The following is a 1,149,597-nucleotide window of genomic DNA, read 5'->3' on the forward strand; positions in this document are numbered from 1 at the left end:
ACAAATGAAAGACTATAAAGGGTAAAAACATCACAGAATAAACTCTAAAGAAACATCAACTAGTCATTTTTTTTCCCCCATAGCAGACCAAGTGCTCTTGATGATGATGAAACTCAACTATCAGTTTCTGCTTCGGTGGGAGAACTGAACTGGTCAAGAGAGCTGCTAGCATATGTAGTCATTGGCAAGTGGAGAGCGGGAAAAGGCCTTAATAGGTAGACTTGGCCCGATAGGTCTTTCACTACCTGGGCTATTTGCCGCCTCACACAGATCTCATTCGTGAACCAGAACAAAGCAGTAAAGGCATTAAAATCAATCAGGAGGAAGTGTGCCCCAGCCCACCGAGCCCAGTGACATGGCTCACAGGAGTATCCAGGTGTCATAGCCTTGACATTCCTCTCACCTAGACTGATGTTTGTTACTAATCACTCTGCTTTTTGGAGTCAGGCTTGAGTTAGAAAAACATTATGTGGTGAATGTCTGTCCCTCTTTATTATAGCCAATGTTTATCTTAACTTACTATGTATTAATTTGGCCCTGAGTTCCTAAAATGCTTTTTAGGTACTGCACATTTTATTCATTTTTGTTAGAAGTATTTAAAAAAATCAGGGAGATTTCACTTGTCTTTTTTATGTATCCTTTTTATTGTGGTAAAGTGTACACAACATACAATTTACCAGCTTAAGCATTTAAGTGTACAACTCAGTGGCATTGAGTACATATCTTGTCTTTTTAAATAGTTTGGCACTCTTCTCTAATTACACTCACACTCTTAATACCTAAATAGCCACATCCAAAGCTTTAGCATGATTTTGCCTGCCAAAAAGCTCCTATAACAACAAGACTGATGTTTTTAGAGATGCCGACTCTGACAGACTCTTACATTATTTAGGAATGTCAAATTTTTCACCAGAACATTAAGTTTTTTCTGTCTTCCCTTTAAGCTTGTCTTGAAAGGGGGTTATTGTCACTAATCTTTTTTCTTCCTGAACTACTTTATCATCTCACCAGCTCATAATATATTGGTTTCATCTGGGACCAGAGCTAGTGCTTCTCTGGAAATATCTGGAACAGTAAAGGTCTCTGTTAGCATTCAGCTATGAGGAGACTTTTATTTCAGAGAAGTAATGAAAATTATCCTAAGAAATAAAGAATGGTCAACAGTCATCCATATGCTTGCTATTTTATAGCACTTTTCTTTGAACCTCAGGGCTCTAACACATTCTTCTTAATAGCCTATTTTTGTCTTTCATTTATCATGAAGTTTTCCTCTCATAATATAACACTAAGATAATATGCTTAATCCTATGCTTAGGAAATGGAAGGGATTATCACCCATTAGTCTCTTCCTACATATAAGACCTATGAAAGGAGTTAAACAGGAAAACCACTATTAGAATCAGGAGTGGAATTAAATTATAATGAGATCAATGTCAAATTAATACTCTCTGCATAGAGGTAGAGAAATATTATTTTAATCCTGAAAAACAATTCTCTCAAAATTTATTTCTCCCTAGATTTCTAGGAATTAGTACATTGTGGTTAATAAAACATAAAACTATCGTTTCTTTCTTAAAATATACAACCATAGTAATTAGCTACAGAAATGCACCCACGTAATTTTCAAACCGCTTTTAAAATATGAAATATGTAGCTTTTCCCATGCAATTTAAAGCACTGAAACATAACCGATATTGCAAAATCACTTTTAACCACTAGAGGGCAGAAAATGCTCCGCATTTGTACTTAACCAATTTTTTTTTAAAGATTTTATTTGAGAGAGAATGAGCAAGAGAGAGTGCCCACGAGAGCGAGGTGAGGGGCTGAGGGAGAAGCAGAGGGCTCAGGGATCATGACCTGAGGGAAAAGCACACACTTAACCGACTAAGCCACCCAGGCGCCCCTGTAACTTAACCAATTTTAAATTCTTACACCAAAAACAACAATCACCACCACCACCACAAAAAGCCTTTAAGAGCCTCTTGTTTTATACTGTACAGTATGCTGTACACTTAAGGCTCAGTTAACAACTTAAAAATTTTAAACTAATGTACAATCACCTCAATTCAACAGTTTTTAGGAGGCAAAAGTAAGCATTTTTGCAGCCTCAGTCTAGCTATGAGTTAAGGATGATTAGCATCAGAGAATTAGTACATCCTTAAGGAAAAGCGGAGTACTTTATCTTTTTTTAAGTTTTATTTATTTAAGTAATCTCTTTACCCACATGGGGCTCAAACTCATGACCCTGAGATCAAAAGTCACAAGCACCTCTGACTTAGCCAGCCAGGCATCCAGAAAAGCAGAGTACTTTAAAAACCAAAACAAAACAAAATAGCACCCACTGAGAATCAGCAAGATTCTATGTTAAAATATCTGCAATGAAATTCAAAGGTTGTATTTATTATAAAATTGAAATAGTCACTCAAGTCACAAAGTGATCAAATACTAAAATATTTACATTAGACCCTTTCTCTCTTTTTTAAGATTTTATTTATTTTTAGAGAGAGAGAGAGAGAGAGAAGCCAGGAAAGGAGCAGAGGGAGAGGTACAAGCTGAGCCCAGAGCTCAACGGGGGTGCTTGATCCCACAACCCTGAGATCATGCCCTGAGCTGAAATCAAGAGTCAGATGCTCAACCGACTGAGGCACCGAGGCAACCCAAGACCCTTTAATTCCTGTATGTACCTTCTTTTACCCCAAACCAACTATAGATTTACTTCCGGCCAAGATGTTTTTAGTCTCCTCTTAATATATCTTTTTGATCTAATTAACTTTTGTTTCCCTCCCAATTAAGCCATTTGCATTTCAGTAATTAAAGCATTACTCTGTCTGATTAGAAACCACAACCTCTCCACTTTTTCACTCTCATTAATTAAAATGCATCATGTTAAATTAAGCCATTTGGATTTCAGTCTGGGTGGGTGACATTTTAACAATCGCCCCCTCAACCTTCTCTCTGTCAATCTTGGCCCTGTCCTACATCATAGGACGGCGAGAGTGCAATGGCACTCCTCCTGATAGAGGAATGGGGCAGGCATGGAGCCAGGGACTATACATCACTGAAGTCAGCGATTTCTCTGATGCATGAGCCTTTCACTTGCCAATCAAACCAGTAAGGCTTTTACCTTGTAGGGTTATGCATGACCTTACTCAAGACACTAAATCATTTCTGAAGTCTTGTTTCTTACCCTAAGCAAACCTGTTCTTCCCACTTTTCAGGTCTATGAGCACTGTTCACTCTAATACTAATAAACACAGCAAAGTGGTAGAGAAAAGCTGAGGGGTAGGACACCATGGAGGTGTCACTACTTTCAGACTAATGAAAGCAACATGCTTCTAAAATCAAGGCTAGTCAGAGAAGAGAAAGGCTTCTGTGTTATTACCTATTGGTGGAAGTTACAAACTGGCAAGTTTGCAAGGAACTTCTAACAATTAAATCTGCCCAGTTATTGATCTGACTAACATAAGCTATGGAAATCACAGACATCACTTCTGCACGGCCTGTGAAGTTACACTAATTCCAAGACTTCCAAACTTTATGAGTCTTCTTTTAAGATTAATTTTATGTTCAGAAAGAAATAGGTGTATAAAGTTTAAGAAGTCAAAAGAATTCTACAGGATTTGTATTAGGGTGACTGCATCCCAGTTTTCCAGGGATAGTTCTAATTTAGGCTTATTATCCTATTGTAATTTTAATAGTGCCCCCCTTTCACCCATAAAAATGTTCCAACTGGATGAAAATTACTGTCAAGCCCAACCTCATCCACTCCCAATTTCTATTCCCCAGAAGCAAGTACTTTCAACATGTTTAGGATTTTTTCTATATGGTGTCAAATTTCTAAACAAACAAGCATGACTATACATTGGCATCAGTTAAAAATTACCTTTGAATTCAAAGACAGGGATGAGGTTGCGGGGGTGGGGGGGTGGGAATCACTGACTTAAACAAATTGACAGAGATTCCTGGAGGCACATTGTTTGAAGATTTACTAATCTAAGAATAACTTTTCTTCCTTCACACTGTTGGGACTTTATATCCACCCAAATTCTCAACGAAGTGTAGGGATAGGAAAAGTAATGTCAGGCCATTTGTGCTCCAAAGGTGCCCAGAGGGTTACCAGTCAAGGTTTTGTCAGGCTGGACCACCTTTCTCCCTCTGCCCAGTCCTGCTTCCTTTCCTCCCTTCCACAGGTGTTGGTCTTTAACAAACATCTTGAACCCCAAACTCCCTGTCAGCATCTGCTTCCAGAAAACCTCATCTACAGCAAATAGGCAATATGGTTCAAAACTCAAAAGGTGCAAAAAGAGAATACGGTAAACCACCTCTGTCCCTCCACTGAGTTCAGTTACTAGTTCCCCTTCCCAAGGTCAATCAATATAATATGGCCAGGTTCTTGTGCAAATTTCTAGAAATATTCTAAGCATATATAAGAAATGTTGTGTGTATACATATATGTATTTATATATAATTATTAGAAAATATATCAATTTATTTCATTTACTAACAAATAGTAGGATACCTTACAACTGTTCTATACTTTGATTTTTCTTCCCTTCAGGTATATCTCAGATATATCTGTCTGAAGACAATAAATAAAAAGTATCATCACTTTCATCACTCTTTTTAATGGCTGCATGGTATTGTGTTGCATGTATGTAATATAACTTAGTTGATGGGCATTTAGGTTATATCAAATCTTTTCCTGTTACTTACAATGCTGTACTGCTTGAGCCCTGTGGGTATGCATGTGGGCAGGGAAAATTCCTAGAAAAGGAATTCCTACGTCAAAATGTTATCCAGTCACAATTTTGATAGACGTTGGAAAATTCCATTTATATTGTAAATTGCCTTCCAATATATTCCATTATATTGCCTTCCATTTTTATGGTACCAATTTACATTCCCTTGAAAAATAAATGAGAAGCTATTTCCCCATACACTTCCTTTATGTGTATAACAGAATTAATAAAGTCCAGTATAAAATATAAGTAAAAGTAGAAAATTTAAATGTTGGGATAAAAAATATAGAGGTTCTAATATTTTTTCTATGCCCTACTGGATCACCTTGTGCCATCTTAGTAACGCTTCACCCCACTTTGGAATTCAACAGGTTACTAAACTGCAGAGTTTTCTGAGCTCAGGGATCAGACATTGTCAACTTTGCATACCCTGTGTTGAACACACAGTAGTTGCTCAATTAACATTTATAGAATAAATGAAGTCATGGAAAAAGAATAAATCTGGTAAGCAATAAATATAAGCATATAAAATCTCTCATTTCAATGTGCATATTTTACCACCAAATTGTGTTAAAAGTGGACCCACACAGTTTAAATCCGTGCTGTCCAAGAGTCAACTGTAGTACAGATTGGTAAAATGTATGTGTATGTGTATGACATATGTGTATGACCAAAATGCTCAAAATTCTTTTTACTAATTCCATTTTACACACCCCCCCCCACACACACGTGCCACATTTTATCTATTCATCAATGGACACGTATGTTGTTTCCATGTCTTGGCTATTGTAAATACTGCTGCATGAACATGGGGGTCTAGATATCTCTCTGAGATCATGATTTCATTGCCTTTGAACAGATACTCAAAAGTGGAAATGCTGAATCATATAGTTCTATTTTTAATTTTTTGAGGAACCCCCATACTTTTTTCCATAGCTGCTGCACAGTTTACACTCCCCTCGCAGTGCATGAGGGTTCCCTTTTCTCCATTCTCACCAGCACATGTTATCTCGTCTCTTTGATAATAGCCATTCTAATGGGTGTGAGGTCATTTCTCACTGTGGTTTTGATTTGCACTTCCCTGATGATTAGTGATCTCAACCACTTTTTCATGTACCAGTTGTCCATTTGAATGTCTCCTTTGGAAAGATGTCTATTCAGACCCCTTGCCCATTTTAATCAGATTATTTGGGATTTATTGTTTCTTCTTTTGTTTTTGTTTTTTTGCTATTGAGCTGTATGAGTTCCTTATATATAAGATATTAACACCGTATTGGATATGTAGTTTGCAAATGTTTTCTACCATTCCATTGGATGCCTTTTTGTTCTCTTGATCATTCCTTTTGCTGTGCAGAAAGAAGCTTTTTAGTTTAATGTAGTCCCACTTATTTATTTTTGCTCTTGTTGCTTGTGCTTTTGATGCCATATCCACAAAATTGTTGCTAAGACCAATATCAGGGAGCTTTTTCCATGTTTTAGGAGTTTTATGGTTTCAGGTCTTAAGTCATTAATCCATATCAAGTTCATTTTTGTGAGTAGTATAAGGTCCAGTTTCATTCTTTGTGAATATCTAGCTTTCCCAGCACCATTTATTAAAGAGACTATCTTTCCCCAATTGATTATTCTTTGTCAAATATTAGCTGACATAAATGCGTGGGTTTAATTCTGAGCTTTCAATTCTGTTCTGTTGGTCAATGTGTCTGTTTTTATGCCTATACAATACTGTTCTGATTATATAGTTTTGTAATATAGTTAGAAATTAGGATATGTGATGCTTCTAGCTTTCTTCTTCTCAGAATCACTATGGCTACTAGGGTTCTTTTGTGCTTCCACACAAATTTTAGGATTGCTTTTTTTATTTCTTTAAAAAATGCCACTGGAATTTTGATAGAGATTGCGCTGAATATATAGATGGATTTGGTAGTATGGACATTTTAACAATATTAGTTATTCTAATCCGTGAATATGGCTAGCTTTCCATTTACTTGTGTCTTCTTCAATTTTTCATCATTGTCTCATAATTTTCAGTACAAATCTTTCACTTGGTTGGTTAAATTTATTCCTACATATTTTATTGTTTTTGATGCTATTGTAAATGTGATGGTTTTCTTTCTTTCTTTTTAGACAATTTGTTAGTGTAGAGAAATGCAAATAGTTTCGTATGTTGATTTTGCTTCCTGTAACTTTACTAAAGTCATTTATTAGTTCTAACAACCCTTCAGTAGAATCTTTAACATTTTCTACATATAACATCATGTCATCTACAAACAGAGATAATTTTACTTCTTCCTTTCTGATTTGGATTCCTCTTCTTTTTTGTGCCTGATTGCTCTGGCTAGGACTTCAACACTATGCTGAATAGAAGTAGTGAGAGTAGGAATCTTGTCTTTTTCCTGATCTTAGAGAAGAAGTTTTCAACCTTCCATTACTGAATATGTTAGTTCTGGGCTTGTCTTATATGGCCTTTATTATATTGGGATACACTTCTTCTAGATCTAAGTTGTTGAATTTTTATTATGGATGAATGTTGAATTTTATCAAATGCTTTTTCTGCATTTATTGAGATTATATGATTTTTATCTTTTATTCTATTAATGTGATGTATCACATTTGTTAAGTATCTGTTGAACCATTCTTGCACCCCTAAGATGAATCTCACTTGATGTACTTTTATTGTGTTGTGGAACTTAGTTTTGTAGTATTTTGTTGAGAATTTTTGCAACTATATCTACCAGGGATATTGGCCTGTAGTTTCCCATTCTTGTAGTGTCCTTATTAAGCTTTGGTAGCAGGGTAATGCTGGCATAAAATAAGTTTGAGAGTGTTACCCCTCTTCTATTTTTTTTCAAAGAGTTTGAGAAGGATTGGTGTTAGTTCTTCTGTAAATGCTTTGTAAAATTCACCAATAAAACCATCTGGTCCTGGGCCTTTCTGTGTTATGAGGTTTTCGATTACTGATTCAATCTCCTTACTCATTATTGATCTGTTCAGATATTTCTTTCTGACTCGGTCTTGGTAGGTCGCATGTTTCTAGGAATTTATCCATTTCTTCTAGGTTGTCCACCTTGTTGGTGTACAATTATTCATTGTAGTTTCTTATGATCCTTTGTATTTCTGTGGTATCAATTATTATGCCTCCTTTTTTCATTTATAGTTTTGTTAACTTGGGTCCTCTCTCTTTTTTCTTGGCTAGTCTAGCTAAAGGTTTGTCAATTTTGTTCATCTTTTCAAAGAACCAATTCTTAGTTTTGTTAATCTTTTCTATTGTTTTTATATTCTCTATTTAGTTTGTTTCTGCTCTAATGTTTATTATTTCCATCCTCCTGATTACTTTGGGTTTAGTTTGCTCTCTTTCTAATTGCTTGAGAAATTAGGTGGTTCATTTGAGGTCTTTCTTTTTTCTTGATGCATGCATATATCATTATAAACTCTTAGAACTGCTTTTGCTGCATATCCTACATTTTGGTATGCTGTGTTTTCATTTTCATTTATCTCAAGATATTGTTTTTCTTTTTTTATTTCTTCTTTGACCCATTCATTGCTCAGAAGTGTTCTGTTTAATTTCCACTTATGAATTTTCCAATTTCCCTTCTATTATTTATTTGTAGTTTCATATTATTGTGATCAGAAAAGATACTCAATGATTCAAATCTTCTTAAAGACTTCTTTTGTGACCTAACATATGATCCATTCTAGAAAATGTTCCGTGTGCACTTAAGAAAAATGTGTATTCTGCCGCTGTTGGATGGATGTTGTTCAAATCGCTGTTTCCTTATTAATTCTCTGTCTGGATGATCTATACATTGTTGAGAGTGAGCTATTAAAGTCCCCAGCTATTATTGCATTGTTGTTTATTTCTCCTTTTAGTTCTGTTAGTATTTGCTTTATGTATTTAGGGGCTGATGTTGGTTGCATTAATATTTACAATTATTCTATCTTCTTGATTGACACCTTTATCATTTTTATAATGATCTTCTCTTTTGACCATTTTTAGCTTAAAGTCCATTTTGTCTAAGTAAAGCTATGCCTGCTGTCTTTTGATAATCATTTTCTTGAAATATCTCTTTCCAGCCCTTCACTCTCAGTCCATGTGTGTCCTTAGAGTTAAGTAAGTCTCTTGTGAGCAGTGTATCACTGGATCTTTTTTTATCCATTCATTCTATGTCTTTAGATTGAAGAATGTAATCCATTTATTTTAAAAGCAATTATTGATAGGTAAGGACTTACTATTTCCATTTTGTTCATTTTTTTCTGACAGGCTTTGTAGATTTTTTATTCCTGCTTCTTCCCTTGCTCTCTTCATTACTTGATGACTTTTTGTGGTAGTATACTTTCTGGTTGCCATGAGACTTACACAAAATATCTTATACTTATAATATCCTATTTTAAGCTAATAGCAACTTAACTTCGGTAGCATGCAGAAACTTTATACTTTTATTTCTCCCCCACTATATTTTAGGTTATTGATGATGATCCAATAACACAGTATTGTAGTTATGGCTATTTTTAATATGTTTGTTTTTGAACTTTTAAATAAGAACTGTATGTAAATTATGCACCACCATTACAATATTAGAAAATCTGACTTTGACTATATGTTTACCGTTACCAGTGACTTTTACACATTCACTTGTTTTTATTATGTTAATTAGCATCCTTTTATTTCAGCTTGAAGAACGCCCTTTGGCATTTCTTGTAAGTCATGTCTAGTAGTGATGAACTCCCTCAGCTTTTGTTTCTCAGAGGAAGTCTTTCTTTCTCTTCCCTTTATAAAGCACAGCTTTGCCAGGTATAGTATTTTACGTTGACAGTTTTTTTTCTTTCAATATTTTAAATATATCATACCTCTGTCTCCTAAACCACAAAGTTTCTGTTCAGAAATCTGCTTATAGTCTAATGGGGGCTCCCATGTATGGGACAAGTCATTTTTCCTGCTTTCAAGATTCTTTGTTTCAAATTTTGACAATTTAATTATAATATCTTAGTGTAACCCTTTATGGGTTCAACCTATTTGGGGTTGTTTAGGCTTCATGAATCTGGATGTCCATTTCTCTCCCCAAGTTTGGGAAGTTTTCAGCAATTATTGCTTTAAAGAGACTTTCTGGGGGTGTGTGGGTGGCTCAGTTGGTTGAGCATCCAACTCTTGATTTCAGCTCAGGTCATGATCTCAGGGTCATCAGATCGAGCCCTACATGGGGCTCCACACTCAGCACAGAGTCTGCTTGTCCCTCTCCCTCTGCTCCTCCCCCCACCCACTCTTCTCTCTCTTAAATAAAATCTTTAAAAGAAATAAACTAAAGAGATCTTCTTTCCCTTTCTCTTTCCCTTTTCCTTCTGGGATTTCCATTTTACTGTTTTTCTTGATGGTATCCCATAAGTCCCATAGGCTTTCTTCACTCTTTTTCATTTTTTCTTTTTGCTCCTCTGACTGGATAATTTCAAATGCCCTACCTTTAGTTCACTGATTCTTTCTTCTGCTTAGTCAAGTGTGCTGATGAAGCTCTCTATTAAATTCTTCAGTTCAGTCATTGTATCCTAGTTCCAGGATTTCTTTTTGGGGTTTTTATGGTTTCTATTTCTTTGTTGAACTTCTCATTTTTTTCATGCATTGTTTTCCTAATTTTAACTTTCAGTCTGTGTGTTCTTATAGTTCACTGAATTCCTTCAGAGGAATATTCTGAATTCTTTATCAGACAATTTATAGATCTCCATTTTTTTAGGGTCAGTTATTGAACCTTTATTAGTTTCCTTTGGTCCTGTTTCCCTGATTCTTCATGATCCTTGATTCCTTGCATTAGTAGCTATGCATTTAAATAAACAGTCTCTTCTTCTATGCTTCATAGGTTCACTTCAACAGAGAAAGACCTTTACTGGGTAGCTCAGCTGGACTGGATAGGTCAGCTGGCACAGTCTGTGAGCAGGTGGGCTTGCTACCAGGGTCTCTAGTTGAGGGAGGCTACTGCTTATGCTCTGAGGTTGGCAGGGGAAGGGTGCCACTGGCTGAGCTCCAGCGTAGGCCTCCTAGCTGAGCTACATGTCAGGCAAGGTTGCTGGGTGGGCTCTCTCACAGGGTGGGGCTGTTGGCTGTCTTCACAGTCAGAGGTGGCCACTAGCTGGGCTCTGGAATCATCTCTGGTGAAGCAAGGTCACAGGCTATATTCCATGATAGGTGACGTCACTGGTTGAACTGCACAGCTGGGCAGGGCTATGGGCTGAGATCTGCAATTGCTCCTAGTTAGACTAGATCTCAGACTGTGCTCTTCAACTGATGCTGCTGCTGACTGGACTCTGTGCTCAGGTGGGACTGCAGGCAGAGCTTCATGGTTGGACAGGCCTCAGGCTGGTTCCTATGAACAGGCAAGACCACAGGCCCTGAAGTTGGGCAAGACTACAGGCTATGCTTCATGATTAGGTAGGCTGCTGGCAATGCTCTCTGGTCAGGAGAGGCCTCCAGCTTTATCCTGCACTTTGTTTGGGCTAGATAGTGTACACTGAGGTCTGGCAGGGTCACTGGCTGCGTTCCCTGTTAGGCAAAGCCATGGTCTGGGTTCAGCAATAGGGCTGGGCTGTAGGCCGGGCTCCACAGCTGCACAGTAACGTCGGCTTGACTCCCAAGCCTTCCTAAGGTCTCTGTTCACACTCCCTGGTTATGTGGGGCAGGGCCAGAGCTATACTTAATAGTTGGGCAATACTGCTGACTTGGCTCTCTGTCTGTACATGAACTCTGTGGTTGCCTGGATTTCCTAATCAGGCAGGATTGGAAGCTATATTCAAGAATTGGGAGGGGATGCAAATTTGCTTCCCTGCCTGGGGTGAGGCATAAAACAGGCTCAACAGCCAGTAAAGCCTATTAGCTAGGGACCCAAGTCAAGCAGAACTGCCAACCAAGTTCCCTGTCCAGACAGGGGCACTGGCTAGGATCTCTACTCAGGCACCACTGCAAGCAGGAATGTGACTTGCGAAGTTCTGAGCTTTGGTTGCTGTAAGCCCTACCCTCTTCTCCATCTCTATCTTATCCCCAGTGGTTGAGCCCCACAGAGTCTCCCAGCGATCTCTGTGAGGGAGGACCCAAGTGGGCTTCCTAGGAAGCATCCCACATTGCTCAGAGACTGGACGTCCACCTGGGGCTCTATAATTTTTTCCACTGGTAAAACCACAGGCCCTAAGGGGACTTCAGTGCAGCCAAGCATGGAGGGGCAATAAAATCAGAGTGCAACCACTCCTCCTACTCTCTTAATGAGGTTCTTCTCAATCTCTGTGGACATGGAGGTGCTTCAGCCTCACTCCTGGGTTCTGCGATTTTCACAATGGTGTCTTGTCTATGGATAGTTGCTAGATGATCTTCTTACAGGGGGAATGAAGTTAAGAATGGCCTATGTAACCATATTGATTATGTCACTTTATCAGTTGTGTATAATTTAAACAAATGCTATGGTGCTTTAGATCTCATTCTGTTTCTTCTTTATTCAACAGTTTTTCTTTCCTATGTGTGATACAATATGTATAGTTAGGAAAACAGAAACCAAACCAGGCATTTCAGCAGAGGGAATTTTATATAGAAAAGTGATTACAGAGATGTACTGAAAGAGCAAAACAAGAACAGAAAAAAACAAAACAAATAATAATGACAATAAGCTGGGGAAGCAGAGGAAAAATCAGGGGTTATCAAGTCCTGAAAGCCCATGAATCTTAGACTCTGACCTGTGAGGGATGGTCTCAAACACACAGCAAAATCCAGGAGGACTAGAAGTTGCTGGAAGCACAAAAGCTGAACAAATTTTGGACACTGAACAGTGCTGGGGACACACTGGCGTTCAGGCTTAGGGAGAGTGAAGGGATTCTGGTAAACACTCTGGCCATTCAGTTAAGGCCCTTTTGTAAAGGGGCAAAGAGTCAGGGGCAAAGTTGAAAGACCTACCCTAATAAAGCCTAAAACCAAGCCTCATATATGCTGGTAACTTAACTGCCTGCCAGAACAAAACTCAATACTCTTTGAATATTAATAACATAACCCAAAGGATGATTCCAAAGTTCCTTACTTGAAAAAGTGACAGAGGTAAAATGTGAACCTGAAGGAAATTTAATGGACTGGCCAACATCAGAACCTACCTATGAGTATGAACTAAAATTGTACCATTATACGATGAGCCAAGTGTTTTTTAGGAATCAAAGCTTTCCTAGGCACAAAAACATATCAAAGAGATTTTAAATTGACAGTTTCCCACCACATTATAGTATTAAAAAATAAGCCAAACTATAAAATAAAATAAAAACAAAAAAGGCTATCCCTATTCCCAAGACTCAACAAGACCCACCTGGCTTAATCCAATGGCAAATATTCAACTCAACTCAAGAGATTTACTCGGCACCTACCTAGGTGTTTCCAGAATTATTTAGCCCACTGGCCTTGGTTTCAAGGAGGGAACACCCAAACAGTTATTCTTTTCATAAGCATTTAAGTGCCTGTTAGGTACTAGGTACTAAAGATGTGCACTGGGAACCCAAAATGAATCGAAAAACACTATTCCTGCTTTTCAGGAACTCCTATATTACGGAGAGAGGTGGACATATAAACCAGTAAGTACTGCAAAATAAGTGTTATAATACAGAGGCAAGCACTAAGGGGGAAGACATGAAGGTGCATTTAACCTTCCACAGAGAAGTAAGGAATATCAGGATAGCAGAGAAGAGCATAGCTTTGATGTCCAGACAAACATGAATCATTTCACATATGTCAAATGAGAATAATATCTACTTCAAAGGGCTGCTGTGGGATTTAAAATTATGTACACCTACACACACACACACACACACACACACACACACATATTCTATCACAGCACCTGGCACATAATATGTGTTAAATAAATTGTCATTACTAAGGTGTGCAAATTATCAATTTATTGGTTCTCCATTCTAAATTCACTCTTCTTTGCCCCACGTTTTGTGATAATAGACTTGGATCCTGCAAAACCTTCTCCTTTGTCAGGTGGCAGAATTTTAAGCTTCGTCAATAGAGGGCACTGGAATGACCCTGCAAGGCAATGATAACAGTGTCAGACATTTCTGTTTCAGGTACTGATCCTCTATTATTATTATTCATCACCAGAGCCCAGCAGCCATATAGAAGAGTCCCAGCTGTGCCATTAGACCATTCTCTCTCCACCAGTAGCTGTATCCAGCCCATACCCTCCCAGCAATGGCAGGCCACTTCTAGAGGCCAGTTCTGGCCAACTCACATCCTCCAACAAGACCAGACCACTTCTAGAGCACAGTGCCAACCTACACCTCTGGCAAGTTTTTCTCCATTGGAAGGCTGTGTGTAGCTATGATAGGCACACTGTCTTCCAAGAAGTTTAAATCTCCCTCTTTTAGTAGTGACCCAACTTCTACTAGTTAATAATCCTTTATATTAAATTTGTCCTGCTCAAATAATGGGTATGGCTTCTGCTACTTACTGAACTCTGACTGACAGATATGGTTTACCAAAAAGAATAAAACTTGATATGAAGAAATGGCAGAGGGAAAGGTATGGAGACCAGAAAAAGGCTAAGTCAAGAAACTGCAAGTAGCGGGGCGCCTGGGTGGCACAGCGGTTAAGCGTCTGCCTTCGGCTCAGGGCGTGATCCCAGCGTTATGGGATCGAGCCCCACATCAGGCTCCTCCGCTATGAGCCTGCTTCTTCCTCTCCCACTCCCCCTGCTTGTGTTCCCTCTCTCGCTGGCTGTCTCTATCTCTGTCAAATAAATAAATAAAATCTTTAAAAAAAAAAAAAAGAAACTGCAAGTAGCTCAATATAATCGAAGGGTGGGCTGCCTGTGGGAAAGAGTTGAGAAAGATTAGATTATGAAAATTTTTTTCAGATTAAGAAGTTAGCCTTCATTCTGTGAATAACAGGGACCCATGGTGGATTTCAAGCAAGAAACATATCGGATTTGCATTTTACAAAAATCTCCCAGGTGGCAGTGTAGAGAATGATAGGATGAAGCTAAAACTTGGAGGGAGGCAAAGTAGTAGAAGAACACTGCGACTGATGTTTCTAGAACTCACTAACATTTCCAGTTCCCTCTTTTTCTAGGTACGCAGGAACACGACATATCCCAGGCCACCCCCTGTAATTTCCTGTGGCCACTGAAATGTTTATAAACTGATGCAAATCACTTATCAGTAGAAAAAGTTAAGAGCTGGTGCTTAATCATCTACACTCCCTTCTGCTGGTCCAAATCTTGAGGCCCCATATTGGGATGGCAGAGTTATCAGACAGTGAGTTTTCCATCAACCTAGGCCCCTGAACGACAAGGCCCCCTGTAGTATTGGTTTAGGGAGCATAAGGAAAAATAAGCTACTGAGATTTTAGGCCACTCAGATTTGGGGATTATATGTTACTGTGGCATGAACTAGCCTAGGGTCCACTCCTTTGGCTCTTCAGTACCCACAGACACCTCTCTACACATATTTAAACATCAGTGCAATAATAATATGGCATGCTTCCACCTAAAATGATGAAATTATTTTTCATACAAATGAATATCCTATGACTCACTCCCCAGAAGGTCCTAACAGTCACCATGTCTACTTCTGGATGATGTTAATTTCCTCTCCTAGTTTAGTTACAATGCCATAAAAATATTCTGCATCTTAAATACTACATTGTAAAGTCAACCACCAACAAACACCTGAGTTAACATTAAAATATTAAAACATTCTAATATTTAAAAAGATAAGAAAGAAAACAAATTATATAATACATACAAACATTACTTAACCAGTATTTGGTTATCTATTACTGCATGATAAACCCTCCCAGGACTTGTTTTAAAGAACAACTGTTTTATTACCTTGTGATTCTGTAGATCGACTGAAATCATGGGGGCAGTTCTTCTGCTGGTCTCCCCTGGGGCCTCTCATATGGTTGCAGTCAGGTGGCAGGCGGGACTGGAGTCATCTCTTCAGATAACAGGGACATTATGACAAAAGGGTCTCTCCCCTCTTCATGTAATCTTTCCACAGGGTCTCTCCAGTAAGGTAGTCAGACTTCTTTCACAGTGGTTCAGGGCTCCCGAAAGCAAATGTTCCAAGAAGGAGAAAGTGGAAGCTGCCAGTCCTCTTAAAGAGTAGGTCTAGAATTGGTACAGCACCATTTCTACTGCATTCAAGTGGTTAACACGAGTCACAGACCAGCCCATACAAACGTAGGTGGGAAGTACACACGACCATTAATAGCAGGAGCTGTGGTTCACTGGGGCCATCTTTGGAGCCTAGGCCACCTAGGCTAGGAAGAAAATATACTACATGACTACAGTCCTCGTTTCCATAATTCTTGAGGCTGGAAGTGCAAGAGTGTTTGCCCCTCAATGCTGCACCTACACACTGGAATTATAACTGGTCCCTGGTTCCGTACCCTGAGACTGCAGGCACTGGGACAGTCCCTGACACATTCTAGGCAATAGGGATTATTTACTAAATAAGCACATTTTATAAATATCTGCATCTACGTCATTTCAATGACTACATAGTTCCTTAGCTACTCAAGGCAAAAAACTCAATTTAATATTAAAGTGTCACTAAACTCATTTGTAATCAGTTTAATTTTAAAGCCAGCAGAGTATGTATTTTTTGTCATCCTCGTAAGTAGGATATATACATTGGAATCAATGAGGTTTTAAGTTCTGCGATTTTTTTAAATGTATATTTTAAAGTCACTGAAAGAGACTTCCCAACCCATCTTCTAGGCAAGGAATAAAACTCAAACTTTTTCCATTTAAAAAATATTCATGAGGGCGCCTGGGTGACTCAGCCAGTTAAGCATCTGCCTTGGGCTCAGGTCATGATCCTAGGGTTCTGGGATCCAGCACATGTCGGGCTCCCTGCTCAGCAGGAAGCCTGCTCCTCCCTCTGCCTCTGCCCCTCCCCCCTGCTTGTGCTCTCTCCCTGTCCCTTTACCTCCCTCCCTCTTTCTCTCAAATAAATAAAAATAAAATCTTTATAAAATATTCATGAAATCACTATATCAAAAAGATATTTATACACCCATGTTCACTGCAGCATTATTTAGAATAGCCAAGACACGGAAACAACCTAAGTGTCCATCAACAGATGAATGGATAAAGAAAATGTGGCACATGCACACACACGGGAAAACTATTCAGCCATTAAAAGAAAGAAATCCTGCATTCATAATGACACGTATGGATCTTGAGGGCATTATGCTAAGTAAAATAAGACAAAGATAAATACTGTACAATCTCACTTGTATGTGGAATCAAAAAACAAAAACAAAAAACAAAACAAAACAAAAAACAACCAAATTCATAGAGAAAGAGATCAGATTTGTAGTTGCCAGAGGAAGGGAGGAGTAAGAGGTGAGGGAATCAAGTGAAGGTGGTCAAAAAGTACAAATTTCCAGTTATGAGATAAATAAGTACTGGGATGTAATGCACAAAAGGATGACTAGAGTTAACGCTGTGTGGTATATATGAAGTTGCTAAGAGAGCAAATCCTAAAAGATTTCATCGCAAGGGAAAAAAGTCTTTTTTGTAACTAAACATCACTGGTGACAGATGCTAGCAACTAAAATTACTGTGATAATTATTTCATAATATACACATATATGAAGCCACTATGCTGTACACCTTAAATTTATACAATGTTATATGTCAATTATATCAAAACAGGGGGGGATTTTTTTAAATACTCCTATGTGCCAAGAAGTACCAGAAATCTCAAAACCTTATTTGGTTCATTATCAAATACCACTTAGTTAAAAGTCTCTGTAACAGATTTAAAACAAAGGTTATAGAGTATAACTAATAATTTATATTATTATATACTTCCTGTATATTATTTCCTTGAATGTTAAAGGTCTAACTTAAGAGGTTTGGAATTTTTGTCAACCAGACACAATATTCTATGATACATTTTTTCATTCCCAAATTTCATTTTCCCTGCTGGAAGGATTCTTGGTGATTCAAAGAATATATTAAGGTAAATGAGGTGATGAAGGAGGGATCAACCCGTCAGGAGAAGTAGACAGTAGTAGATCTGGGGCTACTGACTGCACTGGTGGTGGTGATATACCTAAGAAGTCAGTTATTTTGAGGACCCCTCGGTAGGTGGCTACTTTGTGTTGTCGGGGTCACGTATATATCACCTGATGGCTGAGGTGGTGTGAGTAAGTCAAAAACGCCTAGAATAAGGAGCATGGTCAAGCAGACCCAGTCTTGACATCCTCAAGAACCTTTCAGATAGGGAAGTTTTTCCAAAGAGAACACTTGTTTTATAAAGATCTGACAATGAATTTTTTTCTTGCCTATAAATTTTATTTGGAAATAGCGAAGTTAAAAATAAGTAATTATATTTTCCTACCTTCACTCCCATTTGACAGAAAATAAAATTTCAAACCCAGTAGAACCTGTAGCTTATCACCACATATCCTGGTCAGTCAACCCACTGTTGCCCTAACTTCTCTGGTATCACAACTACTCGCATACATACAAACACGTGCCTAGTGATGCAGCTTCAGCAGATATGCCTGGTTAAACCTATTATGCTCAATTATTACCTCCAGGAAAATCAAGCCATGAGGAAATGGGACAAAGGTCAACCACAAGAGAATGGTGGAGTATGGAAATTACTGGAAGGTTGGGCACAGGAAATAGGCAGAGCTGACAGGGAATTTAATGGGAAGGAATTTAAAGGGAAATCCTGAAAACCCCGAGAGCAGCAAAAAGACAAAAAAAAAAAAAAAAAAGTTAGGATGTACTTCCATGAGAAGTTTTTTGTGGGGGGAAAGATGTATAAAGGAGTAAAAGATAAAGGCAAACCACCTAATTCACAACTGTCTGCAGCAGTATTTACTCTTGCAAGCTAAGTGGAGTTGTAGGCGAGGTGCGGGGACTAAGAAGTTGACCAAGAATACCAAACGACTACCTTGTCTACTCCAATGCACCTTTCTTTCCCTCAAACATTCACCTAGAAGGCACAGCATAAAATGAATACTCATTGGTCGGCTGATTAGAGCGTTGTTTTTTAAAAAAAAAAGCAGAGAACAAGGACACTGTCACATCTCCCTTCTCATAGGTGGTGATCACTCTTACCCTACATCCTTCTGTGTTCCCGCAGGCTCAGTTCTAGCCTCTCCCAAAACCTAAGCTTCTCACACCCCATCCTTCTGGGGAGCCCAGTACTCAGTCATCAGAGAAACTCGTGGCTCTGTAAGTGCAGAAACGTGGTTCTCATTTGTTGCTGGGGGAAAAGGGCAAGCGGAGAGGTGCGGATAACCGAGGTCAATGAAGTGGGGCTAGGTCCTCGGGAACTGCAGAGGGCATCCGCGGGCCAACCTACCCTTTCGCCAAGTCCACGCCCACCCAGCGGAGAAGAGCCGAGGTTCTCACAGGGTGTAAGCCTGGGAGCAGCCCGCGCAGAGTCCTGCGAACCCACCCTGGATGTGGCCGCACTCTTCCCCATTCCAGCACAGGGAAGTGGAGGAAGAACATGGGTCGGACGCTCTCGCCTCACCAGGGTGTCCTCTGGCCCTCTATCCTGGCCCTGTGCTCGTCCTCTGCCCGGTCCACACGAAGGAAGGCCTGGGCCAGGAGAAAAGCCTGGAACAGGTAGCCCACGAATAGAACAGTGTGCCCCCACCACAGGACGCCTGGGGACAGAGTGGGGCGAGGTGTGGGGGCGGGGCTGAGGCCCCGGAAGAGTTCCTTTCACCTCTACACTGGGCGTCCAGCCCTCCCTCCACACTTCCAGTCCCGCTTCCAATTCCTACGGGTCGCAGAGCTCCTGGGCTCGCTTCCTGCGAAACCTGTAAGAGCCGCCCACCACCCCGCAAGAATGCATTACCTAGTGCCACGGTCACAGTTGCCGTCACAGGCACCCTCAACCCCACCCCTGGTCTGTCCGAGGTCCCTCTCTCTCTCCCACCCGCACCTGCCTCCAGCCCGCAAGCTCCCCGGGCCCGCAGGTGCGGACGACGGCGGGATTCCACGCCCCGCGGAGGCCCACCAGCTCTGGGGAGGGGAAGGGGAGACGCGGTCCAAGGCTGCTCCCAGACCAATGTCCCAGGTGCGTCCGAACTCCCCGAGTCATTACTTGGCAGGACGCTGATGGCCCGGGAAGCACGAGGTCTCAGCCTGGGCGCCTCCTTGGCTTCCCCCTCTAAGTCTAAGGGAGAGGGTGGAATTCTCACCCCTTTGGGGTCCTGCTCGTGCTGCGCCCCTGCTTCTCCACCTCTCTGCAAAGGACTTCTCTCATTCCGGATCCTTGAAACCTTTAGAAGCACAGCTGCTGATTCTGTTGGTTGATTCTGCCTGCTTTCTGGAATTGTGGGGTGGGGAGGGAGTGAGGGATCAGCTGAGCTTTCTTGAATAGTTATGGTAAAAATTGAGGCAAAAATATAATTTCAGTCGATGTCCATGCAGTAGTGGCCTTTTACGGATATGGACCTACGTGTTCATCCACATAGTGTTTAGATTGTACTTAGAAACATCTTCCATTTTGTGGATTTGTTTCCATTGAAATTCATTTCCTTAGAATTTAAGTTGCTATTTATCACTGATGTGATAATCTGAGGGTCCATAGACAGCCCCTTGGTGAGGAAGGAAGTGATTTCTATGCAGTGTTGAGCTGAACAATTTAGCAATATAAAGTATGTTCCCTGCCTTCCCTGAGGGAGGGTCACTGTGATAGTGAGCAAGTCAAGCTGACTGCTGAACCAAGTGTGCCCTCCTTTTCTCTTCCAGTCTGTGCCATCTTAGTCAAGAAACATGGAGGTAATTCACGGCAGGCCCTATTGTTGCAGAGAGCTTGAAGGAGCTGACATACTGTCCAATACCTTCTACTCTAATGAATTGCACACTCCACTACAAACAACTGTTCGACCAACTGCCTCAGAGGACAGGTAAAACAAAAACTAGAGAATATAAATAATTAAAAAGGGCTTTAATACATTATTTTTATACGTGAGAAAAAATTCAATTGGGGGCTCTTCTGTTTATCACATGATAGAGATGGCATAACATGACAATTAACTGTAAAGTGTCCACATCTGTTAGGAACTCGATCAAAAGTAAGTCGGTGTGTATTTTTACAAGGCAGACATCAATTTCATCCACTACCTTCTGGAACTCCAGAATGATCACTTCTTTCATTTGAAAATTAATCTGTTTTAATCAAACTTTTTATTTTATAAGGAGTAGTGTAGTGGTTCCCTATCATCCCCTAACACCATCTGTTCAAAAACACTCCCAGAATCTGTTGTTCATAGTTGCTATCTAAATTTTTGCTTTACCAAATTTCCTGTAACACATTAATTACAAATTATTATTAAAACTGCACCTAATGTGTATCGAGTAATTACATAAGTGGGCACTGAGCCAGATGCTTTGAATGTAGCAGTTCTTTTAATCCTTACAACAACCCTGTAAGTACTATTATTATCCCCATTTTACATATGAAGTTATGGGTACAAACAAGTAATTTTCCAAGATCTTAGTGCCATCTTTCTGTATTTACTTGAATCATTTTGAGGCCAAAAAAAAAAAAAAAAATTCTCAAAACACTTGGACAGTAAAAAAAAAAAAATAGCCCGTGTGGTTGTTTTGTTTTGTTTATAATTTCACTTGGTCAAATCTCTCATTTAAGAATTCCTTCTTTAAGAAACACAGAAAGCCACCTGGCCTCAGTTTACACTTCCAAAATGGGAGGTCACTACCACACAGGCAATCCATCCCAATTTTGAAAGCTACTGATTGTTAGATAATTTTCTTTCTACTGAGAACATGTTTTCCTCCCCCTAATTTCTACCTGCTGATCCTAGTTCTCTCCAAAGCCATGCAAAGTAAGAATAATCTATCATTTCCACGACAGCAGCCCTTCGAGAGTTCGAAGATCCTTTGCCTCTGTAAGAATTCTCTTCGCCAGACCAGACACTGGTTCCCTACAGACTTTACTCTTTCTTCCGTCGAGGCTTTCACCATCTTGATCAGCCCTCATGGATCTAGTCTAGCTTGTAAACATGCTCTTTATATGAAAAAAGAAGAAAGTTTTTTCCCCCTAATGATAAAACTAACACGTTCCTTATAAATAATTTAGAAATCATGGAAATCCTGAAGAAAACAAATTTTCCCTTTTTCTAACAGAAGGAAAAGCTATGAAATTAAAGCGCCTGGGGAAAAAACCTCTGTACTTCCTTTATCCAGAATAAGCACCGTTAACACCTAGATATGTGTTTTCTCTATTTTTTAAAATTTGAAGGTCATATTTAACCTATTTTTTTATAAACTGGTATTTTCACTTAATGAAAAGGAATATTTTCATATTTGTGGGAAAGAAGACTCAGCTCACTTCTATTGAGTCAGTCCTTGCTGCATGTCCCCTTTTGTTACCTGATTCCCAAAAGTGGTTGTCAGCCCTAAAGTCCTACTCATACTCAGTTCCAAGGGGATCAGATTAAGCAGGGCTTCCCTTGAGTCAAAGGGAACCCTTAGCAGATTGTGCACGATCTGGGAATAGGCAGCTATCCCTGGCTCAAAAACAATGTAAAGGGGTGCCTGGGTGGCTCAGTCGTTAAGCATCTGCCTTCGGCCCAGGGCATGATCCCAGGGTCCTGGGATCGAGCCCCGCATCAGGCTCCCTGCTCCGCTGGAAGCCTGCTTCTTCCTCTCCCACTCCCCCTGCTTGTGTTCCCTCTCTCGCTGGCTGTATCTCTGTCAAATAAATAAGTAAAATCGTTAAAAAAAAAAAAATGTTATATTTGGCCAAAAGGGATCTGAGTAGGAATTTAAGGCTATCCTATCTGAATGAATTCACTATTCCCTCAAAAGCACTTATGTAAGGCTTTTTACTGAAATGTTTATCTCTTCTACCTAAATGGTCCTATGGTTGGTTAGTAATTGGCTCCAAAACCTTTTAACTGGCATAAATTTTAAGGGAAGCATCTTTGATAAAATGCTGTTTTTTATTAACTGATTATAAAATTAAATACAATATATGTTCAGTTACCTATAAACTACAGCAATGTACTACTTGAAGTAAAAGGTAGGTACAACCATGTTCCTGATTCCTAACAAATAAAACTTGCTTTCCCTTATATTCCATGTGAATTTTTTCCTATCATAGTTACCAAATGGGAAAGCCATGATGATCGTGCATTCTCAAAACTCCTCCTTTTAACTCCCTCTTAAAAAGCAGCTGGGAGCTTACAGAAATAGAAGTTCTCTTTTTCTTCTGAACTGCTCTGAAAAGTGGTCATCAGGGTAACACTGGTACCTCTAGTCTGTCAATGCTGAGGCTTACTTCTTCAGAGCAAGGTCAGGGTCTGTGGCTCCCAATTCAAGCCTCAAGGCATCTCAAGAGCAAAACAAGACAAAAAGCGCCTAGTCTTGGGACACCTGGATGGCTCAGTTGGCTAATCAGCTGCCTTCGGCTCAGGTCATGATCCCAGAGTCCTGGGATGGAGTTGTGCATCAGGATCCTTGCTCAGCAGGGAGCCTGCTTCTCCCTCTGCCTGCTCTGCCTGCCGTTCCCCCTGCTTATGCTCCCTCGCTCTCTCTGACAAATAAATAAATAAAATCTTTAGGGGAAAAAAAAGCAAGCTCCTGGCCTTTAGGGATTACCCTTCATAATGATAAGGGTGAACATGAATTCTAGCATATGTTAGCTCTCAAAAGTTTACCTTTCTAAACCTGGATGTACAAGAAGATACCTTTTTAAAATATCATGTGTTCTGAACTCAACCACTGAACAACAATGCAAAATGACTTCCTCACATCAGCATACTTTTTCTTTTCAGAATAGGCAGTCTAGCTCCACTGTTACCCAGCACTGGTGAGTAGACAGGACACATCAGAACCACTTTCTAAAAATAGAGATTCTCAGGCTCTATCTGGAGATATGCTGGCTCAAGAGGTCTGAGGTGGGTCTAGGAAATCTTCATTTTTAGAAGTTTTTCAGCTTACTTTGAGAACCACTGGTCTAGCAGAAAGCACTGAAAACAGTAAGAAAACCAGGATTATGGTTCTGGCTTACCCACTGGCCAAAGGGGAGTTACTCTTCATCCTTCCGTTACTTTCTTCACTGGTGTATTTTGGACTGATTATAGTAGTCACTATTATATATACTCTGACTTGATCTCCTTTAAAAATATCAATAAACACGTGGTATTCTTTCATATTTCTTCCATTGAAAATTCAAGAATGGCTGGTACAGCTATTCAAAATCATGACAGATGTCTATCTCTGTTTTCCATTTGGTTGACATCTCCTTACCTTTAGCAAGTTCTCTAGCTCATTAAGCAAACAAACATCAATTAAGGAAGTACCTTGAGAATTACTTAAGATTTCATCAAAAGTTCCCATCTGGTTTCTGGATTCATTCCATCGCTTTAGGATTCTTGAATTTTTTTTTTATTTTTTTTTACTACAAGTCCTCTGCCAACTAAAAATGAGAATATGTTTGTTCTGAGCTTTCATTTAATCATTCCTTCCAATATTTACTGGTTAAATTCAGCCCCTCAAGTAGAATGTAATGCTAAAGGGGCGCCTGGGTGGCTCAGTTGTTAAGCGTCTGCCTTCAGCTCAGGGTGTGATCCCGGAGTCCTGGGATCGAGCCCCACATCAGGCTCCTCCGCTGAGAGCCTGCTTCTTCTTCTCCCACTCCCCTTGCTTGTGTTCCCTCTCTCGCTGGCTGTCTCCCTCGGTCAAATAAATAAATAAAATCTTAAAAAAAAAAAAAAAGAAGGTAATGCTCAAAACTCCATAGTGACTCCAAAGCAAGATGCTGGTTCATCCGTAGGAAACCTATCTATCTCAAAAACAAGTAAACACTTACTTTTATGTGGCCACAAATTGCAGTACTAACAATTTAGTGTTATTTTCTTTGCTATGGAGACATGTATTATTTAAGCTTTCAAATTATTTAATCCTAAAACCTCAATATTTATTTTAATTAGTTCCTTCTATAAGATGCTGTTATATTCAGGCTAAGGAGGAATATGTGAGACACTAAAATAAAGGAGAAATAGGACTTATTTTTGCTTTTGACTTTTATTTTCAATGGTCTCCTGCAACTTATTGGCTTTACATGGATGCCCACCCAAAGGGCTGGTTAACATTTTCTACTGACTCATCTTCCCAGGACAATGTAATATATATGGAGGTCAGATGTTGAGAAATTGACTCATCTAATAATTTAAACATAACTTTTTAAAACTTAGATACTAAAGCTTAGGTTGCCATTAATCAAATGTGTTTAAATATTTTTCACTTGTCATGCCCTTCATACCACGTCTACTGATTATTGCCATAAAGCTGGCGAAGGCCTCAGAGGTCTGAGAGCTGAATACCGCCATGCCTTCCACAGCACCCTAAATCAGTGGTCACCCAGCTTCTCCTTGACTAGCAAGTGCAGAGGCTGGCAAACTTCTGTAAAGGGCCAGACAGTAAATCCAGTTGACCATTTAACAACACAGGTTTGAACTGCCTGGGTTCACTTATATGCAGATTTTTTTCCATAAATACAGTACGGTAATATAAATGTATTTTCTTTTCCTTATGATTTTCTTAACATTTTCTTTTCTCTAGCTCACTTTTTGTAAGAATACAGTATATAATACACATAACATACAAAATATGTGTGTTCGTATGTGTGTACACTATTACAAAATAGTGTAATCAACTGTTTATGTTATCTGTAGGGCTTCTGGTCATCAGTAGGCTATTAATAGTTAAGTTTTGGGGGAGTCAAAAGTTATATGCTGATTTTCAACTGCATGAGGGGTGGCACCCTTAACTCCTACATTGTTCAAGGGTCCACTGTGTTTTAGGCTTTATGGTCTCTGTCAAGCTACTCAATTCTGCTATTGCAGGGCAAAAAGCAGCCACAGATAATAGACCATACATAATGAATTGTTGTGGCTGCATTCCAATAGAATTAGTTACTAACAGAAACAGGCAAGCCTGTAAGCCATAGTTTGCCAACCCCTATCTAGTGACTTCATGAGATAAAGCATTCCATTTATAAGCATTTATAAGTGTTAGCTCTTCATTCCATTCAGCAGATATTTACAGGGGGAATACATTAAGCCAAGCACTATACTGGTACAAAGAAGTTCCACAGTCTATACCCCTCTCTCTGAGCTCCTCTCCCATGTTTCTAATTGGCTCCCCACTGCACAGATGTTACAGTCCAAAGGGCTTGTAAGGCCCACAGCTATTGTTCTTGTTTTCCTCTCTTGCTTCACCTCTTACCATAGCTCTTCTCTACTGTGCTTTACATTCCTGAATTCTTTTTTTTTTTTTTTTAAGATTTTATTTATTTATTTGACAGAGAGAGACAGGCAGCGAGAGAGGGAACACAAGCAGGGGGAGTGGGAGAGGAAGAAGCAGGCTCCCAGTGGAGGAGCCTGATGTGGGGCTCGATCCCATAACGCCGGGATCACGCCCTGAGCCGAAGGCAGACGCTTAACGACTGAGCCACCCAGGCGCCCCTACATTCCTGAATTCTACATCATCTCTACGATTTGGCCAAAAATTCAACTCCATTTTCTCAGCCCTTAAGATCTAGATAAGTTCCACTCAAATCTTTATTCCATACCTTCTGGAAGTCCAAAGCCTTCCTCAAAACTTTCTATATTACCAGGATAGGGGTGGGAGTGGTCATTAATGACTTTCTGACTTTGGTTTCCTTTGGTTTCACTTCTGCTGCTTCTGTTCAGTAACACTTTTACCCGGATGTGAAACACAGTCATTCCCAGTTTCCTCCAAAGACCTCATGCACACAGAGCATTTGTGAGCCCAGTAAGCTTCCCTGATCAGTTTGGGGTCAAAAGGAAGAATCACATCACACCATATAACAGATAACTTAAAGCCCCTTCTTAGCCATAACTTCTGTATTCTCAAAAATTCTTAAACCCAGCTGTCACTGGGGTTCCCCACTGGCTTTTCACCCAGTGCAGTTCCCAGCCTCCTAATATCTTGCTGGCTTCTCCCTTCTTCATCTCCCTTTAACTTTGCTCTCACAAGAGTAAAAAACCAAATCCTTCCCTGGGCAGGGCAGCTTAATCAGTCTTACGTGGCTCGGTGTCTTACCAACAGCCATACCTGCAGAATCTCAACCTCTAAACCAAGTGGCCTAACAAAATATTTTATCAAACAAAACCGATCCTTTCCAAAGAAGGGTTCTGGAGCCAACACTGTCAGGAATTTTCAATTCCATAACCTTTCTGACCTCTAGGCCTTTTGACATGTTATTCCCCCACCTAAATGTCCTACTCATTCTTTAGAACTCATCTTAGATAGTGACTCCTCCAAGAGTCCTTCCTCCAGAAAGGAATCTTAGTCCTGCAAGGTGCCTGGCGGGTATACTACCTATCCTGGACCACTTCAAACCAAGGTCAGATGGTGGACAGATGCAAATTTGGGCAAAAGACAACAAGAGAGGTGGTTTACTTCTAACTTATCTTGAATATGAGAGAGTAACCTTTTGCAGCTTATTGTGGAGATGGTCTCCTTTAGATTTCTCACTTGGCTGGCTTCTGTACCCCTCACCCAGCAATCTCCTTAAAACAGAAATAAAATTTGCAAGAATTGGCACTGCCTTAAGGGCAAAAGTGACTCCTTTGCTTGTTTACCCCTCTGGGGTCCTATTTTCCTCTTATGGAGCTCTGGTAACTCTTTCCAGTCTTGTTAACAACCAGTTGCTTTTAAAAAGATGTTTTTCTTTTTTTCTTTTCAGCTTTTGTTTTGTTTTTGTTTTTTATTTTTTTGTCTGTCTTCTCCAAGCAAATCAATAAGGTCAGATAGAAATAGAATTCAACTTCTCCAAGAAGAGTTAATCCAAAGTAGTTGATTCCCTTTTTAAGATTTTCATGTCACTGTCTGCTCTCGAGGAAAACTACCTAATCAATAAATATTTGTTAGGCATCATATATTTGCAAGACACTGTTCTATATCCTGGGGGTTCTACGGTGAGTGTGGCAAAGTCCTTGTCCACAGTGACTTGTCTTTTTTGCTGTGCTATGGAAACTGGGACGAATCAATGTTTTTTGTTCTCTACAATAGTATACTGTTCATCTCTTGATGACAGATCACCAGTTTATTATAAAAGGACGTAACTCAAAAACAGCCAGATGGAAGAGATGCACAGGGCAAGGGATGTGGAAAGGCGCATGGTGCTTCCATGTTCTCTGAGTGCACTACTGTCCCCCAATCTCCAAGTGTTCACCAACCCAGAAGCTCCCTTTTTAGCACTTTTGGTTGTTTTCAGTGGGAAGGATACTCCAAATAATCTAAACTGCCATTACTGGAAACTGGAAGTCATTAAATCCTTGCTAATTAGGAAGCAGATTTTTTTGCCACATGTTCTTAAGTGTTTGGCGAGGCTTTCTTCTAAGGAAAAAGCTTCCATTCCTGTGTCACAGGCTACAGTCCAGGAAACAAACCATCTCTTTGGCTTCACTCATTCACTCACATATGCACTCATTCAACAGACTCCACTGAGTACTTCCTACAAAGCTATGTTTATAGGGAGTTAGACTCCCTGCCCTCCACTCTTGTTCAGAAAGAGCAGGAAAAGTCATCTAAATTACCAGTTTTCAAGATCAGACTAAGGCCTACCAGCCAATTTATGAAATTTCCATATCTCCAGCCCACTGAATGGTACAGTTGTAAGGGATGAGACCTGATTCCTATGAAAGGTAACTGTTGAATGGAGCAATGCTTTTAAAACTTTAGCACGTATAACAATCATCTAGGGGGCTTATTAAAACAGATTACTGGGGCCCACCCCCAGAAATTCTGATTCCTAGCCCTGAGGGAGAGCCTTAGAATTTATATTTCTAGTAAGCTTTTAAGAGATGCTGATTTTGGCATCCTTTCCTGATTAAAACCCTTCAGAGTGTAGGAATAGAGGGTACATTTCTCAATCTCATAAAAGCCATCTATGAAAAGCCTACTGCAAATATTATTTTCAATGGGGAAAAGCTGGAAGCCTTTCCCTTAAGATCAGGAACACGACAAGGATGCCCACTCTGGCCACTATTATTCAACATAGTACTAGAAGTCCTTGCAACAGCAATCAGACAACAAAAAGGGATCAAAGGTATCCAAATCGGCAAAGAAGTCAAAATGTCTCTCTTCACAGATGACATGATACTCTATATGGAAAACCCAAAAGAATCCACTCCCAAACTATTAGAAGTTATAGAGCAATTCAGTAACGTGGCGGGATACAAAATCAATGCTCAGAAATCAGTTGCATTTCTATACACGAATAACGAGACTGAAGAAAGAGAAATTAGGGAATCCATCTCATTTACAATAGCACCAAAAACCATACGTTACCTTGGAATTAACTTAACCGGAGATGTAAAGGACCTATATTCTAGAAACTATAAATCACTCTTGAAAGACATTGAGGAAGACATAAAAAGATGGAAAAATATTCCATGCTCATGGATCGGAAGAATTAACATAGTTAAAATGTCCATGCTACCCAGAGCAATCTACACTTTCAATGCTATCCTGATCAAAATACCGAGGACATTTTTCAAAGAACTGGAACGGATAGTCCTTAAATTTGTATGGAAACAGAAAAGGCCCTGAATTTCCAAGGAACTGTTGAAAAGGAAAAACAACGCTGGGGGCATCACAATACCGGATTTCGAGCTGTACTACAAAGCTATGATCACAAAGACAGCATGGTACTGCCACAAAAACAGACACACAGACCAATGGAACAGAATAGAGAACCCAGAAATGGACCCTCGGCTCTTTGGGCAACTAATCTTTGATAAAGCAGGAAAAAACATCCGGTGGAAAAAAGACAGTCTCTTCAATAAATGGTGCTGGGAAAATTGGACAGCTACATGCAAAAGAATGAAACTTGACCACTCTCTCACACCATACACAAAAATAAACTCCAAATGGATGAAAGACCTCAATGTGAGACAGAAATCCATCAAAATCCTAGAGAAGAACATAGGCAGCAACCTCTACGACATCGGCCAAAGCAACCTTTTTCATGACACATCCCCAAAGGCAAGAGAAACAAAAGATAAAATGAACTTATGGGACTTCATCAAGATAAAAAGCTTCTGCACAGCCAAGGAAACAATCAAAAAAACTAAGAGGCAGCCCACGGAATGGGAGAAGATATTTGCAAAGGACACTACAGATAAAGGACTGGTATCCAAGATCTACAAATAACTTCTCAAACTCAATACACGAGAAACAGATAAATCAAAAAATGGGCAGAAGATATGAACAGACACTTTTCCAATGAAGACATACAAATGGCTAACAGACACATGAAAAAATGTTCAAAATCATTAGCCATCAGGGAAATTCAAATCAAAACCACACTGAGATACCACCCTACGCCAGTCAGAATGGCAAAAATAGACAAGGCAAGAAACAACAATTGTTGGAGAGGATGCGGAGAAAGGGGATCCCTCCTACATTGTTGGTGGGAATGCAAGTTAGTACAGCCACTCTGGAAAACAGTGTGGAGGTCCCTTAAAAAGTTAAAAATTGAGCTACCCTATGATCCAGCCATTGCACTACTGGGTGTTTACCCCAAAGATACAGACGTAGTGAAGAGAAGGGCCATATGCACCCCAATGTTCATAGCAGCATTGTCCACAATAGCTAAATTGTGGAAGGAGCCAAGATGCCCTTCAACAGATGAATGGATTAAGAAGCTGTGGTCTATATATACAATGGAATATTACTCAGCTATCAGAAAGAACGAATTCTCAACATTTGCTGCAACATGGACGGCACTGAAGGAGATAATACTAAGTGAAATAAGTCAAGCAGAGAAAGACAATTATCATATGATTTCTCTCATCTATGGAACATAAGAACTAGGATGATTGGTAGGGGAAGAAAGGGATAAAGAAGGGGGGTAATCAGAAGGGGGAATGAAACATGAGAGACTATGGACTATGAGAAACAAACGGAGGGCCTCAGAGGGGATGGGGGGTGGGGGATTGGGACAGACCGGTGATGGGTAGTAAGGAGGGCACGTATTGCATGGTGCACTGGGTGTTATACACAACTAATGAAGCATCGAGCCTTACATCGGAAACCGGGGATGTACTGTATGGTGACTAACATAATATAATAAAAAATCATTAAAAAAAAAAAAAACAACAATCTCCATGTCCATTGACAAATAAAAGGATAAAGAAGATGTGGTATTTACATATATATATATATATATATATATATATAATGGAATATTATATATATATATATATATAATGGAATATTACTCAGCCACCAAAAGGATGAAATCTTGCCATTTGCAAAGACGTGGGTGGAACTGGAGGGTATTATGCTAAGTTAAATAAGTCAGTCAGAGAAAGACAAAGATCATATGATTTCACTCAAATGTGGAATTAAGGAAACAAAACAGAGGGCACTTGGGTGGCTCAGTTGGTTAAGTGACTGCCTTAGGCTCAGGTCTTGATCCTGGAGTCCCACGATTGAGTCCTGTATTGGGCTCCCTGCTCAGCGGGTAGTCTGCTTCTCCCTCTGACCCTCCCTCCTCTCATGCTCTCTCTCAAATAAATAAAATCTTTTAAAAAAATAGGAAACAAATGAACATACAGGAAGGGAAGGAAAAATAAGATGAAAGCAGAGCAGGAGACAAATTAAAGGAGACTCTTTAACTATAGGAAACAAATTGAGGGTTGCTGGAGGGGAGGAGGATGGAGGGATGGGGTAACTGGGTGATGGGCATTAAGGAGGGCACCTGACAGAATGAGCACTGGGTGTTATATGCAACTGATAAATCACTAAATTCTACCTCTAAAACTAATAATACACTATATGTTAATTGAATTTAAATTTTTAAAAAAACCAATCTCTAGCCAAGACCATTCAATGGGGGAAAGACTATTCTTTTCAACAAATGGTGCTAGGACAACTGGATATCCACATGCAAAACAATGAAGTTGTATCCTTATCTCATACCATGTATCAAAATTAACAAATCAACATGGATCAAAGACCTAAATGTGTAAGAGCTAAAACTATAAAAACTATTAAAAGAAAACATACGGGTAAATCATGATCTTGGATTCAGCACTATATTCTTGACACTAAAAGCACAAGAAACAAAAGAGAAAACAGATAAACTGGACTTCATCAAAATTAAAAATTTCATGCTTCAAAGGACACTATCAAGAAAATGAAAAGACAACATAAAGACAAAGTAGGAGAAAATATTTGCAAATCATGTATCGGAGAAGGGACTCCTATCTAGTAGTTTTACAGCTCAATAATAAAAAGAGAGCCCAATTTAAAAATGGCAAAGGATCTGAATAATAGACATTTCTCCAAAGAACATATACAAATGGCCAATAAGCATGTGAAAAGATGCTCAACATCATTAGTCATCAGGAAAATGCAAATCGAAACCACAAAGAGTTACTATTTCACAGGCACTACGAGGGCTATATGAAAAAAGAGAGACAGAAAGTAGATTAGTGGTTGCTTTGGGCTCGGGTGGGGAAGGGCAAGTGGGGAAATGATGGCTAAAGGGTACAAGGTTTCTTTTTGAGGTGATGAAAATGTTCTAAAATTATTGTGATGATGGTTGTACATATTTGCGAATATACTGAAAACCATTTAATTGTACACTTTAAATGGATGAATTATATGGCATATGAATTGTATCTCAATAAAGATGTTTAAAAGAAATTAGCATATGGACTACAACTGTAAAAAATAAAAAATAAAATAATAATAATAATCTATAGGCCCTCGAGAATTTAACCTCGTTCCCTTAGCAATCTGATGATGCCTTTCGTATCTGTGTATTGACTTCCTTGTCTAGAGCTTTAAATACTTTGATGGCAAAAGATAGGCTTTTAGCAGTAAGGTTACCGCTCTAGATAGTTAAGCATTGTCCTGAAGGTACTGACTCTGCTGTGGGTTCAGTGTAGTTACAGTGCTACAGTGCAGTGATTCTCAGTATTTTTCAAAGATGAGGATCTCTTTGTTTTCCTGTTCATTGTCAACAGTTTTTATCTCCCACACATATGTCATGATTCATTGATTGAAACTGTAAAACACCATAATGACCAGAAGCTTTTATGAATTTGATAATGCTTTACAATGAAGTTTCATTTAAGTATGCAATGCCCACATGTATGTGAAAATTGGTAGTGTGGTATTCGTATGTTTTTATTTATTTGGTCTACAGATCATTCTTAGGGAGCTGTGATTTTGCTGAACCTTGAAATAATGCTGGCTCCCCCTGTGTCCTACTGCCCCATTATTTGGGCATATCATTATTACTTTCACCTCTTAGGGCTCTTGTGAGGATTCAGTGAAATATCATACATTAGGTGCATGGTATTATGCTTGGCATTTAAGTGATCTCCATCTTGCTTTCTCTTTCCTGTGTTACCATGAGCCAATTTTGAACATGGGGACATTCTGGGGTCTCCTGGATAGTTTGGTTCCAATGGGACAGAGTTTAGGGCAGTGCATGGGGGGCGGGAAGGCCGTGTCTCTGAGACGGCGGGTGAGAAGGCATGAAAGATCACCTAGCGCAACAGTATCTCTCATAATCGACCCAGCACGGAGAATTCTGTGTTTTAAGAATGCAATCCAGAAATAATTTTGAAGCTATAGGAACTTTAGTTGTTTGTCTCAGTCTGTTCAGGCTGCTGTAACAAAATAGCGTAGACTGGGTGGCTTCTCATAAACAACATTTCCTTCTCACAGTTCTGGAGGCTTAAGTCCAGGATCACGATGCCAGCATGGTCACATTCTGCTGAAATCCTTCCTCCTGGTTCAGAGCTGGCACCTTCTTGCTGTATCCTCACATGGTGGAAGGGGCTAGCAAGCTCTCTGGGGTCTCTTTTTTATAAGAGCATTAGCCCCATTCATGAAGGCTCCACTCTTTCGACTTAGTCACTGAGTAAAGGCCCCACTTTCTTATACCATCACATTGGGCATTAGGATTTCAACATATGAATTTTGGGGACAAAAACATTCTGACCATAGCATTCCATGTTGAAATGATTTCAAAAGTCTCTCTTTTTTCACAGGTATCAGGAATTAAGGGAGTCGCTCCAACATTGTAGACTTCAATGGGGTGCTGATAGGGAATATGGTGGGATAATGCCCATTTCACTCCCTGAGGAACATAGGCCAAAATGTGAACCTCCTCATGTCATGGGCAAAGGACATCAGCATTATGGATTTGGTGGAGAAACCTGGCCGAGGTAAGTAAACTTTCTGCCCTTCACAAAAAGGTCTTTATTTTTCATTTTTCTTTATTTCTATTATGAGTCCTTTGTTAACTTAAATCTACCTCCAAACTTACTTCTTTTACTGTTTATGAAAAGACACAGATGGAAAAACTAATTATATAATTTCTAATTGTGAAATCAGTAAAAAAATTCTGTGTTTATGGATGTCTTTGCTATCCTTAGAGATTTTTAAGTATTGTGGTCAGAAATTTTTATTAATTCTCTTGCTAATCACATTTTATCTAAAACTAAATGGGAATATTCCTGAGAGACATTAAATTAAAAATGTTCTTGCTTGAGCAAATAGTCGGCCTAATTTGTACAGATGTCGATTTTTGGAAGTTTTGATTTCTAATTTGTTCATCAATCTGTAGTCATTAGAATCTACTGAGCACCATTTTCAGGTATTAAAATATTGCAATAATCATTTATAACTTTTAAGTCACTCTTTCAGCAACTTTGTTCAAAACACATTAAAACTGAAGAGAAAGCAAAAACTCTGAGCAGCAAATTAAATGTCACATTAACTATTTACTAAAAATACGAAACTTTAAAACTTTGAAATTTACTCAAAGCACAATCAAACCTTCACACAGAGCCTACCTACTCCCGCTTTATCTAACAATCCTGCTTACCTAGTTTATAACGATCTAGCTAAAGCCGTTTAAAAAAACAAATTAGGAAAGACAAGCTGCAAGTCAAAAGAGAAACAGCCACAATAATGACATGTGGCCACCACGAACCTTAATGAAGCCTCAGGGAAGCAATAAACACCAGGTAAATGAGAAGTCCTGTCAGAACAATTGGAAAGATGCAGATATCAACACATTATAGATAGCAAGGACCTCAAGACCATTCATTCATCCAACACATGTTTTAAGTCCCCACTCTCATGGAACTTACTTTATAATATAATATAGATAGATTTATAATATCTTTGTAAAGAAACTACTGTTTTCCTGGTTTTACAATACACGGAGACTCAGAAGACTCCGCACCTTTCCCTGGATCAGACAACTATGAAGTTGTGGATCGGGGACTGGAGTCCACGTTTCTTTGAGTCCAAAGCCCAAGCAAATTCTTTTCATCTGTCCATTCCATTCATCATTTACTCCAGCTATTCATTTATTCAATAATTTGAGTCTAGCAAGTGTTGTTTTAGATACTAGACATATAGCTGCTTGTGGAGTTTACATGTATTGTTCTCAAAATTAATGTATTTTAAAAAATGCACAACATTCTAAAAGGATCAGAATTGTACTCACGGGATTCCAGAGTGCAAAAAGAGGACCAACGAGGAGTTTCTTAAGGGAAATCCAGTTTGAAATGAGAGGTCTGTGTTTGCTGCCTCACTGAATGCAGCCTTGGGCAGACCACTGGGGGATGAAGTACTTGTTCCAATTAGAATGCCCATCATCCCCGACTCAGAAATGCAGGTTGCTGTGTTCTGTTCTCTTCACATCCTCTTACATCAAATGTTACCATTTTGACATATTTATCTCTTAAAAATATATCTAGGACACAGCCCTATTTTCTGATACAATGCACATCCCTTGACAAACAGCTACAGAATTGGTTTTACTTGTTTCCTAATAGGGAATGACTTCTGTCACAATATTTTTCTCTCTCCCCCAAAAGGGCCTTTTATACAAAATAACAGAATATTCTCCAGCTCTCTGAGGGGTCAGGCTTCATGTGGTCCACATAAAGCTTGTGCTACCAATCACCCCCTACCACCTTCCCTGCAGGGGCCTTGCAGGGGCGCTGTGGTGCCACATATGCATCACTCATTGGGAACAGGATCTCTCCTTTGCCTCACCAACCCTTCCGTTACATGACTCGGTAAATTCAGAGTACCTACTGCTTAGGAAAACATCTAGTGAGATGTCCTACGGTGTGTCATCTGAGGTTCAGAAAGTAAAAGAACATGGTTTACTAATGGAATTATAATCACATACATTTATATGCGCATGTTCCAATGCAACATCCCCCTTCCAAATCTCTTCCTTCCGGTGCTTCGTGCCTTAACTATATCTAAGTAAATCTCTTCTAAAGGAACTTTAACAGCATCTACTTAACCACAGGTGCAAGTTTCAGAAATTCCAAGCAAAGGTGTCGCCCTCTAATTCTGCATACATTCACGTAGAAGAATGATGTTACAAAGTAATAAAAATTTATAACTTTGTTTTCACTTCCATAAACACTTCTCTTTTCTTAAGATTTTATTTCTTTATTGAGAGAGAGAGAGGGCGCATGGGCGCGCAAAAGCAGAGACGGGGCAGAGGGAGAGAGAGAGAGAGAGAGAATCTCAGCCCAACTCTTCAGTGAGTGCAGATCCCATGTGGGGCTTGATCTCACAACCCTGAGATCATGACCTGAACTGAAATCAAGGGTCAGACTCAACCTACTGAGCCACCCAGGCACCCCCATGAACACTTCTTTATATAAGTTTGGTAAAATAATAGCAAAGTTTTTACTTTTTTTAAGAAAAAGGAAATGGATCTTCCTCTAACATACTGGCAAATGTTAAAAAGCTGTTAAGTAGGTATACAGTGCTCTGTGAACTAAAGAATACTTTGAAATTGCTGCTAACTATAACTAGCACTCTATAATAATGATATCAGTAGTAGTGGCAGTGGTGGTGGTGGTAGTGAAGCTTGAAGGTTATTGCTTATGAAGTAAAATCATAGAATATCCCTCTCCTGTTACCTAAAAGTGAAATAAATAGGAAATTTACCAGCAGCCCCCAAACAATACAAGGAGAACAACCTTATGCCATTAATTTTTATGTGACAAGGAAAGAAAATTCTATGTAGTTTATTCCTGTTCTAACTAAATGTTTCTCAAGAGGCCATTTGGAGCAGGACAATTCTTTGTCCCATACACTGTAAGGTACTTAACACCTCTGGCCCGTAACCTAATACCAGTCTCATTCATTGTGACAACCAAAATAAAACCAGCCACACATATTTCCAGCCCATCCCTGGAAGTGCTGGAGGTACAGAGGGAAGCCACATTATTGGCTGAGAGGCATTATACCTAACCACATCCCTACATTCCAAATGCATACGGAGACAAGGTGAGTCAACAAAATCCTGATTAATTGTCCAATTTAAAGAGAAGATTAAAAAATTGAGGAGGTAATCCTATTAGAATAGAAAAAAGCCTCAAGAATAGAAGCCCCTATCTTAAAACAGCAAGAGCTCAAGAGAGACGAAGTTGTGCAGAATGCGTACTCTTCCAGAATACTGTGATGACTTGAGGGAATGAGCAGAAGCCCAAGGGTATGGCTATTTCCCCAACTGAAAGGAATGAGCCTTATAGAGGACATTTAACAGGATCTTAGACTGTATTAGACCCAAGATGCTTGTATTCTATCTGACACAATCTCAGCACTTACTCTCTGCCACCTCAGTCCCATCAGGCTAAAGAAATATGGAGACAATAATATTCAGTCATCAAGCTTGTAGCACAGACAGAAAGGCACAAACTGATTTCAAACCACAGAATCAAGAATTCACTCACACTGTATCATAGCAAATAGCTTGGTTTAGACAGAGCTGTCTAATTAAACAAGCTTAGTATGAGAACATATGGTAAGGCAATTTGTAAACCAGGAAGAGAAAAGAAAAAATATCATATACATATATTTATTTTTATATATAAAACACATGAAGAAACTAGTCTGAGAAAAAGACACAGCCCAGGAAACAAAAGTAGATTCTCTATAAAAGGACAAAATAAGTATGTGAATCTGATTAAAAAAAAAAAGATTAAATGATTGAACATTAAATAAGGGGAGATCACAGGGCTAAGGGAAAGAATGAGGAAAACAACTACACAAAAGCACTCACAAATCCAGTACAAAAAGCAGCAGCAAGAAACAGAATACGTGACTGAAAATTGATAAAATGGTCTAAAGACAATGAATCAAGGAGAAGGCAGAGGGGAAAGATAAGGATATTAAAGCCAATACAAATAAAAAACTATGCTATTAAGAACAAGCATAATTACTTATCATAAGGAAAACTGATGTCCCAAATGTAGAGCATCGAACAAGTAAAACAACAAATAATAAGTAAATCTACCAGAAAGAGGTACTCAGATACACAAGAAAATTCCCTTGAAATTAAGAACTGAATCTGAAAATCAAAAGGACGTACCATACAATGGAAAAAAAACTGAAGTGGAACTACTGACATTGAGATAACAGCCTCGTTATGTTATTTTATTCATAAAGAAAGAAGCCTGTGTTCTCAGGCTACTCATATTCAAATCAAAGTCTAGTGCAGATATGGATGACTGGCAGAACTTAGGGCACACATTTGCCCCCTGGCTGCTCACGAGACTGGAAAGTAGATTTTCTGGATTCTTCCTGGGCAAGTGGGATATTTAAAATGTGGGAAACTAACGAAACGTAGAGAGGGTATTATAAAGATGTAGCAACCAGTCAATAATAGCAGCAATAACAATAACATGCTTTTCAATTCAACATGGTGTCCATGGAGCAGCAGCATCTAGGAAATGGTGAATGCAAAATCACGGACCCCACCCCCGACTGACTGAGACAGAATCCCCATGTTAAGAAAATCCCTCAGGTAACATGTAGCAAAGTTTGAGAACTGCTGCCAGTGTAAGAAATGCAAGACTTTTTTATACAAATGAAAATGCACTCACCTCCCCACAAGGGGAAACTCAGAGTCTCATCAGTTCCTGCATCCAGTTCCAAGCCCAAGATCTCTGGGTGATATTCTCCTCTCTAGTTCAGTCATAATCTTGTCCTGATAGTCCACAGTTATGCACTCAATGAAGGAAACCATCACCAACACCCTATATAGAGTAATAAGGAAATAAGGGGAAAGGGTGAATGAAAAAAATAAAACTAATGAATACACATAAATATAAATGTTTTACGTTATAATCTTTTCATATTATAATTATATATTATAGTATATAAAGACATACTATATATAATTATGTATATATTAATATAATTATATATATACATCCAAGTTCCCTTGCCCTTAGCCAGCACCTGAGCTGGTAGGAGTTCATTACCTGGTAAAGTGCCCCCCAGTTTTCTTCCTGAGAGATCTAGCAATTAATGGTTCTGCCTGTGTGAGACTGTTCCGGTATTCCATTAACTTTATGCCACTAGAAGCAATACCACGAGGTGTCCAAAAGATTCTTTAGATTCTAGAAACACTCCTTTTCCCCATCATTACATAACAGCAGTCCTCTTACCCTTGACATTCAGGATCGATCATCCCAATCTACTTGGTATATATAATCCCTTCTTGCCTGTTTCCCCCAATAGTAAGGAGCCCCAATGACCACATCATCAGTTCAGCTTTCAATTCAATGGGACCATTATGTTTCCTGATGAAGCACTTCTCCCTTGACCTCAAAACCAACAAAACTCAAGGTGGCTGGGAAGGAAGTAAAATCTTTCTCAAATGTAATAGTAAGTTTAACAGTGAGAGGTACCACTCCCACTTCCACCCTTCATTTTTTAGACCATCCATTCTGGCTATGGGAGAAACCATTTATTGGTCACTGGTTCAGAGCATATGCCATACTCTGGAGGACAAGCGTCAGCCACAAATGAATCTTCATTAGGCTGGTCTGCATTCTGTAAATATAAGACTAGTGTGTCCTTTAAATTCAATCAGTGCCTTATTTCTTTGGTGGTAAATTGAGTTCCTTAGTCAAAAGTAGTATTTTTTAAGATGGCATACAGTGAAGAAGGTATTCGGTAAATCCACTGGTGATGTAAGTGGCAGTGAGAAGGAAAGGGAAATCCATCTTTACGTCTACTCATGTGGGGATAAATCATCTCTTTCATGATGGAAGGGGTCCAATGTAATCGACCTCCCACGAGGTGGCTGACTAGCACACCCAAGATTTTTCTCTATGAAATACTCAGGGTTAGTAACTTTTGCTGGCAAACTCAGATGTGGCCAGGTCAGTTTGATGAGAAGTTCACGTTGCTGAATTTACCCATAACTTCTGTCCTGCCTCCGTGATAACTTAGTTTATGAAGGCACAGAGCAAGCACTGGGGTGACTGGAGAAAGCCTGATATTCACAGAGCTGGTCACTTTATCTACCTAATTATGAAGCACATCCTCAACTGTAGTGCTCCCTTGGTGAGCATTCTTTTGGGGTAAAAATAACTCTCACACTTTAGGACCATTCTCAGAGGCTGAGAAAGCAAGTTTTTTAGAATCTATCTTGGGCAGATGAGATAAAAGATGGGTGTTTAAAAGATACTGGGAGCCACAAATGAGAGTTGAGCACTACAGTGCATATTAAAACATTACAAGCACCAAGAGTGAAGGCTAATGTAAACTATGAACTTTAGGTGGTAATGATGTAACAAATGTACCACTCTCATGGGAGATGTTAATCATGAGGGAGGTTTAGCATGTGTGGGGATGAAGGGTATACGGGAAATCTCTCTACCTTCTCTCAACTTTGCCGTGAACCTAAAACTACTCTAAAAAAAACATAAGTCCTTCTAAAAAAATCAAAGACAAGGTCCAGTCTCTTTTGACCGCTGCCCCACCAATCCCAGTTTCCTTCCTAGAGGGAACCACTGTTATCACTTTGGTATGTCTCCTTTCACATCTTCTGTTACACAATTACATAATTATACATGTACCCATTGAAAATATATGTATTATCTTGTTTATGTGTGGAATCACTGGATATATAGTAGTAGGCAACTTGGTTCTTTTTTTCTTCCTACAATCTAGAGACTGTAAACACAGATCTATTTAATTCTTTTTGATTTCTCTTTGTGTTCCACAACATGGATGCATCATAGACTATTTAGCCATTTTCATATTGTTTCCTCTTTTCCTTGGCATTAATTCTATGTAACGAATATTCTTGTACAGGCCTCCTTGAGCTCATGCACAAATGTTTTTCTAAGGAAAATCTTTAGTGAAAGTTATAGGTCACAATATATGAAATTTTAGAAATATAGCCGAAATGCTTTATATTCTCATGGTAGTAAGTAAAATATCCATTTCCCCCATACTCTTGGACAACTATGTAATATTATCAAACCATAATTTTTGCCCATCTAGTAAGTATAAAGGTTACCTTGGTTATCAAAATGCATTTCTCTGGTTGAGTACTTATGTTTTCTTATATATGGTCATTTATATTCCCTCTTCTGTTCTTATTGTTTGCCCATTTTATTGTCTTTTAGTTATAGATTCTTACTGTGTTCTAGATATTAATACTTTGCATATCTTTATTGCAAAAATTTCTTCCAAACTTTACTTGAGCTTTTTTATTCCATCCTGTCCTCAAAAGTTTTTCTTCTGATGTTATCAAATTTCCTTTTGGATTTTGAGTTTAAAAGAAAAATCTAATTTAAAATGTTTTCACCATTTGGGGTTCCTGGATGGCTCAGTTGGTTAAGCATTGGACTCTTGATTTCAGCTCAGGTCATGATCTCAGGGTTGTGAGACTGAGCCTGCATTGGGCTCTGCCCTGGGCAGGCAGCCTGCATAACATTCTCTCTTTCTCCCTCTCTCTCTCTCTCTCTCCTCCTCCTCCTCCCCATCACCTCTCCTCTCTCTCCCTAAAAAAAAAAAAGTTCTCCCCACCACAAAGAAAAAAAACATATTCATGTATATTTTAATATTTGCATATGTTTTCCCAATTCTTTAGATTTTAAATCCATCTGAAATTATCTTTATGCATAGTATGAAATAGAAATCTACTCTTTTTCAAATGGCTAGTGAATTTTTCCTGCACTGTTTATTTCAGTAAATCCTCTTCCACTGATTTAAAATGCCACCTTTTTTCATATACTGAATTTCCATACATACATGGTTGTATTAGTCTATTTGTCTTTTACTATCTGATCATCACTGTGTTAATTTGAAAAGATGTTCAGTTTAATCTTTTCTTTTCAGAAAACTTCCTATTGAACAATTCTATTATTTGACGCAGAATAAAAAAAGTGACATCTACGGAAATGATTCTTTGTAAGTTTGGGGTTTCTTTTCCTTATATTGGACCAAATAACTTTTTTAAGTGAAAATAGTTATATGATGAAAATGAGTTATATATAAGGGGCTAAAAAAGTCCCAAAATGGTATCTTTTAGAAAAAGTGTTCCTTTTTTTTTAACAGAGATTCTTTTTTTTTAAACAGAGATCAATAATAATAATTTAACAGAGATCATTAACAGTCAAGACCATAGAAACAGAAATAAAACAAATAAACCAAAACCCACTAAGAGTTTGTGGCATTTAACAAGAAAAAAAATACAAAATATGGAATAGTAATGTTTGAAAGAATTCACACAAGTCACCTGAGTCCATTTCTCTGCCTTTGACCTAGTTAATCTAATAAGAATCTGTTAAATGTCTTAAAAGGTTCATAGGAAATGCCCCAGCACCCTCAGCAAAATTTTTCATCAGGATCTTATGAGGACAGAGGTTCATTATGACAATCTACAAATAATTTGTAATAAAATTACTCCCTAAATATCCTTTTTGGATAAGGAATAGTTTTTAATTTATCCTTTGCTTAGAGGAATTATTTTCCAGCATATTAAATTATTTTTGCTCTTTGAAATGGCTTGGTATATATATTACAAAAGCATACTTTTTAATTTTCAGATAAAAATAAAACACTGACAACAGTGAAGTAACAATGAAAATATCACTTCTTTAACCGTTAGAACCGTTAGGAATGTTTATAAGAAGGAAGTTAATATAGAGTTCAGCCACAAGAGGGAGCCAAAAAGACATGAATTTTGCAGTTGCTAGGCTCTTTAATCCTTTTGGGATGAGAAAACTATGAAAAGTAAATGTAGAGTGCAGCAGTACAATAATGCACAGGTTCAAGTCAAGGAACTAGTGTCTCTGAGCATTTTTAAGTTTTATTCAAACTTTCAAACTTGTATTTTTTAAAAAAGCTTTCCTTTAATTTTTTTTTTCCATTTTGAATCAAATGCATTTTAGGTATACACTTGTCAATACGATAGCTAAATTTGTCACATGAGAAAACTTTCAGATGCTGATTTAATGTTTCATAGCCAACCTAGTAAATCAAGACCCCCCGAATTCTTCATATTCATTGCCCCCCCCCCCCCAACTCAACCACAAATATAACTGGAAGACATGTTTGGGGTGGTTTTGTTTTTGTTTTTGTTTTTTTTTTTTAGTTCCAAGCCTACAAACCTGGAGTCTAAATAAAGAAAGATATAAACCTCTTAAAATTAATGGGAATTATGTGTTTATAATACACTGTAGACTCAAAAAATTATATAGTTTACATACCACTTTCTAAATAAACATACAAAAATTGAATAGTATATTCCATTTTATGGATCTTTGCTATCAACAGGTAACACTATATTCATTTTTCATGCCTGAAATACCAGAAATATCTTCATAGGCTGAACTAAGTGTTGAATCCAATAAAAGCAGGTGACAGTCCTTCTCTAGTGTGAACTTTGTTCCTGGGCTTCAGCATTATTTCTTGGCAGGCAGGGCTCAGAATAATTAGTACATACACAGCTTTTAAATGAACTGATTCAGAAAAGACATGCCTCCAGGAACTTGTTCAGTTTTGTTCTAGCCTTTCTGTCAACTGGGCAATATTTACCATTACGAGAGATCAGCAATCCTGGGCAAAGGGACAAAGCACACACAGTACTTATATATCTTGTCCCACCAGGCCACACTCAGGTCACTTTAGGTCACGTAATTGCACCACATGCATGGTGTCAGGCTGCCTCTGAGCACTCTGGCTATTGCCTGATTATGAGGGTGAATGTCAGTAAGAACCAGAACTGTATTATCATTAGAAGCAGTCAGTCCTGCACCTGCACTGCAAATAGGAAATGCAAAATGGGTGGTGAGTGGGACTGAAGTTAGATGGATCGATAGAACTGAGATATGAGGATATCTTATCTTTCTGTCTGGTCAATATTCAGTGTTCCAGAAAGTCAATCAAGAATATTATCTAAAGATACTGTAGTTTGAAAGTGGGATACATCATTATTCTTAAGCAAATTTCTAATAGGTATGTATGCTTTAAAAAGTCCTTAATATTAAAAATTAGGATTTATTTCCTGTTTTTATTCTAGGATGCCCAAACCACCTAATTCAACAGTAGGGTAAGTATATACTTATATTTTCCTTCCCTGTTCCAATCAAGAAAAAAATATAGGCAATCCATATGCCTCAGACAATGTGAGGATAAATATGCCTTTTCAGGAAAGTTTTTTTTTTTTTTTTTTTTTAGCAAGTGGGAGAAGAGGCTGGTATTATATACCCTGCTAAACTTTTTTTAATAAACTTTTTGATTTAGTACAGTTTAAATTTGCAGAATTATTTGAAAAATAGTACAGAGTTCCTATAAACCTCATACCCAGTTTCCCTACTAAACAACATCCTATATCAGTATTGGTATATTTGTCACAATTTATGAGCCAATACTGATGCACTGCTATTAACCAAAATCCATACTTTATTCAGATTTTTTTAACAAACAAAAATAACCTTTATAATATATACAAGATACTGAATGAAATCTCATATTATACATAGACTCGAGACACACAGAGTCCATACCTTGCAGGTCTTAGAGTAAAATATGTTTTGCTAAATCATTACCAGATATAACTCAATACTATTAACTAGGAAATAGTTTCTAGAATCTGAGGGGGAAAAAATTTCTGCCTTAATTCTAAATGATCAGAATTAATCAGGCCTCTCCCTACCTTCCTAACTTCTACCTTTTATCCCTTCTTCACAAAGCCAAAATCCTGGCTACAGACAAAACCAGAAGGACCCAATAACTATGTATACACATTTTGCAAATTGACTTTCTATCAAGGGGACCAATCCCCAGGAAAAAAAAAATGGCTTATGAAATTTTGAGGATTCTTTTTTTGTAATTTAACATGATCTTGGCCTTTAGAATTTGTTTTCTAAATTAAGAAGTCAATCTCTACACTCTGGTCATGTCTTTGTGATGAGAACAAGACACAATGAAAACTAATGTAATGGCCTTCCTTTGTCAGGAAGTCCTTACCAACATCAGATTAGTGGAAAATGGGGCCACCCTGCCCTGGCCTCTGGGAGCATGCTAGCATTTACTTAGCTTGTTGAGTGACCCTCTGATAAAGATTAGAGATAAAGCAGTTAGCACAAGGCCTGGCACATAAATGCTTTATTGTTGCTGTTGTTATAGTTATTACTGGGGTTAACTATTTCAAGGCAATGTCCTCTGAGTATAATTCCTATTCATACAGCAGTTACAATGTCTCAGGACCTCCCACAGTACCCACTGAGATATTTTCTAGGGAGAGTGTATAAATGTGACCATTTTGTGAAATATTCATACCACATTTCCTTAAACTTCATCAAGTCTATGGGAAATGGTATTGGAAGTTTAAAAATTAATCCCTCATTGATTCCCCATTCCCACTGGTTCTTCCATCTTCGCTCAAGCTGACACATACTGGGAAAAAATCCAAGAGAATCAGGATGAATCTTCTTCCCAGATAAGTTAATTAGCACATATTGAGACAATCATTATACTCTATTTACTCATCCATTCTTTCCAGTATGTTTTGTGACTAAATGTCTCTGACTGTTGAATAATATTTGAACCCAGCCTTTCTCATTTAATTCTTCACTGGCCCCAGGGTCTCTATCTTTCTTGCCCAGGTCCCTTATTTCCTGACCACTCCACCTGCAGTCCCCCAAGGCTCTGAATGTCTTAAGAACTTCCCATAGAATATGGGCTTTTTACTAGACCTCATTAAAGCCCATCCCTTCCTGACTTAGACTGGACACTTTTTCCATGAGCAAAAATGTGTTCATTCCTGTTTTATTCACACAAATAGTTTGCTCAAACTATAAATGATCACTTATCTTCAAGCTGATTTGTAAGGGGAAGTGAATTCAAGTGGGATAGTTAACTGTAGAATCCACCAAATTAGACAATGGGGACTCTGGCTCAGTCATACCCTCGGGGATTAGAACAGTACCTGCCACAAAGAAGGATCCCAATAAATACTTGATTTTTTTTTTCAATTGCACTTCTTTCTATTCTTTTTTGTTTGCTCAACTGAATCTCAGAGAAATCTGTTCCTCATATCCAATTGAACACCCGTACCACACACACATCTCCCGAGGTGCCATGTTCCCAACCTTTACATCACCCAAGGATCTCTACACTGGCATTAAAGCCCGAAGCCAACAGCCATTTCCTCCCACTGTGCCAACGAAGGCTTATGATACAACGATTTTGAAAACAAGAGGTAAAATGTGATTTGATATTGGAACAGTATTGATTCTTCTCATATTTTAATTTTATTCAATAATAAAATTAAAGAAAGTAGGGCAAAGGACTCCAGTCACAAAAGCGTGACCCACCAGTAGATTATGAAAGTTGTTCTTAACTGTAGCTGCCCTTAAGAATCACCTGGAACCCTACCACAGACATCAGATTCTCTGCAGGTACTCTTTAACTTTTGTTCTTTATACAGAGCCAAACATTGTAGAATTGTTTTTATTTACCTGTATTTTCTGTTTTCATTTCCTCGCTGCTCTCGCTCATAGTTTAGCTTTTAAAGATTTCACCCTAGCTTAAGTGATCAGCACAAGGATCATATTTGGTTTAGATCATCAGGGTCTAGACATGGGTATAGCAGTTGTGATGAAACTGAAAGACTATCACTGAAATAAAACTCGGAAGGTAACGGGAACAGTTTGTTCAGGTCCTCTTAAAACCTTGAGGCATCTTCTTCAGATGCAAACCGTGGGGTCTTTCCAGATGTGTTTTATTAGGATGGTAAGCCCATACACTAGTCATCAAGACTCTCCCACACTAGACACCTTAAAAGAGAGAAAAAAAACCTATGGAGAAAGATTGAAGACACTAGAGAAATGGTAACTGAAGGTGACAGAAAAGGTGTATGGCCAGCAGAGAGAAACATCTGTTGAGTTCTTAAAGGACTTTAAAAAGATGAGTATATTGTAATAACCCTTATAAAAGACCTTTCCAAAAAATACTGCTGCATTAGGTTTTCTACTCTTTTTTCACACTTACTGTAACTCTTCTTTAATAGAATTCAATGTATATGGGTTAAGAGTGCAGGCCCTAGTACCAGACTGCCTGAGTTTGAATTATTCCACTTACTAGCTGTGTGGTCTTGGGCAAACTGCATATTTTCTTTATGCCTAGTTTCATTTGTTAAAGTGGAAATAATAGTACCTTCCTCATAGTAATGTGATGATAGATATAAAACACTTAGTACAGTACTGGTACACGGTAAATGTTCACTAAATGCCAACCTTCATTCTTATTACCCCTGCGGATGGATGTTCAGAGCATTCTTTAATGTGGAACTTATTACAGGACCAGAGGAGGCCATGCTGTGTTTGATAAAGCTTATCAAACTACCACTAATACCTAAGAAGCTAGGGTCTTTAAAATGTTCTCTTTCAATACCTTTCTGGTAAGCAAATACTAATTCTTTGTCCTGATATTTGGTCAGGAAAAGCCCAAATCAAGCAGTATAGAAATGTATTTGCTAAGCCTTCAGAGACCAGAAAGAGGAGCCAGGAAAATTTAAATTTAAAAGTTACAACTTACCTACAAATCCCTTTCATTATTCAGAGAGGTGCAGTACAGGGCTCTCTCATGCTAGAGACTCAGGGTTAGAGACACAGGGGTAGAGACTCAATCTCACTGTGTGTGGCCCCACGTGCTGCTCATTAAGGGGAGCAAGAATTCAAACAAAGCTATAATACAGTAGCTAAAATGTGCACCTGCATTGCTCTCTACCTCCTATCATCTCGTTTCTATTTACTACACCCCAAAAGCACATTCATAGAAAACAATTCTTGCATATTCAGGATAACAGCGCTCTTCTGAAAATTTCAGGTAATCCTTACAGATACGAACTGCTTGATCTTCCAATGGATTCAAAGAAGAAAGCCTTGACTTGGCCAGGCCAGGGTGTATATTATGATGTAAGTATCTTTTAAAATGTGTGTTTAAAACAAAGTAAAAAATGCTTTTGCTCTATACATTCATAAAAACCCAAAAGATGGATTGTTTTATTTTCTATCTGGTTAAAAAACTTGAGATTTTGACCACGATTCACATTTTTTGTTTTCTTAGCTGATTTCACATACTTTGGGCAGTTATGTAACATTTCCACGATTACAAAAAAAAAAAGGTTCCCCACTGAGAGAAGGTGGAGGGCTGTGTTTCACTCACTGTGAATCCCGCAACTCTATTCTTTTTTTTTTTTTTTTAAGATTTTATTTATTTAGTTGACAGAGATAGAGACAGCCAGAGAGAGGTAACACAAGCAGGGGGAGTGGGAGAGGAAGAAGCAGGCTCCTAGCAGAGGAGCCTGATGTGGGGCTCGATCCCATAACGCTAGGATCACGCCCTGAGCCGAAGGCAGACGCTTAACCGCTGTGCCACCCAGGCGCCCCCCCGCAACTCTATTCTTATTAATTCAGAGTAACTCCAAATATACACCGAGTAAATGAAAATTTTTCAGAAAGATTTGCAATTTATTGTCCCAACCATTATATTTGTTTAGAATCAAAAATAAAGCAGTGGCCACTGTGCATTGAGCAATTGCTACACACTAAGCACTTTAGATACAGTGTATCACTTAGCCCATACAATAACTCCTAAAAGTTTGCATCATCATTCCCACTTCTCAGGCTCAGAGAGTTTGTGGCTATCTTATAATCATAGAACTCAAGCTTGTCAGACTCCAGTCTCTGCTCTTAATCTCTGTACCAGGACTCCACATGGATAGGAAGAAAAATTTTAAATCATGAAGGAAAAGATCTACACATTTGAAAATTATAACAGCTAACCCTCATTGACCAATTAGTTTGTTAGAGGCAGTGCCAAGCATTTTCCATATATTATCCTCTTGCATCTAAGAATCTATGAGGTAGGCAAGAAACAATTATGCAAGGCTAGAAACATTTTAATTTTACTTGGGACGACCACTGTGGCAGGCAGGAGTGTGGTCCCTGCAGTGTCACACGGTCATCTCCCAAGGAAGCAATTTCGTGTTTGCTCTTTGTAAAGTGATACACCAAGAATAATCCTTGAAGAATCATCTATCTTACTGGACTTCTTTCATTCTTTCAAGCAAAATCTATATCAAAGCGACCCAGAAATACGGTAAGTTATTCTCAGGACCATTCACATTATAGCCACAGTCTCCAGCTCTGTGGCTTAAGTTTCTTCTTTCAATCTCCCTCCCTTCGTACTGCTTAGGAAAATGCTGCTGTCCCCATATCTCACCCCTGTGCAACAATCTTGACTAGCTCCCCTTTACCTAAGTGTAAATCCCAAGGCTTTAACTGAGCTCTAGAGACCCTTCAGAGTCTGGCCTTCCTTACCCCCTACAGCCTGGCTTAGTTCACTGGTCCTTGAACAGGTGGACGGCCATGTCCCACTCCTAGAGTCACGACTCTGAGATCATGACCTGAGCCAAAATCAAGAGTCAGACACTTAATCTACTGAGCCACCCACATGCCCCTTGTAATCATCTTTTGAGAAAGATGAGATATAATAACCACAGAGATCAAGTGCTATGAACCTCTCCAACCTTTGACTATTTAAAATATTTTAACAAACCATTTTCAAAGCCTAACTGAGCGTACTATCCAATTTTCCTTAACTGTAAATATTTTTTTTTAAAGATTTTATTTATTTATTTGACAGAGATAGAGACAGCCAGCGAGAGAGGGAACACAAACAGGGGGAGTGGGAGAGGAAGAAGCAGGCTCATAGCAGAGGAGCCTGATGTGGGACTCGATCCCATAATGCCAGGATCACGCCCTGAGCCAAAGGCAGACGCTTAACCGCCGTGCCACCCAGGTGCCCCCTTAACTGTAAATATTTGGAAAGATTGCTGGCATCCCTTGGAAAGAGCATCCACTCATATCACCCTTACAGAAGAGTGTAGTTTCCTTCTTGAACCATCTGCCATCTTTCTAATCTGAAGTGCCCATCCGCCTCCTAGAGATACATTCCTCATTCCTAGGACAGTTCTTTCTCTCCACAAGAACACCCATCATCCACGCTCATCCTCAAATAACCACAATGGATTTGGCAAGGACACAGGTACCTCTTTTAGAAATGTGTTGTCAAATAACTGGCTGCCCACAGTTCACTTCTCCATCACCACCAGCACCCTGGGCCCCACCCTCCCACCTGCTCATCTCCAGCAACAACCAACGTATCCAGAATGGGAAATAAACTGGTAGGCTCTCTCTTCTCTACCCTGCACGCTTCCCCATTTATGGTCTCACCCTGCCCCTCCACTCTTCCTCCTCCATCTCAGGCAGCCTCTCCTCCCATTGTGCATCCTGTTCTCCCTTCAACTCTCTCTTCCCAAGTCCTAGCTTGATTCCAAAGGAAAGTATCTCTGCCAGTCTCTCATCTCTTATTTACACACACACTCTCTCTCTCTTTCATGCTCTCTATTCATTTCGTATGTAAATGAAAAAATTCCTAATCACAGCTTCTTAATGTAAAAATGATCCACTAAGGAACCAGCATACCCAGTACTACGCTGTCCAAAGGGCAAAGTGGTCTCCAAATTAAACCTGTTCTTGTTCCCCTATTAAAACTGATTAAGCACCATCATTCAAGACTAAAAACAAAAAACTATATTTAATTTCCTGATTTTTTAAATGTGTTACAATAGTATTAATTTCTGTTATTTTGTGGCAACTCACAGTTTTGATGCTTACCACAGGCCCTTAGAAGCTTGCACATAGTCATGCATGTAATAGGTATTCAGTAAATGTTTATTAAGCAACTTACGAATTACATAGATTTTTATGGTCTACCGGGGAATGTAACTACAATTTATACAGTACTACTCCTCTGAAAATGTATCCCAAATTTAAAACAACTAACATCACTCCTTTGTAAACTGGAGCATCTGCCTAGATACTAACATCTCAGGAACCGGAATTCCTTCCTGCTTTTGTACTTATCTTGCATATCAGACACAAACTTCACCCTGTGAATAGTACATTTAATCAATGAATTCCTATTGAGTGGATGGTCACCAGCAGCCCCTCTCTCACTATCCTCTCAATACTATTACCTTAACATACTGAAAATTGGCCAGCTCTCTACTCTCAAATATTCCTGACTTTCTTTTTTTAAGATTTTATTTATTTATTTGTCAGAGAGAGAGAGCACAAGCAGGGGTAGCAGTAGACAGAGGGAAAAGCGAGCTCCCCACTGAGCAAAGAGCTGGATATGGGACTGGATCCCAGGACCATGGGATCATGACCTGAGCCAAAAGCAGACAGTTAACTGACTGAGCCACCCAAGCATCCTTATTCCTGACTCTTTAAACTCTTCCCAAGACATCAGAGGTTACAGCAAAATCTCACATCCCCTATTTTCTTCCTCTGTGCCCTTGCCTGCATTTCAGTACATCATTGCTGTTATTTTTTTTTTTAAGATTTCATTTATTTATTTGACAGAGAGACAGACAGCCAGCAAGAGAGGGAACACAAGCAGGGGGAGTGGGAGAGGAAGAAGCAGGCTCCCAGCGAGCAGGGAGCCCAACGTGGGGCTCGATCCCAGGACTCTGGGATCATGCCCTGAGCTGAAGACAGATGCTTAACGACTGAGCCACCCAGGCACCCCATCATTACTGTTATTTAAACTAGATTAAGACACAGGATTAATCCAGCCTGTTGGAACAATATTTGAAAAAAAAAGTCCTTATTTCTAAGTTGGCTTTGCAAATCATGATAAAGAGAACAAAGAATAAGCAAGCCATGTATTCACTAAAGGTTTATACAGGTGGTTACTTAATACTTGAAACAGTCTTCTGTCAAGTGCCTTTTACCATGACTATTCCATATATGGAAAATGGGGAGCACTTCAACTTCACAGGGTTGCTATATTTAGCATCACCCTTAGATCCAGGAATTTTAGAAGGCCCCATGCCTTTAGACCCAGCTCAGGCCTTCCTCTGGCTATATCCCTCCCTATGGCACAGGATGCTTACGGGAACAAAACAATATGTCTATCAAGAGACCATACTCCCCAGTCTCCTGCCCCAGCCTGATGTTGGACTGCAGAAATCCTTGACAAAATGGCTTTGAAGCCAGTACCAGTACTAGGCCTTCATGAGGTCTCTTCCTCGGGTCCATCCTACCAGGGGTTGACACTGCTTCCAAGCTAGTATATACCTCTAGGTCAAAGGGGTGGCCAAGGGATGGCTGTTTGCTGGAAACAGAAGTAATAGGTATAATGGAGCTTTAACTTGAGAGTCAGGGTACTCTCATATCCAAGACACTTCATAATTTGGGATGGAATTGGGGGTAGGAAGAAAGCCATACGGGATGTTGAGGCCAAGGGCCAGCAACTAGCTCTTTCTGAACTACCATGTCCCAATACAGAATTAGGACAGTCTAAGAAGTTTAAATTTGAACTTGTCATGAAGGTATTTTGTCAAGGTAGGAGAATGGAACACATCTTATTTAACAGCTTATTTGCTTAATTTATAAATTAAACTAGTTAGACTAATGGAATGTGGGCTCTCACTATACTTTAGCCCCAGGACCTGCAAATGTTAAGCGTGGGCCTGTCAGGACAAGTGCACAGTGTTCAAGAAAGTTAATTCCATACTTTCCACCACCATCCATACCTCTGCTCTTACTGTTCCTTTGGCTTCCCCATCTCTGCATGTCCTTAAAGGCCTATTTCTGTAACATGACATAACATGGCCTCTTGTCTTCTCCTTTCTTCTCTGGTCCCAGCCCTACTTCCCTGTTCACCTGGAATCAATCTCTTCCTCCTCTGAATTTACAAATAATTCTTTCTTTTTTCCTTTTGTTTAACAAACAATTCTTTCTTAACCTCTTTTATAACAAAGAGTTACTTTCCATCTTACAGTCATTTATGTTCATGCCCTATCTCCCCTCTAGTCAGTATTCCTGGATGACTTCTGATCCATCCTTGTTCCCTGCCACTACTACCTTGCACATATAGGTACTCAGTAAATAAGTATTGAGTGTCATCAATCTGAGAAAAAGTGAATTTCTAAATAGCCAACAAGACTGCAAAGAAATTCACTCATTCATTTACTTTTATACCTCCTTTTGAAAATACAAAATAAACTCCATAGTAAACAGTTATGTCAACAGCATAAAAAATTTTATTTGAATTTGAGTGACTTAAACTTCGTCAGAAATCAATAAAATGGGGGCACCTGGATGGCTCAGTTGGTAAAGTATCAGACTCCTGATTTCAGCTCAGGTCATGATCTCAGGGTCATGATTGCGCAGTGACCAGCTCTGCCCTGGGCGTGGAGTCTGCTTAAGATTCTCTCTCTCCCTCTCCTCATCTCTTCCTCCCCCTCTCTTAAAAAAACAAAGAAAGAAAGAAATCCATAAAATATATCAAATGGTGCCATTTCAGGCAAGGAAAGAGAAGTGGGAAGCACACAACTTTGGCTGTACTTAGCCAAAGGAGTACCTCAGAGCCCTTTATATCTCTAATAAAAGAATATAGAATTTCTAAGGGCAGAAATGAGAGCAAATCTGGTAGAAATTAAAAATTCTATGAGCCAAATGCAGTCAAAACTAGAGGCTCTGGGGCACCTGGGTGGCACAGTGGTTGAGCGTCTGCCTTCGGCTCAGGGCGCGGTTACTGCAGGTAGAGTATTCCCAGGGACATTTCTCCAATGTACGTTATCAGACAGAGTCTTTACTAAAGCAAAAAACTTTTAGAAAAGACCTCACCATTCCTTTGATAAAATATTGTGTTTAAATCTAAATACAGTGAAGTTGCAGAATGTTAGTAATTAATGAAGAAAAAAATAGTATCTGACTTCAGCTTGGAATTTTCTTGACCCTCCTTTCCGATGACAGTGAATCAGCCCTTACACTACTAGATAACATTAACGACAATAACCTCTTATGTTCATGTTCTAGTTTCCTAAGTGTGTTGAGAAAAACAAGCCCGTATTCTACCCAAAACCTCCTAAAACCTTCGCTCCTAACACTTCTTTAAATTCGTGGGACCCTATTAGCTCTCTAAAAGAAGCCAACATACAAAGAAATCTTGAGAGGTCCCACTGGATCACTTCGTACACTCATGATTTTACAGGTATGAGTTTACTTTAATCCAAGTAAAAAGAACAAAATTAGAATATCTGACAAATGCTGTTACAAGCTTGCATGTTCTAGTGTTTTTCCCTGTTTCTTAATCTAAGTACTAATGGAAGTTAGGGTGGGTAGTAAGCTTTTCTTAGTGAGAAACTGGGAGGTAAAATTTGTTTTCAATTTATTCATTCTAATCATATTACAAAAGGAAATGGGTAAGTTTTTCTATAAAAGGTCATTTAAGTATCATCTTTCATTTACTCTAACAAAGTAATAAGATGTGATGTTTCCATTAAGGTCTGGGGCCCATGAACCCCCTTGAACTGGATGATTACCATGAAAAGGAGGTAGCAGAGTTAACTGGACAGATAGGATTTGACCCAGAGCCTGTAAGTAATTGCAGTCAACTCTCAAGTTATTTAGGGGGAAAGCATCCAGGTGTTAGGCTCCTTCTTGCTTTGCCCACTTTTTCTTTGCTTCATGAGTTGTGGTGACCAAGCTGGTAAAGGGAAAATTTAACTCATCTTAGAAGTTAATTCTGAATTGATCTGAACTGCTCTGAATACCCTTGTCCACTATTTCAAAGAACAGTTCCTATTCACAGTTCCGGTGTTTTGCATTTTTTTTTTTTTAAGATTTTCTACTATGCTATTCTTCTAAAGTTTACAAAGGAGTTGGTTTACAAATGCTTACCCTTTAATGAAATTCTATGAATCTTTATATATTTGTATATCTTGTACATTATCACCGTTTTGGAAGAGATAAAGACTTCTTCCTGATATCCACAAAAAATAACTGAGAGTTGGCCAAATTACAATTGAAAGCCAATAAATTCTCTGCAAATATCAATACAGATTTCTTTTTTTAATAATTTTTATTTTATTATTCAATACAGATTTCTTAATAGGTTATGTGAAATGGCTTGAAAGAAATGATCAAGCCCTTAGTGACAGAAATTATCATCTGTTGGCTTACTTATATACATGAAATAAAATAATGTAATAGTATACATATATGTTGTTTTATTCAGGGCCTAGATTTTATCCTATAAAACTACAAAGTTTTTAAAATAAAATTAGTATTTTCAAAGATATAAATTGTGGAAAGACCCAAAAAAGTGACTGTAAGATATTTCAGTATGAACTCTTTTTAGACTGAACTCATTTATTTTACATTCGCTTCAGTATTTCCCAAGGTGATAAAAAAAAAAATCGTAACACCTGAAGTAGTTCCACCGTGCTTTATCATTCACTGAAGTGTTTTTTTATGTTTCACTTGCAGAAAATATTCTCTAATACTAGAAAACACTATACATATACTGACATTGTCAGGCATGTTCAGCTGCTATCCAGATTTCCACAGATTTGACCCTCTGGGTCCAGCCCCTCAGGAAGCAGCTTTATCATGTTTACAAAAAAATACACATACAGTTATACAAAGAATGCTTGTCAAGTATATTATGTGCAAATTATTCTACAAGTAAATCATCAACTAAATTTTTATTAATAACAAGACAGAATATGCCCAAAATAGTTAAAGTTTAAAAGTACGTTTTAGTGAATCTTGCTGGTTTCTAAAACACAAATAATGGACTCTGGGAAGGCATGTTTTAGAGATAATAAGTGTTGAAATATTTTGTTGTAGTAGAATGAAATAAAGATACTAAAAACTACTTCTTGCATAAAAAGATACTGTAAAATAGGATATGATACCATCTAGACTTTTTCTTTATGACAAATTTAACACAGTATTCAAAGAGCTGGGGTTTCTTTTTTTCTTCATAGTATCTACTCAAACTTGATTGGCTAACGTTTGTAACATATTTGTCAATAACAGATGGAAATTCCTCCAACTCCGAGCAAATTAGCATCCAAGAAGACACTCCTAAGTCCATTTTGTTTCTAAATCCAAACTACAGTTACAATCTTCTCACCATTCTTATTTATTTTATCCCTACTATCAATTCCATCCTCACCATCTATCCATTCTTTAGTTTTTCTTCAACATATTGTCATAAAAATGTTCAAACATATGGAAAGTTGAAATAATTTTGCAATTAACATCCATGTATCCACCACCTAGATTCTACCATTGCCATTTTGCTATACTTCTTTTATCACATAATCCATCTTTCCAAATCCCTCCAACCATCCATCAATACACTTTATTATGTTTTATGCATTTCACAGTGAATTGCAGACAACAGGATACTCAGCCTTAAACATTCAGCATGCATATCATTAAACAGAGTTCAATTTGTTGCAGTTTTTCTTTTAAGGCAAAATACACATTCAATGAAATTGCACAAATTTTAAGTACACATTCAATGAGTTTTGATAAATGCACAACTTTTGCAACCCAACCACCTATGGATATATTGAACATTACCATCATCCCAGAAAATTTCCACATGCCCTTTCCTCATCAACTCCTCCCTCTTCCTCCTGTCCCACCACCACAGGCATATATTAAATAATATATTAATAACCTTTAAATACACGCACTACTTTTACAGTTACCAGACATGATCCACAATATTTGTAAAACACCTCAAAAAGCACAGATATGACAAGCTCCCCACAGACCAGCGCCATCACTGGCCTCAGCATCACCCAAGATGCTTGTTTTTTTTTTTTTTTTTTTAAAGATTTTATGTATTTATTCAACAGAGATAGAGACAGCCAGCGAGAGAGGGAACACAGCAGGGGGAGTGGGAGATAAAGAAGCAGGCTCATAGCGGAGGAGCCTGATGTGGGGCTCGATCCCAGAACGCTGGGATCACGCCCTGAGCCGAAGGCAGACGCTTAACCGCTGTGCCACCCAGGTGCCCCACCCAAGATGCTTGTTAAACAAGCAGATTCCTGAGTCCCACTGCAGAACCTCTGAATCATACAATCTCAGAGGATCAAGCTTAGGAATCTCATTTTTTCCCAGCTCCAAAGCTGATTCTGATTCAACCAAAGTTTAAGAACCCTTGGGTTGGCCAAATAAGAAAGGCTTTCACTGAGATTTAAATAACTGCACATAACTCTTAACATTATCTGTTGGGGATGGCAGAAGCCTTGCTCCTGAGATTCTTTCAGTATCTCTGAATGTTTGAAAACAAAGAGTTCCTCTATGGAGGAATTTTTCTACAGCCAAGTAAAAATATCTATCTCCCTTCCATATTAGCAAAAACCAGTAGAAGAGAAAAACATGTGTTTATTAGGGCACAAATGTCAATGTCTATAAATAAGTAAGTAAACAAACAAATATTGCAATATGCACTCCTATACCCATCCCATGTTTACTCGGGGAAAATAGGTATGAATTTTGACCTGCCATTTGTAGTGATAAACTTACAAGGCCAGATTTATTAACTGATTTTCTCCTTTTTTTCCCACCACTACAGCAAGAAAAATTCCATCCTGTCTTAAAACCTCCCAGACCCTTGGAAGGACGAATTGCTCGACTGATTCAGAACCGACGTCCTCTGGAGGCTACTATCCAGCAAAGACCACCTTCCTGTCCAGATTGTACCCCTAGAGTTTTGTGTACTTTTCATACCTTTGTACCCAGTTCTACAGAAATGATGGCACTTCGTGACAACACACTGGCTGGTGTCACCCATAAAAAACAGGAAATAGAAGACAAGATTAAGCAAGAACAAAGCCTGCTATCGACTTATGCATCCCCACCTTGTTACCCAACAAAAGATTTGACTAACATTTGTGACATAAAAACATTTCCAAAAATCACGGATACTAAAAAGATAGAAGATTTGTACTTGAGACAGCTGGCATTAAAACCCCAACATACACCTTACTGTAACCTGAACCATTACATTCCGTATGAGCGATTTAAATCTGTCATAGGTGACCAGTGTACTATGTGTCAAAACTCTGTTAGCTTTAGTAAGCCCAGTATATTAGAAAGTAAACCAGACTTGGAAGCTTTTGATTTAGAACATTTTTTAAGTAAGCGAGAAGAACAGTCGTCCTTGAACACAGAAAACGAGGAAACAAGACCTATTCTGGGTTGGATTCCTAGAGCTGGAGTGGCCAAGCCTCAGACTGACCTGCTGGAGCTTAAGAACTCTTTCTCAAAAACTGGTGCACAAAAACGTTTCCATAAATCAATTCTAGAAGACCATAAAGACCTCAGGGATAAGGAGCATTCAGGGATGAAACACCAATTCTATGGCCATAATTCCTATTATTTCTATAATTGAGATATTCATCCTTTCCTTCAAAACCCAGCTTCTTGCAAGGAAAGTAAAAATATAACAGAACTTCTTCCATGTTGCTGGATTCTGTTTTCTGGAAGAGCCATAATGATCTTGCTAATGAAGTTTATGTTTTCAGGAACTTAAGTTAGGATCTGGTCAGAGGAATGCAGAAAAGTGGATGTTCGTACTTCTTGAAAAGTTTAACAATTTCAATAAAATATTAGAACCAGAAAAATTTATAGTCTTTAATCTCATTTTCAAATTATACTCCAAGGAAATTTTCCAAAATCTTGAAAAACAATGTGTATGACAAAGCTTACATCATTGTTTTATAAAAACGAGTATTTGAAATTTATATGCCCAATAGACAAATGTCTATACAAACTATAGTACCTTAATAAAATAAATATATGAACACTGTCCTGTTCTGTAAATGTTTGTACAAAATAATACCAAATACAAAAGACAAAACTCAAATGCCCAGTTAACTGAGAGACAGTGCTATAAATTACATTAACTTAATAAATTAAATATATGGGCCCTGGTTTTTTTTATGTAAAGTGGACAAAATAAGTTGGCAGAAAAAAATGAAGCCAAAAATGCTTTGCATGCATGCATGCAAAGTTGGATGTTTCCTTTCCTTTAGCCCTCTGAAAGAGAAACATAACCATTTCTTTTATGCAAGGGAAAAAATGATTTTATTGTGAAGGCCTAACAATGGCTTTAATTAGTAACTGGTGAGCTCTAATTGTGGCAAGAAAGGATGGTGTCTTAGTCTGCCTGGGCTGCTAAACAAAATACCATAAACTACGTGGCTTACCAAAAACACTTCTCACAGTTCTAGAGGGTGGGAAGTCCTAGGTCATAGCACTGGCAGATTTGGTGTCTGCTTCCTCACTGACGGCCATCTTCTCACTGTAACCTCACATTGTGGAAGGGGCAAGGGATCTCTCTGGGGCCTCTTTTATGAGGGCACTAATACCATTCATGAGGGACCCACCTTCATGAACTAATCACCTCCCAAAGGTCCTACCTTCTAATAAGCTTAAGGGGTAGGATTTCAACATATGAATTTTAGGGGGACATAAACATGCACATCATAGCACATGGCTTGATATCAATTACTCTAAAGCCAAATATCTTTGGAAGGTGTCTACCAAGAGTTTGGCTAACCCTCAAATGCAAATCAACTCATTTAATGTGCCAACAGGCACATTTTAGACATAGTTTATCATGGAAAGTTCATAAGGAATTTCTAAGAAGTGTTTTGTTGAGTGTTCTCTTGATTTTTATGTTTCATGATCGTGTCATTTAATTACACCTCCTTTAAAACTATTCTGGGGGCACCAGGGTGGCTCAGCCATTAAGTGTCTGCCTTCGGCTCAGGTCATGATCCGCCCCGCACTGGGCTCCCTGCTGGACGGGAAGCCTGCTTCTTCTTCTCACACTCCACTTGTGTTCCCTCTCTCGCTATCTGTCTCTGTCAAAAAAAAAAAAAAAAAAAAAAGTATATATATGTGTGTGTGTGTCTGTGTGTGTATATATACACACGATTCTGGACTACAATTATGAAATTTTTTCCAATCTCTATCTTAGAGCACTAGTTATATTAGTTATGTTAGGTATTATGGGATGCAAAAATTTACATGGTAAAATAATACTGGAGAAAACTAGGGGCAACAAAGCCAATCACATTACTTGATCACAGGATTCTCCATAGCCTTTAATATGAAACATTTGGGAATGTGAGGTAGAGGGAAGATACATAAACATTTCTCAAATTAATTTGATCCTTTTCTCGTAGAGGTTATCATCAGACTACCGTTGTGAAAAACTCTGGAAGATGCAAGTCTGCAGTATAGGAATTGGGGGTTTTAATTCCACATTTTCCCCTGGGTTGCAGGGACACAGAATTGTATTAGGATTATGGGCATTCACTCCACCCACCTCTATGCAGGAGTGACACAGCCTTCTCTTCACACACGGGTCTTAGTCACCTTCCTCAATACTCCTAAGAAGATGTCAGACCTACTCCTACCTCTCTGGTTATTAAAGCCTTACTAGGTGACAGCAAATAACCACCCTCCAAGTATGCTCATCATAAGCTCAATTTTGAAAAATATTTATGGAGTCCTCCAGGTTAAAATATATTGAGTCCATGCATCTAATCTCACTTACTCTAAAAAGCACATTAAAACTATGGTAAATTATTTTGGGTTTTTATTCTGTTTTTTGTTTGTTTTATCCTATACACAAAAGTATAAACCAGCCAGGCAAGACATCAGGACATTTTGGAAAGGAGATATAAATGAAAGATAGATCCTAACTGGCTGAAGACACTAAGAACTCTAAACTGGCAGTAGGGAAAACAGCCTGATTTACACACCAGACTTCTTAAAAGGTTTAGGAAATCAGTACCTAGAGCTTCTGGGTCTGGGAGTAAAGGCAGGGGGTGGGGCTGGAGTGAGAGGTTGCTAAATAAGGAAGACAACGAAAGCTAAGACACAGCTGGCTCCCTAGATCCTTTCCCTGACCTGCCCCACTCCATAGTGTGAGGCAACTGCCTTCCCTCACCCTGGCAGAAGTCCAGAGGATAATTACCTGAAGAAAGTTTAAACAGGATTTCTGGCATGGAGAATACCAGGCATAGCTGAGAACTGGATGCTGTTCTGAAACCAGGAGGAGTAAGTACCTGTATCAGTCAGGTCCCAGCAGGAAACAGACCCTCAAAGGATTCCACTGAGAGGAGTTTAGTAAAGGAACAATTTACAAAAATGTGGGCAGGGTTAAGGGAACCTCCAATAGTGGGGCAGCCAGGAACCAGCAACAGCAAGAAGCCTTACCACTCCCAACCCTTTAGAAGAGGTGACAGTCCAGTGTTACCGTGCCTCCCACTGATATATCCAACCTGAAGCCAGACAGCAAGGAGGCTCAGGTGATGTAGTCCTTAGATTCCAATGTACTAAGGCAAAGAAAGGTAGAAAATGGATGTAGACAGGCAAGAAGAAAATAACCAGCACAGTGATCTTATAAATACCAACTCCTCGGTGCTGAGAGACGCAGCTCCTTCCACACTAGGCTACCAGAAAACTGACATACATCAACTCTCCAGGAGAAAGATAATTCACAGCTGGGGTTGAAGGCTACACACTGCCGTCTTATTCTCTTATTTTAGTTCTCATATTAAAAGTGTCCTTTTGGGGGGCGCCTGGGTGGCACAGTGGTTAAGCGGCTGCCTTCGGCTCAGGTGTGATCCCGGCGTTACGGGATCGAGCCCCACATCAGGCTCTTCTGCTGTGAGCCTGCTTCTTCCTCTCCCACTCCCCCTGCTTGTGTTCCCTCTCTCGCTGGCTGTCTCTATCTCTGTCAAATAAATAAAATCTTAAAAAAAAAAAATCCCCATTTAAAAAAAAAAAGTGTCCTTTTGGGGGCGCCTGGATGGCTCAGTCGTTAAACATCTGCCTTCAGCTCAGGTCATGATCCCAGGATCCTGGGATCGAGTCCTGCAAGGGTTCCTTGCTCAGTAGGGAGCCTACTTCTCTCTCTGCCTGCCACTCCCCCTGCTTGTGTGCTCTCTCTCTCTGAAAAATAAATAAAATCTTTAAAAAAAATTAAAAAACCAAAAGTATCCTTTACACGGTCTACTTCCTGCCACGTTTTTCACATTTTTGTATTTTTTGTTGGTGATTTTACTGTTTAAGATGGTCCCCAAGCACAGTACTGAAGTGCTAATACTCCTAAGTGCAAGAAGTCTTTGATGTGCTTTACAGAGAAAATGTTAGATGTGCTTCATTCAGACATGAGTTCTTACACTTGACACCAAAAATGTGATACATTAAAGAAAAAATTGATGAAGTGGACTTCATCAAAACTTTAAAAATTTTGCTGTGTGAAAGAGCCTGTTAAGAGGATGAAAAGCTACACTACAGATACGGAGAAAATATTTTGCAAACCACATTTCTAAAAAGGACAAACAACCAGAATATAAGATTAAGCAAGAACAAAGCTTGCTATCTACCTATGCATCCCCACCTTGTTACCCGACAAAAGATCTGACTAACACTTGTGACATAAGAACATTTCCAAAAATCACGGATACTAAAAAGATAGAAGATTTGTACTGGAGACAGCTGGCATTAAAACCCCAACATATACCTTACTGCAACCCAAACCATTACATTCCGTATGAACAGTTTAAATCTGCCATACGCAACCAGTGTACTACGTTTTTTCTGATTTATATGCTATAGTTCTTATGTATATATACTTTTTAATATTAATGTATACTTTTTTATTATATTAAAATGGTCTGACAATAAAAAGGCTGCTTATGGAATAACTGTTAGGTTAAACTTTACTTACAGGATGTTAAATCCTTAGAATTAAGGCTTCCCCCAGAAAAAGATTAATGGAAACATCAATTGCTTTTCAGACATGATAGTTGCTGCTTCAAAAGGTGGTTTTACACAAACACTACATTAAAAAAAAAAAAACAAACTTTAGAACACAATGAAATACTTTTATTTTGGTATGCATCTATATCTCAGCATTTAGTGGTCCTGAACAGAAAAGTGGAAGAACCCAGCAATTTGCCAGGAAGTCAAGCCCACCAATTTCAGGAATCTGGTGTGCAAACTGAGTTCTTTCTTAATCTCTGCTGAGGATCATGAGAAACAGCAGCACCAAAACTAAAACATGCACCAAATTTAAGGTTCTTTTTGTTCCAGTTGTCAGACTGAACTAGACCCAAATGGATTACAAGATGACCAAATGAGAATGCTGTTTAAAACTTCTTCAAGTTCTAAAACCAAAAGCAATTACAGGAAAAGAAAACAATTCATTCAGAGGGATTGTGTGTGCTTACAAGTGTCTTCTGTGGTCTTTTCTCCCAGTTTAACCACCAAGAATTTTGAGAGCTGGCAGGTCAGAGGACTCCTGGTGACTGTACTTTTCACTTTATCAAAACCTGAGCTAAAAAACTGCCATCAGCTGATGATGACAGCAGAGCATGGGAGGGCAGAGGACCCAATATTCACTCCTAGGCTGGTGGAGAGTACATGTGGTTCCAAAACTAAATGAAGGAAGTCAGAAACTCTTTCCAACCTTACCTGATGGCTTCTGGGATTCTCCAGTCCTATTTGAGACCTCAGGTAATTGTATCTCTGTTCAAAGTTTGACTGCAAACACAGCCAGAACCAAAACCCAGCTAAGCTGCTTCCATAGAAGCTAAAGATAATAAATGTTTATCATACTATGTGCAGTTTAATTCAATGATCATAATTTTTATTTCTACAAGTTAGCTTTGGCTCTTTTTAAAATCTGCCTGGTTGTTTTGATAGTCTCTGTTCATTGCAAATGCTTTTGCTTTCTGCTTTGTCTGAATGTTTTAAATGTCATTTCATATTACACATTGAAAAGGTAAATAAAAATTATTTCCTCTATTTATAAAGGAAAATGACACCATTTCTCTTGTTTCCCCCTTCTAAGAGTATTTCCTGTGAAAATCCAAAAGCCAAAGTCCTCATTCTAGCCTTTAAGAATGTAAAAGATCTCTCCGAGGTCTGGGCTTTATCCCTTTTGGTATGTAAACACCTAGGAAGACAGAGCTTCACCTTAGGAGCTTAAAGTAGGTATAACTACTTGTTTCTCAGGAAAATAAGATTAATTACTCTTTTGGATGAGAACAACTAATTAAACAAATGGCTACCCCAATTCCTGAGTGAATTTAGGGTCAAAGAATGTGAAAAAACACTCAACCAAGAAGGATCTGGCCAAAAACTGTGAAGACAAGTCCTCCTACAGAAAACTGGTTACCATTAATCCAAATAATAAGCAATAATTGTGCTGCCAAAAGGGAATAGGCTACAATTGATCCTAAAGCGTCACATTTGTTACATGCTAGCTAAAAACAGCATGGTATAAAAACATTATAATTAATTTACCTGCATAAACTGTGTGAGATTTTATTCTGATTGGGTAGTTTCTTGTGGACTACTTATACACAACCACTTTATCGTGCTCAATAAAAAACAACTTTACTCTCATAATATAGTGAAGTGAGGAGACATCCCTTTCTTGGTAAGATTTTTACTTCCCCATTGATATCTAATAATTCCAACTCCTATGGCCCTTTGTGGGTGCAATTTTGCTCTTTGTTGCTTTTCATAATAATCTCATGCTTGGCATTTCTTAAGTGTGGGAATCCTGATGGCCTGGGTTAAAATATTCCTCTGCAGGTTTATGTTTGCTTCTGCCAGATGCCAGAACACACTGCTCATCCACAACTACTGTGTTAATTTTTCAGCTAGAGGTTTCCCAGACCATACGGGTAGAGTAAAATCAAACCCTAAAACTGCATGAGGGCTGACCTGCAGTTATGAATTCTCAGGGGATACTTTTTCCTTCCACTCGGTACCTAATGATATGGGAAACAAAAGCAAAAGAACAATTGCTGACTTTTCTTACTACCTACAGCCCATTGACAAGTCCTTGAAACATGCAGAGTGACAGTCCTCTAGGGACACAACTGCCTGGATGTTAATACTTTGCTAAGGGCAAAAGACAATCCTAGCTCAACCTGCCCTCCCCCAGGATCCTGTAAGTCTACTTAACATATAAAAATTCCTTTAGAAATTTCCCTTATCTCTAAACCCCCCAAGATACATGTTGGCAATCACCCCCTCCCCAAGCATATGACCCCACCGAAATACAGCTGAAGGGTCTCATGACTAAGGTTTTATTAGACGGCAATAAATGACCTTTTCCCAACAATAGCTAGCCCCCTTAAGGTCCTAGAAACCTTGCTTCCAAATTCCTTAGAGACTTACACTATCCCTAACCCCCTCCCCACTTGAAAGTATATAATGGGTCATTCCTCATGACCCCAGTGCAGTTCTTTCTGCCCATGGGTCTGTCCCCTTGCTTTAATAAAACCACCTTTTTGCACCAAAGACGTCTCAAGAATTCTTTGTTGGCCATTGGCTTTGAACCCTAATGTTCTTTCCTACATCATCTAAGGCTAAGCCAGACAAGACTAACCTGGTTTTTCCCTTTGCCGGTGACCAGACTGTATCTTAGCCTTTGGATTCAAGTGTTTCAGCATTATGCAGGGGACTCAGCCAACCTTACCTCCTCACCCCCTTACTCTCACCTTTTATGAGATTTACTTTCAGTCTGCTGAGCTGCTGTTAAAGCCTAAAGTTCTTTTACTTCAGCAAGTCCCCAGGGTGGCCCTAGTCAGCTTAAGCTTACCACATTCATTTTCAGTTCTTGTTCCCCACCTCACCCCTGCCTCCAACCTGATTTCTCTTACTTTCTTGTGACCTTGTTAAATGTTTTGATCTGGGGGGAGGGTATCTTATTAGATCTTTTTCATCAGAAGAGTCTTTAAAAATATGGCATCCATTATGTTGGTGGAAGGAAATATCTAAGACATTTGCTTTATAGTAGCTATACCCCTTACCAGCCACTATCAAACCTATGGGATAAGATGGAGGTAGATGGAACAGATAGGACATAAAATAAAAAACACAATATTGCTGTTTTCAACTAATTCTCTCAAGTATCTTGAGTAAACTGTAAGTACTATGTGTCTCTTCCAAACTAGAATACACAGATATTATAAGACATAACTTATGGTATCTGCTTTACTAAAGAAATGTGCGAAGTGTTTACTTTTGCTGTTATTTCTTTTTCCTCATCTTCCCATTACTTTCAGTAACAAGATTCTTTATCCACAATGTCCTTAATTAAAACTATTAAGAACTTCTGCTTTCTATTCTCCCTTTCGTGGGAATAAATTATAAATGATGTCAATCAATTCACTTGGCCAAGTGATTAAATGCTACATCTGTATGATCTGCAGTATCAACACAATGCTGATACTCCCCATGAGTCAACTCCTCTACAAAGACTAGTAACTTCTGATATAACGAACACAACAGATTTTGATAGAACTATACCTATTTAAAGACCACATATTTCTTGGAGGGATGTGGGTGAGAATATCAGTACTTGGCTTCCAAAGCACAGGCTAAATTGGAAAGGTGTTGCAACGCTTGGTCTTTTAAAAATTTGATTAGCCAAATAAGCCTACCTCAGGAGTACACCTGAATGCTCACTATCTTGGTCACTTCCAAAAGCCACAGAAGGTCTTGAATAAGTGTGATTTCTGCTCTTTCACAGCATGCTTTTGTGGCAGTACTGTGTGCAGTTAGAGAGGAGAGAACTGGAAGTCAGGACACAGAAAATAATTAAAATAATCCAGTTATATACAGAGATGGGTGGTCTAGAGCAGATATCATAGTACCAGTGATTTGGAAGGGGTGTAAGGCAATCTAGTTATCTATTGCTTAAACTGGGGGCAGGATCAAGATTGCTAGAGAGAAGGAGTCCTCAATTATTTATTCAAGGTACATAATACACATTCAATAAACATTTGACTGAATGAATATGGCAGTGTTAGAATATGAGGAGGAAAAATTCATTCACAACTTGGGGGCTGAATCAGAGGGACAAGGGAGTCAGAAGCAACTTGCCAGTGGAATTGAGCATGTCTGGAAAGGGAGCTAGTTGTGGAGGAGACGCCTAGGTTGGACGAGATGCAAATCCTCTCTAGATTTCCAACACTTTTCTAACCACGTAAAAATGTTTCTTCCTAATGTTGCCTACACATCCTCCTTGTTCCGTACAGAAACGCAAGGGAGAGACCGGTGTCGGCACAAAAGCCGGCAGGTGGGGGCCAGAGCTACAATCCAGTTTCTGCCGCAGCTGCAGCACCTTCCCCATTCCCCAGTCTTGCGGCGTCCATCAAGGGGAGATTTGAAACATGACTTAAAGTATCAGTGTGAAGGCGAAACAAGAACACGTCAGGAGCTCGGGTCCAGCTTAACAATTCCTGGTTCCCGGCTATGCTTTTTGGGTGCGGCTGGCGCCAGCCTTGGAATCCACGACAGAGACTGGGTAAAGGTCGCCAGCTGAAGGCACGGTAGCCAGGAGACCTCTACGTGCGTCAGAGTTGTGGCGTTCCCCTCCGGGCAGGCAAAACGCCCCCCTCAAAGAGCATTACGTCAACGAGCCCAAGAGCAGTTACCTTAGCAGGATAACGCCCTCCATCCACCACGCGACTCCGCTCCACCCTCCCCTCGGCTACACGCATGCACACAACGGCAGAACGGTGATGTCAGCCCTTCCCGGCACCGCCTCGTTGTCGTACATCCAATGGCCTGTCGTAACTGCCGGCAAGAGAGCAGAAGGACACCCGCGCGGCACACCCTACCCTGCTAGCCGGCATACGCGCAGGTCGTTGGCGCAGGCCCTGGAGACTGAAGCCAATGAGGCGCGGTGGCGTTACTACGTACCACGCGGCGTAGCCGCACGTCCCGCCGCGAGGGAACGGAGAGAGTTCGGTTGCACCAACACCGGTACTTAGGTGCGGACCGGCGTGCCCTTGGATTTAGAGAGCGGGACGTCCGGCTTGCGAGCGGGCACCTTCGTTTCGCGCGCGACGAAAGAGCGGTGAGCGCGCGGCGCGGAGGCCGAAGCGGGAGGGAAGCCGAGCCACGGGTGCGCGCGACTACGTTGAAGGGTGCGCGGGCAGGCAGAGGCCAGCGCGCGGGTTCCGCGGGTGGGCCCACGCAGGGCCGGCAGGCCGGAGAGTAACGACCCCCGCCTGTGGCCAGCTAGAGCCCGGTGGGCCACGGCTTGAGATGGGGCGGAACCCCAACTAACTGGGGGAATGGACTCGGTCAGGGTCCTGAAAGTCCGGAGGAGACTTGGCAGCAATACGACTGAGACCCAGGCTCTCGTAGTCGGGGCTGAGGGGCTGTGGAAGTGACAGGACTTGCCGAGATGACGGCGGGAATGTGAGGGACGGCGCGTAGCGCCTCACGTTTTCCTTCAGAGGGAGCAAAAACTGATGCTCCTCCAAAAAGGGGTCATTTTTCTTCTGGGTCACCTGTCGCTTTTCCCCTTAACGTGCCTAGGCATCTCGGGAAGGTAGGTTTCAAGAAAGGTAGGTTGAAACCGGCTTGTTTGGGTGACCTCGTGGTTGCCTCCTGAGAACTCAGACTGGAGGATGGGGGCCCTGGGAGACCTCGCAGCCCGCCACTGCCCTCCCACCCACACAGCAAAGCAGTTTGTAGTGACCTGCCGGGCTGAATCAAGCACGACTTTTATTTTTTAAATGTATTCTGACTTCTCAGAGAAGTGATTCAATTTGTAGTATGAATAAATGATTAGGCTTTCTTAAAGGTTGAAATTTTGGTAGTTTTGGTTTATTGTAATCATGGTTTTCAACTTACTCAGATCTGTGACTTTTTGTGACCTTGACCTCAACTCTTGAAACCGTTTTGAACTAGGTTCCCACTTTGCTTACTTGGGGTTTAATTCCCTCAGTTAAACACACGTAGATGCGTATTTAAGGAAGTTCTCCTTCCAACTAGTGGTTTTGGTACTAAAGAGTGTTGCCAAGTGTACTGAGTAAAAACCAGGATTTCACCCTGGTACTTGTATCCTAGATTTGGAGTGGATTAGTAATTACATCACTAGAGTGACCACTGTTTTGTTTCTGTTGGATTTTTACATGGAGGAAAAGGGTAATAAATTGAGTCTTTCATTTTTAGATTTAAAAATGGGTGATGTTGAGAAGGGCAAGAAGATTTTTGTTCAGAAGTGTGCCCAGTGCCATACCGTGGAAAAGGGAGGCAAGCACAAGACTGGGCCAAATCTCCATGGTTTATTTGGCCGAAAGACAGGTCAGGCCCCTGGATTTTCTTACACGGATGCCAACAAGAACAAAGGTAAGGGGCTGGGGGCAGTTTTGAAATAACAGAAGCACAAATTGCATGTATATAACCAATGGTAGGCCCTTTATCAGGAGTGTGAAATACTTAACAATACATCCCTCCTTGTTTAGGCATCACCTGGGGAGAGGAGACACTGATGGAGTATTTGGAGAATCCCAAGAAGTACATCCCTGGAACAAAAATGATCTTCGCTGGCATTAAGAAGACAGGGGAAAGAGCAGACTTGATAGCTTATCTCAAAAAAGCTACTAAGGAGTAATAATTGGCCATTGCCTTATTTATTGCAAAACAAAAATGTGTCATGACTTTTTTTTATGTGTACCGTATTTAAATTGATCTCATACACCAGAATTTGGATCATGAATGGCTGATAGAATATTTCTTTTGGACAGTCCTGATTTAAATAAGATTGGCTTGTGGTTAAGTGAGTATGATCAGCTTTTGAACTCTGATAGTAATTCTGGTTCAGCAAGTGCTATCACTGTTTTCCCCTTCTAAAAATATGATTGGAATTGATTAGTAATGTTCAGCTTTTGACAGAGATGGTAAATGCTATCTCTAAACTTAGATTGGTTTTATATTTAGATACATATAACTGGTTATATTAATATATTTAAATACTGAGGAAACCCCTTCACTGTCTCAGAACCATCAAGACTCAACTGTGTTTCAAGTTGTGTTCGTTAGCCTGTTAAAGGCAAGGGTTGAAGATAAGCTGGCAGTGTCCATTTTATCATTTTGGTCTTAACTATGCCAATTTAATTAAATTCCCTGCATCTAAAATGTTGCCTTTTGCTTAATGAAAGGCATTTTAGTGTGTTTATGTATAATATTAAAGAATATTTAACACTTCTCACATTTTATAGATGATCTGTAAGGTCAGATGCTTTTAAAATTCAGTGTGACGAAATACAGCGGCAGACTTGGCTGGTGAATTCTCTACTAAGTCAGACTAAATTATAATTTAGGATTGTCTTCTAAACAGCTATTCAAAGACACAGCTGTGGAAATACCATATGTGTATGATTGGTAATGGTGCTTTTGCCAACTCGTTAGAAGGGTTAAAATAGAGGAGATATATCATCAGCACAAATTTGTAAATTATGTGATAAGGCTTAAGATGATTAAAAACAAAATCACAGATCATGATTTTTCTAATGTGCTTGATTTAATGACTGATGCCAAAATTTTGAGTGAAACAGTTGTAAGTACTTGTGGAGCAGTGTTACTAGTCACAGTACTGGATTGTGTTTACTTAGTCCTCTAGGAAACCCTGAACTAGAACAATACCTTCAGTAATTCATCCTTCAGAGTTTCCTCAGCCAGAATAAACACTGGAGTGTTTATGCCAAATGTGGATAGAATAATGTGCTTCTAGTCATGTTTTGGGGTATATGACTGTATAATTTGTGTACTGAGTTATTTCATTCACGGTCTATGCCATAAGATTTAGAGTAGGCCCTGGAAGTTTTATGGAGATGGTGAAATTCGCAGTGAAGGAAATCTGGTGGTGATGAGAGCCACCTCTGGGACAAGGAGACTGGGAAGAGGCTTTGTCAGTGGTTTCAAAGGTGGTGGGGTGTTAGATAGCCTGTTAAGGCCTGACAAAGCAATTTGTAACTTGTGAATCTTTCACTCATCAGGGAAATGTAAGCAAACAAGTCAGGAAACATGCAGAAGCAATTTGAGAAAGCCTGCTGTAATTCAGAGGAAAAGCCTTTGTAACAGAACTTGGTAACTGCAGAAGTTAGTGGTATTCAGAGACAGTACAGCAATTTAGCTTATAAGAACTCTAGATCATCATGGGAAGACATGGGGGCTAGGGAGTTGATCTACTTCTGTGCTTCCTGCATCAACTAAAACCTGTGTTGACAGAGATCATTACTAAGTACCTGCTGTGTTCTAGGCAGGTTCTACTTGTTACGTGCCCCTTGTGATTTATATATAACAAGTGATCCCACAGTTAACTCAAAAGTGAATTTCCAGCTGTGAAGTATACGTGCTGTCTTATAAAAAGGACAGGGACACCTGGGTGGCTCAGTTGGTTAAACATCTGTCTTTGGCTCATCAGGATCCCAAGGTCCGGGGAACAGAGTCCCTGCTTGGCAGGGAGCCTCCTTCTCCATCTCCCTCTGCCCCTCCCCTGATCATGGGAGCTCATGTGTGCTCTCTCTGACAAAATCTTAAGAAAGGACAAAAAAAAACACTGTCTAACCCATGTCTTCCTTTCTTTTGCTCCATTATAGGTGGCTTGGTGCTATCACAAGTGAGTCAGGTTTTTAAGGAATGTTTCTTCCAAGTGCCACCTACACTCTGGATTTTGCCTAGAACAGCACTGTCCAATAGAATTTTCTGTGATGATGGATTGTACTTGGGCTGTCCAATACAGTAGCCACTAATCACATTTGGCGGTTAAGTCCTTGAATTATGGTTAAACTTACATAACCATAAATGGCTACGTTATAAGATTGCTGTTGAGCATTAACATTTGTGAAAGCACTTAACTGATGACTACTGGAATACTTCTCATTTTATATCCATGTCAAATTCCTTGGAAGTCATAGTGAAAAATTACCTCTTCCAAGTTTAGCAGTGATCAATTGTCATATCTAGTGTTCTTTTGTATTCTCAATTAGCTCTGATGATCTCTAGAACTTTGACACCCTTGACTGCTCTTACTCTAATCTCCCTTGGTTTAAGTAGTTTCACAATGTGGAATAAAACACAGGCGTCATAGAACCTTTGCACATGTAGCTGTAATCTGTTGCTAACTCAAATACATATTTTCACATGACCTTTTGGCCAAATTCTAGCCCTAAAACTCAGATTGCTTTATAAAGTTCATTCACTTCTCAGCTTATCTTCACTAGCTCATAAGGTGTATGGAACAAGTATCGTTCTTATTTTCTATCTGAACAGGCTCACAGAGGTTGTTGCTGTTAAAGGTGACACAGGCATTTCCTTGGAGTAATATCACATGAACTGACCCTGGCTTTTTACACTGCCTTCTAAAACTCCATATAAACCAGGTCATCTATTAGCCTCTTTACAGAACCCACACTTCCTTTTCTTAGGAAAGACTGCGTTCTCCAGGGGCACCTGGGTAGCCCAGTCGGTTAAGCTTCTGCCTTTGGCGTAGGTCATGATCCCAGAGTCCTGGGACTGAGTCCTGCATCTGGCTCCTTGCTCAGTGGAGAGTCTGCTTCTCCTTCTGACCTTTCCCCTTCGTGTTTTGTCTGTCTCTCTCAAATAAAATCTTAAAAAAGAAGGGAAAAAAAAAGACTTCATTTTCCAGGCCTCAGAACCTCTGCAGACCTCGCAGGTGGAGCCTGCTTTCCTTTCACACTGTCCACAACAGAGGCCATTGTGATCTTGGCATCTTCCAGACCGTTACTCTTCCTCTCAGGCAGAACTACCTGTGTGAGATTCATGACATTTCTGTGGACCCTTCTCTGTTTTCTGTACTCTTGGACCTTCACTACATTAACTGAGCATTTACGTACTCTGTTCCAACTCTTAAGAAAAATACTGGTAATAATTACGTACAAGTGAGTGAGTGACCTGTCCTTAATGCCACTATAACCTCAAAATTTTTTACTTGATTGTAACTCTCCTGGTTGCAACTTAAACTTGTCATTGCTCCAGAACTACTTCACTTCCGAAATTTGAAATCCCATTATACAGCTTCATACTCTGATCTCTCTCTCTCAATCTCTGATCTATTTCCTTGGACTCAAAAAATTCCAGTCCCTGATCATTCCCTTGTTGCTTGCCTTCCTCAGCCAACTTCTCAGTGTATCTTTTCCATCACTGCATTGCCTCCACCCTCTGACTTTGTCACCTGTGTTGCTTTTTGTGGCATCTGCTTTACGCACACCCAGCCTGGGAGCAGCCCAGCTATCTGCTTTCTCCACTTCCACATCTAATCTGAGCATTACTGGAGAAAATCACACACACCTGCCAATTGGCAGCACTGTTGTAAACCTCTGATTCAACTGAACCAGCAGGCACCCAGCACAACTATCCTTACATAACCATTCTTTCCCTGTCTTCCTCGTGGTTAATTTATAAAATCATGCTCCTCAAGCTTCTCTCTCCCTTCTCCCCTGTTCTCACAGTAGATGGATGACCTTGCCTCCCATTTCAGATATGAGTTCTCTACTTCCTGACTACAAGGAAGTGTTTTGTTGTCTCCTATCCCCCACCTTCAACAGTTTTCTTCATTCAGATATGGTTCAGAATGTTCAGTTTATCAACAGGAGCTCCAGATGTTATACTTACTCCAGCATGGTCAATGTAACACCCAATTCCCAACCCTCTATCTTCTGCCTCCTCTCCCATAGGAGTTTGAAGAGCTAAATGCTTGTTTCATTTCAGTGTGGGAGCTTCACTTTGGGACCCATATTCCAACAGAACAATTACACTAAGTTCTGGAAATTATAGCTTTTCTTACTCAGTTTAATGAAGTTGTAGGTTGGCATGGGTAATACATCTGGACCAAGAGATAAAAAATCTTTACAATTTGGGGAGGATAGGGAAAATCTATAGGTTTTCTAAGTCACCTGCTCTGAGTTGGAGCGTGTCATATTGTCAGATGAAACTTTACTTCTGATGAGTGTTGGAGGAGGACAGCCCAAAGATCTGTACCCTCTGCTGACGCTGCCTAATGGGATCCTACGGAGTAACACTTCTGTGCCTTAAGTTAACCCATCTGTAAATTGACATTACTTACAATAGCCCTAAGGGTTGTAAGGATAAAGTGAGAATGTGCTTAGCATGTTGCCTGGCACTCTACACACTCAAATGATAGCTAATTTTGAACTGGGTGGGCAGTACAATTTGTTAAATTAATAGCTGGGCAGATTGCACGTGAGGGAGACCAAGAGGACTCCTAACTGAAATGGTGTTACGGAAGAGAAGTGCCTGGAATTAGAGATTTGTATCCATGACTCCAGTCCGTAATTCTAGTAACTCACCCGGTGATAACACTAGTGACCAGGACCAAGAATTGAAGTGCAACATCCATCAATTCCATTTACCTTGAGCCTTTTGGAGGGAAGTCTGAGAAGGATTAAATGGGCACCTAATTTTCATACATTTGTGTGTTTAGTCTTCCCAGCAATCTAACAAAGACAAAGTTGTTAATACCCTACTTACTGGGATTATGCCAGTCTGCCAACTTCTGAATCTTTAAAGGTAATTTCAACAAGAAAGGAGACAAATCAAGATGGGACCATGTGCATTAAAGGCAGCTTTCCGTTAAGCATCTGACTCGGTTTCAGCTCAGGTCATGATCTCTTGGTCCTGGGATTGAGCCCTACCCAGGTTGGTCTCCACGCTAAGCACAGATCTCTCTCCCTCTCCCTTCTACTAACTCTCTCAAGTTAATAATAATAATAGTGAGCTTAGAGGGCAATGTTTAGGAGGCTGACTCTAGCACTCCACGGTTCCACCTCCCAGAAGGATTTATCTGGAGGCTTAATCCAGGTCACAGTAGGATACAACCTTCAAGGCCCTTGCCTGTGAAGAACTAGTGCTTCTGTTTCCTGTCTTGGCACAGTGGTTGCAACTTGTCATGAGCCATATTCAGTAATTGTACTTTTAAAGAATGTTGATTCTGGAAACCAGCACCTTGGATGGGTCGTGTGATGTAACAAAATATCACTATTCTAGCCAAACACGTACCCAGGTTAGAGACAGTATGGGAAGAGATCTGTGGGAAAGATTTTTAATTTGTGAGTCTCCTGAATCAGAGTGGGTTAAGATGTTTGGATTCTTGGTATGTACATAGTATTAGGGGGAAAATAGATTTTAAAGAACCAATGTTTAGTGGAAATGCAGGAAGGGCCTGCTTATTTTGCCCCTTCCACCACGTATGTCTCAAGATAAAGTGTCGTAAATCAAGGTGAGGTAGACTCCAGTGCTCTTTTATAGCATAACAAACAAAAAGTAGCCTGCATATGCCAAATTCTTTTTGTAGATGTCCTACCTGAAAATTCTGATAGCTTTCTTTCTGTTCTCCACCCTGAAGTTGATGAAGCAGTTCACAACCAAGGCCTCTATTGGAAGATACAAGAGAAATCAGGCAAGGTATGTGATTTTCTAAGAAACCCTCAGCTGGAGCCGTTGTCCCCTTTACCCTTGCTTGTTCTCCAGCAGAATATCTTGAAAGTAGACAGCTAATGACTTTACCCTTGACCTTCTATATGCAGGTACAATTTCTGAATCCAACTTCTCAGGGAGCTGCCCTCCAGGACACAGTTCCAAACTCCCCACCCTTGGTTCATTTCCTCTTTCACTGGTCATTCCTTCTCAACCTCATTTGTAGAGTTTTTTGGTTTTGTGTGTGTGTGTGTGTGTGTGTGTGTGTGTGTGTGTGTGTGTTGTCCATTCTCAAAGAGACTGCTCTTTGGCTACTTGATACCCATTCTCCCCTTCATTTTTAGTAACAGAACCTTGATTTTCTTTTCTTTCTTCCTTCTTCTTTTCTTTTCTTTTTTCTTTTTGTTTTTTTTTTTGGGTGGTGATATACCTATAAAAGACTTCCCTAGGTGTGGTCAGTGGGTCAAGTGAAAGCCAGTTGGGTGGGACTTATAAGAAATCTCTAGGGAGATCTGACTCAGCTTGGAGGAATGCCCTTTTACCCCTTCTCCTCTTTCTGCCTAGAAACTAGATAAGATGGCAAAACGCTGGCAGCCATTTTTGGCTAAATTGGATCATTGAAGATGGAAGCCATACACCTTAGGATGGCAGAGCAGGAAGAAAGAAGGAACTAGCACATTGGTGATTTGGTCGAGGTGCCATACTAACCTCTTTAACTTCTTTAATAGTTTAATAAACTTCCTTCTTATTTAAGCCATTGTTATTTAAGTTGCTCTCATATGCAGGTGATCCTAATCCTAACTGATGCTCACCCCTTATATAATGCTCCCCACAGTTATGTCTTTGATATTTTTCTTTACATTTCTCCCTTTGGCATATCCATACACATGCCAGTGACTTCATATCTATAACCACAGTCCAAATCCCTCTTGAGCTCAAAAGCCATATGCTCAACTGCCTTTTAGACATCTTTATTCGGACTACCCCCTAGGCACTGTGGTAGGCTGAAAAAGGGCCACCCAAATTTGTCCATGCCCTAATCCCTGAAATCTGTGAATGCTACCTTATATGGCAAAAGAGACTTTACAAATGTGATCAAGTTAAGGATCTTGAGATGGAGAATTTATTTTGAATTACTTGGATGGGCTTGATGAGTCAGAGAAGAGAGCAGTGTGACAATGGAAGCAGAGACTGGAGTGATGTGGCCACAAACCAAGAAATGCTGGCAGCCTCTAGAAGCTGGAAGAGACAAGGAATGGATTCCCCTTTTGAATCTCCAGAAGGAACCAGCCCTTCCTACACTTTGATTTTAGCCCGCTGAGACCCATTTTGGAACTCTGACCTCCAGAACTGTAAGATATAAAGCTTATGGTAGTTTGTTACAATGGCAATAGGAAACTGATACAGGCACCTCAAACCTAACATATCCCCCAAAAATTCATTAACTTTCCCCAAAAACCTGATCCTTTTATATTTCCTATCTTGATTATTATAGCATCCATAATTTAAAATAAATGAAGTTAGTCATATATCCTAGATTTGCCCCACTCTATCATCCTTCACTCATCACTTCGTATTTTCATTTCTATGTATTAGCTGTCATTCAAATCAGTTCCTAATTTGTCTGCATTATCTTCCATCTGTATTCTTATAGTAGCACAATGGTTCTCAACTGGGGGTAAATGTGCCACCTTGGGCAGGAGCAGGGGATATTTGACAAATGCCTGGAGACATCTTTGGTTGTTACCACTGTGCAGTGATACTGTCAGCTGGCATCTAGTGGGTAGAGGCCAAGGATGTTACTGAACATCCTACAGTTCTCTGAACAGCCCCCACAACAAAGAATTCTCTGGCCTAAAATGTTAATACTGCCAAGGTTGAGAAAGCCTGCCATAGTCTTAAAACTATTTTCCCTGACTCCTATATTAAACCACCGCAGTCATGAGCATTATAATTTCCAATTCCCTGGTGAAATCTACAGATATATCTTATTTTATTGCACTTTGTAGGTACTGCTTTTTTTTTTTTTTTTTTTTTTTTACAAATTGAAGGTTTGTGCAACCCTGTGTCAAGCAAGTCTGTTGGCACAATTTTTCAAACAGCATTTGTTCACTTTGTATCTCTGTATCACACTTTGGTAATTCTTGCAATATTTCAAACCTTTACCATATTATTATATTTATGTGATCAGTGATCTTTGATGTTACTATTATAATTGTTTTGGGGTGCCAGAAACCACACCCATTTAAGGTGAAGAACTTAATTGAGAAGTGTGTTATTTTGACTGCTCCACTGGTTGTTTCCCCATCTCTCTCCTTCTCCTTGGGCCCCTTTTTTCCCCAAGACAGCAGTACTGAAGTTAGGGCAATTAAAAACCCTACAATAGACTCTAAATGTTCAAGTGAAAGGAAGAGTCAGTCTCTCACTTTAAATCAAAAGCTAACAATGGCTGAGCTTAGTGAGGAAGGCATGTCATTAAAGCTGAGCTAGGCCAAAAGCTAGGCCTCTTGTGCCAAATAATCAAGTTGTGAATGCAAAGGAAAAGATGAGGAGTTGCTTCTTATGGATGAGCAAAGAAAGTACTTGCTTGAGATGGACTCTATTTACTCCTGGTGAGGATGCTGTGAAGATTGTTGAAATGATAACAAAGGATTTGGAATATTACATAAACTTAGTTGATAAAGCAGTGGGAAGGTTTGAGAAGATTGACACCAATTTTGAAAGTTCTACAGTGTATAAAATGCCATCAAACAGCATCACATGCTACAAAAAAATCATTCATGAAAGGAAGAGTCAGGTGATGCAGCAAACCTCACTGTTGTCTTATTTGAAGAAATTGCCACAGCCATCCGACCTTTAGCAACCACTAGCCTATCAGGCAGCAGCCATCAACATGGAGGCAAGATCTTCCACCAGCAAAAAGATTACAACTCACTGAAAACCTTTTTTAGCAATAAAATATTTTTTTAAGATTTTATTTGTAAGTAATCTCTACACCCATTGTGGGGCTCAAACCCACACCCTGAGGTCAAGAGTCACACACTCTACCTACTGAGCCAGCCAGGTGCCCCAGCAATAAAGTATTTTTAATTAAAGCATGTACATATTTTTAAGACCTAAGGCTATTTCACACCTAAATAGACTACGGTATAATGTAAACATAACTTTTATATGCACTGGGAAACCAAAAAATTTATTTGCTTTACTGTAAATGTTACTTTATTGCAATCTTCGCTTTGTATCTTCAAGATAGGACTCTTTTTTTGTCCTTCATATCTGGATCACTTATTGATCTATTATCTTTTTTTTTCTCCTCAGTTTTCAGTCATTTTGACATGCCAAGTAATGTGTGTGTGTGTGTCTGTGTGTGTCTGTGTGTGTGTGTGTTTGTGAGAAGTTTATTTATTTATTTTTTTTTTTTATTAATAATGATTTTTTATTATATTATGTTAGTCACCATATAGTACATCCCCGGTTTTCGATGTAAGGCTCGATGATTCATTAGTTGTGTATAACACCCAGTGCACCATGCAATATGTGCCCTCCTTACTACCCATCACCGGTCTATCCCATTCCCCCACCCCCCTCCCCTCTGTAGCCCTCAGTTTGTTTCTCATAGTCCATAGTCTCTCATGTTTCATTCCCCCTTCTGATTACCCCCCCTTTCTTTATCCCTTTCTTCCCCTACTGATCATTCTAGTTCTTATGTTCCATAGATGAGAGAAATCATATGATAGTTGTCTTTCTCTGCTTGACTTATTTCACTAAGCATTATCTCCTCCAGTGCCGTCCATGTTGTAGCAAATGTTGAGAACTCATTCTTTCTGATTGCTGAGTAATATTCCATTGTATATATGGACCACAACTTCTTAATCCAGTCATCTGTTGCAGGGCATCTCGGCTCCTTCCACGATTTAGCTATTGTGGACATTGCTGCTATGAACATTGGGGTGCATATGGCCCTTCTCTTCACTACGTCTGTATCTTTGGGGTAAACACCCAGTAGTGCAATGGCTGGATCATAGGGTAGCTCAATTTTTAACTTTTTAAGGGACCTCCACACGGTTTTCCAGAGTGGCTGTACCAACTTGCATTCCCACCAACAATGTAGGAGGGATCCCCTTTCTCCACATCCTCTCCAACAATTGTTGTTTCTTGCCTTGTCTATTTTTGCCATTCTAACTGGCGTAAGGTGGTATCTCAGTGTGGTTTTGATTTGAATTTCCTTGATGGCTAATGATTTTGAACATTTTTTCATGTGTCTGTTAGCCATTTGTATGTCTTCATTGGAAAAGTGTCTGTTCATATCTTCTGCCCATTTTTTGATTTGTTTATTTGTTTCTCGTGTATTGAGTTTGAGAAGTTCTTTGTAGATCTTGGATACCAGTCCTTTATCTGTAGTGTCATTTGCAAATATATTCTCCCATTCCGTGGGCTGCCTCTTAGTTTTTCTGACTGTTTCCTTGGATGTGCAGAAGCTTTTAATCTTGATGAAGTCCCATAAATTCATTTTATCTTTTGTTTCTCTTGCCTTTGGGGATGTGTCATGAAAAAGGTTGCTTTGGCTGATGTCGTAGAGGTTGCTGCCTATGTTCTCCTCTAGAATTTTGATGGATTCCTGTCTTGTGAGAAGTTTATTAAGTGAAAATACAGAAAACAATCTCAAGAGTGAGAAGGTCCCCAACAGGATTGGGACAGGGTTGCCAGTGAGGGCCTTTAGGGTTGGTCTCTTATAGCAAGCTAACCAGGGAACTTAAATCCTTTTAATATCTCTATTGATAACACCTGGATGGCTTATTTTTCTTTTTAGGGGCTAGTTTTTCTTTGTTGGTCACAGGTGATTATCATGTGGTCTGCCCCCTGCCCCCCCCCACACCTAGGGACATGCCAAGTAATTTTTAATTGAATGCTGACATGGAGTATTAAAAATTATAGTGGCTCTGGATGATATCTTCCTCCAGAAGTTCACCCTTTCTTTGCAGGGTAGTTAGAATGGAGGCTAATTATCTCAGTGCATTTAGAGACTGAGCTGGCTCAAGGCTGAGCTGAAATTCTGGAAAGGCTGTTTCTATGTCTGATTCAACCCTGCTGTTAAAGTGTAACCTTTTAGGGTTCCAGCAGATCACTTCTCAGCATTTTGTCTAAGATCGAACATGGGGAGTTGACCAGGCCTATCCCAAGGTGAGTCTTGAACTCTACCCTTGTCTGCTCACCACTCCTAGACTGACACAAACTCCTTTGTGCTCTTTAGAGCTTGTCTGCTTGGCTTCACTTTGTTGAGCTTAAAAATTTGGCAGATGTCTTAAGGGCAGGATGTTGGGTATACATTTTGCCCCTTCCTAGAGACATTCACCCTTCCATTTTCTACTTTTTGTTTCTTCATCCCTGAGAAGTTTCTCTACCTTTTAGTAGAGGCCCTCTGCCCAAGCCCTTCCCCTGGATTCTTAGGCTTTTTGACCCACATCCAGAAGGAGTAATTGCCCAGAAGGAAAATGCAGCTACACACTGTGGGTTCGCCTCTCTCTCAAATCCTCCCTTCTCTAGGATTTCATCTTTTCAAGACCTGATTGCTACTCCTTTATCTTCAAACAGCCGCTGCAGTCTACTTCATTGTAGCTCTACAAGTGTGAGAGAGGTGAGCACCAGGCCTCCTGAGCTGCTCTTCTTAGGCTCTGTCCTGTGACGTGCCCCTGTAAAGAGCTTGCCTGGCTTTAATGACAGAGGGCCGACGTTCTCCCTCTTTCCCCACAGTCTGCCAGTGTCTCACTCTGGTTTAGTTCTTGACCCCACACCAGCATCACTCTGCATCCCAGGCCAGAGTGAATAACACTTAGGCTTTCTTTGTTTTTTTTCTGAAAAGTAGGATTGCCTGCTTTCTAAATCCTCCTCTCTTCTTGTTGATAATTCTGAAGTGCTTTGCCAGCTCCAAATCAGGCATGAAAGAAGGCTCATTTTGACATTCATAGATACATTACCTTCTGTTTTTCAAATTATTCCTGAAATAAAAGCCTTAATAGCCCTCTTGTAGGATGCATTCTCTTCTATAAATTATAAATGAGTCAGTTTGTGACTATGTTGGTAAGCAGGGTCAAAGATCTTTATTAAAAACAATAATGGTAGCTGTTTTATAGTTCTGAGATTTTGTGCTCCAGTTGCATGGGTATCAAGTGTTTTTTATGCCTGGTCTCATTTAACACAACAATCCTATGCAGGGCAGGGTTTGGAGAATTACTGAATACACTTTATCAGGAAATGAAGCTGAGAAATGTTACACTGCTCATGAGTAAGTGGTAGAATTAAGATTCAAAGTCAAGTCTGAGTCCAAAGCCCTTACTCTTTCTAACACAGTTCTGTCCATTGGTCCCTAATTCTCGGTGTCTGATGCCACAAACAATTTCTAACCTCAACCCGGTGTAGTCATTGTGACCACCCCCAATGTGGCTGTGGATGATGCAGAAGAGTCCATCACCCTACTGAACAGTTAAAATGTGATGACACACAAAACATTTGTTAGTCGCTGATAACAAAATTTAGGACAATTACACCAAAGTACCAGTTAGTGGCTGAGAACACATAAAGAAGATTGAGGCTTTTAAGTACTTTGTTATCTCTTAAAAAAAAAAAAAAAAAGCATCCAGATTCTTGGTACAACCAGTAGTGATTTGCTCCTCCCCCATCCCTTCTGCATGCTGGGCATCCCCTTCACACTGTCCATTTCCCATTGGAGTCTCTGAGCCCCTGGAGCAGAGTGTCTGTGTTCTACTTACCTTTGTATCCCTAGCACTTAATATACTACTCTACAGTAGGAAACTTAATGTTCCATGAATTAATATGCATGATCTTCACAATTACAATTTAAGTTCAATGATGGCAGAGACTGTCTCCTTTAATTTCAGTCCCCACACGATTGTTAATTACTCTTCTTTGATTGCATGAACCAGAGATCTCACACTATCTTAAGTAGTGGGGGTTTACTGGAAAAAAACATTGCAAGGAGGGAGGCAGATATCATACAGGCTTCTAAGAATAGCACCATTCACAGTCTAAGGCAGCTCTTGGGGCCAGATTAACATGTTTCCTCCTCCAGCAGGAATTGTTGGATCTAAAGATGCTAACCTAATATGCCGTCGTTAACATGACTCCTGTTTTAGATTGCTTCTCTTTTATGTCTTGTTTACACCTGTTATCAACTAGCCAACTCTTTCCCATCAACTACCTGAGGGAAAAAATCCAATTACTTTATTAATTGTCACTGATAAGTAGAGCTTTTTAAGCCAAGCCACTTCATAGGTTTCCAGATGCCCACCTCTGTCCTAATTGGTGGTCTTCTCTTAACCCAAAAACAATCTAACAAGGCCCACTTCAGTTAGCTTGAGATTCTCAAGGAGCAAGTAGCTAGTGCTCCTGACAGGCCCTGTGACTGGCATGTCCGTTAAGGGCCTTATGCAGATTTCAAAATAAATGTTTATTTAAGTTATATGAAGGGAGAGCCAGAAGAATTTCAAGACTGTGTATAATTTAATCCTGTTTAGTGTGTCCTGGATATTTGGTTGGGCCTTAACATTGAACTAGGGTACAAATGTCCTTTTCTTTGATTTGTAGCTCTCATTGCCATTTTGAGATTCTGGAAGAGTTTGTGAATCTGTCTCTTTCTTCACAGTCAGTTCCATGCCTTTGACTAAAAAGCCAGCTCATTTCTGAGGTTAAACGTTTTTCCCATTGGAGCCTGGAGCTATGACACTTTATTTTTAAATAACCATTTACCACAGCAATATGTCCTTTTCTCTCTCTGAATCATTCAGTACAAAAATAAGCAATTTCACATTGTCCTGATTTGGCCTTTGGGTGTTAGGTTTGCCTTATGTCTGTTTTTTTTTTTAATTCAACATGACTTTTTTGTATACCTTTTGTATACTATGAATATGCTACATACATTATTTGATGTAGTCCTCCTAACAGTCCTATGAGGTAGATATTATGATTATTTTACAGATTAGAGAATTAGAGTTCAGGAAGGTTAAATAATTTGTCTAAGTTTACACACCTGGTGAGTATAGTGATACAGGTTTAAAGCCCATGGCTGACAGGTCATTCCACCCACCTATGTTTAGTCATTTTCTAGACTCTTTCAGAACACAGGGCATTATTTGGGGGTCACAAAAAAGTAGAACTGCCTCGCAGCTCCCCTCTTCCTCATCCCCCATCCTCCCCCGTGCTCTTCATTATCTGATGCACCTGAGTTGTCTTTGGTTCCATCTATACAACATAGTTTGGTGCCCAATATATGAAAATATTTCTTGGAAGCATAAAAAATATGTAAACTTGGATGACTTAATAAGCCACAGGATCAGATATGATCCGGGAGCTCTGGAGGGAATAAAATGGGGGAAAAAGAAAGTGTTGAGCGAGAGAATAGGATGAAAGAGAAAATAAAGGAGCTAAAGAATTTTACATCCTCAGTTTTTCCTAGAGCTGGCTCTGTGCACGTATGATTCTCAGGGTGACAGGTCCTTTTAAAAACTGATAGCCAAATTCAGACACTCCCCATAAAATAAGAGATGCGGTTCAAAATATGATTGGCAAATCCTGGAGAGCCTCTGTGCTTGGTTTTGGAGTGAACACAAGAGGGCGCTAAGCTCCACAATGATGCACAGGCCACTAGGCCCGCATCTGGCATCATGGCATACATACAAATAGCAGTTTTCAAGTGATATTTCTCTCTCTCTCTCTTTAAGATTTATTTGTTTATTTGAGAGATAAAGAGCTGGAGGGGGAGGGGCAGAAAGAGAGGTAGAATCCTTGAGCAGACTCCGTTGAGTGGGGAGACTGAGGCAGGGACTGATCCCAGGACACTGAGATCATGACCTGAGCCGAAATCAAGAGTTGGCCACTTAAATAACTGAGCCATGCAGGTGCCCCTCAAGTGATATTTCTTAAAAGTTATATCAAGTGTTAAACAGACTTATAGATATATCTACCCCTAACTTAGTAGATGCCCATCTCAGTTAATTTGGTGATTTTTTTATGCCCAGAAGATACTAATATTTCTAAGGACATCAAAAGAAGTTTGGTCAGGCATGGGGGCATAGAAAGGTTGCAGAAGCATTGGTAGGAACCCCCTAAGCTTTCTCAATGAAGAGGGAGGCTTAGCAAAGACTTCAAATGTTGCAATCCCATGAGAAGATCCATATACTCACATCATCCTAGCTGAACACCATTAACTCTTCAAACCATCCAACCCCCATGCTCTAGTTCCATGCTCGCAAAGCAACCCCTGGAGATTATTTACCTTCTCATGTGAGGTCTGTGTCCATAAACTGATGCTCAAGGGCAAAACAAACCTTAAAAATTCTTATTTCTTCTGGCAAACAAAAGTGAAAATACTATAATTATTTAGCGGCAGTTACATTTCTTGTTTTAGGAGGGTCACAGGACAAGGAGGATTTTAAAATAACACCCCAAGTTTGAATCTGAGTGTCAGAGAGAACCATTAGAAATAAAAAAGAGACGGGGGGCTATAGCAGTTAAGGTTTTGCCATGAATTTGAGGTACAGGCCGTTCGTATTGGTGACAGCTATCAACAACAAGCAGTTGGAAATGAGGTCCTGTATCGGTACCAGGAGAGATGAGGGAGAAATACAGGTTAAGGAACCACTGGCATGGGGGGATTATTGCATGCGTGGGATTAGTAAGGACCAGTGTGGAGAAAGAAGAAATGAGGCCTGAGGACAGCCTTAGGGAGTTAAGAAGCAAGACCCAAAAAAGGCAATGGAACAAGATCCTGTGGTGATGTCATAGGGGACAATAGAAGTCTTTTGGAAAGGAAAGGAATAGTGTCAAGTGCTGCAGAGAAGACACAAACTGTAAGGGCTGGATTTTCCTATTTAAGATCACTGGTTACAGTCAAGAGAACAAGATAAGTTTAGGTAGAAGTCAAACTCCAAGGGTTTACTAGTACGTGGGCCGGAAACATCTTGTCATACCAGAAAGCAAGAAAACTCAAGGATATGGAAGCCAGTTTGAAAAGCATAGCACTGGCCAAAGACAAATCAATATGAGCATCAAAAGGATAGTAACTGTACTAGTTCTCTATTATTGCTATAACAAGTTACCACCCTTTAGCTGCTTGAAACAACACAAAGTTGCAGTTCTATAGGTTAGAAGGCCAACACAGGTCTCACCGAGCTAAAATCAAGATGTCAGCAGGACTGCATTTCTTTCTGGAAGCCTCAGGGGGGAATCTGTTTCCTTGCCTTTTCCAGCTTGTCTTTTCCAGCATGACTTTCCAAGAAATGCAAGGGTACTGCCTGCAGTCCTTGACTCATGACCACCTTCCTCCATCTTCGACGCTAGCAATGGTAGAGTCTTCAGATCCCATTACTCTTGACCTCCTCTTTCTTCCTCCCTCTTCCACTTTTAAGGACCCTTGTGAGTACATTGGGCCCACTCAAGTAATCCAGGATATCTCCTTATTTTAAGGTCAACTGGTTAGCAACCTTGATTCCATTTGCTACTTTAATTTCTCTTTCCCATGTAGTGTAACATATTCACAGGTTCCTGGGATCAGGACATAGACATGGGACATGGCCTACCACAGTAACTACAACAGATTGAAACACATCAAATATGCTTAAATGCATAAGTTCAAAATGATATTGAGATAAACAGAGCTCATTGCCAGGAAACTGGCACAGTATTTTATAAAGAGAAATGATCAAATATTCATCCTGACCTTCTTGTACAAACTGTACCTTGGTAACCAAAAAGTTAATAAAGGAAATTTTTTCTTTATAAAAGTATTCCAGCTATTACATTAAGACAGAACACCATCATTTCCCAATCCTCCTTGAATTAATGGATCTGAACAGTAATTGTCAATGACAGCTAACATCACAAAAATGCATTAGACATCTGGATACTCTGTGCCTCCTGACGAGACTATAGAGCACCACCTATGACTTCTTCCCAAAACAGCAGATCCTAAAACTGGTGAAGCCTCCAGATCCAACCACCAGTTTATAGGAAAAATGGGGGACAAAGGGCACATTCAACAAGTCTGTAAGATGCAATTAGCAAAATCCGAACTCTGGGAAACTCCACAGTACAAATGAGACACGCCATAAAACAAAACAGAACAGAACAAAACCACCCAACCAACAACAACAAAACCTTATAAGAACAAAACAAAAGATGGAGGGAAACTTAACTGTTAGAAGACTTAGAAACCTCAACCAATTGCGATGCGTAGGTCTTATTTGGGTCCTAATTTATAAGGCAATTGGAGAAATGTGAACAATAATAGCATAATCAGTATTAAACAATTGTTAGGGGTTTTTTTTAGGTGCTACAGTGCTGTTTTTAAAAATTTATTCTTTTAGAGGTATACAGGAAATATTTGCAGATTAAATGATATGATGTCTGGATTTGCATCAAAATAGCCTAGGGGTAGGGTGGGAATAGGTGGGGGAATAGACAAAACAAGTTTGGCCATAAGCAGGGAACAGTTGAAGCTGGGTGATGTGTACGTGGAGGTTTCTTTATACCGTTCTCTCTTTTTAAAAATACGGGCAAAGAACCCAGGCTCTGTAGTTAGATGGCCTGGGCCAAATCCATCTATTGTGTAACTCATAGGATTATAAGAAGAGAACATGTTTTTGTGGTAAAATATGCATAACATAAAATTTACCCTTTAGCCCTTTTTAAGTGTACAATTGAGTGGCATTAAGTACATTCACAATAGTGTGCAGCCATCACCACTATTCATTTCCAAAGCTTTTTTTTAGCATTCCAAACAGAACCTCTACTCATTAAGCAAAATCTGCCCATTCCCCCTCCCCCAGCCCCTGGCAACCTCTATTCTACTTTCTCTCTCTATGAATTTGCCTATTCCAGGTGCCTCGAATAAGTGGAATCATTCAATGTTTGTCCTTTGGTGTCTGTTTATTTCACTTAGCCTAATGTTTTCAGGGTTCATCCACGTTATAGCATGTGTCAGAATTTCCTTCCTTTTTAAGGCTGAATAATATTCCAGTGTGTGTGTGTACTTTTTATTTATTCATTCATCTGTTGAGAGAATATTTTGTTTTTTTAAAGATTTATTTATTTTTTAGAGAGAGAGCATGGGGCGAGAGACAGAGGGAGAGGAAGAATCTCAAGTAGACTCCCTTACTGAATACAGAGCCCTACACGGGGCTCGATCCCACAACCCTGAGATCATGACCTGAGCTGAAACCAAGAGTCAGACACTTAACCAACTGTTCCACCCAGGCGCCACTGTGGAAAGACTATTTTGAAAGCATTTCTTAAAGTATGTGGCATGGGGTACCTGGGTGGCTCAGTCAGCTAAGCATCTGCCTTTGGCTCAGGTCATGATCTCTGGGAGCTGGGATCAAGCCCTGAGTCAGGCTCCTTGTTCAGTGGGGAGTCTGCTCCTCCTTCTCCCCCTGGTCATGCTGTCTTTCTCTCTCTCAAATAAAATAAAATCTTTAAAAGAAAGTATTTGGCATATAATATGAGCATGCTGAATGTCACCTAGTAATTATTTTTAAGGATTTTTGTTTGTTTGTTTGTTATCTCCACCCAGTGTGGAGCTTGAACTCACAACCCCAAGGTCAAGAGTTACATGCTCCACTGACTGGGCCAGCCAGATGCCCCTACCTAGTGATTAATATTGTTACAGGAAAAATGCTAGAAGAAAATACACCAAACTTTTAACCATAATTTTAATAGGGTGGAGGGATTCTGTTTTCTTCTTTGTTTTTTCTATGTGCATTGCATTACTTGGTAATGTGGTTTGATCAATGAAGATTACTGTAAATACACATACACACATTTTAGCTACTCTGCATTCTCTCTTCATCTTTTTACCAAACTATTTTAAAAAGGTGTAGACATGTTGCCTCAGCCACTTTTTTAAATGGTCTTTTTTAAAAGCATAGACTGTTGACCACTTTGCTCTGAGAAAGTGCTGCATTACGCTCTGTGCCCAGTGGGTGGCAATATCCACATTCAATCCCACCTGCCACCTATATCCTCAAAACCACAGCCCCTGTTAACAAATGCTCCGATTTGTTACAGTCCTAGAAATGTAGGCAGTAGCTATCTACTTTTCACAGTCTTCTATGCTGCCAACATCAAAGACAGCTCCAGATTACATCTGTGCCTGTGAAGTTCCACCTTCTCTGGTTCTAATCAGTTGCCTCCTCGGCCCCCAACCCTGTTGGTTGTGGAGTTGCCAGAGCCATTCTGGTGACTGGGAAAGAGGGGAGCAGAAGGTACAGCAAGGAAAGAAAGAAACTGATTTTTCCTTCTTTCCTTAGTTGGGGAAGAGGAGAAGCTTTAATATGAAATGAAGTTTAGCATTTTTCCTAATAAACGTGATAAAGTTTTAATCAGCAACTTGGCACTAGACATGACCAGTGGATTTTTTATTACTTAAGAGTAAGGCTGATCCTGAGCTCATCTACACCAGTATGGCTGAACCAATCACCAAAATACATAAGTACTCCTGGACCAGATGGTAAACTTTCCAGCCTGAGCTCCCTCATGTACCTGTTACACTGTTATTTGTAAACTTAGTTAAGTCAACAAACACAACAACAAAATGAAGGAAATGAAAAACTAGTGAGTCACGCAATATAAGAGAAATCCACACAAATCAATTGCATTCCTACATCAAGTTAAAATTTATAAACTTTATAAAAACTCCATTCATAACAGAGAAAAAAACATTAATAACTAAAGACAGGAGATTTTGTTAAGGAAGTAATGTTAAAATTCTGGTAGTCATAAAAATAATAAAAGCAATACACATTGGTGTGAATGGGAGGTTTATGTCCTGTTTAAGAAAACAAAATACGTAAGATGAGAATAGTTACTAGGTCTCTGGTTCTCAAAGTGTGTTCCTCAGACCATGCACTCTACTAAGAAGTTGAATGTGGTATCACTTTCACTCCTTATAGCTGGGTAGCATCACCCATTTTACTAATGAGGAACAGAGGTTAGAGGGGTAAAGCGTTCAGCCCCTGAGGTTCCAGGTTGCTGAGTAGAAGCACCAGAGTCAAAACATAGCTCTGCTTTACTCCAAAGCATGTCTTCCCCACCAAACAGGGCTGCCTGCCAATTAATATGATGCTGGTAAAAAGAATTTAATATGTGTACTGCCGAAGCAAGCACCGAAAAATAATGTTGTAAACAGTACAGAGCTATATCATAAAAACCTGATTATTAAGTGTGGCATGACTTATTCCTCTGCTTCTGAATGCCAGGAAGCTCCAGAGACTTACATGTTCTATTAGCACAATGTTAAATCACAGTTGTTATTGTTATTGTTGTTGTTATTGTTTTTAAGTAGGCTCCAAACCCAGCATGGAGTCCATTGTGGGGCTCAAACTCACAACCCTGAGATCAAGACCTAAGCCAAAATCAAGAGCTGGATGCTGAACTGACTGCACCACCCAGGTTCCCCTTAACTCACAGTATTTTCAGAGCAGGTAAATGGGCTCATCTGCCTGCATTTGAGCAGTAAATTCAGTAAATACCCTGTGACCCATTGCATGGATCTCATTGCAGAAAGGGAGAAAACCAAATTGCATCACTGGAGGTGCTGGAGCTGAGAAGGAAGACAAGTCTAATAAAGAACTCAGAGGCGGCCTCCAATTGAGTTCACCTGCTGGCTCCACTCAAGCACCTGTGTGAAGAGCTCCTGCCACCACTCCTGTAACGCAGGGATCTCCAGCTGTTGGAACCTTGCACAGCACACCACTGTTAGGAAAGAGCTATGTAAGTATGGCTTTTTGCTAACTAAACAGAATTGGAAAGGATTTTTGCTTTTAGGGAAAAAGGCAAAAAGTGAAAATAGCATTCGGCATTTGTTTTGCGGCGAGGTTGTAGTGGCAGCATGCCCCAAGCAGCGAGAGTGGCCCGCCATCCTCCTTCCCTGGGAGCCACGTCTCTGCAAGCTGCCTAGCTCTGAACTGTGCCTGTGAGCATCTGTGCTTTATCTTGATTTATTTTGTGCATCTGTTAGCAAGATGTGTCCTCAGGTATCAGAAAAGCCGAAGAGAGGTTATGTTTTTGGTCTGGGGATGCTCAGTAAATTTACCATATAAATTAATGGTAATATCTTCTTCAATTTATGCCATTCCTGCTTTCAGAAGGCTTCATAAGAACATTCTAGTTTCAGATAGCTGGGGAAACCTGTACTCTGACTGTGTCCTCTCCACCCCTGGTGAAGAAGCACAGAGATAGTACAAGTTTCTCCTTGGTGGCTACATTAGGTGACAGTAAGAACTTAATGCCCTGGGGAAAATCCTCGAGCCCAATGTGGTGAGTTCACTGACAACACTGAATACCTCACCCTTGAATTTCTCTCATTGAGCAGGCATTAATCAGCATGCTGTAGACCAGTAACATGTTGTGGTTCTGGCAATTTCCCAAATAAAAGGTCACTCCTATCAATCAATCAATCAATCAATCAATGTAAATATATATGATATATATGATATATATTCTTTTTAAATTTAAAGGCAATTTTCCCTTATAACATTATAACATTTACCTTTTTATATAGTTTAATGTATTTTATTTTATTTTATTTTATTTTTAAAGATTTTATTTATTTATTCGACAGAGATAGAGATAGCCAGAGAGAGAGGGAACACAAGCAGGGGGAGTGGGAGAGGAAGAAGCAGGCTCATAGCGGAAGAGCTGATGTGGGGCTCGATCCCAGATCGCCGGGATCACGCCCTGAGCCGAAGGCAGATGCTTAACCGCTGTGCCACCCAGGCGCCCCTAGTTTAATGTATTTTAAAAGCAAACTTATAGCACAGAAGACAGACAACATTAAAAACATGTACTTGCATGTAGGACAACTCAGAAAAGTATGACAAATGGATAGATCTACTGTATGATAAAAATGCTACAAACACCAATTTAGTTGCCATCAATAAGAAATTTACTTGTTAAAAAAAAATCCAAATGCTGGCATTGTCCAGAAAAATTTAGCAGGCTTATCTATAATTGTTATAAAGTTAAATTGCTGAAATGTGTTCACTGAAACATTTTGACCTGCATTAATGCTTTAAAATATTCCCTCATTTATATTAAAAATTCACACACAAATGAAAATGGAAAAACTGCCAATACCGGATTTCTGTCCCCTATTTTTCCATTTGCAATCATATACTTAGGTAGGTACCTTTTGACCCCGGGGGAGGGGGGTATCTAACATTCAGAACTACCAATAACAGGAAGAAGAGAATTTTTTTCCTTTTTTAAAGAATGAAATGTTTTTCATCATAGTGGATTCTTTTTTTTTTTAAGATTTTATTTATTTATTTACTTATTTATTTATTTATTTAACACACAGAGAGAGAGAGAGAGAGAGAGAGAGAGATAGCCAGCGAGAGAGGGAACACAAGCAGGGGGAGTGGGAGACAAGCAGGCTCCTAGCAGGGGAGCCCGATGTGGGGCTCAATCCCAGGACTCTGGGATCACGCCCTGAGCCAAAGGCAGACGCTTAACGACCAAGCCACCCAGGCGCCCCGTCATCATAGTGGATTCTTAAGCATGTTCTACACGTATGTGGCACGCTAGCTGGATGTCTCTTGCCATAACTGTGACATGTTTGGCACACGGATAGCACACAAGTTGCTGTCTTCAAAGAGGCCCACCAGATAGGCCTCGCTTGCCCCCTGCCAAGCACCAATAGCTGCCCTCTGGAAGAGCAGATCTGTTTTGAAGTCCTGAGCAATTTCTTGCACCAGACGCTGGAAAGGAAGTTTGCGGATCAGAAGTTCTGCGGACTTCTGCTAACGTCTAACTTCACGGAGTGCTACAGTACCCAGGCCTGTAACGATGAGGTTTCTTCACCCCTCCAGTAGAGGGCGCACTCTTGCGGGCGGCTTTTGTAGCCAGTTGCTTCCTTGGTGCTTTACGACCGGTTGGTTTTCCCGCCGTCTGCTCCTTATGAGCGTGGTGCAGAGACCTTCTCACTTACCTGCCTTCGCCTTCCGCTGGAGCTGGGCGAGCTAGAGCGGTGCTGGAGTTAGTGAGCTAAGGCAGGGGCGCGGCAACGGCTGTGAACACAATGAAAGCATAACATTTACTTTCAAAAATCACCTTAAGTAGAGAGCCATATGAGTTTAGCAACTAACATATGACACTCTGTATTTCCACTTTTTAAAATCAGGTGGTTTTTGCAAAATGCATCAAGATTTGCCACTCTTGGGGTGCCTGGGTGGCTCAGTCGTTAAGCGTCTGCCTTCAGCTCGGGGCGGGATCCCAGGGTGCTGGGATCGAGCCCCGCATCAGGCTCCCTGCTCTGCTGGGAGCCTGCTTCTTCCTCTCCCACTCTCCCTGCTTGTGTTCCCTCTCTCGCTGTCTGTGTCTCTCTCTGTCAAATAAATAAATGAAATCTTAAAAAAAAAAAAAAAATTGCCACTCTTGCCTTTGCTCAGGACTGATATTCCCTAAAGCTCCTGGTTTCACTACCACTAATTATAAATGGGTTGTGGATGATGCTGCTGTTCCCCACCGCGCGAAGACAGAAAGGGCTCCCGGGGAGAAAGCACATCTCAGATTCTTCATCCTTTTCTCCTTTGCTTTCTCTCACAAGTGCTTTTGCCTAGCATCTCAAGAGTTAGCACAGCCTGGTAGAAAAAGTAACACCCACCACCAGATTAACAATTAATTCAGAACCACCCACTGAGTGAATCATAGGATTTCTAGCAGTTTCACTCAATGGGGCTTCACCTCTGGCTTGAGCTAATAGCTGGAAGGGAGTGCAGGAAGAGAAATGAGGAAAGGAAAGGAAGTTTTCCTTGCAAGGTCTGCCAAGCAGAGTCAATGCATCCTTAAAATTGCACATTTAAAACGATTAATATTTGAAGAGAAAAATGTCTGATTCTTCCTCTTTTTTACCATTCTGAAATTTTTAGTCCATGCTCTTTATTCCTCTCCTTTTAGATCCATGAAACAGCGTACATTTACCCAGCGGAGGCTGGGACACGGGTCAAAGGCTGACGGCCTGCTTCGGGGATATTAGACACCAGCTCGCAGTCAGATGTGCCATCAGCAGGAGCAGCTTCAGCTTAAGCGAGAGGGGCATCTTCTAAATCAGGACTTCCCTAGGGCACCTGAAAAGCCAAGGGTAAAGATAGTCCATTTTTCAGGGCCTCTTTCTGAGCATATTAGAAATGTTTGTAACGGGGACAGTCTCTGATGCTATTAGATTGAAGGCCCGGGTGCCATCTCTGGTCTCAAGGAGATCCTTAAAAATAGGCCATTAATGGAGAGCACTTGCAAGGCTCTGGGGGGGAAAAGGCACTCCAAGTAAAAAGGATTATGCTACTTAACACGCACATTTTGCACATTCCGAGAGGCTGGGGGTGAGGAGGGAGCATTGCTGAGTGCATTGGTTGCGTATATTACGGCATATAAATGTCACTGTAGTCAGGTTACAGCCGGCAAAGCCTGAATTAGACCCACATGCATTAGCCATTGGAATTGTTTGGAGTCTCTTAGCAGAAAATAAAGCGCTCCCTGGGAGTATGGATGTTGGGAACCGTGATGGGTGAAATCCGTCAAAGGCTCAGGGTTGGTGGGGTGGGAAGGGTCCCTCACCTGTGGCAGATATAGTTGGGCTGCAGGTGACACTCTTTGGAGGAGGTGTTGCCCCATCCCATGACGGGGAAGGGCCAGCTAGTGTATTATAGCACTCAGCAACTTCAGGATCTCTTCTCTTTCTATTGCAGCAATTTTCTGTCTATGGTCTCTGGAGCTAGACCGCCTGTGTTTGAATTAAGGTTTCATTATTACAGCTTTTCTATCTCCGATAATGGAACAATCTGGTTTCTTCATGTTGGTTTTAATAATGTGTTACTTGAACTTGTTCTGGCCTTGTTCAGCAAAGAAGCTTGCTTGCTGTCCTCTGGAAATGCACTGAAATCCAACACTCACTGAAGACTTGATCAAAAAGACACAATGCTCTCTGACCTTGGCAAGTCTTTGAGCCTGTCTCCTTATAAGAATCATATTAATAATACTACGGTTGTTGTGAGAATATAACAGGACTATGTTTTTTTAAGGAAAAAAAATGTTCCTGGACGTCTACTGTCTCTAGAAGTGGAGGAGCCATCAATTCATCTTTGCAGATTTCCTTTGTTTCGAGAAAAATACCAGAATGGACAACTTTAGTAATGAGAGGTAAATATCCAGTACAAATACATATAAACATTACATATACCAATGCATTTAATCTTCCTAACATTGGGAATAAAAGTTCTATTTAACAAGTATTTATATGGCACTTACTATGTACCAGGTATTGATCTAAGTGGTCTTCAAATATTAACCCATTCAATCTTCATAACAACTCACATGACAAGTGTAAACTAAAATTACTTGCTCAAAGTCACACAGCAGAGGGCAGGGCCAGAATTCATACTCAGGTAGTCTAGCATGAGAGTCTGTGCACTTAATCACTATGCCAGGCCCCCGACTCTGAGTGTGGTGTCTGCACCATAGCCTAGCGTCTAGGAAAGCGCCTGGACCACAGCAGGCAATCAAATATACCGAAAGGGTGGATATGAGCCTGACTGCCTGCTTCATTCTAAAACACTATGCACAATGACAAACTCAATCCTCTCAACAACCCTGTAATACATAGGTACTATTATTAGAGTGAGCATACAATTTATCACCAAAATCAGGACACTCTTACTAATTATAACCAAATAACAAACATAAGCCAGGACTATCCCAGACAAACCACGACATATAATGACCTGAATAATAATGATAGTTATTATTATTATATATTATATTATATTATTTATTATATTAATATATATTAATAATAAAAATAATATAAATTAATAAAATAATATATATCTGTTGTTGTTGTTGTTGTTGTTATTACACGAGTGATGAAACTGAAGCACAGGGAAGTCAATTAATTTGTCCAAGATCACGCATGAGTGATGGCGTCAGGATTGGAAGCCCAGTATTCAGATTCGAGAGTCTTCAGTAGTGACTCTGCCACAGGGAAGTGAGACAGAGCTGGAGTGTTTTCCTTAATGTCACACAGACAGTCCCAGACCCCATGCTATTTCTATTCATATACTCCCTCTTCTAAGGTATTTGTACCAGAGGTCATTCCTGAGTCTCATTTGTCCTCCAAATCACCTTTGAAGAAAGAAGTTCTCCCTAGGAAACAAACATTCTCCTACATGGGGATTTGCTTTGCTAAAACATGGGAAAATACTCAGGTGATATTTATTACATTTTCATTTATAGGTTTTTGGATTTCCAAACATCTTTCTGTTATTGATTTCTCGTTGAATTCCATTATGGTCAGAGAGCACACTTGGTATGATTTCAATTCTTTTAAATGTGTTAAGATCTGTTTTCTGGCCCAGAAAATGGTTTATCTTGGTGAATGTTTCTTGTGCCCTCGAAAAGAGTGTGTATTTTGTTAGGGTTGGGGGAAAGTGTTCTCTCTCCTGGTAATTCCATCAACTCTTGCTTCTTGCAATTTAAAGCCCTAATTAGGTACATACACAGTTATGATTGTTATGTTGTCTTGGTGAATTAATCTTATATCATTGTATAATATCACTCCTGTCCTTGGTAGTATCCCTTGTTCTGAAATTTACTTTGTCTGATAATGGTGTAAGTTCTCAAGCTTTCTTTTGATTAGTGTTTGCATGGTATATCTTTATGCGTCCTTTACTTTTAACCTATGTATGTGTCATATTTAAAATAGGTTCTTCATAAATAGCATATAGTTGGGTCTTGTTGTTTATTCAATCTGACAATGTCTATCTTTTAATTAGTATGTTCAGGCCATTTATATTTAATGTAATTATTGACATGTTTTTCATTTCTCTGTTCCTCTTTTCTGCCTTCTTTTGGATTATTAGAAACATTTTTTTATTCCATTTTAATTTATCTATTGGCTTTTTTACTATATCTGTTCATATTTTTACCCTTTAATAATTGCTCTAGAATTATGTGTACATTTTTAAACTTATACAATTTAGAGTTAATATTTACCAGTCTAAGTAAAATATAGAAGCCTTATTAATATATATATATGTATATATATGCTTCCTATGTATATATACTTCCTTTAACTCTCCTCTCACGAACCTTTATGTTATAGTTGTCATTTATAATACATGCATATATATTGAAAACCCCGCCAGATAATGTTATAATTTTTGCTTTCAACAGTCACACATATTCTAAAGAACTCAAGAAAAAAATAATCTTTTATGTTTATATATATTTCATATTTATATGAACAAATAGTTACCATTTCTGTTGCTCTTTTCACTCCTGAAGACACAGATTTCCTTCTGGGATCCGTTCTCTTCAGCCTGAAGGACTTCTTTTCACATTTCTTTTAGAGTAGGGCTGCTGGAGACAAATTCTATTAGTTTTCCTTCTTCGAGAATGTCTTTTATTTCACCTTCACTGTGGAAGGTAATTTTTTCAGGCTACAAAATTCTAGGTTGACAATTCTTTTCTTTGATCACTTTAAATATGTTCCTCCATTGTCTGTGGCTTCTGATGAGTAAAAACTTCATGGCTTTCTGAGGAGAATTCCACAGTGATTCCCCCGTATATAATGTGTCCTTTTTCTCTAGCTGCTTTTAAGGTGGTTTTTTTTTTTTCTTTTTTTCTTTTTTACAGCAATTTGATATGAAGTGGCTAGGAATGGTTGTATGTTAATTTATCCTGTTTGGGGATGGCCGAGCTTATTGAATCTCTAAATATATGTCTTTCAGCAATTCTAAGAAGTTTTTAGCCATCTTTTTCCTTCAATATTTTTGTCTAAGCCAAATTTTTCACCTCTTTTTCTGGGACTTCAATGAAGCATGTGCTTAACCTTTTCACAGGTTTCTGAATCTATTTGATTTTTTTTCAGTCTTCTTTTTTTCCTCTGCTCTTTAAAGTAGATAATTTCTATTGATGTACTTTCAAGTTCACTGGTTCTTTTCTCCATCCTGACATTAAGCATATCCAGTCAATTTTTAATTTCCAATACTATATTTTTTTAGTTCTGAAGTTTACATGGCTTCTATATCTCTGCTGAGGATTTTTATCTTTCCATACATTTCAAGTATGTTTACCTTTACCTCACGGAGCATAGTTATAATAGCTGTGTTAGCCCAGTTAGGTTGACTAGATAAACTTTTTTCATTTAAGTTTCTGTAATTTGTAATCCCTTTGTTATAGCAACTAAACTTATATCCAAACAAATATATCCATTGACCTGTAGATATATATATATTATATATATATATATATATATTATATATATATATATGAAATATTGTTGAGTGAAAAAAAAACAAATTGCTGATCAATATGTACACTATGATCCTATATTTGTAAACATCAAACCACAAAGTAACCTATACATATTTGTGCATAATTATAAGATTCTACATCAACTATTAACTTCAGTTACCTCAGGTGTGAAGAATGGAGAAAAGTTGGAGAGGATTAATATTTGGTTTTATACATTTGGCTTGTACTTTTAATGAACAAATATTACTTTTTATAACTAAATTAAATGTTAAAAATCTGTATTTGATTATAAATTAGTAATTAGCAATTATTCTTTATTATTTGTTACTACTTAGTAATTTTTTAAATAATTAAAACATATTAAAAATTCTTTTTTAGGTCCTGATATGCTCTACAAGTGAGGCTCCCAGTGAAGAAGGTCATGGATGATACAGAGATAGTGAGTAGATCCCCTAAAGGGCTTGGTAGGACGAAAAAGGCTAGAGCAGTTCCTGGAGCCATTAGTTCAGGTCCTCAAGCAAAGAGGTCAGCAGGAAATGCTGGTCATACTCTTCTCAGCCTGTGTTTTCTCAATGCCAGAACCATCTTGGGTGCTGAATCCACCTCAGTGATGAGGGGAATCGTCCTCAATAGACAGCAATAAGCCTGGATAATGGAAAGCCGCATGCTAGTATTTTGGAAGAAGAGAGGAGAGGATATATGGCTGCGATGGGCAGCTATCATGTAACAAAATAACCTCCAAGCTTGGAGTCAAAAGAGCTAGCCTCAAATCCCAGCTGCCAATTATTAGCTGTACAAACTTGGGCAACTGCTTAACCGTCTTAACCTCAGCTTCCTTACCTCTTAAGTGGGAATAATTACACACATCATATAAAGTTGTGAAAATTAAATAAGACACAAGAGCCCACAATGCTGAGTTGTTTGTTGAGGTTGCTCGTTGTTCACATAAGTCTTGCATTGAAATTAATGGTTTTTAATACAATTGTTCCATTTCATGTTTGATGACAATCCAAATAGCTTCATGGACATAGGTTTAATTATAAAGAGTTCATGGACATGGTTGTAATTTGAGATGCGGTTTCACGGGCATTTTTTTTTTTTTAAGATTTTATTTATTTATTTATTTGAAGAGAGGGAGAGCATAAGCAGGGGGAGCGGGAGAGAGAGAAGCAGGCTCCCCACTGAGCAGAGAGCCCAACTTGGGGACCCAATCCAGGAACCCTGTGATCATGACCTGAGCCGAAGTCAAGCCCTTAACCGACTGAGCCACCCAGAGACCCCTCACGGACATTTAAAAACATTATTTACTTTTCACGCATCCATTAGGCAGAAACTTGGACATGTAATGTATTGTAATATTGGACAAATCATTGAGCCTCAGTGTCTTCTTTTGTAAATTGGGACTAATATTTTCTGCCCTACTTATCGCGTAGGATCACTGCATTTCAAAGTATGATATGCAGTTTATGAAAGACATTTGTAACATGAAAGTGCTAAACAAAGATAAGATGTTAGTTTTTAGAAGCGCCTGGGTGTCTCAGTTGGTTAAGCGTCTGCCTTCGGCTCATGTCATGATCCCAGGGTCCTGGGGTTGAGTCCTGCATGGGTCACCCTGCTCAGCAGGGAGTTTGCTTCTCCCTCTGCTTCTGCTTCCCATCCCTGCTTGCGCACTCTCTCTCACTCATTCTCTCTCAAATAAATAAAATCTTTTTTAAAAAAAGATGTTAGTTTTTAAATTTTTTAAAAGTTTTATTTTTATTTAAGTAATCTCTATATCCAACATGGGGCTCAAAGTCACCCGGTGATCAAGAGTCACATGCTCTTCCAACTGAGCCAGACAGGCACCCTGGGATGTTAGTTTTAAAAATAGTATTTATTTTTATCACAAAGAAAATAGGAAAATAAAAGTAAAAGAAAGAAAAAAAATCACTTAAATTTCTAACAAAAAGAACTCCCATTAATATTTAATTGAATTCCCTTGTTATTTTTCAATACATGTTCTTAAAATAATTTTAATCATATTCCATTTATAATTCTATATCCTTTTCACTTGTTTTATAATAAGTACTTTCTATGACATTTTATATAATTGAAAAAAAATTTTTTTTAAGATTTTATTTGTTTGACAGAGAGAGAGAGCACAAGCAGGCAAGATAGAAGCAGGCCCCCTGCTGAGCAGAGAGCCCAACATGGGGCTCGGTTCCAGGACCCCTTTAGTATTTTCTTGAACAAGCAAATGTTCTTTTTCACTTAGGCTATGTTAATTTCTCTTTCATTAATATGGATGGCTATGCATAGAACATCTTAGTGCATAAACTTTCCCATCTTTAAAATTACTTCTTTGGGATAGAATTCTTCTTCTTCTTTTTTTTTTTTTAAGATTTTATTTATTTATTTGACAGAGAGAGCACAAGTAGGCAGAGCGGCAGGCAGAGGGAGAGGGAGAAGCAGACCCCCGCTGAGGAGACAGCATTGAGAGCTCTATGTGGGGCTCCATCCCAGGACTCTGGGATCATAAGCTGATCCAAAGGCAGACATTTAACCCACTGTTACCTATTTTTCTCAAGGGAAGTATTTTCAGCATCTGTGTGTATCTTCCCAGAACACAGACTATGAGTTTTTTCTTCAGAAGGGTATTTGTAATGTTTGCAATTTTCCTATGAAGAATGTCTCTATTAAAACACTGTACTGGATATTTAAAAAAATTTTCTATTAAGAAAAAAAAAATCTCACCCATCATTGTCTCAGAGTTATGACTCAGGGCTTCTAGTTCACATTTTCTGTCCCAAAGAAAGCAATGAAAGCCTTCAGGACACCTTCCCTTTTTGGAACAGTTGCCTGTTCCCCTTGGCAGATTTGGTGGCCTCTAGTGGGGACAGCCACTATGCCTAACATGCCCAGGGTTCTGGTGCTCTGGATTGTTTGGATAATTAAGACATGCTCCTTCGGGCAGAGGTGCAGAGCAATGCGAATGACCTCAGGGTCATGTTCAGTCTTGTATTTTGCCAACGCAAAAAGGGATAGTAGCATCCTTTGTCCATCCTGTGTCTCAGAGTGTCCTGACACTTGAGTTTCTTCATAAATAATGATGACAATGATGACAACAGAGATGAAGGATCTGTCCCAGGCAATGAAAACACCTCAATTTTGACAGATCATAAAACAGTCTTTTCTAAAACCACTAAGACTTTTTTTCTGTCTTGAGTTATACAGATGATTAAAACCCTGGCCAATGACAAGCTAGTCCCTCCCTCATTTTTTCCCAACTTCCTTAAGCAAAACCAACAGTGAACATATATGACAAGTTTCCTGCATGAAGTTGATTACTCTGATTGGTTCCCCCCCCCCAATTATTGTCACAGGAAGCATGGTTATCACAGGAAATTTCATAGCTGAATTCTGTCTTCAAAAATTTATTTAAATCAAGCATTTGTGGTTTCCAACAGTGACAGTAGGAAGTGGGGTAACCCATGCTCTCTACCCAACCACAACATGGTATTGATGCCCTCTGTTCCAACTCGTGAAAATGGACTGGTGGAGCATCCTAATGGCAAATCAGGGGGGATCAAATTCTGAATCTAGGACATGGCTAAGACATCCCTGTCCCCTGGATCAATTGTATTTTCTCATGGAACTATCATACCCTCCTTTTAAAAAAGCAAATGCCTTAAAAGATGATTAAAATGGCAAATTGTATGTTATATATATTTTTTACCAGAATAAAAAAAGTCATATGAGATAAAAAGCTTTACCCTTAACTTCCTCTTCCCAGATGAATAGAATATCAAAGAAAGAACTTTAGAGATCCCCTAAACATTTTGCTTGTTAAAAAAACAATCAAATAAACAAAAATTTTGATTGTTAAGCACTTACTCTTCATTCATTTATACCCTAACTTATTTCGGAAAGAGTTTAAGGCAACTTCAAAACCATATAAAGTATCGTAAGGCAATATAAAATAGAAGTAATGTAAGAACTTTCAGAAAAAGTAAGACAGAAACAATGATAATTTTAAAGGATTATTTTCAAAATAATTTGATAACTTCAAAAATGATATTTTCAAAGTAGGGTAGATAGCATCATGACATAAATACAGATATAATGTAAAAATGTGTTATTTTACTCATGAAATTGGGAAGAGTCTCACAACCAGTTTAAAGGAGAAGCTGAAAAAATGAAATATTTAAAGAGCAGGAATATTGAATTGAATGTACAAATAGAGGCAAAACTGACCCCTTTTGCTGTAGGAGAAGGAAGTCAATTGAACCTCTATCAGAGGGGATGGAATTTGCATGTCTATACACAGGAATTATTCTGCGTTGCTCTCAGTAAACTACAATTTACAAAGTTACAAAATGGCTTCCATGTCACTGGAATCACATAACATCCAGAGGGGTGTCCTCTAGAGTATAAACAATGTATAATTTCCAACCAAACACAAATTTTTCCTTACACATTCAAAGTGTCAAGAACTAAGCTAATAAGAAAATACATACCAGGCTGGAATAGGATGGGAAGAAATCTATTTTCACAAAGTATTTGAAAACCAAATGACTGCAAATCTACAGTTACCAGCGCTTTGCCTCTTGGTTTTGTTTTTGGTTTTTTTTGCCTCAGAATCCAAATGAATTTTATTTCTCTCCTAATCCCTATAATATTCCCATATGTGTCATGATCTTTTATGATATTATATGGTAAATACTTCAGGGTGGAAACATTTTTTCAGCTGTGTGAGTTTCTCCCTTTATCATTTTGGATGTTTTCATCTATTTGCACAGTTTATTCTTTTCATTATTTAAAATAAAGACTGAGAATTTGATGTGCCTGTGACTCTAATGAAATTGCATGAGCTCTCGTATCTGGGGAATTGTAGATTCTTGAAGACATTCGGCAGCATCAAGCTATTGGCAAAAAAGATGAAATATAAAGCTGCCTTTAACATTGACTGGGGCAGGGCGCCTGCGTGGCTCAGTCAGTTAAGCAACCAAATCTTGATTTTGGTTCAGGTCATGATCTCAGGATCCTGGGATTGATCCCCCAATCAAGCTCCATACTGGGCATGGAGCCTGCTTAAGATTCTCTCTCTCCCTTTGCCCGCTCCCCGCCCCACTCATGTGTCCATGCTCTCTCAGATAAATAAATATATCCTTGAAAAAATAAAATAAAATTGACTGTAGCCCTCCTCTACGGGTCTTGCGAGAAGCTATAAATTAAGAGTCAACCAAAATTCATTGGAAGTGAACACCTGCTACTGCCCTTACACCATAGTTCAAAGGTGAGACCTTCATCTGTTGACCGGAGTCTACTCCAACCCTCCCTTCAGTTTATTCAGCAAAAGATTTGTATGTAATAGCCCAAACCACTCCTCAGAAAATTCAGGTCGGGGAGAACCCAACCCCCCAAATAACTCAAAGAGCATTTAAACTCAGAAGATGAATAGTTTGTCCTTGTTACTCAAATTAAATTATGACTCTGGACGCCCATCCTATCCACCAGGCAAGTTGATTTTTCCCTTTTCTGGAGATTTCCCTCCTCGGACCACTTCAAGAAACTTTAGGGATGTTTATTTAATACAAAGGTCAGTCTCAGTTACTACTACCCTGAGGAAGAAGAAAAGGGAAAACTGGCTGTGAGAAATTCAATTCTTTTCAGCTAGTGCTACTTACTGCCACTAGGTGTCGCTATTGAAACCTGAGTTATCCACCCCACACCGGTCCAATTCACTTTTTCTCCTTGTTTAAAGAGATTTTTTAAAACAAATAGATTGAAGAATGTAAACATAAATGTAAAACCCTGTTGTTAAATGTCAAGATATAATGAGGTAATAATTTACAAGAGGAATTTAAACATCCAAGTACATGTATTACCTCCTGTTGTCATCCACCTGCTCTAGATCTGGGACCCTTACCAATTTACAGCCCAGGTGTTAGTGAAGCAGATGAGGAAGGAAGGGAGCATACAACCTGGAATCCAAAAGCTTTGAGTAACTGGGTTATTTGTTTCGGGATTCATTTGGACTCTTGCATCATCACTTTTTTTCTGTTCTACTGAATCATTCCTATCAGCAAACAACATGCAACAATATCTCCCATTTTAAAAAAAGTCCACCCTTGGCCCCAGATCACCTCCAGTTTCTGTCTGATTGCCCTGCTTATATTCAGAGGAGAATTCAAGAGTTGATTATACTCACTGTCTCTACTTTCTCTCCTCCCATTTTCCTTCCCATCAGGTTTTATTCCTGCTATGTACCCTGAAAAACTCTTTTCCCTCACATTGCCAAATCCAATGTTCGGTTGACTCATGGTCCTCATTGATCTTGATTGTAATTGCCAGGGTTGGTCACTCTACTTCCTGCTGAAATCCTCTCCTCTCTGGATTGCACACTCCTGACTTTCCTCTGACCTCCTTGGCCTCTCCTCAGTCTTGGCTGACTCCTCCTCACCTTCATGATCCCTCACTGTGGAGTGCTGGGCCATGGATATCTTTTCTAGCCAAGCCCACTCTGTACATCATCTCATCCAGTCCAGTGGCTTTGCATACCATCTATACACTATGATTCCCAAATTAATATCTCATCGCTGATGTCTCCCTTAGCCCCAGCCTCCATATCTAGCTGCCTGTTTGACATCTCCACTTTGTCGTCTAACAGTTGTCTCAAGTTTAGCCTATTAGCCTATCAATAACTAACTCTTACCTTTCCCTTCAAACCTTGCTCCTCCTCAAGTCTTACCCATTTCCATAAAAAGCATCTACATTCACCGAGTTGCTCATGTCAAACACTGTAGAGTCGTTCTACACTCTTTTCTCCCATATTCCATCACCAAATCCAATCCAACCCAACAGCAACTCCTATAGGCTTCAGCTTCAAAACAGATAATTGCTCACCATCTCTGGTATGTTTTTTGGGAGTAGTGTTGTTGGGGTCTGGAGCCGCAGCCAAGAAAGAATTCTTGAGACATCTTTGGTTTTATTAAAGCATGCAGGCAGGACTCATGGGCAGAAAGAGCTGCTGTCCCAGATTGTGAGGAACAACTGATTATATCCTTTGGGGTTGGGGGAAGTAAAGATAAGGGAAATTCCAAAAGGATTTTCATATGCTAAAGAAGACTCACAGGATACTGGGGCCTGGCTATTGTCAAACTAAGGTTCTCTTTCCCTCTAGCAAGGCGTTAACATTAGGACAGTTGGGAGTTTCCAGGAGGAACATTATACTCTGCCCACCTTAAGTATTTGTCAGTGGGCTGCAGGTTATAAGGAAATTTAATTTTACTTACATTTCCTTCTGCCTGTGTTTCCTACACCATTTCCACTCTCATACCTCCACAAGATGTGTCACCACTATCTTACCCCTGGTACCGGCTGTCCTGCCCTGACCCTGCCCACAAAGTGTGAGCCATTCTTTGCATGGCAAACAAAGGAAACTGTTTCCAGAAAACTGATATAACAAAGTAAATCAGATCAGGTCGCTCTCTCCCCTCTTCAAAACGTTCCAATGGCTTCCGTTTCACTGAAGACAACATCCCAAGTGTCTCACCATGAGACACCACCCACGCCCTATTTGGCCTTGCTCCTGTGATCTCTTCCACTATAGCTCTCAGGGCTCTTTCATCCACTCACCTCACTCCAGTCATAGTGGTCCCAGCAGCTCCAGGAGCCACTATGGGGCCTTTCACTGGCCACTCCTGCTCAGAATCCTTTTTCCCCTTCGGGGCTTGGCTCTCAGGCGGCCTCTTGAGGGAGGCCTCCCTTGTCATACTATCTAAGATGACACACCCCTCCCCACTGCCCTGTTTTATTTCTCTTCTTAGCCCCCATCACCTCCTCACATTAGGTTATATGTTAACATATTTGTTTATTGTTTGCTTTGTTCTGCTACAAATAGAAGTTACATGAGGTCAGTGATGTAGGAAAGATGTTAGGGTTTGAAGCCAACAGCCAAGAAAGAATTCTTAAGATGTCTTTGGTGCAAAAAGGTGGTTTTATTAAAGCACTGGAACAGGACCCGTGGGCAGAAAGAGCTGTACTGGGTCATGAGGGGTGGCCCATTATATACTTTCATGTTGGGAGGGGGTTAGGGACAGAACAAATTTCCAAGGTATTTTGGAAACAAGGTTTGTAGGACCCTGAGGGGTCTAGCTATTGTTGGAAAAGATCATTTATTATTGTTTAGTAAACTCTCAGTCATGAGACCCTTCAGGTGTATATCAGTGGCCCATATGCTTAGAAGATGATTCCTAACATGTATCTTGGGGAGGGGGGCAGATAAAGAAAAAGGGAGCTTCCAAAGGAAGTTTTATATGTTAAAGTAGACTTAACAGGATCCTGGGGTGTCAGGCTAAGATTGCCTTTTGCCCTTAGCAAAGTATTAACATCGAGGTAGCTGAGTTCCTAGGGGAAGGTCACTCTGCCTGTTTCAAGGACTTGTCAATGGGCTGTAAGTAATAAGGAAATTTAATAATTTTTCTTCTGCCTTTGTTTCTCACATCAGTCAGGACTTTGCTGAGGCTCTGTCTCCAGCACCCAGACTAATAGCTGAGATAGAAAGGCCAGTCGATAGATATTTACCACAGCAATGAATGGAAGGGCAGCTGGCTATAAGTGGGGACAGACTGTTAGAATTGGAATTTAAGGCTCCGTCAGGATATACTGATCTGGGTTGTTAACGAGAGCATTACTAGGTGGTGACCTATACTGTGCCTGGGCCTCTGAAGCCAGCCAGTAATTTTATGTATTCCCCAGGTACTCTCTTTTTTTTTTTTTTTTTTAAGATTTTATTTATTTATTTGACAGAGACAGCCAGCAAGAGAGGGAACACAAGCACGGGGAGTGGGAGAGGAAGAAGCAGGCTTCCTGCAGAGGAGCCTGACGTGGGGCTTGATCCCAGAACCCCGGGATCACGCCCTGAGCCGAAGGCAGACGCTTAACGCCTGTGCCACCCAGGTGCCCCTCCCCAGGTACTCTCTTAGCGCCACTCACAAATGTTTCCAACATTTATTTATTTACTTATTTTTAACATTCTATTTTTAAGTAATCTCTACACCCAACGTAGGGCTTGAACTCATAACCCTGAGATCAAGAGTCTCATGCTCTACTGACTGAGCCGGCCAGGCGCCCCAAATGCTTCCAACATTTATTTATTTATTTTTAAAGATTTATTTATTTATTTATTTGTGAGAGAGAGAGAGAGAGAAAGTGAGCGCAAGCATGAGCGGGGAGGGGCAGAGGGAGTGAGACAAGCAGATTCTGAGCTGAGTGGGATGCAGGGCTTGATCCCACAACTCTGAGATCTACACCTGAGCCAAAACCAAGAGTCAGAAGCCCAACCAACTGAGTCAGCCAGGTGCCCCAAATGCTTCCAACGTTTAAATCCTCTCACAGACTGACAGTTCCAACAGCCAACCAGCATCCACGGTTATATGACAGCATCTTATAAAACATCCTTACAAAATCAACGAAATTTATTGCATTTAAATATTTAATTATTGTTAATAGTCAATTGAAAACCATTTTAATTGATTTTCTTATAAATACACAATTGTTTTTGGTATGATTTACAAACCCACTGATAATATCCCTTAAACTATCACCCCAAACATTTTCAAAGCTTCCTGTCTAGGGTAAAAATGATCCCTACAGATGGGCCAGCCAGTCATCTGCTACCCTCTTTCCATCCACTGTCAGATCATCTGTGGTGATGAGGCAGATTTCACCACCGATGTCTGTTAATCCCATCGTCTGATAACGATCTCTGCTCATCGAAGTGAAAGGTTTTGATGAGCTGAACCATTGATGAGCTCATAATTGCTGGTCTATCATCATCCTTCTGGGTCCTGAGTCAGTCAGAAAAAGAAGTATGTGTCTCCTGGCTCACTCTGGGAGCTCCAGGCCAACACTAGAGTCCTTTAATGACATAGCTCTTCAGGTGTAAACACACACATTTTCCCTAGAGACATTGCATCCCTGCTGGGGTGGCTGGGTCCACAGGAAGTTACTGATTGAAGCCCCAGAATGTCCTAAAGAATCTTCTCTACCCTGACCTATGCATCTTAGGATTCACATTTGGGAGAACCCTTTCTCTCTTCTCATCCTCAAGCCTCAGTCTGTTTCATATCTATGGATGTGACCTTCCTTGGGGTAAGGGAACTTGTCCAATATTACATAACGATCAGTGGTTTTTAGGCAATATCAAATAAGACAAAAAGGCAAAAACGAAAAAAGTACAAACTACTTTGACTTGTTTGAAGAGAGGGAGTCACCATTAACCTGCAAATGTGTAACTTGGAAGTAAGGTAGTATGACCTCAGAGCCAGAAGACAAGCAACACTTTGTACAATACAATTAACTATTGTACCTGGTTTGTTCTTTTGGAAAACAAGTAAATAAAAGTGTAGGTGGTTCTTAATCTTTTAGATTATGTGCTAATTACACAGTTGTTAAAAGGGTAAGGGAAAAAAAATCTCCTGGGTAAAGGTTCCTGCCAGGGAGTGAGATGGCACGAGATGGGGTGGGGTGGGGGGCCCCCCCAGGAGAAGCAGGACTCTGTGTATTGGCTAAAAGGTCCACTGTCATAAAATGACTCTGTGAAGGAGTTGGTGCAATTAAATGTCAATCTTGAGCTCTTTGCTCCTGCCTAAGGAGTCTTTAGAAGCCCTTTCTATCCATTTGCTTTGAAACGTTTGCTCTGCTCCTTTCAGTTTAGTACTGCAACATTTTTAAAAGACAGAAGGACAATTTAAAGGGAGGACTGATGTTAACAGATTTTATGGTGGGTTATTTATGGTGAAAGCTCTTGCAATCTCCAAAGGCTGCTTTCCCGTAGACTACTACCAGAATCGATCCATTTGCCAGTAACGTACTATCTTGATAACTGTAGCTTGACATTACAGCTTCAAATCAGAATGAGTTCTTCAGGTTTGTTTTTTTTTTCAAAGTCATTTTCATTATTCTAGATCCTGTGTAGTTCCATATAACCTTTGGAATCAGTTTGTAGATTTTTTATTGGGATGCTGTTGAAAGATTCAATTAACTTGTGAAGAAATGATATGTCAACATTAATGAGTGTTCCAGTGCATGACTATGGCATCTTCATTTATTTAAGTTTTATCAGTTTATCTTAACAATATTGTAATTTTCAGAGTATCACTCTTGCACAGATTTTGTTAAAATTACTCCTAAGTATTTCATGGTTGTTTCTTTTTTTATGTAAAAAGTATTGTGTGTTTTTTTGTTTGTTTTTTTAAAGAATACTACTGGGATGAATGACTGGTATTTAATTATTCACAAAGTACTTTGCCAACACTTTTATTTGTTTTTCTCCACAGGACCCTAATACTGATAGCTTCACATGGGATAATACATAGAAAAGGTTTTAAAGTACAGAAAGTCAGATGATATTATAATATCATTATTACCATTATTCTACTTCTTTATATCACTGTTATAGCTGTTAATCTTTCCAGAAAGCCGTGGTTGGAAAGCAGTGGAATAGCTGAGACTTTTCAGAGAAAAGGCTAGGAAATCGAGAACACAGGCTCCTTCCTAAAACTGCTCTCTGACCACAATGTATATGACGTAAGAAAACTGAGGATTCTCATGGAATCCCGGCTTTCATTGAGCATGTGTATGCATATGCAATGTGTGCAGGGACCCCTTCATCAGTTCCTAGTTCTGGGAAGACAGGAGGAAGAGGGTCTGGAAGGTTTTTCCCTTGTAGGAATCTCTTTGTTGATGTTTGCCGAGTTGCCACTCTTGGCCGGTTCATCACTAATTTCACCATTAACCTCATCATTAATTTCTTTATTAGTCCCGAACTAGCTCATTCCCCACACAGACTGGGTCCTTCATAGAAATCATTTTCCTCTGGTGTCACCTGTTCCAACGACCCACACAATCACTAATTGACATAACTGGCGACTGACAACTTGTTCTCTCTGTGGTGACACTCTCCTTTGCTCTGGTCACCCAAGCCTCAGTGTCTGTGACTTCCTGCCCACACCCCCTCTCAACCCCCCCCCCCCAACTCCCCCTCCAAGGCTGCTTCCTGGGGCAGTGACTGGCATTTAAACTATCAGAGTGCTTCAGGCTGAACTGTTTAATATTTCACACCCTCTGTTCTGTGTGACTCATTCTATCCAAACAGGCAGCCTGAGCTTTCTCATGCCTCTGGTTTCACTCTGAACACATTCGAGGCCACCTGAGGGACCCTTGAATGTCACCTTCTAAGGCCCATACAGGTACCCCCTTGGTTGCAATGCCTTACGGAGTCATGGAACAGAAAAGGAGACTCTTCTGCTACCTTGGGCACAGGAAACCAACTCCTGACCCCCATACATCTGAGAGGTAGCACCTCCAGCAGCTGGGGCCAGGGCAGAAAGCGAGCGTGCAAGGCGTCCTCCCGCCTGCATTCCAGCCAGAGGCCCTCTTTTCCGGGGGCAGAGAGGGGTTGGTGGCACCTGGGGGCGGCACAGCAGGGGCACTCTTCTCCTTTAGCCTGGGCGGAAGTACATGCTGAGCACCTTCATGCTCTTTGACCCTAGCGCTTGCTCTCCGGATCCTTTGGGCTGATGTCAGGACTTGAAAGCACAGGATCCGCAGGGCTACATCTGTCTCACATGTTTCAAGAGAGGAATAATACGCTGCGAAGGCCCTTCCGTGGTGGGGACACTGCCGCTAGTCCCTCCAGTACCTTTCGTGAATTAGAAAAGGCATCCCTAGTCAATGGTATTGTATAGCATTATATGGTGACAGATGGTAGCTACACTTATAAGCATAGCATAGTGTAGAGAGACGTTGAGTCACTATGTTGTACACCTGAAATTAATGTAATGTGTGTCAACTATACTAAAAAAAAGGCATCCCTTTCTCAAGGCTCTAGACTGCCATCTGTTGGAAGGTTGTTGTAATAGACATGGGCATGCACAGCCATGGCAGGGAAGAATGGTGCTCTGGAGACTTGTGCAGTGTGGTCAGAGGGGTGGACGAAGGGACAGTAGTGAGGTATGGCTTCAGTAACTTCAGTGGAGACTGGGCCTGGGTGAGCCATGCAATCCTGCAGAACTGGCATGTGGGCAACAGCAGTGAGAGTGTAAACCCCATCCTGGAGGCCCCCAGCAGGTAACTGAGGTGGAGACCTAGAGAAGGTTAGGTGTGCGTGGGTCTGACGGGGCATGGCTTGGACTTGTCCCTAGTGTCACAGGCTTCACGGAGGCTGCCGGCACATCAGCTGAAGAGGGAGGGAAGTGCCTGGTGTGAGGGAGCACAGACGGGGTCCACTGCTGGGGAGCGGCACTTAGAAATGTGCTCTGCAGCAGGGATGGCTTGTGAGTTGCCCCAGGTCTCCACTGGAACTGAGAGGCTCTTGTGGGGATGGGGGTGAGGTTTAGAGGCCCTATAATTCTGCAGGCTGGGGCTTACGCCAGAGAAATGCTATTTGGATACTATTATTTTGGCCAGTTTTGCTCCTAGGACCCCAACCTGGGAAAAAACCTGTTAAGCCATGAATGAAAATAAAAGGGGCCATCCACCAAGGAACATACGCAGCCTCTAGAAGCTGGAATGCAGCCCTGCTGCCATCTTGATTTTAACTCGGTGAGATCCATGTTGGACTTCTGACCTCCAGAAACGTAAATTCGTTTTTAGCCACCACAGTTGTATAATTTATTAAAGCATCCATAAAAAATGAATACAGTAAGTATCCTTGTCTTCATTTTAAGGTGAGAAAACTGAAACTTGAGCCAGGATCAAAATCTAATTCTCTATGACTTCAAAGGCCACACTTTCCCTATACTCCACTGATGCCCTCTTAAATTTTTATAACTAATGTCCTTACTGAAATCATCAAATATTTAATTGCTGGGACAACTACTTTAGAAAAAATCACTAATGGCATACTTCTGAATATATCTGCTTGCTACAAATAATTTGTTGACAGAAAAGAAATCATCAGTTGAATCTTGCCTGGAGAGTTCATGAAAAGAAAACCAGAATATCCAAATTTTCCTGTGGAAGCCCTCAATTCCAAGGAAACTAAAAAAAAAAAAAATCACTTTTTAGCTTGTTTATTCACTTGGTGGAATTTATAAATTATTCTATTTATGTGTAATAGTATATTGGTCATAATAAGATGGATGACATCATTAATCATCAGGGAAACATAAATTAAAACTGTAATGAGATAGCACTATACATCCCTAGGATGGTTAAAATTTAAAAGACAGAGCTTACAAGTGTTGGTGAGGTTGTGAAGAAACTGAAACTATCATAACATATATCTACCCCATTACCCACCAATTCAACTCCTAGAAATGTCTTTTAAGATGTGTACATTTGTCAAAATTCATCAAACCATTTGCTTAAAACCTCTGTATGTAATTTATATCTCAAGATTTGAAAAACGGGGGTGCCTAGGTGGCTCAGTCCGTGAAAGTGCCCCACTCTTAGTTTTGGCTCAGGTCCTGATCTCATGGGTTGTGAGAACTGCCCTGCTTTGGGCTCTGCACTCAGCAGTCTGCTTGGATATTCTTTCCCTCTGCCCCTTCCTGTGCTTGGGTGCATGTGTATGCACTCTCTCTCTCTCTCAAATAAATAAGTAAATCTTAAAAAAAAGAAAAGAAAGATTTAAGAAAAGAACCATGAGTTGAAACAAGAACCTCCCCCACCCCCACCCTCCCACACTGGGATTCTTCAAATAATCAGTGTGAGTAGAATCAGGACTTTTAAAATGGAGGCAAGTGGAGTGGTGGGAAGAGCACCAGGCAAGCACCAGAAGCTTCCTTCTGGTCTCAGTCCCTTCTCTGACTTAGCTGTATACATAAACTTGTGGGATTCATTTTGCCTCTATGGGTCTCAAGGTCCTTATCTGCAAAATAAATGAACTGCCTTAGATGACCTCACAGTTCCTTCTAGCTCTAAAATTCCATTATTTATCATTTTAAGGAATGAATCAGATTGCTTTAGAAGTTTCTACTTGATAGAACACTGCTTTTCCAACACACTCTGATTCTAATCTGTGATTCAAGTTGATACTGGGTCATTGGCAACATAATTCTCAGAGATTACATTTTTCTATGGGAAACTAGAATCCTCTTTATCAGATAGTTTCCAGGAATAGGTCTTTGAGAAAGGCAAGCACAAGCAGCATACATTCAGATTATAGGCATTTTCCATATTTAGATATAGCACATATGTATAGTATATATTAACAGAGACATGGCCATTACTAAAGAACTTGCTCTTTTTAAAGCTTTGAGTAAAAGGGTAATGTGACCACAATAAAAATACCAGACTGAAAGTCCCTGTGGCTTCAGACAAGCCATTCACATGTTCAGAGGACACGTCAATATCTGCACCATGTACTTTTCCACAGCGGTTTAAAGATGAAGTGAGATCTCGCCAAATAGGTAAAGCATGTTTTAACTTGCAAAATGTTGTACAAATATAAAGTGATTTGTTCTTATTGAGAATGAGAAGAGGGCAGGAACAAGTGTCTAGGAGGGGCTCATTCTACAAATGAGTACCAATCATTGCTCTGATGCGATGCAGGAGATAATGAGAGAGGCTTTTTAGGGACACAGAGGTAAAGGTATGTTAGGATTCCCTTGGTTTCATGGACTCGTGGTGATTTCAGATGCTTCCTGTGGTCCCTCAGCTCATTTCCCAGATTGTGTCTGAAAAAAACCCAGCCTCACCTCATCTGCAAGATGAGCACCTTTTAGTTTGCCAGGTTAGATAGGGAAGACTCAAGAGAGCTGAATGTCCATGGCTGGAAGTAGGGGAAGAACCACAGAAGGTTCTTGGGGGAACGAACTGCATAAGCCTGCTAAGGCTCTGCCCAGTGGGGAGGGAGGATGGAGGTGGAAGGGTTGGATGGGAGGGTGGATTGGTGGAGGGGTGACCCAAAGAAAGCTTTATAGAAGCTTTACAGAAGGGGGAGGTAAGGAACGGGAAGGAGAAGGGAGGGATGGGGAATGGCTTTCTTCTAGAGCACAAACTCTCCTGATGCACTGTTGATACTTGATGGTGTTATTTCTTTGTTGCTATAGTCCCAAGACCTAAAACAGTGTTAGCCATGCAGGAAGTGCTTAATAAAGACTGGTTGAATGAACTGAATGGATGCACAGAAAAAGAGGATCAAAAGGCAGCATTGACAGCGCCTCTTCACCCCCACTGTGCCTGGAGAAGGACAGTCTGGACTCATCTCTCTGGTCTTGGAGGCAGGAATAAAGAAAGATTCAGCAGGCTCATGCAGCCAGGTATCTGTGCTATTCAAAACATGCATCACTAATACCCCTTTTCTGACTATCCTAACCCAGGAGGCATACTTGATTCTTTCCTTTCCTATACATCTAGTAGCCCCATCAGCAGCACCCCTGAACTGTTTTTTTAATCTTTTCTGTCTTCACCATGGGCCTTACCCCAAACCCCATCATCTCCCATTGGGACCACTGCAGGGGCCTCCTAACATGTCTCCCTGCTTCCTCTCTGCCCTCCCATCTGTTGTCTACCCAACTGCCATACAATGATTTATAAAGTCACTCCTCTACTGAAATCATCCAGGTGTTTTTTCTAAGATTATTTATTTATTTATTTATTTATTTATTTATTTATTTGACAGAGAGAGAGGCAGCGAGAGAGGGAACACAAGCAGGGGAGTGGGAGAGGGAGAAGCAGGTTTCCCTCTGAGCAGGGAGCCCCATGCAGCTCCATCCCAGAACGCTGGGATCATGACCTGAGCTGAAGGCAGACGCTTAACAACTGAGCCACCCAGGCACCCCCATCCAGTTGTTTTGAACTGCATGTAGAACGGTGCCCTAACTCCTAATCGTAGCCCTTGAAGCCCTGTGAAAACTGACCTCCACTTTCCTTCTCTACTGTGTCACCCACCACTTTGCCCCTCCCTCACTTTCCTATAGCCACACTGGCCTTCCCTCTGTTCCTCCAACTTGCCAGCTCTGTGTCAGGACCTTTGCACCTGCTAATTCCCCAGCCCCAGCGCATGTGGCTGGCTTTTTCTTGTCATATTTTCCCAAATAACATGCCTTCCCTTTGTCTCCCAGTACGCTCTATCTCCTCATCTTGTTTTATTTTCTTTATAGGACTAATCTCTATCTGGAAACTGTTTACTGTTGTTTGCTTGTCTCTTGGCTCATCTTCCTTAGGAATGTGCCCCCTCCTTTGGCAGGGATTTGTAAATGTTGTTGACTGCTGTAACCTCTGTTTCCAAAGGTTTCTGGTACCCCTAGTAGGCACTAAATAAATTTTTTGGAATGAATGCCTACTCACCAAGTGACCTTCTGACTCTAGTTTTCTAAATAAATTGCTTACAGAGAATGTGCCAGCCGGAGGACAAGGATGTCTCCTGTTCCCTCTATTTTTCATATAAATAAATATATGCATGCTTGTGTTTGTTATACTTCAGCCTCTGTGAGGTTAGTTAATGTGAGTGTGTCCCTAAAAGACGGATTCTGTCTTGAGGCACAAACAAATCAGGTATCTGAGCTTGCAGACCTGAGAGTTGTGCTCCACACTGAGAAGCATTAAATGAGGAAAGGCACCCTGCCTGAGTGAGCACTGACCTTCCACTCATGACCTTTACAGCCTTACCATGAGTGTGCCCTGGGCCTCTTTTTGGGACTTCTGTAGGAACAAGCAGAGAAGAGCTCCTGATGGAGAAAAATCTCCAAAAACGAAAGGAAGGCTGTATAAATATTCAACACGTCCTTCATCTTGAGCATTTATATTTGTGAAATCTTTCCATTCTATCCCAAATGCCACTACCACATGGGGCCCTCTTTTTCGCCTGTTTTCCATAGCATAACTGAGACAAGCCTACATCCTGAAGAATAAGAAGGAGGACAAACTAATAGCTATTGAGTGCTTTAGTATGTATCAGGCAAAAGGACTTTACAAATATCTCACCTAAAGCAATATTTCTAAAAACTAAGGGAAATAAAGAAAATATAAACTGTGTATAAGACTTGGATATTCAAGATAAGGTAACACAAAGGGTCAGGTTTTTGAATCAGACTCACAGGAGATAGAGATCTTACCCAGTAACAAGACTTACTAATAATTTCAAGAATACAGGTAAATGTGAGGGACAGGAGACCCTGGTCCATGAAAGCAGCTCTCTAGGTCCTTTCTTGCTACATTGGAATTTACTTTGGTCCAGATTTAACATATGAAATCTCTAAGTCATGTGTGCTGTCATCACTAAAGCAAAAGAACAACTTGGGTCATAAAACATCTCAGTTTTATACTCATATAGTTTCACGTTTACATGTCATTTTCCAGCGAGCTGTGCCCCAGATAGCCTTAGATTGCAGGTATATTTATCATGCCATCCTAGACTGACCAGGTACATCCTGCTAAAAAGCTTTTCATAGCTAAGTGCTCTCTCATTAGTAAGTATCCATTTATTTCCTTTCCAGGAGGTGTATCATCAGTATGTTTATAAGAAGATCTGATCGAGTCAACTGATTTATTTTCCTTCCTTTCTTCCTTTGTTTCCAGTGGCTTCTCAGGGAAAAAGAGAATAGTCAGCTGCTAACCCTTTCTTTCCTCCAAAGCATAGGTTTTTGGTCCTAAGAATTCCACTGAAAGCAGTGCGGTGATTATTTTCCTATGCTCCCAAAGCCTTTCACTTCAGATTAACTCTGCCACTGTCCAGGGAGAACTAGCACAGATTGGTAGCTTCTCCTTAACCAGCCTCCCAACTCTTTGGCTTCCAGACTGCTTCTCTATTGCAAGGTTTATTTACTTCATCACTAACCATACTTTCATGACAGGTTCACATTTGGTTATTTTTCCACGCCGTTCTTAGTTTTTAAAAAAAGAATTTGTCTTTTGAACAGCTCTTAATAGTAATGTTTGGTTTCTCTTGTTCCACTGATAGACATCTACCACCACCGACCAGTAGGATTGGGGCGACAGAAGCAGTGTTAGCACACTGAGTCCATGTTCTAGTCAAATGTTATTGAAAGCTCACCACGTGCCTACTGGAGGATGAAAAAGATGTGGTCCCTCTCTTTAGGGAGCTCATAGTCCATAGGGAAACGAAAATGTGTCTATCCCCAAATCCTCCGATGTTATGGAGTCACCTTGCCTTTAATATCTAAGTAAAAATGGCTTGTACCCTCAGAGAGGATGGAAAGACAGTTCTCTCCCTAATGTTATTCTGGAACCAATTTAAAATAAACATTTGTTCCTAATACCCCAATAAATAAATAGTAGCAATGGAGTGTGTTTGGTGCTGTAACATAAGTGGAAGGAGGAAATAAATAATAAGTTCTGATTGCAGACATAAAAGAAGGCTCAAAGAGGAGGTGATGGTTCAGTGGGGTCAGATGAATGACGAGGAACTTATCAGGTGGGGAAGAGTATCCCAAGTAGCAGACTTAACATACATACCAGAGAGAGGTATGAGAAGGCAAAGAATATTGGGACCACCTGATGGTTTAGTATGACTAAAGCTTTCTATAAAAGAGAAGACTGAAAAGGGGCAAGGATGGTGTATAGACAGAAGACAGCTTACTGTCCTCAGCATTTGCTAAACCTAAAAGCAAGTAGGGGGGATACTATCCTCAACAATCTAGGAGTGTCCCAGCCAGGGACAGGGCCAGGGTCCGGCAGGTAAGGTACTAGTCTTGGGTGCAAAATTTATGAGGGTGCCAAAGCCTCGTGTCATCAACATAACATTTTAACACAAAATTTTAGATAAAGATAGGATCCGTGTTGAGTTTTCCTTTTGCCTCAGGCTCTAATATGGCTCAGCAAGGTACTTCTTTATCTGAAATTTTGGCATTTGTTCATAATGGATTTTTTGGGCACTGATTTTGATTTTTTAAAAGATATTGCATTAAAATATTATTTATCTTGATGACTGAAGGAGGTTTTTTGGGGGCATTACCTTAAAATTTTTGCATCTGAGATGAGTGCTTTACTCATTTCGTCCTAGTCCCAATCCTGATTCCAGCCAAACTTCATCTGTTAGCATCGAAGAAAGACACCACGTGTCACCCTGGCATAAGAACACAGATTAGAAAGGATAAAATTCACAGTACTTGCTGGCTGATGGGATATGGAAATAACGGGAAGGGAGGAGTCAAGAATCTCATCTTGGAAAATATCATGCTCTTTGAAAATTTACAGAATACTGGGAATGATAGATAAACATGAAAAGAGAAATTAGCATAATATAAGTTTTATAACAGGTAGCTAAGCAAAGGGCTGTGACATATAGAGAAGCTACTGTCTTTCCCTTTTGAAAAAGAATTCAGAGTCTAACATGTTGACAGCATCTGGGTAATTGTGTGTCAAGAACATACAATCGTCCATAATGTAATATACCGAAGTTGGCAGAGCTGTTCTTTAATAGGAGCAGACGTGTTGGGTATCTGGTTCTCCTCCCACTGTTTGAAGGAAGAGAACATCCCAATAAGCTGTCCTTGGGGTCAGCAGTCAGGAGCAGGTGGAGGAAGTAGAAAGACCTCTTCCGCCGGGAAGAGAGCGCCCCACCTCGGGCTCCACACTTGCAGGCTCTGCCTTTGCTGTTGAGAGTCCATCAATTGCAACCGAAATCAATTTTCCTAAAAGGAGACTTAAGAGGTGGCCATGGGCTCAGCTAAATGAAGGGAGAGGTCAATCAGGTTCTCATCAAAGAGCTCAACAAATCTATCTCATTTTTTAATTACAGCCTTCCCTGAGCCTCCTCCACAGGTACCAGCGATCATGCCAGTGTTTCATAATTGCAGGCCATTGTATAATTGGCGCAATTCAGTTCTCTGGTAAGACTTTCCTGCCAGTTCTGTCCCCAGGAGCCTGCAAGGACCTGAGGCATCACAGGATTGTTGCTCTCAGTCTCCCATCTCGCACATACCCGCCCCCCGAGACTTCCCTTGCTCCTGCGTCTTCAGCCTCCTCCTCCCTCCCTCCTCCGGAAAACAAACTCTCTCTCTCTCCCCCAATTCCAGGCACCCATCTGAGTTTGACTACATGCTCCATGGACCAAAGGCAGATGGCTGGGAGCAGAAAGGAAATATTTTGCTCTGCTCAGATAAATAAAGGCAGCAAATAAATGTATAAATAAAACAATTCTTTCCTTGACTCTTTCACCATCTGTAGCTGCTCCCCTATCTCTCTTTGTCCCATCTCATAGCATTTGGTGCCTCCAAGTCATTGGGTCAAACAATGACCCCATTGTCTATCTCCACGTTGGTGAGCAATCTCCCCAAACCACTCAGCCCAGGCCTCGCCATGGTTCTTTTGGCTGCAGGACTTGACATGCCTTTCTCCTCCTAGAGGACTATGCCCATGCAGTTCTACCCAGAACATTCACCCTCTCCCCAATGCCCACTGTGCCCACTTGACTCCTGCTCCCCCTCTGGGTTGTAGCTTAAATCTTAGCTCCTTCAGGGAACATTTCCTGGCCCCTCAGGCTCCTGGGACCCCTGCCTGCCCTTCTCCTGTGCGGCATTGAACACATCTGTGAGTATTTGTTCAACATCTGGTATCCCCTGGAGACCGTGTGCTTCACGAGGGTTAGCCGTGTCTTGCTTGTTCGCTACTACCTCCCCACCACCTACCCCAGTGCCTGGCCTGGGAAGAGATGAACAAATATGTGTTGAATATTTGTTCGTTAAAACCCATCTTAGGGTTTAGAGTAGATTTAAGAGAGATGATCTTTTTTTTTTAAGATTTCATTTATTCATTTGAAACAGATACAGAGAGATAATGAGAGAGAGCATGAGCAGGGGGAAAGGGAGATGGAGAAGACGACTCCCCGCTGAGCCAGGAGCCCGATGAAGGACTCTATCCCAGAACCCAGAGATCATGACCTGAGCCGAAGGCGGACGCTTAACCATCTGAGCCACCCAGGTAGGTGCCTCTAAGAAAGACGATCTCATGTAGGGTTTTTAACAAAGGTTCTCAACTCTGATGTTTGAACATGTCCAGGGGCATTTCTTTTCTCACGATGACTGAGGGGCACCTCTGTTAACTTAGTGGTCAGATGCCAGACCTACCAGACATCCCTCAATGCTCAGGACAGCTCCCTTGAGAAACACTGCTTGCAAAGATCACTCTACCGGTGCCAGGGAAATGTGTGATGTATGGAGGAAGAGGAAGTGGAGGTTGAAATCAGAGTGACTCGCAGGAACAGTATTGGCAATCAATCCAAATCAGGAGCTGGTCAGGGGGCTGGGGAGGAAGTCTGAACTAACTTAGAAGGAGACAAGTTGAGAGGTAACTAAGAAATAGAAACCCTGTGATGAGTGGGATGAGTCACCCTTCAAGGAAAGAGAAGGGATGTAAACACAAAGGAGGATAACAGATATAAATTTTGTGACCTTGGGCAAGTTACTTAACCTCGCTGTGTCTGATTTCCTCATCTGTAAAATGGAGATAAAAATAATACATCACGAGGATGTGAAGATTACGGGAACTGAGTTAATTCATATAAAGTGTGCTGCCTAACAGAGGGGAAACACTACGGAAGTATTTGACGTTGTAGCTGTAGATATATAAATAAACAGATATGTAGAAATATTAACAGATCAGTGGTGGGAAGGATAGATGAGTGGATAAATGAAGGGATGGAAGGATGGACAGATAGACAGGTGGATGGGTGGTTGGATGGATGGTAAAGAAATTGATAAATGAATTTTGAATGTGGAGGATGAAGGAGAGAGCATGATCCTCACAGGTTTTTCCAGAAGAAGTTTTGCAGATTTGAGCATTCTACCAACAGTCTCTCCCTTCTTCTTCCTTTATGTCTGGTGACCAGGGTACCAAGGGGGCTTTGGTTTACGGAACAGAGCCGTGATGCCTGACCCATATGGGACCACTGGAAGCATGCAGTAGGCAAGGGGCTGATTGACAGGAGTGTGTCGCAGGCTTCCCCTGCCTTGCGCTGTGTGCTACATGGAGGAGCGAAGTCAGACAGCTCTTGCCACTTCAGGTCAGGGTATCACAGCCTCACCATTCTCAGTTCTCTGGACATTTCGTCACTCACCCACTTTCTCTGTTCTGCTATTTATAACGTTCACCATTGAACAATACATTCAGGACTCTGTGCGTATTACCTGGAAGGGCAGTCACCTGGGAGTCAGAACACCTATGCTCTAGCTTCAGTTTTTGGATATGTAAAATAAATGGAGTGCACTAGAATGTACCTAAAGTTTCTTACAGCTCTAGCATGCACGCACCTGCAACCTGACCAGCCCCTTCTCTCATTGTCCTTGTCCCTCAATTCAACTCTCTAATTCTCTCATCGTATCTTCACCATTTCCTTGATGTACAATGCCCTTCTTGCCTTGTGCTTCTGCTAACCTCCTAGACCTGTTCCCAGTGTGAGAGCCCCTTCCCTGTGAATCATTCCTTTGTACGCTGAAGTTCAGATATTTGCTCCTCCGTGTACCCAGTGTACTCTGTAAGCACCTGAATTACAGCAGGGTCCTCCGGGACTTGTCAACATGCCTCTCTCCCCGTAAGGCTGCAAGCCTTTAATGCAGAAATTACATTTGTATCGGCCAGGGCTCAATTACAGAGAACAGAATCCACTCCAACCAGTTGAAGCTGGAAAGGATTTACTGCAGATATTACAGGGCTTATTGAGTCATTGGGAGGGGAAAAGTAAGCTCAAGATTAGGCTTTCAGGAGCCACTCACAAAGCCACCCTGCAGATACAGAGCCCCTGCTACCTCTTTCGGTAACAGGAAATCTCCAGCTTCACAATAGTACCATCATTAGAACGGATCGGGAGCTCAGTTGTCTCCACATGTATCTCATAGGCAAATTCTCAGAAAGAGCCAAGAGTCTGTTAAGCCATCACCATCCCTGTTTGGACAATGTTTTTTGTACCAGGGCCACCCCCTAAACTTCTGACTGGTTGGAGATTGATTGCACTGGAGTCAGGAGCTGAGTGTGGTCCAGAGAACTGTAGCCAAAGGAAATTATGTTCATCTGGCACAAACATGGCGAAGGGGTCTGCGGGAGAGGAGGGTGTGGCCACTACGTTTCCTCTTTCCTTTGGCTGAGAGCAATTTTCCTTCTGGCAGTAGGGTTCTTCAGTGATCATGGCAAGTCAGTCATCTGGCAAGATATCAATTAAATTTAAATCTGCTGTTAACTCTAGCAATCTCTTCAGCCTGTGCCTGCTATAGAACACAAACTGCTTTCACAAAATAGGGCAAGATCATTGAATCTTGGGACTAGGAAGAGGTTCAGGGGTCATAAAAATCCCGTAATTATCAAATACGGCTTTGTAGCAGACAGAGAAAAATCAGACATTGTAGTTAGCTTTATTTGATCTAAATGTATTCAGTTTAAAGACCTAGACTTATTCTAAGATTTTCTTTGTCTTCCTATTTCTTTAGTGACATATGGTATTTGTAGTTCATAGCTTTTTTTTTTTTTTTTAGGCTTTTCTTGGCAAAATAACAATTAGGATGTTATTGTTAGTCATCCCTTTGAGTTGCTGGTTGATTTTTTTTTTAAAGATTTATTTATTTATTTGACAGAGAGAGAGACAGCCAGCGAGAGAGGGAACACAAGCAGGGGGAGTGGGAGAGGAAGAAGCAGGCTTCCTGCAGAGGAGCCTGACATGGGGCTTGATCCCAGAACCCTGGGATCACGCCCTGAGCCGAAGGCAGACGCTCAACGACTGCACCACCCAGGCGCCCCTGCTGGTTGATTTTTTTATCTGTTCTGCTCAGTTCCCTAGAGGTCTATACCCCAGCTTTTCTATGTGTTACTCTTTGCCCATTTCATCCTTTATTCCTGATCATCTATCAGGATACAGACTCAGGGGTCTCAAGATATTCAACATGTGCCTGGACGGGTGGTAGGACTTCAAGATAGAGAATCATACCTTCTATGATTCTTTGTCACTGGCCCATCTGATATCACATCATGCAATTATTTTGACACTCTACTGTTACGAACAAGGCCCAGCTCATGTGTGAGAAAGTAAGCTGTAGTGTGTAGTTTGTCTTAGCGTGTTCTCTCTACTTCCGCTGAGGTTATTTCCCTCTTTCTCTTATCACTTACAAGTATGCATTCTACTTTTATCTGTCTGAACTCTAGCTTTTATTCTACCTATATTTGTTACACTTCCCGAACTTCTTTTCCTCGAGTGCTTCCGATGATCTCATTTCTCTTAATCCCAAACTCACTCTTTATAATAAGGGACAAGCATCTATGACCTCATCTACCCATTTACAAGCAATTTACTTATCAAAATAGATGTTATTTCACTCAAGGCTGCTTTCCTGGGCCTGTGAGCCCTCTGAGCCACTTCTCACTCTCCCTGAGTTCTGCTCTGTGTCCCTGGGGGTGGGTGCACCCTGCAGGCTGAGCTCCTCAGACTCCTGTGTCAGCCAGTTTCCCTGTGGACTTGTCCAGTGGGAGGTGGGAATGGGGGAGGGCCCGGGGTCTCAGGCTCCAGCGCTAAGTATCTCTCTCCTCAGTGGTCCCACCACTGCCCAACAGGTGCATCAAGTTCCTTGCTTCCATCAGGTGACCCTAGATCCTGGTCCTTTCACTTCCTTCCCCTCAGTCTAGGGAGCTGGAGAGGCTTCTTGATGGTGCTCAGCTCTGGGGCACCCCCGCTGTAACCACTCAGAGACATCTCTCTTTTCCAGGTTGGACCTCCACTGATAAGGATTAGGACAAATTCTCAGAAGCAGAATTACGGGGTCAAGAACTAGGATTTTTAAAAGCAGTGTTTAAAGACATTTCTTCCTGCTGTCTTTCTCTCCTGTAAGCCCTGTAGATCTCTGCATACAGCCAGGCCCTTCTCCCGTCACCCCATCTCTTTACATGTCTCAGCCTCGGGGCACAGGACTATCCCTCTGGTCACATGACACTCTTAAAAATTGATAAAACAAAGAGGTAAGGGGGAAAACCACCACTTCCTGGTGGTAATTGATATCTATGCTTTCAGAACATGCTCAGGCAAGTGGAAAGAATAAGCAATTATCTGGATTGTTCAAGCAAACATTAACTCCCCTTTATCTGGCATGAGTTTGTGGTGGAAGGGAGGGAAAATTAGAATTAATTATTAACGTCTTTAAAATTGCCAGAATTAGGTAGAGAGTAACTGAATTCACCACTTCATTTTCTATGCGAAGTCTGGAGAGGGAATATCTGCTTGGCCGTTGCAACACCAGGTTTTTGATTTTGGTAGGAATCTGTCAGGGAGCGAAGTGCCCTTTGCTATTTGTGGAGCTGAGCCAGTTGGTGCCTGACTCCACACTGCTGGTTAAGAAGGCTCCAGCAGACATAAGAACTAGGATGATCAGTAGGGGAAGAAAGGAATAAAGAAAGGGGGGGTAATCAGAAGGGGGAATGAAACATGAGAGACTATGGACTATGAGAAACAAACTGAGGACTTCAGAGGGGAGGGGGGTGGGGGAATGGGATAGACCGGTGATGGGTAGTAAGGAGGGCACGTATTGCATGGTGCACTGGGTGTTATACACAACTAATGAATCATCGAGCCTTACATCGGAAACCGGGGATGTACTGTATGGTGACTAACATAATATAATAAAAAATCATTAAAAAAAAAAAAAAAAAAAGAAGGCTCCAGCAGTGCCTCCCAGGCAGTAGAGGTGGGTGCTGGAAAGCTGAGCCTGCATCTTTTCATTCCATCAGCCTCAGCTCTCAGGAGAAACAAAGCTATCACCCAAACTTGGGGAAATGTCTGACTTCGTGTGTAATTTACCAAATAAAAGCTATCAACTGTCTTTTATAGCCTGCTGATTTATCTTCAGCTTTCTCTGAATTTGTGGCCCTTAAAGATTCTGCTTACTTAGCAATATGAATGGGTTATGAAAAACAATTTTTATAGCAAACCATTCTTTGAATGTAAAGGTAGAGAGGTAGTTGCAGGGGGGAGAGCCCTGAACTTGGAGTCTAGAGGTCTGAGTTTGAATTCTGGCCTTGCCACTAACTAGCTGAAGAACTAAAACCCGACATTTAATCATGGTGAGTTTCTTACCTATTAAGTGTTGTGAATGTGAAGACATTAAGGTCATTAAGAGTAATACACAGGAGCAAATGAATCCATAGATTCAACAACACGTGTTACGGTAACAAGGTAGGAGCCACCACTGACATTGGTATATGTGTAAGGGGTGGGGGACAGGATCTGAAAGGCATCACCAAAGTGACTCCCTGTTTGATGGTGTGGTTTCACTATCAAACTGTGAAAGAGCCTGGAGAGGCTTGGATGAGAGCAGGGTCCATGTCCTCTGCCCCCTCCCTCAGCTTCCAAGTGAGTCCCCAGCAGCTTTCCTCCTGTACAGCTGTAAGAACAGGGCACCCTCAGCAAGCCAGAACCTGTCTCAGGCCGACAGGTGAGCTCAGGGGCGGTGAGCATGAGAAACGCAAACAACCTTATGGAACAGTCCCAGAAAATAATATTCTCCCAAGAGCAAAGTAGATGTCATTTGTAATTTAACGTTTGGTACCACGGGAACAAGAGCATTTTTACTGTCATTGAAACTTTGTTTTCCCAATCAGAAAACTAATTAGGAGAGAACAACTAGAAACGAATTTGCGGTTCAGTTCTTATAAATGCTGGACCAGATCATGCTGGCTCAGTGTCCTACACACCTTCCATCCCTGCGGACAGCCAGCAGACCTTCCCCTTCCCTCCGTGACGATGAACCAAGAGTCACAGATGTCCTTCAGACAGCGGTTTCCTCCTTAATCCAGGAGGGTTTTTCTGAGTGGTTCTAGAATTACATCATCCACTGAGACCATGAAAATAGCATGGAAGTCAAAAACAGATTGGAGTTTAATGAACTGGTTAATTAAACAAATATTGTTGGGTGCCTTCTGTATATCAAGTACTCTTGTAGTCAGCATCCTGAAAATACGTCAATGAACAAGAGAGTGACCCCAGCCCTTGAGGAGCTTATAGTCTGGTGGGGGCAGATAAATAACCATGTAACATAAATTCAGGTAGTAATCAGTGTTACTAAAAAAATCATAATAAGGCAGAGAAAGAGGTTGGAGAGACTATTTTAGATGAGGTTGTTAGGGTAGGTATCTCTGAAAGACATTTGACGTGAGACCTGAATGAGATGAGGGAGTGGCTTTTCTGCCTGTTCTGGGCAGAGAAGACAGACCCCACTGGGGAGGGCATGAGCTTGTTGTGTTTGTGGAATAACAATGCAGTCAGGGTCACTCAGCAGAGTGTGAGGGGGAGCGCACATTGGGGTCTGAACCCCACCTCCTACCACTAAGTAGACTTAGAACTTTTCTCAACTAATTTAATCTCTAGGAACCCTAGATTCCTTGTAATTATTAAGAATTCTGGTTACAGGGGTGCCTGGGTGGCTCAGTTGGTTGGGCGTCCACCTTCAGCTCAGGTCATGATCCTGAGTCCTGGAATTGAGCCCGGCGTCGGGCTCCCCACTCAGTGGGGGGAGCCTGCTTCTCCCTCTTCCTCTGCCTGCAGCTCTCCCTGCTTGTTCTCTCTTTCCTTCTCTCTCTCTGTCAAATAAATAAATAAAATCTTAAAATTAAAAAAAAAAAAGAATTCTGGTTACAATAGTAGCCAACTTTGAGCTATGCTGAACTAAAAAAGAGAATTTATAAGTACATAGTATGTTGCCCAGAAAGCAGGGGCAGGAAAGAACTAGAAGCAAGGCCTGGGAATAATAAAACACCACCTCCACCCACAAAACAAGACTTGTATTCTGTCGCTCACCTTGATTTCTTTCTTCAAGCCAGATTTCCTCTCTCCCTCTGCTGCCCAGCTATACCTGCTCCCTCTCCATATGGACCTCCCAGAGCCCCGGAGCTTATGCACTCAGCCCAAATGCTGGCTGTCCCCCTGTCCACTCCCTGGTCCTGTCTCACCCCTGACACTGGACTCAGCACCGCTCCGGAAACAGCCTGTTCTCTGGAAATCATGAGCGACTCAACCACGTTTACTAAGGAGTTCCAGGGAAGGACCGAGCAGGCGATACCCTGCACCCTGCCAAGCATGTTTTTCAAATCCCCCCATGATCCCAGAGCTTCCCGGCAGCACGCTAATCAAGAGTTCTTCTCTTTTGTCCCAACACATCATCCAGTTTGCTCCGGAGTTTCCCATTCTCCCCTCCACCTCACTTCCACCAGGCTTCTCCACTTCTCACCCTGTGTAAGCAGGAGCGTGAACTTTCTCCAAGCTTCTAGAGCTGACTGTGAATTCTTAGCACCACCCATCCTACCACGGCGATCCTCCAACAGAGATTCTCCAGACACCAGGACCTGCTCTTCGAGAGAGTTAATTGTTTTACTAGTTCCAGTTCTGTCTCTGAATCGGGATTCCAAATTTCTGCGAAAGAAAATCTGATTGGCCCGCCTTGTGTCATATGCTCACACCTCTGGTCCAATCAGCGCTGGCTGGGGAAGAGTTCCCTTTGTGGACAGGGAAACTGACAGGACATCTCTTAGAGAACGCAGGGCTCCTTCGGAGGTAGATGGACAGATACACTGAAGGTGTCCGTCACCTTCCTCACATATAAAACGGGACAGTAATATATTCTGAGGGTGGTTGCGCCAGCTAAACAAAATAACATGGGAAAGGCCGTGCCACAGTATCTTGCACTCAGTAGATGTGACTTTCCTCTTTTTAAGAAACAAACCAACAAACCACAAAAAACCTCTCCCTTGATCTTCCAAGATAATCGCAGCTTCAATATGCTGCCCAGTTCTAGATTGTGCATATAAATCGTTCATCTGAAAAATATAGTCATGGTAGGTATATTCAACACGTACAAAAAACAAATATTAGGCAGAAGTATCTAGATTTTGTCCCATCTCTCTTGCCTTCTGCCCTCCTGCTAGGTTTATTTTGGTGGTGTCTGATAGGATTGTCCCCTTCCTCCTCTGCCCCTACTCCAGGGCTCTAAACTATGTATTGGAGGCAATTCATTGGGAAGAACAGAGAAGCAAGGATGGGCACTGGGTTCGAAAGGAGAAATTAAAACTACAGGAAGAAAGGTGTTTGGCCAGATTTTTGAGAAGGGTAGGGAATGCAGAGGACTAGGAAAAGAGCATTTGGAGAACTGTCACCATAGGCTATGATTTGGATCCTCTTTAATGATATTTGAGAGATGCCAGTAAGATTGGAATTACTCCTAATTACTCTTGACTGCTGGAATCAGTCTGCAACTCCCTGTTGAGACAGAGCCAGGTGGGCGCCTGGGATTTATTTTGTCTGCATTAGATAAAAGAATCTTTTTCTCCAGGAAATTACCATATTTGGGGGACTCATGGCTTAAGTATTTAAATGAAGGTATGAAATGATTGAAACATAGAATAAGACAGTCTACCGAAATGTATGGAACTGAGTGTAATCAAAGATTTAAGCTCTATCTAGGGTGGCAGAGGCAATGGTTGAGTCACTAAAAACCCCCAACCAACTGCTGCTTTCTGGGCATGAAGAATATTTACAAAAATTATAGAGTCCTTTGACATTTAGACAAATAATCCATTCTGTGCAAAAAGCAAATTTCCTCAAGGGAGTTTCTAAATAATAATTTTGCTTTTCCACTGTGCAAACAGGAGTCTTTGTTGATGTAGCATGCCATATGAAAACGCCTTCCAGATCACTGATGCACCCTTTCACAAACCATCTTTGATGAAAAATTAAACAGAGACTAAAAGACTTCCTGCTTCATAGCTAATGAACTATGTGAGACAGGAACACATTCCGGAAACTTGAATCACATTGAAAATTTGCATCTAAACTCCTTTAAAATATGTGCTTTCCAAAATCTTGATTATAAAAATGATGTGTACTATGGAATACTAAGTGGAAAAGAATGAGGTAGATATGTTGACATGCAGACATATTTATTATTTGGTGTTTTTTTTTTAAACACTTCACAATTTTACAGAGCAATAAGTTAAAAAGACCAGGGTGACACAGACAAACACCTAGGGAGGCCTGGCAGGTATCAGAAGGGTGAAGGGCTAGGTCTGTGACAACAGGCACCAAGCTGTTTGCGTTGTAGAAAAGTACTATTTGTGTAGCTATGCAACATTTTAAACCATTGTGTGGGTCAAGCAAAATACTATACTGGGCATATCCAGCTCCCCTAAGGCTGTTTGTAAGCAATAATTTAAAAAGCAAACTCTGATATGCATATTTTCCATTGTAGATGTGTGCATGTTTATAAATATAAAAGAAAAAACACGGAAAGATACATATATAAATTTTCTTGGTGTGTGTCTTTGAGAAACCAAACTTGGGGAAGGGGGAAGAGAGAATATATTAAAGGAGACTTTTGACCTTTTATTTTATCTCTCTATTGTTTGACTTGTGCAGTGGGGATGTAGCTGCTCATATATTAATGGGTAATTATGCCTTACAGAAATAAAAAAGTCTGGGTGCCTGGCTGGCTCCTTTGGAAGGGCATGTGACCCTTGATCTCAGGGTCATGAGTTTGAGCCCCACCTGGGGTATAGAGATTACTTAAAGAAATATTTAGGGGTATCTGGGTGGCTTAGTCAGTTAAGCGTCTGGCTCTTGGTTTTGGCTCAGGTCATGATCTCAGGATCATGGGATCGAGTCATGAGCCCGACTCCATCATCAGCAGGGAGTCTGCTTGAGATTCTCTGCCTCTTCCTCTCCTTCGCCCCCCCCCAGCTCTCTCTCTCTCTCTCCCTCAAAAATAATAAATAAGTAAAATCTTAAAAAAACAAGAAATATTACCAAAAAAGAAATAAAAGAGTAATTCATTAAGATCATAGAAATTTTGGGAAAAAATGAAAAGAATAGATAACAAAAAATTACTCAATCTCATAAAGTCAGATCTGACTATTGATCATTGCTCTAGTTTGCTTGGGGCTGTCATAACAAAATACCAAAGACAGGGGTAGCTCAAACAGCAAACATTTATTTTTCACAGTTCTAGAGGTCAGGAGGTTTCAAGATCAGGGTGCTAACATGATCTGTTCTGGTGAGATCTTTCTTCTTGGCTTGTCAATAGCTGCTTTCTTACTGCATCCTCATGTGATGGAGAGAGAGAGCTCTCATGTCTCTTCCTCTTCTTAAAATGGTGCTACTTGCTTAGTGAGAGCCCTACCCTCATGACCTCATCTAAACCTAAGTACCTCCCAAAGGCCCCACCTCCAAACACCATCACATTGCGGACTGGGCTGTGACACGTGAATGTGTGTGTGTGGGGGGGGGCAACACAAATGTTCAGCATACAATAATCATATTTTGGTTTCGTTCCTTCCAGTCTTTTCTTTATGTTCCAAATGTATTTAAAGTAGTTGGGATTGTATTGTATGGACATAGTTTTAGACATAGTTTCATATCCTGTCATTAATCTTTTTCCTTGTCAGCTTTTTGCATGGATTATCACCTTAAGATAGATTCATGTAGAGGGAAATAATGGGTCAAAGAGCATAGACTTTAAAAAAATTATGCATATTGTTAATGTGTTTTCCAGAAAGGTAGAATCAATTTACAGTTCTACCAACAGTATATGAAAGTACTCATTTTCTGTTCCCTTGTCAACATTGAGAATTATCAATTTAGAAATAATAAAAACTGCTATTTGATTATTATTTTTAAACCTTTTACTGAAGCATAAAGATATATACAGAAAAGTGTCTGATTATCACAAGGCAAGCATACCTGAGTAATCAGCATCCACAACAAGAAAGAGAATGTACTCACCATCTTCAGAACCCCCCTCATCCCCCAACCCTGTGATTACTGTCTCAGGAATAACTACCATTCTGACTTCTAACGACAGTAGATTAGTCCCACTTGGTTTGTCCTTGTGGCGTAGGACTCCATTTTATAAATACAGTATATCACAATGTACTTCACTATTCTGCTGCTAATGAACATCTGGTCGTTTTTGGTTTGGTATTAAGAACATTTTCTGTAAATTTCTTTTGGTGACTGCATGTATGCATTTTTGAGAGGCATGCCCCTGGAAGCAGAACTCCTGGCCATAAGGAATGGCGATATTTGGCTTCAATATGTACTGGCAGAGAGCAATTTCCAGAATGGTTGTGTCAATTTAGACTTCTACCAGGTGTGTATAAGAGTTCTAGCTTCTCCCAATTTTGGTTAATACTTGATATTATCAGTCTTTTTTCATTTTCGCTGCTTGACTGGGCTGTGTAGTGATACATCATTGTGGCTTTAATTTGCATTTCTTGGTGAGTCAGGAGGTGGAACAACTTTTCATGTGCATAGTGACCATTTGGAGATGCCCTCTTTTGTTAATAGTCTATTCGAGTATTTTGCCCATTTTGTAGTTAAGTTGTCTGTCTCACTGAATTATATGAACTATTTTTATATTGTAGATTATAATCCTTTGTCAGGTATCAAATATTTTCTACTCTTTGGTTTGCCTTCTTCCTCTTTAATGGTATTTTGATGAACAAAGGATATATATTTTTTCTTTCTTTTTTTCTAAGTTAAAAAAATTATTACCCCTTTCTGTGATTTAGGCTGCACTGCATGTATACAGTTTTGATTTTTTAAAAAATTCCAGTATAGCTAACATATAGCATAATACTAGTTTCAGATGTACAATACAGTAACTGAGCAGTTTTGTATATTACTCGGGGCTCATCATGACACGTGTGCTCTTAATCCTGATCACCTATTTCACCCATCCCCCCACTCGCCTCCCCTCTGGTAACTATCAGTTTGTTCTCTTGAGCTAAGAGTCTGTTTTTTGCTTGCTCTCTTTTTTTCTGTTTGTCATTTTTTTTCTTTTCTTAATTGAAATATATTTGACATATAACATTGTATAAATTTAAGGTGTATAATATGTTAATCTGCAACATTTATGTATATTGTAATATGATTGCCATTGTAGGAATAATTAGCACCTCTATCATGTCACATAATTATCATTTCTTTTTAATGGTTGGAATAATTATGATCTAGTCTCTTGACATATTAATGATTATAATACAATATTGTTGTCTACATTCCCTTTGCATGAGCAAAAGATATACATTTTAATAGACTCCATTTATAGTTAAGGCTTGTAGTGTTCTTTTAAAGAAAATTTGTATACTTCAAGGTCCTGAACATATTTTCCTCTTATTAAATTTGCATCCTTTGATGCTCAGTGAGATTGAATTTTCTTCTTTTAAAAAAAATTTCCTTTAGGGGCACCTGGCTGACTCGGTGGGTGGAGCATGAGACTCTTGATCTTGGGATTGTGAGTTCAAGCCCCAAGTTGGGTGTGGAGATTACTTAAAAATAAAATCTTAAAAAAAAGTTTCCTTTGGTCTTTTATAATTAAACTGTCAGATCTTATCATTTGCTTATTGTTTTATAAATATATTACTGTTGCTTATTGATTTCTACAAAATATTTACATACTAGAAAAAATTTGCATTTTTGGTCCTGGCTATTTTTCATAACTTGTGAGCCTTGTAATTATTTTTAATAGATTTTAATATAATCAAATCATTTTTTCTTTTGTGATTATTTTCCATTTACTTTGGGTTTAAAAAATCTTTTCTTATCTAACTGTTAGGAAAAATATTTTTCCTCTACTTTTGTGGTGTTTTGTTTTTATTTTGTTTTGTTTTTCTTTTATATCCAGTTCTTTGATTCATGTAGGACTGACTTGGATGATATTGTGATATGAGACTCTAAATTGATTTATTTCCTCTTAATACCTAAGTCAATTTCTCTTTTATTAATGGGATGATTCTTCTTTATCTAATTGATTTGTAAGACTTCCTTTATAATAAATTGAGTTAGTTTATATACTCCAGTTAGCTTTTTAGCTATCTTGATCCATTGACTTGTATGCCACTTCTAATGCTGTAATATAAATTTAAGTTTTAAAAATTTTTGTGGGCTTTTGCTGGCAGGCGCTAGGGATGTTTTCCCATTGTTTTTCATCTTTTTCACTCATGATTTTGGCTCTACTAGTCTGTTTACTCTTCTGGATAAACTTTAGAGTCTTTTTGTTTTGTTTTGTTTTTTTGGTCCAAAACAGTCCTTTGAGATTCTAGATTATAATACTTTAAACCTGTAAGTTAACTTGTAAAGAGCTGTTTCTTTTTCCCATCAATATTTTGTCTTCTAAATACATTATTTGAGAAGAAGTTAGTAAAATCATTAAAGGGTCTATTTTTACAAAATTTAATAAAGGGACTGTGGGTGAGGTGTAAGGAAGGCACTGGGGTAGTGCATTAGCTCAAGGCTAGAAACAGTGAGGGCCATTTTCACCCCCACATGTAAGGAAAAGAGAGACAGGGTCAGTTACCCAGACACAGACGAAGCACATCTTGTTGAGGCCAACCCAACAGGAGCGGCATCTTTTGTGGAGATTGATGTCACAGAGCAGGTGAGAAGCTGGGGGAACTGGTAACCTGTGCTCAGACGCCTCCTCCCTCTCAACTGCTTCACATGCTAACCTGAACCCAGAGAGCAAGAGGGCCTGTTGATGAAGTCTGGTGGTTTTGGGACTTGGGCCTGCATCAGAATCCCCTGCAGGGCTTGTTGAAAAACAAACTTTGGATTCGATTGTGGGGGATGGAATTTTAGGGTTCTAACATGTTCCCAGGTGCTGCTGATCCGGCTCATCAGAGGACCACACCTGGAGAACTGCCGATGACGTCTGGCACAAAGGAAGGTGGAGAATGGTGAGGAGTGGATCTGAAACAGAATATACCAGGTACACTCTCTCCAGTGTTGTTAGAGGATTAAATAGGATGTATGTTTAAAGTGCTTGTCATGCTGTAGGTGATCAGTAAATGTCCCCTTCCCTTGACTTTGAACCCACAAATTGGGTCCAGAATGCTCTTAGACTCCTCCTGACCCTTTTGGCTTCTACCAACTGCTTTGCTCAAGACTCCAAGACATAAAATAGAGGATTCACCAGGAGTTTGACTCTGAACTTGGCCTCGGCATCTAGTTTCTACAGCTTCTCTCAAGCTCAGACCATTCCTGTGCCTGCCTCATGCTTGCCCAAATTCTGACCCTGGGACAGGTTCTTCTCTGTGAGTCATTCCGAGTCCAGTGTGCCAACACTCCCTCTAGTGTTGGTGACTGATGCTAACTCTCTTTGGTTCTGTGAGAATTAGTAGAAGGTAACCTTGTTTAAAATGGAATTGGAAGTTCAGAAGCAGGAGCTCTCAGGCCCTACCACTCCTTGCCAATTGCAGACCCGACAGGAAGAGATACACCTTGAAGTCCCTAGTACTTTAGCTATTACTTTACTACCCCCAACAGGTGGAAGAAAGGTTCTTCTCCTCCCTGGCAACAGCCCAGCCAATGAGAGGCTGTTACAATTCAACCAATGAAAAGCCACAATACTTTTTTTTTTTTTGATTTTTTTAATTTATTTATTTGAGAGAGAGGGAGAGTGTGGAAAGTGGAGGGGGAGAGGGAGAAGCAAACTCCCCACTGAGCAGAGAGCCTGATGTGGGACTCCATCCCAGGACTCTGAGATTATGACCTGAGCTGATGGCACATGCTTAACTGACTGAGCCACCCCACAATACTTTTTTTTAAAAGTGGGCTCCATGCCCAGCATGGAGCCCAAAGCAGTGCTTGAATGCAGGACCCTGAGATCAAGAGTCCACCACTTAACCAACTGAGTCACCCAGACACGTCAAAAAAAAAAAGCCACCATACTTTGAACTTCCAGTTTACTCAAGTGGGCTTTTTATTTGTAACCACCCTCCCAGCTTCTCCCTTTCCTCTCTAGAAGAGTGTTCCTCTCCTTTATCCTCCGAACTTGCCTATGGTTTTGCTGTTGCTTGCTTGTCCTGGATTGTAAGTGTTTGTTATTTCTGAATAAACCCAGTTTTGCTGGTAAAATAATTGGCAGTTTTATTTTTAAGGTTAGTTCTCAAGTTTTATGTATGTGTGTTTTGTTTTGTTTTTTTTAAGAACTTAATGACCCAGCAGTTGCAAGACTTTTGAGGGGAAAAAAAAGTTTTCTATATGGATGTTTTCTTTTTTGTGTCCAAGTGGCTAAACAAATACTGTAACTTCTTTGAGGATGTAGAAAGTATTTTTGTATTTCAATGGAAAATATGCATTGTCTATAGCCTACCTTTTCAAGTTATCAGATTCTTGCCTTATTCATTGTCTTTGAGCTATTTGCAACTCTTGTAAATTGTAGATAACTGATAGTTATGTAAATTCCATCCTGTCAGGTGGTGATTTTAATTGACTTCTCCTGTGTAGAAAAACTAGTTTGTCTGTATTTCCAATTATGATGTGAGATAATAAATGTTTCTCATTATGTAAACTGGGTTTTCCATTACTTGCTGCTGAAGTCCTCCTGACGGACATATCCCTCCTACACTGGGGTCAGTAAGATTTCCTGCTTGTCCCACAGGGCTGTTCTTTGAAAGCACTTTGAAAGGTGTTTGAGGATATTCTCAAGGATGACATACAGTATGTGGGAGGTATGACGCATAGGCCCTGAGGTAGCTGGATGCTCAAATATCCACTTCTCTGAGTCCAAAAATTAGAAAAGAAATTAGTTCATATACACTCCCGCTAGGCTTTAACATAGCTGCAGTGTTTGCTTTTGATAATAAACTGCAAAACCAGGTCTCACGTATTTGCAGTAAATTGGAAAGCAGCTATTGGAATTCAAGGACAAATGGTCAAGTAGAAAGGCCACCATGAAAAGCACAGTGATCAATATTCAAGGTTTAATTAACTCCCGCTGCATTTCATTACCAGTGTGTCATTTGTGTTTGATTATTTGTCTCAGTCCTGCAGGTGGTTGAGTCTCTAGCTCATTGTAGAACTGAGTGCTGGTTTCCAGCAAAATATCTAAGACCCTTTTGTCATCTCTAAGGGGTATCACTTAGTTTGGGCAAGCTTTTAGCACAAAAACAAGTGACTATTTATTAAATCCCCTTTGATGGTTAGAGATACTATAGAACCTCTCTTCCACTGTTCCCTCCCTCCAAAATAGTTGCAATTACTTGGAAATTTGAGTCTTTTTTTTTTTTTTCTGTTTGTCTAAGCATGTTCTGAAAGCTGGATCAGAGTTAGGCTTTATTAGCACTTGGTCTTTGGGCTACAAAACATTTCATCCCTAATGTTCTCAGTCTCCTAGCAGCACCCATCGATAGGACAGAGAGGAGGAGACACCATAAAAAAATATTTGTTTTCTTTAGGTTTTAAAATCTTGTGATCAAAGTCATAGTTAAAGCCAATAGACGCCAGGCTTAGGCTAGCTAGTATTTGCTATGGTTCGGAATTTAATACTAAATCATTTTAAAAAGCCATTGCAGATTCCTCATACTTTCTCTTCCTAAGCACAAAGCTCTAACCAACCAACATGTCTATGGATCTATTGTGCTGTGTTTTTTTAAGGTCTGTTTTAAAAGAGTGAACGTGTATTCACTAGTTTGTTTTGATTTTCAGATAATGCAGGTATGTTTGCTATTGATAAGCACTTCTCATTTCCTCTTCCTCTTCCACTGTTGTGTATTTTAAAACTGGTAGTGGTTCTCAACCCTTACTGCACACCAGAATCAGAAATATAATCAAAATATAATTGGTATAAAAATTACTAACAATGTATCTCACTTTTTTTCCATACCAAGTCATGAAATCCAGCGTGCATTTTATACCAAAAGTGCATCTCAGCTCAGACCAGCCATATTTTAAGTGCTCAATAGCTCCGTGTGTCTAGTGTGACCATATGGGACAGCTCAGATCTAGACCAAGAGAGTAATATTAAGAAAATAAAGACGTAGGTGGGGAGTAGAAGCATTCTGAGAGTCTTGTCTTACTCTCAGGGTTGGGTAGGTAGTAAGATATAGATCCTGACAGAAATATCAACCAGTCAACACAAATACAATGGAGAAGTTCCAAAGACTGGAGAAAAAAGTAGAACCAATCAAACAAAAAGCAGGAAGTGAAAAGAAAATTCAAGAAAATAAATGAGAAATCGTGGCTGATAGTTTTAAAAAATCATAGTCTGTCCAAACTTTGGAATACTGTATGATAACTTGAAAGAATAAGGCAGGCAGTCTCTGAGGGCCCCTGATGATCCCTGCCTACTAGCATTCCTGTCCCTGTGTCATCTCTTGTCCCCGAGTGTGGCTAGACTTATTGATTCTCTCCTAATGAACAGAATAGGACAGAAGTGATGAGATGTCACTTCCAAGATTAGGTTAGAAAAAGGATTTGGTTTCTGTCTTGGACACACTGTCTCTCACTCTCTTAGATCACTTACCCTGGGGAAAGCCAGCTGCCATGTCCTGAAGCAACCTTGCAAGGAGGCCAGTGTGGCAAAGGACTGAGGCCTGCCAGCAACCAGAGGAGTGAGGCTGGGGCTTGAGAAAGTTTTGTAATGGAGCGTATAGGAGATCCCAGAGTAGCTTGAAAAGTGTAATACGTGCTGTGAATTAGGGCAACTTGAAGGGTTTTCAAGAAATGGGTACAAGGATTGGAAATGATTTTTTTTTCTAAGATTTTATTTATTTGAGAGAGATAGAGAAAGAGCATGTGCACAGGGAGAGGGGCAGCAGGAGAGGGAGAGAGAAAATCTCAAGCAGACTCCCCGCTGAGTGTGGAGTCCTACACGGGGCTCAGTCTCACGACCCTGAGATGATGACCTGAGCCAAAATCAAGTCAGATGCTTAACCGATTGAGCCACCCAGGAGTCCCTTCCCTACTTCTCTTACTAACCACCCTTTGCTTCCTGCAAAGTAGCCAAAATCCCATCCTAAAGATCATATGACTAACCCTAGTTCCGGAATTTCCTTTTCTTCTTTGAAGCTGTCATGGTAGGTCACTGTGTTTGCCTCACACTTGTCATTGTGCAGGGTGGGGGGGGGGTAGGAGCATGATGTCAGGCTTCAGATTCAGAGAGCCCCAGTTTTAAATGCTCACTTTGTCATTTCCTATCTCTGTGACTAGGCAAGCCATTGCCAGGAAACGAAGTCTGTTTCCTCAACTGTAAAATGGGAATAACAGTACATGTCAAGCACATAGGATATCATATACATGTAATAATTGGCTGGTATTATTACTTACAACTGAGAATGTTATTTTCTATAAATCTGGATTCCTAAACCCAGGAAAATTGGGTAATATGTCCAGAATTAGAGCCGTATCTGATATCTAAATTAGAATTTTGAGGGGCGCCTGGGTGGCTCAGTCAGTCTTAAGGGGCTGCCTTCGGCTCAGGTCATGATCCCGGGGTTCTGGGATCGAGTCCTACATTGGGTTCCTTGCTCAGTGGGGAGTCTGCTTCTCCCTCTGCTTCTGCTGCTTATGCTCTCTCTCTCTCTCAATTTCTCTCTCGCTCTCAAATAAAATCTTTAAAATAAATAAATTAGAATTTTGTAACATGTTCACAAAATCCTTTTCAGGATAAAAAATAAGTGTTGCAGGTTTGCTGACAGAAAAGCAGTGGAAATATATATCCACCAAAGAAAAAGACAAGACCTTTGGTACTTATGTTTATGGAGCCATCATTTTCTGTCAGAGAAACCCATTTGGGTAGGAAGCTTCCAGCTAAAGCACTTTAGCTATTGGTTTGGCAGCAGTAAAGGGCATGGTGTTGGAAATTTTAAACACCCTAAGATTCTGAAAAGGTAGAGTCAGGATTTTTGTTCCTGGAAAAGTGACGTTAGATTGTTTGTCTGTTTACATCCAGTAATACTATTATCCACTGATGGCAATGCATCACAACCCTCTGGAGATATTTGGGCATTCTTGGCTCCTGGCTACAACTTCCTTTTCTTTTCTTTTCTTTTCTTTTCCTTTCTTTTCTTTTCTTTCTTTTCTTTTCTTTTTTTTTTTTTTTTGACACCTCAGCTTTATCCAGATGAACAAATTTTTGCCAATGGACGTACGGTATTCTGATCAGTTCTCAGGGAAGAAGCTATGGGATACAGCTGAATAGTCGAGGGAGCCCTATGCCCAAGCTGGATGCTTGGAGGCACCTTGATGGAAAGATAGTGTTTGATCCTGCTCATTCACTCACTAGCCATGCAACTTACCTGGTCACCAACCTCTCTGAACGTCAACTTCTTTATCTTGGCTTCCTGTGCTTGGCCCATAGTAGGCTTTTCTTAAGTTTTAGGTATTACTACTGTGCCATAGGTTTTATTCTCCCCATTTTTCATAGGGAAAGATTGAGTGATGTTCAGAGGGGTTAAGCTCAAGGCCATGATAGAACTAGTGTTTAAACCAAGGTTTCTCAACCTCAGCACTATTGACCACATAATTTTGGACCAGATAATTCTCTGCTGTAGTGGCTGTCCTGTACATTTTGGATATTGAACAGCATTTCCAGAAGTCAATTTAAGAATAATTGTGAAGTCAGAACATCTTGTCCTGATTTTTTTTCCCTCTTTCACTCTTAGGCCTTTTAATCTATTAGTAGTTCCCTCTTTGACTTCTGTCCACTTCCCGCTCTGGTGCCCACTGATTTCACGATCCTCCTTCCTCCATCGGAATCCTCCTTCTACCCTTGGATGGCTTAAAGTTGTAGCTATTAAAAGTTTGTTTGGCTGTTGTTTAGATTTGCCTTTTATTTTTTAAGACAGAGTCCAACATTTTGAATTAAAAGCATGGACGCCCCACTGGCAGTTCTCAACGGAGGCTGTCCATTCAAATCACCTGCGGTGTATTTAGAAATGATTCCCTAGATCCACTAGTGGGGACTCTGATTCAGGTGAGGAGGGGAGGCTGGGAGTTTTAAAAGCTACTCCATTGATTCTAACAGGCTAAGTGCAGAGAGGCTCTTCAAAGGCAGCGGACTTCATTGGCTGTATTAATAGAGCCTGTCAATCAGCATCACCAGGAGAATTTGTGTTAACAAACAAGATTTCTCAGGAGCAAGATTAATTAAGTCAGTAATTTTGGGACTGGGACCCCAGCTCTTCGTCTTACCAAGTGACAGATGTGATTCTGATGTGGGGGCCACAGACCACCTGTGTTGAAACACTGTCAGGAGTTAAGTTTGTTGGCGGCATTCTGGGTACTGCCACGTGCAAAACGTGGAATCCGGAGTAAGTAAGAGGTAACGCATCTGAACTCCAGTTTCCTAGTCTAAGCAACAAGGATGCATCGGGATGTATCTTGCAGAGTTTCTGTGAGATGAAATGAGATGTTACCGGGGTGGAAAGCCTCAGGAAGCATTTGTGGTCATTCATATTATTCATGGATTAGAACCTCAAGCAATTTTGATGATTATCCTTACTAAGTGTTTTTTTTTTTTTTTTTTTAGTTAAACCTTATGGTATAAGCTATTTATAGACTACCTTTTCAGTGAGAGAGGGATCCTTCTGAAAACCAGACATAACCAAGTTGGGAGTTCACAGGGATGCCAGCCAGTGGGTGCTGTGTCTGTCTGCCTCTCCTGCCAGACTGTGAGCTCCCCAACAGCACCTAATCCCCTTCTCTGCCTTTTCAGGGCTCTGCACACCTTTGTTGAATTGAATGCCTGGTCCTATTAGTTTGCTAGAGCTACTGTAACAAAGTACCACAAACACAGTGGCTTAAACAACAGATATTTATTGTCTCATGGTTCTGCAGGCCAAAGTCTGAGATCAATTTGTCAGCAGGGTTGGTCCCTGCTGAGAACTGTGAAGGAGCAGCTGTGTCATATCTTTCTCCTAGCTTCTGGCAGTTTACTGGCAATCTCTGCCATTCCTTGGAGGCGCATCACCCCAATCTCTGCCTTGATTTTCACATGCCATTCTCCGTGTGTGTGTATCTGTGTTCAAATTTCCCTTTTTTTATAAGGACACTGATCATATTGGATTAGGACTCATCATAATGACTTTATTTTAACTTGGTAAAGATCCTATCTCCAAATAAGGCCACAATACTGGGGTTTAGGACTTCAACATATGAATTTTCAGGGACATGATTCAATCTGTAGCAATGGTCCACTCGTTTGGGAATTGAAGGCACCTTGCAAAGCCAAGATACTGATTTTTCATTGCAGAGTGAAGAACATTCTATTCTTGCCACTCCCATCCTACAGCTTGAACAACACAAATCCATCATCATACTTGGGAAAATGAATCAAACCCACAACTACTTTGAAGGAAAGGCTCCATATGATCTCTAGTGATCATCTTCTTCCTAAACCAGGGGCAACATCTTCTTTTTCTTTTTTTTTTTTTTTAAAGATTTTATTTATTTAACAGAGATAGAGACAGCCAGCAAGAGAGGGAACACAAGCAGGGGCAGTGGGAGAGGAAGAAGCAGGCTCATAGCGGAGGAGCCTGACGTGGGGCTCCATCCCACAACGCCGGGATCACGCCCTGAGCCGAAGGCAGACGCCCAGCTGCTGTGCCACCCAGGCGAGGGGCAACACCTTCTACACCGACTTGGCTTAAGTCCCTGCCATGACACTGTGGGCTGTCTCTACATGTTTGCTGACATTATGAGGTCTTCATTTCTTACTGTGAACATTGTTTGAAAATGTAATTTCTCCTTCCATTAACAAAGGCAACAATGGGCTTATTTACTTGCTTATCATTCAAATAAGGGGAAGTGCTTAAAAATGCATGACCAGGGGCGCCTGGGTGGCTCAGTCTTTAAGCGTCTGCCTTGGGCTCAGGGCGTGATCCCGGCGTTGTGGGATCGAGCCCCGCATCAGGCTCCTCTGCTAGGAGCCTGCTTCTTCCTCTCCCACTCCCCCTGCTTGTGTTCCCTCTCTCGCTGGCTGTCTCTCTCTCTCTCAAGTGAATAAATAAAATCTTACAAAAAAAAATGCATGACCAGGGGTGCCTGGGTGGCTCACTCAGTTAAGTGTTTGCCTTCAGCCCAGGTCATGATCCCAGGATCCTGGGATTGAGCCCCACTTTGGGCTCCCTGCTCAGCAGGGAGCCTGCTTCTTCCTCTTCCTCTGCCCCTCCCCCTGCTTGTGTTTTTCTCTCTCTCTCTGTCAAATAAATAAATAAAATCTTTAAAAAAGAGAAAGACAAAAAAAAATGCATGACCACTTGGATTTATATTTCATGATGACTAATGACACTGATGGCAAACAAGAAGACAGGACAAGATGGATGTGAAGATTATATATGTCACTGAAAAGTAAGGCTGCTTTTTTTTTTTTTTAAAGATATTATTTATTTGTCAGAGAGAGAGAGAGCACAAGCAGGGGGAGCAACAGGCAAAGGGAGAAACAGGCTCCCCACTGAGCAAGGAGCCTGATGCAGGACTCAATCCCAGGACTCTGGAATCATGACCCAAGTCGAAGGTAGACACCCAACTGACTGAGCCACCCACTTGTCCCTGCTTTTTTTCCCCCCTTTCTTTTTTAAAAAAGATTTTAATTTATTTGTTAGAGAGAGCACGAGCAGAGGCAGAGGGAGAAGCAGGCTCCCGGCTGAGCAGGGAGCCTGATGTAGGACTCGATCCCAGCACCCTGAGATTATGACCTGAGCTGAAGGCAGACGCTTAACTGACTGAGCCATCCAGTCATCCCAAGAGTAAAGCTCTTAAAAAAAAAAAAAAAAAGAGGTAGTGAAGACATGGACTCATAATTATCTGATTTCCCTCACTAACATCTCTTGGGTATTCGTGAACAGCCCTAGAAGGGCTTCCACCCTAGGTTCCTCAGTCCAACTATGCACATTTCCCAGCAAAATGTTGCTTCATTTCCCTGAAAGCAGACATGTGGGTCCTGCCATGAATGCATAGCCAGGGCAGGAAAGAGATCCTTGGAAATGCATCTGCTCAGCCCACTCTTGAGAAGCAAAGAATACAGTTCATTAATTTAAAGACATTTGTGGGTAGGCAAGCCACACTTCAAGTGTAGAGAAGATGTGCAGAAGAGTGAATGACAGGCCTCAGACTACTATCCCATGAGAGTCTGCTCACAAGATTGAGTGTTGGCTGGCATCTGGGGACTTAGATGTAGGTAAGGTTCCCACAATTTCTTAACTGCTGAGTGGCTCACTGTGCCTGAGTGTTTGTGCAAACAATGTGGCTTATGGTGAACACCTGCTTGCCTTCTGAGAGTCTGGACTGGTAGCATATGCTAGGCAGAGGGTGCCTATAGAACCAGCCCCCGGTAAAACCCTGGACACTTAGCCTCCCTAGCTGGCAGCACTTCATTGGGTTGTTGCAACACTTATTGTTGGAGAAATTAAGCATGTCTTATCCTGTGTGACTCCATGGGGCAAGGACTCTTAGAAGCTTGTGCTTGGCTTCCTCCAGACTTCACCCCATACACCTTTTCTTTTTGCCAGTTTTGCATTGTATCCTTTAGCTGGAATAAACCATAGCCGTATGACTGTGTGCAGAGTCCTGTGCATTCTCCTAACAAATCTTCCAACATGGCGGTGGTCTCGGGGGTCCTTGACACAGAAGAACAGCTGTTAGCAGAAAGAAAAGATGTGCTTGACATCACTGGGACTTTTACATTATTAAGTGGTAGCACTCCAGCTGAGATAACTATAGAATATAGTCTGCTATACAAAAAATAATTTTCTGGATTATAAGCAGGAAAAGGCAATCAAACAAGTGAGAGACTCTTTTTACCTTTTATGGAGAACAAGTCTAAGAAAACCATGAGGGAGCTGGAAGTAGGGGCCAACTGGCTGATATTAATTAGAAACAATTTTTCCCCCTCTCCTTAACCATTAATTGGCACTTAACCTCAGGTCATAACTTACTTGGAAAATTCAATTTTGTTTCAAAGACTTAGACCAAGCTTTTTTATGCTGGAGTGGTAGGTACTGTAGAAATATAACTAGTGTTTTCTGAAGCTTGAAGGCCATCCCTGGACAAAACTTCAGAAGAATGTCATTTTAGACAGCCGCAAAAAAGCATTCTAAGAAAGTGAAATAAAAATGAATAATGAGCAATGAGCATGCAGGAAGCTGAGGCTGACTGTCCTCAGGGAAATATTTGCTGAAGCTTTGATTTCTAATATGTGGTTCTCAGAGATTCCTTTGAAGTGAGTCTCTCATCCAGCCTAGGTGTTTCAGAAGTTGGAACTCGGTGCCACACCCTGGACTCTCTCAGTGCACTTCTTTAGCAAATGGATTGATCTCGGGGTGCTCAGGACAGATCCAGGAGCCAAATGATCTGGGGTCAGATATGCTCCTGAGAGGTCCATGCTTCCCCCATTTCCTCTCATCTGTGGCAGAGCCCACCCGGCCCAGAACCTGGCCGCTCCAGGCATCGAGGGGCAGCTCTCTGCTATCCAACTTTGGGAATGACAACTCCAGAAGGGTCCTGGCTTTTGTGTGACTCATTTGTTTTCACTAAGGAAAAGCTGACTGCAGCTGTATTAGCAGGGAGGGCAGATCCAGCTGCAGTAAATGGAAATGTGTTGCTGATGGCCTTTGGTGTTCACAGCATGGCCTGGGGAAGCAGGGACCAGTGGAGATAGGGAATCCACTCGGCCTTCAAACCGTGTACAACTGAAATGTATATATATATATATAAGAATAAACTCTTTAAAAAAAAAACAACACAGAGGTGTAATCGATTGAGCCACCCAGGCGTCCCTCGAGGCAGCATTTTTAAAACGTTGACTCCTTTTTCCATCTCCCCTGACTCTTAGAAAATTAAATAATTGAGGTGAAATTCACATAACAAAAAACTAACCATTTTATTTATTTATTTATCTATTTATCTATTTATTTATTTATTTATTTATTTATTTATTTATTTATTTATTTATTTATTTTAAAGATTTTATTTATTTGACAGAGAACAGAGAGAGAGACAGCCAGTGAGAGAGGGAACACAAGCAGGGGGAGCGGGAGAGGAAGAAGCAGGCTCATAGCAGAGGAGCCTGATGTGGGGCTCGACCCCACAACGCCAGGATCACGCCCTGAGCCGAAGGCAGACGCTTAACCGCTGTGCCACCCAGGCGCCCCGAAACTAACCATTTTAAAGTGAGCAATTCTGTGGCATTCGGAATACTCACAGCGGTGTGCAACAACCACCTCTATCTACTTCCAAAACATTCCCATCACTCCAGAGTCAAAGCTCATGCTCATCAAGCAGCTCCTCCCCATTCCACCCTCCCCCTAGCCCCTCACAACCACAGATCTGTGCCCTGTGGATTTCTATGGATTGAGCTATTCTGGACATTCCATATAAATGGAATCTTACAATTCTTTTGATGGCCTTTCATAAAAGGCTCCTTTCACTTAGCATAGGATTTCTTCCAGTTTCAACCACATTAGCTGTATTATCAGTACTTTACTCCGTTTTATGGTTAAATAATATTCCATTGGATAGATATACCAAATTTTGTTTATCTCTTCATCAGTTGAAAGACATCTGGGTTGTTTCTGCTTTTTGGCTATTATGAATAATGCTGCCAGGAGCATTCATGTGTTCCCTGACTTTTGCCACTCTCCACGATGGGGAAGAGAATAGTACCTATCTCACAGGACTCTTAGGATTAAATGAGAATTAAACATTTTGAATAGTGCCTGTAACATGGTCCAAGCTCAGGAAATCCTTGTTATTATTGTTTTATTATTTTTTTAAATATATGAGAACTCCAAAAGTATCAGAAGTCACTTTGCAACAGGGTGGATACTTTTATAGACCTCAGTAATTTTGGGGATCATCATTGTATTACTTCAATAATCAATGTAAGAAATAGTGACCCTGAGTCATAAGTGAAAGTTTAACAGTGAAACTATGGTCAGTATTTTCTGGGTAAGAAGGCAGGAGTAATTATGGTATCACATCGATGCATTTCCAACTTAGCATTAGGTATTGGAAATAAGTATGGCCTTACAGGGACCTGCAACAGAATATCTTTTTAAAAGTAATGAGCTATGAGTTTGCAGAGGATAAGTCAGCTAGTAAGGGTCTTTGAGGGCTATTTGTCAGAGTAGAATCGTGTGTGCATGCGGCGGGGGGCGGGGGGGTTGGGGGGTGGCAGGGGTGGAAAGTGTAAACAAAGAAGAGCATGCCAGCATGTCTGAGCCCAGTAGATATGAGTGGAAGCAGGAAGACCAGAATGGATACTTGTGCTGGAATTGAGTTACCATTGAGAGGTGGCTGGGCTGACGAAGAAGCAGTAATGTACCTGCGAGGCACCTGTATGAAAAATAGATAGCAAATCTGAAGAGATTGCAAAGAGAAGGGAAGATTCTGCACAAATGTCGTGAGTTCCTGTGAAGGGAAGAGTGGTGATGCCATGGCGGGTGACTGGAGAGTTGGGAAGGCATCTGCCCGGGTAAGGGTGAAAGGGACTGCTTTGACACACCGATGTCAGGTGTGTCGTGTCACTTCTATGTTCAGACGGGTTTGCCTTTCTATTAGGAAGGAAAGGAAATACAGCAACACTCTGGGCTGCTTTCTCAATGTCTATTTCTCATTTTTTTTCTGCTGTAACAGTAGGAATGGGTTAAGATATGGTATAGTAACAATTCCAAAACCTCAATGATGTAACCACAAAAGTTTATATCTCATTTGGGCTAAGAGTGCACTTCTGTTCAGTTGGGTTCATACTCCTGCATCTTTACCTTTTTCACCCCGGAAGGCAGGCAGATGGAGCAGTCTCTGACTGCAATAGTGCTGATGCCTATGGTAGAAGGGATATTAGCAAAGCAAAGCCAGGACTGGCCCTTAAAGCTTCTACTGTCATTTTATTGGCCCAAGTAGGTCATATGGCTAAGACTGAGTCTAGTGGGTGGTGAGGATGGGGTTGTGGATGGGAGGAAGGGGAATATAATTCTCTCTTGGTGAAAGGATGCAGATATTGGTGAAAGGTAACAGAGTCTATAATATTTGCTAATTGAACTCCAACTTTTTGTTTCATTTCATTTTTCTGGTACGAACCTGTGCTCTAAATTGATCATGGCTGGCAGTTGGCTAGTAACTGCTTTAAGTGTGAATGGGCATGTGCCCCAATTCTGGCCAATGAAACATGAAGATCACCTGGGAGAGGTTTCTTTACTTATAGAGTGTGACTCAAGGAAGGGATATTATTTTCTGCCTCTGAACATGATGTTGGTAACTGCTGTATCCACATCATATCCAGCCTGAGGAGGAAGCCCTTATGATGAATTTGGAAGAGCAGACAGAAAGAACCTGGGTCTATTGCTGACATGCTTGAACTACTGAATGAACCCACACTGCAGTCACTGTATCTGCAGACTTCCTGTTATGTGAAATAATACATCTCCTTGTTTAAGTGATTTTTAATTGGTTTTCTCTTACCTGAAGCCAAAATATTCTAGCAGGCAAAAAGAACATAGTTTTACTACCTTGCTAAATGAATTTAGATTGTAGTTTTGGGAAATATATGTGTATGTATTTGTTCAATAAACAAGTGATAAAACATCTTTTGTGTGAGGAACACTGTGCTATGTGAAGGGAAGACATTCAAGAAGAATAAGGAAAAGGGTTTATAATCCAGAAGGGAATATAAAATGAGCACGCAAATAATATAGGCAAGAAATGATGGTGCTTTAGACTACAGTGCTGTCGCTGGTGGAGACTGAGATGGGAATTTAGGGGGGATGGGTGGAGGACTAGGCCTTCGGGTTACTCTATAATTACTGAAACACATCAAAGAGAATGTAACATATAAAGCTTTTTTTTTCTGCCAACACACTTGTTGGAACTTTGAAGGAAAAGGCATGGTGGATGCCGTGGCTTGGCTCACTCAAATTCTAACCCAACCTCCTTCTAACGTGCCTTACTGCTGAGGCTAAAAAGCTGAAAATCACATTTCCCAGCCCTTCTTGCAGCTGGATTAGTGAATGTAATTGGGAATGTGCCAATCAGAGACATTCACGCAAGGCATGAACTGGGAAATGAGGTAATAGAGGAGAAGCAGGATTCGAGGCATATGTTTTGCTGCTGTGGCTTGCCCCAGGAGGGGTGTGGTCAGGGCAGTTCTGCCAAGTCTTTCTGGTTTAACAGGCGGCCTCCTGATGGTGGCAGGAGTGACAGTAATCTTAGCAGCCCAGTTCGGCAATGGCTGCTACCTAAATGCTTCATACATGTGGGCTGTAATTAAAAAGAATACTATAGGATGTCTGTGTGCTATGAAGATAGCCCCTAAAGGGTGATGGAATGTTCAGCCTGACTTCCGAGGTAGTTTAGTCCTGAAGGAAATATTGTTTCAGGGTTCATTATATATGATATTAGTGTCCCTTCACTCCTTTTATGTTCCTTTCTTACAAGTAGCCTGTGCTCCCACAGTATAATGTGCTAAAAAACTGGTTCTGTCAAATGCTTGAGAGAAGGCTAGACTGTTGTCATTAAAGATGAGCAGACTTCTAGAACATCCCAGAAATTTCAAATAACTGATGAAAGGTGCTATGAGAGTGAGAATGAATTGTGACCTTTAGTTGTACTGATGGTATCTGCTTAAACTAAGCAGGAACTGTGTCTCAACCAGGAAGCCTAACAGCGTTGCAACTCTTATTTATTGCAAAATAAGAATTTGTGATCAAAAAGTTAAAAATGTCAACAAAGACATGCAGGAAGTGACTCTTTGCTTCCAATTCCCAAAATAATTTCACCCTTCTCTAAATACATTTTTGGTACCCCTCTCAGGACATTTCCTATTTTTTAGCTTGTATCGGAGTTATTTATATCCATTTCTGATCTGCCCAATATATGAACCTGTAAAAGTACTGAGGGCAGGAACACCCACTGATTCATCTTTGGATCTCTTCAAGCGCCTGCTAAGAATGGATCCTTTTACAAAGGAGCCCGTCAATCTATATTTAAGAGAGGAATTGGTGAATTCTTGTGTAGTCCTTAGTCATGAGGACTATTACTTTTGTGAAAGAATGCTGACAAGGTGTTCCTACGCGACTAAATGCTTCAATTCATATTCCAGATTAAGGAGAAGGAAGAATGGGTACAGGATGGGGAAGGCTGTATCATTGCTTCAGACGAGTGTTTCCTCCACCTCCCATTCACAGTGGCAGTGACATAAAGAGGACACTTAAAGAGAGTGGGAGACCCAGCCTCTAACCACTCAGAGGCTGTATGATTACAGACAGGATGCTGGAATGAACTCTCTCATCCTCCCTCATAAAAGGGATTGATGAGGTGATGAACTATAGTTCCTTCTCTTCACATTTGTCTTGTAGTCACCATTCTAGATGATTGGAGCCCTAATCATATGATGATTTAAGATCTTAATCTTACAGTGGCTTAAAGTTCATATAGCCCCAGCATGGTAATTCTGTACCATCTACATCATGTGGATACTGATCTATCAGTAATAGCTTCCTTTTTTTTTTTTAAATGATTTTATTTATTTGACAGAGACAATGAAGGAGCACAAGCAGGGGGAGCAGCAGAGGGAGAGGGAGAAGCAGGCTCCCCACTGAGCAAGGAGCCCTATGACCTGATCATGACCTGAGCTGAAGGCAGACACCCCCCAGGTGCCCTCAGTAATAGCTTCCTAAAGGACTGTGTTGAGAAGCATTCTGAGGCGCTATTTGGACTCAGTAGGAAAGACGGCCTTGACTTAATAGTGATGTCTGGCATGAGGCAGGGAGGCGAGTAGCAGCAAATAAGCCAAGCTATGTCACCCATGATCTAGCCCAATGCCTTCACTTCTCAGGAAGAAAATGAGATAACAGAGAAAGGCGCCCTCAGAATCAGGAAGTGGTCATGACGGGACAGGAACCCAGGTAGTCTGAGTCTAGAGGCCTCTGGAGTTCCCCACCGTGACATTCTATTACTATCAGCTTCCTTTATCATCAAAGTATGTACACTTAAGAAACATCTGCTTACCTCTTATGAATTTTGGAAGCTTAGAACATTCAGCCAGCTCCGAAAAATTCCCACTATGATGGGCATGTCTCCAAAGATAAAAAGTATTTATTCAACAGTTCAAAGAGGGTCTTCAGAAACTCTTACTATAGAACCATTGATCTCCACCAGAGTACACATTCAGGTCCTTGCTTTAAAATACAACTCTGAGGAGAAAGCTAATTTAGGACGCTGATGAGATTTTTCAAGACTAATTAGCTCTGCATGGGATTCAACTTTAATTTTTTTCCTTTTGTTTTCAGGAGCTGGTGAGCCTGGAAGCTTTTTTAGAAGAGGAAATGAACTATGAAAAGGCACGGTACGATTCCTTTTTTTCTTGGAGGCAAGGCACAATATGAATATGAATAACTCTCTCATCCTGTCAAACTAACTGCCTCAAGTACAAATAGAAAAAACAAATAGACACACTTGGTTATTTGGAAGAAACTGAAGAAAAAGCCAAGAACGGTTTGCTAGTTTCAACAATAAAGTCCTATGCAAAAAACTTCCTTTAGGATTTAAGGCTTGCGTCCCGCAGGGAAAAAACAAAAACAAAAACAAAACAGCAAACCAAACAATGCTAATGAAACAGGGTGAATGAAGAGGAGGAGGTGGAGAGTGGAAATGGAAGAAAAGAAACAAAGGAAAAAAGAGCTTGGAGGAGTGGGAGGAAAAGAGCCAGCTTCTCTCCCAGAGAGGAATTACCGAAAAATGGAGGAAGGGTTGGGAAAACAAAGTCTGAGCTGCTCATGCATTCCGGGTTGGGCGTGGGCAAGGTGCTTCCTTGAATTCATTGTGAGTGATCCCGGCGCCTGCCAGACATACGTGTTCGTCCACCTGGCGTTCCTCGGGTGCGGGGGGGGGGGGATGGCTGAAGAATTTCCGAGTCATTCGATTTTAGATCTTCTCCACTAAGGGTCTCAGTGTGTGCGACGCGGGCAGCGTTCGGTGAGTTCATTCTGCAGCGCGTCCGGATCCTCCCGCCCTCGCTCGCCGCCTGCCAGATCCCAAACTGAGAGCCCCAGACATTCCGCGACAAGGATGGTTCCAGAAAGCGGAAAACGGAGCGCAATGAATGAAATGTGATTACTGTGGCTCCGGCAGAGACTTAGAAACCTCAGTGTGGGGTCAGTTGGGACACTGGAAATGCGTCAAGTGCCACAGGTGATATGTGGCGCTGGAATTTAACATTTTGGAGCCTCTACTCTGTGTGGGGCACCAAGCCCAGCGAGCCACACTCTTTGTTCAGCTCAGGAAAGTTAGCTGAGTCTTCAGGGAAGTTAAACACCTTGCATTTTCCATTTCCTTTTCCGGGAACGCTTTTCCCGAGAGACTGAGGTGTGGCAGCTTCTTTCCCCGGTTCGGGAAACTGCATAAAGGCCACCTCCTCCAAGAGGCCCTCAGGGCACTTCGAAGCTTCCCGATTACTACTTAGAAAACTCCGCACAGCAATTACCCCAGTGTTCATAGATCATCGGTATATACTCGTTTGTTTATATTTGTTTACGTTCTTGTTTATGGTGTGCTTCCCATTAAAACCTCGGTTCTTTGAGAGCAGGAACCTGGTGTGCCATTATCACTGAAGCGAGCCCACATCTGCGCCAGGCGCACACAGTAGGCGCTCATTAAACTTTAATTCCCTTTCCACCCAGCCGCCTGCGGCACTCGATACATCTGCAGTCTCCAAACTGACCCCAGGTGATCAGCGGCGCAAGAATCAGCTGATGCTTGGTAGGATCAAAGGAAGTGGAGGAGCGAGTGGGCAGGGCAGCTAAGTCGGGTGGACTATCTTGTCTACCAAGGAGCTCCAGCATTTTAATTGTAACTGTGATGCTCTTTCTCCCTTTCCTCTTGGACATGAACAACACAGAACGAAACGGCCACACTCCCCTCAGGTCGTCTCCTGGGACCCCGGCACGAATCTGCACCCACTGCCTCTGGATGTTAGGGTCACAGTCTTGGGCGGGTGTCCCACGCGGATTCTGTCCTTCGTCATCCGATGCCTGCAATCCTCCCGTCACTACGTTTTTTCCCTCCGTTCTCCATCCTTTTGCCTCTGACTTCCTCAAGAGGTCGAGTCCTCTTTGCCAGTTCGCACGTGTGTACCCTGGAACCGTTTCCTTAAACCAGCCCCTCCCGCGCCGCCCTCACTTCTCCCCGTTCTCCCTCTCTTCCCTGGCCTGGAAACGCCATCGAGGAACATCTATTGAGCTCCTACGGCAGGCGGGAAGCGCACTGGGCTGCCAGTAGCCCCTTTGCGACGCTGCTGCAGCTCTCCTCTCTCTCCTCCCTTCCCACCTGCGGGGAACTGGGGTCCCAGCTGCCCAGACTGCGTCATGGAATCCGCTCGCTCCTTCCAAGTGCATCGCTCCACCTTCTTCCTCGGAGTCGACTTCTGATTGGTGAGAGTGTGGTCACTCAGCCGCCCTCCCCGCCCTCCTCGTGTGGCCACGCCCCCAGGGGCCACAGGCTCCTCCTCCTCGTTCCCGCCCCTTGTGCGGCTCCTCCCGCTAATCTACTGGCGGCGCGCTGAGAAGTTCTGGGCAAAGTACCGGGAACTGGCCGCGCGGACGCACCGCCGGCGAGTCAGGCAGGGCAGCTCAGGGGACCCCAGGGCCAGGCGGCCTGTGCGCGGCGCGGACTCCAGCCCCGCTGTCCTTCCACGAGTGGCCGTCCTCGCCTCGCTCTCCTGCGGCTGGCACGGGAACTGTCGGCTGCGCGGTGCGGGCGGCCTGGAGAAGCGGGGTTTGCCTCCTCCCGGGTCTGTGGACGAGCCCGGAGCCGCACACCGGAGAACTAGGCGGCGTCCCCGGCTGCGGAGCGTGCAGGTAAGCGCTGGGACACCCGCCGAAATGGTTCTGGGGTGCTGGGGGCCAGAGGGGGTGGGAACTCGCAAGGGCTGCGGTTTGGGGGGCGCCACCAGTCACCGTAGGACCGGAGTCTGTCTCCTGTCGCCCAGGGAAGAACCGGCTGGTGGGGCAGCCCCGGGCAAGGGAGATGCTGTCGCAGCCGGTGCCAGCCTCCGGGGATGTAGGGCCGGGGTGCTGCTATGAAGCGGAAGGTTTGGCCGGGATTGACGGCGAGAAGGCGCCGAGCGCGGGGGCCTGGGTGCGGGCTCCGGAGGATTAGGCGGCGAGGCGAGAGGCACAGGAAACCTGTGTAAGTGGGCCGAGCGCAAGGCTGTACCACATCCGCGGGATGGGGCGTGCTGGGGCGACCTGGGCGACGCTGGCCTTGCAGGCACCCGGCTCGCCTGCGTCCCCTGGCTCGGCTTGCCCCACTCCCGGTTTTCCCCGCCAGGGGCACCCGCCCCTTGGGCGTCCCAGCGCCCTGGGATACGTTTGCAGCCTCTAGAGTCACTGAAGGGCATTATGGTAGACTGTCCAGATATTTCTTAACCGAGGCGAGCCGCCCTCCTTCGTTAATGCAAGTTGCCGGCCACCTTCTGCACACTTGTACTCTTCCTCCTCCGTCTCACAAAGTACCAGTCTCAGTGGGGACCCGCTTTTGACGTGTCTGGGAACTGTGCTAAGGTGCATCTGAGCCCCCCCCCCCCCCATGTTGCACTGACCCTTACAGTTTGAGAACTGGGTTGGGCGTTTATAAATATTTTAAGCTGCAGCTGCAAAAGAGATCCTAACACAGGTAAAAATGTAGGTCTGACTTCTGATCAACCACACTTTACTGAGCACCATACAAGATGAGGTTTCCCCTTCGGGCCGAACGACACCAGTCAGGCAGTCTTGGGCCGAAATGCACCCTAGCTAAAGGACCGTCCCCCCCCCCCCCCACCTTGCTGGCCCTCCACCCTGTTTGGTGTTCCTCATAGCACTCTCTCTCTCTGAAATTATCTCCTGGGCTGTTTACTGTCTGCCTTCCCCCGCTAGAATGGAAGTTCCAGGAAAGGAGAGACCTTATCTGTCTTGTTCATCACTCCATCCCCAAAGTTAGCAACAGTGCCTGACACACAGTAGGTCTGCAAGAAAACATTGTGGAATAAATGAATAAAAACTTCTCTGTAAAATATGAAGAATGGTGATTTCATACCTGGTTTTGATTTTCATGCTTATTTATCCCCTTTCCTTTTCCTATTGGGAAAATTAACAAATACCAATAACTATTGACTGAGTACCTACTAAGAACTGGATGGGTGCTAGAATTTATATAGATTACCTCATTAAACACTGTCATAGTCTTATTAGCTAGGTATTTCTAAGCAGATGGGAAGTTAAGGCTCTCGCAGGTTAACCAATTTCCCCAAGATTATCCTGGCAGAACGAAAATTCTAGTTCATTTTCTGTTGTGTTGGACCACTTCCAAGAAACTAAAATATGGTTTTCACTGTTACAACCAATAGTGTTTAGCTTTATTTGTAATAAAAACTATTGCTGAGTCAAAAGAATATTTGGTGCTTTATCACGAGTGAGATACAGTTTCGATATTAGCTAATAGTTACATTGTAGGACAGATACTACAAGGCTGCCAGAGGTTGGTTGCATGATCTCATTTAATCTTCACCATCTTATAGGCAGTGTTTTGAGGTTGTCTCCATTTTTCAGATCAAGAAACTGCAGCCTAAATTCAAGAACTTGCCACTGGTCAATTGTAAATTGCTGAGCTAGATTTTGTTAATAGTCTTTCTGACTCAATCTTCAGCTCCTTTCACGACACAAATCTCTCCTGCTCCCACTGATCAGTTGTTAACTTATGATAGAGTTCAATGATACAGTACATTAAAAGCATGTGAGGTTGGGCTGTAAACTTACCGCTGCTAGTATCAAGCGTCTAGTTGTACTATTTTCTGAATTGAGACTCTTACTGCCATTGATTTTTGTGGTTGAGTTTATGGTTTGTGGGCTTGGTAGATGGGGGACTTTTAATAAGGAGGAAAGGAAATTCTTTCACTTAAATTGAAACTTTCACCTAAATCTAAACAGAAATCAGATGGGTTTTACCCCCTATGGTAAACGAATTCTGAACACAGTAATGTTTTATGCCTCTTAAGAAAAATTCTGGAAAGCCAGCTAGTTTCTCTGTTTCCATATGTAGAACCGAGGAGAGTCAGAAACCACGGCTGATTCTAAATGATTCTGCAGCAACCATTTAGTAAAATATAACTACATTTCAGCTCTTCGTACTCTTGTAGTGAAACTGAGGGCAAGGAGATGTTAAGAGTTTCATGGTTACCACCTAAGGACTAATGGCAAAATAGGGGTGGAAAGGAATTTGTGATCCTTTTTTTCTTCTACTTCCATTCCAGTTTTAGGGGGTAGTATAACATTTGTCCTTTACATGAGGGTCTGAATAATCCTGTTTTATTTATAATATGCTTCTTGGAAGTGCTATGTTTTTTTTTTTTTTATTTTTAATTTTAATTTTTTTTGGTGTAAAGTTCGATGATTCATTAGTTGTGTATAACACCCAGTGCACCATGCATTACATGCCCTCCTTACTACCCATCACCAGTCTATCCCATTCCCCCGCCCCTCCCCTCTGAAGCCCTCAGTTTGTTTCTCAGTTCATAGTGTCTCATGCTTCATTCCCCCTTCTGATTACCCCCCCTTTCTTTATCCCTTTCTTCTCCTCTTTATCCCTTTCTTCTCCTTTGGAAGTACTATGTTTTCTTAATTGTTAATTCCATTTCAGGAGTACTCCAGCGAGGGTTGGGGAGCCCTCCAACCTAAAATGCCCACAGAAGTGATGGGGGTGTGCACACAAAGAAAGATGGAGGCTGTTCAGTTGAAAGAGCCTTCCATGCATAATTGAGAGTTGTTTATAGTTCCCTGTGAATTTCTCTTCTGTCTACATCTTACTCATCCACTTTTTAGCCCTCTCTTCTGGAAAATTCCCTCTTGAGTTCCCAGTCAATAGTGTTCAGGCCACATTTTTGCTTACCCCAACTCTTGGCTCTCTCCTCCTCAGCACCTTTCACATCGGTCCTTTCCTGTTGCCCCTGCACCGTATTCACTCGGGGGTCTTAGGGATTTCTGCATGCTGCCCTAACATGACTTACAGGTGGACTTTCCTCTCTCAGGCTCTCCTGCATATCACAGTCAGGTGAATTCTTTAAGTGCTGTCATTGTGTTTCTCAAAATCCCTGAGTGGCTTATATGGTTAATAATAAATTAATAACAGCAGTGGGTGCTGAACTTCTTGTGCCATACTGTCCTATGTGCTGTAGATGAATTATGGCCTTTAATCCTCAGAGCAGCACCAGCGTAGGCACTGTTATTCTTTTTTAAAGATTTTATTTATTTATGAGACAGAGAAAGTGCATGTGTTGGGGGGGGGCAGAAGGAGAAGCATAAGCAGACTCCCCCGGTGAGCCCGATGCAGGGCTCCATCCCAAGACCCTGGTATTGTGACCTGAGAGGAAGGCAAACGTTTAACCGACTGAGCTGCCCAGGCACCCTGAGTAGGCACTGTGTTTATACCTCCAGGTGAGGCTGCTTTACAGCTAATACTAGATGGATCTGAGACTGAAACCCCCAGGTCCTTGCTGTCCCCATTTAAGCCTAGAGTCCTTAGCCTGGAGTCAGGATCTGGCAGCCTGGGCTTACTGCTCACCTTCACCCTTCATTCCCCAGCCCTGTGCACGGGCAACCTGAAGTTTCTTCAGCAACAGAGCATTTTCGCCTTTGCCCCTACACTCCTGTTGCCTAGAAAGTTCTTTCATGGTCTCTCACTGTGAAAAACCCAAGTCTTTCAAGGCTGAATTCATAAGCCACTTCTGCCAGAATAATCTCTTTGAACTCAATCTCTTACAGCATTTTTAAAAAAATATGAGTGCCCAGTTCAGTTTCTGACCATTGAGTATGTGGGTTTCTTTCTTTAGCACTTTGTTCCTTTCATGCCTCCCCCCATTCTCAACCAACTCCTCCACCCCAGTGCCTCCTGGCTTGTTATTTGTTCAGATGTATTGCCTCCCTTACTAGACTGGAAATGCCTTGAAAGCCAGGCTAGTATCCATTCCTCATGTTTCTATCCCTTAGACCACTAAGCATGGTATCCTGTCCATAGTAGGTGCTCAGTTAGAGAATATGAAACAATTATATTTGGTTATATTATGTTAGAATATTCTGTGAAAAAAGTCATTGGAATATAGTATGTTGTTTCCTATTTTTTGATCCACAATACTGTAATGCCTTCATCAATTTGGGATGAAGTAAAAGAAATCCCAGTTATTGAAATCCATGGAAAGTACCCATTCTGGTTGTTTTCACCTTGGAGATATTGCAAGGAGATCTCAAACCCATTCACAAAACAAACATAGTCTATAGAATAAATGTCTTTTATCTTATATGCACTATTTTTCATATATATGGGAATGCCGTTATTAAAAACGAATTAAAACTGTTCCGCAATTTAAACTAAATTTTGTTCACTATTTTATTGATAAATGAACATTTCACATTTTTAACCGGATTTACTCGATCTTTTATGAATCAGCTCTGGTTCACGGTTCATCATTCACCACTTTGTTCTGTTTCCCAGTCACATTGAACTAAGTTCAGCCCCTGCTTGTATCTGCAGGGCTGTTGCATAAGGCGCTCTGGCCTCCCAGTTTTGTGTAAACTTCCATCCTCTTTATAATCTCTGCTTCCCAGTATAATCACCCATATTCACCTGGCTAATTCCCACTCATCTATCATGTTTCTGCATGGATGTCACGTGCAGGAAGTCTTCCTCTGCTGCCTCCAACTGAAGTTGGAGAACCTCCTGGCACTTGGCGCCTACCCGTTTTATAGGGAGCAGTTAGCATAGCATTTTGTAACTGTTGATCACTGGACTGAATCTTTCCTGAAACCACTGACTCTTACTTGGTTTGCATTAGAAGCACTTAAGGATCTTTTAAAAAATCTCCCTACTTAGGCCCCACCTCCAAAGCTTCTGGATCAAGTGGCTTGGGGTAAGGAGGGTTGGTCACTGGAGTTGTTTTGCTTTGTTTTAAAGGAGTTTTCTCATTCTGTATTATAGCTGGATAGTATTCCATTGTGTGAATGTAACATACTTCATCTAGTTACTTATTTTTATTATTTCATTTTTTCATTATTATCATATAATGTATTATTTGTTTCAGGGGTACAGGTCTGTGATTCATCAGTCTTACACAGCACACAGTGTTCACCACAACACATACCCTCCCCAGTGTCTATCACCCAGCTACGCCATCCCTCACTCCCCTCCCCTCCAGCAACTCTCAGTTTGTTTCCTGAGATTAAGAGTCTCTTATGGTTTGTCTCCCTCTCTGGTGTTGTCTTGTTTCATTTTTTTCCTCTCTTCCCCTGTCATCCTCTGCCTTGTTTCTTAAATTCCACATAGGAGTGCGATCATATGATAATTGTCTTTCTCTGATTGACTTATTTCGCTTAGCATAATCCCCTCTAGTTCCTAGTTACTTACTTTTAAATAACAGCTTTATGGAGATATAATTCATATTTTATACAGTTTACCCACTCGAAGTATACAATTCGGTGATTTCTGGCATATTCACAGTTGTGTAAGCACCATAATTAATGTTAGAACATTTCATCACCCCAAAAGAAATCACACCCATTAGCAGTCTTCTGTCTCACCCTGAAACCACTAGCCTACGTTGTGTCTGTGTGGATTTGCCTATCCGGGCATTTCGTGCAATTGGAATCGCACAGTATGTGGTCTTTCTGCGTCTAGCTTCTATCACGGAAGTGTTGTATTCAGAGTTCAACTCTGTTACAGCTTGAATCGGTACTTCATTCTTGTTGTTGCCTAATACCACCCCACTGTATGTAATACCATGTTTTATTTATCCCTTTGCTCGCTGACGGAACTGGTATTGTTTATTAAAGGCTCCTTGAGTGGTCCTTGTGTGCAGTCAGGAACTACGCCAGAAGTTCCTTTGAGTCTTGTTGATTGCTGTGTCTTGGAGCTAGAGCAGTGTTTGCACAATACAGATGTGTGAGAAACATCGGAACGAAAGAAGCGTTTTACTGAAAGTACAACTCCTGTTACGTCGGTGTCATCAAAAATGTCATTAAAAAGAGATCCTCATAGTTGATTGTTTAGATCCAGTTGGAGCAACTATACAACTGTTCAAAAAGAAGATAAGGGAATTTGAACATGGATGAATGTTACAATGTTTTTAGTATTTGCTTCAGAATAATCGGGGTTTAGAGGGAACAAGTTAATGATGACTGGAGCTGGGTGAAGAATTCATGGGGTTTTTAATACTGTTTTCTATGTTTGCTGTTTACTGGGGCAGCCGTTGGCCACGTGTGGCTAATCCACATTGAGATGTGCTACAAGTGTCACATATTTACTGAGCTTCGAAGAGTTAGTACGAAAAAGAATGTAAAATTATCTCAATTTTTGTTTATAGGTTCAAATGATGATATTTTGGATATATTATGATAATATAGAATTAAAACTAATTTCACCTGTTTCCTTTTACTCTTTTTAATTGGCTACTTAAAAATTTTAAAAAATAGGGGCACCTGGGTGGCTCAGTCGTTAAGCGTCTGCCTTCGGCTCAGGGCGTGATCCTGGCGTTATGGGATCGAGCCCCGCATCAGGCTCCTCCGCTGGGAGCCTGCTTCTTCCTTTCCCACTCCCTCTGCTTGTGTTCCCTCTCTCTCTGTCAAATAAATAAATAAAATCTTAAAAAAAATTAAAAAATTAAAATTACGTGTATGGGTCATATTACATTTCTGTTGGGACAGTGCTGCTGTATACTTTTGCATATATCTGAGATTTTTCATAATAAGTTAAAATCGAAGACATTTGAATTTCTTTAAAAGTCTGAAGTAAAATATTTCTCATGTATGATATCCCTCTTACATGAAAAGATTGAGAAATAGTGATTTGTTCGAAGATGATTCTTTGTAGAAGCTGATAGCAGGCAGGCTGTAGTCATGCAGTGTCATTCCTGGGCTTGCTTCACCTGTGTGAAAATTTAAAACCTCTTTGATAATAAATGGAGTAGCAGCATGAGGGAGTTGTTCCTTTAGTTATTTATCTGATTCTTTTGTTTTAAAATTGATGAAATATTTCCTTCGTTTTGCAAAAATACAGAAAATGCAATAGTAATGTCATTGTTCTTAGGCACAGTATTTATACCCTGAAATTGAATTTTTCTGGACTTGATTTATAATCACCCTGCCTAAATCTGTTCGTTTGTGAGTCAGAACACGATTGTTTCCAGGCTCCCCAAAACCCCTGGAATATGAGTGGAATATGATTCTTAATAAGTGGATTTATGGCTGAGAAGCACGTTGCTCTCATATAAAATTTCTTTAGATGAGCATTATGTCACTCTTTGGATGTCTGTGTTTACTCGCAGAGAGTGGACCTGCATTGAAAAATAGCGTTAATGTAAGCAAAACAGAATCAAATTGCCATGAACAGCCCAAGAGATCATCAAAGGATCTGTGACTGTCAGTATAAGATCAAATTTATTATTTTGTTTACTCTCTACAGTTAACATATTAAAATCTGATTTAAAAAAAAAAAGTGTGGGTCGGGATGCCTGGGTGGCTCAGTCGGTTAAGCATTTGCTTTTGGCTCAGGTCATTATCTCCAGGTCATGGGATCGAGTCCCACGTTGGGCTCCCAGCTCAGCGGGTAGTCTGCTTCTCCCTCTGCCTCTCCCCTTGCTTGTGCTCTTTCTCTCTCTCTCTCAAATGAATAAATAAAAGCTTAAAAAAATGTGTGGGTCAAACACTTTTCTCAATGTAACATTTCTCCACTTACGTATTAAAATGTAGTACCATTAAAGATTCCCATATTTGTTATCTTTCTTGATATCAAATGCTGTAATACAAGAACTTTATAGTTTAACTTTTATAAAACAAATTTTTCTTCCCCATATCGTTTGTGGTGGATAGTGATCTGAAATGTTTCAAAGCAAAAGCTAAATAATATTATTTTTTAAATCTCACAAACATTAAACTTGAAGTAAATGCCACCCTGGAATGAAAACATGGGAGTAGGATTTCTGCTCATACACATAGTAAGTATTTATTGAGGACACACACTGTGTTGGGTGCCAGGCTGCGTACAGGGGATATGGTGATGCGGTGATGCATTAGACAGATGTGGAACCTCCCTTCAAAGAGCTTACAGTTTAGAAGAGGACAGAGATAATTAACAGTCATGGAGAATTCGTTAGTTACAGTGGGGATATGTGGCTCAAAGGGAATGAGTCTGGATTTTAATTGGGACTCTAGGGAGAAAAGTTCCATTTTTCTGTAGGTCATGATTCAGGCTGCTGATTGTCTGAAGAAGGAGGGGAAAGAGAATGGGGTTGGGAATCCTCGGAGGATGACCCACCCAAGCCAACCCCCACCCTGTTTGTGTCCTTTTGGTCTTTGGGGGGGAGGCCAGGTGGACCCGAGGGGGAGGAGGGATTTAATGTCTCTTTTGAGCTTTTGAATTGCTTTCTATGACGCTACACGGGTTTGTTTATTTGCTGCTGGGAATTGAATCCAAAGTTGAGTTTTTAGCACCTTTGTAACTGAAATTGAATGAGATATAACAACCTATTCTCTAGCATAGCCATGAAAGTAGCTTAAAATCACTTGCTGGCTCTAATTCTTTTCTTGGCTCTAATTCTAAAATAGCTCATTGTCCAGCATCTGAGATGCAGTGAGTTTGGGGCGTTTGAAGGCCTGAAAGAATATAGGGAAGAGCCAGTTGGGTTTTTCTCAGAGGTTCAGAGCTGTTTCAAGCAGATCTCTAGTGGATACAGAATGAACGGAGGTATCCTTTGGAGCTTGTTGGAGTCATGAGGGAATGGGAAGCCATGCTGCCTGGAAAGGTGGTGATGATAATTACAAAGAATAATGAAACAGCAATGGCAGCTAGTAACTGAAGCACTTAGTGTGTGCCAGCCTAAGTGCTTGGCTTACACGACCTCGTTAGATCTTCGGTAGCTTGTGAGGTGGCTGTCATGGTCTCCTTTACCAGTGACCAAACAGAGGCTGAGGATCTATCGCTTACTCTTTGGTTGTCCAGCATCCACTCACCCTTCCTGATTTCCATTTGAGGAATCACTTCTTTGCATCTGGTTTGCTGAGACCAGAACAAGGGCTCCATTCTCCTTGGCCACGGGTGGCCCTGTGAGCCAGGCTGGACCCTGGGTCCAATGCTAAGGGCCATGGAGATTCTGCTGCTGAGGCTGTGTCCTGACCAGACCACTCCTGTCTGTACCACATTGTCGTGATCTGGCTTCCGTTCCCATGAAGCTGTGCCAGGCCTTGCCTCTTGGGCTCCTCTGAATTCCTTTTTTTTTTTTTTTTTTAAAGATTTTATTTATTTATTTGACAGAGAGGCAGCGAGAGAAGGAACACAAGTAGGGGGAATGGGAGAGGGAGAAGCAGGCTTCCCACTGAGCAGGGAGCCAGATGCAGGGCTCGATTCCAGAATGCTGGGATCACGACCCGAGCCGAAAGCAGACCCTTAACACTGAGCCACCCAGGTGCCCCGAGCTACCCAGGCACCCCTCTTCTAAATTCCTTAAGCTGGTTGTGGAGAGCGAAATGGAGTCTCTCATGTCAAGGAGAAGCCTGTGTCAAGCAATGATGCAAACAGTTAAAGGTACTGCAGCTAAGAGATACTGCCAGGACCAATGTCAGCGGACTCCCAAGAAGTGATAATGAACTGAACCAGAGGAGGGCTGCGGGGGCCTGAGACCCATTAAATCCTGTTAAGGGGAGGATTGGGGTGCTTAGGGGGCTCAGTCTGTTGGGCGTCTGCCTTTGGCTCAGGTCATGATCTCAGGGTCCTGGGATCTAGTCACACATCGGATTTCCTACTTATCGGAGAGCCTGCTTCTCCCTCTGCCTGCCACTCCCCCTGCTTGTGTTCTCTCTCTCTCTGACAGATAAATAAATGAAGTCTTTAGAAAAAGTGGGGGGGGAAGGATTTTGGCAGCAAACTGTCAGGCCCTTCAGACCTGACCCCTCTATGTCTGACCGTTTCAAAAAGGCAACTGCCACCAAAGACTGTGGGATTGATCTCAGAACAGGATGGATCCTTCCCTGCTTGAACACCAGAAGCAGGAAGTGTCGAGAGCTGACCGGGACCAGACCAGACCCAGGCCTTATCGCCACTGCGCCTGCAGACTGACTTCATGTTTGGTTCCTTAACTTCCTCCACCCCTCTGTTATCTCTTTGTTGTGTGGCTTCTCTTATGTTCTGCTCTGTGTGCTCTGTAAGAAGCCAAGTTTAATCACATGGTGAAATGTCATTGAGTTTGGAATCCTGAACCTGCTTTATAATTATGATTGACTTTTGCTTTAGGACTGGGTAAAGCTGGCACTAGAAAGGCAACTCGTGTGTGCGACTTCATAGCGTGCTCATGACGCTGGTGTTTGTCCAAGATATTTTTTTTTGGTTTCATTTGCCAAGTTGGCTTCTTGGACTTCCACTCAAAGAAACCCTGGTTGTCATAGGCCTGGAGAGGCTGAAGTAGTTGACTCACAGTCACAAAGGGAACAAGTGGCCCAACCCGGGTACAATCCGGTCATTCTGCTTCTACCGCCAGGCCCTTGACCAGAGGGCCCCTCAGTGTGGGGAGAGCACTGGACGGGGAGCCAGAGAATCCGAGGGTGGATGCAGTCCCAGCGGTGCCTCTGCCTCTGTGGCTTTGGGCCATTCACTGCCTTTTTTAGGCTGAACTGGAAGGACAGGATGAAATCTACCCATATCTAAATGACACCCAGCTTGAGATTTCCTCCTCCATGAGATTTTTGGATCTACGGCATCGCAGTTTCTAAAGGCTTTCAATTTGAGGTTTGAGGTGTGGTCTGAGGCAGTGGTTTCAAAGTGGGTTCCTGGAATTGCTGTGTCAGCATTACCTGGGAACTTGTTAGAAATGCAGATTCCTGGGCCAGATTCCTGGGACCCCAGTCCCACTGAATCAGAAGCTCCGCGGGTGGGCCTGGCAGTTGGCATTTTCGTGAGCCCTTCGGGGGATTCTGATGCACCCTGGAGGCATTTTCATTTCATTTAAAACAGTTTATTGTGTATAAGGTGCTACCTGGAAGCAGGGAGCATGAAAAAATTGGTCACAGCTCTGGTCTCAGGGAACATTCATTCCAGCAGACAGGTGTAAAGGCACAGTTGTGAGACACAAGGAGGGGTGGGTACTTGCTGGGAACACGGTACTGCCCTATTAGAGGAGCACAGAGGCGCTTTTGCAGAGAAGTGGGCATTTGAGCCAAGGCTGGAAGGATGCCTGGGATGAAGGAACAGAACAGAGGGCTAGGTAGAAAGCAGAGTGCAGGACGAGTCCGGGTGTAGCATTTTAAGGAATGAGGAAACTTCCAGTTTGATGATAAGAACGGTTGTAAATGAGAAAAGTGACAGGATGAGAGAACAGAGAGGTAGGTTGAGGCCAAGCTGGAGTGGGTCTTGAATCCCCTAGGAAGGGTTTGGACTGCATTTGGTAGACAGTGAACAAGGAGGTGACATGGTGGGAGCCATCTCAGATGAGGTAATTCTAGAGCTGGTGGAGGAGGTCAGAGGCTGGGAATACAAGCATGGTGAGCCTGACCTGGGGTGGTAACAATGGAGAAGAAAGGAAAAAGACAACTCAGAAATACTGGAAGGTTAGAATGACAGCCCCCAGGTACTCTAGGGATGTAGGGGACAGGGTTGAGGGAGAAGGCAAAGATGATTCTATGGGAGATAACAAGCGGTGTTGGTACAATCAGGTAAAAAAGTTGGAGCCTTACATCATAAATTCCAGAAAAACAAATTCCACATGGATCAAAATTTTAACTTTAGAACAATTAGGAAAAAACATAAAATACCATTTTAATAATAATGGAGTTGAAAAATTCTTTCAAGATATGACACAAAATCCAGACCCTGCAAAACAAAAGATTGAATCATTTGACTATATAAAATTTTTGCAGGGCTAATTTTTAAAAAACTATGTCAAAAGGCAATCAATAAACTTAGAAAAATAATTTCAACACATATCTCAAAGATGTAATTTTGCCAATATATAGAGAACTACAACAAATAAGTAAGAGAAGGAACAGTTACTGTAGAGGCAAAGAATATGAACAGTTTACAAAAGAGCATACAATTACTCAAACATATGAGACCTTTAACCTCACGCATACATAAAAAGAGAAATGCCAATGAAAACTTTCATGAGATGCTATTTTTTACCTGTCAGATTGGCAAATATAACAAAATGTGATAAAACTGTTGGCCATACCTTTTCGAGGAAACAGGGATTTATGGTGGATGGAAGTGAAAATGGCGCTGTGTAGATACTCTCATATTTATCAGAATCCCAAATGCATGCACTCTTTGAGCCAACCATAATAGTCCTATGGCTTTTATCCTGCAGGTATATAAATGTGCACAGTGATATACATGCAAAGGTATTTATTGCAGCACTGTTTGAATAAAAAATTGCAAATAATCTAATTGTCCATCAATAAGGACTGGTTAATAAAGAAGGGAGCAGTTGAAAATGAGGCAGCTCCACAGCTACTAATTAGGACCAATCTCTGAGATTGATTAAGTTTTAAAAAAAGCAAGGTGTGGGGCGCCTGGGTGGCTCAGTCGTTAAGTGTCTGCCTTCAGCTCAGGTCATGATCCCAGTGTTCTGGGATCGAGCCCCACGTCGGGCTCCCTGCTCAGCAGGAGGCCTGCTTCTCCCTCTCCTGCTCCCCCTGCTTGTGTTCCCTCTCTTGCTGCCTCTCTCTGTCAAATAAATAAATAAAATCTTAAAAAAAAAAAACAAGGTGTAGATTACATAGGTTTGTGCCATACATGCCACATATACCAAGCTAGTTATGTATGGTATGCTTCCATTTGGGTAGAAGTATACCCATATATAATATATATTTTGTATGTATATATACATAGACATGGACATATTTATGCATTTGTACACACACTTACACACCGGTGGGCTGAAGCCAGTTTGCACCAGCTTGTGAGAACCAATCGTGTGCATTTCTTTTTAATTCCTCGGTCATTGACTTTGCATTGGTAGTTTGAAATCGGCCACGGTGGAGGTATTTATGCCATGGAAATCAGCCAAGGCAACACATCAGGGCTTTTGTTTTTGTTTTTCCAGAAAATTGGTTGATAAACATTTCCTGGTACCTGCTGTGTGTTGTAAATATAAAGTATCTTTTGAAGGCTACACAAGAGGTTGGTAACATCAGATTCCCCAAGGAAGGGAGAATGGTGGCGAAAGGACAGGTGTGATCATGATTGAAATTGCACCTCTTGAATTTTGTTCCACATCAATGTATTATTCTGCAGTAAATATTAAAGCAAACAAAAAAAAGGAACTTAAGAGTTTCAGGCCTCTGTGACTGTGTTATTTAAGGTGCCATGAATACTATAAGAGAAAACAGGAAGATTGAATAGATTTCAGGGAAAAAGAAAGCTTTTGGTTTTGAACATGCTAAGCTCGAAGTGTATGGGTGGCATCAGATGTCCAGCAGGTAACTCAGAAGAGAGGGCAAAGCTGGTAATCACCTCTGAGTCAGCAGTTAAGCTGAAATTATGGCGGTTGAGGTTTCCAAGAGAGGCCCAACCTGTACAACCTTTCGGGCAGGTCCCCGGAGAGAGAGGGGGGATGGATGCATGTGGTACCTTGGGGAATGCCAGCTTAGTGGTAGGTTGGGAAGGGTAACTTGTCAAGAGATAGGAGGACCATATAATGATAATAATAGTAGCTTCCTTTAATGGATTATCTACAAAAAGTGAGGCACTCTTCTCAGTACTTTTTGAAAGAACATCACTTGATTTAATTCTTGCAGCCACTCAGTGGCAGGGTTGGGGGTGGGGAATGTTACTTCCATGATTGCAGGTGAATGCCAGAGAGTAATTCCAAAGAGTAAACCAGGGGGGAGCTCCTGGGAGGGATGTAAACAGAGTAGGACCTTGAAATGTGGTAAGATTTTAAAGGTCAAGTCATTTTAGGCCGAGGGAGTGTTGAACAACGGCTGAAAGAGGTGCTATGTGATGTAGCCGGCGGGTAGCGATTCAGGGGAGCTCAAGGGCAGCGCACGGTCACTCCATCCTCTGCAGTCGGAGAGCCACAGAGTGTTTCCAAACCAGGGAAGATACTTGCATCAGTTTAAATGCTGTATCCCTGGAGCAGTTACTTTGTGTTCATTGGCGGGGAGGAGGGATGGTAGGAGATGGGAAACGTTGTGGTAAAACGTTGAGCTAGATCATGTAGGTGGCCTATGAAGACAGGTGTTCAGGGTACCTGCAGACAGGAACTGGGATGGCTAGTGCCAGTTCACTCTTAGTTGGTTTTCTGACTCAAGGTAAATTTGCCTAAGTGATGGCATATTGTTTATCTTTTTTTTTTCATCTGTCAGTAAATTATGGGCCACAGCCTATATTTTCCAGAAGGCTGTCAATGGGAAATAAGGAAAGTGGAGATGAATGAAGAAATGATTGTCGGTTGATGATTTATTTATGAGTTGTGCTCAGACGTCATAGTCCTGTCTCAAGACCCAGGCAAGTCCTGCCTCTGTTCTTCAGAGGGACTCTGTGTCGGCAACTCTTTTACCTTGTCAGTATACATGTACACAAACCGTGTACATCGGTCCAAGTAGGTGTTGAACTCCGTCTTTTTCTAGCCCAGTATTGTCTTACGTTTACTGTATGTGTATCCTCAGGAGTAATGCCAATACTGAGTCAGAAAGGAAGGGGGTAATAGCTGTGGCCTAAACGTGGTTCCGAGGAAGCACTGCATAGACTTCTTCGTGCAGACCTGCTAATAAGCAGCTGTGCTCGTGACTTGTGATTCCTGTTTTTCTAGTAGCATTCCAGTGGGTTCGTACTTTCAGTTCTGCATCATTTGTTCCTTGTTTAAGGGCCTGGAAATCTCCCTGGTTCTCTGGCATCCCGAGGTTTTATTTTCATAGGTGTTTGCAGATAAGCGTAGATGGATGTTTACGTAAGGTATCTGCCTTTTCTGGTCCACAGATTAAGACGCCTTGTCTGACAGATGCCTGGGACCAGCAGGACAGAATGTTGGAATTTGGGTGTTGGTCAAGTGTTTGGCGTTATAGTCCTGAGAGGTGCCCTGATTTTCTTCATTGCTAAGAACTTCACAGATTTGTTGGGCAAAATAAAGCCATGTTTTTGTGTCTTGCTGTAGCTACTTAACTCATACTGAAGCTTAGTGTATCTCGGACTTGCCCACGTCCCTGTGGGTAGTACTGTGTCTCCTTCCCTCTCTCAGAGGAGTTGTGTGAGAGTTGGCTAAGTGTTGGGAGATGTGAAGGGGGCTCTGGAGGAGATGAGGGCCATGTGGTTGCTAACTGGGCAGGAAGCCTGCTGGAGGAATGTGGCCCATGTGAACGGGACTCACAGTTATCCCCGTGACCTGTCATTTTCTTGGGGCGGTGCTTCCAAGCTTCAGCAGCTCCAGAATGACCTGCAGGGCCTATTAAAACACAGGTTGCTGGACCCCGCCCCTAGAGTTTCTGATTTAGTGGATCCGTGATGGGGCCCCAGAATCTGCGTTTCTAACGAGTTCTCAGGTGATGCTGTTGCTGCTGGTCCGGGGATCCCTTTGAAAATCCAAACATTGGTTCAGTAGGCAACAGACTGAGTCTTGACAATCCTGAGTCTGCTCTGACTTGGGAAAGGACCAGAGAATTCTGGTTATCATCATGGTTAGGTTATCATAACCATCATAATTTGTATGGTATTTCCACGTTTGTAAATCACATTAACATGCTTTGCTTCTCACAACAAAATAAGCCTGTGAGGGAGGCAGGACAGGTATTAACCTTGTTGCGTAGTCGGGGAAAATCCGACTGAGGACCTTGGGTAAGGTGAGTGACTTACCTGAGGGGCAAATTGCAGAGCGGAGATTGTATCTAGATTTTCTCACGGCAGCTTTAGTGTTCCTCCTAGCTTCACTAGCCTTTACAGCTAGCGAGACGCTTAGAGATGAGGTGCTCTGATCATGCTCAGACTTTACTTTAATCACCCTCCCGACTCCAAAATAGCTTTTCATTTTAGAACAGTTTTAGATTTCCAGAAGAGTTGTGAAGATACGAGAGTTCCCATATGCCTCCCACTCTGTTCCCCTGTGATTACTATTTTACGTGAGGGGGTCCATTTGTCCCCGTTGATGAACCAACACTAATACATTATTATTAACCAAAGTCTGTACTTCAGATTTCCTTGGTTTTTACCTAAGACATTTTTCTATTCCAGAATTCCTTGTTTTTGGTGACCTTGACAGTTTTGAGGCATGCTGGTCAGGCATTCTGTAGAATGGCCCTCACCTGGGATTCGTCTGGTGTTTTTCCCATGGTTAGAGTAGGGTTATGGGTTTCTGGGAGAAAGGGAACAGAGATGAAGTGCCATTCTCCCCACATCACATTGAGAGTACCTACTGCCAACGTGATTTCTCACTCTCCGTGAGACCTTGATCAGCTGGTTGAGGTACCGTTTGTCAGGTTTCTCCACTGTAAAGTTATTCTTTCCCCACCCCACTATGTGCAGTCCACACCTAAGGAGTGGGGAGTTATGTTCACCTCCTTGAGGTCAGAGTATCTACATACGTTATTTGGTATTTTCTGTATCTTAGGTTTGTCTGTCCTTTATTTATTGATTAATCAGTTAATCAGTATTTATATCAGTGTGGATTCACGGATGTTTATTGTATATTTTGGGTTATAATCCGACGTGCTTTATTTATTTTGTCGCTATAATTGTACCGGTTTTGGTTACTAGGCACACTTTCAGTTGGTTCCTGTGTTCCTTTGACATAAGCCCATTGTTGTTGTTGTTGTTTTTAGCACTTTCTGATTTTTTGGAGCTACAAGATGCTCTACGTTCATTGTGTGTAACTCCTGCGTCAGCCCTAGAATAGTGTTTTTAATGTTGGTCTCTATCCACTACGTTGATTTCATCATCCACTACCGAAGTCACCACTCACAGTGAAAAACACGGATCTATTTCAACCCATCCCGTGTTAAAAATAAAGAAATGAACATCTCAAAAAGTGAGATGGCTTGTCCAAGGTCCTGCGTAGTTGGTAGCAAAGCTGGTACCAGGACCAGCTCCAGGTCCTCCAGACTTCTAGTCCCGGGTTTTTTCTGTCATTTTATGTTGGCAAATTTTGCCATTCAGAACCTGGTTCAGCATTCTCCCACCTCACCCACATCCTTGTGTGTAGGCAGTCAAATGTGAACGCAACCTGATGAACTGCTGTCTACACAGGACAGATACAAGAGAGTACTGGCCAGATCCTTGTGGAGACTGCAATGGCAGATGTGTGCTTCCAAGTCAGAATGGGGTTTTGTGACGTGAATGACTTGCAAACCCACAGAATGTGACTGCTGATATCAGCACGTTGCAACTGAGGTTCTCCGTGACTGGTCTGTTTTGTGGAGCAGTGGGGACGGAAGGGAGGCTCGTCGAACCCATGCACTCTTCCTTTGAGTTCTCCCCTTTCAGCAGGGGAAGCAAAAAGAAGTGAATTCAAGCAGCAAAACCTTCAAATTTCACTTCATCCTGTGAACTCCTGGGATGTACAAAGACAGAGCTGAACAAAAAGGGTTTTGGTGTTCTAAAGGCCCAAGCAACCTGTTATTAGGATCTGGTGTGAATAATCAATTACACCACAAAGCTTATTTTCTTTTGTGGGTGGAAATAATCCAGTCACCAAAAGATTCCTAAGATGCAGGGAATAATAAAGGGCAAAATTATTTCATATCCATTTCTCAGAATGTTTCACTTCAAAAGATATTTTAAAAAATTTTGGCTAAACAGGTTTAAAAGACAAGGGCGCTAGTGATGTGTTAGGACATTTTGTTCGTAAGGAACAGAAACCTGACGAGCATAAGGACAATTTAAAAGAAAATTTGCAGAGTACCTGGGTCGCTCAGTTGGTTAAGCATCCGACTCTTGATTTCAGCTCATGTCATGATTTCAGGGTTGTGAGATTGGGGCCTCGTGTGGAGCTCTCTGTTTCCCTCTCCCTCTGCCCCCACTTGTGCCCTCTAAATAAATAAATAAAATCTTAAAAAAATAATAAAAGATAATTTGGTGGCTTATATTGCTGAAAAGTCCATGAGTAGGGCTAGCTTCAGGCATGGCTGGATCTAGGGTTTCAAATCATGTCATCAGGGCTGTGTTTCTTGCCATCTCCTACTCTGTTTTTATCTGACCTCATTCTCAGGAAGGCTTTCTCCACCTGAATACCTCTTAACAGGTATTGGCTTATTTCCTGCAAGCCAAACAACTGTGTTCTGGAGATGCTTATTGCCTCTGGTTGTCCCTGCCTCTACTCATCCTCCTAACTCTAAACCAGTAACCTGGGCCAGAGTTATCAGGGCTGTCATTGGCCAGGTGTGGGTCTGGTGGTTGTGGAAACAGGGCAAGGGATGGTTCCTCTGAGGAAGGTGGAGGTGCTGCTACCAGACAGATGAATTGGCTGGACAAACAAGAATAATGGATGTCCATTCTTTACAATGTTGTGAACACTCAGGGTAAATGCATGATGGATGACTAAATGGTCAACTCTTATGCTCTTTATTCATTTGTTTATTTAGTCCCTTCCCAAGCTAGTCATTTATTTTGTGGACTTGTGAGTTCTTTTAGAAAGACCTCCTAGTCATTCCTTGATTAATGTACCGACTTGACTGCTAGCCCTTGTTAGGCCTTCAGCGAATGCTCTTCTTGCTGTTAATGCTCATTGCAAGGCCAATTTCAGCTAGTCTTGGCTAGGTGATGGTGATCCTCTCTTTGAACCTGTTTAACCATGTCAGTGTTCAACAATTTATGATTGGTTTTGGCTGAATGGTCAGCCTAGATGCCTTTAATAAATCTGCTTTGCTACCGAGGGAAGGGAGATAATTTCTGATCTTCTTTTTCCCTTGGTGCTATTTCTAGCTCAGATCATTAGTAGTTAATTCTAATCCTTTCTTCTGTAAAGGGAGACCAGTTTTTATTTTTTATCATTACATGAGCCAAGAATTATTAGCTCCAGGTTTAAGAAAAAATTCATCTAAAAGTTTGATTATTCAGATCTCTTGCTTGTTTTCCTTGTTGCTACCTGCCTTCTGCAAATTTCACTGCTTATTAACACCTTTGCCTGAAGGTAGATAAGATAAGATCAAAGAATCTATGTAATTAAAACTTCGACAGCATCCTGTCTTTTTTCTTGTTTCTTCCTGGAGGGGCTACCTTCTTGGCAAGGTTTCTGTGCAAAACCAGTTTGTACATTGACCAACATGAACTGCAACGGATTATCTCTGAATTTCAGTTAATCATCTTTCTCCTGTCTCCTTTTACAACAGGTATTTGAACGTTGGCTGCAAAGTCACCTCCCTCTGGTAGTTGCCTGGACATCAGATCTTTTCCTTTGCCTTCTTCTTGAGTCCTACTGAGATCAAGTTAAACATGAAAGTAATGTTGAGTTCAGAAGAGGATAAGTGTTTGGGTCTGTTCATCAGTATTGGGGGGCATATTATATTTTTATTTCCCAGCCAACTAGAAAAGATATTTTTAAAAATGTCTGTAGGGGCATCTGGGTGGCTCAGTTGGTTAAGCATCTGACTCTTGGTTTCAGCTCAGGTCTTGATCTCAGAGTTGTGAGATTGAAACTCACATTGGGCTCCATGCTCAGTGCAGAGTCTGCTTGAGATTCTCCTTGTTCCTCTGCCCCTACCCCCCCCAAATAAATAAATAAACCTTTACCAAAAAGTCTGTTTTCATTTGCACAGATAATTGAGTTTACTGTACATTTATTTTGTCTATTTCTGTGTTTATTTGAAGCACTGCTTAGCTAGTTCAGTGCCATAAGTTTTTTTTAATAATGTTTTTTATTATGTTATGTTAGTCACCGTACAGTATATCCTTAGTTTTTGATGTATTGTTCCATGATTCATTATTTGCATATAACACCCAGTGCACCATGCAATATGTGCCCTCCTTAATACCCATCACTGGTCTATCCCAGTCCCCCCATGCCCCTCCCCTCTGAAGCCCTCAGTTTGTTTCCCAGAGTCCATAGTCTCTCATGGTTCATTCCCCCTTCTGCTTACCCCCCCTTCATTCTTTCCTTCCTTCTCCTACTGATCTTCCTTCTATTTCTTATGTTCCATAAGTGAGTGAAACCATATGATAATTGTCTTTCTCTGCTTGACTTATTTCACTTAGCATAATCTCCTTCAGTCCCGTCCATGTTGTTGGGACTGGTAATGGTTCTTTCTGATGGCCTTTTCTGGTTCCATTGTATATATGGACCACATCTTCTTAATCCAGTCACCTGTTGAAGGGCATCTCGACTCCTTCCCAATTTAGCTATTCTGGACAATGCTTCTATGAACATTGGGGTGCATATGGCCCTTCACTACGTCTGTATCTTTGGGGTAAATTCCCGGTAGTGCAATTGCTGGATCATAGGGTAGCTCAATTTTTAACTTTTTAAGGGACCTCCACACTGTTTTCTAAAGTGGTTGTACCAACTTGCATTCCCACCAACAGTGTAAGAGGGATCCCCTTTCTCCACATCCTCTCCAACATTTGTTGTTTCTTGCCTTGTCAATTTTTGCCATTCTAACTGGCGTAAGGTGGTATCTCAATGTGGTTTTTGATTTGAATTTCCCTGATGGCTAATGATTTTGAACATTTTTTCATGTGTCTGTTAGCCATTTGTATGTCTTCATTGGAAAAGTGTTCATATCTTCTGCCCATTTTTTGATTATTTGTTTCTCATGTACTGAGTTTGAGAAGTCCTTTGTAGATCTTGGATACCAGTCTTTTTTTTTTTTTAAAGATTTTATTTATTTATCTGACAGAGAACAGAGAGAGAGACAGCCAGAGAGAGAGAGGGAACACAAGCAGGGGGAGTGGGAGAGGAAGAAGCAGGCTCCCAGCAGAGGAGCCTGATGTGGGGCTCGATCCCAGAATGCCGGGATCACACCCTGAGCTGAAGGCAGACGCTGAATGACTGAGCCACCCAGGCGCCCCAGATACCAGTCTTTTATCTGTAGTGTCATTTGCAAATATCTTCTGCCATTTCGTGGGCTGCCTCTTAGTTTTTTTGACTGTTTCCTTGGCTGTTCAGAAGCTTTTTTATCTTGATAAAGTCCCACAAGTTCATTTTTTCCTTTGTTTCTCTTGCCTTTGGAGATGTGTCATGAAAAAGGTTGCTTTGGCCGATGTCAAAGAGGTTGCAGCCTATGTTCTCCTCTAGGATTTTGATGTGTTCCTGTCTCACATCGAGGTCTTTCATCCATTTGGAGTTTATTTTTGTGTATGGTGTGAGAGAGTGGTCAAGTTTCATTCTTTTGCATGTAGCTGTCCAATTTTCCCAGCACCATTTATTGAAGAGACTGTCTTTTTTCCGCTGAATGTTTTTTCCTGCTCTGTCCAAGATTAGTTGCCCAAAGAGCCGAGGGTCCATTTCTGGGTTCTCTATTCTGTTCCATTGGTCTATGTGTCTGTTTTTGTGCCAGTACCATGCTGTCTTTGGGATCACAGCTTTGTAGTATAGCTTGAAATCCGGCAATGTGATGCCCCCAGCTTTGTTTTTCCTTTTCAACATTTCCTTGGTGATTCGAGGTCTTTTCTAGTTCCACACAAATTTAAGGGCTGTTTGTTCCAATTCTTTGAAAAATGTCATTGGTATTTTGATCGGGATGGCATTGAAAGTGTAGATTGTTCTGGGTAGCATAGACATTTTAACTATGTTAATTCTTCCGATCCATGAGCATGGAATATTTTTCCATCTTTTTGTGTTTTCTTCAATGTCTTTCAACAGTGATCTGTAGTTTCTAGAATATAGATTCTTTACGTCTCTGGTTAAGTTAATTCCGAGATATCATATGATTTTTGATGCTATTGTAAATGGAATGGATTCCCTAATTTCTCTTTCTTCAGTCTCATTGTTCGTGTATAGAAATGCAACTGATTTCTGAGCATTGATTTTGTATCCTGCCACATTACCGAATTGCTCTATAAGTTCTAGTAATCTGGGGGTGGATTCTTTTGGGTTTTCCATATAGAGTATCATGTCGTCTGTGAAGAGAGACAGTCTGACTTCTTCTTTGTCGATTTGGATACATTTTATCCCTTTTTGTTGTCTGATTGCTGTTGCAAGGACTTCTAGTACTATGTGGAATAATAATGGCGAGAGTGGGCATCCTTGTCGTGTTCCTGATCTTAAGGGAAAGGCTTCCAGCTTTTCCCCATTGAGAATGATATTTGCTGTAGGCTTTTCATAGATGGTTTTTATGAAATTGAGGAATGTACCCTCTATCCCTACACTCTGAAGGGTTTTAATCAGGAAAGGATGCTGTATTTTGTCAAATGCTTTTTCTGCATCAATTGAGAGGGTCATATGGTTCTTGACTCTTCTCATTGGTATGATCTATCACACTGATAGATTTGCGAATGTTGAACCACCCTTGCATCCCAGGGATGAATCCCACTTGGTCATGATGGATAATCCTTTTAATGTACTGTTGGATTCTATTAGGCAGGATCTTGTTGAGAATTTTGGCGTCCATATTCATCAGGGATATAGGTCTGTAATTCTCCTTTTTGATGGGGTCTTTGCCTGGTTTGGGGATCAAGGTAATATTGGCCTCATACAATGAGTTTGGTAGTTTAGTGCCATCAGTTTTTTAACTTCCGTTTTGAATCTCTAAAGTATTTGTATTTGGGTTATGGTCAAGATTCACAAAAACCATTTTGATGAGGTTTCTCATTTACACACACACACACACACACACACACACACACACACACATATATATATACTACATAAGCAGGGCAGGACTTTGTATTATGAGAATATTTTTAGAACACTAATGAAGTGGAGGGTTTTGTGTTTCCTTTCCCTTGGCTTTCCTCTATTCAGACACCTGCATTTGCCATTAATTACTACTCCCCGTGCACTCTCTCTTTCTTTGTCTGCTGTGCAGTGTTTTAAAATAATACTGGGAGGGAAGCAAGGTTCTGAGGCACATATCTGCAGGAACAAATAGTTGTTTTTTTTCTTAGTAGCTCCACAGAAGGCTCATTTAAGAGTAATTGCTATTTTTGTACATCTTAGGAAGGTTCTGTTTCTCTTCATCTTTTCTGCAATGTTTGCTTATTCCATATAGCTGATCTCCTTTGGTCACTTCATTTTTTTCCCTCAGTCAAACAAGCCTGAATGCCATTTGTCGCTCCTGCGTTGTTTCAGAAATAGAAATCGCTTTTGCTGGGATCTCTTTTTAGTAGTAGGCTCTTGGGTCAAACCAATTCACATCAGTTGGGTTTGCAAGTGGCAGATAATCACTATGACATTTAAGAAAACATTTATACGTGAAGGGTATTTAAAAAGACATATATTCCCTTTTGGAGGTTTAGCCTATTGCTTTTATTTTAGGTAAACTTTTAATTGAAGTATAATATATGTGCAGAAAATTATACAAAGCACAAATGTATAGTTCAATGAGTTATCATAAGATGAACACATCGGTGTAACCAGCATCCAGATTAAAAAACAGAATATTACTGGCCCCTTTAAAGTCCCCTCCTGTGTGCCCCGTCCTATCCCTACCCCGAGAGCTATCTTGATTTGTAACACCATCAGATTAGCTTTGCCTGTTTTTGTAATTTACAGAAATAGGATCTTACAGACTTTTTGCGTGTGTGAGATTCATTCATGTTCTGGTGTGAAGTTGTAATTCACTCATTCCCATTGCTGTTAGAATTTCGCTGTATGAATGTACCAAAAATTTTTCTGTTCTATTGAGAAAATTTGGGTTTTTCCCATTTTAGACTGTTACGACTAATGCTGCTATAAACATTCTCGTACTACAGCTTTTGGTGAACAGCATGTGTGCTCTTGTTGAGTACACACCAAGAGTAGAATTTCTGGGTTACAGGATTGGCATATGTGTAGCTTTAGTTGATTTCTCCAAATCGTTTTCTAAAATGGTTGTATTAATTTACATTTCCTCCAGCAATACATGAGAGTTGTAGTTGATCTATACTTGACCTTTTCCTTTCCATTTTCACCATTCTGAGGATTGTTTAATGGTGTCTTGTGATTTTTAGATTGCATTTCCTTCATTAGTAAAGAAGTCAATCCCCTTTTTGTGGGTTTATTGGTAATTAATATATTGCTTTAAAAAATACTTTGGTCTTATGTTCTTTGGTCATTTAAGTCACAGGATTTGGTGTTAAAACAAACATTAAACAAAGAATTTAGAAGAAGGATTTATTAGCAATTAGTATGTTGTGATATGACCTTCTAGGCCAAAGAACAAGCTCCCAGATCTTTATTTTATTATCCCCATCACTTGATGTACAGTGTTGTTTTGGAAGGTTAGGTACACATGTACAATTAGAAAGTCACAGTTTCTGGGGGCACCTGGGTGGCTCAGTTGGTTAAGTGTCTGTTGGTTTTGGCTCAGGTCATGATCTCAGGGTCCTGAGATCGAGCTCCTATTTGGGCTCTGTGCTCAGTGGGAAGTCTGCTTCTCTACCTCTGCCCCCCCACCCGCTCTCTTTCTCTCCCTAAAATAGATCTTAAAAAAAAAATTCACAATTTCTATTTCTACTTCAGTCTTTCATCCCACATTAATTGAATGAATGCGTTGGTTATCATAGGGGGTGCTAAGATGGAGAATTTGGTTTTAAACTTTAAGAAGCTCCTATATGTACCTAACAGAGTGAAATGAGGCTATTATGAAGCTCTAAAAATGTGTCCTGGGCTCCCTGAGGAAGGAGGGATTCAGTCCTATGAGAGGAATACAGGAATATTTCATAAACATTGAAATGCCTTTGAATTTGTCAAAAAAATTTTGTGAGTGGAGCTGGAAGGAATGGGTATTTCCCAAAATGTGGCCCATTTGGGGATAGCAAGCAGTTCCGAGTAGCCAGGTCTTGGGATGTGCAGGGGGATACAGAGGAAGAAAGTTAAAGGGAGCGAAATCAATTTTCTTAATATTCAAAGAACAACTATTGATCAATAAAGGATCAAAACCAGTCATTGGAAAAAACAAATTAAAACACAAAGATAATGTTTTCACTGCCCTGTCGGCTGAGATTTAACAACAATGTTTGACAAGAGTTTTTATTGACAAGTGGAGAAATAGTCTCCATTTATGGCTGGAAGGGAAATAAATTGCTATAAACTTTTATGCAAGGCAATCTGGCAGTCTTTTTCAAAGTTGAAAATGTGTATACTTTTTGACCCAGCAATTCCCTTTTGGAAATGCATCTTACAAATGTGTTTATACGAGCAAAAGGCTATAACAGTAAAAGAGGGGAAATAACCTATATGTGGGAGTGGGTAAATAAGTCATGGTTCCTCGAGAACTTCCCGTGTGGCCCGTGAAAAAAATGGGGGAGCTCTGTCTTTATTGATATATGGAAATGAAACAATCCCCAAGATGTATTGTTCAATTGGAAAAAAGGTGTGAAATGGTGAATAGTACGATAGCTTTTATGTAAAAATTGGGGGAAAATGTACATATATCTAAAAAAATAAATTGATTACTTTAGTTGCTCCCTGACAGGGGAATTAGGTGGTTGGTGGGAAAGAATGGGAGACTTTTCACTGTATAGCGTTTGGCAACTTCAGAATTTTGAACCATGTGAATGTATTATCTACTAAAAATAAGTAAAGTGATTCCCCCGCCCCTCCCCCAAACAGGAAGTGAGATCACACAGGACTTTAGATGCAGTCTAACAACTGAATTTTTGTGCAGTTCATTAGCATTTATAAATTTCTTTCACATATATTCCCTCTTCTAATCTTTATAGTAACCAAGTGAAGAAGCAGAATTTATTTTTGGTCTGCAAATGAGAAACCTGAGGCTCAGGTGTTTAAGCAATTTTCACAAAATTTTTCAGTGGCCGATACTAGATTTGGGACCATCAAGTGTATTGTTTAAGAAATAACTTCATTTACGAGAATTTTAATAAACGGACAAAACGTGAGGGTAGTTTTAGGCAGAATGAATATGTTCTGAATGATAGTAGTTGAAGCTGTGATTCGAGAAGTGTTTATTAGCAATTTTTACCTGCATCCACTCTTACCACTGTGATCTGATCACAGCTGTTCAATCTAGATTAGAGCTGGGTTTCAAACTATCTCTGGGCGAAAAAGTTGAAATTCATTAAGAGGTGTTTGAAGGCGTGATAACACTTTGCTTAATGCAAACTGTGGATTTGTTTTTTGGGGGAGTCTGGAAATGTAATCTTGTTTAATCGATGGGAAGGATTTGTTTCTCGCCAACCTTAGTTGACGATGGTGAATTTTGTGTGTGCATGCTGCCATGATCTCGGCAAAGACCACATCAGTGAATCATGTTGCTTCAGCTGGATTGGGCCCCTTACTTTCAGAGTTTTTTTTTTTTAAGATTTTATCTATGAGAGAGAGAGAGAATAAGCACGAGCACGCACGGCATGAGTAGGGGTAGGGTTAGGGACAGAGGGAGAAGCAGACTCCCCGTTCAACGCAGGGCTCCATCCCAGGACCCTGGAATCTGCCGAAGGCAGATACTTAACCCACTAAGCCACCCAGGTGCCCATTCAGAGTGTTAAATTCCTCTTTTATCAGAAGCAAAGGGCCTATTCAAATATAAACACTGAATCTTTCTACAATGGCTTGAAAAACAGTTCCTACACACTTGGCCTTACTTGACCTTCAAGGCATCAGGTGAGGCAGATGGAATGTGACTCATTCCAGTGGCAGCAATAAGCAGTTAGAACATGCTGTTGAGCGTTTAATATTAGAGGCTTGGGTGGGGGGAGGCATCGATGAGAAGAGAAAAATATGTGAAAGGACATGGCCACGATCTCACTATTTCAAATAGCGGAGCCAACCATGAACCCAGGAACTAGGAATTCAGCAGAACAAAGAGAATCTATCTTATAAAGCAATTTCGACACCAGACGAACTACACTGAGAAGAAAGTAATGGCGGAAAAGTGAAAGAATTTTTTAAAAGTAGAGGAACAAAACAATATATACTCATTGAGAAATAAAATTTGATTACTAAAGTGAAATATGCAAGTAGCTTAAAAACAGTTGGGAAAACCAAAGAAACGTAGAAAAGGGGCCAGATTCACAAGGAAGAGTACAAAAAATCCAGAAGTTTTAAGTCTAACAATAAGACCAACTTAATAAACAGAAACACCTTCTATGAGAAACATATGCATCCTGTGCACAAAACAAAGATGAAAGAAGATGCTTATTTGATAGTTAAGTAGGATGTGAAAAAGGCAACACATGTCCGAGTGCTTTACTCTTCAGTTCTTTGTAACAGCAAGTACATGGATGGGCAGGTGACTAATAAAGCCAGAGTAAACTGACGAAGGATTTTTTTTTGAATGAGTTATAATCTAAATTTACAGATGAAATGCAACAGAGGTTTATAATAGTTATTACTGGATGGCGGAATTATAGGTCATATCAATGCATGCTTTTCAATATTTTTCTGTATTTTCTAAAATTTCTAAATATGATGAACATGTATTACTTTTCTTAGTCATAGACAAGAATGTGTTTAACCTGAATCCTAATAGGTTTTATTGACTTAAGAATTACTTCTTTGGAAACTTTAGGACTAAGGAAGATTATGGTCCCTACACTTTCTGCCCTCCCTCCCGTTATGGTGAATCACTTGTCTCTGCCCTAGTCTGAGGCCATCCACTTGTGCGTGGGATCCCAACCTCTCTTGCTTATTCGAAGTCTTTGCTCTATGGATGGATCCCCTCTCTCTTGCAGTATCAATTTCTCTATCTCCTAGATTATTCCCATGAACTTCTAAGTGTACAAAATGTATCCTGAATCTAATCCCTTCTCACCAGCTCCTCCCTGGTCTGAGCCGTTCATCACCTCACCTTTGGTCTACACTAGTGTCCTAACTGGCTTCTGTTTTTCCTTTCTACCCCAACAGCCCGTCCTCCACACAGCAGCCCGTGAGAGTCACTAGGATGGAAGCCCCATGAGGCAGGAACCCCATGTCTTGTCCCCAGTAACAGAAAAGTTGACAGCACATTGCAGGTGCTCAATATATTTTTGTTGTTGGAATCAATGAATCCCTGAATCACGTGGTGGCTCCGAGTCTTATGTGGTGGTGGTGGTGTTTGTTTTTTTTTTTGTTTTTTTTGGTTTTTTGCCTTATTACAGGGAACTAATTGGTAAATTAATGTGCTACTGTCTTTAAGCAAATTCATGAGTAACTGCACTGGAACAATGTATTAATTCAAAAATAATTTTTTGGGAGCCTCTTATAGGCCAGATACTGTTCAAGTGCTGGGGTTATGTATAGCAGTGAACAAAATAAAATTCCTGTTCTCATGAAACTTCTGGTGATCAAAGGACCTCATGGGTCTTTGAGGTCACGATTATGGAGGGCATAATTTATCCTTGACTCCATCCCCTTTAGTACCATTTGCAAGAACCTTGGCCAGAGGGACCACTTATCAGACCCAATATGGTATTTCTTATGCTTAAAAAAAAAAATCCTTTCAGAGTGTTTCCTACCCTTATAATTTTTAGGTAATATGGTTTGGTTACCCTAGTCCTGCTCAAAATTTCTAGGTTTGACTTTAAAGAGAATGTGTCAATGCAGAATGATTTTTGTTTGTTTGTTTATGGTCCAAGTTTTCAGTTCTTTTTACTGGGCTGTTTGGACAGAACCGAAGTTTATCTGCAGGAGGTGGCGTGAGAAGGATTGCAGGACTCTTCTGTTTGCACCTCCTTCCCCCTATACCTTTTTTCCTGATCTGTGTGAGAAAACTGGCCAGGCAGCATTGAATGATACAGTTGGAACAGTGCAAGTGCTGTTTGTCTAAATGCTTTCTTTGGAGCGGAAATGCCCAGGTTAAGTGGGTGTCTAGGGAATGTGCTTATATGAATTCAAGTGGTGTAACGTGTTTCTTGGCATCAGAGTACCTGTAAAGACATTCATAATTATGTGGAACTTTTAAGCTATTTTGGTTTGATGCCTTACCTTGACGCTGAAAGATTCTGACATCCTTATGGGGAAAGGATTAAAAAATAACAGTCGTGTTGGTACAGAGAAGAAATAATAACTTCATGAAAAAACACAATCCAAAATGTTTGACTAGAAAGACTTTTCATCACTTAATAAAGCAACTAGTTTATTCCTGGGGTTCAGGATGATGTTTTGGCTTGAGTGACTATCTATTTGGACATCATAGCTCCTTTGTTTGCCTACATGGAAACTGTAGTTTTGGGGGAAGGTAGTAGAGTGGAATACAATGAAAAAGAAAGCAGGGTCTTGAGTAGATAAAAGCTTCATGTGATTTACTGGGGCTGCTGTCCGCAGTGTTACTCAGACCCATTCTCTGAGTATGTTTTAAGGCCAGCCCCAAAGATGCAGGATGTGTTTGAGGTTGTCTGTCACTGTTGTTATGTTGATTAGCATGAAGACGATTTTCTTCATGAAGTGTTGTAACGATTTTAGCAAGAGTCATCCTGGTCTCCGTGTAGTATCCTTCTAGTTCCTGCCGTTGAGCGTGTAATGCAGTGCCGGACGGCATTGACCATTTACAAAACGGGGCCTCAGCTGTGCCTTCAGTCTAAAGTGATGCGGAGTTTTATTTCTTTTCATTCATTCAGCATTTATCAAGCATCTGTTATGCCAGGTCCTAAAACAGGGAGCAGAGAGACACCTGCAGCTTATGTCCGGGGTGATGAAGTACTTAGTGACACGGTCTAACTGCTGTTTATCATGCTTCACCTTTCTCTGCGGGTTTGTTTGGCTTTCATACGGAGAATAACAAGCCCTCGATGAATAAACTCCTATTTAAGATGATGATTGAAAATCTGGTCATAATTCAGCAGGCAGGCTATACTTTAATAAGAGACATTAAAACTCAAGCTCTGAGCAACCTTTCCTACAGGGATAGGAAATTAGAACTTGCTGGTATAATTCTCCCTGAAAGAAACCCCAGGGAAGAGCTGCCTGGTTTGGAGAGAAACAGGCTGACTGCCTGGCAGAGCTGACAAATGGTTGGGTTTTGGGACTGGAGCTGTAGGTGGGTCACCAGAACAATGAGAATGATGACGCAAAACTACTCAAGTTGAGGGAAGGTCTTCGCCTTTTAAGGTAGTATTATGTTTGAAATAGCCCAGGGTTATTTTGGGTGAGGTGGAGGAGGGGAAAGGGGATTGGCTGGGATGTGTGTGTGTGTGTGTGTGTGTGTGTGTGTATGTATTTGTGTTTTAGATCTGGGAACCCTCAAGGTTCTCTTATTTATAGATTTAGTTAATGGTTTGCAGATTTTAAGGCCAGGGAATCCTGGAAATTACCTAACCGTAACCTCTTTAGGGTTGATATAATACACAGAATTAAGAATGTTGTAGAATTTTGTCTGTGAATATACATCTACCTGGCATGAATTATATTGAACTAGACGAAACATTTTAATACGTAGTCTCTTGAGATGGCTCACGTGAGGCTTTCCTTATCAGTAGAGCAACACCAAAAATTTCACCCGATTTCACGTATTAAGGGTGGTGAAAATAATTTTTCAAACATGGAAGTTTAGTACTTAACCTTCCGAAGTCTCAGTACAGTGCTGTGTGCCTTGTAGTGGGTGTCGAAGCGGACACAAGGTAGACCTGGATAAGCAGCTATATGGTTAATGGTTACATGACGTTGGGCCGATCATGAGTCTGTCTTTGGGCCTCAGTTTCCCTGCCCCTAAAATAAAAGGCTGACCTACTTACGTTTTACTTAGCTTCTTAAATTCTTCTACTTAATTTTGTGATTCTTGATCCTAACGCAATCAAATATTAGTCTTGTTCATAGAATTTTGTGGCTCATTCTGTACCTGGGTAGTTCAAGTGCCTCTTGACTGTTCTAAAACTATCCCTATCTGAGCTTCCTTTTCAAAGCATGAAAGAATGGCTGGGAGGAGACCCCTCCACATTCACTAATGTTCTTCCTTTTAGTTATTCGGTGATATCCAGTTATTAGTATCCCCAAGAAGTGTTGCTATCAAGAATGCAAAAGCTCTCTACAGTCTCATTCGTGCTTGAATAACATGATTGCCTTTTATGTTTTAAGAAAATAAAAACATTTGAGGTCTTGCTGGAAGTGTTTATTCATTCAAGCTGAAAGACGTACTGTGGGTGTTATGTCTGGTTTCTGAGAGCTTTTGCAGCAGGTTGATGTCTAGAGTGTTTTGTCTCTGTTTATTTGTATTTGTTTAGACAGAGATTAATAAAGAGCTTTTCTTACAAACCATGAGGATGATTAATACAGGTTTCTCCCCTGCGGTGCTTTTTGTCAGCCCTCACATGGAAGAAAGAAGTGAAAGAATATTGTTTCTTTCAGCTCAACTCTTACATCTTTACCAGTAAACTAGGGAATTTGGGGGGAAAGAGAAAAACAGAACACATACAATAATAAGGTTTAGGTCATAAACACTAGTAGTCTTCTGGCTTCTGTAAACCATTTTTTTTTCCTGCCTTTAAAAGTGTTTTTTGTTTTTGTATCCACATTTATAGTCATGGACTGGAGGTATTTATTTAATATTACTATGTGACCTTTGGTTTGCATTTACTTTTCATTTTTCCCTTCTTTTGACCAGAAGGCATGTGAAATTAAATACAAATCCTCTGTGCACAATTGAAGAAGTAATTATGGTTTACTTTTTTACTTGGGCAAGGAGTTGTTTTTCTTTCTTTCTTTCCTTCTGGAGTTGCTTTTCTTTGAAAGCATTTTTATTTTTAAGAAACTTGAAAAAAGATCACCTAAGGATCCACTATGTCAGGCCATGAAAGAGTTTTATGTAAGATTTTGATTGATTTGACAGTCAATTTCCACAATCCCATATTTCTTCATTTCTCTCCTGTACACTTTCTATTCCCTGATGACACAGTTATCGGTAATCAGTGTTAGGAAAGTCAGTCTCCCTCCCTTCCTAGAACTTTTAAGGTTTACTCTCTCAATAACTTCTTTTTTTCTTTAGAGGGAGAGCGAGCACATGCACAAGCCTGGTGGGGAGGTGGGTGGGGAGGGGCAGAGGGGGAGGGAGAATCTTAAGCAAGGCTCCACACCCAGCACGGGGCTGATGCAGGGCTCTGTCTCAGGATCCTGAGATCATGACCTGAGCCAAAAATCAAGAGTCCGATGCTTAACCGACCAAGCCACCCAGGAGCACCCCCCCCCACCTCCTAGCAACTTTTAAATATGCAGTGCAGTATTATTAACTATAGTCACTGCACTGTGTATTATATCCCTAGGACTTACTTATTTTATAACTGGAAGTTTGTATCGTTTGACTCCCTTCACTCATTTTGCCCACTCTCCAACCCCCATCTCTGGCAACCACCAATCTGTTCTCTCTGAGTTAAGTTTTTCTTTCTTTTTTTTCTTGTTAGATTCCACATATAAGTGAGATCACATATTTGTCTTTTTCTATCTAATTTCACTTAGCGTAATACCCTCACAAATGACAAGATTTCCTTTTTTTTATGGCTGAATGATATTCCATTGTATATAAATAGCACAACTTTTTAAAAAATTAATTTCATCCAACAACAGACATTAGGTTGTTTCCGTATCTTTGCTATTGTAAATAATGCAGCAATCACGGGGATGAAGATAGCTTTTTGAGGTCGTGTTTTCATTTTCTTTGGCTAAGTCCCGGAAGTGGAAGTGCTGAATCACGTGGTAGTTCTATTTTTAACTTTTTGAGGAGCCTCCATACTATTATCCACAGTGGCTGCACCAACTGACGTTCCCACCCTTAGGGCACAGGCTCCCCTTTTCTTCATAGCCTCGCCAATACTTGTTTCTTGTTTTGATGATAGCCATTCTAACAGGTGTGAGGTGCTGTCGCATTGTGGTTGTGATTTGCGTTTCCCTGATGATTAGTGACGTTGAGCATCTTTTCATGTACCTGTTGGCCATAGGTATGGCTTTGGAAACATGTCTGTTCAGACCTGTGCCCATTTTTAATCAGACTGGTGTTGTTGATCTTGAGTTGCATGAGTTCTTTGTATATTTTGGGTATTGACTCCTTATGAGATACGTGATTTGCAAGTATCAGAAGAGTCTTTCTATGAAGGTGGTGGTGGTGGTTGATTAGATGTTAAATCAACAAATATTAATTGTAGGACTTTGAGGTAATTTCATATAAATTGCTTTTGATCAATTTATTAAGATTTAAGGCTTAACTTTAAAAAATACGAGATTTTTTTTTTTTCAACTTTGGTTTAGTCTCTTGTGATTTTTATAACTTGGCTTTTAGCTGTTGGGCATTAACTTTTAAACAGTCCCTTGTGGTGATCTGAGTTCCGAATTATATAACCACTTTAATTCTGAACATACTTGTTCTGAATGGCCCTCTTTGTTTCCTTTTACTCTTATCTTTGGCCAAGAAGTTTTACATGTTTTGTGTTGAACTTAATTGTCTCTATTTTCACCTTTGAGAGCTATGGTGAGTTTAAGTGTTTGTTTCCTACCTAGATTTCAAGACCAATTATAAGGACTTAAATAAACATGGTGTAGGCATTTAGGTTCTTGAGAAATCCCCTTTCTCTAGTATGTGTGTTTGTAGGTCTGTATGTTGGGGTGGGGTGAGTATTTGTTCTGGGAGTCTTGGTTGCATAACTAAATATTTTCTGTGGTTAGGAAATGCAGCGCGGTAAAGTTATGTGTTTCCTTAGGAACTTTTTTGCTGGTGCTTTTGCAGAATAAATACCTTTAATGGCCTGGCTTGGGAACCTGATCATTTATAGCATTTCTGTGGGAAAAGTAAATTGCAAATGCCAAGCAGTTCATTTACAGACATACTTTTGAAGCATGACACACTGGAAAACCGGAGACTGTTCATTTTATTTATTTATTTTTTTAAAAGATTTTATTTATTTGTCAGAGAGAGGGAGAACAAGCAAGGGGAGTGGCAGGCAGAGGGAGAATCAGGCTCCCCACTGAGCAAGGAGCCCCACACAGGACTCGGTCATGACCTGAGCCTGAAGCGGACTAACCGACTGAGCCACCCAGGCGTTCCTGGAGGCTGTTTAAATAGTGCAGTCAGGTCAGTCTCTCCAGTTGGGGCCATATCTGTGTAAATGACTTGTCAGGTGAGTTCATTAATGTGATTATCACCCTTTTGAAGTAATCACCCACCATCTGTGGCATCTCTGAGTGGTTCTTGCTTTCTCTTGGTCTCACTTCAAAGGCCTGGTCCTATTTACCAAAAAATTTAATGACTTCATTTTAGAATATCAGAGCTTATTGGTGTGATGGATCACTTAGCTTCAGGAGAAAGAAAGAGGCAGTTTGCTCCTCTGGGTTCAAGAGGTCACCCTTATTGTGATATATAGGAGAAGGAGATCGCTTGGAGTCTAAGAATTTGAGAGTTGGAAGGAATTTTAGTTCCATTTTCCCATTTTATAAACTGAGACCTAGAAATAACTGAAATGACCAGTGCCTTCATTTGATTCCCCCCAAAGTATAGCCTAAGCAAGAAGTTGAGTGCACATAGGTTATTTGGGAGGTGATCCCAAGAAGCAGGAGTGAGGGAGCAGGGAAAGAGGTAGGGAGGAAGGAAAAGTCAAAATAAGAACATGTGATGAGGCTGATACTGTAGGCAACGAGGGCTTGGTTCTACCCCCAGATTTCTCCTTTGGAAAGGAGGAGGCTAGAGCATTTATGCAGCCGGCCCTGTGGCCTCCTGGTTGAGGTTATAACCAGGCCGTGCTTGCATGCGTTTGCCTTCAGACCGAGTTGGTGTCCAGTTTCAGAGAAGGCCCTGGAAAACCAAGGAGATCCCTGTGTTGCCTGTGGTGAGAGTCATCAGCCTGTATCTGCCCCACTTGGAACTCCCTACCATGGCTACGGCCGAAATCAGAGCTGGGCTGGGGAACGTGACGAGGGGCATCAGGAGTGTCTGCTGCCAACACCAACACCAAAAGTGGATTGGTTATATAAAGTACAGCCAACTGTATCATTGAGGCAAAGGCTGTTAATGGTAAGATCCACCATTAATTTATGTGCCATTACGAAAGAAAATTTACCACTGAAGAAGAAAAATACACTGCCAAGTAAACTAGGATGGCCATTAAATATGAGGCACACCTAATATCAGCAATGTTAAAATGTAGGAAAAAACATTTCCTAAAATGGATGAAACATAGTATACGACAAATACTACGAAGCTATGTAGTAGGTCTGTATGTCTTACCATGGAAAGATGTGGCCTTAAATGAAATCTGCAGAATACACATACAACATGTAAATATGATTACATTAATGTAAATAAATAGATCAATAAATTCTACATGGACTCATACCAAACTGCTAACACTCATTCTTCCCAGTGTGGTGAGATTACTTAATGGTATTTTCAGGGGGAGAATGTACATGGTACCAAGAAACTGACAAGGAAGAAATAGGGGCCCCGAGAAATCATGACTTGGTGGAGTCTTTTGGTGAGTCATTGACAGATCATAACAGTCATGCCTAAAACTTTCTCCTGGATATTGTTCAATTAATTAATGCTCTGTTGACTAGGGAGTGGCAGCCACCATTCAGACAGAACAACTGGTTTCCTTTGCTGAATCATATGCAACCATACGCTTTGTATAAACATCTCAGAAAAGCTTTTTTCCAGAGAGCTCCCCCATATGCCCTCCTAATTAAGATGTGTTAATCAGAGTTTCCTAAGTGTCTTTTTCTCTATTTTAATACATTTATGGAAGGGGGATAGTGAATGTTAATATTTCACATATTTATAGGAATTCAATTTTGCTATATTATAGAGTTATGGAGGTCTTTCTTAGAATCTTTGAGTTCAACCTCCATGTGACATTTTGATTCTCTTTAAACACCTTGATCGTTGTCAGAAATGGGGAGCACCCGTCTTTGTTTTAGACAGCTCTAAGCCTCTCTACAACTCAGCAGTCCAGCATCTGTTACCCAGATTGTCTTGTTTCAGCGATTTAAAAGTATGAATGGGGCAAGAATAATGAGCACTGAGACTCTGAGTACAAGTCAAAGAGCAAACCTTTTTTGGGTGCCTGCTGGATGCTGTGGGAAAGAAAGAATGTAGACAGTTCTTAGCATCACAAAGCTAATGACAGAGACGCAGTCTCTGTCTCTGTGTCACTGCCTCTGCTCCCACCTGCTTTTACAACTCATCAGTCTGAAGGGCATGATGACAAGCGAAGGGGGCAGAGCCGGGAGAAATCACTGCCGTCTGGAGTGGGTAGCGTGGACCCAGAGCCTGTCCTTAAGTTCTTAAGACAAGGACTTTGTGCTCATGTGGCCTTTTGTTGCTTAAGAGCCCCGAAGTTTGAAAGCCATTCATGACCCTCTTGTTAGCTAATCCATTAGTTAAGCTTAACTTATTTAACAAAAGAAGATATTTGGACCGAGCGAAGTAGCAGATAATATTTCTCTCATAATGACTCATATCTAGAATGAAGTATTTTACCTTCCCACATTTTAAAAGTAACTGAAACTTATCCTTTAAGAACTGTGGCAATTTTTAAAAAATGGCCAGAATTCTCCTGACATTGATAGATGGGGTCTGTGTACCTTTGTCTTGAATATGAGTTGGCTTATGACTGCTTCAACCAACAGAATATGGCAGAAATGACACTATATGACTTACAATACTAGGTCGTAAAAGGCCATCCAATTTTCGCCTGCTTCTCTTGGGATACTAGTTCTGGGGAAGCCAAGTGCGGTATAGAAATAGGATGACTCTGAGGTTAACATGCTGGAGTAGCCATGTGGAGAAGCTCCCAGTCAGCAGGCGGCAACAGCTCCCAGCCTTGTGAGGGAGCCATCTTGACATCCACCTGGCTGGGCCTTCAGATGGCCCCAGCCCTTCCTGGCATCTGAGACCCTGAACAAGAATTGCCCAGCCAAGCCTGTCCTAAGTCCTTGACTCTTCCAAATTATGAGCCACATAAAATAGTTGTTCAAAGTCTCCAGAGTAATTTGTTACATAGCAATAGTAATTGGAACAAGTACAAAGAAATAAAATATTTTAAATCAACTGTGTCTTACATCTAAAATATATTATCTATACTTTTGAACAGAGTGCAGACATAATTTGAACCTCTTATGAACCACAAACATCTTCTTATATTGTGATTAATGTAGTTATGTCCTTCCCCTTTACAATGAGCTAGACTGCTCAGCTTTTCAAAGTCTTGCATGTACTTTTAGTTTTTGCTTTTCCCTGTCAGTAATTGTTTCACCATATCCAAGTGTGCCATTTTCTTTTTTTTTTTTTTAAGATTTTATTTTTATTTGAGAGAGCACAGCAGAGGGAAGAGACAGAGACAGAGGGAGAGGGAGAAGCAGGCTCCCTGTGGAGCAGGAAGCCCGACGTGGGACTCAGTCCCAGGACCTTGGAATCATGACCTGAGCCAAAGGCAGACACGTAACCAACTGAGCCACCCAGGTGCCCCAAGTGTGCCGTTTTCAAGACGTTAAACCTTATGTATGGAATATTGTGTTCAAATGCAGGCTATACATGTCATAAGGGATTTTTTTTTTTTAATTAACTGAGTGCTTACTTTGTGTCGGGCATGTTCTCGGTGCCACATGAGATGTTAAGCTTCGGGAGAGCAGGGACTTTGCCAGAGATGTATCCCTCATTCCTAGACTAATACTTGCTGCTCACTAAGCCTCTGTTGAGTGAGTAGATACAGGACACTATGTCAGATGGTCAGACCGCGTACTCACAACAGACTCCGTCCTCAGGGCAGTGACAAGGATAAAGAAGGGGCAGGAAACTGTGTTGTGGAAGGATGAGTGAATGAAATGGAGATGCTCAGCCTGGAAAAGGAAGACTTGGCTTGAAGGAGGGAAGAAAGCTGGTCATGGGTAAGATAAATGGTGATTGATTTGAAATAAAGTAGATTTTCTTTTGTCTCTTTATTCTCAACTAGTGCCTTTGGTGGAGTTGATCAGATAACTTGGCAGTGGCTGTTTTGGCTGACGAATGCTGCTTGCTCAAATACAAGAAAAAAACTAACCATGGAATTCATCAGGAAAAAAAAAAAGATGTTGACTCATTGGGCCAGAATTATTGCTTCATGTTTTTTGGTTTCTAAAATATTTTTGATGACGATATAGATGTAGGTTGTTCATTAATTTCTACGTCACCATTAAAGAAAATAAAGAAAATAAGAAAGAAAACTCATGAAGGAGCTATGTACGTTGTCAGATGAGAAAAATACGAACATAATACCATTTTGTGGTACCAACCTTTGGATAAAATAGTGGCTTACAGAAGTGCCCTTGACATCCTTGTCTTTTAAGAGGGAGAGACAGGTCAGGTTTATTGAACTTCTTAATTCTCGAAGGCATTTTTAACACCTGAAATTTCTTCTTGGTAGTCTTCCCTCTATAATCTCAGTAACCGAGTCAGGTAAGCTTAATGCAAATAGGAAAATAGTAGCTTTTGCTCAAAGTTTCATCATAAGTTTCGGAGGTGTTAAATAGCCACATTTGTAGCCCAGAAAGTCGTATTTTAGAATACAAGGAACACGATCACCCCATCCCTCAAAGTCAGATTGCTCTTTAATATTTGGTTTCTCCCCAATAAAATTATTTTCTTTAATTTTTTTTTTAAAGATTTTATTTATTTATGTGACAGAGAGATAGCCAGCGAGAGAAGGAGCACAGCAGGGGAGTGGGAGAGGAAGAAGCAGGCTCCCAGCGGAAGAGCCCGATGTGGGACTCGATCCCAAAACGCCGGGATCACGCCCTGAGCTGAAGGCAGATGCTTAACGACTGCGCTACCCAGGCGCCCCTATTTTCTTTAATTTTTGACTTCAGATTGACCGGCTTTAATTTTTTCCTTGGATTTCTTTGCATTTAAAAGGAAATTATTGACTTCTTCTGGTTTGCTATTGATGCAGGGAAGACTGGTTGAGTAAAGGATTCTTGATTTGACTATTATTGCCTCTTCTAGTTTGTGTTTAACCTGAAACACAAGATAAGCGTCATAAACGGACTACCCTGGAGTACAATGATGAGTGTCAAGGAAGATTCAGAATGGACCAGCCAAAGTCCCATCTGTTTGTAATACTGTGGGTAGTTCAGTAGTCCTTCCCAATTTAGTTGTGTCATTGTGGAGATACAATCAGCATCAGGCAGGATGAAAGCTCTTCTTAGAGTCACATTTCCATTTTATTAAATTCTACTTGCCTGGTTTCTTTCAAAATTGAATCAGTTTCTTAGCATGGCTCTAATATTAGATGGGTTTCCTTGGAGATATGCATAGATATAGATTTATAGCGTTAACCCTGATCTTATCTAGTTTAATGGCCTTCTTAGAGAAGTATGTTCTTATTTAGGTCGTTAAAATTTCCACAAAAGCAAATACAGAAGCTGCAGAGATGAGATTTGAGGTGATGCATTTCTCGTTATGGATTTGGTGTTTTGTTATGGGGTGATTTTGAAGGTGGAGATGAGAATGGGGGGAGTAATGGCATTTTTAGCTATCACAACAGGTAGGTCTTCCAAAAGGAAGAGATCATGTGGAGCCCTGTACCTGGCAAATCCCAAGCCCCAATCCCAGAATCTAAGGAATTCACCTGACCGTTGAAAGAGAGTGAGCATATAATGGATATTTTCTATTTTTTGATAAGAGAAAAGGGATTCTGCTTTCTCAATTGTAACCTCCGAAGACTTTAGAGAAATGTAGAAGGAGCCTCGGAGGGAATTTGTGACATCTTGCTCAGAGAACTGAGGCTGGTTTTTGTTTTTAATATTGGGCTATGTTTCTTTGTTTTTGTTTTAATATTGGGCCATGTTTCCTCCAAACTAAGCTAAATGCAGGTGTGCCTCTATGCTGAAGCCTAATCTGTAGAAATGCAAATTGACATCATACATAAATAATGAGACAAACCTGACATAAACCCTTGATAACTATTTTTACAGCCCTCAGGCTGTTTTCTTTGGTCACGCGTTTCAACAAATGTGTCCTCAAACTACTTTATTTACATCTCTGGGTATGCGTATGCCCCACTTTTTCCAGCTCATTTCTGTTCCTTTCCTGTTGTTTTTTCAACTTTCTGCTGATGAGCTCGTTGATTACTAAATGCCAGTTGCCAAAGGGCGGGGAAGCAGAGTGCTGGAAAGCTGTTCATGGGCCTGTCCTCCTGCTCCATCATCTTTGGTGAAGAGGGGCCGGGTGAGAAGCTAGCGACCTTTTTTGGTGATTTTTGTTTTGGAATGAAATGGCTGAATGAACCAACAGACTGAAATGTTTCCTCTGTGTTCCTTAAACCTATAGGATGAATAAGCAGGTAGGTACAGCTGCCCACGTGGCGTAAGCATTCTTGTGCCCCTCGCTGTGTCGTGATGTGCTGTGACCCAGAGCGCTGTGGCGCGAGCGTCCGATTCTTCAGCGTGAATCTTGCCGTCTAGCTCCGTGTACGGTGCAATTTATGGAGGTGGCATAAATTGGTCGAATCCTAAAACCCAGCGCTGCCACAGTCTGGATAGATTAGAATAAGGAGTTCGTGATATATAGCACTTGAAGTAACCAATACATTGAGGAAATCTGTAAGTTATGGGGGAAAACCTCCTGAGCTTGCGTCTGACCCTGGGGGTTTCTTGCAGCCCCTGAGCCCAGGTTCTCTTTGGAGCTGCAGAGAAGACGGCCTTTTCAAGCAGGCATTGCCATAAGAGCATCTTCTCTTTGCAGAAGCGGCAACAGCAACGGTCACCTTCTTAAGCTCCACATTGCACAGTTATTTGTAACTCGGTCTCTTCTCACAGTTGTGAAATCTGAATAGCAACAGGTTTTGATTTGGTTTGGTTTGTTTTTGTTTTTGTTTTTGTTTTAGCTCATCTGAAGGCCAAGTCTGACCTGAACTGACAGGAAGCTATTTATGGTTTTTGTTCAGGTTAATAGGAATGTTCATACATTTTGCTGTAACATGTTTGTGAGATGCTGCTCCAGGTCCTGCTGGAACTGTTATTACTTGATGTACATACCGTATTCCCTTTCTAAAATTAAAAACAAAAAGAAAAACAATTCTAAATGTTTCTGGCCTCAAAGATTTCAGCAAAGGGACTGAAGACTTGCACCTAACAGGGCCAAAAATGGCCATCGTCATAGAAACATGGAAACTTTTGAACTTTGCATTTGTCGTAATTTCACATTTCAGGGACTTTGAATTTTCTCTTGCTAACTAAATGAGACCTGATGCCAGGACGTTCCTATTCTGATGACCAGCAGCATGGAATGCATGGATCGTCATGCGACCAAGACGGAAACAAAGGAAGCAAAGTGTCTGGATAGTAGCTGGAGAGTCGTGAATTTAGTCACGTGGCTTCAAGTGGACTTAATGATGTGTCAGGGGGCGGGGACACTTAGCTTTATTTTGAACTCTGTATTCATTATTGCTGTATATGAGAATGTCTATACTTCGACCTAGTCACTATCTCATAAATTTGGTATAGATTATTCCATACTCTGCAAGTTCTGTTCTTTTCAAGTAATCCATTTTTTTCTTTATAAAGTTTCATAAAATAACTTCTTGGGATTTTTGAGGTAAGTTTACTTGAGTCAGGTGGACTCAACATACATTTCTGGTGGGGCCCAAAGTATGTGAAGCAGTTACGCGGGGAGCCTGCGGAACGAAGCTTCCTCCTGCACGTTGTGTTATGTGTGACACAGAGAAATGTGAGCAAGATGCAGCCTTGTGTCCTTAGATCGGTGTGGGTGCAAATACCTGTGAAGCCAGCCCAGCTTGCTCTGCGTTTAGGATAAGTGGACTAAAGTGTGAGAGGTGAGCTTGGAAAGGGAGGTTGGCTCAGAACTGGGGAGGGCCTCGAATACTGCCTCTACACCGTGGACTTTATTTTGTAGATAGTTTGTTCACAAGATTTGCACGTAGAAAAATTCCACGAAATGTTATGTTATGCTTCGAGTAACTAAATATATTATGTTAGATCAGATATCTCCTCTATTACATGGTAACGTGGACAAGTGGGAGTTGATGCCAAAAATTAAGAAAGTATAAAAAAGAGAGAAACTTAAAATGGAGGAAAAGTATCTGTTACATCTATTTTTTTTTTCTGTCTGTAGTTTGAGAAGTGATTGCATGATTTGATTTTCATGAGGGGAGCACTTGCACCCCTCTCACGGGATGTAGTGGCTGTAAGAGCTCAACGTGAAAGCCGGCGCCCTGGACGGTGATGAGTCACTGCACACATTTGCACAGAGGAGTGATGGGGTCAGGCAGGTGCTCTAGGAGGATGGGTTTGGTAAGCGTGTACGGGATGGTTTGAGTGGGGAGCGCCCAGCGGTTGGCAAGCGAGGTAGGAGCTATTGTTGTCATCTGGGCAAGAAGCAGTAATTTCTGTCTGAGCCTGGCAGGTGGCAGTGGGAAGAGAAAAAAAGGGAAATGCTGGAAGAAGAAACTTTTAAGAAATATCTTAAATGCAATTTTCTTATTTCATTCGTCAAGGGCATTTTAAATTGGTAGGAAGGAAGACCCAATTAGGAGGAGCTGTCTGATAACAGACTGAGTTTTCGAGGATTTTCCCAGGGCTCAGGGCCACATTTTGTATATATATGTACAGGGTTGTTTGCCTGAAACTATTGCGTAGGCTGGTACAGTTCTCCTTCTTAAGGAATCTTTGGATGCCACATGTATTCAGAAATGAGAAGAAATGTGAAGAAGAGTGGTTTGGGTGGTGTCAGCTCCTGGTTCATAGCTGTCTCCTGATTTCCTTTGATCTCTTGGCTTGTGCTGTGCCCTTTTGGGGGGCTGATCCAACATCCTCATTCACTGTGCCTCATCTCCTTGGTGTCAACGACCTTCCTTTCCACGCCACCTCAGCAACCCACTCAATGACCACACCCTAGGATTCTGGCTTCTGAGATACCCTGCCCTCTGTCAGAGCCCCCACCTTTCTCATCTGCTTTCTTGCACTAAACCTGTTCTTCAGACTCTGTGAATTTATTCCCTTGATATCCACCCTGTTTTCTGTCTGTCTGGCCTAGACTTCCCCCACTCCTTCACTTTCTCCCTGGTGTACCTGGACAATGTGGTCAATGATTTCGATTATCTGTCACTGGGACAGCGATTTCCTCGCTGTGGACCTTCCACAGAAGTACTCACCTCTTCTTCCACCTCTGAATCAACACCACAGCCTCTTCTCTCTCCGTATTCACTCTGTGACTGATGGTGGGCTCCCTTACACATGTATGGTTTTAAAGTTATCACAGCCCTTGATGTTACTTGGAAATCTTTTTGCTGACCCAAAGTTTGTACTCTTTCCCATTTTCTGGGGCAGCTATTCCAAATCTTTATTATTCTCTTCAAGGATGAAGCTTTCTTCCCCCACCTCATTCTCAGCATTTGAACTTGTCCTCATTTTATCTAGAAACAGAGGTCACTAAGAAGCAATTCTCCCAACTTTATATACAGCCCCCAGAGTTATTGATGCGTTCCCCTCTCGGTGATGGAACTGTGTCATTCCATTCTAAATCCCATGCCCCAAGGCCTCCTGATGCCATCCTGCCTGTCTATAACTGTTGATAGTGTTGGCTATTCTATCAGTTGGGATGATTTTGGCCAAAATTACAGAAAACCCAAACACAAGAGGCTTAAATAAGAGGCTACATAGGGGTGCTTGGCTGGCACAGTTGGTTAAGCAAAGGCAGACTCTTTGATTTCTGCTAAGGTCATGATCTCAGGGTCGTGAGATCCAGCCCCGCATTGGGCTGTACCCTGGGTGTGGAGCCTGCTTAAGATTCTCTCTCTCCCTCTGCCCCTCTCTGCTTGTGCAAGCTCGCGCGCGCTCTCTCTCTCTCAGCGCTACATAAAAGAAGTCTGGAAGTAGGACAGTTCCAGATTAGCTTAATTTAATGACTTGACCGTGTCATTAGGACCCAGTTTCTTTAGTCTTTCCTCCCTACCAATCACAACGTGTTAGCTCTATTTCCTCTTTAAACTGACCCTGGACTCCCATTGGCCAGGAGTGCACCACACTTACTTGCCTAAGCCAATCAGTGCAAAGGAATGGGATTTCCCCATAGATTTGAAGTTGTCTACGTTTTTAGCCTGGGTTTGGGGAGGGGTCCAGGCTCCTCTCAAGTACATAACTTTTCAGCGTCTGAACAAAACTGGAATTCTATTAGCAACGGAGAAGCCGGGGAGAATGGCTGCTGGGGACATAGTTACTAGTAGCTTCTACAGCTGCCTCCTCAGTGCTCAAAGACTTTGCTCCTTTTGAATTATAAGCGCTGATTTTCTTCCTTCTCTGAATATTCTCTTTCTATATGTTGGCTTCCTCCATCGACTTTTCCTCTTTCTTCCTGTTAAATCTTGGCTTTCCTGGTGCAGTCACCTCACCATGTCTTTTTCTTGATCAGTGGTGTTTTCATGAGCTTAGTCATTCCTATGATTATATCTTATAGCTCCAACCTGACCGTTCTTAAATCTGTATCTCTCCATTGACCTCTATCTTTTGAGCTCTATTTTCTTTCTTCTTGTCTGTTCTTGTGTTCTGTATCTTGATTAATCGTATCACTTACTTACGGCAAAGAATTTTGCCTCCCATTGTACACCTTTTAATTAGTAACAGAATCTTGTTTTCTTCCTGGGCACCTTACCTTAAAAAAAAAAAAATGAAGCTCTTTGACTGGGAGATAATGACCTTTTTGCCCAAATCTTTTTCCTTCTTCTGGCCTTCCAATTTGAATTATCAGTAGAGTTTCAGAAGCCATCTTTGACCCTCAGGTGATCTTGAGGATGAAATTCGGGATAAAAAGGTGCTCGGCTATTTGTGACCGTAGAGCTGCCTACCATATTAGCTTTGGAATGCCTTCTGGATTCTTTTCATGGCAAGTAAGTCCTAGTTTATTTAGGCCACTGTGTGTGTGAAAATTGCAGCTAAATGTAATTCCTAACAGATACTTCTATGCTTGTTACCCAAGCAGCACACCCAATAGTTTTTCTCCCTCTCCCTCACTACCCACACTCTAATTCATGGATTATACTTTGGAAATAGCTCTAGGCCCCGGAAACAATAATATAAAACCAGGACAAGAATATCCATTCCACACTCACAGATTTGTTAAAATTAAACAGTTTAACCATACCAAGTGTGGGCAAGGACATGTAGAATGGAAACTCCTCTTTTGTCTATGGGAATATCAATTAGAACAACCACTGTAGAGAATAATTTGGCAAGAAATAGTTTGGTTTAAGATGTTCAATCCTTATAACTCCATAAGCCAGAAGTTCTATTTTCAAATATGTGAAAGTCTTATATACACGTGCAAGGGAGAAGATATGCTCTGTTCCGCACTCTCTGTTAGAACAAAAAATTGGAACAACTTCAATTTTCATAACCAAGATGTGGATGAAGGTCATGTGTTCAATCATCTAAATTCTATAGAGCTTAAAATGAAAGAACTAGAACTACATGGGTCATGATAGGTAAATCTCAAGAATAATGTTGAGCAAAAAGAGTCAGGCTCTGGGGTATATACAGCATGATGCCATTTATATAGTTGGAAAAAGTACAAATCAAATATATTAATTAGTATCCTGCTCTGTTATGCCTGCTGTTGCTGCCCCTATTCGGGTCTCATCATCTTTCACCTAGTACACTGGTCAGAGCTCAGTAATTTATCTGATTTTTACAATTCTCTCCATTCCAACTCACTGTAAACACTGTCACCAGTCTAGTCCTCTACTTAAAAATCCTTGGGTTTTTTTTACCACATGTAAGATAATCCAGTTCTAGGGGCGTCTGGGTAGCTCAGTTGGTTGAACGTCTGACTCTCTGACTCTCGATCTCAGCTCAGGTCTTGATCTCAGAGTTGTGAGTTCAAGCCCCATGTTGGGCTCCAAGCTAGACATGGAGCCTACTTAAAAAAAAAAAAAAAGATGATAATGCAGTCCAAAATTTTGGCATGGTATTTAAGATTGTTTCTGGAATCATCTCCCTTTACATCTTCCCTTAAGTTCCTGTGCTCATAGCATTCTCTCTGACTAGAATGACCCTCTCCTTCTTCCTCTTTCCTTTGCACTTGGCCCGAATATAAGCTTTCAAAGCCCAGATCCAGAGTCATCCTTTGTCCAGAATACTCCTAGACAAAATTGGTGGTTTACTCTGCTATCTACTCCCAGGACTTTATTCTTGCTGGTGGTATAAGAAGTTGGCATGTTGTGTTGCAGTTTTGATCTTGTAAGAGCAGGATATGTGTGTCCTGTATTTTGAGGTCCTTAGAACCCTTTTGCATATTTAGCCTGCAGTCTGTGGTCACAAGAGTGTAGTGGTATCTTTTTTTAATTGTGAGAGGAAAAGTTAGCCCTAGAATACAGTCTGTATTCAGTGTCTCAGCTCCTTTGGAAAATTCACACATATTCTAACACACAGAGCTTCAGGAGGAAGGCTTTTTCAAGTTCATCTTTTACTGCAACTGATAGCCCGAGGCCCATTCATTATAAAGTTGAATGACATTGCATTTTAGGGGAGTGATAAAAAGGATTGTATTGGAGATATAAAAGTTAACTTTTCAACCAGGAGAAACCTAAGAATGAATTAAATGGTGATTTTAAAAAAAGATTCCCTCCTTGAGAATATATGTACATTTTTTGTTTTAGGATTTCTTTTTCTTGGTACATAGACATATAATTATACAAAAATGGGATCCTCTTATAAAGACTGTTTTGTAACATTTTTTAACCTAATCTATCTGGAATATTTGCCCATGTCAACCAGTAGAGCTTTATCATCAGTTTTTTTGAAAAAATTCAGACAGAAATTACATTCTGAATTGCGTAGGTGTTCAGTGCACAGCATAACCACCGCCCAGATCAAGACACAGAACATGTACCGGTAATGCAAAGGCTCTTTGTACCTTGGTGGCAGTGGGACAGTCCTGTGGCTTAGTTGTGGTGGGTACCTGAACACATGAATATACCTCCGATAACATTTTATAGAACTATACACAGTGCACATACATGCATACAAAATAAGCGCATGTAAAAACTGGTGAAATCGGAGTAGACTGTAGCCTGGCTAATTGTATTGTGCCAATGGTAATTTCCCGGTTTTGGCTAATTATATATACGATATTACCATTGATGGGAGCTAGGTGAAGGGTATACTGAACACTCTGCACTGTTTTGGCAACTTCTTGTGATTCTATAATTATTTTTTTTAAGTTAAGAAAAGTCTTCCTCGTGCCTGTTTTATTATTTTAATGAATGTCTTGCAGGTTACTGGATAGATATGTAATAGCTTATATAACCAATTCTCTATTCATTTTCCGGAGTTTTTACTCATACCAACAACTTTATGATGAGCAACCTCGTATGTATTTTTCAAAGGGGTCTTATCTTAAAAAGAAAAAGCCACTACAAGGTTCTTGAAATCATTTTTCAATGAGTACACACAATTTTCAAGGTCATGCATTCCATAAGGTGAGACAAACCTGTGCAGTGGGGATAATCAACTCTCCCAGGACGAAAGCATTTCAGCAAAATTGTAATTTCTGGCTTTTCCATCTGCCCACAGCCCAAGGACATTGAACTCTGCACCAAGGAATAGAAGATATAAATGAAAGTGCAGCCTAACTAAAACAGGTCATTCCATTGTTTTTCAAGGGTGAAATATTTCTAGAAGATTCACTCAAAGGTAAGCTGCATGGCAAACTCAATTTTAGACTTTATTTAAAGGATAAAGCCACCTGAGTAGTTACCCTAAGTTTTCCTGTTGTTGTTCATCCTAATTTTTTCTAAAGTAAGCTCTATGCCCACCGTGGGGCTTGAACTCATGACCCCAAGATCAAGAGTCACGTGCTCTACTGAGTGAGCCGGCCAGATGCCCCTGTTCATCCTGATTTTTTATCTGATTTTAAGAAGACCAGCCTGGACCCAGGCTTCTGGAAACCATAATGTACTTTACACTCCTCCTCAATGGTTAGGGGGGAAAAGTAGATATATTTTTGGCAAAGCACCTGTTAAATGAGGGTTGTTTTCCGTTTCCATTGGCTCAGCAGGTGCCTTATACTCTAATAATTTATGAAGGTATTTTTTGTTGTTGCTGTTTTTGGCAGTTGTTTTGATTTCACGTCTATTACTGGTAATTCGTCTTTGATCCCAGGAACTCGTTATTTGTCATTAACTCACATACATGAGAGGAATATAATGAAATGATTTCTGCTTCTCAGATGGCCAGCAAAGACTCACACTTGTCAGTGAGATCGGTGTTGAGCTTGCTGTGGTTACATGTTAATATTTGAATAAAAACATGTTGAGGTCATTGATACTGGTGTTTCTCACAAGGCCTTCGTTGCAGTGGTGAGATTTACCTTATCACAGGTAAAAAACTGCTCTCACATGACCTTATTTCCTTTCACTTCCAAACTCTTACTTCCGACTCCAGCTGAGAAAATTGACTTTCTCTCTGAGTCCCATTTTAGAGCAATGACACATATGGCCTGCCTTTTCTCATCAGCTTCATCACATTCTGTCTCTTCCTTCTTTTAAGCTTTGCTTTTCTCGTTTTATCCACGGAGCTATTTCTAGAATAAACCACTGTAATGCCAACGAATCTTAGTGTTTATTGTTTTACCCTTTCTATTTATGCTGTATGTAACTCTTGTATGTATCTTTGCATAGGTATGTTTGACTCTTTGGCTGGAATACCAAATTTTGATAGCAAAAGCAGATAGTGATTAACTTTGTAAATTGCCCATCTGTTTACTTGTCTAGTAACTAAGTATGTAAACATTGATTTCAGAAGAGAACTGGGAGCATATGCAAATACTTGCCTCAACTGGAATTTAAGATAGATTAATTATGAAAAAGCAAATTTTCTCTTTCTTTGCATAACCTGCTTAAACTTTCGCTCAGCTGTTAGTTTTCCTTGAGAACAGGAGTGTAATCAGAAAGACCATTAATGACCTAAGTGTTCTATATTGTGGAGTTACTCAAGTTTTTAGACTGGCCTATGATTGTTGGTCTCTTTACAGATTTTTGGGTATTTTTGTTCTCCTTTACATGTTCTGCTTCTTTTAAGCTATTCTTAAACAGAAGATGTGGTTATGGGGGCGCCTGAGTGGCTCAGTCGCTAAGCGTCTGCCTTTGGCTTGGGGCGTGATCCCAGGGTCCTGGGATCAAGCCCCACATTGGGCTTCCTGCTCCACTGGGAGCCTGCTTCTTCCTCTCCCACTCCCCCTGCTTGTGTTCCCTCTCTCGCTGGCTGTCTCTCTCTCTGTCAAATAAATAAGTCTTTTTTTTTTTTTAAAGAAGATATGGTTATGCACATGGAATTTATTTGGCGAATTTTGGAACTAAATCAGAGCCTTTGAGAGAGAAGACATTCCAAAGGGCTTTTGCTTGCATGGTTGCTTTTTACCTCTATGGGTCTGTTGCTTTTGAACTCTAGGACAGTGTTAATAAATTGTCGAGCTGAATTACCTCATATTTGACTTCCTTTTTGGGAGTTTGTAGGTGGTACTAATGATCTTTCCCTCCTTGAAAACATACAATGAATGTCCTCTTTATTCTCTAGTGTAACCTTGGGCCGTGAAACCCCCTCTCAGCTGGGCCCCAGTTCTGCAGGCATCTGCCTGCTTGGCCTGTTATTACTCCGTGAATCATTGCTGGCCTTATTAAACTATTTTGGGCAGCAGCCTTTCCATTCTCCTCCCGTGAACCATGAGGCCTGGAGTTGCTGCAGCAGTATGGGCCCAGTGTGGAATTTGAATGTGAAGGAAGGAAGTTTCACTGGTTTGGAATATAGCCCTCTACCTCCTAGAACAGTAGAGTGTCTGCCCTCTGAGGCCACTTTGTGTCACGAAATGTTTCTTTTGTTTTAAAAAGTGATCCCAGAAAGTTCATCCTTGAACGTCTAGTGTTTAAAATGCTTGGATATAAGGCAGTTTAGTCTCCCCACTGCACCCCCTCCCTGATTTTCTTTCGTTTGCTCAAGCATATCCATGATCCTGATTTGTGTTGGTGGTCTTCTCTAGCTCTTCTGTTCTAACCTGTCTCAGATCCATAGATGCACAGTATGCACCTTGCCAAGAAAGCACAGTACAGTGGAGAAGGTGGCCTCCCATCAGACAGACCTACATTCAGATCCCAAGGATGGTGGGAAAATGATATAACTTCTTTAAGGTTAAGATAGGAAACGTGTGGCCAACCTCATAGGGTGGTATAAGGATTAAGAGGGGACATGGAAACACTAGGTAATGGGAAACCTGGCCACTGGTTAGAACTAGTCAGTAGAGAAAGTCCTCTGGCCTTTGTTAAGGAGACATTATAATTTGTGTAGTCTACATGTTTCTTTTTACAGATCAGTCACTGAGACCCAAAGAGGCTGTGCTTGCCTGATGACACATAACTGTACATGGAGGAGCGAGGATGAGAATCCAGATTTCCTAACTCTTAGTCCAGTGGTTTTCCATGCTATCACATCACTTCCCCATGTGTCGCTGGCTCAGAGCCACATTTGAACTATTCTTAGCCTTCTTCATGGAGGTATTTGTTGTTCATCAGAAAATACTTGTTTCATATGCTGTTCCTTTGTTTTCTTAGCATCTTAAAAAAAGCAGAGTTGGAGAATGTGTTAGTTTCCTATTGCTGCTATAACAAAACTCAGTTGTTGAGTCTTGTGGCTTCAAACAATACAAATTTATTCCCTTACAATTCTGGAGGTCAGAAGTCTAAAATCAGCTTGTCAGCAGGGCTGTGTTCCTTCTGGAGGCTCTTGTGGAAAATCTGCTTCTTTGCTTTCTCCACCTTTTCCAGACGACCTGCATTCTTTGGCTTAGGGTGCCACATCACATCTCATTTTCCATCATCCCATCTCATCACGTTGCAGTCTACTAATGGATCGCCTGCCTCTCTCTTAGAAAGACCCTGTGCTTGCATTGGCCCTACATGGATAATTCTGGATAACCTCCGCATCTCCAGGGCCTTACTTTAATCCTGTTTCTAAAGTCCATTTTGCCATATAAGGTAACATTCACTGGTTCCGAGGATTAGGCTGTGGATATATTTGGTGGTTGTTATTCTACTTGCCACAGACAGACATCTGCCTTACAAGCCAGAATTCTCCAATCATCCTTCTTTTTCACTTATATTCCTGAATGTCTCAAAATTAAATCACATCAGTTTGTTCCCATACATTTTTCTAGCCATTTACTCTCCTCCCTCTGTGCCCCATAATGAATTCCTCCTTTTAGAATAAACCTATTCTAGAAATGGAAGGTACTGACATCACCCACTCAAATGACTATTCATACTTCTTGGCTTACTCTCATGTTGGAGGGGCAATGATTAGGGAATGAATGTCTGGGAGCATCCCTACAGTTCACTTTCTACCTCTGAACATATACTTCTTAAGAGAATATTCAATAATTTTTAGAATTAAAAAAAAATCTTCAGGGGCACCTTGGTGGCTTAGTCGGTTAAGCATCTGCCTTCAGCTCGGGTCATGATTTTGGGGTCCTGGGATTGAGCCCCACGTTGGGCTCCCTGCTCAGTGGGGAACCTGCTTCTCCCCTTCCCTCTCCCCCTGCTTATGTGCTCTCTGTCTTGCTCTCTCTCTCAAGTAAATAAATAAAATCTTTAAAAATAAATCTTCAGATTCTACCATGTATTATTTTGGGGATTTGGATTAGGAGAGGTTTGCTTTCCTCTTTTGGAATACAGATTCTCTTTGAATTATTGTCAGCAGAAATCACACTGATGAATTTATTTAATTAGGGGCCCTTAGACATTGTAAGCCTAGGGTCCCTAAACCTGTAAGGCGCCATGGAAGGCCTTCATGGAGCTGAACCTCTTGGGGCTGTACAAAGCTAAAGGATTGTTTTTCTGGAAAGACTTCATTCTAACATTCATTAGACTTTTAAAGAGGTTACTGACCCAGGAGAGGTTAATGATCTGCTGAACTGATGGCAGGAGGATTATTTTCCTTTTCCCCTTGATGGGTAAAAGGCCTTTAGAAGTACACTGCATATATTTTTTTAAAAATAAATGATGTGATCTTTTTTTTAGCTGCAACTCAGCTTCCCTCATTCATATTGAAATAGACCTCCCACTGAAGCCCATGTCTTTTTTGCTGTCAGCAATAAAAGGTTTATTCTGTGTCTGCTGGCATATTCTGAGATATCTTTAGAACAAACAAGATATAGGAAACCTTTGTTAAGTGTAATCTAAATCTTGGGTAGGCAATATATAATTTGCTTAGACAGGAATTGAAGGTAAAAAGTGTTGTGTTCTTCCCCCTAAATCTCCCTGAACACGATGTTTTATTTGCAGTTTTTTTCTTTTAGTACCTATTTCTTTGGAACTGAAAACTCATTCCTTTTAGTGTTTTGCCATGTATTTCCCCCCTCACCTGATCACTATTTACCCTTTCTTCCAACTCCTTAAGTTTCCTCATAAAGAATGTATCATATTTTCCTGCTTTTATCATTAACTTTGTCTTCACCTTTACCCTTACCTTGCCTTATGGGAATGAAAAGAATGAGGACTCACTTTTGGAATTTGCTTAATTTCCATAAGGTGCTAGATATATGAGGCTTAACAGTAGTAAAGAAATATTGTATGTGCATAAGGCAGAATGGGCAGTGAAATCCAACAATTTGCTAATTGAGTCACTACAATGTAATTTAAAGCTTAGTGAGCATAACATAAATGACCAAAGGTGATTATTTGTGTTTTATGAATCAGGAAGTTTTTTAAATGCAGTTTGGAAATTAAGCTTAGAGGACTGTGAAAGGGAATTCAGGAAGGGTACCTGATTTAGCAAACCAGCTTTGTAGCACCAGGCAAAAGAGGGAGCCTTACACTGAAAGGGTTCTTAGCCCCCCCCCCTTTTTTTCTTAATGTGTGGTATTTTGGAGATAATTATTCCTCGGGCATTAAATAGGATAAATACAAATTCTCTTTGAAAACTGTGGGACATTATGCCAAAATAATGCTTAACTATTATGAAAGGAATATGTGCTTTTGATAAAACTCCTTTATGCTCATTTTTATTTAGAACAAGAATTTAAGTCTCATTTGGGCTGACTTAACCATTTTATAGATAGGGCAAAAATGAGGTGAGGGTAGATGGTTTTTACAGCATTGTGCAACTATTTAGTGACAAAGTTGGTGATAAAATTCAAGATTCCAGAAACTAAATGAGTGATTTTTATTATACCATATTGCCTGTGTTCTGTAGGAGGAGGAGAAGGTTGGATGATGAAGGAAACACATTTCATAGCTTGTAGATCAAACCGCAGTGAGATATACCTGTACCTAGCAGCATGGCTAAAATTCAAAAGACTGACAATACCAAGTGTTGACTAGGATATGGAGCAACTGGAGAGGTCAGGAGGCATGGCTGGTGGGAGTAGAGAAAGACACAGCCACCTGGGAGAGCAGGCTGGCAGTTTCTAATGTTAGACACATTTACCCTAAGGCCTAAGAGTTCTGCTCTTGTGCATTTACCCAAGAGAAAGGCCTGTATACAAATGTTCCTTGCTGCTTTATTATTACAACTAAAAGCTGGAAATAGTTCGTATGTTCCTCAACTGGTGAACAAACAGCTTGTGGTATATTTATACGGTTGAATACTACTCATCAACGAAGGGGAAGGGATTGCTGATACACTGTGGCTGGAGCTCAAGAACGTGTTGAAAGAAAGAAACACGAAAAGAGCATATTCTGCACGATTCCATTTATATGAAGCTCTAGAACAGACAAAACTAATTGATAAGGTTGGAAATCAGAGGGGTGAGTGAGTGTGGGAGTTGAGTGCAGAAGGGCGCTTTTTGCTGAGGGAATGTTCTGTATGCTGCTTCAGGTGGCGGTAGGTATACACATTTGTCCAAACTCATCAAACTGTACACAAACAGGGATACATTTTGTTGTATATAAATCATACCTCAATGTAGTTGAATTTTTAAAAAATAAGAAATAGGATCATGAGCTGCTAAGGTGGCAAACAGCAAAGTACACTTGGTATAAGGCAAACATATAATTACCATGCCTTTGAATTTCCTGTGGTTCCATTTTGTTTCTCAAACTTGTGGTCCTTCGGTTATTGTCCCCTTGGCACTTGTCTGAGAGCACAGATATAACTACAAGCAAGCCTACCATTGTAAAAAAAAAAAAACTGAACAATCCACCCATGCACATTTCCATGAACAAGTTTCTTCTTTGCTTGAGGATATTTTGCCAACTTAAGCGGTAATCATGGGAATCATTTAGAGCGTCAGTTATTAATTCTTCTTTAGTTACCAAAATTTTACCAGCATCCCTGTATATGCAAATAAAATAATACCCGGAGAAATGCCAAGTGCTTTTCTGTTCTCGAGGAGGAAGTTTAGAGGATTTGTAGACTGAGTAGGTTGAATTTATAGCCATCGTCTCTGTTAAAAAATCTAAAAATAAAAACGTTGGCATCATAGTTGGTGTTCTGAGTCATATTTTAAATCCTGTGAGCCTGTAGCTTAGCAAAATGCTATTCAGAAAACCCTAAACGGCATATATAATGTATCCTTGTCTTGCCAACTCTCCTGCCGGCTTCTTTCAGAGATTTCGTTCAGCAAAATGTCTAAGACTAGAACTGAAGTCATATGAGCCCCCTTGAAATGAGTTCTAGACATAAGATGAAAGCAGCATTGCTTATAAGCAAGCCAGAGATTCCCAAGAGCTTTCTCGGTCGTGTGCTTGAGGATTATTAAGTAACTTTTAGAACCCAAGGCACATTATGGAGAATCTAATTGAATAAACAGTTCGATTTTTGTTTATTCAAGGGTTTTCTTGCTCAACAAAATAATGCCAGTAGTATTATTTATCCCGCTTTTGGCTATCTTACTTTCACATAGTGCGTTTATTAATTTGTTTACCAAAAATTGACTGAGTACCTATCATATGATAGGTATTTTGCTTGACAGCAGGATATAAAGAAGAAAAAGAATGATGTCTGCCCTCCAGGAGCTTACCGTTCAGTAAGGAGAGATGCAAACAAATACTTTATTGTGATAAATGTGATTGCCAGAATAAGGTGTGTGCAAGGGCAGCCTGGTGTGTGCCCGCCTGGGAATGTTAAGTCTGTCTAGTCTAACCTGTCACTTAAGCCCGATGTTTCCTTACTGATTTTCTGTCTGGATGATCTAGCCATTGATGAAAGGGGGCATTAAAACCCCTGTTACTATTGGATTGCTGTCTATGTCTTCTCTCAGGTCCGTTAATATTTGCTCTACATATTTAGGTGCTCCTATGCTGGGTACATAAATATTTACCCCGATTATATCTCTTGCTGGATTGACTTCTTTATCATTATATAATGACCTTCCTTGTCTCTTATTAATGTCTTTGTCTTAAAGTCTATTTTGTCTGATGTAAGTATAGCTACTAAGTTTTCATTTCCATTTCCATTTAAAGTGATTGTTGATAGGTATGCACTTATTGCCGTTTTGCTCATTATTTTCTGGCTGTTTTGTAATTCCTTTGTTCCTCTACTCTTGTTCTCTTCCTTTGCGATTTGATGCTTTTCTGTAGTGGTCTGCTTAGATTCCTTTCTCTGTATCTTTGTGTATCTGGAAATGTCAGGGAAGAATGGACTGAAAGCCTCATTTGAGCCACACCCTGGATGGTGGCTGCTCGGCCATATTCACAACGAGGGCAGGGATGGCTGGCACAAAGGCTCAGAAACAGTTTGTGGGGAACTGCCAAGTGGAGGGGTGTTGTTGGAGGGTGAAATGTGAGCTGGATAGTTACGGGAATCGAGGCTTGTGTGTAATACAGAAGGCTTGAGACCTCCTCTCATCAACTGGTAGTCCTCAATCCTGTGCATTTTAATCTGGAAGGCTTGTTTTAAAACGTTCATACTAAGATCCCAGGACCATTGAATTGGAATCTTCAGGAAGAGGACTTGAGCATGTTCGGTTTTTTAAAATGTCCACAGGTGATTCTGATTTGCAGATTATCTATTATTTGTAGGTAATGAGTATCTACCGAAGAAATTTGAACAGGGGCATGACATGCCCTGACATGTTCACACCAAGGACTGGAGAGCTTTTTATGAACTGGTGTCCATCTTGCAAACACTGTTTCTGCAGCTGCAAATGGATCGCTCTCACTTTCCTCAGCTCGGAACACCCAGAGGGTCATTGTTCTAGACATAAAGAAATAATAGGTCCGGTTACCACCGCATGCCAAGCCCTATTATAGGAGTTCACCTAGTCATTGTGTCTGCCTCTTCACCACCCCAGGGCAAAACTGAAGGCTGGTAAGGTGTTACTCTATAGCTATTTAAGGGTCATTTTAATATCACAGAGTTAAGTGTTCTGTCTCTTTAACTCCAGGTGTGCCCGCCTGATCCATGGAAGCCAAGACAGTTCCTCTACTCAACCTTTTCCGTGTCACAAATATGGGTCAGATAATGGCTGTGGGGCTGCATGTGTCAAATCCGCCGGCTCTCTGAACTCTAACCACACTGAGGTGTAAAGGAAAAAGCCTGATTTAAACAGTTAGCAGAACCCACCTCTCTTCCTGCTTTTCTCCTCTTCTGTGTAACCCAGTGATGCCCTTTGCTACAAACAGTGACAGATAAAGACAGTGAAATGTTCGCCTGTGACAAGGAGCTGCCGAATGCATTTTTAGCCCTGGGAAGCTAGAGATTGCTCCTGAGGGGAAGTTTTCCTTCCTCAGGAGTTGAACCTGAAAGAAGAGCCACCCTTGTAGAAATCATTTGAGACCTTTCAGTACTTCTCACTTCAAGCAGGCCTGCCTACGGGGCCTCTTGGGAGGAAGAAAGTTTTTGTTTTTAATTGAGAGGCCCAGCAAGGAGAGATGTGGAAAATGTCTTGGCTTTTGGAATATTTGGCCTGGAATTGGGGTATTTCTTCTAGTCTTAAAAGGGCACCTGGCCACATATGATAATAGGTGGGCATCCTTTCTTGTGTTCCAAGACCTAGACAACAAATAAAGTCAGATAAGTACACTGACCTCATCACCTTCCATCTACACACACTTCTGAGATAGCATGGTGAAAGGGGTGATGGAGGGGGTTTGTTATTATAGCTATAAGTCAGTGAAGAGCCTGCCAGGAGAATTTTTCTTTCCTCTCTTGGCTTCTTTTAATCAGACCTCAAGCTCATATATATGGTATTTAAAACCTTGAACTCTGCGGTCATACCATTTATTTAGCAATCTTTAATAACGTTTTCTGAATATAAATTATATGTATAGGTCTACAGTGCTCTTATGTTGTAAAGGCCCAAAGACGTGTATAAAAATGATAAATTGCTGTGCCTCTTACCTTGTCCCCTTTGCATATATGTGTGTATGCGCATAAAAAAGAAATGAAAAAAAGAGGACATTAATGACAGCCAGATAGAGCTGATTTGTATTACCCCCAAAGAAGGGGAAACAAGCAACCACCCTGAACCAGGACAAATCTGATTCTTGGGCAGAACCTTGAGTAGCACTGCTATAGGTCTAAATATTTGGAGTGGGGGGGGGAACCTTGTTGGAAATGGAACAGTCTCCTAACCCCTGGTGGATTGGCGAGCCTCTCACATAGGCCTCAGGGCTGCAGATTAAGCTGGAGATCATTGATCATCAAAACATTTAAAAATTGAATGTCTGGGGTGCTTGGGTGGCGCAGTCGGTTGAGTGCCCAACTCTTGATTTTGGCTGGAGTCGTGATCTTGGGGTCATGAGATTCAGCCCCGCCTCAGGCTCACTATCCCCATGGAGTCTGCTTGGAATTTTCTCTCTCCCTCTGCCCCTCCTCCCGTTTGCATGCTCTCTCTCTCTCTTTCTCAATAAATAAATAAAATCTTTAAAAAATCACAATATAAAAAATGGAATGGCTGCCTCAGAATGTAAGAAGTTGCCCATCAGTGTGTCTGTACCGGTTAAACCCAGCCTCATCCAAGGGGGGCAGGCATCAAGGAAATGTGTAGTAAATAAATGTCCACGTGACAGCATTGGCAAGAAGCTTCACCCAGTTATCGGAGTCAGTAGCTCTATGTAGGACTCCAGAGTGGGACCCTACCAAGAGGATAAGTCGCAGCTTGAGAAAAACAAGTGCGAAAGTGTGAGGGGAGAGGCTCTCACTATTTTCCCCCCATATTTTAAGTGATTAAATATATCATCTTGAATATATTCTCATAAGAGTATTGAAAGTACATTAATAAGGAGAGGGGGGAAAACCCCTTTGATTTGATATCCAAATACAGCCCCCCATTGTCTCTTTGATCTTTATTTTCAGTATACATTTTTACATATTTTCTGCATTTTTCTATTTAGCATGTTTCTTTTAACATGAAGAGGTTATAAGTTACGTTCTTTGCAAATGATTTTAGAGGCAATGGTATTCCTGATACGAAATAATATATTCTAGTCTTAACTTGCTTAACTTTTCCCCTACTGTTGGGCATGAAGGTTGTATCGACTTTTTCCCTATCATAAATATTGAATAAAAGGGTAAGAGTATTTTATAACATTTGAATAACAATTGCTCAATACATTTCCCAAATATTTTTACTGATTTATACTGTAATCAACAATATATGTCAAAATTTGCCAATCCTTCCTCTTCTTGGGTATTGATAGTTAAAATTACTAACTTCACATGTGGAAAATGATATGTGCAACTGAATCAGCTAAGGGAGGGTTTTGTTGGGTTGACAGCAGGGGTCGTGCACAGGGCAGGCGGCAGGAAGCAGAGCTGAAATTTGGCAGGGCCTCAGACATGGCAGCAGTCCCCCCAAATCTGCACTCCCCCGCTGGGAAGCCCAGCCCACCTGGCCTCTCCATCTGACTTGTCTCTTTATGTGCCTCTCACGTTGTCCCTGGCTGTGCCTTACAGCACGTGTGTGCTGTCTGTCTTTCTGTGTCTCATTCTGCATTTCTGCAGTTGGCCTCTCTTTGCCTTCCAGCCCTTCTCTGTCTACCCACCCTGCCATCCCATTCTCTCTGCTTTCCCTGCACCTGGTTCAGAATAGCACCCCCGGCAGTCCCACGGGTCTCCCAAGTTCAGTGTCATTAGAGTCAGCTTCGGTCCCTGTGTCTACCTTTCAAATTCTGGACAGAGACAATCACGTTGGCTCAGGTTAGTCAGTACGGTGGCTGCCCTTGGTTTGGGTCACTCCAGGGGCCAGGGAGGAGCTGGTTCTCAGAAGGGTGCTGAGGAGAGGAGTCCCTCTTATAGGTGGCATAATAAGACTGGATAGTCCTGACTCCACCTGCCCCACCAACCCCCCTCACGATGAGCTCCTCTCTGCAGAGAGAATTCAACAAGCGTGCCTTGTGTTCTTCGTGGGCCTACTAAAGAAAGAGGATTAGTGCAGACCCTTTCTGGATAGTTTCCACCATTTGCAATAGATGACCTATCTTTTAGGATGGGACTTGCTGTCCCTGAAGTGAAGAAGAATTCGCTGGGTGAGCCCTGTCTCCGACATGGTGTGTGTGCAGGGTGAGTGCGTGAGGGACACGGCAGAGCGTCCGTGACGTGACGGCCACACTTAGAGCTTTGCGCTTTGCCTCTTCTTTTAATTTTTTTCTGCTCCTAAAGCTGTAACTCATCCTGCCTTTTCATTCATTTTTCTTTCCTTTCCTTTTTTTTCCCTTGCCCTTTCTGTATTCACCCTTAGGTAGTAAGCTCACTTTGTATTCAGAATTAACCCTGGGGTTTTCCACTGGGAGGACGATTCATTACCCCCCCCCCCCCCCACACACACACCGGAAGCTCCGGGTCAGCGCCCGCATTGGCAGGTCGTGGCGGGTACGGAGCAGACAGATCCTTGACCTGAAAACCTGACGCGGGGCTGGGGAGGATTAGCCCCGATGGCAGGGTGAACGGCAAGGCCGTGAGTCAGAACCAGGTGGTCAGGCTAGAATGAGGTCAGGCTGAAGAATGGGGGCTGAGCCGGCCGCGCAGGGTAAGTCAGAGGAGGGCCAGGAGGTGGTGGGAGAAGAGCCATGAGGGTGATCTGAGTTATCACACTCTTCCCAATTCTCCTGCGGGGTTGCTGGAATGATCAATCTCCTAAGGCCTCCTATTTCTTCAGTTGTTCGATGAGTGATACGAATTCGTGAATCCACATTCTAAAGGCATCAAGGGCATCCACTGAAAACTTAATTTCCCTCCCATCCTGGCCACTCAGCCACCCAGTTCCCTGCAAGAGAATAGTTCTGTGGTTGAGGGCATCGAGGCACCAAGAGGCAGCTCTCTCAAGGTCACACTGTGGCAAGGGCAAGCCTGTCTTTCTGCCACCCACGTTTGTGCTGTCCCCCCTGCATCCCACTGTTTCCCGTTGGAATTCTTTATAACCCAGTCCAGACACTGTAGAATTTGAGGATAGTGATTATTATTTTTTTAATGATCTGTTTTCTATCTTTCACCTATATGATATCTTTTCTGAGGCCAGGCCAATCCTGTTAGTCCCTATCACAGTGTACATAAGTTATTCTAGGGTACTTAAAAAATAAATTACATGCACAATACTAATGATGTTAAAGGTACAGAGATTCCACAGATGTCTTTGAGGGGCTTGCTATGTGCAGCCTCTCTGCTAGGTGTAGGACATAGTAGCAATGATGAATGGAATCTGCATTGACTGTAGAAACATTTGAGAAGTTACTGAAATTTACTACTTTTCATGTATTTTCTCTACAAAATACATTTTTAAAAATTCAGCAACATGGGGGCGCCTGGGTGGCTCGCTCAGTTAAGCATCTGACTCTTGATTTCAGCTCAGGTCATGATCTCAGGGTCATGAGATCGAGCCCTGCATTGGTCTCCACAGTCAGTGTGAAGTCTGCTTGTCCCTTTCCTTCCCCTTACTTGCACCCCCCCATAAACAAACAAACAAACAAACAAACAAATTCTTGTTTAAAAAATTCAGCAATATGACTTTCTATATGACTGTTATAATTCAACAAAGTTTTTTAAAAAAAATCTTGCAATGTGAATTCTTTGGTTTGCTTTCATTTCCAGATAAGCGGACATTTACTGAAATTAGGTCTTTGAGGGGACACCTGGGTGGCTCAGTTGGTTAAGTGTCCAACTCTTGATTTCTGCTCAGGTCATGATCTCAGGGTCATGAGACAGTACCCTATGTTGGGCTCCTCGATGTGTGTGGAGCTGGCTTAAGATTCTCTCTCTCTCCCTGTGCCTTCCGCCCTCAACCCTCTGTTCACATGTGTGCTCTCTCTCTCTCTCAAAAAAAAACCCCCCAAAAAACGAAACAAAAAACCCAAAACAAAAAAACAAACCAACTTTGGGAGCGTAGCAAAAAACCATAGACTCTCCCAGCCTTAGAGGTCCTTGTGAGGAAGGATTCTTATGTCTGAATGGGAGTAGGGAGGATTCGCACTGTGGACCATGGCCTGTATTTTGCACCGGTGTAGAATACCTGGGGAATGTTGGGACCAGAGTGTTCCCATCCTATTTCCTTTTTTAAAAGATTTTATTTATTTATTTGACAGAGAGAGACAGCGAGAGAGGGAACACAAGTAGGGGGAGTGGGAGAGGAAGAAGCAGGCTTTCCGCTGAGCAGGGAGCCTGATGTGGGGCTCGATCCCAGGACTCTGGGATCACGTCCTGAGCCGAAGGCAGATGCTTAACAACTGAGCCACCCAGGCACCCCCTCCATCCTATTTCCTGATGCGCATCTGGGCTGCTGCCACTCTGAGCTACATTCTAGAGTTGACTTGGAAGGCATCTTCCCCCTATAAGAAGTGCCATTGTCTCTCTACTTTAAGTCATTGAGTAGTTCTCTCTGGGCTAGCTTGAGTCATGATCACAAACGAACAGATTTCCATGGGAACATGTTTTGAGTTTGAAACAGCTGATTTATAATTACCTTTTAGAACACAACCTCTCAAAAGTTGGAATTACCTGTGATTGCTCAGTTTTATCCTGTGCTTTTCTAAAGCTACAGGCTTTTCATTAGCTTGGGTGCTCTTTTGACTAGTGATGGGTTGGCTCGTGTGAATATGTGTGTATACATATCTATTTTAACCTACATGGTGGTATTTCTGAGAATTAAAGTCATAGTAAACTTTTTTTTTTTATGTGGGTCTGAGTCATTGCTAAATGTAAATCAGGAGTACAGATCAAAAATCAACTGTTTCAGAGCTTGAAAGTCATTTTACACATCACATCCAGATTTGGCTTTCAATCGTTCTGTAAGGTTTTTAATTAGACCCGATTGCTTGTAACGAGGCCCTTGGTGATGGAAGCTGTTACTGCCTACCAACATAGAAGAACGCCTTTGAGATTTTGGAGGGAGAACCTGGTGTTTCATTTCTGGGTATGATTGTCAGCAACCTCTCAAATGAGGAGGAGTACCCACAATCTATTCATGATTTCTGGGATGACTAATGTGGGAAGCAGCGTTGGCAAGTCTTGTGATTTGTATTGGTGTTTCCATGTGTTGAGGTTGCCTTTGACCTTTGACTTGGCTATTTCATTCTTTCCTTTCCATGAGTTCACTAGAGCATACAGATTCAGGGGCTTTATGTAGACTGATCTGAAATGATAAGCTTCCATGTTGTTATTATATTGCTCATTTGGTTTTTTTTTTAAGATTTATTTATTTGAGAGAGAGAGAGAGAGAGACTGAGTGGGAGGGGCAGAGGGAGAGAGAATTTCAAGCAGACTTCATGCTAAGCATGGAGCCCCACTTGGGACTCAATCCCATGACTGAGATCATGACCCGAGCTGAAGCCAAGAGTCGGTCACTCAACCAACTGTGCCATCCAGGTGCCCCTCTCATTTGTTTTTAATTGAATATGCTGTTTTAAAGCACTTTCAGAACACAGAATAGTTCTTTTTTGAATCTGAGGACGAAATTCAAGTGTCACATCCGGTGTCACATTTGACTCCGCAAAAGTGGATTTACCTCATGCCAGTGGTTTTTGTGGGAGAACATGGATTACTATATATCTGATTCTATTTGATTCAAAAGTTATTTTTAGGAAGGGAGGATTTTTTAAATTGATATGTAATTTCAATACCACAAAATTTACCCTTTTAAAATGTATAAGTCAGTGATTTTTTTTTTTAATAAACTCACAAAACTGTGTGACCATCATCGTCATTTAATTCTGGTACATTTCTATCACCCCAAAAGGAATCCCATTCTTCCCCATTTTGCCTAACTTCAGGCCCTGGCAAACACACTTACTTTCTGTCTCTACAGATTTGCTTATTCTGGACATTTCATATAAATGGAATTATATAATGTGTGGAGTTTTTTCTCTCTCTTCCTTCACTTAGCATGTTTTCAAGGTTCATCCATGTTGTAGCATGACTCAATGTTTTATTCCTTTTTACAGATGGATAGCATTCCATCGTATGGTCTCTTAGTCAGTTTGGGCTTCTATAACAAATTACCATAGACTGGTTGGCTTAAATAGTGAGCAAACATTTATTTCTTTTAGTTCTGGAGTCTGGGAAATCCCAGATCATGGTGCCGGCTGATCTAGTGTCTGATGAGAGCCCACTTCCTGGCTATCATCTTGCTGTATCTTCACATGGCTGAGAGCAGAGAGGAAGCAAGGTTTTGCTTTTTTTTTTTTTTTTTTTTCTTAAGGGCACTAATCTCACTCATGAAGTCTCCACTCTCATGATCTAATGAGTTTTCAGTGGTCTCACCTCCAAATACCATCACATTGAATATTAGACTTCAATCTGTGAATTTTGGGATGACAACACAAACATTCAACCCATAATGTATAGATATTTCACTTTTTGTTTATCCATTCAGCGGTTGATAGACATTTGAGTTTTTCCACTTTTATGAATTATGCTGCTATGAACATTCTTGTACAAGTTTTCCTGTGAACATATGTTTTCAAGTCTCTTGGGTATCTACCTAGGAGTGGAATTGCTGCCTCATATGGTAACTATGTTTAACATTTTGAGGAACCGTCAGACTGTTTTTCCAATGTATACATTCCTGCCAACATGTATGAGGGCTCCAGTTTCTCTACATCCTTCCTCATCTGCCTTTTGTTTGCATGTTGCTTTCTTTATTTATTACCCTCGCTGTCCTAGGGGGTGTGAAGTGGTATTTTTTTGTAGTTTTGATTTGCATTTCTCTCATAATTAATGATGTTGAGTATTTTTTCATGTGCTATTGACCATTTGTGTGTCTTCTTTGGAGAAATATCTCCAGGTCCTTTGCCTATTTAAAAAATCGGGTTGTTTTTCATTGTTGAGTTGTAAGAATTCTTTATATATTCTGGATGCTGGCTAGACCCATATCAGGTATATCATTTGCAAATATTTTCTCCCAATCTTGGGAGATGTGGAGCTCAATCCCACGACCCTGAGATCATGACCTGAGCCAAAATCAAGAGTCAGATAGATGTTCAACCAACTGAGCCACCCAGGGGCCCCAAAAGTTTTTTAATTTTGATAAGAGTCCAACTTACTATTTTTTTCTTTATTGATTTTGCTTTAGGTGTCATATCAAATAGACTATGACATAGTTCAGAGTCAGGAAATTTTATCCCTGTGTTTTCCTTTAAGGATTTTATAGTTCTAGCTTTTACATTAAGGTCTTTGGTTTATTTTGGGTAAATTTTTGTATATGGTATGAAGTTAGGGTCCAACGTTATCCTTTTGCATGTGAATATCCACCTTTTTTCAGCACCGTTTATAGAAAAGACTATTCTTTCCCCATTGAATTGTCTTGGCACCTTTGTTCAAAATGAATTGACTGTATACGTGAGTTTAATTTCTGCATTCTCAATTCTCTTCCGTTCATCTATATGTCTCTGTTTATGCTGGTATGCACTGTTTTGATTCCTGTAGCTTTGTGGTATGTTTTACAATTGGGAAGTGTGATTCTTACAAATTTTATGAGGATTATTTTTTGATGAGACGTTGATGTCCACTCCTCTATCTCACGTGTTTAGACCTGTCTTTTCTCTGCCATCATAAAGTCATATTAGAAATGTTGCTCTGAAGTGGCCATGAGTCCCGTTTCAGGTTGAACCTGTCTATTCTTGTATAAAAGGCATGGATTTGGAATCAGGCATATGACAGAAGTTTGACCACTAGCTCTGTCTTGGTTTTTTAACTGTAGAATGAAGCTTAAAACCTAAGTCAGGGGCGCCTGGGTGGCACAGCGGTTAAGCGTCTGCCTTCGGCTCAGGGCGTGATCCTGGCGTGCTGGGATCGAGCCCCACATCAGGCTCCTCCGCTGGGAGCCTGCTTCTTCCTCTCCCACTCCCCCTGCTTGTGTTCCCTCTCTCGTTGGCTGTCTCTATCTCTGTCAAATAAATAAATAAAAAATCTTAAAAAAAAAAAAACCTAAGTCAAAGGATAATTTTGAGAATTAAAGAAGGTAACATATGTAAAAGCATCTAGCATGGTGTCTGGGAAATGACAGGTACAGAATATCTCTTGCCTTACCCATACCCTTCTCACAGATGCCAGAAAAGTTCCTTTGAGCCTTATAAGATCATTTTAAATTCTTCCTTAAAATCAGCCTTCTTCAATTTAGAAGCTGTTTTCCCCGGAGTTATCATATAGATTAGTATTACTGAGTTTTCTAGTCTATTCTATAGTATTGTGTGTGGTGCAGTGTTTCAGACTTTGCTCACTCCTTTATCCCTACTATCTAGAGTTGTCCCTGATCAATAGTAAGTGATCAATAAACCTTTGTTAAGTAAATACTAAATGTCATCACATTTTCTTGTTTACTTGGGTGGGAGTATGTGCAAAATGCTTGAGCTGTGTTTTTAAGTAAGCCTGCATGACAGTTGTGTGAGTACTTAATTTCTGAGATAATTCCCGCAAGATTTCTTTTAGGATTTTGTCCAGTTAATCAAGAGTGCCTGTCTCTGGAGTGCTACTTCTTTTCTCCAAATGATACTTTACTTCCCATTCAAATGTTTCCTCTTTGGGGCAATCTCAGACTGAGGTAGAAAAGATTGAGTCTGAGTATAAACTTTAGAAAGCAAGAGGGGAACGAGAGTGGGGAAGTTGGGTTTGGGGGAAGATATGTGATAATGAGAGACCAGGGAGGGCTTTTAGGGGACTATTGGGTCAAACAGGGAAGCATGTTCCCAGTTTCTGAAACTTGCTTTTGGTTTTTATGTGATTATCATGGTTTCTCGTGGTTTCTCTAGACCACGTCTAGACATGATACTGTAAGCAAAGAGTATCTAAGTGTTATTTACTGGCTGTTGTGAGCCTAATTTATAACCAGGAAGTGGTGCCTGTGCATGTTAAGCTACTAGCTACATGATGGATAAACCAACCTTTAAAGGTAAGAGTTCAAATAATTTCATGAACTCAGGATAATTGAATTTTAAACCTAGACAGGATTGTCAGACTAAAGGACTATTGTTAAGTGTCACCTCAAAGAAGACATTCCATGGTCATGTAGGTTTGGAATGGGTTCAACAAAATTAACAGATTTGGCATGTGTTTTAACTGCAGGACTTCTCAGAGCCTTTAATGTGCCAACATGTATTATACTGTGTCTTCAATAGGGAAAGTGGGAGCAGTAATCCCCAAGGTGACTGGTGTGTGGAGACTCCTGTTTCACTGCCACAGAGAACCCTGTGTGACTGAGGTTATTTAGCAGAGCACATTTTTTTTTAAAAACACGATTTTATTTATTTATTTATTTGTCAGAGGGAGAAAGAGAGAGAGAGCATGCATAAGCAGGGGGAGCAGCAGGCAGAGGGAGAAGCAGCCTCCCTGCTAAGCAAGGAGCCTGATGCAGGACTTGATCCCAGGACTCTGGGATCATGACCTGAGCCTAAGGCAGATGCTTAACTGCCTGAGCCACCCAGGTGTCCCTAGCAGAGCATATTTTGAATAATTATGATATAGGATAGCAGCTTAATTTTTCAGAGATGAACTCTGATTTTTTAATCTTTTTGAGTTGCTGTTTCCAGGAAGTCATGACTGCTGGCACATAGAAGCTGGTTGTGCCTCTCTGTTGTGCTACTAAGAGACCTGTCCAAAACTAGGAGCTAAATCAAACTCCTGAAATGCCATGTATATGTATGTATAACTTACAAGATCCTTTATCTTCCAAGAGCTCCATATTTATTTATTTTTAATCTGTTAGGTGTATAGCTTGGTTTATGTAGCGCCTAATAATCCCTGATCTACTGAATTTGTAAAATTTGATTCCTGCCGCTTTTGCTCTGGCACGTACTCCTTAGGATAAAGGTCAGGAAGAGGCAAGAAAAGGAGGACGCTTACAAAACAAGGGCACTGACTTCTATGGAATAAACAAAGCCGGGACAGCTACCGTGTGCTGAGTTGTCAGATCCGCGTGTTATGTCCGGAATGCATTCCTGGAGTTCTGGACTAGAGCGGACTATAGACGGCTCCCAGGGGGCATAGCGGCTACTCCATTCCCCTCAGAGTTCTTCCACCTTCCCGCCCTCCCCCAAGCACTCCTTGCTTCCAGGTCTGATAGGGTTTATTTCTTTAACTGTCTTTAAAAGAGAGGGGGTGCAGGGTGGGGGTAGAGTGGAGAGCGAGAGTCGGCAGGGGACTTAGTGGTAGAGCTGCCTTCACTTCTGGTAAGTCGGGTGGGTCGGTGTGTCACCGCTGTGCTGGAACAACAGCGCACATGGGAGTAGTTTCCATTCACACCTCTAGTCTACAGACCCGAGCCCCGCGGCCGGGCTTACCTGCGTTCCTGGCGGTGGCCGCCTTACCCTGCTTGACACCTGCTTGAGCCTAACGTGTTTCCAACCACGAAGACAAAAGCCAGAAAGAAAGAAGGATCAGAGAATGCAGAGGACCTGCTGAGGTATTTGAGTCAGAATCTGAGGTTGGGGAGGTTGGGGAAATAAGCGAAGCATGGATCAGGTGACCATTTGAGGAAAATGGACCGTTCGAGTTGGGAAAGTAATTGCTTTTTCATTTATTATATTAGTGATATGTGTTCCTTACGTTTAAAAATCAAGCAAAACAAAAAAAGTTCAAAGGAGAAATTATTATTATTATTATTGTTATTATTTTTAAAGATTTTATTTATTTATTTGACAGAGAGAGAGACAGCCATCGAGAGAGGGAACACAAGCAGGGGGAGTGGGAGAGGAAGAAGCAGGCTTCCTGCAGAGGAGCCTGACGTGGGGCTTGATCCCAGAACCCTGGGATCACGCCCTGAGCCGAAGGCAGACGCTTAACAACTGAGCCACCCAGGCACCCCAGGATTTATACTTTTAACCCTCACTAACTATAATTGCCGTGGTTATTCCCCGACTGCTTCAGTCATAATCAAGGCCCTGTTAACCCTTGGTCTTTCTCCATGGCTTGGCATTCTTGGTCATTTAATATTTGGGGGGCTTCATTGTCATTAAGATTTTTTGGAAAAGGGCTTTTGGATGCCATGTTTCTGAGTCGTTTTCTCTTTGGAAGCTGTTGCCTCTTGCCTCTTGCCTTTATTTTTGAAAGACAACCTTGCTGTTGCCACATTGTCTTCTAAAGAGGTGCCAGTTGATAGTCTACTAGCAATTTATGAGAACGCCTGTCATGAACTGGGCACTTTTAGGAATTTTAGGTAAGCAGACATTGGTTCAGGCAAGCAGAAGAGGTTATTATCCTGGGCAGTGGCTGAAATATAAGTTGGTAAATCAGATATCAGATTATGGAAACACTTGAATATTGGGAGACTGGGAGACTGGCTGTTTTCTCGGTAAACTCATTTCCTTGCCAAATTTACAACTTTCCTGCAGGCCAAATGATAGTTACTGAGCAGCTTTGTGGAGCTGTTTCTAGGACTTTGGAAATTTTGCAGGAACCCTCTTAAACAGCTTCTCACTTTCCCTCCCCGCACTCTGTGAAAAGACGCCTGACTGGCCGAGAGTGGATTTTGTTGCATTCTGAAGACAGTAGAAAGTGGTAAATATTGTCATCTGCCAAAAAAATCGACATCTGATAATTCTGTGAGCTAACATCTTTTTGTGCCAGAATAATGATCTTTGCCTATCACCGCTATTGTCTTAAAACTAAGCAGCCATTATAAGCCATTCCTAAATGACACATGACCTTTCCACATCTTTTTGTAATGTTACTAGTGAATTATGAATTGGAGGATCTGATCCCTTTAAAGAAGTTCATCTCCATACTGACATAGTTTGAGGTACCTGTTAGTTTAGGTTGGGCTTATTACTAAAATTCCCCACTGACCTGATGTAGAAAGCTACGAGCTTGTCTCTCCCTTTAATTCATTCTCAATCAGTGGAGGGGATGGGAAAGAAAATTACCCAGATGAGTTACTGTATTTAAATTTTGGCCATCATCCTTTATGGTGACGCAGTTATACGCCAGCCATTGACTTTTTTCTAGTTGGTGGGGGTGAGGACACACCTGAAAGATTGTCCCGAAGGCATTCTCACTTTGTGCCAAAGGAAAGCTGGGAGGAAATCAGGGCTTTAGAATGGCATGGTAAAGCAGTGTTGTCTAATATGGCAGCTACCAGGCACGTGGGACTATGTACATTTAAATTATTTAAAGTTAAATAAAATTTAAAATTCAGTTTCTTAGTTGCACTGGCCACATTTCGAGTGCTCAGCAGCCACCACGTGTGGTGAAGAGGCCTTGGTGTCAGACAGCATTGCAAATTCTATTGGCTAACTCCGGTTTTTATGCTTATCATGATGTCATGATTACCCAGGGCTCATTACAGCCCAAATGAGTTGGTCTCCTGGCTTCTTTCCCTCCTTCCCTCTCCTTTCAATCATTCTTCTGCTCCAACTCAGACAATGAGGCACTGCTCTCCTTACTGTCTTGTTGGCACCCTCTGGTCTCTGAGCACAGATAGTCCCTGGGAACCCTGTGTGTGGCCGATCTTTGCAGGGTAGGGTCAACTAGACAATGGTCTGGCCAAGGCCCAAGAGCTAGTCAGTGTTCTTACTAAAGGATTCAGTGGAGCTTAGGATTTTGACTCTTTTTTTTTTTTTTAAAGATTTACCCATTAGAGAGAGAGAGAAAGGGAAGGAGGAAGAAGGGGCAGAGGGAGAGGGAGGGAAAGTCTTAAGCAGATTCCCCCCTGAGCGCAGAGCCCAATGTGGGACTCAATCCCATGACCTGGAGACCACGGATCTGAGCCAAAACCATGAGTCGGACGCTCAACCGACTGAGCCACCCAGGCGCCACTTGGCTCTTTAATTTAACAACAAAACTGCTCTTTAGAAATATTTAAATGTATCTGCTTAGGACTTTTCCTTCAGTTCCCTCTTCGTTTCTGGATGTGTGTTCTTAATGGAGAGTACGTCCTGGTTTCTGTCCTAGTTGTACTCCCATGACTGACCCTGTGACCTCCATAGGAATTTCTCTGTGCCTCATTTGCAAGCTGAGAACTCACTCCCAGCCACAGCGTAAGCAACTGATAAATGCCAAGTGGTGAGTGAGAAATTCTGTGGTTTGTGCTAAAAGGTATGTTTAATGGGTTCTTAAGGGTTTGTTTGTCTTCTCATCTTTCCCGTGTTCTAGATTCCGTTGTCCCGTTTTTCTATGACTACCAGGTACATACCCACCTTGATCAGCTAATTGACCCATCTGCTCTACTGTGGGCTTCATATATGTGACTTTCAAGGGAAGGTCTGGGTTTGTTGACCAAGGAGCCCACTTCCAAGTCTGACTTACACGACAGGAGCGGGATGCTCTGGTAGGAGGAGCCTGCTGGCCTGAGCGTCAAATGAAGGGGGCATTACTGCTGATTGAGTTGCCTGTTTGACCCAGCGTGTTCTCGTGCTTACCACCTGGGGGGGGGGGCTCTGGTAAGGATTCCTGCCTCGTGTTGCAGTTACGTGATGCTGTGTAACAAACAACCCCACAACTTGGGGGGTTAAGACATTAACATTTTATTTAGCTCTCAAATCTGCGATGCAAACAGGATTTGGGGGGGAAGGCTGGAGTCTGCTCCACTCAGTGTCAGCTGGGATGGTGAGAAGGTGGGTGGCAGGAACCTCAGAAGACTTACTCACGTCTGAGAGTTAGTGGTGGCTGTCGGCTGATGTCGGGGTGTGGCCTCAGTTCTTTTCAAAATGAGCCTTTCCAAGTGTTCCCTCCACCTTGCTGAGTTGGGGCTTCCTTGCATCGTGATGGCTAAGTTGAAGACTGAGCATCCTGAGAGAGACACAGCATTGGGTGGAAGCTGTGTTACCGCTTCTAACGTAGCTTTGGAAGTCACACAGTGGGGTCACTTTGGGCATAATGACAAGCTCACTCAGGTTCACAGGAAGGAATCATATAGACCCCAATAACCAGTGGAGAGCATCTGGGGATGAGATGTATATTGGTGTCGTCATCTTCAAAAAATATGTCTTCCACACCGGTAATGATGAATCAGAATTGGCATCAGCTCTCCCTAAGCCATAAATAAGCCTTGAGATCTGACCTGTGTCTAGAAACTGGGGCACATCTCCCTTTCAGGAGAGGGTCGTCATTGCTCTGTGCCAGAGTGGCTCTGCCTTGGGTATGAGGGTGGGGGTTGCCATTTGCATAGCACTGGGACTTCCTTGATGAGGGATGCTATCTGAATACAAAATAGGGTATTGAAAGCCCTTCAGTATGCTCACCTCCCTGACTCAGCCTAGGTCTGCAGTGAATGCACACCACTGGGAATTCAGAGTGAAGAACAGCGTCCTGGCTGCTGACCATCATTTTTAAAATTAATTTGATGGAATCCAGCTAGAGTTTTGATACATTATTTACATCTCACATTCTGACTTCGGTTTTCTTGTAATTTCTGTTACTTATTACTTTGATAGCGCTCTCAGAAGATACAAGCTTCTCAACAGGATCCATCCAGACTTACATTTTTACATTTGATAAATGGGGATAGTTGAGAATATTTTTCTATTTCTAGATTAAAATAGCTTCTAATAGAAATCTAGTAGCTTAGTGTAAGGGGGTCATCCATTTGATAAATAACCTGCCACATGCCAGGTTCTGTGCCTGTTGTAGGCAATTTTAAAAACACAACCAAAAAAAGAATAAGACACAGCCTTCAAATTGCTTCTGATGTGTATACTACTGGAGAGAAAAAATAACCATGGCATCGTTGGCATCAATTACAGAAGTACGTTTTTCTTCCCTTTTTAGCTCTAGTCTCCTGATATCCACCCCAGTTTTTAAGTTCTCTTCTCTCCGCCTTTTCCATCCAATTCTTCTTATAATTTTGTCCTGCTTGCACCGTTTAGAAGTCTTGTGTTCATTTTCTTGCAACAGTCCTTCCCCTAGGAGTGAGTAAAACTGCCTGTATCGCTTGCTCTTCCCACCTACATACACTAAATTAGGGAATTCTCGCTTTCTTTCGAGCCTCTTATAACGCCTTGTTTCTGATTGCCCCTGCAATTCTGGAAGGGCACCCCAAGCTGTATCTTGAGAAATTCGTTTGATAGATTTTTTTTTTTTTCAGTGTAGATTCTTGTCCTTCGGTTATTTTTAGTTAGACGCCCAAAGGAACTTCAAGTGTGCACATCTGATACCTTAGCCACTGGCTATTTAGTTTCTTGTTATTTGAGAAGGTTCAGGTCCCTCTCATGGAGCATTGTTCGTGTTTACATTTAGCTTCCTGTTTACATTTCTGAAAAGATAATTAGTAGATTTTTACAGAAGATAGAGAAGCTTTTAAAATTTGCATTCCTATGTTACAGTGACTCGGTTGATCGCCTTTTTAGATAAGTACTGAAATGCAGCCTGTGGTTGCCACTTGTTAAAGCTCTACCCTGCTTCCGCCAGCAGTTGTCAGTTAAGGATGGATAACAACACCCACTGATAAAATTCAAACCACAAGATGTATTTTAAGTTCTTGGGTGGCGCTCTCTCTTCTTACCCTTTAAACTGCGAAGTCACATCCTGCTTTGCATTTTAATTTGTTACAAATTAGATGCAGTAGATGTAGGTCTGGCGTTAGATACTAAAATGAAATTTAATGCCAAAATAAAAAGAGGTAGTCCTGTGGAGTAAATCTTGCTATCATTCCTGGATGCCAGATTTCGGGCAGTGGTTCTCAACCCTCACGGTGCATCAGAATCACCTGGGGAGCTCTTCCAGTGCCTTTCCCCGGGGCCCGGGCCTCACCCTGGAGCATCTGGATGAATGGGTTTGGAGTGGGGCCAGACTGGTATTTTGTAGAAGCTCCCCAGGGTGATCCTGTTCTGTAGCCAGGTGCCCTCATGCAATATTTCTCAAGCCTGGCTGCATGATGGGATCACCCCGGGGAGCTTCTCCCCACAGGGCACCTCTTTCAAGCTTTTGCTCTCAACTCCAGCCCCATTGAGCTCTTCCCTGTGACTGCCCACAACCCGGACTAGATACCCCACTGTGAACTGGGTTCTGGCTTGTTTCATCCACACGCTGCCTATCTCCTTGACCAGAGTTTTCCTCCCTGCATTAAGCTTGGTGGCTTAGTTTCCATCCTTTAGGGGTTAGCACTGGATGCCTAGTAGGTACTTTATAGATGTATATTGACTTCCATGTTCATCAGTGCAACCATTCTCCTTTGGCTTCTTGCATTTTCATTAGCACTTTCTTAGCCCACGTTTATCCGTTAAGTGTTTCTTCCTCTTGAGAGACGGCAGGGCAAGTCAGAGTGGCTTAACAGCAGGAGGAGGAAACCCAGCCCGGTGCTGGTTTTGCGGTTCAGGCCTGGAGCTATTGACCTGTGGACTCCTCCTTCTCCAATCAGAACACGGTCATCCTGTTCTCAAGTGGCTCTCGAGACCACGTGGGTGGCAAATGCAACACGAGTGGGGCTGTCCTGCTGGAGAAAGAGAACATGCTTAGAGGAACGGATCTCCACAGAAAGCCTACTGAAGAATATGGGATTGTTGCAAGAAAATATGCCCCTAGAACTGGAAAACAGTAACTTTCTGTACTTGTCGAACCACGAGGATTCTCACTGCCGGTGTTTCAGGGGCTCTGGTTTCTGGCCCAGGAAGCTGACCAGGGAAGGGGCGGTAGACCCCCTCTTGTGGAAGCGTACAGAGGTTACCAGGATTCCTAATTTTAAGTCATGATGCTTTCTTAGAGCATATATTATTGGCAGTACAGCTCCGTAACTGACAGACCCCCAAATTAAGTGGTTTTAACAAGATTGAAGTTTATTTCTCTCGTGTAACTGTCTGGTTATTCCTGACCTGGACAGTAACACTACTCTCTTCAGCCAATGGCTTTCATTTCTGGATCCACTTGTCACCGTCTCTCAGCCCTCAGGAAAAGACAGAGAACATGTGCCCGTCTCTTGTTAGCACAGCGTCTACTGCACCTCACTGGCAGAACTTCGTCCTACTCCCCTCCCCCATGGAGCTGCAAGGATGGCTGGAAATGTAGCTTCTAATGAGATCACCTTGTGTCCACCTACAACTTGAGTGTTCTCTTATAAAAGAAAGGGAGAATGGATATTGGTGAACCGTAAGCCAAGGGATGTGTAATAATCTGCCAAAATATAAGATCTACCAACTACCACCCCTGTTCATTGGTTTGGTTAAAAGTACATTGAACTGTCAAAAGGAACCTCGAATGTTTTTCTCGTGCTACAAAGTCATGGTAGGACACTGAAGGTCTCCAGCAGACCGTGTCGTGTCTCTACCTTTCAGGGGAAGGGAGCCAGGAGTTGGAAGAGGATGTGGAAGGTGGTCAAATAACCATAGCATAGGTGGTGCTGACAAATGGGTTTGGTTTGCAGGGCAGCCTCTTGCCCTCTTCGCAAACAAGCATGTTTGGCAAGAAATTCACCAACCCGGTCAAAAGAGTTGAACTGAAGTTTAACGGGAAGGAAGAAACATTAAGACCTGATTGGATGGAGGACAGTAGGCATGGCGAAGGTAAGAGTGATAACAAAGGAGAACTTTAGTAATTTACGAGGACACCTCTTAAGCAGGGTGGGTATGTATCATCTGCCATTGTGCAGCCTATGAGGACAAAGCAAAGTAGACACGAAACATGAAAACTTGGACATAGATAGGATCGTCTGATCATCTCACCGAGAAGGTGAGAATGGTTCTCGTGGCTAAAATATGATTCTAGAAGGACAGATTTTGCTTTAAAGAAGCAGAACTATGAAAATCCAGACCTTAAGGGTGAAATGCTGGATAAGGGAGGGAAAAAGCCACAGAAAGGCTGTTGCAGTAGGATCAATATTTTGGATTGCTAGGTAGAGATTATGAACGATGCTTTCTCCCCAGAGACTATAAATGTAGGGTGGCAGCCACACGTGCAGATAAAAGCACCGTAAGTCTCCTTCTGCTAATTTCTGATAAACTCTTGGCTTGTTTTGGTGATCATTTAATTTTTAAGACTGAGAAAATAATGCAAAGATTGACATCTCTGGATTTCTTTCTGATCCAAGAAAGAAGCACTGGCCAGTGATGTAAAGTGACGGGAACCAGGAGGGGAAATCCCTAAAGAAATGTGCTTTGGGCATAGCCATATACTCTAGAAACATTTCAACAGTTGGGACCAAAGAGAGACATGATCTCTCTCGGGGTCAAAGACAGAATGGTAAGGAGACCTCAAAAAGAAGGGGTAGCTAAAATGCTCTGAAACTCCTATCAGTCTGGCTCAGTGATCACAATTATTGTTATTATTGCTACCAGTCTTCGTAAGTTTACTTTCCCACAGAATGTAAAGATGAGGGAAATGCAGTCCCCCAGTTAGATGTAGACCTCACGTGTGGTGGTCAGTGTATGAAGAGTGAGTCAGTTACAGGAAACAGAAGACAGACTTTCAGAGAGCACAGAAGGAAAGCAGGGCTTTGAAAGAGGCATAAAACTGGGGGTGGAGGTGGTTTCAGAAAAGGTTTAATGGAGAAGATGACATTTGAAGTGCTCTTTGGAGGGTGGAGGACATTTCCACAGATGGAGGAGAGAACGTGGGTTCCAGGGTGCTTCAGAGAGAGAGACTAGCAAGGGTCAGTGCAGAGTGGGGTAATTGCAGGAGTATCCTGTCCCCTAGAATTTAGGGTGTGTGATGTGAGCTTTTGGAGATGAGGTGTGAGTAATAAGAGCTGAGGTACAATGGAGTGATGTCTGCTGGGTACTGTGTTGAGCGCTTTCCATGAATTATTTCAGTCCGTTTTCACAAAAGCTTAATACTATCATTCACTCTCTTTTTGGATGATTCATGACTCAGAAGTTGAATAACACACGGTGAGTGGTAGGTAGAGCCGGAGTCCAAAGCAGGCTAAATTTAACTGAAATGGGAAGGGCTTAGGCTTTTTAACCTAGTTCTATAACCAGGGGGAATTTTGAGCTGAGGAGAGATACTGGAATCTTTTGGGGAAGGTAAGTTGGGTGAGGAAAAGTAAGATAGTGTGAAGTGACGGGGGAGAGCCTCAGTGAGGGTCTAGGGTGGACTGGTACTTGTGGGAAGGGAAGAAGGAAAACTAGTCGGGGGTGCTGAAGTAAGTGTCAGGTCAGAGCTGGATTCTGTGGTATTGAGAGATCTGGGGGAGGGGGATCAGGGTGGACCAGGAGACAGTGGGTGTCTTGGAGTCGGGGAACTCAGCCCAGGTGTCAGCATGAGAGAGTGATGAGTTTGCTCTTGACGGGAGCAGTAGGCTTCATGTTCCAGTGATAAATCCGGGCTGTGATCTGGAGGAGGGTAAAGATCGTAGAATGGGTAGACAGCTGCCTTACGAAAGTCAGGGGAATGGGTGAGGTGATCAAGAGTTAAAGCTCATAGAAAAAAGTGGATGAAGGACAAAACTTTAGTAAATGCCTATGTGCCTGGGAGAGAAAAAGAGGAGCCAGCAAGCCACACATGGAAGAGGGACGAATTAAGCGTGTTACACATGCTAGAATAAAGTCTGCAGAACTCATATCAGGAATGAGCTGAGGCTTTCAAAAAATGTTGAAAAGCTATGAAACAGCTTTTCAAACATATATCCAGAGCCAGATGAACAAATGAAAGTAAGCTTCTGGGTGTGGAAACTTTCCCTTCAGAAAACATCAGGAGTGAAAAGAATTATTCCAAGTCCACATTTTTTTTCTCTAAATCTATTTTCTAAAGGAGAAGTACTAACTGAAAAGAATTGAATACATGCAAGAGAAGAGGAAGTTGAAAGCCAATACAGGGGAAGAGATAGGAAACATGTACCTAGCTCTGTGAAATGGGTTCTGGGTGTCCATTTAGACCGAAACACACCAGGGGACTGAGTTACTTCAGTCTTCACAGAGCCCCTGAGAGTGAACTGTGTGGGATGAAAGAGAATGCGATGGGTTTCAGAAGCCTAACAATGGGTAGATGCTGTCAAGATGATTAGAGAAAGGACATTTCTGCAAACTCTAGAGCAGGGGTTCTCAATCCTGGCTGTGCTTTGGAATCTACTGGGGCGCTTTTACCAAACTATTGCTGCCCACGTCTTACCCCTAAATTTCCAATGAAAGGGCTATGAGGACATCATAGCACCCCTTAGAACGTTCCGACAGGCACCCAGGGGTAAGAGTCACAGCTGCATACTGATGAGTTCTGTCCATCCACTGCAGAATTCTTTAATGCAGGATTACTAATCAGGTGAACAGTTTACATTCAGAAAAGGAGTTGGTTGGGTTTACTTAAGACAGCCTGGATTATTCTAGTTTCCCCTTGTGGTTAGGTTACTGGATTGTAAAAATGAATCAAGAATTAAAAACATCACACATAAGAGTAGATCTTATTGCTACCAGTTGACACCTGAGGATTGGGTTGTCCTCAGCTCAGGAACTTGTCCTGGGAGACCTAGGATGGAGTGATGGGTGAGATCTAAACCCTGGGGACCACCGGGTGGGAGAATGGTAAGAATATGGTTCTGCTGAGGAGGACGCAGCCTGATGCAGTCGTGCCAGCAGCAAAAGCCACTCTCCTGAGGGAATTCGGCAGTTAGGGGCCAGGGGGTGGGGGTGCAGATAAGTGCCAAGAGTGGAGCCCATGTGACTGGGAGTAGGGGCTCTGCTTGGAGGCAAAGCTCTGGGCATCAGGGTGGCCAGTGGTATTGCCGGACAAGAGCGTTTTTGGGTAGCAAGCTCCTTTCCCATTTTTTAAGTAGGGTGTCAGACATCTCTAAGTGTGTTTGAAGTATTCGCTGAAGTATCTATCTTGTAATATCCTTGAGAACAGGGTGGGAAACTAAGGTCTGAGTCAAAAGCTTCTCTCCTGGTAAAGGATAGGATTCATCTGGGTGTATGACATGGAATTTTCATAATAATCATTTGGACAAAAATTAATTATCAATTTGGAAATTACCTCTGCCTCCTTCCCCATATCTTTGTGCAAGCACTTTGTCCTAGAAGGCCGGCCGGCTTGGAATCATCCATCTGCACACCCAGAAAGACTAGTGTGAGCAACCTCGGCCACTAGGCTCTCCCCCAATTGTCTTGCCCTTTTCCTTTCTTCACCAACCTTTGCTAGGCTACTTTCCAATTCTGTGAGCTAGAGGTTATTATTTGCGTGTCTGTCCCTCCCTCCCCTCTCACCTGTTCTGAGCATCTCTGAGGCTTTTGGATGGTCAGGCTGAGGCTGGGGCTCCCCCACAAGATAACATGGGGGCATCCTTGGGAGCCGAGGAGAAAACTGCCCACTATCAGCATATCTTGCCAACAGCAGCTCGTATCACTTTCTAGCTAAAACACAAAACAAAACAAAACCCCATTTTTTAATTTAAATGTTGTCTTATTTCACAAAGTATTTGAAGTGGTTCCCAAGAAAACACACATTATCCAGGCAAATAGGTGGGCAGCTGAGAGAATTAGAACACAGTGACAGTAAGGTAAGTCAGGCACACAGAAATGCTCGTCTTCACCCTGGTGGTCCTCTGTCCGTCCGGGCACCCCAAACAAAGACGGCTATGTTCTCATATATAATTCCCAGACTCCAAAAGCTGAGAACATGCCAGTCATTTAGGAGTGGCGCTCTGATCCTGAGACCTGGCTACATTCTTCATAAAGGTCCTTAAAAGAAACCCTTGTGCACGTGGGTATGGCCATTTTGAGGGCAATTCGGAATACCCAGCAAAACTAGAACTAGTTCTACCTTAAGATACAGTCATTGGGCTTCTTTTAGAAAATCATACGCAGCCTCACAAGGAGCAGACCCTGCAGCTCTGTTTTTAAGAGCAAAGAATCAGAGACAACCTAAAGGAAGAATAAGTTAAACAAGGTATAGTCCTACCACGAAACTATGTGACACGAATGAACTAGACTGTGTGTGTAATGACTGTAATCAGCCAGCTGCAGAAAGAAATGTATGATCCTGTTTATTGGGCGCAAGTTTTTAAAAGCCAGAAAAATAGTAGATATAGAATATTATAAAATAAGGATGGAGACCTATTAATGCTGGGTGGTAGGAACATGGATATTTGTAAATATCCTTTGTATTTTTCTGATTCCAAGAGAAAAGCAGGTGCTGTAATGTTGTGCACGGGAGTGACCGCAGTGCCATGCCCTGGCTAGCTCATGGAGAGATGACTACCCTGTCACCTTCCGTAGGCTTTTGTATGCATTAACTCCGCTAATCACCTCAACAACCCCTTTGGGGAGAGCCTTTCATTATTTCCATTTGTCACATGGAACACGGAGGATCTAGAGAGGCTAAAAATTTGCTGAAAGCCACTTAGTAAGGCTGGCTTTGGACCCAGGCAGTTTGAAGCCAGAGCTCATGGCCTTAATTATTACACTACTCTATAAAACTTCCCAATATCATCGGGTGGGTTGGTTACTTTTGTGTATATGATCTCTCTCATTTTAGGCGAAGGGCACGATCAGAGGGCAGTGCCGGCAAGGCAGTTCTTCAGAGGCGAGAACAGTGCAGTTTGACCGGCTTCTCCATCTGATGATCTGGCTGAAGCTACGTGCACACATTATGTTACCTTTATAGGGGCGCCTGGGTGGCTCCGCCGGTTAAGCGTCTGCCTTCGGCTCAGGTCATGGTCCCAGGGTCCTGGGATCGAGTCCTGCATCAGGCTCCCTGCTCTGAGGGGAGTCTGCTTCTCCCTCTCCCTCTACCTGCTGTTCCCTCTGCTTGTGCTCTCTGTCAAATAAACAAAATCTTTTAAAAAACTGTGTCACCTTTTTAGATCCTTACTGATGCCTCTCAACCCTGGATCCGCATCAGAATCACCTGTGGGGGTTTTAGGGATTTCAGAGCCTGGCCCCACCCCAAATCCCACCATACTAGAGCATGGGTAGGGCCTGGTCATCAGCATACACATAATTCTAATGTGTAGTCGGAGTTGAGATCACTGCTCTGCAGAGTCTGGACGGTACAACATTCAAGGTTATGCTGTTTGGCCAGAGCCTCCCGGGTAGATATTTTGTGTTGAGGATCAAGGACAGATCCGCATGTGGTGGCTCCTGTGATGGGACTGCAGTTAATGTCTCATGAGATGAAGGCTCCTAATCAGGAAAAGCGAAGGCATGGACCTCCACCGACCCCGCCCCGTCGACGCGGGTCTTTGCAGGATAGGATCTGTTTTTTTAGTTTTCTGGAGGGTTGAGAAACTTTGCTGTGGTGCGTAAGCCTGGGAGTGGGGACTGGAAACACATGGATCTGGTATTTGCCATCCCCGGCTTAAAGGAATAGTTAGGCAACAGGACAGAATCTTCCTCAGAGGAGAGCTCAGGGTCTCTTCCAGTCCCTGACACATATATACCAGAAGCCTCAAGATTCCATGGGGAGAAGACTATGAACCTAGACCAGTGGTTCTTAAACTTGTGTATCAGAATCACCTAGAGAACATACTAAAAACAGGTTGCCAGGACCCACCCTCAGCTCCTGCTCTGCAGGTCTTCGGTAGGGTCTGAGAACTTGCATTTCTAGCAAGCATTTCTGTGAAGGTGATGTTGTTGCTGCTGGCCTGAGGACTACTTTTTGAAAAGCACAGGCCTAGGATAATAAAAGAGAGTTTTGTCTTCCTATCTACTCTGCTCCGTGACAGATGCACAGATAGAAGCCCTGGCTCAGGGTAAGATAAGGGTTAAGAACTACTGGCTCCATCATGCACAAAATCCCGTGGGGAATGTGTCACATGTCCAGGCTATCAGGCCCATCCCCTGATACTCTGATTCAATCCATCTAAAGAGGAGCTTTCCAAAACCTGGATTTTAAACAAGAATCCAGGAGACTTTGAAGAAGGTGGATCTGGACACTTCGAGAAATTGGGCATGACTGTACAGTTAGGGGGATTACTGTGGGTTGGCAAATTTGAACCCAGAAATGCGAATGAAGGGATAAATTACCATCAGGCTATGGAGAGGATTTCAGTGCCCTCGTGCTCTTCTCAGTAAACCTTCCAGTGTAATTTGTTAGATGAGGACAGAATTTGCATGCCTAGGCAATCTGTGAATGCTTCCACAAAGGAAAAGCCAGCCAAGACCACTGAATGGCAACTGGTCCCCAGAAATGTCTTCGACAGACTGGAATCAGGGGTCAAAACTAATGTGAAGAACTACAATAACAAAAAAAGAATAGGCAATCTTGAATTTCAGCTAAAGGAAGGAAAGGAGTCCTGTTCGAGAGAAAAGCCCAGCTTCTCCACAGTTCCTACCATATCGGAGTCCTAGAGAACGGTAAGGACAGCGAGTGCCAGAAAGAGGTGTGGGTGTCCCCAAAGCTCAGACAAACATGGTTACGGTGGCAGTGTGTATGTGGCCGGGGGGTGAGTGCTCCCCTCCCTCCTGCTCTAGCCAGACCACACCTGGAGCTTGTCTCCAGATCTGGGCACCGTTTTCGGGGAAGCACGGACAAATTGAAGTGTAATCAGAGCTGGGTGGCTGTGAGCACAGGGTCACATAAGATACGGCTGTTCGGTCTGGAGGAGAAAAGATTTGCTGGGTGGGATGGGGGAGTGGTGGTGGTTCCAGTGCAGGCGTTGATGAAAAAGAAATTGTTACTCTTGCCCTCTGTCATGACAGTGTCTGCTAGTGGCTGACTAGGGATGCTGGGTGGCTGTGTCTGCTAGTGAGACAGATTTCAACTCTAAATGAAAACCCGTCTAGAACAGACTTCTTTGGAGATGAGTTTGGCTGTAAGCCTCGGTACTCAGCCCCCAGGAACAGTCAGCAGTGTCTCTGGATCAAGCCAGACATTCAGGTAGTTAAAGCAGACTGGTCGACATGACACACAGAGGTCCAGATCAGCTATTTGAGGGCATTGTGGTTAGAACTTGCTTCCAGAAACCTCTGATCAATTTATGCATCTTAGCGCCAAATGACCAAAGCCCTCCTGTTGATCATGTAACATCTTGGAAATCAAGGTGTTTCAGCGGGCATCATTTCTAAAAAGACGCTCATCCGGGATTTGAATCCTTTTCTTTTACGAAAAAAGACTGAAAAACCAGAAATGGATATTCCATTATGAATTTTTTTTTTGGTGTTAATTTGAGACATAAGTCTTCTATATATTTTACTGGGAAATTTTAAATTAACTGGAACTATATGCCATCTGGTGTTCATGCGAGTTGTTTTCAAGGTTGGAAGGAGAACCTGTTTGTCAGCCAAACATGACCAAGTGTGTGAGCGCAGACCGCCAGGCCTGATAGGATAATAAATAGCTGTGTTATATGCCACTGTTTCAAACCCACTCGTTAATGTTACGTTGCTTTCTTGGACAACCAATGGTGATGAATAATGTGGCTTTTATCTTTTTGCATTTATGTCGTATTCAAAGTAAGCATGCTACTTCGATGGTTGAAAAATCTGTTCACACTTATGTTACAGATTTGGGGAAATGTTAATAAGTTTTAAAATTCTGTGGAGTCCTTGTTTGTTTTTGGTTGCAAGAAGAATATAAGGTCTTATTTGGTGCTGCGTATGCCACCTCCAGGAAGCCAGGAGAGGAAGAAAGGGAACTAATGTCTGTTGAGTGTCTATTCTCTCCACACCAGACACCTTGTCCTCATTTTCCATTTAAACCTCACGATGCCCCATTTCCTACATAGAAACCGTAAAGATAGCAGAGGTTACTACATCTGTCAAGGTGCACCGAGTTTGTAATAAATTCAAATTTAGGTCTGCCTCCTTCCGAGTCACATACATCTTGGTCTGTACATCTCCTTTGCATCTTTTCCCAAACTCTGTATTCTTTTTTAAGTGAAAATGACCAAAATAAATCTTAAGATCCGTCTTTGTGGCCACAATGCGTGGCAGTGCCTTGATCATTGGTTCTTGCCCATTCTTGGTAGAAACCAGAGTTCTCTTTCCCCTGCTGGACGCCCCACGCTTGCGTGTCTCATGCAGTGGACTTTTAGTTGGAGTATCATTTTCACCTGGGCCTGACCCATCAGCTTCCAAGGTGAGTAGCAATGGTGAGAGAGGACCTAGCTCACTTCATAAGCACAGAAGGGCATTTTTTATTTTTTTAAAGATTGTATTTATTTATTTGACAAAGAGAGAGAGCAGGGGAGCAGCAGAGGGAGAGGGAGAAGTGGACTCCCTGCTGAGCAGGAGCCCGATGCGGGGCTCGATCCCAGGACCCCGGGATCATGACCTGAGCCAAGGGCAAATGCTTAATCGACTGAGCCACCCAGGCATCCCCAGGAAGGGCATTTCTGAATTGACGTAAGTGCATTGAGCTTCTCATACCTGTTGGTTTTGGCTACCAGGTGGTTCGTTGACATGAAAGTGGGTCCCACATTGAATTCTGTCGTGCATCGAACACTTGTATTACGTAGAAGGCACTAGAGCAGTCCTATAGCCTGTTCCTGTGAGTTTGGGAAGTCCCAGCTGTCTGTCTATCGGGACAGACAGGCACTCGCCAGACAGGTTTACTTGGGGGCAGGTAGCACAGCATTCGGCAGGAGGATTGGGCCCCCCTACCCGTGAGATCAATGGCCAAGGGAGGGAGGAACCTTCTGAGGAGGCTGTAAGTGTTCTATTTCTTGATCTGGGTGGTGATTATTTCAGTATTTGCAAATGTAAAATTTCACAGAGCTGTCTGTGTGCTTAAGATTTGTTCACTTTACTATATGGAAGTTATGGCTCAGTACAAAAGAAAATAAGGGTGGAAATAAATTATTGTCCTTAAGTTGTTCACAGCAGGGAAAATATTATATTTTATACAAACCCCTTGAGTTAGAGATTTTCCATGGAACAGTCACTGGGAGGGGAGAAAGTGCCACGGCCCTTTCATAGCTATCCTCATTACCCATATACCCCTGAATCAGTGGTCCTGGCCCTTCCCCATTTTACTAGGTCAGCACTGTGAAGTCAGAGAGTTGGAGTAGGAGACACCAACCTTCTGTGTGACTCCTCTTTGTTAAGGTCCTCTGTCTTGGGACTTCTGTCAGGGTCTTCCCTCTGAGGACCCACAGGCCAGCCCTTAGGGTCCCCTACGCTGACACAGTAACTGCCTCATTCCCCACGACCACCTTCCTCTCGGGACACCTTAGTCTCGGGCCTCTGTTGCCTTCATGCTCTATTCTACCCTTTTTAAGTATTTCCTTTTCCCAGAATTTGACCTCTTTTGCCCTTTAAGCTGTAAATGAACTGCATTTTAACTAGTGATTTGAACTGCATTTCTGATGAGTCTAGGCTGCAAGGTTCTGGGGGATGAAACCAGATCTATTTCCCTAGGTGATAATCCCAGACTCACTCAGGGATAGATGTGGGGGAGGCTGGAGGCCCACCCTTTCCCGTCCCCGGAGGAGAAAAAGAGTCACCGTGGTTCTTGCAGAGGCCTCACCGAGCCGACTTAAATGATGTGGGATTCGGCCTGCTCCCAGCCCTGGCCCTGGCAGCTCTTTCCTCCAAGGTGAAATCTGGCAGAGCTAAGCGATAAAAATGACCCTTTCTCTCAGTTGCCTCTGGGACAGGGTTGTTGTGTTTCTAGTTTGGCAGTTTCAAGAATTTCTGTCACTCTTTATTGCCTGAGTATTCCTTTCCGCTCCTTCTGCACTTGCAGCAGACCACTCCTTGTCCCGCGCCCTCCCTGTCAGAGCCTCAGCTTTCAAAACCATGACAAAAACACTGGCGCCTCGCACACAGAAGCAGAAGCGCTTTGTTGGTATTCCTGATCCACTGTGGGATCGGTTGTCATGGCAATGGCTGCCCCCACACACAGTTCATCATTTGGGGTTCCCGTCATGTTTTCTTTTCTCTCTCTTTCTTCAACAGCAACAGCCAACGTGCTATTAAACCGACTATTAATATATCCGTACAGCCTTCCCTGGCAGTTTTGAACTTGACCGCATTGGCTTCTAACTTTGGGTCCAATTAGTCACGCCCCACAAGCGAAGCTAACTTTGCGAAGAGGCTGGTGTTGGTTTGGTTTCAGTCTTGGTTATTGTTGGATCCGATATGTATGAATGCAGAGATTCAGGGAGCTTCTATGAACGCAACATGCGAATTGGGTTCTTTGGCGACACTACCTTAATTTTATTTTCTGACATGATGTTTCTCATTGTCTTGGTTTTAGTTAATGGCTTTAGCATACTCATTTTTTTTTGTTTGTTTTTATTGAAATTCCAGTTAACATACCGTGTAATATTAGTTTCCGGTGTGCAATATAGTGATTCAACACTTCCATACAACACCCGGGGCTCATTAGCATACTCATTTTTAAAGAACTAAGTGTTAATGAAAGGCATAGGAAATTGAGTACTTAATAATTAACCGAAGGTTTAAAATAATATCTAACTAGCTGGGTCCCTAATAACATGCTTCTTTTAAAATTAAGACTATGTGAACACTAAGAACCAAATAAATTGGATATATATATATATATTTTTTGTTGTTAACACACTTGGGAAAGTCACAGAGTTTATTTGAACTTAGTGTGTCAAATAAAAGGCTGGCCTTCTGAAGCCAAAACCAAACATGTTAGTCACCCTTCACTCAGGGCTGTGGATGAAGGCAGTGGTTGACCTGTAAGAGCTGCGGTGGCAGCTGGAAGCTCACCTGCTTGTAAGCGGTGTCCCTTCCTCTGCCCTGGTCAGTTCCCTTCCCCACCATAGACACTTCCCCATCTTCGAGATTAGTACTGTGCTGTGGGAGGGAATGGGGCAGGGCCTCTGTAAAGCTGGCTTATGATGTGCTCCCTCCTGAGTCTTTCTAGGCAGCTGCTCAGATCTTCTGGATCTCAGAGTTGGGCAACAGCTGTTATCACCAGACCCAGCTATTAAAGCGTGCTTGTTTTCAGCACCAAGGTGAAAGGCCTGGCATCTAGCCTGAATTCGGTCTCTTGCCAGCTGCGTGATTGGGCAAGTTACCTAACTTCTCAGAGACTCCGTTGTTTCCTCTGTAAAAGAGAGATAATCTCCTCCCATCAGACTGTTGATTAAATGAGATCATGTGTATGGGAAACTCTTACTATAGGGGTTGGCAGAAGGTAGTGTGGACTCAAAGATGATTATTGTTTCAGTTACTAGGATACTAGAGATGATGTGGGAGATTCTGTTTTCCTTCATAGTTTTGTCCCACTGTGTAATAGTGTTTTTAGAAGATGTCTCCAAAACCTTTGTTAGAACAAATCTTCCACCCTATCCCTCAAAAAACCAGTTTTTAAAAATTATAGTAAAATACATATAAAATCAACTTTTAACCATTTTTACATACACAATTTAGTGACATTTAGTCATTCACAGCGTTGTACAACTATCGTCATTATCTAGTTCCAGAACATTAATCACCCCAAAAAGAAACCTTATAGCCATACCCTATTTCCCAGTTCCCCAGCTTGGCAACCATTACTTGGCCTTGTGCCTCTATGGATTTGCCCACTGTGGTTATTTCATATAAATAGAAACATACATATGTGGTCTTTTCTGTCTGGCTGCTTTCATTTAGCATAATGTTTTCAAGGTTCATCCATGTTGTATCATGTATCACTACTTCATTCCTTTTAATTCCTGAACAATATTCCATTGTATGGATGTGCGGTCTTAGTCCATCAGGGCTGCTATAACCAAATGCCACAGACTGGGTGGCTTATAAGCAACAGGAATTTATTTCTCACAGTTCCGGAGGCTGGGAGCCCAAAATGAGGATGCCAGCACGGGCAGAGGGCCCTCTTCGGGTTGTAGACTTACTGTATCCTTACATGGCGGAAGAGGCTGGGGAGCTCTGTGCCATCTTTTTTTATAATTAATTCCATTCATAAGGGCTGTGTCCTCAGGACCCAAGTACCTGTCAAAGTCCCCACCTCCTAATACCATCACGTTGGATTTAGGATTTTTAACACATAAATTTCGGGGGGACACAAACATTCAGACCGTAGCATATACCATATGTGGTTTATCCATTCATCAGTCGATGGACGTTGGGTTGTTTCTACCTTTGGCTACTGCTAGTAGTGTTACTATGAACCTTCTTGTACAAGTTTTTGTTTGAACACCTATTTTCAGTTCTTTGGGGTATGTACCTAGGAGTGGAATTGCTGGATCGGATGATAATTCTGTTTAACTTTTAAAAAAAACTGCCAAACTCTTTCCAACTATGCTGTACCATTTAATATGCCTACCAGCAATGCCTGAGCGTTCCAGTTTCTTCTAATACTTGTTATTTTCCATTTTTAAAAAAATTATACTTATCATATAGTAGGTATGAAGTGGTATCTCATTGTGGTTTGGGATGGTTTTTTATAGTACTGATTTTGAATGTGTCTGGACTCAAATTTTCTTACTAATGTTCTTAATTCTGGCATATTGTAAAGCTACATGAAAAACCACCTGTACATAATTTCCAATAAAAGATGGGTGTAAAGCATCTTTTCCTTCCCAGCTCCTGATATAATTCAGCATCTTGGCTCTGTAATCTGTACTGCAGACAAACCTGGAGACAGTCAGGGGCTAATTACAGATGATGTCTCATGCCCCTGACCTTCTCTGTAATCCTTTTCTTTTGCTTTTAGAGAGTTCTTCTGGCTCATCCAAAATGCTTTTAAAACGTAGTGGATAAGAACTGAGCCACCTGCCTACGTGGGACTTCCGTACTCTCAGCTCCACTGTCTTCTGATGGCATTTTGACTGCGTCAAGGCCAAGTGACCCACTGCTCAGGATGAGTGACGAGAAGACCCTTGGAGTGTCCCAAAAACTGGTCTCACCGTCAAGGAGCACAAGTAGCTGCTCTTCCAAGCAGGGAAGTCGACAGGTAAAGTTTAACCAATGCAAATTTTAAGATGCAAATTTACACAAAGAAATTGGCAGATTAAGATGTATGCATTGACTTGGGAACTCCTACTTCTCGGTGGAAGAGTGTTTGCTTTCAGTCATATCTTAATTATATGAGAAGAGTAAACTGTAGGTACTTTTAATAATGCAGCCTGAGCGCTTACCTGATGGGAAGGAACTGTATCTGGCTCTTTGCATTATTTTATCCGATCTTTGCAACGGTGCCCCAACACAGATAGGAATATCCTCATTTTCTCCATGAGGAAGCTGAGTCAGACAACTGAGTTATTTGGTCAAGGATACACAGCTAGTAAGTGGCAGAACAAGAAGTCAAAACTCAGTCTGACTCCAGAGCCCACACTTTCCTTTGTACCCTACTGACCAAAACAAAAAAATAGCCACTGTTCCAGTAAGTTTAATATCCTCCTGCCCTCTTCCTCCTTCCCCTTCCACCACAGATTGCCATGTGGGTGACTTTGAGTCTCCCCTGCTTTCTTTCTCCACTGGATGAGGGAATCGAAGCCACAGAGAAGTGATCAAAAGGAGTTCAGTAGGAAGAAGAAAAAAGTGAAACAAAGACCTGAATCATGAGCTCCTAAGTGCCAGCTGTAATTATATGTTGTTTCTTGGTTTTCTTTCTAATAGATCTCTGTTGGCAGAATTCGCTGGGTTTAGGTCAGTGGCAGCAAATGCACGTTAATCAGTATAATTCTACCACCTTCAGGGAAGTAGAGAGTGGGCTGTCAAGAGGCTGTGGCTTCACGACCAGAGTGGTCCCTGAGCCTTTTCAGCATCTGCTGGTTGTGCTGGCATTGGCTTCCCCCCCGGGAAGCGCTGGCTTAAGAACTGGCCCAGAGTCCTGGGTTCCAGATTTGGAAGCAATAATCTGGCACCTCAGGCACGTCCGCCCATTTCTGAGGCATCCTCATGGGTCTCCCCATCTGAACATTGCCTGGGACAGGGAGCTTGTCCCTTCACAATGCCGCTTCATGTCGTTAGAATCTACGATTGTAGACAGATCAGGTTTTGCCCTAGCCTAGACGTCGGGGAAGCCCTGCAAGATCTCCCGTGACGGGTTAGGAAGAAGAATTTCTTTAGCGCTGTAATCACCTCTGTCTGGGATTAAAAAAAAAAAAAAGACTAAAACTAGTCCTTGGCTAATGCATCAGGGCTCCTTTGGAGTTCTGGCTTCCTAAAGGTAGCTATAAGCTCACCCTCCTTGTCAGCTGTCCACGGGGGTGTTTCTCTCCCTAAGCCAAGATTCTGACTGGGATTAAAGCCTGAAGGTGTGATCTTTCCCTCCCCCTTTGCACCTAGTAGCATCTATTACTATGTCCTTCTTGGATAAAGAGAAGGAACATGATTCATTGAAACAGCTAGTGCTTATAACACCATGGGAACTGGAGCAGTGCAGTGACAGTCTACGATTAAATCCTACGGAAATTTTCTTTTGGTGTGTTGTTTGAATTGATTGATTTGGTTTTCACAGAGATTCTTTTGAGCTTGTCATGAAGAGTGAGAGGAATGTGCATGATGCCTCAATTTTTTTCTCACTGAGAATGGTTGGCCATTCAGCTATTCATTCATCAAATGGTCATGTGGCAGAGCTGGTGGAGAATTTAATAAGTTTATTCCAACCCTAGACTGAATCTAGTTATAAAGGCCATGTTTAATTTCAGGGACCATTTTCTCATTCCGCACACTTTCCCATCCTTCTGTCAAAGAGAAGTGTTCTGTTGCAGGAGTAGCTTAGCTTTTCCATCTGCATCGTCCACTTTGGCAGGCCGTGTCCGTTCTGCCACCGCAAGCTGTCCCAAGATTGTCTTTCATCCTCTAAAGGTGCTGGGGAGGTGCAGGAAACTTGGAAGTTCAACCTTCGTGGCTCTGAGGGAACAGAGCTGTACCCCGTGGTCTCGCAGATGCTGAAGATAGTGACACTGTGTTTCCAGTCACTTCACTGGAAAGTACAAGTTCAACACTTAAAACCTCAAGATTTGTATAATAAGAAATTTAATGTGAGGAATGTTGAACCCTAACTGATAAATATAATCTGTGTGACAACCTACTTGTTTTTAAAGCTCCAGTCTAAAGTCACTGTTAGGCTGTTCTTTTCATTTCGTGGGGGGGATGGGGAGGAGGGAGAATAAGCCTGATATTGACTGCATTGGATCCTCTTTAATGCTGGTTTTTCCACTATACTTTGGAATTATGCTTTAGAGTGTCATCTTGAGTTTGTTCCCCATGCTCTTTCCTCGAGCTCACCCTGCCCTATCTAGGCATTTGCTGTTACCTGCTTCTTACCTCTTAGGACCCCAACCCAGAGCCAAGGGTTATATTCGCAGTTGGGAGCTTCTGTTCCACGTCAGTGATAGAACGTCCAAGATCCACCACCAGGCCAGCACACATGGCCCAAGTCTGGTTGTGAGGCTATGTCTGCCTTCGGCCACGTCCCGGATAAGGCAAGTTTTAAAGCCCCCTTTCGTTGTGGTGCGGAGCTATGCTTCTGCATTTGTTTATTGACAGCAGCGAGGCTAGCTCAGGCCCCAGCCTTTTCCTGTGGACGTTTTTAGCCCCATTAGCCCACAGAAGTAGGGCTCCTGGACACTTCTGTCTACGGTTTCCTTTGCATTTCTATTTTGTGTTTGATCCATGGAGATACTAACTTTTTTTTTTCTTAATCACACAGACACACACAAAAATGCCCCTACATGTTTATAACTTCATATATTTTTGCTGTTTGGAGCTGAGGTGGTGATAAGAGAGAGGCACTGAATGCACGAACTTATAATATTGTCTTGGCTGAAAGACTCGGTCGTCTTAAGTCATTTTACTTAAATTCTCCTCCCATATCACTAGGTGACATTGAGAGTCTCTGCACTCCAGCCACATTGGCTTTCTTTCAGTTCCTTGCACCGAACCTGCCCTTGTCCTTGTTTCTTGAACTGAATTTGAACTTGTCCTTCCTGTCCCAGAGCCCCCTCACATGAAATCACAAGGAGCTACACATTTATGTAGAGGTATTCCCTATCTATATGTCTTGTTAGGAGACCTGGTTTGCTTTCTTGAAGGACAGAATGATCAAGAATTGTGATCGATGTCTTTGTTTTTACATCTGACCTAAGATAGATGGTTTACAATTTAGGACCATGAAAACCCAAGAAGGGTTCTGTCATCTTTTAGCTTAAATACTAGGGCTTTTGAAATTTAAATATACCATGGCTCATTTTGTCAGTATGGAAACAGTCTGCAAATATAATCTCATCAAAATAATTTGGGGAGGAATGTATGCGTTAGTGATTAGAACTTGAACTCTCCAGTCTCCGTCCCACCCATTCACTGGTTATGTGACCTTAAACTCTTAAACTTAAGCCTCTGTTTTCTCATCAATAAAATTGAAATAATAATAGTTCTTTTTACATGGGATTATTGTGAGAATTAAAACCGAAGCATCTAATCCAGGGTGAGACTCATAATAGATCCTGAGTTAATATTAGCATTCATTTTTGTTACTATAGTTTACATTAATTTGAACTTCATTTTTATTTATGGAAAATATGCTCATAGAGAATAGTTCTGCTTTTTGCCCCTAGAAACTTCTACAGGCATTATGTATGTATCTCCCCACGTATCTACCCAGTGCTCGTTAGTATTGCACAAAGGCCCACAAAAGTATACAATGTATATATGAATATATACTTATAAAATAAAAAGTGCCTTCCTTTATACATATTAACAAAATGCTTTTATGTATGTATGTATGTATTTATAAGAAAGAGAGTGTGCATAGATTGTGGGGGAGGAGAGAGAGGAGAGAGGAAAGAGAGAGAGAGAGAGAGAGAGAATCTTAAGCAGGAACCATTCCCAGTGCAGAGCTGAGCACATGGGCTTGATGTCACGACTTCAAGATCGTGATGTGAGCTGAAATCAAGAGTAGGACGCTTAACCAACTGAGCCACCCAGGCACCCCCAGAATACTTTTAGAGAAGGATATAATAGCATATTTAATGTTTGGGCCATATTTGGTATCTTCAATATCTGGCATAATCCATACCTAAAACAAGTGAAACAAGTTGGTGAACCCTTACCCTTTTCTGTTCTGCCAGGCCTTGTCCTCTCATGAGGATAAATGTTTTCCCCTTCCCATGCCAGTGCCTGTCTAGGGGTAGTAGCTGTGCGGAGCGTTGTGTTGAGAAGGAATCTGACTGTCATGAGAAAGAGTGCCGTGTTTTCAGCTGTGGCTCAGGGGCATCGACAGGGTGAATGGCAGTGCAGGGGCCACATTTGTCACCCCTTAGTGATATTAGGGGTTGCAATTAAGCCGTCTCTGCTCTGGCCTTTACATTCTGCTATTGCAGGAACCTTAGGCAAGTGGAGTTTGTCTCCGTTCTTGATCTATGAAATGGAGACAAAACTCACCTCCTGCTTCCTTTCCAGAGTTGTTTTGAGAGAAAATGGAATGTTTTTACTGGCTAAAAGATGTTAAAACTCTTTGGAGAAAGATCCTCTGTAAATTTAAGGAACTCTTAAAATTACAGATGAGCTCCCTTTGAACTCAGGCCTGTTCCAGGGCCAGAACGGAAATGGTCTTGTTTCGAGAACGCTGACAGTCCGTGGAAGAAATGGATCTCTTTGGAGAAGAGCAGAGCATCCTTCAGATATAGTGCCTTTGTCTGCAGGATAGGAACGTGCTCTCCCTGAGGAAGTCCCCAGTTAAAGGAACCAACTTACCCAAGGGACTGGCTGTCGGTCCCTTCTGAATGTCATACTCATGCCCTATGTTTTGTAGTGTGCTTGGTCCGTCTTTGCTTCAGTGTTCTTCCCTGTTTCGGGCTTTGGTTCAGCTACCCCTTTAGCTAGACTGATCCATATGAAACTGTTATGTCCTTTTGAATTTTGTGATTTTTCTGGAAAAGAATCTTCATTTATCACTGTAATATTTTAAAAATAACTTTTATAAAAATAATATGTGCGCACTGCAGGTCATTTCCAAGGTATACGCAAATCTATGTTGAATTGCAACACTTTAATTCATTTACGTTTAATGACTGCAGCTGATAGGTCAAATAAATTGAAGCCTGAGAATGACCGTTGATTGTGGAGGCCATTGGTGGCATTGTCTAGTGGGAGAGGTAGATGTGAAAGCCTGGTTAGAGCTCATTCTCATAGAGGGAATAGGAGCAGAGAAAGAGGGTACCCCAGTCCTACCAGGCCCCAGACGGGATTTGAGATAGGCCTTCACATGTTCCATTTGGGAACCTTGAGCTTGACTAATGCCATGCTAAACATTGCCCTTTTCTCTGCTCACGTGGATAACCCTCTTTTGATTAACTCATGGGTTGAAAGAGTGTATAGTTCTCAGACTCCTGGGTTTCTATTTATACATTATTTTAGTCCTCACAGCTCCTAGCATGGGGCTTTTCACATGGCAGATGCAAATTATTGGACTAAATTTACTGAATGCCAACAGCAGGTATCCATCAGGGCCGCTTAGAATGTATGGCCAGGGGGACATGGGCAACGGGAGCAAAATGCCCACAAATCCCCAAGCTCCCTCGTTCCAGTGATGTATTGTGAGGATCTTCAAACATGAACAAAGGTCTCTCCATTGAATTTCTTCTGGCAAATGATGAAATTCCTAAGTGCTTTCTATACCTGTGGTCTCTGAACAAACACTCTGCTGGAAAGTATGGAACAGACGTAACGGCGTCTTTGTTGCAACTGACCTGTATTCACACGGGCTCTGCTTTTTGCTAGCTGGGTGACCTTGCCACGTTACGTAAACCCTCTGAGTCTCGGTTCTTCAGCTCCGAAATTGGGATTGTGCTTGCTTTGGAGAACTAAGTGAAATAATAAATATGAAGTACCCAGGCTAGCACATGGTAGACATTAGGTAAGTGTGGATTAATGAGTGAGTAAGCAGGCAGTTGCTAGGTTGAAAGATGACTATTCAAAAAGCCCTGTGGATATACTAAGTAGGTTAAGGGATACCTAAGTGGGAGAGAGAATTGCTATTTCTGAACTTGTCAAATATGAGTAATTTCCTCTCGCCTTCTTCCTGCTGCCCCCTTACATTTCTTTCCTAGAACTTTCAAAGTAACACATTTCAGAAGTCAGACTGAGCTAGACAAAGACGAATAAGTTTAGTCTCTACTGAAACAGTCCTATATGTCCAAGTTTTAATTCTTTAGCCAATATCTATTAAGAAGCTATCATTAAAAGACCCTGGGCAGGGATATGTGAAGCTACCAAGGACAGGATAGCTGAACAGACCACTGCAATTAAGAAATTGACTCTGTCGGAGAGACTGCTTTGTAAAGAGAGCACGCTTCCTTTCTTTCCTAATGTGTTGTTAGAATTTGCTATATAGTAGATTAGAAATCAGAAAGTGAATCCTTTTAAAATAATTGGCAGGTGTTTCACTCTTGATTGTAAGGGATTTGAAATGGAGAGAGCCATTGCTAGGTAACTCTCCGTATACTTATGCATTTTGCCCTTGTCACCCTCCTGCCCCTGGGCTAATCTGAGATGGTGTTTGAGCTCTCCCAGGGTCACCTGATGAGGGTTTATTTATGCAGGCTATAAGATTATGCTGTCCTTCAGGGAGCCCAGGCTGTCTGGGTTTGGTGCCAGAACCCATAAGACATGAGGCTGAATGGGAGAGAATATGCCAAGGAGTGAAAAGTGAATTAAAGCTATAATGCTCAGGTGTTTATTGAACACGCGTAGTGCTCGGGTATTGAACATGCTTAGTCCTACGTATTTCTTCTAAATAATCATATCTTTAGAGACTCTGAGACTTAACATCTTCCTTTTTTAAGTTGAGCTATATAAACACCACAAGAAAGACCAACCAGTCAAGGAGGAGAGCCTTGAGAATGTCGTGATTGTATCAGTCATTCTATAACGGTCACAAAAGAGGACAGGCGACAAGCATGAACTTCCTTGGGAGCTGGATGGCCCGAGTTTAAACCTTGGACTTTTTATAAACAGTTTGACCTTGCACAAGTGACTTAACTCTCTTTGCCTTGGTTTCTTACAAGGCTGTGCAAATTAGAAGAAGGGCTGCATGCAGTAGGTGTTGTGTAAGTGCTGGATACATAAACCATTCACCTTCGCTAAGCAGGAGTCCCAGCAGCCCTCACACAGTACCACACGGTGGTTGCTTCCCCACCTCCTCCTCTGATTTACCATCTGGGTAGCCCAGCAGAGTCACATGGCTTGGCTGCTTCTGTCTGGGCTGGTCTGAGAGGAAGCGTTAGCAAGGGACACTGGAAATTAACAAGCATCCATTAGCATTTTTGCAGCTCATGATATCCTTTCATACTATCCCTTGGAGTCCCAAAACAACCCAGCGAGGTCTGTATTATCTTCTACACTTTAGAAAGAAAATATGGCTCAGAGATATTAACTGACTTGTTCTGAGTCACACAGCTTGTAAGTGGTAGGGGATGCGGCAAGCATCTATTTGGAGAACACTGGATTTCATTAGGTACTAGAAAGCTGCTTTGGAGTTTCATTCAGGTCCCATGTGCCTTATAAAAGGCACATAAGCTAGCAGCTCTGTGCAAGCAGGGACAAGAATAATGCAGAAGTGGTCATAGGATCCGTGAGGTTTCTCTGGAGCTGCTGTTTTGTTTTGTTTTTGTTTTTTGTTTTTCTGGTGGGCCCAACAGAGAAAAGCAATTAATTATACATTTCTGTGTTCGTTTTCTAGATTCTCACTTTCTGGGCCTTTTATTTCTTCTTATTACCTACCTTTGGTCATACCTAAATAGGTCACACTGGACGTGATCCACTGGAAGTAGGAAGGGCAAAGATACAAGGCTCAATTCTCAGTGTATTCCTACTCGAAGTCTTGGACAGAAAAAAACAAGCGTTAGAAGAGGTGAGGACTTCAGCTAAAATGACATATTTGAGTTGTTGGGGCTTCTTTGTTACTCTCCGTGTCCACAAATGATAGACTGTCAGCTACATTCCACACTGTGAAGAGCAGGAAAAATTGAACTCCTGAAACACTTCTGGAAGTTGCTGAACTGTTCATGCTGTTGTGCAATTGCAGGGTGACGAGCACAGCAACTATTTTCTGGGGGGTTTTAGAAATACTACCTTGGGGGCCTCAGTCGGTTAAGCATCTGCCTTCAGCTCAGGTCATGATCCTGGATTCCTGGGATCGAGCCCTGCGTCAGGCTCCCTGTTCAGCAGAGAGCCTGTTTCTCCCTCTTCCTCTGCTGCTCCCCCTGCTTCTGCTCTGTCTCTGTAATAAATAAATAATATCTTAAAACAAAACAAAAAGAAATACTACCTTGGTAGAAACTACATGGGGTGCCTTAAGAAAGCCAATTTATTTATCTGCAGTTGGTATTGGCCGTAGTGCAGGATACACTAAAGCAGAACAGTGACCCCAAAGCTTTTGTGGAGAACATGCTGGCTATACAGTTACTGGAATTTTCTCTAGAAGCTATAGATGCAAATATGAACTGAACTGACTTAACAGTTCTTTCCTAGGGAGGGAGTGTCTAAATCTACTTGGTGATATGCTGATATGAAAATGCTGAAGGCCCAGAAATGACAGCATAATAAGTAGGACAGTGGCAAAACAGAAGCCTTCTCTAGAATAATCTGATATCCTTCCTAAGTCCTCTACACGCTGGCCCTACCATCAAATGCAGTTGTGTCTCCCTTCACATCTGGAAACAAGCCTGCATCCCAACTAAAATCACCTTCTCTCTGTCCCACACTAGGGGAGGCACATTCCTGGCACATCTCTGGCTTAGTGGTTCCTTTTCCCGAGTTAGTGGGCTGAATGGTGTCCCCACCTCCCAAATGATATGTCCACAGCCTAATCTTTGGAACTTGTGAATGTTACTGTATTTGGAAAGAGGGTCTTTGCAGATGTAATTAAGGATTTTGAGATGAGGAGATCATCCTGGATTATCCAGGTTGGCCCTAAATTCAACGATCAGTGTCCTCGTACTAAGCACACAGAGGAGAATACAGACATGGATGTGAAGACAGAGGTGGAGATTGGAGTGATGTGGCTACAAGCCAAGGATGCCAGTAGCTTCCAGAAACTGGAAGAAGGAAGTAATGCTCTCAGGGGCTGGATGTTTGTGTCCCCCCACCCCCACCCCATTCATATGTTGAAGCCCTAACCCTCCTGATGGCATTTAGAGGCAAGCCTTCAGGAGGTAATTAGGTTTAGATGAGGTCACAAGGGGTGGTGCCTTCATGATGGGATTAGTACCCTTATAAGAAGAGGAAAGGCTGCAGAGCTCACTCTCGCACGTGGCAAGAAGACAGCTGTCTACAGGCCAGAAAGCAGATTCTCACCAGGAACCGAATCCAGCAGCACCTTGATCTTGGACTTTACAGCCTCTACCAAGTCGGTGGTATTTTGTCATAGCAACCTTAGCTGATACAAGCACATTCTCCCCCAGAGCCGCCAGAGCCAGGGTGGTTCTGCTGACACCTCGATTTTGGACTTCGGGCTCCAGAACTGTGAGAGAATACATTGCTTTTGTGTTAAGCCACCCAGCTGTCAAGACAGCTTCAGAAACCCTCCTTCTCTCCCTGTGTCCATATTCCTTTGGGGTGGGTTTAGCTCGTGCAATTGTGCTGAGAACTCCGGTGCCGTGCTCCTTTGAATCTCCCATTCAGCATTTTCAAGTCTTCAGTCTTGTGGTATCTCTTTATCTTTAATATATGCCAACTTCATGGAGGCCAGCCCTTGGTTTTCCACCTTTCCATCTCTAGTACCTGGTGCTAAGCTTCAGACCTCTGAGTAGAGACTGCCTTCTTAAATAGAAGGTCAGGTACGAGCCAGAGTCTAACTTGCTTAACACCTAAATCAGTCCTTCTTTGGTTCAGAAGGCTCTCCAGGATCTTCTCCTGTCACTAGGTTCTCATTACAAGATCCAGTTAGTCTTGTGCAGACTGAGGGGAAAATCGCCAAGGATTTGGATCAGAGACAGGAAGAGTTTATTCTGGCGCCTACTCCTATGAGTCTGAATTATATGCATATTAGTTAGCCTGAATGTGTCTACTTTGATTGCAAATTTCAATTAGCTCTGAAAAAAAAAAAAGCAGTTTTGAGCACACTTGTCAGAGAGAGCACTGTTATCAGCTAGCGCCATCCAGCAACGAAGTGGGCTTTCCTCAGGAGCTGTGCGCCCCATCATCGGAGTGCAAAAGTGAAATGTCTGACTACGGAGGGTCTGCAGTTCTCTCTAGGCTCAGACACCAAAGGGCAGAGCTCTACGATATGCCAAAGACAGTATTTTTTTTTTTAAAGATTTTATTTATTTATTTGTCAGAGAGAGAGTGAGAGAGAGCACGCACAAATAGGGGGAGCAGCAGGCAGAGGGAGAAGCAGGCTCCCCGCTGAGCTGGGAACCCGATGAGGGGCTCAGTCCCAGGACCCTGGGATCATGACCTGAGCCAAAGGTGGACGCTTAACTAACTGAGCCACCCAGATGTCCCTATAGTATGATTTTTTTTTTAATGAAAAGGTAGTAAAAATAAAATATTAAAATGGTGCTGGAAGGTATACAGCAAAGAGCGCAAGAGAGTCTCCCCCACTTTGTGCCTCTGGCTGAGTTCCGTTCACAGAGGAGCCTGTCCGGGAGAATTTCCCTGCATCGCAGGCACCTGCCCCTGTGCGGGGAGTGAGCCCAGGGGCTCTTCCCTGAGGCTGTCTGCCGCTGTGACAGGGAGGGAATTCTTAGAAAGGGGTAGAGGGAAGGGCACTAGGTTGGAGTTGAAAGATTGGTCCTGGTCCTCAGAAGTCCTTCACCCATTTTTGTGGTCCTACGCAAATCGTTTATCTTAGCTTCCTCGTCTCTAAAATGAAAGAGCTGGGTAGATGCCTTCCACATTCTCTTCCAAACTCCGAGGTTTAAAAGAATTACTCCATGACTCTATGAGGGCAAACAAATCATTTCTTCTGTACCCTAAAAAAAAAATAAAAACCAGAAAAGACTCTTGAGTCCCTTGAATGCGCAGTTATCCTGTCATCACGGCTAACACGCGTGCCTATTAAGTGCGGGAACGTGCTGCCAGGCAGACTGATTGTGCTTGGGGAGAGAGTGGTGCTGGGGGCGAGGAGCCGGACTGGCGGGGCAGCAGGAGGCCTTGGGTGGACTCTAGTATAATCGTAGGTGATCTTGTCCAGGGTGGACATTGAGCAGAGAGGTGCTGCGTGTGGTCTGCAGCCCACAAATGGGGTTCAGCACTTCATAGTGGGTGATGTTGGGCAGACTACATATGTCTTCATTACAGAGTCACTGGGGGCACATAAAAGCTCGTCAAGAAGCAGTAGTTTTACTTGTATTACTATCGTCACTACCACAGTAGCAACTCTAACCACCCCGCCCCCACCCCTCTGATGGGCTGCATGGCCAGAGCACAGGGACATTTATAGGTTTGGTGTCTCCATCTTTAACAGTAGCTACAGCTCTCAAGAGGCCCTGTTGACAGAACAGAGCATTACAGAGAAAAGAGTGCATAAAAGATGCTGTCCGTAGTCTTGAAGGGCTTGCATACAATTAGGGGGATATTTAACAGAATTAATAACCCACAAATCTTTTTGAAGATCCTTAAAAAAGTACCAGTGTAATTACAGCCATAACTGCTGAGTGCTCAACAGGGTTGAAATCATCATTCATTATATGTACATTAAAGTTTTTTATTATTAACACTAATTATAAACCCATCTGTGGTTAACACAACTGGAAAGCATTTTTCTCTTATTTGGACCTCAGGTGGAATTAGCAACACAGCTGACACATCACATGGTTTATTTCTCCTTATTGTCAGTATCTGCTGCCAGTGACCCTCTTTTTCTTTCCCTTACCTCCCGGGCTATCTCAAGGGCTCACCCCCAAGACTGAGTGCATACTCTTCCATTATCTAAGTAGTTAAAGCACCAGTGTTTTGGTCTGTGACTAAACAAGTAATTAAGACCTAACACATTTGGGGGACTAAGTCATCTGGATGTTTGCCTCCCTGCCTAGGCATGGGTGGGTAAGCTATGTGTATGGGTGTGAAGGGAGAGGAAAGACGTGGCCATTGGCTGGTCTTGACTCCATTCCCCATGTAGCCTTCCGAGTCTGCAATGGGCTCTGCTCTTCTCAGCCTTCCTTTTATCTTCAGGCTTCTCACTTAGATCCTAAGATCAGGGATTGTACCTGAGGTTACTAGATAGAAGTTAATGCTACCGTTTTTTTGTTTCCTTTTAGGAGACTTTATCAGCCAACATTTTATTTTTTGTTTTATTTTATTTATTTTTTAAAGACCTTATTTATTTGAGAGAGAAAGAGCCTGAGCAGAGGGATGGAGGTGGAGAGGGAGAAGGAGGCTCCCCACTGAGTTGGGAGCCTGACGTTGCAGGGCTGATCCAGGACCCCGGGATCACGACCTGAGCCAAAGGCAGATGCTTAACTGACTGAGCCACCCAGGCACCCCGGAGATACACTATCTTTTTTTTTTTTTTTAAAGATTTTATTTATTTATTTGACAGACAGACAGCCAGTGAGAGAGGGAACACAGCAGGGGGAGTGGGAGAGGAATAAGCAGGCTCCCAGTGGAGGAGCCCGATGTGGGACTCAATCTCGCAATGCCGGGATCACGCCCTGAGCCAAAGGCAGACGCTTAACGACTTCGCTACCCAGGCGCCCCCGGAGATACGCTATCTTAACAAGCTTTTACATTGTGAACTATTGGCATAATGTTGTACAACCGATTTCTAGAACTTATTCATCCTGCGTAACTGAGACTTCGTACCCATTTTATATGACATGAATTTGTGAAATAAGGTTTGCAAGGGATTTCATGGCTCATTTATTCTGACCACCTTCCTGGTCTAGGAATCCCCTGCAGTCTGTCTGCCAGCGTCTGATGGAGCTCCCCAGTGACGAGGGAACTGGCTGTTTCATAGGGCAGCCCAAGTGATTTTTGTTACTGTTCATAGCACTAATTATTAAATAATCAGATGATCGGTCCTTTATGCAGAGCTGGGATCCAGGGTCTTATAATTCTTACCCCATTAGTCCTGGTTTGGCTCTCGGAGCCTATGAAGTCAAACCCCAATTCGTCAAGACAGCCTGGTGTCCTAGAGTGTAGCTGCTCTAAGTGGGCCCGTGGTCCAGCAGCAGTGGCCGCACCCATGCAGGTGCAGAAGCTCAGACCTCGCCCGGACCTACCCAACTAACATGTGCACTTTGACACGATCCTCAGTGATTGGAATGCATGTTACAGTTTGAGAAGCACTGCATTAGATCACACACACCATCCCCCCAACCAGTTTGTTCTTTTAATTGCTATTGCTATCAGGCCTGCTGGTGCTCAAAAATTTTAGTTCAGGAAGAAACAATTGGACGAGAAATAACAATTACAACTCTCCGTGATTGAATAGAAGTACAGAATTGGTCTGGCATCAGTTAAAGCTGTCATTATATTAACTAAAAATCTATTGACAAGTATTTCCATATGTTCGTAGTATAATCATAAAAGATGATATTGATGATCCTGAGGCTTTAGAAAAGCAGATATGCTGGGGCACCTGGGTGGCTCAGTCAGTTAAGTGTCTGACTTCGGCTCAGGTCATGATCCCAGGGTCCTCCTGGGACCAAGCCCTCCACTGGGCTCCCTGCTCAGCAGGGGGGTCTACTTGTCCCTCTGCCCCCCCAATCACGCTCGTGCTCTCTCTCAAATAAAATCTTTTAAAAAAATCAGAAATGCCTTTAAAATCATTAAAGACTTGTTAAATTATGCTACATGTGATTTAATGCTGGGTAGTGTTGCCTTGTGAATTTTAAAAACCTGAGAAGCAGATTAAATAAATAATCAGAGCAACCCACTCCCCAGTCATGCCAGATAGGGAGAGGCAGCCACAAAACTTCTTCCACGACACTCTTCAGCTGCGGGAAGAATGGAAGTTTTAAGTTATTTTCTATTTCTTTCTTTTTTTTTTTTTTTTAGATCTAGAACAAATAATTTTATTTATTTTTTTTAAAGATTTTATTTATTTATTTGACAGAGATAGAGACAGCCAGCGAGAGAGGGAACACAAGCAGGGGGAGTGGGAGAGGAAGAAGCAGGCTCATAGCGGAAGAGCCTGATGTGGGGCTCGAACCCAGAACGCCGGGATCACGCCCTGAGCCGAAGGCAGACGCTTAACCGCTGTGCCACCCAGGCGCCCCTATTTTCTATTTCTGACATCACTGCAAGGACAGCGCTGAGAATCCAGCATTTGAAAGTTGCAGAGGAGACGTGCGCTGTGGAAACAGCTGTGCTGGGAGGGGGGGACGCTTTCAACTCGTGCAGTCAGCAATATGGAAATGAACTGTGCCAGCTCATGAGCATGGATAAATGCTTAGTTGCCTTTCCAACCACAAAGCAGCTTTCTATATTTGGCACTCTTTTGACATTCAGTAAAACAGCCTGAATTTAATGCCGGACGACAGTGCCAGACTGTCTTCAGTTAAACTGAAGTGAAGACCTTAAGAAGCTGCCTTCCCCAGACCCTGTCACATTTCTCTCTCCGTCTTGTATTCGTGGTGAGTTTTCAGCCTGACAGCCTCAGGGCATGGTATCAGCCCAGCGTGTCGGTATCAGCCCAGCCCAGCGTGTTGGGCTACGTCAGCAGGACCTTGATCTTCCCCGGGGGCCCAAGGCCACCCTGTACTGTATCTTAGGACATTCAGCTCAAGGTATGTGTCCTGCTCCCTGGTCACCAGGTGTGTGGAACTCAAACAGCCGCTTCAGGACACCTGGTCCCTTGAGCCAAGAGAAGCGGCATCTTTGCTTTCTTCTGTCCTGAGCACCATTTCACCCCATTCCAGTGCACATGAGTAAAATCCCTCACCCGGAGGACACTGTTGGGCCCTTTTCATACCCCCTTGCTCCTCAGACTCGTTCATTCAGTGACTGTTTTATTCAGGGCCCCTAAGTGCCCGGTAGTGAGATCACTACATAGAGGACCCTGTCCCCGGCTCATGGAACCACGTTCTGGCGGAGGTAGACTCATTTGAGTGACGTTTATGTAAGTGCTGATGAGGGAGAGAATTGGTGCCCCAAGGAGAAGGTTTGGGGCAAATTGAGAATTCACAGGTTGAGAAGTAGATGGGGCGGACATTCCAAATATAAAAAATCGAATGAGCAAAGAATTGTCAGTGTTAAAATGCCCAGGTGAATTTTCTGCCCTTGTTCAATGGGACTATAGTATAGGAAACATGGTAGCTCTGAGCAGGATCCCAGACCTTGCTTGTCTCTACCCGTAGGGCAATGTGCCCTAACTCCTTCAAACTGCTTCAGGATCTTGGCCACTGCTTGGCATTTACTCTGGTTCATCATCAGAATTTATATATTTAAATTGTAGCAGAATATGCATTATATTATAATATGTAGCAGAATGAATAAAAACGGAGGTTCTGAAATCAGGTGGCTTTACCACTTGGTAGCTTTATAGCATTGGGGAAGTTATCTAATGCTCTCTTCCTCATTCCAAAAATTTCCAGAAGTTTCCACATTCCAAAAATAAGGATACTAACCCAACCTCACAGGGTGGTGCAAGGATTAAGTGCCACAATGTAAATATAGTGTTTACCACACTACCTGGCAGATAATACATACTTAATAAATTTAGTTGTTGTGTTTCATGTATTTGTTCAACATATTTATTCATACCTACTGTGCCCTGTTAAGTAGTGAACACGGAAGAAAAGATTCCTGCTTTCATGGAGCTAAAACTGTTCTCCAATTATGTTATGTTATTATTGTTTATATTGCTGTATTTGTATGTTGTTTCAGTAGACCCCCTTGGATAGTATTTCCTGAGGCACTACCCTTTTGTGTTTTCAATGGCAGACTATATAGAAGTGTGGATACAACTTAATACTTCCTTGTTAAACATCTACCTAGTACCATTTACTTGGTTTGAGAACTTAATCCATTTTCTTGAGTTGTTAATAACCCTGAGGAATTCTTTTATTTGATGTGTGTGTGTGTGTGTGTGTGTCACACACATATATATAGCATATATATCATATATATAGCAAAAATAAAAATTAATGTAGTTCATTGCTGGGGTTCTAAAAAAGTTGAAAGATGGTCCCTACAACTGTTTTGGGGAGAAAAGACCAAAGTCCTGGTATAAAAGTGGGGAAAAAAATCATGAATTACTTAGACACTAAGTTATTTGATGATAGACAGTAATACTGTATTTACAGGAATACACAATTGATGTGGTTTGGAGAAGTTAGGAAAATTTCAGAAACTGAACGAAAATTCTGAAGGGTTTGCATGGGTGGAAAAGATCAAGAGAAGATTCTAGGAGGCTCGAACAAAATAAATAAACCACGGAAGTAGAAATGCAGACAAGTATTACATTATATTCATTTGTATGTTGCATGGAGGGTAGGGTGTAATGGGTCCCCATAAATAATTATGGGAGTGGAGAGTCTTGGGAAACCAGGTTGGATGAGAGCCTGGGTCAGGATGGTGGCTGGGGAACAGAGAAGAAGGGACATAGAAGATAAGCAGTTTGAGGATGAAACCAACAGCACTTACTTAGGAGAAGTTAATTAATTAATCAAGCCCTCACAGTTCCAAAGTGATTTCACTACACCATGACAACATAGCATTTCTTCTCATAGAATTTGTGTCAGGTTCAGCAGGGGTTCTTAATCCCACCAAAACAATATCCCCTTATTGTGACCAGTATTTCAATGACCCCTTTACTCTCCTCGAATGAAATTCATTATTTATTTACACACATAATTTTGAAAATATCAACATAATGCTTTGCTGTAATATAAAGGAAAACTCAAAGTGGTTAGTATTAAAGTATTTCTTTTAATGTGTAGAAGCCCACATATGATTATACCAGGAGATATAATGATGTGGTCAGACACACCTATATGTAAAATGTGACAGCTACTAACGCAGACCCATATGGGTATGTTGTGCTAATAACTCAGATACCCCAAGTGGCACAGCCTTCAGCAACACGATTCTCCAAAATGGCAGGTGATGCTTGTTAAAGTCCCAAACAGAAGGAAATATAGCTTTCCTTCAGTTATCCAGTAGTTGCAATACCGAGAATTCAAACTGTGTAAAAACCATGCAGAAAAACTTTGGTATGGATGTGAAACAGAGTCAAATTCTGTGCTCAAGAAATTAGAAACAGGTTTCACCTACAAAAAAGTCCATGGCACTTTGGAAGATCTCATGAGAAGTGGGACAACTCTCTCACTGTCTAAGACGGAGGCATTGTGGGACATGTACCATCCCTGGATCCCAGCTATCAGATCAGAGGTACTGCGACAACGAAAAGTACCCCCACTATTTCGCAGCCCCAGAGGGAGAGTACTGCCCCCACTGAGAAGGCTGGCTCTCGGGTTTCAAGGACGGTGACAGACAGGGAAGCTGGAAGGGGAGGTTTGGATGGCAAGCCCAGAGAAGGAGTTGGCTGCAGAGCTTTCTTCCTCAGTCAAGCAAAGTCTTCGCTTTCTTAAATACTTCAAATCTGGCTTTTCCAACCTGGTTAAGAGTTTTAAGTTCTGAGCCCAGGTAGAAAATAAAGTGAGGAAAAAAAGACGATATTTTGTTTGGCATAAATGCAAACCCTTTCTGGCTTATTCCCTTCAAATGCCGACAAATGCAGTCTGATTCCCTGCCCCCCTCCACGCTGGCTCATTGGCAGGAATGTATTATGTGTCAAGAATTCAGGAGAGATCTAGTTCTAACATGAATCCCTGAAACATTTTTGAAATTTAATTCTTGTTTTCCTTTAAACTGCAGATATGATCTCATTCCATTTTTTTTTCAGTCTTGTGAAGTATGCAATTAACATCTAATCCCTCTTGACATTTGCATTCTGCACAATTGAATGTATTGGGCAGACATGCATGATTGTCTAGTATTATCACTGCATGTTGCCTTCTGCTTGGGTGTCTTAAATCGAAAGGACTTGATCCCCTTTGAGTACTTTCCAAAATATTTGGAGCTATAGATTTCCATTTAACAATGATAACACGCACATATACCCTCATTCACAAATGTGAATGTGCTGTATTTAACTTGCAAATAGTCATTTGGCCCAAAGGTATTGGGCATATTTCAAATGCATGCTGATTTATAATATTCCAAGAACATAAATCTGTTTGGGGTCTTATTCAAAGACCGAGTTTATTTGTTAGCCAATCAGATGTATGCTGTTCACAGGACAGCAGGTTAAGCATTGTGAAGAAATCAGAAGTGAACTAGACACTTTACACATCCTTAAGGAGTCTGTTGTCTAGTAGGGATGATAAAGTCTCACGTATAATAAGTAAGTGGTAAACCCTTGGAAAGGTAAGATGGAGGCTGATGGAGTTCCTAGGATGAAATAGTACTTTCCTTTGAAGAAGGCTTCCTGGAAGAGGTGGAATTTTTGTCTTGACCTTAAGAATTCATTAAAATTTTGACACATAGGGCACGTTAAATTTTGAAGAATGGCTTTCTAAGCTGAAGTACATGTGAACAGATGTTGTCAGTGTGTGTGCGTGTGCACGTGACTTCTCATCACTTAATCGTGCGTTCTCCATGTGTTGTCTGGGTATAATTGACTTTGAATAATTGGCAGTGCCAGAAAGAAGTCTCATTTGACATTGCTGCCTTTCTGAAAAAGTCCTCCAATTTAAGAACTAAATATAAGCCTTGCTTTTTTTCATTGAAGAATTCCCTTTTACAATTCCAGATCTTGGGATACTACTATCACATTTCAAAAGTCTGGAATGAACCTTTAACTATATTCACAGTAAAGTGAAGTCAGGTATAAGGCAGATCTGTCAGGATTGTCATATAAAGAGTTCAGTTGCTAAAGTAGAGAGGTGTTCTTGTTACCACGTGTTTCCCATGTGTTGAACTTGAGGACAACACAGAAACTGAGCCAGAGGACCCACAACTCCTATGGTTCCATGTCCTTCCATTAGACTGTTTCCTGGAGCTTGAATTAAATTGCTTCTTCTCCCTGGTGCTGGTCCAGACTTACTGTCCATCTCCCAGTTCCTCTGGCCTCTACCTGTAACCCTCGCCTGTAGTCCGGAGATTTAACTAAGAGCAAGTTAGTCAACATGCAATCTTGGCCAAAAGGACACATTTGTCTCATGGAGAGATATTCGTACCTCACGTTCATTGCAACTTTATTCACAGTAGCCAAGACAAGGAAACAGCCTAAGTGTCCATCAGTGGATGAATGGATAAAGAAAATATGATACACAGAGGGGAATATCATTCAGCCATCAAAAAAGAAGGAAATCCTGCCTTTTGCGACAACATGGATAGACATCGAGGGCATTATGCTAAGTGAAATAAATCAGAGAAAGACAAAGACCATATGTCGTCACTTATATGCAGAATCTAAAAAACCTGAATCATGGAAAGAGAGAGTAGAATGGTGTCTCCTGGGGTGGGAAGGGGTAGGAATGGTGAAATGCTGGTGAAATTGTACAAACTCCCAGCTATAAGATAAGTGAGTTCTGGGGGATCTAATGTACAGCATGGTGACTGTTTGCCATATTATATTCTTGGAAGGTTGCTAAGAAAGTAGACTTTAAGTGTTAACACCACACACAAAAAGCGGTAGTGATCAGGGGGTGGGGGCAGAATGGAGGGGTACCAAGTCATCACATTGTATACCTTAAACTTACGTGTGTTACATGCCAAAAAATCTCAAAAAAGCTGGAGGGGGTGGGGAAGGGCATGTTTGTCAAAACGTAATTATCCTTTGTTGGAAATGTTTCTCTCTGATCTGGGTGGTTGTTACTGTTGGTATAGGTGTATAAATGCATCAGGTTGTACTTTTAAGATTTGTGCATTTCATGTATATTAATCCATTAGTAAAATAAAAATCCATTACCTCAGCCTCTAAAATGGGTATTGCCAATTTTGGTCTATCTTGGGGTAATTTTGCAATGATTTGTGCATTTTCAAGCACTTAAAAATAAATTTTCGGGATTTTTAGTGTCTTCCTTTTGTATTCCCTTTTAAATCCTTTTTCAGTCAAGGAGTTGACACTACCTAGATAGCCAAGAACAGAGGATTAATTATAAGAGCAGTTTGTACCTCTTCAAAATTACAAACAGCTCAGTAGAGCAATAATTGCTTTCCCCTCAAAAGTTTTTGAAAGAAAAGAAGGGTGTGCCCTTCAACAGATGACTGGATTAAGAAGTTGTGGTCCATATATACAATGGAATATTACTCAGCTATCAGAAAGAACGAGTTCTCAACATTTGCTACAACATGGACGGCACTGGAGGAGATAATGCTAAGTGAAATAAGTCAAGCAGAGAAAGACAACTATCATATGATTTCTCTCATCTATGGAACATAAGAACTAGGAAGATCGGTAGGGGAAGAAAGGGATAAAGAAAGGAGGGGTAATCAGAAGGGGGAATGAAACATGACAGACTATGGACTATGAGAAACAAACTGAGGGCCTCAGAGGGGAGGGGGGTGGGGGAATGGGATAGACCGGTGATGGGTAGTAAGGAGGGCACGTATTGCATGGTGCACTGGGTGTTATACACAACTAATGAATCATCGAGCCTTACATCGGAAACCGGGGATGTACTGTATGGTGACTAACATAATATAATAAAAAATCATTAATAAAAAAAGAAAGAAAGAAAGAAAGAAAGAAAGAAAGAAAGAAAGAAAGAAAGAAAGAAAGAAAGAAAGAAAGAAAGAAAAGGGTGTGGTGGACAACATTTCTGGAAAAAGAGGATGAAAATATTTGTTTCAAAAGCACCTTTTTAATGCTTCAGGATTCCAATATTTAAATATCTAGAATTTGAAGAGATTAACTTGCAACTGAATCATTATTTTGACCAAGTTGTCATGTTCTCATACTTTTCAGCCAGTTCTTAAGCCAGTTTTCCCATATTCCCACCTGATGGCTGTAGCTTTTGTTTAAAATTCGGACTGAAGTCTTGCAGTGAGCAAAAAGTAACTGGTGATGATGTCAAAGGGAACAAAAATAGAACTGACAGTAAACGCTTTACCATTAGCTGTGTTTAAGCACTAAAGCGAGAAAAACATTCCCTTCTAGGAGAGGGCTTTTGGAAAAAAAAAAAAATCAAATTTGATGCCATTACATTACAGCATTAAGTCCATGAAGTCTAAGACCTGTATGAAAATTAAATTTTAACTTCTCCCCAGCAAACCCAGCCAAGCTCACCATCTTGGATGGATTTACCAACAGGATGAAGTGCTTCTGAATGTCGTTATTATTTTTGAAGGTAGCCATTTAGCACGAACTGTTTTATTGGAACAGGACAGCTGGGAAGTGGTGGAAGGGCTGAGAGGAGAGATGAGTTACACCCAGGAGCCGCCCATTCAGAAAGGGTTTTTGCTGAAGAAGAGGAAATGGCCCTTGAAAGGCTGGCACAAGGTAAGACACTGGCCTTGGCCTCACGTTTATTTCCTACACCTCCATGGTTCGTAGGCACGTAGATTTAATTTGAAGTTGAAAATTGGGACCAAGGGAAGGGTGGATGGTTAAACGGGATGTCTTAGTGCATTATACTTTCTTCCCTACAGAGATTTTTCTATCTGGACAAAGGAATCTTGAAATATGCCAAAAGCCAAACTGATGTAAGTCTTCTTCTTAATCAAATACGTTATTAAAGAATTCTGAATTGTTATCAGCTCATGGGTGAGATTGTATACATTTGGGGATTGCATTTCTCTGAACTGGAAACCATAGGGGGTAATAGTTCCTTCACATGGACCACAGGTGCCTACTTCGCACTGTCCCAGCCCCGGGTTCTGGGTGGGCTCGGTTCGCCCACCAAGTGAAGGTGGAGGGCTCCTCTCAACACCCTACTGGGTATCCAGGGGTCTGTTCAGGTCTTAGGGTTGGGCTGAAGTGTCCTCTGGATGGGAAAAGACATTTTCCCAGCAAGATAACAGGAGTAAAAGGTAGGACAGGTATCACTCCCACAGTTACAGTGACTGAGGGGTTTGGTGGAGAAGGCCCTTGATGAAGGTGATAGGAAGTTCCCTGTTGCATTAACACTAGGGAGACAGCCCACAAGGGCTGGAATGACTGTTCGTCCTGCCCCTTGTATGGGTCCTCCTCTCATGCAGCCCTTCCCTCTTCCGTTCTTGCTTCCTTTGACTCCTGGAGTGCTCATCTTGTCAGGTTGCACATAGAAAACTTGGCATAATGCCTCACCCGTGGTGGCTTGTCTTAGCTTTCTGCCCTTACTCCTCTTTTTAAATCACTTCCAAATGAATTTAGATACTGGAAACTAATTCTGTGGAAGGGAGTGCAGTTAACAGGTGAATTCATTGCTGCGGGAGTCAGTCCACGGGGCTTACTCTCTTGCTTCCTCACTCCTTGGCTGTACAAACCACTTGTTACTTAATCCCTCGTAGACTAGAACAGATAATGCGTGGACAACCCTTAATTCAGTACCAGTTCACACTCAGTGCTTGATAATCATCGTTATGGTGTTTGTATTAGTGGATGTTGAAGGGGAGGCTACAGGAGAGGAGTGTCAGGGATGTTACTACTGTTTTTAACCCCCTGAACCTCAAGTGGCCCTCTTCTCATGTTTCTGCAGATCGAGAGAGAGAAGCTGCATGGCTGCATTGACGTTGGGCTGTCGGTGATGTCCGTAAAGAAGTCATCAAAATGCATAGATCTGGATACCGAGGAGCACATCTACCATCTGAAGGTGAGCCTGCTTCCCAGGCGCGATCTCCTGTCGCACGGTTTCTTTGTGTGGCAGAGGGATTGGCGATGCCCTTTGATTATTTCAAAGGATCCAGCCAACGTGTAGAAGATCTTCCTGATGGGGCGCCTGGGTGGCACAGCGGTTAGGCATCTGCCTTCGGCTCAGGGCGTGATCCCGGCGTTCTGGGATCGAGCCCCACATCAGGCTCTTCTGCTGTGAGCCTGCTTCTTCCTCTCCCACTCCCCCTGCTTGTGTTCCCTCTCTCGCTGGCTGTCTCTCTCTTCCAATAAATAAATAAATTCTTAAAAAAAAAAAAAAAAAGAAGATCTTCCTGATGAAAGTGTTTCTGACAGATGCTGTTGATATCTGGACGGACTGTCTCACACACCGCTAAAGGTTTAGCATCCTTGTCGCCCACCCCCCAAAATACCCCCCCCACACATATATCATGATTGTGACAACAGTCAATAATAAAAAAAATCTTCATGTTTCCAGATAACCCCTCCTTCCCCCAGACTGTACCACCTTTAGTGAAGAACCATTTACCATAGGTTAAAATAGGTTCCCTGAAATACAATATTTAATATTTAGTCTTACCACTTCAGCTAATTTTATAGGGATTCCATTAACATTCTCATACTACAGTGAAGGTCAGGAACTTTTCTCCTGAAGTATGGGCCTCCAAAGAGCATCTCTGAAAGCGGCTTTCTACTCCCTCTGCCCTCTCCCCCGCAGGTGGTATAGATGGTTAAAAACATCATATAAGAACTTTGGGGGATCTGGTTTGAACCAGATCTGGTTCAAATCTTGACCTGGCTACTTACTAGCTGTTGGCCTTTGGCAAATTTTTTAATCCCTGGAAGTCCCTGTTTTCTCACCACCCTTCCCCCAAATGGGAATTCTTATAGTGCCCATGTTGTACTGCTGCATGGAGAAAACTTGGCATGATGCCCAGCCTGCTGTAAGCTCAGTAAGTTTAGTTCTTGTGTGTAATTATTAGGTGGTACTCGAATGTGAGGAATTAATTGAGAGGATGTGAAGACTCTTTTCTTACTTAGGCAAATTACTTGGAATATTGAGAATGGGGGCTGGGGGTTGGGAAAATGAGAGCATGAGATGATGAGCTCCGTGTCGTAAGATGCCCCGTGCTCTCCTCCTAGCATCTACGTGGCACTTCCACAAATACATGCAGAACACATACACGTGCTTGAGGGACTGCACAAGATGGTCAGTCCATCCTGTTTCCCAGCCCAAGCCCCGAGCGAAGCAGGGTTTCTCACCCTCGACGCTGTTGACCTAGTGGCCTGGAGAATTCTGTGCTGTGGTCTGTCCTGTGCATTATGGGGGGTTGAGGGGCATCCCTGGCCTCCGCCCACTAGATATTGGTAACAAGTCCCCTTCAGTTATTACGGCCCAAAAATGTCTCTCATTGCCAACTGTTCCTTGGTTGAGAATAACAAAAAAACAAAATTAGGAAAGAATAGCCCACCCACCCCCTGTTTCAAAGGTCAGTCTCCTCTAGAATAGTTTCAGTTGTGTCTCCATGTACTTCCAATGACTCTTACTTCTGTTTTTTTTTTTTTTCCAGATTTTATTTATTTATTTGACAGAGAGAGAGTAAAAGCAGGGGAAGTGGAAGGCAGAGGGGGCGGGAGAAGCAGGCTCCCTGCTGAGCAGGGAGCCTGATGTGGGGCTGGATCCCAGGACCCTGGGATCACGCCCTGAGCCGAAGGCAGACGCTTCACCGACTGAGCCACCCAGGTGCCCCACTTAGTTCTGTTTTGCCATGGTCAGGAAATACTAGGCTCTTGTTCATCCACTATTCTAGTTAATAGGATAAAAGTAATTATTAATTCCTAATTTTTGAAGAACCAGAGTGCCTTAAGATAACATTGCGTACTAATATCATGATAAATACAGTTTAATATTTCTCTGTGTTGATTTAGTCAGGCCGTTTTTAAATGGCAGCCATCCAGTCCCATTGTCTTATTTTATAGATGAGGAATCCGGGCAGCCGAGGGATTAAGTGCTGTCCACCCACGGTCCTATATCTGCTTGTGGGGTTGGAACAGAATGCTGGACGGTTATTTAGTAAAGTGCTTTTATTCTTCTACCTCATTTAACCAATAAAAAAATGAGTCAAGATGAATGTTTTGGGCTCTGATTTTTAAGGGCCTCTGAGAGCAAGCAGATCAGTGCAAAGGGTGATGTAAGATTCCCGTGAAGTTCCTGCCATAAGTGCATCTGGGAAGCTAAATACATTTCAAGGACATAATTTACGGGGAGACGAAGAGATGTAAGCCAGTTTGTATTGCTTTTTCCTGTAAATGATATATTCAGTAGCACCTGGGGGGGTTTAAGCAACACAACAAACCTGAATGAGTGAGTGATGGCTACAGACATCCTTGCTCTCGGCAGTGTGGCAGGAAAGTTTTTCACAGACTGACCTGGAGTTTTCTTCTTGGAAGGTAACCTACCATGCATCCTGTTGGGTGATTTTAAGTTGCCACTTCATGTGTCTCTGTTCTAAAATAGAGGTATCTATCGTTTTTCACTTTGAAAATATTAATATACCGTCATACACACAAAACATGGACTGTTAAGATTTAGTGCATAGGTGCTTGTTATATTCTTTTTAGTACTTTTATGAACATTTGAAATACTTTATAATAAAAGTTGGTAGTTATAAACATTTTTCTTCATGGAAAGAAAACACTGATAGGTACTCATTTATGGAAAGAGTGGCTAACACTTTGTGTAGGTGTGATTGAATAATCTTGGAAATCTCCAATAATAGTTTTTCACATTTTTTTCCTATTTCCAAGTGCAGGAGAAATGTGTTTTAAAATAACCTTCACATTCCTCAGCAATGTGTTCGTTGTCAGAGAAGATTAACAAGGTTAAATATTTTGGGAAGAATTTACAAATTCGTTCCAGTTCAGAGAAGATTGATCTGAAAAGTCTGAATTATAAAGGAGTTTAAAAAGAAACATGGTGCTAATATTTTCAGTAAGAATAGGAGAAGTGGGGACAAGTGAATTTGGGAATGTTTTGAGATAGATAAATATGAATTCTAGTTTATTTGTTGTTCAATATAAGTGGTAATATTTTGCTTTCTTAATAATAGCATGACAATTGGACCCTTTCATTGAGAGCCTAAATGAAGTTTATGAAGACCATTTTTATTCTCCATTTCCTCCTCACACTTGTTCCCATAGACCACATAAATTTAAACTACGTCAATAAACTCGTATTTTTATCTTTCTACGTGTGCCACCTTGTAAAGAGAGAGTGTCTTGATTTGACAAAGAATTGCTCTTTTCAATGAGTGACGCTCTTGTTTCCCTCTTTTTAATATAATTTAGGTCAAGTCAGAGGAAATCTTTGATGAGTGGGTATCCAAACTCCGCCACCACAGAATGTATCGTCAGAATGAAATCGCCATGTTTCCACACGAGGTTAATCACTATTTCCCAGGATCCACTGTCACAGACTCTGCGTCCGGAGTCTTGGACTCCATTTCAAATAGGAAGGTAAGAGTGTGCCAGTCATGAATCTAAAAGATGGGGTGGCTTTGTGGAGAGGAGTCTCCAGTGGGGGGAGGGGTCTGTCTGAAGGGGGAAGGGCTTGTGGGGAGAAATCTGTTTACCCAGCTGGTCAGAGCCAGGGCCAGAGGCACCTCTGTTATCATTGGGACAGGAACTGAAGAACAGCACATAAGGAGGAATTAATGGCCCTCAGTGCTCCAGCCCTCACTTGACCATTTCGACTTTGGTTTTCTTATCTGGTTGTAAAATGCAGTGTGCACGTTTATAGCCATATAGGATTACGAAATTTCCCAACAATTATGTCATAATTTTGGTTATGATTAATGATTACCATGTGACCGAAGAAGAAATTCAGGACAGCAGCCCCAGGCATAAGAGCACGGTATGGCCAGGCTGAGGTGACAGCCAGAGCTTAGGGTCTCTAGTGGAGTGCTTTCTAGAAGCTTCTTCCCATTACAGGCAGATAGCTTCCATTAGCGACTGGCTCACTTTGTTGTCTTTTACCCTAACGTGTCCGCCCTGGGCTCTGTTTTCATTTATAATGTGCTTTTGTCATCTGCGGAACAGCGTAGCAGTATATCAAAGCAGAACTCGATTCAAACGGGAAGCAATTTATCATTTTCTTGTGGTGGTGAGACGCGAGTTCCATTATGGTTACAGTCTTCAGAGGACATGGAAAAATGCTCCAAAGGTAAAGTGATTTGAAACCTCAGCTTCTTTCTGTCATGGCTCTTAGATGGCACTCGTTGAGAGTTTCCCCGTCACTGGTCTACATTTCCTCTCAGCGTTTGCTTACTGAGTTTGCACTGGTGATGAACAAAAGACATTCTCCTCACAGAGCTTCACTTGGGTGTGCATGCAGACGGATTTCCTTTCATATTCTTTATGTGCCCTTTATGCACTTCGTCTTTAAGTACTCAGGTCTGATTTCCATGAGGACCTACTAAATTGCAGTCGCCATGGGTGGGCTCTACACAGCTCTCTGGGTTTTTCTTAAGTGCCGGAATTGACTCTGGTGTGCATCCAAAATTGGGAGCCATTGCTCACAGTGAGTGGGTGAACCAAATGGAGATGCCCACGAAATAGGAGTTCTCTACCCTAGCTGCACACTAGCATCACCAAAAGAACTTTTAAAAGGCAAGAATACCCACTCTCCACAAGAATTTCTTTAAATTGGTCTGCCCTCAGGCCCTGGCATCACTAATTTTCTAGTTTCCCCAATGACTCTGATAAGGAGTCAGGTCAGTGTTCTCAACCTTAGGTAGCTAAAAGCTACCCAGGGAACTAAAAAACAAAACAAGTCACCAGTGGGAGTGGGGATGTTCTGATTTAACTTTCTCAAGATGGGACTTGGACATAGGGAATTTGAAGAATTTCCCCAGTTGATTTTAAAGCAGAGCCACAATTGAGAACCACGATGAGAGAAGGATGCCAGGTGGTGGTCTTGAAAAGTGCATTTTCTCCTATTGAATGCAGATACTATCACACCGGGGGCCATATAGGATTTGCCCTCCCAGGAAATGTCCGGCAAGAGCTTCACTGAGTGACATCTTGGCACAGCTAGTCCTTGAAGTGCCGTCTCTGCACCAGCAGCACTGGCCTGGCCTGCAAACTTATTCGAAACGCAAATTCTCGGGTAGACCAAATCAGAAACTCTGGGTGGATCTCAATGATCTGTGGTTTAACCAGTTCTCCAGTTAATTCTGATGATGCCAAAAGTTTGAGAGCCATTTGGGTCTTGATTTCTCAGTGGAAACAGCCACCATCATCCAGTGAACAGCAAATTAAAGTATCTTTTGAGTTAGCGACCACGGAACTAGTGTGAGGACTCTTAGGTCCTCTCGGGTCAATGTGCAGACAATCATCACGACCTCGTGTGGGTCCCCGATCGAAAGATATCCGTAGGGACCAGTACAACCTTCATGTTTGTTTCATTCATTTACTTGTCTGGAGCCCATGTAAGCAGAGAACGACAGCCTGTTATTGCAATATCAGAAATAATGATGATAATGATGAGCGCTGATTTACTTCTGACAGAGTAGCAGCAGGCTGCCTATGTTAACTCACAACTATCCTATGAAGGCACGTGTATAATTCTCTCCCTTTCCCAGGTGAGGAAACTGAGGCACAGAGAAGTTATGCAATTCGCCCAAGATTCAGAGCTCAGGAGGTGTTCACACCGAGGCAGTCGTGTTCTCCAAATCCATACCCTTACCCATGACAGTGTACTGCCTCTTCTGTAAAACAGGAAATCAAATTTCCTGTCCATACAGATGTAAACTGAGTAGTATGAGTAAATTTAAAAAGTAGCTGACACTAACACAGGGCAACCCAGATGCCGAGATGAGGGCTCATGAATCTTCCTTTTGCTTTTCTCCCACAGACCTGGCACACTGTCATGCCTACCTGGTGGAAATGAGCCAGCTCCTACAAAGTATGGACGTCCTGCATCGGACGTACTCGGCTCCTGCGATCAACGCCATCCAGGTCAGCCAGCTCCCTCTGCTGTTCGCACCCCGGTGTTTTCCTGCGTCCCTCTCTCCGCCCCAGCCTCGCACTAACAGTGGGACGTTGTCCGGTCTCGGTTGCTTCAGCCACATTCAAGGGGATGGAGGTGGTCACTTTGCTGTGCAGTTTTCCCTAATTGGTCTGGTAGGCCTTACTTTCTGTGCTCTCTTTCCTGTTTTGAAACAAAGGGTGGAGCTTTTGAAAGTCCCAAAAAGGAAAAAAGATCCCACAGGAGGTGGCGGTCCAGAGCTATTGGCAAAGATGCTAAAGGAACGCTGCAGGTAACCGTTGCTTCCCCTGCTCTCCGTGCCGCGTGCTGGGGGCTGCTGGGACTCCAGCAGGATTTTCTGCAGTTGTTCTCGCAAATAGCCTGTGCAGAGAGAAATTCAATCACTGCGATTTTCTGGAGACTACAATAGGCATGTAATGGAATTGCGTAAGGGGAAAATGTCCTGAGGATGGAGGGAGTGCAGCCATTTCTCGGACTTTGGTTTCCCTTTCTTTAATGCTGAGCCCACCTGCCCTCTTCCCTGCTTGCGTGTGTGCTCTGTCCTCTTCTTCTGCTGCCTGTCCGTGGATTCGTCACCCCTCTGAGCCCACTGGAGTCTCTGGAAATGGGACATTGTGCAGACTGTCTTTTGCATCTTCTCTCCAACTTCCCAAACCCCCATCAGAGTTTCACTGTGTTACGCACTAGCCGCCGACTTCCCAGGGCACAGCTAAGCCAGAGGCCAAGATTTGCAGCTCGGCCATTGCACAGTAAATTGAGACCTTGTTAGGGTCAGAGAAATCAGAATCTTAATGGATAAGTCATCGGCTATACTCTTGTATACTCTTTGGTTCCGAGCACTTTATGGGTTGACCGTAAGTACTTTCAAAGTAAAGAGTGATTTGTGTACAAACCTGTGAGAAGTTAGTTTTGTAGAAGCACCAGATGCAAATTAAGGAAACATTTTAAAACCTATCCACTGTTAACAACCTAGATGCTGGATGACTATTGCTGGGAGGAAGGAATTGAGTAGAAATGAGAAAGAGCCTGGAAGCTTTAGCTGTCCTTTCCAGCCTAGAACTTTAATGCTTCTATCATTTGTGAAAGCATATGTGATTTCGCACCCATTTTTATTTTGCAAGAAGCCAGAGCAAGTTGCTGGAGAAAGTGCTTTCCTGGGTTTTCATTTATTTTCTTTTAAATTATCACTCAGTAGAAAGATTTACCTATAAAATGTTCTTCTACAGCTCTCTAATTTTAGTAACAAGTAAATATTCTAAGCAATTTGCATCTGAAAAGAAATGTCTCCCTTTGGTGTCACTTCAGGTCCCTAAACCTTTCTCTGGCCCCATAAGACTGCATTCCTCCAATCCTAATTTGTCAACATTAGATTTTGGAGAAGAGAAAAATTACTCTGACGGCTCTGAAACCTCGTCAGAGTTTTCTAAAATGCAAGAAGACCTGTGTCATATTGCTCATAAAGGTAAATGAGTTTTCTTTCTTCCTGATGTGTTTGATGAAAATGTCATATGCATGTCTGGGTATGGGATGTCCTTGGAGAGGGGATCTTAGTTCGTTCATTTTCTGCTCTATTAGGATTTGGGGCAATCTAATTTTTATTTTACTTCCCTGGTTGTAGGGAGTGTATTAACAAGAAGTTTCTTTTTTAAGCCCTTAGGGAAGATGGTGAGAGCATTAGGTTTCTTTAACTCCCATGCTGCTGGTGGCGGTATAAATTGGTGCTTTTCTGGAGAGCAATTTGACATTACGTTTCAAGTTAAAAAAAAAAAAAATCTGCCTATCCGGCAATTCCACTTTGAAGAATTCATTCATAGAAATAAATTTAAAATTTATCCAAATAAAGATTGTCTCTTGTAGCATTGTTAATCGCATCAAAACTTAGACATAGATGTTCAACATCATTGGCTATTAGGGAAGAGCAAGTTAAAGCCAGGGTGAGGTATTACTGTACCCCGTTACAGCTCTAAAAAGATACAGTACCAAATGCTGGCGAGGACGTGGAGAAACTGGGTCTCTGGTGGCCATGCAAGATGGCACAGCCGCTCTGGACGGTGGTTTGGCAGCTTTATATAAAGCCAAACATCACTTACCATATGCCTCAATGTTCACGTTTCTGGCCATTTATCCCAGAGAAATGTAAACTGAAGTCTACACAAAAACCTGTACACATGTGTTCAGAGCAGCTTTATTTCTATGAGCCGGAGATTGGAACAACCCAAATGTCTTGCAACAGGTGCATGATTAAACAAACTATGGGATGTCCCTATAATGGAATGCAGCTCACACTAAAAAGGAACAAACACTGATACGCATAGCTACTTGTGTGGATCTCAAGGACATTATGATGAGTAAAAGCCAGTTTCAAAAGGTTGCACAGTGTATGATTCCATGTATTAATACTTTTGAAGTGACAGAATTAGAGAAAGAGATTAGTGGTTGCCAGGGCTTAGGGAAGGGGGAAAATATGGGTGTGATCATGAAGGGGTAGCAAGAAGGGTCTTGATGGTTGCGGAAAGTTCTGCATCCTGACTTTGGTGCTGGTTCCATGAGTCTACACGTGTGATAAAATTGCATTGACCTATATTTACACACAGACACAAACGAGAGCACATGAAACGGGTGATATCTGCAGAAGAGCTGTAGACTAGGCCAGTGTCGGTTTCCTGGTTTTGCTATTGTAGCACAGTTTTGGAAGATGTTACCGCTGTGGGAAACCGGCTATAGGGTACCCGGGACTTCTCTGTACTGTTGTTGCAACTTCCTGTGAAACTATAATGTTTTCAAAATAGAAAGGTTTTTTTTTTTTTTTTAATAGAAATAACCTAAATGCCCACCAATAGGGAAATTGGATTTTTTAATGCAATATAATTATATGATAGAATAGTCACCAGCCACAATAATAAAAATAGCTTCCTGATACGGAGCACATAGCTAGGAGGTCAGGGATTCATTATGCACTTTATATGCACTGTTTCATTTCATTCTAGCAACAACGTGTGGGGCAGATAGTATTGTAATCTTCATTGCACAGATAAGAAGGCTGAGGCTTGAAGAAGCTGAAGAGCTTCCTGAGTAAGAAAGTGGTAGAAAGTGGCCCACCTGGAACTTAAATCCTACCCTGCCTGGCCCAGATCCTCGTGTCTCACCGCCCTTATGGAGGGGGTGGGCCAGGGCTACTTTTGTAGACGCAGAAAGATGTTCACAACATACCATTGAGTAAAAATACAGGTCTCAAAATAATGTCTAGGTATGATCCTGTCTGTTAAGAAAAAATAAATTATATAAATCTGGCATATATAGGTGTACTAAAAAGTCTGGAAGGATCTATACCAGCATTTTAGTGATGGAGGCTGGAGTTGTAAGTGCTTATTATCTTCTTACTGTTTATCTTTTTTAAAAATGTCATATATTATTTTTTAAAGGGGCAAATGGGTTTAAAAGGTTTAAATGGGAGGGCAGTGGGGCGCCTGGGTGGCTTAGTCGGTTACGTGGCAGACTCTTGATTTCAGCTCAGGTCATGATTTCAGGGTCATGAGATTGACCCCCAAGTTGGACGTGGACTCTGCTTAGAACTTTCCCTCTACCTCTGCCCCTCCCCACCTTAAAAATCTTTTTTTTTAATGGGAGGGCAGTGCCTGAAGTGAGAGGAAGGAAGGTCGTGGCTCTGCGGCTTTATTCTCCTCGCCCCGTGTTTTTCTCCCATGACATCGTTGATTCCTTTAGCTCCCTTTTCCCTTACCCCACAAACATAAAACATGTTGGTTATGAGAAACCATTTCATGTTCTTTACAAATCCCCGCCTCAGTCAAACTCGCGTCCTCATTGCTGTCAGAACGTGGTCAGTGTTTGCAATGCTGTTGTACGATCAGTCGGTAAGAGGGGAAGAATCACCCGCCGCGGACCTTCAAAGCACTTCACGCAGGCCCTTGTGTGTTCTCTAGTAGTAGAGGATCCGTTGTAATTAGGGTGTCGCATTTTAGGCTTTAGGGGAGGAAATTCCTGAAAAAGAGCATCACTTTTTAATAACAAACTGTCAGGGCAGCTGACTGGTACAGTCGGTTAAGCGTCTGACTCTTGGTTTCGGCTTAGGTGCTGAGGCTGCATCGGGCTTGCAGTCAGCGGGGAGTCTGCTTGAGATTCTCTCTCCCTCTGCCCCTCCTGCTCATGTTCTCTCTCGCTCAAATAAATGAATAGATCTTTAAAAAAACCAAAACACCATGAACTGTCTTTTTTACAAATGAGAAGATAATGCATGCCCGCAGCAGGGATATCCTGAGTTTTATCCTGGAAGAAGCTGCTCCCTCTGCAGAAAGAGACAGGTGGCCATGTGGAGTCGGTCCGCTGACCCCGTCCTCCCGTGGAGGGCCCAGCCTCGTGGACTGTCTATAATGGGCTGTGGCCAGCTGTTTGGCCTTTCAGGCTTTGTTAAAAACAGCTGGCTGCAGAGCTGCCACATGCCTGGACCAGGCCAAGATATGTGCTCCGAGAAAGGTCCAGGTGCACTTACTCCTCCACAACGACAGCCTTTGCCCCATGGGTTTACAGACTCGAATTCCCCACGGAGCCTAACAAGCCGCATTTCGCTGCCGTGGTTTGCAAGTCCACTGGCGCGACTGCCGGACCTCTGGGAGTCCCTTGTACACAGGCTGTGACTCAGAGGCTGCATGGAATGGAGACACTTCTTGGGTTTGTCCTCAGTCCTGCGAGCTTGCGTGCTTTCTCACCTCCATACGTTCAAACTCAGAGCATCTTGACTTTTCTTCCTGTGTGAGCCTGACATGGTCATGGACAGTTTTTATGGTACTTTCTTGACTGTATGACTAATCTATTCGACTGTGATTCCAGAGAGGGGAACTAAATGTGGGAATTCTACTGATGTTGTAGCATAGTCTATGCTCCCTGCTTTTTCTTCCATTTGTTAAATGCATCCGAGTTCTGTTTTGTGATCAAGGGGTAGACAGCCAATATATACCCATCATAGGTGAAAAAGCCCTTCTTATATATTGTAAATGGAATTTGATTTTTATGGCATATCATTGAAATAATTTTCATTGGTTCATGTGTCTGGCTTTGCACATATGTTGACACACAGGTAAGCAGAGAACAAAATGTACTAAAACTTAAAAGTCATTAGGGAATTTACAGTGCATATATTAACTTTCACATTTCTCGAAATATATTTCATGGAACACCTTGCCCATAAAATGCTTTTAAAAACAAAAGAATCCCATGGTTAAAAATGCTTGGAAAACACTGCTGACTGTGGCCCCCTTTGAATTTACACAACAGTAGTAAATATTAAAGGCCCTGAGAAGTCCTGCAGCAGAGAAGTCTGTTAGCTTTGTTTAAGTCAGTGATTATCAGTGTATTTGGAAAAATTTCCCTCACTTCCCCAGTAACTGTTGATACCCAGGAACTAAAGTTCTTGTGAAACATAACGCAGGAAACATGGTAAATAATAAGGCTTTATGGAGCTAACCCTCTGTACCATCTGAGTCAGGAGATAGGCATTCATCCTAGGCCACTCTGCTAAGACTAGCTGTGGAATTTTGATCTCACCAGTTAACTTCTCTGGGCCTCGGTTGCCTCATCTGTTAAATGTCCTAAAGTAGTTCTCCTGACTTTTGGGTCTCAAATTCCGTAACTGTTTTCTACAATTGGTTATTTTGTTCCGAATAGAAAGAATTCATGCAGTTGCTTATTGTTACAAGAAGGTTTTATGAGACAGTGTTCTATTCTTAGGTGAAATAGAAATGACTGAATATGGTGAACAGTTGTAGGATAGGAAAGCAAGGACTAGGATAGGACCAGGGTCCTATGGAAGTGGGGCATTTATGTTCTACTTTGGAAAGAAACAAGGTTAGGTTTAATGAATGATACTTTCCTGAAGGTATTTTCAGAGAGGGAAATCCTCATTTACAAATGAAAAGGTTAAAAGTAGAACAGAATTAAACTGTATTCCATTATTTAGTTTTCTTTTGTTTCTGATTCGTTCTCCTGTGTTGAGTTTTAATTGTTGACGGATCATTTTCTGAACTGTTTTGAGTTTCTGGAAGCATCGGATAAAAAGCCAAGCATGTCACCGTGCCATCATTTTTCACAGATTAAAAGCTAGAAGATACACAGAATTTAAAGAAAAGCCAGATCATTTATCAAGCATAATTTAGAATTCAGCATAAAAATATGCCGAGCAATTGTATTTATGTAAATTCCGGAAATAAGTAGGATAATTTAATCAAATTACCTAACGTATCTAAATGAAAGAACCATTTGGATAGAATATCAGAAAGTATTTTAAAACCATGGATATCTTGTGCGGTTTGAAAATGAGAGGAAGCAGATTACAGAAGATTGAGCCATCCCAGATATTTTAGGTATGTTACCATTTTAAAGAAAATTCACCAAAATGGACTTTTCATTAAAAAGAGGGGAAGAAAAATAATGAGTCCTACTGTGGGTTGTGCACTATACGATAGTATGTTTTCTCACGGTTTCCTTAGAACATTCATGAGATATGGGCATTATCCACATATACAGATGTGGAAACCAAGGATTTGTTCAAAATCTAAATGGCAACCGAGTGGTAGAAATGGGATTTTGGTTCCCATTTGCCTTGTTAAAAAATGTGTTCCCTTGTACCAGACTGCCTCCGTAGAGTGGTGTCTGGCATTCCTAACTGTCTTCCCCCAGACCTTATTCTTTTGTGATGCCGAGAAACTGCCAGGAAGGAGCGCAGTAAACCGTAGAGCTCAGATCGATTAAGAGCACGGGTGTTCTTCGGTTCCACCCTTCACCATCCAGACGTGCTAACTATACTCTTACCATCTAACATAATAAAAGAATACCATGGAAGCCTGTGGAAACAGGAAAGGTAGCCGTCCAAGAGTCAGTTGTGTGAGGTGTATGGCGTTCCATTCTGTCAGAACTCAGCTGCGTCCCACTCTCTTAGTGCAGTGAGAGAGTCTGAGAAATGGCTCAGGACAGTCTGGGAAAGACGAGTGAACAGAGATGCCATCATTGTCTTTCGATACTTGAACACCTCCCGGACAAAGAGGTAGTTCTGTTTGCCAAGGAGGAGACACTGAGGGAAATTTCGACTTGGGGACAGGAGGACATCCTTCCCTGCCACAGAGTCTGGGGGCAGAGTGGACTGCGTTAGGACAGGGGCAAATGCTCTGAGAAACAGGGTCCAAAAACCACCAGCGAGGAAGTTTGGAGGCAGAGAGGAGTTGGTCTTTGGGGTTCTTTGTAGCTCCGAGCATGGAGGACTTTCTGTGTGGCTCTATTTTCTGTCAGATATCCATGGATGTGATGCGTTCATTGGATCTTTCTGTTTTTGTTTTTTTTATTTTTCTCTAGCTTCATGTTAGAAATGAGTAAGAAAACATTCTGTCACAGAATATATTCCCACCTCTGGGATCCTGTGTCTTTAACGGTTAATATAAATGTAGTCTCCCACGAGCAGCCTCTAACAATGGCTCTGCCTGTGCTGGATCATTAGGCTGGTGTGAATGACTATTTTAATGTCCTCTGAGTGGGCCTCACCAGTCATTAAAGAAATTCAGTGCGGGGCGATCAGGTCATCCAAGCTCCTTTGTCAGGTGCTTTAGGAGGCAGTTTACACATGAAACTTAACTATAGGGACTATATGAGTTTCTTTCTGCTGATTTGATGCCCACCGCAGTCTTGTCAGTTCTCCATTTTGAACCAAGGGGTGTGTATTGTGCCGATTTTAAATGGAATCTTCTCATCAGGTTGAAGGCCTTGCTTTCCTGCAGGCCGTCTGAAAGCCAGAGGAATTGATCTGGTAAAGTGGCAGCTAGTTGAGAGCCACATTTACTTAATCTAAAGCAATAAACATGACAGTGAAAAAATTTTTCTTTTGTAACAATGTAAAGTGACAGATGTTCACTAGACTTATTGCGGTGATCATTTTGCAATGGATACAGATATCAAATCATGGTAGACACCAAAACGCATATAAGCTTAAATGTCAATTATACCTCAGTTTAAAAAAGGGAAATTGTAATAGCAAATTAAGGAAACTTATACCAAAAGACAAAAAAACCCCAAACCCATGGCAGTGAAGAGGTACTCTCCCGGGACCCACTCACACAGGCGTGGGTATCCTACGGAGTGTGTGTGCGGTCGGGGGTGCGTATCTAATGGGACGTAAAATGTTCATTGTGGGGCTCGGTGCTCCCCAGCTGGGGCTGCTCTTCCACTGTTGACCAGATTCCGGTCAGTCCCTCATTCACAGACCCTGGACCCTGCACGCAGTTACTGACGATTGTTCTGGCAAGAGACCAAAATACTCCCCTAAAACCCGTATTCAGGTCGCCACCACTTTCGCCCTCGTGTGTTGCTTTTATCACCATCACTATTATTATGGCAGCAACACTTATTATTTATCACATGCTGTCCGTGGGGTTAAGTGCTATCCCCGCAGTATCGTCTTTAATCCCTATAACCATCTTACAAAGTAAACACTATCATGACCCCCATTTACACATGAGGAAAGGGGAGTTCAGGTATAGCACATGTTTGTCCAGGGTCTGCAGTGGCTGAGTGATAGAGCTGGGAAGAATCCAGGGCTGGTTCGGAGCCCACGCTGGTGGTCACTCTGTTGTGCTGCCCATTATTTTGCTGGATGGAATTGTTTAAAGCAAAGAGCTAAGTGTGTTCCATAGACATTGTTAGAAAATTCTTAGTACCTATATGCCTTTAGTACCTATTTACCCTGTCTTCTGTTGACAGAAGAGAAGAAATGAATTGTACTTAATACTAAGGAAACTCTGTGTGTGTGTGTGTGTGTGTGTGTGTGTGTGTGTGTAAATAAATTGCTTATTTGTATGATAACTTTACAAAAATGATCTAAACTCATCACTGAACACCACAATCTCAGACAAGTTCAGTGGCAACTTATGGGAGGTGCAGTTGTCCTTGTGGCTGTGGAAATGGGGGAAGGAAGTCAATAATGCATATTTCATTTCTGCGATACTAAATCGGCCGCTCTTGAATGACAGTTCCTCCAAAAATGCAGCCCTGTGGAATTCAATAACATGCCAGGCCACGTGAGAAGACATTTGTCTCTGCCTCTTCCTTCTTCCTGCCTTTCTAAAACAAAATGTATAAAGGAGACTGGAAAGATAATATTCAAACGTGATATCCATGATCAGTAACTTAGATAGCATTTCCCCATCCCTAGGAGATAACTCATACGAATGTGATCAACATCGGATGAATTTTTTGCTGTATGCGTTAGCGGGCTTTAAACACCGTAGTTCTCTCACCTGAGTGCCTCGCCGTGCTAAGCTGTCTCGTAGCTCAGTGCTCACTAAAGTGAACCGAGTAGCTGAATGCCAAGTTTAGAGCCTGGGGATTCTGAAGCAAGCAGCTGGAAGACTCACAAGAGAGTAGGCAACACCTTAAAATAATTTCAAATTTACAGAGAAGTCGGAAGAATAATACAGAGAACTCCCAGATAACCCTTTACCCAAATTCATCATTTTTAATATTTCGCCACATACATCTTACCTCGTTCTACACACACATTCTATGTGCACAAACACGTACGTGTTCATTTTTCTGAACCGTGCAAGAGTAGGAATCATACACTGTGCCTTTTTTTTTAATGCCTTTATACCGTGATATCTGTTTCCTAAGAATAGGGATAGTGTGTTACTTAACCACAGCATATAGGAAATTCAGGAAACGTCACGTTGAAGCAGTACTTCCATCTCTCCTATTTTCATGTTCAGGTGCCATCAGCAGTTCCAGTAATGTCCTTCAATAGCACTTTTCCCCTTCAGTCCAGGATCGAGCCCACGATACCACATTAACTGTCATGCCTCTTCAGTTTCTTGCAATTGGGAGCAGTTTCTCAGCCTTTCTTTTTCTTTGATGAAATTGATGCTTTTGAAGGATCCAGATCGATTTTTAAATATAAGATGTTCCTCATTGTGGAGTGCTCTGTCCCTGGCTGGTGTACAACACAAACGGAGGCGTATCTTTTCCAGGATATTACACCCGGAGGCGCACGAAGTCCATCTGAGCCTCACTGGTGATTAATTTTGGTCACCTGGTTAAGGTGTTATCTAGTTTCTTGGTTTCTAGTTTCATGACTCCCCAGCAACCAATAAGCTTTGTTTTCAAACAGTTTCAGTCTTTGGGGATACAAACAAAACTAAATGTTGATAATTGAGAATCCAGAAGCGGCCTTTCAAAAAGTGTCAAAATATCTTGATAAGTCATAAATTCCTGGAATTGTAGAGTGGATAGGGGGTTTGGAATTGAAAAATGTGTATGCTGTTACATTTTTTAATGGACTTTATTTTTCAGAGCAGTTTTAGGTTCATAGCAGAGTGGAGCAGAAAGTACAGAGTTCATATAACCGCGCCCCATTCCCCCGCACACACACAACCTCCCCCACCGTCAACATCCCACCAGCGTGGTCCATTTGTTTTCATCAGTGAACTTACAACAAAGCATCATTATCATCCAAAGTCCATAGTTTAAGTTAGCGTTCACTCTTGGTGTTAAGGTTCACTCTTGGTGTTAGGGTTCACTCTTGGTGTTGTACATTCCAGATGTGTTTTTTTTTTAAGATTTTATTTATTTATTGGACAGAGATAGAGACAGCCAGCGAGAGAGGGAACACAAGCAGGGGGAGTGGGAGAGGAAGAAGCAGGCTCACAGCAGAAGAGCCTGATGTGGGGCTCGATCCCATAACGCCGGGATCACGCCCTGAGCCGAAGGCAGACACTTAACCGCTGTGCCACCCAGGCGCCCCCCAGATGTGTTTTTTAACAGTCAATTTAGAGTGTCCATTTGCTGTACCCTTCAGTTCACTATTCGGGGCTGTTACTTTTCTAAGGTCCTTTATAAGAAATATGTGTCTCTGTATCTTGTGTTTAATTATGCCTCTTCCTTTACTCCTTTTTATAATGATTATATCTTTATAGTTTACTTCACTTTAAGGTCAGCTTTTAATACCATATCGACGGAGAGAGAGAAGCTGAAGCAGCTGATGGAGCAGGATGTCTCCTCTTCCCCCTCCGCCCAGGTCATCGGCCTGAAGCGCGCCCTGTCATCCGTAAGTTGCATGTCTGTCACAGAGACGCCTGACCACCTGGCCAAGCTGAGGAATTTTTTTATATTTTCCAATTCCATGGTTGTGTTGAAAATTCATGAGAAAACCAAACAAATTATCCAAATTCTATTTTAACCTTGTATCGGATCTGCTAATTCTGAACACCCAAAGCGAGCCGACCTCAAATCCTCGTGCCTAGTATTTCACTGAGCATTAGATACTTGACGTTTGGTTTCCTTCCACTTACCTTGAGATTTCTGTTTCTGTAAAGTGTTTGTTGTATGTTTGTGGGGGTCTTACAGACATTTGTTTCTCATTACAAAATCCGACAGTTTGGAGGTTCCCGTACCAAAGACTTCTCAAGCTTAGATTGACTTTGCAAAGGACAGGTAGCAGCAGGCAATTTTAAATTCACTCTTATCTCCTCTGCTGCCCAGCACTGATCCTGCTTACCACTCTTTCAACGTTATTTGGAAGTTCTTTGATTTGATTTGGTGATATAAAACATTTAGCTTCTTTCTCCTGCATGGGCACAAAGAGAGGAGTCATAAGGAATGTCAGATAATCGTTGTGTTTTCCTAACAACAGAAAAATCACTGTCAAGCCTCAAATGTTTTTCAGTAAGCCCTTCTGTTATTCACTGTCTCTACTTTTTCCCCTTGATTGCAGTTGGGTTCCATTCAGGTGCAGTGTCCTAGGACTCTACTTTGAACAGCTGGCTTTGTCTGGTTGCTCACTCTGTATCTGTGGAAAAGCCAGATGGTTTTTAAAATAACATACTTATTATGTTCTTTACATTTATTTTATTTATTTATATATTTCTTTTATTTTTATTTTTTTGTGTTATTTTATTATGCTCCTAGTCTTTGCTTGTCCTTTCGAATCCCTACTGTAAAGAGAGGGTAATGTGAAAATACCAGCTGAGGGAATACTGAACTTTTTGTTTAGGGTTAGGTTGGGGTGATGAATTTTAGGGTCTTGTTTTCAGGAGCTAATCCCGGCTTTGAGAGAACTAGAAAATAGCCATTCATCTTTTTGATTCATCATGTTACGGAGAAAAGTAAAGTAATGATTTTGGTGTGACCTTAATGGGAAACACGTTCCCAGTAGTACATATTTGTTGTTGAAAAATACTTAAGGAGTATTTACTCAGTTGACATTCCAAGTATGTTATCTTTGAAAGAAATAAATAATATGGACTTACCCCACATAGAGTCTTAATGTCATCCACCCTGAGGAGCTCTGGTTTTCTAAGGTCAGAGAGAGAAACACCCCCTTTTGGATTGCAGTGGACTCTGGGTGCTGTTTGGGTTTGAGAGAAGTGAGATGGGGTTGTTGGTTTTTTTAAAGTGTATTTTTTAGTGCTACAGAGCATTTCTTATTGGTCCCAGTCTTACTGACTTTTAGTACTTCTAGAAGGTACCTCTGATGGGCTCCCCCAAGCCCCTCTCACAGTGGTCTTCTTCTCTCCTGCCCTCCTCCCTTGAGGTCTGGCCTCACCTTCTCGGTCTGCTTGTCTGGAAGAGGGCATGGTATTGTAGGCCAGAGTTGTTACCCTTCTAAGGAATTTACTCTCTCCCATGTTCAGGATTTTGGAAACTTAAGGTATAACAAAATGATCCCTTCTTTCCTCTTTTTGGCTTGGATTCTGGATTAGATTCAAGACTTATTTTTTAAAAATAACATTTTTAGTATCATCTCTGGGCCATCAGAATGGATATGTTTGTGCTGTATATGCAATCTTGGCATTCTTCTTTCTTCTGCTTGTGACTTACAAAAGAAAGAGAAGCTGCTAAAATAACACATTTTTTGGGCCCCACTAAGAGTCTAGCCACTGGTATAGATTCTAGCCACTGATGCTAAGATACCAGCAAAATGTTGGTCAGAAAAAAGTGAGTACCCCATAGAGATTGTTACATGTACTTGTGTGTATTAAGAACATTTACTCAGTGATTCCTAAATGATCCTCAAAAATTTCCAAATAACGCATTCCATTCCTGGATATTAAAAATTAAAACCAACATCCTGTTTGAGATCCAGGCAATAGACGGGATGGTGCCACTATGATCCCAGCAGGTAGACCGTGTGGGCACTAATGGATGGGAAAGGCTCCAAGCTTCTTGCAAGAGAGCCTGGAAGACAGACAGATAGGATGGATCTGTGTACAAGCACCTGGGGGGCTGACTGTGGGAGTGTCTGGGGGGACAATCAGGCACACTTGTCCCTTTCCAAAGATGGATCATTTGGAAACATCTTCCTCTACCTTCAAGCCAGTTCCTTCCCATTTGGGAGGTTGGGATGGAGAATCTGAGCTGCCCAGGGCTGGGTTTACATGTGTCCACATCCCTCCCCCCATTCCCAGGGCCCTGGTCCTTAGCCTTTATCCAGGTAAGTGAAAGTGCGTTGTTGTTCTTTACAATAAAATGTCTTCATCCTGAGGAATGAATAAAACACTCATCACATATATTGAGAAATAATAAAATTAATCTTCCACAAAAATCCTACTTCTAAGGACACTTCCTAAGATCCAGTTCAACTGGTATGAAAATTAAATAACATTAAAAGATGGCCAATCATAAGGGGTGAGAGCAACATCCTCTTTAAAGATGAGAGAAGCTTGGGACCGTGGGGAGGGAGCTGGGGAGGGAGGGCCCTGAAACCACTAGCCCCAGTAAGAGCCTACGGTGCTGGTGATTTCCTTCTCCACCGAAAGGAAAGCCTTGCCAGCCCCTTCTCCCATCCCCAGAAGTGAGACCAGAGAAGGGACGTCACTTCCAAAGTTCAGTGTCTTTGATCTCCCTGGCATCTCAGAAAGGATAACATTCAAGAAGAAAGTCCAGGAAGGGCCCTACTCAGGGCTCCATCCCCCTGGGCCTGCTGCTGTGCTTTTCTGATACATCCATTTATTAACAGAGCCCCGCTATTTTTAACATGTTCCAGGCCCTAGCACAAAACACAGACCTTAAAGAACGCTTATGCAGAATCCATGCTGAGTCTCTGCTCCTCGATTCCCCGGCTGCTGCCACGTTGGGTGACAGTCTGGCAGAGGTGGGTAAGGCTTCTTGTCTGGGAATGTTTCCACGACCGCCACCCCCTCACCTGACACCCTCTGTCCCGTCCCCCTGCCCCTGTTCCCCCCTGGGAGTGGGGACCGGGGCTCACATCTCTGCCTGCCCCGCCCTGCCACTGCTGCAGGGTCTGAGTGGCCTGGGAGCCCAGAAGGCTTTCCTGAGTGTGTGCTGACTGCCTTGTTAAACTGCTCCTCCCCCCCCCTCCCCAGAAGTCTTCTTCCCTTTGTATTTCTTTACCCCATTTCCTCTGAAGTATCACTTTTTACTAGTTATTACTAGAGTGGGAATACAGAGAGACATCTTCTCCCGTTACTTCTGAAGAGGCCTCATTTTCTCTGCCCTGTGTTATCCCAAGTTCCTGCCAGCGTCCTTTGCCCCCTCTGTGACATCCCCTCTCCCCTTTCTTTGTAGCTGTTAACTTCTTCTCCTGTGATTTTTTTTTCTTTTAAAAAGCACAGCTGTACCCTGTGAGGGAAAAAATAATTGTATTACAACTGAAGTGTTTTGGTCAACTAATAATATGTTAAAATGTCTTTTCTCAAAACTCAGGATGTTTATACAAAATGTTCCTTGCATGCATTTAAAATGAGAAACTGCAGAAAAGCTACAAATGAATTACTCAAAAAATAAGTAGAAAAGGATAATAAGGCTTAAAACTGTTTTTAGCTATCATATTTATAAGCCTGCCTCAGATATGCTAAATTTTTCATTAACAAACTTATTAGACTGAGAGCATTTAAAATAAAAACAAGGAATGTAACATACAAGGCCTTTGTGTGTGTGTGTGTGTGTGTGTGTGTGTACGTCTTTAAAAGTAGTTTCAAATTTTGAAGCTTAATCCCTCTTCCTCCTTTTCCTGTCCTCAAAGAAAACAACCCCCCCACTCCCCCAATACTCACTCTGTGGGAAGCCGCGGGTTTGGGCAATGAGAAGGCTAGAGGCTGAAATTGGTCAGCACCGAGGGTGAGGCCTTGGCATCCACAGCCATGGGGACCCTCTTCTATGATGAGGGACCTAGGCTTTCTCTGCAGAGGCTCCCAGGCTGCTGTTACTTCTGAGACGTGTCAGTAGTTGACCATGACATTCCTCCACACACACCCCACCAAGAGATCTTTTCAATCATTTTAGCCCAGACCTAAACTGAGTCATCTTCAAAGTTGAGCACCTGGGACGCCTGGGTGGCTCAGTAGGTTAAGCGACTGCCTTCGGCTCAGGTCATGATCCTGGAGTCCCAGGATCGAGTCCCACATCAGGTTCCCTGCTCAGTGGGGAGTCTGCTTCTCCCTCTGACCCACCCCCTCTCGTGAACTCTGTCTCCTTCTCTCGTTCTCTATCTCTCAAATAAATAAAATCTTTAAAAAGGTAAAAAAAAAAAAATAATGTTGAGCACCTGAACATTATGGGGGTGACCTTCATTTTAGGCCTGGGCAAGGAAGTGTGCTCAGCAGGGGAGCTCTCTGATTCTGCATGGCTGCTGCAGCAGGGCCCGGCACTACGGAGGGCAGCCGTCACTCAGTGTTGTTCGCTGCCAGACGCCAAGGCGTTCCGTGGGGTTCATGCTGTTGCGAGGCAGTGCTTACCTTTTAAATAGTGCTACCACCTAATTATATTTATCTGTTGGAGCTTTTTGGAGCTTATTTGCATTTTGGAAAGGAAACCAGAATCACAAGTCTTTTACAATGCATGTTGTTAAACTGGTCTCACAAGGAATGTACCTGAAGGCTTAAATGTCCTTGAAGAGGAGCAATAGTGTCCCCCACATTCACACTTTCCAAAACAACCTTCTGGAGTCTTGATGATGGAGTGTTCTCCTTGCTGTTTCCTCTTTCAGTGATTTTCTGTTCTCTGTGTCTTATCCTGCTTTTCACTGGGTGACTCAGGCTCACTTTCCCAGAAAGGGAAAAGCCATTCTTGTCTTCAGGAAACCAGAGAGTGAGTGGAAGTGGCCGCCCCAGGTCTAAAAATTCCATTCCCGTTTATTTTTCTTAGGTGTCTCACAGACACCCCAAGCATTCTGTCAGGGAATGTCAGTCCCCACAGTGGGATCAGCCCAGGGTGCTCTGTTCTCTGAGTTTCTGTTTTTGTCCCTTACCTTTGAGTTGTGCAGATGACCCATATCTTTGGCATTGAACCTGGCTCCTAGATTCTAAAATCCCCTCTCTCCTATCAGAAATTACTCCCACATTCTGTTAAGTTCTCCTGTTTTGTGTTTCTGAATGTGAACATCTAATATCATCAGCTTATTAGTTCTTATATTATTTTAGGTTCCCAATGAAAGGCTGACTTTGGTGATAACATTCTACTAAACCTACAGTCCATTTAAGAGACTAATTAGGCAAGAACTTTAAAACAACGTCTGAAAGAGAAGACGGGAACTTCTTTTAATTGCCTGATTGCTATATTCCATATGCAGTTGAATGCCTAACTCACAAAATCCTAACCACAGTTCTTTGAGGCAGGCGACGGTAGTTTCATTTTTAGGGACAAGGAAACCAGAGAGGTGAAGTAGCTTCCCCCAGGGCACACAGCTAGTAAGAGACCTAGCTGGGATTTCAGTCCACGTCTGGTGAGTCCGAAGTGTTTTCTCAGTAGCATCACACGGCTGTATATTGAGGAATGTGCCAGGCCAGAGGATACAACAGAGCGAAGCTCCAGTAGCGACAATACGCTGGGGATGGTGTGAGAATGGACCGAATAGCTATCTCAGACATAAACACCATTTCGTATAAAAGAAACAAATATATGATAGAAGAGGCTCGCAAATCAATGGGGAAGAGATGGATTATTCAATAAAATCAGTTGGCACAGCTCAAAAGCAATTTGGAAAGCAGTTTTAAGTCTTTCCATTGCACACTGAAATGAATCGCTAGTGAATTAGAGTTTAAATATAAAAATTCAAACTGTAATAGATTAAAATGTTTCTCAAATGGCTAGAGTAGGGAGGACTTCCTAAATTTGGAAGCAGTAGAAAAATTACAGAAGAAACGTTGACTAGATCTGGCGGGATTTTTTAGGGAAAAAAATGGTGTGTGTGAAAAAATAAGGCAGATAATAAACTAGGAAAAATATTTTCTGTGAAAATGGCAGATAATGTGAAATAGGTGGTAATGTCTTTAATATGTAAGTAATTAATAAGTAATAACAAGCAACTGAAGACCTCAACAAATGAATGAAAACAGGGGACACAATTCACCAAAAACCCCCAAATAGAGATAGTTTTTTTAAAACTTTAGACTTTGTAATACTTACAAATTCACAAGAAGGTGCAAAGAAACACAGAGAAGTCTCATGCACCCTGACCTAGTCTCCCCAGCGTGAACATCTCTACGGCTAGTTTTTTTTAAAAGAAAAAAACTGTTGATCTAATTCTTAACAAAGAAATGCAAATCAAAACAATTAGATTAACATACATTTTTCTAAATTATAGTATTTTATGCCCTTAAAGATATAGAGAAAACAGAGGTTCTCTTGTTAAAGTTATTAGGTAATACATAAATTACTATAAACATTTTTAATAATTCTACTTCGAGGAACTGATTCTAAAAAATAATGATAATGTCTCATTATTTACAAAAGACATTTTCAAACATGTTCACCATCCTTACAAGTTTGGAAACACTCTTAATTTCTAATACATAAAAGGGTTACTCTCTAACACCCATATGTAATAAAGTATTATCTGTCAACTAACGTTAATGTCTCAAAAAACTAACAGCCCGGGGGAAAGTTCACAATATAATATTAAATGAATATAGCAGACTATATAAAGACTATCTACAGTGTGATCCCAGTATTTCAAACTTAAATCTATATATCTGTATATAATATATACACATATAAATAGACACTATACACATACACACACACATAATATGCATACACACAAGTATTTTAATATTAAATATACCAACAAGTTAATAGGGGCCTCATCTGGGTGATGAGGCTTTAAATAATATGTATTTTATTTACATTTTTCTGTATTTTCTATTTGGAATACATGCTACTTTTATCCTCAGCATAAATTGTAATTTAAAAAAAATGATTGCATACAATGTTTGGGGAAAGTTTATAGATAGATAGAGATAGAGATAGAGATATATAGGCACACACATATATATGTATATATGAGTAAAGTTATTTTAAAACAAAGCAAGGCTATACATATAAAAAGGATGGGAGAGAAATGTATCAAAAGGCTTATAGTGGTTTTAGTGTGATAGGATTATGAGTGTTCCTCTCCTTCCCTTTTCTCTGTTTATCTTTTTTCAATGTAAAAAAATAGATAAACAACCATTCAGGCCTTCTAAACTTGTGGGGAAATTAGTGAACTGAATGGACCAAGTTCATACTTAACAAGTGCAGTCCTGTGTGTGTAAGGTAGTGTGTAAGGGACTTGGGGCCACTGCAGTCCCACTGAGTTTTCAGTGGGTATTAATAGGAAGTTTCTGGAGGGGTGGAACGCCAGAAGGGGCTCGGGCTAGGTGTATAATTTTCACTGTTGATCAGCCAATCCTTCTGATCCACCAGTCTAGAGGGAGGAAGACAGCAGCAGTGACTAGTAATGAATTAATGAATAGAACAAGTAAATAAATCATTAGAGTCTTATATGGCAGTGGCACACACCAAGACACAGGAAGATGCTGTTTCCGTGAGCATTGAAGGAGTTCAGTTATTCACTCTGGTGCCTCCTCTTTGGGGGAGACGGGTCTTTCCCTTGAAGGCGACAGCTGTGGCACTTGTTTGTAGATCCTGAAGTGGTCTCTGTCAGGGCAGAGAAGCCGCATGCTTTCACAAGGCTGTATGGATATTAAAAAGGGTCAGACCTTTGAACGACCAGGTATCTTATTTAGGAAGAAGGGATAGCCATTTAAATGTGTTCCTGAAGTAAACATTTCACAAAGGGGCCACTTTGAAAATCTGCTGTGGCCCTCCTGTTTTCGCATCCCCATCTTGGATATAATTTATTTATGAGACTGAAGAGTGGATCCTGAACTCATGAAAAAACTTCTGGAAAAGACATAATCCGCTTTTACTTTTGGTCCCCAAATTATTCTGGGACTCATTTATCTGATACACAATGACACAGAAGCAGTTCCCTTATCAGCCACGTGAGAAACATAAGCTGCAGGGAAGTTCAGGGCAACAGTCTTCTTTGATTTGAAGGAATTGAATCATCTCGTCCTGAATCTCTTCTCATTCCTCTAGGTCCAGTCAGGTGTCACCTCTTCTATGAAGCCCTCCCTAAGCCAAAGCCCAAAGTAGAATCCAACAATTTCACCTTCCTCTTCCATTCTCTAGTACTTTCTCTTCCACAGTCTTGGTCTCCCGTGTTGGATGCATTCTCTGTGCCACTCATTCAGGCCAGAAACCGTGTCTTATTCATCCTTATATCTCCCCAAAGCCGGCATAGAGCAGTTGTTCAATTTGTTGAGTTGTATTGAATTTGCACTTGGAAATTGAATAGAAAGCACATTCCCAGACAAAGTATTTCGGTCCTTCCCAGAGGGGAAGTTTAGTCCCAGCAAAGTAGGGAAGGGAGGGCCATGCAAGATGAGAAAATCATGATATGCCATTGTGTTGTTTGTAGGGAGGCTTATAAAGTGGATCAGGAGTTTCCTTCCCTCTCAGAGTCATTGTGGTTAGAGAGAGACTGACAAAGAGAATTTATCTCATTCATCCATGAATAATGAATGATCTGCCACCAGGGACACTTCTGGACCAAACCATGCTGTGCATTTGTCAAGGGATGCCTCCAAGGCAGCATGGTGGCCTCTGGGACAGCGTGAGGGCAGAGGAAAGCAGTATTGCTCTGAATCAGCCATGCAAGGACATACACTGGGTACAATTCCGAAGACATTTTAGGATGAAAAGAAACATCCTGCAGTGGTAGAGAATAAGAGGATATGATTCAGAGAGTGTTGGAATTTTCCCCCTCTTAAATGGAACCAAGACTGAGCTGGATAGTCTGTTTTTGCTTTGAGATTTGTTGCATGTGCCCGAACAGCAATAGTGCCTATGAAGTGAGGCGCCCATTTGGGGGAGACCTTTGTTTTTCATTTTGTTTTGTGTGAGGCTTGCTTCTCCTCGCCTTGGGAGCTGGCCTCTGCTTTGAGCTGCTTGTTGGCATGCACCTGTGACCTTGTGTATCGTGCAGTGAACTCAGCTGTTTATTTTGCTTCTCTTGAGACTGTTTCTAATTATTTGCAATTTTGTGTTTGCGTTTCAAATAGGAAAACTCCAGAGATGACAGCCGAGCTCTGGTCCACCAGCTTTCCAACGAGAGCAGACTCTCCATCACGGACTCCCTTTCCGAGTTTTTTGATGCACAGGAAGTTCTGTTATCTCCAAGCTCTTCAGAAAATGAGGTTTGAGCCCTGTTTTCAGTTAGGTGCCTCAAAATCTCTTTCATTGCTTTACTCGTTCGGTAAATACCCATCTTTAGAAATGCTTAACTTAGTGGCCTCTTTCTACCATTACATTCTGAGGATCTTCTTGTAACTCTTACCCCAAAAAACACAGAGAGATACAAGACGTCAGGGAAGAGGTTGCAAACATAGAAGGTGTTAGGTACTTCCTCGTTTCTGTTACTTAATTTGTTATACCTCTTTTCTATTACTTGTCAATCATTTTAACTATTAACTATTTGGTAATGTAATATTTCTGCCACAGGGCCAGAAATTAGCATCTTGGTTTTTTTTAATCAGTGAATTTACCAATATTAATTTATAACATGCCATTATTATATTATTATAATTCCTGTAATATGGCTATTATAATAATTCACTTATAATATATACTACTGTTTTATATTGATGCATAAAACTCATACTTTCCTGAATAAGCACGTATCATAGTTGGCATTGCTTTGTGAAAATGAGAATTCATCATTTTACCCCTTTAGTATAGAAGTACTAATCTTACTTACCATAGAAGATAGTTTTCTTGCACAAATGGTTTAAAGACAAATTATAATTCATTCTATGCAAACACTAAGAAATTCTGAAAACGCAGTCTGAATAAGAATTTCTGTAATAACTAGAGTCTTGAGTTTACTTATGTTTTCTTTGGGATAACTAGTCAAGAAACTATAATAATTTTAATAACAGGTGTTTATCGTGAACACCTTCTAGGCAGACTGGTGTATGGGCCTCTATGAAAACAACCAAAATTATTTCTGTCGGTTCATAATGGTGGGATTCAAAATGTTTGATGACTTAGATTAAAGGTTTGAGGAAAATCTGGTTTATTTACTCTAATGTGTGTCTCTTTTCCCATAGATTTCTGAAGATGACTCCTATGTCAGCGACATAAGTGATAACCTTTCCTTAGACAATCTCAGTAATGATGTAGATAATGAAAGACAGACCTTGGGTAAGATGTAAATTATTTGATATCTGAAACTTGTGTCTTCACAGAATACCAGCAAGCATATATAGAGTATCTGCTGCGAGCATTGAACCGTGACACACACTCTCTAAGAAAAGACATGCTCCCTAGCCTTGAGGTTTATAATCTAGGTGGGGAGACAGCACTCACGTGTGAAAAATGTGTTCATTTGAATAAATTTGTCTGCTTTATAAACTTGTATTTTATAAAGTGAATGTATACCAATTATCATATAAATATCAAAAACTAGTCCAGCAGATACCCCTTATATGGTCAAATGTTCTCTCTGCAAAGATATTACAATATAACTTTTTGCCTTTAGGTGCCTAGTGGTTTTCATGATTTAGGAATTCTATAAGGATCATGTAATAAAGAGGTCTGGCCTAAGTGGTTATTTATTTATTTTTAGTTAAGATTTTATTTATTTATTTATTTATTTATTTATTTATTTATTTATTTATTTATTTGAGAGAGAACAAGAGCACGAGCAGGGTGAGGGGCAGAGAGAGAAGCAGACTCCCCACTGAGCAGGGAGCCCATGTGGGGCTCGATCCCAGGACTCTGGGATCATGACCTGAGCCAAAGGCAGATGCTTAACCGGCTGAGCCACACAGGTGCCCCTCTAAGTGGTAATTTAGCCTCAGATTCTTCAAGATAACACATTTAAAAGTAATAACAACAACAACAAAAAGTAACAAACTGCTACCTCCTACTGTCAAGGTATCCTGAAATGTTCCTTTGTTACTGGTTGATCCCAAGAGCAAAATGATGCCCAAGAAATGTTAGTTTGAACTGTGGGGTACCCAGAGCTCTGATTTAGGAGCTGAGTAGGCAGACTGAAGTCTGTTTAAGAAGGTGCCTGCCTCTAGGAAGAAGCGGCCCATTGGACAGTTCTCTGCATGGATCCTGGACCATCAAATAGTCCCAGTGCTGGCACTCAGTACGTATGGGGGTCTTGAGGTTTGTCTGTGTCACATATTGGGTACCCAGGGCACCACCTATTTTCATATCTACCCAGAGGACAGGGACCATGTCAGTGCTTTTTCTATTCTGGTGCATCCCAGCTTAGTAAGTATGCGTGAAATGGGATGGTGATGAGTTGTTATCTGAATGCCAAAGAGCCTACTTTCTGGGGACCACAAAAAAGACAGGTAATTTTACCACTGTCTGGCAGAACATCCTTTCAGCATCAGACCTGCTAGAAGTCCAGTGCTCATTATACTCTATCTTGCTTGAAATGTTTCTGGAGAGATGAACCCTTTGGTGGAAAAGTCTGAGAACCAGTGGTTCAAAGGAGAAAACCAATAATATAGGAGCTACTTGTTCTTCTAGAAAAACAAGGAGGTGAACTGAAAGAGAAATGAAGAAATACCACATCCCCTTGAGAAATGGCACTCCCGCCATACATGAGGGAAACAGACAAACGCTGAAGTCCTCATTCTCTTGCGGCCTTAGGGAGGGGCCAAGGGGAGCACAAGGATAGAGGGTTCAGAGGTCACAGTTGGAAACAGAAGACTTGCTCAGAAGCTAAGACCGCAGCTGTGCTGAGTTGACATCAGCCAGGAAAAGCATAGAAGCTAAGGATGGTTCTCTTATTCCACAGCCATTTTGCTGGAATGCTGACCAACATATTGCCTTGGCTTGAATGAACTCTGGGCCAAACCCAGCTTTCTTCTTCAGCAGTATTTAGAAGTAAAAATAGGTGTCCTCCAGTTTAACTGTCTCTGTTGAAGATTAGACTTCCAAACCTCAGTACTGTACTGAAAAGATTGGATGTAGAAATAACATTTGCATCATATGACACACTTTTGCCTACAAAAAGGAATAGGGATTGAATCAAGTTCTTGATAATTTGTGATAGGAGAATTTCTCTGGGCCCGTAGTAAAGTCTAGATACTTAAAGTGCTTCCTATTGATTTCTTCCTCCCCAAATCAGGAGGTAAATATTAGGATCTGTCACTGTGCTGGGTGCTGTGGGAGATTCAGGGCTTAGGAATATAGATTCATGACCGGATTTCCTTGGTTAACCTCAGCTCTGCCATTCACTGGTACTGTGTTCCAGGGCAAGTTACTTAAGAGATGATATATGTAAAGTGCATGTAAAAATACATAAGGTAATATATGTAAAATGTGCCAGAGTAAAAACTAGATAGATACCGGTCATCCGTTGATAGTTGTCACATGGTGTTGTTTCAGAATCTAGTTTAGTGTCATCGGAGAAAATATTTTGAGATTACATGGAGAACTGTTTTTAAAAACTACTTTCATCTGCAGCTATTTAGTTGGGTAAATCAGATTGTTGCTCATGTCAAGCAATTAAAATAAATTCATTAATTGGATGCTTGGGTTGACATGAGACTGCAAAAGTGTGACCCCAGTTTCATACTTTTCTGTTTATCAAAGCAGCCTCTTTATTCAGAGCGATTGGCTTTACAGTGAGTTAATGTTAAATATTTATTTTTAATAGATAAATGTATGCAAAAAAATGCCCCTTTCTCGTATGTTGGTGAGATTTCTTTGAAAATAGGCTCAGTTGGGATGGGAAAAAATGTCAGAGCCTGAACCAATGGAAGTGTCACAAAGGAAAAGACTGGTAGATGTAAATGTTTTATTCATCAATGAACCATATGGACCAAATTTGAAGATAAATGCCAGATAGGGATTTGATTGTAAAACGAATATAAAAACAAAAACAAAAATATATCTTAGTATTTAAATAGGAAAGCAGACAATTCAGAAAAGAAGACGTGTTTATGAAAGCATTCCAAATCACACTAGGAATTTTTTAAATATAAATTAAAGCAAGGAAATAACACTGTCCACCCAACAATTTGCCAAAAATTGAAAAGAAGGATAAGCCCGGAAAGGTCTCAAGAGATGGGCCCACATAGGCTGCTGACAAATAGGAAATTGATACAGCTTTTTTGAGGAGCCATCTGATCATATGAATCAAATGTCTAAAAATGTTTATAGTCTTTGACGTAATAAGTCCATGTCTATATATCCAAAGCAAATCCTCAGAGATATAACCAAATCTTAAGAATATAAATATTCTCTACGTTTTTTTTTTTTTGCATCATAGCAAGACATTGAAACAAATCTAAAAGTCCAGCAATAGAGGAATGATTTAGTAGATTATGGCTTAGCCTTGAATTTTTTTACAGTCATTATAATTGATGTTTTAGAAGAGTATTGAATAGCATGGAAGAGTAGTTAAGGGAGTAGCAGAACGTAAAACTAGATGTGCTATAAGAACTCTGTGGATGGAGAAAATACTACATGAAAATACTCCAAAATATTAACAGCTGCTATTTGTGGATAATGCGATAATGCAAGACTTTTCTTTCCCTTATCATTTTTCTGTAATAATTGTTTTTATCAAAATTTTTTTAAAAAGATTTTATTTATTTATTTGACAGAGATAGAGACAGCCAGCGAGAGAGGGAACACAGCAGGGGGAGTGGGAGAGGAAGAAGCAGGCTCATAGCAGAGGAGCCTGATGTGGGGCTCGATCCCATAATCCTGGGATCACGCCCTGAGCTGAAGGCAGACGCTTAACTGCTGTGCCACCCAGGCGCCCCTGTTTTTATCAAAATTTGAAGTGATTTTTAAAAAGAGCTTAAAAGTTTTTAATCAGAGTTTGAAGTGCTTTTTAAAAAATCTGAAGTTTAGGGGCATCTGCATGGCTCAATCAGGTAAATGTCTGACCCTTGATCTTAGCTCAGGTCTTGATCTCCGGGTCAGGAATTCAAGCCCCACATTGGGCTCCACACTGGGTGTGGAGCCTACTTAAAAATTTAAATAAATAAATAAAAATCTAAAGGGTTTAAAGGCGTGAACAGTAACTGCTACGAGCATAGACATCCAGTTTCCAGTTTCATCTTGGGTGTATTTGAGCTATGAGTCACTAGCTTCGGAGTGGGAACTTGAAGGCCTCCCTGTAATAAAGTCCATACATTTTAGCACATGTAATTTTGGGTGCTTCACTGGGCTGCGTGGAATTCTTTTTATATTCCGACTTTCAGTCCTAGATAACTGAGATTAACTGTAGAACCGCGTACTTGCTGGGTCAGGTTTTATTTTTGTATTTTTTTAAGCAATAAAACAAAAAGTCTTCTAGAAACCACGAGGCTGATTTCCCTTTCAGGGCCTGTGCTCGAAAGCGGTGGGGAAGCCAAGCCCCGGAGAAGAACCTGCTTGCCGGCCCCGTGCCCCAACGCCAGTCACATCAGCTTGTGGAACATCCTCCGGAATAACATCGGGAAGGATCTGTCTAAGGTGGCCATGCCCGTGGAGCTCAACGAGCCACTGAACACGCTGCAGCGGCTCTGCGAGGAGCTGGAGTACAGCGAGCTTCTGGACAAGGCCGCGCAGCTCCCCAGTGCCTTGGAAAGGATGGTGAGGAGTTAGCCTTGCAGCTGTGCGCTCCTGCCTCTGCACCTGAGCCGCCACCGGGCCATTCCCGGGGCCCAGCAGAGCTGAGACGGGCAGAGCCGGAGCGCTGGGCTCCGCGGGGTGTTGTCTGGATTATTCTGTGGATAGGTTCATTTCTCACCAGCGTCCAGTTCCCCTCCGCCTGGTGGTGTTCAGTCATGTGTCAGGATTTGGCGTTTGGGGGGAGCTTCTCTGTGACAGTTGGTGCCTCTGGGTAGTTCTGCTTTGTGGTTTCACGCTTCCTTTTTCTCCAGAACCTTCCAAGTGATTGTTCTGATATGCCTGACTGGAAAACATGTCTTGAGACCTGTCTGCATGTTTATTTTTTACCATCCCAGGTAGACAGAATTTAATTTCTCAAGTTGTTTTTTTTGTCCAGGGAGAATTTCCCTTGAGAAGGTTTTTGTTTATTTTTGGAATTGTCCCACAAGCAACTAGATTTTTGAAAATAACGTTCCTAGTCGAGGTTTTTACTAAGAAAGATGATTGTTCCACCCCCACTCTTATTCTATAGAGTAAGTTTTAAAAAAAGAAAAAAACTCATCTTAGAAAAATTCACCTTCTGTTCTCTACTCAGTATTACTTCCAATCAAGTGATGGGTCATCCAGTGAAGGGGCTCCCCAGTGTGGGGTGGTGATAAGGGACCCTGGTGGTCAGATGATGGCCAAATCAGCCCTTTCTGTGACTAGCTGACTTTGTTCTTTGAAACTGAGTGTTGCTTCCTCTCTCTGCTCCCTCATATGTTACCCGCTCCACAGTAAGTCATTGTTTGTGTGGGAGCCTGGGACCTTAGTGTCTTCCCCCGAATGCGGTGTCTGTCCTGGGCATTTGCTGATGGGCTAATTCAAGTTGGCATACCCCCTGGGCTTCAGGGACCTGACCCTAAGTCATCCTCTCACTGATGGAGGACACCATTCTTTTCTAAATTCTAAGCATTCCATAGTTTTGACCCTTATTAAAACTTCATTACATTACTGATTTGAAGATGAAGGGGAAATCTAGCTGTGGATGAGAGAGGCATCCCACTGTTGTTCGACAGTCCCTGGGGACTTCTCCATCAAGGAGACTTTCTTGCACTAATGATAATAAGAGGAGAGAAAAAACAATCTGCTATGTGTTTTTTATCTTCTTTGTTACTCTTTCCTAGAGAATTTCTGCTGAACAAAGGGAGGCAAATAGCTTCTAAAACAAGTATGAAAAGTCAACATTTGTGGACAGCTCTTTTCTTTAAAGATTGACTTTGAAGGTGAAAATATTCTTCATGGTGTTTCATTCTCGTGGCGATTTAGAGACCCTTAGGATGTCAGCTGATTGATTGGTGGACTTGACCTTGAGAAGGAGTTTGAGGGAAGGCTTTGCATTCCAGTACAACGCACCTAGAAGGGAAAGCACAGGAAGGCATTGCACAAGAACCGTATCTGTCGGTTGTTCACTGCCCCGCAGGTCAGCTCATGTCCCCGCACAGGATACCTCTCATGTGGCCAGCCTAAGAGGAGGGTGCTTGCTTGTGCCTGCTTCCGCCCCCCACCCCCAGCATTATGAACGACACCAGATTCTGTTATAAATTTTGTTATATTTTAAATTGTGAAGGTGCTTCAGGCTTGATTCAATATTTCATGTAGACAATGTGAGCTTACTGTTTAACAGGTGCTCAACATGTAGGGAAGCAAAGAGAGGAACAGACCCCAGATTTCCAGAACAAAGACTGAATCGAGCATGCTGAATTGACTGTTCTAAGCTATCCAGATGCTCTACAGTATTCTGTAGTGTGAGTGGAAAGATGGGTCCCATTTGCAAAAGGCTTAAGAAATGTTGTGTGGCTAGTGAACATTGATGAAAGGCGCTCAGCTTCTCCCGCCCCCCGCGCCCCTGCCCCATGAAATGTGCTGGGAAGGAGAGGCACTGAGATTGTTTCTCACTGTTAGAAAGGGGAAGTTGCCATCACTACCTGGGTTCAGTGTTCTGTACCCCACCTCCCTCCCCCCCAAAATAAGAAAAATAATGTCTTTTTGGTGCCCTGAAAAGAGAACTGATAAAAATGCTGACAGCCTCACAGTGGGTGCTTATTTCATGTTTATCTATAGCCTGTCCTTCCTTTGCCTTTTGATTTTCCATTTTTCCTCCCAGAAAAGCCAGACTCTTTCAAAGGCACTGTGCCCTGCCCTGTGGCTTGTTACAGGAAACTCAGGAAATTACTATCACAGATTTTCTTTTGTCAAAATGAGTTTGTAGGTTTCCACGGTATCCAGTTAGGAATCGTTGCTTTTCCTGAATTTTGAGGGAAGTTTGGCTTTTTTTATGCTCTTCTTCTCTCTCCTTCCTGAAAATTAGGATTCTCAGATATTAGAAGTACTGGGCTATAGCTTAACCGCTCAAAAACAGGTAGCTCACTTGATAAATATGATCCTCTTGAAAGCCTCCACCAACTGGCATCAGGACAGATGGACCATTTGCAAATGTTGGGTTTGTTTGTCTCTGGGCCAAAATGAACTTTATTTAAACCAACTTTGTTGTTGTTGTTATTTTCATTTTTAAGTTTTTATTTTAATTCCAGTTAACATACCGTGTTATATTAGTTTCAGGTGTACAATATAGTGATACAAAGATTCCGTATATCACCTTGTGCTCATCATAACAGGTGCATTTCTTTTTTTTTTCAATGTTTTTTTATTATGTTAGTCACCATACAGTACATCCCTGGTTTCTGATGTAAAGTTCGATGATTCATTAGTTGCGTATAACACCCAGTGCACCATGCAATACGTGCCCTCCTTACTACCCATCACCGGTCTATCCCATTCCCCCACCCCCTCCCCTCTGCAGCCCTCAGCCTGTTTCTCAGAGTCCATAGTCTCTCATGCTTAAACCTGCAACTTTTTAAACCAAAGTTGGTTTGGTTGTCTCTAAACCAGAGACAAATTGTTGGCTTTCCAAAATAAACCATAAAGAGAGAAATAAAGGTTTTCTTTTGTTCGCGTCTTTGTAACAAACTGTCTTGGTGACAGAGAAATAATAAAGTTCTTCCCTCCTCCTCCTCAGGTGTACGTGGCAGCCTTTGCTGTGTCGGCATATGCGTCTAGCTACTTCCGAGCTGGGAGCAAGCCCTTTAATCCTGTTCTTGGAGAAACATATGAGTGTATCCGCGAGGACAAAGGCTTCCGGTTTTTTTCAGAACAGGTGGCTATGTACCCTTTTTGTTTGTTGTATACACCCTCTTTATCCGCTTGGACTGGAGGAATCACTTAACAGCCTTCCATTACATGTGCTTTGAAATATTTATTGTCCACCTTTCACTGGCTTTAAAGCAACTGAGATAATTACAGTGCTTTTACACACAAAGAGAAGGAACGATTTCCCTTCCACTGAAACCTGACCACCCCCATAAGCATGAAGGCACTAGCAGTGTGAGCACGCCTTTGACCATAGGCATCAGCAGTGCCCTCTGTGTAAAGCCATAGCGAGACAGATTTTCAAAGTATGAAGCATTTGGCCAAACCGGTTTAAAGGCTTAAAGTGTGCACCCTTACTCATTGACCTTGTCCTTCTAGAGTATGAATGCCCCCCTCAAAATGGGTAGCACCAAATAAAGACATTATTCTTGATTTAATTATGAGGAATCATTCATTCATATATTTATTCATTCAGTCAACAAATATTTCTTGAGCATGTAACTCAAACCCATCGTTGTCCATGGTGCGGGGAGACTGTGGTGGGATGGGGGCTGGAGACATGCCGGTCTTCATCTGATGAATGGACATACTTTATACTTACGTAGCCTGCCTGCCTTGAAGTTCCATGAGATTTTCCCACCTAAGCATTAGCAGATAATAATATTCAAGAAGAAAGAGCAGGGTCTCTGGACCCAGCCTAGGTTCAAATCTCAGCTCTACCTCTTACCAGGTTTGTAACCCCCGGGCGACTTACTTAACCTCTCTGTGCCTCAGTTTCCCCTTTAAAGTGGCAATAATGACAGTGGTACAGACCTCAGATGGCTTTGTGACAATTCAATGAGATACTCTCTACCACGCAGTCAGTGCAGTGTCTGGTACATGGAGGATGAAGTGTTATATGAGTGTTTGCTGTCATGATTGATGCATGACACCGTGATTTGTAATAGTGGGATATTGGGAACGTCCCAAGTATCTGTCAGTAAGGAATTGTTTAGCTAAAATGGGATGCACTGATACCGAAAATAAAAAAGAATCCTCTCACCTCTAGTTAAAACAACTCAACATGTCCACCCTCAGCATATCCCTAAATACCAGCCTGGGAACATTAAACACAATTGCTTCGATATATTTCTCTCCTCCCAGTTCTTAGAAAACTGAAGAAAAATGGGTGGGACGCTAGTATATTTTTTTCTTTCCTGTTATCTTGCTGCCCCCTTTGTCAATGGATTTGCATTTTGGGGGTAGGAAGGGAAACGCAGTGTAGCTGAGAGACTTAGGAGGATGGTGCCGGTCCTCACTGCAAGGACAAGCAGTGTTTTCTGAAACTCTAAGGGAAATGAATATACAATAATCCCAGAGCACATTTTTAGTAGATTTCCAGTTAGAAGCTAAAACAAATTAAATACTGATATTGAGGAAGCGAGAGTTAAATCAGTAGTTAACAGGAAAGGATAATTTGATTCCAATTCAACTGGGTTATTTAAATACTAAAGCTGAAACGGAATGGGAATAAATGAAAATGTAATTTGGTTACCATGGCATTATATGCACTCATGTGAAAAAATAACGGCCCAAAATAGCCCCGACTACAGCAGACCCTCAGGACAGGATGAATGGTGTAAGAAGAGAGTAGTAACATGAGCTTGCGTAAAGCTGAGCTGCTATCCCGTGAGCCCCTGACAGGACAGGGCCGAATTCAGGATCTGCGCGCGCACCTCCGGTGGTGGCACGGAGAGAGGAGGCAGAGCTCCTGGACACGCGTGCGCAAAGACTGAAAGAGGATTACGTAACTCAGGCTTTGGTTCCGTGCAATGGATCCCCAGGAAATAAGCAAGAAAGGGATCTGGTCATTGTTAGTAGTATAGGCTGTGCTGGTGCAATGGAGACCTGCTTTCACACCCTCACCCCACCACTTCCTCTGTGTGTGGCCTTGTATAAGCTACTTAAACTTCCTGAGCCTCAATAGCGTCTTTATCTCTAGAACAGGAATGGTCATGCTTCACTCCTAGGTTGCAGTAAGGCTCAAGTGAAATACTACACTGAGATATAAAATATTCTCACTGAAGACCGTAAATGTTCCCTACGTGGTTATTGCTCTCATCTTGAGAGGCAACTCTTAAAATGCTTTTTACTATGCAGTGTTAACAATAGTAAATAAGGTGTATCTGTTCCACTAATTCAAGTGGTTCGAAGGGGGCAGACTGTCCCTGGTGAGTCTCTGACAGAAAGCCAGCCATGGGGTACCACCCGTCCTGATGGTGATGGGGCCACTTCATCTGCTGGAATTTAGCCTTATGGCCTCAGATAGTTGGTTCTTTGACTACACCCAAGAATGGATGAGTCTGTCAAGGACAGAGTCACCCTAGCTAAGCCTTTAAGAAACTGATGTATAAACTAGAATGCTATTGTATACATTTAGTGTAAAAAATAGACCTGTCCTGGGAACCCGAAGGCCTCGATCACGTGACCAGGCACCCTTTCTCTATAAACAGATTACTCGGGAAATCTGAATTTCATCACCAGGTGAGTGTAGAATGAGAAGGAGAGGCGGCTGTTGAATTCGAGGTGCTCAGCTGCCCGCTGCCCCGGGAGTGGAAGGGGTTTGGGCCAGGGCTGTCCCTTTCCCTGGCTACCAGGAGACACATCAGCTCAACCTCCTGCACACCCTCTCCCAGCCTGGTTTATGCTGACCCGCTGACTCATGGCACATGAAAGCCTTCTAATGTCACACCTGACCAAGAGCCCCGGGCTGTTCACTGTGTTGCCTGCTGGAACCTGCCAGTGTGGCTCTTTCTGCTTCTGGCCCAGGAGAAGTTCTACCTCTCTGGAGATGGCATGACTCTACCAGCATGCATTACGTGCAGGTGACACACTTCAGCTCTCAGAGTGTGAGGCTTGCTTTGCTTTCTTGTACCTCTCTATAGTGAGTCGAGTTCACTGAATGACTAATGCAATAAGCTGGGTAGGACTCCCAAACTAGTATTTTGGGTGGAATTTTATTCTATCAAGGACATTGATGGAACTCCTATATCCAAGTGACTTTTCACTTGGAAGGAAACTAGAGTAACTCAGCTCTTCTATGGAGTTTTCGAGATTTGAAAAGCTACATCTATCATTTACTCCAAGCCTTTAGATGTTGTTGTTCTGCGGTTTGGGTGGGGATGTGGTTGTTCGAAGTGGTCAGTGGCCAAAGACATTGAAGTAATTGCTTCTTCAAGGAGTTTGGCTCCATCACAGCTCTCTCCTCTCTATTGTCTCTCACCTAAAAGACCCCAGAGTGCACTATCAAATGACTCATGCAGTCAGAAACCAGAGAAAGCATTTGCTGTTCAAATTTTCCTCACAACCATCACAGGCTTGTAGAGTCCTTTGTGTTTTTCAAACTTGTGCAGGGTCTTATTTGATCATCAAAATACCCTCTGTGTGGCAGGTGAGGGGAGGATCGGTTAGAGGCAGGGAAACTGAGGCCTGGAGCATTAGCCTCTCCCGATGCACGCTGTTTCACTGCAGTGGCCTCCCTCCCTCCCCTTTCTCGGGGCCTCTTGTAGGTGTAGTTACTGCGCTCAGGGCTGCAAGGGTCATTCCCGGTGGGAAAATAGCATCCTGTATGCTGATCAGACTCTGGGGCTCGGCCTGCCATTGTCACTTAGACCAAACTCGGGTAGGACTTGGTTTCTAGCTCCCGTTGTGGTCTGGGGCGTGGCCTTTGTGAATAAGCAACAGTCAGGAGTAAATCATACACATTCCCGTCCTGTGTTCTCCCCTCTGGCTGTTGCACCTTCTCCAGGGAGGAGTTTGCTTCGTGCCAAGAGCTGTGATTCAGCCTTGGCTGTCTAAATAAGCTCAGAAAAGGGGAAATTCAGAAAGGACTTCCTTTTTCTCCTCAGGGCCTGAGTGTCCTGCTGACAGGTTCTTCCTTGCTTGGTTCTCCTGCCTCCTGGCAGACAGCTAATCGGCTGGTTTGGAGCTTCATCGGGGACTGGGTGGTTCAGAAAACTGATTTCAGTTGGCTTTGCTTCTCTTTTTATACCTTCAGGAAAGGTTTGGTATCTAAAGGATATGCAGTGAAGCTGTGACCTGCAAGAGACCATTCCTGATTATCTGCAGCTTCAGTTGTCACATGACTGTTGGAGTGATTGTAACCATTTATTCCTCCCGGGCCCCTCTCCCAGCCGCGTACCGTTGAGAGTTCATGACGGAAAAGCTAAATGGAGTTATTGGAAGTTACTAAGCCATAAAAGATTCAAATGAAGTCTTTTTTTCCCTTTGCTCCCTGGCCTCAGCGCTCCTTGCTTTTCTGTTACTCATCACGAGAACTCTGAACATACATTATTGGACAGACTTATAAATACCATACATATCACTTCTCTCCCTGCATGCTCACTCACGAAAAAATAGCTCTTTTATCTACTAGTAGGCAGAGTTTATCACTACTGATTAAAGTGGCATCTTAATTAAAGAGGTTATCAGAAGGGAAATTCAGGCAATAGATCAAATACAAGACAGCTAAACCAGTGCTCTCCCCTTCTGGGTCAAGTGGTCACTTAATGTGCGTTTCTGTTTCTGGTTTTGGCAAGAAGCCATGGATTTGTCAAACAAAGTGATGAACTCTGAGCATGGGGAAAGAGAAAATAATTGGCTACTGCATTCTCCAGAAAAATCAAGCCAGCATGCTTGGCATCATCCTTAATAGCATTTTCTTAGAATCCATATCCTATTCATCAGCAAATCCTGGGGTCTCCCTTCAGAAGCCTTCCTTCCACAGCCAGCCATTTTCACTGCTTCCCCCACTGGTGCTGACCTCCAAGCCCAAGCCAACGTAATCAATGACTAGGTTCATTGCAGTAGGCTCATTAGCTGGTCTCTTGTTTCCATAGCCAATTCCTCACCCAACAGCCAGAACGATTGCTTCAAAAAAGGAGTTACACCTGATCTACACCCGCCAATGATTTCCCACGTCACTTGGAATAAAATCCTAAGTCCTGGCCATGGCCCCACAAAGTCCCCCAAGATGCTAGCCCAGGAGAGCATGCCTCTCCCACCTCTGCTCATTCAGTGTCAGCCACACGGGCCTTCTGCCTCTCTTAAAACATAAGAGCGTTGGCCAGCCCAGAGCAGTGCCTGTGTCCCCTGACTTGGATGCACTTCTCCCAGTTTCCATGTGGTGAACGTCCTTATTTCTCCTAGCCCCAGACGATTCCATTTTAGAGAGTCCTGCCCCTACCACCCTGTCTGGAATAGCACCCCCACTTACTATCCCCCCATCCTCATGCCTTGCATTCTTCTCAACACCTGTTACTACTGACAATTATGTCCTTATTTCTTTACTATCTATCTCACCCACTTCTACACCAAAATGTCTTGTATCCCCAGTGATTAGGACAGTGCCTGACACATCAGAGGCAATCAGTAAATGATGAACGCCATGGGATTTCTCACCTGGCACTTGTCCTCTTACCTCCAAGCTGCCCTTCGAGGTTGGAGGCGAGTCAAGAACTAGGTAGACTCTATAGTTAGGTCTTTGGACAGCTGCAGAAGTGGTGTATTTCTAAATCTGAAAAAGATGCACTCAGACAAATAGGCAAATATTAAAATGTACGCTTTCCCCATCTGCTTCTCCCCATACCACTCACCTCTTATACAAAGTACATTTGAAGCATAAATAAAAAATGATCAGGTCAGGGTGGAGAAAGTCTTGAGATATACAAATAAATGACAGGAATTCTCAACTACTAAGGGAACTCACTGACTTTGGGCTTGTCCAAAGAAAGATACATATAGATACCCACACAGTAAGAGCTACATATACTAAATTCCTGAATGCTTGGGAATCTGTACCTATTGGAAATTGCTCTTATTTGGGATTGAGAGGAAGAGGCAGAGAGGGATGCTAAAAACCCATCTAAATTGGATTTATCCAATAAGGTGACAGACAGTGTCTACTTCAGGGACGGGTCAATTCAGACTCAAAATCCAATACCTTTCTGGGTTACATCTGGGTTAAGATGTAACAAGAATAGAAACTCAAATCTAACACTAAGGTTAGATTGTGCTCATCGTTCTCTATTCCAGTAGATTTTAGAAAGATTGCCATCAACAAAAATTAAATTATGAACCTTGAATTACACCCTTTCAATGGGCCTTTGAGTTAATCAAAGCCTTAGTATAATCTTTTTCCAATTGGCTGACATCCGCCAACACTGGGGTTTGAAGAGACATTCAGAATTAGATATTAGATTGTTTCCCAGAGTCCATAGAACTGAGGGCTTCAGAGGGGAGAGGGTGGGGGAATGGGATAGGCTGGTGATGGGTAGTAAGGAGGGCACGTGTTGCATGGTGCACTGGGTGTTATACACAAACAATGAATCATGGAACACGACATCAAAAACTAAGGATGCACTGTACGGTGATAACATAATAAAAAATTTAAAAAAATAAAAGAACAACAGTGGACAAAGAAAAAAAAGTTAGATATTAGATTTAGAACATTTCGAAGTCAGAGGGACCCTCAGACCTCATTCTACAATGAAATAAATGAGACTCAGATAAATTGGAAGTTCAGACTCAAAACATTCTTTATCTAAATAACCATGAGATGGGATCTTAATGGTGTGTGGAGGCTTTGGGGAGGACCAGAGCCCACCTTTGAGAGCAGCCATAGACAACTGGGACAAAGAAAAAGCATTGGATTTGAAATCAGAGGACCTTAGTTGAAGTGCCCCCACCATCACTAATTAACTATGTAGCATTGGACAGGTTCTTTGTTTCCTAATTTATAAGCTATTGAAGACATAAGGTCACCTTGATAACTAAATGGAAATACTCATGAAAAATGGCTAAAATTTAGTCCCTGCCCATTTCATACGAGCATAAGGGCCTGTGATTTTAAATGTGTCATCTTTTTGTTCGCAAAGCCAGTGGTATTAACCCTGTTTACAGATGAGGTAACTGAGGCCCAAAGACTTGCTCAAGGCCCTTCAGCCATTAGATGATGTTGCCGAGTTAGGACCTACCTCTCTGGGACTCCAGAAGCACTCCCTCGTTCCCTGACGCTAGTGCAGCCCACAGCAGCTGCTCCAGAAATGTTTCATGAACAAATACCTGTTGTGAGAAAATGTATCAAAGAAAAATAAGACCTCACTTTAATTTTCCTGGGAAGCTTTGTAAACTTCTTAAAAGCAATGTGCACCAAATAAATCACTCCCAAAGGCCCTTTTAAGCCAGAAAAAAAATAAGCAAAATCATTGATATTTGATGTTGAGATTTATTCATCCAGAAAACAGCTTTTGAACCCACGTGAAGGTACTCTGCCAAGCACTGACTCACATATCTGACACGATAGTTTTAAAAGGCCAAAGTTGCCTCTTTATGGGATGTATATATATTTTATGGTATGATAGGGCTGCTTTTATAATTCATGTGGATAGTATATTTATCCCAGTTTTATGGGATTTAAAATCATTACAGAAGAGGTTTATAGCTTGATATACTGTATTTTGCTTTGATGTTTGATGTTTGTAGCCAGATTTGGCCACACCAATAAAATGCCAAATTCTCGATCAAGGCTGTGAACCCTACATTTTTTACTACATTGTTTGTGTGGGAATGAATATGATCTACTTTTAATAATCTACTTTAAAATATGCCTGTGTTCTGGGGGAAGGGGGACATTCCATAGCTCCTCACGTGCTACGCTGTGGGGTAGGCAGCGGGGAGGGAAGGAAGAAGGAGGGCTCAGGTGTTGTCTTCCGTGGTTCAGTTTTATATGATCCCAAGGTTGAATAGGTAACCCCACTGTTTTCACTGAGAGCTGGTGGGGGAGGGAGGGGAAACAGGGATGCAGCGTTTTGTGATATAAAGTATCTTCAAGGAGTTCAATGAAAAAAAGACAAGGCCAGCAGAGGGCTGCATTTTAGGACTTAGGCTTTTAAACCATGTTGGAAGTGAAAATTACCCTGGAAAATCCCCATAGGCACAGAGAGAGGCTACATTCTTTAGGGGCCTGTGGGAACTAAAACCATCCAAAGGGGAGCAAATTTGCATCTCCCACCTCGTATCAGATCTGGCATTTATATTCATTGAGACCTGGAAGATACATGGACTGTTGAAATCCTTGTCTCTACTTTCCTTCGGGTCAGGCTGGTACGGTTGAAATTCTGTCAGTTGAATGTGTATGTGGAATGACTCTAGACTATGCCATCCTATCCTAGATTCTCCAACTAAAGTGCCAGGCACATACAAGTGGTTTTCAGACCATGTTCCTCATTACAGCTGAGGGTCCAGAAGCAAGGCGAGTGGTGGGAGATGTGTCACCTCCCCATGAAAACCACCGATGTAAACCAAAAATGCTGGGTTTTACCTCTGTTTCTTCCCTGTCGGTGTGTTTGGGAAACATTACTGAATTTTTCTGATTTTGGTCTCCTCATGTGTAGAATGAAGGCGTTAGGCTAGGTGCTCTAAATGTAAGATACTTGCTAAGAATCAGCTAATTCAGAGAAATTCTGCTGGCAGCATTAGTCTGGTTTCACTGGTACTGAATTATAATCATGGTACGTATACCACTCACTTGTGTTGAGTTACTAAGATAATGAGGAAACCCAGCTCGGGAGCCATTTTCTCTTCAGCTTCTTCATTAGTGAACAGAACAGAAGTAATGACCCCAGTGACAAGACCCAGGGAAATGTGCAACAGTCTCCAATTACAGGGGATTCTCTTTCCTGGAACAAAATTACATATTTATTCAGGATATTTTTATCTTGACAGAAAATGAATAAAATGTTTTTCTTAGCAGTTGACTAATATTTCTTCAATAATTGCTTGGCTCTTTTTTATAGAAACATTATTCTTTTAAAACATTTATCTTGGACCAGTCTTACATATAGGTGATTTGAAAAGAGGCTGAGTGTTGTGATGCAGAGTTTTCAAAAGAGCAAAACCTGCTGAGCCAAGAGCATTTTTGTGTTGCTCGGAAGTCGCATTTGAAAATATTTATTATTTGATATCTTAATTAAAACATTTGCAGGTACTTTCACAACAGCTCATAGAGATTTTGACATGGGTAGCCAGTGTCGGATGATGTGCTTTAAGAGTGGGCAGCCCTTGTTTGACTCTGCTTTTGTTTTTACATCTTTCAAAACGTGTCTCTGTCCCCAGCATTTGCCTCTTGGGTGTTTTTCCTGTACTTCTGGAGGCTTCCGTGCACTGGATTTCTTCTCAGGCTTCCCGAACTTGAGCAAATTGGGGCTGACTGTATCAGGAGCGCCCTCTTGAGGACCGACTTGTTGAAGGGAAACTCAAGTCTTCATTCACTTAGACACTGCGCACTGTGTTTGTTACCTCTCAAGGCAAGGGCGGAGGAATGGATTTCATGAGATACAAAAGTGAATTAATTTTTTTTGTTTTCTGGCCTTTGTTTCCGTCAGGTCAGCCACCATCCACCTATCTCTGCATGTCACGCGGAGTCTGGAAATTTTGTTTTCTGGCAAGGTAAAGTGCTCATATATTTGGCCTCCGTCGGCTTTTGTAATGCTATAGATCTGTTTTATTCAGGGACTACCTCAAGTGCTCATTAAGATCCCAGGTGGGCCCTGGACTTGTGCCTTGTTGCATGGATCTGCACCACGTGGTGTTCTTGCCTCTCATCCCTGAGGGATTACTGATACTTGTCTACTTCATAATTAAGGATTCTGGAGGATAAGTTAGTTGTTCCCTTGAAAAAGAAAATTTTCCAGCTGTGTCTGGGCCACCACCATTGATTCCTGTAACTTTTTCTCTAATTCCACAGCCACTTGAAATGCGTTGTGTATTTCAAGAGACACTAAATATTTACAGGTATTTTTCAGAGTCTAGACAACAGGGTTCTTTTTTTGTTTTGTTTTGAAAAGTTTTAATTTTATTTCTAAACAGCACATTTTAGATGGCTGACTTTTTTCAGTTTGGGGGTTGTTGTCTATTCAGTTTGTATTTTGGATTTGGGAGGAGGGTGGGTTGTTCTGAAGAATAAGACTGCAAATATTTTCTAAATGGGTTAATCAATTTTGTTAACATATATTTATTCAAAAGGCAGAATATACTATAAAGGAAAATTTGAGCATCCTGGCTTTTCAAGCAATAAGGACACATCAGTTTTTAAAGCGTTTTCTCTGTTAACAGTGATGACACATGATTTACCCCATTGCCTTTAAAAAAAATCTATAAAATTTAAGAGTTTTGAAAAAAATATTAAAAAAAAAAAACCTCCTTCCCCCACCTCAGTCCCCAGCCACCAGTTCCTCTCTCTGGAGGCAATATTACCAGTTTAGGTTACGAATACCATAGTACTTTTTCTGATTCTTGGCCATTAAAGTTTAGAATTGAAGCTTGATTAGAAACATCTCTAACTTTCACTGAACCCCTTTGGGAATAATTCTTATAATATCTCAAACCTTCTAATTGCTAAATGTTATTGACCCTGCAAGCATTTTATTATTATTTTAAGTGATGGATTAGGTAACGGGAAGGATTTTCTCCAAGTAGTTTCTATGGGCTCCTTACTTTACACAACTGTTTTCTCCTTAGCCCCCTTCTTTTCTTCCTCATCAGACTTTTCCTGGGCAGTTCCACCTATTCCCAGAGGCTCGTGACTCCCAAATCTTGCTTTGTAATCCAATCTGACACTTCTCTGCCTTTTAATCAGGTTATTTAGACCATTTACATTTATTATGATTATTGGTATATTTGGATTTAAATGTGGCCTCTTAGTATTTGTTTTCTGTTTGTTGCCTCTGTTCTTTGTTCCCCTTTTTTTCTTTTTCTGCCTTCTTTTGGACTGAGTGCTTTCTAGGACTACATCATATCTCCTTTGTAGACTTACTAGCTATAGCTCCTTGTTTCATTTTTTAGTTATTACTTTAGGGTTTATGCTATGTATCTTTAATATATCATAAGTCTGTCTTCAAGTAGTAGTATGCCACTTCACATATAAGAAACTTATAAAAGTATACTTCCATTTCCCTTCTCCTAACCTTGTGCTATTGTGGATGTAATGTTTTATTTAGGCATGTTATAAACCCCACAACACATCACTACTGATTTAGCTTTAAACAGTTATCTCTTTTTTTTGGTAACAACTTTATTGAGCTATAATTTGTATATCATACAATTCACCTAATTAAAAGGTATAATTTGATGATTTTTAGTATATTCACAAAGTTATCCAGTTGTCATCACAATCAGTTTAAGAACATTTCCATCACTCCAGAGGTGTCTGGGTGGCAGAATCAGTTGAGCATCTGGCTTTTGATTTTGGCTCATATCATGATCTCAGGGTCATGAGATTGAGCCCTGCATTGGGCTCTGTGCTCAGTGTGGGGTATGCTTGAGATTCTCTCTATTCTTCTCCCTCTGCCCCTCCCTCCACTTGAGCGCTATAAATAAATAAATAAATAAATAAAATCTTTTTAAAAAAATTTTTATCATTCAAAAAAACAAAACAAACTAACAAACCCCAAAAAACCCAAAACCCTTTAGCCAATACCTATCCCCACCCCAACTTCCAATTTCCATCAACCTCTTCCATCCTTAGGTAACCCCTTACCTACGTTCTATCTCTATAGATTTGCCTATTCTGGATATTTTATATAAGTGGAATTATGTATATGTGGCTGGGGACTGCCTGGTCCCAGCCCTGCACTCTTCTGGATCATGGCCATGGCCCCCTGCTGGCCTCCCTGCTTTCACCTTTGCTCCCCCATGGTCTATGAATTGTCATGCAGCAGTCAGAGGGATCACCTGTCTCTGCCATCCTTTTTCTATTCCTTTTTTAAATATTATTTCTGTTCTTTTTTTTTTTTTTTAAGATATTTATTTGAGAGAGAGAGAGATCATGAGTGGGGGGGGGATGGGTAGAGGAAGAAGCAGACTCCCTGCTGGGCAGGGAGCCTGACGAGGGACTAGATCCCAGGGATCTAGATCTAGAACCCTGGGATCATGACCTGAGCTGAAGACAGACGCTTGACTGACTGAGCCACCCAGGTGCCCTCTACTCTATTCTTTTTCTATTTCTCTCGCTGTTGGTGCCACCATTTATGCAAGTGAGAAAAATATGAAATCATCTACAAATTCCGTCTTTCAGAATCTGCATCTAATTTGCCAACTAGTTCCATTCTACTTCTTTCATGGTTCTGGGATCATCCCCTTCTACTCTGTCTGCTACTGTCTTAGTTCACTACACCCTCACTTACCTCTTGATCAATTACAGCAGCCTTGTAACTTGTCACCTTGCTTCTCATCTCTTGTGCTCCTGGTCCATTCTCTGTATTACTCCCAATTGTCTTTGCAAAGTCTGTAATCACATGCACTTTCTGTCGAAACAAACATCTTATTTTCCCCCAGTGCATACAAACCAGACTTCTTAGCCTGGCTTCTAGAGCCCACTGTTTTTGTACTCAATCTGTCTCTCTGCTCTTCTCTCTAAACAATCCAAGACCCATAGGACAGAAGCACACCCTGTTCTCTTATACCTCTCTCCCTTTGAACAAGCAGTCTTCTGCCTTATATCACTTTCTCTCTGCCTGGTTATTCGTCAAAGCCCGATCTAAGTGGCCCCTTCAGACAGGCCTCTTCTGATGCTTTCCCCAAGAGTGCTGCCCATTCCTGCTTCTCTGGCTCCATTTCATCTTACAGCATACTCAGTTACAGCCCATGCCTCTCTCTCTGTTTGAGCATTACTTGTTTTCACTTTTGTCTGCCTTTCATACCGTGAGTTCTTCCAAGAGAGGGACTTTATCTTATAATTTTAGTTTTCCTGATCCTGTTCCAGATACTCAGTTGGTACTTCTATTGAATGAAAAGTTATCCTATAATGTAATGGATTTTGTTATGAAGAGATTGTTCTATATAGTGATTATTTATCCAGCCTAAGAATTCTTTGATCTGTGTAGCTCTCCTGCTAAATATGCACTAATTGGTATTTCATTTCAGATGTGAGATGGAAAAACAAATTCTGGGGCAAATCCATGGAAATCGTTCCCATTGGCACAACCCATGTGACTCTGCCAGCGTAAGTTCTTTGTGGTTAGGAACGGTTAGGAAGAATTTAGGGCCCAGATACAGCTTTAGGAATGGGATCCCCTTCCTAATATGGATGGTGTTGAGTATATGTTTCTTTTTTTTCTTTTAATTGGTTTGACAGTAAGTTCAAATGTAGCTCATTTTGACAAGCTCACATTTTCTTTCCTTCAAATGAGAATGCTACCTGGAAACCAAAGTTCCCTGAACAGAAGCTTTGTAAAAACTCATTTCACTTTCTAAGAAAATTAAGAATGGTAGTTTTGCTTTAACATTGTTGTCCTACCTCACTGTCAAAATTCCTTTTAAGAAAAATAGGATCTTGATCCTACAGGGATTATTGATCCCCATTTATAAAGCAAGATGCCTGCGAGGGTGGCTTCCGGGGTGGGGCCAACAGGACTCAGGGACTCGCTCTGCCGCTTACTAACTGCAAATCCTTGGGCAGGTTACTTACCCTTCCTGATCACTAGTTCCCTCATCTGTAAAGTGGGAATAATAAACCACCTACTTTGCAGGGCTGTTGTGAAGATTAAACAGATAATATATATAAAGTACTGAAAAAAGTACTTGGCACAGAGTCTATGCAATGTGAAGTGTTTGGTCTTATTACCATTATCCTCATCATGAGTCTGTAAGTAGTGCCTGAATACTTTCTCATCATAAAAAGGTTTCAGATATGTGTGTCTTAAGATTTATATATAAGATAGGTATGTGTCTCCGCATATACATATATACATGTATACCTGTGTACACATATACATGTATGTATGTGTGTGTGGAGAGAGGGAGCAGCTTGTGAGATCCCCACCCCTTCCCCATTGCCTCTTCCCTTTTCTAGTCCGATGGCTTAGACAAGTCACCTCTGGCTCTCAGTTTTCTTCTCTGTCAAAGGAGAAGGTGGGTTTTTCCAGATCCCCAGCTTCTAGTGAAGCCCCTGGCAGCTTCCAGAGTGCCCGACTCTGACCGCCGTGGCCCTCTGTGGCCTGCGTGTCTCCTCGGAGAGGGCAAGCGCGGAATGCCCAGCACGGCTTAGGCACTCAGTCAGTGTTGGTTCCGTAAATGAAGGAATGAGTAATTCATCCTGTGACTAATTTTTTTTAAATAGCAGTATTTGTTTGCATTTGCTGCTGGCTCTTCTGGGAATTGTGAACGTCACTGTTTCCTCCTTTTTAGCTTCGGAGATCATTTTGAGTGGAACAAAGTGACCTCTTGCATCCATAACATCTTAAGTGGGCAGCGATGGATTGAGCACTACGGAGAGATTGTCATCAAGAACCTGAATGATGACTCCTGCCACTGCAAAGTGAATTTTATAAAGGTAACCCAGGTGGCCCTGCAAGCTCAACCCTGGAGACACCTTGGCCAAACTGGGGCCCCAGGGCACAGGGTATCTCAGGGAACTTTTTACCTTCTCCTTTGTGCCATTGGGCAAGCAATGCCAGGAGCTCCCGGTGTCCCTCCTCCCAACCTCTGTCACCTGGAGCAGGGCCACGGCCCCTCCAGCCTCCCTCCTTCCACTCGTACTCCACTATGGTCTGTCCTCAAGGCAGCAGCCAGAGGGACCCTTTTAAAACATAACTCATCGTGCTACAATATGGGTGGACCTTGAAGACAGTATGCTCGGTGTAATAAGCCAGACACAAAAGGACAAAGATTGTATGACTCCACTCGTGAGGTACCTAGAGCCGTCAAACTCACAGACACACAAAGTAGAATGGTGATGCCAGGGGCTGGCGGGTTGGGGAATGGGAGTTAGTGTCTAATGGACACACAATTTCAGTGTGGAAGCTGAAAACAGTCTGGAAATAATATAATGGCAGTGGTCGCACAGCATGATGAATGTGCTTAATGACACTGAACTGTATGCTTAGAAATGGCTAAAGTGGTACATTTTGTTATGTATATTTTACTAGAATTTTAAAAAAGAAAGTCATGCTGTATATCACAAAAATCCCCCAACAACTTCCAGCTTTCCCAGTATAAAAGCCCGTCTCCTGACAATGGCCCCCAAGGCCCTGTGCGGTATGCACTGCCCACCCACCCCTTATGTTCACACACGTGCACATACACGCACATCTGCATGTATGCACACATGTGAACACAGACTTCTACACATGGCTGTAGGTGCATACACGCGCGTGCACGCGCACACCCACTCCTTTCGCTCCAATCTCAGCTCCCACCACCCCCTCCTCCCCTTCCCTTCCCCACCATCCTCTCACCACACTGGCTTTTCTCTCTCTGCCTCCTTTTGCTTGGGCCCCTCTCCCCAGATCCTTCCATTATTAGCCCTGCCTTGTTAGTCACTTTCTGTCATATCCCATTTTCTTCAAAGTGTTTATTCCCACCCATAGTTAACTTGCTCACTGTTGGTTTACTTGGGTATTTTCATTTTCTGTTCCCCACACCCTCCTCAGCATCCCTGACTCCAGAAAAGCAAAAGCCTGATCTAATCTTGCTCAGTGTTGTAGGCTGATATCTGGAAAGGCTCATGAACATTCATAGGGTAAATGAACAGATTGGCCAAAGGCGAAAGCATGGAATAGTCTGCTTACCTTTCCAAGTGCTTTCATTCCCTTAGATTCCTCTTGCCCTTAAAAATTTCATGTATTTAGAATGGTCTTAAAGGAATATTTGCATTTAATTGAGATCGAAATCCTAAGCAGAGAGATCAGGCTCTAATTGTGGAACTTCGTACGGTACCTCTCTGCACCACCTGGGGGACATTCTGGAGAGGTGGGTTGGGGTCTGTCTTTCACCTGTACTTCAGACTGCGATGTAGGCAGATAAAAAGCTGATAGTGTTTGGGGTGAAATAAAAATGAACCTGCCTCAAAAACTTCAGGTAGGCTGTCTGCAAAAAGAAGCAAAAGGCAACCTGGAGTAGGGATATATGCCCCCCGACCCCCAGCCAGGTGAGAGCACCTGCTTCTCAGCATCTCCCCCAAGGAAATGTGCTCGAGTCCCATTTGTACCCTCCCCCTGGTACGCACACACTTGGGGCCAGAGAATCGATTTCTGTGACTCTGAGAGAGGAGGGAATGAGAACACCGGATGGGCCTCTGGTGTTGAAAGAGAATCTGAAAGCAGATGCAGCCCTTCCCAGTGGAGCGTGACCGCCTTCCTCTGTGGCGTTCCACCATATTGACAGCGATGGATTTGTCAGCAAATATCTGTAACAGAAAATCTGACTCCTGCTTCAGAACAATGTTAAGAGCCTAGACAGTATTTGTTTCCCTTTTCCTCCATTTTTACATGAGTGGAGACCTCAGGTTTACGTTTCCGATGCAGCTCTGTGATGCTGCTGTCTTCTGTCCTTCCTCCCATCTTCCCCATAGCCACAGAATGGGGAAACCACACCGCAGGAATATGGCCGGGAAATGCCTTCCATCCTTTCGTAGAGATTTTTTTTAGAGCAGCCAGGTAATTGGGAGACTTGGGGAAAATCCACTCTAGGGAGTGAGACGCCCTCTGCTGGCCAGCTTGCAGTACTGTATAAAACCCACACGGCTGAGCAGGGCTGAACTGCTCTCAGATCAGGACCAATCCGCAGGGGAAATAAGGGTTGCATAACGTTCCAGTGGATTGGATGAACAAATCTAGTTTAGGGGAGAAATGATAGGAGAAATGGAAAATTGGTTGCTTTACAAAGGAGCCTCCTTTGTTGGTTTACAAAAGACTGTTTAGTTCCTGTCGGGAAAAAAATATATGAGTTACTTTTCTCTGAAATTGCAATAGTCAGAGCCACGGTGATGTCCGGGGAACGGCTATTCCAGAGGAGGGGCCTTAGGAGCTAAGCACAGTACTGGGCCAATGTGTGAGACCCGAGCCTTTCCTTCTGATGTTGTATGCAGCAAAAGTAGGGGGAAAGACCTGTATCTTTCACAAATGTTGACTGTTGCATTGCAAACTATAGATAAAGCGTTAGATGTTCATTTTTGTGAAGTAATTAAATGTATGATTTTTAAAAAAGCCAGAACCCAGAACTGGCAAACTATATGCAATGTAAAATCATTCATATGGGTTTTTTCTCTTTACTTTTTTTTTCCCTCTCAATATCTGTAACAAGTTGACTCCAAAAATGAGATAACTCCCATTTGAATCCTAGGCGAAATACTGGAGCACTAATGCCCGTGAGATTGAAGGTACAGTGTTTGACAAGAATGGAAAAGCGGTGCACCGGCTCTTCGGGAAATGGCACGAAAGCATCTACTGCGGAGGCTCTTCTTCGTCCGCTTGTGTCTGGAGAGCGAGTCAGTATCCCAGTGAATCAGTCTCAGACAAGCGGGGGGGTGGCCAGAGGAACTGCAGGTGGGCTGGCATCAGGGTCCGCCATCCAGGGTCTCCAACCTCTACCTGCCTGGAACTCTGTTCGAGCGACCAGCCCTTCTTTCATTCACCAGTCCTGTCTCACACTCATCCTCATGCTTACCAACAACACCTCAGTCGGTCTGCTAGGTCCTGGGTTCTTAATCCTGGAACAAAGCCATTGCTAATCCACAGTCACGCTCTCCGAGGAAATCTTCCAGGCTACACACAGCATTCCTGTGCCTGTCCTGGGCACTGAGGAGGAGTGTCAGTGAAGTACAAGAGGTCATTCTAGACTAAGAATGAATAAAGAGAAAACTGTTACTAGACAAGAAGAGTGACCTGGGGTTCTATAAAAGTTAAGGGTCTTCCAGATTCACCCAATACCCTTAGCCACTCTGCTCTCTCCTGTAATTGAACTGTGGAGAGAAGGGCTAGGGAAGCAAAACCTTCATAACATGTTCCCCCAAACATTTTAAGACTTTTGTCCATCTTCTAATCTGGTAAGTGTATTTCTATGTCTTGGCCATATTATAAATTATTGTTCTGAGATATCACCACTGGTATGCTTTAGGCTGATCAAAATAAGACCCCAAAAATCCATTCTAATAGTAATTTAAACCATTAGGATGTGTGCTGTTACTTAGCAAGTAAAGGTTTGGGTGGCCCCACAGTTGTTATACAGGCAACTTACCTGTGTCAAAAGCACAGACCCCTGACGACACATTCCTCCACTCCCAATATGGTTCCCTCACGGATGTAAAACATTTATCATAATTCAATATTGTATTCCCGTGTGACAGGTCACTAAGCAGGGGAGAAGCAAGGACAATAGAGCTGTCCTCTTTTGTGCTTCTCTTTTTTCAGGAATGAAATATTTACTAGGATTCCCCAGCAAATGTGTCATTAAGATTTGTCAGCCTCAAGTGGGTCCAGACCCATCCTTGAACCAGTCAAGGGCACCTGGGTAGGCAGAAGAAATTCAGATGGGCTGAGATTCACCCCCTAGGGTGGACACAATGCCACATGAACAGATCAGTTTTCCATTAGCAAGTAAGGGAAATAACTGTAGGGTAAGCAACCAACAGCGTCTCTTTGACCGCGTGGTTGCCATATATCGTCCACTGTCACATAGGTGGCCATGAAGCCGGAATGAATTGGCTCCAGTGGCCACCTTCCCAGCTTTAGAAGTTCAGAGAGACACTCACTGTCCTTTGCTTAAAGTATGTGTCAGTGATGAGATGTTAAAGTAGCACCTTGAGAGAGCACACAGTATGAGCTGTTACGCTTGTTGTTGCTCACTGACTTTGTGTTTCTGCCTTGGCCATGAGCATCCTTGGCCCATCTCCAAGAAGAACCACTGTCTTTACTCCAGTGGTTGGGAGACTGGGCTGGTTTTTTGAAGGCACAGTAGGAAGCTTTGCTGCTATTTTCATGACCAGGATACAGGGAGGATTAGCTTAAAATTAGACAGGAAGGACTCCTGAAGCTTAGAAAACTGGGTTTGCAGAACAGTTTGTGGAAAGCATTTGTATTTGTATGTGAGAGCAACTCCTGCTAAGGCTAGGAGTGGATTCTATTAGCCTACATTTGATTTACCCACTGTGTAAACTTGGTATTTTTAGCTTGATTTTTAGCTGGGATTCAAGTTAGGGCAATACACTTGGATAGACCACTTGGGCCGCTATAACAAATACCACCGATTGGGTGGTTTAAACAACAGAGGTGTGTTTTCTTACACTTCTAGAGGCTGGGAAATCAAAGATCAAGGTGCTGGCAAATTTGGGTTCTGGTGAGAGAGGCTTCTTGACCTGCAGACAGCTGGCAGATCAGGGCCACACCCTTTCGCCCTTATTTAACCTTAATTCCTTTCTTACGCTCCTTCTCCAAATACAGCCATACTAAGGAGTAGGGCTTCAGCATATGAATTTTGGAAGGATACAAACCTTTGGTCTGTGACACTGCCCCTGCCCCCCCAAACTACACCCCTCTTACGTGTAAAATATTTATTCCATCCTAATAGCCCCAAAACTCTTAAGTCATTCCAGCATCAACTCTAAAGTCTAAAATCCAGACTCAGCTAAATATCATCTAAATCAGGTATGGGTAAGACTTGAGGTACAATTCATCTTCTCCAGCTGCGAACCCATGAAACCAAAATGTGCTTCTAAATACAATGGTGGGGTACGCATAGGATAGACGTTCCCATTCCAAAAGGAGAAATAGTAAAGAAGAAAGAGGTGATGGGTACCAGGTAAGTCCAAAACCTAGTAAAGCAAATGCCGTTAGATCCTAAGACAGCAGATGATAATTTTTGGCTCGATGCCCAGCCCTCTGGATCCGCTGCGGCAGTGGCCCTGCTCCCAAGGCCCCCAGGGCTCTGGGTGGTGGCAGCATGGCAGGTCGTAACTGCAGCGGTGGCCCCACCCTTTGAAAGGTGAAGGCAGTCTTCCCCCCTGGGCCTGTGTAGTCTGGGCCTGTGGTGGGAAGGGCAGCCCTGAGATCTCTGAATCAACTTCCAGCTCATTCTTCCCTTTTCTTGAATGATAACGCATGTTTGCTGCTGGAGAGCTCGGTGGTCCCGTCCTGTAGAATACCTGCAGTTCGGTTCCATTTTCTCCCCTCCACATCAGGCAGCATTTCTGCTGGTATAATCCCATGTTTATTCCTGGCTTCTGCTGAACTAGATTTAAATTTAAATATGTAAGATTTGGAAGGACAAGAGTTGTTAAAAAGAAGGGCAGGCATGAAAGAAAAGCATAACACTGACCACTTGCTATGGGTTCAACCCTATTACAGAGCTAGACAGAGTTCCAGGAGGATCTGACATCTCTTAAATGAAAAATGGATTCTGCAGAGTGTGAGTCGTGTTAGTCAGGAAAAAATGGACCCAGAGTTCTTTTTAACATGTTTATTTTTGTAACAAATTATTTTTATAACTTACACAGTACAAAAACTTCATGGCATTACATAAATTCCCTATGTGACCACACAAAAGAGGTCTTATCCTTGTAGGTAGAAGAAAACTTCTAGAGAAAAAGATTTATAGAGGAACATTCACCACCAGTTTGTTAGCCAGAATACTTTAATAGAAGTGGAAGAATTTGGAGCTGAGAGAGGAAAATTATAGCTGGTCTGAGATGAAGAAGGTGAAGGAATGCAAATGTAATGTAAATGGAAGGCAAGTTAGAGATGAATGATTTCTTTTTCTTTTAGATCCCATGCCAAAAGGCTACGAGCAATATTATGGCTTCACAGAGTTTGCATTGGAATTAAATGAAATGGACCCATTGTCCAAGTCTTTATTACCACCTACTGACACTCGATTTAGACCAGACCAAAGGTAAGCACTTTTTAAAAGATCTTAATCTCCAGAGATGTAAAATTCCTTATGAAAAGTCTTACTAACAACTCCCAGACCACCAGAGGCACCCGAGAGAGACAGTGTCATCTGCAGTAGGGGCCTCAGGGGGCCTTGAAGCAGTCATGTCATGGAAGGAACGGAGCCCAGCTTAATTCTGCATGTGGCCTGACCTTATTTCTATTGAAATATCCCCAAAAAGTGTTTAAGAGTTTTCTTGCATACAATGATACAGAACTTACTGTGTCTCTGAAAAAGTGAAAAGCACCCAGCTCCCTTACCCCTCAGATTTACAGTATTTTAGTGCATAAAAATCTAACTTCTGATCCTTTGCTGGCAATGAGCTGTGTAAACTTTCTTTCTTTCTTTTTTTTTTTTTTAAGATATTATTTATTTATTTGACAGAGACAGAGACAGCCAGCGAGAGAGGGAACACAAGCAGGGGAAGTGGGAGAGGAAGAAGCAGGCTCATAGCAGAGGAGCCTGATGTGGGGCTCGATCCCATCATGCCGGGGTCACGCCCTGAGCCGATGGCAGACGCTTAATAGCTGTGCCACCCAGGCGCCCCATTTTTTTTTTTAAGATTTTATTTATTTATTTGACAGAGATAGAGACAGCCAGCGAGAGAGGGAGAGCTGTGTAAACTTTCTTAGTCTCAGTTTCCTATTCTGTAAAATAGAAATTATTATCTCTGCGCTTGGGCCTAATTTAAGACTCAAAACCCAGAAAGGAAAGAAAAATTATATATTTGACTTTATTTAAGGAAAAAAAAAACCCCTTCTTCATGGCAAAGTAAAATACACACACATACACACACACGCACACACACATACCTGTACATATTTTTTATATCTTTATATATTTTTTATATTTTATATATGTATATATACATATACCCAGAATTAAATAAATAAATGACAAACTGAGAAATCTATATTTGCAACTCATTTCATTAATTGGTTCCAGAAATCAAGATGAACCTATTAAAAAAATGGACATAGGAAAATGAACTGTTCACAAAATAGGAAATGCCGCTCTCTCTTAGACATATGAAAAGATGCTCAGTCTAAAAGAAATGCGTATTTTTAGAAACACGTTGACACACTAATTCTTAACCTACCAGGTAGCAAAGATTCAACAGTCTGACGTGCTCTGAGGCTCCCGGGAAGGGCGTGCTGAGGAAGCAGGTGGGATAGAAACAGGGACGAAAGGGACAAATTCCTTTTTATAGATATAATTTTTGAACCATGTATGTATCACCAATTCCACAAATAACATCTTCCCTAACTACCGCAAAATACTGTTTTTAGGGTTGGAGAGGGCTCTTATGGACAGGGAAGCGTATTGATCTCCAGTTCTAGTAGTCACGATGACAATCTTTTCTTGGAATTTGTGTTGCGTTATTTTCCCCCTTACTGCCCCAGGTTCCTCGAAGAAGGGAACATAGAAGAAGCTGAAATACAAAAGCAGAGGATCGAACAGCTGCAGAGAGAAAGGCGGCGGGTCTTAGAAGAAAACTGCGTGGAGCACCAGCCGCGGTTTTTCAGGTGCGCGCGCACATCACGTGGGTCCTGGGCTGACGGGGACTGGCGACCCTGGAGGCTTGTGTATGCAGAGAGGGAACAGGGGCGTCCCCTCCCCAAATGCGAGCGTTCTTGGTGTCTTTCTTGCTCCAGAGTGCTAAAACCTCTCCTCTGAAACATGGAACGTGCAAGTGGTCTAATGCTTGTTTTGCAGAAGTTCCAAAACACTTCAGTTTGGATTTGGAACATTTATTATTCATTTTAGAATAACTTGCTGTTACAGATCTTGTCAAAAGTAGACTTAAGGATTTAGAAGGGGCATTAGAGGTCATCAGCCCTTCACCCCCTCTTTCATATGAACTGAGAAGAGAAACAGAGGCCCGGGAACATAGAAGATCTGCAGAGGGTCCCAGTGAAATGTCCTGGACTGGGGCCTGGCCCTCTTGCCTACATGCTAAGGCTCTGTACGGTTTTAGGGGCTTTTTTGTTTGTTCATTAAAAAAAAAAAAAAAAAAAAAAAAAAAAAAAAAAAAAAGCATTGAACCAGGTCCACGTAGAAAAGCGGCAGATTCTTGCCCTACCCATTCCACCCCAGTCTTACTTTCAGAGCAGCCAGGGTTTTGTTGTCTGGGGGGTTTTGGGGGGGGGGGGTATCGTGTTTTAATGGACAACAGGAATTAGCTACTAATCTAGCAGCAGCAACAGCAATAAAGTGTGTATTCCAGAACGGCAAAATAGCACCAAGTAATGTTTTATCCCCAAAATATAATGCTTTTTTCCCCTAGAGTCAATGTGGATTTTGTCAGATCCCTTCTGATCATTTCCACAAACTCAGGTTACAAGCAGATGAAGATCATTCAACTAGCCAGAGTTTCATCCCAAAATATTCATAACTTTGTTTAAATATTTTATTTTTATTTTTATTCAATTATTTTCAATTAGCCAACATATAATGTTCAATGATTCATTGGTTGCATTTAAATATTTTAAAAACAAGACACCTCAAACTATTTTTTTAAAAGGCAAGAGATAGATAAATAGATTTTTTTTTTTAAGATTTTATTTATTTCTCTGACAGAGAGGGAACACAAGCAGGGGCAAAGGGAAAGGGAGAAGCAGGCTCCCTGCAGAGCAAAGAGCCTGACGCAGGGCTCCATCCCAGGACCCTGGGATCACGACCTGAGCCAAAGGCAGATGATTTTTTTTTTTTTTAAGATTTTATTTATTTATTTGACAGAGATAGAGACAGCCAGCGAAAGAGGGAACACAAGCAGGGGCAGTGGGAGAGGAAGAAGCAGGCTCCCAGCGGAGGAGCCTGATGTGGGGCTCGATCCCAGAACGCCGGGATCACGCCCTGAGCCAAAGGCAGACGCTTAACGACTGAGCCACCCAGGCGCCCCCTAGATAAATGGATAGATGAACAGAGTGATCCATTGATTAACTGATCAACTGATAGATATACACATATACCCTTAAGTAGGCCAATTCTTTTTTCTCTTTCATAAATCATCTGGTGTCATTTTTAAACAAGGGAAATCTACATTTATAAAGATGTTCACTGCAGTATTTTTTAGGATCATTAAAACTTGTGGGTAACTAAGCTGTCTCCAGAACTAGGTAGGAATATTCATCAGTTAGACCTAATGTGAAAGCATCAAAAATGAGTTCACAGGGGCACCCGGGTGGCTCAGTTGGTTAAGCGTCTGCCTTCGGCTCAGGTCAAGATCCCGGAGTCCCAGGAACGAGTCCCACATCGGCCCCCTCCTCAGCAGGGAGTCTGCTTCTCCCTCTGACCCTCCCCCATCTCATTCTCTCTTTCTCAGATAAAAAATAAAATCTTTTTTAAGAAATGACTTCACAAAATCTGTGGAGCTCTATGGGAAATTAATTAACATTTAAATGCAAAATATAAAACATTACGTAGGCTTTTGTTGTGATCATCTAGAATGGAACAAAAAAAGACCGAACACGGTTGCAGCCAGGTGGCCATGCCTCTTTTTCCTCTGCATTGTCTGTGAAATTATCAGAGTATCGGATGTGGCAAATAAAGAGCTGGAGGAAAGGCAAGAATCCTCAGCACTAGTGGTCCTGGCAGACGTGCCCGAGAAGCACATGGGAACAAGGAAAGCGTCAGCGGGAATTCCAAGTGGAAACTACAGTTGGGACAGAGCCGGGCTCCTCTGTGTCGTAATAAAGTGTCTGACAGGCAGATGGGCTCATTTTAGACACATCCCTTTAATAGAAGAGGGAAACAGTGTGACAAAAATCTATGTCCCCGAGAGCTTGGGACTCTCCACTTTTGCTTCTAAAACATCTGAAATATCGGACAAAATTGCAAATGCACACACTCTTTGACAGAGCAGTTCTACTTACAGGAATTTTCAGTGTAACTGCACTCACGCGTATACAAAATTACATATTGTTGTATGTCTATCATATTATTATTTACATATGTCCGTGATAGCTAGAGATTAAAAACGACCTCCTAAAGGCTCAGCAGCAGGGCACCTGCTACATTGTGGTCCATTTCTACAATGGAATATCATGCAACTGTTTAAAAAAGAAATCAGGATTCCCCATGGCCAGAGTCACCAAACTTTTCCTATAAAAGACGAATGGTAAATATCGTTAGCTTTGCAGGCCGTAAGGTCTTAGTGGTAATTACCCAAGCCCACTGTGCAGCGTAACAGCAGCTATAGACGATAGTTAAGCAAACGGGCATGGCGGTGCCCCAATAAAAAGGGATTAAGATGAAAGGGGGTCTACTATAAATAAGTCACAGGGATGACAAACACAGCACAGGGAACATAGTCAATATTATAATACCGTGTGGTGGCAGATGGTGACTACACTTTTTGTGGTGAGCACTGATATAATGACATATACAGAATTGTTCGATCAAGAATGTTGTACACCTAAAACTAATATAACACTGTATGTTAATTATGCTTCAATTTAAAAAAAAAAAGAATACAAAGATAGGCAGAAGGCAGGATGTGGCCCTTGGGCTATGGTTTGCTGACCTTATTGTGACAATGGAAAATGATCTCCAGTAGATCCTGTTATGTCAAAAACTCAAGGGGGAGGATGCCATACAGGGCTGTCATGGTGTAAAAAATGGGAGGGGGTGGAGTGTGTACGTGTGAGAACGCATGCTCACGACGCATGCTCACGACGCATGCTCACGACGCATGCTCACGACGCATGCTCACGACGCATGCTCACGACGCATGCTCACACATGCATGAAAGTTCTCTGAAAGAATGAAGCTTATAAGATTGTTGCTTCTGAAGAAAAAGGACTGGCAGTCTGGGAGATAGGAACAGAAGGAAAGCTCTCCATCCTTCTGGACCTTTTACATTTTTATCTATTTCATATATTATCTATTCAAAGAAGAGTGAACCAAGGCTGTTCTCTCCTGACTTTTATGTCTTCCAATTCCTTTTGTTTTTCACGCTAACTTATAACTTGATGTGAACAACCTGGTCGGTTTGTAGCTTCCACACAGTCACACCCAAGGTGGTGGCCGCATGCCAGCCGTGTATGACAGATTCTTCCTTGTCCATGCTTCTCTCAGAAGCACCCTTTTTCACAGCCTCTAAGTTTGAGAAGCCGAAGTCAGGAGTAACAAAATGGTTTCTGGGCTTCCTCCTCCCTCAGTCCCCGTATGAGACTGTCACAGATATTGAATGCACGTGAGAATGACAGCCAGGCCCGGGGTGGGGAGAAGAAAAGAGGGAAAGGGAAAGAGTGAATATGACAATATTTTCAATAGCCTTCAAGAAATTCTTTTATCTTTCACAGGAAATCCAGCGATGACTCCTGGGTGAGCAATGGCACCTATTTGGAACTTAGAAAAGATCTTGGTTTTTCCAAACTGGACCATCCTGTCTTATGGTGAAAAAGGAAAAAAGATTGATACACCCTTATACTTCTCCCGTGTTTGCTTTCTGAAGCCACAAACCTGTGTCTATGTGTTTAAAAGAAATTTAGAGTGATCACCTGTGCTTAGCTTAGCATTGTAAGTATTTAAGTATGTATTTTCTTCAATAGGTTTCTTTACAATTTCAAATGTTGTCATGATTGTTTATATGAATGTAGAACACCTTGATATTTCATTTTCTATATAAACTATTTAATAAAAACGAAAGATTGAATGTTAACGTGTGGGTTAAAAAAGCAGCTTTAACACTAATTTTCCAAAGGTTAGGAAAATTCAAATTAAATTCATGCCTTATAAAATTGTGTTGGAGAAAAAAATTTCTCTCTCCCAGGTGCGTTAAGAACTACGAATACCCAGGGTTACTCACTCATGCGTAAGCTACCCAAGTTTAATTTGGTAGCTCAGATCTCTTTTTGCCTCCAACAGCTCTTGACTTGCTCATCCAGAACAATTCTGCTGGTGCTGGAGTCTGAAGAATGTTTGCATTTGCATTTTGGTGGTTGGGAGGCTGGCATAAGATTACTGGAATGTATGTTTCTATATCAGATAGATATGGCACCTTCCTGAAATGGAGGAAGCATTTGGGCTCATCCCTCCCTAGGGGTGTGTTGCCTTATGTGCAAAGGTGTACCCTGTTACTCACAGAAATTGTCCTCCATCTGGGAAATTCCCATTAATTAAATGCTCCTATGGCATCCCAGAGACACAGAAATTTCTCCTTAGTGAGAACCGAACTCTTGACAAGTTAAACTGTTTTCTGCTTCCCACTCCCATCCCTAGGTTCCCCACCCTTCACCATAGCTCTGCTGAGTATGGACTGTGCCAGGTTAGCGTAAAACATACCGTGCATTCTACACAACAGTTTGACTTTCTAAAAGTTTGGCAAAATAACTGATTATTTTAAATAACAAGTTTTTCTTAAATACTGTTTTGGTATTTTCTACCTCTTAATAACACCATATTTTAGATCTTGTATAAAAAGTTCGACCATCTGCCTTATAGACAAATGTAGAGAATTGATGTTCTTCCTTTGTGTTGTGTTCTGATAGAGCGTTGTCTTATCTCTTTCCTACACTTTCTTCTGACTCATTTCACTCTTGTGAGTTTTGCAGCAGTTTTAAATAATACAGATTGTAACTACTAAAAGGGGAAACTTTGTCTTTTTAAATATGGTACTTTAAAGTACAATACTACAATTTGTGCAGTAGTTGAAGTGTGTTATCAAAGTAATGCCAACTTCTGCCCAGATTAGATTAAAACCAAAGCCCAATTTTTGAGCCTTTTACTCTCACGTCCATAACAGTCCTATGGAATAGCGAGTATAATGGTGTAGTAAAAAGAGTTCTCCAGAAAACACTTACAGATATTTAAATAATTTCAGAGCGTGTAGAATTCTATGAGTGAAAAGTAGAATAACTAATGGGGGAAAAAAGAACGCATGATTATTTTCAGTGTCACACCAAATGACCCAGTAGTTGGACAGCATCGCATTTTCAAAATGGACAGTTATTTAAAGTGGGTCAGTAGCCTTTTGGAATCTGCAAGTGATTAGCATTTGAAAACAATAAATGGCTCATTAAATATTACATTCATTCCTTCCATATCAAGAAGTCAAGATGAGTACAGTGTGAATATCATTTCCATTTCTAAGCAGTTTAGATGACACAGTCAAATTCTTTGGTATGTGCTTTGTTCTTTTCTTTTCAAGCGTGTATCCAAATTCTCCTCGCAGACAGGAAGAAGCCAGCTGTAGATTTAAGGATACTCAAGGGAAACCAAATCTAGTTTTCACATTATGAAGGAAAATGCAGGCTTTTAGCAGTGTTGACTTCTAATAGGCCTCCTCCGGAAGCTGGCTCAAACAAGACAAAGAAACAAAGAAAAAAACTCACCACAACAAAACCAAGACAAGCAGCCTGAACGGCTGTAGCTTTGTCGTACAGCATCTGGAAGTTTTCTAATTGTCCCACTGCTGTTACTTCAGTTGACCTTATGCTTTATTTTGGAATCACAAGGCTAAATGGACCAAATGCCGCCTTCCTAGTCATCTTATTTGAGATGGAAATGGAGATAAATTAGAGTAGGATGCAGAACTGTATGCAAATTTAAAAAGCTACTTGTCAGTACCAGCCCTCTATAGGACGTTTCTGAAATTTAAACAGCTCAGTAATGCATCCTGTTACAATAGTCTTAAAACTACCTTGAGGGGGAAATGGCTTCTTTTTTCCTTCAGTCCCTATTCTCAAAAGCTCATTTGTAACTAGCTCAAGGGCATTTTCTATTTTTAAGACAACCCCCCCCCCAGAAATTTGGCATTCTTTGGGAAGAATGGACATAGAATTTAACTTTCTGGACTTTGAAAATCCCAATTCAATAATTGCGATCACCACGCCATCTGAGATATGTCCTCTAACCTCCATTTTCTTCCTGATTATTCTATCCTGAATTGATGGTGAATCACATATATATTCCTGGAAACGGGACTCTGTGCAGTCGACCACCTTGTACTTCACACGTTTCTGTGGCCACTATCGATTACCCCAAGCTGCAGGAGATCATTCTGGAAGAGTCCAGCAGCCTCCAGTGTGGCCTGGTAGCAGATCCCTTCCCAGTGCAGGCCCCAGAGCAGAGGCTGGTATTTCCCTGAGTCAAATGTTATCAGAATCCCAGTGCGGCTCTCCGTGCCCTTTACCTCCCAGGAGTCAGGCTGGTTCCCGTAGTAACTGAACAGCCAGAGTTCACTTTAGGACAACAGTCCAGTTCTCCCTCAAGTCCCTGGAGCACCCCAGTAGCCCACAGTCTTTGTGTGCTTCCCGTGGGACTCCCGGGAAGAGAAAAACACACAAGCTAAAAAAAATCTATTAATGTTTACTTCATGTGAACTGCTGCTTTTCTCATATTCTACTTTTAATTACTTCCAGTAAATCACTTGCTTGGGCTTCAAGGACTGTCTCCCTCATCTATATTTTCCAGATTTATGATGAGTGGTCTTGTTCTACCATAAACAGTGTCAACACTAAAAAAAAAAAAAAAAAGAGTTAAGTTTTTATTTGGCTATTGAACCTTGTTGTAGGCCTACCACATATTCAATGAGTTATATTATGCCCTCAAGCTATCATAGAATTTTCTCCGACCTTTTAGTTATGAGTAGGAGCAATAAAGTTGTACTTATGATGTTAGGAACAATAGTTCCAGTGTATTGGCATAATTTATTCGAATGTCTTTAATTTTGATATTAACATCGGCATAAATCTATTTTTGCTACCAGATGATAGCTATTTTCATGCGCTCGACTTCCCTCTGCATTGTATAAATCTGTTACTTGGTGTTAGTCTTTATTTTTCTGTGTTGGAAATATTTATCACATGAGTATCTGTAAATCATGACAGAAAATGCAAACCATTTCCTGAGACTTTTGTTTTGGGTTATGCAATGATAAGTTGCTAATTTATTTTATTCATGATGATTTTATCTTCCTCCATTACCCTCAGAGGATACTATTTTTTTTTAAAAGGATGTCTGTAAATCTATCTAGCTGTGTATAAGATTATTTTCTGTTTAAATCCCACCCTTCCATCCATATACCCCATTCTCCCCAAAAAGTTCGTACTAATTTGTTTATCCCCCTCATGTAGCTAGTTGATGGTGAATAAACAACACGGAAAAAGGGCCACCTTTGTCTTTGTTTTTCCAGGTTAATGGGTATTAGTGACTGCTCAAGGGGAGTGGAATGCTAAGCTAGGCTCTTTTGAGGAAGAAACATGCCTGGTTATCCAAAGTGATAGAGATTTGAAATAAGAAAAGCCTGGGACATAAACTGGGAAGACATAAAGTTGCCAAACTACAAATGTAGGTCCCTCAGCCCTTAGGAGGTGCACCTGGAGCCCCAGACAGCCCCCAAGGAATGCCGTGAGTTTGCCCCATCATACTGTGGAAAGAGGATGTTGTGTGTGCCCTAACATGAAAGAGGAAAATGCTGACTGCTCATACCAATTTAATGGCCCTTATGAATGACTGAGTCATCTCCTCCTCCCACATGCAAGTTACGTCCTTTGCAATGCCAGGAACACTCTTAGCCTTCACTAAAGACCCATCTGATTTGTTGACATATTTATCATGGTACACAGACACTGGATCGCAGAATTATGTGCATAAACTCACATCTCTGTATCCCTAAAAACACTTAAAGAGACAACCAAAAGCAATTTATAAAACTTGATTGGATCCTGGCTTCAAAGAAAAGAAAAATAAGCTATAAAAGACATTTTGAGGATACTCAGTGAAATTTGCATAGAAACATAATGAAATTCTTGCCAGTTTTCAAAGATGTGTTGTTGATATTGCCTGTTGATCTGAATCAAATCTGCCATCAGAGAAGGACCATTTTCCAACATTATTCAAAATAAAGGGTTATGAACACTAAAGGAAATCTTAACAAGCAACCTCAGACTATCTAACATGTTGGCCATTGCTGAAATGTCTTAAAGCATCCTAAGGTGTCAACTTTGAGGAGGCCATCAAATTTGAAGGTACAGTTCTAGGCCATTGGTTTACAAACTTAGTCATATAATTTTCTAGTCATACTGATGAGGAAACAGAAGGCAAGCTGAGGACAAAGCAGAAGCTGACACCTCGCAACCCCCCACCCCATGGGATATATGTAACATTCCTCAGGCACTCCTGGCTGCCCTAAAGGAAAAACAGATAGAGATCATAATACTGCAAGACAGGAGTCTCTCCCCGTTTACAAAAGCCTTAGCACTTGACAAGAACAAAGCATTTCTGTCAATGGTCTAGCTTCCAGAAGGGAATGTAAATACAATTAAATGTCCTTATAATCTGCAGCCCGTTGACAGATATTTGAAGGGGTCAGAGGGTAATGTTCCTCCAGGAAGCTCCCAACTATCTTTCTGTTAATGCCTCACTAGAGGGGCAAACAACCTTAACTGGACAATGGTAAGGCCTCAGGTGTGCTGTAGGTCCTCTTTACCATATGAAAGTCCTTTTGAAACCTCCCTTTTCCCTTACCTCCCCCAACCCCATAGTATATAATCAGCCGCCCCTCACAACCCGGGGCAGCAGCTCTTTCTGCCCTCGGGTCCTGTCCCTGTGCTTTAATAAGCCACCCTTTTGCACCAAAGATATCTCAAGAATTCTTTCTCGGTCATGGGCTCTGGACCTCACCCCACCAAACCTCACCTATATTCCAAAGTCCCGTCAATACCGGTGGAATACCAGCACGAACGTGATTGATGGCCATCAGAAACCCACAAATCAGGACATCACCGTCCTCCACACCCAGACAAGGGTTTCTTTTCACGGACTTAGGAGTTGGGGTCCCTGCAGGAAACAGATTCTAACTCCGGTAGTTCAAGAGAGGAAAATGAAGGGGCTACTTGCGGGTTTCTCGCAAGGTGAAGGCATATTAGCAACAGCAGGAAGTTGTTACCACCGTCCTGGAAGCAGCTGGAGCTTCAAAGAGGGGGAAGGGCCATCGGAAGCCGTAGTGGAGGGACGTCAGGCCTCTGCTGGAAAATCCAACCCAGAGGAAGGAAGAACTATCCCAATCTCTGTCTCCTCTGGCCTCTGTCCTGGTGGCGGAACCCAGGTAAGCCCAGAACCTTCAGCGCTGCTCTTGGGGCTCAGCCCCCACAGCAGGGAGGGGCGGCGAACAGAAGAACAAGCACCTGGATCTTATATTGACTGAAGGAGTTCATGCTGGTTCATGTCTGGGCTTTCAGAGGAATCTTCAGTAAGTAAATAGGCTTAAGAGCCTTTTTTTTTTTTTCCTTTTGGGGAGATAGAATATGTTAAATGATTTTGGCTCACAGTTATTTTACCTAGGATGAATTATGATTAACTGTGCTTTAAAAAACAAAATGAAAACAAAACAAACCTCTGGTTCTCTGATACGGTTGTCAATTTTTTTTTTTTAAAGATTTTACTTATTTATTCGACAGAGATAGAGACAGCCAACGAGAGAGGGAACACAAGCAGGGGGATTGGGAGAGGAAGAAGCAGGCTCATAGCGGAGGAGCCTGATGTGGGGCTCGATCCCGTAACGCCGGGATCACGCCCTGAGCCAAAGGCAGACACCCAACCGCTGTGCCACCCAGGCGCCCCCGGTTGTCAAATTTTTGATGAGCTAAGGGCAGTCTCTCTTGTTTATTCAATTCCATAATTTAAACAGATACCAGACTAGGAAAGATATATCAACTTTAGCAGTGATTATCAAATTTGAATAATGTGCTGGTGGTAATTTTACACACACACATACACACACTTACACACACGCACACTTCCCAGACAGCCCCACATACTCTGTTCAGCATTTGCTCACCACTGAGCTGGGACACCAACTTCTAATTTTATGATTGTTCTGTGTTGGTAATAACTATGTTTCTTTTCATGAAATGTTGTTATTGCTTTTGTACCATCTTAGAAATGTAAAGATAAGAGCCTTGTCATCTCTTTCCCTGTGACACCTCATGGGTACTCTGAAAGGTGCTTGCATACAGCTGGCAGCCAGCAGCTGCTGTGATGGATTCTTTGAAAAACATTTGCCAAGCCAGGAGTGGTCGCAGACGCTGGGAATACACAGTCTCCACCTTGAGGGGCTTCTGGTCTAGTGGGAAGCCAGTAGGTTGGTCAACAACCAGTGTGGTAAGAAGGCGCTATATAGAGGACACCCAAGTGATGAGGGGAGAGGTGATGGGGCCTCGCGGAGGTACGCTGAGAGGAGGGATAGACCTCAGACAGTGAAGAGAGCAAGAGGGCTTGGTGACAGGGAAGGCTAAGGCTGGGGGTGGGGAGACGTGCCACGTATGACTCTTAGTTCCTCTCCATGCCTGTTAAGCCAAAGCACTGCTTCCCAACTAATATCACAGTGAAATTTTTGATGTGTCACAGTATCTGGGGTTTCCTCAGCCTGGAGTCATGAGGTAAAGGGTGGGGAGTGCTAGCAGACAGCACTGAAGGGACTGAAGAAGGCTAAGCCGCCACCTCCAGTGTCTCCGTCACCCGTATATCCAAACACAGGGAGAGAAAGTGAGGCCCAGCCTGAGAAATCTGAGGGGTTGAGCATTTTTCTAGAAGTGACAAAGCATTACCGGAGCAGAGTGTCCAAATTATCTGAATAGACTAAGTTTTCTTATTTTAATTTTTTATTGTGGTAAAATATACATGAAAATTTACCATTTTAACTATTTGTAAGTGTACAGTTCAGTGGCTTCGAGTGCACTCGCGTTGTTATGGGACCATCGCCACGACCCAGGTTCAGAACTTTCTCATTGTCTCATACTGAAATTCTGTACCCATTTAGACTTAAGTTTTAAACAAAATTGGATCTTGAGTTAGTTTTTTTCTTGCTAATCAATAGGCGAGGGCTCATGCGGGAGACCAGATCAGATAGAGACAAGATGGAAGCACTGTATCTTCCTGACGCGCGAGTTACAGTGTGGGTCACAGTGTCACAACCCCGCTGCGGAGGCCACACCACAGTGCCATTTAGGCCATCCCCATTTAACAGATGAATTCACTGAGGACCAGAAGTTAAGCAACTTGACCCAGCTCTCACAACTAGTCATAACGGTCCAGGGATATGGTGACATACTGCTGACTTGTCCGAATCTAGCTCCTTCTGCTACAGAATGAGATGCAAACAATGTGTCCCCGACATCCTTGTCCCTTCCACATATTAGGAGCTTGTTCTCCAAAGGTTTCATCAGGTCTTTGAAGCTGACACGCAGTTCAGGGATGGGGAGAACCGTGGGATGGGACTTGGGAAACCTGATTCTAGTTAGTGGTGAGACCTTAGGTAAGTAGCTTACCCTCTACAAATCTCATTTAGCCCGACAGCGAGTGGACAGATTATCCTTAAGTTTCTCTCTGTGCTGCCACTTTGCGATCTCAAGAATAGGTGGAACGTTCTCTGGTCGATGGACAGATGTTCATGAACACCAAGCATATGCGGGACACTGTCCCTGCCCTCCAGGGGCTTACCTACAAGCTGCGGAATCTGCTCTAAAGCATTCTTTTCTGTTTTATCCTGAAAGTGGGAACTGTTTGGCTGCATGGAAGAATGACGTCGCATATTCAGAAAAAGCTGTCTGCTTTTGAATCATCATGCTTTTCTGGAATCAAAATTATCCACGAGTGACCAGTAGTCCCGAAGCCTGTTGATAGGGTCCTTTGCCTGCCCACTTTCACCCAGCCAATGATCCAGAATGCAGGAGAGAGAGAAAAAAATTAGGTTTCTGGTCTGGAGCTTAGAGTCTGGTGGGCAGAGGGTGGGGTGGAGACAGGAGCCAGAAACAGACAAATGTGTGTTGTGACACACACGCAAGCGTTGTGGAGACAGACACGCAATTACCATGGGGAGGCAAAGCTCGAGGATATTGCTATTTCATGTTACACGGAGTGGTGAGGGAGGGTTTCACCTGGGCCAGGACTTGAAGGGACTTGAAGGTAGTGCAGAGGAAAAGCAGGAGAACGTTTTGGGTCCTGGGTGGAGCTCAGGAGTGGGTGAGTGCAGGGGGGAGGAGGGGAAGTCCAGACGAGCGCTGGGAGGTATTTGGGGTCAGAGGGCTTTGGTTTCTACTCTGAGTGAAATTTGAGCAGAGGAATGACACGATTTGACTTCTGACTGGGGGAGACTAGGCGGCGCAGGCAAAACCAGGGAGCGCAGACCAGAGTGGTGGCGGTGGTTGGGACCAGGGCAAAAGTAGCAGAGGTTGAGGGAAGCAGTAAGAAACTGGTTGTATTTTGAGGGCAGAATCTGTAAGATTGGCTGGCGAGTTGGATTTGGCCTATACAAGGAGAGAGGTCAAGGACAAATCCAAGTTCATGGCCCGATCTACTAGGAGGATTAAGTTGCCATGACTAAGAGAAGGAACACTGGACAGAGCAGATTTGGGTGTGCTGGTGAAAAACTTAGGTGGTGATTTTTTTTCTAAGAGGTACTCTTAAGGAGGCTGTGTGTGCGGTAAAGGGCAGTGAGGCCAGCTTGGCTTATTCAAACCCTGCACATATGAACGAAGACAAGACTGGCCCTCGGCCATCTGCTGGGAGACATCCTCTGAGCCTTTGGAATATCCCTCCTGCAAAGAGTGGCTTGGTATACCTGGGACCTTGGCCATGCCAGATAGTTTATGCTAAAAATGTGCTTTATAGTGGGGACTTGGGGTAACCCTGTATCAGTAGGACCTGTGGACAGGTCAGAGACTATGTAACTATGGTCAGCCACCCGGGTGCTCCATGCTTGGGGGACCGACCCTGGACTCCCAGGCTTCTGGTTGACAATACTCTGAATATGTTGTCACACGGAGTCGCTGGGATTTGTCCTGTGAGAACCCAGGAGAGGTTTTTTGTTTGTTTGTTTTTTTAAGATTTTATTTATTTATTTGACAGAGACAGCCAGCAAGAGAGGGAACACAAGCAAGGGGAGTGGGAGAGGGAGAAGCAGGCTCCCAGCGGAGGAGCCTGACATGGGGCTCGATCCCAGAACGCCAGGATCACGCCCTGAGCCAGAGGCAGACGCTTAATGACTGTGCCACCCAGGCGCCCCCCTAGGAGAGGTTTTAGACTCCACCATCTCCCACACCCGCACGCTCATGGGGACCCAGTCCTGGCCAGCCTACCTGCGGAGTTCTTCCTGAGCTCCACTGCCCCTGCCTCGGGAGGCCCTTGTCAGTTCCTGCCTGGCAAACAGAGCCCCCGTCTGCCGTCCCAACCCCTTGCCACTCATTCTCTAAGCTGCAAACAGAGTGGTTTTTCTGAACTCTGGTCATATCATTACTCTCTTTGTAATCCTTCTCTACTCAGAACACCTCAGCATGGCGTGTGTGTAACACAGCGATCACAAGCCCAGACTTTGGGGTCCGGGAGGCTAGGGTTTGAGCCCTGGCTCTGCTACTCTGAGCATCTGCTTCCTCAGTTCTAGACTGGAGTTAATCCCCTGGGCAGCTGTGAGGGTCACTGGCTGCTGCCGTTTGCTGAGTGCTTCCTCTGTGTTAGTCACTAGTTCAAGGCTCCTTTAGCATCTGCACTTCACCTAAGAGGAAACTGAGACCCAGGTGAGGTAACGAGCTCACACGCACCGTCTCCTGCCTGATAAAGCCACGATGCAGGTGCTCTTAGCCTCTAAGCCAGCAGTTCTCAGAAAGTGTTCTGGGCATCCCTGCGGGCCCTCAAGACCCACCCAAGGGAAGTGCGAGGCTTCATGTTTGCACCATAATATTAGCACACTATTTGCGTCTTTCACTCTGTTGTCTCATGAGTGTACAGTGGACTTTTCCAGAAGCTCCAAGCCATGAGAATGCAGCAGGTCGATGCAGAAGCAGATATGCCATGTCTAGCTGTCTGCCTCTAAGCCAGACATTAGGGATATTTGCAAAAATGTAAAGCGATGCTGTTCTTCCCTCGGTTTATTTTTTGTTTTGGAAACTGTAGTTCTATTTCATTGAAAGGATGTTTTTATGTAAACATATAGTGGATTTGTTGTTGGTATTTTATTTTATTTTATTTTATTTTATTTTATTTTTTTAAAGATTTTATTTATTTATTTGACAGAGATAGAGACAGCCAGCGAGAGAGGGAACACAAGCAGGGGGAGGGGGAGAGGAACAAGCAGGCTCATAGCAGAGGAGCCCGATGTGGGGCTCAATCCCATAACGCCGGGATCACGCCCTGAGCAGAAGGCAGACGCTTAACCGCTGTGCCACCCAGGCACCCCCGTTGTTGGTATTTTAAATACATTCATATTTCTGAATTTCTCAGTTTGAATTTCTCATACAGTGAACATCCATAGATAACACCTACAGAAATGTAAGCTCCTGGGGAGCACTGTAACTTTTAAGAGCATAAAGGTTTTCTTGAGAGCATAGAGTTTTTAAGAGCCTATTTGGTCTTGAGACCAAATAGTGTGAGAAACAGAGCACAGAATAGATGTCATTGCTTACCCTGGGGTCCAGGGGAGAGTGAGGGTCAACAAATGGCCGTGTTTACTATTTTACGGGGCTCCGTACATGAGTATTAAATGCACCGGCTTCTGACTTCCCTAAACCTTCTCATCACTGCCCAGCGTGCACTGTTCTGTCCTGCTATGCTGAGCTCCATGCAGTCTCGCACCCCTGCACGCTCTGCGTCACATCCACCAGACTCCCAGCTCCCTCCCCCCCGCCAGCCTCAGCTCGAGCACCTACAGCTTTTGGAGGACGGTTCTGTGTTGGACACTCCTGTTCTGACTCCCTGTCCAGGCTCTTTCTGCTGAACCCTGCGGACTTGGGCGGGAAATGGAGATTTTGTTGATTTCCTTGGAAAAGTTTCTAGAAAAGATTTGTGACTGCCCCTTCAGCACCCTTGAGAAAAAGGCCCCCTTGCTGGTACATCGCAAGTTCTCCAGCACTAGGGCAACATCTGCAAGGAAGATCGTGGCCCCGGCCAGTGTTTCCCAAAATGTGGCCTAGACCCCCAGCTTCCAGGTCACTGAGGCACAAGGTACTATGCAGATTCCTGCTCCTGTCCATGACCTACTGGCTTGGACTCTGGGGAGAGGACCTGAGAATATGATTTTTTTTTAACTTGGGGAATTTTATTGTGTGGAAATCGTATCTCCATAAAGCTGTTCGGAAAAATACGCATGTATTTAGCACTACAGCCCGTAAACGTGTTCTTTGATCTGCCAAAGAACAATCCGTGATCTGCAATCCGTGATACAGGAGATACTGTGTGTAAGCCAGCTGGAGGTTGCTTCTGCTAATTTATTGGGCTAGAGATAAGCTTAGATGACAAAGGAAGTCAGTTTTCTTTTTTTCTGTAGGGTTGAGGGCTATATTTTAGCCGAGGCCAGGATTTTTAAAAACAAAGGCTTGTGTCGATTTGGGGATTCTCCTACACACCAAAGTCTGAGAACCACTCTTCTAGATACTGATAGGTTTGAGAAGAACCACCCTGCTGTCCATGGGACAGACAAAGATGACTAAGAATTATAGTACAATGAGAGAAGAAATATAGCCTAGAAGGAATATTGGCCACCTATGGAAACTTCACAAAAGGGGATTTGGATCTGTTGGGATGGGGATCAGGGAGGATTTCACAGATGGGATGCTTGAGTTGTTTTGAATGGGCATTTCTACGCAGTGAAGCACAAGGGAGTTCCAGGCAAAGAAAGTAATGTGGGCGACGGGAAAGAAACGTGGAAGTGTGTGGCACAGACGTAGAAGGGCACCCAACATCCAGCACCCCCTGCTTTGATGTTATGCTCAACCAAGAGACTCTCTGGATATGAATTTGGCTATTTAGCTATTCTCTACTGGATAATAAACATGTGTCTTCCGGCCAAAGTCATTCCAGCCATTGGAGAGACATTTTGTGCATGCTGCATTATGAACCAGTAAATTGAGACACTGATTTATAAACGACCTTTGATGTATCAATACTCCAGAAAGTGGCAGGTGGCAAAATTATGTTTCTAACCCTGACGCTAAGGCCTTTAATGTGATTTCACAAGACACGGCCTGCCCCCAGGAGGCTGACCAGGAGAATCAGCGGACCTTCACACCTCCTGCATCAGACACCGGAGATTGTTACCCAAAGTCACCCGTTCATCCTCCTCCTTACTTACTAACAGAGCTCGGGTCTTTTAGGATATGGGCAGCCTTGTGTTGAGAGGAGGCCAAGCCCATCCCTGGCCCAGCCTCTTGATCAGGCTAAGCCTATATGGCGATACTTCCTCCGGCCAATGACTGACTTAGGAAGGGACATGGGGTGCAGTCCTGGGTGGTGCGATGGGGCGGGGAGGGGACCCACTGGCAGCTTTAGAAATGTTTTCCAGTTTCACAAAGGGATAAAATAAGGACAGGCTCCCTTCCAGCCGTGGACTGTCACTTGTGTGGATTGTTTCTGCAGTCATCCTGGAACCAGGAAAAGGCGAGCCTGAGGACAGTACCAGGGGACTGAGAGTGGCCGCGAGAAACAGCTGACAGAGCCTGGGCTGTGGGTGATGTCGTCGGGTCTCTGAATCACCCTCCTGGAGCTGCCCTACCTCTGCACATCTTGATACGTGAAGTGACAGGTGTCCTTACTCAGTAGCCGTTTTTAGCTGTTTTGCTTTTCCCCCGCTGGATGCACATGCTTGGCCCTGCACCCACACAGACACACACAAGCCCAACATACCCTGTTGTCACTTTCCCGACTTGGGAAGGGAAATTACGTTGTCACCCGGGGTGGAGGAGCAGCCTTATTCCCAGGCCTCTAGAAACTGGAATGTATTTATGAAACTAGAAGATTATACAGCATCCCACCCACTTCCATCAAGAAGCTTATCTTTTCCTCCTCAAGGGCCAGTGACTTACCCTCCTGAAAGCGTCTCAGCCATTCCGCCTGCCATCCTGCAATTACCAACCAGTCCTCACCTGACCACCCTTTCTCTTGCTCATGGCTTCTGTGGGGTCAGTTTCTCCAGCCTAAATTCTCTCTGCATATATTTCAGCATCTGCCACTAAACATATCCAGAGTTCCAATTTTCCAGAAATGGATCATGCCCTGGTGCCTAAGATTGTCATGTCAGGCCGTTTCATCAGCTACTGACAGCACTGTGAGTGTCCATCCTTGGGTCCTAGACCCAGCCCTGCTCCACTCAGCTGGGACCTATGTAGATGGTCGCCTGGTACTGGCATGACAACTTACGCAGAAAACCACTCAGAAGACGCTCATGGACTACGCGGGCCTTGTGAAGTATTATCTGCTCAGTATGATGGCGGTTTACCAGATGTCCCTACGACATTGATTCTCCTCTTAATCCAACATAATAGAAGTTTTGGTTGGGCACCTGGTTACCAGCTAATGACGTTTCCCAGAGTCCCGCTCAGTGTGGCCGTGTGACTGCACCCTGACTGTAAAGTTGTGAGCAGAGGGGATATGTGCAGTTTCTGGGGCTTCTGCTTCCCTGCTGGCTGCACACAGACAGAATGATGAAAACCAGAGCAGCCGTCCTACACTTCAAGGTGGAAACCGCATGTTGGCAAACCAACGAGGGCAGTGGACCTGGAATCCAATACCCAGGGTCACCAACTTATGTTGATTTGCCCAGAACTTTCCCAGTTTTAGCATTAAAGTCCTATAACCAGGAAGCTCCACAGTCCCGGACGGTTGTTCACCCTACTCTGGTCGAGCTGCTACAGCGGCTCTAGACCCCCTACTCAAACTCTTGTTTGCGAGAGAGCAAAAAACAAACGGAACGCTAAACCCTTCCCTCTTGATGAAGCCGCTGTGTCAGGGGCTTCGTCGTCCACGTCATCCTCTGCTGTCCCCTAACAAATACGGGTGTGTTTGGTCTAAAGAGCCTTGTTGACTGCTTTTTTGTTGTTGCCCCACCTAAGGTCCCATGCTCCTTGGGGGGGCTCCCAGACCCCTTGTCTGCTCTGCCATGTCTGGGTTCCAGCCCCTCACTACTGAGCCCCCCGGGGAGCCTGAGACCTGATTGCCCTCTGGCTCTAACCCAGTCCCTCTCTTTCCCTCTCTTTATGGGTAGTCGCTTTTTGAAACCTATTGATTAGTCCATGCTAACTCGCCTACATAAACACACACACGCAGACACATACAATCACATGCATGCACACACTTACACACACACACACATAGGTTCTCTCTCTCTCTCTCTCCTCCTCTTCTCTTGCTCTTTCCCTCAGCCCCTTACCCATCTTTCGTACTCAGCCTTTCACAGGGAGCCTTTGTGGGGAGCAGATGGGAAGCTGAAGTGGATTCATGAGCAAAATAAATTTGTTTATTTTTTAAAATCACATAATACATGTTCTTTGCAGAAAAATTAGAAAATGGAGCTTGGTTCCATAAATGTTTTTTAAAGACAAAATAAATGCAAACAATAAATATAGCTCATTAGGATTTAATCTCCTTTGACACGACTCTCTTATCAAAGGCACTTGAGCTGCTCTCGTTTTTTGGGGGTGAAAGGGGGAGTTATGCTTCATGGGAGCAGAGGCCTTCAGGCTCACAGACAAGTATGGCCTTATTTTTCTGGAAGCCACCTGCAAGGAAGGCCCCGACAGGAGCCAGTGACCCTTGTCTGTATCTCTAGGTTTTCCAGGAGAGCCCTAGTTTCAAGTGTCCTATCTCCAGTCCTTAAGAGCCATCTAAAAACCCCAAACTTTGAGTGGTTGGCTTCCTCAGCTACATTTCCCCCATCGCTTCCTGCTCCCGGCAGTAACCCTAGGGGCGTCGGTCAGGCCATGGGTAAGGTTTGGGTTCAGATCACATGCAGGGCCAGATCTTCATCTCCCCATGGGCACAGCAGAGAACTGCAGAGAACTTCCAGGGTGTCCCAATTCTGTTGATTAAAACATTTTGTCCACTTTTCACTTATCCTGAAACTTATCCAACCTGTGGAGGGAGCCCGATATGTCATTTTCCATAAAAGCTTCTTCAGAATTTATATTCTTCATGGTGGACATTTTTGCTCCTTTTTCTAACCATAAAAATAATTCATTACCTCTAGAAAGAGAAAAAATTTAAATAATTAGAAGCTACAAGGAAAGAATAAACTGGAAACTTTCTGAGTTTATATCACCCTGAGAAAATGCTGTCAGTATTTTGGCATATAATTTTTCACATTTTAGTGCTACTTCTATTATGCACATTTCTGTATCACACAAATAAATATATTTGTGGTCTTTTAGTCAATAAAAGGACAATTTGCACCAGATTGGTTTGGGAAGTAAATCAGCTTTGGGGCAGGAGGTAGGAATAGTGACCTAAGAAATGGCAAAGTGAGGCCAACACAACGCTGACAGACACTTGTAGTGCCCATCTCACGGGTTCCTTTGTGCAATAGCAGTTTCTGTCTGCTCCAGGAGGCTTTAATTAAGGCAGTTCATTATGGATTTACTTTTAATTGAATTTTTTAATGACATAAAAGCAAATCTTGATGAGGTGGCAAAGACCTGGTCATCAAATGAAATCTAGGGTTTGCTTCAAAATAAAATGGTGGTCGGGAGGGGGTAGGGGTAGATTTGGATGAAACAGAATTGCCCACGAGTTGGTAATAATGGAAGCTAGATAATGGATATGGGGGGTTTATTATACTATTCTATCTTTTTTTTTTAAAGATTTTATTTATTTATTTGACAGACACAGCCATCGAGAGAGGGAACACAGCAGGGGAGTGGGAGAGGAAGAAGCAGGCTCCCAGCAGAAGAGCCTGATGTGGGGCTCGATCCCAGAACGCTGGGATCACACCCTGAGCTGAAGGCAGATGCTTAACGACTGCGCCACCCAGGCGCTCCCTATACTATTCTATCTTTGATAGAGATTAAACATTTTTCTTTTTCTTTTTTTAAGTGGGCTCTACACCCAACGTGGGACTTGAACTCATGTCCCAGAGATCAAGAGTCGCACACTCCACTGACTGAGCCAGCCAGGCACCCCAAGGTTTGTCATTTTTCATAATAAAAAGTTAGAACAAATAACCGTAAAACCCAGGAGCTGGCTCACTGGTTTGTGAGAGACAAAATCCATCTTCCCATTTCTGAGACTCCTCTTTTCCCAGAGGCACCACCGCCATGACCACTGTATTAGTCACGTAGGATTAATCAGCATGACCAACGTGGCCAGCACCCAGGAGCTCTTCCTTGCCACAGCACATCCTTGGCAAAGATTCCAAGAGGGGGCTTGAGGCAGGTGTGTGGGGGTGGGCGGGGAGGGAGAAGCAACCTTGAGCCACACTTTGCGAGCTTGAAGAATCATGGAATTCTAGTTGTTTCAGAAATTGTGTTGATTTTGCATTCTAAACACTGTGGTTTTTAGGCAAATTATTTAATCTCTGAGCCTCAGTTTCCAAGTCAATGAAAAGAAGATTATCACCCTGACTTCACAGCACAGAAATAAAAAAAACACATAGAAAGTGATGTAGCAGGATGTCTGACACACAGTAGAGGGCTGTTATTGATGCCCTTCCCGTCCCCTGAATTATTAAGAAAGCTGTAAGAAGGTCTTTGCCTTCTTAGACTTAACACAGAGGTAGGAAGATAATGTGTCCATATAATATTGTATAACAGGATGAGAGAACAATGACCATATAATCTGGTATTGGAATTCCTCTCAGGGGCAGAACTGTCTTCATCGAGAAAGTTAATTTGAAAAAACACTCTGACACTCCAAGAGTATGGCTCGGCAGAAGACAAACCACAGAGACAGCAAAATGCCAGCACCAGCTCTGCATAATTTTTGGTTGCTTGTTTTGTTTTCTTATAAGCTCTTTTTATTTCCCCAAGCATTTAGTAACATCTTCCACACACATATGCCTTGTGGAGGTGATATTTGTGTAAATGAAAGACAGGGACCCGATTCTATAGCTGGATCACCCCCAAAGACAGAGGAGGGACCAGGTAAGCATGGGTGAGTCTGCAGACCCAGGATCTCAAAGCCAGACATGAGGATGAGATTGAAATCCTGGGAAATGCATGAAATCTTCGGGGAGGTCTTGGTTCTGGTTTAAGGGTTCCAGGTGAAATATGAATTATTTAAAAAGTCAAACAAATGACCACAATACTGTTTGTGGGAAGTGGCAAATGAATGATGCCGCCAGGAAATGACTTAGAGAGAGAGGGCGTCCTTGTAGGAGTCATGGTGCTGTTATGGGGGACAGAGGATGGACAGCGCCTCGAGCCCTCATTACTCAGACTGCTACAAAACATGAGCCTGTTAGAAAGACTGTCTAGTCCCCTGCTAAAGAAAGCAGGATGATTTGTTTATCACCTAGACCCCACCTACTTTCCAAAGAGATTTGTGCATCTAAGAGATACACATCTATGTACACGGGGAAATTAAAAGTTAAAAAGAGATCAGAAGAATAAGCAAGGAGATGGTTGTACTTGGAACAAGAGAAGATGTGGCTACAGCATTTGAGTCTTCCGGTAACCCCAGGAAGCAGGAGTCACAGAGTTTCCACAACTGACAAAGGGAGTTAGACCAACTCAGAAGGAGCGTACTAGATTCTAGAAAGAGTTCCTTCCAAGAGATGTTTTCATCTGTATATGTGTAAGCTCCCTGGGTCTGCAAAACCCAAGGGCCATGCCATCACTAGTTCAGAAGGAACAGAAAGGCTGCTAAAGCCTTTAACTTTTTTGTTTGTTTTGTTTTGTTTTTTAGAGGGGGGGGAGAGGGAGTAGAGGAGGAGAGAGAATCTTAAGCAGGCTCTTCGCCCAGTGTGGAGCACGGCGTGGAGCTAGATCTCACGACCCTGAGATCATGACCTGAGCCAAAATCAAGAGTCAGACACTTAACCAATTAAGCCACCCAGGCGCCCCTTTAAAAAAAAAAAGCCTTTAACTTGTAAAGGTGGGCGAGAGAGGGAGCTATACTGACAGATTGCAGTATGACTAGGACTGTTAGCCTTAAAAATTCTTCAGATCTTCATAATCTATCTGAGGCTGAGAGTCTCCGTAAAACATATGAAAACAAGAACCAATTACAAATCAGTAAAGGGAAGAACAATGTGAATTGCCATCAAAGATGAACACAATTAAGGTGAATTAGTTATAAACTATATTAAAATGAAGGCCGTGGACATATGGATTTATGATTGGCACTACGACGTGAAAGAGTAAGAATAGCACTTTATCTGAAGCCCTATCAAACTGAATTTTTTTCAGCGTGCTTCAGATACTGGCTATATAAGTTGAGATGTCTAAATCATAAAATAGAATTATACCCCCAATGGATTTAAACAGCAATGTAAAACTAAACAGTGGGTTTGTTTCTACCCAAGAACTTGTAAGTGCCTGAATGGAATTGCATTTATAAAGAAAATAAGATGAAAAACATGTTTTTATTGTCACTGATGAGTTTCCAGGAGACTAAAGACAGACCCTTCAGAAATGGAGGTGGGAAAAGAAAAGTTTATTCTGTTGCTGAGTTCCGTCTTGCACATCGCCACTGCCTGCAGCCTCCCGGACCACATGGCGGTTCAGGGTTCAAGAGCATGGTGTCCTCTAACAATTCAATCCTGCACCCTAACTGACACCTACTGTCTGCCTCATCTCATCCCCGCAGGTCCTTGAATGGTATTGGGCGTTTCGTTGTTTGAAATAACCTGTCTCTGGCTATTGGATTCTTCATCTTCCAAGATTAAGTCTCATGTCATGGCCTCTTTTTTTTTTTATATAAGAGGCATTAGCATATCGCAGGAGAGGCAACAAACCAGAAAGAAATGCCCCTCTAAATTCTAGTGACCTGGATTTCTGAAGAAATTGCTGAACTATATGGAAATCCAGTCCTAAAATCCCAACAGCTTTTGCAAAGACAGAAAACCAAGTTAGTCACGGGAACTACAAGCATCTGATGAGAAATACATCCATGAAATCAGCAGCTATCATTTATCAGACACCAAATATATGCCAATTGCTTAACTGTGCCATTTGCTTAATCTAGAATGATCTCTAAGCAACAGCCACTTGATTGTTCATTCATTCATCTATGCATTCAAAATGTATTTGTGGAGTGCCTACTCTGTGCTAGACATTCTGGGAGGTTCTGGGGATGTAGCCGTGAGCAGAGGTAGGCATGGCTCTCCCACTTACAGAGCTTACATTCTAGCAGGAAAAATAGACATCAGATAGTTACACACCAAGGAATTAATTACAATTAAGAAAATTACTAGGAAGAAAGATGTGAGAATAAATAAAAGAGACCTTCTTAAAGCTGTGGGTCAGGGAATGCTGCCAATAGAATGTGAAGTTGAAGCTGAAACTGGAAGATAAGCAAGGGGCAGACACGAGAGGAGCTGGGGACAAAGCGGTCCTTGCAGCTCTAGGTCCTGTGGAAAGGAGCTCACCTGGAGATGTGGACCAGAGGCCCAGAAAGTCGGGTCCCCTGCCCAAGGTCACACAATCTGTAAGAACCAGGATGCCGTCCGGTTACACCCCTCCAACTGTACCACGGGGCCTGTTACAGGCTCCAAGGAAAGAAGAGCATTACTACAGTGTCTGTGAATTCCGACGCTCCCAGGAATTTGAGTAAAAGGTCTCCATTCCAGGGAGTCCTTTCTTGGCCACTCTGGAAAATTCCAAGCCCTTCATTAACATCTGATCTAACATGCCTTACGTTTTCTTCTTCTGAGGTTTTTTCTTTCTCTTGTTTACTGCAGTTGGAGGATGCTGTGCTTAGGTGTAGTTTTTTGGGTTTTTGTTTATTTTTTGTTTGTTTTTTTGTGTGGGTCTTTTAAGGTTTTTTCTTTTCTTTTCTTTCTTTCTTTTTTTTTTTTTTTTTTTTGGCCCTTTGTCCTGCTTGGTGTTCTCTGAGCTTCCTGGATCTATGGTTTGGTGTCTGACAAGAATTTAGGGAAATTTTCAGTCATTATTGCTTCAGGTATTTCTTCTGATCCTCTCTCTCATATATGTTATACCTGTCGTCATTGTCTCACAGTTCTGGGTTCTTCAGTTCCTTTTTTTCCCCCCCAGTCTTTTTCTCTGCTGTGTCCATCTAGTTAGTGTATCAGAGGCATTCTTCATTTCAGTTACAATGTTTCTGATCTCTAGTATTTCTTTTTAATTTCTACTCAGAGCTTTTATCTCTTTGCTTACATTACTCTCAGGTTCTTTTTGGAGTGTTTTCTAACACCAACCGATTTACCAGTCCTTCAACACCAAGTGGGTGTCCAAAAATTCAATTCAATTTTAACACCAATTCCCAGAATTAGCACAGACCCCACAGGTTAAGCACTCCATCCCACAAGATTGCCTCCACCTCAGACACTAGTTACAAGTATCAGGTCCCCAGGTTACCCATACTTTTGTTTCACTTGGCCATGAATTTGGGGATTCCCACAACTCCCTCCTCAGTCTTGATAATTCACTAGAATAATTTACAGAAGTCAGGAAAGCACTTTAGTTACTATTGCCAGTTTGTTATAAAGTATACCACTCAGGAACATTCGGAGGGGAGAAACAAGATATGGGGTGAGGGGCCGGAAGCTTCCATGCTGGTACATGACCCTCCAAGCCCCTCAATGTGTTTGCCACCTGGAAGTTCTTCAAACCTTATTGCTTATGGGTTTTCATGGAAGTTCCAGTACATAGGCATAACGGATTATCGACTGGCTATTGGTGATTGAACATAATCTCTAGTCTCTCTCTCCTCCCCAGAGCTCACGAGTGGGGTTGAATTTTCCAGCCTTCTGATCACATGGTATGGTTTTTCTGGTGAGCAGCTCTCATCCCAAAGCTATTTGGTGCCCCTCAACCAACAGTCATTTCCTAACCTGCCAAAGACACTCATCACTCAGGAGATTCCAAAAATTCATTTCGAGGAGCTCTGTGCCAAGAACCAGGGCAAAGACGAAATATTTCTTCTTATATTACAATTATTAATCTCTTATTGAATGTTGTCTCCTTTTTTTCATTAGAACCCTCAGCACAGTTGCTTTAAATTCCTGATCTGATAATACAAGCATCCCTGCCGTATTTGAGTCCGGTTCTGATGTTTGCACTGTCTTCAAACACTGTATTGCTTTTGTTTTGTTTTGCCTTTTAGTAAGCCTTGTGGTTTTTTGTTTAAAGCCAGGCATTATGTGTGTACTGAGTAAAGAAACTGTGGTACATAGGCCTTTAGTGATATGGTGGTGAGGTGGTGTGGGGGAGGGCAATGTGTCCATAGGTCTGTGATTAGAGCTCAGGCTTTCAGAGAGCCTGTGCCCGTAGGCTGTACAGCCCTGGGGGGGTGGGGGGTGGGATGGCTAGAGTTGCTGAGGTTGGGTATTTCTCCTCCCCCAGGTCAGTCAGGCTCTGATAAAGCCTCAACAGCTTAGGCCTTGGTGAAATAGATTGTGTTGAAGACAGTTAAGGAGAGTGCTAGGAAGAATTGATGCACTGGGATGTTTTTAGAGGGTTACTCTTCCCCTTTCCCTGCTGGAGCATTAAAAGATTTTTCTTCAGTATTCACTGTGAGAACCTACGAAAGGTCCTAGAGGTAAAACTCACAGGAGTGTGGAAAGTTTCTAACTCTTACACTTGTCCCCTGTGAGCCTCCAGTAATTCATCAACTCCTGACCAGCTTTTCCTCCCCCAACCCTGGTTCCTGCAGAGGGTTCCACTCTGGCCAGTTGTGATTCTCAGTATTTGTGTCTCCAAGGTAGCTGTTTGCTCTATGACCTCGCTTCTTGACAGATCCAAGGAGAGTTGTTGGTCTTTCAGTTTGTTCAACGTTTCACTTCTCATTAGGATGGAGTGATGACAGCCAAGTTCCTTACATGTCAAATTGGAAACTGGACATGTGTTTTCTCTATTTTCCTGTTTATTCTCATTTCACCCATTAGAATATGAGTTTCACGAGGGCAGGGCTTCTAGTCTGTTTTTATCCGTTGCTTATAGCTGTATCCCTCATGCCTACTCCAGTGCCTGGCACATACGAGGGCCTCGGTGAATATGTGTGTTGAGTGAATTTTTTTTCTCTGTTTATCTTCATTCATTCATTTAATTAACATAATGTATAATCAACTTAATATAATTGTCTTGGTTCTTTTGTGCTGCTAAACAAAACATCAGCTTCTAAACAATAGGATTTGTTTCTCACAGTTCTGGAGGCTGGGAAATCTAAGATCAGGCAGGTTTGGTGTCTGGTAAGGCCCACTTCATGGTTCAGATGGCAGAAGGGGAAGAGAGCTCTGTGGCATCTCTTTTGTGAGGGCACTAATCCCAGTCAGGAGGGCTCTGCTCTTATGACCTTATCACCTCCCAAAAGCCCCACCTCCAAATACCATCACACTGGAAATTAGATTTCAATAGATGAATTTGGGGGGGAGATAGAAATATTCAGTCTATGATACAATTTGATATACTTGTACAATGGTATAATTGCTTGTATAGTAATTGTATAGTAACACAAGCAATTAAACAATTTAATATAAGTGCTTTATGCTTGAACTGCTGATGAAAATCATTTGCTAAGCAAATTAATTTGGTGGACCAGATTAATTCAGTGTAGTGCTCCCAGTCTTTGCCATATCATGGCGCACATAGAAAATAAAGTGCTTATGTAATAACCAGCCAGTGACTCATCTCAGGGGCTGACGGTCTTGATTTCTAGGTCCACTCATCACCTGCATGCTATACTATTTGGAAAACTCTGCTTTAAGGGTAATGTTTAGCCCACTAAGAAGACCAATCTGTTTGGCTAGACCTACGTGAATGGTTCCCAAGGACTAAAGAGAGCTAAGGCCAGGGAGGAGGTACATGGTGGTAAAGATCCAGCTGTCAATTCCTCTTATCAGGTAAAGCCCTCCCCAGTCTGCTCTCTATCTTTCCAGTTTCCGTTCCCCACTCCTGCCCCAAACCTTATAGAATGCTGCACCTGCCTGGCTATGCTCTTCCCTCTTCCCACCCATCCTAAATCATCAGGTCCCAGGCCATAGCCAGGAAGTCTTTGCCAGCCTCCCCCATACAGAATCCCCTCCCCTGTGGTCCTGGGGTTTGGGTCCACAGCACTGCATTTGAGCTTCTGACCCAGAATTTTAAAGTTTGAAGTAATCTCCGAGACTGAGTCCAAACCTCAGTTTTCAGATGAAACACATGGGACCCAGAGAGGTAGATGGACTGTGCTGGCCACAAGACCAGCTGGGGGCAGCCTTGGGACATGTGTGTCCTGGTCCCCTGTTCTTTCTACTACCCAGTTTAATCTCTCTTTTGCTAATCATGACACTTGAAAATTTATTCATGAGTGAGAACCTACTCCTTGGAGAGTCTATATCATCTATGGCAACTGCCAAATGGTCCTTAATAAAACATTAATAAAGCCAAAGCAGATGGCATTTAATAAAGTATATAAATAATAAGTATCATACAGACATGCCTGAGAGTCATCGAAAAGCATTTTTCCTGGACTCCCCAATAATAGAGAATCATCAGACAAGACATAAAAGAGGAGAAATCAGCCTCTAAATTGTGAGCTGAGAAAATGTTTTAGGTTTTTGTAGATATTATGTATAATAATAAAAGATTTTGAATCTATTTTTATCCCAGACTTACCCCTACAATGACTGTTATATGGCAGTTTTAGAAGAAATGACAAAAACTTTAATAGAAACAAAAGGAAAGTCTTACAACTTTCTCCTCACTTAAAATTTCAGCCAAAGCCAGGCTATCCCAGTTTTCCCACTTTCCTAGAAAAAGAGATTTCTAAAAAACATAAAAAATACTGCATTTTAATATCAGGCCAGTAGAAATCATTAGACTGGCCTGCAGGAGTTGTTTTAGGAGTCAGTATTCCAGAGAACCTTTAGGAACAGAAGTAATAACCTGTTTTGATTGATTATTAATCTACCCGAACGTGAAAAGTTGAACTTTCAGAATTATGTTTAAATGTTTGACTTCTTCCCCAAATTCACTCATTAGGCAGTAGTCAAAAGTTAGGGCTTCAACTCAGACCTGAGTTTAAATCCTAGTATCAATTATACCAGACTCGTAGGCTGCCTCTCTACGATTTAGGTTTTTTCATCTATAAAATAGGGATAATAATGCTTCACAGGGTTGTACAAAGATTTAATGAAATAATGTACATGGAAGACCATGCAGGATACAAAGTAAGCATTCAAACGACACAGCAGTTACAGCTATCCAACCTGGTGCACACGGTTCTAAATAAGCTAAAAGTAGCGAAGTTGTGAAATAACTAGTGGTTTCCTTTCCCCAACCCTCCCCTGTGTCTTTCAACTTCTTGATGAAACCCTCCTGTCCCAAAAGAATCTGCATCAATTTTTATGTCTTCTGTGATTGTTGCAGTGTGAATTCCCTTGGGGATATTCGCATTCCAGCCAATTTCTAATTCTAGAATGTGAGGCTAATCATTGTTAGAGGGACTGTTTGGCATCCCCCTGGTGCTGGCAGGACTTCTCTGGTGAGGAGGGGGAAGTAAGGAATAAGGGAGCTTGCTACCATGCTTGTTTGAATTCTCTGGACCCTTTACTTCAAGGTCCTGATCAAAGGCTAGTCTTTCCAAAACACACTTCCACACAACTTCCCCACGTGAATCAGAATTACTGGGGTCTTTAAAAAGCTTCTTTAACAAGTCAGTCCTTGAATAGTTTTGAGTTTCTTAAGCTTCTTCACTGGCTGTCCAAAGTGACAGCGGGCTGTGCTTGTTTGGTTGGCTTTTGGTGTGTGTATTAGAGTTCTCCAGAGGCACAGAACCAATAGGATACAGGTGCCTATTGAACAACCCAGGGGGTGGGGGTTACAGTTGGTTTTGACTCCCCCAAAACTTAACTACTAGTAGCCTACTGTTGACTGGGATGCCTTACAATAACGTAAACAGTTGATTAAATATTTTATATGTTATATGCATTATATAGAGTATTCTTAAAGTAAGCTACAGGAAATATTGTTAAGAAAATCACAAGGAAGAGAAAATACATTTATTGTACTATGTATCTATTTATTGAAAAAGTCTGCATAATAGAGGACTTGCCCAATGCAAACCCATGTTCAAGGGTCAACTGTATATCTACATAACTATGTAGATACATCTGTATAGACGTATGAAATTTACTGGGAACATTTTTCTGTATATTGATATGGAACCACAGATGCAGATAGATATAGCCTATTGCTTCTGTTTTTTCTATATATAGACATCTGGATATATCTATACATGAGATTTATTTTAGGCATTGATTTACATGATTACTGAGGCTGAGGGTCCCACAATCTGCTATCTATAGGCTAGAGAACCAGGGGAAGCCACTGGTGTAATTCAGTTGACGTCTGAGGGTTGGAGAATCAGGAATGCCGGTGTCTGAGGGCAGAAAATGGATGTCCCAACTCAGGCAGAGAGAGCAAATTCACTCTTCCTCCCACTTCTGTTCTCTTCAGGCCCTCGAGTTTGGATTGGCTGATGCCCACCTGCACTGGTGAGGGCGTCGGCTTTCTTCAGTCTACAGATTCAAATCTATTTCCAGAAATACCCTCAGACTCATCCAGAAATAATGGCTAACCAGCTCTCTAGGCATCGCTTAGCCCAGTCAAGTCGACGCATAAAATTAACCATCAGTGTCGATGATGTTTTTATTGTTTTTAATATGAGAATGTTAGCAGAGGAGGGTGGATTTCCTTTCAGAAAGTGAGCCTCCTTGAGTTGTGAAGTCCCTGTCTAGCTATGTCCTCCTGGCCATCTAATGCCTCAGAGAAAACTAGCTGTGCAGTGACGTGACAGGTCCAGTTCTTCTGGGGGGAAACGAAGCATGAAGATTTCAAAGTAGACTGTTAGAAAAAAGAAAGTCCACCTCTATGGACGGTTTGAAACAAAGTAAAAACCTTTCATGGTGTCAGAGGTGGCAGGGGCTGAACTTCTGGAGCTCTTTTCTCTTCCACTGTTCAGACTAACATTTATTGTAGTGGTGTTTCTTGCAATCAGTCAAGATTGAGTCAGATGCCGAGATAATTTTTTTCTTGCCAAATTGCTTTTTCCGTTGTAATTAGCCTTTTTAAGAACCTCACTAAACCACAAATGTGTATACAATTCCCACTCTCCCCCTTCAATTAAAACTCAGCTAAGAAGTTTTATCAGTAATAACTGTTGAAGATGGAAATCCCATCCTCACCCACTTTATCATCGGTTTCTCCATGTTTTCTTAGGTGTCTTTTAAACCAGGCATAGGACGAGGAAAGATTTAATTTTTTCATAGTATGTGTTATATAATCTGCAAATAAATGATCTAAACTAAAAGTGGCTTAGCTGTCTGGGTTGCCCTTGCTGGGTTCCTTTATAAAAACTAGGAAGTTGGCCAAAACCTGTTTGTCCTCTAAAAGTGGTTTGAAGTGGAGTCTGCTAATGCTCTTGGAAACCGACTTCCTCTTTTTTTCCTGAGCACAAAGCCTTCATTTTCCAGCCTCCCTTGTGGCTAGAGGGACCATAAGACTAATTTCTGGCCAAAAGAAGGTACGTGCCAGTGCCAGGCCCATGCAAAACCTCCATGAGAGAGCCTCAGGTTCTTTCCCTCTCTGCCTGCTGGAGACCTCCGTGCCCAGAAAACCAGGGCAGCCTTGAGCCGAAAATGGCAGCACCTCCACCAGTCTGGTTCCTGAAGGAACAGAATACCCTCCCATACTCTGGACCTGCCTTCAATTGTTCACTGAGCAAAAAATAAGCTGCTATTATATTTGAGCCATTAGCATCTGGGGGTTTATTTGTTTAGCTTACTCTACCTGACTCTGCTTGACCCGGATACCTTTCCTCCTCTACCACGGTAGATGGTCTAGCCAGACCTTCCCATGGCACCTGATCATTGAACTTCTCACCTTATATCCTCAATTGTTTGTCTGTCTGCCTTCCCAGATATACTCCCAAACTCTCTGAGGGCATGAACTATATTCCCTCTCTCACTATGATAGCCCCAGTATCTAACACAGGGCTTGGCGTACAGTACATCCTTAACAAATATTTGTTAAATTAACAAAATGTTGGAAGTATGGACTTTGCCTTTCTCTGTGCTGGATATAGCTAACTTAAATGCTGGACAAACTTTAAGAACAATAATAGTGGGGCAAGAAAAGCACGTACAGCTCTGAATTGCACTACTCTTGGATGTTTCTATAAACCTGACGTCTGGTGGATGACTCCTACTCTTCATTCCAAATCTCTCTAATGCTGACAATGATATATATTTCCACATGAACAATGGACCAAAATGTAGGAGTTTTTACTAACTTTGTTTATTTAATGCCATTCTCTTTCATAAAATCAAGTGTGCTAGATTGAAGGGGTCTGGAAGTTCTTTGCTGTTTCTCCCACTGAAAGGTAGAGTATAATCCCCCTCTCTATGAATCTGGGCAGGCTTTGACTATGGAATGTCGTGGAAGTTGTATGCCAGGTCTTTAGGGCCTAAGTCATAAAACATAGCCTCTGGGGCACCTGGGTGGCTCAGTCAGTTAAGCGTCTGCCTTCGGCTCAGGTCATTATCCCAGGGTTCTGGAATCGAGCCCCATGTCAGGCTCCCCGCTCAGTGGAGAGTCTGCTTCTCCTCCCTCTGCCTGCTTCTCCCCCTACTTGTACTCTCTCTTTCTGTCAAATAAATAAAATCTTAAAACAACAACAACAACATAGCTTCTGCCTTGTTTCCTGGAACGCACTTTTGGAGCCCTGAGCCTTCCTAGAAGTCTGATTTCCCCAAGACCACTCTGATAAAGAGGCCACATGTAGGGGTTTCTGCTTGATAATCCCACTTGAGTGCTGTCTTCTGGCCACCCCTGCCAAGGCATTAGACATGTGGGTAAAGTCATCCTGTGCCCTCCAAACTAGGTCATTCACTAGCTAAATTCTACTGAGTGATCCCAGTCAGAGCCACATGGAACTGAAGAATCATTCAGCTGAGCCCTGCCCAAGATTCTGACCTGCAAAATCCTGAGATGTAATAAAATGGTTATTATTTCAAGTCATTAAGTTTTAGGTAGTTTGTCATGTAGTAAATTATAATTTGAATAACAAATTACTTCATTTTTTAAAAAGATTTTATTTGAGAGAGACAGACAGCACAAGGCGGGGGGGCTGTGCAGAGGGAGAGGGAGAAGCAGACTCCCGCTGAGCAGGACCCCTGGGATCAGGACCTGAGCCAAAGGCAGACACTTAACTGACTGAACCACCCAGCCTCCCCCAAATGACTTCATTTCTTTATTTGTCCCCAATAATATTTGCATTGAGATTTTTAATTTTGATAATTTTGGATTGGTCTTTTGCTGGCCACCAAGTAAGTTAGTTTTCTCCTACCTGTATTTATACCTCGCAACTGAACAAGAGGTGTTGAGACCCTGAAGGAAATAGGCTGTTAATTCTGGGCCATATTTAACCCTCCATAAAGCTTTTTATTTTAAAGCAGTAATTGGTAATATGCATTGGCATTACAGTCTCCAGTTAAAACACTTTTGGGATTCAGGAAGATAAATTGGTTTAAAAATATATATCAATGTATGCCAAATTTTATGTAAATTTATGTTAGTAGCTATGTTCCTCTGGGAAGCAGTCAATATGGTAAAAGACAAAATTATACATAGGTGAAACATTTTAGACTCAATTTAAAAGTGACATTAACTAGAAAGTAATTAATAAAGAAAAGGAAACTAACTTTTATCGATGGTCTACTATGTGCTGAGTGCTTTTTATACATTTTCTCTTTTAATCTCATGACAACACTGTAAGTAATTTTTTAAATGGGAAGTTGAAAATTTGCCTAAGGTCACTCAGTTGGTAAGTGGCAGGCTGGATTTGACCCAAATTTGTCTGGTCCAAAGCCTGTGTGTGTTCTCTCTCTTCCACAGTGGCCAGTCATCTGAAAGAGTCCAGGTCTCTCCAAAAGCGACTCCCAAAGAACCAGAAGTAGTTACGGCAGCCATGCAGAGCTGGTTCGTTAATATGTTCATTGATAGCATGTACCCCATTAATGAATTCATCACTATAAAAGTATATCAAATCAATGCGTTGTATACCTTAAATATATACAACGTTAAATGTCACTTATATCTCAATTAAAAAAAGAAACTCAGATGGTGTCAGACGATCTGTTTAAATCTTGGCTGTTTCGTCCCAGCGAGGTAAGCTTCCTGGCTCATGCCTCAGTGTACTCATTTGTAACTTGGATTCCCAATCAGTTGCTGTGAGGATTAAATGAGTCAATCAATGCGTGTAATGAACTCAGAACCATGCTTTGTGATAGTAACTAGAGAGTGCTATATAAATAGTAGCAGCTCATATTATTACCATCCTTCGCAGGCATTTAACTGAAAGGCAGTGGATGGGACAAAAGGAGGGAAATAATTTGAAGCCCCTAAGGAACCGTTGCAACAGAAAGCTCATGGACGCTCCGTTAGAAGTAATAACCTACCTAGACTGCGCTGCGCTTGTCGCTGGGGACTTTGTGAACATGCTGTTTATAAGGATGTTCTTAAGGTTAAGGACCTAACAAGCCAGAGTCATCACTCTACAATTTTATGAACACAGAGTAGCAACAGCATGGATGAAAAGTCTCTGAAAAGCCAGCAGTGATTCTTGTTGTCTTCCAATACCTGTTAGTTTGGTAAGACAGGACCACCTCTCTCAACCACTTCTATTCTCTCACTCATCCAACAACCATTCATGGTGCAGCTACATTATGCCGGGTGCAGCTACGTTATGCCGGGCACTGCACAGATGAGTAAGACCCCACAGTCTAGTTGGAAAAGCAAACAAGAGGATGCGTTAATTAAACAATTATTTACAATCTATCATGCAGCAGGTACTATGCCAGGTGCTGGGTATAGTGAACAAAACAGACAAAAGTCCCTCCCCGCATGAAACTGACATTCTAAGGGACAGAAAGTTCATACATGAAATAAGCATGATGTGTACAGTCTCTCAGATGGTGGTCAGTGCAAAGGAGAAAAGTAAAGCAGGAAAGGAACGAGGGAGTGTTCCTGCAAGACTGATGGACTGGCTGTATTTTTAATGTGAGTAGTCAGGAGGGCTTTCCTGAGACAAATACAAGAGTGGGGTAACTGCGAGGGATAGGCTTAGAACCTATGGGGACCCCTTGGAAAGCCCTGCCTCTTTCCCAGCCCTGTGGAAGGCAGCAACAAAACTCAACACTCTCGGGGCGCCTGGGTGGCACAGCGGTTAAGCGTCTGCCTTCGGCTCGGGGCGTGATCCTGGCGTTATGGGATCGAGCCCCACATCAGGCTCCTCTGCTATGAGCCTGCTTCTTCCTCTCCCACTCCCCCTGCTTGTGTTCCCTCTCTTGCTGGCTGTCTCTGTCTCTGTCGAATAAATAAATAAAATCTTAAAAAAAAACAAAACAAACAAACAAAAAAAAACAAAACTCAACACTCTTGAAGGCAAGTTCTCCAAGGACAGACATTTTATTTTTTCTCTTTCATTGTTCTCAGCCTAGCAGAGTACTGCTCAGAACAGATGATCCGTAAATACTGACTGAAGGGGTATAGTGTTTAAATCAGTCAGTCAACAAGCAATTGTTGAGCATCAGCTGCGCTCAGGTTCACTCATTAACTAAGCACCTGGTGAGGGATGCTGGGCGCTGCCCTCGAGGAGCTTGGAATATCGTTGCATGAATTATGAATACTGTCAGGACTAGTGTGAGCACAGTCACGCCACAAATCCGGACACTCCCAGGCCCGGGCATCAGGGGCTCCCACAGGTTAGAGCAGCCTCAGACTTGCCCGGTGGAAGGGCGAAGCTCCGGTGCCAGGCGGCACCCAATTCTTGTTGACGGCCCCGCAGGCTTCGCACCCCACGGTACTGAGGGCGGGAGAGGAGGCCTCGGGGAGGGAGGGCCGAGCATATCGCCGGCATATCCCCGTGCGCCCCAGTCCTTGGATCCCGAAAAGAGTGCGGGCCTTTGGCGGAAGCCGAGCCCCGGGGTGTCAGCGACCCTCGTGGGCGGAGTCACCCGAAGAGAGGGAGCCCGCCGGCTCTGGGCCCTCGGGCGGGTCTCGGGATGCCGGTCGCACCCGCCCCGCCTCGGCAGCGCTCGGCCCGGCGCACCCGGTCCCGTCCCGCCGGAGAGCCGCGGCGCAGGGCGCGGCCGCTGAGCAAAGGACCCGCCGGCCCGCCCCCTCCCGCCGAGCCCCCGCCCCCGGCCCGCCCCGCGAGCTCATCTGCCCGGGCCGGCGCGGGACGCCGAGTGCGCGGCTGCAGGGACACGGCGGCGGCGCGGGCAGGTGAGTGCGGCGTCGCGGGCTCCGCGGCGGCTCCGGCTCTCGCCTGGGCGGGCGGCCAGCCCCGTGGAGCAGAGTCCGCGGCTTTTCTCTCTCCGGGACGCCCCTTCCCGCCGTTCCCCCCTAAGGGAGACGAGTCGGTCTGCTGCGCCGACCCCTCTCCGGCTCCTTTCCCCCTACCCCTTCCCCAGCCCCTCTTCCCCGCGGCCACTTCCTTCCGCGGCTGTTGCGAGGACCGCCGGTACCTTCTGTCTCCCCGCGTTCACCGCCCCTCCCCACTCCTTCATTCTTTGTCCTCCCGTTCCCCGGGGTGTGCAAAGGCTCTCCCGGCTTGCGGGCGTGCGTGCGGGCAGGAAAGGCCGGAGCCCACAGGAGTTGAGTTTCTGGGCTGGAACGGTTCCCTCAGTCGCCTGAAATTGGGCCCCAAGCCTGCGGAGAAGGCCAAGCCCCCCTGGGTGTCAGCGGCGGGGGGCGGAATGACTTCACAGCCGCTCGCGTGGCTTCCTCAGGCCTCGAGGTGCGGACCCGCGGGAGCCCACTTCGCATCTGCGCGCGGGAGGGGCCGGAGAGGGGCGGCTCCCACAAAGGCGTGTGTTGTAGAATGTTCCAAAACATCACTCATGGAGCGTCTGCTCTGTTCAAAGGAGTGAATAGGATGGGAGGAACGGATGTCTTGGCGTCGTAGCTCTCAAGGGGCAGACAGCGAGCCAGAGCGCAATGAAAGAAGTGCTGTGCGGCCGGAGAAGCAGCTGAGGAAATGGAGAGTCAATTGATCCCTGTTGAGATCACCAACGCACTCTTCCTATAAAGGGGGACAGCTGCGAGAAGTGGAGCCCAGGCAGTTAGATCTGAGAATCAGGGCCCAGGCTCCCAGCTGCTGTCCCATCCTGCTCGGAGGTGAAAGCAGGAGGATCACCTGCTCGGAGAAGAAAGTTTTGCATTTTCCAGAAGCGTTTTTCTTTCTGTTCTCTTTGAACCCTCAAGGGGACCAGAGAGTTCTCTGTTCTGGAAACCCTGTCTCTTCCCAAAAGCCTTTGTCGCTTCACACTCACTCCTTTCTCAAGCTCATGCCTGTTTTGTGACCATTTTTTTTTTTAAATTTCATAGACTGATTTTTATTTTAGAAAGAAGCAATGGAGTACCTTGTCTTTAATTTGTCTTATAAAAATGAGCTCAGGCACTGGGGCTGTGAGCATGGAAGATACAAAAGGATGACACCTGTTTTAATTGACTAAACTTCAGATTATTTAGAAAACTAAAAATAGTTCAAAATGTGCTGAAGCTGTTAACTATGAGGCAAGTACAGTGATGCCTCATTTCCCTGCATAGTGAGGAAATGTGCTCCATAACTGTGTTCCAGAACTGTGATTTTCACTTCCACTATAACTGAAGTCCACCCTTTCGAGCACACTTTATTTTATAGAATAAATGCTATGTAGCCAAATTTTAAAAAGCTGACTGAGGAATCCACAAAGCAGGGTGGCCAAGGGCTCAGGCTTCGGAGGCAGGTGGACCTCCTTTGGAACCTTTGCTTTGCTCTAATTCTCTGTGACATTCAGTGCCCTCCAGAGACCTCCAGGAATGCACATAGAGTTGGAAAAGTTGTGTTTGTTGCTTCTTGTAGCGAGAGAGGTCTCACACCATGCGGTGTCTCAGTAAGTGGGTGTTAGGAGCGATAGCATTTGGGCTTGTAGGTGGTTGTGGGAGAGGTAAGGAAACAGGACTTTGCTCTGGATTGGATGCTGTCAGGAAGGGGGAGAATTCTATTGGGTATCTTGACAAGGCTGCAGTGAGGCTAAAGCTATGGTTGGCCAAGCAGCAGTCACTAGCCGGGACTGGTGGTGGTGGGGGGCTTGTTTGGTCATTTTTGTGGTTTGGACAATGTTCATATTTTGTCTGAGGTCAGACGAGATTGAGGGGTCTTGTTTTTGTCTTGATTTATCACGACCACAGAGTGGCCTTGCCTGATGTTGCTGTTCTGAGACCTTGTTCGTGTTCAACAGGAGAGTGCTGGGCCATTGCCTAACAACACCGGGGTCAGCTGATTGTACTAGGCCGGCTCACAGGTGTCGGGGGCTGTTTTTGTTTTGTTTTCTCTCGTGATTTGGGCAAGTTACTTCTTCAAACTTCCACATCCCTAAAATGCCTACTCAGGGTTGTTGTGCAGATTAAATGGGGAAATGCGTGGCAGGAATTTAGCCCAGTGCCTGGCACAACACACGTACCCACCATACAGTCGTTTCTCTTTCGTGTATTTTGATGTTGAGGTTTCTTGCCCAAAACTATTCATATCCTTACCTCCCTGCCTTTGACTTTCTGAGTTCTAATGGCTTCAAGCTGGGAAACCACATATGTAGGTGAGTTAACATCCAGTGTAATATTAGTTTCAGGTGTACAATTTAGTGATTCAACACGTCCATACAACAGCTGGGGCTCCTCACAGCACGTGTGCTCCTTAATCCCCACACCTATTTAGCGCCACCGAGCTAATGGAATTTTAAGGCCCTGTTGTGAGAGTGGCGATCTGTGGTACAGCTGTGAAATGCAATGGATTTTTAGGCCCTGAGCAATTTGAGCTAGATCTCTCATGAGGCCATTTGTCTACTTCCAGAATGGAACACACTGGAAATTTGAATCTGACATCTGACTTACAGTTGATTGAAACTTTCTTGTGCTTGCCTGTGTCAGGCAACCTGGGTTCTAGAGCCTTCAGTTGGCTCCAGGTGTATTTAATCTTTCCTGGCTAGACAGTTAATTTAGATGTTTGGGAGAATGGTATGGCAACTTACTGTCTTCCAATGCCACATGGGAAACTGTTGTATTACATTTCTAGCCTGTATTTTAGCTGATCTATTATATCAAAAGCTCCTAGGAATAAAGAAAAAAACCAGTAGAAAATGGACCACGGACACAGTTAAGAAAAATCTTTAAACAAAAGATGCTTGATTTATGTTAAAATAACATACCCTAAGACTATGCCGAGATACTGTTTCTCACCTACGAGACTGACAAAAATATAAAAGTTTGATAACAGACTCTGTTGCTGAGATTTTTCATACTTTATTGGTGAGACTGCAAAATGGTACAACCCCTGAAGTTATAGATGTATTTACCTATTGGTCTAGCAATCTCTCCCTTTTTTTTTTTTAAGAACTTTTTTTTTTATGATTTTATTTATTTGCACCTGCAGGAGAGAGAGGGAGAGAGAGAGAGAGAGAGAGGAACAAGCAGTGGGGAGGGGCAGAGGGAGAGAAAGAGAAGCAGACTCCCTGCTGAGCAGGAAGCCTGACGCACGACTTGATCTCAGGACCCAGAGATCAAGGCAGCCGATTAACCGACTGAACCATGGAGGCACTCCTAGCTCTCTTGTAGGAAACTTCCCTCGGGTTCTCTTGTCCATGTATGAAGAAGACATATGTTCAAGAGTATTCAGTGTGGCATTTTTATAATAAAAAGTAGAAATAACCTACGAAGTTGGCAATCCAGGCCAAACAGTGGTACAGCCACATGGTGGAGTATTATGCAGCTGCAATGATGAAGGTACTAACATGGAAAGATCTGGGATATATTGTAACATGCAGAATAGTGTGCTCTCCCAGTACACTTTCAGCAGGTACTGTCTTACTCTCTCCCACCAATCTGCTTCCTCCTGAGTTCCCATTCTTGGTCACTGGTGTCTCTATCTCATCAGCCAGCCCACACCTGAGATACCTGGAGGCCATCATAGGGAGTCGCTTTCAACACCACCCTCACATCCAACCAGAGTTCTGGGGAACCACCAAAACATCTTTTCTATCCTTATGCCTGTGACATAGTTCAGTATAACCATTTGTTGTCCATCTCTCATCTTGTTCCCTTCCAGCTGGTTTCTGTTTTGCTTCCAGAATATCTTGCTAAGTGACCAGTTTGATTGCATCACTCCCTAACAACCCCTCCCTCTGATGGCTCCTGCTGCCCTGGCCCCCAGCAGGGGAGGCACAGCTTGCACAGCCTGGCCCGAGGCTTCCTCATCCCTGTCCTTTGCCCTTCCCCACTCTAGAACCACAGCAGGAACCAATGTTAGAGCTTGAAAAGCAAGGAAGTGGCAATGGGCATATTAACACAAAATGATGTCACGAGCTTGCCAGTCACAAATCTTGCCATGCACAATCTTCCCCACCCTTCTACCACCTCCTGCATATGCTGGGCTTTTATAATTGCTGCTCTTCTGCTAGACCCCCCCCCCCATACTCCTCTGCCTGCTTACTTCTGCTTAGCCCACAAAATGCAGCTTGGACACTGCCTACTTTAGGAAGCCTTCTCTGACCCTATGCTTCTCTACAGTTGGATTTAGATGCCCTTTTCTTAGTTCATTTCTTGTAATAATTTGTGTCAATATCTTGTATAAAACCTAATTGTTTATTTCTCTATCTGGCCACCCAACTAGTAGCTCATTGAGAGAGACTACTTTATATATTTACTGAAGTATAGCTGACACACAATGTTTTTTGTTTTTAATTTTTATTAAAATTTTAGTTAACATACAGTACTATATTGATTTCAGAGTAGAATTCAGTGATTCATCACTCACAGCACCCAGTGCTCATCGCAACCAGTGTCCTCTTAAATACCCATCACCCATCTAGCCTATCCCCCACCCACCTCCCTCAGTCAACCCTCAGTTTGTTCTGTCTTAAAGAGTCTCTTATGGTTTGTTCCCCTCTCTCATCTCCCCCCTTCTCATATATTCGTCTGTTTTGTTTCTTTTTTTTTTCCATCTGTTTTGTTTCTTAAATTCCACCTATGAGTGAAATCATATGGTACTTGTCTTTCTCTGACTGACTTATTTTGCTTAGCATAATACACTGTAGCTCGATCCGTGTTGCTGCAAATGGCAAGATTTCATTCTTTTTGATGGCTGAGTAATATTCCAGTGTGTGTGTGTGTGTACACACACCACCTCTTCTTTATCCATTCTTCAGTCAGTGGACATTTGGACTCTTTCCATAGTTTGGCTATCGTTGACAATGCTGCTATAAACACAGGGGTACATGTACCCCTTTGAATCTGTATTTTTGTATCCTTTGGGTAAATACCTAGTAGTGCAATTGCTAAATCATAGGGTAGTTCTATTTTTAACTTTCTGAGGAACCTCCATACTGTTCTCCAGTTTGCATTCCCACCAATGTAAGAGGGTTCTCCTTTCTCTGTATTCTCACCAACACCTGTTGTTTCCTGTGTTGTTAATTTTAGCCATTCTGACAGGTGTGAGGTGGTATCTCATCCTGGTTTTGATTTCTGTCTCCCGGATGATGAGTGATGTTGAGCTTCTTTCTTATGTGTCAGCCATTTGGATGTCTTCTTTGGAAACGTGTCTATTCATGTCTTCTGCCCATTTCTTAACTGGATGACTTGTTTTTTGGGGTGTTGAATGTAATAAGTTCTTTATAGATTTTGGATGCTAACCCTTTATCAGATATGTTGTTTGCAAATATCTTCTCCCATTCCGTACTCTGCCTTTTAGTTTTGTTGACCGTTTCCTTCACCATGCAGAAGCTTTTTATCTTGATGAAATCCCAATGGTTCATTTTTGCTTTTGTTTCCCTTGCCTTTGAAGATGTGTCCAGTAAGAAGGTGCTGTGGCCTGAGGTCAAAGAGGTTACTGTCTGTGTTCTCCTCTGGGATTTTGATGGTTCCCAGTCTCACATTTAGGTCTTTCATCCATTTTGGATTTGTTTTTGTGTATGGTGTAAGGAAGTAGTCCAGTTTCATTATTCTAAATGTTGCTGTCTGGTTTTCCAGACAGCAGTTGTTGTCTGTTCCCAACATCAGTTGTTGAAGAGACTGTCTTTTATCCACTGGATATTCTTTACTGGTTTGTTGATTAGTTGACCATATAGTTGTGGGTCCCTTTTTGGGTTTTCTGTTCTGTTCCATTGATCTGTGTGTCTATTTTTGAGTTGACACACAATGTTACATTAGCTTCAGCTGCATAGCATAGTGACTTGGCAACTCTGTACCTAATGCTTTACCACAAGTGTAGCTACCATCTGTCACCATACAAGGCTATTACAATATCATTGATTATATTCTCTATGCTGTACCTTTCACCCTTGTGACTTATTCCATAACTGGAAGCTTGCACCATCTACTCCCCTTCACTCATCCCCCTACCCCACTCTGGCAACCATCAGTTTGTTCTCTGTATGTATTTATTTCTGCTTTTGTTTGTTCATTTGTGTCTTTTTCAATTCCATATATTAGTGAAATCATATGATATTTGTGTTTACCTGACTTCACTTAGCATAATACCCTCTAGGTCCATCCATGTTGTGGCGAATGACAAGATTTCATTCTTTTTTATGGCTGAGTTATATTCCATTGTATATATATATGCCACTTTATCTGTTCGTCTGTCGGTGGATACCTGGGTTGCGTCATGTCTTGGCTGTTGTAAATAATGCTGCAATAAACATAAGGGTGCATGTATCTTTCCAAATTAGTGTTTTGTTTTCTTTGGGAAATATCCAGTAGTGGGGTAACTGGATTGTTTGGTATTTCTCTCTTTGGTTTTTTGACTGTTTTCCAAAGGCTATGCCAATTTGCATTCCCACCAACAGTGCATGGGGGGTTCCTTTTTCTCCACATCCTCATCAACGCTTGTTATTTTTTGTCTTTTGGTTCTAGCCATTCTGACTGGGGTGAGGTGATATCTCATAGTTTTGATTTGCATTTTCCTGATGATGAGTGATGTTGAGCATCTTTTCATGTGTGTTGGCAATCTGTATAGAGATGACTTTTTGTATCAGTACCCTAAGTGCTTAAATACAGTACCTGTACATAGTAGGTACTTAAGGATAATTAATGATTCAGTAAATGTTTTGACGAATGAATGAGTGCTCCATCACATGCAAAAAACTTAATATAGTGAGAGATGCATTAGAGATGAGAGTTTGAGCATATGTAGTTTTCCTTCTTTACAGTTCACTGTTGATCAGAAAGGAACTTTCTAGGGGTGCCTGTGTGGCTCAATTAAGCGTCTGACACTTGGTTTCGGCTCAGGTCATGATCTCAAGGTCTGGGGATTGAGCCCTGTGTGGGGCGCTGTCCTTGGTGTGCAGTCGGCTTCAGATTCTCTCTCCCTTTCTCTACCTGTCTGCCCCTCCCTCCGCTCACACACAACGAGCGCTCTCTCTGAAATAAGAAAGGAACTTTTTATGTTTTAGAATCCCTTCTTTAAATGTTTATTCTTATTGTTAATATACAAGAATAGGGTTAGGTAGCCACCCAGTAATCTAAGAAAATGCACTCTGGAGAAGAACTAGTGAGAGGTAAGACGGACATTTTCTGATATCCTAGAGGAGGTTCATGTTAAAGAAAGTGAGTTGTGCCGGTTGGCCATTTCTGTCTTCTTTGGAGAGATGTCTGTTCATATGCCCATTTCTTGTTTGGATTATTTGTTTTTTGGGTGTTGAGTTTGATAAGTTCTTTATTGATTCTCGATACCAGCCCTTTATCTGATAAGACATTTGTAAATATCTTCTCCCATTAAGTAAGTTGTCTTTTGGTTTTGTGACTGTTTCCTTTGCTGTGCAAAAGCTTTTTATCTTGATGGAATTCCAATAGTTCATTTTTCTTTTGTTTCCCTTGTGTTTGTGTCTAGCAAGAAGTTGCTATGGCCGAGGTCAAAGAGGTTGCTGACAGTGTTCTCTAGGATTTTGATGAATTCCTGTCTTACATTTAGGTCTTGTATCCATTTTGAGTCTATTTTTGTGTACGGTGTAAGGAAATGGTCCAGTTTCATTCTTCTGCACGTGGCTGTCCCATTTTCCCAACACCATTTGTTGAAGAGACTTTTTTTCCATTGGCTGTTCTTTCCTGGTTTGTTGAAGATTAGTTGACCATAGAGATGAGGGTCCATTTTTGGGTTCTCTATTTTGTTCCATTGATCTGTGTGTCTGTTTTTGTGCCATTACCATATTGTCTTGATGATTACAGCTTGGTAATAGAGCTTGAAGTCAGGCATTTTGATGCCATCAGCTTTGGTTTTCTTTTTCAATATTCCTTTGGCTATTTGGGGTCTTTTCTGGTTCCATACAAATTTTAGAATTATTTGTTCCAGCTCTGTGAAAAATGTTGGTGATATTTTGATAGGGATTGCCTTGAGTGTGTAGATTACTCTGGGTAGCATAGATATTTTAACAATATTCTTAAAATGCTTAACATCACTCAGCATCAGGGAAATACAAATCAAAACCACAATGAGATATCACCTCACACTACTCAGAATGGCTAGAATTAATAAATCAGGAAACAACAGATGTTGGCAAGGATGCAGAGAAAGGGGAACCCTCTTACACCGCTGGTGGGAATGCAAGCTGGTGCAGCCACTCTGGAAAACAGTATGGAGGTTCCTCAAAAAGTTAAAAATAGAGCTACCCTACGACCCAACAATTGCACTACTAGGCATTTACCCAAAGGATACAGTGATCTGAAGGGGGACAACTATGGAAAGAGCCTGGGTGTCCTTCAACAGATGAATGGACAAAGAAGATGTGGTATATATACATAATGGAATATTACTCAGCCATCGAAAAAATGACATGGATAGAACTTGAGGGTATTATGCTAAATGAAATAAGTCAGAGAAAGATAATTATGATGATTTCACTCATATACGGAGTTTAAGAAACAAAACAGAGGATCATAGTGAAAGGGAGGGAAAAATAAGACAAAATCAGAGAGGGAGACAAACCATAAGAAACTCTTAACTATAGGAAACAAACTGAGTGTTGCTGGAGGGAAGGTGGGTGGAGGGATGGGGTAACTGGGTGATGGGCTTTAAGGAGTGCACGTGATATAATGAGCACTGGGTGTGATATAAGACTGATGAATCACCGACCTCGACCTCTACCTCTGAAACCAGTAATATACTATATGTTAACTAATTGAATTTAAATAAATATATAACATTTAAAAACAAAGAATAAATAAAAAAACAAAATCAAACAAAAAATAAAGCAAGTGGGTTGAACTAGTTAATGTCTAAGACTACTCCCAGCTCTCAAACTGTATGATTTTATATCTCTGTGACTTCCAGATACCAGGGTACAAATACAAATAAAACACATTTCTAGTCTATTAGATATTTTAAATTTTGACCATGGATAATTTTTAAAAAATCTTATTTCACTTGTGCTTTTTTTTGAGTAATAACTATATGTATGTACTTGTGTGTTTGCACATATGTATATATTCGTGTGTGTGTGTGTGTATAGGCCAGGTACAGTTTATATAGTGTGAATTGTTTATAACCTTTGCTCATATTTCTACAGTATTTTAAAAACAATTTGTAAAAGATTTTTTATATATTAAGTATTCTAGTTCTTCATTATAAATATTATAAGTATTTTCTCAGTTTGCCATTTGTCTTCCTAAAGGCCTTTCTCATCCTACAATTGAACAAATATTTGTATTTTTTTTCTAGTACTTTTATGGTTTGATTTTTTTTTCCTCAAAAAAAAAACCCTTCTAATCCATTAAGAATTTGCTCTTGTGGGGCGCCTGGGTGGCTCAGTCGTTAAGCGTCTGCCTTTGGCCCAGGGCGTGATTCCAGTGTTCTGGGATCGAGCCCCACATCAGGCTCCTATGCTGGGAGCCTGCTTCTTCCTCTCCCACTCCCCCTGCTTGTGTTCCCTCTCTCGTTGGTTATCTCTCTCTGTGTCAAATAAATAAAATCTTAAAAAAAAATTTTGCTCTTGTGTACAACATGAGATAGGAATCTGGCTTTCTTTTTTCCAGATGAATATCCAGTTCTTCTAACACCATTTATCAGTCTATACTTCTTCCACCGAATGCAGTATTTTATATCTTCCAATGTGTTTCTTCTTTTCCCCTCCAGCTGAGGAGTGACTGGGTCTTCATTTCTGGATTAAAAAGTAATAGTTTCTTTGCATTTGTGAATAGGGGAAATCATACAGTGTCGAGAAAAAGCACGTTGACCCATTAAAAAAGTGGTTGTATCTTTGTATATTACAAATTAGGGTAATCAGTGTGTCGGTCAACAAATATTGTCAGGTCTCTACCTATTAGATACATGGTACAATTGTATTTCCTGACCATTCCGGCTGGCTGAGGCCATATGACTACTATGACAAATTGCGAGTGGAGATGATATGTGTTAGTTTTGGGCTAGATCATTTAATTGGTGGTGTGAGACTTTCCAGAACTCCTTCATTTTGGTTGGTGGCTGCCCCTTCAATCTGGATCCTTGAATGACTATGATAAGAAAAGCTCTCCTGTCCTTCTTTACCAGACATAGAGTGTGACCAATAAATAAACTTTTCTGGGTATAAGTCACTAATAATTGGAGGCTATTTGTGTCTGAAGCATCACTTAGCCTATCTAGACTGACATACTCTCTTTCAGTATATCCGTTTGATTTCTTTGTCATCAGCTGAACCCACACTAGAGGGTCTTCTAAGGAGAAGGTATTCTTTCATGTATAGTGATTGACAGGAAGGAAAAACAGGCAGTTTTAGAAAAAAATAAATGAAATAATAACTTCTTATTTAATTTGGGGTTACCTGTTTTATTTTTTATTCAGGTAATCTGGAGCTCTCATAATGTTTGCCAAAGCAACAAGGAATTTTCTTAAAGAAGTTGATGCCGGAGGGAACCTGATTGCAGTATCAAACTTGAATGACTCTGATAAGTTACAGCTTCTAAGTCTGGTGACCAAAAAAAAGAGATTCTGGTGCTGGCAGAGACCCAAGTACCAGTTTTTATCTGTCACCCTTGGTGATGTACTCACAGAAGACCAATTTCTGAGTCCAGGTAGGTTTCTTTGGGTATATTCTACAGTTAGTCTCAGAAAAGATGATGATTCATCTTCTAGGTACCTGCTGTCTTGAGTGATTGATTATAAGGGGAGACCTTACAATGAATTCTGTTCCATTGCGTACTCTCTTAAAGACATACCTTTTTTTTTTTTTTTTTTTTTTTTTTTTTTGTGGGAGCGGGAAGGGGCAGAGAGAGGAAGAGAGAGAATCTCAAGCAGACCCCCTGCTGGGCATGGTGCCTGAGGTGAGGCTCCATCCCATAATCCTGAAACCATGACCTGTGCTGAAATCAAGAGTCAGTTACTTAACCGACGGAGCCACACAGGTGCCCCAAGGCATATCCTTTCTTTAAAGGAACAAAATTCTACAGACCAGACATGAGAAGTTGTAGCTTAATTAAAAAAAATAATATTGCAGTTTTGAGTATAAAAGTAAGACATGCCCATTGTAAGTGTTGGGGCCACTCAGCATAGGTAGCATGGCTCTACCACCCAAATCTGGTTTAGTGATGATGCCACATACCCATCAGGAGGGCTTGAAAAGTCTTATTGCTCACATAAGGAAGCTTTCTGGGGAGAGCAGGGCAGGCTCTCAAGCTGGTCCAAAAATAACTAGGGAAAAGGGGAGATAAATAGAATTTCTGTGTAGCACTTTGTACAAACTGGACTGTTCCTTTTATCAGAAAATGCCATTGTTCTGGCCTAGACCCAGTGGATAGATTGAGTGCTTGCTGTGTGCCAGGCTGCATATTATGTGATTTACATACATCAACTTGTAACAGAATCCATCAGGAAAGTATTCTTTCCAGATTACATGTGAGAAAACTGGGTTCAAGGAGATGAATGTTAGCCAGTTTGTCTAGGTAGGAATATTAAAAGAGTGATTAAAATCTTGAGCTCTTGACAAGTGCTCTATGCTACTCCCGAAAGCATTTCCCAAAGTGTTTGTATTCCACAAGATATAAATAGGAAAAGGCTTTGAATTGAGGGCATTTTCACAGTTGTCTTATTTTTGGTGGTGGTGACAGAAATGATTCTTTGTTTTGTAACTTGCAGAGATGATGATCGATGATTAAGTCTCATTCACCCTTGCTGAGGAATGATTTTCTTGACTGAAGTGAAGGCAATAAGTAGGGCAGTGAGTGGAAGGAAAGAAGCTTTTCAGACTTTAGCAGATTTGAATCCCTTAGAAGTACAAGCAGGAGCCCAGTAGAGCCTTGGGTCAGGGAAATGGAAAAAGCCTAGTGGAAAGTTCCTAAGAGGCTCTACATGTAGCTATGTTAAATGACAGTGAATGACACTATTTTGATGGTGGTCTTTGTTTGGATTAAAAAATGAGAACAGTAGAAATCTGTAAGAGAAGGCTGGCAATTCAGAGATGAGATCACCACTTGTCTATCTTCAGCGTCCAGATAAGAATGGCGGCTCTTGAAGGCAATGTGATAGTCACCTAGAAGTGACCAGATGAGGAACATAGTAATTCCCAGAGGACTCGACTGAAGCTGGGACACCTGGTGGGGGGTGGCATCTTCCTAAGTCTAGGACGCCAGAAAGTAAGGGTAGAGAGGCTGGAGCTTGCGTTTCCCAGGATGGTGTTTGAGAGAGAGAGGGAGGGAGGGAGGGCAGGCATGCCCACTGACTTTATCAGGAGTAGAGATAAGGTATTGTATGATAAGGAATTACATGGCCGGGTAGAGGTCAATGTAAACAGGTGAGCATGGGGTGCCTGGGTGGCTCCGTCAGTGAAGCATCGGACTCTTGATTTCAGGTCAGGATCTCAGGGTGGTGAGATCCAGCCCCACGTCGAGCCCCACATTTGTGCTGGGGGTGGAGCCTGCTTAAGATTCTCTCTCCCTCTGCCTCTCCCTCTGCCCACACTCTCTCTCTTTAAAAAAAAAAAAAAGTAATAATAAACTGGTCAGTACGGGAAAGGAAATTTTTTCATAGAGATGGTAATGAAGGCCAGGGGAATGTTCTCCAACACTGGCAGGTGGGAAGGGAAGATGGCCAAGCTCCATGTAGCTGACCTGCCAGGAGTAAACAGGCCACTCAAACATGGGTCATGAGCAGAGCTGCTGTTTTCACTCTGCTTAAGTGTCATTCTCATGAAGTCCCTCACAGTCTTCACCCTGCAAAAGCACACATTTAAAATATTCTACTTAAAAAATTTAAAAAAATAAAATATTTTATCTAGATAGTGGTTAAATGGATGCTTGCTTTAAAGTTTATTTACTTATTTACTTTTAAGTGATCTCTACACTCAACGTGGGGCTAAACCTCACGACCCCGGGATCGTGAGTGGCACACTCTTCCGACCGAGCCAGCCCCGGCCCCAGGATGCTTGCTTTAAAGTTATTTGTTAAACTCTTCAGATACTTTTGGTGCACCTGCCTACATATGTGTATACTGGAATTGAAAGACAAAAAAACAAAAGAGCACCCAGTAGAGCCCCCCGGCCACCAGTGCCACCACGCTCTCAGCGGGTACCTCGGTGTGCTAGCTCCATTCTCTTTTGCACACACACACAGCGTGGCTGCCAGCTTCGCGTTTTGAATGCGAACTTCATGTTTCCCGTGGATTTCCACCGGATTGGGAAGCTAGGTGACCTAAGGCAGATAGCTGGCTATATTACCCTCAGACTCCTTTGCATGTCTCATTCACTCCAGTGGTCGTGGAGTCGGACTTCGTGAAATACGAGAGTAAGTTTCAAAACCACGTGAGCGGGACCATCGAGACGGCACTAGGGAAGGTCAAGCTGAATGTTGGAGGCAAAGGACTTGTGGAAAGTCAATCTTCTTTTGGAAGCCTGAGGAAGCAGGAGGTGGACCTGCAGCAGCTCATCAGAGACTCCGCTGAGAGGTAATGAGAATTCTGTTTGACATTTTGGGTGTTGACCTGTATCCCATTTAAAGGTCATTCAGTCGGAGCTTTGTAAAAAGGGTGACGATGGGAGCTTTGCCCACAATCAAACATGATTGAATGCCTGTCGTGCTGAAACTTTATGAGAGCTCGGCCTGGAATTTCTTGATTCTTCTTAGCTCGAGTGGGGAGACGTGGAAAGCACTTTTTTTTGGGGGGGGGGTTGAGGTGTAACTGATCTATAACGTTGTATTAGTTTCAGGTGCATGACATAATGATAAATATATTTTTTTCTTGTAATGAGAACTCTTAAAATTTATTTTCTTGGCAACTTTCAAACATGCAGTACAGTATTAACTATAGTGTCCTGTACGTCACAACTTTCATAACTGGAAGTTTATACCTTTTGATCTTTACCCATTTCATGTATCCCCACCCTCCACCTCTGACAACCACTCATCTGGTCTCTGTATCCATGTTTGTTTTGATTCCACATATAAGTGAGATGGGGCTCTTTTTGTCTTTCTCCGTGTGACTTATTGCACTTAGCATAATCCCCTCAAGCTCCATCCCTGTTGTCCCAAAGGGTAAGATTGCCTTCTTTTACGTGGCTGAGTAATATTCCACTGCAGATGTGATAAATTAGGTTCCTGACCCAATTCCAGCAGTGTCGGAGAATTCGACTCAATGCTGATACTATTTCCCTAAAGTTAGTATCAGATTCACAGGGTAAGGGTTCAGTCCTAAGAAGACTGTCCTCAACCCTTATTCTGTGTCAGATGCCAGCCCCAAGCGCAGGCTGTTCCTTGTGCTTCTGACCACGGGGCCGCAGATTGGAGGTTCCCACGCCCCCCTCCTTGGACTTCAGACGCCCTTCACAGGTCCAGGTTGTTAGCTGTACTTCTGACCAACTGGCGAAAAATCAGCTTCCCATGACTGCCTCCTTGAGTTTAATTTATTTGCTAGAGCAGCTCACGGACTCAGAGACACATTTTACATAGTAGATCGCTTATACTATAAGAGGATATAACTCAGGAACAGCCAGCTGGAGGAGATGCGTGTGGAGCCTCCCTGCTCTCCCCAGGTCGCCACTTTTCCAAATCTTCATGTGTTCACCAATCTGGAAGCTCTCTGAGCCCTGTTTCTCTGGATTTTTATGGAGGCTTTATCACACAGTCATGATTGATTAAATCATCATGCACCATTGGTGACTGAGTCAACCTCCAGCCCCTCTCCCCTCCCTAGAGGTTGGGGTGGAGGTACTGAAAATAAAAATCTTCTAGTGACGAGGTTGGTTCCCTGGACAACCAGCCCCCAACTTTCAGTGATCTAAGGACCTGCCAAAAGTCACCTCATTAACATAATAAAAGACAACTTTATTGCTCTTATCACAGGAAATTCCAAAGGTTTTAGGAGATCTGTGCCAAGAACTGGGTTGAAGACCAAATTAGACGTTTTTTACTGTAAATCACAATGTAACATATATACACTGTATTTCTTTACCATTCATCCATCCATGGACACTTAGATTATTTCTATATTTTGGCTATTCTAAATAATGTTGCAGCGAACATGAGGTGCAAATTTTTTTTTTTTTTAAAGATTTTATTTATTTGACAGAGAGGAGAGACAGCCAGCGAGAGAGGGAACACAAGCAGGGGGAGTGGGAGAGGAAGAAGCAGGCTCCCAGCAGCGGAGCCTGATGTGGGGCTTGATCCCGAACGCCGGGATCACGCCCTGAGCCGAAGGCAGACGCTTAACGACTGCGCCACCCAGGTGCCCCAAGGTGCAAATCTTTTTGAGTATATGTTTAAATACTTTGCATAAATATCCAGAAGTGAAATTTCTGGATCATATGGTAGTTCTATTTTAAATTTTGGGGGAACATTTCTACGTTTTCCATAGTGCTTGTACCAATTTATAATTCCACCAACGGAGCCAAGGGTTCCCATTTTTCTGCATCCCCTCGAACTCTTGTTACTTCTTGTCTTTTGATACTAGCTATTCCAACAGGTTTGGAGGTGACATCTCAGTGTGGTTTTGATTTGCATTTCCTTGATGATGACTGATGTTGAGCATCTTTTCATGTGGCTATTGGCTGTCTGTATGTCTTCTTTGGAAAAATGTCTATTCAGATCTGCCCATTTTAAAAATTGGATTTATTTTTTCTATTGAATTGTATGATTATATATATTATATATTAACTCTATATCAGGTATATGATTTACAAATATTTTTTCTCATTCAGTAGGTTGCCTTTTCATTTTGTTGATGGTTTCCTTTGCTGTGCAGAAGGGTTTTAGTTTGATGTAGTCCCACTCGTTCATTTTTGCCTTTGTTGCTTTTGGTGTCAGATTCAACAAATCATTGCCAAGGCTGATGTCTAAGAACTTACCACCTATGTTTTCTTCTAGGAGTTTTATGGTTTCTGGTGTAACATTTAAGTCTTTAAACCACTTTGAGTTAATTTTTGTGGATGGTATAAAATAGTGGTCCAGTTTCATTCTTTTGCATGTGGCTGTCCAGTTTTTCCAATACCATTTATTGAAGAGATTGTCCTTTCCCCATTTTATATTCTTGGCTCCTTTGTCATTAATTAAATGACCATATGTGCACAGGTTTATTTCTGGACTTTGTATTCTGTTCCATTGACCTATATGTCTGTTTTTATGTCTAAATCTTACTGTTTTGATTTGTGTAGTTTTGTAATATTGTTTGAAATAAGAGAGTGTGATGCCTCCAGCTTTGTTCTTTCTCAAGGTTGCTTTGGCTACTCAGGGATTTTTGTGGTTCCATTCAAATTTAGAATTTTTAGTTTTTTCTTTCTGTGAAAAATGCATTGGAATATTTTTTAAAGATTTTATTTATTTTACAGAGAGAGTGACAGAGACAGAGTATGAGTGGGGGGTAGGGGGAGGCAGAGGGAGAGGGAGAAGCAAAGAAGCAGATTCCCTGCTAGCAGGGAGCCCAATGCCAGACTTGATCCCAGGACTCTGGGATCATGACCTGGGCCCAAGGCAGATGCTTAACTAACTGAGCCACCCAGGTGCCCCAATGCCTTCGAATTTTGATGGGAATTACATTCAGTCTGCAGATTGTTTTGGATAGTAGGGACATTTGCTGATATTCTAATCCATGAGCGCAGAATATCTTATTTATTTTTCATTTTATTTTTATCAGGGTCTTAACAGTTTTCAGTGTACAGAATATTCACCTCTTTGATTAAATTTATTCTTAGGTACTTTTTTCTTTTTGATGCAATTATAAATGGAATTTTCTTAATTTCTCTCTTTGAATGTTCATATCAGTGTATAGAAATGCAACAGATTTTTGCATATTGATTTTGTATGCTGGAACTTTACTGAATTTCTTTATTCTAACAGTTTTCTGGTGGAGTTTTTAGGATATTCTATATGTAATGTCATGTCATACTCAAATAGTGGTAGTTTTACTTCTTCCTTTCATGTGTGGTTGGATTTTATTTCTTTTTCTTGCCTAATCACTCTGGCTAGTATTTCCAATACTATGTTGAATAAAGCAGAGTGAGTGAGCATCCTTGTCTTGTTCCTAATCTTAGAGATAAAAATTTTGGATATTCACTGTTAAGTATGTTGTTAGCTACGAGCTTATCATATATGGCCTTAACTATATTGAGGTATGTTCCCTCTCTATGTACTTTGCTGAGAGATTTTATCATGATGGGATGTTGAATTTTATAAACAATGCTTTTTCTGCATCTATTGAGATGATCATAAGATTGTTATCTTTCATCTTGTTAAGGTGGTGTATCACACTGATTCATGGATATTGAACTATTCTTGCATCCCTGGAATAAATCCCACTTGATCATTATGTATGATCCTTTTAATGTAGTGTTTTCATCAGTTTGCTAATATTGTGTTGAGGATTGCATCTATGTCCATCATGGATATTGGCCTGTAATTTTCTTTCTTTTTTTTAAATTGAGGTATAATTGACATGCAACATAATTTTAGTTTCGAGTATACAATGTAATGATTTGATATTTGTATATATTGTGAAATGATCACCGCAGTAAGTCTTGTTAACATCTGTTACCCAGCTGGCCTATAATTTTCTTTTCCGTGATGTTATTGTCTAGTTTCAGTATCAGGGTAATGCTGGCATTATAAAATGAGTTTGGAAGTGTTCTCTCCTTTTCTGTTTTTTGGAAGAGTTTGAAAAAGGTTGTGATTCATTAAATATTTGGTAGAATTCACCAGTGAGGTTGTCTGGTCCTGGACTTTTATTTGTTGGGAGATTTCAATTACTAATTCAGTCTCTTTATTAGTAATTGGTCTGTTCAGATTTTTTCCTGATTTAGGTTGTATGCTTCTAGGCATTTATCCTTTTCTTTTAGGTTTTCCAATTTGTTGGTGTATAATCGTTCATTGTAGTCTCTTATGATCCTTTGTATTTCTGTGGTATCAATTGTAATATGTCTCCTCTTTCTGATTTTACTTATTTGATTCCTCTCTTCTCTGCTTGGTGAATCTAGCTAAAAGTTTGTCAATTTTGTCTATCTTTCCAAAGAACCAACCGTTAGTTTCATTGATCTTTTCTATTGTCTTGTTAGTCTTCATTTCATTTATTTCTGCTCTTGTCTTTATTTCCTTTTTTCTATTAATTTTGGGCTTTGTTCTTTTTTTTAATTCCTTGAGGTATAATGTTAGGTGGTTTATTTGAGATCTTTCTTGTTTCTTGAGGTGTAGGCATTTATCGCTTTGTACTTCCTTCTTGGAACAACTTTTGCTGCATCCCATTAGTTTTGGTGTGTTGTATTTCTATTTTCATTTGTCTCAAGGTATTTTTTTAAATTAATCTTTTGATTCTTTTTTGACCAGTTGGTTGTTCCATAGAATGTTTAATCTTCACATCTTTGTGAATTTTTCAGTTTTCTTCTGGTAATTGATTTTAGTTTCATACCATTGTGGTCAGAAAAGATTCTTGATGTGATTTCAGTCTTCTTAAACTTATTAATTGTTTTGTGGCCTAACATAATAGTTTATCCTAGAGAATGTTCCATATGCACTTGAGAGGAATGTGTGTTCTGCTTTTGGATAGAATGTTCTGTATATATCTTTCAAGTCCACCTGGTCTAACATGTCACTTAAGGCTGATATTTCCTTCCTGATAATCTGAGAAGATCTATCCATTGATTAAAGTGGGATGTTGAAGTCCCGTATTATTATTGTATTGCTGTCTATCTCTTTCTTTAGGTCTGATATATTTAGGCGCTCCTATGTGAAGCACATAAACATTTACAAATGTTATATTCTCTTGTGGGGTTAACCCCTTTAACATCAAATAATGCTCTTCTTTGTCTTTTTTTTACAGTTTTTGTTTTACAGTCTTTTGTCTGCCATAAGTATAGCTAGCCTAGCTTTCTTTGGGTTTCCATTTACATTCTGGTTTTCTTTTCCAGCCCTTCACTGTCAGTTTGTGTGTCTCTCCATCTAAGTGAATCCTTGTAGGCAGCACGTAGATGCGTCTTGACTGGTGGTGGTGGTGGTGGTGTTTTTTATCCATTCAGCCACTCTTTGCATTTTTATTGGAGAATTTAGTCCATTTACATTAAAGGGAAGCACTCTAAAAGGGTGTTACTTCAGGCAAATATGTACTTTTTAAAAATTTATGCTATTTATAAAATGCCAACAAGGAGAATGCTATGGCCTACATTTTTGAATATTGATATCAGAAGCAAGAGAATGACATTCCCCTCTGGCTCCTGCTAGTTTTCTGATTAGGAAAAGAAGAAAGCAAATTAGGGGCTTTAGCAGAGGAGCTGGTTTTCAACTTTGAAATCTTGAAGAAAACCCCAGAGTTATCCATTGCTTAGCTTGTAGTAAATACATTGTGCCTGTGTAAATCATTTTTACCTTATGTTTATTGAACATTCCATAAAAAATTTTGTTGAGTGCCTACTATGTGCCAGGTACTGTTCTGCATGCTTGGAATGCGGCAGTGAACAGAATGCAAACATTTCTGCTGTGTATTCTAGTGGGGAGAGACACAAAATGTACAACTTCGTAAAATACATACTAGGTTGATAGGGATTGGTGGGATCAAGAAAAATACAGAAAGAAGGGGGATAGGGCATGCTAGGAATGGGGTTTGTGATTTGAAAAAGTGGCCAGAGAAGGCATTGCAGGGAAGTTGGCATCAGTGCAAAGATTTGAAGGAAGATAGATTCGAGTCTAGGGGTATCCTGGGCAAGAGTGTCGTGGGCAGGGGTCAGTATGGCTGGAGCTAAGTAAGCTGGGCAGGAGAAGGGGAAGCCTGGGGGTGGGGGCAGCGATAAAAGGAGTGGATGGTAGGTCCTATAGGGACTTGCAGGCCACTGGAAAGACTTTAGATTTATTCAGAGTGAGATGGGAATCCACCAAAAGACTTTGAGCAAGAAGTGACATGATGGGACTTATTTTTTAGAGGGATCATTCTGGCTACTGGTTTGAGATGAGACTGGATAAGTGGAAGCAGGGAGTCCAATTGAGGGGTGATGGCGGTCGTCCATCCTCATGAGAGCTGGTGCTGCAGTTTGTACGTTAACATGTGTGTGTTTTCGTGTGTAGTTTTCTCTCTTTCTCTCTCTCTCTCTTCTTTCTTTTACTCTTTTTCTTTTAAAACAAAATGCAATTCCAAATAAAGAGAAAATTCACCTGCATTTAGGTGTAGGTGTTTGTATCTTCACTTTTCCAACATTCTTAAGATTATATGAAATATAAAATACTTTCGCTCATTGAACAAAATTATGTTTAAAAAATTAACGAGTAAATACTACCATAAAAGTCATGTATCAAGCATTTAGTGGGTGGGTTTTGTCTAGACCTTGAGAACGCTGGGGCAACTGCAGTCTTCAAAACTCGTTCACTAACCGCGGGTGCTTAATGGCCTTGACAGACCTTGGCCGTTATTCGCTGCCTCCCGGGACTTCTGAGGACTCCAGGACTCCGGCAGGGATCCCCCTTTGATCGGAGAACTTTGTCTCTGGTGACACTGGGTGGAAGGGACAGCAACCTCCTTCTGTGACAGTCATAGTCTTTATTTCCCTTTCTCTGTGGCTCTTTTTCTATGCTAGGGAGGCATTTTCCTTTTCTACTACAATACTTGGGACTCGCCAGAAACCTATCTGTTGTTTATCTGAAAATAAAACTTATCTGGGCATCGTGCATTTTTATTTGCTAATAAGCCTGGCAAATCAGGGGAAAGAAGGACAGCTGGGCTGGCGGTGTCCTGGGGCCTCCGTTCCTCAGGCATCAGACACACCTCTATAGTTGAGCCCTGTTATCCAGTTTTGTTACTTCTATTTTATGAACCATGTTTGGCAATGCTTTATAACCGCTTTTCCCAGCATAGGTTTTCCAAACCCTCTTCATGATTCAGATGTAGAAGATAGTGCCAACAGGAAGCATATGGAGAGGGGTCAGTGAGTAGAGGTAGGAGAAAATATTCTGAAGAGAAAGAAGTTCTTGCCAGCAGTTGTAAGTGGGAAGAAAGGGAGAGAGGGAGGGGACGGAGACCAGCATCTGCTGAGCACCTGCTGGGTGCCAGGCACTTAATGGCACCGACACAAAGTGTGCATTTACTCTGCACAGTTCTCTTCTTTTACACTTAAGGATCGAAGGATCAGGAAGGAAAAGTAACTTATTTTCCGTCCCAGAGCTCAATTTGGATGCTGGAGCTGGGATTTAACCCAGGATTTTCTGGCTCTAAGCTTCCTGTTCTTTCCTCAAAATTGCGTTTACGTGGCTGTGGGGCAAAGAAACTGGCCGAGGTAAAAGCAGCTGAAGTTCTGGCGCCGGATGTAAGGGTAAAGCGTGAATCCAGGTTCGCGGCACAGTGGACCAGACACGCGCGAGCAAGCCTGGTACTTGGCCAGGCCTGCCCACAGGGAGGAGATTCCCTCAGGAGAGTCTTTAGAAAGCTGTTCACTGTCAAGGCGACGGGGAAGAGATGGCCTGGGGCTGGGGCTGGGGGTGACAGCAGGAACATGGTAAGGAACACACTTCACATCTAGAAATGGAACCTGTGTCTTCTGAGAGAGTCACCTCCTCCGAGTTCTGTTGCTAAGAGGTAAAGGTGAGCTGCAGCGGGAGGGGAGGGATGGCAAAGGAAGACTGTCCCAGTCATGGGACAGAGATCATGGGCAGCGAATATTTTTCTTACTTCATGCTGGAGTCATAAATTCTTATCTACATCGTCTGGACTCCCACAACATCACTGGATTGATAAGGGCTGTTTGACATACGTGTGGCCTCGGGAGGGGTAATTAGTAATGCTTAAGTACTGTACGTTCTCGAGGACTTATTTGCAGTCGGTCATTTTATTTCAGGTCATTTAGATAAGTTGTCATCTGTGTAGAAGTTGTTTTCGCCCTCAGAATTCAGCGTATTAGCTTTATTGGCCACGAGATATGTGTACGTCTCAAAAACAAACCTCATCTGTCCTTGAAGAGACAAGCGCCTGCATATATAACATTTATCCAGCATTGCTGGGCGTGAAGGTATTCTGCTGGAATTAACCTTCCAGACGCCTGGAGCTGACCTCTTTGAATGCGAGCTCTGTGTTTATCTTAAAACATTCTTGATGGAAAACCATGCTAAGATATATCAGGAACTTTTTTTTTTTTTTAATGGAGAATACCATGTTTATTGAGATGTTTTCATAATGATTTGGGTTCATGTTTTATTCTTAAGACCCTTCATTATTTTGTCTGATTTTTCTGCCTTGTCTCCTGCTGTCAGCAGCCATCTGTTACTGCCTTCAGTATAACCTGTGCACCCCACGCCGTCTCTGCCCCTCATCTCCTAGGGTCTTGGGGAAGTTTATTCCTGGTAAATAACTTCTGTAACTTTCTATGTCCCTTCTGCCCCGGTCTCAGTTTCCTTGGCTGTCAGTGAGGTATGTGGACTACATGACCTTGGAGGGCTTTTTCCTGAGCCCCTTCTCTCTGAGTTCACGCGTTGCTTTCAGCTGATTTCCAGAGCAGATAACCATTCTCCTTCTCTGTTGTATGGTAAAGCAAATTCTGGTAAAACAGATTCAATATCTGAATGAATATGTGATAATTAGAAGTTTGGCTCTTCAGTAAGAATTCCAACTTATAAAGGGTGTGGAACTAATATATCACGCCAGCAATGGTGCGGCAATGACAAATCTTCATAATTATTTAAAACATTTCAAAATTACACCCAGTCTTATTATATCTAAATACTATTGAATTCCAAAGGTTTACACACAAAAAGCTTTCGAATGCTCCTCTTTCTTACGGCCCACGTTTGACCTCTCTGAAGTTCCCACCGTAGCTCTCATGGGCACTGTGTCAGTGCGCTGTCAGCTCGGCCCTGATTTAAAAGTGATTTGAGGGCAGGTTTTGGAGGGCCTGTCTTCCTTAAAAACAAAAAAACAAAAAAAACCCCACCGTGCAGTGTGGTTGGAACTGGTCTTCCTTCCAACCTGACAAATTTCCCTGTGGCCAGCAGACAGTTTGGAAATCCTTTTGTGCTAGGGTTCAACTCAGCGTGGGCATCCTTATTTTTAAGAGTTTGTGCCTAACAGTTTAAAGACTTCTGGTCACCCATACTAGGAGAACAAGAGTTTCCTGAATTTGGTACTTTCATTTATTCTTTTTTTTTTTTTTTTTTTTTTTAAAGATTTTATTTATTTATTCGACAGAGACAGAGACAGCCAGCGAGAGAGGGAACACAAGCAGGGGGAGTGGGAGAGGAAGAAGCAGGCTCATAGTGGAGGAGCCTGATGTGGGGCTCGATCCCACAACGCCAGGATCACGCCCTGAGCCGAAGGCAGACGCTTAACCGCTGTGCCACTCAGGCGCCCCCATTTATTCTCTTTTTAATTTGTTTCTCCTTCAGGGTCAGCCTTTATATGGTTAAAACAAATGTGGGGAGGGCACGCCAGGGTCTGGGCCAGGAGCAGCTGGCAGCACCTCCTCCGGCTTTTCTCCAGGCGTTGGTGGAAAGGGAATTCTAGGCCCGTCATGGTATGGCAAACTTCAGGCTCATTTTTAAAAAGAGAAAAAAAAAAACAACTGTGGAAACAGAACTATAAGGAATAGTCTAACAAATGGTAATATACCACCTCCTCCCACTCCTGGCTTAAAAAAGATCCTTTTCTTGAAACCAGGACACAGGAGCTGTCTTTTCCTCCTTCAGCGCCCCGATTTCATTAATAAAATGCGATTAGTGTTCCCCAGGCATTTGTGTGAGAATTAAATGAGAGAATATAAACAAAGCATGGAGCATGGCAAGTTGGCACCGCAGGTCGTTCTGAGGGGGAGCACTGCTAGAACTATTAGAGCTTGGTTCTAAAAGCCAGGAAATGTGTAACAGCCTCTGATAATGGAGCAGGGAGACGCCGAGATTCAGAGGAGAAATCCAGTGATGTCCTCGGACTTTCTGGCGCGTAGCCTGTCTGATGATCATGTCTGGGTGGAGGCGGGCCACCGTGTAGTGGCCATCAGGAAGCCCACCGCGGGAGGACCTCCGGGGAAAGCGGGAGAGGCTCTGGTTCCTGCCGGTAGCCACAGCTGGGCTGCTTCCAAAATGCGTGTGGACCCAGACACGTAGCTGGGCCACAAAGTCTGGGAAGCAGGAGGCTGTTCTCTCTGCGTGTTTTGTCGTGGGACGAGCTTGCTCAATTCTTGAACAAAGCTATGCAGAGCCCTTGAACAACATCAGGAAGGCGTCAGTGGGCCTTGTCTTGGTCATCATATTCTTTGTGGGAAATGCAGCCATGAAGCTTTCAAGGCCCCACTAAGTCCACTCTTTTAAAAATATGTCTTTTCTGGGGTGCTCAGGTGGCTCAGTCGGTTAAGCGTCTGCCTTCAGCTGAGATTGTGATCTCAAGGTCCTGGGATCGAGCCCCCCACTGAATGGGAAGCCTGCTTCTCCCTCTCCCTCTGCTGCTCCCCCTGCTGTACTCACTCTCAAATAAAATCTTTTAAATAAGAAAATAAAAGATGTCTTTTCTGAGACCCCCCAGGCCACACCCATCTCTGTGCTGTCTGAAAGTCCATGAACTTACTGTTATTTTTTTCAAATTATTCTTTCTTCTGGTTTTGGTCTTAGTTCTTAGGACTGGGGGCTCCTGGAAGCTTGTTTGACCTTCTGTTATTTTTATCCACAGTGTAAATCATGGCCAACTAATAACCCCTCATGTGGGAGACCAGGGCATTCTGGGGCTTCTTTCCAGTATTTGATTCTGGTAGTGGTTTTTATTTTTTTGCAAGAACCCATCCAATCCTATCAGCTTTACTTTGACAGGCTACTTCAGATCTTTTTGGAACTAGGTAGGATTTATGTCCTAAGGAGAGACGTTCAAGTACTATTTTCTTCTTAGAGTGGTAGACATTATCATATTTCATCAAATCCAAGATGTCATCCATCGTAAGATGCACCACTATTTTACGTATCACTAAGAAAGAACACTGCCAATTAAACCATGTCACCCACCAATTTTAAAACATCCTGATTTCAGATGTTAAGATGCGAAAAAAAAAATGTGTTTTAAGATTGATGAGATGTGGTGTTCAAAACTGAATTGCTTGGAACGAGTCAGGAGTCAAGTTCAGACGAGCAGATGTTTATCCCACCTGGGCTCTTCACACGGGGTCTGACACATGGACTGTAGCCCTCACTGAACTTGTCATCTTCTCTCTCAACCTGCTTCTTGGCCTGACTCCCTCTGAGGTGCCGGTTGGTGAAGCTTAAGTCCAGTTGTCTCAGCCAGAAATCTTCGTACCAGGTGTGGCTCCTTCCTCAGCTTCTCTGCCATGCCTTGTCTCTAGCTAGTTGACTCCGCCTCCTCAGTATCTTTCTTACCTGTTCCCGTTGCCCTGGCCTCACAACCACTTCCCTGGTGCTGGCCTCCACCGTCTCTCCTGTGGATGTCCACCAAGCCTCCTAGCGGGTGTCCTCCTCTCTCTACCCACTGCCCCCCCTCCCACTGGGTTCCCCACAAGCAGTGGGTGGGAGCACGTCTCTGCTGGCCCTGCCTCATGGCCTCTGGCTTTCGCTCTTCAGCGTCCTTTCCCACCATTCCCCCCTCACACTCTCCAGGCCAGTCTGCTGAACTTATTTCAGTTCCTGGGATTAAGCTCCAGGCTCTTTCTCACCTTCAGGCCTTGTCTGGAGTCTCCTTCACTCCTGTCCACACAGAGGAAGGACACCTACAGATTCACCTCCTCTGCTTCTGGCCCGTTCCTCAGGTTGGCCCTACTGTCTCAGGAGCCATGTCCCCCAACGATTCCCCTGTGGGGGCGCAAAGCAGTGTGACTCTGTGGGGTAACAGATGTTGTACCCGCCTGCTCCCATGTCCGTGTTCCTCCTGACATCATCTGGCTCACCTCTGGCCCCGCGCGGAGCCTGCAGCGTTCTCAGCACTGTCTGGTTGAGAGGATAGTTGGTTCATCTTCATTTTACATCCGAGGAGCGTGAGTTGCTGACGTTAGTTTGCCTGGACTCTGCGTTTAAGCCCAGGTCCACCAAACACCTGATTTTTCCGGTCTAGCTGCGGAAGCGCAGAGCTGGGGCAGAAAAACGTCCCAGGGGCTCCTGCGTGAACTCGCCCGGCATCAGCTCCGCTTGGCTTACCGTCTTGCAGACCGGCCGCGCCTCGTCCGCTGGGGGCGGCGAATGAGTTCGTCTGAAAGCTGAACGTGTCTCATTGCTCAGTGTGTTCTCCTCTCTCTGCCTGGCGTGCACGTGAACGAGCTGAGGTGGCCTCGGGACCGTAACGTGGACAGAGGTGGGGCAGCGGCAGCGTGGGGGCCGCCCGGGCATGTTGGCAATCGTGTGGTTAGCACCGTGCCTCGATTTTTAGCTTTTTCAGGCAACTTACAGTCCTGAAGTCACAGCAAGTGCGAGAGAGAGCAAGGCCTTTATTATTAGATTACACCGGAAGCCCCAGGGTGCAGTAGTCCAGGCTTCTAGAGATTTCCTGACCCCTGCTCTGGGTTCGGTATCTCCGGTGTGTGGGAAATTTCCGTCATGGTTGAAATGGAGACTCTTGGTGGTGAGGAGCTGGGTGGCTGCGGCTAGTCTCTGGGGAGCAGGACGGCTGCTTGTCTGTTAGCAAGCATGTATTTAGTACTTTCTGTATGCAAGGCCCAGGGGAGGCCTCGGAGGGAGAGGGAAGGTGGAACGGCGCGGGGCTTCAGGGGTGCGCACGCTCGTCTGCGCTCTCACCCCGGCCCTCGTCAGCCGTGCGCCTTCGCGTCGTCGGTCCGTGAGCCCTCTGTGCGCCTGTCTCCGTGAGATCAGGGGACGGTAACTTCACGAGCGGTGAGGGTGTCTCTAGTTGCAGAGAACCTCCCATAAGGAATCACCTTGAAGTGGGATGAGCCGCCCTTAACCCACGTGAGTGGTGGCCGGTTAATGCGGTGGCCCCGGGGAGCCCCTGCGTGGTAGCCTCCGGGCATGGCGCGTCTCGGCAGCCGACTTCTCTCGGAAGCCATTGCAGACAGCAGGGTCCAGAGGCAGAAATGCGGTCTCTTCCATGTACCTCATTTTAAGAGGGAGGAAAAAGCCTTGTGAGAACCCTCAGCAGGTGTTCCTCAGGTCTCAGTGGCCCAGAATGGCCACAGCGGCCCATCCTACTCCAGTCCCCGCTAAGAGCAACGGAATGACCAGGCTTGGCCGAGAGACCCGTCTGCAGGGCTGGCTCTCCCCCTGCCACCCACTGGCTCCAGGCTCTCAAGCCTGAACAAACCTGGGGTGGGCAGCTAGCGGTGAGCCACACTCAGGGTGCCGAACACTCCAGGCCCCGAGGGCCCAGTGCAGCACTTGGGGTGCTTCCCGCCCCCACGTTCCCTCTCAGGGAGCGTGCAGACTTGAAAGGGCAAAGGGGCGTCCCCTCGAGGGGGTAAGCAGATGGAGGCAGCATTGGCATCTGCATTTCAGGATTTTAGGGGGCGGTGACCGAAATCGGACTCGTGCCACGGCCTTGGCAGGCGTTTTGCCGCCTCTGCAGGCTGGAGGGCGTTGGCTGCCGACAGAGAAGCCCCCGTTGCCGCTCGGTGGGCTGTCAGAAGCGCAGAGCGGGCTTCCGAGCGGTGTGTAAGCAGCCTGCCTACTTTCCCCGCGGCGGGTCTGGGAGCACGCGCGTCTCGCGGCAGCTTGAGCCCGTAAATCACAACTTTCTGCAATACCGAAATTGCTAAAGCTTTAGTCGTCGCCGTGCACCTGTGTTTCTGTGGGTTAGTGATTCTTGCTTAATGCCCTCGCCGTAGCAGGCCAGCGCCCATCTTTTGGCTTCTTCGTCACGTTCCGGGCTCTGTTCCTGGGAGATGCTGAAGCCGGCTCCGGCCGTCCCGCCGTTTCTCCAGAGCGCCTCTGCGCGCCGGGCCTCCTGCGGTTCGTTTTCAGAGCAGGGTAGCAGGAAGAGCACTGGTCCAGGAGTCAGACACGGTGTGTCCCTTGGATGGGGTCCCACTGGTTTTATTTTTGCTCTTATCTCCCTGGCCTCAGGAGACATACTTAGAAAACTGGTGCTACAGCTGATGTCAGACACATTACTGGCTGTGCTCTCTTCTAGGGTTTTTATGGTGTCAGGTCTCACATTGAGGTCTTTCATCCATTTCGAGTTTACTTGCGTGTGTGGTGTAAGGAAGCAGTCCAGTTCATTCTTCTGCAAGGATGTCCAGCTTTCCCGACACCGTTTGCTGAAGAGACTGTCTTTTTCCCATTGCACATTCTTTTCTGCTTTGTTACAGATTAATTGACATGTAATTGTGAGTTTATTTCTGGATTTTCTATTCTGTTCTATTGATCTGTGTGTCTGTATTTGTGCCAGTACCATACTGTCTTGATCACGACAACTTTGTAAGACAGCTTCAAGTCTGGAATGGTGATGCCTCCGGCTTTGCTTTTTTTTTTTTTTCCCCCAGTTGCTTTGGCTATTTGAGGTCTTGTATGGTTCCATATCAATTTTAGGATTTTTTGTAATTATACTGGAATTGAAATTATAGAAAAAAGGAGTTGTGTGTCCCGATTTTGGCTGTGTCACTAATGTGCCATGTGATTCAGGTGAGTCTGTAACCTTGGGGCAGGGGGTGGGAGGTGGGGAGCAGCTTCCGTTGCCTTCTCAGGCCTGTGCAGACATTGCCAATCAGTCGTGGCTTTCTTGCCCCTCACTCTTGGATCTGTCCTAGACTCAGCCTTAGAATCCTTTTCCCTACAGGTAGGCAGCTGTTGCTGATGGGTCCATCCTGGGGGATACTCGAGATGCAACTGGTTTTCCACCCCAGAACTAGGAACCCTGGGGCCCGTGTAGTTTTATCATTTCTCTTTAGCAGAGTGGATAAAAGCTGATGTTTCTCTCTGTTGTAACGTCGCCTGCTTTTTGAGAGCCTAATGAGAATGCCATCGGAAATTCTCTTCCTGTAGGACCTGTTATTATCCAGGGCTGTTACACAGGGGGATTGTGGCAATGGTGACTGCCTTGGTCTTGTTCACTGAGAAGTCACCAGCATCTAGCCCAGTGGCTGGAACAGACTAGGACCGAGCTCTTTGTGGAGTTGAATGAATGAGTTTGGGGGCGGTGGTCTGCATGAGAAAGCATGCCCTAGCCTTGTCTCTGTAGGAGGGATCCTAGGGACTGCATTTCTGCTTTGGAAAAGAAAGCTGCTTCCTATTATTAGAGTTGTAAAAGCCTTCTCTGGATTTCTTCTCTCTGAATTTGCATTTTGGCTTTCAAAGCCTTCAAGATAGAATTTAAAGTAAAGCTTCAGCCTGGGAGAGGAGGCAGCTTCATTGGATCTGGGGCGCTATGAGGAGAGGAGCCTCTCTTCCTGCCAGCTGCCCTGGTCCCCAGCAGCGGCGCCAGCTCTGAGCCTCGCTCCCTGCCACCCTCCCTGCCTGCTGCTTCCCAGTGGCTCCCGCTGGCCCTGTTCTCTTGGCCAACCCCGGCTCTGTATCGGTGGAGCCATTTCTTAATGGCTTTGAGGGTCCACTTCCTGGCTGAGGGCTCACCTCGTGACCCCCCTGAAAGTTGTGGGTGTGTCTTTGACCAGCCTGGAAAGGGTTCTCCCTGCCAGTAGTGGACGGAAAGAGATGGGTACCGTGTGGTCCTGTGTGTAAGGCTTCACTGAACAGAAGCCTCATAGCCAGTCCTCAGTTTCCAGGTATGCAGACCGAGGCTCAGAGAGGGCAGCCACCTGGCGGGTAGGAGAGCCAGCTGAGGACTAGTTACAGAAGCACTGCAGGTGTTCGTGCCACACGGAGCGGCCAGGTACACGGGAGTAGGGTGATCCTGGGGCGCCTGGGGGGCTCAGTCAGTTGAGCATCTGACTCTTGTTTTAGGTTCAGGTCACGATCTCGGGGTTGTGAGATCCATCCCTGCATGGAGTCAGCGTGGAGTCTGCCTGAGAGTCTCTCTCTCTCTCTCTCTCTCCATCCCCCCCCACCTCTCCCTGCTTGCATGCACGCTCTCTCTAAAACAAACAAACAAATAAATAAATAAAATCAATCTTTGGGGCGCCTGCATGGCTCAGTTGGTTGAACTTCCAACTCTTGGTTTTGGTTCAGGTCCTGATCTCAGCATCCTGGGATTGAGCCCCGTGTGGGGCTCTGTGCCGAGTGTGCAGCCTGCTTGAGTTTCTCTCTCTCTCCCCCTCTGCCCCTCCTGAGCTTGTGTGTGTTCTCTCTCACTCTCTCTCTCTCAAATAAAATAAATCTTTAAAAAGAAGGAGGATGATCCCACAGAAGAACAGGGGCAAGGGGGGGGGCGGTGTCCAACAAATGCACCGAGGAACGGGCACTGTTCTCCCCATTTAGTGTTACTCCCTTCACTCACCTCCAGGTGTGTTCCTTTGGGTCTAACCCTTTCAGATTGAGTATATGATGTCTCCGTCTTGGTGGCCTTCTGTTCTAGTTTTCATATTGCTCTCCCCCAGGAAGAGAAAGGCACCTTGGGCTGTCCTTAAAAATAATGTGTGAAGAGGACAAAGAACATCTGGCTGTTCATTTTCTTATGGGAGAGCGTTTGCCTCCTTCCTCCTGTCTATGGACATTGATCACTGGCCGGACTGGGGAAGGGACCTTTTTTTTTTTTTTTTAATTGAGGTGTAATCGACACATCACATTATATTAGTTTCAGCTGTACAATGTAATGATGCAGTATTTGTATACATTGCTAAATGATCACTATAATAAGTCCAGTTAACATCTGTTACCATATGTAATTACAAATATTTTATTGTGATGAGAACTTTAAGATTTACTCTTCTAGCAACTTTCAAATATGCAATATAGTGGTCCCTCTGTCCTGTGGGGGATATGTTCCAAGACCCCAGTGGGCGCCTGAAACCACGGATAATACCTAACCCTATGTATAATTTTTCCATATCTATATCTATGATAAAGTTTAATTTACAAATTAAGCATAGTAAGAGATTAACAAGAATAGTAAAGTAGAACAATTCTAACAATATACTGTAATAAAAGTTATGTGTGTGATTTCTCCCTCAAAATATCTCATGTACCATACTCACCTTGATGATGATGATGATGATGTGAGATCATAAAATGCCTATGTAGTGAGGTGAGGTGAATGACGTAGGCACTGTGATGTAGTGTAAGGCTTTTCTTGACCGGGTGATTCATCAAAAAGAGGATCTTCTGCTTCCAGACCATGGTTGACCATGGGTGATTGAGACCACACATACCGGGGTGGGGGGGTTCTGTCCAGTATTATTAACTGTAGTTACCATGCTGTGCATTACATGCTCATGACTTCTTTATAACTGGAATTTTGTACCTTTCGACCCACTTCACCCCCCAACCCTCACCTTTGGCAACCACCAATCTGTTCTCTGTATCTGTGAGTTCTATTTTTTGTGTTTTTTTGAATTCCATATATGAGATCATACTGTATTTGTCTAAGTTTGACTTAATTCACTTAGCACAATATCCTTAAGGTCCATCCATGTTGTCGCTAATGGCAAGATTTAATTCTTTTTTATGGCTGAATGAAATTCTGTTGTATGTATATACCACATTTTCTTTATCCATTCGTTCATTGGAGAACACTTAGGTTATTTCTAAATTGTGGCTATTGTAAGTGATGCTGCATTGTATGTGGGGGTGGATACATCTTCTCAAGCAAGTGTTTTTGTTTTATTCAGATAAATAATCAAGTGGAATTGTTGGATTATGTGGTGGTTCTGTTTTTAAATTTTTGAGAAATCTCCATATTATTTTTTCATAGCGGCTGCACCAATTTACATTCCCACCAACAGTACACGAAGGTTCTCTTCACATCCTCACCAACACTTGTTATTTCTTGTTTTTTTGAAAGTAGCCATTCTAACAGGTGTCAGGTGATATCTCATTGTGATTTTAATTTTCATTTCCCTGATGATGAGTGTTGTTGCACACCTTTGCATGTACCCGTTGGCCATCAGTGTATCTTCTTTGGAAAAATGTCTATTCAGATCCTCTGCCCATTTTTAATTGGATTGTTTTTCTGCTATTAAGTTTTTTGAGTTCTTTATGTATTTTGGATATTAACCCTTTATCAGATATATGGTTTGTAAATGTCTTCTCCCATTCAGTAGTTGCCTTTTCATTTTGTTGATGGTTTCCTTTGCTGTGCAGAAGGGTTTTAGTTTGATGTAGTCCCACTTGTTTGTTTTTACTTTTGCTGCTTTTGCTTTTATTTTTGCTTTTGGGGTCAGATTCAAAAAATCATAGCCAAGTCCGATGTTAAGGAATATACCACCCAAACTTTCTTCTAGGAGTTTTATAGTTTCAGATATAACATTCAAGTCTTTAATCCACTTTGAGTTAATTTTTGTGGAGGGTGTAAGTAGTGTTTCAGTTTTGGTTTTTTGTATGTGGTGGTGAAGTTTTCCCAACACTGTTTATTGAGACAGCTTCTTTGTATGTTCTTGGCTCCTTTGTCATAAACTAACTCACCATATGTGCATGGCTTTATTTCTCCGTTCTCTATTCTGTTCCAATGATCTATGTGTATTTTTTTTTTTAAGGTTTTATTTATTAGACTGAGAGAGAGGGAGAGAGAGAGAGGCAGGCAGAGGAGAAGCAGGCTCCCTGCTGAGCTGGGAGCCCGACGTGGGATTTGATCTCAGGATCCTAGGATTATGACTTCAGCCGAAGGCAGACACTTAACCAACTGAGCTGCCCAGGCGTCCCTATATGTATGTTTTTATGCCAATACCATACTGTTTTGGTTCCATAGCTTTGTAATACAATTTGAAATAGAGTATGATGACTCTAGCTTTGTTCTTCTTTCTCAAGATTGCTTTGACTATTTCTGGTCTTTTGTAGTTCCATACAAATCTTAGGATTGTTCTATTTCTTTTCTTTCTTTTTTTTTTTTTTTTTAAAGATTTTATTTATTTATTTGACAGAGATAGAGCCAGCGAGAGAGGGAACACAAGCAGGGGGAGTGGGAGAGGAAAAAGCAGGCTCATAGCGGAGGAGCCCGATCAGGGACTCGATCCCATAATGCCGGGATCACGTCCTGAGCTGAAGGCAGATGCTTAACTGCTGTGCCACCTAGGCGCCCCTGTTTGTTCTATTTCTGTAAAAAAATGCCATTGAGATTTTGATAGGATTACATTGAATCCATAGATTGTTTTGGGTTGTATGGACATTTAAACAATATTAATTATTCCAGTCCACGAGCACAGACTATCTTTCCATTTCTTTGTGTCTTCATTTTCTTTCATCATTGTCCTATAGTTTTCAGAGGTCTTTCACCTCCTTGGTTGAATTTATTCCTAGGTATTTTATTCTTTTTTATGCAATCATAAATGGCATTGTTTTCTTAATTTCTCCCTTGATTATTTGTTAATAATATAAAGAAATGCAACAGATTTTTATATGTTGCTTTTGTGTCCTGTAACTTGACTGAATTTGTTTTATTCTAACAGTTTTTTGGTAGAGTGTTCAGGGTTTCGTACATGTAATATGTCATATGCAAATAGTGAGTTTTTCTTTTCTGATTTGGTTGCGTTTTATTTCCTGTTCTTGCCAAATTGCTCCAGCTAAGACTTCGAATACTATGTTGAATAAAAGTGGTGAGAGTGGGCATCCTTATCTTGTTCTTGATCTTAGGAGAAAACCTTTCACATTTTCATTGTTAAGTATGATGTTAGCTGTGAGCTTGTCATATGTGGCCTTATTATATTGAGGTATGTTCCCTCTATATCTATTTTGTTGAGAGTTGTTATCGCAAATGGATATTGAATTTTCTGCCTTTTCTGCATCTATTGTGATCATATTTTTTTTATCCTTCATTTTGTTAATATCGTAGAGCACGCTGATTAATTTGAAGATGTTGAACCAACCTTGAATCCCTGGAGTAAATCCCACTTGATCATGGTGTATTCTCCTTTTAATACATTGTTGAATTAGACGTGCTAATATTTTGTTGAGGATTTTGTGTCTGTGTTTATCAGGGATATTGGCCTGTAACTCACTTTTTTTGTGTCCTCCTTGTCTGGTTTCGTAAAAGGAGTTTGGAAACATCACCTCCTCTTCTATTTTTTGGAAGGATTTTTGAGAAGGATTAATTATCTATTTTTTGAGTATTTGGTGGAATTCACCATGGAAGCTGTCTGGTCCTGGGCTTTGTTTGTTGGGAGGTTTTTAATCACTGATTGAATCTCCTTACTAGTAATAGGTGTGTTCAGATTTTCTATTTCTTTGTGATTTAGTCCTGGTGGGGAAGGGAGGTTTATTCCAATCATGCCTTTTAGAGTTTATATGATAAATCATTCATTATTCCATCACCTGGGTGGAAAGCACAGGCATAGAGACCAATAAAAGGAGTAGGGCACTCTGTCCTCCAGGAGCTTACAGTTTGCCCAGAGGTCTTTTTTTAATAATTTTATTAAAAGATTTTATTTGAGAAAGAGAGCATGGGGGGGATGGGCAGAGGGAGAAGGAGAAGCAGACTCCCTGCTGAGCAGGGATTCCCAATATGGGGCTTGATCCCAGGATGCTGGGATCATGACCTGAGCTAAAGGCAGATGCTTGCTTAACTGACTGAGCCACACAAGTGCCCCTAAAAAAATTTTTTGAATAATTGATATGTTCACATGGTTTAAATATCAACAATCAAAAGAGAAAAGGTAAAGAGTCTCCTATCCCTGATCTTCCAGCCATCTAGTTTCTTGCTCAAGAGGTAACTACTGTGAATAGTGCCTTCTGTCCCTGAAGACATTCTGTCCATGTTGTTTAGTGGCTCTTAACAGGGTCCAGGGAGGTGGAGCTAATCAGGACAACCTGGGGAAGATTTTCTTTTTATTTATTTATTTATTTATTTATTTATTTATTTATTTATTTATTTATTTATTTATTTATTTATTTATTCATTCATTCATTCATTCATTCATTCATTCATTCGACAGGATAGAGACAGCCAGCGAGAGAGGGAAGACAAGCAGGGGGAGTGGGAGAGGAAGAAGCAGGCTCATAGCGGAGGAGCCTGATGTGGGGCTCGATCCCATAACGCCGGGATCACGCCCTGAGCCGAAGGCAGACGCTTAACCGCTGTGCCACCCAGGCGCCCCTGGGGAAGATTTTCTCAGGGCACATGGCTGCAGCCATTAGACGATGGGGTCAGGAAGGATGGGAAGGCAGAGAGATTCGAAAAAGATTCCCAGAGGGCTTGGGTATAATGCCCACTTCCAGCCATAGGTCTAGCTAGTCAGGCAAGATACTTACATGTGGGAATGGACACAGTATTACAAGATTTCACTAGAGATGAAGGTCACATTCCTGGTACAGCCAGACAGTGCCCTCACCCAGAGGAGCAAGACAGCAGCAGTGGGTCTGCCATGGTTGGGTGGGGCTTTAAGAAAGGTTGCTGTCTTCAACCTTTCTGGGCCTCCTTGTTCCTCATTTATGAGACCCCTAATCTAGGGTTTAAAACTTTTTTTTCCTTGAACCCCTGTAGAAAGTCTGAAGGAACCCATAGACTTCTTTAAATGCATACGTGAAACATGCAGGATTTGACATGTAAACAAATGATGCTGAAATATGTCAGGTTCCCCACTTGGTGGCCCCAGGGTAGTCCCACTGCACAGAGACTTCTGGCTCCCATGGGCTGCTCTGCCTCTTGGCACTGCTTGGGGCCTGGTGGTGTTCACTGGGAGAAGGGGGTGGGGAAAATTCCCTCTGAGGTTGCTTTGCAAAGAGTCAAATGAACAATCCCTTTCCCCCCATAAGTAGCTTCCCCTCTGTCTACACCAGGTCTCCTCTCCCAGCTGAAGATGAGTAGGTTTGTCTGGTGTTCTGTTTCCAAAAGGTGGCAGCACTGTTCTGGGAGAAGAATCCCAGCCCCCTGGATGGGAAGTGCCTGCCCTCACAGCCCTGCTTCTGTAGCCCACTGGAGAATTGCTGAGTCAGCCTGCATGGGTCTTGCCCGTGTTACCGTCTCCTCCCGGGCCACCGGAGTCTTAGCCTTGCAGAGGGACCGTGGGCTGCCAACCTTCTGTTCCCAGCCTGTGCTGGGGACACCCCGCAGGGGCTACTAGGCCTCCCGGGGTGCAGGTCTCAGGACTGGCCTGCCAGCAGACGCAAAAGAAAGAGGTTCCTGCATTGACTTTTTACCCTTCTCCTGCAGGTGTTTGGCCAGGGGCAGGGTGGGGGGGGGGGGCTCTGGAGGAGGTCAGTGTTTCAGTGGAGTCTCGGGTGGCTTAGGGCAATTTTTTTCTTTTCAAATAATTCAGCGTTGGCTAAGACAGCATCAAGTATTTGGTGCATTGTGGAAGTGCGATGATTTCCAGTGGGCCACCTCCCTTCAGACGCCCCAGTGCGGCCTTCAGTCGTCCCTCTGCTGTGAGTTTGGGGTCTGTAAGCCAGGAGTTGCTTCTCTCACGTGTGCGTTCACGAGGGCTGCAGGCAGTTCCTGAACTGTAATCGAAGCAGTCGATTTTCAAGAATCTACTAGAAGCTGAAGTTGCCTTCAGTAGAAGGAGAGCATCAGCAGGGCCTGGTTCAAGCGTGCGTTCTGCCGGGTGGCTACACGGGCTTCTCTTCAGAGCCCGTGCCTCTAGGACCCAAACACAATCTCTTAGGAAGACGCACATCTCTACGTCTGCCTATCATTCTTTCAGCTACACTGCTAATTCTCCATTTCCTCCGTCTTCTACGTGTTCTCTCACAGGTGCAGACACACACACTTGCACATTCCTTAAGGCAAAGAGACAAAGGGGGAAAACCCCACAAGTTTTATCCATTCATTCCAAAATTACACATTGTGCCCTTGCTGTGTACTAGGCACTGTCCTGAGATAAACAGTAATCAGGACGGGCACAGCCCCTGCTCCCATGGCGTTTCTAGTCTAGAGGGAGGAGATGGACACGGTACAAGTAAGCAAATGCGCTAGAAGCGTATTGGGTGTAAATATGCTGTCCAGATACCTGCTCTTAGGATGTGACAGTGTGGCCGAGTTGTCCCTCTGCACAGGGTGAGCAGGGAATGCCTGCCAGCCGGAGGAGGTGACTAGTGTCAGGATGTGGGAGTCGCGGCCATCAAGGCCGCGGGGCGGGCCTGTGCCTGTCAGGTTTAAGGCACAGAGAGAAAGCTGGAAGGCGGGGTTGGCCAGGGGCAGGAGCCAGATCATAGGATGTGATGTCGTCTTTGAAGGTTTCTAAGCAAGTGAGTTAAAGAGTACCTCCAACTCAATTAAATGACTCCTAATTCCCAGCAAGTGCACACAGTGGGGTGTATTTGCGGGACCGCAGCAAAGAACAGCAGAAGGTGGCTAGAGCCCGCTGGGGTTTGTGTGGCGTTTAACTCTGCTCGCTGCATGTCGTTTCATCTAGACCGTACAACAGCCCCACGAGGAGAGCGTCGTTACCGTCCGTTTATCCACAAGAAAAGCAAGGTGCACGGGTGGAGTGGTTCACCCAGCTGGAGGGGCAGACCTGGGATGTGAGCCCCAGGGGGCAAGCTCCAAGCCCCTGCTTCCTATGCCTTCCTGGAAATGGACCCCCCGAAAGCTTTTTTTAAAATTGTTGTCATCAATTTATTATTTTTTTAAACCCATGATTGATTGATTGATTTAGTAACTCTATACCCAAGGTGGGGCTCAAACTCATGACCCTGTGGTCAAGAGTCTCACGCTCCTCTGACTGAGCCAGCCAGGTGCCCCGTAGTACTTATTTAATATGTGTGAAACATGTTATACTTTGCATTTCTTTGAACACTACTGAGGTTGAGCAGTTTTTCATGTGTCTATTTTTTTAAATTGTGGTAAAAAATATATGACCTATCACCTGTCATTTTAACCACTTTTGAGTGTATAGTTCAGTGGCACTAAGTACATTCACACTTTCTGGCAACCATCACCACCATCTGTTTCTAGAACTTTTTTGTCACCCCCAAACAGAAACTGTGTAGCCATCAAGCAAGGACTCCTCATTCCTCCTCTTCCCACAGCCCCTCCTTGAATCTACTTTGTCATTACGAATTTGCCAAGTCTAGATATTTCATATACGTAGGATCATCCGATATTTGTCCTTCTTGTCTGGCTTATTTGACTTCGCATGCAGTCTTCAGCGTTGGCTCATGAGGTGGCATGCATCGGAACATCAGTCCTTTTTATGGTTGAATATTGTCCCATTGTGTGTACATATCACATTTTGTCTGTCGATGGAGTTTCCACCTGGGGCAGCTTTTCACCCAGAGATAGGACCTTACAACTACTCACTCCTGTTCTGGGGATACTTTCTGACCCCTGGCAAATCTGTGTTTGTCCTGGGTTAGGGGTGCTGCTGAGTTTTTTAGGGTAACTAGCCTTGGTCTATTTAAAAAGCTCAAGAGTGGGGGTGTCTGGGTGGCTCAGTCAGTTGAGCACCCGACTTTTGATTTCGGCTCAAGTCATGATCTCAGGGTCATGAGATCAAGTCCCGCACTGAGTTGTGCACCCAGTGTGGAGTCTCCTTGTCCCTCGCCCTCTGCTCCTCCCCCACTCTCTCTCTCTCTCTCAAATAAATAAAATCTTAAAAAAAAAAAAAAAGCTCAAGAGGAACACTGTAATTGTTCTGCGCCAACACCAACTCTAATTAGGTTCTTTCCCTGTCCGCTCCATAGACGGATAGTGTAGAGAGGTCCACAGGGGTTATTTCTTTACTTCAAAGCATGAAATCATCCGCTGTAGATGGAAATTTAGCTTGGTCTCGAAATTCTCCAGAGTAGCCACCCAGGAGCCCCAAGTCTCTGCTGGGGGACCCTGGGCAGGCCATGTCTGTCTGGCTTCAGTGTCCTCATCTGTAAAATGACATTAAACTCCTTCTAAGAGATTATGCACCCTTCCCAAACAGAGAGTTTAAAAATTCCTTTTCTAATTCTCCTCCGGGTTCTTCCCTGCTACTTGTATGTTAAGCCTGTGCCTCTCTCTGCTTTGAGAAGCCACTGGTCAGTGTTCCCCTGCAGTGATCCCACATTCCCGTGATGAGGTGACAAAGCCGACCCCCGGGGGTGCAAGGTGCAGGGACTGCAGTGCCCCCGCTGTGTGGGTTGCTGTGTGATGGGGGCTCCCTTACCTCCTAGCAGCCTTTCTCTGCATGCCTGGAAGTGCTGGGTGGTCTTGGGAAGCGTGGTTTATGTCTTTCTGGATGAACCCCCCCCCCATTGCCAGGAAATCAGTGATGCTGGCAGCTGCTCACCGTGGGAGGGGAGACAACCCATGCTGCCTCAATGTCCCCTGAGGCACAAGGCCACTCACAGCCAGTTTTCTTTTTCAGAGCAATCAATCTGAGAAACCCAGTGCTGCAGCAGGTGCTGGAGAGGAATAACGAGGTCCTGTGTGTCCTGACCCAGAAGATAGTGACGACGCAGCCGTGTGTGATATCGGAGCACATTCAGCTGGAGGAGAAGTGCGGCGGCATGGTGGGGATCCAGACCAAGACCGTGCAGGTGTGCGGGGTGTGCGGTGTGCCGATGCGGCCTCCCTGGTCCCAGTCCTCCCAGCTGGGGCCGTGGCCTCGTTGGGTGGTTTCTTCATGTGTCAGGACTCTTCTGTAGTGAGCTAATAGAAATCCAACCCAAAACTGGCTTCATCGAGAAATAATTTATTGGCTCGTGTAACTGAAACATTCTGGGTAGTCTGGCTTCAGTCACTGCCAGTTCGAAATCCAAAATTCAGAAAACTGCGTGTGCTGCCTTCCCTGGGGGTAGGTTCCCTCTCAGGTAGGCGCTGTCCTTGTGGGGTGGCTTTCGTCCCGCCTGCTGCCACCCCAGGGGAAAGTGTGCTCAGGGTTGGCTCTCACTGGACCATCCCTGGCTGTACCCATTCCTGAAGCAGACCCAAGGCCAGGGCTATGGGACCCTCAGAATGGCCCTGCTGGCTTGGGTCAGGTGCCTTCCCAAAAGAAAATGGGTCAAAAGAGTACTGACCGAGTCAATGCACAGGTAACGGCCAGAGGCCCTCAGAGCCAGGGGTCTCAAAATGATTACTTTGGGATGAACTGCCTCAAATCCTTTGTGGACTAAGGGAAGGTAAAGAGCAGTGTATGTGTCTATATACACATAAACAGAAGCTTCTGGATTAAAATAGAGACAGTCTTACCAGGCTGATCCCTGAGCCAGTACAGAACTTCTGTGGAACAAGAGGCTCCCAACCCCAAACTGTTTCCTCCACAGCTTCCCACGGTGCCTGATGTTCTGTTCTTAGAGATGTGCTTCCTGCGGTACCTTTGGCTTTTGCTAGAGGACACAGGAAGTTGTATCTGGAAGGAGTGGAGACAGAGGTCTGCTCTGGAGCTGGGCTCTCCCTGGGGCAGTGATGAGGGAGGGGCCCGACAGGAGACAGCTTTGGCCGGCCCTGCCAGTGTTTCTGCCCATGGTGGACCCCCACCACAGGCCTGGCACCGGCCTGGGAATCAGGAGGCTGGCTGTCTCCACACCGACCAGGATCAAGTTGCTGAAAGGAGATCTGCAGTGTTTAGGCAACGATCGTCTCCCTAGGCCGTCATGGGAAAGGGTCACATTTGTAACAGTGTTGGAAGGGGAGAGCTTTGGTGCCTGACTGCTTGGCATTTCCTGGCAACCCTCCTCTCAGCCTTACCTCTCCTCCCTCCTGCCCCCCCCTGGGTTTGTGGAACAGCGTGGTGTGCTGTCGATAGAAGTCCGGAATGATGCCCTTTTGGGGGCTGCTCACTCTTAGCCAGGTTCTTGCAGTCAGGCTTTGACCTTGTTTGGATTTTCATCATTGTGCGGGATGTTCAAGTCGTTACCCTAATCCTCTGCGAGCGAAATGAGAAGTTATCCTATTTATCGTCTTTATTCAGTACCATAAGCCTAGCCCGTTTCCCCCACTCTGGAATCCCGCTTTTGTGTCCCCACAGAAGTTTGCTCATTTACTTCCCAGTATATGCACGACCTCATGAGGCCCACCAGGGTGAAATCCTTACCTCTGCCGGCCGGCTTCTCTTTTCCAGTCAGTTCCTTGAGCCTTTGCTGAATGCCTCTCGTGCCCCAGGCCCTAGGCCGGCCACAGTGGGGAGGCAGAGAGAAGCCTGAGGGAGTCCGAGCACACAGGGGGCAGCTTGTGCTCTCACTCACAGGTGTCCGCAAAGGAAGATGGGAACATTGTCAAAGACACCAACGTGGTGCTGGAGATCCCGGCTCCCACCGCCATCGCCTATGGCGTCATCGAGTTGTACGTGAGACAGGACGGCCAGTTCGGTGAGTGCTGCCTCTGCTGTGGGTATTAGAGGAAAGAGCTGGGAAGTGGGGGGGTGTCCCGGGACAGGTGAGGCAGGCGGGCTGTGTTGGGAGGACATCGGAGTGGGCGAGCTTTCACCAGCACGGCGCAGGGTCAGCAGCGTGGGCTCTGCCATCAGACGGACGGTATCAGCCCTGGTGCCGCGGCATCCCTGTGAGGCCTCAGCGAGTTGTGGATGTCGCTGAGCCTTAACTCCCCATCCCTGGAAGGGGAGAGCCATTCCCTCCCAGAGCTGCGCTCAGGATTAAACGGGACGAGCACTCGAAGTGCCTGGTCCGGTGCTTGTTTATCAAGTACTGTGTCTCCGCTCTTAATTATACTTTCATCAGCAGCATCTCACCTTCCTTCCCCCCCAGTATGAGACCAAAAACGTGGCACTTGACCTTGTTCTGCTGATCACCAGTGTTCAAAGCCGGGAGATCCTGGTCATTGCATCATTTGAAGAAAATAAGGGCTTTAGCTTAGCTCGGGTCTGCTGATCTAAGATGCTGGTGGCCCCTCCCTCAGGCTCGTCCTGGGAAAAAGTTGTGTCGAGCCCAAGAAAACTGACCACTTCTGGGGGCCATGAATGAATAAATGTAACATAATGATTGACTTTTTAAGGTATGGTAATGTCATAGTTATGTTTAAGAAAAAGAGTCTTCATTCTGAGAGATTGATACTGACGTCTTCACAGATGAGATGGTAACACGTCTGTGGTTTGCTTCAAAAATAATGTGGGTGGAGTGTAAGGTGTGTGCATGGGGTACGGAGAAGGAAAGAACCACCGTCGAAGCTGGTCAGGGGGTATGTTCATTCATTATACTCTATTCTTGTGCCATTTCACCTTTTTCATAATGAGAAAGCTTTGAAAGGGATGCCATACTTGACCATGCCCCTATCTGCTGCGGTCTCCTGCTTTTCCCCCATTTGTTCTCTGTAAGGTTAGGGAGGAGGAAGTGGGCCAGCGGTCAGCCTTCTGTGTGCACTAGGCCCACACGCAGGCACACGCCACGGAGCTACAGCTGCAGGCGCTCAGAACGGGCACCGTCCCTACGGGACAGTCACCAGCTCCTGGGCACACGAGGAACCAAAGATGACCCGCGCGAGGCATGGGATGCAGTGGCAGAGACTTCCTCTTCACACGTGGAGCAGCCTGCCTTTCAGGGAGGTGACAAGAGTGAGGGTGTCAGTTTGAAGAAGCTCGTCTGGAGAGGTTGGTCAGGGACACACGAAATGCCAGGAATACCCCGAATCATGACCAACAGGCTTTAGGCCATGGTTCCAAATTTGTGTCGTCGGCATTTTTATTGTTTTATTCTGTCTCTTTGGAAGACTTCTGTCTACTGAACAAACTGCATTATTAAGATGATTCAGTTGTCCCTCCTGTTTTTGCTATCAGCATGTTACCACATGCACGTACAGGACTCCAGACTACGATGTTTAGGCCTGGTTATCCTGTCCAGATGGGTTGGTACTTCTATAAACCTCTTGAAAGCTTGGCCTGTACCGAGGCTGCCCATGAATGCTCTGAGGACCTTTGGTGGCTGGGGAGCAGGCTGGGGCTGCCACTCAAGGCTGTACCTGCGGGGAATGCCTTCCTGTTTCTCTGAGGGGGTGGCAGCGTCCTGCTCTGCTTTTCTCAGACAAGGTTGGAAAGATAGCCTTGTCTGGCACGGCTCTCCTGTTTGCATTTCAATTTCATGCCTTCTGTCTTGGCTGGCTTCTGCGGTCTTTGAAAGTAAACTCCTCTTAGTGCTGTGGAGAAGAGGTGCCAGGGGGAATTCTGGAGGTTCTGTTGGCTCACTTGCCACGTCCTGGCCAAGGAAGGCTTGCTCCGTTGCTCTTTCCCACTGCTGTCATGCCTGTGCAGCCTGGTGGCCGGGCTGACATTGTATGTGACTCACTGCCTGATTTTTTAAAGCCAGTTCTGTTTTTTTCCCCTTTTCCCATCTGTGTTTTCTGTTGCTCTTGCCACAGAATATTCTGGTCTGGCTTCAGAAACATAGACCTGCAGGGGCCGGAAGGGCCTTTAAGGGGCTGCCTGATGTCTCCTCCCACTTTCTAGGAGGAAATACATTTGACAAGGATCCTGTTTGTCCTCTGAAACTTTAAGCAGAGGCTGCCTCCCTCTGTGTCCCTTGGGGGAGGCTCCTGTGCGTCCTGTCCTCACCCAGAGATTCTCTCAGCCATGACCCCTTCCTTCACCAAAAGCTCCCTCTTATAGCCAATCAGAAACATTGTTTTATGGTCTTGTACTTTTGCCTTGTGCTTTGTGTAATCAGGCATTATGCCAGTGTCCTTTCAGCGTGTACTTCTGATTGGATGCTCCGTGGACAGGAGCCTGTGCTCCCCACCCTGTCTGGGTCTGTGCACTTCTCGGCTGGTGTGATGCCCTGACAGCATCTCCCTGCTGGGTCCCACCGCACACTCTTATTTGGCTCTTCTGCTTCTCTGAATCTTTACGCATCTGTTCTATCCTAGCAGTATAGCTAATGTGATTATTTAAAAATAAAAATTTAGTCATTTCACACACCTGCTTAAACACCCTTCCCAGGCTCCCTCTGTCCCAAGAGAAAGTCTGCACTTCAGGTGCGATATGACCCAGGCTCAGTATTTGTCCGGCCTTCCTTCTAACCTCTAGCTGCTGCTGCTGTCGCCATCTGGCCAGTTAACCCACTGTCTGGGAACACTCCTCTGGCTCTTATCCCGGAGTTCCATGCCTGCCTGCGTGCTCTCTGCCTCTTTGCCTAACTTATTCCTACTGAAACTTTAGGGGGTTCCTTAGAAACTGCTTCATCTAAGAAACCTTTTTTAGTTCTCTCTCTAGCTTCAGGGACCTCCCCACCTCCTCCCACATGGCCTATGTTACCTCTGTCCCCACTCATAACACACTTCTTGAGGCCTGGACTGTAGTCCCTTGTGTCACTGGCTCCTAGCACAGTGCCTGACGCTGAAAAGAATGACAGAATCGGCAGTGTCTTGAGGGGCTCACGTGTGTGTACTGGCAAGAGTGGCGCTGGTGCCAGAGATTCCTAAAATACCAGTTGGCAGCCCTGCCCAGCTCTTGGCAGGACTGGAGACTATGTTAATAGTCATGGTGGCTGTCCCGGGGGAGCAAAGTTATTACCTGAGGGCTGGTTCACATTTATCTGCCTCCGCGCCTGGTGCAAAGGGCAGAGTGTGCCAGGGCTGCTCTGGATGTCTGGTGAGTGTGGGTCATGAGTGAGTAAATGAAGGACTGTTGCATTCGACTTTAGACAGCGATTTGATCTTTTTATGTCATGTGTGCCCACAAGCAAATAAAAATGCATGCTAATCCTCCTGCCTTCCACATTTTTATTCCGTAGCCTGTGCTTAACTACACAAATTATTAATTAGAAGCATAAAAAGAACCCTAATTCACAAGTTCACTTACTGTTTTGGCTTATTAAGGACCTAATTATTACATAATAACTGTTACCTTAGTTGTATTCTTAAATATGGAAATATTTAAGGAAACCTTTCTTTTTATATTTAAAAAAACTTATTATGGAAAATTTCATACATGTTCAAAAGTAGAGATAATAATGTGATGAACTCCCATGTACCTACGATCCAGCTTTAATAACGGGGGTGATTCATGTTTCATCTATAACTTTACCACCTCTCTCTACCCCACTCAATTATTTCGAAACAAATCCTAGGCATTATATTGTTCTGTCTGTAAATATTTCAGTATATCTAAAGATAAGGCTGTTTTAAAAAGACTAGTTTTGCCTTCATATAGATTCATGGAGAATGTATTCATCTTTTTTTTCTTCACTCAGCATATTTGTAAGATTGATTCACACACTTGCAGAAGTCAGAAGTTCAGTTTTTGTTGTGTACTATTGGATTTACTACCGAAGGAAAGTTAAGACTTTAAAATACAACCATTTGTATACTTAAATATATTATCAATAATACTTTAATATTATCAGTTCAGTCAAGTCAAATTTATTAATCAAATTTAAATATTTTGTTTCATACATGGTGAGTTATATAAGATTCGGTTTTATTGAAAAGAAAACCACAGGCCCCAAATGGTGTCACTTTAAAATTTACTTAGTTGGATTTTGGTTAACAGTTTGTTCAAATCAGGCTAAGGAAATACTTCTGATATTTGAAAGATTGCTTCCTGCCTCTTTAGAAAGGATACGCTGGAGAGCTTTATGTTTAGAACAACCATTTCTCCTGTAATTGTAGGAAGAGGCTGAATTTTATCAAATAGCCTAACGTGTAGGAAGTGGGTCTATGGGGTCAGGGTGCATGTGTCCCCCACTGCACTACCCCATTGGGTAAAGCTGGGTCTGAGGTGTGCTAACAAGGCCCGGCTAACCCTGTGCCTGGCTTGTCCTTTTCTCTCACATTACAGAATTCTGCCTCCTACAAGGGAAGCCTGGTGGCTTCGAGCTCAAGAAAAGTGGCTCTGTCTTCATGGACCCTCTGCCCTTACAAGAGTTTCCATTTGGGGACATGCCAGATGCTGGGCAGGGACCGTCTGCCCTGGATTGGCCGTTGCGTGTTTTAAAACAAGGTATTGCCAGCAGGGTGGGGTGCAGTGAGCCGATGTGATGGGGCCTTCATGAGCGAGGACTCCTGAGACTTAATGGAGAACAGAGAGGACGGTGCCTCCAACTCGGACCCTGCAATTCAGCAGGTTGCACCTCAGTGGGATCTGAGGGAACCTCAGGTCTTAGGTGCCATGTTTTGAGGAAGGGGTAGAAGACTGAGGACTGAAAGTCCGGGCATGTTCTTTCATTTTAACCATAGAAACCTTGCTATTAAAAACAGCTGATCAGCAACAAAGAGAACCCCAAATCTGCACCTGTTTCGTTATATTCCAGCCTTCACTGCCAGCACAGGCAAGGCTTTGTCAGCATTGCAAAATGCTCTCTTGGGGGCTTTGTATCCACATGGCTTGAAGCCCTGCAGTGCCATGGCACCTGGGGAGGAGGGGAGTACCTGCGACTTGCCTGCCGCAACTCTTTTTATTCCCCGTAGCATTTTGTGTTTTAAAAAGTTGCCTTTCCTTCTCGTGGCATGGGCAAGGGGAGGGGAGTGTAGTATGTGGCAGAAGAGAAAATGGGCAAGGAAAAGGTGAAACACTCAGGAACGAGCTTGGTAAAAAGAGATAGGAGCAGCTCAGAATACGGTCTGGCTGGGAGGATAAGAAAATTCTTACCTGTGGGGCTTCGGTGAGTCCCAAACCAGAAGATGCTTTTGTTTCTTCAGCCAAAGTGCCAGTGTTACAAGAAATGGCAAGGAAGGCCCAATCTTAAGATGGGGTGTCCCCATCTTATGCAGGGCTGTGAGCCCCTCCTCTGCTTCCTCGAGACTGATAATTGGGTGTGACTTCCAGTTGCCGTTTAAGCACTGCCATGGGTTAGAACCACAGCAGGGCGCCCCACAGCCTTGAACTGTGCTACAGGGAAGTGAGAAGACAGTTCGTGGGGTGCAGCTTCCTTGTATTTTCCTTTCCCACCAGTCCACGCTGTCAGTTGGTCATTCCAGTCAGTCTGAGGTGGAGTGGGATGGCTGGGCCTGTGAAGCAGGGGTAGGATCGGGGGCAGCCTGGCTTTTGTGCCCTCAGACCCCAGACCAACAAGGAAAGCTCTTCTCTCCCGGCTGGGGTGGCAAAGACCTAGCTGTGTTCATAGGGAAGTTTTTGAGTCTGTCTGGGACCGATGTGACCTGTTCTGTCCACAGGGCTGACAGCTGGGTGCTGGAATTCCCCGTCAGCGGGGGTGTAGTGCAGTATGTAATAGTATGCCTCCCTGCACATGAAAGCTGTGCTTTATCAGATCTCGCTTTTAAATCCCCACTGGGCTTAACTTACTAGAACTGTTTCAGTGTATTTAAAAAAAAAAAAAGATTTTAAGGAGAGAGCCTCAGGCATCCTGTGGAAGATGGGCATAGCCTAGCTGGGTGGGCCTGTGTGCCCGCTGTCCAGGACCGGTGGAGAACAATGAATGGGAAAAGTGGAGTGGCTGTGTTTGCCATGAAAACAGAGTGCCAGACTTTGAGAAGCAAGCATTAAATATTAAAGGATAAAAATCTGCATGGTGTTAGAAGAAAGGACATGGAAAATGATGGCCTTTGGATTTGCATGGCTGTGAAGCCCTGTAAAAGTACTGATGGTTAGTAATTCAGCCTTGACAATTTATTTCTATAGAAATCATGCTAAATAGGAGTTTAAATAATTGATCAGACTTTTCCAGAAAATAGACTTAATGTTTAGTGAGTCATTAGAACAAAAGAGTGAAGTCTGAAACAAATCTGGGCGGCCCTCTCTCTTTTCGTCCCTCTTTTTTCTTAAGGTCATTTGGTTATTGAGAACATGCAGGCCGGTAGCTAGCTTGAGGTCTAAGTCGTGTTCCACGAGTGGCTCTGCTCCTGGAAGTGTCTAGGAGAGAACTGAGGACAGTGACTGTAAAAAGTCTGCTGTCCCTTGTTTGGAGACATGCACAGCAGTCATGACACCGGGCGCGCTCTGCTGCTTTCACAGCCACCCCGCTCTTGGAGAGGAATTTCCATCCCTTTGTGGAGCTGCCGGAAGAGCAGCAGACGGCACTGAGCAACGTCCTCCAGGCGGTCCTGTCTGATGAAGAATTACTTGTGGCCCTGGAGCAAGTGGTAAGATCAGAGACCTCCTGAGACAGTGTTTCCACCGGGGTTTTCTGGAGATGTGGACAGGCTCAATCTCTTGGGATAAAGCCGAGAGCTGGGATAAAATTGTATTTGAAATGTCCCCACCTCCTTTAAACCTTAAAGCTTCTTTGTTTCTTACTCCCAGGTCCTTAGTGTTCTAACTGAAGAAAGGTGGCTGATGTCAGGAATCGAAGGGTAGAGTGGTTCCCTAAAGGCTGTTGTAACAACTTACTACAAATTCTGTGGCTTTGAAAAACAGAAATTTATTTTTAGAGTTCCGGAGGCCAGAAGTCTGGAGCTGGGATGTCAGCAGGGCCCTGCTTCCCCCACAGGCTCAGGGGGAGAACCCTTCCTTGCCTCTTCCAGCTTCTGGTAGCTCCTGATGCTCCTTGGCTTGTGGCCACACTGCTCGTCTCTGTCTCCCCGTGCCTCTATCTTCTGTGTCAGTGTCCTCCCCTTTTCTGTCACTTAAAGGACACGTTGGATATAGGGCCCACTCCAGTCTAGGAGCATCTCATCTTGAGATCCTTACCTTAATTATATCTGCAAAGACTCTTACTCTTATTCCAAATAAGGTCATACTCTGAAGTTCCAGGTGAACATATATTTGAGGGGCCACTATTCAACCCCACTACAAGGGGGCTGCGTGGTAGAGTCCAATAAGTCAACTTATTCTATTTAGAATAGATTAAAAAGCAGGCCTTTGTATTTTTCTGTTTTGTAGCAGAAGGATTTTCTGGGGAGGTTGAGTTCCTTAACTATTAGTTGTACAAATGCTGAAGGACATACCAGCTGCCAACCTGCCAGACTTTGTACTCTCTTTCCTTAAGGGGGCTGGGGCACAATTAAGATGATTCAATACTTAATGATTTCCAGGAGAGCATTCATGTTATTTTTCCCTCTTGCAATTGGATTGTGTGGAAAGAGCTTAGCTACCAGTGATGGAACCTGTAGTTGTTGAAATAGTCCAACAGTCCAGGACATCCGGGTGTTCTGGAGGATGTGAAGCTCACAGGAGGGTGTGCTAGCCCCAGGGAGAACACAAATGTTTCAAAAAGCCCACTGACTTGTACTTCCTAAAATAGCTCCTTTCAAGAGGGAAATCTCAGACTAGTACCCTTTGGAAAGAACATCAACTGTCCGGTCAGCTGTGGGAGAAGCAAGCTGCCCTGGTGGTGGGGGCTGGCCCCACCTCCCAGCAGGCCCACTGCGGATGGCTGAGGCTGCCTTGGGCCCAGCTGGGTATGTGGTTGGGGGCTGGTGTGCCAAGTTTAGAGCTGGGGAACCATGACAGGACAATGTTTTTATGTTCCTCTCCTTAGTTCTGCATTTAGTCACCTGTCCCTGTCCCTGTCCCAACCTGACAGACCCTGCCTTGTCCTGGAAGGTTCTATTCATAGTTCTTGCATTCCTTCTCCCCTCTCTGTGAAAGAATAGTACCAGGCAAGGCTGTTTACTCTCTCCTTATGAGAGATTAGTGATTTCAAAACAGAAAAGAATGCAGGGTTTTGCTTTACTTGGGAGATGGTGGAAGGGTAAATAATTGCATGTCGTGGGGCAGCTTGGCCTCTGGCTTTACTATATCTCTTTTCTCCTCCCTCTGCAGTGTGAGGATGTGGTCAGCGGCCTGTCACCTCCACCGGCAATACTGGGGGAGCTGAAGCCCCCACAGCAGCAGGACCTCATGGCTTTCCTATGTCTGGTGGGGTACAGAGTCCAGGGTGGGTGTCCAGGCCCGGAGGATGCAGTCAGCAACCAGAAGCTCTTTTCTACGGCCTACTTCTTGGTCAGTGCACTAGCAGGTATGGAAAAAGAAAGAACTGTTGTTGCTCTGAAATTGCTTTGCTTACTATTGTGGAATATTTGGTACATGTGGTTCCCTCCCTTTCAGCAGTATGGGGAGGTTAAGTGGAAGGCTGAGGAAGCTTTTATGATTGCCATGAAAAGTCCTAGACTTGTGTGATACCAGCCTCTTCTACTCTCTTGGAGAGCATGTCTGTCTCTCCTCCTGTCTGCAGGCACACACCCTCAGCAACACAGGAAGGTATCTCCTCAAATACAGCCTGCAGTTCACACTGGAGCCCTGACAGTGCTGCATGGCAGGGCTTTCATTTGACAACTGCTCTCTCCCCTAGTGTTTCGGGACTTCTGATCCTCTTTGCAAACCTACTGGCCACTTGTGGCCATTTGGGTAGGGAGACTGTGGAGAGCATCCATTCACTTAGCATAATGTCCTCAGGGTCCATCCATATTGTCACAAATGACAAGATTTCCTTCTTTCCTTTTTTCATGGCTGAATAATATTCCATTGTATATACATGCCACATTTTCTTTATCTATGCATTCATCAGTGGAAACTTAGGTTGCTTCCAAATCTTAGTTATTTTAAGTAATGCTGCAATGAATGTGGGGTGCATATATATATTTCCTAAAGTTAGTGTTTTTATTTTCTTCAGATAATTACCCAGAAGCAGAATTGCTAGATTATATGGCAGTTCTAGTTTTAATTTTGGGGGGAACCTCCATATTGTTTTCCATAGTGGCTGTACCAATTTACATTCCTACCAATGGTGCACAAGAATTCCCTTTTCTCCATATCCTTACCAACACTTGTTATTTCTTGTTTTGAAAAATAGCCATTCTAACAGATGTGAGGCAATATCTTATTGTGATTCTGATTTTCATTGCTCTGATGATTAGTAACATTAAGCACCTTTTCATGTACCTATTAGCTATCTGTAGGTATTCCTTGGAAAAATGTCTATTCAGATCCTCTGCTCATTTCAATTGGATGGTTTGGGGTTTTTTTGTTTTGTTTTGCTATTGAGTTGTATGAGTCCTTTTATATTTTGGATATTAACACCTTATTAGAATTATCTTTGTAAATATTTTTTCCCATTCAATAGGTTGCCATTTAATTTTGTTGGTTTCTTTTGCTGTGCAGTTCTTTGGTTTGATGTAGTCCTACTTAATTTTGGTTTTGTTGCCTTTGGTCTTGGTGATGATTTTTTTAGATTTAACACCGAATGCAGTCTCAAGGAGCTTATTACCTTTGTTGTTTTGTTCTAGGAGTTTTATGGTTTCAGGGCTTATGTTCAAATCCTTGATCCATTTCAAGTTAATTTTGTGTATGGTGTAAAATAGTGATCCAGTTTCATTCTTTTGATACAGCTGTTCGATTTTCCCATGCCACTTACTAAAGAGGTTGTCTTCTCCCCATTGTATATTTCTGGCTCCTTGTCATAAATTAATGGACCAAATGGGTTTATTTCTGGGCTCTCTATTCTGTTCCATTGATCTATAGTCTGTTTTTATGCCAATACTGTACTGTTTTGATCAGTATAGCTTTGTAATATAGTTTGAAATAAGACAATATGATGTCTCCAGCTTTGTTCTTTCTCAAGATTGCCTTGGCTATTTGGGGGTCTTTTGTGGTTTCATACAAATTTTAGAATTGTTTGTTCTATTTCTGTGAAAAATGCCATTGGAATTTTGATAGAGATTGCATCCAATCTGTACACTGCTTTGGGTAGTATGGACATTTTAACAATATTCTTCCATTTATTTGTGTCTTCTTCAATTTCCTTCATCAGTGTCCTGTGGTTTTGAGTGTACAGGTTTTTCACCTCCTTGGTTAAATTTATTCCTAGGTATTTTGTTCTTTTTATGTAATTATAAATGGGATTTTCTTAATTTCTCTTCTGATTATTCATTAGTATATAGAAACACAACAGAGTTTTGTATATTGATTTTTGTATCCTGTAACGTCTAAATTTACTTGTTCTATTTTCTATATATAGTATCATGTCATCCATAAATAGTGACAGTTTTACTTCTTTCTTTCCAGTTTGGATGTGTTTTCCTTTCTAGCGTAATTGCTCCGGCTAGGATTTCTAATACTGTATTGAATAACAGTGGTGAGAATGGGCATCCTTGTCTTGTTTCTGATCTTAGAGGAAAAGCTTTCTGCTTTTCACCATTAAATATGACATTAGCTGTGGGCTTGTCATATATGGCCTTTTTACGTTGAGGTACATGGCCTCTATACTTTGACAGGCTCTTTTTTTTTATTATCATAAATCGATGTTGAATTTTGTCAAATGCTTTTTCTGCATCTATTGAGATGATCATAGGATTCTTATCCTTCATTTTGTTACTGTGGTGTATCATGTTGATTGATTTGTGGAAGTTCAGCCATCCTTGCATTCCTGGAATAAATCCCATTTGATCATGGTATATGAGACTTTTAATGTACTGTTAAAGTCAGTTTATGAATATTTTGTTGAGGACGTTTGCATCTATGTTCATCAGGGATATTGGTCTGTAATTTTCTTGTGGCCTCCTTGTCTGGTTTTGTTATCAGGGTAATACTGGCCTTGAAAAAGGAGGTTCCAAGAGTTTGCGAAGGATTAGTATTAATTTTTCTTTGAATTTTGTTTTTATTTAAGTAAGCTTTATGCCCAATGTGAGGCTTGAACTCACGACCCTGACATCAAGAGTCACATGCTCCATTGAGCCAGCCAGGTGCTCCAGTATTAATTTTTCTTTAAATGTTTCATAGAATTCACCCATGAAAACATCTGGTCCTGGACTTTTGTTTGTTAGAAGGTTTTGGTTACTGATTCAATCTCCTTACTCATAATCAGTTTGTTGAGATTTTCTATTTCTTCCTGATTTTGTTTTGGTAGGTGGTATGTTTGTAGGAATTCATCCCTTTCTTCTAGCTTGTCCAATTTGTTGGTGTATAGTTGTTCATAGTTTCTCAAGATCCTTTGTATTTCTGTGTTATCAGTTGTAATTTCTCTTTCATTTCTGATTGTATTTACTTGAGTCTTCTATTTCTTTGTGAGTGTAGCTAAAGGTTTATCAATTTTATCTTCTCAAAGAACCAGCTCCTTATTATTTTTTGTTAGTCTCTATTTCATTTATTTCCACTATGATCTTTTGTTCTTTCCTTCTACTAAGTTTGGGCTAAGTTTATTCGTCCCTTCCTAGTTCCTTCAGGTATAAATAGGATGTGTATTTGAGATTTTTTTTGTTTCTTAAGGGAAATTATTGCCATGAACTTCCCTCTTGAACTGCCTTTACTGCATCAAATAAGTTTCAGTATATTTCCATTTTCATTTGTCTCAAGGTATCTTTTGAATTCTCTGTTGATTTCTAATTTCACCCATTGATCACTGAGTAGCATTTTTGATGTCTACATATTTGTGACTTTTCCAGTTTTCTTCTGTTAATTGATTTTAGTTTTATACCACTGAAATCATATTAAGCATCTTTTCCAGTCACAGTCTTCTTAAATTTATTAAGACTTGTTTTGTGGTATAACATGTGATCTATCCCAGGGAATATTCTGTATATATCTGTTAAGTCCATCTTAATGTGTTGTTTAAGGCTGAGGTTTCCCTGCTGATATTCCGTCTGGATGATCTATCCCTGATAAATGGCGTATGAAGTTCTCTACTATTATTATATTGCTGTGTATTTCTCTCTTTAGGTCTGTTATTATTTTCTTTATATATTTAGGTGCTCCTATGTTGGGTGCATAAATGTGTTCTATTTTCTTGTACTGACCCATTTATCATTATATAATGCACTTCTTTGTGTTATTACAGTCTTTAAGTTTAGCTATCCCCGCTTTCTTTTGGTTTCCATTTAGATGGAATACTTTTTACCAACTTTCAGTCTGTGTCTTGACATCTTAAGTGAGTCTCTTGTAGGCAGCATATAGATGAATCTTTTTATTTTTTGCATTCAGCCACTCTGTCTTTTGACTAGAGAATTTAGTCCATTTATATTTAAACTAGTTAATAATAGGTATGTACTTATTGCCATTAAAAATTATTTTGTGGCTGTTTTGTAGTTTTTGTTCCTTTCTTGCACTCTTCGTTGATTTTCTGTAGTTATATGCTTAGATTCTGTTCTCTGTGTATCTACTGTAGGTTGTTGCTTTGCAGTTACCATGATGCTTACATTTGAGAACTTTTTAAAGTCTATTTTTTTTAAGACTTTGATAGAGTGCGTGTGCGTGCATGAGCAGAGGGAAGGGCAAAGGGAGAGGGAGAATCAGGTTCCCCACTGAGCAGGGAGCACAAGGTGGGGCTTGATCCCAGAACCCTAGGATCATGACCTGAGCAAAAGGTAGACACTTAACCAACTAAGCCACCCAAGGGCCCCATAATCTATTTAAGTTGGTAATAACTGAAGTTTGAATGCATTCTAAAGCCCTACATTTTTACTACCTCCTCCACCACATTTTAAGGTTTTGATGTCAGTTTGTAACTTTATATCTTGTGTATGCCTTAACAAATTATTGTATAGTGTTTTTACTATTTAGAATTAAACATTTTTTCTTTTATTCACTTTAAATTTTAATTCCAGTATATTAGTTTCAGGTGTATAATATATTGATTGCAATCTATATGTTACTCAGTGCTCATCATGATAAGTGTATTCTTTAATACCCATCATCCATTTTACCCATTCCCCACCAACCTCCCCTCTGGTAACCATCAGTTTGTTCTCTATAGTTGAGAATATTTTTGGTGGTTTGACTTTTTTTTTCTTTGCTCATTTGTTTTGTTTCTTAAATTCCACATATGAGTGAAATTGCATGGTATTTGTCTTTCTCTGATGGACTTGTTTCACTTAGCGTTATACTCTCTAGCTACATCCATGTACTTGACCATGGCAAGATTTCATTCCTTTTTATGGCTAAATAACATTCCATTGTGTGTGTATATGTGTGTGTGTGTACATATCTCACATCTTCTGCACCCATTCATTTATCCATGGACTATAGATGGACTATTGCTTGGGCTGCTTCCATTATTTGGCTATTGTAAATAATGCTGCTATAAATATAGGTGTGCATGTATCCCTCTGAATTAATGCTTTTGTTTTCTTTGGGTAAATACCCCATAGCGCAATTCCTGGATTGTAAGGTAGTTCTATTTTTAACTTTTTGGGGAAAAAATACTTTTTCCCCACAGTGGCTGTATCAGTTTGCATTCCCAGCAACAGTGTGGGAGGGTTCCTTTTTCTCCACATCCTTGCCAACAGCTGTTGTTTCTTGCATTGTTGATTTTAGCTATTCTGACAGATGTGGGGTAATAGCTCATTGGAATTTTGATTTGTAGTCCCAACAGTTTACTTTTGCTTTTGTTTTCTTGCCTCAGGAGACACACCTAGAAAAAAGTTGCTGTGTTCTTTTCTAGGATTTTCATGGCTTCCTGTCTTACATTTAGCTCTTTAATCAATTTTGAGTTTATTTTTGTGTATGAAGGTGGTCCAGCTTCTTTCTTTTGCATGTTGTCCAGTTTTCCCAACACCATTTGTTGAAGAGATTGTCTTTTTCCCCCCCATTGGATATTCTTTCCTGCTTTGTTGAAGATTAATTGACCATATAATTGTGGTCTTATTTTTGGGTCTTCTCTTTTGGTCCAATGATCTATGTGTCTTTGTGCCAGGATCATCCTGTTTTGATTACTACAGCTTTATAATATAACTTAATATCCAGAATTGTGATGCCTCCAGCTTTGCTTTTGTTTTTCAGTACTGTCTTGGCTATTTGGAGTCTTTTGTGGTTCCATACACATTATAGGATTGTTTGTTCTAGTTCTGTAAAAAGTGCTGTTGGAATTTTGACGGAGATTGCATTAAATATGTGGAATTGCTTTGGGTTGTATAGATAAATTAATATTTGTTTTTCCAATGCATGAGCACAGAATCAGTCCATTTCTTTATATTGTCCTCAATTTTTCTCATCAATGTTTTATAGTTTTCAGAGTACAATCTTTTACCTTTTGGCTTAGGTTTATTCCTAGGTATCTTATTATTTTTGGTGCAACAGTAAATGGGATTGTTTTCTTAATTTCTCTTTCTGCTGCTTCATCATTGGTATATAGAAATGCAACAGATTTTTGTGGATTTTGTATCATGCCACTTTACTGAATTTGTTTATCCATTCTAGCAGTTTTTTTGATGGGAGTCTTTCGGGTTTTCTATATATAGTATGTTGTCTGCAAGGAGTGAAAGTTTGCCTTCTTCCTTGCTGATTTGAATGCCTTTATTTTGTTGTAGTCTGATTGCTGTGGCTAGGACTTCCAGTACTATGTTGAATAGAAGTGCTGAAAGTGGGGGCGCCTGGGTGGCTCAGTTGTTAAGCGTCTGCCTTTGGCTCAGGGCGTGATCCCGGCGTTCTGGCATTGAGCCCCACATCAGGCTCATCCACTGGGAGCCTGCTCCTTCCTCTCCCACTCCCCCTGCTTGTGTTCCCTCTCTTGCTGGCTGTCTCGCTCTCTGTCAAATAAATAAATAAAGTCTTAAAAAAAAAAAAACAAGTGCTGAAAGTGGACACCATTGTCTTGTTCCTGACTTTAGCGGAAAGGCTCTCAGGGTCCCCACTGAGGATGATGTTAGCTGTGGGTTTTTCATAAATGGCCTTTATTATGTTGCGGTATGTTCCCTTTATGCCTACTTTGTTGAGGGTTTTTTGTCATAAATGGATGTTATACTTTGTCAAGTGCTTTTTTCAGTGTCTGTTGAAATGATCATATGGTTCTTATCCTTTCTCTTATTGATGTGATGTGTCAAGTTGACTGATTTACAAATATTGAACCACCCTTGCAATCCAGGAATAAATTCTTGGTTGTGGGTGAAGGATTTTTTTTTAATGTATTGTTGGATTTGGTTTGCTAGTATTTTGTTGAGGATATTTTGAGGATATTTACATTTATGTTCATCAGAAATCTTGGCCTGTAGTTCTTGTTTTTGGGTTTTTTTTTGTTTGTGGTGTCTTTATCTAATTTTGGTATCAGGGTAATGCTGGTCTCAGAATGAATTTGGAAGTTTCCTTCCTTTCCTATTTTTTTTGGACTAGTTCGTGAAGAATAGGTATTAACTATTTAAATGTTTGGCAGAATTTGCTTGTGAAACCATCTGGTCTTGGAGTTTTGTTGGCAGTTTTTAAATTATTGATTCAGTTTCGTTGCTGGTAATTGGTCTGTTCATATTTTCTATTTCTTCCTGCTTCAGTTTTGGTTAGTTATATGTTTCTAGGAATTTATCTGTTTCTTCTAGGTTGTTCAGTTTGTTGGCATATAGTTTTTCATAATATTCTATTTCTGTGGTGTTTGTTATTTCTAATTTCTCATTTGTGATTTTGTTTATTTGGGTCCTTTCTCTTTTTTCTTCATAAGTCTGAAAATTTATCAATTTTCTTGATTTTTTTTTTTTTCAAAGAACCAGCTCCTGGTTTCATTTAGCTGTTCTATTGTTTTTTTAGTTTCTGTTTCATTTATTTCTGCTCTAATCTTTATTATTTCCTTCCTTCTTCTGGCTTTAGGTTTTGTTTGTTCTTTTTCTAGCTCCTTTAGGTGTAAGATTAGGTTGTTTATTTGACATTTTTGCTCTTGAGATAGGCCTGTATTCCTATATACTTCCCTCTTATGACCACTTTTGCTGCATCAAAGGTTTTAGGGACCATTGTGTTTTCAGTTTCATTTGTTTCCATGTACTTCTTAATTTCTTCTTTCATTTCCTGGCTGACCTATTGATCAGTAGAATGTTATTTAACCTCCTTGTATTTGTGGTCTTTCCAGATTTTTTTCATTGTTGTTGTTGACTTCTAGTTTCATAATGTTGTGGTCAGAAAAGATCCATGGGGTGACTTTGACTTTTTTAAATCTGTTGAGGCTTATTCTGTGGCCTAATACACGATCTGTTCTGGAGAATGTTCAGTGTGCACTTGAACAGAATATACATTCGTTAGGATGGAATGTTCTGAATATATGATAAATCCATCTGGTCTATTGTGTCACTCAAAGCCATTGTTTTCTTGTTGATTTTCTGTTTGGTTGATCTGTCCATTGATGTGAGTGGGGTGTTAAAGTCCCCTATTATTATTGTATTATTATCAATTATTTCCTTTATATTTGTCATTAACCATTTTATGTATTTGAGTGTCCCTACGTTGGGTGCATAAATATTTACAATTGTTATATTTTCTTGTTGGATTGTCTCTTTTATTATTACATAGTGCCCTTCTTTGTCTCTTGTTATAGTTTTTGTTTTAAAGTCTTTTGTCCAACATAAGTATTGCCACTCTGGCTTTCTTCTGACATCCATTTGCATGATAAATGTTTCTCTATCCCCTCAGTTTCAATTGGCAGGTGTTTTTGTGTCCAAAATGACTCTCTTGTAGGCAGAATATAGATGGGTCTTATTTTTCAAATCTATTCTGTCACTTTATATCTTTTGATTGGAGCATTTAGTCCTTTTTTCATTTCAAGATATTAATTTTTTTTTTTTTTGAGAGAGGTGGGGCAGAGAGAGAGAGAATCTTAAGCAGGTTCCATGCCCAGCATGGAGTCTGACTCAGAGCTCAGTCTCAGGACCCTGAGATCATGACCTGAGTCACAATTAAGAATTGGACACATAACTGACTGAGCAACCCAGGTGTACCCCTCATTCCAAAATATTATTGATAGACATATATTTATTGCTGTTTTTTGTTTTGTTTTTTTTACTTGCTGTGTGGTTTCTGAACACTTTCTGTGATCCTTTCTTTTCTTTCTCTCCTTCATGGTTTGCTGGTTTTCATTAGTGATACATTTGGATTTTTAAAAATTCCTTGCATATTCATTAGTGGTTTTTGATTTGTGGTATAACATCTTCTGCATATAGCAGTCTATATTAAATTGATGGTTGTTTATGTTTGAACCCATTCTTTGTTCCTCCTATCCCGGTTTAGGTATATGTTGTCATATTTTACATCCTTTATTTTGTGAGTTCCTTGACTGATTTTGCACAGAAATATTCAATTTTAGTGCTTTTGTGTTTTCTAACTTCATACTATAATTTTTGGTCTTTCCTTTCCACTCAGAGTTCCCTTTAATCTTTCTTGCAGGGTTGGTTTAGTTGTTGTGAGCTCCTTTCATTTTTGTTTGGGAAACTCTGTCTCCTCTTCTGAATAACAGACTTGCTAGATAAGAGTATTCTTGGCTGCCATTTTTCCCATTCAGCACTTCGAATATATCATGGCACTCCTTTCAGGCTTGTAAAGTTTCTGCTGAAAAATCCACTAACAGCTTTATGGGGTTTTCTTTGTATGTAACTGTCTTTCTTTTTTTGCCACTTTTAATATATTTTTATTATCACTGTATTTTTCCATTTTAATTAAAATATGTCTTTGTGTGAATTTGCTTTTGTTGGGGTTTCTCTGTGCCTTCTAGATATGTTTTCTTCCCTGGTTTAGGGAAGTTTCCAGCTACTTTTTTTAATTATATTATGTTAGTCACCATACAGTACATCCCTAGTTTTGATGTAAAGTTCCATGATTCACTATTTGCATATAACACCCAGTGCACCATGCAATACGTGCCCTCCTTAATACCCATCACCAGCCTATCCCATTCCCCCTCTGAAGCCCTCAGTTTGTTTCCCAGAGTCCATAGCCTCTCATGGTTCATTTCCCCTTCTGTTTACCCCCCCTTCTTCTTTCCTTTTTTCTCCTACCAATCTTCCTACTTTTTATGTTCCATAAATCAGTGAAACCATATGATATTTGTCTTTCTCTGCTTGACTTATTTCGCTTAGCATTATCTCCTCCAGTCCTGTCCATGTTGCAGCAAATGTTGAGAAATCGCTCTTTTTGATGGCTGAGTAATATTCCATTGTATATACGGACCACATCTTCTTAATCCAGTCATCTGTTGAAGGGCATCTTGGCTCCTTCCATGATTTAGCTATTGTGGACAATGCTGCTATGAACATTGGAGTGCATATGGCCCTTCTCTTCACTGTGTTCCAGCTACTTCTTCAAATAAATTCTCTGCCCCCTTTTCTGTCTTCTGACTCCTATTATATGAATGTTATTATATTTTGTGGAGTCACTGAGTTCCCTATGTCCTTGTTCTGCATGATTCTTTTTTGTGTGTTTTGATTACTTTCCATTACTTTGTCTTCTAGGTCATTAATTCCTGTGCTTCTAGCCTGCTGTTCATTTCATCAAGCATATTTCTCACTTTGTTTGAGCTCTTTATGTCTACGTTATTCATTATCTCTGTGTTAATAGTCTCACTGATGTCCTCCACTCTTTTTTCAAGTCTAGTGAGTATTCTTAGGATCATTGCTGTAAATTCTTTATTAGGCATGCTACTGTATCTGTTTCACTTACATCTCTGGCCATGGCCTTGTCTTGTTCTTTCATTTTGGACAAATTCCTCTATCTTTTCATTTTGTCTAAGTCTTTCTGTTTCTCTGTGTTAAGAAAGTTAGCTATGTCTCCTGTTCCTGAGGGTAATGGCTTTATGAAGAAGAGGTCCTGTAGTGCCCTGCAGTATTGCGTCCCCTAAGGCCTAGCACTTCTGGGAGTGTCTCCAATGTGTCCTGCCCTCTTTATCCTTCAGATTAGTCATTTGCAGAGGCTCTCTTTGCCTGTTGTGGGCAGTTTTTGGTTTCTGGTCTGTATGTGGCACATTTTACCTAGGTGTGCTTTGGTCTGCATGTAATGAGATTTCGCACTGCTGCCACTGGAACTGAGGCCTCAAAACTTGCAAATCAGGAGATCCAGTGTTGCATGAGTTTGGGGCGGTCTTCTCAGGGAGGGGACCTACTATCCTGGGACTGAGGCAAGCATGAATGGAAAGGGCAGTTCTTCCAGAGCACAGGACTTGGTGTAAATGAGTTAAGAGCAAGTGTTTGCATTGTGCTGGTTCCCACAGATGGCTCCGCTTTTATGCTGATGGGCAGGGGAGGGAAATGGCACCTGCCAGTTCCTATATTCCTGGAAGGGTCTCCCTGTGAACGCTGTCTCTCTGGGACACACCATGAGATGAGCAGAGAACCTCCCCACTATGTGCCCTAGGTGCTCTTTACATTCCTGTTTCCACACTGTATGTTCGCAGGCTGTTTGTGGCTGCTTTTGGAGAGAAGGCAGGCAGTGTCCTCCTCGCTTTCTCAGAGCCAAGTGTGGTGACCTTTAAAACTCCAGGCTTTAAGCGCCACTGGTTGCAGAAGTCACAAAATATGAGCCCAACTGCTTTCCAAGCCAGTTGCTATGGGGATTTGTTTTCCCTGTGTGCTCCCCTGCATGCTAGCCTATCTTTTGCCCTTCTCTGTGACCACAGCTCCCTCCTCACTGCTGTTGCCACAGTCCATTTCTCTCCCAAGCCATTTCTCTGTCCTTCCTGCCTTGATTGCTGTGGCCTTTTCTCTACCTTTACTTGTAGAATTTGTTCTGCCAGTCTTCAGAGAGATTTCTGGAGTATTTAGGATGATATAATAGTGATCTAGTTTTATTTGTGGAATGAGGCAGACCTAGGGTCTTCCTATTTGGCTGCCATCTTCCCCTCCTTCTACAAGTAGGCCTTTTTTTTTTTTTTTTTTTTTTTAAGATTTTATTTATTTGACAGAGCTAGAGACAGCCAGTGAGAGAGGGAAAACAAGCAGGGGGAGTGGGAGAGGAAGAAGCAGGCTCCTAGCGGAGAAGCCTGATGTGGGGCTCGATCCCATAACGCTGGGATCACGCCCTGAGCCAAAGGCAGACACTTAACCGCTGTGCCACCCAGGCGCCCCTACAAGTAGGCTTCTATCACAGAAAAACTGGGGGTAGTAGTCAGCCAAGGACTGTCCATTTGTTACAGACCCATGGGGTCTCAAGCCTGCTAGCCACGAGAGCCAGGTGGTTAAGAGGTATTCTCTGTTTGGCAGCCATAAAAACTAGAGCATCACACTTGTGTAATAGCTCCCCTCCAGGAGAAACTGGTGCCTTGGAGGGTGGCAGAGGAAGGATGCAAAGATGGTAAGCATTGGCCACCATCCTTATAGTGTAGTCCAGCAGGCCCCTTGTTCTTTTGAGAGGTCTGCCCTTCAGATTGCTGCTTTAAGATAACAAGCCTCTTTCACAAGTCTGGATGCCTTTCAAAGGGCTGACTTTGTGCAGGTAAGTCTATGTGTGAGGCCTTTAAGAACCATTTCTCAGTTTGCTATAGCCTTGTGGGTCTCATGAGCGTGAGCCCCATTGGCTTTCAAAGCTAGATATCTGGGGAGTTGGTCCCTCCAGTGCATGTCTTAAAACTGTGGGGTTCAAAGTCTTTATTCCTCGGAGAGAAGTTTTTGAGCTCCCTTCCAACTGTGGATCGCTGTGCCAAGGGTGGGGTTTATGGTGAGAATGTGTCTCAGCCTTTCCTACTTGCTTAGATGTCAGTTTTTTGTTTGCTGGATGTATAGGAGGAGGTGCTCCGGTAGTTGTGGGTTTTTTCTCCTGAGGAAATTGTTCTACACGTAGCTGGAGGTGAGTTCAGGGATCTTCCTACATTGCCACTTTGAACCAGCCTCTTCATGCTTAACTTGTTTAGAACACTTCAATCCAAGCATGTCACCTATCTCTTGAACACTGCCTCAACCACTCAGTGACCTTAAGCATGAACTCCCCTGGTGTCATTTGTAAAACAGAGTCAGAATATGGAAGAATAGTCAAATCATCAATAAATAAAACACAGAAGCTGTTTCTATGTTTTAGGCACTGCTAGGTGTTGAGTTAGGAGAAAATAATCATCTGCATCCACAGGAAATTAAAGTAGTAAAATTAGTTGGTAAGCTCTGTAAAGCAGATGCTGTTATTTCATCCTTGTGTCCCTAGCACCATACTCAAAACAGCAAATGACCATCTGCATAACATGGAACTAAAGTATTTCGAAGAATAAGGGTGGTGGGGGTGGATGATGATTACATGGGACTCAAGCCACCTGAAAAGAAGTGAGGGAATGGAAGCATGGACAGGGGAGATGATGTGCGACAGTGGTTCAGCTAGGACTTTATGTCCTAGGTGACTTTGTCATTGCCCTTCCAGGTCCTGTGATCCTTCCACGAGGGGGCCTGTACTTACCAGCTTCATCTTCCTGATTTGGCAGAAGGGCCTCCTTGATAATTTGTTGACTGTGACCTTCTCTGTGGGCAAATGCACACCCAATATTTAAATGCAATTTTGGGGGGGGGGGGTCTCAAGCAGGATCATTCCCTGGGCCTGTCCCATCCTCCTAGCAGCCTTCCTCTCTTGGGAATAAGCTGTGTTTCATTGTACTCTGCTGGATCACAGCCTCAGTGATGTGCTGTTTATAAATAATACAGGAGGTGGAGGGAGTTCTTAAGTGGCTCCTGGGCCAGATGATGCAGCAGGTGACTCTCTTCTCTCTTTTGCCTCTTCAGTTCAAAGGTTATATCCTGAGGGATTGGGTTCTTTTAGAAACTGCATCTATTTTATCCTGGTTGGTATTTAAAATCCACTTTGAATAACATTGACTTGGATTTCCTTTCCCTGGGACTTGGCAGGAATCTTCTGATGCAGCACTCCACCAACTTCTTCTGTCACTGGTGCCCCGTGTGTTGAGCTGGTGTGGTGGGCTGGGGGGCTCTGCAGTGCCACCCCTTTGTCTGGCCACATTGCATTTTGCTCCCCAAAATGACTAATGGCCTAAGTGGAACCCTTCATAGTTTACCCTGTTCTCTGACATCTGCAAAAACAAAATGATGGTTGGCCAAATGAAGAAACACACTCACAGAGGTATACATCTCAAATACATAGCAGAGTTCAAACGCAGCCTTGTCACCAAATTCTACGTTCTACTTTTTTCTTTCCTGAAAAAATTTAGCCAGCTAGATTCAGCTTAGATGATCCCAGTTTTGTTGGCGACATCCAAAGTATCATAGTCAGGAGCCAGCTGAACATATGCCACCTTCTTTCTATTGGGCGTGATCAGGGTGTTGATCTTGGCCATGTCAGTGTCCTAGAGCTTCTTCACAGTCTGTTCTGGTGCTTGTTGGCCTTGACATCCACAGTGAACACAAGTGTGTTGTCTTCTGTTTTCTTCATGGCTGACTTGGTAGTTAGGGGGAACTTGATGATGGCTGAGTGGTCAAGCTTGTTTCTCCTGGGGTGCACTCCTTGGAGGATATTTGGGCGTTCTTCAGACACACAGTGTCTCGGGCTGTCAAAAAGTAGATGACATGTGGGGGTGCCTGGGTGACTCAGTCTGTTGGGTGTCTGCCTTCACCTTGGGTCATGATCCTGGCATTGAACCCTGCATCAGGCTCCCTGCTTGATGGGGAGTCTGCTCCCTTTCCTCTCCTCCTCCTTGTGCTTCCTCTCTCAAATGAATAAAATCTTAAACAAACCAACCCGTAGGTGACATGTGGATTTTCTTTTTCTTGATGACTGTGGATGCGTTTCAGCACTGCTTTCTTGGCCTTCAGACTTTGCTCTAATTTTGGGAGGGGCAGGGGCTTTCTTCTTTGCGTTCATTGCCATCTCTGAGAAAAGGTAGGTTCTACTTTTCAATATGATTTGCTTTTCCTTGAGTCTGTACAGTTCTTGATTGGCAAATTGAATGTCAAGGACTATCCTCTAGTGAACACAGAGCTGGTTAGCTTATTCCAACATCTATTTTCTAAAAGGCCTTTGCTGCCTGTGTAGCACCATTCACTCATTTATTCAGTAATTACTGAGCATGTCCTCTGCCCAGCTGCTGAGAGAGCACTAAAGTATAAATTAGATACAATTCAGGGGCTGGCCTGTTCCCATGGATTTTTTTTGTTTTTGTGTTTTTTGGACATTGACTGGTTTTTGTCTCTTGCAGAAATGCCAGATAATACAGCGGCTCTGCTGGGTGCTTGCTGTAAACTCCAGATTATCCCTATGCTTCGTCACTTGGTAAGGGGGTTGGGTACCTAACAACTCATAAAACACCTTTAGAGTTTTTCATCTATAACAGCCCTCTGATATAGGTTAAACAGGTTTAACCTGTTTGGGGGAGTATTAACCCCACTTTTTATACACCATCCACATCACACCACACATCCTACCCTACAGGTAGGAAAAGCATTTGTACAAAGAATTTGTTTGCAGGACGAGGACCCAACCTTGTCATTAGATTCCAAATCTCAAGCTTTTCCCATTGGTTGGTTGGAGAGAATTTTGGCCAAGGTTTAGTTGTGATATTGCAGGGAAGGAGCCCGACATCCTGTTACTTGCAGTGGCAGTGCTAGGGCTAGACCAGTTTGATTCAGCTCTGCATCTAATTCACCAAGGAGGTGTTCAAGACGACTGCTTTGTCTCAGATCATTAGCTTTGTGCCCTAAGGAAATTTCATGGCAAGAGCAAGAGTTTGGTAATGACGAGCTTAGCCCTAGAGAGTCAAGATTAAGCTTTTCCTTTTTAAATTACAAACTGGGTCATTAATAGGAGCCATAGAGAGGCTGTCCAGAAGCCACTCAAATGGCGCAGGGTAGCTGAGCATACCTGGCTGGATTATTTTAAGGTCTGGATAGTTACTAAGAGCCCAGACCAATATGCTATGTAGGCTCAAAAAACCAAAGCTCAGACCTCTGCTCTAGGAAGCAGGTATTGAGATTAAGTGCCTGACCAAGATCCTGAAATTTGTTACCCATCTACTGTGGGAACTTGGAACACCATGCTTAAACTTGTGTGCATGGCCAAGACATCTGAACAAGGCATCATTCTAAGGAGTTTAGAACCCACCCAGAGGAATGCTGGGTTCTTACACTTTGACCACTGAAACTGAAAACATGCCAGCATGTATGTTCTGGGGCCAGCTGAGGGTAAAGTCTGGTGGTGTAGTTGGGTTATGGAGACGTAAGTCCCATTACCTAATTGTGTGCAGCGATGAGCATGGCGGTAGCTCTGTTCTCATACCCTAGCTCCCTGCTGAAGTAACTGAATGCTTGGCACTTCCCAGGCTACCCTTAGTAAGATTTACAAAATCCTCAAAATATCGCCAGACCACATTACCTAATTCCCTCTCCAACAAACTCACACTTACTTGTCGTCAGTATTAGATTTGATCTTTGTGCTGCTTCCAAGTTCTGCTTTGTTGGTCTGAGAGTAGCCAGGAGGACACATTTGGAGTTCCAGGATGGCTGGTATTCTACACTGGCACAAAACCACCCACCCCGAGAGTCACCGGTCTGCTTTTTGGGCGCTGCTTAACATAGACAAAGAAAAGATGATTCTTTAATCAATTCCCTGGATAGCTTCACATAATCTGCCCTAGATATTGCAACAACTCTTAACAGTGAGGCTCCTGCCTCCTGAAGGAACTTGGGTGTCGAGTTTCTTACAGAGATTTACTTAGAACAGTGTACAGAAATGTTACCTGCATTCCTGTCTTCTCTCCTCTGGTGGCCAGAGTAACTCTGAGAGCCTTTTAGAAGAATAGCATCAGATAGGATCGTCAGTAGAGACTGTTAATTTTGCCCCACCACCCTTTGGGTGACTGTAATCTTTTATACCTAGAAGTGCCTCTGGGCTGGCAGCTGTTCAGAGGCGGAAACTGGGTGCTGCTCAGCACTTGTCCAGCAGAGCCCGCTGTGGGCAGCCTGCGTCAGTGGAGCTCATTCTTAAATTACTGGGATGTGGTGCCTCTGCAAAGAGCAGGCCTGAACCACTTTGTAAAGCAAAATTGATAGTTTATGGTCTTGGCCAAAGGCTGCTGTTAAGCCTGTGGTAAGACTGTGTGAGTGGTAGTTGTTGAATCTACATGCTGTAGATTTGTAAGGCTTTATTTTGGTAATAGACACACAAGTTATTTTACAGTCAAATGAGTGCTGCCCTTCGGACACTGGGGCAAGCTTTTAGTAAGGTTATCATTGCTCATGACATTTCTGGAAATCTTTAGGATTCCCTTCCAATTCAGTTAAAATTCATGCATACTTTATAGGTTTACTTCATTATTTTTTTTTAAATTTTACTCTACATTAATCTCATCTGGTTTTGAATGCCTGGTAAAAATCCAGTCAACTAAAGATTAAAAAAAAGTGTCACAAATGTTCTGACAACTTGCAAGTAGAGCAGCAGCTGAAATGACCTCTGTGAAGAGCTAGCGTTCATTCAAGACATCGAGGGTCTCTGGTCTCCTAAAAAGCTTAGGTTTTAGAAAACAGACTAACAGTGGCTGGGATATGGGGGTAGAAGGAAGAGTAGGAAAGGCCTTTCTAATGAGGTATTGGGGCGGACAATGAGAGATGAGAAGAAAAGGTTTACATGGGGCTCTGGAGGAAGAGGGTTGCAGGTAGGAATAGCAAGGGCAAAGGTTCTTGAAGCAGGAAGCATAACTAAACTGTGGTACCTATTTAAGAAATTCTAATATCATTAAAAGAAAATTCAAACCATACATACTGTGTGTATGAGACTTTCTCAACTCCTGAAGTTAAGTTAGAATTCAGAGTGGAGAGTCATTCAGAACTCCAGGCAAATTGGAAAGATCAGGTGTAAGGTCCTGGCTTGGGAGAAACAGACCTTGTTACATCTTAAGGGTTTTTCTGCACCATTTGGGGTATTTAAAAAACAATAATTTGATTTTCTGTAAGTGAATTTGCTTAAATGTGTCATTTCAGCTCTGTGCTCTCTCTGATGATGGAGTATCTGATCTTGAAAACCCAAACTTGGCTCCTCTGAAAGATATGGAAAGGTTTATGATCGTGCAGCATTTGTTTGCCTCAGTCGACATGAACCTGGAGAGACTGCAGTCATCCGTGAAAGTTGTCACCCAGAAGGACCCTAACATTTTCCCACTCATTCTTTACATAAGCCTGAATGGACTCTGTGCTTTAGGCACAGCACAATAACATCATATGTGAATTACAGGTACATGTCATCAGCTGAGGCTGGGTATCTTTCAGCATTAAGATCCTACTGAATGTAGCTACCGTTTTTCATAAAAGGCCTGTGCTAATGACCCAGTGTCTAAGTTAGATTCTAGCATCTGAAGAGGGTTGAGAATTCTCAGCTAGTGTACAGACTTTTTTCTGCAGAAAAAAAATGGGTCCATCTATCTTTCTGCTATATAAAAACAGAGGAGTCTGACAGACCCAAAAATTCACTTTAAATTGTGAATGCTATAGGAAGACAATTTATAGAAGTCTGTTTTACGTGTGCTGACAAATGAACTGTAAATGCCATTACAGTACATATATTCTGCTATACAAAATTAGTAGCAGGAAACCTTCCTTAGGGGTCTAGCTATAGACATGCTTTGATGAACATACCAATTCTAGTCTATAACAGTGCTATTTCCCTTGCATTCTTAATACATACTGTAACAAAGGAAAACTGAACTGTGTATATTTAATTGTTTGAAATTCTTCTATAAATAACTTGGACTGTCTCTCTAGTGCCTCTGATTCCATTGCCAGTAACCACTGGGGACCTGAAACCACTTTTCCTTAGCAAAAAGTAGCTAAGAATTTGTCTTACTCTAGGAGCAGGGAGGATAGAAGTAGTAGTTATTGAAACGTGTTACATTTTTTTTTTTTTTACCTCATCTATTTGCTTCATTTCTTGGAATAAACTAATGCTTTCATCACCTCAATTAAAAGGAGACTAAATCTTATGCAAATACTTCTGATACACAAAAAGAGCACGCTGTGTGGCAACAACCTAAAAAGCACCTTAAAACAAACGGGAAAGGAATCTGCCAAAGTGAAAATAGTTGTGCTACAACAGGGGCACTATACATGCCTAAGTTTTATAAACAACAAATTAATTGATGATAACAGATTTTTTAAGAAGAATCTACTTAAACACAGAGTTACACGTGTATCACAATGCAGTGGAAAGCTCCTTTAAAACTGGAGAGTGGTTCCTTTGGGGAGAAGATTGGGGGGGGGGTACCCTTCTATTCTTGTTATAATTTTGTACATCTTAACCTCTAAATTAAAAACCGCCAAACCAAAAAAAGACCCAAAGCAACAAAAACTAAAGATCAGCTTCAGGCAGAAAGAGGCCATCCCAGCACATGCCGAAAGTTTGGGTTACATCAAACAGGCAACTAAGGCATTTGGTCGTTTCCACAATTACCAGCCAGTTAACCTGTTGGATTGTGTTTTAAAAATTTGCAATGGACTACTGGGTCTTTACCCCAAAGATACAGACGTAGTGAAGAGAAGGGCCATATGCACCCCAATGTTCACAGCAGCATTGTCCACAATAGTTAAATCGTGGAAGGAGCCGAGATGCCCTCAACAGATGAAGATGTGGTCCATATATACAATGGAATATTACTCTGGAATATTACTCAGCTATCAGAACGATTTCTCAACATTTGCTGCAACATGGACGGGACTGGAGGAGATAATGCTAAGTGAAATAAGTCAAGCAGAGAAAGACAATTATCATATGATTTCTCTCATCTATGGAATATAAGAACTAGGAAGATCGGTAGGGAAAGAAAGGGGGGTAATCAGAAGGGGGAATGAAGCATGAGAGACTATGGACTCTGAGAAACACTGAGGGCTTCAGAGGGGAGGGGGATGGGGGAATGGGATTGGTGCTGGGTATTAAGGAGGGCACGTATTGCATGGTGCACTGGGTGTTATACGCAACTAATGAATCATCAAACTTTACATCAAAAACCAGAGATGTACTGTATGGTGACTAACATAATAAAAAATTAATTATAAAAAAAAATCTGCAATTGAAAAGGATGTAGCCTTATGCTGCTACAGCATAGGCTGCCCAGGGCTCCAGTTAATGCCACTCCTTAGCCCACCCCACTGTGATGTGGTGGGCAACGTAGGGCTGGGCATGCTTGAGTGGGCCTCCAAAAGGCTCTTCTAAGTAACTGGTATCCTCATCACCACACACGATTATTAACTGTAAATGTACATTGACATTTGTAAACAAGTTCTGGCAGACCAGACACCTAGAAAACAGAAAATTACCCAGAACAACAGAAGTGGAAAGCCACCTTCACTCAGATGTTCCCATGACCAACTGTCTTTCACAAGTGGATACAGGAAGAAACATTTCTATTAGCTAGTGTGCTGTGGCCCTATCAGGGTCCCTCAGGTGTCCATGATTTAATAATGTTACCTTATGTGCCAAGAAGGGACTTGACAGGTATTTTTCAGGTGATAGACTTTGAGAGAGAGATTATCCTGGATTATCTGGGAGGGCCCTTAGAAGGCAGAGGGTCAGTGAGAGACTTGGCCAAAGAAAATGCAGGAAAGATGAGGCATAAGAAGGATTCACTGCTGTTGCTGGCTCTGAGACAGAGGGAGGTCAGTTCAAGAACAGGAGTGCAGTCCATGTGACAGCCAGGAAGGAAGCAGGGACCTCAGTTCTACAACAGCATGGAACTGCAATCTGCCAACAACCTGCAGGAGCCTGGAAGCAGATTCTCTCTCCAGCGGTGAGAGCCAGGGTCTCAATTTCAGTTAGGTGAGACCTGTGTTGGCTTTCCAACCCACAGAACTGAGTTTGTGTTTAAAGCAGCAAAGTTTGTGGTAATTTTTTACTGCAGTGAGAGAAAATGGACAGTATAAGATGCAAGAATGAGCAATCTAAAACCAAATTCTTTGGGAGACATGAGAAGTATACTAGACTAGCAATTTCTAAAGTACAGAGCATGGAATCCCAGAAACTTAGCTTGAGTTGCAAAATACCTTTTCTGGACACCGGCTTCCCACACTCACCCACAGTCATGCCTCCACTTCTTGGCCAGTCTGGTGGGTCCACCTTCCCTTTTCCACTGCAGGCCTCAGGGCTGAGCTGTGCCACAGCAGGTGTCATCTTTCCCACCAGGGCTTTTCCTACTTGGCTAGCTCGTCCTAGCATCTCATGTCATCTAAGCATAGAGAGGCCTTTTCTTGATGCTATATTTTAATCTTCCCTGTCTCTGCCATTTTTTCCTTGAGTACGTCATCTTTGAAAACCACCAAATGGCTTGGGCTGGGATAGAGGAAACAATAGTTAGGGTTTCCTTGTTAAAGAACGGAAGCAGATGAAAAATTTATATATTTATTTTGGTGGGAAAAACTAAATGTTATTACAGGCTTTTTGCAAACATTAGCATTTAAAAGAAATTACCAAAGCTAATCTGATATCCTCTGTATTTTATCATCTCTAAACCTTAGTTCTACCTATAAACGAAATACTACATTTTTGCAATATTAAATATTTATTTTTATATATACAAAAATATTTTACTTGGAATATACAATCTCACATGTTGAACATTTCAATAATTTTTGTTTTGGACAGCATATGGAAATATGTGAAAAGAAAAATTTATAGGGACAGTTTCTGAAAAATCAATACTTATTTGTACTGCAGGAAAATTTTATTTATACAAGGAAAGCAGTAATGTTTCTTTAATACAGGAACTAGTAATACAATTACTTGGAAAGCAATAGCAAATTTTATTTTTTAAACTTTTTCATCAGAAACTTTAGCAGCTTGTTCAGCTTTTATTTTTAGATTGCTAACAAGCATTTGCCCTCCATTAAAAAAAAAAAAATTCTACAACTATTTCAAAGACTAGAGGTTAAAAAGAGCATGCATTTAATGAAGATATACCAAACTGAAGTGGAAAAAAAAACCCAAAGCAAGGTTTTCACATCAAATACTCACCATGGGCTCTAAAATAACTCCACATGCAGACAACTACACTTGTTGCCGAACCCTAGTGCTCATTCTTCACCAAAACCCTAGATCCCACTGCCTTAAAAATCAATGTTACCAGAGAAACAGGAGTCGCAGTTCTTTTTAAAAGAGGACACATGGCCAAAAGGAATATTTATCTTAAATTACAGTTGGAGATGAGCTATTCCTCAAATCTGGTTCTACCTGAAAAGGTGAAGGCATTCCTCGTTTGGACCATGTTTATCAGAACAAGCTTTATGTCTTCAAAGCAATGTTGCTGTACTACCGCTTGCCTCTCCTATTTCAGAGGAAGAGGAAGACCACATATTTTAACTGCTGATGACTTCTGCTTTAACAGTGGTAATTTACAGCTGATGAGTTTTGAATGCTCTGCTTTTTTCCACTTCCTCTAAGCTCCCTGGCCACCATGACTGATATGAGGAAAGACTAACTTCAGCTATGGCCCATCATATTTGTATGTTTCTACCCTCAGCCTGCTGTTGCAGACATGCAACAAAGACTTCTAGTTCCAACTTTTAAAATAAGACCTTCTGGCTTCTGCTCTGTGGAAGCAACAGTACCTATTCAGTGGGACTCAAGACAGGTTTACAAGCACTGAGTCATTTACTCTCCTAAGTACGAAGCAGCATTTATGTTCTTTGTAGATGTGTTCATCCAGTTTGTGCTGGGAATTAGAACACAGTAAAAATTGGTAGGGAAAAAAAAGGGGGAAGGAACTGTCACTTCTGGCTGACTTTGGTGTGTGGAGGAGGCAAGTCAGATTTACCACTGCACTGCCTTATTAGCCAATGGCTGTGAAGCAATTAGAAAGAGAACGCAACTAAGATGTCTTCATGTTGGATTCAAGGTCCACTAATTGCACCTAACAACAGTTCTCCCTATAAAGAACCAGATGCCTTTTAAACTTGATACTACTAAGGGTTAAACAATAGGCCTGCAGTGATAAATTTCAGGCATGAGAACTAAGGTAGGGTAGCTTTAAGGGCCAAAGATCAGAATGTCTTGGATGTCAGAGTACTGGATTGCTTAAATTTTATCTGATTTGCTGTGAGTAACAACAAGAATTGGTTAAAGGTTTGGACTGAAAGTGGGATTCTAAACTAAAATGGACCTCCTGACTAAGGCTACAAGAGAGCAGAACAGACCCTCCTCAGAGCTGTTTTAAAACTGAAGGTAGGATTCTTGAATGGTGTGTACCATTCATTATGCTACCTCTGAAAGATACATCTTAAAAGAACTAAAAGAAAAACAACCTTAATGTAAGTGAATACATATAATAGATAAAGTAGCCTAATAAGAAGGCTTTTCCAGTCTAGCATTTATCACATCAGAGTTACAAATTACTTCTTGTAATTTAAGGTCATGACAAATATTAAGCTAGCCTTATTTAACTTTATTAAAAGCAAAGGGAAATATAAATTTTATCAAAGGTTGCATGGTCAGAATCAGAATTAGGATCTCAGCTAGAAGTACACCATCTCTGTTTTTAAAAAAAGAGATTATTTCAAAGAAAGTAGTGCAATGTACTGCAGAAGTGGTACAAACCATGCTTTAAAATTCTTACCTTAGAAATGAGATATCATTCCTTCACTTTTTAGTGTATTAAAGACTCATTTTTGATTCTGTGCACTAAATCATTCCAGGAACACAAAAAGTAACATAATGAATTATGGAACATATTAAAAAAAGAATAATGAATAAAACTTGAAGCTAACAAAAATGTAATTTAAAAATAATCTTACCTTAAGGAATTACAGAATTATTATCTTCTTCAGATATACAGTGTATACTCAAACAATGATGATGCTGAATTATTCGTTGACTGTATTCTTAAAAGGTTGTGAATATTCACTTGTACTATATACAATCCCATTATTTAAAATGCTGAATTTTGCTCAAGAATTTAAAATACATTACAGATGTTATTACATGAATTCTCACAGCAAATTCATTGGAACAAGAGGAGGGCAGTTACCATAATCTCTAAGCCTGAACCATATCACAAATTCATTTGAAAGTTTAAATAAGTATTTCCCAAGAGGCTGCCATCTAGAACTCTGTCCTTTTTGCTTAAGGAAATTAAATTATAATAATTTCCTGAGCTTAATTTCGTATTTTTCGGAAAGGAGATTAGTAAAACTACAAGCCTTATAAGGTAAAACTAGAGCCTTATAAAACAATGTGTAAAAAGTTTCAGAATGTCTAAGAATTTGGGAGTAAACATTTAAGAACACTATAGTTACATGGGTGAACACATTTAGTTTTATTATTCATGTATTTTGGGAGAATTTTACATATTATACATATGGCTATACATATATATATATGGTGACTCAGACATTAAAAAAATGACCTATATATGTACATAAAAGTTCAGGATTTCTTTTTCCGTATTATAAAGATTCATCACTACAAAATTACTGGCTCCCTAGCCTGTGATTTCTGGAGAATGGAGTGTTGTTTCAGAAGTCATAAAAGTACAATGTTAAGTAGACCACTATTTTGACCAATTTTCAAAGCTTTAATGTTCAATATTTATCAGTTCAAAATAATTGTACCTAACTCCACGGCTATCCATCTTGACAATCAACTCCAATCACCAGATTATGACACTTACTGTTTTGCCTAGCAATAAGTACCAATTTAATGAATTTTTAAAGCAAAGATCATCTTTTATTGTCATTGGGATAGTATGGTCAAAGCAGTATCTGGCCATAATCTATAATGCTACACTATTGTATTTTATTGCTAATTTGCATTATTTTCTAAATTTGTGTTAATAACCAATTTGCTCTTTTAAAGAAAACTTGTCCTGATAAGCTATTATAAGTAAATTTATTATAGTCTAGACTCTAGGGTTCAGGCTACTGGGTTTATGATAGGATTTCTATTTTACAAAGCTATGTTCAGCAATTGTATAGTTAAGAATTGGCAAAAGTAAAAGTCCTGATGTATTGGATATTTGATAATATCCAATATCAAACAAATTAAGACTGCATAATCAAGCTGTGGCTGGAATAAAAGTGAAACTCTATTTGCAGTGCATCACATATATTCCTCTAGTTATAGTGTTACATGACTTATCCAGGAACATCACCTCTACGGGTGTTTGTACATTTGAAAATAATACGTATATAAATATAATATTTAGTTGTATAAACAGTCATGCCCTGAACGCTGAATGTGGACACTTTTCTGTCCACAAAGAATCCTCAGGTGCATTAATGTATTGGCACATGTTTCCCAAAGACGTTTGCACGTGCATGTGTATTTTAACTATTACCAATTGTTTAGCATCACTTTAAACCATTTTCTCTTCAGTAAAGCTAATTATTTTAGATATTTCCCACAAAAGAAGTTCATATGTCATTGATTACAACTATACTCTCACTACCTTGGGCGAATCCTGAGGCCTCCGGGACTCTTTGCTCCAGTAGAGCTCTACCGGGTCCTGCAGACTCAGATGGGACTTCAGTTCAAGTTCAATGACTCTACTGAGATACAGTGAAATTTTCTGAATTTATTCTCTTCAGCTCTGGCATCTAGACTGAAATAAACTAGACAGCATTATTTCATTTATATTATGGGGGATCTAGTGTATATTAACTAGTTAGTCATGAATACCATTTATAATAGAAATCATTCCTTTAAGTATAGACTATTTTCTAAATAATATGCATTTTAAACCATATGATAAGGCTAAAAATACATGTGATGTAAAAATCATCTCCATTATGTCAAGACAGTTGAAATATTTTGTGGATAAACTTCTCGTGCTGCTACAATGATCCCAAAGCTGTTCAAAGAGGCTCCGTGCAGCAGCATGAAGGCACACCACAGAAGACAGCACATTTCCTGAGAGCATGGAAATGATATTTCTCTTAAAATTAAGTGTGTTGAAACACTAAATCTTAAGACCTTACCTCAACACTGTGCTTTGATTCAGGTTGCTTTGAGAAGCCGAGAATTTGATGTAAATATTTGTGGTTTAAAAATTACCAAAGTTATTAAAAGGGTATGATCCATTTTACCACTAATTCCCAATCTTAGGACAAAGAACATGAATTTGTGTTCTGGATATGAAACTCTAGAATAAAAAAAAATACCTATACATTTCCAATCTTAACAATACAGCAACTTGGATGTTTTGTTTCATTGTGAAGAAGATTGAAAGCAATGTGTGCGTAACTGCTTATTGCCATGTATTTTCTCTTCCCTCTAAGCCCTCCTGGCTGGCGTTCCATGTGACAGCTTTGCTGAGGAGAAAACAAGTTCAACAGCCAGGTGCCTGATGCCTACCATGGACAAAGATGACCACAAGCACCTAACCCGACAGGTGCGAATACTGTTCCTGTGAGAAGCTGGCAGCAATATAAAACATGGCTGACTTAGCTTCATGATGAGCTACATCTCTGAATATGTTTGAGGAAGAATTTATACCATCCAAGAATCCTAAAGGAAGATATTAACTGAGATGAATTTTAAAAATCTGAACATGTTAACGCATCTAAAAGAGAGCTGTTTTCCTACTTATTAAACAAAAAAGTGCATTTCCTAACAGAAATGTAAAAAAATATATAAAACCTTAATATATATTATATAATACATACAATGTACATATTATATAATGTATATTTTATATATAATAGATAAGACAGCTGACAGTTATTTCCAAATCTCATAAGTTGTCCAATGGACTTGGTTCTCAACACAACAGATTTAACATATATTCTAACAATTACATCACACTTCAAAAAGCATGCTGATTGTTCACAAAATCCCCCACTTGCAAACTTAGAGGCATTTTAAAGCATCACAGAAATTTGCAAAGGCATGATACATTTGCTGACCATATCCTAATAAAAAACTGTCGAAAGCAGGTTCATTTTTGTCAAATTTCTACATGTGAAAATCAACTTTTTGTGTCATTTTGCTGTGTTATGTGTTACAGGATAAGGCACCCTCTTAGCCTGCACGGCCTTGCTTGCTGTGTACACATTCACTTAGCATCAGCCTGTCATGTCAACAAATGAGAGTGCAAAGTACTGCTCTTCACTTTTTCCCTCAAGATGGAAATGAAGGGAAAAAAACCCCAATGTATCTGCTTAATTTATAATGGATAGCCATCTATCTCTGAAATAATGAAACCATGTAGTGTTGAGCGGACTTCTGATGTCAGACTTGGAACGTATGGACATTACAGTTCTGCTTCTATAAGAACTTATATTAGGAAAGAAGGCCAATAACTTATTATTTTCTCCTAATAAAGAGTAACTGATCCTTCACTCGTTAAATACTGAACTAAAGGACAGCTTTACAAAACTATTTCAAGTATTCATTATCACAGTGAAAATGGGAGACCAATGTGAGAATGAAGGATTTGAAAATTCCTTTGATGAAAAAGGCAAGGGTACTAAATCAAAACATATACAAAATGCTTCAACGCATTTCTTTATGTGGTATGAATAGAAAGATTATCCATAAAAAGTTAGAAAAATTAAGATAAATTATATATTAGTACACCTTCCCAACCACATTTTATATAAAAATTCAGAATAGTGTACTGGTATTTCAATCTACACAATAAAAATGCCTGAACTTGGCAGATATCTTCTATCTGTGCATGTATTTTCTCAGTAGAAGGCTTATTTGTTGCAGTCACTTTTAAAAAGTTTTATTTCCATTATGAACCTTATTGAATCATCAGTAAACCCAGCTGATTGGGACCCACTGTGGCTCCATTCTCAGCTTCTCTATGGCAGTTTGTAGTTTCTCAAAGGCTTTGTCTAGATTGTCGTTTATGATGATCAAATCAAAATAGTGGTTGTATGCTCTTTGAATCCGTGCACTTTCGTCCACTGTTTTCTTCAAGTCAGAGTCCTGTCAAAGAGTATTAAAAGGAAATGTTTCTATCATAATGTGTATTTCCTTGCTCAAACACCGATTCAAAGTGAACATAAGAAATAAGCACATTGGGACTTTTATGTTGATTCTGATATTAATGCTCAAAATCTAATCTATATAGTGTTAAAACAGACATTACCACCTGTTCATATTCTAGTCTTTCCAGCAGTGATCATGTTTGCTTTATAAGTATTCTCTATCTTCTGTTTTCATTGATCTTAGGATAAGATTCCTAATTAAACAACTGCTGACAATAATCTCAAGGTGAAATCTAAGGTAATAAAAGAATTATTGCAGGTTTCCAGCCCAACTATATCATTCTTTTCAAACGATTTTTTTTTTTAATTTGCATGTATGGATTACATCCCTAGAAAAAGAATCCCAGGATGTTCCCTTCTGTGTGTTTTTGTCTTGCTTCTTCATGGTCCATGATGCCAGCTGAGGTTGTCAGTACAATGAAACCAAACTGGTGGGAGAGGAGCAGATTATTCTGCCATTTTTTAGATCTTTGAGTTGTATATCAAATCTGGGCTGAACACTCCACACTTGTTTAACCTGCTTATGAGGTTCACAACAATTTTCCCAGCTCTGGGATCATCAATGATTTCAAATTCGCCAATGTAACTGTGCTTCATCATCACAGTTAGAAACTGGTTAATGACTTTGGAGCATGGAACCTGGCATTTGCCTCTCCTTTCAGGAGTGTAAATGCTCTTGAGAGCATCTGCCAAGACATTCATGTGTATTATTATGGCGGCACAGAAAGACGGTGGAAAGAGCTCAAAAGATTTTTATCTTACGGGCTCTGAGATCATGGAAACCATTTTGCAGTGCCTATTAAGCTCAAAGCCAAATCTGTTGCTTATCTCTAGGAAAGAGAATATTAGAAATGTATTTTGAAGACTAACTACATGCTCCCTACCCCCAACAACACACACACACACACATATTTATTTCTTTAGCTAGCATTGTTTATATCTTGTATAATATTTCTAGTCATTTTGGAATGATGTAGGGAATGACTAAGTAATAGGTTCTGCATGAGCAAATAAAGCTTTTCATTAAATTGCAACTGTTTTGAAATTTCACAGTATTTCTACATGTTCTTCAAATATTTATTGATTCCTATTAAAGTGTCTACTATGTTTCATCATCTGTGGATATAACAATGAATAAGACAGACGGAGTGCGTTCCTACCCTCCAGAGGAAGAGACAGACTAAGGGCAAATAAATACAAAAGCTTCCAAGTTGTAATGAGTACTATAAAAGAAACCAACCAGAACAAAGAACTTTGAGAATTCTATTTTAGATAGAGTGATTACAAAGATACTGAGTATTAAATGACATTTACACTGAGAACTATAATGGGCGGGGGAAGCATTCGAGGCAGAGGAAACAGCAATTCAAAATCCGGGAGGGAAATGACCTTGATGTGTTTAAGATACTGAAAGACCAGGATGGATAGAGGGACTGAGGGCAGAGATAATACCTTGAGATGAGTATAAGCTAGGTTGTGGAGAACTCATATGCAATAGAAAGACACTGCCGGCTTGTGATGGAAAAAGAGGAGATGGAAATAATGGCACACTGGAAATATATTTTGGTGATAAAATCATCAAGACTGGCTGATGGGTTGAATGTGAAAAGTGATGAATGAATGAATGAATGAATGAATGAATGGTTGAATCAAAATGTAGAAAGAAGAAGCTGTAGAAAATGCAGAGTTGGGGAGTGGGAGTAGGGAGAGCACAATTTTTTGAGGGTGGAGAACACAATATTCTACTTTGTTCATGTCAAGTTTAAGATGTCTTGGGAGACATCCAAGTGCAGATGTAAGCTAAGTAGCGATGGGTTATGCAAGTCAGAGCTCTGAATTCTGGGTTACCTATTCACGAACTAGGAATAATCAGTGTAACAGTGGTATATAAGATAATGAATTTGGTGAAAACACAGAAGTGTAGAAAGAGAAAAGAGTTCCAAATAGGCCTGAGGGACACTAACACATTTCAGTTAATATTTTCACTGACATCTCTAAGTCAGTTTGAAACAACTAAAATATCTTTTGTGATAGATGTGCAAACAGCCTCAGTTCAACTTGAAAACAATTCTTACCTATTACAGTCATTAGCAATCTGCTTCATTTAAGAAAAAAAAAATTTTTTTTGACAATGACCATCCTGTAACAATAGTGGAGTACACCATACAGATGGAAAAAAAGAATAAAGAATCTCCATATATGGCCATAGAGAATCTCTAAATATATTGGTAAGTGGAAAATGCAGGCAGACTACTGAATATAATAGGCTACTTTTTATGTAAGAAATGAAGAAGGGAGGATACACATACATACTTGCGTATATTAAAAAATATCATGAAAATGATGACCTATGTAGGTGGGAGTGGAAAGGTCAGAGAAAAACCAGATTTTCTGTTAAGATTTACTTTAGAACTATGCAATGTATAGAATTATACAACAAAATTAAATTCGAATAAAAACAAGAACAATACCTAAAAATCGAAAGCAAAATGAAACAAACCTGTGTTTCAAGTTGATGGTTTAACCACGTAGAAAGGAGTTATTTCAGTAACTTTAAAATAAAATAATACCCAGTGGGATATATCTTAGGAACAATTTTTTAAAAGCCTGAAACTTAAAAGTTTTCAATAATCATACTGTTGACATCAATATAGATACTGTTACTCAGAAATTATATATAGAGTGGGTTCTTAGTTTATATACGTAAAGTAAGAAATTATATTAATGTCATCAGGAACCAAGATTTTCAGCATAAGAAAAAAGACAAATATAGAGTCAAAGAAGTTAAGTAAAATAATGGAAAGTTTAAACTGGAATTATCAAACTGAACAAATGATGTGTGTTTTCTAAAAAAGAAAAATTTATTTCCTATATCTGGCCACTGAAAAGCCTGGAAACAATGAGCAACTAAGTTGAGAACACAACTTTAGCACCTATATTGTCTCTAAATACCATTTCCCACCAAAAGGAACCAGGTTTTTTGGATGGCTGGTTCCAGGTCTGGTCCAAGAAATACGTAAGAAATCCTGGAACAGCTTATCTAGCTAGGAAGAAAAGAGTCATCAAAGATTATTGGGGTTAAGTTAAAAAAACTCAGAAGACAAACTGAATATTCCTGCAAGCTAAACTTGGGCCAATTTAAACATCAAAAAGAGTAGTAACTAAACTAAGTACACAGAGAGGAAGTATTCCAAGAGACTTTAAAACACAGCTATTTGACTGCATATACTCAGTGAGATAAACCTTAAGGACAAAAACAAACAAACAAACAAACAAAACCCACCATCACCACCACCACCACCACCACCACCACCACTGAAAACAAAAAAAACCACAATCCACCAAAAAACTAGTTCATGGTAATCACACCTGGTAGTGTTGGTGTACTTATTCTCAGGCTGTTGTGTGTGTACTGTGGGATAAAGCAAATGAGCAATATTCTAACATTCCCAGTGTTTTTGAGAACTGGGATACTCAGTACTCAGAATGGAGATAAGATAAAAGAGGTTAAATAAAAACCTTGTAATTCTGCATCTGAATGGGATATAGCAATATGAATTCATGATATGGTTTCCTTCATACATACAACAGAAAACATATATCCTAGCTGTCTACCTGAAAGGTATAGCTAGAAACAATGATCAATCTTGTGGACAATGTGCACCCCTGGTACTATGGTCTTAAAATACCTTTTACTCTAAAAGGAACCAGAGCTTTTGAAAAAACAGCTGATACCTGGCCTAGAACAGAAAATGTACAAGAGGAGCCTGGAACATCTGTCATACCATTTAGCAAGGAAGCTGAGACTACTGGGCTCATGAAATAAGGTCTCAAGGGCCAACTTAAATAAGCTCCTATTGGTCAAAAATGGGACAATCTGAGCACCAATAAGAATAACTGTAATAGAGTAACCACATCAAAAACTCACATCAGGTGCTCATAACAAAACTAAAAGACAAAGAAAACAAATTTTATTTGATCACCTGTTGCTTCTGGGGGCTCTCAGAACAAATCCATTATTCTGAAAACTGACCCATCAAAAGGAAAGTATCAGCATATACCCTGACTTTCCTGCAAGAACTCTACTTCAGAGTAATCAACTAGTTGATGAGGAAAGGTTATTTCTTAGAAGAACTCTAGTTTATACATTCAGAAAGAATGACAAACTTGAGTGTTATCATTTTACAATCCCTAAAACATAAGTGATCCAGGCAAAGATGAATAAAACTTGCCAAAATCACTAGGCAAAAAGCTACTGGAGAACTTTACAGATCAGGCTCACAACATTTGAACCCACTGACTGATCTTATCACAAAAAAGAGAGAGCCTTTCATATAACTCATAATCTAACAAGACAAGAAGTATCAGTTATTAATTATTCTTGGGGGAAAAAGTAAACTTATATCTGTCCAAGCTTCTATTAGTTCACAGGGAATAGAGAGAAAATGACACAATGGGGACAAAATTGGTAAAATCTAGACTTTGAAGCACTCTATAGGATAACTGACCCAACTTTTTTGTTGTTAGAGCAGGAGCTTGATCCCTCAACCCTGAGATCATGATCTGAGCCCAAATCAAGAGCTGAATCCTTAACCAACTGAGCCACCCAGGCGCTCTAACCCACTGAACAACTAAATTAGAAAGTTACAAGACAGGGGAAGTGGGGAGTGAGAATTTACAGATTAGAAAAAGTAAATGGATGTCTGCTTCCAGCTAAGATGTAGTAATAGACATCAGACTAACCCTACTACCTGACAATGAAAACAGACAATATGTACGGAACAACAGTTTTTAAGACCTTGTGTGTGAGGCAACAAAAGACTGATATCTTGCAGAAACAGGAAACAAATGAAGTGAGCCCTACAACTACCCCAGCTTATTGTCTTAAAAGACCTTCTAGGCTACAATACACAAGGTGGAGCCCAGAAGGAGCCTACCCAACATTCCAAGATGGGACAGAGCTGAGAGCCCAGAGACCAAGGTGGCAAGAGTTCACAGGACAGAATACCTGAACAGAACAGCAGCATGGAGAGAGAACTTCGGAGACTTGCAAATGGTCCCCTCTTCCAGCTTATAGCTGTATACCAATCAGGGCAGTGTAAACCTACCTGAGGCCACCAGAGAACCACCAGAAAAAATGAGAAGTGTTCGACCTGAGCCAGGAACAGGACCTCTTCTCACCAGGAAGAACAGAAAACCTTGATGCACATGCCATTTGGAAGAGTCCTCAAATGGTCTTGCCAAGGAGTGGAAAATAATTGCCCCCAGATTAAGAACGGTTCTGGTCTTACCTAACACATTTTAAAAGCAACACCTGAAAGGAACAAACTATTTCCCAAAAAGTACATCCTAGAACAAAGCTCAGTGTCTGGCAACCAATAATAAATTACTAGGAAAAGAAGCAGAAAATATGGCCAATGTGAGGAGAAAAGTCATTCAAGTCAAAACTGATCCAGAACTAACACAAATGTCAGAATTAGTACATGATGACATGAAAGCACTTACTACAACTATGTTTCAGATATTCAAAAAGTTAAATAGAGACATGGCGAAACCTGAAAGAGAACAAAGAGGATTAACACTATGTGATTTCAAGGTTTATCAGAAACAGTGTAGACAGAAGAAGATGCAGTGGGAGGGAGGGATCCTGAAAGGGCACAAGGACACCCTTGGAGGTGATGGACACGTCTATTATCCTGCTGTGATGGCTTTATGGGGTATACATATGCCCAGACTTACCAAGTTGTACACTTTCAGTATGTACAGTCTATTATAGGTCAATTATCCTCAAGCTGGGGGGGGAAGAAATTTAGAAGACATGAAGTAAATGCAATATGTTGATCTTATATGGATCCGAGTTAAATTAACTGTAAAAAAAATTATAAATCTTGGAGAAATTCAAATATGGATGGTATACTGATGACACTAAGAAGTTGCTCTTTTTAATGTTTTTGTGTTAATGGTGTTATGGTTATGTTTAAAAAGTCTTTTATCTTTTAGAGATAGATAATGAAATATTTACGGTTGACATATCAAAGATTTGCTTTAAAATAATTCAAGTTAGGGAGGAAGTGAAGAGAAGTCTAATTGAAACAGAAATGGCCATCCATTGCTGAACCTAGGTGATGGGAATATGGGAGTTCATTTTTTTCCTCTTTCGTATGTATTTTAAATTTCCCATAATATGAAAAGAGAGAGAGGAAGAACAAGGGGAAACATGTAACAGAAACTAAAAGTCAGAACTAACTACCAGTACTAAACCTTATGATGAATATGCTTGTTAATGGTCTTGGAGCCCAATTTCCTTACTGGCAAAATGAGAGTTGGATTAATAGGCATATTTTAATACTGCTCCATTTTATTTGTAGCAGGGGAATAAACTTGTGTAAGATTTTTATTTATTTATTTGAGAGGGGGGGGGAGCACTCCCTGCTGAGCAGAGACCCTGACGTGGTGCTTGATCCCAGGACCCTGAAAATACAAGCTGAGCCAAAGACAAATGCTTAACCAACTGAACCACCCAAGCACCCCTAAACTCGTGTTTTAAAATAAATAAAGTGAACAATGATTTTTAAGTAAAGGCCATACTGTTCCAAATCCTAGCTACATCTCATGAATGTTTATTCTGTAATACATCATACAGTGTATTCATTTCGTAAATATGACTAGAATTAAACATGCCCAAAAGAAAAAAAAATCTTAGGAGTAAAATAATATTGTTAGCCTGAAAAGAACCGCTCACCGTCAAAAGCTTAGTAGTGATACCAGCATCCACCACTGCCTTGTGCATGGCACGTAATGTCTCTAGCTCTGGAGCAGCAATAAATACAACATAGGGCATGAACTCAGATGTCCTCAGCACTTTCAGGGCCTGTGTGGAAGAACAGTTGCAAACCAATTTATATGGGATTAGAATTTGTATTATGTTACCTTTTAATTTATAATAAATGCTAACTAATCAAAGTCTGTCTGCCCTCTCACCAAGGATGAAGGATATAATACTTGCCCCCTTCTAGCCTTTTGATTACATACAGTACTTTCCTAAAATAGTGATTCATTAACTGTGTTCTGACCTCAGTCATACTACCCTTTAATCCTCTTGAACGGAGGAAAGTACTGAACTTAATGATGCAAAAATCACCAAGAACGATGTAAATGCTTTCTATGTTACTTGTAGAATTCTGTTAATATTGAAAAAGCAGAAATAATCTGTGTCTGTTGAGAGTGCTTATATAAATTAATATACACTGGTACTGTAAAACACTATGCAGCAATTACGAAGAACTAAAAACGCTCTACAGCAACTGACATGAAAAGATCTTCAAGAGAAAGATTTAATGGAAAAAAGCTAAAGAATCTATATGGAATTTTCCTATTTATGTAAAAAAGAAAAATAGAAAACCCACAAAAAAATCTAATAAAATTATATAGATATATACCTGTATTTAAGGCATACTAAAATGACAAAGATATATACCAAACTATCAATAATTATCTCTGAGTACGGAAGTTAAGTTGGGTTGAGTGTTGAGGGGTGAGAAGGGGTCAGTGAGAGAGGGAGGGAATGAGAGGGAAGAGAACAGTGTGTGTATGTGTGTGTGTGTGTTGGTTGGGAAGGGGTGTGACTTTCTTTATTCTTTATGTTGCAGCTTTGCTGAAATTTTAAAATCAACATTTCCTAACACATGCATTTACATGTTACCTTAGCAAGTAAGTAAATACTAAACTTCTATCAAGTTCTATTGCTATCCAAACCTCTGTTGGTTAATTTTTGAACAGAGATTTATTTAACTAGCTGTGGATGCATAAAAAGGTTCTCTATCACCAACAGGTAATAGAAAGAGGCACCCTCATGATCTGAAAATAAAACCCAACAAAAACTCCACAGGAATTAAAATTTTAAAAACAGCTTTGGAATCCATGCAGCTTACTTGTGGGTTGACATCCAAAATACAAGTTCGTCCAGTTTGGACAACTTCAAGAATAGAATCTATTTTGGTTCCATAGAGATTTCCTTCATATTCCCCATGTTCCAAATATTTTCCAGCTTTAATATCTGCTTCCATCTCAGACCGTGACACAAATTTATATGCCTGACCATCTTTTTCATCTTCCCTTGGCTTCCGTGAAGTAACTAAAATAATGTTGAGAATTTATACAAAGAGAACACAGGGTATTAAAATTGAGACTAAAATGCACAGGATAGCTTTACATTTTTCCATTAAGTTTGGGGTTGGCAAATTATGACCTATGGCCAAATCTGGTTTGCTTCTTATTTTTGTAAATAAAGTATTATTAGACCACAGCTATAGCACATTTGTTTTATTACCTATGGTTTCATTCATTTTACAATGGTGTAGTAGTTGTGACACAGACCAGAGGGCCCACAATGCCTAAAATATTTACTCTGTGGCCCTTTAATTAAAAAGTTTGCTGACCCCTAACCTATAGGAATGTCTTAAGAGATAGTCCCCAATACACAATTTATATTTAAAAAAAGTGCTTTTATGAAGTCAGCTTGAAACTGAAAATATATTTACATAGAAACAGAGTCCTAAATTAAAATTCTTAACTGAGTCCTACAATAAGAGTGAGGTATATTGTATGTGAATACCTTTTCCAGTTGCCACCAGCATTCCCCCTAAGCAATTTACACTTGAACACTTCTTAACTGAGCACCCAACAAGTGAGCAAAATTCTATTTTTAGTTGGTATTATCCATCTTCTGAAGCATAGTTTTACCCACCAATTATCTATCCTTTTCCTCACCCTAACACCAAACCTTATTTTAACCTCCTACTTATTGATACTCTGAAATGTTAACTGTTCTGTTCTGCAAATTGGTGGTGGATTTAGCCACACTTGATGTTGTTATGTTCTATTAACTTCCTCTACTCTAACCTATTTTTTTCTGAGAGAATAAAAGTAAACAGACCAAGTAGAAATTTAGAAGATCGTTTTTGTCTGATAGTTTGGAGTTCTAAGCACTTCCAGAGATATACAACTCCTTTGCAACTTGGGCTAGCATAGGAAAGGAAATTCTCTTTCAAACTGTTGCAAAGATGCAGTTAGGTACTCTACCAATTTGTTAACGCTAGCTTGGAAGAAGAAAAGTAATTTGTGTGTGTGTGTATGTTATGTTACAGTTTAGCCTTATCCTGATTTTGGCTAGATCAGATATAAATCAAGTACTTATACATGTAGAATATCTGAGGATATCATTAAGCACACGTACTAGGACTTGGCTCAATATCTGTGAATATAATTTTAGAAGAGTACTTTTTTTTGGTGAAGCTCTACAGTGAAACCATATATGGGAATGTGCTGCTTGAAATAAATATGTATAGCCACACATATTGCCCCCATCACCACCTCCATGTTGAGAGAATCTTAATGCTTGGCAAAATGTTTTTAGTTTACAAGTGAAAAATTTAAAAATATTTTATTTATCCATTTAAAGAGACAGAAAGGGGGAGCATGCATACAAGCGGGGGCAGGGGGGAGAGGAGAGAGAGAATCTCAAAACTCTGTGCTGAGCACAGAGCCCAACGCAGGACTTGATTCCACAACCCAGAGATCATGACCTGAGCGCTTAACTGACTGAACCACCCAGGTGCCCTTAGTTCACAAGTGAGCTTTAACTACAAGCTCATTCTCCAGTGAAAACTCAAACAAAACACGGCAAAACAAAAATCAAAACCCAAAAACTATATTGCCACATATTTAAGTCCCTTTCCATTCTTAAGACAGAGAAATTAGAATAGGGTCACTACAACTCATTTCTTAGGTTTATATGCTAAGCAAACAATCTGATTTCTTAGAATTTAATCATCATGGCAAAATTCTAAATTTTTATAGCTCTTCAAATAATGAGGAAACAACAAAGTAATATTTTTTTGTTAATTAAACTCAAGATGTCAATCAAACTTGATTCATAAGGTAGCCCATCCCCGTGGATTAATAATTTTTTCTATTTTAGAATCATTTAGTAATATGTAAAGAAAAATCTATTTCTTTTAAGATTTTATTTATTTATTTGAGAGAGAGAAAGAGCAAGAGAGAGCACAAACAGGCGAGAGGTACAAAGAGAAAGGGAGAAGCAGGTTCCCCACTGAGCAGGGAGCCAGAGTCGGGGCTGGATCCCAGGTGAAGGCAGACGCTTAACTGAGTCACCCAGGCAACCCAAGAAAAATCAATTTAATACAATCCCAGCATTTACCTCCTTCCTTATGAGACTTCCTGATCTATACCACCTGACAACATGCAGCACAATACTATATATCAGGAATTAGGCAAACTTGTCACACTTTTGCAGTGGTTGTGTGTGTGTGTTGATTGTGTGACTTAAAAAAAAATAGACGCTATATAAATGTGAATGATTTAAAGAGAAGTAAAACACACCTACATTATATGAAGAAGTGAGAGTTACCCTGATGTTTAAATCTTTCTATATAAAAATTCAGATTGGAATCCTCACTAAAATATTTGTTTATTTACTATTGAAAGGCAAAACAGCCTATCTTTCTAGAAATTAATTTGGCACTAAGAAATCAAGAAATTGAAACATCTCTATATATTTTTTGATCTAATAATTTTATATTCGAGATTTATATATACGCACTTTATTATCTCTTATAACAAACATAACTATCCAAACCATATAAATGGGCAATAACACTATACTTATATGCTGGAATATTAAGAAGTTATTTTTTTTTTTTTAGGTTTATCATGGTAAAATAGACGTAACATAAAATTGATCATTTTAAACATTTTTAAATACACACTTTGGTGGCATTAAGTACATTCATATTGTTGTGCAACCACTATCCATTTCCAGAACTTTTCATCATCCCACATGAAACTCTGTGTCCATTAAACAGATTTTCCATTACACCCTCTCCTAGGCCCTGGTAACCACTACTTCACTTTCTGTCTCTATGAATTTTATTATTCTAGGTATCTCATATAAAAGGAATTGTACAATATCTGTCCTTTTGTATCTAGCTTACTTCATTCAGCATAATGTTTTCAAGGTTCATCCATATTATTGCATGGGTCAGAATTTCATTCTTTTTTAAGGTTGAATAATATTCCATTGCCTGTACATATAACTTAGTTTACCCATTTATACATTGATGGACATTTGACTATTTCTTTTTGGCTATTGTAAATAATGCTATGAATATTCATGTACAAATATCCCAGTCCCTGCTTTCAATTCTTTTGGGTATATACCTATAAGTTGAATTGCTAGATCATACATAATGCTATGTTTATTTTTTTGAGGAACTGCTATACTGTTTTCCCCAGAAGTATACCATTTTACATTCCCATCAGTAATATACAAGTGTTCTAATATCTCTATATCTTTGCCAGCACTTGTTATTATTTTTTTTTAACGTATAATACCATCCCCTAATGGGTATCAAGTGGTATATTTTTGGGGTTTTGATTTGCATTTCCCTAATGATCAGTGATGTTCAGCATCTTTCCATGTGTTTATTGGCCATTTGCAGATCTTCTCTGGAGGAATGTCTATTCAAGTTCTTTGCCCATTTCTGAATTGGGTTGCTTGTTTTATTGTTGTTGTAGGATTAATATTTACATAAAAATATACAATGACTTGTGAGGAAAAAACTCATGATATAATGTTCATTCATTTATTCATCAAATATTTCTTGGGTATATCCTATGTGCCAGACCCTACTCTAGATTCTTGGTCTACAGAAGTACAAAAAACAAAGCAGCTCTCTGTTCTCATGGGACATGTTCTTGAATGTGGAGATAGGTGAGTAGTCAAATAAAAAATAAGAATTTAAGTGCTGAAACATAAGCACTAGGTACTGGGGAGGCTCCTTTAGATGGAATGGTAAGTAAAGGCCTCCGAGAAGGTGAGATCTGAATTAAAAGTAAAATTCAAGCATTTGAAGATCTGGGAGACAGGGTGTTCCACACTGACCAATAAGAACAAAAAGGTATAAATGATAAGTTTGAGGAATCTGAAGAAAATAAAGACCAGTGTGTTAAGTAGGAAAAAAAGTATGGAAATTTTTATATGAATAATATGGTCATAATTCCGTAAAGAGAAGTTACTTTGTGTTTGTTATATTTCTAAACAGAATGCTGAATAAGGTTGTTTTTTTTTTTTTCTTTTTGCAGTTTCACAGTGTCCCTCAAGTCCCAAGTAGAAGCTAAAATGCTAAGGATATATAGCCTCCTCTTACAGAGTTTACTAAAAAGTGGCCAACTTGGTCCTAGGATCATCTGTCCACCTACTCTATCTTTTATATACTCAGAAAGGAGTCACTGAGGTTATGAATTGTACGTTCAGGGAAGAACGCTTTATATTTTTCTCCCTTACCCCATGGTAAAATGATTCTCCCTGATGAATTCGGAAAACCCATGATGACATACTGTAGCAGTGGGGTGATTTGCACTCCCACTGTTTGGCAAAGCAGGAATGAGTTTCCTGTGGGGTGTGTATGTGTGTCTGTGTTTGTGCATTCAAAAGATAGCCTGGCTGAACTGTACTGAAAGTATCCTGCACAGAAAGACAGAATGAAGGGTAGAAAACCAAGCAAAAGAGAATATGAAGTATGGGACTGGAGCTTGGCATGGTCTCAAGGGGACAGCTGGAGATCATAATACCCTGGCCAGGGAATGGCAAAGTATGGAGGTCTCTACAGAGTCTCCAAAGAACCTACTTCAATGAAGAGACAGTATTTGGGCATTTGTGACATAAAGAACTCCAGTCTCCAAAAGGCAAGATTTTACACGACAACCCTTTATTCCCCACTCTTCCTGCCCTGACCATGAAAACCAGAAGCAGCAGAGTAGGATGTGAAGGGAGAGTAATAAAACAAACTATACTCTTCCCCTTACAATATAGGTCCCAAGCCAAGGATCAGAAATGAGCTGTGAGGAAGGGAGAAACAATGAACTGGATGCAACGTTGAGATTGTGAATTGGAGTAGCCTTTTTTTTTAAACACCCAAAATAAAGTCTTATTTGGGAAAATGACACAGTTCTTATAACTGAAAGTGACTGGAAAGTTACTGAATCTTTTAGGGGGCTGAGGGAAAAGTAGAGAGAAAGAAGATGTAACACAGCATGGATGAAGTCAGTGGTTAGATGAAAATAAAGCTGTTTCCTGTTTGTACTCCCAAAGAGCTCAGCCATTCAACAAACCACATTTCTATACTTGCCAGAAACAAATTCGTCAAATGACCTACCTACAAGGATACTAGGAAATGAATGTGTATTCAAACAATGTCAGAAAGGATTTTAGTGTCCTAGTAGTTGTTTCCCCAAATTCAGGAAAAGATTTTAAATTAAGGAATTATTGATGGATACTACAACAATTGGGTAAAAGTCTGTTGAGGAGAATACTTACACAGTTTCAAAATATCTTTGAACAGATTTATTAAGATTACTTATTAATGACAAATGGAAGAAAAGTTACCTTTTACACTGAAGAAATCTATCAGACATGATGTAAATCAATAATCAAAGTTAACATCATCAGTAATGGGACAGATTAACAAGATGGACCTACTATGTAATGTTCAGAGAAGGATAAAACATGATTTATGTTTTTCTAATAATGCATGACCTGAACCTAATCATGGGGAAACAATCAGGTAAACCCACAGTGAGGGACATTTACATTAAGTGGATAAAATATTCAAATTAAAAGGCAGAGACTGGCAGAATGGATTTAAACAAACAAAACACCATGACCCAACTACATGTCTGTCTCCAAAAGACACACTTTAGATTCAAAGACATCAGTAGGTTGAAAGTAAAAGGACTAAAAAATACCCCATACAAACAGACCTGTAGTGGAGATATATATATATCTCACATAAAATAAAGACAAAAACTTACTAGAGACAAAGAACATTTTATAATGACAGAAGTGTCAATCCATCAAAAAGATTTTAAAAATACAAACATATATGCATCTAACAACAGAATTCCCAAAACATGTACTGTAAAAACTGACAGAATTGAAGGGAGAAATAATTAAGTCAACAATAATATTTGGAGACTTCAATACCACACCTTCAAATAATGGATAGAACAAACAGGCAGGAGATCAACAAGGAAATAAAAGGCTTGAACAATACTATAAACCAACTAAACCTAAGAGACATCTGTAGAAGACTTCACCCAATGATAGCAGAATACACATTCTTCCCAAGTATACCTGGAACTTTCTTCCAAACAGACCATATCTGAGGTTATAAAGTAAGTCTCAATGAGTTTTAAAAAGGTAAAATCATACAATGTTCACTAACCACAATGGAATGAACTGGAAATCAGTAACAGAAGAAATTTGGGAAACGCAAAAATATGTGGAAATTAAACAATGTGCTCCTAAACAACCAATGGGTCAAATAGGAAATCACAATGTAATTAGAAAATACTTTGAGATGAATGGAAACAAGGACACAATACCAAAAATTATGAGATGTAGCTAAAACAGTTGCTTCTAGGGAAATTTATAGCTGCAAATGCCTGTTAAAAATGAAGATCTCAATCCAGTAACCTAATATTCCACCTAAAGAAAATGGAAAAATAGCAAACTAAACCTAGAAAAAGAAGAAAATAATAAGGACGATAACAGAAATTAATTAAACAGAGAACAGAAAACCAATATAGAAAAATCAACAAAAGCAAATGTTGGTTTTTTTTCCGAAAGAACACCAAAAGTGACAAACCTTTAGGGAGACTAACCAAAAAGAGAAGAGAGAGAACTTGAATTACTAAAATCAGAAATAAAAGAGGAGATATTACCATGGGTACTGCAGAAATTCTGAAACCCATTAAAAAGAAACAGAAAGCCTCAGTAGACTTACGAAAAATAAGAAGACTGAATCAGTAATCAAAACCTCCTGCAAAAATAACCCAGGGATCGAATGGCTTCAAGGGTAAACTCTATGAAACATTTAAAGAAGAATTAACATCAATCCTTTACAAACTCTTCCAAAAAATAGAAGTGAAAGGAACACTTCCCAATTCAATCTATGAGTTTAGTATTACCACAAATATCAACATCAGCAACATCATAAGAAATGAAATCTATGGACCAGTATCTCCTATGAATATAGCTGCATAAATACTCAACAAAATACTAGCAAACTGATTCTAGAAGCATATAAAAAGGATTATACACCACGGCTAAATGGAATTTACCACAGGAACACAATTAATGTAAAAGAATAAAACCCAAAAATCATGTTACCATCTCAATAAATGAAGAAAAAACATTTGGTAAAATATAGTAACTTCTCATGATAAAAGTCAATGAACTAGGAATAGAAGAGAATTTCTCCAACCTGATGATGGTTATCTACAAAAAACCCACAGCTAACATCATATTTAGTGATGAAAGACTGAATAGTATCCCTCTAAGATCATGAACAAGACAAGGACGTCCACTTTTGCCACTTCCACACTGCCCTGGAGGTTCTAATCAGGGCAATTCGACAAGTAAAAGAACTAAAGGGCACCCAGTTTAAAGGAATAAGGAAAACTGTCTCTGTTTGCAGATAACATGATCTTGTGTACAGAAAATCCTGAGAAATTTGCAAAAACATTACAACAAATCAACGAGTTCAGCAAGGTTAAAGGATACCCGCTTGGGTGGCTCAGTCAAGGTTAAGAGTCTGCCTTCGGCTGAGGTCATGATCCCAGAGTCTTGGGATTGTGCCCTGCATCGGACTCCGCAGGGAGCCTGTTTCTTCCTCTCCTCCCCACTCATGCTCTCTCTCGCTATCTCTGTCTCTCTCAAATAATAAAAAAAATTATTTAAAAAATGAATCAGGTGTATTTCTATACACTTGTAATGAATCTGAAAAGGAAATTAGGAAAACTGAAATACTTGGGAATAAATTTGATAAAAAAGCATACAGCTTGTACACTGAAAACTATAAATATTATTAAAAGAAATTAAGGAAGAGTAAGCTATAAAGTGTTAGAGAGCTATGGATGAGAGTAGGACTACTTTATCCCCAGAAGAGATTTAGGGCTTTGAAGCAAGGTGCTAAAAACTAGAGGCCGGGATATAATTATGCATATGGAGCAGGTTAATCTATACCTTCTCCCTCTTCATCTTGTTAGAGAACAGTCTCAGCAGGGGGATATCTGAAAACTCTTCTCTGGAAAATTTAACAGCTCCCCCCGAAAATACTTTACGCCAACTTTTTGGCTCCCCCAACAAAACAGCTGTCTCCTTGCCATCTCATAAAATAAAGCTCAGCCAGTTGCCAAGACCTGCTCAAGTACACAGAGCTTCCAATCAGTTTTAATACTTAAGTATGGATGTACAGCCAAGGATTGGTACATAAAAGGAAAAAATTCTCTAGCATAAACGAGAAAACAAACACAAACACACCATAAACAGAAAAAGTAACCCAGAAGAAAGCAGAGTAATTTAGCTATATATAGACAAAAACCTAAAAAAATACACTATTTACTATTCTTAGAGATACATAAGATATAGCCCCCCACAAGCAAACAGAAAATCCTAAAATGAAAAATAAGATTACACATGATAAAACATTGATGGAAGAGAAAGTAACGAACTCAAGGTAATCTTTTAAAGAGTAGAACAAAAAGATAAAGGGATAGACAACATCATCATAAGAGAGAGAGAGAGAGAGACAGACAGACACTGAGAAGATGAATCCAGGATGCTCAACATCCAGCAAACAGAGATTCTAGAAAAAGTGAACAGAGAGAACATGGAGAAATCATCCAAGAAATAGTAATTTTCCAGACCCAAGGGACAGGAATCTCTAGTCTGAAGAGCCCACTGATCATCAGCACAATGAATAAAGAAAGATGTACATGAAGGTACATCATCATTAAATTTCAAAATACTGAAAAACAACAAAATGAAACAAACAAAAGACCCTGAATGTCTGTGAAAGAAGAATAAGGTCACGTATGAAAGAACAAAGATTACAAAGGCACTGGCCTCAACAGAACTGGATTCAAGAGTAACATCTTTTGAGTTTGCAATCTCAAATTTCTATTCTTGGTTAAACAATCAATTATAGGACAGAAAATAAACATCTTCAAATACAAAGATAAATAAATTCTATCTCATACACCATTTCTTGCGAAGTTCCAAGCAGATATGTTCCAACATAGCAAGGCTGCTGCCAACCCAGGAAAACAACAAAGGGTAACATTCGCATGTTAACAGTGGGGCAGCCAGAATGGACAGCATCTCGTCCTCACTGAAGCAGGAAGATCTATGGTTCTGAGACAGAGGTCTCCAAGAAAATAAATATGACTTATTGGATGAGTCTTTGGTTTAAAATAAAATTATACACATACACATATGAAATTAAGGGAAAGACAGGAAGAAAAAAGGAACTCCATCAATTGCTGGATGGAAGGAGAGGGAGAAGGAGAGGGAGAAGAAAGTAAAATTCAGTGAACTGAAAGTAGAATTATTTTTATATTGGGAAGACAGTCAGGAAGTCAACAGATAAGCTTACATTGGTTAAAGCAAGAAATTGCAGAATGATGGCATTATAAAGAAATATGGAAGACTACCAAAATAAATAGCAACAAACACGAAAAGCAACTGTTTCTGGTAAATAGGCCAAAGGTAGGGTACAGCAACACAGGCAGTTAATTTTTCCATTACATATCTTTAAGAACATATCTTTAAGAACATATCTATGATTAAAGTCTGTACATGTATTAACTTGATAAAAATGAGAAATAAAATACTTAAAATACTTTGGTCACAGTGAGGTTTTTATTTTCTTAACTATTTAACCAGTATTTGTCTGAATTTAGTGACTTACAGTGCCTACAGTGGAATCCAAGGCCTTAACCTGAAGGGATTACAAATAGCACACACAAGGTTATTACTCCCCCAACCAATCCATAAGAATTTTAGCAATAAAATTGCTAAACGCACTGAAAATTAAACCTCAAAATATACTAGACGAAAGCAGATAAACTCTAAAATTCACCTAAAAGAGATGGAATGACATTAGGCTAAGAATTAACAGCTTAATGGCATTAATTATACCTAAAGAAATAATGTTAATGAAAAGGGGGCTTGGTAAGCAATAGAAGCACAGAAAGGGGTTATAAAGACAACGCTGGCTTGTCTCCTGCATTGTTCAGGGCAGAGAGCATGTAAGGTCCCACATATTTCTAAAATAAAGACAAATGTATATTAGTCCTTATAACAAGTCTATGACATCACTCTAACTCCTTGATGTGATTCCATTCTTATCAAGCACACTTCTGACATCATTATTTAATTTCCCATGTAAAAATGCAAATAGGGAAAGAATACAAAGATAATAAGATGAATGTCTGGTTAATTAAATGGTTATACTTCTCATCAGTATTATTTTTATTTTATGTGTCAACCTTTGTGACTTTAATTAATGCTGCTTGCTCAGGAAGATGAATTGCTGTGGATGTGCTATCAAAAATCAGGTTAATGAACTTGCAGGATAGAGCTACAAGTGAGAATGCATAAAATTCACAAAGGGATGGCCACACTAGGGGGTCTGAGGATCCAGCATGTTTCCCTCTTTTCTTTACACTAAAATAGGTAAAACAAAACAAAAACAACTTTTCAGATAAACATCAGTTGCACAAGAAAATACACAGTTAGTGCTGATTTTGCCACAACTCCTAACACTTGCATTTAACAAACATTTCTGGACTACAGAGTTTGGAGAAGCAACTGCCACCAGGCAGCAAGCCAACAGGGCTACAGCACTATTTCAAGACAGCTGTAGAGTCACTGAGTTTTTCAATATCTTCTCCTAGTTCATTTCCACTGGCATAATAAAAAAATTATTTGGGAATAAAAATAATAATCTGCCCCACCCTACTCTTTGATGCCGATTAAACAGCAAAGAGAGAAAACTTACATGGCACTGTAGTTCCAAATCTAGTGGGATTCAACACTATGAACCTGTTTTTCAAGCTTCTTCGTCCCACACCTTGAGCTCCTATCAATACTAATGTCTTTCTCTGGAAGGGAGGCATTTTGGCTACCTCCTCATATATCTGGATTTCATGACGATCAAATTCTGAATGTAAAAGGAAAATGGAAAATCGTCATATTCGGTTATCTTTTAGATGGATGAAAAATCTCTGCAATTCTGTTCAATAAGAGCTTGGTTGTCTTCTATCCATTTGCCCTTAAAAATTTGTGTAAGCTAGAAAATGCCTGTGTTTTATCTTTATCATATATTCTATCCATTAAAACCTTTCTTACCAATTCATCAGTAGAAATAATTCCTTTAATATACGTAATCAAACTGCAAATTAGCCTATGTAATTTTTTCAGCCAACTAGTGCGTTATCAGATAAGAAAGACGGCAGTACACCTACTGTGGCTGCTTACATCAGTCCCACAGAATGAGTGTGCTTTTCCAATAATATAAATGAATAACTACTGTGTGTTGACTCAGTTTAATAAACAATAAAATGCATATGAACATACTGACAATTAAATTTTAAGATTATGAATTTATGTATAAAACGTTAGAGCCAAATTATTTTCAGTCAAAACACATTCCAAAATTAAATCTTAGTCAATGAGAAAATTCCAAGTTTTTTTTTTTTTGCAAGAAAGCTGTAAGGACATATATTTAATGAATAATAAGGCCAAAGTGGATTTGAAATAGTATATTATCTGTTATTAGGGTTATAACTCTCAATCTCCAGTAATAACACTTCTTCTTTAGGTTATTATCTTAACAGCAACTCATTCTTTGCAAAATTTCTCCACAGAAGATTAAACCAATATTAAGGTAGAGTCTATTTTCCCATTATTATTATTTATTATTATATATTATTTCCTTTATAGTATGGTATTTCGTTTGTAACTAGTGTAGAGGCAGCTCTGAAGTCTAGAAGTACTTTAAGATTATTAATTCCTTTCGGAAGGCCCTCTCATTTAAAGAGCTGCCTATCATGCCTAATCAGCCTCTAGAACTGAAAAGAATAACTATGGTAGCTGTCATATTTATCTTTCTTTAAGTCTAAAAGATTTAAGAGAGAATCCTACTAGATCAGACTAAGATTTGTTTGGTCCAGTACTATCTTCCCAAAAGTATCATGGACAATGTTAAGGCAAAATATAGTTGCCCTTAATCATAACTCTTCTAGCATCTTCCTAAAGGCATTTCTTTAGAAATGATACATAAATTACCATCAAAGTTTTCTGAATAGTTTTAATAACATTGTTCCTTCATTAATACAAGCATAAATCCTAACCAATTCATTTTATTGTAAACTATACTCATAAACAAAACACTCTGGTGACAGTATGAGTATATATAATATTAAAATTAAAATAATGTCTTCATATTATATTGTACCGTGTGTTCAAGTGATAGCCCCTTAAAACTGGGTATTAATCTGAGTCACTTTCATTTAAAATTATATAGTTAAAGAGCTTATGCCACATTAATTAATGCTATAAAGCTACCTTACTTGAACTTTTCAAAAAGTATTTAAAACATACCTGCATTTCTGGTTGTGAGATACATCATCTTTTTCTTTTTTTTGCTACTTATGGTTCCACAAAAAGGTCCTGAAGGGTGACAAGAAAAATAGAACTTAAAACAGTATGTCAAAATATGATAAAACTGCCCTGTGGTATTCTATAGGGGTGGGAGAATTACCTTTCCAGTCTTGTGTCCTACAAAGCAGAAGGGGGCAGGAGTGAGTTGAGCCACTAAATTCTGATACTATACCAGCAGGTGGCAGACAGGGATCAAAAAGTTTACTTTTGAGAGAGATACAACAAAGTAGATGGGACGGACTGATTTTAGATATATTTTAAATAAATTCATTTGCTGATTCAGATGAAAGAGGAAAAGATGACCAAGAAGAACTACTTGTTACACATTGTGTTGAGCGCATCACCTGAATTGTCCCAGTCTCTTCTAACAAATGCCTTTCTCTTCTCTTCCAGGAACTGGCTTGGAATGAGACCAGCGCTTCCACCCTCTTTTACATGGCTAGCCTAGAATCAAATTAATGAATTATATATTTCAGTGACCAAAATTTGAGGCCATATTCTAGTAAGCAGGACAAGCAATAGTCAGTAAAAATATATCACAATTGCACTTCAAAATTTACCGTGAGATTTAAATTCATGGCATTGTCAGTTTAGATATTTAAACACTTTAGCACTAAGGAATCAACTGGCATCTAATCAGTCTGCCATCTGGTATCGAAATTTTGGGACCAAAACACAAAGGTATACAGGATCTTTAAATTACTACAACTTTTTATTTATAATGTTAAGTTAGTCAAAGAGCAGAAAGGATAAATACTATTTTATGTATTAAAAGGACATTTCATTAGCACCCTAAGGTATTTACTATCAACCTTAATCCTACTAGAGACAGAATCTCAATATCCTATGTTTAAAATAGGCAAAACTACATCTACTGTCAAGAAACTAAGTTTTGAAATCCAAAAAAGTGTTATTTTAAAATAGTGGCTAAGGAACTGGCGGCTAGTGGCTTATCCCACAAAATTAGGGTTTTTTATATTTACAGCTAGCACTGAAAAATCTGGCATCATTTTTAGCCATTTAAATCCTAAAAAATAAAATTAAAGTAACATCACCAAATGCAGGGAAGAGACTGAAATAATGGTGACAGGATGAGAAGACAGAACTAAGAGATGACACTCACAGAGGGGGGTGAAAAAGAAAAATTTCCTGGAAAACTTCAATAAAAGAAACAGCCACAGAAAGACTTTTTGATGAGAGTTCTAAGAAATTCAGTGGAAATATCCAGAGATTGTGGATTCCTTTTAATTTACCTATGCTTTAGTTCTCTCACTGCATAATGCACTTGTACACGATAATGTCTTAAATTTAGGGACACATTAATAAGACTATTCTCATTCTTGTTATTCATTCCCCCTTAGAAGTCAATATAACTTAACAGAGCTAATGTGAGCTACCAGCATTTCCATTTAATTCAGAGTTTAGCGCTAGGTTCTGGGTCTTTTCCTCATACACCTTGCTTTTTAGTGAGACTCTCACTTGTTCTGATGGTTTGAGGGATTTTAGACTTCCTGATTTGTCAGTTTCTCCAGCTCTGAATATTACACAGTGTAAACAATTACAAAATCAGACTTAATTCTGCTGCTAAAGATTTCTGAAAGCTGTATTAGAGGAAAGGAAAAAGAACACGATCCCAGAGATCTTTAGAAAATGAAGTTGGGGAAAATACGGTGATAACACACATCTCTTTCCATATACACATATTTCAATCCAAGACCAACTAACTAACACTAATCATAAAGCAAACCTTCATTTCTCAGTAACTGAGGAGCGGTAAGGAAACAGATTTAAGAGCTTAAGAAATTATGTTTTATTTGCCATGAATATATATAGAGAGAGGAGACAAGAGATAAAGACACTATTACACACATAGTAAAAGACTTCTAGTTAAACAACAGCAAACACTGAGAAGGGATGACCCCAAGTGAATTGTTCTTGCCCAATACCATATTTTACTGGAATCACTCATGTGGAAGAACCAACTGTTCTAATCCCTAAACCAATGGAATATCTCCACAGGCTAGTTAAGTCTGCATTTATTAACAGCTACTCGCAAATTCCTTCTCAATTTGATCTTCTGTCCACAAAATTAGCAGCCATGAAGCTGGAGCTGTTCATGCAGAAAAAATCATTGGAACAAATGCTAATACCTTCTTCCTGAATATTCAGATATTGGCCAGATCTAAGATTGAAAATAAAAAAGCAGGTGAGGAAATTATGAGAAGCATACTAACCTGCCACCAGTTTGGATCTTCTCTGTTTACAATTTGAAGAATTTCTCCTTTTGAAAACTTCAATCCTGCTTCTTTGCAGGGTATCAGGTTATCATTGTATGGGTTATAATCAAAATGACATTTCACAAACACCTAAAACACAGCACAATTTAAAGTAGTACAGATGTATCATTTGTCACTAGATTTTTGAAATCTTTTTCAAATCACTGTGATTTAATTGTAATCGACTACTTAGTACTTCAACTAAGGACCTTGTCACACTCAAATAAATATCAATTATTACACATTAATAATTTGGCATCATTAAAGAAAATAAATATTAGTACTACAATTAAAATTTTGTTTCTATTTTAATGTCTAATCTTAAACCAACAGTTTAACAATCATACTTCACCATTCTTATACTTCCCGTCTTTTCACATGATTTTCTAACTAACACTGCATAATTTTTATTCAGTGAAATGCCACTTTCTGATTAATACCCAGAAACAATATATGCAGCTGATTTAAGGCATATATTTCAGATATAATAGGACTTTTTTTGGGGGGGGTGTACTTTTTCAAAGTGCTCAGAAATCAAAATTAAACAATGAATGTTCATGTTGAAGTCAGACCTGAAATATACTTAGTAACTCAAAAAAAATTAAAAACCCAACTTTCATCACTGGTAATATATTTGTTATGATCACGCAGATTTACACTGGCCAAAACTTGTGTGGAAAATACTTTTCTGAAATCATCTTGCTCTGATTTAAATAATTAGCATTAAATTAATTGTCAGAAAAACAATGAAAAGAGCTTGAAACTATTTCTCAATTTAAATTCAATGAACTATACAAAAAATTTCTTTTAAATATGTTTTATTAATAAAAGTATGCCAGTTACCAATATTAGTTATCTCCAATAACTGGAATATTTTGCTTATTCACTTTAATGTAAATCCTAATAAGTTAAGCATTTTGTATTTGATGGCAAGTTTAGATTACTTTCTTACAAGTTTTTTCATGCATATTTATAAAAATTCAAATTGTATCTACTGAAGAACTGACTTGGCATTAATCATCAGGTAAACTTTAACAAGCAGAAAAGCACAAAATTAGTTAAAATAACATTGTTATCATACTTGTTATCATACTTCTATAAATGTAACCAAACAAGATATTCAAGTAACACAAGCAGATACATTATATTATTAGTGTGGTAAAATGTGATGGATGCATATTAAAATAATTTAAAAGTAACTAAGTTTGGAAACGTGACTAAATTTTAGTTATTTACAATTAGATAATTTTGGTAGAAAGCATTCAGAACGTTTTCAATAACTTTGGAAAGGCTAAATATTATTTAAAAAATCAGTAAGCCAATAATTTTTTTGATATACAATTTTAGAAATATCTAAAAAGCAAGCATACAAACAATATTAAGATTGCTAAAATGTGACAACTGGCTAACTTGACAATGGCATGCAGCTCAATGTTTTGGCAATGGAAAAAGAAAACCCAAATTATTATTTAATCAAGGTAAATTTAGTTGGCTGATAAGACAGAAAAACGGAATACCAGAGAATGTCCTGGAATGACATCATACCTGACGGACGTGTGCTGGATGCCTCTCCATACTGATGCAACTCTAAAAATATATTTTTCATTGCATAAATAAAGCCAGACTTTTAAACTGATAATAAATTAACAAAATATAAACAAACTACTGGCCCATTTTATTACTTCACTCATTTGGTAAAGTAACTACTCCCCTCATTAAATGTCCATAGGGTATAACACCTGAAAATTATAAATGATAAAAGCAAAAAGGTAGAGGTGTTTGAGATGAGGCAGAGAAAAAGGATGGGTATACAAAGTTTTTAAAAAAATACTTGGATACTCCTTACTTTTCAAGAAAGCTGCACCAAATGAATAGTAAGAGCATCCTGTCATCTAAGCAGGAATGTTTATCATTCTTATCTGTGGGACAACATATATTTTGTAGCCATAAGTTCAGATTTTCTGAGATCGCCTAAATTTCAAATAATTTTTCCCCTACTCCCATCAAATTGTTCTGGAAATGTCATTATTTGTGGAACAAAATGTCTCTCAAATGTAAAACATTTCTAGAGGGAACAATTTTTATTATTTCATTTATTGAACTAATTTTAGAACATTACTCTCATGCTCAAAAACTCAGATTAGCCTGGTTTTACTTTGACTTTTAAAAATCTGTCTGAAAAATCAATTAACCCAACCTTTGATCTAAAGATTTGTAATGACCTTAAAGTCATTAGAGATTTAACCAGACTTAGAATATTTTATTAAGTATATTGTAAAGTGTTTTACTAATAGACTATGTATGTTAACAGTTCACTCATTATTAAGAAGTTATTAAACACAACCTACTAAAATATTTCAATCTCATATTCTTATCACTAAAAGAAAAAACTGACCAATTGACAATCTAAAGTAGACAGAACAGAGAACGGGAAGTACAAATGGCTTTTGAACACAAGAAATGTTCAACATCACTCAGATAGAAATACGAATTAAAACTTATATTATAACAACATTTTCTTCCTGCCAGATTTGCAGAAATCCAAATATTTGATAACATTCTAAAGACGGGAACTATGGGCCAATAGGCATTTTCCTAACAGGTTAGTGGAGGATCTGGTTCAATCCCTCGGAAGAACAATTTGACAATAGCTATCAAAATTACAAATGCAAAAATCTTCTCACCTAGTAATCCACCTCTGGGAATGTATTAAACAGCAATGTTGCTCAGACATGCAAAATGACTTATGTACAAGACTATTAACTACTAAATTATTCCTAGTAGCAAAAGATTGGAAGCAACAACGTAATTGTTTAGTAAAAGGGATAATGATAAATCTATGTGATATAATACTATGATAAATCTATGTGATAAATGATAAATCTATGTGATATAATACTATGCAGCTATTAAAAAGGGTGGGGAGGTGGTGATGTGTGTCAAGAGGCAGTCTATGTACCAATAAGGAAAGATCCTAAAAATACATGGTTAAATGAAAAAAGCAAGTAGTGTACATCCTATGTAACCTTTTCATTGAAAAGGAGGTGGAACAGGAATAATAATATATAACTTTTACTTGCATATGAATAAAGGAACTCTAGAAAGATAAACTAATAGCATGGTTTCTTATGGGGAGTGAGGACTAGGTTTGTAGTGGATTATGAGAGAGATTTCAATTGAATACCTATTTATATTTCTTGAATTTTGAACTATGGGAATGATTCACCTGTTTAAAAAATTAAATTCTCATGGTAATAAAAATAAGATAAAATGACTCACACTTCTGACTAAGATGAACCAATAAAGGACTCTCCAACCTGAAACAACTAAAATACTGGACAAAATTTGACAAAACATTTTTTAGGACATCAGGCAAAGAAGTCAGTGATTCCTAAAAAAAATGGAAACAAACAAGATGAACTATTCAGTTGCCCCTGCTCACTGCACAGTGGAAGTTCCCAGGTTGCAACTCAGGAAAGAAGAATCTCAGTAGAGCCTATGTGGTCTCCAAGTTGAGGAAATGAGCTGGGCAACCAGGGAGACCAAGGTGGCTGCAATGTACAGAATAGAGTATTCAGTGAGGAAAGGGCTGCATACTCAAGAACTGCAGAGCACTCCCTCCAGTCTTCAGCAGAGTAGTGATCAGTGCATGGGCATGAAGAAACTACTCAAAGTCAGGTAAAGAACCAGCATGATAAGAAGCAGTATCGGCAGGCCATACAGGGTCAGGAATAATTTCTTTTCTCATTAAGGTGAGTGGAAAAATCTCATTAATTCATGAGGCACTGAATAGTCAGAAGGATTATGCCCCAGAATTAATCCTGCTCTGTACCTAACAAAGCTTAAAAAGCAAGATCTGAAAGGATTCAAACTGCTCCCAAGTAACTTCAGTATCCTAGAACAAAGTTTAAGAATTTTCTAAGGATACAAAAATACCCAGCATTCAACGAGGTAAAATTCGTGATTTATAATAACCAATCAAAAATAACCAGGCATGCAAATAAGCAGAAAAATATAATTTAAAATATGGAGAAAAATCAAGAGTGATCCAGAAATGATAAACATGATCAAATTAGCAGAGAAGGACATTAAAATAGTTAGTTTAACTTTATATATTATAGTCTTAGGTTCAAGAAGCTAGAGGAAAGACTAGGCATGTTAGGTAGAAACATGGCAGAGATTAAAAGACTCAATTTAGATTTCTAGAGATGAAAACCAAAATATCTGAGATGGAAAAAGAACACCAGAAGGGACTAACAGATTAGACACTGAAGAAAACAAGATTAGTAAACTTGAAGATACAGCAACAGAAACTAAGATAAAAAACAGGGAAGTAACAAGACTGAAGTAAATGAGGAGTATCACTGAGGAATGGGACAACTTCAAGGAGCCTAATATATGTGGAAATGATGTCACCAAAGGACAGAAGAAGTGGGACTAGAAAAATAATCTGAAGAGGTTAACAGTCAAAATGCTTCCAAATTTGATGAAAGAAATAGTCTTTTCAACAAATGGGGCTGGAAAATTGGATATCTACGTGCAACCCCCCCTTCATCCATATCTTAAACTATACAAAAACTCATACACTAAATGGATTCTGGAGCTAGATGTAAAGCATAAAACTACACAACTTTTAGAAAAAAAATATCGAAGAAAATCTTTATGACCTTAGGTTATACAAAAATATTTTACACAGAATAATACAAGCATAATCTGTAAAACACGGAAAAATTGGACTTCATCAAAATTAAGAACTTCTGCTTTGTAGCTTTGTATTACACTGTTAACAGAATGAAAAGCCTTTTCACTGTGAGAAAATCCTTATAAATCATAATTTTGATAAAGTATTTGTATTCAAAATACATAACTCTCAAAACTAAATAAAAAATCTCAATAAAAAATGGGTAAGATTTGAAGACAATCACCAAAACAGACATTAAAAAAAACACACACACATGAAAAGATCCTCAATATTAAGTAGTCATCAGGGAAATGCAAATTAAAATCATACTGAGTTATCACTACACACCTATATAGGTGTCTAAAATTATAAGGATTGACCATACCAAATGTTGGTGAAGATGTGCTGTAATTCAAACTCTCATAAAATGCTGAGGGGAATGGACACTGGTACAATCACTTCTGAAAAACAGTTCAGCCACTTCTCTGAAAATTCAACATATACCTACCCACGACCCAATCCTTCAATTCCTAGGTATTCACCCAAGGGACTTACATGTAAATGTCCACAGCATCTTTATTTATAATAGCCCCAAACCGGAAACAACAAAAAATGTCCATCAGCCAGTTAATGGATAAACAAACTATGGTATAGCCAAGCAATGGAATACTACTTATCAACACAAAGTAATCAACTACTACTACACATAAAAAGATGGATGAATCCCGAAAGAATTATGCTGAGTGAAAGACGACAGATTCAAAAAAACAAACAAACAGCAAAGATGATTCATGTTGCATGCTTCCATTTATATAAAAACAAGGAAAATGTAAACTATAGTGACAGAAAGCAGAGCAGTGCTTGCCTGGAATGCGGGGGGGCAGGGGAGCAGGAGGGAAGGATTATAAATGGATACCAAGAAACTTCTGGAGGTGCTAGATATATATGTTGTCTTGATTATGTTGATGTTTCACAGGTACATATATCTACATTTATCAAATTGTACACTTTAAATATATGCTATTTATATAAGCTTTATCTCAAAGATATTTTTTAAAAGTAAATATAAAAATTTGAAAAAATAAAATATTACACCGGACTCTGCTGGGCCTATCCAAAGGATAATAATTAGTAAGAGAAAAGAAATTAAATGGATGAAATGGCTGTGGAAATAGCTCTACCATGATCCTTATATTAAATCAGAAGATGGTTGGTAATTTGGGAATATGTTATCTGAACATAGTGCAAGTGTTCCTTACACACCCTCAGTCTCAACACATATTTTCAGGTCCATTTGAATTTGCAATTAGAACAAGTGACAAGGTGGTGAGTGCAGTGATCACAGTTGCTATGAAGTTCACTATGACAATAGCAGAGATGTTTAAGGAAGGATGTTATTTTTCTAAAGATTTTCAAAGTATATGAACTCAGCCTACTCACAGTTAAGTGCAGCCGCACACATTTTCGATCAGCACGGAGGCTAGAATATGTTTGGTTAAAAAAGCTTTGAGGGGCAACTCACACTCCTATTTGGTAAATATCCATTTGTGGGCCACAAATTTAAACTTCTGTCAAAAAATTTATTTAAAAAAATCTATTAAACTAGACTGTTCAGTATTATAATACTCTTAATTTATATCACACTAAGTCACTGGTTCATGCAAAGCCTATTTTTATTTCTTTTAATAATGTGATAAAGAGCCATAAACTTGTACCCAAAACAGAGGCTAGAACCTTACGTGGTCATTCTGCTCTCATTCTATTCCATTCCATCACCCTGGCTTCCCCAGCTAAGGTAACCCTTACCCTGAATCTTGTGTTCATTAACTCTTTGCTTTCCTTTCGTACAGTTTTACTGTGCAAATATATGCATTCTTTGAAAGTATGCATTTAGTTATTTTAAATAAAAAATTATATCATACCACAGCATATCATCTTTGGGATTTACATGTTTGTTAACCAGTTTCCAGCTGTACATACACATGAACAGCCCTAGGAAATTACTGTGTTTTGGTGTATGTGAATACTCAACTCTGATAATGCTAAACCCTCCCCCCGTGTGGTTATACCAATTTACACTGCCACCAGCAGCGCAGAAGAGATACTATAGAGTCATATGTACAATTTTTGCCAATTGAATGTTATAAAATGGTATCCCACACTGTGATTTTTAATATCTCTTCATTTGTTCACCGATTGTCTCCTTTTACTTGATTTGTGTATGTAAAGTGAAACAGGAACACAACTTCATATGTTATCCCTGTTAATAACCAGTTTCATTTATGGAATAGTCTCTCCTCACTGAAAGATGTATCATCTTATCAAAATAGTACATGTATTACCTCTCTTTCTGAACTCTCTAGTCCATTAATCATTCTATCTGCTCTTAGGCCAATACCATGATGGTATCTTAATTCCTACATATTAGTAATGCCCCATTCCTGCTTTTCTGCCTCAAAAGTGTCTTGGCTATTCATCCTATCGAATACCATGAAAAATCTTATTGGAATTTCGTTGAATCTAAAAGTCAATTTGCAGAAAACTGACACCTTCGCAATATTGTCTTCTTGTCCATGAACAGGACATATCTATTTATTTAGATCTTCATCATAGTGTGTGTGTGTGTGCGTGTGCGCCTGTGTGTAGAGGCCTTGAATATTTTTGTTAGATTTATTTCTAGACATAAATGTGACATTCTCTGACTCTACTGTAAATGACGTTTGTCTTAGTTACATATCTTGATGGTTATTGGTGACATACAGAAATGCAACTAAGTTTTGTATATTAACTTTATTTTCAAATATCTTGCTAAATTCATTTCTATTATAGTCTTGGGGGCGTTCTATGCAAAAAAATACTATTTGAAAATAGTATTTTCTCCTTTCTGAACTTTGTGCTTATGAAACTTTCAATAAAATATTAAATTTAAGTGGTGTTAGTGAACACCCTTCTCTAGTTCTTACTTTTTTTTTTAACTAGGCAAAGACTTTATTAATCCTTCTTTTAAACTTTATATTGCGGCTTCTTTGGCTTAAGTAACTACAAACAACTAAGTGTATATAGGCAATAATTAAAAACCAGCAGTGTTCAAGGGCCTCAGGATTTAAAATATTATAGGTTTCTATATTTCATCATTCTATATGTTAGCCCTAAACAAAACTTTTTAAGCACTCAAAATTACTGAAATTTTATTATTTTTAAAATAAGTTTAGTCAACTATTTGGCTAATTATTGGAAGCCTCATCAAAACTCTGAACAAGATCACCCTTCTCCCCAATAGCAAGTGGTGCTTTTCCATCCAGCTTCTGCCAGTGTCCTTAAGCTTCTCGATATCAAGATGGTCTAAGAAGCCAGGTGGCATTTCTGTCAGGGGCTGTGTCTCAGCATGGCTGGTAATGGTAAACGTGTTTGCTGCCAGAGACAGCTGAGCGTTAGGATTGTTAAAGTAAGTAGATAACCATTCCCCAGTTTGCAAATACACCTACCTCTTTAATATCAGAGATACTGCTTATTCTTAGTTTAAGGAGAACTGAAAATTTTTATCACTTATTATAACAGATATTTGTTGTATCATCTGTTACTCTATATACCATCTCAGGGCAGTTTTTTTTTTATTTTTGTTTTTGTCTTTTGTTTTTAACCAAGGCACAATTATGCCTGAAGTTTGGCAAGTTTCTCTTAGTTTATGGTAGGTTCTTTGTTCTTGTTGGAATGGAAATGAGACTTCCTGGGGTAGTGGTGTTGTGCTCGAGTCTTAGGCAGACCATCTGAGGGTCCAGTTCCGGATATTAAAGAGAATGATTCTAATATTCAACTATTCAGAATAATGTTTTTAGTTTTTTTTTTTTTATAAGAGTAAAGAACTTCCCTCCTGTTCTCAATTTACTAATCTTTTTTAAAAAATCGTGACTATGTATTTAACTTTATCAAATTCTTTATGAGGTTTTTCTCTTTAAATCTGTTAATGTGCTTGGTTTCACAATGATTTCCAATATGAAACCATCCTAGCACCCATGGGATAAATCCAACTTGAACATGTTCTGTTATCTTTTTTATATATAATTAAATTTCATTTGCTTTTATTTTGTTAAGAATTTTTACATGCATATGGAACTGTAATTTCTTTTCTTAAAATATTTTTGGTACCTACATCATGGTGGCCTTAAAGATGAGTTAAGAGAATTACTATCAGTTTGACCTTAATGAACAAATGGAATTATGAACAGTCTTTGGGAACTAAGTCTTTAAGTAAGTTGAAGAACCTCAGAATTAGCTACAACTTCTAATTTACCTTGGTCTCAAATTTAAAAATTATAGATTCTTAGATCTCATGAAAAATTTTGATTTTTAATAAGCACCTCAAATTATTCTGATAAAAACGATCTACTGATCATGCTTTGAGAAACACCACCTGGCAGGGAGAGCTCCTGGCTCTCAAACAAAACAACCCTCATAGCAGTCCAGAGGGAGTTAAGATAGGCACACCAGGACTACATGATGGAACTTCTGGTGAAAGAGCTGAAGAGGCTAAATGCCCTTGCCTCCCCTAAGCGTCTCTAAGGAAGATGACCATAGTTTGTCCAGGACAGGCATTGCTTAAGCCTATTGTTCCAACATAATTAGTAAGCATTTCCTCATTCACTTTAAAAAATAACCCAATTTTGACATGACATGTTTTGGCTCACCTTTGGAAGGCTTCATGTTATAGTCTCTTTTCTTTTTTATGATAGATAGGCCTGAGAACTGCCTCAGGCTTAGATGACCTCTCCTAACCCATTTAAATCTTTTCTCCCAGTTCTAAAGGCTAAATAAAAGAGTTTGAGAAGGCATGGGATGGGAATAAATTTAAGCCTGACAGGACTAAAGATCCTTGCCTCTTATGCTATTCAGACCAGTTCACCAGGTACAGAATCTAGAAAGGAATTTGAGCCAAAGTGCTAACATGTGACATATTAATATTACAAAAATTTATCTTGCCTGTAAAAGTCCATGATAGCTTTGGTAAACTAGTTAGAATTCTGGTTTAAACCACAGAGAGTAAAAATCTTCCTAATTATCACAACTAACATATAATTAAAAAAATAAAATAAATCGTAAGTTCTATTTTTCCAATCTATTCAAGTCCAAAAGGAAATGTGCCACCTGAGAAATACAGGAGTCCTGAGAGGTACTAGTGATGTGAAATGTCTAATTTCAAATATCTTTTCTTTCATGATTCTTTCTTGGTGCTGGGGAACAGGGGACACTATACTGCAGGGCACTACGGGACCTCTTCTTTATAAAACCATTACCTTCAAAGAACAGGAGATGTAGCTAACTCTCCTAACACAGAGAAACAGGCACAGAGACTTAGACAGAATGAGAAGACTGAGAAATTTGTACCAAATGAAAGAACAAGACAAAGCCACAACTGGGTATCTAAGTGAAACAGATTTAATTAATGTGCTTGGTAAAATATTTTAAGAAATGATCATAAGGATACTCAATGAACTTGAGAAGAGAGTGGAGGACATCAGTGAGACCATTAAGACAGAGATTAGGAATAACACAGTAGAGATAAAGGGGTTCAATAAACAAAGTGAAAAACATACTTGATAGAGTGAACAGCAGGCTGGAAGAAACAAAGGAATGAATTAATGACCTAAAAGAGTAATGGAAAGTAATTACACTGAACAAAAAAGAGAAAAAAGAATTATGCAAAATGAGAACAGACTTAGGGAACTCAGTGACTCCATCAAATGTAATAACATACATATTATAGGAGTCCCAGAAGAAGGAGAGAGAGAAAAGGGGGCAGACATTTATCAGGATAAATAATAGCTGAAAACTTCTCTAATCTGGGGAAGGAAACAGATATCCAGATCTAGGAGGCACAGAGAACCCCCCAAAAAATCAACCAAAGCAGATCCACATGAAGACACACTGTAATTAAAATGGAAAAAAAGTGATAAAGAAAAAATATTAAGAGCAACAGGACAAAAGAAGACAGTTACATACAAAGGAAACCCCATGAGGCTATCAGTGAATTTTTCAGCAGAAACTTTCCAAGCCAGAAAGGCATGCCATGATATATTCAAAGTGCTGAATGGGAAAAACCTGCAGCCAAGAATACTTTATCCAGCAAGGCTATCATTCAGAATAGAAGGACAGATAGATTTTTCCAAACACAAACTAAAGGAGTTCATGACCACTAAACCAACCCCGCAAGAAAAATTAAAGGGAACTCTGAGTGGAAAGACCAGAAATGACAGTATGAAGGTAGAAAACACAAAAGCAGTAAAAATGAATATTCCGGTGAAAAATCAGTCAAGGAACTCACAAAATAAAAAGATGTAAACTATGACACCTAAAACATGGGTAGGAAAAGAGTAGAGAATGGATTCAAATGTAAACGATCATGAATTTAATATAGACTGCTGTATGCAGAAGACGTTATATACAAACCTAATGGTAACCACAAATCAAAAACCACTAATGAATATGCAAAGAATAAAGAGAAAGAAATCCAAATATATCATTAAGAAAACCAGCAAATCATGAAAGAAAGACAGGAAAGGATCAGAGAAAATGTTCAGAAACAACCATAAAACAAGTTATAAAATGGCAACAAATATGTATCTATCAATAATTACTTAACATGTAAAAGGCCTTAACACTCCAATCAAAAGACATATGGTGATAGAATGGATAAAAAAAACAAGATCCACCTACATGCTGCCTAAAAGAGAGTCATTTTAGACATAAAAACATCTGCCAATTGAAACTGAGGGGATAGAGAAACATTTATCATGCAAATGGTATCAGAAGAAAGTCGGAGTAGCAATACTTATGTTGGACAAAAGACTTTAAAACAAAAACTATAACAAGAGACAAAGAAGGGCACTATATAATAATAAAAGAGACAATCCAACACTAAGATGTAACAACTGTAAATATGCACCCAACGTGGGAGCACCCAAATACATAAAACAGTTAATAACAAACATAAAGGAAATAATACATCGTATTGGTAATAATACAATAATGGTAGGAGACTTTAACACCCCACTTACATCAATGGAAGGATCATCTAAACAGAAAATCAACGAGAAAACAACGGCTTTGAGTGACACAATGGACCAGATGGATTTAACAGATATATTCAGAAAATTCCACCCTAAAATAGCAGAATACACATTCTATTCAAGTGCACAGGGAATATTTTCCAGAACTGATCACATATTAGACCACAAAACAAGCCTCGACAAATTAAAAAAGATCAAAGTTATATCATGCATCTTTTCTGACCACTCCATTATAAAACCAGAAGTCAACCACAAGAAAAAACCTGGAAAGACTATAAATACATGGAGGTTAAATAACATGATACTAAACAATGAATAGATCAACAAGGAAATCAAAGAAGAAATTTAAAAATACATGGAAACAAATGAAAATGAAAACATAATGGTACAAAACCTTTGGGACACAGCAAAAGAATTTCTAAGAGATAGGTTTATAGCAATACAGGCCTGCCTCAAGAAGAAAAATCTCAAATAAACAACCTAATCTTATACCTAAAAGAACCAGAAAAAGAACAACAAACAAAACCTAAAACCAGAAGGAAGAAAGGAAATAATAAGGATTCGAGTAGAAATAAATGATACAAAAACTAAAAAAACTATAGAACAGATCAATGAAACCAGGAGCTGTTTCTTACCAAAAAAAAAAAAAAAAAAAAAGTAAAACTGATAAACCACCAGCCAGACTTCTCAAGAAAAAAAGAGAAAGGACCCAAATAAATAAAATCACAAATAAGAGAGGAGAAATAAAAAAACCCCACAAAAATACAACTATAAGAAAATATTAAGAAAAATTATATGCTGACAAATTGGACAACTTAGAAGTGGATAAATTCCTAGAAACATATAACTGACCAAAACTGAAGAAGAAAGAAATAGAAAATTTGAACAGAACAATTAACTAGCAACAAAACTGAATCAATAATTAAAAAACTCCCAACAAACGAGAGTCCAAGACCAGATGATTTCACAGGCAAATTCTGCCAAACAGTGAAAGAAGAGTTAATATCTATTCTTCTCAAACTATTCCAAAAAAAAAAAAAAAGAAAAGGAAGGAAAACTTCCAAATTCATTCTATAATGCCAGCATTACTCTGATACCAAATTAAAGACACAACAAAAAAAAGAGAACCACAGGCCAAGATCTCTGATGAACATAAATGCAAATATCCTCAACAAAATACTAGCAAACAAAATCCAACAATACATTAATAAAATCATTCACCACAACTAAGTGGGATTTATTTCTGGGTTGCAAGAGTGGTTCAATCAATATTCACAAATCAGTCAACATGATACACTGCATCAATAAGAAAGGATAAGAATCATATGATCATTTCAACAGACACTGAGAAAGCATTTGACAAAGTACAACATCTATTCATGATAAAAAAAAAAAAACCCAATAAAGTAGGTTTGGAAGGAACATACCTCAACATAATAAAGGCCATATATGAAAAACCACAGCTAATATCATCTTCAATGGGGACAAACTGAGAGCCTTTCCCCTAAGGTCAGGAACAAAACAAGGATGTTCACTCTCACCACCTTTATTCAACATAGTACTGGAAGACCTAGCCACAGCAATCAGACAACAAAAAGAAGTAAAAGGCATTAAATTAGCAAGGAAGAAGTCAAACTTTCATTCTCTGCAGATGACATGCTAATATATAAAGAAAACCCAAAAGACTCCAATAAAAAACTATAAGAACTGATTAACAAATTCAGTAAATCACAGGGTACAAAATCAATCTACAGAAATTTGTTGCATTTCTACACACCAATAATGAAGTAGCAGAGAGAGAAATTAAGAAAACAATGCCATTTACAACTGCACCAAAATTAATAAAGTACCTAGGAATAAACCTAGCCAAAGAGGTGAATGACCTGTATTCTGAAAACCATAAAACAATGATGAAAGAAATTAAGGATGATATAAACAAATGGAAGGACATTCCATGCTCACAAACTGGAAGAACAAACATAGTTAAAATGTCTACACTATCCAAAGCAATCTACACATTTAATGCAATTCCTATCAAAATACCACCAGCATTTTTCACAGAGCTAAAACAATCAATCCTAAAATTTATATGGAACCACAAAAGACCCTGAATAGCCAAAATAACCTTGAAAAAGGAAAGCAAACCTGGATGCATCACAATTCCAGACGTCGTTTTATATTACAAAGGTGTAGTAATCAAAACAGTAAGGTACTGGCACAAAAATAGACGCATAGATAAATAGAACAGAACAGAAAATCCAGAAAGAAACCCAGTCATATGGTCAATTAATCTTTGACAAAGCAGGAAAGAATATCCAATGGGAAAGACAGTCTCTTCAACAAACAGTATTAGGAAAACTGGACCATTTTCTTACACCATACACAAAAATAAATTCAAAATGCATTAAAGACCTAAATGCGTCTCGAGACCTGAAACTATAAAAATCCTAGAAAAGAGCACATGACATTGGCCATAACAACTTTTTTCTAGATAGGTCCCCCAAGGCAAGGAAAACAAAAGCAAAACTATTGGGACTCCATCAAAATAAAAAGCTTCTGCACAGCAAAGGAAACCATCAACACGACTAAAAGGCAACCTATGGAATGGGAGAAGATATCTGCAAATGGCATATCCAATAAAGGGTTAGTATCCAAAATACATAAAGAACTTATAAAACTCAGCACAAAACCAAATAATCCAATTTTTAAAAAAATGAACAGGAAAACATACAGATGGCCAACAGACACACGGAAAGATGCTTAATATTGTTCATCATCAGGGAAATGCAAATCAAAACTATAATGAGATAGTACTTTACACCTGTCAGAACAGCCAAAATCAAAAACACAAGAAACAAGTGTTGATGAGGATATGGAAAAAAATGAACCCTCTTGCACTGTTGGTGGGAATGCAAACTGGTGCAGACACTCTGGAAAACAGTACAGAGTTTCCTCAAAAAGTTAAAACTAGAACTACCCTATGATACAGCAATTGCACTACTGGATATTTACCCAAAGAATACAAACACACTAATGCAAAGGATACAGGCACCCCTATGTTTACAGCAGCATTATTCACAATAGCCAAGATATGGAAGCAGCCCAAGTGTCCGTCAACTGATGAGTGGATAAAGATGTGGTGTGTGTGTGTGTGTGTGTGTGTGTGTGTGTGTGTGTGTGGAAAATGAAATATTATTCAGCCGTAAAAGAGAATGAAATCTTTCCATTTGCAATGGCATGGACAGAGGTAGAGAGTATAATCCTAAGTGAAATAAGTCAGTAAGAGTAAGACAAATGCCATATTATTTCACTCATATGTGGAATTTAAGAAACAAAAACAAGCAAAGGGAAAAAGAGAGAGAGAGAGAGAAACAGACTCAAATATAGAGAACAAATTGATGGTTACCAGAGGGGAGGTGGGTAGGTAGATGAGTGAAATAGGTGATGGGGATTAAGGAGTGCACTTGTCATGTTGAGTACCAGGTGATTAAAATAAAAACTTAAAAAATGTATATATTTTACCATATCCTTCAAAGAACAACGTAAAACAGGTATTCAACATATGTTATTTCAAAGAATTGTATGGAAAATATAAAAACTAGACTTTCAAGTTCTCGAAAATAAAATCACTGGCAGTATCTTACGTAAAAACATAATTTCACTTACCCATGAAACAATAAGTTTGTGGAATGAAGTTGAATAATTAAAGGCCTCAATCTAAAACATTGATATTTCCTATTTCTACATTATGTAGGCCTTTATTTTTTTTTTTAAAGATTTTATTTATTTATTCGACAGAGATAGAGACAGCCAGCGAGAGAGGGAACACAAGCAGGGGGAGTGGGAGAGGAAGAAGCAGGCTCATAGCGGAAGAGCCTGATGTGGGGCTCGATCCCATAACGCTGGGATCACGCCCTGAGCCGAAGGCAGACGCTTAACCGCTGTGCCACCCAGGCGCCCCTACATTATGTAGGCCTTTAAACCCTCTCCTCAGTCCCAAAACTCCCATCATGATTGCCAAATCTTTATCTGCAATTACTTTATTACATTTCTTTCTTTACAATTCTATCACACCATCACTACCTCATCACCACCATCACAACAGCAGCAGCAGCTCCTTTTTGAGTGCTATGTGTCAGGTGCCACTAAGAGAGCTTTACATGAATTAAGTCATTTAACCCTCGTAACATCTTCCGAGAAAAGAAGTATTATCCCTAACTATATACATGAGACAATGAAGCACAGAGAGGCTAAGCTAGTAAGTGGTAGCACTGGTATTTGAACCCAAACAGTGTTAACCTTCTTTTAGAGTTGTCTCTCAGAAATCATCTCACACCTCCAAAATTCCGCTTCCTGGTTACAGGCTATCACTTCTCTCCTTTTGGAAATTCACTCAACATGATGAAACCAGATGATCGCTGTCATTAGAACATTACCCTGTTCAATAATCTACTTTATCTAAAAATTAGTTATAAAAATCAGATCAAATGTGTACAACCCAGGTATTCAAGATTTTTCTCAATCTATATACCCATCCTCCCTTTCTGACCTCATTCCCCATACAGCCCATCACATGAACACTAGGGAAGAGGTAACTAGAGCTATATTCTTATCCTCTTACAGGGCCTAATACAATGCCTGGAACATAACAGGTGCCAAAAATGTTCGCTAGATTAATGACTAAAAGGTTTTATGATTTTTCAGAAACCTGGCTATAGGTTACTGTAATGCTAGGGTTCATAGTGTCCACAAAGACATTTTGTTACTCCTTCCTTTATAAGACAGTGCTAATTGTTCACCCACGACAAAATACGGCAATTCAGAACACATAAATCATAGTTTTTTCCTCTTTTCTGCAGCAAAAGAGGAGCAAGTGGTGGTTATATCCAACAGTGTGATTAAAGAAATGAAAGTATTCTTAATATTACTAAGAATTTTATTACTAACCTGTTGAGGGGTTATGGTATCTCTATAGCTTGGTAAAATTTTTAGGGTGACACTTCCACTAATATTTTTCAGTAATTCTTGTAATTCCTTTGGATTGTTTCCAACCTCATGACCATTGACTTCTTTAATGATATCTCCCACATGAAGCAGACCTTGTCGATCTATCATTCCTCCATGAAGGATTCGGGCAATTACCAGATCATTATTTTCGACCCTAAATGTTACACCCTAAAGGAAATAAAAAAAAACAGAATTATCACCGATTTTAGATTATTAGGAAGAAATCTTAAATATTCATTAATATGTATATATAAGAAAGTAATTCTAAAAGTAGGTGAGTTAATTGTTCCTGCTTTTCCCCTGTTCTCCTCTGTCTCAATATTTTAATCTCAATAAACCACAGGCAACTGTGATGACGTATACCACCCCATAAAAACAGGACTTCCATGCTGCATGGAACTGCATTCCACAGGATAAAAAGCTCAAAGGAGAAGAAAAGTATTTATGCATCTGATGGCCTTGTTTCAAGCTTTTGTTTTTTTCTTATAATCAGGACCCAGAAATAATAATTTTAGCAGAGAACAGAAAACTTCACTACTTTATAGAGTCCTACCATGCCCTCAATTTTTAATAACTTTCTTTTGTGTTTTGACATTATCATTAACAAGCAACTTGAGTTCATTTCTTCAAAGGGTATAGGAAGAAATGGGGGTAGTTATCTCCTGTAATTTTTGCAGCCCATGAGCAAACTTCTTCTGGCCTCTATTTCAGCTTAACATTTTATTTTGGCTTAGTTTTGCATGCTATATTGAGATAGCATCAGTTGTATATTTATATACAAGCCAAAAAAAAAAAAACCTGATAAAACAAATAAACATGAATTGAAGTTTTTATAATACAAAGTATGAAAAAGATTTAAAAAAAAGATGTGATTGGGTCACAAATATGTCAGATTTCAGATTTTAAAAGGCACTGATTTATCTACTCACCAATGGCTCCCCGGCTCTTTTGTGAATACCAAGAATACGAATGGCATCTACTGGTAATAACTGATTATTGACAGAATTATTCATTTCTGGGCTTGATGGAGGTGACTCATAACATTTTGATGCCACAATATCATGGGCCTCCAAGAGTGACTGTAAGGATTCAGAACAGCCTGTGGTTATTAATTACTGATAGAATAAATTATTAAAAATAACAGTTCATTATCCCAGTGGAGTACTAAAACCTTCCAAGACACACATTATTAAATTCTAAAATATGAGTTAAACCAAATGCACAGAATCTTTTAAAGAAATTATATAGTACATTAACATAAACAATATTGTATTCCTTGTTTTAAAAGATTTGAAGAAACTGATAGAGTTTTATGACTTTTCTTTTAAAAAGTGACATGTTCAATAGAAACTGAACCTAGATTTCCAAGTGTGGTACACTGAAGGCACGGGAATTCACTGCCGCCACTGTCATCAACATTATTATTCCACATTTATCATCAATCCCTATTTATTAGGTATCTTACAGATTCAAATGGTACAGGGGCACCTGGGTGACTCAGTCAGTTAAGTGTCTGCCTTCTGCTCAGGTCATGATTTCAGGGTTCTGGGATTGAGCCCTGCGTCAGGCCTGCTCAGCAGGGAGCCTACTTCTCCCTCTCCCTCTGGCTGCTGTTCCCCCTGTTTGTGCTCTCTCGCTGTCTCCCTCCCTCTCTCTCTCTCTCTCAAATAAATAAATAAAATAAAATCTTAAAAAAAAAAAATTCAAATGGTACAGACCCCAATTTTTACTCAAAGATTATTGTTAGTAATACCATATATTTTTTACACATAAAAAATGTCTGCTAAAAAGACATCCAACAGAAAATGGATAAATATTTACAGCATATATTTGTGATGAGAGATTTTATATTACTGAAAAGGCTTTAGTCTATAAAACATATATTTTAAGGGAAAAAAAAAAACCTAATGAGCCACTAATGGACCTGAATATAATTTTACCTCCTACATTTACTATGCATGTGCTATCATCATGGATGACTTTGATCTAGCTTTCCAGGAATTTCTTACAATTTTTTATATATTTATTTTAGTTTTTCATTTACACTATAATTGTGTATATTCAACAATAAAGCTGAGTTAAATTTTTTTGAGTGGATGGAGCTCAAAAACAAAATAGAAAGAAGGGAGAAAATGTCAACAAATTAGAACAGAAGCAATCAGGATATGAATTTAATTGGTATTTTCTGGTCATTTCATGAATATGCTGTAAGAGACTAAAAAAAATTTCAAAAAGAAAAAAGAAATCACAAATCCACATGTAAAGATTATTCCTAGAATGCTAGAAGTTGCTCAAATCTCTAACCTGGGCTGCTTAGTTTTCACTCTATGCCCTGCTTAGCCAGCATTATCTACTCCTATGACTTGAACCACTACTTAAACACTGATAACTTCCAGAACTCTCATGAGCTTCAGATTCAATGACAAAAAATCTGTCCACAACTAGCCAGTCACGATAATTTGAAAATCAAAGAGTAAAGATGGTAGAGGATTGAAACATACTGAATTAATGAAAAATCTGTAACTGCACAATGCTATTTAAAAAACAGAAGAACTGAAAAACTCATCTGTTGCCATTCAAGACTGCTATTTTAAACAATTCGTTACTTTAAAAATTGGTAAAGGGAAGGATCAGGCATTTCTGTGATTTTTCAGTATGAAATGCATTATGGGGTAACTAAATCGTTCAGTTGATGAGGAAAAGCTCTACTTTATATAAGAACAGCAGCTACAAAATGTAGAATGAGAGAATATGAAAAAACATCATTTTGAAGTCTCTAATGAAAATACTGATTCAGGCAAGGATTAATTTGTGTTCATAAATAGATAAATGGTTGAACAGGAAACAGCGTTTGTATAATGCTAGAATAATAACACACTAGATTATGTCCTAGTGAAAAGTATTTCAAAGGAAGGATTAGACGGTCTATGCCCTAAATCAAGGGACCAATCTCAGCAACAATACTGGTGGGCTAACTAGGTGTCACACATCTTCTGATGTAGTTTAATTCATGTTGCATTACATCACTAAAATTCTAGTTCCAAATAATTAAATAATCAACCTTTTAGATAGAACTTCTGTTTACAGGAAATAGAAGGGATAATTAAACAACACAGCAAAGAGACAACCAGATTCATCCAGGGAGTGGGACATTCTTCAGGGCAATGGTCTGGTCTCTTAATAGGTGAACATCATAATCAAGCGAGAAAGGATGGTCCATTCAGATGCCACACATGAATCTAGGTTGGAAACCCATAAGTACAAACCAGCTGTAAAGAATATTTTGGTGTCAAATATTTTGGAGATGTTTGAATATGTGTATTACATGAGATGAAGATCCACTGAAATGGAAAAGTGGAAATCAATGACTGAAAAAAAAGGGTAAGTTACAAAATAGCTTGTACAAAGGATCTCAACCAGTAAAGAAAAAATATGTACCTTTATGCATAGAAAAAGTATGGAGGAATATGTACTAGGATAGTACAGTAGTGATCCGGGTAGTAAGAATGCAACGTCTTAATTTTTAAATTTTTGCTTGCCAGTATTTTCTAATTATATTTATTAAACTTTATATAAATTTATATACTTATTAAATTTTATATATTTATTAAAGATAGATAACATGTCTAAAAGCTCCACCGGATGCTTCTGAAGTATCACAAACCTAACATGGCTGGTTACCTTAACATTAACATGTCAGTTTCTTCTAGAGTGTTCCTTACCTGAGTGCCATCAATTATTTGTTAGAAATCCTATCCTTATCAACTTCCCACATCTCTCTTCTGCAACTATCACATGTAACCAATCACCAAGTCCTACTGATTTTACTGCTTAAAACTTGAAAATCCTCACACTTTCTACTCTTGACACTGCTGTCATAGTTTTTTGCCTTAGTGCTTAACCATCTTGCTCCACAATCTGCCCTCTCCTTGTGTAATACCTCCCACTCTTCCCCCTCATGGTTTCCCACTGTCCCCAGGATAAAGTCCAAATGGCTTACTGTGCCTTATAAGGCCTTCATCAACTGGCACAAGCATATAGGATGTCTCTGATATGCGTTCATTTTTTTGTACTTTAAGATACTGATTCATGGAGCAACCGACTCACTATAAACCTTTGTATTTTGCAGCCATACTGCTGAAGAGTCACAGAAAGTCCTTGAGAAAAATCAAAGAGGTGTTGCCATTTGATTTTCAATGCTGAGATTTAGAGTGAAAAGCACTTTATTCTTCTATCCCAGCACCACTTACAGAACAGTCCATTCTTTCTCCCCTAAAATGTAGTATCTCTATCATAAATCAAATTGCCATATACATGTGGATGTATTTCTGGGGTTTTTTATTCTCTTCCATTGGTCTATTTTTCTAATACTGTCCCAATGCCACACTTAATTATAGGTTAATAAGAAATCTCTCTCCCTTCCCCTCCACTTTCTCTTTTAAAACTGACTTTTCTTTGTTAAACAGATTTACTTTCCACTGCTACAGACCAAAGCTTAGATTGCACCTATTTTTTTGCACCTATGGAGGAAATGTTACGGATTAGTTTCTATCCTTACACAGTTCTCTTTTGTTCCAAAGTCACTGATTGCGTCTCAGGCTCAGAAGCAACACTGAAACAGCTTTAATAAGGAGGGCTGTGAAACAGTGGTAGTGAAGAAGGAAAATCTATTATCACAGTACGAAAAATGTCTCTAGCATGTTGTCTGGTGGTGAATCAAGGCTGGCTTCAATTACACAATGGAAAATCCATTCTGATGTATTTCTGCTATACATTTATGTAGTATGGATTAGTTGTGTGTGTCTTGTTTTGATATCCTCAGTATTTTAGGACATTAAAATACCTAAGTTGGAATTTACATATTTACAAAATATGGCTCTAAATAATCTTAAATAAATCACCTTAAACTGGAACTTAACTACTAAAAGAGAATACTTTGAGAATACAGGGGACTTGGGAAAAAGAGTAATAGGCAAAATTTACCTGGAAGTGAGGCTCTTTGAGTATACCAACCAGTTCTGCCACATTTTCATCCACATTTATTAAGGGAGTGATATCTTCAAGAATTTCATTGACTAATTCTAAGTTATTATCACTGACAGCTTCTAGTTTTGAATCTTCTAGCCTCTCGTGAGCCTGAAAAGATAACGGTATAATTAAAGTCATAACACATATTGTTTTGCTCCAGACCATGGTTTTCTTCTTTTCATAAAGAACACTTAAAAAGATACTACTGAAGGTTTGATTCATTGAAATCAAATTTAATATTCCAATCAGAGGCAATATATAGATTTTATAGTAAATGTTATCAGAAATACAATAAATCTTGGCTTCTATTCCTATTCTAAAAGTCATGGAAACTTGTTTTAATAACTAAACCATGAAAAACCTAAATAGGTCAAATGACAACTGAAAAACACACATTTCCTACCCAATAGAATTTCCTAATGACTTTCTGGTCTAGGTTCAAACTCTAGATGATACTGCTTATGCTTAATGAAAATTAATGATTATGCATAATAAAAATTAAAAAATAGGAATGTAATCATTATATGGACAGCCATTATAAAATAATAATCATTTGGGGAGCGCCAAATCCTAAAGCTACCATTTTCCAATTTTGAAAATCAGCAAAATTAAATCAATTCAAGGAAGTCAGCTCTTGAACTGGACCTTGTAGGATTGTTTGATTTCATTAGGGGAGTGATCCCCTCCTGTCTCTTTATCTTAAGCCACTTTTTTTTTTTTTTAAATCTCACCATCTTTTCCATGGAAAATGAACCACGAATCACACTGTCACAGGAAACAAGTAGTCCTAATTAGACTTTAATAGAGGGAGTAAGACAGAGTTTTAAATTCAAACTGAAAATGAACACTAAGCAGTCTCCCTAAGTGTTCTTTGTTTTTCTGATAAATGGTTGCTGTCTGATTTTGAAGGCAGGCAAAGCATAACTGTTAAGATTTAATGTATAAATGGGGGCGCCTGGATGGCACAGCGGTTAAGCGTCTGCCTTCGCCTCAGGGCGTGATCCCCCTGTTCTGGGATCAAGCCCCACATCAGGCTCCTCCGCTATGAGCCTGCTGCTTCCTCTCCCACTCCCCCTGCTTGTGTTCCCTCTCTCGCTGGCTGTCTCTGTCTCTGTCAAATAAATAAATTTAAAAAAAAAAAATCTTTAAAATAAAAAAAATAATTAAAAAAAAGATTTAATGTATAAATGAAACCATGTAAGATGACAAATCTGGTATTTAATATTTTAAGATCCATTTCTGTAAGTGCTCAGGAAAAATCCAAGTTTCAAGCAATAACAGTATCAATTAAACGTTATTGGTACCTATAATACTTTAGCTGTTACGTCTACCACTGAGTGGATCCTTCAAAGACAGAGTCTGATTTTTAAAATGCGATTTTTTTATTTAAATGTATTTTTTCTAGGTGACTTGCAAGAATGAAATAAGTGTTTAAGTGGAAGAGCGGGCTATATATTAAGCAACATTTTTAAGAAACACCTCAGGAAAAGAAAATTTTAAGTCATATGAAATGACAGAAGAAATTATAACTGTTATTAAACAAAGAAAAATGTCAAAAGACCAAATGTAATTTAGAGGAAGGAGTTTCTATTACATTTAGAAAAGAAAAAAAATTAGATAAGAAAAAAATTAAGATTAGGAAATGCCACAAAGAATGAAATGGGTAAATCTGTAATTTTCTGGAAGTTTAATATAAACCTAATAAGGATAAGATGATGAGGACACTCAACATATATCATAAAATGATTATCACCATTGGAAAAAACCTAAAATAATGGACATAACTAGCTATTAACTCTTACAAAACAAGCTAGAATTGCTTATTGCTTTAATACAAATATTTGCTGTTAACAAATATTTAATTTAGCATCGTTAACCTTGCAATACCCTATTACTCTTAAGGTAGTATAAGAAAGTTTAAGGAAAGAAAGGAAGTAAAGGAGCTTAACATTTATTGAGGGCTTTTTGTGTATGTGTCAGGAACTATATTCTCAGTGCTGTGTGTGTGTGTGTGTGTGTGTGTGTGTATTAGGCAAAGGTAGGTGTATTGTTGTTCTCCTCACCTTACATAGATGCTGATGCAAAATAAGATGAAGTGATTTGCTTGAATCCACACTACTGATAAGTGGCAGAGTCAGGTAGTCTAATACCAAGGCTTGAATGCTTACCTACTAAAGCTTATTTGACTTCATCACTATATAGACAGCCACTGAAATATCATACTGTGGCTAACTATTCCATCTATTATATGATGTATTATTCTAATTCATTTAACTGTGAGATATGCTCCCATTGACTGCTAGTTGATTTGTTGCTTCTTTGTATGCTCTTCTAGTCTAGATGTGTTTGTTCTACTGCATATATCCCCACAGTTATTTTATACTCCTGTGGTTCAGAATACCACCCATCCCTTCAATCTGCACCCTCTCTGCTCCAAGTAAGAGTTATAAACACCACCTGTTTCTCCAGGAAAGAGATAATGACTGCCTTACAATTTTCAGGTACTATGTCAATATATTTTCTGTAACATCCTATGGTCATGTAATATATCAATACAAGACACTGGGACAAGAGACAGAAATTATCACTGACTTGAGAACTCTAATATAGCTCCCTTTGTTTTTATGTTCATCTACCTTATTGCTCCCAAACTGGGTGAGGACACATGGGAATGTGGAAGAGGAAGTCAAGTAGGAAGTCAAGTAGTCAATAACAAAATTATGTTATAAAGACAAACATACCCAAAGGTTTTTTCATATCAACTACACAGACTGGTGCTATAGTAGGGAAGAATCTCACTACACAATAAGAAATTCTCAGAGAAAAAAAAGAAAAAAGGTTTTTTAGTGAAACTGCAGCTATAATTATATTAACACAGAAAGCCAATTTCTAAAATACAGTTGGGTTCTATCAAGATCAACTGTACTTTTTCCAGGAAAGCAAAAGCAGGTCTGTATTTGTTAGTACACAGATTTTTAAGCTTAAGATACTGTGAAAAAAGCTAGGACCTCTATTCACTTTAAAGTCAGAATTTATTTAGATTTCAAGAGGCAAGTGCCAACTTGAATTTAACCGATCAGACCAAAAAAAAAAAAAAAAAAAAAAGACAAAGGATATATTGAAAATTGACCAGAAGGACGGATGAATCATAAACTATTTGAATAAATGGGTCTTGTTTCCTTTAAGAAAAGACATTATTAGAAAGCTAGCATAACGTAATAAAAACATATTCCACCTGACACAAGTGGTTGAAAGAACATGCCATGACTGGTTTCGTAGAACACTTGGAGCTGATACAGATATGGCCTAGCTTTCTTGTATGACCAGTTCTGAGAATCCTATTTACCACTGCACCTTAGAAAAATGAACTACAGAGAAGAAAAAGTTCTTTCAGGATTTCTAGGTATTTCTTCTAGGCACAGTCCAATCATGCTTGCAAGCCCAAAAAAAAAAAAAAAAAAAAAAAAAGGTTTAACAAGTTGTGGGCTATAACTAAAGTGACAAATACTATTTATTTTTTTATATCTAATATTATTATTATGTGTAATAACCTTCCCTTTTGTTCTTAAAAGCAAGGACCAAAATATCATAAATTTTGTTTCTATCTTTGAATATGGCTAAGTATGTGGTAGTTACTCATTAAATGTTTCTTAAATAGTAAATGGGAAATAAGTTTTGCTGTGGTCAGTCATCCCCTTCTACTCTAGAAATTTTAGGAAGAGAAAGATCAAGAGAAGCCCACAAACAGTCAAAAATAAATAAAAATTTGAGCAGAAAATAGAAATGAGACAGGGAATAGAAAAGTAAATTTCTATTTTGCTTCTGCATACATTATATCAAAGACAATGAGATTTGTTCTGAACAAAAAAAATGGATGAAATAAGTATAAATAAATTAGAACTGAATTCTCTAATGAGTAAAGAACTTGTCAGAAATCTAGTTAACAAAAGGAGTTCAAATTCTTAGATTAATTATATATCGAAGTACTCAGGGCGCTTTTAAATAACATTGCCGAGCCACTCTTAGAGTTATCTGTAGAAAAAAAGAACCACACAGATGCCAAAGAACTAGAAATGGGAATCTGTTATACTTTTTTAAATGAGAAAGACCTTTTTTTTTTTTAAGCTTCACTTTAACAGTATTCAGAGAAAATATAAAAGAATACTTTTTATAATCTCTGAGTGGGAAAGACCTTTCTAACTTATGTTGCAAAATCTGGAAGCTATAAATTAAACAAAAAAGGCCCAATAAAATTAACTATATTTAAAAATTTAAATTTCTTGTCAAAAATCAGCAAAGTCAAAATACAAATAACAAACTAGGGTTAAAATACTTATAAATCATATTACAGACAAAAGGCTAATTTCCTTATACATAAAGGACTTCTTTTACTTATTAGAGAGAGAGAGCATGAGCACTAGCAGGGGAAAGGAAGAGGGACAAGCACACTCCCTGGTGAGTGGGGAGTCTGACATGGGGCTTAACCGCAGGATCCTGAGATCATGACCTAAGCCCAAGTCAGATGGTTAACCAACTGAGCCACAGAGGCACCCCTACATAAAGGACTTCTATAAACCAATAAGAAAAAGATCAACACATAAAGAGAAATAGGCAAATAGTATGAACAAGAAAAATGCAGAAAAGGAAATTCAAATACCTCTCTTCAACATATGAAAAGATACACAACCACCTTCATGATAAGAAGTACAAACTAAAATTATAGTACAATATTCTTTTTTTTTTATTAGATTGGCAAGGATAAAAATTCTGATAACATACCATGTTGGTGAGAATATAGTAAAAGACAGATACTCTCACACATGTTTTTTTTCTGGTGGGAACATACTAGTGAGCAAAGTACACATTCATCTGAAGACAGACGACAGTATGGGCCATAAAACACATCTTAAAAAGTTTATAAGAATAAAAATCATAATACATATGCTATGAGACAATGGAATCAAATCAAAACTCAATAATAGAAAAACAGCCAGAAAACTCAAAACATTTGGAGACAAAGCAACACTTTTTTTTTTCCTTCAGGATTTATTCATGAGAGATAGCACACAAGTGCATAAGTGGGGGTCAGGGGGAAGGGGCAGAGGGAGAAAGAGAAGCAGACTCCCTGCTAAACAGGGAGCCGGATGTGGGGCTCGAGACCAGAACCCTGGGATCATGATCTGAGCCAAAGGCAGACGCTTAACTGACTGAGCTGCCCAGGAGCCCCCAAAGCAACACATTTCCAAAAACACATGGGTCAAAGAAGAAGTCTTAAGAAAAATTTAAAAATATGTGATCCAAACGAAAATACAACTTACCAAATTTTGTGGGATGTGGCAAAAGCAGTGTTTAAAGGGGAATTTATAGCACTGAATGCATAGTTAGAAAAGAAAAAAAAAGGCCTAAAATCAATAATCTAAACTTACATCTTATAAAGTCAAGAAAAAAGAACAAATTAAATCCAGAGTAAGTAGAAGGAAAGAAATAATCAAATTTAAAGCAGAAACCAATGAAAATGAAACCAGGAAGTCAATAAAAGTTAATGAAACCAAAAGCTGGTTCTTTGAAAAGATTAAAATTGATAAACTTCTTGCTAGGTTAACTAAGAAAAAACGAGAAGACGGAGATTTACTAATAACAGAAATGAAAGGGGGGCCATCACTACTGATGCTATAGACATTAAAGAATTCTATGCCCACAAATTTGATAACCTATATGAAATGGACCAATTCCTTTAAATACACAATCCACCAAAACTCACAAAAGGAGATATAGATAACTTGAAGAGTACTATATCTGTTAAAGAAATTAAATCAATAATTAATAACCTTCCCAAACAGAAAGCACTAGGCCCACCAGGGACTAACTGGTATATTCTACCAAACATTTAGGGAAGAAATTATACCAATTTTCTACAGTCTCTTCCAGGAGATAGAGGAAACATTTCTTAACTCATTCTATAGGGACAGCATTACTCTAATGCCAAAACTGGACAAAAACATTACATGTCATTATACATTTGTTAAAACCCACAGACACACATATACAACACAAAGTATGAACACTGATGTGGACTATGGACTTAAGTTAATAAAGTTTTAAATTTATAAAAAATTGAGCAGAAAGTACAGAGAATTTCTATGCATCTGCCTTACCCCAGTTTCTCTTATTTACATCTTGCATTAGTATACATTTGTTATAAGCCAATTTGATACAGTATTATTAATTAAAGACTATGGTTTACATTAAGATCCCCTCTAAATATGGTGCCATTCCATGGGTTTTGACAAATGCATAATGTCATCTATGCACATTTACTGTATCATACAGAATAGTCCCACGGCCCTAAAAATGGTCCATGCTTCACCTATTCATCCCTCCCTGTACTCTCCCAAACCCTGGCAACAACTGATTCTTTTGTACTGTCTACAACTTTTGCTTTTTCCAGAATGAAATGTAGTTAGAATCATACAGTATATACCTTTTCTAGCAAGGTTTCTTTCATCTAGCAATATGTATTTGTAGTTCCTCCATATTGTTTTGAAGTTTCATAACTCATTTCTTTTTATTGCTGAATAATATTCCATTGTATGGATGCATCACACTTTATGCTCCTATTAAAAAAATCATGGTTTGCTTCCAAGTTTTGACAATTATGAATAAATATGCTATAAACATTCACATGTAGATTTCTGAACATAAATTATCAGCTCCCTTGGGTAATCATCAAGGAGTACAATCACTGGATTGTACGGTAATACTATGTTAGCTTTGTAAGAAACTGCCAAAGTGTCTTCCAAAGTAGTTGTACTATTTGCATTGCTACCAGCAATGAATGAACAGCTTTCTTTTTAGGATACAGGCCTCCTCAGAGATATTGCAGGTTCAGGTCCAGAATACCAAAATAAAGTGAACATTGCAAAAAGGGAATATTGCAATAAAGTCAGTCAAGGAATTTTTTGTTTTTTCCAGTGCATATGAAGTTATGTTTATACTACAGGGTAGTCTATTAAGTGTACAATAACATTGTATCTGAAAAACAATGTATAGACCTTAATTAAAAATTACCTTATTGCTAAATCTGCTAACCATCGTTGAGCTTTTGGCAAGTCAACGTTCTTGCTGGAAGAGGGTTGCACCTCAATGTTGAAGGCTGTTAACTGATCAGGGTGGTGTTGCTGAAGGCCTGGGTGGCTGTGGCAATTTCTTAAAATAAGACAATGAAGTCTGCTGCATCAATGGACTCTGCCTTTTATGAACAATTTCTTTGTAGCAGGAGAGTCTGTTTGGCAGTTTTTCCCCAACAGCAGAACTTCTATCAAAATTTAGAGTCAATCTTCTCAAACCCTGCTATTACATTATCAACTAAGTTTATGTAACATTCCAAATCCATTGCTGTCATTTCAACAATCTTCATAGCACTTCTTCAAGAGTAGATTCCATCTTAAGAAATCACTGTCTCTGCTCACCCACTAGAAACAACTCCTCATTTGAGGAGATGGGTGGTTCAGTTGGTTAAGTGCCCAACTCTTGAATTCAGCTCAGGTCATGATCTCAGGGTTGTGAGACTGAGCCCTGTGTCAGGCTTGCACTCAGCACGGAGTCTGCTTGAGAGTCTCTCCCTCTGCCCCTTCCCCACCTGCTCATGAGCACACACACTCTCTCTTAAACAACTCCTCGCCCATTAAAAAGTTTATTATGAGGTTGCAGCAATTCAAATATTATCATGAAAAAGTGGAAATAGTGTGAGAATTACCAAAATGTGACACAGAAAAATGAAGTGAGCAAACGCTGCTGAAAAAAAATGGTAGTGACAGATTTGCTCAAAGCAGGGTTGCCACAAACCTTCAACTAAAACAGCAACAACAAAAAAACCCACCACCAAAAAACCATAGTATCCGTGATGAAATAAAGAGAAGCACAATAAAATGAAGGACACCTGTGTATGTTTTGCAAATATTTTCCCCCAATCTGTACCTTTCCTTTTCATTTTCTTTTTTTTTGTTTTGATAATTTTTTATTATGTTAGCCACCATACAGTATATCCTTAGTTTTTGATGTAATGTTCCATGATTCATTACTTGTGTATAACACCCAGTGCACCATGCAGTATGTACCCTCCTTAATACCCATCACCGGCCTATCCCAACCCCCCACCCCTTCCCCTCTAAAGCCCTCAGTTTGTTTCCCAGAGTCCACAGTCTCTCACGGTTCATTCTCCCTTCTGTTTACCCCCCCTTCATTCTTCCCTTCCTTCTCCTACCAATCTTCCTATTTATATTCCATAAATGAGTGAAACCATACGATAATCGACTTCCTTTTCATTTTCTTAATGGTATCTTTTAAAGTAGAAAGTTTTAAATTTTGATAAAATCTAATTAATGAAATTTTTCATTATGCTTCATGCTTTTTATATCTTATCTAAGACATCTTTCTCTAACCCAAAGTTGCAAAGTTTTCCTTATGTATTCTTTTAAAAGTTTTAAAATTTTAGCTCTTACTTTTAGATCTATGATCTATTTTGAGGTAATTGTTGTTTACAATGTGAGGAAAAAGATGATGTTCATTTTTTTGCATATAAATATTCGATTGTTCCAGCAACATTTATTGAAAGGACTATCATTTCTTCATTGAATTACCATGGTGCTACTAATAAAAACCAGTTGACCATATATATATATTGGTCTCTTTCTGGGCTCTATTCTGTGACACTGATCTATATGCCAATACTACAATGTTTTCTTTACTGTAGAGTAATAGTAATCCTTGAAATTAGGTTGTAGAGAGCATAAAATTTTCTTCTTTTTTAAAACTGTTTTGGTTAGTCTAGGTTCTTCATAAATTTCAGTATCAATATGTCGGCCTGAAATTTTGACTGGGATTCTACCGAATCTACAGATCACTTTGGGGAGAACTGACAATATTAACAGTACTGAGCCTTCCAAACCCTGTATGTATGTATGTATATACGCCTTTACAATTCAGCAATTTTTTTTTAGTTTCCAGTGTATAGGTCTGGCACATATTGTTAAATTGACTCCTATTTCTTTAACTAGTATATAAAAATACAACTGATTTATGTAGACTGAGCTTGAATCTTATGACCTTGCTAAACTCACTTGTTAGCTCTAGGTTTGTTTTTCTTCCTACTGATGAATTCTTAGGATTTTCAATATAAACAATAATGTCGTCTTTGAATAAAGATAGTTTATTTTTTCTTCTTCAATCTGTATGCCTTTTATTTATCTACTTTTCCTTGCCTTTTTGCACTAGCTAGTACCAGTTCTGTATCTGGTACAAAAGTAAATGGAAATGATGAAGGCTGAACAGAAGTGATCACAGAAAGCATTCTGTCTTCCACCATTAATTATGATGTTAACTGCAATTTTTTTAATAGATGTCCATCATGTTCAGGCAATTTCCTTCTAAGTTTACCAAGTTTTTATCAGGAATGAATGTTCAATTTTGTAAAATGCTTTTCCTGCGACTAGGAGCACAATCACATGACTTTTATCATATCAACAAAATGGTGACATTTATTGGTTTTCAAATATTAAGGCAGTCTTGCATTTTTTAGACAAAACTCAACTTGATAATGGGGTATTATCCTTTCTGTATGTTGCTGGATTTGATTTGCTAGTATTATCTTAAGAACTTGAAGTCTATGTTCAAGAGGGGTACTATTTTGCAGTTTTCCTTTCTTGAAATGTTCATAGCTGGCTTTGCTATTACGGTAACACTGAGCCTCATAAAATAGTAAATGTTTCCTTCTCATCCTCTTTTTCTGGAAGAAATCAAGTGGAACTGCAAATATTCAGTTTAAAAAATATAGAGCTATTCAGGTTGTCTATTCTTATGTAGGCTTTAGTTTGTGTCTTTTAAGGAATTAATCGATTTCATCTAAGTTGTCATAACTATTGTCATAAAGTCGTTCATAATATTTCTTATTATTCTTGCAATGTCTGTTGGATTTGTTGTAGTGATGTCCTCTCATTTCTGACACTGATAATTTGGGTCTAGCTACAGGATTACTGATTTTATTATTTCAAGTTACACTGACTTTGTCTATTTGCCTTTTATATGTTTAGTCTTTTTATTATTTACTTTCTTTCTGCTTATTTTGAATTTAATTTGCTCTTCTTTTTCTATTTTCTCAAGGTGGACACTTTGATGACTGATTTACATATTGTTCTTTTCTAATAAAGGAATTTTCCTCCAAGCATTGTTTTGACATATATTTTCATTTCATTCAATTCCAAACATTTTTTTTCTGTTTCTTCGGGATTTCTTCTCTGCCCTATGGCTATTTAGAAGTATACTGTTTAATTTCCAGATACTTGGGGATTTTTCAAATAACTCTTATTGAATTTTAGTTTAATTCTGCTTTAGTTTCACAGGTCTGCTATAACAAACTAGGGTGAATCTGCCCAATGTACTGTGTAGTATGAGGACTCTTCGACTCTCTTGTGGGAATGCAAACTATTCTCCATACTTTGTGATCTCTGGAAATTGTTTGGCCTACTGTGCTTTCCAGGGGATCTTCTCTGGAACTCTAGAAGCCTACTTCATACCTATATAGGTCAGTGCTCAAAGATTTGAGGGCAGATCTCCAGAGCTCTTTCTGTGTTCAGCTTCCCCCTCCCTGATATTTTGCCACACAAATTCCAGTCACCTCCATCTCCCCAAATCCTGACCTCTATGAAGACTACTGGCCTGTTTGTATTTCTTTTCTTTCCTGCAGCCTGAAAACTATCCTCAATTTCATAATGCTCACTTTATTTGTTTCCTTTCTGCCAGGGATCATGGTCCTGTGCTGCCTACTATCCCATGTCTAAAGATGGTTTCCCTCCCCATCCCATATTTTGCTAACTTGTGATGGTAATTCAAGACTATTTTTTCTTCCTTATGGCTTGGGTGAACTTTATTCATTCTTGTAACTTTACTTTTCGTGGTACACTAGAGATTTCAGTATGCATCCCTGACTTTTTATACACTGTAAGCCATTTCTTCTACCATTTACTGAACATTGTTATTACTTCATTTTAAAAGTCAATATTATGTTTACCATTAGTATTCCCGTTCCTTTGTCATTCTTTCTGCCAGAAAAACTTCCTTTTGCATTTCTTATAGAGTAAATGGAGATTATTTTTCTCAGATTTCATTTGTCTAAAAGTAAAAATCTTTATTTTGCTTTCATTGCCAGAAAGGGAATTTAAGGTTGGCAGTGTTTTTATTTCAAAACGTTAATGATCTCAGTGCACTCTGTTTTGACATATATAGTTCCTGTTTGGGTTTTTTTTTTTTTTTTTAAGATTTGATTTATGTGAGAGAGGGAATGAGAGAGAGACAGCATGAGAGGGGGGAGGGTCAGAGGGAGAAGCCGACTCCCGGCTGAGCAGGGAGCCTGACATGTGACTCATCCCAGGCCTCCAGGATCACACCTGAGCCGAACACAGTCAATTAACCAACTGAGCCACCCAGCGCCCTATAGTTCCTGTTTTACTGCTAACCATTAGGCTTACTGTTTCTCTTTAAAAGTATTCTTATCTGGTTACTTTACAAATATTCACTCTGTCTCTGATTTTCATGAATTTGACTATGTTGTTCAAAGTATGTTTTTCTTTATATTTTTCCTGCAAGAGGATTCACTTTGCTTCCTGGAGCTTCAGTTGATGCTGTTCATCAGTTTTGAAAATTCTCGGCTACTGTATCTTCACAGTATTGTGAAGTAGTCACACTATTTCTTCTGTTCCATTCCTTCTTCTCTCTTTCTGGGATACCAATTACATGTATATCAAACCTTCTGAGTATGCCTCCTATTCTCTGTTTTTTCCATACTTGCTACTGAGTTTCAGTTTGGATGCTTACTACTGGACTGTCTTTAAATTCATGGATCACCTTCTCTGCAATGTTTAATCTATTAACCCCATCAAGTGAGCTTTTAATTTCAGATATTATATATTTGAGTCCTTGAATATCCATGATTGTTTTTTAAAGTATAACTAACATAGTGTTACATTAGTTTCAGGTGTACATTGATTTGACAAATCTACACATTACTCAGGGCTCATCGTGATAAGTACAGTCACCACCTGTTACCATACGTTATTTCAATATCATTAACTATATTCCCTATGCTTTTAATCTCCAAGACTACTTTTTTTACAACTGAAATTTGTACCTCTTAATCTCCCTTATCCATTTCACACATCCCCTACCCACTGCCCCTTCAGCAACCACCAGTTTGTTCTCTATATTTAAGAGTCTGTTTGTTTGCAGTACTGCTTTAAAAAGCCATGAAATGGAACCAACCCAAGTGATCACTGACAGATGAATGAATGAAGATGATGTGATATATTGGGACTACGCCAAAGTAAAAAGCTTTTGCAATGAAGGAAACCATCAACAAAACGACAAGGAAACGTGCTGAGTGGGAGAAGATATTTGCAAATGATAGATCCTATGGGGTTAATATGGAAAATATATAAAGAACTCTTAAACTCAACACCAAAAAAAATAAATAAATAAACTGATTTAAAAATGGGCAGAGCACTTGAATAGACATTTTTCCAAAGAAGACATACAGATGGCCAACAGACACATGAAAAGAAGTTCAACCTCACTGATCACCAGGAAAATGCAAATCAAAACCACAATGAGATATCACCTTACACTTATCAAAATGACTAGAAGCAAAAAGACAAGAAATAAGTGTTGGCAAGGATGTGGAGAAAAAGAATCCTTGTGCACTGCTGGTGGGAATGCAAACTGATGCAGCCACTGTGGAAAATAGTATGGAAGTCCCTCACAAAATTAACAGAAATACCACATAATCTAGTAATTCCACTACTCGGTATTCAGCTAAAGAAAACACATGTGCTAATTCAAAAAGATATATGCACCCCTATGTTTATTCCAGTATTAGTTACAATAGCCAAAATATGGAAGCAGCCCAAACGTCAATGATGGATTAATCAATAAAGAAGATGTGGTATATATACAATGGAATATCACTCAGCCATAAAAAAGAATAAGATCTTGCCATTTACAAAACACGGATGCACCCAGAGGGTATTATGCTAAGTGAAATAAGTCAGACAAATACTGTACGTTTTCACTTCTATGTAGAATCTAAAAAACAAAATAAACAAAAAACAGAAACAGACCCATAAATACAGAGAACAAACTGATGACTGCCAGAAGGGAAGTAGATAAAAGGATGGGCAGTTGAAGGGGAGTGGGAGATACAGACCTCCAATTATGCAATAAGCCATGTGGACAAATGGTGTAGCATGGGAACACAGTCAATGGTACTGAAATAGTGTTATATGGCGACAGATGGTAGCTGCACTATTGGGGAGAACAGCATAATGTACAGACTTGTCAAATCACTATGCTGTACACCTGAAACTAATATAACATAGTGTGTCAACTATATTTCAAAAGAAAAATGTTTTAAAAAGATGATGGGGGGACACCTTGGTGGCTAAGTTGGTTAAGTGCCTGACTCTTGGTTTTGGCTCAGGTCATGCTCTCAGGGTTGTGGGATGGAGCCCTGAGTGGGGGCAGTGCAGAGTCGGCTTAAGATTCTCTCTCTCTCCCTCTGCTCCACCACCCCCGCTCTGCCCCTGCTCATGTACATGTGTACATAAAATCTTTAAAAAAAGATGATGTGGTACACGTGTATATATACATACATCTGTACATATACACACGTATATAATGGAACATACACACACACACACACACACACACACACACACAATGGCATATTATTCAGACATAAAGATGAGATCTTGCCATTTGTAATATATGGATGGACCTAAGGGGTATTATGCTAAGTAAAGTAAGTCAGACAAAATTAAATGCCATATGATTTCACTTATATATGGAATCTAAAAGACAGAACAAATGACCACTTGATTGATTTTGATTCTAATTTTGATTCTATTTTCTAGTAATATTTTAAATGACTTCATTTTCCCTTTTCTTCTATTAAAATATACTAATACATTATTTTAAAATATTTGTTTATAAACTCTAATAAAAGGATCATCTACGGAACTGCTTCTGTTATTTTTCTCATGATTATTAGTCACACGTCCCTGTCTCTCCATGTGTCTAGCAACATACGCCTCTCTGTTCCCTCAGAAACTTAACCATTTTTCTCTACCTGTTATACTAGGAGTGTTGGCCTGCTGTGACTCAGTATCTCTTTTATGGGAGTAGAAGTCTTCCTTTCCTCCTGGGATTTCTTTTCTTTCATTGTGGGAATACTAAGCTATCATTGTTTCTATTTATTGAGAAGCTGTTTAAATGGTGGATACTATTGGTTGATTCTGCTCTTAATTTCATTTTTTAAAAAGATTTATTTATTTGAGAGTGTGTGCATGAGTGGGAAGGGCAGAGGGAGGAGGAGAGAGAATCCCACGAAGACTTTGCACTGAGCCCTACGTGGGGCTCAATCTCACCACACTGAGATCATGACCTGAGTCAAAACCAAGTCGGACACTTAACTGAATGTGTCACGCAGGTGCCCCCTTAATTTCATTTTTATCATCAGAAGATTACACTAGCAGCTGAGCTCCTCAAAAGTCATTTAGCCATTTCACCTTTTGAGAATAATGAACAAGATAATCCTCTATAAGGCCAATATCAATGGCACAAAAGCCAGAACAAAAATAATTTTTTACCCACAGAAATTCTTAGGAATACACATGTACACAAAATCTGTGCTACAGTAGAAAGAGCACAGAATTTGAAGAAAGAAGGGCACCTGAGTGGCTCAGTTGTTAAGTGTGTCTTCGGCTCAAGGTGTGATCCTGGGGTCCTGGGATCGAGCCCTGCATGGGGCTCCTCCACTGGGAGCCTGCTTCTTCCTCTCCTACTCCCCCTGCTTGTGTTCCCTCTCTCACTGGCTGTCTCTTTCTCTGTCAAATAAATAAAATCTTAAAAAAAAAAAAAAAAAGAATTTGAAGAAAGAAAACCTAGTCTAAAACTCATCTCTGTCAATTTTCTAGGACAGTGACCTTAGACAAATAATTCTTCTACTTTGATTTTCAATTCATTAAGCTGTTGTGAAGACAAAACAATACACTTTAAAGACCTCTGTGAATTATAAACACACAGTAAGATGCCTTATTATCTCATTTCTAAATCTACAGATCAAAGACGATAAATTAAATAAACATGCGGACATGGGTGTGTAATAGATATTGACAATAAAAACTGACAACCAACATTATGATATCAAAGGAAGAGTCAAAAACTATTTTAAAAGTACCAATCAGAGCTAAGGGTGAGCTAGTTAATACAGGCTTAAATAGTCCCTACATATTTCAATAGACCCTGAAGCCACTACTCTATCTTGACATTTATGACAAGAAGTTTGAATTTGAAAATACAGCATATCCTATAATATTACTATTAAGATAAAGAACTATCTATAAACTTTGGAAAAACTGCAATAGAAAATGACTAAAATTGGGGCACTTGGGTGGCTCAGTCAGTTAAGTAGCTAACACTTGGTTTCAGCTCAGGTCATGATCTCGGGGTCCTGGATGGAGCCCCGCATCACTCTGCTTGAGGATTCTCTCTCTCTCTCCCCTGCAACCCCAGCTCACACTCATTCTCTCTCTCTCTCTCAAATAAATCTTTAAAAAAAAAATGACTAAAATAAAAATTCCTGTTGGGTGATATACAACTAGATCCATTTTTACTTAGAGGCCAAATGTTTTATATCATGTGATCTTAGAATGATTAAGTTTATGAATAAAATGAAGAATTTGCATCAACTCACTTTTACAATGGAAAACTTTGTAAAAGGTATGATTTTTCACAAGTGAGAAGAAAAAACTGTGATTAAAAAACGATATGAGAGAGGGCAAAATCAACATACTAGAAGAGCAAAAAGCAAATGAAGGAAAGGCCACAGAAGGCATGTGGCACAGGTTTCTGAAAGAAAGAATCATTTGAAGGAATTCCGAAGAATGGGACAGCAGGGTTGTGAAGTAGTTAACATACCAAGCTTTAGTGATGTTTATGAAAATTAATACAGGATATAGTATAAGTGAAAAAAACTGGACTAAGAATAGTTGTAAAAGTGTGTTTACGGATGAGTTAAAGAGACTATTAGAGAGCTGATTACAGAAACAGACTTAAAATATCAAGGTTATTCAAGAGAAAACAAGATTTCAAAAAGTACTAGATATAGGAAGTCAAGAACTGAAATGAAAAATAGGTACACAGTCTAATATAAAAGAAGAATATCAGTATTTTACGGTTGCTGAAATGGAGACAGTACTAGGATCTTTTTCATAAGTCCTGTTATGACTGTTCAGTTACAATTTCCCTAAAACTTTAAATGTGTTAGGCTAAAACTAAGAGTTATTTTATCTTGTATTTAAAGTCAGCATAGAAGAGGCAAAAGTGGTCTAATTTTCATGTGCATGAAGATTTCATTATGTGATAAGTGTTATTTGCTAACTAAGCCAAAGACATATCAAGTTCTGAAACAGTAATATCTGAAAAGACCTCTGTAAAGACAATTTTAAAAATAATTTAGTAAGCTTATGAATAAACCACTATACCTTAGCAAGTGATTTTACAATAGGATTCTCCATAATCCCCTTGAGGAAAATTAGGTCTATTTCTTCTGCTCCCGTAGATGAGGGCAGCTCCGTAAGGTTGTCCAACACTTGCTGCATTGCTGCTGAGATAAAAGCAATAAAATTAAAAAAACAAAAAAACACAACAACCAAACCCTTAAATTCCAAGCCATTATGAAATAGAATATAAAATAATATTTGATATATTTAAAATAATTCAAATAAAAAGACATTAACAATACTCTTTTGAAAAGTCATGTTTTAAAAAACTGAATTGTTAAATGATAAGTTTCAAATTGAATTCCTGTGAATTAGGAGGACATGTTTTCATACACAATTTGGGTTTTATCAGACTACCTTTTATACATACTTACCACTTTACACTTGCTTTATATTTTTTAAATTTAAAACATTACTCAAGAAGAAATACAAAATTTTAATAGACCTATAAAAAAGTAAAGAGATTGAATTAGTAATCAACAAACTTCCCACAAGCCCAGAACCAGATGGTTTCACTAGTAAATTCTATCAAACTTTAAAGAGGAATTAAAACCAGTACTTCACAAACTCTCCAAAAAAAAAAATAAAATAAAAATAGAGGGAATACTTCCCAATTATTCTATGAGATCCTGATACTAAATCTACAAAAAGGTATCACAAGAAAATTATAGCCAATGTCCTTTATAATACAGGTACAAAAATCTTTAATGAAATACTGGCAAACTAAATCCAGCCATATATGAGAAGGATTATACACAATGACCAAGTACAACTTATCTCAGGAATGAAAGACTCGTTCATCAAGAAATGAAAATCAGGGGCGCCTGGGTGGCACAGCGGTTGAGCGTCTGCCTTCGGCTCAGGGCATGATCCCGGCATTCTGGGATTAAGCCCCACATCAGGCTCCTCTGCTAGGAGACTGCTTCTTCCTCTCCCACTCCCCCTGCTGTGTTCCCTCTCTTGCTGGCTGTCTCTAGCTCTGTCAAATAAATAAATAAATAAATCTTTAAAAAAAAAAAAAAAAAAGAAAGAAATGAAAATCAATCAGTGTAATACACTGTATTAACAGAACAAAAAAACAAAACAACTACATGGTATCTCAATGGGCACAGAAAAAGCATTGGACAAAATCCAAAACCCTTTTCATGATAAAAACATTCAACAAACTAGGAAGAGAAGGGAAATTCCCTGAACTTGATGAAAGGTATCTATGAAGAATCTATAACTAATCTCATATTTAATGGTAAAAGATTGGATACCTTCCCATTAGATCAGGAACAAGGCAAGGATTATTACTTGTAAAGAGTAAATCATCTACTCTTGCCACTTCTACTCAACATTATAGTGGAGATTCTAGCCAGGGGAGTTAGGCAAGAAATAAAAGGCACTGGAAAGGAGTAAGTGAAACTATCTCATTTTGCAGATGACATGACCTTGTATACAGAAAATCCTAAGGAATACACAAAAAAATTTATTAGAATAAATGAGTTCAGAAAGGTTGCAGGACACAAGATGAAAATACAAAAATCAAACATATTTCTAAATACTAGCAATGAATAATCTGAAAATGAAATTATGAAAACATTCTTTTTACAACAGCATCAAAAACAATTAAATAATTAGGAATAAATGCAACAGAAGAAGTATAAGATTTATACACTGAAACTATAGAACATCACCAAAAGAATTAAAGACGACTAAAATAAATAGAAAGATATCCTATATTCATGTATTAGAAGACTTACTATAGTTAAAATGGCAAGACTACCCAAATTGATCTATAAATTTAATGCAATCCCTGTCAAAATCTCTACTGCCCTCTCCCCCTTTTTTGCAGAAATTGAGAAGCTGATTCTAAAACTCATACAGAAAATGCACTGGCCCAGAATAGGCAAACAATCTTCAAAGAGAACAAAGACGACTCACACTTAATTTCAAAACTGACTAAAAAGCTACAGTAATCAAGGCTGTGTGGTACTGGCATACACAGAAACATAAAACCTAAGAGTCCAGGGGCACATGGGTGGATCAGTTGGTTTAAGCATCTGACTCTTGGTTTCAGCTCAGGTCATGATCTCATGGTCACGGGATGGGAGCCCTGCATCCGGCTCCACATGCAGCAGGGAGTCTGCTTGAAGATTTTCTCCCTCTGCCCCTCCCTCCACTCTAATTAATAAATAAATCTTAAAAAAAAAAAAAAACAAAAAACTTACAGTTCAGAAATAAATCTATATATTTAAGGTCAACTGACTTTCAACAAGGGTGGCAAGACAATTCAACAAAGAATAAGTCTTTTCTTATGGCACAACAGAATATGAATATGCAAGAGAGTGAAGCTAGACTCCCACTGCATTCAATATCATAATATTATTCAGATTAATTTTATTAGTTTTATCTCTTTATATTTCTTTGGAATAAGTCTATCAAAAATGCAATTTTTAATATTTTTAAATTTTTATTAAAATAAAATATAAATGTTGTTTAAAGTCAGACTGTATCTTCTAACTGGCTTATAATGAAATATAGCAGTTATCTGTTCCATACTGTCCTCCTCCCTCCCAACTTACACTACTCTGCAGAAGTAACTACTTTGAATTTGTTATGGTTAATCGCATCTATATTTCTGGATAATTTACTAATATTGTTCCTTTCTCTTTTACCCATTTTAGACAATATCTATTTTCTGTTAGACTACGAGAGGGTTAAGCTTTTACCTTCCTCTTTATCCAGATTGGCAATTTTTAATAAAGTCAACATATGGGAATCCTACACATTTTCCCCAAATGTTCCAACAAACTTTTCACATTTCTGTAATTTTTCCAAATGCCCAAGAATTTTTCCAACACTCTGTCAGACCTATTCCCTGACTTCTACTCCTGAACTCCCTCCCCCAAAGTATTTTTCTCTTGTACTTTAATCTGGACAGGTTCATCTCTAGGCCTCCTAGTCACTCTGTGTAAATGCATGACAATTCTGAAAGATGTGAACAGGAGAAAAATGTGCACTTAAAACAAAGAGAAGGAAAACCCATACTGGGCTAAAATGAAGAAAGGAAACCTAGGAAATAAAGAATACAAACAAAGCCTATTTCATAATTTTATTTGGGACCCAATGTGTACTTTTCAGTGGATCAAGAACAAGAGAATCAATAATCTTTAGACATATGTTTATCCTGTAACTATATAGTTAGCTCTACTTCTCATGATGGCTTTTTTCTTTCCTTTGACGATCTACATTTGTCTCAATTTTTAACTTTCATTATGAAAAATTCCAAACATTTATAAAAGGGAGACAAAATAATATAATGGACCCAATAACTATCAGCTCTAACAACTAGCAACTCATGGCAAATTCATACCCCTATATACTCTTTATCCCATATAACTTTGAAACAAATCCCAGATATCACATTTCAGTATACATGTCTAAAAGATCAAGGCTCTTTTTAAACAATGTAACCAAAATACCGTTAGCACACCTAACAAAATAACAACAATTTAATATCACCGAATTGTTATGCTGAAAATCTTTTTAAAACGCACCTTCTATATTTGTTCTTGAGGTACTTAAATTTTTATATTGGTGCTTAATTAAGTAGGAAGGAAAGTGGTGGAGGTTGCAAAATATACCCTTGGTTATTTAAAAGATCTTCCTAAGTTGTTATTGATTCTTGTTTATATGAAATTTAATTAAACACTGATAAGTCTGCCAAATATCCCATGTTCTGGAAAAGGGATTTTGAATATTATAAAGTTGCCAAGCATTCCCAAACTAATCAGTACATTTAACGGAGTTCTAATCAAAATACAATAGACCCTCCCACATGTTTTCAGGCCAAGTCTGGCTTGTTCTTCCCCCATTAAGGAAATGGCCCAGCTCCTTGGGGATAGTGATGCAAGGCTGCTACAGCTGGAAACCCAGGGAAATCAGAATTGTTATAATTGTCTGTCTAGGATGAAAGTTCTGGATGCCATCCATGCTCCTGAGATCCCATTTCAAGCTGAGGATGGCATCCCTGTATGGGCATGAACTTCTACCCCTAGCTACTACATCTTTGAATCACTAGTACTCCTTTCAAGGGGTTCTCAAAGCTTTCACTATACCCTATCCCTACTGGATGGATGAGATGGCCCATATGGCACAGGGGTCTGTAGCCAGAGAGAACACTGTTCTATCAGGAGACCCTGACCAAATTGGCCACATGGCCAAGGCACAGAGTGGGAGCTCTCAGCAACAACAGTCAGCAGCTGGAGACCTAACGCAATCTCCTAAAATCTCCCCAACAACCACCAGGTAACGTACCTCCTCTGCAGTTAGAAGAATAAACATGCCAAGCACCTGCTTGAAGAGCTTTAAGGACACTGCTACAAACTTTAGAGTACTCTATGATGGAGCTGAAGGACTCTCACTGAAGACTGAGCCAGAGAAACTGCAGTGCGCTTGCTGGGAAGATCCAGACTGGCCCAGCCAAACACTCGTTGAGTCTAAAGCTTCTAGAGCTCATGCCTAAAGGATCATTTCCCAGGCCTTTCTAATGGCCAGTTTGAGAACATTCAGTAAGACTCTGTTTTCCCCTGATGGCAATATTTTTCTGGAGTTGAATTCAAATGTTATTCTTAACATTCCCGTCAAAGCTTCCTTAAAATCCTTGTTTTTCTTCTTGGTTTTGATCATATTTTCCGTTCCCTGTTCCATGCTATTTAATCCAAAAGGTGAGAGTTGGGATGAGGGGATTTAGTCTCTTCCATGTCTTCCCCTTCTTATGGCTGATGGGAACCATCCGGGTTTGGGGCATCTCAGAGTTGCCCCAAACCCAGTAGGAAAGGCAGACAGGGGACTGTCTGGTGGGGACAAACTGGTGGGGAAATTGGTGAGGCAGCAGGTGTATCTGGAGCAAATTACCCTGGTGCTCCAGTTACACCAGGATATGGAAACACTAACACAGCTTCCCTGACATGCAAGGATCTGCTCTAACACTTTCATTCCATACTCTTTCATGAACAAAATGAATAACGTTCTGACTGGGCATAATCCCTTTCTCCCTCATGTACTGGGATGCTATGGGGCAGTGTGAAGGAATGGTTTCCTCTAAATCAATTCACTGGACTAACTTTGTAAGTTAGTTACCTAATAATACGAAATACTCAAAAAACACAACTTTTTTTTAACAAAATTATCCTAAAAGCATATGAAAAAATAAATGAGAAAATTAGAGTAATGAGAATAACCCTATAACATTTTAAAACATAAACTAAACCTATCAACTCCAGTATACGTAAAAACTTAATATATAAAATAGGAAGCTCTCTGTAGTGCCAGAGAAGTCAAGTGTCTCCATTTACTTAGAGATTTCCAGGAAGAAAAGAAAATCCCAAAACTCAGAAGGTAAGTTTCCTGTAAGTTCTACTCCTCCTCCATAATGATCACTATAGGATGGACTTTTTATTAAGAAGCTAGGTTAAATGACATATATAAGTGGTATCCTTATGTGAGAGAAAAATTAATATACTTAATCTAGATTGTTCATTTACAAATCAAACAAATAAAGACTCATAGAGCACTTACAAAAACTAGTAGCATGACTATGACTCACCAAATTCAACAAACAGAAGCATTAACTACCAATGAAACAAAAATTACTGGGGGTGGGAGGGGGAAGAAAGAGTATAAGAAGGAAAAAAAAGATATTAAATTACAATGTGCAGGAAGATCAAAATGAAAAATTCTCCCACTAGAAAATTTCCTCAAAGAGAAGTATAAAAAAACTGCTGTGGATCACAAAAGACCAAAATTTACAAGGTGATGGGAAAGTCATAAATAGAAAAAGGGAATTAATAAAAGGGAAAGCAGAAATCAATAAAAAAACCATAATTTGATCAATAAGCTGGCTATTTCAAAAGATCAATAAAAATAGAAATGTTTGGCTAGTCTGATTAAGAAAATGCACAAGTAACACTGGGATGCAATGAGAAAATAATTGCGGTCATAGAGAAGATTAAGAAAAATGTAATAAACAACTTTATGTTTAAAATCTAGTCAAGTAGAGAGTTTCTAAGAAAATGTCAACTACTGAAGTTTAGGAGACAGAAATAGATCATGAAAGAAGAAACAGAAAAAGTTTTCAAAGATCTATGTTCTTAAAAAGACACTAGTCCAGGAAAGATTTAAGAATAAGTTCTACCAGGGGCTCCTGACTGGCTCAGTCGGTAGAGCATGCAACTGTTGATTCTGGGTTAATAAGTTTGAGCCCCATGCTGGGTGTAGAGAGTACTTAAAAATAATAAAATCTTAAAAAAAAAAAAAGAAGAAGAAATTCTATCAAGCCTTCAAGAACTACTACACATTTTTAAAAGAAAACATAGAAAAGATTGAAAGCATTCCAACTTCTTTGCAGATTTCAAAACTCAATAAAAAAAGAAAATTATATATTAAACTCACTTATGAGCATATAGGCAAATATCTTAAACAACATATTAGCAAATTGAACCTAACAAGGTCTTAAAAAATAACAATGGCCAAATAGAGTTTATCCTAACTATGTAAAAATGATTCAACATTAAGATATATATAATGTAATTTAATATATCATAGTATAAGAAAAAAAAACTATCATCTCAACGCTTTGAATACAGTACATCAAAAAAATTCAAAACTGAATCCTAATCGAAAAATCACACCATAGTAAGAATAGAAGGAAAACAAACTCATTTTATACCAGAATCTATATGAAACATCATGCTTAATAAAGAAAAGGCAAAAGCTTCACCATTAAAATCAGGGACAAGACCAGAACACCCACTAACACCACTACTTTTCAAAACTATACTGAAAGTTTTTTCTTTTTTTTTTTTTTTAAGATTTATTTCTGTATTGTGGGGGGGCGGGGAGCGGGGTGAGAGACAGAATCTCCACCAGACTTCCCAATGAGTACAGAGCCCAATATGGAGATCAATCTCATGACCCTGAGATCATGACCTGAGCCAAAATCAAGAGTCAGGTGCTTAACCAACTAAGCCACCCAGGTGCCCCTATACTGAAAGTTTTGATCAAATGTTAAAAACCCCACAGATGAATGTTAGCAAATAAATAAATAAATAAAGCCACTGATGATAACTATCTACTTGGAAAAGTCTCAAGGAATCAGCTGAAAAATTATTTAAGTTAGTTAAAAGAGTTTGGCTAAGTGACTAGACATAAGAGCAATAAAGAAAAGAAACTTTCCTAAATAATAGTTACAACCAATTAGAAAACATCATTCCTGGAAAAAAAAAGATATCCCATTCACAATAGCAATAAGATCTACAAGTAAAAATAATGCTAAAATAAAAATGTTCATCCAGATAGGTATGAGAAAAACTATAAAATATTATAAAGAACATTTAAAATAAGTAATGAAGAGACTATGTTCTGGGATAGGAAGATTCAATACTATAAAAATATCAATTCTCTCCAAATTATTCTTTAAAAAAATGAATAAATCCCAATAGAAATCCCAACGGGATTTTTTGTAAAACTATTCCAAAATTCACTTGAAAGAGAAAATGGGTAAAACTAGCCAATAATTTTAGAAAAAAAACACAAATATAAAGGAGTTACCTGTGTTATCAAGTATAAAAACAGTATAAATTAAAATAGTGCAGTACTGGCATGGCAACAGACAAATCTTGAAAGACAGGAGCTAACCAGGATTTAATATATGTTAAAGGTGACATTTCAAATCAGTGTGGGTAGGGTTTAGTTAAATATGGTAGAATGACTACTTGAGCTTATATTCTTTCCCTTCAGAACCTCTATTAATACAGTAGCATAGTATTAATAAAGGTAAAGCCCCACAAAAATAAAGAGAAAAAAACTGGACAAAAAAATAGCAAAAATATTTGGAACAGTAGGAAAAGAAACTAACTTAGAGCAAAGGTAGATTCTACCTCCTAAATATTCGTGGAATCCAACAATTTCATTCCATCATCCCCTCATGAGTCTCAGCCATCATCATTTCTTTCCCAGACTACCACAATAGCCTCTTGTGCATGTGTGTATGTAAGTAACTGAAATGTAGATTTTATGGCCCATATGCTATTTTAATACAATACTAGATTCAATCTGCACAATCCTTTACAGCTTTAGTTATAACAATCTAATCCTTGTCCTGATGCAAAGTCCTCCCTCCACTTACCACCACATATGCACAACCACTTTTGTGTACCTAATTCCTACTCATCCTTCAGGAGCAGAATTTCTATGCCCCGATTACGATAAAATTTCCTAATATATATTTTCATAGTATTCTGGACTTTATAACTCTGATAAACCTATAATTATTTTGGTATTTGTTTAATGTATAATTCTTTTCTAAACCCTAAGTCTATTAAGCATAGAAACTGTATCTCTCTTGTTCAAACCTATATTCCCAGCAACCAGCCCACAGTCTGGTACATCTTAAGCTCTTCATAATACAGTTTCAATCACAAAAATGTAATATTTTTCTCTTACTAAAATCAAGAACAGTTTTAAATTATATATAGTTATTTATAAACAAAACATCTGTGCAATACTGGGAATTAGCAAAATGTGGTGTAGTTTACAAAGCAATAATCTTAAAGCTACCAACTTTCCACAAATTATATAATAAGCCATAAAGATAGAAATGTTTTCTTTCAATGCTTAGTCTACTAAAATGGCTTTTTCAGTAATTCTTACATATAAATATATTTCTAACTTTCTATAATATAATTCAGTACATAAGGCAAATATAATAAAATAAATAGTATTTACCCACTTACATTGTTCCAGAAGTTCTTTAGAATTGTTTTATGTAAGCATTTCTGCCCAGTTTTAGAACTATAACTAATTAAATGAGTTATTCTTAATAAATTAGGCCTCAAGCCTATTTTAATACATAAAATCCTCTGTAACCACATTTGGTGGTATATTTATTCCCACTTGACTCAACAAACTAGATTTCCCATTGAAAATATGACAGGTAAGTTTTCATAAGATGTTAAAATTTGTTTCTGTTGTTATATTTTGTAGATAAAATATTTCACCAGAACCATGCTGGATAATTTATAGAATTCCTCAAATGAAAAACAAAATCTCCTTCTATGTGCTTTTGGAAAGATTTAAAGCATAATTTTAAAGGAGATATTTAAAAGTCATTTGGACTACTTCTAATGTAGGTGCAACAGAGCAAAATTCTTTTTAAAAACATATTTCTGAGAAATGATACCAAAAAAACCTACTGAAATTTGGATCAAGTCATGTTTCTTTAAGTTTAAATTGCGACACAACTATTTTCACACAACTGATTTAACCATCACAGCAGAGTTCATATGAATCATTAATGTTAAGTTGGTAACACTTGTTTTCCATAAAATGATAACATAGCTGTCAATATCTTAGCTTTCACACTAATATCTTGAAATTCTAATTTAGTTATAGTAACAGTGAATCAAAGAACTCTGAATGTGCTCAGCTAATTTAATCAACATTAGCTGAGGGCTTATAGGCTAGGTATGATGTTACCTGCCAAAGAGACTGGAGACATACTCTTCAAAAAGTCAAACTAGTAGACCAAGACGTGTAGGCGTGTATAAAGCCTGATGATGATAAAAACACTGTGAAGGAACTGCAGTTAGGTGATAATAACATAGCTGTTAAGAGCCTGGACTTAACCACTTAACTAGTCCTAAAAAGCTGAATAAATGACTTAACATCCCCAAGCCAGTTTCTTTCACCTGTTAAGTGGAAAAGGACAATAATATCTAACTCACAAAGTTGTTGCTGCTAAAGAATACGTGGAAAACTCCTAGAACAATACCTCCTAGTGCATTATTAACATTGAGGGAGTACAGAAAAGGAGTAAAATGTTAAGTCTTTCTTTGATGGTGATGACAGGATGATAAGATGGGAAACCAGGTAGATACCAGTGGAAGCATCCCAGTGGAAATGACCACAGTGAGTTGAGCCTACTCAAAATCTTGAATTTATGATCCATATTTAAAGTCTCAAAACAAAATATGGAGTTGTGTTTCCCAAAGCATTCCTAGAGAAAATCTAAGCTGGGAGTCAACAGAAGTACAGACACAGTGGAGGGGCAGCCATTCAGAGCAAATAAGGAACCTTATATACAAGAGCATTCCTTTTAGCCTAAGTACCACACATTTCTTTGCAGAGACAGTGGTGGGTATTCTGCATGGGAGGGATTCCTAACACAGATGTTGGGCCTGAACAAAGAAGCGCAGAGGCTGAGGTAAATCTGGTTCTTCATGATGGACACTAAAGGAGAAGGGGTGGAGGAAAGGCTGCTGTATAGGAGGGAATACACTAGTACACAGTATTTCTCAAACAGGAAACTATTAGCATTTGGGAAACAAAAATTCCTTTTGGCCCAGAACTGTTCTCCACCAAATGCCTGTAGAGCTCTACATATTATGACAATCAAAAATTCCCCTTACCACATTTCCTAACACTTCTATGGATGATACCACCTTCTCCCCCGCTTCTGTACTTCCAACAGAAGAGCTTGTACTAATATGTTGTATCTCCAGGATAAATTCTTCCTTCTCAATTTAGCTTGTTCACCTGCTCTTTGCCTACAAATCTAAAGGAGAAGCCTGCTTGAGGACAGGCATATCTCTCAGCCCCGACTCAAGACCTCTTATTCCATAGAAAGCGGGGGCAGGGGCAGGGTCAGCCTGTATACTACAGAGGAAATTCTCATTAGATATATATTCTGGGTTAATCAACCTAGTCCTTCACTTGTAAATATAAACCAACTGCTACAGATGACCAGACGTCTAAAGAAAACATCAAGGACAGTGGACAAAGCTGAACAAACTAAACTAAGGGGAATCAGATGGTGCTAAGAACAGAACTTAAAATTTTATTAGCATACTCAGAAATGTGAGAGGCTATTGCATTCATAAAGGAGCAGGGCACTAAGATGGAGAAAATGGGGCACCTGGAGAATAAGGAAAAGTTCCTGGCAGTTAAAAATATTGTCAAATTTTTAGGGGTGCCTGGGTGGCTCAGTGGGTTAAGTGGCCAGCTCATTGGTTTCGGCTCGCGTCATGATCTCAGGGTCCTGGGATTGAGCCCAATGTTGGGCCCCGCACTCAGTGCAGGGTCTGCTTGTCCCTCTCCCTCTGCTCCTCCCCCTGCTCTGTCTCTGTCCCTCCCTTTCTCTGTCTCTCATAAATAAGAAGTCTTTAAAAAAAATATTGTCAAATTTAGAAAAATCAAACAGTAAACTAAATGATAAGACTGATAAGGTCAAAACTGCAAATCCAGAAAATCAAGTTAAGGTAAATTCCTAAATGCAGAACAAAGATGAAAACATGGAAAACACAAGAAAAAACACATAAGCAAGTCTAATAGTGCCTATCAGGAGTTTCATAAGACAAGATCAGAGACAAGGATGAAGAGGAAATAGTTGTCAAATAGAAGAAAATGTTCCTTTGTTTAAATGACATACAAAACTTCGGAATGAAAGGCTTTCCAAGCACAGAGCAGACTGAATGAATAAGACCCATATCTAGAAACATCTTTTTTTTTTTTTTTAAAGATTTTATTTATTTATTTGACAGAGACAGCCAGCGAGAGAGGGAACACAAGCAGGGGGAGTGGGAGAGGAAGAAGCAGGCTCCCAGCAGAGGAGCCCGATGTGGGGCTCGATCCCATAACACCGGGATCACGCCCTGAGCCAAAGGCAGACGCCCAACCACTGCACCACCCAGGCGCCCCAATATCTAGAAACATCTAAGTGAAATTTCAAAATGCCAAGGATTAAAAGGGGGGTAAGTGGACATTTCCAGAAAGAAGAGTTATGTAAAAGGAACAATAATCAGACTTGCATGCCATTTATTACTGGTAATATTGAATACCAAAAGATAATAGAGTAAAAATGTCAAAGTTTTGATGAGAAATAAGTTTAAAAAAATTGTTATTTTTTAAAAGCCATTATACATTCACGCACTTTATATACATAAAACGTGTGTGTGTATACACATATATGGTAAAAGAAAGTTTAACTATGTTTCCAGTTTTTTGTTTTTAATTAAACTCTACCTTCAATGTGGGGCTTGAACTCACGATCGCAAGATCAACAGGAGCATGCTCTACCGAATGAGCCACCCAGGCACCCAAAAGAAACACAAAAAACAATCTCCTCCTGCAAAGAGATTTCCTTTCTAGCCCTCCAGACAAAATACATGCCTGTATTTAAATATATCCTTCTTTATTTATATGAATGGGATTGTTTCATTAATATCTTTGTGATCTTTCCATACAGAGCTCATTCTTTTCAATATATCTAGTACTTCCCTATATGGATGCATCAAAATTTATTTAGTCTAACCTCTACTGAAAGATATGCAGGTTGCTTCCATTTTTTGCAGTTACAATCAATGTCACAATCAGCATCTAAATATCTATATCTACACACACACACATATACACATATTAATGGATGTACCGTAAGTGAATAAATACGACAAGAATTGCTAGGTCAGAAGATATGTGATTTTTCAATGTTCAGATACTGTGAAACTTCTTTAAACAGGTTCTATCAATAACATTTCCATCAAGAGGTCCTCATTTCATTATTTGTGTTAATAATAATGAATTGCCTTATAAAGACATATCAATATAAATGCTGAGAACACATGCAGCAAAAGGAGTGCCTGTAAACAGAATTAAATTCTGAATTTTAATCTCACTTTTCTCCAACATGGCACCAAAAAAATTCTAACTATGCATTTACTTATCTGTACAATATAAATAACTTTGATCCAACTCATAAGGTTATACAACAAAATTAAAACTACTCACCTACTAAAACATGTAAATGCTAAATATTGTTTTAGCTAATATTCTGCAACTCAATCTCTTCATCTCTCATGGTTGACTACTGCTAATTATTCAAAGTATCAATGAAAAACAAATCACAGTAACAGTAATTTAAATATAATTTTTCCCACCTCAAAAACAATGTGTTTTAAAAAATTAAAATAGTTGAGGGCTTTTTCCTAATTTTATCATTTTAACTGACCACCTTACATCTTGTCATCCTCTGACAAGTTTAATTCAGAAAGGAAAGTGAACTATCATTTGTAATGAACTTGTCAATATTCCTGTTATAAATCAAGTGTCTTACAAAAGCAGCTAGTGTAACTTTCTGGCATTCTTAGAAACAATTTCTTTCTCGATTTTTATTTAAATTCCAGTTAGTTAACATGCAGTGTAATACTGGTTTCTGGTGTAGAATTTAGTGATTCATCATCTCCATACAACATCCAGAGCTCATCACAAGTGCCCTCCTTAATCCCCATCACCTATTTCACCCATCCCCCGTGTCCACCTCCCCTACAGTAACCATCAGTTTGTCCTCTATAGCTGAGTCTGTTTCTTGGTTTGCCTCCCTGCCCCACCCTGCCACGTTCATCTGTTTCTTAAATTCCACATCTGAGTGAAACCCTATGGTATTTGTCTTTCTCTCATTGACTTACTTCACTTAGCATAATACTCTCTAGCTCCATCCATTTCATTGCTAGAAACAATTTCCTATTATGAGTAATGCTTTAAGAAAGAAAACCCCTCCAAAAACAAAAACCAAAAAAGGTAACATCTGGAGATTATTTTCATTAAATAAAGAATTCTGCACTGATACCTCCCCTCCCCACCATCATGCTTAAAATTGTTTTACTTCCTTCTGGCCTTTATGGTTTCTGACGAGAAATTCACATTCATTTAAATAGTTTCTCTATTAGTGGTTTTGGCTTTCAGTATTTTTTTTCTTTGTCTTGTTTTCAGCAGTTTGATTATAATGTGACTAGGCATGGATTTCACTGGGCTTATTCTGTTTGAGGTTTGCTGAACCTCTTGAGTCTATAAGGTTTATGCCTTTCACCAAATTTGGGAAGTTTTCAGCGACTATTCAAGGATTTTTTTCTCCACAGTATTCTTTCTTTCTTTTTTCTTTTTTTTTTTTTTTGCTGTGTGTCTGATTAAACAAAATGTCAGATGTTCTGGTATTATCCCATAGGTCCCTGAAGCTCTGCTTATTATTATTATTTTTAAAGATTTTGTTTTTTTGACAGAGAGAGTGAGCACAAGTAGGGGGAGCAGTAGGCAGGAGAGAGGGAGAAGCAGGCTTCCTGCCGAGCAGGGAGCCCGATGCAGGGCTCAATCCCAGGACTCTGGGATCATGACCTGAGCCAAAGGCAGACGCTTAACGAATGACTGAGCCACCCAGGTGCCCCTCTGCTCATCATTTTATTCAACCTTTTTTCTCTGTGTTCTGTTGATCTCTCTTTAAGTTCATGGATTCTGTGTCATCTCCATTCTGCTACTGTACTTGTCCAATGAGTTTTTTGCTACTGTATTTTTCAATTCAAATTTTCCATTTACTTTTTCTTTTTCTATTTCTTTACTGAGACATTATATATTTCCATTCATTTCAAGAGAGCTCACCCTAACCTGTTGTGGTGTATTTATAATAGCTGCTTTAAATCTTTCTCAAATTATTCCTACATCTGTGTCATCTCAGTGTTGTGTCTGTTGACTATCTTTGCCCACGTGAGTTGACATTTTCCTGGTTCTCCATGTGCTATGTAATCTTGGAATGTATGCTTTATATTTTTAATATTATATTTTGAGACTGTGTCTTGTTGAAATCTTATGGAGAGTGTTGGTATTTTTGAGGTAGCGAGCAATTTACTCAGTTGACTGCAGGCCTCAAATTGTAACTCTCTGAGGTACTACTGCCATTTTTAGTTTAGTCTTCCACGCTTAAATTCACAGACAAGTGTGCAGGTAAGTTTTCATTTCTCTCCAGTAAATACCTAGGAGCGAGACTGCTAGTTCACATAAGTATACATTTAACTTCATGAGAAACTACTAAACTGTTCAAAACCTTCACAATATTATTTTGATCTGTCCCACAAATGTACCACCTACAGTCAGCCTGGGACTTAGGTGGTGGTCTATCAGCATTTCAGGGCTTAACATCTATGTATAGTCTTTAGGGTCAGATCCACACACACAGCTCAAGGGCGAGTCCAGGAGTGCACAAACAACTTTAAGGAGTCTCTTTCCAGGACTACTCTTTCTCTATAAATTTGCCCGGTATTTCTAGTTCTCTGTAATGCACTTTTTACCAATGCTCTGGACAGAAATAGGGGCTCTGTTTAACCCATCCTGCCATATACTTCCTACAACCACAACTCCTTCAATGGAAGAGGAAGGTTTCCTCCCTTGGAGTCAGAGTCCTCTTGGCTGTTGCAGCTGCTTCAACACTGCTGCCAAAGGATTTCCTGGGAGCTGAGGTGCAAGAGAACTCAGAATAAGAAAAAGAGGAGAGAGATTTCTGCACTCTATCTTGTTCTTTAAACCAGAAGTAGAAGGTTTCTAAAGTTCTCTCTGTTCATTCTGATGCCAACTTTTGGGTTTGAGGATAGTTGGTAGGAGATACCAAGAGGAAAAGAGAGTAAACTCACCACTGATTCAGTGGTATTTAAATTTCTGGTTGTCTTCTCCAACCTGCCCGCTACTATTGACTTTTTAGTCTACAAATAGCTACTCCCGTATTCAGGCCAATTTTTATAGCTGCATTCACTGGGAGAGAGGGTGTAGCATGTTTACTCCTCCTTACTGGAACCCTTTGTAAGTTGTATTTTCCACCAAATCTGGGGTGGTTTGGTGCCATTATTTCTTTAAATATTTTTTTCTGTCCCTTTCTCTCTTTCCTGTCTGTCTGGAACTTGCATTACATGTATGTTGAAATGCTGGACATTGTCCCAAAGGTCTCTGAGGCTCTGTTTACTTTTTTTCCCATCTTTTTTCTCTCCCTGCTTTGGATTGAGTATCTTTTCTTTATCTTCACATTTTCTCTGCCACCTCAAATCTGCTGTTGAGCCTACCCAATGAATTTTTTGTTTTAATTACTGTATTTTTCAAATCTAAATTTCTATTTGGTTCTTCTTTTTTAATTTGTTTCTCTATTGGGATTATTTTTGAGTATTATTAACATACCGTCCTTTAATTCTCTTAACATATTTCAAATAGCCAATTTGAAGTTTTTGTTAAATCTAACATCATGTTCAGAGTCCATTTCCATTGACCATTTTTCCTGATTACGGGTCATATTTCCCTGGCTTTTTTCTTTTCTTTCTTCCCTTTCTTTCTCCAAGTCCAGCAGTTTCTGCTTGAAAACAGAATCTTTAATGTATTATAGTGACCGTGCATTCATTTTATTTTTCAGAGTCCTTGGGTCTTTTTTAGTAATTCATCTGGATTTAAACCACAGAATCTGCTTCCCTCCATGGTTTGCAGTTGGGACATACGCGCTCAGTTTTTTTAATTCTCAGTTTTATATTTTAGACTGGTTTTCTAGGAGCTGTGCCTATGTCTGTATAGCTTAACAGTTAGCTAGTGACTTGGGCAAAGGTTGTGCTCAAATACCTCAAGCCTCTAAGATTTTCATCATCTGCCAGCTGGTTTGTGTACAGAGTGGGGAACGGATTCAAACTTACAGCCAGTTCTCTACTCTCCCTTGCTTTGAACTTTTTGCCAGGCTCCCTCAGGTCTCCCCTCCACATATGTGGTTTCCCAGGCAACCAGAGCTGTGTGGAGAGCTTATCTTAGCCCTTCTGTGGCTCTCTCCTTTCTAGGATTTCCCTATGAAATTTCTACTGGTCCACTGCTCACCCCAAACCAGGTCTACAACCTTGAGCTAGCAAGGCAGTAGTAGGTCTTCTCTATTTCTAACCAAATCTACCGCTTTTCACCAGCAAAGTCATAGGTTTTGTGTCCCCTCCCCTATTCCCTGAATCACATCACTCCTCAATTCTGTCAGCAAAGCTGCTGGTTTTCTGTTAGTCCCAACCTGCTAAAACTTTAGCTCTCACCAACTGAGGGGGCAGAGGGATACTGGGAGGGTATCTGGAAAGAGCCCAGGCATGAAGGCCACAGATTCACACTGTTCTCACCCCAACCCCTAACAGCTGTGCAAGATCAATTTTTTAATAGACTTTGGTCAATTTCCAGTACCCCTAAATGGCTGTTTTTGATGATTTTGTCCAATTTTATATTTACTTTTTGCAGAGGGCAACGGCCAGCCTCTTCATGCCACTATTACCAGAATTCAAGTAATGTTTTTTATAACATTTTCAAAGTTTTAACTGTACTAAACCTTCATCGTCACAACTTATTATCAAGTGAAAAAGATCATCAAAATTGGTAATATTGCCTCTAATGAGGCAATTTTTTAGGATGCTCATTGTGACATTATTCAAAAACTTAAGAAGAAAACAGAAACAACCTTTAATGTTCCTTAGGAGGGGAGTGGTTAAACACCCATCCTATGAATGACCTGCAACAGTTAAAAGAACAATATGATTTTACACACACTAACATGAAAATGCTCTCCAAAACATATTTTTCTGTAGAAAAAGTGCGATATTTATATTTATATTTTCCATAGGTATAAACATGTTAATATACAGGAATAAGTCTAAAAAGATATGAAACAAAGTATAACAGGTATCATCCCCGGGGAAGGAGCAGAGATTGAAAGAAGGTTTAGTTAAAAAGGCTCCTGGCTCTATCTGGTAATTGTTACAAAATTAATATACTTATGTATACATGTGTAACAAAACAGTAACTTAAAATGGGTTGCTCTAGCTATGAATTATATATTTGGAAAGTCATTATCATGAGCCTTCCTAGAGCTTTCTATACATACCCATAAGGATTAAAGAAAGCCACTTTACCTAATAAAATTAAGTACTATTATCTACAAGATTTTATTAGGCAAAAATGCTTAGCCACATTCTTCAACTTAGGAATTTGCCAAAGATAATCTCCTTATAGAGAATACTTCATCCCTTAAATATCCTGTGCCTTATGTATTAGTTTGTACTTTTTATCATGGATTTCTTTCCTAGTAAGCCATTTCAGGCTATGTCACACTAAATAATACCTTTTAACAACTTTAACAGGCACGCTTTAAGTTACAAGGCTTCTTTAATGCCTACAGGTAAGAATTACAGTAATGAAACTCATTAACAATTACTCTTAATTCTTTAAATTTCATCTTACAAATCAGATTATTTTTTTTCCCAAACATTTTCACCCTAATCACAACATTTATAGATTTCAAAAAAGAAAACAGAGCCTTCAAAACAGTGTGGGTTAAAGTGAAAACAACTTACCTTCCACTTTTAGCCACATACACATTGTAGTCCCCACATGTAGCTCCAGGGTATTTGGTTTGAGATTACTAAGAATTAAGTTCTATATAGATTCTTGATAAATATTTATCAAGCCAGAGGACTTTTCTTACTCACATATAATATTATATTACTCTCACAATTGTGAAATGATAAAACAGTCTTTTGTATTAATACTATGTGACTTAGGAAGAATTTCTTACTATTGTTGCTTTAAGGAGCCCTTTTATAAGAGCTCTCTTAGACTTTTCTGCTAATATAAACACCCACCTACAATTGCTAATTTAACCAAAAGTCATCAAGTGGTATTGGTGGGAGAAGTTTTAACAAACAGGTATTCTTTACAACTCTACCACCACTGCATCCTGCCTGAATACCACTGTAGATATACACACTATCTTATTTTCACTTCACTTTTAGGTCAGTTGTCCATTGCCTCCCACCTACATTAATCAATTCAATATCCATCTTTGCATTTTCCCTTAGTGAATCTCAGTCATTACTTGGGTTCAAATAGTAACCACCTTATGTGTAGATTATTACCTTTCCTACATGTCTATCCAATTTTAGTCTTAAAAAATGCTGTAAACTGGATGGGATAGGTATTATTTCCATTTTATAGATGAAGAAAAAGAGGCCCCAAAACTTTAAGAGACACGCTAGAAGGGGGTCAACAGGAGAAAAAAAATTAAGAGCTCAGTTCAACTAACTGGCGCCAAACAATGCTCAACTTTTTCAGCTGTAATCATAAATTATAAGCAGCATTTCCCATGAACAATCCCTCTAACAAAGCAATCTCAAGATCTTCCCTAAACAAAAAGAAGGATAATGTCCAAGACACTGGGAGGATAGCAAATCAGGACATTTTGCAAGGAACTGACCACAAGCATGGGGATATGATGAGTTCAGTTCTGTCACTGAGGGTTTGCATTTCAACAAGTGGCAGGTATGAAGAAAAATCATGAGAGAGCACTGGGCATGAGAAAATACAGTTTCTAGTTCTGGTCTTGCCACTGTGTAGTATGACTTTATTATGATTTTAGCCCTGAAAGAGTAGACATACAAATTTCCACAGGTCAACATCAGCCATCTCTCATCATTCCTACATCTGGACACATTAATGGAATCAGAAATACCCTGCAGATACTCGGAAGCACTTGCAAAGTTTAGTACAATGGAAGAAAATGAGTTGCCAGTAATAACATGCTCAGGGGCAGCCAGTGATTGAAATAAATGCTTGCAAGAATAGATGACTGAAATAAAAGTAAGATTAATGGTCAGAAATGGCCATTAAAAACTACTTGCAGTCAGGAGGGTCCAGAGATGCTGGATGCTACAATTAACACTGGGTTAAGATACTTCTTACCACTCTATTATCTATCTCTCTGAACTGTGATAGATAAATAGCCACTGAATCAAATGTATTTAGTGAAAGGAAAGGAAAAGATTAAATATAAAACTCTTCTTCTTTAAAAAGAAAATTACCTTTTTCCTCTTTTTTGCTTACAGTAGTAATCTTGTAGGGTTAAAGGCAATCAAGAGTGCAAGAAATACTGAAGGAAGAGTGATAATGGATCAAGATTTTAATTGTCACTGTACATTACAAGATTCCAAAAAAAAAAGACTATTATAATGGTTAATAAATGAAGCAAAGATCCAAAGGGAAAACATATATTCATAATTTCCCATTTCCCCAAATGTTTTTAAATAAAAATATCTGGCAAAGATGGCACTGGAGGAGATAATGCTAAGTGAAATAAGTCAAGCAGAGAAAGACAACTATCATATGATTTCTCTCATCTATGGAACATAAGAACTAGGATGGTCGGTAGGGGAAGAAAGGGATAAAGAAAGGGGGGGTAATCAGAAGGGGGAATGAAACATGAGAGACTATGGACTATGAGAAACAAACTGAGGGCCTCAGAGGGGAGGGGGGTGGGGGATTGGGATAGACCGGTGATGGGTAGTGAGGAGGGCACGTATTGCGTGGTGCACTGGGTGTTATACGCAACTAACGAATCATCGAATTTTACATCGGAAACCGGGGATGTACTGTATGGTGACTAACATAATATAATAAAAAATCATTAAATAAAAAAAAAATCTGGCAAAATAAGAGGAAAGAATGGTTTTTCAGCATTTACTAGGTGTTTCATGTGTGCTTCCTATTTCTTTTTATTATACTCTCTCATAGAACAAGAGCATGTCTTCTACATAGCCCAGTATATTGCCTTGCATACAACTCAACAAATGAGTACTCAACAAATGCTCAACTAACGCTCTGAATTATTTTCCTTCCGTTGTGTAGTTTTCAGCCCAAACTGGACATAAAATTTGTATAATCAACGACTGATACATACTAAAGTAAAATACAAAGTCTTTGGAATTACCTTGAGTTTCTTTTTTTTTTTTTTTAAGATTTTATTTATTTATTTGACAGAGAGAGACAGCCAGCGAGAGAGAGGGAACACAAGCAGGGGGAGTGGGAGAGGAAGAAGCAGGCTCCCAGCGGAGGAGCCCGATGTGGGGCTCAATCCCAGAACGCTGGGATCACGCCCTGAGCCAAAGGCAGACGCTTAACGACTGCGCCACCCAGGCGCCCCTACCTTGAGTTTCTAATAGCACCTGTGCGTCAAAGGAGCCAATTTATTTCTCACGTTAATGCTCAAAATGTCTAAAGAAAATTTCAAACTGAAGCAAAGCCTGGAGGGCTACAGTGACTCTAATAGAAAAAAATCTTTTGGGAGGGAAAGCTGAAGGGTACACAGATCCTTGTACCTGAAGCATAATTAAAAAACAAAATTAAGAATCATTTTCTAAGGGCACCTGGGTGGCTCAGTCGGTTAAGTGTCTGACTCTTGATTTCAGCTCAGGTCTCAATCTCAGGGTCTTGAGTTTAAGCCCCACATTGGGCTCCACACTAGGCACGGAGCCTAGTTTAAAAAAAAAAGAAGAAAAAGAAAAAGAAAGAAAGAAAGGAAAGAGAAGAAAAGAAAGAAAAAGAAAAAAGAATGGTTTTCTAGCAGAACTCTTCCGACAGGCTCCAAAATATCAGTGTGCTTGGATTTGACAAAATAAAGTGCCAAGTTTGAAAGAAAAGTAAATAGAAATGCAAAAGTAAAATGAAGTGAAAAAATATTTTTATTCAAGAGGACACATATCAATATTTCCAAGTAAAGATAAACTGAACTCAATTAATTTTGGTCTCTCCTAAAACCCTTCTAAAAATGTAATAAAGATGTGAGTCTGTAATTTTATTTTAGTTTTAAAGGCATAAGTTTACAAAGATAGGAAGAATGAGAGAAAAGTTGACTTTGGAAGCTGTAAAACATGTGGGCAAAGGAGTAACTGGATTGAGCAATCCCAAAGAGACCAAACTCAACAAGCTATGGGAAAGCAAAAAATCGTCTCATTTACACAACATAATCTTCCAAAGGCTCAGGGATTAGCACCACAAGGTACTTGAGGTGAATGAGGTGAGCTACAGGAAGGAGACTTAGTATTAGTTCAGTGTTCATTAGCTGATTCATTAAGAAGCTGTAGCTGCCTTTCTCCATTCCCGATTTTTATTTTCTTGGAGCTTTATTTATTTTCATAGTTTTTCATAAATACCACTTACCAATAATTCAACCTCACCCTTCTTGAGGGTAGCTGCCTGCCCCTTACCCTGCACCAAACAGTACCAAACACTAGAAGTTTATTTTCTAGAGAGACTAAGGTAAGAAGTGCCGCTGGACCAAAGGCAATGAAATCATAAGGAAAATGGAATTACTGAATGATGAGACAACCCCACCACCTGCTTCTCCCTTCTGACTATCATAAGCCTTTAGTTGGTCTTTACCTTCCAGGAAGAGGTGAAGAGTCCTCTCGAGAACATGACCAGCCTAACAGGAAAGACATAGACATCAAGCTCAGGTTTACCCCCAAACAATCCAGTTACAGAATGGCCACAGAGAAGCTCAACATGCAAAAAGAGCTTCATGTTTTTAGTTTTCCACTCTTAACAATGAGCTAGTAACCTTGGGATATTATATGCCGAGAAAAGCCTAAGACATGAAAGATACAGACCAGAATAAACAAACAGGTAAAATCTACTTGTAATAATGAAACTACTCAGGGCAAAGAAAACGAAACGTCATTAACATTCTCAGAGAAATAAGAGAATATTATATTTGTGAAACCAGAATAAGATTGCTCTAGGAGAGGAACATTCAGAAGAAACAAAAAGCTCTTAGAAAATAAAAATACAAAAGTAGAAATAAAAAATCCAGTAGAAATCATGGAAGATAAATCTGGGGAAATACCAAAAAAGTAGAAAAGTAGAGAGGTAGGAAAAACAGGAGAGAATTACAAGACCCAATAGAGGGCATCTAAGTAAGAGAAGTTATGTAAGGGAGGAAAATGTTAATAAAATGCTTACTGCTTTTGATTCTGGAAAATATTAAGTTCCTAGACTAAATGGTGCATGGAGCGCCCTGTGAAATTGATGAAAACAGACTCATAGCACAACACATCATTGTGAGATTTCACAACACTAGGGACAAAGGGAAAAAAAAAAACACACTCACATGTCAAGAATCAGGAATCAAAGTGCTTTTGAACTTTTCAATAATGACATGTAAAGATATAAGATGATGGAATGATGCATTTAAAAACATTTCCATCCTAATAGTCTTTACCCTAAGTATCAATCAAGTGTAAGGGTAGTTAAAAATTGTTTTCAGACCTGCTTATAAGGTTTCACAAAATTAACCTACTAAAACACTCTTCCTCAGATTAAAAGAAAGAAAGAAAAAGATGTGTGCTCTCTAAGCATGAAACGAAGTGGCAAAAGAGAAAAAGGAAAGACATGAAATATAGGAACTACAGGAACTAGAAGCCCAAACCAGGAGAGAGGCAAAGATAGTTCTCAGGAAGATGGTGACAAGTATGTGTCAGGTATAGAGAATAATGAGGCCACATTAAAACAGGTCAGAAGCCTCCAGGAGTGACATCTTCAAGAAAATGAAATTGATAAATTTTAATTAACATGCTGAAAAGTGATTTGGAAAACTAGCAGAGATTTGGGGACTGAATCATTGATAAGTGGTATACAGAGAGAACTAAGCAAATAATTATGAACTCCAAGAAAATAAAAATACAAGAATGGAGAAAGGTAACTATAGTTTACTAATGGATCAATTAACACATACTGATCTAATCAAAATTCCTAATACAATCATGTCGGGAGAATTGAGGGATCAGAAGTGTATATGGTGTATATATAGAAAGAGTGGGAGTAGAGTGGAAAAAGAGCTAAATGCTCATCTTCCATAATGGTTAAAACTGACAAATCAAGAATCAGCAAGATAAGCATGACATTTACTGGTACAGCTAAAAAGTTCAAAGCAGTAGCTTCTGGGGAGCAAGAAATAGAAATAAAGGGGCGCCTGGGTGGCGCAGTCGTTAAGCGTCTGCCTTCAGCTCAGGGCATGATCCCGGCGTTATGGGATCGGGCCCCACATCAGGCTCCTCTGCTATGAGCCTGCTTCTTCCTCCGCTATGAGCCTGCTTCTTCCTCTCCCACTCCCCCTGCTTGTGTTCCCTCTCTCGCTGGCTGTCTCTATTTCTGTTAAATAAATAAATAAATAAATAAAATCTTTGGGGAAAAAAATAGAAATAAAAAGAATTGGGGGGCACTGCTGGTCTTTCATCTATATGTGCACTAACAATTTCAATTTTTAAAGTACAAAAAATATATCTCTCATGTATAAATAGTAATGCCAGTTTGAATGCAGAACAATCAGAGAATTATAACTATTCTTTCAGAGATAAAAACAAACAGGACTTTTTCTTTGAAGGTGAAAGCCTGGGGAAGACCAAGTTGTCCTTGGCTGATGTGCTTCATTAAGCTCTTCTTTGTATACAGTATGACATGAAATATATTTGAGGAAAACATTCCACTAAAATATAACAATAAAATAAATAAAACCAATATTTAAGAGCCCACAAAGAATATTTTCAATTTTCAAATGATATGTATATTCTCTACATTAAGTGTAAAGACTTAACTTAAAAGGAAACTTTTTAGTCAATCTCAATTAACTCATCATAAAACTGCTTCTACTTATTGCCATGTTTATCTAGTGTCAACCAAATCATTATCCTTAACTCATACCTACCAATTCCACTCTAACAAAAAACTGGGACTTAAAAATTATTGACCTGTACTCAAATGTAATCCAGATTATAATATTATGTTATGCCAAGATGACAAAGATATCTTTATGCAAAGATACTTTATAAGCAACTAGAATTAGCTATCAATATGGAATATTTTATTGTCTCAGCACTCAGGCTATTGTCCATTCCTACTTACACCAGCCTTTAAAGCAATGAGCAAAACATTACATAAAAGTAAGTACAAGGCATTGCATTAAAAATAAGCACAAAAATCTATTTTTGGTGGTGGAAAAAAGTGGGAAATATTCTCAAAGGTATAATGTCACTCAGTCATTCCCTCTGGGCAGGAATGCTCAAGTGAGAAGACAGGGGGACACAGGGTTCCCACATATGGAGTCCTTGCCACAGGAATGTCAAAACAGTCCAAATATCATTAGACTTTGATTTTACATGTCCAGATGAAAACCCTGCATAGAATAGCCTTACTAATTATTTAACAAAGTTTTAGAAATTTAGGAAGTCCAAAGAGGTCCTTCTTTGGTGAGAGCAGCAAATTATATCCTATCCAAAATGAACGGATTATTTGGGGTTTTAATCTCACATTTCTTATGTGAAGATTTTCCAGTTATAGGAAACTTAAAGAGTATGCAATAGATTCAAAGTGGTGAAAGAGTACTCCAAACAGATGAAATGACAACTGTTCACTGGTACAACTTCAATCTTTTTCTCATTGTAAATTTCGTTATGGCGAGCATAAACACTGGACACAGCTGGATATGCTTAACAAGCCTGCATTTCTAGCAGTTAAGGATCAAGCTGGATACCATGCTTTGAGAATACTGGTAACAAAACGAACTAAAAATACGGTAATTTGATTTTTCATAAATTTTTAAAAGGTTACATATTGTTTCAAATATTGCAGGATGTTTTACAAGTCCTTTTTTACAATGACAGTTTTCTGCTGTAGCAGAACTTTTTCATATGCTTTGGTTTGATAAAAATGGCATTAATGGTGTAGTTTATATTTAGACTTAGTGAAAAGAGTCACCTAGTGTCCTGGCTAAAGCTAGCCAGCACTCATTTCAATATAGGTAGCCCTAGACAAAATCGTCAGGGAATCAAGTTTGTCTTTCTCTTCGCTCAACTCTGATGTTCACAGCTCTTTCCTCCATTTCAGTGCCCTCCTATCTATTCTTTTCCCCAGGTCTTCAATATGTTCAAACTTCCCCGGTTCTCCAAAAATCAGCAAGGTCCCAAATATTGCTGCATAATTCCATTACTTTGCCCCTTCATGGATTCTCCCACATTCCCATTTTGAACATTCACTACACTAAATTGCCAACAGAGGATTTTGTTAGAAGGAAAAAAGAGCGTATCATTTATGACTTATTGAAATTCCCCTCCACTTCTAGAATCAAACGTCAGCACCATTCCTTACTTCCTTTTTTTCAACATCAGAAGAAAATACGCCCCTCCTCCTGTGTAAGACTACAATGAATCAAGTCCTTCCCGCCTACGGTGGGACCATGAAACACACATCATCCCTCTCTCATACCTTCAGTATTTTTTCCTCATTTGATACTTGCAAATTTTTATAAATGTGTTAACATCTTCTTCACCCTTCAGTAATAATTTTTAAAAATTACTATTTAGAACCCCACGTCCCTTTTCCCTGGGTCCTAGCCTTCTGTCCTTTTCCCACTGCCCCAAGCTCCTCTAAAGAGTAGTTCAGCTCTCCACCCTTCCCATCTCAGCCACTGCTTTCTGGCTTCCCCTGCCACTGCTCTCCTCAAACTTTGTAAATAAATTTTGGAATGACCTGACTGGCAAATCAGTTACATTATCTGTCCTCACCCTGCCTGAGGACAGACCATCACTGCTACTGACATCCCTGAGGTTTTTTTTCTTTTCTTGAGCGATCTCATTCACTTCTCGAACTTTAACTAGTTTCTATATGAATATGATTTTGAAATTTTAGTGACAGCACTCACCTTTCCCTGACTGCCTTCTTAACATACTTCCCTGGGAAGTCCCAAAGATGATGCTTTTAATTTACCATTTTCAAAACTACTCACTCACCTAACTGAGCCTACTCCTCCCACTCTAAATTCTACCTATTATGACATCACCATCCACCGGTTCTCCAAAGCTTAAAATCTCAGAATCATCTGATTTTCTTTCTTCTCCCTAACCTTCAGACATCTAATTTTCTTTGAAATATTTTTACTCTGCTTCATTAAAGTCTCAATTTCATCCTCTTCAAAATTTCCACTCTCAGACCTTTGGTTTACAGTTTTAATCTTCTTTTGCATAGACTATTTTAAAATTCTCTTAACCAGCCTACCAACCCCTAATTTTTCCCCACCCTAGTGCCTGCTCCATACTATGACTAGAAGTATCCTGGTTAAAGTACAGAGCTCATCCAGAGAAAAGCTACATCTACAGAGATTCTTTTTTAAACAGCTCAAGTAAATAACAGAAATGTCCCTAATTTACTCTCAGTGTAGTAGCCCTACTTTTATTTTTATTTTCCTCACCACTAATAAACAAAGCAGCTCAAAGCTTCACTACTTTATTATAAGAAAATATGTAGTGTTCTAACTAAACCAGTAGAATTGTCTGGAAGTGTTTTTACATAATAAGCACTAATAAACCTGAAATATGACTACAGGATCACTGCCAGATCTCATTAAATATGAAGATTTGAATCTTTTTTAGTATCTCAAAACTAGGTTATTATGGGGTAATAAATTTCATCAAGTTTCTTTTTTTAAGGTGACATTTTATATATGCACTGACAAAAATACCTAGAATTCATAACAGACCAGTGATAAAGTGGTTTTTAAATTCAGCCATCATGGGGGTGACTGAAGACAAGTAACTGACTCAAAACCTGACCTTCTGACGGCTCTACTGGCATCATTTTACTCTAAGCCCCCATCACCTCTTGCTTATTTATTTCAGCAGGCACTCAATTGGTCACTGACTTTCACTCTAGCTCTCAACAATATTCTCTAGAGTAGGCTAGAGACATCATTTTAAAACATAAAAAAGATTTTGTTATTGTTCTGCTAAAACTGTCCAGTAGCTTCCTACTGCACTTAGAAAATGTCCCAAACCTGACCATGGTCTACACCAGCCTTCATGACTAGGTACTCGTGAGCCCTGCTGAGTTCCCCCTCGATGATCTCTCCCCCATCTGCTCATCTCCAGTTGCATCGGCCTGCCTTCCCTGCTTCAAACGTGCCTAATTTCCCATTTCGCATCTTTACCATTATCTGTTCCCTCTGCTCAAAATGATCTTCCCAGATATCCACACATACATCCTTTTTTCTCTTATTTGTCTCAGTATGTTACCCCAGAAACTAAACCTAAACGCTCAATCCAAACTAGCCTCTCCACACACACTCTTAGCCACTCTCCCTCCTACTAGGTTTGTTTTCATCAGAGTGCCTATTTGAAGCAGCTCTGATTGTTGTCTGTCTCCCTTCACTTAAAAAAAAAAAATTGTTTTATCTCCTCTGGCCCTAGGACAGTGACTTGACACATAGCAGGCACTAAGATATTTTTCAATCAATTCATAAATACATTCTAATGTCTTTTAGAGCTCTCTCTTGAGTTTCACACTCATATTTCCTTGCCTACATTTCTGTAAAGATGTTCCATGGACACTAAACTCAACACATCCAAGGATCGTATTACTTCCTAAAGCCGGTGTGCTTCCTATATTCCCTATCTCAGTTAAAGGCACCCAGGCATACCTGGTCAATCTCTTTTATTCACTCCAACTAACCTGCTGCCAAGACCTTTCAATGTGATATCTTTCATATCTTTCAAATATATCAGTTTATCTCCACTGTCCCTGCCTTAGTTCATTCTCTCCATCATCTCTCATCTTAACTTCTACAACATTCTATTTATTTTCCTTCATCTATCCCCAATACCACCATTAGAGTGAGTTTCCAAAATACAAACATAACCATGCTTATGCCTAGGTTAATATCACTCAATGGTTCCCCATCATCCATAAAATCCAAATTCCTTAATATGGCACAAGGGTCTCATATCTCCTTCCTTAACTGTTGAAACATGCTCTCCTGCTCCTTCTCAGAGAAGCCCTTTTGATTCTGGCCACACTGGGCCATTTACTATTCCTTAAATTCATTGCTTCATACTGCTAGAACTTCATCTTAATTGTTTAAAAGGAAGCCTTTCCTGACTCATCCTAGCAGATTTAGAATTACAGCACTCAACATATAGTACAGTCAATCCTCATTATTCATGAGTTCTGTATTTGTGAATTTGCCTACTTGCTAAAATTTATTTTTAACCCCAAAGTCAATACTTGCAGTGCTTTTGTGGTCACCTGCAGACAGGCACAGAGGCCAAAAAAAAAAAAAAAAAAAAAAATGTGCCCAGTGTGTGCATCCCCAGCTTAGGTCCAATAAGGTGACACCGCCCTTTCATTTCAGCTCTCACACTAAAAACAAGTATCCTTTTCATGGTATATTAGTGCTATGTTTTGCACATTTTTGTACTTTTTCGTGGTTATTGTTCTGTCTAAAATGTCCCCCAAGCATAGTGCTTAAGTGTTGTTTGGTGTTCCTAAAGACAAGAAGGCTGGGGATGTGCCTTACAGAGAAAAAAATACGTGTTCGATGAGCTTCCTTCAGGCATTAGTCATGGTGCCATTGGTCATTCAATGTTAACGAATCAACAACATATGTTAAGGCAGCTTTAAACAAAAAGCACATAAATAACAAGCTTATATATTGACCAAGTAATGAAAATGTGATCAGAGGCTCATAGGAACATAACCCTGAATATTCCCCTAGAAGCAAGGACTCGGTATTTGCTAATTCAGTAGTCACAGGGAATTCTAAGACATAACTACCATGAATAAGGAAAACTGACTGTATTTTCATTTGCACGTCTGTCTCTACCACAAAATTAGTGGGCTCTCTGGGGGCAGAAATGGCATCATATTTATCTTTGAACTCTAATTCTTAGTATTAAGTCAGACATGCATACTGTAGTTAATAGTTTTTGCATGTAATTTTACAATTGTGGTTTCTCATCTTTTTAATGTGATTTGCCCTGTAAGTTTAGACATTATGGCAGGATCCTCACTTTCCCCATCCCAGGAAGACATTGCTCAACTGCACAGTTAATGGTTTGAACTTTATCTTCTGTCCCTGCCCCCTCACTTTTACAGTGAAAGATCATGCTCGTCAAGTTCAAACTTCAAAATCAAAGTTAAGTGAAAAGGCATTTATAGAGATTTACTTTTCATCAGTTAGCCCTAATGAGCTTAGATCTAAAAAGAGACAAGCTGCCAGCCAAAATGGAAGACTGAGCACACATGGTTACATTCTCTCCTAAGGTCACAGTGAAATGACAGAAATGATACTTTTTAAAAAGAATAAAATGCCAACAATACTGGAGGTGAGGTGGGAGAGAAATGAAAGAGATTAGCCAAAGCAAAAATTTTAGGACATTCCTGGAAGTTAGAAAGAAGATGAATGAGGCTTAAAGGTCCAGCAAAAACTTAGACTTGACAATCTGAAAATACTCCCCACATTTACAAAATAGCTAGGAATGCTATATAAAATACCAAAAACATCCTCTCAAATACAAAAACAAGCCAAGAAAATCTCCATGGGACCACAAGAAGAAGATAAAAAACTGGTAAGCAGGTGCTAAAGCCATGGCTGCTCTGGGGTTTGCAGATTTCAGTACCTAGAAGTTCAGAGGCAGCAGCTTAGGACTCGGTCTATTCAAGATGGAGAACTGAAAGTGAGACCCTCCATATAAGGCTGGGGCCTTACATCACTAACTGCCACCTTGTAAAAGAGTGGCTTAGCAAAGATGTGCCTGCTGGCCAACGAAGACAAGGAGAATTAGCCTGTCTCAGCTTGGATTCCATGTTAGGGGGGATATCACCTGAGAATGTGTAACCACAGCCTACTCTCAAGGATTCGGGGTTCCGATACACCTACCTAGTTCAGAAAACCCTGAGGAGAGAAATTACAAAGATGCCAAAGAAAAGCCTTAGCAAATCTTCCTTGGAGGAATGTGCTCTTTAACCAGGCTGTACAGAATCCTTTCAATAAAACCCAGCCAAGCATGAGCTCATGACCCAAAAACCACAAAACACCCAAGGAAAATAAAAAAGGTAATTGAAAACATAAGATAGTAACACTGTCATAAAGAAAAGCAGATAAGATTGAATAAACATTGTAATCTATGACATTCTGTTCTTTCCAAGTGGATTTCCTCTGGGCCTCCCTTGAGAAGTACATGTGTGTTCAAATAGTCTTCTTTTATAGTGGAGTCAATATAGTTACTGTGTAAAACTGAAAAAAGACATGTTTTCTAAGACATGCGGTATGGTTTTAAAAATTACAATACTCTCACCTGGGATAAGTATCACTCCCTACCCAAGAAGCATTTGGAAATAAGCGAGGGCATTTTTGATGCCCCCATGGCTGTGGCAGAGAACAGGGGCACTAAACATTAAGATGTGCTCAGGACAATCCAAGACTGCATAGTACTGCCAAAATGCTAGTTATGAATTCTGAGAAACACTTTACTAACTAAATCTAAAACTGTTATCAATGATTAACTCTATGAATTAAGGCTGGGAACAGAAATTTTTAACTTTCATTGCATGTTCGTTTTTCTATACCAGCTTAACTCTACCATGTAACACTATTTTTTAAAGGCCATTTAAAACAAGTTTATCATTGGGGCGCCTGGGTGGCACAACGGTTAGGCGTCTGCCTTCGGCTCAGGGCGTGATCCCGGCGTTATTGGGATCGAGCCCCACATCAGGCTCCTCCGCTGTGAGCCTGCTTCTTCCTCTCCCACTCCCCCTGCGTGTGTTCCCTCTCTCGCTGGCTGTCTCTATCTCTGTCGAATAAATAAATAAAATCTTTAAAAAAAAAAAAACAAGTTTATCATAAATAACTAGGGAGGAAAAGATGTCCTGTTCACTGGTCAACATAAATCCCTCCCTCCGGATAAACTGGGTTGTTCAGAGGATGAATGCTGTGTATTCAACTACTCCGGAATTCCTAGACTCAGAAGAGTAGTCTCTTCAAACATTTAAATGTTTCTTAGCTACAGTATCTCCACAATTAAAATAAGCTTACGGATGTGGGTTGTGTGCTTATGCAGTGAGGACATGATACTTCTTCTGAGACGCAGCAGCTGCAGCACCAATGCTTTCCTCAGCTGACAAGAAGCCCAAGGAAGGAGTCAAGACTCAAGACAATTAACCATATATATCTGAAGTGGTGGGGTAGGATGGTTCTGTGGTGCAGTTCAAGAACGTATCACTTAGTAAACTAACAAAAGCCTACTGCTGTTAATAACTGATCTATCAACAAGGCAGATCAGTTTTAGATTTGATGTAAGGTCAATTAATGAAACACTTGCACAGGTGAAAATGGAAGATGAAAATAGAATTTATGCGTACTAGAGGCAGACAAGAAGTTATCTACTAAAAAGAACACCTGCACTTACTCCACAACTTTGCCTCTCAAAGATGACAAATTCTCAATGTTCTCTCTCTCACTCTGCTCTCCCTCTCCTTTAATCACCACACCCTGACCACTACAGAATAGTTTTCTTTAACTTTTGCTTTCCCTCTCTATTTCTTTTTTACACACAGAGTAGCTAGTATACACAGGTATATTTCACTAAGTGGCCAACATGTTTAGATCAACATCAAATTGAAGTGGGTTAAGGTTCTTGCAAAATGTCTTTCTCTGTCGGTGATATGTTCATTCAACTTTTTTTTTTAAGATATTATTTATTTATTAGAGAGAGACTGCGTGCGCATGCATGTGTACAAGCAGGGGAGCAGCAGGCAGGAGGAGAAGCAGGCTCCCTGCCGAGCAAGGAGCCAGATGTGGGACTCGATCCCAGGACCTTGGGATCATGACCTGAGCCGAAGGCAGATGCTTAACTGACTGAGCCACCCGGGCATCCCTGTTCATCCAACTTTTATCTTTATTTTCCAAAGAATTATTTTGCACTGCTTAACAATAACACCAAACAAAAAACTCCGCATACCTTGTTTCATTCTAGAATTCAATGTTTTTCATTTATCATTATGAAACTATTATAAAGCCTTTTCATATGTAGCTGTTTATACCTAGGGCAATCTTTATAAACAGGCATAAAATTATTCTAAAAGAAATAACTCCTAGATTTTTTTTTATTTTCAGCTAAGCATTTTATTTAAATAAACTTCTTGCATATAAAAATTAGAAAAGATTCAAATGCTGTCAGAAAAAAAAAGATCTTGCATAAAAAGTTAGAACGGATGCAAACACTACCAGAAAAAACCTACACTCAAGAACTAGCTCAACCCAGACCTGGGACATGAAGCACCCTAAAGCACATAAAAAGCCTTGTTGCAAAAAGAAGTCCTTAGGAAATCACATCAAGAGGCTTTCAGAATTTGGAAATAGGGTGACCCCTCAAGAATTAAATTAGTGAAAGGAAACACAAGATGCATAAAGTTAGCAGAAAAAAGCCACCCTAGGAAGGGTAGAACTACTGGAAATATTCATCTAATTAAAGTGTCTAAGATATGCCCTTAGGATAAGAACATAATAAAAAATCAGTGACAATCAGGTGTACTGTAAGTTGCTGGAAAAAAAAAAAAGTGTGTTAACAGAAAGACAGTTTCTGATCAATCCTAGAAAGAAAGAAGAAATTGATAGGTCTCTAAAATTGCCCACAGGAGAACTTGCCTACTCTATATTCCAGGATTTCTCAATCTTGGCACTATTGACATTTTAATTCCTTGTCATGGGGGTGGGGGATTTGTCCTATAAATGGTTTAGCAGCATCTCTGGTCTCTACCCACTAGATGCCAATAAGCATCCCCACTCTGACCCCAAACTGTGACAACCAAAAAGGTTTTCGGATATTACCAAATGTCCTATAGGAGGCAAAACTGCCCCCTGAATCAGTGGTATATTTTAAATAACGCAAATAGATGAACTGTAAGCTAATACAGTTTGATATTTCTAACAATAAAACACTTCAATTTTCTTGCATACCTAAAAAATATCTCATAATAATTTGGCTTTATATAAAAAGTATGCTCATGGTTGTAAGAAGTATTTGCTGACCATACTTTACATATGCTATCTCATAATAAAAATCAAGTTATACACTTCTCTTATTTACCCACAACTTCTAACATTGTTTTAAGCCTCTTTCAGGCATTTGAATGTTTTTAAAATTTGTTTTAAAATTCCTTGTTTAACATTCTTATAATCTTCCTTACTATTAGTATCTTGATTTTCTAAGTTTTTCTGTTCTCCAATTTTTACAGTTCCTCTGCCCCTCTCCTCTAAGACAACCACAAGGCTCATTCATCATCCTTACTGTAAATATCTTTCTTTTGAAAGTTAACAATATATCATGCAGGGATAAATGAAATGTGACTTACTAATTAATACTCAGGTAAGTGATGACAAAAGACATTTCCATCCTTTAATAATGATAAAGGGGTCAAATATTGTTGAGAACGACCTGCTTAAATCTAGAGAATACAAGAACATATTAAAAAATAAGAACCTGGTACGCCTGGGTGGCTCAGTAGGTTAAGCATCTGCCTTTGGCTCAGGTCATGATCCCAGGGTTCTGGGATCGAGTCCTGCATCGGGGTCCCTGCTCAACGGGAATCTGCTTCTCCCTCCCCCTCTGCCTGTCACTCCCCCCGCTTGTATTCTATCTCACTGACAAATAAATAAATAAAATCTTAAAAAAAAGAAAAAGAACCTACATGATCTCAGAATCATGAGATCAAACCTTGAGTTGGCTCCCTGCTCAGCGGGGAGTCTGCTTGAGATTCTCTTTCCCTTTCCCTCTCTCCCTCCTCCCCCTCCACCCTGCTTGCACGTGCATTCCTGATATTGTGCAAGCAGGGAGGCTCTTTCTCTCTCTAATATATATATTTCTTAAAAAAAGAAAATAAGAAACTACATGACTGTTTAAAACAAGATGAGGGCTTACCTTGGGAAAAGATCCCCAAACGCTGAAAATCCAGGGACTGCTCTTTGCCTAGGAATCCCTTGAAAACTTCGAGATACCTTTGTATGTCATTTGATAGGCCACAGTGAAGTCGTAATTTCCCTCCACTCATCTCTTATTTTCCATTCCCTCTGCCACCACTTTCAAGTTCTTATTGCCTCACATTTAAATTATCACTGCAAGTCTCTTTCCACTATTTTCTTCACTGTAACCCACTCAGCACAAGGCTATCATGTAAAAATGTCATTTTAAAGACAATACTAGATTAGAAAAACTTTTGTTATCCAAGATTGTTTAAATTTCTCTTAAAAATCTAGCTTTTTATCTATTCAGCCTAATTCCCCTATTCTCTAATATAAACTATCTATTCTAACCACATTGTTCTTTTTTAGTTACTATATGCACAACCACACATCTCTCCCCACTTAAATGCCTTCACTCGTGTTACCCCACCCAATATTCTTTTTTTATTAGCCATTCAATACCTAATCAATTTGACACACTTCTTGCTTTTTTAGAATCAAAATTTTAGAGCTAAAAGGACTCATCTCAAAATTAATTCAATCAAATGAATGGCAAGTCCCTCCCTACAGATGAGAATTTTTTTCTAAACTTCAAACTCTTTCAGAACTTAGTCGCACATGATAAAATGCTATTTGTATGCTAATTTTTATTGTTTCCTAATTTCAGTAATAAATATTAAACACAGCCTATGAGCATGGGACAATGCTTGGTTGAGGGGATGTAAAAAAGACAGTTTCTTTCTTCAGGTCAACTACATAAAGTAACCCTTTAAGTGTGAAATTCCAGTACATACATATGTATACAGATTTCCTTTTGGTGAAAATTTCTACTTGAGTGTAACAAATTCTAAGTTGCTCTTTTTGGAGGTATTTTGGGAAAAGGGGAGCTGCAGGTTTGGAAGATAAAAGAGAAGGGAAATTAAAAGATGGCAGAGTAGGAGTAGAAGATTATTTGCAGTGCACTCTTAGAAGAGACAGAAGAAGGGACAAAACAAATTTCCAGCCTTTAATCTGGAAACAGTCTATCGGGAAGGAGAGAATGGATATGAGAAGGACAGAGCCAAGTCAGTGTTCCATTATGTTATGTTCTGATGAGTGCTGGCATGAAATTATCATGGGTAGAAAAGAACTATAAATACCCACTCAGCTCTAGCAAGCTGAGTGAGTTAAATAAAGGTTACTAAAAGCTTGTTTTTTTTTAATTTTAAATATCCAAGTTCTGCTATCTCTAGAACAACAGTTGGAACCATAAGTTGGAGTAACTTTTAAGTGGAAATGAGGAAAGCTCTTATTTATAAGACACCCTAAAAAATGCTTCTTAAAATTTTAAGAACCCCCCCATCCCCCCAGATTGGAAATCCTGAAAAGTTTCTTTCAAGAAAGTAGGGGTAAATGGAAAATAACTGTAAAGTCCCTGGCATTTCCAAACTTAATTGCATAAAATGTTGATAATCTATTTTATTTAAAGTTTTTATAGATGAACATCAAAAGTTTATAAGGATTTTTAAGGGTTCATTCACAACCACAACTCTTTATCCTTATTTTCCCCATAACATCTTAAACCTTCAGGGAATATTTCTCTACCTTAAGGTTTTCAAGAACCAAATGCTAGGAATGATGAGGGCATCTAGTGATGACTTCGCCTATATGCCTCACAAGGTGCTCCAACCTCCTTAAAAACATGGTTTAAAGTTTTTTCATTTATCCCCATTCTAAAAGATTACTAGTTTGAAAAGGAAAATGAAAAGTATTTGAATCAACTTACATAAAAATACACATGATCATCATTTAATTTCTGAAATAAGCAACTTCAATGAATTAAATTTAACTCCGTTATCTACGTTTCGTATGTCAAAGTCCCAGACAGAAGGGCATTTAAAAGATGAATAAAAAGGCTTAAAATTTTATTTACGTAAAGTTTTCCATGAAATATTTTATTGTATGTATACAGACATATATATTCTAGGTAAAAGAGAAAGACAAATCCACCTGAAGACAGCCACATTCATCCAAAATACTAAAAAATTCCCTTTATGTGATAATGGACCATTAGGAACATACTACAACTATGGTCATTCTTGTCATTAAAAAAAAAAAAAAAGCTACATGATCAAACACTACTTATTTCTGTAGACTTTTAGGGGGAAAGCATGAGGAAAAATCAGGATTATGTGAGTTTTATAAAATCTTATTATGCTGAAAGGAATCTTTGAGGTCACATAGTCATCTTTCCACCCAATCTCCCTTTGTAAACACATTTAAATGTCATGTAAAAATAAGACTTATTAATTTTAGTTAACAGCACATAATTTACTGAACTACTTAAAAGCAAAGTTCTTTTAAAAATATTTACTAAATGAGACATAGCTCATACTGGAGTGAAAGAAAATGAAAGTTATGAATCAGGCAAAGGCAACTGAAAATGTTGTTATTTAACAAATATTATTCACTGCACATATAAGACTGTACCAAACAGTAAGAGAAGAAAATGATACTGACAATTACTGAACACTTGAAATGTACCAGACTCTGTGCTAGAGACTTACATTACCTAGTTAAAAATCTTACACTAACACTATAGATATTATAACCTCTGTTTTAGAAATGAGGTATATTGAGTTCAGTGCTAACAACAGACATGTCTGTAGTTTACTATCTGTACCACATAGAGCTCTGAGTTCTGAAAAAGTATAATAGATGGAAGTTAGAAAAACTGGGATTACAACCCATGTCTCTAACTGTCCTGCCATGTTAAGAAAATGATAAAATGAAGACCCTAACTTCAAGGAATTGTAGGATTTAACTATGTAAGCAGTGAAAATATTTTGCTAGTAAGCAAAACTCCAAGTAATATTTATTAATGAAAAGCCAATATTTCCTTTAGTAGAAAAGTAACTCAAGCATTAAACTGGTATAGCAATAAAGTACTTACAGTATTATCTTATAATTTATAAACTGTCATTTGTATTAAAACAAAATTTTCTACAACTTCCAAAAATTTGGAAGCAGCTGGGACATGAGCTGTTATTACATCACCAGATTAGAAGCTATGCAAATTAGCAGCAACTGGGAGTAGTATTCCCAATATCTGAGGGAGTCATTATTTTTTATACAAAACAGAATTTCTTTATTTTTGATTTATAATATAACATTAAACATATATTTCTTCATATATAAAATGTATTTTACATATATACACACATTTTATTTAATACAAGACCATGGAGTTATATCATTCTTCATATGAAAACCAAGTTGAATGCTTTGAAGAGACCTGAAGAAGGCAAGTGACAAAAAAACCAAGAAAACAAAACGCTATCTGCTGTATAATTAAACATAAGCACACAATTAAAAACAACTGAGGAGTCAAAAAACACTACAAGGATCCTACACTCAGATTCTTTCATAAAATTTTAAATTCTTGCCCCATAGCTAGGAATCAGTGATAATGCACTAGTTTATAGAGTAATAATGACTCAGAGCTCCAGGCAAAACATACATACTCAAAGAAATGACTGGCACATAAATGTACAGTATATGCCGTTTTTAAATAAAAATAAAGTATGTGTGAATCATGTTTGACTCCTCACTCAAATCAACTTTCAGTCAACCACAAACTACCACCAGTCATAATCAACTCAAATTAGAGGGTTTTACTCGTGATATGTGCTGGTATAAAATTTTCAGGAATGCTACACAAGAAACTTCTGGCAATAGTCACCTTCAAAATAGTGTTTCTCAAGCTCTGCACTAGGACATTTAGGGCTGGAGCATTCTTTGTTGTGGGCGTCTGTCCTGGGCGTTGTTTGTAGCCTCCCTGGCTTCTACCTGAGAGGTTCCAATAGCAGCAATGCCCTCCAGTTATGACAGCCAAATGTCCCTGAGGGACATGAAGGCAGGGCAGCAAAATCATCCCTGGCTAAGAAACACTGACTTAAAAAGAGAGGGACAAGATGGGCCAAAAAGACTTTTACCCACCCTCCTTTTCTGGACTATTTGAATTACTACCGTAGTAGGCTAGCGGTGCTCCAAAGATATCCAGGTCTTAGGCCCTGGAACCTGTGAATATTACCTTATTTGGAAAAAGGGTCTTTGCATATGTGATTAAGAATCCTGTGATAGGGAGATTATCAGGGGTCATTATGTGGGCCCTAAATGCCATTATATGTGTCCTTAAAAAGAAAGGCAAAGGGAGATTTTTCTTTCACTCACACACACAGGAGAAGGTGTTAAGAACAGAGCTGAGAGAGATCTGTAGCCCTTGAAGATTAAAGCGATGAAGCCACAAGCCAAAGAATGCTGGCAGTCACCAGAAACATGAAAGAGGCAAAGAACAGATTCTCCTCATGAGCCTTTGAGGAGCACAGCCCTGCCAATACCCTGATTTCGGCCCGATGATACTGATTTCAGACCTCTGGCCTCCAGAATTGTGAGAGAATAAATGTCCTGTGTTTTAAGCCACCAAGTTTACAGCAATTTGTTATAGCAGACACAGAAAACTGACACAATCATATATTGATTTTTAAAATCTGATGAGCAAATGAGATAATGTATGGAGAGCATTTAGCGTAGTCCTAAAACATAGTAAGCATTCAATAATATTGTCCATGCCATTGACAGTATGACTAAGGTCCAAGGTCTTGGTACTGAGAGGGAAAATTAAGGAAGTTCAAACAGTAAAACCAGGCATATATGCACAAGGCCCATGCGAGTGAAAGCACATAAATCAGCCACTGACATGGTGTGTAATTGCCAGTTATGTAAGTGTTGTGCTATAATTTGTCCTGTACTGAAAAGATAATTTGTGCATGAGGCCAGCCAATGACACCTTCTTGGGAGAGGCAAGTATGAACATTTATTAGTAAAGAAGAAACAAGGGAACAAAGAAGGGAAGAGTATAAAAGGGAGAAAAGGAATGGAAATCAATTTGATGCTTGTAGAGATACTGATCCGGCTAAAGTAGACACCATGGTAAGAGACCAAGTTCTAGGGTTAGAGTTATATAAATGGTATGGGACCCTAGAAGCTATGCTAACTGATTTGGTTATTAAAGAGAATATTTTACAGAATGTATTACTTCACAAATATTGGCTCTTGTTGATTTTAAAGATATAAACATGATCTGCCCCTACACCAGACTTACTAAATTAGAATCCTTTGGTATAGAATAACTCTAAAGGATTCTGATGCCTACTTAGGAGAACCCCTACATGCACCAAAGTCAATTCATGGTAAATGACCTACAGAATAAAAATATTATAAAGTATCATATCCTCAAAGTATGTATTCCGCTAAATTGGCTTAGTATTTTCCTAGGTTAAAACTCCTCCTAATACGTAGCCTCTCTAGGTGCCACCACATACTTTCTCTAAACCATATTCCCTTGATCTGCTCATTTTCCTCATACTTTCTCACAAACTGCTCTAGAAAAATTTCATGCATCTTCAGCTGCCCTACCCCACTTTTCATATCTATCTAACCCAACTAAGATCTAACAATATTTAAAGATTTTATTTATTTATTATGTCAGAGAGAGAGAGAGAGAGAGCACGTGAGCGCACAAGCAGGGGGAAGAGCCGGCAGAAGGAGAAGCAGGTTCCCCACTGAGCAAGGAGCCCAATGTGGGACTTGATCCCAGGACCCAGGGATCATAACCTGAGTCAAAGGCGGATGTTTAATTGACTGAGCCACCCAGGTGTCCCAGATCTAACAATGTTTTATAGAGCAAAGGAACCATGTAAAAGTTCCATTAATATACTATATTATAAACAATTTATAAAACTGCCCTACCGACCATTTATTGTAATAAAATCTGAAGTACATTTATCAAATTAAATTCTAAATCACTTTTTACAAAAGATTTCCAAAAGCATAAAATTATGAAGTGGGTCTATGAGAAACTAATAAGCTAAGCACTGTTCACTTCAATCTACTTAAGTGCTACTAAGTAGCTAACAAAGTGCTAGGCTCTGAAAGATACAAAGGATATGGAAATCTCAGTGATTTAAAAACAAACTTTACCAGCACTAGGATGAAAGAAAGGGTGATCTGGGAAGATGAACTGAATATAATCCTAAAAGGAATCTCCTGTGTTGGGGGGGTGGGAAGGTATGTGACCTCACTGGCTTTACTTTAGCCTGGGCTTGTTTCATGACTAAAGTTAAAAATAAAGCAACACAAGTTAATGTTCAGATAATTAAGTTGTACATTAGCTCTTTCCTCTCCCACAAACACCTACATCAATTTATGCATATTCTCAGGTATTTCTATTTACTTTAGTACTCTTCAGAAATTTCAATCACATCAAATTCTATTGATTTATATTTCCACCAGCAATGTAAAAGAGCACCGGTTCGTCTCTATCCTCCTGAAAAGTCTTATCAAATTCTTTTTTGGTCCTAATTTGTGAAAATGGTACCTCATAATTTATGATATTTATATTATGTGTGAGGTTGAATATATATGCTTAGGAACAACTTGGATTTCCTTTTCTATGAATTATCTGTTTACAATCTTTACCCAACTTTATGGCTGGTCTTTTTCTTATCAATTTACAGGTGTCCATTATATATCAAGGAAATTCACCTTTTGTCTGTGATACAAGTTGCAAATATTTTCCTGTTTCTGTATTATCACCATGCTATTTTTGATCGTTTCTTTCCTTCATGTATATGTCTTACTGTCCTCAACCAAACTGTAAATTCCTTCCATGAAAGGACATTTCTTTTTAAAATCCCCAGGACAGTGCTTTTCAGATCTTCTAACTTCATATACCAGCAAAATTTAAAAGAAGGGAAACCAAACTTCTAGAGGATGGTCAAGGGTGAACATTAATTATCATTGTACCATCTACTTGGGTTTTCTCTCCAATTCCATTTCACATGGTTACAGCAAATACCGTCAAGTTCTAATAATACAAGATAGTTTGTTGAACAGGGGAGCGACGGGTACTAGATGAATCTCTTTCCTGTTGCCTGGGCTACTACTGAAAAAACTCAGGAGATGCTGGCAGCCATATTTTCCATTAAGAGGACCAGGAAGTGATCGTCTGCAGCAAGAGAAGAAATGAAGGAAATGCATGTGCAGATTATAAAGAGATGAAGTGTATCGTGCTGGCACTGGATGGAATCCTGAGTCCCAACCTTTGGATTCCATCAGATATCCCTGCATCTTTACAATAAATCTTACCTCTTGTTTATGTCACTTAGATGAATTTCTATTACTTAGAGCCAAAAGTAGCCTACTTACTACAACTACCATCTACTCCTATCGTTCCATAAAGGAACATTTTAACAAAAGTTGAGGAAGGACAGAACCTCAGATATTTTTTTTAAACGAATATTTATTTAATGACAGCTGTGTGCCAGGAACAGGTCTAAGTCCTTGAAATATAGTTAAACAAAAGAGCTACAATTACTGTTTCCATGGGGCTTACATTCTAGTGAGAGTAGACAGATAATAATATAAAAACACAATTTCAGATAGCGATAAGTGGTTTGCAGAAAAAATTTTTTAAAGGTAACGAGATAGAAGGAAATAAGGATAGTGTTATTCTAAATGGGTAGAGAATACTGCTTATCTGATAAGATAGTATGTGAACTGAAACCTGAAATGATGAAAAGAAGCCAGTCATGTAATGTTTTAGGAAGAGAATTCCAGGCAGAGTAAACAGTCCTAAGTCATGAACAAACCATGACATTTCTGAGGGACAAAAAGAAGGGCAATGCAGACAGAAGATAGTGAACAGGGAGGATGTTAAAGAAGTGGTAAAAGAGTAATAGATCAAAGAGGAAAAGATGTAAGTTGGTGAAGTGAGCAGGGGTCAGTTCCTGTATAGGAACTAGTAGGCAGTGGAAAGGATTTGAATAACTTGAGCTTTACAAAAACACACTATATTATCTTTAATTCTCATATTGCCTTGCATCAGTGATAACTTTAACAAAACAGGCCTTTAGGAATTACCATCCCCAAGTATTTGACACAATCTTGAAGTTAGCTAGAAAGGAACATTTCCTAAGCAGAAAATATCATTTCTAGTATACCATGAACATTAAAAAAAAAAAAAAATTAGGATAAAAGCAAAGCCATTTTAAAAGAAGAATCTAGGATGATAAAATGATAGAAACTACTCCAAATTCTATCCTATCTGCTATGATCAAGAATGTACAAGGGGCGCCTGGGTGGCACAGCGGTTAAGCATCTGCCTTCGGCTCAGGGCGTGATCCCGGCGTTCCGGGATCGAGCCCCACATCAGGCTCCTCCACTATGAGCCTGCTTCTTCCTCTCCCATTCCCCCTGCTTGTGTTCCCTCTCTCGCTGGCTGTCTCTATCTCTGTCGAATAAATAAATAAAATCTTTAAAAAAAAAAAAATGTACAAAAGTCTTAGTTATGGAAAAACATAAAACTTAAGTTCTTTCTAAGCTACTATAAACATAACATCCTTTGTTTACTGAGTTCACTATTACTGAATTGGACATTGCTAGAATTGGAAACCAGACTTCTGACTTTAAGAATAGCCACAATATAATGGTCAACAAAGTTGTGAGTTTTAATCTTATCTTTACTACTATGAAAAAGGAACAACTTCCGCTTTGTGGTGAAACTGGATACAAGGGATGCTGTAATATCTCTTCCTCTGAAAGCTTTTTAAAATAGAAGCCCAATCTGTTTGAAAGAGGTTCAGATATGGTACACCTATATCTCCAGATCTTTCCAGACAGCTAATATGTGCGTACGCTAAGTAATTAAACCTACATTGCTACTAAGATTAATGCCAGAAAAGTCAGACTTTGAAAGCTCTAAAGTAGTCATGAATCTTATCTTTCATTATGTGAGATATTTAGTTAGCCCACTTAACAACAGACCAAAAAGTAGACTGTTAATAACACAATCTATAAAGAGAGGTACTTTGTGAGTGGTGGTGTGAGTCAAAAAAATAAAAGTCACTAGACACCTTGATCAAGACTTGATTCTGAGTGCATCCTCCTCAACACATTTCCAGCAGTTTGGCAAAGTGCCCAAGGATGATTAGCAGCCAGTGTATCTAAGGGAGGGAATATGGTCAACCTAAATTGTATAAAGTCTCCCCCCAGTGGTCACAGACAAATAATAACAAGAAGAGTGGGGAAATCATTACAGCTTCTGTGAGACTGACCAAAAATATACTATACAGAACCTGGTCCCTACAAGAAAGAAAGAAATTTTTTAATTCAATACTAGCAACCTATCAGTAAAGAGATCTTTTAGGCTTATCTGCTCTTATGATATTAATAAATGTGAAGCCTATTTTTGGAAGGAAAGAACCTACAGGTAAAATAAAACTAGCATATTTTTTTCCTCAGTATATATTTTTAAAGGAATATACAATATCTTCAGACAGCCCAGTATTTGTTTTATCTAAAACAGGCAGATGTTCATTCTTCCTGAAATAAATATCAGCACATCCCTTGCAAGTTAACCACATTTACCTGAAGTAGAGTTCCGTGCAAATTTAGTCACTTACCAAATGAATTGCCTTGGAAAAGAAAATTTTCAGTGTTAACATACCTAATGTCTACTTTGCAAAACACTCTTTCAAAAACCACCTAGAACTAGATAATTTATAATATACAGTAAGTGATGTCAAATATACAAATGGGTCCTCTTGCTTCTTTTAATATTTATTTTCTTGGTGTTTTTACAATTAGATAGCCTTTGACTATCTAACCCTGTATCATCTGCAACTCTCAGCAATAATTTGCTGTTACTCGCTTTTAACAAAGCTTGAATGTCAAAAATGTGAAAGGCATTTAATTAAACATCTGTTGTCTTCTAATCATCCATTATTAAGAGGTAAAGTACATTAAAAAAAGATAAATACTCCAATTTAAAAACACAATTTTAAAAAGGTAAGACAATTATGGTTGTCTTGGTTATCCCAAGCTGAAAAAGGGGGGGGGGGGGGGAGGAGGGAGAGAAGCAGGCTGTGTAGTCTTCTGGAACAATTTCAGCCTGAGATGAGACTTAGGGGGAAAAAAGCAAACTGCTCCCTCAAATGTTTAAGAAAAATATGATTCATTTTTTTAAAAATCCAACAGTTGGCTCAAAGAACAAAAAATGATTGTCTTATATAGCGCTACCAGACTTGCTTAAGCACCTTAATTTTTCCAGTGTTTATTTAATCTGGAATGTAAAATAATTCATTTTGAAATTCCAGGTGAGAAAGGAACTGACTAGCATCAATTGGAAAAGGACACACACACACACCCGTGGATGTTTTTTCATAAAGATATTTAGTGTGCAACCCCAAAGGGCAAAACAGAACAATTAAAAGTGGTACCATTTAAATATTATGTAACCCTAGTCTAAAATGAAACATGGATCTTAAGAAGTAACATGCTGTGCATATATTTAAATATGTATTTAAATATATGATAGATTTCAGATACAAATGACCTCAAAATGACACAACCCACAAAAGTTCTTTGTTTACTGTAATGAGGCCTCAGAACATATGACTATAATCAGGCCTGATACCTTACCGTAATTGCACAGTAGGTACCTAAAATAAGCAGTATTACCTGAGGTCCGTTGTTATACGTATGTACCGCAACTATCTCTGCATTGATAACACTGTGTTACCTCGCCTAATATATTCGAAATGTATAAGTTTCCAAACGACGATTTGAAAGATTTCACGGGTAGAAATGGCTGCTAAATCATATTCCAATTGAAGAGCATTTTAACACACCTCAAATGTTCCCAGCCATATTACAAGACCAATTCAGGAAGCATAAAGTAAAATTCCAACAATCCCCAAAGGCGTAGGAAAGAGTAAAACGTGGCTAGCTTGACCTTAACAGGCTGTTTATAAGTAATGCGGAGAATTTTCTGAGCTTCCCCATCAGCCTTCAATTCTCTTCCTCGCCTGCCCCCAACCCCCTTACATAAATGCATGCACCAGCTGATGAAGTTTAATGGATGTAATCTCCAGCTGTAATCCCAGGAGCTGGTGAGATTGAAACTAAACTCCCAATAAAGTGTTAAAAAGTCCTTCTGGAAAAAAAAGAAAAAACAAATCCACCAACCAATCCACAGCCTGTCATCCTACCGGCCGTATGATCCCTCAATCGACTCCCTTCTGGTTCTCCACCCCGCCAAAAAAAAAAAAAAAAAAAAAAAAAAAAGCCCCAGCACCTTTCTGGTTCCAGATTATGTACCCAGGATCCGAAAACACTGCCTCAGCAGCGAACGCCTCCGGAGCAGCGTGTGCTCGGCCCACAACCACTTTGACCAAACGAGTCTCGTGCCTTGGAAGTAGCAGCAATAGTTGCAGAAAACCTCCTCCCCCAAGAACTTGGGGTTCAGGAGCACGCCAGAAGCCGGCTGAATCGCCCCCTCTCGGCACTGACCCCGAAGGTGTCAGTCACAGCAACTACCGCCCCCGGCGCGGCTCTCCATTCATGCCTTAAACGCCACTCCCGCAGCAGAGGGTGTCGGCGCCCGAGCACCGCTCCCGGCGCCTGGAAGGGGCCCCGCGCGCCCCCAGCCCCAGCCTTGCCCCAGCCGGGGCCGCGCCGGAGAGCGCGTGGAGAGAGCCGGGCGCCGCGCGGCATGGGCCAGACACGTTGCCGCGCTCCGGCTCGCCCGCCCTCCCGCCCGCAGCCCCGGAGCCAGGGGCCCGGCAAAGCGCGCCCCATCTGCGCCGGCCGGGCCGGGCCGGGCCAGGCGCCCCAGCAGCCCTCCCCACCCGCGCCGCCTCCACCGCCCCGGCCCTCCGCGCGCCGAGCCCAGGTGCTGAGGGGGCGGGGCGGGCCGGGGTCCCCGCGTGGCGCACCGCGACGAGCAACAGGGCGCCCCCGGGCCGCCTTGGCGCGTGGCGAGACCGTTACCCGAGCAGCGAGGGGGCCCCAGTAACTCACCGGCTCACACCTCGGCCGCCTCCGCGCCGCCACCGCTCCCCTGCGCCGGTCGCTGCTGCTCTCCTTCAGCCGCAGGCGCCGCCGAGCAGCCCCATCTACAAACTCGGGGCTCGTAGTTGAGAATTGGAAATGCGGCTCTCCTCCGCCCCCACTCCTCCTTTCCTCCGCCCCCTCCCTCGCTCCGCACTCCGCCCCGGCTCCGGTCGCCGGCGCCGCCACCGCCACCACCGCGCGCTCGGCCAGCCTCCCCTCAGCCGCCCTCCTCCTCCTCTTCCCCCTCCTCCTTCTCGCGCCGCCGCTGCCGGGGCGCGCTCCCTCCCGGCCTCGCGCGTGCGCCGGACGCGGGGGAGCGCGCGCTCGGGCGCGAGGAGGCGTCACCGCCTCCGCGAACCCCGGCCCCGCCCCTCCGGCCGCTGCGCGGCGGCCAGGTGGAGCCCCACTCTGAGAGCCCGCAGACAGCGCCCGCGGCGCCGGGGCCTGACTGCGCCGCCTGCCCCAGGCGGCCTCTCCCAGGGTCTCCCGGCGCCGGCCGCGAACCGCGCCCGCGAGAGGGTCGGTCAGATCCAATCCCCCAATCCGCGCCTGGGCTTCCGGCCGAAATCGCCGCTGTCATTCATTATTTACTGATAGGCGAGGTACTCCATGGGGCATAAAAGAGGCTCCTCCCTGCGCTTTCCAGGAGTACCTTCAAAGAACCCAGTCATGGGGCACAAAGCATAAACAGACTCGAAGGAAAGCCTCTGGAGAATTTCCTCCCTTCTCCTTCACACACACCCCTGGTTCGGATGTGTATTTGGCAGGGTCTACAACGCTTAGGGTGTCCTTCATGAATTTTCTCCCAAAGGCCCAACCGGGGAGTGTGATTCACACCCGAGGGCATGGACGGACATAAGCTCTTCTCATAGCACCGAGTATGCCGTGGAACTCCCAGAGCTGGCGTTGCCGGACCTTCCCAGGACACCAGTTGTTCAGCTCCTCCCAAACATCTGGCCTTCCCAGACCTCCAAAGGGGTGACTACACCATCCTTGCCACCTCAACTCTGACTGGGCGTAGGGTATGGTGAACTGTGATGAGTGTCCAGGGGTGAGATGACACATTTTGACAGGAGCACAGATTTAATTTTTCAGTTGAAAGGAACTGAGCAATGCCGTGTACCAAAGACTCTGGCTAGAAAAACCCAGCAAGGCAATCGGAGAACTACCAATTCCTTTAAAACATCTACCTAATCCCAAAAGATGTCTGCAAACTGTCAGACCTGTGATTGGGGGCTTTTGGAAAAGCTGTTGTGCTCTTCCTGAAATTGGAGGAACTATGAAGATGTTATTTAAATTTTACAAAATGTTTCAAACAGTGGCTGTAGAAAGTGCAAGTAAAACTTGACATGTGAGGAATAACCCATCAGGAGACTTCTACACAGCCTTTCTTGGCTTCTCTTGGACGTGTGCTGCAAAAGCAGGATAGTATATGGTAACTGTTTGCGAGAATGAGTGGATGCATCGTGGTCCTTCGGGCTCAGAGATGGAGTTTCAAACTATATAGGTTCCTGCCTCTCTGTGAGTGTGGTTAGCGTGAAAGAGAGGGAGAGAATACTATGGATGAGGTGTATTAAGAAGGCCTAATTCCCTAAAGAGTGTTTTTTTTTCCTTAGCCTCAACCAAGCATCAGAGATTAATTTACTTTTCCAGCAGGATCATTAATTTTGCAAACCAACATGCAGGGGGAGTCTGTAGAGTATTAATTGAGAATCTTCTTTCCTGAACAGCAAACCTGAGGAGGGGAAATTGGAAGCATTTACAGAGACTTGAATGTATTAAGGGGTAGAGTAACTTTGCGCACATGTGGTGCCCCCCTCCCTGTAGTCAGGCCAGCTGGGTGAAATGAAGTAGAGTGCGTGGTGTGCCCAAGAGTGAGGCAAAGTGGAGGCAGAATGGAAGAAGGAGGTTTCTCTTCTCAGAGACTCAGCATAACTTTCATGTCTTTCGTTTCCTCCTCTTTGCTTCCCAGGCTCATTTGCTTCCCACAGGATACCCAGTAACTCATTCCTGCTGCACCACACCCAGGCCTCTGAACTTTTATTCTCTTCTCCTTTCTGACCCCCAATTTCACCACATCCCCTCCCGCCCAGCTAGTGCCTGAAGCTTCTCTGGGGGGGGGGGGGATGAATGTCATTTGGGGATGTGTTTTTGACCCCTATAGCACACTTTTATTTTCTCAAGGCTCTTGGGGAAACAATGTCCTAACTTCCTACTCTATCTCCATTCCCTGCAAATAGGAGTACGTTTTGGGGAGGAAGAGACAGGGGAGTCTGTACCTCTCAAATCACCTGTAGAACTCCCTGCCCTTACAGCTAGGACCAGCCCTGGCTAACTCCCTTATTCCTGCCTGTACCAGGGACCCAGCATTTGGGAAGAGGAATACGGGAACAATTACATTTTATTTGCAATTCTAAGTTTATTCTCTAAATAATGACAGCAGCTATTAGATGAAGGCTTATCACAGTTGTAAGACAGCCTCATCCTCAGAGCCAGAAAAATGATTTTGCTCCACAACTATAGCTTCAATTGCTTCTCTTCAGGATTCTCTTGCCAGTGAAGTTTCTCTCTCAGTGTCTATATTTTATCAAATACTCATATACAGGTTATACTATGAAACACTACTTCTTTTTATAAATAATATGCCACTTTATGACATTCTGCCCTTCCTCTAAACTTTAAATGTGGGACATGCCAGAATAAATTTAAAGTGATCTAATGGGAACATTGGAGTTCTCATCATTGCTTGCCAGCCCACCTTTCTGAGAGGTCATAATTTCTGAGACACTACCCATCCATTTCCCTTATCTGTTACAACTTCTTCATTCCAGAAAGGGGAATGTTATGATTGAAAATGGTGGGGAATCCTTCTCTCCAGTGTCCTTAATGATCTGACTTTTCATTTCCCTCAAGGTTACTCTAGAGGGATAATTTTGCCACAGCCCGATATCTCCTAACCATAACTCAATTGAAAGTCTGAATTTTGATTACTAATTTCAGAGCATCCATCACTGGCTTTATTTCCTCCTGCCAATATAAACAAAAGCTTCCATACTTTTAATATGATTGTGTTTTCTTTTCTCTTCTGACCTGCTTTGCTACTTCAGAAACTGAGAATTTTACTAAATAACAAGCCCCAAATTTTAGCCAAGCAAGTTACTTACTTGTTTTCCAACTAATCCATCATAATAAGAACAGTGATGCTCCTGAAATATAGCTTTGTGAAAAATTGCAGCTGACATGCATCACAAAGTCCAACCAAGCTTTCTTCCAGAATACTTTATTTAGCCTCACCCCTTTTATCTCTGTTCACTAAGCTAGGTCAGACTCCAATTTCCAGCCTTCTTGCTAACCTTTCTAATTCAAGTCTCTCTCTTGCTTGCTTGCAGTTTTCCCTATACTTAGAACAGTGCTTCCTGCTTTGGGGTATTTCCTGGGATCATCCAGAGAGCTTTAAAAACAAACAAACAAACAAACGTCACTAATAGCTGGGTCTTGCCTCTAGATTTAATTGTTCTGGGGTGCAGCATGGGCACCAGAATTTTTCAGAGCCCTGCAGGTAATTCTAATATGTAGCTAGACTTAAGAACTATTGAAATGAGTCATCTTCCAAACAACATTTATATCAAGTCTTCTCAGAACATTGGGGTGGCTCTAAATTACCTCAAGTAATCAAATTAAAATACCTAATCCTGTGCTTTAAGACTCTTTGCCAATTGACTAGAATAGTCCCCTTTCAAAACAGCTTAAATTTATCTCCTTCCTAAAGCTCCTCCAGATTAGTCTCACCTGGCTGCCTAAAGATCGCTGTTCCCAATTCTCTCAACATTCCATCTGGCACTGGTTTACAAGCCCTTGGACCACAGTTGATTGTGTATATTATTGTTTTAATCCAGTTTTCATAGATACCTGTCAGAGGCTTTTCTTGTCATCTAAATCTCTCTAAAGTCCCACTAGGTCAACAGACAATCTGAAAATAAACAGAACTGTTATTCTTAGCAGAACTTTCTCCCACCCCTCTGAAATCATAACATTCCCTGACACAATGGCAGTTCATTTTTTGATCACCACAATTAAAGCCAACAGTTATAAAAATTTATGTGTTTGGAGTTGTTTCTTGTTTCTTACAAAATAAGAGCTATATATCTCAGTCTATCTCCTTGACTCTCCTTACCACCACTCATTTACTTTAGGTAATGGAATTTGCTTCCACACCCACCTATTGAAACTATGCCATAACTGACATTTTCATTCATATGTTTATTCATTCATTCACTCAGTTATTAGTGATAATTACTGGAAATAAAATAATTAACATTATTAAATTACCTCTACCTTATGGTGGAGAATAATAAGCAATTAAAATACCACGTGATAAGTGCTATATCAGGAGTCTTAAGCAGAAACAATGGAATCATGAGGGGAGAGTCTTACCTAGTGTTCAAACAATCCAACTTCTCTGCAGTGTTTGAGGAGGTTGACCAGCACACCCTCACCTCATTCCTGATGCTATACAACGCAGAAACTTCTTCGACTTCTCTGATTATTCCTTGTCTGACCTCTTGTTGCATTTCTCCACCCACTTCATAAGTTAAAAAATTACACTAAGACGGAAGAGACTTTTGAGGGAGAAACTAGAAAAAGAGACGACTTCTTCTCTCAAGAATATCATGACCCTTAGAATGCCATCTTCAAGGCTTCCACATCTGTCTCTACAATTCTACTTTCCCCTGAGGGATGTTTTCAACTTCCTGTTGAATGTCTCCAGCTGGATAAGCCATTCAAGCTCAAATTAACATGTCTAAAATAAAATTCATTGCTTCTGCTACCCTACTCAATCCCCTCCTGTGAATTTCCCTTGCACCTCCCTTTCTTCACCTCTCTTTACCCTCTGCATAACAGAGACAGCCTGCACCCAGCTCCCTTGAAGTTGACCTTTTCAACGTTACAGGGGTAGATTCTCTTGTCCATTTCCTCTAACCCTACAGAGTCTCCTTGCCCAGTCTCATGTGCACCTGAGTGCCCGGTGTCAGGCATATCATCCCAGCCTCCTCACTGCCTGTGGGACCCCATTCACAAGGTCATTCACAGTGATCTTCAAGGCTCCCCCGTGTGTGGATATCACACATTAGCCATATCTTGCACCTGCATATTACCACCCCTCTGTTTTTGCAGGAATGCCTTCCCTCATCTCTGCTGATCAAACAGAAACTTTTATGCCCATCTCACGTCCTCATTTTCTATTAAAACTTTCTTGCCCCACCCCAAATAGAGGCAATTGCTTTCTTTTGAATTCCTGTAACACTTTGATGATCCATGGCCCTTTTCCTATTCTACTTCATAATAGTGTCATTTATGTTACCGAATATTAATCTTACCACTCATTTCACCACCACCCCTGGCTCCTTCTTGTTTGCAAATAAGAGTCCAGGGAGCTGTGTACAGCAATGCCTGTGGAACTTGGCACAATATTGTTCATAGTAGGGATTCATTTATGGAAACAGATAAAGTCGTTAATTGGTGAGCTTCTAAAATTAAAGAAAATTAAATGGCAAAAATGTTGCTAATTAGAACTGAACTCCTATTCTTGAATATATGCAAGTTATGGCTCTTCAAGGACAATCAGATTTCAGGCAGGGACACTAACAGAGCTACTTGAATTTATCTTGTCAGCAGCCAACCTTTATGTCTAATTAACCCTTTGGGGTTCTCATTTAAAATTAACCTGTAAATTCCACATCTCCCATTTACATATGAGCTGAGGAAAAAAATAGCTTTCCTACTCAGGTATCAAATGAAGATTTAGAACAATATGAAAACAGGAAAAAAAAAATACAGTCGTCATTGGAGAGGCAGAGGCAGGAGTCCTGGAGGGCAGAGGAGGTCTTTCTGAGGAGTTTTATGCCATTAGAGTAAAAAAGAGTATCTGAATAGCGATTAACCACAAAAACAAATGGTAAAACTCCCAGAGTCTGACGCTCAAGAAGACTGAAGAGCAGTCATGAAGGTGAAACCAAGTCATGAGGGTGCACACCAGGCCCTTTGGATGTTTTTAGTTATATAAGTGAACGAAAGATGGTCAGGATCAGCTGACTGAGAACAAAGATAGAAGCAGGTATATATGTGTGTATATAGGGGGTGGTCAGGGCAAGCTGCTCTGGCTGTTAAAAAGTCCAAGAACTTAACGGCCCATTCTAAAGTGATGCCATCATCACGTTAGACAGTACAGAGCACTTTATTCCTTCTTAAGATAGCAGCTCCTTATTAACATGAAAGTCCAACTGTTTAAAAAAAATCCCATTTTGATAATAATATGAATAATGACAACTATCTATTGAGCTCAGACCTTGTGACAGTGTTTTATGTCTTTTTATCCCATTTGAGTCATTATTATCACCACCACTGCAGAAACAAGGAAACAAGTGAAGAGGGGTCAAGTTAACCTTCCTAAGGCTCCAGAACTAGAAATGTTTGAGTCCCTTCAAATGCACAGCTCCCACTCATTCCCACACCTCATACACCAAGTGCTTTGTAACATTCAGGTCCGTTCAACTGCAATGAATTATAGTACAAGTCCCCACAATTAAGGGTTCTCTGTAACATGTCATTTAACTTGGATTCATCACCACGATTTTCAGACTTACTGTGAGTGTGTATTTGAACAATGTAGCATTTGTGGAAAGGCTAGTTTTGTTGTTGTTGTTATAGTAGAACTGTATTATAAAAAAAGTGCAGATTTTTCTGAACTAGGCTTTTAAAGAAATAGAATAATAATAAATAAAATAGTAAATAAACAACACCTTAAGACTAAGAAAAGTTTCTTCCACTCATTTAGAAGTAGCCGGCTGTTGTTCAGCTGTCAACACATTGCACTGAAGACAGTTTGATAGTACAGGTACTTACCAAGTAAGAAAGGAATGGAGAACATCAATTCAGCTTCATGATGTGTAAATCCACTTCTCTTCCAGGAAAGAATCATGCTAGGATTAAATGAAATACTTTTAAACACAATGTATGTAAATTACCGATAACAGCACTACACAATTTTTTGCTCTAGTTTTTGTTTTTGGTTTTTTTCCTGATTGTCCGTTAACTTCACCTTCCTTAGAGAATGTGGTCGATGCAGAGAGACACTCCCCGGATATGCTTCAAGGAAAGACTTGTGACTGCAGCTGCAGGAGAGCTGTCAGAAGAAAGCCTCCAGCTCCTGTGAGCTGCAGGGGTCCCCTGAGCTGCAGAAAGCCCACATGCTCAAATTCACGCCCCCCTTTCCAGGGCGATCCACATTAAATGACTGAGGGAGAGGGCAGGGGATCTAAAGGTCCAGCAGCCGAGAGGTCATTTTTAGCTCAGCTTCCCTGCGGAATCAGCTAAGACTGTTGCTCAGGCCTACATTCCACACTGATTTCTCCCTCGGCCCGATCTTAGTACCTTCCCTTCCTTCCACAGGTGTCCATCCAAGTGCACCTACTGAACTACACACTGAACTCTGGCTCAGAGTCTGCCTCTCAGAGGATGCAACAGGTGACACAGGAAAGGGGCACATTTTGTTTCATACCTCACACATTTCTTTACCTTAGGGAGGAAACATAATCACGTCATATGTACTCATTCAGTTGTCTCAAGGGAGATTCATGGCTGACTCTGAATCTATTCATTTTTTGTATGTATATATTGTTTTTATTTATGCATTGTTTGAATATCTTCTATCCACATGGATAATTGCTTTGCTGGTTGTTATGAGGGCTACAACTAAGTGAAAGAAACTTTGTTGACTTAGAAGAGCTTATAATCTATGATAGATGCCTCTCATTTTTATCTAACCAATGTTCCTTCCCTTATGTTCTGATAATTGCAGCTTCTCTTTTCCTTTGGGGAAATGTTTCTGTCATTACTGACTGCATTAAATTCCAGTAGGGCTGTTAATTATGGTATCCTTCCCAACCTCTCAAGTCATAGGCATGGCCATGTGACAGGCATAGCCAATCAGAGGACTCTCTCCCTCAGCCACAGTGATTAGTCCAAGAAGTAGGCATGTTACCTAAATCAAGGAAAGTTGGAATTTTTATGTACTACAGTAAGGAGAAAGATTTTTTTTTTTTCTTTCCTCTAATCAACACTTGGAGAAACTCAGGAAAAGAAGATTTAGTCATGCCTGAGGCCGGCCCTGGACTCTTCTGGTTACATAAGTTCACAAGGCCATTTTTAACTTAAACTAATTTGAATTGGATTTCTATCACTTGTCCCTAACAGAGTTCTGATTTATAGACAATCTATTTGGGGGAGAAGTTATATGCTTATGAAATGTTAACTCACAATACAATCGTATGATTATATGGTAGTTAGGTAATTATGAAGATACAGACATATTTTAGGTACTTAACATTTATTTGATTAACTCATTCCAATTTTTTAAATCAAGAAGTAATGACTATAATTAATCTCATTCTAAGTCAATATATAATTCTTTCGAGTTGAATACGTACTTAAAATGTATTAAAGTGTATCACTGCAACATATACCAGTTGCCCAGAGATATCTATTTATGTATTTCAGAATTAAGGCAAGATAGTATTTATATAATGCAGGTAATAGGGTGCAAGTGTTTTAGAATCAAAGAGCTCTAGGTTCTGTTTCTAGATTCACTTCTTGTAAGCTGGGTAACCTTGGGCAAGTTATTCAATATATGAAAGTGTTTCTTTTTTTCCATCTGCAATACAGATATAATAGTCCTACCTTACAGGATATTTCAGGATTGTTCAGAGCAGAGAGAAATTATTGACTATTATTATTTTCACAGTAGTTGTAAAACAGCGAATGACCACTTCCTAATTATCTTTAGTGTATAATTATAAGCCAAGAATACTCTTAATTGATAATTTTTCTTCCCCAAGAAGATTAAGTTTCCATTATATCTACTATTGTTAAACATTGATCTGGAATTTCTAGCCAGTGCAATACAATAAGAAAGAGAAGAGATATGATATTCATTTGGAAAGGAGAGACAAAGTTATTATTTACAGATGATAAAATTGTAGCACTAGATGAATAATCAACTAAAAGAACTAATAGAAAAAAGATTTTTGGGGGGAAGATTTTATTTATTTATTTGACACAGAGAGAAAGAGAGAGCCAGCAAGAGAGGGAACACAAGCAGGGGGAGTGGGAGAGGAAGAAGCAGGCTCCCAGTGGAGCATGGAGCCTGATGTGGGGCTCGATCCCAGCACCCTGGGATCATGCCCTGAGCCGAAGGCAGATGCTTAACGACTGAGCCACCTTAGGTGCCCCTAAGAAAAAAAGATTTCAAAGATAATCATATCTGATCAAAACATACAAAATGTAATTCATTTCCATAGACATATTAACAAGATAGAAAATTAAACTGAAAAAGCAAATATCCCAATCAAAATAGCAACAAAAATGTGCCATATCGGAAACTGAAATATAAAACCAAAGTAATTGAAACATACAGTGTAGGAGAAAGAACAGAGGGATAGATTTATAGAACAAAATAGTCGAGACATAGACCTATGTATATATAGAAATTTGGGAGCGCAAAAGTTATTGTTTATAATAGCTAGAGAAGTTTGGATACTCAAAAAGATGGTGTGAAGATAATTGGCAAAATGTTTTTAAAATACCATCCATAATTTCAGCTGAAGAGCTAAATCTAAAAGACAAAACCATATGAGTGACCAAAAGAAAATACACCATTGTATCAGGACAGAAACTATAATCAAAAGACTAAAAACTGGCTATACAAAATAATTTGGAGAAAAAGATGCCATGAACAAAGTTGAAAGTCGAATGATAAATTTAGAAATACAAGTGAAATCCATGACAAAGTATTATCATTTATAAAGAATATCTAAAAATCAGTATAGATATAAATGAGTAGATGTAGTTTAAGTTAATATATAACAAATGTAAGCTTTTGGTTGAATCGATGTTCTTTAGGATTCACCTTTTACACTCACAAATTTATGAAAGTATCAATAGGATCCAGTTGCTCAAGTTCTTCTTTAAATTTAAAACAAAGTATCAGGGGGGTGCCTAGGTGGCACAGTGGTTAAGCGTCTGCCTTTGGCTCAGGGCGTGATCCCAGTGTTATGGGATCGAGCCCCACATCAGGCTCCTCCGCTAGGAGACTGCTTCTTCCTCTCCCACTCCCCCTGCTTGTGTTCCCTCTCTCGCTGGCTGTCTCTATCTCTGTCGAATAAATAAATAAAATCTTTAAAAAAAAAAGTATCAGGAAACTTTCTTTTTTAAGAGACGGTGACTTCAGTGAATATGATTCCCAAGGTATAGGGATCATACTTGTTTTAAGTAAAGCCTTTTGCATGGTACCTAGCAGACTGCCTTACACAGATGGGTGTTTAATGATGATGATGCAGTCTATAATAATGTTCACACAATATGTGAAATATTTTGTAATCATGTGGACTTCTTTATGACAGCAAACATGACTGATTAGATCAATATCATTTGCATTTCATTATGGGCTTGGTGGTTTTTTTATCCTCTTCTAACATTTTAATGATGTCTTAGTGTGCTAAAAGAATATTAGCAGAATTACGGCAATTTTTTCATATTATATCCTTCCTGGGATTCTTTGGACAGAAAAAGTGGTAAGGTCTATGAGTTGTTACTCTATAAATAATTCAAGTCCCTATCGCTTTGGAAATATTGTCCTATGATTTTACCCCAACTAGAGTGCAGGCTACTTTTTGGCAAATTTCTACTTTTTTCCTGGTGTTCTTTGCACCAGGTAGGTGTTTACTAAATTAACCATTTTAACTAATATTTCTTTCAAGCACCTGATACATATGTCATATAATATGTTAGGAACATGAGTACAAAGGTGACTAAGGCATCTTAGACAATTAAACAAGCAAATGCATTAGATGCAATGCAGGTGCTTCAATAAGGGAAGTCCCGTTGCTTTGGGAACACATAATAGGAGTACCAAGCTCACCTATTGTTGTTTTCTTTTTTTTCCTAAAGATTTTATTTATTTATTTGACAGAGAGAGAGACAGCCAGCGAGAGAGGGAACACAAGCAGGGGGAATGGGGGAGGAAGAAGCAGCCTCCCAGCGGAGGAGCCTGATGTGGGGCTTGATCCCAGGACTCTGGGATCACGTCCTGCGCTGAAGGCAGACGCTTAATGACTGAGCCACCCAGGTGCCCCCAAGCTCACCTATTGTTATTCTAGAAGAGCAGAATTGTTTTCAATCCCTAGCAAACTACTTAAATTATTGATTGACTACCGACTATGTCTCAGTACTATGCTAGGCACTCTTTGTTTCATGTTAAAAAAAATACATATATATATATATATATACTGAGAGGGGGAGGAAGAGAAATTATAACTATTTCTGGTTTATGGATGAGGAAGCTGCAAGTCAGATTGTTTAAGGGGTTTACTAAAGATGCTATAGTGTAGTGGTGAAGACATGGCCTTAGAGTCAGACAGCCTGGTGAATCTTGGCTCTGCCACTGATGAACTGAGTGGGCAAATTCCTTAATACCCTTAAGAATCAGGATTTCCCATCTGTAAAAATGGAGATAATGTTGAGTATAATTGGGTTAGTATATATAAAAATAACTTAATACAGTGCCAGCCACTCAGTAAAGGCTAAATAAATGGTAGCAAGAAATAACAACAACAAAAAAATGTGAAAAGGCCACATAGTTTTTATTAATGGACCAAAGCAGTTATTATTTATTTAATACCCAGTATATATCAGCAGAAGCATCATGTCAATTATATGCCATAAGAACAGTCCTTATGGTCCACAAGCTTTTCAAGACTTTGAAAATAATTTAAGAGTTGAAAAACTTCACTGTTGGTTCCAAAAAAATAAATAAAAAGAAAGAGAAAAGAAAAAACAGGATTCGATGTAAAATAATAACTATTTTATTAAATATTTGCAAAATATGATTGTTAATTTAATATTTCATTATATTTAAAAATAATTTCTAGGTCAGGTTTCCTACTCGGAAGAATGGTGAGTCTGCTTAATGATTGCCTAGAAGTCACAGCCCTTTGAGAATTAAACCAGTTATTTATAGCTAAATAATTTTAAAAGCAAAATTATAAAATTTTTTTAAAATATCATAGCAAAAAAGTTGTATGAACTATGGGATGTGTGTTTATTTTAACATATTCAATATGAAGTGTGATAAGGTCTAGAGGAGTTAGAGTGAAGACTCTATTTGTTAGGTATTGGCCATGTCAGGCTGTCTAGTGTGCGATCTCAATCTTCAATGAACTCAGAGTCTGGTAGAGAATAGACACACAAATAATCATACTACAGTGTTATAAAGGATGTAGTGTTGTTTTATACCAAGTATAGTAGGAACAAAAAAGAAGGTAAGATCAAGTATTAATAATTCAGAGAAAGATTCTTAGAGTTGGAAATGCTTCAGGTGGTCCTTAGGTATGAACAGCAAGGAGTTGGGTGCACAAAGTTGGGGAAAGAGAAGGATATTTGCTGTAAGGTCCAGAACTGGGAAGTCAGGAAGGTCTGAAGGTGTGTTTGGAGGAGTGTGCAACTTCAGGTGTGCATCTAGAGGGGGAGACATAGAAGATGAGTTTGCAAAGGCAGATGGAGGGCAGTGAATGAAGCACCTTCTGGAGTGGCTTTGTCCTGTGAGCAAAAGTAAGACACTAATTGCTTTTTTTAAAAAGCAGATTTCTCATTCAGAAAGGCTGCTCTTTTGCATCTGTTAGGAAACATTGATCAAAACCAAAGAACCAAAAAATGGGTAGGGGAAGGAAACCAATATTTGTAGAAGACCTACTGAGTGGAGCAGCATGCTAAGTCTCCCACACATGCTATCTCATTAACCCTCACAGCATGCCTGTGAGATGGATTTGACTTCCATTCTAACAAAGAGGAAGCCTAGGAAACATCAAGGAATTGTTCCAATGTCAGGCCATTAATAAGTAGTGGGTGTGAGTCAAGCAAAGGTCCCTCTGATATCAAGCCATTGGTGTGGTTTATTCCTGCACCCTGCTACTTTTCCAGGGGATGGATCATGAGGGCTCAAATTAAGGTGGTTGCAACAATGATGAAAGGAATGGACAGGTTTGAGAAACACTGAGAGGGCACGGTCTTCCAGATTTGGTGTCTAGATGTGGGGAATGAGGAAAGAGTTTGGGATGACTCCCAAATGTGAGAAAAACATGGAAGGAGGTAGAGGAAGGATTTCAGAAAGCATAGCGGAAATGATGGGAAGGGTGAGCAGACCTGACCAAGCAGTCTTTGAAGAGCATGAGGATTGAAAGTTGAGCCCTTGGGGGCCTGCATCTAGACAGGGATGATGGAGATGAGAGACATGGTGATATTAACTGGCTTTAAGGTCTAACTTTTTATAATTTCTTAGTTTGAAAATAAATATAAATCTCAGAAGTGGGAATTTGGTTTCCTACTTAAAAAGAAAAAAAATCAACAACACTTTCTAGCTCAGAGGAGGGTTTGACATTCCATTCATCACAGAGGTTGTCTACAAAGTAGTTACCAAAGCAGGAAAAATGGGCCCTCTCCCAACACTCCAGCAGAACCAGACCTGTGCCAATGACTCCAGGAGCATCTTGGGTGTTCAGGGAGCCATGGAGATCTTCTGAAAACTCAGCATGTGGACACAATCTTCCCCACTTGGCTAGGTATTGAGTGGTCATTGCTGAGAGGGACTGGTACAGTAGAGAAAATTTACTCAGACTCCTAACCTTACCTTAATGTGTCAAATTAGTGAAATTATTACATTAGAAAAAAGATGAATACATCCTTTAAACTGGTTGTTATATTAAGGAATTCCAGTGTTCTCATCTATTGTTACAGACTAGAGCAGCCTCAAGCCTTAGAACTTGTTGGAAAGGCAAATTCCTGGGCTCTACCCAAGGCTACTGGATTAGGTCCAGCTGCTTTCTGGGGAGAAAAGACAGAAATATGTCTGCCTCAGAGCACTACCTACCTCTCCTCTCTGTTGCTAATTCCTCCCTCCCCCCAGTTGCTGCTGAAAATTGAAGGATCATATTGCTTCCCTCAAATCTGGGAGACATTCAGAATGTGCCCAACACATTTTATGATGTTATTCTTTAAAGTTAGAAAGAATGGAAAGGTAACATATGTTAAGGTAGGAGAGGTCTTTCTTTCTTTCTTTCTTTCTTTCTTTCTTTCTTTCTTTCTTTCTTTTTTTTTTTAGATTTTATGTATTTATTTGACAGAGAGAGAGCGAGAGAGACAGAGCACAAGCAGACAGAGCAGCAGGCAGAGGGAGAGAGAGAGAGAGAGAAAGAAGCAGATGCCCTGCTGAACAGGGAACCTGATGTGGGGCTTGGTTCCAGGACCCTGGGATCATGACCTGAGCTGAAGGCAGTTGCTTAACCGACTGAGCCACCCAGGTGCCCCTGAGAGAGGCCTTTCTAAGCTACAAACCAGAAGAGAAGTTACAAAACAAAATTATCAATAAATATGACCACATAAAATTTAAAAACTTCTCAAAGTCAAACTCAGTAAATAAATTAAGATGCAAATTATAAACTGTGAAAATTAGCTGTATCATATGTGGCAGACAGCAAGTCATCATATATTTTATTTAAAAGAAAAAGAGCCCTTAAATAAGAGAGAAAAAGAGAACCACCCTAACAGAAAGAGGGCCATAGCCATGAAAAGGCAATTCACCAAAGATGAACTACAGAGACCAATGAATGCTTAACCTCAAGAGAAATCAGAAAAGCAAATTAAAACAAGAAACCAATTTTCACCTACAAATTGGTTTAAAATTTTAATAATAAATACCTAATGTTGTTGAGGATATGGGAAAAGAGACATTATCATAAGCTGCTTTTAGAAATAGAAGCTGGTATAAATCTTTCTGGGGAACAATTTGGTGATGCATCAAAAGTCTTGAAAATATGCATGATCTTTGACCCATAAAGAGGATCACGTTGATCTGAAAAGAATTCATCCAAAGCAAACAACCATATACACACACAAAAATGTATCTATAAAAACGTTAGTCTTAGTGTGTTTATAAGAACAAAAACTGAAAACCCAAATTCCGACAATAAAATGTTGGTTTATGAGATAATATAGAGCATGTCTCTAAAATTACCCTGCAGCTTTTAACAACTATGGTGTGGATGAGTGGGTAATAAAATAAACTCATGTTTATAACATATTGTTAAATACAAAGTCAACTTATAAAAGAATATGTGTAGTAGTATCTAAGTCTCATAAAAATATGCATGTGTATTTGTATATCTCTCTTTACCTTGAACATCTATAAGAATGAAGAAATAGGATGTGTTTGAAGGCAGGGATTTCGACTGTCTAAAACACAGCGTAGCCCCAAAGCTTAGAGTACTTACTGGGCACATAGCAGACGCTTAATGATATTTGACTGTCAGAATGTTGACAGTCTTATTTCCTATTGATGAGCTTAAGGCACTTAATTTTTTTTCTTTATGTTTCTCAAGATTTTCAAAGCTTTCCACAATAAATCTAGTATTCCTTGCTGGGTCAGAGAAAGAATATACTCTAATTTTGAAAAAAATGTTGATGGATAAAATTCACTATCTATAGGTGGAACCTAAGAGCTAATGGGGCTCATGAACTTTATTTATTTATTTATTTTATTTATTTATTTATTTATTTATTTATCAAATATTTTATTTATTTATTTGAAAGAGAGAGAGAAGGAGCAGGCGAAAGGAGATGGAGAAGCAGGCTCCCCACTGAGCAGAGAGCCCTATGTGGGGTTCCATCCTGGGATTCTGGGATCACGACCAGAGCTGAAAGCAGACACTCAACTGACTGAGCCACCCAGGCATCCCTCATGAAATTTAAAACACCTATTTCACTCAAGTTGAACCAGGCAGTGTCAGAAGAAGGTTGACAAAAGTGTGATTATGAGTCAGGAAGCAGTTCTACTAAACTGTTCTGTGTTGCCCTTGGACTATGATTTTAAAACTTTCCACCAAGTACCCTAAGAGAAAAATTTCAAGATTTTTATGAAATTTCTCAGAGGTTTGTCCTTTACAATTAATGCAAAATTTTCATTGTTTTTCAATAATATATCCAGTATATTTCACATAAAAATATTTGGAATTGTTTATCATCGAGTGAGATTGATTCTTTGGAAAATTTTCCATGCTATTCTGTAGTTTACGTGCCCACTGGTGCTCCTTGCTAACCTCAGGAGCATTGTTCAGGCAAGGGTGGGAACACAGCATTAGCAAGCGGGATTAGCAGAGTCTGGTACGGTGGAGTCAGAGAGAAAATTTGTTGTAGTGTGTTTACAAGAGCCGTAGGTTGACTAATTGACATCAATATGCCATTTGCTTGGCAGGTATAGCTCCTCTCGGCAGTGAAAAATCTCACAGGGTGAGGATTAAATGAGATATAAAGTGTTGAGGACAATGCCTGACATGCAATAAGCTCCCAATAAATGCTGGCTGGTATTAATTATTATTACCAGAGAGAGTTTTCACACCCAGATGTCACTACCACTTACATTATCAAACTAATTACTGTTTCTCTGATTCAGTGTGAGCCAAGCCACATTCTCCTGCAACTACCCGGGCAGATTTTTCCCACAGGGAGGGAATGATCAGAATAGCTTCATGCAGCCATATATCTCTTTCGAAATTCATAAGTGAGTCAGTCCTAAGATACTGGCCATCTTTTCATGTGCAGCACAAATTTCTTTACCCACGAAACACGGTGATTTTATGAAGGTGTGGCCACCCCTTGAGGCATATCTGGACCGCAAGTCTTTCCTAATCAGCAACTGCAGCTTATTTCCCTAACTACAATTGACAACAGTATAATTTTCAAGTAGGTCCCACATTCCCGAAAACAGAAGATTTCAGGGCTTACAGCAAATAATACATTTTATAATGTGATCCAAAAAATACCTACTCTTAGCTTAAGTACCTAAAACCGGAAACGTAGGCAAACAGTCACTGTCTTGGGATTCACAGATGTAACTGTGTCTCCCTGCTTCGCCCGTATTTCCTTCCCTCCCTGTTTATTCTCTTGCCCATTCTGAACTGCAGTGGTCCGTGCCTCATGCATATTTTCTTCCACCTACGAGCCCTGGCCAGCCTTTTGCTTACGTCTATGGGAACGGTTAGTCTTTCCTAGATTTTTCGGGACAATTTTAATATTTTATTCTATGATCCCTGGCTTTGGTTTAGAATATATGTCCTTTGGCCCAAGGCCTCCTGTTTGCCTTGACCCCTTAAGTGCTGACCTCAGCTTCACCCAGAGGACTTGTAGTGACTGAGGACGCTTTTCTCTGTGTTAAATGTCCTCCTTTACTCCTTTATTGTGACAGGCACTGTTCTCGAGGCCACCAAGTCCGATCGCCCACGCTGTATCAGTTCCAGCCCGCCTCCATCTCCCAAAGAGAACCGTCTCTGTCCATTCTAAGCAGGAGTAAGCCCTTCGCTTAGTTCTTACTGTGTGTGGGGGGGTGCTGCTTTATGAATGACTGATGACGGCTTTCCTGGCAGTCACACACTTTCTTCCTGATGTTCTTTTTTCATCCTGATGATTGCCTCCTTGTAGACACAGAAAAAATAATTTCTGGAGTCAGAGGACTGTGGGCTCAAATCTTCCTTCTGCCACTTACTGGCTTTGTGAGATTGAATAGTATTTTCTCATTTGTAACCTCATAAGAGTGTTGTGAAGATGAGATAAAATAAATCAAATCTTCTACTATTTAAATGCTTGCTGAAGCATCTAACAAATAGTAGGTGGTGAGTAAGTGTTAAGTAAGTTAAGACTCCCTGTCTTACTTATTTTTTAGTTAGTCATGCACGAAGAGAAGATACAGTGAGGTGGCATGGCAATGTGAGTGTGTCTTCTACACTCTGTGCTAAAAACTTCATGTGCCTTATCTGATCTAAACTTAGAACAACTTAATAGGGTTTCTTACCATTTTACAAATGAGGAAGGTTGAGGTCCAAGGAGATTAAGGAACATAGCCAAGGTTACAAAATTAGTAAGGTGCAGAGCTGAATTGGAACCCTCTAACTAGAGGGGTGTTCCAACTCCTGATCCCATTTATGGTGAAATACCCATTGGGAGTGGGGGGGGTCAGACTGCTCTACAGATTAATCCAAATTGCTCATTGCGTATACTTGTATAATTACATGTCTTGCCTCTCCCCAAGATGAGAATTCTAGGCTTCTTACCATTATCTTCCATCCCCCATTAGGGGGCATTTTCCATTGGGGCCATTTGGGAAAATCTTTGGCATGAAGTAGTTAGAAGCAGCAGCTAAAGTTCATGATAAAAAACATTCATGAATCACCTGACCATCTTTTTCACTCACATTTTGCACAGTTCTGCTGTTGTCAGTATTAAACATTCTGAAAAACGGACTTAGCCCAAGGCCAAGCGAGTGGGGCTCTGTGTGGGCATTTATTCCAAAGGCCATTAGGTTAGTACGTGCCTAACTGTAGTACATCTGTTTGTTTTGGATAATAGCGAGTGCTTTTCCAGCTGTTCATCTTTCTGTCTTCCTTCTTTGTTTCCCTACGGCTTGAGCTTTTGAGTTTTTAGTATTCATGATCTTTTTCAAGCTGTTAGACCAACCTAGAATTATCATTCTAGCATTTCAGAGGACTTGGCTTTGTCCACTTTCAGACTTATGTTAAATCCTGAAAGAACAGCCTGCTGCAGAGTACCCTTAGAAGAAGAAGAAGAAAAAAAAATACGTATCTATATATTCATTCATTGGAATTTAACACCTGGCAAAACATAATTTTAATTACCTCCATTTAATGCATGCATCTATACATTCTCTTCTTTTTATTGAATTTATTTTTTGAGTATATAAAACACGTACGTGATTCCAAAGCCAAAACTGTGTAACGAGGTAGATCCAGAAAAGTCTTACTTTGCATCCTGCCTTCTCCACCTGTTCTCCCCCTCCCTTCAGACAGTGCATGCTGCTTCATGAATTCTTGTAAGCTGAACATACCCGCATACCCACCACCCAGATGCAGAAGTAGAAAGCTTCTAGCATCCCAGAAATTGTCTTTTGCTCTTCTGACTCCGATGCCACTCTTCTTCCCAGAAGAGTGCTCTCCTAACTTCAGACACTGTAGATTAACTTTGCCAGATGTAGGACTATCTAGAAGTGGAACAATACAGTATGGCTTCTTTTGTGTTGTGCTTCTCTCATTCAACAGTGTATTTATGAGACGCATCCGCGTTGCTGTGTAAAATAGGAGCGCTCACTCTTTCATGGCCGTTAATGTATTCTCCTGGATCGCATACGCAGCATACCGTAATTCATCCATTCTGCTGTCGATGGAGATAAGGGTTTCTAGTTTGGGGCTTTAACCAATAGTCCTTCTTAGAACATTCTTGTATGTGTCTTTCAACGTACATATGTATTTCTGGTGGGTATATTCCCAGGAGGAGAATTGCTGGGTCATATGGTATGTGTGTGTGTTCAGGCTTTAGGAGATGTTGCCAAAGAGTTTCTATAAGTGGATGTTCCAATTTACGCTTCTTCCAACGATGTATAAAAGTTCCATTTGTTCCTCCTCTTTGCCAACACTTGATAATTTCTGTCTTAGTAATATTATCCCTTCTGGTAAGGGTCTCACTGTGCTTTTATTGTGCTTTTATGGTACAAATGACTGATCATTCGTACTAGTTCTGGCTTATTCTTCCATTATTTATTTTTGCAAAAAAAGGAAAAAATATATATACATATACCACTTTATCACACAGAGGGTAACACTATATATACTGTTTTCTGTTTTGCACATCACATTTTTCACTTAAATTATATATCCTGGGGATCTCTGTGTAGTATAGTATAACAAGATCTTCCATATTTCTTTTCACATCTGCATTGTATTCAATTGTGTGGATGCACCTTAGTTTATTCAATCAGTCCCTTATTGATGGACAGGTCATTTCTAAACATTTCTTATAAATATGCTGCAATTAATAGTTTTGTGCATATTTCTCTACATTTTTGCTACTGTACCTTGGGATAGAGTCTTAGAGTTGATGTGGTTGTTCAAAAGTTAACTGCATATGTAATTTTGTTAGATATCGACACATTTCTCTCCATCAGGATTATGCCATTTTATATTCCCACAAGCGATCTGTGAAACATGTACCTATATTTTATGCAATAGAATTCCTCTCTTAAAATATTCAGTAGGCAGGATATAAGACACTAACAAATTTTTTTAAAGTGAAGAATCTTTGAAAGTAAAATTTTTGATCTATAATGCTATAACCTCATAAGTATTTCAATATTCCTCAAATATGTATATCTTTAAATTGAGTCAATGTAATATGCATTTTTATATATTCATATAAAATATGGTTTTAACAATAGCACATAAATCAAGAATATTTTAGTCGTGAGTTTAACGGAAAAAAAGCGAAGCATTTATTGATTCATGTGACTGGGAAATCCAAAGGCAGTCCTGCTGCTTTCAGGTACAGTGGGATCCAGGGATTCACACAAGGTGATAAGGATGCTCCTCTCTCTCTCTATCTCTCACCTCTTCCTTCCTCAGTGTTGACTTCTTTATTGGTAGGCTTAGGGCTTCTTTCTCATTGCTCTGACAGCTTGCAGTCTCACAAGGCAAGTGGACTTCTCTTGTCAAGCCCTCATATCTGTGCCTCTAACCCTCCAAAAGCACTCTGGCCCTGAATGAGTCGTGAACCCCTGAACAGTTCTCCTAAGTTGAAGTGGGTGTGCATGAGGGTGGGGGGGTGTCTCTTGATTGACAGTACCGTCCGAGCCAAACAAAATAAAGGAAGCTGAAGTGCCCCACGGAAAGGCGGTGGAGCAGCCCCCAAAGAACAGGCATCATCTGCAGCTGCAAATTCTGTTGTCTGGATGCACTGTAATCAGTTTCCACCTTCACATTTAGGTTGTTTCCAGGTCTTGCTGGTGTATATTATATTGTGATAAATATTCTTATGTTTGACACTGTTATTTCTTTAGAATATATCTCTGTAAGTGGGATCACTGAGTGAAAGGTTGTGGCTATTTGACGTACGTGGTCAAATCTTTACGGAGTGTTTGTAGTCGTCTACGTTCTCAACCGCAGCTGGTGAGACTGCTGTTCTACCACACCCCGGGGAGTATTGGGAATTTTAATTTGAGAGGGGTTATCACATTGCTTCACGCTGAATTTGCGCAAAACAATAAATATCTGTTCTCTTTATAGCAGGTATTCAGTATATGGCTCTTCACTTGATTAACGTTTCATATTTTTCTGTGCTCTTTCAAAAAATGTCTACTTGTTCTTTTTCCAATTAAAAAATTATAAAAGGAGAATGTATCTGTTAAGTGTAAAAATGTCGGGTTCTTAAGTTTTCCCCTTTATACTTAGGATTTTTGAGCTGACCTGAGCAATTAGCTAGGTATAGCTTGTCACCAAGGGGTGGCTCTGGGGTGTGGGCAGCTGGCCATCATTTCTTCAGCTCCCCTATTACAGCTTCTGCAAATAAACATGCACTCTAGAGACAGTGTGCTTGCAGCTGGAAAGGCAACCCCCTTCTCCTTCCAACCAGACTGTTACCCATAAACTCCTTTTATATAGAGATCCCAGAGCTGTCACTGACTTTGTTCATCACCATGGTTCTCAGGATGTAGAACCACCATTAGAACCATCTAAGAACATATTAGCCATGTAAATTCTCAGACTCCACCTCGACCTCCTACAGCAGTAATTTGGTGTAAAGTCTGACAATCTGGGCATTGTGTGTGTGTGTGTGTGTGTGTGTGTGTGTGTGTGTTTAAGGAAAACACACATAACATTAAATTTGCCATCTTAACCATTTTTAAGTGTACAGTTCAAGAGTGTTAAATACACTCACATTGTTGTGTAGCCATGACTGCCATCCATCTCCAGAGCTCTTTTCATTTTGTAAAAGTGAAACTCTAAACCCATTAAACAACAACTCCCCATTTTATCTCTCCTCAGCCCTGGCGGCCACCATTCTACTTCCTGTCTCTGTGAATTTGACTGTTCCATGCCCCTCATATTAGTGGAATCTTACAGTATTTGTCTTTTTGTGACTGGCTTAGCATGATGCCCTCAAGGTTCACCCATGTTATAATATATGTCAGAGTTTCCTTCCTTTTTGAGACTGAATAATATGTATTCAGTCTGTATGTATGTGCCCCATTTTGTTTATCCATTCATCCGTTCACGGATACTGGGGTTGCTTCCACCTGGCAAGATGTGTTTTAAAAAACCCTCCGGGTGATTTTTTTTTTTTAAGATTTGTTTATTTATTTGAGAGAGAGAGAGAGAGAGAGAGTGGAGGGGAGGGAGAGAGGGAGAGAGAGAATCTGAAGCAGACTCCACGCTGAACACAGAGCCTGATGCAGGGCTCAATCCTGTGACCCTGAGATCATGACTTGAGCCAAAATCAAGAGTCAGGAGCTTAACTAACTGAGCCACCCAGACGCCCCTAAACCCACCAGGTGATTCTCATGCATGCTTACATTTGAGAACCACTGGTTAATAGGAAATAAAATATAGTGATTGATGTCATCTTGAATCATTTAGAATTCTTTTTTAGAATGTTTTAAGTTATATTTGATATAGCAAGTTAATCTGTATAAAGCATGTGATTCAGGGCAAAGAAGTATCTATATATACCTCATTGCTTGGAATAATCTCAAAGGGCACCAGTATGAAATGCTATAACCACATGATGAGTGTTAAGAATGTTTGAAATAAAAACTTTGTTGCATTAAGCAAGGATATGTATGATGATAAAGTGTTATAAATTAGGCTAATCTGATCTTTGAATGATGGAAACTGGACAGGGTTGAACACTTAACAAATTAAAAGGGTAAGGTGAAAAAAGAAAAAAAATGATGTCAAAGAGCGCATTGAACAAAAACACGCTATTTTACGCTCCCCATGAAATTTAGTGAGTTGTTTCTGGAGTTAATGTTATGACAATTTCGAATGAGCTGAATTCTATTGCAGTTACCACGGAACGTCTTTGGTTATGTTAAAGCGCCATGACAAGGGTAGTCAGATCGCATGAAACAGAGGATTAACCGACAGCCCGGGCTAGTCAGTCAGTTGAGAACCCACAGTCACGCGCAGCCTTGCATAGTGGGCTAAGTAAGTTTTGGGACGGGGAGCTTCCACTTTCCCACAAGAACCCCAGCTAGAGAATCCTGCTGAAGGTAGCGTGTAGGACTAGACAGGCTGATGCTCTGATCTGACATAGGAATATTAATGTTTACTCAAGAAATGAACATATGTATTTGATTCTAATACACTTTATTTTAAGGAGAAAATGATCTAAATGATGATACACCTGATGTCTGGAACAGATGATCTGAATGAATGAGTGGATAAATAAAATAATGAATTTTACAGGTGTTTATAATGTGCCCATAATTACAGTACCTATAATGTGCAGGCAAAAGCGAGGCCCCAGCGGTACACAAAGATAAATAAGTTAGCAGACTCTCATGAGTGAGCAAATTAATGAATAACGTCCTCTATTCGTGCTGTAGCTCCAGTTATCACTACTAAATTAACTTCATGACCTTGGGCAAATTATTTAAAGTCCTTGGCCTCAGTTTATTCATCTTTAAAACTGGGCGTGCGTGATGCCACGAGATGCCAAGGTGGATGATCTTTAAGGTTTCTGACCGTTTCTGAATTCTGTTTCTTATGCTCTGTGTTGGGGGGAAGGGTGATCTCACTTATTAATTCATTCAGCAACATGTGTTGAGTGTATGTAAGGCACTGTGCTATAATTTTTCCATTACTTATTAAAAATCACTTTCCTTTTTCATTACTATAAAATAGCACTACTAAATGTCAGGGAGAAAGCTTGCATAAATGGATCACTACAAAATGCATACCAAAATAGTAAGCACTCTTTGGATCCTGGCGCAGCTGTGATCAGGAATTAGGTTCTCTCCTACCTTTCTAGAATTTCCAAGTTCCAAGAAGTGATCCTCAGAACACTTGTGGTTGGTGCTGCCCATCCTGATGTCCCCGTCAAACATTCTTTGGCAACAGCTCTGCGAGGGTCTCCAGGCCTTCCCACTGATCAGCAATACTGTGCAAAAGACTAAAATCATTTCAGAGGCGTTTGGTTATTTTAAAATATGGGTCTTTATAAACACATTCATCCCCAAGTGATAGAGAAATGGGACTAGCAGATGTTGCTTCATTTTTCTTTTTACCTAGGGATTTCATGGTATCTGTTTTTCAATTTCCAATTAAGTATTAAATGCTTGTATAATTTAAGTGTTTCATTTAATTAAGCTTGGAAATGTATTTAAACTTTAGATCAGCCTAGATAACTCGAAAATAGAAACAATTGGAAAAATTCTGCTGGCTCAGACCTGATCTACAGTTCATTCCATTTTAAATTATTTAGGTGTTAATAAGTACAGTTCTAGAGGTTTCTGGGCAAGTCAACTCTAAATTCTTGAGTCTGTCCTGGCTATGTTTATATGAGTGAAGCTATCACATTCTATCTCTGCTTCCCATCATCTTAAAATTAGCCCATTTGTTGGGCCTGAAATGGGTGAGGCATAAGTCTTTGCTTTAAATTACAAACCAGTGCCAAGCCAGTAGCATGACATAGCTAAACAACATTTTTATTATAGCATAAGAGCACCCTGACATCCACAATAAATATATTCCTGAAAAGCTGCGTTTATGTACCTAGTTTGAACATCTTGCTACTTTCCGTTTTTATGGGTTATTCCTCTGCCACTTGAAATATAATTGAATCTCTCAGTTTTTATTTGGCACAAATGTATAAAATAGATTACTTATTGTTTGCTGTACTGAGTGATGTCTCCGAAGTAGACTTAGGAGAGAAAAATGAAGTGTGGTTTACACGCACATCTACTCGGATGATCTTCCTCAGAGACACTAAAGGCAAGATTGGATGATCACAGGCAGATCTGTAAAGCATGAGAATTCCTTTGTAATGAATGTGTGTTCCAAACGACATCTTTCCTTATGGGACCAGTAAACTTATACTCCAAATCATATGATTGTGATAGTAATAGTAATTATTTGGGACATTTAGGAAGGTGTTCTAGATGTGCATTGCCTCCTGCAAAATCCAAGCAGGCCTCTTCTTTCTGCTTTTCCTCCCTTTCTGAGAGGCAGGCCCTGAGAGCCTTTACAGACCCAACACCAGGAGGTGAGAACTTACCCAAATCCTCTGTTGTCCTCTCTTCTCCCTCCCTGCCGTCTCGACACAAGCTTTCACGAGTATCTTTAATATTGCTTGTGCCCTCACTGCACACTGGTCCTCCTAACTCGGGATTTGCCCAAGTGTAGGCCATGCTCCAGGGACTAGAAGAGCAGAAGCCAGCCCTTCCGGGAATGCGGATTCCCACCATGTCACAGCCCTGCCTGAAATCCAAGCGGTTTCGACCACCTTCAGGACATAGTTAAGATTTCTTGGCAGGTCCTAAAAGGTTGATTGTCACCTGGCCCCGCCTCCCCATCCAGCTTCATTTCCTACCACGTGTTCACCTGTTCTCTCCTTCTGTCCTCCCTGGATCACAGTTCGCAAGTTCACTCCTATTGTTCTTTCTGCTTGAGGCACACTTTTCTAGCTTTTTCATTTGGCAGCTGCAAACCAATCCTTCGCTTCTGATGGGAAGCTTCACCGATCTCTGTGCGGAGTTAGGTGCCTTCTCTCTCTGCTCCCACAGTGCCCTGCACATGACATTGTTATCACACCACACCTGTTTATGCAACTCTTCTTCTGTCTCTTCCATTAAACAAGGAGCCTTATCATTTCTGTCACGACAGTCATTAAATCTCTCCCCTTACCTATTATGTCTCTAGAAACGACAGCAGTGCCTGATGTGTGGTTGTTTTTCAATAAAGACAGCTTGCAAGAATTAATTCATTCACTCATTCATTCATATTTTGGTCCATTTTCTTTTTTTACAAAAGCTCTGCTACCAGAGGACTTGTTATCCTAGTAGCACTGTATCTAGGATATCTGTTTCAAAATAATTCTGTGCTTAATTGGTGCCACTTACAGGATTTCAAATTAGCATTAATATCCTATAATATCACTTGGACTGCAATACTTTACACAACATGGCAGCTTCTGCCAAAAGGATGAGAACAGATTCTGGGACCTCAAGCAAATATTTCAGAGAGATCCACCGTATATTTAGTCACTTAGAAAGCATTTCTCAAGGTCTGTCTTTTCACAGATTCTCCAGCAGAATAGGAGCTGTTTGAACAGGATTTACATCTACACCATGCTATTTAATGGTTAAGCCAAACGCTTCTACACACATTCTTGGAAATATGGTCTTGTTTTCCAAAGAACTTGTACCTGTGATGTGTTCACGTGAGCACTTTTTCCATCATTAGCTGGCAAGCAAGATGAAAAAGCCATTGAACCTAGGACTCCAAACGCCAGCTTTGACTTTTGGGGGTGTGGGCTTAGAAAATAGATTTTTCTAGTGTGCAAATTAACTGTGCCCAAGGCTTATCTTTCTCTTTTTAAACATTTCCCTTTGGCCACACAGAACTCAGTGCTACAATCGCTCTTACACTAGAAGAGTAGTTGTCAAGCAGAGCAATTTTACTCCTCAGGGTACATTTGGCAATGTTTGGAAATATTTTTGGTTTCTGTACCTGGGGGAGGGTGGTGAATAATAATAGTGTTTAGTCTGTAGAGGCCAGAGACACTGCTAAACCTTCTACAACACACAGAACAGCTCCCCGCACACAATGTTCTCCAGCCTGCAGGGTCCATAGCATCGGGACTGAGAAGTCTTGTACGAAGGTGAAACAAGAAAAGGTGCAACCAGCAGCTGGAAGTGAGTACTGGTGAGGCCTGTGGTTGGTTTTTCTTTCATGCTGTGCTGCTCCTTCCAAGGCACGCTTTCTATGGGCAGCTCACAACATGGTTGTTTGCTTCTTCAGGGCCAGCTGGCGAGTCTCTCTAGCGCCCGTCGGCTGAAGACTGAGCCTTATGTAACATACAACATACTCACGGGAGTGATATTCATCACCTTTACCGTATTCTATTGAATAGAAGCAAGTCACAGGTCCCACCTGCACCAGGTGGAGGGCGTTCTGCAAAAGTGTGGACACTCAGAGGCAGGAATCATGAGGACCACCCTAGAATCTGTTGGCACAACACAGTGCTGCCTTGATGGCAGGTGTGGTGTCCTGTGCTGTGTCACCCTGGTGAAGCTGCGTGACGTTGAAGGGCAGAAGTGATGGAGTGGCCAGTACTCTCGACTGGTCGTCACAGATCAGTGACGGGCAGCCACACAGGTGCACAGCCAGTTCCAGCTGGTCCATGCCCAGCTCCTCTTCCCAACTGCTGACCAGCAGCTGCCCCAGGCCCACCACCAGAGGCCGACCGAAACCTGCAGAGGCAACCGCTGCACGAAGGCCATGGCTTCCTGGCCCCGTCCCCTCGGCTCCCCTTCTTAGCCTGGAGTCTGAGTTTCTCAGCCTGACTGGTGAGTGACCCCAACTACACCACCAGCTCTTCATTTCCCAGCTCTTCATAACTGTGGGAGGTCAATTCTAGAAGAAGTCCCTTCTTCCATGATACTCAAGGAACTGTTCTCCTCTCACCAAACACTGACTGATACAGATAATGTCCTGCATTATAGTCAGAAGAGGTGAGCATATCCTGGGTGCTAGGTGCTATGGTCAGTAAAATCTAATATAACAGTATACTCCCACTAGAATGTAACCTCTCTGTTTTGTTTACTGATAAAACCCCAGGGTGGAGAACAGTACCTAACATACAGTGGACAGTCATAAATATTATCATCATGAATAATGAATGATACTTCTATAATTTGGGTAATATACATATGTATACATGTATATATTTATGTATACGTATACATGCATGTGTCTGCCTGTGTATAATCTCCTTTCTTATTGCTCATTTTAGCATTTAAATATCTGTGGTGCCTAATTGGCCCCAACTATTTTCCTATTCAGAATATCTTTTGAGGAAAGCAGGTACACTGTTATCTAAGTAGTGCACTGTGATTTCATTTTTCAAAAAATTTTTATTTAAATTCCAATTAGTTAACAGTGTAATATGAGTTTCAGGTGTACAATTTAGTGATTCAACACTTCCATACAGTACTTGGTGTTCATCACAACAAGTGCCCTCCTTAATCCCCATCACCTATTTCACCTATCCCCCCACCCACCTGCCCCTCCAGTAACCATCAGTTTGTTCTCTATAGTTAAGAGTCTGTTTCTTGGTTTGCCTCTCTCTTTCCCCCTAGGATTGTTTGTTTTGTTTCTTAAATTCCACACATGAGTGAAATCATATGCTATTTGTCTTTCTCGGACTTATTTCACTTAGCATTACACTCTTTAGCTCCATTCACATCATTGCAAATGGCAAATTTCATTCCTTTTTATGGTTGAGTAATATTCCATTGTCTGTATATACCACATCTTCTTTATCCATTCAACAGTCAGTGGACATTTGGGCTCTTCCCACAATGTGGCTGTTGTTGATAACACTGCCATAAACAGTGGGGTGCCTGTATGCCTTTGAATTAGTATTTTTATATTCTTTGGGTAAATACCTAGTAGTGCCATTGCTGGGTCATAGGGTAGTTCTATTTTTAGCCTTTTGAGGAACCTCCATACTGTTTTCCAAAGTGGCTGCACCAGTTTGCATTTCCACCAACAGTGCAAGAGGATTCCCCTTTCTCCACATCCTCGCCAACACCTGTTGTTTCTTATGTTGTTGATTTTAGCCATTCTGACAGGTGTGAGGTGATATCTCATTGTAGTTTTGATTTGCATTCCCTGATGATGACTGATTTTGAGCATCTTTTCATGTGTCTGTTTGGCCATTTGTATGTCCTCTTTGGAGAAATGTCTGTTAATGTGTTCTGCCCATTTTTTAATTAGATTATTTGGGGTGGGTGTTGAGTTTGGTAAGTTCTTTATATATTTTGGATACTAACCCTTTATTGGATATGCCATTTGCAAATATCTTCTATTCCATAGGTTGCCTTTTAGTTTTGTTGATTGTTTCCTTTGCTGTGCAGAAGCTTTTTATTTTGATGAAGTCCTAATAGTTTATTTTTGCCTTTGTTTCCCCTGCCTCAGGAGACTATCTAGTAAGAAGTTGCTAGAGCTGATGTCAAAGAAGTTACTGCCTATGTTTTCCTCTAGGAGTCTAATGGTTTCTGTCTCATATTTAGGTCTTTAATACATTTTGAATTTATTTTTCTGTATGGTGTAAAAAAGTGGTGCAGTTTCATTCCTGTGCATGAGCTGTCCAGTTTTTTCAACACCATTTGTTGAAGAGACTGCCTTTTCTATTGGATATCCTTTCCTGCTTTGCTAAAAATTAATTGGCCATATAGCTGTGTGTTCATTTCTGGGTTTTCTGTTCTGTTCTATTGATCTCTGTGTCTATTTTTGTGTCATGCTCTTTGATTTCTAATGTACAAGAAAAGTTCTCCAAATTTCCTACTGCCATCATGGTATATGATGTGATAAAACATCATATCATATATACTTGCCAATTTTCCTAGAAGATTATCTCTATCTATCCGTCTATTTACCCATCTCCTGGGCAAATTGGTTTCTTAGTCAAGGATTATTTTCAGGGCCCTCAGTATATATATTTTTCTTTTCTCCTCCAAAGCCCCCAATCACACAGGTGTCTCTTCTCTCCTCTTTGCTATTTGTTTTTATCACCTCCCATGTCAGATGCTGAATGCCTGTACCTTTAATGGTTAAAAATTATTAATATGCTTTTTTATACTTTTAAACTATTTTTATTATACTTTATAGTTTTAAAGGATTTCACCTGATAAATTTTTCAAAAATCAGTTGATTTATTATAAATTTAAAGCAGAGAAAGACAATTATCATATGGTTTCACTCATTTATAGAACATAAGAAATAGGAAGATCAGTAGGAGAAGGAAGGGAAGAATGAAGGGGGGGTAAACAGAAGGGGGAATGAACCATGAGAGACTGTGGACTCTGGGAAACAAACTGAGGGCTTCAGAGGGGAGGGGTGTGGGGGATTGAGATAGGCTGGTGATGGGTATTAAGGAGGGCACATATTGCATGGTGCACTGGGTGTTATACGCAAATAATGAATCATGGAACATTGCATCAAAAACTGCGGATGTACTGTATGGTGACTAATATAATAAAAATTATTAAAAAAATAAAAATAAAGTCAAACATGTTTCTTGTTTGTATTCAGTGTTCTCTCAGTCTTTATAAAGAATTTTCTAGAACTGGTAAACACGTAAGAGACATTAAGAGCCCTGGAGACTATCTCCAGCTATAAATCAGTGTACTACTTACGCAGTAGTCTACCTTGCCTTCCCCATAGGAGGTTCTGAATTGGAAAATAGTTAGGGGCCAAGTTAAGCACCAAAGGTATTTAAATTCTAAAATGAGTAATAAGGAAGGGTATATAACATTTTTGCTATAATAAAATACATATAATTTGTAGAAAATGTAGAAAAAAGTTAGGAAAGAGGGCTAATGAGTATTTTATAGATTTTGACCATGAGCACCACATGTAGTGGGAAGGCAATTAGCATATAACCTTGAAAGAGACAAAATTTTTGTATACAGTGCTTTATTAGGAAGGGTGTGCCTATTTTGGGGACAGAAAATACCATTTGCCATTAATTTCTTTTGTTGTGTAAATTTAATGAAGTAATAATCTGGGAACATTATTAGAAGAGACCTTAGTGCTCACCTGGTCCCATCCTTTGATTTTGCAGCTGAAATAACTGGGGTCCAGAAAAATTAAGGACTTGTTCAGATCGTGCTAATGAATAGGGTAGAATCTAGAAGTTGAAAAGGCTTATTATCTCTAAACATTCTCACTGAGTCAAAATTCCTGAGTTGGCCCATTCCATCTTTGATTAATTCATTAATTCGTAGCCTCTTTTAATTTTTGGAGCTCAACATTAGAACTCAAGGATCTTATCTACTAATAAGAAAACCGATCTTTTCTAGTATTTCTGCCCCTCTCATTGAGTAATGTATTTGGTATCAGTAGGGTTTATTTTAATTTTTTGTGGGGGTACACATTTTTGTATACTATAAGATCATATAACATTTTATAAGAACTCTATAACATCACTCACTTCTCCTTGTATACGTTGGTTTTCTTTCATGCAATAGTTGAAAGAAAACAAGAAAACCACCCCCTTTATAATAGCATCAAAAAATACTTAGAAATAAATTTAACACAAGAAGTATACAACTTAAACGGTGAAAACTGCAAAATATTGTTGAAATAAATTAAAGAAGACCCAAATAAGTGGAAAGACAGTCCATGTTCTTAGAGCAGAAGACTTAATATTGTTAAGATGGCAGTATTCCCAAAATGATCTACAGACCTATATCATTCCTCCCACAATTCAAGATGACCTTTTGCAGAAATGAAAGCTGATCCTAAATTTGCATGAAAATGCAAGGGACCCAGAATATCCAAAACAATCTTGAAAAAGGAGAACCAAGTTGAAAACCTCACATTCCTTGATTTTAAAACTTACTACAGAGCTACATAATCAAGACACTGTGGTACTGGCATAATGGTAGATATATAGATCGATGGAATAGAATTGAGAATACTGACATAACCCCTCACGTTAACGGTCCGTTTGTTTTCAACAAGGGTACCAAGGCAATCCAATGGTGAAAAAAATAGTATTTTTCACAAATGGTTCTGGGAAAACTGGATATCCATATGTAAAAGAATGAAGTTGTACATCTTCCTTACACCATGCACAAAAATTAACTCAAAATGGATGAAAGACCTAAATGTCAGGTTAAAAAAAAATAAAAATATAAAGCTCTTTGGGGCGCCTGGGTGGCTCAGTTGTTAAGTGTCTGCCTTCAGCTCAGGGCTTGATCCTGGCGTTCTGGGATTGAGCCCCACATCAGGTTCCTCCGCTGGGAGCCTGCTTCTTCCTCTCCCACTCCCCCTGCTTGTGTTCCCTCTCTCACTGGCTATCTCTCTCTGTCAAATAAATAAATAAAATCTTTAAAAAATAAATAAATAAATAAAGCTCTTAGAAAATTTAGGGGTAAAACGTTGTGACCTTGAGTCAAGCAAAGTCTTCTTAAATATAACACCAAAAGCACAAGTGACAAAAGAAAACATAGATAAATTGGACTCCATCACAATTAAAATCTTTCATACGTCCAAAGATAGCATCAAGAAAGTGAAAAGAATGGAAGAAAACACTTGCCAATAATGTAGCTGGTAAGGGACTTGTATTCAGAATAAAGAAACTCTTACATCTCAATAATACAAAAAGTCCTGCCAGACTGAATGATAGGCAATGAATCTGAAAAGATAATTCTCCCAAAAGAAATGCAAATGGCCAATAAACAAATTAAAAGATGTTCAACATCTTTAGCTTTCAAGAGAAATAAACCAATCAAAACCACAAGACACCACTGCATACTTACTAGGATCGCTATAATCAGAAGAAAACCAACACCAAATGTTAGTGAGGATGTGGAAAAACTGGAACTTTCAGACACGCTGGTGGGAATGTAACCCGTATACAGTGTTGGTGGATGGTGTAGCCACTTTGGAAAAGTCTGGAAGTTGCTCAAAAGGTTAAGCATAAAGTCACCATATTACCCAAGATTTCCACTCCTCGGTATATATCCAAGAGATATTAAAATCATGCATCCATACAAAAATGTGTACATGAGTGTTCAGAGCAGCATTGTTCATAATAGCCAAAAAGTGGAACCACCCAACTGTCTGTAAACCAATGAATGGGCAAATACAATGTGGCATATCCATGCAGTGGAATATTATTCAACTATAAAAGAAGGAAGTACTGATACATGCTACTACATGGATGAACCTTGAAACATTATGCTAAATGAAAAAGCCAGGCACAAAAAACCACATATTGTGATTCCATTTATATGAAATGTCCAGAATAGGCAAATCTATAGAGACAGAAAGTCGATTAATTGTTGCCTAGGGGTGGGGGATTGGAGCTTCATGGGGAGTGGCTGCGAATCTATGCAGGGTTGCTGTGTAGGGTGATGAAAATGTTCTAACATTGTGGTGATTGTTGCACAACTCTACGAAAATACTGAAAACCTTCAAATTATATACTTTAAGCAGATGAATTGTATGGTTTGTGAATTATATCTTGATAAAGCTGTTACTTTATCCATATAGGGTAAACCAATACATATATATGCTTTATATATATTTTAATTCCATGAACTGTATATTTTTTACATTAAAAACTGATATACTGTAAAATACAGTAAAAATGTTCCCCTAACAATTCCCATGTGCTTCCTGGATACTCTTATGAATATAAAGACTACAGGTCCCAACCCTGGCTGCCTTTGGAATGCACAGTATTGTGAGTAGATTCATAGTTTTCAATGGGAGTCATGCGTGAAGCCATATGCAAGGGACACCTGTGACTGCTGTGTCCCAGCAGACCTAGCAGTCTTTGGCCAAAGGTGAGTCAGACTCAACATTCACTTTGAAACGTCTTCCTTCCTTCCTTTACTCCTTCATCTAAATACAGGTTTCCCTTGCTTTGTGAAAGTTTGCTTTACAGTACTTTGCTTTTACAGAAGAACTACATTAGTGCCTTTATTTATTTATTTTTTGCGAATTGAAAGAAATCCCAAGAGGGTTTTTGCTTTTAAAAAATGGTAATTGCTTCTTCATTTTAGCCATTTTGGCTTACGAAAGTTTTCATAGGAACACTCCACTTTTGGATAGTGGGGGGAAACCTGCATATAAAGTGGCTAAGCTCATCATAAACTTAAAAAAAAAAAAAACCCAACTAAAAAGCAATGCTGAAGTCCATGATTCTAAGCAGGTAAACCACGGGTAAGGTTTTTGAAAAAGGAAGAATTTATTTTTTTATTCCGGCTTGTTTTCTTCACCGCTGAAGGCCTTTTGCCCCTTTTGGTCAATTGTGACTTTAAACATTGAGTCATGAACTGATGAAAAAGATTATTTAGTGTTTATCCATCATTTAGATTTAAATTAAAAACAGATCTATCGCATTCGAACTCTGATCATTTCTACTATTGTATCTGCAATAATACTGTCTCACTCATTGTCACAGAAGTGGGGGCTGAGCACGGTGCTTGAGTTCAAGATCCGCTAGTGCTGAGGTTAGGCCCAACCCCCCACTCTCAGAGAACATCCAACTCAGTGTGGAAGAGCGAGATTATAGAAGTCATTGTGGAGAGAACTTGCTAGATGCTATGAAACAAAAGCATCTTATGTGAGGAGGTAACTTTTACATTGAAAACTGAAGGTTGAGTCGTCAGGTGAAGGTATGAAGGAGGTCTGGGGGTGGTAAAGGTGAGTGGGTGTTGGCTGGAGGGAAGAGTGTTGCAGGCAGGGGAAGAGCATGCAATAAGTTTCTAGTGGAGAGAAGCCTAAGAGCAGAACTTGATATGCCTAGTTGTGAGGGCTGAGGAGAAATGGTATAAGAGACAATGAAGGGCGCCTGGGTGGCACAGAGGTTAAGCGTCTGCCTTTGGCTCAGGGCGTGATCCTGGCGTTGTGGGATCGAGCCCCACATCAGGCTCCTCTGCTATGAGCCTGTTTCTTCCTCTCCCACCCCCCTGCTTGTGTTCCCTCTCTCGCTGGCTGTCTCTCTCTCTGTCAAATGAATAAAATCTTTAAAAAAAAAAGAGAGACAATGAATTGGTCAGGCAAGGCTTTGATGGCTGGGGTGAGAGGTTCAGACTTTATTGTAGAGCAAATGGAAAACCATTGAAAAGTTTTAGGCAGTGGAGCTGTGATCAGATTTTTAAAGAGATCCCTGTGGCTGCTGTGTGAAAAACTTCTCAAATCTGCATACCATGACAAAAAAATTTCCAAATTCAATTATAGATCTTCACTCCCAAACTTCCTTAATTTCCAAAAGTCAGAGGAAGCTTAAGAACTCTTTGTGAGAAATGACAAGTAAAACGCCACATTCAGCTGATCCTGTTTAATCACCAGGTTATTCAGGGACAAAGCATAGAAAGTTTGTTTTCAGCAGTATTTTTTCTCATTCCAGACATTTGAATTCTGAAATCCAATAAAAACACGAACAAAGACACTTTCTAATTTCTAAGACAAATACCACAAAAGCACACGAATGGAGTATCAAAGAAATTATTTGAAGCCCAGTGAGTAGAGTGGGCAGTGGATGACCGAGTTTGTGGGTGTTGGTATGCTGAAAATCCAAGCACTTCTCTTGGCTTTGAGATAAGCTGAGTAGGACTTCATGCCTAAGTCCTAGCGGATTTGTGATAATACCCCAGAAAATCACCAATTCTAGGCAAATGTAAAATTAGAGTCGTGTTAGAAGAAGAGAAGATCAATTTCTCTGAATGGCTTAAGGACATTACTCCTGAATGCCAATCTCTTAATGAATTCAATGACTACTTACGGAAAAGTTTATTTTGTGTAAGCAATGGTACCAAGTGCTGAAGAATATGGGCAATAATGAGGAGCAACAGTTGTCCGTAAACCATTCATTCAACTGTTCCACATAAGTAACTTCTTATTACAGAGAAGTCCCATAGTTTATTTGGAGGACTTAATAGAACAGATCTAATCTTATTCTCCTAAACAAAACAATATTCTTCATAAGCTATTTATAGAATAATTAGTCTATAACTCCAGTAAGCTGCATTCTCAGAAATGAAACTTAAGACATATGGTATGAAAGATATATTCATGAGACAATAGGACAAATATTTGAAATCACAACCATCCGTGGAAATTTTAGGATGCATTGTCATTTATCTGAATCCCCGCATTATCAGCATTATAAAAGGACTCTGTTGTGATTTGTTAAACACAGAGGTGACACATGTCCATCCATCCATCAATCATCCCAACACTTCCTGCATTCAAGAAACCAAGTGGCACGTGCTATATGTGGAAATTGATTTTCACTTTCTATTTCAATTTATGTTATCATTGTTTTTAAATTTTATTTATTTATTTTTTTAGTAATCTCTACACCCGGAGGCTCGAACTCATGACCCCAAGAGCAAGAGTCACATGACCCACCGAATGAGCCAGCCAGGTTCCTCTACAATTTATATTGTTATTCCCATTCCACTGTAGTCTCTTTGGGAAGGGTTGGTCAATATTTTTGTTTGCTGCCAATCAAATTCTGCTCCTTTCCTTATCCTTCCTCATGTCTGAACTACAGTAAAGAAGAAGACAAGAATAGGAATCTCAACATTAAAAAAAAAAAGGATCACAGAATATATGAACTTTAGGGGTCCCTGGGTGGCTCAGTGGTTAGGTGTCTGCCTGCAGCTCAGGTCGTGATCCCAGGGTCCCGATATTGAGTCCCACATTGGGCTCCCTGCTGTGTGGGAAGCCTGTTTCTCCCTCTGCCGCACCCCCCTGCTCTTGTGCTCTCTCTCTCACTCTTTCTCTCTCTCAAATAAATAAAATCTTTTAAAAAAGAATATATGATCTTTAATCAACACTGTAATCATATATTTCTTTTTAAAATAAGATTTATAACTGACAAATGCCAAAAAATCCAGTCACTTGGTTTTTTTTCCTTGTATAAATAAAAGTTGAAAAATTAGTTGAAATGGTTAAGATTTAATAGAGAATAATTTCTTTAAAGTAAATGACTAAATTTTAATATTTACTCAAGGTATTCATTTAATTCATAGCATCCATTTTGATTAAACCTTATTTCAATATTACTGCACCTCCATATCTTTCTGATTTGCAGACTATTTTTTTCTTTAAATGGTCATTTTAAAAGAAATTCCAGGTTTATCAGATTAGGGTGCTGAGGCTAATTTCTTTTTGCTAGGAGTTAGGCTTTCATATTTAGAAAGGCCATTCCTTTTTTTTTTTTTTTAATACACTTGGCAGGTATTTATTAGCTGCCAGTCATGGTTTTTGTTTTGAGAAGCTTCCTTTTTAGTGAGGGAGGTAGCATGCTAAAAGCAAAAAGAGAGAGAGAGAGAGAGAGAGAGAGAGAGAGAGAGAGAGAAAGAGAGCCAGTAAAGTTGTGGAAATGCTAACAGATATTGAAAGCAGAGTAGGACTGAAGACAGCATCTTGAAGAGGTAACATTGAGCTGGAACCCTTACTGGAAAAAAAGGAGTTTGTGAGGTGAAGGAAGAAAGGGGAAACATTTCAGGTAAAAGAAACAGTATGTGCAAGGGTTCATGAAAAGGCTTGGTGTCCTGGAGAATATTGGCCTGAGCACAGGGTTCTGAATGCAACACCCCACTAATTCTTCCAGACATGTTATGCATATTTAAATGAGCTACCTACCTAACTACGTATGTACCCACCTACCTACCTTCTTTCTATCTATCTATCTATCTATCTATCTATCTATCTATCTATCTATCATCTATCTACTTACATACCTAACTTCTATATCTATCATCTATCTATCTATCTATCTATCTATCTATCTATCTATCTATCTATCTATCATCATCCATTGATCCACCTTTCTCTTCAAGTGGTATCTCACTCTACATAACTATTCCGCAACCTACCTTTTCTTAATACAATACAAATCAGCAGATGGAGAGCTATTTCATTATTTTAACACCACATCCCACATGATTTGGATGTATCCAAATTTATTTAATCATTTAGGATGTTTGCAGTTCTTTGCTTTGCAAATGAGCTGCCTCAACCACCCCTAAGCATCTATTTATATAGCTTTAAGGGAATATATCTGCAGGATAGGTTGATGGTCATAGAGTGTGGCGAAGATTTCACTGATATCGCCAAGTGGCCTTTAAGTTATAGGAGGGTAAGAAACAATATTATTGTCCTATTTCTGCCCTTCCACCTTTTGTGCTATTGTTGTCATACATTTAAATGTACAAATGGGTTAAAGCCATGCTCTACTGTTACCATTTTTGTTTAAACAGCCTATATCTTTTAAAGAGATTTAAACAATGAAAACAGTCTCTTACATTTACCCACATAGTTCCCATTTTGGATCTCCTCATTCCATTGTATTTCAGTATGATATTTTCTTTCTGAGGACTTTCATAACTTTTCTTGTAGTTGATTAATTACTGCTGCTGCTGCTAATTCTTTTAGCTTTTGTGTCTTTTGCATGTTTAAAACAGCCTTCAATTTGCTTTCATTTTTGAAAGGCATTTTCCCTGGGTATAGAGTTCTGGGTTAATAATATTTTTCTTTGAGTGTTTTATATGTTCTTCTACTCCCTTCCACTAGCATTTTTTCCCAGTGACGTATCTACTGTCATAATAAATTTTCTTCTTCTGGATGGAGCGTATCTTCTTTCTCTAGCTGATATTTAGATTTTTTCCTTCATCAACTTTATTATGATATACCTTGTTGTAATTTTATTTATATTTCTTGTGTTTGTGGTTAGTTGGCATTCTTAAATCTGTGGGTTTTTGGTTCTCATCAAATTTGAAAAAAATTTTGATCATTGTTCCAATGAATATTTTCCTGCCTCTCCCCTCTCCTTAGAGGACTCCAATTTCATGTATATTTGGCCCCTTGAAGTTGTCCCATAGTTCATTTTTCTGATTCTCTTTTCTCTCAGCACATTTGAGATCGTTTCTATTGCTGTGTCTTCAAATTTACTAATATTTTTCTTCTGTGATCTCTAATTTGCTATTAATCTCATCCCGTGTATTTTTACTCCTACCTACTGTAGTCTTCATCTTCAAGTTTGATGTGGGTCTTTTTTTATGTCTTCTACATCTCTAACTTTTTAAATATGGAATATATTTATATAATAGCTGCTTTATTGTCTTTAGTTGCCAATCCTAACACTATTATTTTTTTTAAAAGATTATATTTATTTATTTGAGAGAGAGAGCACGAGTGGGGGGGGGGGGCAGAGAGACAGGGAAAGGGAGAAGCAGACTCCCTGCTGAGCAGGGAGCCCGATGCTGGGCTCCATCCCAGGACCCTGAGATCATGACCTTAGCTCAAGTCAGACACTTAACTGACAGGCATCCCCTAATACTATTACATTAATCAGCAGTGTGATTAATTTGTCTTCTCATTATGAGTCTTATTTTCTTTCTTGTTAATGTGCCTGTTCAATTTTTCAATAGGCTCAAGTCATTGTGAATCTTACCTTGCTGGGTGCTGAATATTTTTGTATTCGCATTGGGATTTGTTCTGGAATGCAGATAAATTACTTGGAAACAGTTTGCTCCTTTGGGGTGTTTTAAGATTTGTTGGGTGGGACCAGAACAGTGTTCATTCAGGGATGAATTCCCTACTAGTGAGGCAAGAGTCTTTTAAGTATTCCGCCATGTCTTGTGAATCATGAGATTTTTCAGTCTGGCTGGTGGGACAGGCCCTAGGTGAGCACCAGGCAGTGTCTACTTCAGTCCTTCCGGGAATTTCTTTCCCTGGCCTCTGGTGCTTTCCTCACATGCATGTGCTAATCTGTACTCAGCTAAAGACTTAACAGGGACCTCCCTCTCAGATTTCTGGGGTTCTTTCAGTATGCAGCTTTTTCCTTCTCATTATTCTATCCTGCAAATTCTAGATGCCTTAGTCTCCCTGGACTCTCTCTCTGCTCCACCTTTTCAACTCAGGGAGCTCCCTAGGCTCTGCCTGAGTCCTCCTCCCTGTGTCAGAACCTGGAAACTCTCTCTCAAGGCAGACACTGGAAATCATGTGGCTCACCTCATTTTTCTGCCCCACCACTCAGGAATCACTCTCCCCACTGACTGATGTCTAGTGTGCAAATTGCTATTTCCTATAGCTTGTTAAGTGTTCATTGATTCAGTGTGAGGACAAATCTGATTATTGTTAATCCATTTGGTTGGAAGAAGTCAAGCCCACACTGAAATTTTACTTTTTTCAGGTCCTAGTCAGGTTGAAACATTTCCCATCCTCCCACCCCAATATTAGTCAGTAACTTTAATTGCTCCTATGAATTGTCCATTATTGTTGCTCATTTTTATTGGAAATTGAATATTTTTTCTTATCAATTTGTTAGAGCACTTTATGTATTGTTTCTTGGCCCACATTATTTAGTCTAGACAATGAGACAACAACTTGCCATTAGAAATTTATTTTGTTGTGAAAGCCTCACATGAAGGGTTATATAAATCAGTGTTGGGTTCTTATTCTTTTCTTGGCCCTAACTCACTTGAAAGAGAGTACAATCCACTCTCATTGGTAAGAGTGGCTCACTACAGCACCAGTAATTCTCAAGAGAGAAAAAACCCACCCCCATCAACCTACCCCTGCTCAGAAGGTATACCAGTTCCTTTGCAGGGGCTCGGGGAAATGCACAGCTGAAACAAGTCTCTGAGGTGATTCTGATAAACCTGATTAAGGCAGTTGCCTCCTTTCTGTTAAGATACACTGATATAAATACCAATTATTAGGGTAGAGATCCTTATTAGAACCCGGGAAGGGAGCAATGGAGGTTTCTAAGCTATTTTCAGTGTTTCTAAAACCTTAATGAATTTTTAGTGTTTCTAAATGTCTAAAGCTGACAGATAAATGTAAATATCAATTCTTTGCTTTTACCTGGAATTATATTAACTGAGTTTAGTGACACTGGCTACCTCATGCTAATGAGAGATACAGATGGGGAGGTATATATGTATTACAAGCTGATGAAGAGAAAATCAGGAAATAATTCATTTTATTTAACAAGGGCAGTTTGTTTGATATTGTCTAATAGATATTACCTTTCGAAACATGCAATCCCTGAAGGAAAATAATAAATAAATGTGTTCTTGTTGGTGACAGAGCTGAAAACTACTGTATAGGCCACATCCTTGGATTTCCTAAGCATAGAATTGTATCCGTAATCACATTCTCCAGCAATACAACTTTTGAGCAGCAAACCAAATTAGATGGAGGGAGAATCAAGGACAATCCTTTTCTTATAAAGACCTGGGAAGTGGTTGTTTTCTGTTATTTCTTAGATTCTCTTTTTCTTACTTGCAAAGTCATGTCACACACAACCTGAATTATATTCCTTTCCCAGACACTGGGTTCCAAATCTTCTTGCCAGAAAAAATCTCCACAGCTTTGCCCTGCTGGGCTTTTCAAAAGCATCTCACAAGCACAGTGAAGCTTCTCACATTTCTAAAATATCTAAGTTGCATAAAGTGGTCAAGCTCTTTTAGGTCTGGGGAACACATGTTTTGTATTAAATTTGTGCCTGCGTGGTAAAAGACACAAAATGTAAAATTTACCATTGTAACCATTTTTAAAGTATACAATTCAGTGCCAGCAAGTACATTCACAACATTGTGCAACCATTGCTACTATCTAGTTCCAGAACAAATCCGAAATGGAAACACTGTGTGTTACAGTTTTAGAGTTAAAAGATGGATAAATGGTCACAGTAGAGAGGTTTTTAGAGAGTCTCTGTAATTTCTTCCCCTTTAAGAGGAAGGAGTTTTGTTTTGTTTTTTGGGTTGTTGTCATTTTTTGTTTGTTTGTTTTTTGTTTTTGCAATTTGCAGCCACAAAGTTCAGAGGCATCCCATCCAAAAACATACCTTGTCTTTCTCAAAATTAGAAATCAATCAGATGAAATAATTCTAATGAAAATAACTGGTTACAATTTAAATATTAAAATACTAATATAAACACCAAATTGAATACAGTCCAATAGTACTTCAAACACACTCATGCTCTGTTTTCTTTTCTATTGGCGGAATGTCATTTTGAATCCTTGTATAGCCTCTTCAAAATCAAATAGCTGACTGATGCTATAGGAAGCCTTGTCTGTAAAGCACTTTTGGTCACGTTTTCCCTCTCTCAGGGGATGGAGCTGCTCACGAGACCCAGACAGAAACCTGAGTGATGGCTCTACCCATGGAGCCTCACTCATTTGATACAGATATTCACTGAATGTTTTACCACGTACCAGGCGTCAGCCAGTGCTCATCAATACAGTGGAGAACCAGACACATAAGAGCCCGTCCTTTCCCCCAATTCTTTCCTGTCATTTACAGCTGGTTTCCAGTTACTCTGAGCACTCAAGACTCAGATCTGTCCTTTCTTACCTCTTCAGTTCAGACACACCTCTTCACTGTCTTCTTGCTATCATTCATTTATTCAATATACAGAGCTTCCCCAACTTATGATGGGGTTCCAGCCGGATAAAAATCCATCATAAATTGAAAATATCATAAGTCAAAATTACATTTAATACAGTGACCCCACCGACCATCGCAGCTTAGCCGAGCTTACATTAAACATGCTCAGAATACTTACATTAGTCTACAGTTGAACAAAATAATCTAACATGAAATCTATTTTATAACAAAGTATTGACTAGCTCATGTAATTTATTTAATACTGTATTGAAAGGGAAAAACAGAATGGTTGTATGCATACTGAATGGTTGTAAGTGTGTCAGTAACATTTATCCTTGTGATATGTAGCTGACTGGGAGCTGCGGCTCACTGTTGCTGCCCAGCATTACAAGAGAATATTCTACCACAGGCCCCCAGAAGATCAAAATTTAGAATTTGAAGTTTGTTGTCTACTGAATGTGTACTGCTTTTGCACCATTGTGAAGTAAAAAAAAAAAAAAATCCTAGGTCAAACCATTGTAAGTTGGGGACTTTCTGTGTAATGAGTGAGTGATACACTTAACCAGTATTGTGCTCGGTTATGGGGAACCATGACTAACGAGAGATGTGGGAAGGAGAAGTTCAGTCTAGTAGGAAAGCCTGGCATTCAATAAGCATCTTCAATAAAGTGAAATGAGAAGAGAGTTATGAGGTGTAATGACAGTGTCCAGCATGTGGTGGGGAGCTTAATTTAGTCAAAAAGATAAAGTACCACATCCTTGAGAAAGTGAAGGTTAGGCTGAAACCTGGATGAAAAGCATAAATTAGCCAGAGACAAATGAGTCCAATGTTCTAGGGAGAAAAAAACAGCCCCTTTGGAGTTCCAGGAACAAGTGGGAACAACAGTTTTGTCCCTTGGAAGAACTGGAAGAAAACCCATCATGACTGCAATTGCAAGACCCAAGGAAAGGGGCACCCGGTGGCTCAGTTGGTTAAGGGTCAGACTCTTGATTTTGGCTCAGGTTATGATCTCAGGGTCATGATCTCAGGGTCATGAGATTGAGCCTGGCTTTGGACCCAGCAGTGGTTGTGGAGCCTGCTTGGGGTTCTCTCTCTGCACCTCCTCCCCACTTGTGTTCTCTTTGTCCTTCCCCCTTCACTGCCCCTCCCTTCCCTACCCCCACCACCCACTTGCGAGTATGTGCTCCTTCTCTCTAGAAAGAAAGAAAGAAAGAAAGAAAGAAAGAAAGAAAGAAAGAAAGAAAGAAAGAAAGAAAGAAAGAAAGAAAAAGAAGAGAAAAGAGAAGAAAGACCCAAGGAAGTAAAGATGGGTTGAAACTGGGTGGGAAACTTGGACCTAATTGAGCAAGGACTCCTGAACCCTATTAAGGATTTTGGCTTTTTTGTAAGGACAGCAGGATGCCAAAGCAATGTTTCAGTGGAGAGTGACCTGATCTGATTTGCATTTTTATTTCTTTATTTAAAAACTTTATTTATTTATATGTTTGTCAGAGAGAGAGTGTGCGAGCACAAGCAGAAGGAGAAGCAGGCTTCTCTCTGAGCAAGGAGCCTAATGCTGAACTCAATCCCAGGACACTGGGATCATGACCCGAGCCAAAGGCAGACGCTTAACCAACTGAGCCACGCAGGTGTCCCCTGATTTGCATTTTTAGTTGGCTGGTGAGAATGGATTGAGAGGCTTTTGGGGGGACTGATGCATGATACCAGAGAGAGCTGATGGTGACTTGAATGTGGTGATAGGATGAGGAGATGGGAGAAAGGTTGGATTTCATTCCATCCCAAGTCCATGTTCTGAGCTGTGGTTAGAATAAATTTTTCAAATTACCAACATACCCTACAGCTGCCCTGCTTGCAACTGTTCAATGATTCCTCGTTACTTCTGGATGAACCATAAGCTTCGTGAAATTTTAGGCTTTTTCTGTGTTAGTACCAGTTTACCTCTCTGGAGGTCTTTTCACTTTCCACTATCTACAGTAAGTTTTAACCTTACTGAATTGCCTTGCTGTTCACTGAATGTTCCTTATGCTCTCTCTCTCTCTTTTTTAAAAGATTTTATTTACTTATTTGACAGAGATAGAGACAGCCAGCGAGAGAGGGAACACAAGCAGGGGGAGTGGGAGAGGAAGAAGCAGACTCCCAGCGGAGGAGCCTGATGTGGGGCTCAATCCCAGAACGCCGGGATCACGCCCTGAGCTGAAGGCAGACGCTTAACGACTGAGCCACCCAGGCGCCCCTTCCTTATGCTCTCTTGTACCAGATTTTCTCTTTCTTGGATGCCCATGTACCCAACTCTGTGCTTAAGGTCTTGGCTTTTCATAACCTCCCTTCCTTGACTCTTCAAGACTGGGGAGGGGTCCTTCTTCCATGTTCCCACGATGTCCTGTCCTTCCTCCACAGTTGCACTTTGTGTGTTTTCTTATTTCTTTCCCAATAGAGTATAAGCTCTTAAAGTCAAGGATCTGTCCACATTTGCATCACCAGCACAGAGCACAAGACTTGAATGTCATGTAAGATCAATATGGAATGGATACATGACTAAGTGAAGGAATGGCAGCACTTTCAAAGACCTGTTATAATAATTAAACATGGAGTCTTCGAAAATTTTAGTAAGATTGCTTTGCCCATTTTCAAGGACTCCAAAACTCAGGATCTATGGAAAGACATACTTAGTTTAGAACAGATCATTCTTAGTCATTTAAGCTGCAAAAATCTGTAGCTCCAACACTGTTCTGCAGAGTGATCTCCACAGTGATTTGGAATATTCAGCATGAATATTCAGATATCAGATCAAATGAGCAATTTTTTAAATCCTTGTAAAAGTTAAAAGTTTTAAATAAACATTGCTTGTATTATAAAGCAAAGAAAGATTATTTAATCTGTAGTGGCTGAACATGTTCTACTGCTGACAGATTCCAGGAATTTTTCTGTTAATGGGAAGTTAAAACAAAAACTGGAGAGTCACATTTTATCACCTAAAACAATTAGGTAGGGGAATCAGGGCGGAGAGATTATAATCGGCCCAGCTATAGTTTGGGGGAACATCCACAAGTGCCTTAAAGCTCTTAATGGTTTGCAGCAATTTTGGTTTTTATAGTTCACCTGAAACAACACCTGGATCCTTTTATGCAAAATGCTGGATATTGAATTAGTGTCATTTGGACAGACTTTGAATAATCTTCTATCAATACCCTGGAAGCTCTCCTAATTCTATAAGTTTCCATGGCAAGGGATGGGGCTGGTGCCAGGAGGTAGCAGAGGGCAAAAAAGGCACAAGTTTAGAAGCCTTGGGGTAATTTTTGACTCTTCTTTTTTCACAACCCACATTTAATCTATCAGGTATTCTGTTGGCTCTAACTTCAAAGTATATCCAGAACACTATATATCACTTCTTTCCTTTACCACTACCAGCTGGGTCCGAGCCATCATAACCTCTCACTTAGATTACTGAGATTGCCTTCTAACTGTTCTCTCCACTTCCACCCTCCCTACTCATCCATTCATAATCTATTCTCGACACAGCACTCAGAACAATCCTTTACAAATACAAGTCAGATGATATTACACTTCTCACCCAAACCTCAATTGTTCCGTCTCACTCAAAGTAGGAGCTAAAGACCTTAAAATGGTGTGGTAGCCATCCTCCCAGATGGCTGTCATTGATCTTCACATCCTGATTTTCATGCCTTCATAATACCTTTGCATGCAGAATCAGCATCTGACTTGCAAATTTAGGGCTTAAGAGGCATTGCAGTTTCTGCCTCAGTCTCTTGGAGTGCTTGCTCTGAGGGAAGCCAGTGAACACGCAGAACCCTCCAGATGCTCCCTGGAGAGAGCACGTAGAGGAACTGAGTAGCCCAGGCAACAGCCAACACCAACTTGCTAGATGTGTGCTGAGCTATCCTAAAGGTGGATCTTCCAGCCCCCATCAAGTCTTTGAATAACTGCAGTCTCAGCTGACATCTGACAGAACCTCACAAGGAACTCCAAGCCAGAAGTGCCCAGCTGAAACACTCCACATTCTTCATACATTAAAACTGTTTGGGGGAGATAAGTAGTTATTGTTGTTTTAAGCCAGCAAGTTTTGGGATGATTTGTTACACAGCAAAGGATAGCTAATACAAATTTCGCCTGGTGTGGACTCGTGTACCTTTTCTGTCTCCCCTGCAACTTCTCTTTCCCTCATTCAGCTTTGCCACACAGGCAAGCTCCACTTTAGGATGTTTCTTTGTACTTAACTTCCCTCTTCCTGGACCGTAGTATTTCCTTAGGTGTCCTCCAGGTCTCTGCTTCAGTGGCCACTGCCTTGCATAGTTTTTCTTCTCCCTTTTGCCCACTTCAATTTTTTCATTATGCTTACCAGCATCTGACATACTACATGTATTTTCTATCTTCTAGAAGGTAAACTCTATGAGGACAGGAAATTTTTACATTTTATTCTATATTGAATCCCCAGTACCTATCTATTTCCTGTTACTTAGAGGCACTTAATGAATACTTGTTGGAAATACTGAATGCAGGCAAGAATAAAGGGATGAATGGGGGAAATATTATCACTTCAGAAGGGCTGTAGGAAACTCTTATGGGTAATAAGGAATTTTTTGTTCTATCCCAATCCTACCCCTATAGCTTAGGTGTCCTGGGGCCACATGCCAATGTCTTTCAGTTGTATATTTAAGTCAATAACACTGATTTATTACCATAATTATAACAATATTATAAAAATTGTTATCCTCAAATGCTACTTGCAAAAAAAGTTCTGTGGCTAAATAACACTTGGAAACACTATGAATCATAACCTCTTCTAGCAGATTCACAGTGTGCACTGGCATATAAAAGTTACCTAGAAGTCCTGTAGCAAAGAAATGTATTTACTTTGTTCCTCAGTATTTCCCAAATTTACTTGCCTAAAGACTACTTTCTTTTTTTTATTTTTTAAATTTTTTTAAAGATTTTATTTATTTATTTGACAGAGAGAGACAGCCAGCGAGAGAGGGAACACAAGCAGGGGGAGTGGGAGAGGAAGAAGCAGGCTCCCAGCAGAGGAGCCTGATGCGGGGCTTGATCCCAGAACGCCGGGATCACGCCCTGAGCTGAAGGCAGACGCTTAACGACTGAGCCACCCAAGTGCCCCAAGACTACTTTCTTCTTAATATGGAACTGGAGATCTAATTTACAGCCAATGTTCATTGGATTCTTCCCACATGTCAGGTTCTACACCTTTCACATCCTTCCAATAACCCTATGAAGTAACTATGACTATGATCATCCCCATTTTACAGATGATAAACTGATGCACAGAGAGATTAAATACATTGCTCAGGGTTACACAGTTAAGGGGCAGGGACAGGATTCACAGCCAGATGTTGGTGTGACCACTACTGTGAATAAGTTTGAGCTCCTTAACTACTGACACTACTTTGAAGGTTGACCCTTTCTATTAATACTAATGGCAATCATTAACCTTGCCTTTCCTTTTCAGAAAACACATCTCAGTATGCTTTTCTCTACAATAAGGAATTTGTGCCATTCCCCTATTAAACCTATTCTCAAATACCTTGATTACTGATAAGAACTCACTATATTTCTACATTTATCTGTGGCTTAACAGGAGAATGTCTCTGGCTAAAGAGATCTCATCCAGTGGTAGAAATTCACAGGATACCAGAATATGGAAGATTATCTGGCCTTTGGGCCCAGAGTCCATGGAGATTGATGGTTCTCCGAGTGTGGTCTCCAGAGCAGCAATATTAGCATCACTGGGGAACTCCAGGGACATGCACATTCTGAGCCCTACCCTGGGTTTATGGAACCAGGGACGGTGTGGCTGGGGCCTAGCTATAAGTGGTTTAATAAGCCTTCCAGGTGACTCTGACACACTGCCAAGATTTAGGTGGTTCTTCTGTGCACCTGTAAGTCAGCCCTGTTAAAACGAGAGGAGGGGTCAGCATTCTCTTTTCCATGTGTGTTTGTGCCCGAATATTTAATTGGTGAATTTAATGGGACTTTTATTGAATCTTGAAATATATTTAGTCCTACCTCCAGTCTACTTTGCTTAAGTGATTTTCTCAGGTGACAAAATAAAACGAAACACTTTGAAATTTCCTTGGCTTTTAAACAGAATCTATTTAAGGTAACAGATAAAGGGCCTTCTTTAGAATCCAAAAGAAATGCATTTAATTCATGGTTCAACTTTATTACATCTAATAAGGTAGTTATGTTTCCTCTGTCTGGCAAAGTGATAATTGTCTTTTAATATCTTGCTTTCCTGTGTTGTAAAACACTCAAAAGAATATGCATCATAAAATATACAGTGGTATTCCAGAGCCGACCGGCCTGGCTAGCGGGAGCTGCTTGCTTACATGTCATCCAATCTCCGCCCACAGCAGTATCACACTGGTAGCTTGAAATCACCAATAGTGGGAGTATTTACACCATGGAAACTGGCAAATATTACAAAGCAGGATTGCTTTTTTTTTTTAATTCAGAGAGCCAACTGTTAAAAGATTTACCAGCATACTACTGAAAACGTGTAAAAGAATGCTCATTGAAGCCTTATTTGTGATAGAGAAAAATAGGAGGCGTAAGTGATAGAGGACTATTGAATTCAAAAGAATACGATGTAGCCATTAAAAAATAATCAGGTATGTCATTGAAAGACATTGTTGAGTGAGAAAAAATTGCAGAATAATATATATAGAATGATGCTATCTTTTGTAAAATGTAAATAAAAATACGTGTGTGTATATATATGCATATATTATATGTTACATGTGAACATGTTACTCTAAGTAAGAATTAAGGAGGCAAAACATCAGGGGTTTTTCACTATTTTATATACTTCTCTGATGTCTGGGTTTTTACAAAATATATGTACTACACGTATATATATCCTTTGTGATGAATAATTTTTGTTTTTGTATGATAAATTTTTAAAAACCACTATTTTTGATGGAGTGATTATTGTTTGTAAGTGCTTATCTTTGACTCTCCCACTAGATGGTGAATAGCTCAAGGACAGGACTCTGGTTTTTGCTTCTTTTTATCTCCCACACTATCTGGGTATACAGAAAGAATCTAATAAGTGCAAGTTGCTAAATGGAAAAATAGATAAATCATTAATATTTGCAATAAAGTTGTTCGGTTAGCTCTGCACAGCTCCTTTGCAGAATAAGTCATTTTTACATAGTGTGGTGCCAGCTGGGGATGTAAGACCCAGAAAGACAGATCTAACTGGAGAATGGAGGTGGATGGGACTTCATCAGAGGAGCCCCTGACAAGAGCCACAAGACTTTGGCTTGCTTCAGTGGGCAAGGAGGAGCTCTGGTGTGTTCTTGAATTGGACCCAAAGCAGAAAGAGGTCATCATTAGGTAATGAAAGGGTGAGGAGTAGGGAGACTGGAGGCAGGACGATGGAAACACGGCGCTGGGAGTAGTAGAGACATGAGGTGGAGAGTACTTGGACTATGAGTGGCGTGGGATCCACCCCCTCCTTTTAAAATTATAGAGAAAAAGTGCAATTTTGAGAACTTTCAAAGGGAAGAAATAAGACCATGTTGACTGAATAAATAGAGAAGAGAGAAAAAAAATTAGAGATGATCCCGAGATTTTGACCTGAGCATCCATACGTGGTCAAGAAATGCAGCAATTGGAAGGAAAAGCAGTTCTGGAATGTGAAGCAATACATGTTGCTTGGAGGCACTGAGTTGTAGGTGAGTTAGGGACATCCAGGTAGGTCTGATTAATTTAAGCCAATTGCGATACTCTCCCACTCTTTCCACTCCCTTAAAAATTACTAGTTCAGTGGTGGGCAAACCTATGCCAATTTGAACTAGTGTGAGTAAAAGTAGAACCCCCTCACTTTTGAGAGACAGAACCATGGAAATCAAGCCTCTTCCACTGGATATAAAGAAGCAAGGGGGCATCCCTGGTTGTTAGCATTGTACTCCAATGAGTATGAGAGTGTCAGATTTGGGACGAGGCATTATGGATAGTGGAGCAGGGAAAGAGAACCTGCTTCTTCAGTAACAACACTGACCTGCTGGATCAACTGACCCTGACGCCTCTTCTGCTGCTGGAATTCTACTTTTAAGTCATGCGTTTCCACACTGTTTAAGGCAGTTGGGCTTTCTGTTGCTTGCAGCTGAAGTCATCCTGATTGATACATGCAGGCTTCAGACCAGGTTTGATCCAGGCTCTGGCCTTGTGTCCCCTATAACTGTCTCGGTCCTGCTCTCTCTGTGTGTTTGCTTTGTTCCTTGGTAATGGGTTTCCTAGTCAAGATTCTCCACAGAAACAAAATCAATGGGAGATCTATCAACCTCTCCATCCTGATATCTACCTCTCTCTTTCTGTATATAGATATCTTTTATCTAGCTATTATGTCTATCATCTATCAAAATAATTTTAAGGATTTGTAGAGGTTGGCAAGTTCAAAGTTTGCAGGACAGGCCAGCAAGCTGGAGCCCCAGGGAAGTGGTGATGTTGCAGACTTGAATTCGAAGACAGTCTGGAGACAAAATTCCTTCCTCTCTGGGATACCTCAGTCTTTTCTGTTAAGGCCTTTAGTTAACTGGGTGAGGTCCACCCACATTATGAAGGCTAAACCACTTCATTCAAAGTCTACTGGTTTATCGCATCTGAAAAATACATTCACAGCAATATCCAGACAGATGTTTGACCAAGCAACTGGGCACTATAGTCTTGCCACATTGACACCTAAACTTAACCATCTTAGTAGCAATCTGGCTTGCAGCAGTGTCCAGGAACTGCATACTTCCTTCATCACCAGGAATGAGACCACCTCTGTCCCAATTTTCCAAGAAAGCCTTTTGAATTTCCCTTAGATTACACTGGTGTAGGTCACATGCCAACATTTAGACCAACCACTGTGGCCCTGATCAAATGTGATGATTGGCTTAAGACAGTCAGGGCCCACCTACGGCTGGGCCAGAAGTACAAGGACTGCATGGTGGAATGCTAGGTAACTACATGGAAAATGGGCTTACTGATTGGAGGGGAATGGGATGTGGATGCTGGATAAACAAGCACAAACGTCCACTACGCTGATCAAACACGAAGAGGAAAGATCCATCAATCATAACGCCAGCTTAGTTGTTTACAGCAAAAATAGAAATGTAAGCCAGACTAGAAAGCTTATGTCAGCTAATCAGTACATTTTATGCTCATAAGAAAGATTCACAGGAAGACAAGTTGTGATCAGAAAGTTGCCTGGTGAGCATGGAATCCAATTTAATCCAATTCATTGCAAACAAATATTTATTGAATGTCTACTAGGCAAGATGAAATCAACAGCTGATGTCGTGAGTTATGACAGACTAATATCCTCATTTATACTGTTGGTCTGCACCTCCAAGTCTGGAAGCTGGTTCGAAAGACATACTGCTAAATGCTCACTTTCTGCTCCTACGGTTTTAGCCCCCAGGCTGACATGCTCTGGTAGCAGTGCAGTCTTTCTTCAGACTGGGTGTAATACATGTGCCAAGATTTCAACTTTTGTGTTTTGCAATCACCTTCATTGATTGGGATTTATAGGACTCCTCAGTCATCCCTCATACATTTCAAAACCTTGACATCAAGCTGTAGAGGCATTTTGTTGCCCCAAAGAAATCCTTCCCTGTGACTGTCATAGCAGTTAAACTCCCAGCCAATTCTAAGCACAGCATCCGGAGTGAATCTTTTTTTACTCCTAACAGATTATTTTAGAGCAGTTTTAGGTTTATAGCAAAATTGAGTGGAAGGTACAGAGATTTCCCACATACCCCTTGCCTCCACACATGCATGGCCTCCCCCACTACCAACCTTCCTGCCCCCCAACAACCACCACCAGACTGGTACATTTGTTACAGTTGATGAACCTGCAAGGACACATTATTCTCATCCGAAGTCTGTTCAGTTAGTGTTTACTCTTGGTGTTGTGTGTTCTGTGGATTTGGAAAGGTTTATAGTGGCATGTATCTAACACTACAGTATTGTACAGAGTAGTTTCACTTTCTTAGAAATCCACCATTCTCTGCCTATTTATCCTCTTCTTGCCCCCTAACCCCTGGCAACCACTGATCTTTCTATCGTTTCCATAGTTTTGCTTTCCCCCAGAATGTCATGCAGTTGTCATCATACAGAACGTAGCCTTTTCATACTGGCTCCTGTCACGTACTCATATGCATTTAGGCTTCCTCCGTGTGTTTTCATGGCTTGAGTGCTCGTGTCTTTCTGATGTAGGATAATTTTCCATGGTCTGGATGGGTGACAGTTTATTAATCCATTCACTTGCTGCAGGACAACTTTGTTGCTTTCAGGTTTTGGCAATTATGAATAAAGTGCTGTAAACATCCATGTGCAAGTTTTTGTGTGGACATAAATTTTCAGATCCTTTAGGTAAATACCAATGAGTGTGATCGCTGGATTCTATTGTTAGAGTTTTGTAAGAAACTGCCAAACTGTCTTCCAGAGTGGCTGCACCATTTTGTATTCCCACCAGCAATGAATGAGAGTTCCTGTTGCTCCACATCTTTGCCAACATTTGTTGTTGTCAGTATTCCAGATATGGGCCATTTTAATAGGTGTGTATGGTATCTCACTGTTGTTTTAACTTACATTTCTCTGATGACAGATGATGTGGAGCCGGAGTAATTCTTGAAAAACAAAATCAGATCCAGTCACACTCTTGTGTAAAGGCTTTCAATGGCTTCCTGTTATCCCTCATATAAAATTCAACACATAGCTTCGAGGCCCTTGGTTTCCCTTTACTTGTCCCTTGCAGTGTCAGCAGCCATACTTGTGTAACTTTCTCATCTCTTGGCCTTTGTACATGCTATGTCCTCAGCCTAGAACACTTCCTCCTCATTTGTTTAACTCCTACTCATCCTTTAGGTGGTGAATTGTCACTTCCTCTGGGAAGCCTCTCTCACCACCTTGTCCCCTCTGGCTGTTCGTGCCTACTATGCCTCCCTAACCCCTCATTCCCATCTCTCCCACTCCAGCACCAGCACTTCATCTGTGGTTCGAGTTCCCGCTAGACTATAAGCTTCTTGAAAGTGGGGTTATACTTGTGTTGCTTACATTTTACTCCCACTGTCCAGTTTGGCACCTACCATAAAACACAATATTCAATACTTATCTATGGTACAGGGAGGAAGTGAGTGAATGAAGAGATGAGTGACTCATCATTACTGAAATACTTGTTAAGTGCATCTTCTGGGCAAGGCATGTGTCAGGCCACTGGAGGTATAGAAGTATTGGATCAGCTCCTCTGGATAACCTAATTAGTAAAATGGATGCCAAAACCATACAATTCACTGTAGAAGAGAGCCTATTTTAAACGTGGAGTGTATCATGTCAATCAATCACGTAGAAAAATCACATAGAGGATTTCTCAACCTCCTCATCACTACTGGCATTTTAGTCTGGATAACTGTCTTCCTTTTTTTTTTTTTTTAAGATTTTATTTATTTATTTGAGAGAGAAGCAGAGGGAGAGAGAGAAGCAGGCTCCTGGCTGAGCAGGGAGCCTGATGTGGGACTCAATCCCAGGACCCTGGGATCATGACCTGAGCTGAAGGCAGCCGCTTAACCAGCTGAGCCACTCAGGTGTCCCTGGATAACTGTCTTGTTCACTGTTGGAATATTCAGCGGCATCCCTGCCTCTACCCGCTAGATGCCAGTAGCCAGTTTTGACAACCAGAAATGTCTCCAGCCACTGCTAAATGTCCCCAGAGTAGCAACATCACTCCTGTTTGAGAACCACAAATGTAGACAAGGATGGATTATGGTATAGAGTAAGGATGGTGACTTCAGAGTCGGGGCAGGAGCTTGAGACCCAAGTAGTGCAGGGAATAGCTCTTCTGGTTGTTTCATGTGGAGCCAAGAGTGTAAAGGAAGCAAATAAATCTGAAGCCTGAAAGACGGGAGAAGGTACTAGATGGGTAATGAGGAAGGAGGAGCGCGTTGGGGACGAAGGAAACAAGCCAGCATTCAAATTCGCTCAGTGGCTGTATGACTTCAGGCAAGTTAGTTAATTTCACTAAATCCCAATCTCATCATCTGTAAAAGTGGGACAGTAGCTATATCCACCTCATAGGGGTAGAGTGAGGATTAGACGTGGTAATATATTAAAGTGCCTCATATGGTCCTGGGCTCAGAGCAAATGCAATGAATGCTAGCTACCACTATTAAGCTTTGAAAAAAGTGATAGGAGACATAGAGAACTAACTATGCAAACTTGAAAGATGTAATTAAAAATTGGAACTCTTTTTAAAAAATTAATTCAGTCTAAATAAATCTAAATAAGCTTAGTAAAAGTAAATTATTATCACAGAGAAAACACACTGACATAAACATTATATAGCTATAAAAATCGATGTGTGAGAAGAGGGTTTCCAAAGTGAATCATGTGTTAAATGCTTGACTTAGATTCTAGTTTTTATCTAGAATATGGAGATTCCAGAAATTCCAGGAAACAGGCTGCTTACACTTGCTTTGGTTTTCAAGGTGGTTCAATGCCTACTAAATTTCATAGGATCACTGAAATCAATTAGGAGGAAGGTTGTATAATGATGCTGCTGGGGATGCCCGTCTTCTGAATTCTGAGGGGCTGTGCTGGTGTCTCGAGCCTCACTGTGGCTCCCATAGACCTCAGCACACATACGTCCTTGCATGAGGTAGCTCTATAAATGTTTGTGGAATTGAACTGGATTGCCCTAATGAACTTCAAACAAGACTTCAGGTGACTTTGAATTAAACCAAACTGTCTCCCCCAACCTCTTGTGGCTCATTGCCAAGGGGAGAGAACATATTTCACATCTGCTATGAAAGGAAAAAGGCTGCTGGCTTAGACACAAGTCTTGTTTTGTGCTTCAGTAACAAGTTAAAAATCCATTTCCCAATGGTCCTGTGATTCATTTGCTTCTCGGTGTTTGTTAAATGAATTTTGTGGTTGTGATTTGCATCGTCTGTTCGTTATTTCAAGGTAGACCAAAGAAAGCTACTAAATGATTAATACCGGAGAAAACCCAGATACAGGATGGCTAAAAACAAAAAACAAACTCTCAAGTAATGGACTGTGTTTTCAGGATTTGTTTTAAAGAGCTGCTGAGATCCTCTCCTCTATGAGGAGGCCAAAAATACCAAGCTGAGATTTTTATCACAGTATTTTCTGAATCAATTCAAGCTCTGTCGATGAGTCAGTAAGTTTCTATTATGGGCTTCATAAAAATTCAATGCAGTCATGTAAACAATGAAGTTTTTTTTTTTTAATGAAAAGCAAATAAATATACTTTGATTGACTGCTAATTACTTTGTAGAGGTTGGATAATTTCCTGTTCTAGGATTTCCCAAGTGTCTTTCATCCCTAAGAATGTTATTTTCTCAAGCAGCATAAATCCATCATATTTTTGAAATTCAGAGCTATAGAGAGAGAGAGAGAGGGAGTGAGGTTTTCAGAGGTTTCTAATTATGGTACTTGGAATATAGTCATGAAAGAACGACAGTATAATTTTTTTTACTCAGGGTTCACCACCTTAACTTCCCCTCCCAGGGCTGACTTTGACTTCCCTGTGGCCAAAACCAACTTTCAAGTCAGAAGTCCACAACCATTTATTAATTATCTTTTTTTTTTTTTTTTTTTTTTTTTTTTTTTTTTTTGTGAGCGAAAAGCCTTTGAATCATTTCTGAAGTAGTCTGCCTCTCACTAGGAACGTTGATTCCTTCCACTAACGGCAGCCATCCCTGCATATTTCTGCTCCATCTGCTTCCAAACAATGACAGACAAGACAGTGTGGCTTTCAGGCATGCTGATGACAAACCGCCAGAGACAGGTGACAATGAGCACCAGCTCAGGGTGCTTTATCACTGAGATTCTGAAATGATTCAGCTTCTGATTTACTCAGAAGGGAAATGAAATCCGTAGAGGGTGTTTTGGACCAAGAAGAAAGGTCTTTGCCTTCCCCTGCACCGTCCTGGAGAAAGCCGCTTATGTGGGAAGGAGGCTGCCAGGAAAGGGAGTTGAAAGCTAGAAGGCAGGAAAGTCCGAAGCATTTAATGAAAACGATATCAAAATGATATCATTCATTTTTATTGGGCACAAGGTATAGGGAACTCAATTTCTGACGAGAGGCCTCTAAGGGACAAACATTTTGGGACACATGGGAGGCACTCAGTAAATATCTGTTGAATGGATGAATAGCTGAACTGAGCTGTGGCAAAATTCATCCAGCTTGGCTGTTCTATAAAGTCAGGACACACGATGTGTTGTGACAAGTTATGAAACACATAGCAACTAATTGGTTAACAATTATAAAATATCAGGGTTCTGGAATGATTTTTCTTTCTTTTTAAAAAGATACTGGAGCTGCTTCAAGGTTATGTTTGTAATGATATGGCTCCACTCTTCCATTGTCATATGATTTCTTTTGATAGTTACTGATGTGCTTCTAATTGTGTTCTAATTGTGCTTACAAATGAGTGTGCAATGTGTGATCCGGCTACTTCCGTTTATTTTTTAATTTTACCCATGAATACATTTTTAACAAGCAAGAAGTCAAGGGCAGTTGAAGGGCGTATGTAAAGCACAGCTATATCTGCATTTCATGAGAGCAAGAACGAGGCTATGAACATATCTGTTACTAATGACGCAAGAGTTACAATCACTGAATCGATAGGAATCAAAACAGTATGGTACTGCCACAGAAATGAACACACGGATCAATGGAACACAGTCAAAGGCAGAGCAATGATGCAAGTAAAGTTTGCAATAACATTCTTCATATTAATAACATTAAAATTGTATGTTTTGTGTTTTATTTTTAACAATAGAAACACAGCATCTTTCTCTTTGTTCTCTAGTGGTATTCACTGACCTTATTAATTTTAACTTGGGAGTGAAGGTCTAGAGAAAAACCGAGACTTGGAAAATATTCAATTAAATAGTTTGCTTAGGCATATTTACTATTGGAAGCCTTTAAATGACTGATTTCATTACTCATATATCGGTACCTTAAGAGGTTTTGTTAATACAAGTGGGTGGCACTATTTACTTTATTTCACTGTAGAATCGGATTGGGGGGCATCAAAAATCGGGGATACCACAAAATGCTGGTTTTTATGCTTATCTCTTATTACACCTGCCAGAGTGGGAAAAATAAGGTTAAAGCCTCCTAAGAGGTAGTCCAAGCTAGTAGTTAAGAGCACAGGCTTTGGTGCCAGACTGCATGGGTTTAAATTTTGCCACTTGCCAGCTGTGGGACCTTGGATAAGTCACACGCCTCTCTCTTCCTCAATTTCTGTATCTGTAAAGTAGGATCAAGAATATACTAATATGAGAAGAACAAAGCTAGAGGTATCAAATTTCAAAATATACTACAAAATATTTCAAAATATACTACGAATTTCAAAATACACTACAAAACTTTAGTAATCAAAATAGCATGGTACTGGCACAAAAACAGACACATAGATGAATAGAACAAGATAGAGAGACCAGAAGTAAACCCACATTTATGTGGTCATTTCATTAATGACAAAAGAGGCAACAATATACAATGGGGAAAAGACAGTCTTTCCAATAAATGGTGCTGGGAAAACTGGATAGCTACATGCAAAAGAATAAAACCAGACCGCTTTCTTACACCATACACAACAATAAACTCAAAATGGATTAAAAACCTAAATGTAAGACCTGAAAACACAAAACTCCTAAAAGAAAGCATAGGCAGGAAACTCTGAGACATTGGCCTGAGCAATACAATTGACCCTTAAACAACATGGGTTTGAACGTGCACAGATCCCCCTTTTTTTTAATAATAATTTTTTATTATGTTATGTTAGTCACCATACAGTATATCCTTAGTTTTTGATGTAGTGTTCCATGATTCATTGTTTGCATATAACACCCAGTGCTCCATGCAATATGTGCCCTCCTTAATACCCATCACTGGCCTATCCCAATCTCACACCCTCCTCCCCTCTGAAGCCCTCAGTTTGTTTCCCAGAATCCATAGTCTATCGTGGTTCATTCCCCCTTCTTGCACAGATCCCCTTCTATGTGGAGTTTCTACAGGACAGCACTGTAAATGTATTTTATCTTCCTTCCAATTTTCTTAATAATATTTTCTTTTTCTTAGCTTGTTTTATTGTAAGAATACAGTATATAGTACATTTACAAAATATATTTTGATTGACTATGTTGTCAGTAAGGCTTTCGGTCAACAGTAGGTTATTAGTTAAATTTTTGAGGAGTCAAAAAAGTTATACATGGATTTTTCTATTGTCCAAGGGGTTGGTGCCCCTAACCCCCATGTTGTCCAAGGATCAGCTGTATTTTTCTACATGTGTCTCCCCAGGCAAAGGAAACAAAAGCAAAAACAAACAATTGGGACTACATCAACTAGAAAGCTTCTGCACAGTGAAGGAAACCGACAAAACTAAAAGGCAACCAAATGAATGGAAGAAAGTATTTACCAATGATATATCCAATAAGGAGTGAATATCCAAAATAGTAAAGGACTCAGACAACTCAACACCAAAAAACCCAATCCATTTAACATGGGTAGGGAACCTGAACAGATAATTTTCCAAAGAAGACATCCAGATGGTCAATAAACACATGAAAGGATGCTCAACATTACTTATCATTGGGGAAATGCAAATCAAAACCATAATGAGATAGTGCCTCATGCCTGTCAGAATGACTGGTATCAAAAGGACAAGAAATAACACGTGTTGGCAAGGGTGTGGAGAAAAAGGAACTCCTGTGCTCTGCTCGTGGGATTGTGACTTCATGCAGCCACCATGTGTGCAGGAAAACAGTATGGAGATGGAGGTTCCTCAACAAATTAAAAATAGAAATACCACATGATCTAGTAATTCCACTACTGGATATTTACCCAAAGGAAACAGAAACACTAATTAGAAAAGATACATGGACCCTTATGTTTATTGCAACATTATTTACAATAGGCAAGATATGGAAACAACCCAGTTGTCCACTGATAGATGAATGGATAAAGATGTGGGGTGTGTGTGTGTGTGTGTGTGTGTGTACGCACACACGTGTGTATAATGGAATATTACTCAGCCATAAAAGAGAATGAGATCTCATAGCATGGATAGACCTAGAGGGTATTATACTATGCGAAATAAGACAGAGAAAGACAAATACCATATGATTTCATTACATGGGGAATCTAAAAAACACAAGTGAGCAAACAAACAAAGAGAAACAGATTCATAAATACAGAAAACAAACTGGTAGCTGCCCGGGGAGGGGAGGGAGGGAGCATAGGTGAAATAGGTGAAGGGGATTAAGAGGTACAAACTTCCAGGTATAAAATAAATAAGTTGTGGGAATGAAAAGTACCACATAAGGAATTTAGTCAATAATATCATAATAACTTTGTATGGTGACAGATGGTGACTACATTTATTGTGGTGGGCATTTTGTAATGTATGTAATTGTCTAATCACCATGTTGTACACCTGAAAGTAATATAATATCGTATGTCAACTTTATCTCAATTAAAAATAAAAAAATCGATCAATTTAAAAAAGAATATACCAATACACGCAAAGCACTTAGAACACACACGGCACATGGCAGGTGTTCAGTAAACAGAAACAATAATTACCTAACTCAAATCTCTATCACTTGTTATTCATTCAGTCATCTTTATTACAGGCATAAAAAAAATTCTGAGGTCTTTATTAATGCATTGTAGCAAGAAAGATCCTTTCACAACTCAGGATATTTCTGAGTTAGACTCTACACGCAGGACCTCCACCTACGCAGTTCCACAGAAGTATCCTCTTGCTAAGTCAGCACTGCAGGCATATGTTTTTGGTAACAAGCACAGCTCCTATGCCCTCTCAACCTCATGAATCTTTTTCGCTGTAGGTCTGGATTAAGTATTACAGTCCTTCAGTGAAGAGAAAATGGAACCATGTGCTTTCCCTTTCAACTTCTTTTCCCTTAAAACCTCTCTGAATGCCTCCCTGTCATCCCTGTGGGAACATCAAATTCCTGGCAAATTAAGAAAAAAGAGTTATGTTCGTGGCTCCTTATTATCTGGCCGAATTGGTTTTAATTTTCTGTTGGCAAGAGTAGCGGTCCCAAGAGATTGCACAACTTGCCGTGTGTGAGCAGAATCCAGAATTAGGGGGCACTGGTGTTCATCTTGGAGGTTTCGGCACTCGGGCTATCATTTGGAGAGAACAAACAACTCAGCATTTGTCTTGGCGAAGGCAGCCCAGCAATGTGAGGGAGATCTTCCGCTTCAGACAGACCCCAAGCCTAATGCAAGATGAGCCCGGCTCACAAACACACACACGCTGAGTGCTGTCCGCAGATGTTGACCCTGTGGACGACTGCGTCCTGCTGGGCTGCGCTGCTCAGCGGGCAGACATTCCTCCAGCTTTCCTGGGGGCCAGCATTTGCAAGGAGGCGGAGGCAGAGCCGGGTGGAAACCCTTGCAACATCCTAAGATTCAGTTCTGCTGGAGCCTGTCTCACAGCAATTTGCAAACTAAAACATCTCACCCAGAAGGGGACTCTTATACTGCCTGGATTTCAAGTTCCCTGAATGGCTTGGTATAACTACTGAGCAATCAATATGCCCTGAGCTGAGATGTGGAAACATAAAGCCGTGAAGAATGCTGCCCGCATATTTCTTTCTGGAGGTGATGTCGGAGTCCGGCTCTACCCAGCCACTCCTCTGCCTCCCATCTGTATTCTGTGTCCATCGTGCACAATGCCAGCTGCGTTGTGCTCTGCAAACCGGTCACCCTCCCAGGCGCCTACAGACCCACCTTCGGCGAGGTGGTGCTCTTCAAATCCAGAACTGCTTCTCATCTGGACTGCCTTGACTCAAGTTTGCTGATCTTTAGGCAGAAACTGGACAGGTTTGGCCATACCCAAAAAATATGAACAGAGATGTTCATTTTTAAGTGTATCTGAACATTCTCTGATGAAGCTGTCACCAGAGGGTCCATTTTGAGCTCGTTCTTTGAAAGCCATGGGAGCCTTAGCAGCCCCTCTTTGCTCTGTTCTGCCTCCCAAGACAGCAGAAAAGCGATGCAGAGCTTATCACGCAGTTTCCCCTGGACCACAGCGCCAGCAGGCTACTAAACAGAAATTCTTCATCTGGCCAGGCTAATTTACAAACATTGTGTTATTCTCTGCCTGAGGTCTTGTTTTCATCAGAACTTCTAGAAACCTATATTGTTTGCATCCAGGGTTTCATGTCCCTCTGTATTAAGAATGTCTTAATTTTTCCCTCATTAATATTAAACATTGTTCATCTATTTCCAAAGTAGGGTAAGATCTGAGACTATCCGGGTGTGGCTATTTAGTTCTTGAGCTCTGAGGCCCAAACACTTGCAGGACCTTGACTCCAATGGTTCCTGTTCAGAGAGGGGCTCTTAGCTGGGAAATCAGGCTTCTCTGACCTAGGATGCTGTCCTGACAGAGGTGCTAAGACGCCAGCCTGGGCTTCAAAATACTGCTCTCATCAATACACCCCAATATCTAGTTTATCAGTCACTTTGGTAACTGTCAGTTAAAGGAATAAGGCTTTTCAGACCATTCTAGTTCAAAGGCATTAAGATATTTTTACCCTAAAAAAATATGCACTTTGGGGGTTGGGTATCAGGGTTGGTATCTGTACTTAAAGACTTAACAACACAAAAGACGAGCACTTACAGTTTGATCTTCTGGTAAAATTCCTTGACATTTTCTAAGTCCTGGGTCTCCAATAGGTTTCATAAAGGATTGTCGTTCAGACAATTGCAGCACGATTTCCAACAAAGAAAAACTGGTTCAATTCTATACGCACACTTCTATTACTTTCATATGGAGGTTATGTCTCTTTTGCCTTGCTATGAAATGAAATGACTTCTGCACAATATTGCACCTGGAAGCTTAAGAAGCTAATAACCTGTTTCCATACTGGTGTGTTTTAGAGTAATGAGCCAGGCAAAGGATAAAATTGGACCAACTGCAGACCCGTTTCCAAATAATAAGCAATGTTTTACGAATTGTCCTCTAGAAGGAACCGAGCCCAAGGAGGATGTATTCAGATCCTCGAAGAGAAGGTAGATCTTGAGTTTGGTATATTTTAAGATGTGTGAATGTTTTAAAGAACAGATGGTTTTACTGAAAGATGATGTGAATCCTGGCTGGGCTGGAGAGAGAGCTGCAGGGTTGAAGCATTTAACATCCAATCTTTTCACAAAATTAAGCCATTTGTGAGTTTCACTCAGTGTTTGAGTGACTGAGGGAGAAAAAAAAATCAACCAAGGGGCTTGTTTCTTTTTTCATTTTTTTTTTTCTCTCCCTTTGTAATCTGTCTAAGGAGGAGCACAAGATAGAGACACATACAAGCGGTGAGGAAGTCACATGCGTTTTTTTTTCTCGCTTCAGGCGCTTCCAAAGGGACGTTTGGGAGTTAGCCTACTGATGCCAACGTGGGCTCCAGCCAGACTTGGATGTCTTGGTCATATAAGCTGTCTGAGGGGAAGGTGGCTCGCTCGCTCCTAATAGGTGCTTTTTTTTTTTTTTTTTTTTTAACAATGCCATTGCTCCTCCCTTCCCCCAACTCCTTGGCTGTATCCCTTCAGGGGATTTCCAAGCAATTTGAAGACTCCTAAGAGATGAAAGACTGCATAAAAGAATAAAGTTCTCAACAGAGGGAGAGAGGAAAAGCTATCCCGTGCTCCTGCATATTCAGACTCTTAGACCCCAATTCTGGTTCTGACAATGACTTGCTGTGGAAACCAAAGAAAAGAACTCAATTTCTTTCTGTTTCCTTTCTAATCTGAGAGCAAGGGCTAAACTGGCTCAGAAGTTCCATCAAACATTGTGTGACTAATGAATGGTGCTTTGACATTTGATGTTACTTCCACAATGTTAATCATGAGCCTGGGTTTAATGGTGTGCAAAGGGATGAGACTGAGGACTTGTGCCCAGGGACAGTTTAGGAAAAGGCAATTTGGATGGAAAGCAAATCCCGAGTGTGCCTCCAGATAAGATAGCCATGTATAATATAGGATACCTGGTTAAATTAGAATTTCATGTAATGACAAATATTTTCTTAGTATGTCCCAAATTCTTATCCTAAGAATTACTAATTCTAGAAATTATTTGGTGTTCATCTGGAATTCAAATTTAACTGGGTTTTTAATCTGCTAAATCTGGCAGGCATAATCTACAACAGGAGTTTGGCCCAAAGTGTAGGAGGAAGAAGATGACAGAGACCAGGGGCTCAACAATCAGAGGATTATTCTAAGTTCAGAAGCCTGAAGTCAGGGTTGGAGATGAGTTTCTAGAACAATTAGGACAATTCAGGCCTTCGTGTATGCGTTGTGCTTCAAAATGTCAGATTCTGCCATTCAGTCTTCCTCCCACCTCCACCCTGCCCTTTCTTTTTTTACCCAGGGAACAGATTAAAGTGAATTTCTTCTTGGAGGAATTATCAACTCATTCATCATTCCTCAAATAGTCACTGAGTTCCTATCATGTGTTAAATACCATGTTGGTTTCTCAGGAGTAGGAACAGATGAGCATGGCCTCTGCCTTCATAGAGCACCCGGTCAGGGGGACCAAGGTAACTTCTCCCTTGCTACTGGAACTCTAAATCTGTCTCCTCGATACAAAACCCCAACCCACCCAGTCTTTTTCAATTAGATACCTGCTGGATACAAATTAGATTCCAGAGGTAGAAGAGAAATAAACAAAACCTTCTTAAGTACAAGAATCTAAAGGCAAAATGAAACCCCAATGCCAACAATTATTTTAAAAGGTGGACTATGATAAGAACAGTATAAAGGTTGGAGTGGGGGAGGGGTTAGAGAAGACCTCGCATCAGTTTGGGGGCATAGGAAGGTTTCTTAGAAGAATCTGAGATGGGCGTAAGGAATGCTGAGATATTCCCCCATCACTCCAAATTTAGAATCATATAACCATGGCATCTTAGAAGTATCCTCAGAAGTCTACATATCCAAACATTTTTTCTATAGCCTCCTTCCTGGAGGGTCATTTGCCTTTTGTTTGAATTCTATCTTCCTAAGAAGTCCATTCCATTGCTGGAAAATTAATTGTTAGAAATAGCGATGCAAAAAAGCTGGGTTGAAATCTGCTGTCTCTAAGCTTCCTTCATTGATTCTGCCTCTGCTGTCTAACCTACTTAACGACTTTCATCAAATACCTGGATGAAGATGTAGAACATCGGCTTATCAGTTTTTCCTGTGATAGAAGCATAGGAGTGGTAGCAAACACTACAAATGACACAGAGAAAATTCTAAGCTAGTAAGGTGAGATGTAATATGAATACATGCAAAATCCTGCATTTAGATTCAAAAACATCAATTAGAGAATAGATGAAAACTGGCTTGGTAGGAACTCCTGTGAAAAAGACCTAAGGGTTTCAATTAATTCTTAACTTAATATGAGCCAACGATGTGATGTGACTGCTAAAGAAGCCAATCATCTTGAGCTGCGCAGCCAGAACGGTGTCAAGATCACGGAAGCTAATAGCCCCAGTATAACCTGCCTTGGTCAGATTCTACGTATGTGGTGTGTCCAATTGTGCATGCTTCATCTGAAGAGGTTAATGGACACAAACACTATTCCCATCATACCCGGCAAGGAGGACCACATGTCACAAACATCAGTACAGAAATACTTTTCACCCCTCTTTGGGTCCCCTAAAATTTTTTGAATGTTTAGAAGTGATTGATCAAGTGGGAATGTGGGGAAAGGGACACACATATGAAAACAGGACCCTACACCCTGAAGATGGAGGATGCTGGACCAAGAACATGATGGGATAGTGGGTAGGGGAGTGGGTATTGGTTAGAAGAAAATAATAGCCTCTGTCTGGAAACTGGAGAAAGAGCCAGGCTGCTCTGTTTAATGTTGGCCACTCCAAATCGCCCATGGCAGGTGTCCAGGTGACTGAGTCTCCCGCTGACTACACTCCTGTGAAGAGTAATTTTGGGAAGAAGCCCTTAGAACTGCCTCAGATGGAAAAGCGAGGCCGTGGTGTTAGTGAATTAACCTGCTGGGCCCCCTGTGGTGCAGGGGACTGGGATGACCAGGACCCACTTCCACCTTGCCCCAGTCTCAGCAGATCTGTGCCACCATTTAGGAGAGAGCACGACTTTTTCAGCCTTTGGATTTCAAGGGTGATTCCCCACCTGGCTGTGGAGCACTGGATGGGAACACGAGCTGGGCATGAGCAAAGCGTGACTTAGGACTTATAAATATATAGACAAATGGTAAGTGGTCTCCATTCATATTTGTTTACTCAGCCTATAAATGTCAGGATACAGGTGAGGCATTACAAGCCTGTAGTTTAGAGGAAGAACATTCTTCCTATTATGGTTACAGTAACAAACAGCAGACCTACCATTTGCATCTCTCACCACTGCCAACCTTCTTCTGTTTTAACAATCTATGTAAAAGAGATTCTGTGTCTATGTAAAATACCTGTTACTGAGAATGACACACAGTAAGTGCTCAATAAGTGTTTGTTTTTTCCCCCTTTGCTTTCTTTTTCCCACTTTCTAAGCACAACTGGAGACAGCATATTTTCACAAGCTTCACCTTGATCTGAGCTTTGAGATCCTATTCATGCGGGATCCTTCTACATTCTGAGCTCTTTTTCCATCTCTGCATGTGTCTTTTAAAAATAAGGACTCCCCCCAAAACTCTCTGATATTCACAATGTTTTCTACAGATGTTTTTTTCCTTTCTTTCTCTTCTAAAATGTGTGTGAGAGAGAGAGAGAGAGAGAGAGAGAGAGAGAGAAAATGAGAAAGCTCGAGCATGTGCACATTCAGGCAGGATTTTCTTTCCTTGAATCCTTCACTCTTTATGAGACCTATTATTCCCTTTTAGGGTCTCTAGTCCTGAGTTTCATTATAAAACTTTCATACCTACCTTTTCTTTAGCCATTTGAAAACAAAAGATCAGTGTACATATCTGAGAATGTTTCCATTTTTCTTTGTATCAGTGTGCTTTGATATTAGGTTGCAGAAATCGAGTCTGAAGCAAGAGAAAAGGGTTTATTGAAAGGATGCTGGGGGTGCTCACAGACTTAAAGGAGAAAGGACACCCGAGATGTCGGGAAGAGCAGTAGTCAGGCCAGCTCTAGGAATTTGGGAAAGGCTTGCGTAGTGAGTGACTCAGCTTCAAAGGCCTGCCTGTGTGGCTTTGCTCCACACTCGTGTCCTGGCAGTGAGACTGGCCAGTGTGATCGGGGGGTGTGGAGACCTGTGATTAGCCACCCCAGTAGAACTTCATGGGCTTGGATAGTGCAGGTCCCAAGGGAAGGAAAGCCAGTGAGAAAAATCTACACATATCCACCCCATTTTCTTGGCAACGTTTGAAATTACTGTAGAGGCATCCTTCATTTCCATATTGTTGATTTGTTCATATCGAAGGCTAGAAAAATAATTTCTTTCACGACTGCCTGTTAATCTGCTCTAAACTCTGACTGCTCAAATCTTCAAGACTTAAGGTGAGGAATAGGGAGAATGGGGGAAGAACAGGTTTATGTGGGGTGGGAAAGATGGTGAGTTTGATTTCGGATTTGTTGTTTGAAGTGCTACTGGCGCAGACAGGTAATGCTGTCTAACGCCCCATTAGAAATATGGGTCTGGAGCTTTCAATAAAAATCAGGACAAAGAATGTAGATTTGGAAATTACTACTCATTTGATATTTTAATTAGATATTCAAGGAGCAATTATTAACCCCCTACTACATACCCAGTGGTTTTGAGGGCTAGAATCACAAAACTGAATAATTTAAGAGGGTGATTCTTAAGAAGAAGATTCTTATAGTTTTTAGGAGACAATGGACAAGTATGTCAATAATTGTGATATAATGTCCATTAGGGCAATGCTTGAGGTTTACCCAGGGTGCCAGGGAAACACAAAGAAAGGGCGCTGTAAGTGGTTCCAGATCCTTTGCCTGGCTGTCATGTGCATTATTAGGGTATCTTCCTATTCCTGACTCTGCTTTGGTCATTAGAATTTCTTCCTGCCCTAGACCCATTCTCTGCCCCTGCTTGGTTAGACCCACCCCAGTGCAGCCCCGGGACTGGTCTGCACCGTCTGCAACCTCCTGTAGTCCTAGCACTGATGACAGAATACCGTAAGGGTAGAGATTTTGATGAAACATAAACAACTGGTAATCATAAAGATACTCCATTAAAAATATATTAAAGATATGCTGATATAACCCCAAAAGGCTTTTTAGTCGGTATCTGTTATTTTTTGCTACTTCTGTTCATTTCTTAATATCCCCTAGTCAACCCCTTCTTTTTCAGCCCAATTAACTACTACATAGCAAAGGTATACTTAAAAAAAAAAAACCCTCTAGTCATGCAACCAAAATTACTATTTTAGTTGCACTATTTAACTTCATTAGGGCCCTGGAAGAGATGACCTAGAATAGAAATAATTCAGAATTCATTTTCAATGTTCTCAGCTACCAAATCTCTTTGAATGCATATTTGTTCATTAGTTTTAAACACTTGTTCTGAACACAGAGTACACCATGATGTTTTTGCAAGGAGTGCTGACACCCTTTTTAGTGCTAATGCTTAATCTGCATTATTTTTCCCTTTTAATTACATCGTATAAAAATTTGCTACACATCAGTCTTAAAAGATGTTAATGGGCATTGTATAATAGTCAGCTTTTTCTAATTATATAAACTACTCTTTTTTTGGCCTTAATACTTTATTATCTTTTAGTAGAATGTTTGAGGTTTAAAAAAAAGTATTTAAATATTTATGTGTAAAAACTTATTTATCAAGTTTTGGGAGAAATTTCAGCCATGAAACTCATGCGCCGTCTTCACCAAGTTAAGATGTTAAAATAAAATTAAGCCAGGAACTTGAAAGGTAATTTTTAACTCCCTATCTTTCCTAGTCTATCACTTCCAGAGAGTCTTGACACTTACAGGTAACAAGAGGGTGGGAGAAGAATCAAGGTATTTTGATGGCTCAGTAGCCACCAGTCCCTATCAACCTACAGAGGTTCCCAGGAGAGTGAGCTATGCTGACCTGCCCTCCAGGCATTGCAATGTCATGGGGGCGGGGGGCAATACGGTTCTTGGAACACATGGCTTATTTCCTCTGGTCTCCATACACCAGTACAGGTGTCTATAGAATCAAAGGTGTTCTATGGCCCACAGGTTCCTTGTGCCCCCTTCTCCCCCAAAACTCAGCTGCTTTTCCATGGGCTTGCAATGCTTGTCCTCTTCTTAAACACCCAAACTCCATCTAAGTTTCTTTCTCTATTTTATAACCTGAAACTGTCTTACTTACATAATTTCTTCCTTTTTATCATCCCTGCTCTCCCAGAACCTTTCTGATCCAGACTCACTCTTTTTCAAAAAAAATTTTAATTTTTACTTGTGGAAAAATACAAATGACATAAAATTTACCAACCTAACCATTTTTAAGTGTACAGCTCGGTAGTGTTAAGTACATTTCACACCGTTCTGCAACCCATCTCCAGAACTTTCTTATCTTAAAAAACTAAAACTCTGTATCCATTAAACAATAATTGCCCCCACCTCCTCCCCAACCCCCCATTCAACTTTCTGTCTCTGTAAGTTTGACCACTTGAGGTACTTCATACACATGAAATCATACAGTAGATGTTTTTTTGTGACTGGCTTATTTCATTTAGTATAATGTCCTTGAGTTTCACCCATGTTGTCCCATGTGTCAGAGTTTCCTTCCTTTTTAAGGTTGAGTGATATTCCATGGCATGTCCATTCCCCCACATTTTGTTTATCCATTCGTGCACAGGGGAACACTTGGGTTGCCTCTCACCCTTTGGCTCTTGTGAACATGAATGTACAAATATCTCTGTGAGAACAGACATTCTTTTTGATAACATATACTTATCTATTCAAAGACGATTTTTTAAATTATGGAACATTACAAAGATGTGAAAAAGCAGAGAGAAGAGTATCATGACGTCCAGAATATCTGTCACTCAGCCTCTGCAGTTACCGACTTGCAACTTGCTGTCATATTTCTCCTCCGGCTCTACCCCAGTACCTCCTCTGGATTATTCTCAGGCAAATCCTACACAGCGTACAATTTCATCTGTGACTATTTTTGAATATGTCTCTAAAAAGAATAAGAACTGTTTCTGAGGGTAAAGACACGATACTGCTTTCACACCAAAATAATAATAATAATAATAATAATAATAATAATAATTCCTCATTATCATCAATAAACCAGTTACTGTTCACATTTTCCCAACCAATTATTTTTTGAAAATTTTAAACAATTGATTTGTTTGAATTGGAATCCAGATAAAGTCCATACATTATGATTGGTGCATGCTACCTGTTGCCCCTCTCTTCCCCTTGAAATTTCTTCTAAGAAGCTGCTTTTAAATGATTATTAGTATTCTGAGGAGTTTTGTGAACTTTAGATTTATTAATTGCGTCCTGTGGTTCATTGAACATTGTCTTTAGTCTCCTGAATTTCTTATAAGTTAGTAGTTGGATTTAGATGCTTGATCGGATTTAGAATCAATTTTTTGTTGTTGTTGTTAAAACATTTGTAGATGGTATGTTTTTCCATTTCCATAAAATGGAATTGATTTCTGATTGTCTATTCTCCTTATTGAGTAGGCTCATCAATTCATTCACAGTTGCAAAATGGAGATATTCTAATTTTGTTTTTCTTTCTTCGCTATTAACTAATATAGTTCTATCCAAAGTAATGTCCTTTCATCCATTATTTAGTTTTCCTGAGATACAATTCTCACAGAAAAGAAAGGATAAATGCTCAATTACTTTCCTCTGCTTACAGTTTTCTAAGCAATGAGTTGGCTCCCTAGGATCCTCCAAAGGTGGCCAAGAAGATTTTTCTTCTTTTGGTATAATTTTGAACTCACTGATTTAAAACATACTTGATGTGTTTGAATTCATTGCACTTATTTTTATTATTGAGGTTGGTCCCTGATACCTTTTACTATGACCCTGAAAGTCATTGATAGATTCTGAATTGTCTGTTATGACAAGATATTCCTGACTCATTTTGTACTTTTCAATTCCAGGCCTGCAGTCAACACTCCTACAAATACTTTGGTTCCTTTATTAGGAAATGGTATTTAGAGACCACAATCTGGTTACTGCTACTGGATTGGTTTTCAGTGGAAAGAGCTGGCAAATAGGCTTTCCATTTAAGGATAAAATATATTTTAGGTTCATATTGATACTTGCAATTCAATTTCAGATCTAGAGTGTTTTTATTTAATTTCATGAATCTTAAATCTGTATGTCCTTTTCCTTTTTTTTTTTTTGTTAAGATATTTATTTATTTATTTGTCAGAGAGAAAGAGAGAGCACAAGCTGGGGGAGTGGCAGGTAGAGGGAGAAGTAGGCTCCCTGCTGAGCAAGGAGCCCGATGCGGGACTTGATCCCAGGACCCCAGGATCATGACCTGAGCTGAAGGCAGATGCTTTTTTTTTTTTTTTTAAGATTTTATTTATTTATTTGACAGAGATAGAGACAGCCAGCGAGAGAGGGAACACAAGCAGGGGGAGTAGGAGAGGAAGAAGCAGGCTCATAGCGGAGGAGCCTGATGTGGGGCTCGATCCCATAACACCCTGAGCCGAAGGCAGACGCTTAACCGCTGTGCCACCCAGGCGCCCCTGAAGGCAGATGCTTAACTGACTGAGCCACACAAGCATCCCTGTATGTCCTTTTACTTAATGCCAAAAATAATTGGTTTTCAATGATATCAGTATAATTTTCCTACCTTTTCTTTTCCTCCATAATATATAGACAACAGTCTTAGAATAGAAACAGCAACACTATCACCAATAATAAAAATACTAAGAACAATTTAAGACTTTTTTTCTGCAGTTATTTTTGTCATTAAGGTATATTCCACTAGAGATATGTACAATAGAGTTACCAGGTTTAGAACTGGCTGGAAAATTTCTTCTTCGTGTGGATATGCCACCAATTACATACACAGTTAAATTCTATTGTTGTATTTTACTTTTATTTTTGGATATTCTAAAAAACTTGTTTCATAATCATGTAAAATACTTATGTGGTCCAAAAATCAAGTTAAAGCAGATATATTTTTAAAAGTTTAGCTTCTATTCCCATTTGTTCCATCGGAGTGCCTTATAGGTATTTATTTTAATCCATTCTTTATTTTAAATCTAGTACTTATTTTACTGATTGAATATATTCCATTTTTACCAAAAAGATATACTATAAAAAAATCCCCAGATATAAAATATTTGCTATTTATATCTTTAGTAATCTGATTACCAAATTTTAGGAGATGATTCTGATGGTATATGTGTAACAAAGGAGAGACACTCAATACGGTTATGAACAGATGAGAGAGTGAGAGAACAGTATGAGGTGAGGTTGGTGGAATAAAATGAGAGGAAGTTGGCTTAGATCTCACTTAGATTTTGCAGGAACACCGGGCTGGCGTGTTGAGAAGAGGCTGGAGGGGAACGGGTGTGTGTAGGGAGACCAGTTTCGATGTCAGTGAGCTAGTGAGAGAAGATGGTGGTTTGCGCTAGGGATGGGAGGAGAAGTGGTGGGATTCTGGACTATTTTGAATATGGATCCTTTGGGGAGTGAATTCAACTCACGGTAAGAAGGATCCAGGGCCATTTGTAGGTGGGGAGGAGGAAGAACAGGGAAAACAAAAGGTGATTTCATGAAAACCTCTTTAAGACACTGTAACCCAAGCAGCCCTGATTTGTGAGCCCTCCAAACATGTGACACTGAAAGGGGTCTATGGGACGCAGTCTCTGGTGCGCCTGTCTGGAGATGGCAGAGCCTGGTGGGAGATGTGGTGTTAGAGAGGCAGGCCAGAACAGAGTGAGAGGGAAAACATGTGTGAGTGCTTTAGACCACACCGGAGACTCCAAAGAGTAGCTGGGATGGGGGGACATACTTCGTAGTCTTTCAAGGTAGGCATGAGAGTCAGTGAAATTTGGATCATTACCATTGATGGGACCCCACTTGAGTCTACAGACTGGTGATGGTGAAAGAATGATGGGTACAGATCGAGTCTACCTGGACAGAAGGAAGGACATTGGTTCTGCTCCCACAACCATCATAAAAAGTGAGGCCTATCAGTACTGAATCAGATTGCCATTGAGTGGATTCATAATTGGTTAAAAGATTGGCTCAATGGGTGGATCGGGTCAGTCTTCTGGAGCATGTCACATCTGCATGGCAGAGGTGCCATGATGAGAGACCCAGGAAAATGACAAGCAATGAACAGTGAGCATTGCCACTTGCAACCACGGGTGGCCTACCAAGCCCTTCTCCACTAGTTGGCACACGGTTGCTGCTGTGTTCATATGAAGGTTGGTGTGAGGACAGTGGTATCTACTCCCTTTCCATTCTCCCACATCCTAGAATGCCAGTGCACAGAGGTTTTTCAAAGTGTTCTGACCCTTAAAGTAGAGATTAGGAGTAATGCTTAACCCAAGTGGACATCTCACAAATTCTCACCTATGCTTGAATTATTCAATTAGTTCCATGTTTTGTATTGAATGTTTACTAGATGTCAGACACTAGGCTAGGCTCTGAGAACATAGAAATAAATAAAACATGCCTCCGTCCTCTTGGAGTTAATAGTTCAGCAGCAGGAGTATGGCATAGAACATATTTGTTTCTGTACAATGTGGTACATCTATGGAAAGTCATGTATAAGCTACTTTAGGGGGTATGGGAGGTGGGACCTCAACCCAGCACAGGGTTAAGGAAAAGCTCCTTAAAGTAGGTGATGCCCAGACTGTGCTGGAGGCTGACGAGGTTGCGAGCAGGTCAGTGGAGGGATAGCGATACAGAAACAGGTCTCCCAGGGAAGAGCAGGACAAGCACAAGAATGATGTGTGAACTGTCCTCAGACTGCAAGACAGGAAGTGGCCGAGGCAGAGGCTGGACACATCAGCAGAGGCCCTGCCTACAAAGCCTTAAATGCCATCCTAATGAGCTTGGACTTATTCTGGGGCTGCTAATAAGCCACTTAAAGGCTTTCAGGGCAGGGATATTCGGAATGAAGAGCACATAGCAGATATGAGAAATATCTATTTGGTATCATTTTGTGACCAGAAACAAAACAAAACATTTTCCTTATGTAAAATTCAAGCATTACTATAATACATAATGTGGAAAAGTGAAAGTTCACCCCCCAAATCATCGATGATTTGGCTATAACTCCTTCAATTTGTTTAATTCTAAAAATGACTGTGATTAATGTCAGGGGGAGGTGAAAATCAGATACCACCATGATATCTTTTTGCAACTAGCTTTTTTCATTTTCAATGTATTTTGGATATGTTCACATTTTCCCACAGATCTACCTTATTATTACTATTTTTTAGATCTACCTTAAAGAAGCGGTATATAATCTACTGCATGAATGAAACATTTTTAGAACTATTTATTGATGAATACTTGGTTCTTCCCAACTTTTCTTCCTTCTTAAAATTTTTTCCTTAAATCAAAGTATTCCATATACCTAATTTAAGAAGGGAAGTAATATTATCGGATTCTGATGAAAAACAAGAATTTCCTGTCCCATCCATCCTCAGTCCCCTCTCCTCTCAGGCAATTCCTACCAGCTCTTCTGGTTGTTTGCTTTAAGTGCTGCTTCTTGATTTTTCAATTTTAGATGTTATTTATTCATATTCTAATATGGAAGATAAGAAATAAGCTCTCTTAGACTCCTCCCACTGACACATACACAAAACACTTTCCTTTATCTCTTCTTTCCAGTGTAGTTATATTCATATTTTCAATTAAATTAATATTTAGTGTTGACAATATTATGATTATGAAATTATTTTTCAGAATTCCTTTTATACACACACACACACACACACACACACACACACACACACACACACAGTGTCTTTTTTCTGTGAAGCAGCTGATAATTCTACCCAAAACCTTTGCCAAACTGCTATAACATCTCCCAGTGTATTCCAACACATCCCATGTTCTAGCAGTTTCACTTCCTTCTTGGAGGCATTCTTCCAGGGGTCCTCCATCTATTCCTGCTTCCCCTTGGATGGGTTCTTCCCTGGGCTGCTGAGCAGCCATTGTCTAGAACTTCTCATCTCCATCATCCTGGGAATTCCCTTTGCTCCCTCCTGCCTTGGGGCCACTATGTCCTAATTATCATATCTTCCTTTATTTGATTTACTCTCTTGTTTTGGTGCAGTGGATCCTCCAGTAGATTCCTGAGAAATATCTTAAGGCATTTCATGAAATACTTAGGAGGCAGAATTCACAAACTTGTTGGTTGGCTGGATGTAGAGTGATAAGAGAGAGGAAGGAATAAGAAATGATCCCTAAGCTCTTGTATGAAGTGCTTGTATAAATGGCTGAGTGAAGAAGTGGGCTGGGTTTGAGGGTGGTGTGAAGACACTGAATGTGAGTTACCTGATATGTCCGACTCCGCAGCTAGCAAATATCTATGTGAATTTCAGGAAAGAAGTCAGAGATAGAGACCCTGAATTTGTACTTGTCCATCTGGTTGTGGTTGTTAAACAATAAGAATAAATGAGATTGGTTGGGGAAAGGATGGAGAGCAAGGGTAAGATTGAGAAAAGTGTAAAGGCCAGTTGCGCATGAACGTTTAAAGGGTAAGCCAGGCAAAGAGCCCGTGATGAAGGCTGAGGAGAAACCATTCGAGCAGGAGGAAGACCAGGGGGAACTAGAGCCAATGGGCAGTAGAGACAGATTATAGGAACATACAATGTATGACAGAGAACTTGAAGGAGGAGGGGGTCTCTTAAGACAAAAAAATGTGTACTGCAACATTTATAACAGCCACAACCGGAAACAAGCTGTATCATTCATCCTCTACGGAACACGTTATATAAATAATACATAAATAAATAAAACATAGTCACTGGAAGATTATGCCCCTATCAAAAATTGCACAGATTTATGCTTACTGACATTTATACTTATTGTTCAGGAAAAGCAATGCAAGTCACTGAAAAACGAGTATTATATGTTCCAATTTATGTAAATCTCTATACACATAGCCATCTGCTTGCGCATGTAGGGATAGACTAGAGAGATGTTTGGGAGAATGTTCACCAAAATGTTAATGGTAATTATCTCTGGAAGAGGAGAATGGGGTAAGTTTTATTTTCTTCTTTGCATTTAAAGTATTGCTTAAATTTGTTACAATAATTATGTAATAAAAAAATAAAACTGTATGTAGGAACAGAGAGAATATAGGGAATCTTTGTACTTTCTGCTCAATTTTGCTGGTAACCTAAAACTGCTTTAAAAAATAAAGTCTAATGAAAATTTTTAAGCAGTCAAACTGTTATCAGAAGATAAAACGTTAATGATGTTAAATACTGCAGAGAGGCTGAGTAGTTCGATACTGTGAAGTAGGAACAGAAAGTACGCTAGAACGAGCTGAGGAGTGAATGGGGCTTGAAGATAATGAGATGCCGAAGATCTTTCTAGAAGCTTGAATGAGATGCGAGGGTGAGAGATAGCGTGATAGGTAGACTTAGACAATAACTCCTTTCTTCCTCCAACTTCCCCACACTCCTCCTTTAATTCATTCTGAACACTGTTGCCAGGTAAATTCCCCAGAAACCACATTATCTTGTCACTCTTATCCCAGACTTCAGAGGCTCCCACCCAATGCAGCTGAAATGGCCTGGTTGCCTTTCGGAGGCCTCCATAACCTGAATTCAATCACCATCCCCATATTAGCCAGCTTTTTCACTCAAACCAATAAAAAAAAAAAAAACCTTAAATGTATACTTATTGAACATGTATTATAGGCCACTCTAAAAATCACTCTTTAAAACTGTGTATCATTTACCAGGACAAAGTCATTATGGTCCCTGCCATCATTATAGTTATAAACCAATGAGGATGTCAGACTTCTATAAGGCCAATGGTAGCACAGAATAATATGGCTGTAACTGATTCGTGTGCAGCTGTGTAGCCCACATAGCAAGGGGCCACTGATGCCCGTAGTGGCATCTGCTGTTGCTTCTGTGGTCCACCTCATCCCTTCTTAATCCTTTTTAAATGCCTAGATCCTCCTAACCTTTTATAGATCAGGTCTAATCTTGACATCTTCCTTCTTATGATTTGCATGACACTTTATTATGATTCCTTTATCTTTTTGATCATACACTATCTCCTATTCTTAGTTAACTGTGTGCGTGGATGAACAACTTCTTGACAATGACTGTGAGCTTTGCAAGCTGTCACAGTACCTAGCACAGGGTTACACATGGAGCAAATGTGCAGTATGAAAATTATCAGGAAGCTTCTCACCCAAGATACTTAATATTTAGAAACAAAATAAAATTAACTTTGAAGGTGGTTTATCTGAAAGCATCCTAATGTAATCTATAGCTAACAACAGTTCCGAGGGGTACAAGGGATGGGGTAAGAGGATGGGGGGGGGGATTGCTAGGGCTTCAGAAGGACAGACTTTAAAGTAATGAAAAGAAATAGAGAAAAAAAAATTGGCTGTAGTCAGAACCCAATCAAGATGGCATACACAATAAATAATCCCAAACTCAATCATTATGCATGACAGAGAATAAAAGCTCAATTATTATTCAAGACTATAAAAGCACAAGTATGGTCTAAGTATGAGGTGGCATTATGAGTCTGTGGTTAAAGAGACAATTGCAATAATGAATATGTAAACAGAAATATGACCTTGCCAAGGCTAGGAAGCATCTTTATACTGCCCTTACAAGGATCTCACATCTAAATTTTATCTTAATATTTAAAAAGGAATGTGTAAGCTTCATGGAGCCCTGTTTCCCAAATTTTATTCCACTGCGCATTAGGTCAGCAGGATGTTAATAATGGGTGTTCCATTTTTAACATGGTCTAATGAAACTGGAAATTGATGTTATAGAAGACCCTGAAATCTTTTGATTAAAATGATGTGAAGGACCTATGAATAAAGTTCAAAAGAGAAGAGAGTGGTTGTTTTTTCCAGGAGTAAAATAAAACTGAGGAGAAAACAAGTGGCTCTAAGTAGAAGGAGAGTTCTTATAAGCTGGGTACGTCACAGCTGCTTTATCTCCCTAAAGTCAGAAATTGACATAGTGCAGCTAGAGAGCACTGGGTCAGCAATGGACTGCCTAGTGAGGGTGTAAGAGGAAAATATTACATTATTGTTGCGAGAGAACCTATCATCTTCAACTTTGGACACATGATAGGAAAGGCCAAAAACCATTTAAGGATGATTTATATATCTTACTGTCTGAAGCTGCCAGGGAGGTGACCCTCTGAATTTCTGCCTCACTCTAGAATTCCATGATTCGAGCACTGTGAACCCTAGAATGAGGGGTATTATTGTAAGATCTGGTTTTAGCTCCTCTCCTGCCACCAACCTTCTGAGCCATCTATAAGATGATGATTATGATTTCTCATACTATTCTACAAGAATTTCCTCAAGATAATTACACAATGCTTGTAAGGAGCTTTCAGCTCCAGGGAGAAACACAATGAAAATATTTATGGTAATAAGTTGTACCATAAGAAATTGCTGGCATTTGACCATTGATGGTCTATAAAAATGGCAATTTCGTGTGGTTTAACTCAATACAATTTATCATTCATCAAGCCTCCTATGTGGCAGGCATGGGCTGGTTCTGGGGATATAAAGATGATTGAGACATTGTCCCTGCCCTGAGGGAACTCTCAGACCAGTGAGGGAAATGGATACTTGAATAAAGCATTGCAATGCAGGGGGACGGGTGCTACAGAGGAGATATTACAAGATGCTGGGGACAAAAGAGAGAGAGCCAGTGATTCTCCTGGGCCAGGAGGGGAAGCCTAGAAAGAGGCAAGGAAAAGGTGGCTTTGTTGAGGATGTGACATTAATTTAGACTGCATCTTGAAGGTTGAGGAATTCACCAAGTGGGAAGGACCATTCTAGGCCGAGGAAATTGCTGTATAAAAACAAAGAAGTATGAAAAAGACTTGCCAGAGGAAAAAAATATTATTTAAATAAATAATAAGACAAGGAGATGTTAATCAAACCCTCTGTAACTCATTCCTATTAGAATGTCCTCTTATTGAATATCAATTACTATTTAGCCGATTTTGCTCTTGTTTACTAGGATCTTGCATGTTTACCAGATGGCTACAGCAGAGGATGCCTTTCAGCACAAAAAGAGATGAATGGAGCTGGACAGGTGACCTGGAGCCCTGTGCACTACAACAAGAAGGGGCCTCATCCTGAGGGTGCTGAGGAGGCCCTGGAGAATTTTAGGTAGGGAAATGACATGATCAGCTCTGGGAAAAGAAAGACCACTGTGGCGGTTTTCATGGGGGGACATGACAAGCAGATCCTAGCAGAAGTAAGGACAATAGCTGGGGAACTGTGGAGAGGCGAGGGTCCTACCGGGCTGCAACATTTAAGGGACCAGAGCAGTTTGGGAGGCGGAAGAGCTGATAAGGCGAGTTACCGAAGTCAAGGGAGAAAAAGGCTTCAAAAAAGTGAAATAAGTTCAATGAGATAAAAACCGAACACTATCCCTCAGATCTAGAAAGTGGTCATTGGTTATCTTGGCAAAAGCAGTGCCAATGGAGTGGACAGAAGTCACATGTCTGTGGATCAAACCTCGAATCGGAGGTAAGGATTCTTTGGAAGCAAATCTACGTTTAAAGAAGATTCAGTGGAAAGGAAAGAAGAGCATTATGGTAACTAGAAGGGGCTGCAGAATTGCTTTTCTTGTTTTGGAAAGAGCAGAGAGTCCTGAGCAGGTGTGAAGTTTAGGACAAGAAACCAGGGGGAAGAAGGGACAAGCTTGAGATCATAGAGAGGGAAGGAGGCCATGGTTTCAAACATCCAGGTAGGCTCCTTCCCTCAGTTTAGAGGGGAGTTGGTGAGCATGGATGCAGGTATGGCTAAATGGGATGGTGAGACTGGGCTAGGGGGCAGGAAGGAACATACTTGACTTCTTGTTCTCTTTCCAGTGGAAGCAAAAGTTATCAGTGGAGAATAGATGGGTTGGGTTGAACTGGAATAGGGGAGCTTGATTGCAGCACTGGGGATGTGAGGAGGCTGTAGAGAAGTGAAAGGGCAAGACAAACTTGCCCAGACCACTGAGTGCCCAGCAGAGACTGAAAACCATAAACTGTGGTGACTGTCATTCACATTTGTGTTATTTTTTTCCAAGCAGGGTTTGGCAGCACAGATGCAGGAGATTAGGAGAAGCAGGGCTCCTGAGAGGGGGTGGAAGGATGGGGAGGAGGGAAGGTCACTGAGAAGGAGTGGTTGACTAGATGAACCATCATGATGACTCAGGGTACACAGGACAGGAAGGAGAACTTGTGGATAACTGCTGGGCTTGGGACAATGGATTCAGGAGACCCACTGGAAGTCTTAGGAGGTCTCAGCAGGCAGGGACAGTGAGAACAAAGAGAGAGGGAGTTAACTGCATAAAGGGATTTGGCTGAGGTGTGGCTGGTCAGAGTTCAAGGTGTCCACGGTGGAATACTACAGAGTCATAACAAGAACCCCAGATGGCTACAAGAGTGGGGTGTTCAAATAGGGCACAGATGAAGGTGATGGAGCTGAGTAGACTAAGAGACGTTCAGGCAAGAGTGGAGATGAGTATTTCCCCAAGACATTTCCTTGCTCAGGACAGTGGGAGAGAGAAGGTAGAGAGTATAGATCAGGTTCCAAATTGTTATTTAGGAAAACACACTCATTAGAGTTTAGTCCCTCTTTGAGAGTACTCTGTAGCTAATTGGTTTTGTGTGCCACAACCTCCTCCTGTAATATTTACTTCCTTTTCTTTCCTTGTAACAGGACTAGAAATGATGTCTCTTCAGTGGTAAGTGGGGCTGTGGCTTGCTTGCTTCTCTTTCCCAGCCTCCCCATGGTTTGCTGCCCTCTGAAGCTGGTGGGTGGTCATCAACGATTACCTCTGCTCTTGCCAATCACCATTCACCTGTCTGAGGAGACGACGTCAACATTTTTAGGGGCCATAGAAGTGTACTTCTATATAGGAGTGGCCATTTCAGAGCCCAGGTCTGGTTTCTCTTTTCCCAGCATCCTTCTCCTTCCTGGGGCTCAGAGGTTTCTAAATGGTTCTACCCACACACGAGGGAGTTGTCTGTCTGCCAACCCATCCTGTTCCTGCCAAAGCTGCTTGACAGTTCACCGTGCACAGTTTGAAATAGATTTTTCATCAATAAAACATATTAAACTTTTAACCCACAAAGGAACAGTGCAGTTTAACATACTTTTTTTTTTTTTTTTCTTAGGCGAGGTTAGTGTCCCAAACATCAAGCTTTGGGATTTTCCAGCGGACAAATGTTGAGTGGCTTCACTTGAACTCCTCTGTCTGTCACAGGCCTTCCTGCTGCAGGAAACACAAAGCCTGTCAAGTTAAAAGTTCTGGGGCTTCTAGTCCAGGATCAGGACAACCCAGTTTAGCTTGCTTTCCTGTGATAATGCAGGGCCTCTTTCGGAATCTCGCTCAGCCCCCCCTGAAGTGAGTCAGCATTTCTGTGCTTGTTCAGCTTCTAAGGTTACTGAAGCGCCAGGGGGGCCCAGTTCATCCAGAGTCACGCTGCAGGATCGTGGCAGGCTAAAATCAGACCGAGAACTTGTTTCCACTAGGCAGTACTCCTTGAACCTTTGCGCGCCTACCGGACGCAGTCATGTTGATACCGGTCCTGCGCTTCTGTCTTTAAATAGTCCAGTGACAATCATGTTTGTAAGTCCCTTTCTGGGCTCAGTGCAGGCCTGTGTGAAGCTCAGACTGCAGCTTGAGAGGATTCTGGCAGTTTTCTGCCAAATATAATAATACTTAGATCGAGAAGTGAGAAAAATGCTGCAAGATGGCAGGGGTATCAAGCGCAGACCGAAAACAGGAGAGCTCTTCCTCAGCTTTTCAATTGGCAGTCACAACCGACACTCTTTTTTGCCTCTGGAAAATTCTTTTCAATCCCAAATCATTTTTCCCTTGAAATAATTAGATTGAATGTTCATGATGCAAGTATATCCATGTGCACGGCTGTTACGAGCCTCCAGAAACAATTCACGTTCCACTGTGCCAGGATACAGAGCCAGAGAAGAAGGGTGGTTTCGGATTAATGACGTTCTAAATTTATCATGCATTTTCTTCGCTTCTTTTCCTTGAATGTAATTTTGAAAAGACAGGAATCCAACAGAGTGGATGTGGTCTTTTGTTGCTTACAGCTTGTTACTTTCTTCCACATTAAAAACCGTAGCCCTCTTTCACTAATAGTTGATCACAATATTATTGGGAGCCATCATAAACAAGAAACGCACAGTGAAGGGCCTTAGTCAGCAAATTTAGGATTTTAGAACAGAAAGGGACATTGGAGGTCATCTGGTCCAACCACCTACCCACAGTGGGCCTCTGTTCTCCAGCATCCCTGTCAAAGAGTTAGCTCAGTGGTTCTCAAAGTTTGTCCCACATTACAATCATTGCAGGAATTTTTAAAACCCCAATGCTGGGGCTCTACCCAAATTGATTAAATTAGAATTTCTGGGAACGAGGCCAAGACATCAACGTTTTAAAAAACTTTCCCGAGGATTATAACGTGCAACCAACTTTTGACCAAAGATCTAGCTTCTGCTTAGCTATGTCCCGTGATGAAGAATCTCTGCTTTGTGGGGTGACCATTCACTGCTGAACAGTCCTTTCCTGTTAGAATTAACAGTACTTAGTGCGTCTCCGGAAGCCATCCAGAACCAGTCAGCTCCCTCCTTCACCGGCTAGCCCTCCACACACGTGAAGACAGTAAACAATTTGCAACTCACTCAACTATATTAGCTATAATTTTTTCCTTCCTACATTCCAAAGTCCCAATTTAAATTACACTCTTAGATTATATTATTTCATAATGTGGCTTTTGATCCACAATTTGGCTATTATCCTGTCCTAGCTTCATTATTTTGACTCCTTGATAAACAGTTTGACAACCACAGAGAAAAAGGTTCGATTTCTCTCAAAGTTTAAGCGAACAGATTTTTGAAGAGCCAATATGGGATGTGAGGTGTGTTCCCCTCCTTCCCATCAGCTGTCATGTTCCCAGCAGCCAGCTCCTTCCTCTCCCGGGCCCTGCACCGACCGCCTGTCTCTTTCCTGTCTGCTTACTCTCACTGGGGCCCTGCTCGCTTTTGCTCTCCCTTTGTCAGCATGTGAGCCTGGGTGACGGCCAGGCCTGTAGAAGTGTGGCAGAAGGGAGAAGAAGGGAGAGAAGAGGAGGATGTCACTGTCACACCCCAATTTAGGAACTCAGCTGCTTGTGTCAGGCCTGATCTAGCACCAGATGATGCGAGGCTCAGCTCTGGAGTTGTATCTTCTAGACTGGAGTCCTGGTTCCCCACTTACTCTAGGAGCAAACCTTTGAGGGGAAGGGAACTCAACCTATAGGAGCTTCGATTTCTTCATCTGTAAACCAAGAGCGACAACTGTAACCTCTACAGAGCAAACAGGTAATCCTTGTAATGTACTTGGTATAAGGTCTGGGGTGTAGCTGGTGCCTAATAAGAATTAGCTCTTATTGTCTGATCTTCCCCATGCCCCCAATCTTGTCCACAGGCCAGTCACTGACCCTTTTCTAATCCAACCCAGGCTGCCCAGCAACACTGCTGACCCTAACTTCTGCCAGCCTCATCGCCGAGGACCTATCTTGTGCTTAGCTTAGATTTTCAAGTCCAGCTCCTTGCCATTCACCGCCTCACCTGGGCTCATAATGCCTCCCATAGGCACTGAGGAAAAAAACCAAAAAACAACCCTTAATATTAGCTCTCATTCCACTGGCTTACATGGGTTGGAAGGGAGAACTGGTGGCAAAAATCTTGCTCCTGATCAGTTTTTCTCTTTTTTGCTTTTACTTTCCTTCCTCAAGGGGCCATATGAAATTGCACTTGGAACTGTGGTTTGTCCTTTTTCTAAAGCCTGCCAGGAAAATCATTAAGTTTTTAGTGGGCACTGGAGGATATCTTATTTCCCTTTCCATTTAACAAACATTAAATTTTTGACCAGCGTTTCCTGAACTCCACATGCTTTCAAGATGGCTTTTATTTTACTGGCTTCTTCATTTCATTTTGTCAGTACTGCCAGCAAAACTCTGGGAATGTGATCTGTTAGGCCATGACTCCACCAGCCAAGATTTGAAGGGTGCAACAGATTGAAAATTTTCAAACTGCAAAACAGTGCTTCAAATATGTGTTCAGTGAGCAACGAAAGGCTTCCTTGCAGGAGTCCTTGCTCCCTCTGTTGGGTAAATGGATGACTTTCCAGGGATGCCGCATAAAAGAGTGATTAAAAAAAAATGGCTGTAGGCAGCCGCAAGATGGATTCTTCAGCCCAGTGTACATCTCTCGCTGTTTAAAACAAGTTTAAATTAGGTTCTATAACCATTCAACCACATCCCCTGACGTCTGTACATAAGTCATTCCCTAGTGAAGGGAAAGGAGGTTGGTATGCTAAGTGTTGCCAAACAGTTCTCAGGAACCTGGCACCCCAAATGTCAGGCTAGTTTTACATGGGTCATATTTAAATGATTACCATTGGTTTTTCCAGAGTGTTTCTAAGTAAGCCACAAAAAGAGAGAAGAAAGGGGGGGGGGGAAAGCCCAAAATGCCACCAAGAGATGAGGAACAAAATGTTTTTTTGAAGATTTATTTTATTTATTTATTTTTAGGGAGAGAGAGCATGAGAGCAGGGGGAAGGGCAGAGGGAGAGGGAGAGGATCTCAAGCAGACTCTGTGCTGAGCCGGACGTGGGGCTCAATCTCATGACCCTGAGATCATGACCTGAGGTGATATCAAGCATTGGAGGTTTAACAGGAGGCTTAACTGACTGAGCCACTCAGGCACCCCAAGAAAAAAATATTTGACTGTAAGAACTCAGAACCACTATAAATAAAAAAAACAAAAAACAAAAAACCCAATACTGTTCTTACTTCAAGTTACAGTTCCTTGATCTTTTTCACTCCGATTTCCATTCACTTGACTCTAAGTAGTAAATCTTCCCTGGTATCAAGTGGGCTTCACTCCTTTGTCCAAGGACATGAATTTACCTTGCTTGTCCAGGCAGGTAGACACACCCACAAACACACTTACAGGTATAACTACATGAAGAGGTCCCAGCAGCTAATCTTGGCCTTAATATACAAAGAGAATGAACATTCTATATCCACTCTCCAGAGGGTAGAGTTCATCTTTTTTTAGGTTGAGTTTTTGTTTCTGTAGGGTTGACGGGCTCACCAGTGATCCACTGCTGGGTAGGTAGTAGTTCAGTGTGTGGTATTAGAGAAAAGGAACAATATTGACTTTATAACACCATTATGGAACCAACTATGTCAACCACCTTAAGATAATTAACACACACATACACTCAAAACATGTTAATGCTGCCCTGGAATAGACATTACATCATTTCCTTTTATGTGATCTGTTCATTCATTTATTCGCCAAGTAAGTATTCATTCATTCATTGCTAATACAGACTGGAAAATACGCAGCAGCACATTTACGGCTTCTAAAATTCACGTACTGAGTCTCCCTTGCCCTTGAGTTACATGGAAACCAGGATAAAACAAAATCAATATTTGTTCTATTCATCCTGCATAAATATTTTCCCAGACAAGTGGCTATTTACCATACTGAGTCAACATACACTGTTGGAATATAAGAAGGTTCTCTCGAATATTCTCTTTCCCATGGGTCTGGTAACATGGCCTAGGAAACTACCCAAAGGGGAGGGGTACAGACCTTGATTGTGTGCCTGTCACAGTGAGTCAATATGCCAGCCATTTACAGATGTTTTAGTGTTTCAGCCTCATGAACACCCTAGGAGACAGTTACTGAGATTCACTTGTTTTTATAGATGAGGAGACTGGGGCTCTGAAAAGGTTAAGTAATTTTCTTAAAATGTTCTACTCTCATGTTTCAATGACACATATTTTTCCCAATTTTTCCTTTTCTTCTCCTTCTCAGTCTTTTTACTATTTCTTTCTCCTTCCCCCTTCATCCATGGCTCAATTTTGGACATTCTCCATCTACATTCCCTGGTGATCTCATCCAGTCAATGGCTTTAAATACTATTCATGTACTCATAGCTTTCCAGTATGTAACTCCAGCCCAGAATTCTCCCATTGCTGCTAGACTTGCATATCCAACTGCTTACTCGGCATCTACGCTGACATGATGGGCAAGCATCTCCAAATTTGTATGTGCAAACTGGAGACCTTGATTGTTTTTCCTCCAGATCTCTTTCTCCCTGATTTGAACCACATTCATAAATTGTTCTACCATTCACACAATTGCTCATTAAAAACAAATAAACATCCCTCTTTTCTTTACTACCTCCCCATTCATAACAAAAATATATTGTAAGTCTGTTTGCATTTTTCCACCTCTACCTTTGTCTAAACTTTGCCCTGATTGCCAATAACACCTCATCTACCTTTTTCCTTCTCCTGGCCTAGAATGTAGGGTTTTGTGTTTTGTTGTTGTTGTTCTTGTTGATGTTGTTGTTTTTTAATGGCCAAAGATGCTGGATCCATTTGAGCAAAGAGAAATGGCACCAGCATCACAGAGACATTGGCTCTGATATACTAGATACAAAAACGATACCTTCGGATAACATGTTCTGAGTAGAAAAATAACTCCTATTTCTTTAATCCCAAATAGTCATATTATTTTCTTATTATTTTATGGTGAAAATATTCCTGATAAACGATCTCTCCCCATCTCCATCAATCCATATCCACACAGCACCCAGAGAAGTGTTTTTTTTTTAAACATCAGCAAGATTTGTTCAGTGACCGAATATTTACTGAACACATATTATGTGCTATGAATGATTCTAGATGTGCAAGATACAAGATACACCAGTGAACGAAGCAAACAGAGTTGGGACACAGTAGTGAACAGAACAAAGACCGTTTTTTTTTTTTTTTTTTTGGAAGGCAGAAATAAAATAATCATGTAAATAAGTGAATTACTTGTATGTTTGAGGATGTTGTATGCTATATGGGGAGAAAAGGAAAAATGATAAAGGAGGATAAGATTGATCAGAAGTGAGGGTTGCAATTTTAAAGTGTGATCGGGATGGGTTTCAATGAGAAGTTAACACCTTGGAAAGTGACACCTGATGAAGGGCCCGGATGATAGTGGTGATGGGCTGGAGTTGCCATCAGCTAAGATGAGGAAGGCTGAGGACAAATCAGACTTATGGAATGAGATGGGCATCTCGGTTTTAGATATGCTGAATCTTAAATACATACCAAAACATTTGAGAAGAGATGATTTTGAGGAAGCAGGGGAATAAGTGAGTCAAGAATTTGGTTGACAGGTCTGCACAGTGGAGAAAAATTTGTGAGTCATGGCCTAGAGATGGTATTTAAGGCCATGAGATTGCATGAGATCATTAAAACGGTGAGTGCTGTTAGAGTAAAACAGACTAAGTCCTAGACCTGATGTGTTGCCAGCAGAGGGGACTGAGAAGATGCAGCCGAGGTAGCAGGAAGACGACCAAGAGGCTCAGGTGAACTGGAGGTCAAATGAAGAAAGTGTATTAAGGACGAGAGAGTGATCACTATTACTGATTGTCAAATAAGGTAGGAACTTAAAACTGTTCATCGGCTTTAGCAACAGTGAGGTCATTGGTGACTTGACAAGAACAGTTTTCATGAATTGTTGCAGAAGAAAGCCTGATGAGAGTGGGTTTGAGAACAGGAGGAGACTAATGGCAGTTTCTTTGAGATTTTTTGTGCAAAGGTGAGAAAAACATTAGAGTGTACCTGGGAGATTTTTTTTTAAGGTGGGAAAAGAACATATTTGTATAATGATGAGATGATGAAGTAGAGATTTAAAAATTGCTGATGTCAGGAAAAGAGGGCTTGTCACACAGGGGCACAGAAGGAACACTAGCTTTTGGTCAGGAAACAGGAGCAGGAGCGAGGGGAGAGCCTAGGCCAGAAGACTTTACTGGGATTTCCTGGCAGAGGCAAGGCAGGGCAGGATAAACAGTTTGGGATTGGCTAGTTTGAATAATTTCAGTGGACTTTGGGCTATGGGGTTAGTCTCTAGTTGTCTGGCACCTGGCCCTGAGATGATTAAGGCAGAGAAATATTGCCTCCTGGGGTGCACAGGCCAGATGGGGAGATACAGCTCTGGATTTGTTAGTTTACATTTCAAAGGCTTATTCATGGTTGAGTCTTTTGCTATCTCTAAGAACTGACTAGCCATGGAGGGACTAGGAAGGTTTTCTTTTCTTTTCTTTTCTTTTCTTTTCTTTTCTTTTCTTTTCTTTTCTTTTCTTTTCTTTTCTTTCTTTCTTTCTTTCTTTCTTTCTTTCTTTCTTTCTTTCTTTCTTTCTTTTTAAGATTTTACTTATTTATTTGACAGAGAGAGAGACAGCCAGCGAGAGAGGGAACACAAGCAGGGGGAGTGGGAGAGGAAGAAGCAGGCTTCCAGAGGAGCAGGGAGCCTGATGCAGGGCTCGATCCCAGGACCCTGGGATCAGGCCCTGGGCCGAAGGCAGATACTTAACCACTGAGCCACCCAGACACCCCTAGGAATGTTTTCTAAGATGTCAAAACATCCAGGGACACCTGGGGGGTTCAGTCGGTTAAGTGTCTGCCTTCAGGTCAGGTCATGATCCCAGAGTCCTGGGATCGAGTCCTGCATCGGGCTCCCTGCTGGGGGGGGGAGGAAGCCTGCTTCTCCCTCTGCCTGTTGCTCCCCCTGCTCATGCTCTCTCTCTCTCTGACAAATAAATAAATAAAATCTTTAAAAAAAAATGTCAAAACATCTTAATGTACAGAAAATTAAAAACGTGATTAATATACAAACACAACTAAAATGCCTGGACATCATATACAAAACTAACATGAAAAGACTCTGGGTGAGTTTCCTGGGTTTTCCTTTTGCCCCATTTATTGTAGACTGGGAACTGGCATCTGGAAATGCCAACATCAGGAGGAGACAAAAAGAAGTCCCAACAAAACCCTGCTCTTTCTAGTAAAAGGATCAGGAAAAGGACAGTCTTACAAGACAAAAACTTTTAGACAATCACTACTTCACTCCAGCCAAATACCACAGAAATGACACTGTGACTCTACCCTACACACACCAGCAAAAGCCAAGCGGGAGCCTAGACTTGCAGCCTCACAAGGCTGTACCAAGGCAGCTTGCTTCTCCCGCTGGGGTGGTGCCAGAGGAGGTCATGGAGGGAGTCAGGACTTTTACCCCCCACTGACCAGTACTGAAGCCCACACTTTTTACAATGTCGGTGGAGACCCCTCAGGGAGCCAGAACTCCCATTCCTGCAGCAGTAACAAGAAGCACCCCCTTCTCCCAGCGTGGACAACTTAAGTCCTAATACATCAATAATCACATTAAATGCAAGCCGTCTAAAAAAAAAAAAAAAAGAAAGAAATAAAAAACACAAACGCAAGCAGTCTAAATATGCAAATTAAAAGACAGAGATAGAGTATGTTAAAAACCATAACCCAACATTTGCTATCTATAAGAAACTCATTTCAAATATAAAAATAAAGGCAAGTATGGAAAAAGATATGCCATGAAAACATTAATCAAAAGAAAGCAGGAATGGCTATATTAACATCAGATAAAGTAGATTTCAAAGTAAAGAAAATTACCAGAGACAGAGAGAGATATCATATAATGATAAAAGGGTCAACCCATCAAGAAGACATAGCAATCCTAAGTATGTATGCACCAAACCACAGATCTGTAAAATACATGAAACAACAACTGATGTCACTGAAAGGAGAAAAAGACAAATTCACTGTTCACTCTCACAAATTCACTTTCAGCACTGATAGGATAACCAGACAGAGAATCAGTATGGATATAGAAAAATCCTATAACAACATCATCAAGCAACAGGATTGAAGCAATATTTACAAGACACTTCAGCCAACAACAGCAGTATCCAAGGGACATATGCAAAGATAGATCATATCTTGGATCATAAAACAAACCTTAGAAAATTTAAAATAGTTGAAATCATACAGAGTGTGTTTTTTGATCACATTGGAATAAAAATAGAAACCAATAAGAAAGATAGCAGGAAAATACTCTAAATACTTGTGGGACGCCTAAGTGGCGCAGTCGGTTAAGTGTCTGCCTTCGGCTCAGGTCATGATCCCAGCGTCCTGGGATTGAGTCCTGAGTGGGGCTCCTTGCTCAGTAGGGAGTCTGCCTCTCCCTCTGCCTGCTGCTCCCCCTGCTTGTGCTCTCTCTCTGACAAATAAATAAAATCTTTTAAAAAAATACTTGGAAACTAAATAAACCTTTTAAAGCAATCCACGGGTCAAAGATGAAGTCTCCAGATAAATGTTTAAAAATACATTGAACTGAATGAAAATGAAAATACAACATGTGAACAACATGTGGGACATAGCTAAAGCAGTATGGAGAGGGAAGTTTACAATACTAAATGTATGCATTAAAAGAAAAAAAAAAGAAAATTCTCAAACCCATTATCTAAGTTCCCACCTCAAGAATAAAAAAGAAAAGCAAAAGAAACCCAAGGAAAGCAGAAAAATTAAAATAATAAATATCAGAGTAGAAATTGAGGACACTGAAAATTAACAAATAGTGAAAAACCATTGAAACAAAAAATCAATGAATCAATGAAAGAACTGGTTCTTTGAAGAGATCAATAAAATTGACAAACTTTTTTTTGCAAAAATTGACCAAAAAAGAGAAAGAACCAATTACCAATATCAGGAAGGAAACAGGGGATAGGATATAGGTCTTGCACACGTCTACAGGATAATAGTGGAATACCATGAACAACTGTACACACATAAATTTGACAACGTAGACAAAATTAACCAGTTCCTCCAAAGTCACAAACTACTGCAACTTACCCAACATGAGGTCGATAATTTGAATAGTTCTATACTTATTAAGGAAATGAATTGTAATTTTAAAACTCCCTCAGACAAAATCTCTAGGCCCAGATAGTTTCACTGGAGAATTTCACCACAGCTGTAAAGAATAACAATCAATGCTACACAATCTCTTTCAGAAAATAGAAGGAAAAACTTCCCAATTAATTTTTTAAAGCTAGTATGATTTCAATATCAAAACCAAAGATAACATAAAAAAAGGAAAATTACCCCAATATTCAATATCCCTCATAAATATAGACACAAAAATCCTTAACAAAACATTAGCAAATAGAATTTAGCAACATATAAAAGAATTATATACCATGACCAAGTGAGATTTATTGTAGGGCACAAGGCTGATTCAATATTTGAAACTACGTCAATGTAATCCACTATGTTGACAGGCTAATGAAGAAAAATACACATGATCACATCCTTCAATGTAGAAATGCATTCCATACCATTCATGATTTAAAAACAAACAAACCACCTCTCAGAAAAATTGAAATAGAAGAGAACTACATCAACATGATAAAGAGTACTTACCAAAAAAATCTACAGCTAACATTAAACTTAATGGTGGAGCACTGAATGCTCTCTCTGTATGTTCAGGAGCTAAATAAAGATGTCCACACTCACCACTCTTTTTTTCTTTTTTTAAGATTTTATTTATTTATTTGACAGAGATAGAGACAGCCAGCGAGAGAGGGAACACAAGCAGGGGGAGTGGGAGAGGAAGAAGCAGTCTCCTAGCGGAGGAGCCTGATGTGGGGCTCGATCCCATAATGCTGGGATCACGCCCTGAGCCGAAGGCAGACGCTTAACCGCTGTGCCACCCAGGCACCCCCGCACCCACCACTCTTATTCAGCACAGTGCTAGAAGTTCTAGCTAGTGCAGTAAGGCAAGAGAAGGATATAGAACTCGTACAAATTGAAAAGAAAAAACTGGTACTATTTGCAGATGACATGACAGTCTATTTAGAACATCCCAAGGAATCGACAAAAACAACTTCCTAGAACGAATAAGTGAGTTCAGCATTGTTGCAAGATACAAGATAAGCATTCAGGACTCAACTGTATTTCAATATACTACCAATGAATCTGTGGACACTGAAACTTAAATTCCAATACCATTTATAATTGCTCAAAAACAAAAGTAAAATACTTAGCTATACATCTAAGAAAACATGTTTAGGACTTGTATGGTAAAGACTAAAAATGCTGATGAAAGAAATTTAAAAAATGGACATTTGTATGGTGTTTATAGATAGGAAGACTCAGCATATTAAAAATATCAATTCTTCCCAAATTAACATACAGGTTTTACCCAATTTCTACAAAACTGCAGCAAGATTTTTTGGTAGATACAAATAAGATTGTTCAAAAATGTATACGAAAAATTAAAAAAAATAGAAGAGTTAAAATAGGGGTGCCTGGATGGCTCAGTCATTAAGCATCTGCCTTCTGCTCAGGTCTTGATCCTGGGATTGAGCCTGTGTTGGGCTCCCTGATTTTGGGGAGCCTGCTTCTCCCTCTCCCACACCACTTGCTTGTGTTCCCTCTCACTGTATCTCTGTCAGATAAACAAATAAAATATTAAAAAAAAAAAGAAGGGTTAAAATGATTTTGAAAAAGAAGAATAAAGTGGGAGGAACCCATCTACCTGATTTCAAGACTGGTTAGATAGCCTCTTGACTCAGGGCCGTGTGGTACCGGTAAAGGGATGCGCCCAGGAATACACTCACACAAACATATTCAGATGGCTTTTGCCAGAAGGACAAAAGCAATTCAATGGAAGAAAGATGGATGTTTCAACAAATGGAGCAATTGGACATCTATAAGCAAAAAAAAGGAGCCTCACCATAAACCTCGGTCCTTACACAAAAATTAATTCAAAATGGACAACAGACTTAAAAGCGAAACATAAAGTTATGGTTAAAAAAATAGAAGAAATATTTTAAGCTCTTGGGCCAAAGAGTCATAGACTTGACCCCAAAAGTATAATCTCTGAAAGGAAAATTGATAAATTGGATTTATCAAAATTAAAAAGTTCTGTTTTGTGAAAGACTCTATTAAGAAATGAAAAACAAGCAACAGAGGGGGGAACATATTTGTGAACCACGTATCTGGCAAAGGAATAGAATCTAGAATATATAAGTACTCTCAACACGCAAGAGATAAAAAATCAACAAATCAATCAGAACATGGGCAAAAGACATGAAGAGACGTTTCTCTCAAGAAGATACACAGGTGGCCAGTAGACATAGGAAAAGATGTTCACCATCCTTAGCTATTAAAATGTCATCAAAACCACAAAGAAGAGGCACCTGGGTGTCTCTGCCTGCCTCTCCCCCTACTTGTGCTCTCTGACAAGTGAGTAAATAAAAATCTTAAAAAAAAAAAAAAAAAGAAAAACCACAATGAAATGTCTGTATGTACCTATCAGAATGGCTAAAATGAAAAAGTAATGACACCACCAAATTCTGGCTAGGATGCAGAGAGGTTTGCTAGTGGGAATGTACCATGGTACAGCCACCCTGGAAAACAGTAACGCAGCTTCTTAAAAAACTAAATATGTAACTACCTTGTGATCTATTAATTGTACTCCTCTGCATTTATCCCAGCAAAATAAAGACATAAAAACTTGTACATGGGTGTTTGTAGAAGCTTTATTTGCAAAAACCCTAAATTGGAAATACCAGATGTCCTTCAACGGCTGACAGTTTAAACTGCAGTACGTCCTACCACGGAGTATTACTGAGCAATAAAAAGAAATAAACTACTGATTGCACACAGCAAAGTGAATGACTCTTCAGAGAATTATGTTGAGTGACAAAAGGCAATCCCCAAAAGCTACACACTGTATGATTCCATTTATGTAACATTCTTGAAATGACAAAACTATAAAAGTCAATTATAGAATAGTGGTTGCCAGGAGCTGAAGATGGAGGGGGGCAGGCGAAGGTGAGTGGGAAGTGAGTGTAGCTATCAAGAGCAACATGAGGAATCTTTGGGGCACTGAAATGTTTACCTTGACTTTCTCTAAGACTATCCTAGTTGTGATAACGTTCAATAGATTCACAAGATGTCACCATTTGGCGGAAACTGGGTAAAGCATATGCAGGACCTCTGTATTATTTCTTATAACCACACGTGAACTGACATTTATTTCTCAGAATCAAAGGCTTTACTCTGAAAATTATTTCTTTACTTCCTGTTGCTTGTAAAATAAGATGCAAATTTCTTATTGCGGCCTACTGGGGTTCTTTTGATCCTGTCCTCTGCCTAATCCTCCAACCCTTTGTCACATTGCTTTTGTCTTTTTCTAACTTTAGCCACGTGACTGCTTTACTCTCCTTTAGCTGCTTCAAGCTCTTCTCTACCTCTGGCCCTTCGCCCTTGCTATTTCCTCTGCCCAGGAATGCTCTCCTCCCAGCTCTTTTCATGGCTCCTCATTCTGATTCTACAGGTCTCAGCTCAAACTCCACCTGCTCAGAAAAGCTGTCCCTCACCTGCAAAGCACATGCACCCAGACCCACAGTGAGGAAAGCAGTTAGGCCCTACAGCTAGGCTGAATCATAGCACCTCCACCTAATAGCTCTAGGACCTGGGCACCATGCTTAACATCTGTTTCCCCATCTCTAAAATGGGCACACCCAATTAGTTCTCCCTTCAGAAAGTTGTTATAAGGATTAAGTGTGTTAACATAGGCAAATCATTTATTTTTATTTTTTTTAAAGATTTTATTTATTTATTTGACAGAGAGAGACAGCCAGCGAGAGAGGGAACACAGCCAGGGGGAGTGGGAGAGGAAGAAGCAGGCTCCCAGCAGAGAAGCCTGACGTGGGGCTTGATCCCAGAACGCTGGGATCACGCCCTGAGCCAAAGGCAGACGCTTAACAACTGCGCCACCCAGGTGCCCCAACACAGGCAAATCATTTAAATTAGTACCTGAGATGCAGCAAAGCCCACATAGGTGTTATTTGTTATTATCTAAAAAAACCTCCTAAAATCTCTCTAGTTTTCAAAGTGCAATCCCTGGACCAGCAGCATCCCCATTAACTTGTGAGAAATGCACATTTTCAGACCCATCCCACATCACTGAAACTCTGGGGGTGGGGCCCCAAAATCTGTGTTTTAACAAGCCCTCCGGGTGATTCAAGCATGCCACTGGCTTATCTCATATCCCTATTTACTTCCTTAATATCACTATCAGAGATAGTATCAGTTGAGGTACCTGATTAACGCCCATCTCTCCCAGCAGAACAGCATTCCATGAGAGCGAACTCGTCAAATTCTTCACTACTGAATCCCCAGCTGCTAGCGGGTCTGGCACAATGTAGACACTGAGAAAATATTAACAAATAAATGAATGAAAGAACTTGGGCAAGGTCATGTATTTAAATAACTCAACTGATTGATGTTGACTCCAAGCAGGGCTTGCCCCCTCTAACATGCTGGGAATCTGTGACAGGCTAATTCCTTGGTTTTAGCAGCCTCAAGTTCCTCCTCCTGCGCTGTGTAAGATGGAAGTCCTGGCATGTGAAACCTGACTTTCAAACTGTATTTTATTATTTTTAAATATTTTATTTATTTGAGAGAGAGAGAGCGCGCACGCGCACAGGAGCAGTGAGGAGGGGCGGGGCGGAGGGAGAGGGAGAAGCAGGCTTCCTGCTGAGCTGGAAGCCCAACGTGGGGCTCAATTCCAGGACCCTGAGATCACGATCTGAGCTGAAAGCAGACCCTCAACTGACTGAGCCACCCCGGCGTCCCCCAAACTGCATTTTAAATGGAAATAGATGACGGAAAAGTCAAGGATTCTTTGTGCAAGGAAGTGGACACATCCCTTTTCCATTGTACTGTGTTGGCCACCTCTTATTCATTCATTCATTTATTATTATTATTATTATTATTATTATTATTATTATTATTTATTAAATTTTTTTAGGTGATTGCCAGTGAGCTGCTTTATGGAATGGCAACATGGTACCCTCTGTCCATGGCATTTGGTAGCTATGGCTCATGAAGTGTGGTCACCTATTGTCTAGAAGGCTACCTTACATCTCAGTTTGGAGGGAGAGGAGTTTGAACGAAGAGGAGATTCAGTGCCTTCAAGCCCACACCCTTTCCTATGGTGCAGGCCTCTCAGCTTTGCTCCCATGCCTCCGACCGGTCCATCTCTGTATCCTCTGCCGGCTTCTCATCCTCATCCTCTCCCTGCCTCCCTTAGTGCTTCGCAGGGACCTGACAGTCACATTCCTTGGGTAATCCTCTTCACTCCACAGCAGGCCTTCCAGTTCAGACTTTGTTGGCACATCTACCCAGGCATCCCAAGGCACCTCTGCACAGGACGTCCAAGGCTCCATGAGTTAGCTTCCCTTTCCCTTTGCCTTTCCCTTGGCATTCTCTCGCAAGCCTGACTCTGCTTAGTGTGGTACCATCTACCCTGTCACCCAAGGTAGAAATCGGGGAGTCGTTTTCATTCCTCTCTTTATCTCACTTCCCACATTCTATCAGTGTCCTCGTCCTTGAAATTGTTCCCCTATGACGCCCCACATCACGTCCTTACCTGTCCTCCAGGTCTGCTCGGGGCTGCTATGTTGCACATGTGACAGCCCTGCCACAAAGCTTCAAGCATCTCACCTGGGCTGCTTTAATCATCTGACAAATATCTTTGTTACTGACATTATATCTATACGTCCTCCGCACAATCAAGGTACAACTAAATAATTTTTTGAAATGCAAAGTTTGGTCCCTTTTCCTCCATTGCTTAAAGTTATTTCGAAGGTCCCATGTTAGAGAATATGGTGCAAATCCCTTAGCCCGCTATCCTAGGCCCTTCATTACCAATCCGGATATCCTGATCGCTGTACCTTGCTCCAAAACCTGTACCATCTCCATACCAAACCTACTATCATCCTGAGGTTTCCAAAGTCTTTTTTTGGTCACACTCTCTTCTCAGATGCCCAGGTAGAAATAGCCCACCAGCATCAATCAGGTTTCGCTGCGGTAACAACTCCAAATTAGAACGACAAACATTCATCTCTTGCTTATTTACATGAGTGCAGAGGGATGAGCTGTAGGTCTGCACCAGGCAGGAGGTTAACTGCAGGTTTGCAACAGATGACTCTTCTTATGGACCTAGATTGGACCTAAACTGAAGGAGCAGCTGTTGAGTCGGGCATGCTTTTCTTGTAGCAGAGATCAGAAGCGCAAGTTGGAGGCCCGCTGAAGCATGTGGTTGCGTTTAAAGCTTTCGCTCACTTGTGACACACGTCAGGCTCGCTCACATTTTAGGACACCTCCATAGTAAGTGGAATCACATTCCATCATGTTCCTGGCACCCCCGTGACCATGGAATCTGACGATAGATTCAGCTTTTGGGACAAAAATGCCAGAACAAAGCTAAAAACTTCAGAAACAGTTAAATCAATCTATATCAGCTTGCAACTTCAATCATTATGGGAAAACATTTACATATGCTTCTAGCTATGCCTGGTCAAAAGGACATGAATTCTGCAATCCCCAAAAGAAAAAATGCATTTTCCTGTGTATGCAGGAATAAGATGTAATGGCTGGAGACTTCTAGGTTGTCTGGAGCTGTTTTCTCTCTACTCAGCCTTACCTCTGTACAAATTTGGGTCTCAGCTTTTTCTGGGTTGTCAGCCAAGGACGTAGATCAGCTCCTGGAGAAGGCAGTGTCATCGTTCAGCAGTCAAGAGCGCAGCTGGCCACAGCGACTGGCCACCTCCATTCCACTGCCTTTTGCAGATTTCTTTTGTAACTCTATGAGTATTAAGATTACAGAAGTTAGACTCATGTGGGAAACCACCTGGCATTTTGCAGTGCTTCATTCAGTAATGTATTTAGTAGAGAACATTGGGAAACATTCTATGAACCCTGTACTATAATATGTAATAAAATATATAGAAGATTTAAAACAAACAAACAAACTCGGCTAACGCAAGCTGCATGGCCAAGCCCAACATCAGTGATGTAGGGAATTTACTCCTTTTAGAGAAGGGCAGACAGATTGAACACCAGGGAAAAATCAGGCAATTTAATCCACTACCCAACACTTGGTATATATTTTCATTATAGCCCCCAGAATGCTTTCTTTGTTTAGCTATCTTTCTCCTGTAGATTTTAAGCTTCTGCGGGTAGGGTCTGATTTGTTCTTTTATACCTTGCCAGGACCTAGTACAATTGCTGAATGGGTAAATAAATTAATGATTGACCCAACAATTCAAGATGGGAAATGCAGGACGAAGATTAGGTTTGTTGAAGATAATGAGTTCGGTACCAACCTCATAGGCTAAATATGTTCTGAGCACTGTCCTAGTAATGGAACTGTCATTTTTAATACAGTTACTAACAGCTAATGTGTTCTGAGTTCTATACTATCAACTTAGAATCACTCTTTTGGAAAAGGGCTAATGAGCTTTAAACAGCCTGTAATTTTTAAAAAATAGGCTTTACTTTTTACAGAAGTTTTAGGTTCATAGCAAAATTGAGTGGAAGGTACAGAGATGTCCCATATTCTCCCTTCATCTATTCATACTTGGCCTCCTCCAATCGCAACACCCGCCACCAGAGTGCTAGATTGGTTATAATTGATGAACCCACACTGACACATCATTATAACCCGAAGTCCAAGGTTTTCCATAGTGTACTTGGCATTGTACGTTCTATGGGCTTGGATAAATGTACAGTGATATGCAATTGCCATTACTCTATGTGTCACATCGAGTAGTCGCCCTGCCCTAAAAATCCTCTGTGCTCTGCCTAGTCACACCTCTCTCCTCCCTAACCCCTGGAAACCATTAATCTTTTTACTGTTTCTGTAGTTTTGCATCTTCCAGAAGACATGCAGTTGGAACCACACAGTATATAGCCTTTTCAGGTTGGCTTCTTTCACTGAGTAATATGCATTTAAGTTTCCTCCACATCTTTTTGTGGTTTGATAGTTCATTTCCTTTTAGCACTGAATGGTATTCCATTGTCTCGATGTATCATAGGTTATTTATCCATTCACCTACCAGAGGACATCTTGGTTGCTTCCAGGTTTTGGCAATCATGAATAAGCTGCTATAAACAGCCGTGTGCAGCTTCTTCTGTGGACATAAATTTACAACTCCTTTGGGTAAATACCAATGAATGTGATTGCTGGATCATATAGTAAGAGTATTGCAAGAGTTTTGTAGGCAACTACCAAACTATCTTCCGAGGTAGCTGTACCATTTTGTATTCCCACCAGCCATCAATGAGCATTCCTGTTGCTCCACATCCTTGTCAGCATTTGGTGTGGTCGATATTCTGGATTTTGGCCATTCCAATAGGGGGAGAGTGGTATCTCATTGTTTTATTTCGCATTTTCTGAGGGCATGATGTGGAGCATCTTCTCATATGCTTATTTGCCATCTTTAGATCTTTGTTGGAGAGGTGTCTATTTAAGGTCTTTGGCTCATTTTTCAATCATGTTGTTTATTTTCCTATTATTGAGTTGCTTGTAATTTTTTAATTGACTGATTACCTTGATCTTAAATTTTCTCAAATCTTAAATATAAACACTGACAGTTTTAGAGTTGGTTTTCTTACTTCCAGAAGTTGGCATTAAAGAAGACTGATTAAATAGGTGTGAAATCTGGATAGCCACACAACTTCAAAATGACCGTAAGAGAGAATGGAGGAGATAGAGGAGGCCAGAGTTTTTAGACTCCAGGAAGTCCTTGAACCTCTGAAATTGCAAAATTTTGAGTGTGTACACATGTACACTTGTCTGGAGAAGTAGACCATGGCCTTGCATCAGAGCCTTAGAGGGATTTTTAAATTACAAAAGGTTAAATAAACTCATTGTTGCCAAGAGAAGGTAGAAGAAATGTCATTTTTATTTATTCCCTGATGATGGTATTAACTATAATTTATTGAACATTTACTTTGTGAGTTGGCACAGTTCTAAGCACTTTTTATAGACGTTGTCATTTAATTTTGAAAACAACTCTGTTATTATTATCTTTAATTTTCCAATGAGGAGACTCAGGTTTAGAGAACTATTGTTAGTTGTTCCAGGTCATGCGCTTAGTCAGTGACTGAGAGAGATGCCCAAAAAGTTGCCCTCTCAGCCATTATATTGTATTTCTTCAGCCCTCAACCTAATTTTACTTTACCCCTCTTGGTCTCTCTTAATAATTTTGGTTAAAAAATAGCTTTTAAATTTAGCTCCCTGGCAGTCACAAACTGACCAGCTCTCAGATTTCTGGCAGGACAACCCAGTTTGCATGTCATAAATATAACTGGAGACATAACTAGATACTTAAATACATTTTCATCATTGTGCAATCTTACTAATGGATTGGCCTCCGATTCCAAGTGGAAGAGTTCTGGTGCCTCACCTAATTGGCAGGCACTTTCCAAGTCCTGTTTGACTACTGAATTCTGCTCATTAGGTTAATGAAAAGCAAATTTGCAGTACCCCTGGCGATGTAAAGCTTTCTAGAAGCGACACATTCATATGGAATTTATTTATCAGTTCTTATTTAAATAGTTGCAAACCTCCAGAAACGGTCCTGCATGTTATGGGGATTCATTTGCTGAAGATAACACTGAAAATCTGTCCCATTTCCAGAGATCCTCTTTCAGAGGGATATTTAAATGAGGACATTAAATTGATTGTACCAAATGTGATGAGTGATAGGCCATATTGTGTGTGCACTGGCATGGGTGTTGGGTTTATGGTCTTCCTGAACTTAGCAATAAATCAGTGGTAGTCACTTTAGCCAGAGAGTTCAGCTTCTCCACTCACCTTTCATCTCTGAGTGGTTACTCTGCATATTTTGCATTTAGATTTGCAAAGTGCTTTTGTCCTCCAAATGTCACTGTAGATGCAGGCACATTTTATGATTGCTAGTTCAAAGGGGGAGACTGGCATGGCTGTGAGGGGGGAGTGGCTGACCAGGGTGCCGGGCACCTCTGAAGTAGTCACTGTGGTCATCCCTCTAACATTACTGCCTTCATATATCTCTTTTATGGGTTCCCTTTCCCTTTCCTTTTCCTGTTTTTTTTTTTTTTTCCTTTATGCTTCCCAGTCATATTCCACAAATATGACTTAAATTACAGGAAGTAGCACATGACATAGTGCTTAAGAGAAAAGGCTCGGGAGTCAAATAGACCTAGCCCAGCTGAAGTGACCTTGTGCAATGACCTCAACTATAAAATGGGGTTAATAGACGTCCTTATAGAACTGGTATGAGGGTTTTATTTAGTTAGAGCATATTTGTATAATGCCTGTTTCAAATTTTGATCCATCATCAGAAACAAAACAATACGAGGCAGAACAAGTGAAGGTTTACCTCTATGGTACAGCCCACAGGCTGTGAGGTTTTTATTAAAGGAGAAATGATTTAGGCTGGGAGCAACCCGGGATGTCTTCAGGGGAATACTTAATCTGGTTGCAAAATCCTGTCCTCACAGGATCTGGATAAGCAAATAGGAAGGGAAGAGAACTGTGTCACTGTGGTGATTTTGGACACTTCTTCCATAAAAGTAGCTTCTAACTCCCCTCCCCTCACATGTGGGTTGATCTTGGTGCCTCACTTCTAATGAGTAGACTGCGGTGGAAGGGAGAGTGGGTGACATCTGCTACTAAATTAGAAAATGTGAAACAGTGTGTCATTCCCTCTATTATCTGTCAGTCTGTCTATCCCCTTTAGGGCCCTGAGCTACCTTGTTAGAAGTTAGGCTACCTTGAATCCACCACGGGAGCATGTGGGGAGATCATACAGAGTTAGAGATACATGCCCATGGAGCTCCAGCTGTTGGAGTCTTCCCAGCCCTAGCATCAGATACGTGAGTGAGACTTTGGGTACTTCCAGACTCAGCCACCAGCCAGCAGTGACCGTGAGAGGCCCTGAGCAGGATCTGCCTAGCGGAGCCTCGTCAACTGCTAGAGCCCTGAGAGAGAATAGTAAAATGTTATTTTAAGCCACTAAATTCAACATGTTACTCACCCACAGTAACTGGAATAATAACAAAGGCATTAGAGCACTTATAAACCAAAGAAAATTTACAAATTAAATATCAAGACTCCTAAACCAGTAATATTTGGTTTCAAAAGGTTAATTTTTTTTGGTCAGATGATGGTTCCCAGTAGCCAAACAGATGCTTGCATCCCTGAAAGGTGGATGCCACGGTGCAAGCTTTGGGAGACTGGTACATGCATGCCACGTGGTGACTCAGCTCTCCTGCTACACCCCTCCGTCCCCACTACCAGGAAACCTTTGCTTCTCTTGTGCACAGAGACGCCTGGCCTTTACACAGTGCTAGCATGTTGTCATGATTTTCTGGTCCTGTCTCTGTTCCTTACACATCAGCCCATTACAGTGGAAGATGTTCTCCTCGATGCCAATGTGATTCTAAGTACGCAGAAGAATCCAGGCCCTGATGGTGAACGACAGCACTTAGTGATGAGGGATCACCCAAAGAAACCAGACTTTAAAAATGTACGTTTCTAAAGATTTTAACATGAAAATGAAAATACAAAATTTAAGAACTCTTGCAGGGAATCATCAACCACACAGAAAGTATTAGAATTTGGCTGGACTGGAAGGGAGAGAGATACACGGCAGGTAGTTCTCAGCAAAAAGGTTAGCTGAAGCAGAGTGGTTACGGACGGCCCTGAATGCCAGCACCTAGCGTCTGAGCTATTCACCTGTAGTCACTCCTGGTTCTGGAGTAGCGGCGTGACAGCCTGAGAGCTCTATTTCAAGAGTCCTCTCGCAGCTGTATGTGTATGCTGGATTAGACACAGTTGAGGCTGGAGTCAGGAAGACTGGCTATCAGTCCCTTCTACTATACAAATCCCAGCGCTTAAAAACGATCAGTGTTCACCAACTGTGGTAGTCTCCTGGGCTCTTTGAAAACTCGAGTATAGATTGTGAGATGGATTTCATTTCAGCACTCAGGGATTTACGGTGTTCTTCCTCCTACTCCTACTTGTCACTGACAAATGATACAACCTTGGTCAAACCATTCATGTTCCAGCACCTCTGAGCCTTCATCTATCAAACAAGAGATAACGATATATACATTCTACCCGTGTTATAAATATTAAAAATTATATATATGTATATATGTGTGCGTGTGTGTATATATGTGTGCGTGTGTGTATAAATCTTTAAGAAGGTTCAAGTGTTCACAGAATAGAATGAGTTTATACTCTTTAGAGTATACTTTACTGTTAGATTATAAGAGAGCATTTGCAACTGTTCAAAGTTGCAAAAAAGAGATGTTTCTTTTTGAATGCACAACTGCATTAAAACAACATCAACAGAAATTTTGAAAAGAAATAAAAGCTGTCAGGATTCCATAGCTACCAAATATCAACTTTTTATTTTCCATATTTCTTGCTAGTTTACAATGTATAGTGTAGATGTATTGTTGTTATTTTGCTTTTTTCACATGAACATCACCATTTTTACATTGTTCTATACATTTGTAATTATAATTTTGTAATAGTCCCTCAAATTGATATACAATTTACTTAACTAATACCTGTATTGTCTGAAGCACATCTATATATGTAACATCTTCCTTCCTTCCTCCCTTCTTCCCTTCCTTCCTCTCTCCTCTCTCTCCTTCCCTCCTTCTAGCATGAAAAAGGAAAATAAGGCGGATTATAAAGGACTAGGAATGGAATTATCAAGGCATAGAGAATGAATATTTTTATTTCTTTTAAAATAATTTATTGAGCTCTCCCTTACAAAACTGGGAGATACGGGTTTTAGAAAAAGCAAACTTTGGAGAGTCTGATTGAAAACACTGCACAGGCAGAATCCAATCAGTAGATCCCTTCATTGAAATTCTTCATTTCTGACACTTGGTTTTTTCATGGCAGGGAAGAAAGCAGGGAGTGCTTTCCAAGTCCACTCTGAAGAGTGTTTTGAGGAGTATTATTTGGAAATCAGGGCTTGTTGACTAAGTTAAGCAAACAGGTCATTGAACCAGCCCTGTCATAGGTACAATTTAGAGTTAAGTACAGCCTTAGCCCCTCAGTGATGTTAGATGGACATTAGCTTGAGAAAATCCTCATCAATCCCACTCAAAGGAGGTTAGGCCAGTGTATTAATTTGCAGGTAGTTCTCCAATTTAGAAATGAGCCAAGGTTTGTCTGCCTGCTTGCATTAATCATTTGGGGACAGCTGCTGGAAGCACAGTGCTGGAACTGGGGATGCCAATCTTTTTGGAGAGCAAGTAAACAAGGTTACTAGTGCCAGGAACAAGCTTCAGCAGGAGCAATATTATTCCACTCCCCTAAACTTTTTTTTTTTTTTTTTGTGACAGTCACACTCTTGAAGATTAGGAGCTATGATCTGGGACTTGCAAAGTCTGGAGCTTTGCTAGTCCAAAGTCCCTGAACTCTGTCATACAGACCACTGCACTGCCATCAGAGGATTCAAATGGCCTCATGATGCAGCAAATTCTCTTCTGTGTGCCATGGTTCCAGTGCTTATTGACCTGTTTTGTAAACAGTATAAATATTAACTTCGTCTGTTATGTGCCAAGCCAGGGTTAGGTAATACGGAAATAGTAACGACAGTCACTGAAAGCTAGATTTAGTCAGGTAAATGACAAAAGGATCTCAGTTTTGTTATTTGCTTTTGATGGGCAGATGGAAATGTCCGCCTCAAGGAAGAAGCAGAGAGGCACATCAGGGCTCTAAATACATTGATTCTCAAACTTGGCCGTCTTCAGAATTCCCCACATACAAAGTCTGGTAAGCCCCACCCACAGCAACTGAAGTGGAAGTTTCTGTCAGTACATGGGGTGGGGGAGCTTCTGGAATTTTGAATCCTGAATCAGAATTCAGGATCACTATTCTCACGCTACAGCAAAATGCGTCCGAGATGTGGTCTTAAACGTAATTAATGCGGATCGCTACCCATATAGCAGCGTTCTTATTATTCACGGAGATCCTGCCCCTTGCGTTTTAGCCCTAGCTCCTCATATGCAGCTCCCGATGTTCATTTCCCCGAAAGTTGCTCACAAACCGCAGTGCAATTTTGGATAGACACAGCCTATAATCTCATCTACAACACTAGACCCAGTATCATTTAGTTACCTTGAGAATTCTGACCCCTCCTTGGATAAGGGAAAAGCACAATCTTTGCCAAAGTTGGGGGCCAAACGTGGAGCTCCCATTGCTCAGAGAGGCTGGAGGGGGCTCCAGAAAAAGCAGATAGGAACACTTCAAAAATCATGGCTATTAGATTGGAAGGGACCACACTGTCTCTTCGTTTTAAGTAAGTGATGGAATTGAGAACAGAAAGGCTGGAACTTGTTCAAGGTCACATACAGCCAGGGAGTGGGAGTAGTTGGGTCTGGAACTCAGGTCTCCTGGTTCCCTGTACCCCCATTGGAGAGGTTTCACATAAGGGACTTTTAAAAGAGTTGAAAAATCATGGCATTACTAGAGCCTACTGGCACTTCTGCTTTCAGTCATCGTATTTTTCACAGGTTCTGCTAATCCGATAAAGCTTGTTTACAAAGCGTTTAGCAGACAAGTTTTCAGTTCTTTAAAACAGAACCCCCTCTCCCACCAAACAAACACACTCTTTTAGGGACTCCACCAAAATGGAGTCTAGAAATCAATTGCTCCCTTTCACTCAATCCTTTTAACTTGCAAAAGGGCCAAAGATCACTGGATCTTGGACACTCTGAAACGTAAGAAGTTAACCTTTTTATGCCTCTGCGCAAGGGTGCTTTTCTAAGTTTGCAACAAACACCCTCGGTTGTTGACTGTGTGACCTCCACAAAATTCTCTTTTCGGATGATGCATAGATATGCAAATTTCTAGCCATAACCTTTCTGAGAACAAAAACAGAACAGTTTTCTGTGCTTAGGCAGTCTGCAAGGATTATAGCATTTAATTCTCACAACAACCCAGTTATATTAGCTCCATTTTTCAGAGGAAGTCACTGAGAGGTTGGGTTCTTTGTCTAGGCTGAATATCTAATTAGAAGGAGATTTGAACCTAGATCATTAAAAATTCATTTTTATCTGGATGAGGCATATAAAAATCACTATATTTCTTTTTAGGTCATCTTCAAAAGAAGATATTTTGCCCCACCTCTTATTTATCTGAAGAAACAAGTACAGTGAATTATTCCAAGAACAGCTCGAGTTGCCATGAGCCAGTAACAGATGGAAGTCACACCCAGAGCAGAGCGAAGTGGTAAGGACCCGGAGATATGGATGGCAGCACCATCAGCATCTGCTCTATTATTTATTCGACATTATACGCACTGTGCTAAAAACTGCAGTTACGAAGTTAAATAAGAATGGACTTTCTTTCTTGGAGGAACTCATAGTCTAGTGGGGAAGCCAGACTTAAAATGGACGATTTCAGTATAATAAGTACTCCATTAGCACAACGCACATTTTGAGCAGAGATGAATGAATGAATCTAGCCTGTGAAGCGGGGGGGGTGGCCAGAGAAGCCTACCTCAAGGCATGACCCACATGCTAAGCCTGTAAGGAAGAGGGAGAGCTAGCCAGACAGAGAAGATGGTTGAAGAGCAGGCGGGGAAAGGTATTACAGGCAGAAGAAATAGCACAAAGGGTAGAGCAAAGCCTGGAATAACACAGGAGGTGCAAGGGAACCGTGTTCAGATCCATATGTTAACCTGCAGAGTGGGAGGTGGGAGGGAGGCTGGTGAGCTCACAGGTGGCCTTATGTACCATACTGAGTTTGGAATTCTTTGTAGACATTGGGAAGTCATTTAAGAGTCTTACGTTCATGATCAGATTTGTACTTCAGGTCAATCACCCTGACTGGCTATCATCTGCTTCCTGCTATCACCAGTGACTCTCATACATGTGACATTTTCCCATGAGTTTATCCAGTGGTTATGAGAAATTACGGGTCAGGGTTTTTTTCCCTACTCAAGAAAACATGCTAGAAAATACAAGTGAGAAGACATTTTTATAGGGATATGGTACACTGAAAAACTGACCACAGTTCTCTACCCCTCCGTGTAATCCACGTTCTTTGTAAAGTGACTTCGCTGTTTCTTCCACACGGGGAGTCTGTTTCCTCTACACTTTGAATCTCAACTGGCTTTGTGCCTTGCTTTGGCCATCAGAGTGAGGTGGAAGTGACTGTGTGCCAGAGGCCACGTATACTTCTGCTCTCTCCTTGTCTCAACTCCCCTATCGGAACAGTCCTCACTAGCTTGCTGCAGGATGAAAGACCATGCATGCCAGCCCTGAGTCAGCCCTGTCATCCAGATATGGGAGAGCCCAGCCAAGGGGTGGGCTTTAGCTGACTCACAGCAGAACAGACACATGAAAGCAGCAGTCAAGTACAGAAGTGCCTGGTGGAACCCAGCCCAAATTTCTGACCTGCCATGAGGGAAATAAATGGTTGTTTCAAGCTGCTAAGTTCTGGGGTAGTTGGTTATCCTGTAAAAACTAACTGGAAGGTTGGATAATCCTGCATCTGCTCTAATCTATCAAAGAGTCAATCATTTGCAAGCCTTGACACCTTATCAGTTACAAGTAACAAAGTGCTTCAAACATGTTGGCATGTCACAACACAATGCAAAGGCTGATAAAGAGCATTTCTCAAAGTGGACCTTTCTGAAAGGCTTCCGCTTCAGGAAAGATGGAGCAGATAGGGTTTTTTTTTATTCCTCTGATAAATACAACTAAAAATGCTAGACATTACATATAAAACAAATAAAACTCTGAAAGGTGGACAGAAAGGGCAGACCAGCTAGGGAGCCATGGGACCTGAGGAAGGACACAATGGTGCATGTCCTGGGGTTTCTTTTTGCTTTGTCTATCCCAGATTTGGAGCTGAAGATGCCGGCCATTTGGAAATGCCAACAGACGCGTACCAAAAAAAAAATCCCCACAAAAACTTGTTCTTGCTAGTCAAAGCACCGGGAAAGAGGCAGCCTAGCATGACAAAAAACTTCTGGACAATCACCACTCTCCTCCAGCCAACAGCACAGGAAAAACCGTGGCCCCACTCCCACCAGTAGAAGCTGTGTGGGAAGTGTAGACTTCAGCTTTTGAGAGGCTGTAATGAGGCATCTTCATGCCCTTCGGGGGTGATATCAGAGAAGGTCAAGCAATGAGCTGCCCTGCACCAACCCCCCACCCCCGAGTCAGTGGAGACCATGCCAAAGAGCCCAGACTACCACTCCATCAGGCAGTTAGGAGGTCCCTTCTTCCTCCCCAAGGGGGTGACGTCAGAGGAGTCCAAGTGGAGAGCCAGTCTCTCACTGTTGCCAGCAGTAGTGAGGCCACCCCCACTAGAGTTGTCAGCGGAACCGCACGGCCGGGAGGGGCTGGAATTGCCATCTCTGCCCAGCAGTAATGGGGAGCCCCCTCCCTGGGTGTCAACGGAGCTGAGTGGGAATGTGGACTTCTACCTTCCCCTGGCAGCTGAGGCAGCCCCCCTGACCTTCTGTACCGGAGCAGGTTAAATAAGGTTAAAACACAAGGTTAAAGAAGATCCAGACTCCCGTAACACGTGAAAATATCTGAGATGTGATAGAAAAATCACTCATGATAGCAAGAATCAGGAAGAGCATAGTGGAACGAAAGAGGCAACACTGGGATGACAGAAATGGTAGAATTATCTGACAAAGATTTGCCATGTTAAAAATACCTCAGAGAGCAATGACAAGCATGGTGGAAACAAATTAAAAAAAAAAAACTGAAAGCCCCTGCAAGCCCCCACCCCCCCAAAAAAAACAAAAAAGAAGATATAAAGAAGAACCAAATGGAAATTTTATTGCTGAACATTAACTAAAATAGAAAACTCAGTGGAAGGGCTCCACAGCAGACTGCAGGGAACAAAGAAAAGAATCAGTGAAGTGAAAACTAGAACAGTAGAAATTATTCAGTCTCAACGGTAAAGAGAAAACAGACTGAAAAATAATGAACAGACTCTCAGGGACCTGTAAGACTCTAACAAAAGAAAAACATTTGTATCATCGGCGTTTCTGAAGGAGAAAAGAAAGAGGGTGGTACACTTCTGACATTGATTCCGAAGTGTGGGCTTTTTCCCCACACCACCAAGACATTCTCCTGTACCAGCTATAAGTCCAGCAATTCAACTATCTCCAGGTAGACAGCGTCGAATACCTCAGGTTGAAGGCTCAGTCTCACAAGACCGTCCCCCAACTCCACTTCAGATGCCAATCGTAAGTCCATGTTGTAACTGTGCTCCTGGCGAACCTATGGCTATAGATTGTCGATTCCCATGACCTTCTCCTTGGGTTCAATTAATTTGCTAGAACAGCTCACAGAATTCAGAGAACCATTTTATTTACTGGGTCACCAGTTCATTATAATAGGATATAACTCAGGAAGAGACAGATGAAAAAGATGCATAGGGCAAGGTATGTGGGAAAGGGCACAGAGCTCCCATGTTTTCTGAATGGGCCACTCTCTCCCCCATCTTCATGTGTCCATCCAGAAAGCTCTCTGAACCCAGTCTTTTTGTGTTTTTCTGGAGGTTTCAGTACATAGACATGATAGATTAAATTATTGGCCACTGAATTCAATCTCTAGCTCCTCTCCCCTCCCAGGAGGTGGGGATTTGGGGGTACTGAAAGTTCCAACTCTCTAATCACATGGTTGACTCCACTGGCAACCAGGCCCCATCCTCAGGTGACCTGGGCCTTTCCAAAAGTCACTTAATTAACATAACAAAGACACATTTATCACTATCATCACTTAGGAAATTCCAAGGGTTTTAGGAACTCAGTGCCAGGAAAGGCAATGTGGAAGGGAAATATATATTTATTATAAATACATAATATCACAGTGGGGCTGATAAAGTACTCAAGAAATAATGGCTGCAAACTTCCAAATCTGTCAAGGGACATAAGTCTATAGATTCAAAAAATGAGCAATCCCTCCAAAGGATAAACCCAAAGGAAATCCACGCTGAGACACACCCTAGTTACACCATGGGCAACTACAAAGAAAATAATCTTGAAATTAGAGAAAAATAATATCTTCTGTATCGGGAAAACACGGTTAAAGTAACAGTAGATTTCTTCTCAGAAATAACAGAGGCCAAAAGAAAGCGGCATTCTCTCTTAAATGCTGAAAGAAAAGAACTACCACCTAGAATCCCGGATCTAGAAAAAGTGCTGTTGGTAAGTTGGACTTTGTCAAAAATTAAATACTCCTGTGCTATGAATGGCCCTGTTGACAGCATGTTGCAGAGAGGGAGCAAGCTTCCCTTTTGTCGGATATGTAAGCCACATATCCGACAAAAAAACTACTATCGAGTACAAAGAACTTGATGTTTCAGTTTGAAAAATCCAATTAGGATGTGGGCAAAAGACATGAAGAGACACGTCACTGAAGAAGATATTCAGATGGCAAAAAAGCACATGAAAAGATGTTCAACATCATTTGCCATGAGGAAATGTCAACAGAAACCACAATGAAACATGGGTATGTACCCACTGGGATGTCTAAAAGAAACAAGTAGTGACACCACCAAATGCTGGTAATGCTGGAAGAGACTGGATCACTCATTGTTGCTAGTGGGAATGCAAATGGTACAGCCACTCTGGAAAACAGTTTGGCCTGACAAAGGGGTGGGTGAAAGAGAAGCCTGGTAGCTGTGGAAGGTCACAGATGGATACTGGCCGGCCGTGAGGAAAATGTTCTGTGTCTTGGCCGCATCAGTTTCTTTGTCCCGGTTGTGACCTTGTCCTGTGGTTTTGCAAGATGTTGCCGTTGGGGAAACTGGGTAAAGGGCACATGGGCTCTTTCTGTGTTATTTCTTACAGCTGCCTGGGTATCTGCAATAATCTCAAAATAAAATTTAATTTATTTATCTATCAGAGAGAGAGAGAGAGCTAGAGAGCACAAGCAGGGGGAGTGGCAGGCAGATAGAGAGGCAGGCTCCCTGCTGAGCAAGGAGCCCAGTGCTGGACTTGATCCCAGGACCCTGGGATCATGACCTGAGCCGAAGGCAGACACTTAACTGACTGAGCCACCCAGTTTCCCTAAAATAAAATTAAAAAAAAATGTTTCCTGGGCGCCTGGGTGGCTCAGTCAGTTAAGTGTCTGCCTTTGGCTCAGGTCATGATCCCAGGGTCCTGGAATGGAACCCTGAGTTGGGCCCCCTGCTCAGCAGGGAGTCTGCTTTTCCCTCTCCCTCTGCACCCCCTCTCTGCTCCTACTCTTTCTCTCTCTCTCAAATAAATAAATACAATCTTTTAAAAAATAAAATCTTTTAAAAAAATAAAAAATAAATAAAAAGAAGTTTGTCTTTGAAATGTCAGTATTGTGAAGTGTTAGTGGTACTACCTGAAAAAGAATTTCTGTGATTAAGTAAGTTTGGCAGACGCTTGGATAAACCGAGTGTACCAGGTTTTTTTACTACAGGACTCCTTGGAGGCTGTGTTTGCATTTTCTATCACGAGTAACATGCCCGGATAGCAGAGACTTCCTAAGGCGGCTGCTGTGAGATTTAAACCAGAGGATCCACGTTAAGAGTACACAGTATCTGACACAAATGTCATGATTAACATCATTATTAGTATGCTCACTCGGTACCACAAATTTATCACGTTAGAATTATTACAGTAATTTAAAATGTAGGGAGATTGAGCCTTAGAGAAGTTAAACAATTTGAAAGGACACAGCTAGTAAGAGGCAGAGCCAGGATTTGATCTCAGATCTGTTGCCCAAATACCTATTAACTTTGATATAATATTTCCACAAAAAGTAGGACTTAAAAAACAAAATTGAAAATTAAAAGGTAAGGGACAAACTAGGAAAATATTTCCAATGATATCACTTTCCAAGTATCTCATTTATTTCTATATAAAGGGCCTTCATAAATCGATAATAAACTTTCCTAAAATAATAATGGGCAAATTATCAACAGGGTAATTCATGATAGTGGCCAAAGGACTTCTAAAAGGTGTTCAGGGACACCTGGGTGGCTCAGGTGGTAGAGCATCCAGCTCTGGATTTTGGCTCAGGTCATGATCTCAGGGTCCTGAGATGGAGCCCTGCATCGGGCTCCACGCTCAGCAGGGAGTCTGCCTGAGATTCTCTCTCTCCCTCTGCCCTTCCCCTGGCTCCCACTCTAGATAGATAGATAGATAGACAGATAGATAGATAGATAGATAAATGGTGTTCAGACTCAATGGATTTGCTTATTTGGACAGTAATTTAACAAAACAAAACAACTTTAAACAGACTCATGGCTACAGAGAACGATCTGGTGGTTGCCAGAGGGGAGGGATAGAGGAGGGAAGAAAGAGCTGGAGGGGATAAATAGGTGCAGTCTTGAGGTTATAAAATAAATAAGACATGGGGATGTAAAGTACCGCATAGAGAACATAGTAACACTGTAACAACTCTGGATGGTGACAGATGGTGACTAGACTTATTGTGGCGACCATTTTGCAATGTATATAAATACTGAATCACTACATTGTACATCTAAAACTAATAAAATATTGTATGTCAACTATCCTTCAATAAAAAATAATTTCAGAAACAGACATCAATTGCACACCTGCAGACCCAATACAGAAAGAATTAGAAAAGAAGATAGCCACAAAAACTTTAAATTAAATAAACAAAATGCCATTTTTATTTTTTTCCAAATTGACAAAATCTTATGTCTACTCACATAATGGCTGTGGGGACACAGACACTTTCAAACAGCTTTTGTCATCATTACTAGCACAACCGTGGTGGCAGGGAATTTGCCTTAAAATTCTTATCTTCTGGGGCACCTGGGTGTCTCAGTCAGTTAAGCATCTGCCTTCGGCTCAGGTCATGATCTCGGGGTCCTGGGATGAGCCCGCATGGGGCTCCTTGCTCAGGGGGGAGCCTGCTTCTCTCCTCTGCCTCTCCCACCTGCTCATGCTCTTGCTCTCTCTCTCAAATGAATAAATACAACCTTTAAAAAAAAAATTCTTACCTTTTGACCTAGTTATTTAATTTCTAGGAATCAAGAAAACTAAAATTTTTAAATGAATCAACTATGTAGACAAAGATTTATGTTTAAGGGTGTTTATCATGGCATTATTTCTGTGAGCAAAAATGTGAGAGGGAATCTTAATTCTGTCAATAGAGGAGGGTTAAAAAGTATGGACATTCATATGATCGCAGTCATTAACAATCATGTTTCAGAAAAGTGATGATATGGAAAAATGCATATGTTTTAAGTGAAAAAAGCAGAAACTTCCAATTTTCTGAAAGACAAATATGTATATATATGTATACCCCCCCCACACAGATTTATTTGAAGAAAGCACATCAAAAGGTCAAGGGTGTCTCTCTTTGGGCCCAAGGATGTCATGAATGATGCTTATTTTCTTTCCTACAACTTCCAAATTTTCTATCATAATAATTCAGAAAAACATAGCAATAATTTACTTTCCACAGTTGTTTAAATTCAAAACTGCTTTGACGTGAACACTATTTTAGCCAATACCTTATAGTTGGAGGCTGGGCTACCCTGAGGAAGAGTGGGAAGGGCTCATGTGTCAGGGTGCCGTATTCCCAGGGTCACGTCAGGGGTGAGAGGTGGAGAAGCAAAGCAGGACATCAGCAGAAATTCCCCCCATGCACGGTCCTCAGCAGCCAGGATGCAATGTGAGAGGACTGGCATTTGGCTCCCCCCACAGATGCCTCCCCAGCTCCTTCTGTTCACTTTACCACTGACAGACTCTGTAGTTACATGGGCACTAGGTTACATGTGTGCCTTGAATACAGAATGGCTGTCAGTTGTTTTTTTGTTTTGTTTTTTTACCAATTTGTAGAAAATAGTAAGAATAGTATTGACAACATAAAAATTTATGCTCACAGATGTCTATCACATCATTTATATGAGCAAAAATGTGAGAAGAACCTTAATGGGCCAGAGTATACCGTTTTCCATCCTGAATAGGATTTAGAGCTTATAAAGGACGAGGATGCTATGCTTTTTAAAATTTGCTGCTGTAAATTGCCTGTACACTGAATGTGGAAGAGATTATTTAGTGATTGGTGCCTAATAGGCATCTTAAATGTCACCTGTCTACAGATCTCTTGCTTTTTTTTCTGCCAAATGTGTTCTAGTTTTCATCATCTCGGTTAAAGGTGCTACTATTAACCATTTATTTACCTTCCGATATGCAGGTTGTTCTTGCTTCTTTAATTTCCTTCATGCCTCCTGGTATCAACTCTATCCCAAAAGATATTTTTAATTTTATCTGAATTGCAACTCATTAGTCCAGGCCAAGGAAAATGGATCTGTTTGGATACGTTTTCCTTCTCAACAGGTCTTCCCATTTGCACTCCCACCCTTCATAATCTATTCTCTTCCTGGCAGTCCAAGGGATGTTTTACAAAAGTAAATCACATCACTTCCAGCCTTTACCTAAGGCCTGTCAATAGCTTTCCAAACTCATAGAATACTATCTGTACTCCTTACGTAGGTATCATGGTTCTCCCTGATCTTACCCTGCCGACCCCTCTGACTTCACTACATACCCCTCCCCCACCACGCCCACTTCTACAGGCTTCTTACAGGGTCGCCCATGATGTGGGCCTGTTCCCACCACAGGCCTTCATCCTAGCTCATCCTTCCGTCTGGAGCTCTTTCCCCCAGACCTCTCCATCATTTACACCTTAGCTCACATACTACTTCTTCATTAATTACCTTCATAACTCCCCAATTTGAAGTCCCTCACTTGACCCTGTCATATCTGCTTCCTAGTACTCAACATTTTTCAACAGTTTTTTCTTTATTTGCTTAATGTGTGTCTCATCTAACTAGAATGTAGGTCCCATGGAACAGGAACCTGGGCTGTCTTGAATCCCACACCCCGAGAATCTTGCCTGGCACATAAAATATTTATTGAATGAGTGCACATGTATTTAATAATAAAATATAGATGTCCTCTTATTGATCTGTTGGGAGTAAGCACCGTAAATTACATACACATTCTAAAAGGCATGTCAAACACTGCTATTTTGGGGGTGAAATATATTAATATCTAAAAGCCGGTGACCGATTTACCTTTAGTGAGTGCTCCTGCTTGGTCACGAGAGGACTCCACTAAGTGCCATGGGGTGACGGAGAGAGGAACTGACAGCGTGGGACAGAGCTGGGAGCAACCTAGCACAGTGGCCAGGCCAGGGAGGAAACCAATCCAGCCTGGCAGCTAATGGCCACCGACAGGAGGGTGTGGTCAGTGTGCAAAGCACAGCAGAGGGTGATGCAGGAAGGGGCGATGGCTTCAGGAGACACTGTGAATTGCAGGCTCAAGGCAATTTGATAAGTTGCAAGTAGAACTCTGGTTCAGGGAGACATGTCAAGACAGGTGAAACCCCAAAGTAGTAGGAATTAGAGTATAAGGCAAGTTATTAAAACAAACTCAGACTCCAGGAACCCAGAGGGTGTCTGCAGTTAGAAATGATGTAGCAGACAGAGTGTGGGTCTGCAGACAAAAACAGAGGTGTGGCAGCTTTCTGCCCGGGCCCCTGCTGAATGAGAGGACAGCCAGCCGTGTGACTTTGTGTGTATGTGTGTGTTTCAGTAATTCTAATACATTTAAGAATATTTAGTGGAACACAACAAAAAGTATCATCAGTCCGCAGAAGCCTGTGGTCAAGAGAAACAGACATATAACTGGCCCTTTTGCAGTAAAGCTTGAGTTTGAAGGATGAAGAGGCAAAATCACTTCCTGAAGGCTTTGCGTCAAGTGCCACTGGACGAAAAGCACCCAAGAATATCACTTTAGATTTCTTTGACTGTATAATCATCCCATAAAGCCAACAGTAGCATGAAGATCCTACTCGGAAAAAACCCACTTCTCTCACCTGAGGATCCGCACGCAAACACAGGCAGCTGGCCAGGCGCCGTCCAGTTTGCTGTCAGGAAGGCAGGGATGGGTCCTCAGACAGGCTTGAACTGAGCCAGACCCTCCCCATGGAGATCCTCTGTCCTGTCGCAGACTCAGGGGCAAGCTGCTGGGCAGGGATTCCTTTCAGCCCTTCCTCCCAAGGTCTGCGGAGATCCTAGAACCGTGTTCTCAACTGTGGCTGCAGAGTGGAATCACCTGGAAGGCTGTAAAAAATACCAAAGCCTGAGTCCCACCTGGAGACTCCGACGTCACTGGCCCGTGGTACAGGCAGAGCCTCACAGTATTTAAGAGCTCCCAGGTGGATCTAATGAGCCGTCCCAGCTGAGAAGCATGGCCCTGGAGGCAGGGGCTGAGTGACCACAGATGGAGGAGCAATTGTATCCCCTCTGGTGGGAGGGGTGCTGAGAGGTACCTGGCAACCAGGTAGAGTCAGGTCAGTCCTATCAATTCCCAGCACAAATAGCTTTTGTATTTCTTGACATCGTTAGTAAATAATTTCTAAAATGTCACCCAGATTTTATTTCATTATTTACAAGATAAATTTTTACTCCTCATTGTTTCATTTGGTGGAATCAGAGACTCTTAAGCTTAGGGTTATGGCTTAGGGCCAACGTGGAGCACTGATTATTTTGTTTGATGCAGTATTGCTTAGTGATGATTAAAGCAGGCTCTAAAATCAGATGGACCGAGGTTAATATCCCAGCTCTAAAATCCCCACTTCTGAAATCTGCAAATGAGAAGTGAGATTAAGAATAAAACTGATGGGGGCGCCTGGGTGGCTCAGTCGGTTGAGCACCGACTCTTGGGTTTTGGTTAAGATTGTGTTCTCAGGGTTGTGGGATCAAATCCCATGCCGGGCTTCACATTCCATGCAGAGTGTGCTTGAGACTCTCTTTCCTTCTCCCTTCGCCCCTCCCCACTTTGTGTATGTGCCCTCTCTCTGTCTCAAATACATAAATCTTTTTTTAAAAAAAAGATTAACATGGATTGAATATGGTCTTTGTAAAAATTAAATAAACTTCTATAGGTATAGTGTATAGTCTGGTAATTAGCATATAGTAAAATACTCCATTATCACCTCCACATCTTAGTACTAATTTTTTTAAATTGAAAACTTTCTTTAAAAATTGTAGCTTTTGGGGTGCCTGGGTGGCTCAATCATTAAGGGTCTGCCTTCGGCTCAGGTCATGATCCCAGGGTCCTGGGATCAAGCCTCGCATCGGGCTCCCTGCTCAGTGGGAAGCCTGCTTCTCTTTCTCCCATTCCCCCTGCTTGCGTTCCCTCTTTCGCTGTCTCTCTGTCAAATAAATAAATAAAATCTTTTTAAAAAATTGTAGCTTTTGTTTTTTTAGACTCACTCTATCATATAGGACTTAATAGTGCTTTCAACAATAGTTACATTCTACACTTTTGTATTAGTTATGGTTCCTTCGGTTACAAAAAGCAGAAACCAACTCTGGCTTCCTAAAGGGAAAAAAAAAAGCAAATTGTTGGGGGAGGATACTGGGTACACAATAACAGCCAAGTCACAATGAAGCCAGGAATCATTCAGAGTAGCTCCAAATGGGACTCGTGTCTCTCTTCCAAATTCCACATCTCCGAGGGAGGTCCCTGTAATGTGATTCATTTGTAGACCAATTTACAGGGAATGAAGTTACTGAGATGGTATATCAGTTTTCTACTGCCATGCAAAAAGTTACCACAAACATAGCAGCTTGAAAGAATGCTCATTGGGTCAAAGATCTGGGTATGGCTTTACTGGGTCTTCTACTCAGGGTCTCACCAGGCTGAAATCAAGGTGTTGGCCAGTCTGAATTCTTGTCTGCAGGCTCTCAGGGAAAATCAGTTTCAAGCTTGCACTCAGGTTGCTGGCAACGTTCAATTCCTGTGGCCGTAGGACTGAGGGCCTGTTTTCTTGTTGGCTGTCAGCTGGGGGCTGCTCTCATCTCCTTGAGACCACCCTCGTGTCCTTGCTCAAAGCCAACAGGTGAATCTCTCTCCAGTCTGCTGTGATGGAGTCTTCTATAATGTAATGTAATCACAGAAATGACTATCCCATCATTCTTGCAGATGCCGCCTACATTCAAGGAGAGGGAATTACACAGGGTTTGTCCACCAGGAGGTGGAGATCCTGAGGGGACTAGACTGAGTTGAGTAGCATCACCCCAAATTCATGTCCACCCAGAATCTGTGGTGTGACCTCACCTGGAAATAGGGTCTTTGCAGATGTTATCAAGTTGAGATGAGTTCATGAGTGAGCCCTAAATTCAATGACTGGTATCTTTATAAGAAGGGGACAGGAGACACAGAGAAGATGTGAAGATGGAAGCAGAGACTGGAGGTATGTTGCCATAAGCCAAGGAACACCAGGGATGCTGGTAACCACCAGAAGGTAGAAGAGAAAAGAGCCTTTGGAGGGAGCATGGCCCCATGGGACACCTTGGGTTTCTGTTGTTTTAGGCCTACCAAATTTGTGATACTACATTACAGTAGCCCAAGGAAAGTAATACAGGGATCACTCAGCACTCTGTGGATTAAAGGTGGTTGTTAAGAATGAAGTTGTGGGAAGGGGAGGAGCAATTCCTAGAAAAGGGAGGCCAAGGGGTGGACAATCTCTTGGTGAACACTACAGGTGAGACATTTGATTCCCTCCACTTTCCAAAGTTTGGTTTTGCATGACTTTTATTTTTTCCTTTTTATTTAAGAAAAAAAAAAGTACTCAAAAATTATAAGAATAGTACAATGAACTCTTGTATACCCTTCACCTAGATTTATTAACTGTTATTATTTTGCTTTTTTTTTTTTTTGCAAGGTTTTCTCTCAGAAATCATGGAAAGGATAAAGGATAAATCATGATCCAATTTTGAGTGGAAAAGACATGAATTGAAATTAAAGTTTTCACCACACGATACTTGCTCTGTGGTTTTAGAAACATTATTTTTAAATACTTTGAGCATTTGTTTAATCTCATACAAAATGGACCTAGCAATGTCCTTTCTTAGAGCAAGTTGTGACTGGTAAGGCAGCCCTAGAAAGCACCCAACAGAGAGACTGGCACATGTGGGTGCCGAATACATGTGTGTTCTTCAATTCTTTCCATTGGTTTTCCTAATTTTTTAAACAAAAATTTTCTACTTCAATTGATAAGGACATCACCTTCAGATCCCTTTTTCTCTCTCTATCCCGAGTGTTCGGGCAGCAGACACTTCTGCAGGACAACTGGGGGCCACGTTCATATCTATACCTACATTTACCAACCTAGCACCTCCACCCTCTCTTGTGGCACCTCTAGTCCCTTGAGGAACCACCCTCGCACTTCCCACTACATCTGGGTATCCTAGAAGATGTCCCTCACGTGTCTATGGCCCTGGTGACCGTGGGACTCTGCTGGACCTCACCACCCCTCCTTCCATCCCACAGGAGTGGCCATCTTCTCTGCCTGTGGCCACTGGACTTGGCTGGTCCCTCCATGCTATGCCACCAGCTGACCTGTCACTGCTCTGCTGGACACAGTGTCCACTCTTTCAGTGTTCAGTGCCGAGGTCACATCATGAGTAATAGAATGTGGGGGAACCTGGACCCTCCTCATCTGAGTGTCCTAAAGCAGTCACAACCTGCACACAACTGCCATTCCCAGTTTGGAGAAGCAAATCTTCACGTTTTCACCTCCAACTTTTTTCTCCTAGACTCAGACTCTGAAGGTGAGGCTGGGTATAGATTCAAGCCACAGGGATTAACTTGGATTAGAAGTCCCCATCTGTTTTAGTCTGTCAGGCTGATGTAACCAAAATTCCATGAACTGGGTGGCTTATAAGTAATAGAAATTTACTTTTTATAGTTCTGGGGATTCTGGGGTTCTGGAGAGGGCCCTCTTTTTGGTTCACAGATGTGTCCTCACATGGCAGAAGGGACTAGGGAGCTTTGGCGGGGGGGGGGGGGGGGGCGTCATCTCTCTTATAAGGGACCAAATCACCTCCCAAAGGCCCCACCTCCTAAGACCATCATCTTGGGGGTAGGATCTCAACATATGCAATCTGAGGGGACACAAACATTCAGACCATGGCACCTTCCCACTCCAAGGCCTGCTTAAAGTCTCTTTAGTCCCCATCTTTCCTTAGGACGGGATCTCTCTCAACATGCCCTTCAGGCCTCCCCTCTCCCAAATTCCATTATCCCCCTCACCTGGCCTTCAGAACGGTCCAAGGGTTCAGAATCCTAGCAATGGATTGTTTCTCCAAAGGCTGCTTAGCGACCACGTGAAAAGCCTCAGTGAGGCCTACGGGTCCTAACAGTTCAACGAATGTGCCCAGAGGTCTGGACCCTACAGTGAATAGAAGGCTCCAAGTCAAGATCTTTGCTGTGTCTTCTCAAAGCATCTTTCACGTCCTCTCCTCTTCGTTTCCTTTTTTCTATGTCCTTTCTTTTCATACATCTTTATCAAAATTTTAATTAAAAGGGTATATCTGAATGTTCTTTCCTTTTAACAACAGAAGGATTTCAGAATGAGTATAAGAAAAATAAAGGCAGTCACACACACACAAAACCAACCAAACAATTTATTTACTTCAGTTGGATTTATCATCTCAGCACTGATAAAAAAATATTATGGTTGGACAGAAATTAGTAAGATAAACAAATTTTTCTTTCACATAGTTCAAAATTTTCAGTGGCATCAGAGTTCCATCTACCATTTGAAATGTCCCACATGGGGCATATTCAAAGTCTAAAACTCCAAGGGCAATGTAATTTAGTACTTAAAAAAAAGAAATATGTGTCAGAATATAGTACTATTGCCAGAGGAACATTCCAAACAGATAAAAGTCGGGCTAAAGATAAAACAGACATTTCAATTGAAAAAACCTTTAAAGATTTTAGCTCAACAGATCTTTGTTGCGTGGCCAGTCTGTGCTGGCTATTAGGTTCTTGAACTCAATACTCAGAGAATTACAAAAATAAAGTTAGTCTTGCTATCATTGCTAAGCTTCTAAAAATTTTTTTTAAAATTTAACACGGAGAAAAGAAAATGCAATGCTTCCAATTCATTACTGAACTATTTTGTGCCAACTTCAGCATAATCAGGAAACAGGGTTTCTTTTTCAATGAGGGACTTCTGAATTGTTTACATGGAAGAAAGGTTTTCAACTGGCACGATCTTAAAAATAGAATTTTGTTGCATTTTGCAGTATTATCAATGCCAAATTAGCCACATCCGTCGCATTTAGTCTGTAAATCAAGGGGTTAGTAGAATCTTATTACTGTTCAGTAAAAACACTGTTTTTTAAATCCCATCTAAAACCTGTAAAGTAGATTTCTTCTGGCAAATACGGGATTTGACAGCATACCAGGGAGCAGGGAGCATGTGCGAGGTCCTGCCCACGCGTGGGAGCCTGATTAAAGCTGGGGAAAGAGGGGAAACTGATTTACTTACACAGATTGAGAATTAATTATCTCCATCCAACATATTTAGCACTAAAGCGAGCCGATCTCACTCACTGTCAGATACTGCAGAGCTGGGAAACAGATGATGGGTCCATGGCAAACATCCTTTTCCTGAATATTCTATGTATGATTAGTGAAATGATTGAAAGATGAGTTCCAATACTGAGGCATTTATAGCATCCAGCTGTTGAGGCTCCTCTGATTCCTTCTGGGCTCAGTAGTCACCTCTGGTTAAAAAGAAAAAAAAAAAAAAAGACAACCCTTTTTACATTTTAAAACAGGCAAATATAATCTGAAGTTCTGCTGAACCACCCTCTTGCCTGGCCCCAAATATCATCTAATCGATACACAGAGATCCTTGAAAACACCCCAAATATGACTCCAATTATCCAGCAACATGTTGTTTAGTAGCAGATGAAAAACCCAAAAAGCTTTGGAAGGAGAAATGTTTCAGGGCTCTGAAGCTAAATTGGGAATGCAAATTTGTGATGATTGAAATAAAGTATCATTGCTGGGACTACTTTTTATTTTTTTTAATCAACCTCATCCTTCCTCTGTCAAATAGTCTCTTTCTTTATCCAAGTATTTTGTCTTTTTAGTGGAAAATAAAGCTAAACATCATTTTACTAATTACTTACTTTCCCATTTTAAATAACCAGGTCCTTCTGCCTTGTACATAATGCTAGGGCAAAACCCATAGATTCACAATCTTGTGATCCATCCTTCTTGGCATCTATACAAGAGAATGAACAACAACAACAAACTACTGTGACACTGAAATTTTATATCTGTACTGAGGACGCTCGTGAGGGTCACCTAATGTGAGGGGGTGCAATAAGGGGTCTTCTCTACAGGAGTCTCCAGTGGATCTTCTGGGAGGGAAAAATAACCTGATATGGCAGAGATGCCCTATAGCCTCAAGGATGGATACTTGCAAAGGAGAAGCAAAGGAAAAAAGACAATCTCTTGCCCTTCCTCAACATTCAGTACAGGCAGAGAATTTGGGGGCCGAGTGAAGATATCAGAACTCAGTCTTGGAGAGGTGTAACATTGAATGAGGCCCTGTAATGTTGTTTTTGTCTTTTGTCTATCCAACTTCAGAGCCTAACCCAATACCTAGCAAATGGTAAGCATCCACAAAATACTTGTATTTTCTTTCTACCCAAATTCCAAGAAACTTGCTGAGGTTTAAAGAAGCAAAGGCTATTTGAGAAGCAATGATATGAATTATAGCTGTGATGCTGGGAGCATTTTAGGAAAAAATAGGGCTTAAAGTTTGGGGGTTGCTTTAGTCAAGATATGTTAGGCTATGCTGAAGTAACAAACAACCTCTCAAATCTCAGGGACTTAACATAATAAAAAATTATTTCTAACTCATGTAAAGTCCAGTGCAAATTATCCCAGTCAGGTCATTCCCTTAGGAGGCTCTCTTCCAGGTGATGACACAGGGATCCAGGCTCTTTCTATCCAGTATTTTTGTCATCCTCTATGCTACCATTGTCTTCTGATCTATCTTTGCCAACCAATCAACCATGGAATGGAAAGAGAACATGGGGAGGGTGTACCCACTTTCCATTGTTTCAACTCAGAAGTTATACATCAAGCCTGCAACAAATTTCCATTGTTTAAAACTAGTCGGATGGCCCTACCAGATATGTGGGACTGGAAAATGTACTTTGGCCATGTACCCAGGGGGGCGGGGTTGGGTGAGTGTATAGGCCATCATTGCCATAAGTACCTGATAAAAATACTGATAAAGAGAGTAACAAGATAGAGCGAATGGGTGAAGAAGCTGAGCCACAGTAACCATGTTGACATGGCACCAGTCACAGAGACTGCAGGAGGAGCAAGCAAACAACAGCAGCAAACCAAGGAGGCAGGTCAAGTCAGGGTAGTCACACTGAACCACAGAGAAGGCCAGCAGAAGTGAATGCCATGGGTTGCAGAGTGCACGTCTGGGCTGCATAATTCCTAGGTCTCCAAGGAGAACCTGAGATATTGCTAGGAGAAGAAAGTCACTTAGAGGTAACTTACCTACAGTTACTTAAGGTTTAGGCCTCCTATGCTGAGGCCAGATACATAGACCACTCTCATAGTTGTCAGTCTATTACTTGTAAACCAATGGGCTCCAGGAAGATGAAACTTAGCAGTTATAAGTCACATAACATCAAACATACACACAAATACACTAGTCACTTTCATCTATTGAATGCACTTTATATATAATCATCTCTCATCTTTACAATAGCCTTTACATTAGCTATTTGTACATTAGCTTTACAATAGCAATTAATCGACATGCTAATTTTCCTTAGTTTCTATGAGGAAACTAAATTTAGAGGGATTAGCTTGTCACACATTTTGTGAGTCATAAAGCTGGTATTCTGAACATGTGAAACTGACCCTAAAGTCCAAACTATATTGTAGTAGCTCCTCTATGTTCATACTCTCTGCTACACACACGCTTACACTAAACTACCATGAGGAAGTGTACCCAGCAGCTAGCCCTGTGTAACAGACCACCCCAAAACACAGGGGCTTAAGAAGAACCCTTCGCTATTTCTTATAAGCCTATGGGTTGGCTGAGTGGTTCTGCTGGTGTCGACTGGGTTTGGCTGGTGTCTCTCAGGTGTCTATGGCCAGCTGGCAGGTTGGCTGGGGCCTGCCTGATCTGGAATGGCTTCAGCTGGGGTGACTTGGTTTTGCTCCATATGTCCTCCAACACTGCAGGAACCTAGCCCAGCCTGTTCTCCTGGCAGCGGCAAGCCTGTAAGACAGAATGGAAGCACAAGGCCTCTGGAGAGCTAGGAATGACCGTGTCACTGTGGCTGCCCTACTGGCCAGAGAAAGTCGCAAGACCAGCCCGGATTCAAGTGTGGGGAAACAGAATCTACTTCTGAATGGAAGGAGCTGAAAAGTCACTTTGCAAAGGGCTTAGATATGAGGACTAGAGATTTGGGGCCCTTTTTGCAATCAATCTAGCACATCTCATATCTTAGAAAAAAAAAAAAAACAAATAAGAGAAACATGTTTGCTTAAAATGTGGTTTTATTAATTGATGAAATAGCATCAGAGTCTTCCAAAACGTGTGCGCCATCTAGTCCCTTTGGTCTAAAAAGTGCTGGAGAAGACAATGTGCTCAATGGATAAATATCTTTTTTATTTAGGGAGGCAGGGCACAAAAATACCTACTTCCAGGCACCAGAGCCATCTAAAAGGAAAACGGCCTTGCAGTAGAAGATTAGGAAAAAGGCAAAATAAAACTGGAAATTTGACTTCCTGTGTGCCCTGCAAAGAAGGGGCGGGAGGAGCTGTGAATGTATGATGAGCAGCTGGCTTTTATTTTTAAATGCATATTACTGCTACCCAGATTTTTTTTTTTTTTTTTTAGAAAAATGGAAGGAGACTTACTAAGGGATTCTAACACATAGGAATATAGTTTCAAGTAGACACTAATGTGATTGACATGGTCTTTTCAGAATAAATCTTCTGTTCTTTGTGATCTATTTGTTTGGTCTACAGAATAGGAAAAAGAAATACACAATGGATCCTGAAAGGTTAAAAAAAAAAAAAAACGCTATAGATTTTTAGTAGGCTCTCAAGAAATGTTTGAAATCAGCCTGAATCAGACTTCTGAAATAGACTTTTCTTTCAGGGAGCTCAGTTTTGATGTTCACGAGCATGAGAAGCTGCATCTCACACTCCTAATAACACCAAAGGCCTTTGTTCAGAGGGAATAATTCAATGCCATCAGTGGTAACCAGGGTGCTGCAATATTATTTTTAGGCCCAGAATTACAAGTACACTAAACACATAACATTAAGAAAGCCACAGGGAGAGCCAACCTAAAGCTACTTTGTAGTGAATCTAGAAATGATAAGGCAACTGATGCATAATCAAATTGCTTTGCAGGTTTTATAGTCAACTTATGGAACTAATTTCTATACACTCTCACCAAGGACTGCAAACAAAACAAAACAAAACATCGGTAAGATAACAGAAATGACTAAAGCAAGGAGGGTGTAAGGGAGTAATGGTAATTATGGTGAACCCCATCTCAAAGGAACTGATCAAAACTCAAAACAAACAAAAAACATTATACAAGCCAAACAAAAGAAGTCTGGGGACAGACCTGACTTGCACTCCGCCAAATTCATGACTTTGACTCCACATCAATGCTAGATTAATAGGGAGCTCTAGTCATAACTTCTCTTATTCCTAATCAACACAAAGATTAAAGAAAATTTTGTTCAGGCTTCTTTTCTACTCTCTCCTTTGGAAAGTTAAAATAATATTACAAAATTATGTGCCAATTTCAAGAAGTACATTTATATGTGATTATCAACTATGATATCTTACCTGGAATTTTCTCTGAAGTTGTTTATACCTATCAAGAAATGGAGAAGCAAGTTTTGGGAGATAACCAAGATTCTAAATGCTGTATTTTCCCTTGAAACAAATATGAAATCTAAACAAAAGAGTAACTTTTGTCTGCATTATGTAGATAGATCTTAAAGAATAGAGTGTGAAACCCAAACATAACTGTGTGGCTCAGTGAAAGAAACAGCAGAAAAGCACAAGAAATAAACATTTGTTTGTCCCCAAGTAAAACAATCCTAGATATAAAGAAAACTTTTATTTTCCCCAATAAGAAAAATCACTAAAAATGTAACCAAAGTCATTGTTAGCAGCACTCCCCACCGTGTTCCGGAGTGCAGCGTCTTATTTCCATCTAAGCCATGGGAGAATCAGTGCTTTTTGATTCCATGTATGATGCTGTCACCGGCAATATTCCCTCCAGGAGCAGAGACCCATCTGTGTACTATTAGATGTCTTGTTTTTATTCATATTCATCTTGTTGGTGTTTATGTTTGATCTCCATAACATAAACCCTACTGTTTTGTTTTTGAAAGATCTATAAAGATCTATTTGAAGATTTATCAAAGATTTATAAAGATCTATTAAAGATGTTCTGTAGACATCACCAACTGCAAATGCAACCTGATACTCCAGAAACAACTAGATTTATATTAAATATACTTGCTTTTTTCTCAGACTCCACCAAGTGATTTCTAGAATCACTCAAAAATGGCATTGATTGAGGTTTTTTTAGGCCATTGTGCCTTCCCCCCAAATAGCACTTAACTGGTCAAAATGAAGTAAATGGAAGAGAGCCCCAAATATGAGAAACTTCATAGGGACTTGGCTATGATTCCTCTCCTCTTAAGGTCACTTTTAAAAAACAGAACGTAGGGGCCCCTGGGTGGCTCAGTTGGTTAAGTGTGTGCCTTCAGCTCAGGTCATGATCTCTAGGTCTTAGGATCAAGCCCCATGTCAGACTCCCAGCTCAGTGGGGAGTCTGCTTATGCTTCTCTCTCTCCCTCTCCTCCTGCTTGTGCTCTCTCTGTCTCTCTCTCTCTCAAATAAATAAGAAAAATATTTAAAAAAAATAAAAAATAAAAAACAGAAAACACCTCAGTTTATAATATATGATAATCAAACTATTCCAATGCTATTTAGCCTTTTAGAAAAGATCAAAGAGTTGGAGGTGAGGATGGCATTCTTAATGCCCAACAACAACTCTTAACAATCTTTTCTCCTTTCTGTCACTATTTTCCACACAGGCAGCAGCTGCCACTCCATAAATCACTCCCCATCCCAATTGCCCACTATGGAATTCTTCCCCCACGGGCACCCGGCGCCATGTCTCCCACTCACGGAGCCAACAGGGTGGCTCACAATCTGTTTCTTTCTCTCCCACCCACGCTTTGCCCTTACCTCCACAGGACGCCTCCGTTCTCTCCCCACCCCCATCCCATTCCCACCCGCAGGGCCTCCGTTTCTGCTCCCCTCAAAATCACTCTGGTAGGTATAGTCTAGTCCCTTATTTCAACTATTTTTCTTAGGAAAATCTGTCCATTACCCAGATTCTGTCGCAAAAAGGAAAGTCCACGTGCTGATATACCTACAAAGCAAAAACCCTTCCTTCTTGAAAAGCAGACAGAAAGGAGAAAGGCCTTGTATTCATTTTTTTAATTCCTATGACGATGCATGGGCACATCCTATCCTGTGTGCTGCCCTACAGACAGGATAATTATGCCAAGGAAGTTACAAGCCCCTACATGGCAATAAAAACGTAAACCTTGTCAAACACATGCCAAAGTCCTCTTATTTCCCAAACCACTTATTGGTTTATTTTATTCGCTCATGTTTCTTTCAAAATTTTTTGGCTGGAATTTTGCGGTAGGAAGAAAGAATCTTCTTGTGCCCTGCTATGTAAGACAAGAGGTCAATTGCTTGAAGCTTTACCTTGTATTTACTAAGAGGATGAAACAATGAGATTCAGTGACTGTTAGATGTTTTTTTTTTTTTTAAGATTTTATTTATTCACTTATTTGAGAGAGAGAGGGAGAGAGGGCAAGAGAGCACAAGCAGAGGGAGTGGAGTTGCAGAAGGAGAGGGAGAAGCATGCTCCCTGCTGAGTAGGGAGCCTCACTTGGGGCTCCATCCCAGGACCCTGGGATCATGACCTGAGCCCAAGGCAGACGCTTAATGGACTGAGCCACCCAGGTGCCCCTGTGACTGTCACATTTTAAATGCAACAAGAATAACAGTTTTGAATTAATTCCCTGACTTTTCATCCATAATCTGTTCAGACAATCCACCTAAATTTAGTGACTTCAGAGAATTTCTGTGGGTCATGAATACAGGCAGAACTTTGCAACATGATTCTTCTGCCTCCTACGACTTGGCCTGGGGGCAGTCGGCTGGCTGCTGGGCTTCTCTGAAAGATCCATGGCCATTTCACTCACATGCCTGGTGTCTTGGGGGGATGGCTGGAAGGTTGGGCTTCCAGCTCCTTTCTGCTCGCCTTCTCATTTCCATATAATCTCAGAGCCTCTCCATATAGTCTTTACAGGGTAATTGGACTTTCTATATGACAGTTCAGGCTCTCGAGAGTGAGTGTTTCAAGAGACAGAAAGAGATCTGCCAGTCTCTTAAGGATTGAGCCAGAAATGGGCACATTGACACTTCCACTGTGGTTTATTGGTCCAAGCAGTTATGAGCTTTTAATGTGAAGATTCAGAGCGTCACTATTTGATGGCAAGAATAGAAAGAAAAGAAAAGAAAAGAAAAGAAAAGAAAGAAAGAAAGAAAGAAAGAAAGAAAGAAAGAAAGAAAGAAAAGGAAAAGAAAAGAAAAAAGAAATAAGAACAGAAAAAACTGTGGCTATCTCCAACCCACCACACTTCCTTATCAAGATCTATACCTGGAAGACTCAGCTCGGTTTCTTCCACAGCAGGGGTCAGCAAACTATGGCCCCCTGACCAAATCCAGCCCACCTCCTATTTTCACAAAGCTTTTTTGGAATATAATCACACCCCTTCATTCATATATTGTCTAGGGCTGTTTTTACACTACAACAGCAGAGTTGAGTAGTTGTGACAGAGACCATATGGCCCACGAAGCCTAAAATATTTACTATCTGGCCCCTTAACAGAAAAAGGTTGCCAACTCCTATTCTATAGCATAAAGAGAACCCATTTAGGATGGAGACAGTAGTAAAACACGCTCCTTCCAGCCCTGGTCAGTCGTGAGGCAGAGAGGTAGGGGACGAGCTCAGCCATTTGTGTCCCACTGTGCCCCCTAGGACTGAGTCCTCCAGGAGGTACTTAGTAAAAACATCCAGAGTAAGGGAATCTGAGGTCATAAAGGGTGAAGGGCTAGTGGCATGCTCCTCTAGTTGGGGACTGGGATGGGGCAGGAGGGGCAAGCCTCCAGGAGAAGAATCGCACCCAGGCACTGCCAACATGACACAATACTACAGCAATACAAGCAAGGCCACGCTACAGATGAGCTGAGTAGCTCCCTCTGTGGGGTCTGTTGGGGGTTAGAAGGTCCTGTACACTTCAGTAAACAGGAGCACAGAAGTGGGCACAGCCCAGGGAGCAGCTTGGAGAATTTATGACTAGGGAAAATGTCTGAAACCCAGACACATCCTGGTGACCAACATTCTGGAGACTGGACCAGAGGCTTCATTCCCCAGCAGAACAATAGTCTGAAGCTCTCCAGCATGTGGGTACAGGCCCCCAGGGCATGCAAGCTGCACAGGTCTCTGCTCTCCCCAAGAAAAGCAGGAGGAGGGGCAAATTGAGTCTTTTAAGAGAGTAAGAGAGATGGTGGCACTGCAAGACACTGTTGCCATTGTTTGTGGCAAGATCAGATTGTGTTTTTGAACCCCCTCCCCATCAACGGATATAGCCCTAAGGAATGTCAGATTATTGATAGGAAATAGATAAACTACATTTTTTCCCACACATCTGAGTGAAAGTATAAATTTTAGACCCTGTTACAGTGAGATTTTATGAATTTCTTATATTCTTTTGAGTTAAAATCACATTGTAAAGCTCTTAACATCATTACCAGGTCTTAACATCAAACTTCCAATAGGACTGGGATGAACTTCTTCAGGGATGGAGGGCATTCCTGTGGTAGGGCATAAAGTGAAGTTTACGAGCAGTTTGGCCTAGTTCCACCGTGGCTGGGGTCAATAATGACCTTGGGCAATGCAGTGTAAATGTTGAACGGAAGCCATTAAGGCCATGTTTGTCCCAAGAAAATAAAGAAAATAATAGTTCATTCAGATGCCTCCATAGCAAAGTTTCTTTCTCTACCCCCCAAATACTACCACTCTGCTCTACAAGTTCAAAGGGTGTGGGTCACTTTTCTTGCTTGCCAGTGAACCAATCACTGGCTGTTGGAAAACACAGTGAAAGGTTTTTAGTTTTTAGCAGGTTGGCCCAAGTGCAGAGGTGTGGTTCAGGTTCATGATTTTTCTCCAGCGGGAGCCCTGGCATGTTGGCTTAAACTGACTGAAGACTTAGGAAAAAGAGAGCCTGGGTTTGAAAATAAGGGCAACATTTTTCTGGAAGCTCTAATGGATTCTTACAGAGCATAGACAGAACCATCCCAAAAAACAGAGCTGTTAGTAGACAAAATACCTACCTTAGCACAAATTTTAAGGTAGGCTATTTATTGCGGTGTAACAAACCAGCCCTGAACGTAGAGGCTTAAAACGACATAAATTTTCTTATGTCTCATGATGCTATGGGTTGACTGAGCTCAATTGGGCCACTTTCTGCTCCATATGATGTCATCTGGAGCCATGGTCATCTGAGGGCTCATCTGGTTTTAGAAAATCCAAGATGGAGCTGAATTCTCAGTGGGAGCTGTCAACTGGAGTGCCTAGAATTTTCCTGCACACAGTCTCTCTTTGTGGTTAGGGCCTTTCAAAGCATGGCAGTTGGCTTTTAAGTGGGAGCATTCCAAATGCAAATGTTCCAAGAGGAAGAAAGTAGAAGTTTCAAGTCTCTTATGGCCTAGACATAGAAATCTCAGAATTACACATCTGCCATATTTCATTGGTCAAAGAATCACAGGGCCAGCCCAGATTCAAGGGGAGGGGAAACAAACCCTATCTTTTGGCAGAAGATGTGGCATGGGTGTACAGGGAGGGGACCTTGAGAGAGATAGAGAAGCAAAGAGAGACAGAGATTGATTGATTTTAAAGAATTGCTCATAGGATTTTAGAGGCTGACTGTGCCTCTGAAGTCCAAACTCTGCAGGGTAAGCCACAGGCTAGAAAAGAAGGGAAGAGTTGCAGTTGGGTCTGAAGGCAGGCTGCTGGTAGAATTACTCCTTGTTTGGGGAAGGTCAGTCATTTTCTATTAAAGCCTTCACATGATTAGATGAGTCCCACCAACAACACAGAGAAGAGTCTTCTTTGCCAAAAGTCTACTAATTATAATGTTAATTTCACCCCAAAACACCTTCACAGCAACATCTAGAATAAGGTTTGACCAAATATTTGGATACCATGACCTAGCCAAGTTGACACATAAAAGTAACTACATAGGGAGCAATCTTAGAGCCTGGCTACCACAATAGCCAAGGTTCTTCTTGTCCACACCGCTTCAGGTCACCCCTCCTCCCATCCTTCCCCATCCCCATTGCCTCTCTGTATCTTCCCTTCTCTTCCTTTATTCCTTGTGGACCTAGGTTCCTCTTTTCTGCCTCAGCCTCCTATTCTATGACCCTACCTCTCTTCTACTGCTTTGTTTTCCTGAAGGAGGAAAGTTAATGGAATATTTTCAACCTCAGCTATTACTCAGGGGTGTCTCATTTGTTTGGTGCTCAGGGAATGAATATTCTAAGAACTATGGTGAGTAAAGTGGAAAGAAAGCCAGGTTAGGAAACATGCCCCTTGGTGTTGTAGGACGTGACTGGTAACTTTGCCTCTCAGAACCAGAGTTTCCACTCCTTTCTCAGATGGCACATTTCAGGCTCTTCATCCATGTAGGCATTGGAAAAGACCAGAGGAGCCCAAGGTTCTCTTTCTCCTCCCAGGCACCATATGTTCTCTGCAACAATGGCCATCTGGAGATAGTGTTGTCTTTTTTGTTTTGCTTTGTTTTGAAAAAGTAGACATTTCTGAGTTGATAGAAGGAAAGGATAGCACCTTGTCCAGAGCATGGGAAAACTATATTCTTAACAGGTGGAACTTAGAGGGTTCCAATCAAACCTCTGTGGGTAAGCAACTACTATTTGTGTTTATGTGGGAACATGAGTTACCCGCTACACTGGGTGGGAAATGTCTCACAAAACTTGCATTTCACACCTTTACCTAGTGTCTTGCAGTAGGATGAACACAAAGCAAGTATACCTATATTTGCAATCTCCAAAACTTTTCCAATGTGTGTATTTTGAGTCAGGGAGATCCTTCTGTTTGAACTTCTCTTTCTCCCTAGGAATGATTATTCACACACACACACACACACACACACACACACACACACACACACTCTTCAATGGATTGTTGAAGAGAAAGAACACTTCTAACAACTGATACAAGAACAAACATTCTCTTAGATATCTGAGAGAAAGATAACAGGTAATGAAAATCCAGAGTCAGAAAAACTAGGTTCAAAATACATATGGGAACTTCTACAAATATGTATGTCAATACATAGAAAAAGTTCTAGAAAGGATAGCTACCCAGTATAACCATGGATGCACTGGGAGGGGGATGGTATTGACATGGTGAGGGGGCATTTCATATTTTTTCTATATATTTCTGCATTGTTTAAATATCTTATACCAAGCAAGGATTCATGTATTTCTTTGGTTTTTAAAAATTGTGGACTAGAGTATATATTAGCTTGCTAGAGTGACTTTAGGAAAGTACCACTAACTGGGTGGCTTAAACAATAGGAATTTGTCTCACAGTTGTAGAGACTAGAAGTTCAAGATCAAGGTCTGGCAGGGTCAGTTCCTGCTGAGGGCTTTGGCAGAGAATCTGTTCCATGCCTTTCACCTAGCTTCTGGAGGTTTGCCGGCAATTTTGGCATTCTTTGGCTTGTAGAAGCATCACTCTGATCTCTGCTTTTTTTTTTTTAATGTTTTTTTATTATATTATGTTAGTCACCATACAGTAGTACATCCCTGGTTTCTGATGTAAAAGTTCGATGATTCATTAGTTGCGTATAACACCCAGTGCACCATGCAATACGTTCCCTCCTTACTACCCATCACCAGCCTATCCCATTCCCCCACCCCCTCCCCTCTGAAGCCCTCAGTTTGTTTCTCAGAGTCCACAGTCTCTCATGCTTCATTCCCCCTATTTTATTCATTCCCCCTATTTTATTTTTATTTTTTTAAAGATTTTATTTATTTACGTGACAGAGAGACAGCCAGTGAGAGAGGGAACACAGCAGGGGTGTGGGAGAGGAAGAAGCAGGCTCCCAGTGGAGGAGCCCAATGTGGGACTTGACCCCGCAACGCCGGGATCACGCCCTGAGCCAAAGGCAGACACTTAACGACTGTGCTCCCCAGGCGCCCCACCCCATTTTAAATAAGGTCACGTTCTGAGGTACAGGGGAGGGAAGGCGGGAACTTCAATATATGAATGGGGGAGACAATTCAGTTCTTAACAGAACAAAACAAAAATGAGTGTCTTATAATTGCTTTCTAAATAAAAACAATCTTGAAACAACTGTGGTCAGCACCCTGCTGTGCGTAAGCTCCAGCAGGAGTAGGAACCAGTCATTATCCTCTCTAAGTTTCCTTTCTGCATTTATAAAATGGGGCCAAGTATATCTGCTTTCCTTACCCCATGGAGTTGTGGTAAGGGTCAAATAAGGCACACCAAGTGCTTTATACCATGCAAAGATTACACCAAGGGGAATACATACTGCGATTAAAGATGAGACATCCAGTCTCGGGAAGCATGCTCCTTGAGTAGTGAAGAGAAGCAGACGTGTCTAGCCCTTGTGACCAACAGATGGCAGATGTCACATCTAACTTTCCTTCAAAACTGTAAGGTGCCGTCATAAGTTGAACCTGGGGGAGGAGATAGCAGGCATAAATTTCGGGTTTTTAAGGCTTTATTTTAATTTTTTAAAAAGATTTATTTGTTTATTTGAGAGAGAGAGAGAGAGAGAGAGAGAGAGTGAGCATGTGAGTGGGGGAGGGGCAGAGGGAGAGAGAAACTCAAGCAGACTCTGCACTGAGTATGAAGCCCAACTTGGGGCTGGATCTCACGATCCCCCCCCCCCCCCGCCCCACCAGATCATGACCTGAGCCAAAATCAAGAGTCAGGCACTCAACTGACAGCACTACCCAGGCACCCCAGGTTTTTAAGGCTTTAATTCAGTGCACAGAATGATGCTTTTCATTTGAACAGATGTTTACTTTCCCAACTTCAAAACATGGTCAAGGCCATGCGCAGAAGTCAAGAAGAAATAGATTTGTGACCTTAGCCTAGAGCAACAGTTCTTCACCTTATCTGGGTCCCAAATTCTTTGGAGAATCTGATTAAATAAACAAACAGACAAAAACCATGGATGCTTACCTCAGAAAAGGGTACCTAGACAATTTTGCACATGATTTCAAGTTCCTGAACTTCAGTTCAGAATCTCTGATTTGAAAAAAAAGTATTTAAGATAGAAGACACCTGAATGAAAGTTTAAGAAAGGGAATACTTTGGGAAGAGCCTGATTTTTTTCTGGTTCAATTAAAAAAGAATTCATCCTCATTCTTAGTAAAAAAGGCTGGATTAGGGTGCCTGGGTGGCTCAGTCGGTTAAGGGTCTGCCTTTGGCTCTGGTTATGATCTCAGGGTCCTGGGATGGAGCCTCATGTTGGGCTCCCTGCTCAGTCAGGAGCCTGCTTCTCCCTCTCCCTCTGCCCCTCCCCACCCTCGCTCTTTCTCTATCTCAGATAAATAAATAAAATGTATTTTTTTAAAGCCAAATTACAAATGCTTTCTATATATCCCATCTCTGCTCATGGTATCCCGAGAGCGTTGACTTTTGTGACATTGAACTGAGGTGTTCTGAGAGGCAATCGGCGGGATGACTTTCTTAACTCCCAGTGATGGGTACAGAAGTTTGAAACAGTAGCACTGACATTTGAGATTTTGCCTCAGGGAAGAGGTGGCCAGCACTCTAAAAGCAGCCTTTCTGGGATTCAGAAGTTTAAGCTCTGCATGTCTGAAAGAGTATCTGCTCATGTAAGAGCATGGCTTCCAGCAAGGGAGACTGGACAGCACCTGGTACACAAAGTTTCACCACCAGCAGGGAAGAAGAGTGCTCAGAATTTAGAGGTCCCTGAAACAGGAGCCTTGAGGCCTTGCTTCTCTTCTCACTGAGGTGGATAAAATAAAATTTCTTTCTTTTCTTTTTTTTTTTTTTTAAGATTTTTTTTTTAAGAGAGAGAGAGTGACAGAACAGGCATGAGGAGCAACTGGCAGAAGGAGAGGGAGAAGCAGGCTTCCCGCTGAGCAGGGAGCCCAATGTGGGGCTTGATCCCAGGACCCTGGGACCATGACCTGAGCCAAAGGCAGATGCTTAACCAACTAAGCCACCCAGGTGCCCTGATAAAATACAATTTCCAGATAGGCTAAAGGAGCTGATGACAGGGCAGGTCTACAGCCTCATTCCCAGGAGTGTCTACTCTAAGAGATGGGCCTAAGTCCCCTGGGTCCCAGTGTGATGCAGGACTGGTGGGAGATTTTGCACACACCAGAGTGGCCCAGAGCTGGTGAAAGGTCTAAAGCAGATCCACAAGGTATCCTGCTTGTTGGGATGGCCCAGAAGTAGCCAATAATTCCTGAGAGTCTGTGAGGACATAAGAGAAGCTCAAGTTGAACTGGGTCTGGAAGGGCCTTGTGGTCAGGAATGCAGGACCACTCTGCCCAGTACACATGGACTGATGACCAAAGGTCAGAGGGAAACTGGGTGTCTCTCCAAAGGCAGATGGTAGGATGACCCCAGTGGGACCTGGGCAGTACATACACTTTCCCCTTCTCAACCTTCATCACCCAGCTCAGATGCAACTCCATGTATACTGAATGACTGAGATAGTTGGGAACTCCAAACAGAAACAGAAAATTAAGTTTAGCCATTAATATATATATATTCATTTCTTGCTTTGATGGATTTCAAGACATGCTACCCCAATATATGGTACCTTGGAATAATAAATATGTTACGATGAAGGATTTTTTTTTTTTTAATGGCAGAAGCAGGAAGGTCATCTGACCTCCTTCCCCTATCCTTTCTTCCCTGAAACAAGTCTTAATACTCCCAGGTGAAAGGCACCTCCCTGTGCCAGCAGGAAGGAAGTCTTATGACCAGATACTGCAAATCTGAAGCCAAAAAATCCTTGCAAACAAGCCTTGTTAAATATCTTCTTAGTTATTTCTTCACCATTTACTACTTTTAGCCTAAACCCATCTGTCTCATCAATTATTCACATGTTTATTGTTTGTTGTCTAAATGATATAAAAGCTTCCTGCTCTGGTCATTTCTTCAGGTCTTTTTTCTCTTGCGAAGGCTTCCATGTATAGATAAAAACTCAATAACATTTGTGTGCTTTTTTTTCCTATTGTCTTTGTCAGTTTAATTTTCAGACCCAACAGAAACTGAGTCTAAGAGGGTTGAGAAAAACGTTTCCTCCCCTGCAGTTACCAAAGACCTGGCACTCCAAGCTCATTGCATTTTCTTGTAGACCTTTCTATATTAAGGGAAAAAATGTATTACTTTGGACCCAGAACATCTCATTGTTCTTTTCTTAGAAAATCTATATAAATTAACCTCAATTATACTTGTTACTGAGATGTTGGTAGCCTGAGTTTTCTCATTCTTCCGGAATTATGGGGTTACCCTTTTCTGTAATATCAAACTACCCTTTTCTGTAATATCAATCTAAAGGGGCCTGAGCCACCAGCTGCCATGAAATGAGAAATCCAGGGCCCCTTGAGACATGTCTGGGGTATCTCTAGTTCACGCTGGCTCTGACGCCTTTCCTCATCCTGGGTCTATGTTTCCACTGCTGTGTGTGGACCTTCTATTCCATACTCCATCTCCTCATGTCACAGACTGCCCCATTTCCCTCCCTCCCACAGGACCACTGACACAAGGCTGTGCCTGCAGCAAATTTGACAGAAGGTTTGGGAGGGCACAACAGAGAGGAGCTATAGCACAGACAACAACTCATAATTGAATGTTAGACATTCGTCTGGAATTCCCGCTCCCAGGAACACCTGGCTAGCTTTTGCTTTCTCTCCCCTCTGCCCTCAGCCTCTGCCATGATATATTCCTCTGGTGACTTTCTCTTCTCTTTCTCTTGTCTTTGCAAAGCAATGTAGCCCTTTCTTTGTTCTGTCTTCTTCCTTGTTATTTTGCCCTGGAGCCTCATTTTTCATATCTAAATGGGCAATCAACAACAACAAAAGGCCCTTCTTAATAGGGTTTCCATCACTGACATTTGAAATAACAATTATTTTTCTTTGCTGCCTACGGTACTTCAATCCTTCTCCAGTGAGAATAAATAGCACAGAACCCACCTTGATTTAGGGAGCAGAATATTCGTTATGGTTCACAATCTTCCAACTGTCCTCCTGCCACAGTTATCATCCACTTTCCAGACATTTCTGAGTCGGATGAACAAACAGGAGTGGAAATACAAGTCACCCGTTTCCTCATTTGGGCCATCTCTCTTACTGATCCAGAGGCTGCCGACCAATTGGTTCTGTAACAATCCACAATCATCGTTAAGACAACCGAAACAAAAGGGCGGCCAGCCGAGTCTGGGCTCATACACACACAAACACAGCCCACGTCCTTCTGCAGGAAAAATTATGTACCTGAGCTCCTTAACTGTAGCAATGAAAAGAAAGACATTTAAGAGAAGAAAAACCCTAGATAAAAGATGGCTGAAAATAGCAGTCACACAAAGCAGTGGAGCTGCTTAGAATACTAAAAGCAAAAACCAAGTCAACAATAATTACCAACATAAAAAGGTTAGCTTTATTCTCTTCTCAGGTTTCACATATCCGTGCTGCACACTAGTATTTTGACTCGAAGGAGTTTACTGAGGGAAAGTCAAATCGGCTATTACCTTTACAATCATCCGGTTTAATTTTAAAAATGTTTTTGGTTAAGAGAGAAAACAAGGTTAAGGGGCTGTTGGTACAGTTCTTATTACAATCTGGAACAATGAAGGTAGAATAGACTGGGAGGCACCTAATTTCTACCTTCACACCAGCCGGGGTCACATCTGTGGGCAGAGAGCGTGACTGCTAAGAAGGTGTGTGGGGAGCCCATCTTCAATAGCAGCTCAGCAGCAGCCTGGGGAACCCCCAGCTATCGCCGTGGGAATCAGTTCTCCTCAGTCAGAGTGAGCTGAGTCCCTGCTGTGTTTTCAGTATAGGGAGAGATGCTTTTAAGAAGGAATATGAAAGACCTAGAGACTCAGTCCCTGCACCAAAATGCTTCGCCGATTACTTCCTTTGGGAGCTGAGTCCTCTGCAGTAGGACGTTTGTTCCAACAGCCTAGTTTACAAGATATACATGTAAACAAATTTCCATTTTTTAAGTGTTCTGGTATGACTGGCTTATTAAATTAGCCAGCCAAATCAGCTTACTAAACTAAAGAAAGTTAGTGTTTTGGGGAGCAAGTTTTGAGGCAGAAATGGGGAGGAAGGGAGAGCAAGATGCTTAAAATGACCTTTCAAATACGGTACGTCTATATAATGAAGTACTACGCAGCTATAAAAAAGAATGAGGTTGTTCTCAACGTATTGGTAGGCAAAACTCCGTAGTATATATTGTTGAGTAAAAAAATAAAACAAAACAAAAACACACAGCTGTTTTTATAGTATACCACCATTTGTGGAAAGAGGTAAAAATAAGACTATATATGTGTGTATATATATGTGTGTGTTATTTTACTTGCATAAGACATACTGGAATAATATATAAAAACTAATAAAAATGATAGCTCAGGGGAGCAGGACAGGGTATGATGGGGCAAGGAAAGGCATAGAAGGAGGTAGGGTAGAAGTAAGACTTCTTAATGTATTTTTGCTATATTGTTTTGATTTTTGAACCAGCTAATATATTAGCTATTCAAATATATAAATAATGTAAATAAAACACAAAACAATTAATAAATAAACCATTCCTCTTTGCCATCTACTGAAATCCTTTTTGCCCTTTAAGACCTGACTCAGAAGTTACCACACTGATTTATTCATTACTAAACATTAAAAACCACCGTGTGTTAGGTGCTATGCCAGGTGCCCGCCATCCCCACCTGGGGATGTCCTGGTGAGGGGGGGACACACATCTCTGCCTGCAGGACACTGGCAGCTCGTCTGGGAGCCAGACCACTAAGCCGACAACCTGGTGTGGAAGGAGAAGACTCTGGGAATTTCCTGTATCCTCGCACTCTTGGCCTCCCAACCCTAAAACACCAACCTCTGGGCTCCCAAACATGGTGGCTCCCTCCTGACTTAGGATCACCACGTGTTTCTCAGGTCTGCCTCTTCTGACCCGTGAGTTCCCGTGAGGTAAGAGCCTTCACATAGACATCTCCAGGGCCTCATGGCCCAGGCACCTAGTGAATGCTGTTTGAATGAATGGATTGATGAGAGGCTTCTCAGAATGGGCAGCAAGAAGAGATTGGGTGCCCCAGAGGGAAGGAAGGAGGGCTTCTAGTGATGGCAGTGACTGCCAAAGCTTCGAGAGGAATGGGAGGCTAGAGCACGATCGAGGCTTGCATCATCTTAGTCAGGACTAAACAGGAATAGGTTAACCTACTCAATCACTGCCCAGGAGATGGGTCCCTTCCTGAAACCCAAACACATCGGCCCAGAACTCATCAGACTTTGGATCTAGACTGCTGGGCTGATAGAGTCCAGGCAAAACTGCCTGTGTATCTCCCCCCTTAACAAGTTCTCTTAGATCACCACTGCTCACTGTCTGGGGACATGAAGATCACCAAATATTATAAATACAGATGCGGTCAAGTTCACACTGCATAGTATGAAATACCAAGAAACTGAAATTCAGACCAACAGACAGTACCATTACTTATCTTAGAGATTTACCTACAGCACTCTGCCTGAAAGATTCTTAACTTAATCAATTTCAAATCCAAGCCCCTGGTTTTCAAAAGTGGCAACTTAAATCATTTACTGAAAAGTCAAACATTTGTTCACATTTTGTGTCTTTCTTAGTTACGGATTGCTTTCTGGGGTCCATTTTAAAAGCAATTTGCTATGATTTAGCCTCTGGACTCCTATTCACAGCAGCAGGTGTCAGGCGGATAAAGCTCCGGCTTGGTCATCAAAGCCAACCCTATACTTGCAAGGTGGTTCCTGCATGGTAAGCATTTATTTGTGTGACTTTGACTGTCATGCCGATTCACAGAGAGAGGCTGGCCAATGAGGACGGTCTTCCCTCCTGCTTTTAATTACTGTAGTCCCAGAGATGAATGAAAGTCCCTGGTGAGTGGACACAAAGAGCCAGAATCAGCAAGGGAAGGTTACCTGAACTGTCAGCTTCGTCTTTGGATCTGATAAGCCTCAGGCCAAGTTGAAAAGACAGTCACCAAGTTTGGTCAGCAACCTGGGGGCCGCCAGCATCAGCATTAAGCTAATGAGACAGAGATAAATTAAAACCGCTTTCAGGATCAACAGCTGTCCTAGGGCCTCCTTCTCCCAACTGGCTTTACGTTTTCCAGGGGCTGCTGCAGGTACAGATCTGGGAGGAAAGAGAAAATGAGATTTCACTGAAGAGGGAGTCCTGACAGAGTGGGTCAACTCAGAAGTTGCCTCTGTGTTCCCAAATTCCATATGAGAGCAGAGGGACAGTAACAGAGCCGAGACAATAGGAGGGAGAATTGATCCCAAACAGAGAAGAATAAATTAGGAAACTGGGAAACACAGCTGTACGATGTACAGAAAACTTATACAAGGTAAAAATAAGAATGATCTAATAGGAAATGAATAAAGTAAGGGATGGAAAAAGGCAGTAAAGGACACACATAGGTGGTTTAGAATGGATGAGGGGATGCAGAATTGGACAAAAGGCATTGTAAACAGAAAAAGAGATGGAGAATTTATATACCATTTTTATATATTTAATATATATAATTTATACATATATGTATATTTATAATACATGTATTTGCATATATAAATATATATTTAATAAATACGTTTTAATAAACAGTATAGCTTTTTATATAATATATAAATATTAATTTCTTTAGTAAATATGAAATATATTTATATATTAATATATGAAATAAGTAATATAAAGTCACTATAATAAAAAGAACATGCAAAATATAGAAAATTAAAATCCTCTATAATTTCCACCTACATACCTTCCTTCAAATAGCCACTGCTAGCAGTTTGATGAATATTCTGCAGCTTTTCCCTTGTTTTCAGCATGTATGCAAGTGTAGGTATTACCATGTGGAGATAGATTAGGGGAAGTGAGAGCAGGCAGAACACTTGAGAGGTGATTTTGACACTGCCAGGGCCTCACCAGATCCTCTGGAGGCCTTCTGCCAACCATTCATAAGCAGGCTCACGGCTCTGGCACCTGGGCCAGAGGGCAATCCTTTGCTTTGAGAGCCTGTGGGTGGTTCGTGGAGCAGGATGGAAATTCTGGAGAGCTAATGCTCCAGGAGTGAACTTTATCCATGTGGGATGGGCATTGGAGTATAAATATCCAGCTTCCTCTCCCCTCAGGGGGACCATCTTGAGGTGTGTTTCACATAGTGTCTCAGAGTGTCTCTGATGGCATTCAGCTCTGATCGCCCCCAGTGGTAACCAGCACAGCAATGCACAATTTATTATATATCCTTTCTTCCCTGTCTTGCTTTCCCACTTCCAAAACAAAACAAAATAAAACAAAAAACCCAAATTGATTTGTACCCAAATCCTTGCCTCAGGATCTGCTTTGGAGAAAATTCAAGCTGAGATTGAACAGAGGGCAACAGCGGGGGGCATGGGGAGGTGGGCAGGTCTGTGATATCCTTAGGAGGCAGAGTGAACATGACTTACCCATGCAAAGGGCAAAAAGAGGGAGTGAGGAAGAAGGGCATGCCACAGCTGGACTGATAAATAAATTTCCACCTGGTTTTGAAAAAAGAATAATTTATGACATTATAGTTCAACTCTATAGTTTAGATGGAGTGAATGAAAAGCTAAGAGAATGGATAATAGAATGAAAATCTAGACGTAGAAGGAATTTAGGCTCAAGAATATGGGGAGAGAAAGTATAAAATGAGAAAACAGTAAAAAGCTCATGAGAATTAACTGCAGGGATAGGAAAATGGGAGAAAAGTGACAGAATGAATCAGGTAATGCATAAAACGAGGTGAAGAATGGACAAGGAGTGAGGAAATATAGCAAATGAGATGGGGGATAAAGTAGTCAATGAGAGAAAAGATTCCACAGTAAATTAGAGATGTTCATTTTATGGGCAAGGAAATGAGGGAATGGAAAGGAATAGTAATAAAATTAATCATGGCAACCAACACTGTGGGAAAACAGATAATGAATGAATAAGCGGGCAGAAAGAATGGATGAAGGATTGAGAAAATGAAAAAAAAAAAAGAAAAAAAGATGGCCCCAAATGATTGAGTGATTGAGACCATGAAAATGGCAGTAGACAAAGAATGGGCAGCCCTAAAGATGGAAATAAGATTAAATTAAGGAATGAAGGAACATCCAAGGAGAAATTAGTAGACTGAGAAAAAAAGACATTTGCTGTGAAGAAATGAAAAGAAGGAATGGATACTTCTTTCCAAACTTTAATCAAAACCTTTCGTAAAGTGCTGAAGTTTTCTCCTGGAGCTGCCTGCTGCTTCTCCCTCCAGCTGGATCCAGATGGCTGGCTAGCCCTGAGGGAGAGAAGAGCCAGGAATTGTGGAGACAGTGAGGAACAGCAGCCAGGGAACTACAAAAATCACTGAACTGCAGAGATGCAGCCAAAGATAATGTCCACGTACAGGTCCTCCAATAAAGATAAAACCCTAAAACTTATACTTGACTACATCATTTTCATTTGTCTGAACTTATTTAAAGTCAACATGTTTTCTTCCCTCATATTAATTAGTCTTGCTGTTATAATTATGTAATTTAATACTGTATTATTAAATAATGTAATAATTACATGGTGGTAGATTGCTAAAGGTCTCCACAAATCTTTTCAGCTTGGCACACAACCATCCACCTAACTAAAGACAGCATTTCCCAGCCTCCCTTGCTACTAGGTGTGGCCATGTGACTATCCGGACCAATAGGCTGTGAGCAGAATTGAATTATACCTCTACTGAGTCTTGGCTTCAAAAGAACTGGCTATAAATTCCACTTTCTTTCTTCATTCCTGCTGGCTAAGAGATAGTGAAAGTGGGAGCGATTGCCACTTCAACCCAGCAAGGAAGCCACATGGTGTGAGGGTGGCAGACAGAGCAGAGCCAAGCCAAGTAGAGCATTTCTACCTAATCTGTTCCACATGTTTCTAGACTTTATGTGAGAGGCAAAGTGTCTTAAGTGACTATATTTTGAGGTTTCATTGTTATATCAGCTAACCCAGTACTCTAACTAATGCATTAACTGATCTTGGAACTTAAAGATACCACTGTCTGCTTATTAACATGGCACCACACACACACACACACACACACACACACACACACACACACACATACACATGGTACTATTCTAGAAGTAGAAATGGACTTATTCATATTCTCGTGGGATCTTTCTCATGGCCATTAACACATGTTTAAACTTATAACTAATTTTCTCACTTTCTCTATTTCAGGAAGACTGACCCAGATCAAGAGTGAGGACTGTGTGCCCAAAACAGCATAGTTGGGCTATGTGCTCTAAACCTTGAGGGAATCTGCCTTATGTAGTGAAATGGCATGAGGGGCCAAGAGAGGTGTTTAAGACTTAAGAACAGGGATTTCAGAGCTAAGCAGTCAGGGTTCTTAGCTCCACCACTTACTAACTTTGTGACCCTGAGAAATGACTGACTTCAGTGCCTCAGTTTCATCATCTGTAGAAGGGGATGATAGTGCCACCTCACAGACGTGCTGGGAATAACCTCAAGTAACATGTGTAAAGCACTTAACAGTGTGGGACATAGTAAGCACATGTGCTTTCTATGATTGCTTTTGTTATTATTATTAGCATTTTATCATCTCCAGAATTGTTCGTAGAGCAGCGTGGGCTGGTAATATCCTCATTCAACAGATGAAGAAAATGACTTGTTAAAACCCACACTGGTTTCTTAGAAAAAGATCCCAGTCTGCTAGTTTCATGGATGGATAATCTCATTTATTAGAAGTTGAATTTTCCCTCAAGTCTTTATCTTAAAAGATGTCTCCATCACCAAGATGGAGAAACTTTATGTTCCCCCTTCATGTTGTTCCCTAAAATGTTAGCTATAAGCCTCATTATCAACAAGCACTTGTTAAGAGCCTGGGACACAAATACAATTAAGTTAGCTCAAGAAAAGTGAGAGAGACTTAATGTAACTCCCCCATGTCACAGTGAGCGTGTGAAGTTGAGATGAGAACCTTGGCAGTCTGGTTCTGGAATCTCTGTTCTTAACTCTTTTTTTTTTTTTTAAGTAAGCTCTGTGCCCAGCATGGAGTGCAACAGGGGGTTCAAACTCATGCCCATGAGATCAAGACCTGAGCCAAAATCAAGGGTTGGACTTAACCAACTGAGCCACCCAGGCACCCCTCTGTTATTAACTCTTATGCAACCCCTGGATGTCACTTCATGATTTAAATTAAAATGACCCTTGGGGCGCCTGGGTGGCACAGCAGTTAAAGCGTCTGCCTTCAGCTTAGGGTGTGATCCTGGCGTTACGGGATTGAGCCCCACATCAGGCTCCTCCGCTATGAGCCTGTTTCTTCCTCTCCCACTCCCCCTGCTTGTGTTCCTTCTCTTGCTGGCTGTCTCTATCTCTGTCAAATAAATGAATAAAATCTTTAAAAAAAATTAATTAAAATGACCCAGTCCCAGGTTTCACCTTTTATAGCACTAATCCCAGGAGAAGAATTTGATTCGCCCCTATTGGGTCTGATGTCTGCCTATCAGCTGTGGCCACAGGACTGTGTTACTCGCTACACCTTGACTTCCCACACCTAACTGAAGGGAGGCTAGAGTGGAAGTAGTTCCAAGAGAGAGCTTTAAGCCCACAGCCACCTCCAAACCTATCTTCTAGGGGTAAAATGTGCAAAGGAAACTTAGATTTGTGATTAAATAAGACAGTAAATTGACCTGTGCGTGGGAATAGATGAGGGAGAGAGAGACACAAAATTGGCTGTCACCACCATACAGGTAGGTTCACAGAACCCAAAAGAGGAGATGACAAGGCTTAGAAAGAGAATATGGAGAATATAACACTTACAAAACTGCAGTGAACGAGAGAAGACAGTCCAATTAAAGCGACTGAGAGTCATGGTATCAAATGTTCTGGAAAGGTAAAACAAACAAAACAAAACAAAAAACCAACCCTCAAATCTGTGCTCTGAATCTGGCAATTAGAAGGTCTGGCAACTTTCAGGAGACCAAATTAGGGGAAAACAGCCCAACACAGATAGCAAAGGGTTGATCAGAACATTACGGAAGCAAGGAAGTAGGGACAATGAGTGTAACTGCATTTCAAGCCCCACTTGGAAGGAAAGAGAACCATAGGGCAGTAGGTAGAGGGAAAGGGATGCAGGAACAGGGTACTAAAATTTGTTTTTTAGAATAGATCTTGAGCAAGTTTTACAAGCTGAGGAGAAAGAGTCAGTAGAAAAGAAATAGTTGAAGATGAGAGAGGGGTTAATTGATAGAGACATTACCAGAGCAGAGGGAGATGGGATTGATTTTAGGCAGGAAGAGAGCTGCATCTTCTTTTAATTACCTGACAAGTCTCATAGTGTTGATTGATCAAAGTCAAGTTAATGGTAGAAGGTACTGTAGGAGTCCCAAATATTGTGGTTCTGCAGTTGACCCTTAAACAACACAGGGGTTAAGGCACCTCTGCACAGTCGAAAATCTGTGTATAACTCTTGACCCCCACCGCCCAAAATTTAACTACTAATAGCCTATGGTCGACAAGAAGACTTACTGGTAGCATAAGCAGTCAATTAACACATATTGTGTTTGTTATATTCATTATATATTATATTCTTCCAATTAAATGAGCTAGAGAAAAGAAGATGTTACTAAGAAAATCATGAAGAAGAGAAAATACATTTATAGTACTGTACTGTATTTATTTTAAAAAAATCCATGCACAAGAGGATCTGCGCAGTTCAAACCCATGCTGTTCAAGGGTCAACTATACATATATATATATATCTCATACATATGTATGTATGCATGTATGTATGTATTTTTAAAAAGCATGCTGGCTGCTTCTTGCAAACTGGATTCTGGGAAGTGGAAAGTGGAAGCAGATTGTAATATCCCCTATGTCCTTAAAAATCAGAATTCTCTGTATTTTAAAAAGGAATTGCAGCTAGAAGAGTTCATACTAATACTCCCAACTCAGATTGAGGACTACAAAGCTTCTACATAATTGTCTCCACCTCCCGCTGATTGGATGGTTGTTCTCTGTAGAAACACAAGGTGAAGGCTTCTGAATTCTGGCATTTGTGGAGCCCTCAGAGGAAGTGCCAGCTCCACGCCTGATCACCCTAAAATGAAGCCTGCCAGTCAATAACCTGATTCATAACAGGCTCTTATTAAGTTCAAGGCCTCATCCTTCAAAATTAATGGATAACCAAGAATTATGAGACATCTAAGGAAAGCCTGCAACAGGAAAGAAAGGGAGCAAGAAAAACACAGGGGAAAATAACACAAGAACACATAATTCAAGAAATAAAACAGAACTTAGAGGAGAATAATCATCCTTAGAGACATTTGAGACGCTATTGCATCATTAAAAACCCACAGAATGCAATGAACAAGGAATCAATAACATTTTAAACATATAAAGTCTTGCAAGTTTACATCCCACAGCATTTGTCTTAGGAAAGTACTTGAGGGGATGCTCCAGAACAAACAGAAGAAAAACCAAGAAGGAGGAAGCTGCACTGAAACCTCAAGTAGGCTCAGTGGTGCGGCAAGAACTGAAGCCCAGGAGTTTGGATTCCAACCATGAAATGGGCAAGACATGTTCATCTTAGAACCCAGTGTGAAGCCCCGATGACAGCGACTGGCACCCCCGGCTCCCCTCCTATACAGGGCTGAAAAGCAGAGGGCCTGCAGTTTTAGGGCCCCCGACCAAGCAGATGCCTTACTCTGGTACTGGGACCATAGAACTATCAGCCTCCATGAGAGAGAGGGACACTGTGCGGTGGGGGAGGGGGTGCTCACCCACACAGCTGAATATGCTTCACTGAAGCAGAGTCATCTTTCCCACCCCAGGTAGTATCTTTCCAGTCCTTGAAGCCTGGCTGGTGTTTGTGGTCTGTGCTCTGACAATAGTAGATCCAGCCCAGGGAGGAATGAAGGGAGAGGCCAGTAAGATAGCTGTCGCTGCCCTAAGGAGCAAGCAGCCCAGTTTCTAACAGGAGAACGAAGAACTCCAGGGGAGAGGGGGCTCAGGGGAAAATGAGCATCCAAGACAAGGTGGCGTTACTTAAGAAGATGATAAAGAAGACACCATGAACAACAAAGAGGCGTGGGGAACGCTTACAAGTGATGCCTTAATGACCAGGAACGTATGGAGCACCTGCTTTAGACAGGGCACTATTCTAAACGGTAACTTCTATTCGCTCTCTAATCTTCATAATGATTCACAGATGCATACCATTATTATTTCCATTTTATAGATGATGACCCTGAGGCACAGAGAAGATTAATAAGAATTTGCCCAGAGCCCACAGTCAGTAAGCAGCAGAGCCAGCATTAGCCCCTGGCAGCGCGGCTCTGGCCCCTGGTGTTCAAGCTACTGCCTGGGACAGGAAGTACACTCAGGTGCACGACCTGGCTCTGCTGTGAACAGTATCTACTTAAACACAACAATGAAACACTGTTTATAGATTTTCATCTTTTAGTATCAACTATAAACTAACTCCCCAAATCGTTATGTTTTTAGAACATAATATTCTGGCAATATACAATTAAAGTAGGAGTGGCAAAGTTGAGAAATGGGAAAGTCGGGGACGAGAGGGGAGGAAAAGGGTAGGCGGGCTGATATCCTCATTGTACAAAATAGGGAGTTGAGAGGTACCCTCTGTAATTCATTTGCATGTTTATTGTTCGTCTCCTCAAAACTCTGATGCATATGGAGACCTCGTCTAGCTCGTTCACTGCTATGTTCCCAGCCCTTATGAGAGTGCAAGGCACATGCCAGGCACTCACAGATGCTTGTGGAATGATAGATGGATGAAAGAGAGAAAGGGAGAGAGAAAAAAGAAAAAGAAAGAAAGGAAGGAGGGAAGGAGGGAGGGACGGAGGAAGGAAGGAAGGAAGGAAGGAAATCTAGAGAATCGCATATTTAAATTTACAAAGGTAATGCTAGAATAATGCTAGAATTTATTGGGAGGGTATGAATATTGCAAGTCACCTAAATCTTTATCTACCACAGCTTACAGTCAGTAAACAATATCTACATTTGATAAATTAGGACATAGTGATACAGGAGTATTATTCAGAAAAATGACATAAATACAAAGGAACTAAAACCAAGAAAATTTATAAGTGTTAAAAGTGCTGGTTTTGGACAGAGGATGGAGCTATTGAAAGGATAGACTGGTGATGGGTAGTAAGGAGGGCATGTATTGCATGGTGCACTGGGTGTTATACGCAACTAATGAATCATCGAACTTTACACCAGAAACCAGGGGTGTAATGTATGGTGACTAACATAATATAATAAAAAAACATTAAAATAAAAAAAAGAAAGGTAGAGCGGAGATGATTGATTCATTATAAGCCCATTCATGTTCTTTTTTCTCTATGTGCATGTATTAGTCTGATTTAAAATTTAGAAACAAGTTATATAAAAACTTATGAAGTTTATATACATATATATAAACTTTTCATTTGAGGACAGTTTTAGATTTACAGAAAAATTGCGAAGACAGTACAGAGAGTTCCCATAAATCCCGCACTTTATCTGCCCTTTTACTTATATCTTGGGATTATTATGGTACATTTGTTACAATTAATGGACCAATATTGACAGAGCATTTTAAGCCAAAGCCCACATTTATTCAGACTTCTTAGTTTCTACCTAACGTTTTCTTTCTGTTCCAGGATCCCATGCAGGATACCACATTGCCTGTAGTAGCCATGTCTCCTGCTGCTCTTGGCTGCGTTTGTTTCTCAGAATTTCCTTGTTTTTGATGACCTTGAAGAATACTGGTAGGGTATTTTGCGGAATGTCCCTCAATTATGATTTCTGGTATTTTTCTCATGATCCAATCAAGTTATGACTTTGGGGGATGAAGATCACAGAGGTAAAGTGCCATTCTCATGCGTATCAGGCGAATGTGCTATCAATATAACTTATCACTGTCGATGTTGACCTACTTCACCTGGCTGAGGTAGTGCTGCCAGCTTTCTCCACTGTAAAGTTGCTTTCCCCCTCCTTTTCATGAAGCACTCTTTGGAAGCAAGTAATTGTGCTCCCCCCACACCTAAGGAATGGGAAATTATGCTTCACCTCCTCATGGGTGAAGTATCTGCAGAAATTGTTTGGGATTCTTCTGCACAGAATGCTCTTTTAAAAGCACAAATCACAGGGTCCCTGGGTGGCTCAGTCAGTCGGGCATCTGCTTTTGGCTCAGGTCATGATCTCAGGGTCCTGGGATGGAGCCCCATTTCGGGCTCCCTGCTTGGCCGGGAGCCTGCTTCTCCCTCTCCCTCTGCCTGCTGCTTCCACTTCTTGTGTTCTACCAAATAAAATAAAATCTTTCAAAAAAGATTTTATTTATTTATTCATGGAGACAGAGAGAGGCAGAGGGAGAAGCAGTTTCCCCGTGGAGCAGGAAGCCCGATACAGGGTTCGATCCCAAGACCCTGGGATCATGACCTGAGCCAAAGGCAGACGCTTAACTGACTGAGCCACCCAGGCACCAAAATAAATAAAATCTTTAAAAAAGTAAATAAACGCACAGATCTGGGACCCCTGTGTGGCACAGCTGGTTAAGAGCCCGACTCTTGGTTTCCATTTGGGTGGTAAGTCTCAGTGTCATGAGATAGAGCCCCAAGTTGGGCTCCTCACTAAATGGGGAGTCTGCTTGAGATTCTCTTTCCCTCTCCCTCTGCCCCTCCCATTCCTTGCTCTGTCTCAAAAAAAAAAAATACATCTTTAAAAAAATAAAATAAAAGCACAAATCACATTATACCAAGCCCTTGATTAAAATGCTCTAATGACTTCCCAGCTTTCTTCAAATAAATTCCAAACTCCCTATCAACCATGGCCCTATGTTGTTTGGTCCCCACTTTCTTGTCTCCATGGCTCTATTTGATCTGACCCTACTCCTTACTTTGGGCTGCCTACCGGACTCTGCGGAATCTGCCCCCATCTTCCCTTTGACCCCGTCCCATTCTTCCCTTCTTGCAGTCACACTCTTCTACTTTCTGTTCCTTAAAGATGTCATTTTTCATCTTAATGGTTTTGCTGTGGCTGTTGCCTCCTATCTTTGCAGAGCTGGTTCTTTCTTGTCATGGAGGTCTTAGCTTAGATGTCCCCGACTGTGTAGTTGCAACCAGTCCCAAATCATCCTGTTTCATTTTCGTCATTTTACTTATCATGCTCTTAATGATCTCATGTCCATATTGTCTATGTCCGCCCATCTAGAGTGTTCAAGTGTTGTGAGAACGGTCTTTATCTGTCTTGCCTATTGCTGTAATACCTATACCCGAAACTATTCCTGATACAGTATCAGTGAATACATGATTTCATGTACCTTCCTCTGGAGGTAAATAGAGGGGGAGGATATAAAAATATGAACTCAGTCTGCCCTCTTGAATTAGAAGGTTCTGCAATAGTTTGAGTAGTTGAAAAAGGGTTAAAACTAATGGTTAACTGAGAAAACACTAAATAAAGGCAACATGGAGTGCACTTTCTAAAAGGAATTCATTATATGGCATTCTCTCAATAAAGCACAGAGCTCTCCACTGCCTGGCTTTTCAGTTTACTTTAAGTCAAGTGAACCATAACTAAGTTGGGAGCTTCATTATAGTTGCATGGTTAAAAGCACTGTCACCTCCAATGGTGTGTTTTAAATAAAAAGCAAGCTTCCAGAACTTAATATCTGCATTAATATATTCCATGGTCAGGGATTAAGTTGAGTGGGAAAGGGGCCAAACTCATCTCCCCTTCCTCCTCCGTTGCACACAGCAGAAAGACTTTCAGTAGCTAGAACCAAACTTTCCAGACATGAACTGTTCTTTTCATCACAGAGCTCCACTGACCAGCACCAATGGACTCTCTCATCTCATGCAAGAATGTAGCCGGGTGGATTAATCAAAGGAAGAGGAATCTCTCTTACTAACATGTAGACATGCAGACAGATTATAGTTAGTAGAAAAGGGAGAGCAGAAGACACTCTGCAACTTGTTCCTTAAATATATAGCATAAATTTGGTATGACCCAGGTTTCATTTTCACATAGCAGCTATGTATTCAGAAGGGCTAGTATTAGTGGTACACAGCGCCAAGCACTGCACTTTAACCCTTGCCTGGCTATCTGATGGAACACAGGGCCTCCTGGCCCCATGAGTGTCCTCTTCATAACCAGCTTCTAGTGTCTTCTTCCCTCAGCCCCGAGGAGTGAGCAACTAAATCATAGTGTGCTGATGCTATGTGTAGAGCTTGGGGAGACTTTGGGCCCAGAAATCCCCATCACCCTGACATCCTGTGATTTTTCTAACACCACTTGATGATGGGAATTCTGTTGTTGTTCATGGTCCCTTATTTCATTTTATTTATTTACAGTATAGGGTTGCTATTGTATTGCTTATTGTTATCTACTATGTATTTTACTGTTGCTCACAATTCAACCCTGCATGTCTCTTGTATACCCTTGCTACCTACTTGTGCTCCCTGGCCACATTTTGACATGACATGGGAGATTGTTAAAATGCAGACCCTTATTCCCGCTCTTGACTGACTGAATCAGAACCTGCATTTTCCCAAGATCCCCAGGTGACTATTGTGCCCATTGAAGTTTAAGAAGCACTGTTTCATCCATCAGACCTGTCCCACACCATGCATATGGCAGCTACCAAAGCCCCTATACTGTTCACAGCTTGGCTCGGAAGCCTTCCCCCATCTTCTGTTTCTGACCCTATGGCTTGTTTTTCTTTATGTGGCCTCACTGCTTATATATGGAATCTGACACGACTTCTGGGGCTTTGACCTTTTCTTCCCTCCCTACACAGGATGTAGATTTTTCCTCTGGTTCTACCACCAAGAGCAGCAGGGACGGATATAAGAAAGCAAGGGAGATGAGAGAGGAGCAGAATCCATTTTAAAGTGTCTCAAGTCAAAGCAGTTTACAACTTTCCAGGGATACAAAAGGAAGTCATGTCCCTAGGACTCAGGAACCAGAGCTGCCCCAGAGTGCTCAGCAGCAATCATTAACAGACATTTACACCAGTGCTCCTTGGTCAATGTCCTTCAGCTACCGTCTAACCCAGCTGCTGTATTTCTTAGATCAAACTGAGTGAGAGAGAGAGAGAGAGAATCCGATGGCTTAGTCTGGCCCATGAAGTGCTTCTCTGTGCAACAGGGGTATGCTCCAGATGGGTCCAATCAGCTGTGGTTCAGGGTGAGTTTGTAATGTACAAATCCCCACAGGTAGGGTTGGGGTGATATAGGTTCTCTGAGATGGGGAGGTGTTGGGGAAGATTAGCATCTCTAATACAATACCTTAAACCACAGTGAGAAAGAAAAGTATGTACTGAGCTTTGGGGTAACTTTTATTTCTCAAGGTAAGCTGGCCTATAATATATCCTTAAACTTCTAGGCTCACTAGAACATGATGCTATTTAACATGGATTCAGATGTATTTATAATTGTCTTATGAAAGTATAAAGCAGATTTGATCTTTAGTCATGATGGGTATATCATTTAAGACAGTGTACAACTAGAAACTCATCTATAATATAAACAATCTATAAATGATATAAATGACCTGTGGGAAAGTGTCAAACACATTAAAATATTCAGTTCAGGTTTGACTCAGAAGATGTTAATATTCCATTTCAAAGTTTTAAATAAGTACAATTCTGGATCAGTCTATTTCAGTAGATGTCTTATTTAAAACTTTTGGTTTAGTGAAGAAAAAAATATGTGTGGGTTGTGTTCGGAGTTCTGTCAGTAAGGATGGTCCATTCCTGTTTTTGTATACAGGCTCTTCCCTGCAAGTTCTAGATGTGTATACAGTAATACAAACAGGCCATAATTATAATTCTCTAAAAGCAAGGGGAAAAAACTTAAAGCCCCTCTTGTTTTCCCTGTTGCCAGATTGGTTTCTAAATAACCCATCTTGATTAACGGGTTTTGCGATATTTTAAAACTCTTTCTAGTAAGAGAGTTGCCAAACTGTCCTTGGTTAGATGATTCCAGTATGTTTTCCCCATGGGACATTCTTCCATATAATTACCTGCAATTCCTCACATGGCAATTTACATTCTTGGTCTTGTTTTCAACAGCTTGGGAAAATGACTGGTTATTGTCTTTTGTCCATTGAATTGATGAAGAAAGTCAGCTTTCTTAAGTCTAAGATAAATAACCACACTTTTGAGTACAGAGTCCTAAGTGACAGCAGAAGGTATGGACAAGCCAACTTGTCCTCAGTTGGATGCCCAGGTGGCCTCAGAAACCGCAGGGATGAGGTTACAGTGAATCTGATAGCCATACTTTAACATAATGTCGGGTAATTTCAGAGAAGCTGCCCAACACACAATTAGCAAGCTGAAGACCCACGAAGAATTTGTCTTTGATGAAAGGATATTGCTCCACCTGAATGAGTACCCATGCAAATGGAGACAACCGAGAATGACCCATCTGAGACGATGTAAACCTTCGTTAGCAATAGTATACATTTGCCATATTTGTTAAGTGAATGGGCAGTGGGAAGAGCGGTGTCCGCATATTTATAAAACAGAGGAGAAAAGACTTAGAGTGAAATAGGACTGTACTGACGTAGAATTCATGAGAATTTGGACAGAGAAGTTTAATGTTTACCTTTGCTCACGTAGAAAGAAAGGAGACATTTCAAAGCACGTTAATAGGACATAGGGAATTTTAGGGGACATGTTTAGCTTGCTCAAGAAAATAAGCAGCTCTGGTTCTTCACATCTGATATGCAAATCTTAAGTGATCCTTCTTTTTTTTTTTTAATCGAAGTATAGTTGACACGTTCCGTTAGCTACAGGTGTACAACACAGTGATTCCGTAAGTCATTCTGCTCACCACAAGTGTAGCTACCATCTGTCACCATACAATGCTATTGACTATGTTCCATTGACTATATTCCCTATGCTGTACCTTTTATCCCCATGATTTATTCATTTTGTTCCTTATCTCTTAAAGCAACATTGCCAGGAATTTTATGTGGGGCAATATTGTTAATGATGTACTTAATAATTCTGTGCTTAAAAGTAATAGAATATTCTAATTCAGATTCTAATTTAATGAATTCTTGTCCACTTGCTTCATTTACTTAGACTTTACTATATTGATGTTCTGGGAAGAAGTGCTTGAAGACAGTGGGGTAAATTTTTTTTTTTTTTTTTAGAAAATATAACCTCACTAATAGGGAATCTCTTCCCAGCCTGATCTTCAAGGAGAATGGAGTAAGTGAACATATGCAGCAAACGGGATTTTTTACAAAGAGCCACTTTGGACTTAGGTGAACTAATGTCACCTTCCTTGAGTATTTACCCAAGTCCTCAAACTTTGAAAAAGGGACAATGTCTAGTCTCGAAGACTAGCTTGGATTTCTTGAGACAGGAAGGCAAAAGGTTTCATCACAAGGCAGGTTTATACAGAGGCAAGCTCCATGAGCCTGACAGAAGTGGCATCTGCTGTCAAGGTCTTCACTCTTCTGAGCTCACTCACACTGCCCTCATTCCCCAGGGAATACAGCTGTCCTGGCCGGGGCAGTGGCCCTGTGTGGTCAAGGCTGGCTCAGGCTATAGCACTGGCTTTCTTCTGGCCCCTGTGATCGTTCTGCTCAGAGTGGAGGAGTCTTGGTGACAAGATGCCACCCCATGCAACCCAGAGCAGAATCCTGGCTCTCCAGAACTGCACGGGGCGGCTAATCTCTGGGTCCAGGGCTTCATCTGTTTAGGGATTCAGTACACCTTCCTTGAAAAGTCTGACTAGCAAGATTTCAGCCCAGTCTGCCTTGAGGGAGTCTCTTTAAAATGCTATTTATAGTGCATAATCAACATAATCCTATTTGCAAGTACAGTATCATACATAATGAACCATTTGATTTGCAAATTTCCTAATGCCATTAATCTGACAACTTGTGTGCCAGGTCAGACTGCCTGAGCAGGCGGTCTTCACTGATAAAATCTCAAGGCTGCCACCTTGGTGGTTTATGTACAGTGTGCTGGTGTGGATTACAGGAAGGGGATAGTCTGTAAAGGGAAGTGTTCCGTGCACCCCTGGTTGGGCCTTTGGTAGCTTGCTGCAGGCATCAAGGGTATAGGATGAGGTGCTGGGTAACAAGGTTCTGTTTCTGAATTGGCATCTCTGGGTTGTGTGATTTTGGACCACTCAGCTTCTGAGGGGATTGGGCTAGTTGGATACTCCATGATCCTCTCCTCCAGGGCAACCTCCCCAAATGCTCTGAGTGACTGTCTTCTGCCATTCTCTCAGTTTTCCGTGTGTGTGCTTCTACCACCTAGCCCACAGGTGTTACACTGAAGTTAATTACTTAGAGTCTGTGTCCTTCACTAGGGTGCAAGGTCTGTAAGGGCAGGGACTGGGTCTCATTCATCTTCAACCCCCAGCACCTAGTGGGTAAGTGGCACGCAGTAGGAAATCAACACATTTGCTGATCTGAATGGAGGCAAAGTCTCTTCAAGCTACGAAAGCCCATGATTCTAAGTTAGGCAGTATTCAAAGAATCACAGAGAGAAGTCAAAATGGGAATGTATTCAGGTAATATTGGCTGGTAAATCTAGTCATAGACAGTGACCCAAAAAGTTGAGCTAATGATTCTCATTCTTAACTACACATCAGAATCATCTGGAAAACTTAACAACAAAGAAACAAAACAATGCTCTCTCCCATAGGGTTCTGATCTAATTGCTCATTGTTCTCACCATTTCCTTTTACCAACCCCAGACTCTTCCCCCTTGTCCCCTACCTCCTGCCCCCTGCCCCCATCCCCCTGTCCTCCTGTCCCCCTTGATCCTGTGTGCAGCCAGGGTTGAGGAAATCTTACTGCTCCTAACCTTACTCAAAGTGGGTATCAAGCTATTACTATCTATTGGAATTTTTAGCTTCATAAATAAAACATCAAAGTAATACATGCTTGTAGTATAAGAAACTTAGAAAGATACATGTAAGAAGATAAAAAAGATAAAAATACCTGTAATTTTAATATTCAGAGAAATTTACTTTTTTACATTTTGTTATATCTCCTTCCCAACATACATCTTTCTAAGAAAAACGTAGACTCTGTTTTGTAACTTGCTTTTTTTCACTTAGTAGTATATTGTAAACATCTTTTCGTGTCAATAAAAACATTTATTTGCTACTATTGATTTATTTTTCATAGGCAGAACAACTGAGTTGTTCTTCCCTCAACCGCTTTCTCTGCAGACCTAGATGAGGTGCCTTGGATACATTTAGAGTTTAAATTTGTTTTGAAAATAGTGTTGTTTTTCCTAAAATCTCAAACAACCATTTTCTACACAATGCATCTAGTAAGGAATATTTTCTACTTTTTGGCTATTTATTCCATTGTATATGTAGCTTTGCAGATACAACAGTAGTTCTGAAAATAAAAGATCATGCCAAATTGGATTTCTGTGATTGTGCTAACACAAAATAGCCTGCGCTTAGATACTAAATTTCCCTGGAGATTTTTCATAAAAAAATACAGGTTTGAATTCTGTACATAGGATATACAAAACCATGGTACTCAGATATCAAATGGTAGAGATTTTTATACGTAAACATAACACGAATAAACTTAGCATTTAACCTAAATTATAGTCTAGAAACAGAGCACCAATGAAGTTGTAACCTGAATCTTTGTAAAGAGTAAAAAGAAAAATGAAATAATTAAAAAAAAATCACCAGAGATACCTGTGGAAATTGTCAGATTATCCAAGCAACCCCTGAATCTCTTAGAGATTCTGAATCAAGACATTTTTCTTCCCCCATGCAACGCCCCACCACCCAGCACAAAAGTTTCAGAAGCTCTGGAAACCACCTGCTGTACCGCACCACTGTTACTAATACTGAGACAAAAGAGTAACACAGAGCAGATTTAATCTGATCTTTCCCAGGGTCACCACTTGCTCCCTTGGGGAATATGAGAAAGTTCATAGAAATACCATCCCCCAGACTCACCCAATGCAATGTCCTCTGCTTCAGTATACATTTATCCTTTGCTTATTGTCTTTCATACATTCCGGAAAACCCTGCCACTGAGTTGAGTGGAAAGCTGTTAAATGGAAAAGTACTTTCACTCATTTTAATGGGAAAAAATTATGGTTAATTTCATTCTAATCCAGGATCCCTAACTACATTTCAGATGAATGACAAAAGACAAATTATTTTACGTAATATACAACAGTGTGACAGTAAATACAGGTAATTTGTAGATGAAAAGTGGTGAAAGTTTATCCAGGGAGAGAGAGAAGCCTGGAGAGCAGGTGGTGCTGGGCAGAGGATGGGTGTCAGGTGACTGACGCAGGCAAGGTTGCTGAGGCTGAGGGTGCACTCACACTGCATTTAAGCTAAAACTAAAGCACCCAAGAACACCTTTACGGCAGCATAAAGGTGAGAGGCTTCGGAAACGTGTGCAAATGGTGTGTGTGCACCACCGACTGAAAATTCATAGAGGCTGCAACCTTCTCATCCCTGTCACGTGGCACACACAAGAGCAAAATATTTCTGGTTCATCCAAACATAGGGCACAATTCACATTTGTTCCACATGATACTAACTAACTAGAAACTGGTATACTGAGTAAGTGGACATGTGGTTTTGGCTGAAACTGACTTGTTGAAATAGCCCTTCTCATGGTGTTTATCTAGTGTGTTTTTGAATGAGAATTGTATACCAAGATAAAAAAAAAATTAAAGAGGTGCCATTGCCTGAAAAATGGTTTAATTTTTCAAAAGCCATTATGGTGAAGTGACATTAACTGAAAGTCTGTCAGGTGAGTCTGGACAAATACGCCCTGGTCAGAGCCGTGTTTTGGTCCCTTAGAAGTGTGTAATGTTTCATTTGTATGGGTCATTTCACCCATCTAGATAAAGTCCAGGATTTCTCATAATGAGTCTGCTTTTTAATTTTCCTATTTTTAATTTCCATTAAGGAGAGTTTACTGGTAGCTCAAAAATTTGAGTACAAGATGGATTTAAGATAATTGTGGAATGTATAATGAATACCCAAAAAGGTTATTATAAAAAAGCACACGGCACTTACTATATTTTTCAGGAATAGTTGAGTCTCACCAAATGGCAGCAATCATTCACTTTTTCAGCCAGTCCCTTTGTTGCAATGTTAATAGCTCAGTCATATTTGCAGTCGTTTCCGTATTTTAGGCATTAGGCATTCTATTTTGCTAGAGCGTGGGAAACTTTGAACATTAGGAAATACAAACTCCTGAGGTATGATTTGCTAATCATTTGACATTACTGTTAATCAGAGCAGCACCTTTAGTAAGGGGATGAACGATGTATATTTCCAAGCACAGAATAAACCTCTGGTCTTTTCATTTAACAAGTGTGATTACTTTGTGTTAACGAAGTCAGAAAGAAGCAGCAAGGAGTAATTTTAATTTTGCCATTTCCTATATGGGAAATAGGAAATAATATGGCTTATGAAAAGAAAACATTAGTAAGACTCAAAAATAAAGCATTTTTTTCACAGTCCAAGCCACCTACCAATCTCCTACAAATCCAGCTAGAGCTACAAGGGAAAAATGGCCTCCGGTGATCTGTTTTTTTGGAGGGGAAATGGGGGATGGGCTTGGAGGGCAGTATATTTTGAAGGTCTTGTCTTGCTACTCTGCATTTTTACCTTGAATTTATTGGGTGTGTGCTTTTCCTCTCTGTGATACATTATGCACTCCCTCTAGTGTCAGAATTTGTATATGATCCGAAACCCAGCTTGACAAAGTGCTGCTATAAACATTAGAGTAAGGTTCAGTCTCCTAATTATGCCATATTTCAAAGATATTAAAGGCCACCTAATAACATGAGGAACAGCCCTGCATGAAGATGCTCTCGCTCAGAAAGAGAATGCATATTTTAACCTGTGTTATGAGGAGACTTCTTCCAAGGTTTCCTCTCCTCCTCAAAGTGTCTATAAATAAGCTTAGAGCATTATTAAAGCCTTAAATTCCTTTAATAATCTGAAGTATTTATTAATTCTAAATTCTGTAGCAACAACCAAAAAAGAAAAAAAAAAAACCCACATAAAAACAAACAAAACAAAACAATCCAAGCAGAGATGAAAGAAAATCTCAGCTGGAAAGGAAAGCCTATGGGAACATCATAAAATGTGTTGTCATCAAGATTTTCAGGACCTTATTAGCTATTTTATTTCCATGTTTCTTTTAGGAACTGGGAGCTGTAATGGTTGTTGTCTGCTCCAGTCACATCCCACAAACTCTGCTGCTGCTGGCCTACCCAGCATAGATCCCCTTTCTTTTCCCTAAGACACCTCTGTGCTCATCTCTTCCCCACCCAGCCCAGATGTCTTGAGGAAAGCTGACAGTGTCTCTGACTCTGAATGACCTGTGGGTAATCACTTCCCTCTCAGTGATGGCTCAGAACAGCCATGTGACCCAATTTTGGTCAATGAGATGCACCAAGGAACATTCTTCTTCAGTCTTCTGGTCCAACTTTCAGAAGCGATGTTTTTCTTTTGGATGCTGATTTGGATGCTGGAACTACTGCAGCCCTCTTGTTACTCAGTTTGAGAAAGAGGCTGACCCTGGGGAAGGTTAAGGGCAAGAGAATCACAGGGTGATGTAGCAGATGCCCCCTGGACAAATCAGCTCCAGAGTGGACCCTACCGATGTACTTCTAAGTACGGGAGCCAATATATGCATGATTGCTTAAGCCAGTTTAATTTGGGGGGTTTTATTACTTACAGCCAAAATGATCTCCAAACTTACAACTATTATCATGTTTAATTAAGCAGTCTTCTTATATTGAAAACCCAATTACATATAAATCCAGTTTTACATCCATTTTTATGCCAATTCATGCAGAAAAATACAACACAGCATACGGTCAGTTGATGAGGACTGTATTCGTTATCCAGCATTGCATAACAAACCACCCCCAAACTCAGTGACTTGAAATAATAGCAAAAGCTTACTGTCTGTTAGAGTTTCCATGGGTCAGGAGTTTGAAAGCAGCCTAGCTGGGTGGTTGTAGTCGAGATGTCAGCTGAGACTGCACTCATCGAAGGCTTGGCTAGAGCTGGACCATCTGCTTCCAAGGTGGCTTACTAACACAGCTGGCAAGCTGGTGCTAGATGTTGGTGGGAAGCCTCAGTTTCTCCCTACATGAGCCACTCCCACAAAGCTGTTTGAGTGTCCTTAGGACGTGACCTCTAGCTTCCCCAAAAGTGAGTGATCCATCCAAGAAAGTAAGAACCAGGTGGAAGCTATTCTTTTTATGATACAGCCTCAGAAAACATATAGCATCATTTCTACCATATTCTAATCACTAGAAGCAAATCTCTGAGCTCATCCTACAATCAACAGAGGGCAAACAGGCTCTACCCTTTGAAGGGAGGAATGTTAAAGGACTTTAAAACTACCATGAGGACATTCATCTACAGAGAATATACTGGGGATCTTCTTTGAGCTGTTTGTTCCTTAGGTCTCTAGGGGTACAACTGCAATAACACAAACAGCCACTACTTTTCATTATCCGCGAGGCATTCTTTCTATATATTAAGCCATATAGTTTTCACATCACCTCTACGAGTTACGTGCTATTCTTATTTCATTTTACAATTATGGAAACTGAGTCACAGAGCATTATATAACTTGTCTAAGGTCCTATAGCAAGAAAGTTTCAGATATAAGATTTGAACCCAGCAATCTGGCCCCGCAGTCTGTGCTTTTAAACACCTCATCTTCTCTCCTTGCTGGTCCACACCTACAGGTATAGTCCAGGCACATTATTGGTAATTATATTTCACTGGCTCTCTGCCTTCTCACGAAGACCTTAGACCCCCACATAGTCTTTCCAAACATTCCTAGCAATTGCCAAGGGTTGTATAGTATGTACTTACGAGAGGCTATTATGTGGCATCAGCCATGCCTTTCCCTTCTCCTCTCTGGCTTCCTTTCAGGTTACCATTAGGTAAAGTATCAGCATCTCCCTCCACGTGGTCACTGTATAGAGGGGCATCAAGCCAAGCTGCTCATGCCAGTATCTCAGAAACAAACTTTTCCATTTTTATTTTTTTTTTTTTGAGTAAAGCAATAGAAGTTTATTAGATAAAGATACGGAAAAAGCTCTCAAGAGTGAGAGGGGTCCCAATAGGGTTGCCCTGTTTTTACTTCAATGATGCCCTGTACTCCCCTCCTCACCCCTCCATGTACACATCTCCTTTATTCCTGTGCAAAGCCCATTCTCCTCATGCCTCTCTGCAGAGACCCGCCCCTCCTGTTCTTAGGAAGAGTTCTCTTGGAGGCTTTGTGCTCTTCATGCAAGCCAACTCCAGCAGACCTTCCTCACTGGCTCACCAGACATGTCTGGATGGCCTGAATCCCGGTGGTAGACAAAGCTTAGACCCAATAAGAGATTTCTATCACATTAAAAAAGAAAAAAGAAAGAACTACAGATAAAATCAAGTTTCAAGAAAATGGGGGTATTCGTAAGTAATTCTCAGGTATATATAACTCATGGCCTTGCACTTAAATAACATTTCTCATTGGACACATTAGACATTTTAGATATGCCAATTAGTTTCAGATCATCCCATCTCTAACACATGCTCCTAAGGGTTCTTCAGAGAAATACTCCTTGAACAGCTACTGTCTTCAGGCACAAGCCAACACAAGGAATCCAGCATGAGCAGACACACATGGTTCCTGATTGCACAGAGGCTAATTCAGGGGGGTGGGTAATGGAAAGGAGACTGCTATTTACAGATCTTCTGACCGAGGTGGGAACTTGTGGCTGTGAGCAGGTGACTGAATCTTTTAACTTCCAGATCTGACACATTTCACTGAAAGTAAACCAGGAGGTCCGCTGAGGTTCGTCATTGCAATTCTGGCTTGAAAGCCCCATATGCCTCACAAGGGCATCAACACAGAAATTCCAGGTAGATTTTTTAAAAAGACCACCTGGGAAAGAGGCATAGATTTGTCTTCAGCTGAGTAGGGGACCAGGCTCCAGCCCACGTCAATTTCTCTCTAATTTACAGCGTTAATCATCTGCGCCACACTAATTACCACCTGATTACTGCTCATGCCTGTCTGGTACAATTTTAAATGGTTTCAAGTCCATTCACAAACTGGCTGCCCAAGAAGCTACTTAGCTCCTCAGGGGCAGGGACTTACCTTTCTCTTGGGGGCTGGGCTCAGGCTGGCTCTGCAGGGCACCCTCCGTGAATGTAAATGGAAGCTGCTGCCCCAACAGGCCCCATGTGTCTCTGGCTTCCCTAGGGTGTTCCTTCCCCTTTTCTTCTTCAAACCCATCACTCCAGACTTGGCCTTCTCACCCCAGCATCCTCCTTTTGCCCCCACCCCCTTGGAGCCTGTTTCTGTTAACTTTTCTCAATCCTCTCCCCAGTTTGAAGGTGACCTGCTTTCCATTCATTCACACAGTACGTGTTTACTGAGTGTTACTATATACTGGGCACTGTGCTAGGTACTAGGGACACAAAAGCAACTAAGATGTGGCTCCTTGCCCTAAAGGAGATTATAGTCCCATGAGGGGGGAGATATAAGTGAATCTGGGATTATAGGATCACATGACAAGCACCAAGACAGAGGGAGGTGCTTGGTGTTGTGAGAGCCCCTGGGAACGGAAAGTAAATCAGATGGGAGCACTAAATCAGACTTCCCAGGGATGAACATTTTAAAGGAAGAATTTGTGATAAACAGATGACCCTGAAATATTCAAGTTTCAAGAAGCCTGAGTAGCCTAATCCAACTATCATACTACAGATGAAGAGAGAGACCTTGTGAGGGGAAGTTCGTTGTCAACGGTTATACCCCTGCTGCTGGCAAGGCTAGAGCTAAGAGTATGGTGTAGCCCTATTTCGTGGTAAGGGGGTGGGGTGGATGGGCGATGAGGCTACAACTCCAGTCTGGAGTGAAAATGGAAACAGGAAAGCAGTTAGTGCAATAAGTCAGGTGAGAACTGAGAAACAGATGGTGGTGGCATAGACCAGATGGAGGGGGTAAAAAGTGGTCAGATTCTACCTACATTTAAAGGAAAAGCTCACAGAATTTGCTCATGGTCTAGACAAGGTACGTGAGAGAAAGAGAGTCCAGGATGGCTCAAACGTTTGGGCCTCAGCAATGAGAAGCTTGGTTTTCAACAACTAAGATATAGACAACAGTAGAAAAAAATAGAGGAAAATGAAGAATTGTTTAGAACACGTTAAGTTGGAGATGCCTATTACATATCCAAGCTGAGCTGTACCTAATTGGCAGCTGGATACGCAAGCCCGGCATTGGGATGGAGATACACATTTTGGATGCATCAGCATGTAGATGGGATTTAAAGCCATGAGAAGATGAAATCACCTAGGGAAAGACAGAAGACAGAGAGGAGGTCTGAAGACCCAGCTTTGAACACTCTAGTGTTCAGAGTGGGAAAGATGAGAAGGAACCAGCAAAGGGGGCCTCAGAATGAGGGCTCATAAGGTAGGAAGAGAGCCAAGGGACAATGGCTTCCTAGGGTCATGCTAAGAGCATATCTCTAGGAGGACGAAACAGTCTACTATCAAATTGATGAAGAATAGTTGGGAGACAGGCAGGGACAAGCCCCACCCCCCCACCTCCCTAAGAGGAAACCACCCTTAAAAGGATCTTACACCACCCTGGAAGGAGCCCTCCACCCTTTCCCATTTGATAGGTAGGTGACAGAAACCTGACTGGATGTGCAGGGAGGGCTCATGAGATTAAAATAGCCAGTCAACAACCCCATAAAACCCCCTAGACTTAGAAACTCTGGTGGCAACCCTCTCGTGTCCCCTCCTTCCTCAGGAGCCTTGTACTATCACTTTGCTATTGTTCAATAAAACTTGCTTTGCTGCCCATCACTCTGTCTGGTCTACCTATTTATTCTTTGTAGCAGTGTGATCAAGAATGACAGGCACCGACAGAGAAAAAAATCCTGTAACAAAATCATGCTGATATGTTTAATTAAATGATTAGTGAGAAATTCCCATTGGCTTTGGCAAGATGGAGGTCACTGAAGATCTCAACAAAAGCAGTGTTGGTGGAGAGAAGGGGACAGGAGCCTGAGTGGATTCAAGAAAGAACAACAGCCAAGAAAATGGAGACAGAAGACTCTTCAGAAGAGTTTTCCTGTAAAGGGCAGCAGAGAAATAAGACAGTATCTGGAGAAAGATGTAAAGTCAAGAAAGTCTTCTTAGATGAGAGATTACATCCTCTTTATGTTTGATGGGAATGATCCAGATGAGGGGGTGCCACTGTTGATGCAGAAGAGAAAAACTACACATGAAAGAGCTACATTAGAGTAGGAGAGAGGGTGGGCATGAGTGCTGGAGCAGTGGGGTGGTCTTGGACGGAGTCATGGGTGAGTCACCATTTTAAGAAGAGAGAAGGCCAGTTCAGGGAGGTAAGTGTGTGGTTCTGGTGGAGAAAGTGTGTGGAAATTTGTTTCTGATCATTTCTGTTTGCTCAGGGAAGGAAGCAAAGAGAGAAAGTGGGGGCGGTTTTGGATGTCTGAGAAGAGAGGAAGAACTTTTAAGAGTCGTTTAGGAAATGGGTTCTATAACTGACTAGGACAATAGACAGGGACAACAAGACAACATTAGAGTTTTGTGCTCATGTATTTACAATGAGGCAATCAGCACAATTGTGTATCTTCCTTCTGTCACATTCAGCTATTTGGGGACTTGTGTGAAATAAGCTGAGGGTTGGATTTAACCAGGTGTATTAACCATATGTTTCCCAGATTTGACATCTGGGACCTTGCTAACACTGGAGAGACAGCCCCTCCCAGGGCTGCCAATCCCTAAAGATAGTAAAGGACAGCCCCCCCCCCCCCAACATGTCTTTTGTATACAAACCAACCAAGCGAGAGCCCACACCCTAACCACCTTGGGTACAGGCTCTCACACCCAGGGCCACTAATCCCCTTATCACTCAAGGGCAGATACCAGATTACTAGGGACAGCCCCTAGGCCGCACAGCCCTCTGATATTACTCAGACTGGCTAATCCTAAACCTGCTTACCTGCCTCACTCATTCTTTCCTGTGGAAACCACAATCAAGGCTCTTGCTCATGTTTTCCCCCAGCTCTCTCCCTCCTGACCAATCCAGTGCTTCCCTGTGGGATTGCCCCTGTGACAGAGGGTGCCCCCTTCTCTTGGCATCTGTGAAACAAATTGTCTTTTCAATGGCAGTCATCTCCTGATTTGTTGACCTCACCACACTGAATAAGAATAAAATGTACATTTTAAAACATGAAACTACGTTTTGCCTGTTATGGGTCAAGGGGGTGAGTATAAAGATGGGCCAAGGAATCTACACTGGAAAAGAAAGAAATTCAGCACATAAGGGATAAAGGGACAGTAAAAGGAGTAGGTAAAGTCAATAGATTGGGGGTCTGAGGTGTTGGAGAAGTACTGGAACCCACGTACTAGGGTGGATGCGATAGAAAAATAGACAGCGGCATGACTGAAATTGAAAGTATGGAGAGAGGGCACTTACTGACAATGACTTGGTGTGGGTATGGCCATGGGTGTGGACTGCGGGCAGTGGAGACAGGAGTGTGGAAGACAACCAGAGGAGCTGAGGTCAAGGATGAGATAAGATTTTAGAAGAATCATCTATGTGGATCCTGAAATCCACAAGAGTTATATCAAGGATAATGTTGAGGGGGAGAGAGTCAATCAGGTGCTAAAATTCTCAAGGGGTAAGAAGGAGTGACCTGGAGGTGAGTAGATGACTATGACAATTTTATTACAGTCTTTAAAGGCAATAGTACATCAAACACGAGTCTGGGCATAGAACCACAGCCTACTTAACTTATTTCTAGAAATCATGTAGGGGAGGCCATTCATCATTTTTGGCAGATAAGTATAACACCTCTTTCATAGATATCAGTTAGTGCAACTGCATTCAAGCTGCTGTTCCTTATTGCCCCAGAATTTCCCAGGGGTGCCAGAGGGACCGCCCACTGTATGTACATGGGAGGACGGGGGTGCAGGAGGAGGCTGAAAGGGATTAACTGTTTAGTGAAAATAAGAACAAAGAGATGAGGCTCTGGGTTCTCTGCTCTATGTTCATCCAACCTGAGAAGCTCTATTTTTCATGTTGATATTTGGGGTTTTCATTTGTGGTGTGAGGTGCACATAGGACACATGTAACTCTTTCAAACTTTTCCATGCTTATAAATTTAGGATTCAGAAAGGATTCCAAACACATTTCTTGCAAATACGACCAGTTTACTGCATGGGTTTTCATTGTGTAGAACAATCATGATAAGGGGCATAGGACTGAAGTCATGGCGCGTATAAACCCTCGAAATAATGGATTGAGTGATAAAGATAATTCTGGTCTATTTGAAATAAACTTTTCAGGAATTTCTCATTTATTGGAAACAATTTATTTCTCCCATTTTATTCGCTAAGTTTTTATTCTCGTGACACTGGAGTTAGGCGGCAGTGTGTAACACATACACACAAATACAACCGTTGATTTTTTTTTCCCACTGATATAATTTTATTGTGGCATATGTTTTGTCAAGATGTTGTGACATTACCTCAGGAAAGGCTGACACATTCTCCTGACTCTACAGTGTAAATGTTTTGACTCAGCGAATGTTTCCTTCAGGACAAACATCGAACGTTGGCAAATCCACTCTGCTAAAAAGCCTCCTGGATTATATAGTATTCATCCCCAAAGATGAAGTTTGACCACTGCAAACTTGTTTTCTGTTTGTTTTAAATCATAGCGAAAAACTTCGAGTCTTATGGGTCTGCCTCTAGGTGAAGTCAAGAAATTGATCTTGTCCCCATTTATTTTCTCTTGAGAAGGCAATCTTCCCTCTCCTTTTTAAAGCAAACTCCGAAAAGTGTCCCACCAGATGAAATGAACGAGCAATAGCTCTCTTCACAGTGCACAATGTACTGATTCAAAAAAGGCATTGCTTATCTGGTATTTGGGCAAATTTGCTTGAAAATAATAAAACTGGCTCACTCAGTTTTCCTCTGAAGTTCAAACATGCCTGCAGCAGCGCTTGTTCCAGGGCTTTCTGTGCAGATTAGATTTGCGCTCTCCAGGGCTGGCTGTGCAGAGCAGCACCTGCAGAGGCCACAGACAATTTATCTGGGCTTGTGCGGAAGCCTGGACCTGATGTGCCCTGTTGTGCCTTAATTACAATTCCCCGAGAAGGTTCAAAACATTCTTTGTAAATCTATGTGGGGTTTTTCTCCATTCTTCTTCTAAGAAGCTGGACAGTGGACATTCCTCTCAGCTGGTAATAATGAGACTTTGATGCCAGCTGCCATCAACTGTCACAGATAGTTCGGGTCACTGGGTCTGGTGGTGACTCTCTGAACCTCCGTTGGAGAGCCATGATTAGAAAAGAGCGGTTGGATGGAGCAATATAAATTGAGACCTGAATCCAAGGCACTTAAACTCAATCATCTTGGACAGCCTGTTCTCTTACACTTTGGTGGAGGTGGTTTTTAATTGAAATAGGATACATTTGGTTTGAAACATTTACTCCTTTCACCACATATGTGATAGATTCAAGCTTGACAGGCAATGCATCAAGGCATTAGAACACTATTTGGCGTCCAAAGACCTTAAGACCTGGCTCTGATACTAACAGGGCAGTCTTAGGGCAAGAATCTGTAACTTCTTTGAGTTTCCATCTTTCCTTTACCTCACAGAGCTATTGTGAGGTCTCGTGAAACTTTGTAATGGCTCATTCAGATACAAGGTATATTTATTATAAAGATTACTGTGTATACTTGAACCATACTCAGAGATCCTCGTTTAGCCTCTCTCTGTAGAGACAAATACATGGTAAGTGGTTCTTCTGTGCTTGTCTAGAGACATATTCAGTGCCCAGCATAATTTTCAGAGACATAAATATGTGGGGTTAGAATTCCTGTGTCCTGTGGATAGGACAGCTGGGCTTTCACTGCAGCTACCACCAAACCACTGTGTGTGCTCACAACTATCTATGGTTCGAACGGGAAGGTCAGGCATGTCCCCAGATGCGATGAAGGGGTAGACGATCCCAGCTGGTGGGTGGCAGACACAAGACATGGACCTACTTGGAAGGTGCCTTGGGCAAGTGAGGAATGAGTGAGGGATATGAGAGGAAGAAACTCTGGAAGTGTTTGCTTAGAGTTGGCCCTGATTGTTCTTCCTTAGAATGGCTCCAGTCATTCCCAGGGCAGTCATGGGCCTTGGTGTGCTAGGAAATCCCTGCCTATGGTTGGCCTAATTGGGAGTCATGTAATCAAGGGTGCTCTGTGATGTTCCCACAGATGTGAAGCCTTTTTTTTTTTTTTAAGATTTTATTTATTTGACAGACAGACACCATGAGAGAGGGAACACAAGCAAGGGGAGTGGGAGAGGGAGAAGCAGGCTTCCCGCCGAGCAGGGAGCCTGATGCAGGACTCGATCCCAGGACTCTCTGATCATGACCTGAGCTGAAGGCAGATGCTTAACAACTGAGCCACCCAGGCGCCCCAGATGTGAAGCCTTTAGATCTCACTTTCTACTTGACGGAGATAGAAATAACTTTTGATATTCAGTACGTCAGGTTCTGTTTCCACTTAGGATATAGAAAGATGAAAAGAATGCTGCTCTTTTTAACAGGTAAAACCTCGATAAACAACATCATAATTCTTCTTGAAACCATCAAAGATCTGAGGTTGTAGGCAACCAAACAGCCTGAAATCCAAGAAAAGACAGGGCCTGCCAAGGAGAGGTGGGAGGGAAGCACTGACTCAATGGTGCAGACATTGGTGGAAGAGCTTCCATGGCCACACAAGTGAATAAGAAGAATTCAACTAAAACTTTAAGTAGTCGCAAAGGCCAAGTGTGGATGAGGGTGAAAGTATAGAATCCTGGGAAGCTGCAGACACAATAGGAGGTCACAGGTAGCTGCAGACTTCTCCGTGGACCTTGCCCAGTACTCACTGAGAAAGACTGGGCACCAGGAGGAGACTGGCCTAGAGGAGGGCCGTGGCCAAATTATGTGTGTAGATTCTCTCCCACCTAGGAGGTGGGGTCACCACTACCCCCTTGAGTGTAAGCTGTAACTCACTGTGGAGAAAACTGGTCACGAACAAGGTCACCATCACCAATAACTAATGAGGACATCACGTCTCCATGATATGATACTATGAGAAGGGCACTTCGCCTCTGTGGTATTTATCCTCCAAATCCATAACCTCAGTCTAATCATGAGAACATAGGACAAACCCAAGTCGAGGGCCATACTATAAAATACCTGACCCATACTCTTAGAAAGTGTCAAGGTCATAAGAAACGAGAAAATATGGACGAACTGTCACAGATGAGACTAAGGACACGTGTGGGCTAAATGCAAGGTGGGTCCCTAGATGAGATCTGGAACAGAAACATTACCAGTTAAAAAAAAAAAAAAGATAAAATCCAAATGATGTCTGTGGTTCAGTTCATAGTAGTTTAGCAGTGTTAATTTTTTGATTTTGATAAGTATACCGTGGTTATGTAAGATGTTACCATAGGGGAAGCTGGTAAAGAGTGTATGAGAACCCTGCACCATCTTAACAGACTTTCTGTATGTGCGAAATTGTTTCCAAATTAAGGGTGGGGGAAGGTTTGACTATAAGGGAGAAGGAGGGAACTTTTAGTGGTGATGGAAATGCCCTACATGTGTTCGTCAAAACTTACTGAACTACATCCTTGAAAAAATGAATTTAACTATATATAAGTTGTACCTCAAAAAACCTGACTTTTAAAAAATATATACTGCATCACTGCAGTGGAGTTAGGTGGACGTGAGTCTTAGTAGACAATGAAAGTGAAAGCATCACTATAGGAAACTTATCATGCCCTTGTCCTTCCCCTATTAAGAATCTTAACTTACAATTTAAGGGGGGAAATCATATTTACCTTGAATTTTTTTCCAAAGTGTATACTATGAGCGATGGACCAAGTTTTCACCCTCTGTTAATACACTAGGAATATTTACAGACATCCCAGCCCCCCGCCCCCTGCAGAGTAAACAGAGTAACTGGTGAGTTCACACTGCAACAGAAATTCAAGGGGCAAAGGTAGGTCAATTTCTCCTCTAAATACATCTCTTCCTGCTGGTAAAACAGCTGCAACCACAAGAGTGATCTTGCAGGAACCAGGTGGCTCTTTAGAGCAAAGGGGAGAAGAACTTTTAAAAATGTTTAAAAAACAACTGACCAACCGTATGTATGTGGCATAAAACTAAAATACAAAATAACTTAGAGTTATTAGACCCCATTCACTTTTATCCCCTAGCCCCTTCAGGTAGCCAGAGATACTATCCTTCCAGAGATGTTCTATGCAAATGTGAGAATATGCATGTATTCTTTTCAGGGCAAACGGTAGTATGTTATACATTCCTTTCCTCACTTCACTTCCTTTTTGTTGTTTTTTTTAAAAAAATATAAGCTTCATTACAAGATTTGAAGCAGTTTATTGCAATACATGTAGGAAAGTTTGAAAAAAAAAAAAATAGAACCAAGCCAGGGATTATTTTAGTAGCAACATGCATGCCCAAAGATGCTATACACCCAAAGAAATGGACACCAATATGGTTCTGAGCTTTCTAGCAGCTAATACAGGGGAAAACAGTTACATGACTATAGTGTCTCTAACATAAAAGCTAACTGTTTGTTCTTTTATCATTTCTATGTATTCCTTCTATGATTATTTTGTTATTTTTTTAAGATTATATTTACTTATTTGTCAAAGACAGAGAAGAGGGGGGCCAAGCTGGGGGAGTGGAGGCAGAGGGAGAAGCAGGCTCCCCTCTGAGGAAGGAGCCCGATGCGGAACTCAATCCCAGGACCCTGGTATCATGACCTAAGCCAAAGGCCAACGCTTAACTGGCTAAGCCACCCAGGCATCCCCTACGATAACTTTAAACTATTGAAATTAAAATAAATCAAAACAACATCAACACCAAAAACATTTTTTTAAAAAAATCAGCAGCTGGTTCTAAGACTTGAGAAAAATTTCTCCTAGCAGTTCTCATTTTTGGGAGGGGGAGTGCACAAGCAAGCGGGGGAGAAGGGCAGAGGGAGAGAGAGAACCCTAAGCAGCCTCCATGCCCAGGACGGAGCCTGATGTGATGCTCGATCCCATGACCCTGACATCATGACCTGAGCCAAAATCAAAAGTCAGATGCCTGACTGAGCCACCCCAGCACCCCAGTAGTTCTCATTTTTAAGGTAATGGAGTGTAATGGAAAATCCTCAACATCCTTACTTCGCCTTGCTTTCTCATGTGTCTAGAAGATCAATCCATAACTACACGTACTGAGCTGACTCATTCTTGGGAGCATAGAGTCCATGGCTACATAGTATTCTGTTGTATGCTTGTACTAGGATTTATTTCACCAATCCACTATCCATGGGCATTTTGAGTGTTTCTAGGATTTTGCTCTTTCAAACCATGCTGCCACAGATTTCCTCGTGCATGCATCATTTCTGCAAGCATATCTGTAAGGTAAATTCCTGCAAGTGGATTTGCTGGGTCAACGTGTGTGGCTGCTGTTCACTCTGACAGCTTTGCAAAATTGCTCTTCAGGTATTGTGTACCAGTTTATGCTCTCCACTCGCACATATGATTGAGTCTGCTTCCCCATGCATGCCCTACTCAACATGTTATCCTATTCTCCAATCTCAAAAAGCAACTATTGCATGAAAGGGAGCATCATTGTGTATGCTCAAGTACTAAATGTTTCCTTTGTTTTCTGTGACCTGTCCGTTCATATCGCCTGTCCATTTTTTCTAGTAGCCTCTGGACTGTAGGAACACCTTATACATTAAGGAAACTATCCTTTTATGCTATCTCTTAAAATTTTCCTCAGTGTGCTATTTATCTTTTGAATATGTTTATGACATTTTTTTTGCCATGCAGAAAATTTTTACTTTTACGCCATAAAATTTATCCATAGTTTCTTTTATGTCTTTATGAATTTGAGGTTATATTTGGCAAGGTATTCACCACTCTAATATAATCTCCACTGCTTTCCTCTATTTTTTTTGTCTTCATTTGGAACTTAACTAGTGTAAAAACATAGGATAGGGCTCCACGTTTGTCCTCTTCCTGATGGCAATCCAGTAATCCCAATAATGTATAATCCACCTCTGTCCCCTGGTTTGAAAGGGGGGTGGGCAGCTTCTTGAACTGAAGGAACCCCACGGTAATCTGCAAGATCTCGGCAGCTGTAACCTCCAAACACTGCTTTTGTACACCTCTGGCAGAAGAATTAAGGCCTCCATGTGAGGCTTTCAGGAAAGGCCAGTTTGGCCCACATCCCTTCTCACCAAACAGGAGCTGGCAGGCCCTTGAGTTGGCCGACACCCCTGACTAGGAAGATGCTGCAGACTCACGCTCTCATCTCTCCCGATGCTCTGGGCAAATATAATGTCAAAATACCCCGTTCTTTTTCTTGAGGGTGAGTTTCTCCAGAAAATGTGGTCTTCTCTAGGTGTTCCACTAGAGGGTGCTTCAACTATACATATTTACATACGCATAAACACACACATGTTTGTGTGGGCGGCACGCATCCATGCCAAGCAACTGCTATTTCATTAACGATTTATGACATGGGGGTATGACTGGATTTTTAATGGTCTCTCAATCCTTCCACATGTGATCAGATGGCCTTCCCAAGATTCACTGTCCTCCCAGTGAACTGCTGGAACCCAAGAGTGTGGGAAGTGAAGATCTACCAGAATTGAAACTGTTAGCAGTGACAGGAAAAGGGGCTCATGAATTCAGTTTCTCTCCTTGCTCTCTTTCCCTGAAAGACGTTTTAGGGGAAGATTTGGTCTTTCAAGGATCTGAACTACAAGGAAAGAAGGAGCGAAAGCTCACTTAAAAGGCATAGGTGAGTAAGTATCGAAGGCCCTGGAGTTACGTATGTAGTGGGAGGGAGCCGTACCCCATGCTCCAAGGGGAGTCTGGATCCTTGGGGGCTGTGGGAGGTGGGGTTAAGGGATGAGGGTGGCTGAGTAACTCAGTAGTTTGAGACCAGTAATCACAGTGCAGGAGGTAAAAGATGTGGATTTTTAAAGAGATTTCCCTTTTAGGAAAGAAATTGAACAGTGGATTTAAAAGATTACTTTTGCCTAAAAATTAAAGCAGAATAAATAAGAAACCTGGAAATGGGGAGTTTGATGAGAAGACCCTGAAATAATACAGGAAGATGATGATAGGGGCCCAGTAACTGACTTCAAAGCTAAAAATAACAGAGGTGTCTATTGTGAGTGGTGGTCTTGAAATTTTGCTGTGTATTAGAATCATGTAAAAGACTTTTTAAAGTCTAAAATCATGATTTCTGGGGCGCCTGGGTGGCACAGCGGTTAAGCGCCTGCCTTCGGCTCAGGGCGTGATCCCGGCGTTCCGGGATCGAGCCCCACATCAGGCTCCTCCGCTATGAGCCTGCTTCTTCCTCTCCCACTCCCCCTGCTTGTGTTCCCTCTCTCGCTGGATGTCTCTATCTCTGTCAAATAAATAAATAAAATCTTTAAAAAAAAAAAAAAATAAATAAAATCATGATTTCTGGGACCCATACATAAGCATTTTTAAAAAGTTTTCCAGGTTATTCCAATATGCAGCCAAGTTCAAGAGACGGTAGCCTCGCTCAGTGGTTCTCAAACTTGAGTGAGCATCAGAATCACCTGCAGAGCTTGTTGGAGCACGAAGAGCTGGGCCCCACCCCCGGCATTTATGATGCAATAGGTTTGGGGCGGATGATCAAAATTGAGTGCTTGAAATGCAGTTACCCTGTAGGGGCGCCTGGGTGGCACAGCGGTTAAGCGTCTGCCTTCAGCTCAGGGCGTGATCCCGGCGTTACGAGATCGAGCCCCACATCAGGCTCTTCCGCTATGAGCCTGCTTCTTCCTCTCCCACTCCCCCTGCTTGTGTTCCCTCTCTCGCTGGCTGTCTCTGTCAAATAAATAAATAAAATCTTAAAAAAAAAAAAAAAAAAAGAAATGCAGTTACTCTGAATTGAGATGTGTGGCGAGTTAAAAATGCACACCACATTTCAGACTTAGGACCAAAATTAAAATGTAAAATATCAATTACATGTTAAAAATCATAATATGTTGTATCTAGTGGGTTAAAATATATTATTAAAGTTAATTTCACTGATTTCTTTTTAGTTTTTAAAATGTGGCTTCTGGAACATTTAAAATTACACATGGGCTCACATTATATTCCTATTAGCATTTCGCAAAGGATAACCCTAAACTACCAGTATAAGAATTACCTGTGGGGCTTGTTTAAAAGACTGAGTTCTTAGACCCACAGACGCAGAATTTCAGGGGTGAGTCAGGGAATCTGCACGTTAATCAGTAGCCCCTTGGGTAAGCCTGCCACACGCTAGATGAACAAAGGAAAGGATGAAAAAAAATAAAGTTTTTCACCTAGGATTTAGTGCAATCGTGACATGGTTCAATGCAAATGAGGAATCAAGAAAGAGAACATTGAGGATGCTCTGTTTCATAAACAAAGCCCAAGCAAGCGTGTGGTCTGTCCAGGCTGGTTGGATTGGAGAAGCAGGAATTTGGAAATCCGTCTCTTAGCTACCCAAAGTGTGGACCTTGGACCAACAATATCAGGATCCCTTGGGAGTTTACTAGCCATGCAAATTTTAGGCCTCACCCCATCTACTGACTCAGAATCTGCATTTCAACAAAACCCCAAGATGGTTCAACTGCACACTAAATATTTTTTTACCACTTCATGGGGGCATATTTTACATATCATATAATTCACCCATTTCAGGTGCACGTTCAATTTTTAGTGAAGTTAGGAAGTTGTGTAGTCATCGCTGTCACAAATCACCGTAAAACATTTCTGTTGCCCCAGTGAGATCCTCATGCCCATTTACTGTTAATCCATGTTCCATTCCCATCCCAGGCAACCACTGATCTGTCTATAGATTTGTGTTTTCTGGATATTTCATATAAATGGACTCATACAATGTCTCCTGGGTCTTGCCTGCTTCTTGTATTTAGCGTAATGTTTTTTGAGATTCATCTGTGTTGTGCATTAACCACACTTCATTTCTTCTTATTGCCAAATAACATTCCATTGTATGGATAATACTCCATTTTGTTTATCTGTTCATCAATTGGTGGACATAGTGTTTTTTCTCAATTTTCCAACTATTATGAATAATTCTGCTAGCACATATTTGTGGTCAAGTCTTTGGGCAGACATGGATTTTCATTTCTTGGGTGGATACTTAGGAGTGGAATCACTAGGTAAATGGTAATGCACGTTGAACTTCGAGAGGCACCACTCCGGGGCAGTGTCTGTGTGTGTACTACAGTCAGGATCACCCCGCGTAATGGAAGGTGCTTGGGCTGTGGAATCGTTCAGGTCTGAGTGAGGCTTGCTTCTATTGTGTAACGCGGGGCAAATCACTGATTTGGTCCCTGAAATAGGCTTACTAATAGTCCCTACTGCAAAAGGTTACTGTGAGATTTAACGAGATAGAAGGGCCATTTACAGACATTAGAGCCAGGGGAACCTGGACTGAAGGCTGATTTTGTTGCCTTTTTATGCTACGAATCCCCTCCAAGGCTCAGTGTCTTTATCTGTAAATGGTGGATAATAATTCACTCCTTGGGAAGTCACTGTGAGGTTTAGATAAAGTAATGCATGTAATGATCTTAACATTCACACTCAATAAACATTAGCTTCTACTGTATAAAGCACCTGGCTCAGAGTGGGTGCTCAGGAAATGCTGGGTCACTAAAAGATGGTTTCTCCACCTTGTATGTTTCCTGGGGAAGAAATGAATTAGAAGGACACACACATGTTTACACACGCCCATGTTCCTTTGCTAGGGGCTTCTCCTAAGTTAAACATGATACGCTCACGCGTGATTAACAGACTCCACCCCCAAGTCCAGGACATGTGCCTGTGACCCACAAGTTCTGTTCTGGGACATGCAAATACATACTGCTTGGTTACCGGCTCAGATTAGTTTAGGAGCCCCTTGCGCATCGTAGCTTAAAGAGAGATTCACCAGGTAACCACGGGCTGGCCCACTTGTATAGCAGAGCACAGAAGCAACCTGGGGCAGCCGGAGGGGTCGTGGGTCAGTGAGCTTGACCGGCCATTTCTTCCGATAATTCTAGGACCACTTGCAAGGGGAAAGTGAATCCTGTCAGTGCTTCAGCTAACCTCTTTACCTAGACATACGCCTCTTTCTCAGTCTAACTTAAACAACTCTTACAAAGACAGGCACAGAAATGTCTAATAACGAGAGCTTTTGCCCATGACCCCTTCCTTAGATGACCTCTGGTGCCCTTGCCCATCCTCACGCCTCACCTCTGCTAGGGTGGCTGGAGGCTAAATGACTGCCTCCCTCTCTGCAGGAAGCAGGTCTCCTTGGTGAGATCATCTTGCATCTCTGCCAGTCAAGCTACGTCCACAGTCTACTCTGGCTGTGAAGGCCTGTTCAGTGGAGAAGCAAGAGAATCTCTTTTTCCCACTTTTCCAGAAAGCCACTATGTTAGTCTGCTCCAGCTGCCATAACAAAATACCGCAGACTATATGGCTTAAACAATAAATTTATTTTCTCACAGTTCTAGAGGCTGGGCAGTCCAAGATAAAGGTCCGGCAGCATGTGGTCTCTGGTGAGAGCCTGTCCTGGCTTGCAGATGGATGCCTTAGGGCCCCAACTCCACATAAAGCCATGGTGTGGGGGCTTAGGGCTTTAACATATGAATTTGGGGGACGGGGGACACAATTCAATCTATAGTAACCACTCAACGGAAGGATGGTTTAGGAAGACCCCATTGTTTGGTGAATGTGACTGTTGTTGACTGTTGGTGGGGGTGGGAATATGTGAGGTGAATGGGAAGCATCAGCCAGAAGGCAATGCGGGTCTCCATTTAGGAGCTAAGACCCAGATCAACTGTGTGCACAGGGATAAAATGATTATCATCTCAGGCAGGGAGGCTGAAAGTTCAGAAGTGGCTATCATATCATCTTACGCATATAAAAAAGGAGGGAAAAAGCAAAACCCTTCCACCTCAGGCACCAAGTGCTTAGTTTTCTAAGCACTAAGTCACTGTCTGTGACTGCCACTGCACCACTGTCTCTCAGCATTTAGCAGAAGTATTAACATGTATTAGATCTCTGCTGGGGCTTAATGACAGCAGGAATTATCCCAATTCCGAAGGCAATTATTTATCTGGTGACCTTTCACAAAGTGGCAAGTTTTCCTTCAGGATTTTTTGCAGTGACTGATATTTCCAATAAACTTGGGTCTCTCCCCTCCCCCCAATCAATTGTTGGTATTTGAATGTCATGAAACTAAAAGCTGTGAAATTAATCCTGCTGCGCCAGCTATGAAAACGGGGAGCTGAGGGGAGGCTGTCGGTCCCTCTCATACAATATCAGTGCACCATTATGATACAGATTATGGGGAACATTATCGAACTTGAGGCATAATGGACTGCTGTGATTATGGGAGCATATGCCGCGGAGCACAGAGTGTTTGTCTGGAAGGGTTAATGTCAATTTCTTTAAAGCAACCCTGCCATGATTGCTGGGTCATGCCGGAGGACTTATTTGCATTCACTTCCCCAGTTTCCATCCCAATTAGCTGTGACACCATGGACAATTTCCTTGGCAATCTGTACAGATCTGAGGGTGAGGGAAACAGGTGCCTGGACCAGCCCGTCACACCACGCAGATTTCAGAGGTGCTTTTATGTATTGGTCTGAAACATTGTTACAATTTCCAAGCACACATGCTTTGGGGGACGGCATTTGTGTCTCTGGGATCGGTGGTGGTTGCTTTCAGAAACACTGAGAGGGAGGTCACCATTCTGATTTGTGACTTACAGATGAGAATGCTCTAGTCAGAGTTTTAAAATGTAGATTTTATTACTATGCAGGTATGGCAAGGCCAACAGATCGAAGATGACTGCCCTTGAAAAGAGTTGGTTACCCTCACAGATGCCAAGAGAAGGGGCCTGTGAAGAACCACCGGGTCAGTCAGGATGCAGAACAGGATGGGGGAAACGTGAGCAAGAGTGTGTTTTCCACAGGAGGGAATGGGCACAATAGGGTAAGCAGACAGAGGCTTGGCTACTTTGGTTAATTTCAGAGGACTGTGAGGCATCAAGGCTGTCCCTGGTTGTCCAGTACCTGGTCCTGAAGTGATTAGAGCAGGTGGCTAAAGGCCCAGAGTGTGAGGGCCCTTGGAGGGCATCATAAGGAGGTGTTTGGGGCATGGGTTCCATGTTGGTTGGTTTGCATATAAAAGGCACGCTGGCTGGTGAGTCCTTTATTATCTCTAGCAGTTGGCAGCCCTGGGAGGGGCAATCTCTCCAGGACCAGCAAGGACCCAGATGTCAAAGCATCAGTAACACAGGGTTAATACACAGAGCAATGAGCTGCTACGCATCAGGACTCACAGCTAGTCTGGGGCAGAATGACAGCTGCAAAGCAAAATACGGAGGTTTCTGGTACCTAACTATGGAATCATAGTTTCAAGCTGAAGAAGGGACCTCAGGATCATCTACTTTCCTATACGGAGGAGGAAATTGGAGCCCAGAGAGGGCACGTGGGCTGCTCCTGGTCGCAGGCATTCGTGACTTCATTCTGCAATCAGTGCCTTTCTCCACCAGCTTGCCTCGCCCCACTACGTTTTGACATTATGACCTTAGACCCTATGCACATACACACAGGGGAGGTTTTCTCATTCTTTTATCCAGTCCCACAGGCATGCACTAGAGCTATGGAATGGATTCATTTTGGCTTGGGCCAGTGTCAAAGCAAAAGAAAATTGCTGGAAGAGATGCTTCATCAAACCATGCTGGGAAGCTATGTTTTAAAGAAAAGAGCTCTCTACTGAAAATAGACAAACCTTGTGAAAAGAGAGCTTCATTCTTTCTCTTTTCACAAATTCACCCCTAGACCTCACATCTTTTTCATAATGTAGCCTTGGGTCTGTAACTTTTCCTTTGGTTCTACGACGGTAACCAGCATCTACTGTCTAGAAACTTCTCTTTCCCCCAAGGTGAGAAAGTATAACAAATTCAGCAATTTGTAATTTTAGTTTGCAGCTGAGTTTCAGATTTATAGTATGAGCCATTTGTCCCCAGCTTGGTCTGCATGGTCGGTGAACAGCTCGCTCAGGGGCTCTCATTCTTGGATGCACATTAGAATCACCTGGGGACACTTTTAAAATACCAATGTCAGAGTCCCACTTCTCCAGATATAGTGCTTTAATTGATCTGGGGTGGGGCCCAGGAAATGGGATATTTTTTAATGCTCCCCAGGTGATCCTAATGTGCAGCCAGGAATGAGAATCACTGAGCCAGAGGGAGACAAATGTGACTGACAAAATCAACCCACAGTGACAGAAAAAGGTGACAATCCCGATTCACCTAAGAAGAACGATCCCTAGGCCTGAGATACCGAAACCACTAGCCAGGTGGTCTTCTCATTTCACACAGGATCCCCCTGCTCCTGGTATTCAACACAAAATCTGAGGACGGTGTACCCCCCCCCCCCCTTAAAATCCTTCAATGGTTCTCCACTGCCTGAGGATAAAGTAAAAAGTCCGCGGCAGATCTCTTCTGCTTACCATTGCTCCATAACACACCACCCTCATATTTCAACCATTTTATCACATTCGTGGATTCTGTGAGTCAGTAATCAGAATAGGACACAACAGGGATAGCTTGTCTGTGCTCCACAGTGTCTGGGAAGACTCAGTCTCACTGCGTGCTGTTTGGTTATTCATCTCTCTCTCTCCCTCCCTAATCTCTCAGCTTCTTCAGGGCTGAGGCTCTTTTCTTTCAATATCCCCATCAGTTAGGAGTGCTAAGCACATAGTAGGTGTTCGAAATATAGTAGCTTTTATTATGCAGGTCTTCTTATGGGAAATACACACCTTATAAGTAAGATGGAAAAATTGTACTTGCCTCCTAGGTTGCAATATTTCTCGCGTGTTTAAGGAGGCAGGAAATCCTGTGGGGACTGGCACTCACTAGAGGTTATCCTGCTTTGCAACGCGATACCCGAATTGTTCCTTAGCCCTAGGCAGCCACTTACATCTCTCTTGGCCTCTCATTCCCATTACAAAAACGCCTCCCTTGAGTGTTAGTGAATACATTTGTTAATGTTGGTGAAGTGCTTAGAAGATGGAAGGAGCGGTATGTGAGCTAAACATTATTAATAATAATGGTAGTAAGATTGATTATTCATTTCCATGGCACTTCTCCTATTCAGGCTGTGCAAAATTGGAAATTGGTTGTGTTAAATTGGCTTACCTGCTCCATTTGGCCCTGTCAGGAAAATCGATGAGACACACATGAATATTCTCCTATGTACATAGCCATTTTCAAAGTTAGACAATCATCAATATTTATTGTAAGCGGTTATGGAGAAAATGGATGAATATTTAACACATGAGAGCATTTAGGTATTATTAAATGTACTTGGCCAAGCAAATTTTCAAGTTATATTTTGGCTTTAACTCACAACAGAAAATCTATATTTTTAATTAGATACATGGGCATGTTTGAGAGGCTGTCACTGGAAAGGTCTCTGAAATCTGAAGTCAGAGAACAGCTTTCGAAGGGCAAAAGCTCCACTTTGCCCTTATGCCTACCCAGAAATTCCAGGCAATTGGAAGACATTGCTTCTAAAGAGTCCCTGGTTTTACTGATCGATAGCCTAATATCAGAAATGGGAACTTCCCAATCTAAGGCCACACATGCCTCAATGGGCTCTGGATGCCCCCATATTAAGACTCATGGCAAACTTTGCAGGAAGGGACATTGGCCACTGGCTAGTTTGAAGGAAGAGACTCTGATCCCCAAAGCATCACAAAGACCATAGTATAGAAGGCTAAAGGTAGAGCATTGCGGGAGAAGTAAAAACAAGTGGGTTCCAGTCTGGTCTCAGCCACTAACCAGCTGTGTACATGGGACATGACTTGAAACATGACTTTATCTCCAAGGGCCATCTCTGAGATCTTACAGTTTTCCTCATCTGTAAAATAAACTAGAAGGTCTTAAAAATCTTTCCAGAGCTCATTTTCAATATGTGAACAGATATATTGAATTTGATGTATAAAGCCTCCATGTTTGCTTGTCACTACCTGGTATCCTCTTTCAACCTTCTCAGTGAAGAACCCCAGACATTGGGTTCTTTTTGGTTTTTTGACAGGAGCCAAAGTGGCTACAGCTCCCGAGTGTGACCCAGCTGGGCCCAGAGATTCTGGATCCTCCCAGTCCTTCTGGGATCCGATGAAGTACCATGCCACAGAACAGCGGTTGCAATAACTTTTTTGTAAAGAACCAGATAGTAAATATTTTCAATGGTCCCTGTTGCAACTATTCAACTCTGCCCACGAAAGTAACCACAGAAAATATCTAAACAAATGGATGTATCTCTCATCCAATAAAATTTTATGGACACAAATTTGAATTTCATGCAATGCTCATGTGTCACAAAATATTATTCTTCTTTTGGTTTTTCCCCAACCACTTAAAAATGTAAAAGCCATTCTTCATTCAAGGGCGTACAAAACCAGGAGGCTACCCACTGCCCATGGTATAGCTAAGAGGAGTGGTTATCTTAGATCTGCACTTCCCTTTGGGGAGGGCCCACCTGTGTGTGAGGAAAATGACATAGGACATGTTTTTTGGGGACACCTTTTGTCCCCTTCCCCAGAAGGACACACAGAAGTCACAAAGAAAGTGAGAATACATGGCCATGGCATCCAGGTCTGACCTAATTGGACCTCAGAGACTTTGGTTCCTACCAGCACTTCTGGGCTTAAGGCCAGTGGTCCCTCAGGAACTAGCTGCTCTTGTCTGATCTGTTTGGTCAGAGAAAGGGCATCATTCATAGCCTGGAACCATCATCCAGACTGCCAGGAAGCTGTGGGGCTGGAAGATGGAGAGCAAAATGGGACAAATAGGAGGAAAGTGAAGGTGCAAAAACCACAACCACGTCTAGAACTCAAGAGACATAACCTATGAAATGGAAAGAGCCCCATCTCCACCCTCTCCTTAATTCCTGGGTAGAGTCAGCAGCACAGAGGAAATGAGCTCTACTGGGGAATGGATCATGTTCTGAGTCTCATGTCCCACACCTTGGGAATCCTCCCATAGGGTACCCCCCATGTCTCCCACTGGAGGCAGTAGACCCAGGATGAGCCACCACTACCATTCTACCACAATCACTAAATCAATAATCTAGTAGTCATGTTCTCTAGAGAAACAGAAACAACAAGAGATAGATAGATGATAGATAGATAGATAGAGATAGAGGAGACAAAATAAGGAATTGGCTCATGGAATTATAGGGGCTGAGAAGTTCTAAGATCAATAGCAAGCAAGCTGATGGTGTAAGTTCCAGTTCAAGGGCAAGAGAAGACCAGCGTTCTAGCTCAAGCAATCAGGCAGGCGGAGTTCCCTCTTACTGAGCCTTTTTGCTCTGTTCAGGTCTTCAGTGGATTGGATGAGGCCCACCCACACTAGGAAGGCAATCTGTTTTGCTTGGTGTACTGATTCAAATGTTAATCTCATCCAGAAAAACCCTCAAAGGCACACTCAGAGTAATGTTTGACCGAATGTCTGGCCACCCCATGGCCCTGTCAAGTTGACACATAAAATTAATCATCATACCCTCCTGAAAACATTGTGCTCCCCCATGTGGATCTGCTTATCTCCAGTCACGCCTAATATAAACTTGATCAAGATGGGCTGCCTGGCAACCATACCACATTCTGCTAGGGCAGTCACTCTCTCTCTCCCCTAAATGATGATTACATAATCTGTTCCTCTCTCCTCAAACCCCCAGCACTTCCTCCCCACTCTTTCTCTCAGTTAATGACATTGCTATTTCATTGAGAAAGTGGAAGCACTATGAGAACTTGCAAAAGTTGCCAACACAATATCTACCCACCTGCCAGCATCTGCCCCTACCCATCTACCAGCATTCCTTTTCCTGTAAAGGAACCCCAGATGGTCCTATCCATGGTCATCCCTCCCCTTTGGCTTGTCCATAAACCCTCTCACCTACTGAAGCACATACTCTAGCAATTCTTCCTTCTTTTTACTTGCATCATGAATTTTTCCCTCTCTTCTGGATTATTTCCATGAGCATATAAACACGTTTTATTTCTCCCATCTTAAACACGCACATACACATATGCATACATATTCTCTCTCAACCCACTTTTATTTTCAGCTCCTGCTCAATGTCTTTGCTTCCTTCTTATAGGAAGGAGTTGTCTCCAGTTTCTTGCCCATGAATGTATAGAATTTATCCAACTAGGTAGATAGTTGGGCTCTTACCATCACCACCCACATTAGTAACTTCAGTGGTCAATTCTGTTATCCTCTTCCCCACCAGCAGTATTTGACACAGCCAATTTCTCTATCCTCCTTGAAAACCTTTCTTCCTCAGCTTCTGGGACTGCACACACTCCTCATCTCTCACCTACTACACAGATGGCTCGTCCTTAATTTCCTTTGCCGGTTCTCCCTTATTTCTTCTATCTTAGTCTTGGACTCCTCCCTGGACCCCTTATTATCTCTGTTTATACTCACTCTCTAGATATCTAGATCTCAATCATATCATGTTTTTAAATACCATAAGTGTGCTAACAATCTGCAAAATAAATCTCTAGTCTGGACATCTCTATTGAACCTCTGACTTCAATGCTGAGCTGTCTACTTGAATCTATCCTTAGATGTTCAGTGGACATCTCATATCCAATGGGGTTCAAACCAAACTCCTGATCCTCCCTTCCCTCCAGCCCTAGGTATTAGTTCCCTGGGGCTATTCTAACAAAGTACCACAAATTGGGTGGCTAAACAGAAGCGCATTGTCTCACAGTCCTGGAAGCTAGGAGTCTGAAATCAAGGTGTCAGCAGGAATGGGGCTGTGGGGGACAATCTATTTCACGCCTCTCTTCTAGCTTCTGGTGGCTGCTGGCAATTTGGGGAGTTTCTTGGCCTGTAGATCTCCGCCTTCATCTTCACATGATGTCCTCCTTATGTGTATCTATGTCCAAAGTTCCTTTTTTTTTTTTTTTTAAAGACACTAGTCACACTGGATTAGGAGCCATCCTTTTCCAGCATGACCTCCTCTTAACTAATTACATCTGCAACAACCCTATTTCCCAATAAGGTCAGGTTCTGAGGTGCGAGGAGTTAGGACTCCAACATAGGAATTTGGGGAATGACACAATTCAACCCACAGCACTCCCTAGCCACACTCTTTGCTATTTCAGTTGATGGAAACTCCATCCTTCCAGTTATTTATGTCAAAAACACTGGTGTTACCCTTGACTCCTCTCTTTTTAATCTCCACACCTAATATATCAATTCTATTGGCTCTGCCAGATCCAGACTTTCCAATGTCATTCAGATCATGTCATTCCTCTGCTTAAAATCCTCCAAATGGGGTGATATCCACTTAAAGTAACAGCCTAAGTCTTCACCCAGGCTCTGTACTGTCTGGCTCCTTTCTGTTCCTTGAATGTACCAGGAATTCTCATGCCTGCAATGCTTTTCCTCAGGCTTATTCCCTCACCTCCTCAAGTTTTGGCCAGAATGTCCCCTTTCAGGAAGGCTTTCCCCAAACACCCTAATTAAAACCATAGCCTTCCCCTATTTATGGAGCTTATTACAAAAGAAATGAAGCAGGGGATATGTGTGCCCAAGGTATCCTGATTTCTGGTATAATTAACCTCCTATATGCAAATTATTTCAAATAATTTGTTCTCAAACCTACCTGGTTTGTGCGCAAACAAGCAGACATAAGCAGGTGCTCTGATCAGGTAAATTTTTTCATGTCAAAATGTTTCTTCCTTCTAGAGTGAGCCAGCTCAAAACTGCCAGAATGTACAGCTATGAATTGGCAGTAGCCAATGTTGCATGAGATCATAAATCTCACTCAAGGACAATGTAGATACTCTGTGAGCTCATGCAGCATTCGTGAAATCCAGGCCATTTTCAGCCTAGAGGGTCTTGTAGCCAAGGAACTTGAGACTTGGTCTCTAAGGCAATGAAATTGTTTTTATACTCTGATCTCATAAAACACTGAAATCTTTGGTATGAGTTTAACAGAGAATTTTGGAATGTTTCCTGCAGTCTGCATTTCATATAGCCTTTGGCACTGTTAGGTTCCCTGAAACTCTAAATGTTCTGCCAACCAAGGATAGGAAGGGGGAAGTCACCCTGCAGAACTTCCGACCAGGGGCCTCTTTCTCACCCTCACTATCAGAGTCAGCAAGATCCCTTCTGGCTGCAACTGCTGTTCTCCAATGGCTTGCTGTGCTTTCTAGTGCATACTCTGGTTTCTTCTGGGTTTCTCCTATTCTCAAATTTGTTGGACACCGTGATGTTCCTTCTTTCCCTCCTCCTCCCATAAGCCTTCCCCCACCCCCACCCTGGTGCCCTGAAGGGTTTGCGAATGACAGAGGTTAGTCTTTACCTACTTGTATTTTGGGGTTTATGGAGTGCCTCCTCACTGGTTTTGTTGTAAATGTTTTGTTCCTCAGGTAACCATCCTCTAGCCCAAACTTCCTCTTTCATATCTTATGGTAGGATTTATTATCCAAAGGATAATTCAAATTCACAGAGGGTAAGGAACTTGCCCAGGGTCTCCCAGTATGTAAGCACTGGGTATGGGGTTTATGCAGTCTGTTTAACTCTCAACTTTCTCTCTTTACATTGTGCAAAACTGCATCTGCATCTCTTATTTATTTAAGATGGTTATTATTAACATTGGCATTGGATAGGTTGTTTACTTTCTCTGGGAAAATTATTATTCTTCTGATTTATTCCCTTAATCCTTAACTCTATTCAATGTCTTCTATTGTTCTCCAAATCCTTTTGTTTTTTTGGAGGAACATATTCATTTTGGTGATTTTGTCAGTCACTTCTGTAAAACATTTCTAACTATTCTCCCACTTTCCCAAAGTTCTTTCCTTTAACCTCATATTCAGATCTTACACTGCCTTTGAGCATAGGGACTTGAATATGACCTGTGTTAGATTCAGATCTTCAGGAAAAAAAAAAAAAAAAAAAAGGAAAAGAAAAAGAAAAAGAAAAAAAAGCAGCATTGACCAGTATCTCCCTCCCTCCTTCCACTCTGTCACTACATTTCCACTCGCCTGCTTGATTTCACACCATCTGCTCCATTAAGAGGAGGTTCTCAGTAGAGTTGTCACAAGCATTACAAAGCGTTAGCAACAGCTGGTTAAGCATATTTATGCTACAGTAGAAACATGAGGGTTAGATACAATAGCACAATATGAGAGGTTTTTTTGGTTTTTTGTTTTGTTTTTTTTTTTTTGGCAAGGAAGAGTAATAGACAACAGATGTGGTACATGATGTTTTAGTGCTAGAGACTAGCATGACCTGGGCGTACCTCAAAGGCAGTATAAAAACCAGATCCAGTCATGTGGAAATAAAAATCAGAGCCTGGACAACTGCAACGCTAGAAAATCTGGCAGAATGATAATGATAAACTCTAGGGATTGGGCAAGTTGATTAGATGTGAGACACTCAGAAAGACATTCAACTTCTCTGTGCCCACTTCCTTATCTGCAATGCCAAAATAACAGCAGATACCCCATAAGGTTGTAATAAGGATTAAATGAGATAATAAATGTAAAGCACTTAGTTCAGTGTCTAGCATATAGTAATAACAGCTCAATAAATATTAGGCATGATCATTATTATCTTCCTCCCCATTATCCATATGTTATATGAGATTGAGTATTTCCATTGAAGTTTGCGGCAATTTGAGAGGAAGGTATGAAACAATGAAGAAGAAAAATGGGCTTTATTAATTTATCCATTCACTTAAGAAGTATTTATCAAGTGTTTTACATGTGTTAGGCACAGTCCCAGCATTGAAGAGACAGCAGTTAAAAAGATAGAACATTGGGGCGCCTGGGTAGCGCAGTCGTTAAAGCGTCTGCCTTCGGCTCAGGGCGTGATCTCAGCGTGCCGGGATCGAGTCCCACATCGGGCTCCTCTGCTATGAGCCTGCTTCTTCCTCTCCCACTCCCCCTGCTGTGTTCCCTCTCTCGCTGGCTGTCTCTCTGTCACATAAATAAATAAAATCTTTAAAAAAAAAAAAAAAGACAGAACATTTTTGTCCTCGTGGTTACTTTGTTCTAATGAAAAAAGACAGAAAATAAGCCAAGAGAAAAATCAGTAAAATACACAAACAAAACTATCAGAGTATGATATGCATTCTACAAATACATAAATTGCTCTGACAATGACTAGGTGCTACTTTATTTGGATGGTCTTGAATAATAAGCAAGAGACCGTAATGTGAAGATCAGCAGGTACAGCATCCTAGACAGAAGAGACAGCAGCACAAAGACCCGAAGGTGAGAAGAAGCTGATGTGTCTGAGGATTGGAAAGGAACTCAGTATAGAGTACAGGTGGGTAAAGGGGAGAGTCATACTTAATGAAGTCAGAGAAGTAGGTAGGGCCAGGTTAAATAGGGCTTTATAAACCAGAGCAACAGGAGCTGGAATTTTATTCTAAATGAGATGGGGCAACCAGAGTAGTTGGTACTGGATTAGTCTTATCATAGTGAACTATGTAAATATGAAACAGTGACTTTCAGATATTGAATAAGAGGCAGAGCAAAACTTCAATCCCTCAGAGAAGAGAAGTGAGTCTTCTGATCACCTTGGCTTCCTGCACGGGTGCACTTTCTGGAATACACTATAGAGATTTAAAGCATGAACAGAGCATAGCAATCTTATTGAGCTGAGTAGGCAGAGATTAAAGTGTAGGGATACTAAAGCAGCTGGACATTTATAAGGCAGAGTGCCAGAAAGGAAGGAACAATGCAAAGAAGGGATTCAAGAAATTTGCGTTGGAGTCCTCTTAAGTCTTTGACCAAATGTTAAGACACACATGCAAAGAATAGGACCCTACAAGGTCTTGCTGAAGACAGATATTGGGAAACTGTGAGCTGAACAGAAATTTCAAAGGGCAAACAGTGCCCTAAAGGACAGATTGGACACTGTATAAAGAAAAACAATAGAAACCAGTTAAACTGAAGCATAGAGAGAAAAAAGTCTGAAAAAAAAAATGGAAGAGAGCCTTAGTGATGTGTGGGATATTATCAAGCAACCTAACTTGTATAATTGGAGTCCCAGTGGGAAAAGAGAAATATTTGAAGAAGTAACAAACCAAAAGTTTCCCAATTTGATAAAAAATATTAACCCACAGATCCAAGCAGCTCCAAAATCACCAAGCAGTGTAAACACAAAGAAAATCATGCCCAAGCACATCACAGCCAAATTGCCAAAAAACAAAAATAAAGAGAAAATAGTAAAAGCAGTCAAAAAACAAAAACATACTACATGTACAGGAACAACGATAAGAGTTAACACTGTCTTCTCATAAGAAACAAGGCAAGCTAGAAGGTAATGGAACACCTTTAAAATGCTGAAAGAAAAAAAGTCACCTAGAGTTCTGTATCCAAAAAAAAAAATCCTCCCCCACCAAATGAAAGCAAAATAAAAATATTTTCTAATAAACAAAAGGTGAGAGAATTTGTCATCAGCAGCACTGTACTGCAAGAAGTATTCAAAGACATAAAAATATTGCTGGTTTGGAGAGTTAGGAGTAAGTTGGATAAATATAAGACAGGATATGGGGGAGGGAGAAATAGAGGAGATATAAGAGGATCACACTAATGCCTTCATCAGATTGGTAAGTCAAAATGTCCTTCAGGAAAATGAAGGGAGTAATACCAGATAGAAACTCATATATGGGCATGAAGAGTTCTGTTTATTACAAAAGACTTCACTCCTCCCTTAATTTCTTTTTTTTTTTTTTAAAGATTTTATTTATTTATTTGACACAGAGAGACAGCCAGTGAGAGAGGGAACACAAGCAGGGGGAGTGGGAAGCAGGCTTCCAACGGAGCAGGGAGCCCCATGCGGGGCTCGATCCCAGGACCCTGGGATCACGCCCTGAGCCAAAGGCAGACACTTAACAACTGAGCCACCCAAGTGCCCCACCCCTCCCTTAATTTCTTAAGAAATAATTGTTTAAAGCAAAATAATAAAAATACATCATGGAGTTTATAACATATGTAGATGTAAAAATGTATGATAATAATTGTACCAAGGACAGACGGGGTAAGTGGAAGCACACTGTTGTAGATTTCCCATGTGTGAAGTAGTGTAATATTTTTCCAAGCTAGATTGTATTGTTAATAAAGTATATCCACTGTAATCTCAGTGAACCTAATAAAAATAAATGAAAAATTAAAAAATGAAGTATAGCTAAAATGTCAATAGAGGAAATAAAACAAAATAATAAAAAACAATTAATAAACCTAAAAAAGCAGTAAAGGAGAAAAATGGAATAAGCCCAGATAAAACAAATAGAAAAAAGTATCAAGATGGTAATCTTAAACTCAGTTGTATGAACAATTATATTGAATATAAATGGGCTAATTACTACAATAAAAAGGCAGATATTGTCAGACTGGATAAAAGCTTGAGATTCAGCTATAGGCTGTTTACAACATGTATGCTTTAAATATAAAGATACAGGTAAATTTAAAATAGGGGAATGAAAAAATGCACAATGTGAACACTGGATATAAGAAAGCAGAAATAGGTACATTAATATCAGGCAAAGTAGACTTTAAGTCAAGGAGTATTTATTAGAGATTAAGGGGATATTTTGTAATAATAAGAGTCAATCCATTAAAAAGATATAATAAATTCTAAATGTGTATGCAAGTAATAACAGAATTTCAAAACACATGAAGAAAAACTGAAAGAACTAAAGGTATAAATAAACAAATCTACAATTACAGCTGGAAGATTTTTAACACTTTTCTTTCGATCGTTGGTAGAATAAGTAGATGCTCTATAATGGGAAGCCACAGGCAGGTTTGGGCCAGGGCAAACGTGATCTTGTTTGACATAAAAAGACCTCTCTGGCTGCAGAGTGAGGAATGAATTGTAGAGAACACCAGAAAAAAAAAAAAAATTACAATAGACCAGGCGAGAATGGTAGTGACCTGAGCTAAGGTTGTAGTGATAGCACCAAAGAAAATGGACAGATATGAATGTGCCCTGTTGAGACATCCACAGCCAACCAAATACAAGAGCCTTCAGGGCATAAAGTTACTTCATCTTTGGCTCCAATTCTCATGCAGTAAAATTGGAACAAAGAACAAATACTAATTATTCTGCATACCCAAAATCTAATATGGTCCTGCCCACCCTTGGATACTAAGTAAAAGCAATCAAGTTCAAGGCACATCAGGAGTAGATAATATTGCTGATGTTAAACACTGCCAGGCGCGCCTGGGTGGCACAGTGGTTAAGCGTCTGCCTTTGGCTCAGGGCGTGATCCTGGCGTTGTGGGATTGAGCCCCACATCAGGCTCCTCCGCTATGAGCCTGCTTCTTCCTCTCCCACTCCCCCTGCTTGTGTTCCCTCTCTCGCTGGCTGTCTCTATCTCTGTGAAAAAAATAAATGAAATCTTAAAAAAAATAAAAATAAAAAAAAATAAACACTGCCAAACCTTCATTAGCAAAGATTTTTAAAAATATGAACACAAAGTCAAGATTACATTTTTAAGCTTGGTGCTTTCGAGAACACTTGAATTCCTAATTTTATGCCCAGCAATTGGCTTCGACATTCTTGGCAGGACATTTCAGTAGGTACCTTGCCTATAAATTATTTGTGCTATATCCACCTCAAGCTTTCAGGTATGCAAGTGAGCTGGGAACGGACCTTCCAGTGTAGGCTACCGAAGACGTGAGTATGTTGGGTAGAGGCCTTTCCGAGCTCTAGAGATCAGCTGATGCTCAGAAAGGACATCACAGGGCATAAACTCCACTACTGTTCACAAAGAAAAATGTAGCCCTCTCAGACTGGGGACCTGAATACAACTCCACTGCAATTTATAGGTATTTCCTGAACATTTTTGTGGGAGTTAGGCCCTTGTGTGTACTAGGCTATGATGACAGAATGGTAAAAAGCCAGAACATTCCCTATTCTCATGAACTCTACCACTGAATGAGAGGGAATAGACATTAAGCAGATAGTCAAGCAAGTAAGTGACAATTATGCCACAAGTGATGAGGGAGAGGCACTCGACAATATATAACACTACTGTGGGCAGTTAGGGCAAGTGACCCAGAGGAAATGACCCTTAATCAGAGAGGAACTGGATGAGGATGGGGGAATGAGCATCCCAGGCAGAGAAAATGCAAAGAACCAGGGAAGGGAAGAACAAGGTATTCAAATGGTTGCAAGTAAGCCATGAGGCTAGACTAGAGAAACAGAGACAGAGAGAGGTTAAGAAGCTACAGGACTGAGTAAGAGCCAGATCATGAAGGGATTTTATTTCCTATGAACAATGGAACAGTGAGAATCTAATATAAAGCTTTCAGCTTTAGTACAGTATATTAATACACTTCAATACAGTGTAATTAATACACTTTAATATGGTGTATTTAATACACTGTAAGAGAAGATTTCAAAGATGGAGTTCTGGGAGCTTAATTTATTGTTGCAGGCCAAAGTTTGAAATACATTCATCCTGGGCTTTAAGATTCTTAGAAGATCACCACAGGGTACCAGAAGACCAGTGGTACTCCGTAGAGAGTACCAGAGGACCAGAGATACTCTGTAGAAAGTACCAGTACCTTGTGGAGGCAGAAAGCCAGTGGTGGACTGTGATTGAAGCTTCAAGCTAGCAACAGTTTGGAGGAGCCTCAGACCCCATATCTCAGGAGCTGAATGAGCCACCTGGAAAACCAGACTTCACTGCCCATTAACACAACATCCTCTATCTTTGATCCAATTACTGAATTAGAAAGGGGAGTGTTTAAGACAAATGGAAGTTTTTAACATTAATCACCATCTAATGATGGCAAAGCCTGGGAGATGTCAGGTTCCATTTGATAGATTTAGCCTGAAAGTGATACATACACTGACAGTTGAGGAAATTAATGGTTTGACTTTATGGAGGACTGACAGGATAAACGGACTCTGACAGGCTAAATTAAGAGGAGGATGTTACAGAATGTAAAATACCAACTTCATATTTTGAGTGTAATGCTTTAGAGGTTTTTGGTACTGGCTTCTAAGCCTGTGCATATGTTTAAATAAATGAAAATTCAGGACAGGACACTGCCTTGAAGAGATTACATTATAGCAGAGCAATGAATAAATAATTTACAAGTGACATCTTCCAACTATGTGCACTTTTTAAAAAATGCACAGATTTATAAATAGAATCAAATACAGTAAAGCAAAATGAACCAATTTCAGGCTTATATTTTCAATTTCAGTGTACATGTAAATTTCTTGAGGCAGAAATCAGTCTTACACATTTTTGCATTCCCAGTGCTTAGCACATTGAAGAGTATACAGCTGGCACTTAATAAATGCTAGTTGCAAAAATGTGCAGCATATCAATCAGTATCCGTATTGATATCAAGTAATTAGAAAACATTTATCATTTTTAAATTCACATAATACTGGGTAATAAATTATTTTTACATACAAAAATGAATTACAGGATTCCATGGAAAACACACTTCACTAAACTACTAACCTCCAGGATAATGTAGATAAAATGTTTTAATCAGGACACTACAGTATTTTTCAGAGCCGACAATGTGGAACTAATTTAATTATTAGTTTTTCTGTATGAAAAAGATACATTGTTCCCATTTCCCCCTCTTTACTGTTTCCAATATTATTTTCAATGTGATCAATTCCTTTGCTAAAAGAGAAACTCTTATAGCAAAGATGTGATTTATTGACTGAGTTTGTGTCCTTAAAAAATGTTACTCTTTAAAGTTTTTGCACATGTTTCATTTTGAGGCCATTATTTGTACCAAATCCAGTTCATCCAGCTTACACTTCACAGATCTGAACTTTGACAAGAATATGATTTCCATTAATTTTTAGTCATAATAAATTTCACCATGTGCAGTTTTAACCATTGTCAGTTTTATTTTGTGTTGATTTTTCTTCCAATAATATCCATTATGAATTGGAGAAAAATCCATCAAAAAATCGCAAACAATATTGTAAATTGTAGAGGTGTAGAGAGGTCAGAGCCGTGGTTAGATGGGAGTGGTGTGAATGAGTATGAGATGAGACAGGAGATGGGAAAGAGAGAGGCAGAGAACAAGGAAATAATCCCTTTGTCAGATTGTGAAGTCACAAATGTCTACCTTCATTAAAGGAAATGTTTATTATTTGAGCTCTTTTGCTCACACTTTTCATCAAAAATAAAGTTTACCCCATAATCACTAAGTAAAAAACCACATTAATCTGCTAAGAAATTTCATAAATGCTGAATCACAATCTTCTTGCAAAATTTTATAATAGCTCCTTATCTTGAATAGGGTCCCTCTTCTTTTTCTTTTTACTAAGATTTTAAAGTAATCTCTAAATCCATCATGGGGCTCAAACCCACAACCCCAGGATCAACAGTCACATGCTCCACCAACTGAGCCAGTCAGGCACCGCTTGAATAGGGTCCCTCTTCTGAAACTCGTCTTCCAAACATAATGCTTTAAGCACATTTCAGAAGTGAGGACCTGGCCTTGAAATGCAGGAGCCATTTACATAAGGCTGCAGACAGAGCCTAAGAGTCCTCATGTACTACTTCCCTTTCTTATCCATTAAAATACTCATTTTCTGGGAGATTGCTGTGAGGCATTACCTTTTCCACATATTTTTGACCACAGACTTTTTTGTAAAATGTCTATACAATCATTTGCCCACCTTAGTCATAAGTTATCTGTCTTTATTAATTTGTAGGCGCTCTTTATATTTTTAGATATTCATCTTTTGTTTATCACATGTGTTGCAAATATCACCTCTCAAGCTGTGGCTTGTCTTTTCATTCTCTCTCTGGTATCTGTTGATCAATACAACTTTGTAATTTTAATATACTGAAATTCAACCATTTTCATTTAAAGATTCTTTTAAGAAAACTTTTCTACTCTAAAGTCATGAAATTCTTTCTATAGTATATTCTAAAAGTTTTATTGTTTTGTCTTTCATATTTAGGATTTTAAACTACTTAGAATCAATTTTGCACATATGTTATTTGGAAAAGGTCCAATTTCATTTTTTTCATAACTTAATTTTCCTAGAGCCATTTCTTGAGAAGACAGTCCTTTCTTCGCTGATCATTACTGATCTGTAATGTCGCCTCTATCATATGCCATGTCCATGTATATGTATCACTTTTGTGCTCTTCATTCCTCTTGCATTTCATATATCTTCTGTCCCTATATTTCTGCCTAGAGTTAATTCTTTAGAATTTCTGCTGATCACAAACAATATCAGTTTTTGTTTGCCTAAATGGCTTTATTTTCCCCTTTATTCTTGGAAGATATTTTTGCTGGGTATGGAGTTCTAAGATTGCAATTACTTTCTTTCAGTACATTACTGCCATGTATTTTGGCTTCCATTGTTGCCATTGAAAAGAAAGCTGTCAATCTAATCATTGTTCCTTTGTAGGGCAACCTGTTTTTTTCCTTCTCTGGCTGCTTTTAAGATCTTCTCTTTGTTAAAACAAAACAAAACAAAACAAGATCTTCTCTTAGTCTCTGATGTTCTGTGGTTTCACTCTATGTCTAGGTGTGCTTTTTGTTTTGTTGTTAGTTATCTGTTCAGAAGTCATGGAGTTTCTTCAACTCAAAATATATTTTATCAGAAAGAAGTAAGGTATTTCATCCCCTCTTCCCTCTCTTTTTTTAGCATGGGAAGGTCTTGAGTACATGTACTCAAGAGAAGGAAAAGCTGAAAATATAGAAAAGAGGCTGATAATTGATGGAGTGAGGTCTCTGAGGAAGAGACAAAGCATGGGCACATGGCACAGGTAGGGAACAGCACCTCAGTTAAAGGAAGAAGAAGGGTGTGGATAGTGCTGAGGAGTGAGCAGAAAGTTAATGGTATTTTGCTTGATGGATTCTACTTTGTGAAGATGGATCATTCAGGATTTACTAATTGTGTTAGGTGTGAGGAACATAGTGGCAAAAAAAAACACACAGGTTTTTGCATTCATTGAGCTTACATACCAAAGAGGAAAACGGACAATATATGAGTAACAAATAAAAAGCAAAATAAACACCACTTAACAAAAGTGCAATGAAGGAAATTTACAGTACACTGTAATGAAGAATGGAGTGGTTAAGATTGGCATCTCTGGGTGGTGACTTTCAAGCTGAAATGTAGAGAACGAAAAGCCAAGCATCCTGAAAGAATTTTCTAGGGATGGGGAACAGCAGGTACAAAGGCCTGAGGTGGGAAGGAGCTTTGCATGTTCTAAGCTTTCAGAAGGTCAGAACGGTTAGGGTATAATAAGAGAGAAGGGAGAGTGGGCAAGGCAAGGTTAAAGAGATACTTAGGGATAAAAATCATCTGGGACTTCATATTTTCGTTAAATACGAAGTTAAATGAGTAATCACTAAACATCTTTTCTTTAAAAGGAAGTGACATGGTAAGACTGTCCTCAAATTGGGTCATCTCAAGCTGCTCCCATTCCATTCTGTTCCAGGTAAGACTAGTCTTTAATCTAGTGTGCGGGCTTCTCTCTATATATGATGTATATATCTAGATAGATATGTGTGTGTGTGTGTGTGTGTGTATGTATATGTAATATATAATTTGTATATGTTATATACACATGCATTTATATATACATTTATAAGACATTTTGTTAATGTCTTCAAAATATAGCATCATTAAATTCATGTATACCCTTTGTTGCATCTTGATTTTCTTATTCAACAAATACCTCATGGAAACTTTCTTATGTCAGTTAATATATCTATAATTTTTTCTTTTTAACAACTCTGATTTATTAAACATTCCTTTACTTTGTGATGACTGCTTCCTATTTTTGGCTGGGAGAGATAATGCTGAAACAATCTTGTATATATATCCTTACATATTCATGCTGATATTTTTATAGGACATCTTAGAAGTGGAATTGCTTGATCAAATGATATATGTATTTTTTAAGATGTTTCCAGATTCTTTTTGAAAGTTCTTATTAATTAACATTTCTACCAGCAATATATGAGAGTACTTTTCCTCATATTCCTATGTGTTGCTTTTTTCCTGTCTGATGAGTATGTGTGTATATATATGTGCGTGTATGTATGTGTGTGTGTGTGTATATATATATATATATATATACACACACGCACACTTATATATGTGTATATATATATGTATTTTTAAATTATAGATACATACATATATGTCTATGTGTGTGTGTATATAAAATTTGGTACTTTGTAATGAAGTGAACATTTTTTCATCCATCTGCATACTATTTGGACTTTCTCTTCTATGTGTTATTTGTTCCTTTGCCCATGTTACTAATATGTTACTTGTCCTCTTCTTGTCATTCTGAAAGATATTTTACATAGTAACAATATTAACTATATGATCTCTACATTGTAAATATTTTTTCAGATATTTTCGTTTTTAATGACTTTATAATATCTTTCATGATAGGAAAATATTACTTTGTATGTTGTCAAACATACTTCTTGTTTTTAGCTTCTAGATTTCGTCTTGATTAAGAAGTTCTCTTTCAATCCTCAATTGTATATGAAGTACTATTTATTTTTTTGTAACACTATCATTGCATTTAAATCTTTAAGCCTCCTATAATTTATTTTTGAATTTTTAATAAGCTTCTCCCAGATAAATAATCAGTTGTGCCAATGCTAGCTATTAAATAACTCATCCTTTTCCCCATTAGTGGATACACCATCTTTGCTATATGTTAACTTTGCAAATATGCTGACATCTATTTCTGGAATCTTTATTGTGTTCCACTGATCTTTTTGTATATTGATTTGATCATAGTGACTTTACATTCTAATGTATCTTGTTCTATTTCACAGTATGTCCTGATAACTAGTGAGGCAAATTCCCCTCAGTGTTCTTGTTATTCGTACATCTCATAACTATTCTTGAGTATTTATCCTTCCACTCAAACACTGACATCTTTTCCTGAATGCCCAGCTCATGTCCCTAAAAACAAAACAAAATAAACAAAAAACAATCCACCAAAAACCGTTGGAATTCTGATCAGAATATTACATTTATAAATTCATTTCAAAAGTGACATTTTTATACATTAATTTTCTTATTCAAGAACATGGTATGTTTTTCCCTTTATTCAGATCTTTGTTTGTATTCTTCAAGAAGATTTTATAGTTTTATTTATGTAATTCTTGAGTCTTTTCTGTTGAATTTTTAAATCTTAAAAGTTTTTGTTGCTTTTATGAAATTATCTCCTAATTTCCATTTATGGTGCTTATTGCAATTTTGGAATATTAATCTTATCACAGGCATCTTAATAAATGATACTGTTTACTCTACTAGACTTTTCTCAAAGTTGCTTAGGAATGTGTTTAGACCAAGCTGTGTCAGCCTGAGGAGGTGACACAATGATAGCTAAGAAGTTTCTTTGGGCCTGATGATGCTGTGTACTATACTCTACCAACTATTTTATGAAGTGTTAAGCCCCAGGATGAATGGCTACTACCCTGTGCAGATGCAGCCACAGGCTCATCGGCTCCAGGCTTGTGTATAAAACTGAGCCTGGAGGGGGACGATTAATGCTTCCAAATGGTCTTAGATGTTCTCCCAATCTGACGCCGCCACCTGCAGCTGTACACCTGTTGGAAAGGGTGTCGATGGACAGGAAGCTTGAAGCCATGTGGGAGATTGCTATTGCATCCTGGCTTCGGGAACCTTGATTGAATTACCCAAGTGTTGCAGATCTCTGTTAATGCACGCTTGTTCTAATATTTGTCAATAGATAGTTGTACTAAATCACCTAAGCTTTTCTTAAATACCGACTTGTTCATTACTTATGTCCCCCTTATCTCATTTAGTACATTTACTTTTACATTCTTCATGGTCTGATTATAAAATTGCCATTCCTGCTTTCTTTCCCTTTTATCTGCCTAGCATCTCTATACCTGATACTTTACTTCCAACTGTGCCTTACAAGTTTGCTAAACATTTGTTACATATGATTTTATCCAATTCCTAAGGAAGTCTGGTCATTTTGTGCCCTGAATTAATTTTGAATCCATTCATTTCTCCCCACCTCCACTTTTGCTACCCTAACCCAAGCCATCACTCTCACTCGCCTGGACCCCTGCAATGCAGTAGCCTCTCAACCTGTCTACCCTGTTCCCCTTGCTGCCACCCCACCCCCAGAAATGTCTTTCCACACTGCAGGCACAATGCCCTCTTCAAAATGCAAATTGGGTGGCATCTTACCCACTATCTCCACTTCCCCACTTCTTCCTGTTTTTCAGTGACTTCCTGCTGGTTTTAGCACAGACACAAAACTCCTTAGTAGAGTCCTGCATGTGTCAGGCCCCAGCTACCTCTGCAGCCTCTTTGTGCCCACACCGCCCTTTCTCTCACTTTGTGCTGCAGACACATGACATTCCTTTGGGCTCTTGTCTGTTCCATATTCACTCTTACCCAGGGCATCTGCACAGGTCATTCATTCTGTCTGGGAGCCCTTCCCTCCCTTCCTCCCTCCCTCCCTCCTCTCTTGTGCTAATTAAAGCCCCAGTTCATTCCTGCAAATCCCTGCTCCAGAATTGTGCCTTCAGGGAAGTCTCTCCTGACCTCCTTGACTCCATCAGATTTCCACACTGCTCCCTCATTGCACTGGGCCTCTCTCTCTCTCTGTGTGTGACATTTGACACAGCTGCCCTGTTTTAACTCTCTGTGTGGTTATGCAGTGAGGTGTGCTGGCCCCCACTAGACTCTGTCTGAGTGCCATGAGGACAGGGGTATACCTGCTTTGGTTCACCTTATACTGCCTGCTTGGAGCATATTGCCCAGCAAAGAGAAGGCATTACGCAGGACTCGGACAAGTACATGAGTGATTAGCAGTCACAGTGAACTCTTGCAAACACACAGAAGGCTGGGGATTCTGGGCCAATGGCTGCCTGTACACAGCCTGCTTGTGCTTCCCTCCCAGCACCAACATGCGTGCCTTTCCTGGGCCAGGCAGCTGAGTGGGTTGCTGAGTTCTGGGTGCGTTTGAGATTGCAGACTCTGGGACCCTGAGGAGGAGAATCGGTGTAGGGCTTTCTCCTTGGTGGGCTGGTGGAGAGCCTGGAGACCAGCATTGGAGAGTCCCCAGACAAGGGCTGGAAAGACACGATTTCTGGAAAGGGCTCCACACACAGAATTCCATGTATTCGTGACTGTGTGAGTGTGCCTGTACTCCCAGCCACCAACAAACACGTCAGGGAGGAGGGGAAAGTATCGACAGAATCCTCCCCATGCTGGAGCCCGGGAATGAGAGGAGTCCCTCACGGGGAATGGCTTCTACTCCATGGCTCACCAGCCCTCATCAGGGCTGTGTGCTGGCGGCACTGTCAACTCACATGGAAGAGAACACTCTTCCTTCTACCACTGCACAACTGCCATAACTCGGAGAATTTTAACAACAATTTATGAGCCCCAGTGAGCTGACAAAGAGAAAAGATTCATCGGGGGGTGCAGAAGCCGGTGGGGAATACCGTATTGATCCGAGCAAACAGAACCATGTTCAACAAACAAAGCTGAGGAAGGATGAGAAAACCAGTGTGAAGAAAAGTAACAATGAGAGAGCCCAGAAGATTAGCATGCATTACATAAAACACCTTCTGGAGCTAAAAGATGATTTCCCAAATAAACAGTTGAGTAGATTAATTAAATGAGAGGGAAATCAGTCTTGGGATGAAAATGAATGTCAGAAGACACAAGTAATACTTCAAAGCACAGAGCAAAAAAAATACCTCTGGATAAAGGTAAGAGAGTTGGAAAATTGACCCAGAAAATCTAATGTATGGTTACAAAAGGAGAGAAAGAAATAGATAAGAAAAAAAAAGTACAGTTAAGTTCCACTGTAATGTGATAAGTGGGGTCCAAAAGGTCAGTTGTACAAAATGTGAGGTGAGAATTATCAAGAGATCAAGCATGACCAGGGGCAGCCTGTGTGAACTGCCAGGCTGAAATCCCCTACATGGATGGCCAGCTGTGTAACCTGAAGTCATAGGGCCCAGCTGGGTTTGGGTACTACCTGCTGACGACTTTCTGCTCTAGCTTACATATCAATGGGAACAATTCTGGGCGCTGTGGCTGGCTGGGACATCTAGGTTGGTAACAGCCATTCTTGGCATCATCCAGTTAGTGGTGTCCATTTCCTCAATCTGATCTGGAGAGACTGGACCGCGAGAAAACTGGGTCCACTTCCTGAGGTGAGGTGGCCTGCAGTCTCTCTACCTGACTATGCTGTCACTGCCTCTGCCTCTCTCCTGCTGCCCGTCACACAGAGCACACCATTTGGGGCCACTCCTGTTTGAGATGGGAGCTGGGCAGATGGGGACAGCATATCGAGCAGTGAGATGGGTTTGCATATCACGGTACATATGGTATGTACCATATACACATCGTGTTGTGCGAAAAGCAGCTTGCCTTCTCTAAAGAAAACCCTGCAGATTGAAACCACTCACAAAGTTCAAGCAGGATCAGAGAGAAATGCCACTGATACAGGTACAGATCTGTAAAATTCCTAAACTAGGATTAGAATAAAAATTGACAAGTTTCTAGCCAAAATTAGTAAATAAATGACAAAAGAAAAATGATCAGATGGACATTTGTAACATAGGATCTTAGAAGATGGTGAAATAATATCAACATCACGTAGAGTAAAAAGGACTAAAAGTCAGGGAACACATTCCTACACGAGATAGCATCTCCTTTCAGAGTAAAAGAAAACTATTGAAAATGGGCAAAATTCAGAAGATGTACCCCCTAACTGCACTGAGCTCCTCCCAAAAATATTCAAGAAAGGTCTTTAGCCAAAAATAAATAAACATGAAGAAGCCTTGAGATAGAGGATGATGAAAAGGAGAGGAGACAGTGGTTAGCCATAGACGCTGTCAGTTGGATGAAATGTGGGTTAAAAAAGAGTCTGACTTAGGTTTCACACAATAGGGTGGGATATCCTGAAACCTTCTTATTATAAAACACTTGAAAATATTAGTAAAATATTCAAAACCTCTTTTAAATGTAGTCTAAGCTACAACAAAGTACAGATTTGTTTCAATGGTTAGAATAAAGTGAGTTCTCAAGTGAGAGTTAAGAGGACTCTGGGGGCGCCTGGGTAGCGCAGTCATTAAGCGTCTGCCTTCGGCTCAGGGCGTGATCCCGGCGTTCTGGGATCGAGTCCCACATCAGGCTCCTCTGCTAGGAGCCTGCTTCTTCCTCTCCCACTCCCCCTGCTTGTGTTCCCTCTCTCACTGGCTGTCTCTCTGTCACATAAATAAATAAAATCTTAAAAAATATATATTAAAAAAAAAAAGAGGACTCTGATGCCATGGGCTACTCTTTGGGGGCATCTGCCAGACGCTGATGGCCTAGAGCTTCTCCTTTATCCACTACATGCAGTGGAGACAGGAGACCAAGCCCAGCCTGTGCAGGGTGGGGAATGCGACCAGAGACCCCTCGTGAAACCCTGAACACAAAGATCTACAAGCCCAAGGAAAAGGTAAACTTGAAAAATTCCACCACACAAAGGCAGAGAGAGAGAAATTTCTGTCTCAGCCAGCCTTGGGGGGAGGAGGAATAAAAAGCTACTTTCAGACTGTGTGACTGTAGGCTGACCAGCATGCCGTTTTCAGATCCAAATTTACACAATTGGCATGGTTGAAAAAACTGCAAAATAAGAACTTCAAATGGATTTGTATCCCCAGGTGTCTGATGAAAACAAACAGAAATGCTTTCAGGAGAAATGCACTCTCAACTCCTCAAAGAATTCCCCCAAATTAAGTTCAAGTAGAGCCAAAGTCAGTGAAAATACAAGGCAACGGGACTCTAGGAGCCAAATAAGCAGAAACAATAAAAAAATGGAATCAGACCTCAGAGAATGAAAATATTGAAACTGCTGGAAAATTAACATGAATAGCTCTCACGGGCATAACATAAAGTGAAAGAGCAAGTTACAGAATGTCTACAGTTCGGTACTCTATACAGACGTTTTTTAAAGAGAAAAATAAACTATACAAAAACATGTTAATATGTGTTTAATATAAGGAATGATTAAAGAAATAAAATAAAAAAATACTAACCACATAAACAGAAGCTATCAAACAATTAAGAAAACACCAGGTCTAACTAGTTTTGCAGATTAGTTTTACCAAAATGTATAGGATCACATAATTTCCAATCTTACACAAACCCTTCCCAGTAAAACAGATTTTCACCAGTCTCATTCTGAGACTACTACAACTTTGATATTGAAAACTAGACAAGGACAAGGTGAGAAAAGAAAGTTATGGTTCTATCTCCCTTCTGAACATAGATGCAATAATCCTTAGTAAAATATTAGCAAACCAAACTCAGTGAGGTATGAAAAAATAATCCATCATGACTACATAGAGTTCATTCTAGAAATGCAAGGGTAATTTTACATTATAAAACCTATTAATGCTCTTCACTGTATTAACAGAATCAAGAAAAGCAATATGATTATGCCAAAAGATGAATTAGTAACTATTAAACACAGTGCTCCACTCATAGCATCTGCTATTCTTTTGTTAAATTTAATAGATGCAGAAAAGGTAGTCAATAAATTTTTTTTAAAATGATTAAAAAAAAAACTTTAAAAACCAGGACTGAAGGAAAATTCCATAACATTGTATAGGATATCTATCAAAAATGTATTTTCTATTTGACATTATTTAGTAAAATAAAAGATGCATTCACCCTAACATCCAGAAATTTCACTCTTAGATGTATACTTAAGTATATATACCGGGTGTATGTACGAAGATGGTCAAAGCAGCACTCTTCTTAAAACAAAAAGCTGGAAACAATTCAAATGTCCATTGAGAGAACACATAAATTTTGGTAAGGTCATATGACCAAATATTACACAGCAGTGAAAAATAAACATACTATGTGCACTAATGCAGACAGCTATCATAGAGGTAACATAAAATGAAAAGAGCAGATGTTATGGACACAATTGAATTGTGTTCCCCCCAAATTTCTAGGAAATTCTAACCCCCAGTACTTCAGAATGTGACTATATTTGGAGATAGGGATTTTAAAGAAGTAATTAAAGTAAAATGAGGTCATACGGGTGGATCCTAACCCAGCATGACTGGCGTCTTTATACAAAGAAGAGATTAAGACACAGACAATACACAGATCAAGAAGTGAACGTGTGAGGACACAGCAAGAGGGCAGCCATCCATAAGCCAAGGAGAGAGCCTCAGAAGAAACAAACCTGCTGACACTTTGATCTTGGACTTCAGTTCTCCAGAATTCCAAGAAAATAAATTCCTGCTATTAAGCCATCCAGCCTGTGGTATTTGTTATAGCAGCCCGAGCAAAGTAATACAGAACATTACAGAGTATGTAGGGTTAGGTATTCCTTATAAAGTTAAAAAGAAGAAATTAACCTCATTATTTAAGGATCCATACACATACAATACACTACAGAGAAGAGTAAGGGAATGATGGCTGGATTGTGCCCACCCCTTCAGCTCCTCCCTGACGTGTTTGTTGGTGGCTGGGAGTACAGGCACACTCACACAGTCACAAATACATGGAATTCTGTGTGTGGAGCCCTTTCCAGAAATCGTGTCTTTCCAGCCCTTGTCTGGGGACTCTCCAATGCTGGTCTCCAGGCTCTCCACCAGCCCACCAAGGAGAAAGCCCTACACCGATTCTCCTCTTCAGGGTCCCAGAGTCTGCAATCTCAAACGCACCCAGAACTCAGCAACCCACTCAGCTGCCTGGCCCAGGAAAGGCACGCATGTTGGTGCTGGGAGGGAAGCACAAGCAGGCTGTGTACAGGCAGCCATTGGCCCAGAATCCCCAGCCTTCTGTGTGTTTGCAAGAGTTCACTGTGACTGCTAATCACTCATGTACCTGTCCGAGTCCTGCGTAATGCCTTCTCTTTGCTGGGCAATATGCTCCAAGCAGGCAGTATAAGGTGAACCAAAGCAGGTATACCCCTGTCCTCATGGCACTCAGACAGAGTCTAGTGGGGGCCAGCACACCTCACTGCATAACCACACAGAGAGTTAAAACAGGGCAGCTGTGTCAAATGTCACACACAGAGAGAGAGAGAGGCCCAGTGCAATGAGGGAGCAGTGTGGAAATCTGATGGAGTCAAGGAGGTCAGGAGAGACTTCCCTGAAGGCACAATTCTGGAGCAGGGATTTGCAGGAATGAACTGGGGCTTTAATTAGCACAAGAGAGGAGGGAGGGAGGGAGGAAGGGAGGGAAGGGCTCCCAGACAGAATGAATGACCTGTGCAGATGCCCTGGGTAAGAGTGAATATGGAACAGACAAGAGCCCAAAGGAATTTCATGTGCCTGCAGCACAAAGTGAGAGAAAGGGCAGTGTGGGCACAAAGAGGCTGCAGAGGTAGCTGGGGCCTGACACATGCAGGACTCTACTAAGGAGTTTTGCGTCTGTGCTAAAACCAGCAGGAAGTCACTGAAAAACAGGAAGAAGTGGGGAAGTGGAGATAGTGGGTAAGATGCCACCCAATTTGCATTTTGAAGAGGGCATTGTGCCTGCAGTGTGGAAAGACATTTCTGGGGGTGGGGTGGCAGCAAGGGGAACAGGGTAGACAAGTTGAGAGGCTACTGCATTGCAGGGGTCCAGGCGAGTGAGAGTGATGGCTTGGGTTAGGGTAGCAAAAGTGGAGGTGGGGAGAAATGAATGGATTCAAAATTAATTTAGGATACAAAATCGATAGGGTTTGGTTATAAATTGGATAAAATCATAACTAACAGCTGTGGAATGTTGTTGTTTTAATATGTCAGGCAGCATTCTAGACACTTTGCATATATTATCTCATTTAGTACTCACAGCAGCCTTATGTGGTACATTCTGTTACAAGACCAATTTCATAGGAGCAGAGATAGAAGCACAGAGAACTGAAGTCATTTGCCTAGGCTGGGAGGCGGTTTCCTCATTTCCAGTTGAATTGGACATAAGGACAAGGGGAAAGGATGAGGGAGAGAGGGGTGTTATAGGTAACTCCTGGGTTCTGGCTTTTGCAACTGGGTGGAATATGGGGCCATTCATTGGGCTTAGGAGCCTCAGAAGAGGGCCAGGTTTGGGGAAGGAATTTAATTTTAGTTTAGTTTTGAAGATGATAAATTTAAGATACTTCTAGTCATCTAAGATGTCAAGGAAACACCTGATATACAGGTCTGGACTTAAAGGAGATTTCCAGACTTTGGATATAGATATGTTAGTTGTTGGCATAGTTAAAATATGGCCACTAGTGACGTCAGGGGAATAGAGTATAGAGGAAGAAGAGAAGAGGGTTTAGGATAAGAGCCTTGAGGATCTCTAATATTTAATGGCCACGAAGAGGACGAGCCTGAAAAGAAGACAAGCAAGAAGTAGCCCAAACAGTTAGAGGAAAACCAGGAGATTGATCCATCTTGGAAATCAAGGGGGAAAGAACTTAAAAAAGAGGAAGTAGCTAATAGTGTCGAAGGCTGCTAAGAGGTGAATTAGGATGAATATGAATAAATGGAAAACTCTGGATGTGTGGGAAGTAGAGGAGAAGGTAGCAGGCAGCAGAGGGCTGACAAAGAGACCAGTTAGGAGATTATGCATGTGGCCTAGGTATTGATGATGGGGGTTTGGATGAGATGGTGATTGTATCAGTGGAAAGGATGGATTTGCGAGAGATGTATTCTGAGGTAGAATAGGCAAGACTTGCCAATGGATTGGAAGCAATGATGGTTTCCAGGTTTCAAGGTAGTGCATCTGGGTGAATGGTGTTGCCATTTACAATAATGGGAAAAGACATGAGGAGGAATAGATTTGAGGGTAGAAATCAAGTACGGTTTAGGCCATGCCAAGTTTGAGATCTCTATGAGATATTCAATGGCTATAAGAGGTTAAGTAACTTGGAGTACAGAAAAGAGTCACAGTAAGAGATATAGGTTCTGGAGTCTTGACCATCAAAATAACATTTAAAACCCTGGGCTGGAATATATCAACCCCAGAGAAAACAAACATGGTCAGCTATCGAAAATAAATGGGGTAGGGGCTCAAAGAGTCCTGATAGTTTTTTGAGAAGGTGGGAGACCTAATTGATGAGGGCTCCATGAGGGACTTCATGGTTTCAATAAAGCAAAGATATCCCTTCCATGATACCTGTACACGGAGCTCTGTGATTTTCTCCCACAGGGCTCAGCAGTCTGACTATGGGAGCTAAGCTAGAGACCTTAGTCGTTTAGGCTCCAGCATTTTCCCTAGCTCTTACATTTGTTCCCTTGGTTTCCCATACCTCAAATTGCAGGCTTGGATCCTGCAGAGAACTAACTGAGTGGGAAGAACCAGGTGAACACCTGCCTGATCTGCAACATTGCTGGAGGCTCCTATCTTCCCTCAGGTGTGAGTTGCACGGGTGTGAGTCAAATCTGAGCTCCTGGTGCCCATCTGGACACCTACACCACAGTCGATTTCCCCAACCCTAACACCCATTCCTGTTTTTCTTCCAGTAGTCACTTTTCCACGCACATTGTAGGATCCTAACTCAAGAATTAATGATTCATGGTGAGGTCTGCCTAAGTTATGACTTTCATTCCCTCTCCCATAGACTGTGGCGAGAGTCTTCATAACTGGTTTTCTTACTGCAGGTTCCTTCCCTCTAAAATTTGTCTTTTGGTTGCCAGATTCATCTTTTTGAAACAAAGCTCTAATCTAGCCTCTCAACCCAAATACCTCTAATAGCTCCCTATTTATAGAACAGTGATTTTCAGATTCTGCACAGCAGTGCCTTAGGGGTTCACAGAGACAGGAGTGGCTATGTGGGTTGGGATGTCTGCTCCCCCTTTGTCCTACCTGACGGCCTCTGTGTCTACACCTATTTTACATACCAGCCTCTGGTGTGTCATTACAAGCTTCATGGAATTGGAATTTGTCATTTTCTAGAGAATAGAGCAACCAGAAAGCAAGGCCCTTCAAAATCTAAACTCAATTACATTTCAGGCCATCTTTTCTCCTGTTGTCTTTTCTGTATTTTCTTGCTCTCGTTAAAAAGAGCTCTTTTCTTTGATTTTCTTTCCTTTCCTTTTCACTCACTTTTTTTTTTTTTTTTTGCATTTGGTCTATTTTGTTGCATTGAAAATTAATTCTTTTGACTTATAATATAAAAATAGTTTCTGGAATCAGAGAGGCATGTGTTGAAATATTTGGATTTATCACATACTAGCTGCGTGAAACTGGACAAGTTATATCTCTATGCCTCAGTTTTCTTTCTGATCTGTGAAAGGGAAGTAAAATTAGTGTTTTCTCCAACAGGACTGTTTAAAGGATTAAGTTAGACACTATATATAAAGTGATTTGCACAGTGCCCACTTTGTAGTAAACACAAAATTACTGCTATTGATATTACTATGCAAAATATTATCTTCATTTATTTGAATTAAGTCCAAGTATATCAATAAAATAAAAAGCAACCATAATTTTGCTCAACAGTAAATTCCAGTGAAAGGCTGCTTTAGATTTGAATCTAAAGTTGGGTTACGTCATCGATGTCACCTAGTTGAGTTCATTTCTTTTTTCGTGGCAAGAAGCACTGAAAACATTGACTTATATAGTGAGGTTAAAGAGCAAACTTAAAATGATTGTTCTTAATAACTTTATGCATTTGCTCATGCTATATCCTTCACTTAAACTTCCCTTCCATCCCTCAAATGTCCAAATTCTACCCATCTTTTAAGCGTCAAATGGTCCCTCCTTCATCAGTTGTTCCTTGATTTCCCTCAGGCGGAATCACCTCTCCTTCTTCTAGAGTCCAAGGGTACTTGGTCTGGCTCACTCTTATGGTGTTTAATTCCTACCTCATGGTGGTATTTCTTCACAATGTGTAGGAAAGCACTTCTCCAACTTGGGATACCAATAGATTCACATTTCCTTCAAAAACAAATACTTGTTAAGTACCTATTATGGGCTAAACACAATTCTAGGTGCTGGTGGAACAACAGAAAACAAAACAAAGCCCCTGTTTTGTAGAACTCACATTCCAATAGAGGAAAGAGGTGACAAATTGGTATATCTGTAAAGTGAGATAGTAATTATTTCTGCAAAGGAGGATAGGAAGACCAAGAGAGCCGGGAGGGGGGATTGCTATAAGGGCATGAGGGAAGACCTCATGGAGAAGACTGTTTTGGGCATAGGGATCATCAGCGAGTGTGAAGGTCCTAAGGTGAGCACATGTTTGAGGAACAGCAGAGGCTGACTTGCCTGATGCTGAGTGAGCAGGGTAAGGCTGACAAGAAATAAGGTCACAGAAAGACAGGTGTAAGAGAGATCCCAGAGACCAGTAAAAGAATTTTGACGTTCGCTCTTTTATTTATCCAATTTATTGATTAAGCACCCACGTATTTATATTAGCAGAAAGCCTATTATCTCACCTTTGAGGCCTCTTTTCCACTCCAAATTGTTCAACAACTGAGGACTGACTTAGTTTGAAGAGGTCAGTCCTGCTTGCAAGTGCCAAGAGAAAGGTCACTTTGGTCAATCCATTACCACTGTTGCTTTGGTTTTGCCACGTGGGATCGTCATGGGACACCTGTGCCAGGCAGCCTGACAGAGGCTTTCCCACTGTTGTGGCCATGCTGCAGTTAGTCCGTTTGCCCAGACCACAGTGGGGCCCTAAGTTTGAACTAAAAGGTCACAGATATCCTATGTCACAAACACATGCTCAACCATTGTTAGTAAAGCTCAACCACTTTGCCAAGGAGCTGGGCTTGGGGTAGCCACCTGCCATGACTACAGACTGGCCTGGCCCCGGCCCCACCACACGCTAATCCCTAGACGCTGACATAAACTCAGCAGACCCCGCCTCTAGTGGAGAGGCACCGCACATACTTATAAGTCAAATACAACTCTACAGGTTCAACACAAATGCACCAAGTATGGATACGGAGGCTTCTCTCAGCGTGACTTGTCTCAACACAGACGATGAGGGTGGCATACCATTTAGATTGCACTTCATCAGGCATCACAGACTTATTTCTCCTGTGTAAGGGAGGCTTACTGATAGGTAGACTCTGTCTGATTTACCTGAGTAAACTCCACAGCACCCATTTCAGTAAATGACACTTAGAAAACATGTGTGGAATGAAATCAGATACATTTGAAGTGGTCAAATCAATCTTCCATTTGTTGTGAAGTGTTTTAAAATGGATGACCAGTGAGAAAGTAATTTTCCCACTCCCCTCCAACCAGCTGATATTTGTGGACTAACGCATACAATCATGTTTTAAAATTTTATTCAGACTCTGCTATACCAGATGCTCTTGTATTTTTGCGAGTTGGGTCAAGAGACAGCCTTGCAAGTGGCCCAGAAGGCAAGGAAAGGAGGACAGAGCCAAAAGGAGGTACCACATTTGTGTTTTGTGAGAGTGGAAGAGAGGAAAGAGAGCCCAGCAGGGCAGGAGAGCCCGCTCCCCAAAAATGGCTCCTTCCAAGAACCTGAACACAAACACAAGAGCAGGGGTGGGATAGGGTCTGGGAAAGCCATCAACATCTTCTGGGGTCTTAGTTGAGCCATTTTACATCTTGAATTCAATTGGCTGGTAAGTTAAAGACAGCTGTTCCCTTTCCACCTTTCTCCAGAGAATCAGGCAAACTGGCCTCTGAAGACCCAAAATGGGACAGATCACAGAGAAAACACTTCCACAGCACCCTCGGGAATGCCATCATTCCTTTTGAGAACGCTGAAGACCTGGATTTATCTACTGTGATTTTCTCTTTAAGCTATCCCCTGGCGCTCCATTAATTAGCAAGTCTCTTATTTAAACCCACTCTCTTCCTCCTGCTTGTGATCCTGCAGTGAAGTCATAATGCTGAATTGGGTGCCTTCTAGCAGTTTCCATGACAACCAGCTATAATCACCCAGGTAAAAGTTTGTGCCTTCACTATAGGCTCCTAGAAGAGAGAAACAGGATACGGAGAGAAAGACAAGCTCTTATTCAAACACAAATACCTTCAACAATAACTCCACAAATTACTCTGTGAAGTAAATTGATTTGCATAGCTGCTTTTTGAGTTAGATCTGACACAGTTTCCTCCCCTACCTTCTTTCTGGCTCATGTTTCCATAAATCATTTAAAGGAGTATTTTCTATTTATCTCTTCATATTAAATCTCATTTTAGATGTCTGGTTCTGGTAAAGAAATCTGAGTTATGATATGCTAATCTTCTTGACATTCTACTTAATTTAAAATTAATCTCCTTCCGTAATTTGTAATATCTTTTCACTGTAAACCCCCTCCTTCCTCCAAGTAAAGCATACCCACCAAACACCAAACATACACACAAGCAGCTTATAGAATGGCCCAGGCAGGCTATAGTGAAACCCCAGCTGTTTCCTTTGATCAAAGGGCAGTAGTCAAACAGGGGTTACACTGAGGCCCATGCATGTAATTCTACTCTAACTTCCAAATTAGGGCCGGCGCCGGCCTGGAATCTGATGTTGGTCCTCCTAGACTACTGCAAGGAAGCTTCCTTTGTGCCAATTTCTGAAGTGCTGCTGAAGTCATCAAGCCCGTGACACAGACTATAACACAGATGAGTGACTGTGTGCACTCCACCCTATACCCATCTCCTCACTCTCGGCAACTGTGCCAACTAAAGTGGGGCTTTCCGGGATGAGGACACCTGCTAGGAAAAACACATCAACACTGCCCAGTCACTCCATATCACATTCAGATTGGTGCCTCCTTCAGCTGAGTCATCGTGTGAGAAGTTGTCTTTGTACTAGTATTTAGGTTATAGTTTCAGGGCCATATTTCTTGGACATCAGTACCAACCTGTCCATGGAAATCCCAGGTGGCAATGCACAGCACCCTATACTCACTATCTTCTTCAACATCTTCAGTTCACTCCTCTCTCTTGACACTATTTCTCGATGGCTATACATGAGTGCCAAGGACACAGTTGTACGGATAGGACAATGGCTATGTCACAGTAATAAATGTAACATTCATCCAGGCAGGAATACATCATATGTGGTTAAGATCACCTTTGGTGTCCACTGACACTTTGGGAATTGTTATTGGATGTTCAGGATCAGAGTTTCAGAATAAGTGGCTTCTACTTAGTCTTGTTAGAAGTACTTGCTGACTCCTGAAGTAATGTGATGCATTGTCTTTGTACACATGCACCCATGGCTGACTTATCCATTAGTTACAATACACACAGTGCCAAGAGTGCATGATACTTTTAGGGATCCGTGAAAATGTTTTAATTTCTTTTAAAGTCAAAAGAAAAAAATAAATATAATTCAGCTGACATTATATTCATCTTTAAACCCATGTAATCATGAATTTCATTTTAAATATTTTTTTAATGAAATAAGGGGCCTATAAAGGCAAAAGTAGGTAGGGCCTAAAACAAAAGTTGTAATGCAGTCCCTGACTCTGTCACTGTTGTTAGCCTCTTTGAACAACAAATCACAGACATGAAGATGATGGCCTAAGACACTAATGACACAGCATGCAGTAGGGTTGAGTATAAAGCTATTTGTCCTTCTAATAGTGTGTGTGTGTGTGTGTGTGTGTGTGTATGTGCATGTGATTTGCTGAAGGTCTTCTCCAAAGCCACATTCCTGTATCATTGCCCTTAGTCATGTAGCTTTCTTCTAAAACTTTTCTGAAAATTTAAGAATTGTCCCTTATTCCATTGGAGACTCAGGAAACTAAGTTGGTCATTTCTCATTATGAAACAGCTCATGTTCCCAGCTCCTTGGAAAGGCTGGAACAACGATTTGAAAGCTGGCTATTTTAGCTAAGAAAGTTAATCACGCTGATTCTGCTGTCAACTAAGGTTGTACCATCTGATCTTCCATTTCCCTTGTCATAATCATTTATGCTCTACCACTTGACATGACACATAAGTCCTTTTTACTATATTACATATTAAATATGCCAGAACACACTAAAAATTCTTCATCACCCAGTAACATACAAAGTGGGTCCTTCTTGATCTCTTCTTAAAAGCATCTAGTTACTGAAACGCCCAAAGGCCCTGCTTAAGGTATAGCTTCTGAGAAATGAAGAGGCATATAATATAGCTTTCAAATTTAAAGGACTCAGGTTTTTTTGCAGAGGGAAGGTTCTGGGAGATTGGGTCCATTCAGTGTACAAAAGAAAGGAAGGAAGAAAGGAAAATGACTTCACTGAAAAGTTCCTCCAGCCAGGTCCTATGTTGGTTTCTTTACCAGATTATTCTTCTCTGCACCTCATGATCTACCTGTTATCTTCATTCTACAGCTGCAGAAACCATCTTTCAAAAAGTGAAGTAACTTGCCTTAAGTCACACTGCTATTACTTGGTAGAAATAGGATTTAGATTTTGTTTGTGTGATATCAGGGTCCATACTCCTCTCGCCACATCATGGATCAGCAAACTTTTTCTGGGCTGGATAACAACTACTCAACATTGCTGTTTTGGCACGAAAACAGCCACAGACGCTATATAAGCAAACGGGCATAACGGTGTACTTGTCAAACTTTATATACAAAAATAGGCAGCAGCTGAATTTGGCCTAACAGCTGTGGTTTGCCAGTCTCTGCTTTCCACTGTGAGTCTCAACTCTGGCTCCACTGGAATCACGGCAAAGCTTTAAAAATTCTTGATGTGCAAGACTCCTCCCATGTCAATGAAATGACGACCATTTCTAAAGCAACCTTTCCAGGTGATTCTGACAAGCAGCCACAGTTGAGAAGCCCTGCTCTACAGCTTGTTAAAGAATAAAGGCAGCCAAGTTGGAGACAACTAGCCATCTATCCAAATCTAGTTTTTCTTTCAGGAGCCAACCAAAATCGTCCCCCCTCAAAACTGAGCCTTCCTTTATCTGAATTCCTACAAGACCACAGTGCAGAATTAGTCCTATTGCAACAAGGTTTGTGTCACTGTCCAGGTGGTTACTCAAAACTTCTACTCTTACTTAAAGTTCCCGATGAGGAATCCGTCATCTCAAACAGCCTGTAAGCTGTGGCCTTATGGCTTTACTCACAACACCTAGCACGGAACCAGCTACGAAGTAGGTGTGGGTAGGTACAAGGAGCTTTCTTGAGGGAGAGAGAAATGAACATGTTGGGGGTTTGAAAATAGATTTGATTTGAATATAGTAAAGTTCAGTAGTTTTCCTTATCTTTCCCTTTTCCCGAACTCTGCTCCTTCTTCACTCTTCCCCATCGTAGTTAATATCAACTCCACCCTTAAAGATCTTGGAATTGAGCTTGACTTTTTTCCTTTCTCTTGTTCCCACATTGAAATCAGATAGCATAGACTAGAAGTTCTATTTTTAACACATTTTCAAAATCTGGTCATTACTTACACCTACACTGATACTGTCCTGGTCTAAGCATCTCTCACTTAGATTATTGCCAAATCCTCTTAACTGGCCTGCCTGCTTCTGCCCTGGCCCCCTACTCTGCCTGTTCTCAACACAGCACCCAGAGTATTCCTGCTCAAAAACTTTAACTCTGCTTAAAATGTTCCAGTGGCTTTTTATTTCCCTCAGAGTAAAAACCAAAGTCCTCTCAAGGCATGCCATTATTCTCTGATCTCATCTCCTATTATCCGCCCCATTGCTCACTCAACCCCAGGTACTCTGGCCTCTTTGCTAAACCTTGAATAAGCCATGAATGTTCCTATCTCAGGGCTTTTGCACATGCTGTTTCCTTTTTGCCTAACCTCCAAACCCTTTGATATCTATATGGTCATCTCTCACTGATTTCAAATCTTTATTCAGAGTCAGCAGCGAAGACTTCATGACCATGTTAACACTGAATCCCCCTTTCTCCTCTGATAAACGTAACTCTCTCTTATCTTACTCTTTCTCTGTTATCTCTCCATAATGCTTTTCACCTTCTGCCTTACTATATAATTTACTTATTTTCTTTCTTTGTTGACTCTCCCTCCTAACTAGAATGTAAGCTGCATGAAGGCAGGATCTTCACCTGTTTTGTTTTCCTGTATCTCTAGTGCCTAGAAAAATACCTGGAACATAGTAAAGAACATTTATCATTGACTAAAGGACAGGCTATCAGCCTGATAGGCAGTTTCCTGAGAACATATATGTTGGTGTGATGGGCATCTGTGATTTTGGTCCATCAGGCACCATTCACCTCTCTTACGGTAATAGGAGTTTTCTGATCTATAAGATACCATGTTATTTGAGTGGAGCAATTTCTCTCCCCCACCCCAGCTCCAAGAGTGGACACATGATCCTGGCCTTCAGTACTTCTTGACTATAGTTACTGGACTTATTGGCTTAGCATTGAGCATGTCTAACCCAGATCAATCCAAACACTGCTTGTGACTTCTCTGCTGAGAGATTGGGGAAGATTATTTTTCTGCTGAGGTTGCTAAGTTGATAGAACAGGGTCTGGGTCTATTTCTCTCACCATATGGCAACAGCCTATTCAAAAGATGGACAGAGAAATGAAGCTTGACGTTATTGTTTGAACTCTGGACTCACACATTCCTAAAATGAAATCCGCTTTAGTACTTCACCTGTGTGACTAAATAAATTCCTGTCATTATTTAAGGTTGGGTTTCTGTCACTTGACACTAAAAGAGTCCTGAAAAATGAATCTGATATGAAAAGACTCAATCTTATTGCTAAAAACATTTTTTGTTGTTGTTTACTTTTGTCGAAGACTGATTACCTTGAGAAAACTGAGGCAATACAATAAAGATTGAATAATTGTGTAATTTATAAAAAGACAATACAGAGGCTTCTTTTACTTGTTTGGTAGGGAATCATGTCTCTAATGTTTTATGATTTAATAATGAACATATTTAGCATTATTAATTTTTTATAGAGCTTTAAATTGGAAGTTAAAGCATGATATAAGTCAGATTCTGTAGCTATGAATGAAGAAAGATAGAAGGGCCTCCTTACACTAGGTTGATTGCAAAATAAATGACAGAAAGGGCTTTTACCTTAATGCATCATTCATCTTAGCATCTCCCTACATAGTGCCTGCCACATGGTTGATATTCAGGAAATTTTTACTGAGTAAATAAAAAAACAATTGAATTATTAAGAAAGTATGTTGTTTTTCGCGTTTTGTTGGGTCCTGGACTTCAGTTAAAGCTCTTCCCTGGAAGAATGCTCACCTATGCACATAAAACACACACACACACACACACACACACACACACACACACACACACAGCCTGCATAAAATGTCTGGGTTTTGCAGTGTCCTTAAAGCACTTATAAACGTGCAGGGTATCCATGGGTCCGAGGTTAAGAACTGCTTTGAAAATCCCACTGCAATATATGGCCCAGGCAGTATTTCCATTTAGAATCTTTATATTGGAAAGGTGATAAACATGATTAAACATGGACTATTGGAGCAAGTTATTGGATTGGCAGTTCAGTGGTTAAGTGGCTTTGAAGTTAGAAGTAGATTGTTTTTGCCAATAAATACATGTACAACTTCACGTAACTTGACCTTTTGGAACTCACCTCAGTTTCCAAATGTATAAAATAAAAATAATAATCCAATCTCTCTCATGTTTGTAACAGTGACTAAATTAAATACTGCACAAAGAGCTATTAGCATAGTTTCTGCTATATAGTAAACATTCGGTAAATGCTAACTGCCAAGGGTGTTAAGCCATTCACAAAATGTAATATTTTAAATAGAACGAACTCATTTTGTCTACCGTAGCTCAGGTGGGAATGTTGCCACCCAACAGAGAAGTAACTATGGGATCTTTGGATTCTATCTTTGTGATATGAAGTTCTATATTCTATATATCATGAAAAGCTGATTTCTATCGCCTATGAGTAATAATGGTAATCTCTCAATCACGGACATCTTTCTATAAGTAGGAACCCTTGGACCAGCCAAGGGTTAAAAGCCAAGTTAGTTAAAGTTGATCCAGCAGCCTTTTGGAAGTCCCAGCCAGAATTGCCATCTACCCAATTCCTAGCCTTTCTCTTTAGTGACTATTGAAGATATTCATGTGCTGATAATAAAACTGATTATATTAATTGTTCAAACCACAGTGACTTCTTCATTAGCTTGGGCAAATTTCCTAATCAAAAATGTGCTTTTATACCATTAAAAGGAGTATTTAAAAATTTATGGAAAACACAATGAGGTAATTTCCACTTCTTCACCACCAATTAAAAACCGTCATTATTTATTTGCTCTGTTCTGCACTGATTCATTCTACAATATTTAGATAGGATTTGTTATATGCTGGTGCTGCTCCAGGTTCAGAAGGCCAATAAATAACCTGCATCTGGGGTCAAGGGTGTTCTGCTGGACTGTCTGCTCCCTCCCTTCCATAACTCCATCACTGCCGGACGATTTTGTTGTGGGAGCATTACTGATAGTAAAAAAGAATGTCCCTGGGTCAGGGCTGAGCCCTGTAGCTGTGTGAAGACAGACCACTCTTCATTCTTTCCATCTGAGTGGTCTTGCTCTGAATCCAGGCTCTCAAACTCAAACGCCTTTAGGAGATGCAGAGAGAGCCTAACGGTGAAGGTGGCTCAGCTGAGGAAAACAGGACGGTTAGAGTCTCCTGTAGAGACGTTCAGATCCTGCTTTTTAAAACACAGTGCTTGCCAAAGCAAACTCATCTATCAGCCACTAGTTTCTAACTGCTGCTATTAATGAAACCCCAAAGGAAGAGGGATTAAATCAGGTGTCAGCAAACCTTTTCTGTCAAGGGCCAGATCATAAATATTTTCAGCTTTCAGGCCAGACAGCCTCTGTCACAAGTAGTCAACTGTGCCATTACATTGTGAGAGCAGCCATATACAAACATAAACAAATACGGATGGCTGGGTTCCAACAGGAGTGACCCTGCTGGCCCTAGTTTGCCAACCCTCGCTAAGTCATACCTAACTACCTCCTTTCTCAGAGAATCCAGGAAGTGGATCATAGCCATTGTCACATCCCTAGGACCAAGCAGTACATAGCATGTGGCAAACACTCAGGAAATGTTGGCAGGTGCAACAAATTCAAGAGAAGACGTATTCCTGATGATCAAGCTGGTACTCAGAGCTTAAACCTCTTTTCCCAGAACAGGCTGAAAATCAAAGTCTCTTTTCTCTGTCCAGGGGTGGACTAGATAAGCCCTGAAGTTCTTCTAAGCTAAAAAAAAAAAATTGAAGAAAACTCAGGACTCAGAAAATAAAGTCTCTTGAATGTTTCCTCTATCCTAGCTCCCAAGTGCAAACTTAAGCAGATTAGAAGACTCCAAGTACCTACGTCTCGCGCAACGTAGAAGACAGTTCTTTCAGACTTGGAATGACCTTTCCAAGCCTGGAAACTGATTTGCCTCCTGCTGATGCCATCATCAAGCCGCCGGGCTAAAAAGTGCTGCACTGTTCGCAGTGCGATAGTTTAAACATCTTAACCTGTGAGCTGCTCTCCAAGTAGAATATAAAAGGATTCCCTGAGCAAACCACCCACCACTGCTTCTGCCTTCGAGCAAATAAAATGAGAAGCTGCTCCACCAACCAGCTGAGTTCCTGAAGCCAAGTATCAACAGCATAGCTTGAACATGGCTTCTTTGGAGAGTTCAGATTGGCTCAGAATAGAGAGAATATATTTCATCATGTCCTATTTCGGGAGGAAAACGAGGGGAGAGCAAAACCAAATGGGAAAGCCCCACAATCCTCTGATTACAGAAACCAAATTACCCAAAGGTCATTTATACTACGTGTTTTATAACTTATAAATAAAGTAGTCTAGGTCTGTTTGAGAAAGACTTTAAAAGCAGAGATGGCCTAAATGCTTCTTGCATTTTGTGCCTCCTTTTTATTTCCCTAAAGGTAGCACTCATGGAAAGAGATCTCTTTCAAACAGGAGCGGCTCAGCTTGTTTGCCTGGCCATAGTCTCTTCAAAACCTAGGTAAGGAAAAAGGAACAGAATTTGAAAGGGAATTTGGGATTTGAAAATACACTACTTTCATCCAGTCCATTCCCTGGGTTTTATAGTCACTGGGTCAAAGGGCTAGGTGAGGATCTTCCTATTTCATAGGTAGATTGTTCCAGAAGGAATCTGTTAGAGCACAAATGCTGCAGTCATTCACCTGGCCTCACACTAGCTCTGCATCCCACATCTCCTGCTCGGTTGAAGCCAGGCCTTTCCCCAGAGCTTCGTCAAGGGCCCTTTGGGGGAAAGGGCCTGGTTGTTTTGTTTTTAAGTAAAGCAAACATGTTATATTTCCAAAAAGAGTAATAACTTTTTCTTAAAGATTTTATTTATTTACTTGTCTGAGGGAGAGAGTAAGAGAGAGAGAGAGCACAAGCAGGGGGAGCAGCAGGCAGAGGGGGAAGCAGGCTCCCCGCTGAGCAAGGAGCCAGATGCGGAATCATGACCTGAGCCGAAAGCAGACGCTTAACTGACTGAGCCACCCAGGTGTCCCAAGAGTAATAACCTTTTAAAAAGTATAACTTATTTGTTCTATGCCTCAGTTTCCTCATCTGTAAAATGGACATAATAATAAAACATGCCTCACAGAGTTAGTGTCCGGATTAAGTGACGATACCAATTCAGCATTAACAGAGCCTGGCATGGGAAGTAATTGCTCAGTAAATGTTGGCCATAATCCTTTGGCAGGAGTTCTATTGGTGAAAAAGACACATAAGAATATCAGGAGATTTTTGTTAATTTACAACTTGCTCTCCCACCTCTAGGGACAAAGATTTTTAAAGTTTGATATTTTAATCCATGAATACATATAAAATTAATTTTTCTTTTTGGTGAACCAATAAGGAAAGTCAGAAAAAGCAAATTTATATTCTCTTTCAAATTCCCATGACGCTACCAGGGTCAGAAATGTTATGTTTCAACAAGATGGGTTGGACAGAAGATGACAGTTTGATTAAAAACTTCCACGAGAAAAATTATCCTATAACTCCAGGTCCCTAAAGCACAAGCAGGATAAGCCAGGTGGTGACTGCCTTCTAACAAATATAATGACACAATTGTTTACTTGGTGCAATTTTAATTCAGCCTTAAAGCTCTTTATAGTCAATTTTGATAACTGATCCCTCTAATGGAAGATTAAGTGCCTTGAAGCAAAGAGAAAAAAAAAGAATGTTGTTTTGACATTATGGGATCAGTAAGTTCTGGAAGCCACTAAACTACACAGTGACAAAGCCCTGGGTATATTTAAAAATGCAGTTTTAGATTTCAGTACAAAGTGTATTGCCACGGCTTAAAATGTATGAAAGCAGTTAATATTAGCATGTGAAAAATCACAAGTGTGATTTTATCCTTTGTCTGGTTTCAGGACAAAATTTATCCTCTAAATGCAGATTTAAAATTCTTTGCTGAAACGTTGGTCATTTAATTGTGCCATTTCTACTAAAAGCTCTTGAATATGAGCACTCACTTAATTCTGTAAATCACTAAACCTAAGTGCTTGCATCATGCGGCCAAAGACCACATTAAGTCCGGTTTTTCAGTAGTGTGCATCTCTCTCTGGGAAGACCACCTGTGCAGCAATCTGAGGGCGGGGTTACTCTTTTATGCATTGATATTTGGCTCAGGCCCTGACCAAAGGGATCCCTGAATTACAAATGGTATTCTCTTCCTGTGGTGATGAGTATGCTGAAAGACCAGCAATCTCTACCTTCCTTTTGGGTCACGCATAATGACAGGTCTGTGAACCTCCTAGAAATTAGGGAATTAGGTTTCAATCTCACAGGCTCAAGGATTCTAGAGTTGCTCACAGCTCTTCCAAGAAGTTTACCAAGTGCATTAGATAAGCACGTCTATATGGCACTAAGTGTCACACTCGTCAATACATCCCTGGTTTTCTTTTTGCAGTTCCCTGTTATGGAGACAAGCCCACGCACTCTCCTTCCTTAAGGTGAGCTCTCCTCCTGCCTAAGGGTTGCTAGCCCCGACAGGCAAGGAAGGAACAAGGACTTTTCCTTAGCAATTTTTATACGGGGGGGGGGGGGGAATCTCTAAAATCCCAGCTTCCTGTTGACCTGCTCTCTTCTGAACCTTATGAGACACAGGGGCAATGATGCATAATAACGACGAAGAACAGATCTAGACACCCAGTAATTCCCTAAGGCAGACAAGCAATTAAACTGTAACAGACCTAGATTATGAGGGACGCTTACCTTGTTGCTGCAATGGACAGCCCCGAATCCCCTTAAGATACCAGATTATAGGGCAACTGACCTTATTTGGAGGAACTGTCTCCCTCTAACACCCTAACTTTCTGGCCTCAGGCTTCAGAAATCTACACAGTCTTGACATTTTTCTCTAAATGTGGTGATACCAAACAGCCATTATAACCATGTGTAACTTAAACACATTCTACTCTGGGGAATCGGACAGAGAGAAAGAGAGACTGTATAATACTTCCAGCCTCTCCTCTCATTTAGTGTGTGCCCCAGGGTCAGGCTGAGATGAAAACCTGCTATTCACTCAAGGCTTTTGCTTCCCTAACAACGGGAGCATCTTGCCACACTGAGTGTGATTCTAATATTTAAAAGCTGGATATTTTTCTTTTAACATGGCCACAAAAATTGAACCAACTACCTCACTGATGCTCAACTACAGAGACAGCAACCTGCTCCCAGTGCTGAAGGAGGAGCTGGTGTTGGTGATCTTATCGAGACAGAGATGGTCTCCAATGTGGTTCTTTCCTTAAAGGGTCAGGGTAATAGTGGCTGGGGGCAAAGTTCACTTTAGGTTTTCTTTACAACAGAACTATTCTATGAGATTCTTCTCTCCTGTATTTCCTCTGTAGCCGGCTTTCGTGAACTGAGGCTAAGAAAATGTATTGACTTCTCACCTTATTCAAAGGATTTATTTGTTTGCTTGGGCTTAAAAGTGCACAATTCTTACGAGTCGTGCTGGGAACAGAGAAACCAGATACTCGATATTAATGACCGTGTACAGTTTCTGGGTACAGATCTGGTTCTATCCTCAGGAGCACCTCCCATGAGAGTTAGGGAAAATCATAACTGGCAGAATAGCTGTTGGCATTGATTGATGAACTCCTGGATGATGTAGCCTTGGTTTGTTTGGCATTTGTATCCATGCCTTGGCTGAAAGTTTAGACGGCACATTGATTTAATTTGTGGATGACAGGAGTCTGGAAAGGATAGCAAATGCATTGGGTGATAGAATGAGAATCCAAAAAGATCATGACAAGCTGGAGAAGTGGGATAAATCTAACAAGATGAATTTTAACAGTAATAGATAGAAGATCTTGCACTTAGATACAACAAGCCAGACTCACAGTACCTTCCAGGGAACTTATTGATACAAATCACCAAGTTTGGGATATTTAAGTACAGGTACCCGGTGTGCATGTTGGGGGGGTATACGGTTTAGCAATAGCAGGTATGCAGAAGATTTGAGGATTTGGGTTGAAAGCTAATTTAAAGAATATGATGTGGCTGCCAAAACTCAATGGAATTTTAGGTTGCTGAAATAGAAATAAAAACAACACTCAATTGGCCATGCAGTCATGGGAGTTGGGGCAATGAAAAGGAGGAGTAGAAGGAGGAGGTCAAGGATGTCTTTTTTTTTTTTTTTTAATAAAAGTTTTCTCCTTCATTTGGTGTAGTATGTCCTCCAGCAGCCTCCTGAGAATAAATTCAGGAGGAAATATTTGGATATTTGATTTCTGGAAAATATTGTTATTATACCCTTATATTTAATTAGTACACTGAGTAGGAAATTTCAGGTTGGCAATATTCTCCTTTAGAATTTTGAAGGTATGCTAGCCTTTATCTTCTGGCTTCCATAATTGCTGTTGAGAAGTCCAATAACATTCTGCTTCTTGATCCTTTGTACAAAACCTGTGTTTTCCTTCTGGAACATTCTTCTCTTTGTTCCAAGAATTCAGAAATTTCACAATGGCATGTACCTCATTCATCCTGTTGGGCTCTCTGGTGATTTGTTTAATACTGACACTCATATCCTTCAGTTCTGAGAAATTTTCTTGAATTATTTCTTTGGTGATTTCTTTCCTTCAATTTTCTCTTTCTAGAATTTATTATTATTTTTATATTGGTTCTTTATGTGCCAGGCACTGTTATAATCACTTAACAAATATTAACTTTTTAAATCTTCACTGCAATCCTGTTTTCCACGTCTTTAACTTTTTGCTCCATTTTGGGGGGAGATTCCAGTTCTTCTTCCAAGTTTGTAATTTCTGATGTTTCATTTTCTAAAAGCCTCCCCTTTTTTGCTGTCTGAATGGCCTTTTTAAAAATAGTATCTTGATCTTATTTTGTAAATGCAACATTGTTATCTGAGGATAGGTTTTATCTGTTTTTAACTTTTCTCTTTGCCTAGTCTCTGTTTCATATTAGTTGTTTTTGGTTTCTTTTTCATATTAGAGATCCTCCTCAAATACAGGATTATTTTGGGCTACGTTTAAGAGTGAGATACTCAAATGCTATTTCAAAGCTCTTTGCACTTGAGCTTATCATTTGATATGGCAGGACTATGTCATTTGGGGATCAACTGGTATCAGTATCTTTAGGTCTTTTCTTCGGGCTGATTACATTCCCCAGACAGAAAACTTCTAGTTGTTCAACTGGTTAGAATACATCTAGTTTCCAGACATTATTAGAGCCTAGTGGAGGAATAGAGCCATTTAGAATGTAACCTTTTACTTCCTTCTCTTGTCTGCAAATATATACCTCTGCCCTCAACTGTACTTAGGGTCCCTTGGTCTAAGGACCCTCTGACTTACCCACTCCAGAGAACCAACTTTGGGTCTTCACCCAGAGGGGGCACTGGTAGTCATTTAAGCTACATGAAGTTGGGGAGGGAATCCAGATGTCTAACTGCTTATCAACCAGACACTAAAACAGTTCTACTCTTAAGTTCCACCTTCCCTCCCACGTCCAGAGGCACCTGATACCACTTGTTCCTGAGCTCTAGAGGATGTGCTCTATATACCAGACTGCACCTTGGCTTTCCTTCATTTCCTGAGGTCTACCAAGCTTGATGCCATTTGTCTGCTTCATTGATACCGCCTCTCCTATCCTTTGTCCTTGTGGGCTTACACTTTTACAACAACCCATTTACTGTGATTTCAGTGGGTATGGTAAGGACACAGAGGTCAAATCTGTCTGTCTAACAAGAATTTTGGTGTAAAATTTTTGTTGCAGCATTTGTAGAGGTAAAAAACTAAATCTACAAGAAAACCTTCCATAAGGAAATTATAGAATTTGCTGCGGTTCATTCATACCTTGGAGTATTAGAATGAATGGACTATATCTATACCAGATTATTTGAAGGATTTCTATGTATTGTGAAGTGAAAGCAAGGCACAGAAAAATGTATAAAATATGATTCCACTTTTGTAAAATGAATGGCAAAATCCCTATAAATGTATATATTTATAATATTTTATGTTAAAATCAATTTCCCAGTTTGAGGTAAGTAGAGGGTGAGGAGAGGCTGAGTGGAGTGAGCACAGAGGAAAAAAGTAAAAGACTAGAAGAAAATAAATGTGTGTAATTAAAATAGTGTGTATAATATTCTATTAATGTAGCTTTACCTACATATTTGCATATATGCTTAGAGAGATGTATGAACCCATGGTTACTGAAATGTTAATAGTGATTTACTCTGAATAATAAGATTATTTTTGTATTTTCCTATACATTTCTGTACTGACTTTTTTATAGTGAGCATATATTATGTAAATAACATGGAAAAAATCTTTAGAAATAAAAGTTCAGAGCTGCCCAAAGATGAAAGGATCCACAAATGGAGGTAACAGAGTATGTTCCTGGCATAGTGAATAAAGGCACAAACATTGTAGCCAGAGAGATTTGATTTCACATTCTGGCTCTAACATGAATAAAGCCATTTAATTTAAGGCTTAAGAGCAAGAGTGCTTGGAGTTTGAATACCAGCTTCACCATTAACTTGTTGTGTAATTTAAGCAAGACAATTAACCTCTCCATGCCTTAGTTTCCTCACTAAAAAAGGGAGTTAAAAGCACAATAATTTGGGGGCACCTGGGTGGCTCAGTCGGTTAACCATCTGACTCTTGATTTTGGCTCAGGTCATGATCTCAGGATCATAATCTTAGGGTGGTGAGATGGAGCCCTACATAGGGCCCCATGCTCAGTGGGGAGCCTGCTTGAGATTCTCTTCCTCTGCCCCTCTCCTCCACTTGCACTCTCTCTCTCTCTCTCAAATAAATAAATCTTTAAGAAAGTATAATAATTTTACTTGCCCCACAGTGTTGAAATGTAGATTAAAAGAGTCAATATTTCTAAAGCAATCAGAACTATGCCTGGCATGTAGTAAATAAGATACAGGCTTGAATTTCCCATTTTTCTGCCTTCTCCAGTTTAATTCACGCATACTTTGTATGATTCCATTTTATCTCCTCTCTTAGCATTTCCATTAAACTTCATTTAACTTTTTCAGTGGTTATCCTAGAGTTTACAGTATACACCTATCTTTTCACATGTAATAAAATTACCTTATAACAGAATATTTTCAATTTCTTCCATCCATTGTGTCATTGTTGTCATTCATTTCACCTATCCATATAGTCTAATCACCTAATACATTGTTACTATTATTGCTTTAAGTAAAAATTTATCTTTTAGATCAATCAAGTGTATGATACTCTTCCTTTCTATATGTAGATTTAAGGTTTTGATCGGTATCATTTTCCTTCTGCCTAAAGAACTTCTTTTAACATTTCTTGCTGCTACAGAATAAATGTCTGTGTCCCCCCCCCCATATAGTCATATGTTGAAAGCTATTCCCCAGTGTAATGGCATTTGAGGGTGGGGCCTTTGGGTAGAGCCCTCATGAATAGGCTTGGAGCCCTTATAAAAATCAGCCCAGAGAGTTTCCTCACCCCCTTCTGCTATATGAGGACACAGTGAGAAGATGGAGGTGTGAGCTTTTGCCAGAAACCAAATCTGATGGTACAGCAGTATTCTCTGTATTTTCCCCTGGAGTGTATTATGGAGAATGTTCTTGGTGTATTTCACAATGATTATGCTTTTCTTTCCATGAATAGATCCACAAAGAGATCTTTCTCTGATCTTTACCTTGAGAACCTGGTGGGGTTCCTGGATGTAAAGCCCACATAAATAGCCCCCCCCTAAAATTGTGACCCCTCCCCAAGTAGTTTCTCACCCTCATGATAGTCCACACTCAGCTTCCAGTAACTTGCCAAAATTATCACTTGTGTTTATTATCAGTTTATGGATCCAGTGGCTTCTGCTCCAGGTAAGATTTCAGCAGTATTCTCGGTATTCACCTGCCTCTCCAGATTTGGGGATACCAGTTTGCCCCATGAATGTAGTTCTCTGATGAGTTCGAGAAAAGTAATTGATTTTCAGTTTGTTCAGATTTTTCTTATTGTTAGGACAGGAATGATGACTTCCAAGCTTTTTATATGTTGGAGTTGAAATCAGAAGTCTACATATTTGCTTTTAGAAATTTCTTAAACCCTCTAAATCTCAGTTTCAACATTTATAAAGTGGGAATAGCAATTCCTATCTGCTAAGGTGATTATGGGGCATAAAGGAGAAAATACCCAGCACATAGTATCCACTAGTATCAAGCACTAGTACCCATCCCTTTTCCTCATAATGAAGTCATTAGAGGTGTGCAGGCAGAAGTAGAAAGACCCCTAGCAGGGACAAGGTGGGGGAAATTCAGTATTAGAAGTGTAGTTGGGGGGGAAATTTTTTTTTTAGATCTTTTGTATCTCTGAGTTACATAGTTCTCTTGCTCTCATTTTCCAAATCTGGTCACTCACTCCCAAGGAGAAAGTTAATTAACAGAATATGCAAATTAAGGAGCAGTTATAACACTAATTAATATTTTCTTATTAACAGCTAGTCCAGTTCTGTACATGTGTAAATCAAGACATCGGTGTCTGCAGCAATGGAAACTCACACTGGAAACTTGCAAGTATCTTGCTATCTAAACAAAACTGAGATGCATAGAAATAATGGCTTCTGAAAGCCTCTTTATCTAACGCAGTGCCCTAAAAGGTCAATGGTATGCCACCAGATGAATGATGAATTTGAGCTTCGTCACATCCATTGCTTCGTCTTGGCAAGTGCTGGATGGGGTGGTGAAACAACAGTCTGGCGCGCAGGCAGGCAAGCCTCTGGACAGAGGCGTCCGTCCCAGAGCCAGAGCACTGCTTTCTTCACCTGACCTTCTGCCCCTTCAGTCACATGGAACTAAATCTCACTTTTCAAAGGGGGGACACACTGGATTTTGGTGTGTTTTGCTGGTTGATAGTCACCACTTGTTAAGCAGCTCTCCTGAGGGCAAAGCCATTATGTAGTTCTGATTTTCAGGGAAGGGAGGTGTGCTAGTGAAGGAATTGCCACACTGCCTCTCACCTGCCCCCCACCTGCTATGAGGAGTTTCTATGCAGCAAATAACACATCTCCCAAATATGCTTTGCACAGCACTAACTGAAGACATGCACCTGAACTTCCAGGCATAACAATGACTCTTTGTCCCTTTATCATAGAACAGACCCTGGAGGATCAGGAAAGATAGAGTCAGAGACTCGTTAAAAACCCAAAATTGTAAAGACGGCAATTTTTGTACAGGCCCAAATATATTTGCTTCCTAGACACTTCCTCCATCCACACTGCCCATTTTCACTCAAGCTTTTTCTCTCATTTGTTTCAATGAGACAAAACTCCAGATCTTTTAAATTAAAATAAATTGTGCAAACACATGGATTTTAAGTTGTTTTCTATTCCTTTTCTGATTTGACAGTCACATTTTAATTATTTGTATTAATTAAGAATACTGAGCTATCAATCACAATATTACCAGAGCAACAAATTACCAAAATAAACAATCGGAATTCCTTTTTGTTGTTGTTGTTGTTAAAGAGTATTGGCTTAGCCAGCATTCTTATAGGAAATGACCTCAGATGGTTCAAGTAACAATGGAACTGCTTGTAAAGGTAGTAAGGCTAAGAGAACTACTGGGGCACTCAGAGCTCAAAAAGAGTGGGAAGCCACTTCCACCTCTAGGGCTAGAAGGGCAGGTGAGCCCGGGGAGGGCTGGAGCCCTGGAGGAGCCTCTCCTGACATCCTTCCCCTGGCAGAGCTGTCACCATAACTAGAAACACAGCCCAAAGCAGGCAAGAAGTGGAGTGAATGCCCTCCCCCTTGTCTCTTGGACGAGGCAGTCCAGGCAAGGGCCCGTTCTCAGGCTCACATAGACAAGGGTCACAACTGACAGAGAAGGTCTCCTTAAATTTTGCGCCTTGCGGGCTTTGCTTGCCTCATCACAAGTCCTGGCTCTCCAATGGACCAAAGCCAACAAGGCCATCCACAAGGGAGACTGGAAGGTGCATTCATGGGGGTCAGCCTCCTGGGCACAGGGCAGGAATCAAAAAAAGAAAAAGAGAGAGAGAGAGAGAAAGAATGGATCTTGGGGAGAGACATAGAGTATAACAAGCACCATTATTTTCACAGGTCATTGGCAACAATTTTTAAGTCTTAGGGCTCTTAACAAGACCCTTTTGTTCACATTATTTTCAAGGACAGATTTTGATAAAGGAAGAAAATAAGCTGGTAACAGTCATTCACAGACAAAAGCAAGATTATATTCTTGTGACTACTTGCAATTTAGCATTTTATCAAATTAGACTATTGGAACTGGTTTTATGGGGAAAAGATCTTTCTCCATCTGCAGAAGGAAAGAAGGGGATCTTTTTCAACTCTCCCTGTGACTCCTCTTGTTAATGATGAAAACTTCCATTTTTAAGGCCAGGCTCTGAAATTTCATAAAGTCATCATTATGAGCAAAAACGGCAGGTTGGCAGAGTTCAATTTTACTAACAGAAGTGGACAAGGAGTAAACGATATTTTACTAACACTATACATCCACATAGCTTTATTCTTCCACACACTTGATACACTTTTTTTTTACATCATTTTTTTAAAGATTTTATTTATTTATTTGACAGAGAGAGAGACAGCCAGCAAGAGAGGGAACACAAGCAGGGGGAGTGGGAGAGGAAGAAGCAGGCTCCCATTGGAGGAGCCTGATGCGGGGCTCGATCCCAGAACGCCGGGATCACGCCCTGAGCCGAAGGCAGACACTTAACAACTGAGCCACCCAGGCGCCCCTTTTTACATCATTTTTAACATTCCCCAGGAGTCACTCTATGCACAATGATGAAGGCACACCCTGAGCAGATTCAGGGTGGAGGGTCCATGATTAGCTAAGTGCCCTCTCCCGCTGAGCCATGCAGCTCCACAGACCATCCTTACCATCTGAGAAGCCCATTCCTCAGTGGCTGGCTGACATGCTCCCGGGAGCCTACTGTGTATACTCTTAGTTCTACACATTCCACTAATAAGAGTGTTGAAATACAGAGATAACTCAAAAGGAGATGCCGTTGGAGCAAAGCACTTTTGTGTAATATCAGTCTCAGCGCAGGAATTGCCTCGGGGATTTTTAGGCTCGTCAGTGGTAGTAGGAACAGCTAAGAAAAGAAAAATATGTATCTGGTAGGTATTGAGTACCTATCTCTGTCAGACACTGTTAGATCCACGGCAAGCATTAGCTGACTACATCTCACCACAGCTCTGTCAAGGAGGTGCTATTTTTAGTCTTTTTTTAAGTATCTTTCTTTCTTCTTCTTCTTTTTTAAGATATAGAAAGGAGCAGGGCACCTGGGTGGTTCAGTAGGTTAAGTGACTGACTCCTGGTTTCAGCTGGGGTTGCCATCTCGGGTGGTGAGGTCAAGCCCCGTGTCAGGCTCTGCACTCAGCTCAGAGTCTGTTTGAGAGTCTCCCTCCCTTTGCCTCTCCCACTTGTGCTCTCTATCTCTCTTTCTAAAATAAATACATAAATCTTAAAAAAAAAAAAAAAAGATGTAGAAAGGAGGATCACAGTGTTCATGAGGGTGAAGCTGGAAGAGGAGCTCAGGTCTGTACCTTCAGAACCCAAGCTCTCAACCATGGCCACAGCCCTCTTGGAGCCAGTAGGGACTGACAAATAAACCTTTCTCTTTTTTTAATTAAAAAAAGGGATTTAGGAAAAATTTTTTTTTGGAGTAAATTAAAGGACCTTTTAAAAATTTTTTTAAATTTTTTTATTTTAGAGAGAGAGTGCACATGTGGGGGGTAGGGGCAGAGGGAGAAGGAGAGAGAGAGAATCTTAAGCAGGCTCCACACCCAGAGCAGCCCTGAGATCACGACCTGAGCCCCAATCAAGAGTCAGCTACTTAACCGCCAGGTGCCCCTTAGGACCATTTTTAAAAGACTTTAGAACAATAGAAAGCTTTGGAAGAAACTCTAAATATTTCTTCTCCTAACAGAAGTAAAATATACATTCTTCCCCATTTCGTTTTTGAAGCATTGTAAAGAAAAAAGCAGACTGGAGAGAATGATACTTGACTGGGAGAATACCTTCAGGTGCTGGGGATTTAGGAATGAGCAAGAAAGACACGGTTCCATCCACATACAGCTTCTATGGTAGTAAAAGGATGTTTACAAAATCCTAAGTGAAAAAAGCAGATCACAAATTGGTATGTAGAGTATGAGCATGTTTTTTAAATCAAAAGAAAATCTGTGTGTGCGTGTTTCTCTTAGTCTATTCAGACTGCTGTAACAAAACATCATAGACCAGGTGGTTTATACACAACAGAAATTTATTTCTCACAGTTCTGGAGGTTGGGTGACCCAAGATCAAGGTGCTGGCAGATTCTGTGTCTGGTGAGGTCCAACTTCTGGGTTTGTAGATGGCTATCTTCGTACTGTGTCCTGGCATGGCAGAAGGGAAAGTTCTCTGGGGTCCCTTTTATAAGGGCACTAATCCCATTCACAAGGCCTAATTACATCCCAAATGCCCTACCTCCCCAAACCATCATATTGGGGGTTAGGATTTCAACATACGAATTTGGGGGTGGGGGACACAAACACTCAGTTTATAGCAATGTTTGCAACTGGAAGAATATTTATAAAGAGTTCTCTCTGGGTAGTAAAATAGAGACAATTTTAGCTTTGTTCACTTTGCTTTTATGTCATTTCTTAATTTTCTAGAATGAATGAATGACCATGAACTCTCAAGGCAGGGACTGACTCTTCTTCTTTGCAATGGCAGTGTTGAGCTTGGTGCTAGATAACGTGGGCACTCAGGAAGTGGTTGTTGACCCAGAGAATGACTGGCACTTTCCAATGACCACAAGTTTAGAGGGCACATTCCCCAGTGTCTAAACGGTTGGAGCTGAGTTGCCTACAGTATCTTCATTTATCTTACTGGCTCATTTGTCTGAGTGTGCTGGGTGGATTAGTTGTCTGATCCAGGTAAAACCAGAAGAGAAAATTCTTATCAGGTCATGAGATTCTGATTGGTTGAATCTTGATATGACTCTGGTTGGTAACCAGAGTACTAGACTCTTTGCCCTTCACACTGTGGTGATTGTTAAATTCAGCTGAGATATGTTAGGTGTCCTGAAAGAAGGGAGATTGCGTTGGACTAATAGGAATGTTAATGGATTTTGTCGCTTTGTTGAGTTCCTCAAATTATGCTATTAGGTATAGAACATTATTTAGAAATTGTTAAAACACATAATTTTGGTCCATTGATTTTATATTATCCATACTCATAATCTGTGTTATGGATTTGTTTTGTTCATGTGCAGGCTCTTTAGACCTTGGTAACAGTGGAGAACAAAGTGTTTATATATTCACTTGCTGGTATGTGAAGGGCTCTGAAATGCAGTTCTGGCTCTGACAGATAAGCCAGTCAATTTAAGTTATATTAAATGAATTCACTTTTTTAATAGAGCTTTAATTTCAGCCTGGTTGGAAAGGGGCAGGGATGATAGAGTGAAATTTAAAGTCTATAACAATTTCTTTTGAGCACCTGATTTTCCAGATTTGGGTTGGAAGGCAGCACATGATGATCTATTACCGTCAGTGCTTCGGGGGTTAAAATAGAATCTCAGTCATTTACATCAATCCCAGAACTTCTCTTTCCCAAAGCAGGTTTTACCTGGTGTCCTTTTATATCTAATTCCAATGAGCTTTTATAAGTGAGCCTTTTGTTTTTAAACTTTATTATTGACTTATGCTCTACAAGCAGAAAAGGCAATATGCAAGTAATAAGTATACAGCTCAATTCACGAACCCGAAGTGAGCACACTCGTGTGACCATCAGCCAAGTCAAAACATAAACATTACCAGTACTGCATGAGCTCCCTTCCTGCCCCCTCCAGTCACCTCTCCCGTCTACCCAAAGACAACTGCTATCCTGACTTGTAACATCATAGATTATTTTGCCTGATTTTGAATATACATCTCTTCATCCATGTGGTTGTATGTGGCTGTATGTCATTCATTTAACTGCTGAATAATATTTTCCTATTGCTGAGCACTAGGCTTATTTCCAGTTTGGGCATTAGGAATCTTCCTGCTGTGGACAATTCTGCTCATGTCTCTCGTGTCTATATGCACTGTTGGGTATATATCTAGCAGCTGAATTACTGGAGTCATTCAACAGTGCTATATGATGCCAAATAGGTTTCAACGTAATTATAAGAGTTCACCTTTTGCCAGTAATGTAGGAGTTCCCATAGTGCCACATTCTTGCTCATACGTGGTCTTCTCCATCTTTTTAATTTTAGCTATTCTGGTGAGTTTGTTCTATTTTTTTTGTGAGTTTAATTTGTATTTTTTAGATTACTAAGGAGGTTGGACACCTTATAATATGTTTATTAGCCACCTGTTGGAGTCACTTACCCATTTTTCTATTGTATTGTTTGTCTGATCCACTGTTTTAAAGGATTCTTTACATTCTGCACATAAGTTATATGTGTTGCACATAACTTCTCTCACTCTGTGGCTTTCTTTTCACTCTGTCAATAGTCCTTTTTGACAAATCAAAGTTCTTAATTTTAATGTAGTCTAGTTTATTATTTTCATTTATTATTTCTTCTTGTGTTAAGAAAATCTTTGATTACCCAAAACTAAGAAAATATTTTCCAATGTTAACTTCTAAAAGCTGTATTATTTTACCTTTTACATCTATATGTATGATCTACCTGGAATTTATTTAAGAGTGTGATATGAGATAGGATTTTGCAAGCTTTATTAGGCTTTGGAGGTCCCATGCTAAATAGAGCTTGCTTTCTATCACTTAGAATTTTAATTTTGTATGTCCCAAAAGACATCTTTTAGATATACTTAGAAAAATTTAAAAATCATATATCACTCTCATGTATTCATAAAAAGAAAAATATAAACAATATATTGTTAAGTATATAGGTACCATATGGTTGACCCTCCAATTCACCCTCCATGTTTTTCAGTCCTGCTCTATGCTCCAGGAGGCTGAATTGCATGTACTTTTTACGAAAGGACTCCTTGAGATTTGGATTCTGGTTGGTTCATTCAATGGGAAGCACCACAGGGAGATCAGAGAGTTGGAAAGTCAGTAAGGGTGGAGTATTTATTCTCCTAGCTCCTTCCCTTCCCTCTGTCAAAGGCCCCAGATCCTGTAGCCACCCTCTCCATCTAGCTACCTTGTCAGGTGCCTAATAACCACCCCCTCTCCTCACTCCTTCGAACAATGGAGTGGTAAGTGCTCCCTGCACTCCTGGTCCAGAGGTACCCCACTATCCTTTGCTAGTTGTCCTAAACCCTGCCCACCCTTCTATACATTGCCCCTTTATTAAACTCTCCTCAAGTCCCCAATTTCACTGTACTGGTCCCTGATGAGATCTTGGATAATATTGTGATGGCATTCCTAAAACTTCTTCACCCACTGAGAATTCAACTCTCCTAAATCACTTTTCATCTTCTAGTCATCAATGTCTATGCTTTTCACCATAATTTTATCACTCAGTCAAGGGCACCAAGAGTATTCGTGATATTGCATTTCTTAAATGAGAGCTCCACTATAGTTTCTGGGATTTTCTTAAAAGCTGCTGGTACCCATTTTGCAAGTCTTGATGCACAGACCATGACAATCACATCACAACAGTTACCTGGCCAACAGCAATTGTTAGATGCTTCCTGATTTCAGAGATGTTAAAAGTTTTTAAATGTGTATCTTATAATCAATGAAATACTGTAATAATGATGATAATAATGACTATAAAAATACTAGAATCTTTATATGTGACATTATCTCCTTTCATGTCAATGGCAGTATTCTGTGGCAGATATTATTATCCCCTTTGTAAGGTGGGGAAACTGAGGCTCAAGAACATTCAGGACTTTGCTCAGGATCACACACCTATGCAGTGTCAGAGTTGGGACTCAAAATCAAGTTTATCTAATGTCAAAGCCTCTAGTCTGAACCACTTGCCTCTATGGCTCTTCAGCCACCTAGAGATGATGAGAGAGCATGGTGCATTCAGTACGTTCCTAATGATCTGGCCAATCCCTTGGGTTCCTTCCAAAATTTCCCAGTAACTCTCACTCCAATTCTAGGTCTTCTACTTTAAAGACTCTGTTGTCTACCCCAATAAACAAGCCATCTATGAGAATAAAAACTGATTGTCCATGACACCATTTGCTCCCATCACACAGCAGTTCTAACAGACCCTTCACCCAATGGTTGATTATCCCTCAAGGCAGATGGACCCAGGTATGCTGCTGCCTTCCAGTGCACCTATGGTATTCCCAACTTCCATAAAGACAAAGCTTCATTTCAAGCAGCTAGTAGGGAAGTAACTGCCTATAATGAGATTATCGAGCAACAGCGTTGTGGAAAGACATGGCAAAGCTCTAAACATGGATAACCAACATCAGTCCCACACATATCTTGGAGCATCACAAGAGCTTTTGCTGTAGGAATCAAAATACACGTTCTGATGAGGTCATTAAGTACCACTGAACAGGATGAGTATGTTCTTCCCATCACTGATGATACTCAAGCACCATACTTGAAGATTGTTCTAGTCTCAGTCCTTCTCAGCTGCCCTTGAAGGTCCCCTTGACATCTCTCTTTTTAGGGAAGTTAGATATACAGGAGTGCTACTAAAAGTCAGAACTGTGGACAGCAGCAGCAGCATCTCCTGGGAATTTGTTAAAACACATATTCTCAAGCCTGACCCCAGATCTGCTCGATCAGAGACCGAGGGTAGGCGCCTGGCAGTCTGTGTTTTAACAAATTTCCTTGTTCACACCAAAGTTTGTGAAGCACGGATATACAGTATTTTTGTGAAAATTTGGACGTTTATGGTGACCTCACTGTATTTGCAACCAGGATTTAGTTTATTGGATTAAAAAATAAAAAATAGTATGCATTTATTTTTATATATCAAATGTTACAAAGATGTGTAAAATACATCATTTCCTCCTCTCTGGTCCTAATCTTCAGAGGTAACCCAGGTTAACAGTATGATAGAATTCATTCACACTAATCTATGTTTATTCACACATACACAAACATATGTACTTCTATTTGGATTTTTGCCCATTTCTTTCCACTTTTTTTTTTTTTGGTTGCTACAAAATTAAGTTCATATACTAATATACACATGGCTTTGCAATCTGCCCTTTTCATTTATCATGGACATCCCCCCAAGTCAGTACATATAGTTCTAATATTTTTTCCTTAGAAGTTGTAAAATATTCTAAAGCATGAATGTTCCATATTTTATCCAATCTTTTTTATTGATAGACATTCAGTACATTTTCAGTTTTTCACAGAGGCTAAATTAGAGGGCTCCCACTGTGAGAATAATTTATGGGCTCAGATCTACCCGTGGGCTGAATTTGAAGCTAAAAAGGCAGATATATGAGAATATTCTAATGCATAAAGAAGGGCCTATAAAGACTGCCTGAGCTGCTCAAGCTTTGAGTATTCAACAAGCACTTGGCAATGGTCTATCGTGTGCCAGGCCCTGTGCTAGCTGCTTGGGGATACAATGGTGAACAAGATAGATATGATCTTGATTCTCATAGAACTCACTCTCCAATGAGGTGACATACAGGGACAAAGGACAGTGTGATAAATGTCAAGAGGTGCCAGGTGAGCTATCACCTGTCAATAGAATAGGAGTTAGTCAGATGAAGGAGGAGTCATGTTCAAAATAGAGGGATCAGCATGGTGAGTTTGGAGGAATCTCAAGTAGTGTGAGAAGGGGAGAGATAAAACTAGAGGTACAAGCAGAATTCTAGTCATGAAGCTACTTCTAAGTTTCAACTTCTTCCTGAAAAAAACAAGGAGCCCTTTTTTACTGTAACAGAAAGGTATCCATCCCTTCTATTATACAAGCACCTCATTAGAAATTGAAAGAACTGCATTAGGCAGAAAAATGAGATAGGGAAAAGGCTTGGATACTTTAAGTTGAATGTTATGCCAGATCTGAGTACATAAAATAAGGAACATTCAATAAACCCAGGTAGGGAGCACCCTAATCAGGATAGTGGGTTTAGTTTATATTCCTGATGAAATCTGTGCTGTCATACCTGTTGATCCTCACTCACTGAAAATCTAAAATCTATAATGTGGAAAAAGGACTTGCAAATGATATTTGCTGAATACCTACAGGGTGTTAGATTCCAGGGATATATCAAGGTGGAGATGCTTATTCACCACATTCCATGAGGATATGATGCTGGTAAGAAGTGCAGACCTAGCCAAGGACACGTGCCATGCATATGTAACCTGAGTGTCTGGGGAAGGATGATGAAGATGTGAGAACCACATGTCTGTAAGGGGATGACATGAATAAGACAGAGGACATGAGATTTTTATCAGCTGCCATGTGGAAGAGAAGGTAAGATGGATTTCCAGAAAGTCTTTTGTAAAACCCTCATGGGGTCACTTTATGGATGACCATAGTAAAAGATCGCTGGTATTTCTCAAGATGTCATAATTGGGCCACTGTTTGTTTGAATGAGAAACTGCACTGAACGTGGACCACGAGGGTGACAATTATATTTGGATTATTCATCTGTTATTTTATTTAATTCCAGACAGAATTCTTTTCCATAGCCTGAAGTCTAAGCACTCTGTCAGAAGCCATGCAGTGAGGAGGATGCCTTTTATAGACTGAGATGTACTTTGCCCATATCATCCTTCCTGTCTCCAGTCCATATGACATCAACCCCATGTGGGTTTCTGCCTCCATTCCCCACAGAGGTCAGTGAGGTGGCCCTGAAGCATGGCATACAGGGTGCCTGTTTCCCCACAACCCACAGGCAATTACACTCCCTCCCTCCTCCCATCTATCTCTAGAAAATGGCCACAGAGTTCCCTGATTCCATACTGCATTTCTCAGGGTTCTAAGTACAACCTCTTAGAAGATCTTTTTTATATTTAGCTAAAATGTGCTCACTATAAAGCTTTCACACAATATGGAAGCGTACTAGTATACTATGGGAAGTCATTGTTCACTCCACTACTGCTCTACTCTCATAAGTAACTAATCTGATGTCTCTCTTTCTAGAATAATACACATTATTTATAATAAAAATAGGATTTTACTGTACACTCTGTAATGAAGTTGCTTTTTAAAAAACTTAATGTATCAGGGTTATCTTTCCATTCCAGTACATATAGAACTACCTTATTCTTTTGAATACTAGACATAGTATAGATGTACCAAAATTTAATTAATCTTCTGTTAATGAACATATAGCTTAACTTTTTCTGTACACAGGTCTATTGAGATGTAGATATATTATTGTGTATCGATGCAATCATTCTACAGGATAAATTCCTTATTAACGGAATTAATGGCCCAAAAGGAATGCATTTAAAACCTCTTCCCCACAGTCTTGCCCAGACTGGGTATTTACAGTTAATTCTTTTAATTTGTGTCTTGCTTAGAAAAAGGCCTTTCTCACACAAGTGTTATATAAAAAAAAAAAATCCCTATATTTCCTATTACAGTGTTTTGTGGTTTTTAAAAATCCTAATGGTTTTTTTAATCCAGGGATCAGCAAATTACTGTGAAATACAGCCTGCTGCCTGTTTTGGTGAATAAAGTTTTATTGGAACAGAGCTACACCTGTTATTTATGAATTGTTGAATACTGCTTTTGAACTGCAAGGGCAAAGCTGCATATTTGAGACAGAAATTATATGGCCCATAGAGCCAAAAATATTTACTGGCCCTTTCTAGGAAATGTTGTCTAACTAATATCTAGAATGTATTTTATTTTATTCTTTGTTATTATGAAGCAGGAACTTAAGTTTACCTTATCAATTGTCATAAAACTATTCAATGACTGGTTCTTTTCCTTGCTGATATGAAATGTCATCTTTGTCATATAACAACTTCTCACACATCCATGGCTGGGTTTCCTTCAGACTCATTTATCAGTTGGTCTTTTCCTGCATAAATACCACACTCTTCATTTCTTTAGTTTTATACATTTTTTCCCCTATAGTTTCATAATTTAAGTTTTTATGTTTGGTAGGGCAAGTCCTTACTTGTCCCTTTTCAAAAAGATTTTTTATATTTTTTGTTTTCTCTTTCAGGTGAATTTAAGAATCTGCTTGTGAAGATCTCACTGGGGCTTATTATCACTATTTCATGGACTGTAATTTAGAAGAGAATTGAAATCTTTACAATATTCTAGGACCGTGACAATTTCCTCACCCATGGCTTCACCCATCTATATCAAATATTATCATTTTTTTCACCAGTGCCAATTGATAGATAATAATGGTGTTTCCTTCCAATCATTAATAATAGATAAAAGCAGGTTTTTCAGCTTATTATTACTTCTCCTCAGTTTTTTTTTTCTTACTTTACGTTAAGATGAGGTATTGCTCTATAATTGATAAAAGCGGAAGACAGGATTTTACTACCCCACCACTAGTGCAGAGTCCTACGCTGTAGGAAACGTTTTTAACAACTAGTCAATTGAAAAGACATTGATCCCTAAAAATAAGATCTTCAGCAAACATCCTCCCTATTGACTCGACATTGCTGCTCCAAAACGCTCCACCATTTCCTGTTGCCTAAATACATTTTTTTTAAATTATTTATTTATTCGACAGAGATAGACAGCCAGCGAGAGAGGGAACACAAGCGGGGGAGTGAGAGAGGAAGAAGCAGGCTCCTACCGGAGGAGCCTGATGTGGGACTCGATCCCATAGCGCTGGGATCACGCCCTGAGCCAAAGGCAGACGCTTAACTGCTGTGCCACCCAGGCGCCCCACCTAAATACATTTTTAGTCCTCCACCTGCTGAGTGAGCAAGTTACAAATGTCCCTCCGCACGCAGGCCAGGCCCACAAAGGGCAGCAGATGCAGCCCCTTGCCAGTTCCCTTCCCGCTCCCTTGCGTCCCCCGTGGGCACTGGCAGCGCGGGAGCTGGATTCCCAGGTTGGAGTCCCTCACAGGCAGCCTCGAGAAGGTGTTGGCGGGCAGACGTGCCTTCGGGCATGCTCTTGTGATTGGACAGAGGGAGAAACTGAGCTGTCAGCCACAGAAAAAGCCGCTCCACGGGTCCCGCCCAGAGCTCTGGAGCTGAAATGGCCCTTCAAAATCGTCCCAAGTCAGGGCAAGGGGCCTGGGTCTTTATACCTCTGCAGTGAGTAGTCGTGTGCGGGGGCTGCCCCAGAGAGAGGACATGACCTTGGGCAAAGCAGCTCTCAGCCAAGGGCAATTCCCATGGAGAGACTCAGCCAAGCGCGACACCTGCCAAGCGCCCCAGCGCGGAAGGAAGCTGAGTGCCTCCCTCCCGAAGGTGCGATCTGGGCAGAACAGCCCAGCATCCAGTACAGAGCTACAGGGAGTTCCTGACTTTTCCTCACATATCCCAGCTTTCCGTGAGCTGAGAACTCAAATACCTTCAGGTGCACTGCTCAGCTTTGGTATTTAACCTTTCACACAAAACTCTCATGTCCTACGCAGGTAACATTTCATCCCTTCACGCACAACCCTGCATCACAAGCCAAGTATCAGGGAGAAACAATTTCAGAATTATGTTTTTACTAAAACCCCCAAACTGTATTATTCACGTAAGTAAGAAAAAAGTATTCAATTTTTTTTTTTTTTTTAAGGAAAACCTTCCATTGTCGATGAACTAGCATTATGGCCTGTTTCCTTGGCACTTTTTTACATATGTTATATGAAAAAAAACTGTACAGATTACAAGGACATCTTACAATGAGTCAAAAATTGATTGTGAAATTACTCATGTGGTCTTCGACAATAACAGCATCAAGAATAATTGTGACCATCATTTGTATGGTGCTTCAGTACTTACAACAAAGTGCTTTCATACCACCAACTTCCTGAGTGACAGGCGAGGCCAGGATTGTTACAAAGAATGTGAGGCTCAGAGAGGCGAGCTGGCCCATGCCTCTGCTGGAGCTTGCTGGAGCCAGAGGATGCCCCCAGTCTGGTTGTCTCTAGAGCCCTCCACCCTCCCCTCCACTTACTCTTTCCCCTCCTCCCCAGCTCCAGCCCACCTTCACCTGGTCCAGGCTCTATGCTCTTTCCTTGTTGATACACACTAAGCAACTTCCCAACACTCCCCACACTCCCCAACCAGGATCTTCCCTCTTAGGAAGGACCCATGCCCTGCCTTACTTTTCACTATTTATCTTTTTTTTTTTTTAAAGAATTTATTTTATTTATTTATTTGACACAGAGAGAGCATAAGCAGGGGAGCAGGAGAGGGAGAAGCAGGCTCCCCACTGTGCAGGAGCCCGATGTGGGGCTCGATCCCAGGACCCTGGGATCATGACCTGAGCCGAAGGCAGACGCTTAACCAACTGAGCCACCCAGGTGCCCCATCTTTCTCTATCTTTATTAAAACCTGCTCTTAGCCGGCTGTCCCTGGGAAAGGGACTCATAAACTATTTCATACCAAGCTATTAATGCCCATCGATGAAGAATAAACTGCCGTTTAAACCCACTCCAGGTATATATTATCTGCATTTTAACAGCATCATATTGTGTTGGCTTATGAAACAGGTTAATGAGGAAGAGGTTTTGGAAAGGGCTTTTCCAGCTGCCTATCCCCACCCCATTCATGTTATGTTACTGCTCTACTGATGAGGCATTAATCACATAGAGCACTGGACTTGAAGTCAAAAGAATTGGATTTAAGCCCCTGTTCTGGGGTGGATACTAACTTTGCTGGCCTCTATCTCCTCACCTCTTAAGCGAGAAGATTGATGTTTCACTTTGCAGGGTGACTGCAGGGACGAATGGCACAAAAATCTCACTGTAAGAGCAGTTTGTCAAAACTATGGCTAGAGAAACTTGCAGTGGGGATGGTCCAAGGATGCTGCCAAGAACTCTTTGCCCCATAGATTTCACATCACTGGCCACCAGGGCCCCAGAAGTTCCCCTGGTACATGGGAGCTGCACCTCAGGACTGGTATCTGCCACCAGCTGATACTGGTGACCAGCTCTTCCCTGTCTGTCCAGCTGTCATTACGTGTTTTACCTTGGCTCATCCTCAAATATGTGACAGGGATATCATTGAAATACCTCCTGAGGCATTTCTCCTCTCAGTGATCCATCTTTTAAATGCAGTCCCTTCTGTCATTAATGCTGTTTTATGGCTCTAGGGAAGGGGAGGGTGAGTACTTCCCAGAACAAAGAAGATAAAGGGGGGTGGGGTAGTGACATAAGAGCATCAGACAGGAAGGGCAAGCAGAGGACCTCTGCAAGGGAAAGAGCACAACGTAGATGAGGTAAGACTAGAGTTCAGACACTGCTGCCCTTTGGGGTTAACTCGGTGTGTATGGCAGGGGGAGAAAAAGAGAGGTGAGAATATAAGAAGCCTAGAAAAGTGAAAAAGGTTGGTAGGATGTCTTTCTCAAACACAGGTGCCCAGAAGTAGAAGAGATGTGGTGATATGGAATATTTAGGGGACAGAGGAATAAGAAAATCCCCTCTGCTTTCCTGTGTCCTGAGCATGGCAGAGAAGGGATCTAGAAGTTCTCAGGCCACGTGGAAGGTAGTCGAGCATACCAGCTGTGACTCATGCTAAGTGGAGGGTGAAGTGTCCCCCTAGCAGAGGGTTGAAAGTAGACTGTCCAAGCTGCCTACTGGGATTCACAGCCAGGCCTCAGAAGATCAGCGGCACAGTGAGAGGCAAGTGAAGGCTCACTCAGATGGGACCCACTATGCTTGGGCCACCATGAGAGAAGAGATCACAAGTTATTCCAGCCAAGAACACATCAACAATGGACGGAATGAGGGCAGAAGCCACTGCTGCCTAGACACCAGTGGACATAAATGACAGCTTCCTTGGGGGCCAGGAAAAGTCCCCAGAGGATAGCACTTGGACCAAGAGTCCTTAGTCCTTATTTCAACATCAAGCTTCTCCTTGCAGTTGGATTATATCTTGGAAGGGGCACCTGGGTGGCTCAATCGGTTAAGCATCTGCCTTCAGCTCAGGTCATGATCCCGGGATGCTGGGATAAACCCCAGCATCGGGCTCCCTGCTCACCAGGGAGTCTGCTTCTTCCTCTGCCCCTTTTCCCACTTGTGCTCTCTCTCTCTCTCAAATAAGTAAATAAAATCGTCAAAAAATTTAAAAAGATTATATCTTGGAAGGAAGAAGAGCAACCTTTGAAAGAGAGAACAAGTTCAGATATGAAGTTCAAATTTTAAATTGATTATCTACCTAAAATGCAGAAAAGATTAAGTTACGTTTAATTGGCAAGTTTAACTCTACTCACCATCAATAGGAATGATACACTGCAAGGAAATTTAGTTCTAGCAGGTTGGAATAAAGAAATCCCCACTGCTACCACTTTTTTTCCCCATACATCTGAGACACAATATGTGCCACAAATAAATATCTTTACTGTAGATGAGAAAAGCAGCCCCCGACCCCAGTCACATTCTGGCAAATTCCCATCCTAGCAAATACAATGTTACTATTGTAGAACGTCACTTTTACTTCTGCAGTACAAGCAGTTTCTCCACAGCAACCTCATCGTACTCCGTCAGAGTGCAGTTACCATTCACCGTATTATTTTGAAAAACCACCAACTAGGTGTACGAGGGACTGATAGCAGGAACAAGACCGGATAATTCCCAACAAGGTCATAATTTCTAAAGCCCCTTCTAACTCTTGCCACCTGTGGAATTCTGATGTAGATTTTGTCAGTGTGAAGGAAGGGGCAGGAAAGTGGCTGTCTTCTCCATGTACCACCTCCCTTCCCCCATTAACAGCTGAGATGCGGGGGAATAAAGGTTACCTCAAGGGGAAACACACTGCAGTTATACATGGGTTTCTACACAGAAGTCATTACTCTTTAAAAAGATGAGATTCAAAAGGAGTTTAAAGCAATGACCCCATTCAGATCTTCCAAAAACAGTGACAGACAACGGTGTTAGAGCAATCCCATGATCTGAGACTCAAAGACTGTGATTCATCAATGTGTTGGGGCCTGTGAGTGATGGACAAGTTAGGGTGTGTATCTTTATTAACCTTTTTTTCCCCCCACTGTATCCTTAGGAACTCCAGATTTCTATAGGTCAGGTTGGTTATGCATCTAAATTAGCTGCTGAAACCTCTATGGTCAAGCCATCTCTAATTAATGATATGACATTACACACCTATTCCCTTTGTCTTGGTGGAGGAAAAAAACTATAGTTTCTTGAACACTCACCATCTGCCAGGTATTTCATGCATCCTTCACTTAATTCTAACGGTTAGGCAAGATTGGTATTATTATTAAGTTTCAGAAGCTGACACTAGCAGAGAGAGAGATTGTGTCTTGCCCAGGTAGTCAGGGATGGAGCAAGAGTATAGCAAATAGTACTTAGTACCTAGTTTTTCCTTTATTCCATACTTCTATGGCAGGAGCTGATTTTCTCACTGCTCTGTGGTATCCTTAACTATTTGTGGTGTAAGTTTAAGTGCACCTTCCTTTCTCTTTGATGGCAGCCTTCCTAATACACTAGTCTAAATGTATTTGTATAACTCTCTCACATATATGCCAAGGGATGGTTGCCATTTTGAACACACAGAAAATAGCAATGAGCAGAGAATTAGCAACTGAAAGATCCAGTTCAGTAAAAATCAAGTACTAAGGTGATGCAAACAAACTCGAAATGATGAATATAATGTATAATTTTAAAAATTATTTAAAAATGCAAAACAGAGCTCACAGATAAGGGAGAAGAATGACCTAGTTACCTGAAATGAGAAATAAAACCTAAAGAGCAAAGGTCTCAGCAATGGTACATATGCTCCATCCTCTTTAAGATTATGTTAGGAGTAAGTTGAAGTTACCTAGGAGCTTCGGTTTCAGTGCCTACATGAAGGGAGTAGACTAGGCCTTAGCCCAAGTGAAGTAGGAAGGTGGGACTGAAATTTCAGCATTAAAACAGGACCCTCAAATAGCTATTTATTGCAGATATAACAAATAATGAAAGGATAGAATAGGATGAAACTATGCCTTCTGGCTTGGCTTGTCTGCCCATGCCTAGGCTCTGAATGGGAAAAAAAAAAAAGTCTCTACAGGAAACTAACCCTAAATTGTACATCATTTGGGTTGGAAAGTTAGATTTATATCACCCCTCATAATCCAGGAAACATCAAACTAAGAAATTAACATAAAATGGTTGGTAATTCTCTTGGGGCACCTGGCAGGTGCAATCACAAAACTACTTTTAAGGAATACTTCCTCAATACAAGTTGTAGGGAGTTTCTATGGGAAGTCAAATAAAAAAGAAAAGTTAGAGTAAGAAAATCTGACATTCTGAGGCAGTAGAGCCTTGAGGACTCAAAATACAAACCAACAATTTAAAACAATATATGACACAGATATATTTAAAATAACTAGAAACGTAAAAGTGAATCAAAGGCCTACAAGAAGAATAAGGCACTATGGAAACATAGGAAAATTCAAAATAACAAGATAAAAATTGTAAAGATAACAATTAATAAACTATAGTTGTTAAAATTAAAGCTCGATGATGGGTTAAGCAAAAAGTCAGACTTGCCGCAGATAAAGTTAGAAATTAAAAGGAAGATTTGAAGACGTTATTCAGGAATATAGCATAGATAGATAGATGGGAAATAGAGAAATTTAAAAATTTAGAACATAGAATGAGAAAGACTATTCAATAAAACTTCAAGAACAAAAGAAAAGAGAAAATAAGGGAGAGACATTTAAAGAGATCATGTCTGTGAGTTAATAAAAGACATAAATCCTTACATTTAAAAACACCAAAAAACCCTAAAGACTCCACCAGAAAAACTATCAGAAGTTATAAATGAATTCAGTAAAGTTGCAGTATACAAAATTGATACAGAGAAATCAGTGACATTTACATGCACTAATGAAATACAAGAAAGAGAAATTAAGAACATAATTCCATTTACAATTACACCAGAAAGAATAAAATACCTAGAAATAAATTTAACCAAGGAGGTGAGAGACGTATGCTCTGAAACTATAAAAAACTGATGAAAGAAATTAAAGATGACACAAACAAATGGAAAGATATTCTGTGCTCACGGAGTGGAAGAACCAATACTATGGAAATGTTCACACTAACCAAAGCAATCTACAGATTCAGTGCAATCCCTATCAAAATACCAACAGCATTTTTTATGAAACTAGGATAAATAATTCTAAAATTGGTATGGTACCACAAAAGACCCCAAACTGCCAAAGAAATCTTGAGAAAGAAGAGCTAAGCTGGAGGTATCACAATCTCAGATCGCAAGCTATACTACAAAGCTATAGTAATCAAAACAGTATAACACTGGTGCAAATATAGACACATAGATCAATGGAAGAAAATGGAGTCCAGAAATAAACTCATGCTTATCTGGTCAATTAATCTATGGGAAAGGAGGCAAGAATATACAATGGGGAAAATACAGTCTTTTTAATAAATGGTGCTAGGAAAACTGGACAGCTACATGCAAAAGAATGAAACCAGACCATTTTCTTACACCACACACAAACATAAACTCAAAATGGATTAAAGACCTAAATGTGAGACCTGAAACCATAAAACCCCTAAAAGAAAATATAGACAGTAATTTCTTTGACATGAGCCTTAACAACATTCGTCTAGATATGTCTGTCTCCTCAGGCAAGTGAAACAAAAGCAAAAATAAACCATCGAGAATACTCCAAAATAAAAAAACTTTTGCACAGTGAAGGAAACCATCAACAAAACAAAAGATCAACCTACTGAATGGGAGAAGATATTTGAAAATGATGTATCTGATAAAGGGTTAATATCCAAAATATATAAAGAACTTATACAACTCAATACCAAAAACCCAAATAATCTGATTAAAAATGGGCAGAGGACCTGAAGAGACATACAGATTGCCAACAGACACATAAAATGATGCTCACTCATCATCAGGGAAATGCCAATCAAAATCACAATGAGATATCACCTTGCACGTGTCAGAATGGCTAGGATCAAAAAGATAAGAAATAACAAGTATCGGCAAGGTGTGGAGAAAAAGGAACCTTCGTGCACTATTGGTGGGAATGTACATTGGTGCAGCCATTGTGGAAAACAGTATGGAGGTTCTTCAAAAAATTAAAAATAGAAATACCATATGATCCAGTAATTACACTATTATTTACCCCCAAAACACAAAACACTAATTTAAAAAGATAGATGCACCTCTATGTTTATTCCAGCATTATTTACAATAGCCAAATTATGGAAGCAACCCAACTGTCCACTGATAGATGAATGGATTATGAAGATGTGCCACATATACATGATGGAGTATTACTCAGCCATAAAAAAGAATGAAATCTTGCCATTTGCAACATGAATGGACCTAGAGGGTATAATGCTAAGTGAAAGAAGTCAGGAAAGGACAAATACCATATGATTTCACTTATATGGGGAATCTAAAAAAAAACAAATGAACAAACAAAAAAGCAGAAACAGACCAATAAATACAGAGAATAAACTGATGGTTGCCAAAGGGAAGGGGATGAGGATGGGCAAAATGGGTGAAAGGGAGTGGGAGACACAGGCGTCCAGTTATGGAATGACTTAAGTCTGGAGATGAAAAGTACAACATAGGGAATATAGTCAATGGTATTTTAATAGTCTTAAATGGTGACAGATGGTAGCTACACTTTTAATGAGCATAGCAGAACATACAGACTTGTCAAATCATTAGGTTGTACACCTGAAACTAATGTAACATTGAGTGTCAATATATTCCAATAAAAATAAAAAAGCTAAAACTTAAAATAACAAAAAATAAAAACACAATAAATCTTTAAAAGAATAATTTAAAAAAAAATTCTACTTTTTAACACACCATTTGGAAATTTCAGACAACTCAGAAACAAACCAATTTGAGTGACTACAGACTTCTAAAGACCATAATGGAGGTTGAGTCAATGGAATACCAGCTTCAGAGTGTTGCAAAAAACAGGAGATAAATAACAGAAGGTGTAGAATATTATATCCAGCTAAAGTGCCATTCAAGACTAAAGGTAAAATGAAGATATTTTCAGAAACAGACTGAAAGAAATCATTTCAAGATCCTACCAATTGAACCCAGGAAGAAAAAATACATTGAAAGTAGCAGAAGTGAAAAAAAAAATTAACTATGGGTAAATATAAATAAACACTGACCATATAAAGGAATGGAAATATTAATATCTAGCTTGGGAGTACAAACCAACAAAATGGCTAGAGAGGGTTATTGGAGTTAAACTCCCTCTAATGTCCTTACTTCATTCAGAAGAAGGATAAAAAATATAATATGCAGGGGTGCCTCAGTGGCGCAGTCGTTAAGCGTCTGCCTTCGGCTCAGGGCGTGATCCCGGCGTTATGGGATCGAGCCCCACATCAGGCTCCTCTGCTATGAGCCTGCTTCTTCCTCTCCCACTCCCCCTGCTTGTGTTCCCTCTCTCGCTGGCTGTCTCTATCTCTGTCAAATAAATAAAATAAAACAAAAAATCTTAAAAAAATATATATAATATGCAAACTAGTAGAGGAAAAAGAGAGGAGTAAGGAAACTAGATTTATTCCATAGAAGGCAAGAAACAGAAAAAAAGAAGAAAAAGCATTGCAAACAGAACAAAATAAGATGGTAGAAATAAATCTAAATAGATCAATAACCATGGTAAATGCAAATAGTCTAAACTTGCTGGTTAAAAGAACTTACTACTTACTTTTCTAAAAAACTACATTTTGTCACAAGAAATACAATTAATGGCTAGGAGAACTTAATGGCTCAGAAAGGTTGAAGATAACTGGGTGAAAGAAGATGGGTGAATACCAATTTTTAAAAGCTAGTGTAGACGTGTTAGTATTAGACACACTGGACTTTTAGGAAAAAATGCATTGGGGGAATAAAGATGTGTCACTGAATAATGATAAAAGAATCAAGTCTTTTCTGACACCAAAGTCTATCTTAGCAGCTCTCCATGCTGCCTGTCCCTCATGACCATTGTGACCATAGGTAATGAAACAGTTGATGACAATTCTACTGACAGATGATTTTAAATACCCATAGGTAGTCAGACTGGCCTAAGCTGGAGTTCCAGCTCCACCGCTTACCAGCCTTGTTGCTTTATTTTATTTCACCTTTCTGTGTCTCAGTGTCCTCATCTGCGAAATGTGGCCAGCCATACTTGCCTTCTGTGGGTTTATATGAGGATTAGAATAATTAAATAGAGGGCCAGTTTACACTAGCTTCTCAACAAATGCTAGCTCCCTCATACCCTATTTCTTATCACAAAAAGCAAAACCTGAAAAATGTAACTTCAGAAGGCAAATTGCTGTTTAGGGTTTCAAGCTGAAATCATTTTTCTTAAAAGAGTTAATTATCCATGAAATTAAATATTTATGCATTCACAGAACCAATGTATTTATAATGTAAGAATATGAAAGTGGCTGGTCTAGAAATTACAAGACTTTCTTAATGTCTTCACGGCTGATGTTTTTCTATCGTGGGAATATTATAAAATTACCTTTTACAATTATCTAAAGAGAATAGTGTTCTATAAGGTCAATTAGGAAAATAGCCTGCAGTTGAACAGTTACATTCAGGTGTGTAAATGCTGATGGTTCTTTAGACGCTCATATGTAAGTAGTTCAGCACTTGGAGCATATTTTCTGTCAAAACAAGACCACAAATGGTTAATTGTTTCTCAAGTGGGGTGACCAAAGGGCCTCCCAGAATACAGGACTGGGAAAGTCCTGGGGAGACCAGAATTTTTGGTCACCCTACCAGGCCAGCACCCTAAAACTGATCTGCCTGCATCAGTCGCAGTTGCCGGAACCGTTTACGAGGACCTTGCTCTGCCAACTGCCAGTTTCTCCTGTTTCTCCTGTTTGTAGGCACAGCATTTGATCTCTGACAGTCACCCGAGGCCCCAGATGCTGCAACTACTCCAGGGTCTGTGTGTGGGAGACAAAAGAAATGTTTCCCCTCTGTTCTACTTTGTCACTTAGACCCCCACGCAGCCTATACCATGCTGAAAATATCACTTCTTCCAGAAACGTGGTGCTTTTAACTTTGTGTACTTACTCTTCTCACATTGCTACCCAAAATGAGTCTCTCGTTTTCAGGGTGGAGGCAGGAGCGTTAGGAGAGGATCAGATGCCATCTTACCCCATCTCTGGTCTTTATGCTCTCATCCTACCTCCCATTTGTATCAATTCAGACAATCGATGTCTCTCTGAGATGACAATCGACGCTCAGTTTGAGATGGATGGTCATTCACTATGTCCCCAGACAGCCACCTCAGAATTCTACTCGGAGCTCGCTTAAGCACCTGCACAGACTTTCTCCTAGGAATGTAACGTAGCTAATGACCTTGAGATCTGCAAAAGAGCAGTGTATTGAATAACTGCCATTCACCAGGTCCACTTCAAATGACACTCCCACCCCCTACACATTCTAGTGGAAATGAGTTCAGCCTCCCCTGTTCTCCCATAGCAATTGCTTTCTGGTCCTATTTAAACCTCAATCATGATCTGCCTCATATTAGAGTCACTTAAGCATGTGTCTATCTCCTTCATAAACTGTTAGGTCTTTAAGAGCAGAGAAACTATCCCACTCATTTTTATATTACTCTTAGAGCCAAGCTGAGTACCTGTCACAGAGAGACTGCTCAATGAATGTTTCAGGAATTGATAACATCCTTGGGACTCTAGAAACTCATCAGAGATCAGCTGGCTCTGTTTTGACTTGGTCAATAATTCAGTCTGTTAGAAGGAATGATTATATTAAATATGTTCTGCCAACATTGCTTATTCTTGCATTAAAATTTACAGACCAGTTAATTTAGTAGGTCACTATGATTTGAAAAGAACTGGCAGTGATAGAAAAGTGGAGGAATCAGAATAAATAAAATTCAAATTTTTCTAGGCACACTTTCATTGAAAAGTCATTTGAATGATGCTGTTCCCTCCAGTAGATTACACTCTAACAGTAAGGTATTACTTAGAAGAAAAGGGGAAAATGTGACTTTTATATTCTACTCAAAGGCTCTCATTTCAACTTTAAATTTCCTCATAATACAATACTAAAGCAGCCAAATCAATGAGTAAAGTCAAATTTCAAGTAAATACACTGAACAAATCAAGTTTCAAATTCTATTAACTTCTGGGAAAACAAAGAATCCTGAAATTAGGAATAGATTGGGAATTAAAGGAATCTGTGTCTGATAGAAAAAACATTTTTTTAAAAGTGCCCAAATTGTTTACAAGTTCAAATATCAAAATCGCCTAAAGATAAAAATAGTTGTAAGATGCACCCTACATTAGAGTTAGTAATACACACAATCTGCTAACACAACATACTAACCATCTTTTAATACATTAGCAATGTAAGTGGTAACGATTGGCAAAATCTCCAAAATTATCATTAGCTCAAAGCCAGGGAAAAATTATTTGTGACCCAAAAGGTATTTCAGAGAGTTTTGGTACTACAATATCCAAGGCTGAAAAAAAGTTCTTTATGGACTTGACAATAAAGGTAATCCAAGTTGAATCAAACTTCGGAGATGTCAGGGAAGAAGAGCCTATTCAACCAATACCTTCAGGAGCAGCAGGAAGTTATGTTTAAATAAACTCCTATACTTTTGTCAAGGCCCTGCTATAAATGGTACCTGTACCTCCCGAAAGGATCACAAGCAATCCTTTGAGCTTGTTCACCAAATATTGCATTTGCTGTTGCTCCTCTGGGATCACTCCCAGGCATCACCATCAGCTCTAGACAGAACTGGCTTTCACTGAGTACCTACTATGTGTCAGGCAATAAGATAAGTACCATCACACACAATCGTCCCAATCCCACAAATTGCAAAGCGTTTCAATCCTGCGGCATTAGAACAAGTTTAAATTGATAGCTATTACTTAGCATACTGAAATATGAACCCAGATGACACATACGATTAATTATATGTTATTCCACTCCAATTTTTTTTAAAAGGAAAAGATTCTGTATGATTTCACACTGTACTTTTTCTAATAGGCAGAAGAAAAGGCAATCATTTAGTTGTGGCAATATCATAATCCTTCCACCCATGAACCACGACAAAAGAATATTCCACAGAACCATCTCGTTCAAAAGGCAGTTTTGCTTTATGGTGATAGAAAAGGTGTTTGTTTAGTTCTTAGCATTGTAACCAATTCTAGTGTTCTGCAAGGAGGAGAAAAAGTATTTTCTGTTGCCTCAGAGTAATAATTAACCATATAAACATAATGCATGGGTATTGGAAAGCAAGAGGGGACAATGAACTGCCATTGTATTTGCTTTCCTGTCATCAGCAAGGCCATCGAGTCTGTATGTGCATCCAGCTCTGAACAGTACATCAGGCATCTTAGTAGAAAGCCCTGTACCAGTGTGTGCAGGTCCCAATCCAGTGCTGACCCTCATCTAGACAGGGGGAAGAGGCTAGTAGATATTAAGAAAGTCAAAATATTACAAAAGAAATATTGAATCCTTTCCTTTCCGAATTAGGGAGTAGCACCAATCCTACCCTATTTATTCTCTGAACTTATCAATTTGTCCGTAAGATCATAGTTAAGACATCTCAGGCTGAGAAGTCCTGTCCTGATTTGGCTGAATGAAGAATATTTTTAAAGGCAACAGTCTGCCCCTGGAGCCAGTCTATGGAAAAGCAGGTGAGATTGGGGGTGGGGAGGAAGGGAGAAATGCTGGAGAGGAGAAAGTTGGAGAAGGAATTTGCTTTCATCCCAAATGGGATCTTCCCTTCAGAACAGTTACCCAGTGGTCCAGGCCTAGCCTGTGGTCAAATTCAAAGTATAGGCATCAAGAATAATTAAAAAGCACTCAAAGTATATATTGCTTTCTCATACCTGCTTGTCCTCTACTCGTATCTCGCATTCCTCATCTGGCAATGGGTACTCCTGCTTCGGACCTCAGCTCAAATGTCAGTAGCTCCAGGAAGTTTGTCCTGCTTCCTCCACTCTCTCCAGCCTTGGGCAAGAGCCCCTTCATGGCTCTGGTAACACCTTCTGCCCACTTCTTGTTAGGGAGGGAGGAGATTATCTCTGCTCCTGAAATGGGGAATAACAGCTGTGAAGGGCCCCTTCGTCTATTCTCATCCCTATCCCCCTTTGCTTGCTGGAATCTGATGGATTCATTAACCACAGTGCACTGTGGGCAAGGACACTGTGTCTGAAGTAATTTGCATTTAGCGATGCCCCTTCTTCCATCTACTGCTAGATGTGGCAGGCTGGCTCTTCTTGTCTATGCATCTGTTTGGCTAAGTGGATCTGAGAGTCTGTCCCACAGACCTCACTATTCCTGTCAGGCTGCACTAGGACGCTGAGATGCTGATGGGGTACAGGGGTACTTTAGAAGCTCAGGCCATAGCCGGGTGCCCAGATTCAGCTTAGGGCAGCCCTGCATTGGTTGGATACTTGCCCTCTGGCACTTTGTTCCCATTTTGGCAATTGATTCTTATATCTATAGTTCTTTGTCAGGAAAATGCAAAGGGAAGCATGATAAGTGGGCAGGTTCTAGCACCTAACTATATACCAAACCTCTCACACTCCTATCTTTGCACTTCCAATAATACACTGTAAATAGTTGCCTCCCTCATTAGATGGTAAATTCCTTGAAAAACTATTATTGATCTTTATATCCCCAGTGCTTAGTACAATGTCCGATACATAGTAGGTACTCAAAAACTGTTGAGTGAATCAATGAATGGACGAATGAGTTTGGCTATTCTTGGACCTACTTCATTGACCCAACCCCTGGCCACTCTGCCTCTGTCTCTATCAAGCAGTCCCCTGACCATTCCCTACACAGGCTTTAGCTGACCCACCTCTATGTTCACCCAGCTCAACATCCACACTCTCTGTTAAGCCTTTTCCAGCTAGTTTCGCCCACACTCATTTCCTTTTCTAAATGCCTTTTGCACGAGTTAGTACTTTGTTATTCTCAATTTGTTTTAAGTGTGCTAGAGTTATATTCTTAACTAGGTATGTAAGACCTGGGTGTTGACTGACTTCTTCCATGAAACATTACCAGGAGGGCAAAGTTTGCAAGTAGAGGAACTGTTATCTAGTCTCCGTACCTTGAATTAGGTGGGGAAAGTCACTTTCCTAGGCTTCAGTTTCCTCTTCTATGAAAATGAGGGAGTAATCGTCTGTTTGAGTGTGTCATGGGCATTGTAAGGAACAAAATAAAAATACAATGGCATCTGTAAAAACCTTATGCATAATTTATACCTCTTAGAATGTAGAACCAAGTTTGGATCAGCAGACACCTTAATAAATGCTTGGAGATTTACTTGATAATGTTGGCATTGCTTACAAGCATCTCATTTTAATGAAGGTTCATTGTTCTTACTGTAACTCCCGTAAGGATTATTATTATTTGCAATGACAGATGGGTGATCTGGTATATTTACTTCTATTCCAAGGAGGGTCAGCAGGCTGAAAATGTTTGAAAAATATTACTAGGGAATTTCCTGGAATGTAGTTTTGCGGTTTATAAATGTTTACCATTATTGTATTTTTTAAAGTGAATTCATGTTTATTAGGGATAGTCTGTTTGGGCTGCTATAGCAATTTACTATAGATGAGTGTCTTAAAAACAACAGAAATTTATTGCTCACAGTTCTGGAGGCTGGGAAGTCCAAGATCAAGGCCCTAGTAGATCTGGTGACTGCTGAGGGCCTGCTTCCTGGTTCACAGACAACCATACTCTCACTGTGTCCTCACATGATGGAAGGGACAAAGGAGCTCTCTGGGGGCCCTTTTAAAAGGACACTAATCCCATTCATGAGAGTTTCACTCTCAGGACCTAATCAACCCCTCTAAAGACCCTAGCACCAAATGCCATCACTTAAGGGAGTAGGATTTCAACATATAAATCTGAAAGGATACAAACATTCAGTCTCTAGCAACGGAGTTATAATCCAACATGAGAATTTTCAAAAACTTCATCCTTATCCATTCCCCTACTATTACTTACTTGTAACATGATCTTAACTTGAATTCTGATGTCAGTATAAACTTATGTGGAAAGTCGGGCAGGACTTACGATCCCCATTTCATGAGTGAGAACTCAGAAATTTAGTAAATTTAAAGGTCCGGTGGCCTGGAAGCCATTGAGTCAGGAAAACAGGGCTCATGTGGTGTGAAGGTTCAGTCCTCTTTCTAGTAAGATGAGGTGAAGAGGTGAGATATCAATGCCTGATTTATAGGTAAAATATAGACTGTTAAATATTTAGCCTTTGGGGCACTTAGATTTGGTAGGATAAGAGGTTTAAACTTTTGTTTTAAAATGAAATTCCCAGGTTGTTTTTCAAGGGTTTATATACATCCTTCCTACTTGCTCTGCTGAGTGTAACCCAGAGTTCTGTAACTGGTGATGAATATTCAGATTATCTGTGCTGCCAAATGAATCTTTCAGTCAACTTGTTTTGCATCATATTAACTTCAGTAAAGAAAATCTCCAAATAGGGGCACCTGGGTGGCTCAGTCATTAAGCTTCTGCCTTCAGCCCAGGGCATGATCCCAGGTTCCTGGGATGGAGCCCCGCATTGGACTCCCTGCTCCGCTGGGAGCCTGCTTCTTCCTCTCCCACTCCCCTGCTTGTGTTCCCTCTCTCGCTGGCTGTCTCTCTCTCTGTCAAATAATAAAATCTTTTTTAAAAAGTCTCCAAATATACTAGGTTAGTAAAGAACTTTTGACATTGTGTGATAAATTGTAGTGTAGTATCCCCCCCTCCCCCCCCGCCGCCACTCGCCTGCTCTTATCCAGGTGGGGGTGGGGTGGGGAGGATACGTTCCGGGACCCCCAGTGGATGCCTGAAACCATGGAGAGTACTAAACCCTACACAGACTGTTTTTTCCTGTACATACACACGTATGATAAAGTTTAATTTATAAATTAGGCACAGTAAGAGATTAATAACAAGTACTAATAATGAAACAGAACAATGATAACAATATACCGTAATAATATGGGAATGCGGCCTCTCTCTCTCTCAAAATATTTTACTATGCCGTACTCACCCTTATTCTTCTTGTGAGATGTGAGATGACGAACCGCCTACGTGATGAGATGAAGGGAGGGGAATGAGGCGGGCGCTGTGATGTAAAGTTAGGCTACTAGTGACCTTCTGAGGATTCGTCAGAAGGAGGAGCCTCTCCTTCCAGACAGCAGTTGTCTGCAGGTAATCGAAACTGCGGAAAGCGAAACTGCAGATAAGGATATTTAATTCAAAGCCCCCCAAAAAACAAAAATAAGGACAAATTTAGGAAAACCGCAGAGTGGTTTCATTGAAAGGAATTATGTTTTGTAATATCACTGACTCCAGTGGCTGAAGAAACAGAATTCACTATATACAGAGAATATTTTATATACTCTAAGATTCCCTAAGACGGGATGTATATGGGGGTTTTGTAAGTAATTTTAAAAGAGCACACAAAAATATTTTTTACAGTGTGGCTCGGAGTACAACTATAGGAGGAGACCCATTTTCTTTGCTTTAGAAATTACATGTAAGAATCTAATAACATAAGTTTTAAACTAAGCCCATGCATAGGTACATGAAGGAGGGGAAAAGTTTAATAGCCTTTAGCTGGATTAATTAACATACCCCCATTGTCATGTGCAAAGGTAGTCATTCCTCCTCAATGTATTTCTTTTTAGGACTCAAATTCTAAGTGTAGCGGCCTCCCCAAAATGTATAGATCTGAGCTGTCTGATAGGATAGCTGCTGTTGAAGTTAAAAACCAGTAAAATTTAAAACCTACTCCTCATTTGTACTTGCTACATGCACGTGCTCAAAAGCCACACATGGCTCGTGGCTCCTATGTTAGAGGAGAAGCTATCTTGCAGAAAGTTCTATTAGATAGCAATCCTTTCTGCTAATAGTATAGGCTAACAAGGTTAACAAGGATTTCATGGGCATGTGGGGGAAGTTCAGCCAATTATTCCGAACTAGCATGCCCCTGCTCGATGTTTCCAAATACTTTTATTGTTACACACACACACACACACACACACACACACTGAGTTCTTGATCATCATAAATCATCATATCTATATATCTTCCGTAGTCACTGCTTTAATATTGGTGAAACAAACTTTGAACCTGCTACTCGAAGAAGATTGTGATGTAATGGATACCTTAAAATAATTCTCGGTATTGCAACCACAGATTTTTCATTGAGAAACATAACATTTTTGAATGCTTGGTACTTTATTTAAACACACATATATACACGGACGACAAAGGGAAACTCTGCAGAGTTGAGCACAGTGGCTGCATGCACTGGGAGGATCGGCAGACTCTAGTTTTACAGGATGAAATATGGGTTGAAAAATAGGCAAAGACCGGAGAGCAAGTTTCATTTCCCATCACCACATGGAAGGGTCTTCCAGCCTGTCAAACATAAGAAGGAAAGCATGTAAGAAAAGCTTCCCAACTTCCTGGGAGGCTTTCAAAAGTGAGACATTCAGTTCTGAACCGAAAGATGATCAGAAACGGTTGAAAAGGCCCCTGTTGGCATTCTAAACAGGAGGTCATGTAGAATATCAGCCCAGAAGACAGTGGCATAATATGCAGAAACCCAGCTGGGTAGCTCTCACTCACGTTCACAGGAGTCTCAGGCAAAACTCAGAGGGAGTATTTAAAAGGCTCTGTATTTATCAAAGAAGCCGAAGAACTCTGCAATATTTCTAAAGATCAAAACTACAGGAATCACACAAAATGGTAACAGGAAAGTTATTGTTACACAACTCTGAATATGCTTCTTTTGTTTTCCTGCAAACCTTTTTATGTCGTAAGATGCTATTTTTATAAAGAACCCTTTTTAATATAATAACATTCACAGGCAACTTCAAGGCTGTCAACTTTGGCCTCCTCCTTACTGCACATGATTGAGACTGTCCATCAGGGTGCAATTAACTCTATTCCATGCACCAGCTGTGAGACTTCAAGCCACAAAACAAAGAGTAGCAGCAAGGTTGTTAAGTCTGGATGGTTCTTTTTCTTACCCAAAGTACATAAGGTTTACCCTAAACTTTTTACCACGGCAAGCATCACATGCATGTCCATGAAAGCTTATAGGCATCTATTGTTTAGTATTAAAAATAACCCTTATGAATTTTCCACCTGCTTCCCTTGCATTTGCTGTTTAAATCTGGGTTGATACCTCCAGAGACAAGAGTACTAGAGTTTTATTCCAGTCCAAATTGTTTCCTTCAGAGAAAACACACCTGACAACTCTAGACCTGTACCTTGTCCATTTCACAAGACAACAGAGGGTTGGTGGGAGGGAAAATAAGTGGCTCAGCAGGTCACCCCACTTGTTCTCTGGGGAGAACACCAAGGAAGAGTGACGTGCCAGTCATGCTCACTGAGCAAGTGTTCTAGTGACCTCTTCTGGGGAACCTGGTTCTTGACATTGTCAAGCTCTGGGTTTAAGGCAGACTAGCTCCCACAGAAAAGGATGAACCCTGTGATGTGCCCTGTGATCTTGCTCAGGGCAGAGGCAGGAGGGATAGGACAGAAGAGCCAGGAAGTTATGAAAATGGAGGAGGGTTGGGCTGCTTTCCAGCAGCACTCATTGCTCATCGTCCATAATGTTTCACACCAGCTGTTGGTAGGCACCTCTTCCCAAGACAAGTCCACTCTCCCAGAAAGCCTCCAAGGTCACAGATAAGTCCCTAAGAATATTATGTCCTTAACATTCATTCCTTCAGTGCAATAAATTATTATGTGATATTGAGCTTAAAATGTCAAAAGTAAACAATAGCTATCCCCCTTTCCCCCCACCACCAAGAGTTATTTACAGCTTCATGTAAAATGAGGAAGACTAGACCAAGACCCATGAGTGACATATGTAGGACATCTAGACACTCGACATATCATATAAAAACTAAAGATTACCCCAGCCAAAGACGGACTGTTGGTCATTTCAATGTAGAGATGGGGACTTTCGCTATGTTCTCTCAATTCTAAACCAGTTAGAAATTTAAAAGTCACTTACGTTTAAAATCTTCAAAGCACCAAATAATTTGGGGTAGAAAATAATACCCCATAGATGTTGCGAGATTTGCAAATTATTACACGAAAACAAAGGCCCTCACTGCCCTGTGACCAGCACCCCAAATGCTGCCTGGTCTGGAAGACCCATTCCAATGTTCCCCCCTCCCCCCCAACCCCAGGCAGCCCTCTGGGATTTTCCTCTCCTCAGCCATCTTGAGCTCTTCAACATTATCCCCACACAAGCCTTTCATACCTAGTTCTGGGAACATTTTCTGTGCTTTCTCTCATCAAGAGGTCTGAAATCAGTGTCTCAGGGCTAGATCGTTTTCCATACCTAAAAAAAAAAAAAAAAAAAAAAAAGAAGTCCTTAAAGCAAATTTGAAATATTCATAAAAAGGAAAAATATCTTTTAAAAAAAAGAAGATAGTGTCCCACGTGGTTGATCATCTGCTAACAAGTAATCCAGGTGTACAAAACAGACATTATCAGAAATAAGATTTCAAATTATATATATATGTATAATTTTGCTTAAATAATTTAGCAGATTTTTTGAACCAATCAAAATTCCTAGTCACATTCTTACCTTTTTATACTACCACAAATAATACATAGATAGACTTTTATAACTAAGTGACGGGAAATAAAATTACATTACAGTATGATTTTAAATGTTTCCATAATTAGTTAATTGGCTCTAGTTCTGATGATATACAGTAGTTTAAACCTTACCAAAGGGACCAGATGATATTTCAGAAACAGCCCTGGGAAAAAAATCAGCAGACAGAAGTTCTAGACCCACCTGTGTCTTCAGATCTCCGTTTTCTCATTTGTAAAAATAAAATCATAACTCGTGCTTGAATTAGAGTCTTTACGGAAATCCAATCGGAGCCACAAAGTTTTGAAAGCGACAGAGTAAAACACAAATGCAAGATATTGCTGTTGAAGTGCACTCATTCTTACAGAAAACAACAAATCTTGGTCGTATATTTTCCACATTTATTTGGGGTGCCAAAAGCTAAAAGGCCTCTCTCATGCCGTGATTTTAATCTGCCCTGTAAATATAAAGGAATCTCCCGGATCATGGAAAGACCATGGAATCTAACTGGTCTTTTTTCTCCCAGAGCAGGATATGGATAGAACTACATGTGAGTGCAAGCGTGGTCCATGCTACTTGCTCCCGGTGAGTGAGCACAGAGGTCTTTGTTTCTCTCTCTCTCTCTCTCTCACTGCTGAAGGGTCTGACAAGTCTATACCAACTTTATATTTTTCCCTTTCTCAGAAAAAGCCTTGTTACCGGAAGCCATATTGTTCACAAACGAAAAACTAGCCCAGATGGATTGATTGGCTACCAGGTAAAACATCGAAACAAAGCTGTCAGAGGGTAGATCTATCAAGTACAATTAAATCTAAATTTGTTGGAAAGTTTTCCTATTATTGCCCTTACGCTGGGACTTAAGGAAGCAGAAACAAACTGCTCTCCCCGACCCCCATCATTTGTAAGATTTCCTCAACATTTTCCGGAGTCGTGATATCAAACATTAAACAGCTGCTTGTACCTGTTTATTCTGTTCATCAGTTGATTTCATTAATCTCAAAACTCTTGAGCAACCTCAACTCATTTATCTTCACCAGGCTCCAGTGAATAGAACATTTTCTCCAATTTACTAATAAAGAACCTACATCTAGAACAGCAGGATTCGCAGTCCTAAAGAGACACCCAGGATAGCAATATTCACTATTCTTGCTTCTCTATGTAATTCTGGATTATCCTTCTTCTCTACCATGCTGTAACTGACAAAGATAAAGGCTCTAGGGAAAAAATTCTTAAACCTGGCTTCATATTAGTATCAGCTGGGAAGCTTTTAAAACCTCTGTAAGGCCCGGGCCCCACCCCCGAGATTCTGATTTAGCTGGTCAGGGGTGCTGCCCAGCACGAGTATATTTTAAAAGCTCCCCAGGTGATTCCAATGTGTGACCAGCACGGAGAAAGACGAATCTAGGGCTGGGTTTCTCAACTTTGGCCCTATATATGACGCTTGGGGCTGGAAAATTCTTTGTTGTAGGGGGCTGTCCTAGGCATTGTAGGATGTTTAGAGCATAAAGTCAGCACCAGTTGAGAACCACTGATTTAGGGAACTGTAAAAGCCACATGTGGCAGACCCATGCTCTAGAACAAACGATGCCGCTTTCAGAAGCAATGGACCAGGAGCATATAGCTTAAAAATTGAGTAGAAAAAGGGAACAAAGAGAATAATATCAGACTACCATTTGTGTCAAATGAAAACATATGTTCACAAATGACAGCATAAATTTCAAAAATACGACCATGTGGGGATTGGGTGTGTGAGATGGGAAGGCAATGAGATTACGGAATGGAGACAATGGGCGCAGATGATAAGCCTCCGATGGTTTCTAAGAGGGAATTTATGTGAAGATGGGACGGGAAACTCTGGTTCCGAATCAAGACATTCCCACCTAACCTGGATCTCTTCCCATGAAACTCAAGCCCCTTCCCTTTATTTTTCCCTCATCAAAGATGTTGGAGATCACATTGGATGCTGATGGCAGTGACAATGTCTGAGGGAAATCAGTGGGAGTGCTCCAATTTCATCACCCCTAAAAAGAAAAGCCTTCATAAAATGTTCTTAGATTCATGACCTGTAAAATGGAGATAATTATACTCACTTCAAAGCTTTGAGGTGAAGACTGAATGAAATAATGCCTAGGGCAACATTTTGAAACGCTAAAGCTTTATACAATGGTAAAGCTTTATAGCAATCATCTTTGCAGAAATAAGTTCTAGTGTGTTATAACTGACAAACTAAATAACCAACAAGGCTTTTCCTACACAAACGACAATTAATGTTTTTTTTATTTGAACAAGTTCTTTTCTCTGGTCTATATGATAGCATAAGCAAGAATTTGAAGCAATTAACTTTCTGAGAAGCCTACTAGGATATAAAACATTATTGCTTCTTGCTTATTAAAATGAACCAACTTCAAGGTTCACAAACCAATACTATTCAATTCCAGCATTTTATGTATTTCTGATTCTATGTAAACTGGAACTTTTTCAGAAGACTTTTAGGATGTCATACCCTTTTTTGATGAAACAGGGAAAAAATTATTTAAGAAATACAAATTCTCCCCATTTTGAATCCTTCCCAACTATTCCCTGACTTGTAAACAGTAAAAAGTATGGTAAAAACAAAAATAACATTTTACAAAACGTAATTTAGACATGTTAACATTAATGTTTTTAAAGGGCTTACCCTTTTTAGCTCATCAAGGTCATTTGATCTCAGTAATTAAAGTAAGACATTGAATGACTTAAAACTACGATGAACCAATTTTGGAAACAAATTTTAAATCCTATATTATAGTTAGGATGCTTTTTTTTTTTTTTGCTTAATATTCGATGTTGAGAGTGAAGACATGGCATTTACTTTTAACTTTCTGAGGATTCAGAATAAAGCTTACAATTTCTCAAATTCCATGTAATCCCTGGGTTTATCCCAGAGGGACTAGTTTCTCGTTAATAAAGCAGTAAGTGGGCACTTCCTTCTCAAAATTCACTTACTAGAAGGTGGGAAAAGTCTGCATTTTAGATTGACTGTTTTCATGCTAAATCTCTATTAGCACCAGGATTTTTAAGTAAAGGGCCAAGACTGGGGGGGGGGGGGAATCACTGTACAGAAGAAAAGAAACTAGCTCCATTTGTCTTTTCCTAAATACTGTCATTCAATTCTGCTCTGGGCAGCTTGGAAAATCTGGCAATATCTTTGGCAACCCAGCTGTTTCCTGGCTGTTGGTGGTGGTTATATTTTCTGGATACTCAGCTCACCCTTCTTCCTACAGCACTTCCCCTGAACACTCCTGACCTACTTTAGGGGGTCCTTTCCCATCCAGGTTTCCAAAAAGTCCCCCAACTGCTTTAAGAACAAAAGAGAGCAGGGAGTGAGTGGGAGAAGATGGCCACACAGCCCAGGGAACCTAAATCTGGGGGTCACGATTTTGTAACTATAGTTGCAGAGGGTAAGTGTTCAGTGCCCTACGCAATTATTCACTGAGAACTGAGTGTGTGCCTGGTACCGTGCTGCCCAGGGATACAAGCAAGAAAAAAAAAACTGGTCTCCGTCCTCTAAGACCCCCAGGACCTCCGGTTGTGGGGCAGGGCGCTCCCAGAGTCAGTCCCGAGGAGCCCACCCACCTCTGCCTGGTGATGAGGTTGATGTAGTGTCGCAGCGCTGAATAGTATCTGGCCATGTCCTCTGCCGGCGCGTCCTCTCCGGGGTTGTCTGGCTTGGAGGGGTACGCCTCAACCAGCGCGCCCAGGCACACAAGCAGGGACAGGGCGAGGGTCAGTCCGGATAGCCCCAGTCGCTTGCTACCCAGCATCTGCGGGCACAGAAGGCGCAGCGGAGAAGAGTGGGGATGGAAAGGACACACGCCTCGAACCTTCCTCCCGTGTCTTCCTCCCCGCCCCCTCCCCGCTACCACTCGCGACCCCCAAGCCGCGCTCAACCCAGTCCCTTAGAGGAAGCGGAGCACCACTCCGCTTACTAAGCTCAACATCTGCCCTGGCCCAACTCCTCTGCTCCACCCGAAAAGTCCGCGCAAATTCGGTCCAAGTCGCTGGACGCTAGTCGCGCGCAACGAGAGGCAGGTGGCTGGGGGCCAGAGCCCGCCGGCGCCAGTTTAGATAATTTAAAAAACAGATGTAGAAGTTCCTTGCCCTGGGTTGAGGAATTGTCACTTTCCTACCCTCTTCCCCAAACCTCCGACGGAGGAGAAAAGTTTCTGCTCTAATACTTGTGGTCTGTCTTGCTGCAAGAGATAGACAGTTACGGCTGAGATTCCTTCGGGGTGACAATTTGGGAGAGAGGAGAGAACTGCTCTCAGGGTAGTCAGTCTCAGTTCGGATCCCAAGGATCCCGGAAGGTGGCAGGGAGATTCCAAACTCCGGGGATCCCTCACTCAGGGGGCGCTGCCTGGGAAAACTCCATTCAGGCGGGGACCCCCGAGGAAACTGCCACCTGCCCAGGGTTGGGGGTCGCGGACCCCTCCAAATCCTCCAAAAGATAACCCAGAGGGACCGCGCAGCCAGGAGGGTGCGGGAGCAGGGCGGAGGTGCAGTCGGAAAGGACCAGAAGGAGCAAGTGGAATTTAGCCTCCAACATCGGCCGCCGCGCGTCGGGGCAGGAGAGGACAGTCGCGGAGCGCAGGGGTTGGGAAGCGGGGCGCGACCCTCCCGGGTCCCCAGAGCTACCCCGAGGTGAGCCGGAGCTGTCCCCCCGCTCCCGCCCCAAGCCGAGTGGGTAGCGGCACTCACGGTGGCGGGCGAGCGGGCGGGCGTGGCTGGGCGGCGAGCGCTCTGCAGTCAGGTGCGCCTCTCCGAGGGGTGAGTGCCGGCGGACGGGGTGCCGAGAGCAGGTCGCAACAGGGCTTTTATGGCTCTCCCTCGCCGCTGCAGGAGGGGCCTTGGGCAATCACGTTCGGGTGACTCCCACCTCGCCACTTCCCGCCCCCGACTGGCGGGGGCGGAGGGAGCGGGCTGAAGCCGCAGTAGCTGGAGCGGCGGCTTTTGTAGCCACCCGCACCCCAACTCCTCCACCCCAGGCTCTGCTCGGGGAGGGGGGTCTTGGAGAGGTGCGAGCGTGGCCGAAGCCCAAGTCCCTGCCCTCCCGCGGCGCCCAAACTCCGCTTTCCTTCACACCCCGTCTAGTCCTGCGCGAGAGAGAAGCAGCCCAGGTCTACTGTGTCGCCTGTCACCGAGACCACCAACTCAATGGGCGCCAGGGTAGGGGTTACATGATCCTCTACGTGGTGGAGCATCTCCGGGACCCGCGCCCTGAATAGAGACAATTTGGTGCACAGATCTTCCGAAGCGGAAAACTGGTCCAGAGTGCCTGTCCGAGGTCCCGAGTTTAGTGGCTCTCAGATGGCCCCCTCCTCGTCTCAGGGTCTTAGAATGGGCTTCTGTGGCTTGGGCCTTTCCCCCGCTTCTTTTTCGAGTGGATCAGCCCACCCCAGGTACTCGCCCAAACCCTAGGAGCCCGGCTCTATCAGGACTGAGAATGCGGCGACTGAAAAGTCCCCAGTAAAGGGACACGGTAAACCCACTTCCTCACTTTGCTGGGTAAGAGCGGCGTTTGTTTAGACCGTCCAGACACCCATTAAAGCGCAATAGAACAAAAAATTCTGATCCAAAGCTACCGGGTAGCTAAATGAACAGGAATTTCTCCCTTATTTTTTAGCCCTTGGATAGTTACAAATACGTTCATTAACGTTGTTTGAGAATGTGGGTTCTGATTGAAATGAAACAGGTAAAAAAAAAAAAAGATCACCATTATTTTGCACATCACGTTAAACCTGTTGAATGAACATGAAAGATTCAGAAAATCATTTTTAACAGGATCAGGATTTTATATCTTAAAAGTTACCTGAATGAATACTCCTAGAAGTCCAACTCCTTCTAAATAAAATGGCACGTTAGGAAATGAAACTGCTAAGGTACAAGTTATTTTAATGTTAAAATCACAAGTGATTCTGTCAAACTGACTTTTTGTCCTGTTTCCAGTGCACTGAATTAAATATTGATTACTGTGTGGCTAGCTCTGCACTTGGGTGTTCTCTCTCATCCCCCACCCCCTTTCTCTGTCTCTCTGCCTCTGCCTGTGTGTGTGTGTGTGTGTGTGTGTGTGTGTTAGAAATTTTGAAGACCACATCCTCTTCACTTAGGTGAATGCTTCTCTTTCCGTATTGCACAAACATATGACAGGGACACAAATACCAAGGCTCTCAGAGTTGCTCCAGGGTCCTCATGTCTGGTAAAGTTAGAACAAAGCACCTTCTCACTTAGAGCTCTTTCTTGATAAGAGGAAAAGCTCAGTCCAGTTTTCAATAAATAATTTTAATTTTAGAGTGTGTCACAGATACATATCAGTTCTACCTTAGAAGGAGTCACTGAATTTGGGAGAAATTCCTTCTAAGGAGATGCACCATTCTTGAGTGGGAGGAAGACTAGGGACTCTTGATGAATTTAGCTTACAATAATGCCCCTCGTATCCAAAACTGAGAGCTGAGTCCCAGGGTTCAGCATGCAGAGGCTAAAACACAGAGCCTAGTGCCCGAGGTGTACCCTTCCATCCTCACCCCTGCCCTCCAGTGCCAACAGCCTCCCCTGGCCTGGGCTCTGAGTATTTCATCTCTTCTCTCAGGACTTGGCTCCATTAACTGCCTCCTCTCTTATCTATAGTTTTCTATGCTTATACATACATACTTACAGCTTATAAATTTGCTTGAGTTTGTTCCATGAAAGAAACAAATCAAAACCAAAACCCCTCAAAAGCAAAACGACAGTCATTCAACCAAGCATCTCCTTCTAGCTGCCAAACCATTTCTCTCCTTTTTTTCAAAATCAATTTTATGTATTTATTTATATGTATATGTATCCTTAGCTGCTTTATTGAGATACAGTTGAGTTATGCTAGTCTATAAATGTTTAAAATATTCCATTGGTTGTATTCTTCTGTATATACTCCGGGAAGTCCTCGCCACAGTCAAGGTAGTGAACTTATACATCAGCACCGAAAGTTTCCTCATCTCCCTTTAGTGCCAACATTTGTACCATTTCCTGTCTCTCACTCAGGTAATCATTCTTACTAATTTCCTGTGCATCTTTCCTGACTTTCTTTATGCAAATAAAAAGCAAAAAATGAACATATGTTCTTATATTTTTCCTTTTTTATAAACAAAAGGAACATACACACTGGGCAGCACCTTAATTTTATTATTTAATACTATATTTTAGACATCTTCCCAATTAGATCTTAAAAGATTATTAACTCAATCTCAAGCCCCTCTCCTCTCCTTGGAGGATGGGGGAGTGGAGCTGAAACTTCCAAGTTCCAATCATGCCTTGGCTTTCTGGTGACCAGCCCTCATCCTGAAACTGTCTAAGGTCCCTAAGCCATCAGTCAGCATGTCAGCCAACCAAGACACTCTTCTCACTTCAGACATTCCAAGGGTCTTAGAAGCTTTTTTGTCAGGAACTAGGGTTAAATATCAAATATTAGATCAAAAGATACTCCTAGCATCCTTATCATTCAAAAAATTACAAGGGTTTTAAGAACTCTAGACCAGGAACTGAGAACAAAGACCAAATGCATTTATTATACCACAGGTGGTCAGATCAGGTCTCATTGAAAAAATGACATTGAGCAAAGACTTGAAGAAAATGAGGGAATAAGTCAAGGCAAAATAAAACAAAACAAAACTGGACCAGAGCACCAGAAGCCAAGGAAAACCTGATGCAAACACCCTAGGGCAGGTAAGTGCCTGGGAGGGAGAAACGGATAAAGATAAGAATGATTCCAGATTTTTGGCCCAAGCAACTGAAAGGATGGGGTTTCCTCCAGCTCTAATGCAGATTACTGCAGCTGGAGTGGGTTTGGGGTTGGTAATGGGAGCTCAGCTGAAGATGCCTTAAGATTTTGTTGTCTACTAGACCTCAAGGGAAGGTATCAGTTGTACTGATGAATCTGGAGTTAAGGAGAGAGATCTAGCCTTGAGTCATAAATTCAAGAGTTGTTTGCCTTTAGGTGGCATTTAATGCTATGACAGTAGATAAGATTATCAAGAGATTGAGTAAAGGACGGAACAAGAAGAGCCCCAATCCAGACCTGCAGTGAGCCAACACTGACCACTTAGGAGATGAGAAGGAATGAACATAGTCTGAGATGCAGGGGCAAGAGAGGTAGAAGAAAACAGAAAGAGTCTGTTTCGTGTTCTTGAAGCCAAGGGCAAATTTTTTCTTCAAGGAAGAGGAAGTGAGTGTCTGTCTGCATCAACTGCTGCTGAAAAGTAAAGTAAGACACAGACTGAAATCGACCACTGTCTTGAGGAACATGGGGGTCTGACAAGAGGACTTTTGGACCAGCAGGGTTTAAAGGAGAAAAAGAGGAAAGATATTGGATACAAGTCATCCTGAGAATTACACAGCAAAGAGGAGTAGAAAAAACAGGGCAGTAACTGGTGACAGAAATAGGGTGGAGAGAAAGGTCTTTCAAGATGGGGGGGAAAGGAGCATGTTGGCATGTTGAGGGAATGATGGGGGAGGAGAAAAAAAGACAGCAAAGGGGAGATGTAGGTGTTATGTATTAAGGATTTTATCCCTTTGTGAAAAGAGTTGCAAAAATTTATATGCGGCTTGTCATTCTTCTTTAGACTTTGCTTAAGGTGTTTTTTTTTTTTTTTTTTTTTTGCCTTGTCGAAGTTTTTATTTGTAGTTGACTGTATTAATCATTTCTTTTGTTGGCTCGAAGAGTTTGAAGTCTTAGTTTAAAAGGCCCACAGGTGACTCAGGGGTTGTAAACTACAGCTTGAGGGCCAAATCCAACCCTTCACTTGTTTTTGTAATTGGCCGTTTATTTGGCTACCCACCTAGTGCCATTCCTGCTTGCTTCTTTGCTAACAGACCTCAATTTGGTTCTGACATAGGTATTTCCAGCCAAGATTCTGGATTATGGTAACTCTCTTGCCTTTTTCAGTGACTGGTTTAGGGGTGAACATGTGATCTGCTTCTGGCCAATGAAATACTGGGATAAATCAGCTAGGGGCTTTTAGGAAAGTGTTTCTTCTCTGAAGAAAAAGGAGCATATCCTTGGCCATGATTCCTCTCTCTTCGTCCTTTGAATACTGTTGAGTTCAGAGGTGGGTCTTAGAACTGTGGCAGCATCTTGTGCTCATGAGGAACAATACTGCAAATACACTGAAGGGGACAGAATGCAAAGATCAAAAGCGTTGAAATCCTTGATGAAATCAGTGAGCTGCCAACTAATTTTGGGGCTGCCCACCGTTGGATATCTCCTTAAGTAATTAATAGTTGTCGATATGGTTTAAGTCACCGTTAGCTGGGTTTTCTGCTACTTATATTCAAAAGCATTCCTAATTAGCAAACTCAGCTTCTAATTCTTGGTTTTCTTTACCATTTTTCCTCTATTACTTGTGGCATTTTGTTCTTTTTTATTTTCAGGTTATTTATTTTTTGATAATGGAAACCTCAATTTGAACCTCGTATTTATCTTTCTATGTGTAACACATTTTCCTTGATTCCTCCTAGGCCTAACTTAGGCCTGTTGTATTATTGGCTTGTGTTGTATCTGCTTTTCTGTTGTCTGAGATGGTGGTGAAGATGGAACTGAGACAGGGTCAGGGAAGAAGGGTAGCACCATGGCTGTGGGTATGACAGTTGGGGGATGTTGTCACTGGAGACTTTCTCTGTTGTTTAGTTAAAAGTTTTGTTTTGTTTTTAAGATTTATTTATTTATTTTAGAGAGAGAGAGAAAGAGAGAGAGTCTCAAGCAGACTCCCTGTTGAGCATGGAGCCCAATGAGGGGCTTGATCTCACAACCCTGAGATCAGAAGAGTCAGACACTTAATCGACTGTGCCACCCAGGTGCCCCTAGTTAAAAGTTCTGTGCTGAGATCTGTTCTAAATAGTTGAGGTTATATCTGATCCAGCGAGAAGGGCCTTTGGATTTCAGATTGTTCAACAGATTCCAGGTGAACCCAAAGCCTCCTGTTCTCTGAAAGACGAACTGCTTTAGGTGATAATTTCCTACCTCCCCTCCATGCTTGTCCCTCGTGCTCCCCTCTGGAATATAGGTGGAAAAGGCATGAAAAAATAGGCAAACTAGGAGTTCATCACATTTGTCCCTTCCCCATTTATATTCTGTGTTTCTCCCAGCTAATAAAACAAATAAACTGAAAATGCCGATTCTTAGCAGTTCTTCCCATCTGTATTGTACGAATAGCTATTTCTCTCTCATGGTAGGGAGAAATAACCATTTAAAGACCATCCTGACAAGTTTCTTTTGAACTTCTTCTCCAAATCCCATCCTTCACACCGCCTGCCTACTTCCCTCCAAATTGGGGTTATCAGTTTTTTCAGAACTTTCTGTCTTCACATTTTTGTTCACTGTACTGCTTGTGAAGGAGTCAAGTAGAAACTACAGCCAATTTCCAGAATGTTCTTTCTGTACATGATATTTTTAAACTTGCATTAAGAGACTGCTCCTTCCTTAGTTTGGTTGCTGCTGCTTCTTTTCTTTCTTTTCTTCTTCTTCTTCTTCTTTTTTTTTTTTTTAGCTATTCTTATTTTGTGTGTGTATTTTGTTACATTTGAGAGAAGACAAATCTCTTGATCCCGTGTGTTCTTTGCCAGCTTCTCTGTGAAGCTGAAACAGGGTTCACCGACAGCACTACTTCTATTTCTGTGTATTTTTAGCAGTGTCTAGAAGTACATGTACAAGAGAACTCGGGCAATTAGGAAGATTATTTGGACCAAAATTATCCCAAAATTTATCTGAAACATCCAGATAATTGCAGGAAAATATCATTTTTTTAATTTGAAAGTATTCTCATAATAGCTGTAATTCTGTCCTCCACTTTGTATGTGCAGGCACATACTGACGATTCCAAAATAGCACCCAGAGTGCTGAGTGGAGACTAGCTTTGTGTTTCTGACCAGTCGCAGTTTTAAAACAAATTGTTATTATTATTAGCTCGAGTCCCATGATTCTAGTCACAAGAACCCATAAAAAGTAGAATACTTACTTCACTGAGAAAAGAACCTTAAATGTGATCACGGGAATGAAAAGCACATTTCACCACACTGAAGGCAGACATTCTAGGAAGATACTGACTTCCTATTGTGTAGATGGTTCAGATGCTGTGGAAAGCAAGCTGCACCCCAGGTGACAGCACTGACGACCCGTTAGGTTTATTGAGGGGTCTTCTCTTCAATTCTGATAGGGTTGGGTTTGAAGAACGTTCAGTTTCCCATGTGAGGATGTATTGTTTCCATTTTAGAGGATGTGGGTAGTGTGGATTGGATGTCCCTAGAGACCCATTGCAGGACACTTCCAGTCTCCCAGGACCCCAGGGGCTGGACTGTGGCCATCGGTTTCCTAGCTTTGCTTGCTTCTAGGGTACAAATGGGATTTAGCTCAGATCCAGTTGCTTGAGATCTTGATTCAAAATTGATTTATAACACTGAGATGTCCCATATTCTCCATGTATATTATTAAACATAAAAAAAGTTTTAAATAACCCTGAGTTATGAAAGAACTATGAAAGAACATAACTATGTTATGTGGGGAGAGAAACAGGCTGTGAATATCCTCTTTGTAACCCAAACAGAGGCGGAAGTAGTATGGTCTCGAGCAGATGGCTCTGATGGAAGATTCCAGTTTCTGCGGCTTCCTGAGGCAAAGGTAGCAGTGTTCTTGGTGGGCTGGTTCTGTGGTGAGGTTTTGAGAGGGAGCTGTTTCTGGAAGCTCAACCTAGGGTCTGCTTTTTTTAGCACTTAATCCCAAAGAATCTATCCTTTAATAAATCCTTTTCTTCATGAAACAACTGGAACAGTTTCCAAACCTGAAATAAAAACCCTGATCACCTGCAGGACCATGAGAGAAACGGTACTAAGTTAGAGATCTTGCTACCCCAGATTGGGTGTCTTGAGTCTCAGAGATGGGAAATGCAGGCCTCCATGTGGTGTTTCCCCTCATCCAGTTCCTTCCTTGGGTCCATTTAAACTGATGGAAAATGGTCCTGTGGCAAACTTAGGGGATCATTCTCAGAGATACAAGCTATTGGAATGGCAAGCAGGGGTGTCATAGCGAAGGTACATAAAGAACCATGGAACTCCCTCAGACTTACCAACAGGAATGTCCTCTCAGAGCACGTCTCAGAAACTTCCTTCTCAAAGGATACTCTCTCGGGATGGTTTGGCTGAAAGCAATAGACAACTCAGGTTCAGCTGTCTAAAATCATAAAGAAAATGTATAATCTTACAAAATAAGAAGCTCAAAGATAAGGCAGCTCTACTGAAAGTAATTCTGCAGTTTCATTATATCAACAAGAGCCAGGTTCTTTCTACTGTCCGCTCCACTGTCTAGGTACGATGGCTTTGATTTACGGACCAGCTGCCCCCACAATTGTTAAATGTCTATCCAAACTCCGGTTGCATCCAAACATATTGACATCCTTTCAAAGACAATAATTTTTTTGCTTTGTCATTCCTTAATGAACATCAACTGCCACCCCCACCCTGGTCTTCTGCTTTTACAAAAACTACAGCAATGAGTAAATTTGGACATCTGTCTTTGCTCATGTGTACAAATGTAACTAGTCCTAGAAATGGAATTTCTCAGTCAAAGCAAGCATGCATTTGAAATGCTGATAGCTCTTGTCAAATTGCCCTCCCAAGAGATGTGTCAATTATAATGTATGAGAGGGTACGTTTCCCTCAAAGGGGGGTGTACTTCTATAGAAGGTGGTCAGGGGCTGTTTCTGTGAACGGTGGGTCAGAGGTATCTGGGGCTAGGCAGAGGAATATGCCTGCTTAAATTTGTGGTCTCTCCATCTGGCCTCAGGACAGAATGAAAAACATTATCTTTCCAAATTGAAAATCCATGTTTGTGCACAAAGTACTGGCCTCTTTGTAGCTTGCTCCACAGTAAGACTGGTACCCAAGGGAAGTGAAAACTAACTGAGCCACAGGGCAAAACAGGTTAATGAATGGACCCCAAACAAGGCTAGAGAATTCTGTTTTCTATTAAACTGGTAAGAGTTATGGAAAGGCTATTTTCATAAAGCTTCCAAACTCTGATGAACTCACCAGAAGTGTTTTTCAAAATACTGATGGGTCTAACAATTTCACTGTTAGCTCAAGGAAAGTTCTTTTTTTTTTTTTTAATTAATTAATTTTAGGGAGAGAGAGAGAGAACATGCAAGCAGGGGGAAGGGCAGAGGGCAAGCAAGAAGCAGACTCCCTGCTGAGTGCAGAGCCCAACGAGGGCTTGATCCCAGGATCCTGAGATCATGACCTGAGCCAAAATCAAGAGTCAGATGCTCAACTGACTGAACCACCCAGGCGCCCCTCAAGGAAAGTTTTTCTATCTTCAAGTAACTTTAAAGTTCAAATTCTGAAATACAACTTTCCCCCTTACGGAATTCTGAAGGTTTTGTATAATTGGGAAGCAAAGACTTAGGTTTTATAAATATATTTTAGCACCTTAAGAATGGATCAATTTGCAAGCTTTCCCACAAATTTCAATGCATGATATTCTGAATTATTTTTTCTTGCTCTTTTGCTTATTTGAGAAATTAAGATAGTGCTTGATTTTACATTTGGAAACACTTATTTTAATTGTTTAAAGTCTCTTTTTCAAGAAGGGGCACGTGCACCCACGAATGTTCATAGCAGCAATATCCACAATATCCAAACTGTGGAAGGAGCTGAGATGCCCTTCAACAGATGAATGGATAAAGAAGATGTAGTCCATATACACAATGGAATATTACTCAGCCATCAGAAAGGATGATTACCCAACATTTGTATAGACATGGATGGAACTGGAGGGGATTATGCTAAGTGAAATAAGTCAAGCAAAGAAAGACAATTATCATATGGTTTCACTTACATGTGGAACATAAGGAATAGCATGGAGGACATTAGGAGAAGGAAGGGAAAAATGAAGGGGGGGAATCAGAAGGGGAGACAAACCATGAGAGACTATGGACTCTGGGAAAAGAACTGAGGGTTTCAGAGGGGAGGGAGGTGAGGAATGGGTTAGCCCAGTGATGGGTATTAAGGAGGGCATGTATTGCATGGAGAACTGGGTGTTATAGGCAAACAGTGAATCATGGAACGCTACATCCAAAACTAAAGATGTACTGTATGGTAACTAACATAACATTTAAAAAAAGAATTGTAACAAAAAAAATAAAGTCTCTTTTTCAATGCAAATTATTATTTTTTCCCTTGTTGGGTACTGGTGGAGATCATTTAAAACCAACTAAGTAAGAGCCCCTCCATTCGGAATAATTGAATGAAGCACACACTGTATGTACCTTCAACTGTTCCCACCCAATCTTCAGAGGATCCTCTCTGACTCAGAAACCCATGGCAGTCTACCCATGAGAACATTATTCTTAAATTTCAATGCTATAGCTAATATCATCACCTCATAAGTTAATTGTCTCCAGTGGGATGAAATTAGGCCAAGAAATCAAAGTTTTCTAACCTCATTCTGAGGCTTGATCTTGACACCTGTGTTTTATCTTCTTTCTTTCCAATAGGCCACAGGCTACTTTCAGGCCCCACTATGACAACAGTCCTAGAGCAGCATGGTTTGCAGGCATGTTTTTGCCCCAGTACTTCCTTTCAGCCCCTTTGATGGCCATTTTATCTTATTTTTAGGACAGAAACTAGGATAGATGGCCCCAAATATAGTAATGGCATCCCTGAATCATGGTGCCTTGATTAATTAATGTGGGAGAGTTATCTAACTAAGGCACAACCACAGGTCACATTCTGGGCCTTCCAAACCACTCCCTACAAATGCAGCATTTCATAGCCAGACAGTTTTCTTACTTTCTTTAACTGGGCCTCTTTGCTAACTCACACCAGCTTTCTCAGTTTGTTCAATTAGCAGGTGAACTTACCCTACTGAAATTTATTTTGCATATATTTGCCATATGCTATGGGCAGTTTTGATTCACAGATTGAGATATAATTTAGGATTATGTTTTACACAAGTTCCATAAAACCTGATGAACAAGGACTAATACAAAGGACGGACTTATTTACCCCATGTGAAAAGAAGTCTAGGTTTAAGCAAATCAGGGCTCCTACAGCAACTCAAAAATGCCACCGAGGGACTAGGCTCTTTTTCTTCCTGCTCCATCATCCTCAAGATGACTGATATACCTTCAGCATCAAGCTCCAATTCTGGTCAGGAAGAGAGAGGAAACAGAAGAGGCAGAACGAGCTAACTTGAGCATACATCTTAGCCACCAGATCTCCCACGGCGTCTCCTAGCTGCAAGGGACTCTAGCAAGGTAACTCTGAGCTTTCTAGCTTCTGTGGGAGGGACGCATGAAGGATGGGTCTCAAGTGAGCAACTTACGTTGTGTACCTAGTAGGCTTGTGCCTTCTGGCATCTGGTCCTACTCATTCCAGGTTTGGTTTTTTATCATTCATCGCCGAGAGATAACAGCTACCACTTCCTCTTCTGCTGCTGAGATGCGGCAATGAGGACCAAGATGTAAACAGTCATTGTGGGTCACTTAGAATTTTTTCTAAATCACAGAATGAACACAATGATCAGATGTCAGAAAACCTCCATGTTAATCTTGTGTTATTTATCCTAAAACGTCTCATCACTTCACCTCTCTGAGTCCTACTCTCCCATCTACAAAATGGAGGAATTAGGCTTCAACCTTCTGTTCTTCTGTCTCATAGGATCACAAATGTCTGCTATGAAACCAGCTCTCCTCTATGTTACCATGAGGACTCACAGAGGCCAGGCCAAGAGAGGAATCTTACCATGCTGCCCAACATCTTCATCTCCTCTCTCTCCCAGCACTTGGGCAGGGAGAACTGAGGGGTGTTTAATAGGGAGTTAGGACCTGTGTAGTAAACTGTTTCTCATTGCCTCTCTGTGACTTGAGCCTTAAAGGTATGAACCAGTCCAGTCTTTCTTAGCAGAACCACAGGCTCCACTTCAGCTAGTTGTGGCTTCTCTGGGATCACAAGCATAACCTAGAGGTCAAGCCATTGAAATGGTATTATCTACCAGCTTTTTTTTTAAATGACTTTATTTATTTATTTGACAGAGAGAGAGCACAAGTAGGCAGAGCAGCAGGCAGAGGGAGAGGGAGAAGCAGGCTCCCCACTGAGCAGAGAGTCCAACTCAGGGCTCCATCCCAGGACCCTGAGCCATCCAGGCACCCCTATCTACCAGCTCTTAATTGCCTCTTTTCCCAGCATGTCCCAAGAGGTTGTTTTAGAGGCAGAGCCTCCATTCTTGATATAAGAAGCCTTTCCCAGGCCCACACCTGTACGCATAGCCCCTACTTCAGTCTGTAAAATACTTCCACAACTTGTTTAACTGCCCAGAATCTCACAGTATCACTGAAGAGAGGTGTCCAAGTATGCAAATGGATGCAACTACTATAACTTCTCTAAGTCATGTGGCACCCATCTCGGGGTGTGGGGTTTGTAGTTAATTTTCAGATATTTTCTACAATAATGGTCACGGGTTTCTCCTTTCAACTTCATTCAGTCCAGGTATTTTTCACTTTGCAACTGGTTTACCTATATCACAAGTATAAACTGATTGGTCATATAAATTCTGTTTAGTACAATTTAGTCAGAGGGTAGGCTTTAGTCAGAGGGTCTTTCAGACCATGACTATCCTATAAGATGTTCAAGCCCTCTCTTCTAGTGGGTAGTCCATGGGGGGGGGGGCGTCAAGGCAGATAACTGTGGGATTGACTAGAGACTGTGTCTCCAAACACAGTGGGTTCAGAGGGTAACAGGCTGACCCTGTGGGTGGGGGAGGAGGGTCCTCCACAGCCATGGCTTCAGGGTAAGCGTAGAGCTAAGTCCACTCTCTGAGACTCTTAGAGTCTCCTAAAACATTTTCCTTTCCTCAGAATGGGTGGTTCCTGCCTTGCCTCTGTGGCCATTATTGTTTATCTAGAATTTCCCATGGTATGAAGGAAGGAGTCAGGACATGGGATAGATCAGACTCCTCTGAAACTATATATCTGAAAATTCCCATCTTGTACCTCCTTTGTTTTTGTTTGGGGAACTGGGGATATAGAGAACAGAAGAGATCCTAGCACAAGTTCTTAATAAGGGGCTTGTAGGTAGAATTCAGGATGTCTATGAACTTGAATGAATAAATATGACTTTGCTGTCACTAACTCTAACTAAAGTTTAGTATTTTATGAAAGTGGGCAATCACCACAGCCATGTCAACAGTTCCTCTCACTTGGACAAAAATAGACATTACAGTAAGTTTCACATCACATTAACGTTGATGCAGAAACCTCAAAATAGCACTACACTCATGAAACCTTGAAAGTGTGATGATTATTAGACCCATAACTAGACCTTGTTATTAATGCATTAATAATGAAGTGTATATCTGATTATATCACATTAAAATACTCAACAACTATATTTCAACATTAATATTTTCCTTGTAATCCTACGTATTTTGTTACACATTTAAAAACTTTTTTTTATTATGTTATGTTAGTCACCATACAGTACTCCATTAGTTCCCAATGTAGAGCACCATGATTCATCGTTTGCACACAACACCCAGTGCTCCTTGCAATACGTGCCCTCCTTAATACCCATCACTGGGCTACCCATCCCTCTACCCCTTTCCCCTTTGAAACCCTCAGTTTGTTTCCCAGAGTCCATAGTCTCTCATGGTACTAGAAGTCCTAGCATCAGCAATCAGACGACAAAAAGGGATCAAAGGTATTCAAATCGGCAAAGAAGAAGTCAAAATGTCTCTCTTCGCAGATGACATGATACTCTATATGGAAAACCCAAAAGAAGCCACTCCCAAACTATTAGAAGTTATAGAGCAATTCAGTAACGTGGCGGGATACAAAATTAATGCTCAGAAATCAGTTGCATTTCTATACACAAATAACGAGAACGAAGAAAGAGAAATTAGGGAATCCATCCCATTTACAATAGCACCAAAAACCATACGTTACCTTGGAATTAACTTAACCAGAGACGTAAAGGACCTATATTCTAGAAACTATAAATCACTCTTGAAAGACATTGAGGAAGACACAAAAAGATGGAAAGATATTCCATGCTCATGGATCGGAAGAATTAACATAGTTAAAATGTCCATGCTACCCAGAGCAATCTACACTTTCAATGCTATCCCGATCAAAATACTGAGGACATTTTTCAAAGAACTGGAACAAACAGTCCTTAAATTTGTATGGAAACAGAAAAGGCCCTGAATCTCCAAGGAAATGTTGAAAAGGAAAAACAAAGCTGGGGGCATCACAATGTCGGATTTTGAGCTGTACTACAAAGCTGTGATCACAAAGACAGCATGGTACTGGCACAAAAACAGACACATAGACCAATGGAACAGAATAGAGAGCCCAGAAATGGACCCTCGGCTCTTTGGGCAACTAATATTTGATAAAGCAGGAAAAAACATCCGGTGGGAAAAAGACAGTCTCTTCAATAAATGGTGCTGGGAAAATTGGACAGCTACATGCAAAAGAGTGAAACTTGACCACTCTCTCACACCATACACAAAAATAAACTCCAAATGGATGAAAGACCTCGATGTGAGACAGGAATCCATCAAAATTCTAGAGGAGAACATAGGCAACAACCTCTACGACATCGGCCAAAGCAACCTTTTTCATGACACATCCCCAAAGGCAAGAGAAACAAAAGATAAAATGAATTTATGGGACTTCATCAAGATTAAAAGTTTCTGCACAGCCAAGGAAACAGTCAGAAAAACTAAGAGGCGGCCCACGGAATGGGAGAAGATATTTGCAAATGACACTACAGATAAAGGACTGGTATCCAAGATCTACAAAGAACTTCTCAAACTCAATACACGAGAAACAAATAAACAAATCATAAAATGGGCAGAAGATATGAACAGACACTTTTCCAATGAAGACATACACATGGCTAACAGACACATGAAAAAATGTTCAAAATCATTAGCCATCAAGGAAATTCAAATCAAAACCACACTGAGATACCACCTTACGCCAGTTAGAATGGCAAAAATAGACAAGGCAAGAAACAACAATTGTTGGAGAGGTTGTGGAGAAAGGGGATCCCTCCTACATTGTTGGTGGGAATGCAAGTTGGTACAGCCACTCTGGAAAACAGTGTGGAGGTCCCTTAAAAAGTTAAAAATTGAGCTACCCTATGATCCAGCCATTGCACTACTGGGTGTTTACCCCAAAGATACAGACGTAGTGAAGAGAAGGGCCATATGCACCCCAATGTTCATAGCAGCAATGTCCACAATAGCTAAATTGTGGAAGGAGCTGAGATGCCCTTCAACAGATGACTGGATTAAGAAGTTGTGGTCCATATATACAATGGAATATTACTCAGCTATCAGAAAGAACGAGTTCTCAACATTTGCTACAACATGGACGGCACTGGAGGAGATAATGCTAAGTGAAATAAGTCAAGCAGAGAAAGACAACTATCATATGATTTCTCTCATCTATGGAACATAAGAACTAGAATGATCTGTAGGGGAAGAAAGGGATAAAGAAAGGGGGGGTAATCAGAAGGGGGAATGAAACATGAGAGACTATGGACTATGAGAAACAAACTGAGGACATCAGAGGGGAGGGGGGTGGGGGAATGTGATAGACCAGTGATGGGTAGTAAGGAGGGCACTGGGTGTTATACACAACTAATAAATCATCGAGCCTTACATCGGAAACCGGGGATGTACTGTATGGTGACTAACATAATATAATAAAAAATCATTTAAAAAAAAAATAATAAATAAATAAATAAAAAAGAAATTAAAGAAGACACAAAAGGATGGGAAAACATTCCATGCTCATGGATTGGAAGAATAAACATTGTTAAAATGTCTATGCTGCCTAGAGCAATTTATAGTTTCAACGTCATCCCAATCAAAATACCAATGGCATTTTTCAAAGAGCTGGAACAAACAATCCTAAAATTTGTATGAGACCAAAAAAGACCCTGAATCGCCACGGAAATGTTGAAAAAGAAAAACAAAGCTGGGGGTATCATGTTGCCTGATTTCAAGCTATATTACAAAGCTATGATCACCAAGACAGCATGGTACTGGCACAAAAACAGATACACAGATCAATGGAACAGAATAGAGAGCCCAGATATGGACCCTCAACTCTATGGTCAACTAATCTTTGACAAAGTAGGAAAAAATATCCAATGGAAAACAGTCTCTTCAATAAATGGTGTTGGGAACACTGGACAGCTATATACAGAAGAATGAAACTCGACTGTTCGCTTACACCATACACAAATATAAATTCAAAATGGATGAAAGACCTCAATGTGAGACAGGAATCCATCAAAATCCTAGAGGAGAACATAGGCAGTAAACTCTTCGACATCAGTCACAACTTCTTTCAAGACACGTCTCCAAAGGCAAGGGAAACAAAAGTGAAAATGAACTATTGGGACTTCATCAAGACAAAAAGCTTCTGCGCAGCAAAGAAAACAGTCAACAAAAAAAGAGGCAACCTACTGAATGGGAGAAGATATTTGCAAATGACACAGCAGATAAAGGGCTGATATCTGAAAACTTTTTTCTAAGGAGGGATTTCACCAGACTATCAAAGCAGCTCACAACGCAAAAACAGTGTAAGGACCCCTGCCCTGGGGATACAATTTATAGAAAACACATAGAACAGAGATGAGGAAAAACATACTTTAAAATTGAGACAGATTACCCTGCTAACTACAGTACAAAAGAACCAAACATAAACCAATGTGCAAAAAGTATTTCCATCGAACCATATTACTCCAGACCTCATTAGCATGTGGATATAAGTGGGGTTATGTTAATACCAACAACCACATTTCCTTTGCACCTGCCAGCTAATGTAGTATCTCCCACTTTCCTCCAAATTTCTGTTTTTATAGAAATTGCTGAAAGTGTCTTATGTGAGTTCATCCACAGTCTTCTATTCTTCCTCTTTTTACTCTTGTTCATATCTGTGCCCCTAGAAGCCTCTGGGTGAGGAGCAGGGAGGATGGTCCATCACGGCCCCCTCCACACTCTGGGTACCTTCTTTGAGACCAAAGATTATCTCCTAAAGTTCTTTTTTTTTTTTTTAAAGATTTTATTTATTTATTCAACAGAGATAGAGACAGCCAGCGAGAGAGGGAACACAAGCAGGGGGAGTGGGAGAGGAAGAAGCAGGCTCATAGCGGAAGAGCCTGATGTGGGGCTCGATCCCACAACGCCAGGATCACGCCCTGAGTTGAAGGCAGACGCTCAACCGCTGTGCCACCCAGGTGCCCCCTCCTAAAGTTCTTAAATCACAAATCCCCATTTAGATAAGGCAGTGCCACAGTCCTTGAAATTCTCCACCTTATTTCAGTGAAGAAGGGAGCATATTCCCCTCCTCATTCTACACTTAACTCCAGAAGTTGGGGCTTCCTTGACTCAAAGAGTCAATTTGGGGTTTCAGGATTAATGAAGGGGGAAGGTAAAATTGAACGAGGAAAAACTATATGAGGATGGGCTATATCCCTTGTGAAAAGTCTGAACCTTAAGAAGGTTCCATGGTCATGGCTTCACATGCCAGACATTACATTGTTCAATGCCCCACCCCCTTCCTTCTCATTCCAATTCACAGTCTTCTCTTTTTTGAGGCCCAAATGATCAATTAACTCATTCACATGGATTCTTGACAGGCCTCGCACTAATACGTAAACTAGCAAACCCCAGATGCTAAACGTGTCTCCTCTGCCCCTGCAGACCCAGCTTTACCCTTTTCTAGAAACCCTGCTTTGTGCCCAGGGAGCCTGAACGTTACAAATGGCATCGACAGGTGCCCCATCCTTTGGCTTCTGACGGAAATGCTTCAGCCATCGGGAGGTACTATCAGGAGATAATGGGGGAGGAAGAGTAAGTCAGGGACTTTATTTCTTCCATCTTGCTCCCTACCCAGTCACCTTGAGCTGCAGACATCTCTACTGAAGACATGGCATCCATTAGGTGTCTTTCTCTTAGATCTATAGTACTTTCTCTGGGTTCTGTTAATACCTCCTTTTGCTTACCTTTTGGCCTAATAGGTAAGAGCCCTCCCTGTTGCTGGCCTTGTAGTACCAGCTCTTGTTTCACTGAAACCTGCCCGCACCTGGACAAGCAGTCCCTCTACCGAGCTCCCCGCAATTGCCACCATTGAAAGAATAGAATGAGACCTCTAACAACAGCTCTGACCGCTGAGATCAAAGAAGGTAAATTAGAAAGAATGAAAAACATAGATTATAACATCACCAAAAAAGGGGCAGTAGGCCAAGAATGAGCCTGCTCTATATTATGAGAATGAGGCTAGTAGAACCTCAGACTATGGAGAAGAGGACTCTAGAATATGTGTGCCTCAGTCAATCCCAGCAATGGTCCTGCTGCTCAGAGAAGCTAATTGCTGGAACTACGTTGCTTGAATCACTTACCTTCCAGCAATCGGTTTGTGAAAGTGATCATTCCTGTCATCATTCCCGTCCTTGTGCATTATGGATACCCTCACTGCAGGAAAGATGTGATCAGTGCCCCCAAGGGGCAGAAATATGTAGGGGAAATTTAATGCTGCCCAGATGGACCCTGGTGTCATTGATCAAGTGAAAACAGTAATGCCTAAAGCAAGACAGACAGAGGGAGCACCAAGAATAAACATTCATTTCAAAGCAGCAGTCTTTATGAAATACGCATGATATGGCTAGCTGGTGGTATCATGCCTGTTGCAGATATTTCCCTGCCTATTTGCAAACCCATCAATCACACTACGAAGTGGTACTGTGGGCAATGCAAAAAGAAATAATCACAATTAATTGATGTCCACCGTGTATTAATCATTGTACTTGAACTCATCCAATTCTAATGACAGCACTATGAGATAAATGTTATTATCCTCATTTTACTAAAAAGAAAACAAACTCAGAGAGATAGATAGAATTTGTCCAAGTGCACATAATAAGGGACAGGGCAGGTATCCAACCATGAGCCTTAAGCTAAAGTGACTGATTAGACTTCCTGGCTCTATATTTGTTAAAACAGGATGAAGTATACCTTTACACTCATGTACAAAATGTATCATTGCTATAAAATATGACTGAGCCAATACAAGGTCCAAATAAGTGGTGAAGGAGATAAATTTCCGGCTACTCAGAAGGAGAGGGAGTTCTTGCTTCAGAGGCAGTCACTAGGGATATGAGATTTGAGCTTGACTTGGAAGAGTAGGGAGGTTTGGGAAAATGGGGAAGGCGGTGTGGGTCAACTCCCAGGCAAGGGAAAGTACCACGTTTGAGCAAGTCCAGCAACTTGGCTGGGCGCAAGGGCTCACACAAGGAAGTAACCGGAAATGAAGCTGGAGAAGAAGACTGAGAGAGCAGCTAAGGGAGGGAGAGGACTAAAAGGTGACAGTGATTGGACTTCATGCTGTCAGAAAGGAGACAGGAAATGACGGAGCAATATTTCAGGAGGACTGACCAGGCAGTACTGTGACAGGGGTCCAGAGAAGGAAGAGGAGCATGCCTGGATTTAAGGAGCCCAGGAAGAAGGCTATAGCGGGCATCAGGTGTGCAGTAAGAGAGGCCTGGATCCAGGGGGTGGCGGTGGGTATGAAAAGGAGGGATGAGTGAAGAGTCATTTTGAAGGAAAAATCAAGAGGCTATGGCAACTGACTCACACTAATGTTAATAATAATATCAGCTAACTTGATTGTTTGTTCATTTCCAAAAATACTACCTAAGTGCCTTCTTTGTAACAGGCACAGTTCTGGGCCCTAGGTATATAGCAATGAACATGACAGACAAGGTTGTCATTTATATGCCCATGGAGGAGATATACAATAAACAAACATACCACAAATAATAGATGTACAACAAACAAACAAATGAAATGGAATTTCAGGTGGGCAATTTGTGCAATGAAGACATATAAGAGAAGGTGATGGTACTAGACAGTGAAGGGTGGGGAGCTTAGGTTAGAATAGGTGTCTCTGAGGTTGAGATATTTGAACAGAGACTTGAGTGAAGGGGGGATGAGAAAAGCACTACAGGGAGAGGGCAGGAAGTACAAAGGCCCTGAGGCAGCTGCCTTCTCTCAGTGCGGAACCGCATGGCCAGGGGAGCAGAGGCGACTGGAAGTGAGGCTGACAGACAGCAGGGGCTGAACAGTGAAGGGTCTTGCAGAGCATGGTGAGGGCTTTACGCTATTCTCTAAATGAGGCAGAGATTGAAACATTTTGAAAAAGGGAACAACACGATGTGATTTACATTTAAAAAAGATCATTCTGAGCACTTTATAGGAGCTGACAGTGCAGCTCTAAGAGTAGAAGCTGGAGGCCGCTCAGGAAGTTGTTACAATAATCTAGGTGAGAGATGCTGGGGGCTTGGACTCGAAGTGAAGGCCATGAGAAACAGTAGGACTGAAGGTACAATGCACAGGACCCGGTGGTGGGCTGTGTGGAACACATGGAATACGTAGAAGGGGAGGAATCGAGAAGGCACCTCTGAGAGGCTTTCTGCTCTTAGACTCCTTAAAATGTATCTTGGGGTAGGGATTATCCTTGACTCTGATTTTCCTACATTCCAATCAGCTAATCCATTAGTAAATATATAGACTCTACCTCCAAAACCGATCCTGGATCTGTCTAGCTCTCTCCACCTTCCCCACAGCCAGTCTGGTCCACACACTGTCACTTCCTTCTTGGACTATTGCAAAATGTGGCTCTGTCTCCCTGCTCTTGCTTCCACCTCTTCCTCAACAAGCCACTCGGTAGAGAATCTAGATTCCATTGGCCTCTGCTGAAACCTTCATAAGTAAGAAGTGCTTAGAATAAAATCCAGATTTCTCAGCCGGGTTTACAAAATCTTGCATAATCTGGCCCCCGTAGATTTGCCAACTGCAGCTCACAACACCCCTCCTCTTTCCTCTTTGCTCCTTGTATCTTCAAGGCCCATCCTTCATATGCCTCACTTCTCAGCTTGTATGTTACCTCCTTTGTCAGCCTTCCTGCTCACCCAAGTCACTGTTGACTTTGAAAGGAAGAGTGTAATCTCCTCCCCCTTGAATCTGGGCTGACCTTCGTGTTATGCTTGACTAATAGAATGCAGCAGAAGTGACACTGTGGGACTCCTGAAGCTAGGCTCCCTGCAACTCCGCCTGGGCCTCTCAGAACACTCCCACTTGGAGTCCTGAGCTGCCCCATAGGAAGTCTGGCTACCTTGAACACAGCCATGCTGGGCAGGCTATGTGTAGGCACTCCAGGCAACAATGCCAGCCTTCCAGCCATCCCACCCAGGTACCAAACATCCCAACATTGGCTGAATACCGTCCAGATAACACCATGTCAAGCACAGCAATGGATGACTAGAACACTATCACAGTATTTCAATTCTCATAGGACACTTACCACTATCTGATATTTTTCTTGTTCGATAAGTTATTCTATATACCATCTATATATCTATCTAATCTATAATCTAACTATTTACTTTTTATCTATCATCTATCTACCCATTTACTCTCTGTTTTCCCTCCACTAGAATCTCAGCTTCAAAAGAGCAGGGACCAAATCTGTCTTGTTTATTGCTCTATCTTTGGCACCTAAATCAGCACTGTACAGATAAGTGCTCCACGAACGCTGTTGAACAAATGAATCTCTGACTACCCAACCCCTAAAGGCAGCAAGGGTGAAAAACAACAATACACATATATACCCGCACATTCAAATGCAGAGAAAAAAATCCTGGGTGAGCATCTCAAAATCTCCTCCTCCAGACTCACAGAGCTGGCAAAAAGCAGAGCCTGGATTGAAACTCAGATAATTTGACTTTCCATCTGTACCCTTAAATACCCATGCTAATTTGTAAAATGAAACAAGAGTGAGGGAACAGGGATGCCTGGGTGGCTCAGTTGTTAAGCATCTGGCTTCAGCTCAGGGTGTGATCCCGGGGTCCTGGGATCGAGCCCCACATCAGGCTCATATGCTGGGAGCCTGCTTCTTCCTCTCCCACTCCCCCTGCTTGTTTTCCCTCTCTCCCTGGCTGTCTCTCTCTCTGTCAAATAAATAAATAAAATCTTAAAAAAAAAAAAAAAAAGAGGAAACAGTCCCTGATATTTCCAAGTTTACAAACCTTGGTAGAACAGGAAAAAAGAAAGGGAAGGAGAGAGGGCAGCAGGAGGAAAGGAGCCACTGGATCTCTCCCTCACCCCCCATGTTTTCATTTCTAATTTATCATTTCTAGGGCAGATGACTGTTACGGATTTAAAAATAATTATCTGACTTATTATGTTAGTTCTAACTTCTCTTATTAATTTTAATAGGTTCTGGCTTTCTGATAGTTTTCTTAGTGAGTCATATTAAAGAAGAAAATATAATTTTTGGACTAACCTGTATGTTTACTGATAATTTCCTTCTCATTTTATTGCATGAGTTAAAACTTGAAAAATAATATTGAATAATAGCAGTGATACCAAAGATATTGATCCTAGTCTTGATTTGAAATTTTCTCTCTCTCTCTCTTTTTTTTTTGGCCTCTATATGTGATGCTCCAAAATTCTCATTTAATATGATGTTTGCTGCCTGTTTTTGGTAAGTGGTCTCTGCCAATTTTAAGGACTGTAGTTTTATTTTATTCTTTTTTAAAAAACTATGACTGGCTCCTGAAATTATCAAATATCTTTTTAGTATCTATTAACCATGCAGTTTTTGTTCTTTAATTTGCTAGTATAATGAATTATACTGACTGATTGCTTAATATAGTACTATCCTTACATTCCAGAATAAATTTTATTTTATCATGACTATTATTCTTTGATATGATAATATCCTGTTTTGAAATTCTACATATCTGCTCATAAGCAACATAGTTCTACGGTTTTCTTTTTATGTTCTTTTTAAGATTTTAATATTAAGATGAATCTAGAGTCCCTGTGGTCTGGAATGGTTTGAATAAATATTGAAATGATCTGTCCTTTAAAGATTAGATAGAACTCAGCTGTAAAATCATCTGGGTCTGGTTCTTTTACATAAAGGGTCTTCATATTCATTATTCCAATCTTTATTGGTCTGTCCACATTTTATATTGCTTTTTCAATCAATTTTAGCAGATTGTTTTAAACTGAGAAATTATCAATTTCTCTCAGATTTTAAAATTTATTGTCTTTCACTTATACTAATTATTATTTTTTAATTTCTATAATCTCTTCAGGATCCATGATGCAATCTGCTTTCTCATTTCTCACACAGTATATTTAAGCTTTTTTATAAATCCTCAATCAGACTTGACAGAAGACTATTTTATTGTTCTACCCAAAGAACCAACTTTTGGTTTTATTTTTCCTTTCTACTGTTTTTTTCTGTTTTCCATTTTGTTTATTTCTGCTTTTATCCTTATTATTCACCATATCCTAGCTTTCTCTGTTTAGTTTAGTTGTTCTTTTTATAACTTCTGATGGTTGAATAATTGCTTAATTTCCTGTTAGTTTTTTCTTTAAAAAATTTTGCAGCTCTAAATTTTCCTTCCTCTGATAGCCTTTTCTATGAGCTGTTTATACTTCCCCTCTTTCCAGATAATATATAATTTTAGTTTTAACTTACTTTTTCATCCAGGGGTTATTTTTCTTTATTATTCTTACCCAAATTAATTTGGAAGTTCTACTATTTTGTTTTCATTTCTTCTAGTGGATACTTTTTCTTAGCTGTCAGGATTCAACTTTCATTTCTCTACCAATATGTTAAAAAGATTACTAAGAACATCTCTCCCCAAGTCATTTTACTTCCTCACTCCTCCATACTCTACTTCAAATCATGTTTGGGCCTCTCTCAATGTTCCTAAGGGCATAAATGAGAAAGGATTATGAGTTGATATATTAAATTCACAGCATTTGTCTGTCCTAGAAATAATAAATTGGAAATGAAAAAGTAAGGATGAGGGAGAGATCTAGTCCCTATAGTGACAGAAACTATAAAATACCTAAATAAACTAACAAGAAAGTTTATGATGGATGTATTGTGAAAAAAATTATAAAATCTTATTAAGCGATATAGAATGTTCTGCACATGCAGAAAGGCGTCATATACTTCCCAAATTAATAAATGAATTTATTGTAGTTTCTATTATACCTCAAAAGAATTATTTTTGGGGTGATATAAAAAATGATTTGAGAGTTCATATAGAAGAATAAATGACAGAGAATGGCTGAAAACTTTTCTGAAAGGGAAAAAAAGTGAGGAGGGACTTTCTTCCCCAAATGTTATAATAGAAAGCTAATAAAATCAAAACAGTATGATACTGACAAACAAATTACTGGGACCGGATAGAAAATCTAAAAATAGGGGCGCCTGGGTGGCACAGCGGTTAAGCGTCTGCCTTCGGCTCAGGGCATGATCCCGGTGTTACAGGATCGAGCCCCACATCAGGCTCCTCCGCTACGAGCCTGCTTCTTCCTCTCCCTGTCCCCCTGCTTGTGTTCCCTCTCTCGCTGGCTGTCTCTATCTCTGTCAAATAAATAAATAAAATCTTTAAAAAAAAAAAAAGAAAATCTAAAAATAGATCCAGAAACATGTGGGATCTGAAAATAGGACAAAAGCAGTAATACAAACATAAAATGTACATTAAATAAATCTCATATTAAAAAATAAAAGTATTAAAAAGACAATTTTGAAGAAAATCCATATAGCAAGCAGGGGACACAACAGGGACAGGTAACGTTCCTAAAGCAAAGCAGAAAAACCAAAAGCCATAAAGAAAAAGACAGATTTGACCTTATAGAAATTTGAATAATTTGTAAGCCAAAAGGTATCAGGGAGCAAAGGTAAAGACAAAAGATGGATTAGAAAATAAGTTTTTGCAAAAAAAAAAAAATTCTTGTAGCATATATGACAGGTCAATATTTTTAATATCCAATTATCTCTTATAAATTAATAATTACATGATCCAAAAAATGAGCAAGGAAGATGTATGAGAATTTTTTAGAGAAATGAAAATAACTGGCAAACACTGAAATACATTCAGCTTAACTAGTGTCACTGAAATACATGTTAAAAAAAGTCACATGTCAACGTGCTAAAATCGCATAATTTCATTGTTTTTACTTTTTGGAAATTTTTTTAATTTATATTTTTAATTTATGTATTTGAGAGAAAAAGAGAGAGCAGAGAAAGGGGCAGAGGGAGAGGGAGAGAGAAACTCAGACTCCCCGCTGAGCACGGAGCTCAATGCAGGACTCAATTCCAGGACCCTGAGATCATGACCTGAGCCAAAATCAAGAGTTGGATGCTTAACCGACTGTGCCATCCAAGCACCCCTACTTTTTGAAACTTTTACAATAAAAGTTAGAGGGAATAGTACAATGAACATCTATACCCATTGCTTAGATTTAATAATTATTAATATTTTACCACATTCCTTAATCTATTTACTTTTTGATGAAGTATTTTTCATTAAGGATATCATGCTGTTCTCCCTAATACTTTAGCCTGTCCCTTTTAGAAAAAGGACATTTTCCTAAATAACCACAATTTACCATTTCAGCTAACAGAATTAGCAGTAATTCTTTCATACTATCACCCAGCCTATATTATAATTTACCCAGTTGACCCTAAAATGTCTTTTACACCTGGTTTGTCCAAAGTGTAACTTAGTCAAGGATCACTAATTGCATTCGGTTGCTGTGTCTCTGGGGAATCTCTTTGAATCTGGAATGGAATCTCCACCCCCACCTTTATTTCTACAGTAGTGATTTGTTAGAGGCTGGGACAGCTGAATTATACAACGTCCAATCTCCTGGGTTACTTCCTTGCGGTTTTCCTTACGGTTTTCCCTGTATTTCAGACAAGAAGTCTTCACAGATGACTCTGTGCATCTTTCAACCCATATTGAAATGTGGCCCTACTGCACCCATTGGTGTGCAGGTAAGATCTGGTGTCCGCTGTTACTGGTTCTAGGATTATGCATTGCATCAAGGCAGCAATAACCTGATCCTAAGGCTGTAATCTTGTGTTTTCCCAGTGATGACCAGTATGTAATTCGTGAGATGATATTCCAGTGACATGTTAGTAGCCAGTTCTCCATTCATCGTTCCCCTAATTGCCTTGGCATCCACTGATAATCTTGGCTTGAATGAATTGTTTTCATTATGGGTTGAAAAATGGCAATTTTCTAGTTTTATCATTTTTTCAATGTCTAATAGCTGACATTACTCTCTAAGAAGAGCTATCCTTCATTATCAAGGAGCTATTGGGTTATTCTGATATAGAGTTCATACCAAAAAGGCAGGATAAGTAATTAATTCCTTCTGCTTCATAACCAATTTTCAGAGGAAGAAGCAGGGCTAGGAACTACCTCCATATATAACTTCCTCTTTTCTTACTTTTTTAAAAAAACAAATTGGCTTTCTCTTTTTGCATATCCAACTACCTACCTACCTTCCTACCTATCTATCTAGAAAATAAGCAACTCCTAATGTCCAAGAAAAATCTGACATTTACGACTGGTCCTCAGTGGTATCACAGATTGATCTAATGCTTACCACTAAGCCATGGTGTTCACCTGTTGGACACAGACAATCTCATAGAACATCCACTTCAGACAAAGTCACATTGCAACCCACAAAATACCACTCTCTTCTCTCAGCTAATATAAGTGACCTCTGCTTCTCCAGCAATTTCAGCTTTATCTTTGTTCCATTCTGCTCTCCGTACAGGTAACATTTACTAAGGTATTCAATCATAGTGTTACCTCCACTTTCTGACAACATTCAACCTAGAACAAACTTCTGCTTCCTTAGGTCCTCCCACAAATTACCCAGCCAAAGCCCAAATCCCAGAATAAGTTCCTTCTAAAACCGTTTTACAGAGATGCCTTCTTCAGGGCAACCCCCTTCCCCATGGTATACATTCTCCCCTTGCTATGATGAGTGAGGAAAATAAATGCAACTTATTCAGCTACAGGTGTTCCTGATGGTCTTTTGATGAAGGAAATTGAAGAAAAAAAAAAAACCCCATATTTTATATATGACGTATTTCAATATGGCGTTATTCAATCCATAACAGTTACTATTCTTTTTGATGTTTAAACTATCCCAGTTTTGTCGGTGGGAGACCCTTCAGACCAGTTCATGTGACTCTTTCCCAGAATACCATCAATGTCTGAAAGCATCCTTGTGTTTTGGCACGCAAAGATGTTCCAAGCTCACCTGGTGCATTTCCTGCCTCAGACCTAGATAAAATGTAAAAAAGTAATGTAAGCCAATGATTTCAAGGATATGGGAAGTCGAATACTTTCATAGCTTGCTGGTTGAAGTTGAATTTTTATGTTTTGGGGAAAACTGTTAAGGTATCTACTAATCTTTAAAGTATTCAGGGGTGCCTGGGTGGCTCAGTTGGTTAATTGTCCAACTCTTGCTTTTGGCTCAGGTCATGATCTCATAGGTTGCAGGATCAAGCCCTGCGTTGGGCTTAACACTCACCTGAGAGACTGCTTGAAGATTCTCTCCCTCTGCCCCTCCCCCTGCTCGCACTCTCTCTCTCTCTCTCTCTGTCTCTTGAATAAATAAATACATCTTTAAAAAATAGAGTATTCATTCTTATTGACTCAGCAATCCCATTTTGGAGAATCTAACAGAAAGAAAGTAGGAGAATGTAGGGATTTATGCACAAGGATGTTTACTAGCAGCACTGTTGTTGACAGAAGAGTGGAAACTGAATAGCCACCAAAGAGAAAAGGGAGACGAAATTATGGCATATAATATAGAGTATAGAATATTAGGCAGCTGTTTTTTTTAAACAAGTTCCAGCTATAACTAGAAACTATAATGAAATACTGATACACAAAAGAAACATGTTACAGTGTGATATATATAGGATAGTCTAAATCTGGAGGGTAAAAAAATCACCCTGTGTTTGTGTTTTTGTTTGATCATGAGGGAAGAATTTTATTACACTAACTCAAAGGAGTGGGAATGTATCCAAACCATCTTTGATTTGTTTCAGTATGCAGCAAATATGTATATATTTTTTCATTTACCAAAAAATTAAACTTGAGGGAAAAAAATTAGTAAATAATAATCAAACTAAAAATATGGAATTTGATTTAAATATTTTTATAGGCAATCAATAGGATAAAGGATAGCCATTTTAGGGAGAGAGTTACCCAGTTTCTCACCAAGGGCCTGAGTTTTTCTCAGGAGGCTATGTCATCAGAGCCTCCATCCGAAAATATCCCCTCCGCCATATTGAGTCCCAGGTGGTACAGGATGAACTCTTGTGGTGCCTTGGATAGAGCTAGTGGTACTTCTTCACCCACGGTTCCAAAGAGAAAAGCTCTTGACTCCTTAATCAACAAGGAAAGAAAGTTCACCTTGCAGCATCACAGACTGCCCCATAACTAAAGTTTACATTTAGCTGTTCATTACAAAATGTACATACATATGGAAATTTTATGGGACTGGGGACAAAACGACTCTGGGAAAAGTATTTAAAGTCATTATATTTTGGTGATTTAAAAATAAATTAGCAGAGCTTTTCAAAGATAGGAGCACTAAAGCTAAATGGAAAAGAAAGCTGAAATGAGAAAAAGGTGCATCCTTACTGTAGCAGACGAGCTTTCCGCCCAAGGTAATTTCCGTTTTCCGGGTGAGTGGGTTTGCATTCCAGCTACGCTAATGCAACAGTTCTATGTATGAGTAATTTTAGAGTTCTACTCAGCAATTCCAACTCCACTGATAAAACCTTCTTGTGGATGAAACAGTATGTTTACCTTTATCAAAACTGCATTGCCATATGACAGTAAATTGTGACAAACATTGAAAACTACATTACTACTAAAGATGCTATAAACAAACCTTCGCTCTGCTCATGGCCATGAGAGCTTTCAGTAATCACATATTACACAGTGTAAGTATAATTTTCTGATGGCACAATAGCCCTGAGCAGTTTTTTGTTTGTTGTTTTTAAGACATGAAGCATTACCCAGAAAGTACACTGCCCGTACGCCTGATGTTATAGGAACAGGAAGGTTATTAATTTCCCTCTTTCTCTGAATGCATTTCTCATTTATCTTGCTGGGGTTTCAAAAGAGCTGAGAGGAGGCGACTCTCATGTTTAACCTCATGACTTGGCTTTAAGGTCTGCTGTGTGGGGCACCCATTTGTCACTAGTTCCTGCTTAAACACCCTCCATAATTTAGATACCAGGGGGGAGAGGGGAAGATGGTGACTATCAAATCTTTTCTCCCAGCAAAAATATTTAAAGTTTCAAGTTTCAGCAAAGGGCCCAAGTATTCTCTCTAACTTATCTACTCTTTTCTGTTGGTGACTGTGGGGTTGGAAATGCTACTTGCTTCCCTTACTTTAACTCTTTGAGAATATCCTTAGTCAAATAAGTTTTGTCTTCTGTCAAAAAAAAAATATTTTTGGGGCGCCTGGGTGGCGCAGTCGTTAAGCTTCTGCCTTTGGCTCCGGGCGTGATCCCAGCGTTCTGGGATCGAGCCCCACATCAGGCTCCTCCGCTGGGAGCCTGCTTCTTCCTCTCCCACTCCCCCTGCTTGTGTTCCCTCTCTCGCTGGCTGTCTCTCTCTGTCAAATAAATAAATAAAATCTTTTAAAAAAATATTTTTATATCTTTACTCTCCATGGGAAGCACTATTCTTCTTTCCCTTTGTTTGCACCCATCCCCGCCCCCCCCAAACCCAACACCGGTTGGGATTGATGACAGCATTGGACTACATGCTCTATTTCCCTTCTCTAATTAATGTAAACCCCCCTCCTGCCTTCCATTCATTGGATGGAAACTGCTATGTTAGATTTGGCAAATATTTTCCCCTTTTGTCTATTGAAGGTGGCACATGAAATTTACCATTCTAGGTATAAATATTTCTTCTTTTCCATTTTAAATTATTTTTAATATACACACTTCATATAAATTAGCATAGTGTCAAGCACATAGAAGGCAACAAATAGTTATTAAACTAAATATTCTCAGTCATAAATCTGACTCTTACGTACAAAGCTTGGCGTGATGTTGCCAGCTGTGAATAGATGAGAAAGATGTGATAGGGGAATACAGATATATAAAGAGTAAAGGGAACATGCAGGTGCTGCAATCAATGTGCAATTTATCAGGGGCTGAATCACTTTCCTACTGGATAGAGACCTATTTTATCCAGAAACTGGTCCCTATAGGCTCTGACTAAGGCAATTGAAAGAAATGCATGCTTAAGATAACATCTCCCAACAGATTTTAGGGCCAATTCTATGGCATGAACTTACCTAAGCATCTAGAAAATAATTCAGACACAGAAATAACTACTCACCTCTAGAAGTGGATAAAAATATATTCTGCACATGTAGAAGAGAGCAATAATTTCATTCATTATATCCTGAGTATATTTCTCTGGACCATGACTGGCCGGTAAAACATTTTTACTGATTGAATCTAGTACTCATTTACACGGTTGTTTGCAAGTAATTACAACAGCAAATGACATTATTTCTAAAGGTCTAAGCACCTTATATAATTCACAGTGTCAAAATCCTATTTCAACTGATACAATCTAAACAGGATGTGTTAAGAAAAAAAAAAATCCAAATGTTTTCTTTTAACCCAAAATGTTAGAGGTATGGAATAAAAATGGCTGCAGCCACTCAAGTTCAAATTTCCGAAATGCCCAGGGAATTGCACAAAATCTCAGAGTCTTGATTCCTAAATCAAAAGAAGATTTACACACATGAGCTTCCATTGTGCACTGGCTGAGCTTTCGTCTTACCATCCTTCCCAACTCAGCAACACCTTCCTACATTCCCCAGATGTGCCAGATGGCTAAAGATTATAGAGTTTGCCCCCATGCCTTCCCATCCTTCTGACCTTAAGCATGGAGATTCCTGCCTCCATTATCTTTTAACTTTTTATTTTGAGATAATTGCAGTCATGAAGAATAGCAAAAAAAATTATAAAGAATGTCTCAATACCCTTCACCCAGATTCTCCAAATACTGATATTTACCAAAATTTCTTTATCGTTTTCTCTCTCTATATATATGTATGCATATATATATGCATACACACATATACATATATATATATGCATGTTATATCGAGAGATATGTTTTCGTGAACATCTGAAACTAAGTTATTAGACGTGCTTTTCCCTTTACTCCTAAACAGTTCAAGTTGTATTTTTCTAAAAATAAGGACATTCTTTTATATAACCACAGTACAAATTACCAACCAGGAAATTATCATTGATACTATACTATTCTCTAATCTATAATACTTACACAAATTTACTATTTTTCCCACTAATGTCCTTTAGAGGAATAAGAAAAAAGTTCAGCCATATCTCTTTAGACTCCCTTAATCTTTCATGAACTCAACAGTTTTGATAAGTAGTGATTAGTTATTTTGCAGGACGCCCCTTAATTTGAGTCTGCCTGATGTTTCCTCGTGATTAGATTTCAGTTATGCATTTTGGGTAGGAATACCACAAAGCAATGTCATGCTCTTCTCAGTACACCAATCAGATCAGGAGGCACATGATTTGTATTTGCTCCATTACTGGTGGTGTTATCTTTGATTACTTTAGGTGTTTTCTGGCAGGTTTTTTTCCACTGTAATGTTGCTGCTTTTTCCTTGGAATTAATAAAGAACTTATGGGAAGGTACTTTTAGAATATTTAAATATCCAGTTTCTCATCAAATTTTCGTCTTTAGCATCCATTGATGCTTTCTTTCTGCTTCTTCTTAAGTTTTTTTCTGGTATCACAGTATTTTCTCAAGGTAAACTGATAATATCCTTCTTTTCTTAGATAAAACATTTTGGAATGGTTTGGGCAACTGTATAGAGTGTAATTTCTCCTGTAATAACTTTATTCATCAGAATACATCATCATTGTAGCTACATTCATCATCACTGTAGCAGGTAGTTATTAAACTGGTCCCATAATTTAGCAACACTGGTTAAGGATCCATTGACTAAAATGCACTAACAGAAATTACTTAAAAAGACATGAATTTGATAAATCTCAAAATGGGCTTCCAGGGAAGAGGTGACAGTGAGAAAGTGAGCAGTGGCAGGCTAACACTGTTGTTATTTAAATTCACAATAACAAAGGCAGACCTGAATAATCTTGGCATATTTAAATTAAGACACACATGCCCTCCAGGAAAACAGTGAGTGAGGGAGTGATGCTCTCAATTTGAAATTAAATATTGATGACTAATTACTTTCCACACTCTTTTTCCCTGAATTTGCTAGAGTGACTGTTTCTTTGTTTTACAAATAATTATTTGAATCATAGGGCTTTCTGTTTTATTCAACTCCGGGGATGTGAAATTCACAGGTGGCAAACAGAAAAGAGTCTTAGAAAAAATAATGGAACTCCTACTGGGCAGAAAATATTAAGTTATTCAGCCAACGCAGAAATATATTAATTCAGTTCTCTCAAGATTACCTGAAAACTCTTTGTGGCTGTATTTTCTCTGAGGTTCTCAGTAGGGTGTGGTTTTAAACCTTCAGTAGGCGAGAGAATGTATCACCTCATGGCTACAAGGGATGCTCTTTAACGATAGGCACAAAGCACCAGGAGAGCAGCACTAGCCTTCAATCCTGGCTGTACATCGTAACCACCCGGCTCCCATTCTGAGATTCTGATATTACTGGTCTGGGATGTGCCCTGGCACTCAGGGCTTTCAAAAGCTCCCCTAAGTGATCCTAATGGGCAGCCAAGGTTCGAAACCCCACTATCGAACGTTTTTATTTTTACCTTCAGGTTCAAGAAACAGAATTCTAGTCACCTTATTTATACAGGTTTCCGTGACTCACTATACTTTCAAGATCCCCCTAGTAAAGTATCTCTACACATATAAGTGGACCCAAAAAATCAAAAATAAAAACAACTTATTTAAGCTGTTTTGTACTGTAGGGGCTGTTAAAAAAATTTCAGAGACTAAGAGGGCTAAAGATATTTGCCTTAAGTTGCACCTTAGAGAATAATGACTTAGAAATATCTTACTTTTCCCATTTAAGTTCCACTGTGCATGTCACAGCATTGCTTCCCCTTCACAGTTCTCATCACTGTGATGCTTTCTGTTCTTGGCAGCTGACTGAGTTGGTCTGGGGATAGTTATTACATTATCATTAACTGAGTGCCTCCTAGCTACCAAGTGCTTTATATAAAACTTTTAAAAACAATTTTTAAACAGAAAATTATCAGCTTTTAAATAGCTAGGTGAGAGTCAGGATTAGCACCCAGGTCTGAGAGGCTCCAAAATCGATCTACTGATGAAGACACTGTGGGGACATTTCTCATCTTTTGATTAGTTCAAGCCATTCAGCCCATTATTTCCCTAGGCAATTGTTACTGGTTTAGAGGTGACCGTCCGTTCTAGGGGCTCCTGAAAAGAATAAGTATATTCCATTGTTAAAGGATAGGCTAGGGGTGCCTGGGTGGCTTTGTCGGTTAAGTGTCCAACTCTTAATTTCGGCTCAGGTCATGATCTCAGGGTCGTGAGATCAAGCCCTGCATGAGGCTCCACGCTCAGCTTAAGATTCTCTCTCTACCCCTTTCCCTCTGCCCCATATGTGCTCTCTCGCTCTGGGAAGAAAAAAAAAAAAAAGGACAGGTTAATGCTCTCTCTCCTGCTGAACATGAATGAGGAAGCATGGAACCTTGCTTTCCAGTGGCTGCCATTTTGTGACATGAGGTAAAAAAAGCCTTGGTTTGAATCCAATGCTGTGAACAACAGAAGGTTCTCAAACAGCCATCAATAGGGCCAATGTTATCCATGGGCAAATTGGCAGCTTCCTAAATAAGTGATTTCAGATGGAAGAATGCCCCTGAAACAACTTCTTCCTGCTCATACATGTCTGAAATTCCCCTACAGGAGAAATAAACTTTTATTTAATATTTAGACTAAAGACAAAATTCAAACAGCTCAGGACAGGTAACTCACTGACTCACATCGAGTGGTTGACATGACCACATTAACTGGGAGCAGGTTTAAAGGTGAACATACCAAGAGACAGATGGCAGGAAGGAAATCTAAAGAGGGCGGGAAAAGGGATGCTGGCTGATCCTAGAACTGTCGCCAGGACAGACTGTGGAATCTTCTTCAGCAACATATTTTAAATATTTTAGTTGAGATAGTTTACATATTAACCTTACTTGAAAAAAATGCAGGTGGCCTAAATGATTACTCAGGGATTTTTGGGGGGGTGTACATTTCTAAAATTTTAACACCGGGTCTTTCAGTGAGCCTGTGCCTTCTGATCTGTGAACTTCGTAAGTGTTTCTCAGTATTTTTTCCTCCCCCCTTAGGTGAAATAGGAGGGCTAGAGAGGGCTAGATTTGGGTGTTTCCCTTCACCCGACTCAGTTAGGCTCTTAGACCCCAGCGGCTTAGGCTCTGGCTAACTAAATTTCCCCGGGGGCAGGCTCATTAAGAACAGAATGCTCTGGTACATTTCACAAAGGTTCTTTTTCCCCTTCCTCTGCCAGAACTCCTTGAGGGGATTTTTTTTCTCCCGTATTTGTGGTGGGAATCTGGTCAAGCTCCTGGAGGTAAATCTCAGAATATTATAGGCACCCCCTATGAGTCAGGAGTTTTTAATTCTCATACTTGTCCACACTGAGTCTCTAGCAATTCATCAGTTACAGTTCAGGTTTTCCTACCCGGGCCCTGGCTCCTGTGGTGATTTCTGCTTGGGAGTCTGTGCTCTCTGACACCCTGTATTCACCTGTCTCCTCAGTCTGGGGGCAGTGGTTTGCCCTGTATCCTCCCCCTCTTGCAAATACAAGAAGAATTATTGATATTTCCATCTGCTCAGCTTTTCACTTATTGTCTAGATGAAATGGCAACCTCTAAGCTCGGTGCTTGTGGAACTGGCACCTGGAAGTCCTGACTGGAGCCTCTCAACGTTCAGTCGTGCTCCCAATTCAAATGACACAAGAGAAAAATATGGATCCTCTGTGAATGTTTCTATGGCCCACCGTGCTGGCTCTGCAGTCCCATTTTGCTGGGCCTGGAAACACCAAGTGGCCTCACATGAACTGAGGTAGCTCGTCTTACTGCACACATTTATCTTCCAGTGTTTGTAAAGGGAAAACAATTAGGGAATCAGCCAGGATTATGCTTCTAAGCCCCCGAGGCTGCAAACTGGGGTTCTTTACTCTCCTTGGTCAATGATACAAGGACACTTCATCAGTCTCTCTGAACCCCACCCTGGTATGATTTAATACTCAGCATTTCATCGCCATTTCAGTACCATCCCTGCTGCTAACCTATTTTTGTCGTCATAGTCGAGTGTGTCTTTTTAAATCATATGGAAATCAATATAAACAATGCACTTCACTCAGATGGGTGTGTGACACCCGAGCCCGTACATCAGACCCTTAAATTCCACATCTTGTCACAATGACTCAGGCTGTGCACTTCCAGCCCCTCAATTGTATTTTGTTTTTATCCCCTTAGTAAAGATGAACAACAGGCAATTCCCTGTTTTCCTACCAAGAATCACCATATATTTCCTTCAAAATTACAATTCTATGATTTGATCTTCATGGTTGTAATGATAAAAGTAGAGCTCTGGGACTGGTTTCTGAACATTGGAGCAAAGTCAAATAAACCCACCAAGTGGAGAGGTTCATTCTGCCACTGAGCAGCTCAGAGAGACTCACTGTATATGTTTTATCCCCAGAATACCTATTTTCAAGAATTTAAAACCAGAAAAAGAGTGAATTAAGCCCTAACGTGTTGGTAAATCTCATTTAAGCATTCGTGGGTGATTTATAAGGCTCCCCTGAAATCCTACAACATCTTCATCATAACCATCAATCACATTTGGGGAACAGATGCTCAGAAGTGACAGTGTGGGGAGAATTCTGGTTAACGGGATGCCAGCTAATCGAGAGTTCACTCTCCAGGCAGTGTTTCAGGCACCAGGAAGAACTTCCTCAAATATTGACACAGACAACAACCCCTTCCTCTGAGACACATGCGCATTCACTGACCTGTCTGAAACTCCCCTCTTGTGCCTGCAGTCAACTCCTGGCAGCATCTGGACCACAGATTGTCACCACCTGGATCATAATTTTAGAAAAACATGATGCTTAGTATAACTGTATGATTATGATATGAGGAGCTGTCCACATTACAATACATGTGTCATGGGAAGACACACGAACTTACCTTCCCCAAGGAAGCTGTGATTTCCTGGGTGATGCCTGCTTCCTGTACCAATTTCTCAGACAGCAACATGGCTCATCTTTTTCTTGGCATCCAAGCATGACTTGCTGAGAGCCAGAGATATCTTGAATTTCACTCGTATCCTAAGTGATAGAAGAAAGTAGAAAAGTCTATAATCACGAGCACTCCTGCTTACCAGGACCTGCGTGTGGAGACATGATCGTGCCTATTCATCTGCCAGGGCACTCCCTGCTTCGACGTCTTTTGCAGCCTTTTATCCCTATTCACGTCAATTGCACATACGCGCAGGCACACGTATCCACTTTCCACTATCCACTGACAGCAAACGGCTTTAAGAGCTTGGAAACTAGAGTGCGGATTCTTTGGGAAAGTTACTTACTCCTTTTGAGCTCTGTTTCCTGTAAGATGGGGATAATGAAGCCTAATGTGCGAAGCCCTGTGTCTGGCACACAGTCAGTGCTCCAGAGCTGGAAACCATCATTGGCAGTTTCCTTCTCCCTTGAGTACTTGACTGTTCTAATTGCCAAATAACGTCACCCCATGTGTCTTTCAAGCTGCACCTCATGAAGCAAGGTCGTCCGAACTCCATGTGGTTCTATCATACGGGACACACCAGAACATGCTCAACCAGCTTGTAAATTAAGAGGCCAGCTCTCAGCAGTTGATCTGTTTAAGACTTATCCAGCATTTAGGACAATGGTTCATGGGATCTGTTCAAGTTTAGAGGGAAAAAATAACTTGAAGAAACAAAATTTAATATAAGAAAGGGAGGATATTCGTCTTGTTATAAGCTCAAAAAAAAAAAGGACTTTTTCAAGGGATATCACTGATTTTAATTCAATAGAAACATGTGTTAATGATGATACGATTTGTAAACTGGCTAATTTGTGAAGGCACATAGATGTGTGTAATCCTCATATATACCCCCCACAATTTCTTTTCCAGTGACCCTAGATGTTTCTGTTATAACCCAAGATTGTAGAGCTGAAAGGACTCTTCTAGTCCCAGGGCCAAACAGAGGGCTCTTTCCTTTCTGTTGATGGCTTTACCTCTACCGCCCCTCTCTTCTCTGGCTTCTCTGCTCTAGGAAAAAACCACACATGAACTAACACAGCTTCCATGTCACAGTCTCATCTGTCCCCTATTTAGCAATCTCTTATGAGCTCCTTAGTTGACTGAAATCCATGTCAAGTCACGACAGAATGTCTGTAATCTTTAACTTAGAAGTATGGAATCATTCCAGTCTCTTTCCCTAAGCCCCTCTGTCTACTTAGGGTGTAAGATCAAGTTATTCTGTGCTGCTCTTTCAGGTCTATTAGCCAAAATTCCTTAATGCAGGTTTTGATTATCAGTTTTACAGATTAAGAAACTTTAAAAAAGTTTGACCTCCAGGGGGCGCCTGGGTGGCTCAGTTGCTTACTAGTCTGCCTTTGGTGCAGGTCATGATTCCGGATTCCTGGGTTGGAGCCCCACCTCCATCCCCACATCACCACATGAGCCCTACATCAGGCTTCCTGCTCACTGGGGTGTCTGCCTCTCCCTCTCGCTCTGCCCCTCCCCCTGCTCGTGCTCTCTCTCAAATAAATAAATAAATACAATCTTGAAAAAAAAAATTTTTAACCTCAGGGTGTATTAGTCTCTGAAAGAGGGATCACATAAGGGACAGTAACAACAGATAGATCTATAAGCTAGATCACCTAGGTATTAATTTTTAGGGAGATTTAGATGCAGCTAAAGGAGCCATGTCTGATAACCAATAAATTGGCAATCCTTCGATTAAGGGCTAGTCCTACTGAGGAAAGGCTGAGATGAAACAGAATGTTGTTTAATGATGTGTCATCAGGACAATCCATATTAGATGTTCCTAAGGCAGTGATTTTCAATCAGGAGTGGTGTTAGCCGCCAGGGAATATTTGGTAATATCAGGAGACAGTTTGAGTTGTCACAGTGGGGAGGGGGTACTACTGGCATCTAATGAACAAAGGCTGGGGATGCTGGGGAACATCACATGATGTACAGGACAGCCCCCCAAAGTGTGAACAGTGCTGAGGTGAAGAAACCTGCTTTAAGAGGTGGTTCAACTCAAGTTTTAAACTTCTGTCATGCGTCTCTTTGGCATATAGGCCAAACACAACAAAGCATAACCAATAATATTACTCAATAAGTCAAATTAAGTGATTAAACTCCCTATGGGGTCAACAAAATGCCAGCTACCAAACATCCTAGTTGTTCCCCAGAACAAACAGTGAGTGCTTTCTGGCACATTTTTTCTTCCCTTGAGTGAGAGGTGACAGCATCATTTAAGAATACTGCATACATTTTACGCAACAGTTATACGAAAGGAGAGTAAGCTGGGAGGAAAATCTTAAGGTTTTGAACAACCATAAAAGGGGAAAAGCAGGGGTGCCTGGGTGGCACAGCGGTTAAGCGTCTGCCTTCGGCTCAGGGCGTGATCCTGGCATTACGGGATCGAGCCCCACATCAGGCTCCTCTGCTAGGAGCCTGCTTCTTCCTCTTCCTCTCCCACTCCCCCTGTTTGTGTTCCCTCTCTCGCTGGCTGTCTCTATCTCTGTCAAATAAATAAATAAAATCTTAAAAAAAAAAAAAAAAGGAGGGGGGGAAAGCATACTTTCCATGCCGGATGAATGTATAGAAAACTGTCCACAATCAATGACAAATCATTATTGTTAAATAGCTCATGAAAAATCTGGAGTTAGAAAGGTAAGCTTTCTTCTAAACAGAGTTCTGCTATAGTCAGGGAATGCAAGCGTCTCATGAAAGCTTTTGTATTGGGGTGAGAAGGGGAGGGACTGGGGTGCAGGCCAGGGCCTGGGTGGTCACAGCTGTAGGTGGGAGGCAGCTGGTGAGCCAGGGAAGAACAGGGGGCTTTGAGGATGTGAGGTGTGGAGGAGCTGGAGATGACACGAGGCTTGGGCAGGATTACTGAGGGCCTATCGCCAACTTTCCCAAACAGTGGTCCATCCGCCGAAATTTCAGGCCCGTCACAAGAGTCAAGCAAGTTGATCCCAGCTGATACAATCCAACAAAGCAGCACTTGCTTCTAGCTCCATACCCCGAGCTGACAGAGCCAAAGGAGATGCACAAAGCAATGAGGGTCGATGCTGACACGTGTCAGGCGATGCTGACACGAGTGGACAGTGGGAGGTCTGGGGCAGCATGTGGGCACAGAGCTGGGAGGTGCTAGATGAAACACAGCTCTGCCTGAGGGAGGCTGGGAGACCTCTGACCTCCATCTCTATTTCTATAAAAGGAGTACGTTAGGTTAGCTCACAGGCAAGGTTCTTTCCAACTCTGAAAGTGTCTGGTTTTATCATTTATTTCTATTACCTATTATGAATCAGCTGGTGCCTACAGGAACAGCTGCTGAAGGCCGGAAATTCCAACCCCTCTCCCCTTGGCTGTATCCCTGGATACACAGACGCGGTCTCAACATCCTCTGTATTGCGTGACTCTCTGCCCCTGGCCGCCATGATGGCTGATCCAGGATGGCACCAGGCCAAAAAAGTAAAAAGTAAAGTGTTTCTTCCCAGGAACATTAAGCTTACTTCCTAGGAACCAAAAGACATATCACCTGGGGCCAGAGGAATGGAGTCATGCTCCCAGTGGGGCTCTGGAGAGGAGGGCTCTGAATGCTGCTGCTATGCGTGGGTCCCAGAGCTGCCCTTATGGGGCCTTGGTGGCTCATGTGTGTTGCTAATTCTTTGATATTCCAGTATTATTCCACTAAATCCCACCTTTCACTTAAGCTAACCCGTGTCTGTTTCTGTTGCTTGCTACCGCAGGACTTACATGGGTACTTTCATGAATCGAAGCCTCATCAGAGATAAGCCCAGCCATAGGATGGGACCCAGGCTCATGGAGTTTACATCCTATAGGGGAGAGAAGACATGAGTACAAATAACCATCACTCAAGGCTTAAGGACAGAGTGGGATCACAGAGGCACAATATACTGACTGCAGCGATTGAGGAAGGCGTCACATAAAGGGGTGCTTGAGCTGGGCCCCAAGGGATGGGTAGGAATTTGGCAGGAGCGATGGGGGAAGGAAACTCCAAGCAGAGAGGATACTGTAAACAAAGGCACTTGGGTGCAGACAGGGCGGGGGTGGGGGGGCTGGGAGGGTGGGGAGTGGGATTTGGCTGCAATGTGGAAGGGGGCAGGATAAAGCTCAGACAGTGGTTTAGGACAAGACGCCTTCCCAGCACGATTCTTTGTGGCCCCTCTAATAACACAGCCTTTGAATAAAAATGTAGCTTAATGTATTAACTGATGTTTTTTGTTCACAGGATTTTCTTTCCTTTTTTTTAAACTTAAAGAAGGTGAGAGAGACACACTGAAAAGTACTACACATGGGCAAAAGAACAAAAAGACAAAAAAAGGAAAGACATCCTCTGCTCATGGATCAAAAGACTTGATATTGTTCAGATGTCAAGCCTATCCAAGGCAATCTACAGATTCAGTGCAATCCCTATCAAAATTCCCATTGTCGTTTTTAAGGAAATTTTTTTAAAAAGATACTAGAATTCACATGGAACTACGGTATTTTCTTCTACTTCTTGACCTTCTTCCATTCAATCGTCCAGACATTCCACACTATTCCCTCAGGTTAGGGATGAGATCACAGAAAGCAGAGAAAACAGCTGTCAGTTCTTGGCTTCCGAGTTTCCAAATACTACCTTTCAAGAAGGGACAGTAGTTAAGACAGAAAACAGAAACACTGCAGAGAGACACACCTAGAGAGAACTAGTGTAATAAATACCATTTTAATCCCAATAAAAAATAAAGAGGCACCATGTCAAGGATTGAGGACTGGCTGTTGGCTGCTGCTAATCCAGGTGGCTTCCTTCCAGGCCACTTGAAAAAGCCCTTCACTCTGAATCACACATGCAGCCCGCTTATCAGTCACCAGCAAGCAGCAGCTTAGAGCTGCAGATTTCCAGGAAATGTGTTCCTGAGCTTTACATCCTGACCTGCCTTTAGAAAAACCCCATTTCTCTGATTTCCTCTTGCTTGCCGTATCCCTTGCTCGCCTCAATCTTCGGGCCCTTCAACGCCAGTGACCCCCGGACCCCCACATTCAACCAGGCTTCACTCTTGACTGAACCTAGAGATGTCTCTGGCAACTTTTCTTCCGAGGCCAATGCCCACACTTCCATACCTGACAGGTGCCTGTTCTTGTGGCCGCCCTCGTTCTCAGTGCCTCCCAACCATTCTTCCTCCACTCCTGCTGGCGAGCTGAAAGTGGACACAGGGGGCCGCCCAGGCTTGCTCTCTCTCTCTCAAATAAATAAATCTCTAAAAAAAAATTGCCTCTAACATAGAAGTTAAGATGTCACTCAATCCTAGTTAGCTACAAAATCTCCCAATCTCTCCAACAGGAGAAAAGACAGTGCCCTGTGTTAGTATGGAGTGGGCCTCTTGGGTCAAAAATTCTGGGTTTACATCCAGACTCCACTACTTACGAGCTCTGTGTAGCCCTAGACAAGTCACTTAACCTCTCTGTGCCTTAATATCTCAAATGAAAAAAAGGGTAAGAATAATACCTACTCAATGGGCTGTTTCGTGGATTCAACGACTTAAGTGCAAAGTGCTTAGTGCAGCACTGGGCACATATCGAGCTCCCAAACATGGCCGGCTGTTGGTACGTGGGGAACGCCCCTGCCATCCAACACATGGCTAAGAAACTTATTGTAAAACTGACCTTGTAAACAGATATGCTAGGACAATATGAAAATACGAATGTCAAAGCTGAAAAGGAATCTACAAAGCATTTTCAAGGAGTGTTTTAGAGGGATTAGGAGAGTTAAGGCAGTAGTTCAAAACGGGGAGCAGTTCTGTGTCCAGGAGCCACGGAGCAGTGACTGGAGATGTTCTCGGTTGTCACACCTGGGGAAATGTCACTGGAATCCACTGAGGAGGCCAGGGATGTTGGTAACCATCCTACGGTACACAGGACAGCACCTCACGACAAAGAATTCTCTGGACAAAATGTCGATAATGCCAACTTAATAAAAGAGTATTCCACTCTGAACCTGAGACCCCCGAACTCCCAGGCCAGGGGCACTTGAGCCTTTCTGTTACCCTGACTCCCTTAGCTGACAAAAGCCAAATATGCACCTGGCTGTGCTCATGGGGCACGTTGTACCCTCTTGCCGTGTTCCAGCACCGGAGACAGCTCCGACATCAGCAACAGGCTGCTTCCATCAGCATCCTCTTGGGTAATATGTTTTTAAATGTTTACAAAGTAACTGGGAAGGGTAAAAAAAATCATAGAACATTTGAGAAAACATCCGCTCATGTCCATTTGTTCTTGGAATTCATGACCAGCATTAGACCCACAAAGAACAGGGCTGGCGTTCCAGGTACCAGTATACAACAAGGGACATTAAGCACCTGCTTCGTGGCCCCAGCATGGTGCTTTATATGTCGTCCTTGCCAAGGTCAGGTGCTGTCATCATTACTTTGTTAGATACGGTGGCATGGGTGTTGCCCCCTAAAAGCTGTAGTCACACCATTTCATCTCCTAAAAATCCTCTTGTGAATATGCACTTAATGCCCAACTTCACTTATGGCGTCATTCAGAGAGCTTTTCCCCCTCCGGTTGATCCTTATTAGTTTTCGCATTTCCGACAGGAACTGTCATATTAATTATTGCTAAGCCAAATCCATTCACTTGAAAGGCATCCACTGATTTATTCATCTTTCATTCATCGGTTCATTCCTGTTCACTGAGCCCCCACTACTCACTGTCGTATCGCCAGTGACATACTGTATGACGGGTCTTGTGCTTAAGGTTACAAAAATGAAGAGTTCACAATCAGGTTACCTGAGATATAATTATTTTAAAAACTGTTGCATACCCTATGACTTGGTGATTCCAACTTTCAGGGGCGAGAAAAATGCTCACATGAATGCAAAGATACAGGCACAAAAATGTTTAGTGTAGCATGGTTGGGCTAGAAGAAGTTGGAAGCAATCCAAATGTCAGTAACTGCTACATCAGATGTGGCTTATGCACACCATGGAGTTTGATGCAGTACTTATCAGGAAGGATCCACTTCTACATGTTACAACACAGACAGCTCTCTAAGACATACAGTCTTGGAGGGAAGTCCCCAGGAATACACAACAAACTCAGAGCAGTGGTTACCTCCGGCACCTGGAAGGGAAGGGAATGTGGATTAGGAGTGGTGGTCAAAGAAGACTTTAACCTTAATTGGAAATAGTTTCTTTTGGGGCACCTGGGTGGTGCAATCGGTTAAGCATCTGCCTTTGACTCAGGTCCTGATCCCAGGACCCTGGGATGGAGCCCCACATCTAGGCATCTAGTCCCACATGAGGCTCCCTGCTCCATGGGGAGCCTGCTTTTCCCTCTCCCTCTGCCGCTCCCCCTGCTTGTGCGTGCGCGCTCTCTCTGTCAAATAAGGAAATAAGGGAATACAAGTCAAATAAGTCAAATCTGCTCTTTCTCTCTAAGAAGTAAAAAAGGAAATACTTTCTTTTTAGAAAAGGATTAACTGTGCTGCTTACACACCTGCATATAAAACTAATTTTAAAAAACCCCACAAACCATTGCAACTGTAAGGCAAAGTGGTAGTGTGAAGAAGTGAAGGCTCTGCTCTGCTCCATTGCATCAAGAAAGACCTCAGAGAAAAAGAGACATAAGCACTAGTCCTTAAAAGCCTTGTAGTAGCCCGATGGGCTGAGATGGAGGTGAGGCGATTACTACATACAGGGGACAGCAAAGATGTGGAGATACAACCCCCTTGGAATGTTTCCACATGACTGACCCATCCAGTAGAGAGGAGCGGACTGGGGGTGGGGCGATGTGACACTGAAGGAGGCAGGCACATCTGGGACTTGAGACTACTGGAAAATGAATGCTTTCATATATCTTACCGAGGAGTTTTGAATTTTCTTCCGTAAGCCTACAAATGAGGGATGACATGACCAGATGTTGAGCTTAGAAATATCAATCAAGTAAGTGATTTTTCTCTCCAGAGGCTGCAGAGGACAGATGTGCCCATTACCCAAGCCATCTACAGCATCCCATCAAACCACCACATGGGCTTTCCTCAGATTGCCTCGCATGCGTGGACCCACAAGAATTATTTTTATAAGGATTTTCAAACATAAAGGAAAGTGCAAAGTATAATAACAAAACATATGCATAACACTGAGATTTTAACTATTTTTTAATAATAATACACCATACATATGGAAGAGTGCACAAATCTTAGGAGTAAGTTTGATGCTTATTTACAAAGCAAACACCCCTAACTAATAAGAATAGAAATCAAGGTAGAGAACAATACTAGCATTCCAGGTGTGACCCCTTCCAGAAATTGCACTCCTGAAAGGTAACTACTATACTGACTTCATCTGGAGTTGATTTTTGAGTATAATGTGAAACATCAAGATTTCTTTTCTTTTTTTCATGCTATCAAGTTAGTCCAGCTTCGTCTATCAAAAAGGCCATTGTTTTCTCCTCTGTGTGACAATGTTGATAATTTTTAAAATGCCTTTCTCAATTTAACTACTATTTTACCTGGAAATTTTTCATATATTCCTTGAAGTTATATTAGGTCTGTAACTTTCTTTCCTTGTCATAGTTTTCATATTAACCTTATGAAATTGGTTGGGTGACTATTTCTTCTTTTTAAATTCTCAGATACATTTGACCCTTGAACAACACAGGTTTGAACTGTGCAGGTCCATTTATACATGGATTTTTTAAATATAAATACAGTGCCGTACTGTAAATGTATTTTCTCTTCTTTATGATTTTCTTAATAACATTTTTCTCTAGCTTACTTTATTATAAAAATATATAGTATATAACACATACAACGTACAAAACGTGTGTCAATCAACTGTATTCAGTAAAGCTTCTTCTCACCAGTAGACTAGTCATTGTTAAGTTTGGGGGGATTCAAAAGTTAGTCTCAGGTTTTCAACTGCGCGGGGGATTGGCGCCCCAACCCACCCCCATGTTGTTCAAGGACCAAATGCTTTGTACAGTTGCTTTGTGGTTTGGTCAAACTCAATTCTAAATTTATCTTGAGTATTTGGGAAGGAGCAAGGGGAGATTTTGACTGATTAGGCTTTCTCCATGGTATTTGGTTAATTCAGGTGTCCATTTTTTTTTCTTAAGATAATTTTGGTTATTTTGAAATTCTTAGAAAATTCACTATTTCGTCTAATTTTTCATATCTATTGGCATAGAGTTGATCATAGTATTTTCTCATAATTAAAACAAACCTCTACCGTATTTGTCTATGTTTTTAAAAAGCAAATACAATTTTTATTTTTTTTGAGATTTATTTATTTATTTTAGAGAGTGAGAGAGAGCCGGGAGGGGCAGAGGGAGAGGGAGAGTACCTCAAGCAGACTCCCCACTGAGCAGAGCCCAATGTGGGGCTTGATCCCACGACCCTGAGATCATAACCTGAGCTGAAACCCAGGAGCCCCCCAAAAAACCAAATATATTTTTTAAATTGAAGGAAAATTTACATAGAATGAGATGCATTATCTTAAGTACAGAATCCATTCATTTTTGATAAATGTACACACACATATAACCACCACCCCAACCCAGAAAATTCCTTGTGCCCCACTTGCAGTAAATCTCTGCCCCCTTATAGGCAAGCACTGTTTGTGTATTACTACGGTAATCTAGAACAGATGTTGGCTATTCCTGAACTTCATATAAACAGAATGACAGTATGTATGCACAGTATGAACAATATGTACTCTTGTTTCTTGCTTCTTTTGTTCAACGTAATGTCTTTGAGATTCATCCACATTGCTGTTTGTATCAGTAGGTATTTCTGAGTAGTAGTCTGTTGTTTGAACACACCACAATTTTTGTCTGCCCACTATCCTGTTAATGGCTCTTTAGATTGTTTTCTTTGGGGTGTACTTTGAATAATGTTACCATAAACACTATTGCACAAGCCTTTTTCATTTATCTTGGTTAAACAGCCAGAATTTAATTACTGGGTTATAGGCATATTATACTGATAAGTGATACAACCAGGATTGACTCTAGATCTGTCTGCTTCCAAAGCCCCATGACCTCTAGATTAATATGACCTCTGGTTCTTGCTCTGTCACTAACTAGTTGTGGGATTAGGAATCATTAAATTTGCTTCTCTGGGTTTCTTCATTTGTAAAATGAGAAGGTTGGACTAGATACTCTTCGAGTTCTTTTCTTCCTCTAATATTTCAGGGTGCGTTAGGGCAGACCTAACTGTCACTCTTCCTGAATCATCCCTTGGTACCCCGGGGCTCTCTTCTGGCCTTCAGAGAGGTGTCCCAGCACTGCCACGGAGCAACAGCCAGGCGGTTGGTGACCGGAAGCTCATATCGTACTTCACACCCTTGTAGCTATTCCAGGGGCCAATCTGTGCCCAACTTCTGGCTTCAGACCTTAACAGACTTCAGATACTAAAATTATTGCAAATGCAAAATACCTGTATGCAGTCTTTACAAAGAAGGTAATCATCCCCACTTGACCCTTTGAATGGAGAGGAGAAACGGCTCTGACCTGACTGGAAGACCTAAGCCCAGTCGCCTGGGGCAGACACTTCCAGGCCCTGTAGGTTCCTTCTCAACTCAGGGCTTGGAAGGGGGAGGAGTCCTGAAGTGCGAGCTTAACAAAAGAGGAACTCTGAAAGGTAAGAGGCTTCATGAAGAAAGCTGTAGAGAAAGAGTAAGTTTAAAAGTCCACGTTTTGAAACCTGATAGAGGTGATGATTGCGCAAGATTGTGAACGTGCTAGATGCCATTGGATTGTACATTTTATAATGGTTAAAACTGGTGGGAAGAACAGGGGAGTCTGTTGTAACAGTTAAATGCTGTCTGCACAAAACAATTTGATTCTAACATTCTCTATTCGTTCTCCATTAAATTTTTGAAAAAGAGATTAGACTCGGGCTTACCGAGTACAATGTGGTGCAACGTGTGAAAACCAGAAGTAAACAGCCCGGGCACAATGCAAGGAACACTACTGTTCTCCCAGTCTGAAACGTCCAAAGGTAAAACCGGCTCTCTCGGTGGAACGGTGAGTGCTCACAGGTGGACGCTAGCAGGGGCTGTCAACGCCACTTGGAGCTGAGAAGTGGCTGACAGGCTGGTGGGCTGGAGTGATTCAAAGGCTTTGCCAACTCCAACTCCGTCTCACATTCCTTTCCATTTGTGAATTGTCCGGGCCTTTCATGTTACCCATAAATGCCTTCTTTGCATAGACAATATATTATCTCATTAAGGAGCGGAGAAGTTTAGGTATCCAGAGGGCTTGGCCCTTAGATGATGTGAGTCACATTTCCCCAGGTCAGAAGGATTTGCTTGAGCATACCTGGGTTTCTTTGATGCAAGGGGATTGCAAGCCTAGGTCTGAGAACACTGTTACAAATAGGAGGAGGGGCAATTATTTCCAATAAGAATGGCAATTGCTATTCGTTCCAGTTATTTTTGCTGCAAATGACCCCTAACTTGATGGTATAAAATGACAGCCACAATTCTGTTTGGTCAAGGGTTCAGGAAGGAATGGCAGAGATGGTTTGATTCTGCTGCATGATGTCTGGGGCCTCAGCTGCAGACCTGATTATCTGGGGGTGACTCACTGATGGAGGGCTTGGCTCACCTGGGGGCTTCTCCACTCACATATCCAGTGCTTGAACAGAGACTACGGACAGGAGTGCCTTCCTGTGGCTTCTCCTGGTGGCCTCACAGGGTGGCACCCTCGACACAGCTGGGCTCCCAAAGTTAGCCTCCTAGCAGACAAGGCAGAAGCTGCGTTACCTTTTACGATCTAGTCTCGAAAGTCCCGTAGCGTCACTTCAGCTGTGTTCTGTTAGTGATAAGGGAGTCATAAATCCATCTGCATTCCAGCAGAAGAGGCTTAGACATCTTCCCCTCGATGGCAGAGTGGCAGGGTCACACTGGAGAAGAGCATGTGGAATGGAAGGTATTTTCACAGCCATCTCCAGAGGCTGTGACCTGCCACACTGTTAAAATCCGTAATACCATCAAGATGCCCCTTACCTCTCCCTACACTCTACTTTTTCTTCCTCCCACCCTTCTAGAACAACTTGGCTGCCTGCCCTGCTCATTACAGACAGCAACAGTGTGCAAGTTACTTTTCTTTTATTTTTTTTAAGACTTCATGTATTTATTTGAAAGTGAGAGAGAGAGAGAGAGAGAGAGCATGCGCGTGCGCACAAGCGCAAGTGGGTGGGGAGAGGGGTAGAGGGAGAGGGAGAAGCGGACTCTCCCCACTGAGCAGGCAGCCTGATACCAGGCTGGATCCCAGGATTCTGAGATGATAACCTGAGCCAAAGACAGACCCCTAACCGACTGAGCCACCTAGGCACGCCTACTTTTCTTTTTTCTACTGTCACTTGAAGGTAATTCCATCTCAAGATAACCCCTCTTTCATCTCCTTTCTTATTTTCTTCCTTTCTCCCTCTCTGTCCTCTCCCTTTTTTTGTTCCATTTATGAGTTGCGGGGGCAAACTCTCAACTCCTAGAACAAATGATACAAATCTGCTGGGAGAGAAGATACAAATCTGAAGGAAAAGGAAGCTGGATGCTTTGACACGTTCTTGGATATAAGAAGGAGCAGGGCTCACTTTGGAAAACAGTGTGGAGGTCCCTTAAAAAGTTAAAAATTGAGCTACCCTATGATCCAGCAATTGCACTAATGGGTATTTACCCCAAAGATACAGACGTAGTGAAGAGAAGGGCCATATGTACCCCAATGTTCATAGCAGCATTGTCCACAATAGCTAAATTGTGGAAGGACCCAAGATGCTCTTCAACAGATAACTGGATTAAGAAGATGTGGTCCATTTATACAATGGAATATTACTCAGCCATCAGAAAGAACGATTACACAACATTTGCAGGAACTGGACAGGACTGGAGGAGATTATGCTAAGTGAAATAAGTCAAGCAGAGAAAGACAATTATATGGTTTCACTCATTTATGGAACATAAGAAATATCAGGGAGATTGGTAGGAGAAGGAAGGGAAGAATGAAGGGGGGTGGTAAACAGAAGGGGGAATGAACCATGAGAGACTGTGGACTCTGGGAAACAAACTGAGGGCTTCAGAGTGGAGGGGGGTGGGGGATTGGGAGAGGCCGGTGATGGGTATTAAGGAGGGTACATACTGCATGGTGCATTGGGTGTTATACGCAAATAATGAATCATGGAACACTACATCAAAAACTAGGGATGTACTGTATGGTGACTAACATAACATAATAAAAAATTATTTAAAAAAATAATAGTAAAATGCTCTAAAATGGAAAAAAAAAGAAGGAGCAGGGTTCAGGCGGCTTTTTTAGAATCCCTTTCAGCTTTTCTAGGTAGGCTAGGTTTTTCTCAAGCACAAGCATTTAAGATAAATCAAAAACTCTATTTCATCATATTGTATTTCAGTTATATTACAGCTTAAATAAGCTTTCATGGTTTCGCCTGGGGATGCAGTAAGTTTTCCAAGTTACTACTAGTGACTAACAACTAAGCTTAAAAACCCACAGTCCTCATAAGCTGGTGGCCTATGTGATGCTCCTGAGGGCCCAGCATTAGACGGCGATTTACCACGTGCTTAAGTCCCTGGATAGCTGGACTCTAGGCCAAGGGAGGAAATCCTGACATGGAAGAGGCCAGCCACACTCCACTAAGTGTGTAGCCAAAGTCTCTGAGCTGCTTTCTGGCTCTCAGCCTGTGCCCCTTGGCTTCTACTCACCAGCCTCAGGACCCAGCTCTGCAGGGAAAGCTGAAAAGATTGATATCCCAGTTGCCTTGGACTACTGAAATTTTACTTTTCAAGACCCTTTCTGAACAAACCGCAAACCTCATTAGATTTCTGTGAGTTCGTGTTCCGAATAGGGACTAAAAGGGATAGACCTCTATTACTAAACCCACATGAAGCTCTATACCTCAACTAGGGTTCACCCAGGCTCAGAGGAATGATTGATCTGGAGGAAGTTTAAAGTATGGGATAAATCCCATGATAGGACCTTATTTTCTCTAGCTTTGTTGAGATATAACTAATATATAACATATATAACATTGTATAAGTATAGGGTGTATAATGTGATTATTTGATATATGCATATATTACAAAATGATTACACAAGAATGTCAGTTAACATATCCATCACCTCACATACTTACAGTTTTTTTGGGTGTATTGAGAACATTTAAGATTTACTCTCTTAACGTTCAAGTGTATAATACAGTACTGTTAACTATAGTCACCATGCTATATATTAGACCCCTAGAACTTATTCATCTTTTAACTGGAAGTTTGTACCCTTTAACCAACATCTCCCCCATTTCCACCTCTCCCCCAGCCCCTGGCAAGCCCATTTTACTCTCTTTTTTTAATAAGTTTGGCTTTTTCTTTTTTAAGATTACACATATAAGTGAGACATGCAGTACTTGTCTTTCTCTATTTCACTTGACATAATGCCCTCGAGGTCCATCCATGTTGTCACAGGTGTCAGGATTTCCTTCTTTTTTATGGCCAAATAATATTCCATTGTGAGGGAGTACATATATCTGTCTCCCATTTTCTTTATCCACTCATCCATCAATGGACCCTTGGGTTGCTCCCAAGTCTTGGTTATTGTGAATAATGCTGCAGTGAACATGGGGGTGCAGAGGTCTCTTCGAGAGAGTGACTTTATTTCTTTCAGATCCACACCCAGAAGTGGGATTGCCGGGTCATAGGGTAGTTCTATTTTTAACTTTTTGAGGAGGCTCCATACTGTTTCCATAGTGGCCGCACCAATTTACATTCCACCAACAGTGCACTAGGGTTCCCTTTCCTCCACACCATGATGGGATCTTGCAGGTACTTACTAAGCTAAACCTACTGCTTATTGGATCTAACCTAAAGGCAACTGTAACACTCTGACAGGATTGCCTATTGTGCAAATGTGACACAGCTATTGCGAAATTATAGAAAAAGAAAACAATTGATAATGGCATATTGCCACTCACACACAAAATGATCTCCGATTTGCCAGTGAAATAAAAGCATGGAATCATAGGGTTTATTTTTTCAAGATTGCACAGGATCTTGAACTTAGGGTACAAGGAAATATAGAACAATATGAAAATCTCTGCTAGCAGAGCCCCCACTTGAAGGCCATCTCTTATCATCAAGTAAATGCCTGCACTCCAAAGAAGTAGCTGTTAAGTCTTGAGAGGACAAGAATTCGGGCCTCAGTATTTCTCATATTCTTCGTGTTGCGTAGTGAAATCAGTGAGGGATCTTGTCTGCTTCTTCACTAATAAAGCATTCACATCCCATCATTCCATAGGTCCCCACTCATCAGTATCCCCGTGACCACATATGCCCCCCTGAATTGAGGGAAGTCCAAAACAGTCTCCTATGGAGATCACTTTAAATACCGCTCTATTCCCAGTAGCTTTCTATTAAAGGCCCATTTGTACAGGGAAATAATTTTCTACTTAGAAAGCAAGAGATACAACTTCCACTTATTTTTAAAGAAAAAAAAAATGTCAGCACTAACAGGTTTAGAGTCGCCTGCTGAGATGTTAGGCCACTGAATTATTCTCCTCCAAGCTATATGTAGACCCATTAATTGAGGAATTAGAGAAATAAGGGCACAGACGCCTATGTAATTAAACTGCCCATTTCACCTTCCTTTACTAAAGCAGTTTCCAAGGATGTTAATTGGCTGGAGAGTTTCTCAGTGCCTGCTGGATCTCATAAGTCATGCATTAAAAAAGCACTGCTCCCACCCTTAAACTGTCAGGGGGCATTTTTTTTTTTTTTAAGCAGACTTAGCACTTTGAAGAGTTAATTACAAATCTAAGGAATATTTCTGTTTGGTGTGCTCTGGGCATATTGGATGCTAATGGCCCCTTCCTGCCATTAAATGATAAAAACTTCCTATTGGATTTTCTGGTTCGCCCAGGGCTGAGCGGAGAGGCCTTCCTAAAAGCAGTCACCAGATTGTGGCTTTGTTTTCCATAAGCCATTAATTTCCTCGCTGTTTTGCTTTATAGGGAAACTATTTGATTTCTGCGTCTGCAGGTCTCCCAGCCCGGTGCCTGCCGTCCATCACCCCCAACTGTCCTGATGCGTCTGCAGACGCATTGCCCTTTTTATGAGAGTTCTGGGAGAAATGACCACCCCATCCTCGGCTTCTCTGTGTCTTTATCAACCCTGACTCATTCCTCTTGGTGTTTAATTGTCCCTTTTCTCCTGACTTTTATTTCTAAGGCAGAAAACACATACACACTTTCCTTTAAGAAAAAAAAAATAATGACAAAGAGGAAGAGAGAAATTGTGTTTTGTGCAGTTTTTAAGCAACTAGCCATGATGACGGACAACCATCCTTTTAATATTTTGTGTATTGACAGTTGACAGCAACTGTTTATCTGTCCCAGATTTTCTGAGACAGCCTCAGTGTCAAATTGTCTCCCCTGTTGCTGTCTCCTCAGATGCAAGCATTCACAAATGAGAAAGAAAAAAAAAAGCCAACTCCTTTGTTGAGGAATATATCCTGATTTTTAAGTTCAAAATATATAAACAAGATGATCATCTGAATGAGCATGAATACAGGTCAGTGTTAAATAACACAACGAGTCAAATCTAGCATATTAAACTTTTTCTGTGTGTGTGTGCACATGCATGCACGAGCAGATCATTTCGTTGCATGGGAGGGCAAATAACAAGCAGGTCAATAGACAAGTATAATTAGACGCATTGTCAAAAAAAAGGGGGGGGGACAAGCTTTGGAACCAAACAGACCTGGAACAGAATCCTGTGTGTCACTTAGGATCAAGCTCCCACCTAACACACCTGAGCCCCAGCTGCCACATCTAAATGACAATATGACATTTACCTGACAGGGTAGTCGTCAGGATGAAAGGAGCTGAGATTTGTAAAGTCCCGAGCACAGCCCCTAGCAGATAGAATTGCTTTTTTAAGAAGGCATATTCATATTAGTATTTTTAAGAGTAACATAGCCGTTACAGTTACAGCAAGACTTTCTGGAAGGAGAAAGAAGTGGGGAAGGACAATGTCTTACATTCTTTCCTGTCTCCCTTGAGAGAGAGAAGTTAGGGAAGTAACTTCTTCCTGCTCCAGGGCTTGTCTTAAACCAAACAGACCTACATTCCAGCCCCTGCCTAGACTAATTGCTCAGCAGTGGATGGACTGGGCACTGGAGTGGCCCCAGGTCACTCCCTGAATGTCCCTTGTCAGAGAAGCCATGTCATCTGTGCGCTCCTGGAATATAGATCCAGCGTCTTAGAGAAGCGCCTGCTCTTTCCTGTCCTGACCTCACCTTCAGGTCTGGGGCAGGGCAGTGAGCCTGCCAAGCCCAACTTCCTTGTCCTCATCCCAGGGCCCCAAAGGATGGGTGAGAAGTAACCTGCTGCCCCAAACCACCTCATTCACAGCTACCTGGAAATCCCATGTCCAGATTTGTTTCCAGATTCCAGATTTTCAGATCAATTGAACAAACTGGGAATCCTCATGGTCAATCACTTTTTGGAGTAGACTCCAAAAGAGGGTTCTGAGCTGCGTAGGTAGGAATGGATGGGTTTCAAAACTCAGGTACATTAGCCTCGCATTTTGGCCTTACTAAAAATGCAGATTCCTTGGGGCGCCTGGGTGGCTTGGTGGATTGAGCATCCAACTCTTGCTTTTGGCTCAGGTCATGATCTCAGGGTCATGAGATGAAGCCCTGGGTTGGGCTCCATGCTCAGCAGGGAGTCTGCTTCTCTCCCTCTCCCTCTGTTCCCCACCATCCCTCCCTGCCCTTGAACGTGCCCTAAGATAAATAAACCTTTTTAAAAAATGCAGATTCCTAGACCCTTCTCCTTCTTGTTCTAACTCATTAGATGTCTCAGTAACCTAAGAGTTAGAATGAGTTTTTCAGTTTCTTGACTATTTGTTGGTTACTGTGTGCCAAGTCTCACTGCTAAGTTCTTCATACATGACCCACTCTTGTTTACCCTCAGTCCTGCGATGCAGTCATCACCAATACCATCCATACGGTTAGGAAATTGAGATTTGGAGAGGTTGAGCAACCTGACTCAAGTCACCAGACTGGCCAGCCTCTGAGGGTGAGGTAACCCTTGAAGCTCTGAGCCACAGGCCACCCTTGCCTTGGGTCAGCGGCTTTCACGCCCACTGACTTCCAACTGGCTCCCCAAACCTCTACATAAACTGAGCGAAACTTGTTTTGGACTTGGATTGACCAAGTGCATGGTTCTAATCTTCTTTATGAAACAAACAACAAAAACTTACACAGCAGTTTCTAACCCTCCTTCAGAAGAATCCAGGCCCCAAAGGCCCCACCTTGCCTCATAAAAAAACCATTACTAGTCATAAAAGATCCACTTCCCCAGTGTTCTCTCTACTCTGCAGTGAAAGAGTTATTGCAGAGTTGCAGAGTTCTTTCTACATATCTATATTTTCTGAAATAAAGACATCACAGACCATGACTTCTGTAATCCGCCAGATTTTCTTTCTCGATTTCCAGAGCAGTAATATCCTGTCAATATGCTTTTTCATCTTAGTCTGTGGATATGAGACTTTGGAGTGTTTGCCTTTATTATTATTCTGACATTTCTATTGTTTTTCTGTTTAATAAGAAACATGTAACCAGAGGCTCATGCACTACATTTTGATTGCTACAATTTCCCGAGGGCATTATCATTGTGCTTTCAGATGGCACTCCAAGAAAGTATATATTATTTTATCAGTTATTCTACTTAGCATGGGCTTCAGAATTCGCATATCAGAATTGGGCCCAAAGACAGAAAATCCTTTGTTAATTTCATTAGAAATAAACATGTGTATCCATTTGGTATAACTTAACAAGGATGACTCTTAGCCCTGAGAAGGAATTTCTGTTTTCAACTACAAAGACCAGGGAGAGGATAAGGATAATTTTGAGGAGCAATGAAGAGAAACTTTCAAATGTTTTGTCTTATAAAACTCAGGAACCTAGTGATGACATGTGGAAGTGACAGGCTACTCCTTCCCTTATCTGGAGGCTGTGTCTATAATTTAAAAAATATTAAATTGGGATGCAGTTGATGCCCAATCCCCTGAACTCTGGAAACCAGCATATAAGAGTTCATCCTAACCAAACCTGCTCATTTTGTTGGGCAACAGGCTGGAACATTGTTCCAGAACCTCTTTCTGAGTGTTAACAAAAGCCAGAATGGCTTCTAACCTCCTTTGCAACAACTCATGTGCCGTAAGCCACTGTACGATTGAGCTGGGCATTTAATGTACCAGGTGTGGGCTGAGGGGGCTGAGTAGTCTCAGAGTAGGGCTGAGCCTGTGCTCTGCTCATCACACCGGTGTCCTGGTATGGGACTGCACCTGCCCAAAACTGCCATCTGCCACCACGGCACGTACCTCCACACTCCACCACCCAGGTAGAACCCAGGTAACCTCAGGTTCATCTTATCCTCTCTTTCCTGCTTACATCACATAATAAATGTGTCTGTTATTACTAACAATAGAAAGAGAGAATTAGGAACAAGAAATATGTCAGGAAATTAATCAAGGTGTGGACCATGTGGAGCTAGCTTCTTGTAGATGATATCATTCAGTTTTAATTTATGCAGTTTGTATTTTGGGCATTCACAAATACATATTAAATATTATTTATAAAATAGAAATAATTCCTCACAGTTTAAAAATTGAATTCCAAACCTCTAACAAACTAAATATAAAAAATGAACAGAGAGGTATCTCAGGGGAAGGGAAAAGCAGAATCTTTTGTTTTAATTAAATTAAAAAGTTATGTTAATTTTAAGAGAGAGGCAACAGTAATTGACAAGGGAAAATGCAATGATTCGAAAGACAGTACTTAGCTTGTAAATGCCACAGAAGAACCAAAAACATTCAAGGGGGGAGTGCTATAAAAAGGAAATTAGAAGCTGCACTAAAAAGACTCCGAAACATTTGAATAAAAGCATCATAAACTCAAACCACTTGGGTACATGCACAGATTCATACATCCATGGCTTTGGAGGTTCTGTCTCTAGGAACCACAGTGATTGTGCTCCTTCTCTTGCCTGGGGACATTTGGCAATGTTGGGAAACAACCTGGTTGTCACAACTAGGCACTGAGTGGGCAGAGGTTTGAGATGTTGCTAAATGTCCGACAGTGTATAATACAACTCCCACCCCCACCCAACAGGACAAAGATTAAATTCAAAATGTCAATAGTACTGAGGTCACCAGAAACCCTGCTCTATTAGGACTGCATTCAACCCTGAGCAACAGAAATAGTGCTGCAGTGACTTAAATAATTAAGAGGTTTCTTTATCTTGCACAGTATGTAGTATAGAGGTTACCAAGCAAGAGCTTGTGTTGCAGCTCAGTGATGTCATCCAGGACCCAGGAACCCCAGAGACAGTTGTAGAAGATGTCACTTTAGCTGGGCACATTACTGACCAAATGCAAATTCAGCTTGCCAGTAAGAAAGCGGGGTCATAATGAATATTGTATAGGCGCATAGCGGGTGGGCCACAGATATGCTTTTCCTTTTTCATGATGCCTCCTGCACTAGCCTGTCTTAATTCCCAGCAAAACTCTGTCCAGTCACTTTCTACCCAAATTAAACTCTTCTGTAGAGTCTTTCATGCCATTCCCAGGCTGTGTGGCTTCCTCTGAACCAGAACCTTCAGTCTTTGGACAAGGAGAACCTTGGGTCCAGAAAGGGACACCAAAGGGAGAGAAATGAAGCTTTCTGCAGTGGAAGAGGGCTCAGTGAGTTGGACATGTTTCCTTGCACACAAATGAAAACATTTCAGTAAGAAGCCATGGATATTTGAGAGCAGGGCAAAGAGATGTCAATGGGGAAAACTAAAGTAGACATTGTCTTAACTGAGCAAGGTTAATGATTTAAAGTAAAATCAACAGCAAATTCAAAAGTATATTGTGAAAATTTTATAAAAGGTTTCCAACAACCACTATATAACAAAGAATGAGTGGGAAAGAGAATATAAAAGGTAGACCCAAACAGCTTATTACTATACAGTATTCGTTAATGATAAAGATGACAAAAATAACAATCATCGGGCAAAGTCTTTGAGTCACTCTCCAGTCCCTTGGAGCCCGTTACAAAGAAGGATTCTGAGGTCTCATCTTAACACAAGGGGCTGGGAGAGTAACATGACATAAGTAATAATTAGTAAGATCTTCCCTAGATCTGGAAGGAGAAATGGTTTTGGATGATTTCTCCTCTCTATAACCCTGTCCATACATAGGCTGACCACAGAGTCACTGGTTCTGAGGAGAGCTGGGTCAAAGGAGGTAGGGATAACGCAACTGAAAAGTTTTCTCACTGTGACATGTGTGGACATTTTCTGAAATTGTCAAAGAGATTCCCAAGATTCAGGTTTTCCTGCCAGCCCAGAGAAGTTGATGAGATTTATTTCAGGTTTTCTTTACATCATACTTGCACTGGTCATTTGTATATTTGTTCATAGTTTCCAGGGGCAGCTGCTACTTCCAAAAGACCTCCTAAACTTAAAGGGGCTCATTATGTTAATCCAATGATGTAGTCCTCTGAATTGGAAGCTTTTTGGTCAATCTGAAAATGAAATCTTTTTTTTTTTTTTTTAAGATTTTATTTATTTATTTGACAGAGACAGAGACAGCCAGCGAGAGAGGGAACACAAGCAGGGGGAGTGGGAGAGGAAGAAGCAGGCTCACAGCGGAGGAGCCTGATGTGGGGCTTGATCCCACAACGCCGGGACCACGCCCTGAGCCGAAGGCAGACGCCCAACCGCTGTGCCACCCAGGCGCCCCTGAAAATGAAATCTTGGTAGTCACAAAACACACACACATACACACGCACACACACACACACACACACACAAATAACTTCTGCTAAGCAATTCTTTTAAAGGACTGCTTAGTACAGAATAGATGAGAATTTATGGAGCTTTTACATGGCCTCCTTAATAATTCGGTACTCTTATTTCTTTTTCCTTTGTATTTCTGATCTGATTTCCCTTGAAACAATACTTGTAACTCTCAGAAAGCCCTATATGACTGAAATGTTCATACTATTGTTGAGCACGTTGGCTCTTACTGAGAATTGTGCTCTGTTGGTAAAGAATGCTACTTAATTCTATGCTCTGAAGAGGTCCCTCAGATACAGTGGAGCTCAGTTAATCCTCATCAGTCAATTTCTGTGGCATTTGTGCAGAATGATCAAGACGGCATGGCTGTACCATTGCACATGCATTATGTGACATTAGAGTGATACGTTTTAACCTATTTTCAAACCTATTTATAGAGTGTACTTACCAGCGTGTTTGCTATAACAGAACGCGTGTTTTGAAAGAAGCTGAGGGAGGAAAAAGAGATCTGTACATGATGACCATAAGTGTGTCCTTGAATTGCTTTGCTCTTTCAGGGCGGATGTAGGATGTACTTGAAAGGCCACTGATTAGTCCAGGTCCACATCAGGACATCAGTGTTTGGAAACAGGCAGAGGAAAATAATAACCAACAGAGTTTTACCAATATAATAAAGTAAAACAGGGAAACATGCTTTATAGATTATGTTCTCCAGCAGGAGGCTTTCAAATCTGACAGCATGGCACCTTAATAGTACACTGTGGACATGTTTCCCTGGTCTCTGAACGAACTTGATTTCTAGATTGGATGTTTATTCTGCATTAAAATGTAGATTGATCTGGCAAAATCCAGTATAAAATTGTGTTGAATAAGCGGTACAGGAAAAGACATTATGCTGAAGACAGTGGAAATAATCTGTTGCTGTAAACATATTTTTGAAGTCAAGCATCTCCTATTTTGGTGAGCCACAAGGTCAAGAGACAGTTCGATCACCCTAACGTTAGCCAGTCAAAGAGTCTGAAAAGTCCAGCACACAGTCATGTGCCATTCACAATTAGGGCTTGCCAGCTGATCTCAACACAGATGTGTCTCTGGCCTGCTACCCCTACTTTTCTGCTCTTTTTATATCTTGCATCCAACTGACATGAGTCTAAGCCCTTCAGTTTTATCACTTGGCAGATACTGAGTTTGCCTACCCAAACGCCATTCTACCTTGCTAAAGAAATTCAGGGGAACCTAGGTTTAACCTACCACTCACCTACTCCTCTCACCCAGAGGAAGAATCCTGATTCATCTAAGCTCATCATGGTAGTTGCATTCTCTTTCACTTGGGTTGGTTTAGGAATGGCATGTGACACAATTCTGGTCAGTGAAATGTGAGGTGAAGACCTTGGGGGCTCCTGAGACTATTTGCCTCACTTTTAAAAAGTTCACAAGACAGGGCCTATCATCTTTTTCAGAAGCAAGAATAGTAGCAGCCCTTTTGGGGCCATGAAAAACAGCAGCCAGCCTATGGGGAAAAGCCAACACACTGAGGTGGCAGAGCAGAAGCAAAGACAGAAACCAAATTCTTCATGATACCATTGAGAGGCTGACTTAATTCAACCTGCCCACTGTAGGTAACCACTATCCTGATGTAGTGAACACTGTGATGTTATCCAGATTCCTTCTTCAGGACAAAGACACTCATTTCCTCAGCTACCAGAAGTATTCCTTCTCCAGAAATCACCTTCTTTGGGGGGTGCCTCACTCCAAATTGTCAACTATTATAATTTGTAATTAATAATTATGTGTAGTTTTTCAGTTAGAGCCAAGCTTTATAGTTCTTATTCAAGAGTGTCTTAGTTATGGGGCGCCTGGGTGGCACAGCGGTTAAGCGCCTGCCTTCGGCTCAGGGCGTGATCCCGGCGTTATGGGATCGAGCCCCACATCAGGCTCTTCCTCTATGAGCCTGCTTCTTCCTCTCCCACTCCCCCTGCTTGTGTTCCCTCTCTCGCTGGCTGTCTCTATCTCTGTCGAATAAATAAATAAAATCTTTAAAAAAAAAAAAAAGAGTGTCTTAGTTATTATTGATGCTTTGCATATTTATATAAATTTTAATTAGCTTGTCAAGTTCCACAAAATACCACTTTTATTGCATTCCATTCCTTCCTGCATCCCTAATCTTGATCTGAGATCATTTCCCTTATGTCTGAAAAACATGCTTAATTTTTTTTAAATTTTTTTCAAAGATTTTATTTATTTATTTGTCAGAGAGAGAGAGCACAGGAAGGGGGAGCAGCCGAGGGAGAGGGAGAAGCAGAGAGCCTGATGCAGGACTCGATCCCAGAACCCTGGGATCATGACCTGAGCTGAAGGCAGATGCTTAACCTACTGAGCCACACAGGTGCCCCTGAAAAGTATGCTTAATTATTTCATCTGTTGCATGTCTGCTAGTGATGTATCTCAGAGTTTTGTGTGAACATATCTTCTTTGACCTTAATTCTTAGCAGATACTTTTCTTGGGTGTACTTTGCTAGGATTGTCATCACATTGAAAATACCACTTCAATATTTTCTTGATTCCATTCCTTCTGTTGAGATGTCTGCTGTATAATTGTTGCTCCTTTGCAGAAATGTCTTTTTTTTTTTTTATGGTTGGATTTAAGATTTTCTTTTTGTCTTTGGTTTTCTATTGTTTCACTATGTTATCTAGGTGTGCATTAAAATATATATATTTTATGATACATATATGTATATCAAGCAATACATCAATACAAGATCAAAATCTTGACCAAAGTTCATTGTGTATTGATGTATTTCTTGATCTACAGAGAATTCTTACCTAATATCTCTTTAGAGATTGCTTGTGCTCAATTCTTTCTATCCTCTCCTCTGAGACTCCAGTTACATATATGTTAGCTATTCTCATTATAATTGCTATGATGCTAGTCGCTCTTTTGTTTTTTTCACTCTTTTGCCCTCCTATGCTTAATTCTGGATATTTTCTTCTGACTCTATTCTATTGTAATAGTTTTCTCTTCAGTTATGTATAATCTTCTGCCAAGCCTGTGCACTGAGTTTTTCATTTTAGTTATTATGTTTTGAGTTCTAGAATTTCTGTTTAGTTGTTTTTTGAATCTATGTTACTTTTTTAATAGTTCCCAGATCTCCAACTCGGTTGTATCTCCTGAAACATGGTAAGTACATTATCTTTAAAGTTGATGTTTGATAATTCCAGTATCTAGAGCTGCTGTTCTGTTTTCATTATCTGCTGTGTGTGCTTATTTTCATTTTATGTTGTTTTGTCTGCTTATGTGTCTGGTTTTCTCTGATTGTGTTTCAGACGTTCCATTTGAAAAATTGAGAAATTATTTGAAGGATAATCGTATCTTCTTTTAATGAGGATTTTTATTCCCTTTTGCCAGTCTTCTACAGGTATTATTAGCCTGTCATCTTAATCCATCTCAGGGATTAATAGTTTCCAAATCACCCAAATGTTTCAAGGATAGACTACAATTCATGTGAAGGCTGGTTTGTTTCCACTTCCCCCTTATGATACAGATCTTCAGAGCCTCAGTCCAAAGGTTGCAAGGCGGGAGGGGGAGGTGTCAAGCTGAACTCCCACTTGTCGTCTAGTACCACGTGGCTTTCAAAAGCACTGCTCGACCTCTTGGACATCTCTTCTGGATCAGCACATGTCAGCAGATTCAAAGCAGCCCCAAATGCCAGACTCACTTCCCTGGATTTCTGTATTTTCCTGCATATTAGTCCTGTGATTCTAGCTCTCTAATGCTTTTAAACTGACTTAAAACAGTTTTTTTCCAGTTTGTCTAGTTGCCTTCAATGGTATTAGGTCCAAGTCACCTAGTTCATCATAACTGGAACTCTAATAAATTATTTCCGTCAGCATAGAAAGAGGCCATAATATCTCCCACATAAAATCTCTCATAACCTATTTATCTATTCTCTTCTGTTGCGTATTTTTCTGTTCATCTTTACATGAAAACTCTCAAAACAGTTTGTATCTTGACACTTCTAATTCCTTACATCCCATTTGTCTCGGATCCACACGAATTATGGTTTTGTCTCCAACGCTCCACCAAAACCTCTCCAGTCAAAGCCCTAATGACTTCCATGTTGCCAAATCGTTTGGCCCATTCTTCATCCTCATCTCACTCATAAATCTCTCTAAAGCACATAACACACTTCACACATTTTCTTCACTTGGATTCTAGGAAATCCTTGTGGTTTTCCTCCTAAATATATGACCATTTCTTCTGAGTCCTCTTGGCCAAATCATTTTCTTTTTCTTAACCTCTAAATGTTAGAATACATTAGAGCTCAATCCTTGAACTTCTCTATCTGTACTCACTCCCGAGGTGATCTCATCTTGTCCCCTGGCTTTAATTCCAGCTACTCCATAATGACGATAGATGGATGGATAGATAGATAGATAGATAGATAGATAGATAGATAGATAGATAGATAGATAGATCTAGTTCTAATCTTCCCCCTCAACTTCCTCCTTGATACCTCTATTGGTATGTCAAGTAGACATCTCAAACCTAACACGTTCAAAACAAAATTTTTGCTTTCCACCCTCTTCCCCTAGCCTAATCCTCCCTAGTGTTTCTCATCTCAATAAAAGGCACAATCATTCAACCAGTTTTTCACTCTCCAGACCTTGGTATCATCCTTGGCAACAAATATATTCCAAATTTAATCACTTCTTGCCACCTCCAAAGATACCACTTTGATCTATGTGTGTTAATTAAGAATGACTAGAGTTCCAAGTAAGAAGAAAACTCAACTGCAGTGGCTTAAATCAACAATCAGCAAATGAGGCCCCAGCATCAAATCTGGCCTGCCACCTATTTTGATAAATAAAGTTTTATTGGGGCATAGCCATTCTTGTTCTTTTACACAGTGGCTTACTTTTGTGCTATAACAACAAAACTGTGATAGAAACGATCTAGCCCATCAAGCCTAAAATATTTATTATCTGGCCCTTTACAGAAAAAGTTTGTTGGCCCCTGTCATTAGGGAGTTATTATTAGGCTTGTGTAAAGGTCATCCAGAGGTATACGGTCAAGGATTGGCCAGTGGTCCCATGATGTCATGAAGGATACAGGCTCTGTCTAGTTTTCTGTTATATCATTCTTGGCTTGTTGCCTCATGGTCATAAACCGACGACTGCATCTCCAGGCATCATGTCCACATTCCAGGTAGGAAGAAGGGAAGAGCATAAAGAGAAAAGGGGTGGGGAGAATCAATGTCAACCATGTGAGTCACCCTTCTTATCAAGAAAGCAGTGATTTCCTCAAAGCCTTCTCAGCAGACTACCATTTCTATCTCATTGGCCAGAACAATATTACATTGTCACCTTGCAGTACAAGGGCAGCTAGGAAATAAAGCATTTGGCTTTTTAGCTCCCCTAGTGGACAAAGTAAAAGAAGAATGAAAATGAGTTCTAGGTGTCATATGAAACCATTGTTGTTTCTCTCCTGGATTACCAACCGTGTCTCCCTGTTAACACTCTTACCCCTTTATAATCTATTAATCATACTAAAATCAGGCTGATCCTTCTCAAAAGTAAATCACATAACATCACTGCTTTACTCCAAAACCTCCAATAGCTCCCAATACACTTAAAATCCAAACTGTTTCAGGACCTGGCCCTGGCTACTCTCCAGGCTTCTTCCTCCTCTCCTTCTTACCCAGCCACACAGGCTTCCCTGCTGTTTTAAACACACAAATAGTCCTGCCTTGGGGCCCCTGCTTGACATATCCTGCTCCCAGGTGTTCTCATGGCTTGCTTCCTCACTTTGTTCTGGTGTCTGATCAAATGTCACCTCCTTTTATATGTAACCTGTCCTATAAAACAGCACCTATAGCACATTCTTCTCCTTACCTGCTTTATTTTTGGTCTTAGCACTTATTATTACCTAACATTATAATTTATATTTATTTGCTTAGCTGAATGTAGAATATGAGACAAGGACTTTTTGTTTCATTGCTATACTCTCAGAACCTAGAAGTGGGTCTTGGCATTGAGTAGGGCTAATGTTTGACAAATGAATGAGTAAATTTCCATCATTACCTGTTTTTTTCTATTCCAAAAACTTGTTCTTACTGGTTTCACAAGGACACAGTATGATTTGAGAGTCTGGAGCCTTATCTTGTTCCTACTTTTCTCTGGTAACCCTGAGGATATCAATCAATTTCTCAGAGTCTCAGTTCCATCGCCTGAAAACCAGGGAGCCAGGGGTTGTTGCTCTCTAAGGCAGTTCTAGTCTTCCCCAATTCTGTGTCCTTGAGGAATGTTAGCAAAAGGATCCTCACCCATTCAGAGATGAGGCAGGGGAGTTGCCTTGCTGTTTTTATACACACTTCCTATGCCTAAGAAATTGGCTTCCCTCTGCTCGCTCTCTTTCTCATTCTTTTGAGCCTTGTCACTTTCACAAAGATTTATTATACAGAATGGAAGCAAGGTAATGAATCCTTGCTCTTTCAGAGAACCTTTCATTTACTCTTCAATATAAACAGCCAGAGTCATGACAGACTATAAGCACTGGGCAGAGTCACTCATTCTTTCACACTGGAACTTTTGTTGCTGCTTTGCGTCTCAGAGTATTTTGCAGTCTCTCCCTGTTTTTATATCCTACGTGCTAACTGCACCTGAATCTCATGACTTATCTACACAGCACCACGCTGTGATTCTTAGAGCAGGAAAACAGGAAAACCACTGGAATGCAGCAAGTCCCGACCATAGGACCTCTGGAGATAACTGGAGAGGAAGAGATTTCAGGGGGCTGTTCTGACTGTCACCTGCCATGAGGGGGACAGGACCAGAGCCAGACACAGCATGGCCAGTCTGCCCTACTGAGGATAGCAGAGGACACAAAGCCTGAACCCTGCAGGAACACTGAGGTTCAAGCCACCAGAAGAGGAAGAGGGAACTGCTCGTTTGGGGGAACCAGGGCACTTCCCCTAGCGCCTCTTGTGACAAACCTCTGAAAACCAATGCTACCATGAGTGACCAGTTAGAAGGGACTCAAATCAAAAGGGCAGGTGGAAAATTCTCCACGGCTCTGGCTCATATTATTGATGGTTGATGGATGGATTAGGAGAGATGGTTCCTTGGAGAGCCCTCACCCTCAGCAACTGGACAGACTATCTCCTTCTTTTCAGAGTGTAAACGCGTCAAATTATTTGTTATGATGTAATATATCAAAGGATGGCTTTTAAACCACCACAAGTGGGGCAGAGATCAGCAAGACTCATAAGATTTGTTGTCATGTTAGAAATGACTTGAAAACCTCTAAAGTCGTATATTTGTGACTCAGTTTATCTTAGCACATTTTAAGGCACAAATATTCACAATGTACTCTATTTAAAATACACTTGGTGAGCCACTATTATATTTCCTTCCTTCTTTCCTTCCTTCCTCCCCTCCTTCCTTCCTTTCTTCTTCCCTCCCCCCTTCTTTCCTTCCTCTTTTAACATTTACTGATCACTGTCTTCAACAATTGCTGAGAACTTGCAGTGAAGTCTAATGCATCCTGACTCTATTGAATTTAAGATCAGCTTTGAAAATGTCACTTTTCCCATAACAAGGAGTACATTCATTTAGAATAAAAGAAGATTCTCTATTCTCAAGTCATACAAGTCATACATTGTCATGTAAGAACAATATATTCTCCTTGGCTTAAGCCTGCCTTATAGTAAATACTTCCTCTGTATCAAGGGATATTCATCAGCCATTGTCTTGCTATTTCCAAGGCAAAATTAATATTTGTGTGCCAATGGAATTCTTTATCCTGGAGATATTTTCCAGTATGATTAGCAAATAGAGACAAAGCATATCCAGGTCAGGCATCTTATTATTTTCCATTCTGTAAAGCACTAAGAGTCAATTCACAGAATTTTAAAGCTGAAAGGAATCCTGGAGTCATGACCCCTCATTCTACAGATGATTAATAAGTGTTAAGTGACTTATTCAAGGTCACCAGCCAATGAGTGGTTAAATTAGGACTTTTTTCTCTTTCCACCCAGTTTTCTGGTATTTTATACCCATTGCCTTTATATTTGACACATTAAGAAATAGTTTTTAAAAGTCTGAATGGATAGGGGCGCCTGGGTGGCACAGCAGTTAAGCGTCTGCCTTCGGCTCAGGGCGTGATCCCGGCGTTCTGGGATCGAGCCCCACATCGGGCTCCTCCGCTGGGAGCCTGCTTCTTCCTCTCCCACTCCCCCTGCTTGTGTTCCCTCTCTCACTGGCTGCCTCTATCTCTGTCAAATGAATAAATAAAATCTAAAAAAAAAAAAAGTCTGAATGGATATAAATGTGACATTAAAAATACTATCTTAATGTTTGGTGGGGGGTAGGGGGTGGAGATCCATGATTTAATGCATTTGAATTCTCATTTAAGAGGAGGTTTTATTCAAAACCACCCAGCAATAATCTGTTCTTCTAAGGATATTGTACTCTTCTCCGGGTGACATGAATTTTTTCTAGTAGTTAAAATAACCAAAAATTAGTCGCAAGAGAATCAAGCTACTTATTCACATTAAAGTTGTCAAGGACTTAAATTTCTAAAATGTAAGTTAAAAAGACATGATTTTATTATTTATAAATACATATCAGCTATATCCATTTTTGCAAATACTCTAGAGTTATCTGCAAATCTTACAGTTGAGAAGAAGGAAAATAATATGTCTTAGAAATGGATCATGAATGAAACCTCAAAATCTACAGAATCCATATGGATCCAAGAAAGAGAGCATAAACACAGAGGAAAAGTCTGCCTGTCAGAATATGACTTTTAAAAGATTTCCTCATTTTAATTTAACTCCAACATAAATGGATATTAGTAAAGCTAAAGCTCCTGAGAAAAGAAGATGTAATGGGAAGTACTCTTCAAGAGGTACATTGTCCCTCTTATGGGCAAAAGACCAGGATTCAGAATGTACAAGCAGACCCTGTAATAAGTCTGCAGATACCTGGGTTTAGCTCCAAACATGGGACTTCAAAACCCAGGGCTTCTATTTCTGGCCAAGTTAGAAGAACCAGCTACAAGCTCAAATGCTACTGGTAAATAGAGAAAGATAAGTACTTTGAGTATATCTTTCATCAAACTCAAACAAGGTAATCTTCTCTCTTTGATAGCTTGGTAGACAAGTTCACGCATTTGGATGCAGCAAATTCAAATAACTTAAAACTGAACTAAATCAGGCCTATTTTGTTAGTCCCTGAAATGTGCTTTTAAAAATTATTCTTTTTCCAGCTCCTGAATGCACCCTGTACTCCTCCCTCATAAATCACTCTCCACTACAACTCCTTTACACAGAGCTTCAGGCCCACACAAGCTTCTTTTTTTTACTTTCACTCAAAGCCAGAACTTATAAACAGGTTTCTTGCACCCTGTTTTGTAATCCCTTCCTCATTTTATACAACTGTCGAAGAGACAGAGGCCAATGTGGTGGGAGGCAGCCACGGTAGGTGTATTGATAAAAGATGTCAGCGTCCTAGCTCCAACTGTGACACCTCTTTTCAACAGATAAACTTCTCACTACACTGAAACGTTCATTATGCCATTCAGAAGTAGAGGTCTAGTGTGACAATTTGCTGTAAAGCGCCTCCGTGATTATAAAGAGAAAATCAGTCACTTATTCTGCTGGGATTGTTCATAAGACTGACAGACATGCTCAGTAAGGAGCGGAGAGCTTGCACCTGGTCAGGAAACTGCAAGATGAGACAACGGTTCCTCTGTTGCTAATAATTATGCCTTGGGTTTAATCATCAACTTCATGCCTGACAAAATGGAAGCCAGAGACTGGGAAATGATGAAGCAATAGGTATTTAAATCATGGAACACTTTTCGTTCAATTAGTATGGTGATGAGGCGCTCCATTTGTTAGGGATTCTAGCTGATGCAGACAGTATTTTAAATTAAGGGTAGTTGAAATGACGGCAGCAGAGTTTCAGGAGTGACACACCACAATGAATATGTCAGCTCTCTATAGGCTGGAGATAGACTTCTGATGGTTTGAATCATAGCTCAGAAAGCTGAGATTGAATAAGTGAAAGTAATTTACTGCCTAACCCATGTTCATAATAGTTTCTCTTCCTTTTAGCTAAAGCAAGGAGTGGAGTTAAGAAAAGACAGACAGACTGGAAAAGGGGAAATGGATGACTCTAGTCTGTAAATTCCATTTGCATATCATTAATCAATTGAGGCAGCTGGACGGTCTGGACCTAATACTTTGAATACTGCATTAGCCAGCCCAGTTTATACTCATCTAATTGCTCCATTGTATAGAGAATGTACCAGGAAATGATAACATCGCTACTCTGGCTTTGAAGCTGGCAACTCTGGAATTCTTCTTTTTTCTAACAAAGTTCACAATAACACTCAATCACATCTGTCCCTGGGAGGCTGCTTCTTGATGTCGTATTTTGAATTAAAATTGCTCATGAAATGCTCTTCCATTTTTTCCATCTCTCCTTTCCCACCATTTCCAAAACCCTCTCCATTCTAAAAAAGGCGAATTTTCATTAATTTGTATAATGGCATGTGAAATCGCTGCAAGAAGGTCTGTACCCACCCTGTTGTGAATATTAGCAGTGGAATTGGCTTTTCCCAACAACTCAGGAAAAACTTGAGAGACAGGTTCTATCTAGACAGCCATGTTTATTGCCACACAGTGGCAACAGAAAAGCTTAATTAATTAAACAACTGGGAGATAGCTATTCAGTTTATCATCTCAAGGCAGAAGATAAATAAGACAAGAATAACTCTTGCTGGATGGAGATAAAAGGGCCCATTGCAGTTACCTCTTAATTAGCTGTACATGTATGATACACTCTGTGGAATTTCCTGGGGCAAATTTTTAATTGCAAGCCGTGTTCTTGCTAGCCTAGTGGGCATATAGGCACTCCCTCCTTTGATACATTTATTGGTGTGGGCTCTAAGAAGGCTGAAGAGTAATGTGAATATTATTCCAAGAACTTGATGGTTGTATATTATATATATCTCTGTTCTCATTCCCATAGAACATATAAAGAGCATGGAATGCACAAAGCACTGGCCTTCAGAAGACTAAGTTTCTGCCATAACTAGCCATGTGATCTTGGGCACGCCTCTCTGGGCTTCAGGTTTTTCATAAGTAAAATTTAAAAAGTGAATCACTGAAGTTCCTTCTAGTTCTAACATTACATGATTTCATACCTTTTTTTTTAGTTAATGTGTATTAAGTTCATGATGGGCCAGATGATGTTCTATGTGCCTCATAAACATTCTCTTGTTTGCTCCTCCCAACAGCACTCAGAAAGAGGGACTATTATCCACCGCATTATTACCAATGAGGACACTGAGGACTACAGAGATAAAGTTAACACTCAAACTCTAACCGTGGAATTGAATATTATTTTTATGAAAAAATTTCCTTATTATTTTAAAATCAATACAGAAAAGCGCAAGCAATAAAACAAAAATAATCTTTACCACTTAGCAAAAATTATTAATATCAGATTAACATTATTCCAGATGCTTCCCTGTACACATATGTACCTAGTTGGATCCAGACAAACAGAGAAGATAGAAAACATGGTGCTGAAGTACAGTGTATTACCTTATATTTTATTTGATTCTAATAATGAAAAAAATGAAACCAAAGAAACTACTGGTCTTTAGGTTAAGTCTTCTGCCAGAGATATTATTTTCTAAAGAAAGAAAATAAGATTGTGAAAAACATTCAGAGACTGGTGTTTCATCTACAAGTTTAACTTCAGGTTCCGGTTTCAGACAGTAGTACCTAATTCTCTGCCACAAAAGGTGAGGAAAATAGCACTTATTCCCACCATCTAATTTTCATGTTATTATCTTTTTTAAAGCACCATCAAGATTTTTAACCTTCACATTCTATTCTATATTCATAATCCCCGGGGTTTCAGAATAACTCTATAACTCCAGGATTTGCAGTTTGGGGGTCTAAGTTCAAGTAGATGTATTGCTCACTTTTCTTTTTACCATGTAGCTTTTCCATTCCTGAGTACTTCTGTTTTGATCCATGTCTTGGTTGGCTGGAACCCACTGTCAAGTAGCATTTTCAAGAAGGACTCAGAAATGCTGAATTCTCAAATTCTTGTGTGCTTAGGAATTTCTGCCTGATGTCTCTGTACACAGCAAACACTTGGCTAAATTTAGTATTCTTGGGTCATAGATATTTTTTTTTCCTCAGAATTTTGTAGACATTGCTTCCTTGTCTCCTGATATTGCGATTATGGGAAAGTCTGAGGCCAACACAATTTTTCCCCTGTGGGTGACATTTTTTTCAGGCTTATTGCCTAAATTCTTCTTTTTATATTTTTACTATAATAACTCAACATACTATACCTCCATGCTGAATAATCTCCATCACTTTGTCTTGGGGAAAAAGAGGGAAATTATTTTATTCTGCAGATCCAGTGTTTTGGACATTTCAGGGATCTTCTTTTTAACACCAGATCAAATCCTAAAAATCACACGTATGAGACAGGGTAAGAATATGCCTCCAAAACATTCAGAGGGTACTAGATAGGTTTTTCCCAACACAAGAGTCTATAATCTTCTAACTAGAAAGCCATTTCACTTTGTCTAAAACTAAATCTTCTTCAGCTGTTTCCCTTGTGCTTAGCACTGTCTGGCACACAGTGGACACTCCATAAAACTTCGGTGAACCAGAATACAGGATAACTGCCACGGGGAGGTCAGGACAGAGGCCAGGACTGAGAAGCAGATACTGGAAAAGGAAGTGAAACAATTTCAGAGCTCTCAGCATTAGTGACTTCAACCAACACCACCTGGAGCAGAAGAGCTGCCCCACTAAGCCCAACCAATGCATACAATCATGACAAATAAAAAATTGATGTTGTTTTATGCTCTTAATTTTGGGAGGGTTTATATGCCAAGAATAACTAGAATTCTGAACCTCTTTTACCCCCCGTGCCAGAGTAACAAATATGAACTCATGTTTCAAGATTTGGCTAAAGGAGGATCTACTCCTTGTCAATTCTGTACTTACTCTGCCCACTACAGCGCTATTTTCTCTTCTCCTCTCCCAAATTCCACAGTACTTGTATTAGAAACCATGTGCTTACTTCTCCCAAAGCTCTGGGCATCTGGGGGACAAGACCCTGGTCGAACTCATTTTTGCCTGTGCTTAGCACAGTATCTGGCACATTTAGACATTCAGTCATTGTTTGCTGAATGAATGAACAAATGAATGAGTGAGAAAATTTAACAGATGATATCTTCATACCCTCTGGCTCCAAAATTAATCATGTAAGTTAGCAATGCACAGGAAAGTCAACATAAGCAATCTCTCAAACCGCACTAAAGTGAAACAATGAAAGACGGCAGACTACACAGAAGAGTTTAGGTGTCCAGAGATTACATCTCTCAATTGAAGGCACTATTCAAATCAAAACAAATCAATTAACAACCATGCACTGAGCAGAATCTGTGAAAATGCCTAAGATTCAGGGAGTCACAAGCTTAGCCAATAGCACTACTTTCCTTGCTCACACGCCCTGTGTTGGACATGAGGGTGAGCAAACCTACAAAACTTAAGCAGCCAATATTTATCAAAGACACCCTTACTTCATTTTACAGAGGAAGCAGTTTAGGACAGAGAGGCCAATTATCTCAAGTCATGTAGCTGAAACAAGAAAGAGGCCAGATTCAAATGCAGGCCTGTCTGACATTCAGACCAAGCACAGTTTTACAGGGTTCGGGCAAAGCACAAAAGCTGAGAGACGACTGGAATACCCTCCAGTCATGGAGCCAGGCAAGTGATGGTGAAGACCATGTCTTTTGGCAAAATGCATTATCAAGTAATAGCAAAGTCCTTAAGACAACGTCAGCCATGGTTTAGCACACACCATCTTCTACCTCAGCACTGTAATGCCTTCTTAATGTCTGGGCACTTCTAGTCCCTCTTTCCATTTACCTTCCACACCACCTCCAGCATTCTCTTCCTAAACACAAGTCTGAGCTGGTTACTCCCCTATTTTAAATCCACAGCATAATGCCCAATTTCCTTTACACAGCAGACAATGTCCTCCCCAAACCAACCCCAACATTCTTCTCTTGTGTCATCTCCAGTCATTCTTAAGCATGTGTGATCAGATTACTCACCATCTCCTGCAGAGCTGTGAGTTATTTTCAGTTCACTGTGCCTTTCTACGTGCTGCTGCCTCTCCCCAGATGGCCCTTTTCTCCCTAGATATTGTCCTTGCAGACTCGTCTCAAATCTCACCTCCTCCCCAAAGTCCTCTTTCCCTCCCTGGCAGTCTTGCACACTTCTGCACTCACACACTTTTACACCACTCAATTACCATATATACGTTTTTACATATCTCTCTCCAAATCTCAAGGTCATATTTCTATCTTCCTCACTCAGTCCTCACCCCTAGCACCATGCCTGATAGCCATCCATGGATGCTTACTGAATGCCGAAGTACACTTTTTCCTCATTCATATCCCTGGCTTGTTGGAGGAATACAGTTTCCACAAATCTCAGTGCTTTTCTTCTCTTTATTGGAAGGCATGGTGTGTTCGGGTTCTTAATAATAATCTTTCTCAAAAAACTTTCATTTCTTCAGAAAGAGATATTTCAGATCCCAAGGCTATTGCCTACAGCAAATGTCTAACATGCCATTGTGAAGCTGGTGTGTGTTAAAGCCGGAATGGATCATATCAATTTGATTTTCTGGGTAAGTTCCACCATGTGGTACAGACTTCCTATTTCTCCTATTTGTTCTCATGACAGCTCCAGTGGGAAGCAGCCTTGTGCCTTTGGGCTTGCTATACATTTCCATCTTTGTCTACAAGGCTATGCCTGCCCAATATAGTGCACAGCAGTGCTTTAAGAAACTTGAAGGCTTGCAGAGCCTTCCGTTTTTCTCTTACTCTGAAAGGTACTTTCGATTAATTATATCATAGAATTCAAAGATTCAAACACATTCAGAATTCAGTAATGAGGTACATGACACACCATGCTGTTGTACTGCCTGTTTCAAAAGAGATTTCACTGCCTTTACTTTTAATGGATTACTGTTTTGTCACATTACCAGCCTTGGATATATTTAAGGATCACCAAATAAATGTTTCATGGCATGAAGTCAGACATTCCTATTACAACAGTGTGCCGCTCCACCGGCAGGTGCAGCAGCGCTGACAGAGGATGCTTCCTAAAAGACTACATTGCCCTATGATGTTGACAATTCCAAACAACAGTGCAGGGTGTGGCCAAGAGAATTCCTGGCAGACAGACCTCTTCAGCCACGGAAGAGGTGAGCACAAAGTGCAGACTGTAAAGGCTTAACATTGAAAGAGCAGAGCCTTCCAAAAACATGTTTATTCATTTGCTCTCTAATATCTTCTGGGCATGTGCTTGGTTACAGAACAAGGATTATCAACAAGTCAGGATAAGCCATCAAGGAATCAATAATGAATAGACAATTAAAATTCAGAGGGATAGTTTCTACTAGACATCCAATAATATTAGCTTTCTGTTCAAAGTGAGATAAAATGATACTTTTAAATAAGTTATTGTTATAATACACCCTCCCCCAAGCCAATAAGCTCATTCCTAAAGACACCTTGTGGTTAATCACTCAAAGCATTTTCATATTGCTGCTAACATCATAACTTATTCTTTTAATATTAAATTATTTGACAACCACTCAAAGGAACTGTCTTATTAGCTTAACAATCACATAAATTAGCATTCTTAGTATATAGCCACATTAGCTTTCAGCTGGTGGTAGGACAGTACTGTGTAGAAAAAACAAAGGCTTTAGAGAAAGACTTGGATGTAAACCCCAAAATGTGACTTTGGGGGAGATCATTGAAAGCTCTATGACTCAGTTTCCTCATACATAAAAGAAGCAAGGCATTAGTAGCTATCTTCTTGGGTCATTGTGAGGCAATTTATTCAAAGTACATAGCCCAAGGTCTGGGCTTAATAGATGGAATAAGCACTTAATAAAGAGAATATCTGATTATTGTCATAAGAAGAAGGAGAAAATATGTAAGAAAAATAAATAGAAAGTATAAAATAAACTAGTAGGAAAAAATTCCAAATATATCATTAATCAACAATGAAATGAGTTCCACATGTGGCTAAGATGGAATAACAGGGACCAAATTTACCTTCCCATCTGAAACAACCAAACCACTGGACAAAATAAAGGAAACACTGGTTTTTACAACATTGGATATCTGGTAATGAAAGAAGGCACTCCCTGAGAGATGATGGGAAACAAATCAGGCATATGATTTCCCCAGCATACTGCCTTCAGAGTTTCCAAGCAGTGGCACAGAGACGGAAATGCCAGAAGAGCCTGACAGACTCCCTGAATTTAGAGGGAGGACTTGGGAAACAGGAGAAATAAAGGCAGCTAGAGTTTGTGGATAGAGTACTAGAGAGGAGAGAGCTGTGCAGGGATCTGCAAGGGCCTCCTTGAGTATTTAGGAGAACACTGATCAGTGAGTGCGTATGAGGAAACTAGGGGGATAAAACCACCCTAAAAGATTAGAACAGTCCTCAGAGTTCACATCAAGCCAGGAATAGTGCTTGGTCCCACCAGCCAGATTGGAAAACCTCATAATTCACAGGGCACTGGATAGAGTACTCAAAAGGGTCATGCCTCAGTCATGGACAAAATCAGTCCCAGACTAAATGCTGACCCATTCAAAAATCTTAAAAACAAGGGACGCCTGGGTGGCTCAATTGGTTAAGCATCTGCCTTCAGCTCAGGTCATGATCCCAGGGTCTTGGGATTGAGTTCTGCATTGGGCTCCTTGCTCCGCAGGGAGCCTGCTTCTCCCTCTGCGTGCCACCCCCCGGCTTGCACTTGCTCACTCTCTCTCTCTCTCTGACAAATAAATAAATAAAATCTTTTTTAAAAAATCTTAAAAACAAGATTTAAAAGGATCAAACTGTTTCTAAGTAATTAAACTGCATGGTAGAACAAAGTTCAATAATATTTATAGGAATGCAAAAACATACAGCACCCAAGAAGGTAAAACTCAGAGTATCTCACACCTAAATAAAAATGACCAGACATGAGAAGAAGAAAATATAACCTATAATATGAAGAGAAACCTATCAAACTAGACTGAGAACTAACACAGATGTTAGATAGCAGACAATGATAGCAAACCAGTCGTTATAACTGTACTCAGTATGTTAAAAATATCAGACATATTGGGGCACCTGGGTGGCACAGCAGTTAAGCGTCTGCCTTCAGCTCAGGGCGTGATCCCGGCATTATGGGATCGAGCCCCACATCAGGCTCCTCCGCTATGAGCCTGCTTCTTCCTCTCCCACTCCCTCTGCTTGTGTTCCCTCTCTCGCTGGCTGTCTCTATCTCTGTTGAATAAATAAAATCTTTAAAAAAAAATATCAGACATATGGAAAATATAAGAAAAGCCCAAATGAAACTTCTAGTGATAAAAATAACAATATCTGAGATGAAAAATATGCTGGATTAGATTAACAAAAAATTAAATGTTTCAAAAGAAAAGATTAATGAACTTGAAGACACAGCAATAGAAACTATTCAAAATAAAGTTTAGAGAAAAGATTTTTAAGGAATGAGAAGAGAACTAGTGGTGTGAGGGACAATTTCAAGAAACCAAATACAAGTGTAAATGGAGACCCCAAAGGAGAAATAGGAGAAGGGGAATAAAGTAAGCAAATGATGGCTAAAAAATTTTCACATTTGATAAAAACTATAAAACCTCAGATCCAAAAATCTCAAACCCTAGGCATAAGAAACATGAAGAAAATTACACAGAGGCACATCATAATCAAATTGCTTAAAACCAGAGGTAAAGAAAAACTTTAGAATCAGCCTAAGAAAAAAGGCACATTATGAACAGAGAAACAAAAATAAGGATGACAGTATATTTCTCTACAGAAACAATATAAATGATAAAAATTGTCAACATGTAAGTCTGTACTCAGCAAGAATATCTTTTAAAATTGAAGGAAAATAAAGGCTTATTCAAAGATACAAAGTCTGAATTCATCTTCAGCAGACCTGCACTACAAAAAATGTTAAAGGGGTCCTTTAGACAGAAGGAAAATACCAGATGGAAATATGGATCTACATAAAGGAATGAAGAGCATTAAAAATGGTTAACTCATTAGTTAATATGTACTTTTTCTTATCATTTAAAATTCTTTGAAAGTTAATTGATTATTTAAACAAAACTAATTACAGTGTATTGTAGAGTTTATGTCATATGTAAAATTAAAGTATACAACAGGACAAAAGCTAAGGAGAGAGAAACAAGTATATCATTGTAAAGTTCTCACACTCTACAAGAAGTTTTATGTCATTTAAAAGTTGACTATGATAATGATGCATAGCATAAACCCTAAAGCAACCAAAAAGTTATAACTAATAAGCCAACAAAGGAGATAAAAGGGAATCAATAATAAGAAATATTCAATCCAAAAGAATATGAAGAACCACATTAAATGTAAATGGTTGGAATACCTAAATTAAAAAAACACAGGTTTTCAGATTGGATAGCAAAGCAAGACTGTACTCTATGCTGCCACAAGAAGTATATTCTATAAAGACACAATGGCTTAAATGTAAAAGGATAGAAAAATGTGCCATACTAAAACTAATTTTTAAAAACCTGGAGTAACTATTAATATCAAATAAAGTAGATTTCAGAGCAAAGAATATTATAAGGTAGGTCATTTCATCAACATAAAGAGATCGCAGGACATAACAATCCTTAACACTTATGCAAGTAATAATGGAGTTTTAAAACTGAAGGAACTACAATGAGAAACAAAAAATCCACAATTATGGCTTGAGATTTTAATACTTCATTGACCTTTATAGAATGCTCCACCCTATAACAACATAATACACATTTTCTTCCAGTGTACAAGGACATTAGCAAGATGGACTATAAAACAACTACCAGTAAATTTTTAAGGATTAAAGTCATACAAAGTATGTCTTCTACCCAAATAGAATTAAATTTGAACTTAACAGCAATAAATGTCAATTAGTTAAAATACAAACACTATCATTTTTGGTATGTGTGTGTAGACACACAGATATGGCTATGTACTTTTTTCAAATGACAGACCTAAAAGAGAAAGATGCAGAAAAAGTTGAAAATTTTTAAAAAAGGCATATATTAGGTAATGGCTACTTTCATAAGTAATAAAGATACTTTAAAGTAAAAATCATTACTAGGATAAATAAAGCCTCTACATAATGAAAATATTTTAACTCACCAAGAAGAAAAGGCAGTTGAAAACTTCATGCAGGGGGAGGGAGTTAAGACGGTGGAGGAGTAGAGGTCCCCTTTTTCAGCCGGTCCCCTGAGTCGAGGTGGATAGGAACCAGACCATCCAGAACACCCACAGAATCGGCCTGAGACGCAGGAAGATACATCTGTATCTCTACAAACGAACATCTCCGGCGCTGAGTATTGAGGTACGAAGCAGGGAGCCGTGAAACCTCGCACAGATATCAGAAGATAAACGGAAGGGGGAGGGAGCCACCACGCTAGGGCGCCAGGAAAAGGTAGCCACATGCACGGGGGAGCAGGCGGACTCGCGAGAGAGCAGACTGAGACCGTGAGCCAGGAACGTGCGCCACCAGACTGAGGGCCGGAGCTCCAGAGCCTGAGGGGGCGGCTGGTGGCTGGCGGTGTTAGAAACACAAGGACAGAGACGTGCTGGCCCTGGAAGTGAGGGCTGGGACGCCGGGTGTGGGGCACACATCCCGGGACGCTGCAGTGTTGAGCAGCATTAACAGAAACAGAGTTAAAGTGGCCAGAGGGGCCCAGTGGAGAATAGCCCGCGATCCCCTCTGTTCTGAGACAGAGGCTGAGATTTGGCTACTGCTGCTCTGACTCTTAGAAGAGGTGCAGCAAACTGCCAGGAAAAGCCGCCAGAGAACAAAAGCCTGGAAATACCGGCTCACAGTGTGCCCATCCCCATCCCCCTCGTAGGGGACAAGGAGACTCTACCCAAATATAGTTGCCTGAGTACCAGCACGGCAGGCTCCTCCTCCAGAAGGCAGGCTGAAAAATCAAGAAGCCCATATCCCTAATGTTCCTATGATACAAGTGCACACTGCCTGGGTCCTGGTCAATAATTTGGGCTCTGGACAAACCCGCCTCCTCATCAAAATGACGAGAAGGAGAAATCCCCCCCCAGCAAAGAAAAGATAATGAGTTTGTGGCCTCTGCCACAGAACTGTTGGATATGGATATAAACAAATTGTCAGAAACAGAGTTCAGGGTAACAATGGTCAAGATGATGTGTAGGCTTGAAAAAACTATTAATGAAAATATTAATGACAATATAGAATCTCTAAGGGCAGAAATGAGAGCGAGTCTGGCAGAAATTAAAAATGCTATGAATCAAATGCAGTCAAAACTAGATGCTCTGACGGCCAGGGTGAATGAGGCAGAAGAACGTATCGGCGAATTGGAGGATGGGTTAGTAGAAGAGAAAGCTAAAATAGAAACTTGGCTCTTACATCGAAAACCGGGGATGTACTGTATGGTGACTAACATAATATAATAAAAAATCATTATTAAAAAAAAAAAAAGAAACTTGGCTCAAAAAAATCCAATCTCTAGAATGTAGGTTACGGGAGATTACTGACTCAATGAAACGTTCCAATGTCAGAATCATCGGCATCCCCAAGGGTGTGGAGAAAAACAGAGGTCTAGAAGAGATATTTGAACAAATTGTAGCAGAAAAGTTCCCTAATCTAGCAAAGGAAACAAGCATTCATGTCCAAGAGGCAGAGAGGACCCCTCCCAAGCTCAACCACAACAAACCTATGCCACGTCACGTCATAGTGCAATTCACAAATATTAGATCCAAAGATACAGTATTGAAAGCGGCCAGGGCAAAGAAATTTCTCACGTACCAAGGCAAAGGTATCAGAATTATGTCAGACCTGTCTACACAGACCTAGAATGAGAGAAAGGGTTGGGGGGGGCATTTTTGCAGCCAAGGACCTTTATCCAGCAAGGCTGTCACTCAGAATTGATGGAGAGATAAAGACCTTCCAGAATCGCCAGTCACTTACCAATTTCGTAACCACAAAACCAGCCCTACAGGAGATATTAAGGGGGGTTCTATAAAAGTAAAAAGGCCCCAAGAGTGATACCGAACAGAAAGTCACAATCTATAGAAACAACGACTTTACAGGCAACATGGCATCATTAAAATCATACCTCTCAATAATCAGTCTCAATGTAAATGGCTTAAATGCTCCCATAAATGCCACAGGGTTGCAGATTGGATAAAAAGACATGACCCATCCATTTGCTGTCTACAAGAGACTAATTTTGAACCTAAAGATACATTCAGACTGAAAGTAAAGGGATGGAATACCATCTTTCATGCCAATGGACCTCAAAAGAAAGCTGGGGTAGCAATTCTCATATCAGACAGATTGGATTTTAAACTAAAGACTAGTTAGAGACACAGAAGGGCACTATATTTTTCTTAAAGGATGTATCCAACAAGTAGATATGACAATTATAAATATATATGCCCCCAACAGGGGAGCAGCAAGATACACAAGCCAACTCTTAACCAGAATAAAGAGACATATAGATAAAAATACGTTAATAGTAGGGGACCTCAACACTCCACTATCAGCAATAGACAGATCACCTAAACAGAAAATCAACAAAGAAACAAGAGCATTGAATGCCACAGTCGATGAGTTGGACCTCATAGATATATATATAGAACACTACACCGCAGAACCAAAGAATACTCATTCTATTCTAATGCCCATGGAACATTCTCAAGAATAGACCATGTTCTGGGTCACAAAACAGGTCTCAACCGATACCAAAGGACTGAAATTACTCCCTGCATATTCTCAGACCACAACACTCTGAAATTGGAACTCAACCGCAAGGAGAAATTTGGAAGAAACTCAAACACTTGGAGACTAAGAACCATCCTGCTCAGGAATGACTCGATAAACCAGGAAATCAAAAATCAATTTAAACAATTTATGGAGACCAATGAGAATGAAAACACAATGGTCCAAAACCTATGGGACACTGCAAAGGCAGTCCTAAGGGGAAAATACATAGCCATCCAAGCCTCACTCAAAAGAATAGAAAAATCTAAAATGCAGTTTTTATTTTCTCACCTCAAGAAGCTGGAACAGCAACAGAGGAACAGGCCTAATCCATGCACGAGAAAGCAGTTGATCAAGATCAGCAGTTGATCAGCAGTTGATCAAAGCATTGATCAGCAGAGATCAATGAATTAGAAACCAGGATCACAGTAGAGCAGATCAACAGAACTAGAAGCTGGTTCTTTGAAAGAATAAATAAAATTGACAGACCACTGGCAAGACTTACCCAAAAGAATAGAGAAAGGACCCAAATTAATAAAATTATGAATGAAAAGGGAGAGGTCACAACCAACACCAATGAAATTGGAAGGATTATTAGAAACTTTTATCAACAGCTTTATGCCAATAAATTAAGCAAACTGGAAGAGATGGAGGCCTTCCTGGAACCTATAAACTACCAAGATTGAAACAGGAAGAAATTGATTTTTTAAACAGACCAATTAATTATGAAGAGATTGAAACAGTGATTAAAAACCTTCCAAAAAAACAAAACTCCAGGGCCTGATGGATTTCCCGGGGAATTCTACCAAACATTCAAAGAAGAAATAATACCTATTCTCCTAAAGCTATTTCAAAAAATAGAAACAGAAGAAAAGCTACCAAACTCATTCTATGAGGCCAATATTACCTTGATCCCCAAACCAGGCAAAGACCCCATCAAAAAGGAGAATTACAGACTGATATCCCTGATGAATATGGATGCCAAAACTCTCAACAAGAGCCTACCTAATAGAATCCACAGTACATTAAAAGGATTATCCATCACGACCAAGTGGGATTCATCCCTGGGATGCAAGGGTGGTTCAACATTCACAGTCAATCAGTGTGATAGATCATATCAACAAGAAAAGAGTCAAGAACCATATGATCCTCTCAACTGATGCGGAAAAAGCATTTGACAAAATACAGCATCCTTTCCTGATTAAAACCCTTCAGAGTGTAGGGATAGAGGGTACATTCCTCAATCTCATAAAAACCATCTATGAAAATCCGACAGCAAATATCATTCTCAATGGGGAAAAGCTGGAAGCCTTTCCCTTAAGATCAGGAACACAACAAGGATGCCCACTCTCGCCACTATTATTCAACATAGTACTAGAAGTCCTTGCAACAGCAATCAGACAACAAAAAGGGATAAAATGTATCCAAATTGGCAAAGAAGAAGTCAAATCGTCTCTCTTTGCAGATGACATGATACTCTATATGGAAAAACCAAAAGAATCCACTCCCAAACTATTAGAAGTTATAAAGCAATTCAGTAATGTGGCGGGATACAAAATCAATGCTCAGAAATCAGCTGCATTTCTATACACGAACAATGAAACTGAAGAAAGAGAAATTAGGGAATCCGTCCCATTTACAACGTTATCTTGGAATTAACTTAACCAGAGACCTAAAGGATCTGTATACTAGAAACTACAAATCACTCTTGAAAGACATTGAAGAAGACACAAAAAGATGGAAAAATATTCCATGCTCATGGATCGGAAAAATTAACATAGTTAAAATGTCCATGCTACCCAGAGCAATCTACACCTGAAATGCTATCCCGATCAAAATACCAATGACATTTTTCAAAGAACTGGAACAAACAGCCCTTAAATTTGAGTGCAACCAGAAAAGGCCCCGAATCGCCAAGGAATTGTTGAAAAGGAAAAAAAAAAAAAGCTGGGGGCATCACATTGCCAGATTTCAAGCTGTGCTACAAAGCTGTGCTACAAAGCTGTGATAAAGAAAGGGGGGGTAATCAGAAGGGGGAATGAAGCATGAGAGACTATGGACTCTGAGAAACAAACTGAGGGCTTCAGCGGGGAGGGGGGTGGGGGAATGGGATAGTCTGGTGATGGGTAGTAAGGAGGGCATGTATTGCATGGTGCACTGGGTGTTATACGCAACTAATGAATCATTGAACTTTACATCAAAAAATAAATAAAATAATAAAAAAAGAAAACTTCATGGAAACAAAGAGAAAATACGAAAATACTAATATGCAATTATAGCAAAGTTTTAGGACACAAGGTTAGTACAAACATCAATTTGCTTTCCTACATACCAGGAATGAACAATTGGATTTTGAAACTGAAAAACACGATACCCGTAGCAACTTCTTTTTCAACATGTTTCTGAAGGAAAAGGAAACAAAAGCAAAAATAAACTGTTGGGACTTGATCAAAATAAAAAGCTTCTGCAAAGCAAAGGAAACAATCAGTAAAACTAAAAGGCAATCTATGGAATAGGAGAAGATATTTGCAAATGACATATCTGATAAAAGGTTAGTATCCAAAATATATAAAGAATTTATAAAGCTCAACACTCAAGAGATGAATAATCTAATTTAAAAATGGGCATAAGACATGAATCAACATTTTTCCAAAGAAAACATACAAATGGCCAACAAACACATGAAAAGATGCTCAATGTGACTGATTATCAGGGAAATACAAATCAAAACTATAATAAGATATCACTTCACACCTGTCAGAATGGCTAGAATCAACAACCAAGAAACAACAGGTGTTGGCAAGATGTGGAGAAAGGGAAACTATCTTGCACTGTTGGTGGAAATGCAAACTGGAGCAGCCACTCTGGAAAACAGTATGGAAGTTCTGCAAAAAGTTAAAAATAGAAGTACCCTACAATCCAGTAATTGCACTAGTAGGTATTTACCCAAAGAATACAAAAATACTGATTCAAAGGGATACATGTACCCTGATATATATAGCAGCATTATCTACAATAGCCAAATTATAGAAATAGCCCAAGTGTCCATCAACTGATGAACAGATAAAGATGTGGTATATATATAGAATGGAATATTACTCATCCATAAAAAGGAATGAAATCTTGCCATTTGCTATGACATGGATAGAGCTACAGAATATTATGCTAAGCTAAATAAGTCAGTCGGAGAAAGACAAACACCACACGATTTCACTTATATGTAAAATTCAAGAAACAAAACAAATGAACAAAGGGGAAAAAGAGAGAGGGAAGTAAACCAAGAAACAGACTCTTAACCAAGAGAACAAACTGATGGTTACCGGGGGGCAGAGGGGTGACGGGATGGGATAAATAGGTAATGAGGATTAAAGATTGCAATTCTGTGATGAGCATCAGGTGATGTATGTAAATGTTGAATCACTATATTGTACACCTGAAACTAATATTACACTGTACTTAAATAAATAGAATTTATATTAAAACTTTCTAAAAAATTAGAAGAATAAAAAACAAAAAAATAACATAATACCACTCACATTAGTACCAAAAAAATGAAGTTTTGAGAAATAAATCTAACAAAATATGTACAAGATCTATATGAGGAAAATTACAAATCTCTGATGAAAAATACACAGAGCTCTAAGTAAATGGAAAGATATTCCATGTTCATGAATAGGAAAACTCAATATTATTAGGATGTCAGTTCATCCCAATTGATCTATAGATTCAATGCAATTCCAATGAAAATCCCAGAAAGTTATTTTGTAGATATTTACAAATTAATTCTAGAGTTTGTATGTAAAGGCAAAAGACCCAGAATCAGCCAACACAATATTGAAGGAGAAAACAGTTGGAGGACTGACACTACTCAACTTCAACACTTACTATTAAACTACACTAATCAAGACAGTGTAGAATTGGCAAAAGAATAGACAGATCAATGGAACAGACAGCCCCAAAATAGAGCCACATAAACACACTAACTAAACTGATCTTTGACGAAGTAGCAAAGACAATACAATGGAGGAAAAAAATGGTTTTTTAAAAAAATAGAGCTGGAACAACTGGACAGCTACATGCCCCCCCTCCCAAAAAGCTGGATGCTGACCTTACATCTTCTACAAAAATTAACTCAAAGTGAATCACAGAAAGGTAAAATGCAAAATGATAAAACTTCCAGAAGATAATATAGGAGAAAATCTAGTGATAATTTTTAGATATACCACCAACAGCACAATCCATGAGAAAAAAACTGAGTTGGACTTTATTAAAATTTAAAACTTCTGCTCCATGAAACATACTTTCAAGAGAAGAAAAAGACAAAGTTACAGAATGGGAAAAAATATTTACAGAACATATATCTGATAAAGGACTCTTATATACAAAGAACTCTTAAAACTAAACAATAAGAAACAACCCAATTTAAAATGGGCAAAATATCTGTGCAGACAACTTACCAAAGAAGACTTACAGCAAAGAAGTGTATGAAAAGATGCTCAATATCATGTGTCACTAGAGAACTGAACATTTCAGCAGCAATGAGACACCACCACACACCTATTAGAAAGCTAAAATTCAAAACATTGACAATACCAAATACTGGCAAGGATGTGGAGCCCTAAGAACTCTCATTCACTGCTGGTGGGAATGCAAAACAATTTAGCCATTTTGAAAGACATTTTGGCAGTTTCTCACAAATAGTCATTTTATGATCCTGCAATAATGCTCCTAGGTATTTACCCAAATGTGTTAAAAGCTTCTATCTACACAAAAACATGCACACAAATGTTTATAGGAGTTTTGTTCATAACACCCTAAAACTGGAAACAACTCAGATATCCTTCAAAGGGTGAATGCATACACAAACTGACAATTGAGTATTATTCAGTGATAAAAAGAAATGAGTCAGGGCACCTGACTGGCTCAGTTGGCGGAGCATGTGACTCCTGATCTCGGGGTTGTGAGTTTGAACCCCACGTTGGGTATAGAGATTACTTAAAAATAAAATCTTAAAAAAGAAAAAAGAAAGAAAGAAATGAGCTATCAAGCCACAAAAAGACATAACGAAAACTTAAATGCACATTGCTTAGTAAAAGAAGCCCATCTAAAAAGACTTTATACCGCGTGATTCCAAATAGATGACATTTTATGAAAGATAAAACTATAGAAATAGACAAAAAAAATCAGTGGTTGTTAGGACTGAGGGGAGGAAGATGAATATACGTCGCACGGGATTTTCAGGGCAGTGAAGCTATTATGTATGATACTGTAATTGTGCATATGTGACTTTGTAAGTTTGTCAAAACCCATAGAACCCATAGACAAAGGGTGACCCCTAAACTATGGGTTTTAAACTATGGACTTTAGTTAATATAATGCATCAATAGTGGTTCATTAATTGTAACAAATGTACTACTCTAATACAAGATATTAATAATAGGGGAAGCTGTGAGCAGCATAGGAAGAGAGAGAGGGTATATGAGAACTCTCTGTAACATCTGCTCAATTTTCTATAAATCTAAAACTTCTCTAAAAATAAAGTCTACTGTTTGAGAAAAAACACAGCTTCAATATTCAGGAATAAAATTTTCCAAATTTATAAAGAAAAATTGATAAATCAGCCAATATACTGAAGAATTTTAACATACCTCTCCCAATAATTGATAAAATATACAGACAAAAATTCAGTAAGTATCTCCAAGATTTGATGCATAATTACATTTGTTTTGTGGAACATACTTCAAACTTTACATTTAGCAATAAGAGAATTCACATTCTTTGCAGACACTGAGACATTTATAAAAATTAATCTCATAGTAGTCCATAAAATAAGTGTTGAGGTATTTCAAAGTATTGATATCATTAGGATAGTGTTAGGTTGAAAATCAGTAATCAAAGGATATCCACAAAAGCCCATGTGCCTGGAAATTTGAAAGCACACTTCTAAATAACTCTCGGGCTGAAGGAAAAATAAAAATGAAAATTATGATAAAAATAACAAAAGTTGTACATGTCAAAAATTGTGAGTGCAACTAAAGCATTGCTTAGAAGATAAATTATGGTATTTAGGGTATTCGAGTTTTATGTTAAAAAAGATGGAAGGCTGAAAATCAAAGAGCTAAGTATCCAATTTAGGAAACACTTTAAAAAGAGAGAACTAAAGAAGAAAGGAAAGAGGAATGAAGACAAAGAAGTTACTAAATTGGAAACAGAAGATAGCATTGAGGCTCAATAAAGCCAAAAGTTCGCACTTTTGAAAAGACTAATAAACAACCCCGAGGCAATACAGATTAAGGGGGGGTACAGAAGCAATACAAGAAGTAAAGGGGTGCTACAGATGTTTAAAAGCTTATGAGAGAACCTATGATCTGCGGAGTAGGTGCAGACCGAGACAATGAAGCCTTTGAGGTGCCAACCTATGAAGAGCCTGTGGTGTTGGAATCACAATGCCACCCCCAGAAGCTGCATCAACCACCCACCCTCCAGCAGTGTTGTAATCCCCCCGGACTTCAGGAAGGACAGCCTAGCCATCCAGAGGGGCCGATAGAGCCAGACTAGAAAGGCAAGTGGGCTCAGAGGGGTTTATGACCCCATAAAACTCTGGAAGAGGTCCAGTCAGCCTTCAGATTCGGGGACCCCAGGTAGTGTCCACTGCTCCTGATCTGCAGAGCTTGGGGGTGCCCCCCAAATTGGAGCCTCTTACTCCACCCTCTGCCTATGATGTCAGCTTTAGTCAACCCGAAGATGATGTTTTCTTTGAAAACAACTGGAAAGACTTTTCGATGATGTATCATCTCTGCACCAGACCCATTCATGCTTTTGACCAACATGTCCCAGTGCCTGCTATGTGTCAGGAACTATGCTTCTGCGTGGGGAACTGAACACAGAGAGGAGTCAGGCTCTCGTAAGCAAGTTTCTATGGGATGACTCCTCAGGAATATTGCTGCACTTTGACATCAACATAGTGTTAGAAAACACCAATGAGTTCAACAGTCAAGAATATTTTGAGAAGTTCTGGGGCACCTGAGTGACTCAGTCGGTTAAGTGTCTGTCTTGGGCTCAGGTCATTATCTCAGGGTCCTGGGATGGAGCCTCGTGTGGGGCTCCCTGCTCAACGGGGAGCCTGCTTCTCCCTCTGTGCTCTCCCTCTCTCTCTCTCTCTCAAATAAAATCTTTTTTTTTAAAAAAGATTATTTTGTGAAGTTCTTATCATATCTCAATTAAAATAGATACTAGTCCACTAAAAAATATATATATATTTTAAAGATTTTATTTATTTATTTGACAGAGAGAGAGAGACAGCCAGCGAGAGAGGGAACACAAGCAGAGGGAGTGGGAGAGGAAGAAGTAGGCCCCCAGTGCAGCAGGGAGCCCAAAGCGGGACTCGATCCCAGGACCCGGGGATCATGCCCCGAGCCAAAGGCAGACGCTCAACGACTGAGCCACCCAGGTGCCCCAAGTCCACTAAAAATATTAAAATCAGTACCACACAGGTGAATTTTTCTGAGCTCCGTATCAAGAAGTACAATTGCTGAGCCAAAGGAAATCTAAGTTTTCAACTTGATTAGATTTTGTGAAATTGCTCTCTGAAGTGTTTTTACCAATTTAAACTATCACTGAAGTGCTTGAAAGTTCCCATTTCCTCACATCTCAAAGACAGTTTGTCAGAGTATAAAATGTTTGCCACTCTGATGAGCATGAAATATTTCCATGTTTATATTATTTGCCTTCCCAGATTCAGCGAGCTTAAGTATATTTTTAGATGTTTACTGCCCGTACACAGTATGTGTGTGTACATACACACATAGTTAATTCTCATTATTGATAGTAGTTACAGCGATAAAGATAACTGCAAACACTGAGTTATCACGTATTGAACACCACTGCTACCAAGAGAAATACAGGGTCCATTTCTTCTGTGCCTTTGGTCACAACATTTTCAACACCGATCAGTACATAACTTTATATTGTGTAGGATTCTGTCTAAAGACACCTTATTTAATATACATTGTTGATTCATTAACAATGAACTGTGACCAACACACTACACCTTATCCCTGAGCACGCCGTCAAGTGCATCAGAGCCTTCTTGCACTTTGAAACACTTAGGAACACTAGACAGCACTTCTTAAGTGCTACACACGGGGCCATTTTAAACATGAAATCTTGAGCAAAAAGCACAAAAAAATATGCAAAATGTGGCAGCAATTAAACAATGAGAACTGAAACAAAAACAAAACTTCATCCTTTTCTGCCTCAGCTGGAAACATGTGCTTTGAGCCACTCAAAATTTGTGCTGCTCTGCATACATCCCTGAATGACCATCTAAGAGCTGTGAGTATTGACTTAGGGGATTACAAAGAAATTTTAGCAGGTAGATGAATTCACAAATATAGAATTACAAATACATATATATGTACATATGTGTATTATATATGTGCATATATATATTTATATATAGAATCTCATTATATATTTGATCAATTGCCAACTTTGTTTGGTATCATTTGTATTTTCTTAATTTGCACAAAATGTTTGGTTTTTTGAAGCCTGCTGTATTTTCATGGGGAATGCACTGAATCTAGGGATCAGTTTAGGAATAACAGATACCTTAATAATATTGACTCTTCTAACCTATGAACAGAGGATGTGTCCTTTTATTTGGTTCTATGATAGTTTCACTCAGCAATATTTTCTAGTTGTCATTGTATATGTCTGGTGTATCTTTTTTAAAGACTTATCTCTAAGTATTCGGTACTTCTGATGCAACTATATAAACAGTATTATTTTGAATTTCAGATTGCTCATTGCAAGTATATAGATATAGAATTGATTTTTGTATATTGATCTTGTATCCCACAATTTAATAAACTCATTTATTAGTTCTAGGAGCTTTTTTGTAGATCCCAGGCATTTAAAAAATATTTTATGTATTTATTTATTTGAGAGAGAGAGAACATGAGTGGGCAGCAGGGGCAGAGGGAGAGAGAGAAGCAGACTCCCCATTGAGCAGGGAGCCTGCGGCCGGGCTCCATCCCAGGTCCCTGAGATCATGACCTGAGCCAAAGGCAGATGCTTAACTGACCGAGCCATCCAGGTACCCCAATCCCAGGCATTTTTACATCAACAATCACATCCGTGAATAAAGACAGGTTTACTTGTTCCTATCTACAAAGATGTCTTTTGCTTCTTTTCTTACCTTGTTGACAGGCATTGCATTCCCTCCCTTGATCATGATATATTATACTTTTCATAAATTGTTATTCTAGTTGCTAATACTTTTAGAATTTTTGCTCTTATATTCTTTATATCACATTATTATAATGTCTTTGGCTGGACATGGTATTAAGGTAATGTTAGACTTACAGCTGAATTTTCATTTTGGGAGTATTTCTTGCTCTTAAATTTCCTGGAAGAATTTGTATCTACTTGACATTTTTTTTCTCCTTTAAATATTTGTCAGAATTCACCGGTAAAGTCATCTGGGACTAAAGTGTTCTTTGTGGAAAGTTTTTAACTACAAATTCAGTTTCCTTAATAGATATAGACTATTCAGAGGTTATCTATTTCTTATATTTTTAAATTCCAGTGTAGTTGACATACAGTATTATATTAGTTTCAAGTGTACAATATAGTGATTCAATAATTCTATTATTAGATACTTTTATACATTACTCAGTGCTCATTGGGACAAGTGTATTCTTAATCCCCTTTACCTATTTCACTCATCCCTCCACCAACCTCCCCTCTGGTAACCATCAGTTTGCTCTCTATAGTTAAGAGTCTGTTTTTGGTTTCTCTGTTTGTTTGTTTCTTAAATTCCACATATGAGTGAAATCATATGGTATTTGTCTTTCTCTGATTTATTTCACTTAGCATTATACTTTGTAGTTCCATCCACATTGTTGCAAATGGCAAGATTGGATTCTTTTTTATGGATCAATAATATTCCATTGTGTCTGTCTATCTATCTATGTATCTATACTACATCTATGCCACACCTTCTTTATCCATTCATCTATCAATGGACACTTGGGCTGCTTCCATAATTTGGCTATTGTAAATAACACTGCAATAAACATAGGGGTACATGTATCTTTTCAAATTAGTGTTTTTGTTTTCTTTGGGTAATACCCAATAGTGGAATTACTGGATCATATGGTAGCTCTATTTTTAATTTTTTGAGGAACCTGCATACTGTTTTCCATAGTGGCTGCATTAGTTTGCAGTCCTACCAACAGTGCACAGGAGTTTCTTTTTCTTCACAGCCTCATCAACATTTCTTGTTTCTCATGTTTTTATTTTAGTCATTCTGACGGATGTGAGGTGATATCTCATTGTGGTTTTGATTGGTATTTCTCTGATGATAAGAGATGTTGAGCATCATTTCATGTGTCTGTTGGCCATCCGTGTATATTCTTTGAAGAAATGTCTGTTCATGTCTTCTGCCCATTTTTAATTGGATCATTCATTTTTTGGGTGTTGAACTGTATAATTCTTTACATATTTTGCATACTAATCCTTTATGAGATACGTCATTTGCAAATATCTTCTCCCATTCACTAGGCTGTCCTTTAGTTTTGTTGCTCGTTTTCTTCACTATCCAGAAGCTTCTTATTTTGATGTAATCCAAAGATTTTAATTTTGCTTTTATTTCCCTTGCCAGGAGACATATCTAGAAAAATGTTGCTATGGCCATTGTCAGAAACATTACTGCCTGTGCTCTCTCCTAGGATTTTTATAGTTTCTGGTCTCATATGTAGATCCTTAATCCATTTTGAGTATATTTTTTGTCTGATATCAGGAAGTAGTCCAGTTTCGTTTTTTTACATGTAGCTCACCAATTTTCCCAACACCATTTGTTGAAGAGACTATCTTTTTCCCACTGCACCTTCTCGCCTCCTTCTTGCCTCCTAATTGACCATATAATCATGGGTTGATTTTTGGGCTGTGTATTCTGTCCCATGATCTATGTGTCTATTTTTGTGCCAGACCATGTTATTATGAATGCTACAGCTTTGTAATATATCTTGAAACTGGAATTCTAAAACCTTCAGTTTTGTTCTTCATTTTCAAGGTTGCTTTGGCAATTCATTTGTATTGGGTTCCATACAAATTTTACAATTCTCTGTTCTAGCTCTGTGAAAAATGCTGTTCATATTTTGATAGAAATATTTGTCAGAAGTCACCAGTAAAGTCATCTGGGACTAAAGTTATCTTTGTGGAAAGTTTTTAACTACAAATTCAATTTCCTTAAATGATATAGGCTCTTCAGTTTATCTATTTCAGTCCAGTTGTCTGCAATGGATCTCTTTGCCTGTTGGGGAAGTGTTTGGTTTCTGTTCTGTTAGTGGACCAATCTGGGGCCGCTTTGGGCCTGAGTGAGACTAGGTGTTTGTTAGAGATGCAATAGCACCAAAGTGCAGGAGAAAACAGTGGCAGGGTATGCAGTGCCAGCAAGGTCCAAGCCAGTGTGAAGGGACCTGTAGTTGCCAGGGACCAAGGAGATGGATACACAGAAGCAGTTTGGGGCAGATACATGGTGTTAGCAAGGTTTGTGTAGCTTAGCTGTGGGAGGGGACCTAGAGCTGAGACTTGGCTGGAGGGAGTATGTCCATAGGAGAATGTGTTGGAAGGGTACACTGTCAGTAAGTTAGGAAGCAACTGTTGACGTGGCAGTGTTTCCAACAGGTGTCCATGTGTCTGTGCTGTAGCTTGGGGAAAGGAAACGGTGCCTGACAGCCCTTTGTTCCTGGAGAAGTCTCCCAAAGATCCCTGCCCTCTGGCACACACTCTGAGATTAGTAAACAAATCTCCCTCCCATGTATCCCAGGCATTTGGCATTTTCCAAATTACTGTGCTACCTCTTTAAGGGTGGGGACTCAGTTTCCTCTTGCCCTCCAGGCTGCTGATTTTTAAAGTTCCAGGTTTTAAGTCCCACTGTTGGTAAGAACTGGTGAAATTCAGCCCCTCTGGTTTTCAAAGCCAAATATTATGGCAATTCATCTTCCCTGTGCAGGCTCTCTGGTGTAAGGATCTATTTCTCTCTCCTCTCTGTGCCTGAAGCATCCATTCCTCCTGCAGACAATCCTGTTAAGCTTCCAACCATGTCTCTGCCCTTCTTACCCTTTTCCATGTGGTCTCTTCTCTACATTTAGATGTAGACAGTGTGTCCTGTCCATCTTCTAGTCATTTTCTGGGTTATTTATGCTGATGAGGTTGTTATTTAGTTGTACTTATGGGACAAGGTGAGCTCAGAGTCCTCCTACTCCGCCATCTTCCCCCAGTTACCTATTTCGTCTTGAAAAAGCTTTGCTAGTTTTAGTCTTCTCTGGAATTTATCCATTTCATTATTACATAAAATTTTCAAATTTCATTGTCCAATCAAATTAACTGGCCTAAAATTGTTCATAATATTCCTATATTATCATTTTAATATCTGTAGAATCTAGAGACATGTCAACTCTTTTAATCCCAATATTAGTAATCTTTGTCTTCCCTCCCTGATTAATATAGCTAAAGTTATCCATTTTCTCGATCTTTTCAGTGAATTAGCTTTCAGTTTTATTGCTATTTTGTTTCCCATTTTATTGACTTCTTCCCTACTCTTTATTGTTTCCTTTCTTCTACTTACTTTAGGTCTAATCTGTTCTTCTTTCCTAATTTCTTAAGATTGAAGTTGATCTCATAAATTTGAAGTCTTTCTTCTCTGATAAAGATGTTTAGTGCTACAAATTCTCCTCCAGAATTGATTTGATTTCAACTGTTATGACCTTACTGTTATCCTACAAATTTGATATATTGTATTTTCATTTTCATTCAGTTTAAAATAGTTTCTAATTTCCCATTAGATTTCTTCCTTGATTCATAACTTATTTTTTTTTAAAGATTTTATTTATTTATTCGACAAAGATAGAGACAGCCAGCGAGAGAGGGAACACAAGCAGGGGGAGTGGGAGAGGAAGAAGCAGGCTCATAGCGGAGGAGCCCGATGTGGGGCTCGATCCCAGAACGCCGGGATCACGCCCTGAGCTGAAGGCAGACGCTTAACCACTGTGCCACCCAGGCGCCCCTCATAACTTATTTAAATGTGTGCTATTTTGTTTCCAAATACTTGGATTTTTTTCAGAGATTTTTCTATTATTAATTTCTAATTTATTTCCATCATGGTCAGGAAACATACTTTCTATGACATACCCTTTTAAATTTATTGAGACTTGTTTCAATAAACTTCTAAATGTTTCATATATGATTGGAAGGAATGTTACTTCAAAGTTTTAAATTTTTATCAGCGAAGCTTTTTAATTGTGTTTAAGTCATATAATCTTACTAAATATTTTTTGTTTGCTTGCTTTCTTTTGATGCAGTTGTACTTCAACTTCCCTCTATAATTATGAATTTGTCCATATTTTCTTAAAATTCTGTACATTTTCCTTTAAATATTGAAGTTTTGTTGTTAGGCTCATAAAAATTCACGACTTTTATATCTTGTTGGAAATTGTTCTTTTGCCATTGTAAAGCATGCTACTTTATCACTATTTCTGCTTTTGTCTTTAATGTTACTCTGGTATTAATATTACTAAACCAATATTCTATTTGTTAGTATTTATTTGCCTCTTATATCTTTCTCTGTTTTTTTATATTCAGCTGTTCTATGTGGTTTTTTGTTTATTTTATTTTATGTTTTATCAACATATAATATATTATTTGTTTCAGGGTACAGGTCTGTGATTTATCAGTCTTACACAATTCACAGCACTCACCATAGCACATACCCTCCCTAATGTCCATCACCCAGCCACCCCATCCTTCCCACTCCCCTCCACTCCAGCAACCCTCAGTTTCTTTCCAGAGATTAAGAGTCTCTTATGGTTTGTCTCCCTCTCTGGTTTCATCCCGTTTCATTTTTAATTCTCTTCCTTCATGATCCTCTGTCTTGTTTCTCAAATTCCACATATCAGCAAGATCATATGATAATTGTCTTTCTCTGATTGACTTATTTCACTTAGCATAATACCCTCTAGTTCCATCCACATCATTGCAAATGGCAAGATTTCTTTTTTTTTTTATGGCTGCTAATATTCCATTGTATGTATATACCACATCTTCTTTATCCATTCATCTGTTGATGGACATCTAGGCTCTTTCCATAGTTTGCTATTGTGGCCATTGCTGCTATAAACATTGGGGTGCACATGCCTGTTCGGATCACTATACTTGTATCTTTGGGGTAAATACCCAGTAGTGCAATTGCTGTGTCATAGGGTAGCTCTATTTTCAACTTTTTGAGGAACCTCCATACTGTTTTCCAGAGTGGCTGCACCAGCTTGCATTCCCACCAACAGTGTAGGAGGGTTCCCCTTTCTCCACATCCTTGCCAACATCTGTCATTTCCTGATTTGTTAATTTTAGCCATTCTGACTGGTGTGAGGTGGTATCTCATTGTGGTTTTGATTTGTATTTCCCTGATGTCAAGTGATGTGGAGCACTTTTTCATGTGTCTGTTGATCATGAAATGGATGTCCTTTTTGGAGAAATGTCTGTTCATGTCTTCTGCCCATTTCTTGATTCGATTATTTGTTCTTGGGGTGTTGAGTTTGATTAAGTTCTCTATAGATTTTGGAAACTAGCCCTTTATCTGATATGTCATTTGCAAATATCTTCTCCCATTCTGTTGGTTGTCTTTTGGGTTTTGTTGACTGTTTCCTTTGCTGTGCAATAGCTTTTTATCTCGATGGAGTCCCAATAGTTCATTTTTGCCCTTGCTTCCCTTGCCTTTGGCGATGTGTCTAGGAAGAAGTTGCTGTGGCTGAGGTCGAAGAGGTTGCTGCCTGTGTTCTCAAGGATTTTGATGGATTCCTGTCTCACAGTTAGATCTTTCATCCACTTTGAGTCCATTTTTGTGTATGCTGTAAGGAAATGGTCCAGTTTCATTCTTTCACATGTAGTTGTCCAGTTTTCCCAACACCATTTGTTGAAGAGACTGTCTTTTTTCCATTGAACATTCTTTTCTGCTTTGTCAAAGATTAGTTGATCGTAGAGTTGAGGGCCGATTTCTGGGCTCTCTATTCTGTTCCATTGATCTATGTGTCTGTTTTTGTGCCAGTACAATACTGTTTTGATGACTACAGCTTTGTAGTAGAGCTTGAAGTCCAGAATTGTGATGCCACCAGCTTTGCTTTTCTTTTTCAACATCCCTATGTCTATTTGGGGTCTTTTCTGTTTTCATACAAATTTTAGGATTATTTGTTCCATTTCTGTGAAAAAATTTGATGGTATTTTGATAGAGATTGCCTTGAATGTGTAGATTGCTTTAGGTAGTATAGACATTTTCACAATATTGGTTCTTCCAATCCATGAGCATGAACATTTTTCCATTTCTTTGTGTCTTCCTCAATTTCTTTCATGAGTATTCTATAGTTTTCTGAGTACAGATTCTTTGCCTCTTTGGTTAGATTTATTCTTAGGTATCTTATGGTTTTGGGTGCAGTTATCAATGGGATCAACTCCTTAATTTTTCTTTCTTCTGTCTTGTTGTTGGTGTATAGAAATGCAACTGATTTCTGTGCATTGATTTTATATCCTGACACTTTACTGAATTCCTGTATGAGTTCTAGCAGTTTTGGGGTGGAATCTTTTGGGTTTTTCACATAAAGTGTCATATCATCTGCAAAGAGTGAGAGTTTGACTTCTTCTTTGCCAATTCAGATGCTTTTTACTTCTTTTTGTTGTCTGATTGCTGAACTAGGACTGCTAGTACAATGTTGAACAGCAGTGGTGATAGTGCACATCCCTGCCATGTTCCTGACCTTAGGGGAAAAGCTATCAGTTTTTCCCCATTGAGAATGATATCCGCTGTGGGCGCCCCTTCCCACCACTCCTGCTCTCTCTCTTGCTCTCTCTCAAACAAATAAATAAAATCTTGAAAGAAAGAAAGAAAGAAAGAAAGAAAGAAAGAAAGAAAGAAAGAAAGAAAGAAAGAAAAATAAGTAATATACCAATATGTATGGGGAGCTATAAAAATGGTTATTCAACTCCCAGAAATTTCTCTTAAGGAAACATCAGAAGAAAAAAACCTATATACATGACGATGTTCACACAGCATTATTTACAATACTGTAAGTAAATGTTGAAGAAGACAAAAAGGCAGTAAGTTCCTCTAACATTTTTTTTAAAGATTTTCTTTCTTTTTTTTTTTTTTTTTTTGAGAGAGAGGGAGAGAGCACACTCACATGAGCGGGGGTTGGGGGGCACAAGGGAGGGACAGAGGAAGAGGGAGAAGCAGACAAGCAGACTCCCTGTGAGCAGGGAGCCTGACACAAGGCTCAAGCCCAGGACTCCAAGATCACAACCTGAGTCAAAGGCAGATGCCTAACCAACAAAGCCACCCCGGCACCCCTCCCCTGTCATTTTTGAACAGCTTTATCAAGGTATAATTAACATATAATAAACTGCACATAAAGCACACAATTTGATCAGTTTTGACATAAATATACATCCATGAAACCATCACCACGATCAAAATAATGGACATAACCATCCCCCAATATTTTTAATGGGCAGAAAACAATTAGTGCCAGATGCTAAATGATGCTACCCAAGCCATCACCCCACCACCCCAGTTATCAACAGACTATCCAGGGAAGGGAAAAGGAAGAGGTCACACTGGGAGTCAGTGTTCATGGTGAGGAGGTACGTCCCACTTTGGGGTCAGCATCTTGGCTGGAGATTTCTGAGGGTAGGATCTGCTCATACAACAGTGAGAAATGATCAGGGTGTAACATGCTAAAGGCAACCTTCCACCCCACAGTCCCTTGTGGTCCTTGGAGGGTATAGAAGAGAAAATTGTTCCATATGAAAGGGCTGAGGGATAAGAGAAAGGCAGAGATTATGGTATCCAGTGGCCAAATGAAGAAATGATACAGGGGGTTGTAAGCCAAAGGCATGGCTTAAAAGGGACACCTCTCTTCCTAACAGGATAACAGTAGGACTCAGAGTGAAGCCAAACATACATTGAGAAAAATCACATGACACAAAGAGATCATGTCAGCAGAGCCCCAGAAGCCAACCAAAGTGACCAGTAATAAGATCAGGGTCGCTGACCGCCACTGACAGGTAGCAGTATGTAGTACAGCCTCCTCCCTCTCTCCAAGCCTCTCCCCCACCCAAACTCCCTGGGAAGGGAGAAGGGTGAAAAAATAAAAAACATATCCCCTCCCCATGACTGGTCCTGAAGGTCATGATCTAGTCAGAGAGGGAAAGAAGAAGAGATGAGATTGGGTTTTCAACTGAACCAGAGAGAACTTTTTAATAATGATAAATGACAATTGCACAAAATATAAAATATCTAAGAACTTAATTAAGGAGGTTAAAGACCCATGCTCCAAAAACCATAAAACATTGATGAAAGAAACTGAAGATGATACAAACAAATGGAAAAATATTCTGTGCTCCTCGATTGAAATAAATAATATTGTTACAATGTCCATACCACCCAAAGCAATCTACAGATTCAATGCAACTCCTACCAAAATACCAAGAGCATTTTTCAAAGAAGCAGAACAAATAATACTAAAATTTGTATGGAACTACAGAGGACCCGGAATAGCCAAAGCAACCATGAGAAAGAAAAACAAAGCTAGAGGTATCATAATCCCAGGTTTCAAGATACACCATAAAGCTGTAGTAATCAAAAGAGTATGGTACTGGCACAAAAATAGACACATAAATCAATAAACAGAATACAGAGCCCAGGAATAAACCCATACTTATGTAGTCAATTAATCTATGCCAAAGGAGGCAAGAATATACAATGAGTAAAAGAGAGTCACTTCAACAAATGCTTCTGGGAAAATGGACAGCTATGTGCAAATGAATGAAACTGGACCACTTTATTATACCACGAACACACTCATACATAAACTTACACCATACATATACTCAAAATGGACTAAAGACCTAAATGTGAGATCTGAAACCATAAAACTCCTGGACGAAAACATAGGCAGTAATTTTTGACACTGGCCATGGCAACATTTTTCTAGATATGTATCCTTAGGCAAGGGAAATAAAAGCAAAATCAAACAATTTGGACTACATTAAAATAAAAATCTTTTGCAAAGCAAAGGAAACCATCAGAAAACAAAAACAAAACAAAACAAAACCTACTAAATGGAAAAAGATATTTGCAAATGATATCTCTGACAAGGGGTTAATATCCAAAATATATAAAGAACTTATACAACTCAACACCCCCAAAACACAAATAATCCAATTAAAAAGCAGAGGATTTGAATAGACATTTTTCTAAAGAAGACATTCAAATGGCCAACAGACACATGAAAAGATGCTCAACATCACTTATCATCAGGGAAATGCAAATCAAAACTACAATGAGATATCACCTTACACATGCCAGAATGGCTAGAATCAAGACAAGAAATAACAAGTGTTGACAAGAATGTGGAGAAAAAGGAGCACTTACACACTGTTGGTGGGAATGCAAAGTGTAGGAGGCACCGTGGAAAGCAGTATAGAAGTTCTTCAAAAAATTAAAAATAAAACTACCACATGATCCGTAATTCCACCTCTGGGTATTTATCCAAAGAAAACAAAAACACTAATTCAAAAAGATATATGAAAGCCTACAGCAAATATCATTCTCAATGGGGAAAAGCTGGAAGCCTTTCCCTTAAGATCAGGAACACGACAAGGATGCCCACTCTCGCCACTGTTATTCAACATAGTACTAGAAGTCCTTGCAACAGCAATCAGACAACAAAAAGGGACAAAACGTATCCAAATTGGCAAAGAAGAAGTCAAACTCTCTCTCTTCGCAGATGACATGATACTCTATATGGAAAACCCAGAAGAATCCACTCCCAAACTAGTTGAAGTTATAGAGCAATTCAGTAATGTGGCGGGATACAAAATCAATGCTCAGAAATCAGTTGCATTTCTATACATGAATAATGAGACTGAAGAAAGAGAAATTAGGGAATCCATCCTATTTACAATAGCACCAAAAACCATACGTTACCTTGGAATTAACTTAACCAGAGACGTAAAAGATCTATATTCTAGAAACTATAAATCACTCTTAAAAGACATTGAAGAAGACACAAAAAGATGGAAAAATATTCCATGCTAATGGATTGGAAGAATTAACATAGTTAAAATATCCATGCTACCCAGAGCAATCTACACTTGAAATGCTATTCCGATCAAAATACCAATGACATTTTTCAAAGAACTGGAACAAATAAATAGTCCTTAAATTTGTATGGAACCACAAAAGGCCCCGAATCACCAAGGAACTGCTGAAAAGGAAAAACAAAGCTGGGGGCATCACAATGCCGGATTTCGAGCTGTACTGCAAAGCTGAGATCACAAAGACAGCATGGTACTGGCACAAAAACAGACACATAGACCAATGGAACAGAATAGAGAACCCAGAAATGGACCCTCGGCTCTTTGGGCAACTAATCTTTGACAAAGCAGGAAAAAACATCCAGTGGAAAAAAGACAGTCTCTTCAATAAATGGTGCTGGGAAAATTGGACAGCTACATGCAAAAGAGTGAAACTTGACCACTCTCTCACACCATACACAAAGATAAACTCCAAATGGATGAAAGACCTCGATGTGAGACAGTAATCCATCAAAATCCTAGAGGAGAACATAGGCAGCAACCTCTACGACACTGACCACAGCAACCTTTTTCATGACACATCTCCAAAGGCAAGAGAAACAAAAGATAAAATGAACTTGTGGGACTTCATCAAGATAAAAAGCTTCTGCACAGCCAAGGAAACAGTCAAAAAAACTACAAGGCAGCCCACAGAATGGGAGAATATATTTGCAAATGATACTACAGATAAAAGACTGGTATCCAAGATCTACAAAGAACTTCTCAAACTCAATACGCGAGAAACAAATAAACAAATCATAAAATGGGCAGAAGATATGAACAGACACTTTTCCAATGAAGACATACAAATGGCTAACAGACACATGAAAAAATGTTCAAAATCATTAGCCATCAGGGAAATACAAATCAAAGCCACACTAAGATACCACCTTACGCCAGTTAGAATGGCAAAAATTGACAAGGTAAGAAACAACAATTGTTGGAGAGGATGTGGAGAAAGGGGATCCCTCCTACATTGTTGGTGGGAATGCAAGTTGGTACAGCCACTCTGGAAAACAGTGAGGAGGTCCCTTAAAAAGTTAAAAATTGAGCTACCCTATGACCCAGCCATTGCACTACTGGGTATTTACCCCAAAGATACAGACGTAGTGAAGAGAAGGGCCATATGCATCCCGATGTTCATAGCAGCATTGTCCACAATAGCTAAATCATGGAAGGAACCGAGATGCCCTTCAACAGATGACTGGATTAAGAAGTTGTGGTCTAGGGGCGCCTGGGTGGCTCAGTCGTTAAGCGTCTGCCTTTGGCTCAGGGCGTGATCCCAGCATTCTGGGATTGAGCCCCACATCAGGCTCCTCCACTGGGAGCCTGCTTCTTCCTCTCCCACTCCCCCTGCTTGTGTTCCCTCTCTCACTGGCTGTCTCACTCTCTGTCAAATAAATAAATAAAATCTTAAAAAAAGAAAAAAGAAGTTGTGGTCCATATATACAATGGAATATTACTCAGCTATCAGAAAGAACGAGTTCTCAACATTTGCTGCAACATGGATGGCACTGGAGGAGATAATGCTAAGTGAAATAAGTCAAGCAGAGAAAGACAATTATCATATGATTTCTCTCATCTATGGAACATAAGAACTAGAAAGATCGGTAGGGGAAGAAAGGGATAAAAAAGGGGGGGTAATCAAAAGGGGGAATGAAGCATGAGAGACTGTGGACTCTGAGAAACAAACTGAGGGCTTCAGAGGGGAGGAGGGTGGGGGAATGGGATAGGCTGGTGATGGGTAGTAAGGAGGGCATGTATTGCATGGTGCACTGGGTGTTATACGCAACTAATGAATCATCGAACTTTACATCAAAAACCAGGGATGTACTGTATGGTGACTAACATAATATAATAAAAAAACATTAGAAAAAAGATATATGCACGCTTATGTTTATTGCAGCATTATTTACAATAGCCAAAATATGGAAGCAACCTAAGTGTCCATTGGCAGAGAATGGATAAAGATGTTGTGTATAAGTACAATGGAATATTATTTGGCCATAAAAAAGAATGAGATCTTGCCATTGGCAACAACATGGACCTAGAGGATATAATGCCTTTAAGTGAAGTAAGTCAGAGGAAGACAAATACTATATGATTCCACTCATATGTGGAATTTAAGAAACAAAACAAATAAACAAAGACAGAAAGAAACAAACAAAAAATCCAGACTCTTAAATACAGAGAACAAATTGGTGGTTGCCAGAGCAGTGGGGGTGGTGAAATGGATAAAGGAGATTAAGAGTGTACTTATTGAGATGAGTACTGAATAATGTATGGAATTGTTGACTCATTGTATTATACACCTAAAACTAATATAACACTGTTATGTTAGTTCTACTTCTATTTAAAAAATTAATGGGAAATGATCTAAACCTGTGGGATCATCCCAAAATGTCACTGAAGGACAGGAAAGGGAGGTGATGATTGGAAGAAAACAGGAAACTGTTCATGCCTGTACCTCATTGAGTTCAGAGAATTCACAATACCTGATACAATCACAAAATTAAGAGCATGGTTTGAGAAAGTATAATGTATCAACCCAACTCAATACATTATATAACCAACAAAATTATAAGTATGAAAAACTATGTAGAAAAATGCAATTTGTTTATATACTAGTATTTTAAATAATATTAATAATGAAAAATAGAACAACTATGTAAAACAGATATTATGGACAAAAGGGAGTATGAAAAATGAAGATCATTTTGTTAATATGACTACTGTTTTTAAATTACTTTTTACTTATTCCATTTATTTTATAATATGAAAAAGTGGGAGAAAAATCACACACTGGCCACCTTACTAGCTTAGAAAAGTATATTCATTTTCCATATTCTTTTTTTTTTTTTGGATGATTTGATCAATAGCTTTGAGCACTTATTACCAAGTGTTAGGCTGTGCCAGATGTTGTGGACACGGCTCAGAGCAGGGCTGATGGGCTCTCTGTACTCACCTGTGTGTAACTGCAGGGATACAAGGTGCTGAGGGCTGTTCTAGGCAGGAGCAGATTCACAAAGCACAGATAGGGTAGTGTGGGAGGGCCCTGAGGCTTCCTATGTAAGTAGTAAGTATGGTGAGACAGAAAGGATGCTTGGAAGGTGGCCAGGGCAAGAGCTTGAGGGAAGACAGCAGGGGGCAGAGCATATAAAATGAGCCCAGAGACTTGGAAGACATTCTCCAGAAAAACAGAATGAAGTTCAAAGGGCAGGAGCATGGAGTAAAAGTTGGAGTTACAGGTTGGAGGAGTAGGGATTTAGGGAGGAAAGCATGGTCACTCCTTATAAATCTCGGTGAGAAATATGGAATTGAAGAACAAAGCACACACACACACACACCCCTTCATAATGCTTATATAGTTGAATTTCCAAATTCCTATGAAAGTCTTCATTCCTTGATTTCTACGACTTAGGATAGATGTTTGATTTTGGAACTTTCTAGACTTCTACAGTATTTTTAATTCTTCATGTTAGGTTCTTGAAGTTTGTACCATTCTGGGAGACAGAGCAAGCATTTGGAAGATGCAGGCTTTCACTGTGAAATCTCTTAGCAGGCATTGGCCCACTGGTTCTATTCACAGCATTACGACCCCTCGGCACCTCCAGTGAGGGCTGGCCTTCCTTGGGGTTATTCTCAGCAGTCGCAGGCATAACCTTCTCTGCACATTGGAAGATGCCACAGAAACTTGGAGCATTTCTAGCCAATAATTCAGATTCACTCATTTCAGCTGATCTATCCACCTGGAGACCCCTCAGAGCCCACAGGAGGTCTGGGTTTCTATAAGTTTCTCAAATGAGAGAAAGTCGAACTAAAAAGTGTGAGGAGAATTATGCTGTTGACAGGTGAGTGTTTCAAGTGTAGGTCTTGGCAATGAACTATTCACTTAACAGTTTATGAGGCAATGATGAGACAGCTGGAAAGAAGCAAATCTCTAAGACATGACAGTTCAGTCCCAAAGACCATTAACAGAGGCTCAGCTCATCACACACATCTGCAGAGATAGAACAGAGCAGGCCTCTGTGCAGTCCCACACATCAGAGTGATGGCTGCAGAATTCCATTTAATCTAGCACCAGTGCAAATTGGAAACCCAAGAGTTCACTCCCCAGCCACAAACTTCAAAGCACCTTCTTGTCTCCACTAAACAGCTCAAGGAGACGGAACCTGAGGGAAAGGTTTCCAGAGTGAATTTCGTTTCTTACAGTTTGTTTAAACTTGAATATCCTTTTTGTAAGCATAATGAACAAAGTTATTAATCATTTTTGCAACAGTGAAAAAATCTTCCATTTTAATTATGGTTAGTTGTCATGTAGCTTAAATACAATTAGAAAGCCATTATTGAATTTAGACTATTCCTCCACTATTTTTTTTTTTTTTACACAATCACATCTGTGTTTTTTTCTACTTACAAAAGCAGCACGTTTGTGGCAAGTTACATATACCTATGTGTGTATGTACCGGTATGTGTACATGCATATGTATAAGTACACATATATATACACAGGTGCCTGAGTATACGTGTACGTATACACACATATATACTTGACATAATAGGTATATACACGCATATATACTTTATATAAGATTATAAAAGGAAAAGTGTCTATCCCTTCCCCCATCATCAGCTCCACTCTTTACAAGCAAAAAAGTGACATTTGTTCCTCTGGGCAGGATGTTAGAATCGGGCTTTCCCTACCTCCTTTTCCACGGAGGCACCAATACAACAGACACCAGGCCCAGAGTGAGTGGCGTGTACACATACACACAGAATGTACCGAGACAATGGAAGAGCCTATTCCACAACCGAGAGATGCAGCAGATACAAGGGAGGCTGATGGGTGGGGAGTTCTCTGGGGTGAGTGTGCTGAGGCCCACCACCATGCCCTTGGGGGACAGGAGGAGGTTCCCTCTTCTAACTCCAAGCCTAGGGAGAGGGCATTCAAGGGATGCTGTTCCGGAGCTCTTACGTTTGCCCCATGCGGTTGGGACTCAGACATGGAACTGAGAAACCTCAAGCAAACTGTGGCCTAGACTGTGACTATATGTCAGGGGTCTGTCTCCTCAGAGGAAATCCGGGGGGGAGGAGGGCTCGCTGTCTTGGCAGAAGAGCCAGGAAAGGTTCTGTTGGATGGGATCAGCTACTTTCTCAGGACTCCATGAGGGAGACTCAGCAAGTCATTTCGGTTCCGCCCAAGGGGGCCACCCTGGTGAGTGGGGAGATGGAGGTTGGAGGCGTCCTGCTAGCGGCAGGACTGCAGAGGCACTGGCAGGAGAAGACCAGAACAGAAAGGACCTGGTGGAGGGGAGAGGGGCCGTTGAGCTAGATGGCTTACCTGGAAGCCAGCTCTAGCCACTGGCTGGGAACAGAGCAGGCATGCAGCTCGCAATGCTCCCAGTCCAGGGAAGGTTTCTTCTATGCCCTCACCCCCTCCGTGCTCCTCCCGTTTCCTCCGGGCAGGCATGGATTCAGCAGCTAGCCCGGGAGATGCTCAGGGACACAGCAGGCTGGGATGACTCACTAGCTCTAGTTTGTCTGCAATTTTTCAGGTTTTAGAACAGAAAGTCCTGAATCCTGTGCTTCCAGATGGAGAGCAGGGAGACCACACGTGCCTTTCCCAGCACCAGATCCCAGTTCAGCGAGGTGAAGATATTTAAAGCTAAGTCAGATGAGAAGTTCTGCTGATCACAAAAGATTAAGGCTTTGTTTTTCCACTATGTTGAAACTGGGTTTTCTTTTTTCATATTTTATTTATTTGTTTATTTTTAAAGATTTAAAAGAGGTGGGGAGAAGCAGAGGGAGAATAGAGAGAGAATCTGAAGCAGACTACTGCGTAAGCAACCATGAGTTTCTGCTCCAATGTCATATGAAACATAGATATGCTGTGTGTAGGACACAGATGTCATTCTTTTTTAATGACTGCACAGATATCATCATGTGAATACATCATAATTTATTTAACTAGTCCTCCACTGGTGAGCATTTAGGTCATTTCTAGTTAGTTTTTTTTATATTATAAACCATTGGGCAGTAAAGAGCCTAGTATGAGTGTATGTTCGTGTGTGTGCATATCTTTGCACACTGTGAGATATATCTCTAAGACAGAATCCTAGATGTGGCATAGCTGGTTTAAAAGGTGAACACTTTTGAAATTTTAACTGATCTTGCCAAATATTTTTAAAAGTTGCATTAGTTACTCCAAAAGTGTTTGGGGATGTCTGTTTTCTCACATTTGCACTGACACTGGGTATAACCAATTTTTAAATCTTTGCCAAATGATAGATGAACATATTCCTTGGGCCATATTTCAGATTATTGACATACCACAGAACTGATGGAGTAAAGAAAGCTAAATCACCAGATGGCATCTGAAGGTCTCTGTTTTTCTACCATGATTCCGTGATCTGAAATGGTCCATGTGAGAACCTGCTAGACTTCCTCTCCTTATAGCTTCTGCAGTATTTTTCCCCTGTGGAAATGGGTGCTTTAGAAAAGATTGTTGTATTATTCTGTTAGCAGTTGCTTTAAAGATCATTTTAATAATCTCTTTAGGATAAAATATATTTATTGTAGAATATATTTTATATTTTAAAAACACAAAGATAATCAAAAGGAAGAAGATAATCATTGCCTTAACCTTACCACTCAGACATACTATTATCTCTCTTTATAAATTAATGAATATACAAAAATAGGATTATATATATAATTTATATAAATGGGATTATATTCTACATGCTGCAGTCCTTTCTCTCTTACTTGCTGGATCCATGAACACCTTGCCATGCAATTAAAAAACTTCTACAGCCTTGCTACTCAAAGTGTGGTCCAAGGACCAAGAACATTGGCATCACCTGGGAACTTGTTGGAAACGTAGAACCTGAGGCCCACCTCACATATGAGTCAGATTTTCTTTCCTTTTTTTTTTTTTTAAGATTTTATTTATTTATTTGACAGAGAGAGAGACAGCCAGCGAGAGAGGGAACACAAGCAGGGGGAGTGGGAGAGAAAGAAGCAGGCTCCCAGTGGAGGAGCTTGATGTGGGGCTCGATCCCAGGACTCCAGGATCACGCCCCGAGCCGAAGGCAGATGCTTAACGACTGAGCCACCCAGGCGCCCCTATGAGTCAGATTTTCATCTTAACAAGATCCCTAAGTGATTCATAAGCATATTAAAATGTGAGAAGTGGGATCACAGCATTCTTTTTAATGGCTGACAAGTATACCATAGCACCAGAGTTTAATTATTTGATTCTAACCAGTGTTAGGAGAGTTTATCCATCTAGATGGCCAGGAGCCATTCCTAGAAATCCTTGTTAGAGCCAATCTCATTGGCCTTGGATAACAGAGACAATTCTTGCTGGGTGAGGTTGTGGGAAAACCAAGTCTGGGCCTAAGTCTTCACTGGAGAGGTGTCTCACAGATGACGTTCTCAGAATGGTTTAAAAAAAAAAATGTTTACTATGTGATGGTAACAGATGCTTCCAAACAAAGAGAACAGGAAGCTGGTGCCTTCTCTGTCTACATTCAGCAGGGCTGAATGAGTTCCATTAAATTCGCCTGCAAACTTTGCGAAAGAGCCCAGCAAGCAGCGATGAAAATTACAGAACAGCTCCCAGGCACTTTAAGTAATCAGCTGAAATTGAGCTGTTTTCCATATTCTTTGCTGATAATGCAAATGGAACCTTTAAAGCAAGCGGCTCTAAGTTACCACACATACTACAAGTTGAGAAGGCCCATGTGGTCCACACAGACGCTGCCACTCCACCTTAAGCCCTGCCACAGAATAACTGGTTCCCACGGCTATCAATGGCAGGATCCACCACACTTGAGGGTTACGTGCCCAGGGCCAATCATATGAATAGATTAGCTGTCAGGAAGTAAAAGCCCTCTAGGGAAAATGATTGGTCTAAAACCTCTATGATTTTCTTCACAACAGGCTCAGATTTTTCCTTGAAAGAGGCTCCCTGTGCAGTCCAGAAGAAAAGTATTCTGGGTTAAAGAGCAAGATGCAGGACTACATCTAAACTGGCCTCAGGCTCCAGGAGCCCCAAGATCATCAACCAGAACAGAACGCAGCCGTAGAAATTAATGATTTGGGAAAAGCTGACTGTTTCCTCTCAGATTTTCTTAGTTCTGAATGGGGCATCTGGGAACAAACATCACTTTGGGATTTGCTAAGAGACCAAGAGAAGGAGCAATGGAAAGGAAGACAGTGCTTCCTGTAAATGCCAACCCACCATATCCTAGCAATGTTACCCTAATGGTGACTGAAAGTTTCTGACCAGTTAAGGTCTAGGAAACAGGATGATAATATCCTCACAGGTAAGGGACTCCTGGGTGGATCAGTCAGTTAAACATCCTACTCTTGATTTCAGCTCAGGTCTTGATCTCAGGGCCGTGGGATCAAGCTGCGCGTCTGGCTCTGCACTGGGTGCAGAGTCTGCTAAAGATTCTCTCTCTCCCTCTGCCCCCCTCCACTCTGCTCACACGCGTGCACGCACATGCTCTCTCTCTCTCCCTAAAAAAAATCCTCACAGGTAAGACACTGTAAATGTTATCATCTGGGATATGGTAGGTATCTGATAAAAGCTGTTTTCCTTCCTTCATCCCCCAAAATGAACCAAACCTCAACACCCTTCCTTTTCTCTCTCTTTACTCACACCCTAATCAGCAGAGATGAATGTGAAGGTCCATGAAGAACACACGTCACTTCTAGAAAGTTATTACAGCTAAACTCTAAATTCTGAGTACTATTAATAATTAATCTGTATTCAACTGTTTACTTAAACAACCCTTAATTTCAAATGGAAATGGATTCTTTGTACACATTTGATGAGGAAAACATGAACAGAAAGAAAAGTCCAACTGACCAGGTTGTGGGGAAAATAAGCTCTCTCATATACTCCTGATGGGCATGTAAATTAATTCTAGAGAGCATTTCTAGAGAGTAGTATGTATTATCTTGGACATGAAATTTTCACTTCTGAAAATGTAGAAAGTAATCATAGATCTCCACCAAGATTTAGTTTCCAAACTGTACCTTTCTCATACTTTATAATATTTATATAATTATACAAATAATACACAAATATATGTCCTTATAAAAATAAATTATATAATATGAAAATAAAGTAAAAAATGAAAACTGCCTTTTACTCTCATCTTCCCTCTTCCCTCTCCCACTTCACTCTCTAAAAATAATTTCTGCTAAAATTTGTATTTATCTTTCCAGATATTTTGCTAAACAGTTACAACATGTGTGTTACATTCTCTGTAATCCCAATACCATTTATTTAATAGTTTACCTCTCCGCTCTGATTTAAAATGCCATTTAAAAAATAAACAATGGCTTATTGATAACAGTGGAATACTATGCAGGAGGAAGTTCTCTAACATGGATTTGAAAGATCACCAGGATATATTATTAAGTAAATAAAAAGAGCAATGCATGGAAAGGGTGCATATACTATTTGCATAAGAAAGAAAATATTTGATTTTATTTATATTTGCATAAAGCAACACTGGAAGAATAAACAAGAATATAAGTGATTATCTGAAGGAGGCAGGAAGTGGCAGAATGGGGCAAAGGGAAATAATACTTCTTTATGCTAGGTAGAATCCCTGCCCCCAAATATGTCTATGTCCTAATTCCCACCACCTGTGGTCCTATGACCATTATATGACAATGGAGAATTATAGTTGTACATGGAATTAAGGTTGCTAATCAACTAACCTTAAGATTGGGAGCATATCCTGGGTTATCCAGGTGGGCCCAATGTAGTCACAAAGGTCGTTATAAGTGGAAAAGGGAAGCAAAGAGGAAGGTCAAAGGAAGATGTGACTCTAGAAAGACACAGATAAATGCAAGACTGCTGGTTTTGAAGACGGAGGATAGGTGCCATGAGTCAAGGAATGTGGATGTATTAGGATTCTCCAGAGAAACAGAAAATATATATACATGTACAGAAGATATAAAGAGACAAGATACATAGAGAGAAGATACGTATGTGCATATATTATAGCGAGAGATAGATAGATAAAGACATAGACACAGACATAGGCGTAGATATACACAGAAAGAATTATAAGGAATTGGCATGAGATCATGGAGGTTGAGAAATCCCTCATCTGCTGTCTACAAACTGGCAACCCAGGAGAGCCACTGCTTAATTCCAGTCTAAATCCAAAGGCCTGAGAATCAAGGGAGCTGTTGTTGTAAAGTCCAGTCCAAGGGCAGAAGAAGACCATGTCCCGGCTCAGCAGGTGGCAGGAGGGAAAGGAATGCTCCTTTCCTCTGCCTTTTTTTTCTACCCGACCCTCAGTGGATTGGATAATGCTTGCCCACACTGGGGAGGGCCGTCTACTTCACCAATGAAATTGCTAATCACATCTGGAAACACTCTGACAGAAATAATGTTTAATCTGAGTACCCTGTGGCCCAAATTGACACATAAAAGTAACCACCACAGTGCAAAACCTGGAAGCTGGAAGGGGAAGGAAATGTATTCTCCTTTAGAGACTGCAGAAAGATAGGAACTCTTGTCAACACCTTGATCATCGCCCAGTGAGACCCAGGTTGAACTTCTAACCTACAAAAGTTCACTTACTTTCTATTTTTATTTGTTTCTAGTAAATATTTTTGTGGCTGTAAATTCTGCATGGAAAGCCACTTTCAAGTGCCTTTAAGTCAGTTTCTGAGTGTGCAGTGGTCTCAGTATCATTTGTTTTTTAAATTTTACAATTTTATAATTACTACTTATCCAAAAAATAAAAGATGTTTAAAATTTCAAAATAGACTCTTTTGCTCTCCTTTTTCTAATTATTTTATTGCTTTATCTTATTTATTATTTTTGTTTAATTTTAAATTAAGCTATTAAATTGTTTTATTATTTGGCAACCTATTTTTTAATTGATTTTGCATATTCTTCTTAAAGCGCAAATCTGATCAAGTCTTTTGCTTCAATAGCTCCTCATTCCCCTCAGGATAAAATCTGAAACTCTCCCTGGACTTCCTAGGAAGCCCCTCACAATAGCAGCCCGTTCACTCCCTCAGCGCCCTGGCTCACTGCTGCAGCTGACTCCTCCCCAGTCTCACCCTACTCTACTCTACCCTCCAACCCTCCCACCATATCAACCAATGCCACCGCCTACTGTATGGCCACACAGAATTCCACTTAGTCTCATGAGCATGCCAGGCTTGCTCTTGTTTCAGGAACTGAACATATGCTGTTTTCTCTGGGGAAACGTCTTCCCATTTCTACTCCATTAACCGAATAGCTCCTGCTCACTCCCCAGGTCTGAGGGTGGACACCAGTTTCTCCAGACAGCCCTCAGTGATGGTAAGGAGCCCCTGCCAATCTCCACACAGCACTTACCAGGTCACTTACCAGGTCATCACACAAAACCCCCATCACCTATCTATTTTTCCCTCTAGAACTGTGACCAAATTAAGGGCAAAGAGTGTGTCTTGTCCATCCTAATGTGAAGTCCCCTCTCCTCAGCCCACTCAAAGTTCCTGGTGCTCAGTGAATCTGTGTTGAGTATTTACTTATTCAATAACAAATTCATGTACATAAATATGAGAAGAAAACAAAGTGATAGAGGGAAACATAACATTTACATATACACAAAACATTTTCAGCTGCTATGTATTAAAAACTTACTGTCTTAAATTCGTTTACAAAAAACAACTATGGAAAAAAACAACTTAGCAAGAAAGCTCAGAAACCTATAGGTTTCTGACTATGCAATGACTAGGCAAGTCATTACAAGTTTGGAATGTACTCCTGGTTTGAGAGGCATTTATTTTATTAACCTACAATAAACTGAATTAAAGCAAAAATAAATAAATAAAAATAAAAATAAAAAAATAAAAACTTACTGTCTTCTAGGCACTATACAAAGTACATTACATGTGCTATTTATTCATATCATGATGTTACAATGTTTATCTTTCGGGGAGATGGAAGAGATAATTTTATTCTTTCAACTTTTTGGAATTTCCCAATTTACAAATTTTCTTCATAGAAATGAGGGAAGAGAGTTATGTATAGGTGCTCCTTGCCTATGGAGGTCTGATAGTACATACAAATATAAAATACATATGGGTCATGGCTATTCTGTGAAAATTGACCTTGTGGAGAAGGCACTAAGCCAGTGGGAACTCAGAATTTGTGTGGCCTCTTTTTAACACCCCTAAAGCCTCAATACGTGGTAAGTTCCAAAAGCACCTGTCAGCTCTACACATGCGGCACTTCATGTTTGCTTCTCCAGCCTACAAGTGAAACAGTGCCCACAAACACAGCTGCTGCTACTCTGGGCACTGTTTGCCTCTCATTCTCTGTGAAACTGCGAAGAAACCAGAGATTCATCCTTCTGCATGCTACAGAATCACCAATGGAAATAATAAAGCTCAAATGAGCAGTATCCACAAGCCACTGGAAAATATTCTTGAGCCTGTTCACCTCTATTAAGGCCCAACCCATCCTATAATGCCATATGAACAATCTAACACATTGACATTCCCAGTTTAGGCTCACAATTCTCAGAATCCTCATTTTGAGCCTTTGGTTAATGCAGAATTATTTGAACAATAAAAAGTGATTTTTTTTTTTAGTTCACTATAGAGCTTTGTGTGAGCAAATGTATGTGCTTTTCATTCAAACATAAATAGCCCTACTTGGTTATGAATGAAATCAGAGTTTATTGTACTAATAACTCACAAACACAAATTAAATATACCTAGAGTTAAACAAGCTTTATTCCCTGCCTTCAATGCTAATGTCTCTCCCCTTTTTCATCATCTGTCTCAAAAGGATATTTAGAAATAAATTCTGGATTTATAAGAAAAAAGGGTAAACAATATAGTTATATCTGTTGTAAACATGAATAAAGCCCCATTGGACATTAAATCTGCAATCTTTATTCCTCTGCCTGTATATTGATTTCATATCATACTCAATACCTTTACTTAATGGGAAGTTATGGGAAAAATAATGCAGCATCTGGTATATTTGTTTTCTTTCATGCAAACCTCAACCTTCTAAATAATAGAGGTCCCACCTTAGCTGTGATATTATGACTAATTCTTGCAGTTTGTAATGATAATATCTACCATTTATTAGATCATTCCTATGTGCCAGGAATGCTCATCCCCACAGGGGTTCCACAAGGTAGTTACTATGCCCATTTGAAGGAAACAGAACCAAAGGCTTAACTAGATACTATGCCATGTCCATGGTACAGCTAACAAATGGAGAAGTCTAGGCTAGAATCCAGCCCTTCACGTTTAAGAAAAATGACTAGAGAGAGGAAAACATCAAAAATTATCCCCAACATTATTGAATTATTTTTTCCCAAAGAACACAAGTAAGCTACTGGTTTTCTTTCAAGTTTCCATTTGTCTTAAGCTCCAAGTATAACTCCTCCTTGGGTAAAGTTGAGTGCTCAAGATAAAGCTGTCTTGGGTTGAGATCCCCACATCCCATACAAAGTGCAGTGCTGGGGAACTGGAGTGGGAGGAGGTCTTGGTGTGGACCCTAAGGTAGGAAATTTGGAGGAATTCAAAGATTGGGAATGTGGAGTGCAGTGTGTTAGGCATAAAGGTCAAATTGAGACCACCACCCAACTCTCTCATTCCCCAAACACAAATCTCTTGAAGCCACAAAGCACTGACGTGTTGTTATGACCAGTTGTACTTCTGAAAAGTACAAATTTCAAGAAATTTGTCCCCTTTGTTTTCTCCTCATGTCTTCATCAGTGATGTATTCAGCCACTAAAGGAATAGAGAACATAGAGCCATGACCAGATAATGAGGTGTTTCTAGTAGAGCATATGATTCTCCAATCAAATAGAACTTAAAAAATAGCAATTAAGTCCAACTACATTAACATTAAACACAAGTTTCTAATGTACATATCATTGATAATACAGACCCTCTCTTGGTTGAAGTTGGGGTAAGGAGTACTTCAACTGTGGGATTAGGAGGATGTGGCAGTAATCTTTTTTTCCCAAGTCCTTGATTTTCCATGCCTAAAGCGGAAGGAGGTAGTTGCATTCCTTTCAACTCAGGGGGTGGGAAAACTTGTACACTACAGCTGATAAGGTTCTGCATAATTCCTGAGCTACATCAATGGGGAGGAAGTTTTCTCACCCACAATCATGGTAATTGTCAAAACCTGAAGGGCAAGAATTGTTGAATAGGAAGGCCAGGCACAAGTTGTCAGAGGCAGAAACTCAGGGAGAGGAGAGGTATCACCAAATAAATGGAACCAGAAGCTGAAAAGGGGCTGTATGAAGTCAATCACATAAGAACTAAGATCAAAGAGTTTGGGAGTCCACAGACAGAGTCTGGATCACCCTCAGGAAGAGGCATTAATCTGAGACCCCAAAGCACCAAGAGTTAGACAGAGCAAAAGAAGAGGCAACATGACAGGGCTCATGGAATCAATGCTGAAGAGGTTCAAGAACCATCATCATGATGAGTGACACTTAACATGCACAACACCTCATGCCAACCTTCAGTTAAGTGCTCTAAAAGTATCATTTCACTTAGTCATTACAAACCCTGTAAGGGGAAGCTGACCACAGAGACCAAATCTTTGAATCATTCTACTGCTACCTGAAGAACGTCTGTGAGCTCAGAACAGGTCCTTGTTAAGTGATGGCTCTCTGACTGTTCTGAAAAAAGAAGTGACTAATCCCGGAACCACCTTTAGTGGTTACAGCAAATCCTCTTACAGATGCCATGCTCTGCAGTGGTGCCAGCACTCTAATTGTGTTGTGGAAGAATAATCAATGCCAGCTGCTAGCTAGAGGGATACTAAACCTCCATTAAGTAGTTGAAAGCCCCCACTGAATCCGACTGGAAGTAAGTTCAGGGAAATCTTTTTGGTGTTGGAAAATAAAGCCAAATGAGGAAGCACAGGAAAGGTAGACCCAAGATCCAAGAGTATTTGTTGCAACATCCTCAAAATACCTCATCTTCCAGTTTGAGGACATGTTGGAAAAGTGGCATTCATGTTTATGCCACCAGATTCAGGTCCTAAGGAATCAGATCTGCTACAGTAGGAAGATTTAATCAGTCAGGATTTTTTTTCACTATCTTTCTCACTCTCCACCATCCATTCTTGTTCTCTCTCCCCTTTCCCTTAAGCTCTTCCACCATCCACAAACTTATTCTCTAACATTGCCAAGAGTCCAAGAAAGTATCTAGGATGCTAGCCTGCATTCTAGTTCTTCCAAAATAAAACTCCTATAAGTCACTATCTTCAAGTAGGCTCCCTAGAAGCAGAGCCTAAGACAAGGATTCTTGTAGGTGAGATGTATTGGGGAGGACTTTCCAATGGGAAATGAAATAAGCAAGACAAGGCAGAGAAAAGAGCTAAGCAAGTACATGATCTTAGTGGCAGTTTGGCTTCATTCTGATCCCATGGAGAGCTCTAGAACACAAAACGCACCATACAGCCAGTCCCCAGGTTGAGCAAGACCAGTCTTCCTTCCCCCATGCCAGTTAGTTCTTGGCAGTGTACTAAGAAGCAGGATATGAGGAGGAGCATTATGTCTCACACAGGCAGCTTATATTTGACCTGGGACCATTCTCCCAAGAAAGGGACAGCTCTAGCTTGACTGTTTTCTATTTCATAGTTGTATTAATTCTGTACTTTGTTCCCAGATGGGGTTTCGTACTTTCTATCACCCAATTCAAGCTATTTAAAGGGAGTGAAAATCTTGCTTCAGTGGTTCAAAAATATAGCATTTCTTGGTAATATGTCAAACTATTTACTTGGATTCTGGTTTTTTTTTAATCTCTATTTTTAAATATTGTAGAGAGAGCCACCAAATCTCTCTTGACTCAAAGAATTGCAGAACACATAAAAGCTTCTTTGTAATTCCTTTTGCATTTTGTACCATGTCTGTCCTCTCACAAGGTATAATTTGCTCTGCCTCCTTTAACTTTGACACCAATGTAGATGAGGCCTATTTGTAGAAAAAGCAGAGAGATGGTAGCCATTAAATCTGAAGCATTACTTTTCTTACTTGCAATAAGAATAAAGATCATTATCTTGTACCTTCAAATGGCACCTGTTTTAAGTGCAGAGTTTAAATAGATTAGGGGATATTTCAATGTCGATTAAGAGTCAGGAAGGAGGAGAAGAGGGGGAAGATGGCAATGGAGTAGAAAGACCCTAGACTCACCCCATCCCATGAATAAAACTAGATAACTATCAAATCATCATAAATACCCCAGAAATCAATCTGAAGACTGGCAGAACAAATGCCACAACTAAAGATAAAGAAGAGACCACATTGAAGAAGGTAGGAAGTACACGAATGCAGTTTGGGAGAGAAACAGATCTTGGCCACTGTGGTGGTGGGCCAGTGGAGGTGGGTGCTGCGGTCAAAGAGCAGGGTGAAAGACAGACTAACACATAGGGGAGTACACTGGGAAAATGAATTCCTATAGCAATTGGCTTAGAAAGGAGGGCTTGAATTTCATGAGCTCTTGCCACCAGCCTGGAGTTTTAAAGGTCAGTGTGCTTGGCTCTGGGAGAGCTCAGAGGACATTGGGGTTTCTCTTGGAGAGAAATCAGGCAAAATCCATTTATAGGCAATGTGAAAATAGTGATCTGAAGAGCATCTGGGGCACACAGTGGGGAGGTTAGTTGCTCATCTCAGAGTGTATTGCAGAGAGACAGCATTCATGGAGAGACCCCTCAGGGAAGAAAGGAACTGACAGGCACCATTTCCCACCATTTTCCCACCCCTCAGCATAAACACAGTGCTACCTGCAGGAACAGGAACCAGTCCAGTGCCCACATTTGCTACCTACCTTACTTACACAAAGCCCCAACCCCCACACTCCAGAAGAACTGCCTTTCCCAGTCACACTTGCCTCAGTCCCGACACCACAGACACTCTTCCCCAGAAGACCAACCAAATCCCTGCCAAAACTGCATCTCCTGACCTGAGAGTTTTGCAAAGCCTTAGTATCAGTGGCAGCAGCAACAGGTCACATTTCACAAGCAGACCAGAGCACACTTAGTTAAAACTCACCACATTCAGGCCAGAGACCAAACACTGCCCACAACAGGCAAAGAGAACCTCTGCAGACAACTCTCGTAAAAGATATAGTGGCCAGGGCACAATAGCCGAGTGCATGTAGCACACATTGGAGATACTCCCAGAAGTGCTAGGCTTTGGGGAACAGGGGACACAATACTGCAGAGCACTGTAAGACCTCTTCTTCATAAAGCTATTACCTTCAAGAACAGGAGACATAGCTGAACTTTCTAACACAGAAAAACAGGTACAGAGACTAAGACAAAATGAGAAGACAGAGGAATTTGTCCCAAATAAAAGAACGGAACAAGACCATGACCAGAGATCTAGGCAAAACAGATATAAGTTACATGCCTGATGGAAAATTTAAAGCAACAATCATAAAGATACTTACTAGAGAAAAGAGTGGAGGACGTCGGTGAAATCATTAACATGGTAATAAGGAATAATATAGCAGAGAAAAAGGGGTCAATAAATGAAATGAGAAACATACTTGATAGAATGAACAGCAGGCTGGAAGAAGCAGAGGAACAAATTAATGACCTAGAAGACAGAGTAATGGAATGTAATCAAGCTGAGCAAGAGGAAAAAAAGGAATTATGCAAAACAAGAATAGACCCAGGGAACTCAGTGACTCCACCAAACATAATGATGTTTATATTATAGGAGTCCCAGAAGAAGAAGAGAGAAAAGGGTACAGAGGATTTATTTGAAGAAATAATAGCTGAAACTTCCCTTATCTGGGGAAGGAAACAGATATCCAGATCCAGAAGGCACAGAGAACCCCCCAACAAAATCAACAAAAGCAGATCCACACCAAGACAATTAAATGGCAAATTAAAATGGCAAAATATAGTGATAAAGAAAAATATTATTAAAAGGATCAGGACAAAAGAAGATAGTTACATATAAAGGAAACCCCATGAGGCTATCAGTGAATTTTTCAGCAGAAACTTTCCAAGCCAGAAAGGAGTGACATGATAATTCAAAGCGCTGAATAGAAAAACCCTACAGCCAAAAGCATTCTATCCAGCAAGGCTACCACTCAGAATAGAAGGAGAGATAAAGAGTTTCCCAAACAAACAAAAAGGAGTTCACAAACACTAAACCAGCCCTGCAAGAAATTCTAAAGGGCATTTGCTGAGTAGCAAGGAACGACCAAAAATGACAGTATGAATGTAGGAAACACAAAAGCAGTAGAAATTAATATTTCTCTAGAAAATCAGTCAAGGAACTCACAAAATAAGGATGTAAAATATGACACCATATAGTAAAAACATGAGGAGGAAAGGAGTAAAGGATGGGATTGAACGCAAATGACTATCAACATAATATTTGTTATATGCAGAAGAGGTTATATATACAAAGAATAAAGAGAAAGAAATCCAAATATATCACTAAAGAAAAACAGAAAACCATGAAAGAGAGAAAGACAAGGATCAGGGAAAATCTTCAGAAACAGCCACAAAACAAGTAATAAAATGACAATAAATATATATCTATCAATAAATACTTGGAATGTAAATGTACTAAACACTCCAATCAAAAGACATAGGGTGACATTAAGGATAAAAAAAAAAAAATAAGACCCATCTATATGGTGCCTAAAAGAGACTCATTGTAGACTTAAAGACACCTACAGATTGAAAGTGAGGGAATGGAGAAACATCTCTCACGCAAATGGATGTCAAAAGATAGCTGGAGTGGGGCACCTGGGTGGCGCATTCATTAAGCATCTGCCTTCGGCTGAGGGCATGATCCCGGCATTGTGGGATCGAGCCCCACATCAGGCTTCTCCACTATGAGCCTGCTTCTTCCACTCCCACTCCCCCTGCTTGTGTTCCCTCTCTCGCTGGCTGTCTCTATCTCTGTCAAATAAATAAAATCTTTAAAAAAAAAAAAAGATAGCTGGAGTAGCAATATTTATATCAGACAAAATGGACTTTAAAACAAAGACTGTAAGAAGAGACAAAGAAGAATGCTAGGTTATCATGAAGGGGACAATTCAAAAAGATAAAACAATTCTAAATATTTATGTACCCAAATACAAAAAGAAGCTAATAACAACCATAAGGAAATAATGATGGTAATAAAATAATAGCAGGGGACTTTAACACCCCACTTACATCAATGGACAGATCATCTAAACAAAAAATCAACAAAGAAACAATGGCTTTGAGTGACACACTGGACCAGATGGATTTATCACCTAGTTACACGTAGGACATTCTATCCTAAAACAGCAGAATACACATTCTTTTCAAGTGCACATGGAACATTCTCCAGAACAGATCATACATTAGGCCACAAAACAAGCCTCAACAAATTCAAAAAGACTATAGTTTTATTTTTTTTTAAAGATTTTATTTATTTATTAGACAGAGATAGAGACAGCCAGCGAGAGAGGGAACACAAGCAGGGGGAGTGGGAGAGGAAGAAGCAGGCTCATAGCGGAGGAGCCTGATGCGGGGCTCGATCCCATAACGCCAGGATCACGCCCTGAGCCGAAGGCAGACGCTTTAACCGCTGTGCCACCCAGGCGCCCCCAAAAAGACTATAGTTTTACCACGCATCTTTTCTGACCACAGTGCTATGAAACTGGAAGTCAACCACAAGAAAAAAATCTGAAAATCTCATAAATACATGCAGCTTAAATAACATGATACTAAACAATGAGTGGGTCAACCAGGAAATAAAAGAAGAAATACTCTCGGGGCACCTGGGTGGCACAGCGGTTAAGCCTCTGCCTTCAGCTCAGGGCGTGATCCCGGCGTTATGGGATCGAGCCCCACATCAGGCTCCTCCACTATGAGCCTGCTTCTTCCTCTCCCACTCCCCCTGCTTGTGTTCCCTCTCTCGCTGGCTGTCTCTCTCTCTGTCGAATAAATAAATAAAATCTTTAAAAAAAAAAAAAAAAGAAGAAGAAATAAAAAATTACTTAAAACAAATGAAAATGAAAACACAATGGCTCAAAATCTTTGGGACTCATCAAGAGCAGTTCTAAGAAGGAAGTTTGAGCAATATACCTCAAGAAGCAAGAAAAATCTCAAATAAACAATCTAACCTTACATCTAAAGGAGCTAGAAAAAGAGCAACAAACAAAATCTAAAACTAGCAGAAGGAAAGATATAATAAAAATTAGAGCAGAAATAAATTATATAGAAACTAATAGAACAGATCAATGAAACCAGCAACTGATTCTTTGAAAAAATCAATAAAACTGATAAACCTCCAGCCAGACATATCAAGATAGAAGGAAAAAGACCCAAATAAATAAAATCACAAACGAGAGAGGGGAAATAACAACCAACACCACAGAAATACAATTATAACAGAATATTATGAAAAACTATATGCCAATGAATTGGACAAACCGGAAGAAATGGATAAATTCCTAGAAACATATAACCTAACAAAATTGAAACAGGAAGAAATGTAAAATTTGAACAGACCAATAACCAGTAAAGAAATTGAATCAATAATCAAAAAACTCCCAACAAACAAAAGTCCAGGACCAGACAGCTTCACAGGCAAATTCTACCAAACATTTAAGGAAAAGTTAATACCTGTTCTTCTCAAACTATTCCAAAAAATAGAAAAGGAAGGAAAACTTCCAAATTCATTCTGAGGCCAACATTACCCTGATACCAAAACCAGATGAGACATGACAAAAAAAAAAAAGAGAGAGAGAGAGAGAACTACATGCCAACTCTCTGATGAACATAGATGCAAAAATTCTCAACAAATTACTAGCAAACCAAATCAAACAATACATGAAAAAAAACTCATTCACCACAATCAAGTAGGATTTATTCCTGGGTTAGAAGGAATAACCCAGGTTATTCAATATTCACAATCAATCAACATGATACATCACGTTAATAAAAGAAAGGATAAGAACCATACTATCATGTCGACAGATGTAGAAAAAGCATTTAACAAAGTACAATATCTATTCATGACAAAAACCATCAACAAAGTAGGTTTAGAGGGAACATACCTCAACACGATAAAGGTCATATATGAAAAACCCACAGCTAACATCATCATACTCAATGGGGAAAAACCAGAAGCTTGCCCCCTAAGGTCAGGAGCAAGACAAGGATGTCCATTTTCACCATTTTTATTCAACATAGTACTGGAATTCCTAACCACAGCAATCAGACAACAAAAATAAAATAAAATAAAAGGTATCTAAACTGGTAAGGAAGAAGTCAAACTTGCACTATTTGCAGATGACATAATACCATATACAGAAAACCCAAGAGACCACCAAAAAAACTGCTAGAACTGATTCAGTAAAGTTGCAGGATACAAAATCAATGTACAGAAATCTGTTGTATTTCTATATACAAATAATGAAGCAGCAGAAAGAGAAATTAAGGCATCAACCCCATTTATAATTGTACAAAAAATAATAAGATACCTAGGAATAAACCTAACTAAAGAGGTGAAAGATCTGTACCCTGAAAACTATAAAATGCTGATGAAAGAAACTGAAGATGACACAAAGTAATGGAAAGACATTCCATGCTCATGGATTGGAAAAACAAATATTGTCAAGATGTCTGTATTATCCAAAGCTATTTACACATTTATTGCAATCCCTATCAAAATACCAACAGCATTTTTCACAGAACTAGAACAAACAATCCTAAAATTTGTATGGAATCACAAAAGACCCCGAATAGCCAAAGCAACTTTGAAAAAGTAAAGCAGAGCTGGCATCACAATTCTGGACTTCAAGCTATATTAGAAAGCTGTAGTCATCAAGACAATATGGCACAAAAACAGACACATAGAACAGAATAGAAAATCCAGAAATAAACCCACAATTATATGGTCAATTAATCTTCAACAAAGGAAGAAAGAATATCCAAAAGGAAAAAGACGGTCTCTTCAACAAATGGTATTGGGAAAACTGGACAGCCACATGCAAAAGAATGAAACTGGACCACCTTCTTACACCATACACAAAAATAAATTCAAAATGGATTACATATCTAAATGTAAGACCTGAAACCATAAAAGTCCTAGAAAAGAGCACAGGTAGTAATTTCCCAACATAAGCCATAGCAACTTCTATTTAGATATATCTCCTGAGGCAAGGGAAAGAAAATAAAAAAATAAATTATTGGGACCACATCACTTCTGCACAGCAAAGGAAACAATCAACAAAACTAAAAGGCAACCTACAGAATGGGAAAAGATGTTTGCAAATGACATATCAGATAAAGGGTTAGTATCCAAAATATATAAAGAACTTGTGAAACTCAACACCCAAAAAATGAATAACCTAATTTAAAAATGGGCAGAAGATATGAACAGACATTTCTCCAAGAAGGACATAGAGATGGCCAACAGACACATGAAAAGATGCTCATCGTAGCTTATCATCAGGGAAATGCAAATCAAAACTACAATGAGCTATCACTGACACCTATTAGAATGGCTAAAATCAACAACACAAGAAACAATAGGTGTTGGTAAAGATGTGGAGAAAAAGGAACCCTCATGCACTGTTGGTGGTAATGCCAACTGGGGCAGCCACTTGTGGAAAACAGTATGGAGTTTCCTCAGAAAGTTAAAAATAAAACTACCCTATGATCCAGCAATTACACTACTGGGTATTTATACAAAGAATACAAAAGCACTAATTCAAAGTATAAACCAATGTTTATACTTTATAGCAGCATTATTTACAGTAACCAATATATGGAAGAAGCCCAAGTGTACACTGATTGATGAACAGATAAAGAGGATGTAGTATATATATAAAATGAAATATTACTCAAAAAATAAAATAAATTTATTTTATAAAAAATAAAATGAAATGAAATATTACTCATCCATAAAAATGAATGAAATCTTGCCATTTGCAATGACATGGTTGAACCTAGAGAGTATAATCCTAAGTGAAATAAATCAGTCAGAGAAAGACAAACCCTATATGATTTCACTCACTTGTGGAATTTAAGAAACAAAACAAATGAGCAAAGAGAAAAAAGGAGAGAGAAAGACAACCCAAGAAATAGACTCTTAATCACAGAGAACAAACTGATGGTTACCAGAAGGGAAGTGGGTGAGGGTATGGGTGAAATAGGTGATAGGGATTAAAAACTTAAAAAAGAGAAAGAAAGATTTGGGGGGGTGGGGGGAAAGCCAAGAAGGAAGAACAATGAGCTATCTGAGTCCAGGAAAATATCCCAAGAAATACAAATATATGGGGTAGGGGACTTAATTTGTTTGGTTTAGGAAACAAAATTTAAATATCAAGTTGGATAGTTTTAACTTTTGAACTAACTCAGCATGTAGCATCCAGCAGAATTAAGTGGCTTAGTCATATATGAGCTTTGGAGTCTGAAAGTTCTGGGTTCAAATTCTGACCTTTCTACTCTCAAGACTGTGTGAGCCACTGTATGATCCTGGACAAATTTCTCAATCTCAAACATTTATTCCTCATCTGGAAAAATGGTGATAATAATACATACCTCTCAGGGTTAATTCAAGTGAATTAAGTGAGAAAATATACCTATGGAGCTTAGAAATACAAGAGGAGGAATATAATTAGGCATCAGGAAGAGATTAGAACCAGTATGTTAGTTCAGTTCCTCTGAGAAGCAGTTACAAACATGAGATTAGCTGTATAAGAGTTTAATGGAGGAAGTGCCCATAAGAGGAGTAGGGAAGGGAGCTGCAGAAAACAGGAAGGGCCTCTGGACCATAATGCATGCCTGGCACATATGTAGGAGAGGAGGAAGGAAACACAATTGGGCAGGAAGAGCCTTGGACTGCAGTGCAGTTCCAAGAATGTCTTGGGTAGGTCAAGTCTTTAGACCAAAGTTTCCAGGCTAAGGAGTCTCGGGTCTTGCAGGAATAGCCTATGTTTCAGTCCTGCAGTGCACAGTCATTATCAGGGGGCAGCCTGTGGGAGGGGGGCTTTGATACTAACATGGTGGTACATCCAGAGGGGAAACAGCTGGAGCTATCGGCCAATTTTGCTCCCCACAGCAGGAGATCTGGGGAACATATTTTCATGGCTACCAAAACCAGGAATCAATGGCTTTGGGAAACCTGAGAGCCCTCCTTCTTTATTTGTCTTTTTCTGCTTTTTCTGTGTTTTGTTCTCTCTCTCATTCCAGACTTGCCACTTCTCCTGTGCAACACACAAGGCAGGAAACACCCCTCCGTTCCCAGGCTCCCATCAAATGGGCCCAGCTAGCCAAAATTTAGCCACCTCTCCTTGTGTCTCAATTCCCAATTTCCTGAGACGAGAGGCCAATTGGCCACATTTGGGCCATATTCATCACTGGGCCAATTAGCTAAATCTGGAGAGGGTAAGGTCATATCATCATGGTGGAACGGGTGTTAATTTCCAGAAACATGGGGACAGAGATGGAGACCAATACTAAACAGACAACTCGAGCATAAAATATTCAACAAAGGGTACCAGTATTCCTCATGGAGTCATTCTAAAATACTTTGCAGCATAAATAGTGGAACATTATGGAAGTGCTAACTAGTTTAAGCTCTGACTCTGAGAGCAGTCAACTGCCTTAACAGAGGACCTATATTCCCAAGGTGGCCAGCTAGCCATATACCAGTAATGCCACACTCCAGAGGAGACTACAGCCCATGCTTCAGCAGTCCAAATAGCAATTTATCTCCAAAGTTTTGTTAATTAGCAAAGTGATGTCAGAAATAGGCTTTTATTATGAAAACAGTGACTTAATTAGCATGATAAATGTTAGAAATGGGCTTTCATTGGTAAAAATTAAAAGTATTTAAAATATATGGATTCCTCTCAAAAAAATAAAAAAATAAAAAATAAAACAAGAGGAAATCAGAGAGGGAGACAAGCCATTAGAGACTTTTAAGCATAGAAAACAAATTGAGGGTTGCTGGAGGGGTGGGGGGGGGGGTGGGTAACTGGGTGATGGACATTAAGGAGGGCACATGATGTAATAAGCACTGCGTATTATATAAGACTGATGAATCACTGAACTCTACCTCTGAAACTAATAATACACTATATGTTAATTAATTGAATTTAAATTAAAACTAAAATATACGGATTGGCTGAATTGCTTTAGAGACATATCCTTCTGTTGCTTGAAAAAGGTACAAGAGTCTAGTTATGCTGTTGCCTGCATCCTTAAGAATGGTGCCTGAGTTGTGATCCCTAAATGGTCCTGTGTCCAGCCATTGACTATGAGGTCCTACAGTCTGAATGTTTGTGTTCCAACAAAATTCATATGTTAAAATCCCAATGTCAGTGTGACAGTATTAGGAGGTATGGTCATGAGAATGGAGCCCTCATGAATGGGTTTAGTGTTCTTATAAAAGAGACCTCACAGAGCTCCTTCAGCCCTTCCGCCACGTGAGGACACAGTGAGAAGTCAGCAGTCTGCAGTCTGGAGGAGGACCTTTACCAGACCCTGACCACGCTGGCACCCTGGTCTTGGACTTCAGCCTCCAGAACTCTACGATATAAATTCCTGTCGTGTGTATGCCACCCAGGTTTGGTATTTTGTTAAAGCAGCCTGAACAGACTAAAGCAAGAGGATTCTGGTTTTCTGAGAGAAAATCCAGAAATAAACCCACAATTATATGGGACTTTACTGACCTTACAGAATGGGCAGTTAGCTGTTGGATGAGTGCTACCTGATATGTGTTTGTTTCATAAATAATTGTACACATGGTTGAATTTGGTCTTAGTCTCACTTCCATGTTACAGGGAAGTCAGGTTGTGGGGAATCACAGCCCTCACCCATCTCAAACTTTTTTGGTGTCTGTCCTTATCACTCTGAATAGAATCTTAGAGTTGGAATGTGACTAGATTCACTCTGTTCAGGTTGCAAAAGTAATAAGAAAGCTATTAAATCACTGGTTCCTCTTGGAAGCTCCCAAAGCCCAGCTTCCCGTCTAGAATTAAGCATGGGTCCCCTGAATGTAAACACATCAGCTATCACTCTCCTTGGTGTATTGAGGGTTATTTGTTTATTTTCTAAATACATGGCTATCATCCCAAGATTGTACTACTTAAGAACAGGCGAAGATATCTTGGCAGCCCATCCCTCATGCCCTGCTCATAATACATTTTCACCAAAAATTCTGGACTAAATGAATGAATGGGTGAAAGAATAGGCAACATCATTCCACTGGTCTGTGTGTAGTCTTGTCAACTCTACAGCACAGACTCCCTGTAGTTGTATACCTCTCTCCAGCTTACGGTTGACCTTGTTTTTCCTCTCCTTCCCTTTTTCAAGAGACCTCCCCTTCTGACCTGTGGCTGAGCATCATACCCTCTTCAGAGCAACAGAACCAACAGCTCTAGGTTGGGTGAACCAACTCTGGGGATCAGGGGTTACCCTAGAGTGACTATAACAGGAGAACTTAGAAATACATGAACCCCTGGCATAAATTTCGAATCAAATGGTCTAGAGTGGGAACCCAGCACTGGTATTGTTACAAAAGTTTCCTCAGCTGACTCTAATATAGCTGGGATTGAGAACCCTTAGTCTGGCTCTCATGTCACCAGACTCCCACACTTAGCAACCTTTGCATTCTTTTACCTCAGGCAGAGTGGCTCATAAATACTTTTGAAAATCCAACTAGTGGTGATTAAAGCAAGATCAGTTTCTTTTCCTGGTGAGAACTCTGAAATTCTAGGGCCCTATGACCATGGCCCATGTGGCAGAGCTGGAAACATGCCTAGTGAGAACCTTCAGTTCTTGGTCTAGTCCATGCTCCACCCTTCTTGCTGCCGTATGCCAGCTGTGGTGAAGACCAACAGCAAGTGATGATGAGGTACGTCTGCTGTGAGATGCAGGGTGAGGTGGTACAGAAGGGAGAGATGTTGGAAACATTGCAGAAACACCAGCAAGTCCATGCAGGCAGGGCAAAGGGCTGATGAAATTTGGACAAAACACATTTATGGTTCAAAGTTGACTCCCAGCCAAAAATAGTAGATCACATAGGTATCTCATAATCAATATGGTGATAGCCAGTTCATGTTATCTCCTTTTGCTTTGGCCACCAAGGGACCATGTGGAGTTTGCCAGATTAAGAAGGTAGGGAGTTGTTGCCTTCTTAGTCAACTCTGGGTAGTGCCATTTCCACAAATACGCCTTCCTCCACCACCCCACTCAGCCCTCTAGAAGCCCTGATTTGTATTAATATTCAAGAAGATTCTGAGAGGAAATAGTAAAGAATTTCTGCTATTTTCTTTAAACACATACACACAAAACCAGCATTCTCACTCTAGACAAGTCACTATGGAGAAACCTCTGCAATCAGGTTATTGATTTTCCAAGGAAAACCTCTACACCTTGATTCTGTCTCAACAGTATCTTAAACTGAAACAGACCAGGCTATCTCCTCACCACACAAGGATGGGACTGCGTAGTCAGTATCTCCCACATTCAACACATGTGGGCATACATGTGCACGCACATACATGCCTCAGAGATTTGGTATTTATCATTGTGAAGAACTGTCCTACAAAGTGCAGAGGATTTTTAATATCCCTGGTCCACACCCTCTTAATGCCAGCAGCAGCCCCAGCTGCCGTAATAACCAAAAACACCCATTTCCCAACGTCCCCCTGTAGGGCTGTACCACCCCAGAAAGAGAACCACGAGTTGGCTCTGTGTTGGGTATTTGCCTTCACTCTGTAGTCAGCTATTCTCAATCTTGGAGAGATTTCAAAACCCCTCACGGCTGGGTGCCACTTCCAGAGATTCTGATGTAATTGGTTTAAACTGCCACAGGTGATTCTAATGTTAGTGAAGTCAGACTTTCCAGAGCTGTCTCCACAGGTCTGGGACTCTCTATGATGGTGGTCTTGACCGGCATCTCCCACTTGGGTAGACAGGCTGGCACAGCATGAGCCAAAGCAGGTGCTTTGAGTCAGGTTAATATTCCATTTCCTTTACCAGGTCCCCAACACTGGATCTAACATCCACTTGGCTACTCTGCACCATGTCCCCTGTCTGCAGAGTGATGTATGGGTTAATGAGAAGCTACCTGCTAAAGAAAGCAGCCCCTGGCTTGTCCTCTCCATGAGACACTGTAAAAGGGGAACAGAAAGATATGAATACACTGGCCCACAGAAAGGGAATAACAGGGATGTCTGGCTTGGGAGCAGGAGTCCTTCAAGCTACCCCAGGCTTTCTGGGAAGGGCTGTCACCAACAATGTGCTGGTAAATGTCTCCAGGTAGACCTGCTTAATTACAGTGGCATTTAGCTATCTCCCACTGGGTTCTTTAATGAATGTCTCCTCCTTCATGGGTCCTGGGAGACTCCACTCCTCTGTTGTTCTCAATTATATGTATGGAGTTTCCTGGAAAGCTTGTTTAGTAAGGCAACAAAGGTAAGTATTTTTCTCAGAAAAATTCTATTTTGTTTTGTTTAAATCTCACTATCTCAAGGTCTTTTTGTTGTTTTAGGAGGTAGAAAAGCTTGGGTTCCACAGAAGTGAGACAATCTTTCAAGAAGACAGCTGAGAGAGCATATTTGTGGTTTGCTTCTGACTCAAAATTCTCTTATTTGTAATACATACTAGGATTGCCAGAAAATGGGAGCAGGAAGAGCTCTGCATTTTCCAAGTGCCGTGATGTATATACTCCCATCATGACCGATTTTCAGCTACCAACATTTTGAGAACTGGCTCTTATCTCCTTTCCCATCTTCTCAAACATATATGCAATGGGAAGCTCTTTATGATTAACCAATTGATATCTCGAAGTCACATTATTTAAATATTAGAAATGTACCCTGTGAGTGAGTGGTGGAATATCTGACCACAGCTTGGGAAGAAAGACACCCAGCTTCTCTGAGAAGAGGTCCTGGGAAGACTGGAAACAGTGTGCTAGCCAGCCATGGCCATAGATGTGCAGAACCGAGATGCAGAGGGAGGCATGGAGAGGGAAATCAAGACGCCATCCACGGAGCAAGGAACGAAGCCCCAATAAGGTCCTCAGTTTAATTAGCCCTTTTCGTCTCATTAGACATCTAGGAAATGGCAAACAACATATTTTAAAATAACCCAGGGAAAGAAGCACAAAACTGTAGGCAGAAGGACTGGGGATGGTACTCGCTGAGTCCCTGAGCAACATGGCAGGACCATGGGGGCCATACCTATTCAGCTGCATGGGTACAGGGGCTATCTGCAAGGATTGGAGCAGCACAGGGAAGTTTGGCCTCCATGTGTAGATATGAACATGATGGTTGTTGACTGCTATTTCTTAAGGTTCATTGCATTGCTGTTCAGATAATACTCTTTTTACAAAATGATCCAGAGAGAAAAAAGAGATAAAACAAAAATTCATATACTATTGCTTCAGGCAATCAGTGAGGGTTCTATAGTAGTACAACAAGTGGATATACACAAAATTCCAAAAGGCAGCATTTACTATGGCATTTCACATTATCGAATCCTTTTAATCCTTAGGACTGTTCTATGAGGTAGGTGCCAATATTAATCCCATTTTACAAATAAGAAAAATGGAGCACAGACTACTTAAGTAACTTGCCCAAGTTCACATACCAGTAAGTGGCAGAGTGAGTTTGAAGCCTGACGGTAGTGTGGCTCAGAGTACAGTCTCTACTATGGATGAGATCTCTCCTCTTTATTACTTGGCCTGGGGATTGGGCATTCTGGACATTTGCATGTTTTCCTGGTTTTCGTTTTGACTGTGAGCTCCTCTAGAGTGTCTGACTCATCAAAAGTGTCAGGAGAAGCCAGTTCTGGACTCATTGGGATACCGCGGGGCCGAGGTAGTATTTGGTTGGGACTTCTGGACACTGACTCTGCTTTCTCCTCCCAGAGGAAGAAGGAGCCTTGCCAACACCAAGTTCACATAAGAACCAGGAGAAAGAATATAGATTGATAGTACAAATTCTTCACAATGAGGCAAAAAGGGTCTCAACCCTTTTTGTGGCAAAAAGAGAGGTTTCCAGATCAATCTAGACTTCAGCAGACCATTTCCTTGCAGTCAGAGTGTTCCCCAGGAGTCTCAGGGGCCAAGAGGTGTTCTGCTGAGGAATGCTCCTTCTGTTCCCATTTGCATGACCATCTCTCTTCTGGAGAAAATAAAAGTATGACCTTAGCTAATTAATTTAGGGACTTTATCTAAATCTACATGCTCACCAGAACACTGAAGTCATTAAGCATTTATTGGTGAAGGAAGGAAGGAAGGAAGGAAGGAAGGAAGGAAGGAAGGAAGGAAGGAAGGAAGGAAGGAAGGAAGGAAGGAAGGAAGGAAAATGGTGGGTTCCCTCTGCTGCCTGGTTCTACTGGGGAAAGTCACTGCCAGTGACTCATGCCAGAGAGAAGTTCTCCTCTCCTAGACTACAAATCCTCTTCCTCCAGAGCCCTAGGTCTCCTTGGCTGACTGCTGGGTACTCTTGAAACACTGGCTCCTCAAGACTGTATCCTGTGACTTTGTCCCCCTCTCTGTCCCATGCCTCCCTCTGTGGGAGGGGTCTAGTGTGTAGTGGGGCCCCCAGGTTTCACATCTCTGAGGTTCTTCATTCACAGCGCAATAGTCACACACTCTCCCCCAGCACAGGAGAGGAATGCAGCACACACACACCCCCGGCCCCCACTCAGCCTGCCAGTGCTTCATTTAGTAAGGTCAGATTCGAAAGAATTCAGACTCACAGCTGAGGCTCCATTTTTTCATGTGTCACCTTTAAGCACAAAACAATATTTTTTCCCTCCTTTCTATAAAAGAGAAATTACTCTTTTTTTTTTGTCCTGGTCTTGTTTTGTTTCATTTTCTGTCAAAAAAGAAAAACTAAAATGTAAATCCTTTATGATCAAAAGGCTCAAGGAGCTCATGGACATATTTTCTAAAGAAATAAGAGACACGACTGCAAACCCAAAAGAGTCTCTGACACACTAACAGAAGGAGCCTTGGGATGTCCAAATGTGGAATTATTACTGTAGTTTTTCTACTATTTGGCTGAACCATTTCCTGCCTCTATATCAAGGAATCCTATTAGCCTCCGAGTGCACTTCATATTTGTTTCAAACAAGTGTGATATTGCCTAGCTCAGAATGTGAAGCTGTTAGCATGGACAGACGGTCCTGAGCACAGCCCTGGCTGGGGGTGGTGCACAGAAACAAAAGTTATGTGCAACAGCTTACGAGATGCCACAGATGCATTGTTTAAGCCTGTCCAGTGACTAATGTTATAAGAAATGCCCACAGAGCTACACTCATTCTAGGGAAAACTTTTTAATTAAAGAAGAGATTTTCAATAGCTCCTATCTTGGGAAGGTCCACTGAGTTTAGGAATGGAAAGTTACTGGGCTAGCTCATAGAAGAGAGAAAAGATGCAAATGACTAAAAGTTGAAAATTTGGCTTTATAAAGGCAGACCTTGGGATGTGATACCAAGGGTCCTGACTCAGGATTTGGAGACCTGATAGTTCTCATTCTGCTTGTGTCTAATTGGTCAGCTGCTAGGTGTCTCTGAGGCTCAGTTTTCCCATCTAGTACATGGCATTAGACCAGCATAGTGCCCAGCACATCACAGATACTCAAGTAATGACTGAGGAAGGAAGGAAGGAAGGAAGGAAGGAAGGAAGGAAGGAAGGAAGGAAGGAAGGAAGGAAGGAAGGAAGAAGGGAAAGGAAAGGAAAGGAAAGGAAAGGAAAGGAAAGGAAAGGAAAGGAAAGGAAAGGAAAGGAAAGGAGGGAAGAAGGGAGGGAGGGAGAGGGAGGGATTCTCAAGCACTGCTGCAGAATCAAATTAAAATAAATATAACATCTCCTCACCATACTCACTTTCTAAAGCGCCAAGACCCTAATTTAAGCCCCCTCAAGAAGGGTTGAGGGCACCACCCTGGGAATAGTAGCTACATGCCCTTCGATAAGTTGGAGAAGGAGGAAGTATCCCAGATCACGAACAAATTATGGGAAAAGTAAACTATGAGCGCAGAGTCCCTCCTTCCCCAGTTAGCACGACAGGGCTCAAAGCTTCTTCTAAGCCCTGCTTTACCCCCAGGTTATACAGTATTGCCCACAGCCCCAAACTTCAGGCTGCCCTGCCCTTCTCCCCTGCCCTCCCTTTTACTTGTGAGTCAGATCAGAGCTATTTCTTGAAGAGTCCTTGGTCACCAGGAAATCAGTGACCTTGCTTCCTAACATTCAAGGACATCCCTGTTTAGGAGGACAGCCTCTCGCATCCTGCCTCCGGAAGAATCCTTCCTCCAGGAATCAGCCCAGTGGAAAGAGGCAACGGGTCTCAGCTTTTACACCTTTGGCTTTCCTCTCTTGCCTCCTTTTGGGCCCCACAGTTTCTCTAAGATTGATTCATACATCTTCCTCTTCCTCTCAACATGAGGAGGCAGGAACAAAGATTAGGAGTGTCTGAAGATTCGCAGCCTTTTCCTCCCTCCCTCCTCTTCCCTTCAATTACAAGAAAGTCTGGTGTGGACAGCCAGACATCCTCCTGTCTCTCTCCAACTCCCCTCCCACTTTTTGTACACACTGGGGTCACGAGTAGGGGAAGATGTGTAGAAGATTCACATTGCAAAGGAAAAGGGAAGAAAAAAAATTAAATAGCAAAAGAAAAAAGAAAAACAAATTTAAAGTGATTGGTAATCGCTTTTTTTTTATGATTTTATTTATTCATTTGACAGAGAGAAAGACAGCCAGAGAGAGAGGGAACACAGCAGGGAGAATGGGAGAGGAAGAAGCAGGCTCCCAGCAGAGGAGCCCGAAGTGGGGCTCGATCCCAGAACGCCGGGATCACGCCCTGAGCCAAAGGCAGACACTTAACGACTGAGCCACCCAGGCACCCCTGGTAATCACTTTAAACACAAGCAAAATTGGTAATGTGGAAAAAAATAAAAGTGCAAGTTTAGGAAGTCTGGGCCTAAGAATCGGGGAGTAGAAAAGGGAGTTTCGGGGATTAGCTACATCGTGTGTAGGATTACTTGAGAGTGGCTGAGAGAGAGGGAGAGAGGGCCAATGTGCTACATTAAGAATATACTTCCTCTGGAGAATGAGTAAAGGTTTGAGTTACTGTTCATGACTTCATGATGGCTGCAGTGTGTGTCACTGAATATGAACCAGCACCAAGGTGGGTCATGGACAGATCTGCTTATATATTGAGGACAATTACTTACTCCACGGTGGCCTTTTTCCCAGGCTGGTCCCTACATGTTCCTTCCCTGCCCTTGACCCATACAAGTACTTGTTTTCTGATCCATTTCTCCTCCCCCAAACTATGAACATAAGTCACTTACCCTTGCCCCAGGCATCCTAGAGTTTTGCAAAAGTCCTCATTACTTGGGAATATGGGTGTTCCTTCTTCCTACTTTTAGAAACCCCTTTCCCTCCCATCCAATCCCAAATTCTTACCCTAGTAATCAGCACTGGTAAAGGATGGTGGGGGGGGGGGGATGCTGGCGCCCAGAGTGGGAAGGGAAGTAACTAAATTGTTTGGGGAGATTTCCTCAGGGTCAACATCAGTATCTGTAAATGAATAGACTCAGGAGATTGTTTTGTCTTTAAAGTGGTGATAAGCGAGGGCAAATGTCACTGTGTAAAAGACTGGTTGTCCCAGAAGACACAGGAAGACAAGAGGTTTGGGAAACAGGCAAGTATGTGGCGTTCCACTTGCCCTTGCAGCCTATTTTAGAGTATTTCCTATCTGTGATGTTCTCAAACTCTCTTCCAGTTCTTAGCCAGCAATGTCGATTAAGTGGATAAGTTGAAGACAGGTAGTCCCACACAATTTCCATCAAAAGGCAATTTGCTGCTTTCATAACAGCAGGGATAGCTACTAGTAGTTAGAAAGGCAGAAGTGGCTCATCTATCTTTGGGGTAATTTATATAACTTGGATGACGTGTAATTTAACACCGAAAAGGATGGTGATTTAATACCCCAGATTTTTTTTTAATGCTGCTTTGTTGCCATTAGGTGAGTTTCACTTCATACTTCTTTGTTTTCGTTTGAAGGGAAATCGGTTTTTAAAAAATATCTTAAAACATCATTTTTTCAACTGTGGACAGAGAAGAGGAACCCCAGGGTCAAACATCTGACCCTGAACCCCAGAGGGAAGCCTCTGTGCTCTCGGTAAAAAGAATAAAGACAGATTTGTGAATGTGAAACAACAAAGTGGATCCAAACTGTTCCTAGGAGACAAATGTGGGAAGATGGATTTTCATATTGTTTGCCTACGATGTCCAGATATGAGATGCAAATAATTCCCTCTCTGCAATTCTGTGAGGAAAAACTGCCACGGCAATCAGATTCTCATGAAGATCATTACCCTTAAAAAGCACCCCATCAATCCCCATTTCTTCCAGGAGATGGCTGGCCACAGAAAACCTTCCACCCCAACACTAAACAATCCTTCCTCTTTTGAAATGTCCCTGAATAGCTGACTTGTCCCTTGCAGCCAACTACTACTGTCAAAGGTACCTAAAGACTAACCAGAAAGTCTCTCCTGCTCTCAAGAAATCCCACTTTAATAGAACACCTGCCAGTTAGATGTTGCCTTCGTGTTTCCTCTTTTTACTCTACAAAACTTTTCCTGGGCCGCCTGAGTGGCTCAGTCGGTTGAGTGCCCGGCTCTTGGTTTTGACCCAGGTCGTGATCTCATGGGCTGTGGCATTGAGCCCCGAGTGGGGCTCTACACTCAGCGGGGAGTTTCCTTGAAGATTCTCTCCCTCTGCCCCTACCCCCACTTTCTCTCTCTCTAATAAATAAATAAACCTTAAAAAAAAAAAAAAAACTTACCTCCCTTATTAATACCTTTGAACTCCTGCTAATGGAAGGACAGCAGATGGGTGCTCTTGCTGTTGCTAGTTCATGAGAAAAACAACCTTTGTTAATTTGTTACCTCAAACTTAGTTTTCGGAAGACCATATTATTCCCAAGTACTGACAAGTAAAAGAAAGTTCAGTGGGACTCTCTGTTCTGCCCAAAGTCACAGAGGAAAGCTGGAATTTGGACCCAGGTCTGTTGCCCCCAAGGTCATGCATTTTTCCTTAACCCTCCCCTCTCCCCACCTCGGTGTGTACAGGTTCACCTTCTGCAAACAGGCTGCTCCAGAAAACTGAGAGAGGGGAGGTCCAGAGGGAGGCAGCTCTGGCACCTGGGGTGCAAACAAGCAAACGGCCAACCAAACCTCAGTGAAAAACATGGGCTCACAGCATGCGTTCATCTTACTGGCAAACCATGGCCATCAATGCCAAGTAAATGGGCCTGGCATGCTCTTCTGTGCGTTAGACTGTTCACATCATCGAGGCTACACATGATGCATTCTGACTTGATTTCACTTGTGACACAATATTGAGGTAACAAGCAAAGGGAGATGGGACAGGGTTTGGTTTGTCCTACGGAGAGCCTGAAGGCCCTAGAGCTAATGCTGAGTCCTCACTCCTCCAAGGATGATCCCCCAAACTATTAGTGCTTCTCATAGGGATCACCTAGGAGTCTTGTAAAAATGCCAGCTCTGGGTTTGAGACCCTCACATCTGACAGAGTGCCCAAGTGAAGCCAGTGCTGCCAGCCTGAGGTATCAGGCAGCCCTTCTCAACCCTGGCCCCAGGGTCATGAGATAGGAGAATCACCTGGGAACTTTTAAAACACTCTGAAGCCCAGGTCCCAGGCCCAAAGTTTCTAATTTAATTAGTTGTGAGCTGGGGCTTGGGCACTAGATTCCCCTCAGCAGCCAGGCATGAGAACCACTGAGCAAGAGCCTCAAGGTAGTTAATTCTAGCAAGTCTCACTCAGATACGAAAGGATAAGATGGCTGCACCAAAAATGGGAAGCTTCATTAGTGGCTACCTTTCCTACAGTTTTCAGTAACTCTATTTCATTTAAATGTTTGTGTATTAGTGACAATATTTTAAAATATGTCTCCTCATCATGAAGCTGGTTTCTCTCCACAGCCTGCACGGCCATTAAGACTAAGGTGTAAGGTTTAACGTTCCAGGAGGATGGAGACAAGAACTGCCCAAATCAGGGAAGTCGGTTGGCTAAGGACAGACAGCGAACTATGCTGGGAGTGGGGAGGGGGGAATGAGGAGAGACAGGAAGGCCAGGAGAAGCCCTGCCTTTGTAATAGAAGGCATTTCAGGGGAGAGTGAGCAAGAGATGGGGTAGGAATGCACCGTGCTTGACCATGTCAAGGGAAAAGGCCAGGAGCATAGGCCAGGGTGGACTTCCACAGCAGCACCAGCCGGATGCCCACTAACTACAGAGACAAGGGACACCCCTACAGAGGTGCAGAAACCCAGAGGGCCACACGGGGACTAGCACCGGAGTCCCGCTTCTTTCTCTGAAAGCTTCCCTCTTTTTTTCTTTTTTATAATATTTGAGCTAGATTTTTTTTTAATTTACTTGAGAGAGAGAGAACTAGAGAGAGAGAGAGCGAGAGCCCGATGTGGGACTCAGTCCCAGGACCCTGGGATCATAACCTGAGCCAAAGGTAGATCTTCACCAACTGAGCCACCCAGGTGCCCCGAAAGCTTCCTTCTGTATCTAGACATCATCTCGACAGAGAAGAGGCAAAAGAGAGAAATCCACAAGACTGATGTAGATAATTCACTCAAAGGAGACATTTGTGTGTCTCCTTTAAGTGGCAAATTTAAGTTTCCTTGGCTGTTCCCCCACCACCATCAGCAAGAAGAAGGCAGGTTTGTTCCCAAAACAATCATAGGAAATAAAAGATACTGTTCTTCTTTTGAGCATGATACAGTTGTTTTCAGTGAGTAGTTAACCCCTTATACCCAAGTCATTCTAAGCAGAAAGAGCCTGTTCGTTCATTTGTTTGTTATTGTTGTTTCTTTAAAGTAGCTTAAGGGAAAGAGAACATGGAGTGATCCATGTTTCCTCTATGGGACCTTAAAGGAAGCAGAAGAAAGATCTTTCTAGCAAGAAAACTACAGACAATTATTGTAGTTATCTGCTGAGTACTACACCCAAGTAAGGCTTATCCCATACCAAAATGCTCTTTTAAATCTAACCAGTTAGAGAAAGTGGTTTTTCAACTCCCTATGAAATTGGTAGGAAAGGGATTATTATATTACTTAATAACCAGTCAGATGTCATAAAGTTCAGATTTTCCATGGCTTCTAGGGTGACTATTTGGTGTTTATCTCCTCCTGCCACCACCCCCCCCGCCCCCGTACTTGTTCCTACCTTCTAGGCCTCCAACCTACCCAAGACAAGATCGTGGAAGGGTACTTCTCAAAAAGACACAGGCTCTTTACCACACACATGGAGGCTGTGTTGAAAGGCCACCAATCTAAGCAGCAGAAATAGTCATGTAAAGTGTTCTCTTGTATTAAGCACGTCCTTCTATTTTCTGTATTCTGCTGCTTTGACATCTGGGGCCTTGCCGACCCTGGACAGACTGCCCCTCCCAGAGCTAGCCAATTCCTAAAGAAATAAATAACTCATCTATGAGCTTGCCTTCCATATGCAACCAACCAATCCAGAGCCCACACCTCCAACCACCTCCTCTGTTGGGCTCTCACACCCAGGGCCACTATTCAATCCCTGCCCTAATCACCCCAGGGCCAACTAGAGACAACTTCTATGCCCCAGAGCCCTCTGAAATTATCCACACTAGCCAATCCTAAACCTGCTTACCTGCCTTGCCTGTTCCTTTCTGTGGAAACTAAAATAAAGGTTCTTGCCCATGTTTTGCCCTTATTCCCTCTGCCTCCTATTGACCCTGGTGCTTCCTCATATAGCCCTGTGTGGCTTTCCATACCTCCTGTTTCTAGGGAAATGTGAACAATTTCTTCCTTCATGACAATCATTTCTGTGTCTGTGTGTCTTACCACACGTGCTTAAAACAAATCCTGGATATGCTTACCAGGCCAGCCCAGGAAGGGCCACCTGCCTCATTCCTTCTCCTTGAAGAATGAATAGCCTCTCCACACCCACCCCAACCCCAAACCCCTGGAGAATACAAACTGTAGCCAGATAGCTGATGGCCTGGGAGAGAGAATAATAAGAGTGAAGAAATGATGTGACCAAAGAGGGGAGATAAGAAATGCAGGCAAGAGAGGTAGTTGGCTGAGTGAATACTGAGAGGCAACTCAGAAAAGCAAAGAATTTTTTTGCCCTACTCTTTTTGTTCCTCATTCAGGTTTGATACTGGGATAGAAAAAACCCCCCTGCCTCACCCCTCCTACCACCACCACCCCCTGGACTGCACACCATCAACAGTACTTCCCTACCCTTCCAAAGCTCAAAAGCAAAAGGGGTTCGTCACTTTACTATCACTGCAATGGCTCTCCAAGTCCAGTGGTATTTCCTCATTAAATCCTCTAACTGCTCACCACATGGCTAAAGCTTACTCTGGTTCAAAGTGGCATTTTCATGTGGAATTTTACCATTTATTTACAACCATCACCTCCCTGGATTCTCCCAACAACCCTGAGAGGTCAGCAGGAACTAATTTCCTGATATAATCCCTCTCTATTCATCATCCCTCGATTTCAAAGGCAACCTCAACAAAATTTCATGATCAGAACACACTGAATACCAATGGGATTCAAACCTCTTAGAGGCCATTTCCATCAGTCCTCACAGGCTTGCCTCTGGATGTCAAACTGGTCTCCCTTCAAGAAGGGCTGAATCCTGACATGAAACTTGAGACAAGGGAAGTTATTCTAATACCATTTATGTCTCCAATACTTAGATCAAGACCACGTGCCAAAAACATCCATATTTTACACATTCATTCCCTTGGGAAAAACTCAGATGCAAGAGGTTTAGGAAGTAGATGTGGAAAAATGTATTCAGAATCTCACTACAGCTGAAGCCATAATTAGGAGCCTTGTACTTGCCAGCTCCTAAGTGCTAATCTTTAAGATGATGCAGATATTCAGGAAAACTAATAAATCCCTATTAGCTCTATGCTTCTCCTCATGGCCCATGAAAATGTGATTTTAAAAAAGTACAAGTTGGATGATACCTTACAGATACACCTTGCTTTACACAATACATTTCTTTCTTTAAATATGTGAGCTGACTGCACTTCTGTGAGTCAGATCGCATTTGATATGAAAGGATATGGGGAAGAGAGAGAGGGTGGGGTTTAATATTTAAAAGAACCCCATAGATATCTTTTATAACTGGAAGAATAATTACCTTAGAAAAGCAATTACCTTCTAATTTAAATACTGTGTAAATGTATGATTTTACATGTCATATTTGCTTAAAGTGGGATACAGATAGATTTAGTTTGCAAAACACTTCATTTAAATTCCTTAATTAGAAGACGTTTTATGTATGAAAACATAGTTTCATATATAACTGCTGGTGGCTGTACCTAGTGTGGGATCTGAATGTCCTTTTCTATCTCCAGTTTTGGTACGAACTAGTCATATGACTTCTAGCAAATTATTAAACTTGTCATAACTTTTTTTCTTTTTTTCCTTTTTAAAGATTTATTAATTTGAGAGAGAGAGAGAATGAGCAAGAGGCGCAGAGGAAGAGGAGAGAGACTCTCAAGCAGACTCCATGCAGAGCCTCATGCAGGGCTAGATCCCAGGACCATGAGATCATGACCTCATGAGTTGGACACTTAACTGACTGCACCACCCAGGCACCCCTGATTTCTTTTTCTGTAAAATAAGAAGTTCGGAATAAGTTTTTATTCACTGTTTCTATATATACTCATTGGTTTAACTATTGTATTTAACACACATCAAGATGTTAATATACGTCAAGATGAATTTTCTAAGAACAATTTTTATATTTTTTCCCTGTGGCTTTAATGTTATTAAATTCAAGCCTGCTTAATGCTTCCATTAGATTGTGATTTTGCAAGATGTTTTATGTATCCAGCCTTGTTTACTCCTGTGAAGCAAGGAATATTATTTGAAAAAGATAACTATGTACTGCTATCCAATGGATAATCATTACATTTATTATCTTGAATTTCTATTGAATTTCTCTCTATGTGTTTATTATACCATATTCAGCAAATTACCTTATGTTCTCCTCTAGATAGCTACTATTATGTCAGACACATGCTTGTAAGATTTACTCTTTGTCATTATTTATTTTTTAATCATAGTTATGCTCTGCCATAGATGAGAGAAGACAGATGCATCATTTCCCCAGCTCTGGGGAAAAAAAAAAAAGATACATTCAGAGTCAAACAAACAATGTAGCACATACTCACTTTTTTTTCTTTAAAACAGACAGTGCTAGAATCAGGGCTGCTGTATATGGTTGTGCAGGTTATATACTGCACAACTCTCAGATACACCATTAACATCATGTGAATGGTATCCTTAGCACAGTGCTGTATACAACCTGCTGAGCCATATGCTGAGGCCCTTGCTGAAATATATGCATGACTTAGACCAGTCAGCATATTTCCAGGGGGAAATGCAATTCTAATACTGTGTACAATACTATGGGGTTTACACTAGATAAGCTATAAGCAGAGATAAGATAAATCAGAGTCAACCACACAGTGTCCATAACTGATATGTTTCTCTTTACTATTAAATTCCTTCCATTTAAGGATATACCTGCTTTCTCCATTTTCTCATTACCTTCAAAACTCCCTGCAGTACAGCTTCTGTTGATCCAACTTACTGATCCAACTTACTATGCTCTCCAAGGTTACCAGTGACATGGTATGGACTTAATTTTTCAGTCCTCATTTTCTTTGGATTCTCACCAGCATTTAATTTTGCTGGTCACCCTCCTTTTTGTACGACCTTTCTTGCTGAAATGGTTTCTTCCTTTAGGTTCAAAGATGGATGGTAAAGATCCTACCAGAGGGGCACCCTGTATGGATGAAACCTGTGTTTTGTTAGAAAAGTTGGAACTACATCCCAGGCCACACTCTGACCTGGGACTCATTTCTGCCCTGGTCCTATCGGGTGCCTTTATGCACAACTTAGAGACTCTTGTCACCAAAGGGAGAGCACTCAGGATCCAGCCCTCCAGGACTTGAGTGTCCCACGAATGAGTGTGATTCTGAACACTCACTTCTCAAGGAAGTACTAAAAGAGGATTTGCCCCCGGACCAGCCACAAGAGAGGACCAGCCTCCACCAGTGTGGTCTGAGCCCTAATGACAGGACAGCTTTACCTGCATAGACGGTGTCCCCCTCTCTGTAGCCAAGGACCCCACTCCACCCATGAGCTTCAGCCATGGAAGAGAACTAGCACCCCTCTCCCCGGTATCTCCAAACCATCTGGGATACTCATCCCTTATACCTCAAACCTCCACAACCTCTCTCTCCTGAGACATCAGGAGCTGAAGCACTTTAACCATGGGGCCACTGTGGGACCTGGAGCTTCACCCAGCTTCTGCTATTTAGATGTAACTCTCAAAGACAAAGTTCTACGTATTCATAGTCAGAAAATGAGGTAGGACTGAGCCAGACTGGACACCCTCAGTCTCAGAGCCTCAACTCTCATAAGCACTTTGACCCTGAACACTAATAGGGAAAGGATGAAGTCTTGGAAGGGAATAGTCCAGATTTGGAGACCTCAATTTTCAAAAGATAAGAATGTGGAGAGGGTCTCAAATATTCTTCCTCTGGGGAAAAACAGAGCACATTAGTCATAACAGCCAGGTGTGGAGGTACCCCAGTCATAATGTTAAACGTTGATGGTCCTTCTCCTTCCACTGACTAACTGCTTTTGCACCCTTTCACTGTCTTTTTTTCCCCATACCCCTCCCAGATATCCCCTAAGATGTAGGCTAAGGTGCAAATGTCCACCTGGTGCTATTCTCTCTCAGATATCTTTTTCTTACAGATCTTATGAACTTTCACAACTTCAGCATTCTCCTAAGGCAATAGTTGGAAAAGCCCTTGATTTGGAGACAGTCAAGAAGGAGCTACCCTGAAGATGTCCTTGCATGGCCAGCCCAAACTAAAGGCAGACTGCTCATGCAAAAGATCACAGTAGAGTTAAACCCACACACCCAGAAAAGAGGAGAGCCCATCTGTGAATAACTGGAGTACCAACTGACTTGAAAGAACCAGAAATGTAGAAACCATAGCCAGAGAAATAAAGATGGTTTTGCTGTTGTGAAAGACAGGCTGAGCCTTACTAATAAGCTGGGACAGGCACAGAGTTCCTCTCAAGAATAATTCTCAAAGAAAGATTCTCCCCAGACAGAATAATATTCCAAGTTTTAGAAATTAAAAACAAATTAATACTCTTACAAATCACAAAGAAGAAAGAAAGGATAATGTTTAAAGCAGAGAGAGGAAAAGCCATATCACACATTGCCTCAAGTGAGGAGAGGATGAGACTTGGGGAGAACATCTACAAATCAGAAAATAGGAGGGACCACAATGCATACCAATGCAACTGACCCTTCTTTCCAAAAGAAGGAGCATATTCCAAGACCTCGCGACTGAAACAATTTGGCAACAAAGTCTTGATCTACAAAGATGGCTTCAAAAAGCAATGGAAAATTGAAAACAGATGAGAGCCATTCAGAGGAGAAGTATGTGAGAGTATAGACCAAGGTCAGGTTAATTATATGAAGCAAATCAAGGAGACAAAAATTATAAGAGATTACGAAGCTGACCAATACAATAAGTAATGCTGAAACAGGCATACAGAGAGACTTTACTGAAAACTAAAAGCATTTTCAAGTATGTCTTGGGAACTTGCACAAAAAAATGGATCATGTTGTAAGAGATCAGAATACACCACCCCAAAATATTCCACTTTAACATACAGATTATTGGGGGCTGAAGGCAATTGAGAATAAGCAGACGAAAGAAAAGCTCTCTGCCCTTCCTCTCTTTGCTAGGAAGGGAAGACAGTTCTTAATCACTAAAGATGACTTTAAACTCATCTGCTTAAAGATAGCATCAGAGGAGTCTACATAACAAACTTTACTAATACAACCTTTATTTTCTACTAGTTTACACTATATTTACCTTTCCACAGTTTGCCACCCCTGAAGCCCTAAATTCTTTGTCTTGTCACTTCTCTACAAATTTATTGTCCTTTGTGAAGATAATATATAAGCCTGAAGTTCTTTAAAAAAAAAAAATTTATTGGGGCATCTGGGTGGCTCAGTCGGTTAGACGTCTGCCTTTGGCTCAGGTCATTGTCCCAAGGTCCTGGGATCGAGCCCCGCATCAGGCTCCCTGCTCAGTGGAGAGCCTGCTTCTCTCTTTCCCTCTGATACTCCCCTTACTTGTGCTCTCTGTGTCAGTCTCTCCCTCTCTGTCAAATAAATAAAAAAATTAATTTAAAAAAAGATTTATTTATTTAAGAGAGAGAGAGAAGAGAGAGAGAGAGAGAGAGATCACATGGGGGAGGGGCAGAGGGAGAGAATCTTCAAGCAGACTCCCTGCTGAGAGCAGACCCTGACACGGGGCTCAATTCCGTGACCCATGAGATCATGACCTGATATGAAACAAAGAATCGGATGCTTAACCCATTGAGCCACCCAGGTGTCCTTATAAGCCTGAAGTTCTAGCTACTCTTTCAAGTTAATTATCACTAAGTTTCCCCCACGTGTATGTACTTTGCATGTGTTAATAATTTTTGTTTGTTTTTCTCTTATTAATCTGTCTTTTGTCAGTCTAATATGTGGGATCCCAGTCAGAGAATCTAGAAGGGTAGAAGGAAAAGTATTTCCTTCCCTACAATATTCTGACATATAATGTGTACTTAATAAAAACAAAAATTCAAAATTTTAGCCTGCCACATTCTCTCATTACAGTGCAATAAAACTGGATTTCATTTTAAGCATTAAAATATGCCTAGTTCCTTGAACATTAAAAAAAGAGGAAGGAAAGTTCTTAGACAGTATGTGTACTCTTTCTCCTCACCTTATAGTCTATGCTCAAATATTTGCAATTTGCCAAAAGCCTTATTCCAAATATCCTGATTCATCCTGATCCCTTCTCTTAAGCCAATTGAATTAAGTATTTTTAGCACCAGGCTCTTAAGAAAGAGGCCTATTTCTAAAAGACTCTTCGGAAATATTGGCACCAATCATCTGTCCATTCTATGCCCCGTCCAAGCTGTCTCTCTGGAATGAAATGGCAAGTGGTAGGGACTCTTCTTGGGCCATGGCCAGATCTCTAACCTCAGTGACTTACTTGAGAGACTGAAAAGGTGACACAGGCCGCCAAAAAGGTACAAAGTTATTTTGCTCACTTTTCAAAGTACTTTAAGTACAGAAAACATGCTCAGCCCTTGATCTTTTTTCTTACTTTCCTATAGAAGCACTAGCTCTTGCAGGCTCAGGCTTTGTATTTGTTGTCCCCTGCCTGGAATAGTCCCCCTTTCTGTTTCCTTGTCACCTGGCCAACTCCTACTTGGTTTTCCGATCTCAGATTAGGCATTCCTTTCCTCTGGGAGTTTTTCCTTGACTCCCCAAGACTGGGTTAGATAACCCTGTTTGGTGTTCCTTCATGCCTCTACCTATCAATATCCTAACACTATACACACTGCTCTGTAGTTGGACATACCTATATGGCCCTTAGACTATAAGATCCTTGAGGACAGGAAATGCGCTTAAGACATCACCTTCTTTAATATTGCTAATGGCTAGCACAGCACTGGCACAGAGGGAACACAGTAAGACTTCTGTTGAAAGAAAAATGTAATGCAGATCCGATATTACTCATAATATCCTGAAGTAAGTTCCAGCTGGGTTGAAAGACTTCAGCAATTAAGAATTGAAATAAAATTGAAGAAAGCATTTGGAATCTCTGTAGAGAAACTATTCTAAATACTGAAAATATTGAAGTTGTCATCAGAGAAAAGATGGATATCCTTATAAATATAGAGATGAAAACAAAATATGGTAAAAATCTATTTAAATAAGTAGAAATGCAACAGAACAGAGGAAATGTGATAAACATAGCTAAAACTTAACATTCAACATACATAAATAATATGATACAAATATATATAAAACCATATTCTACAATTGGAAAAGGGAGATATATGCTAAAGCGTACAACCTAAAAAAGTCACTGCTTCAGTAAAAATTCAAGAAATGGAGATTTTAAAAGTCTGCAGGTGATATTATATATCTATTAAAATAAATACAAATAATAAACTCCAATATTTATAACTCTGTGTGAATTCAAAATTATTATTGTTGACATTGTAAGTTACTTCATTCTGGAAAACAATCTGGCAAGATGAGAAAAAAAAAACTAGAATATGTTTATACATGATACTTTACAATTTCACTTTGAGGGGCATAGCCTAAGGAATTAATCTAAAAGTAAGCCAAAGATGAGCTGTATAAAGAAGTTTGTAGCTAGGCTATTTAAGGATTATGAAAACTGGAAACAATCCAAGTGCCACTTGACGGAATTATGCTATGTAACTGCAATGGGCATCTATCAGGGTAGCATTAATACGGACTGTGTCCTGATGTGGGAATCTGATGCAAAGCAAGAAAAATAGAAAAATGCAAAATCTAAAACACGTAAACATAAAGGTCCAAAGGGAATTCAGAGATACTATACCCTGCTTAGCTTTTAATACTCCCCAGCTTCATTTATTGGTAAAATTGCTCCCCCCCACCACCCACCTGATGTATTTAAGGGGGAAAAAAGAAGGATCTGAAGAAGGAAGATATCTGTGTGGGCATTTTAATTGGTACGCAATGTACAAAAAGCTGATTTCTGGCCATTATTATTATAATCATTATTATTTAATGTACCAAGGCTAGAATTGTTTTATTAAGTAAAAGCCAACTAATTAAAAAAAAAAAACTGTATTTAGTGGCTGCAACAACATATCCTCCATCACACATTCTTTCCCAGCCACACTGCACATATGTCTCTTCTCCCTTCTCTCTTCATTTCCCTGACCAGTGTCTACCACACCTAGTCATTTCTGCTGCTGCTTTATAGTTAAACAAGATTAGTTCAAAATGTGTAAGGATTATTAGGCCTTGATCGCTTTGGAGTAATGATACTTTTTTAGTCTAAAAAGACAACACCAAGAACAATTTGAGGTTACAGGGAGAACTGCAGAGACTCACCAAAGAAGCAGAGAGGTATGAGGAAAGATGGCTGCCCAAGAAACCATGTTCCAGGCTTGAGAACCAATTCAGCTGTAAGGGTTCCCTACCTCAGAAAGTTCCTTAGTCTCTCTGAACTTCAACTTCCTCAGGTTTCATATGGTAGAGCTGAACTACATGATTTCTCAGATCCTTTCATTCAATTTTTTTCTTCTTAGTGAGGTGGGGAGTATGGTCTATTAACTCAGTTGACCCATAGTCAAGGAAGCATAATCTCTCTGAACTTTATTTTCCCTCTTTTGCCTTTCTCTCAATTCCTGAGGCAATTCTTCTATTCACTGTCTCAATTTCTTCCTAAGGCTGTTGATATGACATTTTTCTTTGGCCATTATATTTTCATTTTTCTTAGAGCCCTCTGAAACATTTTTTAAAAATAAGCCTTATTTTGGGGCGCCTGGGTGGCACAGCGGTTAAAGCGGCTGCCTTCGGCTCAGGGCGTGATCCCGGCGTTCCGGGATCGAGCCCCACGTCAGGCTCCTCCTCTATGAGCCTGCTTCTTCCTCTCCCACTCCCCCTGCTTGTGTTCCCTCTCTCGCTGGCTGTCTCTATCTCTGTCAAATAAATAAATAAAATCTTAAAAAAAAAAAATAAGCCTTATTTTAAGAAGTTTTAGATTTACAGACTCTGAAGCACTTTGAGACATATAAAAATAGAAAAGAGGGGTTTTTTAAAAACCTATGTAAAACACAAAATACTCATAATTTTTGTTAAAATAGTTATTTTGTAAATAAATACTATTCCTACATTTTCTTTTGCTAGAAAATAGTGGAGATTAAGCAGCTATTAATTAGGAATATATCATCTTGATTCCTAGTCATAGTAAAACAGCTAAACTGTTTCTTCTTTTTTTTTAAAATAGCATTGCTCCCTTTTATGAGACAGAAAAATGGCATAAGGCTAAGCTGTTCAAAATTTTATCATTTACAAATTTAATGCCAAATATTTAAATAGCAACAAACATGTTAAAATGTAAGTGAATGAATTAATTTTTTGAAAATGTTAACTTTTGTGGAAGAAGAGCCAATTATTCACCAATCATACCTCTATTAGATGTTCCTATAGGATCTTACTGCAGTATAGAAGTTTCTAGAGTTAGCCACTTTGTGTAGTTTACATTTCTTAGACCTATTAGGGAGTGACTCCTTAAAGAAATAGCTTAAGACTTAGGGACTCACTTGAGACAAAAAGGAAACCTTGAGAAGACTGATAAAGCGGAGTTTTATACATAAACCACAGAAAGATCAAATGGTATAAAGGTTTAAGTTTATCTGATTGTGGGTTGTGGATTTCAATGACAGATGGAATTGGTCTCTTGGTTATCACAGTATTTGCTTCCCAGCAATAAGGTTAAATTCCTGAGAACTCCCCTAGAGCTAGAGAATTCAAAGAGAATTCATGTTTGAGAAATTTCTAAAACAAACAAACAAACAAACAATAGAAATAGAGAGCAATAGGTTGGAAGTGACCCAGTGAAAGTTTTTATGATAGTCCTTCTACACTTGAAATAAGGTATTAAAATAGGTAGAGCATAGAGGATTTTCAGAGCAGTAAGACTACTCTATATGATACTATAAGTGGTGAATATATATCACTAGTATATCTGTCCAAACCCATAGAATGTACAACACCAAGAAGGAAAACATGTAAATTATAGACTTTGGGTGATAAACTACGGACAATGTAAGTTCATCAATTGTAAAAATGCGCCACTCTGGTAGTGGGAGGGAGGGTGGTATTGGTATAGGAGAGGCTATGCGTGTGTGGATGCAGAGGGCATATGGGAAATCTCTGTATCTTCTGCTCAGTTTTGCTGTGAAAAAACTACTCTAACGTATACTCTATTTTTTAAATCCACTAAAACCAAACAAAATATGAATAGTACTACACAAACCTTAAATTAGTAAGTACTATATTACTGATTTCCACGTACTATTCCTCACTACAAACTTTTTTGCTTACTTTTCTCGGAGCTTCAGTGGGCTGTTTATAAATTCATTTTGTTTTGTTGTATAAATTTGCACAATAATGGGGATTATGACTCAGAGTTCCCACATCCTGCTTCAGGGAAACTGCCTCATTCCCATAGGCCCAGAATAACCTGGCTATTTTATAAGACATTTTGGATAACGTATTTGTTGGATCTCTCAATTCCCTCCTCAACAATGTAGAGTTGGCTCTATGCATAATAAATAACCTCTTGTCAAAACATCTACTGCAATCCTCCTCCTCCTTCCCTTACACACCATTCAACTCCTCTCTCCTCTGATGCCCCCCTGTGCAGTTTTGAGGTCCGCCTGCATCATCCTTGAGTTCTTCCATGGCCTTATTAAACAAATATCTACTTCTCCACCATTTAATTTTACCAACTTTCTATGACCATTCGCTAGTTAACTCATTTTCTAAGTATCCCCAACAAGAACATATCAGCTTCGTGCCTATCTTCCGACGTTCTTGCATTTCCTGGCTGTGCTCCTGCCTTTCTAAACAATACAGTCCAAAGCCATTATGTGGGCCAAGCAAGGCAGGCATCTGTATTGAGGGCAGGGTGCTGTCAGGGCCAACGGCAGGTGTTGGAGCCTCAATAGGATGGCAAGGGCTCCTACACAGGTTGGAGAGTAATGATATCACCTGATGTGCAGTCCTAGAGCCTGAGTGAGATAAGGAGGGAGTCTATGTGGTGGGAGGAGGACTGTGGCAGCCCAGAGTTGGGATTAGAACCTGAGAAGTACAGCATCTGCCTGAAGCAGGAGTGGGAAAAAGTGATGGTTATAGGAGATTGATTACATACAGCGAGAGTTAATCTAATTACTAAATATGTTAAGGATAATTAGAACCAAGTTTCTTCTTGTTGGATAAGGGAATAACAAATGTGGTATGGGATTGAAACAAAGTATTAGCTCATTTATTAGTTCATGAGTACTGAACTCATAGGCCTCAGTATAGAGATATAGGAATAAATACAGAAAAAAGTATGTGTGTGTGTGTAGCAATGAGCAGACCTGGTTATCAGATTTTGGTTTTTAAATATCATGTCCTTAAAAGGAACCAGTGCTCCTTGGAGAAATGCTGGATTTAGGGTTGAGGAAGGGCAAGTACAAGACTGGCCTAGAACATCATATTAGGCTGGAAAGTAAAGATGAGCTTAAAAAATAATAGGTACATGTCAAAGGGAAACAGGATCCAGCTTTAGGGAATCTCGCTGGTCAAATCTGGGACCATTTCAGCATCAAAATAAATAATGACATTAGTAGATTATAATCCATTGAATACAACAGAAACCCAGGATATAAACAAGCAAACAAATGGAGGGAAAGAAAACTATTCCTCACAATAATGCCAACTGATAAATGCAGAAATAATGATTGAATTAGAAAATCACCATATAACAACTACCATAGTAATAATTAATGAAGCAAAGAAACATCAATAGTTACTTAAAGTAGTGGATAACATTTTGAGAAATAGAATATTTCATAATCTCAAAGTACCTCCTCACAAAATTCTTATTAATTACAAAGAGAAAAAACAGTACCTTTATAGTGGAGAAGCCTGGCAACCAATATCAAGTGATCAAAGATAACATCACTAGTAATGGGTCAAATCAAAATCAGGTACCACCTGATGGGATGCAATGAGAACACAGCATCATTTCTGTGATATTCCTGCCCACACACAACATTCCCTGCCAAATGTATAATCTAAATCTAATCAGGAGGAAACATCAGACAAACCTAATTTGAAGGGCATTCTGCAAAATAATTGTCCTGTAATCTTCCAAAGTGTCAAGTCATGTTGGTCAAAGAAAGACTAGGAAACTGTCCCAGACTGAAGGACGTTCAATAGACATGACAGTAAATACAAGACAAGATCTCAGACTGAATTCTTTGGTATGAAGGATATCATTAGGTTAATTGGTAAAACCCAAAGAGGGTCTGATGCTTAGATAGTAGTAATGAATAAATGTTAATTTCCTGATTTTGATGGTTCTGTTATGGCTATGTGAGAGAATGTTCTAAGATATAGCAAATACATGCTAGAATATTCCAAGGTGATGATACTAGGTCTGCACCCTACAAATAATTCAGGGGGAAAAAGTGTTCTTTGTAGTATTTTTGCAAGATTTCTGTAAGTTCAAAATGATTTCAAAATAAAAAGGGGAAATATGAAATGGAAAGTGCTGGTTGGAGAATCATTGGCTGAAAGCAAAGAAACTGATGGTGACCAACTTGAAAAACAAAGAAATGTATTTACTGGCAGGAGACTGGATAGCCATAAGGAAGACTTGAATAAAAACTGAGCCTCAGAGAGGACAAGCAGCAGGCAGCACTGAGAAGTCTGGTTCAACCTATCCTGAGGCTGGAGCCCTCTGGAGTCTTCTCTTAGAATCTCCACCTGGGAAGTCTTGAACTTCCATGGCTGTTGGCCTCCCCAAATTAAGGTTTGGTAGAATCAGTAGTTCCATTGTTCCACTTGCCTCTCCAGGTTCCTGCTTTCCCTTGGTTTACCATCTTGTCAGCTCTTTCATACTTCAAAGATTTGCTTTCAATGGGAGGGTTTGTTCAAATAATCTAGATGATCATATTCCAGAAAGAGAATTATTCTCTTCATAGCCCTTACCTCTTCCTAAGAAGTCTGTGTATTTCTTTACTTTCTGTTTCTCTGCAACAGACTGAAAATTGAGATGACAGAGCCCATCTGCCTTGCTCACTATTACCTCCACTCCCAAGGAAAAAGCAAGCTTGGCCACAAAGAACCTTTGCTACCAGAGGTCTGACAAATCCTCCAAATGACTGACCCAGCCACATACTCCTCAAACTACCCTGAGACAGTAAGAGCACATCTATTCTTCAACATATCACTCTTGAAACCATTTTAAACATCTGGCTCCCCTGGGCTCACTGTCCCCAGCTGCTCCCTTTCAGATAACCTTACATCTTCCTCCTCCACCCAGTATGCTGGGAATGGCTCTTCTTTATTTGGAAAATTGCTGCTTATCTTTTAATAAACTGCTCAAATGTTACTTACTCTATGAATCTTTCCCCTCATCCCTAGCCAGGGCCCCATAGCCTCTTCAACCTATCTTTGCCATAGAGACCCTTACCATATTGTACTGAAAAACTTTGGTTGTTTTTCTGGTCTTCTCACTGGAATATTTATGTTCGTGACTGTATCTCCAACACCTAGCACAGTGCGTGGAACATATTAGGAGACCTATAAATGTTGACAACACCCTAGAGCATCAGAGTAGATTAGTGCTCTCTGGTCAAACTTCTTTCAACTACCTGTTACTGAGTCTCAAATTGCCCAGAAACTAAATAAAAACTCATTTGAAACATTAAAAATTAAAATATTCTCGGGGCGCCTGGGTGGCACAGCGGTTAAGCGTCTGCCTTCGGCTCAGGGCGTGATCCCGGCGTTACGGGATCAAGCCCCATATCAGGCTCTTCCGCTATGAGCCTGCTTCTTCCTCTCCCACTCCCCCTGCTTGTGTTCCCTCTCTCGCTGGCTGTCTCTATCTCTGTTGAATAAATAAATAAAATCTTAAAAAAAAAAAAATTAAAATATTCTCTTAGTCTTAAGGATATTTTAATTCATTCATTTGACATTGGGGCCCAACAATCTGCATTTTATTTTTTTTATTTTTTTTTTTGATAACAGCTTTATTTAATTCACACACCATACAATTCACCCTTTAAAGTGTACAATTCAATAGATCTTAATATATTCAGAGAGTTGTACAACCATCACCACTATGTAATTTTAGAACATGTCACTACCCCCCAAAGAAACCCCATATCCATCAGCAGTCATGTCCCATTCCACCCTCTCCTAGCCTTGGCAACCACTAACCTACTTATTGTCTCTATGGACTTGCCTATTATGTATAATGGAATCAAATAATATGTGGTCTTTTGTAACAGGCTTCTTTCACTTAGCATGTTTTTAAGTTTGATCCATGTTAGCATCAATTAGTACTTCATTCCTTTTGATTGCTGAATAATATTCCAGTGTATAGATATGACACATTTTGTCTACCCATTCATCAGGATATTGATGGATCCATCATTGATGGATATTTGGGTTGTCTCCACTTTTGAGCTATTGAGAACAATCTGCATTTTAAACAAACATCCCTGGTGATTCTGGGGCAAATTTTGAGAAACACTGTTCTTGACCATTTTAAATTTTCAGCCCACTCCTCATCCACTCCAGTCTTGGCTGACCCCTCTTTAGTTAATCAGCCTCTATAAAACAAGGCAGACATCCTAAATAGTTCTGCTTTGCTGCTTCGGCATTTTGATGCAGATTGCTACTTTCTTAGTTGGATTTCCACAGAGACTTGAGGCCTCAGTTGTTTTGTTGAACTCTACTTTAGAATTTTATGTGATTTTATGTCCTGCGAAAACTCATACTCATTTTGACTTCTAGTTCCCATACTTCATGGTTTCTAATTCCAAATCAGCTATGTGAGATTCCCAGCTCTACCCTCTCCCACATAATTTTCCATAATAAAACCAATGGACCTCCTGGACCCTGAAGGCCACTCTCTGCCCAGGGCTCCCAAAGGCCCCTACTGAAGTTTTTCCTCACATGCACAGTTCTTCCTAAAACGCTGTGATAGGGAGCAAGATGAATGCAAGCTTTGAAGAAAATGTGACTTCTTTTTCAGTTACAAAATTGACTTTTTTGTTTCACTTGATGCTGGTTGAAGGGGCTGAAATATCTGAATTCTCAAGCTTCATTAACCACTATCCCATTAAATGTTGTGTCAAGTGAAGAGCAATCCCAAGGCTCTTCTGCTTCCCAGGCCATGGCACATTTTATCTTCATTCCCCTTGATGAACCCCACTAAATTTATTTTCTTATCTGGTTCCCCCAGGAACATGAGTGAGTTAAATCTGGTCTGTTTATCCAATATCAAGATGGCCCCGGCAGAATGGCACTCCTAAGAGTTATTTTCAGGCCCCAGTGAATGTCAGTAAGTGATGTGATCTGATCTACATTATCATGTCCAGGTTGTAGAACATTACAGAAATCCTGCTTATTATCATATGATGTTATAAGAGTTTTCAACCTGCAAAAAAAACTGGATTGTCCCTAGGAGTAATAAACTCAAATGTCCACAGGAGCCAGGAGGATAATATAAATGTATGAATCTAGTATACGTAAGAAAATAAGGTTTGGTGGGTATTGTGGGAAAATGAGAATAGATTTTGCCAAAAGGTATTCAAATTGAAAAATGAAATTGCTAAAAGTCCCTAAAAAATAAAATCTGCTGACCTGCCACCCTGCCATATTCATCTATATTCTAAAAAGATATATTTGATCCACATTTGATAGCTTTTTTTTAACTAGATATTTTAGTTAGGTTCTAGTTTAAGCTACTGTGACAAAGAAACCTGAAACTTCAGTGGGTCAAATAACACAGAAGTTTATTTCTCTAAGAGACCAGAAGTCGGTCGATAGTCTGGGCCTATAGGCAGCTCTGCTCCATGAGTGCTCTCAGGTATCCAAGGGGGGAGAGCAGTTCAGCCATCCTACACACACGCTTCCAACTGTGTGTCAAAGTGTCTCTTCCAGTTGCCACCACTTCCCAAGAGGCAAGACAAAGAGAGGAAGCAGATTCATTTTAAGAACATGTCCCAAAAGTTGTACACATCACTTCCACTCAATTACATCATCTCTCCTGGGGCTCCTAAGAGCACCGCTAAAACCCATGGAGGGAGTTGTAATACTAAAAGAAGACGATGAGAGATACTGGGAGGCAGTAACGGTTTCTGTCATGCTAGGTTTTCAGGTAAACCCAAGTAAGTTTCCATAAACCTAAATCGTGCCTGACTCTTTAAAAATTGTGTTTATTGGTAAATCAATTCTGAACCAATCAGCTTTTAATATTTGGCATTTAACTGCACCAAATTTGCTCTATATGGCTGAATAGAACTACTCACAAATTCACATAAGTTGTACAGTTGTTGAAAAGCAAGAATAACGTAGAGAAGGCTGGACAGTAATGAGCCTTAAGAGCCTCATTTAATAGGTGCAATGAAAGCAATCAACTACATTTATTACTAGAACATTACGTACTATGACAACAACAGCAAAGGGGGGGAAGGGAAGGACTACTCTAATTCAGGGTAAATGCAAAGGGCAAAATGTCTTATTCTTTTTTAAGCATCTACTTATTGTTGGTATTATTAACCCATCTTATCCCAAAAAGAAATGATGGAAACGCAATAAGGAAACATAAATACAAAAGGTAAAAAAAAATAGACCTAAGTAAGAAACTTTTAAAAACAAAGATGTGGGTATAAAATGGGTCTAAGAAGGAGCTGGCACTGCTTTGATAGTGAGTTTTGGCAGGTGGCAGCTTAGGTCACCAAAAAGACTGATTGTCTGGTTGCAAAAGTCACAGCATTCCTAAGGTTCCTTCCATTCAATTTCTATTCCATCAACTTAGTTCTCTGCATGTGTCTTGCATTTTCATGGCACATGACTATCCACGCTGTTGCCTCTACCAGCATACCATCTGCTCCACCTTCTCCTTACCACAGTCTCCCCTGTCCCAGACCAGGCAGTCACTGCCTTTGGAGGCCTTCCCAGATTTTCCAGCAGAGTTAGTCATTCTCTTTCTTATTCCCCACAGTCATACTTACAGTATAGCAGTCATAATCTAAACTTATGCTGAATTCCGTTTATTTTGTGTTAATATTCCCTTCTACAAAGAGTATATTCATTAAAGACAAGGTCTATGGTTTCTTTACTCATCTCAGTTTTTCCCTCTTCTTAGGATGATGCCCCACACACATGGCAGGTGCTCAATGTTGCTGAATCTGTAAGTAAAAGTTTGCATTTCTAGCTGCCCACTCTACTGAAAACTGCTCCTCATTGCCCTTCTTCCCAACCATCCCTTGAGCTCCCCATATTGCGTAAGGAGCCATGCATAAGGATGTTCACTGCAGCATTACTTATAACTATGCAAAGCTAATAACCACCTTATTTCTCTATCAGTGACTAGATACAGACATAAACTATTTAATCCATATACTAGAATGCTACATAGCAATTAAAATGAATAAATTAATGTACATTAGTCAATAAGAATAAATCTCAAAAAAGCATTAAATGAAAAAAATCAAGTTCATGAACAATATGTAAAGTATGATATAATTTATGTAAATTACATGGATTATCTTTTCACTAAAAAGCCACATAAATTTTTTTAAAGAAAAATAAATTTTGAGACACCTGGGTAGCTCAGTCAGTTAAGCATCTGCCTTCAGTTCAGGTCATGATCCTAAGGTTCTGGGACTGAGTTCTGCATCAGGCTCCCTGCTCAGCAGGGAGTCTGCTTCTCCCTCTGCCTGCTGCTCCCCCTGTTTGTGCTCTTTTTCTCTCTCATTTTCTCTCTCTCCCTCTCTTTCTCTCTTTCTCACTCTGACAATTAAATAAATAAAATCTTTTTTTTAACTGTTTTATTTATTTATTTGAGAGAGAGCCAGAGACAGTGTGTTCTGGCACAACCCAAGGTCAGGTAACATCTCCCTCAGGCTCCTACTCCCAGAGGACTTCTTTAAGGCCTAGGGGAGACAATGGCTTCTTGCTGTCACTAGTTTCTAGGTGCCTCCCATGTGGGTTTCCTTGACTTGGCCCACACCTCTATAAAAAGTGACCTCATCAAAGTTCCTTCAGTTCAATCATCAGATATCAGGATGCTGATGGGGATCTCAGTTCAAGACTCTACCAAGCTGAAGGAGCCTGAACAAACCACTTCTCCATGGGCCTCAGCACACCATCAAGGGAGGGAAGGACAGATGACACTGAAAGTCTCATCCACCTTGAAGATTCTGCAATCCACTTGAGCCTGAGACAGGATGGAGTCCTATCTCAAGTGAATTTTTGCAGCATATTTGTTTAAAAATGCTCCTTTTAAGGGAAAGCTAGAGATGTTTACCTTCCCATTTTTATTCCTTCTGAAGGAAATGTTTCAGCAGAATGAGCTTGCGTCAACAGCTGGTTGGGCCAAACATTTTCTTTAATTTCATTTTCCTCCCCTGGCTCCAAGACTTTGCAGAGAGAGATGCAGAGTGCTCAGCCCTACTTAGACAATACTCACTGAGCCTCACAGTCCAGGGCGAGGCCAACATATCTCTGCCAGGGACAGCTCATACCACCAGAGCCACTAAAAAGCTTTTGGAGGCCCCAAACCAATTCCAACTCCTTCTCCTTTCCTGACTCTCTGTGTTCCCCAGTTCTTTTTCCCTCTTTCCCAAACTCAATTCCTGCTTCCTCTTTCATCTATTTATTGCCTCCTGCCCTTTGTGTGCCGCTTCTCAGGACTGTTAGAGGGAAAAGAAATACAGAGGTCTTGGTCCTACAGCTTCCATGGTTTATTCAAAGAGCCCACCGGCAAAAAGACTGATTGGCAGGCAGCTTCTGAGCCTAATGCCAAGAAGCCCCTGCCCCTTCAGGCCACCAGTACCTCTTCTGGAATAAGACACCTTACAAAGCTGTCCACCTGGACCGGACACCTGGGTGCTTCCAGCTAGGCACAAGGCAGAGATCGCCTGCCAGAACTGCTGATATGATCTGAATGTTTGCTTAATTTCTATTTGAGCACTAAGTCCAGGGCTGGCAGAAACTCAATTTCAGGCTGTTTTGGCAACCCTCATCTCTGTGTCCAGAGAGAAGGTGTTTCTGGGGCACCAAGGCACTAGGGGACCTTCTGGTCATCAAGTCATACTTCACAGCATGGCTTCTTCAGATCTGAGTGAGCCTCCTTGCTTCTACTGCAGGCTGCTCCTGAGACCTTGGATCACTCTATAGGTCACCCTGGATAAAACCACATAAGCATCACTTTCTCAGCACACTTCCGAGAAGAGAGGGCCAGGTCCCTCCCTCAGGATCCATAGACTCCTCTACTCTCATCCACTATAAACAGGAATGACAGTCTTCAAAAGGGAGGAAATTCCTCTCCCTCCATGTTTCTTATCAAGATACATTACCCATGCCATGAATCTTCTCTTCAGGGCATAGGCTTTTTTTTTTTTTTTTAAGATAGATAGATAGATTGATTGATTGATCGATTTGACAGACAGAGAAAGAGAAGCAGGCTCCCCACCGAAGGCTCAATCCCAGGACCCTGGGATCACGACCAAGCCAAAGGCAGACACTTAACCAACTGAGCCACCCACGCGCCCCTAGGGGGCTTAGGCTTTTAAAAGCAAAAGCTAGGATTTCTGCTTTCTGCCCTGCCACCTGCTTCCCCTGAGTTTAATGAGCACGGGACTAGACCCTTGCTTGAACAGGGAAAGGGACGAGGAAAGGGCAGAGAGAGAAATAAGAAAATAGATTACTCACTCAAACCTTCAGAGTAACACCACTCTTAGCTTTCACAGCTGACTTATACTTTCTTCAGTTCACATTTCAGCTACTCTCAACCTCCCAACCTCACCTCCACCACTACATAGCTTTAGCAATGGGTGTAAACACTTTCTTTACACCAATAACAACACAAGGACTCATGTTTATTGAGCTTTGTGGGCATTTTCACCATGCACCCCATTCCAAATTGGCAATACACTGAGCCCTAGACACCACCTTGGGGTCTCTCAAAGCCTCCTAGTCTCTCCTGAACTGGTGCTGAGGAAATAATCCAGATAGCCTGGGGGTGCCACTGGAGGGCAGACAGGGAAGGAGTCCTAAACAGAGCTCAGATCAAAAGCACAGGCTTTTCCGCAGGCAAGTTTTGAGTCCAAACTCCCACTCTGCCAATTATGAACAGTGTGATTTTAGGCCTCAGTTCCATCTAATGTAAAATGTATATAACAATAGTACCTACTTGATAGGACTGCAGCCATGAAACATGACAGAATGTACACAAAGCACCATCCTTAGCATTTGAGGGCTCCAGTAGGGGATCCTTGCCTTCATCATTAAGACTACCTAGTACATGTGCCCCAAACTCTTCTGGAGCTCTTCTGGCCCCTTCCTGCCCATGGGGATCTAAAAAAGACAGACTGGCTATGAAAAAGACAAAGCAGGCAACATGGTGCCGGTGATGCAATCCCAGGAGCCTGGATGCTACTGATGCATGGACAGCTTCACCAGCATGATAGAAGCACTCTTAATCCCAACATGGAGGGTTGCAGAAGGCTCTCAGAAAACATGATGCCTAAGGTCAATCTGGAAAAATGAGTTGAAAGTTGCCAGATGGGACGGAGGGATGAGAATGAGGAAGATTCAAAACAGTTATATTAAAGCATGCAAAGTAGAAAGTGAAAAATGGAGAAGTGAGCAGAAGTCAGGTCATAACGAGCCTTATAGATCATACTGAGAACTTTATACTTTATTCTGAAGCTACTAAGAAGTCACCAAAGGATGTTAAGAAGTAAAACGGATTTCTATTTTAAAAGTGAATGCTGGGGTTAGTGTGGGAAATGAGTAAGAAGCAGAAAGACTGGTAATAGCAAAACAGGTAGGAGGCAATTGCAATAATCCAGGTGAGAGACAATGATTCTTCAAACTAAGTCAGTCGTGATGGCAAAGAGAGGATGCACAATAATAATTTTAATAGATAATATTTCCTATGTGCCAGGCACTTGACTCTATATGGGTCAAGTCATTTAAAGCTCACAAAAGCTCTTTGTGTCAGGTACCTTTATTATTCCTAATCTTCAGATAAGAAAAATGAGGCAGGGTCCCACAGATAGCAAATCTGCAGAGCCAGGAGTCTAACTTGGGCAACCTCACTCCAAAGTTCTAATCATTGCCCTCTGCTCCTAGGAAATTTTTGGAAAGAACTACCAAATTGGTTGGGGGCTTTGATAGAGGGAGAAATAAAGGTTTACCTCTAGACTTGGATAACTGCATTGATAATGGAGAAAAAGGAATTGCAGAGAATAATAGATTTGTTTTGGAGAAGATGCTTTCACATACCCACTGAACATCTAAGGAGAGATGTCAAATAAGCAGCTGGCACATTAGCAACAGGAGGGAGACTGTGTCTTACTCACATTTAAGTCCTCAGCACCTGGACTGTTAGCAGGTGCTAAATAAGTGTGCATTCAATGACTGGAAACTTGGAAGTCATCAACAGAAGCTGTAAGAGTAAATGTGATCACCCAGGGAAAGAATATAATAATATAAGAGGAGAAATGGATCAATGATAGATTCTGGGAAAGAACCAACATATAAGGAGTAGACAGAAGAAGATCAGCCACAAGGGTCATCATTCAACACATTTTAAATCCTCCATCTATGTAATATGGAAAGCAACACTTCTTCCCTTGTTATGACATAGTGACAGGATTAGGAAACAGAAAACTATCAACACTGATCAAAATTATCAACACTTAGTTTTAATATAATATGCATCTAATCTGTTATAAGAACATACCCAGCAAGACTTCCAAATTAAAGGATGACTTGGACAGTGAAGAACATGGAAGAGAGGTGAAGGATACAGTCTTGCTGGCCAATATAAACCCATGTCAGGCTCTGCCTATCAGACAAGGCGTGACTTCAATCCCACCCCTGTCAGACTTTTTCTGCCCACTTCACTCGCTGATGGGGCCTTGTATGGACACAGCATCCCTGCAAATGTACTCTAGCTGGGTTCATTTCAAAGAAAGGAGAACTATTTCAAATCCATATTTACCTGTAAAAATCCTAAATCAATGATTACTGGGATATCAGAATTTAGAGGGAAATGAGGATTATAGAAATATTTTTAAAAGGAGGGTTTGTATTGTTTTTAATAATGTTTACTATTCATTCACTAATAAAAAGGTGAAATAGTACTGGATTTCTCCTATAGACACATAATAGTAGTGTTCTCACCAATACATGACATCTCTGGACATTTGATTTTATTATTCTTAAGCTGGTAATATCTCTTACCATCGTTTGTTTTTTGGTTTTGTTTTGGGGTTTTGTTTTGTTTTATTTTCAGAAAGGGTGGTTTATTGGGAACTATTCTGATATCATTTTTCAGACTTCCTGGCAGTCTTGAGACCAGGGATGGGAGTCCTCCTGTGACTGTGAAGGACAGGGGTACGGGTTTCTGTACACCAGGGCTCATTTTCCTACGCTTGTGGATGGCAGCTGAGGTCCCAATGGAATAGGACTTGGTGACCTCAGGCCTTCCACCACTCGAGAAGCTCCTTGCTGCCCATGGCTCCTCTGAAGACTAGTGGAGTCCACCACAGAGATGTTCACAAGTTCCACATCATCTCCCGCCAACTGGCTCTCCTCGCCCTCCAGCAGCTTGGGGTAGGTGGGAATCTCAATGTCCAGGGCCATCTTGACGTCCATGAGCTCCGGGTACTCGCACAGCGGCCATGCCATGTCCTGCTCGGCTTGCTGCAGGGCAGCCGCCAGCTCCTCCTGCTTGGCGTGTGCATCCCTACGTGCCAGCTTCCCGTGTTTTTCAGCCTCAGCAATGGCAGCATCCAACTTATCACACTGGTTCTTGATGCTGTTGATCTCAGCCTGTAACCTCTGAATGGCACCGTTCATCTCTGCAATCTCAGTGGGGTACTCCAGGGGTCGTCCCCGTGCTTCCCAGCCTGGGCCTCAGGGTCTCAAACTTGGTCTGGTACCAGGCCTTAACCTCAGCTCGGCTGCAGTTGGCCACCTCTTCTGGTCCTTGACCTCAGCGATGACGCCATCCAGGTCCAGGCAGTGGCTGTTGTCCATGGAGAGCACCACAGATACGTCTGAGATCTGGGACCGCAGCTCTGGCAACTCTGTCTCATAGAAGGTCTTGAAGAAGTTGATCTCATGGGTCAGGTCATCTGCCTTGGCCTCCAAATTCACCTTGTTCATGCAAGCAGTGTCCGTGTCCTTTTTCAGCACCGGAAACTCATTCTCAGCAGCCGGTGATGGTTAATTTCATCTTGGTACTTGTTTTTGAAGTCTTCCACAACATCCTGCATGTTCTGCAGCTCTGCCTTCAGGTGTCCCCCCATCTAGATGCAGCGACTCAAGCTGCCTCTACAGGCCAGCAATGTGGGCCTCAAAGATGCCGGGGATGGGGGGTTGGCGGGCAGCTGTTCTTGGCTGACTTCTGCTCCTGCAGCAGGGCCCACTTGGTCTCCAGCAGCTTTTTCTGCTGCTCCAGAAACTGCACCTTATCAATGAAGGAGGGAACTGATGTTGAGGGTCTTGATCTGCTCGCACTCCTCCTGGTGAACCTGGTGGATGCAGGGGTCAATGTCCACCTGCAATGAGGCCAGCAGGCTCTGATTGATGGTGACCTCATGGATGCCAGTGCCCGCTGGGCCTGCGTAGGGGGAGCACAGGACCATACATGGCCACAAGGCACCCAGGATGTAGAGGCTACTGCTGCTGAAGCCACTGGGGTGTGCAGAGCTCAGGCACACCTGGGTACCTCACCCCAGAAAGGCGCTGGAGCCCAAGCCAAAGGCCTGGGAGCTTAAGTGGATGGACATACTGGCTAGACCAGGCTGGACCGAGCAGTGGGTGCCAGGGAGCCGAATTCCCTTATCATCATTTGTAATAGGTTAGCCTGATACAGAGTTGCCAGATATACCAAATAAAATACAAGATGCCCAGTTAAATTTGAAATTTAGATAAATAATAATTTTTAGTACATGTCCCAAACATTACATGTCTTGAAAATACACATATAACTAGACATCTTGTATTTTATTTGTTTCTAGTCTAATAGCAATGATCTTCTATTCTTTTTGTAGGATTCATAACATGAGTCTGTCTCGGAGATCTGAAGGCCTCTGGTGCTGCACACAGGAGAGTTCTGTCCTTGCTGGTCAGGGGCCAGCTCTGCTCAGGGGGTTAGAAGTTAGGTGGCTAGTTTACATATAAGATGCAGCCTGGCTCCCTGGTTCTCCAGGCTTACTTTTCTTCTGAGCTCCCAAACCTACCAAAAGTCCAGCAAACAAATACCTTGGCTAACTTGAGCATGAACTCTGAGGGCAATAATAACACCTTTTTTACATTTGCATTTCATGCTGAACTCCCCTTTTCTGATTTTAGCTTTATTTGCCTTTATTCTCTCTTTAGCTTCAATGCTGCTTTTGCGTATTCCCTGAACTGGTGAAAAGCTTTCTAACTGTGGGCCCAGCAGGGTGGCCACTATCAAACTAAAGGAAAAGCCGGTCCGGTTCTCAATCCACAGACAGACAAAACTGTGCATCCCACTACCCCCAGAGGAAGCAAGGAGACCATCTTTCAAACCACTGTAATCATCCATACATGAATTGCATATTGTTTCAAGACATTTACAAAAGTATCCCTGCATCTGTCCACCCTTTCATGAGTTCTGCCAACAATCACTACTGATCACCTTATTTCACTAACGAGGCAAAACCAAGCCCCGCATCATGGAAAGGTACTGGTGCTGGAACCAGGTCTCAGAGTCCCCCTTGGTGACAAGCAAAGACATAGTAATTATGGTTGTTTTTGAAACACTTAAGGCTTTCTGCACCAGGCTGTGCATCTCCACTGAATATAAAAAGCCTGGCATTTGCCCCATGTAGGGTGGCATTATCAGGGTGCTCTTTATAGAAAGAAAATTTTAAAATACTCTTTTCCCCTTGCATTCTCTATACTTCATATGGTTCCTACTATTCCTCGTCCTTAGTATTTTACCATATCTGTAAAGCCAAATCACATCCTTACGATTTTCCAGGATGGTCTCAAGGACTCAGTTCTCAATGGCTAGTAAAACAATTCATTCTTAACCTGTTAACCATGTATCAACACCAAATCTATGCTAGGTGTTTCATATTATATAAGCATTTTATAATGCATATAGGGCAGAAGACTCCTATGTGCAAGTTACTGAACAAAGACAGTTAACACTTTACAGAACAACATTAAAAATACATTACTGTACTAAAAATAAAAAAGGCAATAAATGCTCATGGAAGTTTAACCTCAGTTTTATAAGCTCAGACAACCGCTAAGTTGATAACCTTGACACAGATGAAAGAGGGAAACATGTTTTCTCTTCTCCCTGGAGAGGAAAATGCATTATCTTCTCTTCACAGCTTTCAGGCACCTGACAGCTGAACTTGGCCTTGGGCCAGTGAGTGACTCACTTACTCAGTTACTGCCATAGTAATGAGAGGGTCTTTTGCTCCATCAGTTGCAAGTTTTTGCAAGACGTTAGACAGAAGCTGTTTAGAAATGTCAGTAGACACCATCCCTCTCAATAAAGTAGCCCCGTAAGGTCCTGGGACTCTGTGGTGGCTCACACTTGGTATCTCAGAGAGTCATTTGAAGACACAGTGTGAAGAGCTCCAGGCTCCAAGACTCCCAAGCCAGGCTAAGAAGAGCTGCCCAGGGAATGGCTTTGGCTGCACTAGAACATTCATCCAGGCAGGAGGGGATGAGAGAGACAGCACAGGGGAGCTCCATGGCATAAATCTTCATTTCGGCAACAACTTTAATTAATTATGCAGTTTCAGTCAAATCATTCAGCCTTTGTGAGCCTCCCTTCTTCCCCCTCGGATGGTAACAAAGATTCTGAACCACCACCTCTCAGCTGTTCTGAGGCATAAGTAACATAATCAAAGGATGTTCAGGAAAACATAAAATGACAGGCTTAAACTATTCTCCTTCATTTTCCCTGCCATTATGTCCCTAAGACCACATCAAATCCAAAGCAGACACTTGGTCCAGAAGACTTTTCTCCCCTCAAAATTTCTAGGAACAGATTAAAGCCAGGTGGAAGAGGAGGTGAATATATATATATATATTTAGGATATATATTTCAATATTTGTAACATAAGGAATCTCCATTTGAATGCCCAGTGGGCTTCTCAAGGCTAACTGTCCTAAACGAAGTTCTCCAGACTAGCCACTATTAATGGCATCTGTAACTCCATGCTGTCATGGCTCATCCAGATACTTGGGGTCACCCTTGACTCTGCTCTCCTACACCCCACATCCAATTCATTAACAAATCCTGTTGACTCTACCTCCAAAACATCCACAATCCAACCATGCCTCCCACTCTCAGAGACCTTTCTGGGCTGACAGGCTATCACCTCTCCCTGAAGAACTGAATCATCTCTAATTGCTCTTCCTGTTTCCCCCTTGCTCATCCCTCTTCCTCAGTCCAAAAGCCAGAAGGATTTTCCTAAACCCTGTGTATCTCTGCCTGAAGATCCTGAAGCAAAGCATGAGACAAAGGCTTCTGTGTCCCAGCGAGCAGGAGGAAGGAACAGGCATTAAAATAGGGAAACAGGTAGAGTCAATAAAAGGAAAGTGTAACTCAATCAACTGATACTTTGTCCCCAGAGGAACTTGTAAGGGGTACCATGAACACCTCTCAGAGCCATGTACCTGGGAGAAGGGAAGAAGCATTGGCTTCTGTTTCCCAGTGATCAAGGGTGCTCCAAGGGCCTGTTGTCTACCCACCCACCCCCACAATGCTATACTTGTGAGTCTGAGGGGATGTCCTGTACAATTAAGTGTAGAGGAGCCCAGGGAGGACACCAGGTATGTGGCACAAACTAGCAGTAAGGCACTTGTAAAATTCAAGGTGGAAATGATTGCTGCCATTTGACTAGAATAAGGGGCAAGACTGAGCCTGAAAAGATCGTTTCATACTGCTACTCTGTTTATAATCACCCAATAGCTTTCCATCTTCCCCAAGGTAAATCCAAAGGCTTCACCATTACCCATATCACTCTCCCCACTTGTGCCTTGAAGACCTATGAAACATGCCCCACTTCAAGGTCTTTGATCTTACACCTCCTCCTTATTCCCACTTGAGACCCTCTGCTCAAATGCTACCTCATCAGTGAGGGCTTCCCTGATAGGGTCTTGCGTAGAAAGTCCTAAGGAATCCACCCAAAAACTATTTTAAAAGTTAGGGTACTAGACCAATATTCAAAAATCAGTTGTATTTCTATACATTAGCAATAAGCAATTCAAAAATTAAGAAAACAATTCCATTTAGTATAGTGTCAAAAACTGTAAGATACTTAGGAATAGATGTGATAAAAGAAATGCAAGACTTGTACACTGAAAACTATGAGATATCTTTGAAAAAAATTAAACTAAGACCTAAATAAATGGAAACACATTCCAATGTTTATGGATTAGAAGACTTAATATTATTAATTGATTTAAAGACTCAAGGCAATCTTATCAAAATCCCAGCTACGTTTTTTTCAAAAGTTCACAAGTTGATCATAATATTCATACAGAAATGCAAGGAGTATACTGCTAAGCAAAATAAGTCTGTCAGAAAAAGACAAATACCATCTGATTTCACGCAAATATAGAATTTATGAAACAAAACAAACAAGTGAAGAAAAAAAAAAGACAAACCAAGAAACGGACTCTTAATTATAGAGAACAAACTGATGCTTACCAGATGGGAGATGAAGGTGAGCAGGGATAGGTGAAATAGGTGATAGGCATTAAAGAGTATACTAATCATGATTAGCATTGAGTAATATATAGAATTATTGAATCTCCAAATTGTACACCTGAAACTAATATAACACTGTTTGTTAACAAGATTGGAATTAAAATTTAAAACTTCATAAAAAATAAATTAATTAAAATAAAATCACTTTTATTTTAATAATAATAATAATAATAAAGAAATGCAAGGTACCCAGAATAGCCAAAACAATCTTAGAAAGGAAGAACAAAATTGGAAGACTCACACTTCCTTATTTGAAAACTTACTGTAAGGCTACAATGATCAGGACAGTATGGTACTGGCATAAGGACAGATATAGATCAATGGAATAGAATTGAGAGTCCAGAAGTAAATTCATGGATTGATGACCAATTGATTTTTGACAAGGGTGCCAAGAATAGTCAATGGGGAAAGAATAGTCATTTCTGAAACTACTGGATATCCATGTAAAAAAGAATGAAGTTGGACCCCTATATCACACCAGAAATTAAAAATTAACTCAAAATGGGTGACAGACTAAATGTAAGAGCTAAAGCTAAAATCTTTTGAAAGAAAACATAGAAATAAATCTTTATGACCTAGGATTATCCAGTTTTTAAGATATAGTACCAAAAGCACTAGCAACAGAAGAAAAATAAATCAGATGTCATCAAAATTAAAAATTCTTGTACTTCGAAGGATACTATCAACATTGACATTGGTACAATCTATAGAGCTTATTCTCAGAGAAGGCAACCAACAGAATGGGAGAAAGTAAGTAACATATCCGATAAGGAACTTGTATTCGGAATATACAAAAAAAAACTCTTACAAATCAGTAATTTAAAAGTTATGATATTGTACTAAAGTTATATACAATGTAATATACAACATATAACCTATCTATAATGTACGAAAGATTTGAACTGACATTTCTTCAAAGAAGACACACAAATGGGCAACATATACATGAAAAATCTGCTCAATCTCACTAGTCATTAGGGTTATCAAATCAAAACCACAATGAAATATCATTTCACATTTACTAGGATTGCTATACTCTAAAAAAACAGACAACAAATGTTTGCAAGGATGTAAAAAAACTGCAAGCTTCATATATTGCTGGTGGGAAAGTATAAGCGGTGAAGACACTGGAAAATGGCTTGTTTTGGAAAACATTTCCTCAAAATGTTAAACATAGAGGTTTCCAAATGACCCATCAACTTCAATCCTAGGTATATGTCAAAGAATCATGAAAACATATACCTACACAGAAATTTGTACACTAATTTTCATAGCAGCATTGTTCACGATTACAAAAAGAGTGGAAACAACCTAAGTGTGTATCAGCAGATGAATGTATAAACAATATGTGGTACATTCATACAATGGAATGTTACCTAGCTTTAAAAAGGAGTGACGTACTGATGCATGCCACAACATTGGTGAACCCTGATTTAGCCAAGTGCAAGAAACCAGGCTCAGAAGACCATATTGTATAATTCCATTTACATAAAACGTTCAGAATAGGAAAATTCATACAAACAGAAAGAAGATTAGTGGTAGCCCTAGGCTAGGAGAGTAATAAGGGATGGAAAGTGATTGCTTAATGAGTAAGAAGTTTCTTTTTGAGTGATGAAAATGTTCTAAAACTATATAGTGGTGATGGTTGCACCTAAAAACTACTGAACTGTACACTTCAAAAGGGTAAATTTTGTATGTGAATTATATCTCAACAAAGCTATTATTTAAAAAATAGCAACAATATGAAATGCTTGCAAAGAGGCAGAGAAACTGGATCGCTCACACATTGCTGGTGAGAATGTAAAATACTACAGTTATCATGGAATAGAGAGTGATAATTTCTTTAAAAACTAAATATACACTTATCATACCACTCAACAATCACATACTTAGGCATTTATTCCACAGAATAAAAACTTACATTCACAAAAAAATCTATACAATGATTGTTCCTAGCAGTTTATTTGTATTAATCAGAAACTGGAAAGAGCCAAAACATCTGACAAAGGATGAATAATTGAACAAACTGATACGTACCATGAAATACTACTCAGCAATAAAAAGGAACGAATTTTTCATACACACAACTCAGGTGGATCTTAATGACATTATGCTGAGTGAAAAAATGCCGGTTTCAAAAATTCATATACCATATAATTCCAATTACAAAACATTATTTAAATGACAAAATTATAGACATGGAGAACAAATCAGTGGTTGCCAGTGGTTAGGGATGGGGAGAGGGTAGGAGGAAAGTGTGGCTATAAATGGGTAGCACCAGGGAGAGCTTTGTGGTGATGAGCTCATTCTATGCCTTGAGTAAGTTGGTGGTTACGTAAATCTACATCTGTGATAAACTGACATAGAACTACACACACACAAGCACACACACACACACACACACACACACATATACTGTACCAAACAATGTCAATTTCTTAATTATAATATTGTACTAAAGTTATAAAAGATATAACCACTGGGAGAAAGTAGGTAAGAGTACATGGCATCGTTACCTCTGTGTACTATCTTTGCAACTTCCTATGAATCTATAATTATTTCAAAATAAAAGGTTAAAAATACCTAAAAACTCACAAAACACTGTTATAGAGGCTCTTTAAAAAGTCCCTTTATAAATGTTTCAGAAAAGGAAAACTTGACAAATTGGACTTCAGCGAATGAAAATCTTTGGCTCTGCAAAAGACTTGCTAGGAGAACAAAAAGACTAGCTACAGACTGAAAATAATATTTGCAAACAACATATCCAACAAAGGACTAATATCTATAATACATAAAGAAATCTTAAAACCCAAAAAGTAAAAAAAAATTAGAAAGTAAACAAAAAATATGCACAAACATTTTATCAAAGAGGATATATATATATATATATATATATATATATATATATATATATGATGAACACATAAAAAGATGTTCAACATCATTAGGGAAATGCAAATTAAAACCACAATGACATATCACTATGCATATATCAGAATTATTAAAATAAAAAATAGTAATAATAGTAATAGTAATAATATCAAATGCTGGCAAGGACAGGAAGAAAATGCATTACTCATACATTGCTGGTGGGAATGAAAAATGATATAGCTATTATAGGAAATTTAGCAATTTCCTTTCAAAACTAAAAATGAACTGAGGTGCCTGGGTGGCCATTGGGTTAATTGCCTGACTCTTGGTTTCAGCTCAGGTCATGATCTCAAGGTCGTGAGACTGAGCCCTGTGTTGAGCTCCTTGCTGGGCATGGAGCCTGCTTAAGATTCTTTCTCTCTCCCTTTGTTCTCCCTCTCACCCTCCACTCATGTGAATGGGCATGCACTCTCTCTCTCTCTCTCTCAAAAAAAAAAAAAAAAAAGATAAAAATGAATTTACAACTTAGAAATTGCACTCTTGAGTATGTATCCTAGCATAATCAAAACTTATTTTCATGAAGAAACTTGTACAGCTTTCTTCATGATATCTAAAACCTGCCAACTACCAAAATGCTCCTCAACAGGTGAATGGTTAAGTAAACTATGGTACATATATACCATGGAATACCACTCAGCAATTAAAAGGAACAACTACTGATATAGCAACTTAGATGAAAGTCAAGGAAATTATGAGTGAAAAAATCTAAAAAGGATACACACTGCATGATTACATTTACACATTCATGAAATAACATAATTATAGCAATGAAGAACAGATGAGTGGTTGCCAGGGGTTATGGATTCAGGAGAGAGGTGTGAGGGTAGCTATAAAGGAATATCACAAGAGAGTCTTGTAGTGATGACACAATCAAGAATCTTGATTCTACCATGAGAGACTGTGGGCTCTGGGAAACAAACTGAGGGCTTCAGAGGGGAGCGGGGTAGGGGATTGGGATAGGCCGGTGATGGGTATTAAGGAGGGCACATATTGCATGGTGCGCTGGGTGTTATATGCAAATAATGAATCATGGAACATTGCATCAAAAACTGGGGATGTACTGTATGGTGACTAATACAACAAAATAAAAATCATTTAAAAAAAAGAATCTTGACTCTACTCATGGTTACATGGAGATACAAATGTGATAAAATTATACAGATATACACACCCACACATATGCATGCATGCCCAAATGATACTTATATAATTGCTGAAATCAGAATAAGTTCTATAGATTATACCAATGTGAATTTCCTGGTATTGATATTACAGTTACACAGTTTATTAACACATGGAGAGGCTAGAGTTGAGGGGTACATAGAACCTCCCTGTACATTTGTTTGTGCCTTTTGGTGAAGATACAATTATTTTAAGAGTTTTTAAAAATAAATAAATTAAATTAAATAAATACAAATAAAAAGTTTTTTAAAAAGAAAGAAAACCAGCTTCTCTCCCCAACCCCCATCTGTATTTCCTACTCTTCCTTTTCACAAAAAGGAAATTGAAGAGTAACTTCTTCAAATTTTAAATAGTGAACAATAGAGGCCTATTTTTCTCTGCTTACAGACTTCTGTTTAGATTAAATTATACATTAAATGAAAACATTCTACTAATATATTAATAGGGGAAAAATTAGGTCTATGAAATCATGTGGCCCAAATTAAAATGTCTAAAATTTATATAATCAAAGAAAGCTAAGCCCAACATCAAATTGTTAGACAAAGTTTTTAATAGTTTTTAAAAGAGATATTACATGGCAATCAAATGCTTCATTAGCTTTAACACGGCCTACATTTAAATGTTTACATACTAGGTCCCCGTTTAATTGGAACTAATTGTGCACAATTCAAATATGCTTTTCCTGGATTTCAAAACTCTCCAAATGTAAAGACCATTTCCCCCCACTGAATTTACAAAGTGAGTTAAGATTTCAGAAAATTTTCCTCCTTTCCTTAGATAAAAGGTGTTAAGTATCTGCTTGGATTCAACTCCAACTTGGGTAATTCAGGAAACACTGATGATCTATAGAATGCATTATAGAAAAAATCTGGTAGAAAAACGCAGAAGGAAAAACATGCTGAGAGCACAAAGAACTCTCCAAGAATGGGTATCTGACTTTAAAAAGAGGGCTAGTGAGAGAAGAACAGGAAAAGTCCAAGCTGCAAAGTAAATTAGGATGATGCAATAGGAATAAAGATCTTTTAGGCTCTGAGAGATTTATAAACATAAATACAGAATTCCCTAAAAGGGCTATGAGAACGAATTATGAAAGGAAGACTGTCTGGAAGTATCGCTATTTGCAAATCTCCCCTGGGTATTTTAATTTCCTTCACATGAGCATTAGCACAAATCTTCCTAAGTTAGTAGTCTGTGCTCTCATTTATTCAGCACAATTAATTTTGCCTCATCTTTTCAAGCTGTCATTTCCTGATGAGTTTTTCCTACTCTTCTTCGTTTTCTATTCCCCTTCCTTAAACTAGGGGTTTCAAATCACGGTCACCATATTCCTTGTGTGGAGAGAGAGCCCTTTCACAGCAGATCCTTCAAGAAAAGCAAATCCTACCCAAACCTAATCATGGCATCTTTACACCCCATCAGGCTTGAGTCCAGATGGAAGGTGAAAGTTGCAGAGACCATACTTTCAGCATACAGCCCTTCCCAGGACAGAGCAGCCCGCAGGAACATGGAATTGAAGCCAGCTTCCACATCTTCAACTCCCAAGACTAAGAATAAGGGCCACCACCTTTCTTCTCTAGGATCCTACCTTTCTTCATAAGAAATTTCACAGAGGAAAACCAAGGCTCCACCCCCTGCTCCCATATTTTCAGTGGAAACCACCCTGAGTAAGCTGTCCCTGCCTTTACTACGACAAGGAAAAAAATATAGGTTAATTTATGATAGCCTCACCAGCCCCCACTTAATTTCTCTCAATGCATGTATGAAGAGCTTCATGTAAATGATGTTCAGAGCATTATTTGTCCCCTTCACTCCTGCTAAGTGACATCAACTTTTAGTTTCTGGACTTAGTATCTGAGTGGTAAATACATGATATCCAAAAAAAGGACTATGAATTCAGTAATTTCTACGTTAGTGTTTTATTCATTATAGCAGCATAAAATGCTTATAAAATAGTTCAATTCATGTGCAAAGCCTATTATTTACTTAGTTCACAGCCAACATGTGATATATCCCTGTGCTGATGGATCCCTTTCAATAGTTCTTCATTCCATTCTCAGGTTGGAAAACACTGTTCTAGGGAATGTTCCTGAAGCAAGGAGTTGAACTGTTTCCTATAGCAGGAAAACATTAGTCTGGGATTTTAAAAGTATGGCCATGCTTACATGCAAGTGAAATTTAAAATACCATGAAAAGAAAACACAATGTAAGGATGATTTGGAAGCTTCACTGAGCTATCCTGGGGAATCATTCATGAGCACCAACTGAATTGCACTGCCAGACAGGCATGCCACATGTGAGACACTTATGTCAAGGCAAGTCTTTTCCAGCTCCCCAAACTGGGGAGAATCTTGTGTCACAATACCGCTTTCAATCTCACTCGCTATTTCTCTTTTTTCTGCTTCTTTTTTGATGTTTTGTTTCTGGGTGAGTTTGCACTGGCCACCATTTTTTCTGACTTTCATCAGAAGCCTGCCTTTGATTACATGGTCCAACAATCTGGTCTCTTTGAGTGGAAGATGACAGAGAATCTGGTTTCCATTCAATGGAAGATGAAAAGAAATCTTCTCTTCATATTTATTTGTCTTGAGGATTCTGACATCTCCTGGTTATCTCTCTGTGTTTTGTCTTATTTATGCACCATTATGAGTTAAAATCACTTAAGAAGAAAAACAGTGTTTTTCCCACTAGACTGGAGAGTAGCCTATGAATTGTGGAACAGCCAACCTGTGTGGCTTTGAGCTCCGTTGTGTATTCCTGGTCATCTTGCTACCCAGCCACAACCTACCAGTGAGTTTTGCAGATGCATGCTGTAGTTATTTCTGTAAGTCAAGTCGTCTCACTATGTGTGCGTAAATGAATATTGTCTTTTTCCTGCTTTGCGAGAGTAGAGGAATTAGCCTTTAAAATGGTTTATGAAATTTTCATGGTTGATTTCCCTGCCTATTAGAACCTGGACACAATAAATGCTCTCTTTATATAAATAAATAAATAGTTTATGAATAATTGTAGTTCTTTCTGTATCTGCGTCCAGTAAGAGTACTTGTGCTCACCTTCTCTCTCAAAAATTTAGAAAATTAATTGGACATAAAAATCCGTAATGTGTACATGCTATAAGATATATAATTCAATCCAATCTACCACCATCGGAAAGAAACTGCATGCAAAGATTTAAATTAATGAAACTGGTTTTGTGTGGCTTTGAAAACAGACAGCTCTGACCTCTGAAAGAGTTTTGTGTAGTTTGTACAATTTTGAAAACAACTGTGTGAATCATCCGGAATGTGAGTTGGAATGGGCAAAGCAGGATCACTGCTGGCTTGTCTGGTGCTTTATGACCTCTAGAGAAACAGAAGGGTTCTGAGTACAGTAGCCTCCCTTACCCATGGGTGACACATTCCAAGGCTCCCAACGGTTATCTGAAACCTCAAATAGTACTGAACCTTATACATACTACATTTTTATCTATGTGTACATGCCTAAGATGAAGGTTCATTTGTGAATTAGGCATAGTAAGAGATGAAAACAATAATAATAAAATACAGCAATTATAACAATATACTGTAATAAAAGTTATATGGTCTCTCAAAATATCTTACTGTATTGTACTCACCCTTCTTCTCGTAATGATGTGAGATGACAAAACGCCTGTGCGATGAGATGAAGGGACGCGAATGACGCAGGCACTGGGACCTAATGTTAGGCTCCTACTGATCTCGTTTCTGACAATAAGTCAGAAGGAAGATTATTTGCTTCCTGACTGAGGTTAACCTCAGGTAACAGAAACCACAGAAAGTGGAAGGGCAGGCCGGGGGAGGGGAGCAACTGGACACCACTTTTTCTTTTCTCACTCAAAAGAAAATAATTACATAGAAGTACCCAAACGAGTCAAGTCAAAATATAAAGAAAAATAAACCTCAGAGTTCATCCCTTAGCTTCACTCACAGTCTGACGGAACAAGCACCACAGAAAACAGCTTACAACAAAAGAAAGAAAAATCCAGCTATAAACTCTAGCTTGCCAGGAGCTGATAAGATTCTTCAATTATACAAGTGGGAAGTGTTTCCTGAGCAAACACACTGGTATATCTTGCCTACCTCCAGTGAAAATTAATAAATTAGGTTATCAATTCTCTAAAATTTATCAGCCCTTCTGTTTTGATTGGCTTATAAAGACTAATAAGCATACATACATTTAAAGCAAAAGAAATCAGGAATTTCCATAAAATAAACAATTTTTGATCTTCTAATGCTTTAAATAAGCTAGTCCTTTGAGAAAGCTTCAGACACTCTCTGAAATAGTATCTCAGGGGGAAAAAAAAAAAGTGGGGGGGAGGACAGGGGATGTTAAATTAAATTATTGCCCTTGGTTGCTAAGTTCCAAGATAAGATGCAAATAAATACAAGCTGTTAGGAAAAAATAGTTCTAAGAGCTCTTCAGTACTTTTAAGCAAAAGTTAAAGATTTTTTAAATGTATATAAGTATAAAATGAAGTTCAGACCATATTGCTGATCAAGGTGAATTCTTGAGACAATATATTTTCCCAGCATGAAAAATGTTAACATAGTAATGTACTTTACAAAAAAATTTGGTTTTATTTTCCCATGAAAAGCTATCTAAATTCTCTAAAATAATTTTATGGGTCAAGTAAATCTCACTTCCAAAAATATTTAGAATTACAGAAAATAAAAATCATAAATTCCAAATTAAATTAGAATAAACCATGTCTTGATTTAAAAGGACTGATTCTTAGAAATCTGTACTGAGAATTTAAATGTCACCTCTCTGGTAAGCCCATAATACCAACAGGAACTGTGTTTTACCATATTGCATAAACATAAATAAATAATTTCCAAAATCCTCAGTTCACTATGAGAAATTTGACTAAAATTAAATTGAGAAGTTTTTGGTTACTTGAACAATCCTTTAAAAATTTAAATTCATAGAAATAAAGAGAATGCAAAAACACCAAGCATAGTTTATATACATGCCTCTTTTTATACATTAGAGAGGAGCTATCAGTTAGTAGGTAGACACAGTTGCGCAGATACCTTGGAGGCATATTAGCATACACGTTTCTTTTTCCTACCTCAAGAAGGGTGAAAGGGATGCAGGTGACCACAGGCAAATGCATACTACGTGTGCATATGAGGCACGCCGTCCAAACCGTAGCTCTGTCGGTCTGTAAGAAGCTTGTGTTGACGAACTGTTCTCAGCAATCGGTTTCCCAGAAGTCCACATACCTGTGGAGGGAAGTCAATCACCTGCGTTAAAGGTTGAAACCAATTAAGAAAGAGAATGAGACTATACAAGGTATAAACATTACAAAGGAATATGAAAATATTTATAAAATAATGGATGTGATTTTCCTGCTGGTTTATATAGGAAAAAGATTAATTTTGTCTTAAAATTTGATCATGTAAGAATGTGAAAAGAAATAGTAAAAAAAAAAAATTTAAGGCTATACAATGAGTTGTAGAAGGTCAGAGGGAAATGAATTATATTTTTCTTGGTCTTACACCTGCAAATAACGAGTTTGAAAGAAGTATCTAGGAAGTAGTAAAATGTTTAATAAAATTGGCTTAACTTTGAGGAACTAATTTATAAGGTAGAATTCAGGGATAGGCAATCTGCTTCTATAAAGGACCAGACAGTAAATATTTTCAGCTTTGTGAGCCACAGGTCTCTACTGCAACTACTCGGTTCCTCTGTCGTAACCCCAAAGCAGTCACACAACAGATAAACAAACGGATGTAGCCAGATTTGACCCCTGGGCTCCAGCTTGTGGAGCCCAGAGACAGATAAAAGGCTATGAATTCTTTAAAGAAAAATGCTACATGGGTGGTATATAAAAAGAGTAAAACTAGAATTTAGTTTTCTTCCAATGAAAACGGCAAATTGATCTTTGAGTAACAGTGCTCTTCATGAGAAATAATAAAAATCATTCTATGCCTTCTCTATACTCAGCAGCCTCTTAACTTTCTGTACTTCCATTATTTGTTTTTGAATCAATTTTAAGAAAAGTCCACTTTTGAAAAAGCTACAATTTCTAATAATTATAGTTACAGGCTGCTTAGGTTATGTTCTTTCTCGTCTGAAGCAAATCATTTCTTGCCTGTAGGCACCTATGACATAAGCTCATACTCTATTTCCTCTGACAAATATTTTGGATGTTGTCTTTCCCAATTTAGGCCCCATATTCAAAATAGCTCATCCTTTATAACCTAATCTTTGGGATTTTCCGGACTGGATAATATCAAAGATCTCCCCCCCCCCCCCGCCCCGCCAACACATACACCTTATAAAAGAAGTACAAGAAACAACTGGATATGTTGGAAAGTCTCCACACTTTTACTTACCCCACACTATTTATCAAAGCCCACAATAATGAATAAGCTAGAATATCAAAAGGGAAGTTCAACCTCCCTAAGTCAATTATATACAAGTAAAATGTTATTAACATGAATATGTTTTGGAATTGAGTTATCTTTCAGATTGGACAGAAATATATTGATGGTTATGTACAAAGACCAGCATATTAACTCCCAACTACTGAATTTTCTTTTTAACTAAAATTTTTTCTAGGCTTAAATACCCTTGCTAATTAGAAAAATGATAACAGGGGCACCTGGGTGGCTCAGTCCATTAAGCGTCTGCCTTCGGTTCAGGTCATGATCTCAGGGTCCTGGGATCGAGCCCCACATCATGTTGTCCAGTTCCCTGCTCAGCGGGGAGCCTGCCTCTTCCTCTCCCTCTGCTGCTCCCCCTGCTTGGGTTCATACGTACTCTCTCTCAAATAAATAAATAAAATCTTTAAAAGAAAGGTGATAACACTCAGATTACAGTATGACTTAAAATGTCCTGAAAATTTGTCAATGTCCACAATATACTTTTAATCTAGAGGCAATCAGTGAGCAACTCCTTACAAATTCCACAATACATTATACATCAAGAGAGGCATCCATCATCCTTTGTGACATTATCTATCATAATAAATTAATTCAAGTCAACTGATCTCATCACTGACAGGTATTTTTTGTGTTTCCCTCAAAGTTGCCTAAAAGTTCCTGCTACAAAATTCGGATCAGAAATCTGAGTCTTCTGGAAGAAATATCAAAAAAGCCTCAGTAAATTCTATGTTCTCTTAACCAGTTATATTAAAGTAATAGACTAATGGGTGTAGGCTTGCCAGGGGAAACGGACACTGTCATCACTAACAGATATCTGTCAGTGTGTACCAAGGGTCTAAGTCAGTAACTCCAGAAGCAAACAAATTCATGAAAGTAGGCTGCAAACTCACCTAAGATCAGCAAAACAAGAATGGCCTAAAACAAATGAAACTGACTCGGGTGTGATTGATGATGTAACTTTCACATGAGAAAATCCTTCTTGATCTGTCTCTATACCTCAATTTAATAGACTATACATATAAACATGTGTGTGTGTGTGTATACATATATAACTAAAATAAAATACTCTTCAAATGGTATCTTGTTTCAATCAAACTCAAAATTCAGGAAAAAAAATCTATGAAAGATCTTTAAATTATAACCTAATAAATCATCAGAAAAATCCAAGATCTATGATTCTGGAAAAAGTGACATAAATTGGCCTTTTTTATAAAATAACTCAAAATAGGGATAACCATGATTAAATATTATGCAGGGGCGCCTGGGTGGCTCAGTCGTTGGGCGTCTGCCTTCGGCTCAGGGCATGATCCCAGGGTCCTGGGATCGAGCCCCACATCGAGCTCCTCTGCTGGGAGCCTGCTTCTTCCTCTCCCACTCCCCCTGCCTGTGTTCCCTCTCTCGCTGGTTGTCTCTCTGTCTGTCAAATAAATAAATAAAATCTTTAAAAAAATAAATAAATACATAAATAAATAAATAAATATTATGCAAAGTACTTTACTAAATCTTTTTACTTTCTGAGATCATGTTATTTACATAGATTTAGTAAGAATATGTCCTCCCTTCTGCCAGAATATAATTGAAAAAATCAAATTTATAACCTCCCCATGCTAGAAATGTCACATAGAAAAATAAATTTCATTTAATTGGGTATAATAATAAACTATGATTAAAGAGTAGAAGCTATACATCATATGTGAAAATGATGTCTATAAATTTTCTATTGAAAATTGGGTTGCTACCTGTTTTGTGGCTCGTGATATCCTAACTTTATTGATGGTACAGAATGTAATGTCCCGACTGGAAACAGGGAGAAGAGTAGAAGCCCCTACAGTTTATAGGTACTACAGACAAAACCTGAGAGAACGGGACAGTTCTTTGTACCTGGTCTCAGTAAACAAACTAATAAGGGAATAAACATACTTCTCACACATAAAAAGGATAGAAACTCAGCCCTGAAGCCTTTTTAAAACTTTCAGACAGAAACTAACTCCCAAGCCTTAGTATCCTATGGCGCTAGTTTTATTAACCACATCAAAAGGTGGTATTTGTGCATTAATCAGCATTCCCTGTTATACTTATAAAACCAGCCAAATAAAACACCAAATTAATTATGTGAATCATAAAAATTCCAAGCACACAGATGTGATGAAACTGGCACCTTTGAGGAAGAAGGGCTAGGAGGGTCTATGAAAGCAAGACTGCTACCTTGCTCTGCCTCTTTTATGAGTTACTGCAAACCAAGCCCAACACCATTAAGCACTTTGCACCTGAGAACAATAATAACAAGAAAACAACCAGGATTGCCCTGTCTCGCTCTGATTCTCAAAATAAATGAGACCTCCAGCCATTAGGTCACTACTCCTTAAAAACAACAACAGAAACTTTATTCCTGACTTCGGAAGTCTTGCTGCCCCCAAATACAGGATCACCTTTGAATATATGATAATCAAGTGAGAAAACTGTTGTTTTTCCACCATCAACATACTACAGTCGTCTTGGTAACTAATTTCTTTTCTTTAAATAACCGTTACATATTTTATTTGGAAAGCCGTCTTTAAAAGCCTGGACTCCCTTGCAAAAATCTCTTGGCAAGTAAGCTCCTTTTCTGTTCTGAATGCTTTTGTCTCTGTGGCTTCCTCCCACGTGTAAGCCCCCTGTTCTTCTACATGGAGCCCCTGCAAAGTAGCTTCGAGAAATTCCCTGTGAACTTGTGCTAGACACACTGACCCTGGCACGGTTACAACTAGCAGGCCACCACCGCTTTGTAGCCTGGGGGATGTCCACTCCCAGGTCCTGGAAAGCCGTGAACGGCTCTAAGGCTCGGTTGTTTGCATCTGGCAGGAACACACAGCCATCTCTCTGACACCACCAGGTTATCATCCCTTTTCAGCCCCGCAAGCTTCTTTCAACATGCTCCCCTTCCCGCTCCAAAATGACCCTGAGAGGGAGGAAAGAAAAGGCAGGCTCAGAGGAGGTCTTCGGATATTAAATCAGCCCAAGCAAAGAAAATCCACAGTGGATAAATCTTCTATTTCCTTTCCCCTCTGAGCCTGTCTGAATGAGCAGAGTCACCCTGCCTCTCAGCCGTTATCTGCCTCTTCAAAAAGTTAATGTAGCTCCCAATTACATCTTTTTTTCCTCCTGTTAATCTTGGTTCTGAAACCAGACTGCTGCTCTTCCTCTGCTGTCATCCCAGTAAGCCAAGTCTCAATTAGCCAGCCTCGTGGTGATTACCATCTTGTCGCTTCACTCTTCAGACATTCTTTAATTTCCTGGAGCATGCCAGCCCCCTTCCTCCCATCTTCTCTCCTTTCAAAGCCCTTTTGCTAAAACTGCAGCCCACAATGTCTAAAGCTGTATCATTCTGCAGGGGGTGGAGGGCTGACAGGAAGGATGCCTTTTCCAGTCCGTCCAGACACTTTCGCATGTAAGGAATCTTAGAAGATGAGCGTTTTCTCCTGGTGCTACCACGAGTTTCTGATTGTCCCAGTGAGACCCTCTCCTGATCCTGTGGGCCTAAGGAGTTTAGGTGGAGGGGCCGCTGGGTGCCTCAGTTGGTTAAGCATATGCCTTGGGCTCAGGTCATGATCCCAGGGTCCTGGGATAGAGCCCCACGTCGGGCTCTCTGCTCAGCAGGGAGTCTGTTTCTCCCACTCCCTCTGCCACTTGTGCTCTCTCGCTTGCTCACTCTCTCTCTCTCTCTCAAATGAATAAATAAAATCTTAAAAGAAAAAAAAAGTTTAGTTGGAACTAGTCCCCAAAGCAGACGTTAGCTTTAAAAATAAAATTTAAAAGAGAAGGAGGAGGATTCAGTCTCTTGCTTTCAACTATAAAAGATGCCTGGCTAAACCCATTTATCAAAAGTTAACTCAAAATTTTTAGAGTTCTATTCTAGTTCTGCCAATAACTGAGTAGAACCTTGGGCAGATGTTGAGTAGAGCCAATTCACATTTTGACTGCAGTATTTTTGTTTATAAGATTAGATGTCTTCTGTTTAACTTATAGCTAAAAATACAAATTTATTCTCTTTATTCTATTCTAAAGGCACACTAAAATGAGTACATGGGAAAGAGACAAGGAAAATGACAGAAGAGCACATAAGAAAAGTCCACAAAATTTGGAAGCTGGAATATGGATCAAGAAATTAATAGAGAAGATAAATCCCAAGTGAGGATTGCATGAGAGAGGGATGAGAGTGAGAATCCGTCATCTCACACTGCAGACCCTCGGAAGACTCACAACCTGGAGAAGAGGAGCCTCAGAAGCTGGGAACAAGGCAGGCGGCTGAAGGGCAGAGGGGAGGGAAACAGCACTGAAAGGCGTCAGCAGGGGGCGCAGGTTGGCTCCGTAGCTCAGTAGGGGGAGCGTCGGGCTCTTGATCTCAGGGTTATGAGTTCAAGTTTGAGCCCGTGTTGGGTGTAGAGATTACTGAAAATGAAAACATATTAAAAAAAGAGGGGGGTACCTGGGTGGCTCAGTCAGTTAAGCGGCTGCCTTCAGCTCATGTCGTGATCTCAGGGTCCTGAGATTGAGTCCCACATTGGGCTCTCTGCTCAGAAGGGAGTCTGCTTCTCCCTCTCATTCTCCCTCTGTGCTCCCCCTCTCGCGTGCTCTCTCTCTCAAATAAATAAATAAAATCTTTAAAAAAAAAAAAGGTCACCCACAGAAGGTTGAACCCCAGCTCCCTCCCTGCCCACCAACCAGACTATATACCTTCTACCTTCTGTCTTCCATTTCAGGGCACTGGGGCTTCATTCTGGTAGGGAACTGAACTAGAGTGTCTCCAAACCCCAGTGCACCAGGCAGAGCAGAGGCATCTACTGAAAAGTGAGGCTAAAGAGATAAGTGGAAGTCTATCTCCTGAACCAGAAGACTACCAGCCCCCTACTCAGCTTCAAAACTGCTCAGCTAATCAGAGGGCAGCCATGCAGAAGGACATTGGTAGATTCTTCTCTAAAGAAATCAAATGGTCCCAGAAAAATGAGTACAGGGGAGGAAAAAAATTCTTCTACTCTCAGATTCGGTAGCTGGGTTTGTGAAATAAAGTGACAAGAAGACATATTAACAAGAAAAAAACAGAATGTATTAACATGTGTATCCTGCATACATGTGGGAGAACTCAGTGATGATCAGAAGGGGTGGATAGAACTTGAGGTTTATGTAGCATCTTAACAAACAACAATACATTTTTGGAGAAGTGACAGGAATAGGAAAAAGAGGTTTAGGCTTTTACAGATGGCAGACTGTGGGAATGTAAATAAATGGGGGACACTTGGGGCACCTGGTGATTCAGTCCATTGAGCATCTGACTCTTGATTTTGGCTCAGGTCATGATCTCGGGGTCATGAGACTGAGCCCCACTTTGTGCCCTGTGTGCACAGAGTCTGCTTGGGCTCCTCTCCCTCTGCCCCTCCCCCTGCTCACGCACATGCTCTCTCTCTCTCTCTCCCAAATAAATAAAATAGGAACGCCTGGGTAGCTCAGTCAGTTAAGCATCTGCCTTCAGCTCAGGTCATGATCCCAGAGCCCTGGAATTGAGTCCTGACCGGGCTCCTTGCTCAGCGGGAACCCTGCTTCTCCCTCTGCCTGCCACTCACCCTGCTTGTGTGCTCTCTCTCTCTCTGACAAATAAATAAATTAAATATTTTAAAAAATTAAATAAATAAAATAAATTTTTTTTAAATGGGGGACACTAATGGAAGATAAGAGTTACTTAATTATTTATTATGTAGATTCTTCTTGGTGCCTGTCTCTGGGTTAGTAAGAGTCTAGAGTTCTCTCCTGGTGATTAAGAGTTCTTCCCTTCCTGATACAGGAAAAGAAGACACCTTTATAAATTTATGTCCAGCTCTTAGGCAAATAGGGAGAGGGCAGAGAGTTTTCCTTGTATCTGCTTCTTCCCAGTTGCCTTTAGCCCAAAATAATCCTCATGTCGAAGTGTCATATTTTGGAATGACCTATTCTGATACCCTGTATAACCCATAAAAATGATCCATAAGGGCTGAGTATTTGGGTTTCCCAAAGAGACGGCCAATCATTCTACATGAACTCTATCAAATGACATGTACACATAAACACAGGTTTCAGTCAACTTTTTAGGACCTGGCTCCTAAATATGAAAGCATCAAAAACATCCTCAGATAACTTGAGGAGAGCCTAATGTGAAAGACCAAGAACCAAACATACAAAGAGAAGAAAGACACTCAAAGGAAAAAGAGGTACTGTAGGCAATAACCAAATATATATATATATATATATATATATATATATATATATATATATATATATATATATATATATATATATATATAATTAACAGACCAACATAAACTATAATTAATATCCAGAGCAGTAAGAGAAGATATTGGATCCCTAAAACAAGATGAATGTGTGGAAGGAAGAGAAAAAGGAGGAAAGAAAGTGAGAAAAGAAAGAGGAAGGGAGGGTAAAGAGGGGAGAGGAGAATATACAAGAATAAGAAAAAGTTCTAACAGCAACAAAAAAAAAAAACCATAAAATTTTAAAAACCATAAAGCATGTTTGGAAGATAAAGTTGAGAAAATCTCTCAGAAAGTAGAAGCAAAAGACAAAGAAAAGGAAAATTAGGGGGGAAAAGAGACAAGAAAAGTAGAGTATTATTCCCATGACCAAGTCTGATTCATAGTTCTGGGAAGAGGAAATAGAGAAAACAACAAAATTATTATTAAATAAATAATACAAGAAAATAACTAAAGAACAAAAATTTCCTTTTTTTTTTTAAAGATTTTATTTATTTATTTATTTGACAGAGAGACAGCCAGCGAGAGAGAGAACACAAGCAGGGGGAGTGGGAGAGGAAGAAGCAGGCTTTTAGTGGAGGAGCCTGATGTGGGGCTCGAACCCAGAACACTGGGATCACGCCCTGAGCCGAAGGCAGATGCTTAACCACCGTGCTACCCAGACGCCCCTAAAGAACATAAATTTCCAGTGTAAAAGGTCCCATTGAGTGCTCAGCACAATTAATGAAAACAGATCCCTTTTAGTACACATCACTGTGAAGTTTCAGAAACTAGTTATAAAAGAAAGATTCTCCAAACAGAAACAATGAATGTTTGAAGGCAATCAAGCAACGCCTTCAGAAGTCTCACAGAGTGATATCTATGATTCTACACCTATTTAAACTATCAGTCAATGAGTATGGGGAAGTAAAATCATTTCAGACTTACAGTGTCTTTTAAAATTTACCTCCATGCACTTTTCTCAGAAAGCAATTTTATCATTTAGGAATTATATAGTTACAATTGTATAGACCCAACTGCTGTCAGCTTCAACACATAAAGGTTTCTTTATCTCTCTAGCAAAAATAAGTCTAGAGATAGGGAGTCAAGCCAACATGTGACTCCAAGAAATAATCAGGGACATACTATATTTTATCTTTTTGATTGCTATTATTAGTATATTCATCCTCATGGTCACTATACAGCTATCAGAGCACCAGCCATTACACCCATATTCCAGGCAGAAGAAGAAAGCACAGAGGGGAACAGAGCTATCTACCCATTTATAGATCATTGACCACGTCTATCCATAAAGGAGCTTAGGAGACATAGCTCTGTTACTTGCTGAACCTAATAATATGATTCCATTAAATGGTAAAAGAGGTTAATGGATACTGGTTAGGCCACTGGCAGTGTAATGAAAGATAAACTCCACTAAATGAGGAGGCAAACCAAGGAAAAAAGAGACATGATATTTGAGACCCAGATGAGCTAACACAGTGGAGAGCCAATGGAAAGCCCTGTAGAGCAGGCTGACAGAACAGCTAGCTAGATGGAGGCCTCCAGGAGTTAGGTGTCTACTGACATGCCTGATGTGTTTAACCAGGTATAGAAGTTCTAAAGGTTTCAAAATTCTGTTGGATAATGTGATAGTAAGCCAAGTAAAAGAGAAAAAAGTTATACAGAGAAGGAAATGCAGGGGGGCTCAGTTGGTTAAGTGTCTGCCTTTGGCTCAGGTCCCAGGGTCCTGGGATCAAGTCCCCCATCAGGCTCCCTACTCAGTGGGGAGTCTTCTTCTCCCTCTCCCTCTCCCTCTGCCTCTCCCCACTGCTCATGCTCTCTCTCTCTCTAATAAATAATTCAAATATTTTTAAAAAGAAGGAAATGTAATCATAGCATACACCTTGGTTCATCGGTGAACACATTTTCATAATAAGGAGAACATTCAATGTATTTAATCAAAGAGTATGATTATATTTGTGGAATGAAAAGAGGAACAATAGAAGCATGGGCTGTAGAAGAGCTCTAATTCTTCTTTAAAACAGGAATTCATTAGACATGTTCAAAAATGATAAACTAAGGGGTGCCTGGGTGGCTCAGTAAGTTAGGCATATGGCTCTTGATTTCAGCTCCAGTCATGATCTTGGGGTTGTGGGATCAAGCCCTGTGTTGGGTTCTGTGCTCAGGGGGAGTCTGCTGGAGATTCTCTCTCTCTGCCTCTGCCCCTCCCCCTGTCTCTCTCTCCCTCTCTCTCTCTCTCTCTCCCCCCCTAAAATAAATAAATAAATCTTTTAAATTTTTTAAATAAAATTTAAACATTTAATGACTAAGGGAAATGTTCATAATGTATTGTTCAAGGGAAAATCAGGTTACAAACAATACGTGTAGTAAAATCCCAATTTGGGAGGCTTGGATGGAGGAAGTATGTGCAGAAAGTAACAGCATGACACAGAAAGTACATGTTATTTATTAATATATAGGAATATAAATGTACAGAATAAAGTCTGGAAAGACACACCCCAGTGAGTAATAGAGCCTACCATAGGGACTAGCATGTAGCTTATGGTAAATGGGGACTTACAAGTTTGGTGCTTATATTTTTATGAGAATATATTTATGTATTTTAAAGTAACAGACTTTTAAGAAAAAAGTAGGGGAAAATGCCTAAAATAGCTCTTCAGATTCATGCTTTCTCTGTGATTCTATGACCTTCTCCAGCTCAGGTGGCACCCAAATCATCCTCCTTCCCTTAACCTAATCCCTGTCTTTAGAGTTGAAAGTTCAGGCAATGACTTTCCCCAAAGATGTGTGACCAGGGGACAAATCATTTTTAAAGGAAGAACTCTTCTTCAAACCCCCCTCCTCCAACCCATGTTCTACTTTAGCCTATCCACAGAGAGGAGGTTCCACCACCATTTTCTCTGGGAAGGAGTCACCCCTGTCCTGTACTCTTCCCTTCTCTTCTTTTCTTCTTTACTTCCTTCCCCTCTCTTTCTCTCCCTCTCTCCTTCCATTCCTCTGTCCTTCCCTGTCTCTCAGAACTGCAAGCCCCCAGTAGAGCTCTCTTTCCTCCCCTAGTTACCATACTCATGGGGTTCCCTACTAGAACAAGACATACTGATTAACCTGCGGGGAGAAAACGCTTGCCTTTGGAGAAAAGTTGGAGACCACAAAGGCCAGAGATCTCAAAACAGATTTGAAAGGAAAAAAGGCTATACTCAGACCTAACTACTCAAAAAGCTGCCATCAGGGATGATGGTTTTAGTTATTTTAGTTATTGCTAGATCAGAGAGGGTGATGGATCTAGGGTGATCCCACAGAGGAAAACAGGGAGACCACAGAGAGCAAGGGAATGATGGCCTGGGGACACCATGGTTCTGGAAACTCCCCAGGGCCACCCTCTCTAAGCCTCAGGGGGCAAATTAATAATAACAATGGGGAACCACCCTTGGATGATGGGGACACTCAAAGGAGATAGACAGAACGTTTGCACTGACCTGAGAGGGGAAGACCAGGAAAATCAGTATGAAATACTTCAGGAATTAGCAAGTGAATGTCAAGACCTGAAGGTGGACACAGCCTGCACTGTGAGAGGAAAAAGCCTGAGATGAACAGGGGGTTAGGGGTCCGGAAGGAAAGATGATAGGATAAAGTACAGCCTGCAAGGGTACTGGCAGCTCGAGTCCTGGCCTGAGTTACAGGCTGGGCATATTGTGGAATTAATTGCCTGATTTAGGGAGAGAAGGTAGCAGGATTTGTTCAAACAATGGAGAATTCCGTGGGGCCCTTCTGAGGCAGAAACTGAGCCAGGTTGAAAGGAAAGAAGTCCTCATTGGCCGGGGGGGGGGGGGGAGTTTGAGCTCATGTACTTGTATTTCTTCAATATAATGAGCATGGGGCTGGTGCCATGATAATCTTGTTAACCCTACTGACCACATAGGGTTAAGTCAACGTTGAAGAGGATGGAACATTCTAGTGTGTGCCCAGGGTGTCAGGGCTGTAGAGAGAAGCCAGGCTTTGCAGAAAGAGCCCCTTCTTACTAGAGAGAGCGCAAAACAGGAAAGCAGGAATTGGGCATTAATCTTTTAACTTCAATTAACGAGCCAAAAATTTTAGTTTCAAGTCTTTGGGGGCTTTAAAAATGGAAGAGAATGCATATTCAAATTTGAGACACTGGCGTACTGCTGGCACTGTGTTATTGAGCTAAGGTGAGGCTGGCTGGCTTTTAAGTTTACTTAATCATCTCTGGCGAGCTGTATTGAACTGCATGGCTGGACATAAGTGGATTTAGGATATGGAAAGGGAATGAATTTTTGGCCTATGGTACAGTATGGTCTTGGAGCCGCTTTAAGTAAAATCCTGCTCTGACCCATGTCAGAGGGCAGTAAGCGTTGGCACTGGATTTGGCAATTAGTGGATTAAGGGGTCAGACCTTCCTCACCCGCAGCCAAATTTAACCCATGTCCTTTTTTTGGACTGGCCACCAACTAAGAATCGTTTTTTTACAGTTTTAAAGAGTTGGGAGGGGCGCCTGGGTGGCACAGCGGTTAAGCGTCTGCCTTTGGCTCAGGGCGTGATCCCGGCGTGATGGGATCGAGCCCCATATCAGGCTCTTCTGCTATGAGCCTGCTTCTTCCTCTCCCTCTCCCCCTGCTTGTGTTCCCTCTCTCGCTGGCTGTCTCTATCTCTGTCGAATAAATAAATAAATAAAATCTTTAAAAAAAATTTAAAAAAATAAAAAAATAAAGAGTTGGGAGACAAACAAAGAATATGCAACATAGACCACGTGTGACCACAAAAGCCTAAAATATTACTATTTGGCCCTTTACAGAAAAAAAATTTCCTGATCTGAGAGAAAACACTTCCTTCTCTCCACATTCCCATCTCATCCCACCAACACTGCCCCTCTCTTTGAGAAGTGTTGGGTGAGAGCTTCAACTTCTTTCCCACTCCTCCTCCTGAGAGGCTAATGAGTGGTGAGAAGCACCATAAGTTGGACCCTGTCCCACATGGGGGTTGCCATTACTTTGTTCAAAAGGAGAAGTCAGCTCTTTCACTCTCATTTTCTTGGCCCCAGCTTTGCCTGGTGAGTGGGTTTATGAGACCATGTGATAGACAAAGTTGTACTTTACCAAGGCAGCTCTCCCACTGGCAAGTCACTCAGTTCAGACTTCTGGGAAGGTAAGAATTGGGAACCACAATTTGGCCTTGGGTGCAAGCTACATTCTCCAAGCAAGTCTTATCCATAAGCCCCAGGAGGGTGTCCATCAATAAAGGTGAACTCAGGATTCTTAGCAGGTGACTTGTGGCTGCCATCACATGACTAGAACTTGGCTGAGGCACGCTCCATCATCCAGTGTTTTTACTGATGTGCATAGGTCCTTAAAGCCCTTCTATAAATTAGAAGTAAAACTGAGGAAAATCCTTTAGGGAGGCCTTATCTTTCTCTTAGAGATTCATATCTCGCTATAAAGAACAGAGTGATTGTGTAATTAAGTTCCTAGAATTAGACATACTCAGACTCCAGCTTAGTCATTTACTGTCTGTACTAACCTTTGGCAAATTCCTTTAACGTGTGACTCAGTTCTCTCATCTGTTAAGTGGGGGTTAATAATAGTACTATAATAGACAACATGCTTTTGAAGGCAATTTACAGAAAGCTCAACTCAAAACTGGCTAAACAATAAAATAATTTATGCTCACATACTGATAGTTCAGAGGGTGGGCAGACTTCAAGGTTGGTTGGTTCAGCAGTGCCATCAAGGACCTCCATTCTTTTTCTTTTTCTGCCCCACCGTCAACAGTGTCAGCTTCCCTCTACAGCACTAGGAATGTAAGTTGTCCCACCCTCATTTTGGGTGCTTTGGCTCTTCAGGGTAGGACAAAATAAACTCAATGTGGGGCTTTAAGTGGGGAAAGGGGTGGACTGTAGCAGTCTCTGTCAGTGCCTCCTCCACCTCCCCTCACCCTTACTATGTCAGGGCTAGTGGCTTGACTTCCAATGGCCAGCACATGCACTTCCTTACTTGAGAGCTTTATCTGCCTTCCAGAGCCTATATCACAACAGAAGAGCCAGAGTATAACACATCCATCTACCTAGCTCTGTCAAGAGGGAAAACATGGAAGCATTCTACTCTAGCCCACAGTTTCCCAAGCAGGTTTAACACCAGTCACCCACTGTGCTAGCTAACTCAAAAATGCACTTGTTTGGGCTGCCTTCCTTTCTCTGTCTTAACTTCTCTATTCTGTTTGCTGGCATTTCCCGTGCCTTCAAATCTCTGTACCTGGGTCTGATTTTTCCAGAAACCTGTCTAAGATAGACACCTTCAGAGTTGATGGGGAATCAACTTATTACTTTAAGAACTTGAAAAGAAGGAGAAAGAAAAAAGCATTTATCCTGCCCATCCTATATAGAATGAAATAACCTAACAAATATTTGACAAGGAGAAGTCTTTTTATAGAAGACCTCCAACTGATAAATGAAGAAGAAATGATTGAATTAAATATCATCATTTGAAAACTACTAAAGAATTACTGAATCTAAGCAATGATCATCCATGACTTCTAAACTTGAAACAGAGACAACTAGACATCCTGATATACCTCCTATTGGAAGCACACAGCATAACCTGCGACATACTTTTGTCTCTCAAAATTCAGTGCTGAATCTGATCAAGACTCTAGACCTAAATACCAGTTTATAGGAAATGCAAGGAATAAAAGGAACAAGGAACATATTAAACCTTACTGCAGGGAGGCAACCAGCAAATTCCAAACTATGAGAACTCTACACAACAAACCAACCAATTTCTTCTACAAAATAATAATAATAATAATAATAGTAATAATTGCAAAGAAGAAGAAAGGAAAACAGAGAGGACAATCAATAGGTTTAAGGGACATATTAACCAGCAGTAATAATAAATTTTTTTGGATTATCTATGAGGGAGAGGCAGGGAGGGATGGGAAGAAAAGCAGAGGGGAGGAGAACAGAGGGAAAGAGATGACATGTTTGTCCTATTTTCAAGTGACTTGTCTTTTAAAGAAAGACTGTTTATTCAATAAGATTTCCCTACTAATTGACTAGTTGTCATAGCAGAACTGCTTCTTGGCATCAGAGAATGAAAGAAAGAGATGAGAAGCCTAAGTGGAGTTGGAGAGAGTTTTGAAAATGAGAATGCAAACTTAATTAGCATTTGGTACTCTATTTTTTAAAGTGTATTTAAATCCAACCTAGAAACCCTGGAGTTTATGAGATCTTGAGGGGAAAGAGGGGTTTCTAAGCCATTTATTATTAAAATATTCTTGTCTTTGCCCTCTCCTCTGCTTTTCTTCCTATTTCTTTCTTACAGAGAAAAGACAAATTCTCCCTTTTCCCTTAAATTAAACATCCATTCATCTCTGAGAAAATGGCACCTGTGTCCCAACGAACCTCAGGGAGTTTAGACTCAAGGACCTTTTCGACATCAGATAGGGCTTGAATGTAAAAGGCTTCAGTGTGCTTATTTGAAGGGCAGCTTTTCTGAATTGCAGGCTTGTTTTTGAAGGCAAAAAAGGAGACTATATTTGTTAGCATAAATACTTGCTTCAGCATTTCCCCCATTTATTCCACCTGAGCAGGTGTGCAGTCCTTTAATCATAACCATCAAGAAGGGAAAGCTTGCAATTTCTGTCACTTAAAAAGAAAGATGAAAGAGGGGGAGTCAAGAAGAGGGACAGAGAGTATGAGAAACAGACACATGTACTGAAAGGCGGGTCCTGGGGAGAACGTGGGATGGGGGTCAGAGAGAAGGAGGAAAAGAACGAACAAATGGTTTTATATTTTTGTCTGTTATTATTTTATGAATAACAGATAATTCTCGTTGAGTCGAGAAAGATGGTTTTAAAAGTTTCATCTTACATAGAGGGTGGGAGACTAAAGCCCTTTCAGAATGTTCAAAAAATAAAAGAATATTCAAGATACATTCACCCCTCCTCACCTTGTGAGGGAGGTAGATATTGTAAAGCCCTCCTTCTTTCCCTTTTTTTTTTCTTTCTTTTTTTTTTTTTTTTTTTTGGATTGAGCACATAAACGGAAACATTTTAGAGAAAAGCCCAGGGAGGGATAAGTTGCATTACTAAGAGACAGAAAGATCTAGAGAGGAAGAACCAAAAAGAGGTACCTAGAAGAGCACAGATGTGGAGAAGGCATAGGAGAAGAAGCATGAAGGGAAGGTATACACACATACATATACACACATATATATAAAAACAATTATAAATACATATATTTATGTATATAAATACATATATATATATACACAGAGACAGAGAGAGAAAGAAAGAAAGAAACTAAAACCTCAAGGCAAACCTGGTTGAGAGTAATGTCAAGGACAGGTGCTTTCAGTTTTAAGGAGTAAAGTGTAAAAACCCAAAGACAGGTACCATAAAGACATATAACATAACCTCCAGCTAGGAAGATGTGCCAGAACTTTCTCTTATCTCACCATGCATAGACTAGAATATATTTTATCAGAACGAGGAAGGCAGGGAGCCATCCAGAGAGAAATCTGATCTCTTAGTGAGAAAGTAATTGTAATTCTCTACTAATGCTCACCCAAACCCTTGAGGCGGTTGAACAACCACTGGTTGGGTTGTCATGAGTTGTAAGCTTATCTTACCAATTATCAACATCAAAATTACAAAATCACAATTTAGCCAATGAGTCATCAGTGGGTTAGACAGCTGCCACTATGCATTCAGCTCCAATCTAAATGCACTTCCTGAGCTTGATAGAGAAGGGTTTCTACTTGACTCATCAAACACTTGAGCAATCAGAACTAGATTAACTATCTGATACTATGAGACATTTTGATTTTTAAAAAATCAATGTACAGAAAAGCAACTCTTTATGTCATTTATAACAAAAAGGCATTGATTGCATCGTTTAACCCAGGTGTTACTTACGTGGCTGTCAGGAGAAGTAAGCTTTACAGTGTATGGCCCAACTACTTGAAGCAACAAGCCAAAGACTTACCTGATACCTAGCATGCCCACTAAAATGTCCTTAATACTCTTTGCTGTAATTTACAGCACTAAGTCAGAAGGGATTGAGGGCATTTTTTAAGTCCTAATGACTACACCAAATCAAATAATCTACTTGGAGATATAGTCACAAACGTTTCTCCCACCATTAAGAAGAAATCATGCCACAACTAACAGAACTCAAAGAAAGCACAAATACAACAAATCACTACCAAAGTGAAATATATTGGAAACAAATAAAATCCTGTAGAAAGTTCTCTCTGGAGGACATGGAACTAAATACTGTATTTATTTATTTATTTTACTTGTATTGGATCTACTTCCAAAAACTACATCAAGGAATTTATAAGAATCAAACATACAAAAAAAAAAAAAAAACATTGTGCAGAAAAAGATAATATATTAAAGATATAAGCTATTGCTAAACAACTCTGTTGAGCATTATATATGGTACTAGCAGCAAAGGCAAAAAGAGAATAAGACAACGTACAAATGACTCATTTCCCTACCCCCCCAAAACATTAAATAAATACATAAATAAATATTTACATAAGGAAGTTCCTCAGGAAGGGAAAACATTTTCCTGTATAAAACTCTAAAAGATATTTACCTTATACATCCTTATACAAAGGCCATGAAGCGGGGCGCCTGGGTGGCACAGCGGTTAAGCGTCTGCCTTCGGCTCAGGGCGTGATCCTGGCGATCTGGGATCGAGCCCCACATCAGGCTCTTCTGCTATGAGCCTGCTTCTTCCTCTCCCACTCCCCCTGCTTGTGTTCCCTCTCTCGCTGGCTGTCTCTATCTCTGTTGGATAAATAAATAAAATCTTTAAAAAAAAAAAAAAAAGGCCATGAAGCAACATAATATCTTCAACATCCTTCTTATTGGATCCGATGTCTGGGGGGCTTTATCTATAAGAATAATCACTTAAACTTGGGCAGAAAGCAAAGTAATGAAATATTTGTAACCCTCAAACTCCAGTTTGGAAAATTATGTTGATCATCATTTTTGCAACAATGGGAAATGCTCACAGCTCACGGCTTTCAAAAAAAAAACTGATTTCAGTCCTACCCCCCCCCAGATTTCCCTATTTCTTCACAGAAGAATCTCAGTAAGTAGTTACATGGTTCACAAATTGGAGAGTAGAGTAATGAGAGAAACAGCAGCAACACCAGGCATCTAGGGATTCCCATAAGTCCATCCCCATAAAGTAAAAATTGAGCTAAACCTACTTAAAGGAGCTTCCTAAAATTCTAGAAAATCAGTATTATCCAAACAGTCAAATCAAAGTATTAGAACTGACTTTTGGGGGTGGGGGAAGGAAAGGAAAGTAAGTGTTCAGTATCTTTGTCATAGAGTTTCACTTGATAGAGCATGAATGCCTTTCATCCTTACCACTTCTCTATTTAGACACTGTTTAATTAAGTTAATAGAAACATTTAAGGTTTTGATAGTCTTTTAATTCACCCGGACAAACAGGATGGTTGGAATTCAATTTTGGAAAAAATGATACAGCCATTTGAAAAAGCTTTCCCTTTTATTCTCCCTGCACACATTTTTGGCATCTTATTAACATTTTCCAAATTGAATGAATCTGTCTCTTTGTGTTAGCAGATAACTTAAGAATAGGGAGAGGCCAACAGTCATTAGCAATTTATCGTCCTTACTGATAAATTGGAACCCGGGCTGCCTAGAACATTAAGTTATAAGGGCAGCAGAGACATCTGAAGAGTCAGTGATGCAGACCGAATGATGTCACGGCACACTCTGCTTCCCCCGAGCGCATCAGCGGCCGAGGGCTTTCTTTCCACTCATCCGACTCTGCAGAAGTTGACAGTCACACTTTTCCCAGTTTTGCTAAGTCAACACGTCTCAACATGGCTCTAGTCTTAAATCATCCAAACGAAACATTGTCTATGAAATCCAAAACAGCAAAGAAATGAGAGGAACCGCTTTCTCATACACATAAAACACATTCATATGTACCAGAAAAGAACTTGTCACAAATATATAGGAATATCCTGGACATTTATTTATTAGTAAGAGCCTTACCATGACCTTCTTATCTCTCCAGCCTCCTCTTATACCTGCCTCCTTCGCACTGGTCACTATACTCCAACCACACTGGCCTTCCTTTCGCACCTCCAACATGCCACCTCATCACCTGCCCAGGGCCTTTGCCCTCACTGTTCCTGTGCATGGACATTACCCTGCATATCTCCATATGGGGGCTCCTTCTCATAACTCCAGTCTCAGATCAAATGTCCACTTTTCAGAAAATCAGTGGCACTTACAATTATATGAAATTATCTGAAGTTCACTCACTTTTAAAATGTTTTCTTATGCATTTTCAGGTGCATACAACTAGATTAACCATAGTATGATTTTTGACACACCCTCGTTATTGGTCCATACATGATTCAATTTATTTAATTGGGTTTTTTTGTAGTAATGTGATGACCATTCATGACTTGAAAATAACTTACATTCACAGTTGATTCTCATTATTTGTGGCAGTAATGTTATGGAAAGTCACCACACACACCAAATTAGCAAGTACTGAAACATTGCTCCAAGAGGAAATGTAGGATTATGTTCCTACAAGCCTCTGGTAACAGTTTCAACAACCAATCCATGACCTTGTTTTATGTGTGCTCCTGTTGAAAGACTCTTATTTAAAACGTATTGATTGATTCATTAACATTGAACCAATAGCCAACAGCACTATAACTCATGCCTGCACAAGACTGAACAAAACACACATATTTTCTCCATAAGGCTTAGTAGGCCTCCTCGAGCTTAGGAACACGAGATAGCACTTCAGATACTTGGGACTCATCTTAAACAGCAAAACCACCAAAAAAAGGCAAAAAATGCAAAAAAGCATGACACTAAATAAACCATGAAAAGGACACTTGTTTACCATATAAGAGCTGAAAAAAGGGGCGCCTGGGTGGCTCAGTCATTAAGTGTCTGCCTTCGGCTCAGCGCGTGATCCCAGGGTCCTGGGATCGAGCCCCACATCAGGCTCCTCTGATGGGAGCCTGCCTCTTCGTCTCCCACTCCCCCTGCTTGTGTTCCCTCTCTCGCCAGCTGTCTCTCTCTCTGTCAAATAAATAAATAAAATCTTTAAAAAAAAAAAAGAGCTGAAAAAAGAAGGCAGAGCATTCCTTGATCAATGTGAGCTGGGAACACACATGTGGTCTTGGGCAGCTCAAATTTCTCACCACTCTGAGAATGCCACCAAATGACCACAAAAGCACTGTGAGTGTTGATGTTGGGGTTACAAATAAATTTTAGAGTAGACCAATTTGCAAATATGAAATCGACAAATAAACTGTGAATATATGGTCTTCCTTCCCAACCCTTCATCAATCCCCACTCCCCCAAGGTAATCAACAGCTTAAATCTTCAGAAAGCAGTTTCCTTTTCATCGTTTGTTCATGTTTACACCTATGTGAGTTCATCACAAAGGTTATTTTTAATTTTAGTTGCTAAGTGTGTCCACCCACTAGCATCTCTATTCCCTGAAAGTGGGACTTCTGGAGTCCTGACTTCTGGAATTTAAACTATCTCTTTACAGGACTAGCCCCTTTACCAGACGTGTTAAGTTTCCTAGGGTTTCTGTAACAAAGTGCCACAAACTCGGTGACTTAAATAACAGAAATTTGTTGTCTCACAGTTCTGGAGGCTAGAAGTCCAAAATTCAGGTGTAGGCAGATCTGGTTCTTTAGGAGGGCTGTGAGGGAAGGATCTGTTCCAGGCCTCTCTCCTTGGGGAAAATGACTTATCTTCTTGTGTCTTCGCATGGTCTTCTCTCTGTGTGTCTATCTGCAAAATTCTTTTTATATGCACACTAGTCATAATGGACTAGGGCCTACCCTAATGACTTCATCTTAACTGCCTCTGTAAAGACTATTTCCAAATAAATCCACATTCCGAGATACTGAGAATTAGGACTTCAACACGTGAATTTTTGGGGGGACACCATCCAGCCCATAACATCAGATCTTGAGCACCCTGAGGACAAGAGTGTGTCTCATTTGTTGTTGTAGCCTCAATGCTTAGTATAACGCAGGCCTTAAAGTTTATTGAATTAATTAATAGAGCTCTTTCCCAATGGCTAGTCATCTGTTAATTTAAGAATCTGTGTTTTGATCTCAACTGTTTTTTTTTTTAAATACTGAAAGAACTTAGGCCCCTGGTTAAAGTTCAGAATTTTCAGAATGTGAAATTTACATAAAATCTTGTTATAAGAGACATTGATCATTCTGGCAAAGCTGGGAAAGTTTAGTTATAACAACATGGAACAAAATTTAGAATTCATAGATGTCTAACAAGGATCTTAATTAAAATACCCAAACTCCTTGAAGCAATTTCCTCATATATTATCATATCATGTCCTCAAATCTCTCATTCAGTCATCAGATAATTATCACATGCCTATTATTTGCCAGGTGTGGCATTAAGTACTGAGGATATAATCCTGAACAAAACTCTGTTCCTGCATCAAGAGCTTACAGTCAGGGAAGGAGGCAAACTGGTCAAGAAACAGTGTCAGGCCTGTCAGACCTATGCATAGCCTATGTCAGACCTGTGCATAGCCAGGACAGGTGTCGTTATCCTATAAAAAGAGATTAAAACACCTACATTAAACTTCTTCTGATAATGATCATGAGATTCCTATACCATTCATCCTTCCTACAAATAAGGAAACCACCTAAGAGCAAAATAGTGATTTCCTAAATATAAGATGTATATTATGTTACAGGAGTAAAACTCAGCTCTTACCTCTGTGACTAATTCTCTCCATGCCATGTGAGTGGGTCAGTTAGAAAGGGTGAAAAAAGTTCCCTGAAGGTTATACCAGTATTTCCATACTAAAATAATATCTCATCTGTCTAGAAGAGAAATGTCTTTCAGGAGCAATGGAAAATCATGGTACAATAACTTTTATGAAAGTCTTTTTCCAGCAACCTATCTAGTACACGACGAAGAAGTAGGATATAAGTTTTCTTTAAAAGCTGTTATGGATGTCAAAAAGTCAATGGACTTTTTCATACTACTTTCTGACACGACTTGGTTCATAGGACAGCCCCACAGATCACCCTCAAAACCAATCTATTCATTTCACACACCACTCTAGCAAACTTTACGTAGTATTTATAAACTGTGACTTCACCCATCTTAGAAGGATTTATAAAAGGTTTCTGTAAGAAATGAGTAGTTTGAAATTTCATTTTGTTTACTCTGTGTTTGTTTTTTTTAATTGGAGAGAATGCATAGTCCTCAGCAATACTTTTTGGAAGCCCCATTCCTGTCCCATCAGCTTCTCTTCCACACCAGAAATGCCTCTGTGACTTTCTTCAAAACTCACATTAAAAAAAAATAAAACAAACAAAACACCACTCTTTTACTCAGGTTCATAGTTATAAAGGATACCAGGACATGAAAAGTTAAAGGCATGCTTTTCAAATCCACAAATATTCATAGAGTAGCCACTATGCGGATCCTCTGCAGATCACGGGGGAAAAAAAAAAAGAAAGAAAGAAACCTAGAGTCGTCCCTCAAGGTTCTGTCATCTAGCAGAAGATAACAGCATGTGTACAAACAAGCATAGGGCATGACAGACATGTTCAAAACCTAAGCTAGGCACAGGGCGCCATGCCTGAACTAAAGAAATGCCGAGTCTTCTCAGTGATCTCCACTTCAGCGAGAAAATTGCTTGTCACCAAACGATAAAAACAACAAAATTTCCATTTTTTCCAATTAATGCAAGGAATCTCATTCACCAATGTACACTTCAAATAAGGGAGTTGTCTAACCGAACTGTGAGGCATAACCATTATTACCAACTCCTGACAATTGTTCATTTAAACGTCAGCAGCTAAGGTGGCTGTAAACACCACTGTGTGTAATCCTGTAACTAGAGACAATGAATGGGATCCATTAAAAACAATGGCAGCCTCTCCTCAGCTTCTGGCAACACGAGAGGGATGGAAGCTGAGAAGAGGTAAAGTGGGGATAAGGTGGGCGGTGACAAACTGTAAGTAGGGCTGGTGATTTCCTGACACAAAGCTGCACTGATGTGACCACACTGTAGAAAACATTTCATTTAAAAACTGCACATAGCAGGGCGCCTGGGTGGCTCAGTCAGTTAAGTGTCAGCCTCCAGCTCGGGTCATGTTCCCAGGGTCCTGGGATAGAGCCCTGTGTTGGGCTCCTTGCTCGGTGAGGAGTCTGCTTCTCCTTCTCCCTCTGCCCCTCCCCCCAGCTCACGTGCTCTATCTCTCTCCCCCTCTGTTCTCTTTCAAATTAATAAAATCTTCAAGAAAAAAAAAACCCTCCATGTAGCTGGTGGTCATCCTGTATCTGAAATGGAGTATGCTGTAGGCATGAGTCAGAAATCAGGACTGAGAGATCAGATAAGAAGGTTCAAAACTATTTTGGCCAATTAAGCTTTTTCAATTATTAAACAAATACTATATCAAAAACAAACACTCGGGGCACCTGGGTGGCACAGCGGTTAAGCGTCTGCCTTCGGCTCAGGGCGTGATCCCGGCGTTATGGGATCGAGCCCCACATCAGGCTCCTCTGCTATGAGCCTGCTTCTTCCTCTCCCACTTCCCCTGCTTGTGTTCCCTCTCTCACTGGCTGTCTCTATCTCTGCCGAATAAATAAAATCTTTTAAAAAACAAACAAACAAACAAACACTCTGCTAGGCACTGAGTACACATCTAAATAAAATGTCTGTGTAAGGTGTTCCAGTTACCTATTGCTACATAACAAACCACCCCAAAGTTAATGTCTTAAAAGAATTCATTATTACATTTTATGGTTGTTGCGGTTGACTGGGCTCAGCTAAGTTCTTCTTGTTTGGGGTCTTTCATGTTTTTACAGTCAAATGTAACTCCAGCTGGGCTGGAGTCATCTGAATACTCGCCTGGGCTGGACCTTGGAGGTGGTCACTCCCAAGGCTGGCTGTTCTTGTGAGCAGGTGGGTGGGAGCTCATCTGAGATGGTGGACTGGGGCCCTTTCGCTTTCTCTCCATGTTGTTTGGGCTTCCTCACAGCATTTTGTCCCAGGGTAGTTGGACTTCTCATGTGGTAACTCAGGGCTCCAAGCTAACAAGGCGGAATCTGCACATCCTCCTGAAGGCTGGAGCTGGACTGCCATAGCATCACCTTAATCACACTCTATTAAGTAAGCATGCCACTAAGGCCAATCCAGATTCAAAGGGATGGGCTTAGACTCCCTTCTCAATGTGAGGAGAAGCAGAGAATTTATGGCCATTTTTAATGTACCACAGGAGATAATACTTATACTGAAATCTTAACCTTGAGAAGTAGCCAACCATGAAAATAACAGTTAAGAGCACCTTAGGCAGAAGTCCTCTCCATGTTTCTGAGCAGACATCTAGTCCATGCATTGTACAGATGCTATGTGTCAGCCACATTTAACTTGCCCATTACCCCAGCGAGAGACACCCAGATTCTTGACTTCTTGCCACCATAAACAGTGCTGCAAGGACCATCTTTATCCTCTTACGGATCTGTGAGAGATTTTCTCTAGGATGATATCTAATCAGAAAAAACACTGCTGGGTCATAGAAGATACAGGCACTTAACTTAGTTGATGCTTGCCAGATTGCACTGCAGAATAGCTCTACTGGTTTGTACAACCACCAGCAATGTACAAGGGTTCCTAAAGCTCCACATTCCTACCCATGTTTAACATCATCCAACTTTCTAGTTATTGCCAACCTGGTGTATGTAAAGCAGTACCTCACTGTACTTCCATTTGCAGTTCCCTAAACACTAATAAAGCTTAAACATCGTTTTGTAAGCATTTCAGCCATGTGTAATACATCTTCTATGATTGCATGTTTATAAACTATGCCCATTTTTCCATTTTCCATTACTGTTTTTTCTTATTAATTTACCAAATTGTTTATTTCAGACATTAGTTTCTTTTCAGTTTTAGACATTGCCAGTATCTTCTCCAAATCTGTCATTTGCTAACATTGTCCATGATGTCCTCCTCAGAACAGAAATCCTTATTTTTTTAATAGAATCAAATCCCTGGGGATTTTGCTTTATGGATTACCTTCCAGGGTGTAAGAAGTCCTTCTCTCATCCCCAGGTTATAAAAATATAAGCTATATTATCGTCACACTTTTACCTTGATATGAAGTTAGAAAAACATGGAGTCCAAATACACAGTATTAGGAGAGATTCAGTTTTATTTTTTCCATAGAGTAAGTCAATTTTCCTAACATGATTTATTAAACAATCCAAAGTTGCCATATCCATTCACTTAATAATTCTTTCAAAGAAACAGCTTTTGATTGTGTTGATCGTCTCTATTTTTATTTTTGTTGTTGTTCTCGTATTCATTGTTTTTCACCTGTTTCCTTTTTGGTTTTTTTGTTTTCAACTCTTTAAAAAAAACTCTTAAATTGAATTATTAGATTATGTTTTTCTTCCTGGTAAAAGTATTTAGACCTACAGATTTCTCTGTAAGTACTCATTTAGCCATGTTATACAAATGCTAATGTATAGTACTTCGATTGTATTTCTGTCCTAACTATTCTGCAATTTTTCTCACAATTCATTTTTAACCCAAAGGTTATTTGGTCATAGGTTATTTAGTTTCCAGATAAAGGAAATGTTCTTAGCCATACATGTGTTACTAGTTTCTACTCCTATTGCATTAGGATCAACAAACATAGACTGCATAATATTAATTCTTTGCATTTTATTAGACCTAGTATACGCTCAACATTTGGAAGCCTTTTTTGTGAATTCAGAATTTTCTATTTTTCGCTGGTACTCTTTCTTCCAATTTCTGCATATTTTAGTTGCCCATGGTTGCTAGAACAAATTACCAAAAACTTAGTGGTTTAACACAGCAGTCTCACAGTTCAGGAGGCTGGAAGTCTGAAATCAATTTCACTGAACCAAAATCAAAATGTTGCATGACCATACTCTAGAGTCTCTAATGGAGAATCTATTTCTTGCCTCTTCCAGTTTCTGGGGCTGTTGGCAGTCCTTGGCTTGTAGCCATACCACTCCAATCTCTGCCTCGAGGTCACATAGCCTTTCCCCTTCGGTCTGTATCAAATCTCCCTCTACCTCTCTTTTATAAGGGCACATATGACTGCATTTAGGACCCACCTGGATAATCCAGAATAATCTCCCTATTTGGAAATCCTTAACTTAATCATATCTTTAAAAATACACACATACAGGGGTGCCTGGGTGGCACAGCGGTTAAGCATCTGCCTTCGGCTCAGGGCGTGATCCCAGCGTTATGGGATCGAGCCCCACATCAGGCTCCTCTGCTATGAGCCTGCTTCTTCCTCTCCCACTCTCCCTGCTTGTGTTCCCTCTCTCGCTGGCTGTCTCTATCTCTGTTGAATAAATAAATAAAATCTTAAAAAAAAAAATACACACACACACACACACACACACACACACACACACACACACACACGGTAACATCCACAGGTTCCAGAGATTAGGATATAGATACCTTTTGAGGGGCTTATATTTTAGCCTACCACAGAAAGTTTAATCCATTTGTACTTATTTTAACTACCATCCTATTATATCTTATTTCTCCGTTCTTATATCATGGTTTCCATTGTCCTACATTTTCTTTAATATACTTTATATTTTCCATTTATCATATTTTCTTTCCTGCCTTTTAGTGGACAGATCAATTTTTCTTCTGCTGATTTAATGGTTGCAAATTGTATTTACATTCTTATTGTGGTTGCCCTTGGGTCTTTTATCAGTAGACTTACTAAGAATTCATAGCCTCAAGAAAAAGTTTGCCCCAAAGCACAATTCCAGCCCATAACCTCCAGAAGCACTGTCCTGTCATGAGCGTTCCCACTCCCCTTTTCCCTCCCTCCTCCACACACCAGAAATAAGTCCCATTTTTTGAGCTCTACTACATGGCAGGCACTGTGCTAAGCCTTCAAACGTGTCATCTCATTTATCCTTCTAACAATCCTGCTCAGTAAACATTGAAGTTTCACTTTATCAAATGAGGAAACTGAGGGTAAAAGCACTTGCCCAAAATCACAGTTAGTAAGCGGCAGCGCTGGATTTCAAACTATTGAACAGTTTGCTTGTATTGCAACTTTGCAGTTTGTTGTGACAATGAGATGGAATTGCCTACAAAGTCTTGCTGAAGACTTGCTTTCTTCTTTTAAAAATGCAACTGGTTTGTAAATGAAAACATACACTGTGTTCAAAGATGCCTGAAACAATCTTGCTTGATTTTTTTGTAACTATACAGTGGAAATAGTATGGTTTTTGGAATGAAAAACCTGAATTCAGTCTCAGCTCTCCTATTTCCTGAAGAGCTGAATCTTAGACCAGTCACAAAACTACATAAGCCTCATCTTCTCCTCTTTAAAATGAAGGCAATGATAGTATCTTCCTCACAGAGTTCTTCTAAAAGTACATTTATGTTTTGAAACTTTTCAAGTTTTGAAATTTTATATATTTATTTAAATATGTATTTTATATATTTATTTAAATCTTGTCATTAAACAAAATGAATTATCAAAAATATACTCCAAGAATCTATCTATATATACATGGAGGCCCTTGATATATTAGAAATATTGTTAGAGTGACAATCAGGAAAACGTGGTTTCTAATTTTATTTTTACCTTGGTTTCCTCAGCAGTCAAATGAGGAGACTCAACTAGATGATTTCTAAGGTGCTTCCGACGCTAACCCTCTCAGAGTCTACCTGCATGGACCACAGAACTAGAGCTGACGTTGCTGTTTTGTTTTGAGTGAGTGCCACCCAGAGAGAATATTTATGGAGATAAATACAAACAGTGGTAGCCTGTGTTTTTGTCATATTTTTCTTGACATCAGAATAATGGCCACATGAGATATTATATTAGACTTTGTTTTCAGGTCACTACCCATTGATCAGAGAGCAACTCCTGTTGTTGTACCAAAATGATGTCCACTGAAATATGACCTTTTAGTTCAGCCAAACAAGGAAAGCAGAGAAGTATCTTATTTACGTTTTCAATGGAGTGGTCTGCTAGTGCTTGTGTTTGCATAGACTACAACAAAACCCAAAAGTCAAGAGCCTCAATCATAATTTTTAGAACTGGGCCAAGTAGCACATGCAGTGTTATAAGGTAATTTTTGGAATAAAAATTTCAAAGTATATTCTTCTTATAAGACAAATAACAATCATCTTGGCTTGTGGGAAAAAGGTGCAAAGGGGGAGGTGGTTCATATCAGATTTAGGTGGATTCAGGAGGAAGTGAATTTTTTAAGATTATTACATGGGGACATGAATTAAAAAGGTTGAGAAACACTGCTTTAGAGAGTTAAATAAGCTGTTCCTTAAAAGGTTTTCTGTTTAATTTGGTTAGGTTTTTGACCAACCACAGATCTAAAACTATGATAAGAGCACATACTCAATATGTACCGTACTCAAGAGTGGCACCTCAAACTGCTAGAAACTCATGAATCAGCTCATAAGAACATGAATCAAGGGCTTGATTACTAACAATGCCTCCCTGTATCCAGAATCCATGAGTTCCCCAGCACATTTGTGATTTCCTGTGTTGGAAATTTATTTTCAATGTTCCCTTCCTTTCAATGTTCAGAACGAGTCATCCTGGGTACCTGAATAAAGGCAATTTGCAAACATTAAATTCCTAGCTCTCTTCTTGGCTGACCAAAGCAGAACATTGTAAAAAGCTTGTCCCCTAATCCCTGCATATTGTTTCTCAAGTTGCCACTTAAACATGTTTATACAGTATAACGGAGCTGCTGACCACTCCATCCTTGTTGTGCCCTTTGATTACGTTTATTTAATGCCATGCAAAGGTGAGGGCAATTATTCTTAGATCAGTGTTTATATTCTGCTTTGGACCATAATAAACAGCTAGTTACTTCCCCAGGGAAAGACAAAATTATGCTGCCCTGTGTTTTTCATCCCATGTTAGGCTTTGAATCTCGAATAGAACACAGTAATTTCACAGTGTTTTGGACAATGTGTACGGTCTTGAGGCTGGGGCATTCTTGCTGACCACTGTTAATCAAATATATGTATAATGCCTGCCCGAGGGGGAATTTCAGACTGAGATTGAACTGGCATTCATGAAGTGCCTTCTCCAAGCCGGCAATTTCCTATGCACTTACACAATAATGAATGGATATATTAGCAGGATTATCTGATAATCAACTTAGCGGTGGTAGTTAGATGTGGAAGCAGTCCAAGTTAGTCAGCCTCATTTTCATGTGTTGGTCCCAGTGCCTTTAAATCCGCATTATCACAGGTAAAATTGGAAAAATCTGAATAAGATCAGTAGATTATATCGATGTCAACATCCGGTTGTAATATTGTGCCACAGTTTTACAAAATGCACTGCTTCCTTAAATTACTTGCTTAGCTCTGAAGGCTCATTTTGCATCTATATCTCTGGTTTTGTCAATCATTATTTATCTCTTACTTAATTGCTTAAATAAATTATTTACTTATTCCTTAGTTAATTCCTTATGAGATGACGCCTAGTTGCTCCTTGTGATTTCATTCTGTTTAACTTCATGAGTCTTCTTCAAAATCATGATGAAATTTACCTTTTTGCAAATGTCTAGCATACTTCCTATGTTTTTCCCTTTTTATCTCATAATTACTCAAGAGCAGGTCTATTATTAGCACCTGCCCCCCAAAAATAACGTTGGTTGACTGTCTGGCTTTCCTTTCTATCATTCTGGACACCATTCCGTCCCCTAGGCCTCCAACCTGGAGGGCTACAGATGTTGGTTTGCTTGATCAATTCAGTATGCTATATAGAGTGAACAGACAGCTGAGGCTAGGGACAGTCAAAGTTATTTTTTCTCTGTTTTTTGTTGAACCACTGTATAGGATCAACTCCTGCAAATTTGGAGGGTAGCGCCCTGTCATTTGTAAAGGGACAAAGTGGGGAATGCAGTTTGGCTCAAGATACCTTCCCTACTTTGGGGTTACCTGACCATATTATTGAGAAGTCACCTTACAGTATAGCACTGCAAGCTCTCAGTGTTATATTTTGCAAAGTCACATGTGTTTTCTTCTTTTCTTTAATTTTTTTTATTATGTTATGTTAGTCACCATACAGTACATCCTTAGTTTTCCTATTGGAAAGAAAGAAGATAAAACACAGGTGTCAAGATCAAGCCTCAGAATGAGGTTAGACAACTTTGATTTCTTGGCCTAATGTCATCCCACTGGAGACAATTAACTTATGAGGTGATGATATTAGCTATAGCATTGAAGTTTAAGAATAATGTTCTCATGGGTAGACTGCCATGGGTTTCTGAGTCAGAGAGGATCCTCTGAAGATTTGGTGGGAACAGTTGAAGGTACATATAGTGTGTGCTTCATTCAATTATTCCGAATGGAGGGGCTCTTACTTAGTTGGTTTTAAATGATTTCCACCAGTACCCAAAAAGGGAAAAAATAATAATTTGCATTGAAAAAGAGAATATTTTTTTGTTACAGTTCTGCTTTTTTTTAAATTTTATGTTAGTTACCATACAGTAGATCTTTAGTTTTTGATGTAGTGTTCCATGATTCATTGTTTGTGTTTAACACCCAGTGCTCCATGCAATACATGCCCTCCTTAATACCATCACCAGCCTAGCACAATCCCCCACCCTCCTCCCCTCTGAATTCTTCAGTTTGTTTCCCAGAGTCCATAGTCTCTCATGGTTCATTCCCCCCCTTCATTCTTCCCTTCCTTCTCCTACTGATCTTCCTATTTCTTATGTTCCATAAATGAGTGAAACCATATGATAATTGTCTTTCTCTGCTTGACTTATTTCACTTAGCATAATCTCCTCCAGTCCCATCCATGTTGCTGCAAATGTTGAGAAATTGTTCTTTCTGATGGCTGAGTGATATTCCATTGTATATATGGACCACATCTTCTTTATCCATTCATCTGTTGAAGGGCATCTCAGCTCCTTCCACAATTTAGCTATTGTGGACAATGCTGCTATGAACATTGGGGTGCATATGGCCCTTCTCTTCACTACATCTGTATCTTTGGGGTAAAGACCCAGTAGTGCAATTGCTGGGTCATAGGGTAGCTCAATTGTTAACTTTTTGAGGGACCTCCACACTGTTTTCCAAAGTGGCTGTACCAACTTGCATTCCCACCAGCAGTGTAAGAGGGTTCCCCTTTCTCCACACCCTCTCCAACATTTGTTTATTGCCTTGTCCATTTTTGCCATTCTAACTGGCGTAAGGTGGTATCTCAATGTGGTTTTAATTTGAATTTCCCTGATGGCTAATGATTTTGAACATTTTTTCATGTGTCTGTTAGCCATTTGTATGTCTTCATTGGAAAAGTGTGCGTTCATATCTTCTGCCCATTTTTTTATTTGTTTCTCATGTATTGCGTTTGAGAAGTTCTTTATAGATCTTGGATACCAGCCTTTTATCTGTAGTGTCATTTGCAAATTCTTCTCCCATTCTGTGGGTTGCCTCTTTGTTTTGATGACTGTTTCCTTTGCTGTGCAGAAACTTTTTATCTTGATGACGTCCCACAAGTTCATTTTTTCTTTTGTTCTCTTGCCTTTGGAGATGTGTCATGAAAGAAGTTGCTGTGGCCAATGTCAAAGATGTTACGGCCTATGTTCCCCTCTATGATTTTGATGGAGTCCTGTCTCACATTGAGGTCTTTCATCCATTTGGAGTTTATCTTTGTGAACGGTGTGAGAGAGTAGTTAAGTTTCATTCTTTTGCATGTAGCTGTCCAATTTTCCCAGCACCATTTATTGAAGAGACTGTCTTTTTTCCACTGGATGTTTTTTTCCTGCTTTTCCATGTGTTTTCTAAACATGACCACTTTTGCTATTATTTGCCAACATCTGTGAGAATATCCCTTTGTAGATTTATCACTTTCTCCCTACGAAGCCTAGCAAGGTGAGGACAAGATTCCTAGAGAGCCAAAGAGGATCCTCCTGATCAAGCCAAACTCTTTGCCAACTCAGGGTCTTCCCACATGCTGTTCCCTCTTCCTAAATGCTTGTTCCCAGTTTTTCTTCTTGCTACTTTCTAGTGGTCCTTTAGTGATCAGCTTAAATGCCATTGCCTTGGAGATGCAGTCACCAGTCATTCCATGAAATTGAAGTTTCTCTTTGTCATGTTCCATCAGAGGTCTCTGTTCCTTTTGTTCTTGGAATGTATCACAGTTTGTAACAATATATTTATTTGTGTTTGTTTAATGTCAATCTGTCCCACTAGCCTGTAAATTCTATGAAAGTACAGATTATGTCTATTTAGTTCACCACTGTCTACCTAATTCCTAGCCTAATGCCTTAGCCTCAGTGCTGAATACTAAGTAAATATTTGTGGAATGAATGGACAAGCTAAGGAACAAGAGACTGTATTGTGTTTGATTTCTTATGCAATTGTCTGTTCCCAAAGTTCCCAGGTGCTATTACAGATGTTGACTATTATCATTACTATTTTATCTGAACTTTTGGAACGAACTCTCATCGAATGTTAAATATCTGGGGGTACCTGGGTGGCTCAGTCAGTTAATGTCTGTCTTTGGCTCAGGTCATTATATCAGGATCCTGCGATCTGCCGTGCTCAGGGCTACCCACTCAGCAGGGAGTCTGCTTCTCCCTCTCCCTCTGCCCCTCCCCATTGCTGGTGCTCTTTCTCTCTCTCTCTCTCTCATGCTCTCTCTCATGCTCTCTCTCTGGCTCTCTCTCTCAAATAAATAAATTCTTTAAAAAAAAAAAGAAAAAGAAAACGCCCAAAACTGTTTTTTAAAAAAGTTAAGAAATATCTGTATTTGATCATATGTTTTGATCCAGAAGCCATATAAACCCTGTCTTTAGATGATAATCCGTATAGAGTAGCATAAACACCATGGAAATTATGTCTAAGAAACTTGGATTTAGACTAGCTAAATGTAGTTGGGCAACTTATTTAAATAAATTTAGCTTCAATTTGCATCATTGTGTGGAATAACATGGACTGCTTGAATCTTCGTTGCCAGGATAAAATGAAATAACTAATATTAAATGCCTAGCACTGGAATAACAAAGGGTATTATCTTTTTTTAATTTTTTTAAAATTTTATTATGTTAGTCACCATACTGTACATCATTTTTGATGTAGTGTTCCATGATTCATTGTTTACGTATAACACCCAGTGCTCCATGCAATACGTGCTGTCCTTAATACCATCACCAGGCTAACCCTTCTCCCCACCCCCCAACCCTCTGAAACCCTGTTTGTTTCCCAGAGTCCATAGTCTCTCATGGTTTGTCCCCCAAAGGGTATTATTATCTTATGTCCAATTCAGACCAATAGATGGTGGTTTCCAGGAGTGTTACTCTGAAAAGCATTGTGAGGTCTTACTCAGGCTCAAAAAGTGCTATGATTAATTAGCAATGTCTGCCAAGGACAAATTAAAGAAAGTGGTAGGAAGTATGTCCTGTATTTATCAACTGCGACTAGCAAATGGCAGACACTCAGTGATTGCTAGTTTCCTTCTTTTTTTTTCTTTTAATTAACATATAACGTATTATTTGTTTCAGGGGTACAGGTCGGTGATTCATCAGTCTTACACAATTCACAGCACTCACCATAGCACATACCCTCCCCAGTGTCCATAACCCAGCCACCCTATCCCTCCTACCCCCCTCTACTCCAGCAACCCTCAGTTTGTTTCCTGAGATTAACAGTCTCTTACGGTGTGTCTCCCTCTCTGGTTTCATCTTGTTTCATTTTTTTCTCTCTTCCCTTATGATCCTCTGCCTTGTTTCTTAAATTCCACGTATCAGTGAGATCATATGATAATTGTCTTTCTCTGATTGACTTATTTCTCTTAGCATAATTATACCCCCTAGTTCCAACCACAACATTGCAAATGGCAAGATTTCTTTTTTGATGGCTGCCTAATATTCCATTATATTCATATATATATATATATATATATATATATATATATATATATACACACACACACGTATTCCATCTTCTTTATCCATTCATCTGTTGATGGACACCTAGGCTCTTTCCATAGTTTGGCTATTGCGGACATTGCTGCTATAAACATTGGGGGGCACATTCCCCTTTGGATTACTATACTTGTATCTTTGGCTAAATGCTCAGTAGTGCAAATGCTGGGTCGTAGGGTAGCTCTATTTTCAACTTTTTGAGGAATCTCCATACTGTTTTCCAGAGTGGCTGCACCAGCTTGCATTCCCACCAACAGCGTAGGAGGGTTTCCCTTTCTCTGCATCCTCGCCAACATCTGTTGTATCCTGACTTGTTAATTTTAGCCATTCTGACTGATGTGAGGTGGTATCTCATTACAGTTTTAATTTGTATTTCCCTGATGTCAAGTGATGTTGAGCACTTTTTCATGTGTCTGTTGATCATGAAATGGATGTCCTTTTTGGAGAAATGTCTGTTCATGTCTTCTGCCCATTTCTTGATTCGATTATTTGTTCTTTGGGTGTTGAGTTTGATTAAGTTCTCTATAGATTTTGGAAATTAGCCCTTTATCTGATATGTCATTTGCAAATATCTTCTCCCATTCTGTTGGTTGTCTTTTGGTTTTGTTGACTGTTTCCTTTGCTGTGCAAAAGCTTTTTATCTTGATGAAGTCCCAATGGTTCGTTTTTGCCCTTGCTTCCCTTGCCTTTGGCGATGTGTCTAGGAAGAAGTTGCCACGGCTGAGGTCAAAGAGGTTGCTGCCTATGTTCTCCTCAAGGATTTTGATGGATTCCTGTCTCACATTTAGGTCTTTCATCCATTTTGAGTATATTTTTGTGTATGGTGTAAGGAAATGGTACAGTTTCATTCTTCTGCATGTGGTTGTCCAATTTTCCCAACACCATTTGTTGAAGAGACTTTTTTCCATTGGATATTTTTTCCTGCTTTGTCAAAGATTAGTTGACCATAGAGTTGAGGGCCCATTTCTGGGCTCTCTATTCTGTTCCATTGATCTATGTTTCTGTTTTTCTGCCAGTACAATACTGTTTTGATGATTACAGCTTTAATAGAGCTTGAAGTTCGGAATTGTGATGCCACCAGCTTTGCTTTTCTTTTTCAACATTCCTGTGGCTATTTGGAGTCTTTTCTGGTTCCATACAAATTTTAGGATTATTTGTTCCATTGCTGCGAAAAAATTTGATGGTATTTTGATAGAGATTGCATTAACTGTGTATATTGCTTTAGGTAGCATAGACATTTTCACAATATTGGTTCTTCCAGTCCATGAGCATGGAACGTTTTTCCATTTCTTTGTGTCTTCCTCAACTTCTTTCATGAGTATTCTATAGTTTTCTGAGTACAGATTCTTTGCCTCTTTGGTTATATTTATTCTTAGGTATCTAATTATTTGGGGTGCAATTGTAAATGGGATCAACTCCTTAATTTCTCTTTCTTCTGTCTTATTGTTGGTGTATAGAAATGCAACTGATTTCTGTTTATCTTATGTCCAATTCAGACCAATAGATGGTGGTTTCCAGGAGTGTTACTCTGAAAAGCATTGTGAGGTCTTACTCGGGCTCAAAAGTGGCTTACTCCTGCCACTTTGATGAATTCCTGTATGAGTTCTAGCAGTTTTGGGGTAGAGTCTTTTGGGTTTTCCACATACTTTCCTTCTTTCTTTGTTGCTATAAATTCCAAATAAATCTGAAATAAAGATTATCATAAAATGTCTCAAAACTTAAAGCTAAAAAAATAAGGGTAAATGAGGGCTTGCGTTAGGCCAAAATGAAACATGACTTTTAGAACATGAGTAGAATTACTTCAGATTCCAATAACATGAATTCATAAAAGTCCAGGTACAATTCAGCACAAGGTCCTTGCGTCCTGACAGCCAACCTCTCTCCCACTGTAGAATGATAACAACTGACTCATGGTTGTTAGCACCCTTATCATAAGCAGCACAAATCTGGACAGCTATCTTGTGGCAAGTACAGCACAAAACTCTAGGCCTTTAAAAGATGTTGCATCCGGGCTGGATCCATGGAGATAATTGATGGGCTTTAGTAAGTAGTACTTTTGAACTTGGCACAGGTGTTTTCATGAAAGTATAGCAATGATAAGCTTGGATAAGGCCAGAGAAAAAGATATCATTTAGAAACAAGCATTCAGCCACTGCACCAAAGGTAGCTTAACATGAAGCCTGCCTTGGACAGTAAAAACAGATCATTTAGAGTCACAAGAAACACAAAACCATTGATATAATGTTCCAGCGTGTTCTTGGAGTGTCCTCAAAGTTCCCAGCACATTAAAATACTCTGATTTTTATATTTATGCACTTTTTTCCAGCTATTCCAAATCCACTCAGTGTGAAAGAGAAAAACGGTTTTTCTTTCCTGAATCTTCCTGAACATTTTCTAGAGTTATGAAAAAATCGCATCATGACTGAATCAGAACAATCATTTGTTCTTGTGTTCTCCCAGCAAACGCAGTGGACTTCCAACCCTAACCAGATCCTACTGCCCCACCCCCACCCCAACACCAGCTTCTGGGAAGCTCTTTTGGCAATCTGCTCTGGCCCTTAGCAGCAATTTTACCTCCACAGTCCAGTGTTATCTGTAAAAGCGTGTCATAATGCCAAGGATAAGAGCTGATTTGAGGGGATTCAGCAAATGGCACCCCTGAAATAATCTCCTTGTCACCATTTGGTGAATCTATGAGGTACCAACTCAGAAAGTCAAATACAGTCCACCTTCATACCAAAGGTCTAGCTAGTAGTGACTGAATTAGAACCTAACACTGGTTTCTTGATTGTACTCCTATACTTGTTATTTTCTACCCTCATGCCATAACCACGTTTAGAAGAGCAGGTCAGCCTTGGGCTTATAAAGGGGCCACCCATGTTTCCAGTCCCAGGTCTGCCACCGTCTAGACGGTGGCAGACAAGTCACTTCATCTCTCTGGTTAATGAAAAGGTTAGGACAAGGTGATCTCTGATGTTGCTTCTAAATCAGACAGTCTATTCTATAAAGATTGATCCAGGTCTCCTGTTTCCTCCTTAACCTTTTAAGAAAGCTCCATAGCTTCCAGGGGTTGGTAGTGACACAAATTCTCTACTGTTTGTGGTCTCAAAAAGGCTACCCTCGAGTCATCTACCGACTATGCCCCATGAAACCTAATCTACACACCATTTCCCATGTTCTCAGACTTTGTTACCTGCATACGGTGAATGGTCTTTGTATTAGAAGTTTCCCCTTGAGGGGCGCCTGGGTGGCTCGGTCGTTAAGCGTCTGCCTTCGGCTCAGGGCAGGATCCCAGCGGTCTGGGACCGAGCCCCACATCAGGCTCCTCTGCTGGGAGTCTGTGTCTTCCTTTCCCACCACCCCTGCTTGTGTTCCCTCTCTCGCTGGCTGTGTCTCTCTCTGTCAAATAAATAAATAAAATCTTAAAAGAAAAAAAAAAAAGAAGTGTCCCCTTGAACTTCTACAATACATAGAGACACTATTTTGTTGAGTAGGGCAAGGTTACTTAGAAAGCCTTCCCAAAGGTCTCATTTGGTACTACTAGAGACACCTCAAGAACTTCAGGTGGTATTCTACATGGCTTTAATGAATCATTCAATGCGGTAATTAAAATCCCAAATAACACTTCTGATCCTGATAGATGCATGGTCCATAATCTTATATATTCATCTAAGGTAACTCTCAAATGGAGTGGCAGCAATGAGAGATCCCTGCAGGGGTCATATGAAACACAGGAAACAGGTTTGCTGACCCCAAACTCTTAAGAGACCCCAAAGCAGGCGTTCACTTTCTTTTGAAGAATGCACTTCAATTCCAAGAGAGAGAGAGAAATATTCAGTTGTTTGTCACTGGTCCTTAGGAGAGGATTTTCACTTTCAGCTGTGGTGCAGATGTGTAGCTTGTTTAGAATTTGATGCCATTCTCATCTTCAGAAGTTAATGTATGTGGAAACTCTTTAACACACAAAGCCCAAATGCCCCACAAGCACATTAACATTGAATTTCAGCATCTATTTGCATGCATAAGACGGAGACTATAACCCCCAAACCAGAAGTAGGGAAGGGGCTCTCACCAGTTGATTGTCCAATGGCCTAGCCTCCTCCAAGAATGGAAATTCTAGCCTAAGCACCAACATTTTCACAAAACAATTATTCCACAGATGTGGCCTTAATCCAGGACAGGCTCCAATGTAATGTGTACTGTACAGTGTCCTCACCCATCAGGGGCTATGCAGCCTAAATCATTAGTTCTGTTATCATCATGCACAGGTAAATAATCACACTCCCAGCTTGTGCTGTTGATTGTTTTGGTTTATTTGTTTCTCTGTTTACTCTTTTTCAGAATCTCTATAGCTGCTAACAGGAGGGGAAAAAAATTATGAGCATGGCCACGATCTTGGGAAGACACTCTGATGACAATAATTTTGAGCACAGCTATTTCACTGATCCACCTTTGCCCTGGTGATGCTTAAATCTTTCTCTACTCCAACTTTCTGCTGTGCTCTAGATGGTTATTTCCACCTGCCTAGTGGGCATTGCCTAGATGTCTCATAGTCATATCAAAATCAAAATCCCCCCTCCTCAATTGACTCTATTTTCTCTGTCCATCATCTTAAAGTATGATTTAATAGCTAGAAAACTCAACTAACTCCCTCTCTTTTACCTTTACTTTCAGACAATCACCACATCTGTTGAGTCTATCCCCAAAGTGTCTCATCAGGCTGCTACCATTCATCCCTTCTGCTGCTATATTAACCCAAATCACCATTAGTTCTTGCCCCCAGTATGCTTCTCAGATCACCTCTATTCCAGCATGACCTTTCTGAAATACAGATCTAATCATTGGAAAACCCCCACTGGATGTCCATTGCCAACAGGCTTAGATACCGGTTTCACTCAACCATATTGATCATTTCTAGAGCTGGCTCCTTGTGTCATCTCCCTCTCTATAAACTTTTTATGCCTAGAAGGTATTCAATAAATATGATGTATTAGCTTGACTTACCTCTCACAAACAAGTGGAAAGAGAATATCTAGAATCTAAGAAGTTGCATGTACTGGGTTATAAAGTACAAAAATTAATGTTGTAAATCTCATCTCTAACTACCCATCACTGGCCAGCTCTATTTAGTCAGTTTGCAGCCTTGTGAGTGAGGAGCTTTCTGTTCCCACCCTAAAGGAAGTTTCCTGCTGAGAGAAAGCAGAAGAAATAGAGTTGGGATTGGAGGTTTCTAGAATGTGACAGTTTAGAAAGCTGTTATTAGAGTGTGTTTAACCAAAAAATGCAATCCTGCTGCCTTGAATACTCAGCAACAAAGAAGTAGGTTTACTACTAGAAGATTATTTTCTAATGTTAACCTTACATGGCTGGCCCTCCACCCCCTTTGTCTTTCCATCTTACCACGTATTTCCTGTTTTTTCACTCTGGTTCAAAAGATATATCTGGAATATTCTAGGTTTGGAATCAACCTACACAATTACATTAAGAAACTCATTGTGTAAATGTTAACGTTGGAATAAGGGGGTATTGAAAAGAAGGATATACATTTCAAGGCATCAGACAAAGCATCAAAGAGATTTTTTCCTCCTATGAAAAAAGATATCCTACAAACTATAGGCTAGCCAAGTCCCATGGCGGTCACTCTGAATCAGAGACTCTTATGCTGCTGGTTGGAGGTAGATCTTAAGAAGTTGGGAGCAGTCTTTCAGTCTCTCCCCAGTTACGGCCATGTTTATCATTAGCTACTTTAAAAAAAATAAAGTGGTGGCTGGGGCTCAAGTTCAGTCCTTGTAGACATGCACGTGATCAGACCTGACAGGGTCCATTTGCTAATTACATGTAGCTTCTACTCTGTTTCATCAAAACTTCAACTAAAAGACCAAAAGCCAAGCCATTAGTCATCTGAGAATATAAATGGAATTTCATGTTCCTATGACTGATTGGTCTTAATTTATGAAGGACTCTGTGAGGACAAACAACAAGAATCAAATATATATCTTTGCCAGGGCTCATAAAATGAGATGTAATTGGTCTGGGCCTGTGCTGTTTTAGTGCTTTAAGCAATATTAATATCTTTAAGAAACTAAAAGCTTTTTTTGTAAACCTGTTTGGTCCTAATTGATGATCTCAAGGTCAAAGTCAATGTATTTATGTTTCATTTTCCCTTTTACAGACAAAACAATGGTGCAAGCTCAAGTGCTCACACATACATCAAACACCAGATATGAAAGCAGAATATAAGTAATGTCCTTGAGTATTAGTGGCCGAGGGCAGGTGCAGAAGTTGCTGACACGCATGTGCTCAGTGAAGTGGACCCATGCCAGGACATGTATATTTCAATCTCTTTATCTTTAAAATCAACCTTACACAAATGTACAAAAGTACCACAGAATCATGGTCTTAATGAATTCAGAGCTATTTTTTTTAAATAGCAAGTTAATAACACTGCTAAGCAGTACCAAGTGTGCCAGAAAATATCAAGATCATTTACATAAAATAGAGTGTAAACCCACCAACCTCCAGAAAAATAATAGCTCCTCTTCATTGCACCAAAGAACCATATTCATTATCCATAAAATCATTATTGAGCATCTACTATGAACTAAGCATTAGCTAGAATAACAGTGGACAAAACAGTCATCGTCTTTACCACCATAGATCTTACATTCAAGTGAGTACAATAATCCAAAAAATTAAATAGAGTAAGAAAACAAATAAAATAATCACAAGCTATGATAAGTGCAAGGAACTTGCAAGGGGTTCAGAAATCAGAACCAGCATATAGATCATTCAGCTCCGTCCTCTACAGATAAAGAAACAGACACCTAGCAGTGAAATGATTTGTCCAAAATCATACAATCCCCATCCAATCCCCTTCTTTGACAAGTAAGGAAATGTATCAAAACTATCTTCTATTCAAATGCAGAATTTTATCATTGACCAAATCACTCATAGTCCTGATTCAAATGTACTATAGTGACATTCTTATGATATTCTAATTGAAATTCTAATGTAATTCTTGTGTCATATCACAGTGCACACAAAACAGGGTCCACGCAGTGTCACCATCAGTTGGTTTCATTTATCTAGCTAATGGGTAATCCCAGACTGCTACTTATTAATTGGACTTAGTGACCCTAATGGGGAGCACATTCTGACCAACAGGACCTTTCTCCTTTTTTCCCCTACAGAGGCCATCAAAAATACCAGTCTCCAGGATGTCTCCAATTCGTATGCACCAGCCATTTGCAATCTACAATGCCTGCTCAAAATTGGCTTCTCCTATGGGAACAGCCTCGTTATGGAAGGGCAGTTTTCAGCCTAAGAGTGTCTGTCTTAGCTAGGATTAGAACACTTAGTATTTGTATGTTGTTTTATAGTTTACATGCCTCTCTTAGGCATTACCCCATTTAAACCTCACAACAACCTCATGAGCAGTATTATCCCCATTTTACAGATGAGGAAACCGAAGCTCAGAAATGTTGACTAATTTGCCCAAGTTAATGAATGAACAAGTGCCAGGGCTAGGATTAGAACCTAGGCCTTTAAACTCTAAGATCTATATGTTTTCCCATCATGCCTCTAAACCCCAGTTGCCCAAGGGATAGTCTTTGCTACAAGGTTGGAGAATAGAGATACTATTATTAGCCAAAAGTTAGACTTTAGACTGCAACAGCCATCCCGCAGACAGCTGGGAGAAGAAGGGAAGTAGATGATTGCTAAAAAGCAGCATGAGAACAAGCAGCTAGAATGTCAATGGCAGTTGAAGCAGCCTCCATGATCTGCCCACTATGGCTACCACATGGTGAGGCAGAAAGAACATGCATTCTGCTTAAAATGGCTATAATAGCTGATCCTTAAGTTACCATTCACTTGGTGGGCTCTTAACACTTCACAAATATTAACTCATTTAATCACCTCAACAACTCTATGGATCAAGATTCTGTTATACCCATTTCACAGGTAGAGAAACAGGCATAGAGAGTTGTTAGGTATTTTGCCTAAGAACCTTAAGGAAGAATAGGGAGTCTGGCTCCAGAGTCCCTGATCTTAGCTGCTACACTATATTATATTGTCATCACTGTAGTGGATAGGGTATCTGTTATTTTCACATCTCTATATCCATCTACTTTCTGTTAGTAGCACCATTTTGGAGAAACTCATCTCTCCTATGTTGTATTTAGTCTTGGTGAGACTACCAATCAAGTTGTCCTTTAAAACTCGGTCAATCTGCTCTTATCTCCCAAGAATTTTTATCTTGAGTGGACACAAACAAAGATGGGGAAATAGTTGGATCATCCATCCCACAGCAGGACCCTGAAAGGATTGTGTTTGTTCCTGCAGCCTAGATCTTCAGAGCAGCTGTTCCCCAACCTTCTGAGTCTGGTTCTTCAGCTTTTCCTTTAATTCTAAGAGTTGCCCACATTCTGTTTGTTCTTTTTCGCTTAAGCAAGCCAGAGTCCATTTGTTTTGCTCACAACCAAACTCTGACATAACATCATCATTAATCCCTGGTCTGCTACCAGCCAGCTGTGTGACCTTAGGACACTCCCCTCAGGACCTCAATTGCCTGAGCTATGCAATTGAATGAGAAGGACGTCTTCTTTTTTTTTTTTTTAAATAGCTCTAACATTTTTAAATTTGATTCTGTGATTCCCTGGTCATACTATGTCTCATTATTCTTGCTATAGCTACAACTCCTATACCCATCTATAGGCAAAGATCTCCCTGCTTCTCTTTCAGGCCACAAAATGCCACCTATGCAAATCTGGTTTACGTGTTATTCATTTTCTCTAACCCCCAAGCCAACTCTCCACAGTGGCTACTTTAGACTTTCTCCTTTCTCCTAATACCCCCTATTAGGTTCCAAATAGATTGCCTTGTCTTCTGTGTTAGCAAGAATATTACGGTGATTCATCATCTGGCCCACAGTCCCTAGTTTATTTTCATCTTTTCCTCAACACACCTCCACCTCATTGTCTCTCCACTCTTCTTTCCTCTTCTTCTCTAAACCATACTTCTTCCCAAGTATGCAGAGTGCAGTTCAACAAACGGGTATCTTTCATGTACCGCGTTCTACGCACTGTGCTAAGCACAGAGAACGCAAAGATAAATATGACCAGCCCTGTCCCTAGGAAGCATACAATCTGCCTATGGGGGCATATATAAATAGATAATAGCAATCAAAATTGCAGTTACAAAGTGTTATGAGAACACTGAAGAGGTCAGGACAGAATTCCTGTAGCTAAAGAATGAACAGGAAGCTGGCCAGATGAAGAAGGCTGTGACAGGTAGATCAGAAAGAGAAAGCCGCATGAACAAAAACAGAGAATCATCCAAAACCACAGAACCTCAGGTAAAACCATGCCCACAAACACACACTCCCGATTGGCAATTATGCCTACCATGTCTAATTGTATCAAGTAACAAAAGTCCAACCGGGACACCCAACTCGTTCCTCATGCTCTGAACCCACATGCCCCATGCTCTCAACAGCTCTTGTCCTGACCCCATCTCCTAAAACCCTTCAGTATACCTTCACACTGACCCTTAACTTGGGTTCAGTCATCATCGAAACCTTTTCTTGGAACATTTCCTTCACTGCTTGCTTTACCAACACTGGCTCTCCCCTGAAGACCTGCTTCCTCTGCAGTCTTCTCAGGTGGTTGCTCTGTAACTTCCCTATCCTCCACGGGGATAGGGTAGAGTCCTCTTTGCTCCTATTGCTGCTTCAAGACCATTCTCCTGCCTCTTCCCTAAAACAAAAACAAAAACAAAAAATCAACTTTTGATCTATCTCATGTCAACAGACAGTCACCTGCCATCCTCTCCTTACTACAGTCAGCTACAACTTCTAGGTCATTCTTTCTCAGTGTTTTAAGATTTTACTTCCCAGCTCACTATCACTCTCTACAACATAATCTTACTGTAACTCATTTTATTTTCATTACCTACATGGATGTGTTCTAACACCTGGTGCTTTGCTATCCCATCTCCTCAGAGATCTTCCTTGTTCTCCACCTTAGTCATTAACTCCCATCGCATGGGCCTTGTCAATACCAATAACAGAAACCTGTCCATTATCTCAGTCTCAACAATCCCCCACCCTGAACATCACCTCCCACCTTCCCTGCTCACTAGGTAATACAACTCCAACAGTATTTCAGTTTCACTGGACCATGCATTGATCTTATTCTCTGCATCTTCATGTCCTCCTCTCCCTCTTACCCAGTGCTATGGTCTGAATGTTTGTGTACCACCCCCCCCAAAAAAAATTTATATGTTGAAATCTCAATGCCTAATGTGATGGCTATTAGGAGGTGAGACCTTTGGGAAGTGCTTAGGTCATAAGGGTGGAGTCCTCATGAAAAAGAACCCACAAATCCCCCCCAACTTCTACCACATGAAAACACAAGAAGTCTGCAATCCATAAGAGATCCCTCACCATGCTAGCACTCTGATCTCAGACTTCCAGCCTCCAGAGCTATGAAAAATAAACTTCTATTGTTTATAAGCCATCCATTCTCTGGCATTTTGTTATAGCTTACCCAAATAGACCAAGAATGGACTAAGATACCTGCTTAACTTCCTTAATGTATCATTACCTCACTTTCTCACATATACCTTCACCTTTCTGGAACTTAACTGGAAAAACTCCTACCCCTGTTAGATCCAAATTTCCTCCCACCGTGTGTCTGCATCCAAGCAAACTAAGCCTTCATGGAAAAAATTATATGATTATACTGACTAGTCTATAAATTTGTGATTACAAACTTAGGTAGAGCTTCAGTATCACTCAATAATACTATGACACTTACTGGATACATTCAATCTCTCAATCTCGTGAATGAATATTTTGTACCTTTTCCTCTCTTCTCAAACCTCCACTATTTCTTCCCATACTTATTCTCAGCTGATAATTTTGTCACTATTTCACTATTAGAGCCAGCTAAAAAGAACTTCCATGCCCTCTCACCACCATATCTACCCAGCTACCAATACCTGCATCACACATCACACCTTCTCTATTGTTCCTAAATGAATCGCTCCTGCTTCTATCAATTCCTCCACTTATTCCCTGGGTTCTATCTCCTCTTGACAACTCAAGGACATTGCCAATGCAGCTATTCCCCCTTATGCTCCATCATCAATTTCCCTTCTCTACTGAATCTTAGGATACTACTGTAATTTCTTTCAGTCCTGACTCCATATCCCCTTCAACCCACCCTTCTGTTTCTCTGCTTCCCTTTTCAGAATATCTCCTTGGAGTTGTCTATATACATTACCTCTAATTCCTATTCATCCATTATCCTTTTTCAGATATAATCACACACTAAAAAATTCACTATTTTAAAGTGTACAATTCAGTGGTTCAAGGTTGTACAACCAACAAATTATCTAACTCCAAAACATTTTCATAATCCAAAAAAAAAAAAAAACCCCAAATCCCCATACCCATTAGCAGTCACTTCTCATTTCCTCCTCACAGTAGATTAGCAAACACTATCTACTTTCTGTCTCTATGGACTCACATATTCTGGACACTTCATATAAATGGAATCATGTCATATAATATGTGGCCTTTTGTGTCTGGCTTCTTCCACTTAGCATGTTTTTGAGGTTCATCCATTTCATAGCATGTATCGGTACTTCACTTCTCAGTGTCTTTTTTGAGACTAATGCAATCAGGTTTTCCCTCCACTGAAACTATGTTCAGTCTTCTTCTTGTTGCAAAACCTAGTGACCAGGTCTCAGTCATCACCTTACTCAATCTGTCAGCAGTATTTGACACAGGTGATCCCTCTCCTTGAAAAACGTCCTTCACTTAGTTTCCAGGACCCCACATAGTCTGGTTTTCCTTCTACTTCACTGGTCACTCCTTCTGGGTATACTTTGCATATTCCCTCTTAACTTTCTGATTCTAAATGTTCAGGTGCCCATAGGCTCGGTCCCTGGATCTCTTCTCTTTTCTCTATCTACCTTCATTCCCTTAGGGATCACATCCAGTCTTGAGGTTTTAAATTACATCTACATGCTGACAATACCCAAACTTCTATTTCTCATTAGAACTTCTCCAACATCAGACTTGGAACTTTCTCAAGATGTCCACTTGAATGTCTAAACTCATCAGACTCTACATATTTGAAACCCAACTCCTGAATTCACCAACCCTGCTCTTCCTCAGTCTTTCCCATCTCAGTTAAGCTAACTCCACCCTTTCTAGCGTCCAGGCCAAAATCCTTGGCTTTATTCCAGATTCTTCTTTCTTTCATATATCCACATAAGAAAATTAACTTGCTTATTATACCTCTAAAACATATCCACAACTAGAAATTTCTCAACTACCTTCACCCCAGTCATCCTAGACCAAAGCATTATCTTTGTTTATTGCAATGACCTCTTAACTGGTCTCTCATTTTCAAACCCTTGCTCCTGCCCCTCAATGCTAGTTTCAACACAGCCATCCAAACAATCTCTTTTAAAAATTAAACAGATCATATCATATCATACCTCTGCTCAAAATCTTCCAAATGACTTTGCATCTCAGAGCAGAACCAAAGTTCTTTACAAGGGCTGACCAGATTCTACACAAAATGAACTTCGCTACCTCTCTGACCTCATCTATTCATCTTAGCCACCTCCCTTTCTCCATCCCAACCAAAGTGGCTATTCTTTGAATACTTCAGGTATGCTCCTGCCTCAGGACGTTTGCACTTGATGTTCCCCTTGTCTGGATTTCTCTTACCCAGATTACCTGCATAGTATACTCACCTTTTCAATTCTTCACTCAACAACTCATTCTCAGTTAGTATTCCTTATTCTATCTGTTCCCCAGCTCTCCCTGTACCCTGTCCTTACCTATTTTTTTCCACACCACATTCAATGTCTTATATACTATACATTTTTCTTGTTTTTACATCTGTCCCCTCTAGAATATTAGCTCCATACAGGCAGGGCTTTTGTCTGGTTCGTTCACTAATTTATCGGAGTGTCTAGGTTAGAGCCTGACACATAATAGGTACTCCATGAATACCTGTTAAATGAACAGATTAATGAGGTCTCAACACCTAGCTGAAACTGGAAACCCTAAATTTATAGCCTTATGTTTTTCATCCGTTTACTAAGGCAGAGAAGGTGAGATTGTAAAACTGACTGAAGTTCTGCTGAAAAATCATGTTGGAAAAGGAGAGTATATGAGAGTTGTGGCTATTAGTGATAAAGTGGTTCATGGGATCACCATGGAAACCAGTCTTGGTAAGAGAAAAAAAAATGATACTACAAAAAGAACAGATAGAACAGGTAAAAATGAAGTATTTTAGAGTATAGAGAGCCCTATGAGGTTGAAAATTGGATTAAAGACTTAGAAAGATAAGGGGCTGTGGTCACAGAGTAGATTCAGAGTTCAAATATCAGAACTATATCTATTATTGATTTTTGACAAGGTCCAATGTGTGCAGATGTGAGTGACTGTGATGAAATAGAAAAATTCACCAGAAATGAGAGCGTGAGTTTGTGGTATGGGGTGGGTCATCTCTGTAGACACTGAAGTACCTCAGGTTCCTGGAAGAAGCTGAAGTAAAGTAAAAAATTATCATACTAGCTATATGATGTGGCTATTAATTTAACATCTGTGTCTCAGTTTCCCTGTCTAAAAAATAAGGGTAATATTAGTTCCTAACCCAGACAGTTATTATGAGGTTTAAATGAGTTAGTATTTGTAAAGCCCTTAGAACACTGCCTGGCACATGAGAACTGCTTTAACTCTAATAATGCACAAGATTCCAAGACTTCATGAATTCAAGAGCATGAGCCAGTCAGGCAGTTCAGGACATGACAGTGATATTATGAGAAAACAGGGAATTCAAAGGAGAGACAAGCAACGCCACAATGACCAAGCAACTAACATAAACAGCTGGACAAGCCCAGGGGAGTCCGTACAAATGTGCTGGACGAGCAGCAGGGACTGTGGTGAGCTAAAAGGGGTCACTTCACCACACCTTTAGCCAAACAAACGTTGCCCTGCCACAATGAAAGCCCTATGTCATCAAAACTCCTAATTTTTACAAGAAAAACCATATGCTAATTTTTATATTAAATCTCCCAGTTGTGCAGATAAAGACACACACACACACACACACACACACACACAAAGAGAGAGAGAGAAGTATAGGTCAATATCTGTGAGGACCCACAGGCAAAAATCCTCAACAAAATACTAGCAAACAGAATCCAACAATGCATTAAAAAAAATCATTCATCACCATCAAGTGGGATTGCAGGATGCAAGGGTGGTTCAATATTCACAAATCAATCAATGAGACACATCACATTAATAAGAGAAAGGTCAAAAACCATATGGTCATTTCAAGAGATGCAGAAAAAGCATTTGACAAAGTACAACATCCATTCGTGATAAACACCCTCAACAAACTAGGGTTAGAGTAAACATATCTCAACATAATAAAGGCTATCTTTGAAAAACCCACAGCAAACATCATCCTCATTGGGGAGAAACTGAGAGCTTGTCCTCTACAGTCAGGAGCAAGACAAGGATGTCCACTCTCACAACTTGTATTCAATATAGTACTGGAAGTCCTAGCCACAGCAATCAGACAATAAAAAGAAATAAAAGGCATCCAAACTAGTAAAGAAGAAGTCATACTTTCACTGTTTGCAGATGACATGATACTATATATAGAAAACTCAAAAGAGTCCACCAAAAAACTACTAGAAGTGATAAATTCAGTAGTCACATGATACAAAATCAACATGTGGAAATCTGTGGCATCTCTATACACCAATAATGAAGCAGCAGAAGGAGAAATTAAGGAATCAACCCCATTTACAATTGCACCAAAAATAACAAGATACCTAGGAATAAACCTAACCAAAGAGGTGAAAGACCTGTACTCTGAACTATAAAGCCCTGACAAAGGAAATTGAAGATGACACAAAGTAATGGAAAGATATCTATGCCCATGGACTGGAAGAACAAATATTGTTAAATATACTACCCAAAGCAATCTATGCATTTAATGCAATCCCTATCAAAATACCAAAAGCATTTTTCACAGATTTAGGACAAACAATCCTAAAATTTGTGTGGAACCACAAAAGACCCTGAGTAGCCAAAGCAGTCCTGAAAAGAAAAATGAAGCTGGAGGCATCACAATTCTGGTCTTCAAGTTACATCACAAAGCTGCAGTATTCAAAACAATATGGTACTGGCACAAAATAGACACACAGGTCACTGGAACAGAATAGAAAATGCATAAATGAACCCACAGTTATACCGTCAATTAATCTTCAACAAAACAGGAAAGAATATCCAAAGGGAAAAAGACTGTCTCTTCAACAAATGGTATCAAGAAAACTGGACAGCCACATGCAAAAGAATGAAACTGGACCATGCTCATACACCACACACAAAAACAAACTCAAAATGGATTAAAGACCTAAATGTGAGACCTGACACCATAAAAATCCTAAAAGAGAGCACTTCCTTGACATCAGCCACAGCAACCTTTTCCTAGGTGGGTCTTCTGAGGCAAGGGAAACAAAAGCAAAAATAAGCTCTTAGGACTACATCAAAATAAAAAGCCTCTGCACAGCAAAGGAAACAATCAACAAAACTAAAAGGCAACCAACCTACAGACTGGGAGAAGATCATGGCCAATAACTTATCCAGGAAAGGGTTAGTATCCAAAATATATAAAGAACTTGTAAAACTCAACACCTAGAAAATGAATAATCCAATTTAAAAATGGGCAGAAGACAGGAACACACATTTCTCCAAAGAGGACACACAGACAGCCAACAGACACATGAAAAGATGCTCAACATCACTCACCATCAGGGAAATGCAAATCAAAACAATAGTGAGGTATCCCCTCGCACCTGTCAGAATGGCTGAAATCAACCACACAAGAAACAACAGGTGTTGGTGAGGATGTGGAGAAAGGGGAACCCTCCTGTGCACTGTTGGTGAGAATGCATACTGGTGAGGCCACTCTGGAAAACTGTATGGAGGTTCCTCAAAAAGTTAAAAATAGAACTACCCTATGACCCAGCAATTGTACTACGAGGTATTTACCCAAAAAATACAAAAATACTAGTTCAAAGGGATACATGTATCCTGATGTTTATAGCAGCATTATCTACAATAGCCAAATTATGAAACAGCCCAAGTGTCCATCAACAGATAAATGGAGATTTATATATATATATATAAATATATAAATTTATATAAAATATGTAAAAATAAATAGAAGTATTATATAAAAGATAAATATTATATAAAAGATAAATATATAAATATAAATAAATATATAAAATATAAATAAATAAATATATATATAACTATATATAATGAAATATCACACAGCCATAAAAAGGAGTGAACTCTTGCCATTTGCAATGACATGGATGGAGCCAGAGTATTATGCTAAGCAAAATAAGTCAGTCAGAAAAAGACAAATACCATGTGATTTTACTCAGATGTGAAATTTAAGAAACAAAGCAAACAAGCAAAGGGTGGGTGGGAGGAGAAAGAGAGACAAACCAAGAAAAAGACTCTTAACTATAGAGAACAAACTGACGGTTCCAGAGGAGAGGGATGGGTAAAATAGGTGATGGGGATTAAACAGTGCAGTTGTCGTGCTGACCACTGGATGATGGTTGGCATTGCTGAATCACTATATTGTACACCGGAAACTAATATAACGCTGTATGTTAACTATACTTGAATTAAAATTTTACAAAATTAGAAAAAATAAATAAATCTCCTGGTTATGAAATTTGGTTAAAATTTATAAAACATTGTAAGGTCCAAAATGTTAGCAAACCGTCTTTGGCTAACTGCGTCTTTGGATGCAGTGGTCACCAGTGTGAACTCCCTGCTTTCTAGTAATGTAAAAAATGATGGGATGCCATCCCATCCTCCCTGCCCCATGACCGGTGTGATATAGGAGAAGAAAGAGTGTCTTTATAGATGGGAGGTGGCTTCTGTCAAAGTCACAAAAGAGGAAGAAACTTTCAATGAAGAGGCCAAAGAGACAGAAAGCCAAGGACAAGAGCAAATGAAAGGGAAGGAAATCAAGGGCTTGCGTTTTAGGCTGTGGCTAAGCATGAGAAAGATGAGAGAGACAGAGAGATTAAGTGTTTTAAATTCCAAATGGACCCCTGGCATCAAGTCCAGGCAGATGACAGCAGACCCAGCCTCCAGATGTACTAATTCCCCAGAAAAGCCAGCTCTCACATTACAGCTTCCCTCCTTACCATCTTTAATTCCCCACAAAGGATTTCCTCTTTCCATTTTCCAAAGAGGCATCATCGTTTTCTCTATTCCAAAAATCATTTTCTGTATGATAAATTAACCAAACTTGAGTAATCATATGCACCTCTTTTGGCCATTTCTTCTTTCCCTCCCCACAGGCCCTTCTTTCCCTTATTATCACTTGGGCCTTCTCTAATTTTGGCCTTCATCTCATCCTCTTCCTTTTTCTCTTGGAAAATCAGTCGTACTCAGGCAGTAACTGCTGTTTCTTGCCTATAACTCCCAAATCTGCACCACACTGAATTCCAATTCCATATTTCCAATTGGCCCCTTCTAGATGGGAAGTTTTTCTACCAGTCCATTAGCTTTCTTAAAAAAGGTACAGTAACTACTCGTTAACATTTGTGCTCCAGGACCTAATCTATGACCTATTAGGTGGTAGGCACTTAATAAATTTTTTTTACTTGTATTTTTTTAAAGATTTTATTTATTTGTCAGAGAGAGAGAGAACAAGCACAAGTAGGGGGAGTGGCTGGCAGAGGGAGAAGCAGGCTCCCTGCTCAGGGAGCCTGATGCGGGACTCGATCCCAGGACCCTGGGATCACGACCTGAGCCGAAGGCAGACACTTAACTGACTGAGCCACCCAGACGTCCCAACAAATTTTTTTTAATAAATGAATGTCTCAAAAATATCTCCATTTCATAATCAGTATGTCCAACAGTTAATGATTTTTCTAAATATGTTTGTAAACATACACAAGTATGTTCATGTCACATATGTTCATTCATATGTATGTGTAAACCAAAATGTAAACGATTATCAATGTGTTAAAATCATATTAATTTCTAATTTTTTATTCATAACTTTCTGCATCACTTGAGTATTTATAATCAGTATATATCGCTTTTAAAATCTTGCCAGGAGCTATTTTCATTTTTTAAAGGAAATAAATACTATATTTATTATCTTCAAACTAAAATGACCTTCATTCTCCCCATATCTGGGCTTTAAACACTGGCATTCTCTTCTAAGCCTACTTCTCCTTGAATAACCATATTCTATCAATTACGCGGTCCTGCAGGTTTCACCTTCACAATTTCCCTTAGACTCACTCCCTGACTTCCCATTTGATCTGCCCCCATTTTTTGCCTAGAGTACAAAACCTCACACTATCGGCCAATTTAGACCATGTTCTGCTGGGGTACAGACAATACAAAATCCTAGTGGCATAAAATGGCAAAGATTTATTTCTCCCTCATGTTACGTATCCATTATGAGTAGGTTGAAAATTCTGCTCCATGTCTCCTCACTCTAGGACCCGATCTGATAGAGCAGCCAGTATGTAGCGCATTACAGTCACTGAGGCAGAGGGAAAGAGAGCTCAGAAGGATCTTGAGCTAGCATGCAACTGCTTTCACCTAGAGGTGACACACATCTGTTCATAACACATTGGCCAGAATTATTCACAAGCTCCCCAACTACAAGGGAGCCAGGAAGTAGAATCCTGCCCATGTATCCGATAGGGGGGAAAACTGGAAATACTTGGCAAAAAGAACGAATACCCACCACACATGAAAAACCACCAGACAGACTGACTCTCCTGACTCGGAACTATCCTCTATTACCTGGCCACCTGAGTCACTGGATTTAGAGTCCCAAAGATGGAGCTCCTGTTTTAATCTCATTTATTACCTGAGTGACCATAGTCATTTAATTTCCTCAGGTTCAATTTTTAACAATTCTTCTCCCTACTTACATTCTTGAGAATATATAAAATATTAGATGGGAACTTGCACAGACTTTTATAGCAATAAGTTGAATTAATCTAATGCAACATTAATTCAGTAGACGGCTTATGAAGCTGGCCGTGCGTATAATTTCACTTACTGTGATGCCTGAAGTGTGCCTGTGTGGGAGGTGGGAGGTGAGGGGGGGTGGGGAGTGTCTCCAACGAGGCCTCCTCAGTGCTGTTAAGTGCTTCCCGAGCTCTGATATAGAGGATTGCTCTTGGGTGCACTGCTTCATGCCTTTCTTGGAATACTACCCTTATCAAACAGCTTAGTGACCCCTGCCTCTTTACTGTGAAACCTTCAGATCACAGGACCTAAACACCTGTTGGGCTTGGGAAATGAAAGGGAGTTATTTTTTTTTTTATTGCAATAACCATCTTTTCCCCTTTGTACGGTTCTCTTGCTCTCCTCTTTCTTATGACATTTACTGGGCTACCTAGAGAAGTTCTCTCTTCCCAAAGGCATCCGACCTCCCTCCCCATATTATGGAATATCCCTATATTATCTCTCACCACAATCCATGGCAATGCTGCCTGATGCTGACAATCCTCAGGTTATACCTATGGCATGCTGCTATCCTTGCCTCTGAACTTTGCTCATGCTATTTTCCACTCCATAAATAACATCTCAAATCTCTTATTTTTCAAGTTCTACTTTCTCTATATTTCTCCCTGCTACCACCATCCATGCTTGGAATTTCATTCTTCTACATTTAATGCTTACATTTTGGCATCTGTTGCTTCCTTCCAAATTGCTTCACATGAGTCTATTTTGCATCTCCAAAATTTTGCTAGCGATTTCTAACACATTCCATTCTCATGGGCTCTTTGATCTCCCCACCCAGATGCAGAGACTGAATGAATGGACCCAAGCCTAGGCTCAGAAAAGAAAAACTTCAGCCCTTGAGTACAAAAGCACAATTATTCAGGGAGCAGCCTGCTCACCCCACAGGAGAGTGCACTTAAACATCATGTGTCATCCTGAAACTTAACCCAACAGCTACATGGTGTGAGTCACCTTCAAAACACAAAAGAAAGTTGAGTTACTAGCTCCATAGGGTGCCAAGGCCTTTATGCTACCACCAGTAATTCTCAAAAGTCAGGACTGGAAGTAGTTATTCCCCAGTTTTCAAAGGCTCAGGTACCCAGCTGTTGGGTCCAGGTATGGCATGAGGATGCAGATTTCTGCCTTCGAAAGCAGTCGGTTGTGTGTGGAAAAAGAAAAAAAAAAGAAACATACATCTTTGTTAAAACTTGTTCTAAGGGAACACAACATCCGCAACTGAGGCACCACAGAGACAGACAAATCATGCCTGGGGCTCGAGCCCCTAATGCAATCTGCCCAGCTGGAGGAGCCACAGTGAATTGTTAAAACCCCTTAATCTGATGACTCACCAACAACAAGATGGATGCCCAGAATGCAGCGATTGCTGGAGGGTTTGCAGACACCCAGGCTGAACAGATGGAGCATGGTGGAGGTATGGTAGGGTCTCAGAGACATACAAGCATCATGGCCCCCCACAAAAGACCCATCTTATGTCAACCGCAGCAGCAGCACACCCTCATCAAGAAAATAGTGTCTCTTTGAAACTTGTCCCATTCAAGATAAGCAAAGAAACATACTATAGGTGATTGCCCATTATTTTGAGGGGGAAAAGCATCTCAAATTATAGACCTTTTATTTCTCCTTCCTACCTAATTCCCACTCACCATCTACATGAATCACTAGTGTCCAACAAAAAAGATCAGTGCTAAAATCATCTGTGCCTGCTCAGTAGCTTGATGGGCTCATCGGAGGACTGGTCACAGAGGCACACTTTTTCCAACAGCTGCCACCTTGTCTCAGGTCTTAAAGGGAAAATCACAAAAAGTTACTACCTTGATACCAATTCATAGTAAACGTGTTCCCTCCAGGTTTTTTAATGTTTAGCAGCATATTGGTAGTTTAATTTTTATGGAGTTATAATTAGTATTAGGTCATTTATTTTCAAAATCTTCCAATTTAGGGAAACTAAACAGACTGTCATCTTTTTTTCTTATATAGTATTTTTTTGGTGATCTTCCTTGAGTTTCCTTTTATCTTTTAATTCTTTACCAAAAACGAACAACAACAACAAAACACAATCCCCCTTGTGGATAAGTAACTGTTAAAGAGCATAAGAATTTGAACTGATGTGACAGAAATCACTCTGCAAAAAAGTTTTCTCAACTGTGGATAGTGGCTTTTGGATGCAGTGACTCACTAAAGAGGAATAATCAGAGAATGGTGGTGGGAGAAAAAATTGAAAAGGAATAAATCTCCACTTTCAGTTTCATTTTCCAGTTAACTGATACTAATTAACAAACTAGTTTTTAATCATAGAATAAAATAAAAATATGAATAAAGATTTTTTATTCTATGAATCCATCTCTCAGTTTCTTTCCATCTCAATTTGTAAGCCATAAAGATAAAGTAAATTTGGTAATGACAATCTTTTGTTTTATATGCGATAGAGAAACATTTCTAGGTAGTAATTGATTTCTTATCCTGTGCACCTCAAAAATGCAGCATGCATAATCCCAGGAAGAACCTCAAAGTTGAGCCACAGTCCTATCTAAAAGGCAAAGATTTATTTTAGAAATGTCCCATATGGCTCTATTTTTGAGCTTTTAGTACTGACAGGCAGCTACAGGGAGCCAGATGGGTAACATAGGTAAGATTCCAACAACATAAATCTTCTTAATTAAATTAAATTTTCAAAAGATGGGGAAAAATTAAATGTAATGGGATACAATTATCTTAGGAATAACACACACTCAATGTGCCTTGCTGCTTATTTTATCTGGAACTTTTATTGGTACATAGTTATTAACCGGGATTGTGAGATACTTTAGATGTAATCATGCACTAGATAAAATTAGTGGAATGTTAATTATCTTTTGTGGGTTACAAAATAGATTTCCCTGTGTTGGGCAAACATAAATGGGGATAAAGTAAATGTAATAAAAATATCCCATCCTAGGGAAACAGAAAGGATACACAATTAGGATTAAGTTTTGTGCAAATATCAGAAACCTCAAATAACAGTGCTCAAAGAAGTAAAAGAAGTTTGGAGATTGGTGGTCCAGGGCTGGAAAGGAAGCCTCAGGGTCACTGGGGACCCAGCCTCCTTCAGCTCTCTGTGCCATCATCCTTAGTGTATGGCTGAGTGCACTTAGCACATCCTCAAGGATGGCTTTATGGTTCAAGATGGCTGTAGGAAAAATTCCATGTTCCAGGCCAGAAGAAAAAAGATGGTAGGCAGGGTTTAACTGGCAAACTTCCCAGCTAGATTCGGCCTCTTTACAAGGATTCCTCAGAAATTCCAATTGATGGCTTCTGTTTATATTTCATTGGTCATCGGTGGTGGCAAGGGAAACTGGGAAATATAGATGTTTTAGCTAAGTACATTTCTCTCTTCCAAAAAACTGGGATTCTGGTAAGGAATACAGAGTGAATGGATATTGGGGAGACAACTAAAAGTCTGTGCTATACAAAGTGCTGAATGGGACAAATCTGGAGCCAAGAATATTCTATCCAGCAGAACTATCATTCAGAATTGAAGGAGAGATAGTTTGCCAGACCAAAAAAAAAAAAAAAAAATGTTTCCCAGACTAACAAAAACTAAAGGAGTTCACGACCACTAAGCCAGCCCTGCAAGAATTATTAAAGGGGACTATTTGACTGGAAAGGAAAGACCAAAAATAACTGTGTTAATGTAGGAAACACAAAAGCAGTAAAAAAGAATATTTCTGTAGAAAATCAATCAAAGAACTCACAAAATAAAAAGACATAAAATATAATAACCTATGCTTAAAATGTGGAGTGAAGAGGAGGAAAGAATGGGTTCAAATTTGAAGGACCATTAACTTAATAGAGACTGGTATATGCAGAAGAGGTTATATACGAACCTAACGGTAACCATATATCAAAAACCACTAAAAAACATGGAAAGAATAAAGAGAAAGAAATCCAAATATATGACTAAAAAACCTCATCAAACTGTGAAAGAGAGTAGGACAAGAAAGGATACGAGAAAATTTTCAGAAACAGCCACAAAACAAGTAATAAAATCACAATAAATATATACCTATCAATAATTACTTAGAATGTAAATGGACTAAAAACTCCGAATGGCAAAAATTGACAAGGCAAGAAACAACAATTGTTGGAGAGGACGTGGAGAAAGGGGATCCCTCCTACATTGTTGGTGGAAATGCAAGTTGGTACAGCCACTCTGGAAAACAGTGTGGAGGTCCCTTAAAAAGTTAAAAATTGAGCTACCCTATGAGCCAGCCATTGCACTACTGGGTATTTACCCCAAAGATACAGACGTAGTGAAGAGAAGGGCCATATGCACCCCAATGTTCATAGCAGCATTGTCCACAATAGCTAAATCGTGGAAGGAGCCAGGATGCCCTTCAACAGATGATGGATTAAGAAGATGTGGTCCATGGGGCGCCTGGGTGGCACAGCAGTTGAGCGTCTGCCTTCGGCTCAGGGCGTGATCCTGGCGTTATGGGATCGAGCCCCACATCAGACTCCTCTGCTGTGAGCCTGCCTCTTCCTCTCCCACTCCCCCTGCTTGTGTTCCCTCTCTCGCTGGCTGTCTCTATCTCTGTCGAATAAATAAATAAAATCTTTAAAAAAAAAAAAAAGAAGATGTGGTCCATATATACAATGGAATATTACTCAGCCATCAAAAAGAATGATTACACAACATTTGCAGCAACAATGACGGGACTGGAGGAGATTATGCTAAGTGAAATAAGTCAAGCAGAGAAAGACAATTATCATATGGTTTCACTCATTTATGGAACATAAGAAATAGGAAGATCTGTAGGAGAAGGAAGGGAAGAATCAAGGGGGTGTAAACAGAAGGGAGAATGAACCATGAGAGACTGTGGACTCTGGGAAACAAACTGAGGGCTTCAGAGGGGAGAGGGGTGGGGGATTGTGATAGGCCAGTGATGGGTATTAAGGAGGGCATGTATTGCATGGTGCACTGGGTGTTATATGCAAATAATGAATCATGGAACATTACATCAAAAACTAAGGATATACTGTATGGTGACTAACATAACATAATAAAAAATTATTATAAAAAAAAAAAAGAAAGCGAACTTACCAGAGAGGAGGTGGGTGGGATAAATAGGTGACGGGGATTGAAGAGTGCTCTTGTGGTGATGAGCACAGGATGATATATGGAAGTGTTGAATCACAATATTATAGACCTGAAATTAATATTACACTGTATGTTAACTAACTGGAATATAAACAAAAACATAAAGAAAAAGAAAAGTGTACCACAGGGTCAAAGAGTCCCAGTCAGGGAAATGAGTATGACACAGAGGCCAGGGTACCCAAAGGTCCTTGTGAAACAAACATCCAAAAAAAAGGGGGAAAAAAGTCTCTGAGCAAATATAAGAAAGGATAAAGGAACTCCTAAGTTTGTGGGTAAGAGGATTTCTAGTAAGGAATAAGGGGGTCACTGATCAATTGCTGATGGTCACCTTGCCTTTTTACAGCTGAAGAAAACAACTAATTGCTATCTCTTAACTGTCTACAACATCAAGAAACACAGTGATAAAACCATGAAATCTCTGTGCTGAGTGAATAATCTCTCAACCATCCGGTAGATGCCAAGCTCTCCTAACCTTGAACTTCCACATCTAGCCTGAGGGTAACTTTTAAAGGCCATGTAACACCTGGCATCTAGAATGGATCTGAGACAGGCACCCTCTATTGCATCCATTGTTTTCTCACTGAGTGACCCTCAAGCCTACAGAGCACCACTGAGAAGTAAGAGCCCATGAGTTATGGAGCAAGGAAGGTGTTGCCCATCTACTGACTGCCCATCAAACTCCAAAAGATGGACTTCTCCCTTAAAAGCCTGAATGTGAAGAGTGCATATGTGAGTAGCCTGGCTGGGGTGGGAGATGGGACCAGGTAATGAGGGGTTAGAATAAGCTCTTTCTACGGCTCAAGCAGCTATGACCTTTCTCGGAGTTCTCTGAGATTCTAAGGACATAGGTTGAATTCAAAGTCAGATGCCTCAGGAAGACCAGAATTGCAGGGTCTCTGAACACAAACAAAAGGCAATGATAAGAGAGAGACCTATGGTACCCAGAACATCTAGCATTCAAAATCATGAGGTTTAGAACCAGGTAGAGATATAAACTTAAGGGATCTAGTCACCACTGGGGATCATTTGTACTCTCTTAGAAAGTAACTTACACCTTCCAAAAATCTGTTCAAATTTCCTTTCCTTCAAGCCGGGGACTCTGCTTCTCCCCACTCTAACGGGGATTATTTCAAACATCAAGAACTGTTTCCTAAAGCTGCCATAACAAATTACCACAAAGTAGGTAGCTTAAAACAACAGAAAACTATTCTTTCATAGTTCTGGAGGTCAGAAGTAAAAAATTAAAGTTTCAGCAGGTTTGGTTTCTGGAGGCTCTGAGGGAGAATAATTTCCATGCTTCTCACCTAGTTTCTAGTGGCAGCTGACAATTCTTGGCATCCTTGGCTTAAAGACATATCACTCCAGTCTCTGCCTCTATTTTCACATGGCCCTCTTCTGTGTCACTATGTTTACTCCTTTACTGTCTCTTATAAAGACATTCTGTCATTGGTTTTAGGCATTACCTGAAATCCAGGATGATTTCATCTTGAGATCCCTAACTTAATTACATCTGCAAAGACCATATTTCCAAATAAGGCCACATTCACAGATACTGGGGATTAGGACTTGGACTTATCTTTTGGGAGGCACTATTCAACCAACTATAAGAAATAAAAACAGGGGCACCTGGGTGGCTCAGATGATCAAGCATCTGCCTTCAGCTCAGGTCATGATCCCAGGGTCCTGGGACTGAGTCCCGCATTGGGCTCCCTGCTCAGCGAGGAGTCCACTTCTCCCTCTCTCCCTGCCTCTCCCCCTGCTTACACTCTCTCGGTCTCTCTCTCTCTCTCTCTCTCAAATGAATAAATAAAATGAATAATAAATAAATTTATAAATAAACAAACAAATAAATACAAAATAGCAAACATAAGCTAGATTCTACAACTACCAAACATTTAAAATATAAGGTGCCCAAAATTGTGACTTTTATGTGTTAATGCTGTAACCCCGTAATACAACCTTTCCTTTCTACTAAAATACATATGGAGACACCAGAAAATAAAAATAAAAATAAATCACATAATCACATAATCACATAACTAAAAACAAGTTAGCAACTCTTTGCCAGAATCTTGGAGAATGCCCACCAACCTTAAAGCCTATGGAGCTCATTTGAAAAACAATCAATCAGAGGAGTTAAGATGGCGGAGGAGTAGGAGACACCGTTTTCAGCCGGTCCCCCGAGTGGAGCTGGATAGGTACCAGACCAGCCTAAACAACCACGGAACCAGCCTGAGACGCAGGAAGATGCATCTGGATCTCTACAAATGAACATCTCCAGCGCTGAGTATTGAGGTACGAAGCGGGGAGCCATGAAACGGTGCACAGATATCGGAAGATAAACGGAAGGGGGAGGGAGCCGCCGCGTTCGGGCACCGGGAGGCGGTAGCCACTTGCACGGAAGAGCGGGCGGGGCTCGCAGACGGCACCCGCAAAACAGCAGACTGAGACCGTGAGCCGGGTGCGCGCGCCACCAGGCATCTCGCGGAACACCGGAATCCCGGTGCGCTCACTGGATCCAGACTGAGACCGGGAGCTTCCCGAGCGCACGCGGGGCGGCTGGCGGTGTTAGAAACACAAAGGACAGAGACGCGCCAGCCCTGGAAGTGAGGGCTGGGACACCGGGTGTGGGGCGCACATCCCGGGACGCTGCAGGGTTGAGCAGCACCAACACTAACAGAGTTAAAGTGGCCAGAACATTAGTAGAGAACGGGCCGCAATCCCTCTGTTCTGTGACAGAGGCTGAAATTCGGCCGCTGCTGCTCTGACTCTCAGAAGAGGCACAGCAAACCGCCAGGGAAAGCCGCCAGAGAACAAAAGCCTGGAAACACCGGCTCAGAGAGTGCCCATCCCCATCCCCCCTCGCAGGGGACGCCGAGACTCTACCCAAACAGGGTTGCCTGAGTATCGGTGTGGCAGGCCCCTCCCCCAGAACACAGAAAGCAGGCTGAAAAATCAAGAAGCCACAACCTGGGGCACCTGGGTGGCTCAGTCATTGAGCGCCTGTCTTCGGCTTAGGGCGTGATCCCGGCGTTCCGGAAAGGAGTCCCTCATCGGGCTCCTCCGCTGGGAGCCTGCTTCTTCCTCTCCCACTCCCCTGCTTCTGTTCCCTCTCTCACTGGTGGGCTGCCACATAAATAAATAAATAAATAAATAAATAAATAAATAAATAAATAAATAAATAAATAAAAATCTTTAAAGAAGAAGCCCACATCCCTAAGATCCCTATAAAACAAGGGGCACGGCCTGGGACCCAGTCAATAATTTGGGCTCTGGACAACCCCGCAACCTCTCCTCATCAGAATGACAAGAAAGAGAAGCCCCCCCCAGCAAAGAAAAGACAGTGAGTCTGTGGCCTCTGCCACAGAAATAATGGATATGGATGTAACCAAAGTATCAGAAATGGAATTCAGAGTAATGATGGTCAAAATGATGAGTAGAATTGAAAAAACTATTAGCAAAAAGTTTACTGAGAATATAGAATCCCTAAGGACAGAAATGAGAGTGAATCTGACAAATTAAAAATTCTATGAGCCAAATGCAGGCAAAACTAGAGGCTCTGACGGCCAGGGTCACAGAAGCAGAGGAACGCGTTAGTGAATTGGAGGGTGGGTTAATAGAGGAAAAAACCAAAATAGAAGCTGCTCTTAAAAAAATCCAAGCCCACGAACGTAGGTTACGGGAGATTACTGACTCAATGAAATGATCCAATGTTAGAATCATCGGCATCCCTGAGGAGGTGGAGAAAAACAGAGGTCTAGAAGAGATATTTGAACAAATTGTAGCTCAAAACTTCCCTAATCTAGCAAGGGAAACAAACATTCGTGTCCAAGAGGCAGAGAGGACCCCTCCCAAGCTCAACCACGACAAACCTACGTCACGTCACGTCATAGTGCAATTCGCAAATATTAGATCCAAGGATACAGTATTGAAAGCGGCCAGGGCAAAGAAATTTCTCACGTACCAAGGCAAAGGCATCACAATTACGTCAGACCTGTCTACACAGACCTGGAATGAGAGAAAGGGTTGGGGGAGCATATTTAAAGCTCTTTCAGAGAAAAACATGCAGCCAAGGATCCTTTATCCAGCAAGGCTGTCATTCAGAATTGATGGAGAAATAAAGACATTTCAGAATCGACAGTCACTAGCCAATTTCGTAACCACGAAACCAGCCCTACAGGAGGTATTACGGGGGGTTCTATAAAAGTAAAAAGGCCCCAAGAGTGATACAGAACAGAAAGTCACAGCCAATACAAACAAAGACTTTATTGGCAACATAGCATCATTAAAATCATATCTCTCAGTACTCAGTCTTAATGTTAATGGCTTAAATGCTCCCATAAAACGCCACAGGGTTACAGATTGGATAAAAAGAAATGACCCATCCATTTGCTGTCTACAAGAGACTCATTTCAAACCCAAAGATGCATTCAGACTGAGAGTAAGGGGATGGAGTACCATCTTTCACGCAAATGGACCTCAAAAGAAAGCTGGGGTAGCAATTCTCATATCAGATAAATTGGATTTTAAAGTACAGACTATAGTTAGAGACGCAGAAGGGCACTATATTATTCTTAAAGGAAGTATTCAACAAGTGGATATGACAATTATAAATATATATGCCCCCAACAGGGGAGCAGCAAGATACACAAGCCAACTCTTAACCAGAATAAAGAGACATATAAATAAAAATACATTAATAGTAGGGGACCTCAACACTCCACTCTCAGAAATAGACAGAACACCCTGGCAAAAACTAAGCAAAGAATCAAAGGCTTTGAATGCCATACTCGACAAGTTGGACCTCATAGATATATATAGAACACTACACCCCAGAACCAAAGAATACTCATTCTATTCTAATGCCCATGGAACATTCTCAAGAATAGACCATGTTCTGGGACACAAAACAGGTCTCAGCCGATACCAAAAGATTGAAATTATCCCCTGCATATTCTCAGACCACAACGCTCTGAAATTGGAACTCAATCACAAGGAAAAATTTGGAAGAAACTCAAACACTTGGAGACTAAGAACCATCCTGCTCAGGAATGACTCGATAAACCAGGAAATCAAAAATCAAATTAAACAATTTATGGAGACCAATGAGAATGAAAATACAACAGTCCAAAACCTATGGGATACTGCAAAGGCAGTCCTAAGGGGGAAATACATAGCCATCCAAGCCTCACTCAAAAGAATAGAAAAATCTAAAATGCAGTTTTTATATTCTCACCTCAAGAAGCTGGAACAGCAACAGAGGGACAGGCTTAATCCACGCACGAGGAAGCAGTTGACCAAAATTAGAGCTGAAATCAATCAAGCAGAAACCAGAAGTACAGTAGAGCAGATCAACAGGACTAGAAGCTGGTTCTTGGAGAGAATCAATAAAATTGACAGACCACTGGCAACACTTATCCAAAAGAAAAGAGAAAGGACCCAGATTATTAAAATTATGAATGAAAAAGGAGAGGTCAGACGAACACCATTGAAATTGGAAGGATTATTAGAAATTTTTATCAACAGCTCTATGCCAATAAACTAAGCAATCTGGAAGAGATGGAATCCTTCCTGGAAACCTATAAACTACCAAGATTGAAACAGGAAGAAATTGATTTTTTAAACAGGCCAATTAATTATGAAGAAATTGAGTCAGTGATAAACAACCTTCCAAATAACAAAACTCCAGGCCCGGACGGTTTTCCTGGGGAATTCTACCAAACATTCAAAGAAGAAATAATACCTATTCTCCTAAAGCTATTTCAAAAAATAGAAACAGAAGGAAAGCTACCAAACTCATTCTATGAGGCCAATATTACCTTGATCCCCAAACCAGGCAAAGACCCCAACCAAAAGGAGAATTACAGACCGATTTCCCTAATGAATAAGGATGACAAAATCCTCAACAAGATCCTGGCTAATAGAATCCAACAGTACATTAAAAGGATTATCCATCACGATCAAGTGGGATTCATACCTGGGATGCAAGCGTGGTTCAATATTCGCAAATCAATCAGCGTGATACATCATATCAACAAGAAAAGACTCAGGAACCATATGATCCTCTCAATCGATGCCAAAAAAGCATTTGGCAAAATACAGCATCCTTTCTTGATTAAAACCCTTCAGAGTGTAGGAATAGAAGGTACATTTCTCAATCTCATAAAAGCCATCTATGAAAAGCCTACTGCAAATATTATTCTCAATGGGGAAAAGCTGGAAGCCTTTCCCTTAAGATCAGGAACTCGACAAGGATGCCCACTCTCGCCACTATTATTCAACATAGTACTAGAAGTCCTTGCAACAGCAATCAGACGACAAAAAGGGATCAAAGGTATTCAAATCGGCAAAGAAGAAGTCAAAATGTCTCTCTTCTCAGATGACATGATACTCTATATGGAAAACCCAAAAGAAGCCACTCCCAAACTATTAGAAGTTATAGAGCAATTCAGTAACGTGGCGGGATACAAAATCAATGCTCAGAAATCAGTTGCATTTCTGTACACGAATAACGAGACCGAAGAAAGAGAAATTAGGGAAGCCATCCCATTTACAATAGCACCAAAAACCATACATTACCTTGGAATTAACTTAACCAGAGACGTAAAGGACCTATATTCTAGAAACTATAAATCACTCTTGAAAGACATTGAGGAAGACATAAAAAGATGGAAAGATACTCCATGCTCATGGATCGGAAGAATTAACATAGTTAAAATGTCCATGCTACCCAGAGCAATCTACACTTTCAATGCTATCCCGATCAAAATACCGAGGACATTTTTCAAAGAACTGGAACAAATAGTCCTTAAATTTGTATGGAAACAGAAAAGGCCCCGAATCTCCAAGGAAATGTTGAAAAGGAAAAACAAAGCTGGGGGCATCACAATGCCGGATTTCGAGCTGTACTACAAAGCTGTGATCACAAAGACAGCATGGTACTGGCACAAAAACAGACACATAGACCAATGGAACAGAATAGAGAGCCCAGAAATGTACCCTCGGCTCTTTGGGCAACTAATATTTGATAAAGCGGGAAAAAACATCCAGTGGGCAAAAGACAGTCTCTTCAATAAATGATGCTGGGAAAATTGGACAGCTACATGCAAAAGAATGAAACTTGACCGCTCTCTCACACCATACACAAAAATAAACTCCAAATGGATGAAAGACCTCGATGTGAGACAGGAATCCATCAAAATTCTAGAGGAGAACATAGGCAGCAACCTCTACAACATCGGCCAAAACAACCTTTTTCATGACACATCCCCAAAGGCAAGAGAAACAAAAGATAAAATGTATTTATGGGACTTCATCAAGATTAAAAGTTTCTGCACAGCCAAGGAAACAGTCAGAAAAACTAAGAGGCAGCCCACGGAATGGGAGAAGATATTTGCAAATGACACTACAGATAAAAGACTAGTATCCAAGATCTACAAAGAACTTCTCAAACTCAATACACGAGAAACAAATAAACAAATCATAAAATGGGCAGAAGATATGAACAGACACTTTTCCAATGAAGACACACAAATGGCTGACAGACACATGAAAAAATGTTCAAAATCATTAGCCATCAGGGAAATTCAAATCAAAACCGCACTGAGATACCACCTTACGCCAGTTAGAATGGCAAAAATAGACAAGGCAAGAAACAACAATTGTTGGCGAGGATGTGGAGAAAGGGGATCCCTCCTACATTGTTGGTGGGAATGCAAGTTGGTACAGCCACTCTGGAAAACAGTGTGGAGGTCTCTTAAAAAGTTAAAAATTGAGCTACCCTATGATCCAGCCATTGCACTACTGGGTGTTTACCCCAAAGATACAGACGTAGTGAAGAGAAGGGCCATATGCACCCCAATGTTCATAGCAGCAATGTCCACAATAGCTAAATTGTGGAAGGAGCCGAGATGCCCTTCAACAGATGACTGGATTAAGAAGTTGTGGTCCATATATACAATGGAATATTACTCAGCTATCAGAAGGAACGAGTTCTCAACATTTGCTACAACATGGACGGCACTGGAGGAGATAATGCTAAGTGAAATAAGTCAAGCAGAGAAAGACAACTATCATATGATTTCTCTCATCTATGGAACATAAGAACTAGGATGATCGGTAGGGGAAAAAAGGGATAAAGAAAGGGGGGATAATCAGAAGGGGGAATGAAACATGAGAGACTATGGACTATGAGAAACAAACTGAGGGCCTCAGAGGGGAGGGGGTGGGGGAATGGGATAGGTTGGTGATGGGTAGTAAGGAGGCACGTATTGCACGGTGCACTGGGTGTTATACACAACTAATGAATCATCGAGCCTTACATCGGAAACCGGGGATGTACTGTATGGTGACTAACATAATATAATAAAAAAAATCATTAAAAAAAAAAAAAAGAAATCAGATTCTCCCCTGCCCCAATATTTATAAGGTTTTATTTTTTTATTATCATTTTCATTGTTGTAGACTGTCTCTGTGCCAAGGATCAGCTTGTACTATAAATTTAAGGTTTTCTCAGGTCTTTTCTCAGCCTATGCCTTTCTCATGGTATGCATGATGACTTTCTAAGTTTTCTCATATACACGGTAGCTTTTGAATGTATTAGTTTTTAATGTCTAGCTACTGTGGGATGGGGGAAAGAGAAAAAGAAAATGAAGGTGGGAGAAAGGCACTAGCCCTTTAAAAACTTTGGAAATCACTTCAGTCAAAGATAAGGGCTTGCAGAAATGAGAAACAAAAACAATAGATGCTGCCTCTTTGCACCTCTGTGATCAGAAGCAGAAATCAGTGATTAAAGCACAGATCCCTAATATTTGGAGGACAGGGTCTCTTTTGCCCACCTTGGCTCCCACAAGCTACATGCAACTTCTCCAGGAACATGTGCACAGCCACCTGCCACAGGGCTATGGGACAGAGAATGGGTAACTAACTGCTGATCTAGAAATTACCACAATTTTCCATCCAAAATTTCTTCTGAAAGTTCCAAGTCTCAACAGAATCCAGAGTTCCAAAATAGTTACATCAGACAGATTCTGCCAGTGTAAATATTATTTCGTTGGAGAGACAGACTCCTGGTGCATCCCACTCTGCTGTCTCACCCCTCTGATTTGCATTTTATAAAGATGGGGATGTTGGATGGTTAACAGATTGTGGGAATGTGAATGTATTAAGACCCTTTCAGGTACTAGTGACAACATTCCCAACTCAAGTAGCCAGTGCCAGAATTTATTATCACACATACCACAAAGTCTGGAGGGGATGAAGCAAACAAAACAAAGGCCGGAGGAGGGAGTTAAGATGGCGGAGGAGTAGGGGACCCCTTTTTCAGCCGGTCCCCTGAGTCGAGCTGGATAGGTACCAGACCAGCCTAAATAACCACGGAATCAGCCTGAGACGCAGGATGATGCATCTGGATCTCTACAAATGAACATCTCCAGCGCTGAGTATTGAGGTACGAAGAGGGGAGCTGTAAACCGTGCACGGATATCGGAAGATAAACGGAAGGGGGAGGGAGCCGCCGCGTTTGGGCGCCGGGAAGCGGCAGCCACCTGCACGGGGGAGCGGGGGACACACAGAGGGCACCCGCGACAGAGCGGACTGAGACCGGTGAGCCGTGAACGCGCGCGCGCCACCAGGCATCTCCCGGAACACCGGAATCCCGGTGTGCTCACGGGATCCAGACTGAGACCGGGAACTCCCGGAGCGCGCGCGGGGCGGCTGGCGGCTGGCGGGCCACCTGCACGGGGGAGCGGGCGGACTCGCGGTCGGCACCCGCGAAACAGCAGACTGAGACCCTGAACCGGGTGCGCGCGCCACCAGGCTTCTCACGAAACTCCGGAATCGAGGTGTGCTCACCGGGCATAGACTGAGACCGGGAGACCCGGGAGCGCGCGGGGCGGCCGGTGGCTAGCGGCATTAGAAACACAAAGGACAGAGACGCGCCGGCCCTGGAAGTGAGGGCAGGGTCGCCGAGTTGGTGCGCACATCCCGGGACGCCGCAGGGTTGAGCAGCACCAACAGTAACAGAGTTAAAGTGGCCGGAACATCAGTGGAGAACGGGCCGCAATCCCTCTGTTCTGCGACAATGCAGCCTCTGCTGCTCTGACCCTCAGAAGAGGCATAGCCGGCCGCCAGGGAAAGCCGCCAGAGAACAAAAGCCTGGAAATATCGGCTCAGAGAGTGCCCATCCCCATCCTCCCTCGCAGGGGACACGGAGACTCTAACCAAACAGGGTTGCCTGAGTATCGGCGCGGCAGGCCCCTCCCCCAGAACACAGAAGGCAGGCTGAAAAATCAAGAAGCCCACAACCGGAGGCGCCTGGGTGGCGCCGTCATTGAGCGCCTGTCTTCGGCTTAGGGCGTGATCCCGGCGTTCCGGAAAGGAGTCCCTCATCGGGCTCCTCCGCTGGGAGCCTGCTTCTTCCTCTCTCACTCCCCTGCTTCTGTTTCGTTCTTGCTGACTGTCTGTCTCCCTCTCTCAGATAAGTAAATAAATAAAATCTTTAAAGAAGAAGCCCACATCTCTAAGATCCCTATAAAACAAGAGGCACGGCCTGGGACCCAGTCAATAATTTTGGGCTCTGGAAACCCCGCAACCTCTCTTCATCAGAATGACAAGAAGGAGAAGCCCCCCCCAGCAAAGAAAAGACAGTGAGTCAGGGGCCTCTGCCACAGAAGTAACGGATATGGATGTAACCAAATTATCAGAAATGGAATTCAGAGTAACAATGGTCAAGATAATGAGTAGACTTGAAAAAAGTATTCAGGAAAATATTACTGAGAATATACAATCCCTAAGGGCGGAAATGAGAGCGAATTTGACAGAAATTAAAAATTCTATGAGCCAAATGCAGGCAAAACTAGAGGCTCTGACGGCCAGGGTCACGGAAGCGGAGGAAAGGGTTAGTGAATTGGAGGATGGGTTAATAGAGGAAAAAATAAAATTAGAAGATGGTCTTAAAAAAATCCACGCCCACGAATGTTGGCTACGGGAGATTACTGACTCAACGAAACGATCCAATGTTAGAATCATCGGCATCCCCGAGGGGGTGGAGAAAAACAGAGGTCTAGAAGAGATATTTGAACAAATTGTAGCTGAAAACTTCCCTAATCTAGCAAGGGAAACAAAAATTCGTGTCCAAGAGGCAGAGAGGACCCCTCCCAAGCTCAACCATGACAGACCTACACCACATCACGTCATAGTGCAATTCGCAAATATGAGATCCAAAGAAACAGTATTGAAAGCGGCCAGGGCAAAGAAATTTCTCACGTACCAAGGCAAAGGCATCAGAATTACATCAGACCTGTCTACACAGACCTGGAATGAGAGAAAGGGTTGGGGGAGCATTTTTAAAGCTCTTTCAGAGAAAAACATGCAGCCAAGGATCCTTTATCCAGCAAGGCTGTCATTCAGAATTGATGGAGAAATAAAGACATTTCAGAATCGACAGTCACTAGCCAATTTCGTAACCACGAAACCAGCCCTACAGGAGGTATTACGGGGGGTTCTATAAAAGTAAAAAGGCCCCAAGAGTGATACAAAACAGAAAGTCACAGCCAATACAAACAAAGACTTTACTGACAACATGGCAGAATTAAAAGCATATCTCTCAGTACTCAGCCTGAACATTAATGGTTTGAATTCTGGTTTCAAACGCCACAGGGTTGCAGATTGGATAAAAAGAAATGACCCATCCATTTGCTGTCTTCAAGAGACTCATTTCGAACCCAAAGATGCATTCAGACTGAGAGTAAGGGGATGGAGTACCATCTTTCACGCAAATGGACCTCAAAAGAAAGCTGGGGTAGCAATTCTCATATCAGATAAATTGGATTTTAAACTACAGACTATAGTTAGAGATGCAGAAGGGCACTATATTATTCTTAAAGGAAGTATTCAACAAGTGGATATGACAATTATAAATATATATGCCCCCAACAGGGGAGCAGCAAGATACACAAGCCAACTCTTAACCAGAATAAAGAGACATATAGATAAAAATACATTAATAGTAGGGGACCTCAACACTCCACTCTCAGAAATAGACAGAACACCCTGGCAAAAACTAAGCAAAGAATCAAAGGCTTTGAATGCCACACTCGACGAGTTGGACCTCTTAGATATATATAGAACACTACACCCCAGAACCAAAGAATACTCATTCTATTCTAATGCCCATGGAACATTTTCAAGAATAGACCATGTTCTGGGACACAAAACAGGTCTCAGCCGATACCAAAAGATTGAAATTATCCCCTGCATATTCTCAGACCACAACGCTCTGAAATTGGAACTCAACCACAAGGAAAAATTTGGAAGAAACTCAAACACTTGGAGACTAAGAACCATCCTGCTCAGGAATGACTCGATAAACCAGGAAATCAAAAATCAAATTAAACAATTTATGGAGACCAATGAGAATGAAAATACAACAGTCCAAAACCTATGGGATACTGCAAAGGCAGTCCTAAGGGGGAAATACATAGCCATCCAAGCCTCACTCAAAAGAATAGAAAAATCTAAAATGCAGTTTTTATATTCTCACCTCAAGAAGCTGGAACAGCAACAGAGGGACAGGCCTAATCCACGCACGAGGAAGCAGTTGACCAAAATTAGAGCTGAAATCAATCAAGCAGAAACCAGAAGTACAGTAGAGCAGATCAACAGGACTAGAAGCTGGTTCTTGGAGAGAATCAATAAAATTGACAGACCACTGGCAACACTTATCCAAAAGAAAAGAGAAAGGACCCAGATTATTAAAATTATGAATGAAAAAGGAGAGGTCACGACGAACACCACTGAAATTGGAAGGATTATTAGAAATTTTTATCAACAGCTATATGCCAATAAACTAAGCAATCTGGAAGAGATGGAATCCTTCCTGGAAACCTATAAACTACCAAGATTGAAAAAGGAAGAAATTGATTTCTTAAACAGGCCAATTAATTATGAAGAAATTGAGTCAGTGATAAACAACCTTCCAAATAACAAAACTCCAGGCCCGGATGGTTTTCCTGGGGAATTCTACCAAACATTCAAAGAGGAAATAATACCTATTCTCCTAAAGCTATTTCAAAAAATAGAAACAGAAGGAAAGCTACCAAACTCATTCTATGAGGCCAATATTACCTTGATCCCCAAACCAGGCAAAGACCCCCTCAAAAAGGAGAATTACAGACCGATTTCCCTAATGAATATGGACGCCAAAATCCTCAACAAGATACTTGCTAATAGAATCCAACAGTTCATTAAAAGGATTATCCACCACGATCAAGTGGGATTCATACCTGGGATGCAAGCGTGGTTCAATATTCGCAAATCAATCAGCGTGATACATCATATCAACAAGAAAAGACTCAAGAACCATATGATCCTCTCAATTGATGCCGAAAAAGCATTTGACAAAATACAGCATCCTTTCCTGATTAAAACCCTTCAGAGTGTAGGAATAGAAGGTACATTTCTCAATCTCATAAAAGCCATCTATGAAAAGCCTACTGCAAATATTATTCTCAATGGGGAAAAGCTGGAAGCCTTTCCCTTAAGATCAGGAACACGACAAGGATGCCCACTCTCGCCACTATTATTCAACATAGTACTAGAAGTCCTTGCAACAGCAATCAGACAACAAAAAGGGATCAAAGGTATTCAAATCGGCAAAGAAGAAGTCAAAATGTCTCTCTTCGCAGACGACATGATACTCTATATGGAAAACCCAAAAGAAGCCACTCCCAAACTATTAGAAGTTATAGAGCAATTCAGTAACGTGGCGGGATACAAAATCAATGCTCAGAAATCAGTTGCATTTCTGTACACGAATAACGAGAACGAAGAAAGAGAAATCAGGGAATCCATCCCATTTACAATAGCACCAAAAACCATACGTTACCTTGGAATTAACTTAACCAGAGACGTAAAGGACCTTTATTCTAGAAACTATAAATCACTCTTAAAAGACATTGAGGAAGACATAAAAAGATGGAAAGATATTCCATGCTCATGGATCGGAAGAATTAACATAGTTAAAATGTCCATGCTACCCAGAGCAATCTACACTTTCAATGCTATCCCGATCAAAATACCGAGAACGTTTTTCAAAGAACTGGAACAAATAGTCCTTAAATTTGTATGGAACCAGAAAAGACCCCGAATCTCCAAGGAACTGTTGAAAAGGAAAAACAAAGCTGGGGGTATCACAATGCCGGACTTCGAGCTGTACTACAAAGCTGTGATCACAAAGACAGCATGGTACTGGCACAAAAACAGACACATAGACCAATGGAACAGAATAGAGAGCCCAGAAATGGACCCTCAGCTCTTTGGGCAACTAATATTTGATAAAGCAGGAAAAAACATCTGGTGGGGAAAAGACAGTCTCTTCAATAAATGGTGCTGGGAAAATTGGACAGCTACATGCAAAAGAATGAAACTTGACCACTATCTCACACCATACACAAAAATAAACTCCAAATGGATGAAAGACCTCGATGTGAGACAGGAATCCATCAAAATTCTAGAGGAGAACATAGGCAGCAACCTCTACGACATCAGCCAAAGCAACCTCTTTCATGACACATCCCCAAAGGCAAGAGAAACAAAAGATAAAATGAATTTATGGGACTTCATCAAGATTAAAAGTTTCTGCACATCCAAGGAAACAGTCAGAAAAACTAAGAGGCAGCCCACGGAATGGGAGAATATATTTGCAAATGACACTACAGATAAAGGACTGGTATCCAAGATCTACAAAGAACTTCTCAAACTCAATACACGAGAAACAAATAAACAAATCAAAAAATGGGCAGAAGATATGAACAGACACTTTTCCAATGAAGACATACAAATGGCTAACAGACACATGAAAAAATGTTCAAAATCATTAGCCATCAAGGAAATTCAAATCAAAACCACACTGAGATACCACCTTACGCCAGTTAGAATGGCAAAAATAGACAAGGCAAGAAACAACAATTGTTGGAGAGGATGTGGAGAAAGGGGATCCCTCCTACATTGTTGGTGGGAATGCAAGTTGGTACAGCCACTCTGGAAAACCGTGTGGAGGTCCCTTAAAAAGTTAAAAATTGAGCTACCCTATGATCCAGCCATTGCGCTACTGGGTGTTTACCCCAAAGATACAGACGTAGTGAAGAGAAGGGCCATATGCACCCCAATGTTCATAGCAGCAATGTCCACAATAGCTAAATCGTGGAAGGAGCCGAGATGCCCTGCAACAGATGACTGGATTAAGAAGTTGTGGTCCATATATACAATGGAATATTACTCAGCAATCAGAAAGAATGAGTTCTCAACATTTGCTACAACATGGACGGCACTGGAGGAGATAATGCTTAGTGAAATAAGTCAAGCAGAGAAAGACAACTATCATATGATTTCTCTCATCTATGGAACATAAGAACTAGAATGATCAGTAGGGGAAGAAAGGGATAAAGGAAGGGGGGGTAATCAGAAGGGGGAATGAAACATGAAAGACTATGGACTATGAGAAACAAACTGAGGGCTACAGAGGGGAGGGGGGTGGGGGAATGGGATAGACCGGTGATGGGTAGTAAGGAGGGCACATATTGCATGGTGCACTGGGTGTTATACACAACTAATGAATCATCGAGCCTTACATCGAAAACCGGGGATGTACTGTATGGTGACTAACATAATATAATAAAAAATCATTATTAATTAAAAAAAAAAAAAAAAAAAAAAAAAAAAAAAACAAAGGCCGAAGGGCACCAAAATACACTCTAAAGGAATACTAAAGAAACTATTCCCCAGTGGTGAGATTACAGAGCACATTCCAAGGATATAAGACTAAACCTTAACATAATATTCACAGCTCCCACCATCATCACTATTCCCTTCTCAGCACACCCATCCCCGTCCCAAGAAAGAGGACTCTATGAGAAGCTGAGTCATTGTACATAATAAGAATATCGGGAAAAGGGGAAGAGAGACACATATCTGTGTGTTAGCAGAGACTGGAAGGGGGATGGGAAGTTAGTAAGTGACCATACATATCTTCCCAGGAGAAATACAAATAAAATATTTTAGTTATATTATAAAGATCAAGTGTGCTACAAAGAGTAAACATTATATTTATCTACTTACAAAAAGATTTTTTTAAGATAGGATTTATTTCCATAAATGGTAAACTCCGTCTCATAAATCCTCTTTTAGACTTCAAAATTACATACGCATTCATTAATTCTTGAGGGATAATTTTCTAAAATGGAATTTGGCTGGATAAACCCCTCTACTACTTACTTAACATTGAATTATGAATCACCTTGATATGTCATTAATACCTGAACTGGTGGACCTAGTCCCATATTCCCATCCTCATTTGTCCTTGTTCTTATGTTGTGCTTAACTAGGGGACTGTAATTTCCTCACATGATCTTGTTTAAGTAATTCTATCTATCTCATTTTAAAGTCTTCTTTAAATGTTAAAAAGAGGTATTCAGAGAGTTGAGGTTCCATTTTTCTAAGAGTAATCTGGAGAAGACTGCTGCTCCCATTATTAGATTAAGTTGAGTGTCCCAAATCTGGCACAGATTGTAAATTATGAAGCTGTAAATTCTTCCAGATTCACACTTGCTGAAGCCATCATCCCTCTGCGCATGCATGTGTGCATATTTTACCCTATATTACATCAACCTTGGATGACTGTAATCACTTGCTAAGTGATTTACATGCTCCAAGCTATCTTACACATCTCTCAATAACATCTTTTCTTCAATCACTACTCTCTTTTTTTGAGGTTAATATATTTAATGTTTTTAAAATGTAGATCTTTTAAATTTTTTATTATGTTATGTCAATCACTACTCTGTTTTGAAAATCAATAGTTTCTCATAAGCCATAGAATAGGCTCCAAACTCCTTACCCTAAGACTTTGATATTCTTCAAAATTACATTGCAATGTATTTGCAAATCCTTACTTTTCATTAGCCCCATTACTATAATCAAACAAGGTTACTCAGACTTTGTTGTTTTCCTATGCCCCCTACCTCCTACGACCTAGAATCCGCCCCCCACATCTATCCCTCCATCTGAATCAAGCCCTGAATCCAAGGCCAAGCAAGCCCATTGGCCACTCTAAAACACAAAGATCTTACTCTTCTTTATCCATCAGGTCCACCACTCACTTGGCACATTTCACATTCTGATATTATCAAAATTCGTTTTCATGTGTGTTCTTCATATCTTTCCAGCTTGAAGTTATACTCCTTAAGAACTAAGCAATGACTCACTCAGCTTGGACTGAGTACTCAAAAAATACAAGTAATAGATCATTCATTTTGTGATAGAAACATTCAAATTTGACACACCTGCAGCATGGAGGGTAGTTTTCATTTTACTGCTATCCCATAAAGCTGCAAGAGCTTCAGGGCTGGGTTTTCCCCAGGCTACTGTTGAGGCAAGGTTAATGCATTCCATTTCCATCCAAGCTACTTACTCCACCTCAAGGCTAAGCAGATACCTGGTACGAAGAGCTAAAGGGCAGCAAGCGTAGTACACTCAACCCCAATTTGGGAGAAAGTATATTTAACTTTGAAACACTGACATTTACTGTAAAACTGAACAAAAATTGCTAATTATTGAACTCTTATCAAATGCCGATATTTCAGACACTGAACTAAGAACTTCATATACACTAATTCACTTGATTCTTTTTTTTTTAAGATTTTATTTATTTATTCGACAGAGATAGAGACAGCCAGCGAGAGAGGGAACACAAGCAGGGGGAGTGGGAGAGGAAGAAGCAGGCTCATAGCGGAGAAGCCTGATGTGGGGCTCGATCCCACAACACCGGGATCACACCCTGAGCCGAAGGCAGGTGCTTAACCGCTGTGCCACCCAGGCGCCCCTAATTCACTTAATTCTTATAAAAACTTTGTGAAGTAGATATTATGAGCCCCCATCTTATAGATAAAGAAACCAAGGTTCAGAGAGGGTAAGTAGTTTGCTCAAAGGCACAAAGATAGAAAATGGAAACACTGGGAATCAGATCCAGGTCTCTTTGACTCCAAATCTAAGAATTATCACATACTACATGATATCGCCTCTCAGTCATAGCTCAGTCTTTCCTCTTCCCTCTCTCTTTCTCTCTGATGAACATGTAATCTGAAAAGAGCCATATAAACTAACATAACCTCACTTTATGACAGGTATGGTCTAATCTACTGAGCTAGAAATCAAAAATTTCTGGGATATCTGTGTATTTTATAGCATTTATAGTCCCTTACATTTATGATCTCCTGGACTGGTGGCAAATTAAAGGAGGCGACATCACAGAGTTTCTCACCTTCCCCTCTTTTTGTGGCTTTTGTGTGGACGTAAGTGATTATGATGATATGTTGGAGACATGAAGTATGTAGGTAGGTGATTGGAAAGTTGACCTCCTGCTGAAAGGCATGAGATCTTTGCAAAAGCTTTGTTTCTGAGGAAGGCTTGGCCCAGGATACTGTTTGATCCCTATGGCTTGAGGTTGATTATGAAGCCAATAAAAATGATTAAGGGTCTGCCAAGCAATGTCAGCCTATTTTCTTACTTTTTTTTTTTTTCTTAACCCAAGGACCTTAGAAGCCATGAATACAGATGCACTTTGTGAGGCTGGATAGAAGGGAGTTCTGTTTGCCATAAAAATGTGTGCAGAAATATAGTTGAAAGACTAATGTTTATCCCAAATTAATCCATAAGCCTGGGAATGACATCATCAAGATGGTGACACAGATCATTTCCAACTCCAGTCTCCCTTACAAGAAAACCAACTAGCAATTATCCATACACAAGGCAGCACTGTAAAACTCTCTGAACTCAGGGGTAAGGCTGAAGCACACACTTAGACTGCAGGACTACATCCTTCTATTCTTAGAAGAACAAGAGGAGTGACCACACTCTGCCACCCCTCCCCCAGGCAGGCATGGCACTGCCTTAAGAAGGTATCTCCCAGGGCCCATGGTTTCTCTAGTGGGGAAAAAAGGAACCTAAAGTGGATATCCAGCCCCCACAATGTTGTAGGATGCCTTCCAGGAAGCCCACTTGGGTCTAACTTCATGGGAATCACTAGAGGCATCTTCAGGCTTGACCGCTGGACATTAGATAAAGATGGAGAAGGGGAACCAGCACTTAAATCTTAATAGATCATATTCCCACTTGCAGCAGTGCCCAAGCAGAGATCCCAGCCAGCGGTTCTCGTCATCTACAGAGCTGAGCTGGTAGTCTCACCTGGTAAGGGACTCGGTTGGCAGTTTTGTCTGATTTGGTCCCCAGAATATAAGCTATACCAGCCATGGAGCTCATTTTTCGGTCCCACCTGGGCAGGGAAGCAAATTCACAGCCCTGTCCAACTGCTGAGTATAGTCTCCAGTCCTGCCCAACCACCAAGCTTTGCCAGAGAACCTGGACAGCCACAGAGCCTATCCCACAGCCCCATTTGAGCAGGAAGCCAAGCCAGCAGCCCTGCCAACTGTTAAGTAGAGCCTCCAGCACCACCACATGTTCAGGGAGCCTGAACACTAACCCTAGGCAGCTTTGGAGCCCAGCATTGTACCACCCAGCCAGAGTCCACTGTACAGTGCTACTCAGTTGCTAAACACAACCTGTGGCCTTGCCTAGGCAGAAAGCCCAATCTGCACAATCACAGAGTATAGCCTGCAGCTTCACCCAACAAGAGAGCCCAAACAATGATCCTGCCCAACCATTGAGCATTATCTCAAGCCCCACCCAACTGTGGGATACAGCTAAAGGCCCCTTACAACAACAGAACCCAGACAGTGGTCTTACCCAACAGTAGAGCACAACCACCAGCCTACCTGACTGTAAAACCCACCTGCAGTCCTGCCAACTTTGGAGCACAGAGTGCAGCCCTGCCTGATCACAGATCACAGCCTGATGTTCTAACTGGGAGGCCAAGCCTTCAGCTTTGCCTAAACATTGGTCAAGCCAGTGGCACCATCTAGTCAGGGAGCACAGGCTGAGACCAAACCTAAACAGGAAAGATTGCAGAGCCTAGTCCATAGCCCTGTCAAATCACAGAGTCCAAACAGTGGCACCACCCTATCAAGGAATAAAGCCTATATCTTCACCCAACCAGAGATGAGTGCAGAGCCCAGCTATAGGCCCTGCATAACTGCAGAGTATGCTCAGCAGCCCCACCTGATCAGGGATTCCAACTGGCTGCACTGCATGAACATGAAGCCCAGCCAACAGACCCACTCAATCACAAAGTCAAATCAATAAATGTGAAATAATGGGAAACACACTGATAAAATGAAAAACAAAAATCACATGATGATCTCAAAGAGGCAGAAAAAGCATTTGACAAATTCAATATCCATTCATGATAAAAATGCTCAATAAATTGGGTATAGAAGGAACATACCTCAACATAATAAAAGCCATATATGACAAGCCCATAATTACACCATACTCAATGGTAAAAAGGTTTGAAAATTTCCCGCTGAGATTGGGAACAAAACAAGGGAGACCACCTCACCACTCCTATTCAATATAGTACTAGAAGTCCTAGCCAGAGCAGTCAGGCAAGAAAAAGAAATAAAAAACAACCAGAAAGGAAAGAAGAAAAATGTGTCTGTTTTCAGGTAACATATACTTATACACAGAAAATCTAAAGGACTCCAATGGAAAACTGTGAGAAATAATCTACAAATTCAGTAAAGTTGCAAGGTATGAAATCAACATAGAGAAATCAGTTGCATTTCTATGCACTAACAACAAAACATCTGAAAGTAAATAAATAAATGATCCCATTTACAATAGCAACAAAAACAATAAAATACTAAGCAATAAATTTAACCAAGATGGTGAAAGATCTCTACACTGAAAACTGTAAGACACTGATTTTTTTAAAAAATTGAATAGAACACAAATAAATGAAAAGATATCCCATGTTCATGAATTAGAAGAATTAATATTGTTAAAATATCCATAGTACCCAAAGCCATCTATAGATTCAGTGCAATCCCTGTCAAGATTCAAATGGCATTTTTCACAGAAATAGAAAAAAAAAAATCCTAAAATTCACATGGAATTGCAAAAGACCCTGAATAGCAAAAGCAATCCTGAGAAAGAAAAACAAAGCTGGAGGCATCACACTTCCTGATTTCAAACTATATTACAAGCTATAGTAAGCAAAACAGTATGGTACTGGCACAAAAACAGACACATAGACGAATGGAACTAAATTACGAGCCCAGAAATAAACCCATATATATACAGTCAACTAATATTTGACAAGGGAGCCAAGAATACTCAATGGAGAAAAGACAGTCTCTTTAATAAATGCTGTTGAGAAAACGTTTTGCAAATTTTTCATGTGCAAAAGAACGAAATTGGACACCTACCTTACACCACTCACAAAAATTAACTTGAAATAGGTTAGACTTAAATGTAAGGCCTGAAACCTTAAAACTCCTAGAAGAAAACATATAGGAATAGCTACTTGACATTAGTCTTGGCAATGATTTTTTGGATATCATACCAAAAGCATAAGGAACAAAAGCAATTTATAAACAAGAAAGATTATATCTAAGAAGCTTCTGCACAGAAAAAGTAATGATCAACAAAATGAAAAGGGAACATACAGAATGGGAGAAAATATTTGCAAACCACGTATCTGACAAGGGATTAATATCCAAAATAAATAAGGAACTCGTACAGCTAAATATCAAATAAATTAAAAATATGATTAAAAATAGACAAAAAAGGGGCACCTCGGTGGCGCAGTCAGTTAAGCCTCTGACTCCTAGTTTCGGTTCAGGTCGTGATCTCAGGGTGCTGCGATGGAGCCCCACACGCTAGGCTCTGTGCTCAGCAAGGAGTCTGCTTCAGATTCTCTCTCTCTCTCTCCCTCTGCTCCTCCTGCTCTTGCTTTCTCTCTCTCTCTCTCTTAAATAAATAAATAAATAAATCTTTTTTAAAAAGACAAAAAAAGACTGCATCATCTCACTTATATGTGGAATTTAATAAAACAATCAAACTCATAGAAATGAGAGTCGACTGGTAGTTGCCAAGGGCAGGGGGTGAGTTGAGTGGGAGAAATGGATGAACATAGTCAGAGGGTATAAACTTCCAGTTATAAGTAAATTCTGGGGATGTAACCTACAGTGTGGTAACCATAGTTAACAATAGTGTTTTATATATTTGAAAGTTGTTAAGATAGTAGATCTTAAAAACTGTCACACAAAACTATTGTAAGGTGATGAATGTGCTAACCTTACGTGGTAATCACTTCATAGTAAATACATACATCAAATCATTATGTTGTGCACCTTACATTTACACAACGCTATATGTCAATTGTATCTTAATAAAGCTGGGGAAAAAAATAAACCATGAGTTAGATTCCATAGGTGCCATACTTTATGCAGCTCTTCTTCTTACTGCCTATGACATGTGACAGATTTGCTGATAATGAACTACATGACCTCTGATAACTAAATGGTTTTTGACTCTAGTGATTTCTTCAGTCCTCTGTGAGGTCTTCACTCATGTAAAATTTTCAACCCGCCTTGCAAGCAGCTGCCTCCCTTTTGAACACTTAAGGACACCAATTGCTTATAAGTATATCCTAGTCACAGTTGAGGACAGTTGAGTTGTAGTGTCCCTGAAAATTGCAAACAAACTGAGCTTAACTTCAGTTTCTGGGAAGAAACATGAACAAATAAATCATCCAACATTCAATTGGCAAGCACCTAGAAGACCCATTCCCAGAGCCATTGTTCTAACCATATTCTAGCACCTCATTATAGATGTCCTGGTGCTGAAATATGAGACAGCACAAGTGGAAGGTACCAGCTCTGAAACTACCTTTCTGCAAATTGGAGTTGTATTGCAAGTCTCACCTCTGAAGGACAGAATGGAGATTAACAAGGCCCTCATGTCTCAGAGTGAAATGACAGCAAAGGGGAAGAGAAAATAGCATAACAGACTCTTGTCACATACTAAAGAAAACCGTTTTCAAAATGTTTCCATTAAGTCTAGGTCTGAACCGGTTAAGCACTAAAGTATACTAGACTTGGGAGAGCTGAATTCTTGAGCAATTATCTGAATATCCCATGGCCATTTTCATCTCAGTAAATGATAGTATTTTCCTCAATGTCAATTGTTATATTACTTTCTCACTTCTTAATTTGTGTTTCTTCATGATTAGATTTGCCTGAGACTGTTTTATTTTACTCTAGTGCTAAAGCCCATGGCTCAGCACTCTAACTCCCTTGCAAAATTCCTAGCTGCGTTGCCACTTTCTCTCTTTCCCGTACTCACGTGGGTTAGCTACCAACCCTGGCTAACCCAGCAATTCACTTACTCCTCCTCTGTGCCAAAGCAGCACCTGGTAACTAAACTTACTTCCACTTTACAACCACAGATTTCAAATGGGCACCTAACAGTCCCAGATAACCCTACCATTCTTGCCTAGTAAACTTATGTTCTCAGTCTCTGAGAAGATTATTTCATATCTATTCTCTTTCCTCAAATCATCAAAACCCTTCCACATCTCATCCTCAGTTAATGACATCATTTCATAGAAAAAATAGATACAATCAGACCAAATCTACCTCATCTTGCCACCCCAAACTCCATCAACTTATCTACATTTATTTTTTTATTGTGGTAAAATATACACAAAATTTACCATTTTAACCATTTTTAAGTGAAGCGTTCAGTGGTATTAAGACAGTCACACTGTTGTGTAATCATCACTACTATCCATCTGCAGAACTTTTTTGCATCTGTATTTATTTTTTAAAGGAAATAGTAATAGCTAGCTTTAATTGACTGCTCACTATTTGCCAAACACTGCTCTGGACAATTTATATACATGAACTCATTTAATCACCACAAACCCTACTCCACAAGGTATTATCTTCTGCATTATACAGAGCTAAAATTAAGGCACAAAAAATTTCAGTAATAGTCTGAGGGCACAAAGTAAATAATTGTTATAATCACATAGTCTCCCTTTTCTCTTGCAACAACAGATAAACTGCCTATGCTCCCAACCAAGGTGATCTTTCTACCTATATCCTGGATCCCATCACTCTCACCTCCTCAGGGACTTCACTTCAGCCATTGTCTTCTTGCACTTTCACATCATCAGTGTCTTCTTCCCTACTCTATCTTTCCTGTTGGCATACGAATAGGCCTATTGGCATCTATCTCTAACAACAAAAGAGAAATCCTCCCTTGACTCCATACCCTCCTCCAGCTACTGCCCTGGTTTTCTGCTAATTTTCACAGTAGAAATCCTTAGAAAAGCTGTCTCTACTTATCTTCACTTCCTTGTTCCATTCTCTCCTTAACCCCCTTCAGTTCTGGTTTTCTACACTGACATAACATATTCTGATTTAAATTCCATTCCTGATTTCTTTTATGCTTTTCAAAAACATTCCTAAACCTTTATTTATCTAGATATTAAAGATCAGAAATCAAACAACTTTCTGTTTCTTACTATAGAAGATAAGGAATTGAAACCTCTTTCTTTCTCTGCATTCTTTACAATGTCCAGGTCTTTATTAATTTGGGGTTTCAAATCCCATCATAATTGTTTTCTTTAACATACTTTTTTATGACTTTTAAGATTGTTACATTCAGCCTTGCAACCATATTCACATCAGCTAACACACCTACTTCCACGTAAGTGTCAGTGCTCTCCAGTACATCTTTTTTTCTACTAGCACTCCTCACAATTTAATATGGGTTCATCTCTCATTGAACTGATAGGTGCATCGATATATCTTTCAGGAAGAATACCTAGATAGTATGTTTTATAAAAACCGTAATGATACCGAAATGCCATTCTATTTCTTTCACACACAAATTTGAGTGGGCTTAGAATTTCTATGCCACAACCTGATTTTTCCTGACAAATTCTGTAGAACAGCAGATCTCAGTGTTCAGATATGTAATGCTACTTCCAAATTTTATCAGTCTAGGATGAGTTTCACTCATTTATGATTTGTGTAAAGCTCCAAAAGTGATTCTGACGAGAAGATAATGGTAAGAAGCATTATCATAGGCGTTCCTCCAATTTTTCTGGTGTTCCGGATTGCCAAAAAGCTAAAAACCACCGGAAATTGTTTCTTTCTTAGGTAATTTGATCTTCATGCATGCATGTGTTTAAATCTAAACCCTACCACTGAGTATTGCAACTGTATGATGAAGATGAGATTAGGCAACTTCTCAGAGCCCCAACTTCATCATCTTATTGCTGAATAAAGCTGTTTGTCTTACACTACTCTTGTAGAGAATGATAATATATTTAGTGTCAAACACATAATAAAGGATCAATAACATTTTTGATTACCCTTGAAATACATCAATTTCACAGGATATATCAAATGATGGGTCTCTTTATATATATATATATATATATGTATATTTATTTTTAGAGAAAGAGTGGGAAGGACAGAGGGAGAGGAGAGAGAATCTCAAGTAGACTCTGCGCTGAGCACAGAGCTTAAGGCAGGGTTCCATCTCACAACCCTGAGATCAGGACCCTGAGCCAAAACCAAGACCAGTCACTTAACCGCTTAACCAGCTGTGCCATCCAAGTACCCCAATGGATCTCTTAATCTTGCCTGGAAGGCAAAAACGTTCTCACTCTTTAAATTCAGATTTGGTTCTTTATTTGTTTGTTTGTATAGATAAGGAGTTTTCTTCTATTACACCTACATTACAAATTAATCCTACCTTAATTAATCATGCATCCTCCTCCAACAGTATTTATTATTGATGGGCTAGATTTTTGTGATCACTTTCTCATATCTTTCATCTCACATAATTTTCAAGTTTTCATCATGTATTCTAGGAATGCCTTCTCAATTGTATTCTCGACCTCAGTGTTTTACAGTGTTCTAGAGCAACTTCAATGAAAGTTCTTAAGAAGCCCTTTAAGATCCTCTGTTTGAGTCAAGGATGACAGCGTAATAAATGGAGCTCTGGGACCCTACCTGCACTTCAACCAGAAACTCATTCATTACCTTTACATGGTGAAAGTCTACGTATACTTTCATTAAAGAAAGAGACTGACATCTTTTTAAAAACATTTAAAGCCATTGTTATACATTACTTATTCAATTTTCTCTACTAGTGAATTTGTTCCTTCATGCCTTCAGTATGGATTTTTATTTGACTACAATGTTTTTTGTTTCAATATGCCCCTTCCTAAAGCTTTCTTCTTGTTCATAGAGGTGATTTCCTCTTGCATAATAATAAAAACCATCAAAATATTTTCTAAAATTTTCTTCTGGTTCTCACAATAAATCAAATTAATTTATATTTTATATTTTTGTTCTATGTCTTCAAAACACTGCCGCTCTTCTTTGGTGCTGTTCTTTCAGTTGTTTATTACCATTAACCAGGAGGACCCATCCTAACCCCATATTGGAGAACAGACTATGCAGTTGTGTTCTCCCTAATGTCCTTACTAACTCTTCTAGAGCTGGAAGAATCATCCATCAAATACAAAGCCAAAAGTAAACTGATATGCACAGCTCTGAGCCTAGTTTCTCGCAGGTCAGTCAACCAGGACCCTTTATCAAACTAAATAGGGGACCGCCCACATTATTTCCCTAGCCGTGAAGGGAAAAAAATGTAGCTCCCAGGGAAACTGAGGCCATCTGTGAGCTAGTCTTTTTTAATGAGAAAATTAATGAAAGGAAGAGGTATTCCTTTTAACATCTCCACATCTGAGAGCTCTCAACATGTGTCTTTGAAGGATGCGATGCTTCACCTTCCATTCCTCTCCGTCTCCAGCCACATTATATCTAGAAACCACAGGCTCAAAAGAAGAGCTGCTACTAATAATGCAGACATCATACCTTCCTATTTTATGACTCTGTGTTTTTACACAAGCTTTATATGCTGACTGAACTGCCTTCATACATGACTCATCCATAAAACTCCAAGTTATTTTCTAGACTTCTGCTCAGTGCTCCCCTCCTCTGTGAAGACCTTCCTGGATAACCTCTCATTCAAAAAAAAAAAATTAATCTGTACTACTCCTCCCCATGTACGTGCTTCTACTCTGTTTATTAATTCATTAATTTAAACATCTATCGCCCCTACTAGATTGTCCCTTGAGGCTATGACTCAATACCTAGCAAAGTGCCTCATCAATAGTAGATAATCAATAAGTGTTCAACTAAAAGACTATGGTACAGAGACACATTCCAACCATCTCTAGAACCTGACTCTCTAGGTTTCTAGAGCTTTAATAGGGGGTGACCAGGAGTGGTCTCCTCCAAATGATGCCTGGAAATGTTGCTTTAATACTGGAGCAGCCATGCCAGAAACGATATGGCTCGAATTTCTTAATCCAGAACCACCACCAAAGGAAGTGTAGAAATTCCTCCTGGATAATGAAATATGGCCTGTTCTCATCCTTAATTTTGAGAGCAATTACAGATTAGATCAGGAAAAACTTGAGAGAAGAGACTGTACTGAACATCTATACCTCTAAAAACTGGCATAGAGCTTTGCACTTCATAGGAGCACAGATTTCATTGAATTAAATAATTACATTAACCATGTTTTCACAGATTTTTAATGGATATTCGGGGAAAATCTGGTCAGGATGAGTAAATTTACAACAATTCTTTTTTAAAACTGCATTTCAGGAAGAAGAGCTAGTATTAGCGTAAGTAAATGGAGAGACTTACAGAGACTACTTTCAAATACAAAGCCATTTAAAACCTCGAGCACTATTAAAAAATAATAAATAAGTTAAATAATAATAAATAAATAAGTAAATAAAACCTCCAGCACAATTGAATGAACTGCTCAGAACTGGAAACAAAAATATGGGTGCTTTTGTAGTTGTTCTTGTTGTCACCTGCATTAAAAAAATATTCCATCCATAAACTCAATGTCCTTGGCAGTAATTCTTGACTACCTAGTTATTATTTCCAACAGAGAAAAACCAGACACATTTAAGTTGCTCTTACACAAAATCGCCAGTAAGTTGAACTTTCCTGATAGACAATCTATCACAATAAGGCAGATTTTACCATGTGTAACAGAATCAAATACATCCTAATCAAAAGCCATTTTATATATCATTAATGCTCTTTGTAATTTTTTAGAGCTTATAAATTTATGCTATTAGGGTAGATTAGATACAGGACAAATAACTGAAAACAATTTTTGGTGTTTATTAGTGTATCTAAGATACAGTATATTTTAAAACAGTGTCTTTCTTGGTCTACTGGCTGAATCTAAACCCAATGAGCTTTTCTTATTAGAGTTAACTCAGGCTGGCTTCTGTTTTGAGACAATATTTAAGATCTCACAATATGTGGGTTCTAATCCTTAATACAACCAGCTGATATATGGAATTCCTCCCCTCATTCCCTCTGAGTCCTCATGTTCGTTTTTATGTCCAATTTTTCCACCCTCTTGGAGGATGTCAGTGAAAGAATTTTTACCATTCTCTGAAGTTCCCTCTCACTCCCCAATCCCCATAGGCTGAGGATGACATATCTGGTATGTGGAAGAAGGACAAATATCATTGCTCATGATTTGTTTCCTTCCTATCATGCAGAAGCAGACCAGGAAAAACTCTTCAGCTGTCCCACCTGCAAGTGGGAAGCTGTATTAGTCAGCATTCTCAAGAGAACAAAACCAATAAGAAAATGACTGACTGACTGACTGATTGATTGATTGATTGATGATATATATATTACGAAGAGGTTCATTACCAGGAATTGACTCACACAATTATGGAAGATGAAAAGGAATTCTCAAGATCTGTAGTCAGCAAGTGAAGATTCAGGAGGATCAATGGTACTGTTCAAGTCTGGGTGTGAAGGCCTGAGAACCAGAAGAGCTGATGTTATTATAAAAGAATTCTTTTTTCTTCAGCCTTTTATTCTATTCAAGCCTTCAATTGATTGAATGAGGGCCAAGCACATTAGAGAGGGCAATCTGCTTTACTCAATCTAATGATTCAAATATTAATCTCATACGAAAACACCCTCACGGACACACCCAGAATAATGTTTCACCAAATATCTGGGCACCCCATGGCCCAGGCAAATTGACACTTAAAATTAACCATCACAAAAGCTAAGTCAGTTCAGTTCAGGGAGAGTACCTCCAGTACAAACCACCTTCTCTAATCCACTTTCCTAGTGAATCCCAAATTAGAGTAAAAGGCTGACACTCCACTTTTATCAGCACATGAGAACTATGTCTCTAAAGATGATCAAAACCCATAGTGGAAGAAGATTTGCTCAATTATCAAGTCTCCACAAGCAGTATTCTATAATAGTTATTGAAGCTTATTTTTCCTAATTTCTTCTGGTCCTTCCTTCCTACTTTTTTTTTAAGACTTAATTTTTTATTTTAGAGAGAGAGAGAGAGCACAGGGTGGGAGAGGCAGAGGGAGAGGGAGAGAGAGAATCTCAAGTAGACTCTGCACTGAGCATAGAGCCTGACACAGGGCTCCATCTCACAAACCCAAGATCATGACCTGAGCCAAAATCAAGAATCAGATGTTTAACCAACTGAGCCATCGAGGCACCCCTTCTTCCTTCCCACTTCTAACTGGAAGGGTCAAGAGAGATCACCCTATTTGTTCTGATGCTTTGTTGGTTTCCAGCCCACTTTGAAATCTGGCCATCCCTCTATAGCCCAATTTGAATCCAACTACATTTTATGCAGTTAGTTTGGAGATAAAGAATGAAATGAAAGAAATGAAGTGTCCATCTACTGGGGTTCCATCAGTCACCATCTTGCTTTCTAAACCTGAGAGTGTGACAAGAGACACTGACTTTCCATTTGGTAATTTTCTGCACTAAAATGAGTCTAATACCACAAAATATCTCTTTGGCTTTAGGCACTGACTATATACCCAATTTCCATCAAAACTTAAAAAAAAAAAACTTAAAAGAATTGATGCTATGTATTAAAAAAATTCACATAATCTATTAAATGTTCTCATCAAAAGTTTTTAACCTGAATCTATTAGTTAAGCCTCTAAACTTAAGTGCCAGTTTGCAAGAAGTAATAAGAACTCAAGGAACAAGTTAAATGCTCCACGAGGAAACAGTCAGACAAATCAAGAATCTATAAGACAATGATGCCAACCTCAAAAAAAAAAAAAAAACACTAATAAGGCATAACAACGAAATGCAATATTTGAATTTAGCCTAGAACCTGGTTTGAAAAAGACAAAAGAATTTATAGGCTCTTTCATATGCTTCATTTTGGCAATAGTGGAAATTTGAATATGAACTATAGGTTAAATGATACTATGAAATTACTGTTAACTTCCTAAGATAATTATAAAGAGGAAAATCCTTAATCTTAGGAGAAGTATGCAAAAATATTTAGGGATGAAGTTTTACAATGTTCACAAGTTACATTCAAGTTATATACTCAAAAAAATACATATAAAGCAAATACGGTAAAATATTAATAACTGTTGAATCTAAAGGTCTATGGGTATTCACTATACCATCACTATTCTTTAAACTTCTATGTGTTTGAATTTTTTTGTAATAAAATGTAGAAAAAATACTTAGAAGGGGCTCAGTTTTTTCTGAATGTTCTGGACACCTACTTGCTAAATCGAAACAAAACAGTTGAGCAGGGCAGTGAGTAGTAATGATACAAATACGTGGAGCTTCCACACTTCAGCTTTGGTGATGCTTCACACAGGGAGCTCACTGCCCTTTCTGTCCGGTCCACGGCACACTGCTTCTGTTGCCTTCCCAGCCCTAATGTGATCCTGCCCTATGTACAAGGAGATATTTGCACACCTGTGCCCTCAGGGAATCTCCAGGCTCTTCTGGATAGAGGCTATCTCATTCATCTTCGGTTCTCATACCTTAGTCCACAGTCAGAGATGCTCAATAAATAGCTGTCAGATGGATCAAGACACGCTTCCCCCTTCTAGTACCTTGACCTTGATCTTGGACTTCCCAGCCTCCAGAACTATGAGAAATAAATGCTTGTTTTTAAGTCACCCAGTCAATGGTATTTTTGTTACAATAGCCTCAGCTAAGATCAAACCCAATATTCTACGAGATCATTATCACCTCAGTCCTAGTTTTTTAAACCATCTGGGGGACGTGAGAAAGCAGAACATGGAGCCTGCTGGGGAATACCATGATCCATGTATTATTTTTCCACCACCTTTTTAACTGGACTGTCATACCCATTAAACCAACCCCAAAGCAGTATCTTCCAAACTGCAGTCTCTATTGAAAATTACAGATTTCTTCGCTTCTTATTCAGGGATTCTGAACCAGCCCAAAGCGGGGCCTAGAAATCTATTGCTCTTAACTTCTCCCAGGTGATTCTGATGTGCACCCAGGTGTAAGGATGACTGCCCTAACTAGCAAACACTGGTTCTAGGTGACCATGTATGCACCAACACACACACACACACACACACACACACACACACACACACACACACAGTTTCCTTCTGATTTGATTATGCTTACTTTCTCCTCCCTGGCCTAATATTCCCTTCCTGCCTGAATTTGGACCCAGTTGGTTTGGGTCATCCTCCTGCCTGCCCTGGCTCCTTGGACCTTAGCCACATGTGCATTTGGTAGCTTTTTTCACTCCTCTGTTCTTCCTCCAGAGTGGAAACTCCCCACTCTGTCTTCTTGGCCCTCTAAAGCAACATGGATCCCAAACACCCCTCCTCCACTTCAAGGAGAGGGAGGCATTCGAGTAGTCAATTAATGTCCTTACCAAAACTCCTGTACAAAGCACAGGACTATAAGCAAGCCTGAGGGAGCACGGGGCAGAGACCTAACTCTTGCTGCCTCCTATTAACTTTCTATGGGGGCCAAGGGACCCTTCCCACCACTCATGTAGTATGTCGTTTAAACATATACCCAATTTGATTTTTTTTCATTAGACAGGTAATACACAAATGTAATCTCACTGTAAAATAATATAAACAATACTGATAGGCCAAAGCTGCAACACCCCATTTCCAGTCCCCTCTCCATAAGTAACCGATAACAAATCAGTTTGGTGTACAGTTTTCTATTTACATATATTAAGTTAAATAAGTGGTTCTCAAGGCAGGAGAGGATTTTGCCCCCCAGGGGACATTTGGCAATATCTGAAGACATTTCTGGTTGTCACAACTGGGAAGTGATAACATCCAGTGAGTAGAGGTCAGTGATACCGCTAAACATCCTGTAATGCACAAGACAGCCCCCACAACAAAAATTACCTGGCCCAAAATGTAATAGTGCCATGGCTGAGAAACCGTGAGTTAAACTATATGAAACTACCAATGTCTAAACAACTCTGACCTTCAAAAAGGCAATTTTATATGGTACAACCTAATAAAAAATATATGTGTATATTTTTTAGAGAGAGAAAAATAATATATACATATATTTTTAGAGAAAAATAATATATTTTTAAAGAGAGAAAAATATTATAACTATATAATATATAATATATGATTATAATTATATAATACTATACTATTTATATACTACATATTAATATAGTATATTATATGATACTATTATTAATATTGTGTATTAATATAGCATATAAATAATATACAAATATAGTTATATTTACATACAATATAATTGCATTATTATATATTACATATTAAAATTATACATTATATATAAATTTTCTTTAAGAGAGAGAGTGCACAAGTTGGGGGGTGGTTTGCAGAGGGAGACAGAGACTCTCAAGCAGGCTCCACACTGGGTGTGGAGCCCAATGTGAGGCTTGATCTCACAACCCTGAGATCATGACCTAAGCCAAAATCAAGAGTGGGATGCTTAACCAACTGGGCCACAAATGTGCCCTTTGTTTGTGGCTGTTTTACATAAATACATTAGACCATACGTCTTATTATACAACTTTCTTTTTTCCTTTAACAATATGCCCAGCAGATTCTCCATGCCAGGAACCAGAGCTCTGATTCTTTTCTAACCGCTATAAGGTATTCATTGCTGAGAAGGCTCCTTGCAGTCTTTAAACCAGTCCTTTTCAGAGGGATGTGGCTATTTTCAGTTCCTCACTGTTATAAACCATGCTGCAATGAGCATCATGACTCATTCGCTTCTCCCCACACTGGTTAGGTCTCAGGTAGAGCTGAGAGAAGAAGGGGCTTGCTTCCGAGGGAGGGCAGAGAGTCTGCTTCCTCCCTTGGTCCTCCTTAAGGCCTAGCTGCCATCAACTGTAGTTGCCTGTTTCCCCTCACGGCAGTGAACATTTCATGCCACAAGCATTTACCACAGAGCGGTGTGAATTCTGAAAGCTGTCTGTTAGACTTTCCGCCCCGCTATTCTCGTGCAGTGAGTAAAGGGCTCAGGAAGCGATTTATACCATTTGCCTGCCTTCCAGGCCTTCTCCAAGCTGCTGGGAGTTTCTGTCACACCTCTTTGAAAATGACTCAGATGTCAACACATCACTCAGCAAAACAAGCCCCCCACATACATTTTCTAAGCATCTAGTATCAATATATCCAAAGAACCAGAGCCAGAAGAAACCTTGTTTTTCCACAAATGGCTTAAGGGCATTGATTATCATGGAAAACTACATGCAGACTATTCAGAGACAAAAAGACACCCCTCCCCATGTGCTCCAAGAGAATAGCATATTGTCATCTGAAAGAGTAATTTATTTCCACATAATTGGCTCTATAAAGGGCATCTTCGGTCTCTAATTCCCTAAATAACTCAAGGCCTACTGTTGCTAGTTCTGACCCCACAGGGGAAGGAGAGTTATAATTAATTGACTCATTTTTGATTAATGCATTCCAGCTTTCCTTTACTGCCACTCTTCTAGGAGAAAATTGGCCAGCCCTGTGACTCCATTTCCAAGGACCTAATTCATTTAAAATAAACAAAGAAATCTGGATGATAAGCAAGATGTTGGTTGTTCATGGGATACTCCTGGAGGCTGCGCCTTTCCTCTGTGCCTTTTACATCTCAGAAGACTATTTGAGAAAGGGACTTTGCTTGGCTCCTGGCAATCAGATCTTTAATACACAGTTGGAGAGGCCTGGTTTTTTGTTGTTGTTTTTTTGTTTATTTTTAGTTTCCTGGTTTATTTAAGAGCTATGGTACCTAAAGGAGGTAGGAAGGGAAGAAGGGAGGGAAAGAAAGAAAAAAAAGAAGACCCCAAAAAGCACTTAAGTGGCCTCACCTCTTCACATAGTATAAAGGCTACCTACTTTGGATCATAGCCAACCAATGTATTTTTATGAGCAAAGACTATAATGAAGCACAAACTGCAAACTTTTTTTCTTGTTTATTTGTGAACATCCTATTGCGTCCTTTTAATACCTCTTATCTGAGCTCAGATTCATGGAAAAGAGTAACTCAATGACTTGCAAATCCAAATGTAGTTCTTAAATCATCCAATGCCATGTTTTTAAAGCAAGACTAGATACTAGGCACTCCCTCATTTTCCTATTTCCCCTATTTCTCTATCAAAACCAGATTGTCCTATGTGCCCCATTCTCTGTCTTGTTAGATAACTGAATTCATATTTAGGTAACTGTGCTGCCCACACCTCCCATTGGTGAATTATATTCACCAGTTCCAAGTTTTATTATTCCAAGGGGATATATATTGGTGTCTTTAATAGGCACCCTGATAAATCCTCTATTACCCTGTTATTCTATTTCCAAAGTCAGCGTTCTATTCCCCTCCCTACTCTTTCTCAGGTCTATGATGACTGGATTGGGCTTTCAGCTCTTATGCATTTCTTTATACACCCTGGACAATCCCAGTGTGATCTCAGGATCTCCAAAAGCAACAGATGGAGTCTTCAATGTAAAGATAATAGCTAGAGTCTTTCAGGACGTCCTAAAACAATGACAACCTCCAAATGACAAACCTTCAAATAAGTACTAGTTCATGTATCAGTTGATACCTATAGGAACCCAGTGAGGAAAATGTCAATGGGGAAGTCATTCACATCCTGCTTCAAGAAGTTTACTTAGACGTATTTTTACATTTTATAGATGAGAAAATTGGGGATCAAGAATAAGTATCCACCTTCCTGCAATCCAGTCAATGACACAAATTCTCACTGACCAGCAAATTTATAATTTTTGTTGTTGTTGATACTGATTCAGTTTTTTTTTTTTTTAATGAAACACATGCAGCTTGAAGAACCAAGGACATAAGGGGGTAAGGCAGGAATGGCAGGTCAGTGCCTGGAAATTCCAAATTGATGATAATGCTCTGGGAAACCATACAACTAGTTCCAAGGCCTCTTGGTTACTCACCTTAGCAAGATCCTCACCTCTCACAGTTTTAAAGACCTAAAATCCTAGCAGATGCCCCAAACCCTTGACATAGTCATTGTTATCTCTGTACAGCAAAAGTTCATAAATTTGGGCTACATGTGAGGATCACTTGGGAAGATTTTAACAAACACAAATGTCCAGTTCCCAAGAGATGCTAATTTAGATAGTCTGGGATAGGACCCTGGCATCAATATTCATTAAAAACCTCTCAGATGATTCACATGGTCAGCCTGGGCTAAGAACCACTGGTCCACAGGCATCCTTGGCCTACAGCTACTATTAATGGTCAGGAATGCTCCTACTCTCTCTTCTCTGCCTCTCTTGGGGCCTATCCTCTTAAGTTCCCTCTGATAATGCCCTCTATGAAGGCCTTCAAAAATTGCCTTCTCAAGTTTCTTTCCAATTAATAAATATGAGCTTTTTCACAGGGAGTGGAGAACAGCAAGAGGATTGTGGACAAAGGGAAATTTTGCATTATTACTTATTATTGAAAATTTATTTAGCACCCATAATGTGCTGAGATAAAGGATTTTGAGATTGCCTTATCTGGTTTTCGGCTGCTATGAGCACAGTTAGTCATGTGGTTTTATATCCCTCTATTTGACTGCCTGTGAAGCTAATAGGTAGATGCAATGCCGGAGTTGAGCTGGTTCAACTCTGAACTCAATATTCAGCTTCTAAAGAAATGAGAAGTTGTTGCCTCTAAGATTGCAAAAATCCAATTAAGTATCACTTTCCCCTGCTGCTAGATAGACTTAGACCCTGGAAGTAATGTTAACAATACCACATGAACATCCAGAACAATCACCATGCCTCTTTCACTGAAATCACACCCCAGCCAGCAATTAAACAGAAAGTGCAAGAATATTAATGCAACCCCCTGGCTTTCAGTTGTCAGACAAAATACTACGAGAGGCAGGGGATGATGTGGGCCAGACAATAAATTTTAAAAGAAAAATGTACCATTATTCTGTTTTCTTTTTCAAAGAGGAGACATTTAAGGTCAGCAAAACAGATTACACAGATATTTTCCCAAAAGATGTCCTTTGGGATGCACTGCCCCAACCTATGTGCCCCTCCACACATTCTCCACTGTAATTAAGATATATGCACTTTCCTGGGCTTTCGAAGTTGCTGACAGACAGCTCAGCTGCCAAAAAAAGTATAAACTGCCAAAGGCAGATGCTCAATGTTAGATGGTGCTCCAGGCAATGCCAGAGTGGGCAGCTACACCTGGGACCCAGTCAGACTACAAAGCAGGGTGTTAAATTAAACAGTTTCAAGGCAAATAAAAGCTGGCATTTGATTTAGATTGCTGTTTTTCCTTTAAAAGGTGGGGATGAAAGGGAATTCCCAAGACTGAGCAATTTCATCTGGTTCTTGGAACTTGCCCCACCAAGCCCTAACAGCCAAGCCTCCAAACCTCCTCTGGCAGCTCTTTCCTCCTCAGAGTGACTCAGGATAGACCTGGTTCCATTTCTGTTCTAAAGCATGAGCCTAGCTCCTCACATTGTGAGTAAAAGAAAATAGGGTGCCTGTGATGGACTGAATTGTGTTCCCCCAAAATTCATAAGTTGAAATCCTAACACCCAATACCCCAGAATGTGACTGTATTTGGAGATGGGTCCTTTCAAGAAGTGTTACATTAAAATGAGGCCATTAGAGTGGGCCCTAATCTGACTGCTGTCCTCATAAAAAGAGGAAATGTGGACACATAAAACAGACACCAGGGACACACACACACACACACACACACACACACACACACACACAAAAGAGACCACATGAGGACACCGTAAAAAGACAGCCACCTGGAAGCCAAGGAGAGAGGCACCAAGAGAAACCAAACCAGTCAACACCTTGATCTTGGACATCCAGGCTCCAGACCTCTAAGAAAATAAATTCTGTTGTTTAAGCCAGCCACTTTGTGGTGGTTTCGTTACAGCAGCCCTAGCAAACTAATACAGTGGCCCCTATATTGTAATTAAACATTGTATTACATACAAATCAGAGAGTACTAATCTTTTCGTTGATGATGAAGACTGAATAAGAAACTTCAAGAGTGTTCACTATGAGGAGAGCCGGTATTCCTACAGTGACATCTTGAGCCACACCTGTTCATAAATATAAGGAATCCCAGCCAGCCTAGGAAAGTGTTCTTGGGTGTTTGCTAGGCCTGGAAGGATCTGAACTCAATCACAAAAGTGACAGTTATTTCACAGACCAGGACAATGCTCCATTTGGGCTAATGGAGGGCTGGGGAGGTGTCTCACAATCCTTATCTATCAGTGGTTAAAAGTGAGATATAGTCAATTATTTCCGAGAACTTTAAGGTGAAGTATCCTCAGAAGAGTCTGTTGTCATCCCTGGAACTCAAGAAAAGCTAGGGGAGTGAGAAGCAACCACCCAGTGCTGTGGAGGACTGGCCCCCACCTCACAAATGGCCAGGGGGCCTTAGAGAAGAATCTTTCAGAGACCTGTCACACATTGAGACTCTGTCTCCAAAAGGGGACCTCCCACCTCAGACCCTAAAGTCACTTCTGTAACACTAAAAGCTCCTTACAAAACTTTATTACTATCTCATACTTATTACTCTTACTACTCCCCAAACTTGTCTATACTTACCAACCAGAAAATATCTGCCAGTCAAATATAAGTTCTAGAGACCTCTGCTCTAGTGCTGGAGTTGGGATGAGGGGGTGGAGGTGCCCTATATCAGCCTCCAGTGCTGGAGTTGGGATGAGGTTGGGAGGGGGCTGGAGGTGCCCTATATCAGCCTGAATGAGACTCACATAGCAAAGTCCTTACCATATTTAATCTCCCAAAGTATTGTCTCATCAGATTTTCACAAAACTTTCCTCACTTCCTAGAATGAACGTCTTTGGTGCTACAAGTCGCAAGACAGGTTCACAGCTGAGCCAACTTCTTGCCATTAATGGTCCCAACAGGGTCTCTTATATGAACTACCTACTCTACTTGTCAAGTGACTTCTTTTCGATTTAAACAACTTCAACTTCAAGTTTTCTATATTAAATTACATTAAAATTACATTAAATTACATTAAAATATAAGCTGGCTTCATTTTGTCCTATAATTTCTCTCCTTGCTTTTCCTTGGATTTCCATTATAGTTTTAAATATTATTCTTTGTTTTGATTAATCTTCAGTTTGTCATCACTTCTAAACTTTAATTTTTAGTTTCTGGACTCCACTTTACTAGCTGACCCTTAGACAAGAAGAAAATGAACCTCTGAATACATCAAAGAGGTCCTACTTGAAGGATCCTTGAAGATCACCTTAAAAGGTCATTTTGTGTTGTGCATATCCACATACATACACAAGTATACATGCCCCATTTGCCAATTTTGAAGTTGGCTTCTCTGTATACAAGGCTTCCTTCAAGCAGAACCTCCTTGTATTATTTTCCTTGAGGAAAAAGTGCTTTCTTCTTTACCCTTCTTAGAAATTTGTTCTTCTGAGAACACTTAATTTGGCAAGGAGGGGCATCTAAATTCTTCGAAACACTTTTTTACTGGTTTATAATTTCTTTTTGATTCAAGTCCACTTTATTTTCTTGTTGATTCTCCACTACTTCAATTTCATCATTACTAGCATAGTGTATGGCAGCAGCAAAGAGACAATTATCTCAGCAAGCTGTCTCACAAACATCTCATCACCCATCTGATTTACTCTTATGACACTTTCCAAGCATCCTGACAAATCCTCCTCAAAATTGGATGGCTTTCCTTAGCAGATATGTCCTCACTTTCTAAGAATCTCTGTCCTTTTATCTCCCTAACAAACATCTTCCTTCCTAGACAAAGCTGCATCATCCAATACATATCTTGTCAGTATAACTAGATATATATACGTGTGTGTGTGTGTGTGTATGTGTATACATATATATATAGTATATATACTAGTATATGCTGACAAAAAGAAGGTTGCCACATCTGTTTGTTTTTTTTATAATATTTTTTTATTATATTATGTTAGTCACCATACAGCACATCCCTGTTCCTTGATGTAAAGTTCGATGATTCATTAGTTGCGTAAAACACCCAGTGCACCATGCAGTACGTGCCCTCCTTACTACCCATCACCAGCCTATCCCATTCCCCCACCCCTCTCCCCTCTGAAGCCCTCAGTTTGTTTCTCAGAGCCACATCTGTTTGTTATCTATTAAAAGAAGTAAAAAAAAAAAAATCATCAGTGTATGGCCATCACTATCCAGGGTAGAGACTGCTCAGGACTAGATCCAGAGGTTTTATGAACACTAGTATGGCAGGCAGATGCCTCCAGACCAGCTGAGAGCACTTCACACCAGAACTAATCACCCCAGCACCACCCCAGAGACATGCAGGGCTGCTAAAGGAGGAGTGAAATCTTCCTCAGGAAACCAAGGCCAGAAGTTGTTTGGTGAGTATCCCAGGGGCTATTAAAAGCATTTGGCACAAGTTATCTCATTTAATCATTTCAACAACCCTATGAAGTATTATTATCTCCAAATTGTGGTAAACCTAGATCTAAGTTCACAAATAAGAAAGAAATGGTTTCATCTCTGTACTTGAGGTAAATGTACTGACTTTTTGGGGTTGGTTGGTTGTGTATGTGTATCTGTGGGCAGTGAAATGGAGAATCTCATGCCACCAAATCTGCTTGAGAGAACACTGTAGTATTCAAGAAACACAGCCCAGAACTCCATGCATGGTTCTATAGGGGACCAACATGAGACTCAGTGTCCAGAAGAAACCAGGAAAGTTCATATTCCACAAACAAGAGACTTAATGGAAAGGCTGACCTGATTTATATCACCCTTGCACTGATCTAAAGCTTTCTCTAGATGATTTGGGAAGTTTTAAAAATACTGAGGTCATGGGGGCGCCTGGGTGGCACAGCGGTTAAGCGTCTGCCTTCGGCTCAGGGCGTGATCCCAGCATTATGGGATCGAGCCCCACATCAGGCTCCTCCGCTATGAGCCTGCTTCTTCCTCTCCCACTCCCCCTGCTTGTGTTCCCTCTCTCTCTGTCTGTCTCTATCTCTGTCGAATAAATAAATAAAATCTTTAAAAAAAAACAAACAAACACAAAAACCTCAGTTTTAAAAAAATAAATAAATAAAATAAATAAAAAATAAAAAAATAAAAATACTGAGGTCTGCCCAACCCTCCCCTCACCCCGAGATTCTAATTTAATTGGTCCAGGGTGCGGCAGAGCATGGGGGATGTTTTAAAGCTCCCCAGTGGTTCCAGTGTGCAGCCACAGTGAGAAACACAAGAAGTCTTTCAGACTCCTTCATCAAGGAAAAGACTGGCCTCCAGGACCTGGGAGAGCATACTCAGAGAGTGGCACTGGTAGCTGGAAGGGGAGAGACTGGGATGACGAATGCAGCTAAGTTGGTCAAGAATAAAAGGTTCATAGCCCAAAGCTCTCATTTTCCTTCCTTACAGAAGTCTTAACAGGTACGGAAAGAAATACTGAGTAAGCAGAGATATTATGTTTATTTACCAAACTAACAATGCTGTATCATACTACCCCTGGCATTGGTGAGAAATCAGTGGTAGGGCCCTCTAGTTTACTGCAGATTGAAGCCAAACTCTACGGCCTTTAGGGAAGGAAACTTACCGGTATGTATCAAGAGCCTTAACAAGGTCCATAGCCTATATCTGCATAAAAGAAAGGTACAGGAGGATATGTACCAAATTAACAGAGGTTTTCTCTGGGTCATAGGGTATCGGGTGAATTTTATTTCATGTTTTCATAGATCTCTATGTTTTCTGTCTTTTACACAATGAGCATGTATTTCTTTGGGGGAAAACAATGAAATATAAAAATAATGTTTTATTAAAAGTTTTGCATCTTTGACACGATTATTATACTCATGTATTTCCCACAAATTTCCTCCCCATCACTCCAACTTTTCTTCTTTGGGCTCATAAGTCCTATGCCACCAGACATAACTACACATTGTTCCCTGTGTAACTGAGCATGGAGCCTAGAACTGTGTTTCTCAAATACTGCAGGATCTCTCAAACAGATGTGGGGGCACAGAATTCTCCATTTCTCTGTTTACAGATATACACATATGCAAAGAGAGAGAGAGAGAGAGAAAAGTCAGCACTTTTCAAAACATTTTGTTCAATAAGATTACCTCATTCCAAGGCCCAAACATTCATTAAGAACATGGACTGTGGAGTCAGAAGTCTTGGAATCCAAGCAGTGTGAACTTGGGCAAATTAATATTTCTGTGCCTCAGTTTCCTAAAATGTAAAGTAGCGTTGAGAAGAAAAACTACCTTAGGGGCAGAGATGACTTGCATTGGGTGTAGTGGGTTTCAGTCTTTGTTCTGCCACTTGGGAGTTGTTCCACCTGAGACACAGCTCAGCGTCCCTGAGCTTCAGACTCCTCATCAATAAAAGCGGGATGATCATAACAACTACCCCTCCCACCTTAGTGTGAGCGCCAGCTGAGACAGTGGATGCAAGCTCTAAAGGGCCAAGTAAATGTCACTTAATTATTTTCACTAAAGTTTTTATTTCATTCTGTCAAATTTGATCCACTCAGCCCCACCACCCCCACAACGACTGTATGGGAGCCAAGCACAGGGTTGTGCTGCTTGCGTTTTTTAGGAAAGCAAAGAGGCCCAGAGCTTTCGACTCCCGTCATCACTGTCAAAACAAAGAAGTAACTTTGGCAGCATTTCAACCTCATGATGTCTGCTAAGCCCCAGGAACCTGGAAGGACATGGCTATCCAGTCACACCCCTGAGGTGACTGCTGAACTTTGTGGAATTTAAATAGAAACGAACACAGTTCTGCCTAGACAAGCCACGCCACCATAGTAGGCATGGATACAACTGCAACTCTTGAGATTTTTTAAATGTCACATTTCTACAGCTCTCTAAATCAAATATAAACTGCTCTGAACACTCACCCACCAAGCACCGGCAGGAATTTAATCTCTGTCATTATATTGACCTACTCCCCTCTCTAGGATCTTACAAGATTCCCCAACTAACAGGGCACCCAATGCAAAGGTCATGGGCCCCAAACCAACGTAGCTTCTGTTCCCTGAAACTGCAGTCAAGCGCTAGATCTCCACCTTTCAGGGGATTCTGTTCTGCATGGACTCAGGGAGACTCCTGGCCCAGGTGTGTGGAACATAAGACCACAGACTCAGGACTGTAAACAAATTTTGTCATCTTAACAGTGCAAAATTATAGACTTTCTGTTGCATGCTGATACCAACTCAGTATCTGCTGAAGGATAGCTTTGTGGTTGGCAGAGGAGGGTCGTGGCCACTCAGGTGAGAGGAAAGTGACGTGTTACTCCAGGGGAGAGGAGGTACCCTCTGGTCATACCTCAACAACCCACAAAAGAGCTATTTGTAAAGGGTGCTGATAGCATGGTTTGAAAGAGGACAGAGTTTTTGTGCAGTAAGACATTCAGGATCCACTGTTTTATTGAGATTAACGTTTTCTCTATCCGTTTATGTAACATGAAGTTTTGTTTATTTAAGGAGTTGGGAAAGCAAAAATCCTCTAAGGACTACTTTCTGACAGGAAACTCCATAATTAAGTTGTTCCAAAATGGAGAATGAAGTTATGTGCTGGCTTCCTATTCCCTGACTTGCTTTCCCACCAACCATCTTCCCCAAGCAGCTACAAATCAGTCTGTTTCCTACATAAAACCCACCACTGGCCTCCCATTCAGTTAGAATAAAATCCAAATCTTTTCCATGAGGTGGTCTCTGTTACTTCTCTGAGTTTATCTCCCTACTGTTCTCCTCCCCCGACAACTCCATTCACTTTGCTCCAGACACTCCAACCTCCTTGCTATTCTTACAATACCCAAGCATATGCTATCTCAGGGCCTTTGGACTTGCTGTTCCCTCTGCCTAGATTGTTCTTACCCCATATATCTGCACAGTTTCTACTTTACTTCACTCAGGTCTTTACTCAAATGCTACCTTCTCATGAGGACTTCCCTTAACACCCTTCCTAAAATATCAACCAACACACACACCCTTTCTAACCCTTTCCAGGCCTTATTTTTCCACATGATACTTAGCATTAACATACCATATATTTTACTTAGTAATCTTTTTTTGTTTGTTTTGTTCACTATTGTCTCCTCAGTTACCTACCATAGTACCTAGCATATAGTAGGTTCTTAACAAATATTTGTTGAATGAAGGAATGACTTCACGTGACTGCCTACTCATCATTCAGGTCTCAGCTCAAATGTTGCCTCCTCTAAAGGTCTTTCCAAACAGGTCTAGTTAAAGATACCCAAACTACCCACAGGCACTATTTTGTATTCTTTTTAGCATGTATTAGTACCTAGATTACCTTATTTATTTGCTTATAGATTTATAGTCTGTATCCCAACCCCAGAATGGGAGCTTTCTAAGGACAGAGTTTTTGTCTGCCTTGTTTATAACTATATCCTTGACACCCAGAATAATTCTGGGCATTTAAGAATGCTTAATAAAGGGGCACCTGGGTGGCTCAGTCAGTTAAGCGTCTGCCTTTGGTTCAGGTCATGATCCCAGGGTCTTGGGATCGAGCCCCACATCGGGCTCCCTGCTCAGTGGGGAGCTTGCTTCTCCCTCTCCCTCTGACTGCCACTCTGCCTACTTGTGCTCTCTCTCTGTCAAATAGATAAATTAAATCTTTTTAAAAAATACTCAATAAATATCTGATAAATGAATGGCAAAAGGAAAAAGACCTAAGCGGGTGAATAGGTTGGTCTTCTGAATGAAGTCGTTGGATGCAAACCAATTAATTTTTAGGGGAGCTAAATTGCTAGGTCACATTTCAGTTATATTCATAGCAAATTTACAAATTAGGAAGCTGAAAGCTCCCATCCATGGGCTCCATTCCCCTAATAAGTAAACTGTGGTAACTGGACTAGATATGGAATGATAGGCCCTTTTGGTTTGAACAAAAATAAAAAACTCTTATGGACATTATATTCTAGCAAAGAAGATAGACAATACGCAAATAATCACATGCGTGCTGAATATTTGCTTGGGGCTTATAAGCATATAACACAGGGCTCAGTAGAGTTGGGAGACGATGTGGTTATAGAAGACCCCTCTGAAGAAGATATTTTAAATATTTGTTCTGAGACCTGAAGTAGCTGGTAAACGGGGATCATGGAGCAGAGCTGGGAAAGACAACTGCCAGCAGAGGGAGCAGCATGCAAAGCACTGGGGTGGAAAACAGCCCTCCTTGCTAGATTCAGAGGGTAGCAGGTGTGGCAGAAAAGGTAGGCAGGGCCAGATCATGCGGGGCCTAGTCACTTATGGCAAGGATTTAGGATGTTATCCTATGCACAATGGGAAGCCTCTGGGGGGATTTAAATAGGGGAATGTCATTAAAAGATCATCTACCTGCAGGAGAGATTGAGAATGGATGGGAAGAAGGTGACACTGAGGTCAGCAGACCAGTTAGGAGGCTGGGGCAATAACCTGGGAGTAGGACAATCCCGGACCAAGGCTGCAGCAGTGGGATTCCAGAAGAAACTGGTGATTGACAGGTGACAGAAGATAAAAAGAACAGAGGCACAAAGAAGACTTGGCATTTCTTTGCAACATGGTGAATGTTGTTACTTACTAAGATCAGGCCACTATAAAGAAAGTCAGATTTGAAGGAACATATGGTAAACTCAATTTAGGCCAAGTAGGCATCCAAGTAGAGGAGCCAAATAGGTAGTTGGATGAACAGGACTGGAGCTCAGTAAAAGTCTGGGCTCTGTTGTCTCCTAGATGACAAGACTAAGATTAACAGACTCTAGAAGATTCTAAGAGCCAGTATTAATCCAACAATCAGCAACTTGACCTTTAGCTCATGTGGGAAGTGATATAAGCTTCCTTAAAAGCAAAGAGCTTAAGGTCTTTAATATGTCCTCCCATATGTCTAATGACAACGAGGTAATGATTTATCCTGGGTTCTCTAGCAGGAAAGATAATGCCTTATCAAACAAAGATCCACATGTCATGGTGGAATTGAATTATAGAAGCTTCTATTTATTGAACCAATAGTATGTGATAAGCCCTCCACACTTGTAATATGAGGATAATCGTTGTTAGTAGTTGCTGACATAGCCCTCAGGTCGTGTTATCTATCCTTTTGTTGTTGTTGCTGTTGTGCGTGAGCTCGCTCAATCCTCAGGACCACTCTTCGCCATAGTCATGATGATCAGATCCATTTTATACACGAGGAAGCGAAGTTTCACAAAAGTGAAGGACTTGCCCAAGATTATTCAAAGAGGGAATGGAAATGCCATGATGCAGAACCAGACTTGTCTGACCCCGCCCTGCTCCTAATCCATGCACAAGTTTCCAGAAAGTTCACCTAGCAGATGGTCTTTTTCTTTCCCTGAGGCTTAGAAAACAATATTCAAGGCAAAAGAACTAATCATTTTGGTAAGCCTCTGATTATCCTGTCCATACTGTCACTTCATACTAAGAAATTGGGTCTGGAAAAACGTCATTAGCAGAAAAATGTCTAATTTATAGTTATATGGTAGAACTGCCAAAAATCAAAGTTCTCCAGCCTATGCAAAGTTCTCTTATATAAACGGCAGCATATACTCCTGGAGTCCAGGGCCAAAAACAAGTCTATATCACTTATTTTTCAAACCCTCCCATACCTAGGGACATTTTGCGCCAACAGAAAATATTCTCAGGACCTCAATGCAGCAGTGGGAGAAAGTGTCACTTCCTTGGAGGTATCCTTGGGCAAGTGACTTAATTTAAACTTTACTTTTCTCATGTGTTCAACAGGGCTAATAGGGGTATTACTTCATATCAATAATGGCTAATCATTATATAAGGTTTAATACAGACTAGGCACTGCTCTAAGCACATTACATTATATTAACTCATTTAATCCTTTCCACAATCCCATGGGAAAGGCTGAGTAGGACCTGTGATTATCCCCATATTACAGAAGAGTAAATGAGGCACAGAGAGTTAAGTAATTTGTCCAGGGTCACACAGCTGGTAATAATAGACCTGAGACTCAAACCCAAGCAATCTGAGAAAGTCTCACCACCGAATCATACAGCTTCTCCACGCTGTGAGAATTAAATGAGATGATGCATGTAAAGTATTTTTAGCACAGTACCTGGTATATAGTAAGTACTTAGTTAATGCTATGCCATTATTTTTATTGTAATCATCATCATCATTTAAAGACTGATGCAGAAGATAGCATTTAAAACTGAGATATAACAGCATAACTCCAAAAAGCAGACTGCCAACATTTTTAGAATTGTCTTATAAAAAAAGAAACACTATTTGCAAGACAGGATCTTAAAAGCCAACCTAGAGGGATGGCACTTTTTTTTTAAGCATCCCATTTACGCAAGCAGTTCAATAAATGCCAAGGGAGCTGAATAGCACGGCAGACCAACCACTGAGGGAATTCCCCCATAAAAGCCCCCAAACCATTTGGAACACAGTCAGCAGGAGATCAGCAGCACACTCAGCCTTGCCGTCTCTGCCTCACTACCTGACGAATTAAGAAATTGCCACGTCCTTTTTAGGAAGGAGAAGAAAATAAAACTAATTAGAAAAGCCTTATATTGCAATGAGAAGCCTGCTTGTAATGCTAAACTCAGTCAGGAATGACAGGAAGGATTATAGGGCTGAGTGGAGGCTTTGATGTTCTTCCCACTGTGGGCTCCTCCTCAAAACCTAATGACACCATCTCAATAACCCTCCTTGACAACCACATTTAAAGCAGGTTCCCCCACTCACCCAGCTGTTCTCCTTCTTATAACACAATCCCTAAATCTTTCAGGTAACTCGTTTGTTCTTGTCACACATACCTCTCTAGAAAAGCAAATATCTCCAACAAATACTAGCTGTTCAATAAATATTTGTTAAATAAGAGAGAAATTCCAATCTCTATTCACACCTCATCTCTGAGAAACATTTAAGAGTATCTAATGTATTACCCAGAGCGATCACCACAAAAATTCCCTCTCCTCTCCTCTTTCTGTTCTAGCACAGTGCTACCTGATAGAAATTTACTACTAGCCACCTAGCAATAATTTTAATTTTCTAGGAGACCATTTTGAGAAGTAAAAGGAAACATGTTAAATGGACTTTATTAATGTATTTTATTTTTTATTTAACCTAATATATTGAAAATATTACCAAGATATCAATATTTAAAAACTATCAAGGAGATCTTCTACTACGTTTTTTTCTTTTTAGTTCTAAGTGTTTAGTTAAAATCCAATACATCTTACCTTAACAGCACGTCTCAATTTCAACTAGCCCCATGTTGAGCGCTCAATAGTACATGTGGCTAAGGGCTCCTGGGTGGCTCAGTCGTTGGGCGTCTGCCTTCGGCTCAGGGCATGATCCCGGGGTTCTGGGATCGAGCCCCACATCAGGCTCCTCCACTGGGAGCCTGCTTCTTCCTCTCCCACTCCCCCTACTTGTGTTCCCTCTCTCGCTGGCTGTCTCTCTCTGTCAAATAAATAAATAAAATCTTTAAAAAAAAAAATAGTACTTGTGGCTAGTTGGCTACTATATTGGTCAGAGCAGCTCTATCTATCAAGAGCCTCTCTCCCTGTCTCAGGAAAACTTGTGTGTACACTCTCTCTTGTTCCCTCTGTACTTCCTATTCCCTCTGCCTGGAACTTTTGCTCCATCCCTAATAGGCACCTTCTCATTGTTCAGATCTCCAACCGTATTATTTATTGCCTATCTGTTGTTTAATAGCTCTCACTGTCAATTAGGACATAATCCCTATGAGGCAAAGACCTGTTAGTATCCCCAGAGCCCAACACCATGCCTGGCATATCATAGGCCCTCAGTGAGTATTTATGAATGAATGAATGAATGAATGAATGAACAAATGAATCCATTAGATCCATCTCTTCCCTCCTTTGTACTAAGCGTTCCTAGAAGGCACAGACCCACCCTACTTCTATCACTCCCTTGGGAAGCGTGAATCCTGTTAGGCCCCACCTGCTTCTGTGCAGGGTCTTAATCATCTTTGGGCCATGAACTCTTTGGTTGTCTTTGACACCCATGGATCCTTTCTCAAAATAGTGTTTTTAAATGCATAAAATAATATTCACAGGATTACAAAGAAAACTCATTACATGTAATTACAGTTGGCAAATTTTCCTTAGAATTATGTACGGTGATAAAGCACTTTTCATTAATGCACTAAATAACAAGATCTCGCAGTGAGTCGAATAACTTCTCTAATTTTGAAGTAGTTCTAAGAGTACATGCCTTATTGAGACATCTGTCAAACTATAATGTGATATGAAAACATTTGTAATTCTTATGGGTGACAGAGTCTTAGGTGCTGCTAACGTCACTCCACTCCTAATAAAAGGAAATACTACATTTCCGTTAGAGATGAGGGAAATTAAAGATAAATTTTCTCCCCCATCCAAGTTCATAGACTCCTCTGAATTCTATTTACTTCTTGGCATCCATGGACTCCAATTTAAGAGCCTCTGTGTTAACCAAATATTTAAAAAAAAAAAAAAAAAAGAACCTCTATGTTAGCTAAGAGGCTAGACCCTCAATTGTGCCCTTCTTTCCTCAGAGTGAAGGATTGAGAAGATAATTACAAAATGTCTCAATGCTCCTTTTCCACTGCAGTCTGGGGGCAGCAGTTGAGGGTATGGCTGATGCTTTAAAAATAAAGGCATTCTGTCCAGGCGTCATACACATAGGTCAGAAGCATGAACTTCAGACTCATCCTAGCCTGGCCCTATCACTGCCTAACTCTGGACCAAGGAATTATTAGCCTCCTTGAATCTCGGCTGCTACACCTGTAAGACAAGGTTGAGACCTTCTACTCACAGGATGGGCAGCAGGATACAATGCAATAATGAACTCACTTACCAAAGCCCGTGTGCACTCAGGGGATGTTACCTACAGTGCTGATGTTTCTACTGGCCCATCCCTGCCTCATGCCCTTTCTTTCCTAACAGCTTCACTGTCCAGCAGGTCCTCCTCACTAAGTTTCCTGAAGTTGTCTAATCAGCACCACTGGCCATCTTTGCTCTGCAATCAGGTCATTCTCCTTCGTTGGCTCCTGTCAGGCCACATGCTTGGGTGGAAAGCGATTAGAATTATCCAGGCCTGAAATGGCATCCTGGAGGTCTACAGGTAAGTGAGGTTGGTCAAGTTATTTCACTCCTTAGGGCCTCACATTAACATGGTAATAGGCTTCCCTTAAAGACCCACAATGAGGATTAAGTGAACACACAGTTTTGTTTAATAAATGTTGGCTGTCTTTTCTTAGATGTTTCCTCAAATGGAAATTAATTACAAAAAGGGGCATTCAGGTAGAGCAAAAGTTGCTGAGAGAAGGATAAGGAACGAGAAAATAGGCTTTGCCACACAGCGTTCATTTCACTTTCATCAATTCTATTTTTTTTTTTTCTGACTTTAAGTTTCCCAACCACAAACCTTAAACCAAGTATCTACATTTGAAAAGATAAGATTCCCCAAAAAGGAGATAAGAAGCCCTCTATCCCTACCCCAATTATAAGGGCCAGACTGTGCTGCTGGCAATTGGAATAGTGGATTTGCTTTAGGGGAGAAAGAGGGAACTCAGATTGCTCTGAGGTATGGCCAGAAACACCCCCATAAGCAAAATGACCCACTCTAAGCTGTCCTGTAACCCAGGGATCTCTTAATGATTTCCATATAGAAGATGGGAGAGTATAGAGGCTGGTTCTCAGAGGCCAATCTCAGTACTGTAAGCATTCCCCAACTACAACCACCACCTCCCCACACTGCCTCCCCCAACCCCAAAGTATTGGGAGAAAACAAAGCATTCTCAAGACTAGTGTGGGCCTGAAGTCAGACAGGCCTGGATTCATGTCCCAGCTCAGTCACTCACCACCTGGAGGAACTTCAACAAGTCAATATTCCTCCAAGCCTCAAGTCTTCTCATCTGTAAAATAAAGAAAATAATGTTGGTATGGAGGTCCTATGAGGACTAGAGATTCTATAAAGTACCTGGCACACAGTAGCTATTCAGTAAACAGCAACTACTACTGTGTAATACGAACCACAAGAGTCAAAGAGAGGAGTACCGTGTCTGAAAAGGAGAGGGTGAGGCAAATCAAAGTACAGAGAAGGGAGGCAAGAAATCAACATGAGAGTCCTGATTCCTGGAGGAATGCCAGCTTGTTCAGTGACACTGTGAAATAAATGATAATGTAGGATGATTAGAAGGTAATTTTTTTTTTAAAGATTTTATTTATTTATTCGACAGAGACAGAGACAGCCAGCGAGAGAGGGAACACAAGCAGGGGGAGTGGGAGAGGAAGAAGCAGGCTCCTAGCGGAGGAGCCTGATGTGGGGCTCGATCCCATAACGCCGGGATCACGCCCTGAGCCGAAGGCAGACGCTTAACCGCTGTGCCACTCAGGCGCCCCTAGAAGGTAATTTTATGTAATACAAAAACAACTTCTTCATTAGCACAGCACAGAGCAGGAGAGGAGAACTGACATGCGCAGGAGGTCAATTACAGATATCATTCCCAACATCTGAACAGGTCTCTCGTCACACCTCACAACAGACCAGTCCCCGCCCTCCCTGTGCACAGCCTTGCTTATCAAGAGACTTGGGAGGCAAAGTTCTCTGCTTCCCAAAGTGATGACAACAATCAAAATGTCAGGAAAAGCAAGTATGGAACTGTCACTATTTCTCTGGTGTGACCAGGTTATTTTTAACTTTTCAGTCTCCCTTCTCTGACTTTTGTGATCCTTGTAACCAGTGCTAGTCTAAAGCCTTAAGTATACATGATATTCATTAATTTTTCATTATTTAACTCCATTCCCAAGTTCTCCTTTCCCTTGGAGATATAAATAGGAAGGTATCAATGCCAAATGTTAAAGAGGAGGCTTGATTTTGCTCTCATACTCCAAAAAAGTCCTGGGAAGCTCGGTTCTCAATGAAAAATATTTCTTCTTTCTTCTTTTTTGCCTATCCCTGCACTGCCCCCTCCCCAGTCATACTCCCTAATTTTCTCCTAAACAGGTCACCTATTAGGATTCTATGAAGGAGAGCCAGGCCTAGGATCCACAGTAACAAAAGAAGAAAAGTGGAGACATGACATCAGCTTCTGCCATGAGCAGGGAATCATCCTGGATGCTGGGAGGGAAGATAATGATAGTTCACCAGGTACCCCCAGTCGATTTATTATACACAATGACATTGAATGTCCTTGCTCAATTCAGAATACAAGGCCCCACTATCCACCCCAGCCCTCAGTTCCAGCCCCGTCTTTCACCTCTTTGGCTACCAGCACACAGATTAGAACCTAAAACCAACTCCTGGGCCTCGTCCTTTACATGAAGGCATGTGACATCTGAAAAGTACAGTTTGAATCCAACAGTACCATTTATAAGCTGTGTAACTTAGGCAAACCTCTTAAACTGTCTGGACCTCAGCTTCCTTAGCTGTAAAATGTGGATGATATTTTTCATAGGTTCACAGGAAGGTTAAATGAGCTGACACATATTAAGTGCTTGATATGAGAATGACAGAAAATTCTCACTAGATGCCCACCCCTCCCTACTAGATTAGATGTGGGTAGGAAGGGAGAAAGAAAGAAACTCCCCATTAAAAAACTTTTTTCTTTCACGTAAATATACCAATAAGAGACTCGCTTGTGTCAACAATCTTTTATAAATGCAAATCACCTGTGAGCATTAAGTTTATCAATTCCCATCTTCATATAAATTATTTAAATCAAATCAGTACCTTCCAGAGTTTGATATTTCAGTGTTGTGATTACGATGCAGAGGAGCAAGGTTATTTAAAAAAAAAAAATTTTTTTTAGGAAGGAAGCAGATGGCAAGGCAAGAAGTTTGGACATTCAGAACACAGAACACAGAACACTGAAGGTCAGGGTTGGGGAAGGGGGAAAGAAGGAAAACACAAGAATAGAAGAGGGTAGAGGAAGGACAAGGGAAGGGAAAGGGAGGCAGAAGGCCATTGCATGCAAACTTGTCCCACTTTGTCATTGTGCCTTCGGCTCTAGTGGCAGCTGGACTGTCACTGACAATCACCCAGCCTGCTGCCTTTGGCATACTCGCAGTGGATTAAGACATCAAGATGCATCTGTCAAGCTGCCTTGTCAGCTTGCCCCAGTCCAACCAGACTTCTCAGTACAGGCTCTTTCTGTTCCCATCCAGCCCAGGTGCCTCCCACACAAAACCCTTCCCTTTCCCCTACTGAGATGACAAAGAAAGGGTAGAAAGAGAAATGAGGAAAAAGATGGAGAGAGATGAGCACATATAAAAGAAGGTCAGAATCTCACTCTCTCTACCCACCTCTCCCACATAAACGTACGATGTTTCTAAACCAAAGGACTACAAAAGTTCTCCTTCACTATTTTTCACGTTCTCCTTAGCTTCTTGCATGTATATGGCATTTCGTGTTTTCAAACCATTTGATTTTCATAACAGATGTGTGAACAGATTGTCAGCAGAGCAGGTAGGACTATCCCATTTAAAATAATGAGGAGACTATGGTCGAAAAATGTTGGCCCTTTCCCAAATTCCAACTGCTAGTTAGGAAACAGGCCACTTTGGGACTCAAGTCTCTTAACTCTACATTCCAAGATAGTATGTTGGGACTCAAACTTTAAATCGCTATGTCACAGGAAGTAGGGTGAGAGGTCTCCACTGTGTGAGGCTGTGGACAGAAATGGAAGAGCTGTAGGTTTCCAACACGGCCTCTGCCAGCGATTACTCATGAGACTTTTAAGATCTTTTTGGTCCTTGATTATCTCATCTGTCAAATGAGTCTAGTATGGACAATCTTCTGACTCTAAAGTATACTAGAATAAACAATTTTACCTATTTCACAATCATACCTCTGCACAGTCTCCTTCACCAACCAGATTCAATATCCTATCAAATGTTCTGAGATTCTGCAAGACCTGAAATAACCCTAAATATGGGCAGCACTGCTAGAAACCCATTGTGAGGCTCATCCTCTTTGTCTTCCCATTCAGGGCTCTCACTCTTGTCTCACAACCACCACCCACCCCCACCTGTAAAGAACAAACAAGTGCCCCCTCGGCCACTCTCAGTCCTACTACCAGGCATGCAGGCACCAGCAGCATGGCTCAAACACAGAAAAGAAACCCACGAAATAGGCTCAGGGCCTCTGGGGCAGGGAATTTGGGGTCTCAGAGACCACAACAAGGTCTAGAAAAGGGGCATGCTTTAGATGGGCACCCCCGTTTAACCGCAAGAAATGTTGCAAGAGGGCTGAGTGGTGTTTTTAAAGTGTAGACCCAGGGCAGCAGCCCAGTGTCTCTGGTCTAAGGACAGTTTTGCTCATGATTATTCAATCTTCTCCATTTCCAAGTACCTGTTCCCAGTTCCTGTCACTGGAAAAACCCATTCATTAAAACTTTTTCACCTGTATGCAGATAAAAATTTAAAAGTCACTTTGTCCTATTTTAAATAATCCCCAACCTTGCTTTCATGGGAATTCTTCCATTATCTTGAAAGGAAAGGCACAGAATTCTCAAAAATCATTTTTATGATGATTAAAATTAATCTTGACCTAAAAGATAAAATTCTTATTCAAATTGTCAAAAGATGGAAACAACACAAATATATACCAAGACATGAATGGATAAACAAAATATGATATATACAGAGAGTGGAATATTATTATCCATAAAAAGGGATGAGATCCTGATACATGCTGCAACATGAATGAATCCTGAGGACATTATACTAAGTGAAATAAGCCAGACACAAAAGAACAAATACCATATGATTCCACTTACATGAGGTACCTAGAATAGTCAAATTCACAGAGACAGAAAGTAGAATGGTAGTTCCCTGAGGCTAGGAGGAGGGGAAATGGAGAGTTATTGTTCTATGGGTACAGAGTCTCTATGTGGAATGATGAAAAAGTTCTAGAAATGGATAGTGGTGATGGTTGCATAACAGTGTGAATATATTTAATGCTATTGAAATGTACACTTTAAGATGGTTCAAAAGGTAAATATTAAGTTACATATATTTTGCCACAGTAACAAAAGAAAAAAAGATTAAATGCTACTGAGCACCTCAAAGATTTTCTGGAGGCAGGGGGGCCTGGGTGGCGCAGTCGTTAAGTGTCTGCCTTCGGCTCAGGGCGTGATCCCAGCGTTCTGGGATCGAGCCCCACATCAGGCTCCTCCGCTAGGAGCCTGCTTCTTCCTCTCCCACTCCCCCTGCTTGTGTTCCCTCTCTTGCTAGCTGTCTCTGTCAAATAAATAAATAAAATCTTTAAAAAAAAAAAAAAAGGTTTTCTGGAGGCAGAATGATAAAGAAGAAAGAAGAGAGAGCCTGAAATCAAATTTCCAAAACCAGTGTCACCTCTAGAAAGACTGGGGAACAGTTCTCTAAGGGAAGTTGTACATTTCAGCATCATCCAAGTGTCGTAATTGTTCTGTGCCCTCTTCATTTGCACCTTGTCCCTTATCAAAGGAGTCTGCATTTAAGTAAATTGATTCCTGTTCACAATACCTTAAGTGGAAGATAAACACCAAATTAAAAACCACCCCAAGGCCAATGCTAAACTCAACATTGTTGCCAAATCAGCACTACACTACAGAGCTAAAACTCTTCACCCACAACTAGCATTAGAATTACCCATGGGGTGGATGGGGGTGCTTTTTAATTTTCAGCTTTTATAGCTTTTGAAATTAAATGAACTCTCTGCACCCATGCTCATTCTCAATAGGTACAGAAATTTTCACTGACACTCAGAAAATGATGATATGTTACAGATGTGACTGCTGAAACAATTATCCCTTTGTTACTTTAAAATGGCCACGTACCATTTTTAGCCAGGTCTTCATTGGCAGAACGGGAAATGAGGCCATCGTCTAATTAATTTTTATCTCAATTATCTGGGCAGCTGCCTGAATCCTTTGTTGGTAGATATATGACATGATGGAGGAGTTAGATATGACAAGAATGTGCTTTGAAAACTTTTATAAAACTGCCAGATTTCTCTCTTCAGTAAACATGTTCATGCCCATCTCTCTTCTATATTTACCCCCTTAAAGCTGCTCCTCGAAGTATGACCCTCAGACCTACAACACCAGCAGCATCCAGGAGCCTTCTTAGAAATGCAGCCACATCTAGGCCACTACCCTAGACCCACTGAATAAGATTCCCAGTTGCACCCCATTTCCTAGGGTATTCATATACACTATAAATTTTAGGAAGCACTGTGTTAGTTCCCTATGGCTGCTCTAACAGATTACCACAAACTTGGATGCTTACAACAACAAAAATTCAGTCTCTCACAGGGACGCCTGGATGGCTCAGTCAGTTAAGCGTCTGACTCATTTCAGCTCAGGTCATGATCTCAGGATCTTGAGATCAAGCCCTGTGCCACTCAGCGGGGAGTCTGCTTCTCTCTCTCTCCCTCTCTCTCTCTCTCTCTTTCTCTCCGCCCCCCCATCTGCCCCTCCCCCTGCTCATGCTCTTTCTCTCTAAAGTAAATAAATAAATCTTTTTTTTAAATCTAATCTCTCTCAGTTCTGGAGGCCAGACGTCCAAAATCTGTTTTGCCGCTGAAATCAAGGTGTTGGCAGAACCACACTCCCCTCAGATGCTTGAGGGAAGAATCTCTTCCTTGCTTCTTCCAGCTTCCAACACGAAGGACATTTTGATGACATAATCCTAAATAATCTCATCTCAAAATCCTTAATTTAAGTCACATCTGCAAACACCCTTTTCCCACATAAAGTAACATCTACAGCATCCAGGGATTAGGATGTGGGTATCTTCCAGGGAACCATCTTCCACCCATCACAGCCCTGCATCTAGGAAGTTTAATTTCCACATGCTAACTGGGATAGACCCAAACCACCTAAGTGATCTGTATAAATACCATCTCCAGATATATTTAACAAAGAGCCATCCTTCAAAACCTATTTTCAGCAAAGAAGCATTAAAATTTCTAAAACTGCTATGTGAGCCAAACCCAAGGACTCTGAAGTTTCCTCCCATTAGGGACTAACAAACATAGCCCTTACCTACCTGGGGTGCCTGTCAAACATTCAAATTTCTATACTATACCCCAGAACTGCAGGATACAAGTCACCATGGAAGGGTCTGGGAATGTATATTTTTAACAGGCACACTTTGGCAATTCTACTAGCAATTCTAATCACCAGACAAGCTTGAGAAACACTGCTTAGACCAGCAGTCTTCATCCCTCACTGCACATTATAATCATCTGGGGGGATTTTTTAAAATACTAAGTCCCAAGTCCACTCAGACCAATTCAATCAGATTCTCTTGAGGTGGGTATTTGCCAAAGCTCCCTAGACGATTCTAATGTGCAGCCAGGCTTGAGAACCACTGATTTTACCTCTCCAGCGCCAGTTAAGTGAGTTAGATGGGATTTAACAGACTCAAGTAAGCCACCCATTAAACTAAACCTATCTGGGCTGCTGCCTTTTTCAGAAAATCCCCTGAAGGGCCTCTCTTCAAATGGTGGGCCATGCCTGTGAAGCACGAGGCAATTATGAAAGTGTTTCAGAAAATCACCCCAGGGGAGCTCCTAGCCCAGCCAGGAGAACCCATGCACCACCCACTCTTGGGCAATAAGCACTAAAGAATAAAGCCACTCACCCCAAGCAATCCTCTCACTCACCCTAAAGCCCATCCTTCTTTATGAAAAGGAACTTATTCTTTTCTTCATCACCAGCTCCCACACACACTTTCTTCTAGCACAGTAACACCAAAGTAATAAAAAAAAATGTTAATGCTTATTTTCTAATCAAAATGTTCTCTATTCCCATGGCTTTAAATATCTGAAAAGTTTACATTTTTGGTCTTTTCCACAGGAAGGTGTTATCTAGCTGAGGAGCCCACAGGTGAAAAGGCAACAATTCAAGCCAAAAGTTCTGCAAGATATTAGCTGAACAGGGAACAGGGAACCAGAAGGAGACAGTCCCTCTTCTTGAAATAGGGAAGAATTTATGCTCAATAGAAAACTATGCATTATCTAAAATCACTCTTCTGCATTACCCGATTGAGTTTGTTGAAGCTATTCTTCAACTCTTTAATGTATAGATAATGGATAGCAATGCAAAATAATCCTTGTCTATAGACAAGCAAATTCTATCCTATCCAGGGGAGATTCAACTGACTTGCCTCCCTGTCTGTGGAAAAAAATTTCCCTCCATTTGCACATTGATGGAAACTTTCCTTTACTCCATATAAGTTTGTGCTTTCTAAATTTTTTCCTTTGAACCAGTTATAACATCATGAATTGAATAAAATCTTTTAATGAAGTTCATTTTTACAATAGTAGGAGCATAGTGATTTTACTCTTTTTGAAAACTAGGTTTTAACGTTGCTCGTGACCACTTCAGATGCCTAGGAGGACAAGACTCACTGTGACTGCGCAAGCTTATAGATTAACCCTAAAACAACCAGGTGAAGATCAAGAGATTCTATCTGTGGGAGCAAGCCTTCCAGAGTTTCCCAAGTACCTAGGCTCCAAACTCATCCTGTCCTGGTTCTTTCTTATCTATCACCACCTAGGACTATAAGCTGTTCTCTACCTATGAAGCTGAATGCGGGTGCAGAAGGCATCACAGTGACGGATTCTTTTCCCTGGGATCCTGTTTGACAAGAAATTCTCACTCAAAGGAACAGTCTCCCACAAGGGGCTGTGGAGCTATTGATAGGTGCCTCCCCCAACTTGGGGGTTTAAAAAGGGTATCAGGAGCAATTGTCAGTAGTATTTCCTCCAAGTCCTCAAGAATGGTAAAGGTAATCTGAAAAGGTGGGAAGTATCCCCAGATGAAAGGAAAACTAGCTATGGGGAAAATCATAGAATTCTCCTAAGTGCATGACATCACTTAGGTAAGTTGTGATATTTAAGCATGGTTCTATTTATCATTGTGATGGTCAAAATTGCAAATGCTTCATCAGGATTGAAAATTTTTACCACCATTCCATTGTCCAAATCATCTGTGCCCCCAGCACATTTTAGTAATGATACATCTACAGTTCCCTTCACCCCAACTCTCCCAAGGTTTCTGAAGTTAGTTTTGCTGCTTTCTTCTTCATGATTCTCTACCCTCAGCCTGTTTGACCTTCAAAGTCAGTATTTCAACTATCCAGCTCTTCAGTGACAATCTCTTTTTTCTAGTTGATTAAAATACTCCTATAACACTTTTTCTTCAATCTCATTGGTATGACTACCATGTAACACTTCACCTTCTTCCTATCCACCAGGACATCTCTCTGCCTTTTCTATATTCATTATCTCAGTCCTGTCTTCTCTTCCCTCCCTGTCTATCTTTGATTCCATTATCTACTACCTTAAATAATATTTTTGCTAATATACTATACTCCTTTGCTTCTTTCTCTTTAAATTCCACTGTCTGGCAAAATCCACAACCACAATCAACTAGCACTTTCTCCAAGCCTACACCTGGGCATCTGAGGGCTGCTGGAAAAACCCCACAGTAGGACCAATTGATGTTACTCTAAATAACTGAAGGTCACCCTTAACCATATCCTCAACTTGACCCTATAACCTCATTACATGGCTATAGACAATTTCATCCCTCATCACACACCTCTTTCAAACCTTCTCTCTTCTCTCACTTCTGACTTTACCAAATCCCTCTGTTATTCTCAGCAAACAAGCCAATATCACAGAAGAAAAAGGAGTCTTCAAATGGGAATACCCCTGACTTCCTGCTGTCAAACCTTCATACCCACTACAGCTTTATGTATCCTCTTATCCTGTCAGCAGGGGTCAGTCATTCTGTTCTGGATTCACACACATTCTCTCCCTCTCCCTCTCTCTCTCTCTCTCTCTCTCTCTCTCTCACACACACACACACACACACACACACAAACACACACACATACACACACACACACACACACACACACACACACACACACACACACCTCCTCAGGGACTGCATATAGTCAGCCACTGCTCTAATCATCCTTATCTTTGGCTTCCCCAAATCTCCTGGATCCTTCTTGACCACAGGTAAACATTCCTAAATTTCTCCCTTATTAAAAGAAAAAAAAGAAAAAGAAAAAGAAACAAAACCTTCATCAATTTGGTTTTCCCTCTCCATATATTGCCCTCTCTTTCTCCTCTTCACAAACTTCTTCCAACTCTCTTTTCCTTTGACTTATCCCAGACTCCTAATTTATGTACTATGTTTATGGTCCTTCTCATCTCATTTAGCAACCCATCTTTCTCCTCCCAACCTCTAATTGTGGAACTTCCTCAAGCCGTGGTCTCATGCGAACTTCTCTCTTCACTCTATTCTATTGATGCCCAGGATTCAAGGGGTCAGCTGTATACAAGTGACTCCCTAAATTATACATCCAGCCCTGTCCCCCATATAAGCTCCAACCCCAAAATCAAACTCTAGATCATCCCTCTTAAAAAAAAAATTGAACTTCTTCCAGTGTTTCCCATCTCAATGACTGGTATCAATTATCAATTTGGTTAGACAAAACAAAAATTTTCAAACCATTCCTGCTATCTCCCTCCCCCTCTACCTACATATCCATTTCATCACCAAGTCCTGCACTTTTGCTTCCTCTTTACATGTCAAATCAGTCCACATTTTTCTACATCTATTACCATCTCTAATCCAGCCTGCCACCATGCCTTGTTTGCACTGCTCGATGACCAGCCACTCCATACAATGCAAATGGTTCATGTCCAGGCACTTTTGCAAGCAAGAAAGTGAATGAGTGAATGAATGAATGCCTAGAATAAACAAGACTTGATGGACTGACCACTGCGGGGGGAAAAAAAGTCTATTCATTCAACAAATACTTTTTGTGTTTCTACTCTGGCCTAGACATTGTGTTAGGTATTAGAGACAGGATGATCAGAGAGTCATTCCTCAAAAAGCTTACAGTCTAGAAAGTGGAGCACTCGGTCAACAACAATAATACAAAGTAGCATACAAAAAAATCCACAAGCAAAATGGTCATCCTCCCTGCCCCAGATGGCAGGTATAAATCAAAGAAAGGAGAAATCACATCCAGCTGGATTTTTAGGAGACACTTCCTGAAGGAGATGGTGCCAACATGTGGAAACAGAGTATATGGGCAGTAAGTACATTCTAGGAGGAAGTGATCTTCTAAGCAAAGAAGCAGAAGACAGAAAATACAGAAAAAAATAATTCAGCCTGGCTAAGCATGGACTAATGAGAGATGGAGTTGGCATGGAAGAGTCACTGGAAGTCCACTGTGAGAAGAAATTCACTGCAACATGGGAATAGCTCCAAATACAGGATGCTTCTTCCTAAGTGGTTGTGCTCTAGTTGGAATTTACTTTTTTAGTTACTTACCTAAGGTGAGGGAAAGCTTTAGGTCTACACCACTCCATGCAGACATGGCAATGAATAGAGAACAATCTTGTTGATGACATGAATGCAATCAGTTGTCCAAAGTTCCTCACAGTGTGCTTAAAAAGGAGATGTGCCTGCAACTTCTGCATTCAGAATTAGATCTGCACAGTATTTAGATTGGCACCTAAGAATCCAATTACAATGACTAATAGGTCAATATTGCCTACTCCTTCACATAAATGTGATTGGCCTCTACTACTGCTCCTTCACATAAATACATTTAACTTCTTTAAAGGAGTCTCGGGAACATGAGGTAGTTGCCTGAGTCATCTGTAATCAGAACAGAAGAGACAACGATAGCAACCAGATCAGAAAGAGAGAAGCAGGTGTAAGCCTTTCGGGTAGTATTTCTTATTATTTTAACCCCTAGCCCAAAAAAAAGAGGAGGAGGTCCTACAAAGGAAGGAATTATGGCACAGTACAGAGAGAGGGGGTAGAGTAGGCAACTAAAAAGCAATGTGCCACCACTTTTCATACCTCACCAGTGGCAGACACAACCCATCAATCATAACACTCTTTCCCCGAGAACCCAGCAATGACCTCAAATTATTTCTGAACTTACTGCTCTAAATTATGACTAGTAAGCAATCAAAATTGGCCCACCAAAAAAAAAAAAATCTCTTTTCCATTTTCAGAATAATGAAAAAGAAATTAGAGTCCCCAGACTCTGGGGTCAAACCTGTATTCAGACCATTACCAGCTATATGACCATGAGCATCCCCAACTCTCTAAACCACAACTTTCTACAACCTTGAATGTAGGTAATGACTTTGCCAGGATTGTGGCAGGATTCAAAGTGCCAATGTATTGAAGAACACTTTGAAAATTGTAGGACTCTATAGAGGTAAGGTGTAGGACTCCATAGAGGTAACATGGGAGATGTTACTAATCACTACTTCCAGTGCACTCAAATGTGCCCAGAGGGCTTTCCTTAGCATTTATCAGTTGCATGTAGGGTCACATGTGAAAATAAACCAACAGGAGGAACTCAGCAATTCTCTACTATCCTTTGTGTTCTTTTCATATGTCCTTCCCTGTCCCAAGTAGATAGCCAGATTGCTGTCTTTAGTACAATTACCCTGACAGCCCAATGGCCCTTGTCCAGTCCTTTAGTTCATGAAGCTAAGGCCTTGTAGCCTGCTGCCTAAAGCTGCTGGACCTCCCCACAGAGGTTAGCCATTCAGTCTTTATGGGTTTGTACACAAATGTAAAATGCAATCACAGCTGTAGTTAAATAAAACAATTTACAACAGATTAAATGACTCATCCTGAATAATAATTTTTATATGGTTTTGTTTTGCATTTTGTGATGAAGCAGGAACAGTCAAGGTACTCTGTACAGATGGGGCCCTCCTAAGTTAATAAAGCCTAGGGCTTATCTAAAAAGGACAATCTGGCTGGAAGTCCTGGAGGCTTACTCAGCAGCCCAGAGTTAGATGCCATCAAAAGTTAGAAGTTGAAATAATGATGTCTTTGCAGCAACAGCAACACATGAAGGATATGCCGAGAACATCCAGGAGCAGCACCACGAATGCAGGACTGCTGTTCGTGTTCCCAGGATAAGCAATACACAGCTTCTTGCCATTTTTATTCTGTGATGTGGAGAATGAATTATAAGGGCAACTAAGGAGGTAGAGGGACTGATTTAAGAGACTACTAGAATAATCCACATGCGAGATGATCATCGTGAGAGATGCAGAACAGGGAATGGTGTCTGGATTGGGGATTATTTTGGAAGTAGAATTGTCAGACCTCTTGATGGATTAAATGGAGGAGATGAATGAAAGGAAGGTTTTGAGAATGGCACTAATGTTTTTGGCTTGAGCAACTGGGTGAGTGGAAGCAGCATTTTCTGAAATAAGGAAGAACAGGGGGTGTGTGGCTGAGAACCCACAGTCCTATCTCGGTCATTGAGAGGTATTTTCCTTCCTGACATCAACTACGTAGTATCTTTTCCAACACCACTTCTCCAACTCTCCAACACCAACTAGGTGTCCTATATTCAATTTAATTCTGACATTAATTACCTGGAGTTAGCATCAAACTCCACAGGTTTAAGGGTTCTGTCCCATAAGACTGCCCTCATTTCAGAGGCCAATTGCAAATATCAGATCACCTACACTTACGACCAACAAGCTAAAAATCAGGAGTTCCCACTACTTCCTCCTCAGGTTCAATAATTTGCTAGAACAGTTCACAGAACTCAAGAAGCCACTTTACATACATTTATGAGCTTTTACAAAGGGTACAAATAAGCATCCAAATGAGGAGGTACATAAGGCAAGGTCTGGAAAGGTCCCAAGCCCAGAAGCTTCTGCCCAGGAGTTGGGATGTACCACCCTCCCAGTATATGGATGTGTTCACCAACTCAGAAGCTCTCCAAACTCCACTGTTTAGGAGTTTATATGCAGGTTTCATTACTTAAGCATGATTGATTAAATCACTGGCTATTGATAGTCAACTCAATCTCCAGGCCCTCTCTCCTCCCTGGAGGTTGGGGAGTAGGGTTGAAAGTTCCAAGCTTCTAATCAATGCTTGATCTTTCTGGTGACCAGATCCCATCCTGAAGCTATCTAAGGGCCTACCAAGAGTCGCCTCATTACAACAAAAAACTCTCCTATCACCCTTATCACTCAGGAAATTTCAAAGATTTTAGGAGTAAAGAAAGATCTTTCTGGTACTGCAAGCACATAAGTTTCATAGGGTATCTCTACCATCTCACCAGGCAGCTGGTCATATACAAACCTGGAGCTCAGGAAGAAATCAGAGGCCAGATTCAAATCTTGTCTCTACCACTTACTAGTTTCTGTGACTGTGAACAGGCACTTAACCTCTCCCTTAGCTTCTTCATCTCAAAAATGCAAATAATAACCATTTTGCAGGGCTCTATAAAAATAAGAGAGCATATAAAGAGACCGTTCAATCAACAAATATGTATTGAGTCTCTACTCCATGCCAGAAACTATTCTAGGGTCTGGAGATAGAACGTGGGGCAGAACAAAAATCCAGCCCTCATGAATCTACATTCCAGTGGGGAAAACCGAAAGAGAACAAATAAATAAGAAAACACATACCATGCAGTTGATGGTAAGCACTAGAGGGGAAAAAAAGCAGCAGAAAAGAAGGATAGGGAGTAGGGGGTGGTCAATGTTGTCATCTTAAATAGAATAATCAAAGAAGACCTCATTGAGAAGGGACAGAGACCTGAGAAGGTGAGAGAGAAGGCCAGACAGACAACTAGGGAAGAGCATTCCAGGCAGTGAGAAAAGCAAGTGCAAAGACCCATGGGTTGAAGCTTGCTTGATATTTGTGTCAAGCCCAGAAAAGAGGCCAATGTGGCCAGAGGCAACCCATTGAGAAGTGATAGTCCTGGCTCATAATTCCAATAATGTTCATTATTGGGAAGGCATATTCAGTCTGCATCCTAAACTACTACTTTGCAGATAAATATTGTTTGAATTATCCAACTGCATTCTAATTATTTATCTGCTAATAACTCATTTAGAGAAGAGCCCTTTTGGACTGACATTCCCATCCCAACCAAGTGCCTTAGATATGGGGAAAATCAACTGTCATCTGGAACCTGACTAAACATGCACGTGCACACACACATGAACAAGCAAACTGCCAGCTCATCCTACTTCCTGAAACACTAATCTCTGTGCCCAAGTTGCCTCATCCCCACAATTTGACTAAATTATTTTAAATTTGTTTGCATTAAGAAATGTTCACTCTTGGGGCGCCTGGGTGGCACAGCGGTTAAGCGTCTGCCTTCGGCTCAGGGCGTGATCCCGGCGTTCTGGGATCGAGCCCCACATCAGGCTCTTTCGTTGTGAGCCTGCTTCTTCCTCTCCCACTCCCCCTGCTTGTGTTCCCTCTCTCGCTGGCTGTCTCTATCTCTGTCAAATAAATAAATAAAATCTTTAAAAAAAAAAAAAAAAAAAAAAGAAATGTTCACTCTTGGGAATTCACTTTTAACGTGGCAATCTCCTCCAAGCCTGATTTTCTGAAATTCCTTCAGTAAGGATACTACATACATTGGCTCTATCAACAGCTAACCCCAGCAAGAATGAATCTAAATCTCATACACCTGAATGCTTTCATGTGCAGGATGCTTTATTAGCAACACATGTTTTCTCTGCAGATCACAATCACCTGCTGTTCCAAAGACCATAATTTGAGGAACAAGCTTCCAGACAGCCAGAAATGCATGTGGAGAAAGTTAGAAAAAAATCATTATTCTTCATAATTGCCCCATGAACAAAGAATAGGCACTCCGGTAAAAATAATCACTACTATTTATTGAGCATTTACTATCAACCAAAAATATGGTTAAGTGCTTCACTTACCTCAGCTAATTAAGTTAAGTCTTTACAATACCCTGTAAGGTAGGTATTAGCCTTAAATTACAGATTTAAAAAAGCTACCTCCTAAGAGGTAGAGAGAGATTAAGTCATTAGCCCAAAGTCATACAAGCTACTGAGGGCCAGAGCTAGAATTTGAACCCAGACTAACCAGTAGTGAAAACAGCACACCAAATGTATATACAACAAAGATCCAACAAGAGATCTCACTCTGAGACTCAGGACAAAGTTCTTTTCACACAATTAGGTTTGCCCTTACTGATAGGAAAAGCTAGAGCTGAATACCTGGATGGACTGTGACCAATCCCCAAGACAAGAGGAAGAGGCATGGAGAGCACCTAGATCCCTTTCACATGAGCAAGTTGACAGACAAGTTGCATTTGGGTCTGCAGTGCTGGAGCCTTTCCCCACGAATTAGCTGTGGGTGCTCGATGTTGATGACTGAGAGCAATTATACCACTCATAGCAGATGGGAGCATATGGTGCCAGCCAAAATGAATCAATGTGTCATAGCAGCAAGGTTTTCAGATAAGATTTAGAAAATGTTGTCAAACAATGATTATATTACCAGGGGGATGGGGCCAGCAATTACATCTTTCAGCCAATAATTTATAGCACTTTTATTTTTTTTACCCTTATCCAATGGCCATTGTTATGGTTCCAGTTTACAGATGGAGAAATATAAAGTAGTTTGCCCCAGTTTACAGGTTAAGTCATTGGCAGAACGTGTAGAGTTTTCACAGAACCTAAATAGATTCCTTTTTCCTGCATGAATCTTGAAACTTTTCTTTTTAATGGCAGAGGCAGAGATAGAGCACAGTATACTATCTTTACTACAGATAAAGCTAGGTTGGAAGACAAATGGCCTAACACCCTCACAGTCAACCTCAAGGACAGACAACCAGAGGGGAAGGCAAAGCCGGCTGAGTCACTGCCGCTCTCCTCCAACCTCACCTCCTACCACTAACTTAGAAGAGAAAGGAGGAGAAATCCCCACCTCTCAAGACGTTAGCCAAATAAATTACCTTCCCAGTTGAAAAACATGGACCAAAGGCTGCTGTCAGCCAACCAGGTAACTCACTGTATCCATGTGGAGAATCAGTCTATTTAGGAGTGTCACTCTCTTCTATGACTTTCCTCATTGGGGTCTTCAGGTCCAACTATACTGCTGTAAGTGGGAGAGGGGCTTCCCCTGAAGGGAAGATGTTACTATTGCCAATCTTCCTGAGAAAAAGTTGACCCAGGTAAGAAATTAGGATTCAGGGGCGCCTGAGTGGCTCAGTCGTTAAGCGTCTGCCTTCAGCTCAGGCGTGATCTCAGCGTTCTGGGATCAAGCCCCACATCAGGCTCCTCCGCTAGGAGCCTGCTTCTTCCTCTCCCACTCCCCCTGCTTGTGTTCCCTCTCTCACTGGCTGTCTCTCACTCTCTGTCAAGTAAATAAATAAAATCTTTTAAAAAAAAGAAAAGAAAAGAAAAAGAAATTAGGATTCTGGAGCACCTGAGTGGCTCAGTCGGTTGAGCATCCGACTCTTGATTTCAGCTCAGGTAATGATCTTGATTTTGGCTAATGATCTCGGGGTCGGTCTCCCCCCTCAGCAGGAAGTCTGCTCAAGATTCTCTCTTTCTCTCTGCCCCAACCCCTCCCACCACGCTTGCTCTCTCGCTCACTCTCTCTTTCTCTAAAATACATAAATAAATCTTGGGGCGCCTGGGTGGCTCTGTAGGTTAAGTGTCCAACTCTTGATTTCAGCTCAGGTCATGATCTCAGGGTCATGGGATCGGCTCTGAGCTCAGCTAGAGATTCTCTCTCTCTCTCTCCCTCCCCCTGCTTGTGCTTGCTCGAGCTCTCTGTCTCTCTCTAATTAATTAAATCTTTAAAAAATAAAAAATAAAATAAACAAATAAATCTTAAAAAAAAAAAAAGGAAAGAAAGAAATTAGGATTTAGGGAAACAAGCCCCAGATTGAAATGAACACAAAAATCCCTTTTTCCTAAAAGCTGGAGGTGATAGTGTTGGAGCAAAATTTCCTGTCTCCAGGTAATGAAGAATTGTGGTAAGAAAGGCAGGTAGGGGCAAGGGATCCCACCCTAAGAGGAAACTACCCTTAAAAGGATTTTACACCACCCTGGAAGGAGCCCTCCACTCTTTCCCACATGAACAACTACCTGATAGACAGATGAGCACGTGGACAGAAACCTGATTGGGTGACAGGCATATGGAGGGTTAATCAGATTAAAACAGCCCGCCAAAATTCTCATAAAACCCCCTAGACTTAGAAACTCCAGTGGCAAGTCTCTTGGGTCCCCTCCCTCTTTGTCAGCTTTGTACTATCACTCAACAAACTTTGCTTTGCTGCCCACCACTCTTTGGCCTACTTCTTCATTCTTCGAAGTGGTGTGACAAAGAGCTGCGGGCACGGAAGCAAAAGAAATCCTGCAACACAGGGAGAACACAAAAGGAAGTGTACATGCTGCCACCTTGGCTCATTCCTTGCACTTGTGCTCCTAGCCACTCTTTCTCAGTGCTGCCTAGCTCCACAAAGGCATGGGCCCAGCCTCAGCACCCGGACAAGAACAGTAAACAAGAATCTCACTGAAGGCTGGGAGGCACAAAAGACCATCACAGCACCGAGCAGATACCATCAGTTGAAGGTCACATTTGCCCCAAGTCCACAGGCCAAGCCTCACCAACTCTGGGCAAGACCTCTTCCTCTCTCCTTAGTTCTCTCCATCCTCTGACCTGCAGCCTGTTGCCAAGTCCCCTATCAAGATCTCACGTCCCAAATCTCCAGGTCCTTGCAAAGAAAAAAGCATTTTGTGCTCCTCTCCCAATAAAAATACTTTTCTGTTCTACCCAAGTAAAGATGGCACTCATTTTCATTTTTATTTCAGTTTATTTTAGACATTTACTTTAAACAGAAGCAGTTCAGCTTCCGGTCACAAACCTTTCCACTCCAGAATAGGTTCTTGCCTTTATCTTATCTAACCAGAAGGCCCACTGAAGTGTTGCTTCTGTTAAAGGAGCAATCTGCCCTCAGAAGTCAAGTCAGACTTCTATCTCTCGGGAAGCAGAAAAAAAATGCTGGAAATTTTTAAATAGCTATTGCCTACCTCCAACCCAGCCACTGATTCTAGCCCTTAAGGCTGCAAAAAATATCAGGGGTTCCATCTAGTTCCATCACAAAAGTTCTATTCCTATCTCAAAGTGGAAAAGAGACACAGATGTTTTCCTGCTTCCTTCTGACCTTGACAGAATCTTCATATTTTTAGAGCTCTGTCAACATTTTTTTCTGCCCCAGTACACCCAAGGAAGATAATAAACTCTGTCAGTACCAGCACCTCACAGACCTTAGCAAGGATTCTCATTTTGGGGGCGGAGTACACAAACCTTACAGAGACATAGCAACAATTCTGAGAAGAAAGTTGTGTAGTTTAAAAGGTAATTATAATACCCCTCCACTCTCAACCCTCATTTCCCCTCAAACAAAAATAAGCTCTTTAAATGCTCTAACTTGCCTACTTTTTCCCCTTAGCCATTATATAGTTCAGCTGTGTTTATTACAAACCTCACCATGCCCTCAAAAGTCCAAGTCCGGGGGTCACATAAATATCTGCTTTCATTTTTCCTTCTCTGCCCAACAAGTTGCTAATACCTAGGAGGGGCCCTACCAACAAGCCTAATGCTCACCTCATTAAAACCAAATTTTACATTTGTAAAGAGCAAAAACAATGCCTCAAACACAGTGATCAGATTCCTCCTACACCCTCCTCAACCTTTCACATGTCCTTAAAAAAGGCATGCCTTTGTTAAGAGCTTGGAAAACCGCTGCCCCATCAAATTTATAACAGACTTAAAGCTTTCCTGTAGTTTTTTACCTTTGGTTTTCAGAACGATACAGTTGTTATCAAAAGCACTCCTCCTTTAAGCAAGACCATTATATAAAAATTATATCGCCTGAAAGAAAAACGAATGTATATTCACTTTGTAAAATCATTTACCCATTGAGTTTTCCTGGTACTTTTGAACATGACTAAATTTATTTGAAATTCTGATTTATATACACATGGGGGGTAGCTTTATAATGTAAAGTAAGGTATACTGATACCCATAAAGAAAATTCTTCCTCACAAATTCACCAACCTTTCTCTATACATTTTATTTATTTATATATTCACTATAGTCATGAATGTCCCAATAGATACAGAATATGAATAAAGGCACAAATATATAATTGCTAGCTACTATTTGGGTACTTGCTGCAAGGAAACCTGTTTTTCACATCACATCAGAAAAGACTGAGCCGAAATGTCAGTTTTGGTATAAACACTTTTAAGTGTCTGACTAGGTGAGTTAGGAGTTTGGTATCTCAGGTGCCGAAAGGTTCTGCCCTAACATTTACTCAGTCCTAGAGAAAATAACTGTGCTGAATCACAGGCAGAAAGATAAGAAAAACACTTAAAGTCTTCAAATTAAGTTAGTCACTCATTTTGCAACTGTGTTCACTTCTGACAGCCTTGATAGACAAATATTTCAGGGGAAACTGTATATAAAGAAAATAAATTGCCATTTGGAACTTTTCATGCCTGGCACCCTTGAGGAAAAAAGAACCCCATCCTTATTCTGCACACAGCACTTCCTGCTGCTTTGTTCTTTATTTAGTTCTCTTTAAAGTTCAGCAGCATTTTAATTCTTTCTCAAATTCTCCAAAATTCTAAACCACTCCATACGTGACAGAATTTTGAATAAATCCTCAAGTTCTCAAAATATAAAGTCCTGAACCACAACTGAAAACAGCAGCCAGCGGCTCTGTCAGGTATCCTTTCTCCTCCGGCCCCGCGTGGTGCCCTCAGCCATCACCATCTCCCCTTCTCCATGACCACAACCGCCTGCTGCCTCACACTCATATGGGGCCTTCTGGCCTCAGCACGTAGGTCTCCATTGCTTGTCTCATCATTATATGCATATTAGCCTCATCATCCTCTCCTTCCCCACGGAATCCTGACTTTTTTTCAAGTATTCACTCCTCCACACAAGCTCCAAGGAAACTAACCCAGCCCCCTGTTTCAAGGAGTGGATCTGGTTAGTCTGACCGAATTGGTAGATAGCATTCTTCTGGTGACCATGAGCTGAGTTGGTCCATTCAGACTGAAGAGAAAGACTTGTAGCTCCTGGTTGGAAAAGAAGTTCTCTCACTCTCTCTTCTGTCTGCTGGACATGAAAAAGGAAGCATGAGACCCCAGTTGTCAGTGACAGCCTCCCTGTGACCATAACAAGAACCGTCTTTGGCATGAAACTGATGTGGAAATATCTGGAATGGATTCTTGATGTCACTATTGAGCCACTAATCATACCTCTTCTGGAGACTACCTGACTTTTGAATTTCTTTCTTGAAAGATTTCTCAGAGGCCTTAACATTCTAAAATACACTATGAATTCCTTCAAAAGGGGAATGTAATACACTGTCCTTTCCAAACGTATTTGAACAAATAGCCCTACTTCTTTCAAAGACCAGCATTCCATGGAACCCAGTTTGGGAAACATGCACTATGGTCACGTTAGGGTTCTCTGACACCAAAAATTTCTCCTGAGAAGTTAGCAATCACCAGCCACTAAAGAGTAGAGCTAAAGAACACACAACGTAAACCATTAAGCCCAAGATTCTCTGCTTCAGATGCACGCTCTGTGTTGGCAGCTTGAACACAATCATGTAATAATTTCTTTTTCCAAATCAAGTCAATATGCACTCGTTAAATCATATATCCACTTCATCCACAAACATTTTATATACAGCCTGATTATTCTGCCCAAGAAATTAAAATGCCAACTACAGCAAGGCTTACTTCTTCCGCCTGACTTTCAAAGCCATCCTGATCTGAACCTTCCCTTGTTACCCATTTCTTAGAACTCCCTAACCCAGACTACAGTTTAGACTCATTACCTACTCCCATCCCTGGGTCCTCAGCTCAGATTCCAACCACAGCAGCCTCATCCTTCTCCTGTTCCTTTTCAGGTCTGGAATTCCAAATTCATTTTAATTATACATTGAATTGTATAAGCATTACATTAATGCATTCTCCTTATAAAAACTTAAGTACTATGCTAACATTCGCTTCAATAGGCTCGATTCTGGTTCATCTCCTGCCTCTCCAGGAGTATCAACTTGGTGTATAACTTTCCAGACCTTTTCCTAACCATTTGTATACATATATATGAACCTACAGAACATATGGGGCCCTTATTACATTCTATTCCCATTTTCTGTCCTCACTCTGATTACTGACAGTTTTAAGATCCTGGAAGCCAGAAGAGCTATTAGTTTTAGGAAACTGAGAACAGGGAAAAGAAAAGTACAATTTAGCCTATCAGGAAAAATTGGTGGTACACAGCACCCACTATTTCACAGGAAATGCCATGTTCTCAGAAGGGTAAATGCCAGACAGCAGAGCCTTCTCACAAGCAGACACAGAAGAGGAGAGAGAGAAGAGGAGCTACGGGGTGTTAGGAATAAGGCTGTAAGTCTCTCTGAAGAAGACTTCCTACTTTCATCAGGCGTCAGATAGCAGCAATGATTTGAGGTAAGCAATACTCCAACACTATGCTGTCCAGCTCCTCACTGGAATCCTCTTCTCACAGTTGAGAAGCCTAAGCCATACTCTGCTCCACTAGTTCCTTTCCATTTCCTGTTTTTTTATCTTGGACACTAGAAGGGATGCTGTTTGGGATATGGACAGCTACTTCCCAAAAGTTCAAGCCAAGGGAAAGTAGGATAAGAAAAAGAAAGTGTGTTTAAATTGGGTTTGCCAGTTCTTAGCCCACCTTTCACCAGGATAGCCAAAATTTTTCTCTTCTGAGTTTGACAGAAACGCACATAGGGCAAGCATGTTCATGGTGCAAGCATGTTCATGGTGCATGTTTTTCCCCCAGGATCTAAGAGAGCACATAGCTGGTGCTGAGGTGCTGGGACTGCACAGACATACATCTGCAGTCGCACCAGTTTCCATCACTTACCTCCCTGCCCATTCTACCTTCCCCTTCATTTCTTAAACTGGACCTTTGGTTATGAAACCTCTTTTGTTAATATTCACTATATTCACTTGACTAAAATGATAACATAACCAGATATAATGATTCCTAATGATTCCACTGAAGATGACCCCACTGGATTCACAACTCATCCAAAGCAGCAAACTCTTGTGTGAAGGCAGCAGGGTGAAAGAGAAGGAACATCAACTTGGTTCAGGAAGTGCTTTCAACTGACTGCAATCCTTACTCCTGGTTCATACTCCAGAATAGAGGCAAGGCTCTCTCTTCTGGCCATCTACAATCTCTGCTTTTTCTTTTTCTTTTTTTCTTTTTTTTTTTTTTCCTGCTTTTCCGTATACAAAATCCCAGGGCAAAAATATACATTATAAATTTGAAATTATGTCCCACATAATCTCTGCCTTCCTCCCTGACTTCATGTCATACCTCTCTCTCTTCACCCATTCTGCCTGCTCTCTGTTCCACTCACAGGCCATACTCCATCCCAGCTTAGGTCTTTGCACATGCTAGTCTGAGTAAGATACTCAGACCAGAGGGGACTGAGAATTATAATTTACACACACACACTTCACACACATTGGAAGCTATAACCTACACTGTATAATTGCTTTCTCTTAAAAAGAGAAGGATATCTGATTCATTTCATTCTGCTCATAAAACTTAACAAAGAAAACAAAAAGGACTCTCAAGGCTCCTTCTCAGATCTGTAATACTTTACATAGGTTCTAACCAAAGCTTTCCTTTCTACCCTCTTTTATTTCCTGGTGGTATCAATGGTAGGGGGTATGATAGAAAGGGTCCTGGTACTATGATACACAAGTTTCCTGCATTTGACCCCCTAAAACTTAAGAGTTAGCCCAATTTTTCTTCTTGATTTCCTAAGAGAAAAAAAGGAAATTATAAAAAATTATAGGTCAACAGGTTGATGGTCCCATAACAAACATCTTTCCTTCCTCCCTCCCTAGGTATTTGGGCGTTTTGGGGGGGTTGTTTTTTGGGGTTTGGGGTTTTTTTTTTTTAAGATTTACCCATTTATTTAGAGAGAAAGAGAGAGTGCATGGTGGGGGGCAGAGGGAGAAAGAGAATCTCCAGCAGACTCCCCACTGAGGGAGGATCCCAATGTGGGGCTCAATCCCATGACCTCAAGATCATGACCTGAGCCAAAATCAAGAGTTGGATGCTCAACTGACTGAGCCTCGCAGGCGCTCCACAAACATCTTTCAAAGACCATTGAATGAATAGTGATATAACACATAGCCACACAATAAGAACATAAAGCAAGAAGATGGTTTTCCCAAGATTCATACAGGCCTATTAGTTTCATTTCTGTAGTTGTACTTCATATGTCAAAAGTCTCCAGGACAGAGAACTGGTCACCTACTGGCATAATATCCTCATTCCTCAGATAATCAAAAACCTGCATTTACTATGGCAGAAATGTACACCATGTGCTGGGCCATCCTTCTCCCCTAAAGGTACCTGGTCGTAGGGCATGAGGAAGCTGAGAAAAGCACCAAGTCAAGAGACAAATATGGCACATTTTCCTAACGTTCAATTTTACTGAGAAATTTGAAAGGAGAGATGATGTGAAAGAAGAGTATTACAAAGAAACAACAGGCCCAAAATGGAGTCACTTATGTTAAGCCCCACTAAGACTTAATACCTAACCTAACTACAGTTTCAGCCTCTCCCAGGAGTAGAATTTTAAGCCAATCACTCTAGAATTTCCTGATTACCACTAAGGAAGTCATCTACATTAGACCCCTTGCTCTTCTCCCTAAGGAAAGATGAACTTGCCTGAAACAATCATTTTTCTTTTGCTAACTTCCTTGTCCTGACCTCATTTCTGCCCATAAAACCTTTCCATGTTATACAGCTCCTCAGAGCACACTTCCATTTGCTAGATGGAAGGCTGCCTAATTCATGAATCATTAAAAAAAAAAAAAAAAAGCCAATTTGATCTTTAAATTTACTGAGTTGAATTATTTTTTTCTTAAAGAGATTTGGTGACAGCAGGGGACCAAAGGAGAATTCTTTAGCTCCCTGCCTTTTTTTTTTTTTTAAGATTTATTTTTTTATTTATTTTAGAGAGAGAGAGCATGAGCAGGAGGGATAGAGGGAGATGAGAGAGAGATTCTCAAGCATACTCCATGCTGAGCATGGAGCCGACTTGGGGCTCAATCTCACAACCCTGAGATCACGACCTGAGCAGAAACCAAGAGTCAGACGCTTAACCGACTGGGCCACCCAGGTGCCCTGAGAATTTCTGTGGCTTCTAAGACAATGAGAAACATAGGCACAGTGCCCTCAAACACTTTTAGTTCTCCTTCTCACCATTCCTGAGGGCCATTGATGGGTTCTTCTCAGGTCTGAGTTCCATTCTCTTTGCGTTGAGCTCCCAACCTAATTTGCTTTCCAAAGTTTCCTATTTGTTTGAAAACCCCAGCCCTTGGTTCTATCCCCAGATTCCACACTGGGAACTTCTGGTGGCTGGCATAGCTACCCATTTGCTTGGAATCAGTCCACAGTCCCCATTCTTTGGGGTCTGCTGGTTCAATCCTTTCCCTGTTCCCCAGATTTCACATAGGGAACTACTGATGGTTAACTGGCCAGAATTGAACCGGGTCCAACTTAAAAACCAGACTGGGTCTAGGATAGGAATGGGTCCACTTTGTGCTATTTAATAAGGTCAAGGTGCTAATGGGAATCTTGGAAGTCAAAAAGCCCACAAACATTGGTGAACATGGGTCAAGCATTATCGGTTATTAGAGTATTTGACACCAGACGAAGACTCCCGTGATAGGACCTCTTAGATAATAGTTTGGCTCCAGCAAACCCAAGGCTTAGCTAAAAAAAATGGGACCCTTTATATCCACAGAGTTGAGCATTCCACCTTCTAGGACATTTGTTTATTTTATGTTTAAGAACTATAGTCCCAGAAACTGCAGGTATCTAGCAAAATGGAAAATTTTTACTAAAAATAACCTAGAATTACAATAGCCATTATGGGGAACATTCCAATTAGACAAGATCACTCATTTAAGAAATGCACTTGAAAGGAAGGAATCCCAAGTTAAACCGAATAGGATGTATACTTTAATTGGTATGCAGAGCTTCCAAAAGACTTCAAGATTCTAAAATAGCTTCACAAAAAGATTCCTTACAAAAGGCTAATAATAAATTAAAGACGTAAGAGGTACCTAAAACAAAAGACAATAGGACTGATGTGACTCCTACTGCTCCCCCTTATCCTTTTTTACCCGAGTACTCACATTTTACTAAACTTTGAATTACCTTTTCACTCTGAGACTATTAAGCAGTTACCTTTTATTTTTTTATTTAATTTTAAATTCTAATAGAGTTACCATTCAGTGTTATATTAGTTTCAGCTATACGATACAGTGATTCAACAATTCCATACATCACCCAGTGCTCATCAGGACAAGTGCATTCCTTAATCCCCATCTAGGCAGTTATCTTTTAAAATAAAACTACCCAAGGTTGCAGACAACTTCAAGATCCTTCACCCCTTGGTCAAAGACGAAACTAAGGGCCATAGTTAAAGATTTCCTAAACCTAGGGTGGAACACTAATGGTTTTTTGAAAAATTCAGAGTCATTATCAGGGCCTGTGACCTTGGCTGCCAGATCTTTATCAGCCTGATGAAGCTCAAAACTGGAGGCAGGAAGATGGCAAAATCACAAGGATGATATTCAAGATCCTCCGTCTTCAACATCTTAGGGACTCATAAAGGCTCACAAAATACCAACTGAACTTTTACAAGCCATTCCTAGAATCTTCCCTGCCCACACTGATTGGTCTAACTTGCAAACAAAAAATAGATGAATCTGTGGCAGAACTTTAAAGCCCATTTGGAAGCCCTTTTTCTATTATATTTAGGGTTCCATACAATTAATAAGTCATCCAGCCTGCTCCAGCTGTCCTCTTTGTAAATAGATTATCTCCTGAGATTAGTGGATTGATAAAAAGGCAGAAAATAGGATGGGAGGCCACCAGCATAATTGAACACATGACTATAACTAAGCATTTTGAGAGGACTCTGGAGCAAGATCACAAACAAAAATTTGCCAAGCTACTAGGCTGCTCCAAAACCAGAGACCCAAAACAACACCTGGGCTTCCTACATTGCTCCCCCTAGGGGTCCATCATCAAAACACTGATATAAAGATGAAAGTATGGGCTATAATCAACTGGGACGCTGAAAGAGATTGTCCTCAAAGGTCTTATGCAAATTCTTCTCAAATGCCCTCATACTTAACCTCCAAAAGCCCCCACATGGGACCCTCCCACAGTTAACAGGTCTCCAAGGGGTTCTCCGTAAACTATTACCAGTAATTTTATTAAAAAGTCAAAAGAAAACTAAAAGTAAAATTAATAAGAAACCTTGCCAAATTTTACTTGATGCCAGAGCTATACTTTCTACTTTAAACACTAACCTCATTGGACAATAAACCCCTCAGAGTAAAAAGGTGTCAATAGTAGGGGTAGCTAAGAAAGTTCAGAGAAAATTTTTATCTCAACCAGTACAAATGACCCTAGGACCTTCTACTGAAAAACATTCCTTTTTGCTATATGATACAGCCCTAACCAACCTATTAATTAATTAACAATTAATTAGGGCTAATTATAATTATATAGGGTAATTAAAAGGGCTAATACATTTTGCCTCCAATGGAGGCCTCACCTTAGAATTTCCTGACCAACTGGCCCTGATCTTTGATGTTCCTTACAGTCTGTTCTTGACACAGAAGAGGAAGAATTCCAGCAAAAGTCCCCTAATTTAATTGAGGTACCTGAAAACTGTGGGTTGCTTCAAATACTGACATTAGAAGAATAAAAACTATGGAACCTATAAAGATTCAAATAGATATAACTAAACCTCTCCCTAAATTACCTCAGTATCCATTAAAGCCTGAGCCATACAAGACCTCTACTGTAGAAAAAGGTCTAATTGCCCAGGAGTTAAGCATTTCCTTAGCTTAGTACTGTCTCTGCAATACACTAATCTTGCTGGTCCAGAAACCTAATGTATAGGAATGGTGATTTGTCTAAAATTTGAGACATGTTAGAAGGTAATTATTCCCAATTTTCCAACTGCTCCAAACCAGAATACCCTCTGTCACAAGTGACACCAGACTCAAAGTAATTCACTGTCCTAGACCCTTGTTCAGCCTTTTTTAGCATCCCTATAGACACCAAAGTCAATTTTTATTTGCCTTTCCTTGGAACAATTATGCATGGACAGTTATACCTCAAGAGTTCACTGAGGCCCCTTCTTATTTCTCTCAAGTACTTCACCGAGATCTAAGCACCCTTCATCCAGTTTCCTGGGAGATGGGCCCTTTTACAATATGTAGATGATCTTTTGCTATGCTCGGTTACCAAAGAGGCATCCATAACAGATTCCATTTATTTGCTGCCACAGTTAAAAAAGGGACACAGAGTCTCTGAGGAAAAACTGCAATTATCTCTAGATACTGTCCATTACCTAGGTCATGATCTAAATGCTGAAGGAATTCAGCTGTCTCCATAAAGAAGTAAGCTAATCCAGGAATTTCCTAGACCCACAACTAAGTGACAGCTTCTTGGATTTCTAGGCTTATCTGGTTATTGCAGGCTATGGGTTCCTAATTTTTCTCTATTAGCTTCCCCACTGGATGAACTTACTAAAATATTCATCCCTGAACCTTTTCCTTGAGAAAACAAACATGAGCAGGATTTTAGGAGACTAAAACAAGCACTGCAAGAACCACCAGCCTCAGGGCCACCTAACTATTCAAACCCTCTCACTTTATTTGTACAGGAAAGGGATAACCAAGGCCAGGGAATGCTCACATGAGTAATAGTAATAAACACAGGCCTATTGCCTATTATAGCACACAACTTGATTCAGTTGCTCGTGCCTATCCCAGCTGTCTTAAGGCGATAGCTACAGCTGCAAAATTAATGGACGCCTCAGCAGATCTGACCCTGGGATATGACGTTTATTTGCAAACTCCACTGGCTGTCCAAAGTCTTAACTCTGAACTGACTCAACATTTCTCTGCAAGGAGACCAACTTCTTCTGTGATTCTTCTGTTTTCACTGCCTAATCTCCATCTTAAACATTGTAATGTCCTTCATCCTGCTGTTACTATCTCTGCCTGATGCAAGCAAGACTGTGAGGTAGTAATATCCCATTATGAGACACCCCTTTAACTAATCCTGATCTAATCTTGTTTGTTGATGAGTCATACTGTAGAATAAAGGAATTTTCAATCTGGTTGTGCTATTTCTATTCAATATGAGCTACTCAAGAGGGAACACTTCCCTCAAGCTTAATCTCCCCAACAGGCAGAGCTCCATACCCTTACTTGTGCATGCCAGTTATCAGAAGGACAAACCACTAATATTTAATATATTATCCTGGTAGTTGATATGCCCTTGGGGTCATCCATGATTTGGGGATGTTATGGAAACAAAGGGGTTTTCTTTTATCCTCTGGGACCCCAATTAAACATGGGCAACAGTAGATGATCTTAGTGCTATTCTCTTACCTTCTGAAATTGCCGTCATTGAAATTGAGGCTGACACGAAAAGGACTAAACCTGAGTACCAGAGAAATGCCCTAGCTGACTTTCATGCAAAGGCAACAGCGCCAGAATCTATAAAGATTGTGGCCCATGTGGATGAAGTCCATTCTGCTTCTGCAAAAAAATGGTCCTTCATTGCCAGATTTTTGTCATCCTGACGTCTTTGTGACATGGCAACAGTCTGCTCCTAAATCTGAGAAATTAAGAGGGGTAAACAATGGCTAAATTAAACAAATAATCAGGGCTATGGGAAACCCAAACCAGCTGCTTGGTTCCTCACAGTTCCCTGGAAAATCCTATTTTTCAGTTTTTGCATCCCTTCACTTATCGTAGTGCACTTAACAGGACTCAAATTGTGAATTGACATTGGTAGGGAGACGTCCATAAAATTGCAAAAACAGTCTACTACTAGGTACACAGTCCTGGAAAAACTATTTTTGTCCCCTGAGACCTCAGACATCCTCCCTCTGGACCCTCTGAACACCTGCAGCTGGACTTCATTCAGCTACCACTTAGTATGGGCTATCATCAATATGTTTTTCTTATTGTATGTATGTTTTCTGGATGGGTTGAAGCCTTCCCCTGCCACAAACCTGACGCCCTCACACTGGCAAAGAAACTGTTAGAAAATATGTTTCCCATTTGGGATATACCTTCCACAGTCTCCAGTTCTCAAGGCTCCCCCTTCACTGGGCAAATCATATGAGCCTTAAAGAAAACCTTACAAATTTCTTGGAATTATTAATGTCCCTAACACCTTCAATCATCAGACACGGTTGAAAGAACTAATAGGATCCTCCAACTTAAAGTGTCTAAACTTGCCAAAATCACTTGACTCTCCTGACTTAAGGTATTGCCTTTGGTCTTGCTGACTGTTAACAGTACCTCCTTTGGGAAACATAAGCTCACTCCACATGAGATAGTTACTGGCAGACCAATGTCTATTGGTATACAACCAGTATGACCAGCTACTGTAAGTCTTTAATCTCTTACATTTAAGCATATCATCACCAGATTAAAGAAGTTTTCCCAGATCCCAATTCAAAGGATCCTGTTGGTCATAGTTTAGAGCCTGGTGGTACTCTGGAACTATCACCAGAGGAAGACAACCCTTGAGCCCCACTGGAAGGGACCTTACCAAGTATTCTTGACCACTGACACTGCTGTAAAACTAGAAGACACTGAGTCTTGGATACACATCTCACAGGTAAAGAAGGTTCCACCTGACATCTGGTCCTATACAGACACTGGAGACCTACAAATCAAGTTGATGAGGAAGAGAAGTAGCTGACATCAAAGTAGACAACTTCCAAGACACTGGATCAAGGGACACCTGGGTGGCTCAGTCAGCTAAGCGCCTGCCTTTGGCTCAGGTCATGATCCTAGGGTACTGGGATTGAGTCCCCCATAGGGTTCCTTGCTCAGCGGGGAACCTGCTTCTCCCTCTCCCTCTGCCTGCTGCTGCCCCTGCTTGTGCTATTTCTCTGACAAATAAATAAATAAATAAATAATCATTAAAAAAAAGACACTAGATCAAAACTTTATACAGTAATTCACCATGAAACCTGTTCTCCATTTTTTTTTTTTTTTTTTTTACTCTAGCCCTGGCCTGGAAAGGTAATGCCCTTGTCCATATCTCCCAGGCCATTGCTAAAGGGGGTAACCTTTCAGATGCTGAATTGGTCATGATGCAAGAGGTCCTCTGGTCCTCCCTGTGACCAACTTCTCTTTTATTCCCAATGTCACTTCAAACTACAATCGACCCCCTTGGAAGTATTTGCCCAACTAGACACATTTACCTACACGAATCTTAGTACATGTGCACCCCTATATTACCATGATTATCTAGATCATATTTGCCCCCGTGCACCAAGAGATTGGATCCCAGCAGTATTGGGTACCATTTAGGGTACTTTTTATTTCAGGTTAGGATATTCTCTTCCCATATGTGCTAAAAACCAGACTGACCCCTGGCTTAAAAGTAAATACAACTGAGAATACGATCAGAAATTTCTCCTTAACTCTTGGAGACATTGCAGATTCCATTGCTAGGACACTAGGTACCCAACAAAGGTCCCTAGATTTTCTGGCCAAAGCTGTTCTTGCTAACAGTATTATCTTTTAGCTGAGCAACGAGGTGTCTGTGCTATGACCAAAACCACCTGCTGTAACTGGATTAATACTTCTGGGGAAACTGAAACAAAGTCACATAAGATCATTGAGAAAGCCAATTGGCTTAAAGGGTGACTCCATCCATTGGGTCTTTTTTTGATTGGTTTGGGGACCATGGCTCTGAAGTATACTCCAAGTATCAGGAATTGTCTCTCTCTTTTTTTTTTCTTTTTTTGTTAGGATCAAATCATTTTATTGAGAGGCTTTGGGGAAAGGTCAAAGGGGAGGAAGACAAGGAGACCCAAATCCATTGGCCAGAACCTCACTTCTCCAGCATCATAGTCCCTGAAAAAAAGCAGGAATTGTCTTGCTTAAAGTTATCTTAGTAATCTCCCTGGTGCACTATATTCTCTTAAACTCTTTAAATGCATGTTGACAACCCCGAACCACCAAGCAAATGATCTCCCTAAGAAATGAACATCAAAAAAGGAACAAAGGGAATGACCAACTAAAAAATTGTGAGCCTAAAGTTGTGATCTCTGAATACCACAGTGATTCATAAAAAAATGAGATCAAACATTGAAAAGAAAACCATAGGCCCAAAATGGAGTCACTTATACTAGGCCACATCACCAAAATGAGGCTTAATACCAAACCTAATTGCAGTTTTAACCTCCCCCAGGAATGTTATCTTAACCAGGCAATCAGGAATTTTCTGGTCAGTGATCTGTCACGTGGGCCCTTCCCATCCCTCAAAGATGGGGTAATTCACCTAATAAAAACCCTTTTTCCCCAAAGGAATGTGACCTCCCAAGTCTTTTTCTTGGCCTGCCTTTAGAAACCTTTCCCTTTCTATAGCTCTTTGGAGTTCTCTTCTACTTGCTAGATGGAATGCTGCCCAATTTATGAATTGTTTAAATAAGCCAATTAGGGGATGCCTGGGTGGCTCAGTCATTAAGCGTCTGCCTTCGGCTCAGGGCGTGATCCCAGCGTTCTGGGATTGAGCCCCGCATCAGGCTCCTCTGCTGGGAACCTGCTTCTTCCTCTCCCACTCCCCCCGCTTGTGTTCCCTCTCTTGCTGGCTGTCTCTCTCTCTCTGTCAAATAAATAAATCAAATCTTTATTTAAAAAATAAGCCAATTAGATCTTTAAAATGTACTCAGTTGAAGTTTTGTTATTTAACAAAAGCTTCAAGAACTACAGATGAGTAACTGAGAGTAGGACTAATGCCTTTAATTTCAACCACATCTCTGTTAGGCTGATAGTTTTATTGAAACGGAGAAACTGTTAAAAAGAAACAAACTTCAGAATGGAGTCAGTTATGTTAAGCACCAAGACTTAATACCTAACCAACCTCACTGCAGTTTCAGCCTCTCCCACGAGCATAATTTTAAACCAATCAGTCTAGAATTTCCTCATCAGCATGAGTGAGGTCAGACTCCTTGCGCTTTCCCTTAAGAGGAGGCCTTACCTAAAACAATTCTTTCTTTTCCTTTGCTAATACCTTATTTGCCCTGCCCCATTTCTGCCTATAAAAGCTTTCTATTTTGTACAGTTCCTTGGGACACTCCAATATTTGTTAGATGGAATGTTGCCTGATTCATGAATCACTGAATAAATAAAGCAAATTAAATCCTTAAATTTACTTAGTTGAATTTTTGCTCTTTAACAATGAGAAGTAGCTTTAAACAGAATTTGGTATAAAAACAAAGTTAGATATATCATAATGCCTAATGCAAAGTGTCCATTAATTTTAAAGTTTAAATGAAAAACAAAGAGTGTGATCTTACTGTTAGCAGGTTCAAGTTCTGACTCCAGCCGCCATTTTCTCCAACCCCAACTAGACTGAGTGTTGAGGTACGAAGCAGAGCCGTGAATCCGCGCACAGATATCGGAAGATAAACGGAAGGGGGAGGGAGCCGCCACGTTCGGGCGCCGGGAAGCAGTATCCTCCTGCACTGGGGAGCGGGCCGAAATCCCAGAACAGCACCCGCGAGAGAACAGATTGAGACCGTGAGCCCGGGAACGTGCGCGACCAGACTAAAAACCAGAGCACCGGAGCGCTCACTGGAACCGGACTGATACCAGGAGCTCTGGAGCGCCTGCGCGACCAGACTGAAAACCGGTGCTCCAGAGCACGCAAACCACACTGCAACAGAGAGCTCGGGAGCGCGCACGGGAACTGGGGCGGCTGGCGGTGTTAGAAACACAAAGGACAGACACGTGCGGGCCCTGGAAGTGAGGGCTGGGACGCCGGCTGTGGGGCGCACAACCAAGTATGCTGCCAGGTTTTTGGTAGCACTGACAGAAACAGAGTTAAAGTGGCCAAGAGAGCTCAGTGGTAAACGGACAGCGACCTCTCTGTTCTGAGGCAGAGGCTAGGATTCGGCCACTGCTGCTCTGACTCTCAGAAGAGGCACCGCAAACCGCCAGGGAAAGCCGCCAGAGAACAGAAGCCCGGAAATACCGGCTTACAGTGTGCCCATCCCCATCCCCCCTCGCAGGGGACACGGAGACTCTACCCAAACAGGGTTGCCTGAGTATCGGGCGCGGCAGACCCCTCCCCAAGAAGGCAGGCTGAAAAATCAAGAAACCCACATCCCTAAAGTCCCTATAAAACAAGTGCACACTGACTGGGACCTGGTCAATAATTTGGGCTCTGGGCAACCCTGCAACCTCTCCTCATCAGAATGATGAGGAGAAGAAATCCCCCCAGGCAAAGAAAAAATAATGAGTCTGTGGCCTCTGCCACAGAATAGATGGATATGCATATAACCAAATTATCAGAAATGGAGTTCAGAGAAACAATGGTCAAGATGATGTGTAGGCTTGAAAAAAAATTAAAAATATTAATGAGAATATAGAATCTCTAAGGGCAGAAATGAGAGTGAATCTGGCAGAAATTAAAAATGCTATGAATCAAATGCAGTCAAAACTAGATGCTTTGACAGCCAGAGTAAATGAGGCAGAAGAAAGAATTAGTGAATTGGAGGATGGGATGGTATAAGAGAAAATTAAAACAGAAACTTGGCTCAAAAAATCCAATCCCAAGAATGTAGATTATGGGAGATTACTGACTCAATGAAATGTTCCAATGTCAGAATCATTAGCATCCCCAAGGGGGTGGAGAAAGAGAAGGGTCTAGAAGAGATATTTGAACAAATTGTAGCTGAGAACTTCCCTAATCTGGCAAAGGAAACAAGCATTAATGTCCAAGAGGCAGAGAGGACCCCTTCCGAGGTCAACCACAGCAAACCTACACCATGTCACATCATAATGCAATTTGCAAATATTAGATCCAAGGATACAGTATTGAAACTGGCCAGGGCGAAGAAATTTCTCACATACAGAGGCAAAAGTATCAGAATAACGTTAGACATGTCTACACAGACCTGGCAGGCTAGGAAGGGTTGGCAGCGTATTTTCAAAGCTTTATCTGAGAAGAACATGCAGCCAAGGATCCTTTATCCAGCAAGACTGTCATTCAGAATTGATGGAAAGATAAGGACCTTCCAGGATTGGCAGAAACTGACCAAATTCATAACCACAAAACCAGCCCTACGGGGGATATTAAGGGGAGTTCGATAAAAGTAAAAAGGCCCCAAGAGTGATACATAACAGAAATTTATAATCTATAGAAACAAAGACATCACAGGCAACATGACATCATTAAAATCATATCTCTCAATAATCACTCTCAATGAGAATGGCCTAAATGCTCCGATTAATGCGACAGGGTTGCAGATTGGATAAAAAGACATGACCCATCCATTTGCTGTCTACAAGAGACTCATCTTGAACCTAAAGATACATCCAGACTGAAAGTGAAGGGATGGAAAACCATTTTTCATGCCAATAGACCTCAAAAGAAAGCTGGGGTAGCAATTCTCATATCAGACAGATTAGATTTTAAACTAAAGACTATAGTTAGAGATACAGAAGGACACTACATTATTCTTAAAGGATGTATCCAACAAGTGGATATGACAATTATAAATATCTATGCCCCCAACAGGGGAGCAGCTAGATACACAAGCCAACTCTTAACCAGAATAAAGAGACATATAGATAAAAATGCGTTAATAGTAGGGGACCTCAACACTCCACTATCAGCAATAGACACATCACCTAAGCAGAAAATCAACAAAGAAACAAGAGCTTTGAATGACATACTTGACCAGATGGACCTCATAGATATATACAGAACACTATACTCCAGAACAACAGAATACTCATTCTTTTCAAATGCACATGGCACTGTCTCCAGAATAGACCACACACTGGGTCACAAAACAGGTCTCAATTGATACCAAAAGACTGAAATTATTCCCTGCAAATTTCAGACCACAATGCTTTGATATTGGAACTCATTCACAGGAAAAATTTGGAAGAAACTCAAACACTTGGAAACTAAGAACCATCCTTCTCAAGAATGATTGGGTAAACCAGGAAATTAAAAATCAATTTAAATAATTTCTGGAGACCAACGAGAATGAAAACACATCAGTCCAAAACCTATGGGACACTGCAAAGTCAGTCCTAAGGGGAAAATACACAGCCATCCAAGCCTCACTCAAAAGAATAGAAAAATCTAAAATGCAGTTTTTATATTCTCACCTCAAGAAGCTGGAGCTGGAACAGCAGAACAGGCCTAACCCACGCACAAGAAAGCAGTTGATCAAGATTAGAGCAGAGATCAATGAATTAGAAACCAGGAGCACAGTAGAGCAGATCAACAGAACTAGAAGCTGGTTCTTTGAAAGAATAAATAAGATCGATAAGCCACTGGCAAGACTTACTCAAAAGAATAGAGAAAGGACCCAAATTAATCAAATTATGAATGAAAGGGGAGAGATCACAACCAACACCAATGAAATAGGAAGGATCATTAGAAACTTTTATCAACAGCTTTACGCCAATAAATTAAACAGCCTGGAAGAAATGGAGGCCTTCCTGGAAACCTATAAACAACCAACACTGAAACAGGAAGAAATTTATTTTTTAAACAGACCAATTAATTATGAAGAGATTGAAGCAGTGATCAAAAGCACCCCAAAAACAAGAGTCCAGTGTGTGACGGATTTCCCGGGGAATTCTACCAAATATTCAAAGAAGAAATAATACCTATTCTGCTGAAGCTGTTTCAAAAAATAGAAACAGAAGGAAAACTACCAAACTCATTCTATGAGACCAGTATTACCTTGATCCCCAAACCAGGCAAACACCCCATCAAAAAGGAGAATTACAGACCGATTTCCCTAATGAATATGGAAGCCAAAATCCTCAACAAGATCCTGGCTAATAGAATCCAACAGTACATTAAAAGGATTATCCATCATCGCCAAGTGGGATTCATCCCTGGGATGCAAGCATGGTTCAACATTCGCATATCTATCAGTGTCTTAGAGTTTATCCAGAAGGAAAAATTTAAAAATTATATGATTCTCTCAATAGATGCAGAAAAAGCATTTGACAAAATACAGCATCCTTTCCTGTTTAAAACCCTTCAGAGTGTAGGGATAGAGGGTATATTCCTCAATCTCATAAAAACCATCTATAAAAAGCCTACAGCAAATATCATTCTCAATGGGGAAAAGCTGGAAGCCTTTCCCTTAAGATCAGGAACGCGGCAAGGATGCCCACTCTCGCCACTATTATTCAACATAGTACTAGAAGTCCTTGAAACAGCAATCAGACAACAAAAAGGGATAAAATGTATCCAAATAGGCGAAGAAGAAGTCAAACTGTCTCTCTTCGCAGATGACATGATACTCTATATGGAAAACCCAAAAGAATCCACCCCCAAACTATTAGAAGTTATAGAGCAATTCAGTAATGTGGCGGGATATAAAATCAATGCTCAGAAATCAGTTGCATTTCTATACACGAATAAGGAGACTGAAGAAAGAGAAATTAGGGAATCCATTCCATTTACGATAGCACCAAAAATCATATGTTATCTCGGAATTAACTTAAATAGAGACGTAAAGGATCTATATTCTAGAAACTACAAATCACTCTTGAAAGACATTGAAGAAGACACAAAAAGATGGAAAAATATTCCATGCTCATGGTTCGGAAGAATCAACATAGTTAAAATGTCCATGCTACCCAGAGCAATCTACACTTTCAATGCTATCCCGATCAAAATACCGATGACATTTTTCAAAGAACTGGAACAAACAGCCCTTAAATTTGTGTGCAACCAGAAAAGGCCCCGAATCACCAAGGAATTGTTGAATAGGAAAAACAAAGCTGGGGGCACCACATTGCCGGATTTCAAGCTATACTACAAAACTGTGATCACAAAGACAGCATGGTACTGGCACAAAAACAGACACATAGACCAATGGAACAGAATAGAGAACCCAGAAATGGACCCTCGGCTCTTTGGGCAACTAATCTTTGATAAAGCAGGAAAAAACATCCGGTGGAAAAAAGACAGTCTCTTCAATAAATGGTGCTGGAAAAATTGGACAGCTACATGCAAAAGAGTGAAACTTGACCACTCTCTCACACCATACACAAAGATAAACTCCAAATGGATGAAAGACCTCGATGTGAGACAGGAATCCATCAAAATCCTAGAGGAGAACATAGGCAGCAACCTCTTTGACATCGGCCACAGCAACCTTTTTCATGACACATCTCCAAAGGCAAGAGAAACAAAAGAAAAAATGAACTTGTGGGACTTTATCAAGATAAAAACTTCTGCACAGCCAAGGAAACAGCCAAAAAAACTAAGAGGCAGCCCACGGAATGGGAGAAGATATTTGCAAATGACACTACAGATAAAAGACTAGTATCCAAGATCTACAAAGAACTTCTCAAACTCAATACATGGGAAACAAATAATCAAATCAAAAAATGGGCAGAAGATACGAACAGACACTTTTCCAATGAAGACATACAAATGGCTAACAGACACATGAGAAAATGTTCAAAATCGTTAGCCATCAGGGAAATTCAAATCAAAACCACACTAAGATACCACCTTATGCCAGTTAGAATGGCAAAAATGGACAAGGCAGGAAACGACAAATGTTGGAGAGGATGTGGAGAAAGGGGATCCCTCTTACGTTGTTGGTGGGAATGCAAGTTGGTACAGCCACTTTGGAAAACAGTGTGGAGATCCCTTAAAAAGTTAAAAATTGAGATACCCTATGATCCAGCAATCACACTACTGGGTATTTACCCCAAAGATACAGACGTAGTGAAGAGAAGGGCCATATGCACCCCAATATTTATAGCAGCATTGTCCACAATAGCTAAATTGTGGAAGGAGCCGAGATGCCCTTCAACAGATGACTGGATTAAGAAGATGTGGTCCGGGGCACCTGGGTGGCTCAGTCGTTAAGCGTCTGCCTTCGGCTCAGGGCGTAATCCCGGCATTCTGGGATCGAGCCCCACATCAGGCTCCTCTGCCGGGAGCCTGCTTCTTCCTCTCCCACTCCCCCTGCTTGTGTTCCCTCTCTCACTGCCTGTCTCTCTCTCTCTCTGTCAAATTAATAAATAAAATCTTAAAAAAAAAAAAAAAAAGAAGATGTGGTCCATATCCAATGGAATATTACTCAGCCATCAAAAAGAACGATTTCTCAACATTTGCAGCAACATGGACGGGACTGGAGGAGATAATGCTAAGCGAAATAAGTCAAGCAGAGAAAGACAATTATCATATGGTTTCACTCATTTATGGAACATAAGAAATAGGAAGATAGGTAGGAGAATAAAGGGAAGAAGAAAGGGGGGGTAAACAGAAGGGGGAATGAACCATGAGAGACTATGGACTCTGGGAAACAAACTGAAGGCTTCAGAGGGGAGGGAGGTGGGGGAATGGGATAGGCCGGTGATGGGTATTAAGGAGGGCACGTATTGCATGGTGCACTGAGTGTTATACGCAAGTAATGAATCATGGAACTTTATATCAAAAACTAGGGATGTATTGTATGGTGACTAACATAATATAATAAAAAATTATTATAAAAAAAAAGATATATAGAATCAGAGCAGAAACCAAAAGGGATATTTGTGTGTACTACAAATGTACAAAAAAAGTCATCTAATCAGGACATAACATCTCTCTATGCTGAGTTTGTCCTCCTTTTTTTCTGCTGTACTGCAGTACCAGCCTATCCCTTCAAAAAAGAAACTCACGCACGTATTCCCAATGTCCCCAAGCAAAAAAGAAACTGACTCACATATTCCCCCTGGCCCCAAGCATTCTGAGTCCACAAAACTTTATTTGCACTGATGATAATGTGCATTACAAATGAACATATCCATCCATTCCCCCAACTAACATCACAGAGTTGGGCACCTGAGGATACAAAGGTAAGTGTGATGTTGTTCCTACCCTAGGGAAATTCACAGGCATGTGAGGAATCTAGATATCAATTTTCAAATGACTTTATAATGTGATAAATCCATTAATAAAGCTACAAAGTGCAGCAGAGAGGAAGAAAAGGACTCCTTGCTCCTCATGGGAAGAACTGTCAGGGAAGATTTCCTAGATGAAGCAGCCTTCAGGGCTCCACACTTAGGATCTTTGCCGCAGCAAAGTGAGCCTCCATCTGGGTGGAATCCAGACATGTTCTGAGAGCTCCTCTGCCCAGCTGGCTTCTTCCTCACACCTCTCTCTCATCCCAGCCCTCAGTGCCTCCACAGCCTGCAGTTGATTCATCAACTCCAAAACACTTTCCTACTTTGTAAATTATGTTAACATTGTGCCATTTGTTGAACATTTGTCCTATGAAAGGCTGCCCTTGCACAGGTTTTACTATAACATTTAATACTCCCGACAACCATATTTTATCATTCCTACTCTACTCATGAGGAGATTGAGGCTCAAAGAGGTTAAGTTTCAAACACAGCTCAATCTACATTATCCACTGCACTCATGGTCTCCCTTGGTTATAAAGTTGCCCTTGCCTGCAGGTATTTGACATGCATATTTTTATGAATGAAATACCAATATCTAGGCTAGCTAGCAAAAAGATTCAGGATGGACAAGGTCATTACTTAATGATGGAATTATGCATTTTTTAAAATTTTTCTTTCCACTTTTACATGTTACAAAAAAACTTTTCATCTTAGTCTAAAGAAGATAATATAGCAACTCAGATTAGAAGATGGGTAGGGAGGGGGAGACACATAATAAGAGAAAGAATAATGAGCAGCCAGAGACATGGAGACATGGAGGGAGGTAGCTTAGAGAAAAAGGTCATGCAGACCAACGTCAATGTTCTTTGAAATTGTAAAGGCCCAGAAAATAGTGATCTAAAACCAGGAGGCATCAGACTACAAACCGGGCCTGGAAAATGTCAGAGAAGCAAAGCTCTCAAGCCTGTGGTGCAAACAGCTCAACTAAGCAACCCCTGGTGAACAGGGCTCCAGTGTTCACAATTCACAGTCGTGCTCAAGAGGAAGGCCAGCAGGGTGTCCTCCACAATCAGATGTGGACAAGGAAGTTTCACCTGCACCCACGCTCTCAGCTCCTCTGAGTTTGGATGCAAAGCTGCAGCTGGCAACATGATGCTCCCCAACCCCTGCCAGGCCCAGGGTGAGATCAGTCCTGCTTGCAGAGCCAGGATCTGTGTCCAGGCCAAGGTGGGGTCCCAGAAGTCAACAAGCCAGGAGCGAAACATAAGAACACCCTCCCCTTGTCAAATCTCTGCCTTCTGTCGTGTGCCCTGAGAATAAGGGGCAGTCCTTCCACTGCCCCTCTGTCAAGGAGCATTCCCTAGGGTGGGTTTGTCAAGAGGCTGAGGCAGAGCTTTCTGACAGAGTCCTCCTCCTACTAACCCAGGTGGTTGCAAGAAGGGATCTCAAGCTAAAGACTCATCAACAAGGAAGCTAAATTTGATGTTTTCAACCCCTCTTTGATTTCCACTCTATTTCTGTAAGGTCCTTTTCAAAATCCATGTGGTTTCACCAAATACTCACTTAGACCTATTAGAAGTTGAAGAAGAAAAAATCAGTAACCCAGACAGACTTCATCAATTCCTTTTTCCTGTGGCTGCCACATCAAAGGGCTGGTGGATTCAGTCATAGTTGCCATTTTCCAGGAGCTGGTTATCACAAAGGGAAAGGATTTTATTTAAGGTGAGGGGGGGGGGAAGCAGCAAGTAGACCAATTTATGTTTCTTGGAAGCAATGAATACCAGGAGCTGGATGCAGATAAGATTATCTGAACTAACAGTGTAACTGGGATAGCCTATCTCCCAGTCCACTTCTAATATTCTATCTACTGATAAAGAACTGCCAATTAAAGAAAACCTCAACCTTGTGTCTGTCAAAAGGGAGAGTCACTAGTCAGACTGAAAAATTCAGATAAGAGGTGTCAGCAACATTCCAGGAAGCAAGTTGAAACAAAGTCATACATGTACACACGCACACGCGCGTGTGTGCACAAACAGGGCATATACATAAGGCATCAGGGCTGCAGTACTGCTGGTAAAAAACAGATGCAGCGCTCTGAGGTATAATTAATCACTGCTCCCGTAACCTCAGCAAGACAAAACTGTTCTCCACCCAAACCCTGAAGAGCCTGTCAAAATGAGTTAGGGGAAAAAAAAAAAAAATTCCACTGTCTTTCTCGTTCAGGCATTATGATGTGGTTGGAGAAGAAAGACCTGCTGCAGACGCAGAGCCCTCCTGACACAGAAAGGAGGTCCTCTACAGGTTGTAGCTTCTCATCTCCCTGCTGGTGGCAGTTACAAAGGAATGTTATAGTATCTGTAGGAATGCTTCTTACATAGAAGGTGAACTACACCCTTCTCAATAGTCAAGGCCCTGGGAAAGTGAGCCTGTGCCATCAGATCCTCCCGAAAACTAGAGTGAATAGGAATCTTTTGTATGAGGTCTCCCTGCCCGAGTTCTCTCTCCTTACACTCTAAGTAACTCTCCCTGTTCCAATGACTGCTTCTCAGGGGACATGCTGTTGTATTCTTGTCTCTTTTCCTGTATGCTTTTATCTAGCTCACTGTCTGACCTCTCACAGAGAATGCACTACAGGTAGGTGACAGTACGAAAAAAACCTCACTGCAACCCAGCATTTCCCCCCAAGAACCAGTCATCCTAGAACACAGGTAGGACCATCTTTGCCCACAACATGCTGGGAGTTGTGTATGTAATATGATTTTAAGGTTGTAGCTGTGTTAACTTGAACTAGCCTATCATGGAGCCTAAATTCTATCCTAATGAATAATTTTTAGAATACAACACAGTCAAATGTACCCTTATCAAATCCCACAACTAGAGAACACATAAGCATCATTAATGTGCAGAAATTGATTTTCCCCAGCTCCACTGGATGATTATGCGGGAATGTGGCAGAAGGAAGAATAAGGAAATTCTTAGAACTTCTAATCCAACCCAGTAAATTCTTGGTCCAGCCACACCCCTCCCGACTGGTCTACCATGGTGTTCAGAGCTCCATGAGATTAAATTGAAAGTATCTTCATATGCAACACTAACTTTCCAAAAATTTTATCTTTAAATATAATACTAAAATCTACTCAGCTTTGTAATACCAATTATTCATTAATGGCCTTTAGTTCCCAGCCATTTCCTATCTTAAAACCAGTGGTGCCTCCCCTAGAAAGCTTCATTCTCCTTCCGGCCATTCCCTAACAAATATTTGCTTTCTTTCTCTCTCTGTTCCCCTCTTCCTCCTACTACCCATTCCCCAAACTTCCTCTCCTTTACTTGACAAAACTCAGATGAGTCACATTGACAAACATACCATGTGAAGCTTCATCCCAAATGGATTTCCAGTGAGTTAAGAGAAACTTGAACATAACATTTCTTGTGTTTCCATTGAGCTTATTAAAGCCCAGATTTTAAGAGTTTGGAAACATGGCAGATAGTAAGATTGTAGGGATTTACTGACTGCATAAGGATTGCATCAAACCCCACTGGTAAGGAAATGTAGTAGGAGGCATGAGCTTTGGAGGCTGCTGGACTTGGGGGTCTGAAACAACTAGATTCAAATCCTGGTTCTACCACTTAATAGCTATACAACTTTGGACTAATTGTTCAATCATTCTGAGTCTCATTTTTCTCATCTCTGAAATGGAAATAACAATATCTCTTTTTCAGAGGTGCATTAAAAGAGGCAATAAGTGTAAATGAATGAAATAAATGTAAATGGAAAGATTTTGTGTGTTTTTTTAAATTCATTCTCAAGTCTTCTTCCTGATCAGTTATCAGTGGTTTCTTTTGATTTTGAGAGTGGAGAGCTCAGTTTTCAGTTCCATTTTTTGGTTCCTGGACCTCAGTTGAAAATGTAGCTTACTATATGGCCACTGGGTATGGCATGATATAATCAGATAAAATCAATGTCAAGGGGCACCTGTGTGGTACAGTCAATTAAGGTCCACCTCTTGGTCTCAGCTCAGGTCATGATCTCAGGGTCATGAGATCAAGCTCCACTTTGGGCTCCATGCTCATCAGGGAGTCTGCTCAAGACTCTCTCCTTCTCCCTCTCTCTCTGCTCCTCCCCACCCCACTCTCTCTCTTTCTCTAAAATAAGTAAGTAAATAAATAAAATCAATGTCAAATAAAGAACATGGAATCAGATGAAAATTCCTACTCAGATTCTGTATCTTTACTTCCAGACAAGTCTACTTGAGTGATTAAAACCAGCTAAAAATCACCTCCTCTCTGAAGCCATTTAAAAAATAATTGAATGCCCTCTGTCCTCACTAGACAATATAGATAAAATGGTGAACAAAACAGATATGAGCTCTGCCCTGCAGGAGTAATTATATATTTACAGACATGCCTCTTCTATTAGACTCCAGAGTTACAGCCAAGTATTCTTCATTCCAAGTTTGCCATATAGGTATTCAAAAAAAAAAAATGATTGAATGAATGAATGATTGGTTGAATTCAACACTTCATAAAAGTTATGCTTCTTTTAAAAGGAAAAGTTAGGATAGTTCAACTTTTTTTATTTTTTTTTTTTACTTTAAAAATTACAGTGTTTATGGAACACCTGGGTGACTCAGTCAGTTAAGAGTCTGCCTTTGGCTCAGGTCATGATTTCTGGGTCCTGGGATCAAGCCCCACCTCAGGCTCTCTGCTCAGTGGAGAGTCTGCTTATCCCTCTTCCTCTGTGCACGCAATCTCTCATTTGTTCACTCTCATTGTCAAGCAAATAAATAAAATCTTTTTTAAAAAAATTGCGGTGTTTATTCCTAATACATCTCTAGTTGATTGGCTATTGTCTTAGTCTGTTCAGGCTGCCCTAACAAAATATCATAAACTGAGTGGCTTAAACAACAGGGACTTATTGCTCACAGTTCTAGACGATCTTAGTCCAAGATCAAGATGCCACTCAATTCAGTTCGCCAGTGAGGGATCTCTTCCTGGTTTGCAAATGGCTACCTCTAGCTCTGTTCCCACAAGGCAGAAGAGAAAGAAAAAGAATTCTTTCTTTCTTTTCTCATAAGGACACTAAACAGATCCTGAGGGGCCCATTTTCATGACTTTACATAAACCTAATTACCTCCCAAAGTCCCCACCTTCAAATACTATCACACTGGGGGTTAGGCTTTCAGCATATGAATTGGGGGTGGGAGGGCACAAATATTCCATCCATTACAGCAACAGTCTTCCATAATTTACCCAATAGAGGGCAAACAAAAAGTTTTCAAAAGATAATGTTTTAAATCATTAGTTCATTTTAAATAAGAGAAAGAGGGATGCCCGGGTGGCTCAGTCAGTTAAGCATCTGCCTTCAGCTCAGGTCATGATCCCAGTCAGGCTCCTTGCTCGGCAGGCAGCCTGCTTCTCCCTCTCCCACACCCTCTGCTTGTACACGTGCGCACTCTCTCTGTGTCAAATAAAAGAAAAAAACTTTAAAAAAATAAAGGTATTAAATAAGAGAAAGAAAGGGGAGGGGAGGGGACACTGATTCCCAGGTGCAAAACACATTTCACGGAAAAATCTATCAGGAGTAGTGGATCCTAACACCAGCTCTATAACAAATTATGGTGGGCTTTGATAAGTCACTTCACCTCCTTCCTCCTAACAGGGAAGGAGCTAGCCTGAGCGATCTTCAGTGATCCTCGGGGCCCTCTTCAGTTCTGCTATGCTGGGATTCTCATAGAAGTAGCCACCTTAAATATTATTTTTTAATTTGAGAGTTCCTATTGCTGCCTTTCCTTACCAATCTCTGATACAGATTGATCGGAAACACACAAGACCGCAGCATCTACCAGGGAAGCAAATGCCCTCCATTTCCCCTCCCCCAAATGTATTGCCAGGTCTGTGATTAAAACACCCAGAGTCCTGGGGCACCTGGGTGCCTCAGTTGGTTAAGCGTCTGCCTTCGACTCAGGTCATGATCCCAGGGTCCTAGGATCTAGCCCCACGTTAGGCTCCATGCTCAATGGGGAGTCTGCTTCTCCCCCTCCTTCCTGCTCATGGTCTCTCTATCTCTGTCTCTCTCAAATAAAAATAAATAAATAAGTAAAATAAAATAAAATTTAAATTAAAAAAAAAAAAAACAAACACCCAGAGTCCTACTTGAGGCAATCTGCACTCACCTTATTTAGTGAAAAGACAAAAAAAGAAATCAAATTGAGGCTCTTTCAGAGGGTACCTTGAACCTGAAAAAAATATCTAGTTCCACTAACATAAAAAATGCTCCTTAAGAGTTAGTAAATGCTTACATTCAAACCTAGTGTATTTATAAACAAACAAACAAACCGCCAAAACAATATAACTTCTCAGTTTTTAAAAAGACTGGGGCTGATAAGCCGCTCTTATTAACATGCACTGTATTTTCTATCTTGAATCCTGAAAATGTATGACTGCGGTCAAAAAAAGATGTATCCACAGATTCCTCAAAGAACAGAAAGCCCCATTTGAAGACCTACTATATAGAATGTTCATGTCGCTAGCCCAGGTTTCCTCTCTGTGCTTCTCCCAGATAACCTTAATCTTATTTGGGAATTTTAATAGAGGTAGATTGGTAATAAAAATTAAAAGGACTTCTCTCTTTCCCCCTGCTGTTTTCTATTAGCAGTACTTTGCACTGTATTATATTCCAATGTTTACTTAAAACATCTCATAAATATTAGAGAACTAGGTTAACAAGAATGGTGACCACAAAATAATGAACAGCTGAAGATTAAACATTCGAAGAAAAAAAGTTCACATAAGCCATACTCATGTGCGTATAGGCAGCCCAGCCCCCACTTTGACACAGTGTATTCTGTGAAATCACATGGGGAAAAAAAGCAAATTTACTCTCTTTTGCACTGAATCCTACAGTTATTCCCTTTTTGCTGGTACATAGTGACCCTGCAGTTATAAGTGGAAACCATGAAATCAATGACAGAAAAAGAAATTACAAATCAGCAGGCAAAGTATATAACAATATGCAAGAATACTCATTCCTGGGACCCTCCTGAACAAATGCCAGAAGTCTCCACATACACGGTCTTAAACAATTCTCACAACATTGTGAAAATGCAGTATTATCTTCATTTTACAGGTAAAAGAACTAAGAGAAATCAGTAACTTAAAGTCACTCGGTTAGTAAGTGATAAACACCCAGTTCTGGTAGATTTCCTAAACTCATGTGTGTTCCTCTACACTCTGAACAGGAAGAACAGGTGCCATCATAGGCACTGAGGGATAAAAAGTCTACGCTACGGACCGAATTGTGTCCCCCTAAAATTCCTATGTTGAAGTCCCAATCCTAACGTAATTGTATTTGCAGATAGGGTCTTTACAGACTTAATTAGGAATAAATGAGGCCATAAGGGTGGAGCCCAGATCCAAAAGGATTAGTGTTCTTGTAAGAAGAGATACCAGAGGGGCACCTGGGTGACTCAGCCAGTTAAGTGTCCAGCTCTTGGTTTCAGCTCAGGTCATGACCTCAGAGTCATGAGATGGAGCCCTGCATCAGGCTCTGAGCTCAGAGTGGAGTCTGCTTAGGATTCTCTCCCTCTCCCTCTGCCCCTCCCCAGCTCACTTGCATGCCCTCTCTCTCTCACTCTCTCTAATAAATAAATAAATTTTTTAAAAGAAGAAGAAGAAGAAGAGATACCAGAGAGCTCCCCCAACTAAGGTGCACAAAAAAAAGGTCAGGTGAGCACACAGGGACAACACAACCATCTGCAAGTCAGGAAGTGGACACTAACCAGAAACGCCATTGGCAGGAATCTTGATCATGGACTGCTGGCCTCCAAAACTGTGAGAAAATAAATTTCTGTTTGAGGCACCCACGGTACAGTATTTTGTTATGGCAGCCTGAACAGACTAGGACACACTACATACCCTGTGAACCCCCTCACTCTTCTCTAATCCTCCCACCATTTCTTCTTTCACCTGTTGCATTTGTCCGCAGTCCACCCTCTCTCCTACCGCCAATGTGATCTTTTCAAAAGGCAGCCCTGACCCTCACTTTCCCTGAAACACCTCCACTGGCTTCTGAACTGTCAATAAAAAATCCACTCTCATAGAGTTTTCAACATCATGAGGGGAAATCAGAACAGACATAAAACAGAAGTATAAACTCCAATCTCCTGAGCTGACGAGTCTCATCACAAAGCCCCAATCTGCTTTTCCATTCTTACCTCTGACCACTTATACCATACCACTCCCCAACACATACCCTAACCAAATATAAAATATCCTAAAATATATCTTATATCATATTCTCTCCCCCTAGAAATGCAGTTTTCCCTCATTTCATACTCTCCTCATCCTTCTGGATAATTCCTATTCACCCCTCAAGATCCACTTTACTTCCTCTTTGAAACTTTGAATTATTTGGTCTTTTAGCTATTGACCCCTTAGATATTAACCCCTTATCAGATAATAATTTGCAAATATTTTCTCCTGTTCTGCAGGTTGCCTTTTCATCTTACTATTTCTTTTGCTGTGCAGAAGCTCTTTAGGGTGATATAGTTCCACTTGTTTATTTTTGCTTTTGTTGTTTGTGCTTTAGGTATCAGATCCAAAAAAACAAAAAAAAACCAAAACATTGACAATACCCATGTCAAGGAGTTTTCCCATGTTTTCTTCTGGAGTTTTATGTGTTAGGGTCTTTAATCTATTTTGACTTAATTTTTGTAAGAAGTGTAAGATAAGGGTTTAGTTTTATCCTTTTACATGTGAATATCTAAATTTCCCAGTATCATTTATTAAAGAGATTGTCTTTTTCCATTGAATATTCCTGGCTCCCTTGTCAAATATTAGTTGACCATATATACATACATCTGGGCTCTTGATTTTGTTTCACTGGTCTAGGTGTCTGTTTTTGTGCCAGTACCATACTGTTTCGATTACTATAGCTTTATGATATAGTTTGAAATCAGGAAGTACAAAAAAAAATACCTCTGGCTTAGTTTTTTTTCTCAGGATTGCTTGGCTGTATGGGGTCTTCTGTGGTTCCATATGGATTTTAGGATTGTTTTCCACTTTTATAAAAAACACCATTTGGAATCTTGACACGGATGGCACTAAATTTACAGGAGGCTTTGGACAGTATGGACATTTTAACAGTATTAATTCTTTCCATTCATGAACACAGAATACCTTTCCATTTATTTCTATCATCTTTAATTTCTTTCATCAATATTTTTAGTTTTCAGTGTAGAGGTCTTTCATCTCTTTGGTATAATTTATCCCCAAGTATTTTTTGATGATATTTTGTTTTAAATGGGATCATTTTATTTCTTTTTCAGATAATTCACTGTTACTATATAGAAACACAACTGACTTCTGTATGTTGTGTATCCTGCAACTTTACCAAATTCATTGATTAGAACTAACAGTTTTTGTAAAGCCTTTAAGATTTTCTATATATAATATCATATCATCTGCAAATAAAAACAGTATAGTCTTCCTCCCAATTCTGATGCCTTTTATTTCTTTTTCTTGCCTGATGGCTCTAGTTAGGACTCCCAGTACTATGTTGAATAGGAGTTATTAGAGTGGACACACTTGTCCTGTTCCTGATCTTAGAGGAAAAGTTCTCAGCCTTTCATCACTGAGTATGATGTTAGCTGTGAGCTTGTCATATGTGGCCTTTATTATGTTGAGGTATGTTCCTTCTATACCTAATTTGATCATGAACAGATGGTGAATTTTGTCAAATGCTTTTTCTGTGTCTATTGAGATGATCACATTGTTTTTTCTTTCACTCTATTAATGTTTGATTTGCATATGTTGAACCTTCTTTGCATTCCAGGGATAAATCACACTTGATCATGGTGAATGATCCTTTTAAAATGCTGCTGAATTCAATTTGTTAGTTTGTTTTGTTTTGAGAATCTTTGAATCAGGATCTTGGCCTATGGTTTTCTCTTCTTGTAGTGTCCTTGTCTGGCTTTGATATCAGTGTATTTCTGGTCTCATAAAAGGAGATTTGGGAGTGTTCCCTTCTCTTTGATTTTTTTGGAAGACTTTGGGAAGGACTGGTAATTGATTCTTTTTTAAATGTTTGGTAAAATTCACTTGTGGAGCCATCTGGTCCCAGGCTTTTCTTTTCTTTTTTAAAGATCTTATTTTTTAAGTAATCTCTCCACCCAACATGGGGCTCAAACTTACAACCCCAAGACAAAGAGTCACATGTTCTACTGACTGAGCCAACCAGGTGCACCTGGTCCCAGGCTTTTCTTTGTTGTGATATTTTTTATTACTGAATCAAGCTCCTTATAACCAACTGATCTGTTCAGATTTTCCATTCTTTCTGATTCAGTCTTGGTAGGTTGTATATTTCTAAAAATGTTTCCATTTCTACTAGGTTAGTCAGTTTGTGGGCATATAATTGTTCATACTAGCCGCTTATAATCTTTTGTATTTATGTGGTATCAGATGTAGTATCATAAATATTCTTATAGAGATATTCTACACATTTAAAATAGTATATTTTTTATTCTTTTCCTTACAGAAATGGTAGTATACTATAAATGTTCTTCTGTGTCTTGATTTTAACTTAACCTAAAGCCATTCGATATCAGTACATAAACAGTATTCTTATTTTTTCAGATGCTCATAGTTTTCCATTGCATGGATATATAATAATTATTTACCCACTCCCCTTCTGTTGTACAATTAGGTTGTTTGCAGGCTTTTTCCATTATAAACAAAGCTGCAGTGAATAGTCCTGCGCTGAGTCATTTCATACATGTAACACTTACCTATTTTTGTCCATTGCATAGGTATAACATTTGCAGAATTTCCTCATGGGCCTTCAGAATTAATCCTGTTAAAGAATTCTCCCCACGTGCCTACTTTCTTGCCATTCCATTATTTTTCTTCTTTGCTTTCATCTCCATGCCTCTTCTAACTAGCACTGTCAAAATCCTTTCTGTTTTGCACTTAAGAAACATGAGGTTCATAATGTTCATGTACAATCTCAAAACTAGATGCAAACACAGGAAACATGCTGAAGATTGATAAGTTATGTAGTGACTACATACAGCCATGGTTGCTATCATATCTTTGTTAAAGGCAAGCAGAGATTATATGTTTTGGCTCTGGAGTGTAGCTTTGTTCCTTATTTGCAACTTTGGGTAAAACTGCAGGTTAAGGAGTTTCTACAGCAATAACAAAAAACATGTATTCTTCATGATAGAGCCTGTATATCCCTAGAGCCTCTGTTTTGGCTCTATGTTTGGCTTACGAGCAATACTAATGAATAAAGTCGTCTGGGTTCTCTCCCCAGAAGATTAAAAGTAGTACAAAATAAAGCTAGAACTAGACACTAATAACAGCCTGAAGTGATGCTTTACAGTGAAGGTGAGGCATCTAAATGATAAAAACATAAAATAGCAATCTAACACCATTTAATGTAGAAGAAATACCCTATATAGGTAAACTGTTCCTGAGGGCACCATAACACAAGTAGCCAATGAACCAGAGTCACTGAAATACTAAATCATGGTTATTCTGTTCTTTTTAAGAAAGCAGAAAAAAAGGGAAGAGGAAAGATTTCTTTATATATAAAAAGATAAAGAATATGTGAAGAAAGATTTTTGTATTACTTTATCTCATCTAATCACCAATCACTTTGAGTAGACATTATCATTCTCATGTTACAGATGAGATTCAAAGAACTTAAGTAATTTGCCCAGGGTTACCCAATTACTCAAACTCAGGTCTAACAGATTCTGAAGTCCTTATTTTTAACACTATATCACACACTGCCTCTCTTGCCATGCTCACTGCTACACTGAGGATTAAAGGGCTGTGAGCCAACCCAGGAACTTAATCCCTGTTCATAACATCTATGGCATGAAAGGGTGACCTGTGTCAAGCAAACTGCACATGAATTTTAAAAATCCAACATATTCTTTCCTTGAGTTCTTCCTGTAATTGATTTGTTATCCCTTCAAGTCCTACCTAGCACAATGCAGGTAAGAGAAAACATTTCATAAATTTTTGTTGGGTTTTTAACCAGTTTCCCATGTCTTCATATTGTCCATTTAGACTTCTATTTTAGGTGCATCCTTATAATTTCCTAATATTTGGTAAAAATACTTTTATGGAATTAAGACATCTTTGTCAATTATGTATTATATACAATGGATGAAAGCATTTCCTCCTACAACTCTTGCGGCAGAAAGTTCTCTCAAATAATGCCAAACACACACTAGGTACTTAAGAATTTGCCAGTGAATGAATGCATAAATTAATGAATGTAGAGTGTGGCTTACAAAAGGTAGCTCAACTTTGGCAAACTGGTTTGCCTGGGGGATCAGAATCTGAAAGTAGACCAATTCACTGAAAATCAATTCACTGAATGAGCAATTTGCCAGTATTACAGCAAAACTGAAACAAATTGATGAATTGATTACTTGACAAATTAATCATCTGGTAAATTGATGTTGGCAAACAACTTAATAGGTAAATTGGTTGCTTGAAAAATTGGTCATTGTTTTTAAAGCACTTCTTGAACAATGACTGAGCCTTGCATTTTAAAAGCAGAGATCTACGGGCGCCTGGGTCAAACCATCTGTAAAGTGTCCAACTGCTGATTTTGGCTCAGGTCATGATCTCAGGGTCATGAAATGGATGGAGCCTTGCATCCAGCTCTGTGCTAGCTGTGAAATCTGCTTAAGATCCTCTCTTTCCCTCTCCTCCTGACCCTCCCCACGTTGCTCTTCCACCCCACCCCTCCCCCCCAACTCACATGCACACAGTCTCTCAATAAATAAATAAATAAATAAATAAATAAATAAATAAATAAATATTTTTTTTTAATTTTTAAAAATTAAAGCAGGGATCAAGCCTGGACTGTCTCTGTGGCACTGTCCATCTGATCAAGTCATATGTCAAAATCCATCTATTTAAGTTCTCCTCCCCTTTACCTAGGTGACCCTTCCCTTCCCTTTTATGTGTCCTTCTACTCCTCTAGCTACTGCCTCCTGTCACAATAAATTTCCCTTTCTCTTATCTCTAGTACATGCTCCCATTGTTCCTGTCAGTTCTTCTGCTCTGGGCGCAAACTGTTGAATGTTTTTATCCTTTCCACTCTTACTCTTTATCACCCTAGTTCTACCCTAAGCTTCTATCAACATTGTAGCCTATTTGAGGCAACATTTGGTGAGAAAAAAAAATGTGTTTCAATAGGGAACTATGCATTGTCTAGAGGATATCCCTCCACGTCATATGATTCTAACCTTTCACCCTTGAATACTCTCTACATACGGCACACTCTGACAGGTTATCTGATTCTAGCCCTATCCATTGTCTTTGTTTTACAACTCTGATACGTCTGTTTTTTTAATTCTCTTTTTTTAAAAGATTTTTTATTTATTATTTGAGAGAGGCAGGGGGAGGGGCAAGAGGGACGGGCAGAGGGAGAGGGAGAAGCAGACTCCCACCTGAGCAGGGAGCCCGATGTGTGACTCAATCCCAGGACTCTGGGATCATAACCTGAGCCAAAAGCAGATGCTTAACCAACTTAGCCACCCAGGTGCCCCTTTAGTCCTCTTCTGAAATGGTTATAACATCTGCCTAATTCCTTCAATGAATGACTTAAATAAAATCTTTAACATATGTTCATTTTTAAATCTGTATGAGAACCATGATTTTAAAAAATATTATCTTTTAACACACTCCTTTTTCCTCTACCTTACTTGCATTTGTACAGTATTAACAGTATGGTCACTGAAATGGGACTATGTACTGATGTCTACGGTCTTGAATAGACATTACAAGCCTGAGTACCTTGGTTCACTGGTAACCTTTGACCAACTAATACTAATGCTCACAGTATCTTCTTTGCCTTTACTTTTTACCATAGTGAAAATATTTACAAATAGCTGAACCATGAGTTATTTTTAACATCTTTATTGATACACAATTTCTATATACCATAAAGCTCACCCATTTAAAGCATATAATTCAATAGTTTTTAACATATTCATAGAGATGTGCAACCATCACCACAGCCAATTTTAGAACATTCTCATCACTTCAAAAACTCTCCATATGGATTATCCGTCATCCCGCATTTTGCCACAACTCCCTTCATCCCTGGCAACCACTAATCTAGTTTGTCTCTATTAATTCACCTATTCCAGATATTTAGTATTAATGGAATCATGCACTATGTGGTCTTTTGTAACTGGCTTCTTTTACTTAGCATAATGTTTTCAAGTTTAGTCCATATTGTAGTGTGTATCAGTAATTCATTTCTTTTTATAAACAAATTACCAAATTATATTTCACTATATGGATATACCCATTTTATTTACCCATTCATCAGTTGATGGACATTTAGTAGTTCTACTTTTTAGCTATTATGAATAATGTTAGTAAACATTCTGTACAAGTTTTTATATGGACATGGGTTTTTATCTCTCTTGGGTATATACCCAGGCTGGGTCATATGATAACTCTGTTGAACCTTTTTAGAAACTACCAAACTATTTTCCAAGGCAGCTGCATTATTTAACATTCCTACCAGCAATGTACGAAGATTCCAGTTTCTCTGTCAACCATCTCTGTCAACACTTGTGATTGCCTCTTTTATTGTAACCATTCTGATAGGTGTGCCATGACGTATATTTTGTAATTTACATAATTGATTTCACCTTCTCATGACCACTCTCATATATATGACCACTCATATATATGTGACCACAAATTTCTAAATTCCCCTTGGAAAGTTTTTTGGGGGAAGGGTGGAATGTATGTCTTATGTTACTCATTCATAACTACTCCTCTGACTATCTTTCCTACTCCTTTCCTGGCTATCCATGAAGATACTATCATTTCTCACTACCATTATCTATGGATGCTTCATGTTATCTAACTTAATGTAAAAGGGTGAGAGAAGGGAGTTGGTCTCGTGCTCATTCTTCACACCACTTTGGAACCATGTAACTGTCACATATATCTGATTTCTTTGTACAGAAGTCATTCTTGTATATCATCCTTAACAAATCACTGCTGCTATTTCTTACAACCACATGGAAAATACTGTCAGTTGTCGTCCTATATCCAGGCTTTCCTACTTCCTTTACTAATAAAGTATTTGGTTTTAGCTGGGAACACAATTGCTAAGTAAAGAACCCAATCTCAGTTTCCTTTGTAGCTGGACATCATCCTGTGACTAGTGGTTAAGCGTACAACTTCTGAAACATCCTCTTAAAAGGAAAGGTTATACTCTTCCCTTTACTTTTGTCCTTCTTCCTCAGGTGTGGACATGAGGTAGTAAGCCATCTTTGAATGTGTTAATGAACAAGTTTAACCTCAGGATGGCTAAGCAGCAAGAGAGGAGTTGAGTCTCTAACACCATGTAATTGCCATGCCACCTCTAAGCTATTTATGTTCAGACTGCTATGTAAGAGAACAAACTTTTGTCATGTTTAAATCATTGTAATTTTGGTCCATGTTATGGCAGCCAGATCTAGATGCCAAGTAGTATATGCCATCACCATAACTCCCCGGACCTACTATCTGGCCCACTTCCAAACTTGCCAAGGTAATGGTTTGCTCACCATTTTAGTCCTATATTTATAGACATCAGTGATCACACATCTTCCTCTGTTGATAAGATCCTTTCACATTGATATTTCTCAGCCTCTCTTATTCAACAGACCCAGCACTTCCCTTCATATCAGTACAATACCAATGAATGCCAAAGTTAATCAGATTCTCACAACTTAGCGTAGTGTTTTTATCTCTCTTCCTTAGCATACTCCTGAAAATAGCATTTCCCCTTTTGTGATAGGTCTCTTTTTCTCTTTCCTTTCACTATTAAAACTTCTCAAAAGAGTAACCTACAAATGATATCCTCATGTTTCCCAGCATACTCTCTATATTAGTCACTGTTTTTCAGAGAAAAAGAAAGAGAAACAATAAGTATTTACATACACAAATGTGTGTCTGTGTATGTGTGTGTACAGATACAGAAAGAGAGATTTTAAGGAATCGGCTCACATGATTATGGAGGTTGGCAAATCCAAAATCTGTAGGGGAGGCTGCCAGGTTGGAGACCCAGGGAAGAACTGATGCTACAGTTTGAGTCTGACCGCAGTTGGCTAACAGAATTCTCTCTTCCTCTGAGGATGGTCAGTGTTGTTTGCTTGGTTTTTTTAATTAAGGCCTCAATTAGGTGATGCAGAGAGTACTCTGCATTACTTGAAGTCTACTGATTTATATGTTAATCTAATCTAAAAAATACCTTCACAGAAACCTCTAGAATCATGATATCTCATATCTCATTCTGTTCCTTCAGCTTTATATAAAGGGGAGCTAGAGACTATGAAACACTAACTGCGTCTAAAGTTTTAAGGTTTGGCATGTAACCTTTTTGCTGATGAGAATTCATCAAATCTCAAAAGATGAAAACCAACATCCTAATCACTAAACCTGGTGTTCTTTCCCATCATTCTGCCCCTTGATCTCTCTGTGACCTCTTGCCCTCCCCACAGTTGTTTAAGAATCCAATAAAACCTGCTTAGTTGTTCAAACTACTTCAATTTGGTTTCTGTAGCTTACAACCAAAAGAGTCCTGGCTAACCCTCCATGGCTAGTTCTTAATCCACTGATCTTCTTGCTATACCACTTTCTTTGAGAGATTTTATCTATGCTCATAGCTTTAATTCTATCTCTGATAGAAAGATATTGGGTGTGGAAGCTTTTGGATCTCAGTTTAAGCCCCAGCTCTGCTAATTAGCACCTGAGCAAATTTATTTAACCTCTCTGAGACCCCAATCTATAATGGCACAATAAAATATACTTTACTGAGTAAATTAACAGATTAAAGTCTAGAACATGGTAAGCATGCAATAAATAATGTTTCTCTCTCTGCCTCCCTTTTCTAAGTAGACGACCACCAGGACCAGCACTTCGGCTCTCATTTCTCTAACCACATACGAGTTTAGCCTTTCTCTCTGCCTGCCAGTCATTTCCATTCAGTTGTTCAGTTCCAAATATTACATGTTTAACCTGCCTAAAGGTGAGACCATGGCCCCCTTAAAATCACTTCATTATCTTACTGTTTCCCTCCACAGTATCACTGTTTTCCAAAACGAACGTTCTTTGATTCCTCCCTTTCCGTCAGTCAGGCACCAGGATCTTTCATTCTGTGCTTTAGAACGTGTTCATTCCCTTTCATGTCCATACTATCATCATAATTTAGATCTTAATCACCTCAAGTCTCAACTTACCCCTCTGGAGTCTTTTCCCTACCTTTAGAATATCTTCACTCCAATCTATCCAAGGCCAGGTTAAAGATCAGAAAATACTTTATTTGACCACGTTGCTACTCTTTTTAAATGGTACCTCAAAGATTACAGAATAAAGAACAGCTTCCTAGCCTGGTATTCAAGGTCATGAATGATCTGATTCCAACTACTAATCTTCCTCCACAAACCTTTTACTTTAATCAAAGTGGTTTTCAAATGATGCCCAAACATATCCGGTATTCTCCACCTCTCCATACTGCAATACTTTCCCTGTCACTTCATTCTTCTGAACACTACCTACTTCTATCTATCTATCTATCCTACCCCTATCCTTAGAGACCCATCTAAAATACAATCTACTTTGTGAGTCATCCTGGATGACCCAACCCAAAGTAAACTCTTAATCCTCTAAAGTCCCTTTGTTAAGGTCCCAGGAGGAATAGATGAAATACTAGAATTAGGATAATTTGAGGAGAGTTTAATCAAGGAACTAATTATGAATTCAAATCAACAGTTAGCAGTCAAGGCCTTCAGGCTGAAGAATATATCCAATTACCAGCAATCATGCAGGAGGGAGACTGGGAGATTAAATAACCCAACCTTACACTTCTTCCTTTGTCTGATTCCTACCATCACTTTCCATAATCTGAACCCAACCAGAAACCAGAGGTTAGGGAAGCCTACTGATGTAGTCAACGTTCATGACACAGAGTAAAGAGCAGAAGGGTGGGGAGTGGATCTGAAAGAATAAAAAGATATTTAACATTGTAGACTACAAATTTTCTAGTCACTCCCATGAAATCATAGCAAAAGTATTTTTAAGCAATTACTTTGAAATGTATCAAAAAACAAAATGGATTAAAAGGATAGATAGATAAAGCAAGTATGGTAACATGACAACTATAAAATTTAGAGTTGGATATATTATGTTTTCTACAAAATGCAACATTATTCCATGATTGAAATTTTTCATAATTAAATATTAAAAGTAAAAAGGGAAAAGGTGTTTAAAAGAAGCAGTAAGACTTTCCTACTATATGACAAATTATCTTTTTCCTCCATACTCTTTATATTTTAAGCGTAGCTTCATATTTCAGTTTGTCATAACCAGGCTACTGAAACCTCATGAGTGAAGAAATTTTCAAAGGGTCAGGAAACAAAACATTCCGCTTGTTGCTGTTGTCATGATTGCTGCTTTTTAACACTATCTTTTAAATGTGTAAATGTTTCTTCCATAACGAATACTCTGTTCCAATTATATCATTTTTCCCTGGTCTTCAATAGAGATAGAGATAGTCAGATACAGAGAAAAGAAAGGGAGGAGAAAGAGGAAGAGAGAGAGAAAAGGGAAGGGAAGGGAAGAGAAGGATAGGGAAGACAAGACAGAAGAAAGGAAGAAAAAAGACATCATTTTTATAAGAATGGTTTGAGGGTAAACAGAATTCAAAAGAAAGAATATTCATAAAATGGAGTTTGGCACTATGAGTTGGCTTTCACCCTCAATGTTTGCAAATTTATCACTATCAGAAATCAAATATGAAATACTTTTATGCCCTCTAAAAGACTGATGGTCTATGAAAGTCCAATGGCTATTTCCTACTGCACAGATGTCCATTTTGCAATTCTAAGTAGTATTACAACACAGATTGGGGGGAGGGTGGGTATGTGATGAATTAGGTATGGAAAAAGATCATTCCCTGCCTTCCTCTTCCAACTCAATGCAAATAAGACATTGGCTTTGCATAATACTGTGGTCACAATACATTTACCTACAATGAGGAAATAATCTTACCTGCTGCTACAATGTCTGTCCTCTCCGATGAAGGGAGCAACCACATACAGTCTGTTCTATCCTGTGTCTCCAGTATCTGGTATCCTGCTATGCACATGATAGGAAGATGCCTTACAAATCTTTTGGGTTGTATTTTGAGTACACAAGATGACAAAGAGAAGGACAGGAAGCACAGTGCAATGGACAATGGAGAAATTAAGGGGAAAAGTTCACAAGGCATGCACAAGGAGTAGTGTGTCATCCCCCCCGCCCCCAGCCCGAAGTCAACTGTTTTCCAAGCTAGCAAACTAGGCAGGATTCTCTCCATACTTGTTGACTAAGCCCCTTTCCATTTCACAGATCTGGTCTTAAGAGAGATTAAAACAATCAAATTATAGTCAATCATTCCAGATTTAAGAGCAACCCTTTCATTTCTAGTCTAGTCCGATATATTTTTAACTTAAACTTTAACCTCAGACGGCAATATTTTCCATTTCTAAGTTTTTGTGTTGAAACCAGTTTATCAGTTATGTGGCCATGGGAGATAATTTTCTGTGTTTTATTTCTTCATTTGTAAATAGGGATTGTTGTATTATGTCACTGGATCATTGTGTAAGCTTAACTGAGATAATATATTTAAAAGGTATTTTATTATATATGTCAGGAATTTTTATCTTTACTGACTTTCAGTTTTTTCACCCACTTCCACTCCAGTACACCTTCTTTAAACCCCATAGCAAATATAAGAGTATGTCTCTCCTTTTTGATGGTGGTGGGAAAATTGGGAGCCACCTGCCCTGGAAGGCCTTATTTGTCTGACATCCACTCATATTCATCCTTGTGCTACCTATAATCCACAGACATGCACCACCTATAAGTTCAAATATCAGGAAATCCTGTTAGTAATGACCGTAAGTGGATATCTCAAATTTCCCATGCAAAGGGAAGAATCTATAACTACGAAAAACATTATAGAACTGTCAAAATTATACTAACTCAACTACATTCATGAGATACAATGAATTCCATCCATTCTAAGACTATATAAAAATGATTTTCCACCAATAAAAGAGACAAACAAAAACTGCAAATGTTTAGATTGCCCTATCTTTCAAAGACTTTCCAAGCTATTTCTAAGGACTATCTCCATTAGTTATTCAGCTTGGGTAGGGTAGGAAAAAGAGCACCACAGATTGTAAGAGATATCCAAGTCCTGGGATGTGTGAGTAACTTTGAGAGCACAAAACAGCCTTTTTGTTGTGCTTACAAAAAACATTACCAACTCCTATCATAAACAAAGGGAAAATTTCTCTAATATATAAAGACCTACTAAAAATTCCAGTGGAGTGCCTGGTCCGAGATGGTGGCATATCAAGACCCCTGAACTTACCTGATTTCATGGATGTACTGAATCTACACCTACATATACAATAATTCCTCCTGAAGAACTGAGGACTGAATGAACACCTTCTGTAGGACAACAGGTACAGGAACCATATAAAAAATGGCAGGAGAGACAGAAACATGGTAACATCAGGAACTGTACCACAAATACTAGGAACTACAGTAGGAAAGGATAGCACTGAGAGACCAAACACAGATTCACCTGACCTGGGGCTCAACATTAAAAACAATTTAAAAGGCAACTAGACTTTAAGTGAGGAAACCCATCTACTAATCTTAGAGGATTCACCAAATGGTGGGGGAACTGTTGGAATTGTCTCCAGAGTCATAGCTGCTGGCAACACCATGGTTTACATTTCCCTTCCACCTTGGTAGTACAGATAAGAACATGGTCATGGTGCTCCAGTTGGCCTGCCACCCCAGTGAGCCCCAGATGCCCATTCCACACTAAGTTTAGCAGTCCCCCCAAGGTGTCCCTCACCTACCGGTGCCCACCCCAGCTCTAGCTGTCCACCAAGGTTGCCCCAGCACGGTGTCCACCAGGAAATCCCCACCCTACACCCACTACAGTAAAGGCAATCTCATCAAGGCTGCCCAGGTGCAAAGAATCCCCACAGCACCCCTGGCTGACCCACTTGAGTTCCACCCGTCCCACCAGGACATCACCTGCACAGAGTGCCTCAGCCACACCCACCCCAGCTCCACCCAGCCAGCCAAAGACACCAGGCACACAAAGTCTATACAGGGGACATTCCTACACAAGACCACTCCTTCAAGACTGGGAAAGGCAGCTATTTCACCTAATTCATAGAAACAAGCACAGAAAATCAAACCAAAGGAAGGGACAGAGGAATATGCTCCAAATGAAAGAATAAGAGAAAACTTGAGAAAAAAACTAAACAAAATGGGGATAAGCAATCTAACTGATAAAGAGTTCAAAGTATTGCTCATAAAGCCCCTCACCAGACTTTAGAGAAGACTAGATAATTTCAGTGAGAACTTGAACAAAGAAAATATTGAAAGAACCAATCAGAGTTGAAGAATACAATAAGTGAAATAGAAAGTACACTAGGGGGAATCAACAGCAAATTAAAAGCCACAGAAGAACAGATCAGCAACCTAGAAGACAAGGTAGTGGAAAGCAACCAAGCAAAACAACAAAGAGAAAAAAGACTTTTAAAAAATTAGGATAGGTTAACAGACCTTTGGGACAACATCAAGCATAATAACATTCACATTATAGGGGTCCCAGAAGGAGAAGAGAGAGTGAAAGGGGCAGAAAAATTATTTGAAAAAAATAATAGCTGATACATTTGTGGTGAGCATAGCTTAATTTATGGAGATGTTGAATCAATATGCTATACACTTGAAACTAATGTAACATTGTATGTCAACTATACTGAAAAAATATTTTTTTAAAGATTGAGAATAACTGGACTAGACTATTCCTTCATGTACCACAATTTTTAATATTTAATGCACATTTAAAAATTATGAAAAGGGTTACCTGGATAGCTCAGTTGGTTGAGCATCTGACTCTTGATTTCAGCTCAGGTCATGATCTCAGCGTCATGAGATCCAGCCCCACATCTAGCTCCATGATGGGTGTGAAGCCTGCTTAAGATTCTCTCTCCCTCTGCCCCTCCCCACATGCAACTCTAAAAGTTATGATAAGATATTAGGTAAAGACTAGAGAAAATTAGAATAAAATACGGACTATAGTTTAAAAATACTGTATCAGGGCACTTATGTGGCTCAGTCGGTAAAGTGACCAGCTCTTGATTTCCACTCAGGTCATGATCTCAGAGTCATGGGATCCTTCAGACTCCAGCTCAGTGCAGAGAATCTCTGTTTGAGATTCTCTCTCCCTCTCCCTCTATTCCTCCCCCACTTGTGCTCTCTATCTAAAACAAACAAATAAATCTTTAAAAACAAAAAAACTGTATCAACATTAGCTCATTAGTTGTTATATATGTACTACAGTAATGTAAGATGTTAATAATAGGAGAAACTGGGAACAGGGTATTTAGAAATCCTTTATGTTATATTTATAACTTTTCTGTAAATCTAAAACTATTCTAAATTAAAGCTTAAAAAAAAAGAAAGGAAGGAAGAAAGAATAACTAAAAATTTCCCTAACCTAGAGAAGGAAACAGACATCCTGGTACAGGAAGCACAGAGAAACCCCCAAAGAAGATGAACTCAAGGAGATCTACATGAACACACATAATGGTTACAATGATAAAGATTAAGATAAAGAGAGAAATTTTAAAGAAGCCAGAGAGAAGCAAATAGTTGCATACAAAGGAAGCCCCCTAAGGCTATAACCTGATTTTTCAGCAGAAACTTTGCAGGTCAGAAGAGAGTGATATTACATATTCAAAGAAGTGAAAGAAAAAAAACCTACAACCAAGAATATTCTACCCAGCAAGGATATCATTCAGATTTGAAAGAGAGATAGTTTCCCAGACAAACAAGTTAAAGGAATTCATCATCACTAAACCAGCCTTATAAGAAATGTTAAAGGGACTTCTTTAAGTAGAAAAGAAAGGCCATAATTAGAAGTAAGAAAATTATAAATAAAAAGATGTAAAATATGACAACATACATATAAAATGTGGAGAGGGAAGTAAAAGAGAAATTATTTTAAAATGTGTTCAAACTTGAGTGACTATCAATTTAATATAGAGTGCTATATACTTAGAATGTTATATATGAACCTCATGGTAACCACAAACCAAAAATCTATAAAAGATACATAAGAAATAAAGAGAGAGAAAGCCAAGCATAACACACACAGTCATCAATCACCAGGAAAGAGTACAAAAGAAGGAACAGAGAAGACCTACAAAAACGATCATAAAACCAGTAACAAAAGTACATAACCATCAATAATTACTTTAAATATAAATGGTCTAAATGCTCTAATCAAAAGACACAGGGTGGATATAGTGGGGTGCCAGAAAAATGGTGGAGTAAGAGGACCTTAAACTCACCCCAACCCATGTTTAGAACTAGATATCACTCCCATCCAACTCAATAAACTGGAGAGCAACTGGAAGACTAGCAGAACAAACCACAACTAAACGTAGAGAAGGAGCCACACTGGAAAGGTTATGAAGGGCAGAAACTGTGGTTGGGAGCTGCCCATAGGAGGGATGGGGCTGCAGGTGCAAAGAGGGAAAAGCACCAGGGAGCCCACACAGGGAAAACAAATCCCCACAATGTCTGTTTTTGAAAACCAGAGGGAATGAAATATATGAGTTTGTATAATCAGTGGGACTTGGAGCCTGGAGCTTTAAAGGACTCAGCACTAGGCAAGCAAGTAGGGTTAGTGATAGCTGGGTCCCTACCCTTACAAAGACAATAGCCCACAGAGAGGCAATGTAGAATCAACAGTTTGCACAATGCCTGGGCAAACAGGAGGAAGATTTGGTTATAAGGATTTCAGAGGGTGTTACGGGGCTTGTCTAAGAACAAAGTAGCTGGCAGTCACCATTTTCCACTCCTGCCCTTCAGGATAAACACAGAACCACCTGCAGGAGGCAATGCTGCACAGACACTTGCTATCCAACCTGTTAGCAGTGTGCTCCGCCCATGAATTCTCCCGAGGACTTGCCCACTCTAAGCCTGCAGGCTAGTGCCCTAGGCTCAGTACAAAAAAAAATTTTTTTTCAGTGCAAATTTTTTAACACTGCCTGTGCCCCACACAAGTACCACCTTGAATGCCATGACCCCAGGAGCTATCATGTTTCAGGAGATCTGACCTAGGAATAGTTCCCTCTACTTCTCCCTCTGCCCCTACCCTCACTCATTCTCTGTCTCAATTAAATAAATAAAATCTTAAAATTAAAAAAAAAAGGAAAGAAAAAGACTATCTTCCTTGATTATAACATTTATTTAACTTTCACTTTGTATTTTTTTAAACATTTTTCAAAACTTGAAAGAACTTGCTTTTGTTTTATATCATCCTAAAACTTCCACAATAGCTTACGTTTGTGAAGCACATTACCAAGAATTTTCAAAGACATTATCAAAATCTCTTCAATAGGTCCAAGAGGTAGATACTATTTTATCTCAATTTTATAGAAAAGAAGGTAGAAACCCAGATAGAAAAAAAGTGACTTGCATAGTGTAATATTGTCATTTATAATAAGAATTACATACATTTGGTCTCTGTCCCTGTTACTATCACAGAACTCCTAAAACCCTTAAAATTTCCAAAGTGATAAGAATCATAATGGTGCTGTGATATCCTAACAAACCTCTTTCAAACACACCAGAGTTTACATTAATGTAGTGAATTTTAAAAAGCCAGGTAAACCAACTGTGCAATCCCACGGTTAGAACTTTCAATCCCACAGTCAGAACTTTCAATCTCACCCACCGTGACCTCCCAGGAGGGAAGAGGAACTGGAAGTTGAATTGATAGTCAATGGCCAATAATTTATCAATCACACCTAGGGATTGGGTATGGAGAGCTTCTGGGTTGGTGAACATGTGGAGATTTAAGGAGAGTGGTACACTCAGAGAGAACATCGAAGCTCCATGGCCACATACTTTCCCACCCATCTCATCCTACGCATCTCTTCCATGTGGCCGTTCCTGAGTTATACTCTTTTACAGTGAACTGGTGATCTATTAAGTAAACTAGTTTCCTGAGTTCCTGAGCCACTCTAGCAAATTAATCAAGCCTAAGAAAGAGGACTCAGGAACCTCTAATTTATAGTCAGTTGGTCAGAAGCACCCGGATTTGTGATTGGCATCTGAAGTAGGGGCAGTTTCATGGATCCTAGCCATCAACATGTGGAAGCTGACACCATCTCTAGAAAGACAGTATCAGAAATCAGTTGAATTGTAGGACACCCTGCTCATGTCAGAGAACTGCTTGATGTTGTGGGGGGGGCGGGGAATACACATCAGAATTAGAATCAAAAGCATACATAGTAATGGAGCAGTTTGTCCTAAAACCCGATACCTATGACCCCAAGTTTAGCTCTAATTCAGATACATGCATCTGAAACACATATTATCTACCAAGAAATTTTTGGTTAGAATTCATTATGTTTGGTAGAATTCCCCGGGGGAATCCGTTAGGCCCTGGACTCTTGTATTTGGGGAAGCTTTTGATCACTGCTTCAATCTCTTCGTAATTAATCGGTCTGTTTAAAAAATCAATTTCTTCCTTTTTCAGTCTTGGTAGTTTATAGGTTTCCAGGAAGACCTCCA

General features: G+C 40.6%; 6 protein-coding genes, 4 long non-coding RNA genes and 4 pseudogenes across 26 annotated transcripts; 5 read left to right on the plus strand and 9 right to left on the minus strand.

Annotated features, from left to right (window-relative positions):
• Positions 1-13,625: 13,625 nt before the first annotated feature.
• Positions 13,626-67,627, minus strand: LOC123789157 (uncharacterized). 3 transcript variants are annotated; one of them, XR_006778694.2, is made up of 5 exons: positions 67,479-67,627; positions 62,750-62,860; positions 38,689-38,841; positions 15,578-16,011; positions 13,626-13,773 (listed from the first exon to the last, which is right to left on the minus strand). It is a non-coding gene; the product is annotated as an uncharacterized LOC123789157 (long non-coding RNA). The 3 variants fall into 3 exon arrangements; XR_006778693.2 differs by lacking the exon at positions 62,750-62,860 and having other exon boundaries at positions 15,578-16,006; XR_006778692.2 differs by lacking the exon at positions 62,750-62,860.
• Positions 20,510-58,390, plus strand: SPMIP4 (sperm microtubule inner protein 4). Its single transcript, XM_045793003.2, has 9 exons — positions 20,510-20,643; positions 33,808-33,984; positions 41,945-42,016; positions 44,130-44,159; positions 46,132-46,313; positions 47,942-48,030; positions 54,010-54,184; positions 54,478-54,569; positions 57,572-58,390. Exons 1-9 carry the CDS (start codon positions 20,510-20,512, stop codon positions 58,388-58,390), a joined length of 1,770 nt encoding a protein of 589 aa, XP_045648959.1.
• Positions 67,628-67,763: 136 nt separating the features above from the next.
• On the plus strand, positions 67,764-70,341 carry CYCS (cytochrome c, somatic). 3 transcript variants are annotated; one of them, XM_045793005.2, is made up of 3 exons: positions 67,764-67,903; positions 69,010-69,186; positions 69,303-70,341. In XM_045793005.2, exons 2-3 carry the CDS (start codon positions 69,018-69,020, stop codon positions 69,449-69,451), a joined length of 318 nt encoding a protein of 105 aa, XP_045648961.1. In that variant the 5' UTR covers positions 67,764-67,903; positions 69,010-69,017; the 3' UTR covers positions 69,452-70,341. The 3 variants fall into 3 exon arrangements, with proteins under 3 accessions (XP_045648961.1, XP_045648962.1, XP_087717088.1); XM_045793006.2 differs by having other exon boundaries at positions 67,802-67,951; XM_087860962.1 differs by having other exon boundaries at positions 67,823-67,973.
• A 150-nt stretch (positions 70,342-70,491) lies between these two features.
• Positions 70,492-328,147, plus strand: OSBPL3 (oxysterol binding protein like 3). 4 transcript variants are annotated; one of them, XM_087860961.1, is made up of 32 exons: positions 70,492-75,282; positions 89,645-89,786; positions 89,866-90,075; positions 94,383-94,500; positions 97,993-98,053; positions 113,655-113,864; positions 119,331-119,487; positions 133,179-133,289; positions 149,587-152,151; positions 199,833-199,952; positions 240,096-240,335; positions 261,669-261,785; positions 261,935-261,988; positions 262,963-263,076; positions 266,442-266,609; positions 267,192-267,315; positions 269,008-269,111; positions 269,321-269,413; positions 270,448-270,604; positions 280,107-280,237; positions 283,175-283,282; positions 289,536-289,670; positions 290,583-290,676; positions 294,839-295,089; positions 298,166-298,303; positions 307,719-307,782; positions 311,257-311,335; positions 312,520-312,664; positions 315,454-315,598; positions 318,870-318,996; positions 320,439-320,561; positions 324,342-328,147. In XM_087860961.1, exons 11-32 carry the CDS (start codon positions 240,243-240,245, stop codon positions 324,436-324,438), a joined length of 2,661 nt encoding a protein of 886 aa, XP_087717087.1. In that variant the 5' UTR covers positions 70,492-75,282; positions 89,645-89,786; positions 89,866-90,075; positions 94,383-94,500; positions 97,993-98,053; positions 113,655-113,864; positions 119,331-119,487; positions 133,179-133,289; positions 149,587-152,151; positions 199,833-199,952; positions 240,096-240,242; the 3' UTR covers positions 324,439-328,147. The 4 variants fall into 4 exon arrangements, with proteins under 4 accessions (XP_087717087.1, XP_045648964.2, XP_045648968.2 ...); XM_045793008.2 differs by lacking the exons at positions 70,492-75,282; positions 89,645-89,786; positions 89,866-90,075; positions 94,383-94,500; positions 97,993-98,053 and having other exon boundaries at positions 113,547-113,864; XM_045793011.2 differs by lacking the exons at positions 70,492-75,282; positions 89,645-89,786; positions 89,866-90,075; ... (4 more) ...; positions 133,179-133,289; positions 283,175-283,282 and having other exon boundaries at positions 151,735-152,151.
• LOC123788675 (histone H3.3A-like) lies at positions 91,858-105,368 on the minus strand (annotated as a pseudogene).
• Positions 328,148-356,107: 27,960 nt separating the features above from the next.
• Positions 356,108-432,590, plus strand: GSDME (gasdermin E). Its single transcript, XM_045793020.2, has 11 exons — positions 356,108-356,183; positions 366,766-366,995; positions 369,666-369,858; positions 395,618-395,789; positions 397,439-397,559; positions 401,975-402,136; positions 404,108-404,235; positions 405,857-406,052; positions 420,888-420,961; positions 423,664-423,913; positions 431,935-432,590. The coding sequence occupies exons 2-10, from the start codon at positions 366,785-366,787 to the stop codon at positions 423,892-423,894; spliced, it is 1,488 nt and encodes a 495-aa protein (XP_045648976.1). The 5' UTR covers positions 356,108-356,183; positions 366,766-366,784; the 3' UTR covers positions 423,895-423,913; positions 431,935-432,590.
• Positions 432,591-433,146: 556 nt separating this feature from the next.
• Positions 433,147-541,461, minus strand: PALS2 (protein associated with LIN7 2, MAGUK p55 family member). Of its 7 annotated transcripts, XM_087860963.1 has the most exons (14): positions 540,548-540,972; positions 495,278-495,348; positions 494,886-495,007; positions 478,252-478,404; positions 474,198-474,347; positions 473,209-473,436; positions 458,062-458,103; positions 456,475-456,606; positions 454,585-454,684; positions 454,181-454,249; positions 452,577-452,738; positions 441,585-441,787; positions 440,396-440,524; positions 433,147-433,591 (listed from the first exon to the last, which is right to left on the minus strand). In XM_087860963.1, the coding sequence occupies exons 3-14, from the start codon at positions 495,000-495,002 to the stop codon at positions 433,415-433,417; spliced, it is 1,662 nt and encodes a 553-aa protein (XP_087717089.1). In that variant the 5' UTR covers positions 495,003-495,007; positions 495,278-495,348; positions 540,548-540,972; the 3' UTR covers positions 433,147-433,414. The 7 variants fall into 7 exon arrangements, with proteins under 7 accessions (XP_087717089.1, XP_045648969.1, XP_045648970.1 ...); XM_045793013.2 differs by lacking the exons at positions 495,278-495,348; positions 540,548-540,972 and adding an exon at positions 541,273-541,461; XM_045793014.2 differs by lacking the exons at positions 495,278-495,348; positions 540,548-540,972 and adding an exon at positions 541,273-541,460 and having other exon boundaries at positions 494,886-495,004.
• Positions 433,598-434,395, minus strand: LOC123789165 (small ribosomal subunit protein uS8 pseudogene; annotated as a pseudogene).
• On the plus strand, positions 498,771-499,259 carry LOC148110385 (lipid transport auxiliary protein 1 pseudogene; annotated as a pseudogene).
• A 5,867-nt stretch (positions 541,462-547,328) lies between the features above and the next one.
• Positions 547,329-795,481, minus strand: LOC123789166 (uncharacterized). Of its 4 annotated transcripts, none has more exons than XR_015723932.1 (13): positions 795,242-795,481; positions 792,066-792,266; positions 680,613-680,826; positions 677,625-677,809; positions 673,970-674,117; positions 661,708-661,945; positions 660,462-660,756; positions 658,063-658,301; positions 656,236-656,482; positions 637,997-638,157; positions 635,609-635,717; positions 565,271-565,419; positions 547,329-548,285 (listed from the first exon to the last, which is right to left on the minus strand). It is a non-coding gene; the product is annotated as an uncharacterized LOC123789166 (long non-coding RNA). The 4 variants fall into 4 exon arrangements; XR_006778697.2 differs by adding an exon at positions 662,357-662,451 and having other exon boundaries at positions 660,462-661,945; XR_015723933.1 differs by having other exon boundaries at positions 565,271-565,407; positions 660,462-661,945.
• A 932-nt stretch (positions 795,482-796,413) lies between these two features.
• Positions 796,414-803,769, minus strand: NPY (neuropeptide Y). The gene is made up of 4 exons (XM_045793651.2): positions 803,558-803,769; positions 802,436-802,623; positions 798,479-798,559; positions 796,414-796,617 (listed from the first exon to the last, which is right to left on the minus strand). The coding sequence occupies exons 2-4, from the start codon at positions 802,621-802,623 to the stop codon at positions 796,593-796,595; spliced, it is 294 nt and encodes a 97-aa protein (XP_045649607.1). The 5' UTR covers positions 803,558-803,769; the 3' UTR covers positions 796,414-796,592.
• A 27,248-nt stretch (positions 803,770-831,017) lies between these two features.
• On the minus strand, positions 831,018-839,512 carry LOC123789167 (uncharacterized). Its single transcript, XR_015723750.1, has 3 exons — positions 839,032-839,512; positions 838,854-838,922; positions 831,018-831,181 (listed from the first exon to the last, which is right to left on the minus strand). It is a non-coding gene; the product is annotated as an uncharacterized LOC123789167 (long non-coding RNA).
• Positions 839,513-959,227: 119,715 nt separating this feature from the next.
• LOC123789168 (keratin, type II cytoskeletal 7 pseudogene) lies at positions 959,228-965,885 on the minus strand (annotated as a pseudogene).
• Positions 965,886-1,063,417: 97,532 nt separating this feature from the next.
• On the minus strand, positions 1,063,418-1,117,561 carry LOC148110386 (uncharacterized). Its single transcript, XR_015723751.1, has 3 exons — positions 1,117,317-1,117,561; positions 1,084,868-1,084,921; positions 1,063,418-1,063,525 (listed from the first exon to the last, which is right to left on the minus strand). It is a non-coding gene; the product is annotated as an uncharacterized LOC148110386 (long non-coding RNA).
• Positions 1,117,562-1,149,597: the final 32,036 nt, after the last annotated feature.

Source organism: Ursus americanus, chromosome 3, assembly GCF_024610735.1.
Source record: "Ursus americanus isolate L20-20 chromosome 3, mUrsAme1.1.p, whole genome shotgun sequence".
Taxonomy (NCBI): Eukaryota; Metazoa; Chordata; class Mammalia; order Carnivora; family Ursidae; genus Ursus; species Ursus americanus.

What these genes read in the sequence shown, in the direction of transcription:
- GSDME (XM_045793020.2), top strand. Translation starts at nt 366,785, where the DNA reads ATGTTTGCCAAAGCAACAAGGAATTTTCTTAAAGAAGTTGATGCCGGA. An exon ending in ATCAGAGACTCCGCTGAGAG is followed by an intron (nt 369,859 to 395,617) that starts GTAATGAGAATT and finishes TTTCTTTTTCAG; the next exon opens with AGCAATCAATCTGAGAAACC. An exon ending in TCCAGACCAAGACCGTGCAG is followed by an intron (nt 395,790 to 397,438) that starts GTGTGCGGGGTG and finishes TCTCACTCACAG; the next exon opens with GTGTCCGCAAAGGAAGATGG.
- NPY (XM_045793651.2), bottom strand. Translation starts at nt 802,623, where the DNA reads ATGCTGGGTAGCAAGCGACTGGGGCTATCCGGACTGACCCTCGCCCTG. An exon ending in AACCTCATCACCAGGCAGAG is followed by an intron (nt 798,560 to 802,435) that starts GTGGGTGGGCTC and finishes TTTTTTTTTTAG; the next exon opens with GTATGGAAAACGATCTAGCC. An exon ending in GAAAATGTTCCCAGAACTAG is followed by an intron (nt 796,618 to 798,478) that starts GTATGAAAGGCT and finishes TATGTTTGACAG; the next exon opens with GCTGGAAGACCCTTCCATGT.
- OSBPL3 (XM_087860961.1), top strand. Translation starts at nt 240,243, where the DNA reads ATGAGTGACGAGAAGACCCTTGGAGTGTCCCAAAAACTGGTCTCACCG. An exon ending in TGAAGCGCGCCCTGTCATCC is followed by an intron (nt 280,238 to 283,174) that starts GTAAGTTGCATG and finishes AACATGTTCCAG; the next exon opens with GCCCTAGCACAAAACACAGA. An exon ending in CAAGCTCTTCAGAAAATGAG is followed by an intron (nt 289,671 to 290,582) that starts GTTTGAGCCCTG and finishes CTTTTCCCATAG; the next exon opens with ATTTCTGAAGATGACTCCTA.
- CYCS (XM_045793005.2), top strand. Translation starts at nt 69,018, where the DNA reads ATGGGTGATGTTGAGAAGGGCAAGAAGATTTTTGTTCAGAAGTGTGCC. An exon ending in GGATGCCAACAAGAACAAAG is followed by an intron (nt 69,187 to 69,302) that starts GTAAGGGGCTGG and finishes CTCCTTGTTTAG; the next exon opens with GCATCACCTGGGGAGAGGAG.
- PALS2 (XM_045793013.2), bottom strand. Translation starts at nt 495,002, where the DNA reads ATGCAGCAAGTGTTGGACAACCTTACGGAGCTGCCCTCATCTACGGGA. An exon ending in ATACCATAACCCCTCAACAG is followed by an intron (nt 458,104 to 473,208) that starts GTTAGTAATAAA and finishes ATATATTTTTAG; the next exon opens with AGTTGCATCAGTATGGAGAG. An exon ending in ATCCAGCACACGTCCGTCAG is followed by an intron (nt 456,607 to 458,061) that starts GTATGATGTCAT and finishes GCTGTGTTTTAG; the next exon opens with GTGTTTGTGAAATGTCATTT.
- SPMIP4 (XM_045793003.2), top strand. Translation starts at nt 20,510, where the DNA reads ATGGAGGTAATTCACGGCAGGCCCTATTGTTGCAGAGAGCTTGAAGGA. An exon ending in ATCTACGGAAATGATTCTTT is followed by an intron (nt 42,017 to 44,129) that starts GTAAGTTTGGGG and finishes TTTTTATTCTAG; the next exon opens with GATGCCCAAACCACCTAATT. An exon ending in AACGATTTTGAAAACAAGAG is followed by an intron (nt 46,314 to 47,941) that starts GTAAAATGTGAT and finishes TGAAAATTTCAG; the next exon opens with GTAATCCTTACAGATACGAA.